We start from the raw sequence: 888,213 nt of genomic DNA, 5'->3' as shown, positions 1-888,213 counted from the left end.
GGCGAGTGGGTGAAGTGCCAATCAAGCAGACTGTTTTGTCCTGGATTGTGTCGAGCTTCTTGAGTGTTCTTGCAGTACACCTATCCAGGCAAGTGGAGAGTATTCCATCACACTCCTGACTTCTGCTACGGTAAACCATGACAGAATAAAGTCATAATAGGGATGACTGCTTCTTTTCAGCATTTGTAGTAAAGTGCCAATGTTTACAATTTCACTAGATGCATTTAAAGGGAAGCTAGATAAGCATATGAGGGAGGTCGGAATAGAAGGATATTCTGATAAGGGTAGATGAAGTAGGGAGGGAGGAGGCTCATGTGACCAAATGGCCTGTTTCTGTGCTGTAAATGCGATATAACTCGATATAACTATTGATAAGGGCAGAAAAAATCCTCCTTCTATGTTGCTTCTTCTCTCCCAAGTGGAACGCCACACTTGTACATAGCCTCATGGTTATTCAACACCAGCACAGGATTGTATTCTGCTCATCAGTCAGCACAAGAACTGGTGACACTCACATCACTGAGGAGGACAGGCTCAAGTAACAAGCTGTCCAGACACTTGATCCTGTGACTGTCTAGTCAGGACTCTCCACGACCTAAACCTAAGTTTATGTAAATTATAAACCTTCAAAATAAATCAGTGATTAATTTGCAAATATTTATTGGAACTTGAATAATATATTCAAATGCCACATTTTCAGAAATTCATCAAAAATGATTGCTAATGATTAAGCTTAAGTAAATATTCTCCTGAGCTCTATAGTTTATTCTTTTCATATACAGTACACACATGGCCTTTTGACCAGCTGTCATGCATTGCATGCCTCTCATGCCATTCTTTGTTACTAATGCAGCTCGAGTAAATGACTGCCATTTCATACACAATGCTGAGGATGTACGATAACCTAATCTATAATCTTTAAATCAAATGTGAAATTCTGTTTGAAGTTCTCCAAGATTGGAGCAAAAATTCCATGACCACTTTAACTTTACACTGTACAAATACAATTAACCATATAACACAGTAGTAGCTTCTTGCATCTTTAGAGCTTTATCATTTTTCAGTAAAAGAAACCACAGATAATAATTCTTTGTATCAGATAACAATATTCAGCTTCAGAATCCCCTGGAATTTTTTGGAGCGACTTAATTTTGCCAATTCTATCATCATTCTATCTGCTACAAAACTGAAAACAGAGAGTAGGGGTTAAGGGTAGCTACTCAGACTGGCAAAAGGTGGGAAGTGGTGTTCCACAGGGATCGGTGCCGGGACCACTGTTGTCCACAATTTACATTAACGATTTGGACTCGGGAGTTGGAAGTACGATTTCAAAATTTGCAGACAACATGAAAGTGGTGGATGTAGTTGATATAAAGGAAGAATACGTCAAAATGCAAGAAGACATTAATAAACAAAGAATGGGCATATAATTGGCAAATGAATTTCAATATAGATAAGTGTGAGGTGCTGCATTTTGGTAAGAATAAGGAGGTCACATATTGCTTGGATAATAAGAGTCTAAATGGGGTAGAGGAGCAAAGGGGTCTCGGGGAACAGATACACAAATAACTAAAAGTAGCAACGCACTTTAATAAGGCCATAAAAAAGGCAAACCAAGCACTGGGGTTCGTTGCTGGAGGGATAGAATCGAAAAGCAGAGAAATTATGTTCAAATTGTATAGAACCTTGGATAGACCAAATTTGGAGTACTGTGCACACCTCTGGTCTCCATATTATAAAAAGGATATAAAGGCATTGGAGAAAATGCAAAAAAGATTCATGAGGATGAAGGACTAGTGGTGTCCCACAGGGATCTGTATTTGGGCCTCAACTATCCACTGTATTTATTAATGACTTGGATGATGGGATAGAGAGCTACATATTCAAGTTTGCTGATGACACAAAGATCAGCAACATTGTAAGCAGTGTAGATGGAAACATAAAGTTACAGAGAGGGATTAATAGATTAAGTGAATGGGCAAAACTGCGGCAAATGGATTTCAATGTAGGCAAGTGGGAGGTCATCCACTTTGGACCTATAAAGGATAAATCAGAGTACTTTCTAAATGGTGAAAAGCTCGAAACAGTGGAAGTCCAAAGAGACTTACAAGTCCATGTACATAGATCATTAAAATGTCATGGACAGGTTTAGAAAATAATCAAAAAAGCTAATGGAATGCTGGCCTTTATATCTAGAGGACTAGAATACAAGGGGGTAGAAGTTATGCTCCAGCTATACAAAGCCCTAATTAGACCACACCTGGAGTACTGTGTTCAGTTCTGGGCACCACACCTTAGGAAGGATATATTGGCCTTGGAGGGAGGGCAGCCTAGATTTACTAGAATGATACCTGGACTCCAAGGGTTAAATTATGAGCAGAGATTATACAAACTAGGGTTTTAGAACTGGAATTTAGAAGATTAAGGGGTGATTTGATCGAAGTTTTCAAGCTATTAAGGGGAACTGAGAGGGTAGACAGAGAGAAACTATTTCCACTGGTTGGGGAGTCTAGGACTAGGGGACATAGCCTAAAAATTAGAGCCAGGACTTTCAGGAGTGAAGTTAGGAAACGCTTCTACACACAAAGGGTGGTAGAAGTTTCGAACACTCTTCCGCAAACGGCAGATGATACTAGTTCAATTGTTAATTTCATATCTGAGATTGATAGATTTTTGTTATTAAGGGATATGGGGCTAAGGCAGGTATATGGAGTTAGGTCACAGATCAGCCATGATCTCATTGAATGGCAGAACAGGCTCGAGGGGCTAAGTGGCCTACTCCTGTTCCTATGTTCCTATACCAGAATTGAAAGGATATACTTATTAGGAAAGGATAAAGAGACTGGGGCTCTTTTGTCTCGAAAAGAGAAGGCTGAGGGGTGACCTGATAGAGGTCTTTAAGATAATGAAAAGGTTTGATAGGGTAGACGTAGAGAAAATGTTTCCACTTGTCGGGGAGTTCAAAACTAGAGGTCATAAATATAAGACAGTCACTAATAAATCCAATAGGGAATTCAGGAGAAACTTCTTTATCCAAAGAGTGGTAAAAATGTGGAATATCACTAGGAGTAGTTGAAGCAAGTAGCATAGATGCATTTAAGGAGAAACTAGATAAGCACGAGGGAGAAAAGAATAGAACGGTATGCTGATAGGGTTAGATGAAGTAGGGAGGGAGGAGGCTCGTGTGAGCATAAACGTTGGCAGTTGTGCCGAATGGCTTGTTTCTGTGCTATAGACTCGAAGTAATTTTTCTATCAGAATGTTTACTGTTGTCATATATTTTTGCACTTCTGGAATCATAGTTTTTTTTTATCTTTAAGATTAATATTTGCCATTCTTCATTACAAAACATAAGTTCACCTTCATATCTGATTCAATGATAGCTATAAATCCAAGCTCTAGATAATGACAGTGATAATGCTTTTTAAAACTTGACTACTTAAGGTTGAATGACTAAAAGAGTTGGTTGTGCTTTTGGTATTGAACTAGTTTCTCAGTTCATGACTATCCAAAACCAATCCAGAATTGCACATACTTGTTAACACCATACCTTCCTCATTCTAGGGGCTGAAAATCCATGAGGATTCTCCTACTATAACTCTAGCAGGAGACCAATGAAACTTCCATAGAATTTAAGCCTCATTCTATATACCTGTATACAGGATTACTTTCAGTCAATTGTGGGAAACCATTGTTCTAAATGATATGATCCCTCCCCACTACATGATCCAAAATTAAAACTTTGCTTCTGATTAGAGATGTGCAAACTGGTACTTTCACATTTAGAACAGTTATATTATGCACAAAATTAGAGGCTAAAATTGCAGGGGGCTCCACCGGTCTCCCACCAGAGTTGCAATGGGAGACTAACGGAGCTCCTGTGGAATTTCAGCCCCTTAATGCCTAATGTTATTAATGTTTGTTGTTTTTCAAAGAAACAAATAAAGACTCAGTAATCCCAAGAGTAGGCCCAAATGTTCCCCAACTTCTACCAGTCGGCAGCCGAACATAATAGGGCTGAAATTACATAGGTGTTCTACCGATCTCATGCCTAAATCTAACGATACCTGAGGAATCCTCAGGGAAACAACATAAATAGTTGTTTCAGTTGGTAGATATAGGAGAATTTCATCCCATCAACTTGGGCTAAATTTATATCCAAGCTCTAAAGGTGAATGGATGTTATCCACTGCCTCTGTGTTGACAGACTATCCAATATCCAGTCTTGGGTGAGCCGCAATTTCCTCCAGTTAAACATTGGGACAACTGAAGCCATTATTTTTGGTCCCCGCCACAAACTCTATACTCTTGCCATTATCTCCATACCCCTCACCCGCCATTGCCTCAGGCTAAACCAGACTGTTCGCAATCTCGGTCTCTTATTCAACCCCACGCTGAGTATCTGACCTCATTTACTCTCCATCACAAAGACCGCCTACTTCCACCTCTGTAGTGTCGCCTGCCTCAACTCCATCTCAGCTTATCTGCTGCTCAAACCCTCATCTATGCCTTTATCACCTCCAGACTCATCTATTCCAATGCTCTCTTGGCTGGCTTCCCATTATCCATGCTCTGTAAACTTCAACTCATCTAATTCACCCATCACCCTTGTCCTTGCTGACCTATATTGGCTCCCAGTCCCCCAACGCCTCCAGTTTAAAATTCTCATCCTTACGTTTAAATCCCTTCATGGCCTTGCGTCTCTCTATCCCTGTAACCTTCATCAGACCTACAACCCCCCTCCCCCCACTCCGAACTCTCTGTTCATATGACTCTGGCCTTTTGTGCATTCTCCCTCCTTTCACTCCACCCTAGGCAGCCAGGTCTTCAGCTGTCTAGGCCACAGGCTGTGTAATTCCCTCCCTAAACCGCGCTGCCTCTCCACCTCCATCTCCTCCATTTAGGTGCTCCTTATAACCCACCACTTTGACCAAGCTTTTGTTTACCTCTACTACTATCTCCTCCTTGTCTCAGCATTTATTTTTGTCTGATAATGCCTTTATGAAATGCCTTGGGACATTTGTCTACATTCTACATGCTATATAAATGCAAGTTGCTGTAATACAAACCTCTTGCTAGCTGCCTCAAGCTGGGAATGGAGCAGCTGTGGCTCAGTTGGTAGCACTCTTGACTCTGAGTCAGAAGATAATGGGTTCCAAGTCCCACTCCAAAGACTTGAGTACAAAATCCAGGCTGATACTCCAGTGCAGCACTGAGGGAGTGCTGCAATGTCAGAGGTGCCATCTTTCGGATGAGGCATTTAAACCGAGGCCCTGTCTGCCATCACAGGTGGACATAAAAGATCCCATGGCACTATTTTGAAGAACAGCAGGGGAGTTCTCCCTCCCAATATTTATCCCTCAATAAAAACAGATTATCTGCTCATTATCGCGTTGCTGTTTGTGGGACCTTGCTCTGTGCAAATTGGCTGCTACATTTCCTACATTACAACAGTGACTACACTTCAAAAGTATGTCATTGGCTGTAAAGCTCTTTGGGACATCCTAAGGTCGTGAAAGGCAGAAATAGTTTCTCTCTAACTATCCTATCAGTTTCCCTTAATATCTTGAAAACTTCAATCAAATCACCCCTTAATCTTTTAAATTCCAGGCAATACAACCCTAGTTAGTGTAATCTCTCCTCGTAATTTAACCCTTGGAGTCCAGGTATCATTCCAGTAAATCTACACTACACTCCCTCCAAAGCCATTATTTCCTTCCTAGGGTACGGTGCCCAGAACTGAACACAGTACTCTCGGTGTGGTTTAACCAGGGCTTTGTATCGCTGTAGCATAACTTCTACCCCTTGCATTCTAGTCCTGTAGGTATAAAAGCCAGCAATCCATTAGCTTTTTTGATTATTTTCTATACCTGTCCATGGCATTTTAATGTACATGGACCCCTAAGTCTCTTTGGACTTTCACTGCTTCGAGCTTTTCACCATTTAGAAAGTACTCTGATCTATCCCTGCTAGGGCCAAAATGGATGACCTCACACTTAACTACATTGAAATTCATTTGACACAGTTTTGCCCATTCACTTAATCTATTAATATCTCTCTGTAATTTTATGCTTCCATCTACACAGCTTACAATGCTACCGATCTTTGTGTCATCGGCAACAAACTTGGATATGTGGGTCTCTATCCCGTCATCTAAGTCCTTAATAAATACAGTGAATAGTTGAGTTAGGGAAGTTTGGTCAAAAAGATTGATTTTGTGATTGCTTTTGAAGATGAAGAGATATGTGAAGCGGTGGAGGGGTTTAGGGAGGGAGTTCAAGACAGTAGAACCAAGATTGAAGGCTCTGCCACCAATAATGGGCCAATGGAAGAGTGGCATACATAAAAGGCCAGAGTTAGAGGACTGAAAGGTGTGGAGGGAGATATAAGGCTGAAGGAGGTGGCAGAAATAGAGTGAGGCAAGGCTGTGGAGGGATTTGAAGACAAGGAGGACGATTTTAAATTCACTATGTTAGAGGACAGGCAACCAATGTAGGCCAACAAGGACAGGAGTGACAGGCAAACCAGACTTATTACAGGACATGATATGAGCACCTGAGTTTAGGACAGGTTGCAGTTTTTGGAGGATGGAAGCTGGAACACCAGCATGCCATATACTTTTCTTATCTAAACCTGACTGAGGAGCAACGTGTGAGGCATCTGCACTTCAACAAGGAGGCAGTCACTGAGCTACGTCATCTGCTGCGGCCACAACTGGAACCCCAAACCAGGGCATGAACTGCACTGCCTGTGGCTGTTAAGGACCCTTAACTTTCATGCCAAGAGTCATTCCAGGCTGCTGTAGGTGACATCAGCAAAATCTCCCAGTTCTTTGTACACTGCTACATAAGGCCATCTACTCCAAAAGAGATCAAATGTTCATGAGATCATTCCAAATCTGACTTCTCTTGGTTCAATAAATTTAACAAATGACAGCTTCCAAATAGTAAATCAAAGACACTTCAGAGATAGTTCTCGTGCTTTCGACACACGCCTACATAAACTACCAACAGATGTACAATAAATTCACCAGACATATCCCATAGCTGCCCTTACTGCAATTTCATTGTAAACTTCCCACAAAATAAATTGTTTGTGCACACCCACACAGCCTCTGCTGTGTACATAAATGCACATGCAATGTAAAAATATTATTTAATATAAAAATATTAAAAAATAAAGAGGCAAGGTAGCAGCCAAGCAATCCAGGCAATGTTGAAGCTAAGCTACAGCACTAAATTACTGTTTATAATGGAATAGGGCAGTGTTGTGGTTATGGTGCTGGAACAGAGGTTGTAAATTCAAATCCCACACAGCTAGTTGTGAAACAGAATTCAATAAATCTATTAATTTGTGAGCTCGCACCAAGAAAAATGACCATCAAAGTTGCCAAATTGTCATAAAGACCCAAAGGCTGACTCTGGTCCCACAATATGTCTTTTAATGGCCTCTGAAGACACTACAAAACAGAATAGTAAGAAAAACATCAGATGCACCTATCAGCAATGATACAGACAATCCCAGCCCAGTCGGCCCTGTAAAGTCCTCCTCACTAACATTTGGGAACTTGTGCCCAATTTGGAGAACTGCCCCACTGACAGGCAACAGCCTGACATACTTGTTCTCACAGAGACATCTATCAGCCAACATCCCAGAGTCAATCACCATCCCTGGTTATGTCCTATCCCACCAGCAGAATTGATTCACCAGAGGTGGGGGTACAGTGGTATACAGTGAGGTGAGAGTGGCTCTGGGAGTCAACATTGACTCTGGACTCCATAAAGTCTCATAGATCCTGGTCAAACAAGACTAAGGAAACCTCATGATTAGCATCACTTATTCCCTCCACCCCTCAATGATGAATCAGTACCCTTTCATATTGAAAATCATTTGGGGGAAACACTGAGGGAAGCAAGGGCACAAAATGTACTCTGGGTAGGGAACATCAATGTCCACCACCAAGAATTGCTTGGTCGTACCATAACATACCACCACCGACTATGCTAGCCAAGTCCAGAGGAACACAGTTGCAAGACTGGATCTGTGTCAGGTAGCGAGGAAAACAAACACAAAGGAGTAATTCACTGGACCTTGTCCTCACCAAGCGACCTCTCACAGACACATTTGTCCATGATAGCATTGGTAGGAATGACCACACGCACGCCTTGTGAAGACAAAGGCCTCGGTTTTAACTGCCACCGACAGGCAGGAAAGGGTCGGCTCCCATAATATTAATGGCGGCGATTCAGGCCCTGGAGGAGGCTCGCGCTAAAAGCATGTGGGGGCCAACTTAAAATTCAAACATCACAGCCCGATGATGTCACTTGCGATGTAAATTTAATGTCCACGCAGGGGGAGTCCCGTGCTGCCTGCTGCCCGGCGGGAGGAGCTAACTGGCCAGAAGAGGCTCAAGTAAGTTTGAAAACTCTGCCTGTTTTTGAACTCCTTGTGGGAGCAGGAGTGCTCCCCCCAGGCTGCTCAAGGAGTCCTTGGGCCTCCCGAGCTCCAGCATCCCCCCTGATTGTCAGGGAATCCCCAGCCCCGGCATCCCCATGATCTTTGAGGCTGCCCCAATTACTGACTTAAAAAAACACATCTGGCCGAGGCTGCTGGTCAAGCTGTACAGATTCCTGGCCCGACAATTCAATGTTTCTTTCAAGAAAGTTGTGCAGAAATGTATGTTCTTGAGCCGCTCCAATCATTGACTGCTGGGCACCGTCCCCATGGGTTCCTGGTTGTGGTCTCCTGTCACTTCTTACCGCTTCCGCCCGGCGGCCAGCCAATCAATCTGGCCAGCTGTCGGGCGGAAGTCTGCCCAAAATTATTCAAATTGGGCCTTGCCGTTAAGATCGGCAGGGCCTCCACCTCCCCGGCCTTGCCGACTTCTTCGCCCGCTTCCGGGCTGCCCCACACCCTCCCCGCCTTTCCTGTTAATATCGGGGCCAAGATTTTGTATCCTCAGTGAGAACACTGTTCATCGTGCAGTGATCGGTGGAACAGACTAAGAACAGATTTAGTGACCCAAAACTGGGCATCCGTGAAGTGCTGTCAGTTATCAGTAGCAGAATTGCACATAATGGGGACCCAGTATATCAGTAGCAGCCAGTATGCCGAGCGAGATGATATATACCAGCCTCACCAAGGACGCATTTTGGCCCCACAAGCCTGGACCTCCGAAAAGGGAAAAGTATATATTTTTTTATTTCTAGATTGGCCCCCTTGTTGAAGGGCTAATCAGAGCAGTGGCAGGGCCAGGGGATGTGTATGCCTCAGCATCGCTGGAAAATTAAACTGAGAATCATTCTTGTGGCCCTCCTCCAGATCTTTTCAAAGGCTAAATATCATTCACCATGTAAGGGAACCAAAACTGAACACAGTACACCAAATAATGCCTAACCACAGTCTTGCACAAGGACAAATGATATGTTTTGTTTTTTAATGGACAGTCCATTGAATGCAGCTCAGTACTCTATTTACTTTAGCCAAAGCTTTGCAGCATTGGTCACGAACCTTTGGAGTGTCATGAACTATGGCAACTGGTCTGGACCTCAGAAGAGGTACCAATTTTAAAAATATATATATCATAGATCAACCCCTTTGATCAGGGGCCAGTCAGACCAGTGGGGGTGGGGGGGTGTGACCTGGGCCACCTCCTGCAAAGATTGTGATCCAAGCAATTTCGAGACCATAATGTCTTACTTTCCCGCTGTGAAACATTTTAATGATGTGGAGATGCCGGTGATGGACTGGGGTTGACAATTGTAAACAATTTTACAACACCAAGTTATAGTCCAGCAATTTTATTTTAAATTCACAAGCTTTCGGAGATTTTCTCCTTCCTCAGGCAAACATTTGCCTGAGGAAGGAGAAAATCTCCGAAAGCTTGTGAATTTAAAATAAAATTGCTGGACTATAACTTGGTGTTGTAAAATTGTTTAACATTTTAATGTCATTGTGTGAAGGAAACAATGGATTATCGCAGGCAACTATTTGTGCTTCAAATTGGTTCAGAATGCACTTGTGTCACTTTTTTATTTACATACTAGATGATCCTGCCCCAGACTTTTCTTTACAGGTAATATGAAACCTCAAGCAGAATCCCATTGGCATTGACGCTTCAGTTGTTGGCTATATAAAGCTGGTCATTTCAACCAAATTCTTTCATTATTTTCTCATTGTTAAGTTTCAACTTAAGTCATGATTCATGGAAACTAACTTTACAAATCATGATATAACATATTTTTGTTCTTCCGATTAAGTTAAATAAGAAAGTGATCACCCAATTGCTTTGGTCAAATCTTCACATGGGTTTTTATGATTTGCACGGATCTGCCCAATTCATTGGACATCTCAGAGATTAATGTTAAGTGTGAGATTTTTTTAAAATGTGACATTTTGCCAGTAGCACTATTACTTTTATTGCTCCCCCCCTCAAATATAATTGTTCTTTGCTGATGTAGCATGCTGCATGTGATAATGATGGCCAGCTTGCCACTAACTTTGGCATTCATTCTCTGAGTGCTGATAATGCAATAAAGACAGCACCAGAGAACACAAGCAGTAATGGCAGTGTAACCACTAATGGGAAAACGACTCACTTTTTCTCTACGGCTGAGCCACATGAGGTCCCATTATCATTATCCTGTGATTAGCCAAAGCTGCCATAATAACTTTTAAAGTGATTTGACTGCTGCATCCAATGATGTTATAATGACTCAGTATACTCCTGAGCGTTTTTTAAATTGCTAAAAATTTATTAAATTTGAATCTTTGTGGTTGACATATTGAGTTGGAAACCAATAGGCCTGAAATTATCAAAAATTCCAATTTGCTAACCAGCTAAAATACCACACATGCAGTCCCACAACTGTGTAAATGTAAATCATATGTTTACATGAGGTCATAATTATTCAGCTGCCTTGACTGAGCTTACTTTCTGCTGCTCCTTTCCCTCAGGCCCAACAGCTAATTTATACCTGACCATCCTGGCAGCTATAACATAGTGGGGCCATCTGGGTTCTAAATACAACTTGTTTGTAGTTAAAAAAAAGTTAAATGATTTAATATATATACACAAGAACTTAAATACAACATCAAATGTACTGCAGGGAAATAAAAAATATGCTGAAATTAAAAATGAGAACAAAAGAAATTGAGATCTTCAAAACACACAGATGGATAAAGCTTTATTAGATAAACTTGCAAATGATTTCAAAATTTTGCAATTGTGCTCAATTCAGATCATTTTGGATTGACCTATCCCTTAACAAAATAAAGACATGAAGTAGAGGGGCATAGTAGCCTTCTGTACATGCATCCCACATTGGGACCAATTTTCCATCTTCATGATGGGTAAGCAGGTGGACTCTGACCAACAGCAAGACAACAAAGATAGGTTCTAGCACTTAATTCTTGAGGGTTAATTGAAAAGGAAGCAGGGGCCTGGTGTCTGAATCCAGCCAGTGGTGATTATCCATTCTTTTTCCAAAGCATTTGTGGGAAGGGTGTAGTATAACATCTGACTCCCTAGTAGTGGTGTATCTGTCAATTTTCCTCGTAAAGATGTCAGATTAATCAGTCTAGGGAGCCATCTCTAATCCCTGACAGTACCGAGCTGAGGGTATAGAGCAGAGCTTTATCCTGTTTCATATCACAAAATGTCTGTATTATAGGGGTAATTTTACAAGTCCACGCTGTTGGCAGTGTTTTAGCCCCATCTCTAACCTGCAACATATTTGAGCATGGCTCAAAGCTGGGTTTTCACAATCATTGAATTTACCTGTAGATCCCCAGACAAGTTCACCAAAAACACATTATTATCTGCAAAATTAAGCAGTGCATTTCTTTCAGAAATACCTGAGGCTGACACTCTGGGGATATTTTTAACCTAACCCGCCCGATGGGAAACAGACGGGATCAGATCGGCCACCCGTTTTATACACTGTCTGATTTTACTTTCCATTGAAGTTACTTAAGATAAAAAATCACGGGATTGGGGGTAATATTCTGGCATGGGTGGAGGATTGGTTATCGAACAGGAAGCAGAGAGTTGGGATAAATGGTTCATTTTCGGACTGGCAACCAGTAACCAGTGGTGTTCCACAGGGGTCGGTGCTGGGTCCCCAACTCTTTACAATCTATATTAACGATTTGGAGGAGGGGACCGAGTGCAACATATCAAAATTTGCAGATGATACAAAGATGGGAGGGAAAGTAGAGAGTGAGGAGGACATAAAAAACCTGCAAGGGGATATAGACAGGCTGGGTGAGTGGGCGGAGATTTGGCAGATGCAATATAATATTGGAAAATGTGAGGTTATGCACTTTGGCAGGAAAAATCAGAGAGCAAGTTATTTTCTTAATGGCGAGAGACTGGAAAGTACTGCAGTACAAAGGGATCTGGGGGTCCTAGTGCAAGAAAATCAAAAAGTTGGTATGCAGGTGCAGCAGGTGATCAAGAAAGCCAACGGAATGTTGGCTTTTATTGCTAGGGGGATAGAATATAAAAACAAGGAGGTATTGCTGCAGTTATATAAGGTATTGGTGAGACCGCACCTGGAATACTGCATACAGTTTTGGTCTCCATACTTAAGAAAAGACATACTTGCTCTCGAGGCAGTACAAAGAAGGTTCACTCGGTTAATCCCGGGGATGAGGGGGCGGACATATGAGGAGAGGTTGAGTAGATTGGGACTCTACTCATTGGAGTTCAGAAGAATGAGAGGCGATCTTATTGAAACATATAAGATTGTGAAGGGTCTTGATCGGGTGGATGCAGTAAGGATGTTCCCAAAGATGGGTGAAACTAGAACTAGGGGGCATAATCTTAGAATAAGGGGCTGCTCTTTCAAAACTGAGATGAGGAGAAACTTCTTCACTCAGAGGGTGGTAGGTCTGTGGAATTTGCTGCCCCAGGAAGCTGTGGAAGCTACATCATTAGATAAATTTAAAACAGAAATAGACAGTTTCCTAGAAGTAAAGGGAATTAGGGGTTATGGGGAGCGGGCAGGAAATTGGACATGAAGCTGAGTTCGGATCGGTCAATGCCCTGTGGGTGGCGGAGAGGGCCCAGGGGCTATGTGGCCGGGTCCTGCTCCGACTTCTTGTGTTCTTTAGATTTGTGGTTGGGATCAGATCAGCCATGATCTTATTGAATGGCGGAGCAGGCTCGAGGGGCCGATTGGCCTACTCCTGCTCCAATTTCTTATGTTCTTATGTTCTTATGTTAAAATCTGGCGGTGTGTAAAACGAGCATCCAATCTAACAGTGTCAATTTCCTGCCCAGTGCGTTTGGTTGAAATTACCCCTCTGAGACTATCCCTTATGATGCTATCCATCGTCATTGAAGAAGACATTGACTAGGATAAGTAACAATGGGCAACCTTAATTCACTCGTTTTTCAAGAGAGATAGGCTCAGTAAGTATTCTATACAACAATATATTTTTCTATAGCACTCAACACATGCAGGCAGAATTCTCAGAGGGCTTTATGTTGAGCAAGAATAAAGCAGTGAGTGTCAAGCAGGTTAAACAGAAAATGAAAATGGTTAGTGTGAGAAACCCGATGCACAGTCAAACATTAGGGCCTTGAGGAGATTAATGAAAGGACAGTGGACTTGAAGAGTAAAACCAGGCAGGAAACTTGAAGGATAAAAGAAAAGTGGTTGAAGAAGTGGACTCCAATGGTGAAGCGGAAAGCACGGAGAACAGGAATAATATGGGACTGGGTTTCTGGTGATAAACAGCACTGGCAACTGAATTTCCCGCTGGCCTGTGACAGAATGAGACCCGACTGATTTTGAAAACAGAAAATGATGAAAGGAAGGAGAGAGCAACAGTGTGGGGGCTCTGAAGCTTGAAGATCTCCGGGGAGGAGGAAGAGACAGGAAGCATTTCAGCAGCGTGATCCTGGTCTCTTATTCCATCTTCAGGTTGTCCCTAGAATGCTCCTATATCCTGATGCAAGCCCCAATATTTGGTTTCTTCAGGTGATCCCAATGGTCAGAAGAGGTAGAAGTAAATGGGAGCTGGGAATACACCTTCCAGCCTCACTTAAATGCGATTGTTGGAACTTTGCCCATTACAGGAACAGGCCCAGCTCTGCCGCTGGGGAAACGCATAAATCCTGGACAATGTACAAGTGGCTGAGATCCATGTAATGGGTTTCTGTTCCCTTCTCCTGACCTTTGCCACTGGGGAGGGGGAAGAGGTTTAGGAATATTGACCCCTATGAGTTATAAGATGAAGAAGGACAAACCTGGACAACATTTTATTTTCAGATTACCACAATTTTCTAGAGTCATATCATGCAACATAATAGGGGGATTATAATGGGAGTGAATAAAAGCACGCTTGGTCTACACAGGGGGAAAATATTACAATTCAGCTGTTGGATTAAAAAGTAACTAACCATCAGAATGCATGTCTAAACTAAATTAAGAAATTGTCAATTCTGCAAAATAAATTAATGAAGTCTATAATGAATGATTTTGACAACGGACATCTTTTAAATTAACATGTAGAACTTGCTAACTGGCATTCTCTAGTGACTTAATTATATGAACCTTCAGCACAGCCAGCATCTACATTCCTTTTTATGCATGTTGTTATTGATGATGTGTAATTCATCTATAAATTAATTTTAAGGGAATGCATACCACAGATAGGAAGACTTGCTGTTTAACAGACCGCACAATTAGTACAAGTGCAGCAAAAGCAATTGCCAAGAATAAAGGAGACATGAGGCACAGGTGAAGTCGGCATTTCACACATTGGTGATTAAGAATCTACTTAATAAACTAATCACACACCACCAGTAGAATAGTTTAGAGCCCTAAGGAGATTAAAAATAGTTCAAAATGAAGGATCAGATCATATATGAAACAGAAATAGATGTAGGAAAGTGATAAGAGCACTTTTCAAACAAGAATGAAAACATTTTCATTTGAAACTACCAAAGTGGAAAAGAATGATCTGCCCCCAATTACTAAAGAAAACATTCCAAAGCCATCTAAAGGAGCATGAAACACAGGCCGAAAATTTCACCTAATGAAAAGGAAAATAAAAATGGACAGGAATAGATTTGAGTGCAGAAGAACACAAAACCCCCAAACATTACCATGACAACAGCTATTAATATTGTTCAAAAGAGGTTCGGTTCCGAAAAAAACCATCAATACCTAATTCAGGGTCAACAACTACAGACATCAGTCCCAAGAAAGTACGCACTAAAAATTTTCATTACTTTACATATAGCAACCTGTAACACATCTATAATGAAACAAATATTAAGGTAGTAGTCCCGCTTTTGACCGTACCCGCCTGGCAGGAATGGTGTGTGGGAGGGGTTAAACACCTCGAAGTCAGCTTACCGATTCCAGGCCACTCCATTTCCACCTGGCGACATTTTATCTTCACTGACTTTCAAGTTGGTTAAGGCTCCCGGTGCAGGCAGCCAGGTGCCTCATGTGTACCATGATGTATCCTTTGATGTAATTTGGACCTCAACGCCAGTTTAACAAAAACAGGAAGTCCTGCCTATTGGCCTGAGATGCTCGTGGATGGCGACCTCTGCGAGTTCAAGCCCAGGAGGCGCCAATGCAGACTGCAACTCCTCAGCTGCTCAAGTGTCCTTCGTAGAAAAGCTTGTGCAGAAAAACACCTTTGACCACAAGGCGATCAGCAAGTGGTCCGCACGTAACGTCCCCGAGACCCTGCGGGAAAAGGAGATGGTGGATCCTCTCGGTTGGTACCCCGAGCAGCCTGTCAAAGTCATTTGGCAGAACGCCTCATTGCCAGAGCTGTCAAACAAGCACCAAGATGTAGTTTGGCTGGTGGTGAGAAGGGCCCTTCCCGTCAGATCCTTCATGCACTCCTGAAGTCTCAGTGCCAACGTGCACTATCTCCAAGGAGGCTGCGGTGGGGACAAAACCGTTACCCATCTTCTTCTGGAATGTGCCTTTGCAAAGAAGGTCTGGAGAGAGATGCAATGGTATCTGTTCAGGTTCGTCCCGAGCAGTTCCGTAACACGGGACTCTGTGCTCTACGGGCTGTACCCGGGGACACACACCGAGACAGACATCAACTGCTGCTGGAAGACCATCAACTCGGTGAAAGACGCCCTTTGGTCTGCCCGAAACTTGCTGGGCTTCCAATGCAAGGAGCTGTCCTCAACCGAGTGTTGCAGACTGGCACATTCCAAGGTCCAGGACTATGTGCTCAGGGATGCACTGAAGCTGGGTGCGGCCTCCGCAAAGGCTATGAGGGGAAAGGCTACCGTTTAGAGCCATCCCGCCATTGTATACCCAAGGGACTGCAATCAGGGAAAAACCCCCTCGGGCAAAATGTAAAATAAAAATTTATGTAATTTAATGTACCTATAATCAATAAGCTGTATTGATGTAATGCAATGAGGCACCCTAGAGTGTCATGAACTGTAATTATGTATGATGTGTAACTATTATAGGAATCATATTTGGACTGTACTGTATGTATCTTGCAAATTATATAATCTGTATTGTGTACGTTGAAATGTGATATGACAACTGTATTGTATGTATTGTTGCAAATTTTATGAATAAAGTATATTTTTTGAAGAAAAACTCCTCAGCTACTGCCAGGGCAGTCTGGCCCAGCCGACTTTCAGGCAGGTAATGGTTGAGGAAGTGGTGAGGGAGTAGAAGTGCTGCCATCCTGACAGAGGACAATACTTGTCTGTGCTATGGCATCACCCTCACTCCCACTGGACTGCAGCTCACCACTCTTACTGATCTGAGGGAGAGCAGCTTGCAGTAGATGAGTGATGCCTTGAAAGCCCTTGTAGACATGGTCCACCTGTGTATCCATCTGGTGTGTCCATTTCTCCAAGGTGGTGCCCAGAGTCTGGATGGCAACCATCTGAGCTTCCGTCAAAGCTGAAAATGTTGGTGATGCAAACTCCTGCTATGATGGCCCAGCTGCAGAGTCCCTGGATGTGGGCACACACTCCATGTTAGATTGCAGAGTCAAAATGCCATGTGAGAGAACTCTGCACAAACTGGATGTGGACTCTTCCATACTTTCAAAAGAAAGAAAATAAAGAACTTGCATTTATATAGCCCCTTACACTTAGCACGGTGGTAGTTCCACATTACATGACAGTGTCCTAATAGTGGAAAAAGAAAAAAAAATGGCTTGCATTTATATAGCGCCTTTCATGACCTCAGGAGGCCCCAAAGTGCTTCACAGCCAATTAAGTACTTTTGAAGTATAGTCGCTGTTGTGATGTAGCGAAACGCAGCAGCCAATTTGCACACAAGGTCACAAATAGCAATGAGATAATGACCAGGTCATCTGCTGTGCTTCAAACATTTTTCTTTCAGTGGTTGGACCCTGGAGGTCCACATCTCTGTCTTGCTTAGTAGAGCTAGCAGAGGACAGCACCCTCCAGCAAGTTGTCTAATGTTAGTTGAGGGATAAATTTTGTCCAGGACACCAGGAAGAACTCCCTTGCTCTTCTTTGAATAGTGTCATGGGATCTTTTACATCTACCTGAGAGGGCAGATGTCTCAGTTTTTTGTCTCATCAGAAAGACGGCACCTCCTACAAGCAGCACTCCCTCAGTAACGCACTGAAGCCTAGATTATGTGTTCAGGTCTCTGGAGTGGGGTTTGAACCTACAATCTTCTGACTCAGAGGCGAGAGTGCTATCAGTGAACTAAGATTGACACCTTTCCAGACATGGTGCTGAAATTCTTTGGCAAGCCTTCCACTCAAAATTGCTGCTGTGCTTCAGACATTTTTCTTTCAGTGGTTGGACCCTGGAGGTCCACATCTCTGTCTTGCTTAGTAGAGCTAGCAGAGGACAGCACCCTCCAGCAAGTTGTCTCCTGGGCTGTTGCTGCCACCAGTACCAGTACCACGATTACCCTTGCTCATTTGGGGATTTTTATTTTTCAAGAAATTTTTCATGATCATTCCTAGGATTAGTTCATTATTTTCCTAAGTTTACTGTGAGATTTTTTTTTGTCAAAGATTATTAAAGGCAAGTTTGTCTTTTGCAAACTAATACTGGCTGCTATAAGAAATTATGCTGAAATAAAAAGCAAAAACTGCAAATACTGGAAATCTGAAATGAAAACATAAAATGCTAGAAATACACAGCAGCTCAGTCAGCATCAGTAAAGAGAAAAGTTACTTCATGATGATTTGGATGTATACCCTTCCTCAGAAATGAGTTCTGACTAATCTGCTATATATTTCCAACATTTTCTGTTCTTTTAAAAAAAATCATTCTATGTGCAAGCTATAATTCATTATAAAGCATAAAAAGCTCTTTTGATGGCTTATTGGGTGAAGACACCTCTTGGTGTAGCAGTACATTATAAAGACAAGGCCCAAAGTTCAATTCTTGGTCTGTAGCTGGTCCCAGCTAGGGTGCCATTTGGGATGTTACAATTTATCTCTGAGAGGATAAATTAGCCACGGGTTGCTGCTACTGACTGCTATCCCATGACCTATGCTGACAAGTGCATTTGTGTGAATGTTGGATGAGGAGAGGAAGAGAAAACTGAAAATGTAAAAGACCATACACTGAGATAGTTGCCATCCCTATTCTCTTTTTGTTTTCTTATTAGGATCAATGGTAGCTCTTAATGTAACTGGATCCTTTTTAGATGTGCTACAGGCTTCAATATGTGACTTTGGCTTGTAATTGTGCAGATCAGAAACAACAATGCCAGTTATTCAAGTTGAAGAAAGAAAAGTGTACTCTGCTGCAATAACCAGCATTCTTGCTAATTTCACACTGAATGTTTGAAGTAGACTGAATGTTATGCAGGGTTCCTTTTAATACATGCATTCCCTACATGTTCATCTTCAAACTTTCAAAACAGATATGACAACCTTAAAGAAAGCTATTGCAGATATTTAAACAGAGATCAACAGAACTAATGTTACTTATGAAAAATTAATAATTAAATTCCAGTCCTAAGAGTTCGCACACAGTCTGAGACAATGTTCTATTTCACTGTGCCATCGATTCTCAAGGATTATTTTATTTTTAAAAGCAGAAATATTTTCCCTTAGTTCATTGTTCAATGGATAAGAAAAATGTTCAATGACATCTGAATACAAAACATGTGCATTTGGATTCCACTGTTCCATGGAATTCCAGACATTGTGTCTAAACGTCTTGGAAGTCCTATTGACAAACAAAGCAAAAGCAGTTATTATACTATGGCTGTTACAGCCAGCCATTCAATATGCAGGTTTAAAAACAAAGCTCAAATGTGAAAAGTCACATCCATTTTATCTCAAACACCATTAAAGTTTTCTTACATAGAATTACATAGAATGTACAGCATAGAAACAGGCCATTTGACCCAACAGGTCAATGCCGGTGTTTATGCTCCACACGAGCCTCCTCCCTCCCTACTTCATCTAACACTATCAGCATATTCTTCTATTCCTTTCTCCCTCATGTGCTTATCTATGCTAGTTGACTCAACTACTCCTTGTGGTAGCGAGTTCCCCATTCTAACGACTCTCTGGGTAAAGAAGTTTCTCCTGAATTCCCCATTGAATTTATTAGTGACTATCTTATATTTATGGCCCCTAGTTCTGGTCTCCCCCACAAGTGAAAACATCTTCTAAGTCTATCCTATCAAATCCTTTCATAATCTTAAAAACCTCTATCAAGTCACTCCTCAGTCTTCTCTTTTCTAGAGAGAAGACCCCCAGCCTGTTCAATCTTTCCTGATAGGTATAACCTCTCAGTTCTGGTATCATCCTAGTAAATCTTTTTTCCACCTTCTCCAGTGCCTGTGTATCCTTTTTATAATATGGAGACCAGAACTCCATGTTCACTGTGCTCCAAGTGTGGTCTAACCAAGGTTCTATACAAGTTTAATATAACTTCTCTGCTTTTCGATTCTATCCCTCTAGATATGAACTCCAGTGCTTGGTTTCTTTTTTATGGTCTTATTAACCTGCGACACTGCTTTTAGTGATTTGTGTATCTGTACCCCCAGATCCCTCTGTTCCTCTCCCCCATTTAGACTCTTATTATCCAAGCAGTATGTGGCCCCTTTATTCTTCCTACCAAAATGTAATACCTCGCACTTATCTATATCGAAATTCATTTGCCAATTATAAGCCCATTCTACTATTTTATTAATGTCTTCCTGTATTTTGTCGCAGTCCTCCTCAATATTAACTACAGACCCCAGTTTGGTGGCGTCCGCAAATTTTGAAATTGTACTGCGATTCAGAGTCCAGTCGTTTATGTAAATAGTGAACAACAATGGTCCCAGCACCAATCCTTGTGGAACAAACTTCCCACCTTTTGCCAGTCTGAGTAATTACCTTTAACCCCTACTCTCTGCTTTCTGGTTTGTAGCCAGCTTGCTTTCCATTCTGCTACTTGTCCCCTGACTCCACATGCTCTGACCTTAGTCATGAGCCTACTATACGTACCTTATCGAAGGTCTTTTAAAAATCCAAATGTATTACATCTACTACATTACCCTTGTCTACCCTTTCTGTTACTTTGTCAATGAATTCAATAAGGTTGGCAAGCATGGCCTTCCCTTTTGAAATCCGTGCTTTATTATATTTTCGGTTTCTAGATGTTTTTCTATTACATCTTTGAGTAAAGATTCCATTGTCTTTCCTACCACCAACATTAAGCTAATTGGTCTATAGATCCCTGGACTTGTTCTATCTCCCTTTTTAAATATAGGAATCACTTTAGCTGTCCTCCAGTCCTCTGACACTATTCCCTTTTCTAATGAATCTTTATATATGTAATAGTGCCTCTGTTATCTCTTCCCTAACTTCTTTTAATATGCACGGATTCAATCCATCCAGACCAGGGGTTTTATCCTGGCTAAGTTTGATTAGATAACCAATCATCTCCCCCTGTCTCTCAAATATCATTATATCTTTTTTGATCTCTTTTAATGTCATGCCCATCATGTTAGTCTCCCAGATAAATACTGAGGCAAAGTAATTATTTAATATTTCTGCCATTTCGCTGTCATTATCTGTGAGTATATCATGTTTATCCCTTAGTGGCTCTATCCCTATCCTAATTTTTCTTTTGTTATTTGTTTGCCTGTAGAATACTTTACTATTTCTTTTTATGTTCTTTGATAATTTAATTTCGTAGTTCCTCTTTGCCTTCCTAATTTTTTTTTTGTTAAAACTTCCTTCCTAACCTTTTGTATTCCCCTTTGGCATCCTCTCCATTGTTGTCTATGTACTTAGTGTATGCCTTTTTCTTTAGTTTCAATTTTGCCCTTATTTCTTTATTTATCCATGATGTGTCATTACTGGCTAGTTTGTTTTTGCTTTTGAGTGGGATATATTTCACCTGGACTCTATTGATCACAGTTTTAAATGTTTCCCACTGCTGTTCTATTTCTTTGTTTATCAGTAAAAAAATTTCCAGTTTATTTTCCCTAATTCCATTCTCATCCCCTGAAAATCAGTTTTATTTTCCAATTTATTACTTTGGTCTTTGTCCTATTTATGTTCTTCTCAATCTTTATCTTAAACCTTATTATGTTGTGATTGCTATTGCCTAGATGTTTCCCTATGCTTACTTCTCTTATCTGATCTGGCTCATTTCTCATTACTAGATCCAGCAGTGCTTCCTCTCTTGTTGGGCTTTTTACATACTGGGTAAGAAAGGAGTCCTGCACAAATTGTAAAAACTCCATTCCCTGTATCCCTTTACCTACCTCTTCTTGTCAGTTTTGTTTGGGGATAGTTAAAATCTCCCATGATTATTATTCTATGCCCTTTACTTATTTCACATATTTGCTTACAGATTTCTTCCTCCACCTCTTTTCCACTATTAGGTGATCTATAGTATACCCCTATTAGCATAATTGATCCCTTATCTTTTATTTCAATCCATATGGATTCTGTTTCTATCCTTCTGTTAGTTATGTCCCTTTTTTCTACTGCCATTATGTTATCTCTAATTAGTACAGCTATCCATCCTCCCCCCTTCTTCCTTGCTTATCCTTTCTGCTTATTGCTTCTTATAAGCAATAAAATTATTCTAGCAAATTGTGCATGAATACTGGAGGTGGCAGTATTAGTATGGACTTGGTGAACCATTGGTGCATTAGCATTATTTCCCTTTACAAAAATATGCCATTAATCAAAGGGGCCCTCTCTGCACACGGTCATCCAAAATCTTGTTTTGGATGAAGTGAAAGCCTTTGTTCTCAGGGAAAACTAACATAATGCTTTTCCCTAAAAAACTAGCAAGTAATGACATGCCATGGATAAATAAAGAAATAAGGGCAAAAGTAAAACTAAAGAAAAAGGCATACACTAAGTACATAAACAACAAAGGAGAGGATGACAAAGAATTATGTCAGCATAATAACATTAACAACAAAGTTGTGGCAAAAAAAATGTACTTGGTTTTGTAGACTAAAGTGTACCCTGAAATTAGCTGCTTCTACTATGGAATGTCTATGTAAGAAAAGCATTATACAAACTTTCTATAATATTGCCAACCTTGTGAGGGAAAAGCATTATATTAGTTTTCCCTGAGAACAAAGGTCATCCAAATCTGGTTTTGGATGACTTTGTGCACAGAGGGCCCCTTTGATTAATGAGCATCTGGTGTCATTCTCATCTTCGGGTTATAAGCTGGGTAAGGGGAGTTGTCTTCATATTTAGTATGTTTTGGGCAAAGATAAGTTTTCTTGATAACTCGGACACAACTAAATCATATGGGAGGCATGATGTCAGACATTGTGTGTCATCTGGAATTTAAGGAAATAAAGCGGATGGCAGATTCATGAGACAAGGAGGAGGATTGATGGGAGGCCCATATAGAGCTAATGGGCTCTATTTTAGCACCCGCGATCGAGTGCATTCCTGGCGGGGGGCTACGAAAATCGGGGATTCCCGGGGCAGTTGGGAGCCCGGCTCCAACCCGCCCCATTTTCAGGTTCCCCACTGACATGTGCGCGCAGCCCCCGCATGTGGGACTCCCGCTGGCAATTAAAGCTGGCGGGGTGCCACTTAAGGTATTTATTTTGGTATTTCAAGTCGTTTACCGAGTTGGGGGAGACCCTCACTCATTGCAGGAGGCCACTCTGTCACCTTGGACAAAGTTTGGCCTCCGCCACCCTCCTCCTAACAATAAAATTCACCAACTTGCACACTTACCCAGGTGTCCAGACACATGTACCTAACTTGGGGACCCCTCAGATGTACATCTTCCAGATGGGGGCCGCTGTAGCTGCAATCATGACCTCCTCGGAGGGCGAACAGCATCACCAGCCTCGCCGGCCACGCCGTCCACCTCTGACATGTGGAGCTCCACAACAGAGTGCTGTGACACATCCATCTGTACAGCAGGAGGGAGGGCAACCGCAGAGAGAGAGATACGTCGCAGAGGGCACTACCCTCGCCACAGGGTCCACAGACCGAGGCTCAGCTTCCTGGACCTCTCTGAGCAGCAGTGCACACGGAGGCTCAGAGTCACTCGACATGTAGTCGCGGACATCTGCAGCCTCCTTCATGCCGAGCTGCTCCCGGCTGGCCCGAGCACCATCTTCTTACCTGTCGCTGTCAAAGTCACCACTGCCCTCAACAACTTCTCCTCCACATCCTTCCAGGGTGCCACCGGGGTCATTGCCAACGTCTCAGTCGTCTGCACAAAAGAGCCCTGCAAATACACCTACACCCACTCTGCAGTGACACAATGGATGGCATCAGGTGTGGGTCTTCATTGTGATCCTCAGGAAAGGGCATTATTGCACAAACCAGACAAGATTCGCAAAGACGTGGCAGTAGTGGTGACAATATAATGTGATACGTGAGTTGGTCAGAAATTAAATAGAAGTAAAAACCACGACAAACCTCAAACACCCTTGTGCATCCCCTTCATGCTCACGACACGTTTGCCTTACGCTGCCTACTGCACATATGTGATGCATGCCCTGTGGCTGCAGCACAGGTAGTGGCAGGTTGAGTGAGGCTGAGTATGAGATAGAGCCATCAGATTGTATGAGGATTGGGTTGAGTGGTAGTGGCGGGATGAGTACTGGTGAGGATGAGGTTTGAGTGGGTGTGAGGGGTGATGTGACAGAGTAGTGTTGGCAGTGCAGAAGGAGATGTGGGGTGGGGGCAGTGATGTGGCAGACGGAGTGTAGGGGAATGAGGAAGTGTACTCACTTTGGCTGACCTACTGAGGTCATTGCAGCGCCTCCTGCACTGTATGCAGGTGCACGATATGTTGGTGGTGCAGGTGACCTCCTCTGCCAACTCAAGCCAGGCCTTCTTGGTGGCAGAGGCAGGCCGCTTCCTCCCGCCCGCGGGGAAGATCTCTGTCCTCCCCCTCCTCCTCACCCCATCCAACGATACCTGGAGTGAGGCATCATTAAACCTGGGAGCAGCCTTCCCCCTGGGCTGCTTCATGCTGTAATTTTTCCTATTTCTTGCAGCGTCAGTGGAGGACTGCCCCTTTAAATAGAGCTCCTCCAGCTGACAGACCTTACTGCACATGCGCAGTCCGCCCGCCGCGCAGCTCAGCAGCGAGGAACCCGGAACAAGAGGTAAGTGGATCCAATCAGCCTGCGATTGCGTGTGGGGCAGACTGATTTCACCGGGCGCGTTACCCACACGCCCAATCGCCCCCCACACCGCGAACTCGTCGCCATGGTAATATCGGGCCCAATGTGTCTAAAAACGTATGTAAGAATGAGAACTTCTTCATATTGATTGGAAAGTTCTCGGAGCAAGGCTGGATCACTCAACTAATATCAAAGACCTTCAAGAGGTGCGCCTTGAAACTTTGTATGGTGGTAAACTTTTGTACTTTGCAGGTTGGATGTTTAATTGTACTTTTGTATTTTAACATCTTTGCTACTTATTATAACTTCTTAATAAAGCGATTATACTTTGGAACAAAACACCTCGCAGCCTTTTTGATTAAAGACTGAATCTTTAAAATAGATAACTCACAGTCTGTAACACGTAATTTCACCTCATCCTACTACATCTTAACTAGGGATACATGAACATCATTTAGAACGCTTCAGCCTTTCTCATGCAGTCACAATACCACCCATATTCATGCATGGCACATCTTCCAGCTTCCAAGGAAACTTTCCAATGGTGTGACTGATTTATCAGAAATTGTAAGCCAAATAATGTTTCCACCAACAGAAACAGTTGTATTGTTTACTCACTGACTCATCTTCTGGGAGGCAGAGTTGCCTTTTGTATAATGGCATGAAGGTTCTTCAAACTTACAGCAGTTTACTAATCTAGTTATGCTCGAAGGCAAGTTTTCACATAAAAACTTTGATTTAGGTATAAAAAGACATAAAACAAAGTTCAATGAAGAAATTTAATGTTAGTGTGCAGTATGTAACTTTTGAATATTTTATTTTGTCTAAAACTTTATTTTGGATATTATAAATTTCAGTTACTAAGAGAAAAAATACTTTTTTGCCCCAAAAAGCATTGAGTGATTTGATTGGTCCATCAATAAACCATGCCATAAAAATGTTTAATATGGTTTTCCACTATAGAATGTTTGCCTAAATGTTTATACAAGATATTTCCATGATAAATGTTGACATAAATAGCATCACAGGAAGTAATGCATTTGGCCAAGAAGTGCACATTATATACAATATTTTTAATAATATGTAGATTATATTATTACAGTAATAAAGCTGCCCCTAACATCTCAGTAATAACAGGTGATTTTCAGAATTTGAAATATAAAAATAAATGGCCAGCCATGGAACACAAAACCTCCTGGAGATGCTGGCACTGTCAAAGTTAATGAGCTACTGTCACCATCAACTCACTTTAAAAACCAGTTAAATAAAGTCAGTTTACTTTTACCATTCTGCTTCTCTTTTTGAATGTTTTTGTTTAGTTATCAATAAAAATGCTGATGACATAATTGGAGGTAATGGCTAGGAGTTTCAGAGAGTGATGTTATGACAAAGAAGAATTAACTTGTATGGCTGGAGTCAAAGCACCCCTTGTGAATGAATATATATTTGCTGATGGTTAGAAATAGTTTATCATAAACTGCTTGTCCAGATGTATATTTTGTCTGTACTATATGTATATATTTATCTCCATATTCACGTGTAAGCTTTTGCCCATTTTTTTAAACTTAAAGTAATATTATTCCTCAGAGAGATGGACGACGTGCACTGTAATATATTGATAATGCAATTTATTTGATCTCTGTGGAACATTGATCCTTCAGTTTCTTGCTTGCAGCCTATTGTTAACATCAAGCAGTTTCATATCATAGAGAGATTAGCAAACAGAAACAGACAAGGATAGGGAGCAGAGAAATAATAACAGGGGAAAGATAGAAAAGCTGGATGATGGCTAGAGAGAATACATGACAATGAGAAAACTAGGAGGACGAATACAAACTAGAAGATGGCAATTGGTGACAAGAACATAAGAAATAGGAGCAGGAGTAGGCCATACGGCCCCTCGAGCCTGCTCCGCCATTCAATCAGATCATGGCTAATCTTCGACCTCAACTCCACTTTCCCGCCCGATCCCCATATCCCTTGATTCCCCTAGAGTCCACAAATCTATCCATCTCAATAAGAACATAAGAAATAGGAGGCAGATTGGTTCAGAACGGATGAACAATAAAATCAGGCAGAATAAAAGAGAACCGAAGAGGCAAAGGGGAAAGCCAGAGAACAGAAGTATTAAGACAGAGACTGTTCTAACTATGCTCTATGGCACTGACTTTTGAGGAGAAGGAGAAGGGAAAAGGATGCTCATTCAAATATTCTAGCAGATGTCGAACACTGGTGGCTAAGTTTGCCAAACCATTGAGTATGCTGCTTGCTTAGTCCAGAGGAAAACAGTTCTAAATATATTCAAATGGCGATTTTCATAAAGACTAAGAAGGTAAGTAAGGATACAGGAGACCATTCAGCACATCCAGCTTATTCCTACATAGAAATCTCTCAAACCCCTTTCAAAGCATTCAATTGCCTTTTGGGTGATTCCAGTGTTTCTGCATTCACTATCTTATCCAGAAGACCATCTCTGGTCTTAATCAATCTCTACACAGGGAAGTGTCTCCAGATATCAGTTCTGAACTTGTCTTTTACTAGTTTACACTAAACTCACCTTGTCCTGCAGTCATAATTTAACTTAATATAACATTCAAATTTAGCTTTTCCGCTCAGCATTTTATAATGATATAGATCCCTATGAGGTTTCTTCTCTCTCTCCTTTCAAGATTGAAGAGTCCATATTTTTCTGCCTTTCCTCATAACTCTATTCTCTGTCACCAGGGACAGTCTTGTTGCCTTTCTTTGCATCACCTTCAAGGTTTGGATGTTAAATGAATTCAAACAGTGAAACTGCGGCAGTTAAGTTGTTTTATGACATAATACAAAATCTAGTGTAGTATCAGAGCAGTTACAATGAATTCAGAAAATAAGCAATATTTCTCACTATGGAACATGGAGTACCAGTTATTTTATGAAATGTACATAATGGCTTGGGGTTCAGCAAATATTCGCTAGTAGAAGTACTTAATTTATTTCTTCATAAATAACATAATGCTACATGCTAATAGAATTTTTTTTGATTCTGGGTCCCAAGAAAATTTATAAAGATTCCTTGCTGGCTGGAGATCCTTTTGTGCTCTTACTCTAAAGCCTGTGGCAGTAGTCATCGATCAAAGGTACTACAATATTGCTCTTTTGTCAGCTGGGCAAAAAAGAGACAATACACCCCCTAGTGTTCAAACCCTTTTTGACAGGCTAACATCCCCATGATTTACCAGTGTATAAACAAACCATTATAGACTTTTTAATGTTTGGCATGCTAGTTCTAAGAATGACTGATACTGTAACTTTTCAAATTCTGAATTATAAACACTAACCTGAAACTTATTAACAGTGCTTATTTTCATTAATGTGCGTTACGGCGATTTTTTGAAACTGACTTAATCATTGCCTGTGTTGGACATGTGTTATAGATATTGATATAGACAGATCTTAGTATCTTCAGATAAAAACTATAAAAATGATTGAAATTGGAAAATATAGATTATTTGACCCAAGAGCTGATTCCGACAATATTACAATTGCTGAAACAACTTGCTGTCCAATTAGTCATTGTCAATCAAGGTGGCCTATCAATTGACTTTTATTGACAGATAGTGATACAGCACCCAAGGATGTCAAGAAGGGAACTCGTGTAATTTATCTTAGCAAAAAGCAATTTCACAATTAGCCTTTTTAGCTGTTTATTACAGTCTATGTATTGACTTAAATACATTTCATTTTTAGTGATAACCTAAGTGCTGACAGCATAAGCAGAATCTGCAAACTATTGCCGCTCTTGAAAAGTTGATTTGGTCTGGATCAGTTGCTTATTGAATATGTTCTTTTTTATGGAATCGTCTAGAATCTGAGCTTTTTGGCCTATCCTCTTGTTCTTTTAATTTGTTATGCCTTTTATGATGCTATTTTCTAACATATTGTTCTATGGTAGAAAAGCTGCATTTTGTGAATTTTTGTGCACATCAAAATGAAGGGGTATTACTTCCAGTAAACAGAATTCTGTGACATTATTAAGCACTTTTAGGTGAAGTACATCATGGGTCAAGTATAAGACAAACCTCCTCCTATACCTAGTTTAGATGAAAGGTCATCGACCTGAAACGTTGGCCCCGATAATTATGGGGAGGCGGGGAGTGTGTGGGGAAATGCGGCAGCGCAGGGGAAATCTGGCAAGGCCAGGGAGTGCAGATCCTGCCGAGTTTAACTGTAGCCACAGATCCCACCCCAAATTGTGGAGATGGTATCATTTGCATGGCCAGGGTTGGCATTTTGTGTCTCCAAGGGTGCTTCAGCAACACTCACACAAAACCACAGACTGGAATGTCGGTACAGTGCCATCCTACTTCAAAGACAGAGATGGGCCCAGCAAGGGCTGAAGAAAATCCTCTTCTTTACATCTTCAGCTCCCAATGGGGCAAGCAGGCCTCTTCGGGAGGGTAATCAATCCTGCACCAGATCAATTATCTTTCCCTACAAAAGCTTTGGGGCCTCTTAAGGCCCTCAGCGGGACTCACACCAGCTCTCAGCTGCTGAGATTTTTACCGAGGATCTTTAAGGGCAGAAATCCTAGGTACCCAGGGAACTGGCCTAGAAATAACCGGGGGCACTGACTTCCAAAACAGCAGCTTTCCAAGTGCCTCTTTTCCTGCCCCCTCCTCTGGGAGGCACCCAAGATGCACCCGTAGTGATGCAGATGTGTGCCTCCTGCATGCTAATTAGCTGACCTCTGATTTCTTTGACCCAGATACTCCAGTAATGTCAGGAGCAGATGACCACAGCACCTGCTCTGCACCACATCTGCTTTGGAGCGAAGCTGAGTATTTTCGGCCCTCATCTATTTGTGCATTTTACCCGCAGCAAAAGAACAAAGAGGCCAAAACATTACCTTTTCCATGTCTTGTACAAATTACTAATACAGGCAGGTAAGCAAAAGGAAAAATTGGGTCGAATATATCTATCCAAGCATTCAAAATATGGACATCTCAACAAAGCAAAAATTGGCATTCTCCATTCACACACTGCAAATGTGCTTGGCCATATTGCATGTTGTGCAATTAGGCTGGGAGTTGGCAAAACAGACTGCTTTCTAATCATTTTGCCCACCACAATGTTGTGAAACTGAAAAGCCTTACAATAATTCAGGAATGTTGCCATTCAGAATAGTGCAGAGCAATCAGCCTTTTCTGTGTAATCTTCAGATTAATACACCCCAAATCCAGTGTGTTACCCTTTGTGTGATCAGGCCTCTCAAAGCTTCACGGACAGGTCTTGAGGATATCTCTAGATTGCTTTCTAATCATTTTGCCCACCACAATGTTGTGAAACCGAAAGGCCTTACAATAATTCAGGAATGTTGCCATTCAGAGCTGCCTAAAGAGAAGAAATGTAAATAATGTTAATATGTGTTCCTCACAATACAATTAATGCTCAATTCCATTATTAATTTTCTATCATTGTTTTTCACTTATTTATACTGAGGTAAACAAGACTGCCTCATGATCACTATTTGGAAACATAATGGCCTTGATATTCCTCTCCATAGTGCATGGGAAATGTTCAGTTTTGAGCAAACATGATCATAAACAAGAAGGACAACAAGAATGAATGAGAATCAAAATATTTGAGTCATAGACTCTCCAAAGATGGAATAAAACTAGATCCAACTAAAGTTGAAGGGATGCTTAAGATTACTTCTGCCACTCGCAAACAATGACCCGAAATTTCTTGAAATGATCTAACCTGTTAGTTCAGCCGAAATTTACGACGATCTTCCCTTTGGCATGAATCTCATTAGCATATGTCAGAACATAAAATCCAGTGCAACACAAGTGGAAATCAGCGTAAACAATTGGGCAGGGAGAAAGCACCAAATTTATGCTATAGTCCATCTTTAAGTCCAATCATTATGCATGAAAATTAAAGTTTGAAGCCATCAACCCATCATTTACTATGACCATTAGGCACAGCAGGGTAGAAATTGGACCTTGTTGTGCCCATTTTATGGGGTGGAGCTATCTTAATAAGCAACAGAAGGGTTCAGTGGAGATTTCACAGGACCATCATAAAATATGGAGGAAATTCTGGTGTATTGTAAAAAGCGACATGTCATTTATGGCCGAATTTCCTCAATGTTTTTTGTCGAATTACACCATACTTATGCTGTTATTTCAGCTCAAGATTCCAGGTCAATGTATACAGAGAATGTTTAGAATGACTAACTAAATGCATCAGTTGCTCCATAGTTATCAGAGGTAACTGAGCCTATTTGTGTCCTACTGAATAAAGAAATTCACCTTACATGGAACAGTCACCGTGAGAAGTGTCTGCATGAGGTCAAGAAGATCATCTCACAGACACCAGTACTAAAATACTTTGAAATCAATTAGTCTATAGTTCTACAGTGCAATGCATCTGAAAAAGGAGAGGGAGAATATCTCATACAAGACTTATGCCTCAAGATTTCCAACAAAAACAGAGACAAATTATCGATAAAAAACAATTTCTTGCGATTTGCGCTCAGAGAATGTTTATTTCCGGGGTGTAAAGCACAGAAAATAAGGGCACAGACCCAAGATGCTGGGTGTCTGCCTCTCTTGTGTTTCTCTGAGGTTTGCAGAGTAACCTCTATAGGTAGTGCACAGCTTGCATCTACATTAATATCAGACTAAAGACAGGCATGGAAATAAGGTGGGAGGGAGCTTTCATGACGTTCTGCCTTGTGTTCCTCCAGCTTCACGGAAAAAGCACCCAGTCTTAGGAGAGCCAGAAGTTGTCACTGGGCATTGCACCTGGGCCCTTTTCTAAGAGCTAGTGCACAGGTACAAAAAGTAATCAAAAGGCTAATAGAATGTTGGCCTTTATTTCAAGAGGGCTGGAATACAAAAGGGAGGAAATGATGCTTCAGTTGTATAGATCCTTGGTCAGACCCTATCTGGAGTACTGCATTCAGATTTGGGCATCGTACCTCAGAAATGATATATTGGCCTTGGAGGGGAACAATGCAGATTCACAGAATTATAACAGGGCTTAAAGGATTAAATTATGAGGACAGGTTGCATAAACTTGGCTTGTATTCCCTCGGTATAGAAGGTTGAGGCGTGATCTAATTGAGGAGTTTAAAATGATGAAGGGATTCGATATGGTAGATGCAGAGAAACTATTTCCTCTGGCGGGGGAATCCAGAGCAAGGGGGCAGAATCTTAAAATTAGAGTTATGTTATTTAGGAGTGAAATCAGGAAACACTTTTTCATACAAATGATAGTAGAGATGTGGAACTCTATGCCCCAGAAGGCTGTGGATGCTGGGTCAATTGAAGTTTTCAAAACTGAGATTGATATTTTGTTAGGCAAGGGTATCAAGCAATATGGATTAAAGGAGTTGAGGTAGAGATCAGCCATGATCTGATTGAATGGTGGAACTGATTGGGGCTGAATGGCCTACTCCTGTTCCTATAGGTTACTATCTGAGGGACAGGTAGCAAAGCAAGGGAGGCCTGAAAAGCCAAATGCCATGCTTTATCTTTCAGCCTCCCATAGATCTGTGGGGCCTAAAGACTTTCTGGCTGCTGTTTTACAATAGCAGTCAGAAGGCCTCACAGCCGATGTCACCTCTGCACTTGTGCCTGTATTTTTGCCCCCATTTCTAGCTGTAAGGCCCTGCTACGGGCCAGGCCTAAACTCTGCGTGCAACTGGGCCATTCAAATGACTTGCCCCACCAAATATGGGCATAGGACTTTTCCAGTACCAGGAAAATCAAGCCTACAATATCTTTGGGGAAAGAAAATGTGTAAAAAGTGATCACAAACTACTGAAGCCATTTTGAACAATTATCTAATTAGTGTACCCAACAGGGTCCAAAGAACTATGTTATTTATTACAAGACAAGCAAGGAGATGCTGAGCAGAGTGTATCTGCCTCATTTGGCTTGACGTGAGAAGTGCCACCCTTTGATTACTGTGTACTTCAAAATCAGAGAGGAACTCTGTGTAGTTTAGGCTGATATTGAAGAGGAGGTAATTTTAACCCCCCCACAACGAGCGGGAAAGGTTCAGGCGGGAGGTTAAATCGGTAAATTTGTGAAACCCACCCCCAACCTGCTGCGAAGGCGCCTACTTCTGGTTTAACCGTGGTGGGTTTGGGGCAGACGAGTAACCTGCAGTAGAGAGGTGGGTCCATCGTTATAATGTTTAAATGAGGCAAAGCGCCTCAGATTTTGGTAGCCATTTGAATTTAACGGCTGCGGGCTGGGTTTCCCAGGGCTCGGGAAACACAGCAGCTAAAGGGAGGCGAGAACTGCCGGATCCAACAGGTCAGTGCTTTTAAAGCATTGCTTTGAGAAACATAAGCAGGAGCAGGAGTGCTTCCCCCCGGCTCCCCAAGCAAATCTTCTGCCACGATCGGCCTTCCGCCACCCCCCCCCCCCCACCACGCCCCAGGCAATCGGCCGACTCCCCACACCGTACCCCAATCTTTCCCTCCATCCCTCCCTGCCGCACTCCGAGGCCCCCCTCCACCATGCCCCAATCTTTTCCGATTGCCAGGGACCGTCCCCAGCGTTCTCTGGCTGTGGCTTTCTACCACAGGCTTTCCCGTTCGACAGCCGGCTAGCTGTCGGGTGGGAAACGGAGTAAAAAAATATTAATGTGGCGTTGCCATTGAATTCGGCTAGATCTCCGCCTTCCCAACAATTCCGGATTTCCCAGCCGGAAACATGCAGCCTCACTCCCTCCCCGTAAATATAAAGGCCCAAGTAGTTACACCACCCTATATGAGAGAAGAGATGAAGCGGAGACTTACCTCAAGCCACATCGAAATCAAAGGTCATCTTTGGAGAGCTAAGAAAGTGATTTACAGACCTCTGATGAATAATGACTATATATCAAGATTTGTATGTATGTCAGCAATATAAGCCACACAACAAAAGGAACTGCTTATTAGCAACCGAATACCAAAATGGCCCTGGCAGAAAATAGGATGTGATGTGCCTCAAACAGATGGAAGAAACTGGGGGGCTGAAATTCTACTGTTGGCGTGCCAATGGCAAAGTGCATTTGCCCTGGTGCATTCTGTACTTCTATCATGGAAAGGGAACATCCTCGGGTTTTCCGGGGTCCTACCACTTGCATACTGCTAATGTACATTCTGCTGGGAGTGTGGAGCCTGAGAGTGGGATTTCCTGGGCAGGAGCCTAACATGCAGCACAGCTCCTTAAAGCTCCATCTGCAGTTCCTGTGGGCAGAAAATTGCTTTCTTTTGTTTCTTCGCCTTATGTGGCTCAGTGTCAAATTTTGTTTGATAACGCTCCTGTGAAGCGCTTTGGGACATTTTACTACGTTAAAGGTGCTATGTAAAAGGTGCTATGATTATTCTGCTCAGATGAGCTAGGGGTTTGCAACTTCCCATGGTCAACAGTTCTTTTCTAATAGAACCCTGGAGATCATACGGAGAGGTGATGACAAGGAAGGTTGTAATTTTTGCCTGTCAGAGCATCCTCCTCAGAAAACAGCAGATGAATGCATTTTATGCAGTAAATAAGTCATCCTCCCAGATGAGCAAATAATTCAATACCTGGAAGAAGTTTGCTGAGATAAGTGAGTACTGTTCTTATTCCTTAACAGAGTTCTGCAATAGTATGCTTGCAACACAGATTTCCCCCTCAACCAGCTGCAGGCTCACATAGGATACTTTCTCATCTTAACAGATCCCTTTTATCTCCCTAACACTAATACTCAACAACCCATATTCATGCATGGCACACATTTCAACCACCCTGTAAACCTCTCACTGCTCTCAGTGATGAAGATGAGGACCAACACTGACGTTGCCAATATCCACCACATGGTCTTGCACTCTTGTTTTGAGAAGAACAGTGTCCATAGCATAGCTGTTGTTGGGCTCAGAAAACACTCAACATTGCATCAATATCTTTATATTTGTAGGAAAAAGAAGCCCACAGTAGAAGGGCGAGAGTAAAAACTAGAGGGGACACTACAAATCGCAAGCCCGTGACACAAGTGGAAGAACTCACCCTGGAGTGGGCCCCATTGGAGAGTAGCATGCAGGTAGCTAACGTATATTTGGAGACTAGTATACATTCTTCCAACTTTCCGTTCCTTCAAGGAGGAAGTCCTTTATTTGCAAATTCTGCTAACAGTACACCATATCATGGTATATAGTGGCTACTTTGTTACAAGAAGATTACAATGTATGCTTTTTCCCCATTGTATTTCTGTTGGGATACCTGAGGAGCAGCTGCTCACATACCTATCTACTTTGCACCACACTGCATCATTAACTCCACCTGCAACATCATGTGCCCAGAGATATACCCTCCAGAGTAACAGTTAGAGCAATTAATAAAGGGAAATGGATGCCAGCACTAGTACAATAGCAAGTGGATACCAGACCCTCCAGTAAAAAGGTATCTGAAAAAACAGAACCGTAATTTGTAGAGAGACCGAAGAGTCTGCTACGTGCTCCATAAACAAGCCAGCCTAGCCTACCAGCCACAGTAAACAAGCAACAGCCACAACAACTGAGAAAACAGAAGAAAAGACATGGCTGCTAACCAACAAAACAGTGAGCTAGCACTACAGATGGGACCTCAGAAGGAAAAGGCTCTCATCAATACTAAAAATAATGAGCTTGCTACCCTAATAACTAGAAGTGGTAGAGTAGTGTGAAAATCATATAACGATTTTATCCATCGGTGATTTGTTTGAACTGTTAATACAGGTACTGAAACTGTTGATTTTATGGTTGACATAGATTTCACCATTGCAAATGAAGTATTGTGATTTAGAAGCTTAATTTCTTGAGGAAAAAGTTCCTTGACTGTTCCCTCTGACCTGAAAGAACTTGTATGATTGATAATTTCATACAATTGAGTTGAGATGGTGGTCCCAATCGGCTGATGGAACTGCAGCAGAGCATGACTTGACCCTGGTTGGTTTCTGGGGATCATGGACATTTGAATATTTCGGGTGGGCACCAGTGCCATTCCATCTTGGAGCAGGAGGGAGCAACTTACTGCAACGCAAGTGGCCGACAGTTCTAGGAGAGCAGGTAATGCTTTCTTTTTATAGTTGCCTATTTCGCATTTTGCCAGTTTCTGTAATGTAATCAATCGCATTAAAAAAAACGGCCTTTTAAAATTTAAATTGCTTCCCCAAGGTTCTTAGCAATGCTGGACATCAGAGATGCATAGGCATCTTTAGTGTACAAATGACAGGAAATATATGTTGTGTGATGTTTTCCTTCATTTGCCCATGATTATAATACGGTGGCCGTTATGCCACTTCCGTTAGAAAATGCTGGAAGTGTTGTTGGGGGCGCAGAGGTCTGGTAGAATGGTTCCTGGCCCAATTTTCCTCTCCCAACCTGTATAAGACTTGTAGGAAATTCAGCTTCCACATGTTTTAAGCTCTGAAGTCTCTTCAAGTTCAGTTGTTAAACTAAATAACCAATGCTAAAGAACTCACTTCCAGATATCTTTTTTTTTTAATTTACATCTCACCAATTTTCTTCTCTCCACTCCCCACCTTAATGTACTGATACCATGGCCATTCATTTTTCTCAGCTACCTTGTCTTCAGCTATTATTCATCAGTAAATCTTGAGAATGGTTTGGGATACACAGTTAAGAGTAAATCAGTTCTCATCTGATGTCCACCTGCACACTTCCAACAGACAGAATTAGCTCAAAGATTGGGAAAAAAAGTCAGATTACCATTCTAAAAGGAGAGATCAGGTTCATAGAATCATAGAATCATAGAAGTTACAACATGGAAACAGGCCCTTCGGCCCAACATGTCCATGTCGCCCAGTTTATACCACTAAGCTAGTCCCAATTGCCTGCACTTGGCCCATATCCCTCGATACCCATCTTCCCCATGTAACTGTCCAAATGCTTTTTAAAAGACAAAATTGTACCCGCCTCTACTACTGCCTCTGGCAGCTCGTTCCAGACACTCACCACCCTTTGAGTGAAAAAATTGCCCCTCTGGATCCTTTTGTATCTCTCCCCTCTCACCTTAAATCTGTGCCCCCTCGTTATAGACTCCCCTACCTTTGGGAAAAGATTTTGACTATCGACCTTATCTATGCCCCTCATTATTTTATAGACTTCTATAAGATCACCCCTTAACCTCCTACTCTCCAGGGAATAAAGTCCCAGTCTGTCTAACCTCTCCCTGTAAGTCAAACCATCAAGTCCCGGTAGCATCCTAGTAAATCTTTTCTGCACTCTTTCTAGTTTAATAATATCCTTTCTATAATAGGGTGACCAGAACTGTACACAGTACTCCAAGTGTGGCCTCACCAATGCCCTGTACAACTTCAACAAGACATCCCAACTCCTGCATTCAATGTTCTGACCAATGAAACCAAGCATGCTGAATGCCTTCTTCACCACCCTATCCACCTGTGACTCCACTTTCAAGGAGCTATGAATCTGTACTCCTAGATCTCTTTGTTCTATAACTCTCCCCAACGCCCTACCATTAACGGAGTAGGTCCTGGCCCGATTCGATCTACCAAAATGCATCACCTCACATTTATCTAAATTAAACTCCATCTGCCATTCATCGGCCCACTGGCCCAATTTATCAAGATCCCGTTGCAATCCTAGATAACCTTCTTCACTGTCCACAATGCCACCAATTTTGGTGTCATCTGCAAACTTACTAACCATGCCTCCTAAATTCTCATCCAAATCATTAATATAAATAACAAATAACAGCGGACCCAGCACCGATCCCTGAGGCACACCGCTGGACACAGGCATCCAGTTTGAAAAACAACCCTCGACAACCACCCTCTGTCTTCTGTCGTCAAGCCAATTTTGTATCCAATTGGCTACCTCACCTTGGATCCCATGAGATTTAACCTTATGTAACAACCTACCATGCGGTACCTTGTCAAATGCTTTGCTGAAGTCCATGTAGACCACGTCTACTGCACAGCCCTCATCTATCTTCTTGGTTACCCCTTCAAAAAACTCAATCAAATTCGTGAGACATGATTTTCCTCTCACAAAACCATGCTGACTGTTCCTAATTAGTCCCTGCCTCTCCAAATGCCTGTAGATTCTGTCCCTCAGAATACCCTCTAACAACTTACCCACTACAGATGTCAGGCTCACTGGTCTGTAGTTCCCAGGCTTTTCCCTGCCGCCCTTCTTAAACAAAGGCACAACATTTGCTACCCTCCAATCTTCAGGCACCTCACCTGTAGCGGTGGATGATTCAAATATCTCTGCTAGGGGACCCGCAATTTCCTCCCTAACCTCCCATAACGTCCTGGGATACATTTCATCAGGTCCCGGAGATTTATCTACCTTGATGCGCGTTAAGACTTCCAGCACCTCCCTCTCTGTAATATGTACACTCCTCAAGACATCACTATTTATTTCCCCAAGTTCCCTAACATCCATGCCTTTCTCAACCGTAAATACCGATGTGAAATATTCATTCAGGATCTCACCCATCTCTTGTGGTTCCGCACATAGATGACCTTGTTGATCCTTAAGAGGCCCTACTCTCTCCCTAGTTACCCTTTTGCCCTTTATGTATTTGTAGAAGCTCTTTGGATTCACCTTTGCCTGATCTGCCAAAGCAATCTCATATCCCCTTTTTGCCCTCCTGATTTCTCTCTTAACTCTACTCCGGCAATCTCTATACTCTTCAAGGGATCCACTTGATCCCAGCTGCCTATGCATGTCATATGCCTCCTTCTTATTTTTGACTAGTGCCTCAATCTCCCGAGTCATCCAAGGTTCCCTACTTCTACCAGCCTTGCCCTTCACTTTATAAGGAATGTGCTTACACTGAACCCTGGTTAACACACTTTTGAAAGCCTCCCACTTACCAGACGTCCCTTTGCCTGCCAACAGACTCTCCCAATCAACTTCTGAAAGTTCCTGTCTAATACCATCAAAATTGGCCTTTCCCCAATTTAGAATTTTAACTTTTGGGCCAGACCTATCCTTCTCCATAGCTATCTTAAAACTAATGGAATTATGATCACTGGTCCCAAAGTGATCCCTCACTAACACTTCTGTCACCTGCCCTTCCTTATTTCCCAAGAGGAGGTCAAGTTTTGCCCCCTCTCTAGTCGGGCCATCCACATACTGAATGAGAAATTCCTCCTGAATACACTCAACAAATTTCTCTCCATCCAAGCCCCTAATGCTATGGCTGTCCCAGTCAATGTTGGGAAAGTTAAAGTCCCCTACTATTACCACCCTATTTTTCTTGCAGCTGTCTGTAATCTCCTTACATATTTGCTCCTCAATTTCCCGTTGACTATTTGGGGGTCTGTAGTACAATCCTATCAAAGTGATCTCTCCCTTCTTATTTTTCAGTTCTACCCATATGGACTCAGTGGGCGAACCCTCGGATATATCCCCTCTCACTACTGCCGTGATGTTCTCCCTAATCAAGAACGCAACTCCCCCTCCTCTCTTACCTCCTGCTCTATCTTTCCTATAGCATCTGTACCCTGGAACATTGAGCTGCCAGTCCTGCCCCTCCCTTAGCCATGTTTCAGTAATAGCTATAACATCCCAGTCCCATGTACCCATCCATGCCCTGAGTTCATCTGGAGATAAAATAAAAACTCAAACTGTGTCTTGTAATTACACAGCAATAAAAAAAACTATTTGTCAGTATGAAAGCATTTCCATTTATATGGTGCATTACCATGGCCTCAGGATGTCCTAAAGCACTTTATAACCAATGAATTGCTTTGTGAAATGCAGTCACTGTTGTTATGCACAGCAAGGTCTCACAAAACAGCAAATGAATAAATAACCAAATAATCTGTTTTTAGTGGTATTGGTTGAGAGACAAATGTTGACCAAGGCAAGGGCAATGTTGATACAATGCCATACTTTTCTTCAAATAGTGCCATGGGATCTTGTACGCCCACCTGAACCAGCTAATGGGGCCTTGGTTTAATGTTTCTTCAAAAAGAAGTGCCTCCAATGATACAGCATTCCCTCAGTATTGCACTGAAGTGTCAAGCTGTGCAGTGTGTACCATCCACAGGATTCACTGCAGCAACTCGCCAAGGCTTCTTCGACAGCACCTCCCAAACCAGCGACCTCTACCACCTAGAAGGACAAGAGCAGCAGGCACATGGGAACAACACCACCTGCACGTTCCCCTCCAAGTCACACACCATCCCGACTTGGAAATATATCGCCATTCCTTCATCGTCGCTGGGTCAAAATCCTGGCACTCCCTTCCTAACAGCACTGAGGGAGAACCTTCACCACACGGACTGCAGCGGTTCAAGAAGACGGCTCACCACCACCTTCTCAAGGGCAATTAGGGATGGGCAATAAATGCCGGCCTCGCCAGCGACGCCCACATCCCACGAACAAATAAACAAAAAAGTGTGCTCAGGTTCTAGAATGGGCTTGAATCCACAGCCTTCTGACTCAGCATAGATCCCAGGGGTAAACGAACTTGCCCAGCGGGAAACTGACAGGATCAGGTCAAACGCCGCTTTTACACACTGCCCAATTTTACTCTCAAGGCAATGAGTTGCAAAATTGGGTGGGATGCAAAACTGGCAGTCAACCCGATCAAGTCAGTTTCCTGCCAGGCAGGTTAAGTTAAAATTACCCTCACTATCTCTGAATATTTGAGATTGATTAGAGTGTGTGTGGAATATGTGGGTTCTGCATCTGATGAGACAAAGTCTTGGTTCCTATTTCCTACAGTTAATGCAAAAGTGAAAGTGTTGATGCAAGACCCCCAAGAGAAGCGGACTAACTATAAGTTGGTGTACAACCTATAGCCATTTTATTATGTTACATCTGTGTAGTCAAGGATCAAATGATTGTTAACTTCATCACTATATACATTAACTTGGCTTAGGAACTAAAACAATGCAACATTAAATGTATTCAATTTAACATAGAATAACTCAGTTCAGAGTTGCAGTATCACAGCCATCACTGAGTTCAATGTAATATAACATATCCGTTTTCAGCTTATTTGGTGAGGTAACAGATAGCAATCATGATCTTTTGTAAGCATATGACATTTCAGATTAGGTGACTGCAAAAACAACAACAGCTTGCATTTATATGTCGTTTTTAACATAGAAAATGCCCCATGGTGCATTACTTAGGGAGTAGAGAAAAATATAGATAAAAGGAATAAAGAAGCAGATTTTGAACCATGGACTGTGAGTTAGAAGAACTGACTGAAAGCTTGGACAAAATGATAAGTTTTGAAAAGGTTTTTAAAGGTGGTGAGAGAAGTGGAGAGATTTAAGCGTGGATTTTCAGAGAGTAGAGTCAATGCAGCTGAGGGCTCTGTCATCACTGGTGGGACGAAGGGAGGGAGAGATGCACAAAGAACCAGGGTTGGAATACTGAAGGATACAGGAGGTGATAGATAACATAGGGTGAGGCCATAGAGGGATCTAGACAAGGAATAGGATTTTAAATTTAATATGTTGGGGACAGGGAGCCAACACAGTTCAGGGAGAACAGGAGTGATAAAGGAGTGGGACAGGACACGGGCAATTGAGGTTTCAACAAGTTGGAGTTTCTGAAAGGTGGAAGATGGGGCACTGGCAAGGAGCAAATTTGAAAAATCAAGTCCAGAAATGACAAAAGCGTGATAAGGGTTTCCTGGCAGTGAAGGCGAGACAGGGACAGAGGTGGGTGATATAAATGAGGGAAATAAGTGGTTTTGGTGATTATTAGGATGTGGAGTTTGAAGCTCATTTCTAGGTCAAACAGTATGCCAAGGATTTGCATGGTATGATTCAGTCTGAGGAGGGTTGGAGTCACTGGCAAGGAAATGGAGTTTATGGCAGGGCCTAAAAAGATAACTTCAGTCATCCTAATGTTCAGTTGGAAGAAATGTTTTGACATCCGCACTTGATGTCAATCAGACTGTGACAGCAAAGAGGTAGTCATGGGGTTGAGGAATTTGGTTGACAGATAGAGCTGGATGTCAGCAGCACACATATGGAAGCTCACCTTTATCTGTGGATGGTGTCACTCAGGGGTAGCATATAGATGAGGGAAGAAGAGGGGGCTAGGATAGATCTCAAGGAGTAGGGACTGCAATAGTGCAGGGGCAGGAAGATAAGCCATTGGGACAAGTATAAGTGGAACCAAGCAGGGCCATCCCACGAAGCTGGGAAGGAGAGGCAATAGAGGAGAATGACATGGTCAACAATATTGAATGCTGTGAAAAGGTTGAGGAACAACAGGAGGGATAATACACTGCGGTCACAATTACAGCGGTTGTCAGTCATGACCGAGTGGCCAGGGCTGTGAGCAGGGTGGGAGCCAGACTGAAGATATTTAAACATGGATTAGCAGTTCGAATAGGTAACAGCTGAATTGCTATATAACAGCTTCATCTTTTTCTGTACAGCCTCTGTGGTACATTTTTAGCGAGTTTTCTACAATCATCTTCCTTCTGAGTTTATCTTCCTTTTCTAAGTTCAGCTAACCATTGTTAAAATATACTCATTTTAACTATCACACATCCAATATTATACTCCTTTCTAAAGTTAGAATGTGTTCAAACTTAAACTCCTATTTATAGACAACTTCTCATTCAAGTTCCTATGAATTTCCAAATGAACACTTCTGTAAACAAAACTAAAACCTAAAATTAGGCAAGAACCTCCCCTTTCTAGGTTATCAAGATTAAAACATTACTTCAGGCAAACTGACTGATTTACTCACTTCTCACCAAGACTGAAATTTCTAATAAAACTATTCAAACATACTTATCCCATGCATATATACTGTCAATAATCTTGGCTTCATTCTTCCACTGTTAAGAAAGTTTCTTTATTGCCTTCCCTTTGCTTATTGGGGTCTTAAGGTTAGCAGGTTTGACCAAAGTCACTTTCTTCTCCAAAGTTCTTGAACGTATTGTTGCTTCCCAAATTCATGCACATTTTTCCTGCAACGCAATGTTTGAAACACTCCAATCAGCTTTCCACTCCTGCCACCGCACTGAAACAGCCCTAATCAAAGTCACAAATGACATTCTCTGTGACTGTGGTCAACCATCCCTCCTCACCCTTGTCGACTTGTCTGCAACCATTGCCACGTTCAATTACACCATCCTTCTTCAGCATTTCTCCTCTGTTATCCAGCTCAGTGGGATTGCCTTTGCTTGGTTCTACTCTTACCTATCCAATCACAACCAGAGCATCTCCAGCAATGGCGTCTCTTCCCGCACCATTACCTCTGGAGTCCCCAGAGGATCTATCCTTGGCCGGCTCCACTTCCATATCTTCATGCTACTTCCTGGCAACATCATCTGATCACATGTATGCTGATGATATACAGCTCTACCTCTCTACCAACTCTCTCGACCCCATCACTGCCGTATATGCTGTCAGACTACTTTGGCAACATCTAGTTCTGGATGAGCTGCAATTTCCTCCAGTTAAACATTGGGAACACTAAAGCCGTTGCCTTCTGGCCCCGTCACAAATTCTCTACCCTTTCCGACGATTCCATCCCCCGCCCAACCATTATCTCAGGTTGAATCATCCTGTTCACAACCTTGCCATCCTAATAGACCCAAAGTGAATTTCCGACCCCACAGCCTCTTCCACCTTCATAACATTGTCCTTCTCCACACTTGCCTCAACCCATTTGCTGTTGAAACCTTAATCCATTGTGGGGTTTGTCACCTCCTGATTTGACTACTCCAATGCTGTTGGCCAGCCTCCCATCCTCCACCTTCCATAAACTTCAGTTCATCCAAAGTTCTGCTGCCCATATCCTATCCAGCACCATCTGCCCTGTGTTTGCTAACCTACATTGGTTTACTATCCCCCAATGCCTCAAATTTAAAATTCTCATCCTCGTGTTTAAATCCCTTCAAGGCCTCGACTTCTCCAGCCCTTCAATACTGAGAGAACTCTGGGGGAAAAATTCGATAGGGGCCGTTTTTGAACACAGGTAGCATGATATGTTATTACCCCGCGCCCAACGGCCCCTGCGCAGCAGGACGCAAGTTTCAACCCTCCCAAGGACTTACCTGCAATCAGCCTTCCTTTCCAGGCCTTGCACGTGGAATCAATGCAATTCAAACTTTTCACCACCAGAGGGAGCTCAATCTCTTAAAGGGAGGATGTTTCTTACAAATCTCTTAATAGGTAGCTGGTACCTGTTATTTGCTGAATGGAGATCAGACATCGCACGCGTAAAACACAGATGCAGGTCCCATCCCTATGTTTACACACTGATGAGTTATATTAAAACATTGAATAAAGGTTGCGCACTACTAAATCCCACATCCTCCAATCTGCACGCCAAACCTCACCAATCTGAGTTGGTACCAGGCCTGCAAGAATACATGCTCCAAGGTTCTTTGCTGATGCACTACAGACCTTGGGTGCAAGAGGTGGACAGAAGGAGGGACATCCTATATCCACTGGGGTGGGGTGGGAGGGGCAAAATGCCCTCCAGACATATACTCAAAAGGCAGTGGGAGGCAGCGGGGGACTAAGTCAATGCCAGGCGCACAGCATCATGAACATGGATGCAGTGCAGGAAGAAGTTCAATGCTTTGACATGAGTGATCAAGGTGAGTGAGGTCAACTGTCAAGTGGCATCTTTGCTGCCCCAGGAAGCTGTGGAAGCTACATCATTAGATAAATTTAAAACAGAAATAGACAGTTTCCTAGAAGTAAAGGGAATTAGGGGTTATGGGGAGCGGGCAGGAAATTGGACATGAAGCTGAGTTCGGATCGGTCAATGCCCTGTGGGTGGCGGAGAGGGCCCAGGGGCTATGTGGCCGGGTCCTGCTCCGACTTCTTGTGTTCTTTAGATTTGTGGTTGGGATCAGATCAGCCATGATCTTATTGAATGGCGGAGCAGGCTCGAGGGGCCGATTGGCCTACTCCTGCTCCAATTTCTTATGTTCTTATGTTCTTATCTCCTACCAACTGCACCATGCACTACACCCCCATCCCCCACATACCAATAAACTCTTTCCATCAGTACTCAACTCTTCCAATCAGATGCTTCCTCTTACACATTACCACTGTTTCAAACCGCCCACCCACAACTCACAGGCCACACACACACTGGCAGCTATTCAACCATGACAAGCACATCACCCAGACACACGTCCCACTTTCTTGCAGGAGAAGGTGGCACACATCAAGAGGCAGCAAGTGGCAGTGGCATTTAGCCCATCGAGCCTCTTCCGCCATTCAATGAGATCATGGTGGGACCTAACTCCATGCAACTGCCTGAGCCCCATATCCCTTAATACCCTTCGTTCACAGAAATCTATCAATCTCAGATTTAACATTCACAAGTGAGCTAGCATCAACTGCCGTCTGCAGAAGAGTGTTCCAAACGTCTCCCATCCATTGCGTGTGGAAGCATTTCCTAACTTCACTTCTGCACGACCTGGCTCTAAATGTTAGGCTATGTCCCTGCGTCCTAGTATTACAGTCTAGGAGACCTCCATGAACAGTTACAAATGTCTCGGCAGCCAGAAGCAATAATCCAGCCACTAACCTGTAAATTCTGCATGATCCCTTTAAACAGCACTGTTGGGGGGTCCTCCAGGCACTCTAAGACACATTCAAATGGTTAGGGTTAAGATTGTGCATTAGACACCATTTTGGGACTTATCACTTTAAATCAGCGTTGCACACTGATTGAAGCCATTTTCTCCCCACTTTACTTGATTCCAGTGTTCCTTACCTGCGCCTGCGCCAACTCCTATACCAAGATGGCGTCTGGCGCACGTCACACAGGAAACGTGCGTGCGCATCCAAGACACATCTTGGATGTCGGAGAGGCTGTGTAGCACCGAAACAACGGGTGCTACACGGCCCAATTTAGCGCCCTCTATGTTCTTCTAACTCTGGCGTCTTGTGCATACGACACTCCCTTCACCCCATCATAGATGGCTATGCCTTTAGCTGTCTCAGCCCTACACTATGAAATTTCTTCCCTAAACCTCTCCACCATTTCTCCCCCTTTAAGACCTTCCTTAAAACCCATCTCTTTGACTCTATCTCCTTCATTGGATTGGTGTTGATTTTTAGCTGATTATGCTTCTGTGAAATGACTTGGGATGCCTTTCTACAGTAAATGCAGTTATTGTTGGTGTTATTCACTTGGTAACTGGCAGTTTAAATTTTCTATGGAAAAATTATGTCCTGCAATATTTAGCTTTTCTTTACAATTCCTTGGAATTGGTCTAGAAAAATGCATTCAAAACAAAAAATTAGCACGTTTATTTTTTCTTTTTATCTCTAACAAAAATCCTGTATATTGTGTCTTCTGTTCCTAAAGATCAGACAAAGGGAGGGAAATTCAACTTATGTTCACCCATTTTTTGGGCATAATATTGTCACTGGACTGTGAATCTTGCATTGCAATCTCTGCACCCTATCCACCCTGGAAGTGCGTCAGTCGCTATATTGGATCGGGCGAGCTTTTGTCATTTAGGGTGGTCACCTGAAAGCAGCAGGGCCTTAAGAACATATTAAACTTAGGATTCTGCACCTGGTTAGTAAGGACTCTTTTGTCAAATTCATCTGTTTCCTGGTGGAGGCAGAAAAATAAGAAGAAACAGCTGTGGGCTTTGCCGGAATAGCAGGCTTCCCGCAAGTACAGAGCATCGTTAATTGTACCCACATAGCTATGCGTGCTCTATATGAAGACTCAGGACTATTCCTAAACAGAAAGTGCTTCCATTCACTCAATGTGCCGCTGATGTGTGACAACAGGAATTGCATCATGCTGTCATGATGCCTTTATTCTGCGCCTGTCCTTAATCCCATCTGCTTGAGGACAAGGAGTATCCCCTGAGAACGTGCCTTGCAACTCCTATCAGGAGCCTGAGCGCAGATACCGAGGAGTACTACAACAAGTTATGCTTCTAACAAAGCTCTGGTTGAGAAAACGACTGGCATTCTCAAACAGAGGTTCTGCTACCTGGATAGGTCTGGAGGCATCCTACATTACAGCCCTGAGAGAGGCTACAGATTTGTAATAGCATGCTGCATGCTCCACAACATTGCCTTACAAAAGCCCCTTGGGGAGGAAGCAGTGAAGGCACAGGAGCAGAAAGATCAGCAGAAAGCCTTGGATGAAGAGGAAGAGCAAGCATTACCAATGCTACCAGAGCTCTACGGCAGTGAATCATTGACAGATGCTTCAGTTGAATCATCCCTCCCCCCACCCTACATCAACAGTTCCTCCTACCATCATAACCAGTCCTCACACCTTCCAGATAAATGCTTTCAAATTCTACACTTGCATGGGTATTGGAATGACATCACTAGGCATGGTCAAACAAACACTAATCCAAAGAAACTGTTCACATCAACAACATTGTTTCTGTGCCCTTTGTGAATAGCCCACACAACTGGGAGCTGGACTCCTCTATGCTCTCTGACATTGTGCGCAGACTCCCTGGCAGGAAGTCCAACGCACTGAGTGGTTGGTGGTACACAGCCATCAATCTTCTTTTATAGGCTGAGCCCTTGACATCAGCATCTGTGCCCTCTGGTGAGCTGATTCCTATACCTCGGCCTGTGTTCCTGCAGACATGCTTGGTGAGTCTACCAGTGCAGAACCCTCCAACTGACTCTCTGAACTGCACAGAGCCTTTGCTGCACTAACTCTACCTGCCATTTTCACTGTACTGTACAGCACTGATTCTGTTAAGGCAAATCAAAGTACACCTCCCTTTAAGGTGGGCAAGCTGCCTTTAAATAGTATCACTGACACCCGCTTACCTGCCGCCAAGCCTCCCTCCTCAACAAACTGCCAATAAACAGCACCAGTAGCACTGGCTGCGCGCTAATTTTAATGAAATGAGACACGCGCACCAATTTTGTATCTCCCTGACATAATCGGGTGCACGTTCCGATCGTGCTATTCATTTCACGCCCATTTCCAGCACTAGTTAAATTTCTCCCCCAAACTGTTTTAGTTTGTTCCACTGTATTCACCATACCTCTTCACAGCCCTTTGCTATTCACGATGTGCCAATATTAGATGACATTACTTTTTTTGAAGAAAACAGCAGCAGCTGCATCACTCTCAGACTGACAAAATCAACAAATAAAGCACTCAGATAACTAATATACTTATTTAAAAATTAGAGACAGGAACACAAAATGTTTAGCAACTACAAAAAGATGTAAGTATGAAACATAAATACAACTAGATAAATCTATAAAGATTGAATTCCCTTTGTATAACAGTCTTCATGTATAAATATGGCATTGAATGGAGGATTCTGCATCTTTCACCATCTTGTACCACTTTTGATATCAGTGCGTTGATTTGAATTGAAATTTGATGTGTATAATGTAAATTTCACATTATGAAGTCTCCCATCTGATCAAATACCACCGCGCAGAAGAAACCTGCTAAACTGAAAACATCATTAGTTTTTCACCTGTTGGAAGTCACGGGAAATTGTTCTGGGAAATCTTAAATACTTTGCCTTTTCCAGGCAAAAGCAAAAAATGACTCATGTCATATGATCAATAGAGAAGATAACCATAGTTTCCTGAATACACAGACAATATTATATTTTAGAAATACAAAGAGCTTCATACAACATCAAAATGTATATATATGCAAGTATTTAAATGGTCATTAATTTACACCACCCCTTCAAGAAATTGGTTTTTTTACTCCAAAGATTCACTTAAATCACAAATTTTGCATATGTTCACAATAAGCAACAGCTAGTTTGATCAGATTACTGGAAACCTTAGTTACAACTATATGTCTATTGGCAATTCAACACATCAGTCACCATCTCAACTTTATTTTAAACTGACAAAAGCAAAATCCAGACAATTGTTATAAATGTCAATATGGTAAGTGCCTGATAAGCTTAATTTACAGTGACCTAAAGAAACGAGTCTAGAAATTACACTGTCTATATCATCAAATGAACACTTAATACGTTTGCATAAAATTATTTTGTATGCTATTTTAATGGCGATATTAATCCATTTAAAACAAATGGGTTACAGCAGGTAAGTGTTTGTACAGTAATATTGTACTGCATAATTTCTAGGTGATTGTCTTATTGGGTTTATCTCCCTCTTCAAGGCTTGGTGAGAAAAAAAAACTTTTTAAATACTTTATATAAATCAATGTGTTATTAACTGATGTACTTTCATCATGCTATGTCTGTGTTTTAAAATAAATCTAATGTGTCCCGTCTCAATCCTTTCAAGACAGAAAAGTATTTTTTTATTGAATGCCCTCCCTGAAAGACCTCAAATACAAAAATCAGATGGGTCTTTTTCCATTTACAAGATCATAACCTTAAAATTTGTCCCTGTATAGTAATAGTAATGCTAGGCTGTTATTTTAGTGGCAGCTAATTATCAAGAACTCACTATAAAAGGTTTAAAAGGCTCATGTTTAGATTTAGGTCTGATTATACTTATCAGCAGTGACATTTTACTCACCACTAAACAGACAGACTTCCAGGAAAATTACAATCCGATTATCAGAATTTTGCATGACTAAACAAACAGTATCCTCTGTGGGCCGTGAGGCCAAATTTCCCCATCACAATTTTTCACTAAACATTACCTTAAGGTTTTTATTCATTAAATTGTAGCTCAGACTGAACCCCGTGCCTAATGGCTAAGAAGAATTGTTCGTTATTATTTTAACTGCAGTATATTGCTTGATTTCAAGTATAACGAAGCTTTCACGCCACTGAGCAACTGTCAGAAGACTGTGGATTTATGCCAATGGCGTTTCCCAATATTGTCGGTGATTGAAGTCGCCAGAAGAGGTCGCTTTGATAACCAGAAACTGCCGGTGGCCTCATGCTGACGAACTGTTTCACTCTGGACGAATCGATATCGATAATAGTTATCGTATGTACACGACTACACTTACCGTAAAGGCGTGAAAAGTACTTTAACTGGCGGATACCAGTTGCAAATGGCTAGCTATACTGCATTGGGATTATGAAAAGACGTTATGTGAATTGGGAAGCGCCTGATGTCTAACAGAACTATACTCAGAGGCAACAATAGTGCAGCACTCTGGCATCATTGCAGGCGGGCATCTTTCAGCCCAGAGTCCCCAAACACTGATTATACCCAAGAGGTTACTCGATTTCCCTTTAATCTTCAATTCCGCACAATTTTGCGTGGCATGTAATTTGGAAAGTACTTAGCTTTGGGGGAGAAGCGGGACTTTTAATATTTGCCTATTAAAAAACGAAAGCATTAGAGATAGTTTGTAACAAATGTAAAGCATTAGCGAAAATAAAACTAATTTTAGTTAATACCCTTGAGCTGAAAATGAATTAAGAAATGTATTACTATTTAACAGGAAATTGTAAAAATTCTGTAGTGGAAATAAATACATTATTGGGTGGGGAGCAAGTACCCTAAATTTATCATTTCATTCCCACGCTGCCGACGTTGCTAATAAAAGCAGAACATTGTTGGAAACACCCAGGAGGTCGGCCAGCCTCTGTGGTGAGGGGAAGTCTACTTTGCTGTTCATTTCAGACCATTTTTTCTTTATGTCTCTTTGAACTGGGGAATTATGCGGTAGGGTATGATTTTGGCAGAACTGGATTTATGCTTCTTATGTAAAATAAGATCAATGTGATTAAAGCCATGGTTTTACACTTTGAGAGCGCTTGGTTCAATGACAATTTACAGAAAAAAGCAATAAGTAACTTTTCAGCTGGGTTACTAAATATATACGGCAGGTCGATAGTGTCATTGATTTAATTGCTCATGACACAACAACCCCCACATCCCCTCCGTCATTAACATTGCAAACATTACATAACGATATGGCATAAATGGATATTAAAATGTGGTAATGACCATAAGTTACTATTTCAAGCATGCAAAATATATGATATATTTCTCATTAAATTCTGATAGAATGAGATTTGCATTATCATTCCGTTGTTAATTCTAATTGTGGAGTGGGGTTCATATAATTCGTAAAATATTTCTAAGATTAAAGATATCCCAATCTTAAAGCAGTCATCGAAATTGAAGGAGATGGAACAATAGTAACTATTCAGTGCTATGTGTTCCAGCCCAAAGGCGTCCTATTACATCTATTCGAGCTACAATGGCAAGTCTCTGATTTCCAACAAGGGGGTGACATAGTGCGCGCTTTGCCAATCTGTAGCGTCAGATGGCATATCTGTGCAGTTACTGCATGGTGTCTCCCGTCTCTGTGATTTCAATTGCTGTTCCTATTCGGATGAGAGCAAAAAAAAAACGGAGAAAATAACAGGAGGACAGGGAACAAGTTGTTAGAGCGATTAATCCAGCAACAGAGACTGAGCAGGTTCGCGCCCTTACAGCGTGTCAGTCAGCAGCAGGGGCGAGTATTTTTTTTTTGACAAGACCCGGCTCCATTTCACCGCTCGCTCCGAACAGTTACAACAGAGCGAGACCGGGTTGGTTTTTTTTTTGCAGAAACGAGATTATGATCCGGGTTTGTTCATCATTTCGCATCAGTAGTTTTTTTTTCCTCCTCCGAGTCGCGGCGTCAGCAAAGCTGTGAGCTGGGAAAGAATTCACCTCACAACCATCGCCAGTGTCAAAGATAAAGAAGATGAGCCGCCGCTGCCAATCTTCTCACAAGTGAATTGTCCAGAAGCGTATCTTGTTAAAAAAAAAGACACGGTCCTTGTGCGGATAGTAACACAAACAAACAAACAAACAAACAGTAAAGAGTTTGCATCAGCCCTCTCCTCCCCTCCCCTTCCCCTTCCCCTCGCCGTCTTGGCGTGTCCTGTCCGTGCTGTGCGGATTGTGTGTGTGTAGGTTGGCACAGTGATGGTGTGCAGCAGCAGGAGGAGGAGGAGGAGGAGGATCGCCAGCTGCCTGCCCTAGCGCGGCGGACGCTCGGTGCTGCTGGAGCAGAGACAAGTCGCGACACTCAGAGCGCGCCCACACCAGCCAGGTGTTCCCGAGCCCCGGCAATCAAAGGGGCCGCAGCGAACCGGCGGGAAACGTGGAGAGAGAGAGAGAGAGAGACCCGACACCTCCTACCCCACTGGTAACCATGGCTTGCTGCAGCGGGAGGTGCACCCTCATATTCATCTCCAGCCTACAGCTGGTAAGTGAAATTAGAAACTTTTTTTTTTTAAAAATGTATTTTAAACATTTAAAGGGAAAGTCCGTGCTTCTATATTCTTACAATGTTTCTTTGTTTCTGGCTCCAGCAACTGGATGAAATGAATACTGGAAACTTTACATCTTCTTCCATTTTAAGTGTTTTTTTGTGAATTAATTGCGAACTAATGTTTTGTTTTGTCAATATGTCTATTTTGCATGCTTTAGATGCGCCTTCTTAGTGAATATCGCTGCTATTTGTAATTGCACTTAAATACACTCAAACCAGTTACAGACAACTCTGAAATTTACCTTTGTTCAAATAGTCATATATCTGAAGTGAGGTTCTCCTAATATATAGTGCATCAAGTATACATATAAAATGTTGAGGATACGTGACTGCTAATTTTATTATGCACCTCGATTTTGCATTTATCAATATAATGGTTTAAGTTAGGTCATTTAGTAGGTCACTTTTTGGGTGTCAAAGTGTTGAGTTGCATTGTGGTTAAAATGCCAGTAGACAGGTGGCGAGATAAATTTTGGAGCGCTGTTAGCCACACGGTATGACAGTTGCTTTTACAGCTGTTTCGCACGTTTATTCAGCTTTTATCCTGGCACAATAATAATATCTACAGTGTACAAGGTGAACGGGAGCTCCAATGTACGCTTTCACTTCTGCTGTGTGATTTACTGTTAACTCCGACAACAGAGTTGTAGTGGTCTACTGTTTTGTAATTGAGTGCTGCAGTGGTCAAGGTGTGCACTGGTAGCTATTCTTTTGAATGCTACCTCTTCAATGGATAAAAATAATAATGCGTTAAATTGCGAGTTCACCCTGTTTCTTCCTTCCTACATTTATTATATAATCTATTATCTTCATGGAAGCCAGATGTGCGTGACACTAGAAAGTTTTAATAGTGTTTTGAATTCATTTTCTTGTAGCTGCCTGTTAAAAGGGAAGATAATTTCACGTTAGTCGGGACACACGCATGACGAATGATATTGCTGATCAGCAGTTGTCAGGATGAGTTTTGTTTGCCCAAGGGAACCTGAATTGTCAAAAGGACTTGGGGTTATAAGTCTCTGTCCAAATCGTTGTAAATCTAGATCTAAGTAGACTACCAGCAGTACAATTTTATTTCAAGCTGTCATTTGCTCACTGAACCAAAATGATGTGTCTAACTGGGCCTTGTTTCCTTGGCAAAAGTTATTGGAATGATGTCCTCTACATTTAAAAACAGTAGAAGCAGTATTCATTTTGGGCCACAGGGTGCCATTTCTGTCTTAAGCCCCCCTCTTCACTTGCACAGTCTCTATGTAATCGGAACATACTCGACAAATGAGTGTTATTAATTCCATGGTTAAAATGTATTAAACCAGCCTGTGTTGTACAAAGAAGGCTGTATGAACAATTGTAGCAGCTCATACAAGTGGCAACGTGCAGCCAGTTCCTGTCAGATTTTATTGCTCATAATATCATATCTTGTAACTATACAACATTTCTTTGATGTTATTTCTCACTGTGGATTGAGATTTGGTCACTGTTCAGCTGTTGTGATTTATTGCAGATGTGTTCCAACACTAGGTGTTTAGTTCATTGTATCAATCTTTGCAATGTTTCTGTTGCAGAACATTTACAGCATTGCACTGAAACCAAGTTAGAACCAAATTGGTTATATATTTTCCCAGTTCATTAATACTAAGACCATTTTATTCTAATTTCTGTTTGATAATTGGTCACACTATGGTTGTTTGTTATTTTCAATGCACATTTGTCATGATTTTACCTGCAAAAGTTGAAATTAAACAGTCTCAAAGCTGAGTGACACGAGGATGATGAAATTTGAAGTTAACTAACTCCTTACTAGATGTATTTTTTTGATTTCTGGCAAGTTTTTGAAAAAAAGTGTACATTCTGTAGCTGCAATGGCAAACAAACTGCCAGCTGGTGGGCAAAAAATGTGGTGTTCCAGGGCAGTTCTATTGTTGATATTCTTGATATCAGCATACAAATCCACAATTGCCTTCTGTCAAGTATTTTGTCAGTATAATATATGGACTTTTACACATCATGTGGATTTTGTTTCCTTGCAGGCACAACCTGTGTATTATCTCAATGGGCTGTTAATAGTAAGTTGGTACAATGTTATGAACTGATGAATAGAGTATCAAAAGCAAAATACTGCGGATGCTGGAAGTCTGAAATAAAAACAGAAAATGCTGGAAAAGCTCAGCAAGCGAGGCAGCATCCATGGAGAAAGAAACAGAGTTATCATTTCAGGTTGAAGACTTTTCATCAGAACTGGAAGATGTTAAAGAGTTAAAGTTTTTAAGCAAGTATGGACCTGGGGAGAGGGAGGGAGGGGAGGGGAGGGAAGAACAAAAGGGAAGGTCTGTGATAGGGTAGAGGACAAGAGTGATTAAATGGCAAAAGGGATGATGTTGCAAGGCAAGGAGGGTGATAATGGGACAAAAGATCGGTCTAGAGGAGCTGTAAATGGCAACAGCAGAACCATAACCAGCAGCTGCGGTCCAACAAAAAATAGATAAATAAATAAATGCGACCAGTGGTTATGGTCTGAAGTTATTGAAATCGATGTTGAGTCCGGAAGGTTGTAAAGTGCCTAAACGAAAGATGAGGTTCTGTTCCTCGAGCTTACGTTGAGCTTTTTAAAAATTCATTTATGGGATGTGGGTGTCACTGGCAAGGCCAGCATTTATTGGCCATCCCTAATTGCCCTTGAGAAGGAGGTGGTGAGCCACCTTCTTGAACCGCTGCAGTCCGTGTGGTGACGGTTCTCCCACAGTGCTGTTAGGAAGGGAGTTCCAGGATTTTGATCCAGCGACGATGAAGGAACGGCGATATATTTCCAAGTTGGGATGGTGTGTGACTTGCAGGGGAACGTGCAGGTGGTGGTGTTCCCATGCGTCTGCTGACCTTGTCCTTCTAGGTGGTAGAAATCACAGGTTTGGGTGTTGCCGTCAAAGAAGCCTTGGCGTGTTGCTGCAGTGTACCTTGTAGGTGGTACACACTGCAGCCATGGTGCGCCGGTGGTGAAGGGAGTGAATGTTTAAGGTGGTGGATGAGATGGCAATCAAGCAGGCTGCTTTATCCTGGATGGTTTCGAGTTTCTTGAGTATTGTTGGAGCTGCACTCATCCAGGCAAGTGGAGAGTATTTCATCACACTCCTGATTTGTGCCTTGTAGATGGTGGAAAGGCTTTGGGGAGTCAGGAGGTGAGTCACTTGCTGCAGAATACCCAGCCTCTGACCTGCTCTTGTAGCCACAGTATTTACCGGTTGGTCCAGTTAAGTTTCTGGTCAATTGGAACAGTTTAAGAAGCCAAGGACGGAGAGGTCAGAGTGGGATGGGGAATTAAAATGGCAAGCGACCGCAGGTCAGGGTCATGCTTGCGGACTGAGTGGAGGTGTTCAGCAAAGGGATCACCCAATCTGTGTCTTGTCTCACCAGTGTAGAGGAGACCACATTGTGAGCAATGAACACAGTATACTAAATTGAAAGAAGTACAAGTAAACCGCTGTTTCACCTGGTGGGAGTGTTTGGGGCCCTGGATGGTGGTAAGGGAGGAAGTGAAAGGGCAGGCGTTGCATCTCCTGCGCTTGCATGGGAAGGTGTCATGGGGAGGAGAGCGGGTGTTGGGGGTGATGAAAGAGTGGACCAGGGTGCCGCAGAGGGAGCGGTCCCTTCAGATTGCTGAAAGGAGAGGGGAGGAGAAGATGTGTTTGATGGTGGGATCGTGCTGGAGGTGGCGGAAATGGCTGAGGATGATATGTTGAACGTGGAGGCTGGTGGGTTGGAAGGTGAGGACAAGGGGGACCCTATCATGGTTCTGGGAGGGAGGGGAAAGGGGTGTGGGCAGAAATGCGGGAAATAGGACGGACACGGTTGAGAGCCCTGTCAACTACAGTGGAGGAGAATCCTCGGTTGAGGAAAAAGGAAGATATATCGGAAGCACTGATGTGGAAGGTGGCATCGTCAGAACAGATACGACAGAGATGGAAAAACTGGGAGGAGGGAATAGAGTCCTTCTCCCATTACCACCCTCCTTGCCTTGCACCATCATCCCTTTCCTCATTTAATCACTCTTGCCCTCCCTTTCACAGACCTTCCCTTTTTTTCTTTCCTCCCTTCCTTTCCCTCCCCCCTCTCCCTGGCTCTGAACTTGCTTAAAAACTTTAACTCTTTAACATCTTCCGGTTCTGACGAAAGATCTTCAACCTGAAACATTAATTTTCTTTCTCCACAGATGCTGCCCCACTTGCTGAGCTTTTCCAGCATTGTCTGTTTTTATTATGAATAGAGTACTTCTTTGTATGGATACATTTTAACAATGATTATAAATTCTTGTAGTTGTAAAGGGCACGTTATATAAAGATTTTATCTGAAAGACTTAACAAGGTAGGTGCACCTTTAATATAATAAGACAGAAGTTACAGTGGAGCATGCAGCTTCTTGCAGCTGCCAGGTGAGTTGTGTAAGGCTGCACGCTGTAAGGAGCTTGTACTCTACAGTGAGTAGGAACAATTAATATGGAGTTTAGACTGTTGGAATTGCAAATGATCTTTGTGGCCTGCTCGACTGCCATTCAGAATGGCTGAATGTGGGCTTGACCAAAATATGTGTAGAAAGTTACCCATCTGGTAGTAGCCCCTTCAGCAACCATCTGGTAAGGAAGAATGAAACTTGTGGAGTATCTGTGGGGTGTGTTATGTACAATATATATTCCTGAGTTTACCCTCAAATATTTTGCTGCAGCTGATGGTGTTGACAGTAAGTCTTTGTATCTCATGCCATTCCTTCTCCATTAACTTTATGCCTATATCTTGTTGCTATGCTCTCTTTGGGTTTTCAATAGTTCTTTTCCCATGAAGACATTTTTAAGTGTTTATAGAATATTGTTGAGTCTTCAGGATTGTGCCTAGTCTGCAGGTAGCAATGCAGATCTGCTAGAATTGCATAATCTGGTTATTGTGGAGGATTTGGCCTAATATATTAACCACATTAACATGCTAGGGTGAAATCACTTGAGTTCAGTTTCCTATTGTACTAGATTGAATTAAAATCTGATAGTCGCAGAGGGATTTTCAGGTAGGCGCAAGCTGCATCTAGGCTGAGAGACTCAGTGGCTCTGTCAGCCTTTCCTGGGGGTTTATGAAAGATATTTGGGTTGGTAGGGAGGTCCAGCCTTGTGCTTTGTGACGAGGTCAGGGACTAGAATGTGATTTCTTGCATTTGGGAGATGAGCCTCGCTTCTTGTTTTGGAAGTGAAAACACTTTCAGCTCTTGACAACACAGAAGAACTAAGAGATGCTACTGTTCAAGTCCAACCATAGTTGTATCACATATTTGGGCATTCGATGCAAAATGTTTTAAAGCACTTTACACAATAACAAGGATTGACTAGGAGGCATCAATAATTGTAGAAATATCTCCCTTTATAACATTTACAATTATGTAACAATTCAATAGAATGCTTATCACCTATAAGGAAATGTTAATGTTGGAATAATACTTACCTACTTCCTGACCTGCCACTTCTTCACTCCATACCTCTTCATCTGAGTAAAGGTTGTTGATGAGTTGAGATGCTTTTTGATTCTCTCCAGAAACTTTTTAAGCTTTTGTTCCCCTCCATATGACAAGCCTTTTTGATTATCCCCATCCCCTTAAATTTGACTTTAAAATTTCCTCATCTACCAATGGCATCATTCTTTGATTCACCGAGGTTGCATTTGGAGTGTAAATAATTATGCAAATAAAGTTAGACAGAAAATTCAGTGCTATTAGCACAGGATTCAGGCAAACTAAATTAGAACTTGTTTACACCTGAAGACAGAAATCACCTCCAGTCTTTCATGTAGAATTTTTTTTTCCTGCCAGATATCTTTTATTGATTCAGTCACAAAAATACAATGCAGGCATTTCACCTTGAATAATATGTCATTAACAGACAAATGTGAAAGAAATAGCCGTTAAATAACTCAAAAATACTCACAATGTTTGTGAGGAGGGTTTTCAGCACTATCCCATCGGTCAGTGCTGCAGAATATCTGCAAGAATGTGCAGCCAAGTTTTGGTCACAGCTAACCTTTACCATCCATGCACGTGTGCAAGCTCTATGCTGTGAAGTAGCCGCTGATGTGCAGTAATTGTTACTGTGAATGACTATTGGTAACTAATTGTCCCTGGCTAGTTTTATGACAAAATATTAAATAAGTTAGTGGGTTTAAAAAGAATTTAGAGCTGGCAGTGTTGGAGACTGTCACTGGTGGCTAGCTTGACAGAGTGCCATGGTATGGGATTCTGTGGCTTTTTCCATGAATAGGATCCAGACATGAAGGGGTAGAAGTTGGTATGCATCTTGCCCAATTCAACATGCAAATGATATGTATGAAGTCATTTTCCAACTTTGGGCTTCCCATGTGGGAGCCTCACTTGCCGACAGTGCATATTGGAAATTTGGGCACATGTTGCACATAATTTTCTGATGATTACTTTAAATGGTCAGAAAATCATGCATAGTTTACGCTTAAATTTCTGATATGTGCTACTGGCGGGTAAGCCTCCCCACAAAGTTGAAAAATGGCCCCATAAAATTTACTTTTAGTGCATAAAAATCCAAATTGCATGCCAGAAACCACATGTAAAATGTTTACTAGAAGCCAGGAAATGTGGGAGAAGTGGTAAAAGGATTAACTTATTTTAATACAGTATAATTTTTAATGAATAAGTCTTTCAAAACCAATATGATTGTCCTTTTGTTTTTAATTGGAATTTTCAGATTCCGAATCATGTCACTGCAGTATATAACCATTGTTTGTTCAATTAGGATTCACCTGGTAACCGTAATAAAGTCTCATTGAAATCTCAAAGTTAACAAGTTACACTCCCACCAGCCCTACAGAAGCTGCAGGACCGTGAGAAGGTTTTTTGTCAACTGACATGTTACATTCAGAGGAAATGGTTGAAAGTGCGATGTCAATAACAACCGATAACTTGTAGGAAATTAGAACAATTTTAACTTGAAAGAACATCATTGGTGGAAATGTATATTATAGACCCGGTAAAGTCATTGATTTACATTGCAGATAAATTCCTTTATTTTTATAATATGCCTGATGAGGGGATAAGCTGTGATGGCAGAGGAGACTGCTGAACATTTTTGCTTTAGCGTGCCAATACCTTTCTCGACTCTCATTTCCTTGTTATTCTAAATAAAGATAACATAGAGTATGTTCCCATTCCGTCTGTAAAATGATCAAGTATGATGTAATCAATGCCAGGTAGCAAACACGCTATTTGAGGATGCCACAACCTGACGTCAGTGGAGTGTGTCCTTTGAATGAAATTCTGACATCTGGGCTCTATGGAGGATTTCCCTTCGAAGGATTGGGGCACATGTGGAGCATACAATAGAGTAAGGACTTTGCATTCTTTAAGTTTTATATATTTCGTTTTTTTTGTTGTCAAGGTAAGGGAATGTGGTGTGCAGAATACCTTTTTGCTCTAGACACCCAGTGTTGGCGTCAAGCAATTCCTGATCATTAATGGCACAACCAATCATGATAAAAGCTCCCTGTACTCTCCCCCAACAATATGCCTCAACTGAGAAGAGCACCAAACATTGCACCAGTATAAATTTTCCCATTTCCACACTAACACCTTTATGGCCTCTTGCAATAAGATTACAAATTGAGCGGTAGAACCATGGAAGTTTATGGCAGTGGTCTTCTACAGTAAGGCTGCCAATTAAGGGTTGCAAACATAGGAATTTACAGCAGAGAAGGAGGCCATTCAGCCTGTCTTGTCTGTGCCAGCTTTTAGCTGGAGTAATCAAACTGCCTTGTTCCCTTCCCACAACCTTGCATCTTCCTTTGCTTCAAATGCCTATCCACTTTTCGCCTAAAGAATGCAATGGCCTATGCCTCAACTACCAACTGTGGCAAAGTATTCTGTGCTCTAACAACACTCTCCACAAATAAATTTCAGCTATTCTTTCTCCTTACACTCTTAAGGATAATTTTAATTTGACAACCATTGATCACTGCCTCCCTAGCCAGAGGAAATAACCTTCCATGTTCACCCTATCAAAACAACAATTTGCATTTATATACTGCCTTTAACATAGGCAAATATTCCAAGGCCCTTCAAAGGAGCATAATCAGTGTGGAAGGTGGGAAGCTGGCCAGGAGAGTATTGTAAAAGGAGAGTCCGAGAGCGGGAGGAGAGTCCGAGAGGTGAGTGCAGTGTAAAAGGAGAGTCAGAGAGGTGAGCGCGGTGTAAAAGGATAGTTCCCAGAGCGGGAAGAGAGTCCGAGAGGTGAACGCATTGTAAATCTAAGGCAAGTCATGGCAGCAGAGCTCGCACCCGTGATATGCTCCTCCTGCACTATGTGGGAAGTCATAAACATTACAGGTATCCCTGGCGACCATGTGTGCAGGGAGTGTGTCCACCAGCAGCTACTGGCTAACTGTATTTTGGAGCTGGAGCTGCGGATGGATTCAGTGTGGAGCATCCGCGACGCTGAGATTATCGTGGATAGCACGTAAAGTGAGGTGGTCACACCGCAGGTAAAGATTACGCAGGCAGAAAGGAAATGGGTGACCGCCAGGCAGAGTAAAAGGACTAGGCAGGTAGAGCAGGAGACCCCTGGGGCCATCTCGCTTTCAAACAGATATATCGCTTTGGATACTGTTGGGGGAGAAGGCTTATCGGGGGAAAGCAGCAAGAGCCAAGTTCGGGGCACCACGGGTGGCTCTGCTGCACAGGAGGGGAGGAATAAGAGTGGCAGGGCTATATTGATAGGGGATTCAATTGTAAGGGGGACGATAGGCGTTTCTGCGGCCGCAAACGTGACTCCAGGGTGGTATGTTGCCTCCCTGGTGCTAGGGTCAAGGATGTCACGGAGCGGCTGCAGGGCATTCTGGAGGGGGAGGGTGAACAGCCAGGAGCCGTGGTCCATATCGGTACCAACGACATAGTTTTAAAAAAAGGGATGAAGTCTTGCAAAGTGAATTTAAGGAGTTAGGAGATAAATTAAAAAGCAGCAAAGGTAGTGATCTCAGGATTACTACCAGTGCTACGTGCTAGTGAGTATAGGAACAGGAGAATAGATCAGATGAATGCTTGGCTGCAGGGATGGTGTAGGATGGAGGGATTTAGATTCCTGGGACATTGGGACCGGTTCTAGGGAAGGTGGGACCTGTACAAGTGGGACGGGTTACACCTGAGCAGGAACAGGACCGATGTCCTCACGGGGGTGTTTGCTAGTGCTGTTGGGGAAGGTTTAAACTAGCAGGGGGATGGGAACCTGAGCAGGGAGACAGAGGAGGGGGAAACAAGGATAGAAACAAAAGACAGAAAGGGAAGAAGCAATAGTGGAAGGCAGAGAAAACAAGGGCAAAAAACAAATAGGGCCACAGTGCAAAATAAAACTACGATGACTAGCAATCTTAAAAAGACAAGTCTAAAGGCATTGTGTCTTAATGCGCGGAGCATTCGCAATAAGCTAGATGAATTAACAGCGCAGATAGATATTAACGGTTATGATATAGTTGCGATTACGGAGACATGGCTGCAGGGTGACCAAGGATGGGAACTGAACATCCACGGGTATTCAATATTTAGGAAGGGCAGGCAAAAAGGGAAAGGAGGTGGGGTAGCGTTGTTAGTAAAGGAGGAAATCAATGCAATAGTGAGGAAGGATATTGGCTCGGAAAATCACGATGTAGAATCTGTATGGGTGGAGCTAAGAAACACCAAGGGGCAGAAAACGTTGGTGGGGGTTGTCTATAGACCCCCAAACAGTAGTGATGTAGGGGAGGGCATTAAACAGGAAATTAGAGACGCATGCAAGAAGGGTACAACTATAATCATGGGTGACTTTAATCTACATATCGATTGGTCAAACCAAATTAGCAATAATACTGTGGGGGAGGAATTCCTGGAGTGTGTACGTGATGGTTTTCTAGACCAATACGTTGAGGAACCAACAAGAGAACAGGCGATCATAGACAGGGTATTGTGCAATGAGAAAGGATTAATTAACAATCTTGTTGTGCGGGGTCCCTTAGGGAAGAGTGACCATAACATGATAGAATTCCTCATTAAGATGGAGAGTGAAGTAGTTGAATCTGAAACTAGGGTCCTGAATCTAAATAAAGGAAATTACGAAAGTATGAGATGCGAATTGGCTATGATAGATTGGGGAATTTTACTAAAAGGGATGATGGTGGATGGACAATGACTAATACTTAAAGAACGTGTGCAGGAATTACAACAATTATTCATTCCTGTCTGGTGCAAAAATAAAACAGGAAGGGTGGCTCAACCATGGCTTACAAAAGAAATTAGGGATAATATTAGATCCAAAGAGGAGACATATAAAATTGCCAGAAAAAGCGGCAAGCCTGAGGATTGGGAGCAGTTCAGAATTCAGCAAAGGAGGACAAAGAGATTGATTAATAGGGGAAAAATAGAGTATGAGAGTAAACTAGCAGTGAAGACAAATGTAGGTCCCTTACAGTCAGAAATGTGGGAAATTATAACGGGGAACAAAGAAATGGCTGAACAATTAAACACATACTTTGGTTCTGTCTTCACAAATAACCTGTCAGAAATGTTAGGGAACCAAGGGTCTAGTGAGAGGGAGGAGCTGAAGGAAACCAGTATTAGTAAAAAAAAAAGTAGTGCTAGGGAAATTAATGAGGCTAAAGGCTGACAAATCCCCAGGGCCTGATAATCTGTATACCAGAGTACTAAAGGAAGTGGCCCTGGAAATAGTGGATGCATTGGTGATCATCTTCCAAAATTCTATAGACTCTGGAACAGTTCCTACAGATTGGAGGGTGGCAAATGTAACCCCACTATTTAAAAAAAGGAGGGAGGGAAAAAGTAGGGAATTACAGACCAGTTAGCCCAACATCAGTAGTGGGGAAAATGCTAGAGTTTATAAAAGATGTGATAACAGAACACTTGGAAGGCATTAACGGGATTGGACCAAGTCAGCATGGGTTTATGAAAGGGAAGTCATGCTTAACAAATCCATTGGAGTTTTTTGAAGATGTAACTAGTAGAATAGATAGGGGCGAACCAGTGGATGTAGTGTATTTGGATTTTCAGAAGGCTTTTGATAAGGTCCCACACAAGAGGTTAGTGTGCAAAATTAAAGCACGTGGGATTGGGGGGAATATACTGGCATGGATTGAGAATTGGTTGACAGACAGGAAACAGAGAGTAGGAATAAATGGGTCTTTTTCCAGGTGGCAGGCAGTGACTAGTGGGGTACCACAGGGATCAGTGCTTGGGCCCCAGCTATTCACAATATATATCAATGATTTGGATGTGGGAACTAAATGTAACATTTCCAAGTTTGTAGATAACACAAAGCTGGGGTGGAATGTGAGCTGTGAGGAGGATGCAAAGAGGCTCCAATGTGATTTAGACAAGTTGGGTGAGTGGGCAAGAACATGGCAGATGCAGTATAATGAGGATAAATGTGAGGTTATCCACTTTGGTTGTAAAAACAGAAAGGCAGATTATTATCTGAATGGTGATAGATTGGGAAAAGGGGAGGTGCAACCAGACCTGGGTGTCCTTGTACACCAGTTGCTGAAAGCGAGCATTCAGGTGCAGCAAGCAGTTGGGAAGGCGAATGGTATGTTGGCCTTCATTGCAAGAGGATTTGAGTACAGGAACAGGGATTTCATACTGCAGTTGTACGGGGGCCTTGGTGAGACCACATCTGGAGAATTGTGTGCAGATTTGGTCTCCTTATCTGAGGAAGGATGTCCTTGCCATGGAGGGAGTGCAATGAAGGTTTACCAGACTGTTTCCTGGGATGGCAGAACTGACGTATGAGGAGAGATTGGGTCGACTAGGCCTAAATTCACTCGAGTATAGAAGAATGAGAGGTGATCTCATCGAAACATATAAAATTCTAAAAGGACTAGACAGAATAGATGCAGGGAGGATGTTCCCGATAGCTGGGGAGTCCAGAACCAGGGGTCACAGTCTCAGGATACGGGGTATGCCATTTAGAACCGAGATGAGGAGAAATTTCTTCACTCAGAGGGTGGTGAACCTGTGGAATTCTCTACCACAGAAGGCAGTGGAGGCCAAGTGATTAGATGTATTCAAGGAGATAGATATATTTCTTAATGCTAAAGGGATCAAGGGATATGGGGAAAAAGCGGGAACAGGATACTGAATTAGACAATCAGCCATGATCATTTTGAATGGTGGAGCAGGCCCGAAGGGCCGAATGGCCTACACTTGCTCCTATTTTTTATGTTTCTATGTTTCTATGGAATAGTTGGGTCTGGAGGTAATAAAAGCCAAAATTCTGATTGGCCCCACTCTGCTAATAGAGGTGAGCTGGAACTGGATTTCATTGTGCCCATGGATGAAGAACCAGACACCATCCCAAATTGTGGTGAGAGTGTCAGCTGCATAGTCAAAGCAGGTCAACAGCGCCTGAAAAATTGTGTGAATGGAACCCACCCATATCTGCCAGCAGAGTGCGGTGTCGATGAGAGCTACCCTTCCGTGGCTAAAAGTTAAATATATCTAAAAGCTCTTCAATCAATCTCCTGGATCTCAGCCAGCCATCAGCTGGTGAGAGTTCGACTGAAGCCTTCTGAGTGGAATTACTGAGGTAGCTGGGAACTCCCCCAGATATTCCCCTTCCGCCCACAGCCATATTGGAATATGGCTGGAGCTAAAAAACAGTAAGGAATCTTGGCGGAACCACAGTCTGATCTGAATTCTGGCCGCAGGCGGGCCATTCGACCTTCCTCCCTCCATGGGCATGACTGGAATTTCAGGCTTAAAATACCAATGGAAATCTTCAGGGATACATTTCCGATAACACTGCACATAATGATCATTGTAATTCTTGCTCCCTGGTGGTAATTTGTGTTAAAAAAAAAGGTGTCAGCCGTGGCTCAGTGTTAGCACTCTCGCCTCTAAATCATGAAGGTTCTGGGTTCAAAATCTCACTCCAGGGACTTGAGCTCAAAATCCAGACAGACACTCCAGTGCAGAACTGACAGAGTGCTGCATTGTTGGAGGTGCCATCTTTCAGATGAGACATTAAACTGAGGCCCCATCTGCCATCGCAGATGGATGTGAAAGATTCCATGGTGCTTTGAAGAAGAGCAGGGGGGTTCTCCCCGGTGTCCTGGCTGATATTTTTCCCTCAACCAACATCACTAAAACAGATTATCTGGTCCTTGCTGTGCACAAATTAGCTGCCATAAAGCACTTTGGGAGGTTCTGAGGTCGTGAAAGGCGCTATATAAATGCAAGTCTTTCATTTTTATTTAATTGTGTAAAGTTTTTGCTATGCGCCTGTTTCCCTAACAATTAGATTGGAACTGTTAAAGTTATTTCATATAAATTCCTTAAAATTGTAGAGAGAGAAGAATTTCATCACATTAGCCCAGGTCCTACAAATGAAGGAGTTATCCACAATCTTCCATATTCTTTAGACTTAAAACTATCTCGGGGAGCCAATGTGGATCTTCCACTGAAGCCATTGTCACCTTTCTAGTAAATGAAAGTTTCAATTCAATATATTGGTTCATGAAAGCTGTCAATCTCAGTGATGCATCGTTTTTTCTTTTTACCGTACTTGCAATTTTTGCATTACTGTAATAAATTGCATTTAGTTGCATAGGTCAGATACCTCCTTTTTTGCTAGTTTTGACATCTGGAAAAATACATTAAAAGTGACCTGATCTAGGACCAGATTAATCTTTCAAGCCTTGAGACTCAATTAACTGAAAAATTAATCTCACGTATGTCATGGATGGTAGGGATTGCAGAAGTTGAATAAAAAATGGTAAGTCTGAAAAAAGAACAGTTTCTACTTAAAACTTTTTCAAAAGTATTGGAAAAGAGCTGGAGGGCAAATTTCAAAATCTTTACTGAGGTTAAATTTATATTGTTTTCTTAAAAATAAAGGAGCTATGTGTTTGTGTGTGTGTGAAAAGGAGAGAGAGAGAGAAAGAGAAAATGTTTTGTATTCTGCAAACATTAGAAAAGGGAGAGAGGGAGACTGGCCATTTCCCTGGGGGTTCCAACTGGTCTCCGGTCAGAATTGCAGCAGGAGCTGAGAAGAACCTGACCTGGAATGCATTCCTTGAAACAGTGGTAGAAGCAGATTGAATAGCAACTTTCAAAAGGGAATTGGATAAATACTTGAAGGGGAAAAAATTGCATGGCTATGTGGAAAGAGCAGGGAAGTGGGACTAATTTGATAGCTCTTTCAAAGAGCTGGCACAGGCACAATGGGGCGAATGACCTTCTGTTCTGTATGATTCTATGATTCTAGCAACTCCCTATGTATTTAAATGCAATTTTGAAAATGTTATGTATATTTTACATTGATTCATTTTGACTGCCATTTTTTTTCTAAACGTTTACAATTATATAAAAACTTAAAATGTAATCACCGCCCAAAATCCTCTCTTTTTCCTACCCAACCTCAACTCCCATGCAGGCTCAGAGCATTGCCCCTATTACAGTCCTTGCCTCCAGCCATCTCTCTCAACAACACATTTTCATCTACCTACCAAACTTCAGGCAACAGAGGCCACTAGTGACAACTCCAGGACCACAATCCTGTAAATACAAGTAGGTCACATTCACGGATGCTAGATGCAAATTATCAATAGTATTTATACTTAGATTTTTAAAAATTTATTATCCCCAAAAAACCACTAACAATAGATAGTACACATTTAATTTCTCATTCATTATTAAAATGCATATCAAGTAAATCTAATTGCTTAAAGCAATAATCTTAAAATGTACTAAAATCTTCAGCTCTCAATTATGTTTTAGTTTATTGTGGAATACTGTAATAGAACCTATGAAAGAACACCTGTTTAGCTGAAAATTGTAATTGACCTTCAGCGAAAGACTACCTGCTGAACATGACCCCACCCAGGATCCATATATAATTAAAAACTGCACAAAGGTATAACTGAGAGCAGGAATGCAAGGTATAGGTGGGAGTAGGAGCACAACTTCGCATAGGATCACTCTGTGACATAATGAGTCAGAGCTCCAATGTACAGTGCCACGCTTCAACTGATAAATGTACCACCTATGGTTCACATATCTTATAATTGACCTTCCTCTGTCTCAGCCAGACATTTCACGGAGCTGCTGCATATACACATTTGTCTGGTTGCAGTCTGTTTTCATCTCCACCAGCTGCCTGCTCACAGTCCCATTGGTATTGTTTTATAACTGCATGCTTTCAGTTACGAATGGCAAAGCAGTGGGATGAATTGTGCTGTCATTCATGCTGATTCACGCTGAAATTCAAACATAAATTGCCTCCACTGGAAGTCCTCTCTAAGTTCTGAAAAGTGTCAGAAATAGCAGGCATGTTCTGTAATTTCAGTAAATAGTAGCAGAAGTGTTGTTCCAACATTGTTTAGGAACAGATTGTAGAGTACATATAGTGGACAGAACACTGGGATCTTATATTATTTTTTATTCATTCTCAGGATGTGGGTGTCGCGAGCAAGTCTGGCATTTATTGCCCATTCTTAGGTTTTTTTAAAACTCTCTATTTACTCCTTAGAGTAATCAGTGGTATGGATCAACCAAACTTTTCTAACAATTGGTTTTATTAACATTGAAACACAACAGGTTTACAGATAAAGATGCTTACAACCTTAAGTCAGTAGTACAACTCGAAACTCAGAATGGTCAAATTCTTCTGCTTTGGGAGACTGAGAGGTTAATTTTCTGTTGATATCCCTCTTGGTGTTCTTCGGTGGACTGTCTCCTCCTTTCACTTTAGAATGGTTGCACTTATACCATTCTCGCTGGCATTCTCTCATTCTCATGGTACAAACAAGCTGATTCTACAGCACCTGATGTTTACAAGTTTCGCACAGACTTTCAAGGCCTAGGCAGGCAGCTATCTTATCTTTAACATCGCCCCTTATCTGCATGAAAGTACATTGTCTCAGTTAGCCTTCTAAACTGTCTGAAGCAATAATAATACCTTTTGAACTTGGTCAAACTTCCCAGAATGCGGTCTAAACAGTAACAGTCCAACTGTTCTGTGTTCCACCCTTTGTTGCACCAAACTCTGCTCCTTTAGCAAGTGAAAAATCCATATTGAGAAGTCCAAAATCCTTCTGTGCCCTGATAAGATGGTGATGGGTCTATTTCTTGAACCGCTAGTATCTGTCTGATACAACTGAGTGGCTTGCTAGATCACTTCAGAGGGCCATTAAGAGTCAACCTCATTGGTGCGGGACTGGACTCACATATAAGCCAGACCGGGTAAGCACAGCAGGTTTCCTTCCCTAAAAGACATTAGTGAACCAGTTGGGTTTTTGCAAAAATCTGACAACTCCATGGTAACTTTTTTCTGATACCAGCTTTTTATTTCCAGATGTTTTAAACAGAATTCAAATTCTCAAACTGCCATGGTGGGATTTGAACTCGCATTCTCTGGATTATATAACATGGAACTTCATTTCATATAATATCCCTCCAGAGAGGAACCTCCTTTTGTGAGTGAGCAGTTTCTTGGCAAAACAGGTGGCCTTAAAAAACAGGTTCCACTATAATTGATATTCATATAAATGAATAGAGTATACGGCCAGGCTAAAACTGTATAATACTCTGCTCAGACCCCACATTCAGTATGTGCTCATCAACAATTGAGCACATAATCCAGGTAACACTTTAGTGTTAGCTAGCATGGGGACCAGGAAGGGAAGTTGAGTGATTAGCAATTTAATGGAAATAGGGTCGAAGAAGCAAAAGGTGGGTCTTGTGGACAAGATGAGCTTGGAGAGGACATGGGTCAAATGGGAAAGACATTAGAGAGAGAAGAGGCACTCAGGGCTAAGGTAGGAGGGAATGCTGCATTTGCAAGAGGTGCCATCTTTCAGATGGAAATAAAGAAAAGTAGGGGAGTTCTTCCATTGCATTGCCCAACATTCATCCCTCAGCCAACACCACCAAAACAGATTGACTTTTCATCCTGGTTCAGCCTGACGGTGGTTGGGGAGGGGAATAGAATCATAGGTGAGGGTATAGAGTTTGTGGTGGGACGGAAGGGAATTGCTTGTGCTTTCTCAATATTTAGCTGGAGGAAATTGCAGCTCATTCAAGACTGGATGTCAAACAAGCAGCCTGACAGCGCAGAGGCAGCGGAGGGGTTGAGAGAGGTGGTGGACAGGTAGAGCTGGGTTTCACCAGTTTACAAATGGAAGATTATGCTATGCCTGAAGATGATGTTGCCAAGGGGCAACATATAATTAGGGAAGAGGAGAGGGGCAAAGATGAATCCTCTGGGGACCAATGAGGTGACAGTCGAGGAGCAGGAAGAGAAGTCATTGCTGGAGATGCTCTGGCTAAATTGGATAGGTAAGAATGAAACCAGGCGAGGGCAATCCTACTGAGTTGGACAACGAACTAGAGGTGTTGGAGAAAGATGCCTTTGTTGATTGTGTAAAAGACTGCAGAGAGGTCGAGGAGAATGAGGCGGGATAATGCACCATATTCGGTCACAGAGAATGTCAATCATAACTTTGGTTCAACTGTTTTTTTGCTGAGGGAGGTTAGAATTCAAATTGAGAATGTGCAGAGAGATGGGCACAGTTCTGGGAGGCAACAACATGTTTAAAAACTTTGGATAGAAAAAAGGAGGTTGGAGATGGGGTGGTAGTTTGCAAGAGCAAAGGGATTGGGGTGAGTTTCTTGAGGAGGGGAATGATGGTGACAGTTTAAAAGAGAGCGGGACAGTGACTGAGGAGAAGGAACCATTTACAGTGTTAGCTAGCATAGGAAGGGAAGTTGAGTGATTAGCAATTTAATGGAAATAGGGTCGAAGAAGCAAAAGGTGGACGAGATGAGCTTGGAGAGGACATGGGTCAGATGGGAAAGACATTAGAGAGAGAAGAGGCACTCAGGGCTAAGGTAGGAGGGTCTGGGGAGAGGTTTGGTTGGTGGGAAAAACAAAGAAAAGTACCTAAAATAAAAACAGAAAATGCTGGAAATACTCAACAGGTCAGGCAGCATCTGTGGAGAAAGAAACACAGGTAATGTTTCAGATTGTTATCAACCTGAAATGTTAACTCTGTTTCTTTCTCCACAGATGCAGCCTGACCTGCTGAGTATTTCGAGCATTTTCTGTTTTTATTTCAGATTTACAGCATCTGCAGTATTTTGCTTTTGAAAGAAAAGTACCTAGTTGCTGTGATCACCTTTCATCCCTGTTATCTGTAAAATATGAAGATAGTAGAATATGAAATTTCTTCAAGGAGTTGATGATCAATATTTATAAAGGCTGTAGGTGGCTGAGGTCCATGTGAAACATTTGCTTTGGTATTATTAAATCATTCAATTTTAATGTTATATATGTAAGAGAAGGGTGTTACTCTTTTTCACTAAGCTTTTAAAAATAAAATAAGTTGGAGAAAATCTTCAAATTCATTGAATAGCAATGTGACCTGCATAATTAAATCTTTTTCTGTTGGCTTTGGTTAGAAGCTAGCATTAAACTTAATACAATGGATATTTCTGCCTATCAAATGACCAGGTGTTTTGATATGAGGTAGAAAGCATGTGAAATAAACAGAGATCATTTCAATTTGGTACTTTGCACTCTATCTTTTAAGGAAAATGATTTTAAAGCACTTGACTGAATTGGAGAACTTGTACTGAAAATTGTTTATTTTCTTGACAAAGAGTAGAGAAAGAGCTTAATATCGTGCAGCATAAAGGATTTTTAAAATTCCAATTAGTGTTTTAAAAAATTGAATCAATGATTGAAGGATACAGATTGCAGTAAGTAGAGAAATACATTTTCATCGTAAAGAGAATAAAAAAAATTTAAATGCCCTTTATAAGATTTCTTTACTTTTAACATCTTTTGGGATCAGAGAACCATGTCAGATAATTCTAAGTAACTTTCTGGTGTAAAGCTCTGCAATCACAGGCACATTCGGAGTAATTACACTCATAATTTCCTGAAATGCACCATCTGTGAGTGTCGCTTCCTGCTGGGAGTACTGGATTGCAAAACCACCCCGAAAGAAAACTTTTTTTTTATTAAGGATGAACTTATCATTATTTTCCTAGTGACAGCAAATGATATGGAATTTCAAAAAGCCATAATAAATATTCAAGTTATCTTATGGATGAAAAGTTGGCTACTGTAAAACAGTTTATTAAAGCACAAAGAAACCGTGTATTTCCATAAAGTCAAAAGAGGGGCACATGGCAAGACTAAGCCAAGGTGACTGGTCATATACAAAGGCAAATTAGACTTAAACAAAAATGTTTTGATAGAATAAAAGAATGTAATTTAGAAAAGCAAAGACACACACACACACAATTAAGGGAAACAAAAGCTGCTATCAATGGAGCTAAAAGGTCACTGGGGAAGAGGATAGTAGACAATTGCAATAGAAATAGTAAAAGCTTTTTTAGCTATGTTAGGAATCAGAGAGCAAACTGTTAAAGATTGTGTAAGAGCATTGATAAATTCCCTAGGACAGATTCAAATGGACTCCCAGGGAATGTCAAAGATATTACATGATTACTTCACATCAGTTTTTAATCCTGAAGACAATGATCAACTACTAGTAAAAGGCTGCACTGTTAACAGAAAAATTGTAAATATTAATATAGATGAGGATCTCATCTTAGATAGAATTAGAAACCTTGAAATAGACCAGGCTGCCAGGCTGGATGACATCCATCCAAGGGTTCTTAAAGAGATGAGGCATGTGCTTTGCGAGCCCCTTACCCACATCTTTAACAGCTCACTAGAGCCAGGGACTGTTTCCTCAGACTGGAAGGATGCCCATGTCGTTCCAATTTTCAAAAAGGGAACAGGTCAGGCCCAGGGAATTATTGGCCTATTAGTTTGACTTTAGATATAGGTAAGATGCTCAAAGGGATCATAAGAGATGCTTTATATGATCACCTAGACAGAGAAGGAGTCATCAGGGACACCCAACACAGCTTCTGGATGAAAAGGTTGTGTCTTTCTAATTTTATTACATTTTTTGAAGAAGTCACCAAGTTAGTGGATGAAGCTGATAGTGTACAAAGAATTGGCTGCATGCACGTAGGCAGAAAATGTTATCGATGGCTGTGGGTCTGCTCGGCGCCAGTTACCAGTATTGCCAAATTGCAAGGAATGCTGATAATAGTTCAGGATGGCAGAAACGAGGGGTAGCAGCTCGACTGCTCCTTCCTTTTCAGGACGCAGCTCTGATGTGCTGCAAAGGAGGATTCAGCCGCTTTGGAGCTGACGGAAACCCTTCAATCAGGAGCACAGATTAAAATGCTTGGGTGGAGGTGGTCAAGTGAGTCAATGCAGTGTATAGGTTGTGACAGAAAATGTGAAAAAAAATTCTATCCTCACGAAGATTGCCAAGGTAAGAAATCCACACTTTGATTACTTTTCGTTCATGAACATACATTGAATAACAACAAGGTTTCACTCTCTCCTTGGTGTTACTTTGCTGAAGCAACATGCATGTGCGTGTGTCAGCCAGCTGTTTGAGTTCTTTGCATGTTTATATTGCTGCTGACACACAACAAAGACATCTAATGTCACATATAAATCTTGCAAATTAGGATCACCAAGCAAACTCCCAACATAAGCGACTTGCCTGCTGCATGTTCATAGACTCATAGAAGTTGGCAAGTAGGCTGGCCACTAAATGACATTGGAGGAGAGTTTCAAATCACGGCCGCCCGTTTGTCTGGCATAAATCAGCATTAGATATCCGAATTTCATGTCGTGATCTGCCATGCCCAAAGTGTGCCCGAAGTGTACCGGATGCCATATTGGCTCAGGGGACTCTGTTGGCCAGGGTGCCCACCTGATACAGGTAAATAAGCAATTTGGGGTCCTATGCCGGTTGTAGGACCCCAACTGCAAAATACAAATGGTGGAATGTGCGGCATAAACACTCCACCTATTTGTACCAGGTGTTAAGTGGCCAGCTCATTTGAGGCCCCCCACCAACTGACCCAACCTGCAGAAAATGAATCCCTGACCAAGCATTATGCTGGTTGCTTCCTCAGAAGTATACCAATCACAGTATGTCATGCTTTCAGTTGTACTGCATGAAAGAAGGCAGGTCAAGTGAGCAACTAGCCAGTACAGCCTGATTGGCTGCATCTGCCAAAATGTCATCAACCATATTTGCAGGCATCATCGCATGTACCAGGTAATAATCTTGTGGAACTGTCTTCACAATGCCTCAGTCAGCAGAGAGCCAGATGCAGGGCTTTGCCATCTGCTGCTAGAACACCTGCAGCTTTCATGCAGTATAGGTTTGGCAAAGCTAGTGATAGTACTGATCAGCTGTGACCTCGACCATCTTCCTTGCGCACATACACAGCTGACAAGCTGCATATATTAATTCGGCGTTTCGAGGCAGCTCGTCAGTTGGGGAGGGTGGGAAATTGGCTGATACCTACATGGAGCTGGCGGACAATCAGAGCCTGGGGGGAGGTGATCCCAGGGAGGTGCGCATGCACTGGCAGTGGACCAGAGTATTTTTGTGTTAAAATAAATAAATAAACGTTCAAAAGAAATTTGGGCTTTTTTTTGAGTGGCCTGAAGCAGTCCCTTTAAGGACCGATAATTAGGCCGCTCATTGCCGGTAAAAATGGGTGGAGCTTGTGTGGCACACACTTCGCCAATTTGTATCTTAAAATTACAATTGGGGTAATAGTTATGTCCTAGGACCCCAATTTGCATGTTAAAAATGGTCTCCTGCCTGAAACTGGTGGCTGTGCCAGCCGTCCTACTGAGGCACCTACTCAAAACTCGAGAGAGGAGAGAGAGAGAGCAGAGCATGGGATCAGCGATAAAAGAAGGAGCGAGAGAGGAGAGAGAGCAGAGCGTGGCATCATCTTCTAAAATTCTATAGATTATGGAGCAGTTTCTGCAGATTGGAGGGTGGCAAATGTAACCCCACTATTTAAAAAAAGAGGGAGAGAGAAAACAGGGAACGACAGACCGGTTAGCCTAACATCAGTAGTAGGGAAAATGCTAGTGTCTATTATAAAGGATGTGATAACAGGACACTTAGAAAATATCAATGTGATTAGACAAAGTCAACATGATTTATGAAAGGGAACTCGTGTTTGACAAAGCTACTGGAGTTTTTTGAGGATGTAACTGGTAGAATAGATAAGGGAGCATCAGTGGATGTGGTTTATTTGGATTTTCAGAAGGCCTTTGATAAAGTCCCACATAAGAGGTTAGTGTGCAAAATTAAAGCACATGGGATTGGGGGCAATATACTGGCATAGATTGAAAATTGGTTAACAGACAGGAACTAGAGAGTAGGAATAAATGGTTCTTTTTTGGGATGGCAAGCAGTGACTAGTGGGGTACTGCAGGGATCAGTGCTTGGGCCCCAGCTATTCACAATATATATCAATGATTTGGATGACGTCACTAAACTAGGTGGGATTGTGAGTTGTGAGGAGGATGTAAAGAGGCTTCAAGGTGATTTAGACAAGTTGAGTGAGTGGGCAAATACATAGCAGATGCAGTATAATGTGGATAAATGTGAAGTTATCCACTTTGGAAGGAGAAACAGAAAGGCAGAGTATTATTTCAATGGTGATAGATTGGGAAATGTTGATGTACAAAGGGACTTGGGTGTCCTTGTACACCAGTCACTGAAAGCAAACATGCAGGTGCAGCAAGCAGTTAGGAAGGCAAATGGTATGTTGGCCTTCATTGCAAGAGGATTTGAGTACAGGAGCAAGGATGTCTTTCTGCAGTTATACAGGGCATTGGTGAGACCACACCTGGAGTATTGTGTGCAGTTTTGGTCTCCTTACCTAAGAAAGGATATACTTGCCATAGAGAGAGTGCAGCGAAGGTTCACCAGACTGATTCCTGGGATGGCAGGACTGTCGTCTGAGGAGAGATTGGGTCGATTCGGCCTGTATTCAGTAGAGTTTAGAAGAATGAGAGGGGATCTCATTGAAACATATAAAATTCTGACAGTGCTAGACAGACCGGATTCAGGAAGGATGTTTCCCCTGGCTGGGGGGGTCCAGAACGAGGGGGTCACAGTCTCAGGATACGGGGTAGGACATTTAGGACTGAGATGAGGAGAAATTTCTTCACTCAAATGGCGGTGAACCTGTGGAATTCTCTATCACAGAAGGCTGTGGAGGCCAAGTCACTGAATATATTTAAGAGGAACTACATAGATTTCTAGACACAAAAGGCATCATGGGGTGTGGGGAGAGAGCGGGAATATGGTATTGAGATAGAGGATCAGCCATGATCATATTGAATGGCGGAGCAGGCTCGAAGGGCCGAATGGCCTTCTCCTGCTCCTGTTTTCTATCAGCGATAAAAGGAGGAGCGAGAGAGGGGAGAGAGAGCGGAGCCCGGAATCAGCGATTAAAGGAGGAGCGAGAGAGGAGAGAGAGAGCGGAGCCCGGGATCAGCAATTAAAGGAGGAGAGAGAGTGGAGCGTGGGATCAGCGATAAAAGGAGGATCGAGAGAGGAGAGAAAGAGAGCGGAGCGCGGGGATCAGATATAAAAGGAGGAGTGAGAGAGTGGGGCGCGGGATCAGCGATAGAAGGAGGAGAGAGAGAGTGGGGCGCGGGATCAGCGATAGAAGGAGGAGAGAGAGAGTGGGGCGCGGGATCAGCGATAAAAGGAGGAGAGAGAGGAGAGAGAGAGCAGAGCCCGGGATCAGCGATAAAAGGAGGATCGAGAGAGGAGAGAAAGAGAGCGGAGCGCGGGGATCAGATATAAAAGGAGGAGTGAGAGAGTGGGGCGCGGGATCAGCGATAGAAGGAGGAGAGAGAGAGTGGGGCGCGGGATCAGCGATAGAAGGAGGAGAGAGAGAGTGGGGCGCGGGATCAGCGATAAAAGGAGGAGAGAGAGGAGAGAGAGAGCAGAGCCCGGGATCAGCGATAAAAGGAGGATCGAGAGAGGAGAGAAAGAGAGCGGAGCGCGGGGATCAGATATAAAAGGAGGAGTGAGAGAGTGGGGCGCGGGATCAGCGATAGAAGGAGGAGAGAGAGAGAGAGAGCGAAGCGCGAGCGGAGGGAGAGGTGAAAAAACACCTAAAGTGATGTCAGCACAAGGGAAGGAGCTGATTGGTGAGTAGCTGCTGAGTTTTTAAAAATCTTTTAAGTTTATTTTTGTTAAGTTTAGTTAATAATATACTATAGCGGCATGGCAGGGCACCTCAGTCTTGTTGAATGCACATCTTGTGCCATGTGGGAACTCCAGGATGCTTCCCGTGTCCTGGACAACCACAGGTGCAGGAAGTGTCGACAGCTGGAGGAGCTTGAGCTCAGGATTTTGGAGCTTGAGAAACAGCTGGTGTCACTACAGTGCTGAGAGTTTCTTGGATTGCATGTTTCAGGAGGTGGTCACCCCACAGCTTGAGAGTGCAGGCAGAGAGGGACAGGGTGACCGCCTGACAGACAAGGAGGACCAGGCAGGTAGTGCAGGAGTCCCCTGAGGGCATCTCACTCTCTAACTAGTATTCAGTTCTGAATACTGGTGGGGGAAGAGGGTTCCTCTGGGGAGTGCAGCCAGAGCCAAGCACCATGGGTGGCTCAGCTTTACAGGGGGGTGGAGAAAGGTCAGGGGAGCAATAGTGATAGGGTATTCTATAATCGGGAACAGATAGGGCGTTTCTGCAGCCGCAGACGAGATTCCAAGATGGTATGTTGCCTCCCTGGTGCCAGGGTCAAGGATGTCACCGAGCGGCTGCAGAACATTCTGGAGGGGAAGGGTGAAAAGCCAGAGATCGTGGTCCATATCGGTACCACGACATAGGTAGAAAGAGGGACGAGGTCCTGCAGGCAGATTTTAAGGAGTTAGGAAAGAGATTAATAAGCAGGACTCAGTGGTAGTAATATCCGATTATTCCCGGTGCCACGTGCTAGCGACTATAGAAATAGGAGGATAGAGAGGATGAACGCGTGGCTGGAGAGATGGTGCAGGAGGGAGGGCTTTAGATTCCTGAGGCATTGGGACCGGTTCTTGGTGGGGAGAGGTGGGGGGGGGCGCAGTGGTGGGACCTGTAAAAGCCACCTCAACAGGGCCGGGACCAATATCCTTGTGGGGAGGTTTGCCAGTGCTGTTGGGGAGGGTTTAAACAAGCTTGGCAAGGGGACGGGAACCTGAGCGTAGATTCAGAAGGTAGAGAAGCAGAGCTGGAAATGGAAGGCAGAAAATTAGTAAGTGAGTTAGTAAGTTTGGAAGGCAAGGAAACAAAGGTTAGAAACTAGACAATAAAGGAATTTGGCACTTCTTAATGGTATATACCTCAATGCAAGGAGTATAGTGAATAAGGCAGATGAGCTGAGGGCACAAATAGACATGTGGAAGTACGATATCTTAGCTATTACAGAAATATGGCTTAAACAAGGGCAGGAATGGCTGCTCAATGTTCCCGATAACAGGGTTTTCAGACAAGATAGAGGGGGGATAAAAAAGGAGCGGGGTTGGCAATATTGGTTAAAGAAACAATTACAGCTGTGAGGAGGGATGATATGTTAGAAGGATCATCAAAAGAGGCCATATAGGTTGAGCTAAAGAACAAAAAAGGGGCAGTCACACTGCTGGGAGTGAACTATAGACCCCCAAACAGCCTGAGGGAGATTAAAGGGCAAATATGTAGGCAAATTTCTGAGATGTGCAAAAACAATAGGGCAGTAATAGTAGGGGATTTCAACTACCCTAATATTAACTGGGATACAATCAGTGCAAAAGGTATAGAGGGTGCAGAATTCTTAAATTGCATTCACGAGAACTTTTTTTAGCCAGTACGTAGCAAGCCCAACAAGAGCGGGGGCAGTTCTGGATTTAGTTTTCGGGAATGAAGCTGGGCAGATGGAAGGAGTATCAGTGGGAGAGCATTTTGGTGGTAGTGATCATAATTCAGTTAGATTTAGCATAGTTATGGAAAAGGACAAAGACAGAACTGGAGTAAAATTGGGGAAAGGCCAATTTTACTAAGCTGAGAAGTGATTTAGCAAAAGTGGACTGGAAACAGCTACTTGAAGATAAATCAGTGTCAGAGCAGTGGGAGGCATTCAAGGAGGAGATTCAAGGAGTTCAAAGTAAACGTGTTCCCACAAAGAAAAAGGGTGGGACTGCCAAATCTAGAGCCCCCTGGATGTCAAGGAGCATACAGGGAAAGATAAGGCAAAAAAGGGAAGCTTATGTCAGATAACGAAAGCTCAATACTGCAGAAAGCCTAGGAGTATAAAAAGTGCAGGGGTGAAATTAATAAAGAAATTAGAAAAGCAAAGAGAGGGCATGAAAAAATAATGGCAAGTAAAAATGTTTTATAAATACATAAAGAGCAAGAGGATAACTCAGGAAAGAGTAGGGCCTATTAGAGACCAAAAAGGTAACCTATGGGCGGAGGCGGAAGATGTGGGTATGGTTCTTAATGAATACTTTGCGTCTGTCTTCACAAAAGAGGGGGATGATGCAGACATTGTAGTTAAGGAGGAGGATTGTGAAATATTGGATGGGATAAACATAGCGAGAGAGGAAGTATTAAGGGGATTAGCATCTTTGAAAGTAATTGCCAGGCCCAGATGAAATATATCCCAGGCTGTTAAGAGGTCTAACTCTTAGTCAGTCTAACCTCGGTGGTGGGCAAATTATTGGAATTGATCCTGAGGGACAGCATAAATCGTCATTTAGAAAGGCACTGGTTAATTAAGGACAGTCAGCATGGACTTGTTAAGGGATGGTCGTGTCTGACCAACTTGATTGAATTTTTTGAGCAGGTAACAAGGAGGGTCGATGAGGGTAACGCATTTGATGTAGTTTACATGGATTTTAGCAAGGCTTTTGACAAGGTCCCACAGACTAGTCAAAAAAGTAAAAGCCCATGGGATCCAAGGGAATGTGGATAGTTGGATCCAAAATTAGCTCAGTGTCAAGAAGCAAAGGGTGATGGTTGATGGGTGTTTTTATGACTGGATGGTTGTTTCTAGTGGGGTTCTTCAAGGCTCAGTACTAGGTCACTTGCTTTTTGTGGTATATATTAATGATTGGGACTTGAATGTGGGGGGCTTGATCAATAAGTTTGCAGATGATACAAAAATTGGCTGTGTGGTTCATAGTGAGGAGGAAAGCTGTAGACTGCAGGAAGATATCAATGGACTGGTCAGGTGGGCAGAAAAGCAGCAAATGGAATTCAATCCAGAGGAGTGTGAGGTAATGCATTTGAAGAGGGCATACAAGGCAAGGGAGTACACAATAAATGGGAGGATACTGAGAGGTGCTGAGGAACAAAGGGACCTTGGAGTGCATGTCCACAGATCCCTGAAGTTAGCAGCTCAGGTAGATAAGATGGTTAAAAAGGCATATGGGATACTTTACTTTATTAGCCGAGGCATAGAATATAAGAGTAGGGAGGTTATGCTAGAACTGTATAAAACATTGGTTAGGCTACAGCTTGAGTACTGCATACAGCTCTGGTCACCAAATTACAGGAAAGATGTGATTGCACTAGAGAGGATACAGAGGAGATTTACGAGGATGTTGCCAGGGCAGGAAAATTTTAGCTATGAGAAAAGATTGGATAGACTGGGGTTGTTTTCTTTGTAACAAAGGAGGCTGAGGGAAGATTTAATTGAGGTATATAAAATTATGACAGGACTACATTGAGTGGATAGGGAGGACCTATTTCCCTTAGCAGAGGGGTCAGTGAGCAGGGGGCATAGATTTAAAGTAATTGGTAGAAGGATTAGAGGGGAGCTGAGGAGAAATGTTTTCACCCAGAGGGTGGTGGGGGTCTGGAACTCACTGCCTGAAAGGGTGGTAGAGGCCAAAACCCTCACCTCATTTAAAAAGTACTTGGTTGAGCACTTGAAGTGCCGTAACCTACAGGGGATTAAGCTGGATAGCTCTTTTTCAGTCAGCACAGATACGATGGGCCGAATGGCCTCCTCCTATGCCATAACTTTCTATGATTCCATGATTCTAAGACGGCAGCGGCCAGAGTGCCGGCCTAAACAGTGCAGTACGTGACCTGACGCCATTTTCAGGTTGCTACTCCCTGATTTATGCTGAGCAGAGGCAGTTAAAATTGGTCCCAGGAAATCAAGAGCTGTGCTGGTTAAAACGTCTCACCTACATACAGTTTCACAATGTGATAACTTCATTCCTTAAATCAACAGATGACTCAAACAACCTCCTAGAGATGAGAAACATTATTTAATTATATTTTCAAAATCAAGTTAGACTATCACCATAAGAATTAATTTAACACATCTTGATTAAAAGGAAGAGAATTTAATCATCATGTGCAGTAGCTCTGACACAAAGTTTTCTTTGTCATTATTATTAGGGGAGACACATCAGGTTGGGTATCTTCACGTAGCAGCTTCTCAGAATCAGACTAAAATGATTTAATTATATAAAATCAAGGCAGAATCTCTTCAGTCGAATCAACTCAGCAAATTTGAAGTGAAATTTAATGTAATTATTATTTGAAGGAGCTTTGATACAAACTTTAACTTATCACATTATTATTAAGGCTCCTGTCAATTCATTAAACTAATTACAGTATCATGGGTTTCTGTTTAACCCCAGGGCAATACTATATTACAAGATATCAGGGTGGCTAACTGGCCAGATGGTAGTCCCATTGGGAGGTCCGGTTCATTTTGAGGACCGGGCCTCATTTACATCGGGCCAGCTGGCTCTGGCAGGTAACAGAGCGCCCAAGGGCAGCCTCCCCTAGAGGAACTTCCCTTTTGGGTCCTCTTTGGCCCAGCCTCCAACTGATGCAAGCCAGAGCATGCACAGCACACACCCACCCAGTTCAGCCCAAAATTGGCAGCAGGGTCCTATTCACGGCACAGGATCCTGATTTAAATATTACATTCAGCTGGGGTGCCCTCTTCAAGCAGTTGCTCAGGCCCCCCACTCGGAGGAACCCAGCTAAATGGCAATGGCCACCACGACAGTAAGTTTTTACACTCCATTTTCAGGTCGCCAAGCGGCCTGAAAATTCAGGCATTTGTGTCTATAAAGTTACATCCTGGTTTGTAGGGAGCAAGAGCTTACTCATGGAAGTGGTCTTGGGGCAGTGAACGTGAGGGAAGTATCAGGTAAAACCTAAAACCTTTACAGTCACAAGCTGCTCTGCTTAGATGGTTCCACCATATTGAGTGATAGGACCCCTATCATCCTTATATTTATAAACTGTCCCCCTGGGTCAGGCAGGTGCCCTAACTGCCCAGTGTTAAAACAGCCACAGGACGGTTCTGAGCGTCAAAAAGTACCACGAGGTTTTAACTCCCATTTTACCTGGTTTCCACTGGGCGGAGGAAGTTAAAATCCCCCTAATGTGTCTGGCAATTGAAATTTACAACCAAGTCAACCAGTGTTCCATGGCACTGCTGATAATTGATCAGCCAGCTTGATTCATTAATGTGACCTGGAGTGGTAGGTCTGTCACTGGGACCAGGGATTCTTCACATTTGGCTCCAGATAACCCTGCAAGTTAATGTCCTAACAGTAGGGTGGTCTGGATGGACAAGCAATGGAAAGCTTACAAGTGCTCTATGCTAATAGGTTGCATGGTTTTAGTTGGTCAAACCCCAGCAGTTCCTAATCCTTGGCTCTTGCCAACTTGCACCTGAGCTCTCTGGACTTGTGTAAGTTGGGTGAGTCCCTAGGGGAAAGAATGCACACTCTATATTGGGAAATAGAGACTCTGCTTGTGTGGATTTCTCAGTGGCTTGGATTGTACACTGAAAATTGGAGATGGGTTTACAGACATCAGACACCCAGCTGACCAAAAAAACCCAGTAAATATGTACTTTAAAGCTTATGAGACAGGTTCTGTATCAATAAAATCAACATAAATAAATATAGATATTATTTTACTGTAATTCTACAGGTATTGAAGAGAACACTATTGAGAATATTAAAGATCTGGGATTTCCTTTACTGAAAGACATAGTATTGTTAGTAAATAGGGTTTTTCATCTATTTTCATTCAGTTGTTACAACAAAGTCTTGCACATTCCACAGATGAATGAACAAAATATTTAACATTGATACTAATTAAACAACAATTTAGTTGGCTGAGAATTGTGAACAGTTTCATTACAGGTGCATTGTTATTGGCTGGTTTTGTCCCATTACTGTTCATAGATTCAGATTGCACAGATAATTTGGTAGGAAAACACATGCACTCCTGGGTTATTATTTTCTACAATACAAAGTCAATTAACTTGTTTTTCAGGAAATATGCCCTTAGCTATTAAAAATTGTAAATGAGAATTTGTTTCCATTATTTCACCCTTTAATTGAGCTAATTTGCTCTTACTCGCTCTGGTAATAGTCATTACTGTCAGTTATTACATTGAATGGGTAACCTGAACTGGCAGGAAATGCACCATATACAATTTTACTGCATTAAAAGTACAGATTATCACCAATGTTAAATTTACTCAGACACAAATAACATTAACAAAATTGAGAGCTAGATTATAATCCTTAATAACAATACTTTACTCATGTCACCCAGTAGCATGTCATATTGCACTTTTCCTTGAAAGGTTTGACACCTTATTTTGTGGAGTGTTTACAACATCTTAGCACTTTTCATGGTATTGAATTGATACACAGGATGAACGTTGAGAGACTGCCACTGGCACAGGTCTGATGGGTTTTCCTCTGACCAATACAATTCATTTGACGTCTACTTAATAACTGACTGTTATTACCTATAAAAAGTAAATAGAGGTCACATTTTGTAAATGCATAATTTTTACATGATCAGTACATCTATTGGGAGTTACTATTAGTCTTTAATCATGTTTTATAAGCAAGAACTTCAAGCAAACAGTACAACACAAGTTGTGGCTAATGAATTAAGGATTAATACAGTAAATATTTACCATTTTAATTGCATTATGTAAGAACTGATTATAATACAAATGAGCAAATAAGCTCATGTTGATTCAATGTACTGCGCAGTATGACAAATATGCTGATTTGATGTTGACTCGTTGTGCAAATAATGGGTGGGAATTTATGTCACATCAAGACTTACAATACTATCTATCTATCTATCTATCTATCTACCGATCTTCATATTAAAGTTTTGGGAACATCTGTCACACTCCAGGCATTATACTTAAATGTCACACTTTATATAAAACACCAAGGGCTCGATTTTAAAAGATGGCAGTGGGTTGTGGGGGGTGGGGGTGGTCAATGGGCGCGCAGCAAACCAGACTAATAAAAACTTACTTTTCCCCACGTGATCGTGACTTCATTGGTGGCCATTAATCTTGTTTCCGGGTTTGCCGTCTGATAGCTGCGCTGTGGGCGGACTGCGCACCCACATGACAGGCTGTCAGCTGGAGCATGTGTACTTAAAGGGCCATTGTCCAATGGATTTTGCTGGAGCAAAGACCAAGAAGACCCAATGGAGAAGCACAGGGGCAAGGCTGCTCCAAGATTCAACGATGCCTCACTTCAGCTGCTACTGGCTGGGGTGAGGAGGAGGAGGAGGAGGAGGAGGAGGGACCTATTTTATCCGGCCAACAGGAGGAAGCCCCCTGCCTCTGCCATCAAGAAGGCCTGGCTCGAGGTGGCAGAGGAAGTCACCAGCAGCAGCAACATCTCCCACACCTGGATCCAGTGCAGGAAGCGTTTCAATGACCTAATTAGGTCAGCAAAAGTGAGTATACTTACTGATTCTCCTGCATTCTGTGGTGCACATCAACAATCTCTCCCTCCCCCCCCACAACTCATTCTGCACTGCCAAGACTACTCCATCATATCACTCCTCACACCCACTTAAGGCTTATCCTCAACTTACCTTCACTTCCCGAGCACTTCCTTATCTCCCCATTTGTGACCCCACCACTACCACTCACCCCAATCTTGATCCAAGGTGATGTCTCTGTCACATACTCACCCTTTCATGGTCAGCCTCACCCAAAGCTTGGACCATCACTCACTCACACGTCTGTATTTTCTCCTCTTCTAGAAGACAGTGCAAAATGCGAGAGGGCGAGGACTGGAGGGGGGGCCACAACAAATAGTGGTCATCACAGACACAGAGCAGGAGGCCCTGGAGATCAGCCGCACCCTCGAGTGCCTGTCTGTCGGGGATGCCGAGACTGGCACCCCACACACGTCTGGTGACACAACTTTAACATTCATCCTACACAACATGAATTGATGTTAATGCTTGGCATGTTGAACACCTCAATACGCTCATCGCAACATGACACATCTGTGATGATGCCTTTTGTTCTCTTACAGGCCATTCAACGACCGCAGTGACAGCAGAGGGCAATTCCTCAGAGAACCTGCCAGCCTCTGAGGGCGCACCGTCAAATCTTAGTGAGCCATCCAACAGCGCAGATACTCACACCTCGGTGGGTCCTAGTAGTCAGTTAGTTGGGTTGGCATCTGGTGAGTCACCACACACAAGTGAGCATGAGCAGACACAGGTGGCAGGAGCAGTTGTGGAGAGTCTGCGTCGGTGGGCGCACTCCTCTCCAGGCTCTGCTCAGCTGGACGCAGATGCTGAGCCCTGGGGGCCATCCTTTAAAAGGAGAATGATCGAGGGGCAGCAGCACATTTGCAAGGTACTGGAACAGGTGCCATGCACACTCTCTACAATAGCGCAGGGGATGGAGGGGTCCAACTCCTGCATTAGTGGAATGGTGGCACAGGTACAGGAGGGAATCACTGAGATAGTGTCGCAGGGACGTGAGCAACTGTCTGAGATAGTGTCGCATGCAACCGCTGAAATGTCTGAGATAGTGTCGCAGGTAAGTGTGGGAATGTCTGCGATGGATAGAAGGCTAGCCTCCATTAAGCTTCAAGCACGGCTTATAAATGAGTCCATTCAGGCTCTGACAACGGCCGTGCGGACTTGGGATGAACAACATTCTGCCACCTTTAACAGGCTGACAGATACTTTAGAAGTATCACAAGGCATCACACATGTCCTCCAAACTGTTGTCCAGCAGGGTGGTAGGAGCCCAGGAGAGGGATGATGGAGAAAGGGGACATGGAAGTGGGAACGCCACTCAAAGCGCTCCCACGTCTCACCCGTTGCCCCCCTCTCAATCAGTACCCGCAATGCTGCCTCCTCTCCAGGTGGCCGAGTCAGCCCCTGCACAGGTGTAGGTGCAGCAGTCTTTGGAGGGGCTCTCACGAGCTCCAAAACCCAGAGGGCGTAGGGCGAAAGCATCTAAGCAGTCAGGGCATGAACATGAGCAACCTGCCACTATCTCTGCTGCAGCCACGGGGGATACACCAAGTAGAAGCGGTAGGAAGAGAAAGGCTAAGGATTTGTGATCACGAAGGGTATGCACAAGGGTGACTGACGGACTGTCATGTTTTTCATTTATATTTGGTTTTTGTTAAAGTCACATTAAATGTTATCATTCTCACCACTCCTGCCATGTCTTGCCCATTCTTGACTGGCTTTTGTGATCGTGCCCTTTCATGTGCTTCACCATGAATGGCGACACTTGATGCCAACCAGTGGGACACTTTACAATGGGTGTATGTGTAGTTGCAGGACTGTTTTGTGCAGGGAGTGGGGGCTGCTGCTGGTGTTGGCGCTGGTCTTTCCAGGTGGTGTGAACTCTTCTCACTTTCTGACCTTACTAGAACTGTTCACATATGAGTGACTCCCTGGCATCACGAGCAGCCAGGTGAGCCGCTGCTCTGCCCATGGGTTCATCGACGTCGTCGTCCTCCTCCTCCTCCTCCTCCTCATCCTGCTCCTCCTGTTCCTGCTCCTCCTCAATGTGGATGGCAGATGTGGATGGTGGATGAGGGGGTGGGACAACCTCAACCGGTACCCCTCTCTGTTGCACCATGTTGTGCAGGACACAACACACTACTATAATATGATCCACTCTCGCTGGTGTGTATTGAAGTGCTCCCCCAGAATGATCGAGGCACCGAAATTCCATCTTCAGCAACCCTATCACATGTTCAGTTATAGACCGGGTGGCGATGTGGCTGTCGTTATTATCAACGCTGTTGCTCGGTGGTGGGGTTCCTCAGAGGTGTCGTGAGCCATGTGTGCAAGGGGTATCCCTTGTCCCCAAGGAGCCAACCCTTAAGGGTTTTCGGTGCGTGGAAGAGACCCAGGATGTTGGATTCCCTCAGAATGAATGAATCGTGGCAGCTGCCAGGGAATCTGGTGCACACATGAAGAAATCTTTTGCGGTGGTCACAAATGAGCTGAGCATTGATAGAGTGATACCCTTTTCTGTTGATGAACAGTCCTGGCTCGTGTGGAGGTACTCGGATTGCTATATGCGTGGAATCGATTGCACCCTGTACACTTGGGAAGCCAGCCACACAGTGGAATCCCACTGCCCTCTCTGTCTGGCTGAGGTCGTCCATGGGGAAGTTGATGTATTGCGAGGCTATGCAAAACAAGCTGTCGGTGACCTGCCTTATCCACTTGTGTGTAGACAACTGAGAGACCCCGGCGATGTCACCGGTGGCACCCTGGAATGATCCAGAGGTGAAGAAGTTGATGGCAGTGGTGACTTTAACAGCGATAGGTAATGAGATGCCGTCAAGCCCAGCCGGGAGCAGCTCAGCATGAAGGAGGCTGCAGATGTCTGCGACCACCTGACGACTCACTCTCAGCCTCCACATGCACTGCTCCTCAGAGAGGTCCAGGAAGTTGAGTCTCGGTCTGTTGACCCTCTGACGAGGGAAGTGCCTCCTGCGACATCGCTCCCTCAAGGCATCTTGTGTAGGTGCCTGTGCCGCTGCACTGTGTTGAGGAGCTGCAAGTGACGGAAGTGCATGTCCTGCCAGGCGAGGATGGTGATGTTCTTCGTCTTCGATGTGAATGCAGCCATCGCGCCCCCCCATCCTGATGGTGTCAGTTTGAGGGGGTCCGAAAAATTGGTAAAGATATGTAAACAGCAGAATTCTGAGTGGAAACCGAGAATTTTCAGTCTAAACGCAAAGATCTCTCAGCCAAAAGTTTGTCTGAGAGAACTGACTGCCCTGCTGCAATAACTGACCTTTTATCCCCATCTGTCAAACAGGCATTTAAATGGCCAAATGGCTGCTGGCTGAAGCACGACTCCTTCACCATGGCATGTTTCACACAGCACAGGAAACACGCTGAGGCAGCGTTGAAATTGCTTGCCAGCATAATTAATTACATTACTTTAAGTACTTGAATTGTTGGTGTAAATATCGTCCCGCCGGCTTTAATTGCCGGCGGGACTTCTGGGTTCGGGAACAGCGCGCACACCCAGATGACTCTGGGTCATGCAAGTTCTTCAGTGTGTTGGAGTCGGGATTCCTGCCTGCTCCAAAGGATCCCGATTTTCTTTGCCCCTCCCCACCCCCAATGCACTCGGACTTCTGTTTTAAAATTGAGCCCCAAGTCAAAACTGAACAATCTTAGAAAAAAATGATATAGAAAGAGAAAGAAACCCAGTTATTTCATGTTATTTTTGATGAACTTGAGATAAACTGGAGTTTGACATTAGGAGAGGAGACAATCAGCTGCAAATCTAGAGAAATGTCCAGCAGCAATAATATTTTTCTGTAATTAATCTCTTCAGACCATTTCTGCAGAGGGAATATCTGAACAATGACCTTAATGTGCCATGCCAGTTAGCAGTTAAAGACTGCAATCATGCAGCAGACTCCAGACTACTCAGTAAAATGACAGAAGATCTGTGTGTGTGTATATATATATATATATATATATCTGCATATCAATCTATCTATGAAAGATTAAAAATCTTACGCCAGCTTTTTCTTCTATAAGTTTCTAGTCCACAGTTATAATGGAAACTTTCTATGCAAGCTTATCACTCTGTAATTACATTCACCTTCCAATAGAGGTGCTGCTGGTAATGTTTTAAGATCTTCAGAGGTCTACAATCCAGCCCTGGACGTACAAGATGGGCCCCACTTCAGCCAATTGGCAGGTCAGTGCACCTGTTTTTCTCAGGTTATCGGCCCACTGATGTTCCTTCATGCCAGGCACATGGGTTCTCCCAGCCTAGGAGTTCCCTCCACTGGCTTCATCACCTCCTGTGCAGCAGGCCTTGTTTGGGACAAGCAGAGTCTCTGCTTTTTACTGTGCCCTGTAAAAACTGTGTATCTGGGTCCCAACATAATTTGCAGCCCTTCTGCCAGAGTACTATCACAATTATGGCCAGTGTGCCAGAAGACCCGCAGATTTTTAGCCTGCATGCTAAAATCTCCTACAATTCACTGTGAACCATGCCACAGGAGATTCACCCACACTAATATGAAACTAGCATCAAGAACATATTTTGCTCATCACACTTCAGGTCACCAGCATCTGATTAGTTTAAATGTCATATTCATAAAACAGCAACAAATCACATTTGAACAGATTGGGAGTCAACCAATCAAAATCAGAAAAGGTCAGAATAACAGGTGTCATTTTCTGTATATGTGCTGGTGGTGGAGAACTTGTTACACTGCAACCAACAAGATAAGTTTTTAAAATATACTTCCCTGAATGTGGAGCGGGGAGGATCAGGAACGCGCCTACGGACCCCACATTAAAAGAATGCAGGCCACTCCCCGCCGCCCCCCCCCGCCCCAGTCACCATTCCCCATCCCCCGCGCCCCCCCAGCCGCCATTACGTTTCCCCGACCACCGCTACCTCCTGGCCTGATTGACCACCCTTCCTCACTTACCTGAGAGTTGCAGCAGCCCAATCTTCAATTATGCTTTTCCGACAGCTCTGTGCAGCTTGCCGGCTCCATGGAAATGAGGCCAAAAGTCCAATATCGGGGGCGCCTCAGGCCATACTGTTCAGGCGCAGAGATTGTACCAAAAATAGGCGATCCTGAATTTTTAGGCCCTAGTGTTTGAGTTCTACTCAGTTTTTGGAGCTTCTGCTGTTTATCTGGGTTTCCTGCCAATATTTTTTGCATTTAGAGCATGCTAAACTTTACTTTTCATCCTGTGTTTGCAGTCTGTGATAATTAGCAGGCTCTCATTTTCACATTGATTTCACACAGTTTCTGAGAGCCCAAGTTTCCAATATGTGCTGCTAGCTTTCTACTGGTAGTGCAATGTCATAAAATTACCACTTACATTTCCAACAAAAGGCCCTGCCTGTGATGCTGGTACATCAGGGTTATATTAAAAATCTTTGATCGGCACACACTTCCCATCTCCAAATTCTCACTGCTTCATGAATTTGTCACACTTCTGTGTCAATTTTTGAAATTGTTATTTGTGTCAATTTTTTTCCATTATTAATTCCTATGTTTATAATGGAAATTGATTATGTAAACTTAACAAGCTGCAGCATCTCATTTTTGGATCTCTCCGTTCCTCAGTACGTACTGCAGAGAAACTCTTGTACCCCGAGCAACTCTACTTCTCTGCTTCCTAAAATCCCTCAGTTTTGCTTTTTGACTCTAAATAATATTATATCAAAGTATTTTATAAAAACTAGTAGATGTCACCTGGTATTACTCATGAAGAGTCATAGGATTCACTATTTTATATTAGGGATGCTTATGCCATGTTGAGTATAACATCTAGACCATTGATTTACAGAGATTGAATTACTCAAATTCCATTTTTATTAATATATATTCTGGGATATTTTATTGTGCTTTGGAGATTGAATTCCACAACTCTGTCCGTTATTCTGTAAGAACTGTAAAGGAGTGGCCTTTATATTTTGTATACAGTCCCCACCGCTTATAGTGGATGAGTTAGGGGGTAATTTTAACCCCAAAGAATGGGTGGGTTGGGGGTGGGTAGGAGGTTAAAATAACTGCCTTTTGAAGCACATCTGCAACTCGGCACCAACTTTCGGGTTTAACCCAGGCGTGTTTGGATGCACGCGCGTGGAGTGGCGTTCCCACTTCCATGTCCCCCACGCTATCATCCGTCTGCCGGGCCAGCATCACATCACTCCTACCACTCTGCTGGAGAGCAGCTTGGTACGGAACAGTGAAGTCTTTTAAGGCCACGGGTGAGGTATCTGTCATCCTGCTTAAGGTGGCAGACGTGTTGGCATCCAAAGTCAGCACGGCCATGGTCATGGCCTGCATAGACTCATTTGAGAGCCGTGCTTGAAGTTCAATGGAGGCGGCCACTTTCTCCATTGCGGATATTCTCGCAATTACCTGCGACAGCAATCCACTAGTGTTGGAGTTGGACTCCTCCATCCTCTCCGCTATTGTGGAGAGTATGCATGGAACATTTTCCAGTACCTCACAAAAGTGCAGCTGTACCTCAAACATTCTCCTCCTCTCCCCAGGGTTTAGCATCTGTGTCCAGCAGAGCAGAATTTGGAGAGGAGAGCACCCTCCAATGCAGTCATCATTTGTGTGAAAGATGTTTAAGTTCTGTCACCAGGTATCTGCGGTTCCCAGTTTCTCCATCTCCAATGGATAGGGATGCGGCTGTCCCACTTATGTCCATGGCCTCCTCCATCGCATCTGTCAGCTGAACTATTTGTGGAGGGCCACCTCCAGTCCTCGTCCTCTCCCTTGCGTTTTGCACCGTCTTCTCCTACAAGGGGAGAAATGACAGAACTGTGAGTGACCGTATTCACCCAATGGATGCATTGCTTTGGATGAGGCTGACTACGAAACAGATGCTTCAGAGGGTGACTATCAGACAGATGCATCACATTGCATTAGGATTGGGGTGACTGGCCGTGGTGGGTGCATAAATGGGGAGGTGAGGAAGTGCACAGAAAGTGAAGGATGGTTGATGCTGAAACTTAAGTGGGTGTGAGGAGTGATGTGATGGAGTAGGCTTGCCAAGGCAGAGTCGGGGGGTGGTGGGGATGTTGTACAACTCAGGATGTGGGTGAATCAGCAAATGCACTCAATTTTCCTGACCTGGTTAGGTTATTAAAACGCTGCCTGCACTGCTGCCAAGATCTGGGCACTGTGCTCCTGCTGCTGACCTCTTCTGCCACGCCTTCTTGGTGGCAGAACTGGTTTCTTCCTCTGATCACTTGGATAGATGACCTCCCTTCCGCTCCCACAGCAGTACTTCCAGTGACACGACCGAGAACCTAAGGGCTGGCCTTCCTCTATGTGCATCCATTGCTTCACTTCCTCCTTTCTCCTCCAAAATCCATTTTAGCCCTTTAAATAGTGGACCTATTAGAACATTGAATACAGGAGTTGGGATGTCTTGTTGAAGTTGTACAAGACATTAGTAAGGCCACACTTGGAATACTGTGTACAGTTCTGGTCACCCTATTATAGAAAGGATATTATTAAACTAGAAAGAGTGCAGAAAATATTTACTAGGATGCTACCGGGACTTGATGGTTTGACTTATAGGGAGAGGTTGGATAGACTGAGACTTTTTTCCCTGGAGAGTAGGAGGTTAAGGGGTGATCTTATAGAAGTCTATAAAATAATGAGGGGCATAGATAAGGTCGATAGTCAAAATCTTTTCCCAAAGGTAGGGGAGTCTATAACGAGGGGGCATAGATTTAAGGTGAGAGGGGAGAGATACAAAAGGGTCCAGAGGGGCAATTTTTTCACTCAAAGGGTGGTGAGTGTCTGGAACGAGCTGCCAGAGGCAGTAGTAGAGGCGGGTACAATTTTGTCTTTTAAAAAGCATTTGGACAGTTACATGGGTAAGATGGGTATAGAGGGATATGGGCCAAGTGCAGGGAATTGGGACTAGCTTAGTGGTATAAACTGGGCGACATGGACATGTTGGGCCGAAGGGCCTGTTTCCATGTTGTAAACTTCTATGATTCTACCTCAGATCGTATCATGCAGGAGCGCAGCTTGGAGTCGTGAAACCTAGAAGTTAAATTAAGTGCCCCTCAATTTAGTTGCGATCGCAGATTCCGATGGGATCACTTTACTTCTGGGTTTCCCACGCGGTTATCTACCCACCCACTGAGTTCTTGGCTCCAGGTGAAAATCATGCCCTTGGTGTTAACATGTTTTTTTTTATTCGTTCACGGGATGTGGGTGTCGCTGGCAAGGCCGGCATTTATTGCCCATCCCTAATTGCCCTCGAGAAGGTGGTGGTGAGCCGCCTTCTTGAACCGCTGCAGTCCGGGCTGTGAATGATATAACAAATAGCTGGAAGGCAGCTGTGTGACCTGTCCTCTGACTGTGACAGCTGGGAAAATAGTGAGACCAGTCTGGATGTACAGTTCTACACCTTGATTCCATGTTTTCCCCTTTTTCTAATCAAAAGCCACAGTTCTAGCCAATCACTTGCTCAGGAGCCCCTCTTGGGAGTAGTGGGGCGGGGGTCTACCTCTACAATTTCCCCGCTCCTGACTTAAATCGTGTAACTTGGGGGAGGCATTACTGCAGGCCCAATAAGAAGGGGAGGGGGAATTGATATTGGCTAGAACTGTGGCTCTTGATTAGAAAAAGGGAGGAACATAGAATCACAGTATGGAATTGTGGAGGTAGGTAGCTGGGCTTGAAACAACTCGGAGGTTATCCAGGCTCTCCAGGTCTCCTGCCAAAGTTACGATGGGAGAATCCCTGTAGAATTTCTGGATCCTGGTGTTTGACAGTACTGGGGAGGGTAATGGTATTCAGCTTCACTTGAGGGCAGTGGGCATTTTGGTAGGAATCGGGGCAGTCCTTAGCTTTGGTAGAACTGGGAAATGGTCCTGCAGTTTGGCAGAATTGGGTGGGGGTCCTGGAGTTTGATGGTATTGTATTAGTGCTGCTGGAGTTTGCCAGTGGAAGGGGAGGGGTGTGGGGTGTGAGGGGTGTCTGGCATCACCTGGGGCTCGGCAGAACTGTGGAAGGAAGAGCTGAGATGTGTCAAACTGGTGGAGTTGAATGTGATATTTGACTCAAGTTGTGGATTCCTGGTGTCTATCAGCAGTGAGGGAAGTGGTAGGGCATGGATCTGACAGCACTGGTTGTGAGGTGGGGATTCTCTGTGTGCCATTGCTGGTTTGTGACTTTCTAAATCTCTGTAAACATTAAATTTGATGTTTTGTGATTGGTTCCTGGATGTACATCTCTATTTCCATCTCTATCTCTGTCTCTCTTTCTCACAGCTATAAAGGTGCAGGCATTCTAATTATTAACAATCAATAAAACACAGGTCATAATTAGAGGTTTCAAAATTCAACTCATTTGTTTTTATTTTTCAAAAAATGAAATAAGGAAAGACACTCTGTGTATGCCTCTCTGACTCTCTAGAGATTACTTTAACCTCACCTGGCTAGAGGGAAATTGACAGAATCAGATCCGCTCCCGTTTTTGATGTCACCTGACTTTACTTTCCACTGACTTCAATCGGACGGCGTGTAAAACGGGCAGCGATCTGATCTCTTCAGTTACCTGCCGGGCGAGTTAGGTTAAAATTACTCCCTCTGTGTCTGACGGCTGTTAGCAATTAGAAAGTTTACATTTTCTGTCAACATAACTGGTAACAATCAGGCTGTTCTAACTGTCAACACAACATGCGTGATAATAAGTTGATAATTAGAGGCTGTTTACTTCAAAATTCAACTTTAAAAAAAATGATCTTGTCCAATGAGGAAAGACTTTCTGGGTGAATTTTCACTTTTATCACTGAGCAGAAAACTGGCAGTAGTATATCAGCCGGCGGTTTTACACAACGCCCGATTTTAATTTCTATTGACTTCAGTGGAAACAAAAATCAGGTGGGATGTAAACTGATTTGTTTTCCATCCAGCGGTAAAAATGAAAATTCGCTCATCTGTCTCAGATCTAAATGCAATTTGTGAAGTTTAATGATCACAAAAGAAAAGCTACAACATGGGTGTAATAAGTAGTCTTTTTTCATACACACACACTCTATTTTTTGAAAAAAAACATTCAACACCTCTGTTTAAGAAAATACATAGCCACTCTGTTTATAAAAACACTGAATACAAATCTTCCCTGAATAAAGATTTTGAAATTTTACCTTAAAACTTTTTTTCAAATAATTTTTGAAAAACTTGTGAGCAGAAACTGCTAGATGGTAAGGAAAAATATCCTACTAGTACAGCTGAATGAGCAATACTGATACATTTTGGGAAACCAGGCACACTGCATGTGCTCATACTGCACAATCCAAATTCAGCTCGGAGTCATAGCTCTAGGCAAAAATATCAAGTCCAAGCCCAGGCCTTTTTGGAGAAGATGTGGTCTTCAAGTAAAAACTATAATGAAGGCATTAAAAGACACAAAAGACAATTCAGGGGATAAATTTAATTATAAATTTGCAATTTATTAGAATTTTTTATTCTGATTTAAAACTTTATTTTGGACATTAGAAAATTCAGTAAATCAGGAAAAAGTGCTGGATGAAATTTTTTTTCAAAGCAGACATTTGAACAATTTGTGGGAAGTTCAATTAATTAGATATTGCCCACAGTAATTGAGAATATGTTTCTTTTAACATGCAAGGTGGCAACAGAATTGGAAGAAAGCCTTCAGAAGCTCATGCTACAGGGCCACCAAGCAGCCAGAGCTTGCAACTACATTGTGACAGTTAACATAGCAAAATTGAATGGTAAATATTGATGTAGCAATTTGTGATGGTAAATATTGACACAAAAGCACAACCAAAAATCATGATAACAGGAAGCAAGGTTTGTGAACACGCAGTGCACACCTACAAAAGATTTTTAATAATATATAAATTTCTGTCATTATCCACACAATGTCCAGCTCATCGTCGGTTAGAAATCTGATCCTGACTTAAGCAAATCTCCATCCTCTTCCTCTGTCGAGATGGATGCAAAGTAACTATTTTACAACTCTGTTACTTCCTCATCCTGCAATTTCAGTTCCCCACTATTGTCAAATGGATTAATATCTTATTTTATCCTTTGTTTACTCACATGTGTATTTGAAAAGCACTTTACTGTAGCACAATCCATTTGATAATTTCTAACGACATTTATATTTAGAATCCTCAATTTTTTTTCTTGCATAGGTCTCTTTTTAAAGATGTTAATACAACATTACTTGCTTTAGCTGGGAGTCTATTTCACACACCCAGTACTCTACAGGGAAAAAGCTCATGAAAGGTCATCGACCTGAAACATTAACTCTGTTTCTCTCTCCATTGATGCTGTATGACCTGCTAATTGTTTCCAGCATTTTCTGTTTTTTATTCCTGATCTTGTGCCTTTCTTGAGGATTGTTGACTTTATGATCAAAATTTTTAGTTTGATGCTCATAATTGATCTGGATTCCAACTAAATTATAATCTAAATAATCTGCTTCTATCTAAACTATAACTTGCATTTTTGCTGCATGTTATGGTAAGAAATGAGTTTGTGATGGAAAACTAAAAATAATTCAATTCAATTCAATTCAATTGACAGGGCTAGACAGACTGGACGCAGGGAGGATGTTTCCCCTGGCTGGGGGGTCCAGAACGAGGGGCACAGTCTCAGGATATGGGGTAGGACATTTAGGACTGAGATGAGGAGACATTTCTTCACTCAGAGGGTGGTGAACCTGTGGAATTCTCTACCACAGAAGGCTGTGGAGGCCAAGTCACTGAATATATTTAAGAAGGAGCTAGATAGATTTCTAGACACAAAAGGCATCAAGGGGTATGGGGAGAGAGTGGGAATATGATATTGAGATAGAGGATCAGCCATGATCATGTCGAATGGCGGAGCAGGCTCAAAGGGCCGAATGGCCTTCTCCTCCTCCTATTTTCTATGTTTCTAATCCATATAGAACAGAATCTAAAAGTATCTGAATAGACTAAATTTAGATAATCCTGAATGGATTTGAGTTGCTTGAAATCAATCACACTTTGGATTTCTACATGGTTCAGTTATCTCCCTATCTGGGGTCACAGTTAGGTTGATCTACTTGTCCATCATTGGGGATTTGATCCTTTTAATAGTGTCCATTTGAAAAAAAAACTGTCAAATTTACGTGGCTTTTCAATATATTATAAATACAAATTAACACATTATTGCTATTCTGCTTCTAGATATTACTAATAGTAAAGAAGTGTAAAAGTAAAATCAAAAATATTTAATATCATACTGAGAGTTTTTGAATGAGACAAACATCAGTCCATGTGATTGTATTTCCAATTAATGTGGTTTTCAAAATGGTATTTAAGGCTGCTATTTGGGATTTTGACAGTGCTGACTGGGACACATATCACAGCGAATTCAGTCAAAATTGTGAAGACTAATGCACAAACCAGAAGGTCAATTACATGGTGGAGGCTCATTATTGTCTTGGCAACATTACCTGCAAATGTTCCATCCTTTATTCTAGTTTGTTTTTTTAGAACAATCATGTAATTGTATCATTCATCCTGCCTGTGCTAAACTGCATCACAATAATTTTGCTGCAGAAAATCTACCAACTGCTGCAGCATAACTTTCATAGATCCCAATATTACTACTGACAAATACTTTTTGAAACAGTCTGTTCCAGAATTTCAGGCTGCCCTCAAGCTCCCCAAAGCTACAGTAAATGTATTGTGCAGTTAAAAACAAACAAAAAAGGAATCTTTGACATTTTCAAATCTGGTCTCAGAAAACCACATCTCAACATGTGTGCTAATTCATTGCTTTCAATGAAAACCAAGCTGACAAGTGCGAATAATGCTTTTCAAAACAGATTTCAAGTGAAGCAATATGAGAGAGAAAATGAAATCCCAGAAAACAGTTCCTGTCTTTGAAAAAAATATTATTAGCACATAATTTTAGTAATGCCAATATATTTTCAGTCTGTTATGATTCTGTATTTTATGATTGGAATACTGCTCTATTGTTAGCTAACTTCAATGTGTAGTTCTGAAGGTTTTTGTTCAATATAAGATTACTATAATAAAACCATGTGTAATCTTTGTAATCATTCCAGGACTATAAAATATATATTTGCATATTATTACAGTGGAGCTTGTCATAAAGGCAATAGGGATGAAATCCCTCTTTCAACAAAAAGGGCAAATGCCTATTTTTGTCTCCATAATTAATGACCCACCAAGAACATTTTGGGAACATGTGGCTTTGAAACATATGATTTCAGAGACTGGGATCTCATTTGAAGGTAGTTAATTACTGAAAATAAGCTTTAGGGAATATGATCGCCTTACCCTGCACAATACCCACAGTGAATACAAAATATTGCATTGAAAAATTTCAACATGTGGCCTATATTAGTTAAAGGGGATAGGAAAAATTTTCCCCCTTTTTCATAATAAATCAAGATTTGCTGTTTATGTCTATGGATTTATACATTTTGCCCAAATCAGCACAATTCAAATAGTACCACATAACCCACTCTGAAAGATACTGAAATGTGTCTGCCAATTGCAGGACCACACTACAACACCGAATGAAATACAACTTAATTCTTGCTTGCCAGAGGCATCAAGGACTGAGTTATATTACTAACACTGCTTACTTGATGACATCTACTTTACAAGATTAGTGCTATCGTAAGCTTTAGTATTGGTGATTATCATAAAAGTAACTGATACTTTAGATCAATCAACAGAATACAAACAATAATAAGCACAGCATTAAATGTCTTTGCAAGTATCACAAATCTTAGCATTAGTTGAGTTTCATTTAATTACAGTTGAATAAAGTAACTTTAATGTCCAGATTACAACACAGACTAACTTCACAATCCATATGGCAAGATGGCATTGTTATTCTAGATGTTAAATTTGTTCTTTGGAAGATGTTACCATAAAGGTATACAGCCTCTCCTTAGGTAGTAGGCTGGTTGTGATGTAACATAAGAACATTAGAAACAGGAGTAGGCCACATAGCCCCTTGAGCCTGTTCCACCATTCAATAAGGTCATAGCTGATCTTCTATCTCAACTCCACTTTCCCTTGATTCCCTTAGTGTCCAAAAATTTATTGATCTCAGTTTTGAATATATTCAACGACTGCGCATCCACAGCCCTCTGGGGTAGAGAATTCCAAAGATTCACAACCCTCTGAGTGAAGAAATTTCTCCTCATCTCAGTCCTAAATGGTCGACCCCTTATCCTGAGACAACGACCCCTAGTTCTAGGCTCTCCCAACAGGATCTCAGCATCTACCCTGTAAAGCCCTCTAAGAATGTTGTACGTTTCAATGAGATCACCTCTCATTCTTCTAAACTCCAGAGAATATAGGCCCATTATATTCAATCTCTCCTCATAGGACAACCCTCTTATCCCAGGAATCAATCTAGTGAACCTTCATTGCACTCTGTCTAAGGCAAGTATATCCTTCCTTAGGTAAGGAGACCAAAACTGTACACAGTATACCAGGTATGGTCTCACCAAAGCCCTATATATTTGCAGCAAGACTTCCTTACTCTTATACTGCAACCCATTTGCAATAAAGGCTAATATACCATTTGCTTTCCTAATTGCTTGCTGTACCTGCATGTTAACTTTCTGTGATTCATGTACAAGGACACCCAAATCCTGCTGAATACCAACATTTAATAGTCTCTCACCATTTAAAAAATATTCTGCTTTTCTATTCTTCCTACCAAAGTGAATAATTTCACATTTCTCCACATTATACTCCATCTGCCACCTTCTTGCCCAATCACTTAGCTTGTCTATATCCCTTTGTAGCCTCTTTGCATCCTCTTCAGAACTCAATTTCCCACCTAGCTTTGTATCATCAGCAAACTTTGATATATTACACTCGGTTCGCTCACCTAAGTCATTGATATAGACTGTAAATTGCTGAAGCCCAAGTGCTAATCTTTGCGGCACCCCACTCGTTACAACCTGCCAACCCGACAATGACCTGTTTATTCCTACTCTCTGTTTTCTGTCCGTCAACCAATCCTCAATCCATGCTAATATATTCTCCCAACCCCATGAGCTCAAATCTTGTGTATCAACCTCTTTTGTGGCACCCATCTAATGCCTTTTGAAAATCCAAGTATTTCTGTTTTCTTCTACAACCTAGTTTTCCCTCGAGTACATCCACAGTGAATCATCTTTCATTGGGGCACTTTTAACTTTTGATGATAGTGCAAAATGGTGATATCGGATAGGCTGTAAGTGTATAACAGACCGCTGATCTAATAGCGCCCATTTTACATCATTGTTGAAAGTTAAAATGATCTCCCCTTGTTTTTTTGTTCTCCATGCCTAGATTTACAAAAACATATTTATCCTTTAATCCTTTAATTGGACTCACTGCCAGGATTTTGTCTGTTTTTCATTAAAAAAAGGAATTTCACCATCCACCTGTCTGACAATTTCAGTTTGTACAATAAATTAACAACAGTTCAGATTTAGTGCCCTATCAAACAACAGTGTATCAACCTCAGAGGTAGCCTCTTTTTCAATGTACTGTACAATATTTAATAATTTTGATAACTATTAAAAGATTTATTCCTGATTATTATGTGACTATCCATCATCAGGTAATACAACAGCAACATAGAAATATAGAAAATAGGAGCAAGAGTAGGCCATTCGGCCCTTTGGGCCTGCTCCGCCATTTAAAATGATCATGGCTGATTGTCTAATTCAGTACCCTGTTCCCGCTTTTTCCCCATATCCCTTGATCCCTTTAGCATTAAGAAATATATCTATCTCCTTCTTGAATACATCTAATGACTTGGCCTCCACTGCCTTCTGTGGTAGAGAATTCCACAGGTTCACCACCCTCTGAATGAAGAAATTTCTCCTCATCTCGGTTCTAAATGGCATACCCCGTATCCTGAGACTGTGACTCCTGGTTCTGAACTCCCCAGCCATCAGGAACATCCTCCCTGTATCTAGTCTGTCTAGTCCTGTTAGAATTTTACATGTTTCGATGAAATCACCTCTCATTCTTCTAAACTCTAGTGAATATAGGCCTAGTCGACCCAATCTCTCCTCATACGTCAGTCCTGCCATCCCAGGAATCAGACTGGTAAAACTTCGTTGCACTCCCTCCATGGCAAGGACATCCTTCCTCAGATAAGGAGACAAAACTGCACACAATACTCCAGAAGTGGTCTCACCAAGGCCCTGTATAACTGCAGTAAGACATCCCTGCTCCTGTACTCAAATCCTCTTGCAATGAAGGCCAACATACCATTCGCCTTCCTAACTGATGCTGCACCTGAATGCTCGCTTTCAGCGACGGGTGTACAAGGACACCCAGGTTTCGTTGCACCTCTCCTTTTTCTAATCTATCACCATTCAGATAATAATCTGCCTTTCTGTTGTTACAACGAAAGTGGATAACCTCACATTTATCCACGTTATACTGCATCTGCCATGTTCCTGCCCACTCACCCAACTTGTCTAAATCACATTGAAGCCTCTTTGCATCCTCCTCACAGCTCACATTCCACCCCAGCTTTGTGTCGTCTGCAAACTTGGAAATGTTATATTTAGTTCCCACATCCAAATCATTGATATATATTGTGAATAGCTGGGGCCCAAGCACTGATCCCTGCAGTACCCCACTTGTCACTGCCTGCCACCCGGAAAAAGACCTGTTTATTCCTACTCTCTGTTTCCTGTCTGTCAACCAATTCTCAATCCATGCCAGTATATTCCCCTCAATCCCATGTGCTTTAATTTTGCACACTAACCTCTTGTGTGGGACCTTATCAAAAGCCTTCTGAAAATCCAAGTACACCACATCCACTGGTTCTCCCCTATCTATTCTACTAGTTATATTCTCAAAAAACTCCAGTAGATTTGTTAAGCATGATTTCCCTTTCATAAACCCATGCTGACTTGGTCCAATCCCGTTAATGCCCTCCAAGTGTTCTGTCATCACATCTTTTATAATAGACTCTAGCATTTTCCCCACTACTGATATTAGGCTAACTGGTCTGTAATTCCAAGTTTTTTCTCTCCCTCCTTTTTTTAAATAGTGTGGTTACATTTGCCATGCTCCAATCTGTAAGAACTATTCCAGAGTCTATAGAATTTTGGAAGATGATCACCAATGCATCCATTATTTCCAGGGCCACTTCCTTTAGTACTCTGGTATACAGATTATCAGGCCCTGGGGAATTGTCAGCCTTTAGCCCCATTAATTTCCCTAGCACTATTTTTTTACTAATACTGGTTTCCTTCAGTTCCTCCCTCTCACTGGACCCTTGGTTCCCTAACATTTCCGGGAGGTTATTTGTGTCCTCCTTTATGAAGACATAACCAAAGTATGTGTTTAATTGTTCAGTCATTTCTTTGTTCCCCATTATAATTTCCCCCATTTCTGACTGTAAGGGACCTACATTTGTCTTCACTAGTCTTTTTCTCTTGACATATTTATAGAAGCTTTTACAGTCAGTTTTTATGTTCCCTGCTAGTTTACTCTCATACTCTATTTTTCCCTCTTAATCAATCTCTTTGTCCTCCTTTGCTGAATTCTGAACTGCTCCCAATCCTCAGGCTGGCCGCTTTTTCTGGCAATTTTATATGTCTCCTCTTTTGATCTAATACTGTCCCTAATTTATTTTGTAAGCCACGGTTGAGCCACCTATCCTGTTTTATTTTTGTGCCAGACAGGAATGAATAATTGTTGTAATTCCTGCACACGTTCTTTGAATATTAGCCATTGTCTATCCACCATCATCCCTTTTAGTAAAGTTCCCCAATCTATCATAGCCAATTCGCATCTCATACTTTCATAATTTCTTTTATTTAGATTCAGGGCCCTAGTTTTGGATTCAATTACTTCACTCTCCCTCTTAATGAGGAATTCTATCATGTTATGGTCACTCTTCCCGAAGGGACCCCGCACAACAAGATTGTTAATTAATCCTTTCTCATTGCACAATACCCAGTCTAGGTTCGCCTGTTCTCCAGTTGGTTCCTCAACGTATTGGTCTAGAAAACCATCACGTACACACTCCAGGAATTCCTCCCCCACAGTATTATTGCTAATTTGGTTTGACCAATCGATACGTATATTAAAGTCACCCATGATTATAGTTGTACCCTTCTTGCATGTGTCTCTAATTTCCTGTTTAATGCCCTCCCCTACATCACTACTGTTTGGGGGCCTATAGACATCCCCCACCAACGTTTTCTGCCCCTTGGTGTTTCTTAACTCCACCCATACAGATTCCACATCGTGATTTTCCGAGCCAATATCCTTCCTCACTATTGCATTGATTTCCCCTTTATTAACAACACTACCCCACCTCCTTTCCCTTTTTGCCTTTCCTTCCTAAATATTGAATACCCATGGATGTTCAGCTCCCATCCTTGGTCACCCTGCAGCCATGTCTCCGTAATTGCAACTATACCTTAACCGTTAATATCTATCTGCAATGTTAATTCATCTAGCTTATTGCGAATGCTCCGCGCATTAAGACACAATGCCTTTAGACTTGTCTTTTTAAGATTGCTCGTCATCTTAGTTTTATTTTGTACTATGGCCCTATTTGTTTTTCGCCCTTGTTTTCTCTGCCTTCCACTATTGCTTCTTCCCTTTCTGTTTTTTGTTTCTATCCTTGTTTCCCCCTCCTCTATCTCCCTGCTCAGGTTCCCATCCCCCTGCCATTCTAGTTTAAACCTTCCCCAACAGCACTAGCAAACACCCCCGCGAGGACATCGGTCCCGGTCCTGCTCTGGTGTAACCCATCCCGCTTGTACAGGTCCCACCTTCCCCAGAACCAGTCCCAATGTCCCAGGAATCTAAATCCCTCCCTCCTACACCATCCCTGTAGCCATGCATTCATCTGGTCTATTCTCCTGTTCTTATACTCACTAGCACGTAGCGCTGATAGTAATCCTGAGATCAGTACCTTTGAGGTGCTGCTTTTTAATTTATCTCCTAACTCCTTAAATTCACTTTGCAAGACCTCATCCCTTTTTTTAAGCTGTGTCGTTGGTACCGATATGGACCACGACTACTGGCTGTTCACCTTCCCCCTCCAGAATGCCCTGCAGCCGCTCCGTGACATCCTTGACCCTAGCACCAGGGAGGCAACATACCATCCTGGAGTCACGTTTGCGGCCGCAGAAACGCCTATCTGTCCCCCTTACAATTGAATCCCCTATCAATATAGCCCTGCCACTCTTATTCCTCCCCTCCTGTGCAGCAGAGCCACCCGTGGTTCGCCGAACTTGGCTCTTGCTGCTTTCTCCTGATAAGCCATCTCCCCCAACAGTATGCAAAGTGATATATCTGTTTGAGAGGGAGATGGCCCCAGGGGACTCCTGCTGTACCTGCCTAGTCCTTTAACTCTGCCTGGCGGTCACCCATTTCCTTTCTGCCTGCGTAATCTTTACCTGCAGTGTGACCACCTCACTGACCGTGCTATCCACAATAATCTCAGCATCGCGGATGCTCCACACTGAATCCACCCGCAGCTGCAGCTCCGAAATGCAGTTAGCCAGTCGCTGCAGCTGGACACACTTCCTGCACACATGGTCGCCAGGGATACCTGTCGTGTCCATGACTTCCCACATAGTGCAGGAGGAGCATATCACGGGTGCGAGCTCTGCTGCCATGACTTGCCTTAGATTTACACTGCGTTTACCTCACGGACTCTCATCCCGCTCTCAGGACTCTCCTTTTTGCACTGCGCTCACCTCTCGGATTCTCCTTTTACACTGCGCTCACCTCTCGGACTCTCTTCCTGCTCTCGGGACTCTCCTTTTGCACTGCATTCACCTCTCGGACTCTCTTCCAGCTCTCGGGGTTCTCCTTTTTGCACTGCGCTCACCTTTCGGACTCTCCTTTTACACTGCGCTCACCTCTCAGACTGTCCTCCCGCTCTCGGACTCTCGTTTTACACTGCACTCACCTCTCGGACTCTCCTCCCGCTCTCGGACTCTCCTTTTACACTGCGCTTACTTCTCGGACTCTCCTCCCGCTCTTGGACTCTCCTTTTACACTGCGCTCACCTCTCGGACTCTCCTCCCGCTCTCGGACTCTCCTCCCGCTCTCGGACTCTCCTTTTACACTGCGTTCACCTCTCGGACAGTGATATTTGAAGATGGGATACCTATTCTTTATATATCATAAGACTCATCCACTTCTTAACAGGGCAAATATAAATTAGTACTAAGTTTTCAATTTATCCTCTTTCGCTATCGTCACTGTAGGGACCTGCCTTAAGGGTATAGGAGAGATAGTAAGTAGGCTAAGTACTACATTTTCCATTCTTTCTAGTGGTAATGGTTGTAGTAGAGATAAAGCCACACAGAAGCTAGTTCATCTCCAAAGTGGGCTGCTAAGTATTCTCCTTAGGCTGATGGAGCTTGGATTATGGCCTGAATTCTTATCCTTCGTGGAACAGAATTTCAGCTATGTATGACATAAAATGTTTTTTTAATAAAGCAAAATCAACTTACTGAATGTGTGTAACTACGAGAGACTGGCTACATTTTACTGTTTCACTTTACTTGCAGTGTAGACTGGCTTTTTAACATGCTAGACAGGGACATTTGATCAATACCATTCAATTGGCACTTGTCTATGCAAACGGATACAGCTTTTGATTTGTACATTAGACTGAACATTATAATTGTCGTCTATTCTGCTCTTCAAAGTGAAGTTTTTTTTTAACTACCACATAATCTTATGGCATGAGAGGAGATACATTGGTATCTCATGGTCTTTTGTTTTAATATTTAAACTTTGAAACCTTTAATCAGAGGCAGCTTGGCAGCAAATGATTTTTGCATATTCTGTTCTTCAATTAAATCAAGTTCAGTGGCACTATGAGTGGAGATAGAGGGTGCTGGACAGCACTCCCAATTCATGATCTCACTGGAAATGAATCAGACAACATGACTAAATAAATAATTTTACTCAAAGTGACTCTTCACACCAAGTTACTTCACCAACTGAGAGATGCCATTGAGTGCACAGTTGCATAATGATAAAGCATTGAATGTTAACCCATTCCTTTCACAAGTTTGGCGTAAACAGGGCACTAGCGATCTGGAAATAGAGTTGGTTCACTTATTGCCACATTTACACCGGCATTCTGGTCAGAAACAAGCAAAATGGCCATGATACAATTCCTTTGGGTGTTCCAATGGCTCTCTCAGGTTTGGAGAAGGAAGGCCAGTTTATAAGCAATCAAGAATGGCAGGTGCAATTACATTTTAGGCATTATGGGTGCACCCATCCTTATCCCAGGACATGCATTTACAGACAATCCAATCTGGGCATCTCAGGGAAAATCTATACTTTGATGTCTCCATAGATACCCCGAGTTTAGGGCATCATAGATGCCACCTACATGACCATCTATCGAGTAGGCTTTTTAAAAAATTGTTCTTGGGATGGCTTTGTTGAGGTCTGAGGCGGAATGGTTCTGACAGAACTTGAACTGAGTATCAGTGAGCAGGTGGTGAGTAGGTGTTGCTTGATGGCACTATTGATGACTCCTTCCATCACATTAATGATGAATAAGAAGAGGTTGATAGTCAGTAATTGGCCAGGTTATATTTATCCTGTTTTTTGTGGATAGGACATAGCTGGGCAATCTTCTACATTGTTGGGTAGATGCCAGTCTGAGTTGTACTGGAATAGCTTGACTAGGGGAGCGGCTAGCTCTGGTACAGGGGTCTTGAGCACTACAGCTGTGATATTTTAAGTGCCTATAGACTTTTCTGTGTCCAGTGTACTTAGCCACTTCTTATTGTCACGTGGAGTAAACCAAATTGCCTGGATACTGGCATCTATGTTGGTAGGGACTTTGCGAGGAGGCAGAGTAGGATTATCCATTCGGCACTTTTGGCTGAAAACATTTGCGAACACTTATGTGCTGGTTGAGAATGGGAATGTTCATGGAACCTCTTGCTTTCTGTTAGTTAGGTTCCTCCTCTTTTTTTGCCACTGCCACTTACTCCTCCTCACCTGAGCACTTTGCCTCCTCATGCTTACCAATGGCATCCTCTGGAATGTGTTTTGCTTTGTTGGTGCTTTCACACTTTGATGAAAGGGATTGTTGACCGGAAGTCACCGGTTAACAGTTTTGGCTTAGTACACAGAGGAAGAGTCAATTCTCTCTTAATTCTCAATTCGCTTTATTAACGTTATTAGATCATGTACATACCGCTTATACGTCTAGTTAGATATAGGCATGTAGTTTACAGCAGGTTATCCAGTTTTATACTCAAACTAGGATTTAAACGCACACCCACTAGGTTTTCCTGACAACACTCCCAGAGTGGTCACAGAATAGAAAGGATATATTACCCGGAAAGGAGAGACACTGCTGGCCAGGCAATTCTCCCTCTTACTCCTGACGTCGTCTCCACGTCCCTGATGTAGTCTTTACGTCCCTGACGTAAGGTTCCCACTTCCACGAGGGTTAGTCTCCAGAGTCTCCCTCACAGACAAACACACACCAACAAAAAAACACACACACACACACACACACACACACACACACACACACACACACACTCTCTCTCTCTCTCTCTTGCTCACAAACAAACAAAGACACACACTGGGACCAAACCAGCAATTCTTCAGTTTTATTCCCCAAGTCTGTCTTTTCGAATGATGCTGTCTTCTCCGGTTGGCTCAAAGTTGCTGGAGTGATCGATGTCATCCCCTGATTGGCTCTGTTCCAAGGGCCAGGTAGCATCACCGTTCCTTTGTCTCTCTAAGAAGCGGAACGAATTCAAACCGGTTCTGGCCAGTTCAGACCAGTGACTGAACTCCAGGTCACCTCAGTTCAAAAAGTCAGTGTCTTTGTTAGCACTTCGAATTAACCTCAATAGGTTTTTGCAGCCTCTGGCCAACATGATTCAGATTGCCATGTAGCTCTTCCTTAACATGGGCCACTGGTAGTGCTGACAGGCTAGTCTCCAGGTGTACAATGACAGGCAAGGGATAAATAATTTCAATGGAAATAAAAATTGGTAGAGATATAAAATGGGCTGCCAAATCGCTATCTCTATCGCACCAAGTCAAAACCTACCTCAATTTGTTTGGGGAGGAAACATAAAGCAAACTATGGCAAATGCTGGAAATGCACAGTTTTATGGTCTCATGCACTGAAAGTCTCTAAGAATTTTTGAAAGCTGACTGAGTGCTTTGTAGTTGTCAGCTGTAGGTGTGAATAATTAAAATCAATCCTCAATCTTTCTCAGCTGCCTCATTCTAGGTTCTCCCTTTTTCATCCTGCTGTGCCAGTTCTCAGCCATGTACATTGCTTCTGTTTGTGATGCATTTACTGCAGGTTATTGGATCAATTCAGTCTAAGTACATAAAGGTAGTCAAGCAAATTTGTCTGACACTTGTAACTTATTTTGACAGGCATCAATGGCTATCAACATATATGGCAAAGCATTGTTTTAGTCCTTGAAATAATTTTAGTTTCGTTTTTGTTTAATCTCATCTCTGAACCTCAGATTTTTTATTGTTGTATTTATAGGCTGGGAAATTCCACGGAGCTGCTCCCTCTCCACTGGTGGCACTTCGCTGGTAGAGTGGTGGAAACCCTGTTAATTGTCCACCGCACTTCCGGTGACATAACATTGGAAGAACAGGAGCAGCTATGAGGAAGTTCCCAGCCATAGTCTTTAGAAGAAATTGGTTCTAGTTTTAATGCAGGGGTAATGACACCTGAATCATTTTGCCGACATCCATCACTATCCTGGAACCCGCGTTTATAGACTCCTGCACACGTACCTGGATACGTCAGAGGAGATCTGTCTTCACCACCTCTGCTTCACAAGACAGGTTGTCACAGATTTGGACTATCTGCTACAGCATGACCTGCAGACAACATGTGGAAAAGGAACCACTCTTTCAGAGAAGTGAAGGTTACCACAGCATGAAGTTTTCAAGCCACCAGATTCCTCCAATCCATCCCACAACAGGAAGTTTGTACTTCAGACATTTATCAAACAAGTGACAAATGTTGTGTTTGCAAGAGGCAACACCTTCATCACTTTCCCTGTGAAAAAGAGACATCAACTAGTCAAGGCACAGTGCTTTGGATGGCAACATTCTTTCATGTGCAAGGCATTGAAGATTGCACCCCATGGGCATCAGGGGTCCTTATTTCAAGCCCATAACCTACATTACAGCAAAGGTTTGCACTCAAATCACATTCTGGTAGTATCTGACCACAGGAACGTGACTATGTATGTCAGTTGTCCTTATCCAGAAAGCAGCCATGGTTGTGCAGCAGTCCATGGTGCCTGCATTTTTATGAAGGAGAAAAACTATTGGGGGGATGGATAGGTTAAGAAGAGAAAAATTAGGAAGATCGAAACGTGGCTGCAGGACTAGTGCAGGAGGGCAGGGTTCACAATTTGGGGCATTGCAGCAAGTTCTGGAACAAAGGAAGACTACACTGAAGGGATGGCTTTCGCCTGATCTGCAATGGTACAAATGTTCTTGTGGAGAGGGTAAATAGAGCAGTGGGGGAGGATAACATATGGCAGATGGTGGGGAAAGTCTTGTTCTGAGATTAGAGAGGGAGAGCACGATTAATAAAACTGCTGGAGTAGAAGCAGAAGATTTACATGAAATAAATAGTGAGAAAATATTATCAGAGAAAAAAGGAAAAGAAAGAGACTTTGAGTTGTGAGAGTCAAAAACACTGTTGTAGAAGGGGCAAGGAATATCAAAAAATTAAATCAGAAAACCAGGAAAAATAATAATGGTCAAAGTTCTAAAAATTGGAATCAGGAATGAATAGCATGTATGTGAATGCACAAAGCATTCAAAACAAAATTGGAGAGTTAGAATCCATAAAACTATATAGGGATATGATATAGCAGCAATGCGTGTAAAAGCGTTTTCTAACTTCACTCCTGCAAGTCCTGGTTCTAATTTTTAGGCCATGTCCCCAGTCCTAGTATTCAAGTATAGGAGACCTCCAAAAACAGGTATAAATGCATCAGCAGCCAGAAGCAATAATCCAGCAACTCACCTGTAACTGCTGCTTGATCCCTTTAAATAGCGCTGGTGGGAGGTCCTCCATGCTGTTTATGACCTGTTCAGCTGTACGAGGTTAAAAGAGTGCATTGGCTGGAACATTGAGTTCCAAAATCACATCTGTCCCTTTAAATCAATGCTACACACTGATCTACCGCATATTCTCCCTATTTTACATGCTGCCAACATTTGTTATTTGCGTGCGCCCAAACACCTTTACCAAGATGGTGTTCGGCACACTTCATGCTAAATGTGTGCGCGTCATTTCGGACGCCATTTTGGGTCCTTTGCAGGCTGCATAGCACCTACAAAATGGGCCAATTTATAGCCCTTGGTTTTTTTGTTGCTGCCACAACCTTTGCTTTAATGGTGAGTTACTGCCCTGTAAGAGTGGCTGTCTTTGTGAAATTTACACTCCACAGCCAAGTGTGTTACAGATCAAGCTCTCAACAAGTTTCTCATGTGAAAATAATTTATTGGAAGTTGGGACTTCCATCGTAAAATTTAGCGCAGCCTGTCGTCAGAGCTGCCAGCGAAGGTGAGCCTATGCCATGACCCACCTTGTTCCCATTTTTACCATCGCTGTAAAAACAGGGATACTATTCCTGAATTACCCTCCTACAGAATGTTAATATGCAGTTAACAGTTAAAATCTTATGGTAAGATTGTAATTTTAGACCTATAAGTCATATCTATATATACCTTGCAGGGCTATTCAGTGTTATTCTGAGATTATATTTGAATTGCTAAAATATATTGCATTGCCCTCAAGCAATGCATCACAACATTTTTACGATCTGAATAATAGTATCCTTTTTAATGAAAGGTAGGGGCTTATATGGTCTTTTTTCTAAATGATTCTGGTGAGACATTTTGATATTTGATCTATTACTTTTAAATTATTGTAATATTCACAATAAGACTCCATAAAGATTGTGAAAGCAATTGTGTACAATATCCAAAACTAACTACAAGAAAGTGGATTTTTTTGAATGATTGCCTAGTAGAATGGCTTGTCTAATTTGACTATATCTTACTATTACTATTCAGTGCTTTGAATTTAATTCAGGAATACACTGACATTGTAATATTATGGAGTATATTTTTACCACCAAGCGTGTGTGTGACATCGAAACTGGAATATTCCCTTGGTGGCAAGTGGAAGGTAAAATTATCAACATCATAATATCTGACTTAAGAAACCTTATGTGCTAGAAAGACTAATTACTCAGAAGCAAGAAAAATCTCCTCTAGTCTGCAAGGAATTTAGTTGATATCTATTTGAATACATTCTCAGATGAGTACTTCACCAATCAGTTCAAAAGGATGTAAAATCTTTTGGAATAATCATATGTTCTACAGACAAGAGAATTGGAAGCAATTTGCATTTGATAATTGGTTCATTTTATGTTCAAGAATAAGGAAAGAATAGATTTATCATCAAATATGAAATTTGTTGATCTACACAAGCTGTGTCTCAACACTGTTGATCACATAACTGCACTGTGCCAGCACCTTAGCATATTTGAGCCTTCACACGTAGGGGTAGAAATTCTGTAATATGCAGTCCCAGATGGGAATGGTACACAGTAGTGTTCCTGCTTGAACTCCACATTTGACTTCTAATTCATTATGCATGGTGAGGTCCAGCCTGCATGCACTGTGAAGAGTCTTTGGAAGCTCAAGAGCATGAACAAAGGATTTCAAAGTGTTGCTGCAGTAATTTAAAGGGCTACAGCAGTGAAAATGTTGAACGTTTTTTCCCTCTTCCTTCCCCCCCCCCCTCCATACTGCAGTTACTGATAAAACTATGGATTTGGATGTAAGTCTGAAAATGCAGCTATCAGACCTTTCAGTTTAATAGAGTGCACAAACAAGGAAAGTGAGTGCACAGATCTATTCATTTCATTAGGTTGTGAAGACAATAAACTAAGACATTTTACATATTCAGTGTAATTTAATTACTTGAAATCATTTGTTTGCATTTTTCACTGAAGAGCAGTTTGTTTAGATCTAAAAAAATGTAAGGTTTTTGGGATTTTATTCCAAAGTGACTTCAGTAGTTTCTGAAGGCATTGTTGAGCAATATTTAAGGTTTTCCAATGTAGCATACAAATAAAATATATTAACTAAAGAAATGAAAGAACATTTTGAAATGTAAGTCAATAAATAATTTCATGTGAATTGAAGGCAAGAGTCTTAAAGATTCACACTTTTTCTCACTAACTGAAGGTTCCTGAAAATTATCAAACAAGTTAGTCTTGAGGTGCTGTTGTGTGAAATGAGGAATAAGAAGGTCACTTTGTTGATATTCAAGGGCACCCTTCCCAGAGAAGAGTTGTCCAAAATGTCTGGCAAGATTTGGCTGATAGTTTGATTCTCTCTGCAAAACTTAGAGAATCTGTCTGCAAAGGTGGAAGAAATTGGCAGACTTGAGGAAAGGTGCCAAGGTAATACTGTAACAAGTACCTGTCCCAGGCGCATAATAAAAAAGTGTGTTCTCAGAACATGTTAGCGTTTTACTGCTTGCCCCTTCAAAACTTTCATGCAGTCTTACAGCCTTTTAAATGCTTAGCATGCACGGCCATACAGCATCATGACACGCATAGAGAATGCAAGTTACATTTGGAACTAATATTACACTGAAACCTTAATGGTGTTTCACAGAACAAATTCTGCCAGCACTCCATAGCTGCATGATGTTCTGTTACTGACACACAAGACAATCTGTAGGATAGCCACCTGGATGCCATCAATGACCTCCTGCACTTTGTGAAATGTAGCAATGTACTGAAATTGGGTAATCATGTCAGGCTGCTGTTGCTAATCAATAGAAAAATAGATAAAACTGCTAGCCCTGCTGAACAATGCATCAGTCATTTGTTTGATGCATCAGTGGACAACAAATTGGTTGATACTATAGAAGATTCCTCTTCTAGCCTCCAGGGAGCTGTTGAACTTGACTGCCACTAGCAGTGCTACTCTTATGGTAGAATTTGGCCCCCCAGTGACCGACCCTCTCCCACCGGTGTCAGACTTACCTGCTGGCATCCGCTCCCCGACTCCTTTCCCGTCCGACAGACAGCCAGCCTGTCATTCTGGCTCTCTGTCGCGCAGGAAACCTGCAGAAAAAATTAAAAAGATGTCCTCACACCAAAATTGTTAGGAGGTCCGGGAAACCCTTACTTCTGGGTTCCCCGTCCGGAAATGCTCCACCTCCTGACCCACTCTCCACAGCTCAGAGTGAAAATCCAGGCCCATGAATCAGAAAATGATATGTTGCATGTTAAAGTGGGAACCCAGTGAGATTGAGATATCCTGTTTAGCACCAGTGCACCATTAAAACCAATTGGAAAATCCACCCTGTGGTTTCATACAGTCTGTACTTAAGGAAAAATGACAGCAATAAAAAAATGCTAAATCAGTTGCCATTATATTTGTAGTACTTACTCATTGGATCTTGCCAAATGCATAACAATATAATTTATATTCTGAAAAAGCTCAACACATTTTGAAAAGGTATGTTGAAGGGTAAGTTTTGAAGATTTTTTTCCCTATCCACATCTCCACTAGGCCTCTCACTTCAACATACCCTTCTCTACTTGAACAATGGGGTGCTATGGACACACCAGTGACACAATTAGGGCCCATGGAGACTGACATTAATTACAGTCACTGAACAAACAGATTCAGTTAACAACTTTAAACCCAACAATTTTTATATCACAACATATATTTAACCACATATTACACAGATGGAAAGCCCAAAGCCCAGTACATTATTTTAATAAATATTTGGAAGAACAGAAACTATAAGAACCGCGGTCTGACAGCACTGATGTGCAGGGAAAGCAGCTTCATTTACATATTGCAGATGATTTCTGAGTGAAATCCTTTAATTTCATAGAGTTTCTACCATTTCTCAAGGGTTAGCGTTGCACTCAGAGATGGAAACTGAACCATTCTACCAGTCAGTTTGGAGACCAACCTACAAATATTGGTGCAATCTCTGCATACTCCATCAATATTGGCAAGTCCATGCATCCTCTTGTAAATATTGGTGCAGTCTCTGGATCTACCAGTAAATAATGATACAGTCTTTGGATTCTACTGTAAATATTCACACAGTCTATGGATTTCCCTGCAAATATTCCTGCAGACTATGATAAAGGCTTTGGATACTTCTAAAAATATTGGTCCGCTTTCGGATTTCCTGACACAATCTGTGGACTATCTAAATGTATACATTGCCTAATGCCCCTGTAAATATTGAATCAGTCCCACAGATCCCTGTAAATACTGACACAGTCTGAATGTCTACAGTCGTTGGTACCCCTTTATATATTGACTCACCCTCACAGACCCCTTTACATATTGCCATAGTGTTGAGAGAAGTCCACAGTCCTTGGTAGTCCTTTATGTATTGATTCACTCTCACAGACCTCTGTACGTACTGGCACAGTCTAAGGACTCCCTGAATGTCTACAGTCCTTGTTACCCCTTTATATATTGACTCACTCTCACAATCCCCTGTACACAGAGACTTAACATTCAGGTAAGCACAGTAAGCAATTAGGAAGGCAAATGGTATGTTGGCCTTTATTGCAAGGGGATTGAAGTACAAGAGTAAGGAAGTCTTGCTGCAATTGTACAGGGCTTTGGTGAGATCACACCTGGAGTACTGCATACAGTTTTGGCCCCCCTTAACTAAGGAAAGATATACTTGCCTTAGAGGCAGTGCAACAAAGGTTCACTATATTGATTCCTGGGATGAGAGGGTTGTCCTTTGAGGAGAGGTTGAGTAGAATTGGCCTATACTCTCTGGAGTTTAGAAGAATGGGAGGTGATCTCATTGAAACATATAAGATTCTGAGAGGGTTTGACAGGGTAGAAGCTGAGATGTTGTTTCCCCTGGCTGTAGAGTCTAAAAACTAGGGGGCGCAGTCGCAGGATAAGGGGTCAACCATTTAAGACTGAGATGAGGAGAAATTTCTTCACTCAAAGGGTTGTGAATCTTTAGAATTCTCTACCCCAGAGGGCTGTGGATGCTCAGTCATTGAGTGTATTCAAGACTGAGATTGATAGACTTTTGGACGCTAAGGGAATCAAAGAATATAGGGATCGAGCAGGAAATTGGAGTTGAGGTCGAAGATCAGCCATGATCTTATTGAATGGCGGAGCAGGCACGAAGGGCTGTATGGTCTACTCCTGCTCCCATTTCTTATGTTCTTATGTCCGCTTTACAACACCAAGCGCACGTTCACGATTACAACATAATGACATCAATTTTTCAATATTGTGTGGTTCCACCAGTAAAGTGACTAAGAACAAATGTTAATGACAGACAGTAGCATGGGTCTTGAATCTACAACCATCTAGTTATTCGGACCAAATTTGGATCAGATAGCAACGGAAAACTGAATCCATAATGTCTTAAGACAAGAAAAAGACCAACTGGTTGTAATCAGACCAGATGGACTATCTTCATTTGTGTTACCATTTAGTCTACAAATGTTGTAATGAAGAGAGCATTACTTTCGAAGGATTTGGAGAGCAACACTTCCTGTGTGTCGAATAACCTTATATAATCTAGTAGACTTAATTATTTGTGCACTATCTCGACATACTAAGTTTGCTTAGTACAGTAAAAGTATATATTTTTTCAATTCATTCATGGGATATGGGCATCGCTGGCGAAGTCAGCATTTATTGCTCATCCCTAATTGCCCTTGAGAAGGTGGTGGTGAGCTGCCTTCTTGAACCGCTGCAGTCCGTGTGGTGAAGGTTCTCCCACAGTGCTGTTAGGAAGGGAGTTCCAGGATTTTGACCCAGCGACGATGAAGGAACGGCGATATATTTCCAAGTCGGGATGGTGTGTGACTTGGAGGGGAACGTGCAGGTGGTGGTGTTCCCATGTGCCTGCTGCTCTTGTCCTTCTAGGTGGTAGAGGTCGCGGGTTTGGGAGATGCTGTCGAAGAAGCCTTGACGAGTTGCTGCATTGCATCCTGTGCATGGTACACACTGCAGCCACAGTGTGCCAGTGGTGAAGGGTGTGAATGTTTAGGGTGGTGGATGGGGTGCCAATCAAGCGGGCTGCTTTGTCCTGGATGGTGTCGAGCTTCTTGAGTGTTGTTGGAGCTGCACTCATCCAGGCAAGTGGAGAGTATTCCATCACACTCCTGACTTGTGCCTTGTAGATGGTGGAAAGGCTTTGGGGAGTCAGGAGGTGAGTCACTCGCTGCAGAATACCCATCCTCTGACCTGCTCTTGTAGCCACAGTATTTATATGGCTGGTCCAGTTAAGTTTCTGATCAATGGTGACCCCCAGGATGTTGATGGTGGGGGATTTGGCGATGGTAATGCCGTTGAATGTCAAAGGGAGGTGGTTAGACTCTCTCTTGTTGGAGATGGTCATTGCCTGGCACTTGTCTGGCGCGAATGTTACTTGCCACTTATCAGCCCAAGCCTGGATGTTGTCCAGGTCTTGCTGCATGCGGGTTCGGACTGCTTCATTGTTTGAGGGGTTGCGAATGGAACTGAACGCTGTGCAATCATCAGCAAACATCCCCATTTCTGACCTTATGATGGAGGGAAGGTCATTGATGAAACAGCTGAAGATGGTTGGTCCTAGGACACTGCCCTGAGGAATTCCTGCAGCAGTGTCCTGGGGCTGAGATGATCGGCCTCCAACAACCACTACCATCTTCCTCTGTGCCAGGTATGACTCCAGCCACTGGAGAGTTTTCCCCCTGATTCCCATTGACTTCAATTTTACTAGGGCTCCTTGGTGCCACACTCGGTCAAATGCTGCCTTGATGTCAAGGGCAGTCACTCTCACCTCACCTCTGGAATTCAGCTCTTTTGCCCATGTTTGGACCAAGGCTGTAATGAGGTCTGGAGCCAAGTGGTCCTGGCGGAAGCCAAACTGAGCATCGGTGAGCAGGTTATTGGTGAGTAAGTGCCGCTTGATAGCACTGTTGACGACACCTTCCATCACTTTGCTGATGATTGAGAGTAAACTGATGGGGTCGTAATTGGCCGGATTGGATTTGTCCTGCTTTTTTTGGACAGGACATACCTGGGCAATTTTCCACATTGTCGGATAGATGCCAGTGTTGTAGCTGTACTGAAACAGCTTGGCTAAAGGCGCAGCTAGTTCTGGAGCACAAGACTTCAGCATTACAGCCGGGATGCTGTCGGGGCCCATAGCCTTTGTTGTATCCAGTGCACTCAGCCGTTTCTTGATATCACGTGGAGTGAATCGAATTGGCTGAAGACTGGCTTCCGTGATGGTGGGGGTATCGGGAGGAGGCTGAGATGGATCATCCACTCGGCACTTCTGGCTGAAGATGGTTGCAAACGCTTCAGCCTTGTCTTTTGCACTCACGTGCTGGACTCCGCCATCATTGAGGATGGGGATGTTTGCAGAGCCTCCTCCTCCCGTTAGCTGTTTAATTGTCCACCGCCATTCACGACTGGATGTGGCAGGACTGCAGATCTTTGATCTGATCCGTTGGTTGTGGAATCGCTTAGCTCTGTCTATAGCATGTTGCTTCCGCTGTTTAGCATGCATGTAGTCCTGAGTTGTAGCTTCACCAGGTTGGCACCTCATTTTTAGGTACTCCTGGTGCTGCTCTTCTACACTCCTCATTGAACCAGGGTTGATTCCCTGGCTTATTGGTAATGGTAGAGTGAGGAATATGCCGGGCCATGAGGTTACATATTGTGCTGGAATACAATTCTGCTGCTGCTGATGGCCCACAGTGCCTCACGGATGCCCAGTTTTGAGCTGCTAGATCTATCTGTTCTGAATCTATCCCATTTAGCACGGTGGTAGTGCTACACAACAATCCTCAGTGCGAAGATGGGACTTCGTCTCCACGAGGACTGTGCAGTGGTCACTCCTACCAATACTGTCATGGACAGATGCATTTGCGACAGGTAGATTGGTGAGTACGAGGTCAAGTAAGTTTTTCCCTCGTGTTGCTTCGCTCACCACCTGCCGCAGGCCCAGTCTGGCAGCTATGTCCTTCAGGACTCGATCAGCTGTGGTGCTACCGAGCCACTCTTGGTGAGTACAGTCTGTGCCCTTGCTACCCTCAGTGCTTTCTCCAAGTAGTGTTCAACAGGGAGGAGGACTGATTCATCAGCTGAGGGAGGACGGTAGGTGGTAATCAGCAGGAGGTTTCCTTGCCCATGTTTGACCAGATGCCATGAGATTTCATGGGGTCCAGAGTCAATGTTGAGGACTCCCAGGGCCACTCCCTCCTGACTGTATATCACCGAACCGCCACCTCTGGTAGGTCTGTCCTGTCGGTGGGACAGGACATACCCAGGGATGGTGATGGAAGAGTCTGGGACATTGGCTGAAAGATATGATTCTGTGAGTATGGCTATGTCAGGCTGTTGCTTGACTCGTCTGTGGGACAGCTCTCCAATTTTGGCACAAGTCCCCAGATGTTAGTGAGGAGGACTTTGCATGGTCGACTGGGCTTGGTTTGCCTTTGTCGTGTCTGGTTCCTAGTGGTCCGATGCCGGGTGGTCAGTCCGGTTTTATTCTTATGACTTTTTTTAAGCGAGATTTTACAACTGTAGTGGCTTGCTAGGCCATTTCAGAGGGCAATTAAGATTCAATCACATTGCTGTGGGTCTGGAGTCACATATAGGCCAGACCGGGTAAGGATGGCAGGTTTCCTTCTCTAAAGGACATTAGCGAACCAGATGGGTTTTTACAACAATCCAGTAGTTTCATGTCCACCATTACTGCTACTCGTATTTTAATTCCAGAATTTATTTATTTAATTGAATTTAAATTCCCCAGCTGCTGTGGCAGGATTTGAACTCATGACTCTGGATTATTAGTCCAGTAACATAACCACTATGCTGCCATACCCAAATTGCCTGCTCTTCATTATGCTGTACTCTTCCTCGTTTGACTGCAGGTCCAAAATAATTATCATGAAATTCACACCAATTAGGCACAGACAAAAATGGGTACCTTTTCAAACACTACTGGCAAAGACTCCTGCTCAAGGCTGCTTAGAATACACTGAAATATTACTGACTCTACTTGTCAGCACTGCAGCATATGGCAAATGGCATGGTTGCCTTGGTTAGCTAAATCTTCATATGATGATATAATACTAAAAATTCTACAAAAGCACTGTCATCCAACTGAGAGTCTGAATTCTACCAATTTGTTGGTAGCCCTTCTCTGTCCTTGAGCAGAGTATTGGCTTCATGGGAAGTTTATTACATATATTTACATTAGCAAATGCATTTTTGAAGCCTTGTTTTTTTTTAAACTGCACATGGACTGGCCAAAATGACAATCAAATATATTTATACAGTCTAATGCATTTAATTTGCTCACTGACACCTTTCATCTCAAAGGTAATTTTAATCTGAGTGATTCCTAGTAGTCTTTAAGCTGAGTTCGAACTGCCATTGTTGAATCCTGCTGTTATTCTGAGGTCCTCGTCCCACCCCGGTGAAAACCGGAAATAGGCGGGTTGGAAGCAGGTCTGAAATGGTTGCAATTTTGAATGCACCCCCACCCCCAATCCAGCCGTTTTTCACTTAAAATCGTGCCCAAAGTGTTCCTTCAATTGCTGAGAAAACAAAAGTATGCATATTTAATCAATACAGATCCTGATTTTATATTTATTGTGAAATGTTTGTGTCATGTTTAAGAGCAGAATGCTTTTTACTACTTTGCAAAAAAAAATCCCTATTTGCCAGTCCAGAATCCTTGTGAAACAGCGGGACATTAGAATTAAGAGTTATTTGCTGCTTTAGTGTTATTATCAATTTGTGTTTCTGTGGTCACTGGAATTGAATGTTCATGATATTGCAGTGAGGGCACTACACCACCAGGTATTAATTTAATATTTTAGAAAATCAAAATGTGGATAGACCTTTGTTTGTGAATGCCCATAATCATACCTGCATATTATAGAAATAAATTAATTAAAAGTGCTAAAGGTAATGTGTCAAACATAAGAATTTCTTGCCAGTGTTTTATGGCAGTATGGGCATATTACAAATGACATTAAACACTGTATGGCAATACAGAAGAAAGAAAATATAATATACTGCTGGTGACAGTACTAATTGCATAATAAACCAAAGGTGTTCCTGTTTGTTCAATCTGTGAGATTTAAGGATATTCACTCATAATATTGTGTTTTCAAACATTAGTGATGTCTATTTTACCTACTTACAATATTGAAATATTAATGAGGTGACTTGCTTTAAAATATTTGGATCAGAACAAAGTTATATTACAAGATGGTAGCTGATTTCAGGAATATAAATTAAGGAAGGTTAAAGGATTTGTGTTAGTCATAGAAAGGGATAAGTCTTCAAGGTAACCTAATAAACATTTTCAAAGTGAAATTGATGCAGATGAATTGTTTACACTGATGAAAGTTTCAAAAAGAGGTGAATTGATTATTACAAACTCTTAGAACCAAAAATGTATTTCTTTTTTCAGGGCTTCCTCTTAATGAGATTTAAGTTCTTTCACTGTCAAGAATTAAACTTTTAGGGAAAAAAAAATTGTTGCAGTAGGAATTTGTAATATCAGGCCATGGCTCAGTAGCACTCTTGCCTCTGAGTTAAAAATTTGCAGGTTCAAGCTGCATTATAGATGTAAGCAGATGATGTAGGCTGACATTCAGTATAACCCTGTGTTGTTGGAGGTGCTGCCTTTTAAGTGAGATATTACACTGATGTCCTGTTTGGGTGGATGTAAAAGATCCTAAAGTACTATTTGAAGAAAAGTAAAAACAGATTATCTCGTTGTGTATTTATGGGACCTTGTGTGTAAAATTAGCTGCTTCATTTGCATACGTAACAACAGTGATTACACTTCAAAAGTAATCCATTGAGTATGGGATAAAATTGCTACATCAATGAAATGTCTTTCTTTATGATGACAAAGTCTACCTGTAATTAATTTTATTTTTATGCTTTTGCAGCTCTCAACAAGTTGATAAATTCAGAATTAAAGTAAATCATCTTTGAAAAAAATCTGTGCTGCATCCTGGATTTATTTTAGGAATTATTTGAAAATCTAGATGTAATGTTTCCTTGGCTGACAAAATAAATTTCTAACCAATCTTATAATATTTTTAACTGAAGTGCTGGGGCGTGTTTTACTGCCGGGAATGGAGTTAATGTCTACCATGTGTTAATTTTTTGGTTGAATGCTTTATTTACCTTCTGTTAGTCAAGGTTGCGTGTGGAAGCAGAACAGTCCTCACTGTAATTGCCAATATTTCAGGTGACAAAACTGAAGGACAGCACTGGATTTCCATCGCTCCAGGGCACTAACACCATGTGAAAGCAATTCAGAATTGTGATCTGTCACTAGAGAAAATAACTAGTGCTCTGAAATACCTGCTGTTATATAGAATTAATTACAGATAAATGTATTGAGCCTTATGTACAGTATTTAAGGCAAAGATTCAGTCAGCTCTTCAGAAAATATGACATGCATGTGTTGTTTCATCACAGTAAGTCTTTATGAATAAGCACAAAAATCCCAGAATTTTGTCACACCATGCTGTAGTACCACAGTTCAGTATAATGTATCGATTTAAGGACAACAATGCATCTTTTTACAAGATGAGAATTTTTGACAGATTTTCCCAGAGGATTCAACTTGGCTGCCAGACTTAACAATTACTCCCCTGAAAGAAGGCCATTTCAAAATTACCTGAGGGATCAAAAGGTTAAAGTCATAACTATATTAAAACACTGCAGTGAATTTGGATACAACCCATGGATTTGTGCATTTCTCTTCTGTTTAATGATCGTCAGCATTACAGAAACAGTAAATGACCTAAGGTGGTGGCCCGCAGTTGTTTTGTGGAGCCAGGATGACCACTCCTGCTCCTTCCCACATGATAAAATAATAAATATTTTCCAAGATATTTGGCCATTTTCGAGCAGCCTCCACTGATCCATTTAAGGACTGCTGGTTAGGGTGCTCAAGACCCAGAAATGCCAGTTGGAGCTTACGCATCAGAAGATTCAACTAGGGCAAATGAATTTAGGAGCCTGGGCCTGAAATCAGCACAGGAGCCTCATTTCAATACTAAAATGAGGTCTGTGCTCATTTCAGAAGGCCGCCAGGACCACCTAAAAAAAGGCCCTGACCAATTTAGCAATGGCCCGAGCCCCCATATAAATTGGGCACGAGCCTCTGCACTCTTAAACTGGTTGTTGTTGCACCCGATTTAGGCCCATAAAACAGGCGCAATGAAGTTAAATTTAGACCCCCATGGATGCTTACTCTAAAAGCTGCAATGGATAAATAAAGTTGACAAATAGATAATGAAATAGTGACATGCCATCTATTTAAACCTTGAGCACTATGAGCATAATTATAGACATAGAAGTTGAAGCCACACCATCACACTTTCAATTATCTATTTGTCAATATTAATTTAATTTTCTAAATTCAGAATAGCAACTAGTGTATTTCTGTGTATCGATTGTTTTACCAGAATGTCTGAAAACTGATTACTGTTTAAAATTTATTTCCTCTTTAACATGCAACAGAACAGACAACAATGGCAAGGAGGGGACACAGACTCAAACTTGTAAAAGGCAAAATTTGGACTGATGTCACAAAGTTCTTCTTCACATGAAGAGAAAGCAACGGGTGGAATAGAGGAGATAAAAACCCTGAAATTACTTCAGGTTTTGTATCTCCACTACTCTATCCGTTACTTAAACATTTGGATGCCACAATGGGGTATGGTAGGGTCTTTTTGGATGAATAAAGTAAGAATGATCTTCACCTGTATTTATCTTGTAGTCTTGTGAAAGACTTCCTCACATTTATATTAAACTGGAGAGCTGAGAATACTACTCCAGGACTCACAGGCAGCTCGCCAATTGGAGGGCAGTGGGAATTTTGGTGGCTCTGATGCGGAATCAAGCTGGAAATTTTATCCTCTGGAGGAAGTGACATTTGCAGGATGGGTTGGTGCCATTCACGTGGGAGCGCTGGATTCGCGGATTGCTAACCCTCACCAATATTCTTGGCACCAACTGTTAGTAAACAGGCTGCATCAGTGATATTTAAAGGGATCCTTAGTTGCACTCAGATAAGTCTATGGTTAGTGTTAGGGGGCTTGTAGGCCTTTTTGGCTGTGTTTGCCATATTTGTTTACAGAACTTAATGATAAACTGACTTTGAGGAGCTTCAACACTATTTAAGTGCAGGTTGGTGAAAAATGGGTGTGTTGCTTGGGCTGCCATTCGGGCTGGACGATGAGGAGTAGGAGTAGCAGCAAAGAAGAGAGCAAGGATCTGCAGCTGCAGGCAGAAGAGAGTGAAGCAGGAAAATATGTGGGATTTTCCACACAGAATGTCCTACCTCAGTTTTAGTGAGGAGCAGTGTGTCTGGCAGCTTTGCCTCACTGGGGAGGCAGTCACTGAGCTTTGTCATCTGTTGCAGCACCAACTGCAGCCCAGTACCAGGTCATGTACATCACTGCCTTTGGCTGGAAAGGTAACTGTAACAGGCGACATTAGCAATAACAATCATCTGAGGTTCCACCGACGCTGTCAAAGCTGTCACCAGAGGCTCCATTACTATGGGCCCTGCTGCAGTGTTAATAGAGCTGGCCACATGCTCCAGGGTTGACTGCATTGCTTCTATGCTATGCGTGAATACCCAACACAAGGGACAAAGGTTAGTAGTTAGTGGCAAGGATAATCAGAGACAGAAGAGTGGTAGCTTAGTGCAGCACCACTTTGTCATGCAGCTTGTATTTAGGAAGATATTTCAGTGAGAAGAGCAAAAGAGAGTGAGATGGCCAAACTCCCTCCAAAGTGTATCCTCCAGCCTTACCAGTTACAATGCCCCTGACTCACTTCATGCCCACAATCTCCATTTCTGCCTCCTCCAATGGGAAGAGGATGTGGATGGACGGTGGCCCTCCGTATATCCATGTCTGCTTCCTCTGATTGTGCAGGAGCGTGTCCTGCAAGAAGAAAGTAAGTGTGTCAGGTTGTGGCTTGGTGAAAGGTTGTGAAGATGAGTGTGTCAGGGTAGAATAGTATTGCTGGTGAGTGAAACATAGCACAGATGTGGGAAAGTGAGGGAAGTAATTGTGAGGATAGGAACAGGTACAAAGTGTGCCAGTAACAGCAGAAGGAGGTTGAGTGAAGTATGCTTCTGTGATCAGAAAGAGAGTGATGGGAAGCGGGGGAGGGAAACCCTGTGAGTGCTGGGGCTACAGGTGGTGCAGGGCTAAGAAGAGTAAGAGAGATGTGAGTAGGAGTCTTACCTTAGCAGCTCTGGTGAGATCTTTGAATTTCTTGCAGCATTGCTAGGTGCAATTCTCCTTGCATTGGCCTGCTTGGCCACCTTTGCCCATTGGTGCTGGGAAACATGCCATCTGAAGGGAAGAGCAGCTGAGCATATCTCCTGGTCACCTCTTTTACCATCACCTCCAAAGCAGCATCAGAAAAGCAATGAGGCACATCCTGCAGCACTTTTGCTGGTCATTGTGGCTGCACAGATTTAATTCAGTTGATAGTAGCCAAAGGGCACCTCCCCTTTAAGATGTGCAAGCTGTCTTTCAATGGCACCACTGATGCTCGATTTTCCGTCCCACAATCGGGGAGCTGCCAACAAACACTGTGAGTAGTTCTGGCAGCTTGTCAATTTTAATCAAATTAGGCACGAACATTAATTTCGGTCATACCTCTCCCTAATGTGATCGGGTGCATGTTCAGATAATGCCACCCATTTCACGCTGGAAATTGGCGTGAGTTGAATTTCTCCCCCATGATGTCTGCACCTGATTGTGCCGGAAGAGGGGGTAGTAATGTCAATTTCATGCAAATAAATGTCAGAGGGCTTTGAGAGTATTATAGCATAGGCTATCAGTGTTGTAAAATTAAGTTTTTTTGCACCCAGTGTTTGCATCAAGCACACCCAGATGAATTATAAGTAAAGGTCTTCCTGCTCTATCCATCAGTGTACATTAATTCAGTGTTAAGTGTGTTCTCTATTACACCAGTGCAATATTTCAAATTCCTACATCAGTCATCCTTGTGGTCTTCCTGTGAGACTGCCAATCGAATGACAATTAGCAATAAACTACTATTTGAAACTATTCAGGCTCATTTCATGTAAGGCCCGTATAGTCCAAGTCCCAGAAGTGAAAGGATAGTGCTATAAATGAAAAAAAGCTGCTCAAAAATAATTTCACAAAATCATGCACTGCTGCTTGCGAACAAGGCTTCAGTATTCATAATGATCAAAACTACATCTTGGGTCTATCCATGGGGACAATGGACAACTTAATAACGATCCACATGAATGAGTCTCGTCATGAGTAATCTGATGCTGACTGTGGTAGTCACAACAAGCACACCAACAATCTTAGTTGCTGACATTTAGAAGGCCGCAAAAGACATACAAGACACAAAATTAATCTCTCATATCAAAGTTATTAAGAAAGGCTTCAGGGGCAATGTTTTCAGGGAAAACTGATTGGCAAACATTTTGTTATTTGGGAGAGAGAAAAGGCAAAAGGGCATGGTTTTACATCATTTCTGCCACAGTGACATCAAGGACATTTCAATATGATTTAAGTCATCCCATTGTGTGCTTGTAAATAATAAACTTAAATGAGTTGGTTGTTTTGGCACTGCAGTTAGCATTTTTATTACAGTTAACTAAGGTGGTTTCAGGTCTTCATAAGTGATAGCACTAATATTACATTTATATAGTATGGAGATTGAATTTCCACAGGGGTTCTCCCGTTTGTCCACTGTAATTTCAGTGGAAGATCTGCAGAAATCCTAGAGAAAAGCAATAAGTGTTACCCTGTTTTTCCGGGGTATCCTTGGATCTTCCATCTAAGTTAAAGTGGAAAATCAGATGAACCCCCAGGGAAATTCAACCCCTACATGTTTATTGCAAAGGTGTTAAATAGATTTTATAAATTATAAATTGTAAAATAAACTGATTTTAAAATAAGCATTTAGAATAATGCAAGCCATAGCATACGATTTGTGACTGAAATGGTAGTGTCTTTGATACAGAGGTGTGAAATTGTGAATCTTATACAGAGCATTATGTGAATGACAAAGAACACACCAGTATTTGTAAAGGAAAATAATAGCTTTGCAGACCCTTTGTGCTTAAATTCTGTATGTGGCAGAAAAACTTCTTGGATCCAATTTTTTTCAAACCTTTAATAATTTTAAACACTTCAAGCATATCCCCTCTCAGTTTTCTCTTTTCAAGAAAGAAAAGACCCAGGTAGTCAGTCTTTCCTCACACGTGTTTCTTTAAGTACTGAGATCAACTATATAGCCCCTTCAATAACTGAATATCCTTTGTGAAATAGGGAGACCAAAACTACATGCAGTACTCCAAATATGGCCTCACTAGGGGCAAATATAGTTTTAAAATGATCTTCCTGGATTTATATGTTGTACTGCAATGCACCCTAACATCCTGTTTGTTTTTTTTAATAGTTTGGGAACATTACGCTAATGGTTTTAGTGGCCTTTCCATGAAAACCCCTGTATCTCAAGTATTCTCCCATATAGCACATAACGCACATCAACCCTGCCTCTGCCAATCTAATAACGTTACATTTCCTTGTATTAAATTGCATCTGCAACTTCTCTGCTGATTGCCATCATTACTGGAAAAACTTTCATTGAACTGTATTGAGTTTTGGTGAAAAAGACTTGTGCTGAGGAAAAAGACTGATTGTATTCGTTGAAATTGCAGTAAAAGAGATATTATTGTGTATTTGAAGACATAAATTTAGTTACGATAAATGAGAACCAATGATTACTCTCAAAACTGAAATTTCTTTAATCTTTTGGGAGAAAATTATCATACTTATGTTGGAGAATTTTATGTCTGCTGATGCAATTGGCTCAGCATTTTGAGTTCTCAGTGGCAATTTGTGTCTGCAAATATAATTACATGAATATTAAATATTCCTACAAATTAGGTTTGCAATGTGCAATGAAAGGATATGCTTTGCATTTGGCCATATTGCAAGCTATTCAACCTTATGGTTTATAGTTTCTAACTGAAGCAAGTATTGTTTTGAATTATATCAGCATTTTATAACAATGGCCATTTTTCATTTATTGCAAATGTTTGCAAGGGATGCAAAACGAAAAATAGTTTTACTGGGCCCCGTCCATTTCCTCACAGAATTTGCAGAAGTCTCCGGGTTGTCTTGAATGGGTGCTGGAAAATTTAGTTGCCTTCAGTTATCATTAGAATTGAACTTCTAATGTTGCTGGATAAATGGATAGTAAAATTCCCCATATTTTTTTTATTTTTCTTTTTCACATTGTACTCCTCATGGGTAATCTAGTGTTTAAAGCACAGACGTGAGGTTTAGCTGCTAAGCTAACCTGTCCGTTTAAAGCCATTGCTCAAGTACTTCCTGTGGAGAAGTTGTATACATATACAAATTCAGGTAATTATCTGTTTATAAACTTGGGGTCAATCACAGGGCAATTGCTCAAGAGAAAGGACACAGGGAGTCACATAATTGGCACATTAGCTGGGAGCAGTGTGAGCTGCACAGGGGAGTGACTGCTTCAGTTGATCAGCAGTCATAAATTGGGACATCTGGCTGCAAAGTTCTTAAAGAGCTTTCAGCTACAGACACTAGGACAAACTGGCTCTGAAGGGTTTGTCCAAAGAGCAAGCACAGGCAATGTAATGCTAGCTAGGCAGCGTCCATAGCACTGCTGCACAATGCAAAGAGAGCAAAAGTGCAATGTGTAGTAGATGAGAGGTGCAGTGTAAGCACACTTTTCAGATAGGGTTTCATGCATCTTGTGAAGCACTGGAACTGGAGAGACTTGTTGGCACAGTAACTGGCAGCTTATTTGACCAAGATAGCAGCAATAATTCTTCCTTGTCTTACACTACTGAGTGACTATTTTCTGGGAAGGGGGCAGTTATGTCCTATTTCAAATGATAACATTTCCGTATTATACCTTCTCATGTGAAATTGTAGAGAGGTTAGGGCATTGGGGTTTTTATAATGGGAGCCATTGCTGCTGTTGCTTTGTCCTTTGTGTTTGGAAACTTGTAAATAAAACAAATACACAGTCGCTGGCCTAGGAATCGGTCTGAGACTGTCCATAGCCTGCACTATGAGGGTACAACAGCTCACCATTTAAATTTTTACCATTCTCCCTTTGCCCAATAGTGATAATGGGGTTTATTTTAGTGTGGTGCGCAGACTAGATGGGGCACCTTCTCCAACTACCCAATGATGCCAGTGGGAGGTCCGATCGATATTGGTGGTCGGTCCTCAATGAACTAGAACTAATCGCACTTTCAGCACTAATCGCATTGCTTATAGGCAGCTCCACATTTGGGAGTGGAGGAAACCCGGCAAGGCTGATGTTCACCATGGGCCTGCAGGAGCATCTTTAAAGGGGAGGGCTGGAAGCATCAGGGGTTAAATAGAACAGCAGATTTCAGTCGCAGGGAAATTTTACGAGTATACACAGCAGAAAGGCGATGCATTTTGGAAGCCTTTAAGGCTCCAAATTTTCAAGAGACTGATGAAGAAATGAGTGCCAGACCTGTTTCCAGCTTTCTCTAAATGTAGCTACAGCTAGAATGCCTTTAAATAGCACTGTAAATGGCTGATCCCCATACTGTACCACCCATGGTTTGTGGGCAGGTTGAGGATGTATCAATAGCAGCGCTGATTGACTTAAAATGCGGTTGATGGTCCTAACAACGTAGTTGAATCCTATTTGAATATTTTAATTAGGCCCCGACTGTTTCTGGGTGAGCACTGACTACTTTCATTGAGGTCTGCCCAAAAAGCAGTTTGTGGTTATCCCTGATTTTCATCTCGCTACCGCCCTGATTACAAGCAAAAATTGCCCCAGTGAATGGTCCGTCCAGTACTGTCCTATGTGCACCATAGGATCCCGATTTACAATTTAAATGGGCCTATGACCTGACTCAGGCGGGCGCTCCGGCTGTCTAGCAGTAAGATTGCGGTGGCCACGCCCATGGCGAGAACTAGGTGGTAGGTCATTCCCCAACTTTTTTGGGGTGCTGCCTCTCCATTTCTGCCAGACAGGAGACCTCAAAATCTATCCCTTTGTGTCAAGAAGTACTTCCTGACATAAGTCCTGAACTTCCCTTTTCCTGTGTCTTGCAGTCACGATTTAACTTGAATTGGCTCTCAGGATTAACTTTTTCAATTCTATTTAGTACCTCGTACACCTCTATAAAGTCACCTCTCATTTGCCTCCTTATATCCACAAACTTCATATTAATACAAGTATATTAATTTGAATAGTGTAAACAGCAAGGAACACAGAACAGATCTTTGTAGAACTGCAATAATCACTGAACCCCAGACAGAACCTTTTTCATTTATCATAATTTTTTCCATTCTATTTTGAAGCCAATTTTCATTCTAACTGGTTAATTTGGCATAAGTTGCATAAGCCTTTATCTTCTTCAAAAGCTGCCAATGTCATAATGTATCTGAAAAATACAAGTAAACTATAATCAGCATTTCTTGTGTCTTCTTACTGCTTTTGTGTGACTTCCAGTCCTCACTAATTTTGATGTCTTACATATGAAAATAAACAGGCAGAGGTAACTTTTATTATCAATGCTCCATTCTAGCCTGGGCAGGTATACACTTTTGGATTTCCAGGCTATGATAATCAACTCTCCCAAGAGGCAATCCAGGAGAGAGCATTTACTGTCTGAAGGAGGCGGGCAGATTGTCCACCTTAACCCAGATTATCTGTCCCAGATGGCATTTGCTGTTCAGTGTCATCAGGGGTGTCATTAGCCAATGTGGAGGGGATATCCAAGCAACCATCCTTTAACATTCCTGGATGGGTGGAAAAGTGGAGGGATGGATAAGTGTCACAGAATGAATGCGGATGGCAGCTGCCAGCTTAACTGGTGCAGGTTTGCATTATCCTTCTGCAGTGGCCACATACTAGTTGAACATTGATGGAATGGAAGTTCTTCCTGTTGACATAAGTTGCTGGCCCATCCTCTGGTGCCTTGATAGCTATATGAGTGCATGCCTTGGACATAGTGGAAACCGGCCACTGCTGCAAATTACAGAGCTCTCTCCTTCTGGCTTTTGGCATCCATTGGGAAGGTAATGTACTGGTTTGCTTTGGCAAGGATGTCTTTGGTAGCCTGTTTGATGCAGCTGTGCATTGCAGACTGGGAGATGCAGGTGGTGTCTCCTGTTGCAGCCTGTGATGAAAAAGTTAAGGGAGGTGGTGACTTTTGACAGCCATTGACAAAGCATGGGCCCTTGATCCAGCAGACACCAAGTTCTGCTGCAACAGGCTACTTGGGTCAGTGACAGCCTGTCTGGTGAAGCACAACCTCATCTTGCACTGCTTCTGAGAAATATCCAAGAAACTACCCATTGGTCTACAGATTCTGTGGGCTGCTTAAGGCCACTGGTACAGGCGCCTGGAGATTGGTGCAAAGATTACAGTATATATTTTACATTTTCTGATTAAATTGTTGGAGCTCAGTGGTTGAAGTCACAGCACAGCAGTACATACTAATCCTCCAGCAACCCTCAAACATGAACGTGTGATCTCTGCTCTTAACCCCACCTCATGGCAGCATGCTTGATGCCAGAAGAAAGACAAAACTGACCATTACAGTGAAAAAGGAGAAAGGCAAACAGCAAAATTTTACTTCAAATGCAATAAGGGAAAAACTTCTATTTCAAACTCACTTACTGCTATATCTTACTTCGAAGTAGTAGTCAGAATTGTGAGATTGAACTGGGAGGACCAGGGCTGGGAATTCATTACATCGTAGAGTGAACCAACCCTATGTAAGTCGCAAAAAAATTCCTGGAGCTCTGCCAAGTGCAGTGGGACAGGTCAAGTTGACTGTTGGATGCTGCAATGAGACAAAGTACCTGTAATGTAATAATGTTTTAATTGGAATCTCACTTACTTGCTCACTTCATTCTGAAAACAGTCAATTAAGGCAAAGCTACTTGGAACCAGGCAAGAATGGATTTGTGTCTAGTATCTATTATGAGATCATCAGTCCATGGTTACCCAGGTTCCACTGTATCTTTTGATTATTGAATAGCAACCTCAATGACAATGAAACTTGAACTCAAGTGATCCCGGTTCTCACTGTACGGAATGTCCCATAGGATATCCCTGGGGAACAGGATTGCTCCGGCAGGGAAATATACTTGGCAGCTTTCTACTAGTTCAGAAGTTCTTCATATTCCATCGATGTTGAAGTTAACACGTTAAGCCCCAATGGAGCTAGACTCAAATTAACATGTAAGTTTTGTGTTATGGATGCTGGTCCAGGTTCACAATTATTTGGGGAGTTAGCATCTCATTATTTTATGAACAAAGGAAGTGTAAGTTAAATGTTGTAAGTTTAAAAAATCTCTGATATTGATCTTTTGTTGCCTTTTGATTTCTACTTTGAGTAAAGATTCACAGATCATAGTCTAAGTCTCGCTTGGTCTGGTAGAATGGCACTATTTCCTTTATCAGAAGAATGAGATGGACATTTGACATCCTGGCCCCAATTTGAACCTTCCCTGCCCAGCGGGAATGGGACTGGTGAATGGTTAAAATTAGGAAAATCCACTTACTGCTCTGTTCCCATCTTAAACTGGGAGATCCTGGTTTTCATGAAGTAACTGATTCCGTTCCAAACCATTTTCCGGTTGGATGAGCCAATTCAGTGGGAAACTCACCAGTGAGATAATAATGAGGCCAGGAAGTTAAAATACCTCAGATCTGTTTTTGACTGAAGCGGGTGAGTTTTAAACTGAAACGAAAACTCACCTGCCCAAAACTGACCCACAGTTATGATCGGGGCCCCTGTGTCAGTTCCAGTGAACTATTCCAGAGTAATAAGTTTTTTTGTTTGACTCTGGACAATATTACATTACAAGATATTAGCATGGGTTATCCCTCTAGTTAATCTCTCTCTCTTTCTTGTGACTGATCCCTTTTTTTAACAGGAGTAACTTTCTGATTTCTAACTCCTTGTGGGAGCATCAACCACTGTTGACAAGTGTCGAGTATGTATCAGAAATTCAGGCTCAGGCAGAGTATGATTTTCCGACCACTTGAATTAATGATTAGAAAATCATCATAGGGTGAAGCGATACTTTTCGTAAGAAGCTGCTCCACTAGTTGGATTAATTTAGGATGCATGCTGGGAATTGCATAACCCCACCCTAAAGATGTAGTGTCAATGGAAAGGTAAGAGAGGAATGCCCAAGGACAAGTGTTAAAATCCAGGAGCAAAAATTAAAATGTAAATCTCAACACTCTTCTGAAGATCGAATTCCAGCCAAACCCCAGTGGAAAGGTGCCATTTATATATTAAAAAATAGAGTGATAATAAATGTTTGTCTCTATCACCACTATTTACAAAAACATTGAAAATTAAATGTAGAATGACTAATTCACATCTCTGCCTTGTTGAATGGAACATTAGCCAATGTTAGAATCAAGCAGTACTATATCAGGTATAGAATTAGTTGGTTGGAAGAGTAAAATTCAATCTACACTGCTCTAATCTTAGAGGAACACTTCGTCCTGCATCACTCTGACCTTTCCATTTCTCTTAACTTGGGTTCCAGAGGGGGAAGTACAATATCCTAACCACCTGTGCCAGCCAATGCCCAGCTAATTTTATTAGATGGTCCCAATCAAGCTCAAGACACAATAGTTAGTTTCAATAGACAAATCAAATTATCAAAAGGATAACCAGAATGCCATTTAAATTAACAAGTGCATATCATTTGCAAGTGACAGCTGATGCTTTTGGTACTGAAGTAACTAATTAAATGTATTGGCTTGCAAGAAACCTTTTTTTTACGATGGTACGTTCTGGTGCATCAGTCCTTTTTATTGTTTACTGAGTTGGCTGATCATTTCTGCCATTTGGGAAGAATACAATTTCAATGCAGTAATAGTGGCATTGATTAGTTGATTACATGTGGCACTCATTGAAGGCACAAATGTGTCATTGTATTGAGCAGCCAGTGCAGAAATCACTGGCTGTACAGAAAAAACAACTAAGATCAGTTCCAATAAGACAAAGTTGTATTTTGCTTCTAAATGTACAAATTGGAATGATCTAATGTGAGCTCATTCTTTTGTAAAGGTGACCGAAGATTCTAACAGTGAGTTGCCAGAGTTTCACTTATTGGCCTAGACATTGGTCTGGGCAGTACTTATTATGACCAAAGTTCGTGGGTTGCTGCCAGAAGTGCGGCAGTACTGGACTTTCATTCGCCACTTGGAAAAGCCATTGACCTGTCCCAAATCCCACATTTTGGGGCGGGCAGCCCACACCAGTAAAGCTCCAACAGAGGTGCCCGCCCTAAAGGGACACTGGAAATTTGGAATGGCATCCTGCAACTCCGATATAGTGTTCGAGGCCCTTATTGGGCTGAATTGTAACAAAATTTGTTTTACTTCCTGCAGGCAATGTCTGACAGCTGCCGATAGTTTTGGACCAACTGGTTACCCCAATTAAGCTTTTCCCCCTTGTTGAACAGAAGTGTTATATTGGCTAGCCTTCTGTGGCACAATTTGCATATTTAAGGAAGATTGAAAAATTTTGGTGCAACCCTTTGGTATCCCCACTCTGATTTCCTTCAACAACCCAGGATGCAGTCCATCAAGACCCAATGACTTACCTACTTTGAATTATGCTATTTTTATTCAACAATTTGAAGCCTTACTTTGCTGGGCAGATGCCAAAGCTCTCAATTGCCCACTCCCTCAATGACCTCTACCCCAATTGTTCATGGAGCCTGCTCCTTGTAACAGCTGAGGTGTTGCAATTTGGCTGGTTTACCATCAGTTCAGAGAAGGTTCACTCGACTGATTCCTGGGATGAGGGGGTTATCTTATGAGGAAAGGTTGGACAAGTTGGGCCTGTATACAATGGAGTTTAGAAGAATGAGAGGTGATTTATTGAAACATATAAGATCCTGAGGGGACTAGAAGGGGTAGATGATGAGAGGATGTTTCCCCTTGTGGAAGAGACTAGAACCAAGAGCCACAGTTTAAAAATAAGGGATCTCCCATTTCAGACGGAGATGAGGAGAATTTTTTTCTCTCAGAGGGTCGTGAGTCTGTGGAACTCCCTCTCCCGGAGAGCGGTGGAGGCAGGGCCATTGAATATTTTTAAGGTTGAGTTAGATAGATTCCTGATTAACAAGGGAGTCAAAGGTTATAGTAGGTAGATGGGAAAGTAGGGTTGAGGTCAGAATCAGATCAGCCATGATCTTATCAAATGGCAGAGCAGGCTCAAGGGGCCGAATGGCCTACTCCTGCTCTTAATTTGTACGTTGGTATGTTCATATAGTGAGTTGGTGAGAAAACATGGTAGAGTTGTGTGAATGAAAAGTTAGCTGACCCTTTGGTAAACACCAAGTAAGAAGTACAACTTAGATACTTAGGAGGCATAAGAAATGAGAGGTGGGGTCAGTGGTTTTCAGGCTACATTGCAGATGTCACAGCATACCATGAGTTGAGTGCTTGGTGCATGCATAATACAGGCACCCTTTTGCTTTTAGTGGGCACCCATTAGTCTTCCCTACGTTAGCACTTTTCCTCTGTCCAGGGAACATTATTTTCATTTGCTCCCATGAGCGATGCACTGAAGAGACACATTCACATGATTAATCACCTCCTGCCAGCTCTTACATCGATTCTACAGCACAGAAACAGGCCATTCTGCCCAACTGATCTATGCCGGCATTTATGCTCTTGCTGTCCATTGACTATATTTGGAAAATCTATCTGTACCTCAAAAATTGTCACTTTTCTCAGGAACACCTCATAAAACAAAACATCCAAGGGGATAGTTCTAGGAGCTCCTGCAGCCATGAGGTCCATTAAGTCAACTTCCAACAAAAATGCTGCCTTCTGTCAAGAGTGCACCAGCCCTTTAAAAGCTACCAATTCATCCTTCCCCTGAATACTCAACACTCCCTTTGCATGGGAAAACCCATCAGAAAGCTTGTGTAAGTAATGTAAATTAGCCAACCCCACAAAATCTGGTGGGATTGGGCTATCATTCAACTAGCATTCTATTGGTTGTACACGCGAGCACCAGGAGCGTGGGCCAATCTTTAACCCGATTATGGAATTGGTGCGAATAACTGAGAACTGGATCTAATTCAGCCATTACATATCCATGGATTCAGGTGCTTATTGGTATTTTCAGTACTTTTATTGAGGTTTATTGGATATTTTCTCATTGCTGTCTTTATTTGGAGACTTCTTTTATATGGTTCAAACATGTATCAACATCATTACCATCAGCCACTTAGACTTTAAGATTCTAGGGCATCCCTACTACCCTATATCAGTAATGGCTGCTGAGCAGAGACCAGACAAGATTTTGGCATGAGGTGATGGCATATGTGTGCAGCTGACTCAGAATTAAAAATATTACACCTGGGGTTTGCACCGTGTTGACAGTCCTGCCTTTCAGGCAGAGAATGATGCATGCCATATAATTGTGCATATGGTGGTGGAGAAAATGTATGAGTATCACATTTTAGTGTTTTTATGCTAGATGTTTTCTCATTCAGTGTCACCAACCACTCCTGTAAGCAGCACAATACAAAGTGTACCTTTTTTCTGCCTAATATTAAGTAAATGATAGTAAAATCCAGAGATTGCAACAGGCAGCCCTTATTCTGTACACTAGCTTTTGGAATGTATCAACTCTGACTACTTGTACATCCCAAAATCCCTTTGCCCTACTGTTGGCAGCTTTGCCTTTAGCCATCTAGGCCCTACTTTTCTCCCTCTGGACATGCCTCTCTGAACCTCTCTGATTCTCCACCTCTTTCATCCTTTAAGATCCTTCTTAAAATCCACCTCTTTGACCAAGCTTTTGGTCACTGCACCTAATATCTTCTTCTTTGGCTTGGTATCCATTTTTGTCTAACTATGCTTCTGTGAAGCAACTTGGCATGTTTTTTCTATGTATAAAGCACCATATAAATGCAACTTATTGTTGTTATCCTATTTTTATCTAGGAAAATCTAGGCGAAGGGCCAAGAACCATTGTGCAGTGTAGCACCAAGGATGAAAACCATAGAGAACATGTATTTATGAAGATAAACCAAGAAGTAGTGTAGTTAATTGGTACCACACTAGGGTTTTAAGGGCCTGAAGATTGTAGCTGCTGCAAAAGACAAAGAAACATAGAAATTACAAAATGGAAACAGGCTGTTTGGCCCAACCAGTTCATCCACGAGAACAATAGTCCTAATTCCATGTGTCTGCCCATATCCCATAATCCTTTATTCCCCTTTCATTCAACCACCTATCTGACCTATTCTTAAATGTAGATACGGTCTCTGCTTCAATCACTAACCCTTGCTTTTTGTGATACATATTAATGAGTTAGACCTAAATGTAAGGGGCATGATTAAGAAGTTTGCAGATGATAAACTGTATAAAACACTAGTTAGGCCACAGCTAGAGTACTGCGTACAGTTCTGGCCACCACATTACAGGAAAGATGTGACTGCACCCGAGAGGTTACAGAGGAGATTTATGAGGATGTTGCCAGGGCTGGAGAATTTTGGCTTTGAGGAAAGATTGGATAGGCTGTGGTTGTTTTTATTGGAACAGAGGAGGCTGAGGGGTGATTTGATTGAGATGCATAAAATTATGAAGGGCTTAGAGAGAGTGGATAGAAAGGACCTATTTCCATTAGCAGAGGGGTCGGTGACAAGGGGGGCATAGATTTAAAGTAATCAGTAGAAGGATTAGAAGGGAGCAGAGGAGACATTTTTTTCACCCAGTGGGGTCTGGAACTCACTGTCTGAAAGGGTGGTAGAGGCAGAAACCCTCAACTCATTTAAAAAGTACTTGGATCAGCACTTGAAGTGCCGTAACCTACAGGGCTATGGACCAGGTGCTGGAAAGTGGGATTAAGCTAGATAGCTCTTTTTCAGCCGGCACGAACACGATGGAACGAATGGCCTCCTTCTGTGCCGTAACTTTCTATGATTCTATAGCTCCTGTAGTGCATTCCACAGCCTCACAACCCTCCGTGTAAAAAAAAATTCTCCTGCTCTTTGTCCTAAATCGCTTACATTTAATCATCAAATATACAAAGGTCCCAGGGTCTTTGGATGATAAAACTTGATTCATAGTGAAATGCGGTAAGCAAAGTGTAATCTGAATTTTCCTTCCACCGTGAAGCTTTACAACATTAAAATTCAGGTTGTGCTTATTATTTGAGAATGAAAAGGAAGACAGAGAATAAATATAAAGAAAGAAAAAGTAAAATGGAAGCTAGAAAGAAAAAGCCCATGTATGGAAAGTTGAAAAACTAGTGAAGAGTAAAAGCATATTCTGCTGAGATTGTCATTCCAGGAACAATGATTGGTATGTTATTTTAAAGACAAATCTGTTTACTTCCTCTAGTTTTCCGGTTTCGGTAAAATAAGTGGTTAATGAGATTCACTAATCAACAAAGCTGAATAAGCATTTCTAATGCTAATAAATATAAACCTTGTAAAGGACATAGATATATTGATTATGAAGTTGCACTTTGTAGTGCATGCTGTGTTTCTTGCTAGTCCTCGTTTAACATTACCAATTATACTGACTGGATTTAATAATCAAAATATTTCATATTTTCATGAAAAAGAATATTAATTAAATATCATTTTGTGAAAAAAGAATTTAATAAAAGTTTATTAACATAAGAAAACCTTTATCGCCATGAAAAGTGCATGTACAGCAAATGTATTTATCAAGATCTCATATGAAAGAACTTGTAGAATGGGGATGTGGCTGTGCTATCTCTAATAATACAGTTTATGTCAAATAATTTCCAACATTAGTTACAAAACTTTAATTTTATTAGATGCCAAATAATATAGCTTTCCTATAAAGATAAGAATTCATTCACTTTTTAATTAAAATCAGTAAATAAATAATTTACACAGTGAGTCAATTTGTTGGGAATAGGATGAGTGTGCTGTTCGTTGTCAGATAGCTGGGAATATTCATCTGGCTCCTTTTATAAGATGATAATGTACGCTTCACAATGCTGTCTCCCAAGTAAATTGGCATTTTCTCCATTCTTGTTTATTCCTTTCACACAAAATTTTCTCATTCCGTAATGAATTTTCAGACCTTTGTACCAGGCTCATTATCTGTCTGAGAAGTGTTAAAGAATCATTATTATAGATGCATCCTAACTGTGTACATTTTTGCCATTCCTGCCAATTAAATCACATTATACAAAATCGTCCATTTAATAACTGTCCATTTCCAGCATTTTGTTAGCAGGTTATAAATAATGCAGGAAAATAAACAGATGATTAAGCCGTTTTCAAACAAGGTTGAACATCAGGGGGTATTTCGTGATCTGGTGCCCCCGTTAGCAGTGGCACCTACAGATAGCGCATTTCAGGAATTCACGGGTGCAGAGCCTGTGATTTTCTGTGCATTAATTTTAAAGGACAGAAAATTATCGACTGCATGCATATATTTCCGCAAACTGTGTTTTCTTTGAATATTCTGTGATTTTCTGTCCATTCATTTTAATTTACGTTCATGTGTGTGTGTGTGTGTGTGTGTGTATATAAGAGAAACCAGACCCACTTTAAACATGGCAAACAGTACTGATTACTTTTGTAGCAACTTTTGTTTATTTCAAATTTCTAATTTGACTTTTTCACTGAGAAAAATGTTTCAGTGGAAAAGTCAAATTGTGTCAATGTATATAACTGTATTTCAATCTGTGTGTTTTTGAAAATGATTTGAATATAAACTATACAATGAGTTTGAGTAGGTTTTCAGCTAAACTCTTAATTAAAAGCTATTCATTTATTTTTACTTCAGAGAGCATTGCAAACTGAGAGAGACAAACAGACAGAAAAATAGACAGAACCAGAGAGAGAGTGCAACACAGGCAGACAGACAAAGAGACACAGAGTAGCTTTTGTAGCTATTGGAGAAACAAAGCGCAGATTAAAATCACCTAATTATAAAATATGTATTTTTTTCTGTTATATGAAAAAGATTATTTCTAAAGGGATTTTTTTCTTAAAAGACAAAAGGGAGAAGTTTCTGCTTGTTTCCAGTAGTTTTGCACCCAGATTCCAGTGCAATCTGGACAGAATCTGCCGAATCAGCTCAAATTTTAAACATTAGTGAGTTACACCCAAAATTACACTCGTGTTTTCCACGATGTTTTACGCTGGTTCAAGATTCAATTTGCCCGAATCAGATCCCGCCCACCAAAATGGCCACAACCCCGGCCGAAATTGCGAGATTCCACCAATTGTGCTGGTTCGAGAAGGCTCTTCAAATTATGCTCATTTTCTTAGGCGCACAGGCACCAGTAGGCACATTTTAAAAGTTTTTTCATATCAAACAATATTTAATTTACTAAGAAACTGATTAGTGTATACCAATGAAACTATTAAACAGTTCACTGCAGTTTTTTTAAGGCATTTTCAGTGATTTTCAATCAGGTTACTCACAGGTGAAGGACTGGACACTTATTAAAAATGCTTATTTTTGTGATAAACCCATTTTCAGCTGTATTAATAAAACTGCTCCAGGTTACCACTTTTAAATACATCAATGAATACTTTTTAATGGAAAGAAAAATAAACGATTACGTTCTATTATGCTGCCCGATTTCATTGGTTCATTGAAGGTTGTAAGTTTGTGATTATGCAAATGATTTTTGAGCAGAAACTTGAACCTAACCAGCGCAATTTCGAGTGCATTTTGGGCGCAATTTCCCGATTGCGCCCAAAGCGTAAACTGTACCCCAAACAATTTAGAGGCTATGAGCTTCCAACCCCTTTTTCCCTGGTGCACTTTGCGCCATTGGTGCACAAAGGGGACTTCCTTGGTTTTCCGCTGTCCCCTGATTTAAATGCAGCTGGCGTGCACCTAACGTGATTTGCATCATGGATTGGGAGCACAGAAGTTAGAATTTCCTGGGCAGGAGCAGAAACGTGCTGGTGCGGCTACTTGAAATAGCACTTACATTTTCTGTTGGTGGCAAAGTTTGAAATTGAGCATTTTCTGCCACGCATTGTACTGAGATGAAGCAGGAGACTGCCAATGTTCAGGGGGCAGGGTGGACAGCCTAGAGCCACCCTATGCTGCTCATGAAAACCCCTTCGGAGCATTCATTTAGGGGGATATTGAGGGTGGACAGCCTAGAGCCACCTGATGCTGCTTGTATATTCTTTGAGGGGGGGGGGGTAATATCTGGTGGGTTGCATCCTCCCACCCACCCTCAATATCCCCCTAAATGAATGCTCCGAAGGGGTTTTCATGATGGAACCGCATATGCCTCCTGCACTCCCAGGTTATAGTCCAACAGTTTTATTTGAAAATCACAAGCTTTCGGAGCTTACCTCCTTGAGTGACGAACCTCACTCACCTGATGAAGGAGGTAAGCTCCGAAAGCTTGTGATTTTCAAATAAAACTGTTGGACTATAACCTGGTGTTGTAAGATTCCTTACATTTGTCCACCCCAGTCCATCACCGGCATCTCCACATCCTGCACTCCCATCGCAGGTTCATTGGAAAACTTGGAGCAAGTCAGGCACACTGACTTTAAACCCACTTTATAGTTCCCTTAGTGCCTTTTCTGTGCCTGTGGGAGATGAATTTCAGCCCCTTAATTTGAAAACTTTTCAGCTAAGCAGAACTGGCTAATGGCATCACCTGTGTTATTAATTTATAAAAGCTCTAAGTTCTAGAATAAGTGTACTGGGGTGAATTTCTTCACTGCTTTCAGCACATTAGCCGGGTATAAACAGTGCAGAAAAACTTTTTAATTGAGAAAATTAGGTTGTAGTTGTTTCCATTGCCTGTGCACTTTTAAAACACTTACCCCGAGCCTTCCCGCGATCCGCCTGCTGAGTCCCCACTGGCTTTATTTGCATATATTAGTGAGAGCCAGTGGCATAGCAGCTGTGAGTTTCCTGATTTTGTACTGCTAATGCACTCTGGGTAAGTTAAACTGAGATTTTAAATGTGACAGCTGCCAGGATCACCTGATCAAGGTTTAAGTGAGCTTTGTGAGATTGAAAAGTCTGGAAACTTTATACACTGTAAATACTTTTTGAAACTTTATTTTTTGCATTTTTCTCTACAAAAATTTGCATTTGCTTCTGATTGCCCCTCACAGGATCAGCCCATCGGAAGATTTTTGGACGCCTACCACCCATAGTCAGGGCATCTAGGGAGCAGGTATGACTTTTCCATGGGCATAGTACTCTATGCCATTAGCATGGGGGAGGAGGAGCAGTACAGGATGGAGTAAAGGAGAGTAAGGCACCATTCAAGGAGGATGCAACCCACCAGATATTACCCCCCCCTCAAAGAATATACAAGCAGCATAGGTCATATCAGGACCTCTCTGAGGAGATCCACATAAGAAAAGCGTGCTTTTCCAAAGACGCAACAGGGCATCAATGTAACCTGCTGCAGGAAGTCCTGCGGCCAGGCTCATCTGCCTGCACTGCTCTCTCGGCTGTGAAGGTCACCACTGCCCTTAACTTCTACAGCACAGGGTAATTTCAAGTAGCCACGGGGGATCTCTAACATCAGCTGGGGAGCATTACAGGCATGCATTTGTTAGGACATTAACACCCTTTACAACAAAGCAGGCCAAGTCATAAGCTTTGGCTTCACAGCAAGGCAGCAGAATGATAGGAAAGCCGAAAAATTGGTTGGACCTAAGGTCCAGGGTGCAATTGATGGCACCGGCATTGCATTGACAGAATACCCACTCAGCTACCTTAACAGGAACGGATTCCACCCTCTCAGTGTCCAGATTGTGACAACAGTCAGAGGATCCTCCATATCAATGCCCGATATGCAGGAAGTTGCCAAGATGCCTTTGTCCCTCATCATTCAGCCCTCCTTAACCTCCTCACTGAAGAGAATCAGATTTACGAATTGTAATATTTGTCCTTAATCTTTTACATGCCTGATGATTGTGATGTGCATAAGCCATGCTGTGTTCTTTGCAATTTTTGAGCAGCTTGCAAGGCTGCTTTTAATAAAATGTTAAAAAAAGAAAGCAGCTCGATTGGAGCAGCAGATTTACAAGTACTTTATTTAACTTAGAGTTTGTAAGCTCATTAGATGAAAAATTATTTTTTCACAGTTAGATGTCAATCTCCAAAAGTTCATATTTCCCCCCTCTCTTGAAGGAAACATAATTCTCTCCAGTTTCTTATTTTAATAATTAATTCTATCACCCAATTGTCACTTTGCTGGTAATGGGTTTATATTGCAGTTTTAATAAATTGCCTTAGGGTAAAAGGTTTCTATAGCAACCATCATAATTTTATGTCGCCTATCATTCTGTATCAAGAACATTCAGTTGACGAAGCTAGGTTGTGCAATATGATTTTCACAACATATTCTGTATAAAAACAATATTTCAAAAAACTAATGAGCATCTAGCATTTCCCTTCCAATCATGTCCCCATAAAGATCTGAAGATGTTTATACAAATAAATGCTTAAAAAGGTTAAATTGTGTAAATGAACTCTTTTTAAATTACATGCTGTATTCCAGAATTTCTAGTAACCATTTTTTTTGGGATTCTTGTACAAATATTGTGACAGAAAATGTTGGAAACACTCAATGTATCAGTCAGCATCTGTGGATGGAACAGATGAGTTAATGTTTCAGGTGTGGACCCTACCTTAAAACTGAAAGATATTAAAAATGAACAGTGGTAAAAAAAGGAATAGAACAAAGGGAGGGACATACACAAAGAAATAGAATGACCTATATAATGCTTAAGTGGAAACAGGAGACTGTTAAATGGCTGAAGTGATAACAATATGAGGCAATAGGAGACATATTGGGCTGGAAATTGCTGTGAGCGATCAATGCTCGCCGCTCCTTACAAACTAACTTACCCATATTGTATCCACGGTCTTTACTGCGAGAACTTCCTCTAAAGCGAACCTCCAAAAGAGTCCAGCATTAACTCCCGCGAACCTAGCACCTATGTGGCCGACAAGAGGATCTTTCCCCTCGACCAATCAGATTGCAATATCATTGACAAGCCACAAAGAGTCAAAACCTTAAAGTGAAAGCTGCAACAGTAAAATCATTGTAAAAACTGTTAAGAGACAGAAAAATAAAGAGAGAGTAAGAAATATTAAATTAAAAGACAGAGATAAGAGACAGAAAGAAAAAGTTAAAAAAAATTTAAATTTTTTAAAAATGACCAACAACTATTAAAATTTAATTTTCAGCGCTAGAGAGGTTGTTGGCAGTCATTAAGATTTACCACGCTGTTAAAACTTAGTTTAGACCTGATATATTTGAGTGTACCTTTTTTAGTCTATTTTAGTGGGTACATTCCAGCAGCAAGTTACATAAGAACATAAGAAACAGCAGTAGGATTAGGCCATACGGCCCCTCAAGCCTGCTCTGTCATTCAATAAGATCATGGCTGATCTTTGGCCTCAACTCCAATTTCCTGCCCGATTCCCATATCCTTAGATTCCCTTAGAGTCCAAAAATCTATCGATCTCAGCTTTGAATATACTCAGTGACTGAGCATCCGCAGCCCTCTGGGGTTCACAATCCTCCATTGAGTTCAATGGCGAGCCAGCCAGTGAGCTGTCAATCCGTGGAGTTCTCACATCGCCGGTGAACCAGGAAGAGCAAGTTCTGGATTTCCGCATTTGACTGCACATATGCGGCCGCCGGAAATTGCTCATTGATTGCGCCTTTAATAACGGTAACCGTTATGTTATAAGCAATTTCTGGCCCAATGAAAAAAATTAAAGAAATAAAAGATTTTTTTGAGACATAGAGAATGTTTGAGTAGCTGAAGTAGTGGGAGGTAAGGCAGGTAGAAATGGAAATTTGAACAGAAAGCATAGCACGGAGTAAGCTGATAACGGTGTGAGGATGGGAACAGAGTGAAAACAAGACTTCCAAAATGGGAATTTGACTAGAGTGGGAATTCAGTGGTGAGTAACGATAAGTAGTGGGACTATTTTGTCTGAGCCAATATAGTGGTACATGGCTTGAGCCTAAAGCAACCAGAACAAATAGAAACACTCAAAAGTGGCCCCCTTAAGAGGATGGCACCACTAATACACTGTATTTATTAACGAGTTAGATGACAGGATGGGAGCCACATATCCAAGTTTGCCGATGACACAAAGATAGTTAGCAATGTAAGCAGTGTAGATGGAAGCAAAAAATTAGAGAGATATATTAATAAATTAAGTGAATGGGCAGAACTGTGGCAAATGTGAGTTCATCCACTTTGGACCTAAAAAGGATAGATCAGAGTACTTTCTAAATGGTGAAAAGATCAAAACAGTGGAGGTCCAAAGAGACTTGTCACGGACAGGTACAGAAAATAATCAAAAAGGCTAATGGAATGCTGGCCTTTATATCTAGAGGACTAGAATACAAGGGGATAGAAGTTATGCTACAGCTATACAAAGCCCTGGTTCGACCATACCTAGAGTACTGTGTTCAGTTCTGGGCACCAAACCTTAGGAAGGATATATTGGTCTTGAGGGAGTGTAACGTAGATTTACTAGAATGATACCTGGACTCCAAGGGTTAAATTATGAGGAGAGATTGCACTGACTGGGTTGTATTCCGTGGAATTTAGAAGATTAAGCGGTGATTTGATTGAAGTTTTCAAGATAATAAGGGGAACTGATAGGGTAGATAGAGAGAAACTATTTCCACTATTTGGGGAGTCTAGGACTAGGGGACATAGCCTCAAAATTAGAGCCAGGACTTTCAGGAGAGAAGTTAGGAAACACTTCTACAGGCAAAGGGTAGTACAAGTTTGCAACTCTCTTCTGCAAATGGCAGTTGATACAAGCTCATAGAAACATAGAAAATAGGAGCAGGAGTAGGCCCTTCGAGCCTGCTCCGTCATTCAATATGATCATGACCGATCCTTTATCTCAATACCATATTCCCGCTCTCTCCCCATATCCCTTGATGCCTTTTGTGTCTAGAAATCGATCTATCTCCTTCTTAAATATATTCAGTGACTTGGCCTCCACAGCCTTCTGTGGTAGAGAATTCTACAGGTTCACCACCCTCTGAGTGAAGAAATTTCTCCTCATCTCAGTCCTAAATGTCCTACCCCGTATCCTGAGACTGTGACCCCTCAATTGTTAATTTTAAATCTGAGATTGATAGATTTTTGTTAACCAAAGGTATTAAGGGATATGGGGCTAAGGCGGGTATATAGAGTTAGGTCACAGATCAGCCATGATCTCACTGAATTGCGGAACAGGCTCGAGGGGCTAAATACCTATTCCTGTTCCTATGTTCCAAATACAATTGGACTAGTCAAACTAAAAACACGTGCATAAAGTGTTAAATTAGGATTTGGTTTTCATTGTTAACAATATGCTCAGCGGTGTCCACTGGTCACACCGTGATCTTGTTCCAAGGTCACCTGGGTGCGCACAAAGCCTCAGAAGAGCGGCAAGCAGCAGGAGCACCCATCTCCTTTGATCCTGCGCATCTTGTACCTCTGGCTGGTGGTTTTTGCTAGGCCCAAGAGCAAACCCAGTCTTACGATCTGCTCACCCTTCTGCTTACCAGGCATGTGGAATACAATGGAGCCAAAGGCTGAGGAGCAAACCACTTAAGGAAATGAAAAGGCACTGAAACTTCTGCCACTGTGCATATATGTGGAAGATTGCTTCATCCTGGCCTCCTGGTAATTAGTGTCATCTCTGCTGATGACAGTGGCACAGTCTTAGTTGACAGAGTGGGAGGAGGAACTGTGGCAGTGCCAGCCTCGGCCGCCGCCGGTATCTTAGTGGCTTGGGTGGTGAGGCAGTCTCATGAATATGCCTCATCTCCTTGCATCCAACATGCGGCACAATGGACAAAACCAACCTTTGTGTGGCCTTCCCGTACATTTTAGAGGCTGCTACCAGACCGATATGGATAACAACAGCCCTTCACACCATGTTTCTAGGTGAAAAAATAAAACAGGGTAGTCATAGCAGTCACCCTTGCCCACTCTCTGCTGGAGCCTGGATTTTGGAGGATTGCATGATTTGCTACACTATAATCGTGATATATTAAGTTTATGACTTATGCAAGGGAAGCTTTGCAAATCTATCTCACCTTATACAAGGATCTCTACACATAAGCTTCTTAATTTGAAGCTGGGTGGTCAAGCCAAAAGCTGTCAAGAGGCCAGCCAGTAATTGTTAGTCAGCAAAGGAGAGGGCTTTGTGGCCTCAGTAAGCAGAAGGGAGGTGTTCATACCAGAACGGGAGTGGTGTGGACTACAAGGACAGGGAAGAAGAGTATCTTCACCCACGGAGCCAAACCAGCTAGGCAGCACAGTACTCCTGCTCCTCCAAAATCATCACCCAGGCAGTTCCCATACTGTGGGCAATGAAATGTTGAATTTTAAAAACTCAATCTCTCCACCCCCCTCCCTTCCCAGCCCTGTCTTCACCTTTTCTTCTATCTGGGACAACAGCAGCAACAAACCAAAGCAGCTTCTTTTGTTAATCCCACCCCCACCCTTCTTCAATCTCTTCCTTGGTTGGTGTAGTTTAGAAAATAAAGAGAAAGACCAAAAGTTCACCCACCTTCTGTTTGCTGCTTCTTCTGGTTGCTATCCTTTCCTCTTATAACCCTTCTTCCCTTGAAGGTTGTAAACAATTTTACAACACCAAGTTATAGTCCAGCAATTTTATTTTAAATTCACAAGCTTTCGGAGGCTTCCTCCTTCCTCAGGTGAACGAAGGTGGATGACTTCTTCTCCAGAGAAAAGAAATACACACTACACAAAAGTACAACTTACACACCCTGTCATAAGGTCAAATCTTGGGGAAGTAGTTCAGAACTTCTTGTGTGTTTTGTGACTTTAAATTTAAATTTGTACAACTGATTGTGAATTGGAAGTTAACAGGTAGCAACTGATCATTAGTCACAGGCTAGGTGTTAATTAATCTACTGTATAGACTGATTGGGCAGCTGAAACTTGTTTGTGACCAAATTTGGTAGGAGTAGAAAACAAGAAGTAGTAGCAAGAACACACCACTGAGATAGGAACAGTATGAAAACTGCCATTTTATAAGTGGGAAATTTGGCTATTGTGGGAATTTGAGTGGAGGGAGTGGGATGAAGGTGCAGAATAGTTTGCATGAAATTTAAGTAGATAAAAACTATAAACTTGATTAACATTTATAGTAAGAATGGCATTATAAGGAATGGACAGTGATTTGCACCTCCTGCAGGAAGGGGGAGCTTTAAGTTGTAGATGTTAACTTGAGACACTTCCCACAGATGTGTTTTCCAACTGAAATTACTCGAGCTTAGGATCTCAGAACTTGAGGTGTTGGAGTCAGTGGGGGTAATTTTAACCCCAAAGAACGTGTGGGTTGGAAGCAGGTGGGCAGTGAAAATAATAAGATTTCAGTGCGGGACCGCATCCCAGCTCCAACAAGCCCACTTCCAGGTTTGACTCAGGCGCGTTTAGCTGCGAGCGCGCAACAGACACCCGGAAGTCCTGTTGGCACTTAAAGCTGGTGGACAGATTTTAAAGGGCCAATTAACGCTGTTGAAGCACTTAAGGGGATTACATTTTTGTGCACTCGGCCAGACAAAGGATTTTGATTGTCCCTGAATGTGTCTCCCATGGTCTAGAAACATAGATAGAAAACATAGAAAATAGGAACAGGCCACTCGGCCCTTCGAGCTTGCTTCGCCATTCAGTATGATCATGGCTGATCCTCTATCTCAATACCATATTCCCGCGCTCTCCCAATACCCCTTGATGCCTTTTGTGTCTAGAAATCTATCTAGCTCCTTCTTAAATATATTCAGTGACTTGGCCTCCACAGCCTTCTGTGGTAGAAAATTCCACAGGTTCACCACCCTCTGAGTGAAGAAATTTCTCCTCATCTCAGTCGTAAATGTCCTACCCTGTATCCTGAGACAGTGACCCCCCCCCAGCCAGGGGAAACATCCTCCCTGCATCCAGTCTGTCTAGCCCTGACAGAATTTTATATGTTTCAATGAGATCCCCTCTCATTCTTCTAAACTTGAGTGAATACAGGCTGAGTCGACCCAATCTCTCCTCATATGACAGTCCTGCCATCCCAGGGATCAGTCTGGTGAGAACCTTCGCTGCACTCTCTCTATGGCAAGTATATCCTTTCTTAGGTAAGGAGACCAAAACTGCACACAATACGCCAGGTGTGGTCTCACCAAGGCCCTGTATAACTGTAGTAAGACATCCCTGCTCATGTACTCAAATCCTCTTGCAATGAAGGCCAACATACCATTTGCCTTCCTAACTGCTTGCTGCACCTGCATGTTTGCTTTCAGTGACTGGTGTACAAGGACACCCAGGTTTCTTTGTACATTAACATTCCCCAATCTATCACCATTTAAATAATACACTGCCTTTCGGTTTGTCCTTCCAAAGTGGATAACTTCACATTTACCCACATTATACTGCATCTGCCATGTATTTGCCCACTCACTCAACTTGTCTAAATCGCCTTGAAGCCTCTTTGCATCCTCCTCACAACTCATGATCCCAACTAGTTTTGTGTCATCAGCAAACTTGGAAATATTACATTTGCTTCCCTCATCCAAATCATTGATATATATTGTGAATAGCTGGGGCCCAAGCACTGATCCCTGCGGTACCCCACTGGTCACTGCCTGCCACCCCAAAAAAGACCCATTTATTCCTACTCTCTGTTTCCTGTCTGTTAACCAATTTTCAATCCATACCAGTATATTACCCCCAATCCCATGTGCTTTAATTTTGCACACTAACCTCTTATGTGGGACTTTATCAAAGGCCTTCTGAAAATCCAAATAAACCACATCCACTGGTTCTCCCTTATCTATTCTACCAGTTACATCCTCAAAAAACTCCAGTAGGTTTGTCAAACATGATTTCCCTTTCATAAATCCATGTTGACTTTGTCTAATCTCATTGATATTTTCTAAATGTCCTGTCCTTTATAATAGACTCTAGCGTTTTCCCTTCTACTGATGTTAGGCTAACCGGTCTGTATTTCCGTGTTTTCTTTCTCCCTCCTTTTTTAAATAGTGGAGTTATATTTGCCACCCTCCAATCTGCAGGAACTGTTCCATAATCTATCGAATTTTGAAAGATGTCAACTAATGCATCCACTATTTCCATGGCTACCTCTTTTAGTACTCTGGACTGCAGATTATCAGGTCCTGGGGATTTATCGGCTTTCAGTCCCATTAATTTCTCCAGCACTATTTTTTTTACTGATACTAATTTCCTTTAATTCCTCCTTCTCACTCGTCCCTTGGTTCCCTCGCATTTCTGGGAAGTTATTTGTGTCCCCTTCCGTGAAGACAGAACCAAAGTTTTTGTTTAATTGCTCTGCCATTTCACTGTTCCCCATTAGAAACATAAAAACATAGAAAATAGGAGCAGGAGTAGGCCATTCGGCCCTTCGAGCCTGCTCTGCCATTCAATATGATCATGGCTGATCCTCTATCTCAATACCATGTTCCCGCTCTCTCCCCATACCTCTTGATGCCTTTTGTGTCCAGAAATCTATCTAGCTTCTTCTTAATATATTCAATGACTTGGCCTCCACAGCCTTCTGTGGTAGAGAATTCCACAGGTTCACCACCCTCTGAATGAAGAAATTTCTCCTCATCTCAGTCCTAAATGTCCTACCCCATATCCTGAGACAGTGACCCTTCGTTCCGGATCCCCAGCCAGGGGAAACATCCTCCCTGCGTCCAGTCTGTCTAGCCCTGTCAAAAATTTTTTGTTTCATTGGGATCCCCTCTCATTCTTCTAAACTCAAGTGATTACAGGCAGAATCGACCCACTCTCTCCTCATACAACAGTCCTGCCATCCCAGGGATTCTCCTGTTTCTGACTGTAAGGGACCTACATTTGTCTTCACTAATCATTTCTTTTTACATACTTGTAGAAGCTTTTACACTCCACTTTTATGTTCCTTGCAAATTTACTTTTTTTCCTCTCTTCATCAATCTCTTGGTCCTTTTTTGCTGAATTCTAAACTGCTCCTAATCCTCAGGCTTGCTACTTTTTCTGGCAACTTTATATGACTCCTCTTTGGATTCAATACTATCCTTAATTTCTTTTGTTAGCATGGTTGGGCCGCTTTTCCTTTTGTATTTTTGCGTCAGAAAGGAATGTATAATTGTTGCAATTCATGCATTCATTCCTTAAACGTTAGCCATTTCCTATCCACCGTCATGCCTTCTAATGAAGCCCCCCAATCTATCATCGCCAACTCACTCCTCATACCTTCGTAGTTTCCTTTGTTTAGATTTAGGACCCTAGTTTCGGATTGGACTACTTCACTTTCCACCTTAATAAAGAATTCTATCATGTCATGGTCTCTGAAAGATGCTATGGAAATGGAGGCGAGTTGCAGCCGACCCTCATTTGGACCTTTAAACCAGTGATTGACACATGTGAAGAAAAGGTGAGTTTATGCTGCAGGGCACTCAGTTCTCTCAGACAAACCTTGGCTGGGAGTTCTTTGTGTTTAGACGGAGATTTCTTTGTTGAGACTGAGAATTTGTGCATTCAGACAAATTTACCTACATTTTGGACCCCCTCAAACTGACAACATCAGGATGGGGGGGTGTAATGGATCTATTCCACAGTGCATCTGAGGAGGCACATTACCATTCGCAGCAGGCATGGCGTGCAGTTCTGGGAGCTGCAGGTGCACAAGATGGAGGTGCGCAACAAGGCCTGGAGAAGAGCAGAGAGGGGACCAAAGGAGGGGCTGAGGTCACATGAGGCACTACAGAAGGTTTACAGGCAGAGGCTGAGCTTCCTAGACCTCTCTGAGGAGCATTGCCTATGAAGGCTCAGATTGCGTTGCCAGGTGGTCGCAGACATCTACATGCTCCTTCATGCAGAGCTGCTCCCGGCTGGGCCTGGTGACCACGCATTGCTCGTCACAGTTAAAGTCACTACTGCTCTCAATTTCTTCGCCTCTGGATCCTTCCAGGGCGCCATCGGTCACATCTCCAGGGTAAACTCAATCGTCTGCACGTAAGTGTAAACGACAGGTGACGGATGGTTTATTTGCCATGGCATCCAACTATGTGAATTTCTCCTGTGATGATATCAGCCAGACTGAGAGGGCAGTGGGTTTCAACTCTCTGGCTGTTATCCCACGGGTGCAGGGCACATGTCGCAATCCAAGGACCTCCACATGAGCCAGGACTGTTCATCAACCGAAAAGGATATCACTCCATCAATGCACAGCAGGTTTGTGACCACAGGAAGAAGTTTCTGCAGGGTGTGGCAAATTCCCTGGCTGCTGCCACGATATCTTCATTTTGCACAAGTCCAACATTCCGGACTTCTTCCACGCATAAGACAGACTTAAGGGCTAGCTCTTTGGAGGTAAGGGATCCCCTTGCAGACGTGGCTCATGACACCTGTGAGAAACCCCACCAATGAGGCACAGCAGTGATACAATGATAGTCACATCACCACCAGGTCTGTCATTGAACAAGCCATAGGAATGCTGAAAATGCACTTCAGGTGCCTGGATACCTCTGGGAAGCCGTTCAGTACTCACCAACGAGGGTGTGCAGAATAATAGTCGTGCGTTCCGTCCTGCACAACATCGCTCACCAGAGAGGGTTACAGGCGGAGGAGCTCGAATGCGCTCATGAAGCATCCTCATCTGCCAGCAACATTGAAGAAGAGGACGAGGATGAAGATGGGGAACCCATCGTCAGAGCCATGGTGCACATGGCTGCTCATGATGCCAGGGATGCACTCGTTTCTAACAGGTTCTCACAATGAGATCTGCAAACTGAAGACAGTGAACTGCTCAGGCCGCCTGGAACAACCAGCAGCGCCCCCCCCTTGCATAAACAGTCCTTCAACCACGCATACGGCCATCGTACATGTGCCCAATGGGTTCATGGCAAAGCACATGAAAGGCCGATTTCACAAAATGGACTCCAGAATGGGCAAGACATGGCAGTTGTGGTGAGAATCATAATGTTTAATGCGCATTTAACAAAACCTTAGCCTTCCTTTTCATAGCGCTTCTAGGTGGTGCATTCCCTGTGGCTTCAGCAGAGGTCGTGGCAGGTTGCTCAGATTCATGCCCTGACTGCTGAGCTGCTGTCGGACTATGACCTCTGGGTTTTGGAGCCCGTGAGAGCCCCGCCAAAGACTGCTCCACCTATTCCTGTGCAGCTGCAGACTCGGACATCGGGGGAGGAGGCAGCATTGCAGATACTGGTTGGGGGTGGGCAACGTTGAGATGTGGGAGCACTTTTAATGGAGTCCCCACATCCAAGTACGCTTTTGCCATTATCCCTCTCCCGGGCCGGCGCACTGTCACTCCTACCAGTCTGCTGAACAGCAGGCTGGTGAGAAGATGTGGCGCTTTCTAAGGCCACGAATGAAGTTTCTGTCTGCCTGTTAAGGCGGCAGACATGTTGGCATCCAGAGTCCGCACGGCCGTTGTCACGGCCTGCATGGACTCATTTGTGAGCCGTGCTTGAAGCTCACTGGAGGCTGCCACTCTCTTCATCGCAGACATTCTCGCACTTACCTGTGCCAACAATCCACTAGTGTGGAGTTGGAGTCTTCATCCTATTCGCTATTGCGGAGAATGTGCGTGACACCTTTTCCATTACCTTGCAAAGGTGGAGCTGTATCTCTATCATTCTCAGTCTTAACAATGTCCCCCGGGGTTCAGCATTTCCGTCTAGCTGAGCAGAGCTTGGAGATGAGTGCTCCCCCCGACACGGACTCTCCAGAGCTACCCCTGCCACCAATGTCTGCTCATGCTTGAGTGGTGAATCTCCAGGTAACAACCCAACTAACTGTCTGACAGGACCCACCGAAGTGCCAGTATCTGTGCTGGTGCATGGCTGGGTATGATGTGACGGAGCTCTTTTGAGGAATCATCTTCTTCCGTGGTGCCTGCCTCCTCATCAATCCTTGAAGGCCCTAAGAACATAAGAACTAGGAGGAGGAGTAGGCCATACGGCCCCTCGAGCCTGCTCCACCATTCAATCAGATCATAACTGATCTTCAACCTCAACTCCACTTTCCTGCCTGATCCCCATATACCTTGATTCCCCTAGAGTCTAAAAATCTATCCTTGAATATACTCAATGACTGAGCATCCACAGCCCTCTGGGGTAGAGAATTCCTCCTCATCTCAGTCCTAAATATCCGACCCCTTATCCTGAGACTATGTCCCCTAGTTCTAGACTCTCCAGCAAGGAGAAACAACATCAGCATCTACCCTGTCAAGCCCCCTCAGAATCTTATATATTTCAATGAGATCACCTCTCATTCTTCTAAACTCCAGAGAATGTAGGCCCATTCTACTCAACCTCTCCTCATAGGACAACCCTCTCATCCCAGGAATCAATCTCTCAGGCAAGTATATCCTTCTATAGATAAGGAGACCAAAACTGTACACAGTACTCCAAAGTGAGGTTTCACAAAAGCCCTGTACAATTGTAGTAAGACTTCCTTACTCTTTACTGGCAATAAATTGCCTTACTAATTGCTTGCTGTACCTACATGCTAACTTTTTGTGTTTCTTGTGCCAGGACACTCAAGCCTCTCTGGACACCAACATTCAATAGTTTCTCACCATTTAAAAAATATTCGGTTTTTCTATTCTTCCTACCAAAGTGAATGACCCCACATTTCCCCACATTATATTCCATCTGCCACCTTCTTGCCCACTCACTTAACCTGTCTATATCCCTTTGCAGACTCTTTGTGTCCTCCTCACAGCTTACTTTCCCACCTAGCTTTGTATCGTCAGCAAACTTGGATACATTACACTCGGTTCCTTCATCTAAGTCATTAATATAGATTGGAAATAGCTGAGGCCCAAGCACCGATCCTTGCGGTACCCCACTAGTTACAGCCTGCCAATCTGAAAATGATCTGTTTATCCCTACTCTCTGTTTTCTGTCTGTGAACCAATCCTCTATCCATGCGAATATGTTACCCCCAACCCCATGAGTCCTTATCTCGCATAACAACCTTTTATGTGGCCCCTTATCGAATACCTTTTGAAAATCCAAATATGCTACATCCACTGGTTCCCCTTTATCTACCCTGCTAGTTACATCCTCAAAAAACTCTAATAAATTTGTCAAACATGATTTCATAAAACCACATTGACTCTGCCTAATCATATTATGATTTTCTGTTATCACTTTCTTAATAATGGATTCCAGCATTTTCCAGACGACTGATGTCAGACTAACTGGTCTGTAGCTCCCTGTTTTCCCTCTCCCTCCTTTCTTGAATAGCAGGGTTACATTTGCTACCTTCCAATCCACTGGGACCGTTCCAGAGTCGAGGGAATTTTGGAAGATCACAAACAATGCATCCACTATCTCTGCAGCCACCTCTTTTAGAACCCTCGGATGTAGACCATCAGGTCCAGGGGATTTATTGGCTTTTAATCTTATTAGTTCCTCCCTGGAAGAGAACATAAAGCAATATTAAAAAAATCATTGCAGAAGTTAGTTTCCAATGAGGTGTGCAACAGGTCAATCATTGATAACATCAATTCATGATGTGTGTGAAGGATGTTGAAGTTCTGTCACCAGGGGTCTGCGGGTTGCCAGTCTCACCATCTCTGATGGCCTGACATGCAACAGTGCAATTTATGTCCACCGCCTCCTCCTCCGCAGCTGTCGGGTACTATTTGTGGTGGGCCTCCTCCAGTCCTACTCCTCTCCCATGCATTTTGTGCTCTCTCCTCCTACAAGGAGAGGAAGAACAGACCTGTGAGTGACGGGGATAGGACGGGGGGAGTGGGACCAGCTGGATTGCTCTTGCATAGAGCCGGCACGGACTCGATGGGCCGAATGGCCTCCTTCCATGCTATAATTCTATGATTTTATGATTTCTATGATTCTATGACTGTTCACCCGATGGATGCACTGCTTTGGGTGATGCTGACAATGATGCAGATGCATCAGAGGGTGACTGTCAGACTGATTCATCACATTGCATCAGGATTGGGATGAGTGGCAGTGGTAGGTTCACAAATGGCAAGAATTTTCCGGAAAGATGTAGGTAAACCAATGTTATAGGCAAAAACTATTTCTTATCACAAAACTGCCACAGTATCCCTTTAAGTCTCCAATAACTCCTCTATCAACTGGTTTTGGCAGGCACTAGCGCTTTAGTAGGCACCACTTAGAATGCAGAGTTTATGTCAGAAATTAGGACTGGGTAACTTCTTCCCATTCGAAATTTAGAAAGTTTGCAATTTTTCACTTATTGGGTGGGCGCTTTTTCCTCCTTCCCTCACATGCAGAGCAATTTACAATGCGCTGATGCTTCTGAGTCGGCTCAAAATCACTGCCCCACAATGCAAAAGGCGCTACCAATGCATCCTCCTGAACCTTAACAATTTCAGGGCATAAATATTTACATCACTTTACATTTACCGCATTTATAAAGTGAATGTTTTCGCAACCAATAATCTGTTTGGGGTTTACAAATTGTCATCTCCTTTCTATCAGTCACATTGCAATGCTTTGTTTCTCTAATAGGCTCATGTTTCCTTCATGTTCTAAGCACGTGTCTGGGATTGACCTACATATTGATTTTTTATTTATACGGATGCTTGAAGTTTAAAACAGCTGGATGGTATGTATTAAACAATAGTTTCAGGGCAATTATGCTGAATGGTAAATATATTTTTGTTTAAAAGTGGTTTCGTTTTATTTCCCTTATGATTTCATTATTAGTTTTATAAACATGGTCTGGAAATATCTGCTTTCACATTTTTAGTCACTTCAAATTTTAACACCATTTTGCCATTTCAAAGTATAATTATTGATAAATACCGAAAAATACATTTTTAAAATCACCTCATCAATATCTATGCGGGCTGTATTTTCCGATGTTCATTAAGTTTATCAAGAAAGTAGATATTCACTGTTCTGCAGATTGCTCCTACTCAAAAAAAAGTGTACTGAATAAGTTTCTAAAGTATCACCACAGCACTAATGGAATAATTCAGAGGAGTTTTCTGATGCACTGTATGAGCACAGCAACCATTGTTAGCTACCTGCAGGAGCAAGAGGTGAGGATGTTTCAGGAGTATAAAAGGCATAACAGGTGCACAGCTCACAGCATGATGAAGAAACAGTATATAAAGTCGATCAAGTTCAGTGGAGTGGCTATGGGGTAGAAATTTCTTTGCGTTTCACCAAATTTTTGAGCGCAAAGTCAGCATTCCACTTACCAATTTTGCGGTGGGACGTCCACACCAGAAAGGCACATAATTTGGATGAATTTTAAGCTGGAAGGAGACCCTGTGCATTATAGAGTCATAGAGTTATACAGCACGGATAGAGGCCCTTCGGCCCATCGTGTCCGCGCCGGCCATCAAGCCCTGTCTACTCTCATCCCATATTCCAGCATTTGGTCCGTAGCCTTGTATGCTATGGCATTTCAAGTGCTCATCCAAATGCTTCTTGAATGTTGTGAGGGTTCCTGCCTCCACAACCCTTTCAGGCAGTGAGTTCCAGGCTCCAACCACCCTCTGGGTGAAAAAGTTCTTTCTCAAATCCCCTCTAAACCTCCCGCCTTTTACCTTGAATCTATGTCCCCTTGTTATAGAACCCTCAATGAAGGGAAAAAGCTCCTTAGTATCCATCCTATCTGTGCCCCTCATAATTTTGTACACCTCAATCATGTCCCCCCTCAGCCTCCTCTGCTCCAAGGAAAACAAACCCAATCTTCCCAGTCTCTCTTCATAGCTGAAGCGCTCCAGCCCTGGTAACATCCTGGTGAATCTCCTCTGCACCCTCTCCAAAGCGATCACATCCTTCCTGTAGTGTGGCGACCAGAACTGCACACAGTACTCCAGCTGTGGCCTAACCAGTGTTTTATACAGCTCCATCATAACCTCCTTGCTCTTGTATTCTATGCCTCGGCTAATAAAGGCAAGTATCCCATATGCCTTCTTTACCACCTTATCTACCTGTTCCGCCACCTTCAGGGATCTGTGAACTTGCACACCAAGATCCCTCTGACCCTCTGTCTTGCCTAGGGTCCTCCCATTCATTGTGTATTCCCTTGCCATGTTAGTCCCTCCAAAGTGCATCACCTCGCACTTTTCCGGGTTAAATTCCATTTGCCACTGTTCCGCCCATCTGACCAACCCATCTATATCGTCCTGCAGACTGAGGCTATCCTCCTCGCTATTTACCACCCTACCAATTTTTGTATCATCAGCGAACTTACTGATCATACCTTTTACATTCATATCCAAGTCATTAATGTAGACCACAAACAGCAAGGGACCCAGCACCGATCCCTGTGGTACCCCACTGGCCACAGGCTTCCAGTCACAAAAACAAACTTCGACCATCACCCTCTGCCTTCTGCCATTAAGCCAGTTTTGTATCCAAAGTGCCAAGGCACCCTGGATTCCATGGGCTCGTACCTTCTTGACCAGTCTCCTGTGGGGGACTTTATCGAAGGCCTTACTGAAATCCATGTATACCACATCCACTGCGTTACCCTCATCCACACGCCTAGTCACCCCCTCAAAAAATTCAATCAAATTAGTCAGACATGATCTTCCCTTGACAAAGCCATGTTGACTATCCCTGATTAATCCTTGCTTCTCCAAGTGGAGACTAATTTTGTCCTTCAGAATTTTTTCCAATAATTTTCCTACCACTGATGTTAGGCTCACTGGCCTGTAGTTCCCCGGTTTTTCCCTACTCCCCTTCTTGAATAATGGTACTACATTAGCGGTTCTCCAGTCCTCTGGCACATCCCCTGTGGCCAGAGAAGTTCTGAATATATGTGTTAGAGCCCCCGCAATCTCCTCCTTTGCCTCACACAGTAGCCTGGGATACATTTCGTCCGGGCCTGGGGATTTATCCATTTTTAGGCCTGCTAAAAATGGCCTCCACAATATGTATCAAGGCGCACATTAGGATGCCTGAAATGAATGCTGGCCTCATTAAAATGTCTAAAAAGGGGTTTTGTGCTTGAATTAGGATCCCTTTTGGAAATTGGTACCTGGGATCATTTCATTCATTCATTTTTATGCCTGCCCAGAAAATCATGGCACAAACAATCGGGAAGCTGACTGTAGCAGCGATATTTAAAGGGCTCCTATAAGTCTCTGGAAAGTCGTTTTTGGATACTGGGGATTTTTAGACCCATTTTTTTGGTTGTTTTTGCTGAGTCTTAGCAGTTTTTGAGAGTACAGAGTTGTTGGTGAGGGCGGGTTGTCTCTTCCTTCATTCCAGCAGGCTCAGACTTTTCTCTCATGGGGGCCGAGCTAGCATTTCCCCCCACATGATTCTATTTCCTTTCACTGGGAGGAGGGTATTCCCCTTTATTTAGCCAGATTCATGTGTTCTTCTTAATTGCCGGGGCAAGGGGTGAGTTGAAGCGTTATTTTTGCTGCTCAGTGGTGTGCTGAATGCAATATCCCAGAGCTATTTTGGCTTCTGATTGGAGAGGGGTGAGGGTGGGGTGGGTTGGTGGGGTGATGCTGCACTGTTCAGAGGCCAGTTTGGTTGCCCAGTGAGGAGAGGGTTTGCTGTGCCATTGGAGGTGGATGTATTTCCTTTGCAATTATTGGGCTATGGAGTGTAATGACTTGATCACAGGAAATCTGCTGATGCATAATTGGCAAGAAACTGCTTTACAATGACCTCATGCAAGGGATATAAAGGGTGGCCTCCCAAACAACAAAATTGCTATTATTAATGACCTAAATACTGGAAAATGGATGATGTACATGCTTTCTGTAGAAAAGCATCTTAAAACAGCGAAAGAATTGGAAATAAATAGTAGGCACATGAAGTCTTTTAGTCAACTTCATAGACACTAGTTGGTTTTGTGGCAGTTGGTCTTTTCGATCCCAATGGTCTATGGGCATTCTGTGATTTGCTTACAGCTTTCTTTCACTGGGCATTTCCTATTAGCCTCTTCTAATTGCAAAGGTCATCATCAAATAGAAAGATTCTGTCATTTCACAATGGTCCTTAAAATTAAGTCAATGATTTTCACTTGTTTCGCTTATCGTTAACTGGGTGGGTAGCCTTAACACCAATGAAGCAGCCGGCGCCATTTTGAAAGAGACCTACCGCTGGGTGCCCAAAGTGCCTGCCTGTTTCTGGCAGTGGACACAATTTATTATGCAAATCAAGGTCCTAGGACTCCAATTGCCATTTTATGTTGGAAATGTTTGGAGCGTGTGCTGTGCACACTCCGATCATTTCTGTGAGTGATAGAGGAGACAAAGTTCAACCCAAGGTAAGTTTGATATTTTTTGGGGCCCAGAGACCCAGGAGGGCTCCTCCAGCCCCCTCAAAAATAATCTGGGCCGCTGTGGCTCCAGGACCACTCTCCGCAATCGCGAGCCTCCTCCCACTGCACCTCCACCCCCACCTCACTGGCGGCTGAGGTGGCCCAATATTGGCTAGCCTTAATCTGGAAAGTTGCATTACGAAGCCCATTTGGCATCCCTTAGCTCGCTGGCCCGATTTAAATGCGACCGGTGCTTCAAAATTGCGGCCGCCTCTTCACCGCGGGTATGGGCAGCCAGCCGACATGTTCAGCCGGTTGATCATTCAAAAGTCAAAATCAACTGGTGTGTGTCATTTGCTTCTTGTTCAAGCACATTTTCTTGTGTTGACCTGGTTCTTGTAAAATACCACCAATCCGATTAAGACAGGACTGAGTGAAAAAATGCAATTTTTCACCAAGATGAAAGTTGGTAATATAGCTGACTACACTGAGATTAGCAATCGTGCCAGGAAAGAGGAAAATAATTAATATATATATTAGTCTGGAAAATCTGCAGGCATTCTTGAACACACTTCCCAATTAGGCAGGCAGCAGTGGAGCAGAAGGCTCATAAATTAGGCAGGAACATCAATTCACTGGGTCCTGGCCCGCCTTTCCTCTCTATGTGGGGTCTTATTTAAAAAGATGGAAGCTCCCTCCACCCCCTACATGAAAGCGGGCAGGGGACTCCCAGATTTGAAGTGTCCTTGGCTCCAGCCTGGGATCCAATGGGTGGCTGGTACGCCAGGGGAAACAAGATGTGCCGGCCATCAGAACTAGAACCCACCTGGGGGTTCAAGCTTGAGCCTTGGCTTGGACCCCTAAAAAAAAACCTTGCCCACTTTCTGGCCTGATTGATTTCCTTCATAAGGAAGCCAAGAGGCCTTTGGAAATGTCTTACTTTAGTCGATGCTCCTGGGGCCTATTTGAATGCTGAGCTTCCACCACTTGTCCTGCCCCTTCCCCTGTTCAGGTAATGCAGGTGCTTGGCAGCCATATGTTAATTAGGGAAGTCCGCTAAAAGGGCTGGAAACAAGACTGGGAGCTGCTTATGCTGGGTTCAGCTTTTTGTTGAACTTTCTAGGATGGCCTATTGGAGCTGAAGTTTCCGCCTACCACAAACGTGGCTATTGGCATAAAATGGGACAGGGCCAGGGGTGGGGCCTGCCTACTTTGGGATGGGTAGAGGTGGGGGTCCGGGCTGGGATTGAGGCTGGATTCCCGAAGAGAATCAACAATTAAATGCAGCCCCCATACGGAGGGAGCTGTTGGGGTGAGTCTCACTTTGTTTGTGGGGGAGCCCTGACACTTCCCAGGCCAACCACCACCTCTATGGTGGTATCCCTAGATGTTCACCTTGTAGCCCAGTCGCCTTCCATTGGCAGAAATATCAGCAAACCTTGCCCCTGGAAGGTCCACCATGGTCAGTGGCGGAGGTTCCTCATGGGAACATTTTGGTGGATTTTCGGGACCATACTCCAGTAATGGTCCTCTTGTGAAATAAGCACTTGGCCTGGAGAACAATGCAGTAAATGTCCTTTGTTTGTTATTGGTAGTGAAATCATAAATGCAAATATAAAGAATGAGTTTACAATTATGCTATAAATAGCAAACAGAAGAAATTGTTTTTAAATGTATTTATGATTTTACAATCAGAGGAATACTTCCTCCAAGGAGTCCATATTTGTACACCTGGTTATCGAGAGTATTAATATATCACCGGGCATTTTCTCAGAGCATCTCCTGTTCTGCTGCCATAACTTGTGGCGAACATAAACAGGGCCTTTGGTGGTGGAGTGAAAGAAGCTCTGAGAAAATTCCCAGCAGTGTTGGCTTGTTAGGGTCTCCATTTAATATAAGATTTGTGAGGTACCATTGGTTATAATTCCAGTTGAATTGGCAGAGGTAGTTGAAGAATTAAGTGTTTGAACCTGAAATAGTCCCATCATGCAAAAGTGATTATACAAAGAAAATATCCAACACCTTAAATATTAAATTTGAAAGAGATATGATACTTCTATTACATTTTTGCCTTGTTGAATCTTTAAACAGCACATCAGCAGAACATAGGTTTTATAGTGACTGTTGACTAGGCTAAAAGCAAATGACTAGGAACTGTGTGAGGTATTTTATTTCACTGACACCTCAGCAGGAATTCATTGCTTTTGTGATGTGCAAGTATATTTCTCGGTGTATGTCATATGCACTGAAATGTATGGAATCCAAATATATTAATGCCCAAAACAAAGTTTAAGTAGATAATGGCCCTGAATTTCCTTGGTTTTTCTGCTGCTGCTTTGCTGTAACTACCGGAAGTGTGGCGGAAACATCGTTTATGCGCATAATTATGGTTTGAGCCACACTTCTGACAAAGTTACGGTGGTGCAGTGGCAGAAAGTGCAAAGAGTTTCAGGGACTTTGGATTATTTAAGGGCTACACAACAGTGAAGCAGTTGCAGCATTAACACTTTGAGTACCTTAAAATTTTTGTGTTGAGGATTTTGGCACTGCAATTTTTAAATTATTTTTTTACAAGTTTGGATCATTTATAAGAACATGAGTAGGTCATTCAGACCCTCAAGCCTGTTCCACCATTCAATGAGATTATGGCTGACCTGTATCCTAACTTCATCCACCTGCCTTGGCTCCACATCCCTTAATACCCTTGGCTAGCAATCTCAGATTTAAAATTATTAATTGAGCTAGCATCTACTGCTTTTTGTTGGGAGAGAGTTCCACACTTCTACCACCCTTTGCATAAAAAAGTGCTTCCTAACTTCTCTCCTGAATGGCCTGACTCTGATTTTAAAGTTATGTCCCCTTGTCCTAGACTCCCCCACCAGCGGAAAAAGTCTCTCTCCATCTACCTATCAATTCATTCCAAAATCCTCAATCAAATCACACTTAATTTTCTATATTCCAGGGAATACAAGCCCAGTTTATGTAATCTCTCCTCATAGTCTAACCTTTGGAGCCCTGGTAGCATTCTAGTGAATCTGCGCTGCACTCTTTTCAAGGCGTCGTGCCTAGAGCTGTACATTGCACTCCAGATGTGGTCTAACCAGGGCTGTGTATAGCTGTAGCTATACACAGCCTTTTATATTCTAATCCTCTAGTTATAAAGATTAACATTCCATTAGTCTTTTTGATTATTTTTTGTACCCACTACGTTTTAGTGATCTGTGTACATGAACCCTTAAATCTCTTTGGACCTCTACTGTTCCTACCTTTTCACCATTTAAAATATCCTCATATCTATCCTTTTCTGGTCCAGAATGGATGACCTCACACTTACCTGCGTTGAAATCCATCTGCCATAGTTTTGCCAAATCATTTAATCTATCAATGTCTCTTTGTAATTTTATGCTCCCATCCACATTACTTACGAGGCCACCAATCTTTGTGTTACTGCAAATTTGGATATGTGGCTCTCTATTGTGTTATGTAGGTCATTAATAAATATAGAGAATAGTTCAGGCCCCAGCATAGACCTTTGTGGGACATCACTAGTCATTTCCAAATTGAGTACATAACCATTATCCCTACTCTCTATCTTCTACCGCCTAACCAACCTCCTAACCAAGTCAATAATTTGCCCTGAATTCCATGAGCTTTAATTTTAGCTAACAATCTCTTATGTGGAACCTTATTGAATGCCTTCTGGAAGTCCATATAAACTACATTCACAGACATTCCCCAGTCTATTACTTAAGTTACTGCCTCAAAAAAATAAAGTAGGTTTGTTAGACATGACCTACCCTTTACAAATCCATGTTGGCTCTCTTTAATCGGCTCAATGTCTTTGGAGGAAGAAGAGTCAGAGCAAAGGAGGGATGGCATGCAGGATTCCACCACGGGAGGACTCCACACACCCATCTTTAACTTCCAACCTAAATTTAGAGACGGAGGTGCACTTACTTTGATTTGTCAGAGAACTCTTGTCTTCACTTGCTAAAATTTACTAGAAAGCAGTGATTTGTGCTGCATGCTGGAATCTCACCTCCCGCTAAAATCCACCACAAACACAGTACTACCAGTGGCTACTAATGTCAATTCAGTGCTGAATTTTTATGCCTCAGGCTTATTCCAATCTACCACAGAGAACTTCAGCAACACCAGCCAATCAGTAGTCCACAGATCTATCAAGCAGGTGGCTAAAATCTTCTTTGCAAGAGCAAGTAACTTCATCACTTTCTCTTGGGCAACTGGCACAAGCATGAGAGGACACTGGATTTGTTCCGAATATCAGGATTTCCGGAAGTCCAGAGGACTATTGATGGCACCTATGTGGTCCTACATGCTTGTGCACACAAAGCTGAATCACTAGCTGAACCTACCACTCCATCAATATGCAGCTTGTTTGTTACCATCAGCACAGGATTATGCAGCAGCCGTGGCACTTTTATTTTAAATCAATCCACCATACCCCCAGAATGTGATCCACAAGGTTGTGATCCTGTCAAAAACCGGATGCGATAGCGGCGGAAACAGTGGGGAAATGTGCTGATAGGGCCTGCGCGCTGTCCTCACAACCACAACCTCTATTTCCTTCACCAGGACCACCACTGACCGCCTCTTTCACACCCATTGCATGTGGGGGGAGGGGAAAAGTCCCAGCCTCCTATTTCTGTTCCATCCACTCAGTTGCTACCACTCCCCGGATCCACGTGGTGGAAGGTGGCAGTAGACTCTAGGCAGTGGTAGGATGGCCACAAATTCTTTAAATGAAGGGAGACAGTCTAATAAAGACCTTGTCTGTCTCTATTTAGTATAAAGCCTGGACAAGACCTAAAAAGACATTTGCCATTTAGTCTTCATGACACTTTTGGCCCGATAAGGTCCCCTGCTGCTTCTTTGAGTGCTACAGCAGCACTGATATTTCCCTCCATTGTATTGGCAGGATCCATCTGGGTGGCGTGAATCTCATCAGAAGCTTGCCATGCATGTGAAATAACCCCATTCCCAGCAAATGAGGATGAGGTTGCGGTGTGTTGGAGAGGAAGTCTGAAGTCCTGCCTTGTCAGAACGCTGCAAAGAGGAGAATCCAGCCCGATTAGTCAGTACCGCACAAGTAATGTACTTACCCAAGAGAGATCATTTTCTGATGGGAAATGTCATCTGCTGAGAATGCACATCAAAAATCCCAGCAGCACAGCACGTGACTTTCTAACCTTTGGTGGAAAATCATGTGACACAATGTGTACTCTCAGTGGACAAGGCTCCACACTGGGAGCGCAAAGTCATAAAATCGCCCCTACTAAGCCATCAAGGTAAATTTTTTCCTATAGTCAGATTTAAGAAATACTGGCTGCTCGGGGGTGGGAGTGTGTTGAAATATGATCCACTGGGTGGTACTTGCAGGGGCAGAGGGAAACAACTCAGTCGCAGGTGTAGCAGATACTATCCTACACTCCCAGTGGAAAGACCTGTACGTGTCTCTATAAAATGCTGACCAGCTATGTTAAGAAATGTGGAAAATGGACTACCGGTTTTGCACCAGTGTGACTGGTGAGTCCTTGTAGTCCAATAGTATTATGTAGGTGAATCATGTCATTGTGGCTCTGGGATGTTGGAGTACATGAAACCAGGTTACGATCTACCTCTTGGGGCCAACTTGTCCCCTTATTAATTGGTTTTGAGGAAAATCTGAGGAATTTCTGAAGCACAATAGATTGTGAGCTCTCTTCAATAAAGTTGGATGGCCACAGGGGGCTACTCTTCCTTGCCCAGTGTATTACTCCTCCTCCATGTCTCATCACTGACCTCAGCAAAATTATGGCCTGTGAAGTGGATGGATGTGAGCTAAGAGAAGAAGATGACTCATATGCAGAGACAAAAAGGACAATAGGCAAATTAATACTTATTAGCAAACGTGCTAAGAGGTTCAAGTCAAAGAGATGCACCTGACATTTTGGAAGAGACTTAAAATATCTAGATGAAGTACAACTTCGGGCTATTGCACAAAGGACTTTCTGTTTATAAATTTGAGATTTTAAAGACAGGTCATAAGATAGATATGAACGTGAAAGGCCATTTATAGTAATACATATAATTACATAGAAATTACAACATGGAACGGGATTGGACAAAGTCAGCATGGGTTTATGAAAGGGAAATCATGCTTAACAAATCTACTGGAGTTTTTTGAGGAGGTAACTAGTAGAATAGATAGGGAGAACCAGTGGATGTGGTGTACTTGGATTTTCAGTAGACTTTTGATAAGGTCCCACACAAGAGGTTAGTGTGCAAAATTAAAGCACATGAGATTGGGGGGAATATACTGGCATGGATTGAGAATTGGTTGACAGACAGGAAGCAGAGAGTAGGAATAAACGGGTCTTTTTCCAGGTGGCAGGCAGTAGCTAGTGGGGTACCGCAGGGATCAGTGATTGGGCCCCAGCTATTCACAATATATATCAATGATTTGGATGAGGGAACGGAATGTAACATTTCCAAGTTTGCAGACGACACAAAGCTGGGGTGGAATGTGAGCTGTGTGGAGGATGCAAAGAGGCTCCAATGTGATTTAGACAAGTTGGGTGAGTGGGCAAGAACATGGCAGATGCAGTATAACGTGGATAAATGTGAGGTTATCCACTTTGGTTGTAAAAACAGAAAGACAGATTATTATCTGAATGGTGATAGATTGGGAAAAGGGAGGTGCAACGAGACCTGGGTGTCCTTGTACACCAGTCGCTGAAAGCGAGCATTCAGGTGCAGCAAGCAGTTAGGAAGGCGAATGGGTATGTTGGCGTTCATTGCAAGAGGATTTGGGTACAGGAACAGGGATGTCTTACTGCAGTTATACAGGGCCTTGGTGAGACCACATCTGGAGTATCGTGTGCAGTTTTGGTCTCCTTATCTGAGGAAGGATGTCCTTGCCATGGAGGGAGTGCAACAAAGGTTTACCAGACTGATTCCTGGGAAGGCAGGACTGACGTATGAGGAGATATTGGGTCGACTAGGCCTATATTCACTAGAGTTTAGAAGAATGAGAGGTGATCTCATCGAAACATGTAAAATTCTAACAGGACTAGACAGACTAGATACAGGGAGGATGTTCCCGATGGCTGGGGAGTCCAGAACCAGAGGACACATTCTCAGATACGGGGAATGCCATTTAGAACCGAGATGAGGAGAAATTTCTTCATTCAGAGGGTGGTGAACCTGTGGAATTCTCTACCACAGAAGGCAGTGGAGGCCAAGTCATTAGATGTATTCAAGAAGGAGATAGATATATTTCTTAATGCTAAAGGGATCAAGGGATGTGGGGAAAAAGCGGGAACAGGGTACTGAATTAGACGATCAGCCATGATCATTTTGAATGGTGGAGCAGGCCTGAAGGGCCGAATGGCCTACTCTTTATCCTATTTTCTATGTTTCTATGAAACAGGCCATTCTGCCCAACCAGTCTGTGTTGGGGTTTATCCTTCTCATGAGCAGTCGTCCTAATTCCATATGCCTGCCTTTTTCCCACATCCCTCTATCCCTCTTACGTTCAATCACTGATCTAACCCATTCTTAAAAGTTGACATGGGTTGGGATTTTCCTCAAAGCTGCTCCCAATCCACCACCATAACATGGTCTCTGCAACAATCAGTAATATGTTACACAGATTCACAACGCTTTGTGTAAAAGATTTTCTCCTGTGCTCTGTCCCAAATGACATACATTTAATCTTATATCTATGCCCCTCTTTCTAGACTGCTCAACCACTGGAAATTGTCTGTTTCTATCTACCCTGTCCCATCCTTTCATAATTTTAAACACCTCTATCAAATCACTCATAACTCCTCAGTTCTAACAACAACAGCATCAGTTTTTCAAGTCTTTTTTCATATTTGTATTTCCTCATACTGGGCAGCATCCTAGTGAACCTGCAGTGTATGCTCTCTGTTGCCTCGACATCCCTCCTGTTGTGTAGAACCCAAAACTACACACAGTTCTCCAACTATGGTCTTACTGGGATTTTATATAGATTCACCTTGACATCTTGACCATTACATTCTATACCTCTCTATAAAATTCAGTATTCCATTAGCCTTTTTATGGCTTTATCCACTTGAGGTGTTGCTTTAGTGCCTTGTCCGAAATCCTTCTGTTCACCCAACCTTTTACCCCCAATCTCAAGGATTTTAGTGCCTGCAAGCCAAGTTATCATCCTGAAATTATTTTTACTGAAAAATGAGTTGACTTTTCAATTCTGTTACACTTTGTCAGATTTCATAAATAGAAGTAAGAAATCATGGCATTCATTATTCATTCATCAGTATAATTGCATGCGCACATTACAATAGACACCCCTTATAGACCTCAATAAAAGTGACAAATAAAAGGGGGGCGAAATTTGGCCGTGTAGCGTCTGTTTTATAGGTGCTACGCGGACACCTAAGCCCTGAAGATGGCGCCCGAGATGCATGTGCACACTTCCGGCATGACGTGTGCAGGACGCCATCTTGGTAAAGATGTTTGCCTAATGAAAGCCGGCAGCATGTAGAGTAAGGAGATTATGACATTAATCAGTGTGCAATGCTGATTTAAAGGGACCGCTGCTACTTCCAGCCAACCCACTGTCTTAACCTCGCACAGTTGAACAGGTTTCAAACGGCATGAAGGACCCCCCCCCACCTGTGCTATTTAAAAGGATCATGCAGGAGTTACGGGTTCGTTGCTGGATTATTTATTCCTACTGCTGATGCATTTGTACTTGTTTTTGGAGGTTTCCTGTACTTTAATAAAGTTGCAATACTCTACGGGAAGTGGGCTGGCTAGCTGACAGGCAAAAGCAAGGGCATTGGCAGAGTGGCAGGGGTGAGAAAGGAATGCCGTCATCCTGAGAGAGGACAGCAGGTTCACGTTCCATGGAGCCACTGCCACTTGCTGCCTTCTATTATGTGCTACCTTCTCCTGCAAGAAAGCGGTAAGTCTGTCAGTGAGTGACCTGCAAGATGCTTGGGTGATGTGACTGTCATGGTTGAATAGCTGCCAGTGTGTGTGACCTGTGAGTTGTGGGTGTGCACCTTGCAACAGTGGTAATGTTTGAGGGTGAGATGAAGCATCTGATTGGAAGAGGTGCATACTGATTGAAAGAGTTTGTTGGTAGGTGGGTGATGGGGTTGTAGAGTGTGGAGCAGTGGATGCGGCTAGTGGTGCAGTTGGTAGGCGATATCACTTGACAGTTGAACACACTCACCTTGACCACTTGTATCAAATCATTGAACTTCTTCCTGCACTGCATCCATGGTCGTGGTGTGATGCTCCTGGCATTGATTTCGTCCCCTACTGCCTCCCACTGCCTTGGGAGCATATGTGTGGAGGACCTCTTGCTCCCCTGTGGATTTCGGATGCCCCTCGTTCTGTTCCCCTCTTCCACCAAGGCAGATTGGCCGAGTCTACAATGCAGATTGGAGGATGTGGGATGTAGTTTTGAGAAACCTTTATTCAATATTTTAAAATGCAACGACAGTTTTTAAACTTAAGGACGAGACCCGCAGCTGTGTTTTACTTGTACAATTTCTGATCTCCGTTCAGACCCGTATCTTATATTTTGAAAATATAAGAGCCCCGCAAACTTTGAGCTGCCAAGTTGTTGCTCATTAAAATTCCACAGTTCCTATCATCACCATTCTTCACTATATTGCAGCACAGATTCACTTCACAATTGACTTCCACCACTTCCTGCAGCCACAGTGCACCTCCCCTTTAAGAGGTGCAGGCTGCCTTTAAGTGGTGCTAGCCACTCCCGATATCAGGACCCCCCTGCTGATGCGTGCAGCCAATCAACAGCGCAGATAGCGCTGGCTGCACACAGCAATCACTGAAATCATCAGGCAACACGAACGTTACGTGCTGCCTGTATCGCAATCAACTGGCGCGGGTTAATCGCACACCGCGATCCCAGGGCCTGTTTTCGGGAGTTAACCAATTTAACCCACAAGACATTTAATAATATAAAGATGTTTGTTAAACATTTAACAAGTTTTACAGTGTATCTTTTCAACTTTGTGGCTAGCAGACTTGACCGTCAGGCACTGGGAAGCTAGTATCTTAATGCTTGGACACAACGATCCTGAAAATTACATTAGTATCTCAGAGCACTGAGCACTGACTGTCATAAATGTTCATGTTATTTGAACAATCATTACACATGGTTTCTTTTCAGACCTGTTTTATTAGCATATAATAGAAAACGGTTTAAGTTTGATTGACATGTTGACTAACACTGTAGAATTATTTTACTGTACTAATATATAATAGAGCAGATTTGGTAAGGGCTATATGTGAAACTTTTTAAAATTCTATTCTTCGAACCTGTTTTGAAATGTTTATATAGTTTTGATTTGTCTTTCTGGTTACCTGATACCTTAGTTGTCTTTACTTCAGTATCTTTGATTGAAGGTTTTTGTATTGTTGACAGATGTAATTGTATTGAAAGCTACAATGGCAGTGAACATTTGACACAATACTCTGGCTCACACAACCTGGGCAGTGCCCAGTAATGCACCTCACTGGTCACACTCTTGAGTCCTTAATCATTACTTCCCAACCACAGAAACCATATAATTGCATTTTGCAGAACTGATACTCTGTAGACACTTCCCTTTACTGAAAGAGGGAGCTGCTGGCAGGGGTTCAAAGTCCGACTGAAAAGTCCATAATACAGTCTGAGTTGCAACCAGAAATGATGAGAAATTTGCTGACAGTATAAATTCAGAATACACATGTACTTTCAAATCTGGATGACTCTTGACTGCTAGGAGGTGGCATAGAGTGAGACAAACTGTCCTCAGCTGTCACATCCAAGTGGTGATTGATCTGTATCTCAGTGATTCATTTCTTGCTGTGCTTATTAGGCAGTGCACAGAACTTCCTTATATCCAGCCAGCAGATCCATTTCCAAGAAGACTTTTCATGTGCCTTTGTTTATAATGTAAAAATATTTGAAAGGTTATTTGTTGTGCAAGAAGTTCATCCTATCTGGAAAAACAAACAATATAAAAGGAGTTACTTTAAATACAATAATCAAACTCTATGGCATTTCATAGTTTACAGTAAGTTGATATACATTAGCCCTCGATATTATACTATCTTTTAAGTTAAAATTGTTTATCTCTAGTGGCTGACAATGTAGCAGTTAAGATATTAGTTTCGCAGTGCCTGACAGTCAAGTCTGCTAGCCACGATAGAAAAGTGGACCGTTGAAAATATACATTGTAAAATTTGTTAAATGTTTAAACAGACATCTTTATATTATTAAAAGTCTTGAGTTAATCGGGGATGTGGGGGGACAGATGAGGGCTGGTGGGGTGGGCGGTGAAGCTATGAGGGAGAGGGGAGATGGAAAAGGGATCTAGTCAGATCGCTCCCGTCACCCGACCTACAGCTTTGGGAAGATCAGTGCCCTGTACCTGCTAACTGAAAATAAAGCCCAAAGCTGCCTTCCCCGCCCAATTAGCTCCTTCCACTAACTAGTGGAAATTGTGGCCTGCAGCCCTTGGAACTATCCTCTCCTCCAATCCATTCCACCCACCATCTCCCACTCAACAGTAGGAGGAAAAATAAAGAGGAGTAGAAGAGAGTGAGAGGAGCAAAAGAGGAGCGAGACAGAGAACTATCAGCATAAACATGAGGGACACATGTAACAGTGGAACTATTTGCACTGGTTTACTGTCAGCAATGCCTTTGGAGACCCACTTTTTTTTCAAAGTTCTGGTTGGGGGTGTTTGTGTACTTAGATGATTATCGCCTAATTGAGAATTCTGCAAATGCCAATAAGCAGCTACTTAAAACAGGACACCGAATCAGGCTTTAGTTGGAATTACTCCACTCTTCCTGTGCCAGGAGAGACACCCTCATCAGATCCAGAGTAACACCATATGAAGTTTCTTGACTGATGGATCCTCAGCGATATACTTCATACATGCTACTATATACTAAATGATATGACATCATCAACTGGTTGCAGTAAAGGTGCAAAATGGAATCCAGAAGGAGACAGAGAGGATTGTGTTTTACAGAATCTGAATTGTCTTCTTTAGGTAAACACTTCAGAATATATAAAGGTGCTATTTGTGACTCAATAAGCACACTGGAAAGCCAAATCCATATGGAAAAAGTAAAATGCTAACTTTTCCAACATCAAGACTTACATGAGTTATAATTTGCTCCAGTTAAACATTGGGAAGACTGAAGCCATCGTCTCTGGCCCCCACCACAAACTCCGTTCCATAGGCACCGATTCCATCCCCCTCCATAGTCATTGTCTCAGGTTGAACCAGGCTGTTCGCAACCTCGGTATCCTATTTGACACTGAGCTGAACTTCCAAACCCATATTCTCCATCACCAAGACCACCTACTTCCATCTCCGTAATATTACCCATCTTCGTCCCTGCCTGAGCCCATCTGCTGCTGAAACCATCATCCATTCTTTTGTTACCTCTAGGCTCGATTAGTCCAATCTCTCCTGGCCGGCCTCCCTTCTTCCACCCTCCATAAATCTAAGCTTATCCAAAACTCTGTTGCCCGTATCCTAACTCGCACCAAGTCCCGTTCACCCATTACCCTCGTGCTCACTGACCTACATTGGCTCCTGATCCAGCAACACTTCAATTTTAAAATTCTCACCCTCATGTTCAATACCCTCTATGGCCTCGCTCCTCCCTATCTCTGTAACCTCCTCCAGCCCTACAACCCTCTGAGAATTTTGTGTTCCTCCAACTCTGACCCCTTTTGCATTCCCACTTCCTTCGCTCCACTATTGGCGGCTGTGCCTTCAGTCATCTAGGCTCTGAGCTCTGGAATTCCCTCCATAACCCTCACCACCTCTCCAGCTCTCTCTCCTCATTAAAGACCTTCCTTAAAACCTCTCTCTTTAACCAAGCTTTTGGTCACCTGTCCTAATGTCTCCTTCTTTGGCTCGGTGTTAATTTTTGTCTGATTACTCTCCTGTGCAGGGCCTTGGAACACCTTTACATTTTAAAGGTGCTATATAAGTGCAAGTTGTTGTTAATGGTTAAGAATGAATTTTTTAAAGGAACTGTCTGTTTTTCCCTCTTCTGTATCTGTTTTGTAGAAACTAATTACATTTGAAGAATAAGAAACCTAAAACTGAGCAATATATATTTCTATTTTGCAAAATAATAAAAGTAGCAGTGGCTCATCAGTGAAAAAAGCCTGCATATATCAAATATAAAGCAGTGATTGCCCTTCTTTTGATCCATAAATGACTATGATAGTATTATGTATGGAATGACAGTGAAACCCTCCAGCCATATCATAAACTGAAATATAGGGCATGATTTTAAAAGGAAAGTGTGGGTGCGTTGGGGGCAGGGGGCAAAGAAAATCGGGATTTTTCTGGAACGTGAAGGAATCCTGGCTCCAACAAGCTGAAAAACGTGCACGACCCAGAGTCATCTGGGTGCACGCACCGTTCCCGAATCCAGAAGTTGGTGGGACAATATTGAAAGCAACGATTCACGTATTTAAAGTACTTTCTATGGGAAAGTAGTCGGGTTTCAGCCAGCAGCCATTTGGACATTTAAATCCTTGTTTGACAGATGGGGATAAAAGTTGAGTTATTGCAGCAGGGCACTCAGTTCTCCCAGACAAACGTTTAGGTGGGAGATCTTTGTGTTTAGACTGAAAATTCTTGGTTCACTCAGAATTGTTCTGTTTACACATACTTACCAACTTTTCAGACCCCCTCAAACTGACACCATCAGGATGGGCGGGCGCAATGGCTGCATTCACGAGTATATCCCAGGAGGAGGAACATCACCATCCTCGCCAGGCACGGCGTGCACTTCCGCCACTTGGAGCTCCACAATGCAGTGCTGCACCACGGGGAACTGCACAAGAGCAGAGAGGGGAACAACAGAGGGAGCGACGTCGCAGGAGGCACTACCCCAACCAGAGGGTCTACAGACCGAGGCTGAGCTTCCTGGACCTCTCTGAGGAGCAGTGTCTACGGAGGCTGAGAGTGAGTCACCAGGTTGTCTCAGACATCTGCAGCCTCCTTCATGTCGAGCTGGGCCCAACTGGGCCTGGCAGCATCTCATTGCCTGTCGCAGTTAAAGTGACCACTGCCCTCAACTTCTTCACCTCCATATCATTCCAGGGTGCCACCAGTGACATCTCCAGGGTCTCTCAGTCGTCTGCCCACATGTGCATAAGATAGGTCACCGATGATTAGTTTCGCAGGGCATTGCAATACATCAACTACCCCATAGACGACCTCAGCCAATCGGAGAGGGCAGTGGGTTTCCACTCTGTAGCTGGCTTCCCACGTTTACAGGGTGCAATCGATTGCACGCATATAGCAATCCGACCACCTCCACATGAGTCAGAACTATTCATCAACACAAAGGGATATCACTCAATCAACGCGCAGCTCATTTGTGACCACCGCAGAAGATTTCTTCACGTGTGTGCAAGATTCCCTGGCAGCTGCCATGATTCATTCATTCCGAGGGAATCCAAAATCCCGCCTCTCTTCCACACACCAAACAGCCTTAAGGGCTGGTTCTTGGGGTCAAGGGAAACCCCCTGCACATGTGGCTCATGACACTTCTAAGGAACCCCATCAGCGAGGAACAGCGTCGATACAACCACAGCCACATCACCACCAGGTCTGTAATTCAACATGCGGTAGAACTGCTGAAGATGCGATTTCGGTGCCCTCATCCAGCATCCACATCTGCCATGAACTTGCAGGAGGAGGAGGAGAAGGAGGAACCCATTGGCAGAGCAGCGGCTCACCTGGCTGGTCGTGAGGCCAGGGAGTCACTAATATGTGAATGCTTCTCCTCAGGATATCACAAAGTGAGAATAGTCCAGTCCTCTCACCACCTGGAAAGACCAGCGCCAACACCAACCAGCACAAAACAGTCCTACAATTACACATACACCCACTATAAAGTCACCCACTGGGTGGCATCAGTTCTCGCCGTTCATGATGAAGTACATGAAAGCGCGCTATCAAAAAAGCCAGTCAAGAATGGGCAAGACGTGGCAGTAGTGGTGAGAATGATAACATTTAATGTGACTTTAACAGAAACCAAATACAAATGAAAAACATGACAGTCTGTCAAACACCCTTGTGCATGCCTTCGTGATCACAAATCCTTAGCCTTTCTCTTCCTGCTACTTCTACGTGGTGCATCCCCTGTGGCTGCAGCAGAGGTAGTGGCAGGTTGCTCATGTTCATGCTCTGACTGCTTAGATGCCCTCTGGGTTTTGGTACCCATGAGGGCCCCACCAAAGACTGCTCCACCTGCACCTGGAGAGGAGGCAGCATTGCAGGTACTGGTTGAGAGGGGGGCAACGAGTGAGACATGGGAGCGCTTTGAGTGGCGTCCCCAATTCCATGTCCCCTTTTGCCATCATCCCTCTCCTGGGCCAGGCCCACATCACTCCTACTACCCTGCTGGAGAACATGTTTGGAGGACATGTATGATGCCTTGGAAGCCCAGTTGTAAAGTTTTTGTCTGCCTGTTTAAGGTGGCAGAATATTTTTCATCCTGAGTCCGAAAGGCCATTGTCAGGGCCTGACTGGACTCATTTGTGAGCCGTGCTTGAGGCTCAATGGAGGCTAGCCTTCTCTCCATCGCAGACATTCCTGCAGTTACCTGTGCCACCATTCCACCAGTGCAGGATTTGGACTCCTCCATCCTTTCCTCTATTGTGGAGAGTGTGCGTGGCACCTGTTCCAGTACCTCACAAATGTGCTGCTGTCCCTCGAGCATTCTCCTTTTAAAGGATGGCTCCCAGAGTTCATCATCTGCGTTCAGCTGGGCAGAGTCTGGAGAGGAGTGCGCCCACCAACGCGGACTCTCCACAGTGCCCCTGCCACCAGTTTCTGCTCATGCTCATTTGTGTGTGGTGACTCACCAGGTGCCAACCCAACTAACTGACTACTAGGACCCACCGAGGTGAGAGTATCTGCGTTGGTGGATTGCTTGCTAAGATGTGATGGTGCGGCCTCAGAGGCCATCAGCTCCTCTGAGGAATTGCCCTCTCCCATCACTGCGGTCGTTCAAGGGTCTGTAAGAGAACAGAAGGCAATATTAAGCATCATCACAGATGTGTCATGTTGTGATGAGCATACTGAGGTGTTCAACATGTCAAGCATTAACATCAATTCTTATTGTGTGTGATGAATGTTAAAGTTGTGGCACCAGATGTGTGTGGGGTGCCAGTCTCGGCGTCCCCGACGGACAGGTACTCGAGGGTGCAGCTGATCTCCAGGGCCTCCTCCTCCACATCTGTGAGGACCACCCCCCTCCAGTCCTCGCCCTCTCGTGTGCATTTTGCGCTCTCTTCTCCTACAAGGGGAGAAAGTACAGATGTGTGAGTGAGTGAGGGTGAAGTGGCCTGCCAATGAATGCATTGTTTTGGACAAGGCTGACCATGAAAGAGATGCATCAGAGGGTGAGTACCAGAGAGGGACAACACATTGGATCAGGATTGGGGTGAGTGGTAGTGGTGGGTCACTAATGGGGAGGTGAGGATATGCTCAGGAAGTGCAGGTAAGTTGAGGATGAGCCTTAAGTGGGTGTGAGGAGTGATGTGATGCAGTAGTCTTGGCAGTGAGAATGAGTTGGGGAGGGGATGGGTGATGTGCAACATGGAATTCAGGAGAATCAGCAAGTGTACTCACTTTTGCTGACCTAGTTAGGTCTTGAAACGCTTCTGCACTGGACCCAAGTGCGGGATATGTTGCTGCTGCTGGTGACCTGCTCTGCCACCTCGAGCCAAGTCTTCTCGGTGGCAGAGGCAGGGTGCTTCCTCCTGTCGGCCAGAAAAAATAGTTGCCTACTCCTCCTCCTCATCCCGGCCAGCAGCAGCTCAAGTGAGGCGTCACTGAATCTTGGAGCTGCGTTGCCCCTCTGCTGCTCCATTCTGTCTCCTTGCTCCTTGCTTCAGAAAAACCCACTGGAGCAATGGCCCTTTAAATCCGGACGCGCCAGCTGACAGCCTGTCTTGTGGGTGCACAGTCCGCCCACTGCACAGCTTTCGGACGGCAAACCTGGAAACAAGGTTAATGGCCACCAATTACGTCACGATCGCATGGGGAACGGTAAGGTTTTATTATTTGGGTTACCCACGTGCCCGTTCACCCCTCCTGCTGCCATCCCGTTGCCCTTTTAAAATTGTGCCCATAGTTTTTACATCCCTACCGTGCCGTGTGAATCAGTGATCAGTGAATCTTTGTTTGCACCTGACAGGGTCACATGCAGTCATTCTTCAGGCATCATTTAGGACTGATATTGAAAAGTGAAATGTTCTGATGAAATAAATAGCTAGTACTATATGATGAGTTATTTCTGAATCTACAGCCTAATCTGGCTGTCAGCAGGGGACCAACCTGACGTATACCGCAGACTGATTTGGTGTAAAATTCATCCAGCACTTAATATCACAGGCCGGTCACTTAATATCAGGAGTGCAATTTGAACAATAAACTCCATTGATGTAACTGTGCTGTTGTGCTTGATGAAAACTGCCCCTATATATCACCACATCATTTATTAATTACAGAGATTTGCACATAAGACTGTTTGTGAGTTAAACAACACAAAAAAGACATGCTTTATTGACACTTAAGGATGCCAGAAACTTGGAAATTCTCACATCATGTTCTTGACATTAAAATCTTTTCTTGAATAGAATCTTTTGACTATTTAATTTGCATTACTTAATCAACACTCATGCCCCAGCAAGCAGAGATGAGAATTTTGGTCTCTAAATACTGGGATGACATCCAATGGGATACTCGAGGCTGATGGGAGTGGAGTGGTGACCCCCACCCCAATCCCCATCGCACCTCACCAGTCCTCCTCGGAGGGAGTTGTGAGTTAGGCTAACTCCCTGTCCACATAAAAAAAAAGGGGTCTTCGTTACAGAGTCAACCCAGAGCACAATCTGCTGGAAGTAAAAGCAGTGAGAGAAATGGGTTGTCTCAAGTGCAGCATGGAAGATAAAGAAGCAGAATCAGCAATCACAAAGTGATGTTTGATGGTCCCTTGATATGACAAGCAGCCGAATTTTTGATGTGTGTCATAATTAAAGACTATGGCCTCAGTTGTTGCCATGTCACCACTGTAACTTCACCAGAAGTGCAGCGGAAGCTTTCTTCTGGTAAAGTTACAGCTTGCTTTGCAACTAGGAAAGCACAGTTAACCCTAACTGGTGGTACTGGAACCTTCTTCTGTATTACCTAGTCTCGCTCTCTTCAATTTCTTTCCCATGCCCTCTCTCCCAAGCCTCCTTCTCTCCCATTCACACACTGACCAGTCTTTCACTGGAACCTGCCAGCCAGCCATCCGATAGCTCTGACGGAAGGCCCTGTCCACTTTGAGGGCTGGGCCTCATTACCATAGGGCTGGCGGGCTGCCTGTCGGAAAATGAGCGCTCCGGGGCAGCCCGCCGGAGGGAGAAACTAGGTCCAGAGGAAGGAAGGTAGGGTCCATTCGCGGGAAGGGAGGGAACCTGGTGCAGCAGTAGCCCAAAATGTTTTTGTAGAACACACTCCTGTTCCTCCTGGCCCCACAAAAATAAATAAAAACTCACCTGCTAGGCTCCTCTTCAGCTGGACTGCCAGCTGATACTTCATGGAGCGTGCACAGTGTATGCTCTATGTACTACGTACATCATCAAACTCAATTTTCATATTAAAAGACCTATCACCCAATTCAGGCAGGCACTCCAGCTGTCCTTCCAAAGTCCCTGGTAAATCCTTATTAAAGGCCAAACAAACAAACTCCAGCAAGATTTTCTAATGGACAATACTCAGTTCCAGAAATGCATGCAAAAGCTGATGGCCAGAGGGAAGGTGAGTGTAGCCATTCTCAACATCAAGGCAACGTTTGACCAAGTATGGCACCAAAGAACCCTAGCAAAATTGAAGTCAATGGGAGGTCAAAGGAAAAACCCTCCAATGGATGTAGTCATATCTGGTAAAAAGGAAGATGCTTGTGGTTGCTGGAGGCCACTCAGCATAGCTCCAGGACATCTCTGCAGGAGTTCCTCAGAGAAGCATCCTTGGCCCAACTACCTTTAGCTGCTTCATCAATGGCAGTTCAGAGCAAATATGTTCCCACAAAGATAAAGGGTGGGACTCCCAAACGTAGAGCCCCCTGGATGTCAAGGAGCATACAGGGTTGGATAAGGCAAAAAAGGGAAGCTTTTGTCAGACACCGAGAGCTCAATACTGCAGAAAGCCTAGAGGAGTATAGAAAGTGCAGGGGTGAAATTAAAAAGGAAATTAAGAAAGCAAAGAGAGGGAAAAATATTGGCAAGTAAAATCAAGGAAAACCCAAAGATGTTTTATAAATACATAAAAAGCAAAAGGAAAACTAAGGAAAGAGTAGGGCCTAATAGAGACCGAAAAGGTAACCTGTGTGTGGAGGCGGAAGATGTGGGTATGATTCTTAATGAATACTTTGCATCTGTCTTCACAAAAGAGGGGGATGTGCAGACATTGTAGTTAAGGAGGAGGAATGTGAAATATTGGATGGAATAATCATAGTGAGAGAGGAAATATTAAGGGGTTTAGCATCCTTGAAAATAGATAAATCACCAGGCCCAGATGAAATATATCCCAGGCTGTTAAGAGAAGCAAGGGAGGCAACAGCAGAGGCTTTGACCACCATTTTCCAATCATCTCTTACTACAGGCATGATGCCAGAGGACTGAAGGAGTGCTAACGTTGTACCGTTGTTTAAAAAGGGTGAAAGTGATAGACCGAGTAAATACAGGCTAGTCAGCCTAACCTCAGTGGTGGGCAAATTATTGGAAAAATTCTGAGGGATAGTATTAATCGTCGTTTAGAAAGGCACTGATTAACCAAGGACAGTCAGCATGGATTTGTTAAGGGACGGTCCTGTTTGACTAACTTGATTGAGTTTTTTGAGGAGGTAACTAGGAGGGTCGATGTGGGTAGCGTATTTGATGTGGTCTACATGGATTTTAGCAAGGTCCCACATGGCAGACTGGTCAGAAAAGTAAAAGCCCATGGGATTCAAGGGAAAGTGGCAAGTTGGATCCAGAATTGGCTCAGTGGCAGGAAGCAAAGGATAATGGTTGACATGTGTTTTTGTGACTGGAAGGCTGTTTCTAGTGGGGTTTCACAGGACTCAGTATTGAGTCCCTTGCTTTTTCATCAATGATTTAGACTTAAATGTAGGGGGCATGATTAAGAAGTTTGAAGATGATGCAAAAGTTGGCCGTGGGGTTAGTAGTGAGGAAGAAAGCTGTAGACTGCAGGAAGATATCAATGGACTGGTCAGGTGGGCAGAAAAATGGCAAATGGAATTCAGTCTGGAGAAGTGTGAGGTAATGCATTTGGGGAGGGCAAACAAGACAAGGGAATACACAATAAATGGTAGGATACTGAGAAGTGTAGAGGAACAGAGGATCTTGGAGTGCATGTCCACAGATCCCTGAAGGTAACATTACAGGTAGATAAGGTGGTTAAGAAGGTATACGGGAGACTTTATTAGCTGAGGCATAGAATATAAGAGCAGGGAGGTTATGCTAGAACTGTATAAAACATTGGTTAGGTCACAGCTAGATGACTGCGTGAAGTTCTGGTCACCACATTACAGGAATGATGTGATTGCACTAGAGAGGATACAGAGGAGATTTACGAGGATGTTGCCAGGACTGGAGAATTTTAGCTATGAGGAAAGATTGGATAGGCTGGGGTTGTTTTCTTTGGAACAGAGGAGGCTGAGGGTAGATTTAATTGAAGTCTATAAAATTATATGGGGCCCAGAAAGAGTAGATAGGAAGGACCTATTTCCCTTAGCAGAGAGGTCAATAATCATGGGGCATAGATTTAAAGTAATTGGTAGAAAGATTAGAGGGGAGTTGAGGAGAATCTTTTTCACCCAGAGGGTGGTGGGGGTCTGGAACTCACTGCTTGAAAGGGTGGTAGAGGCAGAAACCCTCATCGCATTTAAAAAGTACTTGGCTATGCATTTGAAGTGTCGCAACCTACAAGGCTACGGATCAAGTGCTGGAAAGTGGGATTAGGCATGATGGCTCTTTTTCGGCACAGACACAATGGGCCGAATGGCCTCCTTCTGTGCCATAAATTTCTATGATTCTGTGATGACCTCTCCTCGGATATAAGATTAGGAGTGGGGCTGTTTACCAGCAATTTCACAGTGTTCCGCTCCTTTCACAACTGCTTCGATAATAAAGCAGTCCATGTCGGTCTCCAACTTGACCTGGATAACATCCAGGCTTGGGCTGACAAATAGCAAGTAATATAATTTCACATAAATGCAAGGTAATGATCATCTTGAACAAGAGAAAGCCATTTCTCCATGACCTGCATTGGCATTGGCATCACCATCTATGAGCTCCCCACCATCAACACCTTCGGGTCACCATTAACCAGACGCTTAACTGGATCAACCATGTAAACACCATGGTTATAAGAATAGGGCAGAGACTGAGTGCTTTGTGATGAGTGGCTAATCTACAGACTACTTAAAGTCCCTCCACAGGACTTAAGTCAGGAGTGTATTGGAATACTCACCACTTGCCTGCATGGGTGAAGCCGCAACAGCACTCAAGAAGCTCAACACCATCCAGGACAGAGCAGTTTGCTTGATCAGTGGCCCTGCCACTGGACTCATCATCCACCACCTCCACCAGCAGTGCACTGTGGTTGCAGTATGTACTATCTCCAGGATGCACTGCAGCAACTCACCAAGGTTACTTTGACAGCACCTCCTCCTGCGTCCTCTACCATCAAAAAGGACGAGAACAGCAATGCCATGTGACCGCCATCACCTCCACATTCCATTCCAAGTCACACGTCATCCTGACTTGAACATATGTCACCATTCTTTCATTAAATGAGTTGCCATAAAGACAAATCACTTTCAAGATCTTAAATGATTTTGCAATGCTTTGCGGTTTCCTCTTTAAGTGCTTACCTTGTTCACATAAGAACCCTATGCAAAGAACCCATGAGAATCACTCTTCATTTGCATGCACTAAGGTCAGAAGTGACAGATTAATTAAACTTCTTATTGCCAATAATTTCCGTTGAATTTGTTAACTTGCTATACTGTAATTAAAAATGAAACTAATTTATTATAATTTTGCTGCTTTCAGCACTAATAACCGCTCTTTTTAAAATTAATGTTGTTCTAATAGCTTGAAAATTGACACTTAATTAAAAAATAATTTTTCACTTTTGCATCTGCAGTCGTTCTAATTTGCATTCTATTTCTATTGATATAGTGTGAGCTATTATCGGTGTTACACTTTCCACTTTGTTCAAAAACTGGTTGGTAACCATTTTTGTATGACCTTTAATCAAAATGGCGGGAGTGCATTTTTAAATGGCCAATTTCACACAAAAAGATTTCATTGGAGGAGCAGCAAAAAAAGTAGCCAATTACAACACATCTATAATATTGGTATTTTAAAACTTCTCAAGCAGCTAATGACCTGCTTAACTGACTTAACTGACAGAAAGTTTGTGAATTCATCTGTGGGTTACGCAAAATTCTTGAAAAATAGATTGTAAAGCAGATTTCGGAACCAAGCCCTGACTGTTCTATAGACTAAATAATAAAGAAACAGGTGTATCTTTGTAATGGGTAAGGATAGCCCTTCAGTGAGGCATGAGGGCAAGCTGTGTGGAGACATGTCACCAAGCATGTGAACCATGCAGAGGACTTGTTGGGAGACTTCCTGGCTCGAAAGAGTACAAAAGTAAGGCAAGAATAATTCTAACAAAAGATGTTAGCACATGTGATCTGTGTTGAGCAGACACTTGCCTTCCTACACACAGCAGTGAAAAGTGGTATGGATGGGTTGGATGTACAATTGTTTGCACTGTAGTTCATCAATGGCGACCTCCATACTGCAGATCATAGATAGTAGAAGCATTTCTTGTGAATGTTTCCACTGTTGCTATGCATGGGGTCCAAATTCCAAGAAATAATCAGGACCAATTTCAACTTGCATGGAGAGCAGTTACAAACAATCATGGGGAAGACATTGAGAGACCTCTGACCCAGTATTCTATACTAAGAAATTTTAGTGAGGATTGTGAGAAGACTGCTCCCAAAAATAGCATGTATGGAGAAGCCCAAGATCAGTGACAGTTCTCTATCACAATGTAATCCAACAAGTCATTCCTCAGGGACTTGAGAAAAGGAGATTCATGGCAGTGTTGACCATCAATTTGGTTAGCAGGAGATACAATCTGCAGCCTGAGGAAAGGGGAGAGGATACCTATTGCTTCAGATCTCCACCCCCACTACAGTGCCTCGGGATTTCCGGGGCTTCTCCAATTCAGCATAATTGGGCCTGTGATTGCAGTCATTGCAGACCTAGCATAAGGATGCAAATGAAGTGAGAGCAGGTATTGCAATCTCCTTTCTCACTTTCCTCCAACTTCGCCCACAGGGAATCCAAATGGAGAAGCATCCAATAAAACCTGGTGGCAGGGCTATCACAGACTGGAGGGTCAGCGGTGAGTCTAGGGACCGTCTGATGGTACTTGGAGGCACAACTTTACCTAAGATACATTTCAGTTTTTTCCCCTCCAGAACCAAGTTTAGGCCTTTTAGCGGCTGCCTTACAACTACACTCCTGTTTCCCCCACCAATACCATCTTAAGGCCCAGAGAGTGAATTACTCCTATGTTTTCCTCTTATACTTTTTCACTAGAGGAATGTCAGTCCTAATGTTTTACTTATATTGAAAGAGTTGTATAAAAATAACAATCGTTAGTGGCAGAGCAAAAAATCCTGACAGTGGCATTTCTTTGGCATATTTAGTAGAACAATCGGCAATTTGAACAAAATGAGAACATCTAAAAGAGAAATTTTAACATGAGGAGGAAAATAAAGAGTCTACTGTGATTTAGATACAAGAAACTAAGCTGTACCTGGAAAGAAAAAATGGCATTTTGCCTGCTTTCTCTACATATATACCATTTTGATTTAGGCCTAAATGGACTTACTTATAAGTTGATCCTGTTTGCCTCTGTGCATCAATGTGTCCGTAATTATTTCAAATACTGTATATGATATATTGGTCACATTATTATACATGTTACATCCAAGATGTTTGCACCATCTGTCAAAACATCTATTGCTGTAGAGCTTGGGTCATGCCCCTTGATCCGCATGTTGTAAAGACATGTATATAATGCTGTAACTAATGCACAGATTTTACAGTAACATGCATATTAAGTAAACATTTGGACTGAAAATTGAATTAGTATAGGTAATACAAAATACAATTTAGGTATTAATGATTCTGTAATTTTTACTTGGTTAAAGTAAAGAGTAGATTTTTAAATCTATTTAAAATGGGTCTGTAGTCATGCTTGGGGCATAATGGCTGCTATGACCAACACCATAGGAACAGCAGAGGAATTGTGTGGATAATGCTGTGTGAGGTTCAGTCCTTTGCACAAAAGAGGCTCGAGAATGTTTTGCTCCAAAGTATAAAAGCTTTATTAAGAAGTTGCAATACAAGTAGAAAAGATGTTAAAATACAGGAGTACAATTATAACATACTAAATAAGACATTGAGATACAACCTGGCAAAGCTTATCACCGACAAGGTTCTGAGGTGCACTCTTCAAGGTCCTTCTATCACTTAAGCATGTCCAGCCTCGCTCTGGGAAACATTTTAACAAGGACGATTTATGTCTCAACTTATATACGTTATTAATACATGAGTTCTACAGGGCCGTGTGCAGCCATGAGGCCTCCCATCAATCGTTCGCTCTGTCTCATTGAGCTGCCATCTGTTTCACTCCCTGCACATTAGCTGACATCAGTGGGCATCCCTGATAATGGAGACAGGCTCTCTCATTACTCAAGGGTGCATTATCTGTACAAGGTTACCAAAAGCTTGTTGATGCTAATAACAGAGAACAGAAGGCCTTGTTCAGAGGAAAAGCCTGTATAATATTTTTCCTAACGAGGTTAGCAATATTCTGAGAAAGCTGATATAATGCTTTTTTTACATTTCCCTTCTATTGCGCCTACAGGGGAATGAATTCCCTTAGGCTCACATTTCCATCCCACCCTTAGTTCATGGCTCGGTAGCGCAATACAGCTATTTGCATATTCAGCTTTTTGTACATTGAGGATACTACACAAATTATGACAACAATTACAATAAGAGCCTAATAATTAAAACCTGCAAGAGAATTCTAGCCCAAGGATGCTGTCCCTGTTATATACTGTTTCCCACCATTTATGCTCCCCTTGCTATGTCCGCATTTCATTGTTGTAGATCAATTAGGTGGCACTCTAATGTGACTATCTGGTCAAGTGTAGTTTTAAGACTCAGTGAGAGTGGTGGAATCGGATGTTCAAATTGTGTAGCCGCTTTCTGGGCTTCCTCCCTTATATCGATTTTCACTTGAATTTCCGTAGCATTATGAATGTTCACTGGGATCAGGACCAAACTTTCAATTCCCGTAGGTAACTCAGGAGTAAAGCAAAATGATGGAGTTAATACAGGGCACTCCTGTTTCTCATGGCGGTAAGCCAAGTCCGATGTCGTCACACGGTGACGACCTCTTCCCATGTATCCGTGCTTTGCCTGTCCCGATCTCCATCTTTGAATACTAACAAAGTACTCATAGAATTATAGAAATTAACAGCACAGAAGGAGGCCATTCAGCCCATCAAGTTTGTGCCGGCTGAAAAAGAGCTTTCCAGCCTAATCCCACTTTCCAGCACTTGGTCCATAGCCTTGTAGGTTACAGCACTTCAAGTGCATATCCAAGTACTTTTTAAATGTGATAGGGATTTCTGCCTCTACCACCCTTTCAGACAGTGAGTTCCAGACCCCCACCACCCTCTGGGTGAAAAAATTTCTTTAAATCTATGCCTCCTGGTTTTTGACCTCTCTGCTAAGGGAAATAGGTTCTTCCTATCCACTCTATCTAGGCCCCTCATAATTTTTTACACTCCAATTAAATTTCCCCTCAGCCTCTTATGTTCCAAAGAAAATAACCCCAGCTTATCCAATCTCTCCTCATAGCTAAAATTCTCCAGTCCTGGCAACATTCTCGTAAAACTCCTCTGTACTCCCTCTAGTGCAATCACATCTTTCCTGTAACGTGGTGACCAGAACTGTATGCAGTACTCTGGCTGTGGCCTGAGTAGTGTTTTATACAGTTCTAGTATAACCTCCCTGCTCTTATATTCTGTGCCTTGGCTAATAAAGGAAAGTATCCCATATGCCTTCTTAACCTCCTTATCTACCTATCCTGCTACCTTCAGAGTCTGTGGATATGCACTCCGAGGTCCCTCTGTTCCTCTACACTTCTCAGTATCCTACCATTTATTGTGTATTTCCTTGCCTTGTTTGCCCTCCCCAAATGCATTACCTAATGCTTCTCCGGATTGAATTCCATTTGCCACTTTTCTGCCCACCTGACCAGTCCATTGATATCTTCCTGCAGTCTCCGGCTTTCTTCCTCACCATCAACCACACGACCAACTTTTGTATCATCTGCAAACTTCTTAATCATGCCCCCTACATTTAAGTCTAAATCATTGATATATATCACAAAAAGCAATGGATTTAGTACTGAACTCATCTGCGTGAAACCACTAGCTGGGACTGTGTTCTGGGTGACATCACACCGACAAACCAATGTTCCTTTGATCCAAGTACAACAATATAAATCTGGTGCCACCCAGGTTTCACCATCCTTTGCCAATACCTTTGGATAGTTAGCCAATTCCTTATGGCCACCTTCGAGCATGTCTATGGACTCCACTCTGGAGACCTCTAAAGGCTTCTGATCAGGTGGTAACCTGATAGCAAAGCAATCTTTGAAAAATTAAATAGAGCAGGGAAGATTTCAAATCTCATACTGTTATATAAGATCTGATATGTTTTGAAAACCAATAAACCAATACTGGGACCCTTGTCAGCAACTGGACATCTGGTAGAGGCCAAATGGGCGGTTGATTCTGACGATTCCGTATTCTTGATTACTTTGAAGTAGAGTGACCAAGATGACATCTCAATTCCCCATGAACTGGGCAAGCACCCATAGCAGTTATCATGTCATTTCCAGACCCGATGTAAATTGGGAGAGCTAGTCATTGCCCGTGTCCCAATAGGGAATGAAAAGTTGTTCTTATTGTCACCTATATAAAGTATGCTAAAAGACCCATTTTCACTGTCTTTACTGGTGTGCATCCTTGTCCGATAACATTTGATAGCTGGTGCTTTCCTTTTGCCGTCACATGTACACATCAACCGAAACTCTTTCTCTGCTGGTACATGTGTCCAAATGTTCCGTTGTGACCATGGCCTGGTATGATTGGTGGTATAACTCATGGCAGTACAGTCCCCGTCGCCCCAGAGGGGTTGAGCTTCACCGAGGGGCAAGATGAATCCCAACACAACAGCTAGCAATAGGTTCATGGTTCAAGCTTGGTAATATACCTGCAAGATGTAATATATGCACTTAGTTAGTATCTGATACAATTATTTATCCAAAGTGTATAGCAAGCATAAAATATATAGTCACTTGACAAAAGTGCTGCTACAATATTTAAAATACTAAATATTAAATTCTTACTACAAGTATTTCTAAATTTCAAAGAATAATCCCTTTGACGGAAACAAATCCAGAAAAACGTGTGAGAGTCAGCCTAACCCTCTGCCTTATCTCCCAAGGTTTCTCTCTCTTTTGGAGCTGGCAGCCAGCAGCCTGTTTGAAATTAACCCTTTCTATCCCACACACAGATGTACATAGGACAGATGAATTTGGAGTTTCCAACTCCCAAGTGGTTCTTTTTGTGTTTTTAATGATTTTCACCTATTCCCTCAGGTAAGGAGCCCTCAGAATGTTCGAACTCCCCCTCATTGTCCCAAGTTAAATTTAAAAGCTCACCGGACTCATGGCCAAGGAATGTCTAAGTGGAGGCGGTCTTGTCCTTCTCAACTTGCTCATCGTTCATAATCCATGAAAGGATTATTGGAATGATGGAATTAATCCTTACTATACCCTGTCCCTGCCACATCTTTATCTGGTTAATATGTACCCACCTATTCCTTTTATCAGTTTGAATCTTGTACACATTACTACTCAATCTATCTATTATTGAGAAGGGTCCTTCAAATCTCATTGCCCACTTTCCTGTGACATTGTTCAGTTTCACCATCACCACTTCAAGACCCTTAACGTAAGGGCCAAACTTGTGCTGGCACTTATTATTGTGGCCAATTGATAGGGCAGAACTTAGGTACACCTGTTGTAAATGAGCATGTAAGTGTCTATCGTCACGCTCTCGTGTTGAAGTGCAGAGTGGGTGCCACCTAGCAAAGCTTTGGCAACCACAACTTCTTGGCTAGCTGATCTGCCTTGCCATTCTATAATCATATCATGGACTATCCGAATTAGTTTGTGGCACGGGGCTGTAGGAACTATAAAAATCATTGTTTTTATTAAGGGACAATGAAACTGTTTGTACAGTGACTGCTTTTCCCACTCAGAAAGCTGTGACTCAACAGACTGAAATGCTGGAAGCTCAAAAGGTGTCAGATCAACTTCTTAAAAAATAGTACAGCAGGTAATTAACTTCAGCAATGCAGAAGTAAGGGTTAACTACTTCTTGCTTGTCAAAATCTTAGGGGGTGGGGGAGGAGTCAACCACAATAGCAGGTCTCAGACATGCAGTAATCAAATGAAGAAAACAGTGCTTTGAAAACATTTGAATTGATTTAAAACAAGCCCACACATCTTTAACTTAAACTGTATAAAGCAATAGCAGTTTTTAGCTATAATCCAAATAAAACAAAGTGCTTTGAAGAAGTTCAAATTGATTTACAACAGGCACCATCCTGCAACTGTAACGTGTAATTCTTCAAAGCTGTATTTTTTTTTAACTCTTTGTACTTTTAACAGTGGCATAATGTAAATTTCAGTCAAAATAAGTCCACATCAGCATCTTTAACTTAAAATGTAAAGCACAAAGTTGTCCTCAAATCTCCCATATTCTGGGGACACAATCTAAATTGAAATCAACACATTGAATGACTGGATGCACACTTTCATGCACCTTAAAAATATTGATTCCCTGAATGGTTTATGAACTCAGGAAGTGCCAAATTTTACATGATAATCCCAAATTGAGCAACTTGGGACTATTCACATAATTTCCATTATTAGCTGTCTGTAGAGGCCATCCACAGAAAAACAGTTTCATAACTTGATAATTTAATCAAATACTCAATCTGCTAATTAGACCAAATCAGTTCAAAACTTAAAAATAATGCACGTTTGTGTATATATATATATAGAGAGATGATGTGGAGATGCCGGTGATGGACTGGGGTTGACAATTGTAAACAATTTTACAACACCAAGTTATAGTCCAACAATTTTATTTTTAATCCCACAAGCTTTCGGGGGCCTGAGGAAGGGGAAAGCCCCCGAAAGCTTGTGGGATTAAAAATAAAATTGTTGGACTATAACTTGGTGTTGTAAAATTGTTTACAATTGAGAGAGAGAGAGAGAGAAAACAATTAATAAATTTAAAGCTTATAGAAAAGATATTGATGCTGAGCGTATTTTAAGCATTTTAATCAAAGACAAGAGTACAGAGGGTTAAACTGCTTTAAGCTCTGTGAAAAGAAGAGGGTGGAGCTGACACCAAAACCAAACATCACACAGACACATTTTTAAGAGAGACCTTCAAACAAAAGAAATGTTGTCACTTGTTAAATATTCATAGAATTCTTAATGTTAAGCCATCAGCAAACTTCCACACATTCACACAGACTGAAATTCCAGCAACCTTTTCCTTTTAAAATAAAACCAGAAAATGCTGGAAACACAAGCAGGTCAGGCAGCACCTGTGGTATTCTGCGTTTGCCTTTTCTTCCTCACAACAATTCGAATTCTTGCTGTGAGCTTTTAACTTCTTTGTCTTTTTCCTAACCCTTTTGTTATACCTCAAGTGTCCAACCCAGGGTTTTTATGCAATTCTTTCACAGCCTTTGTCTGCTGTGAAAGGACTGATATTAACTTCTCCTCCTCCTTCTGTGCTTTATCTTTCAGCATTTTATTCTCGGCCTTAACTGCCTACAATTCGTCCCTTAATCTTCCCACCTCCTGAAGCTGAAACAGCAGTACTCCTGCTTTCCAAGCATGACCCTTGATCTTTTTGTCCTTAGTTAACTCTTTCATTTTATCCTCAACTGCACACAAAGTCAGACAGTTTTTAACCAATAAAGCACAAGTTCCTAGTTTCTCCTAAATATATTTCTTTGTGAGTGGGAATAAAAAGTTTTATTTTCATTGCTTTTAGTCTTATAGTTCTGTACTCACAGCTAGAGTTAAATAATCTGCTCACACCCGCATTATCGATGGAGGCGCAAATAGGCCAACTTCCCTTTCTTGATCGCTATCCGACAGCATTTGATTTAAATGGTGGTTGTTTATGTAAATTTGGACTCAGGTATGATGATCCCCACAGTCAAATAGCCATCAATGCTCATTGTCTTTGTTTTTCTTTGTTTTTCTTTGTTTTTACTGGCTTCCCTTCCACCTTCCATAACTATCAATCTCATCTGCCATGGCTAAACACACTCCCTTTGCAAAATCGTGAGTCTGTGCGAGGATATAATCTCTTGCCATGTTAAACAACTCACCATGGTACCGCCGTTGGACTATTACACAGGTCTCTCACGACCAAAAATGCGAAATCCCACGTTGCCCATTAACAGGTACAATAATCCAAATATTTATACTTCGTACAAAACTGAACCTCGTTGCCCCATGTTGGGCATCAAAATGTGGGTAATCCGGTGTGAAGTTCAGTTCTTTGCAGTAAAGAGGCTCGAGGATATTTTGTTCCAAAGTATAAAAGCTTTATTAAGAAGTTACAATATAAGTAGCAAAGATGTTAAAATACAAGAGTACAATTATAACATTCTAAACGTTCACCTGAGGAAGGAGGAAGCCTCCGAAAGCTTGTGAATTTAAAATAAAATTGCTGGACTATAACTTGGTGTTGTAAAATTGTTTACAAGGGATACAAAGTGGCAAAGCTTATCACCGACAAGGTTCTAAGGTACATTCTCAAAGATCCTTTTAGCACTTGACCGTGTACAGCCTCACTCCGAGTAACGTTCTAACAAGGACGATTTACGTCTCAACTTATATACGCTATTAACACATTATTCTACAGGGCCGTTTGCAGCCATGAGGCCTCCCATCAATTGTTCTCTCTGTCCCATGGAGCTGCCATCTGTTTCACTCCCTGCACATTCCAGATAACACACAATACCTGACATCATTGGGCTTCCCTGATAATGGAGACAGGCCCTCTCATTACTCAAGGGTGCATTATATACACAAAGTTACCAAAAGCCTGTCGATGCTAATAACAGAGAACAGAAGGTCTTGTTCAGAGGAAAAGCCTGTAGGTTAGCAATATTATGAGAAAGCTTGTATAATGCTTTTCTTACAAAATGTTATGAAATACTAGTTATACTAATGCACAATTTAAGTATTTGAATCTTTGTTTCTTCAGGAATTTACCATGTAACATGTGCTCGTGAAGAAATACAATTTTTTCAGTATATGTTGCAAAGACCGGCTATAGAAAAGTTGCAGGTTTATCTTTTGATGAACTGTGTGGGTATGTTTTTATTCACTGTGCATGACCATGCAATACCTCTGCATCAATCAGCTATACATGCTGTTCTAACAAAATGAGGCAACTGTATGTGAAATGTTATAGTACTGTGAAACGTAATAACCTAGCTAAGAAACCAATATTCATGAATAGATTTTTCAAGGTGTTATCAGTCTTTCTAAAGATTATAGTGCAAGTTCAATGAGGTGTACAAGTCACAAGGGCTTTCAATTCTGTTTACTTCAAATCAGATCTGTGGGATAGGAAATGCAAAGATCTGCCAGTAAGTAGCAAGAATGGTGAATTCAGGAAGCAAATTCTTTTACATAACAAAAGTATGATCTCTGCTTCATTTTTGATTTGACCATACATTTCGGGAGGGGAGTTCAATTTCCATCTGTCTTTCCTATTGACTAATCTGTAATTTTGAGGTGCAGCACTCTCAGAAAGTACCTTAAAAATAAGAATGAGGATTTTGTTAAGGGAAAGCTAGGATATTTTCCAACCTCATTTTGGAGACAGTGCAATCCATTCAACAGCAATAATACATCATATTTTCCAGTGTACAAAAGACAGGCAAAATTTCCATTTTTCTTCAAAATTTTTGACCAGCTAGTGAAATTGTGGGAATGCTTTCAAACGTGCAAATCCTGAAAGTGTGATTTTGTTAGCAGCAATAAAATAATAAGTCAATCACAATGTACCTGTAACCATGTACCTGTAACCATGACCCTTTAACATCTCTCATGCAACTAACGAGATACTTATCCTGAATAAATGTGTCAAGGTTTATTAATCCAGCTGTGAAGTGTGCAGTGTTTGCGCAGGTATGCGCTTTTCAAAACTGTTTAAAAATTATTTGCTTTTGAACTGCTTCTTACCACACAAGGTAATATTTAATATCTAGAAAGCTAAGCTTTGTCCCCCTTTTTACCATGGAGAATATAAACCAATGATAGTTCAGACACTATCTTAGCAGCTCACGGAACCTGATTGCAAATCAGGAAAGAAATCAAAGTAAATTGACGTGTACTTTTTACTCCTGGCCCTGCTGAAGGCTTCTCACTTGTTCATTAACCCCAGCTCAGATCTGGAGTAAAGTACTCAACTTTAAGTTTAACTCTACAGCTGAGGAAAGCTGCATGTTTCCTCATCAATGACCTTAACAAGCATAACATTAGCTATTTTTCTCAATTTTCGCAAATCTAATGTTGGAGGAGTAAGAATACTCAAACCAGTTTTAAATACTGACGAATTGCCTTTTAATGTTTTCTACTACCATTACACATTTTGCTCATGCCTACATTTTTGCAAAATTAAGGAAGAAAGGAAAATATAGTCCAATAATTTGTAGCATCAATTATACTATGGAATTCTGTCCATACTTACTTTCAAATACAAGTCGTCTAATATTTTCTCAATGAATGTTTTTACAAGTGTGCAAAGATAGGTGTATCTATCAGTAAATAGTGCAAAAATAAAAACTGTTCGAAATGATGAGATATTTTAAACTGATAATACTTATGTAGGTTCAGTCATTATTTAATGTCATCTACTTTAGGAAATGAAGCATTTCCAACAAAATGTAGTGCAATGAGCATGAAACAGATTGTTCAGTTAATGATTTAATATATACTTAATTATAAAGATTAGACTTGATTATATAGTGACAGCAGCAGCAAACAAAATAATTAAATGTGCCACAGGGACGAATGGCATTTCACCCATTTTACTCCTCTGATTTTCTATTTGTATGTTATCTTAGAATAAGAACCCATTAAAAACAAGTTTTAAGATTATTCTATATAAATAGAAAACAACTAGCTGTGCATTGATAGCTCAAGCATTAGTGTGGTTGCTTCCCAATCCATTTGTCACATGTTCCAGGACTGCTTGTTATTTAGAAGTACCGACCTTAGGTGGGTGAGTTGATTAGATCCAGGCAAAGCATTTGGATAGAGTACTGGACAGAACATAGCAATTTTTCTCAGGGGAAGGAAAGCTGCCATGGACTTGATTTCAGAATGAAACTGACGATGTGGAGAATTCTAACCATCCAGACCCAGACAGGTGAAGGAAGATGTAGTGTAGTGAGTAAATTAGAAGAAAAAGTATTTGGAAATATACATAGCAAAATCCATGCTGCAACACTGAAAATCCTTATTTAAAAAGCTAAATACAAATTATTTATTTTCTATCTTACCATGGGACTCAATGGTTTGTGTGTTGTTGGAGGGCAGTAGGTCAGAGTGAAATTGCAAAGATGTCAGGGTTAATGAGTATTCTGGAGTTTTATCTAAGTAATTTGGGGGTCAGAAGGTAGAATGTTGCCTCAGAAGATGAAGCAGATGTGGGTTGTGAGAGGGTAGTTTGAACATGGTCTGTGGAAAGTGTGATCATGATGAGCCAAATGGCCTTTTCTGTTGTGTCTATGTACTTTTAAAAAAAAATGAAGCAGCATTTGTCTTTGATCTAGTAAATTGAATTATCTCATGTTTTGCTTTATTTGAGGTGAGGATAGCTGTACTGGAGAATTAAACTTTTTTCCATTTTAATGGCATCATTTACTTTTATATAGAATTTACAGGACAGAAACAGGCCACTCGGCCCAACTTGTCTATGCTGATGTTTTTATGCTCTACACGAGCCTCCTCCCACCCTACTTCATCTAACCCTATCAGCATATCCTTCTATTCTTTTCGCCCTCGTGTGTTTATCTAGCTTCCCCTTAAATGCATCTACGCTATTCGCCTCAACTACTCCATGTGGTAGCAAGTTTAACTACTTTCTGGTCAAGTACTACATGTGGTAAATAGAACACTGGACTCCCCTATATCCTGACAATATATTGTCAACTTCAGTGCATAAGGCACACCTACATGTGTGACTTTTTTTTATTATCTCAGTTTAGGTGAGAAATCTATACTTCCAGATTTACAAAAAAAAAACCGTAATATAGGGGAGTGCTTGTATACAGGTGCAACTTACACAATTTTTTTTTTGGAGTATTAACACTGGCCTTACTTGAAAAATCCTACCAAATTACATCACTGTGATAGTTTTATTTTCCATACTTTATCCTACTGATATTTTACTGACTCAACGAGTGCTGAATCTGGGGCAGTTTTTGTGCTGCAGACTTGCATCCACTGGGAACTGGAAGGAGTCCATCGCACTGATTTCACTTATGACTTTCATCCCATCTGTCTGTGTTGTTTCAAACTGCTGTCCCAGAGGTAAAAAGACAGTGCCTAATGGCACATTTGGCTAATCATTCTTCTAATTGCATTTTATGAAAAGGTTAATCATCGCTGTCTGGTGAATGTCTGTTTAAACAGGACACATGCAACAATGCAAAGTCGCTCTTATACTGGCATTGTTTTAGTTCAGATTCCGAGAGACTAATATCCGTAAGCTGGTTCCTGGAATTTACATTGCTAAATTGGCTTCCTTTTTCCCAGCAGAAGACCAACCCAGTTTCCCATGAGGCCGAGTCTGCAATGGGATAAGGGAGCCATATTTAGCTGTGTAAATATTGGAATCCAGCTTATGAATGCTGGACTTCCAGAATCCAAATGAGAACAGTGGCAGGTTAAAATCTGAACTATAACAGAAGCTTAACCAGCTTCAGATTATGTTTCAATATTAGTGTGAGTTGATATGTTTTGTTTAAAAAAAATAAGAGGTAATTATACTCTGAATGGAAGTAAGCTCTGTGCTGTGGAAGAGCAGAGGGGTTGGGGTACAGGTTCACAGGATATGAAAGACTGCACCTCAGGTTGATAAAGCTGTTTTTACTTAAAAAAGCTAATGGTACTCTGGTTTTATTAAAAAAGGTATAAGCCCCGATTTTAACACAGGGCAGCAATTGGTGGGGTGTGGGAGCTGAAGCAAGCAGTGATCCACCTGGCCCCCCCGAGCATGAGACCTGGGAGATTTTAAAAGGTTCCTTGTGGACCAGAAGGAGCAGGAACAGCCTGACCCCACAAAATTAAAATAATTGAACTTACCTGGACCTCCTGTGGCCAAGATCCCGCCTGCTGCCAGCTTTTGCTGGCGGGTTCAAAACACTACGGGTCTTAGGCGGGCACACAGTTAAAATGGTGCACGTGTCCCGATGGTGTCATTAGGATGCGACTTTGCCATTTAAATTAGGCCCTTGCTCCTTTGGGGTGGACCCCATGCCTGAATTCAGGCAAGTTAAGATGGGTGGCGGTGGGAATGGGTCAGGAATGCGATGCAAACTCCCCCCAGCTGTCTTAATTCCCCCGCTCGTAATGTTCCTGCCGGGCAGGAGGGGTTAAAATCGGGCCTATAGAATTTAAAAGCAGAGAGATAATGATGAGCCTATATAAAGCCTTAATAAGATCTCAGTTAGAGTACTGTGTACAGCCTTGGACTCCACACTATAAGAATGATATTGAGGCTTTAGTGAGGGTACAACCCAAATTTACTGGGATCCTGCCTGGTATGAGGCGATACAAAGAAAGACTTGGAAAAATTGTTTTTCTTTCATGAGAACAACATAGGTTATGGAGCAATATCATAGAAATACTTAAAATTTTGAAAGGATGGGACAGCATAGATAGAAGCTGACTGTTTCCAGTAGTTGAGGGGGGTTCTATAATGAGGGGCTATAGATACAAGATTAAATGTAAAAGATTTAGAACAGAGAGCAAGAGAAACTTCTTTACACAGAGAGTTGTGAGCCTGTGATTCACATCCAGGGTTAGTGGTTGAAGCAGAAATGATGTCAACAGTCAAGATTAGATTAGATAGGTAAAGGAAAAGGGGATAAAGGGATAAGGGAGCAAAGCAGGTAAATATGATTAGGAATGTTTATTCGTGTGGCCTGGTAGGGCCGAATGGCCTGCTTCTGTGTTGTAATATATATTTCTATGCCAGCTAGTTTATAGGTTGATATTAATGCTGCTTATCCTGTTCACAAATTTGTGCCTATGACTAGTCTAGTAATGTCACCCTCTGGCTATATGCCTTGCATTTGAAATTATTATTATTCTCATTTAGACTCCCCAGGGATAGCTTACAACACTTTGAAGGGGAATTTTATTCTTACAATCTGTAAGTCTGTGAGTTGTGAAAAAAAAACCCAGAAAATAGATAGAATTTAATTCAAAAAGCAAAGATTTGTGGAGGAAGAACTCTTAACCAATGGGGAATATATTTGTTATATATCAAAGTTTTGCAATTTTCCAACTGAAAATGCATTGTAGTCACAAATCTGCATGAGGCACAATAGAGAGTAAATTAAAAGTCACAGATGTTCTTCCAGAATCACAATCCCTGTAGAAATCAGTTATTACAAAATCTGTGGCCAGTGCAAGATTCCTGTCTCTTGCTATCTAACTAAAACAAGACCAAAAATATCTTGTAAAAAAAAATTAAGTGGATTTAGTAACACATTATAATGAGATAGATCTTTTTTATTGTAAAGTTTTGTGTAGAAATTAAAAATGTAAAAGAGGGAACCATATACAGTACTCCAGTGAGTAGCATGGGACAACATAGCATGACATAGCCCACATATATTTATACATGCCTATACTGTGATTTGCCATCTTAACACGTAATTTGGCACAAAAAGGCTTGGGGGCAGCAAAAATGATGGTTTCTGAGAGGTATTGAGCAATGACAAATTACTTGCTCGACCTAAGGAAGCTGAGTTTGAACCTAGCCATGACTAATGGGACGAAAGTCTTTTTACTCTCTTAGGTGTGAGGATACATTCACACACAATCCTTAGTGTCACTGTGAAGTGGTTTCTGCTTCAGAGGCGTCACACCTCAAAATGTTATATTTCAGAATGTCACATTCAGCCTATCGCACATCTTTACAACACAAATGAGTGACTGGCTCAAATAAGTTCTTCTTATTAAGTGAAAACAATAACCGATTGACCAAACGTGAACTAATCAAAAAGTAGCAAAATGTATCGACAAGGAATGAGTAACCAGCAGAATATCAAGCAATCAAATCTCTTAATTTTTTCCAAAGGTACCATTCAGTAATTAACTAGTACTGACAAACTGACCAAATTGCTGAAATAATTTCTAAACACTATTTCTGCCCACCATTTTCCTCTTTCACACAGATGAGTGTTTAAAACTGGAAATAACATTAATAACATAACAAGTACTCAAAAATTACACTGGGAAGTTACACCCAAAATTACACCCATTACTTTTAGACTCAAGATAAAGGGAAACACTTTTCATGGAACACAACACGGTTTCTGTATTTTTAGATTCGAAAAGTCAACATAAGAATGACTGTACTTATTATCTTTTTTTTTAGTTGCCATAGTAGCAGCATTTAAGGCTTATATGTACAACTATTCAATATATAATTATTTTGTTTTGAACCCCTGAAGGCAGCTCTGTGAATCACTGGTGAATATCATTATGATTTTTTTCCTATTTGATATATTGCAAAGCACCAATCATAATAGAACGTATTTATTATTGATTTATATATGAATAAATTATTTGAGGATAACTTAAAATACACAGTCATTCATAGTTTAGTTTAAGTATGGTAGCTTTAAACCCTGAATTGTTTAGTGACCCAGCTGGAAGGAAACATGCAGTTTATTATGCATGGATCTTGATGCGTGTGTCTCCACAGTTTCCAAGTTGTTGATCTGCAAGACATTTCCAAGCTGTAATTGTACATGTTAAAATAAAAGTAAGAGCTAGACCTAGAGAAGGGCTCAAGTTTTCAGACAATTAGTGGTTAAAAAGAGTAAAATTTAAGAAATAATTGATAAAACTAATATGAAATACCTGATTGTGAGGAAATTCCTATATCCTTGGGTTGACCAATTCAGTAATTTTTCAGCTTTTACATTATAATGTTGAAAACCATATAAAAGTAATGAAGGTACTCAAATATCAGTAATAGCTTTAGTGTATTGCAGATTTTTAAGGGTAGTTACAGACTCCACTGAGAAACAAAAAGAAAACACATTGGGCTGCACGCAATGAAGTCTTCCAATCATGCAAACTGCCAAATTTTATCGATAGGAGCCTTCTATGTGCTGCTCTACACTGGGAGAAATGGGGCGGGGGGGGGGGAGGAGGGGGGGGGAGGGGGGGTGTGTGGATAGAATTGGTCTGTGCCAGTAGTGCAAAATGGGCTCATAGTGAATTGGCAGCCCATTTTACACGATACCTGATTTCCTTTTCCATTGAAGTTTCACCCCCAGAATCTCTTGTAATGTCAGATTGTGATTCTTACAGGAAAGCAAGAGATCACAATCTTGCACATCATACTTCTGCCAAATGACAGGGTGCTTTTGGGCCAAATGAAAAGGTCCACACTGAAAGTAATTGTCGACACCATAAGTCCATAAGAGAAAAGAGCAGCAGTAGGCTATTTGGCACCTCGAGCCTGCTCCGCCATTCAATGAGATCATGGCTGATCTGATTTTTACCTCAACTCCGCTTTCCTGCCCTTTCCCCATATTCTTTGACTCCCTTGTTGATCAAAAATTTGTCTAATTCAGCGTTGAATGCATTCAATGACTCAGCCTCCATAGCTTTTTGGGGTAAAGAATTCCAAAGATTCACGACCCTCTGGGAGAAGAAATTCCTCCTCATTTCCATCTTAAACGGGCGACCCCTTATCCTGAGACTATGCCCCCTAGTTTTAGATTCCCCCATGAGGGGTAACATCCTCTCAGCATCTACCCTATCGAGTCCCCTCAGAATCTTGTATGTTTCAATAAGATCTCCTCTCATTCTTCTAAACTCCAATGAGTATAGACCCAACCTGTTCAATCTTTCCTCATAAGACGACCCTTCCATACCCGAAATCAACCAAGTGAACCTTCTCTGAACTGCCTCCAATGCAAATATGTCCTTCCTTAAATAAGGGCACCAGAACTGTACGCAGTATTCCAGGTGTGGTCTCACCAGCACCCTGTACAGTTGTAGCATGACTTCCCTGTTTTTATACTCCATCCCCCTAGAAATAAAGGTCAATATTCCGTTTGCCTTCCGGATTAACTGCTGCACCTGTATGTTGACTTTTTGGGCTCGATTTTAGGGTCAGGTTACCTGCGGGTTTCCAGCGGGGGGGCCCCGAAAATCCCGATCTCCGATCACGTGACCGGATTCGGACGAAATCCCGGCCACTTCCGGGTACCGCGCTGACGTGCGGGGCTGCGCGCGAAAGCCCCGCTGGTGGGAATCCCGCAGGCAATTAAAGCCAGCGGGGTTCCACTTGAGAGCACTTAACTTGCTCGTTGTGGTCAGTTAATGAGCTGAAGCAGCTGTCAAAAGAGGAAGTGTGGGATTTTAGGTTCAACGCAGTCAGTTTCCCACACTGGGGGAAACAGTACCCTTCAAACCAGGCGTGTTGCAGCCAGCAGCCTGTGGCAGGTGCCAAGGTGCGCTCCACGGGGGAGAGCCCTCACCCACGCAGGAGGCCACCGCGTCACATAGGGCAACCCCTGCCCTCCACCAACCCCCGCCAAGCCAGAGGACAGACCGACACGAAACCGCAGCCCCAGTCCGAGGACCCACCCACCTACCCTGCACAACCCCTCACACCAACACCTGCCAGATGGGTGGTGCGTTGACATCGTCGGAGGACGAACAGGATGACCAGCCCCAGCAGCCTCGCAGTCCACGCCGTCCGCCTCGGAGAGGTGGGGCCCCCCAACACGGTGCTGCGGCACACCCACCTGCACAGCAGGAGGGAGGGCAACCGCAGAGAGAGATGCGTCGCAGGAGGCACTACCCTCCGCACAGGGTGTACAGAGCGAGGCTCAGCTTCATGGACCTCTCCGAGGAGCAGTGCATACGGAGGCTCAGAGTCAATCGCCAGGTAGTCGCCGACATCTGCAGCCTCCTTAACGACGAGCTGCTCCCTGATGGACCAAGCAGCATCTTCTTACCTGTCACCGTCAAAGTCACCACTGCCCTCAACTTCTTTGCATCCGGTTCCTTCCAGGGTGCCACCGGGGACATCACCGGGGTCTGTCAGTCCTCTGCACACAAGTGCATAAGGCAGGTCACCGATGGGTTGTTCCGCAGGGCCTCCCACTACATCAACTTCGCCATGGACGAGCGCAGCCAGATGGAGAGGGCGGTTGGATTCCATGCCATGGCCGGCTTCCCACGGGTGCAGGGTGTAATCGACTGCACCCACATCGCAATACGGGCACCTCCGCATGAGCCAGGGCTGTTCATCAACAGGAAGGGGTATCACTCCATGAACGCCCAGCTCATCTGTGACCACCGCCAGAGATTCCTACACGTGTGCGCCAGATACCCCGGCAGCTGCCACGATGCCTTCGTCCTCAGGGAGTCCGCCGTCCCGCCCATCCTGCAGGCACCCAACGCCGGCAACGGCTGGCTCCTCGGCGACAAGGGGTATCCCCTCCACACGTGGCTCATGACACCTCTGAGGAACCCCATCACCGAGCCGGAGCGTCGGTACAATGACAGCCACACTGCTACCAGGTCTACAATTGAGCAGACCATAGGGCTTCTCAAGATGCGCTTCAGGTGCCTTGATCGTTCTGGGGGAGCGCTCCAATACACACCATTCAGAGTGGGACGAATCATAGTTGTCTGCTGTGCCCTGCACAACATGGCCCAACAGAGAGGGGTGCCGCTGGAGGAGGCCCCATCCACACCCGCCACCCACATTGAGGAAGGCGAGGGCGAGGAGGAGGAGGAGGAGGCGGAGGAGGAGGAGGCGGCGGAGGAGGAGGACGCGCCAGAGGATGTTGGACGACCCATGCGCCGAGCCGCGACTCACCGGGATGGTCGCCGGGCCAGGGACGCACTCATACGTCAACGGTTCTCCTAGAGTCAGACACTGCGAGGCGCTCGCATCTCCTCACCTGCACATGCGAGCGGCCATACCAGCCCCCTCCACTGAAGAGTGCTGCCAGTAATCCTGCACCCACAGCAGTGTGCCGAATGGGTGGCAGCAGGTGTTCGCCGTCATGATGGCCTCCACGGAACGCAACTATTGCACAAGCCGCGGAAGAATGGACGAGAGGTGGCAGGAGTGGTGAGAATAGACTATTTAATATCTGGAATGTGACATTATATAAGAAACAAAGTACAAAATAATAAACACCCTGGTGTATTCCCTTTGTGATTATAAGGCCTTTGCAATTCTTCTCCGGGAACCCCTACGTGGTGCTACCCCTGTGGCTCCAGCAGAGGTAGTGGCAGGTTGCTCGTCTTCTTGCCTTGACCGGGTAGATGCTTTTGGCGGACGGCCCCTGGGTTTCGGTGCCCGTGAGGGCACCTCCACAGACTGCTCCTCCTGCACCGGGGCAGGGGCAGACTCGGCCACCTGGAGAGGAGGCACCATTGCGGGTACTGGTTGAGAGGTGGGCGACGGGTGGGACGTGGGGATGCCTTGAGAGGCGTCCCCGCTTCCATGTCCCCGGTCACCATCATCCCTCTCTTGGCCTCGGCCCACATCACCCCTTCCACCCTGCTGGACGGCAGTTTGGATGGCATGTGTGAGTCCTTGCAAGGCCACCCCTAGTGTATCCCTCAGCCTGTTGGTGGCGTCGGAATGTTGCTCACCCTGAATCCGTACAGACGTTGTCAGGGCCTGCAAGGACTCGAAGTGGAGCTGTGCGTGACGCTCGAGGGAGGCCAGCCTGTCCTCCACCGCAGACAGTCCCGCACCTACCCGCGACACTGTGTCGCCGGTACCCTCCTGTGCCTGCGCCACCAATGCCCACATGCAGGAGGTGGACTCCTCCATCGCCTGCGCTATTGTGGACAATGCGCGCGGCACCTCTGCCAGTACCTCAGCAATTAGCTGGTGGCCCTCGACGACTCTCCTTTTCACTGGTGGCCCCCTGGGTTCAGCATCTGGGTCCGGCTGAGCAGAGCCTGGAGATGAGTGCTCCCTCCGTCGCGGACCCTCCGCGGCTGCCCCTGCCACCAGGGTCTGCTCATGCTCACTCGTGCGCGGTGACTCACCAAGTGCTACCCCAACTAGTTGGCGAGGGGGACCCACCGAGGTGCGTGTCTCTGCGCTGGTGGATGGTTGGCTCTGATGTGACGATGCACCCTCAGAGACCGCCATGTCCTCTGAGGAATCGCCCTCCACGATCGCTTGACCCAAAGACGGACCTGCAAGAGAACAGAGGGCACTTTGAGGCATGTGGACCAACTTGACAGTGCGCCTGATGGCAGGTGATGAGACGGTAACTCGCGATCATGGGTGTTGAGTGTCAGCTTTCCCTTACCGGCCGTTTCGGCAGCGACACACTCGCCATCGGCCACCGACAGGCAATGTCGCGTGCGGGCGAGGTCGAGAGCCTCCACCTCTGCGTCGGTGAGCTCCACCACTTGCGGCGGCCCACCTCCCGTGCGTGCCCTTTCCCTATTGTTCTTGCTTCTCTTCTCCTGTGAAGGCAAAACACAGATGTGTGAGTGGGTGCGTCTTGCATCGTGAGACGCATCGAGCATCGGTGTGGTTGGGTTGAGCGTGGCGCGGAACGGATGTGGGGAAGCGTGGGCCACGTGGCCATCCCATTGCATGGGGATTGGGTGTGTGGTAGTGTTCGGCTGGGGTCAGGGACGGTGGGTACTTGCGTGCACGGCGAGGATGGTGAATGAGTGGCTGTGAGGATTGCTGATGGAGCGCAGTGGTGGCTGTGCAGGAGGGGGTTGTGATCTGCTTGGCGTGATGGTGGGGACGGGATGTGGGAGGGTGCGTTGGTGTACTCACCTTGCCAGACCTAGTCAGGTCATTGAAGCGCTTGCAGCACTGCTCCCAAGTCCTTGGGGTGTTGCCCCTGCTGCTCACCTCCGCCGCCACCTCTGCCCATGCCTTCCTGGTTGCGGCGGCAGGGAACTTGCGCCCATCTTCTGGGAAGAGTGTTTCCCTCCTCCTCCTCACGCCCTCCAGCATCAGCTGCAGTGCCAGATCTGAAAAACGGGGCGCAGCCTTTCCCCTTTGTTGAGTCATTCTCCCAGACCTCTTGCTTGCAGCAGGAGGGGCTTTGGGAGACTGCCCCTTTAACTGGAGCTCCTACATCGCGTCGACGGTACTGCGCATGCGCAGCCGGCCGGCACGCAGCTGGGGAGCGCAGAACCCGGAAGCAGGGCTTAATGGGTCCAATTATCCCGCGATCGCGTGGGGGACGCACACAATTAGCCGTCCGCGTTTTCGACGCTCCCGGAGGACCACCCGCTGGGAACCCGCCGGCCTGCTAAATTCGAGCCCTTTGTGTTTCATGTACGAGGACACCCAGATCCCTCTGTACCGCAGCATTTTGTAGTATTTCTCCATTCAAATAATATTTTGCTTTTTTATTTTTCCTCCCAAAGTGGATGACTTCACATTTTCCCACGTTATATTCCCTGCCAAATTTTTGCCCATTCGCTTAACCTGTCAATATCCCTTTGCAGACACTTTGGGCTCGATTTTCGCACCCGCGATCGGGTGCGGTGGTGGCGGGGGGGCTGCGAAAATCAGGGAATCCCGGGGCGGGTCGGGAGCCCACTTCCGGGTTTCCCACTGCCCCGCTCACATGCGCGCGCAGCCCCCGCATGTGAGACTCCCGCCGGCAATTAAAGCCGGCGGGGTGCCACTTAAAGTAATTGAACAGGTACTTCAGGTTGTTTACAGACCTGATTGACCTGTTATTTTAGCAGGGAAGGGATTTTGCAACTGGCTGAGACTGTTTCCCGTACTGGGGGAAACACTCCCAGTTCAAATGGACGTGTTGCAGCCATCAGCCTGTGGCAGCTGCAAAGGTCCATTTGACAGGTGGGGGGAGGGGAGACCCTCACTCATTGCAGGAGGCAACTCTGTCACTTTGGACAAAGTTTGGCCTCCACCACCCTCCTCCTAACAATAAAATTCACCAACTTGCACACTTACCCCGGTGTCCAGACACATGTACCTACCTTGCGGACCCCCTCAGATGTACATCTTCCGGATGGGGGCCGCCGTATCTGCAGTCATGACCTCCTCAGAGGGCGAACAGCATCACCAGCCTCGCCGGCCACGCCGTCCACCTCTGACTCGTGGAGCTCCACGACACAGTGCTGTGACACACCCACCTGCACAGCAGGAGGGAGGGCAACTGCAGAGAGAGATGCATCGCAGAGGGCACTACCCTCGCCACAGGGTCCACAGACCGAGGCTCAGCTTTCTGGACCTCTCTGAGCAGCAGTGCACACGGAGGCTCAGAGTCACTCGACATGTAGTCGTGGACATCTGCAGCCTCCTTCATGCTGCTCCCAGCTGGCCCGAGCACCATCTTCTTACCTGTCGCTGTCAAAGTCACCACTGCCCTCAGCAACTTCTCCTTCGAATCCTTCCAGGGTGCCACCGGGGACATCGCCGACGTCTCTCAGTCGTCTGCACAAAAGAGCCCTGCAAATACACCTACACCCACTCTGCAGTGACACAATGGGTGGCATCAGTTGTGGGTCTTCATTGTGATCCTCAGGAAAGGGCATTATTGCACAAACCAGACAAGATTCGCAAAGACGTGGCAGTAGTGGTGCCAACATAATATGTAATGTGAGTTGATCAGAAATTAAATATAAGTAAAAACCATGACAAACCCTCAAGCACCCTTGTCCATCCCCTTCATGCTCACGACACGTTTGCCTTACGCTGCCTACTGCACATATGTGATGCATGCCCTGTGGCTGCAGCACAGGTAGTGGCAGGTTGAGTGAGGCTGACTGTTAAAGAGATGCACGAGAGGGTGAGTATGAGATAGAGCCATGAGATTGTATGAGGATTGGGTTGAGTGGTAGTGGCGGGATGAGTACTGGCGAGGTGAGTAAGTGCAGGTAAGATGAGGATGAGGTTTGAGTGGGTGTGAGGGGTGATGTGACAGAGTAGTGTTGGCTTTGCAGAAGCGGATGTGGGGTGGGGTCGGTGATGTGGCAGACGGAGTGTAGGGGAATGAGTAAGTGTACTCACTTTGGCTGACCTACTTAGGACATTGCAGCGCCACTTGCACTGTATGCAGGTCGGCGATATGTTGGTGGTGCAGGTGACCTCCTCTGTCACCTCGAGCCAGGCCTTCTTGGTGGCAGAGGCAGGCCGCTTCCTCCCGCCCATCGGGGGGAAGATCTCTGTCCTCCCCCTCCTCCTCAACCCATCCAATAAGAGCTGGAGTGAGGCATCATTCAACTGGGAGCAGCCTTTCCCCTGGGCTGCTCCATGCTGTAATTTTTCCTATTTCTTGCAGCATCAGTCAGTGGAGGACTGCCCCTTTAAATAGAGCTCCTCCAGCTGACAGACCTTACTGCGCATGCACAGTCCGCCCGCCGCGCAGCTCAACAGCGGGGAACCCAGAAGAAGAGGTAAGTGGATCCAATCAGCCTGCGATTGCGTTCGGGGCAGACTGATTTCACCGGGCGCATTACCCACACGCCCAATCTATCCCCCGCCGCGAACCTGCCGCCATGGTAATATCGGGCCCTTTGTGTCCTCATTGCAACTTACTTTTCCACCTATCTTTGTATCATCAGCAAATTTGGCCACAAGACACTCTGTTCCTTCATCCAAGTCATTGATATATATTGTAAATAGTTGAGGCCCCAGCACTGAGCCCTGCGGCACTCCACTAGTTACAGATTGCCATTTTGAAAATGACCCTTTTATCCCGACTCTTTGTTTTCTGTTGGTTAGCCAATCCTCTATCCATGCCAGTATATTATCCCCAACACAATGAGCTCTTATCTTGTGCAGTAATCTTTTTGGTGGCACCTTATCGAATGCCTTTTGGAAATCCAAATATACTGCATCCATTGGTTCCCCTTTATCCACCCTGCCTGTTACTTCCTCAAAGAACTGTAATAAATTTTGTCAGACACGATTTCCCCTTCATAAAACCATGTTGACTCTCCTTGATTGTGTTATGAGTCTCCAAATGTCCTGCTACTACTTCCTTAATAATGGATTCTAGCATTTTCCCAATGACAGATGTTAGGCTAACTGATCTATAGTTATCTGCTTTCTGTCTCACTCCCTTCTTGAATAGGGGTGTTATGTTTGCAGTTTTCCAATCCGCCGGGACCTTTCCAGAATCTAGTGAATTCTGGAAGATTACAAACAATGCATCCATTATCTCTCTCGTCACTTGCTTTAAGAACCTCGGATGCAAGCCATCAGGTCCAGGGGACTTGTCAGCCTTTAGACCCATTAGTTTACCTGGTACTTTTTCTCTGGTGATAGTGATTGTTTTTAGTTCCTCCCTCCCCTTTGCCCCTTGATTTTCTACTATTATTGTTATATTATTAGTGTCTTCTACTGTGAAGACAGATACAAAATAACTGTTCAATTCATCTGCCATTTCCTTGTTTTCCATTATTATTTCCCCAGTCTCATCCTCTAAGGGACCAATGTTTACTTGAGCTACCCTCTTCCTTTTTATATACTTGTCGAAGCTTTTACTGTCAGTTTTTATATTTCTTGCTAGTTTACCCTCATAATTTATTTTCTCCCTCTTTATTATTCTTATAGTCCTCCTTTGCTAGTTTTTAAAGTTTTTCCAATCTTTGGGCTTACCAGTAATCTTTGCCATGTTGTATGCTTTTTCTTTTAACCTGATACCATCCTTTACTTCCTTAGTTACTTGGTTCACCCTTTTTGTGGAGTCTTTCCTCCTCACAGGGATATATTTTTGTTGCGAGTCATAAAATATCTTTTTAAATGTTTGCCGCTGCTTGTCCACCATCATATCTAATCTGTTTACCCAGTCTACTTTACCCAATTCCGCCCTCATTCCTTTATAATTGCCCTTATTTAAGTTTAATACAGTAGTTTCAGACCCAAGATCCTCGCTCTCAAACTGGATGTGAAATTCTATCATGTTATGGGTTCCTTTACTTTAAGATCATTAATTAATCCTGTTTCGTTACCCATTACCAGATCCAAAATAGTCTGTTCCCTGGTTGGTTCCCCGACGTATTGGTCTAAGAAACAGTCCCTAATACACTCTATGAACTCCTCCTCAGGGCTATTTTTGCCAATTTGATTTGTCCAATCTATGTGAAAGTTAAAATCGCCCATGATTATTGCATTACCTTTTTTACAAGCCCCCCTTATTTCCTGATTTATATTTTGCCCTACAGTGTAGCTACTGTTAGGGGGCCTATATACTACTCCCACCAGTGATTTCTTTCCCTTGCTATTTCTTACCTCCACCCAATTTGATTCGACATCTTGATCTTCTGAGCCAAAATCATTTCTCACTATTATACCAATTTCATCCTTTATTAACAGAACTACCCCACCACCTTTATCTTTTTTTCTATCCTTCCAAAATGTTAAATAACCCTGAATATTTAGCTCCCAACCTTGGTCACCTTGCAACCACGTCTCTATAATGGCCACGAGATCATACCTATTTGTGCCGTCAATTCATCTACCTTATTACGAATGCTGCGCACATTCAGATAAAGAACCTTTAATTTTGTCTTTTTATCATTCTTTCCCACTTGCTATTCCCCCATTTGCTAGTGTACTCTTATGTTTGTACGCTCTGTCCCTTCCTGACACACTCTGTTTATCATTACCCCCATCACTTTCCTGTACTTCTTCCTTGTCTTTTCTCTTTATCAATCTGAACTTCGCCTCACCTGAGCTCTCCCCCACTCTATTTATTTTAAAGCCTTCTCTACTGCCCTAGTTATTCGGTTTGCCAGAACACTGGTCCCAGGTGAAGCCCATCCCAACGGATCAGCTCCCTCTTTCCCCAGTACTGGTGCCAGTGCCCCATGAATCGAAACCCACTTCTCCCACACCAATCTTTGAGCCACAACAGCAACTTGCAATTATATAACGTCTCTAACATAGTAAAACGTGCCAAGGCACTTCACAAGAGCGTAGTCAGACAAAAAATTGACACCAAGCCAAAGAAGGAGACATTAGGACAGGTGACTAAATGCTTGGTCAAAGAGTTAGGTTTTAAGTAGTCTTAAAGGAGGGGAGATAGGTGGAGAGACAAAGAGGTTCGGGGAGGGAATTCCAGAGCTCAGGACCTAGATGCCTGAAGGCACGGCCGCCACTGGTGGGTCAAAGAACATGAGGGATGCACAAGAGGCCAGAGTTGGAAGAACATAGACTTCTCGGAGGGTTGTCTGTCTGGAGGAAGTTACATAGCTAGTGTGGGGCAAGGCCATGGAAGGATTTGAACATCGAAGCGTTGGTGAACAGGCAACCAACGTAGGTCAGCAAGGACAGGGGTGATGTGTGAACGGGCCTTGGTACGAGTTAGGATACGGGCAGCAGAGTTTTGGATGAGATCAAGTTTATGGAGGGTGAAAGATGGAAGACCTGCCAGGAGAGCAGAAACTGAATAACATCACACCACAAACCCTATTGTTCTCCACTGGGGCTCCCAAAATCGATATTAGAGGTAGAAGAGAACAAAGTATGGAATAGCTTGTATTATTAGATATTGGATTAAAGTAAAGTAAAAATAATGAAAATGGAGAGGGAAAAAGAGAAAATTGGTGTTTAAAAAGGGAAGCCATAGTGTGGTAAAGTGTTTGTTTCTGCATAAATATTTCTGAAGCAAAAAAATATAAAAATCCTAAAACAAATCACGAAAAGCCACTGAAACAATTAATTTTTAAAAATTATCTGCCCCTTTTACGAGCTCCTTTAGAAGTATGCAACTTCCCCTTTCATCCACTTCACACGGGCGATCTGCACACATAAGAACATAAGAAATAGGAGCAGGAGTAGGCCAATCGGCCCCTCGAGCCTGCTCCGCCATTCAATAAGATCATGGCTGATCTGATCCTAACCTCAAATCTAAATTCATGTCCAATTTCCTGCCCGCTCCCCGTAACCCCTAATTCCCTTTACTTCGAGGAAACTGTCGATTTCTGTTTTAAATTTATTTAATGATGTAGCTTCCACAGCTTCCTGGGGCAGCAAATTCCACAGACCTACTACCCTCTGAGTGAAGAAGTTTCTCCTCATCTCAGTTTTGAAAGAGCAGCCCCTTATTCTAGGATTATGCCCCCTAGTTCTAGTTTCACCCATCCTTGGGAACATCCTTACCGCATCCACCCGATCAAGCCCCTTCACAATCTTATATGTTTCAATAAGATCGCCTCTCATTCTTCTGAACTCCAATGAGTAGAGTGCCAATCTACTCAACCTCTCCTCATATGTCCGCCCCCTCATCCCCGGGATTAACCGAGTGAACCTTCTTTGTACTGCCTCGAGAGCAAGTATGTCTTTTCTAACACAGGACAATTCCACTCTAAATGGGCAGGAATTAATTGAATTATTACAATGAAGCTCTCACATAGAATGTACAAGAGCACTTCATGCTGGCATGAAAGCCGCCAAGAAGATTGGACACAACATGAATTGAAGAGCGATCTGATGAAAGGGAACCCTATCCAATTTACCAACCCTTAGACACCTGTTCCACGGGATATTATTTGCTGACTGGAAAATCTGTTCTACTTTTACCCTGCAACAAAATATTTTCTGCATAATCACCAGAAAGCTGACTATAACTGAAGCAGTTACAAGAGTTCAGTGGAGCACGAAGACGATAGGAGAAGGGTAGATATGAAAAGAATCCATTCAAATGCATAGTTTTACTGCAGCTCAGAGAGTGTCAAGGTATCTAACTAAGGTTTAGTGTCTGTGCCATTGGCAAGTCAATGTAAAATTTATGATGGGGATTTCTATCAAAGTACCTCAAGTACAGTGTATCATGGTTGAAGGGGTATGAGATGGAAGAAGACAAGCCAGCAAGATTAGTTGGCAACAAAGCTAGATTGGCTCCGCCTACCATTATGCCATCAACCATTTGTATAGCCTTGGCACACCTATGTGGCAATGACCAAGGACAAGTACCTTTGCAGGCTTGGGCTTAGCATGGAGCCAGGGTTGTAAAGCTGATCCAACGACACCTGCAGCCAACCTATGGAAAGCACAACCAGTGGCCTTCAAGATCATCACAGCCCTCAACTTTTCGATCTCAACTCTTTCCAGGCTGGCAGAGGGATCATCTGCAGTGTCAGCCAATAAGCCGCGACACTGATGTATTGGTCAGCATTTTTTTTTATTCGTTCATGGGATGTGGGCGTCGCTGGCGAGGCCAGCATTTATTGCCCATCCCTAATTGCCCTTGAGAAGGTGGTGGTGAGCAGCCTTCTTGAACCACTGCTGTCCGTGTGGTGATGGTTCTCCCACAGTGCTGTTAGGAAGGGAGTTCCAGGATTCTGACCCAGCGACAATGAAGGAACGGCGATATACTTCCAAGTCGGGATGGTGTGTGACTTGGAGGGGAACGTGCAGGTGGTGTTGTTCCCATGTACCTGTTGCTCTTGTCCTTCTAGGTGGTCGAGGTCGCGGGTTTGGGAGGTGCTGTCGAAGAAACCTTGTCGAGTTGCTGCAGTGCATCCTGTGGATGGTACACACTGCAGCCACTGTGCGTCGGTGGTGAAGGGAGTGAATGTTTAGGGTGGTGGATGGGGTGCCAATCAAGCGGGCTGCTTTGTCCTGGATGGTGTCGAGCTTCTTGAGTGTTGTTGGAGCTGCACTCATCCAAGCAAGTGGAGAGTATCCCATCACACTCCTGACTTGTGCCTTGTAGATGGTGGAAAAGCTTTGGGGAGTCAGGAAATGAGTCACTCGCTACAGAATACCCATCCTCTGACCTGCTCTTGTAGCCACAGTATTTATATGGCTGGTCCAGTTAAGTTTCTGGTCAATGGTGACCCCCAGGATGTTGATGGTGGGGGATTCGGCGATGGTAATGCCGTTGAATGTCAAGGGGAGGTAGTTAGACTCTCTCTTGTTGGAGATGGTCATTGCCTGGCACTTGTCTGGCGCGAATGTTACTTGCCACTTATCAGCCCAAGCCTGGATGTTGTCCAGGTCTTGCTGCATGCGGGCTCAGACTGCTTCATTATTTGAGGGGTTGCGTGACCAGCAACAAGAACATGACATGGCTGCTCAATTTAACTATTCCAAAAGTACAAGGGGTCATTGATGGTAGCCATGTGGGCATTTAGTCGGCAGGTTTTGTTCCTCTTTCGCCAACTTCACTTGGCCTTCGTCACGTATGCATGGTGATACACCTGGCGTTACCTCCAAATGCTAGTATCTGTGCTAGTGCTTGCAAATGTTGAGAGAGCTGCAAGGTGCGATCTTGTTCTGGGCCACTCGGCTGATCTTCCAGGCCTACAGTAACAGAAAAAAGATCAATTGTTAAAATGCTCGCTCCAACACATTCCTTCAAACAAAGTTTGTATTGCAAGATACCGTGCGTGCTATTTGTTTCGTTGTGTATACCTATGTAGGAATACGTGAGATGGGATCAAGATATAACAAGAGCAGATAGTACTAGCTTTGAGCTCAGGGAAGCCTTTTCCTTCACCTTCCCCTACTCCCCTGATGCTCATATAGATAACGATTTCCAGGCTGACCTCCTCAAATGGAGTCATGGTTTTCTGGATCCTTCTCCAGTTTGGGTCTGTTCTTTTGTATTCAATGCCACCTTGTCTTGCAAATAGAAAAATAGTCTTGAGATGCAGGAGCATATACACAGTGACAGATGTGTTCAACCTGCAGCCTGTGCTGTGTGTTAGTAGGTGGTCATGCATCGTGCTTGAATGATTTGCTGTGTGAAGCCTTTGTAAGATGGCAATATGTCAAATGTTTCAGTTGTAATTTTCAGTTTGAATTGTTATAGTGGGCACATCTAATTTTGTTGGAGCAAAATCTTGAATGCCTAAACCAAAAACATTTTATTAAATTTTTAAACCCATGTTTCTTTTGGCTCGCACAAACCACCCATCATTCTTGACAATAAACATAAACAAAAGCATAAAATAATGGAATTTATTATCAGGAACTTGAGGATTATTTGTATAATAATAAATGAGTTAACAGCAGTCAGCATGAAATCAAAAGGGGAAAATCCCACCCACCCAACCTCCTCAACACCTTTGAGGAAGTGACAACCCAAGTGGACTGCAGGAAGCTCCACGGCGTGGTGTAACTAGACTTCTAAAAGACATTTAACAAAGTTCAACACAAAAGACTATTATTTGAACTTAAAGTGTTAGGGATTCTGGATAATGCATGTGAAAGCAAAAAAAGTTTGGCTGAAGGGTAGAACACAATGAGTACTCATTGGAGGAGTTATGTCGAAATGGGGAGGTGCACACAATGGGTACTTCAGGGCTCAGTACAAGGACCACTACTGTTTCTAATTTACCTAAATGAATTAGATCCAGAAACTCAACGCAACATGGTCAAATTTGCAGATGATGCCAAACTAGGAAGACTGATGTATTTGGAGGAGGCAACTCAAAAATTACAGAGAAATAGCAGATGAAATTTAATGTAGGCAAATGTAAAGTACTGTAAATGGGAAGAAAAAGAAGCAATGCATGTACTCTATGAATGGTGATGAAATAGCTAACTTAGCTATTTCAAAAGAGACCTTCCGTCCACCCCTTACGGGCCGGAGCATGGACTTCCTAAGCCAGAAGTTCACGGTCTTGGCCGTGGATGAGGACCAGCTTAGTAGTGGCGGCTGCAACATCAAGTGAGGTTCACTGTACCGACTTCCACGAGGGCACATGTGGGCTCCACAACTGGTAAATGGCTTGGATCCCTGGAGAAGAAATTTTAGAAAGAGAAAAATTCCTGAATCAACCTGGGGGCCAAATGGAGCCCCATACAAATGAGGTGCCCTCCCACTGACCCAACAAACTCCAGCGGAGGTTAGAGTCGGAGGGCTTGGTGGGCTGCGATCCCAGAGCAACTGTGGGAAATTTCAGGGCAAGATATTTGATAAAGTTCATCATGTGAAGATTGTATAGAAGGTTAGATTTCATGTAAAAGGTAAATTTAAAAAAAATTAAATTTTCTTTTTCACCTTTACAGTCTATATTACCTTATATTTGTCCACATTAAAATCTTCAATTTTTAAATCCATTTATTGAATTTGTCGTGATCCCTTTGAATAATATGGGCTAGTTTGGCACTTCAGAAAAGTACTGAGAAAGTGCTGCTTTGTCAAAGACATTGTCCTTCTAAGATGGTAAACTGATGCTTTATTGGTCTGTTCTTGTGGACATTAAAGATGCCATGGCACTACGCAAAGAGCAGTAAGTTCACCCAATATGCTGGCCAATATTCTTTCCTTAATAACAGCAACTTGCACTTATATTTGCCTTTAATAAAGTAAAATGTCCCGAGGCACTTCACAGGAGCGATTATCAAACAAAATTTAACACCAAGCCACATAAGGAGATATTAGAACAGGTGACCAAAAGCTTGGTCACAGAGGTAGGTTTTAAGGAACGTCTTAAAGGAGGAGAAAGAGGTAGAGCGACAGAAAGGTTTAGGGAGGGAATTCCAGAACTTAGGGCCGAGGCAGCTGAAGGCACAGCCGCCAATGGTGGAGCGATTAAAATCGGAGATGCGCAGAGATCTCGGAGGATTGTAGGGCTGGAGGAGGTTACAGAGATAGGGAGGGGCGAGGCCATGGAGCGATTTGAAAACAAGGCTGAGAATTTTAAAATCGAGGCGTTGCCAGACCAGAAACCAATGTAGGTCAGCGAGCACAGGGGTGATGGGTAAACGGGACTTGGTGCAAGTTATAATATGGGCAGCAGATTTTTGGATGAGCTCAAGTTTATGGAGGGTGGAAGATGGGAGGCCTGCCAGGAGAGCATTGGAATAGTCAAGTCTAGAGGTAACAAAGGCATAGATGAGGGTTTCAGCAGCAGATGAGCTGAGGCAGGGGCAGAGATGGGCGATGTTACAGAGGTGGATGTAGGTGGTCTTTGTGATGGAGCGGATATGTGCTCGGAAGCTCATCTCAGGGTCAAATAGGATGCCAAGGTTGCAAATGATCTGGTTCAGCCTCAGACAGTGGCCAGGGAGAGGAATGGAGTCGATAGCTAGGGAACAGAGTTTGTGGCGGGGTCCGAAAACAATTGCTTCGTTCTTCCCAATATTTAGTTGGAGGAAATTTTTGCTCATCCAGCTCTGGATGTCAGACAAGCAGTGTGACAAATGAGAGACAGTGGAGGGGTCAGGGGAGGTGAGGTAGAGCTGGGTGTCATCAGTGCACATGTGAAACCTGACATTGTGTTTTTGGATAATATCGCTGAGGGGCAGCAGGAAGATGAGAAATAGGAGGGGGGCCAACGATAGATCCTTGAGGGACTTCAGAGGTAACGGTGCAGGAGTGGGAAGAGAAGCCATTGCAGGTGATTCTCTGGCTATGACCGGATAGATAAGAATGGAATCAGGCCAGCGCAGTCCCACCCAGCTGGACGACGGAGGAGAGGCGTTGGAGGAGGATGGTGTGGTCAACCATTTTAAAGGCTACAGACAGCTCGAGAAGGATGAGGAGGGATAGTTTACCATCATCACAGTTACACATGATGTCATTTGTGACTTTGATAAGGGCTGTTTCAGTATTGTGGCAGGGGCGGAAACCTGATTGGAGGGATTCAAACATGGAGTTTTGGGAAAGATGGACATGGATTTGGGAGGTGACAACACGCTCAAGGACTTTGGAGAGAAAAGGAAACTTGGAGATGGGGTGGTATTTTGCAAAAAAAGAGGGGCCAAGGGTGTTTTTTTTGAGGAGGGAGGTGATGATGGCAGATTTGAAGTGGAGGGGGACAGTACCTGAAGAGAAGGAAGCGTTAACAATATCAGCTAACATGTGGGCCAGGAAGGGAAGTTGAGTGGTCAGCAGTTTGGTGGGGTCAAGGGAGCAGGAGATGGGTCTTATGGTCAAGATGACCTCGGGGAGGGCATGAGGGGAGATAGGAGAGAAACTAGAGAAAGATGCGAGTTCAAGGCTAGGGCAGGGGGGAACCGGAGGGGAAGGGAGAGAAGCAGCATAGGCAGCTGAATGGATGGTCTCAATCTTAGTGACAAAGACACCCAAGAGCTCATCGCACTTGTTGTTGGAGGTGAGGGTGGAGGAGGCAGGGGAGAGGGGTTTAAGAAGACGGTTTGTAGTGGAGATGAAAAGCCGGGAGTTATCTTTGCATTCCAGGATGATCCTGGAATACTGAGCAGTTTTGGCAGAGGAGAGCAGGACCCAATAGTGCTCTATGTGGTCCAGTCAGATCTGGCGATGAATGGCTAAACCAGTTGTCCGCCATAAACGTTCAAGTCTGCGTCCCTTGGACTTAAGAGAGCGAAGATGAGAGCTGGACCTGGGGAACGACCTGGGAGCAAGAGAGTAATGGGTTTCAATGGGGACAAGGGCTTCAAAAGTGGAGGTAAGGGTGTGATTTAACAGAAATGTCATGGTGAATGGAGGGCCAAAGGTTAGACAGTTGGGAATTTGAAAGTGCCGTTATAAGTGACTTGGGGGAGAGATTTTTCCAGAGGCAGACATAGAAGGAAGTGGGGTTGGGAGGGGGAAGGGGGATGTGGGTGGAGAGGGATATAAGGAAGTGATCAGAGATGGCCTTATCCGTGATTGACACGATGGGAGTAGAGATGACAAGATCGAGCGGGTGGCCATGAATAAGAGTAGGGGAGTTTATATGAAGGGAGAGATTAAGGGAGGATAGGAGGGCAGTGAACTTAGAGGAAAGGGAACATGATGAGTTGAGATGGAGGTTGAAATCATTGGTGCAGAGACTGAGGGAGGAAAGCAGTGAAGATATCTCAATGAAAATCTTGGCGCAGTACATGGTTGGACGGTAGAGAACAAGGATTTTAAAGGAGAGGTGAGAGGGGTGGAACATGATGAGATGTTCAAAGGAGGAGAAGGTGCCAGAGGAGTAGGGGAACAGACCAAGGTGTAACTTGGTGATCAGGGCCACACCGCCACCACAGCGGTTTGGACGGGGCAAGTGGTGGAACATATAGACAGGCAGGGAGGCTTCATTAAGGGGGAAGCTGTCATCGCCCGTCAGCCAGGTTTCCGTCAAGGCCATGATGTCGATGCAATCATCCACAATAAGCTCGTGAATGGCAAGGGCCTTGTTCATAAGTGAACGGACATTCTGGAGGGAGATGAGGAGAGGGGTGGTGATAGCTGATCCGCTGGCAGAGTCCACAGGGTCAGAGTTGGGAGAGGTGAGTGGGACGGGAAGGAGATTGACAAGATTAGCCCCCAGTGGGCGCACTGGGCGGGAAAGTCAGCAAGAGAATAGGAAGGGGCAGTTGGGGTTGCTGCTCGTAAGGAGGCAGCAACGAGTGCCTTGACAGGCTTTTTGGAGGATGCGAAGAGAGGCACAAAGGGAGTAGACTTATCTAAGAGGGAGTCGAGCCTGGGACGGTGGCAGGAGAGTAGGGTGGTCGAGGAGTGCTGAAGGGTTGGGGTAGGTATTTGGGGGGGCAAAGTACCTGAGGGGAGTAATGAAAGGGGGCATGACAACAGGAAAGAGGTGCCTAGGAGGGGGAAAGAGAAAAGAAATAAAGGTAAAAAATAGGGGAAATAGAAGTGATGGGCTCGGGTCCATTAAAAATAGATCAACTGGTTATTCATTATTTGTGGGATCATGCGGTGTGTGAAATAGCTGGGAATGCATTTCAAAATATTTCATTGTGTGTGAAGCTGTTTGTGATATCCTGAGAGATGTGATAAAGTGCTATATGAATGTGAGCTCTTTCTTTCATCAGACCACATGGTTTGGTGTCATCAGTAAAACGTATAATATTGCTGCAAATATCAAATCATTTATAAGGCACAAAAGACTGGAATAATGTTGTATGACATAATCCCCTTATTTGCAACTTATCAGAATGCTGGTCCATGTTTGGGCAGATGCATTATATGCGCAATGTCACTTTTGGAAGTGGCAGTGAGCTAGCAGTTACATTGGTATCTCAAATGTAAAAAAAGAGCAAGTTTTATGTTGAACTGCAGCATTAGTCTGATTTGAGGCCTGGCTTTAATTCAGAAAAGTATTCAATCTTTGACATTATGAGGTTGATTTTCAAACTTGCTGACCGGATGTAAGACTGGTGTTGCAGATCAGCCGCTCATTATAGAAACCACCTAACTTTGATTTCCATCTGCAAAATCGTGGCATGCTGGATGTCGGAGGGAACAAGATAGTAAATGCTGTGCCACAATTTTCAGTCCACTAGTGCCCCGTTTCTGCCTGAAAACAGAGACAAAAATTGCCTCCATGGTTATTGAAATCAGGCTTGGTGCAAGAGAAGGAAACATTCTTAGTGGTGTACAATGCACGGTGGATGAGGTGCAACAGAAGTGCTGTTTACTTTGGTAAACACTAACGTCACACTCTTGACCTCTAATCTCAGAAGCACGTTGCTCTCTGTTTCACAGAGTACTTTATGGGTTTCGGTCTTACGACTTAGGCATATTAAAGTTGTCATTCCAAGTGCAGAGAAAGCTAAGCTAATTTAAAAAAGATAATTATCATGAGCATGACAAAATCTTGATGCATTTCCTAAGTAGGCTTCTGAGTTCATTTATCAATAATTGTGAAGTAGATAACAATATGATCTTTTAAAATTTGCAGTTTTGTAAATTGATGACCTTGTTTTGTTTACTGAAATCTATTTTCAAAAACAGAAAGCATTTGCAGATATTGTTGCTTTGCGCCTTGTTACACCGCATTAACCTCCGGCTTAATTAAAAATATTTGTAGTGCTATTTCAATCAGCTTCAGAACTGGAGCATATAATTCTTCTTGACAATCAACCAGATTCCCATATCTTGCACTTTAATAAGGTACAAGCCTCAACTATTAATTTTCATCAAATAAATAATAGCTTAACTCATGCACATTATTTATTGAAGATTCAAATTGCAAAATAGTTTCATAATTTTCCAACTGTTCTGTGAAAATCTAAGAGTGACTTCTACAAGTATACCTGAAACATTAATAAAGATTTATTTACAATGCAATTGCAGAGTAAATGGTTACAAGGAACAGCTGAAATTTTCAGCAATTTCCACTGAGACAGCCAAACAAAGTAAATAAACCCTGCACACATACGCCAGGGATAAATGCACTGTACTTGGTCATGCTTTTTATTTTGAAGGCCATTTGTTACATTTGGCTATTGTCCGCCATTGTAATGAATTTGACAGCATTAACAATTGAAGATTCAAACTTAAAAGTCACAGAAGTTAGGGATTACTCATGAATCATCATCATACTTCTGTATCCTGTACATCTTTCTTGTATTTTCTTGATAATAGTTGTGTGTACTTTTTTCTATAGAGGTCAATGAGAACACATCTATTTCTTCTTAAATCACTATATCTGTGTGGCAATTGATGGTTTATTCTTTGATTCATTTTCCAATAACTCCAATGATCCCCAAGGCTCTATTTTGTCCAGACTGTCTTCTTTTACATAGAATTACATAGAATGTACAGCACAGGAACAGTCCATTTGGCCCAATAGGTCCTGTCTGTGTTAATGCTCCACAAGAGTCTACTCCCTCTTTACTTCATTTAACCCTATCAGTCTATCCTTCTATTCCTTTCTCCCTCATGTGTTTACCTAGCTTCCCCTTAAATGCATTTATGCTAGTCACCTCAACTACTCCTTGTGGTAACGAGTTCCACATTCTGACCACTCTCCGGGTAAAGAAGTTTTTCCAGAATTCCCTATTGGATTTATTAGTGATTATCTTATATTTATGGCCCCTAGTTCTGGTCTCCTCTGCAAGTGGAAACATCTTCTCTCCTTCATCTATCAATGACTACCTCCACTTGTTATCCAGTCATATCCTTTTGCTGATGATTACACTCTAGTCATCCACTTCTTACAGACTGCATGCCCTCAGTTGCACACAACCTCCAGTCATCTTGCACTGAATCATCACAATTTATCTATTGCGTGTCCTTTTCACAATTCTAGCCAATAGTTATCAGTTGTTACCTTTGATGGCTCTATGCTTAGTACTTCTTCATCTATCTTCAGCTGTCAGCATTCTTTGCCTCATTATCTTCTCTGCCCTTAGATGCAACTCTCACATCTTTTTGCTTGCATCCCATAAGCCTTATTTTCTCATTCATGCCATTTTATTTCTCTCAATAATTCCTAACTCTATATAAAGTCAACGTCTGACCAACACTGTAAGATTGATCCCATATAGGAACATAGGAACAGGAGTAGGCCATTTAGCCCCTCAAGCCTGTTCCACCATTCAATGAGATTGTGGCTGATCTGTGACCTTAGCCCCACATCCATTAATACCTTTGGTTAACAAAAATCTATCAATCTCAGAATTATAATTTACAATTGAGCGAGCATCAACTGCCGTTTGTGGAAGAGAGTTCCAAACTTCTACCACCCTTTTCCACAGCGTGTAGAAGTATTTCCGAACTTCACTCCTGAAAGCCCTGGCTCTAACTTTTAAGCTATGTCCCTTAGCCCTAGACTCCCCAACTAGCAGAAATAGTTTCTCTCTATCTACCCTATCAGTTCCCCTTAATATCTGGAACATTCGATCAAATCAATGCCTAATTCTCTAAATTCCAGGGAATATAACCCTAGTTTTGTCATTTCTCCTCATAATTTAACCCTTGGAGTCCAGGTATCATTCTAGTAAATCTACACTGCACTCCCTCCAAGGCCAATATATCCTTCCTAAGGTGTACTGCCCAGAACTGAACACAGTACTCCAGGTGTGGTCTAACCAGAGCTTTGTATAGCTGCAGCATAACTTCCACCCACTCGTATTCTAGTCCTCTAGATATAAAGGCCAGCATTCCATTAGCCTTTTTGATTATTTTCTGTACCCATCCATGAAATTTTAATGATCTATGTACATGGACCCCTAAGTCTCTTTGGACCTCCACTGTTTTGAGCTTTTCACCATTTAGGAAGTACTCTGATCTATCCTTTTTAGGTCCAAAGTGGATGACCTCACACTTGCCTACATTTAAGTACATTTGCCACAGTTTTGACCATTCACTTAATCTGTTAATATCTGTTTGTAATGTTATGCTTCCATCCACACTGCTTACAATGCTACCTATGTTTGGGTCATTGGCAAACTTGGATATGTAGCTCTCTATCCCATCATCTAAGTCATTAACAAATACAGTGATTGTTGAGGCCCCAACACAGATCTCTGTGGGACACCACTATTCACATCCTGCCAATTTGAGGACCTACCCATTATCCCTATTCTCTGACTCCAGCCGCTCAGCCAATTTCCTAACCGGGTCAATAATTTTCTCTCAATTCCACAAGCGTCAACTTTAGTTAAAAGTCTCCTATGAGGGACTTTATGGAATACCTTCTGGAAGTCCATATGGTCAACATCCTTAGACATTCCCTTGTTCACTACTTTAGTCACCTCTTCAAAAACTTCAATCAGGTCCATCAGGCATGAGCTCCCCTTTACAAATCCATGCTGGCTCTCTCTGATCAACTGAAAATTTTCAAGGTGTTCAGTCACTCTATCCTGAATTATAGACTCTAGTAATTTCCTGACAACAGATGTTAGGCTAACTGGTCTATAATTCCCTGGTTTCCCTCTCTCACCTTTCTTACATAGCGGAGTGACGTGCAATTTTCTAATCTAAAGGAATGCTTCCTGAATCGAGAGAACTTTGGAAGATTATAGTTAGGGCTTCAACAATGCTCTCACCTACTTCCTTTAAAATCCTGGGATGGAAACCATCTGGTCATGGGGATTTGTCACTCTTTAGTGCCATTATTTTCTTCATTACTGTTAATTTGCTTACGTTAATTATGATGAGTCCCCGTCCCTGATTCAAAATTAGTTTCCTTGGGGTATCTGGCATGCTATCCTCTTCCTCTACTGTAAATATTGACACAAAGTAATTATTTAACATGTCCGCCATTTCCTTACTTTCATTTACAATATCACCATTATCAGTTTTTAAGAGGCCCACTCTGCCCCTGACCAGTCTCTTTCCCCTAATATAATTGTAAAAAAAAGTGTTGATTTTGATATCCCTTACAAGTATTTTTTCATACTCCCTTTTTGTCATTCTTATTATCTGAATTGTCACCCTTTGCTGTTCTCTGTATCTCTCCCAGTCGCCAGGACCTGTGCTATTTTTTTCATTTTTGAATGCTTTTTCTTTTAGTTTTATGTTGTCCCTCTTTTGTCGTCCATGGCTGTTATTTTTGGCATGTAGAGCTCTTGCCCCTTAGGGGTATAAACTGGTTTTGTATTATGTTAAATTCTTTATTGAATACCTCCCACTGATCTTCTGTTGTTTTACCCAGTTTGCTCAGTTTACTATGGACAGTCTCTGTCTCATCTCGTTGAAGTCGGCCTTACCTAAATTTAGAATCTTAGTAGCTGTTAAGGGTTTCTCCCTTTCAAACACAACGTTGAACTCGATCATATTATGATCACTATTAGATAAATGTTCACGCATCGTTAGGCTGTTAACTAAATCTGGCTCATTATTCATTATTAAATCTAATATGGCCTGCCCACTTGTTGGTTCCAAGATATATTGGGCCCGATATTACCAAGGCGGCGGGTTTGCGGTGGGGGAGCGATTGGGCGCGTGGGTACCGCGCCCGGTGAAATCAGTCTACCCCGAACGCAATCGCAGGCTGATTGGATCCACTTACCTCTTCTTCCGGGTTCCCCGCTGCTAAGCTGCACAGCGGGCGGACTGCGCATGCGCAGTAAGGTCTGTCAGCTGGAGGAGCTCTATTTAAAGGGGCAGTCCTCCACTGACTGATGCTGCAAGAAATAGGAAAAATTACAGCATGAAGCAGCCCAGGGGGAAGGCTGCTCCAAGGTTTAATGATGCCTCACTCCAGGTATCATTGGATGGGGTGAGGAGGAGCGGGAGGACAGAGATCTTCCCCCCGGCGGGCGGGAGGAAGCGGCCTGCCTCTGCCACCAAGAAGGCCTGGCTCAAGGTGGCAGAGGCGGTCACCTGCACCACCAACATATCACCCACCTGCATACAGTGCAGGAGGCGCTTCAATCACCTAAGCAGGTCAGCCAAAGTGAGTACACTTACTCATTCCCCTACACTCCGTCTGCCACATCACCGCCCCCACCCCACATCTCCTTCTGGACTGCCAACACTACTCTGTCATATCACCCCTCACACCCATTCAAACGTCATCCTCATCTTACCTGCACTTACCCACCTCGCCAGTACTCATCCCGCCACTACCACTCAACCCAATCCTCATACAATCTCATGGCTCTATCTCATACTCACCCTCTCATGCATCTCTTTCACAGTCAGCCTCACTCAACCTGCCACTACCTGTGCTGCAGCCACAGGGCATGCATCACATATGTGCAGTAGGCAGCGTAAGGCAAATGTGTCGTGAGCATGAAGGGGATGCACAAGGGTGTTTGAGGGTTTGTCATGGTTTTTACTTATATTTAATTTCTGAGCAACTCACATCACATATTATATTGGCACCACTACTGCCATGTCTTTGTGAATCTTGTCTGGTTTGTGCAATAATGCCCTTTCCTGAGGATCACAATGAAGACCCACACCTGATGCCACCCATTATGTCACTGCAGAGTGGGTGTAGGTGTATTTGCAGGGCTCTTTTGTGCAGACGACTGAGAGACATCGGCGATGTCCCCGGTGGCACCCTGGAAGGATGCGGAGGAGAAGTTGTTGAGGGCAGTGGTGACTTTGACAGCGACAGGTAAGCAGATGGTGCTCGGGCCAGCCGGGAGCAGCTCGGCATGAAGGAGGCTGCAGATGTCCACGACTACATGTCGAGTGACTCTGAGCCTCCGTGTGCACTGCTGCTCAGAGAGGTCCAGGAAGCTGAGCCTCAGTCTGTGGACCCTGTGGCGAGGGTAGTGCCCTCTGCGATGCATCTCTCTCTGCGGTTGCCCTCCCTCCTGCTGTGCAGGTGGATGCGTCACAGCACTGTGTTGTGGAGTTCCACGTGTCAGAGGTGGACGGCGTGGCCGGTGAGGCTGGTGATGCTGTTCGCCCTCCGAGGAGGTCATGATTGCAGCTACGGCGGCCCCCATCCGGAAGATGTACATCTGAGGGCGTCCCCAAGTTAGGTACATGTGTCTGGACCCCGGGGTAAGTGTGCAAGTTGGTGAATTTTATTGTTAGGAGGAGGGTGGTGGAGGCCAAACTTTGTCCAAAGTGACAGAGTGGCCTCCTGCAATGAGTAAGGGTCTCCCCCCACCACCTGTCAAATGGACCTTTGCAGCTGCCACAGGCTGATGGCTGCAACACGTCCATTTGAACTGGGACTGTTTCCCCCAGTACAAGAAACAGTCCCAGTTGTTTGTAAAATCCCAACCCTCCTAAAATATCTCGTTAATCAGGTCTGCAAACGACCTGAAATACCAAAATAAATACTTTAAGTGGCACCCCGCCGGCTTTAATTGCCGGTGGGAGTCCCACATGCGGGGGCTGCGCGCGCATGTCAGCGCATCTGTTGGAAAACCAGAAGTGGGCGGGTTGGAGCCGGGCTCCCGCCCCGCCCCGGGAATCCCCGATTTTCGTGGCCCCCCCCCCGGCCAGGAACACACCCGATCGCGGGTGCTAAATTCGACCCCATTGTTGCAGAAAGTTGTTCTGAACACACTCAAGAAATTGACCAGCTTTCTAACATGAGCTCATCTGCTTATCCCAATCTATATGAAAGTTAAAATCCCCCATTAAAAGCACTCTGCCTTTGCTGCATGCTTGTCTAATCTCTGCATTTATACATTCTGCCACTTCACAGCTGCTCCCAGGGGGCTTATACACAACTCCCTCTACAGTCTTAAATCCTTTTCTATTTCTTAATTCTACCCATAAAATTTTCCGCTGCCTGCTTACCTCTCGTTACATCCTCTCTTATCATTGAAGTAATTTCATCCTTAATCACTAAGGCTATTCCTCCCCCTCCACCAGTTTCCCTCTCCTTCCAATGGACCTTATAACCTGGTCTTTTCAGTTCCCAGTCCTGACCGTCTTGTAGCCATGTCTCACAAATGGCTATCATGTCTGGGAACTCTCTTCTATCACCTCCTTTGTATTCGTGGCCAGGATACACGCAAATGCTAATCCTTTCAGAGGCAACCTTTGTCAACTCTAGCCCCCAACCTCTCTCTCACACAAACTTTCTTATCTCTCTCTAGATATTTTATCAATACCTGTGATGTGTACTCTCCACTGAATTTTCATCTCCAAATGCACTGTCCTATGGGAAGTTAACAGCCTCGAATAACAAGTCTATTGAATATATTAAGAGTCTGGTGCATTCAGCTTATTATGGGTAAGCTTGCAGCTTTAGCAACGATTTTAGGAGCTTAGACGACCTTGTCCTTTTGAGTCAGGGCTGTAGTTAGTTGTTTCACATCCTTCTGAAATGTTGGGGCTGGTTTCCAGGACATTGGCATGATGGATCTCTTTCTGTCATCGTAGCTTTCCTTCCTGCCTCTGATATCTGCTCTCTCAGTACAACTAACCTTGCTCCTGTTCTCAGGAACTTAACTTTTACAGACACATGATACACTTAATTATCTTACTATCTTTGGCTAATGGCGTTCTTAAATTTCTCTGAACTCCTGAAACTTCTCTTAATCTCTCTTTTTGATCTTTCTTCAGCTTCCTGGTGCTCCTTTCCTGATTTTTTTTCCTTCTAATGACTTTTGTGTCGAGAACGCCATCTTTTACATGTTTGATTCACACTTCAATTTCATTTTAACCAATCTCTATGATAACTTTGTTGCAGAGATTCCCTTGTTTGGTGACAATACCTTGGACTGTATATATCAAGTTGAAAGAACTGCCCCACAAAATTGTCACACAAAAAAGCCTGACATAGTCGTACTGCAGAATCATACCTGCCAGCCAACATCATGACTCCTCCATCACCAGCCTTTCTTATGTCCTGTTCCACCGGGAGACAGTGAATCATTATCCCTCTGTGTTGAACATAATTTGGAGGAAGCCCTGAGAGAAGCAAGGGCACAGAATATATTCTGGATGGGCGATTTCAATGTCCACCACCAAGAGTGCCAGGTAGTACCACCATTGTCTGAATTGGCTAAGTCCTGAAGGCCATAGCTGCAAGAATGGGTTTGTGTCAGGTGGTGAGGGAATCAACATGAGGAAGTAACCTGCTTGAACCGATCCTCATCAACTTACCTGTCACAGATACATCTGTCCATGATAGCATGAGATGCAAATAACGTATTTCCTGTCATTTGGACCTTAGTAACTGGGCACAAGAAATGCCAGTGCATTTGTAGAGTCCAGTGTTCCTATGGGCTATGATGAGTTAAAATTTAAAGGACTGTTTTTTAATAGTTAAAAATGCAAATTCAAGATGCAACAAAAAACTTACAAATCTTCAGCTGCCACCAGCAACCACGCTACACTGTGGCAATTCCCCTCCCCTGCACTTGAAGTGGACATCACAAGACAGCATAAACTGCCCCAGTGCCCACCCAAATGATAATGAGCATGATTCTGTGAAATCAGCTGGGAGCATGGTGTAGCTATGAATTGACTGAAGTGCCATCCTCCTGAAGATTTGCCATTGTGGCAAAGGTGAAAATTCATCCCAATATATTTATAGTATTAAAATGCAGAGAAATGTCAAGAAAAGTTTATACCAAGTTAATCTTCTCTGCTGTTACCATATCCAGGCAATAGACAAAGATAAAGAGATACCATAAAGAGATTTTGCCATGTTATTAATAAAATCCTTATTAGAACACATAGGGGTTCAATACATGTGGGTGAGGTGTATGTTGGTAAGCGGGTCCCAATACTGTACCAGTAACCAGTCCTCTTTAGTAGACAGCATTTTTTTAGGAAACAGATGGAGAAACATCAGTTATCTATTTTGCCTTCTGTTTGTTATAAGCAGATAAAGACGATGGAGTTAGACCATTGGTGAGAGAAGGTGTAACATTAGGCAGGTACATAGTGAGAGTGACTGATTTATTTTCTAATTCTTTGGAAATTACCTATATTATGTTTTATATTTTTTTTTATTCGTTCGTGGGATGTGGGCATCGCTGGCGAGGCCAGCATTTATTGCCCATCCCTAATTGCCCTTGAGAAGGTGGTGGTGAGCCACCTTCTTGAAGCGCTGCAGTCCGTGTGGTGAAGGTTCTCCCACAGTGCTGTTAAGAAGGGAGTTGCAGGATTTTGACCCAGCGACGATGAAGGAATGGCGATATATTTCCAAGTCGGGATGGTGTGTGACTTGGAGGGGAACGTGCAGGTGGTGTTGTTCCCATGTGCCTGCTGCTCTTGTCCTTCTAGGTGGTAGAGGTCGCGGGTTTGGGAGGTGCTGTCGAAGAAGCCTTGGCGAGTTGCTGCAGTGCATCCTGTGGATGGTACACACTGCAGCCACAGTGCGCCGATGGTGAAGGGAGTGAATGTTTAGGGTGGTGGATGGGGTGCCAATCAAGCGGGCTTCTTTGTCCTGATGATGTCGAGCTTCTTGAGTGTTGTTGGAGCTGCACTCATCCAGATAAGTGGAGAGTATTCCATCACACTCCTGACTTGTGCCTTGTAGATGGTGGAAAGGCTTTGGGGAGTCAGGAGGTGAGTCACTCACCTCAGAATACCCAGCCTCTGACCTGCTCTTGTAGCCACAGTATTTATGTGGCTGGTCCAGTTAAGTTTCTGGTCAATGGTGACCCCCAGGATGTTGATGGTGGGGGATTCGGTGATGGTAATGCCATTGAATGTCAAGGGCAGGTGGTTAGACCTGCTGTTGTTGGAGATGGTCGTTGCCTTATATTGTAATTCAATTCTGTTGCGATTTTATGGTGTTTTTCGTTTTAGGTACAAAATCATACCGTGCGTTAAGATCTATTTCACTTTTTATCTTTAATTTAGAATGGCTCTAATTCAGCAAATTTTGGCAATTCTTTCTTAGTTTATGAATGGATGAACAGACAACGCAGCTGGTCTCTTGAGATTAGCCTTTTTATGAACAGCTTGTGAAAGTGACAGAAATACAACATATAATATTTGTTAATCATTTTTTAATAGAAATTCAACTTTGTTTATTATGCCAAAAGCAAGTAATAAACATCATAATGTGAAAACTTTGATCCAGGAATCGAACGATATAATAGAGGGATGTTTCTGTATTTCATTCTTCACTGGGGTGGGGGTAGTTTAGTATTGCAGGCTCCTGCTCAATAGGGACTGACAATAAGTGCAAAGAAACTAGATCTTACTCAAAACACAGTTACTAGTTACTTGGTGAGCTTTGACCCCAGATACGTGTAAGCGAAAGGTAGCACATGAAAACACCATTTAACCAACCCTCAAACCATCGACTACTCACTGGTTCATTGGGAATTCCTGCACCCCCTTTAAAATTGTATCATTTAGTTTATATTGCCTCTCCTCATTCTTCCTACCAAAGTCAATCACTTCACACTTCTCCGCGTTGAACGTCATCTGCCATGTGTCTACCCATTTCACCTGTCTGTCTATGTCCTCCCGAATTCTGTCACTATCATCCTCACTGTTTACTACATTTCCGAGTTTCGTGTCCTCTGCAAACTTTGAAATTATGCCCAGTATACCCAAGTCCAGGTCATTAATACATAGGTGGGTGGGTGGAAGTACCACCCCGCAGAAGCTCTGCCCCGCAGAGGAAAGTCCAGGCCATAGGATCATTTGGTTTTTAATGAAATAAGTACAGATTTTTAGTTAGGAGCTGGTAACTGGGAATATCATACTGGTATTACTGCTTTGCTGTGGTAATCAGGCAAAAAACAAACATTGCAAAATGATCAAGCTCCGCTTCCAGAATTCAGTAACAGCTTCTGCTAATGTGATATTTCAACAGCGCATGTGAATAAATAATCTAACTTGTGCAATATCCAAAAAAGAAAAATACAAAGCTAGACGTACAGTCACACATGTTGCTGTTAAAAAAATTACTGGTCATGAGCCTTGTATAATTTTGGAACCTATTAATATAATGTTGGTATCCTTTCCTGGTCCTGCTATTAATGTGCAAAATCAAAGAAGTATGGTATGATATTCCCACTTTAGGAAGGATGTCAAGGCTTTAGAGAGGGTGCAGAGGAGGTTTGCTAGAATGGTTCTAGGGACAAAAGACTTCAGTTACGTGGAGAGACTGGAGAAACTGTGGCTGTTCTCCTTAGAGCAGAGAAGGTGAAGAGGAGATTTGATAGAGGTGTTTAAAATCATGAAGGCTTTTGGTAGAGTAAATAAAGAGAAACTGTTTTTAGTGACAGAAGGGTCAGTAACCAGAAGACACAGATTTAAGGAAATTGGCAAAAGAACCAGAGGTGACATGAGGAAAAAAAATTTTGCGCAGCGAGTTGCTATGATCTGGGATGCACTGCCTGAAAGGGTGGTGGAAACAGACTCAATTATAACTTTCAAAGGGAATTGGACAAATACTTGGGGGGTGATTTTAGGAGGCAAATGCTCCAACCCGCCGGCTTCCGAGTTTCCCAGGGACCCACCTGTGTGTGCGCGTGGGCGACCCGTAAACACAAGTCCTGCCGGCAATTAAAGCCGGCGGGATGACAGTTAAAGAGCCAAATGTACCTCATTGAGGTAATTAAGGCACTTTGCCAGTAACAGATGAAGGGATTAGAAAGATTTTTAACTTAGCTGGGGTGCTTGCCCAGCGCTTCTGATTCAAACCAGGCATGAAGGGACGGATCAGGGAGAAAGAAACTAAATAAATTAAATAAAAAAAACATGCAATGACGTGAAAACACTAAATGCACCTACCTTTGAAACCTGCTCCAATGTCCCCCTCTTCACCCTCCCGATGTTCCCCCGATCTCACCCTCCTGATCTTCCCCCGATGTGCCCCCGATCTTCCCCTCTCCCCCCCCAGATCTTCCCCTCCCCCCCGATCTTTCCCTCTCCCCCTCGATCTTTCCCTCTCCCCCCCCGATCTTTCCTTCTCCCCCCCGATCTTTCCTTCTCCCCCCCCCGATCTTTCCTTCTCCCCCCCGATCTTTCCTTCTCCCCCCCCGATCTTTCCTTCTCCCCCCCCCCGATCTTTCCTTCTTCCCCCCCCGATCTTTCCCTCTCCCCCCCGATCTTTCCCTCTCCCCGCCAGATCTTACGTAGAAAACATAGAAAATAGGAGCAAGAGTAAGCCAATCGGCCCTTCGGGCCTGCTTCGGCGTTCAAAATGATCATGGCTGATCGTCTAACTCAATACCCTGTTCCTGTTTTTTCCCCATATCCCTTGATCCCTTTAGCATTAAGAGATATATCTATCTCCTTCTTGAATATATCTAATGGCAATATATGGAGGAGAACTTGCAGATGATGGTGTTCCCATGACATTGCTACTCCTGTTTTTCTCAGTGTCGGGTTCATGGGGCTGGAAGGTACTGTTGAATGAAACTTCTCTAACTCCAATAATTTGTTCTTACTCCCACACGTTAGTTCTAAATGCTCCATACCTTGAGAGCTGTAGGGTGTTGGCCTCTGAACCCCAAGTATCACCCCTAAAAGCCACCTGATATGGGCTGCATAAATTTGTAAGTGTCTGAATTATCATCACCTGTGAGATGGGACTAATTTATGCCCATGCTAGTTTGGAATTCATCGTTAATAGTGACAAAGACAGGGTGAATTTCTTGGTTCTTCAAGGGTTAAGTTACAAGGAGAGATTACACAAATTGGGGTTGTATTCTCTAGAGTTTAAAAGGTTAAGGGGTGATCTGATCAAAGTTTATAAAATATTAAGAGGAACAGATAGGGTGGATAGAAAGAAACCATTTCCGCTGGTTGGGAATTCTAGGACTAGGGGGCACAGTCTAAAAATTAGAGCCAGACCTTTCAGGAGTGAGATTAGAAAACATTTCTACATACAAAGGGTGGTAGAAGTTTGGAACTCTCTTCTGCAAATGGCAATTGATACTAGTTCAATTGCTAATTTTAAATCTGAGGTAGATAGCTTTTTGTCAACCAAAGGTATTAAGGGATATGGGCCAAAGGCGGGTATGGAGTTAGATCACAGATCAGCCAGGATCTTATCAAATGGCGGAACGGGCTCGAGGGGCTGAATGGACTACTCCTGTTCCTATGTTCTCACTTTGAATCCAGTCCACACACATGAGATACAAGTTTCATCTCTATGACAGCTGTTAATGGTTCCAAATTAAATACATTTGAATAGTTTCAGTCCACTTACTGATAGTCATCCACAGGACAAACCTCTCATAATTTAGAATTATTTTCCAACTGACTCAGGAGTCTTGCTCAGATACACAAGGACGGTTTATGAGGGAACTGGCATGTCAGAATGGCCTTCTGACACTAGATTTGTTACACGTTGTCAGGGTAATTTAGGGGAGCTCTGAACTGCATCTTAATCTATGTTATATCTAACCTGTGAAGGCTTGATGCTTTCCCTTTCTGGGTAAAAATTAGAAAAATGTGAATTCTCCAAAACTGCCATCTGTCATCTTGATAGGCACAATTGCACACAAATAAAATTACTCCAGTTTTGTGTCACAAAAACCAAGAATCATACTCAAAATTTGTGGTTAGTAGTTCTTAGGTTAGCTTAATTAAACTTGTATTTTAGTAGCACAAGAAAAAGATGATGAGGAAGTAAATGATGCTTGAAGGATAACATCATTTTAGTTGTGTATTATATTTATTAACCTTTTAATATTATTTAAAACTGCAAGGCATTTTCTGTTAACCACCTATGATCCAAAAAATGAGGCTATTCAGATTTCAGATTCTCAAGCGGACTATTTGTTTTTTTTTATGACTTTTGTACTCAAAGTAGTGTATTTTACATCCATTGAAAACTAGCGATTAAAGCAGAAATACATATAATGCTGCTTCTAAACAGTATGGAGCCCTTCGTTGAGACTCTTCTGCAGTGTTATCATGTTCATGTTCCTCTTCTGATTTTTTTAAACAGATATGTGTGTTGGAGAGACAAATCTTTGATTTCCTTGGCTACCAATGGGCACCTATCCTGGCCAATTTTTTGCACATTATCACGGTCATTTTTGGCCTGTTTGGGACTATCCAATTCAGACAACGATATGTAATCAGGGTGAGTAGAACATTTAAAGTGCTAAAAACTGTATTATTGCTTGAGTCAAGAGATAAAGAGGGCAGTGAAGCTGTCACAAAAGAGGATGTTAATTTTTCATGCTACCTAAAGAGGTAACTGAACTGGAAAATTAAACAGAGACGATTACAAATCACTTTGTCTTATTTGGTCCTCGAGTTAATCATTTGAATCATATTAAATAATGATACAATTTTTCACTATTTTAGTTTGATATATAGATTTAAAGGATCAGTTACCTTCATAGATTGATTACCTTAATATTTTCTAGCTATGGATCATTATTTTAAATTTATAGCATAGAGCTTACAATAAACGTATACATCGTTGAGATTGTGATATCAGCTTGTGATTTATAACATACGTACTTGGATGCTGCAATTTCAAAGTTCCTAAGATTAAAAAGTAGTCAAAACACTGAAGTGCATATAATAGTGTTTAGCACTACTGAGTGGGTAGTAAGTAGGAGCTGTATTATTTTTGCAATCTAGAAGCTAAAGTAGAAGCTACCATAGAGGCTCTGAATAGACTAAAGCTAATCGACAAGTCATTTAGAATTGATCACTCCATTTACCATTGTCTTAAGCAAGAACAAAATGAGTTTATCATATCAATATAGACTCTGTGATGAGTGAATTTTTGCTTTGCTTTGTTTGTAATATGTTCTGTGTGATTGTGGTGGTTGAATGTCTTTTGTTCGTGAATATCAATGTTCATCTGTGAGAGAACTACGAAAACAAGAACAGCAGAGAAAGCTCTTTAATACTAATGAGTTTTGTTGCATAAATGTTGATCAGGGAGGAAAGCTTGAGTTAGCTTTTCAGTATAAAAATCCACCTTCAAAAATAAAAGATCAGACTGCTTGTTCAGTGTAGCTATGCCATAAATTTGTTAATTCTCTGTGGAAGGTATGTTCATTTGTGTTAGAGCGCATCGCGAAGAGAGTGGATCATGAACCAAGTGGGAACTTTAGAATTTGGTGAGAGTGGGAATCTGTGGTAAAGTAGTGGGTGAATTGAAATTAAAATTTAGTTTATAATTTAACTTAGAACTTTAAAACTTTAAAATAAACTGCAAGTCAGTCGCAGCTAACAGTTAACAGTCAATCAGCTGTGGGTGATTGCTTGAATGGGGGCAATTATTATGAGCTGGAAGCTGATTAAGCAGTTGTAACTGGTGTTCTCAAAAGGTGTATAAATTAGAAGTTTATCTGCTAAAGCACAGTGTGTATTGTGAACAGGGTAGCTTGTGAACTGAATGGGAGCTTGAGAACTTGGTGAGAGTGGGAATTAGGTGTAGGGGGAAGGAGTTGCTAAGTTTTTTTTTAAGAAACAAAGAAAAAACTAAAAAGTAATTAACTATAAATAAATATAGACTATGATATGGCAGACTAGGTTGTGTGTCTGGACTGCAGTATGTAAGAGTCTGTGGACATCGAGAATGTCCCGAGCGAACACATCTGCAGTAGATGTCTTCACCTCGAATCTCTCCGGCTCAGAGTCATTGAGCTGGAGTGAGAGTTGGAGACAACCGGACACAAGGCGGGGAAAAAGTATCTGGACAGTTTGCTCCATTCCTCGGCCACATCTCGTAGAGAGGTATAGGATTAGAATGGGGGTGGTATGATGGATAGTGTACAGATTAAGGAGAACCCAGGTAAGATAGAGAATGAGGAGTCGCAGAAACCAATCTTATCCAACAGGTACAATGGGCTTGATTTTAATAGTAAAAAATGGGTGGGGTGGGGTGGGGTGGGGTGGGCATTGAAAATTGCCACCATTTCAGCCCCGCCTTCAACCCACCATCTGACTGACTCCCGATCCCAGGCCCCCGCCCCCAACCCATGCAAGCAAAGACTTACCTGCAGTTGTCCTCTCCCCGGCTGCTCTCCCGTCTGACTGAGACCAGACGGTCAGTCGAACAGGAAACCAACAAAAAAAAAGACGTCCTTGTGTCAAAATCCTAAAGACCCCCCGGGAACCCGTACTAATGGGTTTCCTGACTTCAAATTGACCCCCATCCCGGCCCTGTTTTAAAATCACCCCCAATGAACTTGCTACCTGTGAGGATGAGGATAAAGACTGTCGGAAGGACAGCCAGAATGCTGACCATGGCACCTTAGAGCAGGAGGCTGTCCGAAGCAGGGGGGCGCACGGTGTGGGGGAGGAGAAGGAGAAGTGTGATGTGATAGTTGTAGGGGATTCAGTGATTAGGGAGACAGATAGCTTCTTTTGTACAGGATCGAGAGTCCCGCCTGGTATGTTGCCTACCTAGTGCCAGGATGTGGGACATCTCGAACCGGCTTGAAAAGATGTTGGAGGGGGTGGATCCAGTCATTGTGGTCCATATAGGGATCAACAACATAGGAAAGAGTAGGCAAGAGGTCCTGTTCAGAGAGAGCTAGGAGCTAAATTAAAAATACAGGACCTCAAGGATTATAATCTCTGGATTATTATCTCAGCCACATGCAAATTGGTGTAGGGATGCACAGATTAGAGAGGTAAACAAGTGGCTGAAGGAGTGGTGTGGGAAAGAGGAGTTCTGTTTCATGGGATACTGGGACAGGCAGGAACTGTACCGTTGGGACAGGCTCCACCTGAACCGGGCAGGGACCAGGGTCCTAGCAGAAAGGATAAATAGGGCAGTCACAAGGACTTTAAAGTAGTATGTGGGAGGGAGGGTTCAGGTGTGAATTGAGTGAATAGTTGATAAATAAATGACTTGGATGACGGATAGAGAGCTACATATCCAAGTTTGCCAATGACCCAAAGATAGGTAGCATTGTAAGCAGCGTAGATGGAAGCATAAAATTGGAGCTATTAATAGATTAAGTGACTGGGCAGTGTGAGGTCATCCACTTTTGACCTAAAAAAGATAGATCAGAGTACTTTGTAAATGGTGAAAAGCTCAAAACAGTGGAGGCCCAAAGAGACTTAGGGATCCACGTGCATGGATCGTTAAAATATCGTGGATAGATACGGCAAATAATCATAGAGGCTAATGGAATGGTGGCCTTTATATCCAGAGGACTAGAATACAAGGGGGTAAAAGTTTTGCTACAGCTATACAAAGCCCTGGTTAGACCACACCTGGAGTACTGTGTTCAGTTCTGGGCAACGCACCTTAGGAAGGATATATTGGCCTTGGAGGGAGTGCAGCCTAGATTTACCTGGACCTCAAGGGTTAATTTGCGAGGCGAGATTACACGAACTAGAGTTGAATTCCCTGGAATTTAGAAAATTAAGGGATGACTTGATCAAAGTTTTCAGGATATTAAGGGGAACTAATAGGGTCGATAGAGGGGAGTCTAGGACAAGGGTACATGGCCGAGCCAGGACTTTCAGGAGTGAAGTTAGGAAACACTTCTACACGCAAAGGGTGGTAGAAGATTGGAACTCTCTTCTGCAAATGGCAGTTGGTGCTAGCTCAATTGTTAATTTTAAATCTGAGATTGATACATTTTTGTTAACCAAAGGTATTAAGGGATATGGGGCTACGGCAGATATATGGAGTTAGGCCACAGATCAGCCATGATCTCATTGAATGGTGGAACAGACTTGGGCTAAATGGCCTACTCCTGTTCCTGTGTTCAGAACATTATATTTCATACCTTTCAACATTTAGGAAGAATGGAAATAATTTGAAAGCAGGTTATTTAATATCTAAGACTTTTGGTTTGCTGGGAGAATATCTATTTACTGTGTTCATAGAATAGAATCATAGAAATTTACAGCACAGAAGGAAGCCATTCTGCCCATCGTGTCTGTGCTGGTTGAAAAAGAGCTATCCAGCCTAATCCCACTTCACAGCTCTTGGTCTGTAGTCTTGTAGGTTACGGCACTTCAAGTGCATATCCAAGTACTTTTTAAATGCAATGAGGATTTCTGCCTCTACCACCCTTTCAGGCAGAGTTTCAGACCCTCAACACCCTCTGAGTGAAAAAACTTCTCCTCAATTCCCCTCTAATCCTTCTACCAATTACTTTAAATATATGCCCCCTGGTTATTGACCTCACTGCTAAAGGAAATAGGTCCTTCCTACCCACTCTAGGCCCCATATAATTTTATACACTTCAATTAAATCTCCCCGCAGCCTCCTCTGTTCCAACAAAAATAACCCCAGCCTATCCAATCTTTCCTCATAGCTAAAATTCTCCAGTTCTGGCAACATCCTCGTAAATCTCCTCCGTACCCTCTCTAGTGCATTCACATCTTTCCTGTAATGAGGTGACCAGATCTGTACACAGTATTCAAGCTGAGGCCTAACCAGCGTTTTTATACAGTTCTAGCATAACCTCCCTTCTCTTATATTCTATGCCTGTTATGATAGCACTGTTCAATTTTTATAATGTGATCAACTGGACAAAATTAATTAAGCAATAACAAAATTTGTTTCAATTACACTTGGCTGATCCGCATGCCTAATTTAGTTGTATATAGAGTGCGATAGATATGCTGCAGATGAAGATAACAAATGCTGAAACAAAATACAGACTATCCATTAGGATTGGACAGACTCCTACTGGCCATTTACAGTGCTTAATTCCTCTGACACGTCTTAATATCTGGGAGAGTGGTATCTTCAGCAGGATGAGACTCTTGCAGACTTCTGGATCTTTGTTGATTGATTTCCTATTTTTTGTGAACACAAGACCCCTTCTTCCACCAGTTTCTTGGGGATTCCTAGACTACACACCAACTGTGGTTGAGAAAACCCAAGTGTTGCCATGACTGAGATTGGTACCACATCAGTGTAGTACATTACTAACAGCCCATGAATGGCTTCTCTGTGCCATAGTGTATTGCTATTCCAGCGTATTGTGTCACTGCACCAATCTCATTGTTATTTTGTTTTGCAATGCAAGTCATGTGAAGCCTACCACAGGGAACATAACATATCTGTTGAATATAATAACTATTACGCTCTAGGTGTCCTCAGTGAAAACATCCATTAGAATGCATCAAGTCTGCTATGTGGATATTTTTTTTACCAGTGCTGCCAATGATAGTCAATTTGCCCATCAAAGAAAAAGTCCAACTCAACTTTTTAACTAAAAAAAAATGCAAAAAGTATCTTTTATCAAATAGAATGAATTGCTTGCATCTATCAATTGCAAATCTTAGAATTAGCAGTATCAGTAATATGTCATTATAGGCTTATGCATATTCAAGATCAGACAGAATGGATGTTTTACTAAATATCCTCCCTATCAAACTAACCCATAGTGCATTTAACACATTTGATAACCTGCTTGCTATAATTGCCTTTAGTTATCCTTTTTAGTTCCTGAAATGTTCTTTTATCAGATCTCTCAAAAATAGTAGTGCATTCCAATACAGTGAAAAAAGGTATTTTTCTTAGCAGAAAGAAGTTAATTTTCCCCAGAGAACTGAATATGGGAATGAAGTCATCTTACAAAGCTTGCAGGTGTTTATATACTTTGAAAGATTATCAAATCGTACGTGCAGCAAAAGTAGCCAATAGAGAGAAACTCTGATCCACATGGCGTAGAAAATGTCCACGGGTATTTAGATACCAGAGGTGGATGGTGAGTTTTTTTTTACCTTTAAATGCACATCCCTTTCAACCAGGCACTTGATCATAATACATGGAACTGCTGGGGTGCCAACATTTTTGGGGGAAATTTGAACTAAGTCAAGGGATATAGGTCAGGATTCCCCACTTTAGAGCACTACTTCTGTCTGCCCCTCAAAATATGTCCCAACGCCAACCTAATTCCCTGCATCAAAGGTCATCAGAGATGCATAATGGGATTCCTATGGCCAAGAGGGAGCCTGCCAGGGCAAAGAGCAGTATTGCGATAGTCGGTGCGGCAGCACCGGAAGAGCCAGCAAGGGACCTTAAAGGGGCAGAAGTACCTAAAAAATTGGAGTGTATGTCCCACTGAAGGCCAAAACCGGGGCCTTCAGAAGATAAGTGTTGGTTGCCAGATTGCAGGGAGAGGAGATCACGGTGACCCTCAGGGCCATTACCACTACTTTCCACGCCTACTGCTACCTTCTCCGTGGCAACTTCAGGATGTGGCAGTAACATAGCCAGACAGAAACCAAATCTGCTGGGGCCATTTGCAGGATGGAGATGTCACCAGCAGTCACAGTGGGAGCGGGGGAGGGAAATACAAATCGCGGTGGTGAGATGGCAATAGGCTTAGTCCTCCACTCTGATCACACTGATTTCCAGCCATAATCCCTTTGTAAAGGCAAATCCATAGGTGAAGTAGTAAAGGGAAAATTATCAACTTACTGTTTCCCAAGAGGCTGATGAAGGTGCCTTTCCAGCTTGCATGCATTACTTTAATGTTTCTGGAAAGAGGCATGATTTGCAGCCATGACCAAGACTTCAGAATGGTGAGTGTGTCCCAGGTGCCACGGAAGGGACATAACAGAGCAAGTGGAAAAACCTCTGGAAAGGGAGGTAATACACCCTGTAACCATGGTCTGTGTAGGAACAAATAACTTACAATGGAGATCTTGAAAAAAGAGTGTGCAGAATTAGGTTCTCTGATTAAAATATAAGGCCTCAGTGGTAGTAATTTGAGGTTTACTCCTAGTGCAATGCATTGGACCAATTAGGGATATGACTGGACAGATGACATAAAAGGAAGAGTTTCAGATTTCTGAGACATTCGGACATATGGAGCAAAGGTGGGTAAATGGAGTTGAGATAAAGATCAGGCATGATCTAATTGAATAGTGGAACTAGCTCAAGGGGCTGAATGGCCTACTCCTGTTCCTATGACAGAGTTCTGGGGCTGTGGGAAGAAGAGCCAATCTTCACTGAACTTACTGTTACAATGTCCTTGCAGAGGGTAAAAACAGCAGTGGGGGAAGACTTGGGTCAGATGGGATACATCCAGAACTCTCAAGGAATTAAAGGAGAAAATTAGTGAGGCTTTGGTTTAATAAATACTGTAGTAGTACCTTAGGTCTGGAGGATAGCAAATGTACTTCTAACATTCAAAAAAGGAGTACGGCATGAGCTTGATAATTAGACTAGTTAGCATCCATAGTGGGGAAAAATGCTTGAGGGTATTCTATAAATGGACACGGGTATCATAGGGAGCAGTTAGCATGGTTTTCAAAGTAAATAGGTCATACCTCATAAACCATCTGGAATTCTTTGACTAGGTAGTTAAACTAGTGGACAAAAATAATCCAGTAATTGTAGTTTTTTTTATGGATCGTCAAAAGGTATTTGACAAATTGCCTCATGATATGAATAGAAAGATTAAATGACATTGAATGGAATAACAAATTGCCTAGATGGACTGACAATTGATGAAGTAAAGGAAAGATGGGTGGGGGAGGTGGTGAGGTTAGGAAGCCTGAGGAGGAGATTTTGGGTCTAGAATGCATCGGGAATCACACTACCCGTTTTTTTCAGGCCAGGCTGCACTGGGTTCTCGGAAGGCTTATGCTGCGCAGGCCTCATTAAAGGCCATTGGTATGAGCCTCCTAAGGAAAATTCTGCCCATTAGAATAGGACTGATCATGCAATTAGCATGTCATGCTCCAGAGACTGCAATTTCATTGTTGAAGGCCTGATTTGAATGGAAGCTTTTGTATTTGCATTTCTTCGTCTTTGGCAATGAGCTTCTCCAATTTGGCCCTGAGAATTGGCAGTGGGGAGAACGCTCATCCTGGTGTAAGTGCTGCGATGTGCCTGCAGCCTTTGTTGCTGACTCTGCCAAAGTTGGAAGGGTTAGGGGGAAGAGTCATGCTTAAGGGGAAGTTGGCGGGGTGCCCCCATGCCAAGTGGCCAGAAAGAGTCTGGCAGAAATCTACAGGCCTGGTGGGGGTGTAGGGTGGTGGTTGCTGGCTTCTTCCCTCCCTGCCCCCCCCCCAACACCCCGTAAAGAAACCATAAAGTGTCACTTGTAAAAAGAAACTAGAAAACTTTCAGACCCTCATCTTCAGGGATTCAGGCCCCAATCCCAACCAGACCTCCAGGTGGTTTCACATTCACTCCTGTTGCAAAGGTATGCCTAGTGAGACCAGGTGTACCTGCGCCAGGTCCTGATGGAGGCATGGAATACAGGAACTCCTGACTTAGAAAGTCCCTGCGCCATTACTGTAATGGCCTTGCAAAGGTGAGCAGAAGCTCTATCTCACAAGGCTGTATTGGAAACGCAGGTGCAAGTCAAAATTACAGTGGGAATCCTCCAGAACAGTTGTAGATTTTCAGCCACACTGTCTTTAGCTGGATTGGGTATGTGTGAAATAGCATTTTTTTTAAAATTGCTTTTGTTGCATTTAATTTTCACTTTTTTGTCATTTTGCACTTAATTTTTGTATTTTAATTGCTTTTATTTTCAACTTGAAAGAAATTTGACTCTCAATTCAAATACTATAAGTATATACCAGTATTCTTCTAATTTCTCCTGGCCTCAGGGAGCTAGAAGACAAGGAGTTCCACAGGAGATATTTTAACTTGACCATGCCTGAGAACATCTGGCTTTGCTATTTACATTTATCAGAGAGGCTATCTCATAAATTTGCATTTCCTGCAGTCTGACCTGCAAACTTCTTCCAGGACTGGGACTGCTCTGCCTGTGATGGTGAAAGTCATTGCTGCCCTTGAGCTTCTATGCAAACAACTCCATTTATACTAACTTGGGTAATACTTGTCAGGTTAGCCAGTATATATCACAATGTGCATTAGGTCACTGATGCCTTAATCACTTTTCTGAGAGAAAGCAACCAGCAGCAGGAGAGGGCTTTTCCAGGTGGCCACATTCCTAATAGTGCAGAGCTTCATTGTTGGATGCATTTGGCCATGCAAGCTCCTTTCAACAATAGTATGGGATTTATGAATAGGAAGAGGTTCCATTCAATTAATGTGCATGCCCATCAGCATCAAATCATGCAGGTGGATGGCTAATATCCTAGGAGTGCCATAAGGCTGTAATCCTACGGCAGTTGGAAGTGCCAAAATTATTTAATGAACATCAAGACTAGAAGGATGTATCTAGGGGAACCAAGGGTACCCTCTTGTGCTCTGGCTTATGACACCAGTCCAAAGTCAATGAACCGCCGCTGAAAGAAAATATAATGATGCACATGGCTTCACTCAGATATACAAATAAAGTGTAACATGGGCATGCTGAAGCAAAGATTTTCCTTGTTGGTTAGGTCTGTGTCCTATTTTGCAGCCGAGAATAGGTATCCAAAATGATAGTGGTGTGAGATAAGGTAACTGCAGGTAGATAGCTACATTCAATCGCTCTATTATGGCCTGCTGCATATGGTAAACTATACTATTTGCTGAATACTATTTTCCTGAAAATTTGGTCCATAAAAATAGGTTTCATTTTCATAAATTCTATTCTAAAGATTCACTGCAGTTATTACAGTAGGGGAAATGGACAGTACAATTACTATAGGTTTTACATTCCATTCATTTAGACTGATGTAACCTGTCACTGATCTGTCCTATCTTTCCAGTCTTTGTTACATTATTGTACTCCCAGTGTGTCTTTTCTGAATATTCTGTCCTGTACTTCATTCCCTGTAGACATTAAGTACCATTTACAGCTGGTACTTGTGCTGCTAGGTTTAATTATGTAACCACATCATTAATAGAGTTTTAAAACATATCTTTCAGTAGAATGTTAAATAAATTATCACTTCCATTATTGAAATTTATTCATAGATTTTGTGAGCCCACTTACTGTAATCATTTACATTAAAGGCTTCATTGTATGCAGGTGTAGGTTTTATACACTTTTTTGTGTATAGGTGCACACGTTATTTTTGTGTACACTAACATATAGAATGTCAATCTAGGGTGGAGGATACATATATTTATAGATAATTTTACTTTGGTATCCTGTATGTACAGTAAGATAATTTTCATATTGGTCAGATGCAATACCGAGCTCCCGTACTGTATCATGATTATTTCTAAGCATCAACCTAAGAGAAACATCCATCACTGCAGTGCTGTAATTTCTCCATTTCCCACACCATCTGTCGTTATGGCTTTAACAACTGAACTTGTCAAATTAGTGCTTGTTGCAATAAGTACAGTTTTGTGCTGTGAATACATATCCTTTAATAATTGTAAAGGGATTGCACAAACATTTCACAGACATATTACAGCCATCAGTAGGAAAAGAGTAATTTTCTAATTTCAGCATTTGATTCAAACTAAGGTCATAGGAAATAGGAGCAGGAGTAGGCCAAACGGCCCCTCGAGCCTGCTCCGCCATTCAATAAGATCACAACTGATCTTTGGCCTCAACTCCACTTTCCCACCCGATCCCCATATCCCATGATTCCCTTGAGTCCAAAAATCTATCGATTTCAGCCTTGAATATACTCAATGACTGAGCATCCACAGCCCTCTGGGGTAGAGAATTCCAAAGCTTCACAACCCTCTGAGTGAAGAAATTCCTCCTCATTTCAGTCCTAAATGGCCGACCCCTTATCCTGAGACTGTGACCCCTAGTTCTAGACTCTCCAGCCAGGGGAAACAACCTCTCAGCATCTATCCTGTCAAGCCCTCTCATAATCTTATTTGTTTCAATGAGATCACCTCTCATTCTTCTAAACTCCAGAGAGTATAGGCCCATTCTACTCAATCTCTTCTCATTGGACAACCTTCTCATCCCAGGAATCAATCTGGTGAACCTTCGTTGCACTGCCTCTAAGGCAAGTACATCCTTCCTTTGGTAAGGAGACCAGAACTGCACCCAGTACTCCAGGTGTGGTCTCACCAAAGCCCTGTAGAACTGTAGCAAGACTTCCTTACTCTTGTACTCCAACCCCCTTGCAATAAAAGCCAACATACAATTTGCCTTCCTAATTGCTTGCTGTACCTGCATGCAAACTATCTGTATTTTGTGTACAAGGACACCCACATTTCTCTGAACACTGACATTTAATAGTTTCTCACCATATAAAAAATATACTTTTTTCTATTCTTCTTGCCAAAGTGAATAACCTCACATTTCCCCACATTATACTCCATCTGCCACCTTCTTACCCACTCAATTAACTTATCCATAACCCTTTGCAGACTCTTTGGGCATGATTTTGACCCCGAGCCAGGAAGCAGGAATTCAAATTGCGGATGATACCTGGAAGTACGGGTTTCCTGGATGTCCTTACGATTTTGACGTAAAGACGTCTTTTACTTTTTTTTGTCGGTTAGCTGTCCGGCTGACCGGCCTGATTGACAGGCTGGCCTCATGTCGGACCGGTGGGTATGGGGGTCACGGGGTGGGGGGAGGGGAGTCAGTAACGGGGGGAGGGATCCGGGATCATTGCGGAGGTTCGCAATCGTTGAGGGGGGAATCGGGGGTCATCACGGGGATCCATGATTGTTGGGAAGGTCCGCGATCGTTGGGGGTGGGGTTCGGAGATCGGTGGGGGTGTCCGTGATCGTTGGGGGGGTGCTGTAGGTAGGCTTGTTGGGCCTTGGGGAAACGCTCCTGCTCTTCCAAGCCCACAACCTGTGCCAGAAAGGCACACACCTGTTAGTTTGGGCCTTCTCGCCTCCTTTCACATGGCATAAAAGAGAAGGCCCGGGAATCCCGGCACCCAGGGGTTGAAATTGGAAACTGGAAAAATGGAGGCCCACAGCTTCCTTGAAAGGTTTTAATCACCAACCCGCCTCCTGGGAGTGGGTTGGTCGCCCGCCCCTCATCCCGCCCCGGTGAAAACCAGAAGTGGGTGGGTTGGAGGCGGGTCCGAAATGTTTGTGATTTTGAATGCCCCCCCGCCCCCAACCCACCTGTTTTTCCCTTTTGAAATCATGCCCTTTGTGTCCTCCTCACAGCTTACTTTCCCACCTAGCTTTGTATCATCAGCAAACTTGGATACATTACAAACGGTCCCTTCATCTAAGTCATTAATATAGATTGTAAATAGCTGAGGCCTAAGCACCATTCCTTGCGGTACCCCATTAGTGCAGGCCTTCTAACCTGAAAATGATGCGTTTATTCCTACTCTTTTTTGTCCGTTAACCAATCCTCTATCCATGCTAATATATTACCCCCAACCCCATGAGCCCTTATCTTGTGTAACAACCTTTTTTGTGGCACCTTATCAAATGCCTTTTGAAAGTCCAAATATACTACATCCAGTGGTTCCCCTTTATCTACCCTGCTAGTTACACCCTCAAAAAAACTCTAATAGATTTGTCAAATATGATTTCCCTTTCATAAAACCATGTTGACTCTGCCTAATCATATTATGGTTTTCTAAGTGCCATGTTACCACTTCCTTAATAATGGATTCCAGCATTTTCCCGACGACTGATGTCAGGCTAACTGGCCTGTAGTTCCCTGTTTTCTCTCTCCCTCCTTGCTTGAATAACGGTGTTACATTTGCTACCATCCAATTCACTGGGACCGTTCTAGAATCTAGGTAATTTTGGAAGATCACACCCAATGCATCCACTATCTCTGCAGCCACCTCTTATAGAACCCTAGGATGTAGGCCATCAGGTCCAGGGGATTTGTCGGCTTTTAGTCCCATTAATTTCTCCAGTACTTTTTCTTTACTAATATTAATTACTTTAAGTTCCTCACTCTCATTAGATCCTTGGTTCCCCACTATTTCTGGTATTTTTTTCTGTCTTCTACTGTGGAGATAGATGCAAAATATTTGTTTAACCTCTCTGCCATTTCCTTATTCCCCATTATAATCTCTCCTGTCTCAGCCTCTAAGGGACCCACATCATTCAAGATGAACAATAATAAAGTATTCTAACATGAAACACCAATTTTAAGACGCTCCTTAAAACCTGCCTCTTTGACCAAGCTTTTGGTCACCTGTCCTGATATCTTCTTATGTGGCTCGTTGTCAAATTTTGTCTGATAATCGCTCCTGTGAAGCGCCTTGGGGCATTTTACTATGTTAAAGGTGCTAAACAAATGCAAGTTGTTGTTTTTAATTTTTGCATCTCCAACTTACATCCACCTTCACCATAAGCATGAATAAGTGGGCTTACCTAAATGATCAGTTCAGTTCACATTATTGCCCATCCCAGGTTATCTCAAGGGCATTAGAGTCAACCATTTAGTATGGGACTGGAGTCACATGTAGGCCAGATTGAGTATGGGTGGCAGGTTCGTTTTCCTGAAGGAGATTAGTGGGTTTTTATGACAGTCCAACAGCTTTCATGTTTTTTTTTCTGGTTACCATATTTAATTTCACAACTTGCCATAGCGACATTCAAATTCACAACTCTGGGTTGCTAGATCAGTAACATAACCACTAGGCTAACATACGCTGCTAATCCACAGATAAAGTCACAACTTTGAGACTACACACTATTTGATCAAAACTATTTAGCAATCTTTTGATGCTGTATGCTTAACGCTGCAATGCAAATATGATTAAAATGCATCTTTTGTGTCCTAGCAGCATCACAATTAATTGAAACGCAGCTGCTCTGTAAGAACATAAGAACATTAGAAATAGGAGCAGGCATAGTCCACATGCCCCATTCAAGCTTGCTCCGCCATTCAATCAGATCATGGCTGATCTTTGACCTCAACTCCACTTTCCTGCCCGATCCCCATATCAGTCTTTCCAGTGACCAGAACAATTTATTTTCAAAAACAAAATATTCACATTTCTTTATCATTTTGGCAAAATGATTGTACTTTAAGTGTACATTCAAAGCAGAAACAAAATGATGGAGCATTTATATTTTGAGAAATCTCTGTCTTTTTTTTCTCTGTAGCTTTTACTAAGTTAATGGAATGGTGAAATTATATTTCCAGTCTATGTTCCTTTACCCTTCAGACCTTCCATTGCTGTATATGCTTCCTCTTTCAGTTAATCTTCCCTCTGAAATGGAGCACTGCTTCTCACAGCCTGATCACTAAACTAGCAAAACTAACTGATAAGGCCAAGCAAATTGGGTGATAATTCAATCTGCAACCACAACACTAAAAGTCTGATACTTCACAGTTAAAGCTGTTGGTATACTTTTGAGTTTATAACGTAGCTCTTATATATTAAATATAGTACAATCTTGTTATAATGTGAAAATTGGGATTTGACCAAACAGTATTATGACAAGGGAGCAATACAATGAGGGTCTCATTCATTTCCATTATAGTTAGTATTTTTAGCACTATTAGATGGTTTTAGCATCTTTTGATAGGCTTTCAACTTTTATTATGCTCTTGGCTTCTGTTGTTAGTCTAGCCCACTCTGCTGAACTTTTAGAATCTATCCTACTCATTGAATATCCATCCACCATCCATTCCAGTTTCCCACTCTGAATCTCTGTCCAACATATTTTGCAAATCTATCCCATTGTCTGATTTGCACTGCACTACACTGCTCAGTTGTACCATTTGTCTCTTCCAAAGTCTGTTTCATTGTCAGATTCCTTTTCTGATGTTCATTCCTACCCTGTTTCTTTCTCTCTCTCCCTCACTCTGTACACTCCTTACCTCCTTTATTATCTATATATTTTTTTCTTGTAACACTACTAAGTACTATATTGTAGTCAATTATGACAGCCATTGCTGAATTCCGTCTAAAGATCTAAAGATCCACAAAAAAATATTACAGATGCACTTTTTGTATAAAAGCTTCTTCATTTACTGTTCAAACCTTAATTATTTCTTCAGCTGGAAGTCAGAAGCAAGTTAATTGTGCCTTTTAATTACATAGAATTACATGGAATGTACAGTACAGAAACAGGCCATTCGGCAAGTCCATGCCGTTGTTTATGCTCCACACGAGCCTCCTCCCTCCCTACTTCATCTAACCCCATCAGCATATCCTTCTATTCCTTTCTCCCTCATGTGTTTATCTAGCTTCCTGTTAAATTCATCTATGTTAGTCGCCTCAACTACTCTTTGTGGTAGCGAGTTCCACATTCTAACCAATCTCTGGGTAAAGAAGTTTCTCCTGAATTCCCTATTGGATTTGTTAGTGACTGTCTCATATATATGACCCATAGTTCTGGTCTCCCCCGCAAGTGGAAACATCTTCTCTATGTCTACCCTATCAAACCCTTTCATAATCTTCAAGACCTCTATCAGGTCACTCTCAGTCTTATATTTTCCAGAGAAAAGAGCCCCAGCCTGATCAATCTTTTCTGATAGGTACAACCTCTCAGTTCGGGTATCATCCTAGAAAATCTTTTTTGTAGCTTCTCCAGTGCTTCTATATCCTTTTTATAATATGGAGCCAGAATTATTTACAGTACTCCAAGTGTGGTCTAACCAAGGTGCTGTACAAGTTTATCATAACTTCTCTGTTTTTCAATTCTGTCCCTCTATAAATGAACCCCAGTGCTTGGTTTGGTTTTTTTATGGCCTTATTAACCTGCATTGCTACTTTTAGTGATTTGTGATTCTGTACCCCCAGATCCCTCTGCTCCTCTACCCCATTTAGACTCTTATTATCAAGCAGTATGCGGCCTCCTTATTCTTTCTGCCAAAATGTAATACCTCACACTTATCTATATTGAAATTCATTTGCCAATTACACGCCCATTCTGCAAGTTTATTAATGTCATCCTTATTTTGTCACAGTCCTCCTCGGTATTAACTATACCCTGCAATTTGGTGTCGTCTGCAGATTTTGAAATTGTACTTCCGTTTCGCGAGTCCAAATTGTTTATGTAAATGGTGAATAACAGTGGTCCCAGCACCGATCCTTGTGGAACACCAGTTCCCACTTTTTGCCAGTCTGAGTACTAGTGTTAACCCCCACTCTCTGTTTTCTGTTTTGTAGCCAGTTTGCTACTTGACCCCTGACTCCACATCCTCTGACCTTAGTCATGAATCTACTATGTGCTACCTTATTGAAGGCCTTTTGAAAATCAAAATATATTACATCTACTATGTTACTCTTGTCTACACTTTCTGTTCCTACTTCAAAGAATTCAATAAGTTTGGTCAAGCATGACCTTCCCTTTTGAAATCTGTGCTGACTGTTCTTTATTATATTTTCGGTTCTAGATGTTTTTCTACTACATCTTTGAGTAAGAATTTTATTATCGTTCCTACCACCGATGTTAAGCTAATTGGCCTATAGTTCCCTGGACTGGTTCTATCTCCATTTTTAAATATAGGAATCACATTAGCAGTCCACCAGTCCCCTGCCGCCTTTTCTAATGATTTTTTTAGATGTAATAGTACCTCTGCTTTCTCTTCCCTAAGTTCTTTTAGCAACTAGTAGTCTTTTGGTCTCCTTACGTAAGGAAGGATGCACTTGCCTTAGCGGGGGTGCAGTGAAGGTTCAGTAGATTAATTCCTGGGATGAGAGGGTTGTCCTATGAGGAGAGATTGAGTAGAATGGGGTTATATTCTCTGGAGTTTAGAAGAATGAGCGATGATCTCCTTGAAAAGTATAAAACTCTTAGAGGGCTTGACAGAGTAGATACTGAAAGGCTGTTTCCCTGGCTGGAGACTCTAGGACTAGTGGTCATTGGGGGTAAAATTGGATAAGACAACAAACAGGGCGTGGGTACCACGATCCGTGATTAACCCACGCCCGGTGTTTCCATCGCAAGCAGGATGAAGCATTCATTCTGCCTCAGCAATCACCTCAGCCAAATGTTAAAAACCAGCGTTGACATGAGGATTCAAGGATATTTGCACTTTCCACCAGCAGGGGGAGCCTGAATCTCTTAAAGACAAGCTGTCTCTCTGACAGCCAGCCAAAATCTCTTAAAGGTAGCCGGTACCTGTAATTTGCTAAAAATAACAGTCTGCTGTCTGAACGGAGATCATACATCACACATGTAAAATACAGATGCAGGTCCTGTCCCTATGTTTACAAACTGTTGAGTTATTTTAAAACATTGAATAAAAGTTGCGCACCACTAAATCCCACATCTGCCAATCTGCATGCCAGACCTTACCAATCTGCCGGTCTGAGTTGGTACCAGGCCTGAGAGAGTGTATGCATCAAGGTTCTCTGCTGATGTACTAGAGGCCTTGGTGCAAGAGGTGGACAGAAGGGATGCCATCCTATATCAGCGGGGTGGGGCAAGAGGCCCTCCAGACATATGCTTAAAAGGCAGTGGGAGGCAGCATGGGACACAGTCAGTGCCAGGCGCACAGCACCACAAACATGAATGCAGTGCAGAATGAAGTTCAATGCTTTGACATGAGTGATGAAGGTGAGTGAGGTCAACGGTCAAGTGGTATCTCCTACCAACTGCACCACTAGCCGCATCCACTGCTCCATGCACTACACCCCCCATCACCCACATACCAACAAACTCTTAACATCAGTACTCAACTCTTCCAATCAGATGCTTCCTCTCACCCTTACACATTACCACTGTTGCAAGCTTACACCCTTACTTCCTCTCACCCTTACACATTACCACTGTTGCAACCACAGTTGTGGTTGCCACCCACAACTCACAGGTCACACACACTGGCAGCTATTCAACCATGACAGGCACATCACCCAGACACATGTCCCACTTTCTTGCAGGAGATGGTGGTGCACATCATGCAAGTGGCATTGGCATTTAGCCCCTCGAGCCTGTTCCGCCATTCAATGAGATCATGGTTGATCTGTGACCTAACTCTATATACCTGCCTTAGCCCCATATTCCTTAATTCCCTTGGTTCACAGAAATCTACCAATCTCAGATTTAAAATTCACAAGTGAGCTAGCATCAACTGCAGTTTGCAGAAGAACTTTCCAAACTTCTCCCATCCTTTGCGTGTAGAAGCATTTCCTCACTTCACTCCTGCAAGTCCTGGCTCTAAATGTTGGACGATGATCCCTCGTCCTAGTATTCAAGTATAGGAGACCTCCAAAAACAGGTACAAATGCATCAGCAGCTAGAAGCAATAATCCAGCAACTAACCTGTAAATCCTGCATGATCCCTTTAAATAGTGTTGGGGGGGGTCAGGGGGGTCCTCCAGGCACTTTAAGACATGTTTAGATGGTCGTGGTTAAGACAGTGCGATGAGTGGAGCGTTAAGTGCCAAAATGGTGTCTAGCACTTTAAATCGGTGTTGCATACTAATTCGATGCATTTTCTCCCTACTTTACATGATGCCAGCGCTCATTATTTTTGCATGCACTAAACCCTTTAACAAGATGGCGTCAGGCATACGTCACGCTAGAAACGTACGTGCGCATCCAGGATGCCACGTTGGATCTCCGGGAGGCCAAGTAGAGCGCGGAAACAACAGGTGCTAGACGGCCCAATTTAGCACCCAGTGTCTCAAGATAAGGGGTCGGCCATTTGGGACCGAGATGAGGAAAAATTTCTTCACTCAGAGGTTTGTGAATCTTTGGAATTCTCTACCCCAGAGGGGTTGAGTGTATTCAAGTCTAAGATCGATAGATTTTTGGACATTAAGGGAATCGAGGGATATGGGGATAGGGCAGGAATGTGAAGTTGAGGTAGAAGATCAGCCATGATCTTATTGAATGGCGGCACAGGCTCGAGGGGCCGTATAGACTGTTCCTGCTCCTATTTCTTATGTTCTTATGTAGTAGCAAATCACTTGACTAAATCAGTAAATTGCTCAGCACACATCTAATAATGATTACAGTTGCAGTATTGAGAAGTTTTAAATTTAGTGGGCATAGTTCCTATTTAAACTGAAGGATAAGTTCCCTCTAGAATAGATCAGATATTGGTTGTGCCATATGCACAGCACTAGTTAAATATTATATTCCATCTACATGGAAACTACAACCTGAAAACGGGCTGTCAGCCTAACGCAATGTTGGTGTTTATCCTCCAGATGGGCAGTAGTCCTAATTGCTTGTGCCCTCCCTCTTCCTATATCTCTTTATTCCTCATTTCTTTAACTGCCTATCTAACCTATTCTTAAATGTTGAGATGGTCTCTGCTTCAATCACCAACTGTGGCATTGCATTCCACAGCCACACAACCATCTATGTAAAATGATTTCTCCTGATCTTTGTCCTAAATCTCTTACAGTTAATTTTATATCTATGTTGTTCTTTTTGTAAATTTCCACATTTGAATGAATATTCTCCTCTTAGGGTACAGTAGCAGCAGGGTGGGACTTCAGCCCGCCCCTCCGAATCTGTCCCAAGCTCGACCCATTTCCCTGGGTCAGGGGTCAGTGGTGATGTAGAGCAAGCTCCTGGTGTGATACCATCTGAAGAGGGAGACCACTGCTATCGCCCATGAGCAATGGGTAGTGCTCCTGTGGGACCACTACTGCAGCACCCAAAGTGGTGGAGCAGCAGTTAAATGGACAGAATGGCCCCAATGAAGAATCTCAGTTGCAACTTTCGTAGGCCTCAGCTAAGACTGAGGCCTACAAAGGTAGGTGTTTGGGCCGAAATGGAAGGGGTGGCGTCCTCTTCAAACAAAATATGGTTGAGCACTTATAGTGTATTAGGCACATTAAAATTGCATTGCTTGATTATTAAAATATCGCCATTACATTATTTTGGCTCTACAGTTTCATAAAACAGATCTGAATTATCTGAAACATTATTGTTTTGCAATCGGATAGTGTGATATATAGGTTATCTTTAGACAATAGCCCCTCTTTTGCGAGAATTGCAAAAATGAACCTGTGCTTTCCCATGGCACAGATTCATAAGAACATAAGAAATAGGAGCAGGAGTTGGCCATACGACCCCTCGAGCCTGCTCAACCGTTCAATAAGATCATGGCTGATCTTCAACCTCAACTCCATCTACGGCAACAGGGCAGAGGGCAAGCTGTGCCCTCTCAGTGGTATTCATTGCCCCAGTTTCCATAGGCTAATGGCACATGAAAAGCTTGTCCAGAGAGCTTGGTTTCTAGCACACTTGGCTGGCGGATGTAAAATCCAACAAGTCAGCAGATCTTTCAGAACTGCAATTCAGTGATAACACAAAAATGGGCTTCTTGTTCACTGGCACCATGTAAACATGTGGGTAACATTGCTCCCATTGTGCTGAATTGTTGGAGGTCCTGCTGCAGGAGGGGCATCAAATGAAGCTTTTTTTTGTGGGGGGGGGGCTGCATGGAGGGTCCTTCTTTATATCGTGCTATTTAAGTAACAGCAGCAACCAAGATTAATAAAGGAAAGTTTTGTTTTATTCATTGTCGGGATGTGCGCGCTGCTGGCAAGGCCAGCATTTATTGCTCACCCCTAGTTGCCCCCCAGTTTGATACAATTAAGCGGCTTGCAAGATCACTTCAGAGAGCAGTTAAGTGTCAGCCATCCTGCTGTGGGACTGGAGACATATATAGGTCAGACAGGAAAAGGATGGCAAAGTTTCTTCTCTGAAGGACACTAGTGAACCAGTTGGGTTTTTATGACAAACCATCAGCTTCATGGTCATTTTTACTGGTATCAGCTTTTTATTTCCAGTTTTTTTTTTAAAACTGACTTCAAATTCTCAAACTGCCAAGGTGGGATTTGAACTCATGTTCTCTGGATTATTAGTCCACGCCTCTAGTTCATTAGTATAATCGCTACTGTACTCTTCATTTTATTATTTAAATATTGGAATAAAAACTAAAATTACAAAAATGGCAGACTGTCCAGCAAAACCAATTCATGCATGGAGCAAAATGTAATTGCAGATGCAAAAAAAAACACTTTTACCAGTAAATGAAACCATAATCTTCCTTTAAAAAGCCTGCTTGAGCAGGCCAGGACCCTACATTTCAAAAGCAGCAATTTATATGAATGAGATGTGCATTGTGGGTAGAATCTCGCTAAAAGGCATGAAATTTGGAGTGGGCCCTAATTTTCATAAATATAATATGTTAATGAGTCTCAAACTTAGCTGCAACACACTCATTCTGCCCCTCAAAATCATGCATTGCAAAATGACCCAATCTTGCACACCTGATTACACCCACCACCAATAAGGATCCGCATTGCCAAGCAGAGGCTTGTAAAATTTACTCTAATGAGTACCAGCTTTGTTGGGAATTCAAATCTAATTTCACGATAGTCACCTCTCTCCTGATTGAGGATTACCTGTGACTGCGAATCAATTGCTATCATCTTTTAGTTCCACTCAATGTTTTGTTTTTCTCCACTTTTTTAGCATTTTCCTGTGTTTCTGCTCTCACTGTAAGACACATTGTCAGTTTTCTATTTCTTCTCATTTCATTGCAGTGCTTCTGGCATGCATCAGCTTCTCTCTTTGAGAAACACTTCTGAGGTAGAAACAGTTCTTTCACATGATTCATTTCTGTGTTTCCATCAGAGATCAACCAGTGTCATGATGATCGGAAATTACTGTAAGCCTCATGCCTACTTATGTCAGCTTGGTTAACCTCTGTCTCAGAATGTTGTGGGTTCAAGCCCCACTATAAACTTGAGCACACGATCTAGGTTGACACTTCAGTGAGCACAGCATTGTTGGAGGTGCTGTTTTTAGGATGAGACATCAAACTGAGCCCAATATGCCTGCTCAGGTGGATGTAAAAGATCCCATGCTATTATTCAAAGATGAGTAAGGAGTTCTCTTGGCTAAGCTACACTGGAATTTCTGAAGGCTCTCATTGACAGGAGTGCAAGAGACTCATTAAGCTCTCATATTGTTTGTGAATTCAGCAAGCTCACGATTTTCCAAGGTACTTTTCCAAGGAAATTTGCAGGCAGCGTTTCTAGGCCCCCAAAAACGGTCACTTTCTGCCCTTTGACATCTTCTTATTTAAAGCTTTGTTGTGTTGGTTCGAGATTGTTACTCACATAATTGCATTCTTTTACTTTTTTGGGATTCTTTTGCATTTTTAATTTTTTTGGGTTTTCTTGTTCATATTTATAACATTTCAGCAAGCTTAAAATACATTTGACCTCCCTAACGTGTTGTAATTGACATTCCCTAGGGAATTCCTCTTGCTCTCAGGAAGCTTGAGGATGACCATGAGTTGCATAGAAATGACCAGAGAGAGGTCAGCCTGCATATGTAATGGACTGCACAGACCTGCCATTAAAAAGTATATGGGTCCACAGACCCTGTCAGAGCTATTTGGGCATGACAGAGGAGTTGTGACTTTGCCACCTACTCTTCACCAGTTAGACTTTTCTCAAGGTCGAGATTGTGTCTTTTGAATTGACCTTACTTTCCTGGTTGGAGCCTTTCGTACCAAGAGTGCACATTAGAAATCTGGGCATCTGCTCCACACAACTTTCCAACCATTTAAAGTAATGATCAGAAAATTGTGAGCAGCATGTGCCCAGATTTCCAACATGCGCTTGGCTCCCAGCTAGAAGTACGATGTTAGAAAATTATCTCTTGCATGTCATCTTGTTCTACAAGCAGAAATGTAGTCTTGAGATACTGTAAGTTGAAGAAGCACTTGAATAATGACAAACATGCACAACTTGGGTGTCAGCAAGTGACTATGCACCATGTGTCTAGGTACATTACAATGACTCGAGGTATGATGCCCTTAGGAGGAGCAAGTATGGCAAGGCTATCGAGCATGGTGCATCTTGAATGTGTGCTCTACTGAGGAATGGGTATAAAAGAAGTGCAATGAAAGAGCTGTGAGGCTCTTTGAGGGCTTTGCATGGTCAAGCAGTAAATGTGGAACAAGTTGGCAGACAGCATCTTGTGGTACGCAATCTGAAGCTGTCTATCCAATACATGGTACTGTCGATAAGTCTTACCTCACTAGATTCCTTGAAGTACACCAGCGTCTTTTGCATCTGTTCTCGGGTCCTGGAGGTAATGTACACAGTGTTCAGCCGAGTGACCATCTGCTGCCAGGAATGATGCACTCCCATCCTCTGGGGAGGATGCCCTGGGGTGTTAAACAGGCAACCCTCCTTGCAACCATCTCATAGAGCAGCTCCTCCACTTCACCAGCCATGGAGCATGAGGCCGAGTGCTGCAATCCTCCATCAATTAAATACAGACTCAGTTTCATGCCTCCACATCAGATTTCCATTCACTTTATTTTTTTCCCTGGCAACTCTTTCCCCTCTTGCCCTTCAAATGTGACAAAATCCACTAAAATGTCAGAATACATTAAGTGTTTTTCTAAAGGTAGTAAAGAATGGTAGCTTTGTGCATAAAGCCAAAACTGTGCAGACAGCTGTGAACAATCATGTGGATGAGTTGAAACCACAAAATTGCAGGCAGTCAGCTCACTGCGCTGTTGGTTGTCTTTGTGTCAACAGCTAGGAATTCAAGCCTACACAGACCCAATACAGTAAGCATGTATCAAGAGTAAAATACTTGGAATTGGTGTTGAACTGAGAAATGAAAATGTGCATTTGATAGTGATAAATAATGCACAAAATCTAAAGTGTTTGAAATATTATATATGGCATATTAATAACCGAGGAGTTATACATATAGCTTCCTGCCCAAATGGGTTGATGTCCCTGGGACCTTCTCTAACCTTGAACTCATCTGATTTTATCTAAGTTTAATCCATTCTCAGTAAGTGCCTCAAGCTAGTGCAGCATTCTGCCTCAAGGAGAGGTAAAGCAGGCACTGTAGGGATAATTTTATGAATTTATAGTCTGGCCAGAGAGTACATATTGGAAACCTAGGCATTTGCTGCATGTGATTTTCTGACCATTTAAAGAATGATCATATAATTATACACAGAACATGCCTGAATTTTTGATATGCTGTTCTGAGGGTAAGGCTCCCACTGGGATCACAATGTTAAAAGGCTAACCCTTGTTGAAAAAAGGAGGAAGAGAGAAAACAGGGAACTACAGACCGGTTAGCCTCACATTAGTAGTAGGGAAAATACTAGAGTCCATTATAAAGGATGTGATAACAGGACACTTAGAAAAATATCAACGGGATTAGACAAAGTCAGCATGGATTTATGAAAGGGAAATTGTGTTTGACAAACCTACTGGAGTTTTTTGAGAATGTAACTGGTAGAATAAATAAGGGAGAACCAGTGGATGTGGTGCATTTGGATTTTCAGAAGGCCTTTGATAAAGTCCCACATAAGAGGTTAGTGTGCAAAATTAATGCACATGGGATTGGGGGTAATATACTGGCATGCATTGAAAATTGGTTAACAGACAGGAAAAAGAGAGTAAGAATAAATGAGTCTTTTTCGGGGTGGCAGGAGGTGACTAGTGGGGTACGGCAGGGATCATTATTGGGGCCCAGCTATTCACAATATATATCAATGATTTGGATGAGGGAAGCAAATGTAATATTTCCAAGTTTGCTGATGACACAAAACTAGGTGGGATTGTAAGGAAGATGCGAAGAGGCTTCAAGGCGATTTAGACAAGTGGAGTGAGTTGGCAAATACATGGCAGATGCAGTATAAGGTGGATAAATGTGAAGTTATCCACTTCGGAAGGAAAAACAGAAAGGCAGAGTATTGTTTAAATGGTGATAGATTGGGAAATGTTGATGTACAAAGGGACCTGGGTGTCCTTGTACACCAGTCACTGAAAGCAAACATGCAGGTTCGGCAAGCAGTTAGGAAGGCAAATGGTATGTTGGCCTTCATTGCAAGAGGATTTGAGTACAGGAGCAAGGATGTCTTACTGCAGTTATACAGGGCCTTGGTGAGACCACACCTGGAGTATTGTGTGCAGTTTTGGTCTCCTTACCTAAGAAAGGATATATTTGCCATAGAGGGAGTACAGCGAAGGTTCACCAGACTGATTCCTGGGATCGCAGGACTGTCGTATGTGGAGAGATTGGGTTGACTCAGCCTGTATTCACTTGAGTTTAGAAGAATGAGAGGGGATCTCATTGAAACATATAAAATTCTGACAGGGCTTCAGACTGGATGCAGGGAGGATGTTTCCCCCGGCTGGGCGGGGGGGGTCTAGAACAAGAGGTCACAGTCTCAGGATACAGGGTAGGACATTTAGGACTGAGATGAGGAGAAACTTCTTCACTCAGTGGGTGCTGAACCCGTGGAATTCTCTACCACAGAAGGCTGTGGAGGCCAAGTCACTGAATATATTTAAGAAGGAGCCAGATAGATTTCTAGACACAAAAAGCATCAAGGGGTATGGGGAGAGAGTGCGAATATGGTATTGAGATAGAGGATCAGCCATGATCATATTGAATGGCGGAGCAGGCTCGAAGGGCCGAATGGCCTACTTCTGCTCCTATTTTCTAAGTTTCTATGTTGATCTCATTTTATTGATCATTTATCACCTGTTATCTCCCCTACTTGTTTGGCCTTCCAATGGCTAAAAAGTGTATGATCAGTTAAATTTCATACGTTCTATTTACTTACTATTATTGTGGAAAAGTAGTTGACCGTATCCAGATGCCTTCTTAGACTCTCATTTTGCATTTAGTTCCCACCAAAATACAATCTCTAAAAGTTGAATGAATCAATGTGGAAGTTGGGGGGAACTGGTTGAACATTAAGGGAACTAGATTGAAAACTTTAGCTTGAGGGCCTTATTTACTGGTCTTACCATATAAATTGTTGATGGACAGCATTCAAAACAAAGAATATTTCACAAATGAAGCTTTTACAAGCTCTGAAAATAATGATTAAAATTATTGATATCCTCATAAATTGTTTGTGTTGACTTATACAATATGAATAATAAATAATTTCCCTTATTCCATCAACCCCATTGCAATGTATTTCTGGTGGAGCAGAATGAAGAAGATGTAAACAAAATCAATCTGCTACCCAAGTGCACAATTAACAAAGCACTAGAATTTGTAGAGTATTGGTAACATATCTTTTTTAAGTTAATTTCAAATGAAACATTAAACATACATACATCTGATTCAGGTGTCCAAATTTGGCAGAATTCTGCCCTTTCCATCTCATTTCTTTTTAACTAGATGGAGGAAATAGTCAGCATTTGTAAGGTCAATTCCTCTGTTTCTCCTTAAAACTTCTTCTAAATTGGACAGTAAAGCCTGCTACGTCAAACAGAATAACAAAATTCCTGCCTGAAGGCATTAAGATGCATACTGTATTACACATACATGTCAGAATTAGAATAACAAAAGCTAGTGCTGTATACATCAGGGATAGAATAACAAAAACAATATAATAAAGACAGCAGAGGGAAAAAAAAGTCAATATCTTTGAAATACAAATCAGTGTAAATGAGGATGTGGAAAAATAATTAGAACTACTTAATTGTAATTCAATGAAAAAACTTTTTAATTGATATATTATTTAAGAGGATAAAGCCGATAGAGTACAGCCTATGTTTCCTGGTATTAACTCCCAGAATGAATAATTTTGGTTTGCTCAAATGGAATCTGCTATAACCATGATTTACCATTCCTTTAAACAAACTGATTATCTATCTGCCAAAGCTATCACTGCCTTGTGGAATCCCAGTCCTAAACTTAAATGTTATTAAGACTTGAACCCTTTTAATGATTGAACTTTGTTATCAGCTCACAGCTGGACTAGGCTGCACTAGGTTATTACAGCACTTGGTGTAATGGAGGACTTCATTAGAAAAAGAGGGCTGTGGATTAACAGCAAAACAAATCCAATTATGCAGGGAAGAAAAATTGGAAATCTACGTTTATTTGGATGTTATCATTTTAGTTACTATGGGCTCGATTTTCAAGCAGAAGTGCAGGTGCGTTGGGGGCTCTGAAAATAGGGGAAATCCCGAGCGGGTGAGGAAGCTGGCTCCAGCCCGCCGACTTACGGGTTCCCCACAGACACGTCTGTGTGCGCGCGCGCCTCACAAATGCGGAAGTCCCACCGGCAATTAAAGCCAGCGGGTTGATAGTTAACACAGTTATTTAGATAGTTTAAGTATTTGAAATAGTTAATTTCATGGTGTTTGAGGCAGGGGACCAATTTTCGTTCAGCCTCAGCGTGTCCCCCCTGCTGTGGGAAACACTCCATGTTTTAGGAGATGTGTTTCAGCCAGCAGCCAGTTGGACACTCAAATGCTTGTTTGACAGATGGGAATAAAAGGTGAATTCTTGCAGCAGGGCACTCTGGTCTTTCAGACAAACTTTTGGCTGGGAGATCTTTGAGTTTACACTGAAAATTCTTAGTTTCCAATCAGAATTCTTTTGTTTATATATATTTACTAACTATTCTGACCCCCTCAAACTGACACCATCAGGATGGGGGGTGCCATGGCTGCATTCGCCACTACATCAGAGGACGAGCAACATCACCAGCCTCACCAGGCACGGCATGCACTTCCGCCACTTGCAGCTCCACAACACAGTGCTGCGCCACAGGCACCTGCACAAGAGCACAGAGGGCAACAACAGAGACAGCGACGTCGCTGGAGGCACTACCCTCGCCAGAGGGTCTGCAGACCAAGGCTCAGCTTCCTGGACCTCTCTGAGGAGCTGAGCGTACAGAGGCTGAGAGTGAGTTGCCAGGTGGTCGCAGACATCTGCAGCCTCCTTCACGCCGAGCTGCTCCTGACTGGGCCGTGTGACATCTCATTACCCATCGCTGTCAAAGTCACCACTGCCCTCATCTTCTTTGCCTCTGGATCATTCCAGGATGCCTCCAGGGACATCCCCGGGGTCTCTCAGTCATCTGCACACAAGTGCATAAGGCAGGTCACCGACGGCTTGTTCCGCAGGGCCTCGCAATATGTCAACTTCCCCATGGACGACCTCAACCAGACGGAGAGGGCAGTAGGATTCCACTCTGTGGCAGGCTTCCCACGGGTGCAGGGTGCAATCAATTGCTACCATGTAGCAATCCGAGCACCTCCACACGAGCTAGGACTGTTCATCAACAGAAAGTGGTATCACTCCATCAACGCTCAGCTTGTTTGTGACCACCGCAAAAGATTCCTTCACATGTGCACCAGATTCCCTGGCAACTGCCACGATTCCTTCATTCTGAGGGAATCCAATATCCCGCCCCTCTTCCATGCACTGAACAACCTTAAGGGCTGGTTCCTCGGGGATAAGGGACACCCCCTGCACACGTGGCTCATGACACCTCTGAGGAACCTCATCACCGAGCAACAGCTTCAATATAACGACAGCCATATTACCACCAGGTCTACAATTGTGCATGCTATAGGGCTGCTCAAGATGCAATTTAGGTGCATTGATCATTCTGGGGGAGTGCTTCAATACACACCAGACAGAGTGGGACGCATTTTAGTAGTGTGTTGCATCTTGCAACGCAGAGGGGGAGGAGGCCCCATCCACATCTGCTATCCACATTGAGGAAGAGGAGGAGGAGGAGGAGGGGGAGGAGGAGGAGGACGAACCCATGGGCAGAGCAGCTGCTCACCTGGATGCTCGTGAGGCCAGGGAGTCAGTGATATGTGAACGGTTCTCCTAACATCAGAAAGTGTGAAGGGTCCAGTCCTCAGACCACCTGGAAAGAGCAGCGCCCACACCAGACCTAACCCCTCCCGCCCCCTGCACAAAACAGTCCTGCAACTACACATACACACACTGTAAAGTGACCCAATGGGTGGCATCAAGTGTCGCCGTTTATGGTGAAGCTTATGAAAGGGCCCAATCACAAAAGTCAGTCAAGAATGGGCAAGACGTGGCAGTAGTGGTGAGAATGATAACATTTAATGTGAATATAACATAAAACTAATATAAATGGAAAACATGACAGTCTGTCAGACACCCTTTGTGATCATAAATCCTTTGCCTTTCTCTTCCGACTACTTCTATGTAGTGCATCTCCTGTAGCTGCAGCAGAGATAGTGACAGGTTGCTCATGTTCATGCCCTGACTATTTAGATGCTTTTGGCCTACACCCTCTGAGTTTTGGAGCCCATGAGGGCCCCTCCAAAGACTGCTCCACCTGCACCTGTGCAGGGGCAGACTCGGCCACCTGGAGCGGAGGCAGCATTGCGGATACTGGTTGAGAAGGGGGGCAACGGGTGAGACGTGGGAACGCTTTGAGTGGCATCCCCACTTCCATGTCCCCTTTCATCATCACTCCCCTGGGCCAGGCCCACATCACCCTTACCACCCTGCTGGACAACAGTTTGGAGGACATGTGTGATGTCCTGTAAGGCCAGTGCTAGTGTATCTGTCTGCCTGTTTAAGGTGGCAAGATGTGGTTCATCCTGACTCCAAACGACCATTGTCAGGGCTTGAATGGACTCGTTTGCTGGAAGCTCAACGTAGGCTGCCATCCTCTCCATCGCAGACATTCCCGCACTTACCTGTGCCGTTATTCCACTGATGCAAGAGTTGGACTCCTCTATTCTCTGCACTATTGTGGAAAGTGTGCATGGCACCTGTTCCAGCACCTCGCAAATGTGTTGCTGTCCCTCGATCATTCTCCTTTTAAAGGATGGCCTCTGAGGAAACGCCCTCTGCCGTCACTGCGGTTGTTGAAGGGTCTGTAAGAGAACAGAAGGCAATATTAAGCATCATCATAGATGTTTCATGTTGCGATGAGCATACTAAGGCGCTCAAAATGCCAATCATTGTTAAGATCAATTCATGTTCTGTGTGATGAATGTTAAAGTTGTGTCACCAGAAGTTTGTGGGGTGCCAGTCTCGATGTCCCCGATGGTCAGGCACTCGAGGATGCAGCTGATCTGCAGGGCCTCCTGCTCCGCATCTGTGAGGACCACTATTTGTTGTCGCCCCCCCCTCCAGTCCTCACCCTCTCGCGTGCATTTTGTGCTCTCTTCTGCTAGAAGGGGAGGAACTCCAGACATGTGAGTGAATGATGGTGAAGTAGCCAGCTGATGAATGCAATGCTTTGGGTGAGGCTGACCGTGAAAGAGATGCATCAGAGGGTGAGTATGAGACAGACCCATCACATTGGATGAGGATTAGGGTGAGTGGTGTTGTTCGGGTGCTTAATGGGGAGGTGAGGAAGTGCTCAGGAAGTGCAGGTAAGTTGAGGAAGAGCCTTAAGTGGGTGTGAGGAGTGATGTGATGGAGTAGTCTTGGCAGTGCAGTATGAGTTGGGGGGGGATGGGTGATGTACAACACGGAATGTAGGAGATTCAATAAGTGTACTCAATTTTGCTGACCTAATTAGGTCATTGAAACGCTTCCTGCACTGGATCCAGGTGTGGGAGATGTTGCTGCTGCTGGTGACCTTTTCTGCCACCTCGAACCAGGCCTTCTTGGTGGCAGAGGCAGGGCACTTCCTTCCGTCTGCGGGGTAAAACACTTCTCTCCTCCTCCTCATCCCGGCCAGTAGCTGCTGCAGTGAGGCATCATTGAACCTTGGAGCAGCCTTGCCCCTGTGCTGCTCCATTGTGCCTTTTTGGTGTTTGCTGCAGCAAAAGCCTTTGGAGCAAATGGCCCTTTAAATAGAGCCGCTCCAGCTGACAGCCTCTCATGCAGCTGCGCAGTCCACCCACTGCACAGCTTTCGGATGGTAAACCCGGAAGCCACGTTATGGGCCACCAATTAACTCGTATTGCGTGGGAAACGGTAAGATTTTATCAGTCGGGTTACCCGCGCACCCCCTCCCCCGCCGCCATTTGAAAATCGAGCCCTACGTTCCTGCTCTCCGGGCTGTTGGATCGCCTGTGCACAGTGAAAAGAGGAAAATTTGGCGTGGTCCTTGGCTACGCCCAGGCAATACAATAGCCCCATGTGCAGGCACAAGAAAATCTGCTCAATATATGTTTCCTAAATGGATTAACTTGAATCCCACATAAAGCAGTAAGACCATTTAATCTGTTTTTTATACTATTATTTGAAGGAGGACGCCTTGCTTTTTTAAAAATAGTGTAATAGTGTTATGTAACCTTTAAAATCCCCCTAAACAGGCAGATGTTTTTACATCTCATCTAAAAGATGGCACCTCTGACAATGCAGCACTCACATCTTATTGCCCTGAAGTGTAGAGCTCAGGCCCTGATGTGGGACTTGAACCTACAACCTTCCCACCCAGAGGCATGAATGCAACCAACCGATTGAAGTTGCTATCCTTATCCATCTGATTGGTTGGAGTTCACATCTAATTTATAATTGCTCACAAATGTATGGTGTTTTGTACTTGTAGGTTAAAGTTTCTTTAATGAATTTCTCTATTTTTCTTGCTCCTTGTAAAGTGCAAATAAAAATGTCTTGACAGATAAACAAACTCAAGTTGGGGGCTCTTGATGCGCATTCAGTTCTCTCCTTCCTCATTTTCTTTTCCGTTCGGGGTGATGTCAACACAGATGAATTTTAATTCTTTTTTAATTTGCTGGTCTCATTTCAGCCTGGAGAAATGCCAAATGAACTTTCAATATGTCCTTCCAGTTTCTGTTGCTTTGGTTGCATTTCATCTCTACTTGCCTAATTGAGAGTGGCAGCAAAATTCACCATGCAAAACCCATACCAGCTATACCTATTAGTTGATATTTCAACTGAATAATCTCTCTAGTCAATCAATCAAGTTTCTATAATGCTGATAATAATTTGCTATCTTTTTTAAAAATGCTTTTATTAATTTTCTGTAATAGAATTTGCTATCAATACATATTAGTGCGTTTGCAGTTCAAAAAAATCTAATAACCGTAGGGATGGTCTAGCCAATTAAATAAACCAGCATATGGCAAGAAAAACGATAATGTCCCAATTACAAGTCAGTTCCCTGATAATACCCTCAGCACTATATCTAAATTAATACCTATCATAACTCACTACTCAAAAAATTTGCAGAGAAACCAAAGATGTTGAAATTTAGAATTTTTAGCACTTCTTCGAAAAAGATTCTGGATGTGGATGCAGTAAAGGGAATGGAAGACGGTGAACTCATTGACCTCCCTAAGCTCATGTCCAGTATCATTCTTTGTTTTTCTTCCTTCCCTATTCACTTTCTTACTCATTATGATTTGGTACTTGTGGTTTATTACCAGCTGCACATTGACAGTATCAAACTAAAAGAAAATGCCTACATAAATTCAAGGAAAAGTGGAAATCCAACGAAAGCTATAAAAAGCAACAAATGGTTACAAAGAAAGTAGTAAGAGGTACAAAAAGGGAATATGAAAAAAAAAACTTGCAACGAATATCAAAGCTAACAGTAAAAGTTTTTCGAAATATATTAAGAAAAGGGGAATGGTAAGAGGGAATGTGGGCACATTAAAGACTGATGCAGGTGAGACTGTAATGGACAATAAGGAAATGGCAGACTTGTTAAATGAATACTTTGTATCCATTTTCACAGTAGAGGAAGAGGACAAAATACCAGTGGTACAAGAGAACCTAAAAATAAGTCAAGGGGAGGAACTTATTGGATTTAGTATAAGTAAAAAGAATGGTAATGAAGAAAATAATGGGACTTAAGATAGACAAATCTCCAGGGCCTGATGGTTTCTGCCCAGCAGTATTAAACAAAATAGGTGAGGAAATTGCAGATGCATTAGTCATAATTTTCCAAACAACAACAACTTGCATTTATATAGCACCTTTAATGTAGTAAAATGTTCCAAGGCACTTCACAGAAGTGTAATCAGACAAAAATTGGCATTGAGCCAAAAAAGGAGACATTAGGACAGGTGACCAAATGCTTGATCAAAGAGGTAGGTTTTAAAGACCGTCTTAAAGAAGGAGAGAGAGGTGGAGAGGTTTAGGAAGGGAATTCCAGAACATAGGGCCTAGAAGGCTGAAGGCATGGCTGCCGATGGTAGAGCGAAGGATGTCAGGGATGCACAAGAGGCAAGAATTGGAGGAAAGCAGAGTTCTCACAGAATTGTAGGGCTGAAGGAGGTTACAGAGATAGGGAGCGGTGAGGCCATGGAGGGATTTGAACAAATGGATGAGAATTTTAAATTGGAAGCATTGGTGGACCGGGAGCCAATGTAGGTCAGCGAGCACAGGAGTGATGGGTGAGCAGGACATGGTGCGATTTAGGATACGAACAGCAGAATCTTAGATGAGCTCAAGTTTATGGAGGTTGACAGATGGGAGGCCGGCCAGAGAGCTTTGGTCGAGTCGAGAGGAAACAAAAGCATGGGTGAGAGTTTCAGCAGCAGATGGGCTAAGGCAGGGATGGCGACGGGCAATGTTACAGAGGGGAAATAAGCGGTTTTGGTGATGGAGAGGATATGGGTTCGGAAGCTCAGCTCAAGGTCATATAGGATGCCGAGGTTGCAAACAGTCTAGTTCAGCCTGAGGCAGTGGCCAGGGAGAGGGATGGAATCAGCGCCTAGGGAACAGAGTTTGTGAAGGGGACCAAAAAAAATGGTCATCACTATGTTTAGTTGGAGGAGATTTCGGCTCATCTAGGACTGTATATCCAACAAGCGGTCTGACAACACAGAGGCATTGGAGAGGCAACAAGAGAAGTGGTGAGGTAGAACTGAGTGTCGTCAACGTACATGTGGAATCTGATGTCGTGTTTTCAGCTGATGTCACTGATGGGCAACATGTAGATGAGAAATAGGAGGGGGCCAAGGATAGATCTCTTGGGGGACTCCAAAGGTAACGGTGTGGGAACAGGAAGAGAAGCCATTGCAGAAGATTCTCTGGCTACGACTGGATAGCTAAGAAAACAAGCATTATTATTCAATGGTTGTTTACAAATAGTTGTCCACTTAGGTGGAAGGATGTATAGAGTAAACATATAACTAAATTACACGTCTATTACTTATTTGCTAGTTCATCTTTTATAAAATAAATTTGCTTGATACTTTAAATTTAAAACTAGCTCTGATGTAATGCTCTACCACTTGTGATGGCAGGAATGAGAACTTTTGCATGGAAAGGTTAAGTTTAGTAGCTAACAACAATTACCAGATAGGGTTTGCTGTTCATTTCCCAGACACAATATTAAAGCTTACCTAGATCTTAAGGCCAGGATAGATACTCTCGGAGGTTTGGAGAGTTGGGACTCACTCAAGAGAGTGATCACTCAAAATAATGGACCTACATTTTTCTAGGATAAGAAATGACCCATAAATGCAAATAAAGAAAATAAATACAGCTATTCTAACCATTTCAAATGCATTGCTTGACACGTAAACACTAAACAATGATAACATTTCAGAGCACAAAATTTGCCAAATAAATAACTGCCTGAATATAACTAAAGTCCTGTCCCTGTGAAAGATGCCTCATATAAAGTTTCAAAGTTCAATATTTAACAATGTTTCAATAATTTTATACAAAAAGCTCAAATTATCTTAAATCCTTCTAATAATATTTCCCTGGAGGTTTTAGTTGTCAGTCCAACTCCAGAGGAAAAGGGTGTGGATTACAAACAGCAAGCCTTGGCATGAATTAATTAAATATGTTTAAAGCCAGATTTTAAAAATCTGCAAGTTGTAGTTATAAATTATTCCTGAGAGCTACATCCACCTGATAGTTTTCAACTGTCATAAACACTGAACTCGGGCTTCTCAGACAGACACAGGCCTCCAATAGAGGAGGAAGCATTTGTTGGAAGCATTTTGAAAATAGAAAATTCTGTTGTACAAGTAAGTATAATCATTTGGTTGTACATTTTGTAATTTTATGCCTTTAGTATGTGGCGAACCTTGTTTTGAGTAGTAAATTCTCCGCTTAGCCAATAAAAACAAGATGGTCACCAAAAGTATTTTAAAACAACACTTGATGCAATTTTGTTGGCATCTCTTATCATTTTATTGGTAGATTTTGCTGACTGCTTATGCTTGCTTTGTTGTTTTCATACCTCTTTAATAGTTTCTCATTTGTAGTCATGGAATCACAGAATGATACAGCACAGGATGAGGCCCATTCTACCCATTGTGTCTGTGCTGGCTCCTTAGTAGAGCTATCCAATTAGTCCCACTTCCCTGCTCTTTCCTCATAGCCCTGCAAAGAAATTTCCATTCAAGTATTTATCCAATTCCCTTTTGAACAATACTATTGAGTCTGCTTCCATCAGCCTTTCAGGCAGTGCATTCCAAATCACAACAACTCGCTGCATAAAAAAAAATTCCACATGTCACCTCTGGTTCTTTTGCCAATTATTTTAAATCTGTGTCCCCGGTTACCAACCCTTCTACCACTGGAAACAATTTCTTCTTATTTAGTCTGTCAAAACCTTTCATGAGTTTGAACATCTCATCAAATTTCCTCTTAACCTTCCCTGCTCTAAGGAGAACAATCACAGCTTTCCCAGTTTCTCCAGATAACTGAAGTCTCTCATTCCTGGCACCATTCTCGTAAATATCTTCTGCACCCTCTCTAAGGCCTTGACATCTTTCCGGAAGTGTGGTGCCCAGAATTGAACACAATACTCCAACTGAGGCCTAACCAGTGTTTAATAAAGGTTTAGCATAACTTCCTTGCTTTTGTACTCTATGCCTCTATTAATAAAGCCAAGGATCACATAGGCTTTTTTAACAGCCTTCTCAACTTGTGCTGCCACCTTCAAAGATTTGTGTACATACACCCCCAGGTTTCTCTGTTCCTGCACCCCCTTTAAAATTGTACCATTTAGTTTATATTGCCTCTCCTCATTTTTCCTGTCACTTCATACTTCTCTGCATTAAATTTCATCTGCCATATGTCTGCCCATTTCACCAGTCTGTGTATGTTCTCCTGAAGTCTGTTATTATCCTCCTCATTTCCTAGTTTTGTGTCATCTGCAAACTTTGAAATTATGCCCTGTCTCCCCAAGTTATTAATATACATCAAACATGATGTGGAGATGCCGGTGATGGACTTGGGTGGACAAATGTAAGGAATCTTACAACACCAGGTTATAGTCCAACAATTTTATTTTAAAATCACAAGCTTTCGGAGATTATCCCCTTCGTCAGGTGAATGAGTGGAAGGTTCTCAAATCGCATATCTTATATCAGGCTGGGACAGCATCACACCAATCAAAAGGTGTCGTTGTTGTTCAAACAGGCCAGTCACGGAGAACAGCACGTCCCAGTACACTGGATATACATTGTGTCAATTAAACAGACAGAAAGAAAGAGACCCAAATGGCAGAGAGAGAGAGAGAGAGAGAATATTAAAACACATAACTTTTTTTTCCCCTTTTTGCTGGTGGGGTTACGTGTAGCGTGACATGAACCCAAGATCCCGGTTGAGGCCGTCCTCATGGGTGCGGAACTTGGCTATCAACTTCTGCTCGCCGATTTTGCGTTGTCGTGTGTCTCGAAGGCCGCCTTGGAGAACGCTGACCCGAAGATCGGTGGCTGAATGTCCTTGACTGCTAAAGTGTTCCCCGACTGGGAGGGAACCCTCCTGTCTGGCGATTGTTGCGCGGTGTCCGTTCATCCGTTGTCGCAGTGTCTGCATGGTCTCGCCAATGTACCATGCTCCGGGGCATCCTTTCCTACAACGTATGAGGTAGACAACGTTGGCCGAGTCACAGGAGTATGAACCATGTACCTGGTGGGTGGTGTCCTCTCGTGTGATGGTGGTATCCGTGTCGATGATCTGGCATGTCTTGCAGAGGTTGCTGTGGCAGGGTTGTGTTGTGTCGTGGACGCTGTTCTCCTGAAAGCTGGGTAATTTGCTGCGAACGAAGGTCTGTTTGAGGTTGGGTGGCTGTTTGAAGGCGAGTAGTGGAGGCGTGGGGATGGCCTTAGTGAGGTGTTCGTCGTCATCGATGACATGTTGAAGGCTGCGGAGAACATGGCGTAGTTTCTCCGCTCCGGGGAAGTACTGGACGACGAAGGGTACTCTGTTGGTTTCGTCCCGTGTTAGTCTCCTGAGGAGGTCTATGCGATTCTTCGCTGTGGCCCGTCGGAACTGTCGATCGATGAGTCGAGCGTCATATCCCGTTCTTACGAGGGCGTCTTTCAGCGTCTGTAGGTGTCCATCGCGTTCCTCCTCGTCTGAGCAGATCCTGTGTATTCGTAGGGCCTGTCCATAGGGGATGGCCTCTTTGACGTGGTTAGGGTGGAAGTTGGAAAAGTGGAGCATCGTGAGGTTGTCCATGGGCTTGCGGTAGAGTGAGGTGCTGAGGTGCCCGTCTTTGATGGAGATTTGTGTGTCCAAGAAAGAAACCGATTCTGAGGAGTAGTCCATGGTGAGTTTGATGGTGGGATGGAACTTGTTGATGTTATCGTGTAGTCTCTTCAGTGATTCTTGTCTTCGCCGTGGGTCCATAGGAAGAAAATGTCGTCGATGTATCTGGTGTATAGCGTTGGTTGGAGATCCTGTGCAGTGAAGAAGTCCTGCTCGAACTTGTGCATGAAAATGTTGGCGTATTGGGGTGCGAATTTGGTCCCCATGGCTGTTCCGTGTGTTTGGGTAAAGAACTGGTTATCGAAGGTGAAGACATTGTGATCCAGGATGAAGCGGATGAGTTGTAGGATGGCGTCTGGAGATTGGCTGTTGTTGGTGTTGAGTACTGAGGCTGTTGCAGCGATGCCGTCATCGTGGGGGATACTGGTGTAGAGTGCCGAGACGTCCATCGTGGTGAGAAGTGTTCCTGGTTCAACTGGTCCATGGGTGCTGAGTTTTTGTAGGAAGTCTGTAGTGTCGCGACAGAAGCTGGGGGTTCCCTGTACGATGGGTTTCAGGATGCCCTCGACGTATCCAGAGAGGTTCTCACACAGGGTTCCGTTGCCTGATACGATAGGACGTCCGGGTGTGTTGGCTTTGTGTATCTTTGGGAGGCAGTAGAAGTCTCCCACGCGGGGAGTACGTGGAATGAGAGCACGTAGGATGCTTTGAAGGTCTGGATTGAAGGTCTTGATCAGTTTGTTGAGCTGGTGGGTGTGTTCTTTGGTCGGATCTGCGGGTAACTGTCTGTAGTGTTCCTGGTTGTCCAGTTGTCGGTATGCTTCTTTGCAATAGTCCGTTCTGTTCTGTATGACAATGGCTCCTCCTTTGTCCGCTGGTTTGATGACGATGTTGCAGTTGGCCTTGAGAGCGTTGATGGCGTTGCGTTGTGCTCGGGTGACATTCTGGACTGTCTTGTGAGTGCGGCTGATGAATCTGGCATTGACGCATTTCCTGACAGCTTGAGCATACATGTCAAAAGGGGGAAAAAAGTTATGTGTTTTAATATTCTCTCTCTCTCTCTCTGCCATTTGGGTCTCTTTCTGTCTGTCTGTGTAATTGACACAATGTATATCCAGTGTACTGGGACGTGCTGTTCTCCGTGACTGGCCTGTTTGAACAACAACGACACCTTTTGATTGGTGTGATGCTGTCCCAGCCTAATATAAGATATGCGATTTGAGAACCTTCCACTCATTCACCCGACGAAGGGGATAATCTCCGAAAGCTTGTGATTTTAAAATAAAATTGTTGGACTATAACCTGGTGTTGTAAGATTCCTTACATATATCAAACATAACAGTGATCCTAAAACCAACACCTGGGGAACACCACTGTATACTTCCCTCCAGTCTGAAAAACAACCGTTCACCTGCTACTCTCTGCTTTCTGTCCCTTATCCAATTTTGTAAGCACGCTGCCACTGTCCCTTTAATTCCATTGGCTTTAATTTTGCCATCAAGTCTATTATGTGCTACTTTATCAAATGCCTTTTGAAAATCCGTACGCACAACATCAACCGCACTACCCTTATCAACCCTCTCCGTTACTTCATCAAAGAACTCAATCAAGTTAGTCAAACATGATTTGCCTTTTACAGTTCCATGCTGATTTTCATTTATTAGCCCATATTTTTCCAAATGCGAATTCATATTGTCCCGGATTATTGTCTGTAAAAGTTTCCCCACCACCGATGTTAGGCTGACTGACCTGTAATTGCCGAGTTTATCCCTTTCCTCTTTTTTGAACAGGGCTGTAACATTTGCAATCCTCCAGTCCCCTGGCACCACTCCCTTATCTAAGGAGGATTGAAGGATTGTGGCCAAAGCCTCCACAATTTCCACCCTTACTTCCCTCAGTAACATAGGATGCATCCCATCCGGACCGAGTGACTTTTCTACTTTGAGTACTGCCAATCTTTTAAGTACCTCCTCTTTATCTATTTTTATCCTATTCAATATCACCACTATCTCCTCCATTACGGCTACATTGGCAGCAGCATCATCTGCTTTAGTGAAGACAGATGCGAAGTATTCATTTAGTACCTCAACCATGCCCTCTGCCTCTACAAGAAGATTTCCTTTTTTGGCCCTAATCGACCCCGCCCTTCCTTTGACTACCCTTTTAATATTTATGTGTTTATAAAAGACTTTTGGGTTCCCTTTTATCTTGGTCACTAATCTAGTCTCATACTCTCCCTTTGCCCCTGTTATTCCCTTTTTTAGATCTCCTCTGTACTCTCTGTATTCAGCTTGGTTCTCTACTGTATTAAGAACCTTACATTTGTCATAAGATTCCTTTTTCTGTTTCATTTTAATCTCTATATCTTTAGTCATCCAGGAAGCTCTAGCTTTGGGTGCCCTTCCTTTCCCTCTTGTGGGAATGTGTCTACTCTGTACCCGAACCATTACCTTTTGAAGGCCTCCCATTGTTCAATTACTGTTTTGCCTATCAGTTTTTGATTCCAATTCACCTGGGCCAGATCTCCTTTTAACTCATTGAAATTCATCCTCCTCCAGTTAAATATTTTTATGCTTGATTGTTCCATAACTATTCTAAACTTGATGTTATTATGATCACTGTTCCCCGAATGCTCCCCCACTGAAACATGCTCCACTTGCCCGACTTCATTCCCATAACTAGATCCAGCACTGCTTCCTTCCTTGTTGGGCTGGAAACACACTAATCAAGAAAGTTCTGTTGTACATATTTCAGGAATTCCTCCCCCCTTTGCTATCCCACTCTCTATTGGGATAATTGACATCCGCCATTATCACTATTCTATAGTTCTTGCATCTTTCAGTAATTTGCCTGCAAATTTGCTCCTCTATCTCCTTCCTACTATTTGGTGATCTATAGTATACATCCAGTAGCGTAATAGCTTCTGTACTGTTCCTTAATTCTAACCAAATAGATTCTGTCTTTGACCCCTCAACTACATCAACTCTTTCCAGTGATATAATGTCTTTCTATGTTCTTCATTTTTGATTTATACATTCCTTATCTCTTCAGTTGTGATTTGTTGCTCTCTTATGAATACATAGGGGGTAATTTTAACCTAATCCACATGGTGGGAATGGCGCGGGTTCAGGTCGGACACCCATTTTACACCCCGCCCGATTTTACGCTCCAAATCAAGTTCGGTGGGTTCGGTTAAAATTATCTCCATAATTTCAACCAAGATCCTAGGTTTTGGTAGTATTGGTTGATAGTACCTGGGTTTGGCAACAATGCAGTGAGGTTCTGGAATTTGGTTTAACTGTGATGGGGTTTTACCACACTGGGTGGTGGACAATGAGGTTAAGCAGCAGTGCATTGGGTCATCTTTAGGTTTGGCTGTATGAAGGAGGTCATCTTGGGATTTTGCAAAACTGGAGGTGAAATGTATGGTCTGCGAGTAATAGGGGGAAGAGGCCCAGGATTTGCAGGAGGAGGGAGTGGACAGTTTGGAATGATTTTGTAGAACACGTCAGAGACAGTGGTGTCAATGTCATTTGATTGGTTTGTTGAAAAATAAATTAGTGTATTCTAACATGGGTGCTGTAATAAACATTAATTGCATTTGTAACAACCCCTCCTGATACACCATGGCTGAAATTTCTAGGGGGTTCTATTGGTCTCCCACCGTAACTCGAGGGAGAGACCGGAGGAATCCACTAGAAAATGACGGAGACCTGATTGCACTGAGTCTCTGCCGTTTCTTGGAATTTCCAATTTGTCTTGTAAGGAGCGGAACCTCCTCCCGTCCCTTACAGGGCAAATATCATCTGTAGGGCATAGCCAAAGGTGGGGACTCTCTACACCCAGAGATCTTGCTCCAATGGTTCATTCAAGATTGTGGAAGCTCGTAGGTCCAGTGAGGTGAGGTATTCCAGCCTCCATATGGGTGGATGTGGTCTCCACCAGTGACTTCCAGGTCAGGGTAGTGGTCTGATCCCTGAAGAAGAGAGTTATTACTTTTACATTTTCAAAAGCGGCCTCTTTGCTCAGGCAGCTATGGGGACCATGGCTGTAGTCGGGGAGGGGACCTGGACAACTCCTCCCTCTCCAATAGCAGGTAGGCACCAAAGATTCTGCCTACATGGGGCAGGCAGGCACCATAGATGTACCCATAGAGGTACTTGCAGCCGCAAGCCCGTGCTAACTAAGTGCCCTCTCACTGACCCCACAAATTCCAACGGGGTCAACACCAGAGGGCACCAGTAGGTGCAATCCTGATGTAACCACTGGGAGCACATCACAAAATAATTTTCCCCAATATCTTTTGTATCAAAAATTACCTTGCAAAACATTCAGAAGTTAATTTGCCATGTGGTATCCACATCATTGCTGGAGTGTGACAGTGTGGGAGAGATGCACATATGCAATGAAAGAATTCGGAAACGATGCTTTAAGAGGGAATCGTGCTGGTGTATGCTCGGAAATACTGCACCTGATCATCCAGGAAATTGTAGGCACAGAGCGATAGCTCTGGGGAAAAATGTCAACTGCAAGGATAGAGTTTTGAGAAAGGATGAGATCTCCAAGTAAAAATGTTAATGAAATCAGAACACAATAGACAGTATGGATAATACTATTGTGAAATTGTAATTTTTTAATTACAATTTTTAAATATTTTAAATAGTGTCAGCGCTTGCCGCCTGAGTTGCGACAGACAGGGACTACACACAAATGTACCAATTTTATAATAATATATATAAAATATCCACATCTCATGAGACAAAAATTGTTTTTGCCATATGGATCTCCCGTCAAACTATTTGAGTAGTACATAGAATTTACAGCACAGAAACAGGCCATTTGGTCCAACTGGTCTATGCTGGTGTTTATGTTCCATACAAGCCTCCTCCCACCCGACTTCATCTAACCCCATTAACATATCCTTCTATTCCTTTCTCCCTCAAGTACTTATCTAGCTGCCTCTTAAATACATCTATTCCATTCGCTTCAACTACTCCTTGTGGTAGCAAGTTCCACATTCTAACCACTCTCTGGGTAAAGAAGTTTCTCCTGAATTCCTTATTGGATATATTAGTGACTATCTTATATTTGTATCCTTTAACTTTGTCCTTTACTACAGTCGAGTATTTTTCTGATTTTCTTTCCCCCTTCATCCTTTTCTGCCAATTTTCATCTCTCCTGAAGATATTGTCTCCTCGCTGAGATATAATTCCACCGTACCTTGCTGAAGTAACCGTTCTTCTTGTGTTAGCCTAAACAGTGAGTGTGAGGATTGGAGGGTCGGGGGGTGGGGGGGCGGGGTTAGGGGGGAAAGGGGAATCCACCATCGTCGAGCCAAGAACAGGCAAACGCAGCAGAAGATGGTGGAGGTGAACTAAAATGACCCCCTTTCCAGGATGGTCTCTTTCCTTACAGCACCTGGTTGTTTTGCAACTGTCTGTTGTAAGGAAGCAGCCTATCCGTATCTGGTGAGTGCCACTTCCACGCTTTGATTGCTGTACGCCTCCTTCCTATGGGCATGCGGTACACTGGGGGCTCCAGAGGCAGGACTGCCTGGAATTCCAGCATGTGACATTGTCACGGTTCAGGATTCTTTTTGACCATTTTTCCACGGAAATGTATGCAGTAATAAGTAATTATTTTGGTTTCCCTGGACAACCCCAGTTGTGGAAGCATAGGCAGATGAGATCTCAAACAATGCCCAATTCATTAACAATATCTGGGCATTCATCCAGACCCCTGGTGTTGACAAACTCTTTTGGGTCAGAGAGAGAGATTTTAAAAAAGTGGGCTACCATCTGCTTATTCTTTATTTATTTTTGTGATACTACATGGACAGAAGTTGTGCCAAGTATCCCTCATCATACTCAGTGTTCTTTATGGTTTGCCGGCTTTGGAATAAAGCAGCTTACAAATTGAACTGAACATCACTTGCCTAATGTTAATTTGATCTGCCTTTGGACAGATTGAAGTCACACATGTTCATAAAACGCAGAGATCCGGTCTGGAACACAAGGGAGTTTACTTGTTATATTCTCGGGTCCTGCTACCACGCTGGTAGATAGACTTCACTGGAAGCCAACTTCCACAACAAGCAGGGGATCAGACTGCATAAGGGATCCACTGACATCACTGAATCTGAGTAGCTATCAACAGCAGACCCAAATTTGTAACAGTTGGTGATAGCTACCCAGGTTGCTGTGTTACATGGGTGAGAAAGTATTTTAAACCTAAAAGCAAGCAGAACAGAAACAGTAATACCTAAAAACGCCGATCCGATCAAATTGAACTTGTGCAATTAACGATTGAAGAGAAACGGTGCCAGCATGAAGTTGAGAAGAAAGACAAAGGAAGGACACTTCAGCTATAAATATTGAAATTGGAGGTTGAGATAGAGCTAAGTAAATGGGATGAAGAGCAACAACAAGAGCAAAATCAATTACCAGACTTGAGAGCAAGAGCAAAACAGATTGCAGGAAGAGAGGGAGTGACACAAATTTAAGGCCAGCGAAAAGGAAGAGTTTCAGCATGAGGAGAGCCTGTTGCAGCATAAGGCCGATGGCAGAGAAACACATATTGGCAGCAAATCCAGTAAATGGATCATGGAACTCAGGGCCCATCGTTTCATTAATTAAATCTTATTTCAAATTTTGTAGAGGGGCATAATATTGACAGTTTTATCTTAACATTTGGATTGTTAACCGGCCACTACAAGTGGGACAAAAATTAATGGATTAGGCAATTCACAATGTCACCAAGTGGAAAAGTGCTCACAGCACTTTGTACTATACTAAACTTTCAGGGGGAGAATTTCTGCACAGGTTCTCCTGATCCCCTGTTGTAACTTCAGCAGAAGATTGGCGGAAACTCTGGAGAAATGGCGAAAACAGCTTTTCTTCTACTTCATGCCTGAGTTCATTGTTTGTCATATTAAAAAAGTGAAGATTTAAATTTAAGAGAAAGTGTGGTTGCTACAGTCAAAAACAGAACATAAGTTAAAAGTCTGTCAGAGTTATTATTGCAGGATAATATCTAAAATTGTGAACAACTTCTACTCAGAATGAGTTTTGTATTTCAGAATGAATTGGAAACACTGTAAGTCATATAAATAATGGTACTGAATAGGGTGCTGATATTTCTCATGTCCACATTGTTCCTTGAAATTCAGACTGAAATTTCTAATACGTAATACAATCCAGTCATGCAACAGGAAGTTTTATTTGCTCAAAGATGAACATAAAGTTAGATTATCAACTGCCAGAACTGTATCAGTGATGTTTAACACAATCTATGATTTTGCAATAGTAAACAACCACCCTCCAATTAGAAAAAGAAAAAAAGTTGTTGCGTGGGATTTTAATGAGTATTAAAGTGGCCTTTGTATTTCTAATAGCCAAGTCAAAATTAAATGAAAAGTTTTTTATGATAAATTTATAATTTTCAACAATATCACAATACACTATCAGGAAAGACTAAAGAGGCTGGGGCTCTTACCTCTAGAAAAGTGAACACTAATAGGTGGCCTGATAGAGGTCTTCAAAATTATGAAGGGGTTCGATTGGGTAGATGTAGAGAAGATATTTCCACTTGCTGGGGAGACCAGAACTAGGGACCATAAATATAAGATAGTCACTAATAAATCCAATAGGGAATTCAGGAAAAACTTCTTTACTCACAGAGTAGTTGAGGCGAGTATCATAGATGCATTTAAGGGGAAGCTAGATAAACAAATGAGGGAGAAAGGAATTGAAGGGTGAGATGAAATAAGGTGAGATGAGGCTCATGTGGAGCACACACCGGCATAGACCTGTTGGGCCAATTGGCCTGTTTCTGTACTGTAAAATGCCATACAACTTTATATACATATAATTCCCAATGAATAGCTATGGAATACAGAATTTGTTCTATTTATGAGGACATTTTTGATCATTCAACTGTGATAAAATAGTGAATGAGGCAGTTAGTCTTCACTTAGGAAAATTGAAGTCAATGGGAATCGGGGGAAAACTCTCCAGTGGCTGGAGTCATACCTACCTTCTTGGAGGCCACTTATCTCAGCCTCAGGACATTGCTGCAGGAGTTCCTCAGGGCAGTGTCCTAGGCCCAACCATCTTCAACTGCTTCATCAATGACCTTCCCTCCATCATAAGGTCAGAAATGAGGATGTTCGCTGATGATTGCACAGTGTTCAGTTCCATTCGCAACCCCTCAGATAATGAAGCAGTCCGTGCCCGCATGCAGCAAGATCTGGACAACATCCAGGCTTGGGCTAATAAGTGGCAAATAACATTCGCACCAGATAAGTGCCAGGCAACGACCATCTCCAACAAGACAGAGTCTAACCACCTCCCCTTGACATTCAATGGCATTACCATCACCGAATTCCCCCACCATCAACATCCTGGGGGTCACCATTGACCAGAAACTTAACTGGACCAGCCACATAAATACTGTGGCTACAAGAGTATTTTGGTATTTCAAATGGAGCAGCACTGTATCAGGAATTTGCTTTCACCAAATTTGTGTAAGTTGATTTGATTATTTGCTGTTTTTAGTGAATGTTCAGTGTATTGGTGAACAAAAAAGTGGTACCTGAGAAGTTTTTCCAAAAATTAAAAGTAAACTTAAACAAATGTATGAGATAATAAATTGCGATTTTTAACTTCCACTCAAAACGAGCATTAAGTCAGCAGAGCCCATGCTCCACTGCCCGACTAAAGCCAGTGTCAAGCGATCCAAACCAATTTCAGGTTTGGGCCTCATCAGTGTAACTCAGGCAAGCTGCTGAGCACTCAATGAGCAGCTCACCACACCGAGGGATGGGGTGAAATCCGGTGTCTCCATGGGCAAAGCAAGTGGGGAGTCAATCGTAATTGTAAAAGAAGGAGGTGCACCTTGGACTCCTTCTGACCCACAAAAAGTCCCGTTCATTTGTACCTGAAAATTGCAAAAAGGGTCCAACAACTGACGTAGGACCCTGATTTGCATGTGCAAGCAGCCTCTTGCCTGCTTCAGACGGGCATGCTGTGTGCCTATTTACCAGACCACCTGAAAATCGCCTCAGGCAGGATGTTGGGCCAAGGTGCCCCCCACCCCTCTCCAACTTCCCACAGCTGGCCACAATTTTTTCAGGCAAGAAATGGGCGGGCTACAGTTGAAAATCTTCCCTGATGAGTCTGTAGAGGCAGTTGCATCTCATTACTTAAACTGAGGAGTTCAAAGACATCATCCCAACCATTTATAAATGCCCCAGGATTCTAAGATTGAATAAACCTGTAACTCCCTTCCTGTTTACTAATATAACAAAACGCAGTATTTTGTCCTTGGCATATTATTTCTATTCTGCCTTGTCATTACTATACCATCAGGCTTAATTAAGAAAATAATCCAGAATGGTTGAATCACAACAGAAAAGTGTTTGTTGTATGAGTGAAGAGGATATTAATATGCTTTTTTCTTAATTGCAATCTTATTTACCTGCTTGATTTGTTCTGAAAGTAGGCTGGTAAGGATAATTATTTATATATCAGGGAAAGTCTCCCAACTTATCCAAACAGCTAGAACAGTTTAATTTTATCCCGAGATGGAGCAAAGCTATTCAATTTGAATCTGCTGACTCATCAGAAAAGGCAAGCCCACACCAACAAGCAGTCTCCGTGTCTTCAACCTCATCATGTTTAAGAGCCATTCACAATTGTTAAAGATACATGTTTGATTTTTTCTGTTTCTGGCTGAACTTCAAAGGAATTGGAAAGTATTTCTCAGACAGTTTTTCTCCAGTTCATCAGTCCTGAGGCCAGTAGAGTGGGAAGCAGCAGGCTCTGAAGGAAATCACATAATGTTGTCAAAAGCAAAATACTGCAGATGTTGGAAATCTGAAATAATAACAGAAAATGCTGGAAAACTCAGCAGGTCAGACAGCATATGTAGAGAGAGAAACAGAGTTAACGTTTCAGGTCGATGACCTTTCATCAGAACTGGAAGAAGTTGAAGATTTAACAGCTTATAAGCAAGTACAGAGATGGTGGAAAAGGAGGGAGGGGAGGAAAGAACAAAAAGGAAGGTCTGTGATAGGGTGAAGAGCAGGAGTGATTAAATGACATAAGGGATGATGGTGCAAGGCAAGGAGGGTGGTAATAGGACAAGTAAAGAAAAAGACGATGGGTTCTGAGGAAGTGTAAATGGCAACAGCAGAACCATTACCAGTACTTGCTGCCCGAGAAAATGGCAGCATTGGTTATAATCTGAAGTTGTTGTACTCAATGTCGAAGCCGAAAGTTGTCATTAAGGGACACTATCTCCCGTCCAGTTGTACTTTAAGTTTTAGTTCAAGAATGTGTTTTATTTTGTTATTTTCTATAGTTGAGGAGAAATAGCTAAATTCTGTTAGTTACTGTAAATCTGCTTTGCTACTGCTTACGTATCTATTTATTAAACATAGAAACATAGAAAATAGAAGCAGGAGTGGGCCATTTGGCCCTTCGAGCCTGCTCCGCCATTCAATATGATCATGGCTGATCCTCTATCTCAATACCATATTCCCGCTTTCTCCCCATACCCCATGATGCCTTTTGTTTATTGTTAATAAACCTATGCTGTAGTTTATAACCTAAACTACAGACTCATAGTGTTTATTCTACTGCTTTCTGAACTCTAGGAGATCACAAGAAAGCTTGTGATATATCCAGTAAGCTGAAAGCAGTGATAAGGGTTTCCATTTGACCACTGGCTGTGGTACCTTACCAAATGTTGCACAGATAAAGTCACACTCACTCTCATAGGGAGTACTTATGGAAGTGGACTTTAGTGCTGAGCATAAGGAAAATAGCTGTGTGAAAATCAGAAAAATGTAATTGGAGTTACACCTCTATTTTTAAATTAAGGGGCATGAAGACATAGGGCGCTAAATTGAGCCTTCCTGCGCCCGTTGTTTCAGCGCTACGCAGCATCCTGAATATCCAAGATGGCATTGTGCATGCCAGACACCATCTTGGTAAAGGGTTTAGCACAGACGCAAATAACGAATGCCGGCAGCATGTAAAGCAAGAAGAAAATGCATACAATCAGTGTGCAACACTGATTTAAAGTGATAGACACCATTTTGGGACCTAAAGCTCCATTCAATGCACTGTCTTAACCACGACTATCTGAACATGTCTTAGAGTAGCTGGAGGACCCACCCACCAGCGCTATTTAAAGGGACCATGCAGGATTTACAGGTTAGTGGCTGGATTATTGCTTCTGGCTGCTGATGCATTTGTACCTGTTTTTGGAGGTCTCCTATACTTGAATACTGGGACTAGGGGACATAGCCTAAAAATTAGAGCCAGGACATACAGGAGTGAAGTTAGGAAACGCTTCTACATGCAAAGGGTGGGAGAAGTTTGGAACTCTCTTCTGCAAATGGCAGTTGATGCTAGCTCACTTATGAATGTTAAATCTGAGATTGATAAATTTCTGTGAACCAAGGGTATTAAGGGATATGGGGCTAAGGCGGGTACATGGAGTTAGGTCACAGGTCCACCATGATCTCATTGAATGGCGGAACAGGCTCGAGGGGCTAAATGCCACTGCCACTTGCTGCCTCCTGTTATGTGCCGCCTTCTCCTGCAAGAAAGCGGGACTTGTCTGGATGATGTGCCTGTCATGGTTGAATAGCTGCCAGTGTGTGTGGCCTGTGAGTTGTGGGTGGGCGGCTTGAAAATACGATAATGTGTAAGGGTGAGAGGAGGCATCTGATTGAGGGAGTTGAGTACTGATTGAAAAAGCTTGTTAGTATGTGGGTGATGGGGGGTGTAGTGCGTGGTTCAGTTGGTAGGTGATGCCACTTGACAGTTGACCTCACTCGCCTTGACCACTCTTGTCATTGAACTTATTCCTGCACTGCATCCATGTTCGTGGTGCTATGGGCCTGGCATTGATTGCGTCCCCTGGAGGGCCTCTTGCCCCCACCCCCCCTCTTGCGGGTACAGGATTTCCCTCCTTCTGTCCACCTCTTGCACCAAGGCCTCTAGTGCATCAGCAGAGAACCTTGGTGCACGCACTCTCGCAGGCCTGGTACAAACTCAGATTGGCAGTTTGGTGAAGTCTGGCGTGCAGATTGAAGGATGTGGGATTTAGTAGTGCGCAACCTTTATTCAATGTTTTAACATAATTCATCAGTTTTAAACATAGGGATGGAACCTGCATCTGTGTTTTTTGTGTGCAATGTCTGATCTCCGTTCAAACTCCGTGGAGACAGCAGACTGTTATTTTTAGCATATAACAAGTACTAAAAGAATTTGGCAGGCTGCCAGAGAATGCTTTTAGGTGACTCTCTCGTCCTGCCTGCAAAGGAAGCACCGGGCGCGGGTTATTCGCGGATCGCGATACCCGTGCCCAGTTTCCGGCCCTATCCAATTTAACCCCCACTACCTCAAGCGTTTATTAATGTCCTCAGAATTCTAAGATTGATTAACTCTGTATCTCCCTGTTTACAATGGGTTTTGAAAGCTGATCGTGACATCCACAAAGTAAATTTTCACATAATAGTTTATGAAGTAATTAGTATATATTGTAATAATATTTCCAACATACTCCTAAATGCAAGTTTTACACAGTGAAACATTAACTCCTAATTGGTATTTTGGATGCCAATTTTCATGATCACTGTTACATGCATCATCATCTTTATTTTTTTCAAAGTGAGGCATCTTCAAATCAGTAATTTTACAAGCTTTTTTTCTCTTTTCTTCCCCTCCCCCCAAAGTACGCCATCTGGATGGTCCTCTGGGTCACGTGGAATGTGTTTGTTATCTGCTTCTACTTGGAGGTTGGAGGCCTTGCAAAGGTAATTTACCACCTGATGTTCCAAAGCTGTTCACACTCTGTAATAATGCAAGCTATTATATAAGTCGTGATTTCTATGAAACATTCTTCCTCCTGAGATATTTTAAAAGATTATCATGTAATTCTGGATAGGTTTACACAACTGTGACTATATCTGTTCTGTGCAAACTTTATTGTGACAAGCAGGTACAGTATGCTGTAAGTCCATTCCTGTAGAGAAATCTGCAGGAAAACATTGTTTATTCCAGCAGCAATTGCATCAGCCTTCATTGTAATTTGATGATATGAATTCTAAATGTTTCTGTGCACTGAAGAAGTTGGAACTATATATACTTTTTTTCTCCTGAAGGGAAAGAAACTCCTTTGGTTGCTCTATATAATGTTCACATGTTGATTATTGCTGTCTCTAGAGTAGTAAGTGCCATAAGGAGTTGTGAGGTACTGCTGATGGAAACACAAAACAATACAATGAGGTAGTTTGTGCAGTGCAAACATTTCATCTAGTTGAGATGAGATGTAAACTAGTAGACTAGAACTTAAAACATGAATTAAAAAAACATAAGTGTAGAATTTAAAATATTGCCATAGCTAGTTAAGGGATAAATGTAGGATTGTGTTCCATGGTGATTTGTCATATGAGGCTGGCTGCCACTGTCAAGGTCATTTTTTTTTAGTCAGAGCAGTCTTAGCCAGGTGCCTGTCTGTGATGAAGCTTTGTACTTTGGGAGCCAAATGTGTTGTTAGCTGCTCCAAGAGCACTTTTTCATGACTGATAAATGCACAGTGCTCATAAGGGCTATATGGAAGTTCTAATCTCAAACCAATTCTTCCTCAACTGGTTGTTGTGAGATGTTACTGAATAAAAATAGTTAAATTGCAGTTGTCCATATTAAAGTACACCTTCTGTCCTATTTTCATCTGATGCAAAATTGTGAACCTGAGATTTTTTCACTGACCGAAGTGTTGTTCAGAGCAGTAAAAAAATGTAGTGCCATAATAGGGCCAACTTTTAGCTGTGTGTAGGTAGAAGCTAATGCCTACGTCTGCAGGGCAAGCACATTCTTTGTGTCGTACATGGCTTAAGTTCTTCAACTTGATTTTAATAATATGTCATGCAAATATCACCACCTCCAAGTTTCCCTCCAAGTCACTTATTATCCTGACTTGGATATATATTGCCGTTCCTTCATTGTCGCTGAGTCAATATTCTGGAATTCCCTGCCTAATATTATTGTGGCAGCACCATGACAACAAGGACTGCAACGGTTCAAGGAGAAAGAAGCCCATCACCACCTTCTCAGGGCAACCAAGGACGGGCAATAAATGCAGCCTTGCCGATGTCATCCACATCCTGAGAACAAATAAAAGATATGTGGATTGTGCACTTCAGCTCTGATCTCTACTCTGTCAGATTATTGGAAGTCTGTCATCTACCACATCATATCATCATACCCGTTTTAATCACACCATTCAACATGGTTTGTTTTTCTAAGTTCCACTGAGACATGGCTGCAGGATGGTCAGGATTGGGAACTAAATATACCGGGTTATAAGGTCTACAGGAGAGATAGGGAAAATGGAAAAGGGGGAGGAGTAGCCTTAGTGATTAGAGATGAAATCACTTCAATGATAAAGGAGGATATAACGAGAGGTAAGCAGCCAACAGAGACCTTAAGGGTTGAATTGAGAAATAGGAAAGGATCTAAGACTATAGTGGGAGTTGTATATAGGACCCCTGGCAGCAGCTCTGAAGTGCTAGATTGTATAAATGCAGAGATTTATCAAGCGTGTAAGAAAGGCATAGTGGTCTTAATGGGGGACTTCAAACTTCACATAGATTGGGAAAAGCAGACTAGCAACTGTCAGAAAGGAAGTGAATTTCTTGAGTGTATCCGGGATAGTTTTCTACAGCAGTATGTCCTAGAGGCAACAAGGGGGCAAGCCATACTAGATTTAGTAATGAGTAATGAACCAGATTTAGTTAACGGCTCAACTGTGCATGAACATCTATCCAATAGCGATCATAACATGATTGAGTTCAATTTTGTGTTTGAAAGGGAATAAAGTGAATCAGCTGCTAAGATTCTAGACTTGGGTAAGGCCGACTTCAATGGGATAAGACAGAGACTGTCCACAGTAAACTGGGAAAATCTGTTAATGGGTAAAACGACTGATGATCAGTGGGAAATGTTTAAAGAAACATTTAACGAGATACAGAACCAGTTTATACCCCTGAGGGGCAAGAACTCTACTTGCCATAAAAAACAGCCATGGACAACTAAAGAGGTAAGGGACAGTACAAGACATAAGGAAAGGGCATTCAAAAAGGCAAAAAATGGCATAGATCCTGGCGAATGGGAAAGATACAAAGATCAACAAAGGGTCACAAAACAGTAAGAGCTACAAAAAGAGAGTATGAAAAGAAACTTGCAAGGGATATCAAAACCAATACAAAGAACATTTATAGTTATATTAGGAAAAAGAGGGTGGTCAGGAGCATTTTTGGCCCCTTAAAAACTGAAAGTGGGGATATTGTCATTGACAATGGGGAAATGGCGGACATGTTGAACAATTACTTTGCGTCAGTATTTGCAGTAGAGAAAGAGGATAGCATGCCGGAAATCCCAAGAAAACTAATATTGAATCGGGGACAGGGACTTGATAAAATTAACATAAGTAAAGCAACAGTAATGAAGAAAATAATAGCACTAAAGAGTGACAAATCCCCAGGACCAGATGGTTTCCATCCCGGGGTTTTAAAGGAAGTAGGTGAGTACATTGCAGATGCCCTAACTATAATCTTTCAAAGTTCCCTAGATTCAGGAACTGTCCCTCTAGATTGGAAAATTGCACGTCACTCCGCTTTTTAAGAAAGGAGAGAGAGGGAAACTGGGGAATTATAGACCAGTTAGCCTAACATCTGTTGTAGGGAAATTGCTGGAGTCTATATTTAAAGATAGGGTGACTGAACACCTCGAGAATTTTCAGTTAATCAGAGAGAGCCAGCATGGATTTGTGAAAGGTAGGTCGTGCCAGACAAATCTGATTGAATTTTTTGAAGAGGTGACTAAAGAAGTGGACAGGGGAATGTCAATGGATGTTATTTATATGGACTTCCATAAGGCATTTGATAAGGTCCCACATAAGAGACTGTTAGCCAAGATAGAAGCCCATGGAATCGAGGGAAAAGTACGGACTTGGTTAGGAAGTTGGCTGAGCGAAAGGCGACAGAGAGTAGGGATAATGGGTAGGTACTCACATTGGCAGGATGTGACTAGTGGAGTCCCGCAGGGATCTGTCTTGGGGCCTCAACCATTCACAATATTTATTAACAACTTAGATTAAGGCATAGAAAGTCTCATATCTAAGTTTGCCGATGACAAAAAGATTGGTGGCATTGTAAGCAGTGCAGATGAAAACATAAAATTACAAAGTGATATTGATAGATTAGGTGAATGGGCAAAACTGTGGCAAATGGCATTCAATGTGGACAAATGTGAGGTCATCCACTTTGGATCAAAAAAGGATAGAACAGGGTACTTTCTAAATGGTAAAAAGTTAAAAACAGTGGATGTCCAAAGGGACTTAGGGGTTCAGGTACATAGATCATTGAAGTGTCATGAACAGGTGCAGAATATAATCGATAAGGCTAATGGAATGTTGGCCTTTATATCTAGAGGACTAGAGTACAAGGGGGCAGAAGTTATGCTGCAGCTATACAAAACCCTGGTTAGGCCACACCTGGAGTACTGTGAGCAGTTCTGGGCACCGCACCTTCGGAAGGACATATTGGCCTTGGAGGGAGTGCAGCGTAGGTTTACTAGAATGATACCCGGACTTCAAGGGTTAAGTTACGAGGAGAGACTACACAAATTGGGGTTGTATTCTCTAGAGTTTAGAAGGTTAAGGGGTGATCTGATCGAAGTTCATAAGATATTAAGGGGAACGGATAGGGTGGATAGAGAGAAACTATTTCCGCTGGTTGTGGATTCTAGGAGTAGGGGGCACAGTCTAAAAATTAGAGCCAAACCTTTCAGGAGTGAGATTAGAAAACATTTCTACACGCAAAGGGTGGTCGAAGTTTGGAACTCTCTTCTGCAAACGGCAATTGATACTAGCTCAATTGCTAAATTTAAATGTGAGATAGATAGCTTTTTGGCAATCAAAGGTATTAAGGGATATGGGCCAAAGGCAGGTATATGGAGCTAGATCACAGATCAGCCATGATCTTATGCACGAGGGGCTGAATGGCCAACTCCTGTTCCTATGTTCCTATGTTCTTTGGATTTATATTTTGTTGTCTTTCTCCTGAAGTTGATGCTTTTTAAGTCCTGCTCCTGTTCTTGCTAGCAGGAAGTCTGAGCCATTTTGTGGCCCGGGCCTCATTTCCATTTCGCAGTTGAGCTGCAGGAGCCAAATAGGTGCCCGCAACAACTCGCTAGTTCTGGGAAAGTGGAAAATCAAACGGCTGCCAGGATGAGTCGACTGATAGTCAGAGCCTGAGGGAGGGCCGGGGAGGTGATCCCGGAGGAGCCCGTAAAGACTGTTGGTTTGATCACTCATCGCCCATTGCAAATGGACAGAGCATGCGTGGCCTACGTTTTGCCCGTTTGTACCTTGAAATTGCAATCAGAGTACTATGTACGTCACAGGAATCCAATTTGAATAGTTTAATGAGGCTGCCGACTGCTTCAGGTGGGTCAGTGGGCCACCATTATAAAGGCCTCAGGCAAAATGTTGGGTGGGATCGGAGCGGATATGGGTTAGCAAGTGCAGCAATCCAATTATAGGGCTGCTACTGCCCTGATTCCAATTATACACCCATTCTGCAAGTTTATTAATGTCTTCCTATATTTTGTCGCAGTCCTCCTCGTTATTAACTAAACCCCCAATTTGGTGTTATCCTCAAATTTTGAAATTGTACTTCCGATTCCCGAGTTCAAATCATTTATTTATATGGTGAACATGTGGACTCAGCATCCACAGCACTCTGGGGTAGAGAATTCCAAAGATCCACAACTCTGAGTAAAGAAATTCCTCCGCATCTCAGTCTTAAATGTCCGACTCCTTATCCTGAGACTATGGGCTCGATTTTGCAATGGTGGCGGGTTGGCATGGGGGGTTGAAGGTGCGTATGGCAAACCCGCATGAACAAAACTTACCGTTTCTGACGCGATTACATGTTGATTGCTGATGATTAACGTCCTCTCTGGGTTTCGCGCCCAGCAGCCAGCCTGATTGACAGGCTGGCTACCGTCAGGAGCTGCAACGTGGCGGGGGGGGCGGGGGGTGTGATAAAGAGAAAGCGAGGTATCATCCAGCGTTGGACTGGAAAACCGGGGGGTGGGGGGTGGTGGTGGGTGTAGAATGGAAGATGCGACGCTGGACTGGAAGACCGGGGGGTGGGGGGGTGGTGGTGGGTGTAGAATGGAAGATGCGGCGCTGGACTGGAAGACCGGGGGGTGGGGGGGGTGTAGAGGGGAAGATTGGGGGAAGATCGGGAGGACATCGAGGGACGATCGGGAGGAGATCGTTGGGGTAAAAAGGGGGAGATCGGGGGGTGAAGAGGAGGACATCGGAGCAGGGTGCAAAGGTAGGTTCATTTAGTGTTTTCACTTTTGTTTATGGTTTTTTATTTAATTTATTTAGTTTCTTGTTCCCTGATCCGGCCTTTCACGTCTGGTTCACTAGGCGTGAATCAGAAGCGGTGGGCAAGCCACCCAGGTAAGTTTAAAAATCTTTTTAAGTACTTAATCTGTCACAGGTAAAGTGCCTTAAGTACTTCCAAGCCTTAAGTACCTCTTTAACTTCTGTTTTCGGGTCGCCCGCGCTCACACAGGTGGGTCCCTGGGAAACTTGGAAGTCGGCGGGTTGGAGCCGGCTTCTGAACCCGAACGGGATTTCCGCGATTTTCAGAGCCGCCCTGCCCCCAACGCACCTGCAATTGCCCCCTAAAATCATCCCCTATGTCTCCTGGTTCTGGACTCTCCAGCCAGGGGAAACAGCCTTTCAGCATCTAACCTGTCAGGCCCTCGAAGAATTTTATACATTTCAATGAGACAACCTCTCATTCTTCTAACTCCAGAGAATATAGGTCCGTTCTACTCAATCTCTCCTCATAGGACAACCCTCTGATCCCAGGAATCAATCTAGTGAAACTTCGTTGCACTGCCTCTAAAGCAAGTAGGTAAGGAGACCAAAAGTGTACACAGTACTCCAGGTACATGCAATATTTAGTTGCCAGTCCTGTTTAATCATGGGAGATATAACCTGCAATATTTAATTGCCAGTCCTGTTTAATCATGGGAGATATAACCTGCAATATTTAGTTGCCAGTCCTGTTCTTTAGGTAGCCATGTTTCAGTTACTTCTACTACATCTGGTTCCTCGCTTCAGATTATTGTCTCCAGTTCCTCTATTTTATTTCGGACGCTGTTTAATTTAATTTTTTAAAGATTATCCTAGATCCTTATTCTAGCTCTTTATCCTAGATCCTTATCTCAACACATAACCTCGATTCTTATCTTAATTCCCTTGGGTTCCGCCACTCCTTTCTCTCTGCACTGATTCTGATGTCACTTTTTCAAATTTCTACCTGTGGTTGAGTTGGTCTCGCTCTCGCTGTACTCTCACCGCTTTTAATCTCAGGACAATGCTGCTGCCGCACTTTATATCCCCGCCGTTCTCACTGTGCTCTCTTCGCTTTTAATTTCATCCTTGCTTTGGGAATTTTTAATAACTCAGCCAACATCAAAGCATGAATTTCTGGCACAGCTATTTGCAGAAAGAATTCTTCATATTATGGCTCATGTACGAAATTTCACAGCTTTACTGGCCATGTGTGTTGTGCAAAAATTATTATCCATCAAACTCACAAAAAGAACATGAGGACTGGCACTATGGTGCTTACATCTAACATATTAACCAATCAAAGAGATTAGCAGTGCAACCTTCTGTTCCTCTCAGGACCTTTGCTCCTTAAGTACTGACTGTGCTCAAATGAGCTGAACTTGCATGACTTCAGCTCATTAACATATTTGACTAGTGCTCATGGTGCATAGCACATGGTGTACTGGGACGACCATGGGTCGGTGCCAGGAATCTGGAGCACCAGAAGGCATTTTTAAAAAACTGTGAGGATTTAAGTCCCTTGGCAAGATTTGGCAGTATGGAGGCAAAAAAATGGACAGAAAGAATGGCTTGATCATACACCAAAGAGAGGTTCATCCAAGTGCAGTTTTATTTATCTTGACCGGCTTCCCTCAAATGCCTGTTCCAATAACCAGCATCTGGAGCACTGTTCAGGTACACCAGCCACTTAATAGTGAGGGACCCTAATTTCTATTTCATTTTGAGTGATATTATTGTACCCAATATGTTCTGGAGTGATAAATTATAGAATGCCAACGAAGATTCACAGAATCAGGATGGGGAACATCAATGTCCACCATTAAGAGTGGCTCAGTAGTACCACCACTGACCGAACTGGCCGAGTCCTGAAGGACCAAGCTGCTCGACTTGGCCTACATTAGGTGGTAAGGGAACCAACACAAGGAAGTACCCTGCTTGACTTTATTCTCACCAACCCACTTGTTGCAGACATGTCTGTTCACGGCAGCATAAGTGACCACTCCATAGTCCTTATGAAAACAAAGTCTCATCTTCACTGTGAGGGCATGCTCCATTGTGTAGTGTGGCACTAGCAGATCGAGGTTTTCCGTATGGAAATTCCACTCCTCATATCTTTTGACACTTCAATGAGACTGCGCTTTGAGAGTCAGAGAGTTGGAGCAATAGTGTTATAGCCCTATCGCGGATTTGAATTTCCGTCTAGTGAGCTCCACTCCGGACTTTTTATTTTGTGCAATTTCTGACATTTTGATGCTTAATGTAATTCTGCCCCTCAAAAGAAAATTAATTTCTCTGTGAGGCTACAAATATTTTAAATATGATAAAATAATAGTTTTGGGGAGTTCATGACAACTTTAACGGGTCCAGTTCTTTTCAATGGGACATTAACCTTTATACGTCATGTTAGTTTGTCAACAGAAATCTTTTGTAACATGCACTTACAATAATCCAAACCAGTAGCACATTTTACACACACACAAGACAAAATTTGCTCATTATCACATTTGTCCCTATCCCAGACCTGTGGTAGCCTGGAAACTAGCAATTGATTACTTGGATTGAGGGCGTGATGAATTTGCCAGTTTAAATTTTTATATATATATATATATAGCCTCAGGAGGGTTAAGGGTGTGCCAATATCATTGAAATAAAATCTTCGAGTCAAGTCCTGATGAGGGGTCACATTCAAATATTTACCTGTCTTTTCCTCTTTTAGATGCTGATCCACCTTGTGTGCATTTCAAATATTTTCTGCTTTCAACATCTTAAAACTCAAGGCTAAGAATATTAGCAATAAAAACTTAACAGAGGAGATTTGGGCAGTGCCCTTTAATTGGGCTGCACTTATGAGGAGGCAGCTGCCTATGATTTACTGCCCTGAGCCATGCAAATATCCTACCAGGAGCCTAGGCACAGGCCTACCCCTGGACTGAGCTATGCACGAAAAAATACAGGAGCAAATCTGACAGCATCTGCAAAGCTGGTGATCAGAACCTTCAGATCAACCTGAGGGAATGCATAATAAAAATTGTAAACTTGCCTCTTGACTCTGGTCTGCCCCCAGAACACTCACAGACCCTCTGATCCATGTGGGTTTGGGATCAGGACTATGCACCAGGCATCTTTAGGCACTGACAAGCAGGGTTGCCCAACAATCATAGCCAGAGGAAAATTGAGGCTGGAGGCCAAGAACATTCCCACCCATCTTTTAAAACACTGAACCTGCACCTACTATAAATACAAATCCACTTGCATGGTTAGATGGAGTCCCAGGAAATCCAGCGGTAGTGCAGACATAGCAGAGACTTGATGTAACAAGTTTCCACCCCTTTTACATCTGTCCTCCTGTGGCTGGGGAACACTGATACCCCAGGTGCAGGGCAGAGGAAAATTTACCCTGATAAGTTTGTATGATATTCTTCTGTCCACTATTTATTTTAAATGGGTTAATGCCCCTGTTAAAATAGCAGAGACAGGGATGCTGCTGAAATGCTGAAATGGCACGTATGTTACATTCTGCTAAAGAAAGAGGAATGTCTGGTCATGGTGAGATTAGTTTACAGGTGAGTTTTGAAAAGAGAAATTGTTCATAATTTTAATATATTAAATGCGCACTTTGCTGAAATCATTAAAATTGATTTTTTTCATCATTATCCTTGCACTCAAAACAAATATTATAATATGTTCCATCACTACCAATCCTCTCTGAAAAGATCAATTAAATTATACATACAATAGTGTGAACCTTAACCCTAACACAGTTGTATACACGTGCACAACTGTTTTTAGCCATTTTAACTGTATCTTATTGTTTGTGATGCCAGACAGTTTGACACATTTGAGGTTGAGGATTGTGTACATCAGGAAGCTTCCAGGGTGTTTAGCTGCCTGGATAAATAATGTCTAGGGCAGAGCTGTCAACTGATACCCTGCACATTCTGATAGTAAAATATGATTAGCATGAAAGGAAGCCTCAGGGACCAAAGAAACAGCATATCAGTGCAATACCCCCTCAGCTGTCTTTACGTTTCTGTACGCATCAATGACTGAGACAGCCATCAGAATATAGATCTACAGCTGGGATCATGGAATTGGGTGCAGTGGGATTTAAGATTTAATAAAAATAGACTGCACCAAGAGGAGGACATTTCTTTTTAAAGGAGAACCTCACACAAAGTATGTTGCATATTTTATTTAAATAAGCCCATGTTATCATTGCTGTAAATTTTTATTCTTCAAACTTCATGCAGTAAAACACCATTAGGTTAAAACTTACATTGCTACAAAATTAATGGTTTAAAAAACAAATCTGTAACATGTTATTTTAGGGTTCAGGTTCAAAGATAACTATGAAGAGTTTTGTTGATAAGCCTCCTGTCAATGTTGCCATTTTTGTTGGCTTCAGGGCAAAAATAGAATTGAGGTAAAATACTAGGCAGCGGAAAATCCATAATCTTGTTGCATATCTGGAGTGCTATTAAATGAAGCAGAGGAGGAGTTTGGGGGTGGATCAGGTTCTGCCAGGTCTCCACTCCATTTGACATGCCAGAGTATTCTCAGGCAGTCGGGGGGGGTGCTTCTTGCATCTGCCTTCTTCACTCATGATGTCAAGAGGCAGGGCTGACAGGATTACTTAATTTGCCATAATTCTCGAGCGGTCCGCCTGTAAGCCCCTAACCTAAAGTATGCCTACATGAAGCAGAAGTACAGGATTATATACTGGCAGAAGTGAGACACGCTGCATGTTGAAAGGGCAGTTTGCTGACAGCAGCCGATGACTGGTGTAGGGACACTTGCCTTTTTTGAAATGGGCAAGCTTTTTTAAAAAAGAAGCATCTTCATCCAAGCCTCTGCGCTGACAGTCTGGCCCATCTGGTGGTAATGCTAAACCGATAAAAATCATTGGTTAGGCCACAGTTATAATATTGTTTCTAGTTTTGGGCACTGTACACTTGGAAGGATGTCAAGAAGAGGGAACAAAATAATTTTACTAAAATGATAGGCTTTAGTTATGGGCAGAGACTAGAGAAACTGGGCCACTTTTCATTTGAGCAAAGATTAAGGAGGGATCTGATAGAGGTGTTCAAAATATGTTCATTTTACTCTGGATGATGCTTACTGAAAGGGAGGGAGGAACTTAAACCATTTACAATCACCAGGGAAAGGGTTCTGAAAAAAATATTAGAACTAAAAGCTGACACGTCCCCAGGTCCTGATGGACTTCATCCTAGGGTCTTAAAACAAGTGGCTGCAGAGATAGTAGATGCATTGGTATTAATTTTCCAGAATTCCCTAGATTCTGGAAGGGTCCCATAAGATTGCAAAATAGCGAATGTAACTCCTCTTTTCAAGAAAGGAGGGAGACAGAAAGCAGGAAACAACAGGCCAGTTAGCTTAACATCTGTCATAGGGAAAATGCTAGAATCAATTATTAAGGAGGTTAAAGCAGGGCACTTAGAAAATCTCAATGCAATCAGGCAGAGTCAACACAGGGAAATCGTGTTTGACTAATTTATTAAAGTTCTTTGAGGAAGTAACAAGCAACATAGATAAAGGGGATCCTGTGGATGTGGTGTACTTGGATTTCCAGGAGGCTTTTGACAAGGTGCCACATTAAAGGCTACTACACAAAATAAGAGCTCATGGTGTAGGGGGTAACATAATAGCACAGATAAAGGATTGGTTAGCTAACAGGAAACAGAGAGTAGGCATAAATGGGTCATTTTCAGGTTGGCAAGATGTAATGAGTGGAGTCCCACAGGGATCAGTGCTAGGGCCTCAACTATTTACAATCTATATCAATGACTTGGATGAAGGAACCGAATGATTGGTTGATAAATTTGCTGATGACACAAAGGTAGGTAGGAAAGTAAGTTGTGAAGAGAACATAAGGGGCGTCATTTTAGCACCCGCTATCGGGTGCGTTCCTGCCGGGGGTCTCCGAAAATCGGAGAATCCCTGAGCTGGACTGGAGCCCGCCTCGAACCCGCGCACTTCTGGGTTCCCCGCTGACGCACCGGCGTGAGCGCGTAGCCCCCGCTGGTGGGAATCCCGCAGGCAATTAAAGCCAGCGGGATGCCACTTGAAAGTATTTATTTTGGTATTTCAGGTCATTAACTGACCTGATTAAGGGATTATGTGAGGAGGGGTGGGATTTTAGAGCAAACTGGGACTGTTTCCCACACTGGGGGAAACACTCCCAGGTCAAATGGACGTGTTGCAGCTGTCAGCCTGTGGCAGCTGCAAAGGTCCATTTGACAGGTGTGGGGGGAGACCCTCACCCATTGCAGGAGGCCACCCTGTCACTTGGGACAAAGTTTGGCCTCCACCACCCTCCTCCTGACAGTCAAAGTCACCAACCTGCACACTTACCCCAGGATCCGAAGACATGTAGCTACCTTACGGACCCCCTCAGATGTACATCTTGCGGATGGGGGCCGCCGTAGATGCAGTCATGACCTCCTCGGAGGGCGAACAGCATCACCAGCCTCACCAGCCTCGCCATCCACGCCGTCCACCTCTGACACGTGGAGCTCCACAACAGAGTGCTGTGACACATCCACTTGTACAGCAGGAGGGAGGGCTACCGCAGAGAGAGATGCATCGCAGAGGGCACTACCCTCGCCACAGGGTCCACAGACCGAGGCTCAGCCTCCTGGACCTCTCTGAGCAGCAGTGCATACGGAGGCTCAGAGTCACCCGACATGTAGTCGTGGACATCTGCAGCCTCTTTCATGCCGAGCTGCTCCTGGCTGGCCCGAGCACCATCTTCTTACCTGTCGCTGTCAAAGTCACCACTGCCCTCAACATCTTCTCCTCCGCATCCTTCCAGGGTGCCACCGGGGACATCGCCGATGTCTCTCAGTCGTCTGCGCAAACGAGCCCTGCAAGTACACCTGCACCCACACCCACTCTGCAGTGACACAATGGGTGGCATCAGTTGAGGGTCCTCATAGTGATCCTCAGGAGAGGGCATTATTGCACAAACCAGACAGGATTCACGATGCCATGGCAGTAGTGGTGCCAATATAATATGTAATGTGAGTTGGTCAGAAATTCAATATGAGTAACACCCATGACAAACCCTCATACACCCTTGTGCATCCCCTTCATGCTCACGACACGTTTGCCTTATGCTGCCTACTGCACATATGTGATGCATGCCCTGTGGCTGCAGCACAGGTAGTGGCAGGTTGAGTGAGGCTGGCCGTGAAAGAGATGCACAAGAGGGTGAGTATGAGATAGAGCCATGAGATTGTATGAGGATTGGGTTGAGTGGTAGTGGCGGGATGAGTACTGGCGAGGTGAGTAGGTGCAGGTAAGATGAGGATGAGGTTTGAGTGGGTATGAGGGGTGATGTGACAGAGTAGTGTGGGCAGTGATGTGGCAGACGGAGTGTAGGGGAAAGACTACGTGTACTCACTTTGGCTGACCTACTGAGGTCATTGGAGCGCCTCCTGCACTGTATGCAGGTGGGCGATATGTTGGTGGTGCTGGTGACCTCCTCTGCCACCTCGAGCCAGGCCTTCCTGGTGGCAGAGGCAGGCCGCTTGCTCCCGCACGCCAGGAGGCAGATCTCTGTCCTCCACCTCCTCCTCACCCCATGTATTGATACCTGGAGTGAGGCATCATTAAACTGGGAGCAGCCTTCCCCCTGAGCTGCTCCATGCTGTAATTTTTGCTATTTGTTGCAGTATCTGTCAGTGGAGGACTGCCCCTTTAAATAGAGCTCCCCCAGCTGACAGATCTTACTGCGCATGCGCAGCCCGCCCGACGTGCAGATCAGCAGTGGGGAACCCGGAGGAGCAGGTAAGTGGATCCAATTAGTGGATTGGATGCTACAATCGCGCGGGGAGCTGACTAATTTCACCGGGCGCGTTACCCACGCGCCCGATAGCCCCCCCGCCGGAAACCCGCAGCCCTGCTAACATCGGGCCCAAGGAGTCTGCAAAGGGATATAGATAGGTTAAGTGAGTGGGCAAAAATTTGGCAGATGGAGTATAACGTGGGGAAATGTGAACTTGTCCTCCTTGGCAGGAGGAATAGAAAAGCAGTATATTATTTAAATGGAGAGGGATTGCTGAACTCTGGAGTACAGAGGGATCTGGTTGTCCTAGTACATGAATTACAAAAAGTTAGTATTCAGGTACAGCAAGTGATTAGGAAGACAAATGGAATGTTGTCATTTATTGCAAGGGGAATGGAATATAAAAGTAGAGATGTTTTGCTGCAGTTGTACAGGGCATTGGTGAGACCACATCTAGAATACTGTGTGCAGTTTTGATCTCCTTATTTAAGAAAGTGTTTGTTGTTTGTTTTTTGTTTGAAAGTTTTTTTGTTTGTTGTTTTTTTTTGGTGATTTGTATATTCTGAGACCTTGCAGGTAACACCTGTCTGTCTGCACACTGATTGCCTTGGCAACGGGCAGTTGAAAAAACTGTCTGTCATCACCAAGCATTGTTCTGTGATTTATAAATGCGATTTCATTTCGAGGATTTCATTTCGTTCACCTGAGGAAGGAGGAAGCCTCCGAAAGCTTGTGAATTTAAAATAAAATTGCTGGACTATAACTTGGTGTTGTAAAATTGTTTACAATTATTTAAGAAAGGACATAATTGCTTGAGAGGCAGTTCAGCGAAGGTTCACTCGACTGATTCCTGGGATGAGGGGGTTATCTTATGAGGAAGGTTGGACAAGTTGGGCCTGTATACACTGGAGTTTAGAAGAATGAGAGGTGATCTTATTGAAACATATAAGATCCTGAGGGAACTAGAAGGGATAGATGCTGAGAGGATATTTCCCCTTGTGGGAGAGACTAGAACTATGGGCCACAGTTTAAAAAAGGGGTCTCCCATTTAAGACGGAGATGAGGAGAAATTTTTTCTCTCAGAGGGTCGTGAGTCTGTGGAACTCCCTTCCCCAGAGAGCGGTGGAGGCAGGGTCATTGAATATTTTTAAGGCTGAATTAGATAGATTCCTGATTAACAAGGGAGTCAAAGGTTATAGTAGGTAGTCGGGAAAGTAGGGTTGAGGTCACAATCAGATCAGCCATGATCTTATCAAGTGGCGGAACAGGCTCGAGGGGCTGAATGGCCTACTTCTGCTCTTCATTTGTATGTTCATATGTTAATTCGTATGCCTTTCAGAGTAGACAGGAGAACCCAAGAAGTATCCCACATAGTTCCTTATGCCAATACAGTGGAAAAGGGTAATTGTTAATCCTGTGGCAAACCATGCCATTCAGAGAATTACATAAAATTTACAGAACAGAAACAGACCATTTGGCCTGTGCTAGTGTTTATGCTCCACATGAAACTCCTCTCATTCTATTTACTTCATCTCATCCTATCGATATATCCTTCCATTCCTTTCTCCCTCATGTACTTATCTAGCTTGCTCTTAAATGCATCTATGCTATTCACCTCAACCACTCCACGTGGTAGCAAGTTCCACATTCTCACCACCCTCTGAGTAAAGAAGTTTCTCCTGAATTCCTCATGTCATGCATGAAATTGCAACTTTCAGTTCATAAGACATGTGAGTCTGTTTATGAAAAATGCATTTTTACCGTTTAAACAAATTAGGAGCGTTGGAAGAAAATCCACAACGATGCAAGTCATGATGAAACACTGCATCATATCAATTGCATATAATGTCATTATGAAGAAAATTACACAAGGTTCTTTTGATTGTTTGGCTCCATAAAATGATAATCGATCCCAGAAAGTTCTGCCCGACCACACTCCCAGCAGTGCAATGTTGTGGCAAAATTTTTACTCTACTGTTTTTTCTACTCTAAAGTCATATTGAAAAGCAAATATAATACAGAAATGTTCTTGTTTAAGACACAATCAAACTGCTTTTGTAACAATCATGCTGTGTGTTTGGAAATAAATGAAAAAAAATTTCACAACGCCTAGCTTCACAAATACATATCCTAAAAGGGATCTGCTGACATGTTAAGAAGCTTCAGATGAGGAATACCTTTCTCCAAAAACTCTGCGTAAGGTCTGCAGTGAGAATGTGTTGCAGGATATGGGGCTGAAAATCCATGGCCCTCCTGGTGCACTCTCCCCATAACTTCGTGAGAGTCTGGCAGAAGGGCTGCAAATTAGGATGGGACCGGGGTGGAAGGCCACCATAGTAAGAGCGGATGTGGCTGCAGGCATAGATTCCCAGCCTGGTCAAACAACAGTGAACCAACCTGCTGAAATGCAGCTGGGAGAATCACCTGGGAGACCATGCTTGGAATGTGGCCTAGACCCTTGCGGACTGCTGAATTTTCTGTGGACATTTGGCCCCTTTCAAAGCGGATCGCTGGAGCACTTGGGTCATTTTTCCAGACTTGGCACTTCACTGTATTTTCCGGCCTCTTTAGGCAGATGTGTGCCTGACTTGCACCCACTTAGTGGCATGGCTGCCTGCCCGGCATATGCTAATAAGGTAACCTTCCCATGCCCCTACACATCCTGGTTCTTATGCCAGGATGAACAGCTCTTTGGTGTTCAGGCCCCATATGTTTACTAAAGCTTGAATGCTTGATTTTTGTATTTTTTAATTTGTTTTCAGATCTGAGTTGTCCTAATAATGAAGTTGTGTCACCACTCACGTTGCTGAGCACACATATGCTCTCAAATAATACTTCAGTGATTGATTGAGAGAAATGAAACAGATTTCTTTTAACAAAAATGTATTTAAAAGCCCAGAATTTCCTTCAGGCCTGGGACAGAATCCTGATACAAAAGTAATGAAAGCAGAACAGTAAGGGCAGGAAATCCGACAGGCCCTGGAAACGCTGGCTGTTCGCCCTGAAGGCGTAATTTAGGTATTTCTGACTGGGGGTGGGTCAGGCGGAGTTTCTGCTTGACATTAGAAGTACCTGGTGCCAGTAGGATAGTGTCACCTGCTGGAATTCTGGACGCTCCCACCTCCTTTGTCCGGGATTCTGACAAGATACCAGTATCCAGGACCATGGATCAGTAGAAGTGGGACCCACACAGGGGTCTCCAGCCTGGGGTCATTGCTTGGATGACCCCAGAAATGCTCCAAGTAGGTTTTTAAATTAGCCCTGTTATAAAGGGGGCAATTAGCTGCAGTATTTACCATGTAAATCAGGCCCACTTGTGGCTTCTCCAAGCAGCTATTCTGCTCTTCTTCCCATCTAATGGGTATCAAATATGCATCATCATTTTTTGGCTCTGAAATGATTTTGATTCGGTGACAAGATACATATGGAATGTTATATCCCATGTGAGAATCTGTAAAGCACGGATCCTATACCTTCTGAAAATATACATTTAAAAATGATGCAAATTCAGTATGATGCTCTCTCCAGAGCCCGAGAATGCCCTAGTTTGCTGGACAGCACCAGCCTTGCCAGTCATTGACACTAGTCCAGACTAATCCCTTTGCCCATAATTGATTATGGACATTAGACCTATGAAAAATTCACTTAGGCGAAATAGAGGGATTTAAGATATTAAGTTTAATAGAAAAAGTTAATTCGGTGCAATATTTCCAAGTTAAACCACAAATACTGGGCAAGGAGATAAAGGTACATTCTGGTAAAAGGTTTATTTTAGGAAAGACTGCTCTGCATAGAAAGTGAAAAGGTCTTCTGGGTAGGGTATTGGAGACAAAAATCCTAGACTCCGTCAAGAGGCAGTTAGATGTTCTGATCGGGGGTGGGGGGGGGGGGAATGGGTGAAGATTCTACTTCTATGGAAGCATGAGGTAGGTGGGCTGAATGGCCTCCCTCATCCCTACTTATTTTTGTTAAAGCAACAGCACCAATCCGTTATGTTACAGGATGGCCGACTATAATAATCTTGTCATTGGTGGCAACTCTGCCATGTAAAAGAGGCATAGGCCTACAATTCTTTCTGCAGGGTAAATCTAAGTGATATCACTCACTTATACTGCCAAAATATTCAAAATTACAACTTCTAGTAAAATCAAATGTCTGCTTAGTAAGGCGGAATTCCACACGGCTTGTTTTCGTATTTCTCAGATTTGTCTAGCCTGCTTGTATATACAGGCCCTGAAAATTCTCGGGCAGCAATCTCGACAGTTTTGTTGGGAGCACACCTGCCAGGGACCTCCAGCACTGACCCCGCTGGCGTATGAGGGGTCAGCGGTAGGACCCCTAATTTAAATAACCATGGCTGGTGCCCACACCAATCAGGCTGTCAGCCCACATGGGTGTATTTACAGCCCTTCCACTGCAATCCTGCCATAGTCATTGTGGGAATGCGCTGGAAAGGCCATGGAATACCGGCACCGTTGTTTCTGGGTATAACAACCAACTACTCATAATTCAAATTATCTACCTTTTTTTTTACTACTGAGCTGGATTTCCATTTTGTTGCATTTTGTAATTCATGTTGTTAGATAATTCAAATTTTTAACACAAAATATCTTTCAATGTAAAATAGTGACAATTTATTTAAATGTGTATTGTCATCACTTTTGGCAAGAAATTTAAAAATATATACAAATAGTATTTTCGATTTTGTAACAAAAACAGAAAATGCTGGATACACACAGATGATCAGTCAAAATCCGTGGGAAGAACAGACAAGTTAATGTTTTGGGTGCAGACCTTAATCCAGGACAATCTCGCCTCATAAGTCTAATTATATAGTATCATATTGCTTCTTTTCAGTTTGTTGAAACCATTATTTTTCATCAAAACATTGAAAATTCATTAAACTGCAGTCTATTTTGTTTTTGTTTCAAATTTCTAGCATCTACAGTATTTTTCTTTTTTTCAAAATAGGATGCTCAGAATAGACATTAATCAGACATTGTCTTGTTAAATATTGAGGTGTTATTTCATCCTAATTTGCCAATAGAACTGTAAAATCTAAGTAGAATCACCTCTGGGTTATATTTGTTTAATTGTGTCCACTAGCAGATCTTTGTTGAATTGGGAGACCAATTAATTCTCTTCGCTTCAGAAAACAAATCCACAACACAAAAGAAATACACACTGCGTTCAATATCTTGAAGCAAATCTGATATCTTTGCAACTGTGCTGCGAAAATGGTGTTCAATATATACTAAAAAGACACTGAAATCCCAAAGGAGTAGATGTGGACAAAATAGACTGCGGTTTAATTAATTCTCAGTGTGAAAACTTTGATGAAGAATAACAGTTTCAATGAGCCGAAAAAAGAAACATGGTATTGTATAATTAGACTTATAAAGAGAGATTTCCTGTGTCTAGACTCGAGTGCACTGGATCATCAGGATGTCGTGAATACCAGAAAAATTGGACAGGTTCTTTTACAGACATGCACACCAACCTGCCCACTTTTCTGATATTCGACGTACCCGGGCTCAGACCCAAGAATATCTCCCCTATGAACTATAATATATTCAAAACGTGTCTGCATTTGATGATATGGGATTTCAAAAGTGATGTGTTACAGTTAGTAGATGTAGTTCTGAAAAGGAATATATAAATATGTATATTCCCTCTTGGTATGTGGGACATTTGGGTTCCACGACTGTCATTGTCTTATCAAAATGAATGATCAAATGATAGAAGCTTAATACTCTGAATCGAAAGGTATTAAGGAAAAAAACCCAAAATAATCCTAGAATCAAACTTAAAATGTGGGTGAAATAGCTTACATCACAGAAAAGGCAGTACAGATGTCTTTATGGTTTTTACAAATGAGCATTTTATAAGAGGTGAGTTAATTAAAAGAATTTCCTCAGTACGCTACTGGTAAATGAAGCCTTATTATTAATGTATGTTTCATACATTTCTGAGAAGAATTCCTATTAATAGCAATTTATTGTCTACACAGTTCTCCACAATACTACAATAGTGCTTACTAACCCAGTCCACTCTCCAATCTCTTCTGCATAAAATAACAGTAAATCCACGTGCCGGTGATGGGAGCTGATGGGAAATGATAGCCATATTGAGCTGCTTCTTGAACTGTAACTCATTTGTTGTTGAGGCCTATGGTGACAGCACTCCATTTCTACCTTCCAGCGAGATTAAGTATAAGACACTTTATCATTTTAACACTGATGGCTTTATCAGCATTCTACATTTTATATGCAGTTTGAGAACTACTGTCAGAAAATGCATTTAACATTCAGACTGGCAACTATCACAAGGTGGGAGCTAACAAACTCTTCTCTGAGGTTTAAACAATGAAGTAATATTGGTCAATAATATCGGAGTCTTTCAGAAGTTAAATGTAAGGCAGCTCATTCAATTTTCCAGCCAATAATTTAACTGAATGGAAAGTCAGGCGGGTTCCCTTGTGATCCTTCCCACCTGATTTTCCACTATGCGCTGTGTCCAGGTTATCCAATACACTGATGGGTAATAGTTGGAAAACTTGCTCCATTGGTTTTACAGTAAAAAAAATGAAGACATTACACTAACAAACATTTAGAATTCCTCCAGTAATTAAAAAGCTGAGTATAAATTGTGATTTATCTCAATTAATGTTGACAGTTCTGATGTCTGATTGACTTAAGATAATATATTAGCATGTCTTTTGATTTTGTCTTGTCTTAAGGGCTTTTGTTTTTACATTTCCCTCTTGAATAGAGCAATGTCATGTAATGGTCACTACACTCCTTTGTTCTTCATACTATTTATGTGCAAACTGTTTTTTTCTCTAATTTAGGCATAAATATATATGAGAAAGTGTTATCACTCTATTTTAATTATAAAGCAAGCAGTCCCATGTGGGAGATACATTGAGAGAACACTTTTCAGAAGTTATTGCGACAGCAGGCTACATTCCCAGTGTTTTATTGAGATTAAAATAACAGAAACTTAAAAATAGCCCAGAATTTGAAAAAGCAAAGCAAAAACAACAGGACAATTAACAATCTGTACCACAGACATATCTGGGAATGAGTCACATATAGCTCCATCTGCCCTGTGAATTGAAGTCAGTGATGGCTGTATAAAACAAGCAATTAAAGAGACATTCTGTATCATCGTGTTGAATCTAGATTGTATTTTACAGTGTTATAAATTACAATCATTAATTTAGTAGTGGTTTAATAGAAGTTAATTTAGTCGACAAAATGAGATTTGAAGCATTGTACTTGATAAGATGTCCTTTGATCAGCTTCAAAATATAGTATAAATGTCATCATACATTACTTCATCATACATTACTTCTGCTATGTCCTAATGACACTGGCATATTTTGAAATTTTTGAGCTATTTTTCCACAGAACATATTGGGGGGAAATAAAGAGAGTTATATTTAAGAGCTTTGTTTTAAAACAAAGCGCATACAAGCTGAAAAAAGGTACTGAGATGAAAGTTGGTTAGAATGCTAATGAGCTAAACTTGATGTTGTTTCCTCAAAGGCTAAATGATAAACGATTTGTTTGCCTGTCTCAGGAATTGATAAACCCATTCTGTTTGGAGGTGCCAGGTGCTAGGCAGGGGTTATTTGGCCTTGTTTTCAGGTTGTGAACTTAGGCACACAAAATGACAGAGATAGGGACATAGGAAGTCAGTCAGGACTTTTTAAACAGAGAACTGTGAGGGCAAGTTTTTGCTACACTGTTTAAGGCAAGCAACATGGCTGGTCAACGTGAGAAAGCATAGCATGTTCATTATTTTGTGTTATTACACAAAGGCAAGTTGCACTGATTGAAGTAAGTGAATCTGATCATAAGTGTTGCTCCGTATGTTCATCTGTGGGCTGTGACACAGTGAGTGGTCTTTCATGATAGTAAATAGCAGCCTAGTGAAAGACTGGCATTACATAAAGTGCAAATTTGCTCTCATTTGGCAACTGTGGATGACCACACAACTACCCAAGGCCATAAATTGGCTGGAATACTTCAGTTATGCAGGGGTGACTGACCATTTATTCATTCATTTACAAGGAAAGCATTTGGGAGGGGGGAAAGAGCTGCATTTAAGGGTTGTGTTTTACAGCAAAGTGTATTCACATAAGTTAAAAAAGGCATGAGAGAAAAGATGGATAAAATACTAATGAGCTAAGCTTTGATATTACTTATCCAAAGACTGTTACACGATCATACAAGTAGATATTGGGTCAATTCTGACATGTAAGGGGCAGGAGATCCATTTACACCACTGAATCCAAGAAGATATGTACAACAAACCTTTGTAACCTTTAGAATGTCACAACATTCCATGATCAGATGTCAGCAGAGTGATTTTACAAATGCTGCATAAATGTAACTAATTTTGAGATAATTGAAGAGCAACATTTTTTCTAAGGTTGGTCTCTTTATAAATGTAAGTTGATTTTGTTTAACTTCTATTTATGTAAGAGAAATGCAAGATAATTGAGAAGCACTTTAACTGTAATGCGCATTCATAAAGTTTACTTATCACTCTTCCAGATCAATATGCACATAACACAAACTGCCAGCGAAATTATTCTTGTCAGAAGTTAAACCTATGATGATGGAATGAGAGGCTCCTTAGTACATTGAATGCAAGGCTCCTATGTGAAACAAGTTTCAGGCTAGTTCCACAGCTCAAATTGCCCAATTTGCCATTAAGTTTCATTCACACTCGGAAAGACGACACATTCCTAAAATAGGAAATAGAAGTGAGACATTACTGCAGTAGGGAGTGCCATTTGAACATAACATTTTTATTATTATTTAGAATCCAGGTGAACAGCCACAGTTCAGCATGTCACCAAGGTTAAAAAGAGTAAGAATGATGGTGTAAGTTAAGAAATAGTGATTAGATGATGCAAAGCTTGGGTTCTAAATACTTATGAAAGTATGAGTGAGGAAGGAAACAACTAATGTTAGTAAACTCCTCTTCGTTTGATTAAAGAGGCTTTGTGTACAGTGATTAGAACCTGGGATTGACAAGAAAATTAAGAAAATGAAATTCCAAAGCACACAAGGTTCACAACTATGATCCTCCACAATGTGATATGAGATATACTTGTCATTGCAAGCCACGCACTCCTGCTAGAAACACGCTTGACTAGCCTTATGTTGAGAATTCTGACAGCACGAACACTAAACCGCAACAGCTGTCAAAAAGAATACAATTCTTTTAATATTCTATGCAGCTTTTGCCATTAGTAATGATGTTGCTGCTGTCTTGATTTTAGACAGGACAGCAACGCACAATTAGGCCAAAGCCTCTCACTATTTATTTTATTAGTAACTGATGTTTAAACCCTTTGTTTTCAGGTAAGTTCTGATCCTCAGCTGAATCTGGGCAAAATATTTTTGCACCTGGAGCACTTTCTACACTCCTGCCTCTTTCCATAAACATCTTTCACAGGTTCTAGCCTCGAAATTAGTCTGGACCTAGACTTGACGCTGTGCGACTAGCACGCCCCTGAACCGAGAGGCCTGAGGATCGATGGAAATAGTCCTCAGGCCTCATCAACAAACTTGCCGCAAGCTGCCGGCGCTGGTCGCGCCTTTGCAGGCAGTTTGTCCATGCAAAGACATCAATATTGAAACACCTGCCTCACTGACATTGGTCCTCAGGTATGTCCTGGGCTCCGGGGGTGGGAAGGGGCGATCGCGACTCCTATGGAGTTAGGGGAACACTCCTGCTCCTGCTCCCTCTGCAGGATGGTATTTTTTTAACATTACTTTTCTTTTAACTTGCCTGGAGTTAGCAGTCCAGCGGTGTGCCTCAGGGATCGGTGCTGGGTCTGCTGTTATTTGTTATTTATATTAATGATTTGGATGAGATTTAGGAGGCATGGTTAGTAAGTTTGCAGATGACACCAAGATTGGTGGCATTGTGGACAGTGAAGAAGGTTATCTGGGATTGCAACGGGATCTTGATCAATTGGGCCAGTGGGCCGATGAATGGCAGATGGAGTTTAATTTAGATAAATGTGAGGTGATGCATTTTGGTAGATCGAATCGGGCCAGGACCTACTCCGTTAATGGTAGGGCGTTGGGGAGAGTTATAGAACAAAGAGATCTAGGAGTACAGGTTCATAGCTCCTTGAAAGTGGAGTCACAGGTGGATAGGGTGGTGAAGAAGGCATTCGGCATGCTTGGTTTCATTGGTCAGAACATTGAATGCAGGAGTTGGGATGTCTTGTTGAAGTTGTACAGGGCATTGGTGAGGCCACACTTGGAGTACTATGTACAGTTCTGGTCACCCTATTATAGAAAGGATATTATTAAACTAGAAAGAGTGCAGAAAAGATTTACTAGGATGCTACCGGGACTTGATGGTTTGACTTACAGGGAGAGGTTAGACAGACTGGGACTTTTTTCCCTGGAGAGTAGGAGGTTAAGGGGTGATCTTATAGAAGTCTATAAAATAATGAGGGGCATAGATAAGGTCGATAGTCAAAATCTTTTCCCAAAGGTAGGGGAGTCTATAACGAGGGGGCATAGATTTAAGGTGAGAGGGGAGAGATACAAAAGGGTCCAGAGGGGCAATTTTTTCACTCAAAGGGTGGTGAGTGTCTGGAACGAGCTGCCAGAGGCAGTAGTAGAGGCGGGTACAATTTTGTCTTTTAAAAAGCATTTGGACAGTTACATGGGTAAGATGGGTATAGAGGGATATGGGCCAAGTGCAGGCAATTGGGACTAGCTTAGTGGTATAAACTGGGCGACATGGACATGTTGGGCCGAAGGGCCTGTTTCCATGTTGTAACTTCTATGATTCTATGAATCGCAGAAGCCGCAAAACAATCTTGAGAGGGGCAAGCCCAACGCCTGACCCGCACATCACCGACTAATTTCTCGGTGGAGTCCTTCAACAGGAATTAGGCATCTAAATTACATATTTCTGGAGCTTCATGCCTGTGTCAGGCGTTCACCTGGGATGCCTAAAAAAGAACCCCACAAATTTAGCAGTGGGACAAACAGCTGTGCAGATGGCGCACAGGCCATCCCACTGCTAAATTGGTATGCTTTAGTAAAAAAAACAAAAAATCAGTAATGTTTTTACTTCACAAGGTATGTTTATTCGAGTTTTGACAAGAAATTACCCAGAGAGATGACATTTCCAATGATTATTGATGTTTTGTGATCTGGTCAATGCATTCTATTTTCTATACTTTAGCCACAAGATTTCTTCATTTCCCTTTTGCTGCTGTGACTTTAGCAAGAATTTTTTTAAAATTCTGTCAAAATCCCAGGATTATGTATGGTATGGTATTGCTGTGAAATATTATCTAGAATGTAATGGATGGCAAAACAGCAATGCTGTTCCCAAATGAAATATTACAAGCATAACTTATGCACTTTTTTTCTAGTAGACTAAATGGGCGTTGGGTTTAATTCCAACATCTTGTAAAGCAGCCCAATATCAGAATATTAGCCAAAAGGTTACATTTGGCAGCAATCGAGTGAATTGTCCTATTTTTTAGAGGGATAAGATTTCCTTCACTGTAATTATATTAAAGGCCCATTAACATGTCCCTCCAGATCATACAAATGTATGTATCTTATATTACATTCCCTCCTCCCCTGTTCTCATTATATTGGCTATTTCTTTTATAATATATTTCCACCATAGGATAACTAAGAACAGTTATGTATTTGTACAATCACCTTGTATTGACTTTTATTGTTTCAATACACCAGCAGCTCTAAAAAAATCACGGACTTCACACAGTCTCACGATAATAGAGAATACTCAATAAAAATAAACATTTTATCTCAGTGATAATACTATACATCAATAAAAATAAGAGAATAAACTTTAAGTATAGAAAAGCACTTTGATCCATAGGTTTTTTATATGTTATCCTTTAAATTGTTAGTATTTACTTTGATACAAGAAAGGCATAAATTCAATAAAATATGGGACTCAAGGAGGCTGCTTGGAACATAAAATGTCTCACCACTTGGCAATACCTTTCTATTTATAGTAGTTATTCGATATTTTTTGCTACGTATGTTCTTTAGATAACAATAAATAAATAATACATAGACAATTAGGTGGAAATGAATTTGAAGACAAGTCAAAGTTGGACATTTGTGCTCTTTTAGGATTGATAAGCTGAGTGGTTTTAGGCTGTACTCAAGGCATCCATTTTTTAACTGGCAAGTTTTTATTAGGTTGTCTACGCTTGCATGTTTTTTGAGTCCTGGTAAATCACTGAGCATACAGAACTTGAAGATATGTACATTGAGAATTTTAGACATTTATATATATTTGAATGGTGTTATATATTGATAGGGTCAAGGTCTTTTCTCTGTGGGAGGCTGAGGTCAAACTGAAGGAGGGTGGAATTGGATCTATAGGACGCTAAATTGGACCATGTAGCACCCGTTGTTTCGGTGCTGCACGGCCTCGCCAACATCCAAGATGGCGCCTTGGCCGCGTAAACACGTTTCCAGCGTGGCGTGCGCCGGACGCCATCTTGGTATAGGAGTTAGCGCATGCGCAAATACCAAACGGCGGAAGCATGCAAAGTAAGGAGAAAATGGATACAACCAGTGTGCAATGCTTATTTAAAGTGATAAGTCCCAAAATGGTGTCTAACACTCAACTCAATGCACTGTCTTAACCCCAACTATCTGAACGTGTCTTAGAGTGCCCGGAGGACCCCCACCAGCACTATTTAAAGGGACCATGCAGGATTTACAGGTTAGTGGCTGGATTATTGCTTCTGGCTGCCAAGACATTTGTAACTGTTTTTGGAGGTCTCTAGGGGACATAGCCTAACATTTAGAGCTCGGACGTGCAGGAGTGAAGTTAGGAAATGCTTCTACATGCAAAGAGTGGTAGAAGTTTGGAACGCTCGTCTGCAAACGGCAATTGATGCCAGCTCAATTGTGAATTCTAAATCTGAGATTGATAGATTTCTGTGAACCAAGGGTATTAAGGGATCTGGGACTAAGGTGGGTATATGGAGCAGGTCACAGGTCCACTATGATCTCATTGAATGGCGGAACAGGCTTGAAGGGCTAAATGCCGATGCCACTTGCTGCCTCCTGTTATGTGCCACCTTCTACTGCAAGAAAGCAGGACATGTGTCTGAGTGATGTGCCTGTCATGGTTGAATAGCTGTCAGTGTGAGTGGCTTGTGAGTTGTGGGTGGGCAGCTTGCAACAGTGGTAACGTGTAAGGGTGAGAGGAAGCATCTGATTGGAAGAGTTGAGTACTGATGAAAAGAGTTTGTTGGTATGTGGGTGATGGGGGGTGTAGTGCATGGAGCAGTGGATGCGGCTAGTGGTGCAGTTGGTAGGAGACGCCACTTGTCAGTTGACCTCACTCACCTTGACCACTCATGTCAAAGCATTGAACATCTTCCTGCACTGCATCCATGTTCATGATGCTGTGTGCCTGGCATTGACTTAGTCCCCCGCTGCCTCCCACAGCCTTTTGGATATTTTTAAGAGATGGCTTGCCTTTAAGAGAGTGGGGCTCCCCCTGCTGGTGGAAAGTGCGAGTTGCATTGAATCCTCATGTCAACACTGATTCGGAACGCTGCTTGAAGGTAAGTCTTCAGGCCTCACAAAAGTCTTGTCCTGCCTGTGCAGGGACCATTGGGCACGGGGTAATAGTGGATCGCGATACCCCCGCCCAATAATTGGCCCTATCCAATTTTTTTCCCCCATAAAGTTTAAACTGCAATGGCTTTTGGACTTTTGAATTCTAATTATGAAGATACTGAATGAGAACAATTGTTGTCTATCAAGTAACCTCACAGCCGTCATTTGTCGCCTCAAGACACAATAAGGAGTTGAAAACCTTACTGTACTGTGAAACCATCTGTATTTACACTGTTATAATATGATCTGAAGTCCTTGGACAGAAGAATGAGTTGTGAAACTGGTAAAAAGGAATTACATTGCCACAATTCTACTGTGAATTGTATCAGTAGAGGGACAAATTTTCATTCTGGTGCATGGGAGTTGGAGTATCAAAATATGGCATGAATGCAGGAATAGTGTAAGTTTTTTTCATTACTGATACAATGGTGAGAAACAAAACTGACAAGTAAAGTACAGTCATATTGAAAAACTCCTCAATTATAATGGCAGAGATGAATGTTGTTAGAAGATATGAATGCAAATGGAAAAGCTATAAAATTTAAACCATCTATAAAAAATGTTTGGGAGTGCAGAGTTCAGTGATGATGTAAGGTGCTATAGGTTTACTGTTGTGGTTTACGCTGACATCTATATCTCTTGAGACAAAGATGAAATTAGGAAGCCAACACATCAGCAGGGGGGTAAGTTCCCTCTCACAATGACAAGTACTCAGATGCACACTCCTTCTTCACTACAAACCCAAGGGTCAGATCCATCATCCCTCTTTAGCACCACAACCAAATACATGCAGATATGGATGGAAATGGGATATCTATGTATCATTAAACCTGATCATAACTTCTCCCTCTCCATGAAGAAAATGGATGCCAAGCACTTACTGAGGCAGCACAAATAGCAAACTACCTCTTTCAAAGAAGAGGAAGAGAAATCTGCTCTTTTGAACATACGTTCAACCGAAACATACCCTCTTTCTTTGAAGGGGTATGAACATTTTTGATGCTGCTCCCCTCCCCGCTTCCCCTTGAACTTTAGACCTAAGAAAGATAGATCAGGTTATTTTTTAAATGGCGAAAAGCTAGGAACTGTGGATGAGCAGAGAGATTTAGGGGTCCAAGTACAGAAATCACTAAAAGCTAGTGGACAGGTACAAAAAATAATTAAAAAGGCTAATGGAATGTTAGCCTTTTTCTCAAGGGGGCTGGAATACAAAGGGTGGAAGTTATGTTACAGTTGCATAAAGCTCTGGTTAGACCGCATCTGGAGTACTGCATTCAGTTCTGGGCACCGCATATCAGGAAGCCTATATTGCCCTTGTAGAGGGTACAGCGCAGATTCACCAGAATGATACTGGGGCTAAAAGGGTTGAATTATGATGACAGGTTGCATTAACTAGGCTTGCATTCCCTTGAATAAAGAAGACTAAGGGGTGAAGTGTTTAAGATGATTAAAGGATTTGATGGGGTAGATAGAGAGAAACTATTTCCTCTGGTGGGAGAGCCCAGGACAAGGGGGCATAATCTTAAAATTATAGCTAGGCCTTTCAGGGATGATGTCAGAAAACACTTCATCATGCAAAGGGTAGTGGAAATCTGGAACTCTCTCTTCCAAAAGGCTGTTGAGCCTAGGTCAATTGAAAATTTCAAAACTGAGATTGATAGATTTTTGTTAGCTAAGGGTATTAAGGGTAACAGAATCAAGGAGGGTAAACAGAGTTAAGATACCGATTAGCCATGATCTAATTGAATGGCGGAACAGGCTCAAGGGGCTGAATGGTCTACTCCTATTCCTATGTTCCCACCATGGCAATCCTCCCCACCTTCCCTATCTCTGCGCCCTTGTCTCTATCCAGTTTGTCCCCCAAGTCTCTCCAAGCTTTTCTCATTTTTAAGACCAACCTCCTGCTCCCTTGACCTTATTCCCACTAAACTTCTGACTATCCAACTTCCCTTCCTGGTCCACATGCTAGCTCATATTTAAATAGTTCCCTCTCCTTAGACACTGCACCTCTCCCTTTCAAACCACCTTCATCACACATTTCCTCAAAATTCCACTCGATCCCTTTGTCTTTGATAACGACGGCCCCATCTACAACCTTCCTTTACTCTCCAAGCTCCTGAATGTACTTTGTTAGTGAGCGGAAACCCACCCCGACCAGAATTGCATTATTTTTGCATGAGAACTTTTGTGTATTTGTTTTAAAAGTGAATCTAATTACTGTGGCTGAGACATAAAGGTTGATAAGGTAGTCTCAGTGCAGAGTTTTGTTTGTCCATCATGTCTTTGAAACTTTAATATATGTGAACTTTCAGGCTCGTGTCAGACATTTAGAATGATATCTATTATGGCCCAATGTGCCGAGCAAATCATTCAACAGACGATCGTGAGACTGCTGCTTATCCTTTATCTATCTGAGTGGTAGAAATACTCTGGTTACCTGACTGTTAAAAAAGAGCCTCTTTGACCTTCAGAGAAAATCTGCCTTTGGAGGCTTGAAAGAATTGTATAAGAGGTATGGGTTTTCCTTGTATCTCCAGTTCTCTGCTTTGAGTGCCTATTCCCTTGCTGAGATAGCATCACTCATCACTCGTGTAGTTTCATCAAACTCAGTTAATAGATTCTGGAAAGAACTACAAACAATTTGGACTCTAATTACAGCTGAAGTATTACATAAGTCGAGTACTGTACTGTTAGTTACTTGATGTGTGCCTTTTGTTTCTGTGTAATTATCTCACTTGTAGATGAATTTGACTGTTTATTTTATACTGGATGATACTTACTGCCTTTCAGGGTGGACAGGAGAACCCAAGAAGTATCCCACATAGTTCCTTATGCGGTGGAAAAGGGTAATTTTTAATCCTGTGGCAAACCATGCCATTCAGAGAATTACATAAAATTTACAGAACAGAAACAGACCATTTGGCCTGTGCTAGTGTTTATCCTCCACACGAGACTCCTTTCACTCTATTTACTTCATCTTACCCTATCGACATATTCTTCTATTCCTTTCGCCCTCGTGTACTTATCTAGCTTCCCCTTAAATGCATCTATGCTATTCACCTCAACCACCCCATGTGATAGCACGTTCTCACCACCCTCTGAGTAAAAAGATTTCTCCTGAATTCCTCATGTCATGCATGAGATTGCAACTTTCAGTTCATAAGAGATGTGAGTACGTTTATGAAAAATGCATTTTTACTGTTTAAACAAATTAGGAGCGTTGGAAGAAAATCCACAACGATGCAAGTCATGATGAAACACTTCATCATATCAATTGCATATAATGTCATTATGAAGAAAATTACACAAGGTTCTTTTGACTCTTTGGCTCCATAAAATGATAATCGATCCCAGAAAGTTCTGCCCCACCACACTCCCAGCACCGCAATATTGTGGCAAAGTTTTACTCTATTATTTTTTCTACTCTAAAGTCATATTGAAAAGCAAATATAATACAGAAATGTTCTTGTTTAAGACACAATCAAACTGCTTTTGTAACAATCATGCTGTGTGTTTGGAAATAAATGAAAAAGAATTTCACAACGCCTAGCTTCACAAATACATATCCTAAAAGGGATCTGCTGACATGTGAAGAAGCTTCAGATGAGGAATACCTTTCTCCAAAAACTCTGCGTAAGGTCTGCAGTGAGAATGTGTTGCAGGATATGGGGCTGAAAATCCATGGCCCTCCTGGTGCACTCTCTCCATAACTTCAGCGAGAGACTGGCAGAAGGGCTGCAAATTGGGATGGGACCGGGATAGAAGGCCACCACAGTAAGAGCGGATGTGGCCACAGGCATAGATTCCCAGCCTGGTCGAACAACAGTATCCCACATAGCTTCTTATGCCAATGCAATGGGAAAAGGTAATTGTTAGTCTTGCGGCAAACCATCTCACGCATGAGTTTGCAATTTTTAGTTCAAAGGAGATGTGAGCCTGCTAATGAAAAATGCATTTTTGCTGTGAAAATAAGTTAGGAGCATTGAAAGAAAACCCACATTTTAAAAATGATGCAAGTCATATTGAAACACCTCATCATATCACTTGCATTTAAGTCATTATGAAGGAAATTACACTAGGTACTTCTGGCTCTTTTTCTCCAAAACAAAATAAGGTTTTGCACACTTTTCCAGGAAGTCACTGCTCTTGGAAGCATATTATCTTGTCACTTTCTAGTTTCATTATGTTGTGATTTTTTAACTTTGATGTAATAATTTATACTTATCAAATATAATAAATGGGAGTATACTACAATATCGTAATGGGCTTGAAGGTTCAACTGTTACAGTTTACAAAACTATCCCATTTACATGGCTTGATATAACATATCCCTTTTATTAACAAGGTTTGCAGTGTTAGCATCTCCTAGAACTTTCTGGCAATCTTTTACAGACATTATGGCAGTTATTATTTGTTGCAATATTTAGTTTATGTGACTAAAATTGGATGATATTTTACATCACACAAAAGTACTCTTCAAAATTGAGGGTCAGAACAGAAATATCCTGGCCCCTGATTTTTTATAAGAGATATACTTTGTTGTAAAAGAACCCCTAGGATTTGTAAAAAGTTAGTAAGAATGTTATAGATCAAACACACATGCACACATTACCAATGTCTCCTTTGAAAGTCTCATGTCATTTCATGAAGAGAGCAGTATTGTTAGTAGCATTTTGCAGACCACTGGGTAAATCTGGAAGACAGTTCTTTGAGTGCCACTGTCATTTTGTTTATATAACATATAAAGAATTTGACAGAAAATGCAAGAGGCTGATGTTTAACTCACATTTCGTATTGGCAAGCAAATAAAACCACAAATATGATTCAGCCTTTCTGAAAAATGATTGCAGTTGTTTTTGAGTCCGACATAATGCCATTTACATTTCAGGAGTGACTGAAAAAATGCATTTATTCTATACATACATATAAAGCATTCCCATGACAACTATTTTCAGAATTGCAGCTAATCAAATCATTCAGATGATTTTATTTATGAACGGCACTGATGCAATATTTGTCTCTGAAATATTTTAGTGTGGTGTAGATTTCGTCAGCCAACAGCATAATAGGAATAGGGCTTATGCAGATTATATTTGCAGTGAATTTGTAATAAAACTTTTTTTACATTTCAGTGTTAGAGTCTGAAATCATTCTTATTGAACATGATGAGGCTTAATTTATTTCTCGGTATTTAAAGGCAGTGGGAGCAATTTTCATCTTCACCGCTTAGGCAGTGAACAGGCGGAGTGAATTGCCCGCCCCTTATAGAACCTGCTGTTTTTCATTTCCAAAATGGCCGATCCACTCCGCCAGTTTAGCATTCTCGCCATGAAGGTGGAAATTATCCACTATGGGACTAACGTTTAAAACACTTGTGACTTTGCACGGCCATTTGTGAGGCACAGACTTTTGTTGCAAATCAATCTTGAGGGGTTCTTCTAAAATGCTGTGGAAATGTAATGCTGGGTTATTGCGAGAATACTGCTGTTCTGAGTGATTGCCTGTCAGACATCAAGTTGTGGATGAGCCAGAACTTCTTCCAGTTAAACACTGGCAACACTGAAGCCACTTTATTTGGTTCTCTAGGAAAATTTCATCGCCTTCCTTCCTGGCGCCTTGCTCAGACTGAACACAAGAGTGGGTAACCTCAAAATCCTGCTCAATCCTGAGCTGAACTGCAAATCCCACTGCAGTGGTTGATTACCAAGACTGCTCGGTAGTGTCTAGTCGTGATGCTCCAGCCATTATGAGGTGTGGAGCAGGCTTGATGGACTAGCTGGTCTTTTCCTGCCCGTCAATTCCGTACGTTCGTATATTTATTTTTGCCTTTGAAATATCTCCTTGTCTCCATCTCTATCTCATCTCCAACGTTGCTGAAATCTTAAAACCATACCTTTGTAATCTCTAGGCTTGACTTTTATTATACCCTGCTAGACAGCCTCTCAAGTTTCACCCTGCACAATTCCAACTCAACCAGGATTCTGCCGCCTGCATCCTATTTCACACTAAACCCTGCTCACTAGGCCCATGCCTCACAGACCTCCCCTGACTCCCCATTATTCCAGCTTGTAGAATTTAAAACCATCGTCCTCATTTACAAATCCTTCATTCCCACACTCTATCCTATGACTGGAACCTCTTCCCACCCTATGATCCATCTTGCACCCATTGCTCTTCTGCATCTGGACTTCTGCACACTCTCTCTCTTTTCAATGTGCCATTGGTGGCACAATCTAAAGTTATCAGAACCTTACCCTCTGGAATTCTCTTCCTAAACCTCTCCACCTTGTTATATCTTGCCTACCTTGAGATAGTCCTCAATCCCGTTTCCCTCCCTTGATTGGACCAATATTACCAGTAGAACATGGAGAAGGGTGTCCCAGGGCTTGCCACATCCCTTTTATCGCCAGACCCCACTGCCCCAGTTTTGATACACCCCAGGATCTCTCAGTTCTGCGCTCAATCCATTGGGTGGATTGGAGGCTTTAGACTTTCTGACCTGACAATACAGGGAAATGGCAAACAAAACACTTCAGTCCATCAGACTCCCGCCATCACCTTATTAGCCCCTTTATATACAATTAATTTCTCTACAAAACAAGTTGTTTTGCAACTAAAGCATGTTCATAATCAAAATTCCTCATTGATTCATCAGTTTATTTAATGAGTCTCTTCTAAATAGTATGGGGCCAAAAATTCACTAACTTCCCACTAAAACTCTGATGGGAACGCTGCAAAAGGACTGTAAATTAGGACATGCCAATGGGTAAAGTATTGAGATATTTTAGGGGGAGGGGCCCTGACCCCCCCCCCCCCCCCCCCAGAACCAGCATAGGTGCCTAACACGTGCCTAAGATATTCTCCTGGTAGTGCAGGTGCCTCCCCTGACCCCCCCCCCCCCCCCCGACCCATAAACTCTAGCATGATCAGTGCTGGAAGTCACTGGTGGGCAGGTCGCGGCATTTACAGCGGGAAATAAAGGCCCGTTGGTTTTCGGTTCTAATGTGTACATTGCTAATTCTTTCAAAACTTGGTACTTACAAGTAAAGAGCTCTTTGTGCAAATGCATTTTAGTAAATTAATCTGTAAAACACCATAGATATTTTAAAAATAAGTAGACTTTATTAGCTAGCTGACAGTCAGGCACTTGCAAAACCAATCACCATAACCCTGATGTGAGCTGACACATCTGCTTAGTCTCGCATTAATAAACAGACTATTAACATATTCGGAAGCTTTTTTTTCCCCCATGAGATTAGGGTCATTAAAGGTTGATTAATGGTAAAGATGACACAATAAAAGAATGCAAGGACATCTTAGTTCATTTGGATGTACTGCAGATAAATGAAACATATGCGAAGAAATTTGTCCCGGGCGTTGGGAAAGGAAACCCAAGTAGAGTGTAAAATGGCATGCCAATTCGCTACCACCCATTCCGCACTAGCTCCCAAGACGAATTTCTACCCCATTTATCAACAAAACTGTGCTCTCTTAAGATTTAATGTCATAGAAATGACTAAATTTACTATTAAGTGGAACTCAGTCTTAAACACGCTAATCTATATCTATACTGAATACAGGCCAGGTGTGCCAAAATAAATTGTGTTGAGATAAAAATAGCTCTTTTTCAATTGAAGTCCACAGGCAGAAAGAATGATCTATGATCTGACATTTCATAAGAGTAATTTACTGACTTCTTGCTCCTCGTGCGGTTTTCACCCACCAGGAGTGCATATTGGAAATATGGGTGGGTGCTGCACATAATTTTCTGACCATTAGTTTTAAGTTTGCACTTCTGGAGGGCAAGGCTGCAACAGGAGCGCAAATTCAGAACATTTACCCTTCTGTTTCTGCTAATCTTAGCAAAACGGTCGACATGAATAATGTTGCAGAATGTCAGGAGTAACCCCAATGAACAATTTATCTGTTCTGAACATTTCTGTCGCTCCAGTAAAGTGAAATGGTTTGCAAAAATGAGCAAAAAAAGCCAATTTAACTAGTCATGGGAAAGTCCGCATGGGACCACGTTAAATATTTTAACAGTCTAGGGTACAGTTCTGCAGCCCTGCTAAAAGGCCTCCCTATGCCCAGCAAAATTACCCATTGGAAAATCGAAAGGAATCTTACAACACCAGGTTATAGTCCAACAGCTAATAAAACTGTTGGACTATAACCTGGTGTTGTAAGATTCCTTACATTTGTCCACCCCAGTCCATCACCGGCATCTCCACATCATTGGAAAATCAGATGCGGGGTAAACATAATGTGCAAGAGAAGAGGCCCGATTTTTAAACCCATGCAAGCCACCAGTGAGGCTCCAGCTATGTGCACAGCCTCAGAAAATCAGCCATCATATGTTGATCACTCTGTATGAAGAACTTCCTGATATCAATCCTAATTTGCATTATATTAGTTTGAATGTGTGTCCTCTTGACCTAGTGTCACAATTGAAGTAATGTTCCATATTTACCTTTTTTATACTGTTTATTTTCTTATATACCTCCATAAAGTCACTTCCTTTCCAGGCTCAAAAGCCCAAGTTTCTCCAATATTATCTCATAAGTCAGTCCTCTGACAATAGAGATCAGTTGTGTGACTCTGAACTGTCTCCAGGGCTTGAATGTCTCCCTTGTGCCTTGGTGACCAGAACAGGGCAGAATATTCAAGTTGTAGTCTGACCAGAACACTATATAGGTTGAACATGATTTACTCCAATTTTTACTCTATTGCTTTAGCTATATAGCTTTGCATTCAATTTGTTTATTTGGTTGCTGCTCCACAGTGATTGGACATGTTGAGAGTCAAGTCTACCGAACTCTTAGATCTCATTCAACCTCATCTTAAGCTATTTCAGCACCATTCATGAAATAAAAATGTCTATTTTTCCTTCCCATGTGTTGTACTGCATACTTATCAATATTACATGTAATCTGCCTTTGATCTACCCACTTGCATATATTGTACAACTCACTTTGTAGTTCCCAAGCTGCCGCCTTAGATTCAACTACCCCTCCTTGTTTGATATTGTCTGCAAATATGGTCACAGCTGATGCTTTTTGATTGGTGAGTGGAGGTTCTTTTCCTGCTGGTCCATGAGCTAACAGAGTATTGTTTATCCCAGTGCCCAAGTTAGCTGATCCGTAACTGGATCAACCTGTAGAGATTTTCAGCCAGTTTATTTTATTACGTATTGAAACTTATTTCAATATAAATTTAGCATTTATCAAGGGTATATTTAGTTGAGATCAATACATAGCTATTTTCCTTCTCAGACAATGAGATAGTTTTTTGTAACTTTAATACTTTGAATTAACTGTTCATTTTTATATATAATAACAAAATGAGTTCAGTTGAGAGCTACCTTTTACAATCTTCATCTGGAGCAGGTTTATGGAACATCAGTGTGATGTTATGAGACATTGTATATAAAATTATGAGGGGCCTAGATAGAGTGGTCAGGAAGGACCTATTTCCCTTAGCAGAGAGGTCAATAACTAGGGGGCATAGATTTAAAGTAATCGGTAGAAGGGTAGGAGGGGAGCTGAGGAAAAAAATTTTCACCCAGAGGGGAGTGGGGGTCTGGAACTCACTACCTGAAAGGGTGGTAGAGGCAGAAACCCTCATTGCATTTAAAAGGTACTTAGATATGCACTTGAAGTGCCACAACCGACAAGGCTACGGACCAAATGCTGGAAAGTGGGATTAGGCTGGGTAGCTCTATTTCGACCGGCACAGACAAGATGGGCTGAATGGCTTTCTTCTGTGCCTTAAATTTTCTATGTTTCTATCAGCCTGAGTAACTTTGTGATCAAAGTGGGCACAGGTATCGAGGTTTCATACTTACTCATTCTGAACTAAAAGTAGAATGACAAGAGTAATTACCTGTTGCTAAGCTCAATTGCCAATGGCAATTGTCTTAACCTCAATGTCGCTTCTGTAAGAAGTCGTATATTTTCCTTTGTATCTTTTTTATTTGTATGCAACTTTGATGAAGGAAGTTATTTTTCATAGTCAGTGTATAAAAATAAAATATGAATGGGAACTTTGGCACAATTTTCTATTCTTGATTACCAGCAACTTTTTTTTCCCTTGGTGATGGAAATTCTAAATTGTTCACCAAGTAGACTTTCCACATTTCAGATACGGTTGCAAGAACAATAGGCACAGTGGATGGCAAATCCACCTGCATAGCAATTATACTCCTTTGTTACAAAATAAAATAATTAAAGCAGAGGAGGGATAGTGGATGTTGGAGGCAGCATGTTGCATCATGGACTGGTGGGATGTAGGTTTGTGCCAGCAGCCCTGTATTTGAGCCCACGCCTCAGCTGTGGGTACCAGGCACTTCCCCATAAAGAGGGGGAAAATTGGACAGGGTGTCACTTTAAGCTGCACTCATATAACTCTTGTCGTCTTTAACCAAGACTTACATATGTCATAACTCTAAGCCACTTTGATTAATTAATGTGGAAAGTTAACTTGTGAAATTTCTGCCAGAAAAAAAGGCTAATTTATTAGAAAATAACATATCAAATGTTCTCCTTTCAAATTAAAATCCAAAACGCTACAAAATAATGTCAGTGAATGCACCGGAATTCAGAATGGCCCCAGATATGAGAAGCATTTCACAAAAATGTGGAAATCTATCATCCTCCATTGAATAAGGTCCCGATGAAATGGTCGTTTTACTCTCCATGCAATGTCAGGCTTTACTGCAGATATGTTTACCAGAGAAACTTGACAACAAATTGAAAGACCACAGGATTAAAATCAAGATCAATGGAAAACAAGGAAATGGCAGAGGAATTGAACAGATATTTTGTATCTGTCTTCACAGTAGAAGACACTAATAATATACCAATAATAATAGAAAATCAAGGGGCAAAGGGGAGGGAGGAACTAAAAACAATCACTGTCACGAGAGAAAAAGTACTAGGTAAACTAATGGGTCTAAAGGCTGATAAGTCCCCTCGACCTGATGGCCTGTATCCGAGGGTCTTAAAGGAAGTGGCTACAGAGATAATGGATGCATTGGTTGTAATCTTCCAAAAAGGTCCCAGCGGATTGGAAAACCGCAAACGTAACACCCCTATTCAAGAAGGGAGTGAGACAGAAAGCAGGTAACTATAGACCAGTTAGCCTAACATCTGTCATTGGGAAAATGCTAGAATCCATTATTAAGGAAGTAGTAGCAGGACATTTGGAGACTCATAACACAATCAAGAAGAGTCAACATGGTTTTATGAAGGGGAAATCGCGTCTGACAAATTTATTACAGTTCTCTGAGGAAGTAACGGGCAGGGTGGATAAAGGGGAACCAATGGATGCAGTATATTTGGATTTCCAAAAGGCATTCGATAAGGTGCCACATAAAAGATTACTGCACAAGTTAAGAGCTCATGGTATTGGGGGTAATATACTGGCATGGATAGAGGATTGGCTAACTAACAGAAAACAAAGAGTCGGGATAAAAGGGTCATTTTCAAAATGGCAATCTGTAACTAGTGGGGTGCCGCAGGGCTCAGTGCTGGGGCTCAACTATTTACAATGTATATCAATGACTTGGATGAAGGAACAGAGTGTCTTGTGGCCAAATTTGCTGATGATACAAAGATAGGTGGAAAAGCAAGTTGCAATGAGGACACAAAGTGTCTGCAAAAGGATATTGACAGGTTAAGCGAATGGGCAAAAATTTGGCAGATGGAATATAATGTGGGAAAATGTGAAGTCATCCACTTTGGGAGGAAAAATAAAAAAGCAAAATATTATTTGAATGGAGAAATACTACAAAATGCTGCTGTACAGAGGGATCTGGGTGTCCTCGTACATGAAATACAAAAGGTCAACATACAGGTGCAGCAGGTAATCCGGAAGGCAAACGGAATATTGGCCTTTATTTCTAGGAGAATGGAGTATAAAAGCAGGGAAGTCATGCTACAACTGTACAGGGCGCTGGTGAGACCACTCCTGCAATACTGCGTACAGTTCTGGTGCCCTTATTTAAGGAAGGACATACTTGCATTGGAGGCAGTTTAGAGAGGGTTCACTAGGTTGATTTCGGGTATGGAAGGGTTGTCTTATGAAGAAAGATTGAACAGGTTGGGTCTATACTCATTGGAGTTTAGAAGAATGAGAGGAGATCTTATTGAAACATACAAGATTCTGAGGGGACTCGATAGGGTAGATGCTGAGAGGATGTTACCCCTCATGGGGAATCTAGAACTAGGGGGCATAGTCTCAGGATAAGGGGTCGCCCATTTAAGACGGAAATGAGGAGGAATTTATTCTCCCAGAGGGTCGTGAATCTTTGGAATTCTTTACCCCAAAAAGCTGTGGAGGCTGAGTCACTGAATACATTCAAGGCTGAGTTAGACAAATTTTTGATCAGCAAGGGAGTCAAAGAATATGGGGAAAAGGCGGGAAAGTGGAGTTGAGGTAAAAATCAGATCAGCCATGAATCTCATTGAATGGCGGAGCAGGCTCGAGGGGTCGAATTGCCTACTCCTGCTCCTATTTCTTATGGTCTTATGGTCTTATAAAATAACTTTTTAAATTTTTTTTTCAGTGGCATAAAGTTAAAAGTCTATGTTGTATGTCAGAAACACAAAATTTGTTTTAATTCTTTCACATTTAGCACTGCAATTGCAAATTCTGAGAGGATTGTTTGGAAATTCAAAGATACCAGCAACACTTATTGTCATCAACATCAAATGTATTTACTTAAGTAATTAAAAAAATAGCCCTTTATTATATGAAGGTTAAATGTCTCCTATTCTATGAGATTTTTTCCAGTTGACTTGTGTAAATTCTTCTATAAACTATCCTCTTCACCTGCCTGTATATTTACTAGACGACCTCCTGTAGTGATGCCCACATATGTCAAAGGATCTTCTGTTTTATAGTGATAGGAATGTTATAAGGACAGGACCACTTGAAGGAATGGTGGATAAATATTTAATTCAGAGGAAGATATAGTGCCATTCAGAGAGAGCAGGGAAGTGGGATTAGTTTTGGAGCTGGAACAGACATGATGGGTCTAATGGCCTCCTTCTATGCTTTTAATTTCTATGACTCTAAGTACAGTAGTGTGGTCCATAAGAATTTCAGTTACACAGATTTTTCCACTTTTTAAAATATTATTATGCATTTTGGTCTGCAAAAGAATTACAATATATTTGTTCCCCTGACAGTTTGGTGGTAAATGCACCTCAGTGTGACAAATGTTAAATGTTCTTGTACTTGATCATGAGTACGCTGATTAAGTTGCTGCAACTTGTTTGAAATTTTGTTACCGAATCTTTTCAGATTACAGATGACTTTTCAGTGATTATGGTAATCAACCTGCGAAAAGAAAAGAAAGAACATTCATTTATATAGTACTTTTCACATCCTCAGGATGTCTCAAAACACTTCACAGCCAATAAAGTACTTTTTAAGTGTAGCCACTGTTGTAATGTGGGCAAATATGGTAGCCAATTTAGGCATAGCAAGGTCCCACAAACAGCAATGAGATAAATGACCAGATAATCTGTTTTTACTGATGTTGCTTGAGGGATAAATGTTGGGCAGGACACTAGAACTGTTCTCTTTTTTAAAAAGTGCCATGGGACCTTCTGAGAGAGCAGACCGGGCCTTGGTTTAATGCCTGATCGAAAAGAAAGCACTTCCGACAGTGCAGTGCTCCCTCATTACTGTACTGAAGTGTCACCCTAGATTATGTGCTCAAATCTCCGCAGTGGGGCTCAAACCCACCACCTTCTGACTCAGGGGTGAGAGTGCTATCACTGAGTCTAAAAAGAGAAACAGATGAGAGGAAGGTAGTTTCTCCAAAGCTGACACTGTGAGGCATATAATTCTGTCCTATGTAAGAGTTAATACAATAGGTTGGTCTCAATGCTGGAAGCAGATTGTCTTTTAATCTCTTGCACTGGTCTTTGGCATCTGTCCAAAAATAACACAGTTTAAAGCTGATCCAGTGCTTGTATCTCTGGGTTTTTTCTTATTAAGACTTCATTTGGAGATGTGCTTTCCTGTCTACTTGGTTGCCCAACCTTCCTCGTCTACTAATGCATTTCTGTTTTTTGGCTAAGCTAATGCTGCAACACTTCTTTCATTTAAACCAAGACTTTGAACCAATTCTAATGCATTTAGCTCCTTGACTCTAATGTGGCACTCTGCAGCATTAGATGTGATCTAATTGATGAGAATTGAAATGAAGTCTGGATCTTTTGATTGGTAGATAGGATGTAAGTTGGAGTTAATCACTTCCTGTTTAACCAAAACCTGTACTACTTTCAACATGCCAACTAAAAGTACTTGGATGCAGGCCTAGTGTTGTTTTAATTTTTGCTTTGTTGAATGCTTTCAGGTAATTAGCAGAGACATACATGCTAGATCATTGTGGACATAGTTCTAGCTGGACGGCAAACCTGCTGGGTAAGACTGTTAGTGACTGTAAAGGGAGCACACTGTAGCCATGCTCTTGTTTTTTTTTGCTTTCTATCCAATCCTCATCATGGTGCCTTTCATTTAGCTTTATATCAACAATTGGCATGATGAGAAGAGAATTTTCAATGGGATAAGCCAAATAATATTGCAGCAATGTTTGTCACTCTCTGCTGACTCTCTTATGGAGTAGGCCCATCCACGTTCAAACTAGCCTTAATTTGGTATTCTGCAAAACACCCCAAATTGGCCGAGTAACAGGAACTTCAGGTTCAGAATTGAAGTCAGCATTAACACTACCAACCACTCAAAAGAGGAGATTGTCACTGGCCCCTCAAGACATCTTTCATTATCAGTATGAAGCTTTACTTAGGCAATTACTAAACAGTGCCAGACAAGTAAACCACAATCAGGCCCATAAGGATTTATATTATGGTGATATTGAAGACCCATCTGGGGACAGTTAAGATCTTAAATAGCACAATAAAAACAGTCAGGTAATCACAGCAAATTGATACCAATCTCATATCACTATACAACCTTTAACCTAGAATAGTAAAGTGTATAACCGTTTTGTTATGGAATTAACAGATTTCTTTCAGAATAATGTATGTGTTAAACTAATCTTCCGTTTGTCTCTTTCACTAAACAATTGTAACTCGACAGAGAGCAGTTGAAACAGCTATTTCTGCCTCAGTACAGGAATATATTATGTACACTTCAGGATTGACTGATGATTATCCAAGCATGCTGGTTCCACTGTGAAACTGCCAGAAATCTAAAAGCAAGCACAGTTAATACAATACATACCAAAGAGACCAGTGGCCCGTAACCATTGGGCTGCAGGGTAGTGCAAATGCAACAATTGCCATACAAGGACAAAAATGAATACTAACAGTCATCTTGAAATCAAGCTGTAACAGACACTGAAAATATTTAAAACAACAGTGCATCTTTACATTTATTAACACACAGATGACAGATTCTAACAGAATGAGCAGAACAATAAGGTCTAGTACATATGAAAATCTCCTTCTACACTTCATTAACCTGCAACCCCAAGGATTTTTTATGGTCAAGACCTTCATTAAAAGGCTGTCTGAGAACCCTGAAAAGTCCAACCATGTCAATTAGATCAGATGAAAAAGAGGTTTGTCAGCCTGAGAAAATTTGCCGAGATAAGGTTACCCTAGTAGATGGACAAAGTATGAATACCATATAAGTGTTTCCCCTAACCTGTTACACCTTGATTGCATTGCATGCAAAGCACACAGATAATCTTACAGCTCTTTTGTAGCTTAACATCTGTGCCATACTGCAGAGGAACACACTTTTGAGCTTCAACTTAAAACTGGAACTTACATCTGTAAAGATGTACCCAGAAAGCAATCTTCTTAAAAAAATCCAGGTGCATGATGCTTGCTCATTTACTCATGGACAGATGCTGGAATGCAGAATGTACACTTTGGTATTACTTGTTGGGTTCTCTTCAAACTTCCAATGTCTCAACACCACTTCTCTGCTTGCAGAACAAGGCAGCACATAACAGGAGGGAGCAAATCCACACAGAAGGAGGGCCCTGCAATTTTAAATCCTTGAGTGCACTGAAAAAGTTCACAAAAGTGCACAATTTATTGTCTGAAATATTAACACAGCAGCAATATTGCCAAAATAGATACTATTATAGGACTGAGCCTTTATGAAACCTTTCCAGTAAATCCAGTGATTACAATTCTTTAGAATAAATGAGTACTTAACTAGGTGCAATTTTTATTAAGCATCAGTTTGGTTCAGTTAGTAGAACCTCTTGCCTCCGAGTCCAAAGATTGTGGATTCAATCCCTATGATGGACTTGAGAACATAATATAAACTGACAGTTCAGCGCAGTACTGAGGGATTGCTGCACAATCAGACTCTTTTGCATGAGATGTGAAACCTGTTTAAGTGGAAGTAAAAAATTCAATTGCACAATCCAAAGAAGAGCAGAGGAATTCTCCTGGTGTGCCTGCCAACATTCCTCCCTCAACCAAAATCACCAAAAAACTACAGACTGACTGGTGATTTATTTCGTGTGCTGTTTCTAGGACCTTGCTATGTGCTAGATTGGCTAGTGTGTTTGACTACATAGCAACAGTGACTGCACTTGAAAAGTAATTTGTTGGCTGTGAAGTGCTTTGTGTACTCCAGCAAGGCTGTCAAAATATACCAGAATACCATCAAAAAGCACCAGAAAACTCACTAAAATGCACCAAGAAACCATCAAATGCAGTGAGGACATAATAAGTTGCTATATAAATGTGGTTTTGTTCTATAATCTGCACTCTAAGTCATTTCACAGGAAAGAGCATTGTGTGATATTTTTGACCCAGATTTTTACGTTGTGTAAAAATAGGATAAATGGAAGTTAATAAAAATGGAAACAAGGAAATTGAATAAGGCAGGGCTGGCCAGCTGTCATTTCATATCTGTGACTTGGGTTTCAATCCAGCCAATGCAGGTACTCTGTATCTACTCTATAGAATGAATCCTTTTATAATTTTAAACACCTCGATTAGATCACTCCTCAACCATCTAAACTCAAGGGGAATACAAACCAAGTTTATGGCACACGTCCACATAATTTAACCCTTTTAGCCCTGATATCATTTTGGTAAATCTGCGCTGTACCCCGTCTAGGGGCAATATATTCTTCACTAAGTGCTGTGTCCAGAATTGAACGCAATACTCCAGATGGGGTCTGACTAAGGCTGTACACAACTGAAGCATAATATCCTCCCCTTTGTATTCTAACCCTCTTGAGATAAAGGCTAACATTCCATTAATCTTATTAATTACTTTTTGTATCTGTGCACTAGCTTTTAGCGATTTATGTATCTAGATACCCAAATCCCTTTGCTCCTTCACAATTTCTAGTCTCACGCCATTTTGAAAATATTCCGATTTGTCTTTCTCGGATCCAAAATGGATTACCTCACACTTCCTCACATTGAACTTCATCTGCCACAATTTTGCCCATCCACTTAATCTGTCTATGTCCTTTTGTAACTTCCTACTCCCATCTACACAACTTACAGTTCCTCCTAACTTAGTGTTATCTGCAAACTTGGATATACAACTCTATTCCTTCATCCAAGTCATTGATATATATGGTGACAAGCTGAGACCCCTGTAAAGATCCCTGGGGAACATCACTTGTCACATTCTGCCAATTAGAGTACATTCCCTTTAACCCTACTCTCTGTCTCCTACCTCCCAACCAATTTCCAACCCATCTCCTAAGGGTACCTCCTTTTTGCTAATAATCTCTTGTGCAGAACCTTATCAAATCACTTCGGGAAGGCCAGATAGAAAACATCCATAAACACTGCCTTGTCCACCTTATGAGTGACCTCTTCAAAAGATCCAACTAGATTAGTCATACACGACCTACCCATCACAAATCCATGCTGACTCTCTTTGGTCAACTCAAACTTGATCAAATGTTCAGTCAATCTGTCCCTGACGATAGATTCCAGTAACTTTCCTACAACTGACATTAAATTGACAGGTCTGTAGTTTCCTGGTTTCTCCCTCCTTCCTCTCTTAAATAATAGGGTAACATTTGCAATTTTCCAATCCAAGGGCACAATTCCTGAATCTAGAGAGCTTTGAAAAAATATTACAAATGCATCTGCAATTTCCCACCTGTTTCTATTAATACCCTACGCTGGAAACCATCAGTTCCTCGAGATTTGTCAATCTTAAATCCCATTATTTTCTTCATTACCATTTTTTAACTTGTATTAAATCCACTAAGTTCCTCCCTTGACTTATTTTTAGGTTCTACCTCAAGTTTGTGCACAATTGACAATGGGAGAAAGCAACATCTGATGGATTGATTGCTCCTACTAGCCTTCAAACCCACATCCAACCAATCTAATTGGTTAAAAGTGATGCTCTCAAAACCCAGTGGAAAAAAGGTGATTTACTTTGTAAAACACTGACAAGCTGACACCTGGGTTAAAACACTGATTGTCAGCTGAAAAAGCTGATGGTTGATATGTATGGCCAAATAGAATACAGATGTTGTTACAAACTGGCACTAAATTGTCAACTTCACTCAGAAAAATCACCAGAATAACCTGTTCCACAAATGGAAAAATTCTCATTTGTGCAACAGAAGATGCATTTCTAAAGATGGGATCCTGGTACATTATTTGGCAGAGAAGAGAAAACATTCTTCTGTGTCTAGGATTGCATTATGCTGGCACTGTTTCCAAAGTGGAGCATATTCCATCCCTGGCACGAGCATCTCCCACGTCGACAAACACACAAAAAAAATCTCAATTTACTTTATATTTGTTGAAATGTGTAAGAAAATTAATCATTATAGTTTGAAATCATCTTCTTAAATAATTAATGATGCGCGAGTAATTGATTACATATATATGACTATAATTATTTTTTCAAGCTGTTATATTGTCTATGTTGCAGATCAGAAATGACACACCTCCAAGTCAAATAGTTCATTGTCGTATTTCCCTTCTTAAGATATTTTCATTTGTGTTCATTTTTCCTCTTTCCCACCAATTTCTTGTGTACAGTCACTTTGGTTTCTGTCATAGCTATCTTATCACATTGCTGTCTTTCCCTACATCCTTTGCTTATATTTGTCTGTTACTGTTTCTCATCGAAGGGTAGCGGTGGCCGGGATCAGGAAGGGTAACAGTGGCCAGGATCGGGAAGGGTAACAGTGGCCAGGATCGGGAAGGGTAGCGGTGGCCGGGATCGAGAAGGGTAACAGTGGCCGGGATCAGGAAGGGTAACAGTGGCCAGGATCGGGAAGGGTAGCGGTGGCCGGGATCGGGAAGGGTAGCGGTGGCCGGGATCGAGAAGGGTAACAGTGGCCAGGATCGGGAAGGGTAGCGGTGGCCGGGATCGAGAAGGGTAACAGTGGCCAGGATCGGGAAGGGTAACTGGCCAGGATCGGGAAGGGTAACAGTGGCCAGGATCAGGAAGGGTAACAGTGGCCGGGATCGAGAAGGGTAACAGTGGCCAGTATGGGAAGGGTAGAGGTGGCTGGAATCGGGGAGGGTAGTGGTGGCCCGTATGGGAAGGGTAGAGGTGGCTGGAATCGGGGAGGGTAGTGGTGGCCCGTATGGGAAGGGTAGAGGTGGCTGGAATCGGGGAGGGTAGTGGTGGCCCGTATGGGAAGGGTAGAGGTGGCTGGAATCGGGGAGGGTAACTGTGGCTAGAATCGGGGAGGGTAGCGGTGGTGATCGAGGGGGCAAGGTTGCAATTGGTGGGGGTCACAATTGAAGGGGGTGGAGTGAGTGGTGGCCAGCAGCGGCCCGCCATTGTAATGTGGAGTGCTCCTCCTGGCTCCATATTCAGGTAAGTATTTTTAAGGAACTTACCTTTTTGGTGATGGCCTGCAGTGCTCCCTTTAAAGACTGCCTGTTTGGCCTCATGTAGAACTGGTTTTCCTGAATGCAGCCGGTCATGCTGCCTCAGGGCAGACCAATATTGCAGAAGGGAGTTCAAATAATCATGAGGTCCCTTATTGCATGTGCAAGGGCCTAAAGCCTATTTCAGGTGCGGGCCCTGGACGCCTGTTTTTTACCTATCCCAAATGGCGGGGGGCACACTTCAGGTTCATAATGAGCATGCACTTCCTGCCCACCATACTGGAGGCTTAGGTGCCTGTTTAGCACCCAGAAAACGGGCGTGGCGTCAACGAATTTCTCGGTCATTGTCTCTTCTGTGAGCCACTTCTATCTGCTTCCTAGTTTAATCTCCTGCTTCAGGCCTTTTTTTGTCTTTGAGTCCTTCTCTTTTTACTTTTACATAAATTCAGATGACTGTTTTTCAGATAGCAAGGGGAATTTGACTTCACACAAGGTAGAATGTGAGCTCTTTAATTCTTATATTAAGCTTAACAATTATTTTGAATCAATAAAATATGAATTTCTAGATCAAGGCTTACTTGGTAAGGAAATTGCTTTATAGGAGTATTTCATGATGGGAAGTTTGAAATGTATTTCTAGTTTAATTTGAAATAATTGGCTATTACGTTGGGCACAGGGGTCAAATTGAGGTCAGGAAACCCATTAGTACGGGTTTCCCGGACATCCTTACGATTTTGACGTAAGGACGTCTTTTATTTTTTTTGTCGGTTTCTCGTCCGACTGACCGGCTGATTGACAGGCTGGTCTCAGTCAGATGGGAGACCAGCCAGGGAGAGGATGTGTTCAGGTAAGTCTGCAGGTAAGTCTTTGTATGGATGGGGGTGGGGGGGGCCACTGGTGGGCATGGGGGTCATGAGTCATGAGGGATTGTATCGGGGGTCAGTCATGGGGGGAGCGGTGTTGGGATCGGGGTCATCGCGGGGGTCCACGATCATTGAGGGGGAGGGTCGGGGGTCGGAGGATCGGAGTGGGGGGAGGATCGGAGTCGGGGGAGGATCGGGGTCGGGGTTTAGAGGGGGAAGAACAGGGTCGGGGGATTGGGATCGGGGTCGGAGGATTGGGGTTGGGGGTCCGCAATTGGAGGTCGGGGGTCCGTGATTGTTGGGGTGTCGGTGCAGGTAGACTTGTTGGGCCTGGGGGAAGCACTCCTGCTCCTCCGGACCCACAAGCTGTGCCTGTCTAGACACATACCTGTTAGTCTCGGGCCTTCTCACCTCCTTTCAAGAGGCGTAAAACAGAAGGCCCGGGAATCCCGGCTCCCCGGGGGTTGAAATCGGGAATTAGTGAAAAATGGAGGCCTGAAGCCTCCTTGAAACGTTTCAAGGCCCGACCCGCCTCCTGGGAGTGGTTTGGTCGCCCCGCCCCGGTGAAAGCTGGAAATGCCCCCTTGCCCCCAACCCACCTGTTTTCTAATTTGAAAATTGAGCCCATTGTGTTTCAAGGGTCCAGGACGCTAACCCAGTGTCTCTTTTCTCATGCATGTTTGTACATGGCTCTGTTAAATAATCAATTTCCACCTGTTCCCTTTCCTTTGTTCTACTTTGTATTCATCTAACATGAAAATCTAGTGACAATTAAAGTAAATCACCACTGACAGTCGAGTAATCATCCCAGGAATGTGTGTAGATTCAGATTGCAGATTCCGGAAAAAAGATCATCAAATCCCATCCACCCACCATTTATAAAAATGAAGATGTTGGCAAGGCAGTGAACATTCTAAGCAATATTTTTTCTTATCGACAAAGGAAAGCTAAATGTGTGCCATAAACCAGACGCTGAGAAATTATTATCGTTAAAGGTCCTTTGAAAGTGTTCCCATATCAACATTTAGCAAGTAAAACTACATTTAATTAAGTTGATTTAAATTGTATTCTGCCAGATTGTTTTTTTGTAAAATCCAAAGTACTCAAAGTGATTGGGTTCTGGGAAAAAAAATCACTCTTTCAATCTGGTCCATTTTGAAGCAATAAAGCACTAATGTGGCAATGATTGTGTTAAAAAAAACTCAATGTCTATGTTAGGACTCTATAACTGGCTAGCATCAACAGAGGATGACACCCTGTGATGGTATCAACCCTGTAATTATATATCTGTAGAGGCATCACATTGACCATCACAAATCAGCCATTAGTAGCTGTGTGTCAGGGTGTAAAAATCAAAAGAGTCATTCCATACCTTCACAAGTATTTATAACAGTTGTGATTACAAAGGCCCAGGCTTTCCTTCTCTACCCAGCTTGAGGTCTGCCTTGCACTTCTTATAATTCCCAAAGGCAGAGCAAAAACCAGATTCTGCCTTTAAATATTTCACTAAAGCAACTATGACTTTGAAAACAGGCTAAAGGATTATATAATGAAATACTTCTTCCTGTTGCTTGCCCATAAATTCCCAGAAATAGACTCTAACTCCCTTCTACATCATAGCCCATTCCTATATATAAATGTTCAACTCTAATAAATGTATGTATTTATTTGCCCTATTTATTTATGTTTATAAAGATTTCCCCTACAAGAGTGGAATTTTGTAGACAATGGCTATCACATTAATCCTATTTACATGAGTTGGTCTCAGAAAATAATTTAAAATATTAGATTTTTTGACCCTTACTATTTTGAATATCTCTATCATATCTCCCCTCAGTCATTATCTTTCCAGTGCAAATAGTCGCAATCCTTAGGTTTAGACCCATACCTGTTATTCTTATCAATAGCTTTTTTACCTTTTCCAGCTCAGCTACGTCCATTCTATAGTGTGCCTCCAGAAGTGCATTCAATACTGCAGTTGAGACCTGTCCAATGCTTTGTATCATTGTAGGATTACGTCCTTTGATCTATTCTCCATTCTTTTTATGGCAACATCCCATTTGCTTTTTGACCACTGCCAGACATTGGCTTGATGTCTTCATAGATTTATCTATTATGAACACCAAGAACCCCTTCCTGATCATCTTGGTTAGTATTTTCCCATTAATGCTGTTATCTCTCCAACTATTCCTTGTCCCTAAATACATTACTTTACATTTTATGCACATTAAACTACATCTGTCATTTCTCCAAATAATCTAAGTCCTTCTTTGCTTTTCCACATCCTCCACTCGAAAAACTACGGGGGAAAAATTCGAAAGGGGCCGTTTTTGGACGCAGGTAGCATGATATGTTATTACCCCGCGCCCAACGGCCCCTGGACTTACCGAGGACTTACCTGCAATCAGCGTTCCTTTCCAGGTCTTGCACGTGGAATCAGTGCAATTTGCACTTTCAACCACCAGAAGGAGCTCAATCTCTTAAAGGGAGGATGTTTCTTAGAAATCTCTTAAAGGTAGTTGGTACCTGTTATTTGCTGAAAATAACAGCCTAATATCTGCACGGAGTCTGAACAGAGATCAGACATCGCACACGTAATACACAGATGCAGGTCCCATCCCTATGTTTACACACTGATGAGTTATGTTAAAACATTGAATAAAGGTTGCGCACTACTAAATCCCACATCCTCCAATCTGCTTTCTAGACCTCATCAATCTGCCAATCTGAGTTGGTACGAGGCCTGCGAGAGAGCCTGCACCAAGGGTTCTCTGCTGATGCACTAGAGACCTTGGGTGCAAGAGGTGGACAGAAGGAGGGACATCCTATATCCACAGCGGGGGATGGGTTGTGGGGCGGGGGGGCAAGGGGCCCTCCAGACATGTACTCAAAAGGCAGTGGGAGGCAGCGGGGGACAAAGTCAATGCCAGGCACACAGCATCATGAACATGGATGCAGTGCAGGAAGAAGCTCAATGCTAGTATTCAAGTCTAGGAAACCTCCAAAAACAGTTACAAATGTCTCGGCAGCCAGAAGCAATGATCCAGCCACTAACCTGTAAATCCTGCATGGTCCCTTTAAATAGTGCTGTTGGGGGTCCTCCAGGCACTCTAAGACACGTTTAGATGGTCGGGGTTAAGACTGTGCGTTGAGTTGAGCATTAAGTTCCAAAATGGTGTCGATCACTTTAAATCAGCTGGTTGAAGCCATTTTCTCCCTACTTTACATGATTCCAGTGTTATCTGCGCTTGCGCTAACTCCTATACAAAAATTACGTCTGGCGCACGTCACGCAGGAAACATGCGTGCGCGCGCATCCAAGATGCCACCTTGGATGTCGGAGAGGCCGTGTAACGCTGAAACAACGGGCGCTAAAGGGCCCAATTTAACGCCCTACATCTGCTATTTTGGTGTTATTTGCACATTTTGAGATGTAGTTATATAGTTACTGGTGCCCTTTTCCGGACCATTTATAAAAATGCTGGATTACCAGCCATACTACTGAGCCCTGCAAAACTCCACTCACACCTCTCCATCCAGAATACTTCCCATTCACACTACCCCTCTGTCCTACCACGCAGCCAATTTTGAAATCCATATCAGGAGTCACTTTCCTAGCCGTTTAATGTTAAGTGCTGGTAATTTATTGTATATTTTCTGATTATCGACAGAAATAACATTTGCTTTGGCCCAGTAACTTTGACTTGGAAATATATCGCCGTTCCTTCATTGTCGCTGGGTCAAAATCCTGGAACTCCCTTCCTAACAGCACTGTGGGAGAACCTTCACCACACGGACTGCAGCGGTTCAAGAAGGCGGCTCACCACCACCTTCTCGAGGGCAATTAGGGATGGGCAATAAATGCCGGCCTTGCCAGCGACGCCCACATGCCGTGAACGAATAAAAAAAAAGTAAGTGGTGTAGAAATAGTATACTAATCTTCCAATTAACAACTTGAACGTCCTATTTGAAAGATAAACATTTAGGATTGTTATTAGCATTGCCCACTGCGTTTTGACAAATAAATAAAGTGAAAGCTGCTCTTGTGCAGATTCAGACCTAATGCCAAAATCCTATTGATTATGTAAAACCGTGTTAAACAGTAAAAAGAAAAACCCAACTGTAGGTCCATCTCAAAACCAGGAGTTACACCATCGTATGTTTATATGATAAAAAAATGGGTAAAGCAACAATAAACTATTTCAGAACCAAACTACACCCCAATCCATTTCATTGCGCTACATGAAATAAGTGTTTTTCAACACCAAAAACTTCAAAGGTTCTTTGTGTAAATTGAATGCAAAATGTACAATGTGTTTTTATATGTGGGTGTGCATTTTAAAGAAATGGTCAAAAAGATAATAGATTTTTCTGAGTCTATTATTATCTCTAGACTCTTCTCACAGCTCAGTCATTTAGAACAAATAATGTCCTGTCAAGATTTTTCCACAAAAAAAAATGAAAATGCATCACACATGTGAATTCTCAATAAATGTGTAGGAGCTTATAAAACTAAGTGTCCAGCATGTTTAAATGACATAGGAAATATTTTAAAAAGTGCTTTAGTCTTGCCATTAAAGAACTCTGGATAGTGAAAAAGAATCTTCAGTAATAAATACGGCTTTTATGGAACCGCAGGGTGATTAATTAGAGCTGAAAGTGTATACTTGATGTTTGTGACAGTGCGGGTGGAAATTTTACAGCAGAGATAGGCTCCAACAAACTCACAACCATTTCCTCATCACAGCAACTAAAAGAAATAGTATGTTGTTTATTATTTTAATGAAATAATTATGGATCATCATTTTGCTGTAGGATAATATTTTATAATATATGTACTGTGAGCAGAGGATCACAGACTCACACGTCACAATTCCATGATCCAAAGAGGATTCCAACCATAATATTCCATGTAGTAGTTTTTCAACTTTCTTCCTACCATCATAGCCTTCCATCATGTTCTTAAACAGCTGTCCATCCAAATCATTTCTAAAGCAACAACAACAAAAACATGCATTTATATCGAGCCATTAACATAGTAAAACATCCCAAGGCACATCACAGGAGCAATATCAGACAAAATTTGACACCGAGCCTCATCATGAGATATTAGGACAGGTGACCAAAAGCTTAGTCGAAGAGGTAAATTTAAAGGAGCGACTTAGAGGAGAGAGAGGCAGAGAGGTTTAGGGAGGAAATTCCAGAGCATAGGGCCTAGGCAGCTGAAGGCACAGCCACCAAGGGTGGAGCGAAGGAAATTAGGGATGCACAAGAGGCCAGAATTGGAGGAGCGCAGAAATCTCAGAAGGTTGTAGAGGTGGAGGAGGTTACAGAGATAGGGAGGGGCATGGCCATGGAGGGATTTGGCACTTAGAAAAATATGGATTAATAAATGAAAGTCAGCACGGGTTTGTTAAAGGAAAATCGTGTTTGACCAGCATGATGGAGTTCTTTGATGAAGTAACACAAAGGGTTGACAAGGTAGTGCGGTTGATGTTGTGTATATGGACTTTCAAAAGGCATTTGATAACGTGCCACATAATAGATTTGTTAGCAAAATTAAAGCCCATGGGATTAAAGGGACAGTGGCAGTGTGGATACATAATTGGCTAAGGGACAGAAAGCAGAGAGTAGCAGTGAATGCTTGTTTATCAGACTGGATAGAAGTGCACAGTGGTGTTCCCCAGGGGTCGGTAATAGGACCACTGTTCCTTTTGATATATATTAATGACCTGGACTTGGGTATACAGGGTATAATTTCAAAGTTTGGAGATGAGATAGAATCATAGAATTATAGACAGTTACAGCACAGAAGGAGGCCATTCGGCCCATCATGTCCGTGCTGGACGAAAACGTGCTATCCACCTTAATCCCACTTTCCAGCACTTGGTCCATAGCCCTGTAGGTTATGGCACTTCAAGTGTACATCAAAGTACTTTTTAAATGAGTTGAGGATTTCGGCCTCTACCATCCTTTCAGGCAGTGAGATGCAGACCCCCACCACCCTCTGTGTGAAAAAATTTCTCCTCAGCTCCCCTCTAATCCTTCTCCCAATTACTTTAAATCTATGCCCCCGGTCACTGACCCCTCAGCTAAGGGAAATAGGTCCTTCCTATCCACTCTATCTAGGCCCCTCATAATTTTATACAATTCAATTAAATCACCCCTCAGCCTCCTCTGTTCCAATGAAAGCAACCCCAGCCTATCCAATCTTTCCCCATAGCTAAAATTCTCTAGTCCTGGCAACATCCTCGTAAATCTCCTCTGCACCCTTTCTCATGCAATCACATCTTTTCTGTAATGTGGTGACCAGAACTATACGCAGTACTCAAGCTATGGCCTAACTAGTGTTCTATACAGTTCTAGCATAACCTCCCTGTTCTTATATTCTATGCCTTCACTAATAAAGGAAAGTATTATGTATGCCTTTTTAACCATCTTATCTACCTGTCCTGTTACCTTCAGGGATCTGTGGGCATGCACTCCAAGGTCCCTCTGTTCCTCTACACCTCTCAGTATCGTCCCATTTATTGTGTATTCCCTTGTTTGCCCTCCCCAAATGCATTACCTCACACTTCTCCAGATTGAATTCTATTTGCCACTTTTCTGCCCACCTGACCAATCCATTGATATATTCTTGCAGTCGACAGCTTTCCTCCTCACTATCAACCACATGGCCAATTTTTGTATCATCTGCAAACTTACTAATCATGCCCCTTACATTTAGGTCTAAATCACTAATATATACCACAAAAAGCAAGGGACCTAGTGCTGAATCCAACTTGCCACTTTCCCTTGGATCCCATGGGCTTTTACTTTGCTGACCAATCTGCCAAGTGGGACCTTGTCAAAAGCCTTTCTAAAATCCATGTACACTATATCAAATACGTTACCTTCATCAACCCTCCTTGTTACCTCCTCAAAAAATTCAATCAAGTTAATGAGACACAACCTTCCCTTAACAAATCCATGCTGACTGTCATTGATTAATCCGTGCCTTCCTAAGTGATGGTTTATACCATCGCTCAGAATTGTTTCCACTAATTTGCCCACCACCGAGGTAAGGCTGACTGGCCTGTAATTACTCGGACTATCCTTTTCCTCCTTTTCAAACAACGGTATAACATTAGCAGTCCTCCAATACTCCGGCACCACCGCTGTAGCCAGAGAAGATTGGAAAATGATGGTCAGAACCTCCATTATTTCCTCCCTTGCTTCTCTTAACAGCCTGGGATACATTTCATCTGGCCCTGGCGACGAAACTCGGAAATGTAGTCAACAATGTGAAGGATAGTAACAGACTTCAGGAGGACGTAGACAGACTGGCGAAATGGGCAAACACATGGCAGATGAAATTTAACGCAGAGAAGTATAAAATGATACATTTTGGTAGGAAGAATGAGAGACAACTGGAGCATGATTTTAACCCTGAAGAACGGGTGGGTTGGGGGCGAGAGGGCAATAAAAATTTTTAAAGTTTGAAACGGGAACAAGTCCCGGCTACAATGCGGAAAAAATTAGTTTCACCCAGGTGCATCTGGGAGTGTGCGCGCTTCGGAAATCCAGAAGTCCCGTCAGCAATTAAAACCAGCGGGCTGACATTTAAAGGGGGAATTAACATCACTGAAGTACTTAAATCAATTACATTTGTGGGGATTGAGGCAGAGAAACGATTTTATGATTTTAACTCTGCTTGAACGTGTCTCCCGTGGCCTCGGAAACACGCCATGGAAACGGAGACGAGTTGCAGCCGGAAGCCATTTGGACATTTAAACCAGTGACAAATGGGAATTAAAGGTGAATTTTTGCTGCAGTTCTCTCAGACAAACATTTGATTGGGAGTTCTTAGTGTTTAGACTCAGATTTCTTTGTACACACTCAGAATTCTTCTGTTCATACATATTTGCCTGCATTTTGGACCCCCTCAAACTGACACCATCAGGATGGGGGGGCACATCTGAGGAGGAGGCACATCACCATCCGCGCCAGGCATGGCGTGCAATTCTGGGAGTTGCAGCTCCACAAGACAGAGGTGCGCCACAAGGACCTGCAGAAGAGCAGGGGAACAACGGCAGGCCTGACATCGCAGGAGGCATTACCCATGTGAGAGTATCTACAGGCGGAGGCTGAGCTTCCTGGACCTCTCTGAGGAGCAGTGCCTACGACGGCTCAGATTGAGTCGCCAGGTGGTTGCAGACATCAGCAGGCTCCTTCATGCAGAGTTGCTCCAGACTGGGCCTGTTGGCCACACATTGCCCGTTGCAGTTAAAGTTACCACTGCCCTCAACATCTTCGCCTCCGGATCCTTCCAGGGCGCCACCAGAGACATCACCAGGATCTCTCAGTCATGTGTCCATAAGTGTATACGTCAGGTCACGGTTAGCTTGTTTGCCAGGGCATCCAACTACGTCAACTTCCCCATTGATGACATCAGCCTGACTGAGAGGGCAGTGGGTTTCCACTTTGTGGCTGGCTTCCCATGGGTACAGGGTGCAATTGATTGCACACATGTAGTAATCCGAGCACCTCCACATGAGCCAGGAATGTTCATTAACAGAAAAGGATATCACTCCATCAATGCGCAGCTGGTTTAGGACCACCAGAAGAAGTTTCTGCAGGTGTGTGCCAAATTCCCGAGCAGCTGCAATGATTTCTTCATTCTGCGCGAATCCAACATCCTGGCCCTCTTCCACGCACAAGACACACTTCAGGGCTGGCTTCTTGAAGACAAAGGATACTCCCTGAAGAAATGGCTCGTAACACCTGTGAGGAACCCCACCAGCGAAGCACAGAAGCATTACAACGAGAGTCACAGCACCTGCAGGTCTGTCATAGAGCAAGCCATAAGAATGCTGAAGATATGCTTCAGGTGCCTGGATCGATCTGGGGGAGCCCTTCAGTACGCACCGACAAGGGTGTGTAGAATAATAGTCGTGTGATGAGTCCTGCACAACATTGCTCAACAGAGAGGGTTACCGGTGGATGAGGTCCCATGTGCTCCAGGAGCAGCCGCACCTGCCATCAACATTGAAGAAGAAGACAAGGAAGTTGAGGATGAGGAGGAGGACGACGATGGGCGAACCGTCGGCAGAGCAGCGTCTCACTTGACTGCTTGTCATGCCAAGGAGTCACTCATGCTTGATAGATTCTCATAGGGAGATCTGCAAAGTGACGATAATCAAGTATTCAGACCACTTGGAATGACCACCACAAACCCACCCCCCCCCACAAGGTTGCTCAAAACAGTCAGACAATGACACATACACCCATTGCAAGCGCACCCAATGGGTGGCATCAAGTCTTGCCATTCATGAGCAACCACATGTAAGAGAGCTTTCACAAAAGGGACTCGAGAATGGGCAAGATGTGGCAGTGGTGGTGATAATCATAACATTTAATGTGAATTTAACATAAACCAAATATAAATGAAAAACATGACAATCCGTCAGACACCCTTGTGCAGACCCTTGGTGATTACAAAACCTTAGCCTTTCTCTTCCTACCGCTTCTACGTAGTGCATCCCCTGTGGCTGCCGCAAAAGGTAGTGGCAGGTTGCTTGGACTCATGTCTGGACTGCTTATATGCTTTCGGCCTACGACCGCTGCATTTTGGAGCCCGTGAGGGCCCTTCCAAAGACTGCTCCACCTGCACTTGTGCAGGGGCAGACTCGGCCATCTGGAGAGGAGGCAGCATTGCGGGTACTGGTTGAGTGGGGGCGGCGGGGGGGGGGAATGGGTGAGACGTGGGAGCGCTTTGAGTGGCGTCCCCACTTCCATGTCCCCTTTAGCCATCATCCCTCTCCTGGGCCAGGCCACATCATCCCTACCACTCTGCTGGACAACAATTTGGAGGACTTGTGTGACACCAGACGTTTGCAGGGTGTCAGTCTCAGTATCCCCTATGGCCAGGCACTCCACCGTCTGGCTTATCTCCAAAGCCTTCTCCTCTGCCACTGTGAGGGCCACTATTTGTGGAGGCACCCCCTCTAGTCCTCACCCTCTCCCTTGCATTTTTCACTCTCTTCTCCTACAAGGGGAGAAAGTACAGACTGTGAGTGAGTGAGGGTGAAGTGGTCACCCGATGGATGCATTGCTTTGGGTCAGGATGATAATGAAGCAGATGCAACAGAGGGTGACGATCAGACAGATTGATCACATTGGATCAGGATTGGGGTGAGTGGGAGAGGTGGGTGCACAAATTGGGGAGTGAAGAAGTGCACAGAAAGTGAAGGTTACTTGACACTGAGCCTTAAGTAGGTGTGAGGAGTGATGTGATGGAGTGTGGGCGAGGATGGGGGGGTGGAATGTTCACCACAAAATGCAGGTCAATCAGTAACTGTACTCATTTTTCCTAACCTGGTTAGGTCATTAAATCTCTTTCTGCATTGCAGCCATGACCGGGGCACCGTGTTTCTGCTGCTGACTTAGTCTGCTCACCTCCAGCTACGCCTTCTTTGTGACAGAGCCAGGTTTCTTACTCCTGTTTGGTGGATAAAGCACCTCCCTCCTGCTTCTCACTGCGCCCAGCAATGTCTCCAGGGTAGTGTTGGAGAACCTAGGTGCTGCCTTGGCTCTGGAATGTTGCATGGTTATTGTAGCCTCCTTTCTCCTTCAAAATGCATTATTGGAGTGGCCCTTTAAATAGTGGGCTTTAAATGTGTTAGGCGGGTGCGCATTCTGCCTGCTGCGCAGCTTGAGGACACGTAACCCGGAAGTTGAGTTAAGTGGCTTCAATTGAGTCGTGATCGCTCGGGAAGCCGCACAGTTTTTTTCTCCAGGTTTCCCACCCAATTATTGACCACCCCGCAGAGATCCCATCACCATGTTAAAATCATGCCACTGGGTATGTATGTATACAAATCTTCGAAGGTGGCAGGACAAGTTGAGAAGGCCGTTAAAAAAGCATATAGGACCCTTGGATTTATTAATAGAGGCATAGAGAACAAAAACAAGGAAGTTATGCTAAACCTTTATAAAACACTGTTTAGGCCTCAGCTGGAGTATTGTGTTCAATTCTGGGCTCCACACTTTAGGAAGGATGTCAAGGCCTTAGAGAGGGTGCAGAAGAGATTTACTAGAATGGTACCAGGGAGGCCGGCCAGGAGAGCATTGGAATAGCTGAATCTGGAGGTATTAAAAGCACGGATGAAGGTTTCAGGAGCAGATGGGCTGAGGCAGGGGATGAGACGGACGATGTTACGGAGATGGAAGTAGGCGGTCTTGGTGATGGAGAGGATATGGGGTCAATAGATATAACTCTAACTGCTTTGCAGGTAGCCTATTCCACATATCCTACTGACCTCTGAGAAGTAAACTTCTTTCAGTTTCTCTTGGCATTTGCCAATTGTGTACCTGTGTCCTCTAGTTCAATGATCAGATTTAAAAAACCTCCTTATACCCACATTAGCCTAGTCATTCAACATTTTATAGACCTCAATCATGTTACCTTTAAATCATCTTTTCTCCAATAAAAACAAGGGGCTAGATTTTCGTCTTCACTGCCCGAGCAGTAATCTGGCGGAACATATCGCCCGCCCATTGTAGAACCCACCTGATCTTCATTCTATTGTAATCAATGGAGTGAAAATTGGGTTTGTTCTATAATGGGCCAGGAATTTGCTCTACCACATTACTGCCCAGACAGTGAAGATGAAAATCTACCCCAAGGAGTTCAGATGGTAAGTTATATGGAGAGGCTTTCCAGAATTTCTCATTTTTTACTAAACCTTGTCAAATGTAGCAATGTCCTTTGATGATATGACATACAAAATTACATACAATATTCAAAATTTGACATTGAAAGTGGTTTAGAACTTGTAATTAAATCGCTTTAAGATTGATCACAGTATTTGATCACCATAGCTGATAACAGCCTTATATTGATTAGATGCTTTCAGTGTACAGTCAATATTCATACTGAAATATTTTTCTTTTCCTACTATTGCTAATGGGTATTTATTCATTGGGCTGGATTTCTACCCATTAATCAGGAATGGATAGAATCTAGCCCATTGTGTATCCACATTTTACATTTCTTACTACAGTGCATTAAGTTACATTTTTCCATTACATTCCATTTGCTGTTCCTCAGACCATCCACTTTATTTGTCCACAAGGTAATGAGTTAATGATTTCAACATGGAGGCTCACTCAATGAGAGAACAGATTGGATAATCTTGAGGTAAGTGCTCCCAATTGCAACCTTCCTAATGGTACAGTTATTAATTTTACTGACTGGAAACTCAGGAGGGCTACAAAATAAGCACACTGACCTTCCTGATTGTCTAATCTGCCCTCCTGTGAGGGTCCACGACAGGAGTGCTAACTCATAAAATCTACCTCCAAATCCCTTTAAATGCTATCAGTTGCCCCACACTAGTCACCTGGCCACATACCTTAACATTATCAACAAATTTGAGAAGGTCAAAAAGATGGGGTATGGGGAGATTATGCTGAATTTGAAGTTGGTGGAGTTCAGTAGGGCAGAGAAATCAGAGGAGATGGGATGGGGTGAGTTCAGATGCAGGTTAAATTCACCAAGGATAAAGAGTTGCCTATTACAAAGACTGAGTGAGGACAAAAGAGAGGACATTAATGAGAATCTTGAAAAAGAAGGTGTAACATGGTAATAAAGAGAGTCAGAGCAGTAAGGGAGTTGGCCAAGTTAAGACTAGGAGAGGAGTGCCACACCATTTCAACACGTTTTGAATGGGGAAATGTGGTGGAACAAGTAGCCTAGCAAGGCAGCCTTAATAAGAGGAAAAGAGTCAGGCCCAGGTTCAGACACTACGCAATGGTATTTAGGGTTGCCAACCAGGAAGCCTCCCAGAATGGAAGATGAATCTCCCTGACACTGCTGCTAACAACCCGGAGAGAAAAGTAGAACTTTGCGCCCGAGGTTTGTGCCTGTGTACGTCCTTTGCCTGCTCACATCGACCTTCCAGTTCTCGGAACTTCTCACACGATAGCTGCTAGCATTCAACCGTTCAAAGACACTCAATTTCAGGGGACCCAACCATCATAAGGTAAATGCAATAACATTTGTCAACTGTGGGCCAGTGTCACATGATCAGACCTCCAGGAATATGTCCAACCAGAGTTGGCAACCCTATTTCTAAGTTAGGAGAAATTTGCCCATTTGTGAAAAATATAACTTCAGGTGCTACCTAGACCATTAATATATATACCATTTATCTGATATGAATATGACTGATCACTATAGATTACTTTAAATCAATGCCCGCTGGTTATTGACCTCTCTGCTAAAGGAACTAGGTCCTTCCTAGTGTATTCCCTTGCCTTGTTTGCCCTCCCCAAATGCATTACCTCACACTTCTCGGGATTGAATTCCATTTGCCACTTTTATGCCCACCTGACCAGTCCATTGACATCTTCCTGCAGACTAAAGCTTTCCTCCTCACTATCAACCACACTGCCAACTTCTGTATCATCTGCAAACTTCTTAATCATGCCCCCTACATTTAAGTCTAAATCATGAATATATACCACAAAAAGCAAGGGACCTAGTACAGGAACACCACTGGAAACAGCCTTCCATTCACAAAAACCCTGCTCGAGCTCCGAGAGTTTTTTTGTTTCTACAGCGGCCTAACCAGCAGTCTTTGAAGGCACCAATGGAGGCTGTGGAAGAAACACAAAGATTATTTTTTTTTAATTATCTGAATACGGAGCCACGAGGAGCTGGAATGCTCCAAATAAAAACTATGCGCTCGCCCCCAGCCCAATCATCCCTCCAGCCAGCCGATTTTGCTCCTCTCTGCAACCAGTAAATTGCATCTTTTTTTTTATTCGTTCATGGGATGTGGGCGTCGCTGGCGAGGCCGGCATTTATTGCCCATCCCTAATTGCCCTCGAGAAGGTGGTGGTGAGCCGCCTTCTTGAACCGCTGCAGTCCGTGTGGTGACAGTTCTCCCACAGTGCTGTTAGGAAGGGAGTTCCAGGATTTTGACCCAGCGACAATGAAGGAACGGCGATATATTTCCAAGTCGGGATGGTGTGTGACTTGGAGGGGAACGTGCAGGTGGTGTTGTTCCCATGTACCTGCTGCTCTTGTCCTTCTAGCTGGTAGAGGTCGCGGGTTTGGGAGGTGCTGTCGAAGAAGCCTTGGCGAGTTGCTGCAGTGCATCCTGTGGATGGTACACACTGCAGCCACAGTGCGCCGGTGGTGAAGGGAGTGAATGTTTAGGGTGGTGGATGGGGTGCCAATCACGCGGGCTGCTTTATCTTGGATGGTGTCGAGCTTCTTGAGTGTTGTTGGAGCTGCACTCATCCAGGCAAGTGGAGAGTATTCCATCACACTCCTGACTTGTGCCTTGTAGATGGTGGAAAGGCTTTGGGGAGTCAGGAGGTGAGTCACTCGCCTCAGAATACCCAGCCTCTGACCTGCTCTCGTAGCCACAGTATTTATATGGCTGGTCCAGTTAAGTTTCTGGTCAATGGTGACCCCCAGGATGTTGATGGTGGGGGATTCAGCGATGGTAATGTCGTTGAATGTCAAGGGGAGGTGGTTGGACTCTCTCTTGTTGGAGATGGTCATTGCCTGGCACTTATCTGGCGCGAATGTTACTTGCCACTTATGAGCCCAAGCCTGGATGTTGTCCAGGTCTTGCAGCGCAATTTGTGCCCAGAGTACACCAGATGTCTCTTGATGACACAAGAAGATCAGTACAACGTGATCCTCTCGCCCATCAATTTAGGCACAGTGGTCGTTGCCACCACTCGGTTTGCACACAAAAAAGGGCACAAACTAATTTCCAGGTCACTGTGTATAGGAGACATCATTACAACCAATGTCATAAAGGGACAGTACTGGGAGGGCACAGGCCAAATGAATCTTGTTTATACACTGCTACTGTAATCAATACTGTATAATATATTGTTGAGGGTAAGGCAAAGGTCAGAATTATGTCTAAAGATAGAGGTGCTGAAGTTCTGTTTTCAGCCATTTACACCGTTTCTCTGGGGTTTCTGCCAGTCTTACGGTGGGAGCCCAGGAGAACCATTGTATAATCTCACGGCCAGACTTTACATCACAATATCACTCCTAACTAATTAGGAATGACTTTTGCTGATACGGGCTATGGGCCTCAAATCACACATAATTGTTCTTTACAGCAGCATTTTTAACCTATAGTCTATTTGATCTGGTGGTACAAACCTATCAATTATCCACTACATCTATTTAGCATTAGAAAACTGTTGTAATTTCATTTTTTTCTTTCCTTCTTTTTAAATAAATTCAATAAATGTACTATCATGAGGGACTTGGCACCATCTGTTTTTAGCAAGGAGTAGGAGGAGGTGTCTCCCAACAACACAGCTGATGACATTCAGCTAAAAATAATACACCAGACCTAAAAAGCACCACGTAGGCTGAAGAAGACAAACATTAGTACATCTCCCACTTGTGGAAATGTGGCACAAGCAAGTACCTTCATATTCTCTGGGAGTACTGTAAATTGCAGGCAATCTGCTTGGTACCCTCTGTGATAATATATCAAGTTTGGGGAAAATAGTTAAGTTACTTATGATACATACTGAGAGAAAGTGTTTAATTTTACAGAGGCTACAAAAGCAACAACACACCCATACAATCACCTATCTAAAAATGCTTGAATGAGGCATATGCAGCTTATCCTTTTCTTTTCCTCGGCTATTTCACCTTTATACATGTCATTGTCCCTCATACATCACCACCACCTGATATCTTCACTTCTCATTATATCATAAAAGTGAACTAGTGGGGCTCAACCGAACATGGCTATGCCCTGTACGTGGAATTACCTACTAATAAAAATAAGTTTCAGTCTATTGCATATTTTTCTGATATGGTTAAGGTACTCTGTGTCATGTATCTAAAGTGTAATCAACATATGAATCGATATGCTTATATAATCTAATTTGTGTAACACTATTATAGGATATATAACAAGACAGATTACACATTACAAGTAATATATACATTTTATAGTTATTGCAATCACATATCAGGGTTATAGTCAGACATGTTTATCTATATAAATATATTTTTTTGGAAGTATATCTGATAAACTCAGTTTGTGGAGTCCGAGGTGAATGCTTTTACAACTGTGGTCACCTTATAATGCTAGTGAAATTCCTTATTCAGAGTGGTGGGGCGGGGTGGGGAATTTCAGAATGCTATTAGTATGTCTATAACGCTCAAACCCCTTTTCAACAGATATCTATCTAGCTGCTAATACCTAACTTTGTTTGATGCTGAATGTTACATAGAATTGCATTACACAAAATCTACAACATAGAATCAGTCCATTCAGCCCAACTGGTCTATGCTGTTGTTTACTCCACATGAGCCTCCTCTGACTCTAATTACCTCTTCCCACTCTGCCCCCTTATCTCTCTATTCTTCTAGGAACATAGGAACAGGAGTAGGCCATTTAGCCCCTCGAGCCTTTTCGGCTATTCAATGAGATCATGGCTGATCTGTGACCTAACTCCATATACCCGCCTTAATACCCATATCGCTTAATACTTTTGGTTAACAAAAATCTATCAATCTCAGATATAAAATTAACAATTAAGCTAACATCAACTGCCGTTTGTGGAAGAGAGTTCCAAACTTCAACCACCCTTTGCATGCAGAAGTGTTTCCTAGCTTCACTCCTGAATTGGAGTATTGTGTCCAGTTCAGGAAACACTTTAGGAAAGATGTGAAGGCCTTAGAGAGGGTGCAGAAGAGATTTACTAGAATGATTCCAGGGATGAGGGACTTTAGTTACGTGGATAGACTGGAGAAGCTGGGGTTGTTTTCCTTGGAACAGAGAAGGTTGCGAAGAGATTTGATAGAGGTATTCAAAATCATGAAGGGTCTAGACAGAGTAGATAGAGAGAAACTGTTCCCATTGGCGGAAGGGTCAAGAACCAAAGGACATAGATTTAAGCTGATTGGCAAAAGAACCAAAGGTGACATGAGCAAAAACTTTTTTACACAGCCAGTGGTTAGGATCTGGAATGCACTGCCTGAGGGGGTGGTGGAGGCAGATTCAATCATGGCCTTCAAAAGGGAACTGGATGAATACTTGAAAGGAAAAAATTTGCAGGTCTACGGGGATAGGGCAGGGGAGTGGGACTAGCTGGATTGCTATTGCAAGAGCTGGCGCGGACCAGACGGGCCGAAGGCCTCCTTCCATGCTGTAACCTTTCTATGAATCTATGAAAGTCCTGGCTCTAATTTTTAGGCTATGTCGCTAACCAACAGAAATAGTTTCTCTCTATCTACCCTATCAGTTCCCCTTAATATCCTGAAAACTTCAATCAAATTACCCCTTAATCTACTAAATTCCAGGGAATACAACCCTAGTTTGTGTAATCTCTCCTCATAATTTAACTCTTGGAGTCCAGGTATCATTCCCTTCAAGGCCAATATATCGTTTAGCAGAGAGGTCAATATATCCTCCCTAAAGTGCGATGCCCAGAACTGAACACAGTACTCCCGGTGAGGTCTAACCAGAGCTTTGTATAGCTGTAGCATAACTTCTACCTCCTTGTATTCTAGATCTCTAGATATAAAGGCCAGCATTCCATTAGCCTTTTTGATTATTTTCTGTACCTGTCCATGACATTTTAATGATCTAAATCTCCCCTAAGTCTCTTTGGACTGCCACTGTTTTGAGCTTTTCACCATTTAGAAAGTACTCTGATCTATCCCTTTTAGGTCCAAAGTGGATGACCTCACACTTGCCTACACTGAAGTCCATTTGCCAGAGTTTTGCCCATTAACTTAATCTATTATTATCTCTCTGTAATTTTATGCTTCCATCTACACTGCTTACAATGCTGCCTATCTTTGTGTCATCGGCAGACTTGGATATGTAGCTCTCTATCCCATCATCTAAGTCATTAATAAATACAGTGAATAGTTGAGGCTCCAACACAGATCCCTGTGGGACATCATTATTCACATCCTGCCACTTTGAGTACCTGCCCATTATTTCCTATTCTTTGTCTCCTGCCACTCAGCCAATTTCCTAACCAGATCATTAATTTGCCTTCAATTCCATGAGCTTCAACTTTAGCTAGCAGTCTCTTATGAGGGACTTTATCGAATACCTCCTGGAAGTCCATATAAACAACATCCTAGACATTCCCCTGTCCACTACTTTAGTCACCTCTTCAAAAAATTCAATCAATTTCATCAGGCATGACCTTTCTTTTACAAATCCATGCTGGATCTCTCTGATCAGCTGAAAATTTTCAAGGATTTCAGTCATTCTATCCTTAATTATGGACTCTAGTAATTTCCCAATAACAGATGTTAGGCTAACTGGTCTATAATTCCCTGGTTTCCCTCTCCCACCTTTTTTAAATAGCAGAGTGACATGTGCAATTTTCAAATCTAAAGGAACGGTTCCTGAATCAAGAGAACTTTGGAAGATTATAGTTAGGGCATCAGCAATGTTCTCACCTACCTCCTTTAAAACCCTGGGATGGAAACCATTTGGTCCTGGGGATTTGTCACTCTTCAGTGCCATTATTTTCTTCATTTCTGTTAATTTGCCTATGTTAATTATGGTGATTCCCCGTCCCTGATTCAAAATTAGTTTCCTTGGGGTGTCCGGCATGCTATCCTCTTCCTCTTCTGTAAATACTGACGCAAAATAATTATATAACATGTCTGCCATTTCCATATTTTCATTTCTTCCTCATGTATGCTTGAAGCCTCCCTTTAAAAATGTCAATGCTATCTGCTTCAACCACTACATGTGCCAGTGAGTTCCACATTCTCACCACTCTCTGTGTAAAGAAATCCTTCCTAAATTCTTTATTTGATCTGTTTTGGCTATTTTACATTTATGCTCTCTTGTTCTGGACTGGTTAAATAGTTTACTACTACTTAATCTATACATTTTGTTAGTTTAAAGATCCACATCATCTCCCCTCAATCTTTTCTCCAATGAAAATTAGTTTAGTCGATTGATCCTTTCTTCATCATTTAATCCCCTAAGGCCTGAAGTCGCTGAACCCTTTCAAATACACCAAATTCCAAAACTGGCCTTATCATTGATTTGTACAAATTCAGTATAAATTGTTCTGATTTGTAATCCAAAGCCCCCAGATGCCCAATTTGCTTTATTGATAACTGCTTCATATTGACCAAATGCTTTCAGAGTATAATTAATGATCACTCACAACTCCTTTTCCTTTTCAGCCTCTACCAGTGGCGTTTTAAAATAGGACCTTTTCACCTTATACATATTTACTGTTACTTGTTGCTATAGGCATTACCCTACCTTTATTCATATGTGGCATATCTCAGTCCCTTTACATGCATGTATAGTCCAGGTCTCTCTGAAGATAGTCAATCTCTTTTCTACTTGTTCCTTGTCAACAGCAAATTTAATAGTACAGTACTACTATGGACATCCTGTTCCATATCATTCACAGATTGTATGATTAGAAGTCTCAGACATATCCCAGTGGAACACCACTGGTTACTTTTTTCCCAAGCAAAGTATTTTGTTTTATCTCCACCCTCTGCCTTTTGTTGCTAAGCCAATTCTCAATCCATCTAAACAATTTGTCACCTATTCCACAAGCATTAACCTTTACTACTAGACACACTTGAAGAACTTTATCGATTTCCTTTTGAAAATCCAAATAAACTACATTTAGTGGATTACACTCACCCATTAGCTAGTTACTTCCAGTAGATATATGAGGCATGATTTATGACTTTGAAAATCCTGCTACCTGCTCCATATGATGCTTGTGCTCTTCAGATGTTCATTTGTAGCATTCTGCTGATGCTATAAATGAACATCTGAAGAGTGTTCATATAATATCTTCATATGTGGCTACGCATATCTCGGCATTATCATTGCATTTGGCACAGTCAGTAACTTTACAGGACTCAGACAGGAGTTGGCAGTGGAGCAGATGGTCCATCATTTGCAGCTCATCACCACGGTCGCACATCACTGAGTTACTGTCATTGTAACTCAATTCCCGCATCATTGCTTTTCAACAACCAGTACCAGTGCATAGGTGATTGAGGTATTGCCAGATTAGCCACGGTTCAGAGGCTCCAGCTGGAAGCTGCATATCAGGTTCGATATCCAGATGATTTGACTTATACTGTAGATGTGTTCTCCAGGTATTAATTCTCCACTGTTTCACTCTGGAGTCGAGATAGTTGATGGAGTGCAGGAAGCTGCGTCTCAACTTCAGTCTACTCTGAGCAGGATGGTGCTGGAACAATGGATGGCGAGTAAAGTAGAAGAGTCTAAAGAGTAGAAGTATCATGAAGAGCAATCAGCTGGATTTTTGAAGTTTCATGCATTTTTGCCATTATGAATGTTAGGTTAACTGGCCTGTAACTGCCAGCCTCATGGTTGGCTCCTTTTTTGAATATTCCAACTATATTTGCTATTCTCCAGTCTTCAGGTATTACTCCATTAATTATAGAACTCTAAAAAATATCAATTATGCATCAGTAAGTGATTAGAAAGGTCATCGACCTGAAATGTTAACTCTGTTTCTTTCTGCACAGATGCTGCCTGACTTGCTGAGCATTTCCAGCATTTTCTGTTTTTATTTCAGATTTCCAGCTTTTGCAGTATTTTGCTTTTGAATGCATCAATAATTACCTCCTTTAATTGCATGTGGATTCTAAGATGTATCCCATCAGTCCTTGTGGATATTCAATCCTTTCAGTTTCTGCACAACACATTTTTGACTAACTTAGCCCCATTTACTGTGATTGTAATTTTTCTCACTCCTATTTTGTAAAAATTCATGTGAAGAATCCATTCATCTGTCTGCCATATCCTGATCATCTGTAATAGCTTCACCCAACTTATTGTTTAATAGGCTTACTGTTGTTTGATTTTCCTTTAAAATTAAAATATTTCTACTTTTTTAAATACTTTATCAGGTATCCTCAGTTGCCTTTTATAGGAATCCCAAACCTCCCTACCTTTTGTTTCATTAAATCTTTGAAAGTATTTCTGCTTGTTTTTGAGGTTCTTTCTAAGCTCCTTATTAAACCACAATAGTCTACATCCTGATATATTTATCTGCTTTTTAAATGAGGTGTACTTTTTTCCTTATCCTTCATAATAGCTTTAAATACATTTGATTTTTCTTCTGTTGTAATTTTAAGTATGGATTCCCAATTTATTTTCTTCCCATATCTTCAAAATCCAAATTCTTATATCCAAATTCTTGTACTACCACATAGTTCTTCGTTCCAGCTTTGACAACAATACCAAACTTCGATCCCAGATGCTCATCAATCTCCAGGTGATTAACCAGCTCTGGTGGATTGCTAAACACCAAATCCAACGCATGCTCTGCTGTAGTTGCTTGCGTCACATGTGGCATAAGGAAACTATTTCTGACCACCTCAATGAATCCTCCTCTGGGACACTGGCTTGGGAGTTCATGGTTAGAAAGTCTTACAAGTTTAGTTCACAAATAAGTATCAACCTTGTCGAACTAGTGCAATAAGCTCTCACTTTTCTCCTCACTGCAAGGTATTTTTATTTGACCTAAGTTTGTGTTATCTGCACACTTTATTTGTAGTGATTTATATCAGGTGTACTGGGGTAAAACAACTTTGGTGGGAGCACAAGACAGATGGTAACGGATCGGCCTTTCATTGCATACCCTGTCTGATTGACTCCAATGCAGAGGAAAATAGGACAGGGTTTATAACGGGCGGCCGATCCACTAGTTCCCCTTTTAGGTCCCTGCCGAAGTTACCCCAGAGTCTCTGGAGAAATTGAAAGTGTTAGTATCGTATCATCAGCACCATCTGAGGAGTGTCTTTTTATTACTGTTATGTTTAATTTCCTTTCTTTAAAACATGTAGAATGATACTGTGGGTATAGTTAAAAATATGAACAAATGGATAATAAAATTTACTAAAAGCACCATTACGTAGCTCTTTATTATTTTCTGGCGTACAGCCAGCACTTTGGCAAGCAAAAATGAACACCCACTCATTAGCAGATCGGTGGCAGTAAATCATTAAGAAGGTCTGTCTCGATGAATGCTATACATGTTTACTTACTAGAAAGTTTAATGATGTTTCACTGCTCCAGTCCTTCGCTATATTGTTAATTTCGCAGACATTTCTCTGCATCGCCATTGTACTATTGATTTGCAGTCAGCTGATGTAAATTCATATTAAACAAGCTTTTATGGTAGAAAAGTTTTTTAAAAAGTTAGTCTCTGTCTTGCTGCCAAAGTATGTAACTTTATTTTATATTTTTTTCTCACCAATTCACTCCATCAAATTGTCTTCCCTTCCGTTCTCTCATGCAGGCATAGTTTCCAGTTGGGGTATAGTTCAAGGTCACAGTTACCCATCTTCTGTACCTTACTGAATTAATGCATAAATCTAGACAGCATTGACAGGCTATTCAAATATGTGGGACATCATAACCAAACCGGATACGGTATTCACCCGATGCCCTTGAAAAACATGTCAAATATGAAAAATATCCACAAGTATATTTTCAATTCAGAATGAGGATAATGATTCCTTTACAAAATAACTCAATGGTTTTCTGAGAGAAATCTAAGAGGAGTTCTGGCTGATTCCTTGTGCCTCTGATATGTGGAATAGAGCACCTATCCATTTCAAAGAATTTGACCAGAACTTTTCTGATCTTCCCTTCTCACAGGTTATAACAGCATTGCCTCTGGTGGCAACCTTCAGTTCTTTTTCTATTACCAGATTTATCAATCATAATATAAAGGATTCCACAGCTTGAAAAGTTCCATTGTATAGTACTGGTTGCCGCAGTTCAAAAAGGATATTGCAGTTATTGAAAGGATACAGAAGGGGGTAACCTGAATGATTGAGGGTTGAGAGGTGATATGATTGCTGTTTCTAGGATTCTAAAGGGACTAGATAATGAAGACCATGACAAACTGTTTCACCTTGTCCAGAACAGTGGATCTAAGGGATACAGCCTGAACTTGAAAAGGTGCAAATTCAAAACTAGTCTGTGGAAACATTGGCCTTGATTTTTACGGGGGGAGGGAAGGGCGTGCGGAAGCTCGGTGGCGGGGGGCACACCCAGACAGGTCTGGGACATGGAGCCCCTGCCGATCTTAACGGCAGGGCCTCATTTAAATAAAACTTCCTGAACTCCCACCTGACATCCAGCCAGATTCACTATGTGGCCAGCGGGTGGGAATGGGAATTTGGCTACAGGGCACCGCAGCCGGGGGCCCATGAGAATGGTCCCAGCAATCAGTGAGTGGAGGATTTCCAGGGCAATCGCATTGCACAATCGGGGGGATATCGGGGGCTGGGAAGGCCTAAAGACTCCTCCAGGGCCTGGAGAGAGCACTCCTGCTCCTTCTGGTCCACAAAGAGTTCAAAGTAAAGGTCATTTTTAAAACTTACCTTGGCCTCCTCTGGCCAGTCGGTTCCTCCCGCCATGTTTCTGCCGGACAGCAGATGGTGTGGGACTCCCCCTATCTTCACATTAATATTACATAGTGGCACCAATGGTGTCATCGGGCCGTGACTTTTGCATCTTTAGTAAACCCCCAGCTGCTTTTAGTGGGAGCCTTGTCGAGGGCCTGAATCGCCGCCGTTAATATTACGGTGGCTGGGAACGCGGTAGGAGGCAGGATTTTGATTGGAGGCAGGATTTTGATTTTCAAGATTTAAAACCCTCACCCGACCTCTTCCTGCCCATCATCGGGGTGTTAAAATCAAGACCATTATTCCAGTGAGTGAGTGGTAAATCTATGGAACAGTCTACCGAGGAAGACAGTGGAAGCAGCTAGTGGGTGGTTCATTCAAATGCAAATTAGATCGATCTCTTCCAGAAAATAACATTTTGAGATACAGTATATGAGTAATGTGAGACACGACACATGGTAAGTATAGCATGCTTGAGTGGAGTAGGTGACTTTGGACCTATGGTTCCCAAAGCTTTCCACCACTGGGGATTTCCTTGCCCCATGTCTGGGCCTGGGTCTGTTGTAGACTAATTGTTAGAGAATGATTGCCATGAATAGTCAGCAGCTCTATTATCATTGTATCATGTGACTAATAGGATGTACCTTGGTCTTTTTTGTCCAGCAAAATGTATTTCATTTCATTTGAAAATGAACATTGACTTTTTTCTGGGATCTTGGCAAATTTCAGATCCATTTTTTCCCCCTTTTTGGACAGAGCAAGTTGTGGAATGTCCGTACTGCAAAATGGAACATTTTTAAACTTTTAGACTTTTGGATTGGGCACCAGATGGGCACAATATCAGCAGTGCGCTCAAGATGCCCGCCCAAAATGGCAATCGGGAGGTCAGAACCACTTTCAGATTCGGGCATCGTTAGCATTTTCTCAGTGAGCTGCAGGTGCCAAAAGGGCACCCTGCTGCAACTCGCCAGCCTGGTGAAAGAGGACAGCATCCGGAAATCCCAAGAAAACTAATATTGAATCAGGGACAGGGACTCGATAAAATTAACATAAGTAAAGCAACAGTAATGAAGAAAATAATAGCACTATAGAGTGACAAATCCCCAGGACCAGATGGTTTCCATCCCAGGGTTTTAAAGGAAGTAGGTGAGCACATTGCAGATGCCCTAACTATAATCTTTCAAAGTTCTCTAAATTCAGGAACTGTCCCTCTAGATTGGAAAATTGCACATGTCACTCCACTTTTTAAGAAAGGAGAGAGAGGGAAACCGGGGAATTATATACCAGTTAGCCTAACATCTGTTGTGGGGAAAATGCTGGAGTCTATATTTAAAGATAGGGTGACTGAACACCTCGAGAATTTTCAGTTAATCAGAGAGAGCCAGCATGGATTTGTGAAAAGTAGGTCGTGCCTGACAAACCTGATTGAATTTTTTGAAGAGGTGACTAAAGTAGTGGACAGAGGAATGTCAATGGATGTTATTTATATGGACTTCCAGAATGCATTTGATAGGGTCCCGCATAAGAGACTGTTAGCTAAGATAGAAGCCCATGGAATCGAGGGAAAAGTACGGACTTGGTTAGGAAGTTGGCTGAGAGAAAGGCGACAGAGAGTAGGGATAATGGGTAGGTACTCACATTGGCAGGATGTGACTAGTGGTGTCCCACAGGGATTTGTCTTGGGGCCTCAATTATTCACAATATTTATTAACGACGTAGATGAAGGCATAGGAAGTCTCATATCTAAGTTTGCCGATGACACAAAGATTGGTGGCATTGTAAGCAGTGCAGATGAAAACATAAAATTACAAAGCGATATTGATAGATTAGGTGAATGGGCAAAACTGTGGCAAATGGAATTCAATGTAGACAAATGTGAGGTCATCCACTTTGGATCAAAAAAGGATAGAACAGGGTACTTTCTAAATGGTAAAAAGTTAAAAACAGTGGATGTCCAAGGGGACTTAGGGGTTCAGGTACATAGATCATTGAAGTGTCATGAACAGGTGCAGAAAATGATCAATAAGGCTAATTGAATGCTGGCCTTTATATCTAGAGGACTAGAGTACAAGGGGGCAGAAGTTATGCTGCAGCTATACAAAACCCTGGTTAGACCGCACCTGGAGTATTGTGAGCAGTTCTGGGCACCGCACCTTCGGAAGGACATATTGGCCTTGGAGGGAGTGCAGCGTAGGTTTACTAGAATGATATCCGGACTTCAAGGGTTAAGTTACGAGGAGAGATTACACAAATTGGGGTTGTATTCTCTGGAGTTTTGAAGGTTAAGGGGTGATCTGATCAAAGTTTTTAAGATATTAAGGGGAACAGATACGGTGGATAGAGAGAAACTATTTCCGTTGGTTGGGGATTCTAGGAGTAGGGGGCACAGTCTAAAAATTAGAGCCAAACCTTTCAGGAGTGAGATTAGAAAACATTTCTACACACAAAGGGTTGTAGAAGTTTGGAACTCTCTTCCGCAAACGGCAATTGATACTAGCTCAATTGCTAAATTTAAATCTGAGATAGATAGCTTTTTGGCAACCAAAGGTATTAAGGGATATGGGCCAAAGGCAGGTATATGGAGTTAGATCACAGATCAGCCATGAACTTATCAAATGGCGGAGAAGGCACGAGGGGCTGAATGGCCTACTCCTTTCCCTATGTTCCTGTGGTGAGGAGGCTAATCGACCAAGTACTATACACGCAGCTGGCCAGCAGGCAACACCTGTTAGGTGGGGAGGAGGGTGCAGATGCTGGGGAGTGAAGCAAGAACGGGCTGGCAGTGGACCAGAAGACTTTTATGGGGCCCAGAGGAGTGCACTGTGCTCCTTCTGATCCCACAGAAATCTTAAAAACAAAAAACTTACCTTTTGGGAGAGGCCTCTGGACTGCCATTTGGCCTCTCAACAACTGGGGAAAGTGAGACAGGCATGCAGCATGCATGTCTCTCCCATTTCTCAACAGGTGTAGGATCCCGATTTGCATATTTAAACAGCCTCCCGCCTGTTTTGGATGGGAGTGCCTCGAGCCCACTTAAAAGCCTGCCTGAAAATTGAGGTTGAGTTGAAAGTCTTCCCCACTTCTCCATCCTATCAACCCCAGGTATAACCATTAATCAATAAGTAAATGGCTCAACACTCACGTAGAACCCCTGCTCCATCAGGATCAGAGAACCATACCTTTAGTTTTTGCATCTAGAACATGAGCATTACTGCATTATTATGGATGAGCTGGGAATTTGTTCCCTCCATGGTAGTGCAATATGTAAATGCTGCATCACTACTAATGGGAAAGTGGATTTAAAATATGAGGAGAAATTATCAGGCCAGCCATTGGGCAGAAACAGGCCAGTAGCACCCTGAAAATGACGGCATATGACTTACTGCCCAGTTCCCTCCGACAGTGTAGCCATTGCAATCGTCCCAAGGACCAACCGTTGGGAGGCTGGATTGCCCACCTGAGTAAGACAGTAAGCCTTTTTAATATTATAATTGGGGTCTAATGATGTACAAAGGATTCCAATGCCATTTTAAAATTCTCATCCCTGTTTTCAAACCCCTCCATGGCTTCGCTCCTCCCTATCTCTGTAACCTCCTCCAGCCCTACCACCTCCCGAGATCTCTGCACTCTTCCAATCCTGGCCTCTTGCTAATCACCAATTTTCATTGCTCCACCATTGGCGGCCGTGCCTTCAGCTGCCTAGGCCCTAAGCTCTGGAACTCCCTCCCTGAACCTCTCCGTCTCTCCACCTCTCTCTCCTCCTTTAAGACACTCCTTAAAACTGACCTCTTTCACCAAGCTTTTGGTCACCTGTCCTAATACCTCCTTATGTGGCTCAGTGTCAAATTTTGTTTCATAACTCTCCTGTGAAGCACCTTGGGACGTTTCACTACATTAAAGGCGTTATATAAATGCAAGTTGCTGTAGTTGTTGTTGATGCCATTTTAGGACTCAACTGGGTGGAGCATGCACCAGGCACGTTCTGCACGTTCTGCTGAAGGTCTAGCCGAAGAAGAGTCCAGAAGGTAAGTTTTAATTTATTTTTGTGGGGCTGGGAGGAACAGAAGTTCTCCTCTGGGCACCACAAAAACAGCCTGAGCCGTTTCCTCACTGTCCACGCCCCAGATCTTTTACTGGGCCGCCTAATATTGCAACTGCCCCAGGGCACTCATTCTCTGCCAACAGCCCGCTGGCCCTTAAAATGGACCGGGGCCTCATGCCGCTGCTATCAGACGACTGGCCAACAGCCCAAAAACTGCAGAGGGAAAATCTACCCCATGGTATTTTTGTTTGCATTAATGCTGGACATTGTAACATATACATTTATAATTGAAGCTAAAATGTTTCCCATGCCTCCCTTTTTAGAAAAGTATCGACTGTTACAATCGATCAGCTTTGTGACACAGCGGATAGGAACTACTGCAGGAAATGTAACATTTCCAAGTTTGCAGATGACACAAAGCTAGGGTGGAATGTGAGCTGTGAGGAGGATGCAAAGAGGCTCCAATGTGATTTAGACAAGTTGGGTGAGTGGGCAAGAATATGGCAGATGCAGTTTAACGTGGATAAATGTGAGGTTATCCACTTTGGTTGTTAAAACAGAAAGGCAGATTATTATCTGAATGGTGATTGGGAAAAGTTAGGAAGGCGAATGGTATGTTGGCGTTCATTGCAAGAGGATTTGAGTACAGGAGCAAGGATGTCTTACTGCAGTTATACAGGGCCTTGGTGAGACCATATCTGGACTATTGTGTGCAGTTTTGGTGTCCTTGCCATGGAGGGAGTGCAACGAAGGTTTACCAGACTGATTCCTGGGGTGGCAGGACTGACGTATGAGGAGAGATTGGGTCGACTAGTCCTATATTCACTCGAGTTTAGAAGAATGAGAGGTGATCTCATCGAAACATATAAAATTCTAACAAGACTAGACAGACTCGATGCAGGGAGGATGTTCCCGAGGGCTGGGGAGTCCAGAACCAGGGGTCACAGTCTCAGGATACGGGGTATGCCATTTAGAACCGAGATGAGGAGAAATGTCTTCACTCAGAAGGTGGTGAACCTGTGGAATTCTCTACCACAGAAGGCTGTGAAGGCCAAAAAAGGGGATGAGGTCCTAAAAGCAGAATATAGGGAGTTAGGAGGTAAATTAAAAAAAAATAGGACCTCAAAGGTAGTAATCTCAGGATTGCTGCCAGTGCCACGTGCTAGTCAGAGTAGAAATAGGAGGATATTTCAAATGAATACGTGGCTAGAGGAATGGTGCAAGGGGGAGGGATTCAAATTCCTGGGACACTGGAAACGGTTCTGGGGGAGGTGGGACCAGTACAAACCGGACGGTCTGCACCTGGGCAGGGCCGGGACCGCTGTCCTAGGAGGAGTGTTTGCTAGTGCTGTTGGGGAGGGTTTAAACTAAAGTGGCAGGGGGTTGGGAACCTGAGCAGGGAGAGAGAGGAAAGCGTAACAGGAAGGGACAGAAGGTATGGAGTAATAGGTAAAGTGTTAAAAAAGGAAAAAGCAGGAACTAAGCGTCACAAAACAGATTTGAAAGTTCTTTATCTGAATGCACGTAGCATTCGTAATAAAATGGACGAGTTAACGGCACAAATAACTACGTATGGGTATGATCTTGTGGCCATTACAGAAACATGGCTGCAGGGTGACAACGACTGGGAATTAAATATGCCAGGGTATTTAACAATCAGGAAGGACAGGCAGGAAGGAAGGGGAGGTGGGGTGGCTATGTTAATAAAGGAAGGAATCACTGTAATACAGAGAAATTATATTGGGACAAAGCATCAAGATAATGAAACAGTTTGGGTGGAGATAAGGAATAATAAGGGAAAAAAAACATTAGTGGGCGTAGTATATAGGCCTCCTAATAGTTGCAACTCTGCTGGAAGAAGTATTAATCAGGAAATAGTCGGGGCATGTAATAAGGGAACAGCCATAATTATGGGGGATTTTAATTATCATATTAACTGGACAAATCAAATTGGGCAGAGCAGCCTTGAGGACGAGTTCATTGAGTGCATCAGGGATGGATTTCTTGAGCAGTATGTAACTGATCCTACAAGGGGGCAGGCAACCTTGGACCTGGTCCTGTGTAATGAGTCAGGATTAATTAATAATGTCCTAGTTAAGGATCCCCTTGGAACGAGCGACCACAACATGGTTGAATTCCATATCCAATTAGAGGGTGAGAAGGTTGATTCTCAAACAAGCGTACTGAGCTTGAATAAAGGAGACTATGATGGTATGAGAGCGGAATTGATTAAAGTGGACTGGGAAAATAGATTAAAGGGTAAGACGGTACATGAGCAGTGGTGTTCATTTAGGGAGTTATTTTACAACTTTTAAAATAAATATATTCCACTGAGGAAAAAAGGGTGTAAAAGAAATGACAGCCACCCGTGGCTAAGTAAAGAAATCAAGGATAGTATCCGACTAAAAACAAGGACATATAAGGTAGCCAAACTTAGTGGGAGGATAGAAGATTGGGAATTCTTCAAAAGACAGCAAAAAGTAACGAAAGGATTGATTAAGAAAGGGAAGTTAGATTATGAAAAGAAATTAGCAAAAAATATAAAAACAGATAGCAAGAGTTTCTATAGTTATATAAAAAGAAAAAGGGTGGCTAAGGCAAACATAGGTCCCTTAGAGGATGAGACCGGGAAATTAATGGTGGGAAACATGGAGATGGCAAAAATGCTGAACAAATATTTTGTTTCAGTCTTTACAGTAGAGGACACTAAGAATATCCCAACACTGGACAAACAGGGGACTCTCGGGGGGGAGGAGCTAAATACGATTAAAATCACTCAAGAGATGGTACTCAGTAAAATAATGGGACTCAAGGCGGATAAATCCCCTGGACCTGATGGCTTCCATCCTAGGGTCTTGAGGGAAGTGGCAGTAGGGATTGTGGATGCTTTGGTGATAGTTTTCCAAAATTCCCTGGACTCAGGAGAGGTCCCGGCAGATTGGAAAACTGCTAATGTAACACCGTTATTTAAAAAGGGTAGTAGGCAGAAGGCTGGAAATTATAGGCCAGTTAGCTTAACATCTGTGGTGGGTAAAATTTTGGAGTCTATTATTAAGGAGACAGTAACGGAACATTTAGATAAGCATAATTTAATAGGACAAAGTCAGCATGGCTTTATGAAGGGGAAGTCATGTCTGACAAATTTGCTTGAGTTCTTCGAGGATATAACGTATAGGGTGGATAAAGGGGAACCAGTGGACGTAGTGTATTTAGACTTCCAGAAGGCATTCGACAAGGTGCCACATAAAAGATTATTACTTAAGATAAAAAATCACGGGATTGGGGGTAATATTCTGGCATGGGTGGAGGATTGGTTATCGAACAGGAAGCAGAGAGTTGGGATAAATGGTTCATTTTCGGACTGGCAACCAGTAACCAGTGGTGTTCCACAGGGGTCGGTGCTGGGTCCCCAACTCTTTACAATCTATATTAACGATTTGGAGGAGGGGACCGAGTGCAACATATCAAAATTTGCAGATGATACAAAGATGGGAGGGAAAGTAGAGAGTGAGGAGGACATAAAAAACCTGCAAGGGGATATAGACAGGCTGGGTGAGTGGGCGGAGATTTGGCAGATGCAATATAATATTGGAAAATGTGAGGTTATGCACTTTGGCAGGAAAAATCAGAGAGCAAGTTATTTTCTTAATGGCCAGAGACTGGAAAGTACTGCAGTACAAAGGGATCTGGGGGTCCTAGTGCAAGAAAATCAAAAAGTTGGTATGCAGGTGCAGCAGGTGATCAAGAAAGCCAACGGAATGTTGGCTTTTATTGCTAGGGGGATAGAATATAAAAACAAGGAGGTATTGCTGCAGTTATATAAGGTATTGGTGAGACCGCACCTGGAATACTGCATACAGTTTTGGTCTCCATACTTAAGAAAAGACATACTTGCTCTCGAGGCAGTACAAAGAAGGTTCACTCGGTTAATCCCGGGGATGAGGGGGCGGACATATGAGGAGAGGTTGAGTAGATTGGGACTCTACTCATTGGAGTTCAGAAGAATGAGAGGCGATCTTATTGAAACATATAAGATTGTGAAGGGTCTTGATCGGGTGGATGCAGTAAGGATGTTCCCAAAGATGGGTGAAACTAGAACTAGGGGGCATAATCTTAGAATAAGGGGCTGCTCTTTCAAAACTGAGATGAGGAGAAACTTCTTCACTCAGAGGGTGGTAGGTCTGTGGAATTTGCTGCCCCAGGAAGCTGTGGAAGCTACATCATTAGATAAATTTAAAACAGAAATAGACAGTTTCCTAGAAGTAAAGGGAATTAGGGGTTATGGGGAGCGGGCAGGAAATTGGACATGAAGCTGAGTTCGGATCGGTCAATGCCCTGTGGGTGGCGGAGAGGGCCCAGGGGCTATGTGGCCGGGTCCTGCTCCGACTTCTTGTGTTCTTTAGATTTGTGGTTGGGATCAGATCAGCCATGATCTTATTGAATGGCGGAGCAGGCTCGAGGGGCCGATTGGCCTACTCCTGCTCCAATTTCTTATGTTCTTATGTTCTTATTAGATGTATTCAAGAAGGAGATAGATATATTTCTTAATGCTAAAGGGATCAAGGGATATGGGGAAAAAGCGGGAACAGGGTACTGAGTTAGATGATCAGCCATGATCATTTTGAATGGCGGAACAGGCCTGAAGGGCCGAATGGCCAACTCTTGCTCTTATTTTCTATGTTTCTATGTAACTAGGTGGTTAAATGGTCAATGGAGGATAGCATAAGCACTGCTGCTGGATATTAATATGGTCTATAATACAGATAAAATAGAAAGCAACTGTCAATGCAACTGGTACAATTCTGCAGCACTGAGCACTTTCTGTCATAATAGAAAGGAGAAAAGCAGACAGAAATTTGCAGACTGATGATACAAAAATCAGTGAAGTGTGGAGATTTTCAGATGTAACAAATTGCAGAAGGCTGAGATTTGTACCAGCAAGCAAACAACGTACTGCAGAAAATATTTCAACTTTCTTATTGCCTCATGAGCCACAAAGAGGCTAACCGAAATCCTTGGATGATTTATTTTAATCCTATCACGCTGCCGCCAAAGTCTCTTAGTACTGCTGGAATCTATCTTCATACCTTTTTTTTTGCATAATCACTCTGAGATCCATTAATAAATGGTTGTCTGTTTCTAACTGCTGTTTCCACTCGCAAATTCACTTTCACATGGGATCAACATATGATGTTGCGCCGAGTTGGTTAGGAAGACCTTTAAATTACTGGCTGGAGAATTCAATAGATCCGCACCTACTTAAAAAAACTAGCATTTCTGTAAGGTCAAAAGTCAGTTAATGTTTTTTTGTACTTATTTTGACTCAGGGTACAACAACTTCTCGCTCTTTGTATTTAAACAAAATATGTACAAAGTCGCCCACTGCTGCAGGCTGTACTGGATTAAATAGCTGATCTCCCATGGCATTGCTCCCCATGAGTCAGAGGATAAACTGGTCCCCTTAGCTGTGTGCTCAATTTTATCTCTCAGCTTTTTTAAAAGTGCATGATAACCAGCAAGATGTTAGACAAGATGTACTAGATTGGAGGTCGGTGCCTGATGTATAAGACCATTTGGTGGGGGGGGGTGGGGGTTGATCTTACGGTTTTGTAACATTTGGGGGCTGGTTTTGGCAGGAAACCCTCACCATTCAGGAGCAAGGGTTGTTTCTGAAGATTTGTGAAGAATTGATCTAACACATCTTGGTGGTACTTTAAAGGATATACCTAGTTTTTAGCACCCCCACATACTTACTACTAAAAATTTTGACTGAAAAAACAGTAAAACAAACAAGATGAAAAACTAATGTTGAAGAAATATTCCGTTTATTAAATATAACTGGCAGAGAGTTTAAGGCTGTAATTTGATCTCTTGCATTCTGCTGACATTTATAAACCACTTGTGCTTTGTTCTCATGGTTTGTTCAATTGAATGACGGCCTTATAACTCACTGACAGTTATCCATTATCCTAATTTTTCTGTCAGTATTCATTAATCCTTTGAGAAAAAATAGTGCAAAAATTCTAAGCTACATATTACATCATTGAGAAAAAAATTGTTATGCTTGCATTGCAAAATTCCCAGTATTTTAATCACAATTTGCTTTGTGTACAGACAATACTAGCTTATTATTAGAGTTTCCAGAAAGGGGAGAGGATTCACAATAATTTCAATTAGACAAGTCCATTCATAAAACATGACAGGCACTTTTCATTTTAGACCCACTACCCCCCGCAAAATATATGAGCTCCTGTACGTGATTGTCTCATCAACAAAAATTCTTAGCACTTATACAGCATCAGTAAGTAGTGAAAAAACCCAAAGCCACTTCAAGGATCAGACCCAAAAAAAAGTGGAAGAAAATTTAGGGGAGGTGGCTGAAGGCAGACTCAGAGCACTTAGTTTTAAGGTCACTTTTTAGGTGGGGACAACTATAGCAAGACAAGAGTTTTGGGAAGAGAATTCCAGAGTGCAGGGGTAAGATGGCTAAAGGCATTGCCATTAATTATAGAGCAGACAGAGCAGATAGACATGCAGTAGATTGGAACGGAGTGTATAAGTAGGGGTGGAAGTTGCAGAGATAGGACGGAACAAGACCCCATGGAGGAATTTAAGGATGAAGATTTAGAAATCAATGTATTGGGTGATGGGGAATCAATGGAGGTCATGAAGACAAAGGCAATAGATGAGCAGGACTTAGTACGAGACAGGTGGCAGGTAGTGGAGTTCTTGATGAGTTATGTAGGGTGGGATTCTGGAGGCTGGCGAGGTCATTGGTGAAGTCAAACCTGGAGATGACAAAGGCATGGATGAAAGTTTCACTTGCAATGAGGGAGAGGTAAGGACAAAGAAGTGCAACATTTTGAGGTGGAAGTAGGCAATTTTGATGAGGAGTGGATGTTTCAATGGGTTCCCATGAATAAAAATGGGTCAGCAATCAAAACTGTTTCAAAGAAAGACACAGAAATTACAACATGGAAATAGGCCCAATCTCTCTGTGTTAGTATTCATCCTCCACATGAGCAGTAGTCCTAATCCCATGTGCCCGCCCTGTTCCTATATCCCTTTTTTCCCTTTTTCTTCAACCACCTATTTAAACTATTCCTAAATGCTGACTTGGTCTTGGCTCTAATCATTAACTCAGTAATGCATTCCACAGCCCCACAATCCTCCATCCTGCTCTCGGTCCTAAATATTTTACATTTAATCTTGTTTCTATTTCACCTCATTCTAGACCCTGAATCACTGTAAAGAGTCTGTTTCTATCTACTCTGTCCCACCCTGTCAAATCATCCATAATCTCCTCTGTACTAAGAAAAACAGCCCCCTGAAATCAAGCCAAATAGTTAAGTTATTCAGACAATTCCAGCATGCATTCACACATATGGGTCGATGTGATGTGTTTGCTTCCATTGGGCAGGAGGCGTGCAGAGCGATTCCACCACCCGACTGACGGAAGTGCTCAGCGGCCTGAACCACTTTCATGGTTGAGCCTCATTTGAAGTCCATCGGTAACCCTCTCGCATTCCGAGCAGCTCGCTGATCCCAGGGGAGGGTCGGGCATTGGATTAATATTTGTGGGGCCAGGAGAGGCATTAATGCACTATGCTACTATCACAGTGGATTGGGCAGGGGATATGGTGCAACATATTTAGAGCCTAGAATCCCCATTATTGATGTGTACTTGCCACTATATCTTCACATTGAAATCAGCTTCCAAGTATAAACTGTTCCACTATCAATAACTGTCAATCAAAACAAATTGGCAATCTTCTGTTTACACAATTAATAAACAAATGAAGGGGAGTACCTCCGGCAATATTATAAAATTGGCTTCACACATAAGGCTATATGACCACACGATCAGTATAAATTAATTTGCTTGCATTCAAAGGAACCTGGAGAAATTAAGTGGATGGGCTAATGAATGACAAATGGATTTTCAAGTGGATAACTGCAACAAGATCTGCAAGAGACCTGGAAACGCCTCTACATCCCATCTCAGCACACATCTGGCCCCACTTCACTCTCAGTACAGCCTAGTTTCACCATGTCCTGTTCGACCAAGCCTAGCCGAAGATCTTAATATTAATTGCCGACTAATACCAACCGACTGACCTCGATTTATATATTACCTGATAAGCAAGTACTGGCTCCTGCTCATGTGCAGTTGTACCCCACACCAACTGACAGGTGGGCTGTGAGATAATACACCACTGCACATGCATTAGATTAAGCTGGTCACACTGAAGTGTTGTTTCAGTACTACCCATCAACATAGGGTCTAGCTGCACGCGCACAGTGTACAAGTTGCTGTAGTGTGTGCGAGGGTCATTCTGCGGTCCTGGACATGCCCTTACCATTTAGAACCCAGCTCCGATACATTGGCCATCATTTGATTATGTGTGATCAATCATCGAAAAAACAGGAATAGTGCCAGTGTTGTGGTGCTTCCTAAGTACCCTGAATGGTACAGTTGGACATTTGTCAGTAGACCACCAGAAAAAAAGGTATTGTTGCTGGTGCAGGCCATGCTGTTTTATATGAGGATTTTGTCTCCTACCTCCTCCTATCAATGCAGGATGGGGAATCATGTAGTACCAATAGGAAATGGAAATCCAATCTTCCCTTAAATATTTTAAATGGGCTACAGCAGCAATAAACTATTTATTGTAGATGAAGTCAAAAGAACTTCTGAACACAGAAATACAAATCATCACATTAATAATATTATTTCTGAATTATGTATATTTGTATTGCTGGACTACTATATTATGAGTTTCTAATTCATACAGTCATACTGAAAACAGCGCAGCTTTTTAAGACCATCGTCTTCTTCATTGTGCTACACTGAATCTTGAGATTTGCTAAAGCACAGGATGTGTCCCACAGTGAGCCTTTATATAAGACATGGAGTATTAGGATTTCACTATACTAACAGCGATAAAATTGCACTTACAATTACCTCATTGCACCAGTGTAAATTGCTAATCAAAACTGCCCCTATATATTCCATTTTGGATGAGATCCACTGCCATTATTAGCTTTGGTGCTTTTAGAGGAATTGGTGCGGTGCATAATAAAATAGATCTTACACAGCTTTTAACCTTTAGCCTGCTGAATAAACAGAATTTTTATTGAGCTCACACAGCAAATGCAGTGATTAGTATTTTAACTGTTAAAATGAGATACATGAAATGAAAATAAAGTGAGTGTTTTACATCTCACATTGAAATGGCACCTTTATTTTTAAACTTATGTGCAGCAGCTCCTTCATTTGGAAACAACAGGAACAAACTGAAGCAGAAAATATATATCTTTTCACAGTTCAAGCAAATGTAATTTATGCAATCAGAATATTTTTATATTGTTAGCACTGAAATTTAAATACATCAGAAAACTGAGGAGATACCAAATACTTGAAGCCAGAGGTCTAGATGGCTCTATTGAGGTTTCACGGTCAAGCAACAATTTTCCTATGATGACCAAAAAGATTTATATCTACTGGAACCACTCCAAATCCTTACTTTCCGATAGCAGTGGTATTAAAAAGTATAGATATTCTAATGTGATTCATAAATGAACTTTACAAACTGCAGTGGCTTGGAGGGAGAACAGAGCAAATGTAATGACAGTAGTGCAGTAAACAGATCTTTTTGAAAGTTTAAACATTTCTGTCCTGCATGGCTAGAGTCTTTTCCCACTGAGAATGGGATTGCAGCTCATTGTGCTTGTTAAATGTAATAAGCCCAGATTTGTGCTGTGGGCTTGTACCCACCAGTATGTTCCCATGATCACAACTTTTATACTGAGTGAATCTTGTTAAAAATTCTCATGTCTGCATTATCCATATTGTATAAGCAATAACTTAATTTGAAGAATGCTACATCTAAAGACATCCATTGCTATGCAATGCTACATCTATTTTTCATAGTGACCTTGGCTTTATAGACTTAGTGGGTTGAATTTTCCAGTGAAAATTACGGCGAGGCCAACAGGGCTCACCGTTATTTCTGTGCAAATGGTAGAGCAACTTCTGGCGACTGCACATGTGCAGTTAAACAGGGAAATTCGGAAGTTGCTGTACCAGATGCGACCTTCCTCTGTAAGCTCCGCGAAGAAGGCATCTCGCCGGCTAGCTCCCCATTCAAATGAATGGAACGGTGTGAAGTTCCTGCACTGACCTGATGGATACAAACTAATCTCGCCAAAAAAAAGGTACATCAAGTCATTTCAAGTCTAAGCACCCTTTTAACGGCGTGGTAAGTCTTAACGATGGCCAAACAATCACTCTGGCACTGAAAATTAACTTTAATAAGTGTGGAGTCTCATTCCTTTAGATTGTAATTGTTGGACATTTAAAAAAAATTTTTTTTTTTACATTTTCTTTCAGTCTCTTTTATCTCTGTCTCTTAATTCAATCTTTCTTACCCTTTCTTTATTTTGCTTTCTGTGCCTGATTTGACATTGAATTCACCATTCCAACTTATACTTCCCAGTTCTGACTCTGCACTGCTCATTAATGATGCGTCAATCTGACTGGTTAAGGGGGTGCACAGTTGTTTGCCCTGTTTACACAGGCCCCAGATGCCCTGTAGAGGGCGCCACTTTGGATAGATAGCCCGATGAGAGGAACTTGCCATCCGTTCACCACTCAGGAAAATCCAGCCCAATATTTTGTAGTTTCTCTTCTTATTTACTTGTCAGATAAATATTCTTCTTCAGGTGGGATTTTTCCTCAACCATCATCAATGATTGTAAGGAATCTTACAACACCAGGTTATAGTCCAACAGTTTTATTTGACATCACTTCGAACTCTGTCGCAGCTGTCGCCTGAAGGCCCCCGCTCCCTCTGCTCTGTTCCGTGCCTCTCAGCTGTTTTTGGTGCTCCGAAATCCCGCCTTTTTATGGTACGCTCCTTCTGCTCTGTTTCACTCCTCTCAGCTGTTTTTGATGCTCTGAAATCCCGTTGTCATCTCCAAACCTAAAACAAGGTTATGTTCCATAACCTTGCTTCAATGCTCACTACTTAGTGAATCAAGATAACATTTTAACCAATCTACTCTGCATAAAGTTGACGTACATGTACTATTCACAGCTATAATTATGGGGGATTTTAACTATCATATTAACTGGACAAATCAAATTGGGCAGGGCAGCCTTGAGGAAGAGTTTATTGAGTGTATTAGGGATGGATTTCTTGAGCAGTATGTAACTGATCCTACAAGGGGGCAAGCAGCCTTGGACCTGGTCCTGTGTAATGAGCCAGGATTAATTAATAATGTCCTAGTTAAGGATCCCCTTGGAATGAGCGACCATAACATGGTTACATTCCATATCCAATTAGAGGGTGACAAGTTTGGTTCTCAAACAAGTGTACTGAGCTTGAATAAAGGAGACTATGATGGTATGAGAGCGGAATTGATTAAAGTGGACTCGGAAAATAGATTAAAGGGTAAGACGGTACATGAGCAGTGGTGTTCATTTAAGGAGTTATTTTACAACTTTCAAAAAAAAAATATTCCACTGAGGAGAAAAGGGTGTAAAAGAAATGACAGCCATCCGTGGCTAAGTAAAGAAGTTAAGGATAGTATCCGACTAAAAACAAGGTCATATAAGATAGCCAAACTTAGTGGGAGGATAGAAGATTGGGAAGTCTTCAAAAGACAGCAAAAAGTAACTAAAGGATTGATTAAGAAAGGGAAGATAGATTATGAAAATAAATTAGCAAAAAATATAAAAACGGATAGCAAGAGTTTCGACATTTATATAAAAAGAAAAAGGGTGGCTAAGGCAAACATAGGTCCCTTAGAGGATGAGACCGGGAAATTAATGGTGGGAAACATGGAGATGGCAAAAATGCTGAACAAATATTTTGTTTCAGTCTTTACAGTAGAGGACACTAAGAATATCCCAACACTGGACAAACAGGGGGCTCTAGGGGGCGGAGGAGCTAAATACGATTAAAATCACTAAGGAATTGGTACTCAGTAAATTAATGGGACTCAAGGCGGATAAATCCCCTGGACCTGATGGCGTACATCCTAGGGTCTTGAGGGAAGTGGCAGTAGGGATTGTGGATGCTTTGGTAATAATTTTCCAAAATTCTCTGGACTCGGCAAAGGTCCCGGAAGATTGGAAAACTGCTAATGTAACACCCTTATTTAAAAAGGGTAGTAGGCAGAAGGCTGGAAATTATAGACCAGTTAGCCTAACATCTGTGGTGGGTAGAATTTTGGAGTCTATTATTAAGGAGACAGTAGCGGAACATTTGGATAAACATAATTTAATAGGACAAAGTCAGCATGGCTTTACGAAGGGGAAGTCATGTCTGACATATTCGCTTGAGTTCTTTGAGGACATAACGTACAGGGTGGATAAAGGGGAACCAGTGGACGTAGTGTATTTAGACTTCCAGAAGGCATTCGACAAGGTGCCACATAAAAGATTATTGCTCAAGATAAAGAATCACTGGATTGGGGTTAATATTCTGGTATGGGTGGAGGATTGGTTATCTAACAGGAAGCAGAGAGTTGGGATAAATGGTTCATTCTCGGACTGGCAGCCAGTAGCCAGTGGTGTTCCGCAGGGGTCGGTGCTGGGTCCCCAACTCTTTACAATCTATATTAACGATTTGGAGGAGGGGACCGAGTGTAACATATCAAAGTTTGCAGATGATACAAAGATGGGAGGGAAAGTAGAGAGTGAGGAGGACATATAAAACCTACAAGGGGATATAGACAGGCTGGGCGAGTGGGCGGAGATTTGGCAGATGCAATACAATATTGGAAAATGTGAGGTTATGCACTCTGGCAGGAAAAATCAGAGAGCAAGTTATTATCTTAACGGCGAGAAACTGGAAAGTACTGCAGTACAAAGGGATCTGGGGGTCCTAGTGCAAGAAAATCAAAAAGTTAGTTTGCAGGTGCAGCAGGTGATCAAGAAGGCCAATGGAATGTTGGCTTTTATTGCTTGGGGGATAGAATATAAAAACAAGGAGGTATTGCTGCAGTTATATAGGGTATTGGTGAGACCGCACCTGGAATACTGCATACAGTTTTGGTGTCCATACTTAAGAAAAGACATACTTGCTCTCGAGGCAGTACAAAGAGGTTCACTCGGTTAATCCCGGGGATGAGGGGGTGGACATATGAGGAGAGGTTGAGTAGATTGGGACTCTACTCATTGGAGTTCAGAAGAATGAGAGGCGATCTTATTGAAACATATAAGATTGTGAAGGGGCTTGATCGGGTGGATGCGGTAAGGATGTTCCCAAGGATGGGTGAAACTAGAACTAGGGGGCATAATCTTAGAATAAGGGGCTGCTCTTTCAAAACTGAGATGAGGAGAAACTTCTTCACTTAGAGGGTAGTAGGTCTGTGGAATTTGCTGCCCCAGGAAGCTGTGGAAGCTACATCATTAGATAAATTTAAAACAGAAATAGACAGTTTCCTAGAAGTAAAGGGAATTAGGGGTTACGGGGAGCGGGCAGGAAATTGGACATGAATTTGGATTTGAGGTTAGGATCAGATCAGCCATGATCTTATTGAATGGCGGAGCAGGCTCGAGGGGCCGATTGGCCTACTCCTGCTCCTATTTCTTATGTTCTTATCTAACACCGGACAATTAAAAGAATCCGCGACTAACACATTCATCTCAGGATTAAAACTCCTTGTGATCATTATAATCTGTTCATGTTCATTATTACCTTCATACTCTGCCTCAGAACTACTTTCTTCATGCATTATTTCAAAGACCCTGATCTTCACTCTGGGCAATTCGCCTCAATGATGCTTCGAGTCACATCTAAAACATCTCGTGATTTTTTCCTTGGGCATTCCTGGAATTCATTCGCCTGTTATTACTGTCCCAATTTTGTCTTCTGTTGATATAACTGGATTTGCTATACCTGCTTTCATTACCAATCTGGCTGTCTTTAATCCTTCCGTCATATTGATGCCTTCGTCCGGTCTCTTGAAAATTTTGAAACCTGGTTTCAAAACACCTGCGTTTAGTATCTGAAATATTTCAAAACCTGGTAACCTTCGAATGTTCTATTCCTTGTGTCACAGTGGAAGGCTTCATTTATTCCATGAAAGCTGAAGGGAATGACTGTTTCCCCAGGAATTTTGTTTAAGGCAGCAGACATTTGATTTAACAGAGTCTCCTTTTCCGAGAACTGGACGCCAGTTAGGACCAGTTGCCTGTCCATATGAGACAGCTTAGCACAATCTAGTAATTTTAACACTTGTACCAATCCAGGGATTTCCAATTTGAACTTTGTCAACCTTTTGTACAATTTGTTGAAGTCCATGATATACCCTTCATTGAATGATCGTCCATTTTCCGAAATCTATCAAATGCTGACCAGGCCTCATAAGCACTTAACAGGTCATCTCTCTTATAGATTTGATCCAGAAATTTTATTAGAAAGGTAAAACCTTCGTCATTATCCAAAAGATGTGCATCCATCTCAGAAAATATCTTACTTCTGATTTTATTTCATTCAGGAAGTGACAACGCAAAGGCTATGCCTTATTTTCTCTTCGGCAGAATAGTAACCCATGTCCACGTATCAACCTCATTCTTCCACCGGTCATAATGTTCAAGCTCCAAGAACATCAGAGGGAAATCGTGCCTCAACAATTTAAACTTGCTTTCTTCCATTTTCCACAATGGCCACTAGGCTTTCAAGTTTTTCTTCTTTATGTCCAAAAAGAAATTATAGTTTCCAACCTCCATCTTTAGGTAACCATCCTCTGCTACCATGTTACAACTGGATAGCCATGTGGTGAAGGATCGAATACTAAAGCCTGGTCTTTAGTTGTTTCCAAGCCTTTATTCAGAGATCCCCCTTACACATACCACACACCCTGGATAAGCTCTCCTATAAAAAGATACAAGAGAGTCCCCAATTGATACCCACCACCTGAATACAATTAACACTCATTGATATAAATCATACAATTAACAGTGTGTATCAGGAATTCAACTGCACTCCCCACATTTGTCCATCCATTAAAATCAATGGTCTCCAAATTCTCTGTGTAGCTAATTCTGCGATACTGCACTTCCAGTGGGGATGCTACACTCAAAAGAATGGGATTGGCGATACATTGTTTGTGCTCCCTGCAAACATCACTCCCTGCTGGGAGCCTGGGATCGTGAAATTAGCACTATTATCTGCTCCCGGTGAGCAATGCTCTATATCAAAAGCATTTAAGATGAAAATTTACTCCTCAGTAAGTTCTGAGATATTTATGCTACAGAGGTTACCAATAACACGATCTTTGCTTGCTGTGGACGAAAGGCACAGAAAAGTCACTTAGTGAGTGAATTATTGACAAGAAGTCTCTGTAGCTTCTCATCAAAACTGACTAGTAAATTTCTTCTATTTCTAACAAAAGCTACCTTTTGCTAAAACTTATTTGGCTGTATATCTGAAAATATTCATTACAAAAATATTAAAAGCTACAAATTGAGATTTTTTTCCAGTAAATCTTTATGTCTGTTTTCTAACTGCATCATAAATGGCATTAATAATCATGCATTTTAATATTAATAATGCGATAACACAACCAACACAGGATATGACAACCACTACGTTTGTAGTAAGCTAATGAGTGATTAAGGTAGGATTCCCAATGGTGCAGTGCATTATGGTATAGCACATCAAAGCATTTGCAGTGTACAAAATTGACACTAGGCTTCTCAAACTAGCACACTTTAATTTCAGCAGTGTCAAATGACCAAATCAAATATTCTTTCTTCAAGCCAGTTTTTGTTTTATAAAATGTGGCTAAAGGTACAGTGAGCTAGCTTTATTTTGACAAGCATTATCAGGTTTAATGTTGGTAACACTTTATTTACCTTCACCCCACCATGGAAATAATCAACAAATTAAATCTACAACCATCCACCTGGTCATCACCAAACTACAATGTGTGGTTTGATCACCTGAGGATTAAGTGAGAGTTTTTTGGGCGATTGCAAAAAAAATGCAGGGTTACTTGGACTTGTATCAGTCGTATCCTGCTAGTGGCAGGATTCCTTTGTCCTCTGGTTATAAAAAGGCAGTAGGGATAGGCACATAACATATACGATGGTGAGGTTGAGACCAACCTTTCATTTGCACTGCTACATTACAAAGCAAGTCAGGTGGTAGGTGAATAGTACCACCATCCTACTCTTTTAAGGCCAACTTAAACTTCTCTTAAGTGCATGAAGCACTGATACCCATTGGAGTCAAGGGGGAAGTTAGACATGCAGCCTGCAGGTGGGACATTGGGCCCAATATTAGGAGGGAGGCGGGTTTGAGCAGGGGGGGCGACTGGGCGCGCACTGCGCACCCGCATCACAGGCTGTCAGCCCAGAGGCAAGGTTGCTCCAAGGTTCTCAGACTTCTCACTCCAGGTTCTGCTTGATGGAGTCAGGAGGAGGAGGGAAAAGTTTTTCCCAGCGGACAGGAGGAAGTGGCCTGCCTCTGCCACCAAGAAGGTCTGGCTCAAGGTGGCAGAGGAGGTCAGCAGCAGCGTAACATCTCCCGAACCTGGGTCCAGTGCAGGAAGCGCTTTAATGACCTAACCAGGTCATCCAAAATGAGTATACTTACACATTCTCCCACACTCCATCTTCCACATCACCTCCACCACCACACAACTCCTTCTGCACTGCCACCACAACGCTCTCGCATCACTCCTCACATCCACTCAACTATCATCCTTACCTTGCCTGCACTTACTCACCGCCCCAGTTCCCCTTTGAACACTACCACGCAACCCAATCCTCATACAATCTCATAGCTATGTCTCACACGCACCCTCCCATGCATCTCCCTCATGGTCACCCCCACCCACACCAATGCATGTAATGGGTCACTATGCAACCATCACTCAATCAGGCCTCTCTGTGTTTTGCCTTGATAGGAGAAAAGATGCCAGAAGGCCCAGGAGAGGGATGATGGCAAAAGGGGACATGGAAGTGGGGACGCCATTCAAAGCGCTTCCATGTCTCACTCGTTGCCCCCTCTCAACCAGTACCCGCAATGCTGCCTCCTCTCCAGATGGTCGAGTCTGCCCCTGCACAGGTGCAGGTGGAGCAGTCTTTGGAGGGGTCCTCACGGGCACCGAAACCCAGAGGGCGTCGGCCCAAAGCATCTAATCGGTCAGGGCATGAACAAGAGCAACCTGCCACTACCTCTGCTCCAGCCACAGGGGAAGCACCACTTAGGAGTAGCTGGAAGCATAAGGCAAAGGTTTTGTGAGCACAAAGTGGATGCACAAGGGTGTTTGACGATTTGTCATGTTTTTTATTTATATTTGTTTTCTTTCACATTCACAATAAATCTTATTATGATCACCACTACTGCCACATCTTGCCCATTCTTGACTGGCTTGTGCAATAAGTCCCTTTCATGAGGTTCACCATGAACACCCACACTTGACGCCACCCATTGGGTCACTCTACACTGGTTGTAGGTGTAGTTGCATCACTGTTTTGTGCAGGGGGCGGGGGAGGGGGCTGGTGTGGCCGCTCCTCTGTCCAGGTGATGAGGACTGGACTCTTCACACTGTCTGATGTTAGGAGAACCGTTCACATATCAGTGACTCCCTGGCCTCACAAGCAGCCAGGTGAGCCGCTGTTCTGCTCATGGGTTGCTCCTGCTCCTCGGCCTCCTCCTCCTTGGCCTCCTCCTCCTCCTCAATATGGGTGGCAGATGTGGATGGGGCTCTTCCAGCAGCACCCCTCTCTGTTGTGCCACGTTGTGCAGGGCACAACAGACGACTATAATGCGTCCCACTCTGTCTGATGTGTATTGAAGCACTCCCCCAGAACGATCAAGGCACCTGAAGCGCATCTTGAGCAGCTCTATAGCATGCTCAATTGTAGACCTGGTAGCGATGTGGCTGTCGTTTTATCGACGCTGTGGCTCGGTGGCGGGGTTCCTCAGAAGTGTCATAAGCCACGTGTGCAGGGGGTATCCCTTGTCCCCGAGGAGCCAGCCCTTGCGGGTTTTGGGTGCAAGGAAGAGGGGCGGGACGTTGGACTCCCTGAGGATGAAGGAATCGTGGCAGCTGCCAGGGTATCTGGCGCACACGTGAAGGAATCTCTTGCGGTGGTCACAGATGAGCTGAGTGTTCATGGAGTGATACCCCTTCCTGTTGATGAACAGTCCTGGCTCGTGTGGAGGTGCACGTATTGCTATATGGGTACAATCGATTACACCCTGCACCCGTGGGAAGCCAGCCACAGCGTGGAATCCCACTGCCCTCTCCGTCTGGCTGAGGTCATCCATGGGGAAGTTGATATAGTGCGAGGCCCTGCAGAACTGCCTTATGCATTTGTGTGCAGATGACTGAGAGACCCTGGCGATGTCCCCAGTGGCACCCTGGAAGGATTCGGAGGCGAAGAAGTTGAGGGCAGTGGTGACTTGACAGCAACAGGTAAGAAGATGCTGCTCGGTCCATCCGGGAGCAGCTCGTCATTAAAGAGGCTGCAGATGTCCGCGACTACCTGGTGACTGAGTCTGTGCCTCCGTATGCACTGCTCCTCAGAGAGGTCCAGGAAGCTGAGCCTCGGTCTGTAGACTCTGTGGCGAGGGTAGTGCCTTCTGCAACGCAACTCTCTCTGCGGTTGCCCTCCCTCCTGCTGTGCAGGTGGATGTGTCACACCACTGTGTTGTGGAGCTCCATGTGTCAGAGGTGGACGGCGTGGCCGATGAGGCTGGTGATGCTGTTCGCCCTCTGAGGAGGTCATGACTGCAGCTAAGGCGGCCACCATCCGGAAGATGTACATTTGAGGGGGTCTGCAAGGTAGGTAAATGTGTTTGCACACCGGGGTTGAGGTTCCAAGTTGGTGAATTTTAGTGTTAGGAGGAGGGGGGTGCAGGCCAAACTTTGTCCAAAGTGACAGAGTGGCCTCCTGCAATGAGTGAGGGTCTCCCCCCACCACCTGTCAAATGGACCTTTGCTGCTCCCACAGGCTGGTGGCTGCAACACATCTGTTTCAACTGGGAGTGTTTCCCCCAGTACGGGAAACATGCTCTGTTGAGATGAAAATCCCACCCCTCCTGAAATATCCTCCCAATCAGGGGCCCGATTTTAGCACCCGGTCTCGGGTGCGTTCTCGGCGGGGGGGCCTCTAAAATCCCGAAATCGAGGAGCGGGACAGGGTCGCGCCTCGATCCCGCCCACTTCCGGGTTCGGCGCTGACGTGCGGGGGTGCGTGCGTAGCCCCCGCTGGTGGGAATCCCGCAGGCAATTAAAGCCAGCGGGGTTCCACTTGAGTGTATTTATCTAGGTATTTCAGGTCATTAAATGACCTGATTGAGCTGTTTATTTAACAAGTGTGGGATTTTATGGTGAAATGAGACTGTTTCCCATACTGGGGGAAACACTCACACTCCCAACGGACGTGTTGCAGCCAGCAGCCTGTGGCAGCTGCCAAGGTGCATTCCACAGGTGGGGAGGGGAGAGCCTTCACCAACGCAGGAGGACACTCTGTAACATTGGGCAATGCCTGCCCTCCACCACCCTCCTCCAAGCAAGAAGATTCACCGGCGTGGAAGTGCAACCCCTGTGCGAGGACACACTTTTCTACCGTGCACAACCCCGCAGACCTACACCTGCCAGATGGGTGCTGCGTTGACATCCTCGGAGGACGAACAGCATGACCAGCCTTGGCAGCCTCGCAGTCCACGCCGTCCGCCTCAGAGACGTGCATCCCCACAACACGGTGCTGTGGCACATCCACCTGCACAGCAGGATGGAGGGCAACCGCAGAGACAGATGCGGCGCAGGAGGCACAACCCTCCGCACAGGGTCTACAGACCGAGGCTCAGATTCATGGACCTCTCTGAGCAGCAGTGCATACGTAGGCTCAGAGTCACTCGCCAGGTAGTCGCCGACATCTGCAGCCTCCTTAATGACGAGCTGCTCCCGGATGGACCAAGCAGCATCTTCTTACCCGTCGCCTTCAAAGTCACCACTGCCCTCAACTTCTTCGCCTCCGGATCCTTCCAGGGTGCCACGGGGGACATCACCGGGATCTCTCAGTCGTCTGCACACAAGTGCATAAGGCAGGTCACCGATGGGTTGTTCCGCAGGGCCTCGACCTACATCAAGTTCGCCATGGATGAGTGCAGCCAGACGGAGAGGGCGGTTGGATTCCATGCTGTGGCTGGCTTCCCACGGGTGCAGAGTGTAATCGATTGCACCCACATAGCAATACGGGCACCTCCACATGAGCCAGGGCTGTTCATCAACAGGAAAGGGTATCACTCCATGAACGCCCAGCTCATTTGTGACCACCGCCAGAGATTCCTACACGTTTGCGCCAGATACCCTGGCAGCTGCCACGATGCCTTCGTCCTCAGGGAGTCCACCGTCCCGCCCCTCTTCCACGGAACCAACACCGGCAACGGCTGGCTCCTCGGCGACAAGGGATATCCCCTGCACACGTGTCTTATGACACCTCTGAGGAACCCCATCACCGAGCCGCAGCGTCGATATAATGACAGCCACATTGCTACCAGGTCTACAATTGAGCAGGCTATAGGGCTGCTCAAGATGCGCTTCAGGTGCCTTGATCGTTCCAGGGGAGCGCTCCAATACACGCCACTCAGAGTGGGACGAATTATAGTTGTCTGCTGTGCCCTGCATAACATGGCACAACAGAGAGGGGTGCCGCTGGAGGAGGCCCCATGCACACCCGCCACCCACATTGAGGATGACAATGAGGAGGAGGAGGAGGAAGAGTAGTACAAGCGAGAGGAGGAGGAACGACCCATGGCCCGAACACCGGCTCACCTGCGTGCTCGTCAGGCCAGGGAGGCACTCATATGCCAACGGTTCTCCTAACATCACACTGTGTGAGGCGTTCACATGTCATAACGTGCACAGACGAGGGTCCATACAGGCTCCCTCCACAGAAGAGTGGTGCCTGTACACCTGCACCCACTGTATTATGCCCAATGGGTGGGACGGGGTGGTCGTCGTCATGATGAGGCGCACGGAAGGGACATATTGCACAACCCTCAGAATTATGGACAAGAGGTGGCAGCATTGGTGAGAAAAAGTGACTTTATTTCGTGTTGCCATTCAAAGACTGGAAATAAAAAGATAACAAATATACAAACACCCTGGTGCAATCCCTGTGTGCTCACGGAACTTTGGGTTCTCGTTTCCTGGTACCCCTACGTGGTGCTACCCCTGTGGCTCCAGCAGAGGTGGTGGCAGGTTGCTCCTGTTCATGCCCTGACCTGGTAGATGCTTTGGGCCGACGCCCCCTGGGTTTCGGTGCCCGTGAGGGCACCCCCACAGCCTTCCAGGCTGCAACCGGGGACATTCCCGGTGTCTCTCAGTCGTCTGCACAGATGAGCCCTGCAAATACACCTACACCCACTCTGCAGTGACACACTGGGTGGCATCAGTGGTGGGTCCTCATAGGGATACCCAGGAGCGGGCATTATTGCACAAACCGGACAGGATTCGCGAAGACATGGCACTAGTGGAGCCAATATAATGTGTGATGTGAGTTGTTCTTTAATTCAATAGAAGTAAGAACCATGACAAACCCTCAAACACCCTTGTGCATCCCCTTCATGCTCACGACACGTTTGCCTTGCGCTGCCTACTGCACATATGTGATGCATGCCCTGTGGCTGCAGCACAGGTGGTGGCAGGTTGAGTGAGGCTGGCCATGAGAGAGATGCACGAGAGGGTGAGTATGGGATAGAGCCATGAGATTGTATGAGGATTGGGTTGCGTGGTAGTGGCGGGATGAGTACTCGCGAGGTGAGTAAGTGCAGGTAAGATGAGGATGAGGTTTGAGTGGGTATTAGGGGTCATGTGACAGAGTAGTGTTGGCAGTGCTGAAGGAGATGTGGGGTGGGGGCAGTGTTGTGGCAGACGGAGTGTAGGGGAAAGACTACGTGTTCTCACTGTGGCTGACCTACTGAGGTCATCGGTGCGCCTCCTGCATTGTATGCAGGTGGGCGATATGTTGGTGGTGCAGCTGACCTCCTCTGCCTCCTCGAGCCAGGCCTTCTTGGTGGCAGAGGCAGGCCGCTTCCTCCCGTCCGCCGGGTGGAAGATCTCTGTCCTCCCCCTCCTCCTCACCCCATCTAATGATACCTGGGGTGAGGCATCATTAAACTGGGAGCAGCCTTCCCCCTGGGCTGCTCCATGCTGTAATTTTTTCCTATTTGTTGCAGCATCTGTCAGTGGAGGACTGCCCCTTTAAATAGAGCGCCTCCAGCTGACAGATCTTACTGCGCATGCGCAGCCCACCCGACGCGCAGATCAGCAGCGGGGAGCCCGGAGGAGCAGGTAAGTGGTTCCAATTAGTGTGTTGCCTGCTGCGATCGCGCGGGCAACCCACTAATTTCACCGGGCGCGTTTTCAACGTGCCCGCTGGCCTACCCGCCGGGAACCCACACCCCTGGTAAAATTGGGCCCTATGTCTGCAAATGACCTGAACTATCTAATTATCTCCTTTAAGAGGGATCCCACCGGCTTTAATTGCCGGTGGGAGTCCCGCATGCGGGGGCTGCGCACGCATCGAAGTGCGTCACTGGGGAACCCAGAAGTGGGCGGGTTGGAGCCGGGCTCCGGACCTGCCCCGGGAATCCCCAATTTTAGGAGCCCCCCCCACCACGAACGCACCCGCTAGGCCATCCAAAAATTGACCCCAAAGACTATGTTGGGGGTAACACAGTTCTTAATTACAAGCAGGAAGAAAATATAGCCCAGTCATTCTCAGATAGCGTTTATTTATTTTAACAGATTTTTTTCTTTAAGTAGTGGATTTTCTTCTCCCTGGGCGTGTACTTCATTTTATTGAGTAAACTAGGTGGAGTTGAAGGGCACATTGCGGACCACCAATAAGGCAGAAGTCAGGAAGTAAAGATTTTAACAGAAATACAAAATACTGCGGATGCTGGAAATCTGAAATAAAAACAGAAAATGCTGGAAACATTCAGCAGGTCAGGCAGCACCTGTGGAGAGAGTGACAGAGTTAACGTTTCAGGGCAATAACCTTTCATCAGAAAGATTTTACCATGCTTGGGTTTTAAAGAACTGGCTTGCGTAGTGATCATGATATTGCTGCAAAGCGAAAGTAAGGATGAGGGACCATCACCAGTCTCATGTGAGAAGGAGTTGGCAGATGAAACACATTTTTTAAGGTCTCAATGGCACCCCTTCCCCTCGGGCATAACTGCACAATAAAGACACCCATCCATTTGCAAACTGGCAGTGCAACTATGCCAGGATTTTTACCTGCTAATAATAATAAAGCCCTGAGTCAGGATGCTGTGCCCGTGAGCGACATTTGACTACTTGAACTATATACCTGGCATTTTTTTCTTCAAATTTTCCCTCCTCTCCTCTCCTGAATGTAAGGAATCTTACAACACCAGGTTATAGTCCAACAGTTTTATTTGAAAATCACAAGCTTTCGGAGGCTTTCTCCTGCGTCAGGTGAGTGTGATTTTCAAATAAAACTGTTGGACTATAACCTGGTGTTGTAAGATTCCTTACATTTGTCCACCCCAGTCCATCACCGGCATCTCCACATCATCATCAATGATGGCAATGATTGACGATCAAGAGATGCAGTTTGACTGTGGAACGTTAGAATGTGGTAGTGCCTGTATTCTCCTTCACTGATAGAGCACCTCCCCATTGATAAATTTGTAATACAGCCATAGACTAATTAAATCCCTCGCATGATCAACAGGCAACCTGAGCTCAAATTTATGGCTCAATATTTGACCACTTGAGTGATTAGATTGCTCCAGTCCCATTACTTATACTTTGGTTAGTCTGATTCAAAATGGGTTGGAACAATGCAACTTTCCTTTGTACAATTATAATACTATAAATAAATAATTTGTCCTGGTGAAATTCTGGCTATTCCAGATGGGAGTGAGGAGGTGTCAGATGGAATAAATTAACAAATTGAATATGTGTCTGTTCAAACAACAATTAAATTAATTCTGTTCTGATATCTGTGATAATGTTCTTTTTTCTACAATGCCTTTATTCAAGTCAACAATAGACACCAAGACAGGGAAAAGTACAATTTTGTTTTCCCTAACATGTTTTGACCTGTTTAAGACATATGGTTCTCGGTTTTAACTCCCAGATGGCAACGTGGCAAAGTGAGCAGCAAGGCTGTTAGGAAACGGCAGTAGGGAGGCTCGGACACTTTTAACGGCCGGGACTCGTTAGCTCGCTGCTTGCCGACTTACCAACCAAAGTGGCTGGGAAGTCAGCGGGAAGTGGCTGCCCATCCATTAAAATTGGGCAACAGGAAGCTGTCGCCAGGTTCCCGGCACAATACAAGTGCCCCCGGAGAGGAGTCTTGGTCAGGTGGAGGAGGAGGAAGCCCAGGGAAGGGGAGTCCAAAAATTTCCTTGTGAGGTCCAGAAAACTGCCCCAAATTCCTGCCCGTCATAGGCAATCATCTTGATTTCCACCTTCCCACCCCAATGGAATTTCAGGGTACGTGATACCTACCAGTTTTTATATACAATTATAGATAGTCACTCAAACATTGGCCCAGATTTTGATGTCAAAATAACGGTGAGGCGAATGATGCTCGCTGTTATTTATGCACAAATCACACAGCAACTTCAGGCGAGGGGCAGATGTGCATTTAAATGCGAATATCCAAAAGCTGCTGTCCGAAATGCGTTGCTCCACCATTAGCTTCGCGAAAAAGGCATCTCGCTGTCTGCCTCACCATTCACATGCATTGAACGGCGTGAAATTGCTGTATTTGCACAGTAGATACAAACTGAACTCGCCACAGAAAGTTAAGTCTTATCAATTCCAGTCTAAGTACCCTTTTAACGATGTGATAAGTGTTAATTACTGACAATCATCCTCTCTGGCACTGAAAATTACTATTATAAGTGTAAAGTCTCATTCCTTCAGATTTTAACTCTTGTTCGAGATTTTAAAAATGTAAAATTTTAAAATTTAAATAACAAAATTTTGCTTTTCCTTTATATCTCTTTTTTTCTCTCTCTCTTAATCCAATCTTTCTTTCCCTCTCTTTATTTCTCTTTCTGTACCTGATTTGACATTGAATTCACCCAGTCTAATTTACACTTCCTTTTCAGTCCTTGTACTGTTAATTTCACATTCCTTCAATCTGATTGGTTAAGAAGATACGCAGTTGTTTGCCCTGTTTACTCGGGTCCCAGACGCCCTGTTTCCCTCGCTGTAATGTTATCAGCTCACACTTTCAGCAACTTGCAGCACAAAAATTGTAAAAACCTAAATGTGCAAGGACAAGTCTAACTAATGGCAGATGTCGTTAAATGCCATGCCACAGCAAATTATGGCCCATTGTTAAATGACTGCTAGATGATTCTTTTTTGGTAAGTACTACATTTTATACTAAAGCCACTTTTACTGTAATTTCTGGCATTAACATCAACTTTAATCATTTGTAATATATCATCTGATATGATCATCTTCCTCTTGGTAAAATTCGGTTTCATTTTTGTTTTCAATTCTCCTTGTCTTTAAGTGCATAGGGAAGAGTGTAAGCAGGGTATGTTATAAAGCAAGTGACTTCATAATAATTATAAAATAAATTTGTTCTTAGTGAAGGTCCAATCTAGTGACGATCACAGCCTAAAAAATAATGCTGGCTGTCTGCATCTGAATTGCGGCTTTTGTCCCCTCTTGTGAATAAAACAAACAAACATGAAAGAACCCCTCCAAATGAAAAGAAAAATGAATCATGAAAAGTTTTCAGCAATTAAAGAAGGGTAGATTGTGCCTAGTAACTCAGTGAGTCACACTGCAGGTTGGTTGTGCAGGGTCAGCACTGATGCTTGAGATGTGTGATAATCCAATCTGTTTCGAGGTAAATGTTGGTTTCTATGTTGGTTTCAGAAACATACAAGCATAACAGAACTGCTGAACTGGAAATTATTAGATAACAAACAGAGGGTTTATTCACCCCTCTGTAATGATTCCTGGGGCTCCTGACAAAATTAAACCATGAACTAGAATTCATTAATCAATGTAACTTTCTACTGATACAGATTCCATTAGATATGCAGCTTCCACACTGGAAAAAGTCATATTAAATGTCCAGGAAGAAAAGAAAGAACTTAAAGTTATACAGCGTCTTTCATTACCTCAAGACATCCCAAACCGCTTCATAGCCAATGAAATATTTTGAAGTGTAGTCACTGTTCTTGTGCAAGTAATTACAACTGCCAATTTGTGCACAGCAAGGTCCCACAAACAGCAATAATAAATGATCAGATTATCTGATTTAGTGATGTTGATTGGGAGGCTAAATGGTGGCCAGGACACTGTGAGAACTCCCCTGCTCATCTTTCAAAAGTACGATAGGATCTTTTACCTCCACCTGACTTTGGTTACATACTTTGGTTCCGTCTTCACAATGGAGGACACAAATAAACTCCTGGAAATGTTAGGGAACCAAGGGTCTAGTGAGAGGGAGGAACTGAAGGAAATCATTATAAGTAAAAAAAATAGTGCTAGGGAAATTAATGGGGCTAAAGGCTGATAAATCCCCAAGGATTGATAATCTACATCCCAGAGTACTAAAGGAAGTGGCCCTGGAAATAGTGGATGCATTGGTGATCATCTTCCAAAATTCTATAGACTCTGGAACAGTTCCTACAGATTGGAGGGTGGCAAATGTAACCACACTATTTAAATAAGGAGGGAGAGAAAAAACAGGGAATTACAGACCAGTTAGCCTAACATCAGTAGTGGGGAAAATGCTAGAGTCTATTATAAAGGATGTGATAGCAGAACACTTGGAAGGCATTAACGGGATTGGACAAAGTCAGCATGGGTTTATGAAAGGGAAATCATGCTTAACAAATCTACTGGAGTTTTTTGAGGATGCAACTAGTGGAATAGATAGGGGAGAACCAGTGGATGTGGTGTACTTAGATTTTCAGAAGGCTTTTGATAAGGTCCCACACAAGAGGTTAGTGTGCAAAATTAAAGCACATGGAATTGGGGGAATATACTGGCATGGATTGAGAATTGGTTGACAGACAGGAAACAGAGTAGGAATAAACGGGACTTTTTCCAGGTGGCAGGCAGTGACTAGTGGGGTACCGCAGGGATCAGTGCTTGGGCCCCAGCTATTCACAATATATATCAATAATTTGGATGAAGGAACAGAATGTAACATTTCCAAGTTTGCAGATGACACAAAGCTGGGGTGGAAAGTGAGCTGTGAGGAGGATGCAATGTAATTTAGACAAGTTGGGTGAGTGGGCAAGAACATGGCAGATGCAGTATAACATGGATAAATGTGAGGTTATCCACTTTGGTTGTAAAAACAGAAAGACATTATTAGCTGAATGGTGATAGATTGGGAAAAGGGGAGGTGCAACGAGACCTGAGTGTCCTTATACACCAGTTGCTGAAAGCGAGCATTCAGGTGCAGCAAGCAGTTAGGAAGGCAAATGGTATGTTGGCGTTCATTGCAAGAGGATTTGAGTACAGGAACAGGGATGTCTTACTGCAGTTGTACAGGGCCTTGGTGAGACCACATCTGGAGTATTGTGTGCAGTTTTGGTGTCCTTATCTGAGGAAGGATGTCCTTGCCATGGAGGGAGTGCAACGAAGGTTTAACAGACTGATTCCTGGGATGGCAGGACTGACGTATGAGGAGAGATTGGGTCGACTAGGCCTATATTCACTAGAGTTTAGAAGAATGAGAGGTGATCTCATCGAAACATATAAAATTCTAACAGGACTAGACAGACTAGATGCAGGGAGGATGTTCCCGATGGCTGGGGAGTCCAGAACCAGAGGACACAGTCTCAGGATACGGGGTATGCCATTTAGAACAGAGATGAGGAGAAATTTCTTCACTCAGAGGGTGGTGAACCTGTGGAATTCTCTACCACAGAAGGCAGTGGAGGCCAAGTCATTAGATGTATTCAAGGAGATAGATATATTTTTTAATGCTAAAGGGATCAAGGGATATGGAGAAAAAGCGGGAACAGGGTACTGAGTTAGACGATCAGCCATGATCATTTTGAATGGCGGAGCAGGCCCGAAGAGCCGAATGGCCTACTCTTGCTCCTATTTACTATGTTTCTATGTTCGGCGAGAGTGCTACCCACTGAGCCACGGCTGACACTTATAAAACAACGTATAAAAATAACTGATGTAGTTCTTGTGAACCAAATTCTCCACTCTGCATTTAAAAACAAACTTTATCTGTGCACGCAGACTAGGATTGCATCAAAATAAATATTTTACCCCACCTGCTAGTACAGATGCCAAGAATGTTATATCTGCGATCAAAGGGAAAGAGAAGTCTGTTGGATTTAGATTGCGTGCCCAATCAAGTGCCCCACTGGCTTATTTTCCTTTTTTATTAATTGATACAAACAATGGGGAAAATGTATATACATTTGACCCGCTAATAACTGATCCAATCAATGAAAATTGACAAAGGATTTCACTAAGGTTTGAGGGGGCTAAATTTGGCCACTTAGCCCCCGTTTTGTAAGCGTCTGAGGTGTGCACATCCGCAGGACATCATCTTAGTAAAGGTGTTGCACACATGCACCTAACATACACGGGAAGCATGTAGAGTAGGGTGATGACGATGTAAATCAGTGTGCAACGCTGATTTGAAGCAGCTGGCGGCATTTTGAAACTCCCGCTCCGGCCAATGCACTGTCTTAACCTCGCACAGCTGAACAAGACTTAAAGGGCATGAAGGACCCACCCCGCCCCCCCCCCCCCACCACCAGTGCTATTTAAAGGGATCATGCAGGAGCTCCAGGTTAGTTATAGGATTAGTTATTCTGGCGGCTGGTACAATTGTGGGAGTCTGTGGAAGTTTCTTATACTTGGAGAAAGTTGCAATATTATATAGAGAGTGGTTTGGCTGGTCGTGCAGTACTGTTAGTGGCATTTAAAATAGTGTGCTGAACAAGGTTGCTGCCAGACATGGGTGGCCTGCTATGGCTTCCTGTGGGAATTGAACAAGACTGGGACAATGAAGAGAGGCCACGCAGAGCAGGACAAACAGTTAGAAGAGGGAGGAGGAGGAGGTGCAGGGCACTCAGCAGGAGAACATATCCAACGAGGGTCTTCAGGGACCAATTCACTTCTCTCAACTTCAGCGACGACCAGTGCATCCAATGGCTGCAGCTCATTAAAGAGGTCGTGATTGAGATTTGTCAACTGCTGCAGCCCCAGAGCAGGCCAGGACAGCATTGCCTGTGGCTGTCAAGGGAACCGCGGTGCTTAATTTTTACGGCTCTGGCTCCTTTCAGGCTGCTGCTGGAGATATAAGCAACATCTCACAGTTTGCAGTGCACTGCTGTATGAGGGAGGTCATTGACACTCTGTACTCACTCAGAAACAGATTCATCACATTCCCTCTTGACAGAGACAAGCAGCATGAAGGAGCACGAGGGTTTGCTCGCATTGCAGATTTCCCCATGGTGCAGATTTCCCCATTGACTGCACACAAATTGCCTTGCATGCTCCACATCTGAACTCGGCCATAATCATGAACAGAAAGGGATTCCACTCCCTCAATGTGCAGCTGGTGTGCGACCACAGGCAGCACATAATTCAGGTGAATGTCCACTAACCTGGTAGCAGTCATGATTCCTTCATTACATAGGAAACATAGGAACATAGGGACAGGAGTAGGCCATTCAGCCCCTCGTGCCTGCTCCGCCATTTGATAAGATCGAGGCTGATCTGTGATCGAACTCCATATACCTGCCTTTGACCCATATCCCTTAATACCTTTTGCTGCCAAAAAGCTATCTATCTCACATTTAAATTTAGCAATTGAGCTAGTATCAATTGCCGTTTGCGGAAGAGAGTTCCAAACTTCTACCACCCTTTGTGTGTAGAAATGTTTTCTAATCTCACTCCTGAAAGGTCTGGCTCTAATTTTTAGACTGAGCCCCCTACTCCTAGAATCCCCAACCAGCGGAAATAGTTTCTCTCTATCCACCCTATCCGTTCCCCTTAATATCTTATAAACTTCGATCAGATCACCCCTTAACCTTCTAAACTCCAGAGAATACAACTCCAATTTGTGTAATCTCTCCTCGTAACTTAACCCTTGAAGCCCGGGTATCATTCTAGTAAACCTACGCTGCACTCCCTCCAAGACCAATATGTCCTTCCGAAGGTGCGGTGCCCATAACTGCTCACAGTACTCCAGGTGTGGTCTAACCAGGGTTTTGTATAGCTGCAGCAAAACTGCTGCCCCCTTGTACTCCAGTCCTCTAGATATAAAGGCCAGCATTCCATTAGCCTTATTGATTATTTTCTGCACCTGTTCATGACACTTCAATGATCTATGTACCTGAACCCCTAAGTCCCTTTGGACATCCACAGTTTTTAACATTTTACCATTTAGAAAGTACCCTGTTCTATCCTTTTTTGATCCAAAGTGGATGACCTCACATTTGTCTACATTGAATTCCATTTGCCACAGTTTTGCCCATTCACCTAATCTATCAATATCGCTTTGTAATTTTATGTTCCCATCTACACTGCTTACAATGCCATCAATCTTTGTGTCATCGGCAAACTTAGATATGAGACTTTCTATGCCTTCATCTATGTCGTTAATAAATATTGTGAATAATTGAGGCCCCAAGACAGATCCCTGCGGGACTCCACTAGTCACATCCTGCCAATGTGAATACTTACCCATTATCCCTACTCTCTGTCGCCTTTCGCTCAGCCAACTTCCTAACCAAGTCCGTACTTTTCCCTCGATTCCATGGGCTTCTAACTTAGCTAACAGTCTCTTATGTGGGACCTTATCAAATGCCTTGTGGAAGTCCATATAAATAACATCCATTGACATTCCCCTGTTCACTACTTTAGTCACCTCTTCAAAAAATTCAATCAGGTTTGTCAGGCACGACCTACCTTTCACAAATCCATGCTGGCTTTCTCTGATTAACTGAAAATTCTCGAGGTGTTCAGTCACCCTATCCTTAATTATAGACTCCAGCATTTTTGCCACAACAGATGTTAGGCTAACTGGTCTATAATTCCCCGGTTTCCCTCTCTCTTCTTTCTTAAAAAGCAGAGTGACATGTACAATTTTCCAATCTAGAGGGACAGTTCCTGAATCTAGAGAACTTTGAAAGATTATAGTTAAGGCATCTGCAATGTGCTCACCTACTTCCTTTAAAATCCCGGGATGGAAACCATCTGGTCCTGGGGATTTGTCACTCTTTATTGCTATTATTTTCTTTATTACTGTTGCTTTACTTGTGTTAATTTTATCGAGTCCCTGTCCCCGATTCAATATTAGTTTTCTTGGGATTTCCGGCATGCTATCCTCATTTTCTACTGTAAATACTGACGCCATTTCCCCATTGTCAATGACAATATCCCCACTTCAGTTTTTAAGGGGCCAACACTGCTCCTGACCACCCTCTTTTTCCTAATATAACTATAAAAGTTCTTCGTATTGGTTTTGATATCCCTTGCGAGTTTCTTTTCATACTCTCTCTTTGTAGCTCTTACTATCTGTTTTGTGACCCTTTGTTGATCTTTGTATCTTTCCCAATTTTTGCCTTTTTGTATGCCCTTTCCTTATGTCTTATACTGTCCCTTACCTCTTTAGTTGTCCATGGCTGTTTTTTTTGGCAAGTAGAATTCTTGCCCCTCAGGGGTATAAACCGGTTCTGTATCTCGTTAAATGTTTCTTTAAACATTTCCCACTGATCATCAGTTGTTTTACCCATTAACAGATTTTCCCAGTTTACTGTGGACAGTCTCCATCTCATCCCATTGAAGTCGGCCTTGCCCAAGTCTAGAATCTTAGCAGCTGATTCGCTTTTTTCCCTTTCAAACACTACATTGAACTCGATCATGTTATGATCACTATTGGATAGATGTTCACGCACATTTAAGCCGTTAACTAAATCTGGTTCATTACTCATTACTAAATCTAGTATGGCTTGCCTCCTTGTTGCCTCTAGGACATACTGCTGTAGAAAACTATCCCAGACACACTCAAGAAATTCACTACATTTCTGACAGTTGCTAGTCTGCTTTTCCCAATCTATGTGAAGGTTAAAGTCCCCCATTAAGACCACTATGCCTTTGTTACACGCTTGTCTAATCTCTGCATTTATACAATCTAGCACTTCAGAGCTGCTGCCATTGTGCGGCAGTCTAACATGCCACCTATATTTCAACCAGCACGGCAAGTCAAAGGCTTGCTACTGGGCGACAAGTGTTATCCCCTCATGAAGTGCCTCATGACTCCAGTCAGGAACGCACGCACAGGTACACAGCAGGCCTACAACGAGAGCCATGCTGCCACACGGAACATCATAGGCATCCTCAAGCAACGATTCTGCTGTCTGGACCACTTTGGAGGATCCCTGCTGTACTCAGCTGAGCGGGTATGAAGATTAGTCATTGTACGCTATATGTGGCACAACCTCGCCATTATGAGGGAACAGCCCTTGCCACCGCCTATCTAACGAGAACCTGAAGAAGAGGAGGAAGAGACAGAGGAGGAAGTGGAGAAAGAGGCAGGGAGGCAACAAGGTAGGCAGGCCCCATCTGCCAGGGCTCTGAGTGATCACATGATTAATGAGCGATACCAGTAACCTCAACGACACCTCCCCATTCCCAACAGTCCCACACTCCTTACCTTTCCTTTCTCATATGACCATCAAATCGTCCTCCTTATGATTATACATTGCTTCCTCCCTCACCTCATTGCAGAAATAAAAAACAACATCAAATTACAAATTCATAACTACAATTATAGATTTACACATCAAATGATTCAAACAAACTGATACTCTTCACCTTTGTGCATTCCCTTAGTGCCTGTCTTTCATGTGCCTTTATCTTTCCTTGTGCTCCTACGAGGTGCATCTCTAGTGCCTAAAGCCTGGGTGGTGGAAGGCTGCTGACCTTCAGTTGAGGAGCGTGCAGATGATCTTGGAGGACAACCTCGAGAAGCTCTGGGCCAAGAGAGCCCGGCCTTAGACTGCACCATCTCTGCCTGGGCTGCAGCAGTCTGGCCTGACTGGCTGACAGGCAACAGCAATAGCACTGGTGGAATGCTTGGGTTGGGAGCAGGAATGTTGTCATCCTGAAAGAGGACAGTAGGTTTGTCTTCCATGGCACCACTACCACTCTCCCAGGGCGGCGCCTCAACAATCCTGGTGATCTGTCAGAGAACAGATTTCTGGATTGCTGTGATGCCATGGAAGTCCTGTTCCTCAGTAGTATCCAGAGCCATGATAGCAACAGTCTGAGTCTGTAAAGCAGCAGTCTGAGCTCCAAATACAGCAGTCAGACCTTGGATGGCATCTGTTTGTGCTGCGATGGAAGCTGAGACATTGGTCATCAGACGCTGCATCATGGTTTCACAGGTGTGCTGATGGAGGTGACCACCTGTTCAATGTGGGAAAGGATGGGCTTCAAGCTGTGCTCAAAGCTCTGTGCCAAGTTGGAGCTGGACTCCTCCATGCTCCTTGACATTGTGCGCAGGCTTTCTGGCAGGCTTTCCAGTGCACCAAGCATTTGGATGTGTATGCACATCAGCCTTCTTCTGTAGCCTGGCCCATTGAAGTCATTATCTGACTCCTCTGCAGCAGAACTAGTGTGTGACCTCCCCCTCCAGCGAGCTGGCACCTGCGGTATCCTTTCCCCCCGACCTAGCTCTTGCGCACTTGTGCCCGGTGTCTCACCACGTGCCGATCCCTCCTTTATCCTAGCCTCTAAAGTACATGCAGTGTCAGTCTCTGAGCTGGTGGCTGCAAGTGTAAGATCGAGTGACGGTGTGTCTGCATCATCACTGTCATCTTCCTCTGACTCCTCTGACTGTACCGGTTCCAATTCTTGGGTATCTGAAATGACAAAGTGACACGGGTTGAGTTGTGGTGAGGGGAGAGGCGAAAGTAAGACGTGCGGCTCACACCATCTGCAGCACGTGAGTCAGAAAAGATTGTGGAATGAGGGAAGTGGGAAGCGAGAAGGACAATTCGTAATGCACAGACCCTCATCATTGATCCCTCCAGCACTGCCAGTGGCCACGGCTGCAGCGACGGCCCGCCCAATGACCAACTGCACTGTCTCCGCCATGGGGGTGAGGATGGGGTAGGCGTGCCTGTCCTCCCGCAGTTCTTTGCTGCTGCCTGCTGTTCTGCACACCACCTTCTCCTGCAAGAAAGAGGGAAGTCTGTCAGTGAGTGTCCTGCAAGATGTTTGGGTAATCTGGCTGTCATGGTTGAATAGCTGCCAATGTGTGTGACCTGTGAGTTGTAGGTGTGCGGCTTGAAGAGTGGTAATGTGTGAGGGTGAGATGAAGCCTCTGAATTGAAGAGTTGCGTAATGATTGAAAGAGTTTGTTGGTAGGTGGGTGACGGGGGGTATAGTGCATGGAGCAATGGATGAGGCTAGTGGTGCAGTTGGTAGGATATACCACTTGAGAGTTGATCACTCACCTTGACCACTCGTGTCAAATTATCGAACTTCACCTGCACTGCATCCATGTGTGTGATGCAATGCTCCTGGCATTTACCTCGTGCGCGACTTCCTCCCACTGCCTCTTCAGCATATGTCTGGAGGGCCGCCTGCACCCCTCTGGATAAAGGATGTCCCTCTGTGCATCCACCTCCTGCACCAAGGCTGCCAGTGCCATTCCTCTCTATCCTGTGTTAGTTGCCAAACGAATGCCAGCTCTTCCTGCAGCCACAGTGGACCTCCCCTTTAAGAGGTGCAGGCTGCCTTTAAGTAGTGTTAGCCACTCCCGATATCGGGGCCTCCTGCTGATGTGTGCAGCCAATCAACAGCGCAGGTAGCACTGGTTGCACACAGCAATCACTGAAATCATCAGGCAACATGAATGTTACGTGCTGCCTGCATCTCAACAACCAGGCACGGGTTAAACGCGCACAGCGATCCCAGTGCCCGTTTTCAGGAGTTAACCAAGAAAGGGAGGAATGTAATTACCTGGGGATGATGCTGTCTGTCTGTTTCTCTAGTGTTTTTTTTTAATTTGATCTTGGGATGTGGGAGAGTGGCAAAATTGCATTTATTGCCCATTCCTAGTTGTCCTGAGAAGTTGGTGTTGGGCCTTCTCCTTGAACCACTGCAGTCCTTGTGGTGATGCTGCTCCCACAACAGTGTTAGGGAATTCCAGGATATTGGCCCGCAACAATAAAGGAACGGCTGTGTATCTCTAAGTCAGGATAATGTGTGATGTCTTTCCAAAGCCTTTCCACCATCTACAAGGCACAAGTCAGGAGTGTGGTGGAATATTCTCCATTTGCCTGAATGAGTGCAGCTCCATCAACACTCAAGAAGCTGATGCTATCCAGGACAAAGCAGCCCGCTTGATTGGCACCCCATCCACCACCTTAAACGTTCACTCTCTCCACTACTGTGGCTGCAGTGTGTACCATATACAAAATGCACTGCAGCAACTTGCCAAGGCTTCTTCGACAGCACCTTCCAAACCCGCGACCCCTACCACCTAGAAGGACAAGGGCAGCAGGTACATGGGAACAACACCACCTGCACGTTCCCCTCCAAGTCACACACCATCCTGACTTGGAAATATATCACCGTTCCTTCATCGTCGCTGTGTCAAAATCCTGGAACTCCCTACCCAACAGCACTGTGGGAGAACCTTCACCACACGGACTGCAGCGGTTCAAGAAGGCGGCTCACCACCACCTTTTCAAGGGCAATTAGGGATGGGCAATAAATGCTGGCCCTGCAGACGATGCCCACATCCCATGAATGAATTAAAAAAATGTAGAGGGAACTGATAATGTTCGCATGGTGTTGCTGCTCTAGTCCTTCTCGGCGGTAGTTTGCATGGCGGGGAAGCTTGGTGAGTTGCCGTTGTGTATACTGTGACTATTTTGTGACGTGCGACTGGGCTAATGAGCCCACTTGTACTAAAATCTAAATGTTCACACCAGAATGAGATGCACAGTTTACAGAGGGAGATATTGGAATTTTGTAGATGTGCAAAAAGTGTAACTTAGTGCAAAACTTTACATAGATTCTGTAAAAAAGATAATAGCGTTGTTTAGCAGTCTAGGTGATTGTAGTTCCATTTCTGTTTCAAACATAAAAAATACTTCAGTATGGAAAAAACAGACCTTACTGAATAATTATTTTTCTTCAGGGTAAGTAACGCCTAATTAGGAATGACCACGCCTCAATTTTAAAATTTTCATCCTTGTTTTCAAATCACTCCATGGCCTCGCCTCTCCCTATCTCCGTAACCTCCTCCGGTCCTACAACCCTCTGAGATCTCTGCGCTCCTCCGATTCTGGCCTCTTGCGCATCCCTGATTTAATCACTCCACCATTAGCGGCCGTGCCTTCAGCTGCCCAGGTCTTAGGCTCTAGAATTCCCTCCCTAAACCTCTCCGCCTCTTCACCTCTCTCGCCTCCTTTAAGATGCTCCTTAAAACATACCTCTTTGGCCAAGCTTTTGGTCACCTGTCCTAATATCTCCTTATGTAGCTCGGTGTCAAATTTTGTTTGATAACGTTCTTTGAAGCTGCTTGGGACATTTTACTATGTTAAAGGCGCTATATTTATGCAAGTTGTTGTTGTTGACAAAGTTTAATTTATTTGTCTTTTCTCATGTTAATGGAGTATGTTTGCACACGATAAGGTCGAGTACTGAAACAGATATTAATGCGCAGTAACAGGAAAATCTGTCCCAACGAGTCCTAGCCCCAGCTATTGGGAGAGGATTGTAAAACTAAAAACGTTAATGACAGTACTTAAAGAAACAAAAGAGAACATTATAATTAAGTTTAATCATGTTATTGTGAAATGTTGTTTCTAAAGTCCTTTTTTGTTATAAATTTTATTTTGAACATTTGAGATTTCAGTTACTGAGAAAAAAAAGTGAACAATTTTTTTTTCAAAAAGCATTTTGAGCCATTCGATTGGTCTGCCTTCTCCTTTCTTTTATTCGTAGGTTCTCCTGAAAAGTAATTTAAGATTCCTTGCTTTCTTAAATCCTTATTCGTTTCTCATTGGCAGCTATCTAGCCTCTTCTTCGCTTGGCGTGTCCTACCTTTTCAATTCTGATTTGCTGAAGTTTTACTTTAAATCAAATCAACAAAATGTGATGGCAAAAGTATGACAGCAAAAATGGGATGTTACAGGAAATAAGCATGACAAACAGGAAGTGCGTGCTAGATGCAAGACTATCAATATATTATAAATATCTTACCAATCAGAATTTTTGTAATGAATATAGACATAATATAAGACTCCCCATAATTTGGCATCAATTGGCATAAAATTGGCAGTCTCACTCAGAGACCATGGAGGTTAAATTCACTAACCCCCGGAACGCGGCGCGTGCATCGCAGTCCGCAATTAACCCGCGCCCGGTGGTTCCGTCACAGGCTGCACAAAACATTTGTGCTGCCCGGTCACTCACCTGATAGAAGCGCAACATGGAGGCCTTGACAAGAGAATCCAACCACATTCGCACTTCTCACCAGCAGGGGGAGCCCAAATCTCTGGTGAATTGCTCACATCTCTTAAAGGCAGGCTGCGATTCTTAAAGGCAGCCTGTACCTCTTATTGGAAAAAATAAGATACGGGTCTGCACTGAGTTTGAATGGAGATCAGGCCTCGCACACATAAAACACAAATGCAGGTCCCGTCCCTATGTTTACAAACTGATGAGTTATGTTAAAACATTGAACAAAGGTTGTGCACTAACAAATCCCACATCCTCCAATCTGCACACCAGACTTCACCAATCTGCCGATCTGAGTTTGTACCAGGTCTGCGAGAAAGCGTGCACCAAGGTTCTCTGCTGATGCACTAGAGGCCTTGGAGCAAGAGATGGACAGAAGGAGGAGCATCATATATCCACAGTGTGGGGGGGTGGGGGGAGGCAAGAGGCCTCCAGATATATGCCCAAGAGGTAGTGGGAAGCAGTAGGGGATGTAGTCAATGCCAGGTGCATAGCACCATGAACATGGATGCAGTGCAGTAAGAAGCTCAATGCTTTGACAGAAGAGGTCAAGGTGAGAGAGGTCAACTGTCAAGCGGCGTCTCCTACCAACTGCACCACTAGCCGTATCCACTGCTCCATGCACTACACCCCCCATCACCCACATACCAACAAACTCTTTTCATCAGTACTCAACTCTTCCAATCAGATGCTTCATCTCACCCTCACACATTACCACTGTTGCAAGCCGCCCACCCACAACTCACAGGCCACACACACTGGCAGCTATTCAGCCATGACAGGCACATCTCCCAAACATCTTGCAGGACACTCACCGACACACTTCTCGCTTTCTTGCAGGAGGCAGTGGCGCATAACAGGAGGCAGCAAGTGGCAGTGCCATTTAGCCCTCGAGCCTGTTCCGCCATTCAGTGAGATCATGGTTGATCTGTGACCTGACTCCATATATCCGCCTTAGCCCTTAATACCCTTGGTTCAGAGAAATCTATCAATCCCAGATTTAAAAATCACAATTGAGCTAGCATCAGCCGCCGTTTGCAGAAGAGTGTTCCAAACTTCTACCACCCTTTGCGTGTAGAAGCATTTCCTAACTTCACTCCTGAAAGTCCTGACTCTAAATGTTAGGCTATGTCCCCTAGTCTTAGTATTCAAGTATAGGAGACCTCCAAAAACAGTTCACAAATGCATCAGCAGCCAAAAGTAATAATCCATCAAATAACCTGTAAATCCTGCATGGTCCCTTTAAATAGCACTGGTGGGGGTGGGGGGTGGGGGGGTCCTCCAGGCACTCTAAGACATGATTTACTGGTCATGATTAAGACAGTGCGTTGAGTGGAGCAATAAGTGCCAAAATGTATCCATCTCTTTAAATCAGCGTTGCACGCTGATCAAACGCATATTCTCCTTACTTTACATGTTGCCAGCTTTCATTATCTGCGCATGCGCTAAACCCTTTACCAAGATGGCATCTGGCGCACGTCACGCTAGAAGCCCAATTTCTAGCCCCATGTTTGCTTGTTCTGTCAAGTGAAAAATGTTTCACTTGTGCAGTGGCAAATGCTTTTCTGAGACTGGGTTAAATCTCATTGTTGGGCTTGAGTCGAGACAGCTTTACTCTGCTTCTAGCCCATGCTATAGCTGATGTGTAACTGCTTAATGCTAAATCTGGCAGTAAAAAGAATGGAAAAACATTCTGATACCCTGTAGTGATATCCATCACCTTCATCACTGCACATTTCATGAAGAAATAGCTTTAAAACCTCTCTAAGCCACCAACCTTCAGTAAGCTTCTCTCTGGGATTTTTTAAAAATAACACCAGTTCTGGTGCTTTTTTTTTAAAGTTGCCCTGTCTTCTCCTTATTTTAGAAAATGCAGCAGTGACTCTAGCAGCAGCACTGTAACATAAATGTGGTGGTTGGTCTTAGTGTCTCTGTTATCAAGGTAACCCAAGTCAGGAGACGGTTTTTCCCGACATCAGCAGAGGCAAAGCTTTGCCATCAGCAGACATAAATGGTGCTGCTGCCAGCACTGGATGTTGCACGCCACCATATTTAATGGGAGAGGTTAGGATTTTTTTAATGTAGAGGTTTGTTTGTCCTACCAGAAAGAGAATCCATAAAAGGTTTTAAAAAGGACATGGATAAATATTTGAAAAAGAACATTTTTAAAGGGTTCGGAGAAAGAACCGAAGAATGGGACTGAATGGATAGACCTGCAGAGAGCCTGCATGGGCATGATGGGTTCAACAGCCTCCTTCTGTGCTGTAAAATTCTGTGATTCTTTGCAAGTTCAGTCCACCATGCAGATTGACAATGAAGTACAGTAAAATGTATCTTAAGCTTTTAACTGTGGAACTGAACCAAATTGATCACTGTGCTCTTTGAGAGCGAGTCACAGATTTATAATGGTAATCACAGATTGCCTGATTATTTATCAGTGTGATGTTTAAGGAAAATTGTTGTTATAAGCAGGTGATAAATGCAGAAACTAAATGTGATAAACAATTACAATGGTTGCTTTATCCATGTGCAAGTTCTATTTGCTTGCCATATAGTGCATTATATTGGTGGGTTGATAAGGTTATAATGCATGAATTTTATTAAATTGCTTTCAGTTTAATTGGCAAGAATATTATTTAGTGCTTTTGCTAAACAGCCAAAAGGATTAGATGGAATTCCCCTCAGAATTTAACCTTCTGCACGGAATATCCCTGACCTGCCACTTTCATCAGCTGCCACAGCCACATTAGCAAGTGTCTTGATGTAGTTGAATTAGAAAGCTGCGGCTTCTGAGAACATTTGCTAGCAGAATGTATTTAACAAATTTGAAATTTAGATTAGGTTTTTATACAACAAACAAATCAAATTACATAAATTTTTATCAATGGGGTGGCTGAGCTGGGTTCCACCCAAAATTACAGCCCCCTCCCCCCACCAGAACTGCGGCCAGTTGTGTTCTCCAATTCACATAATTTCTGGGCTATACGCACCGATGCCCTCAATAAAGATTAGAAATGAACATCTAATGCAGGAAGGTACATTAGCTAACTGTTGATCAAAAGCAAAATACTACGGATGCTGGAAATCTAAAATAAAAACAGAAAATGCTGGAAATACTTAGCAAGTCAGGCAGCATCTGTGGAAAATGAAACAGAGTTAACGATTCATGTTGATGACCGTTCGTCAGAACTGGAAGAAGTTAAAGATTTAACAGTTTTTAAGCAAGTACAGAGCCAGGGAAAGGGAGGGGGAGGAAGGGGAGGGGAGGAAAGAACAAAAGGGAAGGTCTCTGATAGGGTGGAGGGCAGGAATGATTAAATGACAAAAGGGCCCTCCGACTCCCACAGCGAACCCTGATTACACTTCCACCCACCCCGCTTCCTGTAAGGACTCTATTCCTTCTCCCAGTTTCTTCGTCTCCGTCGCATCTGTTCTGACAATGCCACCTTCCAAACCAGTGCGTCCGGTATAGGAACATAGGAACAGGAGTAGGCCATTCAGCCCCTCGTGCCTGCTCCGCCATTTGATAAGATCATGGCTGATCTGTGATCTAGCTCCATATACCTACTTTTGGCCCATATCCCTTAATACCTTTGGTTGCCAAAAAGCTATCTATCTCACATTTAAATTTAGCAATTGAACTAGTATCAATTGCCGTTTGCGGAAGAGAGTTCCAAACTTCTACCACCATTTGTGTGTAGAAATGTTTTCTAATCTCGCTCCTGAAAGGTCTGGCTCTAATTTTTAGACTGTGCCCCCAACTCCTAGAATCCCCAACCAGTGGAAATAGTTTCTCTCTATCCACCCTATTCGTTCCCCTTAATATCTTATAAACTTCGATCAGATCACCCCTTAACCTTCTAAACTCCAGAGAATACAACCCCAATTTGTGTAATCTCTCCTCGTAACTTAACCCTTGAAGTCCGGGTATCATTCTAGTAAACCTACGCTGCACTCCCTCCAAGGCCAATATGTCCTTCCGAAGGAGCAGTGCCCAGAACTGCTCACAGTATTCCAGGTGCGGTCTAACCAGGGTTTTGTATAGCTGCAGCATAACTTCTGCCCCCTTGTACTCTAGTCCTCTAGATATAAAGGCCAGCATTCCATTAGCCTTCTTGGTTATTTTCTGCACCTGTTCATGACACTTCAATGATCTATGTACCTGAACCCCTAAGTCCCTTTGGACATCCACAGTTTTTAACTTTTTACCATTTAGAAAGTACCCTGTTCTATCCTTTTTTGATCCAAGGTGGATGACCTCACATTTGTCTACATTGAATTCCATTTGCCACAGTTTTGCCCATTCACCTAATCTATCAATATCGCTTTGTAATTTTATGTTTTCATCTGCACTGCTTACAATGCCACCAATCTTTGTGTCATCGGCAAACTTAGATATGAGACTTTCTATGCCTTCATCTAAGTCGTTAATAAATATTGTGAATAATTGAGGCCCCAAGACAGATCCCTGCAGGACTCCACTAGTAACATCCTGCCAATGTGAATACTTACCCATTATCCCTACTCTCTGTCGCCTTTCGCTCAGCCAGCTTCCTAACCAAGTCCGTACCTTTCCCTCGATTCCATGGGCTTCTAACTTAGCTAACAGTCTCTGTGGGACCTTATCAAATGCCTTCTGGAAGTCCATATAAATAACATCCATTGTCATTCCCCTGTCCACTACTTTAGTCACCTCTTCAAAAAATTCAATCAGGTTTGTCAGGCACGACCTACCTTTCACAAATCCATGCTGGCTCTCTCTGATTAACTGAAAATTCTCGAGGTGTTCAGTCACCCTATCCTTAATTATAGACTCCAGCAATTTCCCCACAACTGATGTTAGGCTAACTGGTCTATAATTCCCCGGTTTCCCTCTCTCTCCTTTCTTAAAAAGCGGAGTGACATGTGCAATTTTCCAATCTAGAGGGACAGTTCCTGAATCTAGAGAACTTTGAAAGATTATAGTTAGGGCATCTGCAATCTGCTCACCTACGTCCTTTAAAACCCTGGGATGGAAACCATCTGGTCCTGGGCATTTGTCACTCTTCAGTGCTATTATTTTCTTCATTACTGTTGCTTTACTTATGTTAATTTTATCGAGTCCCTGTCCCCGATGTGTTCCTTTTTCCTCAAACGAGGGTTCCCCTCTACTGCAGATGACAGGGCTCTCGACCATGTCCGTCCCATTTCCCACATTTCTTCTGCCACCCCTTCCCCTCCCTCCCCGAACGATGATAGGGTCCCCCTTGTCCTTACCTTCCACCCCACCAGCCTTCACTTTCAACGTATCACCCTCCGCCATTACCACCATCTCCAGGGCGATGCCACCACCAAACACATCCGCCCCTTTCATCATTCCGAAGGAACCGTTCCCTCCACGACACCCTTGTCCACTCTTCCATTACCCCCAACACTCATTCTCCTTCCCACGACACCTTCCTGTGCAAGCCCTTTCACCTCCTCCCTTTCCACCGTCCAGACCCTAAACACTCCTTCAAGGCGAAACAGCGATTTACTTGTACTTCTTTCAATTTAGTATATAGTACTCCAGCTCACAATGCGGTCTCCTCTACATTGGGGAGACCAAACGCAGATTGGGTGATCGCTTTGCTGACCACCTCCCCTCAGTCCACAAGCGTGACCCTGACCTGTCGTTCGCTTGCCATTTTAATTCTACATCCCACTCTCACTCTGACCCCTCTGTCCTCGGCCTCTTACACTGTTCCAATGAAGCTCAATGGAAGTTTGAGGAATAGCACCTCGTCTTTTGATTAGGCACTTTACAACCTTCTGGACTCAACATTGATTTCAATAACTTCAGATCATAAAACTGCTCCCATTTTTCAGACAGCAGGTGTTGGTAATGGTTCTGCTGTTGCCATTTACAGCTCCTCTAGACCCATCTTTTCCTTATTTGTCCCATTACCACCCTCCTCACCTTGCACCATCATCCCTTTTGTCATTTAATCACTCCTGCCTTCTGCCTTATCAGAGACCTTCACTTTTGTTCTTTCCTCCGCGCCCCCCCACACCTTTCCCTGGCTCTGTACTTGCTTAAAAACTGTTAAATCTTTAACTACTTCTAGTTCTGACGAAAGGTCATCGACCTGAAACGTTAACTTTTTTTTCCCACAGATGCTGCCTGAATGTCTGAGTATTTCCAGCATTTTCTGTTTTTATTTTAGCTAACTGTTGGTTGGCTACAACTTCAGTTAATTTTTAGTTAAAATTTCTTCTGTTCAATGTTTCTCTGAGACAACTTGAAATGTTCACACTTTAAGTTCGACTGCCTCTCCCACTTCCACAAGTAGAGAGGGTGGACTGCTCATTTTCCTCTTTTGTAAACAATTTTACAACACCAAGTTATAGTCCAGCAATTTTATTTTAAATTCACAAGCTTTCGGAGGCTTTCTCCTTCCTCAGGTGAATGTTGTTGGAAATGAAATCCTCGAAATGAAATCGCATTTATAAATCCCAGAACAATGCTTGGTGATTACAGACAGTTTTTTCAACTGCCCGTTGCCAAGGCAATCAGTGTGCAGACAGACAGGTGTTACCTACAAGGTCTCCGAATATACAAATCACCAAAAAAAAACAAAAAAAAAAAAGAGATAGAGAGGTAGAAACATAGAAAAGACAGCAACTGACCCGTTATATTAAAAACAGATAACATTTGTTCGCTGGTGGGGTAACGTGTAGCGTGACATGAACCCAAGATCCCGGTTGAGGCCGTCCTCATGGGTGCGGAACTTGGCTATCAATTTCTGCTCGACGATTTTGCGTTGTCGTGTGTCTCGAAGGCCGCCTTGGAGTACGCTTACCCGAAGGTTGGTGGCTGAATGTCCTTGACTGCTGAAGTGTTCCCCGACTGGGAGGGAACCCTCCTGTTTGGTGATTGTTGCGCGGTGTCCGTTCATCCGTTGTCGCAGCGTCTGCATGGTCTCGCCAATGTACCATGCTCTGGGGCATCCTTTCCTGCAACGTATGAGGTAGACAACACTGGCCGAGTCGCAGGAGTATGAACCATGCACCTGGTGGGTGGTGTCCTCTCGTGTGATGGTGGTATCTGTGTCGATGATCTGGCATGTCTTGCAGAGGTTACCGTGGCAGGGTTGTGTGGTGTCGTGGACGCTGTTCTCTTGAAAGCTAGGTAATTTGCTGCGAACGATGGTCTGTTTGAGGTTGGGTGGCTGTTTGAAGGCGGGTAGTGGAGGCGTGGGGATGGCCATAGCGAGGTGTTCGTCGTCATTGATGACATGTTGAAGGCTGCGGAGAACATGGCGTAGTTTCTCCGCTCCGGGGAAGTACTGGACGACAAAGGGTACTCTGTTGGTTGCGTCCCGTGTTAGTCTCCTGAGGAGGTCTATGCAATTTTTCGCTGTGGCCCGTCGGAACTGTCGATCGATGAGTCGAGCGTCATATCCCGTTCTTACTAGGGCGTCTTTCAGCGTCTGCAGGTGTCCATCGCGTTCCTCCTCGTCTGAGCAGACCCTGTGTATTTGCAGGGCCTGTCCATAGGGGATGGCCTCTTTGACGTGGTTAGGGTGGAAGTTGGAAAAGTGGAGCATCGTGAGGTTGTCCGTGGGCTTGCGGTAGAGTGAGGTGCTGAGGTGCCCGTCTTTGATGGAGATCCGTGTGTCCAAGAAAGAAACTGATTCTGAGGAGTAGTCCATGGTGAGCTTGATGGTGGGATGGAACTTGTTGATGTTATCGTGTAGTCTCTTTAGTGATTCCTCGCTGTGGGTCCATAGAAAGAAAATGTCGTCGATGTATCTGGTGTATAGTGTTGGTTGGAGGTCCTGTGCAGTGAAGAAGTCCTGCTCTGGCATAGAATGCTAGATGAGAAATAACACCAATTTAAAATGTTCAACTTTACTTGGAGTCATTTATCTCTGTCTGTCGGGGCCTGAAATTTCTGGATCCCGCTCCATCATTGGAAGTACAGCGGGATGGGACTTCTGGCAGTTAACTTCATCCCAAATCTTGAGGACGGTGCAGGCCAAGCAGAGGCACCTGCCCTGAAGAGATGCTTTGAAATTGGAGTGGCCATTAAACACAAAAGAATATCTAAGGCAAAATTTGTAACGTGTTCGTCATTCTTTATGCAAAGAAGAACTTCCTGACAGAAATCATAAATTTGCCTCTTGTTCTAAGATCCATCGCTTCTGCAAGGGACACACTTCTGTAGCGTCACCACAGAAGCAAATGGCCACCCCAATTATTTAAGTGACCCCATCCCTGGGATTTGGGATGGTGTCATCAGTGGACCAAAGTGGGCAGTGCAAGTTTTGCCTTGTATGTTTACAATCTATTGAGTTTGTAGTAATAGCTGCTTATAGCTTTCTAGTAATGTTGTACAGTATGTAATGTAACAATTCACTTTGAAATGGTGTTTATTACTTTTTATGATAAATGATCATTACCTTTTTTTTGTTGTACTTCGTATTTTTCTCAGTCCTGTTGAAAGTTTTAAAAATATGTACATGTAACCTAAAGCTACTATTTCTCTGTTCACTAGCGTGTGCCTATTGTCCGCTGCCCTGCTCGCAGAGCTACTCTACCAGCTACCTCTCAACCTGTCCCAAATTGTGGGGAAGGGGTCATTAGCATAGTTGGGGCAGACTATACTGCCCACCCCACTGGAGACCCAGGAGTTTGGAGCAGCACCCCGCTTCTCTGACGCAGAAAGAGTGTTCCTCTGGGTCCCACAAGGGACCCAGAGGCCTTCCCTGCTTGACTGCAAACTCTACTCCCCCCCCAAACCAGTCCTGATCGCAGACCTCCACAGGGTGCACCTGACAAATGCCTGCTGACTGATATTAGAGATCCCCCATGGCTTCCTGAAATGACCCAGTGCCATAAAAGTTGAGTGCAGTCACCATCTTCATAGCCATCGATAGAGCAGTTCGAGCAGATGACAGTGGCTGCAAGTTCTCATGCAGTTGACGGCAGAGCTCCACTATTGCACTTTTGGTGAAGCGTACTGTTCTAATACTCATCTCCTCACTAATGTTCTTGTAGGACCTGTGTTACCTGATTATTCTTTGGTGACCGTTTCTTAAATCTTGCTCACTCTCCTTTTCTCCTGCTTCTCCTCCTCCTGCATAATAATGTCAAACAAGCATTTGCCCTAAGGAATGCCATACCTGGTCCTAAAAAACTCGCTGTGGGGTGGGGAGTCAGTGGTCTCACATTCCTGCAGGCAGTCAGAAGCCTGTAGGACAGCCTGTAGGCTGTCAAGATTTAAGCTGCAGTAACTACAACTCAAACTTTCAGCAGTCTTCAAGCTCAAAAGCCCTTTACTTCTACCAGTCTCAGCTGACCCTCATAACAACTGTGCCTTATAGTTCTCATTCTAATTTACCTCTAGTACATTGCATGTGCAAATGCAGGAAATTCAGGGTTGTAGTGCCACTGGCCCTCATTTTAATTTATGGCAATTAGGCGCATGGGTACTCAGCAGATGGATCGCAGGACGGGCCAAATCATACTCGGAAATTTGGGCACTGTTTATGAAGTGAACATTGGCAGGAATGACTTCTGCCTCTGCCCCAATTTGCTGCCAGTAAAGGGATTTGCCCTGATTTAAATAAATTTAAAACAGAAATCGACAGTTTCCTAGAAGTAAAGGGAATTAGGGGTTACGGGGAGCGGGCAGGAAATTGGACATGAATTTAGATTTGAGGTTAGGATCAGATCAGCCATGATCTTATTGAATGGCGGAGCAGGCTCAAGGGGCCGATTGGCCTACTCCTGCTCCTATTTCTTATGTTCTTATGATTTTAGGCCCTAAAAAATGCCAAAAAAACACACGGAATTTCAGGGCCAACATTTCAGTGATACATTTAATTCTTTGGGCTGTTAAGTAGTCATCACAATATCATACAGAGAAAAACACAACAGCAATGCAACACAACTAATAAAAATACAAATGAGTACTAATAACAAACGTAGGAGGAACTATCATAAAAGATGATATAAACTGAAAATCTTGAATAAGACATATAATTGTTTGTTTAAATAAACTAGCTAATAACTTAGTGATGAAAATATCTGAATGGAAAGTAGTGAGTTTCTTCCAAGCACAACTTGGGAATATTACCAATAAGCAGTAGTCTCACATACTCTTAAGTCTTGATGTGGAGATGCCGGTGATGGACTGGGGTTGACAATTGTAAACAATTTTACAACACCAAGTTATAGTCCAGCAATTTTATTTTAAATTCACAAGCTTTCGGAGATTTTCTCCTTCCTCAGGCAAATGTTTCAGATCTTGAAACATTTGCCTGAGGAAGGAGAAAATCTCCGAAAGCTTGTGAATTTAAAATAAAATTGCTGGACTATAACTTGGTGTTGTAAAATTGTTTACAATACTCTTAAGTGTTTGGGAGAACTTCTAGTGCAGCAGCAAATCAGGGGGAAACAATAGATAACTACAGCACCAATTCGACAAATGAAAAATGCAAAAACATTAGACACAAAGTCATATTAAAAGTTGCTTACATAGAAAAAGGGGTAATTTTCCACTTCCATGGTGGTGAGCCTCACCTGCTGGCACTGCCTATTGGAAATTGAGGCGCGCACTGCACAGGATTTTCCAATCATTTAGAATAAGCCACCTGAAGTTCTGATATGCACTGTCTACAGGCCAAGTACCACATGAGGAGCCAGAAAATTACCCCTAAAGTACCAGAATCAGCATGTTTTACAACACATTTCTGTTACTCTGATACAATACCTCAGCTAAGAAACCGGAGGACTGATTCAGTGATGTTGTGTCCTGTGAAGCATTCACACATTCAAAGAGTGCACCTCACTAAATCCAGCCAGTCGGCCTAAGCGTCAGATTTACGAAGCACCAAATACAGTTGTGGAGCAATTTCTCTACTTTTTCTAGTTATACCAAATCCTCGAGCACAACCACCAGGCAGCTCTGCCTGGAGCTATGAGGGCGGCCACAGCATTACGCTTCTGTGCTGTCGGAGCCTTCTGAGTCACCATGAGACATTTTCCAAATCAGTCAATCTTCTGTGCACTGATGCTCAAACAAATAATAGAAGCCTTATTTGCCATGGGAAATTCATTCATCACTTTCCCCATAGAAAGGAAGCAGCAGTCAGAGGGAACAACACTAATATCAAGTGGCATATTTCCCAAAAGTGCAAGGTTTCATAGATGTCATGCATGCAGTCATCCAGGTCCTAATGAAAACCCCATGGCTTAAATGAATAAGAAAGGCTTCTATTCCATTCATTTGCAGGTGGTGCTGTGTCATTAGAACTGAATCATGCAAGTGAATGCACAATACCCATGACAGCAGTCACGATGCCTTGATTATGGCACCATTATTTGAAGGAGTAAGCACACTGGACAGTTGGATGCCAGGGGGCCAAGGGTACCCACTGCTGCCTTGGTTGCTATCTTCCTTGAGAAACCCACAAAAAGACACAGAACACAAATGCAATGAAGCTCATATCTCCACCAAGTTCTGGTGGTATTATGAAGCATAGGTTCCATTGATTAGACAAAGCGTGGGGAGCTACTGCTCTATAGTCTGGACAAGGTCTCCAAAATCATCTACACCTGCTGGATATTGCACGATTTCACCATCCAGATGAATAATCATGGAGCAAAAGGATCAGGCGGTACAGTTTCCACAGGTGTTAGAGGAGGGGAGGAAGAAGGAATAGTTGAAGACAACATGCAAACAAGAAGACTCGTGCATCAAACTTTGATTAATGGGATTGTTGCCAATGTCAGCAATTTGGGCCCTACTATCCTATTGAGCACAATACAGTGGCCCTCCATTACAATTAGCTCTACATCGTCTACCATCCATACCCATCACTCCTTCACCTGATACCTTCAAGTGCCATGGCCCTGAACTTCTACGGAGGTTCTACCTGTCTCCTGCCATAACTCCAGGTGGGATACCAGCAGAACCACAACAACAACACCTTGCATTTATATAGCACCTTTAACATAGTAAAACATCCCAAGGCGCTTCACAGGAGCAATTATTAAACAAAATTTGATACCGAGCCACATAAAGAGATATGACCAAAATCTTGGTCAAACAGGTAAGTTTTAAGGAGCATCTGAAAAGAGGAGAGAGAGACGGAGAGGTTTAGGGAGGGAATTCTAGAGCTTACGGCCTAGGCAGCTGAAGGCACGGCCGCCAATGGTGGAGTGACTAAAATCGGGGATGAGCAAGAGGCAAGAATTGGAGAAGTGCAGAGATCTCGAAGGGCTGTGGGGCTGGAGGAGGTTACAGAGATAGGGAGGGGCGAGGCCATGGAGGAATTTGAAAACAAGGCTGAGAATTTTAAAATCGAGGCATCACCAGACTGAGAACCAGTGTAGGTCAGTGAGCACAGGGGTGATGGATAAACAGGACTTAGTGAAAGTTAGGATGGGCAGCAGAGTTTTGGATGAGCTCAAGTTTATGGAGGGTGGAAGATGGGAGGCCGGCCAGGAGAGCATTGGAATAGTCACGTCTAGAGGTAACAGAGGCAGGGATGAGAGTTCAGCAGCAGATGAGTTGAGGCAGGGGCAGAGACTGGCGATGTTACAGAGGTGGAAGTAGATGGTCTTGGTGATGGAGCAGATATGTGGTCGGAAGCTCATCTCAAGGTCAAATAGGATGCTAAGGTTGCGAACAGTCTGGTTCAGCCTGAGACAGTGGCCAGGGAGAGGTATGGAGTTGGTGGCTAAGGAACGGAATTTGTGAGCGTGGATCGAAAACAATGGGCACTAAATTGGGCTGAGTGGGATCCAATGTCTTGGATGCACACGCATGCTTCTTGCATGACGTGCGCTGGACACCACCTTGGTAGAGAGTTTAGGACATGTGCAAATAACGAGCGCTGGCATCGTGTAAAGTAGGGAGAATATGTGTTTGATCAGTGTACAATGCGGATTTAAAGTGATACACACAATTTTGGCACTTAACACTCCACTCAACGCACTGTCTTAACCGCGATCATCTAAACATGTCTTAGAGTGGTTGGAGGACCCCCAGCCAGTGCTATTTAAAGGGACCATGCAGGATTTACTGGTTAGTTGCTGGATTATTGCTTCTGGCTGCTGATGCATTTGTAACTGTTTTTGGAGGTCTCCTATACTCGAATACTAGGACGAGGAATCATAGCTTAACATTTAGAGCCAGGACTTGCAGGAGTGAAGTTGAAAATGCTTCTACATGCAAAGGATGGGAGAAGTTTAGAACACTCTTCTGCGAACAGCAGTTGATGCTAGCTCACTTGTGAATGTTAAATCTGAGGATGTTAAATCTGAGATCTCAAGACCAACCGCAACATCGTCATCAAACCAGCGGACAAAGGAGGAGCCATCATCATACAGAACATAACGGACTATTGCAAAGATGCATACCGACAACTGGACAACCAGGAACACTACAGATGGTTACCCGCAGATCCGACCAAAGATCACACCCACCAGCTCAACAAACTGATCAAGACCTTCGATCCAGACCTTCAAAGCATCCTACGTGCTCTCATCCCACGTACTCCCCGCGTGGGAGACTTCTACTGCCTCCCAAAGATACACAAAGCCAACACACCCGGACGTCCTATCGTATCAGGCAACGGAACCCTGTGTGAGAACCTCTCTGGATACGTCGAGGGCATCCTGAAACCCATCGTACAGGGAACCCCCAGCTTCTGTCGTGACACTACAGACTTCCTACAAAAACTCAGTACCCACGGACCAATTGAACCAGGAACACTTCTCACCACGATGGACGTCTCGGCACTCTACACCAGTATCCCCCACGATGACGACATCGCTGCGACAGCATCAATACTCAACACCAACAACAGCCAATCTCCAGACGCCATCCTACAACTCATCTGCTTCATCCTGGATCACAATGTCTTCACCTTCGATAACCAGTTCTTTACCCAAACACACGGAACAGCCATGGGGACCAAATTTGCACCCCAATACGCCAACATTTTCATGCACAAGTTCGAGCAGGACTTCTTCACTGCACAGGACCTCCAACCAGCGCTATACACTAGATACATCGACGACATTTTCTTTCTATGGACCCACGGCGAAGAATCACTGAAGAGACTACACGATAACATCAACAAGTTCCATCCCACCATCAAGCTCACCATGGACTACTCCTCAGAATCGGTTTCTTTCTTGGACACACGAATCTCCATCAAAGACGAGCACCTCAGCACCTTACTCTACCGCAAGCCCACAGACAACCTCACGATGTTCCACTTTTCCAGCTTCCACCCTAACCACGTCAAAGAGGCCATCCCCTTTGGACAGGCCCTGCGAATACACAGGATCTGCTCAGACGAGGAGGAACGCGATGGACACCTACAGATACTGAAAGTCGCCCTCGTAAGAACGGGATATGACGCTCGACTCGTCGATCGACAGTTCCGACGGGCCACAGTGAAAAATCGCATAGACCTCCTCAGAAGACTAACATGGGACGCAACCAACAGAGTACACTTCATCGTCCAGTATTTCCACGGAGCGGAGAAACTACGCCATGTTCTCCGCAGCCTTCAACATGTCATCGATGACGACGAACACCTTGCTAAGGCCATCCCCATACCTCCACTACTCGTCTTCAAACAGCCACCCAACCTCAAACAGACCATCGTTCGCAGCAAATTACCCAGCTTTCAGGAGAACAGCTTCCACAACACCACACAACCCTGCCACGGCAACCTCTGCAAGACATGCCAGATCATCGACACAGATACCACCATCACACGAGAGGACACCACCCACCAGGTACATGGTTCATACTCCTGTGACTCGGCCAACGTTGTCTACCTCATACGTTGCAGAAAAGGATGCCCCGGAGCATGATACATTGGCGAGACCATGCAGACACTGCGACAACGGATGAACGGACACCACGCAACAATCGCTGGACAGGAGGGTCCCCTCCCAGTCGGGGAACACTTCAGCAGTCAAGGACATTCAGCCACCGATCTTCGGATAAGCGTTCTCCAAGGCGGCCTTCGAGACACACGACAACGCAAAATCGTCGAGCAGAAATTGATAGCCAAGTTCCACACCCATGAGGACGGCCTCAACCGGGTTCTTGGGTTCATGTCACGCTATACGTAACCCCACCAGCGAATAAAAGTTATCTGTTTTTAATACAACGGGTCATTTTCTGTCTTTCTCTTCCTTTCGGATATTTCTCCCTCTCTCTCTCTGTTTTGTGTTCTGGCCATTTGTATATTCAGTGGTCCTGTAGGTAACACCTCTCTGTCTGAACACTTTGATTGCCTTGACAACGGGCAGTTGGAAAGATTATCGGTAATCACCAGGTATTGTTCTCTGAATATAAATGCGAAACGTTCAAGGATTCCCACATTCACCTGACGAAGGAGAAAGCCTCCGAAAGCTTGTGATTTTCAAATAAAATTGTTGGACTATAACCTGGTGTTGTAAGATTCTTTAAATCTGAGATTGATAGATTTCTGTGAACCAAGGGTATTAGGGATATGAGGCTAAGGCAGGTATATGGAATTAGGTCACAGGTCCACCATGATATCATTGAATGGTGGAACATGCTTGAGGGGCTAAATGCCACTGCCACTTGCTGCCTCCTGTTATGCGCCACCTTCTCCTGCAAGAAAGCGGGATGTGTGTCTGGGTGATGTGCCTGTCATGGTTGAATAGCTGAAGTGTGTATGTCCTGTGAGTTGTGGGTGGACGGCTTGCAACAGTGGTAATGTGTAAGAGTGAGAGGAAGCATCTGTTGGAATAGTTGTGTATCGATTGAAAGAGTTTGTTGGTATTTGGGTGATGGGGGGTGTAGTGTGTGGAGCAGTGGATGCAGCTAGTGGTGCAGTTGGTAGGTGACACCACTTGACAGTTGACCTCACTCACCTTGACCACTCGTGTCAAAGTATTGAACTTCTTCCTACACTGCATCCATGTTCATGGTGCTATGTGTCTGGCATTGACTCCGTCCCCCGCTGCCTCCCACTGCCTTTTGAGCATAAGTCTGGAGGGCTTCTTGCCCCCTCCCCTCCTGCGGATATAGGATGCCCCTCCTTCTGTCCACCTGTTGCACCAAGACCTCTAGTGCATCAGCAGAGAACCTTGGTGTGCGCTCTCTTGCAGGCCTGGTACAAACTCAGATCGGCAGATTGGTGAGGTCTGGCATGCAGATTGGAGGATGTGGGTTTTAGTGGTCCACAACCTTTATTCAATGTTTCAAAATAATTCAACAGTTTTTAAACATAGGGACAGAACCTGCATCTGCGTTTTACGTGTGCGATTTCTGATCTCCATTCAGACTGCTGCCTTTAAGGGGTGCAGCCTGCCTTTAAGGGGTGCAGCCTGCCTTTAAGAGATTCGGGCTCCCCCTGTTGGTGTGAATGTCCTTGAATCCTCGTGTCAACACAGGCTTTTAATGCTTGGCTAAGATGAGTGTTCAGGCAGGATGAATGCCTCGACGGATGTGGATCGCGATACCCACGCCCGGTTTTGGGTTTAACCAATTTAACCCCCAATGGCTTCGGTCTTCCCAATATTTGGAGGAAATTTTTGCTCATCCAGTACTGGATGCCGGACATGCAGTGTGACAAATCAGAGGCTATGGAAGGATCGAGGGAGGTGGTGGTGAGGTAGAGCTGGGTGTCGTCATTGTTCATGTGGAACCTGACGTTGGGTATTCAGATGATGTCACCGAGGGGCAGCATGTAGATAAATAGGAGGGGGCCAAGGATAGATCTTTGGGAGACTCCAGAGGTAATGGTGTGGGAGCGGGAAGACAAGCCATTGCAGGTGATTCTCTGGCTACGACTGGATAGATCAGAATAGAACCAGGCGAGCGCAGTCCCACCCAGCTGGACAACGGAAGAGAGGTGTTGAAAGAGGATGGTGTGGTCAACCATGTCAAAGGCTGCAGACAGGTTGAGAAGGATGAGGAGAGACAGGTTACCATAGTCACAGTCACATAGGATATCATTTGTGACTTTGATAAGGGCCGTTTCAGTCCTGTGGCAGGGGCGGAAACCTCATTGGAGGGATTCAAACATGGAGTTCGGGAAAGATGGGCACGGATTTGGGAGGTGACAACACGTTCAAGGACTTTGGAGAGGAAAGGAAAGTTGGAGATGGGGTGGTAGTTTGTAAGGACAGAGGTGTCAAGGGAACTGGTATAAATTACTGTTTCAGCCATTTACCCTGTATCTCTGAGGGATTTTCCAGTTTCCCACTGGAATTTTAGCAGGAGACTAGTAGAATCCCCATGGAATTTCAGGGCTCCTTTCTCCAAAGAACTGTCTGGACAATGTTGAAATAAAGTGCAACCAGTTTATTTTCTTACTCGTGCTTTTTAAAGCTCCATCTTCCTATCTCTCACCACATACTAAAGCCTTCTCAAAATCTACCTGTTCATCAATGCCTTCAGTCATCTGCGTTAAAGCTCCTCCTACTACTGCTCAGTATCCATTCCATACATCTATGAAGTGTCCTGGGAATTCCATGCAATGTCAACACTGTGATGTATATGGTGCTCATGATGTAGGTGAAGAGGTATAGCTTTACCAGATGAGTTAGGATTTTCACTGGTATGCAAAATTTACCAGCTAGATTATTTTCTTCTCAGCTTAGAGTTTGCTTGATTGGTATGAAACAAAATAACATTAAATGAAACCATTATTTCATTTTTTCTCTATCCATAGTTTCATTATTTTAGAATGTAAATTCCTTCAAATCTTTCAGCGTATTAGTGCTGCTTTGTACACATGGTTATAGAATTTCTAACAATTTGTTTGATGTATGTAGTTTCTTTTGATGAAATGACAAACCATTATTTTGCATATTTTGGTGCCTGATAAAAGCGGTTTATTATTTTGCATGAGTTTTCTATTATCACAAGAGTCATTTTTCAAATTAGCATATGACAGCTTGTGGATGGTGACAGGCTAAGGCCCAGATTTATCACATACAAATAAAACACTATTTATACAAAATGATAGCATATTCTCTGTTGGTAATCCCTCACATGAAACTAGTGAAGCAAATGGTTGCATTAGTGTATACAAAATTGATGCTGTTGATTTACCATACATATCAACGGTGTCTTGAATTACCGTAGAGTTGTACCTGTAAATGTAATTTGATATCTCTTCGTGTATTGTTCATGTACTCAGGAAGTGCTTAGTGCCTCAACAATAGTTGAAGGTGCCCAAACTGCTCTGGAAAATTGAGAAAACATAGGTTGATCTGAAGGGCCAAAATGAGGTTAAGTCACTCACTCGCCCTTGATCCTCATTTTTTTGTTGTGCAGTTTCTATTACAGAATCACACAATGTTACAGTACAGAAATGAGTCAAGTGTGCACTGATGTTTTTCTCCACCTGAGTCATCTATTCTCCTACTTGCTTCCAATACCAATGACAACTTGCATTTACATAACTTCATTAATACAATAAATATCCCCAGTGTTTCACAAAAAAAGGCATAGAATCAGAAACTGATCCAGGGAAGCAGAGATTAAGGCAGGCACCAAACAGCTTGATTGAAAAGATGGTCTTCAAAGGAGGAGAGGTGGAGAGGCAGAGGAATTTAGAGAGGAAATTCCAGAGAGAAGGATTGAGGAGGCTGAAGACTCTGCCACCAATGGTGGGGTTAAGGTTGGGGGGACGCACAAAAAGTCTCATATCTAAGTTTGCCAATGACACAAAGATTGGTGGTATTGTAAGCAGTGTAGATGAAAACATAAAATTACAAAGGGATATTGATAGATTAGGTGAATGGGCAAAACTGTGGCAAATGGAATTCAATGTAGACAAATGTGAGGTCATCCACTTTGGATCATAAAAGAATAGAACAGGGTACTTTCTAAATGGTAAAAAGTTAAAAACAGTGGATGTCCAAAGGGACTTAGGGGTTCAGGTGCATAGATCATTGAAGTGTCATGAACAGGTGCAGAAAATAATCAAGAAGGCTAATGGAATGCTGGCTTTTATATCTAGAGGACTGGAGTACAAGGGGGCAGATGTTATGCTGCAGCTATACAAAACCCTGGTTAGACCGCACCTGGATACTGTGAGCAGTTCTGGGCACTGCACCTTCGGAAGGACATATTGGCCTTGGAGGGAGTGCAACGTAGGTTTACTAGAATGATACCTGGACTTCAAGGATTAAGTTACGAGGAGAGATTACTCAAATTGGGGTTGTATTCTCTTGAGTTTAGAAGGTTAAGGGGTGATCTGATCGAAGTTTATAAGATATTAAGGGGAACGTATAGGGTGGATAGAGAGAAACTATTTCCGCTGGTTGGGGATTCTAGGAGTAGGGGAGCACAGTCTAAAAATTAGAGCCAGACCTTTCAGGAGCGAGATTAGAAAACATTTCTACACACAAAGGGTGGTAGAAGTTTGGAACTCTCTTCCGCAAACGGCAATTGATACTAGCTCAATTGCTAAATTTAAATGTGAGACAGATAGCTTTTTGTCAACCAAAAGTATTAAGGGATATGGGCCAAAGGCAGGTATATGGAGTTAGATCACAGATCAGCCATGATCTTATCAAATGGCGGAGCAGGCACGAGGGGCTGAATGGCCTACTCCTGTTCCTATGTTCCTAAGGCCACAGCCAGAAGACCAAAGGGTGCAGGAGGGGTATAAGGCTGGAGGATTTTAAAGAGTTGGGGTGCAGCAAGACCGTAGCGGGGTTTGAAGATAAGGACAAGAATTTTGAATTTAATGCACTGGGGGACAGGTAGCCTGTGAAGATCAGCAAGGGTGGGGATGAAGGATGAGCAGAACTTCAAACTTAGTGTGGGACAAGTATGGATGGCTGTATTTTGAACAAGTTGGAGTTTTTGAAGGTTGGAGGAGGACATGGGAAAAATCGGGCTAGTGGTGACAAAAGCTAAGGTGGAACCCAGCTCTACTGTGTTTCCACTCCTTCTGAGATTTGCCATTAAAATTCCAATTGGGGGAGCATGCATTTCTTCTACCTATTCCTACATCCCAATGTCAGTTTGGGGGCTACATCAGCAATCCTACCAGAATTGCCACTTTGAAGTATAGCAGGGAGCCTTTTGTTTAATCAAATAACAGAATTTGGATGAAACGCCAACATTGGCACACTGGGAGTCAAACGCAGCACTTCTACTACTTGCTTTGAATTATTATCTTTCAGACATACTCCAATGTACTTCATGAACCTGACAATGAAGTCCCAAATTACAATGTTGCATATCCTGACTGGTATCTCAATTCACATTAAACCAAACAACTCCTCTCACATCAAAATAACCCAGCTGTTAATTGATTTAAGGAAATAAGCCATTTGATCTTGATCAAAGACATAAGGACCGATTTTATGAATGCACACCCCCAGCAGGGAACCTCTCAAGTAGGGACCACATATTGGGAAGTGATGGATGCACTCCCCGTGGTTTTCTGACAATTATCGATAGAAAGTTGTGGAGTGCAGATGTGATTTCCTGATGTGCTTCATCAGGCAAAGCTCCCCGCAGGAGTATGGATTCATGAAGTTGACCCTATATTCTGATTGTTAAGTAAAAGGAACAAGAAATTCAAACATTGCAATGCATGTGGCAGATTTCAACATCTAATTTGCCTTGCAAACAAGTTTGACTAGTTTCAAATGGAATGATGCATGTAATGCTGTTGTTAAAGAACCAAGTTCATAACACAAGCCTGCACTTACTCACATTGAGAAACTGGGAGCAGAGGTGGGTAAGAAAAATGCATTTTTCCCTTAACAACATGGCTTTTGCGTGAAAGCATCCACTCCCATTGTTCTTAATGCACAGGAAAGTCCTGTCATATATCCCATCCTCTGCTGCTGCACCAGACAGGCAAAACATTCTGGGTTTTTATAAAGCCTCTACCCTTTCAACATAAGAATCTGGGAACTGCTAGCCTAGAAAGAATGGGATGAAAGTTTTTTCTGTTTTTTGTCTGTGCGGACTGTATGTGAAATATTTTGGAGCAGTCTCAAGCCAGCTCCACGTTGGCATGGGTCCAAAGCATAAAACTGTCCCCAGGTTGGACGATGTCAGTCAGGGAAGCCGTAGGATGGCTGGTGCAGGAAATTGAAATATGTCATCCATGCAGCAAAGGAGGTTCTAGAGGATTATTCAGCCTCTGACTGTTGCATCTGACCTGGGGTTGCTTGATGCTGACATTGTGGGGGTGACATTTGTCTTTGCCAGTAGCACAATTGCAAAGGAAATCAGGCGCAGTGTACAACGGACTGCCGATTCACTATGAGCCCATTACGTGCTCCCAGCGAAGACCAATTCCACCCCTTTAGATATTTCAAATGACAAAGTGTTCCATTACCCAACATTAACATCACACATTCTGATAAACAGAAAAATCCAACAAAAATGTTTAAAACTTGATATAAGGATACATTATCAAAATATTAATACTCCATGGAGTGCATTACAACCTCTGACCAATTCCAAGAAACATCTTATACTAAGTCCATTATTTTCCCTCAATCCTAAAACACTATACAGTGCAGTAATCTGTTACTGATTCATGCAATATCTATATTTTAAGAAGGCATGCATTTTGCATTTTGAAGCTCTGCTTACTCCTGTGTAGTAGAACATTCGTAATCTTGTGCTAAAGTACTGTATGCCGTTACTTTCTTGTTCCAGTGTTAATGAAGATGGTACAGTCATGAAGTATATTACAGGACCTAATAACATGGTTGAAATGACAGTACTTAGGACCCTCTAGATTGTAATTTTTTCAGTTTACATTTATCAAAAGGTAATTACCACTGACCCCTCCTAGTCTTTGGTAATTACTGCTGTGCTGCCTCTTCCCTTTATGTAGATTCAAACTGCTATGGAGCTATGCCAAGCTGAAACAGTCGAGTCACTCAAAACAGACAATTTTTCTTTGGTTAACTCACCTTGACTTGTTTGTGAATGCTTCATGAATTTATATAAGAAAAGTGATTAATCCTGTCAGTTGTGACTGAGACTCCAACATTGCTCAACATTACCCTTTTTATCAGCCTTGACCTGGCTCAGTTGAATGAAAGAGCAATTGTATTTGCAAAATCTACAAAATGTTGAATGGTGTTTTTTGTACCTCCCTCTCTGTACTCCACAGAGGTGTGATTTGTTTGTCGCTGTGATGCATCATATGTTTGAAAACTCAGAGTTGGAATGTGATTTTTCAAACATAAATAATATAGCAAGTCACATTAAAAGAAAATTATATTATAATAATTGCAATAATAGAGCTAAAAATTAACATTTTATTTATAATTCATTCAATAATGAAGTGTGCATTAGTTTATTACTTCACACCATCCTTTACACCAGCATTGGATTTTGAATGTTATCAATAATTATCAAGTATCTCGATGATTCCCCACAATTATTGTTTTGGATGAGATCCAAATGCCTTTGTGGAGAGAATCTAAGATGTGCATCTGATTTATTGAAGATCACTAGGATATTTATGTCCCTGTGTGAGCAAATCCTATTGATCGTAGCATTCACAAAGGTAAACCAAAAACAAGATGTATAATTTTTAGTCATTGGAAAAATATAATCTTCATTTAATGTGTAACATATCCAGTCCTTTGCTCTGATGGAGCATATACTTTAAAATATTCAATTTTTCAAAGCAGCAGCTCTCTTTATGAAATTAATAATCTTCAGTAATTGTGATTTTTTTTCTGGGGGATTGTTGATTATTTATAGGATTCGTCATACCTATTACTTTATTTGAATATTGAAATTTGAGTCACTGAAAAGCTAGCCTCAATTATTCACTGAGGAAGTCTCAATGATATCAAAAGAATGATGTATTGAAATAACCTAGGGTTGCTGTTAGGATTATTCAGTCCCCTCCCTACAAGAAAGAATATGTGAGCCACTTCGCAGTATTTATGAGCAGATAGATGAATTTAATGCCTAGTGTTTGGTAAAACCCTTTATGTTCTTTTAACATATATCTTTATGTTCAATTAAAAAGTTATACTGTCAGTTTTGACTCAATTCTTCAGTTTTTAGGATCTTAAAACTTCATGGACCAGAAGCCACAAGTTTTTCAGAGCTGTAAAACTGCCCTTGGATTAGGGGATTTTTATAAACTGCTTTGTTATCAGCTTGCAAAGACAGCAGTCAATGTCATCCATTATTGTTTAAATCCAGAAAGATGTGACATTTTACCGATATCTTAAGAGAAGAAATTAACAGACCAAAGCCAAATACAATAAATGCCTGTAGTGGCAGTATTTGTTTAAGTGGAGCATTTGCATAGGCATAAATTCATTTAAAGGTTTTAATAACATCAATTGGTTAAAGGCAATAATTTACTTAACAGGAGAGTTCTTATTAAGGGAGTTCTGTTGTCTAGATTAATGCCTCCTTGAAGCCATTTAGCTCAAAAACATATTAGATTTTGCCCATAAAGCAGCAATATTCATTATAATTTTCAACTAAGCAACAATTTATTGGGTTTCTGATACATATCCCGACATTACACTAGGCCAATTTCAAGCTTGCCAGTCTCAGAGCACTAGGTGCATTGACCATACCACAAAGTATCATTCTCCAAGCTCTAGAGCCCATACAAAAATGCATTAATACGCTTTGGAAGAAACAAGACATCAAAATCATCTGATAAATTGCTCATATCACAATAATTTGTCTTTATTAAAAGTATGCATTATTCCTTAATAACAGAACAACATTCTGCTACTCATACTAACGGACATGGCATAACTAACTTTCCCAAGAGCCTAGATTTTGTTATATATCCAATTCATCATTGGCTCACATCCTCTATCTCGTCCTTGAAGACTTGTGTTAATACTTCATCAGCAAACTGCATTTGGTCATTCTGTATAATAAAGCACTAAACTAAAAGATGCTATTAATGTTAAAGGCAAACATTTCTAATGTAATGGTTGTATTATTGACAACTAATGGAACTTTAAAAAGGGGGAATAAAAAGTCTTGAAACGAAACTCATTGGGCCCGATTTTAGCACCCGGTCCCAGGTGCGTTCTCGGCGGGGGGGCCTCTAAAATCCCGATTGCGAGGAGCGGGACCGGATCGCGCCTTGATCCCGCCCACTTCCGGGTTCCGCGCTGACGTGCGGGGGTGCGTGCGTAGCCCCCGCTGGTGGGAATCCCGCAGGCAATTAAAGCCAGCGGGGTTCCACTTGAGTGTATTTATCGAGGTATTTCAGGTCATTAAAAGACCTCATTGAGCTGTTTATTTAACAAGTGTGGGATTTTATGGTGAAATGAGACTGTTTCCCATACTAGGGGAAACACTCACACTCCCAACGGACGTGTTGCAGCCAGCAGCCTGTGGCAGCTGCCAAGGTGCATTCCACAGGTGGGGAGGGGAGAGCCTTCACCAACGGAGGAGGACACTCCGTAACATTGGGCAACGCCTGCCCTCCACCACCCTCCTCCAAGCAAGAAGATTCACCGGCGTGGAAGTGCAACCCCTGTGCGAGGACACACTTTTCTAGCGTGCACAACCCCGCAGACCTACACCTGCCAGATGGGTGCTGCGTTGACATCCTCGGAGGACGAACAGCATGACCAGCCTCAGCAGCTTCGCAGTCCACGCCGTCCGCCTCAGAGACGTGCATCCCCACAACATGGTGCTGTGGCACATCCACCTGTACAGCAGGATGGAGGGCATCCGCAGAGAGAGATGCGTCGCAGGAGGCACTACCCTCCGCACAGGGTCTACAGACCGAGGCTCAGCTTCATGGACCTCTCTGAGCAGCAGTGCATACGTAGGCTCAGAGTCACTCGCCAGGTAGTCGCCGACATCTGCAGCCTCCTTAATGACGAGCTGCTCCCGGATGGACCAAGCAGCATCTTCTTACCCGTCGCCGTCAAAGTCACCACTGCCCTCAACTTCTTCGCCTCCGGATCCTTCCAGGGTGCCACGGGGGACATCACCGGGGTCTGTCAGTCGTCTGCACACAAGTGCATAAGGCAGGTCACCGATGGGTTGTTCCGCAGGGCCTCGACCTACATCAACTTCGCCATGGATGAGCACAGCCAGACGGAGAGGGCGGTTGGATTCCATGCTGTGGCTGGCTTCCCACGGGTGCAGGGTGTAATCGATTGCACCCACATAGCAATACGGGCACCTCCACATGAGCCAGGGCTGTTCATCAACAGGAAAGGGTATCACTCCATGAACGCCCAGCTCATTTGTGACCACCGCCAGAGATTCCTACACGTGTGCGCCAGATACAGAATCTTCAGGCGAGACAGAGGGGGAGGTATAAGAGGAGGGGGGGGTCGCAATATTAATTAAAGAATCAATTACTGCCATAAGGAGGGATGATATATTAGCAGGTTCCTCTAATGAGGCCATATGGGTGGAGCTTAAAAACAAAAAGGGGGCAAGCACTTTGATGGGAGTGTACTATAGGCCCCCAAACAGTCAAGGGGAGATAGAGGAACAGATATGTAGGCAAATCTCAGAAAATTGTGCAAATAATAGGGTAATAATAGTGGGGGATTTCAACTTCCCCAATATTAACTGGGATACTCAGAGTGTAAAAGGCTTAGAGGGTACAAAATTCTTAACGTGCATCCAGGAGAGCTTTTTGAGCCAGCATGTAGAAAGTCCTACAAGAGAGGGGGCGGTACTGGACCTAATTCTAGGGAATGTGGCCGGCCAAGTGGAAGAAGTGCTAGTAGGTGAGCACTTTGGTGACAGTGACCATAATTCGGTGAGATTTAAGGTGGTCATGGAAAAGGACAGGGAGGGGCCGGAAATAAAGGTTCTAAATTGGGGGAAGGCCGATTTTAATAGGATAAGGCAGGATCTGGCCAAAATGGACTGGGATCAGCTGCTTGTAGGAAAATCCGCATCGGAGCAATGGGAGTCTTTCAGAAGGGAGATTGAGACCATACAATGGCAACATGTTCCCGTAAAGGTCAAGGGTGGTTCCAAGAACTCCAGGGAACCTTGGATGTCAGGGGATATACGAGAATGGATTAGGAAAAAAAGGAGGGCTTTTGGCAGATACAAAAGGCTAAAGACGGAGGAAGCCCTAGAGGAGTACAAAAAGTGCAGGGGGATACTTAAAAAAGAAATTAGGAGATCAAGGAGGGGCCATGAAATAACACTGGCGAGCAAAATAAAGGAAAATCCTAAGATGTTTTATAAGTATATTAAGGGTAAGAGGATGACTAGGGAAAAAATAGGGCCCATTAGGGACAAAAATGGCAATCTGTGTGTGGAGCCGGCAGATGTAGGAGGGGTTCTAAATGAATTTTTTGCATCTGTTTTCACTATGGAGAAGGACGATGTAGACATAGAAATATGGCAGGGGGACTGTGATATACTCGAACATATTAACATCGAGCGGGAGGAGGTATTGGCGGTTTTAGCAGGCCTAAAAATGGATAAATCCCCAGGCCCGGACGAAATGTATCCCAGGCTACTGTGTGAGGCAAAGGAGGAGATTGCGGGGGCTCTGACACATATATTCAGAACCTCTCTGGCCACGGGATGTGCCAGAGGACTGGAGAACCGCTAATGTAATACCATTATTCAAGAAGGGGAGTAGGGAAAAACCGGGGAACTACAGGCCAGTGAGCCTAACATCAGTGGTAGGAAAATTATTGGAAAAAATTCTGAAGGACAAAATTAGTCTCCACTTGGAGAAGCAAGGATTAATCAGGGATAGTCAACATGGCTTTGTCAAGGGAAGATCATGTCTGACTAATTTGATTGAATTTTTTGAGGGGGTGACTAGGCGTGTGGATGAGGGTAACGCAGTGGATGTGGTATACATGGATTTCAGTAAGGCCTTCGATAAAGTCCCCCACAGGAGACTGGTCAAGAAGGTACGAGCCCATGGAATCCAGGGTGCCTTGGCACTTTGGATACAAAACTGGCTTAGTGGCAGAAGGCAGAGGGTGATGGTCGAAGGTTGTTTTTGTGACTGGAAGCCTGTGGCCAGTGGGGTACCACAGGGATCGGTGCTGGGTCCCTTGCTGTTTGTGGTCTACATTAATGACTTGGATATGAATGTAAAAGGTATGATCAGTAAGTTCGCTGATGATACAAAGATTGGTAGGGTGGTAAGTAGCGAGGAGGATAGCCTCAGTCTGCAGGACGATATAGATGGGTTGGTCAGATGGGCGGAACAGTGGCAAATGGAATTTAACCCGGAAAAGTGCGAGGTGATGCAGTTAGAACATAAGAACATAAGAAATTGGAGCAGGAGTAGGCCAATCGGCCCCTCGAGCCTGCTCCGCCATTCAATAAGATCATGGCTCCTCGGCGACGAGGGACTAACAAGGCAAGGGAATACACAATGAATGGGAGGACCCTAGGCAAGACAGAGGGTCAGAGGGATCTTGGTGTGCAAGTTCACAGATCCCTGAAGGCGGCGGAACAGGTAGATAAGGTGGTAAAGAAGGCATATGGGATACTTGCCTTTATTAGCCGAGGCATAGAATATAAGAGCAAGGAGGTTATGATGGAGCTGTATAAAACACTGGTTAGGCCACAGCTGGAGTACTGTGTGCAGTTCTGGTCGCCGCACTACAGGAAGGATGTGATCGCTTTGGAGAGGGTGCAGAGGAGATTCACCAGGATGTTACCAGGGCTGGAGCGCTTCAGCTATGAAGAGAGACTGGGAAGATTGGGTTTGTTTTCCTTGGAGCAGAGGAGGCTGAGGGGGGACGTGATTGAGGTGTACAAAATTTTGAGGGGCACAGATAGGATGGATACTAAGGAGCTTTTTCCCTTCGTTGAGGGTTCTATAACAAGGGGACATAGATTCAAGGTAAAAGGCGGGAGGTTTAGAGGGGATTTGAGAAAGAACTTTTTCACCCAGAGGGTGGTTGGAGTCTGGAACTCACTGTCTGAAAGGGTTGTGGAGGCAGGAACCCTCACAACATTCAAGAAGCATTTGGATGAGCACTTGAAATGCCATAGCATACAAGGCTACGGACCAAATGCTGGAATATGGGATTAGAGTAGACAGGGCTGATGGCCGGCGTGGACACGATGGGCCGAAGGGCCTCTATCCGTGCTGTATAACTCTATGACTCTATACCCTGGCAGCTGCCACGATGCCTTCGTCCTCAGGGAGTCCACCATCCCGCCCCTCTTCCATGCACCCAACGCCGGCAACGGCTGGCTCCTCGGCGACAAGGGATAGCCCCTGCACACGTGGTTTATGACACCTCTGAGGAACCCCATTACCCAGCCGCAGCGTCAGTATAATGACAGCCACATTGCTACCAGGTCTACAATTGAGCAGGCCATAGGGCTGCTCAAGATGCACTTCAGGTGCCTTGATCGTTCCGGGAGAGCACTGCAATACACGCCACTCCGAGTGGGACGAGTTATAGTTGTCTGCTGTGCCCTGCATAACATGGCACTACAGAGAGGGGTGCCGCTGGAGGAGGCCCCATGCACACCCGCCACCCACATTGAGGACGACAATGAGGAGGAGGAGGAGGAGGAAGAGGAGGAGGAGGAAGAGGGAGAGGAGGAGGAACGACCCATGGCCCGAACACCGGCTCACCTGCGTGCTCGTCAGGCCAGGGAGGCACTCATATGCCAACGGTTCTCCTAACATCACACTGTGTGAGGCATTCACATGTCATAACGTGCACAGACGAGGGTCCATACAGGCTCCCTCCACAGAAGAGTGGTGGCTGTATACCTGCACCCACTGTATTATGCCCAATGGGTGGGACGGGGTGGTCGTCGTCATGATGAGGCGCACGGAAGGGACATATTGCACAAGCCGCAGAATTATGGACAAGAGGTGGCTGCATTGGTGAGAAAAAGTGAGTTTATTTTGTGTTGACATTCAAAGAGTGGAAATTAAAAAAAACCAAATAGACAAACACCCTGGTGCAATCCCTGTGTGCTCACGGAACTTTAGGCTTTCGTTTCCGGGTACCCCTACGTGGTGCTACTCCTGTGGCTCCAGCAGAGGTGGTGGCAGGTTGCTCCTGTTCGTGCCCTGACCTGGTAGATGCTTTGGGCCGACGCCCCCTGGGTTTCGGTGCCCGTGAGGGCACCTCCACAGACTGCTCCTCTTGCACCTGTGCAGGGGCAGACTCGGCCACCTGGAGAGGATGGACTATTGCGGGCACTGGTTGAAAGGGGGGCAATGGGTGAGATGTGGGGGCGCCTTGAGTAGCGTCCACACTTCCATTTCCCCATTCACCATCTTCCCTCTCATGGCCAAGGCCCACATCACCCCTTCCACCCTGTTGGACGGCAGTTTGGATGACGTGGGTGAGACCTTGCAAGGCCACCTCCAATGTATCTGTCAACCTGTTGATGGCGGCAGAATGTTGCTCACCCTGAATCCGAACAGCCGTTGTGAGGGCCTGGATGGACTCATTGGTGAGCTGTGCGTGACGCTCGAGGGAGTCTAGCCTGTCCTCCACCGCAGACGTTCCCACACCTACCCGCGACACAGAGATGCCTTCACGTCCCTGCGACACTATCTCGGCGATACCCTCCTGCACCTGTGCCACCATTCCCCTCATGCAGGAGTTGGACTCCTGCAACCTCCGTGCAATTGTGGAGAGTGCGCGTGGCACCTCTCCCAGTACCTCAGCAATGCGCTGGTGCCCCTCGACGACTCTCCTTTTGACTGGTGGCCCCCTGGATTCAGCATCTGGGTCCGGCTGAGCAGAGCCTGGAGAAGAGTGCTCCCACCGACGCGGACCCTCCGCGGCTGACCCTGCCACCAGGGTCTGCTCATGCTCACATGTGCGCGGTGACTCACCATGTGCAATCCCAACTAACTGAGGGGGGGGACCCACCGAGGTGTGTGTATCTGCACTGGTGGATGCAAGGCTCATGTGTGACGATGCACCCTCAGAGACGGGCATGTCCTCTGAGGAATCGCCCTCAACCGAAACGTCGATCGCAGACGGTCCTGCAAGAGAACAGAGGGCAATATCAGGCATGTGACCAAATGTGGCGGTGCGGCATATGCCATGTGATGCTAAGATCATTCGCGCTCATGAGTGCTGAGTGCCAGCTTTCCCTTACCGGCCATTTCGACAGAACCAGACTCGCCATCCGCCACCGACAGGCAATGCAGCGTGCGGCTGATCTCCAGTGCCTCGACCTCAGCGTCTGTCAGAGCCACCTTGTGTGGCGGGCCCCCTCCGGTGCGTGCCCTATCGCGTGCGTTCCTGGCCCTCTTCTCCTGTGAGGGCAAAACACAAAAACGTTATTGAATGATGATTACAATGTGAGACGCTTCAAGCATTGGTGTGAGTGGGTTGAGCGTGTGCCAGATGGATGGGAGGATGCGTGTGCCACATGGCCATCCCATTGTATGGGCATTGGGGTGTGTAGTAGTGGTCGAGTGGGGACAGGGACGGTGGGTACGTGCAGGCACTGTGAGGATGATAGTTGGGTGGCTGTGAGGATTAGTGCGGGAGCGCAGTGCTGTCAGTGGAGATGGGGTTGTGAGGTGTTTGAGGTGATGTGGAAGACGGAGTGACGCAGAGTGCGTTAGTGTACTCACCTTCCCGGACCTGGTGAGGTCATTGAATCTCTTGCGGCACTGCATCCAAGTGCGGGTGGTGTTTCCCCTGCTTGTGACCTCAGCGGCCACCTCCTCCCATGCCCTCTTGGTGGCGCTGGCAGGGCACCTCCTTCCATCCGTGGGGAACAGCGTCTCACTCCTCATGCGGACCCCGTCCAGCAGCACCTGGAGGGCGTGGTCCGTGAAACGGGGAGCAGCCTTACCCTTGCGCTCCTCCATCCTTCATGGAGTATAGTTTGTGGCTGGAGGGGCTTTGGTGGACTGCCCCTTTAAATAGAGCTCCACCATCGCTCAGACGTCAATGCGCATACGCAGGCCGCCGGCACGCAGCTGAGAAGCGCGGAACCCGTAACTGCCGGCTAATTACATCAATCATCCCGCGATCGCGGGCGCAACGCACTCAATTCGCACGGCGCGTTTTTCTCGAGCCCGACTGACCACCCGCTGCCAACCCGTACCCCTGGTAAAATCGGGCCCATTATTTCCACATAGAAGTCAAACACAATTAACTTGCTACCTTGTTTTGGATTGAAGTTGTGTTGTACAATATTAACATACAAACACATTAATGCATTAATATGCTAATATTGCACAGAACAATTTCACCCCATTTGACTCCAAACTTAAGTTTGGATGGTATTGAATCATCAGATTACATTTAGGAGCTCTCTTTCAAGTGACAATTAAGGAAGGACTAAAAATGATTCACTGTTGGAGTAAATGGATAGTGTAATGGGTTAACACACAATCCTTTTACCCCTGGACTTTAGTTCAAATTCAACCTGGGATAATTGAATACGACCTTCCTGTCTCTAAATGTGCTAAAATTGCATGAAATGAGTTGGAGACAATCAGAATTCAATCCCCAGTTGGGTGCAGACCCCAAGCAGCAAACTGCCTGCAATTTGGCACTAAATAGCCAATCTCACTGAAAAGAGGCTGCAAGAATAGCTGCTATGGAAAATGGAAATGTGACACTAGTGCAATATGTGATAATCCTTTGAAGTTAGAGTTAAAACAGATTGTTTAGGCAGAGTAGACAGAGCTGTACTCTGTATAGCCTGAAAATTACTGAGTGATGTTATCGTACAAATGCTTAATGCATTTGTATCAAATTCTTCTCTCCTCAATTTTAACAGTGATGTGGAGATGCCGGTGATGGACTGGGGTTGACAATTGTAAACAATTTTACAACACCAAGTTCACAAGCTTTCGGAGGCTTCCTCCTTCCTCCTTCCTCGTTCACCTGAGGAAGGAGGAAGCCTCCGAAAGCTTGTGAATTTAAAATAAAATTGCTGGACTATAACTTGGTGTTGTAAAATTGTTTACAATTTTAACAGAAGCAACAATTGGTTTATTTTAAATAGGCTAACGCTTCTGTTAAAACTGCAGAGAAATTTGATTCAAATCGATATAATGATGCTGACAGTAATTTCCAGGCTTATATGGCGCTGGTATATTTGACTTGGAATTATTTGATGCTGACACACTGGAGTAGATTTTCTGATCGGGCCTTCCACTGAGTATCAGTTGGGTGGTGTGTTATTAGTACTTATCTGGCTGTTAACATGCTAACCCCCATCTGATTTTGCTATGTCAGCTTCATTTACATAGTGTGGGCAAGCTCTCAGTCATTGTTGGATGTTCACCGAAGGAGATTGGAAAATTGTGTGTAAGCAGCACTTAAAGGGTTGCTTACAATTGGTGATGGGCACATTTAAGAAGATGAGGCTACTTAAAAGTAAGTGGTTGCATATGGTGATAAAAATGTTGGTATCCCTTACAAAGACTGCTAACATTTTAATGTATGTATTTCAGTTTTTGCAAAAATGACCGATCTTCCTGCCAATCAGGTTGGCCTCTGTTCCTTCCGATATTGTGCTGGCCCAGAGTCAGTGAGCTGCAGCCTGGTGCTCTCAGCTCACTGGCAGCATGGTAATGAGGCTTGGCTCTCGAAATAGACCTGTCTTTCCAGCAGGATTGGGCGGCCAGCCAGCATACTCTACTGGTTGACTGCCCGATAGTTAAAAACTACCCCCAGATCAATGGGCAAGTGATAAGGTAGTACAACACTCCAACTCGCTGTTTGATGGCTGGAAAAGTGAAGGTGGTGAGAATGAAATGGTGGCAAGAAGAATGGCTCTGCTTGCTACTTCAGGATACCTTCCTCATAGAACAGTACTGAAATATACCTGGCATAGGCAAAAGAAGACAATTGATTTGCAACTAACCATTACTTCCATTGGCAATTCCAGTCCTATGGTGCATGTTAGCAGCAGATATCCTTGCAATAGATGCCACTGCTCTGCACCTGATTGTCTGTGTAACTAGTTCCTTGTAGAAAAATGTCAGGTTGATGCATGTCATTAGAACATAAGAAATAGGAGCAGGAGTAGGCCATACGGCACCTCAAGCCTGGTCCACCATTCAATAATATCATGGCTGATATTCTACTTCAACTCCACTTTCCCGCCCTATCCCCATATCCCTCGATTCCCTTAGTGTCCAAAAATTTATCAATCTCAGTCTTGAATATACCCAACGACTGAGCATCCACAGCCCTCTGGGGTAGAGAATTCCAAAGATTCACAACCCTCTGAGTGAAGAAATTTTTCCTCATCTCAATCCTAAATGGCCGACCCCTTATCTTGAGACTATGACCCCTAGTTCTAGATTCTCCAGCCAGAGGGTACAGCCTCTCAGCATTTACCCTGTCAAGCCCTCTAAGAATTTTATATGTTTCAATGAGATCACCTCTCATTCTTCTAAATTCCAGAGCGTATCGGCCCATTCTACTCAATCTTTCCTCATAGGACAACCCTCTTAGCCTAAGAATCAATCTAGTGAACCTTCATTACACCGTCTCTAAGGCAAGTATATCCTTCCTTAGATAAGGGGATCCAAACTGTACACAGTACTCCAGGTGTGGTCTCACCAAAGCCTTGTATAATTGCAGCAAGACTTCCTTACTCTTGTACTCCGACCCCCTTGCAATGAAGGCCAACATACCATTTGCCTTCCTAATTGCTTGCTGCACCTGCATGTTAACTTTTTGTGTTTCATGTATAAGGACACCCAAATCTCTCAAATCACCAACATTTAATAGTTTTTCACCATTTAAAAAATATTCTGTTTTTCTATTCTTCTTACCAAACCTCACATTTCCCCACATTATATTCTATTGGCCACCTTCTTGCCCACTCACTCAACTTGTCTATATCCCTTTGCAGACTCTTTGGCCTAAATTTTAACTACGAGGCAGGACCTCAGCAGGGTGAGGGGCGGGGTCAATAAGCGAGTGGGAAACCCGGAAAAAATTTCCATGCGTGTTCCCGAGCAATCACAACTCAATTAAAGCCACTTAACTGAACTTCCGTGTTTCGCATCCTCAAGTTGCGCAATGGGTGTACTGCGCACCCGCATGACGCGTTTAAAGCCCACTATTTAAAGGGCCACTCCAACAATGCATTTTGAAGGAGAAAGGAGGCAAAATGAGTAAAATCGTCCCAGAGCCAAGCCAGCAGCCAGGTTCTCAGATGCCGCCCTGGAGACATTACTGGGCACTGTGAGAAACAGGAGAGATCCTATATCCACCGGACAGGAGGAAGAAACCTGGTTCTGCCACAAAGAAAGCATGGCTGGAGGTGGCAGAACAGGTAAGCAGCAGAAGCGCAGTGTACTGGTCGTGGCTGCAATGCAGGAAGAGATTTATTGACCTAACGAGTTCAGAAAAAATGAGTACAGTTACTGATTCACCTACATTCTGTGGTGAATATTACCCCCCTCACAATGCCCTGCGAAGCCTACTCCATCACATCACTCCTCACACCCACTTAAGGTTCAGTGTCAAGTTGCCTTCACTTTCTGTGCACTTCTTCACCCCCCAATTTGTGCACCCACCTCTCCCACTCACCCCAATCCTGATCCAATGTGATCAATCTGTCTGATCGTCACCCTCTGATGCATCTGCTTCATTGTCACCCTAACCCAAAGCAATGCATCCATCGGGTGACCGGGTCACCCTCATTCACTCACACGTCTGTACTTTCTCCCCTTGTAGGAGAAAAGAGCGCAAAATGCACGGGACAGGGTGAGGACTGGAGGGGAGCCTCCACAAATAGGGTCCTCACAGAGGTGGAGGAGGAGGCCATGGAGATAAGTCATGCGGTGGAGTGCTTGGCTGTCGGGAATGCAGAGACTGGCACCCTGCAAACGTCTGGTGACACAACTTTAACATCCCTCACACAAAACATGGATGGATGTTATCAATGTTTGACCTGTTGCACACCTCAGTATGCCCATCACAACATTACTTCTGCGAAGATTATTAATATTGCTGTATGTTCTCTTCCAGGGCCGTCATGGACCAAAGACGTGGACGAGGGTGATTCCTCAGAGGAGCTCCGTGCCTCTGAGGGCGCACTGTCACATCCTACTAAGCCATGCACCAGCGCAGATACTCAGACCTCGGTGGGTCCTATTAGAGAGGTAATTGGGTTGTCACCTGGTGAGTCACCACACACACAAGTGAGCACGAACAATGAGCAGACCTGGTGGCAGGGGCAGCGGTGGAGAGTCCGTATCAGTGGCGTGCTCCTCTCCAAGCTCTGCTCAGCTTGGCACAGATGCAGAATCCTGGGGCCATCCTGAAAAAGGAGAATGTTAGAGGTCCAGGCACACCTTTATGACGTACTGGAAGACTTGCCACACTCAGTCCCCACATTGACTCAGAGGCTGGAAGAGTCCACCTCTAGCATTATTGGACTGGTGGCACAGGTAAGTGTGGGAATGTCTGTGATGGAGAGAATGGGAGCCTTCATTGAGCTTCAAGCACGGCTCACAAATGAGTCCATTCAGACCATGACAACCATGACAATGGCCATGCGGACTCTGGATGCCAACATGTTTGCCGCCGTAAACAGGCAGACAGATACTTTAGCCATGGCCTTAGAACGCGTCACAGATCTGCTCCAAGTTGTTGTCCAGCAGGGTGGCAGGAGTGATGTGGGCCGTGGCCCAGGAGAGGGATGATGACCAAAGGGGACATAGAAGTGGGGACGCCACTCAAAGCGCTCCCACGATTCACCCGTTGCCCCCCCCCGCCTCAACCAGTACCCACAATGCTGTCTCCTTTCCAGATGGCCAAGTCTGCCTCTGCACAAGTGCAGGTGGGGCAGTCTTTGGAGAGGCGCGCATGGGCTTCAAAACCCAGAGGTCATAGGCCAAAAACATCTAAGCAATCAGGGCAGGGATCTGAGCAACCTGACACTATCTCTGCTGCAGCCACAGGGGATGCACCACGTCGAAGCTGTAGGAAGAGAAAGTCAAAGGTTTTTTAATCACTACGGCTATGCACAAGAGTGTCTGACAGACTGTCATGTTTTTCACTTATATTTGGTTTATGTTAAATGCACATTAAATATTATGATTCTCTCCACCACTGGCACATCCTGCCCATTCTTGAGTGCTTTTTGTGAAAGCGCCCCTTCATGTGCTTCATCATTGGTGCGTTTACAATGGACGTATGTGTCGTTGTATGACTGTTTTGTGCAATCTGGGGGTGGTGGGGGGGAGGGGGGGTGGCGGTTGTGATGGTCATTCCAGATGGTCTGAGTACTTGATTATCGTCACTTTGCAGATCTCCCTATGAGAATCTATCAAATATGAGTGACTCCCTGGCATGACGAGTAGCCAGGTGAGACGTTGCTCTGCCGATGGTTTGCCCATCGTCGTCCTCCTCATCCTCATCCTTGTCTTCTTCTTCAATGTTGATGGAAGTTGTGGCTGCTTCTTGAGCGTATAGGACCTCATCCACCTGTAACCCCCTCTGTTGAGCAATGTTGTGCAGGACGCAACACACGACTATTATTCTGCACACCCTCGTCGTACTGAAGGGATTTCCCAGATCGATCCAGGCACCTGAAGCGCATCTTCAGCATTCTATGGCTTGTTCGATGACAGACCTGGTGGTGCTGTAACTGTCGTTGTACCACTGCTGTGCCCGCTAGTGGGGTTCCTCACAGGTGTCATGAGCCTAGTCTGCAGGGGGTATCCCTTGTCTCCAAGGAGCCAGCCCTTAAATGTGTCTTGTACGTGGAAAAGAGCCGGGATGTTGGATTCACGCAGAATGAAGGAATCGTGGCAGCTGCCAGGGAATTTGGTACACCCTGCAGAAACCTCTTCCGGTGGTCGCAAACCAGCTGCGCATTGATCGAGTGATATCCCTTTCGGTTTATGAACAGTCCTGGCTCATGTGGAAGTGCTCGGATTGCTACGTGTATGGAATCAATTACGCCCTGTACCCATGGGAAGCCAGCCAGAAAGTGGAAACCCACTGCCCTCTCAGCCTGGCTGATGTCATCGATAGGGAAGTTGACATAGTGGGATGCCCTGGCAAACAAGCCATCCATCACCTGTCATACTTGTGGGCAGATGACTGTAGGACCCTGGAGATGTCACCAATGGCACCCTGGAAGGATCCAGAGGCGAAAACATTGAGGGCAGTGGTGACTTTAACTGCGTCAGGCAACGCGTGGCCACCAGGCCCATCCGGGTTCAGCTCTGTGTGAAGGAGCCTGCAGATGTCTGCGGCCACCTGGCGACTCAATCTGAGCCTTCGTAGGCACTGCTCCTCAGAGAGGTCCAGGAAGCTCAGCCTCTGTCTGTAGACCCTCTCACGAGGGTAGTGATTCCTGCGACGTCATCCCCTCTGTTGTTCCCCTCCCTGCTCTTCTGCAGGTCCTTGTGGTTCACCTCTATCTTGTGGAACTCCAACTCCCAGAACTGCATGCTGATGGTGATATGCCTCCTCCTCAGATGTAGTGCTGAATAAATCCATTGTGCCCCACATCCTGATGGTATGAGTTTGAGGGGGTCCAAATGTAGGTAAATACATGAATTCTGAGTGTGAGCAAAGAAATCTCAGTCTAAAAAGAAGAACTCCCAGCCAAAGGTTTGTCTGAGAGAACTGATTGCCCTGCTGCAAAAACTCACCTTTTCTTCACAAGTGTCAATCACTGGTTTAAAGGTCCAAATGGCTGCTGGCTGCAACTCACATCCGTTTCCATGGCGTGTTTCAGAGGCCACGGGAAACACGTTCAGGTAAAGTTAAAATCATTTGTCTGCCTCAATCCACAAAAATTTTATTGACTTGAACGATCTTAATTGCCCCTTTAAATGTCATCCCGCCGGCTTTAATTGCCAGCGGAACTTCTGGGTTTCTGTAGCACGTGCGCACCCAGATGTGTCTGGGTGAGACTCATTTTTCGGCGCTTTGGAGCCGGGATTTGTTCTCACTCCAAGCTTTTAAATTTTTTACTGCCCCCTCATGCCCCCAACCCACCTGTTCTTCCAGGTTAAAATTTAGGCCATTGTGTCCTCCTCACAGCTTACTCTCCCACCTAGCTTTGTATTGTCAACAAACTTGGATACATTACACACTGTCCCTTCATCTAATTCATTCATATAGATTGTAAATAGCTGAGGCCCAAGCACTGATCCTTGCGGCACCGCATTAGTTGCAGCCTGCCAACCTGAAAATAACCCGTTTATTCCTACTTTCTGTTTTCTCTCCATTAACCAATCCTCTATCCATGCTAATATATTACCCCTGACCGCATGAGCCCTTATCTTGTGTAACAACTTTTTGTGTGGCACCTTATCAAATGCCTTTTGAAAATCCAAATATACTACATCCACTGGTTCCCCTTTATCTACCCTACTAGTTACATCCTCAAAAAACTCCAGTAGATTTGTCAAACACGATTTCCCTTTCATAAAACCATGTTGACTCTGCCTAATCATATTATGATTTTCTAAATTCCCCGTGACTACATCCTTAATAATGGATTCCAGCATTTTCTCAACTACTGATGTCAGGCTAACTGGCCTGTGGTTCCCTGTTTTCTCTCTCCCTCCTTTCTTGAATATCGGGGTTACATTTGCTACCTTCCAATCCAGTGGGACTGTTCTAGAATCTAGGGAATTTCAGAAGATCACTACCAATGCATCCACTATCTCTGCAGCCACCGCTTTTAGAACCCTTGGACGTAGGCCATCAGGTCCAGGGGATTTGTTGACTTTTAGTCCCATTAATTTCTCCAATTCTTTTTCTTTACCAATATTAATTACTTTAAGTTCCTCACTCTTGTTAGAACCTTGGTTCCCCACTATTTCTGGTATGTTTTTTGTGTCTTCTACTGTGAAGACAGATACAAAATATTTGTTTACCATCTCTGCCATTTCCTTATTCCCCATTATAATTTATCCTGTCTCAACCTCTAAGGGACCCATGTTTACTTTCGCTACTCTCTTCCTTTTTACATATCTGTAGAAGCTCTTACAATCTGTTTTTATATTTCTTGCTAGTTTACTCTCATTCTACTTTCTCCCTCTTTATCAATTTTTTGGTCATCCTTTGCCGGTTTCTAAAACTCTCCCAATCCTCAGGATTACTACTGCTCTTGGCAACATTATAAGCCTCTTTATTTAATCTAATGCTACCCTTAACTTCTTTAGTTAGCCACGGATCACTTTTCCTGTGGAGTTTTTATTCCTTAATGGAATGTATATTCGTTGAGAATTATGAAATATTTCTTTAAATGTTCGCCATTGCTTATCTACCGTCATACCTTTTAATCTAATTTCCCAATCTACCTTAGCCAACTCGCCCCTCATACTTACGTAATTGGCTTTGTTTAAATTTAAGATTCTGGTTTCGGACTTAATTACATCACTCTCTCGGCCTGTACATGTGCACAGGAAGTTATGCACAGGTGGGCACAGTCTGATTCTGGTGTATCCCTCCATTGTTCCTCCTCCTTTTCTTTCTTCAAGAGAGAATTCCTACTGAGAAACCCATTATCCCAATTTTGTGGGCATGCCGGAAAAATGTCAGTGCCACAATACTTGGTGCAACTAAGTGGAAACAGAAAAGAAGCAAAAAGGGCAAGAAAAAAGGCTCATAAAGAGTTTATATAAACTCTTTAATTGCATTTCCATTAATACATCCCAGCAACCTTGGATAACCATTTTACTTGGGTGGATGGATGACTGAATGCTATGCTGCCTTAAATGCCAGGAAATTATTTCATTGGCTGCTAATTTTAATTAGTGCTGGTGCTAGTACAAACCCAGCTGGGAAATTGGATGGGAAGCTAAATAGACAGATGTGGTGTAACAGATCTCTGCCCTTTTTTCCAATCAATAATGCCCACTTTAAGCCTGTTAATTTGGCATAACTGATTGGAAAATCTACCCTAATGTGCCCAAAGTAGAAAAATATTCTATTTATAGCGCTGGCATCTCTCTGTTTAATAAGTATAATTCTTTTTTTTAAAATAAATTACAGGAGAGCAATTTACACTTTTTACATACCACTAGTTTTCAAAAGCACATCCTTGCTGTTTCAAAGCTCCTGCTTTTAACACCATAGGATCAAAAGAGAACTTGTATTTAGGATGTCCCAAAGCACTTTACAACCACTGGATTACTTTTGAAGTTATCATAGACATCATATTATTATGTAGATAAACACAGCAGCCAATAGGCAACACACAGGAAGGTTCCATGAACAACAAGTGAATGAATGACCAGATAATCTGTTGTTGGTGACGTTCGTTGGGGGAGGAATGTTGGACAACACACCAGGAGAACTCCCTGCCATGGGATCTTTTATATCCATTTGAGCAGGCAGATGGGGGATTAGTGTAACATCTCATCCAAAAAAATGCAGCACTCCCTCAGTACTGCGCCGAGGTTTCCAAGTCCTGAAGAGGGGCTTAAATGCACAAGCGTCTGACTCAGAGGTGAGAGTGCTACTAACTGAATGACACTTCCAGGAAATCTCAGATGTTCTCATGCAAATTTCTGATTAGCTTAGGAGATTTCTATAACAAGTTAAACACTTCATGTATTGAGGTGTTATTTGTGTCTGAGTCCGAAGGCTGTGGGTTCAAGTCCCACTCCAGAGACTTGAGCACAAAATCTAGGCTGACACTCCAATGCAGTGCTGAGGGAGTGCTGCACTGTCGGAAGTGCCATCTTTGGGATGAGAGGCCCCGTCTGCCCTCTCAGGTAGACGTAAGAGATCCAGTGGCACTACTTTGAAGAAGAACGGGGGAGTTCTCCCCGGTGTCCTGGCCAATATTTATCCCTCGAACAACATCATTATAACAGATTATCTGGTTATCATCTCATTGCTGTTTGTGGGATCTTGCTGTGCGCAAATTGGTTGCCATGTTTCCTACATTGCAACAGTGACTATACTTCAAAAGTACTTCATTGGCTATAAAGTACTTTGGGACGTCCTGAGGCCATGAAAGGCGCCATATAAATGTAAGTCTTTCTTTTTCTTTATGTATAAATCCAATGAAACAGAAAAGATGCGCTGCTAACCCTAGTAATGCAGGATGCCAATAAAAAGCTGGCACGACTAGTGTCCATTGTTGCTAAGGCAGTAACGATGGATAATATGACATGATGAATTGACACAAGAAGATTGCTACAGGCACAGGAATTGGCGGGAGCCCAGTGGTATAGCTCCATGACCAATTTTTTCACATTCAATCACCCAAGTGCCATCAGAAAACCGATGTGAATTGGATAGAAAATAATGTCTACATTTCTGTATTAAGTATAAAGACCCCAAAATTCCATGCCATTTCCAGCACTTCTTTGATGTTGCATTGGCAATTTTCTTTTTTGAGGCCTGCAAATTGAAGTGGATGCGCATGTTTAAAACAAAATGCCTCCCCATCAGCTTCATAGTACGCTTCTCATAGGTGGTCAGCTCTCTGACAGGGAATGTGCGCAAGTGCCTCCTGCAACAAGACTGAGGTAATTAGTTGAAGGCTAGCATTCAAGAGACAATTATTGTTATAGATCTACTAGTAACACCCTGTAAAAGTGGTGAATGGGGTTTTTTTAGTTCTGTGTGCAAATAACTGCTGTTAAGGTAGATGGCATCACATATTTTAAGATACACAGTTAATGACGCCCCCCCCCCCCACTTAATCAGTGTGCAGTGTGAAGGGCTACTTACACTGCTATTAATTTTAGAGAGGGAACAGTGCCATGGTGCCCAAGGAAGAAAAGAGACATTGGCTGGTAATTTTCTTGTCTGCCCTTGTAAAGTCATTGAACTTTTGCCGACTCTGGACTGCAATCCTGGAGTTGAGAAAGGTGGCACTCAGTGTCACTGCCACCCCCGAGACACTTTTCTGAAGTTTCTCCTCATGGGCACCCAGCAAGCTTTCTCTCCTTTGCTGCATTTCATCCAGGATTGTCTGAAGGTCGGTCTCATTGATATTGTGTGGTCTTCTTTTCTGCCTCCTTGCAATACCCTGCTGTCTTCTTTTGGTGGCTCTGCCTGCTCCTCCACTTAATGTCATTCTTTAAAAGTGCCACAAAATCACACATGAGCCATCCATTACAGTTACCCGACAGTCAACTCACTGTGCCAAACTTAATTGCTCCTCCAGCCTGCTGTAGCAATCTTCAGCCATTCTTGGCTTTTTAAAGACTGCCTCCCTAGCACATTACTTCCATGTTACACAGTAGTTGTTGTACTGGATATGTTAATGAGCTGACCCCACATTTTACCGTGGGAACATCGCTAGTCAGCAATGATGGGCAGAAGTCCTACTTAACAGTGCAACATTGGGGTTTGAGTTCTTACAAAGAAACAAATCAGCTCCATTGATTAAAGGCAAATTCCACTAGTTACATCAATGAACCAGTCTAATATACCATCAAACATTGAGGTCAAGAAAACAAACAACACACGCTTTGTCATACACGCACTCAAGTTCATTGATTATTTCCAACATCCTTTGGTTGTTTGTTTTATTGCCTTGCTCTCTTGCTCCTGTTTTAGTTTTATAGTGAGGAAGTTTACGATCTGTTGTGGAAAGGCACTTTTGGCTATAAATAAACAGTAACTGCACGTATTTTACTTCTGAGCTGTCAGAATGTTATTTTCATAGACCCAGTGATACTTTGCTGCTGGCAATATGTTTAACCCCAGAAATAACTCAACTAACTTTGCAGATTATCTGTCCCAATAGCATGTATGTAGCAAATGGTGGACAATAACATCCCACATTTTTAAAAATTCCATAAATTATGTTTTGAGGCATTTAAGCTTCCCACTTTGGCTTTAGCAACATAGGAACAGGAGTAGGCCAATCAGCGCCTCGAGCCTGTTCCACCACTACCAATTAGATCATGGCTTATCTGTATCTTAACTCCATTTACCCAGACAGTGCATTCCAGATCATAACAACTCGCTGTGTAAAAACTTGTTTCCATATGTCGCCTCTGGTTCTTTTGCCGATCAATTTAAATCTGCATCCTCTGGTTACCGACCCATCTGCCACTGGAAACAGTTTCTCCTTATTTACTCTAACAAAACCATCCATGATTTTGACCACCTCTATCAAATCTCCTCTTAACCCTCTCTGCTCTAAGGAGAACAACCCCAGCTTCTCAAGTCTCTCCACATAACTGAAGTCCCTCATCCCTGGTACCATTCTAGTAAATCTCTTCTGCACCCTCTCTAAAGCCTTGACATCCTTCCTAAAGTGTGGTGCCCAGAATTGAACACAATACTCCAGCTGAGGCCTAACCAATGTTTCATAAAAGATTAGCACAACTTTCTTGCTTTTGTTCTCTATGCCTCTATTTATAAAGCCCAGGATCCCAAATGCTTTTTTAACAGCATTCTCAACTTGTCCTGCCACCTTCAAAGATTTGTGTATGTACACCCCCAGGTCTCTCTTATCCTGCACACTCTTTAAAATTGTACCATTTAGCTTATATTGTCTCTCCTCATTCTTCCTACCAAATGCATCACTTCACACTTCTCTGCATTAAATTTCATCTGCCATGTGTCTGCCCATTTCACCAGTCTGTCTATGTCCTCCTCAAGTCTGTTCCTATCCTCCGCATTGTTTACTATATTCCTGAGTTTCATGTCATCTGCAAACTTTGAAATTGTACCCCATTTAACCAAGTCCAGGTCATTAATATATATCAAAAAGGAACCAAATGTAACGTCAGAAAAAGTAATCAGTAGTTGTCTACCCACCATACCCACCCACTCCCCCCACCCCTGCCCCCTCACAGCCATCACTCACAACATACAGCGAGAATCTGAAGCGAGGCAATCGATTTTACAATCTTTGGTGTGGAAGTGCACTCATGCCCCAATCGACACGTCTGGAAACATGCATGCAAAGAAATAATGACCAATCTACACACAATGAAGAACCTGCAGGAGGTGAGGAATTGTTCTATGATAAAGACCAGAAACAAAAACCTGCCTTCACCCTAATCTGGAATGACCACTAGTGAAAGATCATAAGGAGCTTAAAGTACTAAGGGACCCAGAGAAAACTGTGATGGAACTTCTTTGATGAAGTAACTGAGAGGGTTGATGAGGGTAGTGCGGTTAATGTTGTGTATATGGACTTTCAAAAGGCATTTGATAAAGCGTCACATAATAGACTTGTTAGTAAAATTAAAGCCCATGGGATTAAAGGGACAGTGGCAGCATGGATACATAATTGGCATGGGGACAGAAAGCAGGGAGTAGTGGTGAACGGTGTGTTTTTCAGTCTGGAGGGAAGTATACAGTGGTGTTCCCCAGGCACCACTGCTCTTTTTGATATATATTAATGACCTGGACTTGGGTATGGGGGTATAATTTCAAAGTTTGCAGATGACACGAAATACAAAAATGTCGTAAACAATGAGGAGAATAGTAGACTTCAGGAGGACATAGACAGACTGGTGAAATGGGCAGACACATGGCAGATGAAATTTAATGCAGAGAAGTGTGAAGTGAAGCATTTTGGTTGGAAGAATGAGGAGAGGCAATATAAACTAAATGGTACAATTTTAAAGAGGGTGCAGGAACAGAAAGACCTGGAGATGCACATACACAAATCTTTGAAGATGGCAGAACAAGTTGAGAAGACCTTTAAAAAGCATATGGGATCCTGGGCTTTATAAATAGAGGCATAGAGAAAAAAAGCAACGATGTTATGCTCAACCTTTATAAAACACCGGTTAGGCCTCAACTGGAGTATTGCGTTCAATTCTGGGCACCACACTTAGGAAGGATGTCAAGGCCTTAGAGAGGGTGCAGAAGAGATTTACTAGAATGGTACCAGGGATGAGGGACTTCAGTTATGTGGAGAGACTTGAGAAGCTGGGGTTGTTCTCCTTAGAACAGAGAAGGTTAAGGGGAAATTTGATAGAGGTGTTCAAGATCATGAATGGTTTCGATAGAGTAAATAAGGAGAAACTGTTTCCAGTGGCAGAAGGGTCGGTAACCAGAGGACACAGATTTATGATGATTGGCAAAAAAGCCAGAGGCGTCATGAGGAAACATTTTTTATGCAGCGAGTTTTAATGATCTGGAATGCACTGCCTGAAAGGGTGGTGGAAACAAATTCAATAGTAACTTTCAAAAGGGAATTGGATAAATATTTGAAGGGGGAAAAAAAGAGGGCTCTGGGGAAAGAGCAGGGGAATGGGACTAATTGCTTAGCTCTTTCAAGGAATCGGCACAAGCACAATGGGCCGAATGGCCTCCTCCTGTGCTGTACCTACTATGATACTATGATTCTATGAACTGTCTAGCCTAGAGATTATGAGAGGATAAGTGAGGCTGATATAGGCTTAATCACCAATAAATCCAGTTAGTATCTTCTCTTCAATGTCATACTTTTTGTCATACTTTTTGTCACAACATTCACCTGAGGAAGGAGGAAGCCTCCGAAAGCTTGTGAATTTAAAATAAAATTGCTGGACTATAACTTGGTGTTGTAAAATTGTTTACAATACTTTTTGTCACAACTTTACTAATCTGTAATAGTAGTTAAAAACACATTGTTACCTATATTTGATTGTCTTCAGTGCATTATCTGTCTTTACATATAATTATATTTTTGCCTGTGATACATCACATCTGTGGTAATCAATTAAAATCAACCTTTTCCATCCACAGTACAACCTGGACGGTCCAGATTAATCCACACTGGAAGCTGCACACATAATCATTATGACAGTACCAGGCACCAGCACAGATACAGGCACTTTAATCTCCTCGTGTTAGTTTATCACCAGCATGTGAGAATGGAGGGGTTAACACTTCCAAGTGTTGAGGGTATGTTACGGAAGCCAGTGAGAAAAACGTGTGAAATCTTCTGCGTGGCTAGCTGATTAGTATGATGGATCTGTATATGTGACCTGGTGTCAGCTGCTCCTCAAAAGTGACATTTTGCATGAGAGATTCTCTCAAATGCAGTGAATGACAACCAAATCATCCTGTTCTTTCTATTCCTTCTCCAGCAGGATTATGGCAACCAGAAAAAGAGAAAATTAGGTTTAAGCATAAATCATATTAAAATTCACAATACCTCAAAATAACGTACAGCGATGGATGGTAAACTGGCAGTAACGTTAACAAAGATCTGAACATAGCTTCAGTGTGTTTCTGCCTTTAGGAATTTTATGTTGCTTACTGTTATTGCTTTGTGAAATTTGTATTCAAATTCTAATCTTAGTCAGCAAATCATTTTTTTACTGTTTCGTTTGGCCTGTATTCAATATCTTTATTTTTTTCCAGCCATTTTTATTAATTTAAACAGCCAAACACATCTCTTTGTTTCTGGATTTGGAAAGTAATTTATCCTTGTTTATGTTTGCCTTATGCTAGTTATGAATTAACTAAACATCTGTGCAACTAATTCTAGAAATTCCTGTAGTGTCTCAAAACTGTGCAACTCCTTTTTATAATTCTTTCCTTACTGCTTGTTTCGCATTTATTCCAAATGTCTCGTAATGTGCTTTCATTCTTCAGTTACTGTTACTCAGTAGCAGAGGTGGTTATGAATATTTTTTATGTCTAGGCGTGGTTGAAGTTTTGTTGCAGGCATGGAAATTATAGCCTGTAGCCTTCACAACTGTTAATATTGCTTTGATTCCTTCCTGATGAACTCAGCTCTTCAAGCTGCTGTGACTTTTTGCAAGCTTCATTTTACCACTGTGTCAAAAAAAATTCAATTGAGTTCTTCTTTGTTTCTGAAAAACATTACTTGATGAGTATTATAGTACAAAGTAACCATTATTGTTGCTTTCCAGGTCAAGGAACATTTCTTTGTGCACATGTCTTTTGATCATCGAATGTCAGCAAGTAATTGCAATAATCGTAAGGGTAGTAGTATGTTAATGGATCCTCCCAAGTTGATCGACTCATCTTGATCTCATTTAATCATTAACTTCTTCCATTTCAAATCATATGTTCATTTTGTGATGTGGCAGTTAACATTTAAATCATTATCCGTTATTTTATTTTTAATTATATATACACAGCTTAATGGTTTTCAGTTTTTCTTGAATTGTAGCATATCTTTTAATCTCAAATTGTACAAGGTACTTCCTTCCCACTGTCCATTTTCTTTGGCAGTACAATATATTTGGCCAAGTAAATACCTGTGTTTTAATAAACTGTTGTGGAATGGCTATGACAATGCTGTTTGTACTTGTGAGTTTCTACTGGATTATGCTTACCAGTCTTTTAGATTTGCCTACAATTAGCTCTGTTTATGGGAACTGCTCTAGTTAACTGGATATGTTTGATTCCTTTGGCTAGATGGTTGCATTAAACAGAATAATCCACTGATCAATATTTTAGCCTTTTACAACAACATTTGAAGTGCAGCATGTACAGGTGCAAATATACTTTCAAATGAAAAGTCTAACAGTATGAAATACAGTATGAATAAAATATAAAATAAAGGGCAACAAAAGCACATTTGTTATATAAAACCTTGTTTAAAACTAAGTTCCCTTCATAAAAACAATGACTGTACTTCAACAATAATGAATTGATTATGAAATGCTTTGGGACATCCTGAGGATATAATAAGGTGCTATATAAATGCAAGATTTTTCTTTCTTTATATTATGTTTGTACAGTGCAAGTATATGTACAATTTAAGCATTTCATGCAAACTTGTTGTGAAAAGTTCAGTCAGTTTTGCCTGATTTTTGAACTTTTGCTACTACTCACTAATAATCTATTGAAATGGCAGCAATTCATTCCTTCTTTTGATCTAATACAGAGGTATTGTACATTACATGAACAAACGCAGTAATTAGTATGTGTTCTTTATTTTCAGTTTGATTCTCTTAAATGGAATCTTGTGATTCCCTAAAATGAAAAAAGCATCCTATTGCAACAGGTTGGATTTTTTGTTTTGGTTTTGAGAGTAATGGTTACATTTTTTGGTTAATTTCTACCTCTCGTACTCTATTATTTTGGCTCGCATATCTAAGATCAGTCTCATGGGTGAGTCCTAAATCCCCACACCTTCGAGTGTGTCTATCCTAGCCCTGAGATCTAGGTAAGCTTTCAGTAACGCGCCCAGGAAAAAAAAGCAGAAAATCAATCCTGTTAATTACTTTTAGCTACTGGGCTTAATGATGTAACTTCAAAGGGCCTCTCTCATCTTCAAGGAGTGAATGGAGCATCACATCTACAGAAATTGTTATCATCCCACTACTCAAAAAAATATAGTGACACAAATGTACTTTTTGTCCAGATTCAATTTTTGATTTGGACCTTTAAGGCTAGAATCAGCATATAATGGGCTAAAGCGGATCACACAGGTTTAATATCGGTCATGGTTTGCTATTTTCTGCAAGTTGGAGATAATTTACATCCCAGTTTAGCATGCAGAAAGGGCCTCTTTAGATGCATTGTTCCTCAGAAACACTTTGGGCTCGATTTTAGGGTCGGGTTACCTGCGGGTTTCCAGCGGGGGGGCCCCGAAAATCCCGATCTCCGATCACGTGACCGGATTCGGACGAAATCCCGGCCACTTCCGGGTACCGCGCTGACTTGCGGGGCTGCGCGCGCAAGCCCCGCTGGTGGGAATCCCGCAGGCAATTAAAGCCAGCGGGGTTCCACTTGAGAGCACTTAACTTGCTCGTTGTGGTCAGTTAATGAGCTGAAGCAGCTGTCAAAAGAGGAAGTGTGGGATTTTACGGTCAAAGCAGTCAGTTTCCCACACTGGGGGAAACAGGACCCTTCAAACCAGGCGTGTTGCAGCCAGCAGCCTGTGCCAGGTGCCAAGGTGCGCTCCACGGGGGAGCGCCCTCACCCACGCAGGAGGCCACCGCGTCACATAGGGCAACCCCTGCCCTCCACCAACCCCCGCCAAGCCAGAGGACAGACCGACACGAAACCGCAGCCCCAGTCCGAGGACCCACCCACCTACCCTGCACAACCCCTCACACCAACACCTGCCAGATGGGTGGTGCGTTGACATCGTCGGAGGACGAACAGGATGACCAGCCCCAGCAGCCTCGCAGTCCACGCCGTCCGCCTCGGAGAGGTGGGGCCCCCCAACACGGTGCTGCGGCACACCCACCTGCACAGCAGGAGGGAGGGCAACCGCAGAGAGAGATGCGTCGCAGGAGGCACTACCCTCCGCACAGGGTGTACAGAGCGAGGCTCAGCTTCATGGACCTCTCCGAGGAGCAGTGCATACGGAGGCTCAGAGTCAATCGCCAGGTAGTCGCCGACATCTGCAGCCTCCTTAACGACGAGCTGCTCCCTGATGGACCAAGCAGCATCTTCTTACCTGTCGCCGTCAAAGTCACCACTGCCCTCAACTTCTTCGCATCCGGTTCCTTCCAGGGTGCCACCGGGGACATCACCGGGGTCTGTCAGTCCTCTGCACACAAGTGCATAAGGCAGGTCACCGATGGGTTGTTCCGCAGGGCCTCCCACTACATCAACTTCGCCATGGACGAGCGCAGCCAGATGGAGAGGGCGGTTGGATTCCATGCCATGGCCGGCTTCCCACGGGTGCAGGGTGTAATCGACTGCACCCACATCGCAATACGGGCACCTCCGCATGAGCCAGGGCTGTTCATCAACAGGAAGGGGTATCACTCCATGAACGCCCAGCTCATCTGTGACCACCGCCAGAGATTCCTACACGTGTGCGCCAGATACCCCGGCAGCTGCCACGATGCCTTCGTCCTCAGGGAGTCCGCCGTCCCGCCCATCCTGCAGGCACCCAACGCCGGCAACGGCTGGCTCCTCGGCGACAAGGGGTATCCCCTCCACACGTGGCTCATGACACCTCTGAGGAACCCCATCACCGAGCCGGAGCGTCGGTACAATGACAGCCACACTGCTACCAGGTCTACAATTGAGCAGACCATAGGGCTTCTCAAGATGCGCTTCAGGTGCCTTGATCGTTCTGGGGGAGCGCTCCAATACACACCATTCAGAGTGGGACGAATCATAGTTGTCTGCTGTGCCCTGCACAACATGGCCCAACAGAGAGGGGTGCCGCTGGAGGAGGCCCCATCCACACCCGCCACCCACATTGAGGAAGGCGAGGGCGAGGAGGAGGAGGAGGAGGAGGAGGAGGAGGCGGAGGAGGCGGAGGAGGAGGACGCGCCCGAGGATGTTGGACGACCCATGCGCCGAGCCGCGACTCACCGGGATGGTCGCCGGGCCAGGGACGCACTCATACGTCAACGGTTCTCCTAGAGTCAGACACTGCGAGGCGCTCGCATCTCCTCACCTGCACATGCGAGCGGCCATACCAGCCCCCTCCACTGAAGAGTGCTGCCAGTAATCCTGCACCCACAGCAGTGTGCCCAATGGGTGGCAGCAGGTGTTCGCCGTCATGATGGCCTCCACGGAACGCAACTACTGCACAAGCCGCGGAAGAATGGACGAGAGGTGGCAGGAGTGGTGAGAATAGACTATTTAATATGTGGAATGTGACATCATTTAAGAAACAAAGTACAAAATAATAAACACCCTGGTGTATTCCCTTTGTGATTATAAGGCCTTTGGAATTCTTCTCCGGGAACCCCTACGTGGTGCTACCCCTGTGGCTCCAGCAGAGGTAGTGGCAGGTTGCTCGTCTTCTTGCCTTGACCGGGTAGATGCTTTTGGCGGACGGCCCCTGGGTTTCGGTGCCCGTGAGGGCACCTCCACAGACTGCTCCTCCTGCACCGGGGCAGGGGCAGACTCGGCCACCTGGAGAGGAGGCACCATTGCGGGTGCTGGTTGAGAGGTGGGCGACGGGTGGGACGTGGGGACGCCTTGAGAGGCGTCCCCGCTTCCATGTCCCCGGTCACCATCATCCCTCTCTTGGCCTCGGCCCACATCACCCCTTCCACCCTGCTGGACGGCAGTTTGGATGGCATGTGTGAGGCCTTGCAAGGCCACCCCTAGTGTATCCCTCAGCCTGTTGGTGGCGTCGGAATGTTGCTCACCCTGAATCCGTACAGACGTTGTGAGGGCCTGCAAGGACTCGAAGTGGAGCTGTGCGTGACGCTCGAGGGAGGCCAGCCTGTCCTCCACCGCAGACAGTCCCGCACCTACCCGCGACACTGTGTCGCCGGTACCCTCCTGTGCCTGCGCCACCAATGCCCACATGCAGGAGGTGGACTCCTCCATCGCCTGCGCTATTGTGGACAATGCGCGCGGCACCTCTGCCAGCACCTCAGCAATTAGCTGGTGGCCCTCGACGACTCTCCTTTTCTCTGGTGGCCCCCTGGGTTCAGCATCTGGGTCCGGCTGAGCAGAGCCTGGAGATGAGTGCTCCCTCCGTCGCGGACCCTCCGCGGCTGCCCCTGCCACCAGGGTCTGCTCATGCTCACTCGTGCGCAGTGACTCACCAAGTGCTACCCCAACTAGTTGGCGAGGGGGACCCACCGAGGTGCGTGTCTCTGCGCTGGTGGATGGTTGGCTCTGATGTGACGATGCACCCTCAGAGACCGCCATGTCCTCTGAGGAATCGCCCTCCATGCTCGCTTGATCCAAAGACGCACCTGCAAGAGAACAGAGGGCACTTTGAGGCATGTGGACCAACTTGACAGTGCGCCTGATGGCAGGTGATGATACGGTCACTCGCGATCATGGGTGTTGAGTGTCAGCTTTCCCTTACCGGCCGTTTCGGCAGCGACACACTCGCCATCGGCCACCGACAGGCAATGTCGCGTGCGGGCGAGGTCGAGCGCCTCCACCTCTGCGTCGGTGAGCTCCACCACTTGCGGCGGCCCACCTCCGGTGCGTGCCCTTTCGCGGTTGTTCTTGCTCCTCTTCTCCTGTGAAGGCAAAACACAGATGTGTGAGTGGGTGCGTCTTGCATCGTGAGACGCATCGAGCATCGGTGTGGTTGGGTTGAGCGTGGCGCGGAACGGATGGGAGGAAGTGTGGGCCACGTGCCCATCCCATTGCATGGGGATTGGGGTGTGTGGTAGTGTTCGGGTGGGGTCAGGGACGGTGGGTACTTGCGTGCACGGCGAGGATGGTGAATGAGTGGCTGTGAGGATTGCTGATGGAGCGCAGTGGTGGCTGTGCAGGAGGGGGTTGTGATCTGCTTGGCGTGATGGTGGGGACGGGATGTGGGAGGGTGCGTTGGTGTACTCACCTTGCCAGACCTAGTCAGGTCATTGAAGCGCTTGCGGCACTGCTCCCAAGTCCTTGGGGTGTTGCCCCTGCTGCTCACCTCCGCCGCCACCTCTGCCCATGCCTTCCTGGTTGCGGCGGCAGGGAACTTGCGCCCATCCTCAGGGAAGAGTGTTTCCCTCCTCCTCCTCACGCCCTCCAGCATCAGCTGCAGTGCCAGATCTGAAAAACGGGGCGCAGCCTTTCCCCTTGGTTGAGCCATTCTCCCAGACCTCTTGCTTGCAGCAGGAGGGGCTTTGGGAGACTGCCCCTTTAACTGGAGCTCCTACATCGCGTCGACGGTACTGCGCATGCGCAGCCGGCCGGCACGCAGCTGGGGAGCGCAGAACCCGGAAGCAGGGCTTAATGGGTCCAATTATCCCGCGATCGCGTGGGGGACGCACACAATTACCCGTCCGCGTTTTCGACGCTCCCGGAGGACCACCCGCTGGGAACCCGCAGGCCTGCTAAATTCGAGCCCTTTGTGTCATCTTGCTGCTTTGTTATTCAGTTTACTCTGTTTCACACTTCAGATAGTCAGGTGGCAAAATGCCTTGATTCTCTACTGGCAAGGCACCATAATACAAATCAAAAAATCATCCCGGCCTGAGATGGTGGCTTTGATTGACAGCTGTATCTGACATCACTGAGAAGAGGACATGGCCTTTGATTGGCTGTACTTCTCTTTGACAAGACAGTTTGGTGGCCAGGTGTCTCTTATTTGAGGTTTATATTGGGCTGTGTGTGGCAATCTGCACTCAGACTTTCAGTTCTACAACCAGTTAGCCTGAAGGTCTGTGTTCTATAAGTTCTGTGCCAGCTGGTGAATAGCTGAGCTTGTTTTCAGATTATGGCCTGTTTCACGGTGTAAGAAGTGAGCTTATATTTTAAAGTCTATGTTTAGAGCGAAGGTTATCAGTTTCCTTATTATTTTACGTATCAAGGAGGATAAAGAAATGTATGATTTGCTGTTCCATACCATGTATTGATTTATTCACTCGTCTTATGCCCGAGTCTCAGTCTGATAGATATATTTATAGCAGAAATCCTTCCTCATGATTCCTTGGGTAGCAAAACAATGGAAGGATCACAATTCCCTGTATTAAGCTAACCTTTTGTAAGCAAACAGGGTAGAAATTTCACCCTAGGGGGGACAGAATTCTGGTAGAGGAGTCAGAATTTGGGGCAGGAACCAGGATCCAGGGAATTCGGCACCAAGGGGCAAGGGTTTCTTTTGCCTGCCCCAGTTACATCAAGCAAACAATTTGGGGACATGTCTGGGGATGTTCCTGGGCTACTCTGGGAATTCTACTAGATGAACCCAATAGGCCTACTTGAACCTACATCTGGTGAGAGCAGTTGCAGGTTCTGGGCTTACTGAAGGCCCAATAGTCGAAAATCCAAAGGGTTTAATTACTGTGCTGAACTGGGCCTACTATCCCGGAGTTGCAGCTACAAAAAAATTGATATGCCTTTTTCTTCAGATCATCTTGGGATCCCCCTCTCAGAGTGGCAGGCTGCCGTATTCTGGCGCTGCAACGGCATCATGGGATTTCTCCCCCATTTTATATTGCAATGTGTTTCTTTTTTTAAAACTTCTTACCACTTAAGGAATTTTTAAATCCAAACTCTCTGTTGCAAGTTTCAAACTGACCAGTTACTTGTCTCAGAAATTTCCAAACTGACTCCTTCTCTCAGAGATTTTCAAACCATCTCCCAGATTCCAACAGAACAACTTGTTTTAATATCCCAGGAACGAATTACTGGGACTGCCTGGATATTGAATAATTTACTACTAAAATTTATAAATGAACTGTTTGCTGAACACCCTTCCACCTCTCGATCCCACAATGGGCACACCATTCCAGTTGGCCAGCAATATGTTTGCTGCCTCCAAAGCTTTCCTCTGCATATCACATGTGTTGCACCAATGCCTTCTCTACTATTCAACTGTCGGTGCCCAGTTAGCTTCACATGGTTTAGACTATGCAGCCTTGATGTGGTTATTACTGGGTAATTACACAAGTGAATACTGGATGCTTTCCAAGGATCAAGTTAATGTGTTATTCTTGTTGACGCTACCATTCATCACATTGAGGTGCTACCTCTGGAAAAAGCGCTATCCACCCCACTGTTCTTTCTTCATTAGTAAAACTATTCAGAATCAAAATAACATTGATAACCAGAATTACATTGTCTGTTTAAAGAACAAAATAAGTTCTTGCTTGGGTAGGTGTGTAATCCAGTGAAAGACAAGAGGAAGAACACTCTCCATGAAAACCTTAGGATAGGGCACATACAAAGGTAGATGGTTTTGATTCTGACTTTGAGCAGAAAAAATTTGGATTGGGAAAAGTCACGATTAAAGTGTAACCTTTTGTCAATTTCAGTGTTTAACACTGTACTGGTATGATATCCATATTGAATCTGCAGTACCTCTTCTTGTTGCACAATGTCTGTTTTCAACCAGTCGTTTATGGATACCACTTAGAATCCCTTCAATTTTTTTCAAATGATCACTCAATGAACAAATTATTCCTTGCCACAGTGTATCATATCAACTAGAATGATGCAATTATAACAATAATCTTTTAATAGGATTTGGTTGAAAAGCCAATTAATCCTAGGATCCTCCCATCGTCTATTGTTACCACAAAAATGTCCAACTCTTTTAGAACTCAGGGGACTTTCCCCTAGTTCCATATAATTTATGGTGCTTCCAAATTATTGAAAAAGATACAATGCCTGTGGGGTGTGTATGGAAGGGGGAGGCATGTTGATGTGGATCAAGAGGTCGATTTTCCTCCCGGCCTCTTGGGCAGCTGAAGAAACGTAATTCCTATAATTCCAAAAAATGGGGCCAGATGGAATATAATCCATTGCCCTGAGACTTATTACACTTCCTTGGGATTTTAAATCTGCACAGCATTCCTAGTGTCCAACGTTGCTGTGGCACAAATGACAGGAAGTACAATGCATGACATTTTCACATCATTTCAATAGGCCTGCCCAGATTTGGGCAGGTATATTGAACACCTGACATCACTTCTGATGGGAATTCCTGGAAGTGGCAGCTTGTGACAGTCAGTGAGCCAGCCAGTGCAATGACTCCCCGCCCAATTTTGTTCCCCCACCTGCTGGAATTGGACCAGGTAGATGGTATAACTTCAAAGGAAATCCTAATCGCCTTGTGGGTTTGGTGATATTGGTGGTGCCACAAATTTTCATTCACTAGCATTATATTGTAACTAGTTCTACCTAGGGCTCAAATCTAAAGCTCAGTGACCAATAAATAGATAGTGGCTTTTTCAGATTCGCTGGTTAGTATTCCAATGAAGGTTTCTATGAAATATCATAGAAAGCTAAATCCAGTTATTTATTTTGCAATAATTATAATTATCAATCTTACTTTGACTTTGAACAATTTTACTGGTGAAGAAATGATAACTAGATAAGGTACTCAACTAATAATCAAAAACCTGCTACCTTTTGTTCAAGCTAGTTTGCAGTTTTTTAAACTTTTCATTTTGTTACATAATCCAAAAACCTAAATTTCCATATTCATTGAGCATCAGATTAGCCTGAAAACCTGGGGGAGTGGAGGGAAGGGGGCACCTCGACATAACTGCTGAGACGTACCTGCCTGGGACCTTCTCCGTTGGCCCTATCAAAGTGCCCAGTTTTGACCGGTGCAGTAGGTGCCTACATCACTGGGGCACATCTGGGGCATCCGCCATAACAACTAGACTGGAAAGTCCATCAGAGATGGCCTAGTTGGGGGGGGGGGGGGGGGAAGGTTGGGATAATACCTGGAAAAAAGATATAGCTTACCTTGTGGCCTGTTTTATAAGGGGGGTATTGTACAAAATTATTTTTTGAAAAAAAATTGGTTTGGGGTCCAGGCCTTGAACCCAGCCAGGACCTCTGCAGGTCTGAGCAGCTACACCTCTGCAAACTATATACCAGGTCCCACTGAGGCCCTGGGACTCCGGATATCTTGAAATAGGGAATTCCTATCCCAGGCTGCATCACCCCTCCTCCTTAATTTGTACTTTTCTCCATCACTGGAACATAGGAACAGGAGTAGGCTATACTGCCCCTTGAGCCTGTTCCACCATTCAATTAGATCATGGCTGTTCTGTACCTCAACCCCCATTTGCCAGCCTTTGCACCATATCCCTTGATACCCTTACCTAACAAAAATGTCATTATGCAAATCAAGCTATTCTACTCTTATCTATATCTCCCATTATTTTGCCGTTCTTTCACTGCTTGGAAACAAGGTGAAATTTGATCCCTTAAAACTAACTTCCCAAAGAATTTAAGCAACAGGTTTTTGCCTTATGGTCAGCCAAATGGTCAACTGAACATTTACTAATTGCCATTGATCACCACATTGTATCACAAGATGCATTACATTTCAACAGCTTTTTAAACCCATCATCTTTTTCTGCTACAGGATACAGACCTGATTATGACCTTTAACATTTCTATGCATCGCTCTTGGTGGATGGAGAATGGACCAGGATGTGTGGTGGCGACTATAACTGATACTCCAGAATGGGTACCAGAGGATCACCGCTACATTTATATCAGAGGGTGCCTGCTAGATTACCAGTATATAGAAGTGGCACATAGTTCCCTACAAGTTATCCTTGCAGTAAGTACTCATTGTCTTTCACTAGTTCACTTCATGTAATTTTTACAGTGGGGGTGAATCTCTGCAGGGGTTCTCCCACTCATCCGCTGTAACTTTGTCAGAAGAGCCACAGAAACCCTGGAAAAAATGGTGCAAATGCCATTTATCCCGTTTTTCCGGGGGTTCCACAGCTTTTCCACCGAAGTTACACCTAATGAGTGGGAGAGCCCCCATGGAAATTCAGCCCCAGTGTCTACAGTCTTAGATCGTGGAATGTAAGAAAATAATTGGTAGCTATGATTTTTTTTTTGTTGAGAAACCTAGGCGAGGAGTTGAAACAATTGTTGTAGGATATTGCAGTTGAAGAGATTAAAAAAGATTATGTAAATCAGGAAAAAGTAATTATGTGGCACCAACCGTGGGTTTTTAAAACGTGAAGGTTGCAGGGGGAAGAAAAGACTGTGGTTGGTAAGTGGTTATACTGTTTTGAAGTACTGGGAATGAAAGAGTCAGCAGAAGAGGCTGTGATGAGTGTTGGGATGGGATTCTCCACTTTGGGGTGAAATTCTGGCAGGGCCGGACCTGAATCAGAAATGCACCACAGGTTCCCGGTGAGATTGCTGCCATTGAGACGAAGCCCACCTTTGCAATGAGCAAAATATTGATGGTACTGCAGTGAGAACAATATTGCAGTACCAGAAGCACAGGCAATGGACCTTAAAGATCGGAGGCGATGTCCCACTGAAGGCCTTGGGGCCAGGCTGGAGGGAGAGGAGGCCGCTCTCCCTTCTTAGGGTCATGCCTTAGGGCCATTACCTCCGCTTCCCGGGGACTATTGCCAGCTTCCCATTGGTGGTCCCATGAAGCAGTGATAACGCCGGTGGAGAGGAGGGAAATCCACTGGGGATTCAAGCCCTGTGGCCCATTGCCACCATTTACATATGGCAAGTGGGGAAGGAGAGGCCAGCAGCAGTCCCAACTGAGGCGGGGGAAGAGAAATACAGGTTGGGTGTTTAGGCATCAGAAGGTTCCTCAGCCATCATTTTCTTTCATTCTCTCCTGTGATCCCACACAATTTTGGGTGGAGGAGAATCCCAGCTTTGATTTCAACAAAGTGGGGAAATAGGGAAGAGAAGGAATGTGTAGGATGGTGTGTTTGGAGCTTAGAATCAACAAGAAATGTCCAACCGAGCACTAATTCTAGTAGTATCAATAAAGTGAAGATAAGAAAGTTTTGTCATGGTGAGAGAGACATTGGAAGACTAGAGGTGAGAGAGGATCGTCAGTCAGATGACAAGGTGACCAAAAATCTCTCCATCATAATTCTAGAGGCAGTGTTGGAAGTCAGGAAATTAGGTCCAGGCCCAGAGGCACTGGGTCCCAGCCTAACCATGTTCACATTGGCCTTGTTAAGGAGCAATGCCTCCACCCACCTTTACAAGGCCAGTGGTATTAGAGGAAGCGGGGCTGGGGACTCCCTAAATCGAGAGTTCCCGCAACTTCGGCCCTCAAAGTGACCCAAGGCATATCCCTGGCAGCAGTACCCCAGGTAAGAGCAGACATACCGGCTACCTCCCTGGCAGAAGTGGGGCCCACCTGGATCCAGGCTGGGATCGATATCTGGACGCCCGAAGAGGAGGCAAGTGAGCACAGCATCAAGAGGTTTTCTGTGGTGGGCGCTGACATCGCCCCTCCCCCAGCCTGAGCACTTATGCCACAATTTGTGGTCTTCTGCACAAGGCATCTACCTAGGTGCACCCATAGTGGTAAGGGGTTCCACCGGAGACATGTAAATTAGTTGACTTTCCCTTGAACCCCGCCTTCTCCAGCAGGGTAAGTGGCAGAGGTCACCAGTGGGCATGATTCCAGCTTATGTGGCCTGCGTTTTTTCTGGGCCTAGCTTTTTCTTGCATCCTGTCCAGGAATGACAGAAAGCAACCTCCATAGATATGGAAGCAGTATTCAAGTCTTGGATGGACATGGCCTTTATAGAGAATTAAGAATTGTTCAGGGCAAAACAATTGCTTGACACAAAAAAAAAGCTTATTGGAGATGTAGAACTTCCATTTGAGTTGAGCGGATAGCGAGGCCAAGAACACGAATAGATGAAAGCTGAAGGCATCAAAGGTCAGAACTGGTAGTTCTTGGTTGGAATTATGAGATATAAGAAGAAACTGTTGCCTAGGTCTTTGGCCTAAGTAAAATGAGGCAGGATTTCAACCAGCTGCAAAGGTGCACCACTTATTCTGGCTGGTTTTTTGGTTTAAGGGTCATTCCAATAAGTTGGACTCCCTAACCTCTGCTGCAGAGTACAGAGGAGGCATGAAGATCGGCTGTAGCCTGCTACAGCTTGGTGAGGCTGCTAAGCCCCAAGGGATGGGTAAAAAAATTTGTAACTTTTTTTAAAAGCACCTTAGCCAATGCAATTTGATCACCCTGTGTTTGATTGCATCAGCTTTCTGGCTCTTTCATTTTTAAATACCTCCTCCACAGCTCATAGCGTCAGACATCCCTTCGCTAGGGTACAAATGATGGAGATTATACCAAATGATATTTTTCCATCATTTGCATAGTATTTCATAGTGCTCCTGCCAACATTTATGTGGACATATTCTGAACCTCCCCCCCCCCCCCCCCCGTTACTTCCAGTGGGAAATCCCGGAAGTAACAGGAACAAGTGCAGAGCTGGTGGAGAGGCTTAGGGAAAGATTCTGCTGCGGTCCGCTGGAGTTCCACTGGCTCCCTCACATAACTGCAGGGAAAAATCTAGGCCATTGTCTTAGAACTCTTGAAAGAAATAAAATTATCATTGTTCCACTGAAGGACATGGAGGAGATCATGTTATACTGACACAGTGATTCAATCACAGAATGCAAGAGGTTGTGAGATTATGAAGGGAGGCAATGAATGTAGAATGGAATCAGAAGCAAAAGAATGGATAGAGTTGGATCAAGAATGAAGATCACTGATCTGAAGAAGGAACTAATGAAAAAGAGGACAGGGCCCTGTAGAACATCATTCCTATGAAGTGCTTCCCCAGTTGCTACAGTTTAGGAGGTGGAAGGCTGCTGAGCTTCCATTGAGGATACTTCAGATGGCCATTGTGGGTGACCTCGAGCAGTTGTGGGCCTTGAGGACCTAGCTGCAAACTGCAGCATCTCGGCGTGAACTGGGGCAGTCTAGCTGGCTGTGTGACACTAACAAAGGCACAGGCGGAATGAGTGGTGGAAGAGCAGGCATGCTGTCATCCTTAGAGAGTTCAGCAGGTGCCTCTCCCATGGAGCCAAGGCCACTCTCATGGGACTGCGCCTCAGCACTTCTACAGCTCTGCATGTGAACAGATTGCATGAGTAACATGATGCTCTGAATGCCCCTGTCAACACTAGCCCCCAAAGCCAAGATGGCAGCTATCTGAGCTTCCGTGGTAGCAGTGTGAGCTGCTGTCAGAGCTGTCAGAGTTTTTAGCAGAGACTCCACCATGGTTTGCGCCACAGTCTCCATGTAGAACAGAATGGTCTCTATGCTCCACGCGAAGTCCCAGCACAAGTTGGAGCTGGAATCCTCCATGCTCTCAGCCATTGTGCGTAAACTCGCTGGCAAGTTGCCCAGTGCATCTAGCATGTCCTTGTACGCTCATCAGCTGCTTTCAGTAGTCTGGGCCCTCAAAGTCTGCATCTGAGACCTCTGCAGCAGGGCAAGTATGTGATCTCGCCCTCCAGCGAGTTGGCACCTTTGGCGTCCTGTCCTCCGTCTTAGCTCCTGTACAATTGTGGCTGGTGATTTACCACATGAAGAGCCCTCCTCTACCCTACCCTCTAAAGTACATGTGGTGCCAATCTCTGAGTTGGTGCTTGCTAGAGTAAAATTGAGTGACACTGGATCTCCAGGAAGGCTGGCCTCCTCTTCCTGAAGTGGCACAGGGGTGTCTACATTTTCAGCATCTAAAATGAAAGAGAGGGACAGGGTTAGCTTTGGTATGAAGCTTTCCAAATCAAAATATTATCCTCACAGGTCCAAAAATTTGCATTTTATTATAAAATATGTGGAATAGATTATAGGACATGCACTAACATAAAATACAACTGAATATTTAATAAAGCAAGTAAGACATAGCAGATTTTTTTTTGTTTGCAGTAAATAGATTCTGCAGAAAGATATCGGAAAATGTTATGATAATATCAGACTAATATAGATCTGCAAGTGATTAATTTTTATAGGTCATGACATTGTAAAACCCAAATCCCAAATGGAAATAGCAGCTTTGCCTTCATCATTACCTGATGCTAATTTTAACTGGCTTCCAATGATTACTTTTCTTTCAGCTTCACTTGTCCCATTATATCTCAATTGGCTTTCATTTTTCTGCAGGAATAAAGATTCATTCTGGTTTACACAAACCTGTTCATCACTAATGTTGATGAAGGAAAGCTGCTACAAATTTAATTAGCTTTCGAAGCCAAGTGTGACATGTTATAATGTGAATAAGATCCAGGCAGCAATGTTCCACATTGAAAACCAAATCAAGAATTTAAAGAATTCTTATAGTTCTATTTTTAAACAATACTCCTGCAAAGACATATACATAAAAATAAGTATGACACATTAAAGTGTGCCTGTTTTTCTCCTTTTGATTAAAATTACATTCACCTGTTACACAGTTTTTTCTGACTAAAATGAGGATTATTTTCCAAAATGAATGAGGAGCAGTTAATTGTACAAGGATTTATTGTATATATCTAATGGGATTAATGGTACGAGTTCACGCCTTCCAGCTCTTTGAACTAAGATTACTTTAATTCATAAAAGGAGCTCACTCTGAGGAAAATGAGTCTAAATTCATTTCACATGCAATATTTTGCACCAATTAATACAGCCTAGTCTCTGAAGATTAGGTCATTATGGTTATGATGACTCATTTGATATTTGGCTGATATGCAAGGTCTTTAGTGAGAAATGTCACCAGTGTTACTGGCACTGGATGTCTTGTGGGGATATTGGGGCATAATGTTGTTTTTCATGAGGAGATGCTGTTTTATGTTGGCAATGCATCAGGCTGTCCTGATAAGAGAAGTGGGGATTAGGCTGCCTGAAATTTGGCCTTTCCTTTTTGATGAGAGTAACACACCATGCTTGCAGCATTTCCATTTCCCACTCATTTGCACAGCTGTGCACAGTAGTCAATTCTTTCATTTTCCAATTGCCTCAGGACATGATTAAATTACTCCATGAATCTTATGGTATTGATATGAGGGCCTCAAATGCTGAAAATCAGAAGGCAAGACTATGGCAATAGGATTTTAAAGTAAGCCTAGATTAAATCCATCTGCTTAAGATCCAATAACCACCAAAGCAAGATGGCGTACTTCTACTTCACAATTTATTTATTACGCTAGATTAATTTCTTAATGTTGTTTCATTATGAACAAGCACAATGTAGTCCTGAGTTAGGTTCTGATGTGCTCTCGAGAGCAATTGACGTAGCTGCAAATGCTCACACAAACAACTCATGAGTCTGCTTTTTAATTTTGTGAGATTGGTAAGAAGTGAAAGGACATAAATTTGTTGGTGGTAATATCATTAGCAAGTTCATAGCAGACATCTGCATAGATGAGCAAACATCCCAACTACAAATCAATCCATTAAAATATATAGGAGGAAAAATGGATAGACCCTGTTTTTGGGCGGGAGTAGCACGATCCGCTATTACCCCAGGCCCAGTGGTCCCTGAGCAGGCAAGACGAGATTTTCATCAGGCCTGAGGACTCATTTGCAATCTGTGTTGGAAATCAGCGTTGAATGAGGATTCCATGCAATTTGCACTTTCCACCAGCAGGGGAGCTCCAATCTCTTAAAGGCAGGCTGTCTGTTAGAAATCTCTTAAAGGTAGCTGGTACCTGATATTTGCTAAATATAACAGCCTGCTGCCTGCACGGAGTCTGAACGGAGATCAGACATCGCACATGTAAAGCACAGATGCAGGTCCCATCCCTATGTTTACATACTGATGAGTTATGTTAAAATATTGAATAAAGGTTGCGCACCACTAAATCCTACATCCTCCAATCTGCATGCAAGACCTCACCAATCTGCCAATCTGAGAGTCCGTGCACCAAGGTTCTCTGCTGATGCACCAGAGGCCTTGGTGCAAGAGGTGGACAGAAGGAGGGACATCCTATATCTGTGGGGGTGGGGGGGGGGGGTTGCTGGCAGGGGGAGCAAGAGGCCCTCCAGACATACATGCAAAAGGCAGTGGGAGGTAGTAGGGGATGAAGTCAATGCCAGGCACACAGCATCATGAACATAGATGCAGTACAGGAAGAAGTTCAATGCTTTGACATGAGCGGTCAAGGTGAGTGAGGCCAACTATTAAGTGGCATCTCCTACCAACTGCACCACTGGCCGCATCCACTCCTCCACGCACTAAACCCCCCAACACCCACCTACCAACAAACTCTTTCTATCAGTATTCAACTCTTCCAGTCAGATGCTTCCTCTCACCTTCAAACATTACCACTGTTGCAAGCCACCGACCCGCAACTCACAGGCCACACACACACTGCCCGCTATTCATACATGACAGGCACATTGCCCAGACACACATCCCACTTTCTTGCAGGAGAAGGCAGCACATATCAGTAGGCAGCAAGTGGCAGTGGCAGTCAGCCCCTCGAGCCTGTTCTGCCATTCAATGATATTATGGTGGACCTGTGACCTAATTCCATATTTCCACCTTAGATTTAGAATTCACAAGTGAACTAGCATCAACTGCCTTTGCAGAAGAGCTTCCCAAACGTCTCCCAACTTTTGCACATAGAAGCATTTCCTAATGTCACTCCTGCATGTCCTGGCTCTAATGCTAGGCTATGCCCCTAGTCCTAGTATTCAAATATAGGAGACCTCCAAAAACAGTTACAAATATCTCGGCAGCCAGAAGCAATAATCCAGCCACTAACCTGTAAATCCTGCATGGTCCCTTTAAATAGCGCCGGTGGGGGTGGGACCTCCAGGCACTCTAAGACACGTTCAGATGGTCGGGGTTAAGACTGTGTGTTAAGTCCCAAACTGGGGTGTATCACTTTAAATCAGCATTGTGCACTGAATGAAGCCATTTTCTCCCTACTTTACATGATTCCAGCGTTCGTTATCTGCGCCTGCGCTAACTCCTATACCAAGATGTCACCTGGCGCACTTCACGCAGGAAACGTACGTGTGCATCCAAGACGCCATCTTGGATGTCGAAGAGGCCGTGTAGCGCCGAAACAACGAGCGCTACACGGCCCAATTTAGCGCCCATAGGGCCTGATTTTGCTGTCGAAATAATGGTGAGGCTATTGGCGCTCGCCGTTATTTCAGTGTAAATGGTACAGCAACTTCAGGCAAGGGGCAGATGCGCATTTAAATGCAAATATCCAAAAGTTGCTGTCCAAGTTGCGGATAGCTTCGCAAAAACGGCATCTCGCTCTTTGCCTCAGCATTGACATGCATTGAATGTCTTGAAATTGCTGTACTTGCGCGGTAGATACGAACTAAACCCACCGCAGATATTTAGGGCTAGTACTTATAAGCCTAAGTACCCTTTTAACGATGTGATAAGTATTAATGACTGCTGATCAACCTCTCTCACTGAAAATTAACTATTATAAGTGTGGAGTCTCAATCCATCAGGTTGTGCATTGTTTTAGGAGATTTTAATAATTCAAAATTTTAAATGAAAAATATTTTATCTCATTTTTCCTTACTGTCTCTTTTTTCTCTCTCTCTTAAACCAATCTCCCTTTCCCTCTTTTTATTTCTCTTTCTGTACCTGCTTTAACATTGAATTCACCCACTCTAATTTAAACTTTCTTCTCAGTCCTTGTGCTATTGATTTCACAAACCTTCAATCTGATTGGTTAAGGAGATACACAGTTGCTTGTCCTGTTTCCCTCATTGCGATGTTACCATCTCACACTTTTAGCAACTTGCCACTCAAAAAATGTAAAAACCTAAATGGGCAAGGGCAAGCCTAATTAACGCCACATGCCGTTAGACGTCTGATCCAGCAAATTATGGCCCATTAACTTATTTGTTCTCTTCCCAGGAATGTTGACATGCTGTGTGTTCCCAGCATTTTCTGGTTTTGTTTCAGATTTTCAGCATCAATATTTTTTTGCTTTTTGTTTACCTTTTTACACATTTTGGATCAATCTTAATTTGAGGATTATAATAATCACTTCTAAGAGTTACCCTATATAGTTGTCTGTCAGCCGAACCTTCTGCTTTCCAATCAAAAATGGCAATCGATAAAGTGGAATGAGGATTAACTGTAACAAAAACAAAGTAGTTATTTCAATTCACAAAGCTCCAGTTACTGTTTCAGAAGGATTTAGTGGCTTTCCCTACTCAAATCACTGAACTTGATCTGGAATCTTCAAAAAGAGGCTTTCTGTCTTGAATCTCTTAAGAGAACATAAGATAAGCCAAACAACTTCTGTAGATGGTGAGGAAAGGGTTTTTAAAAATCCTATGCGAAAAAGTAATTATTGTCATAGTTTTAGCACTGCAGTTGCAATCTATTTTTTATTTTTTGCAGTACTAGGAAAGAAAAGTTTAACAACAACTGTAATTATATATATTAGAAGTAGATCTCCTGTGGCACTGCTCACAGGAAATTGGACAACTGTACTGCAGTTTGAGGCACGAGATGTTGGAACTTGGAGATCTAAGCAGACCTGAATATCAAGATGCAACGAGGAAAAGATGATCATTGGAGACCTGAAATAGTGGGAATCGGGGGCTCAAAGGGGAGAAAATAAGTGAAATAGAGGCCCAAAGAAGCCAGATTGCAGCTAATGAAAGGCCCAACCTAGAGTAACTGTGCCTATGGCGAAGGCCTGAGCAGATCAAAATTGGGGGAGCAAAAGGTCATAAGGGAGTAAATGAGTGAGTGAGAGGCCCCATGGGAGTGGACTGGGGAAGCAAAGGGCATAAGTGGGTTAAATGGGAAAGCTGGAGGTCTGGAAAAAACTGGAAAAATGAAAAAAGTAGCAAAAAACATCAAAAAAGTAACTACTTACCTTGGTACTTACCTCACAGAGGCAAAAGTGCTAACATACTGGAAGTTCAGAAACTGTGGGGGTAATTTTAACCTCACCCCTCCGGCAGGAAACTGATCGGATCAGCCGCCCGTTTTGCACCTTGCCCAATTTTATTTTCCATTGAAGCGCAACTGAGCAAAGGTCCCATCAGTTTCATGCCAGGCAGGTTAGGTTACAGTTACCCCCTTAAAATCTGCTCCGAACCAAACCCTGTGGCCAGAAAAATGGATCTACAGGATCAGAGAACAACTGCTGCAGGCAGAGATCATCAGAAAAAAGATAAAAGAACCCAGAATGTAACACCAACATTGGATTAAAGAGTAGCGGGAGACCAGTGCTGCAGAACATAGAATTTGAGTATCACCAGTGCTGTGGTCAATCTCATCATTCAACTTAACCTAGTAGTAGATCGGCCACAGCATAGCAAGTACAGCTGGCAAGTATCATACTTAAGCTCCACTTTATCAAATGTTCATCTCCTGCTCCACTTTATCCAATGTTGTATTTTAGGCTGGAAAGTAGAGGAATTGTTACTCTATGGTAGATTATGGTATACTACTGCAATGTTTTCTTCACCATATGTCATTTTGCATGACTGGGCCACCCTATTTCTCCCATTGGGAGTGAGGGGGCACTTAATGGCTTTTGTCAGCAGTCCTCCTGACTCCAACTGCTTTTGGATCTTGGATGTCTATGTGTAGAAGATTTGACCTTAAGGAAACGTTACTCACAGCGAGAACTATTTTCCCATCAGAAGGAGGGTCTCTGCCTTGGAGAAACTTCCTTCCTCTCATTTGTTTCTCTCTTTAGGTGTCAGTCTTGACTCAGTGGTAGCACTCTCACCTCTGAGTCAGAAGCATGGGTTCAAGTCCAGAGACTTTAGCACATAATATAGGCTGACACTTCCATGCAGTACTGAGTGAGTACTACACTATTGGATATGCCGTCTTTCAAGTGAGATATTTAATTGAGGCCCCGTCTACTCTCTCAGGTAGATGTGAAAGATCCCACGGCACTATTTGAATTAGAACAGGGAAATCTTCCTGGTGTCCAGGCCACCATGTATCCCTCAGCCAATACCATTAGAAACAGATTATCTGGGCATCTCATTGCTGTTTATGGGACATTGGTGTATGCAAATTGACTGCCATTTTTGCACACATTACAACAGTGACGACACTTCAGAAGTACTTCATTGGCTGTGAAACACTCCCTGAAGTTGTGAAATGCACTACATAAATTCAAGTTCTTTCTTTCTTAAACAGAATGTTATGTTACCATGGGAGTTTTTAGAATTAATAATGCATTTGTGGGACGGAATATACCTACTACATGAAGCAACATCTTGTATGCAAGACATACAAAATTTTGTCTATATGTAGAAGGCAATCTTTTAGTAAAAAAACAGGAGGTACTTCAGGGAACAAAATTACCTTACGAATACACATTTGCAGTAACTTGTTTTTCCTGTATTTGTGTTAAAAGGTATGAATAGCAGATGTTGCATTCAAAGTAATGTGTTTTTACTAGACTCTCACCATTTCTTGCCACTCTCAAGTTGGCCCCTTAGTGAATAGATTTGCGGTGCCTCAGAATGAGACAAGCATATGAGTAGTATTCCCCTTTCCCACAAAAAAATAACGATGGAAGCAACAAAGTGATGTCATTGTATGCTTTTATTATAATATTCTTGCGATTTTGGTTCAAATGTAATATTTTTATTTCATTTTATTTAAGACCCATGGCATATGGGAAACCACTCTCTTTTAGAGTTGTTTCAGCTAAATTTGGGAATATGTATCAAACTGGTGAAGTTTCTCATCCAAACTCCTCATTATTTCTTGCCCAGACCACGGATTGAAATAAAGTGTGGTAACAATGCACTTCATCTCAAGGGGAAAGGTGAAGACATGAATTAGGAGGAGCAATCTTATACTGTGGGAATGTACCCCTCCAGCCAATCGTCATGGAATATCATTAAGTTCAGGCTAGAGTGCTCCACTCTTCCAGCTGAAGAAGACAGTAGTGAGTGACTTAAAAGGAAATATCCGGGGCAAAAATATTCATAGGGAAACTAGTTCTTTTTCATCTTTGTTTTGTTGGAAGGGGGACAATCTCAGGGGAGGCATATTGTCTAGACATTGTTTTATCTTAAGTGGAAAACAGGAGGGAATCCTAACCTCGCCAGATTGTGACATGCTTTCATACTGCATAACTTTGATCATGGCATTATTTCTTTTCTTTTCCATTGTCATCTGCCTAATGATGTTGTCCGTACTTCAAACTGATAATTAATATAAAAAGTCATAAAATTGTTATTCCTTTGTTATAAAGCTTTAGTTTATACATTACAACAGTGACTACATTTCAAAAGTACTTTGTTGGCTGTAAAGCACTTTGGGACATCCTGAGGTCGTGAGAAGCACTAAATAAATGCAAGTTCTTTCTTTCCAGTTGTAATAAACTTTTTCTCCTTGGTTCTAGCAGATGTTTTGTTATAGTCACTCAAAGAGTTCAAAACTTGTTAAAATGTGTTCCTGAAAAGAACTAATTTGCACATTGGTCTGTGATAGTGATTTGCCTATATTTTATAGAACTGTTTGGATAATCCTGACCTAATTCAATGTAGTTTTTTTAAGTGGTAATATAAGGTGTGTTTTGGTTTACAGAACCTAATCCATCTACTGCAAAGGAAACTCTAATTATAATAACAAAATCAAAATACTGCGGATGCCGGAAATCTGAAATTAAAACAGAAAATGCTGACAAACAGGTCAGGCAGCATTTGGGGAGAGCAAAACGAGTTAACGGAGGTAATTTTAACCCCTCCACAACAGGCAGAAGAGGGTCGGGGGGTTAAATTGTTAAAAATGTGAAACCCAACTCAGCCCGCTGTGACCGCTCCTACTTTAAACCCGGTTTAACCGCGGCAGGTTTGGGGGCGTCCAAGTAAATCGCACTGGAGAGGCGGGTCAGTGATTTTAATATTTAAATGAGGCTGCGTTCCTCAGATTTTGGCAGCCATTTGAATTTAACGGCTGCAGGCTGGGTTTCCCAGGGTTCGGGAAACCCAGCAGCTGAAGGGAGGCGGGAACTAACGGATTCAACAGGTAAGTGCTTTTCCAGCACTGCTTGTGGGCCAGGAGAAGCAGGAGTAGCTCCCCTGGCCCCTCAGGCAAATATTCTGCTGCGATCTCTCCCCCCCCACCCCGCCCAGGCACTCTTTAGCTCCCCCACCCCTTCAATCTCCACCCCCGTGATCTCTGTCTCTCCCCACGATCTTTGCATTTCCCCCAGGATCCCTATCTCTCCCCCCCACGATCTCTATCTCTTATCCCCGATCTCTCCCTCCCCACAATCTCTCCCTCCCTCCCTCCTCGCAGCCGAGTTCCCGTGCGCCTCCTCCCCCACCAACTCTTGATTGCCGAGGATCACCCCAGCGCTCCGCTGCTGCTTCCTTCTACCCACAGGCTTTCCAACCCGACAGCTAGCCAGCCTCTCAGTGAAAAAATTCTGGCAAAAGGTGGGAAGTGGTGTCCCACAGAGATCGGTGCTGGGACCACTGTTCTTCACAATTTACATAAACGATTTGGATTTGGGAATCGGAAGTACAATTTCAAAATTTGCGGATGACACCAAAGGAAGAATGCATCAAAATGCAAGAGGACATTAATAAACTTGCAGAATGGGCGTGTAATTGGCAAATGAATTTCAATATAGATAAGTGTGAGGTGGTACATTTGGTAGGAAGAATAAGTAGGCCTTGTACTAATTGGATAATAAGAGTCTAAATTGGATAGAAGAGAAAAGGGATCTATGGGGTTACAGATACACAATCACTAAAAGTAGTGACGCAGGTTATTAAGGCCATAAAAAAGGCAAATTAAACCCTGGGGTTCATTTCTAGAGGGACAGAATTGAAACGTAGAGAAGTTATGTTAAACTTGTATAGAACCTTGATTAGATGACACTTGGAGCACAGTGCACAGTTCTGATCTCCATATTATAGAAAGGATATAGATGCAATGAAAAGGGTGCAAAAAAGATTCACAAAGATGATACCAGAACTGAGAAGATATACTTATCTGGAAAGGCTGAACAGGCTGGGGATCTTCTCTCTAGAAAAGAGAAGGCTGAGCGGTGATCTGAATGAGGTCTTTAAGATAATGAAAGGGCTTGATAGGGTAGACTTGGAGAAAATGTTTCCACATGTGGGGAAGTCCAAAACTAGAGGTCATAAATATAAAATAGTCGCTAATAAATCCAAAAGGGAATTCAGGAGAAATTTCCTTACCCAAAGGGTGGCAAGAATGTGGAACACGCTACCACAAGGAGTAGCTGAGGCAAATACCATAGATGCATTTAAGGGGAAACTAGATAAGCACATGAGGGAAAAAGGAATAGAAGGGCATGCTGAAAGGGTTAGATGAAGTCGGGAGGGAGGAGGCTTGTGTGGAGCATAAACGCCGGTGTAGACCATTTGGGCCGAATGGCCTGTTTCTGTGTTGTAATTTTGATGTAACTCGATGTAATGAGGCCCCGTCATTAAATTTGGCAGGACCTCCGCCTTCCCGGCATGTCTGGATTTCCCGGCCACTGACACGCGCCCCCGCTCCCTCCCTGCCTCCCTGTAATTATCAGGGCCCACGTTTCAGGTAGATGACCTTTCATCAGAACTGGAAGATGTTGGAGATTAACAGTTTTTAAACAAGTACAGAGCCAGGGAAAAAATGGCGAGGGGGTGGAGGGGAAGAACAAAGGAGAAGGTCTGTGATAGGGTGGAAGGCAGGAACGATTAATTGACAAAAGGAATGATGGTGCAAGGCAAAAGTGGGTGATAATGGGACAAATAAAGAAACTAAAGTTGGGTCTGGAGGAGATAATATACATGGTTACAGCAGAATAGCAGAGGGGGAAGGAAGTATGGAAAATCTGGCAAAGAGGAGAAGGCTCCTGCGGCCTGGAAATGTGGCGGAGAAAGGTGGGTAAACCCCAGGGGTGCAGACCGCCCCGCTGGCCGTGTTCCGATAGAGGGTCTCCTAATTATAATAACATTCTTATTTATGAAAAAATGCAGATTTTTACATTTAGACTATAATTTTGTCTTTCAAGGAGTATAATGATAATAGCATTTTTAATACACTAATCCTATTAAAGCTGGATGCTTCTGATTTCATACATTTAGAACACCCTAAATTCTACGAGGCCATCAATAATATATTGAAGACACAGTGAGCCATTTACATCTCCTTTAGTATCTATTAAACTCAATTTCTTTTCTTGAATTGCTTTATTAGGAATACTCCACAAAATAGTTTTAGAAATGAATGTTTGCTCTTAAATTTTAAATCCTGTCTTGTAAAACATTTCCACTGCCCTGAAGAGCAATTTGAATCTTTACGCTTCAGTTTGTACACCAACCTTTCTAGCTCTGCAACTTGATTACTATCAGGGGATAAAGAAACACACACAATGTATTTACATCACAAATAAAGTCATTGAGGTGCACAGGTTAAAAGATTTCTCTGTTAAACTGCATACATTTTTTTAATGAATGGTACTTACATTTAGAAATGGTGAAACTCAGAATCACAGAAATAAAAAGACATGACTCTCTGCAAGGCCATGTTCATTATGTGCCAGAAAGTTTCAATTCTCAGTTTAATGTGCCTGCTCTCTGTGGTTGTTGCTAACTAAACTACTGTAGTTTTCCAACAGGCAGGATGTTTCTTTTTCTCATTGGTTGTTGAACAATCAGCACACCACATACCTTGTAGAGGTTAGTCTCTGAAAAAATTATTTGCTTCAAGCACTGGAACCAGTCCCCTGTTTGCGAAGTTATTAGATGATAACAGTTATGCAAAGCTGCAGATATTTCTTTCCTTGGAGAAGTTTTGGTGTTTTATTTTGGTGTTTTATTTTTTGTTTTTTCCTGTAGTTTTATGCTTAATGAAAATGTGGAGATATTATAATACATCTGTCTGTTTGCTATTTGTCATTTCCAGAATTTGGACCATTTTTTTGCTTCTTCAATTTGATTCTGCTTGTTGGTTGATGAGGGAAGGGTAGGAAATGGACACTCAACAAGACTGTAGTTATCTCAGAGTTACCTAGGAGGATCTAAGATATATATTTTTTAGATTATAGTGAGAATTTGTTCAAAGAATTGCATTACTATTCATTGAATTGTTATACAGGAATATGTGTTTGCTTGGAAGGACTCCATATACATCAACCCTTAAATTAAATTTAAGCTATTTTCTTCTTATGCATAAGACATAATCAACATCTGTGTAATTATCAGGTTATTCAACTAAAGAGTACAATGTTCACCTGAATAAGTGATGGAGGATTTGCCATTAATTTACCTGGTGCCAATCGTACTACTGAAACAGAATTTCCCCTCAGTGATTTTACTGTATATATTCGCACATAAAACTACAAACTATTTGCGATCATCTTATATGTAAGTCATTGTAGTGTACGGTACAGAAGCTCACTCTGGGGAGTGCACTAACCAGGCCCTAACCTGGTCCTGCTCTTCTGTTTATTTTGGACTCCCTAGTACCAGGCCCCTTTCTATCTCTCACCCCTTCACCCAGGCCTCCGCTTCCTGTCTATACAGCAAGGGCAATACATGGAATATTCATCCCATATTAAAGTCACATTTTCTGTTTTTTCAGGAGTCACAATGAATGATGAGTTATCTTATACTCGGTTTTTTTTCCAGATTTTTGGCTGCCTGTAATAATTCCGCCTGTGCAGCAAATACTTTAATTTTTTTTACCAATTTATAATTGTTTTCCAAAAGGTGTTATTTTTCAATAACAATTGTTACTCGAGCATAGCTGGTATCACTGAGGGCTGAACTCCAGGTTGCAATCATAACTTTGAGGAATAATATATCAGCCTAGATCTTCCATTCAGCCATAAAACTGGTGGAAGTGGGGTAGGGTGGGACTTCCAGCTGATGCAAGGATGTGCCCCAATCCCTGCCAAATTTCCCAGGTCAGGATCATTAAGAATTTCTACCCTGAAGCCCACCTGAGAGTAATCACTCTGCATCCATGGCATCCAGCATTGCTGAGTTCAAATGATGGCAATTGCATGATACATTTGTGTAATTTACATAGTGTTTGACTATACCTGCCCATATTTGGACACACATATTCTATTAAATCTTCTTTTAGCCTCTCTGCTACAATGGAGATAGTCCTAGTTTTTTTTCTTTATTTCTGGGATGTGGGCAACACTGGCAAGGCAGTATTTATAGCCTGTACCTCAATGCCCTGAGTGTATTAAGAGTAAATCACATAGCGTGAAACTGGAGTCACATGTAGGCCAGGTAGGGGTGGCAGATTCCCTTCCCTGAAGGAAATTAGTGACCCAGTTGGTGCTTTTATGATCTCTGGGTTGCTGGTCCAGTACCATAACCACTAGGCTTCCGTACCCCGTTGTATCTCAAGTTACTCCTTATAAGGTAATGCGTGTGGTCAAAGTTGAGAATACTTTTTAGAATACATCCAGGACTGCTTTCTAGATCAGTATATTTCTAGTGCAAGAAGGGAAGACGCAGTGCTTGATTGAGTTCTGGGAAAAAACTGATCTCTAGCATCAAAGAACTGAGTCATTAGGAAAGAATGGAGCAACTTTGGCTTTTCAACTTTGAGAGGAGGCGACTGAGTAGATCTGGAACACTACTTCAAGCTAAGCCATGAGAGTAGGACAAGAGAGCAACGCTTGAAACTAATTTAAGGCAAATTTAGGACTGATGTAAAGAAGTTGAACACATGGAATGGACAATGGTAGTGGAAGTGAAAATCCTGGCATTGTTTGCAAAACAGTTGAGTGTCGTGATGGGGGGACTGACAGATTCTTTTGGACGGGTGAGATTGGTCAAATGGCCTCCCTCATCTGTATCTATCTTGCAATTATTAATCTTCAAGTCATGTAATTCTGAAAAAGCAGTTTACAGGAAAAATACAGTATCTGGATTGTAGGGGACAAGGTCCACATATAGGGAATGCTGGAAAACCATTGAAAGGTAAGTTGTTGTTTAGAAAATGAAGATTGCAACAAAAAAAAATCACATTGCTCCAACTGTAACAATCTCTTCCTGCAAAAAGACATTTATTCAGAAATTTCCCCTTGCCCACAAATATGTAGCAGTCTGCCAACCACCTCTTCATCTCAAAGTTTGTGCGAGCTTGATCTCTGAAAATTAGTTTGGTGTTAAATAGAGTTACATTTTTCATTGTTATCAGAGAGGAGAATAGCTGTAGGCTGCAGAATGACTTGAAGCTGCCTTTTCTTCTTTTATAGAATTGACAGTATTTGTTTTTAATAAATCAGACCAGTGCAATTTAAGTTGTTTTCCTTTTAAATGGTAAAAATCCCTTAAAACAGCTTTTCCCTTCTCCCTCCTCCCCATGTCCGTGTCAGCTTAAGTGACAGACCTGATTGTGAGCCTAATTCATATGTTACTGTGCCACACACTTTCTGGGATTGCACTTACTGGAACAAGCAGCCACAGTTCTCTCATCCTACTTATATTTAGAATGTTCTCCCCTGTGAGGTGACAGGAATGCAACTCTATGTTTAATTAAGTCTTTTTAACCATCATCCAAGTTCATGAGAAAGTACAAGTTAGTAATGAAATGGTCATTAAAAACCTCGAGTATTTAAATATTCATAAGGCCTTGGGTTCAGATCGAATGCATTCTGTACTTTTAAAAATGAGGACTGAAGCTGTGGAAGCTATCTTTCACAGCTCTGAATACATAGAAATAAATAGAAGTTACAACACGGAAGCAGCCATTCAGCCCAACCAGTCAAGATCGGCATTTACCCTGCATGTAAGCAGAGTCCTGATAACATTTACTCAACCTGTTCCCATATGTCTTCAACCCCTTCTTCTTCAACCACCTAGTAAATCTAATCTTGAATGTTGACATTGTTTGGAAATGAATTCCAAAACCTCACAACTCACTGTGTTAAGAGGTTTCTTCTGCCCTCAATTCTAAACCTTTCACATTTAATCTTGTACCTATGGCCCCTCATTCTTGACCCCTCAACTACTGGAAACAATCTGCTTCTATCTACCTTGTCCCATCCTTTCAAAATTTTCAACACTTCTGTCATATTGCTTCATATTCTGAGTTGGTCTAATGAAAAAAGACCCAATCTTTCAAGTCTTTCTTCATATTTGTATCCTAGTGATATTGCGTTGTACTCTCTCTGAAGCCTCAATATTCTACCTGTAGTGTGAAGTCCAATATTCCACACAGTACTCTAACTGAGGTCTTAGTAAGGTTATATAGAGGCCCATTATTACCTCTTGGCATTAATATTCTATACCTTTCATGATAAAATCTAGAATTCCACAGAAGGTTGATGGTCTGGTCATGTGGACCTCATATTTCATTAACTTCACCATGGACCAAAAAGATAGCGAAGTAAAGTAATTAATTTTTATTGAGTGATAGGATTCCTTGAAGCTCAGGATGCCATCCTGTGGCATTAAAGGCCCAGTTTGAAAGCTCCATCAATTTCATCAACAGGAAGGGTTTTCATTCATTGAAAGCACAGATTCCGAGTGATACAAGCTGTCTCAGTCTGCATGTCAGTGCTTGCTACTCAGGAAGCAGCCATGATTCTTTTGTTCTGAGGCAATTCAAGATATCTGTACCGCTTAGCCAAAACATTGTGTCAGGATGGCTGCTAGGATATCAGGCGCACCTGATTCACTCATGGCTGATGACGCAGTCATTCGAGGGCAGAGGCCGAAAGCAGGTTAATTGAAGCATTGAGTGTTACACAAATAATTGTTGGGCAGACAATAAAGCCCTGCTTTCAATGCATGTATGAGGGTCGGGGAAGCCCTATAGTACAACTCAGCAAGAGTGTCAAGAATTGTAGTGGCTTGCTGTATGCTTCATAATTTGGCAATTAAGAAAGGATTGGACCTTCCAATCACAGAAGATGAGGAGGAAAAATGTTGAGGGAACCAATCCTGCATCATGACAACGATGCCCAGGAGAGAGAGGAGATGCCACAGAGCCACCTGCTGCCAGCAGAACATGACATCAGGCAGGAAATCATCATCAACTGTTTTGAATAGGAGGTTGCACTCCATCTGCACAAAACAAAATGTTATAAATGATCCTTTGATTGCTTTCAGACAACCATTATTCAATTCTGCAAAACATTTAACATTTTCTCAATGAAAGGACACTTGCAAGCCTTCTTCACCAAATAAGAAAGTGAACTGGAGGCCTCCTTTTAACTAATTCACAAACACACCAATGTGCCAAAGTTTTCCATATTTACTGATTGTCTCTTCATTATGTCCCATTACTATTGCTTATCAACATGACTACTCCGTGTGCCTGAAACCTTTTTCACACAGGGATCTAACTTTGTACTCCTACATGGTGCTACCTCAGTGTCAGGTTGTGAGGTTTGTGGCTGGGACTGTACCAATGGAACTTTTGAGGATTGAGTTAGCATTCATCTCAATGGTGGTGATGTCCTTGCAGGACCTGCTTCCAGTGTAGTATCGCTTGCACATCCAATGCCCACTGAACCATTTACGGCTAAAGCTTTTCTTCTTATAAGTAAGTTTGGCTGTATTGTTAAAATGAAAGTTGTTTGGTTAGATAGTTAAAAAGTATTATTATAGCAACAAATTGTAAAGTCCCAATAAAATGTGTGTCGGGATAGATCCTTAAATAGAAATCCAAGAAATTGATACTGAAATTCTATAAAGCATAAGTGAGATCAAATATAGGGATTATTGTTATGTATCTGTACCCTGGTTTGGAATTTTGCCCATTGGGAGCGCATATCGGGAATTTGGGGGTTTGCCCCCCCCCTCACAATTTTCTATCCATTAAAATTAATGGATGGAAAATCATGGAAATTGGAAATGGTTTTAAGATCCATTCTGAGTAGACCTAGAGAAAAGGAATAAAGTCTTTGTGGACTGAGGAGGCAAGTCTATGATCATGGATTTGTTTCTAAATTCGATGCTCACCTGATGGGTGGATGAGTTGATTGAGAGATTGGGGAGAACCAATTATCTTATCATCTTAGATCTGACCAAAGGTACTGGCAGATCCCTTTAACAGAGTCTGCGAAAGAGAAAACTGCTTTTGCGGCTCCTGAGGGGCTCTACCAGTACACCATCATGCCATTTGGATTGCATGGGGCCCCAGCCATCTTGCAAAGACACATGGACCAAATGTTGAGACTTCATACCCGGCATGCGACAGCATACTTAGATGATGTCATCATCTATAGTATGGGCTGGGATTCCCATTTATGTAAAGTAGAGGCTGTATTAGACAGCCTAAGGATATTTAAGCTTACAGCAAACCCAGAGAAGTACCATATTGGGTTGTCAAAGACCAAATACCTAAAGTACACTGTAGGGGGCAGGATAATGAAGCTTCAGATAAGCAAAGTTGAAGCTATAAAAGCCTGGCCCTGACGATAGCCAAAAAGGCCCCGACTTGCTCAAGTCGGGGCCTTTTTGGCTATCGTCGGTTCTGTAGCATAGTTGCACTCCCGCAACCTCAAGCTTGAAAAAAATGGCAAAAATTAATCATATTACCACAGGATGGATGATAAGTCAATCATAGAAACATAGAAAATAGGAGCAGGAGTAGGCCATTTGGCCATTCGAGCCTGCTCCGCCATTCAACATGATCATGGCTGATCCTCTATCTCAATACCATAAAGTTGAATCAACCTGATTCAACTTTTCAGTGACTTCAAAAGCTCTTCTGGTGAAAAAGTAAAACTAAATAAAGATACTCCAGAGGGAAGAAGAGTGATGGAGGAGCCTAAGACAATCAGGGTTCAGAAGCAGGAAAATAGACTGCTTTGCTTGATGCACAAGAAAAGAGCAAAGCTTCAGTGAATACCATGATTATACACATACAAGGTCCTTTACCCAGCTGCCTTTACCTCTTTAAGTTACACACTACTATTTGACAATGCGCAGGTGATCTTTCTGTAGCTCTGCTCCTTTTGAAATGACATCACGTAGCCATCATTCTTTGTAACTGCAATGATGCGTGGTCCGGTTGGCCTCCAAGCCCGGAAAAAGGTAGGTCTGGGGAGGAACCCGTTGCAGCAGCTACCCAGGTTGTTTTTGTGGAGCTGCTTCCAGTCCCACAAATATAAGTTAAATCTTACTTTCTGGGTTCCACTTCGGCTGCACCACCGGCTGAAAGTGCGGAGTGCACACAGAGAATGCTCCACCCAGTTGAGTCCTGAAATAGAGGTTGGTTTGCTATGTACATCCTCAGACCCCAATTGGCATATTAAAAGGGCCTACTGCTTGACTCAGGTGGCTGCTCTAGCTGCCCAGCAGTAGGCCCTTGGCAATATAATGTCGGCCACACAGTCAGTGGGAATGGGGTGGTAAGTCTTACCCTGCCATTTTTGAGGTGCTACCACCCTATTTCCGCCAGGCAGAAGGCCTCAAAATCTCCCCTTTAATGTTAATCAGTGTTAGGTAAAAGCTTTGTTGATAGCTTTGCAACTAGGACTCTTTAAGCTCCTTTATGGATTTGGAATGCTATCATCTATTATTTCAATAAACGGATATTCCCATAATTTTCCAGCAGCAGTATTGTAGATAGATAACAGTCAGTGATGTAGATCATGTCAATATAAATCTGGCTATAACATAGTATCAATGACCTTTGGCTTCATAATTATGTAATTGGAAGGCCCTTAATTGCGTCAACCCAACCATTGGACTGTAGCTAAGAAAATGTATTTTTATAATTCCCGTCTGCGCCTTTTGCAGAACTGATGAGTGTGAAGTGAGGTACTTCCCCAGTGGGAAGAAACAAGAACCACAGAGCAGATCAAGCAAACACAACTATTCTACCATGTTTTTATGCAGCAGACACTTACAGAGTCCCTGGCAAAAACCCTCAAAGCAGATGATCTGCCCATCGTGTCAGTTGGGAAAATATGTATAGTATAAGGGAACTTAAAAAGAAGAAAAAATAAATAGCTTAAAACATCTTGGGGAGGGTTGGGAGAGTGATTTCTAATTCATTCTCTGATGTGAAGATAGATATTATTCATTGCTAAGAAACCTGGATAAATAAATCCACTTGGCAAATTAAAGCAATTTCTAGCACCAACATCAAATTTAATGTTTGTAGAGAAGATATTAAAAGACATAAAAACAATTCAGTTGATATTATTGTAAAAAAAACTTTTACATTTTTAAATAATTGTTTAAAACCTTATTTTGGACATCAAAAAGAAAGAAGAAAGAACTTAGCTAAGAAGTGCACTCAGTATTAAGATTTTTAATGTAATATAGAATGTGAATAACCTGGAATCTTAGTAGAAAAGCCCCACAGCTTGTAATGAATGCATTTCCAGGTGTGTGTGGGAGGTACATTTACTTGCATTGTTCATGTTTCAGCATAGAATTGAGACTTTGGAACAGTTTGTTTTAGATACTGATATTTTGTACTGTAACAAAATTGTGTTTGTGCCCAGTATATGACTCAAATATATTTTACCCTTTCACAAATAATAATTGTCTTATTTATCCATTTTGCTGCACTGCATCTCTTTTATGACACACTGTGAAAGAAGGGTACAAAGAGTATTAGTATGTCAATGAGAAAATGCCAAGTCAATTTTATTAATGTTAAACTGGCACGCTTGTCATGACCACCCCAATTATGATACTTTGCTGAAATGGATAACTTACAGATCCTGTAAATTGCATGTTCTTATATGAGAACTTTTCTGTGATTTCTCCTTCCAGTATAAAATTGCTATTGTGTAGCAGCTCCTGTGGGTTCACACAGACATTGATCATCATTAACAATGGCTATCTGACCTGGGCAGTCAATATTCCCTGATTCAATATTGCCTAGTGCTTTGCTTCACTAAGAACAGTGTCCAAGGCATGAGTCTTCTGCAGCTACACTGACAAACACCAAAAATAGAATTTTGCCCTTTGTATACAGCAGAACGGAGTCAGATCGTATCAGAAGAATAAAGAGACCAGAACACATTGGAGAAAGATAGTGGACCAGTAAAAAGAACAATGCAAATAAACGAATGAATGAAAATACTTAGAATAAATTTAAGTAGTGAAAGGATACATAGAGGAAAAGAGATCTTAGTCTGTTCTTTTATTGACTATTTTATTTTTAACACAAATTTGTAACACGTAGGGCTGGATTTCCCCCTTGTTGGTGGTTTAACGGCAGGGTGGGACTTCTGCCCACCACTTAATCCAGGCATAACCCTGACCCATTTTCCGGGTCGGGGCTCATGCAGGGTGGACTCCAGGCAGGATCCCCACCACCGGAAGGGAGCCTGCCACTGGGGTAGTGGAAAATTCTGGTGGTGCTGGAGTGACATTGCTGCTGCAGCACCTGAAGAGGAGGTATGATTTAAAGGGGCAAAGAACCCAGAAGAAGAAGAAAAGGGACTTTTTTTTTTAGACCTCAGCCAAGACTGAGGCCTAAAAAGATCAGTCAGTTTGGCCCAAATGGAGGCAGAGGAGGCTGCCATTCTCTTAATCCTGCGATTAAGGTAGACTGACTGCCGCTACAGGAACTATTGCCACCTTTCTCCTGGCAGTCCCTGGAATCGGTGGAGACAGTGGGGTAGAAATTTCTACCCTAGTGGCTGTAATCAGGGAGATGGGGCGGCTTTTCAGGTTCCGCCTTGCGTCCAGCATTTACGTGCAGCAGGTGCGGTAGGGAGGGCCATCCCAGCAGGGATGGTAAGAGGGAAATTGAGGGCGCAACAAGAACACAGCGGTAGGCCTCGCTGCCCAATTTGCCCACCTTTTCCGCCACTATCCTGCCCAATTTCGGGAGGGGAAACAGAGGAAAATCCAGCCTCAGAGTTCAGAACCAATGGGCATGATTTTAACTTGGATAAATGGGTGGGTTGGGGGCGGGGGAGGGCAGTAAAAAATGTTTAAACCTAAACCCTGCCTCCAACCCCCCCCATTTCCGTTTTTAACGGAGGCAGGACGAGGGGGGGTGCGACCAACCCGCTCTCAGGAAGCGGGTTGGTCACTAAAAGCTATCACCGAGGTTGTGGGCCTCCATTTTAACAGATCTTTTGTTTTTAAGCCCTGGAGGCTGGGATTCCCGGGTCTACTACTCCATGCCACGTGAGAGGAGACAGCAGGTAAGTGCCTTTAAAGCACAGTTTGTGGGCCCGGAGGAGCAGGAGTGCTTCCCCCAGGCCCAACAAGCCTACCTGCAGCGACCACCCCCACGATCTGCAACCACCCCCACGATCTCCGACCCCCCTCACGATTTCCGACCCCCCCCCCATGATCTCTGACCCCCCCCCCCCCACGATCTCTGACCCTCCCCATGGTCTCGGACCCCCCGCTGACTAAACCCCCTACGACCCCCAATGACTGAGCCCTCTGATGTTTGACCCCCCCATGACTAAGCCTCCCGATGACTGAGTCCCCCCAATGACTGACCCCTCCCCGATGACTGAGCCCCCGCCCGATCCCCCCCCCTGCCCCCACCCACCCCCCAGTAACCACTCCCCCCATCAGAGATTTACCTGCTCGCTTCCTCTTCCTCCCTCTTCTCCCGCCCGACTGGGGCCGATCTGTCAATCAGGCTGGCCTATCGAGCGGGAAACCATAAAAAAAAGACGTCCTTATGTCAAAATCGTAAGGGCTTCCGGGTTTCCGGTCAGGAATTCCAACCCCCCCCCCCCCCCCGCCCCCTTCCCGGCTCCCCGATAAAATCACGCCCAATGACTCTGATTATAAAATGGCTACAGACCCAGGAATATTATTGGAAAATTCAAAGATTATGCTCTCCAAGGGAGCCTGTCTTCAAGCACAGAACACTAGATTCAGGGATAAATGTTTTGAGAAAGGTTGCACTATTGATCAATAATTCTAGCTCGTTATATGCACTGATAGAGTTATGGATTTAAAAAACATCAGTATGGTGAAACTTCTCGGTTTTCATTCCATACATCATGTGCAAAATGAAAACCGGAGCATATTTCTTCATGTAATTCATTAACACCAAACATTTCTTCCAGGTAATAGGAGGCCCAGCAGGCTCTTAACTAATGATGCGATACTTAATGTGAAAAAAAAATCGAGTGACCTTTATCCCACAGGAGAAATGAGTTTTGCTAACACTAAACTCATTGCAATTCACAGCATACAAAAACACATTTGTAGCAGCAAGCCCCCAGTATTTAAAATTAATTGTATACGGATTGCAGTGCATGTTTTATTTCACTGAAATATTTTTAGGAAAACAGAGCCAGTTTTTCCCTTGCCTGTGCCTCAGCCACAGAGAGGATATATCGCACTGGAGAGGTGCTAGAAAACTGTATGTGGGTTAAACTGGATAACCCCCGAAAACGGGCGCTGGGATCACGGTCTGCGATTAACCCACACCCATTCATTGTGATGGAGGCAACATGTTCTTGCTGCCTGCTGTTTTAAATGATAGCAGCCAGCGCAACCTGCACGGTTGATTGGCTGCACGCATCAGCAGGGGGCCCCGATATCGCAAGTGGCTACCTCTACTTAAAGGCATCCTGCACATCTTAAAGGGGTGGTGTACTGGTGTACTGCGGCTGCAAGAAGTGGTATTAGTTGTATGAGAAGTGATTCCTGGGCTTTGATACTTTGATACTTTGAAGAATGGCTGCGCCTTCGAGAGAGCAGGCACCAAGGTTCTCTGGTGTTGCACTGGAGGACTTGGTGCAAGAGGTGGAGAGAAGGAGGGGTATCCTGTATCCGCAGGGGGAAAGGAGGCCCTCCAGACATATGCTCAAGAGACAGTGAGAGGAAGTAACGGACAAGGTCAATATCAGGAACATAGCACAACGAGCATAGATGCAGTGCCGGAAGAAGTTCAATGATTTATCACGAGTTTTCAAGGTGAGTGAGTTTAAGTTTCAAGTGGCATATTGTACCAACTGCACTACAAGCCCTCATCCACTGTTCAATGCACTACACCCCTTATCATCCACCTACCAACAATCTCTTTCAATCAGTACTCAGCCATTCAAATCAGATGCTGCATCTTGCCCTCACACATTACCACTGTTGCAAGCTGCATACTCACAACTCACAGGACACACACACTGGCAGCTATTCGACGTAATGGGAACGGTAGCATAGTGGTTATGTTACTGGACTAGTAATCCAGAGGCCTGGACTAATAATCCGGAGGCAAATGGGAGTCCTCAACATTGACTCTGGACCCCATGAAATCTCAAGGCATCAGGTCAAATGTAGGCAAGGAAACCTCCTGCTGATTACCACCTACCGCCCTCCCTCAGCTGATGAATCAGTCCTCCTCCATGTTGAGCACCACTTGGAGGAAGCACTGAGGGTAGCAAGGGCACAAAATGTTCTCTGGGTGGGGGACTTCAATGTTCATCACCAAGAGTGGCTCGGTAGTACCACTACTGACCGAGCTGGCTGAGTCCTGAAGGACATAGCTACCAGACTAGGCCTGCAGCAGGTGGTGAGCAACCCAACACGAGGGAAAAACCTACTTGACCTCGTCCTCACCAATCTACCTGTCGCAGTTGCATCTGTCCATGGCAGTATTGGTCGGAGTGACCACTGCACAGTCCTCGTGGAGATGAAGTCCCATCTTCGCAATGAGGACACCGTCCAAGGTGTTGTGTGGCATTATCACTGTGCTAAATGGGATAGATTCAGAACAGATCTAGCAGCTCAAAACTGGGCCATCAGCAGCAGCAGAATTTTATTCCAGCACAATCTGTAACCTCATGGCCCGGCATATTCCTCACTCTACCATTACCAACAAGCCACGGGATCAACCCTGGTTTAATGAGGAGTGTAGAAGAGCATGCCAGGAGCAGCACCAGGCGTACCTAAAAATGAGGTGCCAACCTGGTGAAGCTACAACTCAGGACTACATGCATGCTAAACAGCGGAAGCAACATTCTATAGACAGAGCTAAGCGATTCCACAACCATGGATCAGATCAAAGCTCTGCAGTCCTGCCACATCCAGTCTTGAATGGTGGTGGACAATTAAACAACTAACGGGAGGAGGAGGCTCTGTAAACATCCCCATCCTCAATGATGGCAGAGTCCAGCACTTGAGTGCAAAAGACAAGGCTGAAGCGTTTGCAACCATCTTCAGCCAGAAGTGCCGAGTGGATGATCCATCTCGGCCACCTCCCAATATCTCTACCACCACAGAAGCCAGTCTTCAGCCAATTCGATTCACGCCACATGATATCACGAAACGGCTGAGTGCACTGGATACAACAAAGGCTATGGGCCCCGACAACATCCCGGCTGTAGTGCTGAAGACTTGTGCTCCAGAACTAGCCGCGCCTCTAGCCAAACTGTTCCAGTACAGCTACAACACTGGCATCTACCCAACAATGTGGAAAATTGCCCAGGTATGTCCTGTCCACAAAAAGCAGGACAAATCCGATCCGGCCAATTACCGCCCCATCAGTCTACTCTCAATCATCAGCAAAGTGATGGAAGGTGTCGTCGACAGTGCTATCAAGCGGCACTTACTCACCAATAACCTGCTCACCGATGCTCAGTTTGGGTTCCGCCAGGACCACTCGGCTCCAGACCTCATTACAGCCTTGGTCCAAATATGGACAAAAGAGCTGAATTCCAGAGGTGAGGTAAGAGTTACTGCCCTTGACATTAAGGCAGCATTTGACCGAATGTGGCACCAAGGAGCCCTAGTAAAATTGAAGACAATGGGAATCAGGGGGAAAACTCTCCAGTGGCTGGAGTCATACCTAGCACAAAGGAAGATGGTAGTGGTTGTTGGAAGCCAATCATCTCACCATTGCTGCAGGAGTTCCTCAGGGCAGTGTCTTAGGCCCAACCAACTTTAGCTGCTTCATCAATTACCTTTCCTCCATCATGAGGTCAGAAATGGGGATGGTCGCTGATGATTGCACAGTGTTCAGTTCCATTCGCAACCCCTCAGATAATGAAGCAGTCTGTGCCCGCATGCAGCAAGACCTGGACAACATCCAGGCTTGGGCTGATAAGTGCCAAGTAACATTCATGCCAGACAAGTGCCAGGCAATGACCATCTCCAACAAGAGAGAGTCTAACCACCTCCCCTTGACATTCAACGGCATTACCATCACCGAATCCCCCACCATCAACATCCTGGGGTGTCACCATTGACCAGAAACTTAACTGGACCAGCCACATAAATACAGTGGCTACAAGAGCAGGTCAGAGGCTGGGTATTCTGCGACGAGTGACTCACCTCCTGACTCCCCAAAGCCTTTCCACCATCTACAAGGCACAAGTCAGGAGTGTGATGGAATACTCTCCACGTGCCTGGATGAGTGCAGCTCCAACAACACTCAAGAAGCTCGACGCCATTCTGGACAAAGCAGCCCACTTGATTGGCACCCCATCCACCACCCTAAAAATTTAGTCCCTTCACCACCGGCGCACCGTGACTGCAGTGTGTACCATCCACAGGATGCACTGCAGCAAACTCGCCAAGGCTTCTTCGACAGCACCTCCCAAAGCCGCGACCTCTACCACCTAGAAAGGCAAGAGCAGCAGGCACATGGGAACTACACCACCTGCACGTTCCCTTCCAAGTCACACACCATCCCGACTTGGAAATATATCGCCGTTCCTTCATCGTCGCTGGGTCAAAATGCTGGAGCTCCCTTCCTAACAGCACTGTGGGAGAACCTTCACCACACGGACTGCAGCGGTTCAACAAGGCGGCTCACCATCACCTTCTCAAGGGCAATTAGGGATGGGCTATAAATGCTGGTCTTGCCAGTGACGCCCACATCCCATGAACGAATTAAAAATAAACCGTAACAGCCACATCACCCAGCATCTTGTAGGACACTCACTGACACACTTCTCTCTTTCTTGCAGGAGAAGATGTCGCAGAATAGGACACGGCAAGAAATAACTGGAGGACAAGCATGCCTACACGTTTTAACTCCCATGCAGTAGACAGTGCAGGCCATCGTTGGAAGAGCAATCGCTGAAGCTGTGGCCAGTGGCGGCACTGGAGGGATCGATGATGAGGGTCTCTGCATACCGAATCCTCCTTCTCTCTTCCCACTTCTCCCTCATCCTACAGTCCTTTCCAACATGGAACGGATGGTCACCTCCATCAGCACACCTGTGGAAGCCACCATGATGCAGCATCTGATGACTGATGTAACAGCTTCCATCAAAGGTCTGACTGCTGCCATTGTGGCTCTGGGTACCACTGTTGCGAGGGGCTTCCAGGGCGTCACAGCAGTCCAGCGATCTGTTCTCCAACAGATCACCAGAATTGCTGAGGCGCCGCCCCAGGAGAGTGGCAGTGTCTCCAAAGAACACGAACCTGCTGCCCTCTCTCAGGATGACAGCATTCCTGTTTCCACCCCTGCCACAATGCCGGTGCCCTTCTTGTTGCCTGTCAGCCAAACAGCCCAGGCCGAGATGGTGCAATCTGAAGCCAGGCTCTCTAGGCCCAGAACTGCTCGAGGTCATCCTCCAAGGCCAACTTAACTCACCTCATCTGAAGGTCAACAGCCTTCCACCATCCATGCTGCAGCCACTGGAGATGCACGTCGTAGGAGCACTAGGATAGGTAAAGGCGCAGGAAAGACAGGCACTAAGGGAATGCACAAGGGTGGATAGTCTCATTTTGTTTGCATAATTTCATGTGTTAATTTATAAATGTGGATTTGAATTTGCATTTGATGGTGGTTTTTATTTCTGCGATGAGCTGAGGGAGGAACCAATGTGAATTCATAAGGAGGATGATTTGATGGTCATGTGAGAGAGGAAAGGTAAGGAGTGTGGGACTGTTGGTGAATGGGGAGGTGTCGTTGAGGGTATTGATATCGCTCATTAATAATCTGATCACTCAGAGCCCTGGCAGACAGGGCCTGTCTACCTTGTAGCCTCCCTACCTCTTCCTGCTGCACTTACTCCTCCTCCACTTCCTCCTCTGTGTCTTCCTCCTCCTCCTCCTCCACTTCTTCCTCCTCTTCTTTTGCCCCTTCCTCCGCTTCCTCCTCCGTCTCTTCCTCCTCTTCCTCTGCCTCTTGCTCAGGTTCTCGTCAGTTAGGCAGTGGCAAGGTCTGTTCCCTCATAATGGTGAGGTTGTGCAGCATGCAGCATACAATGACAAATCTTGATACCCGCTCAGCTGGGCTCCTCTATGCCAGTCCAGGTAGCGGAAGCATTGATTGAGGATGCCTATGGTATGCTCTATGATGTTCCATGTGGCAGCATGGCTCTCGTTGTATGCCTGCTGTGCATGTGTGCATGCATTCCGGACCAAAGTCATGAGCCACTTCATGAGGGAATAACCCTTGTCGTCCAGTAGCCAGCCTTTGACTTGCTGTGCTTGTTGAAATATAGGTGGCACGTTGGACTGCTGCAGGATGAAGGAATCATGACTGCTGCCATGGTAGCGGGCATTGACCTGCATGATGTGCTGTGTGTGGTCGCACACCAGCTGCACATTAAGGGAGTGGAACCCCTTTCTGCTCATGAATATGGCCGAGTTCACATGTGGAGCACGCAAGGCAATATGCATGCAGTCAATGGCACCCTGCACCCTGGGGAAAGCCTGTAATGCGAGCAGAACATGGTGCTCACTCCTCCTGCTTGTCTCTGGCAAGAAGGAACGAGATGAATCTGTTTCTCAGTGTGTACCGAGCCTCAATGACCTCCCTTATACAGCAGCACACTGCAAACTGCAAGATGTTGCTTATATCACCAGCAGCAGCCTGAAAGGAATCAGAGCCGTAAAAACTAAGCGTCACGGTTACCTTGACAGCCACAGGCAATGCTGTCCTTGCCCTGATCTGAGGCTGCAGTTGTGGCTCCAGCAGTTGACAAATCTCAGTCACGACCTCTTTAGTGAACCACAGCCATCGGATGCACTGGTCCTCACTGAAGTTGAGGTGAGAGAATTGATCCCTGAAGACCCTCCTTGGATATGTTCTCCTGTTGAGAGCCCTGTGCCTCCTCCTCCTCCTCCATCTTCTAGCAGCTTGTTCTGTTCTGCATGGTCTCTCCTCATTCTCCCCGTCATGTTCAATTCCTAGAGGAAGCCCAGCAGGCCACCCATGTCTGGAAGTAACTTTTTTCAGCACTATATTTTAAATGCCACTTAAAGTACTGCAAGACCAGCCAGACCATTCTCTATAGAATATTGAAACTTTAGCCCATATAGGAAACATCTAAAAATGCATGCAATTGCACCAGCAACCAGAATAAATAATACAGCAACTAACCTGTAAGTACTTCATGATCCCTTTAAATAGTGCTGGTGGGGGATCCTTCATGCTGTTTAAGTCCTGTTGAGCTGTGCGAGGTTAAGACCACGTTGGCTGAAGCGTGGAGTTCCCAAATTTCTCCGGCTGCTTCAAATCAGCTTTGCACACTGATTCATGTAATCATCTCCCTACTCTACATGCTGCCAGTGTTCGTTAGGTGCACATGCGCAAACACCTTTAGCAAGATGCGTCCTGCGCACGTCACGTTGGAAGTGTGCACGTGCATCTCGGACGCCATTTTCGGGACTTAGGTGTCCGTGTAGCACCTACTAAACAGGCACTGTACGGCCCAATTGCGTCCCCCCATATGTTATCCTGCAGTGTAATAATGTGATTTTAGTCCACGTGGGTAATAACACTTGAGCAGTGATTTCTTCTACTCCCATGAAATTTGTAGATTACAGGATGAATATAACAGATATTTAGTTCCAAAAAGTATGTTGCCTTTTAGTCAGCTGACTGTTATATAATGAGTTTTATCAATGCTTCAAGATGAGTTTCGTTCTTCTGCCTCGCTCCCAAGCCCATATAGATGTGAATATAGATTGGGGACAGAGGGACACACATTGGTAACAGTAAGAAAATACAGTTTCACAATTATTTCACAGAATAATTGATGAGTAAGACGCAGGTGAGTTATGAAGGTCTCACCCACAATGGAATAAACTGTGTGTTATGTGATTCCCCATCAAATGTCTGTTTGATGAAATGAGCTGCTTGAAAAGGTATGTTGCTGGATTTCTTGATATACAATGTACAGAATGAAAGCTATAATATAATACCTCACATACTGTTACCCAGTGCTAAACCTTTTACATAGAATTGCATAGAATTTTACAGCACAGATACAGGCCATTCGGCCCAACTGGCCTACGTCGTTGTTTATGCTCCACACGAGCCTCCTCCCACCTTCATCTAACCCTATCTCCATAAACTTCCATTCCTTTCTCCCTTGTGTACTTATCTAGCTCCCCTTTATATGCATCTATGTTTAAAATAAACATTAAAAAATATAGTAGGGCTGACTTTAACTATTGGCGGTGAACTGGTGGGTGGACTGTGATTGCCAGTTGCAAGCTCCAGCCATTTGTACCTCAAAGTTGTAATCAGGATCCTCTGTATTTCACAGGACCCCGATTTGCATATTACAAGTAGGAAGTTAAAATTGCTCCTTAGTTTGTTTTAATGATAATTATTAGAAATGCAAAGGAAATGTTAATATTCTTCATTATGTCAGTGGAATTGCCCAGACTGACCATCTTAATGGGATGAAGTATTAAATTGTTATGTCATTTCAATCCTAGGTACTATAGGCCTGAAATTCTGACAGTGCCATTGCACCAACAGAAGTGAGGTGGGGTGGGATTTCCACAGACCACGAGGTCAACAGGCTGACCCCATTGTAATTTGCAGGGCCAGCTAATTTAAATCTAAAAAGACATGTAGGCTGTCTAAATTCACTGGCAGGGAGGAAACTGAGGAAGACGTGGGATTTAGACCCCAAGTAGCCCTTGAATGTTTGCCAGATTGTGAGGGTTTGGATAATAGCTGGAGAAGCAGCAGAGACCTGGTGCAGCAGTGACATATAAAATCTGCAGCTGCTTAAAGGGCAATGGCAGCATTGGAGGAAGCAGGCAACTTGGTAGCAAAGGCCAATAGATGAGCAGCCAATATCAGGGACTCTGATATGGATGTCCTCCTTATGGAGATATAGAGCAGGAGCGAGGGGTTGTTTAGGGTCGGGGGCTGGACCCCCACCAAGAATGTTGTATGCACTCTGTGGATGGAGGTGGCTGTGGCATTGAATACCCCCTCCTTGAACCCCTGCACTTCTTTGCCGTGTAGAAAGAAATTTAATGACTGCACCAGAGCAACTAAGGTAAGCCATATGCTTCCCCTGATCCTAACTGATAGTCTCTTTATATGCGTGCCATTCTTTTATTCATTACTCTCACAATGTCAGAGGTCAGAGGTGGAAATGAGATCTGATAGCGGGGAACGGAAGTTCTGCAGAAGTCACCTCCTGGCTCCAGAACCTGCAGATTCAGATCTCTGGGGTCCTGGCATTGCATTTACATGGAGGCACTGAGAATTATCTCAGAGAGGCATAGCCAAAATCAGGGGTTATTGCAAAATAAAATGTGATCCTCAATGCCAATATACGAGAAAAATTCGACGCAATGCAGCATTACCTGGAGTGAAAGATGGCACCATGGACATCTTCATCCCTGGCAAAGAGGCCTCCAGATCAGTCAGATCAGATCAGAGTGGATGTTTTGACCACTGGCCTTTGATCCTTGGGGGACTATTTGGAGAGAACGATGGAAAGAAGCTTCTGAGAGCTTTGGGTTGCCATTTCTCAGGGGCTACAGGATCTAACTAACACCATTGGGTCTGCTCTCCCACTGATCAATGGCCACTCAGATCCAAGACCAACACAAGTGGTATGGTTAGAGGCCACCTTTGTGATACCATTCTCTCTTCTGAACAGTTCATGTGACCCCCTCAGATGCCTGTCCATGTCAGGACACAGCCACAGGCTGTTGATGCACCTGTGATGCCGACTGCTGGGGTCCTTCAGGGACTCTGAAGCCCTGAGCCGAGGGCTACCTAAATCCAAGAAACTCATGATACTTTAGTGCAGCCAAGCACCACTGACATCCCTGGCCCGTAGGCATCAACTCAGCGCAGGTTAAGTTTAAGAACTGTGCAGGGAAGCACTGGTGGCAAAAAGAAGCACCTGTTGTAAATGTACAAGGGCACAGTAAATATTTGGACTCCAATATTCTGAGGTTTGTCTGTTCTTTACTTGGTATCTGTATTTGAGATGATGCTTGGAGATCAGTTTACAACAGGGCACGGCATTCTTTATATGCCTTCTTAATGAACAGTTGCAACTTTAAGCAGATCTCTTCTGATACATTCTTGAGGGAGCACAGTAGTCTGTCGACTCTGGAGGAAGGGTATCTCCTCGTTTGTCTTTTGCTCCTTTGGTGCAGCCTAATTTTGTGTGCCTCTCAATACTTCTTCATGCAGCTCCTGTTCCACTTCCATTATAAGAACATATATGGGAGTGAACATAAAGAAGTCCATGATATGGGATTCCTGACAAAAGATGTCCCTGCCTGAAACTGCTGAAATGCAGTTTGCAGAATTCTTTCTCAGCAATACAGCTGAAAAAATATTTTTCTAATCACACCAGTCAAAGTTGATATTTCAGACAAAGTTTGTGGGCAAAGGTTGGGCACTCAACCACTTTCTGGTTTGACAAGTCATGCAGGTAACTTGCAGGTAAGTCAGGTGCTATTCAGTTGCAAATGGCAGAATTTCTGGGACAGCAGCTTTTGCCGTTAATATCCTGTCATTTGAAAACATGTACCATTTTGGGGACGGACACATTTTCTGCTACACGAATTTGGCATGTATTTTAGAAAGGGTTGTATTTCTGGTGAATCTGTCTTACACCCCAAATTCTGGCCCCATATACCAGAATGACACCACTGTAGCCCCTAAAAAACTCAGAATTTCAGGCTATATGATTTTAACGTGTAAAACTGCAGGTACTCAATTCATGACACCATTCAAAACTAGATAGAAAGTATCCAAATTTATCATCAGCATTTTATGGAATGAAGCACTGCTTTCCCATAAGAGGCAGAATGGCAATAAAAAGAGAATTAACTCCAGCCATGATGTTAACATGCCATTTAGCAAATATTGTATACAATGTGAAGTGTAACAAATTGAAATAAATTGATATTTCCTGAATTTCAGCTGCATTAATTTACTTGCTTGCTTCAGACACCATGGCCTAGGAATTCATTGACGCCACACCCATTTTACAGGCATACAACAAGCGCTTAAGCATCTGATATGGCTAGCGGCGTTCGCATGCGAATTCCGTACCGGAAGTACAACGCCGACATATTGGTAAAGGGTCTAGTATAAGGCTCCAGTATAGGACTCCGGGACCGATGTCTGAAACAGGAGTTACGTATTTAAATAGGGAGCCCAGTGCCTGTTTGAAGCCCTCTTTCCAAAATTGGGCTGCAATAAGTGCAACCAGCATCAGGCCTGCTGCCTCCAGAATAACCAAGTCTACATGAGGTCTAACCAGCAGACCTTAAAGGACTTGCTGGAAGCCGCCACCAAAAAGGTACGCTTTTTAAAAGATACTTAACTGAATGTGGAACTGGGAGGGACAGAAAGCCAGAAGACCATTGACGAACCCACTGGGCCCCTTCTGGATAGTCCCCTCCCTCTATCATGGATAGGGTCTGGACCTCGAGAACCTCTATCTCAAGTACCGCTCTACTGACTGCTATCTCTGGTGAACCAGACTGCAGTTCACTAGCCAGGGAGAGGGGATTCGTTCCTTAGGCTCAAATACAGTTAACCACACCAATAAATAGATTTGACTAAATAACTGATTATTTATTTAGCATCAAGTTTCCCCATATACACGAATCTCACTTCAGATGTTTTAGTTCAGCATTGACAGGCATACGATGGAACAGTCTACTTTATAGCATCAATAGCCAACATCTTCCAGCTTACCCACAACCACGTGATCGACTTGGAGTCATCTGATGCATTCAAGAGGCATCATTGGGCCAGACTGCCTCAGATCTGTGGTTTATATCCCAGTTTCCTATCATTTCGCACATTGCCATTTCCTTATTAAATTCCCTCAATTCCCCAATCATAAATCTTAACTTCAGGTTTTTATCCTTTACAAATGACTTCTAGGATATTCAAAAAACCACAGGCTCTAGTCTAGCCTCATATTTTCATTCTGCTGTTGTTCAGAAATCGCATTTCAGCATGGTTAATCCATTATCATTTTTCAAAGTGACTAGGCAGTCAGCGAACATATTTGTTCGATATTCATATGTTTTTGTCAATTTCCATAGCACATTGGTGATTGTGGTCAAACATTTTTGCCTGCTTCAATAGGAACTAGCCTTTTCTAAATCTGTCACTGTAGCTTTGGTCAGCTTTAAGAGGAAATAAGCAGAGGCCACTTTTTAGATACATCATGAATAGGTCAATTGACCAATTAATCACGCTCTCAAAATCACTCACATTCTCATATGATCAAAAGAAATACAATACAGAAAATTTAGCTTGGTGATGACTGAAAGGCTCATTTGGTAAAGTCAATGTTTAACTCAACTTTACAGGAAGATCCCAGAATCCATTACATTACACCTCTTGATCGCCATCCTCCTCCTCCCTCCCTCTCGATCGCCTACCCCTCCACGCCCTCACCAACCAGGACCTACCTGAGGGCTGTTGCCATGGAGACAGCTGGACCAATTTCATCCTCGTGGAACCAGCAAACTGTCACTTGAAGCCAGATTGGCATCTGCAGCTCACTGGCAATATGCTGATGAGGCCTGAGGCCAATTTTGGGTGAGCCTCGGCCCATCGGTTTCTTGCACGTGCTCCCAGCGGCTTCGCCTAATTCAGGCCTGAAAATGGGCCAAAATGAATTTCATCCCCATGAGTATTTTTTCTGCGTCCTACAAACACTGCTGACTTAAACGTTTGTTATTTCACTGGGGTGCATGTTGCATGGTTGCAGCTTTTTATAAACAATAAGACTCATTGGAACATTGAATAGTTGTATGTAATGGGAAGTGTGCACTCACTCACCTTTACATGTTCCTTAAGAGCCCTGGAATTTAGTTTAAAGTTTGTTCTTAATGTGGCTGTTTGAGTGAGCGAGAAGAGTACAATATTGTCATACACATATTCTGTAATGTACTCTTAGCTTTCTTCATGTTTTTGTGTGCATGGCAGTCTAACGTGAGGGAATAATGCTGAGGATCAAGAATTCCAAAGTCAGGTGTGGAATAAGACTAGGGCAAAGCAGCCGACCGTTTATTTCAAGGCCAGCTTTACACATAGTCTGAGCCAGTGTAACAATTCCATTTTTTCCCTTGTATTACAGGGAAAAGTGTAAGAAGGGATAAAATAAAAGTAAAAGCAAAATACTGTGGATGCTGGAAATCTGAAATAAAAATAAGGACAGAAAATGCTGGAAACACTCAGTAGGTCAGGCAGGATCTGTGGAGAGAGAAATAGAGTTAACGGGGGTAATTTTAACCCCAAAGAACCGGTGGGTTGGGGGCGGGAGGGAGGTTAAAATAACCGCCTTTTGAAGTGTGACGACAACCCGGCTCCAACTTTCGGATATGCACATATCTGAATCCCATAAGTCCTATCCCCACTTAATGCTGGAGGCCGGATTGTTAAAAGGGTAATTTACTTCATTGAAATAGTTGAGGAACTTAATTTTCTGTGGATTCTCAGTCTGAAATGAATTTAACTTCACCTGCATGGTTTCCCATGGCTTGTCAATCTCGCCAGTGAAACGGAGGCGTGATTCATGCAGAAGTTGATTTGGCCCTTTAAACCTGATGACACATCTCAGTAAAAGCTCAAGCATTGCAGCTGGTCTCTCAGTTCTCTCAGGCAAACGTTTGGTTGAGCGTTCTTCTGGTGTTGAGACTGAGAGTTCTTTGTTGAGACTGAGAGTTCTTTGTTGAGACAGCTTTAGGAAGACTTTGGAACCTCTCAAACTGACAAGATCAGGATGGGAGGCGCAATGGATGTATTCGAGAGGACAACTGAGGTGGAGGAGGAAAATGAACATCCACAGCAGACACATCGTGTTGTGTAGGGATCAGCTGGTGCACAAAACAGAGGTGCTAAACAAAGATCTGGAGAACAGCAGTGAGGGGACCAACAGAGGGGCTGACGTCGCAGGAGGCACTACCCACATGAGAGGGTATACAGGCAGAGGCTGAGCTTCCCTGAGGAGTAGTGCCTACCCAGGCTCAGACTGAGTCATCAGATGGTCGCAGATATCTACAGCCTCCTTGAGGAAGAGCTGTTCCCCACTGGACCCGATGGCCACGCATTGTCGCAGTAAAAGTAATGACTGCCCTGAATTTCTTCGCCTCTGGGTCCTTCCAGGGGACCTCCGGTGACATCTCCAGGGTCTCTCAATCGTCTGCACATAAGTGTATAAGGCAGGTGACAGGTGGGTTGTTGCCCAGGGCGTCTGATCCCCCGCGACAACAGCAGCCAGAATGAGCAGGCAGTGGGTTTCGCCTCTCTGGCTGGCTTCCTGCAGGTGCAGGGCGCAGTCGATTGCACACACGTGGCAATCCGAGGAACACCACATCAGCCAGGAGTCTTCATAAACTGAAAGGGATATCACACCATCAATGCACAGCTAGTGTGCAACCACAAGAAGTTATTTCTGCAGGTGTGCACCAGATTCCCTGGAAGCTTCATTTTGCACCAGACCAACATTCCAGATGGAAGACAGGCTTAAGGGCTGACTCCTTGGAGACACAGAATACCCCCTGCAAACATGGCTCATGACACCTGTGAGGAACCCCACCAATGAAGCACAACGGCGATACAACCAGAGCCACATGACCCCCAGATGTGTCACTAAGCAAGCCATTGGCATGTTGAAGATGCGCTTCAGGTGCCTGAATCGATCTGGAGGAGACCTTCAGTACTCGCTTGCGCCTGCGAGGGTCTCCAGAATAATCGTGGTGTACTGCCTCCTGCACAACACAGTGCAGCAGAGATTTACAGATGGAGGAGGACGAAAACGCTCATCAGGCATCCTCTGCTGGTGGTAACATTGTAGAAGAGGAAGAGGAGAAGGACGATGAGAAGGATGAGGATGAAAAGGAGGAGGAAAATGAAGATGCAGCACCTATCATCAGACCATCCACGCACATTGCTGCCCGTGATGCCAGGGATGCCCTCATATCTCTCAGGTTCTCATAATGAAAGTTGCAAAATAAAGAAATTGAGATACTCAGGCCAGCCTTCACAACCACCACCTTCAACCCCCTGCCCCCCCCACGCCCACCCCCCCTTACAATTCCCTTTGCAAAAAACAGTCCTACAACCACACATACACCCATTGCACATTCGCCCAAGGGGTATCGTCATGTATTGGCATTCATGACAAAGCAAATGAAAAGGCAACTTGACACCCAGGGCGCAATAATGGGCAAGACATGGTCGTGTGATAATCAATAAACATAATGTGCCAATATAAAAAAAGGAGTATGAACAAGATAACATTTCTTCAAACACCCTTGTCATACCCTTGGTGAAGTACAATTGCATTAACTTACGCTTCCTAGCGTTTCTATGTGGTGCATCCCCTGTGGCTTCAGCAGAGATAGTGGCAGGCTGCTCAGATCCCTACCCTGACTGTTGAGATCTACGACCTCTGAGTTTTGGAGCCTGTGCAGAGGCTGTCTCGGCCATCGGGAGAGGAGGCAGCATTGCGGGTACTGGTTCGGGCGGGGTGGGGGGGGGCTGTTGCAGGTGAGACGTGGGAGCACTTTGAGTGGAGTTCTCACTTCCATGTCCCCTTTCGCCATCATCCCTCTCCTGGCCCAGCACCACATCACTCCTACAATTCTGCTGGAGAGCAGCTTGGTGCAGAACAGTGAAGCCTTGTAAGGCCACGGATAAGGTATCTGTCATCATGTTTAAGGCGGTGGACATATTGGCATCCAAAGTCTATACGGCCATGGTCATGGCCTGAATAGACTCATTTGAGAGCCGTGCTTGAAGCTCCATGGAGGCAGCCACTCTCTCCATTGCAAACATTCTCACAATTTCCTGTAACATCAATCCACTATTGTTAGAGATGGATTCCTCCATCCCCTCCGCTACTGTGGAAAGGTATTTTCCTACCTCGCAAAGGTGCAGCTGCACCTCAATCATTTTCATTCTCAACGCTAGCCCCCAGGGTTCAGCAGAGCTTGGAGAGGAATTCGCCCTTCGACGCAGACTCTCCACAACTTCCCCTGCCACCAGTGTCTGCTCATGCTCACTTGTGAGTGGTGAATCACCAGGCGACAACCCAACTATCTGGCTAAAAGGACCCACCGAAGTGCGAGTATCTGTGCTGATGCGCGGCCATATGTCCTGTGACGGCACGCCCTCAGAAGGAATGAGGTCCTCGAAGAAATCGATGTCTTCCATCTTGCCACATTCTTCTTCAGTGCGTAAAGGTCCTGGAAGACAACAGAAAGTGATATTAATTATTCACCGGCAAAGTGACAATCTTTCCAATCACCATACTGAGTTCTGTCAAAGTTCACTCATTGATGAAATAAAATCATCATGTGCATGAAAGATGTTTAAGTTCTGTCACCAGGCATCTGTGGGTTCCCAGTCTCTCCATCTCCAATGGATAGTAATGCAGCTGTTCCAATTATCTCCATGGCCTTCTCCTCCGCATCTGTGAGCTGCACTATTTGTGATGGTCCACCTCCAGTCCTCGCCCTCTCCCTTGCATTTTGTGCTCTCTTCTCCTACGCGGAATGAAAGAACAGACCTGTGAGTGACTGAAGATGACGTATTCCCCTGATGGATGCATTGCTTTGGGTAAGGCAGAATATGAAACAGATGCATCAGAGGGTGACTATCAGACAGATGCATCACATTGCATAAGGATTGGGGAGAATGACAGTGGTGGGTGCATAAGTGGGGAGATGAGGAAGTACATAGAAAGTGAAGGATGGTTGATGCTGAAACTTAAGTGGGTGTGAGGAGTGATGTTGTGGAGTAAGCGTGCCCAGGCAGAGTGAGAGGAGGGTTCTTGCACAACACAGGATGTGGGTGAATCAGCAAATGTACTCACTTTTCCTGACCTGGTTAGGTCATTAAAAGGCTTCCTACACTGCAACCAAGACCTGGGCACCGTGCTCCTGCTGCTCACCTCTTCTGCCACCTCCAGCCATGCCTTCTTGGTGGCAGAACCAGGTTTCTTCCTCCGATCACTTGGGCAAATTATTTCCCTCCTGGTTCTCACTGCACCCAGCAGTACTTCAAGTGACGCATCCAAGAACCTGAATGCTGCCTTTCCTCTATGCCCATCCAAAGTTTCACTTCCTCCTTTCTCCTCCAAATTCCATTTTTGCATTAGCCCTTTAAATAGTGGACTTCAGATCGCATCATGCGGGCGCACAGTACACCCGCTGCGCAGCTTGGAGACATGAAACCCGGAAGTAAAATAAAGTACCTTCAATTTCATTGCGATCGCAGATTGCGACATACTCGCTTTACTTCCGGGTTTCCCACACGATTATCTACCCATTCGCTGAATTTCCGGCTCCAGGTGAAAATTATGCCCAATGTTTCAGGTTGATAACCTCTTCAGAACAGGTATATTATTTATTACATCATTGGTCTAGCATTTCGTTATTAACTTAGAAACTCTTGTCTTTATCAAACTTGGAGTGTGATCATTATACTACTAAGAGACGGATTGCATTAATTAGACTTAATTTGCATATCAAAATAGGTTAATTACAAATAGCTTTCAAAAACCCTGTCATATCTTTTACAAGATGTGGATAATGCTATTGGGTGGAATATTAATAATGCTAATTAGACCTAATTTACATAATACAATTCCCCTTATGACAGATTACTTGTAAATCCAATCTTTACAAAATTTGGAGGCCACTATTGTCAATGCAAAGTGGCCAAATTTGCAGATGATACCAAATTAAGTGGGACTGTGGAGTTGGAAGAGGCAGCTCAGAAATTACATGATGAGTTGGACAAAATATGTAAGTTAGCAGAACAATGGCAGATGAAACCTATTACATAGAAGGGTAAAAGCCTGTGCCTTTGCTGCAATTTTAACTGCTAAACCCCTCTCTTTCTCGCTCTCTTTATCTCCCATCTGTTCATGGGTAGACATGGATCAAATGACTTTCCAACATAAAGGGTGTGAGGTGTTTTTTCAATGATCCAGACAAGCTAGTGTCTTGGAGTAGCAATTTACATTTAGCATATTAAGCACCTTTCAACAATAACACCTGGTATTTATGTAGTGCCTTTAACATATAAAAACATTCCAAGGTACATCACAGAAGCATACAAAAAAATGGATGCCAAGTCAAAGAAGGACATATTAGGAAGGGTGACCAAAGGCTTGGTCATAGGGATGGGTTTTAAGGAGGAGATGGAGGTGGAGAGGTAGAGGGATTAAAGGAGGGAATTCCAGAGTATGGGGCTTTGGTAGCTGAAGGCCTGGCCAGGAATTGTAGTATAAAGGGAAGAAAGGATGTTAGAGATACAAAAAGTTCAGCAGGGGTCGTAGGGTTGGAGAAGGTTACAGAGATAAGGAGGGTGAGGCCATGAAAGGATTTAAACACAAAGATGAGAATGTTGAATTTGATGGTTTGGGAGACTGGAAGTCAAAGTAGGTCAGTGAGCACAAGACTGATAAGTGAGCAAAACCTGGTGCCAGATAGGATATAGGCAGTGGAATTTTGGATGAGCTGAAGGTCGAAGTTGAGAGGCTGTGCAGGAAAACATTAGAATAGTTGAGTCTGGAAGTGACAAAGACATGGATGAGGGTTTCAGCCGCAGATGGGCTGGGGAAGAGGTGGAGACGGGTAATGTTATGGAGGTGGAAATAGACACTCTTTGTAATAGAGTGGATATTATGTTGGTAGCTCAGCTTGGAGTCAAAGAGGATGCCAAGGTTGAGGAGAGCGATGAAGTTGGTGGCAATGGTACGGACTTTGTAGTTGAGGCTGAACATGATGGCTTCAGTCTTCCCAGTGTTTAGCTGGAGGAAATTGCGGATCAGCCAAGACCAATGTCATGCAAACAGTCTGACAACATAGAGACAGTGGAAGGGTTGAGAGAAATGTTGGAGAGTTAGAGGTGGGCATCATTGTCATATGTGTGGAAGCTGACCCCATGTCTGCAGATGATGCCACCAGATGGGCCAGCAAGTAGGTGACTTATTTTTAAACTTGTGAGGGTACACTTTACTTAAAAAGAACATGAAAAATCACCCTTAACTTAAAATCCTTTCTGTGGAAATATGCCAGGGAAGCATTAGGATCTCTCTGGATGGCTGAATTAAGATGGGCCAAATGTCATTCTTCATCTGTAATTATCTAGTGACCTAACTTAAAGGAACAGTATATTGTAATTTATTATAAGAATAGTTATGTAGTCCTACATGTACTGTGGAATATTAAACAAAACACAGAGTCCATGATATAAGTGGCAGAGTGGGGCCCCAGGAATGTCCAGGCCAGTGCCTCTGCTATGAACTAACTTCCTGTCTATTATATTTCCCTATTACACTTCAAATAAAAACATAAAGAAACATAGAAACTCTCCAGGAACACAAAATACTGGAGCCAGAATGCCCTAAGCACCTTAATTGACCTCTGTGCAAACTCACCAATGTTTATTTAGCAGAATAAGGCTTTGTAGCCCTAAAGGGACACACATCTACATTTTCAAAGAATAATATATCGGGGCCAATTATAATCATGCATCGCCCTGTTTTTCAGCAGGAATGGAGCGGTAGTAAGATCAAAATTGCTGAATAATGACCTACCACCCCCGTTGCCGCCAACATCTGCCTGGCTTCCATTTTGGTCCAGGCAGGAAACTTGACAGCCAAGGCTCCTGCTGGAGACAGACGGGAGCCTCCTTACCTTATGCAAATCAAGGTCCTATGACATACATAGAGCTCCAATGGTATTTTAGAATTCCAGTGGATGGCATGCACAGTGCGCAAGTCCAACCCAGTGGACCTCTATGTACAGTGGCCTAACCAGTCATCCTAAAAGAGAAAATTCTCCTCAACTGCATTAGCTATGTGGTTTCAAGGATTTTTGTGGAGCCAGGAGGAGCATCTCCCCCGCTGTTGGACCTTACATGCCCTTCCCCTTCAGATCGCCTGGCCCTCCCCTTTAAGTTGACCATCAGAATGGTTCGGGTTTCTCGCTGGAGACTTTGGGTTGGCACCCAATCGCTCTGCCCACTGCCCACCCAATGTGCACCACACATGAAAATCTACCCCATTGTGTTTTACATGGTAAAATGTTTCTCTCCTTATAAAACAGTACAATCTCTTACTCATCATGAGCAATGCCATGAGAAAATGGCTAACACACATACACACAAACACAACTTGTTCCTAATCTGAAGTTAATGAATAAATCTGGCCTAAAAATTGCAAAAATGATTTGTCATTGGAGCAACATGATGCCACTGCTAGTTTTACCATTTGTTTTTATATTTATGGAAGCTTCAGCACTATGTATAAAATTCAAGTGACTTATCTAAAGATCTCTGCTCTTTTTAGGAGCTCCATGGTAAACTTGCAGGATCACGTTCGAAATCTGAGATACAAAGTGGAAATATGTCTGCTGTAATGCCACTAAACAGTAAACTAATACAAAAGTCATAGCAGTCATCAAAAAATTCCGATCTTCTCCAAAAGCAGAATGAGAGAGGACATGATCTAGAAATTTTAAAAACTGAAAGGCATGGGCATTGTAGATGTAATCAGGTTTTTAAACTGTGACTACAGAAGTAGAAGACAAGAGTATGGAATTAACAAGTCTCAAGTGAGATGAGAGCATAGAAGAGTCTTTGTCCCACAGAGTAGCAAATATGGAGAATAGACTCCCAGCAGATGCAGATAATGTAATTTAAATTACCTCCCCTAACAAGAGCTTGATAAATATCTAGCTAACAATGTGATTAAAGGTTTTAAGGATAAGTAGAAATATAAATGATCAAGTATTCCATGGAACATGATGGTTCTTGTTCCCCTGGAATATGTCCTCTGTGGAATGTACCTGGTTAAGTTTAAATAAAGTAACTGTCTTATTAATATCTTGAAATTTCGTTAATTATATTAACAGGGCAGAGAGAAATTTCACAGACCCTTATCTTAGAAGTTTTGTCCATGGCTATTTAACTTCCCTCAGCAACATAAATAACTAAAGTGTTCATACACTAGCAAAGGAATTGTGCTTGATCAGAGTTAAAAACTTTTAACTCATTCCATACTATTTATTACATTGCACCAAATCTTTCAAATCTGCTAAATTTTTGCTTTCCGGTTATTACCCTTGACCATATTTCATTTTTTGAGTACAGTACATAGAAGAAAATTGGGCAGGGAAGATCGCTGCTTTTAACTCCCAGGACTTCAATGTTTCAAGGCTGACTCCCGCCCAAACCCACTGGAATTGGTACCTGGCTGGCGGGCGGGAGCGGGATTTTAGGCTGCCACAGGGGACCCAATGGAATGATGCCTGACATAAGGTGGGGGGGCGGGGAGGTGGGAGTCCGGAGACAGTCAGGGGAGAGGAGACCCAAGAATTTCTTGTGAAGCCTGAAGGAGCACTCCTGCTCCTCCTGATCCACAAGGAAACCAAAAAAAAATTAAAATATTGACATCCCTGGGCCTCTTATAGCCCAGATCCAGCACTGTGCATTGCAATCCGAAGTAAAAATCGCATTGAAGTCCTAATTGTCATAAAACCCCAACCTTTAATTATTCTGCAAGCCTGTGATGGGCACTCTTGAAACTGTCAAAAAGCAGGCAGTTAAAATGGCAACGAGCGGGAGCACATCAGGAACAGAGAGAGAGGACTCCGACTGCCATTTTAACCACCCTCCTGCCGCATTCCCATTGGGCAGGCAAGGTTAAAATCGATCCTTATATATAGAGTAAATCACCTTGTTCTCTACCCAACCATGTCCCTCTGGGTTGAAGTAGAACCTGTTTTCTTGTATAGAATACAAGAATATAGGCTAGAATTTGCCTTGTGCATAAAGTTGGTTCCACTGATAACACAGCTACAGATTGCTGCAATGAGACTAGTTAGCCTTAATGTATTAATACTTTTTGATTGCAAAGTAAGTAGAAGCCACATAACATGGATGACTAGTTTTGTTCTGAAAACATTGGCCACAAAATTCTTGGTTTCCGGGAGGGTGGAAAAGAAGATTTCCACCCGGGAAGAGGGAGTGGGGGGAGAAAGAATTTGGAACGGAATCGGTTTCGTCAGAGTTCGGTCCCAACCAAAGTGCTTCTCTAAATTCCAGTGGGGAGTTGGAGGTGATCTTCCATCCATCGCCCTTACATCAAGAGACGTGGCTGGGAGGTTCCTGGGATCAATTATCTTCCCTAAGATGACTCCAATGGAAAAGAAAAATGGGCGCAGTGTAAAAACGGGCTGCCGGTTCACTATTGGTCCATTTTGCACTACTGATGCACAACGATTTCGCCCCTTTATTTTTCTGCTATTAAAAGTTTAGAGAAGGCTCATGTCAATTCAATGAGTTAATTACAGTAAGAAGGATTCTGTTCCATCTGGGCAATGTTATATCACCATAAATTAAGGCCCCGTATTTACTCATAATTTTTGGTGAGTTTCTGCCCTAAAATGAGCGTATTGACACTTTTGTAGGTGGAATAAGAAGATAAGAAATAGGAGCAGGAGTAGGCCATACGGCTCCTCGAGCCTGCTCCGCCATTCAATAAGATCATGGCTGATCTTCGACCTCAACTTCACTTTCCCGCCCTATCCCCATATCTCTTGATTCCCTTAGTGTCCAAAAACTTATCAATCTCAGTTTTGAATGTACTCAATGACTGAGCATCCACAGCCCTCTGGGGTAGAGAATGCCAAAGATTCACAACCTTCTGAGTGAAGAACTTTTTCCTCATCTCAGTCCTAAATGGCTGACCCCTTATCTTGAGACGATGATCTCTAGTTCTAGACTCTCCAGCCAGGGGAAACAGCCTCTCTGCATCTACCCTCAAGCCTTCTAACAATTTTATACGTTTCTATGAGATCACCTTTGTTAAACTCTCTGTCCCTTGCCAACACACTCTGTTTTTACCCAAATCGTACTCTGCTCTGCACGCTTGACTTTTCTCTTTAGACTTATAAATTTACCCTTACCTGAACCGTTCCCCCCTCTTATTAGTTTAAAGCCCTATCTACTGCCCTAGTTATTCGATTCACCAGGACACTGGTCCCAGCCCAGATTAAGTAGAGCCCGTCCAACGGAACAGCTCCCTCTTTCCCCAGTACTGATGCCAGTGCCCCATTAATTGAAACCCCTGCTTCCCACACCACTCTTTCAGCCATGCATTTAACCATCTAATCTGTTTGTCCCTATGTCAATTTGCACATGACTCAGGTAATAATCCACAGATCATTACCTTTGAGGTTCTGCGTTTTAATTTGAACCCCAGCTCCTCAAACTCCCTACGCAGAACCTCATTCCTAGTTTTACCTATGTCGTTGGTTCCTACATGGACCACAACAACTGGATCCTCCCCCTCCTTCTCCAAGTTCTTCTCCAGCCGGGGAATTTGGGGCAATATCTTTTTCCGCCGGGTATCCACCCCATAATGGCTGCACTGTCGTTTCAACAATCTGGGGCCTTCCATGTGTACGCTCGTTGATACCGCTGGGAACTTATTAGCATTTATCAAATAAGGAGGAACATAGTTCCCAAATCCCATGACTTGCACTCCCAATGCACCACAGGTAACTTAGAATGAAATAAAAGAATCATCAGCTGATCCTGGTATAAGTGCTTCACTTGGGAACCTGCAACCTCAAAAAACTTTCAAGAGAGATTGCTGGAGTTCAGAAGAGTTCAGAAGAGATTTTTTTATTGACTTGTACCTGGATTGACCTGGATTTGCCTTTGACATCCCAAGGGCCTCATGGACCACTTGAATATGTTTGCCCCAATCCACAGTAAGAGATTCTGAGTAACAAGCATGGGATTCTCTATGGGCATTACTGTGTCTGCAATTTTAATGGAGGAGGAGGAGCAGTACAGGATTGATGAAAGGAGAGTGAGGGAAGAGGCAGTGCCCTTCAAAATATTACCGCACTCCCAAAGAATTCACAGGCCGCACAGATGCTATGAAGACCTCGGTGAGAAGCTGTGTGTTAGAAGACTCCACTTCAGCAAAGAGGCAACAGGGGAGCTGTGCCAACCATTGTATGAAGGCCTGAGACCAAGATCATCTGCCTGGACAATTCTGCCTGTGACTATGAAAATGACAACTGCACTCAAATTTACACCACAGACTCATTTCAAGCAGCGGGGAACCTGTGCAATATCATCCAGAGTGCGGTCCAGGCATGTATTGGTCAGGTAACTGACACACTTTTTGGGAGAACTGGGGAATTCATCCAGTTTGGCACAACTGTAAGGCAGCATAAGAGGGCCATAGAGTTTTAACACATTGCTGAGTTCTCCAAAGTACAGGGTAGAAAAGATGGCATGTGCGCGAAGTGCAAACTTCTACTGCTAACCCCCTCAACGTTCTCAACAAAAATTGGTATCACTTGGCAAGTGGCCAGATCATGTGTGACCAGATGCAAAGAATCCTTCATGTCAATGACAGATTTCCTGGAAGTTGTCACGACGCATTCCCTAATCTCTTCAAGGAAGATAGTCAAGTGAATGAATAGCTTGTTGGTGACAAGAATTATCCCTTACTGCAGTGGATGACCCTTCCAAGAGTTGCAAAAAACAGAAGCTGAAGAGCATTACAGTGAGGCACATTATTCTACAAGAATGGTCATTGAGAGGACCATTGGAACATTAAAGGGGGGCTTTCTCTAGATCATGAGGAGCTTTGCAATATGCTACAGATCATGTATTTTAATTTTAAACACTTTGATTAGATTACCCCTCAATGTTCTAAACTCAAGGGAACACAAGCTATGTTTATGCAACTTGTCCTCATAATTTTTGGTATCATTCTGGTGAACCTGCGCAGTGCCCCTTCCAAGGCCAATATATCCTTCCTGAGGTGTGGTGCCCAAAACTGAACGTAGTACTCCAGATGGGGGTCTGACGAAGGTTCTTTACAACTGAAGCATAACCTCCTCCCCATTGTATTCCAGCCCCCTTGAGATAAGCCTTCTTGAATTCTAGCTTTTAGTGATTTGTGTACATGGACACCCAAATCTCTTTGTTTCTCCACGGTTCCTAGTTTCTCACCATTGAGAAAATATTCCGATTTGTCTTTCTTGGATCCAAAGTGGATAACTTCACACTTCCCCACATTGAACTTAAATTACAACGGTTTTGTCCACTCACTTAATCCGTGTATGTCCCTTTGTAACTTCATGCTCCCATCTGCACAACTAACTGTGCCTCCTAACTTAGTGTAACACTCAGAACAGTGTACCAGTGTGACATTTGCATTTACCATCGCAGACAATCTTTTGGCCTTTCTGAAGGATATACCAATGGATGTCAAATTGTGGAATGTTTTATGCTGTGGACACATGCCTTCTAGAAATTGAAGAGTTCACTTTCATTCCCCCAGTCTGGGATTGATACAAACATAGGTCTCAAATGGTGAAAGTACAATGCTCAAATCCATTGTGCCACCGAGTGCACCTTACTTTTTCTTTATTTTTACAAAGTTCCTCAATCCCTAATTTTAGGTTTCACTGTGTCACAATCCAGTCCCGAGGCAAGGGACAGGTAAGTGACTTACTTCCATTCTGGAGGATAGTGATAGACTTCAATAGGACATAGACAGGCTGGTGGAATGGGCGGACAAGTGGCAGATGAAATTTAACGCAGAGAAGTGCGAAGTGATACGTTTTGTGGGAAAAACGAGGAGAGGCAATATAAACTAGAGGACACAATTCTAAAGGGGGTGCAGGAACAGAAAGACCTGGGGGTATATCTGCACAAATCATTGAAGGTGGCAGAGCAGATTGAGAAAATGGTTTAAAAAGCATACGGAGTTCTGGACTTTATAAATAGAGGCACAGAGTACAATGGCAGGGAAGTTATGATGAACGTTTATAAAACATTGGTTCGGCCACAACTAGAGTACTGTGTCCAATTCTGGGCACCCCACTTTAGGAAGGATATGAGGGCCTCAGAGAGGGTACAGAAAAGATTAACTAGAATGGTTCCAGGGATGAAGGACTTCAGTTATGTGGATAGACTGAAGAAGCTCGGTTGTTCTCCTTAGAGCATAGAAGGTTGAGATGAGATTTGGTAGAGGTGTTCAAAATCATGAGGGGTCGAGACAGAATAGATAGAGAGAAATGGATCCCATTGGCGGAAGGGTCAAGAACCAGAGGACACAGATTTAAGGTGATATGACTCTATAATATGGGATTAGAGTAGACAGGGCTGATGGCCGGCGCGGACACGATGGGCTGAAGGGCCTCTATCCGTGCTGTATAACTCTCTATGACTCTAACCAAAGGCAACATGAGGAAAAACTTTTATACACTGCAAGTGGTTATAATCTGGAATGCACTGCTTGAGGGGGTGGTGGAGGCAGATTCAATCATGGCTTTCGAAAGGGAATTAGATAAGTATTTGAAGGGTAAAATTTGCAGCGTTACAGGGAAAGGGCGGGGGAGTGGGACTTGCTGGATTGCTCTTGCAGAGAGCTGGCATGGGCTTGACAGGCCGAATGGCCTCCTTCTGTGCTGTAACCATTCTATGATTCTATGATTCTATAAACAGCCAATGGTAAGTATGTGAGAATGGGCGGGTTGACTCCCTTTTATTTTCAGATTTCCTCCCTCCCTGTGAAGCCGCTTTGCACCTTCGCCCTAACAAAACCACTATTCACTGAGTTAGGATTTATAAATGTGAACCTATGTTCTACCATCCTAATGTGCAGAGATTTGAAAAGACAGCAGGCTAGAAATTGGGCCGTGTAGCACCCGTTGTTTCGGCTCTTGAAGTGCCAAAATGGTGTCTTGGCTGCGCACGCATGTTTCCAGCATGACATGCGCCAGACACCATCTTGGTATAGGTATTAGCGCATGCACAAATCCTGAACATCGACAGCATGTAAAGTAAGGAGAAAATGCGTATGATCAGTGTGCAACGCTGATTTAAGATGATAGACACCATTTTGGACCTTAACGCTCAACTCAACGCACAGTCTTAACCATGCAACCTGAACCTGTCTTAGAGTGCCTGAAGGACCCCCCACCAGTGCTATTTAAAGGGACCATGCAGGTGTTGTCGGTTAGTTGCTGGATTATTGCTTCTGTCTGCTGGTGGACTAGGAAGTGTATTTTCTAGCTCCCTATACTTACTGAGAGTTGCTAGAGTACATTTGAGAGTGGTTTGGCAGGTACTGCCTTATGGTTCTGAAAGTTGCAACCGTGGTTGAACAACATTCCTGGCAATCATGGCTGGTCTGCTAAGGCTTCCACTGGGCATTGAGCACGACTGGGAGCATGCAGTGAGGCATCGTATAGCAGGTCAAGCTGCAAGGAGAGGGAGGAGAAGGCACAGGGCACTGAGCAGGAAGCCATATCCAATGAGGGCCTTCCGGGACCAATCCTCTTACCTCAACATGACCGAGGAGGATTGCATCTGATGGCTGAGGTTCACCAAAGAGACCGTGATGGAGATCTGTCAACTGGTGCGGCCACAACTGCAGCCTCAGAGCAGGACAAGGACAGCATTACCTGTGAAGGTAACAGTGGCACAAAATTTTTAAGGCTCAGGATCATTTCAGGCCTCTGCTGGTGACATGAGCAACATCTTGCAGTATGCAGCGCGCTGCTGCATTAGGGAGGTCACAGACGCACTGTATAAAATGAGGAACCGGTTCATCACCTTCCCTTTTGACAGAGACAAGCAGAACAAGTCAGCTCGGGGATTTGCTCGCATACCTGGCTTCCCCATAATGCAGAGCGCCATTGACGGCACGCACGTTGCCCTGTGAGCCCCACATGTCAACTCAGCCATCTTCGTCAACCGAAAGGGCTCCCAATCCCTGAACGTGCAGTTGGTGTGCGATCACAAGCATCGAATCTTGGAAGTCCATGCCCGCTACCCTGGGAGCAGTCATGATGCTTTCGTCATGCGGCAGTCCAACGTGCCAGCTATCTTTCACTTGGCTCGGCAAGTCAAAGGCTGGCTACTGGACGACAAGGCCTATCCCCTCATACTGTGGTTAATGGCTGCGGTCAGCAACCCACGCACACGTGCACAGCAGGCCTATAATGAGAGCCATGCTGCGACACGCAATGTCGTGGAGCACACCATAGGCCGCCACTAACAATGCTTCCACTGCCTGAACCATTCTGGAGGAGCCCTGCAGAACTCCCCTGAACGGGTGGGCAGATTCGTGGTGGTATGCTGCATGCTGCACAACCTCGCCATCATGAGGAAACATCCTCTGCCACCAATGATCGGAGAAGACCCTGAGCCAGAGGTGGAGGAGGAGGAAAAAGAGGCTGAGGATGAAGAGATTTAGGAGGAGGAGAAGGAAGAGGCTGAGGAGGAGGAGGGTGGGGAGCTGGAGGAGGAAGTGGAGGAAGACGCAAGGGTGCAACAGGGAATACACGTCTTGTCTTGGATGCTCGCCTGATCCGTGCCCGGTATCAATATTGTCAACTACATCCCCAACTCACCAACAGTCCTACACTCCCCACCTTTACGCTCCCACAAGACAATCAAATCGCCCTCCATCTGATTACACATTAGTTTCCCCCTCAGCTCATCACACAAATAAAAACCACCACTAAATGCAAATTCAAAGTCACATTTATCAATTAACAATTAGAATTATGGAAACAGAACAGAACTATTCATCCTTGTGCATTCCTTTAGTGCCTGTTGTTCGTGTGCCTTTACCTATCCTAGTGCTCCTATGCAGCGCATCCCCAGTGGCTGGAGCATGGGTGGGGGAGGCTGCTGGCCTTCAATTGAGGAGTGTGCTAATGGCCTTGGAGGATGACCTCGAACAGCTCTGGGTCGGGTGGGCCCGGTTTCAGACTGCACCATCTCAGCATGGGCTGCAGCAGTCTGACCTGGCTGGCTGATAGGCAACAACAAGGGCACTGGTGGAGTGACAGGGATCGGAGCAGGAATGCTGTCGTCCTGAGAGAGGACAGCAGGTCTGACTGCCAAGGCGCCACTGTCACTCTCCCGGGTCAGTGCCTCAGCAATCCTAGTGATCAGCTGGAGAACGGATTGCTGGAGTGCTGTGACGCCCTGGAAGCCCCGTTCTACAGTGGTCCCCTGACCCACAATAGCAGCAGTCTGAGCTTCCATTGCAGGAGTCTGAGCTGCAGTCGCAGCTTGCAGACCTTTGGTCACATGGACCAGTACCTAAAGTGCTGTAAGCTGCTGGGCTACAGACTGGGTGCTGGAAGGTGGGATTAGAATGGGCACCTGGTTGTTCTTTGAGCTGGCGCGGACACGATGGGCCAAATGGCCCCCTTCTGTGCTGTATCTTTTCTATGGTTCTATGGTTCTACATCAGTCTGTGCTGCAATGGAAGCCGCGACATCAGCCATCAAACGCTGCATCATGGTGGGTTCCACGGGTGTGCTGATGGAGATGACCACTCGTTCCATGTTGGAAAGGATGGGCTCCAAGTTCTGCGCAAAGCCCTGTGCCAAGTTGGAGCTGGACTCCTCCATGCCCCTTGTCATTGTGCGCAGGCTTTCTAGCAGGCTTTCCAGTGCATGAAGGATTTGGTGGTTTACGCCCATCAGCCTTCTTCTGTAGCCTGGCCCATCGAAGTGATCATCTGACACCTCTGGCGAGCTGGCACCTGTGGTATCCGTTCCCTCTGCCCCAGCATCTGCGCATTTATGCCCGGTGCCACATCACGTGCAGATCCCTCCTCTAACCTCACCTCTAAAGGATGCGCAGTGTCAGTCTTTGAGCTGTGGATGTAAGTGTCAGATCGAGTGACAGTGTGGCTTTAGTGTCCTCCTCCTCCTCCTTCTCCTCCTCGGACGGTGCCGCTGCGTGTTCTTGGGTATTTGCAATGACAAAGGGAAACAGGTTGAGTTGTGGAGTGGGGAGAGGAGCAAGTAAGACGTGCAGTCCGACAGCATCTGCAGCTCGTGAGTCAGAAAAAATTGTGGGAGGAGGGAGATGTGGGAAACAAGAAGAAGCATTAAATATGCAGAGATTCCCTTCATCGGAACCTCCAGTGCGGCATGTAGTCACAGCTGCAACGATGGCCCGGCCAATGATCCGAAGCACAGTCTCCTCTAAGGGGGTGAGGATGTGTAGGTGTGCCTGTCCTCCTTCAGGTCTCTCCTGCTGCCGGCTGTTATGCGCCACCTTCTCCTGCAAGACAGAGGACAGTGTGTCAGTGAGTACCCTGCAAGGTGTCTGGGTGATGTGCCTGTCATGGTCGAATAGCTGCCAGTGTGTGTGACCTGTGAGTGGTGGATGTGTGGCCTGCAAGTGTGGTACTATGTGCGGGTGAGATGCAGCATGTCGAATGCAGCATTGCTTATGGATGGGCAGTGTTTGTTTGTGGATGGGTGACGGGGGGGGGGGGGTGATGCGTGGACCAATGGTGCAGTTGGTTGGATGTGCCACTTGACACTTGCATTCACTCACCTTGACCATTCGTGTCAAATCATTGAACTTCTTCTGGCACTGCACCCACGTGCATGGTGCCATGCTCTTAGCATTGACTTAATGGGCCACAGCCTCCCAATGCCTGCGGAGCTGGAGTCTGGAGGGTCTCCTGCCACCCTGCGGGTACATGTTGGCCCTCCTTTCATCCACCCACTCCCCCAGGGCCTCCAGTGCATCATCAAGAAACATGGGGCCTGCTCTCGGGCAGGCCCTGCCATCCCTACGGCCATCTTTCCCTCCTCCGAATGGACTGTGCATCTGCCCTTTAAGAGGTGCAGGCTGCCGATGACGTGCGCTGAACACGCCCCATTTTGGGCTTCCTCCTTCTTCGTGCAGCCTCTCAGCAGTGCTTGCGGCACAGAGCTATCACGGTAACTAGCGTGCAGCTCGAAATTCACGTGCTGCCTGCATGGGGGCCATCGGACATGGGTTAATAGAAACATAGAAAATAGGAGCAAGAGTCGGCCAGTTGGCCCTTTGAACCTGCTCCACCATTAAATAAGATCATGGCTGATCCTCTATCTCAATACCATATTCCTGCTCTCTCCCCATATTCCTTGATGCCGTTTGTGTCTAGAAATCTATCTAGCTCCTTCTTAAATATATTCAGTGACTTGGCCTCCATAGCCTTCTGTGGTAGAGAATTCCACAGGTTCACCATCCTCGGAGTGAAGAAATTTCTCCTCATCTCAGTCCTAAATGTCCTACCCCGTATCCTGAGACAGTGACCTCTCGTTCTAGACCCCCCAGCCAGGGGAAACATCCTCCCTGCATCCAGTCTGTCTAGCCCTGACAGAATTTTATATGTTTCAATGAGATCCCCTCTCATTCTTCTAAACTTGAGTGAATACAGGCCTAGTTGACCCAGACTTTCCTCATACGACAGTCCTGCCATCCCAGGAATCAGTCTGATGAACCTTTGCTGCACTCTCTCTATGGAAAGTATATCCTTTCTCAGGTAAGGAGACCAAAACTGCACACAATACTCCAGGTGTGATCTCACCAAGGCCCTGTATAACTGCAGTAAGGCATTTTTGCTCCTGCACTCAAATCCTCTTGCAATGAAGGCCAACATAACATTTGCCTTCCTAATTGTTTGCTGCACCTGCATTTTTGCTTTCAGTGACTGGTGTACAAGGACACCCAGGTCCCTTTGTACATCAACATTTTCCAATCTATCACTATTTAAATAATACTCTGCCTTTCTATTTTTCCTTCCAAAGTGGATAACTTCACATTTATCCACATTATACTGCATCTGCCATGTATTTGCCCACTCACTCAACTTGTTTAAATCGCCTTGAAGCTTCTTTGCATCCTCCTCACAACTCACGATCCCACCTAGTTTTGTGTCGTCAGCAAACTTGGAAATATTACATTTGGTTCCCTCATCCAAATCATAGATATATATTGTGAATAGCTGGGGCCCAAGCACTGATCTCTGCGGTACCCCACTAGTCACCGCCTGCCACCCCGAAAAAGACCTATTTATTCCTACTCTCTGTTTCCTGTCTGTTAACCAATTTTCAATGCATGCCAGTATATTACCCCCAATCCCATGTGCTTTAATTTTGCACACTAACCTCTTATTTTGGACTTTATCAAATACACCACATCCACTGGTTCTCCCTTATCTATTCTACCAGTTACATTCTCAAAAAACTCCAGTAGGTTTGTCAAACACGATTTCCCTTTCATAAATCCATGTTGACTTTGTCTAATCCCAGTGATATTTTCTAAGTGTCCTGTTATCCCTTTATAATAGACTCTAGCATTTTCCCTACTACCAGCTAACCGGTCTGTAGTTCCCTGTTTTCTCTCCCTCCTTTTTTAAATAGTGGGGTTACATTTCCACCCTCCAATCTGCAGGAACTGTTCCACAATCTATAGAATTTTGGAAGATGACAACCAATGCATCCACTATTTCCATGGCTCTTTTAGAACTCTGGGATGCAGATTATCAGGCCCTAGGGATTTATCGGCTTTCAGTCCCATTAATTTCTCCAGCACTATTTTTTTACGAATACTAATTTCCTTTAATTCCTCCTTCTCACTAGACCCTTGGTTCCCTCGCATTTCTGGGAAGTTGTTTGTGTCCACTTCCGTGAAAACAAAACCAAAGTAATTTCTCTGCCATTTCCTTGAAACCCATTATAAATTCTCCCATTTCTGACTGTAAGGGACCTACTTGTCTTCACTAATCTTTTTCTTTTTACATACTTGTAGAAGCTTTTACAGTCCGCTTTTATGTTCCTTGCAAGTTTACTCTCATACTCTATTTTTCCCCTCTTGTTCAATCTCTTAGTCCTTTTTTGCTGAATTCTAAACTGCTCCCAATCCTCAGGCTTGCTACTTTTTCTGGCAACTTTATATGTCTCCTCTTTGGTGATAGGCCTTATTGAGTTTAACGCCCAGCATCTCTAGACCACCAAAAGGATGCAGTAGTACAGAGATCCTGTGGTACAGTTCAAATCAATTAATAAACAGAAAGTCAATGACATTCTATATTAGTTTGATTTGTTGTAATCATTATGTTTCTTTAAATGCTTAAATCAATCTAGCAATTTTCTTTTCTCTATGTAATCTTGTGGTGGTTACAACTGGTAATCATGTGTAAAACACAGTTGTTTACAGTCATGAATCATTGCCACATAGAGATATAAACTGTTAATAAGCAGCTGTTAATTAAATTGATTCTGTTTGATTTAGATAGATTTCTATTGGAAGAAGGTAACCTAGTGGCAAATTGAGCTCATTAGAAGTTTTATTTTAACAGAAACTGAGAATAACAATCAATAAATTAATATTCCCGGAATTATATAACACGGTAAAGACAAATCTTATACTGCTACTTGTATAAGTCTTTTCTAGACTTTAAAGATCTGATTTATTTTGTTTATGAAAATTAATCTGAATCTGAAAAAAAATATGTTAACTGAAGGATGTATCAATTGATACTTTTGCTTTAGTCACCAGCTAGCCTTATAAAATATCTTAGGAACTGAACGATTCCTGAGTTTTTTTCACTTCGCCACATTTTATCATTCAAAACATAACTGCGATATTGTATACAGACGCTTTTGGAACAAATACACCTGTTGTAGATTTTATTAATTTTGTTCACTGCTATTAATATTTTGATCTTGCAAATTGGAATGGTACACAATTCTGTCAGCCCAATCATTTATACTGTATGAGGAATAGACGACTATCTTTTCTTGACTGAAAAATAATTCTGTTAAATGTGGTTCACTAAATCTGCTACGTGCTTATGGAATTTTAAATTTATAAGTCTCCTTTATCTTTTTATCCATTTAAAATGAGCTATGTGTTTATATTTCTTCAGATTGTCTTCCAAAATGCACTCATCCAGGAAATACATAACGTAATTTATTTTGATTAGAACAAGTAATGGTTTCTAACACCAATCAAGAACCTTGGAAATGAAATGTCATTTGACATTACTGAGTGTCGCATACATCACATCACCGCCTGCCGTTTCTTGGTGATGAAAATCGATTATCTATTGTCTTTTGACAAAGCTGAGGTACTGCAATTATATTTGACTTGACAGCAAATATCCCAGCTTAAGGCTGTCCTTTTAATTATGAAGTCTTGTAAACCTTTATTTGGATACTCATAGTTTATTATAATGAATTAATCCATTTAATTCCTTGTATGCTTTTAGCAGATAAAGCACCTCATGAGAGAAAATAAATTAGGAATAATGGAAAAGGAGTGGTGTGTTCAGAATTCTGTCATCTCACAGGTTACTTCATCCCCCACTGGTCACAGCTGGTATGCAAATCCACCAACCAAACACCTTTTGGTGAGTTCTGTATAGAATGGGATGTCAAAAAATAATAAACCATCCCATCTCACTATGTGAGTAAAGAAAAAGCTGACAACAATAACTTGCATTGATATAGTGCCTTTAACATAGTAAAACGTCCCAGGAGTGTTATCAGACAACATTTGACATCGAGCCACGTAAGGAGATATTAGGACAGTTGACCAAAAGCTTGGTCAAAGAGGTAGGTTTTAAGGACCAGCTTAAAGGAGGAAACAGAGGTAGAGAGGCGGAGAGGTTTAGGGAGGGAATTCCAGAGCTTAGGGTCCAGACAGCTGAAGGCACAACCGCCATTGATGGAGCGATTAAAATCGGGAATGCAGAAGAGGCAAGAATTGGAGGAATGCAGAGATCTTGGAGGGTTGTAGGGCTGGAGAAGGTTGCAGAGAAAGGGGGGGGGGGCGAGGCCACGGAGGGATTTGAACACAAGGATGAGTATTTTAAATTCGAGATGTTGCTTGATCGGGAGCCAATGTAGGTCAGCGAGCACAGAGTTAGATTATGGGCAGCAGAGTTTTGGATTAACTGAATTTTACAGAGGGTGGAGGAAGGGAGGCCAGTCAGGAGAGTATTGAAATAGATGAGTTTAGAGGTAACAAAAGCACGGATGATAGTTTTAGCAGCAGATGGGCTGAAGCAGGTGGGGAGACAGGCGGCATTACAGAGGTGGAAGTAGGTCATGGAGAGGATATGGATTGAGAAGCTCAACTCAGGTCATATAGTCTGGTTCAGCGTCAGACAATGACCAGGGAGCAGGATGGAGTCGGTGCCTAGGGAACAGAGTTTGCAGCGGGGATCGAAGACAATGGCTTCCCAATATTTAATTGAAGGAAATTTCTGCTCATCCATTACTAGCAGCGTGACAAATCAGACAAGATTCAACTGTCCAATGCTGCAAGTTCTAAGAGAGTTCCCTGTGAAAAAGAAGTAATAATAACCTATTTCTAATTGCAGTTTTTCATTAGGGTATAAGATGCTGTAAAAATTATAATTGTACTTAAAATTAGACCGCTGAGCTGCTTAGGACCAGATCCTTTATATCAGGAGAGCATGGAAACCTACTTACACAGTCAAGCTAGTAAAAATTCATTTAGAAATTAAGAAACAAACTATTGTTCTTCACAAACGTTCAGGGTATTTTGTTAACTATATGCAAATGAGAGTCTTAACTAATTGCAATTGCTTTGTTCAAACTACTTACAGCTGTTATGAACTACAGTCATAGCTCCACAGACCACTAAGTCCCTGACAGTTCTGGGTTCTGCATTCATTAGAAGTCTGGCAGTGTATAATCTAGTCACACACTCAACCTCATACTCTTCCCTTCCCCCCACCCCCACCCAAACAAATGTTTCAGTTGGCAGTAATTTTAGCACCCAATTATTACAACATGGTAAGATTACTTTGAATGGTGTTAACATCAATTCACAAACAATATATCTGTAAATATTTTATGTCGAAGTAAAAGTAAAACTGAATCAATTATCATTGGAGTTAGATCCAATTTATTTCAGTCACGCTTCATATTCCAAATTTTAAAATGTGATACATTACCAGTATTATAAGACACATTCATATTAGTCTTTATTGCCACTGATAGATTAAAACTAATATGAATCAAATTTGTTCTTAATATCTGATTAAATTCACGATATGAAATGAGTTGATGTATATGGAACCATTGTGGCATAATAGTGATGATTTTCTCCAACAACTCGTGGTGCAACAAACATTGTTTGCACTAGATTATGTTTAGCGTATTATTCTGAATGTTCAGACTGGAAATATATACAAGTGCAACATTCACATGGAGGAAATTATTTTCTCTGTTGCATCTGGCACAAATTACCAAATGTGACTGAACAGTCCTGAAACTATAATAGTTGCAGACAAAAGGTTCAATACGTAAAAAGCTGAAAGGTTCAAATTTACAAATGAATGGGATTGAAATATTGAAACAGAAGTTTAAAAGAAGACACTGGAGATGAACTGATTAAATACAAACAACTTTACTTCAAGAACCAAATCAACATTACAAGTAAGTTTTGACTTGTATTTAACATCAATCTGCATATAAGGTCATTGGTTTCATTGCAACCATATGTAGTACTCATAAATAATCAGAAAACTGTGAAAAACTATTTTTTCCTCTATACTCTGTTTACTAGGCATAGCAAAATGGTAAACTTATTCTTTAACATGTTTATGACTTGCTGCACCTAGCATACAGAGGAATTCTCCTAATATATGAAAGAGTCATTAAAACAAGGAACCAGACGTAGTAGGAATAACTGAAACATGGCTACATAAAGAACAGGACTGGCAAATAAATATTGCAGGTTCTAACATAATCAGAAAGGAAAGGGAAGGAAGAAGGGGGATGGAGTAGCTGTACTAATTAGAGGTACATAATGGCAGTAGAAAAAAGCAACATAACTAATAGAAGGATAGAAACAGAATCCATATGGATTGAAATAGAAGATCAGAAGGGACCAATCATGCTAATAGGGGTATACTACAGACCACCTAATAGTGGAAAGGAGGTGGAGGAAGAAATATGTAAGCAAATATGTGAAATGAGTAAACGGAGAGGTTGGATAGACTGAGACTTTTTTCCCTGGAGAGTAGGAGGTTTAGGGGTGATCTTATAGAAGTCTATAAAATAATGAGGGGCATAGATAAGGTAGATAGTCAAAATCTTTTCCCAAAGGTAGGGGAGTCTATAACGAGGGGGCATAGATTTAAGGTGAGAGGGGAGAGATACAAAAGGGTCCAGAGGGGCAATTTTTTCACTCAAAGGGTGGTGAGTGTCTGGAACGAGCTGCCAGAGGCAGTAGTAGAGGCGCGTACAATTTTGTCTTTTAAAAAGCATTTGGACAGTTACATGGGTAAGATGGGTATAGAGGGATATGGGCCAAGTGCAGGCAATTGGGACTAGCTTAGTGGTATAAACTGGGCGACATGGACATGTTGGGCCAAAGGGTCTGTTTCCGTGTTGTAAACTTCTATGATTCTATTCTATAACATAGAATAATAATCATGGGATATTTTAACTATCCCCAAATAAACTGGCAAGAAGAGATAGGTAAAGGGATTCAGGAAATAGAGTTTTTATAATGTATGCAGGACTCCTTTTTTACCCAGTATGTAAAAAGCCCAACAAGAGAGGAAGCACTGCTGGATCTAGTAATGAGAAATGAACCAGATCAGATAAGAGAAGTGAACGTAGGGGGACATCTAGGCAATAGCGATCACAATATAATATGGTTTAAGATAAAGATTGAGAAGGACATAAGTAAGACAAAGACCAAAATAATAAATTGGAAAGAAATTATTTTCAGGGGATGAGAATGGAACTAGGGAAAATAAACTGGAAAATTGTATTGATAAACAAAGAAATAGGACAGCAGTGGGAAACATTTAAAACGATCATCAATAGAGTCCAGGAGAAATATATCCCACTAAAAAGCAAGAACAAACCAGCCAGTAATGACACACCATGGATGAATAAAGAATTAAGGGCAAAATTGAAACTAAAGAAAAAGGCATACACTAAGTACATAGACAACAAAGAAGCGGATGACAAAAGGGAATACAAAAAGGTTAGGAAAGAAGTTTAAAAAACCATTAGGAAGGCAAAGAGAAACAACAAAATTAAATTATCAAGGAATATAAAAAGAAATAGTAGAATATTCTACAGATACATAAATAACAAAAGAAAAATCAGGATAGGGATAGGGCCACCAAGGGATACATATGATAAACTCACAGATAATGACAGCAAAGTGGCAGAAATATTACGTAATTACTTTGCCTCAGTATTTACCAGGGAGACTTGCATGGTGGACATGACATTAGAAGAAGAGATCAAAAAAGATATAAAGACATTTAAGATAGAAAGGAGGGAGATAATTGATAAACTAATCAAACTTAGAGAGGATAAAACCCTTGGTCCGGAAGGATTGCAGTCACACATATTAAAAGAAGTTAGGGAAGAGATAGCAGAGGCACTATTACATATATAAAAAAATTATTAGAAAAAGGAATAGTGTCAGAGGACTGGCAGATAGATAATGTGATTCCTATATTTAAAAAGGGAGATAGAATCAGTCCAGGGAAACATAGACCAATTAGTTTAACATTATAGGAAAGATAATGGAATCCTTACTCAAAGATGTAATAGAAAAACATCTAAAAATTGAAAATATAATAAAGAATAATCAGCATAGATTTCAAAAGGGAAGGTTATGCTTGACCAACCTTATTGAATTCTTTGAAGAAGTAACAGCAAAGGTATACAAGGGTAATGCAGTAGATGTAATATATTTGGATTTTCAAAAGGCCTTCGATAAAGTACCGCATAGAATAGTTTCATGACTAAGGTCAGAGCATGTGAAGTCAGGGGACAAGTAACAGAATGGATAGCAAGTTTGCTACAAAACAGAAAACAGAGAGTAGGGATCAAAGGTAGTTACTCAGACTGGCAAACGGTGGGAAGTGTGTTCCATAAGGACCGGTGCTGGGACCATTGTTGTTCACCATTTACATAAACGATTTGGACTCGGGAATCGGAAATGCAATTTCAAAATTTGTGTACGACACCAAATTGCGTATATTGTTAATGCCGAAGAGGACTGCGACAAAATATAGGAAGACATTAACAAACTTGCAGAATGGGCGTGTAATTGGCAAATGATTTTCAATATAGATAAGTGTGAGGTATTACATTTTGGTAGGAAGAATAAGGAGACCACATACTGCTTGGATAATAAGAGTCTAAATGGGGTAGAGGAAAAGAGGGATCTGGGGGTACAGATACACAAATCACTAAAAGCAGGTTAATAAGGCCATTAATAAGCAAACCAAGCACTGGGGTTCATTTCTAGAGGGATAGAATTGTAAAGCAGAGAAGTTATGATAAACTTGTATTGAACCTTGGTTGGACCACAATTGGAGTAGTGTGAACAGCTCTGGTCTCCATATTATAAAAAGGATACAGGGGCACTGGAGAAGGTGCAAAAAAGATTCACTAGGATGGTTCCAGAACTGAGAGGTTGTACCTATTAGGAAAGATTGAACAGGCTGGGGCTCTTTTCTCTAGAAAAGAGAAGACTGAGGAGTGACCTCATGGAGGTTATGAAAGGGTTTGATAGGGTAGACGTAGAAAAGATATTTCCACTTGCGGGGGAGACCAGAACTAGGAGCCATAAATATAAGATAGTCACTAATAAATCCAATAGGGAATTCAGGAGAAACTTCTTTACCCAGAGAGTGGTTAGAATGTGGAACTCGTCACCACAAGAAGTAGTTGAGGCGACTAACATAGATGCATTTAAGGGGAAGCTAGATGAACACATGAGGGAGAAAGGAATAGAAGGATATGCTGATAGTGTTAGATGAAGTAGGGAGGGAGGAGGCTCGTGTGGAGCATAAACACCGGCATTGACCTGTTGGGCCAAATGGCCTGTTTCAGTGCTGTACATTCGAGGTAATTCTATGTAATTCTATGATATTCAATCATGGCCTGAGTTCAAAAAATCTATAACATAATTCTATTAATCATTAACTGATAAACTTCAAGAGACGCCATCAATCAATGTTTACTCCACAAGATTGTACTCCAAAATGGATGCCACCTCTGTAATGAAACGATCACCATAACTTCTGTGGATAGATCTTAATAGGATTCAAAAGAACTCTGAATGTGAATGTCCTATAGCAGTGGACCACAATTGGAGTAGTGTGTACAGCTCTGGTCTCCATATTATAAACAGGATACAGGGGCACTGGAGAAGGTGCAAAAAAGATTTACTAGGATGGTTCCAGAACTGAGAGGAGAATTGTTGCTTTTGCAGCAATATGATTTGCAGATTTACGAGGAAGCCAATCTGCATGGCCAACTGTATCCAAACCAATGGTATAATGTTATACCAAGTAACATATCACTGTGCATCTGAGTACTTCCAGCCCGCACACTGGCATGGACCTTTTCAATGTACTGATGAAGTAGGTTTGTACCTTTCTTAAAAAGATTCAACGATGGAGGTGGTGGTGGTGTGTTGCTGCTGTGTTCCTTGGCTCAATGTTATAGACACTTCAGCAGTTTACGTTGTGTATCTCACAGAATGTTCTGTGGAGTTACTGGTGATATATATCACAGTGTTGAGTCTCTTCCATGGGTGGCACATCTTTGGAGGCTGCTGTTAGTTTTCCTCGCCCAAGCATTCAACATCGTCTTTTGTCTCATCCCTGTCCTCCTCAAAATGGGGATGTCTCTTTTTTTATTCGTTCATGGGATGTGGGCGTTGCTGGCAAGGCCAGCATTTATTGCCCATCCCTAATTGCCCTTGAGAAGGTGGTGGTGAGCCGTCTTCTTGAACTGCTGCAGTCCGTGTGGTGAAGGTTCTCCCACAGTGTTGCTAGGTAGGGAGTTCCAGGATTTTGACCCAACAATGACGAAGAAACGGCGATATATTTCCAAGTTGGGATGCTGTGTGACTTGGAGGGGAACGTGCAGGTGGTGTTGTTCCCATGTGCCTGCTGCCCTTGTCCTTCTAGGTGATAGAGATTGTGGGTTTGGGAGGTGCTGTCGAAGAAGCCTTGGCGAGTTGCTGCAGTGCATCCTGTGGATGGTACACACTGCAGCCACGGTGCGGCGGTGGTGAAGGGAGTGAATGTTTAGGGTGGTGGATGGGGTGCCTGTCAAGTGGGCTGCTTTGTCCTGGATGATGTCAAGCTTCTTGAGTGTTGTTGGAGCTGCGCTCATCCAGGCAAGTGGAGAGTATTCCATCACACTCCTGACTTGTGCCTTGTAGATGGTAGAAAGGCTTTGTGGAGTCAGGAGGTGAGTCAGTCGCCGCAGAATACCCAGCCTCTGACCTGCTCTTGTAGCCACAGTATTTATGTGGCTGGTCCAGTTAAGTTTCTGTTCAATGGTGACCCACAGGATGTTGATAGTGGGAGATTCGGCGATGGTAATGCCGTTGAATGTCAAGGGGAGGTAGTTAGGCTCTCTCTTGTTGGAGATGGTCATTGCCTGGCACTTGTTTGGCGCGAATGTTACTTGCCACTTATCAGCCCAAGCCTGGATGTTGTCCAGGTCTTGCTGCATGCGGGCACGGACTGCTTCATGATCTGAGGAGTTGCGGATAGAATTGAACAATGTGCAATCATCAGCGAACATCCCCATTTCTGACCTTATGATGAAAGGAAGGTCATTGTTGAAGCAGCTGAAGATGGTTGGGCCTAGGACACTGCCCTGAGGAACTCCTGCAGCAATGTCCTGAGGCTGAGATGATTGGCCTCCAACAACCACTACCATCTTCCTTTGTGCTAGGTATGACTCCAGCCACTGAAGAGTTTTCCCCGATTCACATTGACTTCATCTCTGAAATTCAGGTCTTTTGTCCATGTTTGGACCAAGGCTGTAATGAGGTCTGGAGCCGAGTGGTCCTGGCGGAACCCAAACTGAGCATCGGTGAGCAGGTTATTGGTGAGTAAGTGCCGCTTGATAGCACTGTTGACGACACCTTCCATCACTTTGCTGATGATTGAGAGTAGAGTGATGGGACAGTAATTGGCCGGATTGGATTTGTCCTGCTTTTTGTGGACAGGACATACCTGGGCAATTTTCCACATTGTCGGGTAGATGCCAGTGTTGTAGCTGTACTGGAACAGTTTGGCTAGAGGCGCGGCTAGTTCTGGAGCACAAGACTTCAGCACAACAGCCGGGATGTTGTTGGGGCCCATAGCCTTTGCTGTATCCAGTGCACTCAGCCGTTTCTTGATATCACGTGGAGTGAATCGAATTGGCTGAAGACTGACTTCTGTGATGGTGGGGATATCGGGAGGAGGCCAAGATGGATCATCCACTCGGCACTTCTGGCTGAAGACAGTTTGCAAAAGCTTCAGCCTTGTCTTTTGCACTCGTGCTGGACTCTGCCATCATTGAGGATGGGGATGTTTACAGAGCTTCCTTCTCCTGGGTTGGATTCAGAAGACCTAAATGAAGATGATTCCTACGTGGAGACAAGAAGGTCCATTTTTCCATTGATTACTTTTGACTAAACGTACGGGTCCCAAAATTCCAGACGGAGGGCAGTTTAGTAGTACACTGGCAGTAATGGGGGGAGAGACTGGAATTTGGGGTAGAACCCAGATCCAACAGGGTTCCACCTTTTTTCAGGCCCATTAAAAATTCTGGTAGTTTTGTAGGGGGCATAATACTTCCATCCACAAATGGGTCCTTAGCAATCCAGGATGCCAGGGCCGTGGCCAGGTGGGAGGGGGAATTAAAAAAATTAAAGACTGGTTTCACAATGCATATGATTGATTACATTGCCAAAACCAGCAGAAGAAGGGATCACAGTGTTTTTTTATAAGTTTTGCTGCACTACCAGAGCCTTGTAGGCACACCAACAAGGTGCTACAGTGAAATCACCCCCCACCCCACCTTACATCTGCTCAATCACGCAATCCTATTGCACTGGAAAGGGTCCAAAATATTCATATGGTCCTGACCCTAGGATTTTGGATGATATGTTTAGTCAGAATAACTGCTAGAAAAGCACAGAATAATAAGCAGGGTGACGGGGCTGTGTGGCTTCTTGTAATGTAGACTACTGATTATTTGACTTCCACCTTTAACAGTCTTTAAGGTTATTAATATATTTACAATCCTGTACACTTCATGGAATTTCTTTTAGAAAGATATTCTGAATTGTGCTAAACAAAAAGGTACCTTATATTCATGAATTATTTGATAAAAAAAACAGTTGAGTTCCCAAAAATTGTAGTTGGCTTGACATAGGTCAACTCCATCATTTCCATTCATTTTGGTGATAAATAATTGAAATAATTTTGACTAATAACAGATTATTTCAGGAGGAACTGGGTGGTGCAGTCAGTTAGATATTTGCCTTGCCTCTGAGACCTAGATTCTCAGTTGAAAGTAATCTCTGGCTGTAAGTATCTATGTGAAATGAGTTTGGGCGGTCTAAATTCAGTTCCAAGTGGGCATGGATCTACAGCACAAAACTGTCTCTAATTAGGCACTAATTGACAATCTTATTCAAAGAGGCCACAGGATGCTTGGTGTGGGAAATGGAAGAAACGCCATAATGGTGCAGTAGGGGACACTCTTCTAAGGTTGGGGTGAGACTTAACCTGAAGCACTGAAATCCCAGTGGGAGGTTCTGCTGGTTTTCCCTGGAACCCTGGAAAAATAGCAGAGACACAGTTGTGCCAGGCCTCTGCCATTGAAAGGGTTGAACCTGCTCTGTTCCTTTCAAGGTAAATGATGGCCAGCGTGCCGATCCAGAGGCAGGGATTCACTAAGTAGAGAGTTCCCAGTCCAGAGCCTCAGTCGGGACCTGGTGTTGTAGTTGCAGCTGGTATGTTGGTAGTGAGTCAACATACCAGCCTTCATAGGGGTGTGTATGGGTGCTACCAGTGGGAGGTCAGGTCAGTAGGGTAGCCTAGAGATTATGGTATTGGATTAGCAACCGGGAGGTTATGAGATCGTTCCATCATGGCAAGTTGTGAAAGTGAATTTAATAAGTCTGGTAATAAATATGGTAATTTGTGGGATAGCACCTGAAAATGACTACGAAAACTGCAGATTGTCATAAATGCCCAACTAGTTCACTAATATCCTTCAGGGATGGCTTTCCCGCAAGCGGCAATAAAACGAGCCTTAATACAAGGATACTGACCCTCATTGCTGTTTTCAATGGGGGCTAGAGCTTGTATAGTGATCCTTTCCAGTTTTCGACGGTGGGTCCAGCAGAACGGCGCTAAAGTCCCAAGAAATGATGGTGTTGCTATAACAGTGGCGTTATTCACTAACGTCAGAATTTCCTGGGACATTAGTAGCGATAGTAATGGTCTTCGAAGTTATTCCACCATTACGATGGCACTACGGCCCAGCATATTCTGGGCCATTGTGTTTGATGTCCACTTCAGCCAGACTAAACAAACTGTCAAGAATGGGCCAAATTCTCAGTGCCTCTCAGGTGAGCCTCTGGGAAATAATATATCAATTTTATGTTGAAAAAAGACTTTAAAAATTTAAATCACAAAACCCACAATATTATATCTATTAAATGCATAGAGGATAGCAGATGCGTAACTATGTGTTACCATATTTTCACGGCCTCTGATCTAACTGCTGCAAATGTACCTGCAGAAGTTGAAAGAATATCATGCTGCAGTGGATCATATTTGGTAAAAGATGGCAACATATTGGTACCCGTCTGCTATACTGTTTGCTATACATAAACAGTTTGAGAAATATCAGGACATTAACAGTATTTGAAAGCTTTATTTTTGTATTAAGTGTAAAAAATGTAAATGTGAGTGTCCCACACCACAAATATCATTGTTAACACATCAACCCCTTTTCATAGTTTTAAGAATACTGTTCGACTTGTGACTTGATCTCTTTGATCCTCTCCTTAGATCTTGGATCGGTTAATGTTAATTACAAAGCTGACTGCTTGTTTGTGTTGTCATGATGCTGTAATGTCAACCAATTCAGGCATTTATATCTTAATTTAAAAAGAAAGCCTCCTCTATTCCCTTTTATTCCATAGCCACAATCTCCTGATCAATCAATAGAGCAGCCCAAGGTCCACCCTGTGGACATCTTCATGGACTTGATCACTCTCTCTATTTAGACGTAGAAACAGGAAATGCTTCAGGTACACAGCAGGTCCAGTTGCATCTGAAGAAATAGATTAACAATTCAGGAGTAGACCCTCATCAGAATTGTTCTTGTGAAGCGTCCACATCCAAAACAGATGCTGACGGACATGCAGTGAATTTCTAGCATTTTCTGTTTTTATTTCAGGTTTCTTGATCTTTTTAATCTGATTTGTTAGACATTCTGCTTTGATTTGTACTTCGTTAGTGCAGAAAGTGTCCCCCAGGCTCCCAAAACTACCAAGCCAATCTGAGTAAAACTTGTACTCCAACTCAAATTCAATGCAATTGTCAGCCAACTTGAGTCTGTTCACTGTAAGCCCAACACTTGGGTGTTGCAGCTGCTAGGTGCTCTCACCAGATGTATATCTTTTATAAAGGACTGAGGTCAGGAAACAAGTATGTTTATAATATAACTAAGGTGTACAGAATCCTGAAGTGGTTTTTAGTATTTAGTTTACAGTTGACATACCCAAAACCAACTGGACAACAAAACACATTTGTGATCTCTTCCCTAATTATCCAATATTTTCTTTTTCATATTGCAGTTGAAATAATGTGGGTGCATTACTATTCCCATATTTGTATTTCAAGCAGCTGGTGAAGCAATATGCAGTCCAGAAGCGCTAGCCCCAATTTTAATCCCCCAGACCTGCCATTTTAACAGACACATTCCAGCCGGCCAGCTAGGACCTTGCACCAGGCAGGCAGGGACCTCATTGAAATTCAAAAGTCTGGGTCTGATGATGTCATTCAGACCCTGACTATATTTTAATTCAGAGTAACCGCTTCTGACACCCAGCGCAGGTCTCACTGGGTACGAAGGAGCAAAAGGCCCAGAAGGGGGCTGAAAAGGTACGTAGAGTTTATTTTTTGAACGTTTCTTTGGGGGCCAGGAAGAGCAGGAGTGCTCCTCCGGGCCCCACTTGGAAACCTAGGCCATGGCCTTCCCTCCCCCAACCTTGATCGCCTACACTCCCCCCACCATTTACCTGACTGCCAGGAACCGTTCCTGTGGGTCCTTGATCATTGTAGCCGGGTAGTTGGGCCAGGGAGTTAAAATTGCCCGGGCTTCACGCCGGCAAGCCAGGGCAAGCTTGAGATTGCCACGCCGGCCCCACGCTCATTTCTTGCCCCACACCAAAATCAGGGCCACAGTCTAAACTATCAGTTTAATCAGAATAAACCTAAATCGTAACCTCAAGATGTGTTTTCTTTTTCCAGTATTTAATTTTTTGATGTTTTTTATGAATGCTCCACCACACCCCACAAAAATCTTCCAGCCCACTGCTGGCCTGTACCTGCCCCCTCCCCCAGTAATTTTTTTCCCCCCTTCATATCCTAACTTTCGATTCCGCTCTGCATTGGAGCCACCCAATTTCCCATACCAACCCAAATGGCAAGCTGCTTGTGCGTGCTGGCTCTCAACTCGTGCTCACCATTCATATTGAAATGAGGCGCAACCCTCAAAATGGCTCGCTTCACGAGCTCTCCTCTTGCCATCCAGCCCAAGTCTGCCCAAAGTGAAAACCGTCCCCACTATCTGAATTAGGGTAAATCCAGGCCAAGTATGGACTCAATAGTAAATTGGCAGTTTGGCCCCACTCCATTTTTTTATTTGGCTATGGAGCCTGGGAGGGAAAAATGATCTGAATTCATCAGGTTTGTTTTGGCTTTGTTCTACTAAACTGCCCAATTTCAGGCAAATTTGGATGGGTGTTTATCATTAGCACTGATGCTGAAAAACTATTTAGCTATGAGGCTAGAAATTACTGTTGCCGATAATAGCGCCTCTATTTTAATGGAGCAGGTTAACATCTCCATGAAAACAGCAGACACAGGAATATCATATGAAGGCCATAAGTATTCATTCACTATTATTGGCAATAATAATTTTTGTCATCCAGTTCTCCATTGAAATAGTGGTGCTATTATCACCAACAGTAATTTCTAGCCTCATCCAAAGTTGTCTGAAATTGGTGCAAAAAAAGGCTGCTCCATTACTACTCTAAACCCGTCAATCATGGGGAAGCTACTTCCCATTCCCCCAAGCCTAGATGGTTTTAAGACCTCAGGCAGAGTAAAACCAGAAATCAGCATTGCACACAAGCTCATATTGAAGAAAGGAAGTGATAAGCTTTGCAGATTGGGTCTTGAGTTAAAGAGAATCATGGGGCAGGGCTCCACTGATCTCACTGATGCCATTAGGACTGATATTACACCGTTCACTGGTCCTAGTGAGGCAGGCCAAGCAGCAGGGGCATGGCTGGAATAAGCACAGGTGATGGTGTCGTCTTCCAGGACTCCAAAACATCTGCTACTCCAATGTCTACACACGTGGCTGAATGCACAATTGGGAGATCCTTCGCAGTGGTGGAAGTGGAGCTACAACAGGTCCATCTTGGGACTCAGCTGCTAGGAGGAAAAGGCTCATATGCGTACACGACAGCCATGTATTCCTGCCACTGTATCCAGAAGAATTACAAGGCTAGTGCTAAGCGGGGAAATGCTATGGTAACAAACATTGATCATAGTTTTACATTAAAAACTGGTTCTACTGTAGTTTCGTGCGGAGATTCTTCTTGCAAAGGTGTGTAAGCATGTTTCATTAGATGGCATGAATGTGATGTTTGTGAATTTGCTATAAGACTGAAGGCACTGTAGGTGAAGGCATATTTGTGGAGGGTATGGGGAGATGTAGACGTGACTGTTCCCATAGCGGATACATTTGCATATTCACAGAAGGTGTCCTGTATGAGAGCTTGCCAAATGGCTCTTGTAACCGACATTGGGTTCTGCTCTGCAGCCTCATTAGGCTCTTCCTGCTCCCCTTGGTGTTCCCTTGATACACCTGTGGGCCTTCCTCCTGTGACGCCTCTTTGCAGAGTGGAGTTATGCAGCAAGTAGCAACAATCCTTGAAAACTTTAGCCGACCTGTATTGCAGGACACCCTCAGATCAATCCATGGACCTGACATGCTAAGCTGGTCTCCCAGAATACCACAAAGATGTTTTGTGCCATGACTATAAAGGTTGGTCTTGACTGCAACCCTGAGGCTTGTCATTATGAGTCAAATATTGGTGGGTCAGTGGATTGCCTTAAAATGAAACCATCATGATAGCTGCCTGGGAAATGAGCACTGATGTGCAAAATCAGGTGATGATTGTTGCAAATAAGATGAATGCTGAGAGGGTTGAATCCTTTTCTATTCCACTAGGTGGTGAAAGGAACTGCATAGTCCCATTTGGGCATAATCTATAATTCTATAGTCTTCGGGAATCCTGCCACCATAAAATTGCAACACCCTCTCATGCCACTGTCAGTTGTCCTTGGGGAAGGAAATTAACACACTTGCTCGAGCAACCGAGTATTTACCTTACACATCTATTTGGTTGTACACATCTGGTTTATGTTGGTGATGTCCCCAGAGGCAGCCTGAAAAGATCCCTAAGTGTAAGGTTAAGGATGACTATGCTCTTGACAGCTACTGGCGGCCCTCAGTCACAGCATCCATTGAAAACTGGAGTCTCTGCGACACTGCTCCTCTGAGAAATAAAGGTATGTGCAGCTCTGCCTGTAGATTCTGGTGCGCTGAACACCTCTGGTGCATCCTGATCTGCTCAGAATCCTTCCACTTGTTCTCCTTTTCTTTCTCCCAAAAGCAGAGAAAAGAGGTATTCGTATGAGAAACCCCATTCTGGCATTATTGCAGCTGTTGGGAGGTGGAATGCTCCTGAAATGCTAAGCTACATTAGTAAAAAAAAATGTTTTTAAGTGCCTACATGGCCTAAAAATTGTTCAAAAAAATCTTCCTTTACAGCTTTGTAAATGACCTTCGGCAAACTCATCAGTCGCTAACAACCCTGAACCTTCATCTGTGTAGACTGGTACTTCACTCAGTGTAATGCACAAACATCAGGGGCTCGATTTTACCAGCGGTTTCCGGGTGCGTTCCCGGCGGGGGGGCGTCGAAAATCGCGATATCCAGGTGCGTCACCGGATCGCGCCTCGATCCCGCCCACTTCCGGGTTCCGCGCTGATGTGCGGGGGTGCGTGCGCAGCCCCCACTGGTGGGAATCCCGCAGGCAATTAAAGCCAGTGGGATGCCACTTGAGTGTATTTACCTTGCTTGTTGAGGTCATTAAATGACCTGATTCAGCTGTCTTAATAGGAAGTGTGGGATTTTACCTTCAACCGAGACTGTTTCACACACTGGGGGAAACAGTCTCACTCCAACCGGACGTGTTGCAGCCAGCAGCCTGTGGCAGCTGCCAAGGTGCACTCCACAGGTGGGGGGGAGACCCCTCACCCACGCAGGAGGCCACTCCGTCACATAGGGCAGTGCCTGCCCTCCACCACCCCCCTCCAAGCCAGAGGAAACCCCGACGTGGAACCGCAGCCCCAGTGCGAGGAAACACCTACATACCGTGCACAACCCCTCAGACCAACACCTGCCAGATGGGGGCTGCTTCGACATCCTCGGAGGACGAACAGCATCACCAGCCCCAGCAGCCTCACAGTCCACGCCGTCCGCCTCATCGACGTGGAGCCCCCCAACACGTTGCTGCGGCACATCCACCTGCACAGCAGGAGGGAGGGCAACCGCAGAGAGAGCAGCGTCGCAGGAGGCACTACCCTCCGCAGAGGGTCTACAGACCGAGGCTCAGCTTCATGGACCTCTCTGAGCAGCAGTGCATACGGAGGCTCAGAGTCACTCGCCAGGTAGTCGCCGACATCTGCAGCCTCCTTAATGACGAGCTGCTCCCGGATGGACCAAGCAGCATCTTCTTACCTGTCGCCGTCAAAGTCACCACTGCCCTCAACTTCTTCGCCTCCGGATCCTTCCAGGGTGCCACGGGGGACATCACCGGGGTCTGTCAGTCGTCTGCACACAAGTGCATAAGGCAGGTCACCGATGGGCTGTTCCGCAGGGCCTCAACCTACATCAACTTCGCCATGGATGAGCGCAGCCAGACGGAGAGGGCGGTGGGATTCCATGATGTGGCTGGCTTCCCACGGGTGCAGGGTGTAATCGATTGCACCCACATAGCAATACGGGCACCTCCACATGAGCCAGGGCTGTTCATCAACAGGAAGGGGTATCACTCCATGAACGCCCAGCGCATTTGTGACCACCGCCAGAGATTCCTACACGTGTGCGCCAGATACCCTGGCAGCTGCCACGATGCCTTCGTCCTCAGGGAGTCCACCGTCCCACCCCTCTTCCACGCACCCAACACCGGCAACGGCTGGCTCCTCGGCGACAAGGGATATCCCCTGCACACGTGGCTTATGACACCTCTGAGGAACCCCATTACCGAGCCGCAGCGTCGGTACAATGACAGCCACATTGCTACCAGGTCTACAATTCAGCAGGCCATAGGGCTGCTCAAGATCCGCTTCAGGTGCCTTGATCGTTCCGGGGGAGCGCTCCAATACACGCCACTCCGAGTGGGACGAATTATAGTTGTCTGCTGTGCCCTGCATAACATGGCACAACAGAGAGGGGTGCCGCTGGAGGAGGCCCCATGCACACCCGCCACCCACATTGAGGACGACAATGAGGAGGAGGAGGAGGAGGAAGAGGAGGAGTATGAGTGAGAGGAGGAGGAACGACCCATGGCCCGAACACCGGCTCACCTGCGTGCTCGTCAGGCCAGGGAGGCACTCATATGCCAACGGTTCTCCTAACATCACACTGTGTGAGGCGTTCACATGTCATAACGTGCACAGACGAGGGTCCACACAGGCTCCCTCCACAGAAGAGTGGTGCCTGTACACCTGCACCCACTGTATTATGCCCAATGGGTGGGACGGGGTAGTCGTCGTCATGATGAGGCGCACGGAAGGGACATATTGCACAAGCCGCAGAATTATGGACAAGAGGTGGCAGCATTGGTGAGAAAAAGTGACTTTATTTCGTGTTGCCATTCAAAGACTGGAAATAAAAAGATAACAAATAGACAAACACCCTGGTGCAATCCCTGTGTGCTCACGGAACTTTGGGTTCTCGTTTCCTGGTACCCCTACGTGGTGCTACCCCTGTGGCTCCAGCAGAGGTGGTGGCAGGTTGCTCCTGTTCATGCCCTGACCTGGTAGATGCTTCGGGCCGACGCCCCCTGGGTTTCGGTGCCCGTGAGGGCACCTCCACAGCCTTCCAGGCTGCAACCGGGGACATCCCCGGTGTCTCTCAGTCGTCTGCACAGATGAGCCCTGCAAATACATCTACACCCACTCTGCAATGACACACTGGGTGGCATCAGTGGTGGGTCCTCATAGGGATACCCAGGAGCGGGCATTATTGTACAAACCGGACAGGATTCGCGAAGACATGGCACTAGTGGAGCCAATATAATGTGTGATGTGAGTTGTTATTTAATTCAATAGAAGTACGAACCATGACAAACCCTCAAACACCCTTGTGCATCCCCTTCATGCTCACGGCACGTTTGCCTTACGCTGCCTACTGCACATATGTGATGCATGCCCTGTGGCTGCAGCACAGGTGGTGGCAGGTTGAGTGAGGCTGGCCGTGAGAGAGATGCACGAGCGGGTGAGTATGGGATAGAGCCATGAGATTGTATGAGGATTGGGTTGAGTGGTCGTGGCGGGGTGAGTACTGGCGAGGTGAGTAGGTGCAGGTAAGATGAGGATGATGTTTCAGTGGGTATGAGGGGTGATGTGACAGAGTAGTGTTGACAGTGCCAAAGGAGATGTGGGGTGGGGGCAGTGTTGTGGCAGGCGGAGTGTAGGGGAGAGACTATGTGTTCTCACTGTGGCTGACCTACTGAGGTCATTGGTGCGCCACCTGCACTGTATGCAGGTGGGCGATATGTTGGTGGCGCAGCTGACCCCCTCTGCCACCTCGGGCCAGGCCTTCTTGGTGGCAGAGGCAGGCCGCTTCCTCCCGGCCGCTGGGGGGAAGATCTCTGTCCTCCCCCTCCTCCTCACCCCATCTAATGATACCTGGGGTGAGGCATCATTAAACTGGGAGCAGCCTTCCCCCTGGGCTGCTCCATGCTGTAATTTTTACTATTTGTGGCAGCATCTGTCAGTGGAGGACTGCCCCTTTAAATAGAGCGCCTCCAGCTGACAGATCTTACTGCGCATGCGCAGCCCGCCCGACGCGCAGATCAGCAGCGGGGAACCCGGAGGAGCAGGTAAGTGAATCCAATTAGTGTGTTGCCTGCTACGATCGCGCGGGAAACCCACTAATTTCACCGGGCGCGTTTGGTACGTGCCCGCAGGCCTACCCGCCGAGAACCCGCACCCCTGGTAAAATCGGGCCCCAGGAAATTGTATGTACATCTCGTGCTCTGTGAATCACCCAGTACTACATCCTCAACAAAACTCTATTTTCCCACAAGTGAAAGGATCTGAGCTGGTGCATGGTAATCAGAAAGTAGGTGGCGTAGGGGTGTGATATTGAGAAGGTTGGGGCAGAGGAACATCTGGCCAATGACCACAGGGAAATGCCTTCACAGTGTTCAGGTCAGCAGAGAGCCAGATGCGGAGCTGTGCCATCTGCTGTTAGGACACCTGCAGCTACCATTTGGCATAGGGCTGACACAGCCAATGACAGTACCAGTCAGATGTGACCTCCAACTTGCCTCCACCTCCTTCCAGGCATGTTGCAATGCTGACATGCAGCGTTTAAGAAGGCTACCCTCCTCACGTCATCTCTTGTAGTACCATCTGTACTTCAGCAGTCTTAAAACAGTACTCATGTCTATATATTATTGTTCCAATAATTTGCGCATATCTCAAACTACAGATGTGAACAGATTTTAGTGTCCTGATTTAGGGTTTATCTACCAATAAGACAACAGCATTAAGAATAGTCTTTTTCAAACCTACATGCCCACAATCTGAACTAGGAGAAGCTGGTGAATAGAAATAAACATATATAAGGACTGAACTCCTTAGATTCCGAGGTCTGGATTGCCATGTCTCAGGGGCCATAATTTGGACACCCATGATGTGGAAGATCTGCAAATACACCTGTCATCAACCGTTGATGAAGTGTGTTGATCTGCCACTGGGCCATGGAATGGTAGGATGCATATTATCTCCCAAACCATCCATCCAGTGACAGCAACAAATAAAGTTCAAGTGGAGCGAGTGCAAACTGGAGAACACGTCAACCTGGACTGCTTCCACAAACCACATACCAGCAGATGATTACAGAATGTAGCTTCTCATTTGGTGAGTTTATAATTTCATCTGGGCAACAGTGCAAGGAAATAGTATAGTGAGACCCTACCGAAATGAGATGCATCCTTTGAGGGAGGAAGGGAAGATGAGAAGTCAAGCAGAAAGTTTGCCTCAATCTCTGTTAAGGCTTCTAGTGACATAGGCAAAGGCATAGGTATATGTTGCCTATCTACATATCTGGCCTTACTTTTATTGCTTATACACTTTAGTTATTTTCTTCCCCTATATTTAGCATTCCTTTACCAACCTCCAATCAAAGCAATCTTCTTTGGTCAGGGCAATATGCTGAACCCACCTGAAGAACCATTTTAATGATGGAGCAAGAGAACGGCTCTAGTACTTCCCCTTCCCTTCCCGATAACCCAGGCAAGATTTTCAAACTCCGTGGGAAGCCTGAGTTCAACATTTGGATTTACATTCAGGCTGAGAGTCCAGTGCTTCAGTATTGTAACTGCCTAACCATTTCCTTTCATTTATTTTTAGTTATGCGTTTGTAGGTGATGAATATTTTGTTTCTTTTCCAGCTTCTTGGGTTTGTCTATGCCTGTTACGTTATCAAAATCGTTGCTGAAGAAGAAGACAGCTGTAAGTACTTATGATGGCAAAGATGCAGAAAATCTTATACTAAACCTTGTACTAAATCGATATTTATATATTTGTAAATTAGATCAGCTATGATAGATGCTAATGAATCCTCCAGTATATTTTTTATAAGGGAAATAAGGGATGAGAACAAATTTCTAGTCCTCTAATCCAACACAAATTGCAATAGACTGTGCATTGTTCATTAGTAGATAGATCAAATTAAACAGTGATGTAAATGTCGAGCTGTAGTATTTCAACTTGTTGTGGCAAAACGAGCTTTTTCCGCACATTAAAATGCCCACTCGGTTGACCAGTAGGAATGCTTATCTGCAATCATCCGTGTACTAATGTTAAATAATACTTATCACAATCTAAATTTAAACCCAAAGATTTCGAACAGCAATGCATGCATATTGCACGTTTTCTAAAAATGCAAGGGTATACTGGTCTCAAGCATTTTGTGTTGAAGTACATCATGACAGTCTCTTAAAAGCCATCACAACATGTGTTATCACTTTCTCTCTGACCTTAAAAAGCAATCATTTGTTCAAAGTATCATTGTATTCAATTTATCAGAACAAATGTATTTTGACAAGTGTTTTTTGGGGTCAGAATAGTGTTCTATATCTTTGGTAGTGTAATAAAAAGAGTGATGTGCAAACAGAATGTGGAATTTTGAAAATAGGCACATATGGCACAATTATATAATCTAAACTACTGGGGTACAATGTTGACCAATGACATTATATTGTTGGCATCAGCCCTTAGTTTAGAACTGGAAAAAAAATCTAGGTTTGTTTAATTTGAGAACAAGACTAAAATGTTACATCGAATTACATCGAAATCACAGCACAGAAGCAGCCATTCGGCCCAACGAGTCTATGCCAGCGTTTGTGCTCCACACGAGCCTCCTCCCTCCCTATTTCATCTAATCCTATCAGGATACCCTTCTATTCTTCCTCATGTACTTATCTAGTTTTCTCTAAAATGCATTTATGCTATTTGCCTCAACTATTCCTCGTGGTAGCACGTTCCACATTCTTACCACTCTTTGGGTTAAGAAGTTTCTCCTGAATTCCCTATTGGATTTATTAGCGACTATTTTATATTTTATATTTATGACCTGTAGTTTTGGACACCTCCACAAGTCATAGAATCATAGAAAGGTTACAGCACGGAAGGAGGCCATCGAGCCCCCGCTGGCTCTATGCAAGAGCAATCCAGCTAGTCCCACCCCCCGCCCTATCTCCATAGCCCTGCAAATTTTTTCCTCTTACGTACTTATCCAGTTCACTTTTGAAGGACATGATGGAATCTGCCTCCGCCACCCCCTCGGGCAGTGCATTCCAGATCCTAACCACTCGCTGTGTAAAAAAGTTTTTCCTCATGTCACCTTTGTTTCTTTTGCCAATCACCTTAAATCTATGGCCTCTGATTCTTGACCCTTCAGCCAATGGAAACAGTTTGTCTCTATCTAGTCTGTCTTGACCCTTCATGATTTTGAATACATCTATTAAATCTCCTCGCAAATGTCTCTGTTCCAAGGAGAACAACCCCAGCTTCTCCAGTCTATCCACGTAACTAAAGTCCCTCATCCCTGGAATCATTCTAGTAAATCTCGTCTGCAACCTCTCTAAGGCCTTCACATCTTTCCTAAAGTGTGGTGCCCAGAATTGGACACAATACTCCAGTTGTTGCCGAACCAGTGTTTTATAAAGGTTCATCATGACTTCCATACTTTTGTGCTTTATGCCTCTATTTATAAAGCCCAGGATCCCGTATGCTTTTTTAACTGCTTTCTCCACCTGCCCTGCCACCTTCAACGATTTGTACACATAAACCACCAAATCTGTTCCTGTACCCCTTTTAGAATTGTGCCCTCTAGTTTATTTTGCCTCTCCTCGTTCTTCCTACTGAAATGTATCATTTCGCATTTTTCTGCGTTAAATTTCATCTGCCACGTGTCCGCCCATGCCACCAGCCTGTCTATATCCTTTTAAAGTCTATCACTATCCTCCTCACTGTTTACTACCCTTCCAAGTTTTGTGTCATCTGCAAATTTTGAAATTGTGCCCTGTATACCTAAGCCCAAGTCATTAATATATATCGAGAATAGGAGTTATCCCAGTAATGACTCCTGGGGAACACCACTGTACACCTCCCTCCAGTCTGAAAAACAACCGTTCACCACTACTCTCTGTACTCTCTGTAGCCAATTCTGTATCCATGTTGCTACTGCCCCCTTTATTCCATGGGCCACAATCTTGATGATAAGCCTTCCATGTGGCACTTCATCAAACTCCTTTTGAAAGTCCATATACACCACATCAACTGCATTGCCCTCATCTACCCTCTGTTACCTCATCACAAAACTCCATCAGGTTAGTGAAACACGATTTGCTGGTTTTCTCTAATCAATCCACACTCGTCCAAGTGACTGTTAATTCTGTACCGGATTGTCGTTTCTAAAAGTTTCCCCACCACTGAGGTTAAACTGACTGGCCTATAGTTGCTGGGTTTATCCTTACACTCTTTTCTGAACAAGGTTGTAATATTTGCAATTCTCCAGTCCTCTGGCACCACCTCCGTATCTACGGATTTTTGGAAGATTATGGCCAGTACCTCCGCAATTTCCACCATTACTTCCCTCAGCAACCAAGGATGCATCCCATCCAGACCGGGTGACTTATCTACTTTAAGTACAGCTAACCTTTCTAGTACCTCTTCTTTATCAATTTTTAGCCCATCCAGTATCTCAACTATATCTTTCTTTACTGAGACTCTGGCAGCATCTTCTTCCTTGGTAAAGACAGGTGCAAAGTACTCATTTAGTACCTTGGCCGTCCCCTCTGCCTCCATGAGTAGATCTCCTTTATGGTCCCTAATCGGCCCCACCCATCCTCTTACTACCCGTTTACTGTTTATATGCCTGTAGAAGACTTTTGGATTCCATTTTATGTTGGCCACCAGTCTATTCTCATATTATTTCTTTGCCCCTCTTCTTTCCTTTTTCACTTCCTCTCTGAACTTTCTATATTTTTTTATATTATTCGTTCATGGGATGTGGGCGTTGCTGGCAAGACCAGCATTTATTGCCCTTGAGAAGGTGGTGATGAGCCACCCTCTTGAACTACTGCAGTCCGTGTGGTGAAGGTTCTCCCACAGTGCTGTTAGGAAGGGAGTTCCAGGATTTTGACCCAGCGACAATGAAGGAACGGCGATATATTTCCAAGTCGGGATGGTGTGTGACTTGGAGGAGAATTTGCAGGTGGTGTTGTTACCATGTACCTGCTGCCTTGTCCTTCTAGATGGTAGAGGTCGCGGCTTTTGGAGGTGCTGTCAAAGAAGCTTTGGCGAGTTGCTGCAGTGAATCTTGAAGATGGTACACGCTGCAGCCACAGTCCGCTGGTGGGAAAGGGAGTGAATGTTTAGGGTGGTGGATGGGGTGCCAATCAAGTGGCCTGCCTCGTCCTGGATGGTGTCGAGCTTCTTGAGTGTTGTTGAAGCTACACTCATCCAGGCAAGTGGAGAGTATTCCATCAAACTCCTGACATGTGCCTTGTAGATGGTGGAAGGCTTTGGGGAGTCAGGAGGTGAGTCATCTGCCGCAGAATACCCAGCCTCTGACCTGCTCTTGTAGCCACAGTATTCATGTGGCTAGTTCAGTTAAATTTCTGGTCAATGGTGACCTCCAGGATATTGATGGTGGGGGATTCAGCGATGGTAATGCCGTTGAATGTCAAGGGTAGGTGGTTAGACTCTCTCTTATTGGAGATGGTCATTGCCTTGCACTTGTTTGGCGCGAATGTTACTTGCCACTTATCAGCCCAAGCCTGGATGTTGTCCAGTCTTGCTGCATGCGGGCACGGACTGCTTCATTATCTGAGGGGTTGCGAATGCAAATGAACAATGTGCAATCATCAGCGAACATCCCCATTTCTGACCTTATGATGGAGGAAAGGTCATTGATGAAGCAGCTGAATGTCCTGGGGCTGAGATGATTGGCCTCCAACAACCACTACCATCTTCCTTTGTGCTTGGTATAATTCCAGCCACTGGAGAGTTTTCCCCCTGATTCCCATTGACTTCAATTTTACTAGGGCTCCTTGGTGCCACACTCGGTCAAATGCTGCCTTGATGTCAATGGCAATCACTCTCCCCTCACCTATGGAATTCTGCTCTTTTGTCCATGTTTGTACCAAGTCTATAATGAGATCTGGAACTGAGTGGTTCTGGCGGAATCCAAACTGAGCATCAGTGAGGAGGTTATTGGTGAGTAAGTGCCGCTTGATAGCACTGTCGATGACACCTTCCATCACTTTACTGATAATTGAGAGTGGACTGATGGAGCGGTAATTGGCCGGATTGGATTTGTTCTACTTTTTGTGGACAGGACATACCTGGGCAATTTTCCACATTGTCAGGTAGATGCCAGCATTGTAGCTGTTGGAACAGCTTGGCTGGAGGCACGGCTAGTTCTGGAGCGCAAGTCTTCTGCACTACAGCTGGGATGTTGTCGATGCCCATAGCCTTTGTTGTATCCAGTGCACTCAGCCGTTTCTTGATATCACGTGGAATGAATCGAATTGGCTGAAGACTGGCTTCTGTGATGGCGGGAATATCGGGAGGAGGCCGAGATAGATCATCCACTCGGCATTTGAAGATGGTTGGTATTTTGCCTGGTTCTCACTTGTGTTATCAACCTGACATCTGTCATTGCCCCTTTTTTTCATTTCATCTTACTCACTATCTCTTTTGTCATCCAGAGAGCTCTGGCTTTAGTTGCCCTACCTTTTTGCCTCGTGGGAATGTTCCTAGACTGTACCTGAACTATCTCCTATATAAAGGCCGCCCACTGTTCAATTACAGTTTTCCCTGCCAATCTTTGATTCCAATTTACTCAGGCCAGATCTGTTCTCATCCCATTGAAACTGACCCTCCTCCAATTGAGTATTTTTACTTTAGAGTGGTCCGTGTCCTTTTCCATAGTTATTCTAAACCTTTCCATAGTTATTCTAACCTATGATCGCTGCTCCCTAAATGCTCCCCCACTGACACTTGCTCCACTTGGCTCGCCTCATTCCCTAGAACCAAGTCCAGCGATGCCTCCTTCCTCATTGGGCCGGAAACGTACTGGTTAAGAAAGTTATCCTGAACGCATTTCAAAAATTCCTCCCCCTCTGTGCCCCTTATACTATTATTGTTATCCCAATCTATATTAGGATAGTTGAAGTCCCCACTACTCTATAGCTTTTGCACCTTTCTAATTTCCCTGCAAATTTGCTCCTCTATATCCTTCCCACTAGTTGGTGGCCCAAAGAATACACCCAGTAGTTTAATGGCACCTCTTTTATTTCTTAACTCTAACCAAATAGATTCTGTCCTTGACCCTTCCAGGACATCCTCTCCCTCCAGTACTGCAATATTCTCCTTAATCAATACTGCCACCCTCCTCCTTTCTTTCCTTCTCTATCTTTCCTGAACACCTTGTATCCAGGAATATTTAGTACCCAATCTTGCCCTTTTTTGAGCCAGGTCTCCATTATCGCCATAACATCATATTCCCATGTGGCTATTTACGCCTGCAGTTCACCAACCTTATTTACCATGCTTTGTGCGTTTACACACATGCACTGCAAACCTGTCTTAGACTTCCTTGTACTCTCTCTTTGTCTGATCCCACCTAATACTGTACTATTACTTGCTCTAGTGCTATCTTTCTCTCCCGATCCCTTGTGCACCTTGTTTCTCCTTTCGATTGCTACATCCTGGTGCCCATACACCTGCCAAATTAGTTTAATACCCCCCCACCCCCACCAACAGCACCAGTGAACCTCCCCGCATAGAAACAATTTCTCTACGTCTACCCTATCAAACCCTATTGACGATCCGGATTCTTTCCCCTCAGTCTGGTTCAGTAATAACTGAAGTCGAATACATTTTAAAGTCCAACACATCTTTAATAGCAGGGTTCTTAGTCTGCAGCATTGACTTGGACTCCTGATAGAGTCCCTCTATGCTGGCAGAGCAAGAACAAGAAACATACAGAAATCCACACGTTTTTATACAAATCAATAGGGTTGGAACATACTTAACGAGGGTCAACACCAATCATAAGCCGGGCATAGGTTGCCATGCGAGGTTACATTATTTCCGGCCAATCATAAATCGTCCATGTGCTGATCATGCTGCTGTTAGACATCAAAGGGGATAACTTCCTCACTTTCCAACTTAGAATGTTCTTCCCTGTTCCTTCTGTTCCTTATCTCCCAACCTGGAATGTCTTTCAACTTTGGCTAAGCTCGTTCCCTATATTGATCTGCCATAAACATGGAGACATTCAGACCAGTCCTTGACTCACATCAAAGACCTATCATTGATAAGACAATGCAGGCCTGCTGACTACGCAAACATATGGCCCAGCAGGAGGGCCAGGCCACTTGTATCAATCTCAGTTACTAACTAATTAACCCTTTCTAACCATTTTGCATTCAGCTTCTTTGCCACGTAGACATCTTAATATTTTACTGAAAACTGACCACGTAGGGATTCTCACTATCATTATCTGAAAGACCTCTATCAGGCCACCCCTCCGCCTTTTCTTTTCGAGAGAAAGAGCCCTAGCATGCTCAGCCTTTCCTGATAAGGATATCAGGATATCCTCTCAGTCCTGGTGTCACCCTTGTGAATCTTTTTTACACCCTTTCCAATGCCTCTATATCCTTTCTAAGTGTGATATTAAAATTGAAGGGGATGTGTGAATTTATTACATTATCACTGAAAATTTCTTCGGGGTGTCTCTGGTTTGACTGCCAGAACTTCAGTGGAAAAGCAAAACGTGCAAACACAGTTACAGCGGCAGAGCGGGAAAAGCCCGGAGAAAATTCCCAGCGTAAAATTGGGGGAATTTTCTTTAAGGGCAGAATCACCCAAGTGGGTTTGAGCAAGACTTCCACCCTTATGAACATAGGAACAGGAGTAGGCCATTCAGCCCCTCGAGCCTGTTCCGGCATTCAATTAGATCATGGCTGATCTGTATCTTAACTCCATTTACCCTCCTTAATTTTGTAATCCTTAATACCCCTGGCTAACAAAAATCTATCAATATCAGTTTTGAAATTTTCAATTGACCTAGGCTCAACAGCTTTTCTGGGGGAGAGAGTTCCAGATTTCCACGACCCTTTGTGATTCCTGACATCACCTCTGAATGGCCTAGCTCTAATTTTAAGGTTATGCCCCCTTGTTCTGGACTCCCCCACCAGAGGAAATAGTTTCTCTCTATCTACCCTATCAAATCCATTAATCATCTTAAACACCTCAATTAGATCGACCCTTAATCATCTATACTCAAGGGAATACGAGCCAAGTCCATGCAACCTGTTCGCATAATTTAACTCTTTTAGCCCCGGTACCATTCTGGTGAATCTGCGCTGCATCCCCTCCAAGGTCAATCTATCCTTCCTGGGGTCCAGTGCCCAGAACTGAATGCAGTAGTCAAAATGGGGTCTAACCAGAGTTTTATACAACTCTAACATAACTTCCACCCCTTTGTATTCCAGTCCCATTGAGATAAAGGCTAACATTCCATTAGCCTTTTAAATTATTTTTTGTACCTGTCCACTAACATTTAGTGATATGCCCCATCTACATGGCTCGTGACACCTCTTCGACATCCACAGTCACTCACTGAATACCGATATAACAATAGCCATGGGAGTATCCGTACCATCATTGAGCAGGTCTTAGGAACTTAAGAACTTCACCCTGTGCAGACACCTCTAACTCACTATCATACCCACCCAGGGAGCTGATCTCTGAGCTGGTGTGCATTGAAGTCTGAGGGGGTGACAGTGCAGGCTGGCTCAACTCACCTTCTCCTGAAGGGATGATTCTGCAGAGTGACCTGGAAGTAGAAGAAAGGATGAATGAATAGCAAGTATTGGTTAGGTTTGAGAGCCTCATACATGTGGGAGTGGCAAGGCACCAACAATTTGAAAAGCTCCCTGAAGGAGATGCACATCAAGGACAAATAGACGAGATGAGAACAAATCACAGACCCTGCTAATCCACTACACCAATGCTGATGCTGAGAGGGAGGCCTGTGCCCTGAATGTCCAGGGCTCCCTGCTCCATTGAACTAAGGACCTGGATGTGAGTGGATCCTACGACACATGTTCCTTCCCACTCCCTGGCATTGTGTGCCACCTTATCCTGCAGAAAGAAGGGGAGCTTATTAATGAATGGCTCCATGAAAGTCGTGCGATTCATTGTGAGGCATGCTGATGTGTGACATTGAGCAAGGAGTGGGCAGAATGGAAAGATATTACAGAGCAGGAAAGTAGCAAGAGGGTGATATGTGGTGGTTTGGCCAAGAAAAGAGTGCATAGCGTTCCCGGTACAACCATGTGACAGCAATATGTTGCATGTACTTGCAGTGAAGACAGATTGTTCAACTGTAAGTAAGAGTTCCCATTTCTCATTAGAATATAAACAAGTACAGAGGGGAATGTGAGTCCTTAGGGTTGGTGTAGGGGATAAGTGATCTGGCAAGATGTGATGCAGAGAAGGAGTCAAGACAAGAAACAGTTCCTACCTTGGGTGAATGTGTAAGGTTGTTAAATTTCTTGCGGCATCGGAGCCCAGTCCTGGGGGTGAGGCTGACACTATTGACCTGCTCCGAGATGTTCTTTCAGGCCTGCCGCAAGATCTGCCTGAGCATATGAGCCTTCGTTGAGGGGAACGGGAGGCCCTTGCATGCCCTTTCTGCTCTAAAATCTCCAGGGCTGCATCTGAGAATCGTAGTGCCCTTCCTTGGGATATTGCTGATGCACCTCACAGTGTTGCAATGTTAACCTGACGTCCCCTTAAGAGATGCTGCCTCTCTTTCTATGATGCTGGGCCTGCCAGAAATCCCATCCTTCTCATTGGTGATCTGCCCATTAATGTCGGAAAACTCGTGGGCAGCTCGCTTGTGATAGGATAATGAGGCCTCTCACAATTTCTAGTGGGCAAACGGCAAAGGTTGCCCTGCCCAGCCAGCACTGATCTGGTTATCTGAATAACCCCCCCAGCCTCTAACCCCATCTCAGATGAAGACTACCCTTGGGCTTGACTCCCCATGAGCAATACCACAAGAGATCAACTAGTAAATAAATAAAATTGACATTTAACTTTATTAAATTCATAAATATTTTCTTCTCCCAGTTTTATAATTCACATGAAACAGCAATGTAAAATCTCAGCCCTATTCTCATTTAGTACAAACTCAGTTTCTTAATTCATATCCTGCCCTGACTTCCCTTTCCTCCCAACCACTAATCCTCATAAATACAGCTTAGAACACTGGTATTAATGATGTGTACAATGCATTTGGCTGAGTGAAAACAAAGCAGGATACTGGTTCAGAGTGTAGGAGTCACAGAACATATTTACATCAGGATTTTTGTTAAGGCGAAGCACTATGGGGGTGAATTTCTGTGGGGGTATTCCCACCCACCTGCTGTTACTTCAGCAGAAGTGCCACGGAAACCCCAAAAAATGGCAGAAACGCTGTTTGTGCCGTTTTTCCGAGCTTTTGCAGCAGGTTGCGACAGACAATTAGGAAATTCACCCCCCTATATCTTTTATTTTTGAAGCCTATCCAGCTTGAATTAGATTTGCACAATGATTTTTGGACAGGTATCAACCGGTATTGTGCAGCACTATGTATTTCAGCAAAATAAATGACTGTAATTCAACAATGGCATTGCACAATTAATTACAATTAATTGGAAGATAAATCTGTGTCGATGTAAGATTTCATTAAACCATTTGCCAAGAACACGAAGTAGGATGTTCCTATCAGAATATACCACATACAGCTGGGAATCTGCGTCCATTATCACAAGAAAATTAGGTTTGGTTTAAAGTGGGAATTTAGACCGATCTCTGAGAAATTGAAAGCGGATAAAAAGCTGGGTTGATTAGAAAAGTCACTTGGCAGTGATAGATTTACATTTTCTTTGTTTGTACAATTAATTGCCAATGTTTTAAACTGAGAGCCTCAGCTCGTACATAGAACAAGCTTGACATGGGAGGAAAATTGGTTATGGATTGCTGCTTTCATAAATAATGAAAGTACTGCAGAAAATGTTCTCAGGAGGCCAGAGTGTAGTCATATGCAAAAACTAGCTGGGGCGGAGGTGTTTTGATGGTTTTGTACATGTTAATTTTATTTCCTGTAGGGCTTGTCATGCTTGGTTTTAGGGCAGCTAAACAATACAGTTTAACTCATTCATTAACATGAATCTCTTTTTATGGGGGAAATCATAGTGTACTCAGTAGGTGCCATTCAAAGGACTGCCAGCTTCACAAGAATAATATTTGCTGTGTTGAAGGTGGCTTAATTAAAACCAACATATACTCTTAATTCACAAATTGAATGCTGAAATTATTTTCACACTTTATTTAGATTCAATTTGATTTATGCAAAAAATTATAACACAATTTTTGATCACTTCTGGTCCTAACTTCTCCACGTTGAGGATTCTGTGCAAAGGAATCAGGTCAGGTTTAATTGAAGTTGTTTTTTGTCCATGTAGCAATTAACTTATTCTATTGGCCACTATGCTCACCATAATTACAATTTAAATGATATTCAAATAGAAGTATGCCATATATAAGCCTGTGCAGGGGAGGAACAGCTGCAAGGTATGAAAAAGTGGTAATTTCTCATTATATTAATGATTTTTAGAAAAATATATGACACTGTAATAAAAATGAAAATGTCATCATGGCAGTTGTAATGGTTGTTCTGATGACAGTAAACGAACTTGTCTTTTCATATTGTGTTAGACACATGGCAGAAAGCTTTCCTTGACCTTGCTGTTTTATATATAATTTTTTATGCCTGAAGCAATATTGGATGCTACTCTGAACATGTGGGCTCAATGTTAAACTTAAATTGCAGAAGTGCAGAGCGGGTTCGGAAGCCGGCTCCAACATGCCGACTTCCGAGTTCCCCACAGATGTGTCTGTATGCGCTTCCCGCCGGCAATTAAAGCTGGGGAATGATAGTTAAAAACCCAAATGTACCTCATTGAGGTACTTAAGGCACTTTACTTGTGACATATTAGAACGATTTTTGACTTAACTGGGCGGCTTTCCCACGGCTTCTGATTCACATCTGGTGAAACCAGACGTGAAGGGTCGGATCAGGCAAAAAGAAATGAAATAAATTAAATAACAAATCATTGCACGAAGTTAAAACACAAAATCAACCTGCCTTTCCACCCAGTTCCGATGTCCGATGTCTCCCTCTCCGATCTCCCCCTCTTCACCCGCCGATGTCTCCCGATCTCCCCCTCTTCACCACCCGATCTCCCCCTCTCCCCGCCGATCCTCCCCTCTCCCCCACCCCCCCATCTTCCCCTCTCCCCCCTCCTTTCTTAAAAATGGCACAGCAAAAGAAAACCAAAATTAAATTAGACAAAAGTGCATGCACAAGTTTTCACCTGGAAAACCTTTATTCTCCCATTATGGAAAACTGTGTCTCTGGTGTTCAGAAAAAAAAGACTCAATGAAATTTCAGTAAATATTATTTGTGGGCTAAAGCTAAAATAAAAATAATTTGTGCAATTTTTTTTTAGATAATATTCGATCACTATTGGTGAGATTTTTTTCTTCTTGAGACAGAGGATCTGCTGTATTATAAAATGGTCATACAAAAAGAATACTTTATGGTCTTAGACAACAGAGCACAGGTGGGACCAAAGAGGGGATCCACTCAAGGGAAAGGTTAAGCTGATACACTAATTGGAAAAAATGATTACCAAATTGTTTTGATAGCTCCCATTTGATTCTCATTGATTGGAGTTTGTGATATGTCTTAACTGATTGTTGGTTGGACCCTGTCATATCCCAACAAAAACTTGCATTTCTATGGCACCTTTAATGTAGCAAAATATATCCCAAGGTGCTTCACAGTTGGGGGAGCAGGGGTAGAGGGGAATGAGAGGATAGAGTCAGAAAACAGAGGGTGTGGGTCGAGATGCAAGGCTGGAAAAGATATTGGACCAATTAAATGAGAAAATTGACAGAGAATGTTCAATATAAACACATAAAAATAATTGGAGTAAAGTTTATCTTCACTGCCAGGGTTGTAATCTGGCAAAGTGGATCGCACATCCAGTATGGAACCCGTCTCCTTTTCATTCTGTTGAAATCAGTGGGATGACAATTAGGCAGGCGATCCGCTCCGCCAGATTACAACCCAAGCGATGAAGATGGAAATCTACCCCAGTATTTGGATTGGTTCTGCTGGTATTTAGCATTAATTTTATTACAGCACGAAGGACTTTATTTTTTTAACACAAATTGGAATCTGTGAGATATTCAGTGTATCCGCTGGAATGTAATGACATTTCTGTTTTCCACAACAGTTGATTTCATAGGAGGATTTGACTCATATGGCTACCAGGGCCCACAGAAAACATCTCATTTACAGTTGCAGCCCATGTACATGTAAGTAGATGTTTTAGCTGAATTTCCTTTGTAACTTAAAATTTCACCATGCTTTCTTAATTGTTTTATTTGAATGGACTGTGAAGATGGTTTCAAACTGCTGCAATATTCTGTAAAAGAGAGAGGTACCATTCTTTTAACTTTTCGGGGGTGAATTTCCATGGGGGTTCTCGCAACTGTCTGCCTTAACTTCAACAGTTGTAAACAATTTTACAACACCAAGTTATAGTCCAGCAATTTTATTTTAAATTCACAAGCTTTCGGAGGCTTCCTCCTTCGTCAGGTGAACGATGTGAAAATCGTTCACCTGACGAAGGAGGAAGCCTCCGAAAGCTTGTGAATTTAAAATAAAATTGCTGGACTATAACTTGGTGTTGTAAAATTGTTTACAATTGTCAACCCCAGTCCATCACCGGCATCTCCACATCTTAACTTCAACAGAGGATCCGCAGAAACCCCAGAGAAATGAATGGCGTTCATATTTACTTACGTTATATATCCACTGTTTTTCATTGTTTGTAACCACGCCTATGAATACATAGACAAAAAGTAGTAACTATGCTAAAATGGCTGTAATCACACTCTGCCAATAACCTTCCACTGGTCAGTTTATTTATTTTCCTATGGAGTAATAAAATGATACGTAGCAGCTCCATAAACTTGCAAACATATGGCTTGCTTACAAGTGAAGCAAAATCAAAATCCAATTCAGAGCATACAGTGTCCACCCTCACATAAACTGTTAAACTTTAAGGAGTTGAAAGTCCACAGTTTCTGATACCCATTTAAAATAAACAAACTTGACAAGAACACGGTTGCACACCAAAAACAGTGCAATGAGAAATTCCACCACTTAAAATGGTTGAAAAATAACAATTCATTTTTGAGAAATGGAGGAGGACATTGGCATTTACAATGTATAATTTTCAAAAGAGGATTTTACCTGAAGATGATCAAACGTAGAGATATGCTTCATACTAAGGCTAGAGTATACAAAATAAATTGTGTTTGTTGTATGATTATAACCACGGGGTGAATTTTCTCAGGGCTTCACCCATTCTGTTGCCGTAGCTTTGGCAGAAACTCCATTTCCACGCATAAGTCATAGAGTCAGAGAGTCATAGGGCTCGATTTTAGGGTCGGGTTTCCGGCGGGTTTCCAGCGGGGGGGCCCCGAAAATCCCGATCTCCGATCACGTGACCGGATTCGGACGAAATCCCGGCCACTTCCGGGTACCGCGCTGACGTGCGGGGCTGCGCGCGCAAGCCCCGCTGGTGGGAATCCCGCAGGCAATTAAAGCCAGCGGGGTTCCACTTGAGAGCACTTAACTTGCTCGTTGTGGTCAGTTAATGAGCTGAAGCAGCTGTCAAAAGAGGAAGTGTGGGATTTTACGGTCAAAGCAGTCAGTTTCCCACACTGGGGGAAACAGGACCCTTCAAACCAGGCGTGTTGCAGCCAGCAGCCTGTGCCAGGTGCCAAGGTGCGCTCCACGGGGGAGCGCCCTCACCCACGCAGGAGGCCACCGCGTCACATAGGGCAACCCCTGCCCTCCACCAACCCCCGCCAAGCCAGAGGACAGACCGACACGAAACCGCAGCCCCAGTCCGAGGACCCACCCACCTACCCTGCACAACCCCTCACACCAACACCTGCCAGATGGGTGGTGCGTTGACATCGTCGGAGGACGAACAGGATGACCAGCCCCAGCAGCCTCACAGTCCACGCCGTCCGCCTCGGAGAGGTGGGGCCCCCCAACACGGTGCTGCGGCACACCCACCTGCACAGCAGGAGGGAGGGCAACCGCAGAGAGAGATGCGTCGCAGGAGGCACTACCCTCCGCACAGGGTGTACAGAGCGAGGCTCAGCTTCATGGACCTCTCCGAGGAGCAGTGCATACGGAGGCTCAGAGTCAATCGCCAGGTAGTCGCCGACATCTGCAGCCTCCTTAACGACGAGCTGCTCCCTGATGGACCAAGCAGCATCTTCTTACCTGTCGCCGTCAAAGTCACCACTGCCCTCAACTTCTTCGCATCTGGTTCCTTCCAGGGTGCCACCGGGGACATCACCGGGGTCTGTCAGTCCTCTGCACACAAGTGCATAAGGCAGGTCACCGATGGGTTGTTCCGCAGGGCCTCCCACTACATCAACTTCGCCATGGACGAGCGCAGCCAGATGGAGAGGGCGGTTGGATTCCATGCCATGGCCGGCTTCCCACGGGTGCAGGGTGTAATCGACTGCACCCACATCGCAATACGGGCACCTCCGCATGAGCCAGGGCTGTTCATCAACAGGAAGGGGTATCACTCCATGAACGCCCAGCTCATCTGTGACCACCGCCAGAGATTCCTACACGTGTGCGCCAGATACCCCGGCAGCTGCCACGATGCCTTCGTCCTCAGGGAGTCCGCCGTCCCGCCCATCCTGCAGGCACCCAACGCCGGCAACGGCTGGCTCCTCGGCGACAAGGGGTATCCCCTCCACACGTGGCTCATGACACCTCTGAGGAACCCCATCACCGAGCCGGAGCGTCGGTACAATGACAGCCACACTGCTACCAGGTCTACAATTGAGCAGACCATAGGGCTTCTCAAGATGCGCTTCAGGTGCCTTGATCGTTCTGGGGGAGCGCTCCAATACACACCATTCAGAGTGGGACGAATCATAGTTGTCTGCTGTGCCCTGCACAACATGGCCCAACAGAGAGGGGTGCCGCTGGAGGAGGCCCCATCCACACCCGCCACCCACATTGAGGAAGGCGAGGGCGAGGAGGAGGAGGAGGAGGAGGAGGAGGAGGAGGAGGCGGAGGAGGAGGAGGAGGACGCGCCCGAGGATGTTGGACGACCCATGCGCCGAGCCGCGACTCACCGGGATGGTCGCCGGGCCAGGGACGCACTCATACGTCAACGGTTCTCCTAGAGTCAGACACTGCGAGGCGCTCGCATCTCCTCACCTGCACATGCGAGCGGCCATACCAGCCCCCTCCACTGAAGAGTGCTGCCAGTAATCCTGCACCCACAGCAGTGTGCCCAATGGGTGGCAGCAGGTGTTCGCCGTCATGATGGCCTCCACGGAACGCAACTACTGCACAAGCCGCGGAAGAATGGACGAGAGGTGGCAGGAGTGGTGAGAATAGACTATTTAATATGTGGAATGTGACATCATTTAAGAAACAAAGTACAAAATAATAAACACCCTGGTGTATTCCCTTTGTGATTATAAGGCCTTTGGAATTCTTCTCCGGGAACCCCTACGTGGTGCTACCCCTGTGGCTCCAGCAGAGGTAGTGGCAGGTTGCTCGTCTTCTTGCCTTGACCGGGTAGATGCTTTTGGCGGACGGCCCCTGGGTTTCGGTGCCCGTGAGGGCACCTCCACAGACTGCTCCTCCTGCACCGGGGCAGGGGCAGACTCGGCCACCTGGAGAGGAGGCACCATTGCGGGTGCTGGTTGAGAGGTGGGCGACGGGTGGGACGTGGGGACGCCTTGAGAGGCGTCCCCGCTTCCATGTCCCCGGTCACCATCATCCCTCTCTTGGCCTCGGCCCACATCACCCCTTCCACCCTGCTGGACGGCAGTTTGGATGGCATGTGTGAGGCCTTGCAAGGCCACCCCTAGTGTATCCCTCAGCCTGTTGGTGGCGTCGGAATGTTGCTCACCCTGAATCCGTACAGACGTTGTGAGGGCCTGCAAGGACTCGAAGTGGAGCTGTGCGTGACGCTCGAGGGAGGCCAGCCTGTCCTCCACCGCAGACAGTCCCGCACCTACCCGCGACACTGTGTCGCCGGTACCCTCCTGTGCCTGCGCCACCAATGCCCACATGCAGGAGGTGGACTCCTCCATCGCCTGCGCTATTGTGGACAATGCGCACGGCACCTCTGCCAGCACCTCAGCAATTAGCTGGTGGCCCTCGACGACTCTCCTTTTCTCTGGTGGCCCCCTGGGTTCAGCATCTGGGTCCGGCTGAGCAGAGCCTGGAGATGAGTGCTCCCTCCGTCGCGGACCCTCCGCGGCTGCCCCTGCCACCAGGGTCTGCTCATGCTCACTCGTGCGCAGTGACTCACCAAGTGCTACCCCAACTAGTTGGCGAGGGGGACCCACCGAGGTGCGTGTCTCTGCGCTGGTGGATGGTTGGCTCTGATGTGACGATGCACCCTCAGAGACCGCCATGTCCTCTGAGGAATCGCCCTCCATGCTCGCTTGATCCAAAGACGCACCTGCAAGAGAACAGAGGGCACTTTGAGGCATGTGGACCAACTTGACAGTGCGCCTGATGGCAGGTGATGATACGGTCACTCGCGATCATGGGTGTTGAGTGTCAGCTTTCCCTTACCGCCCATTTCGGCAGCGACACACTCGCCATCGGCCACCGACAGGCAATGTCGCGTGCGGGCGAGGTCGAGCGCCTCCACCTCTGCGTCGGTGAGCTCCACCACTTGCGGCGGCCCACCTCCGGTGCGTGCCCTTTCGCGGTTGTTCTTGCTCCTCTTCTCCTGTGAAGGCAAAACACAGATGTGTGAGTGGGTGCGTCTTGCATCGTGAGACGCATCGAGCATCGGTGTGGTTGGGTTGAGCGTGGCGCGGAACGGATGGGAGGAAGTGTGGGCCACGTGCCCATCCCATTGCATGGGGATTGGGGTGTGTGGTAGTGTTCGGGTGGGGTCAGGGACGGTGGGTACTTGCGTGCACGGCGAGGATGGTGAATGAGTGGCTGTGAGGATTGCTGATGGAGCGCAGTGGTGGCTGTGCAGGAGGGGGTTGTGATCTGCTTGGCGTGATGGTGGGGACGGGATGTGGGAGGGTGCGTTGGTGTACTCACCTTGCCAGACCTAGTCAGGTCATTGAAGCGCTTGCGGCACTGCTCCCAAGTCCTTGGGGTGTTGCCCCTGCTGCTCACCTCCGCCGCCACCTCTGCCCATGCCTTCCTGGTTGCGGCGGCAGGGAACTTGCGCCCATCCTCAGGGAAGAGTGTTTCCCTCCTCCTCCTCACGCCCTCCAGCATCAGCTGCAGTGCCAGATCTGAAAAACGGGGCGCAGCCTTTCCCCTTGGTTGAGCCATTCTCCCAGACCTCTTGCTTGCAGCAGGAGGGGCTTTGGGAGACTGCCCCTTTAACTGGAGCTCCTACATCGCGTCGACGGTACTGCGCATGCGCAGCCGGCCGGCACGCAGCTGGGGAGCGCAGAACCCGGAAGCAGGCCTTAATGGGTCCAATTATCCCGCGATCGCGTGGGGGACGCGAACAATTACCCGTCCGCGTTTTCGACGCTCCCGGAGGACCACCCGCTGGGAACCCGCAGGCCTGCTAAATTCGAGCCCATAGAGTTATACAGCACGGATAGAGGCCCTTCGGCCCATCGTGTCCGCGCCGGCCATCAGCCCTGTCTACTCTAATCCCATATTCCAGCATTTGGTCCGTAGCCTTGTATGCTATGGCATTTCAAGTGCTCATCCAAATGCTTCTTGAATGTTGTGAGGGTTCCTGCCTCCACAACCCTTTCAGACAGTGAGTTCCAGACTCCAACCACCCTCTGGGTGAAAAAGTTCTTTCTCAAATCCCCTCTAAACCTCCCGCCTTTTACCTTGAATCTATGTCCCCTTGTTATAGAACCCTCAACGAAGGGAAAAAGCTCCTTCGTATCCATCCTATCTGTGCCCCTCATAATTTTGTACACCTCAATCATGTCCCCCCTCAGCCTCCTCTGCTCCAAGGAAAACAAACCCAATCTTCCCAGTCTCTCTTCATAGCTGAAGCACTCCAGCCCTGGTAACATCCTGGTGAATCTCCTCTGCACCCTCTCCAAAGCGATCACATCCGTCCTGTAGTGTGGCGACCAGAACTGCACACAGTACTCCAGCTGTGGCCTAACCAGTGTTTTATACAGCTCCATCATAACCTCCTTGCTCTTATATTCTATACCTCGGCTAATAAAGGCAAGTATCCCATATGCCTTCTTTACCACCTTATCTACCTGTTCCGCCGCCTTCAGGGATCTGTGAACTTGCACACCAAGATCCCTCTGACCCTCTGTCTTGCCTAGGGTCCTCCCATTCATTGTGTATTCCCTTGCCTTGTTAGTCCCTCCAAAGTGCATCACCTCGCACTTTTCCGGGTTAAATTCCATTTGCCACTGTTCCGCCCATCTGACCAACCCATCTATATCGTCCTGCAGACTGAGGCTATCCTCCTCGCTATTTACCACCCTACCAATCTTTGTATCATCAGCGAACTTACTGATCATACCTTTTACATTCATATCCAAGTCATTAATGTAGACCACAAACAGCAAGGGACCCAGCACCGATCCCTGTGGTACCCCACTGGCCACAGGCTTCCAGTCACAAAAACAACCTTCGACCATCACCCTCTGCCTTCTGCCACTAAGCCAGTTTTGTATCCAAAGTGCCAAGGCACCCTGGATTCCATGGGCTCGTACCTTCTTGACCAGTCTCCTGTGGGGGACTTTATCGAAGGCCTTACTGAAATCCATGTATACCACATCCACTGCATTACCCTCATCCACACGCCTAGTCACCCCCTCAAAAAATTCAATCAAATTAGTCAGACATGATCTTCCCTTGACAAAGCCATGTTGACTATCCCTGATTAATCCTTGCTTCTCCAAGTGGAGACTAATTTTGTCCTTCAGAATTTTTTCCAATAATTTTCCTACCACTGATGTTAGGCTCACTGGCCTGTAGTTCCCCGGTTTTTCCCTACTCCCCTTCTTGAATAATGGTATTACATTAGCGGTTCTCCAGTCCTCTGGCACATCCCCTGTGGCCAGAGAGGTTCTGAATATATGTGTCAGAGCCCCCGCAATCTCCTCCTTTGCCTCACACAGTAGCCTGGGATACATTTCGTCCGGGCCTGGGGATTTATCCATTTTTAGGCCTGCTAAAACCGCCAATACCTCCTCCCGCTCGATGTTAATATGTTCGAGTATATCACAGTCCCCCTGCCGTATTTCTATGTCTACATCGTCCTTCTCCATAGTGAAAACAGATGCAAAAAATTCATTTAGAACCCCTCCTACATCTGCCGGCTCCACACACAGATTGCCATTTTTGTCCCTAATGGGCCCTATTTTTTCCCTAGTCATCCTCTTACCCTTAATATACTTATAAAACATCTTAGGATTTTCCTTTATTTTGCTCGCCAGTGTTATTTCATGGCCCCTCCTTGATCTCCTAATTTCTTTTTTAAGTATCCCCCTGCACTTTTTGTACTCCTCTAGGGCTTCCTCCGTCTTTAGCCTTTTGTATCTGCCAAAAGCCCTCCTTTTTTTCCTAATCCATTCTCGTATATCCCCTGACATCCAAGGTTCCCTGGAGTTCTTGGAACCACCCTTGACCTTTACGGGAACATGTTGCCATTGTATGGTCTCAATCTCCCTTCTGAAAGACTCCCATTGCTCCGATGCGGATTTTCCTACAAGCAGCTGATCCCAGTCCATTTTGGCCAGATCCTGCCTTATCCTATTAAAATCGGCCTTCCCCCAATTTAGAACCTTTATTTCCGGCCCCTCCCTGTCCTTTTCCATGACCACCTTAAATCTCACCGAATTATGGTCACTGTCACCAAAGTGCTCACCTACTAGCACTTCTTCCACTTGGCCGGCCACATTCCCTAGAATTAGGTCCAGTACCGCCCCCTCTCTTGTAGGACTTTCTACATGCTGGCTCAAAAAGCTCTCCTGGATGCACGTTAAGAATTTTGTACCCTCTAAGCCTTTTACACTCTGAGTATCCCAGTTAATATTGGGGAAGTTGAAATCCCCCACTATTATTACCCTATTATTTGCACAATTTTCTGAGATTTGCCTACATATCTGTTCCTCTATCTCCCCCTGACTGTTTGGGGGCCTATAGTACACTCCCATCAAAGTGCTTGCCCCCTTTTTGTTTTTAAGCTCCACCCATATGGCCTCATTAGAGGAACCTGCTAATATATCATCCCTCCTTATGGCAGTAATTGATTCTTTAATTAATATTGCGACCCCCCCTCCTCTTATACCTCCCCCTCTGTCTCGCCTGAAGATTCTGTACCCCGGAATATTGAGCTGCCAGTCTTGCCCCTCCCTCAACCATGTCTCTGTGACAGCAACAATATCATACTCCCATGTGTTTATCAACACCTTCAGTTCATCCACCTTATTCGCAAGACTCCTTGCATTAAAATAGATGCCATCCAGCCTTGCCCTCACATATTTGCCCTGTCTTCCAAGCTGACTTGTTTTTTTCTCTATATTTGGCTGCACATCACCCCCTATTGTAGCTCCACTCTGTATCCCATCCCCCTGCCAAGTTAGTTTAAACCCCCCCCAACAGTGCTAGCAAACCTCCCCGCAAGGATATTTGTCCCGCTCTGGTTCAGGTGCAACCCGTCCGACTTGTACAAGTCCCACCTTCCCCAGAAGCAGGCCCAGTGATCCAGGAAACTGAAACCCTCCCTCCTGCACCAACTCTTTAGCCACGCATTCATCTGTTCTATCCTCCTATTTCTATACTCACTAGCCCGTGGCACTGGGAGTAATCCAGAGATTACAACCTTTGAGGTCCTGCTCTTTAATCTGCTACCTAGCTCCCTAAATTCTTGATGCAGGACCTCATCTCCCTTCCTACCTATGTCGTTGGTCCCAATGTGGACCACGACCTCTGCCTGCTCACCCTCCCCCTTGAGAATGCCCTGTAGCCGCTCAGTGACATCCATGACCCTGGCACCAGGGAGGCAACAAACCATCCTGGAGTCACGTTTACGGCCACAGAAACGCCTGTCTGTTCCCCTTACGATAGAATCCCCTACCACTATAGCTCTTCCACTCTTTTTCCTCCCAGCCTGTGCAGCAGAGCTACCCCTGGTGCCAGGAAGTTGGCTGCTGCTGCCTTCCCCTGATAAGTCATCCCCCTCAACAATATCCAAAGCGGTATATTTGTTTGAGAGGGGGACGGCCACAGGGGACCCCTGCACTGCCTGCCTGCTCTTCTTACTCTGCCTGGTGGTCACCCAATTACTTCCTGCCTGTACAACCTTTACCTGCGGTGTGACCATCTCACTAAACGTGCTATCCACGACATTCTCAGCATCGCGAATGCTCCTTAATGAATCCATCCGCAGCTCCAATGCCGCAATGCGGTTTGTCAGTAGCTGCAGCTGGATACATTTCCCGCACACATGGTCGTCAGGGACACCGGAAGGGTCCCTGATTTCCCACATAGAGCAGGAAGAGCATAACACGGGGCTGGGCTGTTCTGACATGACTTACCCTTTAACTAATTAATTCAAATTAAATGAATCCCACCAATTTCACTTCAATTAAAAAGGTATACTCAAGGGCCCTTGCTGAACAGCAGTCCCCCACTACACAACAGAGACCAGAGAATCCACAAACTCTAACCTTAGACAAATTCAGCAGGAAAATACTCACCAGCCAATCACTTACCTCTTCCTTGGTGACGTCCCACTTGGATTACTTTTTGCTTCTTATTTATCTTAGGTCCAGGAGTTAAGTCCCTGTGATGTCGCACAGTAGTTGTCTCTTGGTGCAGGTCTGCTGCTGCTTTTATTCCACAATCTCAGTCTTCTACTCTCAGGTCCACTACCGCTCTGCAGGAAAAGTTTGGAAAAGCAAGGCAAAGCAGCACCTCCTTCCCCCACTTCACCAAACTCCCACACTTACCGAACTCTCAGCACACTGTGTAATATCCGCACACCGTGCAGTCCGCACTGACAGGCCCCTGTATTTCTACAGTTGAGACTCAGATGAGTCAGGCCTGCCCCACCTTCAGGTACCAATTGAATCTAGCTAACCAATTAACTTGCTACAGCAGCTCTCTGCTGAAGCCTGACAGAAACTTAGAAATTTAAACTTTCAACTGAACTTACGGTGGCGCAGTGGGAAAAGCTCCGAGGAAATTTACCCCCTCTATTAATAGGACAAGATATTAAAAGTGCTGCAAGAAATATGCTAATCATTTACTATTGATTTCCCTGCAAACAGAGCACACATATTTTGGTCTTGCACAATTATGCGCTTCTTATTGCTAACTGAGTGCTAGACTTGAAGTTTTGAAGTGTGCAGATAAAGTTAAATCTATTAACCTTACAAAAGCATACCTTCAGTGAAGCAGTAGTTCCTTTAAAAACATTGCTTGATAATCTGTTACTGTTATTAAGGTCCCTTAGACAATGTTCTAGTGGTAAATTCACTCATCTACCATCAAAATGGGAATCCAGCAGTTTACACAAATCAGCATTTTAACTTTCCATCTAACTGTACCACCAACAGCTTGCATTTATATTGTGCCTTTAACATAGAAAAACATCCCAAGCTGCTTCATAGAGGCATAATAAAAAGAACAAGGATGCTGATGTGGATCTAGGTGGTCTTTGTCCTGGAAAGATTCTGGGGTCAGAAGCAGAGCTCAGGGTGGAATATGATGCCAAGATTGCAAACAGTCTGATTCAACCTGAGGCAGTGCCGGGGAGGGGAATGGAATCGGTAACAACCGTATGGAGTTTGTGGCAGAAGCCAATAGCTGTGATCTTACCAATGTTTAACTGGAGGAAACTGCAGCTCATCCAAGACTAGAAACAGCCTGACAACACAGAAGCAGTGGATGGGTTTAGAGATGGTGGAAAGATAGAGCTGGATGTCATCAGTGTGCATGTGGAAGCTGATCCTATGTCAGCAGATGATGTTTCCAACGGGCAGCACATAGATGAGGAAGAGCACAGGGTCGAGGTTAGATCCTTGATGGACTCCTAAGGTAATGGGCAGGAAGAGAAGACATCGCTGGAGATGCTTTGGCTACGATCGGAGAGGTACGAGTGAAACTAAGTGAGGCAGTCCCATTAAGTTGGACAACAGAGAAGTAGTATTGGAGGAGGATAATGTGATTGACCATCTCAAAGGCTGCACAGAGATTGAGGAGGGGGAGCTATTTATAATGTCAGCTAGCAGGAATGAAGTCAAGGGAGCAGGTGGTTGGTCTCATGGACCAGCACAGAGGGCATAACGTTTGATAGGAGAGAAACTAGAGAAAGATGCAGCTTCAGGGCAGAGGGGAAGTTTGGCCTGGAGGGCAAGGGGAATGGGTGAAAGCAGCAGAGTCAGTTGAACTGATGGTTTCAATCTTAGTTACAAAGAAGTCACACTTGTTGTTGGAGATGAAGGTGGAGAGGGCAGGGGTGAGGGGTTTAAGACATCAATCAGTAGTTAGCTGTCATGTTAACATATTCTAACAAATAATAATGATGCAAATAAACATGGCATCATATGCTGCTAGTGACAATGCTGCATAATGGAATCCAGAAGGAGTCAACAACAGCCATGTTTCTCAAAGGTGAAACTACTTAATATGGTAAAATTTTTGTAAATATCAAAATGCATTATCAGAACATCAACAATGTTATCAACTGGTAGGGGGACATCATATGAATAGCTAAAACGTCCACAAGGTTGCAAAACATCAACCATTACAGGAGTGTCAAAAACAGAATCGACAACTTGAAAAAAGTGATGGAAGAAAAAAAGAAATTTTAATGCTGAAAGGTTGAATGGAGATTGTCGATGTTCACTGCCACCAAAGAAAAGATTAACATGACTGGAACACAAAATTATAGAGATTTCATAACTATACCATAGGCCGAAACACCTAGCTGGAGTCCCGATTGTTTAAATTACAATCTTTTTCACATTGCAGTCTCCCAGTGCAGTGCAGTATAAATAGTTTGAAAAGCACCTTGCATAAAGGTAATTTAATGCCAATAGTATTCTGGGTTTTATAAATCAGAGCATATAAAGTGTAAAAGAGTAATGATAATTTAGGCACTCCATTATAGAAAGGACCTTAAAACCATAGACCACGAGATGTAAATTCAGCAGGGTGATACAAGGGATGAAAAACTATAGATTAAATAGGGAAAGACTTTTTCCTCTGCTTGGGCAGTCAGTCACACAGGCCATCATTAAAATATGAAATAATCACAAGAGATTGAGGAGAGAGGTTAAGAGAAATTTCTTTACACAGAGAGTTGTCAAAGTATGGAATGCTTTGCTGCAGGGTTTAGTTGAGCAGAGACCATTGTACGTTTTTAGGAAATGGTGGATAAATATTTGAAGCAGAGGAAGATGCAGAGCTACGGGGAGAGAGCAAGGCAGTGGGAATGGTTTTGTATTGCTCTAGTAAAGAGTCATCACAGACACAAAAGGATGAATGGCCTCTTTCTATGCACTCCTGCTCTTAATGGCTTCACAAAAATGTAACACAAAAGCTTTTGTGGGCCATTTTTAGAGTGGCCAGCAGCAGTCCCTTTAAGGACTGCTGGTTAAGCCGCTCAACACCAGAACACATGTGTGGAGTGTGCGCAGTGCCATTACCACCCTGTTAATATCGATTTAACTGGGTGATAATTGGCCCCAATATATGTTAATAATCAGCACTCACAAACAGCAACTGTTAGTCATTCTGTACAAGTTCCATTTTATATTAACTGATGGGAAGGACTATTGCATTAGCTATGATATGTTAATGGTAGTGTAACAAATCATTGCACTCTGAAATCACTTTTGAGATATTAAAGTTCCTGCCAAATACAATATAAATTAATTTGTTATACCGGCTTTAATATTAACCTATGATTAATTGTAAAGAGTGTTGAATAATAAAAAATCACTGAGTGGTGTTAGGAAAGTATATGATAAGCAGGTTGTTTACTTTCTAATGATTTAGGATAGAGAGCAGAATAAATTTTGTTCACAGAGGGTTGTGAGACTATGGAATCCACCACTAAAGTTAGTGATTGAAGCAGAGACCATGGCCATGAATTTCCTTGGAGCTGCTCCCATTCTGCTGTAGTAACTTCGCCGTAAGTTTATGCATGTAAACGGGGTTTCTGCCGCACTTCCAGCTAAGCTATGGTGGCAGAGCAGTAGTAGCTCCGAGGAAATTCCCAGCCCATCTTAACATTTAAAAATTGGGTTAGATAGGTGATAGAAGGAAAAGACAATAAAGGGATTTGGCAACAGGGTGGGTGGATGGGATTTGGACTACTCGTGTGGAGGATAAACACCAACACAGACTGCCTGTTTCTGTGTTGTACTTTCCAAGTAAACTCACTGGTTACAAGTATAACATCATACCTTCACAACTTGGGAACAAAGATAATAAATGTCATCACTTAAAAATATTAGTGATCTCAGTAATAAGATCATCACAGAAATTACTTTACGTTGGGGAATATTCAACAATGTATAACTGTCTCTGTGGCAGAAAAAAAGGCTGATAGGTGATGTCTGGTCAGTTGTTACTTGTGTCCAAATAAGAAAAGCTTCCAGAATCAAAAATTGCAGATAATTTACTTTGATGTTCGGACTTATCCTAAGCATGTGAGCATGCATTTATACTTCAGTGCAACAGTTTTCCTCTATGCCAGCTCCAGCATTTGCAATGTAGTGAATCAAAAAGGTATTTTTAACACTTTTATTCCACCTTTCTCTCTATGTTCTGTCTGTTGCATGTCATCTGTAATGGCAGAGTTGTATTATATCCATCGACTGTGATACACTATGCATCTAATGTTAATCTGTGTATTCAGTTCCTAGTGGTCTGTGCATCTTATTACTAGTTGGTGTAGCAGTGCTCAACCTTTCCAGTTTCCTAATATTCTGGTGAGGATATCAGTGCAGTTCTCAGTCAGTCTTAGGTCCAGTCCCCTGATATTCCAATAGTGGTAGGTGTTCTTTCTCTGGTTATGTATATTTATTGGGAGTGTTAATCTAGTTCCCTAACATTATAATAGTAATATCTGTCCAGTTCCCTCCAAATGCAGTGTGCGCTTGGGTTGGGAAACCAGCCTTGTTGTAGGAAAATTTATTTTCAGGGTTTCAGTTTCAAATAATCGGAAATGAGGAGGGGGAGGTTACAAAATTGAAATGAGTCTAAATACTCATTCCACGAATCCTGGATCCTACGGTTTTTGTTCTGAATCCCAGTAAGCATTGCAGTGCAGATCCCTGGACACAGTAGTATAGAATGACAAAACGACATCCCTCATGCATCCAAAATCTAAGTGATTTGCATCTGGTTTCTGACTCCAACAGCTTGGATTAGTTGGGCCCTCAAAAACCACTGTGATTTGAGCCATTCCTCAACTTGCACACAGGCAATGCTGGTGTGTAGCAGCCTTTTGGGAACAAATACATCTCGGAATTCTGTGGGTCATATCAAATGTGCTGAAAATGTAATTGTTATTTAATCTTTGAAGTTTGACAAATACTTGAATCTTTAAGCAATATTTGATTAATATACTTTTCAATTTATCATTTTAGGTCAAAATAAACTGGCAACTGGATGCCTTAAAATCCTTCTAACTTCAAATTTTTCATACCTTAATTTCAAAAAATCTGGTGGTGATGACTTTTGTATTGTACAATGTGGAGCACTGAGCATGTTTGGAATGATGGCCTAGCTCAGAGACTTGGGAATACAGAAGACCCAACTAAAATGCAGACATATGAAAGACTTCAAAGTTTTAAAACTGAATGCGACAACCAGCAATCTTCCTCCTATGTGTTTCAACATGTTGAATAAAACAAATGGAAGTTTGGCTCCTAAAAGATCAAACTAAAGTATTGGTGCCCTCTGCAGGCCAACATGAAAATCTCACTGCACAGTCTTCTTGTATGTTTCCAGATTGCCAATTATAACCGCAACTGTTCATCAACAAATTAGATTAACGATTTATGTTTAGAGGTCATTGTTGAATATGCATTTTATTTTGGATTAGCCGCAAATGGTGAATTGAATCAGTGCCATGATTTTACTAAGGACGAGATGAAGCTACCAAATGTGAGCTATTTTTCACACTAGCTGCACATTTGCCTTAATACATCCAGATCTAAATATCTCTGAATCAGTTAAAAAGGTAGGAATCTTTTTTTATAATGTTGAATCTGTTTCCCTGAGTGATAGCTGATGGAAAGATGCAGCACTCTATGATAACGCTGCTGTAGCTTTGCAGGAGATGCTTTCAAAAACCCTGGCTCTTCAGTAAGTAGTCCACTTCATCTTTTTTTGTCCCTGCACAGAAGTAAATGTGAAGCTGTGGAAGAAATAGGCTGTCGTAGTATATATGAATAGTTGAAAACCTTTATAGGTTACATGAAAAATAGATGAAAGGCAAGAGCCAAACAAAAGTTGGTAGTAGAGCGTAGTGAAGAGAGATTTGTTTCTGAGTCCCACTGCTTATGCTATGATCCACTGAAGTTGTGTATGTTTTTTCTACCTTAATGTATACGACAGCTATTACCTTTAAACACAGGGATATATGTACATTTACGTTCACTGAAGCAAACTAAAGGCTAGAAGTTGTATTTACTGTTTTTTTTAATGCAGAAGTCTGTTGAAATACTCTGTGGTGATCACCTTTGTTACCTGTATAAAAGGAACATGATTTTATTATCTGTATTAGCGCTCAGTTGGTCCCATGGTGTTTGGGGAAACCAAATCTGCAGTAGAATATGTCTCAAACATTATATCTTAGCTGTATTTGTGGTTCATGGTTGTGCTTTGTTTGGTAGTTTGGCGGTGCTATTAAGAACTAAATTGTAGTAAAATGTGCTTGTAAAAACGTTCTGTACTTGCCTGCTCAAACCCCCTTTTACTTTTTTGACAATTGCTTGTAGTTTATGCCAAATGTTACAGCCTGGAAAAAATTATAGTAACATTTAAGTTTATTTATCACCATTTATAATACTACAGGGGCGCAGTGATTGTTTCATTACTTATTACCAGAGCACTTAAACAATGTCATTTTTCTTTAAGGTAGAGGTTGAATGATATGGTGAGTAAAAGCATATTCTTAATTATCATTAATTATGTCGGGACTAGTACAAGAACTAAGGGAAACATTGCACAGAAGGGAGTTTACAATCTGTGCAACTAAGATGTGATTCTCTAAGGTTAGGTAATGGCCAGATTGAGATATTTATTAATACAATTAAAATTAATAATTTATTAGATTCCACTTTTTAAAAAAATACTGCCTTCGAACTCATTTTATGTCGGTTATGCTTGAAAAATGGAAACCTGGGCTGATTTATTTGGAAATCATTTTTTGCCCTAACTTAGTCTGGGCATCAAGGATCTGTACCAAGACCATCAAAAACACCTGGCCCATATTAAGAATGTTTTACTTTTAATTATTTAATAATTTGTCATCATTAGTGAGTTGTAAGTCATTAAAATAATGACTGCGCCCTAAATTATTAAGCCCATTGTTTTGATTTGTCAGTATAAACCTACAGGCAAGTTACCAGCAGGAACACTAGAGTAGATTTTCATCTTCACCACCTGAAATCAATAGAATGAATATCGGGCGGGTTCTATAAAGAGCAGGCGATCCGTGCCACCAGATTACCGTCTAGGCGGTGGAGATGGAAATCTACCCACTTTCTTTTACATAATTCAATGAAATGTTTATTTTTATAGTTGTAGATAATGCTGAGGAACGTTTGTTTCATGCTCTACTATAAAAGGAAGTCTGAGCACTGATGGATTTACATCTAAGAAGAAATCAGTGATTGGAGTCAAATTTAGCAGTATTAAGTTTACACTTGTTTTTAACTTTTACTATCTGATCTCTTCTTTGACGGGAAGTATAGTCCCTGTTTACTTGCACACCCTTGTGCTGTAGGCACTTTTGGAAAAGCCTTTTTATTTTAAACAAATAAATTTTGCAGGATTAATATATTGTTGTGGGAAATTATTTAATGCTCTGTATTTATTGCAATAATATATGACAAAATGCTCTTGCCTTAAAAAAGTGCCAATATTATTGAATTTATCAACGTCTCTGCTAGGTATGAGAATTGAACACTTTTCCCCTTTTGTCATCCAGTGCCAGCATCAATTCACAAGTCAGAGACAGCACAGCCAGATAGCAAGTAAAGTTCCCTCTCATCTGCTCCAACTATGCAACTTGACACTAACCTCAGGAAAGTAGCTCACTACAACAATTTGAATTTCTATTTCCCACAACAAATATTCTTATGGTACCAATTTAGTCCAATTACTGTTATGAATTTGTGCGTATCGGGAGCTGAATTAATACTCAATTCATTTGCAACTTTTATAACTGAGAGAGAAGACCTTCTTCCCATCCCAAGATCACGATAGATGTGGATGAAGAAGGTCATTCGGCCCATCCTAGCTCATCCATCCAGGAAAGAAACATAAGGACAGATTTTCCTCTTGCTGTGCTTGAGCATAAAGGATCGCTTGGGTGCAACCTAAAAATTGGGTGGGGAGGATCATACATAGGAGCAGGAGTAGGCCATACGGCCCCTCGAGGCTGCTCCACCATTCAATAAGATCATGACTGATCTTTGACCTCAACTCCACTTTCCCGCCCAATCCCCATATCCCATGATTCCCTTAGAGTCCAAAAATCTATCGATCTCGGCCTTGAATCTACTCAACGACTGACCATCCACAGCCCTCTAGGGTAGAGAATTCCAAAGATTCACAACCCTCTGAGTGAAGAAATTCCTCCTCATCTTAGTCCTAACTGGTCGACCCCTTATCCTGAGACTATGCCCCCTAGTTCTAGACTCCCCAGCCAGTGGAAACAGCCTCTCAGCATCTACCCTATCAAGCCCCCTCAGAATCTTATATGTTTCAATAAGATCACCTCTCATTCTTCTAAACTCCAGAGTGCATAGGCCCATTCAACTCAATCTCTCCTCATAGGACAACCCTCTCATCCCAGGAATCAATCTAGTGAACCTTTGTTGCACCGCCTCTAAGGCAAGTGTATCCTTCCTTAGGTAAGGAGACCAAAACTGTACGCAGTACTCCAGGTGTGGTCTCACCGAAGCCCAGTACAATTGTAGTAAGACTTCCTTACTGTTGTACTCCAACCCCCTTGCAATAAAGGCTAACATACCATTTGCCTTCCTAATTGCTTGCTGTACCTGCACGTTAACTTTTGTGTACAAGGACACCCAAATCCTCCTGAACACCAACATTTAATCGTTTCTCACCATTTAAAAAAATTCTGTTTTTCTATTCTTCCTACCGAAGTGAATAACTTCACATTTCTCCACATTATACTCCATCTGCCATCTTCTTACCCACTCACTTAACCTGTCTATATCCTTTGCAGACTCTTTGGGCACGATTTCAAAAGAAATCTGCGGGTGCATTGGGGGCGGGCGGGCAAAGAAAATCGGCTTTTTTGGAATGGGCAGGAATCCCTGCTCCAACCCGCCGAAGAATGCGCACGACCCAGAGTCTGCTGGGTGGCATGCCATTCCCGAACCCGGAATCACCGCCGGCAATTAAAGCTGGCGGGATGATATTTAAACCACTAAATCAAGTATTAAAGTACTTGAAATGTCCATAAATCCAATTAACAATGAAGGCAAGTGATTTTAATGTTGCTTCAACGTGTTTCCCGTGCTGTGTGAAACACGACATTGGAAAGTAGTCGGGTTTCATCCAGCAGCCATTTGAACATTTAAATCCCTGTTTGACAGATGGGGATAAAAGGTGAGTTATTGCAGCAGGGCACTCAGTTCTCTCAGACAAACTTTTGGCTGGGAGATCTTTGTGTTTAGACTGAAAATTCTTGGTTTCCACTCAGAATTCTTCTGTTTACACATATTTACCAACTTTTCGGACCCCCTCAAACTGACATCATCAGGATTGGGGGGCACGATGGCTGCATTCACTGGTACATCCGAGGACAAGGAACATCACCATCCTCACCAGGCATGGCGTGCACTTCCGTCACTTGTAGCTCCACAACGCAGTGCTGCACCACAGGCACCTGCACAAGAGCAGAGAGGGGAACAACAGAGGCATTGACGTCGCAGGAAGCATTACCCTCGTCAGATGGTCCACAGACCGAGGCTCAGCTTCCTGGACCTCTCTGAGCAGCAGTGCGTACGGAGGCTGAGAGTGAGTCGCCAGGTGGTCGGCTCCCGGCTGCATCTCATTATCCATCGGTTCAACAGAACCGTTAAAGTGACCACCGGCCTCAACTTCTTCGCCTCCGGATCATTCCAGGGCACCATCGGTGACATCGCCGGGGTCTCTCAGTCGTCTGCCTACAAGTGCATAGGGCAGGTCACTGACGGTTTGTTTCACTGGGCCTCGCAATACGTCAACATCCCCATGAAGGACCTCAGCCGGATGGAGAGGGCAATGGGATTCCTCTCTGTGGCTGGCTTCCCACATGTACAGGGTGCAATCGATTGAACGCACATAGCAATCCGAGCACTTCCACACGAGCCAGGACTGTTCATCAACAGAAAGGGCTATCACTCCATCAACACTCAGCTCATTTGTGACCACCGCAAAAGATTTCTTCACGTGTGCACCAGATTCCCTGGCAGCTGCCATGATTCGTTCATTCTGAGGGAATCCAACATCCTGGACCTCTTCCACTCACCGAACACCCTTAAGGGCTGGCTCCTTGGGGACAAGGGATACCCCCTGCACACGTGGCTCATGACACCTCTGAGGAACCCCATCAGCGAACAATAGCGTCGATACAACGACAGCCACATCGCCACCAGGTCTATAATTGAACATGTGGTAGGACTGCTGAAGATGCGATTTCAGTGCCTCGATCGTTCTGGGGGAACGCTTCAAAACGCATCAGCGAGAGTGGGTCGCATTATAGTAGTGTGTTGTGTCCTGCACAATTTGAATTTCTATTCATGGCGCAACATAGAGGGGTACCGGTTGATGAGGCCCCATGCCCTCATCCACCATCCACATCTGCAATAGAAATTGAGGAGGAGCAGTAGCAGGAGGAGGAGGAGGACGAGCCCATGGGCAGAGCAGTGGCTCACTTGGCTGCTCGTGAGGCCAGGGAGTCACTGATATGTGAACAGTTCTCATAAGATCACAAAGTGAGAAGAGTCCAGTCCTCACACCATCTGGAAAGAGCAGCGCCCACACCATCCCCCTGCCCCCCCCGCAAAAAACAGTCCTGCAACTACACATACACCCTCTGTAAAGTCACCCACTGGGTGGCATCATATGTCGCCTTTCATAATGAAGCACATGAATGGCCGTTGTCACAAAAGACAGTCAAGAATGGGCAAGACGTGGCAAGAGTGATGAGAATAACATTTAATGTGACTTTAACAAAAAACAAATATAAATGAAAAACGTGACATTCTGCCAGACACCCTTGTGCATACCCTTCGTGATCACAAATCCTTAGCCTTTCTCTTCCGACTACTTCTACGTGGTGCATCCCCTGTGGCTGCAACAGGGTTAGTGGCATGTTGCTCATGCCCATGCCCGGACTGCTTAGATGCTCTCGGCCTATGTCCTCTGGGTTTTGGAGCCTGCGAGGGCAACCTCCAAAACTGCTCCACCTCCACATGAGCAAGGGCAGACTCGGCCACCTGGAGAGGAGGCAGCATTGCGGGTACTGGTTGAGAGGGGGGCAACGGGTGAGACATGGGAGCGCTTTAAGTGGTGTCCCCACTTCCATGTCCCCTTTCATCATCCCTCTCCTGGACCAGGCCCACATCACTCCTACCACCCTGCTGGAAAGCAGTTTGGAGGACATATCTGATGCTTTGGAAGCCCAATTGTAAAGTTTCTGTCTGCCTGTTTAAGGCAGCAGAATGTTGTTCACCGTGAGTCCGAACGGCCAATGTCAGGGCCTGAATGGACTCATTTGTGAGCCGTGCCTGAAGCTGGAGGCTAACCTTCTCTTCATCACAGATATTCCCGTAGTTACCTGCGACACCATCTCAGACATTTCCGCACTTACTTGCGAAACTATCTCAGACATTTCTGCAGTTACATGCGAAACTATCTCAGACAGTTCCTTACGTCCCTGTGACACCATCTCAGAGATTCCCTCCCGTACCTGTGCCACCATTCCATTCATGCAGGAGTTGGACTCCTCCATCCTCTGCGCTATTGTGGATAGTGTGAGTGGCACCTGTTCCAGTACCCCGCAAATGTGCTGCTGTCCCTCGATCATTCTCCTTTTAAAAGATGGCCCCCAGGGTTCAGCATCTGTGTCCAACTGAGCAGAGCTTGGAAAGGAGTGCTCCCACCAACGCGGACTCTCCACAGCTGCCCCTGCCACCTGTGTCTGCTCGTGCTCACTTGTGTGTGGTGACTCACCAGGTGCCAACCCAACTAACCGACTACTAGGACCCACCAAGGTGTGAGTATCTGCGCTGGTGGATGGCTCGCCAAGGTGTGATGGTGCGCCCTCACAGACCAAGAGCTCCTCTGAGGAATCACCCACTACCGTCACTGTGGTCGTTGAAGGTCCTGTAAGAGAACAGAAGGCAATATTAAGCATCATCATAGATGTGTCATGTTGCGCTGAGCATACTGAGGTGTTCAACATGCCAATCATTATTAACATCAATTCTTATTGTATGTGATGAATGTTAAAGTTGTGTCTCCAGACGTTTGTGGGGTGCAAGTCTCAGCGTCCCCAATGGACAGGCACTCGAGGGTGCAGCTGATCTCTAGGGCCTCCTGCTCCGTGTCTGTGAGGACCACTATTTGTGGCGGCCCCCCTCCAGCCCTCGCCTTCTCGCGGGCATTTTGTGCTCTATCCTCCTAGAAGAGGAGAAAGTACATATGTGTGAGTGAGTGATGGTGAAGTGGCCTGCCGATGAATGCATTGCTTTGGCAAGGCTGACCGTGAAAGAGGTGCATCAGAAGGTGAGTATCAGAGAGAGACATCATATTGGATCAGGATTGGGGTGAGTGGTAGTGGTGGGGTCACAAATGGGGAAGTGAAAGTAAATTGAGGATGAGCCTTAATTGGGTGTGAGGAGTGATGTGATGGAGTAGTCTTGGCAGTGCAGAATGAGTTGGTGGGGGGATGGGTGATGTGCAACATGGAATGCAGGAGAATCAGGAAGTGTACTCAGTTTTGTTGACCTAGTTAGGTCATTGAAACGCTTCCTGCACTGGATCCCGGTGTGGGATATGTTGCTCCTGCTGGTGACCTCCTCTGCCACCTCAAGCCAAGCCTTCTGTCCTCCTGTCGGCCGGGTAAAACAGTTCCCTGCTCCTCCTCACCCTGGCCAGCAGCACCTCAAATGAGGCATCGCTGAATCTTAGAGCAGCCTTGCCCCTGTGCTGCTCCATTGTGTCTTCTTGCTCCATGCTCCTGCAAAATCCATTGGAGCAATGGCCCTTTAAATCCAGACGCTGCAGCTGACAGCCTGTCATGTGGGTGTGGAGTCCAGATGACAGGCTGTCAGCTGCAGCATCTAGATTTAAAGGGCCATTGCTCCAATGGCCCTTTAAAGCTGCTGCACAGCTTTCGGACAGCAAGCAGGGAAACAAGATTAATGGCCACCAATTAAGTTGCGATCGCGTGGGGAACAGTAAGTTTTTATTATTCGCGTTTGCTGCGTGCCCATTTACCGCCCCCACCCCCCCCCTCCGCTGCCATCCTGCCGCCTTTTTAAAATTGTGCCCTTTGTGTCCTCCTCACAGCTTACTTTCCCACCTAGCTTTGTACCGTCAGCAAACTTGGATACATTACACCATTACACTCGGTCCCTTCATCTGTCATTAATATAGATTATACATGTGTAATGGAGCCTGCCAATTTTCCATCCGTTAATTTAAATGGACAGCAATCAGGCAGGCTGCATTACGCACCTGGGATCCTCCCCGCCCGATTTACCCGTCTACACTGCACTCAGGTGATTCTTTATGTCCAATTTTTTTTTTATTCGTTCACGGGATGTGGGCGTCGCTGGCGAGGCCAGCATTTATTGCCCATCCCTATAACAGGGAAATCTGCCCCACTACAGCACACAGCTGTTTCTTAAATGTAAAGGTTCTAATTGGAATTTTGTTTTGTTATTATTATTAACATCATTATTGTTGTTATTGTAAGCATGTAGGGTACATTAATATTCACAGTTCCTTTAAGTGAGGTGGTCTTCAACTCTGTGTTAAGGCTTTGGTGGCTATTGCAATTTAAAAATGTAAAGTTAACTTCCAGAGCCCCCAAAATACTATTTTTCAATGAACCAGGGGCCTACTTAACATTCAAACATCAAGGGACTCCAGCACTGTCGGCGGCCAGGCAACAGAACCATGGCGGGAAGCACCAACTGGTTAGAAGAGGCCACGGTAAGTTAAAAAAAAAGTGCTATTTTTAAACAGACCCCCTCCCCGATCGCGCCGGAACCACCCACCCCCCCCCCGCCCAATCCCCGATCGTATTCCGAGCCCTCCTCCCACTGACTGCCGGTGACCGTTCCCATGGGTACCCGACTGCGCCCTCCTGCCACCAAATTCCTGTTCCTGCCCACCGGCCAGGTACTGAATCTGGCTGGGTGGTCAGATGGGAATCCGGGAACTTTTATGTAAGATCAGCAGGGCCTCCATGTCCCAAAGCTCTCTGGGTGTGCCAGCCGCTACCAAGCTTGCCCGCACTGTTCCCATCCCCTAGTAAAAATCGAGACCCAACATTCTGACAGAACTTTGGAGGATTTTTTTTTCTGGTTTAAGTCATTCAGGAGATTCTCCTTTAAGCTTCAATACCCAAGTTTCCTCACCTGTGTACATTCCCAAGTTTAAGGCCCTGAAATTCTTGGAGGCCCTCTCTGTCAGCAAGGGAGTCTAACCCCCATTTATCTCCAGCTGAGGACACGGACCCCATCCCAAATTGTGGGAACAGCCAATGGAAAGTAAAACCGCCGGGGTGTAAAACGGGTGGCCAATCCGATCCCATCAAATTCGTACTGGGTGGGTTAGGTTTAAATTATATCTATTGTATACTAACTCACATAGACCAAAGGATCACAGATTCAGTTCTCATACTGTGCTGAGGTAGCTGATCTCAGCTGGGGCTCTATAATTAATCTCAATAGCACTCGGCTAAGGAGGAGAAAAAAGTAGTTATGGTTCCCACTCCCAATTGGTATCTAGTGCATGTGCAGGCATCAGAAGAGAATAAGATTAGGCTCAATTGTGATGCACAGCATAAGAAAACACTCACTGTCTAGGCTCACACATATAGAATGACCTCTTGGGTGAGATACCAGAAGGCTACTGGTACCCATGTGACCGTATCCCAGCGGGAGCCGACACCTGCAGGAAAGAACATGAAAGAAGAGAAAACAAAAAATAAAATCGTCTGCTATCTATCACAATCATAATGTCCAGTCCTGAACATATACTAAGGCTCAAGCTGATTGTACATGTTGATACATTGCAATGCAATTTATGTCATTAAATTGTGAGTTTCCAAAGAAGTGATATAAAGATTGGCAAACAATTTTCATGAAGATGATAACCTTTTAAAAGCCATGTCATTTCTGTGAGACACCCTTGAATTGAAAGTTAAGCCCATAACATGGGCTTCAAAGACTTACAGTAGAAAGCCATATCATAAATCCAGACACTAAATACTTGTGAAAAGGTAAAAGCAAGGACCAGCCTTGTTCGAAAACTCGTGGGCACAACATGGGGTGACGACGCACACACACTTCAACAAGTGATTCTAGCATTGATATACTTGACCGCTGAATATTGCGCACCAGTCTGGGCAGGCAGCTCATATACCAAACTTCTGGATGCACAGCTTAATGTCGCAATCCGAATCATAACTGGAACATTAAAATCAATAGCCATTCAATAGTTGCCCACTGTGACATATATGTCCCCATCCAAAATCCAGAAAGACATACGTATAGCACGTGAGTACAATCGAACCATGGCCAACCTGAACATACCAATTCATGAGACTCTCCAGGATCTTGTGAAGACACAGCTGAAATCTCGCAAGCCTTTTTGGGATCGGGCTAATGCTCTTAAAGTGCCCTCATTCAAACCTGAGGCAAACTGGAAAGAGATCAGGGACAATGCTAATGTCCCAAACGAACACCTGATTGCCGACCCCCGCAAAAGACCTCCCAGTTTTCAACCTACCCTGGAAACATTAGTCCAAATTGAACTGTTTCGGACATCATATGGCAGACGCAGTCTTTTCTTGTACTTCTGGAAGATGAGCGACATCACATAATGTGACTGCGGACATCAGAATGGACCACACTGTGCCTGTTTTGATTGTTTGCCAGAGGCATCTCAGACTTACACCGACCCAATTCCAAAGCTATCCACCGGCTCACCAATCTGGACCTGGATATTTGAATGGTGCTAATCATCTTTCTTGGCATACGATATGTAATCCAGGTACTACTTTTCAAACCGATCCCCACATAAAGCAGAAGACATATATGCAATCAGACATAACTGATTTTAACCAATTGAAATTACTGCAGCCATTCAAATCTCGGTCATTTAATAATGAATGATCAATAGGGCATCAGGGTGGCAAGGACTGAACCGACAGCATAAAATTCAAAGCCTGAGAAGGCCAGGCTTCTGGAAAAAGAATCTGTGATGTTGTAAATTCTTATATTTTCTGGTCTTATCCTGTTACTGATTGATCTTTGCTGCAACTTTCTTGGAATCCAAACACTGGATTGTAAAAATTATTGCAAAGCTTTGTTATTGTAATGAATTTTTTTATATTCATTCATGGGATGTGGGCATCGCTGGCGAGGCCAGCATTTATTGTCCATCCCTAAATGCCCTTGAGAAGGTGATGGTGAGCCGCCTTCCTGAACCGCTGCAGTCCGTGTGGTGAAGGTTCTCCTACAGTGCTGTTAGGATTGGAAAAAGATGTGCTGAGATTTTGTTGATAGTTTCTTTAAAGCCCCAAAATTGTGATGTTGGCAATTTCAAGGTTGTGCCTCATATGGTGCTGACGTACCTGCACTGGCAAAGAGAACTGATCCCGCTGAAAATTGCGAGGTTAACCCTCTAGTTCCCAGAGCCTGAAAATAGGCACTGGAAGTTAAGTCCAGCAATCAACAGTACTGTAAGAAAAATTGGTAAGAAAACTAAGGAAATAGACAAAAATCACAGCACGTCAAAATAATCGCATGCAGGGAGCAAAATTAACTAAATACCTGCGTTTGCATCAAAACAAATACAACTTTTCACTAACATAACTCCTCTTTCTTGCAAAAGACTGACCCTGGCTGGCAGTGCAGCTTCCCTTCGACCCACATTTTTTCATGTTGAGAATTGAGTAATTTGGATAAACACCTATGTGAAATCAAAACCCCAGCCCACGTTCGAACACAGTGCAAATAATGTAGATGCAAAATGCTCTGTGCACTGGACTCGCATGTGTAAAGAGAACGGCCTGTGGACCGTCCTAAATTTGTCCTCGGGCCTCATTGAAATAAATTCAGCGAGCTGCAGGCGCCAATCAGGTGCCTTGACATGGCTCGCCAGTCCGGGCCCTTTGAATTTTGTATGTCCGGGAGAGGGAGACATACGGGACGGGGGCCAAGCAGTGGCAGTCAGCAGCCCGCGGATTTAATGTAGAGCTGGGAGAAGTACTCCTGGTCCTCCCAGCTGTACAAAAGGGTAATTAAAAAACGTTAAAACATGGCTTTCGGGTGGCAGCCTCCAGCGGTCCCTTTAAGGAACGCTGGTTTGGCTGCAAAGCGCCTAAAGAAACTGAACACGGCATGCAATGCACACACTTCTGGTGCGTAGTGAAGCACCAGAGCAGCCTCAGTGATACTCACTCTCCAATTTTGCTTCTCTTCCTGTGGGGAGCAACAATCACTCAGGACCTTCCCCTGATACCCTCATCAAGCACAGGAACACAACATGTGATAAATTACAGATCCAAATTGGCATCCAACTGACCTTTGGCACATAGTGCTACTAGACTGTTGCAGTCCTTGTTAATATTAACTATTTATACAATGTTAGTCATAGAATAAAAGAATTGTTCATCCATCTGGTATTTAGGGGGGAAAAAAAATTCAATAAAGCCCATCTTCGAGCGTGGGTAGCGTGATCTGCTATTACCCCCGCACCCGATGGCACCTATGCAGGCAGCACGTGAATTTCGATCTGCCCGCTACTTACCATGATATCTCCGTGCAGCCAGCACTACCGCGCTGCTGAGAGGCTGCACAGAGAATGAGGAAGTCAGAAATGGGGCGTGCTCAGAGCACATCATCGGCAGCCTGTACCTCTTAAAGATGCAAGTGTACATTTTTAAATGGCACATGCACAGTCCACCAGAAGGAGGGAAAGATGGCTGCAAGGATGGCAGGACCAGCGTAAGAGAGGGCCCACGCTTCTCGGATGATGCACTGGAGGCCCTGGTGGAAGGGGTCGATCAAAGAAGGGCCAACATGTACCCGCAGGGTGGCAGGAGACCCTCCAGACTGCAGCTCTGCAGGCTGTGGCCCAGGAAGTTACCGCCAGGAGCATGGCACCACGCATGTGGGTGGAGTGCTTTAAGAAGTTCAATGATTTGACACGAGTGGACAAGGGGAATGAATGCAAGTGTCAAGTGGCACATCCTACCAACTGCACTACTGGTCCACGGATCAAACCTCCTGTCATCCACCCACTAACAAACACTGTCCATCCAGGCGCAATGCTGCAGTCGCCTGCTGCATCTCACCCGTGCATAGTACCACACTTGCAGGCCACACAACCACCACTCACCGGTCACACACACAGGCAGCTATTCAACCAGGACAGGCACATCAGCCACACACCTTGCAAGATACTCACTGACAACACTCTCACCAAAGCCCTGTACAACTGTAGTAAGACTTCCTTACTCTTGTACTCCAACCCCCTTGCAATAAAGGCCAACATGCCATTTGCCTTCCTAATTGCTTGCTGTACCTACATACTAACTTTTTGTGTTTCTTGTACGAGGACACCCAAGTCTCTCTGAACACCAACATTTAATAGTTTCTCACCATTTAAAACATATTCTATTTTTCTATTCTTCCTACCAAAGTAAATAACCTCACATTTCCCCACATTATGCTCCATTTGCCACCTTCTTGCCCACTCACTTAACCTGTCTATATCCCTTTGCAGACTCTTTAGGGATGATTTTAAACCCCAAGAATGGGTGGGTTGGGGGTGGGTGGGAGTTGAGAATAGTTGTTTTTTGGGTCGCGACCGCAACCTGGCTTTATTTCCGGGTTTAACGTCGGTGCGTAAAAGTACAGGCTTCCCACCGGGAATGCAAAGTCCAAAAATTTTTCGGTTGAGTACCAAAAAAACAACTATTTCAACTCCCACCCGCCCCCAACCCACCCATTCTTGGCGTTTAAAATCACCCGCTTTGTGTCCTCCTTACAGCTTACTTTCCCACCTAGCTTTGTATCATCAGTAAAGTTGGATACATTACACTCAGTCCCTTCATCTAAGTCATAATATAGATTGTAAATAGCTGAGGCCCAAGCACCGATCCTTGCGGCACTCCACTAGTTACAGCCTGCCAACCTGAAAATGACCCATTTATTTCTACTTTCTGTTTTCTGTCCTTTAACCAATCCTCTATTCATATTACCCCCAACCCATGAGCTCTTATCTCGTGTAACAACCTTTTATGTGGCACCTTATCGAATGCCTTTTGAAAATCCAAATATATTATATCCACTGGTTCTCCTTTATCTACCCTGCTAGTTACATCCCCAAAAAACTCTAATAAATTTGTCAAACATGATTTCCCTTTTATAAAACCATGCTGACTCTGGCTAAATCATATTATGATTTTCTAAGTGCCCTGTTACCACTTCCTTAATAATGGATTCCAGCATTTTCCTGATGACTGATGTCAGGCTAACTGGCCTGCAGTTGCCTGTTTTCTCTCTCTCTCCCTTCTTGAATAGCAGGGTAACATTTGCTACCTTCCAATCCACTGGGACCTTTCCAGAATCTAGAGAATTTTGGAAGATCATAACCAATGCATCCACTATCACTGCAGCCACCTCTTTTAGAACCCTCGGATGTAGGCCATCAGGTCCACGGGATTTGTCAGCTTTTAGTCCCTTTAATTTTTCCAGTACTTTTTCTCTAGTGATATTAATTTTTTTAAGTTCCTCGCACTCATTTACCCCTTGGTTCCCCATTGCACAAAAAGCATCCCCAGTATGCTTTTTGTGCCTTCTACTGTGAAAACAGATACAGAATATATTTGTCTAATGCATCTGCCATTTCCTGATTCCCCATTATAATTTCTCCTGTCTCAGCCTCTAAAGGACCAATGTTTACTTTTGCTACTCTCTTCCTCTTACAATCCATTTTTATATTTCTTGCTAGTTTACTTTCATATTCTATTTTCTCCCTTTCAATCAATTTTTTGATCGCCCTTTGTTGGTTTCAAAAATTCTCCCAATCCCCAGGCTTATTACTCTTCTTGGCAACATTATAGGCCTCGTCTTTCAATCTAATACTCTCCTTAACTTCTTTAGCTAGCCATGGGTGGATCATTCTACCTGTGGAGTTTTTATTTCTCAATAGAGTATATGTTTGTTGAGAATATTGAAATATTTCTTTAAATGTTTGCCATTGCTTTTCAACTATCAAACCCTTTAATTTCCCAATCTACCTTTGACAACTCACCCCTCATACCTATGTAATTGGCTTTATTTACATTTAAGACTCTAGTTTCTGTCTTAAGTACTTTACTTTCAAACTCAATGTGAAATTCTATCATATTATGATCGCTCTTCCCCAGAGGTTCTTTTACTGTGAGATTACTAATTAACCCTATCTCATTACACAATACAAGATCTAAAATAGCCTGTTCTCTGGTTAGTTCCATGACGTATTGCTCTAGGAAACCATCTCAAATACATTCCATGAACTCATCTTCCAAACTACCTTTGCCAATTTGATTTGCCCTGTTTATATGTAGATTAAAGTCCCCCATGATTACTGCATTACCATTGTTACAAGCTCCTATTATTTCATGATTAATACTCCGTCCAATGGCATAGCTACTATTAGGGGGCCTATAAACTACTCCCACCAGTGTTTTCTGCCCCTTGTTATTTATTTCCACTCATACTCATTCTACTTCCTGATCCTCCGAGCCAAGATCCTTTCTCACTACTGTCCTTATGTCATCCTTTATTATTAGGGCTACACCCCTTCATTTTCCATTCTACCTGTCTTTTCTAAATGTCATGTACCCTGAAATATTTAGTTCCCAACCTTGGTCATTTTGCAACCACATCTCTGTAGTGGCTATTAGGTCAAACCCATTTAACTCTATTTGTACAATGAATTCATCTGTCTTGTTACGAATGCTCCATGCATTCAGATAAAGAGCCTTTAATTTTGACTTTTTATCATTTTTTCCTGCTTTTACCTTATTGTTGTTACACTATTATTGGTAAACACTCTGTCCCTTCCTGCCACACTTTACTTATCTTTACCCAAGTCACTACACTGTTCTATTATCTTAAGTTTTCTCATTAGATTTCTAAATTTCCCCTCACCTGATTCCTCCCTCCCCTTTTTAGTTTAAAGCCCTATCTACAGCCCTAGTTATTCGATTCGCCAGGACGTTGGTCCCAGCCCAGTTTAAGTGGAGCCCGTCCCATTGGAACAGCTCCCTCTTTCCCCAGTACTGGTGCCCACACCACTCTTTGAGCCACACATTTAACTCACTGATCTGTTTGTCCCTATGCCAATTCGCACGTGGCTCAGGTAGTAATCCAGAGATTATTACCTTTGAGATTCTGCTTATTAATTTGGACGCTAGTTCCTCAAACTGTCTTAGCAGAACCTCATTCTTAGTTCTACCTATGTCGTTGGTTCCTATGTGGACCACGACAACCGGATCCACCCCTCATGCTCCAAGTTCTTTTCCAGCCACGAGGAGACATCCTTAACCCTGGCACCGGGCAGGCAACATAGCCTTCGGGGCTCTCGTGCTGGAGGTCCCGATGAATGGGGTTGCTGCATATCTAATGCTCCTTCTCGTTTCCCACATCTCCCTCCTCCCATAATCTTTTCTGACTAGTGTGCTGCGGATGCTGTTGGCACGCACGTCTTACTTGCTCCTCTCCCCACTCCACAACTCAACCTGTTTCCCTTTGTCATTGCAGATACCCAAGAACACGTGGCGGCACCGTCCGAGGAGGAGGAGGAGAAGGACACTGAAGGCACACCATCACTCGATCTGACACTTGCTTCCAACAGCTCAGAGACCAACACTACACGTCATTTAGAGGCTAGTTTAGAGGAGGAATCTGCATGTGGTGAGACACCGAGCACAAGTGCGCAGGAGCCGGGGCAGGGGGATCGGATACCGCAGGTGCCTGCTTGCTGGAAGGTGAGGTCACACACTACTTCTGCTGTAGAGGAGTGAGATGATGACTTCGATGGTCCAGGCTACAGAAGATGGCTGATGGGCGTACACCACCAAATGCTTGGGGTACTGGAAAGCCTGCGCACAATGAGAAGGTGGCAAGGAGGAGTCCAGCTCCAATTTGGCACAGGGCTTTGCGCAGAGCTTAGAGCCTATCCTTTCCAACATGGAACGGGTGATCACCTACATCTGCGCACCTGTGGAACCCACCATGATACATCATCTGATGGCCGATGTCACGGCTTCCATTGCAGCACAAACCGCTGTCATCAAAGGTCAGCAAGCTACGGTTGCAGCTCAGACTGCGGCAATGGAAGCTCAAACTGCTGCTATCATGGCTCTGGGGACCACTGTGGAACGGGGCTTCCAGGGCATCACAGCACTCCAGCATTCCGTTCTCCAGCTGATCACCAGGATTGCTGAGGTGCCGCCTCAGGAGAATGGCACTGGCGCCATGCCAGTCGGACCTGGTGTCCTCTCTCAGGATGACAGTATTCCTGCTCCCATACCTGCCACTCCGCCAGTACCCTTATTGTTGCCTATCAGCCAGCCAGGCCAGACTGCTGCAGCCCATGCTGACGTGGTGCAGTCTGAAGCCAGGCCAGTGTCGCTCGAGGTCGTCCTCCAAGGCCATCAGCACACTCCTCCATTGAAGGCCAGCAGCCTCCCACTACCCATGCTCCAGCCACTGGGGAAACACCTCGTAGAAGCACTAGGATAGGTAAAGGCACATGAACAACAGGCACTAAGGGAATGCACAAGGATGAATAGTCCTGTTCTGTTTCCATAATTTCATTTATTCATTGATAAATGTGACTTGGAATTTGCATTTGGTGATGGGTTTTATTTGTGCGATGAGCTGAGGGAGAAACCAATCTGCAATCAGTTGGAGGGCGATTTGATTGTCTTGTGGGAGCAGACAGGTGGGGAGTGTAGGACTGTTGGTGAGTTGGGGGATGTAGTTGACATTATCGATAGCAGGCACAGATTAGGCAAGCACGCAGGGCCCTTGCAGAAAGGGTGTGTGGTCCCTGTTGCACCCTAGCGTCTTCCTCCAGTTCCTCTTTCGGCTCCTCTCCCTCCTCCTCTCCCTCCTCCTCCTCAGCCTCTTCCTCCTCCACCTCTGGCTCAGTGTCTTCTTCGATCATTGGTGACAAAGGCTGGTCACTCTTGATGGCGAGGTTGTGCAGCATGCAGCATACCACCATGAATCTGCCCACCCGCTCAGTGGGGTACTGCAGGGCCCCTCCAGACCGGTCCAGGCTGCGGAATCGTTGTTTGAGGAGGCCTACAGTGTGCTCCACGATGTTGCGTGTAGCAGCATGGCTCTCATTATGGGCCTGCTGTGCACATGTGCGTGGGTTCCTGACCGGTGTCATGAGCCACGGTGTGAGGGGATAGCCCTTGTTGCCCAGTAGCCAACCTTTGACTTGCTGAGTCAGGTGAAAGATAGCTGGTACTTTGGGCTGCCGCATGCCGAAGGCGTCGTGACTGCTCCCAGGGTAGCGGGCATCGACCTCCATGATTTGATGCTTGTGATCGCACACCAGCTGCACGTTCAGGGAGTGGAAGCCCTTTCGGTTGACGAATATGGACGAGTTGATATGCGGGGCACGCAGGGCAATGTGCACGCAGTCAATGGCACCCTGCACCATGGGGAAGCCAGCAATGTGAGCGAACCCCCGTGCTCGCTCGTTCTGCTTGTCTTTGTCAAGAGGGAAGATGATGAACCTGTTCCTCATCTGGTACAGTGCGTCTGTGTCTCCCTTATGCAGCAGTGCACTGCATACTGCTGGATGTTGGACATGTCACCAGCAGAGGCCTGAAATGATCCTGAGCCATAGAAATTCAGCGCCATGGTGACCTTCACAGCTACAGGCAATGCTGTCCTTGCCCTGCTCTGAGGCTGAAGTTGTAGCCACACCAGTTGACAGATCTCGGTCACGGCTTCCTTGGTGAACCTCAGGCATCGGATGCAATCCTCCTCGGTCATGTTGAGATAACAGAGTTGGTCCCTGAAGGCCTTCATTGGATGCAGCCTCCTGCTCAGTGCCCTGCGCATCCTCATCCTCCCTCTCCTTGCAGCTTGACCTGCTATGCATGGCCCTTCTGCATGCTCCCAGCCGTGCTCAATGCCCAGTGGGAGCCCTAGCAGACCACCCATGGTTGCCAGGAATGTTGTTCAACCATGGTTGTAACTTTCTGAACTGTAAGGCAGTACCTGCCAAATCACTCTCAAATGTACTCTAGCAACTCTCAGTAAGTATAGGGAGCTAGAAAATACACTTCCTAGTCCACCAGCAGCCAGAAGCAATAATCCAGCCACTAACCTGTAAATCCCTTTAAATAGCACTGGTGGGGTGTCCTTCAAGCACTCTAAGACATGTTCAGGTGTGCGTGGTTAAGACTGTGCGTTAAGTTGAGCGTTAAGGTCCAAAATGATGTCTATCACTTTAAATCAGCATTGCACACTGATTGTACGTATTTTCTCCTTACTTTACATGATTCCGGTGCTCGATATTTGCACACGCGCTAACTTCTATACCAAGATGCCGTCCGGCGCACATCACGCTGAAAACGCAGCCAAGACGCCATCTTAGATGTTTGAGAGGCCGCGTAGCGCTGAAACAATGGGCACTACATGGCCCAATTTATCGCCCTTAATGTTTTACCTTCCCCCATTCCACACCCACAACAAAGCACTATAATGTACAAATATTCAGGAAGTACTGCATGACAACTTAGCATTCTTTTAAGTGTTTCTGCTTTTTATTGCAAACATATGCATTCAAAAATCGAAAGGATTCTGAGCAGATCAAAAAGAGCACAGGATAGTGGAAGTGATAAATTGATACAAAGAGACTGCTCATCTGTCTTTGATTCAATTCCAAATGGCAGCTGCAATAAAAAGGGGGAAATACTCTTTCAGGTTATTCTTGACACAATGGCAAGAAAGAAGAAAAAGACTGACCTTTAAATTAAAGAATCTCCAAAAGGGGAAGAGCAACAATTTTTAGAATACTACTGTAAAATGTTACTACATCGCCACACGGAATAGGCTGAACCTTTTTACAAGAATTGATGCAACATCTCGTAACATGAGACTGTTATTTGAAAAGTTATTTAGTCCTTTTCACTGTTGGACAGAAAATCAATATTACCTGGGATCCAGATAGTTCTAATGATGGTTGATAAATCCCTTCTTACATGTACATTGCTCATTAACAGAGAGTTACAGGAAATGTTAATTCTTTTCCTTCAATTACAGCTACTCAAAAGCTGCACTTCACTCACTACATCAGTAATACAGTATAACAACTGGTTAAACAAGATCCATGTACTGTTGCTCGTCTATTTTGCAAATTTGCAGGCTGGAATCCACTTAAGAAAGAATTATAGGGCAATTTTGTGCATTTTCCTCTTCACGGAGAAGTCAGTATTTAAAAAACACAAAGATGCTAGAGATTTAAGGAACATAGTGTACATCATAGAGAACTACAAGGATTGAGTGACACTGTGAGAAAGAAAGAAAGACTTACATTTATATAGCGCCTTTCACAACCTCAGGACACCGCAAAGCGCTTTACAGTACTTTTGAAGTGTAGTCACTGTTGTAATACAGGAAACGCAGCAACCAATTTGCACACCGCAAGGTCCCACAAACAGCAATGAAATAAATGACCTGATCATCTGTTTTAGATGTTGTTTGAGGGATAAATGTTGGCCAGGACACCGGGGAGAATTCCCCAGCTCTTCTTGGAAATAGTGCCATTGGATCTTTTACATCTACCTTAAGAGGGCTGACAGGGCCTCGGTTTAACATCTCATCTAAAAGACAGCACCTCCGGCAGTGCAGCACTCCCTCAGTTCTACACTGGAGTGTCAGCCTAGATTTTGTGCTCAAGTGTCTGGAGTGGGATTTGGACCCACAACCTTCTGACACAGAGGCAAGGATGCTACCAACTGAGCCATGAGACAGAACATTGTCCTTGCAGCCCTAACCTTGAGCAATTTGAACCCAGATCCTAGTTGTCTGAGCCCCCTGCACAACATTACCTGGAATGCTGCACGAAGCTACAGTAGATTTGCAGTCTTGCTTATACCCATCACCAGTAAAAGCCAATGAGGGAGTATTTCAACTCACAGCCTCCAATTTTGCACCTAAAAAGTGGGAAGCTTGCAGTTAAAAATCGAGGGTGGGGCACTTTGGCCAGTCCTTCGATGCCCAATGTCCGCGTGATGCAATATTCAGGCAGGCCCGTAAATGGACGAGCAGCCCACCCACCTGAAACAGACGTAAGGCTGCTTAACTCTGCAAATAGGGGTCCTATTGCAAAATTCAGGTCAAAATGGGTGGTGTGTGTGCCAAGCATGTTCCGTCCAGTTGTACCAGGTGTTATGTGTCCTCACCAACAGTCCTTAAAGGGACTGCTAGAGGCCACTCAAAAAACTAGGAAATTTTGATTTTGTGGGCCCAAGAGAAGCAGGAGGGCTCTCAAGTGACCCCCAAAAAAGCTCCGGCCTGCTGCCAGCCCATTCAAACCCTCCCCCACCCCTCAACCCCGGGATCATCCCGCAAGACCCAACCCGCCAACTGGCTCAGCATAAGAGCCAGCCAATTTCCTGTCCTCCCAGACTTGCGAGCTGCAGCAGGGAGCCCATTTGGCGCTCACAGCTTGACGGTGGCATTTAAGTGAGGTCTGAACCCAAATTTGGTTAGGGCCTCACGGCGGCCTGAACCGGTGGGCGGAGTGGCCACTCCACCAACTTCACACCCGATTTGGATGGAAGTCGAATTCCTCAGCCAATGGAGTAGATATCTCTTTTCTGTTATTGGGTGTATATAATCACCTGGGCTGAGCATATGGAGGAAAATCCAGCAGGGAGGACTGCATGTCTGTAACAAAACTGGTCCAATTTTCCATCCATGAATTTAAATAGACGGAAAATTAGACAGGGTCTGTTATGGGTGACTGATCCTCCCTGCTCGAGTTTCCTCTACATGTTCTGCCCCTGTGATTATGCCCAAGGGAGAAAGAGAAACATCTGCCCTAACATGTCTTTTATTGATATTAGGTAACCAATAACCAATGAAGCTCTGAAATTTCAATTGGGATCAAGACAAAAACCATGTGGGACTCCTGGATGAGAGCCAGAAAATAGAGTAGAACCCAGTTTTGCTGGGACTCTGCTCCATATTTTGAAGTGTACCATTTTCTCGGTTGGAGGGGCATCGGAGGATCTTCTGCCTGTGCCCGCTACTTCAGGGAGGCATACCTGGGGGAGTTCCACTCAGTATGCCTTTCAAAAGGCATTTGATAAAGTACCACATAGCAAACTTATTCAGAAAATAGAAGCACATGGAATTAAAGGAACTGTGGTAACTTGGATACGTAACTGGCTAAGGGATAGGAGGCAGAGAGTAATGGTTAACAGATGTTTTTCTGACTGTAGAGAAGTATTTAGTGGGGTCCCCCAGGGATCGGTATTAGGACCATTTATTTTATGGTTATACATAAATAACCTGGACTTGGGTACAAGGAGTACAATTTCAAAGTTTGCGGATGATACAAAACTTGGTAATGTAGTAAATAGGAGCAGGATAGTACCAGACTTCAGGAAGACATAGGCCGACTGGTGAAATGGGCAGACATTTGGCAGATGCAATTTAATGGGGATAAGTGTGAAGTGATGCACTTTGGAAGGAACAACATGGATAGGCAATATAATCTAAATGATACTATTTTGAGGGGGTACAAGAGCAGAGGGTCCTGGGGGTGCATATTCACAAATCTATGAAGGTGGTAGGCCAAGTTGATAAGGCAGTTAAGAAAGCATATGGGATACTTGGCTTTGTAAATAGGAGTATTGAATACAAGGAAGTCATGCTAAACCTTTACAAATTACTGGTTAGGCCTCAGCAGGAGTGTTGTGTACAATCCTGGCCACCACACTTTAGGAAGGATGTCAAGGCCTTGGAAATAGTACAGACGAGGTTTATCAGGATGATACCAGGAATGAGGGACTTCAGTTATGTGGAGAGATTGGAGAAGCTGGGATTGTTCTCCTTAGAGCAGAGAAGATTAAGGAGAGACCTAATAGAGGTATTCAAAATTATGAGGGGTTTTGATAGAGCAAGTAGGGAGAAACTGTTTCCTTTGATAAATGGGTCGGTAACCAGAGGTCACAGATTTAAAATAATTGACAAAAGAACTGGAGGGGAAATGAGGAGAAATGTTTTCACATCGAGGGTTGTTAAGATCTGGAACACACTACTTGAAAGGGTGGTGGAAGCAGATTCCATAGGAACTTTCAAAAGGTAATTGGACATGTACTTGAAGAGGACTAATTAATAGGGTTATGGGGAAAAAGCTGGGGTGCAGGATTAAATTGGACAGCTCTTTCAAAGAGCCGGCGCAGGCACGACAGGCAGAATGGCCTCCTTCTGTGCTATAAGATTCTATGATTCTATGGGCCAGAAATTGGGCCGTGTAGCGCCCATTGTTTCGGTGCTGCTTGTTTCAGATGCCATCTTGGTGTAGGTACAAATACTGAATGCCAGCAGCGTGTAAAGTAGGGAGAAAATGCGTACAATCAGTGAGCAATGCTGATTTAAAGTGATAGACATCATTTTGGACCTTAACGTTCAACTCAACGCACAGCCTTAACCACGCACACCTGAACATGTCTTAGAGTGCCTTGAGCATCCCCCCCAGTGCTATTTAAAGAGACCATGCAGGTGTTGCAGGTTAGTTGCTGGATTATTGCTTCTGGCTGCTGGTGGAGTAGGAAGTGTTTTTGAAGCTCCCTATTCTTACTGAGAGTTCCTAGAGTACATTTGAGAGTGGTTTGGCAGGTACTGCCTTACGGTTCGGAAACTTACAACTGTGGTTGAACAACATTCCTGCCAACCATGGGTGGTCTGCCGTATAGTTCGGAAACTTACAACTGTGGTTGAACAACATTCCTGGCAACCATGGCTGATCTGCTAGGGCTCCCGCTGGGCATTGAGCAAGATTGAGAGCATGCAGAGATGCCACTCACAACAGGCCAAACTGCGAGAAGAGGGAGAAGGAGGAGAAGGAGGTGCAGGACACTGACCAGGAGGCCAAAACCAATGAGGGCCTTCTGGGACCAATTCTCTTACCTCAACATGAGCAAGGAGCATTGCATCCAACGGCTGGGTTCACCATGGAGGCCGTGACAGAGATCTGTCAACTGATGCGGCCACAACTGCAGCCTCAGAGCAGGGCAAGGACAGCATTGCCTGTGGCTGTGAAGGTAACTGTGGTGCTGAACTTCTACGGCTCAGGATCATTTCATGCCTCTGCTGGTGACATGTGCAACATCGCGCAGTATGCAGTGCACTGCTGCATAAGGGAGGTCACAGACTCACTGTACGAGATGAGGAACAGGTCCATCACCTTACCTCTTGACAGAGACAAGCAGAACGAGTGCGCACAGGGGTTCACTCGCATTGCTGGCGTCCCCATGGTGCAGGCCACCTTTGATTGCACGCACATTTCCCTGCGTGCACCGCATATCAACTTGGCCATATTCGTCAACTGAAAGGGCTTCCACTCCCTCAATGTGCGACCACACGCATCGAATCATGGAGGTCGATGCCTGCTATCCTGGGAGCAATCACAACGCTTTCGTCACATGGCAGTCCAACGTGCCAGCTATCTTTCAACCGGCTCAGCAAGTCAAAGGCTGGCTACTGGACGCCAAGGGCTATCCCCTCCAGTACTCTGGGTGGGAAGATTCGTGGTGGTATGCTGCATGCTGCACAACCTCGCCATCATGATGAACCGGTCCTTGCCACCGATGATCGGAGAAGACACTGAGCCAAAGGTGGAGGAGGAAGATGCTGAGAAGGAAGAGGCTGAGGAGGAGGAGGAGGGGAAGGAGTCGGAGGAGGAAGTGGAGAAAGGCGCAAAGGTGCAACAGGGAACACACACCTTGTCTGCAAGGGCTCTGCGAGCTCGCCTGATCCATGCCCGGTATCAATAATGTCAACTATATCCCCCAACTCACCAACAGTCCTACACTCCCCACCTGTCCGCTCCCACAAGACAATCAAATCGCCCTCCATCTGATTACACATTAGTTTCCCCCTCAGCTCATCACACAAATAAAAACCACCACCAAATGCAAATTCAAAGTCACATTTATCAATTAACAAATAAAATTATGGAAACAGAACAGAACTATTCACCGTTGTGCATTCCCTTAGTGCCTGTTGTTCGTCTGCCTTTACCTATCCGAGTGCTCCTAGGAGGTGCACCCCCAGTGGCTGGTGCCTGGGTGGTGGAAGGCTGCTGGTCTTAAATGGAGGAACGTGCAGATGGCCTTTGAGGATGACCTTGAGCAGCTCTGGGCCAGGAGGGCCCGGTTTCAGGCTGCACCATCTCAGCCTGGGCTGCAGCAGTCTGGCCTGGCTGGATGATAGGCAACAACAAGGGCACTGGTGGAGTGGCAGGGGTGGGAGCAGGAATGCTGTTGTCCGGAGAGAGGACAGCATGTCCGACTGCCATGGCACCACTGTCACTCTCCCGGGTCGGTGCCTCAGCAATCCTGATGATCACCAATGGATTGCTGGAGTGCTGTGATACCCTGGAAGCCCAGTTCTTCAGTGGTCCCCAGAGCCAAAATAGCAGCAGCCTGAGCTTTCATTGCAGGAGTCTGCGCTGCAACCGTAGCTTGCAAACCTTGCAGGCTCAGATGCTGCATCATGGTGGGTTCCACAGGTGTGCTGATGGAGGTGACCACCCATTCCATGTTGGAAAGGATGGGCTCCAAGCTCTGCGCAAAGCCCTGTGCCAAGTTGGAGCTGGACTCCTCCATGCCCTTTGTCATAGTGCGCAGGCTTTCTGGCAGGCTTTCCAGTGTCCCAAGCATTTGGTGGTGCACGTCCATTAGCCGTCTTCTGTAGTCTAGCCCATCGAAGTCCTCATCTGACTTCTCTGCAGCAGAGCTAATGAGCGACCTCGCCCTCTGGCAAGCTGGTACCTGCGGTTTCCATTACCCCGGCTCCGGTTCCTGCGCATTTGTGCCCAGTGTCTCACCATGTGCAGATCCCTCCTCTAACCTAGCCTCTAAATGACGCGCAGTGTCAGTCTCTGAGCTGGTGGATGCGAGTGTCACATCGAGTGACGGTGTGCCTTCAGTGTCTCCCTCCTCATCCTCCTCTTCCTCCTTGGACGGTGCCACCACATGTTCTAGGGTATCTGCAATGACAAAGGAAAACAGGTTGAATTGTGGAGTGGGGAGAGGAGCAAGTAAGACATGTGTGCCTGCAGCATCTGCAGTACGTGAGTCAGAAAAGATTATGGGAGGAGGGAGATGTGGGAAACGAGAAGGAGCATTAGATATGCAGAGACCCCCTTCATTGAGATCTCTAGCATGGCATGTGGTCATGGCTGCAACGATGGCCCACCCAATTATCCGACGCACAGACTCCTCCAAGGGGGTGAGGATGTGTAGGTGTGCCTGTCCTCCCTCAGGTCTCTCCTGCTGCCGGCTGTTATGCGCCACCTTCTCCTGCAAGACAGAGGACAGTGTGTCAGTGAGTATCCTGCAAGGTGTCTGGGTGATGTGCCTGTCATGGTCAAATAGCTGCCAGTGTGTGTGACCTGTGAGCAGTGGTTGTGTGGCCTGCAAGTGTGGTACTATTTGTGAGTGAGATGCAGCATGCAGAGTACAGCATTGTGTATGGATGGGCAGTGTTTGTTGGTGGGTGTGATGCCTGGACCAGTGGTGCAGTTGGTAGGACGTACCACTCGACACTTGCATTCACTAACCTTGACCACTCGGGTCAAATTGTTGAATTTCTTTCGGGACTGCACCCTCGTGCGTGGTGCAATGTTCCTGGCATTCAGTTCCTAGGCCACAGCCTCCCAATGCCTGCAGAGCTGGAGTCTGGAGGGTCTCCTGCCACCCCGCGGGTTCACGTTGGCCCTTATTTCATCCACCCTCTCCACCAGGGCCTCCAGTGCGTCATCCGAGAAGTGTGGGGCCCGCTCTCGCGGCGGTCCCGCCATCCTTCCAGCCATCTTTCCCTCCTCCCAGTGGACTGTGCATGTGCCATTTAAAATATGCACCTGCCCCTCTAAGAGGTGCAGGCTGCCGATGATATGCGCTAAACATGCCTCATTTCAGGCTTCCTCATTCTCCTGCCTGCTGATTAGCATGATAGCTCCGTGCAGCCAGCACTACCTCCACTGCTGAGGCTGCACAGAGCTATCATGCTAATTAGCAGGCATCTCGAAGTTCACATGCTGCCTGTGTATGGACCATTGGGCTAATAGCGGATCGTGCTACACACACCCAATAATAGGCCTTCTCCAATTTTCCCCCCCCAAGATTCTATATCCTTAGAATTTCTCAGCAGAGATGAGCGCTGATGGAAGGGGTAGGAAATTTAAGCACAGCTGCAGGCCCACAAGATCAGGACCTTCTGGCTGCTGTTGATCATCCGAAGGTCCCAATTAGACCTAAACATCTGGGAACGTGGGGGTGAAAGTTTTTTTAATTACTCAGATTTGAGTCTTGGGCCTGTCCCAGGTCTAGCGCACATTCTCCAGCTGGCAAGAGTTCAGGGGTGCCCACCAATGGTCTCCTGGAACTTGTGTGATCATCTTTGAAGGTCAGAAAGGAATTTTCCTAGAATGTTTTCCCTAAACTGGCCTAGAGATTTTTCTCAGGCGTTTTGCTTCTCCCAGGATATTTCATGGCTGGTTGGTGAGGGGGTGGGGGGCGGTGGTAGGGTTATGTTGCACCATGACAGTACAGGATGGGCTTGATGGACCAGCTGGTCTTATCCTGTCCTTCATTTTTGAATGTTCATGTGTTTGTAAGTGCTATAATGTAAAGCAAGTTACATGTTTTAGTGAAATATAATGAAAAAATTTCCACCTATTAATCATTTGTATATACTTTCAATATTTAATATGCTTAAATTCAGGGTTTTATATTAATACTTCTATTACTATAAATTGGTAATCGCTTAAAGTGTTTTCAAACATAATTACATATGCAACCATTTTCACAATGTCTATTTGTCCACATAAGTTCTAACCTACTTGGCATATTATGTACTGTACGCCATGCAATAGGATAAAATTTTGGCTTAGTGACTAGTGAATAATTATTTCCATCTCCTATAATTCCAAATACTAAATGTGTTTCATTATTCTCCATTTCACCCTAGTAGGATCACAACTGCTTGAGATGTAGGTTGAAACATTTGGTCTGTTCTTTTCTGTCCAAGTACAACATATCTGTGATGATATTTATGCATGGTTCCAATTGTCAATTTATGTACATCATAGTCAGTAAATACTATTTCTCTACTAATTTAAAGGTATGCAGTTTACTTGTTAGGGAAACATTTCTACACAAAGCTGAGATTCCATCCGGGAACCTTATCAGGAGTAAGATTTTATTAGCACAAAAAGTGAGATAAATTACAAGACAATTTTTCAAAGTGTCACTCTATAGAAAGGCTTATTAGCCTAAGATACTCTAACTGCAAAAGAGACTTGACAAGTCTACAAAAACTGGAGAAATCGCACACAAGCAAACAATTAACAGCAAAACATAATGGGATTGATAATATCCCTGATCATGTTGCAGTGCCATTTACAGAATGACTGGTGACTTTTTCTTAATCCAGACGTTCTTGTTATCATTGATAATGTTACATGATGTTCACATGATAAACTGATCAAAAGAGAAATCTTTTCCTCTCTGTTTATGGGTTATCGAAAAAGGTTTTACTGCCCTCCTAATTCCATAGTTTTAAAACAGAAACAATCCATTTATCTGCTCATTTCATCCAAGTGATTTTCCATTTTGGATCCTGTAGGTTTTATGTATGGATTGTCTTAATAACAATTATAATTTATTGATTGTAATTGCATGATTTGCTTTATTGTACTTTGAATTGAATGTGAAAATCTGTGTAGTTATTTTATATAAATTCCAATAAACCTATTAATTAAAATAAATAGCGTCTTTGCATTTTAACAGATTTAAAGGAACACACTACAATTTTATTTTATCTCATTTTCATCCACTGTATGGTTGGATCTGATTATTTTACTCCTATTCTCATGTCTCATTGTAAACAGTGATGGAATTTGCAATGTACTTGTTTAGACCCAACCGGGATAATTTTGACTTTGGGTGAAGTTATGAAATTTCCATTGAAATCAATGGAAGGCTGAATTAATAGTGAATTCATATCACCCAAAGTCAAAATTGCCCCCAACACGTGTACTTAGATATCCAACGTTTTCAGGAATGCAGTAAAGTCCTATTATCAGTTTGCCAAGAAGCCTTTTGTTGAGACAGCACTCCAATATAATGTGAGTAAGTACATTGGAATTGCATCCTCATGTCAGGTACAGGTATCAATCTTGACTCCGCTGTACTATAGTCCTAACCAGTTGGATGCAGACATGGTACAAGATTTATGATGAACTGCTTTGTACACATGGTGAGGTAGCTGGTTCTTAAATGCTATTTAATTGAGATGAAAAAAGTTATTTTTATCTCCAAACCTAATAATGAAGTAAATTTTAATGAGGGATCATAACAATGTTTAACTTCCAGAGTACTGGAAAACCTTTCCAAGTTCAAAAATGTTATGCAAGTGCAAAAAACCTATTTTTCCATTGTGTAGCATTTCAAAATTACTCTATAAATTTCCACTTGTAATTATTATAATGCAGAAGTAGAGGAAGATTAATCAACTGTAATAATACAATACACTAAATAAATGTGATATTTATATTATCCCTGAGAATAAGTGAAGTTCTCACAACAATATCTCCAAGAGTAAAGGTTCCCCTTTTTTGCCCCTCAATTCTGATTTTCCCAAGCCAAATGAACAATAGGACTGCTCCTTTTAAGCTAGACATTGAGAATGTTTTGCCACAGTCATTTTATAAGAAGCTAAGTATAAAAGTGAGCAAGTCTAATGCAAAACTGATGGTATACTGTGGCCAAAATGTCAAATTGATAAGAGCATATAATTTGATGTATAAACAGAAAAACAAATACTAAGGACTAGAATTTCAAATTCTGAAACAGTCCTTGGAGAACTCATGCAGTCACTAACAATAAATGCCTAAAAGTGACATAGAAATATGCTGATGTTTATAAAGGTTTGGGATGCACAGTAGGAAAGCAGAGCCTACAACTAAAGTCAGATACTCAACCAGTCATACATCCACCAAAGAAAGTCCCTGTTACAATTTGTGATAAAATTCATGATGAGCTAGATAGAATGTAGAAACTTGGCATAGTATCAAAAGTCAAAGACTAAGCCAGTGAAACTAGTCAAGCCAAACAATTAAATGAAAAGCTGTTAGTGTGGTTCAGAGTGGTAGCACTCTTGCCTCTGGCTCCCGAAGCTTGTGGGTTCAAGCCCCAAGAGACGTGAGTATAAACTCTAGGCTGACACATCAGTAGAGTGCTGAATTGTTGGAGATGTTGGGCGCTAAATTGGGCTGTGTAGCGCCCGTTGTTTCAGCACTCCACAGCCTCTCTGACATCCAAGATGGCGCCTTGGACATGCACGCATGTTTCCAGCGTAATGTGTGCCGGATGCCATCTTGGTATAGGAGTTAGTGCAGGTGCAGATAACGAATTCCGGCTGCATGTAAAGTAAGAAGAAAATGGAAACAAACAGTGAGCAATGCTGATTTAAAGTGATAGACACCATTTTGGTACTTAACGCTCAACTCAACACGCAGACTTAACCCCAACCATCTGAACATGTCTTAGAGTGCTTGGAGGACCCGCACCAGCGCTATTTAAAGGGACCATGCAGGATTCACTGGTTAGTGACTGGATTATTGCTTCTGGCTGCTGATGCATTTGTAACTGTTTTTGGAGGTCTCCTATACTTGAATACTAGGACGCAGGGATATAGCCTGACCATTTAGAGCCAGGACATGCAGGAGTGAAGTTAGGAAATGCTTCTACACGCAAAGGGTGGGAGAAGTTTGGAATGTTCTTCTGCAAATGGCAGTTGATGCTAGCTCAATTGTGAATTCTAAATCTGAGATTGATAGATTTCTGTGAACCAAGGGTATTAAGGGAAAGGGGCTAATGCGGGTATATGGAGTTGGGTTACAGGTCCGCCATGATCTCATTGAATGGCGGAACAGGCTCGAGGGGCTAAATGCCACTGCTACTTGCTGCCTCCTGATATGCGCCACCTTCTCCTGCAAGAAAACGGGATGTGTGTCTGGGTGATGTGCCTGTCATGGTTGAATAGCTGCCAGTGTGTGTGATCTGTGAGTTGTAGGTGGGCGGCTTGCAACAGTGGTAATGTGTCAGGGTGAGAGGAAGCATCTGATTGGAAGAGTTGAGTACTGATGGAAAGAGTTTGTTGGCATGTGGGTGATGGGAGGTGTAGTGCGTGGAGCAGTGGATGCGGCTAGTGGTGCAGTTGGTAGGAGATGCCACTTGACAGTTGACCTCACTCACCTTGATCACTCATGTCAAAGCATTGAACTTCTTCCTGCACTGCATCCATGTTCATGATGCTGTCCGCCTGGCATTGACTTCATCCCCTACTGTCTCCCACTGCCTTTTGGGTATATGTCTGGAGGGCCTCTTGCCCCCCCCCCCCCGCCCCCTGCGGATATAGGATGTCCCTCATTCTGTCCACCTCTTGCAGCAAGGCCTCTAGTGCATCAGCAGAGAACCTTGGTGCATGCACTCTCGCTGGCCTGGTACCAACTCAGATCGGCAGATAGGTAAGGTCTGGCATGCAGATTGGAGGATGTGGGATTTAGTAGTGCACAACCTTTATTCAATGTTTTAACATTACTGATCAGTTTGTAAGCATAGGGACGGGAGCTGCATCTGTGTTTTACGTGTGTGACGTCTGATCTCCGTGCAGACAGCAGACTGTTATTTTCAGCAAATAACAGCTACCAGCTACCTTTAAGAGATTTCTATGAAACATGCTCCCTTTAAGAGATTGGGGCTGCATCTGCTGGTGGAAAGTGCGAATTGCATTGAATCAACATGCAAGGTCTGGAATGGAACGTTGGTTGGAGGTGAGTTCTCAGGCCGGCCAAAATTCTCATCTTGCCTGCGCAGGGGATCATTGGGCATGGGGGTACTAATGCATTACGCTACCCGTGCCCAAAAAAAGCCCTTATCCAATTTATCCCCCGCTGTCTTTTGGATGGGATGTAAACTGATGTCTGCTTGCTCAGGCGGACATAAAAGATCCCATGTTACTATACAAAGACATGATGTGGAGATGCCGGTGATGGACTGGGGTTGACAAATGTAAGGAATCTTACAACACCAGGTTATAGTCCAACTGTTTGATTTTCAAATAAAACAGTTAGACTATAACCTGGTGTTGTAAGATTCCTTACATTATACAAAGACAAGCTGGGAATTCTCCCAGAGTCCTGGCCAACAATTATCCCTCAACCAATACCACCAAAATAGATTCACAGGTCATATATCCCATTGCAGTTTGTGGGACCTTGCTGTGCCCAAATTGGCTGTCACATTTAGTTACAAAACAACACTGACTACTCTTCAAAAGTGATTTATCGGGTGTAAAGTCCTTTGGGACATCCTATGGCCATAAAAGTTGCTATACAAATGCAAGTTCTTTTTTATTTCTTTTTTAAATAAAGCAATAGAAAAATAATATTACTGAACACACAACACACAGGAAGTAGTGTCACAGTTATCAAATGCCAAAATCCTTAGCATGCTTAATACAATTTGTGGCTACTGGCAAGTACATTTGAATGAAGATTCATCAAAGTTGTACATACATAATAGTTCTTTTGGCAGATATACATATACTAGGATGTCTTTTAGAATCACTTCAGCTCCTGAAATTTTTCGATACATAATGTCATGGGTTCTGGATGATGTTGAAGTCGTGAAGTTATTATGGATAATATTCTGGTTTAGGAAGATAACAGACAGAGGCATGACCATAGGTTGGAAAAGGTCTTACTACAAATTAGAGCCCTCAACATGAAGCTGAATATGAATAAGTAGAAGTTCAAAATATATGAAATCAGTTACATAGGACACAGACTCACAGCAGAAGGACTCCAAGCTAATGGAAGAAATTGGAAGCAAACAAACACATACAAAAAAACTAAGCAACAAAAGATCTGCAGCAGGATGTTTGCGTGGTGAGCTACATAGACAAGTTCCTGCCTAATTTATCAGGAAGTTGAATTTCGTCAGGGGTTCCTTGATCAATTAAGGACCATAAGAGGTGAGTAAATTCAGTGATGAGTAAATTCAGTGATCCTGTTCATGCTTGAAGGGAGAGTTGACTAAGTTAGGTGGCACATTTAGTAGTGTAGATGGGATCAGAAAGTTGCAAAGGGACATTGATAGATTAAGTGAGTGGGCAAAACTGTGGCAGATGGAGCTCAATGTGGGGATGTGTGAGGTCATCCACTTTGGACCTAAGAAAGATAGATCAGAGTATTTTCTAAATGGTGAGAATCTAGGAACTATGGAGGAGCAGAGAGATTATGGGATCCATGTACAGAAATCACTAAAAGCTAGTGGTTAGGTACAAAAAAAAATTGAAAAGGCTAATGGAATGTTAGCCCTTATCTCAAGGGGGCTGGGATACAAAAGGGTGGAAGTTATGCTACAGTTGTATAAAGCTCTGCTTAGACCGCATCTAAAGTACTGCGTTCAATTCTGGGCACTGTACCTCAGGAAGGATATATTGGCCTTGGAGGGGGTGCAGTGCTAATTCACTCAAATGAAACCAGGGCTAAAAGAGCTAAATTATGAGGACAGGTGGAATAGATTGTATTCCTTTGAATATAGAAGATTAAGAGGTGATCTAATTAAGATGTTTAAGACAATTAAAGGATTTGGTAAGGGAGATAGAGAGAAACTATTTCCTCTGGTGGGGAAGTCCAGAACAAAGGGGCATATCCCCTTTAACTTAGAGCTATGCCGTTCAGGGGTGAAGTCAGGATGCAATTCCTCACACAAGTGGAAATCTGCAATTCTCACCCTGAAAAAGCTGTTGAAGCTAGCTCAATTGAAAATTTCAAAACTGAGATTGATAGATTTTTGTTAGGTAAGATTTATTAAGGGACATGGTACAACGGCGGATAGATGGAGTTAACACACAGATCAGCCATGATCTAATTGAATGGGGAAACAAGCTCGAGGGGGTGAATGGCCTATCCCTGTTATTCAGTAGAAAACTGGCACTACAGTATTTTAGCCCTATCTCTGATATACGATCCTGACAAGTGAGGCTCCCAGCTGGGAGTAATAGGATCTCTCAATTTACCAGATAGAGTACAAAGAATTACAAAGAATATACAGCATAGAAACAGGCCATTCGGTTCATCAGGTCCATGCCAGTGTTTATGCTCCACGTGAACCTTCTCCCACCTTTCTTCATCTAACCCTATTCTCTTCTCCCTCATGTGTTTATCTAGCTTCCCCTTAAATGCATCCAAGCTAGTCGCCTGAACTACTCCTTGTGGTAATGAGTTCCACATTCTTACCATTCGAAGTTTCTCAAGTGAAGAAGTTTCTCCTGAATTCCCTATTGGATTTGTTAGTGACTATCTTATATTTATGGACCCTAGTTCTGGTCTCCCCCGCAAGTGGAAACATCTTCTCTATATCTACCCTAGCAAACCCTTCAATAATCTTAAAGACCTCTATCAGATCACCCCTCTGTCTTCCCTTTTCTAGAGAAAAGAGCCCCAGTCTAATCAATCTGTCCTGATAGGTATAACCTCTCATTTCTGGTATCATCCTAGTAAATCTTTTTTGCACCTCCTCCAGTGCCTCTATATCCTTTTAACATTGTGGAGACTAAAACTGTTCGCAATACTCCAAGTGTGGTCTAACCAAGGTTCTGTACAAGTTTAGCATAACTTCTCTGCTTTACAATTCAACCCTCTAGAAATGAACCCCAGTGCTTGGTTTGCTTTTTTTATGGTCTTATTAACCTGTGTCACTACTTTTAGTGATTTGTGTATCTGTACCCCTAAATCCCTCTGCTCCTCTACCCCGTTTAGACTCTTATTTTCCATGTAGTTTTGGCCTCCTTATTATTCCAACCAAAATGTACCACCTCACATGTATCTATATTGAAATTTATTTGCCAATTACAAGCCCATTCTGAAAGTTTATTAATGTCTTCCTGTATTTTGTCACAGTCCTCCTTGATATTAATGATAGCTCACAATTTGGTGTTCGCAAATTTTGAAATTGCACTTCGATTCCTGAGTCCAAATTATTTATGTAAATGGTGAACAACAGTGGTCCCAACACTGATCCTTGTGGAACACCACTTTCCACCTTCTGCCAGTTTGAGTAACTAACCCCTACTTAACCTCTACTCTCTGTTTTCTGTTTATATCCAGCTTGCTATCTATATTGCTACTTGTCCACTGACTCCACGTGTTCTGACCTTAATCATGCATCTATTATGCGGTACCTTATTGAAGGCCTTTTGAAAATCAAAATATATTACATCTACTGCATTGCCCTTGTCTATACTTTCTGTTACTTCTTCAAAGAATTCAATAAGGTTGGTCAAATCTGTGCTGAATATTTATTATATTTTTGGTTTCTAGAAGTTTCTCTATTACATCTTTGAGTATAGATTCCATTATCTTTCCTACCACCAACATTAAGCTAATTGGTCTATAGTTCCCTGGACTGGTTCTATCTCCCTTTTTAAATATAGGAATCACATGACCTATCTGCCAGTCCTCTGGCACTATTCCCTTTTCTAATGAATTTTTATATATCTGTAATAGTGCCTCTGCTATCTCTTCCCTAACTTCTTTAAGTATGCGCAGATGCAATCCATCCAGACCAGGGGTTTTATCATCTCTAAGTTTGATCAGTTTAACAATTATCTCCCCCCTTTCTATCTTAAATGCCTTTACATCTTTTTTTGATCTCTTCTTCTAATGTCATGTCCACCACATTAGTCTCCCTGGTAAATATTGAAGCAAAGTAATTATTTAATATTTCTGCCATTTAGCTGTTATTGCCTTTGAGTTCATTGTGTGTATCCCTTATTGGCTCTATCCCTATCCTGATTTTTCTTTTGTTATTTATGTGTCTGTAGTATACTTTATTTGTTTCTTTTTGATATTCCTTGGTAATTTAATTTTATGGTTTCTTTTTGCCTTCCTCATAGGATATGTTTCTCCTAGACTCTATTGATCACCATTTTAAATGTTTCCCACTGCTGTTCTATTTCTTTGTTTGCCAGTAAATTTTTCCAGTTTATTTTTCCTAGTTCCATTCTTCTCCCCTCAAAATTAGCTTTTTTTCCAATTTATTACTTTGATCTTTGTCTTACTTATATCCTTCTCAATCTTTATCTTAAACCTTATTATGTTGTGATCGCTATTACCTAGATGTTCCCCTATGCTTACTTCTCTTATCTGTTCTGGTTTATTTCCCATTACTAGATCCAGAAATGCTTCCTCTCTTGTTGAGCTTTTTACATATTGGGTAAGAAAGGAGTCCTGCACAAATTGTAAAAACTCCATTCCCTGTATCCCTTTACCTATCTCTTCTTGCCAGTTTATTTGGGAGTAGGAAAAATTGCCCATAATTATTATTCTATGCCCTTTATTCATTTCACATATTTGCTTACATATTTCTTCCTCTACCTCCTTTCCACTATTAGGTGGTCTGTAGTATAACACTATTAGATGATTGATCCCTTCTTAGCTTTTATTTCAATCCATATGGATTCTGTTTCTATCCTTCTGTTAGTGATGTTCCTTTTTTCTACTGTCATTATGTTACCTCTAATTAGTACAGCTACTCCACCCCCACTTCTTCCTTCCCTATCTGTTCTGATTATGTTATAACCTGCAATATTTGGTTGCCAGTCCTGTTCTTTCTGTAGCCATGTTTCAGTTATTCCTATTACATCTGGTTCCTCATTTTGGATTATTGCCTCCAGTTCCCCCGTTTTATTTCGGACGCTGTGTACATTGCTGTATAGGCAATTTAAATTGTCTTTAGTTGCTATTCCTTTAACTTTTACACTTTTTACCTTATCATTTTTCTTATTTATCACTCTTGCTGTGTTTATTTCAGTTATTTGATTGTTTCCCAAACCTGAAATATTTATGGTTTCTAATCATTGGCCTGGGCATTACTCTGGTCCCTTTTTCTTACTCTTGTTTTATCTTTTTTACTAACATTTTTGCCTGAATCCCTCCCCCCCCCCCAACACTTTAATGGCTTAAAGTCTTATTAATCACCCTATTTATCCTTTCCATAGGACCTTGGTCCCAGCCTGGTTCAGGTGCAGCCCATCCTGTCCTGTACAGTGCCATCCTGTCCCAAGAGGCTGGGTATTCTACGGCGAGTGACTCACCTCCTGACTCCCCAAAGCTTTTCCACCATCTACAAGGCACAAGTCAGGAGTGTGATGGAATACTCTCCACTTGACTGGATGAGTGCAGCTCCAACAACAGTCAAGAAGCTCGACACCATCCAGGACAAAGCAGCCCGCTTGATTGGCACCCCATCCACCTCCCTAAACATTCACTCCCTTCACCACCGGCGCACTGTGGCTGCAGTGTGTACCATCCACAGGATACGCTGCAGCAACTCACCAAGGCTTCTTCGACAGCACCTCCCAAACCCGCAACCTCTACCACCTAGAAGGAGAAGAGCAGCAGGCACGTGTGAACACCACCACCTGCACGTTCCCCTTCAAGTCACACACCATCCCGACTTGGAAATATATTGCCGTTCCTTCATCGTCGCTGGGTCAAAATCCTGGAACTCCCTTCCTAACAGCACTGTGGGAGAACCGTCACCACACGGACTGCAGCGGTTCAAGAAGGCGGCTCACCACCACCTTCTCAAGGGCAATTAGGGATGGGCAATAAATGCTGGCCTCACCAGCGACGCCCACATCCCGTGAACTAATAAAAAAAAAATGAACAAATAAAAAAAATACTGGTCCCAGTATCCCATGAAAAGGAACCCCTTTTTCTCACACCAGTTCTACAGCCATGGGTTTACTTTCCAGAGTATAATATTGTACTTTATTAATTTTAGGACTGCACTGGTCTTTTTGTTCCTATGACCCAGCTAATTATTTGATAGCAAATTACCTCTTTTTTAAAAAAAAAATAACTGTTGCCCTGCTTTTAAACTATAGCATGCAGACAGCACTTCCTTATTTTTAATTGAAAGAAAGAAGAAAGACTAAAATCAAATATCTGTGGAAAGCCCATCATCAGAGATGGAGAGTGAGAAAACTAGGGACATCTATTTCAAGCTCACCGACTCCTACAACTATCTGGATTATGTTTCTTTACACCCTTGTAAAGACTCAATGTCTTTCTCTCAGTTTTTCTGTCTTCAATGTATCTGCTCTGAATGATTTTTCACACCGGAGCTTCTGAAGTGACCTTTATCCTCAGCCGATGTTTCTCCTCCACAGTGGTCGACAAGATCCCTGACCATGTCCGTCCCATTCTTTGGGCCTCTGCTTTAATCCATTACACTTTTTTCACAGCAAGAACGGGTACCCTTATTCTCACCTTTCACCCCTTCCAACCTCCGCATTCACCAGATCATCTTTCATTACTTCTGCCGTGTACAACACTATCCCAGCAACAAGCATATTTTTCTCTTCCCTCCAATCTCAGTCCTTCAGTGATACCCTTGTTCACTCTTCATCATCTCTACTTCCCGATGTCCTTCCCTTCGAACCTTCAACTGCAACCACGGGAGATGCAACACTTATTGATTTACCACTGTCCTGGGCTGAAACACCCCTTCTACTTAAGTCAGCAATTCACTTGTACTTTCTCTAATCTAGCATACTGTACTTGCTACTCACATTGCAATCTCTACAGTGGGAAAACCAAATGCAGATTAGGTGACTGCTTCACTGAACATCTTTGTTCTGTATAGAAATGACTCCCTGACTACCATGTGGCTCATCACTTTAACCCCCTTTCCCATTCCCATTCTGATCGCTCAGTCTTTGGTCTCCTATACTGTCCCAATGAAGCTCAATGCAAGCTTCAGGAAGAGCATCTTATCTTTCTGCTATGCACTTTTGTCTGAAGAATGAGTTCAGTAAGTTTAGACCTCAGCTGTATCTGCCATTGTCTTTATAGCGGGGGTACTTGTGAGGTGAGGTGGGTCTGTTGGGGTCTGGGTGGAGAGGTGAGGCAAGTTGACCTCTGGGGTGGAGACCATTCGTCAGAACACTGTGCTTAGTTGGGGGTCTAAGCTGTGCTTTCTTCTTCTCAGGAATGAAGAACCCACTGTGTTTTCATAGCATTTATTTTTTTATTTTCAGTCTGGTTCATTTGCACTGCCTTCTGAAGAGCAACATCAATTGACACTACTCAAAACCTTTAAAATCATGATGCTTAAAAAACTTCAGCCACTAGAGGGTGATAATACATTCATGTATGATGTTAGAAACACTGCTGGAATGTATTTTTATTTAACATCATACATTCATAATGCCTACAAATTTTACAGCGAGTTCTTCAGTAAAATCAAAAGATCCTCTACAATAAACTTAAAAATACAATTGTATTATAGTTAATTTCATAATATATTCAGTTCACAATTTGGGTTGATCTCAGCTAATAATTGATGGAGGGGTATAAAAATCCACATCGGCAGATACTCATGAAAGACACACCTGAAGATTCATCTATCTTACGTACAGCTCATTTAATGCCAGCGTTAAGGTTTCCAACTGACCAAAAATGATGTTTAAAACAATTCTATCAGTGGAGATAGTGAAAAGGTTGTTGATCCAGTACAACACTGGGATACTGAGTACAGCGGACACAGAGTGAACAACTTGAGAGTTTGGTAATTGTGGGAGTTCAGTGAAGTGGGGGAAGGAGGTGCTGCTTTGCCTTGCTTTTCCTAACTTTTTCCGCAGAGTGGTGGTGGAGCTGATCAGCAGCAGACTGACAGCGGGGATAAAAGCAGCAGCAGACTGACAGCGGGGATAAAAGCAGCAGCAGACCTGCAACAAGAGAAAACTGCAGTGTGACGTCATAGGTGAGACAGGTAAGTGATTGCTAGTGACTGTGGGCTAAGTTTTAAGTTAACATATAACATATAACTAAATTTTTAAAACTAAACTTAATTTAATTAATCTAATAAATTAAACGAGGTAAATAATTGATTAACACTATGTTAATTAATTAAATAAATAAAATAATGGGAGAACAGGAGATGTGTTTCTGCCGCAATATGTGGGAGCTTGTGGACATTTTTGTCCAGGGCGACTACATCTGCAGTAAGTGTCTGCGGCTCGAGGAACTTCGGCTCCGAGTTGAGGAGCTGGAGTCCGAGTTGCGGACATTGCGAGACATCAGGGAGGGAAAAAGCTACCTGTACCTTTTGCTCCAGGAGGAAGCCACACCCCTTAGATTAAATACTTTAGAACTGACACGTGGTCAGGGACAGGAGGGTGTGACTGCAAGTGAGGCAGGTACAGGGATTCAGGAGGTAGTATTGCAGGAGTCTCAGTCCCTGCACTTGTCCAATAGATTTCAGGTTCTTGCAACCCTTGTGGACAAATGTGGGGACTGCAGGGAGGACAAGCAAAATGACCACGGCACCGTGGTACAGGGAGCCGTTCAAATGCGGGGAGTAAAAAGGAAGGTGGCTGTAGTAGGCGACAGTTAGGTGGATAGACACTGTTCTCTGCAGCCAGGAGCACGAGTCCCGAAAGCTATGTTGCCTACCTGGTGCCAGCGTTAAGGACATCTCCTCCGGGCTGGAGAAGAACTTGGAGTGGGAGGGGGAGGATCCAGTTGTCGTGGTCCACGTAGGTACCACGACATAGGTAGGACTAAGAAAAAGGTTCTGCTGAGAGAGTTTGAGCAGCTAGGGGCTAAATTAAAAAGCAGAACCACAAAGGTAATAATCTCTGGATTATTACCTGAGCCACGAGCAAATTGGCACAGGGTCAATAGGATCAGGGAGATGAATGCGTGGCTCAAAGATTGGTGTGGGAGAAGTGGGTTTCGATTCGTGGGGCACTGGCACCAGTACTGGGGAAGGAGAGAGCTGTTCCATTGGGACGGACTACACCTGAACCGTGCTGGGACCAGAGTTCTAGCAAATCAAATAACTAGGGAGGTAGATAAGGCTTTAAACTAAATAAGGGGGGCGGGGGGGGGGGGGGGGGGGGAGGGTCTCGGTGGAGAGAAATCTAGAAAGCTAAAGAGAAAAGACAAAGAAGCAGTGCAGGAAAGTGATTGGGGTAAGGATAACCTGATTGTGTCAGAAAGGGACAGAGCGTACAAACAAAAGAGCGCACTAACAAATAGGGTCCGGGTAAGAAGAAATGGTAATAAGACAAATAGGGCCATAGCACAAAAAAATGTTAAGATGTCCAAAAATGTTCAAAAGACAAATCTAAAGGAACTGTATCTGAATGCATGAAGCATTTCTAATAAAGTAGATGAATTAATAGCGCAAATAGATGTAAACGGATATGATATAATTGCAATTATGGAGACATGGCTGCAGGGTGACCAAGGCTGGGAGCTGAATATCCAAGGGTATTCGATATTTAGGAAGGACAGGCAAAAACGAAAAGGAGGTGGGGTGGCCGTGTTAGTAAAGGATGAAATCAGAGCAATAGTGAGAAAGGATATTGGCTCAGAAAATCAAGATGTAGAATCAGTCTGGGTGGAGTTAAGAAGCACCAAGGGGCAGAAAGCACTGGTGGAAGTTTTCTAAAGGCCTCCGAACAGCAGTGGTAATGTAGGGGATGGCATCAAACAAGAAACTACAGTAATCATGGGTGACTTTAATGTACATATAGACTGGCCAAACCAAATTAGCAATAATACTGTGGAGGATGAATTCCTGGAGTGTGTACGAGATGGTTTTTTAGACCAGTACGTTGAGGAGCCAACCAGGGAACAAGCTATCCTAGATTGGGTATTTTGCAACGAGAAGGGGTTAATTAATAATCTTGTTGTGCGGGGTCCTTTAGGGAAGAGTGACCATAACATGATAGAATTCTTCATTAAGATGGAAAGTGAAGTAGTCCAATCCGAAACTTGGGTCCTAAATCTAAACAAAGGAAACTACGAAGGTATGAGGAGTGAGTTGGCTATGATAGATTGGAAAGCTTCATTAAAAAGCATGATGGTGAATAGGCAATGGCTAACATTTAAGGAACGAATGCATGAATTGCAACAATTATACATTCCTTTCTGATGCAAAATCACAAAAGCAAAAGTGACCCAACCATGCCTAACAAAAGAAATTAAAGATAGTATTAGATCCAAAGAGGAGTCATATAAAGTTACCAGAAAAATAGCAAGCCTGAGGATTGGGAGCAGTTTAGAATTCAACTAAAAAGGACCAAGAGATTGATTAAGAGGGGAAAAATAGAGTATGAGAGTAAACTTGCAAGGAACATAAAAGTGGACTGTAAAAGCTTCTACAAGTATGTAAAAAGAAAAAGATTAGTGAAGACAAATGTAGGTCCCTTACAGTCAGAAACGGGAGAAGTTATAATGGGGAACAAGGAAATGGCAGAGCAATTAAATAAGTATTTTGGTTCTGTCTTCACGGAAGAGGACACAAATAACTACCCAGAAATGCTAGGGAACCAAGGGACTAGTGAGAAGGAGGAATTAAATGAAATTAGTTTTCGTAAAAAAAATAGTGCTGGAGAAATTACTGGGACTGAAAGCCGATAAATCCCCAGGGCCTGATAATCTGTATCCCATGGTACTAAAAGAGGTAACGATGGAAATAGTGGATGCATTGGTTGTCATCTTCCAAAATTCTATAGATTATGGAACAGTTCCTGCAGATTGGAGGGTGGCAAATGTAACCCCACTATTTAAAAAAGGAGGGAGAGAGAAAACAGGGAACTACAGACCGGTTAGCCTAACATCAGGAGTAGGGAAAATGTTAGAGTCTATTTATAAAGGATGTGATAACTGGACATTTGGAAAATATCAACAGGATTAGACAAAGTCAACATGGATTTATGAAAGGGAAATCATGTTTGACAAACCTATTGGAGTTTTTTGAGGATGTAACTGGTAGAATAGATAAGGGAGAACCAGTCAATGTGGTGTATTTGGATTTTCAGAAAGCCTTTGCTTTTCAGAAGTCCCACATAAGAGGTTAGTATGCAAAATTAAAGCACATGGGATTGGGGGTAATATACTGGCATGGATTGAAAATTGGTTAACAGACAGGAAACAGAGAGTAAGAATAAATGGGTCTTTTTTGGGGTGGTAGCTGGTGGCTAGTGGGGTACCGCAGGAATCAGTGATTGGGCCCCGGCTATTCACAATATATATCAATTATTTGAATGAGGGAACCAAATGTAATATTTCCAAATTTTCTGATGACACAAAATTAGGTGGGATCATGAGTTGTGAGGAGGATGCAAAGAGGCTTCAAGGCGATTTAGACAAGTTGAGTGAGTGGGCAAATACATGGCAGATGCAGTATAATGTGGATAAATGTGAAGTTATCTACTTCGGAAGGAAAAACGGAAAGGCAGATTATTATTTGAATGGTGATAGATTGGGAAATGTTGATGTACAAAGGGACCTGGGTGTCCTTGTACACCAGTCACTGAAAGCAAACTTGCAGGTGCAGCAAGCAGTTAGGAAGGCAAATGGTATGTTGGCCTTCATTGCAAGAGGATTTGAGTACAGGAGCAAGGATGTCTTACTGCAGTTATACAGGGCCTTGGTGAGACCACACCTGGAGTATTGTGTGCAGTTTTGGTCTCCTTACCTAAGAAAGAATATACTTGCCATAGAGGGAGTGCAGCGAAGGTTCACCAGACTGATTCCTGGGATGGCAGGACTGATGTATGAGGAGAGATTGGGTCGACTAGTCCTATATTCACTTGAGTTTAGAGGAATGAGAGGCGACCTCATCGAAACATATAAAATTCTAACAAGACTAGACAGACTAGATGCAGGGAGGATGTTCCCGAGGGCTGGGGAGTCCAGAACCAGGGGTCACAGTCTCAGGATACGGGGTAGGACATTTAGGACTGAGATGAGGAGAAATTTCTTCGCTCAGAGGGTGATGAACCTGTGGAATTCTCTACCACAGAAGGCTGTGGAGGCCAAGTCACTGAATATATTTAAGAAGGAGCTAGATAGATTTCTAGACACAAAAGGCTTCAAGGGGCATGGGGAGAGAGCAGGAATATGGTATTGAGATAGAGATCAGCCATGATTATATTGAATGGCGGAGCAGGCTCGAAGGACCAAATGGCCTACTGCTGCTCCTATTTTCTATGTTTCTATATCAAATATCCACATAGCTACTGCTGTGTCCCTTATACTGTTGTTGTTGCTGTGCAGAGCCTTAACAGAGACTCAGTTACAGCCCTGTATTCCATTTTGCCAGACTACTTTTTAATATTTTCATTGTCTTTAATACTTTCTGTTCTGAATTTCTTTCATATATGTAACTTGATTCATTTGAACACATGGTGAACAGTAGATTTGGTTTCTCTGTTTTCTAAGCATATAAGAAAATGTGTAGGAGTCCAGTCTCTGATTTCAACTTGGTAGAATGTCACCTTCACTAATTGTGCTAGCCTGCTCTTTTGTAAAGGCTGCCTTTGTTTCTGTGATGGAATTACCTCACCACCACCCTCTAGACAAGAATTCAAGAGGTCAAACTTCAACTTATCCACCCTACATCCAGAGCTGGAAACTGGGAGTGACTTGAGAAATTGAAAATATATATGTTACTATGCAGTTTGCTTTACATCAATCATGCATTACCTGTTTACATTGCAGTATACAACAGGGCTGGACACAATTAATCAAAGAGATTGTCTTACTAGTCAATATGTTGACCACACTGTGTCCCAACCAGCCACCCTCCTTCATGCAGCTCAGTAACACTGACAAGATTTAGGAAACAGCAACAAGAATGGTTAGGATCAGTGTTAAACAAAAAAAGGAAGCTTTTGAAAGGGTAAAAAATACTGGCAAGAATGAGCAATTAAAAAGCAACAAAAGGAGACCAAAAAATAATGAGGGCAAAAAAGGAGTATGAAAAAAATGTGCAGCTGGTATTAAGGGCAATAGCAAAGTTTATCATAATTACATCAAGAAAAACAGAATTAGGTAGAAGGTGTTGGTAGAATTACTAAATAAATATTTTGCTTCAGCCTTCAGTGGGGAAGAGGAACAATGAAGACCAAAGGTTAGTGAATGGGATAAGTTTGCATGCATTAATATATAAGCAGAAAAATTCTAATGCATTTAAACCAGACAACTATTCAGGCCATGGTTCCACTGAGAGTATTAATAGAGGTAGGTGAGGAAATTGAGAATTCGTTAGTTATAATCTTCGAAGGATTTGGGGTTAGTACTAGAGGTAATAGCAAACATTGCACACTTATTCAAAAAAAGGAGTAAGGGAAATCAAATGACTATAGGCTAGACAGTTTAATATCAATAGTGAGAAAATTGCTAGAATACATCATCAGGGACAGAGTAATTGCGTACTTGGTAAAGCAGAAGCTGATTAGGAAGCGTCAACATACTTTTGTGAGAGGTGGGACATATTTAACTAAACTAATAGAGTTCTTTGACAGAGGTAGAATGATCAATAAGAGTTTCAGTAGGCATTTAATAAGGTTCCTCACAAGAGAATGCAATTAAGTTTCAGGTGAATGGATTTGGTGGCAATCTTGTAATGTAAATAGGAAACTAATTGTAAGGTAGAGGAAGAGGGTTGGTATGAAAGGAATAATTTTGGACAGGTGGGCAATGCCAGGGCCCTAGCTTTTCATTTTAAATATAAAAAATTGAATTTGGGAATTTATTATTTAGCATATGTAAACTTGCCATATAATTCCAGCCATCTTACAGCATTGTCATCACCAGAATGCAAAGTGCTTAGACCACCAGATAGTTTAGTTGTGGGCTTGATTTAACAACGTGGGACATGGTTTATATTTGTCTGCAAGGACATTTGTCGTCACTGCAAAGGCCTCATAGGTGAAGGCCAGTTCGAAAGGGGTTGAAAAGTGCCCAACTACGACATGGCCAGTTGGATCCTAGTTGATGGGCTATATGGTTGGAGCTGATATGGTGATTTACATGAGCATCTGCTGTCCACTCATCACACCTGTGAGTTGGTAAGAAAAGTCAAAGGTATCAGGAAAGGCTGACTGTACTGTTGTGGATAGAACAAATTAGAGTGAATTGGCAACATGATTTTAGCACAAAGTCTATTCACCAATTTTGGCACTGCATCTGAACGATGAAGATGTAGAGTAGCTATGTTGCAGAGAACCTTGGGAGGGAACTAGGATGCAATGTGCCTGAGACATGATGCATAGTAGCATGCAGTTGAGAATTCACCAGCTTAGTGTGGCAGATGAGCGTAAAGTGGAGGTATTTTCACCCCAGGCAGAGCCACAAGTTTGGGAATTAGGTTTTTTGGGTCTTGACTTTCTCAACAGTTTTCAGTAGATTATTTTTGTAGGTTAGTGACCAGTCGAGAGTGAATCCCAAGTAAACAGGATGAGCATCATGTTTATGAAGTTGGCCAATTAGGATGATAGTGAGTTCACGAGAGGCAGTAACAATGATTTGTTCAACAGTCTCTGTAAACGAAGTTCAGTTAGCTTTCCTGAAGTTCCATCGAGGTTTCCTTGTACTTTTGTTGAGTGGTCGTCACGGCGTGGATAAGTTATGGTCGATGTTGACTGTGTGGAATGTCGTCAAGAGCAGTGCATGATGCTGATTGTGGGTGACTGATGATTGATGTGACCCAGCAGATATCAGGGGAGTAGTCTTGACCCCATCTTGCTGAGTGTAAGGCGCCACACTGTTTAGGGCCGTGGTCAGGGCAAGATCATTACTAAATGCCCAACTTTGCAACCGATCTTTATTTTTTGGCAGGTACAGGTTTTGAGAGTCAAGATCCATGCTGCCCCCCACCCCCTATTCTTTCTCGTTAGTAGATGGCCCAAGTCTTGCTCCCAAGAGCTATGTTGGCTTTCTGTGTTTTTGTTGTCATGAAAGACAGTATGGAGTAGAGGGAGGAAATGTGTACGTTGAGGAGCTCTGTGCTACAGTGCAACAGTTCTAATGGAGATTGTTTTGCACTTAATTTTGGTGAGTAAAACAAGCTTGTCAACTTTTTAAAAGATCTGGAAGTAGTGGAAGAAATTCTGTAGCATGATGGTGAACATGTCAACATCTGGGGGAATGACCTGGGCATTGTGGAGGAAGATGTCTATATCAGTGATGCCCTTCTCATGCCATGTTTTAAAATTTCTTGTGCCAACTATGTCTGGGAGGTCACAAATGCAGCACAGCAGACATATCCAAGGGCACTCATCATGCAATGAGTTACTGGGCTTCACTGGTCTTTTCCAGCAGTCTGTGATGCATAAAGTGTATGGGGGTGTAGCCATTAGATCACCCACTGTTATTCTCCAAATGTTGAGCATTTTTATTTTCCCTTTCCAAAAAAATCAAGAACATAAGGCAAGTAATAATAACGAATTAAATCCAAGTAAATATTATCGGTATTGGCATCTGAGAGACAGAACTTTCCTTCCTAGTTATTAATTTCAATTTGACATTTTATAAAGGATCCTTACAGAAATTAATGCTGAAAGTCTGTGGGAGGAAAGAACTGTTTGTCCAGGCCCTTAATAACTGATTTAGATCAAACAATTGGCTGTTGTTAATTGCAGCATCAGTTCTAGAAATTTAACAATTCACACAGTAACACAGAAATGCCATTTCTTCAATTAGTTCATATTCCAATTTGCATTTTGACAGCTGTCTCTTGGTTCGATCCACCCACCCACTACTATACTTGAGTAAACTAGTTCCCCCGAGCTTTACTCTGTGAAGTACAATGAACGGGTCTTGCCAACAGGCACAGTAAATCACGCACCACCCTGACTCCCTCTTCTTGCTTAATGGTCTGAGAGTCTGATGACCTTCTTTTGGGCCTTGTCAGCTGAACCTGAATTAGAAATCCCTCTGCCTCATTTCCTGCCAGAGCAATTCAAGTGGGGGTGTTTTGTCAACCACATGACACCAGCATTTGCAATGAAAGGGCTTTTGGCTGGATCTTTTTCACAGAACAGTGGGGCATTTGTGCTCAAGAATACTGTGTGGCACACTGGCCTGTAATTTGTTCCTTGCTATTTTGCAGATTCCTCTGCTGCATGCCCATTTCAGCCACAGTGAGTCATAAATGTCAATCATCAATATTTCAACCAGCTATGTATGGGGTGAGCAGGTTGGAAGACCTCCTGGGCTTGGTTAAATTTGCTGCCCACATGTCTTGTATTCGTAGGATTGGCTGGCCAAGGTTTCTTTGACTGCTCATCTGTGTTTTAATCTCTGGTGTGGAGATGCCGGTGATGGACTGGGGTTAACAATTGTAAACAATTTTACAACACCAAGTTATGGTCCAACGATTTTATTTTTAATCCCACAAGCTTTCGGAGGCTTCCCCCTTCCTCAGGCAGTGTGGAAAATTGTCTTTTCCACACCGCCTGAGGAAGGGGAAAGCCCCCGAAAGCTTGTGGGATTAAAAATAAAATCGTTGGACTATAACTTGGTGTTGTAAAATTGTTTACAATTGTTAATCTCTGGTGACCTTAGGGGACCAGGTTTGCTAGAAACTTTCCGTGACAAGGGAGCACTGCGGGGTATCCGCTGTACTCTTGCACCGTACCTCACAATTCTGACTTCGTTTATCAGTATCATTACTATCGTTTATCCATTAATATTTGTTCGAAGAGCCTCTAGTCCTCCTCTCCGAGCCCCCACCACCTCACTCCCCTGCAAAATACTTGTCCACAACATGGGAAGCACTTGTTCGTCGTCCCAGCAACCACTGGCGTGTGCCAAAATAGACATCTTCGGTTCAATGATTGCCCGTTGTTGCAACAGTTCCACGAACACGAACACCAACCAGATCGTTTCTTCGAGTGATTTTCCTATTACCGGTTTATTCTGCTAATTACGGTAACTGAAACGTGCCTGTTTATCACGGTAATTACAGTAAGCGCCGAACTCGACCCAGCTGAATCGGACTGACTTTGTTGTGAAAGTATGAATCTGGGAAATATCCTGCACGGTAACTTCAAGGGAGCTGCAGATTTTTGAACTTGTCCGTGATCTATCTTTTGCAAATCGGCGTGGAATTTGAGTGCGTTCTCCGCACGGAGAATGAATGCAATTACGGGAGGGGGAAAGACGACATTCCTGAGAGGTTACATTTAAAACAAAAATCCTGGACCACCCCCTCCCAAAACAAAAATGTGAGTGGATGTTTTTCAGTCGCGATCGTGTTAGAAAAAAAAGGGGGAGTAGGACCCGGAAGCAGATGCGGGACTAGGCTTGTGTGTTTTTTTTTTAAAAGAGCTGTGCCTATGGGATTGGAGTCAGGGATGGAAGATGAAAGTGTGAGAGATGGGGGTGACATGCTCCCGTCCAGCGAGGATGAAGATGTGGCCGAGGTCGTGGAACGTGGGCCGGATGGAATGGAGAATCCTCCCATTGTGACAGCCGACACCGGGCTCGCGCCGCCGCCCCCGCCCCCGCTCTGCCCCACGGCCGCGGACACCGGCGCCGAGCAGTGCAAGGAGAAGCCGGGCTCGGAGCGCAGGGACCGCTCGCAGCACGTTTACTGCACCGTGTACTGTGTGGAAAATGAGAATTACCAGAGCTCTGCGGTGGAAGACGAGACAGGGGAGCAGGTCATTTATCTCTCTGACTCGGGCCGACCCGCCGATCGGGATCCCAGCCCGTCCCCGACACAGATGCAGGCGGTTTTAGGACCTTCTAATACGGAACCTTTTACTATCTCCCGGCAAATCGACATTAATTCGGTGGTAAACCCTTACGCCGGGGAGTATAAGCACTTTATTGTCTTGACCTGTCGAGTTTGCTTGGATGACAAACCCATCCGACCACTTCCGTGTTGCAAGAAGGCTGTGTGCGAGGAGTGTTTGAAGAGATACCTTAGCAATCAGGTAATTCTCCATCCGTCACATTTACCAGAACAGTAACTTTAGGTGTTCCCTTCAGCACAGGCAATACAAGGAACCATAACCCTACAGGGACTGATACTGAACCCTTGATTGTTACATGAAGTTTTACAGGTCGTATTCATAATTCATACCCGGTATCTTATGCTCCCGTTTAAGTTGTGCTACAACTTTCCCTTTTCAAACCAACTTGTTTGCTATTAACAGGATTTAAAATCGATCGGTGTTGGCCTTTTGGGGCGCACTTTCGATTTCTAATACGATATAAATATTTTTGTTTAGAAGTATTTTAAATAGGGTAAAATAAAATAGTGTTTCCTATTTTGTTTTCATACAGTTGGGAATGTTATGAAATTAATTCAGTGCAACTGCAATCAACAAAGCTATTTGACGTACTGCAGATGGGTTGTTATCTTTGTTACCCATTTATTAGATTGAACAGATTTTCCTCAATTCAATTTAATGATTAGTGAGGTCTGTTAAGCACGGGTATATTTGGTCCAAAAAGGCAGTATAATCTTCGTGTTATTTTCTGTTATATTGCAGATGGTTAACAGCAAAGTGACACGTTGCACCAACTTCAAATATAGTTAGGATTCAAATTAATTGTTTGAAAGCTCAGCACTTGAATTGGTCGTGTTCCAGTAAAAAATATATATAACTGTGACTGCTGCAAATAAAAGTAAATTTGGGGCATAAATTTAGGATTATTACTGGAAACATAAGGGGGAGGTTAGACATTTTTTATGCAAGAAGGGTAATTAGATTATGGAATACATTACCACAGTGGCTATTGAGGCCAAATCAATTATGACTTTTAAGAGGAATTTAGATAAATAGTTAAAGAAGAAATATATTCATGAGCAGGAAAATAGGATTTGAGTAGATAGTTCTAATGAGCTAGCATTCCTACAAGCACAATAGGCCAAATGGCCTCCTACTATGCTGGAATGTCTATGATTCTATGATTTTATCATAAACAATACTTTTGTAAGTTATAAAATAAATCCAGAATGGAATTTGGTAACGATACCTAGATTTCTAAAAATGCTTGGTTCAATATCCTAAATGTAAAGCAGTTGTGCCTATATCAGCTATACAATCATATCGAGAGCCCAGTTATGAAATTTGAAGATCCTGAAAACTTGACCCTAGTTTATGTGAACTAGAAGTGGAAACTTAAACCTACTCCAGTGAGCCAAGTGTTTATAATTGCAGTAGTTTACTTTTGATTTGTATAGATGGTATCCTCTTTCACTTTCTTCATCTCTTTTGTTTTTATTTTTAATTCATGATTTATTTTATTTGCTTTTCAAAACAATACTCTCAAAGATAAAGGTCAGAAAACATAATCAGCCTACTTTAAACTAATGTGGTTTGCAGTGGAACCCTGAAGATGAATGACTATGTGCTTTTGTAGTTAATTAATTGCATACCTGTCAAAAGAATGTTAATCATCTGATAGCCTGGTCGTAAACCAGTTGGTTGCAGATTGTACACTATTAACTGCATTTGATCTGTAGTGACGGAATTTATAACAATTTACAAAATAAACTGCCTTATAGAAAATCAAGTTTTTAATACCTTTTAGCCAGTTGCAGTTCAAATTAATTTCTGTATCTTAGCCTCAAAAGTCTGTCAAATTGTTAGTTACAGCACATTTTCAAAATGATAGAGGACTTTTTGATTTTTTTTGAGTATTTTATCCTGTCAAAATTATTCAGGTAATGTTATACATTGGTATCATGTTATTGCCAAATGCAATCTATTTATTCTTCAGTCTATTAACTGCAAAACTGATGTGTCAAGTAAAAAATGTTAGATAACCTAATAGATAAGGCTCATTCACAGCCTAATGCTGTGTAAGGTGCTGAAATGGGAAATGGTATACATTTTGGAACTTCTTTGTTTCAATGTATGTTCATTTTAATCCTTTCAATAATTATTCAGGAAATAAATAATTGGTCATCAAGGCCCTACCCCACAGATTTCAAATAAAGAACTTTTTGAAGAGGATGTTGTGTGGTCATGAGACATGCAAAATTCTGGTTATTGTCCAGTCAGTGAAATATATTGTTGGGACAAGTCAAAAAGGACACGGCAAATGTAAAAAAAATTGTCAGACAAGCTTGGTGGTGCACTGGGTTAGACAGTGCCCTTGCACTCTAGAATCTGGATTCAAATCTAGCTAGTGTCCTTTGTCTACTGGCTATAAGGAGCCTATGTGAAGTGAGTTTGAGAAGACCTAGTGCATATGGACTGATAGCATTAAACTGGCAATCATACTCAAAAGTAGGAGGTAGTCTTCTGAGTTTGGAGTTGAGACATTATTGTCACAGAGTTTTACTTCAAAGTGAATAACCATGCTATACCTGATCTGGGAATAATGTTAATGTTGAAACCTACTGCCTGAAATGGAAGTAATATCTCTCACCTTTTAATCCAGAATTTAGTTATAACCTCTCAGTTCTGGTATATCAGGAAAGACTGAACAGGCTGGGGCTCTTTCTTCTAGAAAAGAGAAGGCTGAGGGGTGATCTACTAGAGGTCTTTTAAATTATGAAGGGGTTTGATAGGGAAGATGTGGAGAAGATGTTTCCACTTGTGGGGGAGTCTAAAACTAGGGGTCATAAATATAAGATAGTCAATAATAAATCCAATAAGTAATCCAGAAAAAACTTCTTTACCCAGAGAGTGGTTAGAATGTGGAACTTGCTACTACATGGAGTAGTTGAGGCGAATAGCATAGATGCATTTAAGGGGAAGCTAGATAAGTACATGAGGGAGAAAGGAATAGAAGGATATAGTGATAGGGTTAGATGAAGTAGTGTGGGAGGAGGCTCGTGTGAAGCATAAACACTGGCATATACCAGTTGGGCCAAATGGCCTGTTTCTGTGCTGTAAATACTATGTAATTCACCTTGATGTGCGCAAAATTCACAAAAAAAACTTGGTAAAATGACACTATTCTTCTGTGTATTAATTATATCAGTGGCAAATTGCTGTCAGAAAACATGATTTTCTGGCTTTTAAGTGAATAGTAATTGTGTTTATGCATTATTTTTACTTTATGTCCCTAAATTGGCAACTTATTTGTTACAATGCTAACCAAGTGGCTGTGACTATGTTGTCACATATAGGCACAGATCTGAATCTTATCTGAAGCTGACATTCCATGCTTTCTGCACTCAGTGTATCGAATTTCATTCGTTGTTGGAGCATGAAACTGGTCCCACTTTACCGATCTTCAAATGTATATATACTTGGAGTCCCATTTCACTAATATCCAGTTGTTGAAGAGATTCGATTTTCCACTAGTTTTCAAGAAAGACCCTGGAATTTGATGAGCATGCATCATTATTTATGTGAAGTTAATGAGTAATGTATTCAAGTTAAAAATTATTGTGTGTGTTTTTCTCTGTCTAATGTAAGTGAAAAAATTGGTATGAATATAAAGTAGGGAAACCTGCTTGACAATGATGCTGACTTTTTCTGAAACATTAGAAGACAGAGGAACATATAACTCCCTTTTGTCTGCCTCCATTTGATTTTCTTTCTGGAGGAGGGAGATGAATTCATAGACACATAGAAAGGTTACAGCACAGAAGGAGGCCATTCGGCCCATCGAGTCTGCGCCGGCTGTATGCAAGAGCAACCCAGCTAGTCCCACTCCACTGTCCTATCCCTGTAGTCCTGCAAATTTTTTACTTTCAAGTACTTATCCAGTTCCCTTCTGAAGACCATTATTGAATCTGCCTCCACCACCCCCCCAGGCAGTTCATAATTTAGATTCTAGAAAAGCTATCTTGCAGTGCCCATGAAGTTATGCCTACATAAATGTATATTACCTCAAAACCTCACTACTGAACACTAGCTAATAAGTTATTAACTGATGTGCTGCTCCAAAATTTCCAACTGCATTTAGAAGGTCTGTTGCATCAGGACTTTGTATTTTTCACAAGCTTGAAACTTTGTCACAGCCTCTTTGACCTGATCACAGAAGAATCCCAGAATGTTTGACCTGCACTCTAATGAAATTTTATTTTAAATTCAGTAATAAACGAATTCAGGGGTGCAGTTCTGCACTTACCAGCTTGACATCAGTACTTTTTTTTTACATTGGTGATCAGGCAACACCGAGTTATACTGTTCCATTCTCATTGTTCTCCAATTAAATAAGGCAGACTGTTGCACACACTTACTTAAACTCGCACATAGAGCTTTGCTCACTGGCCCTCAGCCTCCAATATGGTGGACAGGAAGCACCTGCTCATTACGAGCTGGAAGTGCGCCGCCCACCATATTGGTAAAAGCCAAAAAATCGACGTACGGTGCCCATGAAAATAAGGGGCCTATTGCCTGTGTGAGGCCCCCACTGCAAGATTGGTTTGCACTGAGGTCAGAAAAACCAGGTCTACATACGTCCTAACCAGCGGTCCTCAAAGGGACCGTCTATTAGGCCGCAACGAACAAGGTAAGAAAATGTACTTACCTGAATGTGGAGCTGGGAGGAGCTCCCCCCAACCCCAAATGCAAAGAACGCAAGAGCAGAGAATGGATCAACAAAATAGATTGGATCTTTGCTATAAGGTTATATTTATGAGCCAAATAATTGAGCGTGTCTGACAGGTTCCCAATGCAAAACTATAACTACTTGTAGAGGACAGACAATGCAGGGATCATTTAAATTTGTGGTTTGGTTATTCTTATATTCCAAATCCCCATTTTTAGAAAGAAATCTCTCCCCAATGGCTCAGTTAGTTAAAGAAGTGCGTAGCTGAACGGTATAGACCAGGAATCTCCCTGATCTGTGCTGAGTTAGCTAACCTCATCCAAAATGGTGGTAGAGTTGCTACAATTGGACTCAGCACCCCAAATTAGAGAGGGGAAAAATTGGCCAGGGTTTCTATTCCTAATTGATTTTCAGTAGGCCCCTCCCCCACTGAAAATGTGAATGTTTGGACATTTTCTGAAGACAAAAGTGATTTGTGATGTCTGCTGACTCTTAATAGTCTGAATAGTCAGTGAAGATAAGCCACAGTACTAATGGATGACCAGCAAGGAGATCAACACCTTCAGGAGAGGAGAAAATTAGTTAGACAATAAACTATTGTTGAAAAGATTTCATGAGAAATGAATTGTAGAATTTCAGCTTTAAAGACATTTGTTAAAGTGCAGAGGGTTTACATGCTTGAGCAGTATCAGTTGGGTTACTACCTATGCTTCTGAAAGTCACTCTATGCAATATATTTCAAGTTTTTCTAATTTGTTGTTTCCAACTGTTTCCCAAAGAACTGGCAGTCAAGTTGACTGCCTTGGACTTTTCTACAAAACTAATAATGGCCCAGAATTTGCTGCAAAAATAACAGCGAGTTCACAGCACACGCCATCATTAATGTGGGGGAAAAAACCCAGTGAGGAAGAAATACGCCATGAATTGCGAATCGCCCGAGGTTGCTGGATAGTTTGCGCCGTTACATCATTAGCCTCACAAAACCGGAGCTCGCTGTCAACTTCCCCATGAGTGTCAAGAAATTGCTGCATTTGCGCTGTAAATACGAATTAAACTTGCCGCAGAAAGTTAGGCCTGCTATTTCACGGGTGTAAGGACCCTGTTAATGTGATAATTTATGCTTCCAATGGCCTTCCACTTTGAAACCAGTTAGCAATTATTGATAATTGTTCTGCTGATGCGATATAAAGCATGCAACCAGGATGCAAGTTAAACTGGGGAAATTATTTTTAAAAAAAAGTAAATCCTTCATAGAAAAGAAAATTCATTAGGGAATACAACTAAATGATAGAACTGAAAGGAAACAAAGAGAGCACAGATTGGAGAGTGCTTTATTGGACACGAATGTCACTGATTTAGAATACGTGGGCTAGCAAAGCAAGAAATGTTTCTGACCAGCAGAGGGGAAGATCATCAAATTTGATTTGTTGTGGATTCTGATTTGAGGGTAAAGTCGATGCTAAATTCATTTCAGCTTGTCAGGATTTAGAGTTAACCCCCCCCCCCCCCCCCAATAAAGTATGTGGGTCCACTAGAACTTAGGAAATACATAAAGCGAGGCCCAGGAACGTGAAAGGGCAAGTCAATTTATTCTGAGCAACATTCCCATAAAAGTTCGTTCCAATTGTAAGTAACCAACAATCACCATGCTGATTCCACAAGTAACATCATGCTTTGAATTGCTATAAAATATATAGCTTTCATCTGTAGGCAGCAGCTGCTGCCTTTGGTTCCTGAAACCTGGGCATTCATATGTTTGTGTGATGTTCCATAGGCAAATAAACTTAGAACTGCATATTTTGTTGCATGTGGTTGGGTGATATTTTAATAAACTTTGTTTAAATGATCAGATGTCTAAGCTGCCACTTCAGAGCTTTGCTAACCATTCAAATCCTTGAATTTCATTGGTTAAGGAGATAGACTATGAGTCCCATCGTTCACCAAGGTCCCAGACGCACGGTTGACCTCTCTGTACCGTTATCAATTCGCACTTCCTGCAATTTGCGGTGCAAAAATCATTCGAGCTCGAAGGTGAGGATAAAATCCCAACTCACAGCACACTCCAAGAGATGCCCCACTCCAGCAAATTCTGGGCCATTGTTTTTTTTTGTCTATTGCTGATTTTTGTTTTCAAAGTCTGCTGGGAAGCAATGGGCAGGATTTTAACTGAGAGAAACAGGTGGGTTGGGGGCAGGGGGCATTGAAAATTGCCACAATTTCAGACTCTCCTCCAACCCGCCCATTTCCAGTTTTCACCTGGGCGGGAGGTGGGTTGGTCACTAAAGCCTTTCAAGGAGGCTGCGGGCCTCCATTTTCAAGGTTTTGCGGTTTCAACCCCCCCCCCTTCTCCTTGACACTGTGGAGGCGAGAAGGCCTGAAACTGCAAGTAAGTGTCTTTCTGGCACAGCTTGTGGGCCCGGAGGAGCAGGAGTGCTTCCCCCAGGCCCAACAAGCTGACCTGGAGTGCCATTCCCTCCACCACTCCCTCCACCACCCCCACCACCCCCCCCCCCCCCCGCCCCCGGCAACTTCCGGGTTTCCCGTCTGCGATTGGACTCCTTCCCGGCTCCAGGTAAAAATCCTGGCCAATGTGTCTAACCCACTAATGATTCAGAGCATCTATTAATGAAGCATAACTATTGTTGGTGTTTGCATACATACGTATCTTTGGATATATGGGGCGAGGATTTCCAGGCGGGAAACCCGGAAGTATGGGTTTCCCGGACGTCCTTACAATTTTGACGTAAGGATGTCTTTCAAATTTTTTCTGTAGGTTTCCCGTGCGACAGCCAACTAGATTGACAGGCTGGCTGTCAGTCGGACAGGAAAGCAGCCAGGGAGCAGATGCCGACAGGTAAGTCTGGCATCGGGGAGGGTTTGGGGTTTGTCATCGGTGGGGCTTAGGGTTGGTCGGGGTTGGGGGAGGGGTCAGCCGATTTTTGTGTGTGATTGCGGCAGGTAAGCTTGTTGGGCCTGGAGGAACACTCCTGCTCCTCCTAGGCCACAAGCAGTGCAATAAAGGCACTTACCTGTTGATCTGGGCCTTCTCGCCTCCTCTTACGTGGCTTGAAGCAGAAGGCCTGGGAATCCCGGCCCCCAGGAGTTAAAAATAAAAATGCAGTTAAAATTGAGGCACACAGCCTCATTAAAAGATTTTAGTGACTGACCTGCCTCAGGAGAGCAGACCAGTTGATGGCCCCCGCAACCCACCTCCGTTAAAACTGGAAGGGGGCAGGTTGGAGTCGCAATGGGATTGGGTTTTACATTTTTACAATTTTTACCTTCCCACCCACCCACCCCCAACTCACCTGTCCTTGCGGGTTAAAATTTACCCCATGATCCTTCATTGAGCACGATTTGTACAACAAAAGTATTTTAGATGCTGAAAGTCTTGAAGATGAAAAGATTATAAAGGAGAAGACTTGTAGAGAGATTTATTTTATTTGAAAATTACTTTTTTTATATGGAGTAAAGGTAATTGGTGCATCAAAGTGGTAGAGAATTCTTTATGTCCACATGATGAGTTCCTGAATTTGGCCGAGTTCTGGAGTAATTTATTGCCTACAGCCTAGTTCCTTTGTCCCAGTGGATGAGTTACTCAGGGGTTCTATTACACACTGCCAAGAAGCTAGTTAGAGAACGCGAACAGAGGCCTGTGAACAAGTCACCTACCCACCTTCACCAGAGTGATGTGTGTGGCCTCATGGGATTTTAAATGTGAAGGAAAGTACATTTTTGTTAAATGGTTGGGTAAATCTTAGCCTCAATTTGAGCAGATGTGTTTCAATCCTACAAATTGTCTACAGAGCAACAGTGCCACTTTTAGAAACAGAGAAACTGCTTAATATATCTGTATTTAATAAATGAGTGAAATAATGTTTGTTTGAACTGCATGGATTAACAGGAATTGTTAATGCTGGCAGTCTTAAGGCAGTGGAATCCTATTATTCACTAGTACAGGAAGGACACTTTCATGTAATGGGAGTGGCTGGATAAGCAATAAATTGGACTTGGAAGGATTGGATTGAGGTGGATTTGATTATGTAAATCTGGTACTGTTGGCAGTTATTTATTTGAAAGCTACTTATAAAAACTGGTTAATACAACTGGCTGGATCTCTTAGCCTACCATGTGCATAAATATTTCTGTGGACTATATTAGTTTCATGCTGAATTAATAATGTTTAATGCACTACAACATTAAAATTAATACAATATATCAGTTACCTGCTGAGTCAGTTAAATTGAACCATATTGTTTCTGCAAACCAGTTTCTTTTGCAAGGATATTATTGCCCTTGAGAGATGATGATTTCACATTTCAGGAATTTGAGTTTTGAGGAATGGTTAAGGAAGTTGGGCTTGTTTTCTTGGGACAAGTGAAAACCTTGAGGTAATCTAATTGAAATTTTTAACATTTATGAAGGGAATTAACAAAATTGATCCATACAAATAGCTTACTATGGTGATGGATTCAAATGCTGAGATTACAAGGGGAAAAAAAGGAAATAGTAAAAACAGAAGTCAGGTGGAATTTTTTCACCTCCAGGGAATAAGTTACCAGGGAAGATCACTGAAGGGGATAGGATTAGTGGGCTCAAGAAACAATTGCATGTATTTCTGGAGAAAGAGGATGGAGGGATATGGTGAGAAGGTGGGTAAGTTGGGTTGATCTAAGGGAAAAGGAACTGATTTGTTGGGCTTAATAATCCTTACTTGTTAACAAGAACATGCAATTTTTTTTGTATGTTCAAAATGTGTTGAAGAACTGCAGCTGAATGACATTTTGTCTCTGATGTGATACCGCATGGAAGAAATAGTGCTACATAGCTTCACACTGCAGTACAACTGCAATCAGTGCAAAGTCAACATTTTACACTTCAAAATTAAAGTCTACAAAAATCCCAGCAGGTCCGTTGGACCACTTTTAAGTTTCTTGAAAATAGTTGATTTTCCCATCATTTTTTTTTCCTCCAACAGAAATTTGACCATCAGTCAGAGGGAAATAAACATTTGCATTTAAGTACACACATGCAGAGCCCCACGTTAGCTGATAAGAATATGATGCCAGGCAGAACAAATTGTTATCTACTAGAACTTCTCTGCAATACCAATTGCAGTACAAATCATTCTCTTACGCATACAATGGTATTTCCTGAACTGCAGAGATATTAACATAAAAGTCAAGGATGAGAAAAGACCAGTTAGCCCATCAAAGCTCACTCTTCTGGTACATTAACTCTTCCGTCATGTCATCTAATTCTATTTTGAAAACCCCAATGTTTTTGTCCCTTAATTGTTAGATTATTCCTTAATGTTAAGCACTCTCTGAATAAAATTGTTATATCCTGATATATCTTCTAAATTTACTTTTCCCTTATTTTCATTTATGGCTACTCACTTCATTTCTTGAAGTAAAATCTGTTTTTACTTTATAGGGTAATGTTGTGAAATCGTGTTTCATTGCAGAGCCTCATCCACTGGGAATGCATTTCGGGAATTCAGGAGCATGTGCTCCCCAATTTTCTGTCCATTCTAATTAATTTCTTTGAATTGATTTTTATAAAATTACCCCATTTAGTATTTTATATACTTTGAGGGGGTTCCCCATTAATATCCATCTTTCCAAACAGTAAAGCGAGAGCATCTCTGATCTTTGCTCCTGGATCACTCACTTTATATCTTAGTCACTTTATATCTGGGATCGGTCTTTTTCTGCACCCTTTCTGATACAAGGAAACCTTTTTGTGGCATGGTGTATACTAGGTGTGCTCAGACCAATAGAAAGAAGAAAGAAATAAAGAACTTAGGACCTTTCACAACCTCAGGACGTCCCAAAATGCTTCACAGCCAATGAAGTGCTTTTGAAGTGTAGTCACTGTTTTAATGTAGGGAATGCATTGTGGAGTCCTAACTCTTGTAGACTTGTGTTCTGATGAGGCATTCCCATATTCTACTAACTTTATTGATTGTCTTGCCATATAGTCTGGACATTGAAAATGGCATGATTACTACTATTTCTAAGACCCTTCCTAAGGCTCCCTATGATAATTTGGTTCCATTCATTGTATATCTATGCCCTGCATTTTTGACCTTTCAGTGTTTAAATGTCTAATGTGTCTACTTAATTAAATAACTAATTGAAAATCGTCTGCTAAATCCTCAGAAGTAATTTTCCAAGTTTGTGCTTCTGGTGAAGAGTATACCAGCCATGCATATCAGAAAATTACCGGTGCCTTGGCCTTGATTTTCTGCTTATACACTTCTCACTCGGTAAACTTTCGTCATCACTGCCTAGACAGAGTGGCTCGCCTCTAGTTGTAGAACCCACTTGAATTTCATCCTGTTGATCTCTGTTCCCTATTTTTTAAACCAGGTTATTATCCGGTCCCATATTCTGCCCTGGATTTCTGTGACTGTTGGTTTAATTGGGAGTCTATCATATAGAAATTTGTTCAAAGCTTTCTGAAAGTTTAAATAAACTACATCATAGATAGAAAAAACATTTAAAAACTGCAAATGCTGGAAATCTGAAATAAAAACAGGAAATGCTGTAAATACACTGGCCCCAATTTTAGAATCCAAGTGCGGGGGCAGGGAGGCTCCGAAAATCGGGGAAATCCCGAGCGGGTTCAGAAGCCGGCTCCAACCCGCCGACTTCTGGGTTCCCCACTGACGTGTCTGTGTGCACACGCGCCTCACGAATGCGGAAGTCCCACCAGCAATTAAAGCCATCGGGATGACGGTTAAGACAGTTAGTTAGATAGTTAAAGTATGTGAACTAGTTAATTTCATAGTCATTGAGGCAGGGGACCGATTTTCATTCAGCCTCAGCGTGTTTCCCGTGCGGTGGGAAACACTCCATGTTGCAAGAGACGTGTTTCAGCCAGCAGCCAGTTGGACTTTCAAATGCTTGTTTGACAGATGGGGATAAAAGGTGAGTTATCGCAACAGGGCACTCAGTTCTTTCAGACAAACATTTGGCTGCGAGATCTTTTTGTGTTTTCACTGAAAATTCTTAGTTTCCACTCAATTCTTCTGTTCACACATGTTTACCAACTTTTTGGACCCCCTCAAACTGGCGCTATGTCTGCATTCACCACTACATCCGAGGACGAGCAACATCACCAGCCTCGCCAGGCACAGCGTGCACTTCCGCCACTTGGAGCTCCACAACACAGTGCTGCGCCACAGGCACCTGTACAAGAGCACAGAGGGCAACAACAGAGAGAGCGATGTCGCAGGAGGCTCTACCCTCCCCACAGGGTCTACAGACCAAGGCTCAGCTTCCTGGACCTCTCTGAGGAGCAGTGCATATGAAGGCTCAGAGTGAGTCGCCAGGTGGTCGCAGACATCTGCAGCCTCCTTCGTGCCGAGCTGCTCCCGGCTGGGCCGAGCGGCATCTCATTACCTGTCGCAGTTAAAGTCACCACTGCCCTCAACTTCTTCATCTCTGGATCATTCCAGGGTGCCATCGGGGACACGGCCGGGGTGTCTCAATCATCTGCACGCAAGTGCATTAGGCAGGTGAGCGACTACTTGTTTTGTAGAGCCTCGCAATACGTCAACTTTCCCATGGATGACTTCAGAGGGCAGTGGGATTCCACTCTGTGGCTGGCTTCCCATGGGTGCAGGGTGCAATCGATTGCACCCATATAACAATCCGAGCACCTCCACATAACCAGGACTGTTCAACAACAGAAAGGGGTATCACTCCATCAACACTCGGCTTGTTTGTGACCACAGCAAAAGATTCCTTCATGTGTGCGCCAGATTCCCTGGCAGCTGCCACGATTTCTTCATCCTGAGGGAATTCAACATCCCACCTCTCTTCCATGCACCGAACACCCTTAAGGGCTGGCTCCTCGAGGACAAAGGATACCCCCTGCACACGTGGCTCATGACACCTCTGAGGAACCCCTTCACTGAGCAACAGCATTGATATAACGACTGCCACAGCATCACCAGATCTACAGTTGAGCATGCTATAGGGCTGCTCAAGATGCGATTTAGGTGCCTTGATCATTCTGGGGGAGTGCTTCAATATGCACCAGACAGAGTGGGTCGCGTTATAGTAGTGTGTTGTCCTGCACAAGATGGCACAACAGAAAGGGGTGCCGCTTGAGGAGGCCCCATCCACATTGAGAAAGTGGCGGAGGAGGAGGAACCCATGGGCAGAGCAGCAGCTCACCTGGCTGCTTGTGAGGCCGGGGGGTCACTGATATGTGAACGGTTCTAACATCAGAAAGTGTGAAGTGTCCAGTCCTCGTACCACCTGGAAAGAGCAGCGCCCACACCAGCCCCCCCTCCCTGCACAAAACAGTCCTGCAACTACACATACACCCACTGTAAAGTCACCCAATGGGTGGCATCAAGTGTCGCCGTTCATGGTGAAGCACATGAAAGGGCCCGATCACAAAAGCCAGTCAAGAATGGGCAAGATGTGGCAGTAGTGGTGAGAAGATAACATTTAATGTGACTTTAACAAAAAACAAATATAAATGAAAAACGTGAACATCTGTCACGCACCCCTGTGCATACCCTTCGTGATCACAAATCCTTAGCCTTTCTCTTCCGACTACTTCTACGTGGTGCATCCCCTGTGGCTGCAGCAGAGATAGTGGCAGGTTGCTCATGTTCATGCCCTGACTGCTTAGATGATTTCGGCCTACACGCTCTGGGTTTTGGAGCCCATGAGGGCCCCTCCAAAGACCGCTCCACCTGCACCTGTGCAGGGGCAGACTCGGCCACCTGGAGAGGAGGCAGAATTGTGGGTACTGGTTGAGAGGGGGGCAACGGGTGAGACGTGGGAGAGCTGTGAGTGGCGTCCCCGTTTGCCATCATCCCTCCGCTGGGCCAGGCCCACATCACTCCTACCACTCTGTTGGATAACAGTTTGGAGGACATGTGTGATGCCTTGGAAGGCCACTTCTAAAGTATCTGCCTGCCTGTTTATGGTGGCAGAATATTGTTCACTGTGAGTCCGAACGTCTGTCATTAGGGCCTGAATGGACTCATTTGTGAGCCGTGCTTGAAGCTCTGTGGAGGCTAGCCTCCTCTCCATAGAAGACATTCCCACACTTACCTGCGACACTATCTCAGACAGTTGCTCACGCCCATGTGACAGTATCTGAGATTTCCTCCTGTACCTGTGCCACCAGTCTACTCATGCAGGAGCTGCACTCCTCCATCCTCTGCGCTATTGTGGACAGTGTGCGTGGCACCTGTTCCAGTACCGTGCAAATGTGCTGCTGTCCGTCGAACATTCTCCTTTTAAAGGATGGCCCCTGGGGTTCAGCATCTGCGTCCAGCTGAGCAGAGCCTGAGAGGAGTGCGCCCACCGACGGACTCTCCGCAGCTGCCCCTGCCACCAGTGTCTGCTCATGTTCACTTGTGTGTGGTGACTCACCAGGTGCCAACCCAACTAACTCACTACTAGGACCCACCAAGGTGTGAGTATGGTGGATGGCTCGCTATGATGTGACGGTGCACCCTCAGATGCCGGCAGGTCCTCTGAGGAATCGCCCACTGCCGTCATTGAAGAGCCTGTAAGAGAACCGAAGGCAATATTAAGCATCATCACAGATGTGTCATGTTGTGATGAGCATACTGAGGTGTTGAACATGCCAAGCATTGTTAACATCAATTCATATTGTGTGTGATGAATGTTAAAGTTGTGTCACCAGACATCTGTGGGGTACCAGTCTCGGCATCCCCGAAGGACAGCACTCGAGTGTGCAGCTGATCTCCAGGGCCTCCTGCTCCGCGTGTGTGAGGACCACCAGTTCTTGTGGCCCCCCCTCCAGTCTCGCCCTCCCACGTGCATTTTGCGCTCTCTTCTCCTGGAAGGGGAGAAAGAACAGACGTGTGAGTGAGTGATGGTGAAGTGGCCAACCAATTAATGCATTGGTTTGGGTGAGACTGACCGTGAAAGAGGTGCATCAGAGGGTGAGTATGTGACCGAGCCATGACATTGGATGAGGATTGGGGTGCGTGGTAGTGGTGGTGAGGTGAGGAAGTGCAGGTAGGTTGAGGATGAGCGTTAAGTGGGTGTGAGGAGTGATGTGATGGAGTAGTCTTGGCAGTGCAGAATGAGTTGGGGGTAGGGGGAGCGATGATGTGGAACACGGAATGTAGGAGAATCAGTAAGCGTACTCCCTTTTACTGACCTGGTTACATCATTGAAGCGCTTCCTGAACAGGATCCAGGTGCGGGAGATGTTGCCGCTGCTGGTGACCTCCACTGCCACCTTGAGCCAGGCCTTCTCGGTGGCAGAGGCAGGGCACTTCCTCCTGTCCACGGGGTAAAAGACTTCCCTCCTCCTCCTCACCCCGTCCAGTAGCTGCTGCATCGCTAAATCTCGGTGCAGCCTTGCCCCTGTGCTGCTCCACATTGTGTGTTTTCTGGTCTTTGCTGGAGCAAAAGCCTTTGGAGCAACGGCCCTTTAAATAGAGCCACTCCAGCAGTCCGCCCACTGCGCAGCTTTTGGATGGCAAACCTGGAAGCTGCGTTAATGGCCACCAATTAACTTGTGATCACGTGGGAAACGGTACCATTTTATTAGTCGGGTTACCCACACGCCCATTGACCGCTGCCATCCCGCTGCCATTTAAAAATCGAGCCCACTATGTCGGTCAGCAAGTAAAAAGCAAAACAACAGGTTCTTGTTTTGTGTGGAGACCCTTCATCAGTCTACATCTGGAACACTAACCTACCTCATCTCTTTTCAGATGCTGATGGAGCTGCTGTTTCTGTCATTGATATCTGCAACTTAATTTTTACTTGGCAACCAATCTAGATCTAAGCAATTAATTTGATCAGCATAATCTTTTTGCTTGCAGTGCAATTTTTTTCTGGCTTGATACAATAATGCTAAGTTCAGTGCTACTTATTAGGGTTTCTTAAACTTATGAATGTTATCTATGTGGTGTACTGATATCACTGTAGGCCAGAGGTACTTATAACTTTTTGTTGAAGGCCATAATCTTGCACCCACTCCCACCAAAAAACAAGAAAAAAAAGTGTGATTTTTTTTTAACTTGCTTTTTTTTCAATTTTAATTTCTCTTCCTGCCCATCCCCAAAATTCTGGCTCCAGCAGCATAACAAAGCTGTCGGCCTGTGAATTGAGGCCGAGCGACAAATGGAGGTTGATAATGCAATGGCGGGCATCTCGTACATGGAAGCACATCAGATGCCTGCTCACTATATTTTAGGCCTGGACGCCTGAGAGTTTAAAACAACCCAATGTGGCTGACCAATGTGAAGGGCTCTGGGAGCTTGCGCATGGTGTATCAGGTCTGTTGAGGTAAATGGCTTCTGTGAGTATTATGAGTACCACTGCTATAGTCAATCGTTTTACGTCCACTAAAACAAACTTGGATTTATATCGTAGCTTATCAAGTCTCCGGGACGTTTGAGGTGCTTCACGGGCAATGAATTACATTTGAAGTGTAGTCAAAGAGTGAGACTTGGCAGCCAATTGTGTTCAATAAGATTCTGTAAACAGTAAATGAGCTGAATGAAGAGAGAATCTTTTTTTTTTGGTGGTGTTGATTTGAGGGATAAATGTTGGCCAGGAATAGGTAATCTTTTATGTACATCTGAGAAGACAGATCTCATCCAAAAGACAATGTCAATGCTGCTTTGAAGCATCAACCTAGATCATGTGCTTAAATGCCCCAGTGATAGGAATTCATTGTTTTTTATTATGGGTAATGTAAGATCTGTGAAACCGAATCATTTTCGGTTTTCTTTTTCTTGAATGTTTTGGTGTGTATATATGCAAGTGCATTATATATTTAATCTAACATTGTTTTAAAGTTCAGGACTATCAAGGCAAAAGCTTAAGAACAAACTGATGGGTCTATTTTAAAAAAAAAAGAAAAGTAGCTTCCTCCCACCACCACCGCCAGCAGCCTCCCTCTCGTTCTGATTTGAGATTTCTAGGATACAGCAGTGAGCTTCTGTAATATTAAAAGAACCACTGGCTCAAAAGTAATGTCTGAGTCGGAACATTTGCATGTCGGAAGTATGATGGAATACTCTCCACTTGCTTGGATGAGTGCAGCTCCAACAACACTCAAGAAGCTCGACACCATCCAGGACAAAGCAGCCCGCTTGATTGGCACTCCATCCACCACCCCAAACATTCACCCCTTTCACCACCGGCGTACTGTGGCTAGTGTGTACCATCCACAGAATGCACTGCAGCAACTCGCCAAGGCTTCTTCGACAGCACCTCCAAAAGCTGCGACCTCTACCACCTAGAAGGACTAGGGCAGCAGGCACATGAGAACAACACCACCTGCACGTTCCCCTCCAAGTCACACACCATCCCGACTTGGAAATATATTGCCGTTCCTTCATTGTCGCTGGGTCAAAATCTTGGAACTCTCTTCCTAACAGCACTGTGGGAGAACCTTCACCACACGGACTGCAGCAGTTCAAGAAGGCAGCTCACCACCACCTTCTCAAGGTCAATTAGGGATGGGCAATAAATGCTGGCCTCGCCAGCGACGCCCACATCCCACGAACGAATAAAAGAAAAATCTGTGCTGCATCCCCTCAAGGCCAATATATCCTTCCTAAATTGCGATGCCCAGAACAGAATGCAGAAACCAGAGCTTTATATAACTGTAACATAACTTCCAGCCTCCTTGAGATAAAGGCCAACTTTCCATTAGCCTTTATAATTATTTTTTGTACCTTTCCATTAGCTTTTAGTGATTTCTGTACATGGATCCCTAAATATCTCTGCTCCTCCACAGTTCCTAGCTTTTCGCCATTTAGAAAACACTCTGATCAATCTTTCTTAGGTCCAAAGTGGATGACTTCACACTTCCCCACATTGAACTCCATCTGCCACAATTTTACCCACTCACTTAACCTGTCAATGTCCCTTTGCAACTTTCTGCTCCCATCTACACTATTTACTGTGCCACCTAACTTGGTGTTGTCAGCAAACTTGGCTATCTCTGATCAGTTCATATTTGTCCAAGTGCTCAGTCTCTCTGTCCCCAATAAAAGTCTCAAATGAAACTTGTGAAGTTATGATCCCTGAGATGGTCAAGCTCCTTCTACCTTGCTGCATGGGGTCCAATAACTTCAGAATGAGAATGTTACAGTGTTGCAGTGCACTTGGGAGGTTTAGATGACCTAATCTCTGAGTGAAGTCATTTGAAGTCTTAAGATGGTGTCTTGAAAGGGCTGCAATTATGTTCCTTTTTGTTCTATATATAAAAATTTCCACTTTTGTATTGGAGGTAACCTCCTCCATTAGTGGTGCCACTTGTTACAAAGCATCGTCATTACAGTTGCTGATGGATTTGCATCATCTGAGTAGAAGAGAAAGATACAGTATTTACAAGCCAGTGATAAGTATGCAACCTTTTCATGTAGCTCAAGTACTCTTACTGACTATTCTACCCTCTCTTATAAGGCTATCTATTATGTTGTTATTAATATTCTGTTTCTATATATTTGGAATATGAGTGTGCTATTTATTGAATAACAGGTGTTCCTTTTGTGAAGCACAAAGCTTGTTGGCTCTTAGGCAGAAACTCTCACAGGATTTAAAAAAGGTGTGAATGGAGATAATTTTATGCTTAAGTGGAAATGATTTAACATCTAACATAAACACAAACTTTTACATTTCAGTACTAACACATCATTTATTACTCTGCCAGATTCATTGCTGAGATTGTTTCGTATAGAGAAACTTTGAACAGTAAATACCAGTGTTCTTCCCATCATAATGCAATGATGTAATCATCTCATAACTTAAAATAATTGTGTATTAGCTAGATTCTGGATTTTTTTTTTAACCTTGAGGTAGCAGTGCAGTGCAGAGTGTAGGCTGTCCTTCAAGGAGGCTAGTAGTGCACTGCAAAACACTTTCATGTCCATCCAGCATTGTGCAGCTTCTGCAGTCAAAACTGCAGAGGCAAGTATCATGCAGTGCAAGTATTTATTCATCTACAATATCCAGAGGAAGAGTGGAGCAAAAAATATCCAGATTTTATATTTTTTCTATCATTGTATTCTCCTTTGAAAACAATGTAAATCCCATAGGACAGAAAATCACTCCATCACAATGAATTTTGTGCATATATTGAATGACCTGATACTTAAATTTATCTGCTTACCTATTTAGTTTGCTTATTGAAACAATCCATTTCAGGAAAAGCATTAACCTAAGTAAGATTGAAAGCTGGTTAGGTATGGAGACACCAAACTGTATCTGTTAGAGTTGATTTTGGACCTATGTTGTATGTAGACCCAGTTGTCACTTTTTGTGTAGTCCAAAACCTGATGCAACCAAAGGGCCAGGGACTGTGATCAGTGCTTGAGTTCTGATGTTTGCTTTGCGCATGATAAAAATTCTTTGTAAATTTTATTATTTTTGCATCATAAGACAGAGGTCAGAAAATGGATTTCTGTTCTAAAAAAGACATTTGGTACCTGGTTTACGTCTTAGACATTTTCATAAAGCCTACTCAAAAAAAAAAAAAAATTGAGCGTCTCGTTTCTAAACTGGATGGGGGTGATTTTTCAACTGCAGCCTGCTCCATTTACACTGGAAAATGGGATGGCTAGCAGTTGAATTTTTAAAAAATCGTTCACCTAAGGCCCACTCGTTGTGATTTCCAGCTGAGCCTGCCAATTGGTATTTGACTATAAAAAAAATTGGAATCCTAATCCGGTTGTAGGACCCCGTTTGCAACTTTCATTGCCAAAGAATGGAGCTCCGCCCATCGGTACTAGGCCTTGAGTAGCCGAAAAGTAGTCCTTAAAGGGACCGCTGGAGGCCTCTCACAAAACAGCTGCTAAAAAAATTTCTGTGTATTTTTGTGGGGCCAGGAGGAGCGTGATTCAGTGGACTTCCCCCCCCCCCCCCCCCCCCCCCCCAGTGTGTGTCTCTCCTTTTTACAATTTTCTTCTGGCCTGGCTCCATTGTGGAATCGATGAATTTCCCAGCCTCCCAGATTGGTGAGCTGCCCATCAATGCCCATTGAGCACTGTACCTCGCCAACCCAACGCTAGTGAGGCTCAAACTTGAAAAAGGTTCGGATATCACTACTGCTATGAGATGGCTGTTGCAGTCGCTATGCCCACCATCCGCCCAATATGGGAGAAGGTTGAAAATCTTTCCAATGAGTGGTATACATGACAGACCTGTGTTGGGTTGTAACACACCCCAAATCTCTTTTTTGTTCAACAACAGGTTGCTGCTGAGGGCAACTGTATTGAGAGCCTGTGTCACAAATTTGGCTTTGGAGTGAGAAAGGTTTGAAGAAATTGTGTAGGTCTTCGATTTTCCATGGACTAATGCATGCTCCAACACCCTGGATCAGTAAGTGACTGTTAACTTGGTGTTTGGACTTCTGGGAGAGAATTTGACATACAGAAGAAGCAGTGTGTGAACTTCATACTAACATCCTTTGCAGACTTTTTGGAATAATGTTTAATATCCCATCAGCTTTGTGTTTCCGGCATAAACACAGAAGTCTAGGTAAACAATAGCAGCTCTTCTGGTGCTCCTCTGATCGTAATCTTGTAGATTGACAGTATGGGTGCTTCTCCCTGACAGTTTGGAGGTATGAAGCAAGCTATCCTTATCAAGCCCACTACTTGTTGGGCTTAATTTTAACGCTGGGTGGGACTGTGTGCGTGAATGTGTCCCCCGAGGTGGGCGGCACACCCGGGAGTCCTGTAGGAAGTGAGATCCGGCCAATTTTAACTGCCGGGACTCATTTAAATTTTTAAAATCTGTCTCCCGCCCGAAGCCGGTAGGAATGATGTCAGGACTGGCAGTCCGGAGTGGGAAATGGGACGGTCCTCAGCATAAGGTAAGTGCTGTGCGGGGGGTTCCGAGCTGGTGCAGGTTGGGGGAGAGAGACAAGTCCGGCCCGGGATGGGGAGACCCAAGGTCTCCTTTTGGGCCCGGGGGAACATTCCTGGCCCACAAAGATTGCACATTAAAGTGAAATTTACCTTGGCCTCTTCTGGCGACTATGTGACTCCCGCTATTGTCCGGCTGTCACGGTTGGCAGCACCATGCAGGTCTCCCAAATGCCAAAATTTAAATTTCGCTGTGACACCAATGACGTCGGTTGGCCGTGACTTTTAGATTTAAATTAGGCTCCTTTCTGTCTGCAGTGGGATCCTGGGCTGACTTCACAGTTGGTGAAGATAAAATGTGGCTGGGCTGGAATGGCACGGCCTTCGGCCCGGTAAGTGGACTCAGTCGATTTTAACCCTTCCCAAGCACTGCACCCACTTGGCGAAGCGGGGGTTAAAATCAGCCCAATTGTATGTAAAGTGCTTGGGATGTTTCCGAGAGGTGTGATCAGGTGCCATATACATGCAAATTCTTCTTCAACTGCATATGTGTCCCTGTTTTTATGTTACTATCAGTGCTCTTGAACCTGCCTTGAAATGTAAACGGGCAAGTTTCACAGCAACAACAACAACAACAACTTGCATTTATATAGCGCCTTTAACATAGTAAAACATCCCAAGGCGCTTCACAGGAGCAATTTTCAAACAAAATTTGACACCGAGCCACGTAAGGAGATATTAGGACAGGTGACCAAAAGCTTGGTCAAAGAGGTAGGTTTTAAGGAGCATCTGAAAGGAAGAGAGGAGGAGAGGTTTAGGGAGGGAATTCCAGAGCTTAGGGCCATGGCAGCTGAAGGCCCGGCCGCAATGGTGGAGCGATTTAAAATCGGGGATGTGCAAGAGGCAAGAATTGGAGGAGCGCAGAGATCTTGGAGGGTTGTAGGGCTGGAGGAGGTTACAGAGAAAGGAAGGGGTAAGGGCATGGAAGGATTTGAAAACAAGGATGAGAATTTTAAAATCGAGCCATTCCTGGACCAGGAGTCAACGTAGGTCAGCGAGCACAGGGGTGATGGGTGAACGGGACTTGGTGCGAGTTAGGATACGGGCAGCAGAGTTTTGGATGAGCTCAAGTTTATGGAGGATGGAAGATGGGAGGCCGGCCAGCAGAGCATTGGAATAGTCAGCAGCCAAGACAAAAAGAACTACTTCTGTTCTGAGGCAATTCCGTAAGATATAAAAGAGATATCTGTCACCATTTTGTTTACCCACGGCTATAATAATTCGATTTTAAAATAAAGAGGCTCGGGAAAGTATGAAAAGTAATGTAGAAATACCCTTTTTTTTTGTACTGATTTTAATTTTATGTACTGACTATGGAAATAGATACATTTTTATTCTAGCTCTTCAACCTGTCAAGTGTCTGGTATTTTTTTCTCCCTGCTTTTTTTCTTGCCTGTTTCTCCTTTGTTGTCCTCTCTTGAAGGATTTGACTCCTTGTAAGGGCTAGTTCCACAGATGTCAATGCCCTTCCGGTGCCTTGCCCAAATGGGCATTAGTCATTTGTGAACCCAGACAATGAGTGTCGGTATGCCATTAAAATCAGAGCCATTATAACCAAGCCAATCCTACCCTTTGTCAACATCAATGTGAATTTCATGCAAACATCATTGCATAGTGATCTGTAACACATCCCTGACATGGACATTAAGGCAAACTGTAGCACTCTTATTGCTGCCCCAGTTGAGATCAGCAACACAGCACAAACCAGGAACCAAACTTGAGAACTTTTAGGCCTGTATAACTCAGCCAGTGAGGAGCCCATATCTGGTGCTCTTGAGTATTCTTAATACATTAAAATATTGATGTGATTACTTAAATACCACCTTACACATTTATCTTTGCATATTCTGTCTTGATATAGAAACCAGTCACTGCCCTTTTAACAGAGCCAATGGCAATTTTATTATTGGTTTCCTTGATGGGAATTTTTTGTTTGCTGTTCGTTCTTCAGGAAAAGCCAAACAGTTGTCTAATGGCTCCTGATAGTTTCTGGGTTATTACTGGTATGATTGCTCTTGACATAATCTGAATCAGTGATGGTACTGGCAACATGGAGCATTTCAGAGCTAATTCATTCATTTTCTAGAAGCTACTGACCATTTTTATTTCACTGAACATACATGAGACTTTCAGTCCAAGAACTTTCTTATCCAAACCTTTAGCATGCAGCCCAGCACTCCATCATCTTTTAGCAACACTTTTTAAAATAATTATTTCCCTATATTTTGAGGTGAAAACATTTGGAGGGAAACTTGTTGCTAATGGAGCCTCATAACTTAAATGACCTTACCTCTGGAAACTAAAAAAGGTGTTTCTTTAGGGCAGGAATCAACAGAGTTTGTCCCATACCATTCCAGTGCGCACTCTCCCTGTTACTGGAGTCAGAACAAGTACTGCAATGTTTTTAGAACAAACAATCAGCTGTACTAATCACTGGTGTCAAGTGCTTTATTTATTGTAAAACTGTACAATCTAAACCACCATCAGTAAATGCATCAATCCTTTTTAGCACTGAGCACACCAGCAGCACTGCTCGAGGTGAGAGGAGACCACAGAGCCCTCTGCTGAGTGACTAATCAGCATGATGAAGCAAAGCAGAAATCTACACAATATGCTGATTATTTTTTAGGTATGGTGAATCCAGCTCTGACAGTTGGGCTGAAGTGGTTATAAGCACGGTTTTTAAGTGGAGTTCAGAAACTGGTACTATGCCTAACTCAAAAGCAAAATGCTGAGGATGCTGGAAATCTGAAATAAAAACAGAAATACTCAGCAAGTCAGGCAGCATCTGTGGAGAAAGGAACAGAGTTAATGTTTCAGGTCGATGACTGTTTATCAGAACTGGAAGAAGTTAAATATTTAACAGTTTATGTTAACTGTTGGTTTAGCTGACGGAAAAAAATAAAGAGTGTCATTGTCTTTGATCAAACTAGCTGGGGCAAGAGAAAAGTGTTTTCATTTGCTTTCTACTGCAGCAAGGGTAAGATCTTCATTTTTAAAAAAGAAATTAGACTAATTTCACTCTATTAATTTAGAACCTTACAAAATGTGGAAAATTCTTCCTTTGGTGCAATAAAGAGCAAATAAAAAATTTGGGAGATGGTATTAGGTGGGTAACAACAGTAAGTCAGGCATTATTAAAACTTGCTCTTTAATGAAGAGTTTATCTTCTCCGTGATCCCAGTGTTTTAAATGTGAGATGTGTGCCTAGGTTATTGCTCCTCTGCAGGAAACATAGCAATATTGCCAAACATTTGTGGAGAAGTAAAGCGATAAAGGATGAAGTTTTGGATTATTTTGCTGAATCATGAAGCATTGTGAAGAGGGGAATGTGCACGTGAGGAAACTAGTAGCAGCGGCCTCCATGGTCACCATCTTCGTTGTAAGAAGAGTGTCTGATGGTGCATTAACCTACCAAATTTAGTGTTGCGGTAAATCAGTTTTCACTTCACTGCAACGCTGTATAAATGTGGATTTTTCTAAGCAATCCCACGACTGATCAAAGGGAACCACAGGAAGTGAAACATCCAGCAGCTGTAGGTTCACAACTAAACTGCAGATCCCAGACCACGATATAAAATAAAAACAGAAAATGCTGGAGAAGCTCAGCAAGTCAGGCTGCATCTATGGAGAAAAAAACAGATTACTAAAAGAAGTGGCCCTGGAAATAGTGGATGCATTGGTGATCATCTTCCAAAATTCGATAGACTCTGGAACAGTTCCTACAGATTGGAGGGTGGCAAATGTAATCCCACTATTTATTTAAAAAAGGAGGGAGAGAAAAAACAGGGAATTACAGACCAGTTAGCCTAACATCAGTAGTGGGGAAAATGCTAGTCTATTTATAAAAGATGTGATAACCGAACACTTGGAGGGCATTAATGGGATTGGACAAAGTCAACATGGGTTTATGAAAGGGAAATCATGCTTAACAAATCTACTGGAGTTTTTTGAGGATGTAACCAGTAGAATAGATAGGGGCGAACAAGTGGATGTGATGTATTTGGATTTTCAGAAGGCTTTTGATAAGGTCCCACACAAGAGGTTAGTGTGCAAAATTAAAGCACGTGGGATTGGGGGGAATATACTGGCATGGATTGAGAATTGGTTGACAGAGAGGAAACAGAGAGTAGGAATAAATGGGTCTTTTTCCAGGTTGCAGGCAGTGACTAGTGGGGTACCGCAGGGATCAGTGCTTGGGCCACAGCTATTCACAATATATATCAATGATTTGGATGAGGGAACTAAATATAACATTTACAAGTTTTCAGACGAGACAAAACTGGGATGGAATGTGAGCTGTGAGGAGGATGCAAAGAGGCTCCAATGTGATTTAGACAAGTTGGGTGAGTGGGCAAGAACATGGCAGATACAGTATAACGTGGATAAATGTGAGGTTATCCACTTTGGTTGTAAAAACAGAAAGGCAGATTATTATCTGAATGGTGATAGATTGGGAAAAGGGGAGGTGCAACGAGACCTGGGTGTCCTTGTACACCAGTCGCTGAAAGCGAGCATTCAGGTGCAGCAAGCAGTTAGGAAGGCGAATGGTATGTTGGCCTTCATTGCAAGAGGATTTGAGTACAGGAGCAGGGATGACTTACTGCAGTTATACAGGGCCTTGGTGCGACCACATCTGGAGTATTGTGTGCAGTTTTGGTGTCCTTATCTGAGGAAGGATGTCCTTGCCATGGAGGGAGTGCAACAAAGTTTTACCAGACAGATTCCTGGGATGGCACGACTGACGTATGAGAGATTGGGTCGACTAGGCCCATATTCACTCGAGTTTAGAAGAATGAGAGGTGATCTCATCAAAACATATAAAATTCGAACAGGACTAGACAGACTAGATGCAGGAAGGATGTTCCCGATGGCTGGGGAGTTCAGAACCAGGGTTCACAGTCTCAGGATACGGGGTATGCCATTTAGAACAGAGATGAGGAGAAATTTCTTCACTCAGAGGGTGGTGATCCTGTGGAATTCTCTACCACAGAAGGCAGTGGAAGCCAAGTCATTAGATGCATTCAAGAAGGAGATAGATATATTTTTTAATGCTAAAGGGATCAAGGGATATGGGGAAAAAGCGGGAACAGGGTACTGAGTTAGACGATCAGCCATGATAATTTTGAATGGCCTACTCTTGCTCCTATTTTCTATGTTTAACGTTTCAAGTCGATGACCTTTCGTCAAAACTGGAAGATGTTAAAGAGTAAAGTTTTTGAGCAAGTACAGAGCCGGGGAGAGGTGGGGGGGAGGAAAGAACAAAAGGGAAGGCCTGTGATAGGGTGGAGGGCACGAGTGATTAAATGACAAAAGGGATGATGGTGCAAGGCAAGAAGGTGGTAATAGGACATGTTAAAAAACAAAAGATTGATCAGTAGCAGCTGTAAATGACAGCAGCAGAACCATTACCAGCACTAGGTGACCGAAAAAATGGGAGCAGTGGTTATGATCTGAAGTTATTGAAATCCGTGTTGAGTCCGGAAGGTTGTAAAGTGCCTAAACAAAAGATGAGGAGCTGTCCCTCGAGCTTATGTTGATCTTCATTGGAACAGTGTAAGAGGCCGAGGTCAGAGTAGGAGTGGGAACGGGAATTAAATTGGGTATAAACACATTCCTCTGTAGTTCAGGTGGAGTTTACGTTTCCCATTGTACATCTGGCATAAAGTTTTACTGACTCTGTGAAATCACCTAACAATTTTGAACAAGGACAAATTAACACTTTTTTTTATATATATAACAAAAGTGTTTTGCACATTCATAAGATTAGCCTTTAGGATTGAGAGTGGATGTATGTCACTTAAGTGGCCAGGTCAGCAGCCACAGTCAGTCTGTGAACATGCAGGAACCTTGTGTTGAAAGCATGCTTGGTGTTTATTGCCTATCATTGTGTGATAAAGAAATTGAATTATGATGGCAACAATGCAGTGTGTCTGGTGAAACATAGGCTTGTCTGTGTATTTGAAAAGTACTTGAATAGTTGCCAGAATTATATACATTCTTTTCCTGTGATGCTGCACCAAACTTAAGGATCACCTTTTTTTGCAGGACCTCCTGCAGAAGCATCTCCAAAGCTGCTTCACTGAATGGAGCTGTTCCAACATGTGACCTTACTGTAAGTTACTCATCTTCAGTAGCACACCAGCTTTAAGGGTGACCAACAGTCCTTTTAAGCGCTGCTGACACTGAATAGCCTTTCCCTTTGGTCTGGTGCACTCCCAGCAGGTTATGCACTGTGCACTGGGATAATATTGCAGCATGAGATCAGCTCTCTGCGTTACAAGCATGTACAGCACCTGAGGAACAGTGGTTCTGGTGCCTCTGCATGAGGATGTCATTATCAGCCCCCATGTGATGAATCTTGATCTTAACACACTGGGATTTTGCGATGAGAAATGATATGTAGCATGGCATTCTTGTGCCTCAGGACTAACGTACATACTAGGCTCCCCAATCCTCTGAACAGTTGATCAGTGTACTTCTTGTTCCAGTGGTCCCTCAATTATCCACTGGGAAATCGTTCCATTGATGAAGATAACCGAGGTCCCACTCTTAATTAGTTTAAATATAATTACTGAATTCATTATGGAATAGTGTAGAGTGAGAATATTCTGACAAGTTCAGGCTGAAATTGGGTGTGAGCATGGTGAAAAGCAGAACTTGTTCATTGTTCTTTTTAACTTTCTTCAGAGCCCTGTTTTCCATGTAAGAAATTGGCACAAACATATAGTCAAAGTTAAAACTATTTCCTGTATCACACTGAATTTAAATTCAAATGGATTATCATTTGGTACAACATTGTATGGCACATGTGCTCAAAGTGCTGTAGCATTTTGCATGCTGGGGTCCCAAATTATTGGGTGTGGTGGCCTGAAGCCAACACCGTGCCCACTACACTGAGCACAGGGAAATGATTGCGGAAGTGCCTCGGGTGCAACAAGCCCATGATCAAAGGGCTGATTTTCCAAATGTAGGCTCCTGGGAAAGCATCTTGGGAAATCGTTGGGAGCATATATGCAACTTCCCAACATGCACTGCTGGCAGGCGAGGCTACATGCCGAGAGTGTGCGTTCAGAAAATTGACCCTCAACTATGTAAAAGTGCCATCAAGGTTCCATTTGCAATGCACACAAAGCTCACCCTCCATAATGCAGCTAATGCAACTCTGAAGTTGCACCAGTCACTGGAGATTTTTGATTTTTATTCTTGGGTGTCCCTGACCTTTGACTAAGGCCACCTCGCTCAGCTGCAAGGTCAGTTCAGTCGTGCCTGATGAGTACTGCTACAAGGAACTGCAATGTCACACCATGGTGAGAGACAGAGGCACTCCCGTAATCCCCCTGCACTTAGTTCTCAGTCGTGGCCATGCAATCAAAGAGGGAGATACCTTGTAGAGGTGTGGCAGGGACATAAAGCTTTCTCACAATGGCCATGTGAGCCTTTTTGTGACCATTTCCAGGGCAGTATTGGTGGAGACGTGGAATATGCCACCAGGAATATGCAGACTGGGCGACTCAGATGGGGTATGGTAGGAAAAAACTTTAACATTCTCTCTCCTTCCTTCTCAAAAATGATTGTGTGGAAAATGAAGGAAAATTAGATTAATTTTAAGTGTTGTCAATTTGACTTACCCAGTCTTCATACAGACTGGGCAAATCAAATTGGCAAAGGTAGTTTGGAGGCCGAGTTCATTGAATGCATTCAAGATGGTTTCCTAGAACAATATGTCATGGAACAACCAGGGAACAGGCTATTTTCATAGAATCATAGAAGTTACAACATGGAAACAGGCCCTTCGGCCCAACATGTCCATGTTGCCCAGTTTATACCACTAAGCTAGTCCCAATTGCCTGCACTTGACCCATATCCCTCTATACCCATCTTACCCATGTAACTGTCCAAATGCTTTTTAAAAGACAAAATTGTACCCGCCTCTACTACTGCCTCTGGCAGCTCGTTCCAGACACTCACCACCCTTTGAGTGAAAAAATTGCCCCTCTGGACCCTTTTGTATCTCTCCCCTCTCACCTTAAATCTATGCCCCCTCGTTATAGACTCCCCTACCTTTGGGAAAAGATTTTGACTATCGACCTTATCTATGCCCCTCATTATTTTATAGACTTCTATAAGATCACCCCTTAACCTCCTACTCTCCAGGGAAAAAAGTCCCAGTCTATCCAACCTCTCCCTATAAGTCAAACCATCAAGTCCCGGTAGCATCCTAGTAAATATTTTCTGCACTCTTTCTAGTTTAATAATATCCTTTCTATAATAGGGTGACCAGAACTGTACACAGTACTCCAAGTGTGGCCTCACCAATGCCCTGTACAACTTCAACAAGACATCCCAACTCCTGCATTCAATGTTCTGACCAATGAAACCAAGCATGCTGAATGCCTTCTTCACCACCCTATCCACCTGTGACTCCACTTTCAAGGAGCTATGAACCTGTACTCCTAGATCTCTTTGTTCTATAACTCTCCCCAACGCCCTACCATTAACGGAGTAGGTCCTGGCCCGATTCGATCTACCAAAATGCATCACCTCACATTTATCTAAATTAAACTCCATCTGCCATTCATCGGCCCACTGGCCCAATTTATCAAGATCCCGTTGCAATCCTAGATAACCTTCTTCACTGTCCACAATGCCACCAATCTTGGTGTCATCTGCAAACTTACTAACCATGCCTCCTAAATTCTCATCCAAATCATTAATATAAATAACAAATAACAGCGGACCCAGCACCGATCCCTGAGGCACACCGCTGGACACAGGCATCCAGTTTGAAAAACAACCCTCTACAACCACCCTCTGTCTTCTGTCGTCAAGCCAATTTTGTATCCAATTGGCTACCTCACCTTGGATCCCATGAGATTTAACCTTATGTAACAACCTACCATGCGGTACCTTGTCAAAGGCTTTGCTGAAGTCCATGTAGACCACGTCTACTGCGCAGCCCTCATCTATCTTCTTGGTTACCCCTTCAAAAAACTCAATCAAATTCGTGAGACATGATTTTCCTCTCACAAAACCATGCTGACTGTTCCTAATCAGTCCCTGCCTCTCCAAATGCCTGTAGATCCTGTCTCTCAGAATACCCTCCAACAATTTACCCACTACAGATGTCAGGCTCACCGGTCTGTAGTTCCCAGGCTTTTCCCTGCCGCCCTTCTTAAACAAAGGCACAACATTTGCTACCCTCCAATCTTCAGGCACCTCACCTGTAGCGGTGGATGATTCAAATATCTCTGCTAGGGGACCCGCAATTTCCTCCCATAACGTCCTGGGATACATTTCATCAGGTCCCGGAGATTTATCTACCTTGATGCGCGTTAAGACTTCCAGCACCTCCCTCTCTGTAATATGTACACTCCTCAAGACATCACTATTTATTTCCCCAAGTTCCCTAACATCCATGCCTTTCTCAACCGTAAATACCGATGTGAAATATTCATTCAGGATCTCACCCGTCTCTTGTGGTTCCGCACATAGATGACCTTGTTGATCCTTAAGAGGCCCTACTCTCTCCCTAGTTACTCTTTTGCCCTTTATATATTTGTAGAAGCTCTTTGGATTCTCCTTTGCCTTATCTGCCAAAGCAATCTCATGTCCCCTTTTTGCCACAGTATTTATATGGCTGGTCCAGTTAAGTTTCTGGTCAATGGTGACACCACCCCCACGCCCCCCCCCCCCCCCCCCACCCCCCAGAATGTTGATGGGGGATTCGGTGATGGTAATGCCATTGAATGTCAAGGGGAGGTGGTTACACTCTCTCTTGTTGGAGATGGTCATTGCCTGGTAGTTGTCTGGCGCGACTGTTACTTGCCACTTATCAGCCCAAGCCTGGACGTTATCCAGGTTTTGCTGCATGTGGGCTCGGACTGCTTCATGATCTGAGGGGTTGTGAATGGAACTGAACACTGTGCAATCATCAGCGAACATCCCCATTTCTGACCTTATGATGGAGGGAAGGTCATTGATGAAGCAGCTGAAGATGGTTGGGCCTAGGACACTGCCCTGAGGAACTCCTGCAGCAATGCCCTGGGGCTGAGATGCTTGGCCTCCAACAACCACTACCATCTTCCTTTGTGTTAGGTATGACTCCAGCCACTGGAGAGTTTTCCCCCTGATTCCCATTGACTTCAATTTTACTTGGGCTCCTTGGTGCCACACTCGGTCAAATGCTGCCTTGATGTCAAGGGCAGTCACTCTCGCCTCGCCTCTGGAATTCAGCTCTTTTGTCCATGTTTCTCAGCCGGCACGGACATGATGGGCGGAATGGCCTCCTTCTGTGCTGTAAATTTTCTATGATTCTACAGTAGAAAACACAAAAAGCATACCAGAAATAGTGGGGAACTAAGGGGCTAATGAGAGTGAGGAACTTAAAGTAATTATTATCAGTAGAGAAAAAGTACTTGAGAAACTAATGGGACTAAAAGCCAATAAATCCCCCGGACCTGATGGCCTACATCCGAGGGTTCTAAAAGAGGTGGCTGCAGAGATAGTGGATGCATTGGTTATGATCTTCCAGAGTTCCCTAGAGACTGGAACGGTCCCAGTGGATTGGAAGGTAGCAAATGTAACCCCGCTATTCAAGAAAGGAGGGAGAGAGAAAACAGGGAACTACAGGCCAACTAGTCTGTCGTCAGTTGTCGGGAAAGTGCTGGAATCCATTATTAAGGAAGTGGTAACAGGGCACTTACAACATCATAATATGATTAGGCAGAGTCAAATGGTTTTATGAAAGGGAAATTGTGTTTGACACATTTATTAGAGGTTTTTTTGAGGATGTAACTAGCAGGGTAGATAAAGGGGAACCAGTGGATGTAGGATACTTAGATTTTCAAAAGGCATTAGATAAGGTGCCACATAAAAGGTTGTTACTCAAAATAAGGGCTCATGGGCTGGGGCGTAACATATTAGAATGGATAGAGGATTAGTTAAAAGACAGAAAAAAAAGAGTAGGGATCAACGGGTCATTTTCAGGTTGGCAGGCTGTGACTAGTGAGGTAGCACAAGGATTGGTGCTTGGGCCTCCGCTATTTACAATCTATTAAAGACTTCGATGAAGGGACCGAGTGTAATATATCCAAGTTTGCTGATGATACAAAGCCAGGTGGGAAAGTAAGCAGAGAGGAGGACACAAAGAGGTCTGCAAAGGGATATAGACAGGTTAAGTGAGTGGACAAGAAGGTGGCAGATGGAGTATAATGTGGGGAAATGTGAGGTTATTCACTTTGGTACGAAGAATAGAAAAACAGAAGTTGAGTAGAATGGGCCTATACTCTCTGGAGTTTAGAAGAATGAGAGGAAATCTCATTGAAAGATATGATTCTGAGGGGGCCTGACAGGGTAGATGCTGAGAGGTTGTTTCCCATGGCTGGAGAGTCTAGAATTAGAGGGCATAGTCGCAGAATAAGGGGTCGGCCATTTAAGACTGAGATGAGGAGGAATTTCTTCTGTCAGAGGGTTGTGAATCTTTGGAATTGTCTCCCCCAGAGGGCTGTGGATGCTGAGTCATTGATATGCTCAAGGCTGAGATAGATAGATTTTTAGACTCTAGAGGAATCAAGGGATATGGGGATTGGGCAGGAAAGTGGAGTTGAGGTTGAAGATCAGCCATGATCTGATTGAATGGCGGAGTAGGCTCATGGGGGTATATGGCCAACTCCTGCTCCTATTTCTTATGTTGTCATCCCACATCCCAGCAACCGCCCAAAAACAGCTAGACTGTATTCTCCTCAGTACTCCTAAATTCTTCAGGTAAAATTTATATTGAGTTTTTTTAAACAAAGAGGCTGTGTTTTTTTTAAACACCGAAAGCTATGTGCGTGTTCGCACTCATTGTGATTGTGTGTGAGAGAAAAAGACAGGCGATGGTTACATGCTCATTGTAGCTTATTTGTTTCTTGTGTTCGATTCAGAGAAAGACTGTTTTTCTTCATTCTGTTATTTTTTAAGTGAAATTTGAAGATATTATTTTAGCTGATTACATTTTCTAACTGTCAACATAACAGATAATAATCATTCTAATTACTACCAGCGGTCAGACAGAGCTGGAGAGTATGTGCGCTAAATTGGTCCATTTGACGCCCGTTGTTTCGGCACTACACGGCCTCTCCAACATCCAAGATGGCGTCTTGCCGGGCACATACATTTCTAGCGTGACTGCACTGGACACCATCTTGGTATAGGAGTTAGCGCATGCGCAAATACCGAACGCCAGAAGCAAGTAAAGGAGAAAATGGATGCAATCAATGTGCAACGCTGATTTAAAATGATAAGTCCCAAAATGATGTCTAACGCTCAACTCAATGCACAGTCTTAACCCCGACCATCTGAATGTGTTTGAGTGCCTGGAGACACCCACCAGTGCTATTTAAAGGGACCATCCAAGAGTATCAGGTTAGTGGCTGGATTATTGCCGAGACATTTGTAACTGTTTTTGGAGGTCTCCTATACTTGAATATTAGGACTAGGGGACATAGCCTAACATTTAGAGCCAGGACGTGCAGGAGTGAAGTTAGGAAATGCTTCTACACGCAAAGAGTGGTAGAAGTTTGGAACGCTCTTCTGCAAACGGCAGTTGATGCTAGCTCAGTTGTGAATTCTAAATTTGAGATTGATAGATTTCTGTGAACCAAGGGTATTAAGGAATATGGGGCTAAGGCGAGTATGTGGAGTTGGGTCACAGGTCCACCACAATCTCATTGAATGGTGGAACAGGCTCAAGGGTCTAAATACCACTGCCACTTGCTGCCTCCTGATATGCGCCACCTTCTCCTGCAAGAAAGCGGGACGTGTGTCAGGGTGATGTGCCTGTCATGGTTGAATAGCTGCCAGTGTGGTTGGGCGGCTTGCAACAGTAGTAATGTGTAAGGGTGAGAGGAAGCATCTGATTGGAAGAGTTTGTTGGTATATGGGGGGTGTAGTGCGTGGAGCAGTGGATGCGGCTAGTGGTGTAGTTGGTAGGAGACGCCACTTGACAGTTGATCTCACTCACCTTGGCCACTCATGTCAAAGCATTTTTTAAAATTCATTCATGGGTTGTGGGCGTCGCTGGCAAGGCTGGCATTTATTGCCCATCTTAACTGCCCTTGAGAAGGTGGTGGTGAGTTGCTTTCTTGAACCGCTGCAGGTTCTCCCACATTGTTGTTAGGTAGGGAGTTCCAGGATTTTGACCCAGCGACGATGAAGGAATGGCGATATATTTCCAAGTCGGGATGGTGTGTGACTTGGAGGAGAACGTGCAGGTGGTGTTGTTCGCATGTGCCTGCTGCCCTAGTCCTTCTAGGTGGTAAAGGTCGCGGGTTTGGGAGGTGCTGCTGAAGAAGCCTTGGCGAGTTGCTGTAGTGCATCTTGTAGATGGTACACACTGCAGCCATGGTGCGTCAATAGTTACTTCTTCCTGCACTGCATCCATGTTCATGATGCTGTGCGCCTGCATTGACTTCGTACCCCGCTGCCTTTTGGGTATATGTCTGAAGGGCCTCTTGCGCCTCCCCCTTCAGATATAGGATGTCCCTCCTTCCTCTTGCACCAAAGCCTCTAGTGCATCAGCAGAGTACCTTGGTGCACGCACTCTCGCAGGCCTGGTACAGACTCAGATTGGTGAATTCTGGCATGCAGATTGGAGGATGTGGGATTTAGTAGTGCGCAACCGTTATTCAATGTTTTAACATAACTCAACAGTTTTAAACATAGCGGCGGTAGCTGCATCTGTGTTTTGCATGTGCGATGTCTGATCTCCATTCAGACTCCGTGCAGACAGCGGACTGTTACTTTCAACAAATAACAGGCACCAGCTACATTTAAGAGATTTTTTAAGAGACAACCTGCCTTTAAGAGATTGGGGCTCCCCCTGCTGGTGGGAAGTGTGAACGGCATTGAATCCTCGTGTCAATGCTGATTCTGAACGCTGCTTGCAGGTAAGTCCTCAGGTCTTACGAAAGTCTCGTCCTGCCTGTGCAGGGGCCATTGGGTGCGAGGTAATAGCAGATCGCGCTACCCCCGCCCAATAATAGGCCCTATCCAATTTTTTTTCCCCCCCAGTGCCTTTCCACATTAATCTGTTGTTTTTTAATATAAAGTAAATGAGTTGAATTTTGAAAGCTCCAATTACCATGTATATTCTGTGGATGATTAGTAATTACAATATTTACATTTTCTTATGTTAGTACGTGTGTGTGAGCGAGCGAGAGGACAAACACGGAGATTCACATCTATGGACCAATTAAGAAACACCGAATTCAATGGTGGTTAAATTGGATGACCCCTGAAAATGGGTGTGGGGATCACGGTCCGCGATTAACCCATTCATTGCACGTTAAATTTGTATTGCCTGCTGAATTAAATGATTGCTGCGTGCAGCCAGCGCTACCTGTGCTGTTCATTGGCTGCGTGCATCAGCTGGGGTCCCGACACATATCCCAGTGTGTATGATTATATAAGAAATAAGAGCAGGAAAAGGCCATATGGCCCCTTGAGCCTGTTCCACCATTCAATAAGATCATGGCTCATCTTCGACCTCAACTCCTCTTTCCTGCCGGATCTCCATATCCCTTGATTCACCTAGAGTCCAAAAATCTATCGACCTGAGCCTTGAACATACTCAACGACTGAGCATTCACTGCCCTCTGGGGTAGAGAATTCCAAAGATTCACAACCTTCTGAGTGAAGAAATTCCTCCACATCTCAGTCCTAAACAGCTGACCCCTTATCCTGAAACTCTGCCCCCTTGTTCTAGACTCTACAGCCAGGGAAAACTGCCTCTCAGCATCTATCCTATCAAGCCCTCTCATAATCTTATATGTTTCAATGATATCACCTCTCATTCCTCTAAACTCCAGAGAGTACAGGCCCATTGTACTCAATCTCTCCTCATAGCAACACCTCTCATCCCAGGAATCAGACTAGTGAACCTTCGTTGCACTGCCTCTAAGGCAAGTATATCCTTCCTTAGATTAGGAGACCAAAACTGTACACCGTACTCCAGGTGTGGTCTCACCAAAGCCCTGTAAAATTGCAGCAAGATTTCCTTATTCTTGTACACCAACCCCTTTGCAATGAAGGCCAACATACCATTTGTCTTCCTAATTGCCGGCTGTACCTGCATGTTAAGTTTCTGTGTTTCATGTACAAGGACACCCAAATCTCTCTGAACACCAACATTTAATAGTTTCTCACCATTTAAAAAAATTCTGTTTTTCTATTCTTCCTACCAAATTGAATGAATAACTTCACATTTCCTCACATTATACTCCATCTGCCATCTTCTTGCCCACTCACTTAACTTGTCTATATCCCTTTGCAGACTCTCAGCTTACTTTCCCACCTAGCTTTGTATCGTCAGCAAACTTGGATACATTACAAACGGTCCCTTCATCTAAGTCATTTATATAGATTGTAAATAACTGAGGCCCAAGCACTGATCCTTGTGGCATCCCACTAGTTACAGCCTGCCAACCTGAAAATGACGTGTTTATTTCTACTGTTTTCTGTCCATTAACCAATCCTCTATCCATGCTAATATATTACCCCTAACCCCATGAGCCCTCATCTTGTGTAACAACCATTTGTGTGGCACCTTATCAAATGCCTTTTGAAAATCCAAATATACTACATCCACTGGTTCCCCTTTATCTGCCCTGCTAGTTACATCATCAAAAAAACTCCAGTAGATTTGTCAAACACGATTTCCCTTTCATAAAACCATGATGACTCTACCTAATCATATTATGATTTTCTAAATTCCCCATTACTACATCCTTAATAATGGATTCCAGCATTTTCCGGACAACTCATGTCAGGCTAACTGGCCTGTAGTTCCCTGTTTTCTCTCTCCCTCCTTTCTCGAATAGCAGTGTTATATTTGCTACCTTCCAATCCAGTGGGACTGTTCTAGAATCTAGGGAATTTTGGAAGATCAAAACCATTGCATCCACTATTTCTGCAGCCACCCCTTTTAGAACCCTAGGATGTCGGCCATCAGGTCCACAGGATTTGTCGGCTTTTAGTCCCATTTAATTTCTCCAGTACATTTTCTTTACTGATATTAATTACTTTAAGTTCCTACCTCTCACTAGACCCTTGGTTCCCCAATATTTCTGGTATATTTTTTGTCTTCTACTGTGAAAACAGATACAAAATATTTGTTTAATGTCTCTGCCATTTCCTTATTCCTCATTATAATTTATCCTGTCTCAGTCTCTAACAAACCCATGTTTACTTTCACTACTCTCTTCGTTTTTACATACTTGTAGAAGCTCTTACAATCTGTTTTTATATTTCTTGCTAGTTTACTTTCATATTCTATTTTCTCCCTCTTTATCATTTGTTTTTCTTTATCATCCATTGCAGGTTTCTAAAAACTATGTTAAAACAATGGTGCTTTTCAAGATAACACCAACTAGTCAGTCAATTAACAGACCTGTTCCATCAGTTGCTGACCACTGCATTTCGCTGTGAATGGTGGATGTGCAGTTTGAATCAGGAGCTATGTCCATGCCTCCACTTAATGCATGAACATACCGCTGAACTACACAATGAAAACAGTTCTTAAAATCAAATCTCCTAACTTGCGCTTTATTTATGATCACTTATGAGTATGACGGGGAGAGGAGGAAATAGGCTGTGCCCCAAGATCTTTCCAAAAATGCCTGGAATATACAAAGCAAGGGCTACTTAAAGGGGAGGTGTACTGTGGCTGATAGAATTGTTGTCAAGAAGTGGATTGGTTTGGAAGAAGATTTGTGAAGATGTCTCAACCTGTGAAAGAGTATGCACCAAGGTTCTCTGATAATGCACTGGAGGCCTTGGTGCAATAGGTGGAGAGAAGGAGGGACATCCTGTATCCACAGGTGGGCAGGAGGCCCTCCAGACATATACTCAAGAGGAAGTAATGGAGGAGGTCAGTGCCAGGAGCATAGCTCCAAGAACATAGATGCAGTGCAGGAAGAAGTTCAATGATTTAACAAGAGTTGTCAAGGTGAGTGGGTGAGTTCAATTTTCAAATGGCATGTCGTACCAACTTCACCACTAGCCTCATCCACTGCTCAATTCACTACACCCACATCACCCACTTACCAGCAATTTCTATCAAGCAGTACTCAACCCTTCAATTCATATGGTTTGCCTCACCCTCACTCACTTAGCACTGTTGCAAGCCTCACACCCACAACTCACAGCGCACACACGTTGGCAACAATTCAATCATGATAGCTGCAGGCAGTGCTGTCCCTGCCCTGCTTTGAGGTGCCTCATGCACTATTCCTCACTGAAGATGATGTAGGAGAAGTGGTCCCTGAAGACCCTCTGTGGATATAGCCTCCTGCTGAGTGCCCTCTTCCTCCTCCTCCCTCCTCTGGCAACTTGTCCTGCTTTGTGATGTCCTCCTTCATGCCGCCAGTCATGTTCTATTCCAAAAGTAGACCTACCAGGCCACCTATGTCTAAAGGCAACTAATTTGTGCAGTAGATAAAAGCCACAGGACTGCAAGAGCAGCCAGACCTTTCTATAAATTACTGAAAGTTTCAACATCCCCAGAACTCAGCAAAAAACACCTAGAAGTTGAACAACCAAAAGTAATAATCCAGCAATCTACCTCTAACTCCTGCATGATTCCTTTACATACCACTGGTGGGGGGGTTCCTTCATCCTTTAACGTCGTCTTCAGCTGTGTGAAGTTAAGACAGGGTGTTGGGTGGAATGTGGAGTTCCAAAATAGCAGCAGTCCCTTTAAATCAGCATTGCACACTGATTCACGTGATAATCTCCCTACTCTGCACGCTGCCAGTGGTCGGTAGGCGCGCGCACAAACCCCTTTACCAAGATGGTGTCCTGCGCATTTCCTGTCGGACGTGTGCGCACGCATCTCAGACCCCATTTTTGAGGCTTAGTTGGCCGCTTAGCGCCTAAAAATAAACGCCCTAAATGGCCCAATTTCATCCCCAACATTTACAGAAGATCCCTTAGAAAGTCACAAACTAGTGTTGCTAGACATAGTAATATATAGAAGTTACAGTACGGCAACAGGCCATTCAGCCCAATTAGTCCATGTCAGTGAGCAAATAGTTCTAATCACATTTACCCACCCTGTTCCCATATCACTGCAACCCCTTTCCTTCATCCAACTATCCAATCTAATCTTGAATGTTGATATAGTTTCTGCCTCAACAACTAACCCTGCAAGAGAATTCTACAGCCTCACAGCTCTCTGTATAAAGAAATTTCTCCTGCCCGCTGATGTAAAACCCTGGCACTATGTATCTATGGCCCCTCATTCTTGGCCCCTCATTCTTGGCCCCTCATTCTTGACCCCTCAACTACTGGAAGCAGTTTGCTTCCATCCACCCTGTCTCATCCTTTCATAATTTTCAACACCTGTCATGTTGCTTAGGATCCCACCACCACCGCACCCCACCCCCTGCCACCCACCCCATCCCAACCAATGTTGTCAGATCATGGCTGTCCCTCCCCTCACTGCTGGCAGACATCGGGGCCTCGATTTTACACCTTCCTGACAAGTGGGAGAGGGTCATGGGTTGGGGGGGGGCTTAAAATACCAGGATCGAGCAACCAGACCCCATTTCCGGCCATGTAAATTTTTACAAACACAAGGCCTTCGATGAAGCTCCCGCAAAAGGCAGGCAGGGGCCTAATTAACATTCAAGAGTCATGGCCCGATAATATAATTGGCGCTGCGACTTAAATTTAACATCGAATGAGGGGGAGACCCGTATGTGGGATTCCCAGCAGCAGATCCGAGGCAGGAGGTGCCATGCTGCTAAACTCCCAACAGTTCCACCCCAGTTCTGCCAAAGCCCAGGACCAACCCCCAGAGCTACCAAAGTACAAGACAAAGCCTGCACTTGCAGCTAACCCCTGTTTCCCCCCACCCCCCTCCCCAGTACTGCTATCAAATATCTACCTCCAATTGGTGTATCTTGCATACCATCTTGATGTGCATTCGTAGCTTAAAATGGAAAGGGATAAAAATTGAATGCATTGTTAAAGCAATGTATATAAAATAAAGTACACTTATTTACAGTTTTCATAGAATAAAGGGTTATAAAATTCAATCTCCAAAGCACCAGTAAAATCCCAGAGCACATTTATTTAAAAAATGGAATTTGACTTATCAGGGCCACTGATTTACAGTGAGTGAATGTTATTCTTTACACAGGATAAACACCCCTATTGTTGTAAAGCACAGAACCCTCTGACTCGCCATGAGCAATGTCACAGGAGATCTAATAGCGTGCGTTTATATTGCTTGTTTTGTCTATCACCAGGAAGCCTACAGGTTCCATTTTAAAAATAACACACTGCTTCTGAAACAAAAATAACAAAATTCCAATCTTCTTTCTCAACTTATTTTCTCTCTTTTCCTCACTTTGGGTCCATCTTTGCTACTCACGTTCTTAGGACTTCTGGCATAGTTTTGAGTCTTGTTCCTCTTTGTTTAACAGGGAAAGTCCCCATTTATGCTAATATTGTTCCTACTAATACTGGCAGGTTGTCATGATCAACCTGTGGTAAGTAAACTCTGGTCTTGCTTTCAGCAGAATGGTTTCAGTGTTTGCACTAATTTGAGGGCTTGTAATAGCAGATATTTCATGTGTTATTGTGTTTTGTTGATCCGATATTGCCCATTGATTCACTTGGATGTCTTTATTTCCCAGCAATGCCCTTTTAATGTTGATGTTCTATTTATATTATGGAGTCACTTCTAAGTGCGAAGACACAATATACAATTCCAGTTGACAATAGTTTGTAGGTACTAGAATGTTTTTGTATTTGGACATAGGAATCTACAAAAGTCGTTAGTGCATAATCACAAAACGAAAGGAGAGGTTAGAAAACATGTCTTCACATAAAGTGATTAGACTTTGCAATTCTCTGTCACAGATCATTTTTGGGGGGAGGGCATAAATTATTTTAAAAGGCAACTAGATAGTTACTTGAAGAAAAGAAATATTAGACTGTCTGAGGAGCGAGTAGGAGAGTGGGATTGGGATAGGTGGCTCATGTGGAGAAAAACTCCAGCACAGATCTGTTGGGCCAATTTTCTGTTTTTGTGCTGTCACACTCTGCGATTCAATGAAAGCAGAGAGGTAGCTGTAATGCAGTGTTCTCAAACTTCTTTGCACGGGAGACCTCTTGCAAATATTGATTTGCTGTCTGAGACGCTGTGAAAACATTAGTACAGACCCAGGGACCCCCATTCTAACTTCCAAAGGACGGTGTCAGCTACCGAAAGGAAAACTTTATTCATGTATAGAAGCAAAAATAACTTGCTACTAGGTCAACAAATACAGAAACATGAACTCCTGCTGTTTGGGAACTCAAATTTGAAAGCTTGTGCTACGATTGGGAAGTATAACAATGCATAAACTCCCAAACTTTAAGTTTAGAAAGTTTATCTTCTGATTATAATTGAAGTTTGTTTTTTTTAGTACATTTTATTTTCTAAATGAAATTCAGATCAAAATGATGTCCACTGTCAGAATGAAGAATCTGAGCTGAAAGCCTGGACAGACCGATGTAAACTGGATGTGAAGTTCTGAACAGAAAAAATGCTGCACTTTTAAATGGAAATGTTTTTTTGAAGTATTTTGGAGGGGGGGACATGCTCAAGAAATCGCTAAATGAAGCACAAGAATTGACATGCATATAATTATCTTCATGTACAGTGTATTTTCTACCTGCAATCACTTTACATATGAATAAATTATTGAAATTGCAAATTCTTTGGAAACATGTTCTTCAAACAGTGTTCAGAAACCATTGTGTAGCTTTATATTTAAGGGGGTATTTTATGGAATTATGTGCCCAGCACAGTGTTTCACTCACTGGGAGTACATATTTGGAATTCAGGTATACGTTCCCCTTGATTATTGTGGGGAGCAAATGCCCAATATCCTGAGAGGCACTTTTGGCAAAATGGGTGGAAAATCATGGGGAGCAGGTCCAAATTACTAATGTGCATTCCCGGTAGGAGAGGCTGTGCATTAAGAGCAGAGTCTTGTAAAATTACCCCTATAGTCTAAATAGGATCAACTTTACAAAACATAGAAACACAGAAAATAGGAGCAGGAATTGGCCAATCGGCCCTTCGAGCCTGCTCTGCCATTCAATATGATTAAGGCTGATCCTCCATCTCAATACCATCTTCCCGCTCTCTCCCCATACCCCTTGATGCCTTTTGTGTCTAGAAATCTATTTAGTTCCTTCTTAAATATATTCAGTGTCTTGGCCTCCACAGGCTTCTGTGATAGAGAATTCCACAGGTTCACCATCCTCTGAGTGAAGACATTTCTCCTCATCTCAGTCCTAAATGTCCTACCCCGTTTCCTGAGACTGTGACCCCTTGTTCTGGACACCCCAGCCAGGGGAAACATCCTCCCTGCATCCAGTTTCTCTAGCCCTGTCAGAATTTTATACGTTTCAATGAGATCCCCTCTCAATCTTCTAAACTCGAGTGCATACAGGCCGAATCGACCCAATCTCTCCTCATACGACAGTCCTGCCATCCCAGGAATCAGTCTGGTGAACCTTCGCAGCACTCCCTCTATGGCAAGTATATCCTTTCTTGGGTAAGGAGACCAAAACTGCGCACAATACTCCAGGTGTGGCCTCAGCAAGGCCCTGTATAACTGCAGTAAGACATCCTTCCTCCTGTATTCAAATCCTCTTGTAATGAAGGCCAACATACCATTTGCCTTCCTAACTGCTTGCTGCACCAGCAAGTTTGCTTTCAGTGACTGGTGTACAAGGACACCCAGGTCCCTTTGTACAACAACATTTCTCAATCTATCACCATTTAAATAATACTCTGCCTTTCTGTTTTTCCTTCCAAAGTGGATAACTTCACATTTATCCACATTATACTGCATCTGCCATGTATTTGCCTACTCACTCAACTTGTCTAAATTGCCTTGAAGCCTCTTTGCATCATGCTAAAAATAATATTTTTCTACATTTCAATACAAAAACAAAGCTACAGATTTGTTTTATTAATGTTGTAATAATATTGCTTTGTATATATTATTAAAGTGCAGAGAAACTTTTACTAGCAAGAGAGACTGTTTCGTGATTCTAGTTTATCTAGATTTATTTCAGAGATTGTGGGCGCTAAATTGGGCTGTACAGCGCCCGTTGTTTCAGCGTTCCGAGGTGCCAAGATGGCATCTTGGCTGTGCACCCATGTTTCCAGCGTGACATGCACCGGATGCCATCTTGGTATAGGAGTTGGTGCTTGCGCAAATAACGAACACCGGCTGCATATAAAGTAAGGAGAAAATGGAAACAATCAGCGTGCAACGTTGATTTAAAGTGATAGACACATTTTGGCACTCAATGCTCAACTCAACGCACAGTCTTAACCCAGACCATCTGAATGTGTCTTAGAGTGCCTGGAGGACACCCACCAGCACTATTTAAAGGGACCGTGCAGGATTCACAGGTTAGTGGCTGAATTATTGCTTCTGGCTGCTGATGCATTTGTAACTGTTTTTGGAAGTCTCCTATACTTGAATACTAGGATGCAGGGATATAGCTTGACATTTAGAGCCAGAACATGCAGGAGTGAAGTGAGGAAATGCTTCTCCACGCAAAGGGTGGTAGAAGTTTGAAATGCTCTTCTGCAAATGGCAGTTGATGCTAGCTCAATTTTGAATTCTAAATTTGAGATTGATAGATTTCTGTGAACCAAGGGTATTAAGGGATATGGGGCTATGGTGGGTATATGGAGTTAGGTCACAGATCAACCATGATCTCATTGAATGGCGGAACAGGCTCGAGGGGCTAAATGCCACCGCCACTTGCTGCCTCCTGATATGTGCCACCTTCTCCTGCAAGAAAGCGGGATGTATGTCTGGGTGATGTGCCTGTCGTGGTTGAATAGCTGCCAGCCTGTCTGGCCTGTGAATTGCGGGTGGGTGGCTTGCAATGGTGGTAATGTGTAAAGGTGAGAGGAAGCATCTGATTGGAAAAGTTGAGTATGTGGGTGATGGGGGCTGTAGTGCGTGGAGCAGTGGATGCGGCTAGTGGTGCAGTTGGTAGGAGACGCCACTTGACAATTGACCTCACTCACCTTGACCACTCGTGTCAAAACATTGAACTTCATCCTGCACTGCATCAGTGTTCGTGGTGCTATGTGCCTGACATTGACTTCATCCCCTACTGCCTCCCACTGCCTTTTGGGCTTATGTCTGGAGGGCCTCTTGCCCCCCACTCCCCGCTGGATATAGGATGTCCCTCCTTCTGTCCACCTCTTGCACCAAGGGCTCTAGTGCATCATCAGAGAACCTTGGTGCACATACTCTCGTAGGCCTGGTACAAACTCAGATTGGCAGACTGGTGAGGTCTGGCATGCAAATTGGAGGATGTGGGATTTAGTAGTGCGCAACCTTTATTCAATGTTTTAACATAACTCAACAGTTTGTAAACATAGGGACGGGACCTGCATTTGTGTTTTACGTATGTGATATCTGATCTCCAAACAGACAGCAGACTGTTATTTTCAGCAAATAACAGGTACCAGCTAATTTTAAGAGATTTTTAAGAAACAGCCTGCCTTTAAAGAGATTGGTGCTCTCCCTGCTGGTTGGAAGTGCAAATTGCATTGAATCCTCGTGTCAACACTGATTTCCAACGCTGCTTGAAGGTAAGTCCTCAGGCCTCACGAAAGTCTCATCCTGCCTGCGCAGGGGCCATTGGGCGCGGGGTAATAGCGGATCATGCTAACCCGGCCCAAAAATAGGCTCTATTCAATTTCCCACCACCCCATGTTCTCTGTAATTTCATACACATACATAAGGCTGGATTCTCCTCTTCTCAGCAGGGTAGTGGTGGGGCAGGACTTCCATCTGCTGCTGTGTCTCATTGTAATCCTGACCTATTTTTTTGGGCTTGCTGCCCCTACCCCAAGGGCCTGCTGCCATCTTTCTCTTGGTGATTCCTAGGGTCGATGGAGACAGCGGTGACTATAAGGAAAGACTATTCGGGAATCTAGGCCTTTCCTCCCCATTGTGACAGGCAGGGAAGCGGGGAGGGAAGACATGTCCGAACACAACAGTAGGCCTCACTGCCTGATTTTTGCCTAGTTTTTATTGCTGTTCGTCGGAGGACAGTCCGGCTGATCGTGTCAATAATTAAGCAGATTTTTTTTAGACTTATATTCTGTATTTAATAATGAGCTCAAAGAATTGCTCAGCCTTGAATTCTGTTTTTAAATGTTACTCAATTTCTTTCCTTATATCTTTATTGATTAATAGTGGTTAATGCAGAAATAGGCTGCAGCTAGGAACATTGGAACAGGAGTAGGCCATTTAGCTCCAGGAGCCTGTTCTGCCATTCAGTGAGATCATGGCTGAAATGTGACCTAACTCCATATACCCACCTTAGCCTCATATCCCTTAATACCTTTTGGTTAACAAAAATCTATCAATCTCAGATTTAAAATTAACAATTAAGCTATCATCAACTGCCATTTGCGGAAGAGAGTTCTAAACTTCTGCCACTCTTTGCATGTAGAAATATTTCCTAACTTCATTCCTGAAAGTCCTGGCTGTAATTTTCAGGCTATGTCCCCTAGTCCTAGACTCCCCAACCAGCGGAAATAATTTCTCTGGTTCTCTGAAGACGTCATCTGTTTTCTTCCCTCATTGAAAACAATGCGCTTCTGTGTATAAAAAATGCAGTAGATCAGACAGTGCATACATATATTGTTTTATTAAATGGAATAGACCATTGGGATGGGTTTATAGTAGAATGGTACTGAAGTGTGTGGTGCTTGGATAGAGAGAGAAAGCATTCGTAAATCAGGAAAAAACACTTCCACAACTAGTTCTCATGGGTACAGTGTAATGATGCATGTTCCTAACCACTTTATTTGTTTGAAGACTAACTTTGGGTCACTGACCAGAATGGGCCATTATGACCAAAGGCAGTATAAGAAGAGCAAATAAAAGCAGTCAAAGCGAAATTTGAAATAAACATGTTGAACAAGTGCAGCCAATTGGTGACCCTCCTGGGTCTATCCTATTCTTTCATTTCTCCCTCACATAGAGCAGCCCAATTTCAGTCTGCACTAGAACTCCGCTACATCTAATTTCCCATGTGAACTGCCCCACATGAACAGAATGAGTAGCGGCAATGCTTTGACACTCGCAGAACTTGTCCATCCACAGTTTAATTCATAAGCCATGTTTTTTGTTATGACAGATTGGTGCAACAATAAGACCTGTTTCTTGAATGACACCAAATTTTAATCTGATCATGTCAGAAATAATACCTACTTAAAATTTTTGTTCAGCTTCCTTTCCATACTATTAGGTTAACATGAACTAGTTTCCCAACACAGACTGATGATCATACAAATCCCTAAAAAAAAGTGAACAAATACTCCAGATAACCCCTCAATACTAAACAACAGATGATTCAATTTGATTCAAACTGAATCAGCCCTGAACACTTGGAGACGACCTGCATCTCCGCATCCTGTTTCTGCTGCCTCCGCTGCAAACTTGTTTGCTGCCAATAAAATAGTTTAAAAGCACACCATAGTCTTTAGGATTTAGCTAACTGTGATGTGGTGCATCGAATCGACAGTGGAGGTCTTGGTGCTAAGCCAGTACAAGACATTTACTTTCACTATGAATAATTATAGACCAGGCCCTAAAGTTTAGAAGCCCCAGATACCCTTCTTCATGCTTCTCTCAATTATGACTGTATCACTGTCCATGCTACCCGCCTCTTTCCTTTGGTGCCTCGCTAACCAAATGACCACCATTATGACAACTTCTCCAGTAGACCTGAGCATATTCCTCTGCCCTTATTCTGAAACTTGTATTATGGGTTGGCAGGGTTGTGGCAGTGATATGATTTTGATATAATCATAAGATAAAACCAAATGTCATTGTCGCGTTTTCTAATACATCTTGTCAAATCTCATTCGATGCAAGACCCAAAATAAAACTGTCATTGTAAGATTTTGTTTGGGATCAAGCCTTTGTGATTGACCCTCTTGTGATTTTTATGTCCTGGATTCACATGAATCCCTTTTTTATTAAAACAGACCTGTAACTATCTTCTATGGTATTTATATATTTAAGTTCCACTGTCATGAGCGATTTCAAGATCTCTAAATACAGGAGGAATGACTAAAATGCCATAGTCCCTCTGCTACTGAAATCTTTTAGTTAATGCTTTTGTTACAGAGAGCCTCAATTATTCCAGTACTTTACTTATTGGTTTCCCATGTTCCAGCTTCCATAAATTCCAACTCATCCGAAATTCAGCTGCCCCACACTAGATCCTGCTCACCCATCACTGCATCCCTGCTGATCTACACTCTACACTGACTTCCATTCCCCCAACGCATTGAGTTTAAAATTATCTTCTTCATTTCAAATCACTCCGTCTCTACCTCTGCAACTCCTTCAGCCTTGTAGCCCACATATTTTGGTCCACTGACTCTGGCCTTTTGTGCATCTCCTCACCCTTCTTTTCACCCCATCATTGGTGGTAGAGATTTCAGCCTCCTCACTCCTCTCAAATATAGTTGAACAACTGGGATGTTCTGTTCACCCTGGAGAATTGTTCTTGCCCATGATGTTTGCACTCTAGAGCAGAAAGTCAAACACTGCAAAGCTAATGAGCATGATTGTGGGATTTTATTATTGCTTTGCAAAGCACATTTTTTATATTCAGAAGCATATTTTTTTAAAGAAGTATTAGAACTTTTTAAAAATGAGAGAAAGAGCTTGCATTTATATTTCACCACGGGACATCCTAAAGCACTTCACAAATAATGAATTACTTTTGAATTGTAGGCACTGCTCTCATGTAGGCAAATGTGGCCGTCAGTTTGCACACAGCAAGGTCCAACACCAAGAATAATAACTTACATTTATATAGCACCTGTTAATGGACGGGTTTTAATTAATTACCCGCCCAGCTTCCACCCTAGTATAGCGTTTCTATCCTCATGGAACAGTGTATTCTCCAGCCTACCATGAGGAGCACCACCAGAGATCCACTCATTTTTTTGAGAAGAGTAGAGAAGATGAGGTAAATCAAGAAGCAATGATAAAAAGCTTGGGTTTTAAAGACCCACAGATTGTAGGAGGCAAAGAACACTTGGGGAGCTAAAGAGTTTCAAATTTAGAGACCCTGGGAAAGAATTGTTGGAGTAGGAGGCACTTCCAATTAAAATTTTTAAAAATACAATAAAATCCTAATGCACAAAGTACTTGATTTTGTTTATAATACTGACTGAGTTTCTTGATCTTGTTACAAGTATCCATTCTAGTTCATGAATATAATAGAGTAGAGTTTCCGCTTTGGGCGCAGTCGGGAAATTGCGCTGGTTAGGTTACGCTTCAGGTTTCTGCTAAAATTTATTTGCATAATCACAAACGTAAATTCATCCATGAACCAGCGCAATCAAGCAGCGTAATAGAACGTAATCATTTATTTTTTGGGTTTATCACCAAAAATAAGCATTTTTAATAAGTAACTTGATATATAAAATCAGTGAAAATGACATTAAAAAATTATACTGAACCATCTAATAGTTTCATTAGTATATACTAGTCAGTTTTTTAGTAAAATACATTTTTATGATATGAAAATACTTTTAAAACGTGCCTACTAGTGCCTGTGCGCCTAAGAAAATGAGCGTAATTTGAAGAGCCTTCCTGAACCAGCACAATCGGCGGAATCTTGCAATTTTGACCTGGGGGCATGGCCAGTTTTGTGGGATAACCTGATTCGGGCAAATTGAATCTTGAACCAACGTAAAAGATCACGGAAAACAGAAGCGTAAGTGGTTTTGGACATAACGCAACTACTTTTTAAATTCTCCGATCTTTTGCGCTAGTTCGGCCGATTCCGCCCGGATTGCGCTGGAATCTGGGCTCAAAACTAACGGAAATAAACGGAAACTTCCTCCCCAATATTCTTTTGCTTAGGCAGGGAATGCCACCCTGCACAGGAGCAAATGAAGCAGAGTATGTAGCACCTTCTTTGGATTTTCAATGTTGCTATTTGGTGTCTTTTTGTATCGTTATTATCTAAGCAGTTTTCTATTAAAAGGTTCTCAGAATTAATTAATCACATTGCTTATTTTGTGTGACGTGTATGATGCAATATATTTGATGTTGTACTAACACTGTGTTCTCTGGATCAGTACAGCTGTGATTATATCACAAAACAGGGGATTCCAAATCACTGTGTAATGCGTATTAACTGTGTGGAAATGACATTGAATATTTTTGTTGCAAACAGTAAAACAGCTAAATCTTTTTAAGTCAATATTGTGAAATAAACCTTCTTCAAAAGTTCACCATTTTGGTCCATTTATAATACCATTGATCAAAAAGAAGTCCCAATATATACAGATTTCTACTAACATTGAGGATGACAAAGGCTATAGTATAATTTACATTGGTCTGTGGACAGTGAAAAAAAAAATGGTTCAATGTAATTATTTCATACCCACGTAATTTTTAAATGTAGTATTATTGAAATTACTATGTGTTTCCATTGTCCTCTCTTTCTTCCTCTATACCTCAAATATGTCTCTGGAAATGGGGAGGGATTTGTATCCTCCATCTGTGAATTCCGATACTATTGTAGCTGTAGTCAGTCTTTCATTTTGATTGGCTCGTGCCCATCCTTCCAAACTCTGTGAAGAACATCTTGATACAGTAGAGTCTGTACTGGTGTCCACTGTGTATTGGCTGCATGAGCAGGAAGTACAATGGCACCCACCTTGATAGAAGGTAAATTGAAAAAGCCCAAAAGATCTCAGGCTACATCATTGGCCAGAAGTCACCGAGTCCTCGGTGCAGGTGGTATAGTCTGAAATAAGGAAAAGGCATGAGGGTCTGTTTGGCACATAAGACAGGAAACCAGCAAAGTCTACAGTATAGGCGAAGTGGAAGGAGGTGACAAAAACAGGGTGCCATCCCCAGAACCCGACGGATGGTAAGTTCTGTAGTGAGCTCATCAGATCAGGACTAACATTCATCACTTTTCGTAGCTAAATTGAACACGTGAGTACCTGTGCCACTCATCTTGCTGTCCCAGTGTTCCTCACCATGTATTACCCCCCCCCCCCCACACTCTCAAATGTGTGGATAAGTTGATGGAAAAAAAGCCAGGTTGAGGGTGAACTTGGCATGGCTGAGGACATGCGGTCTTAAGCCGGTCCCTCTGGAGCTTCATGACACCGAGAAGACCACCTGAGGCCCCAAAGACTGCATCTGCAAAGCAACAACCTTCTACCTCTGAACCTTCTAACCCAGAGGTAACACCTAGAAGAAGTTGAGACTGACGGGCAAGCTTAATGTAGACTCTTGTTCTTACTGTGTGGTTAGCCCTGTAGGTATTTTACAGAATGTAAGGTCAATGGAGAATGTGGTCTGCCTGTATGCGCTCATTATTTCACCAAGCATAAAGCTGTATGCGTTCAGAGTATTATTTCCACAGTTACCATGAAGGTGTGAAAAGTGTGATGAGGGGCTGACTTAGTGATTTGCATAGAAGTGGTTTATATCGATTCTTGGTGCTTTCTATGGAAATCATCAGATTCTCCTAACTTTGCAAAACTTAAGGGATCCTTTGCAAAAATGCATTCTATGAAAAAAGAAACACAGCCATCTGTATGGCGAAATAATAAATGCATGTAGAGAAATCATATCCGCCACAGATCTGATATTCATCTAATATAATTGTGGTGACTCCTGAGACACTTGAGTTAAATTGTCTCCATGATACCAGGCTAGGCCAAGTATTCTTTCCTGACAGTGCCAGTTACCATAGTAACTAAAGAGCAAATATTTGAATACTACTTCCAGAAACCCACACTGTTTGTTGAGCCTTGTTTTATTATGCCCTGTACTTATAATCATTGACTCAGATTTAATGGTAAAGTCAGTTGAGACTGTGAACACGTCAGTAATTTCTCCAGGACAGTGCCAGCACAATCATTTGTTCAGCCATGTTCAGAATATCTCGTCAACACACTTATTCACAAAAGTTTAAAAATGGAATTGACAGATTAACTTACATAATTCAGATATTTTTCTGTTGTGTTTAATTGAATATACTTATCAGTAATTTATTATAGAAATTTAGAATTTGTTGTCCATTTTCTTGCCTGATTTTATATCCCAAGATAATATTTTCATAATCTGTACTATAATCTTTAATTTGCCATTGATTGGTAAATTGTTGAAATTACAAAAATACTGTAATGCCCCAATATAGAAATTATAATTTGGGCTGAAAATATGATATCATGTAGGGGAAGACAACGTATGCCCTTAGCTAAGAAGTGTAAAAACTCTGGTAAGATAATTTAATAACATGTAAAATATATTTGCTTTTTATTTAGAGCTGGTATTATCAAGGTAGTGTCTTGCAAGACATGGGCCGTAATTTTCCTCTAACCTGCATGGGGTGGGTGGGGGGCCGGAGGGGCATGGGGCTGGGGTGCAGAAAAAGCTAGCTCCCCACCCCCATTACCATTTCTGTCATTTTCCATGAGAATTGCAATTGGATGTTTAATACGACTGCTTAAAAATAGGCAGGTGTATTATAATGGGAGACAAATGATGGGATGACATCATACTATGTATTTCCCATCATTTGCGCCCAAGGGACATCTGCAATTTGATTAATTAGACAAAGTGCAAATCTTAATTGTTTTACATTTTTAAACTTTTTTGGAACCTTATGGAACCATTGCTGGTTAACCTATGCAGTGGCAAACTGTGTTACTGCAATTTCTCACAACTCCCCCCAACCCACAACCGAGGTGGACACCTCAGTGGTACTGTGTCCCTGGTGCTGACCCTCAAGATGCTAATAACCCTGATCTCATGAAATGGGTGCAAGTGACAGGTGGCCAGTTGTCCTGCTGCACTGGACTTCCAGTGGTGGAGTTGGACCTGAGGAATATCCGGGCTGTGGTTTTTAGCTTATTTCAAAATTGGGTCACTGATTATGTGTTCAGTTCAACAACAATAACAATTTGTTTAGCCCCTTTAACATAGAGCAATGCCTCAACCTGCTTCACAGAGGAATGAGGAAAGCAGATGTTGCGCCACAGCTTAGAAGTGGTGACCAAAAGCTTGGTTAGAGAAATGGGTCTTAAGGAGAAAAGGGAGCTGGAGAGATAACTAGCTATAGGAAAAGAATTTCAAAGAATTGGAGGAATGGCTGCCAATGGTGGGGTGAAGAAAAAGAGAGAAGCACAAGAGACCAGAGTTAGAGGAACATGAGAGTTCGGAAGGGGATGTTGGGCTGGAGGATTTGTAGATGTGGACATGAATTTTACATTTTGAGGTACTGCGGGCCTGGGAGTCAAAGTAGGTCAGCGAAGACTAGTGTAATGGGTGAGCTGGACTGTGTGCAGGATAGGATCACATGAGCTGGAGTTGATGAAGGGTGGACGATGGGAGGCTGGAAAGAAGAACATTGGAGTAGTCATGTCTGGAGGTGACAAAGGCCTTTGAGGGTTTCAGTGGCAGATGGATTGAAGTAGAGACAGAAGTCAGCGATATGGAGGTGAATGTAGGCGGCGTTTGTGATGGAGCAGTTATGGGGGTCGGATACAGCTCAGTGTTGAGCAGGATGCCGAGGTTGCGAACAGTGTAGTTCAGCTTGAGACGGTGGCCAAGAGGAGGATGGAGTTGGTGATAAGGGAGCATAATCTGTGGCAGTTGCCAAAGACACTGGCTTTGGTCTTCCAAATGTTTAGCTGGAGCACTTAAAACAAGGTGAGGTGCTAATATTTTTATGTACATTTTTAATAAAACCTTGGATAAAAATATTAAACTACATTGAGTCAGTCTTCACTATAGCCAACCATGTAGCTCTGCAGTAGTTTTCAGAATAAACTGTTCTAGGAACAGAGGCTTCCTGAACCCTTCTCATTGAGGCGATAATGTCCCTTAGTGGAATATACACTTATCAGGTATTCAGTGAACCAAAGAACTTGGCAATAATACTGCAAAGTTCAGTTACCGTACTTTCATGTGCTGCATTTCTTTTCTAGTGATACCACCAGAGTTGGGACTGCTCAAAAGATCTTTCTCCCACACTGCGGACCTGGTGCAGAAATATAAATGGCTGCCAGTGACCATGTGGGTGACTGACTGCCTCTGTATTTCTGGTGAAGTAGTTCTGAATGCTCACCTACACATACAGATCTCCAGAGAATAACCACCAGCCAGACAATTGCAGCTACAACTTTTAGCGAACTATGCAAGTACAGTTGTTTTTGTGCTGCCCCGGGTGGCTTGGAACTCAGCCTGAAGTGTAAATACGGCAGATTGCATGGCCAAGAGAAACAAAATCACTTGTATTTCAAGTGGTTTTGTACAATATTAACTTGCTGTTACTGTCTACTTCAAGTACTTATCAATCATTTTTAATTTAAGAAAATCTAGCGACCTGTAATGTTAAACAGCTTCTTATGTTAATCTGATTGTAATGTTTTAATTTTTTAAATAAAATTTAGGTGACAAGGCGAGTACAGTTCTTGCTCATTCTAGGAACCTAATATTCGATATAGGTTAGCACAGTTCTACAGCTGGCGTGGTCCCAGCATAACTACTGGGATTTTCGGGGCCTACATAATTTTAGATTGTGAACGAACAGTCACCAGTTCACAAATAGCCCTGAAGTATTTGTTAAACAAAAAGAACATTGCGGATGATGCAAAAGACTAGATTTTTGCCTCCATGGTTGGCACCAGTGGGCAATCTGTTGCTGACAAAATTAGTGAGTGGGTAATATTGACTGGAAGAAGATTTCTTCTGTGGGGTAAGTGCAGCAAAAGCATAAACAGGTTTATAAAGAATAGATTTGCTACACCTTGTGTGCACAGGATATCTTCCCCTATAGTTATGATATTCTAGGGATTTTTTGGTAATTAAAGTATCTGGCCCTAAAATTATTCACATCTTTGGCCTTTCTGGGCACTATTTCAGTATATTTGTATTTTGTGAGGTGCATTGTGGGCTGGGTCCGGTTTCCACCCCTTAATGACAACAATCCAATTTTCCATCTCCATTGAAGCCTCCCCATGATCTGCTAACTGATTCTCCACTGAGTTTATTTAAATACATTTAACTAAGGGCCTATGGCATTGGTGTGCCAATACACTGGAAGTTACAAAAGATGGCACCCATGTAACATGGCAAGCTTCTACTGTTAATAGAAAGGGAGGCCACCCACTCAATGTTCAGATTGTGTATGACCAAAGACAAAGAATCCACCATGTAAATGCAGATTTTCTAGAACTTGCCAATCTGTAGAGATGCATCGGAATGCCTCTTTGGTGCCCACAGCTTGCCTGTTCCATTTAAATGAGACCAGGGCCTTAAAATGATTTGGGCCACTTCACCTCTGGAAATGGGCAGCCTGCTAGAACGGTCTGCCGGTCGGCCGCCCAAAAGTTAAAATCAACCTTTATTGGTGGGTTCACTTAACTTTTTTTTCAATTCATTCTTGGGATGTGGGCGTTGCTGGCAAGGCTGACGTTTATTGTCCATCCCCAGTTACTCTGAGAAGGCATTGGCAGGACTCCTTCTTGAACTACTGTAGTCCATGTGGTGAAGATGCTCCTACAATGCTGTTAGGTAGGGAGTTCCAGGATTTTGACTCAGTGACTATGAAGGAACGGTGATATATATCAAAGTCACGATGGTATGTGACTTGAAGGGGAACTTGGAGGTGATTGAGTTCCCAGACATATGTTGCTGTTGTTCTACTAGGTTGTAGAGGTTGCAGATTTGGGAGGTGCTGCAAAAGAAGTATTGGGAAACCTGTAGATTGTAAACGCTGCAGCCAGAGTATGCCGATGGTGGAAGGGGTGTATGTTTAGGCTAGTGGATGAGGTGCCGATCAAGTGGACTGCTTTGTCCTGGATGGTGTCGAGCTTCTTGAGTGTTGTTGCAGCTGCACCCATCCAGTACTCCATCATATTACATGCCTTATATGTGGTAGAGAGGCTTTGGGGAGTTAGGAGGTGAACCACTCGCCACGGAATACCCAGCCTCTGACTGCCGTGGCAGCCACGGCATTTATGTGGCTGGTCCTGTTCAGTTTCTGGTCAATGGTAACCCCCAGGATGTTGATGATGGAGGACTCGGCGAAAGTAATGCCATTGAATGTTAAGGGGAGGTGGTTAAACGCTTGCTTGTTGGAGATGGTCAGTGCTTGACACTTGTGTAGCACGAATGTTACTTGCCACTTATTAGCCCATGTCTGGATGTTGTCCAGGTCTTGCTGCATGCAGACATGGACTGCTTGATTATCTGAGGAATTGCGAATTGAGCTGAATACTGTGCAATCATCAATGAACAGCCCTACTTCTGACTTTATAGTTGAGAAAAATTTATTTATTAAACAGCTGAAGATATATGGGCCTAGGATGCTGCCCTGAGGAACTCCTGCAGTGATGTCCTGGGGCTGAAATGATTGGCCTTCAACAACCACTACTATCTTTCTTTGTGCTAGGTATGACTCCAGCCACTGGAGAGTTTTCCCCCTGCTTCCCATTGACTTCAATTTTACTAGGGCTCCTTGATGCCACACTTGGTCAAATGTTGCTTTGATGTCAAGGGCAGTCACTCTCACCTCACCACAGGAATTCAGGTCTTATGTCCATATTTGGCCCATGACTGTGATGCGGTCTGGAGCCGGGTGGTCCTGGTTGAACCCAGACTGAGCATCGGTTATTGATGAGTAAGTGTCGCTTGATAGCACTGTTGATGATTCCTTCCATCACTTTGCTGATGATTGGGAGTGGACTGATCAGACATTAATTGGCTGGATTGGATTTGTCCTACTTTTTGTGGACAAGACTTACCTGGGCAATTTTCCACATTGTAACGTAGATGGCAGTGTTGTAGCTGTACTGGAGCAACCTGGATAGTGGCGAGTTCAGGAACACAGGTTTTCAGCATTGAAGCCGCCTTTTTCTGGGCTTGAAATGAGTAAGTTTCCCCCCACGAGGTCAGGTTTCCTTCCCAGCTGGCTGGCTGACTCTTCTTTTCTGCCAGTAATAAATGGGAGGGCTATGCCTTCAACCTCTTCCTTGTTCAGGAATTCACCAGTAGGCATACCAAAAAAACTAACTACCTCCTATCCCAGGAAAATATTCTCTGCAGCCACATCATGCTAGAATCACATGGATAGAATTATCTCCATCATAATAGGTGTGGTTGTTGTGTTATGCCATTAGAGACCAGATAATGAATGGCGCAATAGCTTTTTAAACCTGTGTTTTAGAATTTTGTTTTAAAATATAGCATTTAAAAATGACTCATCCCCAAATTATTTCCATGAAGAAAAAAAAACCATAAATCACCAAACTTGACACTCCCCTTCTTGTCGAAGATCCTTGAACATGTTATTAGCTTCCAGCTGCTGCTCAGCTCCCCGACAACACCCTGTTTGAAACCCTTCAACCTGGTTTCCATCCTGCCCACAGCACCAAGACCAGCCTGGTCAAAGTCACCAGCGACGTCCTGGTACTTTATTCCTTCTTGTCCTTTCTGCGGCATTTGGCATGGTCGATCACACTATCCTCCTCTACTGCCTCCCCCTTGTGGCTACTTTAGTGAGACTGCTCTTTCATTGTTCCACTTCTACCTACCCTAACTAATAATATGATTAGGCAGAATCAGCATGGTTTTATGAAAGAGAAATCGTGATTGACAAATCTATTAGAGTTTTTTGAGGGTGTAACTAGCAGGGTAGATAAGGGGGAACCAGTGGAAGTAGTGTAATTGGATTTTCAAAAGGCATTTGATAAGGTGCCACACAAGAGGTTGTTACACTAGATTAGGACTCATGGGATTGGGGGTAATATGGATTGAGGATTGGTTGATGGATAGTAAACAGAGAGTAGGAATAAATGCATCATTTTCAGGTTGGAAGGTTGTAACTAGCGGGGTGCCTCCGCTGACGGTACAAAGCTAGGCAGGAAAGTAAGCTGTGAGGAGGACGCAAAGAGGCCGCAAAGGGATATGGATAGGCTAAATGTTTGGGGAAGAATGTGGCAGATGGAGTGTAATGTGGGGAAATGTAAAATTATCCACTTTGGTAGTAAGAATAGAAGAGTAGAATATTTTTTAAAAGGTGAGAGACTAAGAAATGTTGGTGTTCAGAGGGATTTAGGTGCCCTTGTACACGAATTATAGGAAGTTAGCATGCAGGTACAACAAGCAATTAGGAAAGCAAATGGTATGTTAGCCTTTATTGCAAGGAGGTTGGAGTACAAGAGTAAGGAAGTCTTGATGCAATTATATAGGGCATTGGTGAGACCACACCTGGAGTACTGTGTACAGTTTGGTCTCCTTACCTAAGGAAGGATATACTTGCCTTAGAGGGGGTGCAATGAAGATTCACTAGATTGATTCCTGGGATGAGAGGGTTGTCCTATGAGGAGAGATTGAGTCGAATGGGCCAAATTCTCTGGGGTTTAGAAGAATGAGAGGTGATACCATTGAAACGTATAAAATTGTTCGAGGGCTTGACCGAGTAGATGCTGAGATGCTGTTTCCTCTGGCTGATGAGTCTAGGACTAGGGGTCAAAGTCTCAGGATAAGGAGTTGGCCATTTAAAACTGAGATGAGGAAAAATTTCTGCACTCAGGGTTGTGAATCTTTGAAATTCTCTACCTCAGAGGGCCGTGGATGTTCACTTGTTGAGTATATTCAAAACTGAGATTGATAGATTTTTGGACACTAAGGGAATCAAGAGATATCGGGTTTGGGCGGGTAAGTGGAGTTGAGGCAGAAGATCAGCCTGATCGTATTGAATGGCAGAGCAGGCTCGAGAGGCTGTATGTTCTACTCCTGCTCCTATTTCTTATGTTCTAATGCAGCCAGTGCATTCTCCAGCCATTGCTTTTCATCCAGAAACATGCTGCTTCTTGGTGACATCGTCCAGAGACACAGGTTCAGCTTCCACATGTATACTGATAGCACCCAGCTTTAACTTTCCACCTCTTCCCTGGACCACACAACCATCTCTGTGCTGTCTAACATTCACGGATGAGCCAGCATTTCCTGCAATTCAGCATTGAAAAGGCCTAGACTGTTGTTTTCGACCCCTGCCAAAAATTTGGCTCCATCCCCCTCCCTAGTAGCTCACTCAGGCTGAACCAGCCTTGGCATTCTGTTTAACCCAGAACTGGACTTCAAGTCCCATATTCCACCAACTACCAAGACCCCTTACTTCCATCTCCAGAACATTGCTCATTTCCGGCTCTACCTTATCATCACTGCCACAAAGACTCTTATCCGTTGTCATCTCTAAGGGGTCATTTTACAAACTCTCACTGCTGGTGGGAAGCCTTACGCACCAAGAGTGCATGTCAGAACTTTGGGCACGGGCTGTGTGAAAATTTCCACCTATTCTTTTAAATGGTCGTAAAATTATGAACAGTGCATACCTGTGTTTCTGATCTGCATTTTTGGCAGGCAATGTACCCCACCAGCAGCGTGAAAATTACTCCTCTAATTCAGTTTCTCTAATATCCTCCTTACTGGCCTCTCAACCTCCACTCTTCATAAACTACAAATAATCCAAAACTCCACTGCCTGCATCCTGTCTTGCACTAATCCCCGCTTGCTAATCGCTCCTATCCTTGCTAACCTTCATTGACTGATCATCCCCAACAGTTCAAATTTAAATCCTTGTCCTCATCTACAAATTGTTCAATGGCCTCACCCCATCCAACTTCTGCAACCTTCTCTTGCCTTATATCCCTTCCATGTCTTCCAGTTCTCTGACTCCAGCATCATAAGCATCCCTACCTCCCTCTGTTCCACCTTCAGTGGCAGAGGGTTTATCCACCTGAACCCTGCTGTTTGGAATTCCCTCCCCAAACCCCTTTTACTTTACTTACTTCCTCATTTTTAAAGCCTTTTCAAACTCATCTCTTCAGCCAAGCTTTGGACCCAGTAAAGGCTGGGGGCCTGGTCTCACTATGAAGTTCCTTGGGGAATTGTATAAATGCAAGTTGTTAACTATCTATCTATCAACCTATTCTCTCTCTCTCTCTTTGTGTCTTGACTTGTTCTATTCTGAAGTTAAGTCTTTGAACATTCAACTTGGGCGCAAATGGTAGAATTCAATTTTGAATGAATACAAAATCAACCACAAGTAAAATACTGTAAAATGTAACAACTTGGGGATATAAAGTTTACCATTTGTTTTTGTTACTGATTTGCTGATCTAGCCTCATGTACTGGCAGCTGACATAAATTAAAGCAAAACATGTGACAGTGTTTCTCGCCTTTTTGCCATGTGCCTCTGTTCTATTTAGAGTTTGGTTAGTTGTACTTTACCACCAAAGCACAACAATGAATGAGTTCCTGGGTTTTGGCCATGAATGATCATCACTACATCATCAGCTCACCTACGTAACAGCGATGTTGCTGTTTATTACTTGTGGCAAATCATTTATGTATAATAGTGATTATAATCGCTGCTTGCATTTTATGTATTTGGACATTTTCCATTTTCCTGAGCTACAATTAGGATGGAAATGAGTGGATTAAAGGTTGTTCCTTCTCTCTGGGTAATTCATTAAAATGATGCATGACTAGGTGCCAGTTGTTCTACAGATTTATGTTGATCCTGGAATTAATTAAATTAAATATTTGTAATATGAATTTTAACTCCTTTGCTTCTATGCTTGCTCAATTTAGACTAATATTCTTAATGTAAACAAGTAGGAAATCAATCCATTTAATTTACTGTGTTGATCTTATTTTTTACTTTCACAACTTTCTCTTGCATTACTTTGTCCTCCAACCACCCATAAAATTTCTGTTTTTTTTAGATAAAGCGCACACACACACACATACATACATACATACATACATACACACACACACACACACACACACACACACTCGTAATGTTTTGATCTTTGTTTCAGTGTTGCATTTTCTTGAATTGAAGTTGTTGTTCAGAGTCAAATTTGCTTAATATGATTTTGAGGAGTTTTGAGGCTGAGCTAGTGCTGAGAAAGTCCTTAAAGTATGCTATGAAGTTGGGCTAGAGAATGAATCCCATCAAAACAGGTTATTTTCTAAAAGATTTTAACAGACGATGTTGGCTTCTTTATGCCTGATGTTACTGTGGACAGAAATGTCTTGTCTGTAAGCACTTCCTATACTGGGGTAGAGGATGTGAACTACTCAGGAAACAACTGGTGATCTAGTTTAAAAATAGAAATCAGTTCTGATGCATAATGTTAACCTGCCTTTCTCCTTCAAATGTTGACTAACCTAACGTGTATTTCTAGCATTTTCTGTTTACCAGCCTTCACCCTTTTTTAAAAATCTGTTTGTTTTAACCAGCAGATTTGTATGAAACACTTTTTTTTTAAAAAAGTCTTCCTTCACTAAGGACATCAACATACTACTGGTTTGAGACTATTATCTGTTCAGAGTGACCAAGAGCCTGCAGACCTAAGTTATATTGCTAACTTTGAGTCACACCCGAACCTGGAAAAACAGAGTTCTGCGCGTACCTTTTATGTATGCATGCAGCTGAACTCCTTATCTGCATCCAAGTGAATTTTAATGCTAACAAGACCTGACAGGAATGTCAGCTCTCTGTTGACATTAAAAAGATTAATAATGAAGTTTAAAGAGTTCCCAGGCAGCCCATTGTAGCAAGCTTTATTGTGAGCTGGTTGCAGTTAAGCTATAGCTGATGTGAAGCTGAAGCAGTGTGAGACTATGTCCTTGAAATGGTCTCATTTTGCCTGCCTATGCTTAATTTGGGTGACTTGTCACATCATAACCAAGTTTGTGCTGATGCAAGGATAAAACCATTTTCTATCAGTGCAAAGTGTGTAGTGTAACTGGCCTATAGTTTTCATCCATTTATTGTCTTACAGCACTGAGCTCTATGTTTACAAACCTAACTTTTTCAAACTATTATTTTACTTGCATGCAGGTGCAGCTGGGAAGAGCCGATATAAAATGCCCCATTACAGAATGCAGCAAATACCTGGATGAAAGCACTGTCATCTCCAATCTGCCTCGTGACGAAATTGTCAAGTACAGTTACTTCCTGGAGCTCAGCAGGGTGGATTCAAGCACCAAACCCTGTCCACAGTGCAAGCATTTCACTACTTTCAGACGGAAGAGCAACATTTCAACTCCTACAAAATCAGAGAACAAGTTCAAAGTGAGCACCCTTCTCTCAAATTCTGTCCTAGCTCTTTATAGGATTAGAATCAAAAGTTTAGTGATTAAATAAAAGAGCTCTGCTGTAGATTGCTGGTAACTTCAGTTAAAATCTTTGGCTAAACTATTTTCAAGAATAGATTTCTACTGGGTTGGTTAGAGTTGGGGAAGTGGTTTCCAGTAGTGACAGTGTAGAGCGCTGGATTCTTAAATTCAAGACTGGAGTTTGAATCCGTCGATTCCTACTTGGGCTTCTCCTTGAATGAATGATGGTGCTTGAGATATTTTTAATAGTCTCCAGGAAGTTGACTGGAGGAGAAGAGAAAATCTGATTGACTTACAAGGGATTTCTTCATAACCACTCTAACATGCCTCTTGGTGGGTCAATCAAACAATGGCAGTGATGGCTTCTGTGGAGATATCTCCTTGCTAGAGCATCTTGCCCTTCCTGACTGAAGGGGATAGTATGGTACACTTACAGGGATGTGGAGAAAACTGTTGCTCATAAAAAGCAGTGTTCACTCGCTACTGACTAGGTGAACTCCAAGAGGTGGATTTTAGGTTAGGCTGCAGTTACAGAAAGCAAAATAGAAGTCTAACAGCATAGAGGTTCAATAAGCCAAAATGGACTTGAGTCAGACTTATTAAAAGGGAAACTACGTAATTTTTTTTACAAGATACTTCATGTGAAAATCTAATGTGTTTTTCAACAGAAAAGAATTTGCAAGAAGTGGAAACTTTAGTTTGGAATTTTTAGGAACAGGAAGAGATCATTTGGCCAAAAGAGCCAGGGGTCTCATTCAGATAAAGACAAGTATTACAACTCTTCGCCTCCGAGGTTCAGACTAATTCTCTCCTGTACACTTCGGTTTGAAAGATAACACATTTAGGGGAGGGGGAGGAATTTCCCTTCATTTACTATTTGTAATGAAATCCAAGTCTGAAGAGCATGTTGATAAAACAGGAAATCCTCCCACCACCCTATTCAACTTTTATATTCTTAGGACCGAAATGAGGGATATTGTTATAAACTTTCGCTGAAAGACTGAACATTTTTTTAAATTCCAAATTTTTATTACTACTCCTCTCCATTCAAAGGGCCAGTTTTCCAAATGCTCACTGTCGGTGGTAAGCCTCGCCCACTGGGACCACACAAGAAATTGCAGGAGTGCACCTACCATTTTCTGACAATAAGGTGGATGGACAGAAAATCGCAGGGAGTGGGGAAATACGTGCCTGTATTTCCAATATGTGTTCCAAGTAGGTGTGATGATGCACCACAAACATACATATGGAAAATCTGTGCTTTATTTTTCATATTCACCTCTACCCATCATATTATCAGTTATCAAATTTACATTTAATTTCCCTGTAATCAATACCATAGGATAAAAGTTTCCCAATCCAGAAAGGGAGGCAGAATTGGAATGTGATACCAACAGGAAGAGCACAGTTTGTTCCAGTCTTTTCCGGATTTGGGTTAAATTGATCACATGCTGAATATTGAGCTTTAGTTATTTTGGTTACCATTGGTCCACAAAATGTTTAGCAGTGTTTTCGTTTGGTTTAAGAAACAATAAAAATTTCTCAAGCAAATAAGGGATAGATGTTACATAGTCACTGGGTTCGAGGACTCAGGATTTGAATATTTTGTCTATTGCATGTGAGCTCTCACCCACACAGTAGGCTGCTCGCAAGAGCATGCACACCAGGTCAACAGCTGAGGAGGATTTAAAGGATTCCAGCAGCCATTTAAACTGCAGCATTCCTACCAGCAGTGGGAGGAAAGGGGTTTGCTGCTGAAAGTCCCTGGATGATGGAGGCTCCTGAGCCACGCAACTGCAGATTTACTGATGCTGCCCTGGAGCCCATGGTGCAGGTAATGGGAAAAAACAGGCCTGTCCTCTTAGGCACTAAAAGGAACCCTCCACAGAAATGCTCTCTGCACTGCACAGAGGACCTGGATCCAAATGTGCAAACTGATGAAAGCCACCAAGACAAGACAACAGAACAGCTTTCCATGCCAAGTATGCATGTCACAAAGTCTTTCCTCATAATCTGTAATTCATTTTCTGTTGCCCCATCCTAGCAATCATACTTACCATATATGAAAGAAAGAACTTTAATTTATATAACGACTTTCACAAGCTCAGGATGTCCCAATGTGCTTTTTGAAGTGTAGTCACTGTTGTAATGTAGGAAATGTGGCAGCTAATTTATGCACGAGGTCCAAATAATGATATAAGAGATAATGACCAGATAATTTGGTTTAGTGATGTTGGTTGAGGGATACATATTGGCAAGAACACTGGGGAGAATTCCCCTGTTCTTCTTCGAATAGTGCCACAGGACCTTTTACGTCTACCAAGAAGGCAGACGTCGTCTTGATTTAATGACTCATCTGAAAGCAAAGAAATTACGTCAGAGGTTAAAGTCTCACACTGCACTAAAAAGCACTGAGAAAAGAGGTTAAAGAAGCTTCATTCACATAGGACCACATAATAAGCTAATTGCACTGCATTTGAACTTGTCCAGAGAGTTTATGTCTAATTTTAGAGAACTAATGGAGCAACACAGCCACAATGGCAGTTGGTGTTAGTTGTGGAAGTGAAGAGAACAGTGTTGCAGAAGATGCCCGGAGCCACTTCCTCAGTGCAATGTGGACAGAAGGGCTCTTCAAAGAGGCAGCTCAGGCACTCGGTTAAATGAATTTTAAATGAGTGCCTGGCAGATCAGTTTACCTGGCTATGCAGGTTTTTCTGAATCATAGAAATTAGAGCAAGACGCACTTGGATCATCGTGCTTGTGCTGCTGAATGGTGTGCTCTAAAATGATCCTAGTCGTTGCACGGGTCTTGTGCCTGCATTCTGCTTCTGTCACTTACTGCCGCAAGGATGTCATTAACCAGGGCTGAAAGGGGTAGCCTTGGTCTCTGAAGGGCCATCCTTCCAGTCTCTCTTCACCTTCAAACAGATGATTGTCTTAAACAAATATAAGACTGCTGCTTCGAAAGCGGGCATTAATCCGCATGATGCGGTGTTGGTCACTGACCAGTTGCACATTAATGGAGTAGAACTCCTTCCTGTTAATGTAGGCTAATGCATTGTACCTAATGGTCCAGGTGAGTGCCATCACTTATCTCTGTACTTTAGGAAATCCAGCAATGTAGTAAAATTGAGCAGCCCTTCATGCTGTTGTTACTGTTCAGTGGGAAAGGAGATGAAGATGTTAGCACTGCCAGAGTGAGGCATAAAAGTTGAAGACTACCACTGGCACTGCTGTCCTTATGATAGAGATTAGCTGCAGGTCTCTTTGAAGCAGATAGTACAGCTCTGTAACTGCTTCCCTGTTGAACCAGAGCCTGCAGAGGAACTGCTCCTACATCATCATCGGGGAGCTGTGCCTGGGCATGTAGATACGGTTCACGGCATATTAGCACGTGAGGCCTCACCACTTCTTGGCATATGTGTCTGATTCCTGGTATAATGGAGCAGCACTGAAGGCAGTCCACATAGTTTGCGAATGTATGTCAGCTAATGGGAAATTAACCTTGTAGCTTCAAGGGATCTGTTCCTGATATGAAAAAGCTGGCTGGCCTTTAAAGCCCATTTGAGTTGGGAAGATTAGCACATGTGTGTGGGAACCGCTTTAGTAATATGTATTAGCAGATTTGCATTGGTAATGGCCTTTCTTCCTGTATGAGTCTAGATAGTGAATTAGAGCTGAACCCAATCCTGATCTCACCCGATTCGGCCCCCCTCCCTACAAACACACACACGCGCACACACACAAAATACACTTTCTGATGTTACTAACAGTGAGTAGGAGACCCAGCTGATTCCCCCCCCCCCCCCCCTCTCCATCCTAGCCTAGGCACGCTGGTGGTAATCACAGCAGCCTACTGCTACCCTGACTAAGATCAACTGACTCAGCACAGACTAAGCATTATGCATCTGTATGTTCAGTACACACCGCATGATGCATTTACCGACCGAACTTAGGAAAGTTCTGACGATTTTTAAGAAAGTAGAGCAGACAAATAGGTGGAACACTTTGAGGTTTAATTTCTCCTGGTAGTGCATTGATTAACATGTTTGTGTAAAATTATTTTGTGCTTTGTTTTAATACAGTTGTTAACCAATTTTGAAATGGGTTAATGATTGTGTTAAAATAGCGCACAAAGGAATTTTACACAGAGGAAATTAAACCCCATTTGAGAAGTAAATGTTTTACATTTGGAAATAGTAATTCTGTTTGTAGAGTTACAGGCCTGGATTTCCCACCAGCTTCCTCCCAGTGGATCCACAGCATCACCACCTTTTCCTGCATCCCTCCCCTGGACCCACATTACAGTTAGATGCAATTCTGCGATTTGCATCCTTTGAATCCTATTTTAAGGGAGTTAGTTCTCCTGCTAGTGGTGGGAGGCCCGAAATTTTTTTTTTGCACCAGGGCCTGTGCAAGGCTGCCTCCAATCCCACACTGTAGTAGGCCTTGGAGGCCTACCACAGCTAAATTCTGCCCCCATTTTGGCGTGTCTCCTTGGTGAAGGTCATGAAGCCAACCTTCAAAATTCTAATGACCCCAAGGCTGGAAGGTTGTCTGTGGTCAGGAGTAAATCTCCATGACAGGTGGAAGTTTTGCCTCCCTCCCCCACCCCCTCCCAGACATGCACCCCAGACAAAGGAGGTTGGAAGATTCAGGTCCACATTCTCTTTTGAGTAAGTAGATTTTTAAAAATTAAGTTGAAACACAGTCACGTTACGGAATGTTGTTTACTACATCGGTGGGGAATTACTGGTTATTCTCATGTTAAAAAGAGCTAAATGATTGCTTGACTTATAGGAATGTTCTAGTTAATGATAGCTCTCAGTTAAGTTAATGCCCCACAATTAAGGGTTTCTCGAGTGTAATGGCTGATGTGATGTTACTTAGGAAAGTTCAGGACATCCAGCTGGTCCCAAAAACTATTGCCTCCTAATCACCACTGTTCTCAAATATCTATCCAATTCTCCATTAAAGGTTTCTGCCTTTACGGCCCTCTGGACTATACTATCTAAACTTTCTTCACCATCCCTCTTCTGAGGTTATGGCTGTGTCCTTTGGAAATCTCGAACATATTATTAATGTTTAGTTTACCTATTCTCTTACGAATCTTTAATACTGAAATAATACCCCCTCTTGAGCCTTTTCTCCAGAATAAACAATCCCTGCCTCTCCTTGTAGATTAGTTGACTTAAGGTAGGTATCTGTTTGGTTGCCCTTTTCTGTATTGCCTTCAATGCCAGGATATCTTTGCTGTTGTATGACAACCAGAATTGTACACAGTACTTCAGATGTGGCCAGATCAGTATCCTGAGCAGAGTTGTTATCACCTCTCTGAGATTTGTGATCCACCTTTCCGGCAATGCAGCCCAAGATTTGCTTAGCTTTTCTTACTATGCACATGTAACAGGCACAGACCAAGTGAGCTCCTTCTGTAATTTCTGGTTCATTGGCAATTTGAAGCAATGCTTCATTGAGCTATAAACCAATACCCCCAGATCCCACTGATGTGTCATGTATCCTGAAGCTATTTAGTTTAAAAAGGCAATTCTGTAATCTGGCACTGTCAGTGGGGAAAGACTCCCTGTGAGCACCACTCCCAAAAAGGGGAGCCAGGTTGTGGAATCATAAATTATACTCGCATTCTCGTTATTTTTCTTCCCTAATCTATGTCATTTCCTTGCCTTTTCCATATTAAATGCCATTTGCCACTCATCAGTATACCTTCCCACCTATCCAGATTTCTTTGTATTTTGTTTGCCCGTTTCCTATAGTTTGAACCTCTTCCCACAATTTGATGTTATATGCAAACTCAGATAACTTTGTTTCCAAGCTGGTACCAGCATTGATCCCTGTAGCAAGTCATTATTGGCCCCTTGCCATGTCACTACAACTCCATTCAGAACCATCCTTTGCTTTCTCTAGTTTAGCCAGTTTTCAGTCCCTTTCAGCAGATTGCTTCCTATTCCATGCCTTCGTCCTTGTGGACTAATCATTTGTGGGGCACCATAATCAAAAGCCTGCTGAAATACATAGAACTTACAACATGGAAACAAGTTGCTTCGCCCACCTGCCCATATCGCTTTATTTCCCTTTCCTTCAGCCATCTATCTGATCTATTCTTAAATGTTGACCTGGTCTCTGCTTCAATCACTAATTTCAGTGGTGCATGTCACAGCCTCACAATCCTGTGTGTAACAAAGTTTCTCCAGCTCTCTGCCCTAAATCTCTTCCCTTTAATTTTACATCTATGTCCTCTTTCCCCCCACCCCCATTCTAGATCCCTCAGTCTCTGGAAACAGTCTGTTTCTATCTACTCTGCCCCATCCCTTCATAATTTTAAACACCTCCATCAAACACCCCGTAATCTCCTATGTTCTAACGAAAACAGTCCCAATTCTAAATATATCACATGTTCATGTGTTCTGACTGAATATTTTTGACTGAAAAGCCCCTCCATGCAGACTATATCAAGGCCAGATTTACAGTATGCTGGGAACTAGAAACTGTAGACAGAGCAGATTTAAAGTTTATTTTAAGAGTCCTGCTTTTAGACTTGATTCTTCCTTCGCAAACCTTATTAAGAGTTTTCCCTCCCCCATCCTTACAGTGTGATTGTTCTAATATTTTGTGTTCCTTGATCTTGCAGATTCAGTGTCCTATGTGCCAATTTGTTTGGTGCTTTAAGTGCCATTCCCCTTGGCATGAAGGCTTAAACTGCAAAGAGTACAGAAAGGGGGATAAGCTGTTACGTCACTGGGCCAGCGAGATTGAACATGGGCAAAGAAATGCTCAGAAATGCCCAAAATGCAAGGTGGGTTTAAACAAGTCTGATTGTCTGTGTTGTCGGACTTCTGCACAGAATATAGGGCCATTTTTCAACTTTTGTGCTGCTCGTTAACTGCACCCCATAACTTTTATAGAGTGAATGAGTGCTAGCTTGTATTTAAAACTTAACACATTGAGCAGTTAAGATCCTGAGCTACCATTTGCAGCACCCTTTTTATTATTTTAAAACTGCATTCCCTGAGCAAGCGTGCTTTTCACCAGCTGTCCGCCAAGCTGTTGAATGAAACACTTTGTGTTCACAGTCATCCCTCTTGCTCCGTACATCAGAAGAAACAATTAAGTGATAAAACTCTGGATCTTTTGTAAATGTGGGGAAATGGTTGGAAACTATGAAGTGCAATGGATTCGGGAGAGAGTAACAAAGTTGCTTCACCACTTTTGATGGCTTTTTTGAAATGAGCAAACTGATGTACTGCAGGAATTGTGACTTACAGCCTACGTCCTTAAAAAGTGTTTCGATTTCTGTGATAATTCTTGTTGAAAATTGTGAATCCTAATACTGCCAATTTTGTCAAAAAATATATATTTTAATTCTTTTTTTCAATTAAAAGATTCATATCCAGAGGACGGAAGGCTGCGACCATATGACCTGCTCGCAGTGCAACACTAACTTTTGCTACCGCTGTGGGGAGCAGTACCGGCAGCTTCGTTTCTTTGGCGACCACACTTCAAACCTAAGTATTTTTGGATGCAAATATCGCTACCTCCCTGACAGGCCACATTTACGAAGATTAGTCCGAGGTTCTGTCTGTGGTAAGCAGAGCATTTTAATTCTTTTAGGCTGTGCGGTGCAGGGGAAGGAAATTTTCTTTGTGCGCTTAAGTGTAAAGAAAATTGTAAACTCAATCTTTATAAACAGATTTATATTTGGTTATAAACAGCACACAGAGAAAACCATCTCCCTGTATTACACACTGTTAATCAATCGATCTTTCATCCAGCTTCCATCATAAGGTGACAGCTCATTAGGTCATTGGGTGCTAATCTTCTTCCAAAATATTTGATCCCATGCAGCCATCTATTGGAGGCCCCTTCCTACAATGCTAAGGAGTCACTATTCTCTCTGATCAATCTGTCAAGGTGGACAAACTCATTGACTTGCTGTAATGCATCTTTTTGGAGTCTTATTTCTGTTCTTTGGATACTATCATTGTTGAATACCTAAACAGTTGAGATATAAGGGCGCACTGATGACAGGCGGTCCATCAAACACAATGATATTCTTCGACAATGAATACTTAATGTAAAAGAATACTTAGCAATGAACCACTGTTGGACAGACATAGTAATAAGGGACGATTTTCCTCGCATCACTTTCCTCCCTGTTCCTGTCTAGGTGGCTCAGCAGCATCAGTATTTCCTGACCCCGGCCATTAACATGCAGCTGTGTTTTAGGCCTCTGAGATTGGGGCCTTCTGGCTGCTGATCACCATTAGGAAGCCCTGCTTACCTGAAAATATCATGAGGGAAGTTGTAAAAAATAATAAAGGCTATATATCTCCTGTCATCTGTCTCCCCTAGGGGCCCCCACAAACCCTTTGGTCAGCAGGAGTCTAAGGCTAGGCCAAAGCGCCATGTTTTAGTGGGCACCCACCCAGCCACTGTTACAGCATGGAAATGAGACAGGAGACCAGGAACAGTCCCTCCCATCTCTATTGAATCTCGGCAATAGGCCTGCACCTGTAGCAGGCACAAGCCTGGCTTTGACCCACCCCCCGCTCCCCTCCCCGCCCATTTCAGCCTCAGAAATCCCAAAGCAGAATAAAAATGGTGGAGACCTGGCCCAATGGGTCTTTGCCTTTATTTCCTGACCTTTGTGCCCAGAGGACTGGGTGTTCACAAGGACAATGGTCAAGACAATCAGCCCTATAGTATTTTGTCTTTTAAACAAGAATATATTTCTTTAGCCAAAAAGTGATTTATTTGCAATGAGACTCCAGGGCAGTCTACAGGGAGCGTCTTGTGGATATAATAGAGGGCAGTTCTGGCACTAATCAAATTGATTTTGAGATGATAATACCAAGGTAGCAAGGTTTTCGATTGGACAGTCTGTTTTTTGAGTATGTTGTACTTATTCACCCACCTTGCCAGCTGAAAGGTGTCATGTGGTGCCCAAGGTGTCTTGATGTAGTCGGAAGGAGGTGGAAGCTGTGTCTGTATAAGACTGGGCAACAAAATCTGATTGTATCAATTATTCTCTTCAAATATGTTTCTTAGTTCATAAATTGTTAAGTATTAGTACAGGATATGTAACTTTTATAGGAGTGCAAGAAGGCAGTTGGTTATTTCAAGTATATGAATTGAATTTGCTGCCATAGTACCCTCAAATATAAACTCTTGATAAAGGAAAATAAATAAAACAGTATTTGTTTGTGGTGTAATTTAATACAAAACATTGCTGTTAATATTTAATCGTTGCATTGTGGCCTAGCACAATGAATTTTACACCACTTGTAAACATAACAAGGTACAGACTGTAATTAAAGGTCTGGGATTTCATTCTAATCTTGAGCTCAGTGTTGGATTACTTGAAATGAGGTTTTTGCCAATTCTGCAGATTTAATTTATATAAATATTGATCATTTGTAACTTTTCTGCTAGTTCTAGTCCCGATTTGCTCATTGCAAAGCTAAGTAAATACATAAGTTACAACTGAAGGTAGAAGCTGCGTAGTTTTGGTAGAATAAGGTTATATTTTATGTCAGTGAAAGCAGTATTATAGCTTCTGTTAGGAGCCAGTTATACTACCACTTTTACTTTGGTGCAAAGCGATTTCAGATGCACAAAATTGTTAGGGTAACTGGAGTCGGATCAGTCTGGTAACTGCGAGCCACATTATGGCCACAGTGTGGTCTCGCACTACTTGGCTTTCACACCAGTGGCAGGAAAAATGCAATCCGCTGCAAAACCAAGATTCAGAAGCTTCCAGACAGCCCAGTCAAACTTTTTTAAACTTAGTTTATAATTCTTAATGTTAGTAGGGAGCCAAGGCTCTCAACATTAACATTTAATCAGCAATTAGTCAGTGACCATTGCCAGAGCTCCATATTACTGTGCAAAGAGTGATACAGAAAGAGAGAGTGAAGTTAGAAAATGACCCCTTATAATTCAGCTTTGCTAACTGTACATTCTACAGGTAGCAGTCTGAGACCAGTTCCTCTAGTATAAGTGGCCAGAGAAAACAGCTATACTGCTTGGAACCTGACTTATTGGAAATTATTAAATAAACTGCTGTTAGTTCAGAGACGTTCATACTGAATAAACTTCTGAAGAGGTACTCTACTGTTTGTTTGAAAACACGTGCTGAATATGATGATGCAGTGACGTTTTCCCAGTGACACAGCCACTTCAGCACTTTGCAGCAATTGCCAGGCTTCTTTCCCCACTGAATATATTTAAGAAGGAGCTAGATAGATTTCTAGACACAAAAGGCATCAAGGGGTATGGGGTGAGAGCAGGAATATGGTATTGAGATAGAGGATCAGCCATGATCATATTGAATGGCGGAGCAGGCTCGAAGGGCCAAATGGCCTACTCTTGCTCCTGTTTTCTATGTTTCTATGTGTATGAACACAAATACAAGTTACATTGCTGTAGTTTAAATGGTGACTTTAGACGATTAGTTCCTTTTTAATGAGGCAGTCTAGCTATCAGTACCTTGGTTTGAAAAAAGACTCATGATTAATGTTGATTTTTTTTAATTACAGTATGTTTTTGTTATTTAAAGCTTTGCTTAAACAATGGGAGGCCGCAAAACCATAACCCTTCCAGCATACTCCCTCAAAACTCCGGTGGGAATGTTCTGCAAGGGCTAGAAATTAGGGCAGGTCCCAGCCATTGAGCATATGGGGACAGAGCCTCTATCCACTCCAAAACACATGGAGGAGATGGTTTGGGGACGTAGACTCCCAACATCAGGAATTCCCACATACTCAGCATCTCAAAGGACCACTGGACTGTTGGTGGTGGTGAACCCAGGTGTACTTGGCCACCAAATAGCAATTGTGTGCCCCACCTTGTTTCCGTTTCAGGCAGGAAGGAGAAGGTGGGTGTCCTCAATGGGCATTTAAATTAAGATCCTCTGCCTGACCCCAAGAGCTTTGGAAAGTCAGCACTTAAGGTTCTGGGTGGATGCAACCCAGCACTTGCTCCATGCATTTTTGGCCACTGGTTGTTAATGACACCCTCTTTAAGGTACTGTTTTTGAAGAGTTATTGATACCGCAATATGTTGGAGCTGCCTTAACTGGAGGAGAGATGGTCCTTAATACCGGCCCTAAGAAATCTTGGGCCTGTAATTCTTCCAATCAATAACAGTAACAAAAAAGTCAGTACAAAACCTTTGCTGTCACTCTCCCCGGTACGGCCCCCGTCTTTGCTCCCTCAAGTTCAAGGGGTGCAAACTTGAATGTACCTGGCGCACAACTAGTTTAACCATCCATCGCCAAATCAGGCTCAACTGTATCAAGACCTACGACGTCTCATATTCCTCTGCAAAAATTGCCCACTACTTTAGGATCATGCTACAGATCATCCTTTTCTCCACTATCAACTGCATCATTAAACCATTCTCCCTGCGTCCTCATCTCTAACAAGAGATGTTTCTTACTAACTACTGACCCATACCAATACCAGTCACTTTGCCATCAAGGCAGCATTTGACCGAGTGTAGTACCAAGGAGCTCGAGTAAAATTGAAGTTAGTGGGAATCGGGGGGAAAACTCTTCAGTGGCTGGAGTCATACCTAGCACAAAGGAAGATGGTAGTGGCTGTTGGAGGCCAATCATCTCTGCCCCAGGACTTCGCTGCAGGAGTTCCTCAGGGCAGTGTCCTAGGCCCAACCATCTTCAGCTGTTTCATCAATGACCTTCCCTCCATCATAAGGTCAGAAATGGAAATGTTCGCTGATGACTGCACAGTGTTCAGTTCCATTCGCAACCCCTCAGATAATGAAGCAGTCCGTGCCCGCATGCAGCAAGACCTGAACAACATCCAGGCTTGGGCTGATAAGTGGCAAGTAACATTCATGCCAGGCAATGACCATCTCCAACAAGAGAGAGTCTAGCCACCAACCCTTGACATTCAACTGCATTACCATCGCCAAATCCCCCACCATCAATACCCTGGAGGTCACCATTGACCAGAAACTTAACTGGACCAGCCATATAAATACTGTGGCTACAAGAGCAGGTCAGAGGCTGGGTATTCTGTGGTGAGTGACTCACCTCCTGACTCCCCAAAGCTTTTCCACCATCTACGAGGCGCAAGTCAGGAGTGTGATGGAATACTCTCCACTTGCCTGGATGAGTGCAGCTCCAACAGCACTCAAGAAGCTCGACACCATCCAGGACAAAGCAGCCCACTTGATTGGCACCCTATCCACCATATTCACTCCCTTCACCACCGAAGCACCGTGACTGCAGTGTGTACCATCCACAGGATGCACTGCAGCAACTCGCCAAGGCTTCTTTGACAGCACCTCCCAAACCCACGACCTCCACCACCTAGAAGGACAAGAGCAGCAGGCGCATGGGAACCACCACCACCTGCACGTTCCCCTCCAAGTCACACACCATCCTGACTTGGAAGTATGTCGCCGTTCCTTCATCGCCGCTGGGTCAAAATCCTGGAACTCCCTACCTAACAGCACTGTGGGAGAACCTTCAATACACAGACTGCAGTGGTTCAAGAAGGCGGCTCACCACCACCTTCTCAAGGGCAATTAGGGATGGGCAATAAATGCTGGCCTTGCAAGCGATGCCCACATCCCATGAACAAATTTTTTAAAAAATGCTTCTCCTAAAATAAAAAAACAGCCCTGACTCCTCTGTTCTCGCCAACTACTGTCCCATCTCCAACCTCCCTATCTTGTCCTTGACTGTGTTGTCCCCTCCCAACTCCATGCATCTCCCCTGCAAGTCCCTTTTTGAATCCCTTCAATCCGGCCTCCACCTCTCCCAAAGCACAGAAACGGCCCTAACCAAAGTCACAAATGACATTCTTTGACTATGTCCAAGGTGAGTTATCCTTCCTCGTCGTCCTCCACCTCTCTGCTTCCTTCAACAAGGCTTTCACAGAAAATGACAATCAATGCCGGGACCTGGTGTAATCTGGTCAGTAATTCAGGGCCTTTTAAATGAGGGCTTAACATGACCGACTCCTGCCCCCAAAATCTCTCATCTGAGAATTGGTCGCATGAAGGGAATTGTCAACAAGTCAGTCAGTGTTATGTACTTTAGAGAAGAGGAGCTTAGCATTAGGAAACCAGAATATTGGAGCTATTGAAACCAGAATATGGGACTGGAGGTCCATTTCAGTTCTTTGTACTACTAGACATGTCACTTAACCTGACCTCAGCAAGGATTCGTGTGTAAGAAGGCTATAGCTCCACAGCAATGCAGTCTTAGTCATAGACCAATGGCAGCTTCTGGAACCAGACCAATGTCAGCTCCTGGAATCAGACCTACATCCAAGGAGCAGCACACATTGACCACCAGACTCAACATTTACAGCATTTGCAGGTTTTTTTTTTAACTTTTTATCAATATTTATATCTCTGTGTGTTCCCGGCACTGACACTGCTGATCTTCCAGGGTCAGGAGAGGTTCATCACTTGGCTCAGAGAGTACATATTTCCATACTGCATCATTGAAGTAACAGATCCCCTATTCCAATGCAGTTGATGTGGTGTATATGGACTTTCAAAAGGCGTTTGATAAAGTGCCATATAGTAGGCTTATCATAAGATTGTGGCCCACAAAATAAAGGGGGCAGTAGCAACATGGATACAGAATTAGCTAAGGGACAGGAAACAGAGAGTAGTGGTGAACGGTTGTTTTTTGGACTGGAGGGAGGTGTGCAGTGGTGTTCCCCAGGGGTCAGTGCTGGGACCACTGCTTTTCTTTTTATTTATATATATATGACTTAGACTTAGATGTACAGGGCACAATTTCAAAATTTGCAGATGACACAAAACTTAGAAGGTTAGTAAACAGTGAGGAGGATAGTGATAGACTTCAAGAGGATATAGACAGGCTGGTGGCACGTGGCAGATGAAATTTAACGCAGAAAAATAGGAAGTGATACATTTCAGTAGGAAGAATGAGGAGAGGCAATATAAACTAGACGGTTAAACTCTAAAAGGGGTACGGGGACAGAGAGATCTGGGGGTATATGTGCACAAATCGCCGAAGGTGGCAGGCAGGTTGAGAAAGCGGTTTAAAAAAAGCATACAGGATGCTGGGCTTTATAAACAGATGTGGAGATGCCGGTGATGGACTGGGGTTGACAATTGTAAACAATTTTACAACACCAAGTTATAGTCCAGCAATTTTATTTTAAATTCACAAGCTTTCGGAGATTTTCTCCTTCCTCAGGTAAATGTTTCAAGATCTCCTTGAAGCAGGCTTCAAGGAGATCTTGAAACATTTACCTGAGGAAGGAGAAAATCTCCGAAAGCTTGTGAATTTAAAATAAAATTGCTGGACTATAACTTGGTGTTGTAAAATTGTTTACAATTTATAAACAGAGGCAGAGAGTACAAAAGTTTGGAAGTCATGATGAAACTTTATAAAACACTGGTTCAGCCACAACTGGAGTATTGTGTCCAGTTCTGGGCACCACACTTTGGGAAGGATGTGACGGCCTTAGAAAGGGTGCAGTAGAGATTCACTAGAATGATTCCAGGGATGAGGGACTTTAGTTACGTGAATAGACTGGAGAAGCTGGGTTTGTTCTCCTTGGAACAGAGACGGTTGAGGGGAGATTTGAAAGAGGTATTCAAAATCATGAAGGGTCTAGACAGAGTAGATAGAAAGAAACTGTTCCCATTGGCGGAAGGGTCAAGAACTAGAGGACATAGATTTAAGCTGATTGGTAAAAGAACTAAAGGTGACATGAGCAAAAACTTTTTTACACAGCGAGTGGTTAGGATCTGGAATGCACTGCCCGAGGGCGTGGTGGAGGCAGATTCAATCATGGCCTTCAAAAGGGAACTGGATAAGTACTTGAAAGGAAAAAATTTGCAGGGCTGCGGGGATAGGGCAGGCGAGTGGGACTAGCTGGATTGCTCTTGCATAGAGCCGACGCGGACTCGATGGGCTGAATGGCCTCCTTCCATGCTGTAATCTTTCTATGATTCTATGATATGCATGTTAACTCACCGTGCTTTTCCGCTTATTAATTCTTCAAAAACAGATTTCTTTGATGATAGAGAATATGGGAAAGAATAAGTGAACAAGACAACCGAAAGGACTGTTGAAGCAAATTGCCTGTGCAAATCAGTTTTGTCTCATCTCCTATCCTTAAGGCAGTGACTTACATTGGGATATGGCTCTAAGAGTATCATAATGTACCAGTGCTGATTCCCCCAATCAGGTACATCTGTTGAAGAGTTGCACTTGCAGGGAATAGCTGGTCAGGAAATTACAGGTCTTCACCCCTGATTTTTCAGTCCATTAATATAAATGACTGAAATATCAAGATCTGTGAGCCCATGATTTCCCGACCAACACTCCCTGCGAGTACAACTCCTTAGCAGGGATGTCTGGTTGGAGAATCAGCAATACTATTTTGTGCCCAGTTTGTCTGGTTTCCCTGGACCATGCACCATCTGTAGCTTGGGGAGGAGAGGGGGCAGAGGCTCCTGCTTCCACACGTCCGGCAGTGCTGCACTGAGCAAGTTGATAGGAGGTGCATGAGAATAACCCAGGAACCCCCGACCGTCCAGTTAATATCTGCTGTCATGAGAAGTCCCCATAATTTTTTTTCAAAAAATATACTTTATTCATAAAATTTGAAGCAAAAAACATACAATACAGTTGTCATATCACATTCCAAACATACACAATACAGATTATACAATTTGCAGGTTACATCAAGTACAGTTCAGTGAATACATTGTGCATAATTACAGTTCATCACACTCTGGGGTGTCTCATTGCATTATACTCAATACAGATTATTGCTTACAGATTCATTACAGGTACATTGCAGCAATTTGAATTTTACATTCTGCCCAAGGGGGTTTTTTCCCTGATTGCATCCCCTCTGTTTACAATGGCGGGAAGGCTCTAAACTGTTGCCTTTCCCCACAGAGCCTTTGCAGCGGCTGCACGTAGTCCTGGACCTTGGAATGTGCCAGTCTGCAACACTCTGTCGAGGACAGCTCCTTGCACTGAAAGACCAGCAGGTTTTGGGCAGACCAAAGGGTGTCTTTCACCGAGTTGATGGTCTTCCAGCAGCAGTTGATGTCTGTCTCGGTGTGCGTCCCCGGGAACAGCCCGTAGAGCACAGAGTCTTGTGTTACGGAATTGCTCGGGACGAACCTGGACAGATACCACTGCATCTCTCTCCAGACCTTCTTTGCAAAGGCGCATTCCAGAAGGAGATGGGTGACGGTTTCGTCTGCACCGTAGCCTCCTCGGGGACAGCGCGCGGTGGGGCTGAGAGTCCGGGAGTGCATGAAGGATCTGACAGGAAGGGCTCTTCTCACCACCAGCCAAGCTATGTCTTGGTGCTTGTTTGAAAGTTCTGGCGATGAGACATTCTGCCAAATGACATTGACAGTCTGCTCGGGGAACCGACTGACAGGATCCATCGTCTCCTTTTCCCGCAGGGTCTCGAGGACGTTACGTGCGGACCACTTACTGATCGCCTTGTGGTCTAAAGTGTTTTTTTGCATAAACTTTTCGACGAGGGACAGGTGGGGCGGAACGGTCCAACTGGATGGAGTGTTCCGTGGCAGCGTGGCCAGGCCCATCCTTCGCAACACCGGGGTCAGGTAGAACCTCAGCACATAGTGACATTTTGTGTTTTCGTACCAAGGGTCCACGCAAAGCTTGATGCAGCCGCACACAAAAGTGGCCATCAGGATGAGGGCCACGTTGGGCACGCCTTTTCCCCCTTTCTCCAGAGATTTGTACATTGTGTCCCTGCGGACACGGTCCATTTTTGATCTCCAGATAAAGCGGAAGATGGCTCGGGTGACTGTCACGGCGCAGGAGCAAGGTATGGGCCAGACCTGTGCTAAGTACAGCAACACCGAGAGCACCTCGCACCTGATGACCAGGTTTTTTCCCACGATCGAGAGGGATCGTCGATCCCACAGTCCCAGTTTCTGCTTCACCTTGGAAATACGCTCCTTCCAGTTTTTGGTGCACGCCCCGGCCCCCCCGAACCAGATCCCCAGCACCTTCAGGTAATCCGACCTGACAGTGAAGGGGACAAAGGATCGGTCGGTCCAGTTCCCAAAGAACATGGCCTCGCTCTTGGTACGATTTACTCTGGCCCCTGAGGCCAGTTCAAATAGGTCACAGATGCTCGTCAATCTGCGGACTGACAGCTGATCCGAGCAAAAGACGGCGACGTCGTCCATGTACAGGGAGGCTTTGACCTGAGTGCCTCCGCTGCCTGGGATCGTCACCCCTCAAATGACCTTGCTGACATTGGGTAGATGATTGCAGTTTCCAGATGAAGAAGTGCAAGAGACAAAACACCACCAAGGATTCAGTCACATCTGGGTGGGTGAAAATTTTTTCTTGAAGGGGAATAAATTGTAAAACAAATTCAGTTCGAATAAATAGGGCTCTTCAAGGAGCTGAGCAGAAGTCTAGCATACTTTACATAGCAGGTTAAAGTGTGATGAGGTGAGGAGTCATAGAATTTTAACAAGTAGGAGCATAATTCAACAAGAATGGAAATGGGTATCCGCTTAATTCTGTTGGTAGCACTCTTGTAGCTGAGTCAGAAGGTTGTGGGTCCAAGTCCTACTCCAAGACTTGAGAACGTAATCAAGGCTGACACTTCAGTGTAGCACTGAATTAGTGCTGGATTGTTGGAGTTGCCATCTTTTGGATAATATGTTTAAACTGAAGCCCTGTGTATCTGTCCAGGCATATGTTTAAGTTCTCATTGCACTTTTTGAAAGGCAGGTTTCGCCCCTCATCAAACATCACCAAAAAACAATTAACTACTTATTCATTCTTTTGCTGTGTACAAATTAGCTGTCGCCTTTGCCTCCATAAAACAGTGACTGCACTTCCAAATGATAGCCAATACAGGTTCGTGAAAGGGAGCTCTTGCCAATCTAATGGTTTTCTTTGAGGGTGTGACAAAGGAACTTGATAGAGGTAAGACAGTGGATATGGTGTACTTGGATTTCAGTAAGACCTTTGAGACAGTCCCTCTGGAAAGGCTGATACTGAAAATAAATCAGTGGGAATATTTTACAATGGATACATAATTAGTTGACTGAACCCAGGGGGTGGTGGTACAGGGATTGTCATCAGCCTGGGAGAATGTTACTAGTGGGGGTTCCACAAGGGTCTGTTTTGGGACCTCTTTTTAATATCTTCATAAATGATCTGGACCTAGGAGTCACAAGCACTGTGGCTAAAGTTGAATATGATATAAAGCTAATGAACGTGGTAGACTCCGAAGCTCAATGGGATAAGCTGCAGGAGGATTTGGATATACTCGGGAATTGGGCAGACGGATGGCAGATGAAATTCAAACTGGAGACTTTGGAGACAAAAAAATCCAGGAAGGGACTATTACTTAAATAGAAAGAAAATAATGTGTATGGAAAATGAAAGAGATCTGGGGGTCCTAATTAACAATAAATTGAAGCTATCACAACAATGCTTGCTGGCAGTGAGTAAAGCAAATCAGACGTTGGGATATATTAAAGGGTCAATATTGAGCCAAAATAGTGAGGTAATCCTGCCACTTTATTAAACATTGGTGCGACTTAGACTACTGTATACAGTTCTGGTCGCCACTGTACAAAAACGATATTGTAGCTATTGAAAGGATTCAGAAGAGAGCAACCAGAATGATTGAGGGGATGGAGGGATTGAATTATGAGGAGCGATTATGAAATTTAGGCATGTTCTCACTGGAAAAGAGAAAGTTGAGAGCTGCTTTTAGGATTCTAAAGGGACTAGATAATGTAAACCATGACAAGCTATTTCACATTGTCCAGTACATTAGAACAGAGGACATATCCTGCTCTTGGGGTGGGTAAATTCAAAACTAATCTGCAGAAAAATTATTTCAGTGAGAAAGTGGTCAATCTATGGAACATGCTCCCTGGGAAGATGATGGAAGCATCACTAGTTATCAGTACAGTTTCTCCCAAGCTTTTATTAATTCTTTGCAATTTTCATTTTTTTAATTACCTTAAATTGCAGGGCTTCTTTGTAGCAACAATATGCTTGACCAACAAATTCAAAAAAAGTATCCTCCACTACACTGGTATAAATTTGTCCATCTCTCTTGCCAGCGATTGAGATTGCACCAAATTCTGGATACTTTTGTACTGTGGACTTCTGCCCACCAGCAGCGGGATTGAAGTATCCAAGATAACTCCACCTGACCATGGCTCAGCTAGTTAAAGCAGTGAGCAGCTGAGCTGAACATACTAGGAAATTCCCAGGCTCGATCCTAGATCAGCACTGAGTTAGCTAATCTCTGCAACAGTGGTAGCCACAGTTGGCCTCAGTGACTGTGTGTTATGGGGTTCTAACTCCTAAATGCTGTCCTGCTGGAAAGTGTGTAAGTATGGATTTATGCCGAGGATAGAAAGTACCCAGTCATGACCCTCTCTTTTTCCCTATCCCCCAAATAGCCTGCAAACACTCACCACTCAGGCATACACAGATATAATGGCCACTGAAGGAGACCTGTACCTTTGTGCAAGTTTCAGTAAGTCACAACACCATCAGAGGAGTAGGTAGGTAGGGGAGAAAAGTGCCAGAAAAAAGAGGGTAAAATGAGAAACAGTCCAGACTTGGTTTTTTAATTTATTCATTCGTGGGATGTGGGCGTCGTTGGCGAGGCCAGCATTTATTGCCCATCCCTAATTGCCCTTGAGAAGGTGATGGTGAGCCGCCTTCTTGAACCGCTGCAGTCCGTGTGGTGAAGGTTCTCCCACAGTGCTGTTTGGTAGGGAGTTCCAGGATTTTGACCCAGTGACAATGAAGGAACGACGATATGTTTCCAAGTCGAGATGGTGTGTGACTTGGAGGGGAACGTGCAGGTGGCGGTGTTCCCATGTGCCTGCTGCCCTTGTCCTTCTAGGTGGTGGAGGTCGTGGGTTTGGGAGCTGCTGTCGAAGAAGTGTTGGCGAGTTGCTGCAGTGCATCTTGTGGATGGTACACATTGCAGCCACAGTGCGCCGGTGGTGAAGGGAGTGAATGTTTAGGGTGGTGGATGGGGTGCCAATCAAGCGGGCTGCTTTTTCCTGGATGGTGTTGAGCTTCTTGAGTGTTGTTGGAGCTGCACTCATCCAGGCAAGTGGAGAGTATTCCATCACACTCCTGACTTGTGCCTTGTAGATGGTGGAAAGGCTTTGGGGAGTCAGGAGGTGAGTCACTCGCCGCAGAATACCCAGCCTCTGACCTGCTCTTATAGCCACAGTATTTATATGGCTGGTTAAGTTAAGTTTCTGGTCAATGGTGACCCCCAGGATGTTGATGATGGGGGATTCGGTGATGGTAATGCCATTGAGTGTCAAGGGGAGGTGGTTAGACTCTCTCTTGTTAGAGATGGTCATTGCCTGGCACTTGTCTGGCACGAATGTTACTTGCCACTTATCAGCCCAAACCAGGATGTTGTCCAGGTCTTGCTGCATGCGGGCACGGACTGCTTCATTATCTGAGGGATGGCAAATGGAAGTGAACACTGTGCAATCATCAGCGAACATCCCCATTTCTGACTTTATGATGGAGGGAAGGTAATTGATGAAGCAGCTGAAGATGGTTGGGCCTAGGACACTGCCCTGAGGAACTGCTGCAGCAATGTCCTGGGGCTGAGATGATTGGCCTCCAACAACCACTACCATCTTCCTTTGTGCTAGGTATGACTCCAGCCACTGGAGAGTTTTCCCCCTGATTCCCATTGACTTCAATTTAACTAGGGCTCCTTGGTGCCACACTCGGTCAAATGCTGCCTTGATGTCAAGGGCAGTCACTTTCACCTCACCTCTGGAATTCAGCTCTTTTGTCCATGTTTGGACCAAGGCTGTAATGAGGTCAGGAACATAGTAGTCCTGGCAGAACCCAAACTGAGCATCGGTGAGCAGGTTATTGGTGAGTAAGTGCCGCTTGATAGCACTGTCAACGACACCTTCCATCACTTTGCTGATGATTGAGAGTAGACTGATGTGGCGGGAATTGGCCGGATTAGATTTGTCCTGCATTTTGTGGACAGGACATACCTGGGCAATTTTCCACATTGTCAGGTAGATGCCAGTGTTGTAGCTGTGCTGGAACAGTTTGGCTAGAGGCACGGCTAGTTCTGGAGCAGAAGTCTTCAGCACTACAGCCGGGATGTTGTCGGGGCCCATAGCCTTTGCTGTACCCAGTGCACTGAGCCTTTTCTTGATATCACGTGGAATGAATTGAATTGGCTGAAGACTGGCTTCTGTGACAGTGGAGATATGGGAGGAGGCCGAGATAGATCATCCACTCGGCACATCTGGCTGAAGATGGTTGCAAACGCTTCAGCCTTGTCTTTTGCACTCACGTTTTTTTTTATTCATTCATGGGATGTGAGCATTGCTGGTGAGGCCGGCATTTATTGCCCATCCCTAATTGCCCTTGAGGAGGTGGTGGTAAGCTGCCTTCTTGAACCACTGCAGTCCGTGTGGTGAAGGTTCTCCTACACGTGCTGAACTCCGCCATCATTGAGCCTTCTCCTCCCGTTAGTTGTTTAATTGTCCACCACCATTCACGACTGGATGTGGCAGGACTGCAGAGCTTTGATCTGATCCGTTGGTTGTGGAATCACTTAACTCTGTCTATAGCATGTTGCTTCCGCTGTTTAGCATGCATGTAGTCCTGAGTTGTAGCTTCACCAGGTTGGCACCTCATTTTTAAGTACGCCTAGTGCTGTTCCTGGCATGCTCTTCTACACTCCTCATTGAACCAGGATTGATCCCCTGGCTTGTTGGTAATGGTAGAGCGAGGAATATGCCGGGCCATGAGGTTACAGATTGTGCTGGAATACAATGCTGCTGCTGCTGATGGCCCACAGCGCCTCATGGATGCCCAGTTTTGAGCTGCTCGATCTGTTCTGAATCTATCCCATTTAGCACGGTGATAGTGCCACACAACACATTGGATGGTGTCCTCAGTGCGAAGACGGGACTTTGTCTTCACGAGGATGTGTGTATGACTCTTGCAAGCAGCTGAGAAGAGATGCTCATCCCATCAATCCTTGCAGATCTGACAGATGGAAACAACACCATTAAGCTTTTTCTTTCTACTCCAACACAATTTTCAAAATATGAGTTGACCATTTTTTTTAAAAAGGCAAGTACCAGTTTTAATATTCAAAATGTCACCTTTACTGCAGAAAATTATGAGAAGTTTATTTTGACTGCCACTACCTTTGGCATGTAAACTGAACTGAAATGTTCTGCCAAGACTATAGTGAGGTTTTTTTTGTGTGCACCTAAGTCCTGATAGCACAGGTCCTTTGCAGTTATAAACAGATTTGTGTTTCGTCTCTAGAGTGATCTAGGGAAGGAAGGACATGTCCTTATACACAATTGTTCTAATAACAGTTTTTGTTTTCCAGCTGGAAAGTTAATTATTGCTCCCTTGATGCTGGTTTTGGTGTTGGGACTAGGAGCCATAGCATTTGTAATAGGTAAGAAATATAGCCTTTCTTTTGTGATATAATTGATGCAGTTAATATTGAATTTAGGTTTTAAGAAATGTTCTGGAAGCTCATTGAAATGCGTTGACTTCAGATGAGAGATTTTCTGGCAAATGTCTTTGTAACAGTGATTATTGTGTCGGTTCAACCTGTTAGTCTCCTCAAATGAATAAACGGGTGAGTCAATCAGCTTTTTGCCTTCTAAAATACACTGAAATAAAGAGATCATTGTTGTTGTTATTTAGACATTTACAGAATTTGTTGTTTCAAGTGCTTATTAAGACACATTCTCGTAGTTTGAAAGCAGCAAAGGGCACTCTGGGGTAGAAATTAATCTGGGCCCGGTCCAGCGTGCACCAGACAGAGAGGCCCGAGGTTGTCCGGAAATTGGACCTCGGCCTTATCGACATCTTCGGGGCGAGCTACCGGTGCCTCTTGTGCCTCCACAGACAATTCACTCCATAAGAAAAATCAATTTCGGGCTGCTGGGTAGCAGCCGTCGGGTAAGTTCCGGGAGGAGCGGTTGGATGGAGCAACGGAGTGAGGGGGTTGGGGGGGGAGGGGAGGGGGTTAGGGGTTGGTGATCACAAGGACTTTGGAGTCAAGAGGAACACACCTGCTCCTCCTGGCTTCATAGGTTTTTAAAAAATTTAACAATACTTCCTCTTAGTTGGCAGCCGCAGGGGCTGCTGAATAATCCTCAGAAGGGCAAGCCCGACGCCTGCCCTGCTCATCGGTAACAAATTTTGTAGTGGGGCCCTTCAACAGGCGTTAGGCAACTTAAATATGTTAATGAAGGCCCATCGCCTGTTTTAGGCTTCTGCCCAGGATGCCTAACAAATGGCTCCCATGAATTTAGCAGTGTGACCAACGCCTGCGCAGATTGAGCGCAGGCAGTCTGACTGCTAAATTGGTATATTTTGCACCCGGAAAATGTGCGCAATGCATACCAATTTCTACCCCTCTATGTTCAAACAGTTGAAGGGTACCACATTACGCACAGAGTAGCGTCATTTCAATTGAATAAAATGCCAAGTTGTTATTAGAATAGATACTGGCTGTATCTTGTTAATACTGGGGAGGAGGGTGGTTGGTGTTATTCTAAACAATTACTGCTTTATCCTGTCATGATTTATCATTTTTTCTTTAAACCTATACTACATATTTTGTGAAAGCTTGAACAATATTTCCACTGTAATCCGCAAGTAACTGCATAGAAGATATTGAAGTGCACTTGAATAGATTCTATTCTTGCAATAAAGCACTGTTTGGGAGCCAAGCCTTGTCTTTCGAGGTCAAGAACTTTGTATGACCAGGCTCCATTAAAATCTGATTATAAAATTTTTAAAGAGACTTCTTGAAATCTTTTCACAACAAACTCCAGTTCTGGAGTAAGTGCAAAGAGGAAATTCTAAGGTTTAAAGACTGACTTCCTGTTACTAACAGCAAATTTCAAGTCTGGCCTCGTTTTACAAAAAGACATGTTTTTTAACCATAGACTTCCTGGCACACGCTATCTGAATGCAGGTTGGAAATTTGTGCATGGAAATCTGTAAGCCAGAAAACAAGGAAATCAGTAACCTATGAAAGAATGTCTGGTCTTGATGGAGAGAAATTGAGAGCAAAAAAGAAGTGGTGCTGACTTCCTCCTATCTTGATATTATTCTCCTCCACAACTAACCTTTAACCTAGAGGGCATGCAGATGAGCTTCTTCAATTTTTTTTGCCTGCGCTGAATTTCAGCTTGCTACCTTTGCTGTATTTACTCTACAGTTTTGCTGCAAGCTTGTTAGTAATGCTGTGTCAGGCTTATGTCCCTCCATCATAAGGTCAGAAGTGGGACTGATTTGCACAGAGTTCAGCTCCATTCACAATTCCTCAGATAATGAAGCAGTCCATGCCCACTGCAGTAAGACCTGAACAAAATTCAGGTTTGGGTTTATAAGTAGCAAGTAACATTTGTGCCACTCAAGTGCCAGACAATGACCATCTCAAACAAGAGAGAGCATAGCCACCTCCCCATAACATTCAATGGCATTACCAAGGCCAAGCCCCCCACCATCAACATTCTGGGGGGCTCACCATTGACCAGAAATTCAACTGGACCATCCACAGAAATGCCGTGGCTACTAGATGATCTGGTCATTTATTTAATTGCTGTTTGTGGGACTTTGCTGTGTCCACATTAGCTGCCGCGTTTCCTACATTATAACAATGATAACACTTTAAAAGTACTTCATAGGCTGTAAAGTGCTTTGGGACATCCTGAGGTCATGAAAAGTGCTATTTAAATGGTTTTTTTCTTTCTTTAGTTTAATATATCAACAGGCGGATCAAACAGGAAATTAGAGATGCATGTAACAAGGGTACTACAGTAATCATGGGTGACTTTAATCTGCATATAGACCGGCCAAACCAAATTAGCAATAATACTGTGGAGGATGAATTCCTGGAGTGTGTACGTGATGGGTTTTTTGGACCAGGGAGGAGCCAACCAGGTATTGTGCAATGAGAAGGGGTTAATTAATAATCTTGTTGTGCGGGGTCCTATAGGGAAGAGTGACCATGACAAGATAGAATTCTTCATTAAGATGGAAAGTGAAGTAGTCTAATCCGAAACTAGGGTCCTAAATCTAAACATAGGAAACTACGAAGGTATGAGGAGTGAGTTGGCTATGATAGATTGGGAAGCTTCATTAAAAAGCATGATGGTGAATAGGCAATGGCTAACATTTAAGGAACGAATGCATGAATTGCAACAATTATACATTCCTTTCTGATGCAAAATCACAAAAGCAAAAGTGACCCAACCATGCCTAACAAAAGAAATTAAAGATAGTATTAGAAGCAAAGAGGAGTCATATAAAGTTGCCAGAAAAAGTAGCAAGTCTGAGGATTGGGAGCAGTTTAGAATTTAGCAAAAAAAGACCAAGAGATTGATTAAGAGGGGAAAAATAGAGTATGAGAATAAACTTGCAAGGAACATAAAAGTGGAGTGTAAAAGCTTCAACAAGTATGTAAAAAGAAAAAGATTAGTGAAGACAAATGTTAGGTCCCTTACAGTCAGAAATGGGAGAATTTATAATGGGAACAAGCAGAGCAATTAAACACATACTTTGGTTTTGTCTTCACGGAAGAGGATACAAATAACTTCCCAGAAATGCTAGGGAACCAAGGGACTAGTGAGAAGGAGGAATTAAAGGAAATTAGTATTAGTAAAAAATTAGTGCTGGAGAAATTAATGGGACTGAAAGCCGATAAATCCCCAGGACCTGATAATTTGCATCCCAGAGTACTAAAAGAGGTAGCCATGGAAATAGTGGATGCATTAGTTATCATCTTCCAAAATTCTATAGATTATGGAACAGTTCCTGCAGATTGGAGAGTGGCAAATGTAACCCCACTATTTAAAAAAGGAGGGAGAGAAAACAGGGAACTACAGACTGGTTAGCCTAACATCAGTAGTAGGGAAAATGCTAGAGTCTATTATAAAGGATGTGATAACAGGACACTTTGAAAATATAAACGGGATTAGACAAAGTCAACATGGATTTATGAAAGGGAAATCATGTTTGACAGACCTACTGGAGTTTTTTGAAGATGTAACTGGTAGAATAGATAAGAGAGAACCAGTGGATGTGGTGTATTTGGATTTTCAGACGGCCTTTGATAAAGTTCCACATAAGAGGTTAGTGTGCAATATTAAAGCACATGGGATTGGGGGTAATATACTGGCATGGATTGAAAATTGGTTAACAGACAGGAAACAGAGGGTAAGAATGGATCTTTTTCGGGGTGGTAGGCAGTGACCAGTGGGGTACTGCAGGGATCAGTGCTTGGGCCCCAGCTATTCACAACATATATCAATGATTTGGATGAGGGAATCAAATGTAATATTTCCAAGTCTGCTGACGACACAAAACAAGGTGGGATCGTGAATTGTGAGGAAGATGCAAAGAGGCTTCAAGGCGATTTAGGCAATTTGAGTGAGTGGGCAAATACATGGCAGATGCAGTATAATGTGGACAAATGCAAAGTTATCCACTTCGGAAGGAAAAACAGAAAGGCAGAGTATTACTTAAATGGTGTTCGATTGGGAAATGTTGATGTCCAAAGGGATCTGGGTGTCCTTGTACACCAGCCACTGAAAGCAAACATGCAGGTGTAGCAAGCAGCTAGGAAGGCAAATGGTATGTTGGCCTTCATTGCAAGAGGATTTGAGTACATGAGCAGGGATGTCTTACTGCAGTTATACAGGGCCTTGGTGAAACCACACCTGGAGTATTGTGTGCAGTTTTGGTCTCCTTACCCAAGAAAGGATATATTTGCCATAGAGGGAGTGCAGCAAAGGTTCACCAGACTGATTCCTGGGATGGCAGGACTGTCATATGAGGAGAGATTGGGTCGGCTCGGCCTGTATTCACTCGAATTTAGAAGAATGAGAGGGGATCTCATTGAAATATATAAAATTCTGACAGGGCTAGACAGACTGGATGCAGGGAGGATGTTTCCCCTGGCTGGAGGGTCCAGAATGAGGGGTCACAGTCTCAGGATACAGGGTAGGACATTTAGGACTGAGATGAGGAGAAATTTCTTCACTCAGAGGGTGGTGAACCTGTGGAATTCTCTACCACAGAAGGCTGTGGAGGCCAAATCGCTGAATATATTTAAGAAGGAACTAAATAGATTTCTAGACACAAAAGGCATCAAGGGGTATAGGGAGAGAGCGGGAATATGGTATTGAGATCGAGGATCAGCCATGATCATTGTGAATGGTGGAGCAGGCTCGAAGGGCCGAATGGCCTACTCCTGCTCCTATTTTCTATGTTTCTATGCGGTGAATGATGCTCGAGGGACAGTAAAATCTAATTTGTATTTGTTCCTTTTGCACAAGGTTAGAGACAAATCCTCTTATCCGGCACATTAAAGGAGATGACTAAAATATATTGATTTGGGTACTGAGTACCAGGTCTAGGGCTGAAGATCTGAGGTCTTTGCAGTTGAGGTCAGCTGTAGCATGGCCATTACACATTCAGTGTGGAGAGATTTTTTTAATGAGAAACCAAGGTTAAAGTTTAGGTTCCATGGTACAGGACACCATCAAGGTTGAAAAGGGTGGGAGGGAAGACTAGACAAATCATTAAGTAATGATTAAGCTTGGGTTTTAAAAAAGGAAGACTGGGAGAGGCAAGGAATTCTACAGTTTTTAGGTTCTGATTACGGGTTGGAGTTGTACAGTTTGAAATTACGGATTAGAAAATGATGGCAGTGGGTTTGGTAGTAGGATGAGGTGGAAAACATGTCTTAGTCTCAATAGTTGACAAAGCCAGATGGGCATCAGTAAACCAGTCCATTAGTGAGGCAGAATCGGTGACCAGTGCTTTGTCCTGCACTCCAGATATTGGCGGTGTACAGTAAAGTCCAAATCAAAATCAAAAGATTTTTCTCATTACCGTGACAACCAATCTGTACTGGTATTACAGGGGAGTACCAATGGTCGTAATCAATTATCTATATATAAAAAAAACAGATCAACTGCTGCTGTTTTAATACACAAAAAAAATGTGATTTTGGCAATAGCGCCATCTACAGTCTTATAAAAAATCGTGGTTTCTCCAACCCTGTATAATCAGAGTGGCATAACCAAGATACTTTTTAAGTACTGAATTATTTTTATTATTTTCAAAATGTGATTGATTATTTATACAAATAACATTTGCAGAAATAATTATCTGTACGTTATTAAAGATGCACTGCCTTCATGCAAATATTTTGCAAACTCCTTTTTACATTTGTTTTCAAACACAGAACATAATGGGCCAGAATTTGTTGGCAAAATAATGGTGATTTAAAGGTGCATGCCATTATTAATGTGTAAAATATCCAGCAATTTGTGGCGAGGAAGAGATATGCTGTGGGTTGCAAATCGCCACAGATTCCTGGAGGATTTGCACCACTCCACCGTTAGCCTCGCAAAAACAGGGATCTTGCCATCAACCTCCCCATAAGTTTCAAGAAATTGCTGAATTTGCGCTGTAAATACAAATTAAACTCGCTGCAGAAAGTTAGGGCTGGTATTTCACGACGAAAGGACCCTTTTAAATAAGAGATTTATGTTCCTGCAATGCTACTCAACCTATGAAACTGTAGTCTCACTCCTGCAATTAGTAAATTGTTCCTAGAGGTTTTTTTTTAAATAAACTTCTTGTCTGTCTCTTGTTTCTCTCTTAATCCAATCTTTCTTTCCCTCTGTGTATTTCTCTTTCTGAACCTAATTTGACTTTAATTCACCCTATTTCCTTCTATATCGTTCGCTCTGTTTCTTTCTCTATCCTTACATTTCATTGGTTAAGGAGATAGACTGTTGGTCCTGTCGTTCACCAAGGACCCAGATACCCCGTTGATCTCTCCCTGTTACTGATTCGCACTTCCAATAATTTGCGGCTCAAAATTAACGAAAGCTGAAAGGTGAGGAAACAAATCCAACTCACGGCACTCACCACGAGATGCCCTGCTCCAGCAAATTCTGGGCCAATATTTTAGTTTGCGTTGAAATGGATCACATTTCCTGTTGACATAACAAGGCACAACTTTTTTGGCTCTTCTGCCTCAAAATAAAAGAAAATAAGCAAACACTTCTTCATAAAAGCAGTAACCCTTTTAACATTAAATGTTATGTATGAAAATTTAATTACAGAAATTAATAGAACCGTAGGACATCGTACTCAAGTCAGGTATCGTCCTTTCTGCCCTTCCCTGTAGCCGCAATGTCCTAGAGGTGAGGAAATCAAAATGGTGTACAATACTTGAAGTGAGATCTCGCCAAAGCCTTCTATAACCTTATTATTGTGGCCCTAGTTTTGTATTGAACAGTAAAGGCAGTATAGCCCAGGATCCTGTTCAGTCCTGACACTGCGCTTGAACCTTTAGGTAATCATCAACGATCAGTCCCAAGTCTCCATCCCTTCCTGCTACCTTTAACTTAACTTGCACCCGCTCATACTGTATCCAAATTCTACATGTCTATGTACTATCCAAAAATTTGATAACTTCACTTTCTTTGCCCCGCTCCAGATCGTTAATAAACATAATAGATAGCACCAAACACTGGGGCACATTACTCGTGACTAGATCCCATTGGTAAGCAACTCCATTTAAAACCAGCCTTTGCTTATAGTCCTTTTAGCCATTTGGCTAGCCATCTTGCCGTACCACCCTTGACACCTGTGAATTAATTTTAGCAAACTGCATCAAGTGGCACTTTATCGAAAGTGTTTTGGGAATCCAAGTAGATGATATCTACTGGATCTTGCTGATCCACCTCTGTAGTGACTACTTCAAAAGATTGCATCAGGTTTGTCAAATATGGGGCTCAATTTTCAAATAGAAGTCTGGGGGCGGGGGTGGGGGGGGAACAACGAAAAATCAGGAAAATCCGGAGTGGGTAAGGAAGCCAGCTCCCAGCTGCTGACTTCCGCGTTTCACTCTTACGTATCTGTGCGCGCGCTTCAGGAATCCGGAAGTCCTGCCGCAATTAAAGCCGGCGGGCTGATATTTAAAGCAGCCATTAAGGTAGTTAAATTTGTTAAAGTACTTAATTTTATGGTGATTGAGGCAGCGAAAGGATTTTCATTCAGCCTCGGCATGTTTCCCGTGCCGTGGGAAACACTCCATGTTAAAGGAGCCGTGCTTCAGCCAGCACCCATTTGGACATTCAAATGCCTGTTTAACAGATGGGGATAAAAGGTCAGCAGGGCACTCAGTTCTCTTAGACAAACTTTTGGCTGGGAGATCTTTGTGTTTAGACTGAAAATTCTTGGTTTCCACTCAGAATCCTTCTGTTTACACATATTTACCAACTTTCCGGACACCCTCAAACTGACACCATCAAGATGTGGGGAGGCGCGATGGCTGCTTTCACCATTACACCCGAGGACGAGGAACATCACCATCCTCACCAGGCATGGCGTGCACTTCTGCCACTTGGAGCTCCACAACACAGTGCTGCACCACAGGGAACTGCACAAGAGCACAGAGGAGAACAACAGAGGGAGAGACGTCGCAGGAGGCACTACCCTCATCACAGGGTCTCAGCTTCCTGGACCTCACTGAGGAGGAGTGCATACAGAGGCTGAGAGTGAGTCACCAGGTGGTCGCAGATATCTGCAGCCTCCTTCATGCTGAGCTGCTCCCGGGAGGGCCTCGTGGCATTTCATTACCTGTCGCTGTTAAAATCACCACTGCCCTCAACTTCTTTGTCTCTGGATCATTACAGGGTACCACCAGTGACATCGCCAGGGTCTCTTAGTCATCTGTACGGAAGTGCATAAGGCAGATCACTGACTGCTTGTTTCGCAGGGCCTTGCAATACGTCAACTTCCTCATAGACGAACTCAGCCAGATGGAGAGGGCAGTGGGATTCCACTCTGTGGCTGGCTTCCCACGGGTACCGGATGCAATCGATTGCACCCATATAGCAATCTGAGTACCTTCACACAACCAGTTCATCAACAGAAAGGGGTATCACTCCATCAACACTCAGCTCGTTTGTGACCACCGCAAAAGATTCCTTCACCTGTGCGCCAGATTCCCTGGCAGCTGCTACGATTCCTTCATTCTGAGGGAATCCAACACCCTGGGCGTCTTCCACGCACTGAACACCCTTAAGGGCTGGCTGCTCGGAGACTAGGGATACCCCCTGCACATGTGGCTTATGTAAGGACTTGTACAACACCAGGTTATAGTCCAACAGTTTTATTTGAAATCACAAGCTTTCGGAGCTTTCCTCCTTCGTCTCACCTGACGAAGGAGGAAAGCTCCGAAAGCTTGTGATTTCAAATAAAGCTGTTGGACTATAACCTGGTGTTGTAAGACTCCTTACATTTTTACATACTTGTACCGGCATCTCCACATGTGGCTTATGGCACCTCTGAGGAACCCCATCAGCGAGCAACAGCATCGATACAATGACAGCCACGTCGCCACCAGGTCTATAATTGAACATGCGATAGGGCTGCTGAAGATGCGATTTTGGTGCCTCGATGATTCTCCATCAATACGCACCAGCGAGAGTGGGATGCATTATAGTAGTGTGTTGGGTCCTGCACAACATGGCGCAACAGAGAGGGGTACTCGTTGAGGAGGCCCCATTCCCTCATCTGCCATCCACATTGAGGAGGAGGTGCCCATGGACAGAGCAGCGGCTCACCTGGCTGCTCATGAGGCCAGGGTGTCACTCATATGTGAACGGTTCTCGTAAGATCAGAAAGAGAGAAGAGTCCAGTCCTCACACCACCTGGAAAGACCAGCGCCAACACCAGCTCCCTTCCCCCCCCCCCCCCCCACCACTCCCTGCACAAAACAGTCCGACAAATACACATACACACACAGTCACTGTTCATAGTGCCTTTTCATGTGCTTCACCATCACAAAAGCCAGTCAAGAATGGGCAAAACTTGGCAGTAGTGGTGAGAATGATAACATTTAATGTGACTTTAACAAAAAACAAATATAAATGAGAAACATGACAGTCTTGTGCATACCCTTCGTGATCACAAATCCTTAGCCTTTCTCTTCCTACTGCTTCTACGTGGTGCATCCCCTGTGGCTGTAGCAGAGGTAGTGGCAGGTTGCTCACGTTCATGCCCTGACTGCTTAGATGCTTTCGGCCTCTGCCCTCTGGGCTTTGGAGCCTCTGAGGGCCCCTCCAAAGGCTACTCCACTTGCACCTCTGCAGGGGCAGACTCTGCCACCTGGAGAGGCGGCAGCATTGTGGGTACTGGTTGAGAGGGGGCTAACAGGTGAGACGTGGGAGCGCTTTGACTGGCGTCCCCACTTCCACGTCCCCTTTCGTCATCATCCCTCTCCTGGGCCAGGCCCACATCACTCCTACCACTCTGCTGGATGACAGTTTGGAGGACATGTGTGATGCCTTGTAAGGCCAGTGCAAATGTATCTGTCTACCTGTCTAAGGCAGCAGAATGTTGTTCACCCTGACTCCGCACTGCCGTTGTCAGGGCCTGAATGGACTCATTCATGAGCCATGCTTGAAGCTCAACAGAGGCTAGCCTTCTGTCCATCGCAGACATTCCCGCACTTAGCTGCGACACTATCTCAAACATTTCCGCAGTTACCTGTGACACTATCTCAAAGCCAGTTGCTCACGTCCCTGTGACACTATCTGAGATTCCCTCATGTACCTGTGCCACCATTCCACTCATGCAGGAGTTATCATAGAATCATAGAAAATTTATGGCACAGAAGGAGGCCATTTGGCCCATTGGCCCAACGTGTCCGTGCCGGCTGAGAAACGAGCTACCCAGCCTAATCCCACTTCCCCGCATTTGGTCCGTAGCCCTGCAGGTCACGGCTCTTCAGGTGCACATCCAGGTATTTTTTTAATGAGTTGAGGGTTTCTGCCTCTACCACCCTCTCAGGCAGTGAGTTCCAGACCCCCACCACCCTCTGGGTGAAAAAAGTTTTCCTCATTTCTGCTCTAATTCTTCTACCAATCATTTTAAATCTATGCCTCCTGGTAATTGACCCCTCCGCTAAGGAAAATAGGTCCTTCCTATCCACTCTCTCTAGGCCCCTCATAATTTTGTACACCTCAATCAAATCACCCCTCAGCCTCCTCTGTTCCAAGGAAAACAACCCCAGCCTATCCAATCTGTCATCATAGCTAAAATTCTCCAGTCCTGGCAACATCTTCGTAAATCTCCTCTGCACCCTCTCTAGTGCAATTATATCCTTCCTGTAATGTGGTGACCAGAACTGTGCACAGTACTCAAGCAGTGGCCTAACCTGTGTTTTATACATTTCCAGCATAACATCCCTGCTTTTATATTCTGTGCCTCAGCTAATAAAGGAATGCATTCCATATGCCTTCTCAACCACCTTATCTACCTGTCCTGCTACGTTCAGGGATCTGTGGACATGCACTCCAAGGCCCCTCAGTTCCTCTACACCTCTCAGTATCCTCCCATTTAGTGTGTACTCCCTTCCCTTGTTTGCTCTCCCCAAATGCATTACCTCACACTTCTCTGAATTGAATTCCATTTGCTAGTTTTGTTGGACTCCTCCATCCTCTGCGCTATTGTGAAGAGTGTGCGTGGCACCTGTTCCAGTACCTCGCAAATGTGCTGCTGTCCCTCGATCATTCTCCTTTTAAAGTATGGCCCCTGGGGTTCAGCATCTGCGTCCAGCTGAGCAGAGCCTGGGGAGGAGTGCGCCCACCGACGCGGGCTCTCCACAGTAGCCCCTGCCACCAGTGTCCGTTCATGCTCACTTGTGTTTGGTGACTCACCAGGTGCCAACCCAACTAACTGATTACTAGGACCCACCGAGGTGTGAGTATCTGCGCTGGTGGATGGCTCGCTAAGATGTGATGGTGTGCCCTCTGCCGTCACCGCAGTCGTTGAATGGCCTGTAAGAGAACAGAAGGCAATATTAAACATCATCACAGATGTGTCATGTTGCGCTGAGCATACTGAGGTGTTCAATATGCCAATCATTATTAACATCAATTCTTATTGTGTGTGATGAATGTTAAAGTTGTGTCTCCAGATGTTTGTGGGGTGCTAGTCTCGGCGCCCCCGACGGACAGGCACTCGAGGGTGCGGCTGATCTGCAGGGCCTCCGCGTCTGTGAGGACCACTATTTGTGGAAGCCTCCCTCCAGTCCTTGCCCTCTCACATGCATTCTGAGCTCTCCTCCTAGAAGGGGAGAAAGTACAGATGAGTGAGTGAGTGATGGTGAAGTGGCCAACCGATGAATGCATTGCTTTGGGTAAGGCTGACCATGAAAGAGGTGCATCAGAGGGTAAGTATGAGACAGAGACATCACATTGGATGAGGATTGGGGTGAGTGGTAGTGGTGGGGTGACAATGGGGGAGGTGAGGAAGTGCTGACGAAGTGAAGGTAGGTTGAGGATGAGCCTTAAGTGGGTGTGAGGAGTGATGTGATGGAGTAGTCTTGGCCGTGAGAATGAGTTGGGTGGGTTGGGGGCAGTGATGTGGAACACGGAATGTAGGAGAATCAGTAAGTGTACTCACTTTTGCTGACCTACTTAGGTCATTGAAATGCTTCCTGCGCTGGACCCAGGTGCAGGAGATGTTGCTGCTGGTGACCTCCTCTGCCACGTCGAGCCAGGCCTTCTTGGTGGTGGTGGCAGAGGCAAAGCACTTCCTCCTAACTGCCAGATAAAATAGTTCCCTCCTCCTCCTCCTCACCATGGCCAGTAACACCTGGAATGAGGCATCATTAAATCTTGGAGCAGCCTTGCCCCTGTGCTGCTCCATATTGTGTGTTCTTGGTCTTTGCTCCAACAAAAGCCACTGGAGCAACGACCCTTTAAATGTTGAAGCTCCATCACACCCTGTCATGCGGGCGCGCAGTCCGCCCACTGTGCAGCTTTCGGACGGCAAACCCAGAAGCCACATTAAAGATTATCAATTAACTCGCGATCGCATGAGTAACGGTAAGTTTTTATTATCCGGGTTTGCCGCGCGCCCATTGACCTCCCCCCCCCCCCCCCCCCACCCCCCGCTGCCATCCCACCGTCCTTTGAAAATTGAGCCCATGTTCCGTTTTCTGAAGCCATGTTGGGCATCCCCTATCAAGCATTTTAAATGATCAGTAATAGCATCCCTGATACAACAGGACTGTAGTTTCCAGGTTGCAATTTTAATCCTTTTTTAAAAAATAAGAGCACCACAAGTACCTTCCTCCAATCATCTGGCAGTTCCCCCATTCTCAGTGAACTTCCCCATTCTGTCTGAGCTACTGAAAATAACTGCTACATCACTCACAACCTCAGCCATTTCCTTCAGTTTCCCAGGATAAATAACATCTGGCCCTGGTGTTTTTTCAACTTGAGACGTTTTTAATTTATCCTGCATCATTTCTCTTGAGATGTGTAAGCAACCCTTTTGAGTTTTAGGTTTATCTGCTATACAAAGAGCAGATCCCTCATGTAGAAAGTATCTGTTCAATTCTTCTGCCATGCCCTTGTCATCATTGGTCCTATTTGCTCTCTAACTGATGCTTTCCTGTTATTTTCTGTTTTTCAACTATCCCCCTTTCCAGATTCATTTGATCTTGGTTAATATTTTTGTTTGTTAATGCTAGCTGTTTTCTCCGTCTGAAAGACTCTTGCTTATTTTATAAGCCTTAAAATACTCCTTTTTTGAGTACAAGTTGCTGGACTAATTCTTCATGAAGCCTACATGACTTTCTCTCATTAGATAATATTTTCCTCCTCAGAGATAGATCTAAAAGGGTTCCCAAACTTTAAGAATATTTTTTTAAAAGTCCAATTTTCTTTGCATATTGCAATCATCCTCACCCAACTTCCTATTCCATTTAACAGTTTCTTGGTGTCTCTTCATTTCTGAAAACTGAGCCTTTTTAAAAATGGAACCAGCATACCATTTATCCTGAAACTTGCTACAGCTTCATATTTTAAATTATTTTCTATAATTAATACTTGTGTGAAGTGAGTAAACACAGTTTGACTCTTGGGAGAGTTTGGTGCTAGTGGAAGTTCAGGTTAACACTATTTACACTTTTAAGTTAGATGCAGAGGGATAGCAGTAGAAGGAACCACTCCCTGTTGAACAAGGGATGGTCCACTGGCTTGACAGCGATGGAGGATTGAGGGATCTGCTGGGCTTTGAGGCTACAGATTGTGGGGCATACAGTTTTATGCTGCTACTGGCCCACAGCACCTCATGGATGCCCAGCAAATTTAGGACCTTGTTGAAGCTCATCTCATACCAGATGCAGTCTTTCTAGCATAGTGATCTTCTGATAGCCTTGTGTCAATTGTCAAAGATAGGATTTGACATAGAGCCTATGGGCTCTATTTTAGCACCTGCTATCGGGTGCGTTCCTGGCGGAGGGGGCTCCGAAAATCGAGGAATCCCGGAGCAGGTCGGGAGCCCGGCTCCAACCCGCCCACTTCCGGGTTCCCCACAGATGCGCCGACGTGCGCGCGCAGCCCCTGCATGTGGGACACTCGCAGGCAATTAAAGCCAGCGGGGTGCCACTTAACAATATTTATCTTGGTATTTCAGGTCATTAACAGACCTAATTAAGGGAATATGTCAGGAGGGGTGGGATTTTAGAAACAACTGGGACTGTTTCCCATACTGGGGGAAACACTCCTAGTTGAAATGGACGTGTTGCAGCTATCAGCCTGTGGCAGCTGCAAAGGTCCATTAGACAGATGGTGGGGGGAGACCCTCACTCATTGCAGGAGGCCACTCTGTCACTTGGGACAAAGTTTGGCCTCCACCATCCTCCTCCTAACAATAAAATTCACCAACTTGCACACTTACCCCGGGGTCCAGAGACATGTACCTACCTTGCGGATCCCCTCAGATGTACATCTTCTGGATGGGGGCCACCGTAGCTGCAGTCATGACCTCCTCGGAGGGCGAACAGCATCACCAGCCTCGCCGGCCACGCCGTCCACCTCTGACACGTGGAGCTCCACAACACAGTGCTGTGACACATCCACCTGCACAGCAGGAGGGAGGGCAACCACAGAGAGAGATGCGTCGCAGGGGGCACTACCCTCGCCACAGGGTCCACAGACCAAGGCTCAGCTTCCTGGACCTCTCTGAGCAGCAGTGCACACGGAGGCTCAGAGTCACTCGACATGTAGTCATGGACATCTGCAGCCTCCTTCATGCCGAGCTGCTCCCGGCTGGCCCGAGCACCATCTTCTTACCTGTTGCTGTCAAGGTCACCACTGCCCTCAACAACTTCTCCTCTGCATCCTTCCAGGGTGCCACCAGGGACATCGCCGACGTCTCTCAGTCGTCTGCACAAAAGAGCCCTGCAAATACACCTACACCCACTTTGCAGTGACACAATGGGTGGCATCAGGTGTGGGTCTTCATTGTGATCCTCAGGAAAGGGCATTATTGCACAAACCAGACAAGATTCGCAAAGATGTGGCAGTAGTGGTGCCAATATAATATGTGATGTGAGTTGATCAGAATTTAAATATAAGTAAAAACCATGACAAACCCTCAAACACCCTTGTGCATCCCCTTCATGCTCACAACACGTCTGCCTTATGCTTCCTACTGCTCATACGTGATGCATGCCCTGTGGCTGCAGCACAGATAGTGGCAGGTTGAGTGAGGTCGACCGTGAAAGAGATGCATGAGAGGGTGAGTATGAGATAGATCCATGAGATTGTATGAGGATTGGATTGAGTGGTAGTGGCGGGATGAGCACTGGCGAGGTGAGTAAGTGCAGGTAAGATGAGGATGAGCTTTCAGTGGGTGTGAGGTGTGATGTGACAGAGTAGTGTTGGCAGTGCAGAAGGAGATGTGGGGTTGGGGCGGTGATGTGGCAGACAGAGTGTAGGGGAATGAGTAAGTGTACTCACTTTGGCTGACCTACTGAGGTCATTGCAGCGCCTCCTGCACTGTATGCAGGTGGGCGATATGTTGGTGGTGCAGGTGACCTCTTCTGCCACCTCGAGCCAGGCCTTCCTGGTGGCAGAGGCAGGCCGCTTCCTCCCGCCCGCCGTGGGGAAGATCTCTGTCCTCCCCCTCCTCCTTACCCCATCCAATGATACCTGGAGTGAGTCATCATTAAACCTGGGAGCAGCCTTCCCCCTGGGCTGCTCCGTGCTGTATTTTTTCCTGTTTGTTGCAGCATCTGTCAGTGGAGGACTGCCCCTTTAAATAGAGCTCCTCCAGCTGACAGAGCTTACTGCGCATGCGCAGTCCGCCCGACACGCAGCTCAGCAGTGGGGAACCCGGAAGACAAGGTAAGTGCATCCAATTAGGCTGCGATCGCGCCCGGGGCAGACTGATTGCACCGGGCGCGTTACCCACGTGCCCAATAGCCCCCCCGCCGCGAACCCGCAGCCCTGGCAATATCGAGCCGTTTGTTTCCCAATTGTAAACCACTAAAAATTCATAAAAATAGAAAAAGAAAGGATAAAATGCTACACCGTTTTTTTTTAAGAAAAGGAACATTCAGATTATTGAATTGAGGCATTCTTCGGATAACTGGTCACTGATTTGTTGGTATTGACAGTATCCATACAATGAACATGAATATCAACATTCAAATCGTCATTTTCATTAGTTTTTGGTACAGTGGAGCCCTAACTAAAATTAAGACTATTTTAACAGATAAAAAAAATTGAGGTTAAGAGGTACTTAATGTTACTAAAATTAAGATTGCATTTAAAGAAAGGTGTGTCATCTGAAACACTTAATGATGTTATAGCGCTCTGATCTCATCCAAATTGATTGTGAGCAGGCTGCACTGCCCATTAGAAGTGGATGAGCCAGAAATTCTCAAGGTCGAGACAAGCTAAGAATGCAGCTTGTTTTTCTAAGCCAAACATTTTTTTCTGAAATAAAATTAAGGACACAGGCTGAGAATCTAACTTGTTTCTTTAATTTCCTTTATTTTATTTTTGATAGGGAACAAATTAGGGGAAGAATTTGTTTCTTAAATTTATAGATATAGTCCTTCAGTAAATGAATATTTTGCACAATTTGTACACAAAATATGAGTGAAGCACTGACTGCTATAGGTTAGATTTTCCGACCAGCATTATTTTAACACTGGCATTAAGCTATTTAAGATAAAATAAATAAATTAACACTGACATTAAAATAACACTAATAGAATATCTCAACTTGAGTGTTTAAAGGAGAAGGCAAGCCTGGCAGAGTACTTTCAGTACAAATTAGTTCCCTATCTGTTTTAAGGGGAAAAAAAGAGTCTGATTTCAGCTGGGGCATTGTCAGGGTGTTATAATTGACTTCATTATCTATGGATTGGGAACAGGAAAAGTTAGAAAGAATTCCCACTCCAGATACAGTGAGCCCTGCCAAAAAGTGCACAGGTGGGGACAGGACAGTATATGGCTGTAATGCACCCCCCCCCCCCCACCATCCCAAACAATGAAATAGCCTGCCAACGTTCACTGGCTGAGCCTTCATGTGAAGAATGAACACTTGTGTTGTACCAAAAGACTACCTCAGCATGGGTGACCACTCGTGAGAAAGAAGGTACAAAAATTGGGAGTCAAAACAATTAACATTTACCTGGTATTGAATCTCTTTATTTAAGTCGTTCATTTCCCTGCCATACAGAACTGCCATCTTGGGCCTGCGCTCAAACTCTTGTGCTGCTTTGATGTCCTACATTTTGGGAGCAGTCTGGATGTATTCAGGACCAGCTCTGTGCAGTAATTTAGAGCTGAATGCCTTTGGACTTGCCTGGGGTCTTGAGAATAGTTAATAACTGGCTGGGTGTGGCAGTTTGTTTTTTTAGTTTCATTGCTTGGAAACAATCACTTCTTACGTTGCATGAGTGCGTCCATTATTTAGTCACAATATATTTGAGCAATGACAAGTGTGGCAGTTGGCTGTCAGCACTGAGAATTCAGAGTGTGACCATTCTATATGTTTGCCATTCTTTCAGCCCAATCCAGACCCCATATTTCCTTGTGAATTATTGTATATGTTGAGCTGAGCCAGATCAGTTTATCATCTCACCCAGGTGTGCTTACATAGTGCTTTCTAAGGCCCAACAGCATTGACAGGGCTTCAAATGCAGTGGGTAACCTATTGGTGATACTGGGCCTGAGAAAATTCTGTCCAGTGTCTCTACTTTGTGAGTTAGCTCCTCAAAACCTTGGTGACTGTGGATGTGGTGAACACTAACATAAGAACATAAGAAATAGGAGCAGGAGTAGGCCAATCGGCCCCTCAAGCCTGCTCCGCCATTCAATAAGATCATGGCTGATCTGATCCTAATCTCGAATCTAAATTCATGTCCAATTTCCTGCCCGCTCCCCGTAACCCCTAATTCCCTTTACTTCGAGGAAACTGTCGATTTCTGTTTTAAATTTATTTAATGATGTAGCTTCCACAGCTTCCTGGGGCAGCAAATTCCACAGACCTACTACCCTCTGAGTGAAGAAGTTTCTCCTCATCTCAGTTTTGAAAGAGCAGCCCCTTATTCTAAGATTATGCCCCCTAGTTCTAGTTTCACCCATCCTTGGGAACATCCTTACCGCATCCACCCGATCAAGCCCCTTCACAATCTTATGTTTCAATAAGATCGCCTCTCATTCTTCTGAACTCCAATGAGTAGAGTCCCAATCTACTCAACCTCTCCTCGTATGTCCACCCCTCATCCCCGGGATTAACCGAGTGAACCTTCTTTGTACTGCCTCGAGAGCAAGTATGTCTTTTCTTAAGTATGGACACCAAAACTGTATGCAGTATTCCAGGTGCGGTCTCACCAATACCTTATATAACTGCAGCAATACCTCCCTGTTTTTATATTCTATCCCCCTAGCAATAAAAGCCAACATTCCGTTGGCCTTGATCACCTGATGCACCTGCATACTAACTTTTTGATTTTCTTGCACTAGGACCCCCAGATCCCTTTGTACTGCAGTACGTTCCAGTTTCTCGCCATTAAGATAATAACTTGCTCTCTGATTTTTCCTGCCAAAGTGCATAACCTCACATTTTCCAATATTGTATTGCATCTGCCAAATCTCCGCCCACTCACCCAGCCTGTCTATATCCCCCTGTAGGTTTTTTATGTCCTCCTCACTCTCCACTTTCCCTCCCATCTTTGAATCATCTGCAAACTTTGATATGTTACACTCGGTTCCCTCCTCCAAATCGTTAATATAGAATAGAACAGTAGCATGTTAACAGCCAAAACAGTAGAATATACATCAGAGGAGATAATAATCAAAATTTATAATGCTCTAGTCAGACCACACTTTGAATACATTGTCCAATTCTGGTCGCCAAGAAAGAGAAACGTTCAAGTGCTGGAGGCAATGCAGCGAAGAGCCAAAAGGCTGATTCCTAGTGTCAGGTATAAATTATGAGAAGAGACTGGAGAAACTTGGGCTTTTCAGCCTGGAAACAAGGTGACTGAGACACGATCTTATCGATGTATACAAGATTATTACAGGTGTAGAAAAAGTTAAAAGGACTGTTACTTTAAATTGCCAGAGTAGAACAAGGGGCTCAGGTTGAAAAAGAGATGGGTACTTTTTGGACAGATATCAGGAAATTCTTGTTCATGCAAAGAATGATCAACATGCGGAATAAACTTCCAGATAGAATAGTGAAGGCAAACACCCTGAAATCTTTTAAAAGACAATTAGATGCTACAATGGTGTGACAGGATCTCTCTGGATGGATAATTTAGATGGGCTAAATGGCCTTCCTCCTCCATAATTATCTTGTGGTTAAACCCACGGAACTCAAGCTGCTAAATAGAAGCACAATAACACATCTAAGTATTTTTAACCATTTTATAAAGAAACAATCTTAAAGTTTAACTGGGTTATATTACATTTGGACACTTTGAAGGAATCAACTCAAGGACCTTGTTTAATTTCATTAGGAGCCTTTAATTTGCCCAGTCATGTGACTAATTCTAAGTATTCGATTTGTCCCTCACTAACCAAGCCCCTTAACAATTGGATTGTCGTTCAACTGATGAGATGAACTTGTGTATAATTTGACTGTTTTTCACTCGTTGCTTTTGAAACCTGTATCTTACATGGATATGCAAGGGATTTCTCTTTTAAATTGATTCAACAATTATGTGAAGTAAAATGTTTAAAGCAGCAGTTCCAGCAAAGTTACGTTGGCGAAGCGGAAGCAGCTCCAAGGAAATTCCCGGCCCATGAGTTTGAGTCCCAACTTGTCTTGATTCACTTGCCTCGGTTGGTTGAGATTTGTCAGACCTCAGCTCTGCCAATATGGATGGATTTGACATGCTTGGGTCAGGCCATTCATTAGCTTAGCAGTTTGTAACTCACAGGAATGAAGAAAACAACAAATACTGGAAATCCAAAGTAAAAACAGAAAATGCTGGAAGAATGCAGCAGGCAGCTCAGCACCTAAAAGAGAAAAACATTAACATTTCAGCTGTGACCCTGTTTAGCCAATTCTAATGAAGGATTATGCTCAAAATGTTGACCTATCTTTCTCATTCACCAATCCCACACTCCTGTCAGGCAGCCACACATGAAGGGAGCGAAAATCAGAAAATTAGCACTACAGTATTGTATCTCTATCTCCAGGTTATAGTCTCTTCCTGCATGGCTCCTTTCTTGGAGCACAGGATTGATGAATTTACTGTGCTGTCTGTGAGAGAATCAGACAAAAATACATCTAGGCGGTTGTAATTTTATTTTTCAGTTCTCTTCACATGGTCCATGTGTTACATGAGTAACAAATTACTTTAGAACACTTCATTATAATTTTAACCAAAGTTCACATGACTTCCTCTCCAAACATAGGAATGTTCAGAAATGTATGTACCTGCATCCACTATCTCAATTGTTTTAAAATTCAGAATTTGACTCTTCGATCAGTGACAGGCATATTTTCATAAACTGAATTGTTGGGAGTTTTGCATTTGTGTATGTGAAATATAACCTCAATTGTTCATAAGCTACTGTCATTTATTAAAGAGGTGGTGTAACAGTCATGTTCCTTGATTGCATATCTTGATTAGTGCAAAGCCTACCATATTGAATCAAAGTGGTTACTAGACTCTAAATTGTGGGCTAGAATCATTGTTCAAAATATGAGAAGTCTTTCCTCTTCCCTCAAACACTTCATTATTATCATTAAACACCCCAAATCCAAAGTAAATGTTTTATAAAACACAATTGTATTTTGTCCTGTCAGATGGTAGCCTCTATACATTAACTGGCAATGTAGAACATGCAGAAAAAGTGATCTGCACCGCATCTAGTTTTACAGGGGAAGTATACTGGAGTTGAGCAGTAACAGGATTCACCTCCTATCTTTTTATTACGTTGATCTAATCACGTTGCATCCTTTTGTTGGATTATGTACCTCATCTGCTGGAAGCATAACTATAACACAAGAACATTTTGAGTATTCCATTCACAGCACATAGTAAAAATAATCCTATAAACAGTATAATTACCAAGTGCAAAATGTTAGTTTTCATTTGTGCATTTTTGCAACTAATTTATGCGGCATTTATTTCTTTGTTGCTTCTCCTTCAGTTATTGGTTAAATAGTAAAAACACTCGTACAGATTTAAATGGTTGCAGATTAATCATTACTTACAGAGCTTGCTTATCATGGGACATTATTAACAATGACAGCTATTAATTTTATACATATAAATTACAGAACTATGTTAATAAATATTTATCTTTCTCTAACACAGTATTTTTTTCTTTTGATAGGCTTGTTTATCTTTCCGATCTATTACATTTGTAAGAAGCAGAGGAAAAGGTCACAGACTGGCATGTTTACGTAAAAAAAAACAAGCCTTGTTTACATGGGTAACGACGGATGTGTCAGGGTCCTCACAGAACTCCGCAGTGAGAAGCAATAGTACGTTATTAACAACCAGATATTGAACAAACATGAATCTGAGAATGTTGTCATGAATTATTTTTTGGCCATATTACATTTTAACTCTAAGTAGTACATACCGTTCTCGGAATAACTTCCAAAGACCTGGCTTCAAGCACTGTGATCTACAACTCAAGAAAGAAGAAATTAATCAGATTGCTTTCTTTTTATGGATGGATCTGGGGTAAAAGATAACAGTACTGAAGTATTGGCTGTTTACCCATTTTGCACATGATAACAGTAGTGGAAGTGAAGCTCGCATGGAGTATAAACACTGGCATGGACCAGTTGGGCCGAATGGCTTGTTTCTGTGCTGTAGATTCAATGTAAGCTATGATCATGGATGGTGTGGGCCTCTGGCAATGTTTGCACTTCTTGCATTGTCCTAACACTGTCTTAAAACCTCAATTTTTGAAGAGAACTTTTCTCTGCACTATGTGATATTTCTGTTCTCTTCACAATGAAGCTTCTTATCTCAAGGGATGCTTATGTACTATACACTCCACTTCATTGAGAAATCATCTAATTGGATATTTCATACACAGCTCTTTTTGCAGTTATTATTTGCAGAGGTGGCAATTGTAATTTAGCTCAAGCCTTTAGAGTAAACCTGGGTCCTTTAGAATACTGCCCGAGTTGACTCTGCCACTTAATCCAAACAGCAAGCAGACCTGATCTGTGTAATTCTGGAGTCATGGTCAATAGCATGAGTCTGGATTTTAGCCAAAATAATGTATACAGTAGGTTTTGTCCTCAACAAAGACTGTCCTTGCTTTATTTCAGTAGTGCAAAATATTGGAATCTGCTCAAAACTAACTGGTTCCTGAAGTGTGAACATGCAGAACAAATTCAGATCATGCAAAAGCAAGCCTTTGTAACTTACATCTCAATTAGTACAAGTTCAACTGATGGCCTAGGATCTTCCCACTTAGCTTCACTGTCAATTGCCAATTGTGACTAATTGCCAGGATAGTAAAAGTGAAGAAAATCCTGAGACCAGATCTGGCAATCACATTTGACCTGCTTGCATTCCATTTAGTAACATTAAATGATGCCATCTTAAAGTAACTTTTAGTGCCTTATTAGCAATTTTGTTTTGTGGGAGGAGAACCTTTCTGCTGCTAATAGCCATGCTATAGATAAGATATAGTTCAATTCTATTGCTGTAGTATAAAATGGGTCACTTGACAGTCTAAGCATAATTTTTTAAAAGCCCTAATGTTAACTAATATTGCAGAGAACTGCAAAGAAGTTGTAAGTGTGGAAAGGTTTTGTGATTCTGCTAGAAATGTTTCTTCATGGCTGATATTCTTACAATTACAGAGAAACTTACTGATCTTCCAGTACCCCCTTTCATTAGAGAACTGTAGTCCTAAGTATTGCATTTCCATGCTCTGTTCATTAGAACTTGGGAAAATGTAGAAGGCAAAAGGGCATTTGGTTCAACAAGCCCACTTCTTCCATTGTCCATATTTAATTAACCTTAATCATGGATTATGTCCCACTCATTTAAACTCAAACGCCCTCAATGTGTAGCTTAGTATTTAATTTGTTTTGTTTATTAAAACTTCATATTGACTGAAGTTTTTCAGTGAATAACTGTAACCCTACAATATTTTTACTAATACATATCCCTTCAACATGAGCACGTATTGTGTTTCCTGTCACATTGTGTATTATCTGCATTAAAAAAAATCTTTGTTGGCCCAAAATCCTTTGAATGCAGTTTATCTCCCTTACACTTCTCACATTAGCAAATTTATTTCAAGAAGCACTGTTCTCCAAATCATTTTTGGATAGTGTGAATGACTGGGAAACCAAACAAACTACTGCAGAATTCCATTGGTCTCTGAACCCAGGCAGAGCTCTTTTTTAAGTTTAACACAAGCACCTGCTTCCTATTACCAAATTAGTTTTCAGTCAGCTATCTAATATGCTATTAATTCCCTGAGCCTTAACCTTCTTTAAAAGTCCCACATGCGCAACTTTAACAAATGTTTTTTGAAAAACTGAATAGTCTTCATCAACTAGTTTAGTTAGTTCCTCAAAGAATACCAGTGCTTCTAAATCCATGCTGATTGCTACTTTGAGCCTTTGACAACATCCCATAGAATGCTCTTAAACATTTTTTAACCAATGTAGTTGGGCTAAATTGTCTCTAATTTCCAGATTCGCACCACATCCCTTTTTTGAATACTGGGTTAAAATCATCATCCTCCATACCTTGGGTACAGCTCCAGGATTTATGGAAGTTCTGAAAATATTGATCTCTGCAGTCAAAACCCAGTTGGATCATAATTTATGCTGATCCAGTAATTTGTCCTGATATTGCACCATCTCAGCACCATTAGCTATCGTTTGTATTTCTCCTTTTAAACCAATTTGAAAGTTTGTGCTTGTTCCTTTTTATTTTACTACAGCAAAAATCTGTACTGAAGTGCTTGAGAAATGAATAATTTCTAAATTCTCACAATTAGTTTAAATATAATACTTACCAGTTTGTAGCGTTTATAGGTATTGTATTATTTTCCTATTAAGTTAATAAGGTGCTCATTATTAAGATTTCAGATCATATCCTACACACCTACCATAATTGATAAATTATTTGTATAGGGTATCTGAAAGATAATTTCTGCGATAAACTGACTCGTGATTGCGAACATTTATTTTTATAACTTCTAAAAGGGTAATACAGTACTTTTTAAAACAATGTGATATTGACAGGTTTTGACTAATGATGAGGTCACTAAAATCCTACCAAGGCTTGACATTGCACAGTGCAAATATCTGTTTGATTGTAACAGAAAGTTGTGATTGGCTTAGAATTACATCAAAGCCCGTGATAAAAGTATGTGTTTTGGGGAGAAATTGTTTTTGTACTTTCTGCAAAATGAAATATCAATTCAGGTACAATCTGTGAAAATATTTTGTGGTGGTAATGGTGTAACTGCATTGATGCCTCCCCCGCAAATAACGCTGAAGAAACATAAGGGCTAATTCCATGAGCCAGTGGCTCCGAGAGGAAACCATTCTTGCAGGGAGCATGGGGCAGAGAATTGGGGCTCTGACCTGTGCTTCCTTTGAATACAGCCCCCTTGCTGGGAGCACAGGATCATGGAATTAGGCTGGGATCTACAAGTTCATATTTCACTTAAAAGTAACACTGTTTTGGTTGGTATTTTTCCATTAACTGTAGGATCGTTATCAGGATTGACCCTCTTACACTTGCAAACATTAATTTTCTCAGATCCAAAATGCCAACCTTTGTATATGCTGAAATTTTAGAATATTATTAAATTCATTGATTTAAGATTTTAATAAAACTTTTGATATTTTCATTTGATTTTTTTTTAGTTCTGTGAAATCAAGTGACATTAGTGCTAATGGTCCAGACTATACTGTTGTCCTTCACATCTCTCTCTTCTATCTGTTTCTTACATACATGAAGTAAAATAGAGAAGTCCATTACTTAATCATAGATATTAAATAATTTTTGTCATGGCATATTCCTCTTTACTGTATAATGGTTTACTTACTCAGAAGTTTGAACAATCGTCAGCTGCTCTTAAGGATGATTTTTCACAATTTTGAAATTGATGGGATAAATTTTCATCTCCACCGCCTAGGCAGTAATTTGGTGAACTGATCACTTACCCATTGTGGAACCCACCTGATTTTGATTCTACTGATTTCAATTAAATTAAAATTGGGCGGGTTCTACAGCAGGTAGGCGATCCACTTCGCCAGATTACTGCCCAGGCACCGAACATGAAAATTTGCCCTGACGAGACATTTTCTTCCCTCTTTTCCTTTTGGTTTTCAAGATTCATCCTCTCTCGTTCTTTCCTGTATCCCTCATATACCCTCCCTGCTTGTTTGTGTATCTGAGATGCCCTCATCCACACCTGTATCTGAAGTAACACCTTTCTTCTTCACACACTTGTTTCCGCAGTCAATTGCTCTCCATTGCCCTTTCTCCCATTTGTTCCCTTTAATCTGAAACCCCTCCTGAGCAATCTTAGGAACATTTCTGCCTCATTGATGAATCCCATATCATCAATCAGGAATTTGCACAGGATTGGCCAAATTATTTTTTTTACTCAGGGAATGAGTTATACATTGGGCAGGGGTAGGAGCCCAGCCTATATTTGAAAAATGGTCTAACCTGCTTGTAGAACACTATAAAAATTGTCACCTGCATCATTTGGAATAGCTTACTATTTTTGGCCACGTGTGCAACCAGAATGGTTATTTAGAAATGGTAGCTAACCATGATACGGATTCAGGAATTTCCCTGGGGTTCTCCCAATTGACCACCATAACATCGGCAGAAGATCAGTGGAAACCCCACTCGTAAACAGGTTTTCCACCGAAGTTACAGCAGCCAATCGTGAGAACTCCCAAGCAAGTTCCCATTGAGATTCTTTAATTGTGGTTACTTCTAACCCTAATTCTTTAAACTCTGACCCTTTTTAGTTTGTGAAAGTGTGTCGTATTGGAAGATAATATATTGGATTGTGAAAAGATGAAGTAAAAAATTATAAACACTCTGCTAATTTGAGCAATCAAGTTGGTATAACAAATGCTTGTTTGATCTATGAAGGAACTAATTTAGCGAAACCACACACCACAATGGCATTTTGTACAGTACTTCCTCTTTCAATCAGTATCATTCTGGTTCAGGTCACTTTTTATTTGTTCCATTTCTCTCTTTTGTCTTTCTAACAAGATATTTGATTTTTCCAGAATGGTTATTAGGGTAACTTCATGAGCAGACTTGGTAACTGGACAGATATATTGGTTTTATTATTTAAGTCATTTTTAATGTAGGTAATTTTTTCAGTTTCCAAATGGCTGCAGTAGAATGAAAGCTGCATAGTGTCGTTAAAAGAGACGGTTTCTGTTTGTGAGTATTAATGGATAATTCATCACCAAAGCGTGTGCCTTCTTTATTTGATGTGGCTCCAATTAGTCATTTTCACTAAGCAAGTTGCTTAAGTTATGGCTACAGCTACTCAGCAATGGTTCAGAGTACAAATCCATAAGGGTGTTAATTTTTTAATGCCAATTTAAATTTCTCTCCCCCCATAGGAGAGAGTAGGGGAAAACTTGAATCTAGAGGTACTTTGCACTTGTGGTAAATGTTTATTGATCTTCTGCCAACTGTAGGGTCCTGCTGGTCAGGATCAAAAGAAAACTCAACAGTTTTACTTTTACAACATAGTTCCACTGTGGATTGTGCTGAGAAAATATATTTAAGCTTATTCACATTAACTTTATGGTTTCATTTTTAAAAAAAGGAAATGTACTTGTTAATCCAATCACACTGTTACAGCCAATTCCATGAAAACCACTAAATGAATCAGATTAGTAAAAATTACAGTGCATAATAAATTCTATGTAAATGTGTCTGATTAACGACTCATCTGCATTCATAAACTAGAAATAACAGCTTGGGTAGTTCAAGTGACATGTGACTGGACCACAAACAACTACCAGTACTATTTCTGATAGCTTTTTGTGCAAAAACAATAGCTGAAATAATGTGACTAAGTATATCAAATGTACTATTCTAGAGAAAAATAAAATGGAATTACATTGTGTCAAGTCTTTAATATTAAGTCAATACTTGTACTTTCTCCTTTGTTTTGATTTCTTTCCCTGCATGTAACAAAGTGCTGAATTCACAACAAAATATTCAACTTCTTTGACTGGAAGACATTTTTGAATCCTTTAATTTTCTACAGTCTAGCAACTTTAAATAAAACATGGAAATATGAACACATTTGTTTACGTTACAGATGGTATCCCTTTTAGGAGTCTATGTTTTGGGACCGGGATCCAATGTAGGTCAGTGCGCACAGGGTGAGCATGGCTTAGTGCAGGATAGGATACGGGCAGCAGAGTTTTGGATGAGCTGAATTTTATGGAGGGCAGAGGATGGGAGGCCAGCCAGGAAAGCATTGGAATAGTTGTGTCTGGAGGTGACAGGAGCATGGATGAGGGAAATAAAAGCTGTTGCAGGACAACTGGACAACAAACCCGCATTTGACCATGATGTCAAAATAGAGAAAAATGTATGCAAAGCAGAGGAAGATCAGTGTAAGAAGTCTCAGTCAGGGGCAGGAGGTTCAAATTTGTACCCAGGGGCTATGGATGGCAAATCCAAAAATCAACGGGCCAGCGATCCAGGCACTTATGCTGTGATCACTCCGGCTGGGATTCTGCTGCTGATCCAGGCGAACTTTCTGAGGTTAGGGTGAGGTTTCTTAATTTTCTTGCAATGGCAGCTGCTCACTATGTTTGAGGACACAAAGTCCAGTGGAAGAATGTCAGACTGGGAGTTATCAGGACCCTCTACTCTAGAATAAACCTGGATGCCCTCTGTGGCCTCTCTTGTAATGAGGCCATTTTAATAATAGTGAGGGAAAAAAATGTTTCCCCTAGATCCACAGGGGTCGAGTCCTCAATCCCAACCTGGGGCTCACTTCTGCCCTTGCTGACAGGGGGATGTGGAGGGTACACTTTGTCCGACTAGGAGTGCCTCTGTCGACCATACATTGTATCCCAGAGAAAGTCCGGAATGCATGAAGTTCAATATTCAGAGTGCCTGCCCCGATGGTGATGGCTATGTTTATGGTGGATGGAGATTCTGCCTGCACAAGGCCATCGCAGACTGTTGATGACATAAAAGTGTAACAATAATTCTACATGTAAATTATGTGAGGCCACTCTAATCACTAAATAGCTACATTACATTGTGGCAACTGGAAAAAATATCCTTGGTATAAACAATCGACCAATTACACAAATATTGCTTTCTTTTTAATTAAAGATAGTTGTAGTATATAATTAGGTTTTAAAACACATCAACCATGTAAGGAGACCACCACTAAGGAGGAACAAAACTGCAAAGAAAAGGTATGCAGTGGAAATGAAGCAGAAAGCATTAGAATAATAGAAACATAGGCTAATAGAAAATATAGTACGCCATACCCACAGAGTGCCGGATACCAACTATATTCTTGCTAAAACTAATTAAACAGATTATGTCAGAAATCATCATTAAACGTAGACTGACTCCTAATTATACCAGTTTGTAATTTCTGCTGCATCTAATTAGGGATTTGTCCCCAAGTGTATATGGGACTTCGGAATATCAAATGTTTTAAAGACAGGAATTTTAAAATTGTCATTTAAGTTTCCTGACACGTGCCTTTAGTTTGAACAGGCCATCCATTAGTGGAGTTTTCCTTGCAGTATGGTGTTTTAGGTTGTCCTGGCGACATTGGGTTCACCTGCTCAAATGTGGACACTGAAACAAACTTTAATATCATAGTAATAAGTTGCTCAGATGTCAGAAGTAGTCATTACCGTAATATACCTTGTACTACCAAAATAAACATTAAAAATATAATTCTAGCTAAAACTAAAACTCTAACATTTTTGTTTTTCTTAACAGCTTCTACTTTTCCCCAAATCACTCTTATTCCCAACTTTTGCTCATGATCATTTTTATTATTTAACTTTGCTTAATAGAGAGCTTGACAGGTCTGCTGTCCTTTTGCCAGCACCCACACCCCACTTCTATTTGCTCAGTCAATATGTTGCTACTCCAACAAAAAATTAAGGACTACCTGGCCTCATTCTGGGTAATGAAGTAGAGAAAGTAAGGCATGAAGAATGTTTTTTTTTAAGCACATTAATAGTAAGTGGATAGAGGTTGGGGCACTAAGACGTGAAGGAGACCAACTTGTAGTGAACATAGAAACATAGAAAATAGGAGCAAGAGTAGGCCATTCGGCCCTTCGGGCCTGCTCCGCCATTCAAAATGATCATGCCTGATCGTCTAACTCAGTACCCTGTTCCCGCTTTTTCCCCATATCCCTTGATCCCTTTAGCATTAAGAAATATATCTATCTCCTTGAAGCATCTAATGATTTGGCCTCCACTGCCTTCTGTGGTAGAGAATTCCACAGGTTCACCACCCTCTGAGTGAAGAAATTTCTCCTCATCTCGGTTCTAAATGGCATACCCCGTATCCTGATACTGTGACCCCTGGTTCTGGACTCCCCAGCCATCGGGAACATCCTCCCTGCATCTAGTCTGTCTAGTCCTGTTAGAATTTTATATGTTTCGATGAGATCACCTCTCATTCTTCTAAACTCTAGTGAATATAGGCCTAGTCGACCCAATCTCTCCTCATATGTCAGTTCTGGTAAACCAAGTGAGGGATTGGTAGAAATACGAAATAAGTACTTTACCTCAGCTTTCACAGAGGAGGTGGATATTGGGATTGCAAAACCAGTAGAAGTGGGTGCAGAACAGTTAGTGGGAGTTACTATTCAGAGAGGAATGGTACTAAAGAGATAACTCAAACTTAAGATAGGCAAATCACTGGACCGGATCGTTTACATCTGAGGATCCTGGTGGAAGCTAAGGAAGGAATGATATGGCTGGCACTTGAGTAGGTTGCTGTGCAAATGTTATTGATTGTGATTTTTTTTTCCAGGGCATGGAAAGATGGAGGACAGTTCATGCTACAGGTGCATGGGATAATTATGAGAAAGTTTTGTCTGTAAGAGACGATTGAACAGCTCTTGCTCTGCTTGTCACGTTCCCCAAGCTCCTGAATGGCATCTCCTTGCTGATGTTCGGTGCCTTTCTGCTCCAGACGGTCCATATTGATTCCTCACTAAAGATCAAAGTTATGGAACATGCTGCAAATGATACCTTGGCTGAGCTGTTACTGGTATTAAGTTCACAAACATGGTTTTTATGATATTTCTCTTTAGTGCATTTGGGAGAAGTGTTCATAGCTTTTCTAATAAAATCTTTAATTATTTACTTCATTTACAGGATGTCGATTGAGTTTTATTCTCATACAGAGGGTATGAATTGTGACAAAGGACTGTAAAAGGTTGCAGTGGTAAGGATGTGGGTGAGGCAATGGAGGGATTTGTAAATGTGAATGAGGATTGTGAAGTCAGTGCATTGGGGGGATGGGGAGCAATTTAAAGTAGGACAGGATACAGAAGTTTAGGCAAGGTGTAGTTTAGGAGGCTGGTGAGGAAAGTATTGGAAAAGTGGAACCTTCCTATTCTAACTTCCTGGTTTTTAACTTGTGTCACTGATATTTGAGCCTTTCACCAGAGTGAACAATTTGTCTCTGTCAGCTTTGTCAATCTCCTTCACAATCTTGAAAACCTCAGTTAAGTTAACTTGTAATTCCCTCTTTTCCAAACAGATCAATCCCAACTTCCTTAACTTTTCCTAATACCCAGATTACATGAGTTGCTCGCCTTTGTACAGGATATTAACATCCTTCTTAAGATAGGTGGCCAGAATGCCATAACGGTGCTCCACTTGAAGTCTGGCCAATTCATTATGCAGCAACATTGTAGCCACTTTTGAATTGTATGTTATCTACAAATGCAACCCAGTTCCTTTTATCTTTATACCATCATATATTGCCCATCTCTCTATAGGAGTGATACTGGGATCCAGCATCCAGAAAGTCTTTGCCCTGTGCTCTCTGCTGGAAGCATGGGAACTCTGAGGGGGTTAAATTGGATAACCTCTGAAACCGGGCGTGGGTTTTGCGGTGCGCTATTAACCCATGCCCGGTCGTTGAGACGCAGGCAACACGAGATTCATGCTGCCTGATAATCTCCATGATTTCTGCGTGCAGCCAGCGCTACCTCCACTGCAGAGTGGCTGCACCCACCAGCAAGGGGCCTGATATGGGGTGCGGCCAGCACTACTTAAAGGCAGCCTGCACCTATTAAATTCAGTTGGTGGTGGAAGAAAAGTCTAATGGCCGGACCTGTGAGAGAGCATGCACCAAGGTTCTCGGATGATGCACTAGAGGCCTTGATGCACAAGGTGGACCACTCTGTAGCCACAGGATGGCAGGAGGCCCTCCAGACACCAGCCGCGGAGGTGGTGGGAGGAAGTGGCGCTGGAAGTGGCTGCAGTGCTGGAAAAGGTTCAATGATTTGACATGAGTGGTCAAGGTGAGTGAATTCAAGTGTCAAGTGGCGTATCTTACCAACCGCAGCACTACTTCACGCATGACACCGCCCCCCCCCCCCCCCCCCGGCCATCGCCCACCTACCAACAAACGCTTTCCATCCATACACAACACTACACTTTGGATGCTGCATCTCACCATCATTGTACCACTCTTGCAATCCACACATCCACTACTCACAGGTCACACACTGGCAGCTATTCAAGCATGACAGCCACATCACCCAAACACCTTGCAGGACACTCACTGACACACTGCACTTTGTCTGACAGGAGAAGGTGGCGCATAACAGCCGACAGTAGCAAAGTCCTGGGAGAGGACAGGCATACCTAAACATCCTCACTCCCGTGGAGGAGACAGTGCTGGGGGTCATTGGGTGGGCCGTCGCTGCGGCTATGACCACTGACATTGCTAGAGGTATCGATGATGAAGGGTCTCTGCATACCTAATCCTCCTCTTCATTTCCCACATCTCCCTCATCCCACAATCTTTTCTGACTCATGTGCTGCAGATGGTGGCACACACATCTTACTTTCTTCTCTCCCCGCACCATAACTCAACCCGTCTCCCTTTGTCATTGCAGATACCCAAGAACTGGAGTCGGCACTGTCCGAGGTGGAGGAGAAGGAAGACACTGACAATGAAGTCACTTGATCTGACACTCTCAGCCACCAGGTCAGATACTGACACTATGTGTAGTGTAAAGGCTAGGTTAGAGGAGGGATCTGCACATGGTGAGACACCTGACACAAGTGCGCAGGAGCCGAGGTGGGTGTGGCGGGGAACGGATACCACAGGTGCCAGCTCACCGGAGTGCGAGATCACTCACTAGTTCTGCTGCAGAGGAGTCAGATGATGACTTCGATGGGCCAGGCTACAGAAGAAGGCTGATGGGCGTACATAACCAAATGCTTGGTGCACTGGAAAGCCTTCCAGAAAGCCTGCGCGTAATGTGAAGGGGCCTGGAGGAGTCCAGCTCCAACTTGGCACAAGGCTTGACGCAGAGTTTGGAGCCCATCCTTTCCCACATGGAATGGGTGGTCACCTCCATCAGCACAGCCGTGGAACCCACCATGACGCAGCGTCTGTTGACCGATGTCACAGCTTCCATTGCAGCATAAACATCTGCCACCCAACGTCTGACTGCTGCTTTGGAAGCTCAGACTGTTGCTATTGTAGCTCTGGGTTCCACTGTGGAATGGGGCATCACAGCACTCCAGCAATCTGTTCTCCAGCAGATGACCAAGGTTGCTGAGGTGCTTCCCCGTGCGCGTGGCAGTGGTGCCATGGCAGTTGAACCTGTTGTCCCCTCTCAGGATGACAGCATTCCTGCTCCCACTCCTGCCACACTGCCAGTCCCCTTGCTGTTGCCTGTCAGCCAGCCAGGGCAGACTGCTGCAGCCCATGCCAAGATGGCGCAGTCTGAAGCCAGGCCCTCCCATCCCAGAGCTGCTCGAGGTCGTCCTCCACGGCCCCTGTGCACGTTCCTCAGTTGAAGGTCAGCAGCCTTCCACCACCCATGCTCCAGCCACTGGGGATACACCTCGTAGGAGCACTAGGAAAGGTAAAGGCACACTGATAACAGGCACTAAGGGAATGCACAAGGGTGAATAGTGTAATGTTGCTTATGTCGTTTCATGTGTTAAGTTATAAATTTGTATTCGAAATCCCAGTTGGTGGTGATTTTCATTTATGCGATAAGCTGCAGGAAGAAAGCAACGTGTGATCATAAGGAGGACCATTTGATGGTCATGTGGGAAAGGAAAGATGAGGAGTGTGGGACTGTTGGTGACTTGGGGGGGGTGGGGGGGTGTTGTTGAGGTTACTGATATCGCTCATTAATAAGGTGAGCACACAGAGCCCTGGCAGACAGGGCTGCACACTTTGTTGCCTCCTTGACTCTTCCTCCACTTCCTCCTCCTTCCTCTGGCTCAGGGTCTCGCCGACTAGGCAGTGGCAAGGGCTGTCCTCTCATAAGGGTGAGGTTGTGCAATGTGCAACATACAACGACAAATCTTGACACTCACTCAGCTAAGTATTGCAGGGCTCCTCCAGAACGGACCAGGCAGCGAAGTGTTGCTTTAGGATGCCTATGGTGTGCTCGATGATGTTTTGTATGGCTGCATGGTTCTCATTGTAGGCCTGTTCTGCATGTGTGCATGCATTCGTGACCAGAGTCATGAGGGAATAGCCCTTGTCGCCCAGTAGCCAGCCTTTGACTTGCCGGGCCGGTTGAAAGATTGGTGGGATGTTGGACTGCTGCACAATGAAGGCATCATGACTGCTGCCAGGGTAGCGGGCATTGACCTGCATGATACACTGTGTGTGGTCGCACACCAGCTGCACATTGAGGGAGCGGAACCCTTTCTGTTCATGAAGATGGCCGAGTTGAGATGTGGAGCATGTATGTCAATATCCGTGCAGTCAATGGAACCCTGCACCATGGGGAAGCCTGCAACGCGAGCAAACCCTCATGCTCACTCATTCTGCTTCTATCTGTCAAGAGGGAACATTACGAATCTGTTGCACAGTTCGTACAGTGCCTCAGTGACCTCCTTTATGCAGCAGTGCACTACAAACTGTGAGATGTTGCACGTATCGCCAGCAGCAACCTATAAGGATCCAGAGCCGTAAAGGTTCAGCGCCACAGTTACCTTCACAGCCACAGGTAATGCTGTCCTTGCCCTGCTCTGAGGCTGCAGTTGTGGCTGCAGCAGTTGACAGATCTCCATCATGACCTCTTTCGTGAACCGCGGCCCTCATTGCCTATGGCCTCTTACTCTGCCCTGTGCCGCCGCCTCCTCCTCCTCCCTCTTCTCGCAGCTTGACCTGCTCTGTATGGCCTCTGCATGCACCCAGTCAATGCCCAGTGGGATCCCTAGCAGACCACCCATGGTTGGCAGCAACCTTGTTCAGCACACTGTTTTAAATGCCACCAACAGTAATGCACGACCTGCCAGACCACTCTCTATATAATATTGCCACTTTCTCCAAGTATAGGAAGCTTCAACAAACGCGTACATATGTACAGCAACCAAAAGCAATAAGCCAGGAACTAACCTGCAACACCCACATGATCCCTTTAAATGGTGGTGGGGGGTCCTCCAGGCCGTCTACGAGCTGTTCAGCTGTGCGTGGTTAAGATAGTGCGTTGGCTGGAGAATTGAGTTCCAAAATCGCATCTGTTCCTTTAAATCGGTGTTGCACACTGATCTACTGCATATTCTCCCTACTTCACATGGTGCCAGCTTTTGTTACCTGTAAAATGCCTTTACCAAGATGGCATCCGGCGCATGTCACGCTAGAAGTGTGCGCGCGCACATTCCGGACGCCATTTTGGGTCCTTAGGAGTCTGCGTAGCATCTACACAACGAGCGCAACACGGCCCAATTTATAACCCTGAATCTCCCCTTATGTTCTTCAATGTACTTTGCTAACAGTATGTCCTCGAACTGATTCATGGGTGGACGACTAGCAGAGTAAGCAAAACGGTTTGAAAGCAATGTAAGCATTGGGTTTGCATATAAATCTCATTATGAAAGTATTGATATATACAACCCATTATGTGTGGAATCATTATAGATCAATTACTTGCATTTTTCCAGTAATTATGCTGACAATTTTCTCCTAATAGCTTTTCTCCTTTTAAGAATGAAGGATAATGTAATTGAATCTAACATGATCTGTGTTTGAAACTGTATGCTTTCATCATTAAACAAAAATAATTTGTCGTAACTGTATTGATCACACTGAGAAACATTAATATTTTACATTTTTAATGGATGTGATCAGTTTTGAAATAGATTGTCAATGTCAACCTTTTTTGTGTGTCAATAAGCTTACATAAGCTTAGAAATTCTTGTCAGCTTGGGGTGGGGGAGAGAGAATGTAGAGCAAAGCAGTAAGCAAAAGTCCTGCCCAACCCACTTATACCCCCTCACAAGGGCCCATGGAAGTTCTAGCCCATAGCTGCCCAATGACCGTGGATAGCTACATCAACAAAGCAGTAACTAAAAGGAATATTCTTCAATAATTCTGCGATTTCCAAATGCTAACTCAAGGTATTAATACTATGCACGATTAAAGAAGAAAAAGAGCAATCTGTGGAAATCAGAAATCAAAACAGAAAGTGCTACAAATAGGAACATAGGAACAGGAGTAGGTCATTTAGGCCCTCGAGCTTTTTCCGCCATTCAGTGAGATCATGGCTGATCTGTGACCTAACTCCATATACCCACCTTCGCCCCCAAATCCCTTAATACCTTTGGTTAACAAAAATTCATCAATCTCAGATTTGAAATGAGCAATTGATCTAGCATCAACTGCTGTTTGCAGAAGAGAATTCCAAAGTTCTACCACTCATTGCATGTAGAAGTGTTTCCTAACTTCACTCCTGCAAGTCCTGGCTCTAATTTTTAGGCAAACAGTGGAAATAGGGTAGATAGAGAGAAACTATCAGTTCCCCTTAATATCGTGAAAACTTCGATCAAATCAACCCCTAATCTTCTAAATTCCAGGGAATACAACCCTAGTTTTTGTAATCTTTCCTCGTAATTTAACCCTTGGAGTCCGGGTATCATTCTAGTAAATCTACGCTGCACTCCCTCCAAGGCCATTGTGTCCTTCCTAAGGTGCGGTGCCCAGAACTGAACACAGTACTCCAGATGTGGTCTAATGCAAGGTAGGTTCATCAGCATCTGAAAGAACATATGGTTCACATTTCAGGTTGGGAGAATAGGGAATGTATATTTTTTACTTTTTTCCTCATAACTACCATGACTCGATCGTTTTAATATGTGTATAAAGTGCTGAGTGGAGTGTTTCAGGGCTCATGTTTTGAATTTACATTAATGACTTGGATTTGAAATTCAATGAAAATTAGTTAAATTTGCTGATGATATCAATCTACAAAGGGCAGTGGAATCAAAGGGGGCAGCCGAGAAACTACAGAATGATCTTTTTTTTAAAAAAGTGAGCAGAACAATGGCTGATGAAATTTAGTGCAGACACATGTAAAATATTGCACACGGGAAGGAAAAATGGGCCACATACATACAAAGGAATGTGTTAAAATAACTAAAGATGAAGTAGAAAGAGATCTTGGAGACTTAGTAAACTCAAAGCTCAACATAGTCAACCAATGCAGAGCTGAAATCAACAAAGCCAATACAATGTTGAACTACATAGTAAAAACAGTAGAATCACAGAAAATAGTGATCAAACTGTACAGTGCTCTGTTCAGACTGCACCTCGAGTACTGTCCCGTTCTGATCACTGAGAAACATTAGAGATACTCAAGAGCTGGAGGCAGTGTAGAGAAGAGCCAGGAGGCTGATCACTAGTGTTAGGGGTCTGAATTATGGGGGGAAATTGGAAATACTTGAGCTTTTCAGCCTATAAAGGTGTCTAAGAGGTGATCTAAGATAGTAAATGGTATGGAAAAAGGTAATCCAAAATACTACTTTAAATTATACTGCGAGAATCGAACTTGGGGACACACATTCAAACTAGTAAAAGATAACTTTGGGGCTGGTATCAGGAGATTCTGCGGGCAGAGAGTGATCAACATTTGGATGACTGTGGTGAAGGCGAAAACCCTGAAATCGTTTTTTAAAAAACTAGATGCAGCAATGGTGAGGAGTCCAGGGTTGTTCGGGATGGAGGAATAAGAATGCCTTAATGAATAGCCTTCCTCATCCCCAAGTATCTTGTAACCTAAAGAAATGTGCAGGGAAGCACCGTGAGTAGCTTGGAATGTAGACGATTCATACATGAAACTGCAAACAGGCAAGAAGGGGGCTGCCTGCCTGCCCGCTATATTGGTCATGGGACAGAAGTAGACGGTTTTTTTTAAACAAATGGAAAAGGAAGAATGGGAAAAGTGATAGTGATGCATTTATCAAATATGGAGAAGCACGTAAATTAGAAGTTCTAAATGTTATCGGTAGAGGTTTTTTGAGTCACGTTAATGGTTCGGATATTATCGAGTATTTTGTTGTTGGAGAGACTCTCGTAAAACACAATTTAACCAACTCCGAGTCAAAACAGCAAAAGTTTCAGCAAAAATAGATAACCTGCAAGACTGAGAGTCTGCATTTTTCCTACTTATACAGCGCCCCACTCGCACCTTGCTCGGTAACAAGCTGCACTATGAGATTGAATGAGAGGCACGTACAGCATCGGTTCCTGGGTCAGACGGATGTTTGTGTCCGCCTTGGTAACGCGGCGCTGGGAAGACCGGGACTCGAGGACTTTCCAGAACCTGCAGGTATGTGTTGCTGTTCTAAACATTGATCTAAAGCAAGGAAACGGCAGGTGCATTCATTGCAATTACTGAAGGGGCTCAACAAATGCAATTCAGTAAGGAATTATTGAACGGTTAACTGGTTTTAAGATTATTTGTATTTTAAATATTTCAGAGGATCAGTAGCATAGTGTTTCTGAGCAGGTGAATGTGAGGACCGCCTTGCCAACCTGTAAAACCAGTAAAAGCTGACCAACTGCTTCAAAAATGCAGATAACTGAAAACAGTCCTGAATATGGGCCGATGATTTGAAACCACAGTGAGATACTGGTTTGTGTGGCATAAAATAAATATATATGAAAAATTCCATCACACATTGCAGGGAGAAACTATGAACTGTACAAAAGCAGTTTGCTGCAATGGCCGATTTAGACATTTTCACAGGAGGATGTGTGACATTTACATTCTGAATGGGGAAACTGGGGCATTCTTTGCCTTTCTTTCTGTCATAAAGTCCTTACTATGGGATTCAATTTGACCATATCAGACCTTTTTGTCAGGCTGAACAGAAGCAGGAAGAAGAGGAAATGAGAGCGATGGGTAGAATAAGGCTACACCAAAGGAGAACCGGTTCATCCAGAAGGTACCCTACCCCAGAGTCTAGAGACAATGGCTTCAGGAGGGAAAGGCTCAGTAAGGAGGCATAGAAGGAACTCTGCATCCTGTTGCAAATTGATCTCCAAACGTCCTTTCAAACACAAACCAAACAAAGAACAGAGAAAGATTGGAACACTGGAATTCATATCATAAAATGTTTTTTAATTCTATGTGTACACAGATATTTACAATGGGTGCTCCTTACTACCACCATGCTTCCTCCTAGGGCCTCACTGTGTTGTTCTTAAATTTACCCTGCTGCTGTGCCAAGGTGCTGCCTGAGAGTTAGGGGTGTTAGTCGTGCTTGGAGGCGCTGTGTTATTATAAGCCTTTTAGGACCAAGCTTTCTTTTATATCAGGGCTTCTGAGTCCCAAGAGGACTTTTCAGCTGGCTGCATTGCCACTGCAGGTGTGTGGCCTGGCCATGTATCCAGACTCCTACATGAGCAAGCATCTGAAGGGGCTGGCTGGAGAGGTCCTATAAGATCTAAACATGGGCGAAGGTGACATTTGTAAAGGTGGATTCTAGCCAACGCATGTATTGGTCGAGGATCTAAGTGCCTTCTGATCAGTGGTGACAGTTAAATCTTGCACACCCTGAGAGATGTCATGTCAAAGCTCTTGGAAGCCAGTTGCCATGGATTTCTGCAAACAGTCCACCAAGGCCTAAATGCCATTGGTCAAAGCAAACTGACTGGTCTGCTGGCGTCTCTGTCAGGGGAGATGGATGCAGATATTCCTGGTGCCACCGCTCGCTCCAAGTAGCGCTGCACTGTGTTGAATCCTTCTAAGATATTGGGATTGAGGATGGCACTGGGTTCTGCCATCATCTCAGGCCCTCTGACAAGGTCTGCTGTGCTTTCATGTGAGTATGATGCTCATCCAGCATCCTTTTTAGAGCAGGGCCCCAGAGATCTGAGTTTGCAGGTTCAAGAGCCAGGAACTGACTTCTGTGGATCCTCTGCTCACTTTAACCTCTGACTTCACCCTCATGTGTTGTGTTTCACTCAGTGAAACACCTTTACAGAACTATCTACATCTAATTGTGGATTGCTCTCTACTGGTGAGTTAGAGAAAGGGTGAGAATGTGTCTGGTTGGGCAGAGGTGGAAAGCTGTTGCCACTTTCTTCCTTCTCTCCTTAGTGGCATCCCCTTAGTGGCATCTAGTTTTGGGTTACCTAAAGAAAAAGAAAATGAAGAGATGTTATAATATTATATGGCTACCTCTGTAGATTTTGAAGGTGCCTGATCATATGGCAAGTAACATTCGCACCACGCAAGTACCAGGCAATGACTATCTCCAACAAGAGAGAGCCTAACACCTCCCATGACATTCAGTGGCAGTACCATCCCCAAATTCCCCACCATCAATATCCTGGGGGGGGGGTCACGATTGATAGAAATACAACTGGACCAGCCCCATTAATGCCATGGCTACTAGAGCAGGTCAGAGGCTGTGTATTCTGTGGCAAATGGATCACCTCCTGACTTAATCAAAGCTTCTCCAACACCCACAAGGTACAACTCAGGAGTGTGATGCAATACTTTCCACTTACCGAGATGGGTGCAGCTGCAACAGCACTCAGGAAGCTGGACACCATCCAGGACAAAGTAATCTACTTGATCAGCACCCCATCCACCAACTTAAACGTCAAGTCCCTCAACCACCGGCATACAGTGGCTACAGTGCGTACTATCTACAGGATCTCGCAGTATGCAGTGCACTGCTGCATAAAGGAGGTCACAGATGCACTGTACAAGATGAGGTACAGGTTCATCACATTCCCTCTTGTTAGAGACAAGCAGAACGAGTAAACACGGGGGTTCACTCGCATTGCTGGCTTCCCCATGGTGCAGGGTGCCATTGACTTGCACGCGCATTGCCCTCCGTGCCCCGCATATCAACTTAGCCGTCTTCGTCAACCCAAAGGGCTTCCACTCCCTGAACGTGCAGCTGGTGTGCGACCACACGCATCGAATCATGGAGGTCGATGCCCACTACGCTGGGAGCAGTCACGACGCCTTTGTTATGCGGCAGTCCAACGTGCCAGCTATCTTTCACCCAGCTCAGCAAGTCAAAGGCTGGCTACTGGATGCCAAGGGCTATCCCCTCACGCCATGGCTCATGACACCGGTCAGGAACCCACGAACATGTGCACAGCAGGCCTATAATGAGAGCCATGCTGACACACGCAACGTCGTGGAGCACACCATAGGCCTCCTCAAACAACGCTTCCGCTGCCTGGGCCAGTCTGGTGGAGCCCTGCAGTACTCCCCTGAAAGGGTGGGCAGATATGTGGTGGTCTGCTGCATGCTGCACAACCTTGCCATCATGAGGGACCAACCTTTGCCACCAATGATTAGAGAAGACCCTGAGCCAGATATGGAGGAGGAGGAGGCTGAGGAGGAAGAGGGGGTGGAGCCGGAAGAGGAAGTGGAGGAAGACGCAAGGGTGCAACAGGAACCACACAATTTGTCTGCAAGGGCTCTGCGTGCGTGCCTGATCCGCACCCACTATCAATAATGTCAACTACATCCCCAACTCACCAACAGTCCTACACTCCCCACCTTTACACTCCCACAAGACAATAAAATCACCCTCCATCTGATTGCTTTCCCCCTCAGCTCATCACACAAATAAAAACCACCACCAAATACAAATTCAAAGTCACATTTATCAATTAACAAATAAAATTATAGAAACAGGACAGACTTTTCACCCTTGTGCATTCCCTTAATGCTTGTTGTTTGTGTGCCTTTGCCTTTCCTAGTGCTCCTAAGCAGCGCATCCCCAGTGGCTGGAGCATGGGTGGTGGAAGGCTGCTGGCCTTCAATGGAGGAGCGTGCAGATGGTCTTGGAGCTTGAGCAGCTCTGGACCATCTCAGCACGGGCTGCAGCAGTCTGGCCTGGCTGGCTGATAGGCAAGAACAGGGGCACTGGCGAAGTGGCAGGGGTGGAGCAGGAATGCTGTCGTACTGAGAGAGGACAGCAGGTCCATCTGCCATGGCGGGAATGCCACTCTCCCGGGGCGGCGCCTCATCAATCCTGGTGATCAGCTGGAGAACGGATTGCTGGAGTGCTGTGATGCCCTGGAAGCCCCATTCTACTGTGGTCCCCAGAACCACGATAGTGGCAGTCTGAGCTTCCATAGCAGCAGTCTGAGCTGCACCCGTAGCTTGCAGACCTTTGATCACATTGATTTGTGCTGCAATGAAAGCCGCAATATCGGTCATCACACTCTGTGTCATGGTGGGTTCCGCAGGTGTGCTGATGGAGGTGACCACCCGTTCCATGTTGGAAAGGATGGGCTCCAAGCTCTGCGCCAAGCCCGGTGCCAGGTTGGAGCTGGGCTCCTCCATGTCCCTTGTCACTGTGCCCAGGCTTTCTGGCAGGCTTTCCAGTGCACCAAGCATTTGGTGGTGTACGCCCATCAACCGTCTTCTGTAGTCTGGCCCATCAAAGTCCTCATCTGACTCCTCTGTAGCAGAACTAGTGAGCGACCTCTCCCTTTGGCGAGCTGGCACCTATGGATCCATTCCTTCAGCCCCAGCTTCTGCGCACTTGTGACCGGTATCTCACCACATGCAGATCCCTCCGCTAATCTAGCCTCTAAAGCACGCGCAGTGTCAGTCTCTGACCTGGTGGAAGCGAGTGTCAGATCGAGATACGGTGTGCCTTCAGTGTCGCCCCCACCCCTCCTCCTCAGATAGTGCCGGCTCCAGTTCTTGGGTATCTGCAATGACAAAGGGAAACAGGCTGAGTTGTGGAGCGGGGAAAGGAGCAAGTAAGATGTGCGTGCCGACAGCATCTGCAGCACGTGAGTCAGAAAAGATTATGGGAGGAGGGAGATGTGGGAAGCGAGAAGGAGCATTAGATATGCAGAGACCCCCTTCGTCGGGACCTCCAGCGTGGTATGTGGTCATGGGTACAGCGACGACCTGGCCAATGATCCGGAGCACAGTCTCATCCGAGGAGGACGTGTAGGTGTGCCTGTCCTTCCGCAGGTCTCTCCTGCTGCCGGCTGCTATGCGCCACCTTCTCCTGCAAGACAGAGGACAATGTGTCCGTGAGTATCCTGCAAGGTGTCTGGGTGATGTGCCTGTCATGGTCGAATAGCTGCCAGTGTGTGTGACCTGTGAGTGGTAGTTGTGTGGCCTGCAGGTATGGTAGTATGTGCTGGTTAGATACAGCATGCTGAGTGCAGCATTGCATATGGATGGGCAGTGTTTGTTCATGGGCGGGTGCTCTTCGTTCCGTCTCAACAGTGTGGGTAGCATTGGCTGCACGGAGCTACCATGCTAATTAGTATGCAGCAGGAAGTCCACGTGCTGTCTGCGCAGGGGCCGTTGGGCATGGGTTAATAGCGAATCGCACTACTCGCGCCCAATAATAGGCCTTATCCAGTTTACCCCCCAGTAGGTTATAACGGGCAGCAAGCAAAAAAGGATAGGTGTGTTTTAGGGAGTCATGCTTACAGTGAGGCAAGGTGCATTTGTAGGCAGCAGATGACACCGGATGGTAGAAGGGATCAGAGGATCAGAATACTGCCCTAGAGTACTGTGAAGGTAATGAGTGAAGGAGTGCCACACATTTAAAGAGACTGTAAGGCTGGGTTAGGGGAGCAGGTTACTCTGGTGAGCTGGCTAAGCTTCTTCCTGCACTGCAAAGGAGTCCTGGGTGTCTAGGAGGTGGCGCTCGTTGCCAGAGCTATCTCCTGACCTCAACCACCCGACCCTCCCGCTTGCTATTTTGGTTAGGAGGATATCCAGCTCAGGCTCCCTGAATTTAGCTGCTCTTCTTTTGGCCCATCCTTCTCTCCCAGTTGTATCCATTTACCCCTGATCTTTGATTTTTGTCCCCTAGCCATCTCTCTCTCCATGCAGTTACATTTCCGGGGCATTGATATGGCTGGTCCAGTTCAGTTTCTGATTAATGGAAACTCCCCAAGATGTTGGTGTGGGACTTGGTTATGGTAGTGCTGTTGATAGTCAGAATAGTCAGGCTGGGCTTTCTTGTTGGAGATAGTCATTGCCCAGCACTTATGTGGTATCAAGTTTACCTGCCACCTGCCAATCCAAGCCTGAATATTGTGCAGATGTTGCTATACACTGGCATGGGCCTGTTCATTATTATTGGAGGAGTTGTGAATGGAGCTAAACACTGTGGAATTGTCAGCAAAAGATCCCAATTCTAACCTTCCTTTTTGTTGCTGTTCTGCTTTCTTAGGCACAGCTGGAAAAGAAGCTGACTTCCACTCAACATGAACACACTTCCCAAAGAGTTCAAGTAAGATTATAGAAAATAAATAATTGTTCTTACTATGTATTTATCAGCACCATACAGTGGGAATACTCAGTGACTACCCACTTGTGAGGCAGACTAGGTAACTCATGGACAATGTTGCAAGGCAGGTACAGGCTGCCTTACTACTGGAAATAAAAGTTGTATTTCATGGGAAGATATTGAGTATTTTGACTGCTGTTCTCTATGTTTGTGAAAATGATATTGCATGTTCTTTGTATCATGATATGTTGGCATAATTCAGTTGTTATACAAGTTTTTTTCCTTCCTCTTGTAGTTCAGCTGAAAACCCTTTGGCTAGTGTTGAAACCGAGTATATAAAGAATCTCCAGCAACAGATCTACTATCTGGAACTTGAAGCCAACTTTCTATATCCTTTCCATAGCATGAAGGTTCAGTAATTATGCTGATATATGAAAGCAATCCTGTGGCACACACACATCTATATCTATAGATATATAATATATATATTATTTCTTTATTTATGGTCTGGGCCTCAGTAGCTCTGGCTCATGTCCCTGATTTGACTCTCATTCAAACCACCTTTAATGGGCAGATTTCTCCATTTTTCAGGCCAGGTTTGAAATGGAGCCCATCACAGCAGCGGAGCAATCCATTTCATGAGATGAAAGATGAGCCAGTCCTGCCTGCCAGAAGGACACCTCTGATCATCCAGTCATGCATGGCATTCTTAGTGTCAGTATGTGAGAATAAGTCTGGTTGTTTTTAGCGGGAGAGTTTATCACACTCCTGATCACTGTCAGATCTTCATCTTGGGATTTAGGGTGAACTAATGAAACTCAGGTGGAGAGGGTAGGAGGGTCAGATGGCACTGGTAGCTGAACAAGCACAGCGTTGTAAAATAACCTAACTTTGGTACAATTCATAGCCAGGGTGTGGCCATGTTCATTGGTAAATTGGGATTGCTGCCTCCCTCTTTGATAACTAGTTTCAAATAGGGTGGATGTAAGTGACTGATGGGAATATTTTAAGAAGGTTTCAACTCCAAAGCATACATGTTTCTATCAGAAATTTGGAAAAATCTATGGCAGACTTTATGTAAAAGAAATCCAATCTCACTATAGTGCCTTAATGTTATTAGCTATCTACATGTTTTATGTTCTTAATATCTTAACCAAAATATACTCGTGAACAAACAAAAAAATCCACCATCCTCCAGCCGAGGGTAGAATTGGAAGCTGAGAGAATGTTACAGAAACTACAGGTAGCATTTAATGTATTTAAGAAATAATCAAATTATTTAAATAGTTGCTGCTTAACCTAAATTGAAATGTGGTATTACGAGGAATGTGTAGAGAGGAAGAAGGATAAATCTGACTTCTCCACAGATAGAAACATGAAGTGGGAGCACCACCTCCTGCCCACCACTCCACCCCCACCCACCCCCTCCCCAATAAATGGCTCAATAAGTTTATCTGCACAACCAAGGACATCCTAGATTTGATCCAGAGCCTGTGCTGAGTTGGCTGATCTTAGCCGGGGCGGTGATAGAGGTGCTATAATTGGCCCAGTAAAGAACCACTCCTCTTGTATTGCAGCCTAAAATCTGCAGCCCTTCTGCCATAACTGGTGGAAGTGAGCTGAAAGGATTAGAAATTAAATCCAGACCCAGAAATTGCAAGATCCCACCTTTACGAAGCCAGCAGTGTAGCAGGGGGCAATACCAAAGGCAGGAACTCGCAACACCAGGGGAGTTCCCAAGTCCTCAGCTGTCAGAGGGACCAAAGTATCATCAGCAGCAGTGCACTGAATGGCAATAGCACCTCCATCTGTGAGTCCAGACTGAGATCATGACCTCCCTCAAAGAAAAATTTTTGTTTTAAATGATGTAAATGCAGCCCCCTAACCAAGGGGACTGCTTGGGGCACTTCAAAGTTCTTTCCAAGGGGGAGGAAATCTGGTGACTCCCCTTCCCCCTCAGAATCAGCAAGTTGAGTCACTATTTACAGCCTGCAGGAGCAGATGAGTGCCCCAGATGCATCCCTAATTGTCCACCATTCACAAACAAATGAAGGGATGTTCCCCTGAAGCCGCAGCACAAGCAGTATTGGAGGTGCTGATAGATGCTAGGAGACACCTCGCTGCAGATTTTAGGTCTCCTGGTATTTATTTTGTTTAAATCGCTACTCACTGGATTCCTACCCAGGTGGTAATAGGAGTTTATTTTATTGCATTTTTTAAAAAATATCATTTTAAATGTAATGGGACAGATGCTTTCAAAATGGGAAATTTTCATGGTGTAGTTCAAAGGGTGCTTTCCTAAGGCTGGGTTACATTGTCTAGATAATGTAGAGGAAGTCCTACTTTGAATCTGACTTGATTGTGTTTGGATGTAAAGAGGAGAAATCCTTAATGTCTATCTAGTTGGGAGACACGTAACCTATTGCCAATATTGAGCAGCCTGCTACTGTGTAATAACCATTGCAAAAATGTAGTTTTCAGTCTCTTTCTCAATGCACTGACACTGAAGTCATGCAGTGCGGCCTCCTGAGCGACTACAGGTAGTAGACTTGGCTTAGTGGTAGCACTGTCACCTCCAAGTCAGAAGGTCATAGGTTCAAGCTCCACTGCAGATACTTGAGCACATAATCTAGGTTGACACTTCAGTGCTGCACTGTTGGAGGTGCCATCGTTTGGATGAGATTTTAAACTGAGGCCCCGTCTGTCCTCTTAGGTAGACCTAAAAGATCTCATGGCAGTTCCTTTTAAAAAAAAAAGCAGGGGAGTTCTCCCGGTGTCCTGACCAACATTTATCCCTCAGATAACACCATGAAAAACGGATTATCTGGTCATTACCTCATTGTTATTTGTGGGATTTTGCTGTGTGCAAATTGTTGTCACTTTTCCCTACATTACAACAGTGACTGCACTTCAAAAGTACTTCATAGGCTGTGAAATGCTTTGGGATGTCTTGAGGTTATGAAAGGAGCTTTTTCAAATGCAAGTTGTTTCTTTCTTTATTAGTAAAGGCCCATGATGCAAATATTGGGTGAAAAGTACAGAAGTATTTCATTCACTAGCACTGTTCCTATTCTTCGTGGATTTTATCCATATGTTGTAGTAAAACAGTTTGTTCTTGTTCAGGAAATGCATTCTCAAGTTGATGGTCTACACTTGGAACTGAAAAGAAAAGAATCCAATTTAAACATGTTGCAGACTGAGAAAGAGAGACTCAGCAACCAGCTTAACCTCTCCGATGGCAAGTTCTGTGGTTGGCACATGTAGTACACAACTTCAAGTTTGCTATGTGTTTTTTTAATAATCTGTGATTAACGTGAGGCTCTTTATTTTTGGTTAATATTAAAGTTGATTTATTTACAAGTCCAAATTCTTGGGGCTTGAAATTCCGGGTCTTCCATTCTGCCGGCGCTGGTGCGCCACCCCGATCCGCAGCGGAAAACGGAGCAGCCCACAGCCACTGTGCTGGGGGACCCCCAAGACTCATCTTGAACTGAGGAGAAAATGTTCTTTAGCTCCATAGGAGAGCACATTCCATTTTTAAAAATGGCAATTAGTCTCTTACAGTCAAGGTCTGGGGCCTTTTCAAAGTCTGGAACGGAACTCATACCAGCTCACAGCTGACAAGAGTTCTGTTGAGCCTTTATAAGATTGTGCTGGGTCTAATTACCGGGGTGGCCAGGAACTCCACCAGACCATGCCCCCTTGATGTAAGTGGGGGTGGAAGATTTTCCGCCGTGTCTCGCCCCACTCCTACTGGAACTTAGGAACAGGAGAAGGCCGTTCAATCCCTCGAGCCTGTTCCGCCGTTCAGTTAGATCATGTGTACCTTAACTCCATCTACCCGCCTCCATCTTGGTTCCGTAACCCTTATACCCTTGCCTAACAAAAATCTATCAATCTCAGTTTTGATATTTTCAATTGACTTAGTCTCAACAGCTTTGTGGGGGAGAGAATTCCAGATTTCCACGACCCTTTGTGTGAAGAAATGCTTCCTGACATCACCTCTGAACGGCTTAGCTCTAATTTTAAGGTTAATCATCTGTGCCACCTTTATTTGAAGGGAATGAAGAGTGGAAGAATGGCACCATGGAGACCAAGGCTATCTCACACAGCTAAGGGCCATCCACAGTCGGAAGCAGAACAAAGCTTATGCTTCAACCAGAATTATTACTAAACACCACTGATGTATTGAAACAGTGCTTCACATGTCTGGACCAATCGATGACAATCTTTCCATACAATTTTGCTTCAACCCTAAGGATTCCAGAATAATTGCTGTCTGCTGCATGCTCCATAACATTGGCTTCACCAGACATCCCCATCCTCAATGATGGCAGAGTTCAGCACGTGAGTGCAAAAGACAAGGCTGAAGCATTTGCAACCATATTCAGCCAGAAGTGCCGAGTGGATGATCCATCTCTGCCTCCTCTCGATATCCCCACCGTCACAGAAGCCAGTCTTCTGCCAATTCGATTCACTCCACGTGATATCAAGAAACGGCTGAGTGCATTGGATACAGCAAAGGCTGTGGGCCCTGACAACATCCCGGCTGTACTGCTGAAGTCTTGTGCTCCAGAACTAGCCGCGCCTCTAGCCAAACTGTTCCAGTACAGCTACAACACTGGCATCTACCCGACAATGTGGAAAATTGCCCAGGTATATCCTGTCCACAAAAAGCAGGACAAATCCAATCCGGCCAATTACCGCCCCATCAGTCTACTCTCAATCATCAGCAAAGTGATGGAAGGTGTCGTCGACAGTGCTATCAAGCGGCACTTACTCACCAATAACCTGCTCACCATTGCTGAGTTTGGGTTCCGCCAGGACCACTCGGCTCCAGACCTCATTACAGCTTTGGTCCAAACATGGACAAAAGAGCTGAATTCCAGAGGTGAGGTGAGAGTGACTGCCCTTGACATCAAGGCAGCATTTGACCGAGTGTGGCACCAAGGAGCCTTAGTAAAATTGAAGTCAATGGGAATCGGGGAAAACTCTCCAGTGGCTGGAGCCATACCTAACACAAAGGAAGTTGGTAGTGGTTGTTGGAGGCCAATCATCTTGGCCCCAGGGCATTGCTGCAGGAGTTCCTCAGGGCAGTGTCCTAGGCCCAACCATCTTCAGCTGCCTCATCAATGACCTTCCCTCCATCATAAGATCAGAAATGGGGATGCTCGCTGATGATTGCAGAGTTCAGTTCCATTTGCAACCCCTCAGATAATGAAGCAATCCGTGCCCACATGCAGCAAGACCTGAACAACATCGAGGTTTGGGCTGATAAGTGGCAAGTAACATTTGCACCAGACAAGTGACAGGCAATGACCATCTCCAACAAGAGAGAGTCTAATCACCTCCCCTTGACAATCAACGGCATTACCATCGCCGAAGCCCCCATCATCAACATCCTGGGAGTCACCATTGACCAGAAACTTAGCTGGACCAGCCACAAAAATACTGTGGCTACAAGAGCAGGTCAGAGGCTGGGTATTCTGCAGCGAGTGACTCACCTGACTCCCCAAAGCCTTTCCACCATCTACAAGGCACAAGTCAGGAGTGTGATGGAATACTTTCCACCTGCCTGGATGAGTGCAGCTCCAACAACACTCAAGAAGCTCGACACCATCCAGGACAAAGCAGCCCGCTTGATTGGCACCCCATCCACCACCTTAAACATTCACTCCCTTCACCACTGGCGCACCGTGGCTGCAGTGTGTACCATCCACAGGATGCAGTGCAGCAACTCGCCAAGGCTTCTTCGACAGCACCTCCCAAACCCGCAACCTCTACCACCTAGAAGGAGAAGAGCAGCAGGCACATGAGACCACCACCACCTGCACGTTCCCCTCCAAGTCACACACCATCCCGACTTGGAAATATACCGTCGTTCCTTCATTGTCGCTGGGTCAAAATCCTGGAACTCCCTACCTAACAGAACTGTGGGAGTACCTTCACCATGGGGACTGCAGTGGTTCAAGAAGGCGGCTCACCACCACCTTCTCAAGGGCAATTAGGGTTAGGCAATAAATGCTGGCCTTGCCAGCGATGCCCACATCCCATGAACGAATATTAAAAAAAAAATCTCTTTTTATAAGGAGAAACTGTTTCCAGTGACAGAAGTTTCGGTAACCAGAGGACACAGAATCAAGGTTATTGGCAAACGAAATAGAGGTGAAATGAGGAAAAAATACTTTACGCAGCAAGTTGTAATGATCTGGAATGCACTGCCTGAAAGGGTGGTGGAAGCAGATTCAGTAATAGCTTTCAAAAGGGAATTGGAGTAGAACTTGAAGTAGAACTTGAAGTAGAATTGGAGTAGAACTTGAAGTAGAAAAAATTGCAGGGCTATGGGGAAAGAGCAGGGGAATGAAACTCATTGGATAGCTCATTCAAAGAGCCGGCACAGGCATGGTGGGCCCGATGACCACCTCCTCCTGTGCTGTAAGAGTCAATGACAATCCCGCAGCTCCGGCTCCAGCCGCCGCATTGTTTACCACATTGCTAGGCAATGCAGTCAGCGAGCAGCTGATTGGCTGCATGGAAACCAGACCAGGAAGTAAAATCGAAATCGATGCGTTTGTCATTGGCCAATCACTGGGCAGACCTATCTGCCCAATCAGAGACCAGGCACCTCCGCCCAATCAGAGACCAGGCACCTCCGCCCAATCAGAGATGAGAGTCCCATACATAGAGGCAGCCAAAACTAATGAGACTTGCCAGAATAACAGTTGGAATGCAGTAATTTGTTAAACCCTGCTGAGGATTCAATGGAGGCAGGGGGGAGAGGTGGGGGAGGAGAACTTTCATTAAACTGTTCCCTATCCCCAAATTTGCACTGACTTGACAGCTGTTTTGTATTTCTGATTCAATTTAAATACTCTGATTGCACGCAATTTATTTCTGTTTGAATCAGTCATTAAGCGGATTCAACAAAAAGCTGATTAGAATCGTTCCCATCAGATTTTTAATAAAATATAACGAGACTGGTCTGCTCAATCCTAGTGCAACTTAAGAAACCCATTTCATAAATTATATAAATCTATCAGCCAATATAACATTAAATTGTTACAATTATCCATTATTTTGTACATTTGTTCTGCTTGTTATTTACCCAGTATAATGTTTTCTAAAAAGATGTTCTATTTAAAGTTGTGATTTTTTTTTTACGGTGGTGCACACAGTCTTTTTATCGATGTACAGACCCAAATTCATTCCGCACATGGCCGAAAAAAATTAGAGGGAACCTTGGTTATGCCCCCTTGTTCTGGACTCCCCCGCCAAAGGAAATAGTTTCTTTCTATCTACCCTATCAACTTCTTTAAGGTGACACTTTGGATGAGGCAGAACCCAGGAATTTTGGCCAGTTAATATATTAACCATAAAACTATAGGTGCCTTTTACCTTAAAATCAAACATGTACAGAGCCAAAGCTTTCCAAGTTTTTTTTTCCCCAGTGGAAAACTTCTGCTGTTCATGCAGTGTTTGTAAAATTCCATTGTGTAAGGTGGGTGGAGGCAAATGGGAGTGGGAGGGGGAGAATGTGAGGAGGGGAGATGAGGAGAATGAGGAAGCCGGATGGGGAGGAAGATCGAGACAGAAAGAGGGAGAGTGGGGAGTAGGAATGGAAGGGGGGGGAACCAGATTGGGGCAGAGGGAGCAAGAGGTGTGGGGGTGGGGGGGAGAAGAGTTGAATTACCTAGCAGTGTATGCCAATTTCCAAAAGTGTCTAGTGTGATCTGATGTTTGGCACATTAATAACCACACTTTGGTATTGTTTTCAGGGAAGTTGAGGGGAACTTTTTTGGGGAGTTGAACTACTCTAAATGCATCAGAAAGAGAAAGAAAGATTAACATTTTGGATGTGACCTTTCATCATTGATTATCTCAGTATGTTCTGATGAAAGGTCAGACCCAAAACACTAATTTGCCTTTCTTTTACAAATGCTGATTGACTTGCTTTGTATTTTCTGTTTTTATTTCAGATTTCCAGCATTCAGTTTTTCACCTTTACTACTTCTAATTGTTTAGTCTCCTCAAAATGTCTCCATTGCTTTCCAGTAGCTATCAGATTTATTTTTCTCCGATCTAGTATCCTGTGAAAGTACGTCATGCAGAATAATGTGTGACATAAAATAATGGCGCCTCAGGAGTGAGTTACAAGTCTGTATTCAATTTATACCCTAAACAAAATGGGGGTGATTTTAACCCTACCTGCCCAACAGGTGGATGGGGAGTTAAAACCACCTTGGTTACTTACCCGCCTTTGAGCCTCCCAGATCCTGCTGACTTCCTCATCATTGACTCCACAACTAGAGGGAATTGTCTTTCTATTCACTCTATCAAAACCCTTAATAAATCTCTTCTTGACTTTCACTGGTCCAGTAGAAATAGTCCTAGACTTACAGTTGGATTACAGCTTTGAACTCGGTCCCAGATATGTGTTATTTTATTTAATATTTATGTATAATTTAAATGTTTTAATTAGAAACTGCAGCTGTTGCATCTTACCGCTGTTGGTAGACTTGCACTGTCCCTGTACTGTGACCATCAGAAGAGGGTATTCACTGCCTTTAGGGTGCCTTTATTGCAGTGTCAAATAGGGAATAATTTTCAGCAGATTACAAGAGTACTTTGGGATATAGCATATGTGATACATGACAAAGCTGCCTGTACTTTACTATCATAATGATTTACAAAGGTGCATTAAAATGGTTTTAATTTTATTCTGAAAAACCTACAATGCACATGGACGTTGAGTGGCCTAACCAGTGCCACTCAAAAAAACGGCCTAGGAAATTTTTAACTTTTATTTTTGTGGAGTCAGAAGGTTATGGGGTGATTTGATTGAGGTTTTTCTTGCGTGAATAGGTTCCCTCAGTAATATTCAAGAATATTGTTTATTTACAAACTGCAGATTGTCATTTGAAGGAAAAGCAGTCTCTTGTGGAAGAGATAGTGCAGCTGAAGAAGATGAAGGAGTTCACGGACAGGGAGCTCTCACAGAAAGAAATGGAATTACTGCAGACCAAACAGGAACTGGAACGACAGGTCACTAACTTAAAGAACAATGAGCGTAAAGTTATCGTTATAAAGGAACAGGTAAGTTTAGCATGTCTGTCAGATATCTGTATTTAGTAAGTTTAAGTCATTGATAGTTCAAAATATGAGGTGAGCTATTTGAGTGGAATTGTAATTTCCTGAAAATAGGCAAGCAGTACGTCCGCCTGTTTTTAGCAGGGGGTTGCTTAAATATGCAAACCTGGCTTCTTAAAGGCCACTCAAAAAATGGCCCAGGAAATTTTTAACTTTTATTTTTGTGGAGTCAGAAGGTTAAGGGGTGATTTGATTGAGGTTTTTAGGATTTTTAAAGGAATTGAAAGGGTAGAGAGAGAGAAACTTTTTCCGCTGATGGGGGAGTCTAGGGCAAGGGGACATATCCTTAATATCAGAGCCTCGACATTCAGGAGAGAAGTTAAGAAACACTTCTTCACACACAAAGGGTGGTAGAAGTGAGGAACACTCTCCCACAAAAAGCAGTAGATGCTAGCTCAGTTAATAATTTAAAATCTGAGATCGATAGATTTTTGCTAGCCAAGGTTATTAAAGGACATTGAGCCAATAAGGGTAAATGGAGTTGGGGTACAGATCAGCCATGAATTCATTGAATGGCAGAACAGGCTCGAGGGGCTGAATGGCCTACTCCTGTTCCTATGTTAAGGCAGGACCTTAAAGGCAGTAACTAGCTGATGGCAGGAAAACTGGTTGGAGGCTGCAAGACAGCCCAAAAGGGGGTGTGGAAGTAGCTGACAGGCAGGAAAACTGTGGAACAAAAGTGGTCAAGGACAGTTTGGGTCCCATTTTCCTGCTCCCCCTTTCTCTTAAGGCTGCTAGACTCCATCCTCCCAATACTACCAGCAACCCTCTGACACTGCCAGCCTCTGGGGGGTAGGAAGAGGTAATTAGAGTGGGAGGAGGCTCGTGTGGAGTATAAACACTGGCATAGACCAGTTGGGCCGAATGACCTGTTTCTGAGCTGTAGAGTCCATATAATTTCTATGCCTTGCCAGCGACGCCCACATCCCATGAACGAATAACAAAAAAAAAATTGTATGTAACTCCAGGACAGCACTCTCTAATGCTTCCAGATCCCAAGACTTCTGTCCCAATAATATCAGATCTCAGATCCTAGAAACACCTCCAATGCGCTCTAAACCCCTTCCTAAAGTGCTTCTGGCCCCCAAAACTCTCCACAAAGAATGCTTGACCCTGCAACTTTATCCCAGTTCTGCCAGACCCCGGCTCCCTTTCCCCAGGCTCCCAGATCCCAAGGCAACTCCCAAAGCTAATAAATCAATGTTGCTCATCGTATCATAATAGGTACAACACAGGAGGAGGCCATTCAGCCCATCGTGCCTGTGCCGGCTCTTTGAAAGAGCTATCCAATTAGTCCCACTCCCCATAGCCTACAAATTTTTCCTTTTCAGGTATTTATCCAATTCCCTTTTGAAAGTTACTATTGAATCTGCTTCCACCACCCTTTCAGGCAGTGCATTCCAGATCATTACAACTCGCTGTGTAAAAAAAATGTTTCCTCATGTCGCCTCTGGCTCTTTTGCCAATCACCTTAAATCTGTATCCTCTGGCTACCGACCCTTCTGTCACTGGAAACAGTTTCTCCTTATTTACTCTGTCAAAACCCTTCATGATTTTGAGCACCTCTATCAAATCTCCCCTTAACCTTCTCTGTTCTAAGGAGAACAACCCCAGCTTCTCCAGTCTCTCCACATAATTGAAGTCCCTCATCCCTGGCACTGTTCTAGTAAATCTCTTTTGCACCCTCTCTAAGGCCTTAACATCCTTCCTAAAGTGTGGTGCCCAGAATTGAACACCATACTCCAGCTGAGACCTAACCAGTTATGCTAAACCTAAAGGTTTAGCATAACTTTCTTGCTTTTCATCTGCAAACTTTGAAATTATACCCTGTATACCCAAGTCCAGGTCATTAAAATATATCAAAAAGAGCAGTGATCCCTGGGGAACACTTCCCTCCAGTCTGAAAAACAGCTGTTCACCACTACTCTCTGCTTTCTGTCCCTTAGCCAATTTTGTATCCCTGTTGCCATTGTCCCATTAATCCCATATGACATTAGTTAATAAGTTAAAACAATAATTTCCAAATTTCAAAAAAATGCTGTTAGAAACAAAAGTTTCTGATTTAGCTTGGAAATTGAAGCCATGCTAATTAGAGCTGATTTTATTTGTTTGGTTTTGCCTGTTGTTTCCAGATTGGACAGAGGTCAGAGCAGGAGAAGGTGATTGAAACACAGTTAGGAGAAAAGCGTCTGGAGCATTTAAAAGTACAGTCAACCATCCATGAAATGGAGGAAAAGTACTATAACAACACTGCCACCATGCAGGATAAAATAACGCGTGATTTCAGGTACGATCTTGGTTGGGGGAGGGGATAAAGAATTTCAAAATAATACTAATATTTTATTGCTGTACTCTGGCTTTCCATTGATGTCCACAAACCAGTGTTCCAGTAATCCACACTTCACCGCCATCTTAAGAATTGTTAGCAAGGAGAAAAGGCCATTCGACACAATAGGGGTAATTTTCCACATTACTCTCCCAGCAGAGAATAGCTTGCATTGGAAGAAAAAAATGATTCAAGTCAATACACAAAAGCTGAGTAGCAGCCCAAACATGCTCCTGATCACTGGTGCTGTGTGCTTCACCAGGTGCTCCTTCCTGACCTTATTTTTCTAATTCGCTTGAGGTGGCTGTACCGGAGTGGTGCCGATGTGGTCAGGACTGCTTGACAGCTACTCATTTGACATCCCAACTACCTGTGCATTCCTGGTGGTGGATGCATCAACTTGGAAGGCCCCGACACAAAAAGAAAGGAAACCTATGTCCTGGGTAGATTTTCATATTCACCACTTGGGCAGTGAAATCTGGTAATCTAGAATGAAAATGAAGCAGGTTCTATAAAGGATATGTGACCTGACCCACCAGATTACCTCCAAGATGGTGAAGGTGAAAATCTACCACTACACAAGGGCAATACATTAAGTGCCCTCCATACTGCTGCTGCTGGGTAGATGTGCCTATGTGTCAATAAATGAATAGGTGCGTTTGAGGAGCAAATAAGAAGAAGTTTAAAAGAACACTTGCCTTATTAGACTGGAAAGAAGTCTGCAAGCTCTCTCTGACCCACAACTTCTATGGCCTACATCCACACGATTCTCCCTCCTATTGGCAAGTCATATGGTGCAAGTTGGCAGTGCCACCACCAATGTGTTTCTCTCTGTATGGCTGTGGACAAGCTTCTTCTTTAAATGGAGACAAAACATATGCTTTCAGCCTTTGGGTCTATTACGCAGTACCACATTCCACCTTGTGTGACTGGATGACTTCCAGCATGGTGGCACAAGAGTTAAGTATCACATTGAAAGCATTTTTCTGTGCCAGCCCCAAAATGCAAACCGAAGCATTGCAGTTGTGGAAGTTTTGGTGTGCAAGGTATGAGGGGTCACCAGTATATTCCACACACCATTGCTGATCGCTATTTATCAATACTATGCATGCAGAGGCACTATTTTTTTATATGTGTATATATATTTTTAAAAATTCATTAGAAAAGAGAATAGTGCCAGAGGACTGGCGGACAGCTAATGTGATTCCTGTATTTGAAAAGGAAGATAGAACAAGTCCAGGGAACCATAGATCAATTAGCTTAACGTCGGTGGTAGGAAAGTTAATGGAATCCTTACTCAAAGATGTAATAGAAAAACATCTAGAAACTGAAAATACAATAAAGAATAGTCAGCACAGATTTCAAAAGGGAAGGTCATGCTTGACCGACCTTATTGCATTCTTTGAAGAAGTAACAGAAAGTGTATGCAAGGGTAATGCAGTAGGTGTAAAATATTTGTATTTTCAAAAGGCCTTTGATAAGGTACCACATAGTAGACTCATGACTAAGGTCAGAGCATGTGGAGTCAGGGGACAAGTAGCAGAATAGATAGCAAACTGGCTACAAAACAGAAAACAGAGAGTAGGGGTGAAGGTAGTTACTCAGACTGGCAAATGTGGTAAGTGGTGTTCCACAAGGATCGATGCTGGGACCACTGGTGTTCACCGTTTACATAAACGATTTGAACTCGGGAATCAGAAGTACAATTTCAAAATTTGCGATGACACGAAATTGGGGGTATAGTTAATACTGAGGAGGACTGCGACAAAATACAGGAAGACATTTATAAACTTGCAGAATGAGCATGTAATTGGCAAATGAATTTCAATATAGATACGTGTGAGGTGGTAAATTTTGGTAGGAAGAATAAGGAGGCCACATACTGCTTGGACAATAAGAGTCTAAATGGGATAAAGGAGTAGAAGGATCTAGGGGTACAGATACACAAATCACTAAAAGTAATGACTCAGGTTAATAAAGCCATAAAAAAAGCAAACAAAGCACGAGGGTTCATTTGCAGAGGGATAGAATTGAAAAACAGAGAAGTTATGTTAAACTTGTATCGAACCTTGGTTAGACCACACTTGGAGTACTGTGAACAGTTCTAGTGTCCATATTATAAAAGGATATAGATGCACTTCAGAAGGTGAAATAAAGATTTACTGGGATGATACCAGAACTGAGAGGTTATACCTATCAGGAAAGATTGAACAGGCTGGGGGTCTTTCCACTAGAAAACAGAAGACTGAGGGGTGAGCTGATAGAGGTCTTTAAGATTATGGAAGTGTTTGATAGGGTAGACATAGAGAAGATGTTTCCACTTGCAGGGGAGACCATAAATATAAGATAGTCACTAATAAATCCAATAGGGAATTCAGGAGAAACTTCTTCACTCAGAGAGTGGTTAGAATGTGGAACTCACTATCACAAGGAGTAGTTGAGGTGATTTAAGGCGTATTTCACATTTGCGGCAAACCTAGATAAATACATGAGGGAGAAATGAATAGAAGGATGTGTTGATGGGGTTAGATGAAGAAGAGTAGGAGGAGGCTCGTGTGGAGCATAAACACCAGCATGGACCTGTTGGGCCGAAAGGCCTGTTTCTATGCTACATTCTATGTAATTCTATGTAAACCGTAAATTACAGCCTTTAACCATCGAGGGAGCAATTTCTAAAGTCATCAACCAGGTAGGAAATACTAACCTGCGTATGATGAGAGAAAGGCACTTGGGCAAATGCCAGGAAGTTAACAAATTTCAACCGGCTGATGTGTAACATTTTCCTGTTGGTAATTAGATTCTATTCATAGAAACATAGAAAATAGGAGCAGGAGTAGACCATTTGGCCCTTCGAGCCTGCTCCGCCATTCAATATGATCATGGCTGATCCTCTATCTCAATACCATATTCCCGCTCTCTCCCCATACGTTCCCGCTCTCTCCCCATACGTTCCCGCTCTCTCCCCATACTTTCAGATGAAAAATATTAGTGATAAAGTTCAAATTTATTATTACACAAAGATTTTGTTTATGCACTTACAGTGGCTCTGGATTAAATTATGCATTATTCCTTGTAGAGACATGAACTTAAATAGAAAATTTACGGCACAAAAGGAGGCCATTCAGCCCATCGTGTCTTTGCTGGTCGAAATAGAGCTACCCTTTCAGGTAGTGAGTTCCAGACCCCTATCACCCTCTGGGTGAAAAAAATTCTCCTCAACTCCCCTCTAATCCTTCTACCAATTGCTTAAAATCTATGCCCCCTGGTTATTGACCGCTAAGGGAAAATGTTCCTTCCTGTCCACTCTTTCTAGGCCCCTCATAATTTTATACACGTCAATTAAATCTCCCCTCAGCTTCCTCTGTTCCAAAGAGAACAACCCCAGCCTATCCAATCTTTCCTCATAGCTAAAATTCTCCAGTTCTGGCAACATCCTCGTAAATCTCCTCTGTACCTTCTCTCGTGCAATCACGTCTTTCCTGTAATGTGGTGACCAGAATTGTACACAGTGGCTTAACTAGTGTTTTATACAGTTCTAGCATAACCTCCCTGTTCTTATATTCTATGCCTCAGCTAATAAAGCAAAATATCCTGTATGCCTTCTTAACCACCTTATCTAGCTGTCCTACTACCTTCAGGGATCTGTGGACATGCACTCCAAGGTCTCTTTGTTCCACTACACCTCTCAGTATCTTCCCATTTATTGTGTACTCCCTTGCGTTGTTTGCCCTCCCCAAATGCATTACCTCACACTTCTGCGGATTGAATTCCATTTGCCACTTTTCTGCCCACCTGACCAGTCCGTTGATATCTTCCTGCAGTCTACAGCTTTCCTCCTCACTTTCAACCACACAGACAATTTTTCTACCATCTGCAAACTTCTTAATCATGCCCCCTACATTTAAGTCTAAATCATTAATACATACTACAAAAAGCAAGGGACCTAGTACTGAGCCCTGCAGAACCCCACTGGAAACAGCCTTCCAGTCACAAAAACACCCATCGACCATTACCCTTTGCTTCCTGCCACTGATCCAATTTTGGATCCAATTTGCCAATTTCCCTTGGATCTTTCCCCTGGCTTTTACTTTTTTGTCCAGCCTGCCATGTGGGACTTTGTCAAAAGCCTTGTTAAAATTCATGTAGACTACATCAAATGCACTACCCTCATCGACCCTCCTTGTTACCTCCTCAAAAAATTCAATCAAGTTAGTCAGACACGACCATTTCTTAACAAATCCATGTTGACTGTCCTTGATTAATCCGTGCCTTTCTAAATGATAGTTTATACTGTCTCTCAGAATTGTTTCTAATAATTTGCCCACCACAGAGGTTAGACTGACTGGCCTGTAATTACTAGGTCTATCCTTTTCTCCCTTTTTTTAAACAACAGAACAACGTTTGCAGTCTTCCAGTCCTCCGGCACCACGCCTATAGCCAGAGAGGATTGGAAAATGATGGTCAGAGCCTCCACTATTTCCTCTCTTGCTTCTTTTACCAGCCTGGGATACATTTCATCCAGGCCTGGTGATTTATCTACTTTCAAAGATGCTAAACCCCTTAATACTTCCTCTCTCATTATGTTTATCCCATCCAATATTTCACACTCCTCCTCCTTAACTACAATCTCTGCATTGTCCCCCTCTTTTGTGAAGACGGATGCAAAGTATTCATTAAGAACCATACCCACATCTTCCGCCTCCGCATATAAGTTACCTTTTTGGTCTCTAATAGGCCCTACTCTTTCCTTAGTTATCCTCTTGCTCTTTATAAAAACATAGAAAATAGGAGCAGGAGTAGGCCATTCGACCCTTCGAGCCTGCTCCGCCATTAAATATAATCATGGCTGATCCTTTGTCTCTGTACCATGTTCCTGCTCTCTCCCCATATCCCTTGATGCCTTTTGTTTCTAGAAATCTATCTATCTCCTTCTTAAATATATTCAGTGACTTGGCCTCCACAGCCTTCCACGGTAGAGAATTCCACAGTTTCACCACCCTCTGAGTGAAGAAATTTCTCCTCATCTCAGTCCTAAATGTCCTACCCCATATCCTGAGACTGTGACCCCTCGTTCTGGACCCCCCAGCCAGGGGAAACATCCTCCATGCATCCAGTCTGTCTAGCCCTGTCAGATTTTTATACGTTTCAATGAGATCCCCTCTCATTCTTCTAAACTCGAGTGAATACAGGCCTAGTCAACCCAATCTCTCTTCATACGACAGTCCTGCCATCCCAGGAATAGTCTGGTGAACCTTCGCTGCACTCCCTCCAAGACAAGTATATCCTTTCTTAGGTAAAGAGACCAAAACTGCACACAATACTCCAGGTGTGGTCTCACCAAGGCCCTGTATAACTGCAGTAAGACATCCTTGTTCCTGTACTCTCATTCTCTTGCAATGAAGGCCAACATACCATTTGCCTTCCTAACTGCTTGCTGCACCTGCATGTTTGCTTTCAGTGACTGGTGTATAAGGACACCCAGGTCCCTTTGTACATCAACATTTCCCAGTCTATCACCATTTAAATAATACTCTGCCTTTCTGTTTTTCCTTCCGAAGTGGATAACTTCACATTTATCCACATTATACTGCATCTGCCATGTATTTGCCCACTCACTCAACTTGTCTAAATCGCCTTGAAGCCTCTTTGCATCCTCCTCACAACTCACGATCCCACCTAGTTTTGTGTCATCAGCAAACTTGGAAATGTTACATTTGGTTCCCTCATCCAAATCATTGATCTATGTTGTGAATAGCTGGGGCCCAATCACTGATCCCTGCGGTACCCCGCTAGTCACTGCCTGCCACCCAAAAAAAGACCCATTTATTCCTACTCTCTGTTTCTTGTCTGTTAACCAATTTTCAATCCATGCCAGTATATTACCCCCAATCCCATGTACTTTAATTTTGCACACAATGTATTTATAAAATATTTTTGGGTTTTCCTTAATTTTACTTGCCAATATTTTTTCATGCCCTCTCTTTGCTTTCCTGATTTCCTTTTTAATTTCACCCCTGCACTTTTTATACTCCTAGGCTTTCTGCAGTATTGAGCTTTCGTTATCTGACATAAGCTTCCCTTTTTTGCCTTATCTTACCCTGTATGCTCCTTGTCATCCAGGGGGCTCTAGATTTGGCAGTCCCACCTTTTTTCTTTGTGGGTTTACTTTGAACCCTTGAATCTCCTCCTTGAATGCCTCCCACTGCTCTGACACTGATTTATCTTCAAGTAGCTGTTTCCAGTCCACTTTTGCTAAATCACTTCTCAGCTTAGTAAAATTGGCCTTTCCCCAATTTAGAACTTTTATTCCTGTTCTATCTTTATCCTTTTCCATAACTATGCTAAACCTAGTTGAATTATGATCACTACCAGCAAAATGCTCTCCCACTGATACTCCTTCCACCTGCCCAGCTTCATTCTCTAAAACTAAATCCAGAACTGCCCCCCGTCTTGTTGGGCTTGATATGTACTGGCTTAAAGAAAAACTTCTCCTGGATGCAATTTAAGAATTCTGCACCTTCTATACCTTTTACACTGATTGTGTCCCCGTTACTATTAGGACAGTTGAAATCCCCTATTACTGCCCTATTGTTTTTGAACTTCTCAAAAATTTGCCTACATATTTGCTCTTCTATCTCCCTCTGACTGTTTGGGGCTCTATAGTACACTCCCAGCAGTGTGATTGCCCTATTTTTGTTCTTCAGCTCAACCCACATGGCCTCATTTACTTCCGTTTGGTGCATGCAAATTGGATTGTCACAATTGATCGATCAATCAAACTTTCCGTGACAGAGCAGCAATGCATTACACAGGGAAAAAATGAATGACTTGTTTACAGTAAATGTAGCTAGCAGATAATACCACATGAATGGTTTAACTTTTTAATGTTTTTGAGGGGTTGAATGTTTTTAGCAAGATACACGAATAACAGTTCTGTGGAACAGAACATTTTTCCTTCTTGCATCCAGTGTCTATACAGAACATTATCAGGTTCGATATAGCATACGTTATGTCTTTAATGGGCTTAACCTACCAGCATGAGTGAGATGCACTGAATACCATGCATATCAAGTTGTGCTGGTCACATAATGTATTGTGCATCATATATGGAAGTTATGCTGAACCTTTACAAATCACGGGTTAGGCTTCAGCTGGAGTATTGTCCAATTCTGGCCACCACATTTCAGGAAAGATGTTAAGGCTTTGGAGAGGGTGCAGAGGAGATTTAGTAGAATGATACCAGGATGAGGGACTTCAGTTATGTGGAGAGACGAGAGAAGCTGGGGTTGTTCTCCTTAGAGCAAGGAAGGTTAAGGGGAGATTTAATGGAGGCCTTCAAAATTATGAAGGGTTTTGATAGAGTAAATAAGGAGAAACTGTTTCCACTGGCAGGAGGATCGGTAACCAGGACACAGATTTAAGATAATTGGCAAAAGAACCAGAGGGGAGATGAGATGGGTTTTTTTACGCAGCAAGTTGTTATGATCTGGAATGGGTAGTGGAAGCAGATTCAATAGTAACTTACAAAAGGGATTTGGAATATACTTGAAAAGGAAAAAAATGTAGCTCTATGGGGAAAGAGCAAGGGAGTGGGACTAATTGGATAGCTCTTTCAAAGAGCCGGCACAAGCACAAGGGGCCAAATGGCCCCATTCTGTGCAATATGATTCTATATATATATATACACATACACATGTACCTGTGCAATGGTGCACTGAGTTTAGAGAAAGCTAAATTGGGGGCCTATTATACCAATTTATAGACTGAGGAGTGAGACTTTGCACTAGCTGGTAGATATTGCTACATGTATTAAACATCACAATGCAGTATGGTTTCCGGGATGCTACAGTGGAGTCAACATGACATTATTTGACTACTGGACCATTATCTTGGTAGCTCGGCAGAGATAATACTGTCGGAGCCACTTTGGTTTTGTCAACTCTATAACCAAGTGTTTTATGTCGGAGCCACTTTGGTTTTGTCAATTCTATAACCAAGTATTTTATGTTATATAAGTATCATTTTCACCATCACATAGATTTTGAAGCATCATGTGTGCTATGGATGAACAAATATTTTACAAAGAGAAACAATTATGACTTACAATTGGCCACTGGGATTTAGAAAAAAAGACTTTATATTTCACTGTTGTGAAATTTGTTTTTATGAAGAAAAAGTCACTTGCTTTGTCAAGTCGAACCAAATAAAATAAAAATGTTGCCATGAGGAAGTATACAGAAACACAAAGCTTCTTAAAATTGTTCCTGGTTTTTGTCTTGCCGACTACCTGAAAAGCTAATAATGGGTACAAGAGCTTGGTTGGATCTAGTGCAAAAGCTTTCTTAAATATGGTGTAATATGGCTGTTTTTTTAAGTTATCTCCACATCAATCCGCATGGAGTTGTGCCTCTGCTGCCAAGGGGACAGGCAGGTAGCCCATACCAAAACTTCTGGCAGTAACCCTTTGGCTGCAGGGATGTGTGAGATGCTACTCTGGCAGGATCACCCTGTTTGATTTTCTTTCCCCCTTGCCAGGAAAGACTACTGCCTCGGTTTAATGTTACTTAGATCAAGAAGTGAACAGAAAGGGGAAATCAAATCTATGTCCAGTGCACTCCCTCGACAATTTCCATTTCCAATAATATCCATTTATGACCTTTCTAAGTAAGATTGTAATGTCTGTTGATGTATGGGATATTTGGGAATTAAAGTGAGAGTACCCATGGTCTTAAGAACCTCATCAGACTTTTACCCATTGATCAGCAGTATGCGGAAACCCAAGTCCCAGGGGTGAAAGGAGTGCTCTTGCTACCTCACTTAATGATCCAGAGGAAGATGGTTTAATGTTTATGTAGAATTGTGACCTGGTAGAAATCAGCAAAAGCCTTTTCCGGAGCCCTTCTACACCAGTCTGAGCTTGGTATTGTGACTACTCTGTCAGAATAAATTTTACTAATGTTAGAATATTTTTGATGATATGTCAGCAGATCTTTGCAGCATAAGATATAGTAATGTCCTCTCCCCCTCCAGAGATGAGATCCGTCTTCTTCACCAACAGCTCCGTGAGAAAGAGATGATGAGAGAACAGGACCGCTTCCTCAGAAGCAAAATGGCAGACGACTGTGCCACTATGACCAAGGAGAATGCTGTGCTACAGTCACAGATTCTTGAGCTGAATAAGCAATTAGACAGGGTATGTGGAAATTCCTCATGTGTAATAAATTCAATGTTTGAAATTAGATTGAGTACCCAGCCTCAATCGGTTAGTTGGATTTGATTAAAGTTAACCACCCATGAAACCTGAGGCCGGCTCCAAGTTATTAAATTTGAGGAGTCATAGTTGATAGAACAGGTGAAAATTTGGCTTAGTAAAGTTTAGACTAATAGCCCATTCATTGCTATTTATAAAAGAAGACATTAAAAAATGGATACATTGTTCATAGTTTTCACTTCAACTCTGAAATATGGCAAAAATATTTTGAAATGGGTGTTTTACATAATTCAACGTAGGTACAAATTACTATCAAGTGTTGTATGTAATATCTTCATTATGGTAGCAAACATTCAAATTGATGAACAGATTCAAATAATTTGGGCTCAGAAGTTCCAGGGTCACATGATGTGAATATTGCTGGGCAGGTTATGGACATGAGTCCCGCCAACAATTGTGTATTTATGCTGGGGGGAGAGCGGTGGGAGGCCCAGGAAAGTCATTGGGGGTGGAGTCGTGGAGTAATTGCAGGACTTAAAGGCCTGCAAACACTTAAAGGGGCAAGCTACACTTGAATGCTGAAGCAATGGCATCTGCAAAGGGAACCAAATGAAAGGCTGTAACTTTCTCAAAGTATGATGTGGAGGTATTATTAACTTGGATGTTGCAAAGGAGGGATGCCATACTTGGGGTGGGTGGCAGAAAGCCAACAAATTCAGCTGCCCGTGCTACGTGGAAGGAGATGGCTGTGAGTGCCATCTCCATGACCCCCAGGACACCCCTCCAATGTAGGAAGAAGTTTAATGATCCTACAAGTGCAGCAAAGGTAAGAGTTGTTCTGCCTTTAATGCTTTGTGAAACCCTTCGTGAGAAGGCATCATTCCATGCCTTCACGGTGTTCCGTTCCAGCCCAGGATTTAGTGAAGTTGGGATAAGCAAACATTCTTTTTTGGTGAATTTTGATTATACCAAATTTTGTAAAGTCCAGGTTTGTACCATGATAAATATTGGTGTGGTCAGCATATGAAATTGAGGCAGCAAGTGAACACATTGCGAACAGCTTCCTGGCCCCATCATAAACCTGTATTTTCACTTCAGTTTTGTTGCCTTCTCTCGTGAAGGTGGTGACTCATATTACAGTAGGGTTCCATGGATGCCATTAGCCCCCAGTACCTTCTGCAAATGGAGGTGGATGTCAGGAGGCTATTTCACAGCATGAAGCATCACAGCCAAACCCAACTGGTCCTCAACTGGTTGACACTTGCACTTTCTACTGGGGTAATGAGCTCAATCAAAATGAGAAACCCTGGCTGATTTATTAAACCCAAGCCCAGGGACACAGAAGACAATTGCTGCCCTAGTTGAGATCAGCTATCTCAAGAGATCGATCTATATGCCTTGATACCACACCACATGGTACATTTACCACGTAAGCCCTTGAGGGAGTTCTAAATGATTGTATTTCCATTTAGATTTTCCTGAAGAGCCTCTTCCAGTAGACAGTGAGGAGTGGTAACATGATGGTGTTTTATGAAATAGACTTTTCTCCTTTTACTGGTATTCTTGATGCTGCCTGTCAGTGACATTCCTGGGTGATGCGTTGCAGGAGCGGATGCTGAAAGAAGAGACAGATTTTTGCCGTGCGTCCAGTGTAGGTCAACTGATTACCATGAAGGACCGTGAGGAGCAACTGCGGTACCAGGTTAAAAGGCACAAGGAGCTCCTGGAAATTGAGAAAAAAAAATTTAAGGGACTTATGGAAAAGGTAGAAACATAGAAAATAGGAGCAGGAGTAGACCATTCGGCCTTTCGAGCCTGCTCCACCATTCAATATGATCATGGCTGATCCTCTATCTCAATACCATATTCCCGCTCTCTCCCCATACTCCTTGATGCCTTTTGTGTCCAGAAATCTATCTATCTCCTTCTTAAATATATTCAGTGACTTGGCCTCCACAGCCTTCAGTGGTAGAGAATTCCACAGGTTCACCACCCACAGAGTGAAGAAATTTCTCCTCATCTCAGTCCTAAATGTCCTACCCCATATCCTAAGACTGTGACCCCTTGTTCTGGACCCCCCAGCCAGGGGAAACATCCTCCCTGCATCCAGTCTGTCTAGTCCTGTCAGAGTTTTACATGTTTCAATGAGATCCCCTCTCATTCTTCTAAACTCGAGTGAATACAAGCCGAGTCGACCCAATCTCTCCTCATATGACGTCCTGCCATCCCAGGAATCAGTCTGGTGAACCTTCGCTGCACTCCCTCTACGTCAAGTATATCCTTTCTTGGGTAAGGAGACCAAAACTACACACAATACGCCAGGCGTGGTCTCATCAAGGCCCTGTATAACTGCAGTAAGACATCCTTGCTCGTGTACTCAAATCCTCTTGCAATGAAGGCCAACATTCCATTTGCCTTCCTAACTGCTTGCTGCATTGATATATATTGTGAATAGCTGGGGGCCCAAGCACCGATCCCTGCGGTATCCCACTAGTCACTGCCTGCCACCCCGAAAAAGACCCATTTATTCCTACTCTCTGTTTCCTGTCAACCAGTTTTCAATCCATGCCAGTATATTACCCCCAATCCCATGTGCTTTAATTTTGCACACTAACCTCTTATGTGTGACTTTATTAAAGGCCTTCTGAAAATCCAAATAAACCACATCCACTGGTTCACCCTTATTTATTCTACCAATTACATCCTCAAAAAACTCCAGTAGGTTTGTCAAACATGATTTCCCTTTCATAAATCCATGTTGACTTTATCCAATCCTGTTGATATTTTCTAAGTGTCCTGTTATCACATCCTTTATAATAGACTCTAGCATTTTCCCTTCTACTGATGTTAGGCTAACCGGTCTGTAGTTCCCTGTTTTCTTTCTCCCTCCTTTTTTAAATAGTGGGGTTACATTTGCCACCCTCCAATCTGCAGGAACTGTTCCATAATCTATAGAATTTTGGAAGATGACAACCAATGCATCCACTATTTCCATGGCTACCTCTTTTAGTACTCTAGGATGCAGATGATCAGGTCCTGGGGATTTATTGGCTTTCAGTCCCATCAATTTCTCCAGCACTTTTTTTTTACGAATACTAATTTCATTTAATTCCTCTTTCTCACTAGTCCCTTGGTTCCCGAGCATTTCTGGGAGGTTATTTATGTCCTCTTCCGTGAAGACAGAACCAAAGTATTTGTTTAATTGCACTGCCATTTCCCTGTTCCCCATTATAAATTCTCCCGTTTCTGACTGGAAGGGACCTACATTTGTCTTCACTAATCTTTTTCTTTTTACATACTTGTAGAAACTTTTACGGTCCACTTTTATGTTGCTTGCAAGTTTACTCCCATACTTTATTTTTCCCCTCTTAATCATTCTCTTGGTCCTTTTATGCTGAATTCTAAACTGCTCCCAATCCTCAGGCTTGCTACTTTTTCTGGCAACTTTATATAACTCCTCTTTGGATCTAATACTATCCTTAATTTCTTTTGTTGGCCATGGTTGGGCCGCTTTTCCTTTTGTATTTTTGCGCAGTGGGTTAATGGAAAATAGAGAATGAAAAATAGTAACTTGGTCTGCTGATCGCATTTCTTTATAAGGGAAAGTAAATTTATTGCTGATTAGTATTTGTTACAATGTCCTCTCCTAATGTTTTTTTCTCCTCTGGCTCCTTTCTCTTGAGAGGGCAGAGGACATGCTTTCATGAATCTCAGCATGTAACTAGCTATTAGGAGGTGTGCTTGGGCTGCCCAAAGGCAGCACTGTCTCCATGAATTTTTATCCTCGCTGTAATGAGATGCCCACCCTCCACTTGTTCTCATAGCTGAGATCAGTAACTTGGTCGAGTAGATTTTTGGGTCTAGGCGCAGACCAGAGGAGAAGCATCACACCTGCCGGATTGGTTGGAGGCAAGCAACATTCAGATTTCCATTACCCACCTCATTAACATTAAGTAAATAAGCTCCTGACATGAGCAAGAATGCAGTCTTCAAGCTTGTTGCATTTGTAATTTTAAAGAGCTTGAAAACAGCTGAAGAGGAACAAGAAGACCCCAAACGTTTTCAAGTGCTAACCTGGAGTTGCTACTCAAGCAGGTGCAATATTTGGAACACAAGAACACACTTAGTGGTTGAGGGAGAAACTATGTCAACTTTCAAGATTAGATTCAACCATCTTCAGCCAGAAATGCCGAGTGGACGATCCATCTCGGCCTCCTCCCGATATCCCCACCATCACAGAAGTCAGTCATCAGCCAATTCGATTCATTCCACGTGATATCAAGAAACGGTTGAGTGCACTGGATACAGCAAAGGCTATGAGCCCAGATAACATCCCGGCTGTAGTGCTGAAGACTTGTGCTCCAGAACTAGCCGCGCCTCTAGCCAAACTGTTCCAGTACAGCTACAACACTAGCATCTACCCGACAATGTGGAAAATTGCCCAGGTATGTCCTGTCCACAAAAAGCAGGACAAATCCAATCCGGCCAATTACTGCCCCATCAGTCTACTCTCAATCATCAGCAAAGTGATGGAAGGTGTCGGCGACAGTGCTATCAAGTGGCACTTACTCACCAATAACCTGCTCACCGATGCTCAGTTTGGGTTCCGCCAGGACCACTCGGCTCCAGACCTCATTACAGCCTTGGTCCAAACATGGACAAAAGAGCTGAATTCCAGAGGTGAGGTCAGAGTGACTGCCCTTGACATCAAGGCAGTATTTGACCGAGTGTGGCACCAAGGAGCCCTAGTAAAATTGAAGTCAATGGGAATCAGGGGGAAGACTCTCAAGTGGCTGCAGTCGTACCTAGCACAATGGTTGTTGGGGGCCAATTATCTCAGCCCCAGGCCATTGCTGCAGGAGTTCCTCAGGGCAGTGTCCTAGGCCTAACCATCTTCAGTTGCTTCATCAATGACCTTCCCTCCATCATAAGGTCAGAAATGGGGATGTTTGCTGATGATTGCACAGTGTTCAGTTCCATTCCTAACCCCTCAGATAATGAAGCAGTCCGTGCCCACATGCAGCAAGACCTGGACAACATCCAGGCTTGGGCTCATAAGTGGCAAGTAACATTCGCGTGAGACAAGTGCCAGACAATGACTATCTCTAACAAGAGAGTGTCTAACCACCTCCCCATGACATTCAACGGCATTACCATCACTGATTCCCCCACCACCAACATCCTGGGGGTCACCATTGACCAGAAACTCAACTGGACCAGCCACATAAATACTGTGGCTTTTCTGCAGTGAGTGACTCACCTCCTGACTCCCCAAAGCCTTTCTACCATCCACAAGGCCCAACGTAGGAGTGTGATGGAATACTCTCCACTTGCCTGGATGAGTGCAGCTCCAACAACACTCAAGAAGCTCAATACCATCTAGGACAAAGCAGCCCACTTGATTGGCACCCAATCCACCACCCTAAACATTCACTCCCTTCACCACCAGCGCACCGTGGCTGCAGTGTGAACCATCTACAGGATGCACTGCAGCAACTCGCCAAGGCTTCTTCGACAGCACCTCCCAAACCAGCGATCTCTACCACCTAGAAGGAAGAGGGCAGCAGGCATTTTGGAACAACACCACCTGCACGTTCCCCTCCAAGTCACACACTATCCCGACTTGGAAATATATCGCCGTTCCTTCATCATCGCTAGGTCAAAATCCAGGAACTCCCTACCTAACAGCACTGTGGGAGAACCTTCACCACACGGACTGCAGAGGTTCAAGAAGGCGGCTCACCACCACCTTCTCAAGGGCAATTAGGGATGGGCAATAAATGCCGGCCTTGCCAGCGACGCCCACATCCCATGAACGAATTTTTAAAAAGATTGGTAAGTTGATGAAGGAAAAGGGGTTGAAGGGATATGGGAAGAGGGTGAGAGAATGTGATTAGAATTACTTGCTCGCGTGGGCCGAATGGTCTTTTTTCATGCTGTAACTTTTATGTACTTCTAAATATCTAAAAAAATACTCCTTGGATCATAACTTCTAAAGTAATACAGTGTTTCCTTTCAAAATTGAGGACAATTAAAATGGGAAGTACAGGTTTAAGTGAAGTCTGCGCACCCTGGAATTAATTAACTTCAGTGCTTACCCTTTTGGAGCCTGTAGAATACTTCAAGCAAGTGTAGGATCCACTGGGCTTAATGTTGCAAACTAATTGGAACTCACAGGGCAGATGGGATGAAAACCTCCCAGATCCAGGTTCTACCTCGAATTCACACAGAAATTACACCAAAATTTACACCACTTTCTAAACTGATCTTGCTGACAGGAACTTACCTCGAAATATCCTGCGGAATTCATTTGCCTGCGCCGGAACGTAAAAATTGCCATAAAACAAACACAAATTCAGCATTACCAATAAGGGTAATAGCAAGCGGGCTGCTGTCTTCTGCCATAGCGCCTCACTCTCAGAGCTTCTAGCCTTTGCTGCTCCTCTTGCTCTTGCATTGTTATGCAGAACGGGGGGTTGCCCATTGGGAAACCATTCCAGCTACTTAGTCATTCTGAACGCATGGGGGAGGGAGGGGAATGGGGGCGTCCAATAAATTTCAGGTATACTTAGACTGACAGCACTTTGGTTAAGTATGGTGTAGGTCTTAGTAAAAATATTTTTTAAAACCGCATGGAAAATCACTATCAAACTCTAAAACTCTCAATTACACCGACGTCAGGGGACTTCGGGCCATGTTGCGCCTACATTTTTGGGCGTAAATCTGCACCAATGTAAAGCAGGTACACACACATTTCCTTGGAAAATGCCAGTCTTACACCGTAATTACACCAAAAAGTCCTGGAAAGTCCAGTTCATAATGTGTGTTCAGTGCTACTCTGACTGTTCATCTGTTTATTGCTGCTCTGATTATTCATTCCTCTCCAAAAAATGGATTGACAATCATTCGTGAAAAGTTAGGAAAAAACACCAACTTTTGCTTTCTAAGGCCTTGTTAAGATAATTAATGAGGAAATCATCAACTATTCCGCTTCTGCAGTTAATTTGAAAAGTGAATATCTGGCACCATCATGTTGTGCGTTTTGATTAGCAGTAAGATAGGCTGAGTAAATCAAAATTTGTAGAGCTAATTCTAACTTTGTTTTAAATATCTTTCCTGAGATTCTGCTCCTTGAACAAGGGAAGACCTCAGTTGAACTGAACGGGGCCACTGTGTGTAGTCGGGTAGCTGAGACAGAAAGCAGATTTGCAAATGGCGAAGAAGAGAACCTACAGCTGCAAAGGGACAAAGCTCTGCTGGTTGACCTTATTACTGATTTACAGAATCAGGTAACTGATTCTTCACCTAACTATTCACTCTCTGCAGTAACATATACACTGAAAACTTTATCACAGTCTTTGTTTACGTCAAAAAGGCCAATTGCATTCTTCAGGTTGTAAAATAATTTTATTAATTAATCAGCCACCCTCTGCTTCTGTTGCTGACGACTGGGAAGCCGATACCAAGATTAATTTTAAAAATGTAGCCATGAAATGTGCACAGTTGTAGTCTTAGATTGCCTCCCAGAGAAATACAGATCACAGGTCATTTGGCCATCGTGCTTGTGCTCTTTAACTGGAGCTAATCCTATTCATCTGCTCTTTCTCTGTATCCTTTTATATTAATCCTGCCTGACTACTTATCCAGTTCCATCTGAAATCATATTAAAGTCCGCTTCAGTTGCCACTTGTTGTAAAGTTTTCCATGTTGTAATAGCCCACTATGAAAATTTTTTATCTAACTTCCCCTTTGTTTTTCTAATGTTAATCCTCAGTCACAGATTTTTTTCACAACTTATTTTCTCACAGTCTTTCATGATTTTAAAAACCTCAATTAGGTCCGTCCCTTAACCTCTTTTCAATGAAAGAAGCCTCAATTTTATTAGCCATTTTCACAACTGTAACCCCTCATACATGGTTCATTCTAATGAATCTTCACTGTACTGTTTCCCTGGCTTTAATGCACTTCTTATGCTCAGAACTGCCCATGAGTATTCTAACTGTGACCAAAACAATGTCTTGTGCAAATTCAGCATCACTTCCTTGCTTTTATATTCATTGCCCTTTTGTATAAAACCCAGAATTTAACTTGCCTTATTTTACCTGCATTCCCAGCTTTAAAGATCCACGGATCTGCACCCCGACATCAACCTAGTCCTCCACACTCTTATGAATTTTACACCATTTAGGGTAAAATCATCAACAGAGTGGCTTTCACCATTCTTTTTTCGAAAATTGTACTATTTTGCAGTTCTCTGGACTGAATTGCATCTGCCACCATTCTGCTCCCTCAGCCAACTTGTCTATGTCCTTTGCCTTAACTTGTTCTCGTCAGCAAACATTAATATCATTCCTCTTGTGCCTATGTCCAAACCATTTATATAAATGGAAAACAAGAGGCCCTAACACACATACCCACATCCCAACAATCTAAAAAATATCCATTATGCCTTTTTTGAATTTTGTACCCTAGCCATCCTTCTATATCCCTCTATTGCCTTTAACACCACGTGCCTTCATTTTCATAACAAGTTTTTTACGTTGTATCTTATCAAACTTCTTCTGAAAATCTATATATTAAACGTCCATGCATTCCCTTTCCTCAATAGTCTCCGTGATTTCCTTGTAAATTTCAATTAAATTAGTCAAACATCTTGTGATATTTACAATTAACTGCTGACAGTCTCTGACAAGCTTGTATCTCTCTGCATTCGCTATTATCATCTTGTATTATGGATTTAGGGAGTGGGGGTATTTTCCAAGTACGTGGAGAACCCTCACTCACCAGCAGCACATATTGGAAAATTGTCTGCAGCATGCTTGCAATTTTCCAAAATGAACTGGTTGGTGAGATTCTCCACCACCAATGCTTAATCAGAAAATTACCCACTAGAAGTTTACCTACAATCAAAATAAGTTGCTCTATAATTTCCCACATTATCCCTTTCCCCTTTCTTGAGCAGAGGTGTGTAACATTTGCCACTTTCTACTTGTTTGGTATAATTCCCACTTCCAGAAATTTTTGGAAAATTATGGTAAGTGTCTCTGCTACCTCTCCCCCAGCCTTATTCATTATTCTGGGATGAGTACAGTTTAGACTTGGTAATTGTTCTATTTTAAACCCATTAACATTTTAGTATCATTTTCCTTTTGAATATTAATCTCCAGTAGTGACTCTTCCACATCCTCCTCAGATAAACCTCGAGTCCCACTTTCACTTTTCTCTGTAGAAATTGAGGTGAAATACATATTAAACATCTCTGCCATTAGTGTCCCGCTTTACGCTGTGACCCCATCCTTTCTCTGACTATCCTTTTACTTCTTATGTGCAAATAAAAGCCTTTGCTATTTCCCTTTATGTTGATTGGCAGTCATGTTTCATTCTCCCTCTTACCATTGCTAATTTCCCTTTTTGTTTCCTTTCTGTATTATTTCACCTATATTTATCACCTGCCTCTTTTTTAAAACCTTACTTTTGCTCTAACTATATTTATGCAAGGTATACCAGCCTTTGATCTACCCCCTTTGTGTGCATTTAGAATGTATTTAACCTGTACCTTCTTAGTCTTGTATTTAAATATCTCCATATGCTGGTCTGCTGTTTGATCTGCCATTTTTTTTGCAACCAATTAATCTGTACTGAATCCCCTTCCATCCCACTTAATTAGCTAAATTCCAGTCCAACACCTTTATTTTTAACTCTTTGGTTCCAAAATTTCTCGGGAGCAGAGACATAGGTCAGCCAGAGTACAGGATAGCACAAGGAAATTTGTGCAGGATTTAGCTATGCCAGATCCCAGCCCAGGTCAGGAATTTTCATTGGGACTTGGGGCGGCCACCCCAAACATGGCCCATGACGTAAGAGAGGGCACAGAGCCGCAGGGGGGGGGGGGATTTCCCACATTGGTAATTACCTTTGCCCCACCTCCCTTCCGCCAAATGATCTAGACGTTGGGAAGACCTTGCACAAGTTAGCTAACGGGCAGATGTGGGGACCACCGTGATTCCAGACCAGGGTCCTGACATGAAAGACCCTGGAAATGGATCTATTGTATTTTCCTAATTGGCTCTTATGAAGAGGGAGAGGTGATCACTTTTGCTGGAGAGGCTGCCAGTGGCTCTGCAAGCGGCCCCCCCCCCCCCCCCCCCCGTGGGCGCCCAAATTGCAATCACACGGGCCCTGCCAAAGAAACACAAAGTAGCTGACCCTGCCCTGACCCCGGACACTCCGGTTGAGTCAGTCACAGAGGTCACTGGTGCCCATTCCACCGCACTTCCACCAACAAAGCAGGATCAAGGATTTTCAGTGAGCGCTTAATTAATTTATCGGGGTAAATTTTAACGAGAGAATTCCTGAAGGGACACCCGGAATTATGGGTTTCCCGGATGTCCTTAAGATTTTGACATAAGGACATCTTTCATTTTTTTTCTGTAAGTTTCCCGCCTGACAGGCCAGCCAGATTGACAGACTGGCTGTCAGTCAGACGGGAGAACAGCCATGGAGCGGATGCTAGCAGGTAAGTCTTAGATGGGGTGAAGGTTCAATTGTGGTGGGATCAGGGTTGTGAGTCATCGGGGTGGGGGGCGGTTAGTCACCAGGGTCGGCGGTTATTAGGAGAGTCAACAGAGGCTCAATCATGGAGGTCGGAGATCGTGGTGGGGACGGTCGGCGATCGTGAGGGGGGTCAGAGATCATGGGAGGGGTCGGACATGGGCAGGGGGTCGGCCAATTGCGTGTGTGGTATCGTGACAGATAGGCTTGTTGGGCCTGGAGGAAACACTTCTGTTCCTCTTGGCCCACAAGCAGTGCAATAAAGGCACTTACCTCTTACGTGGCGTGAAGCAGAAGGCCCAGGAGTTAAAAATAAAAAACCTGTCAAAATGGAGGCCCGCAGCCACCTTAAAAAATTTCACTGACTGACCTGCCTCCTGAGAGCGGGTTGATCGCCCGCCCCTTGACCTGCCTCCGTGAAAACCAGAAGTGGGTGGGTTGGAGGCGGGCTGGGGTCGGGTTTTACTTTTTTACGATTTTTACCTTCCCACCCTCCCCCAACCCACCCATTCGTGGGGTTAAAATTTACCCATGGTCACTATTTCATAAGCATTCTCTTACCTTTAGGCCAATCCTTGCTCTGATCCATTAACCAGAACCAGATCTAATGATGCATCCTTCCTTGCTGGCATGTAACATACTGATTTAAGGAAGCAGTCCTGGGTGCATTCTTGAAATCCATTTTGACCACAAATCTTATCCCATTATAACATACATCATGATAACATTATTATCATTATATTAGGAATGATATCAAAGAATTTTTTAAAATGCATTATGGAAACTGGATGGCTTGTAGTGGCCATTCATCTTTTGAGATTTGGGTTCATCTCCCGCCTAGACTGATAAACAAGGAAATTATGGTCCTGTTGACCCCTACAGGTCCTTTGTGGATTTAGTTTGGTTAAACTCAATCCAGTTGTAGTACGTGTGGACTCGCAACACAAAATTGTTGTGGGTTTTCAAATAATTGGCAGTCTTACTAAGCGAGCATGAGCACTGAGGGTGATTGGTTGTGTGAAGTACAAAAATATCACATTGATGCATTATGAAGTGTTTGTCAAAGGTTGGGATTGAGGCACATTGTTAGTGCAGAGGAAAGAGTTTTACTCTCAGTATAACCCATGCTACACTGGACCTGGGAATACTTGATGCTGACACTTGGATGACTGAAATGGAAAAATGTTCCATTTCTCAGCACTAGCACCTCTCAGCTCGAGAGCATAAAATTCACCAAAAAAAATTCTATTTTTGTAATACTCAATGTCATTAACCTTATGCATTACACAGGAGATCCAGAGTTTGGGACCATGCTATATGACATCTAAATGGTTTGGAATCAAACAACACTTCCAAAATCATGATACACAAGCTTTTTTGATTTAAAGTCAAGGCTAATCTTATTATTTAAAATTCAGTATACTTTCTAATGTAATATACACTTCAAATAGCAGACTTCAGGTGGTACAAGTAGGTCAAGAGCTATATTGTGCTTGGTTAAGCCATTTAGTCCATTAAGCATCAATAATAAAGGTCTCTTTTATAAGTGAAAAAAATCAATGACAATTGAACCCAGTGACAGACATACACAGAGTAACCTCTATTATTTCCCCGATTATGGTTTGAAGTTGCCAAAGTTGCTTATAGAATAGAGCAGCCATATTGCCACTTTCTAATGTCACCACTATATCTAGTAGATATCTGCAGGCATAGCAATGCAATTATCTACACATCATTTCCAACATTTATTGAACGGTGGATCGAAACTGAAAAAAACTAACATTCCGACATCCCACTTCTATTTAAATGGAGGCCATTAAAATTACTAGATGGATTTGAACCATGGTGACACAGCATGGGTAGCTTAGTGCAGACTGAACCTGTGTCAAAATCACCAGTTTTACTTAAAGTTCTGTCACTGCACAGGGAAGATTGAAAGTAAAGCGTACAGGACCTATGATAATTGAAACTTTACACATCTGTTCTTTTTACAAGAAAGATCTGGATGAGAAAATCAGTTTGGCCCCTCTTAGTTCATCCATCCAGAAAAATTATTGCAGCCAACTCTCTCATGCCTCTAGTTCTCACCCAGCTGTCTATTCCAAGTGTTAAGTTTGTGTGTGAACATTTATGTTCACCATGGAAACAGATGACAGTGCAAAAAAAGCAAACTTTATCCCCCACATTTCACCCCACAATACCAAGAGCTAATTGCTTAACTGTTTCTGGATCTGAAAACAAGGTTGTGAAAGTAATGCTTTCAGTGAATTTTGTGCATTTGCACCCACTGGAAGCTGACTTGAGATTGACCATGCAGCTGTTGCAATCCATTTTGGTGTGGCATGTGTACAAAATCTTCAAGACCAACTTTGCTCACTGTGATTGCTTCATAGTTTGTAACTCGGGTAGAACTGGTAGGACCACTTAGAAAAGTGGTAAGTTTAAAATCCTGAGTTATTCCAACATCTTCGATTGTCTGCAGGTCCAACAGCCCTCTTCCCCCCCCTCCCCCCATCCCCCCAGTAGAACGTACCTCACTAAATTTCTTCGTATCCCAGGGAGTGCCGTAAATGGGACAGGAACCCTAAAGCTAATGACCCTGTTCCTGGAATTTGGGACGGGGTCAAGCCCAGGGCAGAGTTGTAGCTAAAAGTCAGCCGCAGACCAGAATTCAGTGAATTTCGGGCCCAACATCACAAATTTAATATCCTGCTCCTAGTTCATTAATGGAAGTAACATCAAATCCTGTGAAATCTTATGTCATTTAAATTCTTTAATTAAAATACCATGGGGGAAGATTTCTTCAGTGCACCATGTGTGATGACATTGGAAACCTGTTTATGATTTCACTACACCTGGCACACAGAGGAAATTTTCTTCCTTTGTGATATAAATGAATGCTGTATTAAAAATATCAAAATTACTATTATGTAAATATTATAAATGCTGGCAAACTGTCAGCAAACTCCAAATCTTGGGGTTTGGATGATGCACTTAAAATATTCCAGCCTCACTAATGTTTCATGTGCTCTCTGAACCCAGCAAACTGTCTTGTAATATACTGATGGCTAGTCTGTGTCCTTTTTACTGTAGACAATAAATAATAAGCAACTCATTAGTCTGTCTCAGCAGTTGATAAACACCTCACACCCATTGTGTTGGGAAGACTCTGGTTCCTTTCTGTCTGTGAACAGAGGGAAATTAAAAAAAACACGGAGACACAAGCCATCAGGAAGATCCAGAAAACGCTGCAAAGTCAGTCAGGCTTTTTTAAACAGAAAGCTGCAAAAGCAGTCAGGCCCATTGGAGCTGCCTGTTGGATTCCAACGTCCAGTGTTCTGATGCAGTCGGAACTGGACTCGGGCCAAATATAGAAGAGGAGCCTGTGGAAGTACTTTCAGAACGCTGCAATGCTCAGGCCCCAGAAAAAAAGGGAAAGATTCTACTGTTAAAAGGATGAATAATGTTGCACAGGCAGACACTGGCTGCATCTTTCTTTTGCTCCATTACCCTTGGGGCTGGTTACAACAGGCTGGTGCCACTGTGGGTAATTTTAACTTTTGGCAATAGTGTAAAAGGGCGATATTAGATCGGCTGCCCGTTATACAGCTCTCCCAATTGATTGAGTCTGCTGCAGTTGAATTTCAGGTTGATAGTGTTGGTGCAGGAATGCATTGTAGGTTTCAGCGAGAAGTTGACAGTAAGTTTTGATTCTTTTTATTTGAATGGGAGGACAGCAACAGATAAAATAATTTTAGTTTCATTTTTCATCTGAAGATGTAACCTGTTTTTACATTTGAAATCACTCTTTCATACACCTTCCACTTTCTATTTTAACTTTGCCAGTACAGCACCACCTTTTACTTGTGTGGTGAGAGATTGGTGATAATTGCACCGGTAGTCAGTTGGGTCTGTGCTGATAACAATAGGAACACCAGAGGGCGTTGGTAAACTACACAGCATTCACCTTTATACACTCGTTTCAAGTGCTGAAATCCCAGTCATTATATGATAGCATAATGTGTGCTCCTTTAATTTAATCTGTTTTCATCTGTACTCCGAGCCCTAAGAACATTTATCACCAATGACAATTACATTATATCAAAATATGATTCCCTTTATACCAGCTTTGCTAGGTGGTAGTACTCTTGCCTCTGGGTCAGAAGTCTTGGGTTCAAGCCACACTGCAGGATTTGAGTACATAATCTAGGCTGAAACTTCAGTGGAGTGGCGGTTTCTATACTGATGCCTGATCGGCAATGTCACTTTTAAGCCCAGGCGGCAAGTTGAAAATCTACCCTATTATGTCTATAGTGCAGAAGTCTGATATATTGTATTGCGGACTAAAGTTTACTTGATTTAAATTAACTCAGTTAAATTTTGTATAGGAATTTTTGTTCTGGAGCAATTACAATGGTCAAAATTGAGGTATTAAAGAGTAAACACAGTGAAAAATTCAAATTGATATTTACATGCTACAAATTTTAATACCTTCATCACAGCTTTCAAGTAAGGAGGAAGAGCTCTCCCGCATCTACTCTGAGATACACTCGTTTGATCAGGACATTTCAACTCTGAAATCCCAGAATGCGCAGGAACAGTCTCTCCACTCTGAAAAATGGCAGGAACTCTCCAGGGTGTCCAGCTCAATGAAGAAATTAACCAGGTCAACGAGCAGAAACATTCAAAAAAAAGCTTACTAATATTTGGGTTAATGGAGAGAGCAGTACAGTATAATTTACAGCTTCATATGGATGAAATAAATAAGCTAAAACCTGTGTCCTTTAAAATACATTAATAAGAATTATCCTTTGAAAACGAAATTTATTTTGCAATTTGTGACAGACCTGCTTTTTGTTCATATAACACAGTAAACTGCTAATTTGTAACAAATAGTATGAATAAATAGTGTTGCACTATTTGCTCCCTTAAGTCCGAGGGGTGCAGACTTGAGTGTATCTGGTGCACAACTGGTTTAGACATCTATCACCAGATCTAGCTGGACCACATCAAGCTCTATCGGACTTCACTCTCCTTTGCCAAAATCGCCCTCTACTCTAGAACTATCTTGGAAAGTAAAGATAACCCTCGACTTCTTTTCATCATGACCAACCTCTTCCTTAAACCCTTCTCTCTGCCTCTCCCACCCTCACCTCTAACTACAAGTGCGAGGAACTCATGGATTTCTTTGTCACCAAGATAGAGACCATTCTTTCAGTTCTCACTGCTGCTTTCCTCCCTTCCCCTTGCCCACCAAACCAAACCTCATCCCCCACCTTAACCCAGAATCCCATCTCTCTCTAGTTTTGCTTCCATATCGTGCCATACCCTGTCTCAGTTCATCTCATCCACGAGACCCACTTCCTGCTTCCTCAACTCCATTCTCACTAAACTGTTGATACCTCAACTTCTCTTCCTGGTCTGATGCTAGCTGACATCAACTCTCCTCAAGAAACTCATCCTTGACACCACCAACACCCCATCTTTATCCCCCTTTTCCTGTCCTTGAATGTATTGTTGCCTTCCAAGTCCATGTTCATTTCTAGCAATTCCCTGTTTCAATCCCTCCAATCAGGCTTCCACCCTGCCTAAATGGCCAAATCAAAGTCACAAACAAAATTCTCTGTGACTGTTCTCGTCCGGCCTGACCTCTCTGTAGCCTTTCACACGGTCGACCACACCATCCTCCTCCAAAGCCTCTTCTACGTTATCTAACTAGATGGGACCACCCTCACTTGTTCCAACTCTTACAAAGCATATCATGGCCAGAACATCTCTACCAGTGGCTTCTATTTCCACCCCCACGCCATCACCTCGGGAGTCCTCCAGAGATGTATCTTTGGCTCCTCCTGTTCTACATCTACATGCTGTCCTTTAACAACATCATCCACAGACATGTGCTCAGCTTCCATACAATAGCTGATGATACCCAACTCCACCTCTCCACCATCTCGCTTGACCTCTCCAGTCTCTGTGTTATCGGACTGCTTGTCTAATATCCGGTCTTGGATGAGCCACAGTTTCTCCAAGTAAACATTGGGAGAACCAAAGATAATGGTCTAGGCCCCAGTCACACATTCTGTACCCTTGCTACCAATTCCATTCCCCTCCCTGGCCACTGTCTGAGACAGCATCTGGTCCTATTCAACTCCAAGCTGAGCTTCCGATCCTATTTCCTCTCCATCACAAAAGCCACCTGCTTCTACGTCTGCAGCATCACCCACCTCCACCCCTACCTTTGCCCATCTTGTGTTGAAACCCCCATCGATGCCTTTGGCACCTCCACAATCGACTATTCTAATGCTCTCCTGACCTACCTCCCATTCTCCATCCTCTGTAAACTTTAGCCTAACCAAAATTTTGGTGCCCATATTCTATCCCACACCAAGTCCTGCTTCCTATCACCCCTGTCCTTGCCAAACTACACTGGCTCCTGAATCCCCAGCACCTCAAATTTAAAATTCTCATCCTTATGTTTAAATCGCTCCATGGTCTTGCTCCTTATCTCTTTTATGTTCTCCAGTATTTCAACTTCCCCCACTCTTCGAACTCTCCATTCCTTCACCTCCGGCTTTTTGTGCATCCCTCTCCTTTCACCCCACCACCATTGGCAGCCATACCTTCAACCGTCATGCTCTGAAATTCCCTCTCTCAACCCTTCTGCTTCTCCACCCCTCTCTGCTTGTTTAAGACTCCCCTTAAAACTCACCTCTTTTGACCAAAGCTTTTGATCATCCCTGCCAATATTTCCTTTTGTGGTTGGTGCTTATTTTTCCCTTGCACCTCTGGGAAGCACCATGGGATGTTTGTTAAAGGCACAATATAAATGCAAATTATTGCTATTGTTACTATGTCATTTTACAATCTTCATGTTGTCATAGAATTCAAAAACACCATGTCATCTATAATGCATCTCTATGTAACTTGTCCTGTTCTGTTTGTCTTCATTCTTGCATTTTTTTCTATCCAAAACAAGTATGTTGTTCCTTGGGGTGAGTTGGAGCCACTCTAAAATTGCAGGGTTCCCAGCTCCAAATGATCTTTCATCAAAATCTTGTCTTGCAAATTTAAACATTTTCCTGTATGTTGCCAAACACTAAAATGTGTAGAAACATTGAAATTCTGATGCAATTTTCTAAATGATAAATAAACAATGGCCCTTTTTATGGCTAGATGCTGTTCATGGTTAATTTGTACTGAAAAAACACCACTGGGTAAATTTTCGTCTTCAGCCTATGGGCAGTATTCTGGCAGAAATAAGTAGAATGAAAATCAGCCAGCTTCTATAAAGGACGGGTGATCCACTCCATCAGATTATCGCCCAGGCAGTAAAGACAAAAATCTACCCCACCATATTTTAGATGGGACGTTACACCGAGATCCCATCTGCCAGCTTGGATGGATGTAAAAGATCCCATTGCACTGTTCAGAAAAGAGCTGCTATGTCATCCTCTCAACCAACACCACCATAAACAGATTAACTGGTCATAAATTCAGTAGCTGTTTGTGGCTCCTTGTTTTGTGCAAATTGGCTGCTGCAATTGCCTACATAACATCAGAGACTCAAAAAGTAAGCCAAAGGTTGTGAAATGCTTTGGGATATCCTGAGGATATGATAAGATGCTAGATAATGCTTTCTCTCAAAGGTCATCAATGTGAAGACATAATAGGAGATCATACTCCACCCGAGGAGTGACAACCAAACCTTGTCTGCATTTATATAGATTACTAGGGTGGGTGTGTATCTTATTCTTGCAGAGGTGGACTGTGTTAAAGAGATGCTTGCTGTTATATCCCAAAATGTGCCTGAGGATGCCAATTAGTCACTTAATAGGCAAGATATTTGAAACTATTGCACCTGGTCTGTTCAACCTTCATTAAAAAATGTTCATCTAAATACAGTAGAATGAATACTAATATATGTTTGTTGGAATTGTTGCAATTCTTTCTGTGATTTATGGTAGTAGATGTGGCCATATAATGTTTTAAGTATTGCTTGTGCTGTGGGAAACAAAATAATCAGGGTTCCTGCTCCTTTTCAAATGGCGTTTGATAAGGAGGTTTGTTGATAAAGTTAAGGCACATGATATTAAAGGGAATGTGGCAGCATGAATAGGAAGTTCCTTAAAAGACAGAATCATAGAAAGTTACGACACAGAAGGAGGTCATTCGGCCCATAGTGTCCGTGCCGGCCAAAAAAGAGCTATCCAGCTTAATCCCACTTTCCAGCACTTGGTCCATAGCCCTATAGGTTATGGCATTTCAAGTGCACATCCAAGTACTTTTTAAATGAGTTGAGGGTTTCTGCCTCTACCATCCTTTCAGGGAGTGAGTTCCAGTCCCCCACCACCCTCTGGGTGAAAAAATTTCTCAACTCCCCTCTAATCCTTCTATTAATTACTTTAAATCTATGCCCCCCTGGTCACTGACCTCTCTGCTAAGGGAAATAGGTCCTCCTTATCTACTCTAGTCCTGTCATAATTTTATCTACCTCAATTAAATCTCACTTCAGCCTCCTCTGTTCCAAAGAAAACAACCCCAGCCTATCCAATCTTTTCTCAGCTAAAATTGTCCAGCCCCGGCAACGTCCTCGTAAATCTCCTCTACCCTCTCTAGTGCAATCACATCTTTCCTGTAATGTGGTGACCAGAACTGTACGCAGTACTCAAGCTGTGGCCTAACCAATGTTGTATACAGTTCTAGCATAACCTCCCTACTCTTATATTCTATGCCTCGGCTAACAAAGGAAAGTATCCTGCATGGCTTTTTAACCACCTTATCTACCTGTCCTGCTACCTGCTACCTACAAGGATCTGTGGACATGTACTCCAAGGTCCCTTTGTTCCTCTACACCTCTCAGTATCCTCCCATTTAGTGTGTACTCCCTTGCCTTGTTTGCCCTCCCCAAATGCATTAGCTCACATTTCTCTGGATTGAATTCCATTTGCCACTTTTCTGCCCACCTGACCAATCCATTGATACCTTCCTGCAGTCTACAGCTTTCCTCCTCACTATCAATTTTTGTATCATCTGCAAACTTCTTGATCAAGCCCCCAACATTCAAGTCCAACTCATTAAAAATACCACAAAAAGCAAGGGGCCTAGTACTGAGCCTTGCAGATCCCCATTGGAAACAGCCTTCCAGTCGCAAAAACACCCGTCAACCATTACCCTTTGCTTCCTGCCACTGAGCCAATTTGGATCCGACTAGCCACTTTCCCTTGAATCCCATGGGCTTTTACTTTTTTGTCCAGTCTGCCATGTGGGACCTTGTCAAAAGCCTTGCTAAAATCTATGTACACGATATCAAACACATTACCCTCATCGACCCTCCTTGTTACCCCCTCAAAAAATTTAATCAAGTTAGTCGGACACGACCTTCCCTTAACAAATCCATGCTGACTGTCCTTGATTAACCCGTGCCTTTCTAAATGACAATTTATGCTGTCCCTCAGAATTGATTTCAATAATTTGCCCACCACTGAGGTTAGACTGACTGGGCTATAATTACTCGGTCTATCTTTTTCTCCCTTTTTAAACAACGGAACACAGCACTTTTTTCGGACTGAAGGAACAACACAAAAATATGGAGCAAGGTTAACCGTGAAGAGGACAGTAAGAAACTTCACAGGGACATAGGTAAGTAAATTTGGTACAAAGAAGTCAGATGAAACTTAATATGGAAAAATGTGAAGTGATATCTTTTGGGAAGAAGAATAAGAAAACGAAAACGCTAAATGGTTAAACTTTAAAAGGAGTTGAGTGGAGAGACTCAGGGATTCATGTACACAAATTTTTTAAAGTGGGAGGCCAAGTTGATAAAGCTGTACTAGCTCAATTGCTAAATTTAAATCTGAGATAGATAGCTTTTTGGCAACCAAAGGTATTAAGGGATATGGGCCAAAGGCAGGTATATGGAGTTAGATCACAGATCAGCCATGATCTTATCAAATGGCGGAGCAGGCACGAGGGGCTGAATGGCCTACTCCTGTTCCTATATTCCTATGTTCCTATAACAGTCAGCTGATCCGCAACTGACAGCTTTCTGCCCACGCCCAAAGTGAAAATTATTCCCATTGTGTTCAGTTTAGGGTGCTATACTTTAGGAAGGATGCTAAGGCCATGGAGAGGGTACAGATGCGATTCACTAAGATGATACCAAGGAAGAGAGGCTTTATTTATGAGGAGAAATTAGAGCTCTTATCACTGGAAGGCAGAATATTAAGAGAAGATCTGATTGTTCAAAATTATGAGGGTTTTGATAAGGTAAATAGGGAAAAGCAATTTACATTGGTCTGTAAATCATTAAAGATAGAGTGCATTTATTATCAACAAAATAATTTTTTATGCAGAGGATTGTTAGGACAAGGAATGCCTTACCACAAACAGTGGTGGAAGCAGAATCCATAATAGCTTTTAAAAACAAAAGTGCATAAATATTTGAAAAAGAAAAATTTTAAAGGGTATGAGGAAAGGGCAAGCGAATGAGGCTAAGTGGGTAGCTCTTTCAGAGAGCTGGCACAGGCACAGTGGGCAGAATAGCCTCATAATGTGTTGTAAAATTCTGTGATTCCTGTGTAATGCCTCCTACTGGAAAGTGAACATCAAGTGAGCAAAGGATTGAACTCAGTTGTGATGTCTCTAATGATAGAATAGTTTGCTCATACTGTCTAGGCTCTTAAAATAAAGATGATCATTTGGTTGATATCGAAAACATCCGTGGAACGTAAGTGTTTAATGAAAACAGGGATAAAATAGGAAAGCTGGGAAAAAAACTTGGGATATCCTTTTCAGACTATTTATATGAGCTATAATAATAACAAATTAATTCCCTGTTTGATTAATTTAGATTGTTGTGAAAACATGGGGCATTTAATTTTTACTTTGAAATAAGCATTTAGGATGGTAAAAGAGATTCAGATTAACAAAATTATGTATAGCATACTAAATCCTTCTTGGAAAGCAGAAAGACATGATGTGATAAAGGATGTATTTTGCTTACTGATAAATGTTAAGCTTTGTTACCTGTGTGACTTATCAATAGATGTATCTGCTGAAAATAATGAACTGTATCTTACTTAGTCTTGAAATTTTGCCCTGGGATAGTAGCATATGAATGTTATAATGTGTTCATCTGAAATTCCTTTCTCCGCTATTTTAGCAGAGGCATTAACTCATTTACTTGAACCAGGCTGATGCCTTCGTTAAAATTTCACACTAAAACTTTAAGAGGGTGAAATAAAAACAGAAAATGCTGGAAATACTCAGCAAGTATTTTCTGTTTGTGTTTCCACCATTTCTGTTTTTATTTCAGATTTCCAGCATCCACAGTATTTTGTTTTGATTTAAGAGGGTGAAATTGGTCTTGGGTGAGACCGCAAATCGGGTGCCCATAGCGCGATTATCCGACAGCAAATCGGGCGCCCATTTTGCATCCTGCCCAATTATCTTTTCCACAGTGCTTTTATTTATATTTCAAAATTGTACTGGTTTGGAATTGTGATATTTAAAGATACACACAGTTCAAATAAAGGGCACAAAATGCAGCCCAGTAGTTCAAAGCAATACAGTACCGATCGTATACACTACGATCTCACTGTTACAATTTTAATACACGGTACATATTTTCTAATACATTCTGTACAATACAAGGTAGGGTGGCCTTACACAGCGAATCTGCAGCCCATTTTACATCCTGGCCGATTATTCTTTTCTACATTTTTTAAATTTCAAAATATACTTTATTTCATAGAATTTAAGGATACACCCTGTTCAATATAAATATCACAATTGCAAACCAGTACAATTCAAACCAAAACACTACAGATCGTACACAAAGTGATCTCATTATTACAATTCAACACGGTATTTCTTATGACTCATGGTGTACAATACAAGGTGGGGTGGCCTTTCCCCATACACCCTTTGCGGAGATCACACCTCGCCTCAGTGCTTCCCACAGCACATACTCCTGGACCTTGGAGTGAGCCAGTTGGTAACGCTCGGTCGTGGACAGCTACTTCAGCTGGAAGACCAGCAGGTTTCGGGCGGACCAAAGAGCCTCCTTCACCGAGTTGATGGTCTTCCAGCCGCAGGTGATATCTGTCTCGGTGTGCGTCCTGGGGAATAGTCTGTAGAGCACAGCGTCCTGTATTACCGAACTGTTTGGGATGAACCGGGACAGATACCAACGCATCTCTCTCCACGCCCTTTGCGCAAAGGGGCAGCCCATCAGGAGGTGGACGACGGTCTCCGCCCCATCGCAGCCTTGAGGGCAGCTCTCGGTGGCATTGAGGTTCCGTGCATGTTGGAAGGACCGCACTGGGAGGGCCTTTCTCACCACCATCCAGGCTACATCCTGGTGCCTGTTGGTCAGTTCCAGTGATGGGACGTTCTGCCAAATGGCATCGACCGTCTGGTCAGGGAAGAAACCGATTGAGTCCACCCTCTCCGTTCCTTGCAGGACTCTGAGAACGTTTTGTGACGACCACTGTCTGACGGCCTTGTGGTCGAAGGGGTTACTCTTCAGGAACTTCTCCACCTGGGACAGGTGGGTGGGGGGGACAGTCCAGCTGGATGGGACGTCCTGTGCCTGCTCGGCCAGCGTGGCCAGACCCAGTCGTCTCAGTGTGTTGGACAGGTAGAAATTCAGCACATCGTGACACTTGGTGTTTGCGTACTGGGGCTCTACACATATCCTGAGGCAGCCACACACAAAGGTGGCCATCAGGATCAAAGCGACGTTAGGGCCACTCTTTCCCCCCCTCTTTGGAGGTTTGTACATGGTGGCCCTGCAGACAAAGTGGAAGATAGCTTGGGTGACTGTGACGGCGGAGTTGTGGGGAATGGGCCAGACTTGGGCCAGGTAGAGCAACACCGCGAGTACCTCACACCTTATCACGTCCATCATGTACGTGTGGGATATTCTGTCAAAGGCCTTCTCCTAGTCCAGGCTGTGAGGCAGGTGTTCACCCCCCTGTCCTGCACAAATGCGATCGTATCCCTGAGCAGTGCAAGGCTATCAGAGACCTTCCTGGCGGGTACAGTACAGGTCTGATCAGGGTGGATCACCCGCTCCAGAGCAGACTTGAGCCTATTGGCGATGGCCTTGGACAGAATCTTGTAGTCAACATTTAGCAAGGAAATGGATTGCCAATTTTTGATTTCTTCCCTTTCCCCCTTCTGCTTGTAGATGAGGGTGATGATGCCTTTCCTCATGGAATTTGATATGCTGCCTGCTGGAAGTACTCCCGTACACTTCCAGTAGGTCTGGACCTATCTAGTCCCACAGAGCCGAGTACAACTCCGCCGGTAAGCTGTCGCTTCCGGGAGCTCTACTCTTCTCGAAGGACTAGATGGCCTTTGTCAGCTCATCCAAGGTCAGTGGCCAATCCATTCTCTCCCGCTTGCTGTCCTCTAAGACTTCCATGATAGAGGACAGGAAGGACTGGGAGGCCTTGCTGTGTGTGGGCTTCGCGTCATACAGCCTGACATAAAAAGATTTGCTGATCCTCAGTATGTCAGCCTACGAAGACATCAGCGAGCCGTCTTCCTCCTTCAGGCCGCTGATCACAGAGGTCTCTCTGTGCAGCTTCTGGAAGAAGCAGCTGGAGCACTTCTCGCCCTGCTCCATGGCGTGGACTCTGGACCAGAAGATGATCTTTGAGGCCTCAGAGGTAAAGACTGAGGCTTGCTAGCCCTTCACCCCTCGAAGTTCCTCCCCGACATCGACCCCCATTGATTGCAGCTGGAGCAGATCCTGCATGCTTTTCTGGAGTTGTGACACTTCCCTCTGTCTCTCTCTCTTGCCTTCTGAACACCTTTGAGGATGAAGAACCTCTTGATGTTGGCCTTGGTCGCTTCCCACCAGTGCACGGTGAAGTCGCTTTTCCACAATGCGTGTAAAACAAGCTGACGACTCGCTGTCACCCATTTTGTGCTACTGCCCAAGACCAACTCCATCCCCTAAGTGTCCATATACCTGTAACCCATGGTGACATTTCAAGGCCACTATTTTTTTTAATAAATTGACTTGATGTTGTTTGGTAATTTGAAAAGATTTTGGAAAATGCAGGGGTTTTTATACGCTCCATGTAGAAAACCACAGCAGGCTGGTTAAATATATGTATACAAATGTACATTTGAAGTAGGAAAATCTTTTCAATAAAGAGGGCTGTACATGTCCTCTACCATTAGAGGCCCTCAGTGAGCTGTGTAAGTCCCAGTTACCTCTGGTGAGAGAGGGTAAGTACTACAACTGTAAAATGTTTTTATTATTCGTTCATGGGATGTGGTTGTCACTGTCGATGCCAGCATTTATTGCCCATCCCACAATAGATTGTGTAGTTTCAATAATGTCTGATTTTCAGCAGATTTTAAAATAAACTTTATATATTTTATTTAACATTGTGTGAAACAACATGGGCCGGATTTTGCTCTGAGCAGCGAACCAACAGTGCCAAACGTTTATCAGACTTGCACTTGCCCATAGACGTTCCATGGGGTTTTACACGGCAAATTGCTGTCAGCGAGAGAGCCAAACAGCACAGTGCCCTCTACAGGGCATCAGGGACCTGTGTGAACAGGGAAAGCAACTGTGTATCTCCTTAACCAATCAGATTGAAGAATCGTTAATAAGCAACACAGAGTTTGAACCAGGAATTGTAAATTGGAATAGTGAATTCAATGTCAAATCAGGTACAGAAAGCAAAATAAAGAGAGGGAAAGAAAGATTGGATTAAGAGAGAGAGAAAAAGGAGACATAAAGAAAAAGTTAAAAAAATGTTATTTACATTTTTTAAAAATCTCCACTCACAATTAAAAGCTGAAGGAATGAGACTCCACACTTGTAAAAGTTAATTTTCAGTGCCAGAGAGGTTGTTTGGTGGTAATTAAGATTTATCACACTGTTAAAATGGGTACCTAGACTGGAATGGACAAACTCTAACTTTTTGTGGCGAGTTTAGTCCGTATCTACAAAGTCAGTGCAAGAACTTCACGCTGTTCCATACATTTGAACAACAAGACGCTGTTTTCGTGCAGCTTACGGAGGTGTGGTGCATCTCGGACAGCAACTTCCAGATTTTCGCGTTTAACTGCGCATCAATGCTTGCTGGAAGTTACTGTCCAATTTGCGCGTAAATAGCGGTGAGCGCTGTTAGCCTCCCCCTTATTTTCACAGCAAAATCTGAGCCAATGGCACCGAAATTCTACGAAGCCATTTATGCCAACGTTGCACCCCTCACCCAGCTCTTGTGCTCGCTGAGCTTGCGATGCTGTGCAATAACCAGGTAAGCTTATTTACATGTCCTTTGGTGCTTCAATAGGACTTTAGCGTTGCAGAGTTCAGAAATGGCTTTTGTCGTTTGTCGGCTACACTGAAATCTGTGACAGACGCCCATCGCAGAAGTATCCAGGAACCAGTCAGTGCCTCCTCCTCCGTGCTGGTAGTAGGGGAGAATAGACACCATACTTTGTACCATCTGTCAGACTCTAGAGGCTGGGATGCTGAATGCTGCCTCACAAGATTTTTAGGATCAGATAGTTGCCTCTAGGCCAGGGAAAACACAGATGCAGGGCCCAGTGGAATGGCGATGGCTGGGGACAACCTGCATGTGGCTGCTGTTTCCCAGGACAGCAGCATATGCCAGGCGTCCGGCCTTCTCCCTTAGAACGGCACTCAAGTGGCACGCGGGAAGCAAGACCACAATGCCCAGACAGACAGAAGCTCAAAAGATGCAACCAGCAGCAGCTCCCTCCCAGGACCAAGCTGCCACAGGAGGAAGATCACTTATGAGTTGATTGTAATAAAGGAGAATAATTAAGACTTGGTTGTTCATATAGGGCCTAAGAAATTTGTGGTAATATATACTGAGTTGAAGGATTTGTCATTTATTTGAAGGTGGGAGTGAAGGAGTTATGGGAGTAATGATGAAGGTACTGTGTTAAACAGATGAGAACACATCATGGTAAGTTATGCTTTGATGGCCCTTGCAGCTGTAACAGAAGTAACAGAAACTGCAAGTACTTCTAATGAGTCATCAATAAAATGTATACCCTCCCTTACCAAATATTAATAGGCCAGAAATTGTTCCGACTAGCGTGGCAAGGCTGTCCGCACATCCTGCGGACAAACACCACGAAAATACTTACCTCGTTGTCTCCAACATCCACTTGTTCCCTCTTCAATTTTTCTTAAGTTCAGCACTGTGAAATCAGTGCAGGTTCCTTCGTATCGATACAGAAGGTGGGAATGGACGCCACGCCCACAGAATCTGTCAGGAAGAGAAGTCACACCCACGAGCAGGCGAGTAGAAATCATTCATTTACAGTTAATTTCTGTATGTTAGTGTAAATAAAAATTTAACATATCATAAAAAGCCAAGCAAATAATTTAATGAAACTTACAGAAGTTAAAAGTTTAAAAAAATTAATTTTTAATTTTTTTAATTTTTTAATGATCAAAAATATTAAAATAAGAGTAATTTGACATTCCGCATTTTTAAAAATTTAATTTTTTGTTGTTTCACAGTCATTAACAGTCACCGCGCTTTTAAAAAGTGTAAGGCCGGTATTTTCCAGCATACCTTTTGGTGGCGCAAGTATCTTCGTTCCAGTCGGGTAGGTGGGTAAGTTTACGAATGTTTAATAATTTCTATGATTTTAGTGTAGCGTGGCCCTTTAATTTGGAATTATCAAACCGTTGGCAAACCAATGGGAGCAGGTTCGATTTCCGGGTTTTAGTGCGCATGTGCGCATTCGCCAACTTGCACAATCGATTCGCCAGCGGAGAGACAGGACGCCCATCAGGGCCGGTATCTGTGGGTGAGCAGTAGACTATTAGCAGATCTTTTTAGCTTTTCTCGCAGCGGAGGTAATTTTGACATTGTGCTATATTGTAAAAGAGGTGAGACTGAATCGGCAGCCCATTTTACATCACTCACACTTTTTATTTCCATGGATACAATATTGTGTCACATGCATGTTTGATAATGATAACATACTCAGCTGATACTAGCTCTGTATGTGTTAAAATTTATTAACATTTGCTAACATTGTTGAAATAACATTAAGTGTTCCATAACATTGACCTCTGCGCCTGGGATTAAAAATAGAGGACAATGGGTGAAAGAGATTAGTCATAAATTGCAATGGTAAAGCTTGAGTTGTTATTTGAATCCCCAGATGAGATTACTTTCATTGTAGTCGCTCACACCCACCCATTTTTTTTCCTATAATTTTCCTTACTTATTTTTCCACTTCCCTCTTTGAGTGTCAGCTTGTCTCAGTTGGTACCACTCTTGCCTGTGACTCAGACGGTTGGCACAGAATGTTACAGCACAGAAAGAAGTTACTTGCCCATCAAGTCTGTGCCAGTGATTTTCTCTCAAAGTCCCCTCATCTGATCTCACTCTCCTGCTCACTCCCAATACCTTTAAATAGTCCTATTTTTCAAGCAACTTTCTAATTCCCTTTTAAAAGAGTTTATGGAATCTGCTTCAGCAACGGTTTGTCACAGAAAGATTCACATTCTAACCATCCTCTGTGTAAAGATGTTTTTTTCTAACCTCCCCTTTAATTTTTCTGATTATTTTATGTTTATGCTCTCTTTTTATCGTCTTGCCAACCAGAGAAACAATATAGAATGATTTACTTTATTGTAACCCTTCATAATCTTGAAGGATTTACAAGTCATCCCTTATTTTTGTTAGGTAAGACTATGAAGGGATATGGAGCAAAGGCGGGAAAATGGAGTTGCCATGATCTAATTGAATGGTGGAGTGCGCTCAAGGGGCTGAATGGCCTGCTCCTGTTCCTAATCTTCTCAGCTCCAGTGAGAAAAGCCCTAATTTCTCAAGTCACTTTTCATAACTGTAACTCCTCATCCCTGGTACATCCAAATGATATACTATACTGCACCTTTTCCATTGCTTTTTTATCCTTCCTATAATACACAATAGGGGGGAATTTTAACTCTCTCCACCCAGCAGAGACCGTGCAGTAGACTTACCGCTGGTTTTCTGTCCCACCGCCATCTTCCCGCCACTGGTATAATATGTGACTGACATGGCCACCTGACTCAGGTAGGAGCCTCGTGAATATATTTAAATCAAGTTCCTAGAACATAGATAGGACCCTAACGTCATTTTTATGGCCTACTAGGAGGAGCATCCACCGTAGTCACTCCACCTGGTAGAACCTATTGGCCAAGAAGCTGAAGCCCTCAAAGGCAGGTGAAAACAATTGCTTTTGTGGGTTCAGAAGGAGCAGGAGACCGTATTCTAATGACACAAGTGTTGTGGCTTTTGTTTTGTGTTCTAAAAACTTTTAAAATGTATTAATTTGAGGGAGGAAGAGAAACTGAAGTTGGAGAGAGGGACGGTCAGAGAGAGAGTCTTTATTTAATATTACTTCAATTTTCAAAAAAAAAACACCTGTTCAATTTTGAAGATAACTAATTATCTCACCTATGTTTTGTTCAAAGAAAATGTAAATGCTAATCACTTATACATATGGAGACATCGGGGGGTATATTGGATAACCCCCAAAACTGGGCGCGGGGATGGCGGCCCCGATTAACCTGTGCTCAGTCGTTGCGATGCAGGCAGCACGTGACACTCGTGCTGCCTGCTGATTTCTATGATTGCTGCGTGAAGCCAGCCCTACCTGGGCTGTTGAGTGGCTGCTCACCAGCAGAGGGCCCAGATATTGCAAGTGATTAGCACCTCTTAAAGGAAAGATGCACTGTGGCTGCAGGAAGTAGTGGGAGTCAATTGGGAAGTGAATCTGTGCTGCAATATACTGCAGCATGATGATGATGGGACCTCTGGAATTTTTAATGGGCTGCTCAATGTTTGCGGGACTCTGATATTATATAAGATATGGGTCCGCACGGAGTCTCAACAGAGATCAGACATTGTACGTGTAATGCACAGTTGCAGGCCTCGCACCTATGTTTACAAACGGTTGAGTTATTTTAAAACATTGAATAAAGATTGCGCACTACTAAATCCCACATCCCCCAATCTGCATGCCAGACCCCCACTGATCTGCTGATCTGAGTTTGTACTGGGCCTGCGAGAGAGTGTGCATCAGTTTTCTCTGCTGATACAGTAGAGGTGCAAGAGGTGGACAGAAGGAGGGACATTCTATATCTGCAGGGAGGGGGCGGGGGTCACGAGGTATATATGTTGCCGTGGCAGTGGGAGGCCACATCACCCAAACATCTTGCAGGACGCTCACCGAAACACATCCCGCTTTCTTGCTGGAGAAGGTGGCGCATAACAGGAGGCAGCAAATGGTAGTGGCTCCATGGAACATGAACCTGCTGTCCTCTCTCAGGATGACAGCATTCCTGTCCCACCCCTGTCACTCTGCCAGTGCCCTTGCTGTTGCCTGTCAGTTACCAGCCCACTCCCTGAAACTTTATTATAGGAAGATAGGAACAGGAGTAGGCCATTTAGCCCCTCAAGCCTGTTCTGCCATTCAATGAGATCATGGATGATCAGTAACCTAACTCCATATACCCACTTTAGCCACATATCCCTTTATATCTTTGGTTAACAAAAATCTATCAATCTCAGATTTAAAATTAACAATTGGGCTAGCATCAACTGCCATTTGCAGAAGAGCGTTCCAAACTTCTACCACCCTTTGCGTGTTGAAGCGTTTCCTAACTTCACTCCTGCAAGTCCTGGCTCTAATTTTTAGGCTATGTCCCCTAGTCCTAGTATTCAAGTATAGGAGACCTCCAAAAATAGGTACGAATGCATCAGCAGCCAGAAACAATAATCCAGCAACTAACCTGTAACTCCTGCATGATCCCTTTAAATAGCGCTGGTGGGGGGTCCACCATGATGGTTAAGACAGTGTGTTGGCTGGAGCGTTGAGTTCCAAAATTACATCTGTCCCTTTAAGTCAACTTTGCACACTGATCTACCGCATATTCTCCCTACTTTACATGGTCCCTCCGTTCGTTATCTGCGCCTTTACCAATATGGCATCCGGCGCACATCAAGCTAGAATTGCTCGCGCGCATTCTGGACGGCATTTTGGATCCTTAGGAGTCTACTTAGCACCTACAAAATGGGCGCTAAGCGGCCCAATTTAAACCCAGAGAATTCTAATTATAATACATATGAAGCAGAGGGAGAGAGAAAGAGAGAGAGAAAAAACCAAAAGAGACAAACACAGACAGGCAGTATTTTTCCTCATTCTAATTTTGTTTTTAAAGTTGAATTTTGAACTCAAATAAAGTCTCTTTGAGAGAAAGAGATAGGATAGGAGTAGGTGGGAGAGGGAAGAAGGGTAACAGGTTGAGGTGAAGGGGGCCACCCACCCCAAATATGGCCCTCAAAGGGACCCAGCGTAGTGTTTGTAAAACCATGCACACCAGTCAACCCAGTGGTGGCTGTGGGGGTCCAAGCTGGGATTGTTACCTGGGTCCCAAAGAGGAGGCAAGTTGTTTTTCAAAAAACATTAAGGGCTCTGCCCCTAACCTAATGGGTGCAATCCAGAATAAGGCCAGCATCACTGACTTGAGGATTTTCAGGGCAACGCTCAGTCGCTACCTGTTTGAGAAGTGACGTACATTTTCCTCCCGCCATCATTTTTAGTTACTAGTCCTCATTTAAGTGACCGTGCCACCAGTACTATTTTGTTATTGGTATAGCTAATCTTAAACAAATATTAGGAGACTCCTACCACAGCACAGAGGACATCAGTGCTAACTGTAGTGGAAGACCTTCAAAGACTTAATGGTCTGGATTTTAACTAGGAGCCAAGAAGAGAGCAGGGTAGTGAGAGGGGGGGGGAGGAATTTATCAACGCGAATCCAGGAAGAGAAGTTAGCGGGTCAGAATCTGCGATCGCAACTTAATTGAATCAATAAATCTTTTCTCCCAGGTGTCACGTCCCCAAGCTGCGCAGCGGGTGTAATGCGGACCTACATGACACGATCTGAAGTCCACTATTTAAAGGGCCGATGCAAAAATGGAATTTGGAGGAGAAAAGAGGAAGTGAAGCCATGGATTCACAGAGAGCAAGAACAGATTCATGGGTGCTTGCCTTGAAGTTCTGCCAGGTGCATTGAGGACCAGAAGGGAAATAATTTACCCCAACAATGGGAGGAAGAAACCTGGTTCTGCCACCAAGGAGGTATGGCTGGAGGTGGCTGAGGAGGTGAGCAGCAGGAGCACGGTGCCCCAGTCTCAGATGTAGTGCAGGAGTATGAACCATGTACCTGGTGGGTGGTGTCCTCTCGTGTGATGGTGGTATCCATGTCGATGATCTGGCATGTCTTGCAGAGGTTGCTGTGGCAGGGTTGTGTGGTGTCGTGGACACTGTGCTCCTGAAATCTGGGTAACTTGCTGCGAACGATGGTCTCTTTGAGGTTGGGTGGCTGTTTAAAGGCGAGTAGTGGAGGCGTGGGGATGGCCTTAGCGAGGTGTTCGTCGTCATCGATGACATGTTGAAGGCTGCGGAGAACATGGTGTAGTTTCTCCGCTCCGGGGAAGTACTGGACGACGAAGGGTACTCTGTTGGTTGCGTCCCGTGTTTGTCTTCTGAGGAGGTCTATGCGATTTTTCACTGTGGCCCGTCGGAACTGTCATCGACACGGATACCACCATCACACGAGAGGACACCACCCACCAGGTACATGGTTCATACTCCTGTGACTCGGCCAACGTTGTCTACCTCATACGTTGCAGGAAAGGATGCCCCGGAGCATGGTACATTGGCGAGACCATGCAGACACTGCAACAACGGATGAACGGACACCGCGCAACAATCGCCAGACAGGAGGGTTCCCTCCCAGTCGGGGAACACTTTAGCAGTCAAGGACATTCAGCCACCGATCTTCGGGTAAGCGTTCTCCAAGGCGGCCTTCGAGACACACGACAACGCAAAATCGTCGAGCAGAAGTTGATAGCCAAGTTCCGCACCCATGAGGACGGCCTCAACCGGGATCTTGGGTTCATGTCACGCTACACGTAACCCCACCAGCAAAAAGGGGAAAAAAAAGTTATGTTTTTAATATTCTCTCTCTCTCTCTCTGCCATTTGGGTCTCTTTCTGTCTGTCTGTGTAATTGACACAATGTATATCCAGTGTACTGGGACGTGCTGTTCTCCGTGACTGGCCTGTTTGAATAACAATGACACCTTTTGATTGGTGTGATGCTGTCCCAGCCTAATATAAGATATGCGATTTGAGAACCTTTTCACTCATTCACCTGACGAAGGAGATAATCTCCGAAAGCTTGTGATTTTAAAATAAATTTGTTGGACTATAACCTGGTGTTGTAAGATTCCTTATATTTGTCCACCCCAGTCCATCACCGGCATCTCCACATCAGGTTTTGTGAGACAAGGCTTTCATTGAATAGATAACGGTTTGCACTGAGGGTACTAGCACAAAGATTTAAACAATTACATTTTTTGGGAGATAGGCCATCAGACTTAAATTTAAAGTAAGTGCCTCATATTAATCCTCTTCCCCACTCTTAAAAATATCTGAACAGAAAGAACTTGTATTTATATGGTGCCTTTTACATCCTCGGGACATCCAAAAGCCGATTAATCACTTTTGAAATTAGTAACTTGTTTTGCAAGCAATCATTATTACCTGGACCACAAGTATGACCGGCGGCGGCGCTGTTTTGCCTTAGAAGTGCGAGTCCTCCGACCGGAGGCGGCGCTGTTTTGCCTTCGAAGTGCGAGTCCTCCGACCGGAGGCGGCGCTGTTTTGCCTGAGAAGTGCGAGTCCTCCGACCGGAGGCGGCGCTGTTTTGCCTGAGAAGTGCGAGTCCTCCGACCGGAGGCGGCGCTGTTTTGCCTGAGAAGTGCGAGTCCTCCGACCGGAGGCGGCGCTGTTTTGCCTGAGAAGTGCGGGTCCAACGGTCCTGAAGCGAGCGGGCGCTGTTTGTGGTGAAGTTTTCGCGGAGCGGGCGGTTGATGTTGAATCCGGGCAGTGGCGAAATAGGACCCGTCCCTCGTAGAGGGAGACTGATGGAGCCCATAGAGCGAGGTAAGGCCGGGGCCGGGGGTAACCGCGGCTCCTCTCGGTGCCCAGTAAAGTTCCCTGAACGTTAATAACATACAATTAAAATGTCCGTAACTGGAGGGTGTCGGTTGCCCCCCCCCCGGGGTGACCCCTGCTCCCAGTGCCGTCCTGGGGGCCGAGGGTCGGGGTCGGGGGCCGGGGGTGGGCTCGGTGACTGGTTCCTTGCCCCCGGTTTGTGCCGCTCGCCCTTTGGTCCTTGTGGCCGATTGTTTCACGGTCAGCGACAAGTGTCGAGTGTGAGGGAGCGGGTCCGCCGGCCGCCCCGCCCCGCCATCCGGACAGCGGCCGTGCCGGTGGCCGGTGGAAGGAGACGGGTGTGGCGGGAATACCCGAGCACCGATACCGCGCTCTGTCTGTCTGTCTGAAATCCTGATCACCGACCAGACCCCAAACCCATGTCGGTATGGGAGAGAGGGGAGAAAAATCGAGGTTAAATGTCCCAAACCGCTGTTGTTGTGAAATAATCCGTTAACTTCTCCCAACATTTTCACCCTCCTAAAACTTTTTCGTTGTGGTAGGAATAATTTCCCCTTTTCTGGCGAGGTCTCCATCCCCTGGTCCTCTGCTGGTGCGCTGTGCTAGTTCGTAATGTCATCCCACTTTAAAAATAAAGTTGCTCTTCACCTCAACGTGGTGTCTAACCAGTATTAGACATGTTATAATATCATTTGAACTGGTGTTACTATCCAATTTAAAGTTGCTGTGCTTTAGTTTGGCATTGTTTGTATTCATTGGAAAGACTTAATATCTTGTGGTAGCAACATTTAAAATAAATCAAAATGAAATGGAGTAGTGCTCGTGATGTTGTACCAGGGCTGTTTTTTTATGCACTGGAGTTGCAGTTCTTTTGCATCTGCATGTATGTATGTAGTTTTACCTTTTTTTCCCTCAAGTATTATGTGGTAGGGCAGAGATGACTACTGAATCTGCTGCTTCCCTACCAGAAGGAATGGTTGGAAGAATGAAACAAGTTGCACTGAGTGTATTAGCACATAGGTTTAAACAATTAATTTTTGGGGGAGGTAGATCATCAGACTTAAATTTAAAATAAGCACCTCAAGGTAATGCGCTTCCTCCACTCCAAAGGCATCTGAAAAGAAAGAGCTAAACTGGATGTTCAAAAGAAAGAACTTATAGTGTTTTTTGCATCCTCAGGACATCCCAAAGCATTTCACAGCTGATGAATTACTTTAAAAGTTAATCACTGTTGTTTTGTAAGGAAAAAGAATATAAATGTGCCATTTATAAATCATGGCATTCCCAAGGTTTCATTCCCTCCAATTTCTTAAGACTCACTAAGAAAGATGCTTAGGAATGTATACTTCCTACTGAGTGTGCAACTTGGCACTTTGAGAAAAATAACTTCTGTTCTTAAGATGAGGGATGTCAGTGCTGGGTAACAGAACACCTTTTCAACTTTATGTATCCAGTGTTAGAACTGAGCATCCCCCAAATTGGCTGGGAATTAGAGTAGTTCAGATCCAACTCGAGGTAAAACTCTCTCACTCTGCCTCAACCTGATACCTCATCTCCAACCTCAGAAAAGAAAACTGTCAGAAATGTCACCAGCAGCTGCTACTGTGTCCAAGCATGACTGTAAATCACTTGTGTATGTCATAGTGCAATTGTTTGCTTAAATTTAGCAGGAAGATTATATGACAAAACAACATGCCAGAGAGTTTATGGCTCAAGATGTTTCCAAGACTCAGAGTTCCTTGGTCCTCTCTTCCAAGCCCACTCTGCTGATTTTTAGACCCTACTTAATCCACTCTTGGTCAGCACATAAGCCCTGCTTTCACCGATCTAATTTCCACTGTAAACTCCCTCTCGCCTTCCAGGCCTTAGCACTGCTCCTTGCATCACACTGGGGACGTGCTCCAGTCCTGGGCCACCACTTACTCTCTTTATTCCCTTCCCACCCCACACTCACCCAGTACTTCGCTTGATCCCTTTTTTTAAAAATAAAATACAGTGGATACTCACATTTGATCCCAATTTATGCTGCTAATGGGGAAATTCATGATTGAAAAGCATGCCCTCAGGTTGTTAAATGCAATTATTAATATATTAAACATTTTTACATCTGCACACATTTCGGTCAACTTTTTACATTGTAAATTCCTGTGTCTATTTAAACTTAAGGCTGTAATTGCACCCTTCCCATAGAGGTGCTGCCTCAGCGCTACACTGATAGGAGGGTGAAATTACAATGTGACAAATTTAGAAATGCAGTTTCCATAATAAATGTGGACATAGGGATTTATAATGGAAATACAAAAATAAAAACGGAATGACTGACTTTAAAATGGGGACTGAATTACATCTATATGCGCTGCTGCAATTATCCCATGCCCTCCAATTCTACTTCTCTTGAAGGCCACTTGGTGTTGACTTCCCCTGTGTAATATCATGGGATAGTGACTAGTAATGCATAAAATGTAATGCAGCCATAAATCTGTCTGGGTATATCAATGATTATTTTGAGCTGCGAGGGAGTTTTCAAAACTTGGAACTTTTTTTTAAATAGGAAAAGCATCTGTTTAAGCAATGGCTAGCAGTAATAAAAGCAGTTAGTGCTTGCTCAAGTTAGCTGATTTGGATTAGTGACACAAGTCTATCGAACAAACAAAATGATCTATTTTTAGAATTGCCTTCTGCCTATGGCTATTCCACCAATGAATATTTAATATTCTGGGCATTGTAATCCATAGATGCAGAATCCAGCAAAAATGAATCGTGGAATAGGCTGTAATCTTTAATTATGTATCTTTATAAAAACAATCAGACTCTACATTCTAAGTTAATATGCAGTTTACACCGCACCCTAATTTTCTAGGGCTAGTATGAATCCAGTATCAAGAATCACAGAACTGATGGCTGCTGCATATTGCAAATTAGCTGTCAAATTATATTTTTTTCAATTACTTGATATAAATATTTAAAATCCCATCTTCAATTTGAAATGGGATTAACTTGTTTCACACTTGTTACAGAACCTGTTATTTCTCTAAGTATTAAATTAATGAAAGTTCCTTTTAATGGAGTGAAGTATTTATTTTAACAATGTATATACTCTTGGTGGCCACACAGTATCTGGGTTTTAATGAAAAGAAGATATGTTAAGGTTTTAACAAAACTGCAGTTTTTTCCTCATTATTATTTTTAAAAACCTATGTAATTTTTTTTAAGTTCAGTAATTCAAGGAATTGGAATAATTGGTTTCTGGCAAGAATTATAGTAGTACCTGTTGTATGGAAATGGTTATAGGCTACTTGATGTATTATGTTTTTTTAAATTTAATCTAATAGAATAAACATTAGGTGAGTTGGCAGACTTGCAACTGGTTTACTCTCCACTACCCCCGAGGACCACGCCATTATTTGCTTTCAAAATGAAATGCTGTTTCAGCTACAAGTGTCACTGCATTTTTCATTTTATAGTTTGAATCATTTGAAAGCTGCAGCATCATTCTTGCACTAAAATGAAGAAAGTACTTTTTGTTTATTTAAGGTACTTGCGACTGGGGGAGTGCTCTGATTCCAAAGAAATCTAAAGAAATAATATTATGTTCAGCATTGGAAGTTTTACAGAACCTAATTTTCACATACAACACTGTAGAAAATGAAGAATAGGTTCTGTTTAAACTGTATTCGGTACTTAAAAGTTGATGTGCATCATTAATTAAACCGTTTTCTGATAAACATGTTCCACATAGGAGCGTTGCTGTTCCTTTTGATCTGATTAACACAATAGTGCAGTGATTATTTGGAATTCTGAGATAATGATTTTCCCCTCGCCACATATCCTTGATTATGGACTGAACATTGCCACTATTATTTCAAAGCACAATTATAGTTTCAAAGTAGGGCTATCAAGCGAGTTTTAAAAAATCGTGATTAATCTTGTCATTAAAAATTTTAATCTGTTAATCTGGATTTTAATCACATTTAATTGGTACAATTACAGCATCCATCTCTTTCAAGTTTGTTTTATTACTGATACTATTGTGGTGCTCCAAAAAACAACCCAGCATAAAACCAAGGTTTTCCTATTTCTGAATTCATACAAATCTTCTGTAATTCTAACATGGCTAAGTGTATTGTACTTACATATTGGGTGCCCCATATATGCTCACATATCAGAGCCACCTGATCACGTGGCAGCGATTGCACTGAAGATCAGCATATGGACAAAAGAGCTCTGATCTGCAGCGTTCTCAGGACAACGCAGAAAATTTAAATCCTGTGCTGATTTCTGTCTACAAACACTGACCAATGGACACCAGGTGAAGAATGCTAACTCTAAGCAAGAAATACTGATGGTTGGTGTGTCAATTGATTTCTCTCTCTGACAGAACATTGGAGCCTGGGAATTCACCACTTCTGGTTACTGAGGCATTTAATCCACATCCAACCATTCTCAGGTGAAGGGTATTGGTTCACAACACCATAATGAGTTAAAAGTTTATTTCACTGAGGCCTTGAAACTGCCCTATGCAAATATTATTGTACAAATGCTTAGTGCAACATTATTATCTGGTGACACAGTGCAACAATCAAGAAGTGAAAATATCCACTTTGAAACTTAGTGGATTGATGTGGGGAGTTAGGTGTGAAGGGCACAGTCTCTGTTCTGAACATGTTATAAAATATGTCTGTCTCTAAAATATATGCAGTGCTGGAATTCCCAATAGGTGTTTTCTGCCAGGAACAAAAAAATGAATATCCCTCCCATATTAATGGCACAGAAATATTCAGCAGTCTGTATTACATTTGATGATTATATGGTGGCTTGCTAATGCATTATGTTTCACAGGGAGGAAGTGGCATGCCAGATATAAGTAGTAATTCCCCAGATAGTGAAGGCGGTTGGTTTTTTCAGCTATTTTACACCCAGGTTATGGAAATAATTAATATTGATTACTGGACTATTAACACTTGCCTATTGCGAGAGTTCTTCTTTTGACCCGAGCTGTTAAAAACTGTCTGGATAAGGCGTATCTACTGCAGTCGTTCGCCATATCTTCAGTTCACTTATTTCAATCTTATTCTCACATCGTTGCAGTGAGATGAAACCCTGCTTGGGTGGGGGGGAGGGGGGAGCATCCTTCACATAGAATCAAGAGAGTCAGTTTAAGGACTTTTTAAAAATTAAAATGCTTTTATTATTTTGGTCTCAGAAAATGGTTTGAAGTACCTGTGAAAATTGAGTATTACATTGCTTTTTACCTGCCAGTTTTACTTTGCTTCTATATAAATTTACATAATATCTTGGACACAACTGATAGTTTAGGTTGAAATGCACAGTATGTTAGCATATGTTTTTCTGTCTGTTTGGTGGGTATTCTGTACATCTTTCCAATGTGCAACTCAAGCAAAGTATAATTGTTAATTCTATATCATAGTATGCATGAGGTATATAAGTTACAGTTGATTTTTTTGGAGCTGCCTTGTTGCTGTGAGCATGAATAAAGAGTGTTGGGAGAAGCCCACATTGTGAAATCAGACATAGGGGTGTTTTACATATTAAATGGGATTAGAGGCTAAAATTCCCATTTTGCTTGGATTTTTTAAATAATTAATTCATCATTTTGACTAATTGTTTCTCTAGTGTTTACAATCCATTAATATCTATATAAGTACAATAGTGATTTGGATCACAGAAAATTCCTGGCATTTTTTCCAAAAACCTACTGCACATGTCCTGTCTAAAGAACTTTTCTGCTCCGTCCACACTATTGCCCCTTTATCAGGAAAGAGAGATGGTCCAGTCTGTGGACATTGACCTCAAATGCTCCCAATCAGGAGCACATTTGGTGTAAACAGCCCATGTGAGTTAGAAACCCCAGGGGCACTCCTGGAAAATATTCAAGGTTTCAACTTGAATCCAAGGGGTCAAAAATCCTCAGCCTAATAGCAGATCCTGAGAACTAGTCAGATGCAGGAAGTCTGACAGATGGAAGTTCTGGCTAGATCAAGAAACAGGTCTTCACTCAGAATCCAGCTGACAATTAGTTCCTCATGTGGCCTGGGCTGGGAGAATTTCCATCTGTCCCCAACTTAGCCCATGACATCTGAGGGGCTGGGGCAAGGGTATGGATTTCTCACACTGCAAATTGCCTTGGCACTGCCCTCCCTACTGGCCAGCGATCTGAATTCTGGGACAAATCTGGTGTCTGCCCTGGTAAACATCTGAGCATAGGTGTAACATTTATTAATTTATTTTTTTTATTATGATTGTTCAAAATTTATTGATCAATACATTTAGTTTGCACACACGGTATTTGCTTAATGATTTGATGGTCTTCCTTCTGTCATAAAGTCAGGAGTGATGATTTCAATGTTCAGCTCCATTCATAACTCTTCTGATAATGAAACATCCCATGCCAGTCTACAGCAGGATCTGGACAATGTCCAGGCTTGTGTTGATAAGTGTCAGGTAACATTTAGATAGCTGACCATGGAACTGAGCGATCCTGCTGCCAAGTATGACCATGTAACTCAAATCCTGACCTGATTCAGAAGACTGAACTGACTGGAAGCAGGGGCTGTAACAATATTGTTCTAATATTTCCACAGCCCTTCTCGAAACCAGATGTTTTAGTGATATAGGTGCTGATATTGACCTCAGCACACTCCCTGAAGAAGAAAAAGAAGAACTTGGTGTGGAATTGGCCAAGGTAAGCTGTGAGATATGTATGTATATGCATACATTGTCATTTGCTTTGAGAAAACTATTGATATAAATCAATCTTTAGTGTATTCCAACAAAACTGCAAGTAACACTTATAAAATAATCATTTAGTTATGGAGAATAACCCACCCTGAAACAAGGTGGGGAAATATCCAAAAGCCCTTGTTATAACCATGCTTTTCTTACTGCTCACCCCCTTTTCTTCCTGCTCTCATTCTTTACTGGAAGTACATTTTGGATTGTTAAGCTACATTGTGAACAACCCACAAACTAAAAATAATCACTTTAAATTCAATTGAAAAAAAAATCACTTTAAACCCCCCCTCCCACAAAAAAAATTGATTTAAAACACTTTACAGGCTTTCCCAATGACTTTGTGAGTTTATCCAATGATTAGCTGAGCCACACAGACCCACAGGGTCTTGGATTCGATTGCTGGTTTGTGTTTAGTTCCTTTAAATTTGTTGGGATGATCGTAAAAGCAATGTGTTTGGCCCATCAAAATCAGTATTGAAGTTATGGTTACCAAAGTTCAACTTCACTGGTCTGGTCACATACGCCCAATGGATGACTCCAGACTCCCAGAAAAACTACTTTATTCAGAACTGAGCTCCGGTCAAAGAAGTGTTGGCAGCTGGAAAGAGAGTTGTAAAGATAGTTTGAAATCCAACCTGAAGAAATGCAGCATTGACATCGTTACATGGGAGGAAACCATCAAAGACCGCAAATTGTGGCGATCCATGCGCATGCGGGGAGTTAATGAGTTAAACAAGCTAGGACTACTAAAGATTAAGAGAAATGTAGACAGAGGAAAGAACATCAGTCTGCTGCAACTACACCATCAACTGGGGTTGTCTTTCACGTCAGTTTTTTGGTAAAATATGTCTCTATAGGATTGGTTTACAAAGCCATCTAAATGCTCAACAAAGATGTGGCCAATCTTAAAACTCAATTTTTTTATGCCCAGAAGAAGGAGGAGCTAGTTGATTTCAGCCTGGATGGATGTGGGGGAGATTCAACTGGCCAGAGTGCCCTGGGTTAAGGAAAGGAAAGGGAAGTCAACCAAGGGTTTATGCAACTATTTAGTGAACCCCCCCCTCCCATTCTTCAAATACATGTGATTGTCTGTTGAGATTAGCTTTGGACTCAGCTGTGATGACTCTCCCAGAACTTGAACTTGAATAGTCTGCTGGCTTTCACTGCTGAGGCTTACACGATAGTCATCTATAGGAGGTACCAGAATGCAATTGGCCTCTGTGGAGCTGTACCCCAGTAAGGAGTAAATGCCTTCAGGAATGTAGGGCCGAGAATTGCTTTCGGCCAGTAGATCACAAAGGAGTAGATTTACACTGGCTCTCTTGTTGACCGTTCCACCCATCCCTTCACTATACCCATCACCATCCCCCAGACTCTGCTGACAGATCAACCATCAGCACCCCTCTCCACATTTCCTTCCAGAATGCCTGCACATTCATGAACAGGGTCCTTGTCATCCAAGACCCTTATTGTGGATGATTGTATTGACATCATGGCTTTGTCTGAAAATTGGCTCACGGCTCATGACAACTTGCCCCTTACTGAAGCCTATCCACCTGAATGTACTTTCCTCCACCCGCTCCACCCAAAGCTCTCTAGTGGCAGCATGGCCCTTATGAACAAGTCACAAGTCCTACTCCTCCGGCACCTTCTACTCCTTAAAGCACCTTGTACTCTTCCATCCCTCTCGCCTTTCCATTAAAATTCTCGTTGTCTACTCTTTCCCCCCCCCCCCCCCCCAAAATCCCACCTTGAGATTCCTCCTTAGATATCTACCCTACTTTCCACCCCTAGCCTCAGCACTGAGCATCTACTCATCCTTGATGATTTCAATCTCCATTTCAACTTGCTTTGCTACTGAATTTGCTACTCTCATATTCTCCATAAACCTCTCTCTCCATATAAACTCTCCTTTCATATTCATAGCTACCCTCTTGACCTTGCCATGACCCATAGCCTCTCTATGTCCTTGGTCTTGATCACCAATAACATCGGTGACCACTTCTATCCTTCAGCACCCATATACCCCTATCCTTTTTCCTTCTGCATCTTCCTGAGGAAAAACTCTCTCCCACCTGCATACAACTGCGCTCTCTAACTCCCAACTGTGTAGCCTTTAGCCCTCCATTCGCCACATTATCTGTGCAGTTGGTGATTTGTTCACCCACACCCTCATCTTCAATGTTCTCATCCCCAGCAAAACTTTCATCGTCTCCCATCCCTATCATTCCCCAAGTACAGTCCTCATCTCCGCTCTCCCTCAAGTCCAAGATGCACAACCCTGAGCGTATCTGGTGCACAACAGCTGGAATGGATTGCCAGGAGGGCAGGTTGATGCTGACCTCATTTAAGAAACTGCTTTATGCTGTAATGGGAAGGAGATAGGTTGGTATTCTGCAGAATGAGATCAAATGGGCTGATGTCGTCTTCATTCAAATCTATCATGGGGCTGAAATTCCACTCTGTTGTGCTGGTGGTACAGGCAGGCAATTGGACACAGATAAGGTGGAAAAGTAATGATTGGAAAATCCCATGCAGTATGTCTCTGTGTCCAAAAATGTTTCCGGTGCATATAAATTAATGGTTAGAAAATTGTGTACAGCATGTACCTGAATTTCCAATATGCGCAACCAATGAGCAAAGTTTCCTATTGGGTGTGCAAAGTTGGAAAATTATTCCTTGCATGTTAGTGGACTTTCCAAGATTTGAACTTGTGCTTCCTCTTATGGTATGAATAAGATTACTTTCATTCAAAGAATTAATGTAATGAACGTAATCCAGCTCTCTTGTATACATCACGTTTAGCTCCTCATACAAAATTATTTTCAAGAGAAATTATTATACTAATTAAGTAGATGCTAACTGCTTTCTTCTGTGTAACCAATAAAGTGCGTTTACTATATAATTGCAGAAGAACAGCAAGAACTATAGTTATATTGTAAATTTCTCTTAGAAGATGATTGTAAATTTCTCTTTGGGGATGGTTGTGGTTATCAGAGGCTAATCACTGCAGCCTCAGGACATTGCTGAAGTTCCTCGGCCCAACCATCTTCAGCTGCTTCATCAATGATCTTCCTCTGTCTTAAGGAAAGGATTCCACAGTGCTCTGCTCCATTCACAATTCTTCCGATAATGAAGCAGCCTGTACTAGCCTACAGCAAGACCTGGATAATATCCAGGCTTGGGCCAACAAATGGCAGGTAACATTTGCGTCACATAAGTGCTAAGTAATGACCATCTCAAACGGCAGAAAGCCCAGCCAACTTGCCCTGACCTTCAACAGTACTACCATCTCCAAATCTTTCACCACCATCATCTTGAGGGTCACCACTGACCAGAAGCTTAACTAAGCCAATTGTATCAACATCATGGTGAGATAGAGGCTGCGTACTTTGCAACGAGTGGTTCACCTCCTGACCCCTCAAAGCCTCTCCACCATCTACAAGTCAGGAGTGTTGATGGAATGCTCGCCTGGATGAGTGAAACACCAAAACAACACTCGAAGCTCGGCACTATCCAAGACAGAGCAGGCGCCTCTGCCTTTGGACTCGACTTACATTCCCTCCATCACTGACACACTGTGGCTGCAGAATGTATGATCTTACAGGATGTACTGCAGCAACTCACCCAGGTTATTTCTACCACTGAGGATAAGAGCATCAGTGTCATGAGAACACCATCACCTCTGCTTTCCCTTCCAAGTCACACAGCAACCTGACTTGGACATATATCACTGTTCCTTCATCGTCACTGGGTCAATGTCCTGGAATTCCCTATCTAACACCATTGTAGGAACGACATCACCACAATGGCTGCAGTGGTTCAAAGAGAAGCCCACCATAACCTTCTCAGCGCAACTAGTGATGGGTAATAAATCCAGCCTTTCCAATGTTACCCACATCCTGCGAATAGTTTTTTTTAAGATCAGTGTTACGATGATAGCATTTTTAATTTATTTTTTATTCATTCATGGGATGTGGGCATCACTGGTAAGGCCAGCATTTATTGCCCATCCCTAATTGCCCTTGAGAAGGTGGTGGTGAGCCGCCGCCTTAAATCGCTGCAGTCCGTGTGGTGAAGGTCCTCCCACAGTGCTGTTTGGTAGGGAGTTCCAGGATTTTGACCCGGCGACGATGAAGGAACGGCGATACATTTCCAAGTCGGGATGGTGTGTGACTTGGAGGGGAACGTGTAGGTGGTGGTGTTCCCATGCGCCTGCTGCCCTTGTCTTCTAGGTGGTAGAGGTCACGGGTTTGGGAGGTGCTGTCGAAGAAGCCTTGGCGAGTTGCTGCAGTACATCTTGTAGATGGTACATGCTGCAGCCACAATGCGCCGGTGGTGAAGGGAGTGAGTGTTTAGGGTGGTGGATGGGATGCCAATCAAGCAGGCTGCTTTGTCCTGGATGGTGTTGAGCTTCTTGAGTGTTGGAGCTGCACTCATCCAGGCAAGTGGAGAGTATTCCATCACACTCCTGATTTGTGACTGAATTGTTTTCCTTCTGTCTGTAAAGTAGCATTATGTCAATGGATTGTTTTAGCAAGGGCAATGTTGGGGCTATGCAAAAGGAATAGTTTGTGCTCCTGTGGCCAAAGTATTGGATCTAGACAGTCAGCGTCGATTGTTGTTATGTGACTATCATGCAATATGCAGAGACATTGCAGAGGTCTTTATACTCATCAATGCATCTTTCTACAACTTCATTGTCTTTTATTGGCTAGTGCAAGCTGTGGTAAGATCTGGGGACTTGAACAGCTCTCTGTATAGCTGTGGTGCAGTTGAGCATGCTGCAAATCTGCTGAATCAGGAGGACTTTCCAGATTCCACAATGCTGACCCTGAGGCTACTAAATGGCTAAAATATGCATTATGTCAACCTAAGCTTCTTGACATTTTTGATTTATTGTGGCCTCCTGCAACATTTATCTATAATTTTCCTTCAAGAACATGGAACAGTTCTCTCCAGAGATTAATGGGCATGCTCAAAGAGGCACCTCTGCAGCAGAAGTGAGTGTGGTCAGTCGGATCTGCGCATTTCATAGTGGCCAAGTCTTTAAACATTGACCACTCTAAATTATAACCACACTGGCTGTGGTCAGTTTTGTGTGTTTCCAGTTTTTTCCCACCTTACAAATTTCTAAATCTCAGCCTAACTGCAATGAGGAGGCACTGAGCAGAGGCCCATAACTCCTGTGAAAAGTGTTAACATCACCTAACATATCAAAATTTGTTGCTGATTAGGTGAGATGGGAATATAGGAGTTCAGTTGTTACTGGATCTCTATTGCATATGCGTAACAGTGGCCAGCTGATCAGAAGCAGGTTGCCTTCCCAGCCACAGGAATTGCATAGCCTGGCAAGACTTACAGGAGGAAAAAGTGATTTTATAACCGTATTTTTAAAGAAGTAAAAATTGCAACTTAAGCGTTATGGTCTGCAATTATGTTTGTGCAGTTAGAATTTATGGATTTACAAACTAAGTGCACTCAGTACTGCTGTAATTTTATGAAGTGGTTTACCTGAGAATAAAATGTGACAAAATGTCCATTGGGCTAGAGGGTGACTGCTACTTTTGATTGTAATATTGTCTACTGAGATGTATATTTAGAGTATGTACATGAAGAATTAAATGCTTTTTTAATGTCAGCTGGAAGATGAAATCTCGACATTGCGACAAGTTCTGATTGCCAAGGAGAAGCATCTAGTTGAAATAAAGCAGAAGCTGGGTATCACTCCACTGAATGAAATAAAGCACAACTTAAGCAAAAGCTGGCACGATATGCAGACTTCTATGATGTAAGTTTTTGAGTGAAGGAATTTACTGCAACTTGATTGAACCTAGTGTACATTTTTTCTGCTGCTGTATGTGGAAGTGCTCCGCTGTGGTTCATCCAAATGTATATTTGTTTAATACAAAATTTACTGGGCTGGTTAATTTTTGACTCGTCTAATGGAAGTATTCGATAAGGTGCCACATAAAAGATTACTGCACAAGATAAGAGCTCCTGGTGTTGGGGATAATATACTGGCATGGATAGAGGATTGGCTAACTAACAGAAAACTAAGAGTCGGGATAAAAGGGTCATTTTCAAAATGGCAATCTATAACTAGTGGGATGCCGCAGGGATCAGTGCTGGGGCCTCAACTGTTTACAATATATATCAGTGACTTGGATGAAGGAGCAGAGTGTCTTGTGGTTAAATTTGCTGATGATCCAAAGATAGGTGGAAAAGCAAGTTGCGATGAGGACACAAAATGTGTGCAAAGCGATATTGACAGGTTAAGCGAATGGACAAAAATTTGGCAGATGGAATATAATGTGGGAAAATGTGACGTCATCTACTTTGGGAGGAAAAATAAAAAAGCAAAATATTATTTGAATGGAGAAATACTACAAAATGCTGCTGTACAGAGGGATCTGGGTGTCCTCGTACATGAAACACAAAAAGTCAACATACAGGTGCAGCAGGTAACCCGGAAGGCAAACGGAATATTGGCCTTTATTTCTAGGAGGATGGAGTATAAAAGCAGGGAAGTCATGCTACAACTATACAGGGTGCTGGTGAGACCACACCTGGAATACTGCATACAGTTCTGGTGCCCTTATTTAAGGAAGGACTTACTTGCATTGGAGGCAGTTCAGAGAAAGTTCACTAGGTTGATTTCGGGTATGGAAGGGTTGCCTTATGAGGAAAGATTGAACAGGTTGGGTCTATACTCATTGGAGTTTAGAAGAATGAGAGGAGACCTTATTGAAACATACAAGATTCTGAGGGGACTCGATAGGGTAGATGCTGAGAGGATGTTACCCCTCATGGGGGAATCTAAAACTAGGGGGCATAGTCTCAGAATAAGGGGTCGTCCATTTAAGACAGAAATGAGGAGGAATTTCTTCTCCCAGAGGGTCATGAATCTTTGGAATTCTTTACCCCAAAAAGCTGTCGAGGCTGGGCCATCGAATACATTCGAGGCTGGGCCAGACAAATTTTTGATCAGCAAGGGAGTAAAAGGATATGGGGAAAGGGCGGGAAAGTGGAGTTGAGGTAAAAATCAGATCAGCCATGATCTCATTAAATGGCAGAGCAGGCTCGAGGGGCTGAATGGCCTACTCCTGCTCCTATCTCTTATGGTCTTACAGTCTAAGTACTTGTTAAAAATGAAGATAGACAGTTCCCTTGTTCGCATTGGTGTGGGGTAAATGCATTGCATTTGTTCCTGAGCTATGCAGACCAAAAGTTGGAAGCTGCACATGTAGACATCAGGTGGGGGTAGAATTGGGCTGAGCCACAGTTGAATTGTTTGCAGGCACTCATTATCTAAGCTCAACCTTGGACAAAGTACCAGTGGTGTGTCAGCGCCCACAGAGCTTTGTACCAGAATCAGAGAGGGGAAACCTATATAGTAATAAACAGCTTATTTAAAAAGCGATGACTTGCTGAGCTAGTGTTTCATAGGAAATTTGTTTTTCACATATTTGAAGAATTTGGAAGAACTGATGGCAAATGAATGTAGTCCATTTAAAAAAAAACTCCAGCCTATCTGTCTAAACTGTTTTTGCCTAATATAAGTAGATAAAAGAAACACTTACAACTTTAGCAAAAGAACTGCAATTTTGCAGTCTATCTACTCCAACTAAATAAATGTCACACACTGCAATTTAGTTTTACCTACTTTGTTCTATTGCGCCATGAAAAGAGATCAGTTTACACCTTAATGTTTTATTCAAAATGACCACAGGAATAGTAATAGAATAGGAAGGGTTGGAACTTCATCAAATCAGCAGCTGAGTACAAAATTAACACTAGTTCTCACTTTCGTTTTTGGGATATGAAGTCTGAAAAATGCCCAGTCCAAATGCGTTACCCAGAATCTTAATTTCAATTTTAAAAAAATGATTGGTTACAGTTAGAAGTTTCATGAAATAAATAAGATAACAGCAATGTGTAAAACAAGGGCTTTTTTGTGTTTGTGAAAATAATCACAACTTGAATAATTACCTTGATTGCAAGTCGTGTTGAGATAATGTGATTAAATGTTACTCTTTGGCCATGAATCGAAGCTTGAGAGCTGACTGTATACTGTTATCAAGCCACAGTTCCATGGCTAATTGATAGGTCCAGTGTGAACAGTCAAGGTTCATCCTTGATTAATGCCCAAGTTTTATTGCAATAAATTTTGCATCCCAATATTAAATGAAACTTTCAAGTATTGTACTACAATAAAAATGGATTAATTTGAAGAATACTTCCCAATTGATTTTAACAAATGGTGACTGGTGGTGCATTAGGTCAGTGGACAAAGTTTGTTGTGGTGCGAAGGAGTAGGACAGGGATCTACACGGATGATTTTCTCTCCCCTTTCTCTCTTTCTAGTATTGTGATCTTAAATAGGAGGACTTATGCAGAGGTGAGTCATTTTGGCACAGCAGTGGAGCAAAATCAGAATGCTTAACCAGTTGTGCACCTCCTAGTAACATGTTGCAGAGCACCATTGATATTGCCCTGGAAACAGGTTGACTGTCCCCTAGTGAATGTGTCTGGTATGATAGACCCTAAAGAAGGAGAGTGGAACTTTTTTCTTGGAAGAGGAGATACTGATATTTTTGCAATTTTGCTGGAAACCTGGCAATGGAATTGGCTGCAAATATTCCAGTGTTGATATGTTCATTTGAAAATATGACTTGTTGATTTTGTTGAATTATTAAACATCAAGATGAAAAACAGATCATTTTTTGATACAATGGAGCAGCTAGGTAAAACTAAAATTTTATTTTATTACAGCAGAATCACTTTGCAAAAAGATTATCTAGCTTTTTTGCAACAACAAAAAGTTTAAGTAGAAGTACACCAGATGCAATGCCTGATGTGGGCTATGACCCAGAAGAGAATGAGATTGTTGCATACTCTTTGAAGAACATTTACTGATCCTGTTATTGCACTGTGTAGCTCTAATGTTAGATTCCTGGTATTTTGCTTTTGAATCATTAATGATTGTTGCATATTTACCACACGGACTGCAGCAGTTCAAGAAGGCGGCTCACTACCACCTTCTCAAGGGCAATTAGGGATGGGCAATAAATGCCGGCCTCGCCAGCGACGCCCACATCCCATGAACGAATAAAAAAAATATTTCAGGTTTGCCTTAGATATTCTCCCAGGTTCAGTGGTGTTGGTCACTCCCATAAGCAGACCCTGCATCCCTTGTATTGAGTTTGCCCATATGGCCCAATATCTAGTGATACAATAGTGTAACCTGGAGATATAACAATGAGCCCCCCCTTGTTCTATGAACTGTATATTGTGAACCTTGCATGTGCTATACCTGTGCTTCTTCAATCTTCTGAAAGGCAGACTGTTTTACATTTTAGTTAGATAAGGTCAGATACAAATTGTTTTTATTACAAATTGTTAAGCAACTTTATTTTAGTCAGTAAGTGAACATACAGAACAACAGTTATAGCAGTACCCACTTCAAATTAACTCTCCTCATAACTGATTTTTAAAAAATACACCATTCTGTCCCAATTAGTGGGCTAAGTAACACTTGCTTTTGGATAACTGTATCACTGATTCAGACCAAGGCTTGCTCTTAAGGTAGCCTTCCTTACCTGCCTTTCGCTGCAGACATGGAAGGCTGAGACATTCCAATCCCTAGAATGCAATTTTCTCTGGGATGTTTTGCAAAGAACCTCCATTGTCTGGGACCATCTGAATAGATGTTGCATCTGACTTCTGATCTGCATCTTCAGCATGTGGCTGGCCTGTGAATCTAACCCCTTGAAAGAAAACTTTAATTTAAAAGCACATTTTAATATTAATTCTACCAAGCCCCTTTTCAATGGCAAAACGCTGAAAATTCCAAAACAAGACAATGATAAAATGGAATACCAAATATAAGTTTACACTTGTTTCAGTTCTGAAGCTCTGAACATTTTGGTGTAGCAATCTTATTTATAAATTGAAGTTAGCATTTTGCTGGGTGCTCACACTGCGGTTGGATAGCTGTCCTTAGTTTTTTAAATAGCAAGTCAGCTGATGCAGACTTAATATGATGCAATATTGAGTCAGATCTTATGTTCACCCACACCACAGTATGACAGGCTTCTCCCTGTGCAGATCATTGTTGCCATGAAGAGACAGCTACATGTGAGAGCGCTTATTGAAGTCAGTAAACTTGAGACGCAAGAGCACTGATCCAGAGAAGGGCAGATAGATCAAATTTAATATATGTCAGACTGCTCATCCCTAAATAAGGTTGTGATTAGTTTACTGCTACACTCCTGGTACGTGTTTGCTCTCATTAAAATGTTTAAATTGGTGAGGGGCTTTTTTCCCTCTATTTACTGCACAATTTTTTTTTAAATAATACATTTTTGTAATTCATTACCCACAAAATAGGCTTATAAATAATGAAACTAGTTGTGAGCTATCGGCTTACAACTGTAACCAAATCTTTGGACTTGGAATAAGTTTCTGGCTCAGGCAGTGAATGCAGATTCACTGCAAACATTATGAAGGGAGCTGGACAAGTTCCTGGAGAAGGCTTATATTGCTGCGTACAAAAGGTAGGTGGGACGTTGGATGATATATTTTATGGTCACTGTCATGTCCTGGAACTTGTTTTGAATCGCCTTCGGGGGTCGGAGGGAAATTTCCCAGAATTCTTTTCCTGAATTGACCCAGTTTTTAAAAAACTTTTTTTGCCTCTCCCAGGTGATGACGTGGCTGCTGATGGTGGGGAGCATTAAGGGTCATGTTACTTGGGTGCAACACGACTGAATGGGACAGACTTGATGGACCAGCTGGTCTTTATCTGTCCGTTTTCATATGTAACATTCAAAGCTGTACTGTTCATTAAAATATGATTCTACAGAAGACTAATCTCTCCTCTCCTTCAGTAGTTACTCTTCCATGTCTAGGTTGTTTTTGTTTCTTTTCACAGATACAAAAAAACACAGGAGACTCTCAATAACACAGGACAGAAGGCAACAGCAGCTTTAAATAATGTAAGCTCTACGCTTAGCAAGAAACTAGGAGAGATGAAGTAAGTAAAAGTGAATATAATTCTGAATGCAGCGAGTTTCTAATACAGTACTTTTATATAGCACATAGACTAGACCATTTATTCTACATACCACAAACTTCAATGTTAAGTGCTTAGTACAAAACCCATGTAAAAAGACCCCCTTTGTAATATGCTTTTTTATATAGTTTCCTAAGGCAGCTTTATAATAAAGTCTGTGGTATCTGCAAATGTATTGACGCCTTCATGTTTACAAATGCATTATTTCAATAAGACTGCATTCTTCAGTGTACTATCTGTGCTGCTTGATATCTGCAACTGACCAACTGTTTTGCTGTAGCTTGTATTACTTAGGTCTTCTGGTCCCAAACAGGTGAGATTAAAATAGTTTTGATATTTTGATTTGTTTAAGATATCAATGTGGAACGGCATGTTTGACACACAATTCCACATTCTCATTCTGGTTAATGAGCTAGTGCATATACAAAGGGTTGACTACAATTTATGCACAGTCGCCATCTTCCTAATGAAGAATGACAGAATCCTTCCTGATATTCCTTTCTAGACTATTTTACTTTATGGCTATCTAGCAATGATTGTTTAAGTCAGAGCATGTGGAGTCAGGGGATCTGCAAGTCGGCTACAAAACAGAAAACAGAGAGGAGCGGTTAGGGGTACGTACTCAGACTGGCAGAAGGTGGGAAGTGGTGTTCCACAGGGATCGGTGCCGGGACTACTGTTGTTCACAATTTACATTAACAATTTGGATTTGGGAATTGGAAGTACAATTTCAAAATTGCAAATGACAACAAATTGGGGGATGTAATTTAATACAAAGGAAAAATAAATCAAAATGCAAGAGGACACTAATAAACATGCAGAATCAGCATGTAATTGGCAAATTAATTTCAATATAGATAAGTGTGAGGGTAGTGCATTTTGATAGGAAGGATAAGGAGGCCTCATACTGCTTGGATAATAGTCTAAATTAGCTAGAGGAGCAAAGGGATCTAGGGGTACAGATACACAAATCACTAAAAGTAGCGACACAGGTTATTAAAGCCATTTTTTAAAAAAAAGGAAAGTCAAGCACTGGGGTTCATTTCTAGAGGGATAGAATTGAAAATCAGAGAAGTTATGTTAAACTTGTACAGAACCTTGGTTAGACCGCACTTGGAGTACTATGCATAGTTCTGGTCTCCATATTATAGAAAGTATATAGATGTATTGGAGAGGGTGCAAAAAAGATTCACAAGGATACCAGAACTGTGAGGATATACTTATCAAGAAAGGCTGAACAGGCTGGGGCTCTTATCTCTAGAAAAGAGAAGGCTGAAAGCTGACCCATTAGAGGCCTTTAAGATAATGAAAGGGTTTGATAGGGTAGGCGTAGAGAAAATGTTTCCACTTGTGGGGGAGTCCAAAACTAGAGGTCATAAATATAAAATTTTATTTTAAATTAATTTAAAATAAAATTGCTGGACTATAACTTGGTGTTGTAAAATTGTTTACAATTGTCAACCCCAGTCCATCACCGGCATCTCCACATCATGGCTAATAAATTCAATAGGGAATTCAGGAGAAACTTCTTTACCCAAAGTGTGGTAAGAATGTGGAACGTGCTATCACAAGGAGTAGTTGAGGCAAATAGCGTAGACACATTTAAGGGGAAACTAGATAAGCACACGAGGGAAAAAGGAATAGAAGGGTATGCTGATAGGGTTAGATAAAGTAGGAAAGGAGGAGGCTCGTGTGGAGCATAAACACCAGCATAGACCATTTGGGCTGAATGGTCTTTTTCTGTGCTGTAGTTTTGATGTAAATGGTTTGACCACTTTGTGTTATAACCCAAATTCTATTTTTGTGTTTTCATCCACCATTTTGTAATGAGCCTTTATTTATTTTCACTTACTGATATTGTAGTAGGCTAGTAACTCTACTACTTGTGCTCCTGGGGAGTCAGAGAAGTGGAAATGATATATGGGGAATGTTGACCAGGATAACAACGTGACCTTTTTTTTCTTCTCACTTAATTATTCCTCCAGTTTTCTTCCCTCCCTCCTCAAAGTGTGGACTAAGGCACAGAAACCAGACACCTTTTGAGTAACTCATCCTTGTATCCATGATTCACAAGTGAGCCCTAATGGTGAAGATGGGAGAAGGGGCAGTATCACAACTGAACCCAATCTTGGCCTCACTTAGCATCCCCACAAGGGCAAGGACATTTCCAGCAGGGTTGCTGGATAGTGATCAGGAGCAGAAATTTGGACTACATTTCCTCTCCTTTACCTTAGGCACAGAGGCCAATAATAGCATTACAACTGCTGCACCTGGCTGAGATCAGTCAACTTATCATAAACCAGAGATCAAACCTGGAATCTCCCTAATCTGTGTGGTTCAGTTATTCATAAATTTTCAAAGCTTTCAGGAGAGTTATGTTATTTGATCTGAAGCTTCTTTTCCTCCCTCCCCATTGAATCTTCCATCTGTCAGCCCTGACAGACCAGACTGTTTAAAATAGAAACACCCATTAAAAATATAAAGTCCCACTTAGGTGGCAGGGTGGGCTTATGATTATTGGAATATTCCAAAAGAATCCCTATGTGGACCCCTTCCGGGTTATTCTTGTGCCCCTAGTTTGTGGAGTTTCCTAGAGTCGTGCAGTGAAAACAGTTTTTAAGCAAAGTAGCTCGAATCATAATAGCTAGCGGAAGGGATTTGTTTTTGGAAGTATTGACCTTAAACATACAGTGCACAAAGTGTAATTAGATCACCAGTGAAAGTAGAACAATGCTTTGATTGGCTCTCGTGGCATTGTAAAACCCCAGGTATATGCACTTTCACTACATAACAATAGTGACTGCACTTTAAAAAATAATTTGTGTGATGTGCTGTGACATTTCTCAGACATGATATGTTAATGTAAGTCTTTTAAAGTGTTTATTTTGAACACCCAACTGTTTCTTTCCGTGCAGCTGTTTACTGCTTTCAGCTCTTTCAATTTTTTTCATCATAACACCACATAATATATCAAGTACAAAGCAAAACATGGATTTAATGGCAAAAGTAAATGGCAAAAGTTTGGAGATATCGGATTTGTTTTTCAAAAAAAAACTATGCCAGCAATTAACACTTGGTTTCATCGCATGCAGAACAGTTCCTGGCATGGTAAAAATTCCTGTGCATGCATATCTTTTCATTCATTATTGTGCATCTAAAAAAGGTGCAGCGCAGAGATGCTCTGTATTTGACCCACAATGAAGATCTCCTATAATAATAGTATAAATAAAAAAGAAAAAAAACAGTGCAGTAGAGTGAGAGAGAAAGAGAGATTGAAGCTAGAGGTGAGCATCAGATGATAAACGTTTTCTTGTATCCTGTCAGGAGTGCAAAAGAAGTATTAGAAAAGCCTTTCCAGATATGAAAGGAGTATTCAAGTCTTAGATGGGCTTGGACTTGGTAGAAAGTTGACAATTGTTGAGTGGAAATGGGGTTAGCATGAAAGAGGCAACCAAGCTTGGACATCATGACCCTAGTTAAAAAGGCAGGTCTTTATGAATCAGGATGAACTCACGAGAGATGCAGTTGGCTTATAGTCATATGGCACAAGTGTCAGAGGTTCTCTTTCAAGCAAGAGCAAAAAGGATTAAAAAATATACAGTGAGGGATCCATTTGAACAAAGCTTATTTTCAACAATGGAGAAGATGTGGAACTGCTAATCAAGATCAGAGGAGGTAGTGAGGCTAAGAATGTCAGTTAATGAAGAACTAAGGGTGGACCTTCAAAGCTAAGAAGTGATAATTGTTGGTTAAATGTGTGAGAAATATGAAGAAACGGTGTCTTTGACGCACTACAGTTGTTGCTCAGGATGCTTGCTCATTTGTCCACATTTAGATGACTGGCTTGCCCTTGTCAAAAGACCACTTGGGTAGCAACCCAGCAGATACTCACTGCATTCTAGGAGCTTGGCTTCATTGTCAATTTTGAGAAATCTCATCTAGCTCCCAAGCAGGACAAGGTACTGAGGAGCAGTGCTTGAAGGGCGCACAGGTTGGAAATAGAGCAACAATACTGTAGCCCCAACTCTCTGACCCGTATTTCTTTTCAACACAGCTCACCACTGGGAGCATGAAATTAATGAATTAGCCTTGTTGGTAGGTGCTTTGTTTCGACCATCTTGGCAAAAGTTTTCTTTCTCACAAACTAGTTTGTAGTCCTCCAGAGACTGCTGTCTACTTTTCAAAAGAGGTTCAGGATCACAGCAGAACACTACAAGTGGTAATTTTCCAACTTTCCACTGCTGGCAAAGAGCCTCGCCTTCCTGAAGTGCATGCTTTGCACAATTTTCTGACCATGAAAATACAGAGCCAAAACAGTCTGTCTCCACTGGCTGGAACAATAGTGACCTGCAGTGAGACCACTGGCCAAATAATTATGGATGGTTGAGCATTTGGGATGGCAAAGATGGCCAAAATTTCTGATATTTGCTGCAGGTGGGTGAGACTCCCTACTGGCAGTGCAAAGTCAAACTGGTCTGAAATTAAATAGCTATGAACATAGCTTTGCGAAGAGGCCAAATAATGGTGATATTTAGAAGGGCATTATGCCAGACCCCATCAAAGGCTTTACAGATGTTTAAAGTAATGATACATGTCAAAAACCATACTTCCAACAGTGGATTAGGCCAGAATTTTTAAAGTGCTAATTTGAGTGTTAACAGCAGCTTTCATAACTTAAGCAGATATTGATGTATGAGCAGTGGGGCACTGGATTTTTTTTCTTCTTTCCAGTTTTCTCAACTTCTTTCCTGAAGATGTTGACTCCCATTCCACAGGTGGTTGATGTCCCCTGATATCTCAACCAACTGTTTGTTATTCATGTGTGAGCCTTGACAGGGAGTACTGACAGGCTATTTGATTGTGGAAGACAAAATCCTTCAGCCCAATTCTGCCCTCACTCAAAGTCCATAATGGGCACTTCTGTCAAGGGTCACTTAATAACAATCAGGCATGGGAACCCAGGCCCCTTTCTCCCCTTGTTTTCCTAGAGTTGCAGCCAATTGTAGTCCACACCACTGCCCCAACTGAGATCAAGTAACTCAACACAGTACAAGGATCAAACTTCGGTCCTCTTTGGTTTATGTGGCAGTGTCTTCACCTCTAACACATCTGTGGAGCTGAAGTATTTCTTAAACAATATTGAACAATTAATTATCTGAAGATATAAATTTACTAATTAATTTGGTCAATCGATTGCCAGAACTGATGAGATGATAACAGTGAAGGAGCAAGCAGTATGTTGGCAGCGCTAAACATTGCATTGTGTTTGTGCAGCCTGTCTGAGCTCAGGTAATTGCCTGAACAAGGGGTTAAATTTGATTCCTTTCTTTAAAAGGACTGAAAAATAAACTACAATAAAAATGTGCCATTAATGGGGAACTTATAGCGGTATAAAAAGACTGGTCATTACAAAACTCAGCTGTCATAAAGTAGTTTTGCAAGATTGGAAGAACCAGATAAGTATGGTTTACTATGTTACTGCAAATACTAAATAATAAATTTCTGATAAATGCTGGAGCCTGATACAGGAGTTGCTACAACAGGGGAAAAGCCACATGACAGGCAAGAACAAAGATCTAAAATATCATTAATATGATATAATTGGATATATATATATATATATAATTGGATTTGGGACTGTTTACAATGCAAAAGAATGCATATTTTATATGAGAAGTTACAACAGTAACTATGGGGCCCTTAATGTTATGATTGACATCAGTGGTGCTGATGAGCATCTGGTTCAAACAACCCATATTGTTGGGCATTGTGGACTTCTGTGTGCTATTGCATGCAGTGCAGTGCAGAACAATGTTTGGCACTGAGAACCTGCATACCAGGTGTGTGCTGCTATTTAAGGTCTGAAAAAAAAAATTGAAATAAAATGGTCTTCACCCCATAATATGGTCTCTGTATCTAAACAGTAGTGCTGGAGTTCAATACCAATATTAAATGGTGTGGAGATGCCGGTGATGGACTGGGGTTGACAATTGTAAACAATTTTACAACACCAAGTTATAGTCCAGCAATTTTATTTTAAATTCACAAGCTTTCGGAGATTTTCTCCTTCCTCAGGCAAAACATTTGCCTGAGGAAGGAGAAAATCTCCGAAAGCTTGTGAATTTAAAATAAAATTGCTGGACTATAACTTGGTGTTGTAAAATTGTTTACAAATATTAAATGGGTGCTGGATGGTTGGCCTGTTCAACCATGTTAGCTCCGTTTCCTTAAAAGGGAGTTTGCTTGTTTCAAGTAGCTGCATGTTGATCCAGCAACTTACTTCATGGTGTCCTTGGCTGCACACCTCAAAACTGCACCCCAGCTGCAGTCCATGGGTGTGAGCTGAAGGAAGTAATCGAGCTCAAAGTACGATTTATGGGTATCTCAAAAGTCTTCCCTCTGGCTGATTCTGAAGGAGGAAATAGCAGGTTCAGAGGAGGCAAGGAGTACACCCTAGCCGAGGTGTCCAAAATGATTGTTGCTTACTGCATTGTACACAGCTTTACCCTGTAAAGGGGCTTTTCCATGTATCAGGCAGAAGAAGGATGGTAACAGCAAGCACTAGTAGAGGACGAACCGACCAGGAGATTGGAGACTTGAATGCACAAGGACTCAGTCGCTCCACAATAGACAATACAGTTAGTTGAGACTCTGAAACATCCACAGCATACCCATCATCTGCATATTTGCCGAATACCCTTGCCAAATAAAGCAGCAATTCCATTGGACCCAGCCATACATCAAAACCCATGAATACAACAGCATTTCTTCCCATTTTTCTCGCATGCTCCAAATAAGCTGCTCCTCTTTTAAACTCTAATTTCCTGCCAGCCCAGAATGCGTCTGACCCTGATTGCCCACTTTATAATGGTGCTCTGAGTGCACAGCCTACTCCGAGAAAAAACAGGATCATGCCGCACTCATTTCCATATCATTAACATTGATATTTATATTAAAATAGGCCTCTTGCCTGGGTTATGTGAGAGCACTATAGGCCAGCCTGGCTTCTGCTCAGAAGGAGGAGGAGAGGACGAAAGAGCGAGAGGAAATTGGGAAGAAAATATTGTTGCTAGGTTTCTGTCCAGTATTTCCTAATTGCCAGCTGAGGAGCAACACAGGTGTTAGCTGGAAACAGGGTCATCTCCTGCTCTATTGGCTTCAGGAAGTGCATAGCCAGGCAAGAACTGTATGAGAGAAAAGGGGGAGAAGTAGAAGGAGTTCGCACCATGTATGATTTTAGCAATAATTGCTGGAAAAGCAAAGACAGATTGGTTCTTCACTATGAATAAAATGTTGTCACCTGCCTGGGATGTACAAAGCCTTTATTATAGTCTGTATTTTTTGTAGGTCCAGCAACGTGCTAATACATTTCTGGTTATGACAGCTGACGTGACTGTCATGTGAAGTTTGACAGGGTACTGATTGAATCAAGTGTGCTGACCATTTTCATATCATCACCTTTGTAATAGGGACGTGACTATGGTTCCAATGCCTTGTGCTTGTTTGTCTAAGAAATATTTCCTTGCTCTGTCATCCTCACTTCGGCATCAATATTTTAAGTAAGAAAATTGATGGTATTTTTGCTTGTACAGCATGAAAAGAGAAACATGCTGAGGTTAGCCAAACATTGGTGGTGTATTACGATATTGTCGGGAAGAAGCTTATATCAGTCGTCATTTATATAGCATTCTCTATTTTAAATGCTTGTATTATGAAATTTTGTAAGTATTGTCACATTAATATGAAAAATTAAACAACTTTATGCTTTTGACCAGTGCCACAAGAAACTGGATTGACAATAACAAAATTAATTGGGTAGTGTAGTGATTATGTTACTGGACTAATAATCCAGAGAACACGAGTTCAAATCCTACCATGGGGTAGTTTAAGAATTTGAATTAGGTTTTTAAAAAATCTGGAAATAAAAATCTGGTATCAGTAAAAGTGACTATGAAGCTGTTGGATTGTCGTAAAAACCCAACTCGTTCATTAATGTCCTTTAGGGAAAGAAACCTACTGTCCTTATTTGGTCTGGCCTATGTGACTCCAATCCCTACATGCCAACAATTAGCATTCATGGGGGCCTGGTCAGCATGTCACTGACAAGAATAGTGCAGCTAGGCCTCTCTTCCCTTCTGACCAGCTCCTTCTAGGTCTGGCTGCTGTCTCTTTTCCATGCTGCATCCAGCACTAGTGACCAGGATTATAGCCTCCGCATATACTGTAGGCAGGAACGCAGAAGCTGCGTAACATAGAATTACATAGTATTTACAGCATAGAAGCAGCCATTATTGTATTATTAAATACTGTGAAACCTATAAATTATGGTCACCTTAGTGACTGGCATCAACCATTCCTTTCTTGCAGGCGTCCTTATTTTCAAAATGGTCATTGAACTGTAAAAGTTTTCAGTAGAATGGAGAGTTCTTTACCCAGCATCCATAGCAGCAGAGAAGCCACTCTATCTGGGATTGAATGCTTGCACGGCTCTGGGTAAAGAGCTCCCCATTCCACAAAAGCTGTTTCTTTAACAAATTCCGTTATCACCTCGCACTGACCTGCGTGTCCTGTGTTTTAAGTTGTAAAAGGGCTTGGTCATTGAAGGTTGTCTGTAGTTCGCAATTTGCGAGTAACTGTGGTTTGAGTGCCTTATATTTTACCATGTAAGTTATTTGGGGGTCTCAAGTATCCGTTTTTTGCAGATGTCTTTTTTTAAGGAGTGTTATTGCAATATATTTATTTCCACTTACCATATACATGTCAGGGCTGTTCTTGAGTTGTCAGCTTTTTGGTGACTGTCAATTTTATTGAAGCTTTTGGTCAGTTTTTGCTAGTTTTCTACATTAGCATGTGTACTGAGGTAAAAGGCCAGTGTCAATGCCATTGGCTAAATTTGCCAACCTGACTCAAGCACATATGGGAAATGAAAAAGGCACTCTGGTCAGTAAAAATTGCTCTTCAGAACTTGTGGCTGAGGCAAACTAAAACGGTCTTTACTCTGCATTTAATTGTATTATACCTTACCAGGGAGTGCTTGGTGCTGATATTGACTATCTGAAGTATAAAGTGTTCCATTCACCAGCACTTTTCTCTTACCTTGAGCACAAAAAAAATCACGAACTCTTAGAATAAGTTGAAAATCAAAATCAAGCAGAAAAAAACTTGTATTTTGGTCTTTATTTTTATCCCTTTACAATGACATTTAAACTTACTATTACTTGACGTTTAGTGATGTAGTTTCTGTAAAATGATTGTTTTCAGATTTTTGAAAACTTTTGTTAAGAATTAATATTCTGGAGTTTACGTGAAGTTCATTGTTATGGTACTGATAGAGTGCTGTGATGTCTTACTCCATGTTGCCACTGAGTAGAATAAAAATATAAAGCGACCAAATACTGATACAAGCCATGATAATGGAGTTGTGGACCAATAGGTTACACTGTGTGTGCTATTTATTCCCCGGCCCCCCCAGCCAAAGACCTAGGATTCAGTTTCCCTGACTATGTTTAAAAACAAGTATATGATGGCAGTGGTATTGCTGCTGTTTAGTAGCATACTTCACTGAATCGTCCTGTATCATAGTGGAAACTGCAACTTAGCACCGTATCCTAAAACAGATAATTTTATTGCATAACAAATTCTTTTGATGAAAGAAACTGTCTGTTGAAATTAAAGCAATTTCTTTTGAAGTCATTATCTATTTGACGTTTTACACCTAGATATATTCCAGTCGATAGTCTAAAAGCAATATTGGAAGCACAATATTGAAATTTGTTGATAAAGCAGAAGTAGAGGTTTGGCAACCAGTGAGGAGGACTGTCAAAAATTTCAGGAAGAGGCTAGTGGAGTGGGCAGAGAGGTTTCAGATGCAATTTAATATGCATATTAAGTGTGAGTAATAAATTTGTGAAGGAAAAACAAGGAATGGGAGTATACACTTAGTGGAAAGGTGCTGAAAGATGTGGATGAACAGAGAGACCATGGGGTTCAAATACATAATTCTCTGAAAGTATGAATGCAGGTAAATAATACCATTAAAAAGGCCAATAGCATTTGGGTTTTATAAATAGGGATGTAGAGTAGAAGAGTTAAGAAGTAATAAATTTGTGCAAAATATTGGTTAGGTCACCGTTAGAGTACTGTGCAGTTTTGGATGTCCCATTATTGAAAGGACATTAAAGCCATAGATTCCCCAGGATAACGCCAGGAATGGGAAACAAAGTTATGCGACTATTTCCATGGGAGCAGGGCAGGCTAAGAAGAGATTTAAAATTATGAAGGATTTTAGTAGAGTGAATAGGGAAAGACTATTTCCTCTATTTGGAAATTCAGTGACAAATAATCATCAACTTAAAATTGTCACTGGGAGTGAGGAGAAAGATCAGGAGAAATTTCATTACACAGTGAGTTGTTGGAGCAGAGAGTGGATGAGACATAGACCATCACACTTTTTAAGAGAAAATTGAATAAGCATTTGAAGCAGTAGAAGATACAGAGCTATAGGGAGATCGTTGGGCAATAGGATTCGTTTGGGATTGCTCTAGCAAACAGCTGGCATAGACAGAATGGCCTCCTCCTAACATCTACGGTACCAGCTTAAAATGTTTTATTGTATATTAATGTGGTCACTGACTATATTCTAACTGTTAAGTAGCTTTGTTTAATGGATGTTTTAATGGTGGCCTTTTTTTTCACTTACTGCTTGACTTAAGCACATTCAATGTTTTTTCTTAATGCTTCCATGTGCCAGTTATCCCATCCAGCATTCAATTAGCATGCCAGCTATGAGGTAATGTGACATGTGTTGACAGAGCTGAGAAATATCTAAGCATAGCTTTAAGATTTATTTGAACTGCATTAACTAATTTTTAAATACATATTATATGATTTGGGGAAGAAACTAAGAGCCAAAACTCGCTCCCAAAATAACGGAGGAACTCAACAGCGCTCTCCGTTTTTATTGAAGGAGCAAGTTCCCATGTTCGCACATGCACACTAAAACATGGAAATCATGAACTTGCTCCTATCGGTTCGCTGTGATTTGACAGCTTCGGATTAAAGGGCCATCACACATTGCAATCAGAGAAATCATTGAAAAATCGCAAACTTGCTTATCTACCCAGCTGGAAAGTAACTAATTACACAACCAAATAGGTAGGCTTAAAAATGCCAGGTCTAAACTAAGTTTTAAAAACGCAATTAGTCTTAATGACTGCCAAACAACTAAAAATTAAACTTTAAAAATGTGGAGTCTCATATTATTCCTTATTTTAATAGTTTAAATTTTTTAAAATTTTTCCCTTCGGTCCCTTTTAATTTAATTCAATTATTTCTTTGGCACAACATCCAGGCTTGGGCTCATAAGTGGCAAGTAACATTCGTGCCAGGCAATGACCATCTCCAACAAGGGAGGGTCTAACCACCTCCCCATGACATTCAATGGCATTACCATCGCCACATCCCCCACCATCAACATCCTAGGGGTCACCATTGACCAGAAACTTAACTGGACCAGCCATATAAATACTGTGGCTACAAGAGCAGGTCAGAGGATGGGTATTCTGCGGCGAGTGACTCACCTCCTGACTTCCCCAAAGCCTTTCCACCAACTACAAGGCACAAGTCAGGAGTGTGATGGAATACTTTCCACTTACCTGGATGAGTGCAGCTCCAACAACACTCAAGAAGCTCAACACCATCCAGGACAAAGCAGCCCGCTTGATTGGCACCCCATCCACCACCCTAAACATTCACTCCCTTCACCACCGGCGCACTGTGGCTGCAGCGTGTACCATCTACAGGATGTACTGCAGCAACTCGCCAAGGCTTCTTCGACAGCACCTTCCCAAACCCGCGACCTCTATCCCTAGAAGGATAAGAGCAGCAGGCACATGGGAACACCGCCACCTGCACGTTCCCCTCCAAGTCACACACCATCCCGACTTGGAAATATATTGCAGTTCCTTCATCGTCGCTGGATCAAAATACTAGAACTCCCTAACAGCACTGTGGGAGAACCTTCACCATACGGACTGCAGCGGTTCAAGAAGGCGACTCACCACCACCTTCTCGAGGGCAATTAGGGATGGGCAATAAATGCCGGCCTCGCCAGCGACGCCCACATCCCATGAACGAATAAAAAAAAAATGAACATTGGGTTGACAGTAGCCATGATTTATGCCCACTGTTATCTCCTTCCTGTTAGTGAAACCGCGCCACACTACAAACAGGGCAACTTATATTTGCTATCCTGTGTGTTAATGCAGTTAGGGTTTGCATTGTATGTTAAATTTGTGTTCTGTTCTTAGAATATATTTAACTATGTCTATAAATTCTATTGTTTGTGCCTATATTTTGAGAGCATTTGGGGTCCATCAGTTTAATGTAATGAGCACCTCTCCAATGAGCAGTAAATTATTTTGAGCCATTGGAATGTGGTTTGACTTACTATTACATCAATAGTTAGGAAGTACATTAACAGTGAATTCAACTTTTTATTAATGAACACATAATCACTGCTGCTTTTTCTACCAATATAAATTGGAAGTGCATGCATCAGGCTAGTTTTCATAAAACATGATTCTTAGTTAACCAAATTAACATTTACAAAGTCTGTATGAAATGTGAGTCATTTACCCTAAATGTATATACATATTAAATGAATAGAACTGTAAGAACACAAAACATTCAATGTTTCCTGTTGCCACAGAAATTCTCATACATTCAAATCCTTTGAGGAGCGGATGGAAACTACAGTCAGCAGTCTGAAGGTGAAGATTTTGCAGTCATAGTTGATGGTGGAATGTGTTAGTACTGCATCATCTGTCAAACCTACCCAATTACTTTGGTTTGATCTGGTTATGTTGCTTTTAGAATTGCTTTCACTGTGAAGATTTCATGTCACATCTGTACAGTAGAACTTAATTCTTAGTTAAGATTTTATACGTTTAGAGCAATGAAACTCCACATTTCCAAGATGTATTATACATGTAGTTTATCTTAGAACTCTGAATTTATTTTACACACTAGTCACTTGACTCAATGGAAATGAAAATCGGGAATGTATAACAGGCGCTGATCTGATCTCTGCCGTTTTACATTATCGTTCAAAATTACCCCCAAGGCATCAAGACCAAGTGCAATATTGAGGTCAAGTAGGGCTAGAGAGCAGGGGACTAATAGGACCCAGGTAGAGGAAAGTAGGAGGAGGCAAACGGGAGGCAAGTCACGTTTCAGGATTTCAGACTTTGCTGCTGTGGAGGGACTTTAGTGTATTAATATTGAAAATATTACTATTGAATTAAACTTGGCTTAGTAGCGGATAAATTCACAGGATAACAGGGCTGTCGGGTATTGTTTAGATTTCTGATGGGGCATCTGAACCAGAATTCTGCAGACAAGGAAAAATAATTTAATAGTCCAGTGATCATTCACACTTATTGCTGCTGCAACAATCCTATTCATTTGAACTCAGCAGGGGACATTTCCAAGTTAAGCTGATGGATTCCACTTGGGGAGGAAGGTAGTCAGTTTGACAAAGTTGTCGCTGGAGTCTGTCTTTTAAAAGGATTTTTGGATGTCAGGCTACAAGTGCAGTCTAGTTTGTTTGACGGAAAGCTGTGAAGGCCTTCGGTGAAGTAAAGAGGTTACGGATGCTGGAGGATAGTTAGGAGATCTCTTGTTTAAGTTAAGTAAGACAACCCACTGAAGTGGAAAAGTATGGAATGTTCTTTAATTTGGATTAGTACATGGAGATGGCTTATACTGATGGTAAAAGACATGAGGACCTGACTCACATCACAAGGGGGGTGCTGTTGTTACATCCCTGGGTTGTGCTATGGGAATGTTACATGGCTATTAGATATAGTAAATCTACTTTTTCTGGTTAGGTTTGAATTATGCCTCCTGCAATCGATTGTAGAAAAAGTTCAGTACCCAGATTATTCCTTTAGAGGTGGAGGAGGATGTGGTCTATAAGAGGAGATAGAAAATCAAAGGGGAAAACACTCAGGAGGTGGCAAAAAAGTGACATAGAAATACATAGCAGTTGCAACACAAGAAGGACATTCAGCCCAATCAGTCCATGTTGGCGTTTACATTCCATGTGAGCAAATAGTCCTAATCACATTTAACTGCCTTATCCCTATATCTTTCTATCCCCTATTCCGTCATCCTCTTATCCAATCTAAACTTGAATGTTGACATAGTTTCTGCCTCAACCACTAACCCTAGAAGTGCATTCCACCGCCTCACAACTCTGTGTAAAGTGGTTTACATCAGTGTGGTGTATTGCCCTTGATACATGTAATCTTTACATACAGAGAGCATTTACATGTGGCCAGCCTGCAACCTGTAATTCAATAATATTGAGATGGTCAGGACACATTTTAAACTATCCTCAATATTACTGTTTATAAAGTAATACTACAAAAATATTTTTTGGCAATTTTCTGCTTTTCTGCAGGCATTGGTTCTTGTCGAGTGTCCTTCCACAGCCACTGCATGCTCTCCAATATGTTGCCTAAGTGGCCATTCTTAATCTGTGAGCATATCCAATGTGTTAGCAGGCAATTTACCTTGAGGGCATCAAAGACTAGTCTGATGCTATCCTTACCCAATGTTCACAAGTACACTTTCAGTAAGAATCATTGAGTAATAATTGAGAATGGGAATTCTGGCTGATTTCCCCCCCCCCACCCCCCGCCTCCCATGGTAAATGTAGTGGCCCTGGCTGAGATCAGCTCACTGAGCAAGGATCACAAATAGAATCAGGAATCTTTTGGTTTTTATTAAGTGCAGAATTGGGCTTCCAAGACTAGTTTGATTTCGCAGAGTAACTACTGCTACTTTGTTAAATTTACTGCACAGCTCCACCAGTTTCATTCATAGTTTTTCTATCTATCCTGTTTACATTTCAAAATTGTTTCTTTACTGACATTTACAGAAAATTAAGGTCGACCTCTCCCAGTGTGCTCTGCAGCAAGTAGTTTTAGTCTAATAACACCAATAGATGTTGACCTACTGATTTTTAAATGTGGTTATACAGCAAAATCTGCCCACAGGAGATGAAATGGCTGAGTAATATTAGTTCCTTAGAACATAAAAACATAAGAAATCGAAGCAGGCGTAAGCCATAAGGCCCCTCGAGCCTGCTTCCCATTCATTCCGATCGTGACTGATCTTCAACCTCAACTCCACTTTCCTGCCCGATCCCAGTTTGCATGAACAGGGTCAGAGTCACTGTTAAGTACGTACCTGTACAGTGTCAAAGTATAAACAATTTCCGGAGAGGTCTATTTTTTTTTTAAAAAGTTGTGTGTGACTTGTCATTTACATGAGCTTTTAATTTCAAACTCATTGTAGAAGAGACGTAAACAATAAATCTAGGGAGAATCTTACATTCGAGGTAATCAGCAGGTTAAATAATAGATTGCGAAGTCAGAATTCTTGAGGCTGATCTGAATTCTGTGTTGTCCTCATGTCTAAGGTTGCATAGTCACATGTATGATCCTGTGCCAGTGTTACCAGTCATGTGCTGCTGTTACTGCCTGTATGATTAGCATTCCTGCCTGCTTCATGTTGTCAGACATCTTTCATTTGGTCTTTGGCCTTTCATTTCTACCAGTATAATTATCATCTTCAGGTGTTCTCCCTTCTCTTTCGCTACTTGTCCAAACTATTAGAATTTCTTTTTTATCTGAACAATGTAGTGACTTATTCTCGAATTAATTGTTTCTCTAGAATTGGTTTTTTTTAAAAAAAATCCTGACCCAGTAAGTTGGTTGATAAAATGCAATGATAATATTCAGAAATGTGTTGCTGCTTTATGGTGATATTGAGCAGACTAGTGAGTTAGAAGTAACATGTCTTATTGCAGATTTTTCTTAATGCTTTCAATAAATGTTGTCTGTTCAGTGTAAAGTTGGCGTGCCTGCTCACAGCAGTGGAAGTTTTGAAGACGTGCTGAATTCTACTGCCAATGCCAGTGTTCAGGAATCAACTTCAGGAAATCGGCCGACTGAAGTCTTTGGAGCTTTTTAAATCTTGCCTATAATACTGGAAAGTTTAAACAAATAAACCTTGTTACTAGATTTTGTTTAAAATTCACTAGATCGGTCGATCCTGAGTAGATTGGGGAAGACAACCCGGAATTATTCAAAACAAAATAGCGGGAAGAAACTTTTGACATTTTATCAATAGAAAGTTGTTTTATGTACTTCATTCTTTGGTGAATATTTCTCTACTGTATTTATAAAGTGCTTATTCTAAACTTTTATTCTAATCTCCATCTGTACTTGCATTACAACAGAGTTTGTTGAGTTTCATGGTAAGTTCACAAGCTTCTTTGACCAAAACCTGTTTTAAGAAATGTTTTATAAACCACTATTCTGAAGACTTAACGTATTGTATTGCTGTTTGAGGTCTTGCAGAAAAAAGAATAGATTATTTCTTGGTACCAGCTCTATTTACAACTTATTGACTCTGTTCGTGAAGTCAAATGTTGTAAAACGAAGTATTTAGAAGCAGAATTAGCTAATTCCAATATTAATTTTTGGAGGGTCCATTTATCAACCAGTAACCTGTTCTGTTAAAATAATTTGGCATTACATTACTGCTATAAATTTAAAGCACTTTCAAAATATAATGCATAACATCCGGACTATACAATATTTATTTCTACTACAATATTAGCTTTACCTCTTAATTAATAATGTTAAAGCTTGACATGATTTATTTTCATGGGGAAACCCAAGGTGGGCACTAGTTTATGCAGAAGTACAGATTAATTGCTCAGCACTTGGTCACACTTTTTACTCTGTGGTCCAGCTTCCTAGTTGGAAGCTCACCAAGTAAAACTAAAAGAAAGGGAAGCAATCAAGAGATGATTGATGCTTTAAAAAAAATAAAGAACAAAATTAAAGTAATTCCAAAGATGCTATGAATTGAGAAATACTCTTTATTTATTCAGCTAATTGTATTGTATAATAAACATTGAAAATGTCTTGATCTGAAATCTCTATTTCTGCAGCTAGAATCACTATTCCAAAATGCAATGTCATTAGCATTGTCGAAATAAATTCCTCTTTCCCTCCCTGCCCCCCCCCCCCCCAAGAAGTAATTATATTTAGAGAATTTTTATTTATAAATTTAGGTCAATGTGTTAACGAACTGATAAAATATGTTTGAAAGTTTATGTCCCATAACCTTTGCAAAAAATTGATTTATTTTTTTCCCCTCTTGCTTTCATGAAAGTGTTCAGTCAATGCTAGGTTAAGATTCCATGAGTATCTCACCGAAGTGACCATAATTTACATGTGTTGGCAAGCTATTCAACTGTGGGGTACCATAGTAGAGCCCAATCTTGTCTTTACCCAACATTCACACATGGACAGTTCCAACAGCATAGTGGTCCAGTTCCTCTCCAAAGATATTGAGGCTAATTGTAGTGCCTCTGCTATCACCCTAGCAGATGTTAGCTAATAGAACATTTCACAAGTCTCTGCCATCACAGATTTGACGATGGTAGAGGAGAAACCAACCATGCTTATTAAGTGTGTTTTGAATAAACATTTTGAAAATATATTCCCTTTTTGGTACAGATGCAGAAATCCTACAGTAGTCCTCAGGTTTTTTCACCTGCCTGTTGACAAAATCTTACTCCCACTTAAAAACACCTAAGATTGTATTCCTGGTACACTACCTCAGAGCAGCAGTTACTTATCTTGCTATTGGAATTCAGCTTGATAATTGTACAAATACCTTCAGATTTTCATCTTTCAATTTACTTGTGATTGAGTTTGCAATGTTTACAAAATGTCCTCTTGAAAGTGATTTATTTTAATAGCTGCATACAATGTTCAGATTGTACTTGTCCTTTTGAAATCTTTGATTTTGTTTGGAAATTGTAACTGTGCACATATAAAGGTGAACTATCTGTTTGATAGTTATATTGTATTAAAACATTTTAAAGTCTGTCTGGCATTTTATTAATTTCCAAATTACTGTAAACCTTTCTAATTTTAACCAAATTCAATCTGCTCTAACTTTTGGGCTTACTTTGCACAAAGTAATTCAGTAATTGCAGCAGCAGTTTCTTTCAGCACTGGGTTTAGAAACCTTTTTTCCTTATTAACTCATCTATGATTTGCACTGGTAATTAATGTATTCCTGTTTTGGGGGCTTGGTAGGCTGGCCAACGCCCGAATTTATAGGCCTATGCCTCATGATAAAACCTAGAATTCCATTTGTTTTCTTTACAGCCTTATCAAGCAGAGGAGCTGCCTTTACTGTCCTGTGAACCTGCACCTCAAAATCCATTTGCTTTTCCACAGACCGAGCCTATTTCCATTCACAGTATAATTACTGTTTTTTTTAACCAAAATATATCATCTCACTTTACCCAGAGAGTTGAGGTGAATAGCATAGATACATTTAAGGGAAGCTAGATAAGGACATGAGGGAGAAAGGAATAGAAGGATATGCTGATAGGGTTAAATAAAGTAGGATTGGAGGAGGCTTGTGTGGAGCATAAACACTGACAAAGACCGGTTGGGCCGAATGGCCTGTTTCTGTGCTGTATGTTCTATTTTTTCTCTTCCCTGCTGAAAGTGGGGCAAGTGTCTATAATTGTCTGATCTTTTTCAAAATCTGAATTCTTTTGTTCTATTTACTGCTTTAAATGCAGAAATTTCAGAATGATCAGTTGCTTTTGAGAGTGGAAAGTTATACCTCATTCTCTTGCTGAGAACTTCACTTTTTTATATGTTATTTTATAAGCCATTGTACATTATGATTGCACTAAGCTTACAAGATCAGCACATTGTTAACTTGGCTCAGTGGTAACTCTTGGCTCTAAGTCAAAAGGTTATTGGTTCAAGGCCCTTTAGGATTTAGCTATGCAATCTCACTGGATACTTCAGTGAAGTACTGAGGGAGTGTTGCATTGTTGGAGCTGCTGTCTTTTTGGTGAGACATTAAACTGAGGCACACTCCTGTTCAAGTGGACATAAAAAATCCCACAACACTTTTTTAAAAAAGAACGGAGAGTTCTTGCAATGTCCTTGCCAACATTCAGCCAGCACCGCCAAAAAGAGTAACTTGTCATTCATCTCATTGTTGTTTGTGGGACCTTGCTATGTGCTAATTGGATGCTATGTTTGCCTACAAAACGAGTGACTACACTTCAAAAAGTAATTCATTGACTATAAGGTGCTTTGGGATATCCTGAAGGACCATCTCGGCCTCCTCCTGCTATCCCCACCATCACAGAAGCCAATCTTCAGCCAGTTCGATTCACTCCATGTGATATCAAGAAGCGGCTGAGTGCACTGGATACAACAAAGGCTATGGGCCCTGACAACGTCCCGGCTGTAGTGCTGCAGACTTGTGCTCCAGAATGAGCTGTGCCTCCAGCCAAACTGTTCCAGTACAGCTACCCGACAATGTGGAAAATTGCCCAGATATGTCTGTCCACAAAAAGCAGGACTAATCCAAACCGGCCAATTACCGCCCCATCAGTCCACTCAATCATCAGCAGTGATGGAAGGTGTCGTCAACAGTGCTATCAAGTGGAACTTACTCACCAATAACCTACTCACCGATGCTCAGTTTGGGTTCCGCCAGGACCACACGGCTCCAGACCTCATTACAGCGTTGATCCAAACATGGACAATGGATCTGAATTCCAGAGATGAGGTGAGAGTAACTGCCCTTGACATCAAGGCCGCATTTGACCGAGTGTGGCATTAAGGAGCCCTAGTAAAATTGAAGTCAATGGGAATCGGGGAAAACTCTCCAGTGGCTGGAGTCATACCTAGCACAAAGGAAGATGGTCGTGGTTGTTGAAGGCCAATCATCTCAGCCCCAGGACATTGCTGCAGGAGTTCCTCAGGGCAGTGTCCTAGGCCCAACCATCTTCAGCTGCTTCATCAATGACCTTCCCTCCATCATAAGGTCAGAAATGGGGATGTTCGCTGATGATTGCACAGTGTTCACTTCCATTTGCAACCACTCAGATAATGAAGCAGTCTGGGCCCGCATGCAGCAAGACCTGAACAACATCCAGGCTTGGGCTGATAAGTGGCAAGTAACATTCATGCCAGACAAGTGCCAGGCAATGACCACCTCCAACAAGAGAGAGTCGAACCACCTCCCCTTGACATTCAACGGCATTACCATTGTCGAATCCCTCACCATCAACATCCTGGGGGTCACCATTGACCAGAAACTTAACTGGACCAGCCACATAAATACTGTGGTTACAAGAGCAGGTCAGAGGCTGGGTATTCTGCGGTGAGTGACTCACCACCCCCAAAGTCTTTCCACCATCTACAACGCACAAGTCAGGAGTGTGATGGAATACTCTTCACTTGCATGGATGAGTGCAGCTCCAACAACACTCAAGAAGCTCGATACCATCCAGGACAAAGCAGCCTGCTTGATTGGTACCCCATCCACCACCCTAAACATTCACTCCCTTCACCACCAGCGCACAGTGGCTGCAGTGTGTATCATCCACAGGATGCACTGCAGCAACTCACCAAGGCTTCTTCGACAGCACCTCCCAAACCCGCGACCTCTACCACCTAGAACGACAAGAGCAGCAGGCACGTGGGAACACCACTACCTGCACGTTCCTTCATCGTCGCTGAGTCAAAATCCTGGAATTCCCTACCTAACAGCACTGCGGGAGAACCTTGACCACACAGACTGCAGTGGTTCAAGAAGTTGGCTCACCACCACCTTCTCAAGGGCAATTAGGGATGGGCAATAAATACTGGCCTTGCCAGCAACACCCACATCCCACGAACGAATAAAAAAAAATGAAAGATACATGTTCATTCTTTATTGGTGTGCTTGCACTAGGAACACTGCAGCTGTGAGCAATTTTTTTTTTGTTGGTCTGAGTTCAGAATCATTAATTGAGGGAGCGATGCCTACTAGTGACCTGGTTGGAATTGTTGCCCTTCCCTGTCCATGGCAGGTCACTTGCTGGTCTGGTTTCTCCTCCTGCCTGTTGCCGTGGGGAGGAGGAGGCTGTGTGAGTGAACCTCCCTGATTGATTGGAGTTTCTCCAGCTCTGTGTTACAAATTTTCACCCTCCTCAAAGCCGTGACTCTCAACAATGTGGTTCTACGGACGTTAGGGGCCTCCGACTTCAGCTTCAGAACTGAGTTTGATCTCGTCCTTGACATCTGCGTTACTCCTTGTGCATTTTCCAGCAAGGATCATTAGATTGTGGTCTAACGGTGGGAGTCGTTGCTGATGTTTCCTTCCCTAGGTCAGGCATGATAATGGGTACATGCAAGGTAAAGTTCTCTGAATTGCTCCAACGATACCTCACAACCCTGACTGCACTTATATTTCTTGAACTGATAATTAGCTATTCATACTGCAAGCTGAGACTACAGCATTAACTAAGCAAAAACAGAAACCCAAATAAAACTGAAAATATTTTTAAAAACAAAATGACGAGAGATGATTTTGAGGCTGAAATTTAATTGGTTTTGTTGTAGCAGTTTATGCTGCCATCTGAGCTCATTTAGTTTGCAGCCTTGTAAACACTCATACATTTTTTTTAAGTTACACACATTGTCATTTTCTAATGTAGATAGTTTTTAAAATCCATTTGGGAAAAAAAACTCATCAGACTGCCAAAAGAACACCAAATTTTGGGGGGGGATTTTTGTTCTCCCAGCACCACTATCTGTTTGGATTAAAACATTTGATTTACTAACCGAAAAGGACAATTTTCAACTGCTGGCCACTCCATTTAAAATGCCAAGGGAAAAGTGGCTGCCACTTGGATGGCTGATGTGATTTTCAGCAGGCCTGTAAATGGGCACCAAGGACTTCCACCCAAAACAAGCAATAGGATGGATGTAGGACCCCATTTCCAATTTTCAAGTACAAATGGGCGGAGGCCACTCCAAAAACAGCATTTTTGTGGGGCAAATACTGTGGCCCACTGCCAGCCAATGGGTAGTTCCCCCTCCTTATACTGATGATTTCCAGCTCAGCTCGCTCATGGAGTCACCGGATTTTCAGCCCCCTACTTCAGTGAGTTGGTGGGCAGCTCACTGACTGTATTCCGAGGAGGCCCGAATCTGAATCAGACCTGTTAAACAGTTTGGATGCAGCAGATGAATCAGCGACTTTACACCCATTTGGCTGTATATTTAAAACCGCCCCCTGCTGAGAAAAATATTGAATGTTTTCTTACTTGGAAAAGTAGCCTTCAGATTTTCAATTTTCACTTTTATCTATTGAAATACATGCCGGAATGTCACAATGTATAAAACTACTAATATTTGGTTTTGTTCAGTGTTGAATTTACTTATCCAAAACAAAGAGTGATGCAATTTTTAAAAACACATTTACTTGACTGCTTTAACTCAGGATGCTGTCTTAGAGTTTTATGAAGTGTGAGGCAATATGTTGGGCTCACACTCTCAAGAAGACGGTGTATCTGAAGTGCTGGCTTTTGTTTGTCTGGAATTTCTTTCTGCGTTTAAAGTCGCCACCAGTTGAAGAATTTCAGGGTGATGAAATTTTCCTGGAAGACACAAGTTCATACAAGTACAAGGAGGCAGCAATGTGAAAATGCCACTTGGTCGATCTAGCTATATATAATTTACTTTTAATGTGTTAGAATTTGATGCACTAATCCCATTTATTCAGCAGAATATCACCTAATATTCACTTAATAGTGGGATTTTCTGCCTCTATTCAGACTAAGATTACAAGGTGTAGACACTAGCCTTCAAGACTATATGGATCCTTGCCAGGCAAGTAATGGAAATTTAAAACATTTCTTCCAGTTGAGTTTTGAAGAACAATGTACCACAGTAGCTACAAGTTAAAGCATACTATTCAAAATACATTTTAGAATGGGCTGAGGTGCCTTAAGTGCACACAACCATGACTTAAAAATATCGTGTTACAGGGATGGACTCTAGCAGTATACCAATACACTGTGCCACAGAGTGCTTTGGCACTCAATTGTGCCTGCAATTCCTCGCAGATGCTAATTGGGCTCTGCATTTCCACATAGAGAACGAGTATATGTTTTTTTTTAAAGTTTAAAAAAGGCACTTCACTGTGCAATCATATTACAAAAGAATAATTACTTGGGGGGGGGGATGTCATTAACTGGTGTATAAGCAATCCCTTATTGCCTTAATACAGAACAAGAATAACATTAACCTTTTGTTGAATCGTAAAACTCCTGCAATCGGCCAGGCTTTTGTTCCATCTCTTCATATTCAAAAGCTTGCATAATCATTTCAAACTGATCCAGTTCTTTCACATATTTGGCTTCAACACTTGACTGGTTCTCATATTCCTGTAGAAAGGTACATTCAAATAAAAATGCTTTCCACTGCTTCCATTTACTGAATAATATACTGCATAGCACAGATACGTGGGCACATACGCATGAATTAAATTTTACAAAATGTATCACAGGTATTAGCTGTCCTTCAACATGAAGTGTGAGCAGAGTATTAGTGATACAGGTATTGTGTACAAGTACAGATGTGCTCTACAATTTATCACAATCACTAACTGATGTCCACTTAATTCTCTATGAAACTGTTGCTAAATGGTGAAGCAAATATGTCATCACTATTAATCAGGTTTTGTTTTTTGACCTAAATTTATTTTCTCTCCCTCTCCTTAAGGCCTTGGCTTAAGCCCCACTTGAGAGACTGAAGTACATAATCTAAACTGACACTTCAGTGCAGAACTGAGGGAATGCTGCACTGTCGGATAGGCTGTCCTTCTGCATGAGATGTTAAACAGAGACCCAGTCTGCATTCTCGAGTGGATGTAAAAGATCCCAATGCCACTATTTGGGTTCTGATGTCCTGGCCAACATTTATCCTTCAACCAACATCACTAAAACAGATTTGGTCATTTATCTCATTACAATTTGTGGGACCTTGCTGTGTGCAACTTGGTTGCTGTTTTTCCCTACATCACAACAGGGACTACACTTCAAAAGCACTTTGTTGGCTATGAAATGCCCTGAGGACATGAAAGGTGCTATATAAATGGAGTTCTATTTTTTTCTTAGCATTAGCTCCGTCCCCTTATGACCCCACCTCAATGAGTTTCGAGCTCGACATGCTGCTGAGTTCTTCATCCTTCGCCTCCGCGCCCACTTCTTTGGCCAGGAGTCTTCCCCCACCCTGCACAGCAGACCCTTTCTCCTGTCTTCAGAATTCTCGTTGGACTTGGACCCCTCCCTCTGGCCTGTTGCCCTCTCGATCCTTTTATTGGGAACTGCCGACATGACGTCAGCCATCTCAATTTCTCTACTCCCCTCAGTCACTCCAACCTACCTCCCTCTGAACTTGCAGCACTCCATTCCCTCAGGTCCAACCCTGACATTGTCATTAAACCTGCTGACAAGGGCGGTGCTGTTGTTGTTTGGCGAACAGACCTCTACCTTGCGGATTCTGAACTCCAACTCTCAGTCACCTCCTCCTACCTTCCCTTGGACCATGACCCCACCGCCGAACCTCAACCCATCATTTCCCAGACCGTCACTGACCTCATCTCTGAAGATCTTCCCCCCTCAGCCTCCAACCTCATAGTCCCCCAACCCCATTCCTACCGCCTTCCCAAGATCCACAAACAGGACTGCCCCAGTAGACCCTATGTTCCTATGTTTCAGCCAGTTCCTGCCCCACAGAACTTATTCCCATCTCGACTCTATTCTCCCCTTGTCCAGTCTCTTCTGACCTACATCCACACCTCTTCCAAAGCCCTCCACCACTTTAACCATTTCCAGTTTCCTGGCCATAACTATCTACTTTTCACCATGAATGTCCATTCTCTCTACACCTCCATCCCCAATCCGGACAGTCTGCAAGCGCTCTGCTTCTTCCTTGAATGGAGTCCCAACCATTCCCAATCCACCACCATCCTCTTCCGCCTGGCTGAACTCGTTCTTGCATTGAACAACTTTTCCATTGACTCCACTCACTTTGTCCAAATAAAAGATGTCGCTATGGGAACCCATATGGGTCCTGGCCATACCTGCCTTTTTGTGCGATAAGTGGAACATTCTTGTTCCAGTACTACTCAGGTCCCCTCCCTCACCTTTTTCTCCGGTATATTGATGACTGTGTTGGTACTGCTTCCTGCTCTCGCGCCAAACTGGAAAATTTCATCAACTTTGCTTTCAATCTCCACCCTCCCCTCACCATCTCCGACTCTTCCCTTCCTCAACTTCTTTACCTCCATTTCTGGGGATAGGCGGTCAACCAATATCTACTATAAGCCCACCGATTCCCACAGCTACCTTGATTACACTTCCTGCTACCCCACTTCCTGTAAGGACTTTATTCCATTGCATTCTCCCAGTTTCAACGTCTTCATCGCATCTCTTCTGACGATGTCACCTTTCACACCAGTGCTTCCGACATGTCTTCCTTTTTCCTCAATCAAGGATTCTCCTCCACTGTGGTTGACAGGGTCCTCGACCGTGTACGTCCAATTTCTCGCACTTCCGCCTTCATCCCTTCCCCTCCCTCCCAAAACCATGAAAGAGTCCCCCTTGTGCTCACCTTCCATCCCACAACCTCTACAATCAACGGATCATCCTCGGCCATCTCTAGCGCAATGCCACCACTAAACACATCCCTCCCTTCCCCTTTCAGCATTCCGAAAGGACCGCTCTGTGACACCCTGATTCACTCTTCCATCACTCCCAACACCCACTCTCCTTCCCATGGCACCTTCCTGTGCGAGTGCAGGAGATGCAACACCTGCCCTTTCACCTCCTCTCTTCCCACCATGCAGGGCCCCAAACACTCCTTCCAGGTGAAACAGCGATTTACTTGTACTTCTTTTAATTTAGTATACTGTATTCACTGCTCACAATGCGGCCTCCTCTACACTGGAGAGACCAAACGCAGTTTGGTGATCGCTTTGCTGAACACCTCTGCTCAGTCCACAAGCATGAACCTGACCTGCCGGTCACTTGCCATTATAATTCCCCGTCCCGTTCCGTCCTCGGCCTCCTATACTGTTCCAATGAAGCTTAATGCAAGCTTGAGGAGCACCACCTCATCTTTCCATTAGGCACTTTACATCCTTCTGGCCTCAACTTGAGTTCAACAATTTCAGATCATAACCTCAGCTCCCATTTTTTCGGACAGGTACTGGTAATGGTTCTGGTGTTACCATTTACACTTCCTCTGAACCCATCTTTTGTTTCTTTACTTATCCCATTACCATCCCCCTTTTGTCTTGCACCATCTTCCCTTTTATCATTTAATCACTCCTGCTCTTCATCCTTCCCTTTTGTTCTTTCCTTCCCCTTTTTCCCTGGCTCTGTACTTGCATACAAATTGTTAAATCTCTAACTTCTTCCAGTTCTAATGAAAGGTCATTGACCTGAAATGTTAACTGTTTCTCTCTTCACAGATGCTGCCTGACCTGTTGAATGTTTACAGCATTTTCTGTTTTCGTTTAAGATTTCCAGCATCTGCAGTATTTTGCTTTTGTGTTATTGTTTTCAAACGCTTCTTTTAAGCAGCTTTCAACGAACCTGTATTTTCCAAGAAGGTTTATTTTTTAAAAAAACAATATGGGTCAGTAATCCCTAGTACAACATTTAGTACAAGCATCCTATTGAGAAAAGTTGAGTTATCGAAGCATAAATATAAAAATTGTTTTATCTTAATCCATAGCTCACCTTCCAAAGCTCCAGCATCTCTTTACCCACATCATCACTTAAGAGTCCAGTTAAATGTTTCATAGCTTCCTGCAGGAAAGCAGAACATTTTTGCATCAAGATACATTTGCCAAAGGATGGAAGAACTTAACATTTATACACAGTGATCTTCAGCACCCACTGGGGATTGAGCCCATAGTGTTGACCTTTTCATCTTTGGGAATGGTTGATGCTTTGGGGATTGCCAGCATCTTTTGTTTTAATTTCAGATCTGCTACATTTGTAGCTTGCTATCTTTTCTAATTTCTCACCTTGTGTGGGTCTCTCTCATGTCTTTTTACCCTCCAATATATGCACATTCTTTTGTCCTTTTTATGTCTCCATCTCCTTACTGATGAACTTTATATCAACTACCAGATTTCTATTAAGCAGTTTGCAGGTCAATCAATCAATCCTTCTCCGTGATTGGTGTGTTTGTTTCTCTGCCCTTTCTTGTTCCTTTCTATTTTTCCAACTTTACTAAAATGCCTACTCATATGTTAGCCTTCAATTCTGACAAAAGGATCTTTGCACAAAATGTCACAACCTATTTCCTCTCTTCAAATGCTGAATGACCTATTCTGTATTTCAAGCATTTTATTTCAACATTTGAAGTTTTTTCTTTTTATATGGCCAAATTGTCATTTACAGACTTGTTATTTACCATGTACATATACCCAACTCATCACATCATAATGGGGAGTGTGGGGGGACCGTGTGGGTTGGTAGTGGGGTCTTGGGGGAGCATTGAGAACAGACATCATGAGTTGTGGAAGCACTGGAGGGGGAGGTGAGAATCTGGAAGAGTTTGCAGGATATGGTGGCACTGGGAGGGGTAGTCCTGTTGTTTGGGAGCACAGGGATGGGGCAACCAGAGTCTGGTAGGACTGGGAAGAGTGTCAGGGTATGGGAGTACTGGAGGAAGAAAATCCTGGGTTGTGGGAGAGGACTGCCAGAGTGTGAGAGCACTCAGAGAGGGAGGGATTACAAAGCTTGGCAGTGGTGAGGGGGTAGTCTCGGGATGTATAAGCAGTGCGATGCAGAATGTGGGAGCATGGGAGGGGCTTGCTGGGTGTAGGAGTACTGACAGGGGTTGGGAACAGTGGAGGATTGTGGGGTGCTGCTGAAAAAAGGACATCAGTAGAGGTTTTCCCTGTGGAGTGGGGTGGGGTGTGAATGGAAAGGTATGTATGCTCAGGATGGGGCGGGGTGGGTGGGGAATGGAGAAGCAGAAGTGACAAGGAGCAACAGGAGGGAGCAGGAAAGGTACAGGTGCTCAAGGAACGATGGGGCAGAGGTAGGAGAGGTGGGTGAAGAAGAATGAATTCCCTTCACTCCCCGGAAGTGAAGAAAGAGGTTTTACCAGCATTAAGCAGAGGAGGACTCCATTATTTAAAATAGATAATAGTATATACTTTAAACAACAGGATTTCTCCAGCCCAGTGCTGTCGAAAGTCTGCTGTGATTCCAGCCCCTGCCTTGACACCCAAAGTACACTAAGAAAAGCCATGTTCCAAGTTGTTATGTGAAACCAGCTTAAAGTTCTTTTAAAAGCAAGATGTGGACCTGGAGTACTGCATTCAGTTTTGGGTAACAAACCTCAGGAAAGATATATTGGCCTCGACAGGGGTACAGTGCAGATTCACCAGTATGATACCAGGGTTAAATTATGGGGACAGGTTGCATAAATTTGGCTTGTAGTCCCTTGAGTTTAGACGGTTGAGGAGTGATCTAATCAAAGTATTTAATATGATTAAGGGATTCGATAGGATAGATACAGAGAAACTATTTCCTCTGGTCTTAAAATTAGAGCTAGGCCGTTCAGGAGTGAAATCAAGAATCACTTTTTCACACAAAGGGTAACAGAAATCTGGAATTCGTTCCCCCAAAAGGCTGTGGATGGCGGGTCAATTGAAATTTTCAAGACCGAGATCATAAGTAGACGTATAATTGAAGTGATATACTGCTAGTTACAGCTGCACGAACGGCACAAAAAAGATGTTTCCCAGCATGCCAATCTTTGAATGAAACAGTGCTGATTGGCCTACTCCTGCTCCTATTTCTTATGTTCTTATGATTATTTTAAAATGTTAAAAATCAGAGTTTTATGTAACTGAAGTAATGACCAATTGGCCAAAGAACGACAGACTGAGGTGCAGAATGTAAACTCATCTAGAGTTGTGATCATTTTTGTTTTAAACCAGTATAACAAACACACACATCCTTCTATAATCCTCTATCATGCTTTGTTCAACAGAACAAGTAAAATAATCCAGATATCTCGTGAACACTGTGAGTTTCCTCTTTGATCAGCCCATTAAAATGGATCCTTTCCCAAACAGTTTCCCATTCTCCCCAAATCACCCACCTAAAACTGGCAATCTCACTCCCGTGAGAGGGAGGAAAGAGAATAGTAAGAATATGAAATCAGGTCAGGTTGAGTTTTGAAAATTTTCCAACAATTGTGGCTGCTGATAGTATTTTTTTTGGAAATATGGAAACACTCTGTACTCAAAACATGAACTCCAGAAGAAGAGACCCCATCAGTACCCTGAGATATCCACTTGGAAATTCAACAGAGGAAGTCTCTATTGGAACCTACTTCTTCTCTCCTGTGCTTCTCCTCTTTACTGATGTTGTCTGCTGGTGCTATATCACCTACGATGCATTCTGCCATATCATGAACCAGGGCTAATTTTATACATCTGTAAAGGAAAAGTACATTATTCTAATTAGAATGAAAAGCTTTGTTAATTAAGTTTTGCCATCCAAATAAAATAAAGCAGACCTCTTTGCTACCAAAACTCACAAGTTCCTCTTTATAATCCTCAATGCAAATTAGATTTTACAAAACTAGTGGTATATAAATTATTAGAATTAGAAAATAATTTATTAAAAGAGCATTAATCATGAGAAGTAGTTTCATTGTAAAGTCTCACAGCTTTAGTTTTAAAACACTACCATCTAGTTTCTCTTGTAAAGGACTCCTCTGTAGAACCCGGGCTGTCTGAGATTTCATTGAGACAGATTAGAAGGAAGTATATTTCACTGAGGTCAGGAAAGAGGAAATTCTCCCTGAGCACATCTGCTAGAGGTCATTGAGTAACAGCATTTTGTATACAACCTAACTGGGAGCCAAATTTATCTCAGTATACCAATCACAGCTACATTTTACTGCATTCTAGTTATTCAGCACAGACTGCTTTACAAAGAAAAAGGTATACCCAACTTATATGTATTCAGAATTATTATAGCTCAGTAGTGCTAGAAGATCTCTTAAATGGGTACTTTCACCTTGTTTAATAAATATTGGTTACCAATCCCTAAGCCTGCAGTTTAACAACATGCAAAAACATTGTCACAACCATCAGATTGCACTGTGTGAAACGGTAGTAAAAAGCAATTGCTCTAAACTCAATTCACAACATTTTTCATTTTAATCTCTTAAAAACTAAACTAATTATGTTATGATTTATGCTAGAGTCATTTGAAAAGCACTGCCGATATGAACAAAAACAGAAAATTGTGGGATATTATGACTTAATTTTAATAAACTTAAAACATCATCTTGATATTTCACTCTGTTTAAATAAATTATGTATTGAGAACAAGTTTCGGAAGTACTGCACCGCACCTGTCTTTGTTGAGGTTTTGATCTTCAGTTAAGAATGCCATAACAGCCATCCTATACATGTGATCTGACACGCTCTCTGGCTTGCTCACATTTTGATATACCCAACCTGTTCGAGGTACTCTCTACAGAAAAAAAAAGATAATTATACACTTTAAGACTCCTAGTGCATTTCATTATATTATATTCACTCCTGTTTCTCTTGTATAAATTACTCAAACTGTTCATCTTACTGTAGTTTCCTTGCACTAAACATGACACCTTACAGCCGTAGTAAATTAAAGTCAAAGTGAGGAGTATAGGTAAAGCCTAAACTAATCTGATATATTTCCCAACAAGCAACTTATTTTTAAAGATATGAAACTTTAGATTATACAATAATATTTTCATAGATAATTTAAAATATTATAGGGTGAATTTACTCAGAGAATTTCCTGTTCATCCATTATAACTTCAGAAGAGCTGTGGAAATTCTGGAAACATAGCATATATTTCACTGTTTAAATAAATTATGTATCGAGGACAAATTTCTGAGGTGCTGCACCTGTCTTTGTTGAGTTTTTGATTTTCAGTTAAGAATTCCTAACAGCCATCCTATACATGTGGAAATTCACTGCCCAATATGTTGTTTTTCATTTACCATTAATAGTTAGTCACAAACAGAAATTCGAATTGTACACATTCATTTAAATCTACTAGTCTCAATAACAAACCAGTTACACAAACTATCTAGTATAAATCAGCAGCAAAATCTTAGTGCCACCTGTATATAACTGCAAATGCTGTACAGTGAACTTTAAAACCACTTACGAACATATGAATTAAGAGGAGTAGGCCATTCAGCCCCTCGAGCCTGCTCTGCCATTTGATAAGATCACAACTGATTGTGACCTCAACCCTACTTTCCCGTCTATCTACTATAACCTTTGACTCCCTTGTTAATCAGGAATCTATCTAACTCGGCCTTAAAAATACTCAATGACCCTGCCTCCACCGCTCTCTGGGGAAGGGAGTTCCACAGACTCACGACCCTCTGAGAGAAAAAATTTCTCCTCATTTCCGTCTTAAATGGGAGACCCCTTATTTTTAAACTGTGACCCCTAGTTCTGGTCTCTCCCACAAGGGGAAACATCCTCTCAGCATCTACCCCTTCTAGTCACCTCAGGATCTTGTGTGTTTCAATAAGATCACCTCTCATTCTTCTAAACTCCAGTGTACACAGGCCCAACTTGTCCAACCTTTCCTCATAAGATTAACCCCCTCATCCCAGGAATCAGTCAGGTAAAACTTCTCTGAACCGCCTCCAAAGCAATAATATCCTTTCTTAAATAAGGAGACCAAAACTGCACACTTGGAAACTTTAAAAAAATTGTAACTTTTTAAAATGTTAGTAGAAAGCGTCGCATTGATTTTTTGTTAAGATTAAAATCTAACCAGTATTTGGATGCCTCTTAATATAATCTGCACGTGTACATACAGAGCTTTACTTGGCCAGAGAGTGATGTTGAATCAGCAGTATAACTTGGGTCTGCCAGCTCTGCATCACTGTAAGCAAATATAGATCTCAAACTAGTATCTGTAGTATAATAGCACAATTAGTGAGATTATTCATTGGCCCAAGGACTATTTCTAAATAGTAACATGTATTATATATCAATTTAGAGTGCTCAACTAATGGATCATTCTGTTCAGTGTTATAAAAATAACAAAACATTGCATATTATCTGAAGTCTGCTATTCCAACAACATATCAAGTACAAATAATTTTGATGATATTCATCAAATTCCAGGAAGCAGAACTTTGAACATTTTTAAAGCTGGCTTAGCATTAAAATATAGTGAATAAACATATCACCACTATGTTTGTCCAAGTATTTTAAATTGTAACAGTCTGACTGGTTGTACATCACAGCAGCATGAAGAAAACTGCAACCTTTCCTAAGTAATAACTTATTTTTATTGAAGACTGCTGTAAGATTTCTTCCCATTTGAAGTGTCTGCTCCAGGTCAAACTGTGGAAAATTGATATTTATTGATTCATGGGACAACTGAGGAGATTATGGGATGCTTTGATAGAGGTAGTTAAAATTATGAAGGGATGGGACAGAACAGATAAACAAAGTGTTTCCATTGGTAGAAGGAACTAGAACAAGGGGACATAGGTTAAATGTAGTCTTGGGACAAAGAGCAGGAGAAACATTTTTACATTGATTGTTGAGGCTGAGGCACATCCTGAGTTTTTGAAGCCAAGACCATGTCAACATTTAACAATAGGTAATATAGGTTGTTGAAAGAAAGAGGGATAAAGCGATATAGTAACAAGGTGGCACGAGATTAGGATTACTGCTCACGAGAGAAAGAATTTCCATTTAAATAGCATCTTTCATGACCTCAGGATGTCCCAAAGTGCTTTACAGCCAATGAAGTACATTTGAAGTGAAGTCAGTGTTGTAATGTAGGGAAAAGCAGCAGTCAATTTGCACACAGCAAGATCCCACAAGCAACAATGAAATACATGACCAGTTCATCTGTTTTTATAGGTGTTGGTTGAGGGATAAATGTTGGCCAGGACACCTGGAGAATTCCCCAGCTCGTCTTCGAACAGTGCCGTGGGATCTTTTACATCTACCTGAAATGGCAGATGGGGCCTCGATTTAACATCTCATCCCAATGATGGCACCTCCAACAGTGCAGCATTCCCTCAGTACTGCACTGGAGTAACAGCCTAGATTTTGTTCTCAAATCTCTGGAGTGGGCCTTGAACCTATGACCACCTGACTCAGAGGTGAAAAAACTGCCACTGAGTCAAGGCTGACACCTTGTAAAGGATAAGCACCAAAATCATAGAACGGTTACAGCACAGAAGAAGGCCATTTGGCCCATCGAGCCCGTGCCGGCTCTTTGTAAGAGCATTCCAGTTAGTCACGTTCCCCCGTAGCCCTGCAAATTTTTTCCCGTCAAGTATTTATTCAATTCCTTTTTGAAAGCCACGATTGAATCTGCTTCCTCCACCCTTCCATGCAGTGCATTCCAGATCTTAACTACTTACTGCGTAAAAAAGTTTTTCCTCATGTCGCCTTTGGTTCTTTTACCAATCCTCTGGTTCTCGACCCTTCCGCCAATGGAAACAGTTTCTCTTTATTTACTTTATCTAAATCCTGCATGATTTTGAACACCTCTATCACATCTCCTCTTAACCTTCTCTGCTCTAAGGAGAACAACCCCAGCATCTCCAGTCTATCCACATAACTGAAGTCCCTCATCTCTGGAGCCATTCTAGTTAATCTTTTTTGCACCCTCTCTAAGGCCCTCACATCCTTCCTAAAGTGCGGAGTCCAGAATTGGACACAATACTCCAGCTGTGGCCGAACCAGTGTTTTATAAAGATTCAGCATAACTTCCTTGCTTGTGTACTCTATGCTTCTATTTATAAAGCCCAGGATCCCGTATGCTTTGTTAACCGCTTTCTCAACTTGTCCTGCCGCCTTCAAAGATTTGTGTACATACACCCCCAGGCCTCTCTGTTCCTGCACCCCCTTTAGAATTGTACCATTTAGTTTATATTGCCTCTCCTCATTCTTCCTGCCAAAATGTATCATTTCGCACTTCTCTGTGTTAAATTTCATCTGCCATGTGTCCACCCATTCCACCAGCCTGTCTATGTCCTCCTGAAGTCTATCACTATCCTCCTCACTGTTTACTACATTTCCAAGTTTTGTGTCATCTGCAAATTTTGAAATTGAGCCCTGTACACCCAATTTCAAGTCATTTATATATAAAAAAAAAGTGGTCCTAGTACCAACCTCTGGGGAACACCACTGTATACCACCCTCCAGTCTGAAAAACAACCGTTCACCACTACTTTCTGCTTCCTGTCACTTAGCCAATTTTGTATCCATGCTGCCACTGCCCCTTTTATTCCATGGGCTTCAATTTTGCTGACAAGCCTATTATGTGGCACTTTATCAAGCGCCTTTTGAAAGTCCATAAAAACATCAACTGCATTGCCCTCATCAACCCTCACTATTACCTCATCAAAAAACTTAATCAAATTATTTAAACGCAATTTGCTTTTAATAAATCCATGCTGGCTTTCCTTTATTAAACCACATTTGTCCAAGTGACTATTTATTTTATCCTGGATTATCGTTTCTAAAAGTTTCCCCACCACCGAAGTTAACCACCCTGTTTCTAAGGATGTTTGGAAGATTATGACCAGCACCTCTGCAATTTCTACCCTTACTTCCCTCAGCAACCTAGGATGCATCCCATCCGGACCAGGCGATTTATCCACTTTAAGTACAGCCAGCCTTTCTAGTACCTCCTCTTTATCAATTTATAGCCCATTCAGTATCTCAACTATCTCCTCTTTTACTGTGACTTTAGCAGCATTTTCTTCTTTGGTAAAGACAGATGCAAGGTATTCATTTAGTACCTCAGCTATGCCCTCTGCCTCCATGCGTAGATCTCCTTTTTGGTCCTTAATCGCCCCTCCCCCCTCCTCTTACTACCCGTTTACTATTTATATGCCTATAGAAGACTTTTGGATTCCCTTTTATGTTAGCCGCCAGTCTATTCTCATGCTCTCTCTTTGCCCCTCATTTCCTTTTTCACTTCTCTGTACTTTCTATATTCAGCCTGGTTGTCACTTGTATTATCAACCTGACATCTGTCATACGCCCCCTTTTTCTGCTTCATCTTACTCTCTATCTCTTTCATAATCCAGGGAGCTCTGGCTTTGGTTGCCGTACCTTTCTGCCTCATGGGAATGTACCTAGACTGTATCCGAACCATCTCCTCTTTAAAGGCTGCCCATTGTTCAATTACAGTTTTGCCTGCCAATCTTTGATTCCAATTTACCCAGGCCAGATCTGTTCTCAACCCACTGAAATTGGCCCTCCATCAACTAAGTATTTTTACTCTAGATTGCTCCTTGTCCTTATCCATAACTAACCTAAATCTTATGATACTATGGTCACTGTTCCCTAAATGTTCCCCCACTGACACTTGACCCACTTCATTCCCCAGAACTAGATCCAGCAATGCCTCCTTCCTTGTTGGGCTGGAAACATGCTGATCAAGAAAGTTCTCCTGAACACACTTCAGAAATTCCTCCCCCTCTTTTCCCTTTACACCATTACTATCCCTGTCTATATTACAATTGTTCAAGTCCCCCTTTATCACTGCTCTATACTTCTTGCACCTTTCTGTAATTTCCCTGCAAATTTGCTCCTCTATATCCTTCCCTCTAGTTGGTGGCCTATAGAATACACCCAGTAGTGTAATGGCACCTCTATTGTTCCTTAACTCTAACCAAATAGATTCTGTCCTTGACCCCTGCAGGACATCCTCTCTCTCCAGCACTGCAATATTCTCCTTAATCAAAACTGCTACCACCCTCCCCTTTCTTTTTCCTTCCCTATCTTTCCTGAACATCTTGTACCCAGGAATATTTAGTACCCAATCCTGCCCTTTTTTGAGCCAGGTCTCCGTTATCACTGCGACATCATATTCCCATGAGCACTGGTTGGGCCGAACGGCCTGTTGCTGTATTGTAATTTCTATGCAGAATGAACACCTAATTCAAGGGATCCCTTGAATGAATGAATGAAACCCGAGACTCGCTCCAGAGAACCGGTGATACCATTAGTCTCTCCGCCGACAGGCGGCGCTCGGGAACAATGAAGCAAAATTCTTCCTTGGAACGCAATTGGAACGATACGTGATCGGGATTGGAACGATACGTGATCGGGATTGGAACGATACGACAGTGGGAACATTCGATGCATCAAATAAACCAGCGCACAGACGAGCGGGAGCTCCTGCCTCTCTCCCCTGTGTGAGGACTGCTGCCGCTGCGGTCGGTATGATCCTGCCCGCTATGATGCGGCAGTAATCCAATTAAATGCACATTTGTAAGCGGCGGTTTCGCTGCTCTGCTCCGCCCGCCCTCACCTTCAGCTGGCCCGCTCCGCCCTCACCCCGCTCCGCTCTGCCCGCCCTCACCTTCAGCTGGCCCGCTCCCCCTCCCCCTCCCCCTCCCTCACCTTCAGCTGCCCCGCTCCCCCTCCCTCACCTTCAGCTGGCCCGCTCCCCCTCCCTCACCTTCAGCTGGCCCGCTCCCCCTCCCTCACCTTCAGCTGCCCCGCTCTCCCTCCCTCACCTTCAGCTGGCCCGCTCCCCCTCCCTCACCTTCAGCTGGCCCGCTCCCCCTCCCTCACCTTCAGCTGCCCCGCTCTCCCTCCCTCACCTTCAGCTGGCCCGCTCCCCCTCCCTCACCTTCAGCTGGCCCGCTCCCCCTCCCTCACCTTCAGCTGGCCCGCTCCCCCTCCCTCACCTTCAGCTGGCCCGCTCCCCCTCCCTCACCTTCAGCTGGCCCATCAAGTTGATGAACTGCAGCAAGTTCCTCGCGCTCCCGGCTCCCGTGCACGCGGCCATCCCCGCTAACGCGGAACTGACATCACAATCGCCCCGGGGAGCGGCGAGCGGGCGCGCGCTGTCTGATTTGCTCTTGTTGTTTTTAAACTCACTGAGTGAAGACCGGAGTTAAAATAATGCACAGGAATATAAAGCGAATGAGTTAGAGCACGGAGAAAATCAAACGGCTTGATTTCAGATTGATGTGTTCGGTTATGTCGGGTAGCAGAGTATTGCTAATCAAATGCTAAATCGGCTCTTAAGGCATATTTCTGATGAACGATCATCGACCTGAAACATTAACTCTGTTTCTCTCTCCACAGAAGCTGCTTGACCTGCTGAGTGTTTCCAACATTTTCTGTTTTTAATCTAAGACATATTGTAGGATTCCAACTCCAGAACCTGATGTCCTGATCGGGTGACATCTGCAAACTTTGCTGCATTTACCTTATAAAGGTTGGGTCCCCTGTATTTCAGTTTCTTTGCCCCTGATTTCGCACCAGCAGCTGTTGTGTGAGAAGTCCAGAGAACCAGGAGGCTAACCGCAAGCAGGGAAAGAAGGGAAACTGAGGACGGGGAAGAGGGGAAACCGAATGTGGGAAAGGGATTTGCAGATTGGGAGGAACTAGGATTCCACCAGTAACTGATAGTGACTCACTCACTGAAATTGCACAAATAGTAATATTGATAACATTCAAATTACTTTCATAACCAATAGTAATACAATAACTCACTGATAGTCCATATATAACAGGTAGTAATAGGGGTAATGCTCTGATATGAATTAAGAGCAGGAGTAGGCCATTCGGCCCCTCAAGCCTGCTCTGCCATTTGATAAGATCATGGCTGATCTGATTGTGACCTCAACCCTACTTTCCTGTCTACCTACTATAACTTTTGGCTCCCTTGTTAATCAGGAATCTATCTAACTCAGCCTTAAAAATATTCAATGACCCTGCCTCCACCGCTCTCTGGGGAAGGGAGTACCACAGACTCACGACCCTTTGAGAGAAAAAAGTTCTCCTCATCTCCGTCTTAAATGGGAGACTCCTTATTTTGAAACTGTGGCCCCTAGTTCTAGTCTCTCCCACAAGGGGAAACATCCTCTCAGCATCTATCCCTTCTAGTCCCCTCAGGATCTTACATGTTTCAATAAGATCACCTCTCATTCTTCTAAACTCCAGTGTACACAGGCCCAACTTGTCCAACCTTTCCTCATAAGATAACCCCCTCATCCCAGGAATCAGTCGGGTGAACCTTCTCTGAACCGCCTCCAAAGCAATTATGTCCTTTCTTAAATGAGACCACCAAAACTGCACACAGTATTCTAGATGTGGCCTCACCAATGCCCTGTACAACTGTAGCAAAACATTTCTACTTTTATATTCCATTCCTCTTGCAATAAATGACAACATTCCATTTGCCTTCCTAATCATTTGCTGTACCTGCATACTAACTTTTTGTGATTCATGTACTAGGACACCCAGATCCCTCTGTACCTCAGAGTTCTGCAATCTCTCTCCCTTTAAATAATATACTGCTTTTCTATTCCTCCTGCCAAAGTGGACAAGTTCACATTTTCTCATATTATACTTCTGCCAAATTTTTGCCCATTCACTTAACCTATCTATATCCCTTTGCAGATTCCTTATGTCCTCTTCACAACTTACTTTCCTACCTACCTTTGTGTCTTCAGCAAATTTAGCAACCATATATTTGGTCCTTTCATCCAAGTCATTGATATAGATTGTAAATAGTTGAGGCCCCAGCACTGATCCCTGTGGCACTCCGCTCGTTACATCTTGCCAACCTGAAAATGACCCATTTATGCCTACTCTTTGTTTCCTCTAAACCAATCCTTTATCCATGCTAATATGTTACCTCCTACACCATGAGCTCTTATTTTGTGTAGTAGCCTTTGATGTGGCACCTTGTCAAAAGCCTTCTGGAAATCCAAGTACACCACATCCACAGGATCCTCTTTATCCATGTTGCTTGTTACTTCCTAATAAATTAATTAGTCAAACCCGATTTCCCTTTCACAAAGCCATGTTGACTCTGCCAGATTGCATTGAGATTTTCTAAATGCCCTGCTATAACCTCCTTAATAATAGATTCTAGCATTTTCCCTATGACAGATGTTAAGCTAACTGACCTGTAGTTTCCTGCTTTCTGTCCCCCTCCTTGAATAGAGGAGTTACATCCGCTATTTTCCAATCTAATGGGACCCTTCCAGAATCTAGGGAATTTTGGAAAATTAATACCAATGCATCTACTATCTCTGCAGCTACTTCTTTTAAGACTCTAGGATGAAGTCTGTCAGGACCTGGGGACTTGTCAGCTTTTAGTTCTAATATTTTTTTCAGAACCCTTTCCCTGGTGATTGTAATTGTTTTAAGTACCTTCCTCCCTTTCACCTCTTGATTCACAATCATTTCTGGCATGTTATTTGTATCTACAGTGAAGATGGATGCAAAATATCTGTTCAATTCATCCGCCATTTCCTATTGTCCATCATTAATTCCCCAGACTCACTCTCTAGAGGACCAATGCTCACTTTACTTACTCTTTTCCTTTTTAAATACCGGTAGAAATTCTAACTATCTGTTTTTATATTTCTAACTAGCTTTCTCTTGTACTCTAATTTCTCCCTCTTTATTATTCTTTTAGTCATTCTTTGCTGATAGCCTACCTGTAACTAGTAGTAATCCTATAACCTGCTGATATTCACTCTATAACTACAGCCAAAACCCCCCCGCACTGTACAAGCTGTGGTCAGGCTCCCCAGTCAATGCAACTTTTAACAGGCCCCAACTCTCCCCCTATCTCCTTGGACTCTGGTTTGGACTCACGTTCTGGGTGAAGGTGACAACTCTGAACTGGGAGCCTCAGTCAGAGCTGATCTGTACATGGACATCGCATGTCAAAACCGGTCAGCACAGACCGACCTGAACCAAACCGAAAGATTGCACAAAGGGCAGTAGGCTCTGTGTTTGAGGCACTTCCTACAGGGCACATTGTCCTAAATTCAACTCAGCACCAACATTTCTAAACCACTCCCTGGGCTCAGATTCAAAGAGGAGAGTTTTCATAGAATAATAGAAATTACAGCAGAGGAGGGAGAGGCCATTCAGCACTCGGTGCCTATACCAGTGCTGGCACTCTCTCCTATAACCACATTTCCCCCAGATCCTATTATATATTTCCATTTCAACTACTTATCGCATTCCCTTTTAAATGATACTTTAGTCTCTGCCTCAATAGCCACCTGTGGTGAAGCATCCCATGGTCAATAGCCCTCAGTTCAGAAACCTTCCTGTCCCTTTGCTCTTGGTTCTTCCATTGAAAATCCTCGGTCTTTGCCCCCTTGTTACCTACCAACGGAAACAATCTTTCACTATTTACCCACAGTAAAGTCCCTAGGCTTATGTCATCCCTTTACTTCCCCTCTTTCCCCCCCCCCCCCCCCACCTCTCGCCTGAGCCTCAATCCCCTGACCCCTCCCCCCAGGTCTTTCCTCACCCGTGCCCTAGTCCCCCGCCCTGCCTGAGCCCCAATCTCCCGACTTTATTTCCCAGTCCTCTCTCCCCTGACCCCCGTTCACCAGTCACCCTTTCTCTCCCTGAGCCCCCAACCCCCATTCCTGTCTCCCTCTTCTTGCCCCCAAGCCTCGATTATCCCCCATCTTCCTCCCCCCTGGCCCCCAGTCCGCCGTCACTCTTTCTCCTGCCCTGAGCTCCAATCCCCTGACACCCCAGTCCCTAATCACCCACTCTTTCCTCCCCTGCCCCCTAGTTGGCCTTTCTGGGAAGGTGGGAAATGATATTATGGCTGATGCACTCTGAGATGCTGACCATCTCTTGATCTTAACTCAGTTCCCTCAAGCTGTCAGGCGCAGGAACTCAATCAAGCCAGTTCCTCTGATGATGTCGTCAGCACTCACCATTTACGTTCCATTACTATAGTTTACCTCCATCCATTATAGAAGGAAAGAAGGATTGCAAGGGAAAAGAATACTCCCTGCAGTAACATTAGCCCCACCAATGTGTAAATTTTTGGCAGATGGTTACAAAACAATTTCTGGGACTTTGTATCCATCTGAAATTCATCATTAGATTCTGAATCATTCAATGAAGCAATGAGAGCAAGAGTATTTGACTTAATTAACCAGAAATTAAAGCTATTAATTTCTTGGTGACTGCTAAACTTTACCAGGAAGCAATGATTCAGCCAAATATCCCAAAATCAATAAAGGAAATTGGTTAAATTTGTTCACTTCTGAGATATTAAATTAATTAATATGATAAATTATTGATCCGTAGTTTGGAATACAAAATTGAATCGGCCTGAATTTGTTTGACCTGGGATTGGTTTAAGGATATGCCACAACTTGGCTGACTTATGACCATAAATTTCAGCAACATAGATAAAGCTATCTGGATTTAACCAAGCGAATCATATGGACTACTATGTTTCCAGCCTGATTACATCTTGTTCTGTTTTCGGGGAGGTGAATTTTGAGATACTGCTTCAGGATTTTGTTCAGCGCATTCCTTTGCTCCACAACAAGTGATTGATGTTGAGCGGGAGACCATAAACTTTGGTTTTCAAACCACAACAATCTTAATGAAATTCTTATTAATAATATTTATAATTAAGACATGCGGTTACCTTTATGTCAGATTAATTTGTGATGTCATCCCAATCTAGACCACCATTATTTAAGATAAAGATTAAACCCTATATTATCCAGTGATGAATTCTGTAAACTATAGTATCTATATGAGATATTAACATACAAGCAGTTAGTTTACAAGGACAGCTATCAATGCATATTTTCTTGTTTTATCTTAATCACTTAATAGTCTACTCTATTTAATCTAGATTTTTAAATCCTGAGCCTATCTGATTGTTGATTAGGGAACAGTTTAGTGTTGTATATTTTGCACTTATCCGAAAACCACATATTCTGACTCTGATGTTGGTGAACAGGTGGGTTTTGATACTTTTTTTTCCCCCATATGAAAAACTGACAGCACTTGTCAAAGTCCAAGATGTCCGCTGCAAAACAAAGCCATGTTGAGATCCCTAAGCTACGATACTGTAGAAGAAATCTGCCAAGGAAATTTTAAAAATCCCTTAGTGACATTGGCAGATCTGAATGCATTTGAAGAATCAAAATTTGGAGTCAAAATTAGCAGATTTCTGAAATTCTCAGGGAAAGTTCAAGTGACTGAACACAGCTGACAGTAGACAAAGAACACAGAGCCTTTTATCTGAAACAGAAAGAGCTGGAGAAAAGTCTGTTTCTATGGTTTACAGATGTGTGATCACAACTTCACAGTCAATGATGAAATGACCAGTGCAAAGGCCAAAGGTCTACAAGAGGAACAGGGTGAGCTCATTTTGTCTTGCAGATCTAGTGATGAAACTGGCTTGTTTTTCAAGATGGAGCCAAATTATAACCTCATTGCTGAGGGTGTGCATGTTACTACATGTGATATAAATATAATTTAACTAGATATGTCACATTTCAGCCATATCCTAGCCTAACTCAATACATTTTCGCAACAATTAGTACATTCGCCTAATAGATGTTCGGGGGAAGGGGGCAAGTCCTTAATTCAAAAATAAACATTATATGTGATTTGTTCAAATATTTATTTGATTGGGAGCTCTTTTTGAATTTTATTTACAAATTGCTTGGTCCCAGTCACATTTCAAATGAATTTATCAGCCTTTCTTTTTTCGAATAGGTGAGTCTGCCTGGAACTTCCAAAAAGAGTTAGTCGAGCCTGATAACTATGATAGTTGGTCAGAAAAGGAAAAAGAAACCACCACATAATAAAATTGCTTTTACCCTAGATTAGCACAAGAGTGGTGAACTATTTATTATTTTCTATTATATGAGAAGCTAGCAAAGCTTAGTTAACAGTTAAGACCCAAGTGTAGTGTTATTCTACCACCTTCTGAAGACAAGGAAGTTCTTGTGAAGACATAGGAAAGAACCAGTCGCTGAATGAATCAGAAAAGTGTTCCCTGTTTGTTACCCAGGCATATTGTTAACTTTACTTGGCTATCAGGGCATGAAAACTCTCCCTGGGAAATAGGGAGCAGGACTTCTTTGTGAGATTAATCTGAAACATGGAGACCAAAAAAATCTAAAGTTAAATAAAAGCTAAAAGAAACCTAAAAACATAACACTGAGCTTAATCAAAAGGGTGGTATAACATCAGCAACCTGAAAATGGATAGGTTCTATTATTTTCAACAATTTGTATGGAACAGCAACTTGTAGTGTTGGGAATAACACAGCCACAACTTGGCTGGGGGATACTCAGTGACCAAGCTCAGGCACTTTCAAACCAGCTCATCACATTCACCAGGTCTTCACTGGCCACTGCATGCTTGATAAGAAGTTGATTATCTCACTTCTGAAGGACATGAAATGCAGGGCTGGTTTTTGTTCCATAACTCTATCCAGCTGTGCCCCATCTGGTTGTCATGTCCTAAATCGGATGGTGTTCAGACTTGCCTCAATGTTTCTGAAACCAAGCAAGAAAGGGAAAAATGTGAGCAAATATTTTTAGCAAGCAATATGTGTCAGGTGGTTGTTTACCCTTGCTGAAAAAATTATGTACGGCTACTTGAGGGTGTATGTAAAATAGTTCCCTGATGATACTGGTCCTGTTGTCAATAATTACTTTGTCCCCTTTGGGACAACAGAATGATTATATATATCTCATATCCTAATACAAAAATTTAACAGCTGTTGAAAGCCTGTATCTGCAACCATTCAACAGGGCTGTAAGCCTCGGACAATCATTTCCTCATCAAATATGTATTTCCATGGCAGGATGCTGTCTCTAACAGGAAGTTCTAGCATGTCAGGCTTTTCATGTTGTAATTTGTTTTGTTTACAGAGCTGAAAGAAGTCAAGAATGTTGCTGATGGATTTAATAAGTCTGACCATAGAGAAGAACCTCCAGAAGCTGGCTCAAATCACCGCTGTTGTTGAATAAAATGGTACCTTAGCCACCACCATTACCCATCACTGACAGTGATCCACTTACAGAAAATCCAACGACAGTCATAGAATTATTCTCTTCCTATCCCCTCCTGCTGCAGTTCAATATTGGCATGAAGTTTATTTTGCAGTTGAGCCATTTAAACCGCTGTTCCTGCGTGAACGCACTGCCTGCTCCTGATTCTCACTCCCTGAGCTGCAGTGAACGCACTGCCTGCTCCTGATTCTAACTCCCTGAGCTGCAGTGAACGCACTGCCTGCTCCTGATTCTCACTCCCTGAGCTGCAGTGAACGCACTGCCTGCTCCTGATTCTAACTCCCTGAGCTGCAGTGAACGCACTGCCTGCTCCTGATTCTAACTCCCTGACCTGCAGTGAACGCACTGCCTGCTCCTAACTCCCTGACCTGCAGTGAACGTACTGCCTGCTCCTGATTCTAACTCCCTGACCTGCAGCGAACGCACTGCCTGCTCCTGATTCTAACTCCCTGACCTGCAGCGAACGCACTGCCTGCTCCTGATTCTAACTCCCTGACTTTCAGTGAACGCACTGCCTGCTCCTGATTCTAACTCCCTGACCTGCAGCGAACGCACTGCCCGCTCCTGATTCTAACTCCCTGACCTGCAGTGAACGCACTGCCTGCTCCTGATTCTAACTCCCTGACTTTCAGTGAACGCACTGCCTGCTCCTGATTCTAACTCCCTGACCTGCGGTGAACGCACTGCCTGCTCCTGATTCTAACTCCCTGACCTTCAGTGAACGCACTGCCTGCAAAATTAAAGCACATGGGATTGGGGGTAATATACTGGCATGGATTGAAAATCGGTTAACAGACAGGAAACAGAGAGTAGGAATAAATGGATCTTTTTTGGGGTGGCAGGCAGTGACTAGTGGGGTACCGCAGGGATCAGTGCTTGGGCCCCAGCTATTCACAATATATATCAATGATTTGGTTGAGGGAACCAAATGTAATATTTCCAAGTTTGCTGACAACACAAAACTAGATGGGATCGTGAGTTGGGAGGAGGATGCAAAGAGGCGATTTAGACAAGTTAAGTGAGTGGGCAAATACATGGCAGGTACAGTATAATGTGGATAAATATGAAGTTATCCACTTTGGAAGGAAAAACAAAAGGGCAGAGTATTACTTAAATGGTGATACATTGGGAAATGTTGATGTACAAAGGGTCCTGGGTGTCCTTGTACACCAGTCACTGAAAGCAAACATGCAGGTGCAGCAAGCAGTTAGGAAGGCAAATGGTATGTTGGCCTTCATTGCAAGAGGATTTGAGTACAGGAGCAAGGATGTCTTACTGCAGTTATACAGGGCCTTGGTGTGACCACACCTGGAGTGCAGTTTTGTGTGCAGTTTTGGTCTCCTTACCGAAGAAAGGATATACTTGCCATAGAGGGAGTGCAGCGAAGGTTCACCAGACTGATTCCTGGGTTGGCAGGACTATCGTATGAGGAGAGATTGGGTCGACTCGGCCTGTATTCACTTGAGTTTAGAAGAACGAGAGGGGATCTCATTGAAACATAAAAATCTGACAGGGCTAGACAGATTGAATGCAGGGAGGATGTTTCCCCTGGCTGGGGGGGCCCATAACGAGGGGGCACAGTCTCAGGATACGGGGTAGGACATTTAGGACTGAGATGAGGAGAAATTTCTTCACTCAGCGGGTGATGAACCTGTGGAATTCTCTACCACAGAAGGCTGTGGAGGCCAAGTCACTGAATATATTTAAGAAGGAGATAGATAGATTTCGAGACACAGAAGGCATCAAGAGGCATGGGGAGAGAGCGGGAATATGGTATTGAGATAGAGGATCAGCCATGATCATACTGAATGGCGGAGCAGGCTCAAAGGGCTGAATGGCCTACTTCTGCTTCTATTTTCTATGTTACTAATTCTAACTCCCTGACCTGCAGCGAACACACTGCCTGCTCCTGATTCTAACTCCCTGACCTGCAGCGAACGCACTGCCTGCTCCTGATTCTGATAACCTGATGGAGCTGATCGCCCACCCTTTAAAGAACCAGTCTGATTTTCATTCCGTTGATTTGGAGAATTCTATAAAAGACAATCGATCCACTCCACCAGATTACCACCCAGGCAATGAAAATGAAAATCCATCCCATAATATGTGGCTCAGAGGCGTTATGATACATATCCATGTGATAAAGAGCTTGGACACTGTTGGTCAAAGGACCCATGTGCAGAATGGCTATTTAGGTGACATACTAGAGAGCAGCCAGCACCGGTGAAGCAACAGGAGAGGATAAGAAAACTAGAGGGGTGTAAATAGAAAATGGTTTGGAATGTTGAATGTAAGATAACATGTTATTTATCAGATTTTCACAGAAGTGGAGTTGACTGCTAGGCAGAGGTGTTGGGGTAGATTTTCATCTTTATTTTCTGGGTGGTAATTTACCAAAGCGGGTCACCATTCTGGAATCCACCTGATTTTAATTGAAAATCTGGCAGGCTTTATAATGGGTGGGTGATCCGCTCTGACAGAACACACCCAGGCGGTGAAGACGAAAATCTACCCTCTTTACTTAACACGGGGACTGCCAAGTTTTTCAGTAAAATTCAGCTATCTGAACTTTTTCGCAATTTCATTGAATTTTGGACAAACTGCAAGAAAACTCAGACAGCCAAATTTTACTGAAAAACTGTGAGTGTCGATATTGGATGCAGCCGTGAGGGGGCGGGGGGTGGGGGGGAGAGCAGGAGGAGGTCATTCTGGTCTCTTCACCACCCAATTTGTACCTGAAAATGGGGCGGTATTGGTTGGGAAGTAGAGTGTGATTTCTTCCCACCTTTATGCCAGTTTCCAGAGCTGTTCAATTTTCCGGGGAGGGATTTTGCAATTGCAGAGACTTCCCGTCTGAAGCAGCTGGGAGCCTGATTAACCTATGTAAAAGGGGTGCGGAAAGGTGCTACTCCATTTTCCAGCCCACAGACATGCTAGATGCCAGGCCTCCAGCACATCCATGGAAACCTGCCTGGAAGGAGGCATCTGGTGGACCTGAGGCAGGAGCCCACAGATTTCAACGGTGAACGTTTCAGGTGTTTGAAAGCCCTGTCTTGAACATTTTTTTTTTTGTTGTTTATTTTTAACTGCTGGCACTCAGGCTTTCATGAGCTGTCGTGCTAGTTGTCATTATTTATTTTTTGCCCTGGGCTTCCTTTATTGGGACTGGTGGATTGACAATAGGGATCCTCCGACTTCAAAGGCAGGAGCTGTGAAGGGATAACAGGCGGCACCTGCACCTCTGCATGCGCAGAGAGAGGTGACATTACCTCGTTTTTGGTGGACAGTGTGTTGTTGGAGGTTGCTCTTCCCAAAGGAGAATGTGCCGGCAGACTCCCGGTGACATCACAATGAGATGTGAATGCCTAACCAACCATCCAGCTTCGAAGTTCATCAGGAGACCCCCAATCACATCATGTGTTGCACGGTGCTGCAGGGAAGAAGGCACTCCAGGGCGATCAGGAGATAGTGTTGCCTGTTTGACTGCACTCAGCTTTCAACAAAAAAATACCGCCTCCCTTTTAAGAGCTGCCACCTTCCTGGTTCCGCACCCCCCCCCCCCCCCCCCCCGCCCTGATCTACAATGCTCTCTGTGCACAGTAAAAACATGCAGGAAGTATAATTAAATTATTGCAGTGAACAGACTCTGTGGAATCCGGTGAGGTCAGCACCTGCTCAACCAGAGCAGGTGTAGCCGGGAGTTCTGAGAACATAGGCCATTTTTTGGCTCGACCGCAGAACCAGCCCTTAGGTTCAAACAAAGTACTACCATTTAATTTTCCTACAAGTGAGTTGCATATGTGGCACTACTCTTTGGCACCATGGTGCTTCCCCTTGGTTACAGCATATGCAGTGTGCCTTCTCAAGCTTAATCTACTGCTCCTTCAAGTTTCTACTCCAGTGAGAAGAGTAAATGTGATGGCTGGCTGCTGATTCTTAGGGGATTGATATGGCCCTTTATCTCCTAGTGCTGGTCAGAAGATGGCACTGCAACCATTGGTAACACTTCTCGTACTGTACAAGCTGCCTGTTTTTGTCCACTAATCGTCACTTCTTCAGTCCTTTGCAGGGGCTACCTAGGTCAGTGAGTTGTTTTGTCACCTTGAGAGGCAGTTACCTCATCTGTGCTTTCTCCTGCTGGCTGTGGTGCATTGCCATCTTATGGTCTTGTGTTCTTCCTCCCAAACGGCAGAAAGATTTTAGTCACGTGCGGTTTCACCTCACCAGCCAAATGTTCTCAACTCACCAGCTGCCTCAGGTCTGTGCAGGGACACACATCCGACACTTTGCTTTACACTTTATTTTTGGTCAACATGTGCGTTGAGATAATGAAAATGTAACCCAAAGGAAATACTGAGGATTAGGCATAACTAGAAATTTATAAATCAATCTGAAAAAGGCATTTTTTGTTGTCGTTGATACTTGGGTTTTCAGTTTAGTTTGACTCTCATCCCCAGTAACAGTCAAACTGCGGAACCGAAATTTCCATTTATAATATTTCTAGTACGGCAACCAGAGACTTCCAGAAGGTTTATACAGCTCATAATCTAGCAATAACATTTTAATATATAATCATAATCCAATGATTTAATTGCTGGACACACTGAATATTGTAATTCCATCACATCAGTCGCCTGTTACAGATGAGCAGTGTATAATAAAAGATGATGGCCCTCAATATTAATCCGCACCCCATGACGAGCGGGAGAGGGTCAGGGGGTTCAAAATTTTAAAACTGGGAACGCGTCCCCAACCCGCCGTGCATACACCCATTGTCATTTTTACGGCGGGCAGGTTTCATGCCGTGCGAATGTCCCCCCATAGAGAGGCAGGCACTTCATTAACATATTTAAATTGGGCTCCCACAGCACAATTGGGAGCTTGATTTAAATTTAACAGTTGCCACGCGGATTTGGGAAACCCGGCAGTAAAATGGAGCAGGAGCTGCCAGCTCAAGAAGGTAAGTGCCTTTTACAGCACTCCTGTGGGCCAGGAGGAGCAGTATTTCCCTTGGGTTACATTTTCATTATTTTTGGTCAACATGTGCGTTGAGATAAAGTGTAAAGCAAAGTGTCGGATGTGTGTCCCTGCACAGACCTGAGGCAGCTGGTGAGTTGAGAACATTTGGTTGGTGAGGTGAAACCCCACATGACTAAAATCCTCAAGGAAGCCTTCCTTCTCCCCTCTGACGATCACGGCCTCTCTCTCCCCAACTACCCCGCCCAAGCCCTGATCTCTCGCTCTCTCCCTCCTGCAATGGCTTCTTCCCCCCCCCCCCCACCCCCACCTCCCTCCCCCTCAATATCTCACTCCCTCCACCCTCCCGATTGCCGGGGCCCATCCCCAAGGATCCCCGGATGCGGCCTGCTGCCACTGGTTTTCCCACCCCGCAGCCGCCCAGCCTGTCAATTTGGCCGGCTGCCGGGCAGGAAATAGAAGAAAAAATTATAATGAGGTCCTGCCGTTAAATTTGTCAGGAGCTCCGGGTCCCCGGCCTTGTTAGGTTTTCCCTGCGCTCCCCCACATCCTCCCCATACATATCAAGACTGACATTTCTGTTTAAGTATTTAATGTACATTCAAGAGCCAACATGAGTTATTTTGAGGGTTCAGATACTAACATTGCAAGTTAGTTACCAGTTTTTATATTAGTAATCTATAGAACTCTTAATCCAAACATAACATTTATTAATAATAGTTTATCTGAATTCACTTGGATCAGATATACATTCTGCAGACATTCTTCAGTTGTAGAAAATAGCAAACTTTGGTTAAGAAACAAATTTATAATAAATGCTATTGATAACTTTTATAAATGTCTAATTTACTCCAGAATTGCATGCTTGCACTAACATTTTATTTGATACGCAGATCACAAAAGAGTGTTGACGCCAGCGAAGCAAGTTGCAAGATCTATATATGAGCAATAGGTGGTAGTATACACCAGCTGGGATAAGGGTTTGAAGCAATGCGAGTAGGCCTCACTTGAGCATTGTTGTCTGCAAACATTAGGTTTTCTGTGCTGTGTTTAACTACAGGATACAATGTGCACGGCAATACAGAGAAAATAATTACTTATATGTCGGGTACAGTAATAAAGTGATAATGTTACTGGACTAATAATCTAGAGTTCAAATTCTACCAGGCGGTTTTGAGAATTTAAATTCAGTTTTTAAAAAATCTGGAAGTAAAAAGCTGGTATCAGTAAAAGTGATCATGAAGCTGTCGGATTGTTGTTAAAAACTCAACTGGTTCACTAATGTCCTTTACGGAAGGAAACCTGTCGGTCCGGCCTATGTATGACTTCAGTCCCACATACAACGTGGTTAACTCTTAACTGCCTTCTGAAATGGCCTAGCATGCCACTCAGCTATATCAAACCACTATGAGGGCAACTATGGATGTGCAATAGATGCCAGTCTTGCTAGCGAAACGCTGCCCTCTAAACCTGCTTCACCCGAAAACTACACTTGGTCTCACTCCCTGTGTGCAATGCCATGAGAGACCAAATAGGAAGAACAAGAGTAGGCCATTCAGCCCCTCGAGCCTGTTCCGCCATTCAATTAGATCATGGCTGATCTGTATCTCAACTCCATTTACCTGCTTTGGTTCACAACAGGATCTCTAGAAAGGAAGCAAAGTGCATGTCCAAGACTGGTAAGAGAAGGGATGCATATGAGCAGTGTAGGAGAACCAGTGTGACTCCTGAAGAAATATGATAGAGGGGACATGGATGGGGTGCAATAGGGCATTAATCACCATTAATACACCAGACGCTTCTAAAATGATGAGGGGTGGGGAGAATTACAAGAGCCAAAAATTAGGGTGAAATGGAAAACATAGGAATAAACATAGAAACATTGGAACAGGAGTAGGCCATTCAACCCCTCGAGCCTGCTCCACCAATTAGATCATGGCTGATCTGTATCTTAACTCCATTTACGTGCCTTGTTTCCAGATCTCTTTAATACCCTTACCTAACCTAGCAATCTCAGTTTTGAAATTTTTAATTGACCTAGCCTCAATAGCTTTCTAGGGAAAAGAGTTCCAGATTTCCATTACCCTTTGTATGAAGAACTGCTTCCTAATATCACCCTTGAACGGCCTAGCTCTAATTTTAAGGTTATACCCCTTTGTTCTGGACTCCCCACCAGAGGAAATAGTTTCTATCTACCCTATCAAATTCTTTAATCATCTTAAACACCTAAATTAAATCACCCTTCAATCCTCTACACTCCAGGGAAATACAAGCCTAGTCTATTCCACCTATCCTCATAATTTAACCCTTTTAGCTCCAGTATCATTCTGGTGAATGTGCACAGCACCCCCTCTAAGACCAATGTATCTTTCCTGAAGTGCGGTGCCCAGAATTGAATGCAGTACTTCAGATGTGGTCTAACCAGAGCTTTATATAACTTTAGCATAACTTCCACCCCTTTGTATTCCAGCCCCCTTGAGATAAAGGCCAGCATTCCATTAGCCTTTTAAATTTTTGTACCTGTGTTGAGATTTTATTCTCTGTTGCTGGTAATTGACATGACTCCAATTTGGTAAAAAGGTGCTTTATAGAACTTCACAAAAGAACCAACATACGCGATGTTGGGGCAATGGTTTACAACACAGAGCAAGAGATCATATCACCCGTTCCACACTGGGTAGAGTCGTGTCTGCCTAGGAGTCTTAAAGAAAGCGCGCTTTCCACCCTACCTGGGGTACCTTCATTGATGGGTTATCGCTCACGTCTTCTGCCCTGCCAGGGGTGACCTCTTGGAGCTCTTGTCCTCAGTCCTGCTCCGCCTGGAGCCACTTCTATTGATCCGCATCATTAGTCGAATAGCTGTTTGGCTGGTCTTCAATGTTACCCATCATTACTCCTGCTAAGTCTCTACAATCTGATACCAGCGCAGGGTGCTCCTTTTATGCTATTTTTGGTGGTGGACCCGGGGTTCGCTATTGACATGGGTCCTTGCCCTATTGGGGTCTCCCAAAAGGGAGAGGTGCCCAATTTCAAAGAAAAAGGGTCAGCCTCCCCTGTTATCGTCCACTTTTCAGGGGTCTGCTGAAGTAGCTTGTGTCCCACCTTTGGTTTTAACCAATCATCACCTTACACAGCAGCTCAATATGTTTTTGTCTCATCTTATGCAGTCTTGTTTTTGTGTCAAGGCTGGGAGTCCATTGTTCTCCAGGCCTCCCTTGACTCCTTCAGATTCCAGACCAGGCTCCATTGTTCATGGTTGCCCAGTATCTGATAAGGGTCCCAGTCCTAACTAGGTCAGGAATGTTTGTTTGTTTCATCTTTTAATTTGTTCGTGTAAACAAGCTAGAAGGTGGAATGCTGAGGCTGCCTTTCTTACAAGTTGATGTGATCTAAGAGCTCCCCGCTCTGTTATTGGTCCCGCATGATTCACACATCCAGCACCAGAGTATTCAATTAAATAAAATCATATTGAAAGAGATACACATACAGACACCATTATCGTGGTCTCACTTGCCCGCTGTACTATGAGCAAGGGTACAATCTTACATCTATCCACTAGCTTTTAGTGATTTCTGTACATGGACACCTAAATCTCTCTGCTCCTCCGCAGTTCCTAGCTTCTTACCATTTTGAAAATACTCTGATCTATCTTTCTTAGGTCCAAAGTGAATAACCTCGCATTTTCCCACATTGAACTCCATCTGCCACAATTTTGCCCACTTAATCTATCAATGTCCCTTTGCAACTTTCTTCTCCCATCTACACTACTTACTGTGCCACTAGTAATATACCAAAAATCTTACATCTGTACACACTTCCTGTCAACTTTTTCCAATGTAAGAATGTGCACATTTATAAAGTAAACTGTCTGTGTAAAACATATCAGGCTGTAATTACACCTTCCCCCATTGGAAGCTTGCAATGCAGGAGGGTGTACTTATAGCGTGACAGTAGGCAGTTTTCATTATAAATGTGGACATAGGAATTTATAATGGAAATACAAAAATAAGGACAGAATGTATGACTTTAAAATGGGGACTGAATTATTGCTGCATGCCCTGGTCCAATTATCCCCCATCCTGATTTCTCACTTCACCTGAAGACTACACTTGGTCTTGACTCCCCTTGGGCAATGCCACAGGAGAATGACTTGTATATTTTAAATGTGTTAATTCCTTCTCTTTAATAGTGGGAAAGGAATTTCAGACAAATGTGTTAAACATTAGTAATCAACTTTAGAGTCTATGATGGTAGGGATTTGTTGGTTGGTGTGTTTGTCAGTGTATGTATGTGTGTTTATGCACATGTCTTCAGGATGGCAATCGGGGCTAGGGCTGCCATCTTTTACCAAGTCTGAAACCCAGGCAGGGCAGGGCTTAGGATGATTGACAGAAAACAGGAACTATCAATTGAAGTTACAAACATTCTTTGATCTAAATGTTCCTGTTTTATTGTGAATGGCTTATTTCTGAACAAAAGGTCCCTTTCTAAAGTGAAACCAGTCTTACTTCCCACAGCCACTGAACGTACCAAAAGGCAGCCAGTTCAATTGATTGATCAAGTTGTCAATCACTATGAAAGTGGAAGTGTTTGTTTTGAGCATTGAATATTTATGTAGATTACTAATAATACAATTGTGGGTTAATTGTGCATGCACGGAGCACTTTTTAAAATATCAGATATTTAAAAACTTGACAGCCAGCCAGTCTGGTTCAAAACCAGATGAGTGGCCATCCTATCAGGAGCAGCTACTTTGACTGATTTTTCTCCTCCCTAGTCTAGGTTACTGAGATCAATTGTAATGTCTTGACTGCTGCCACAGCTGAGATCAGCTAATGTAGCACAGACTGGGAATTGAATCTTAGACCTTCTTATCTGTATAGCTTAGTGCTACAATGGGCAGTGCCTTCGCCCACTAGGTTGGTATTTCTCCCAGGTATGTACTTGGTACCACACCTGAAATATGTTGAGAATTTGTGTTTATTCTCACAATTTTCTCCCTTCCAAAGCTCTCCTAATCCTGTTGACTCCTTGGGGTTGATTTTAACTGTTCCTGACAGGCAGAAAACAAGTGGCAGCGGTTTAGCTGCCCATTTTACACACTGCCTGAAATTGGACGAGGTGTAAAACGGGCAGACGACCCGCTGCCACCTGGCGGGAACAGTTAAAATCAAATCCCATGTCAGAGTATGGATTCAGAGACACCATTATTCATGAGTGAGCTTTAACAGTGAGTGTCAGCAAGCTATTCAATCACAGTGTGCTTCACAGTTGAAGCTGATCCTGTCCTCCCTCAAATTCCATACACATGTGCCTTTCACTAGGGTCACTGTATAATGATCATGAGTGGGTTGCAGGCTGCTTTTCTCCTGACTAACCCAACAGCACTAAGATCAACTGGCTGAGGTTGTCTAACTCAGCACAGACCAGGAATTAAACCTGGGCCTTCCTGATCTATAGGGCTCAGCTGTTCATTGGATAAACTCACTGAACCATCAAGGGAGCAGATGTTGAGAATTTAATAATGAAATGTTGAACATTAGAGCTGTGAAAAGACGAGCCAGTGATTTTCCATTGAACAGGAAGGTGTGCTGTGTTACAGTGTTCCAGCATTTATTGAGTCAGCACTTATTCAACTGATGCTCACAAATTCAGTTTTGTCATTAATGCTCTTTAAAAACAATTTGCAGTGACTAAACCAATTACAGGTAATCGCTTTGACTGCCTGAAGTCCCACATTTGTCACTTAGTTTTTCATTATTTTCTGCTCTTATATGCAGTTATATTTGTGAACAAAAATATACAGTAAAGTGAGCCTTGAAAAGCAGAATATGTAAATGTAATTCTTTTTCTATCTATGACTCTCCTGAGCAGACTTCTGCACTGTCTTTTATGCAACTGAATCATATGGACCAGAAAAGTCCCAGGTTCATTCTTTGTTCTATGCTGAGATAACTAATCTCTACCTGGAGTAGGAAAGCACTCCAATTGACCTCGGTGCCTCTGGAACAAACAGGAGGAAAGTTAAACAAGGTTCCTCTTCTCAGGTGTCAGCTGTGGCTCAGTGGTAGCACTCTCACCTATGAGTCAGCCGGTTGTGGGTTCAAGCCCTACTCCAGAGACTTGAGTACATCATCTGACATTTCAGTGTAGTACTGAGGGAGTGCTGCACTGTTAGAGGTGCTGCCCTTCAGATGAGTCCTTAAACAGAGGCCTGGTCTACTCTCTTGGGTGGGTGTAAAAGATCCTCTGGTACTATTGGATGTTCTCCCTGGTGTCCTGGCCAATATTTATCCTTGAACCAACGTCACTAAAAACAGATTATTTAATGATTATCTCATTGATGTTTGGGGGACCTTGATGTGTGCAAATTGGCTGCTGCGTTTCCTACTTTACAACAGTGACTACATTTCAAAAGTATTTTATTGGCTGTAAAGTGGTTTGGGACATCCTGAGGATGTGAAAAGCGATATATAAATGCAAGTCTTTCTTTTTTTATTTTTCAACACTACATAATGATACCTAAAAAGTGTCAGATGAGGGCCAGGTCGGCATTTGAGCCCTGAAAATCCTTGGGGACACGATGCCAGCAATTATGCACCCACTGCTGATCTCTGCCATGGATCGCACCGGACTATGTGGGGTCAGTGGGAGGTCACCCTATTTAAATATTACTGCCAGACCTTGCTGCCCAGGGATGGAGGACAGAGGCGGGGTCTCGAGGCCTCTCTAAAAACATTCTGATTTGGCCCGAGTAGCCCCTTTTGTAAGGGGACCGCATTACATGCACTAAAATAAATTGATGCTTGAGGATCCAAGCCACTTCCCTCGCCTGGACCTCCAAGGTGGTCCTCAAGTCTTCCGGGGAAGAGGGCAGTATCACTGAGCGTACCAATCTTCAGAGGTGTCCTGACCTCCTGCAGGGCTGAGGCCATGGAGATTCTTAGGAAGTTTCCATTTGCCGGCTCCACATCACTGGCTCCACCCCTTACAAGGCGGAGTGGAAACCCAACAGAAGGCCAGGACCCGATGTATTCGGGTTCCGGCCTGTTTTCTAACCCTTCTGCTCTCCTCTGCTGGAGTTACAACAGGCACGTGCAGGAAGGGCTGACGGATTTTGGCCCCTCAATTTCTAGCTCCCACATAAAAAATAGCTACTTGGAGGAAGTGCTGGAGGGTGGCTGCCACTTGTGAAACTATCCCCCAGCATGAGTCAGCACGTCAGGAGGGGGGTTGAGAATGCAGAAGGGGGTGGGGAATATAATTCTCATAGCCTTTATTTCTTTGACCTTATTGTTGCTGCCATCTGCAAAAACAAGACACTGCTAAAAATAACCTGTACAAGAGTGCAAGAAGCAGAATAGTTTGAATGTGGTAAGATACTTTAATGGATGTGTGCTGCTAATTCACAGGGGGTTTGAAATTACACTGTGGATACTAGCTGACCACTGCTTAATGCATTGATCTAAAATTCCTCTCTGTACTATATGAGCCTAAACTACAAGTGTTAAACCACTTAAAATAACTGGGTGAAACCCTCTGCTAAAATAGCGGAGGAATTTCAGAGGAACACATTAAATGCTTGTACGCTAGCATTACCGCAGCATAATTTCAGTGCCAGGGTTTTTAATTCGGCTTTACACCATGGTTGTGTACACTAGCAGGGTGTGATAACACTATTTTGTGAAACTAGTGCAGAGCTAGAGAACACAGAAACTGCAGATAGGAAGAATTTTTTTCCCACAGTGTGGTGAATATGTAGAACAGACTCCCAGTAAAAGCAATCAATTCTGTGTCAATTCACTCCTTCAAAAAAACAGCTGGATAAATATCTGGTTGGGAACAGGATTGAAGGCTGTAGGGATAAATCTAAACTGAAATGATCAAATAATCCACAGGACATGATGGTTCCTGTGTTATGGGGCCAGAGGGGGAAGGCTGCCTGTGAAGAGCAGCCCGCCAGGGTTGGATAATGGAAATGTGGGGATGGATAACGTTTTGGAGTTGAGTTTGATTATATTTGGAGATCATGACTTTTTATGCAGAGTTTTTCTCTCAAGAGATCAAAATGAAAAGGTTGAAAGAAAGAACTTGCATTTGTATAGCATCTTTAACGTCTCTGGATGTCCCAAAGTGCTTCATCAACCAATGAATTACTTTTTGAAACATAGGTCCCAATTTTAAATCAGCGGGGAATAGTGGAAATTAACGCGGCCCAGAGGCCACCTGCTGAGCAGGTAATCGGCTGCCAGGTTCCCTGCAATCAGTGCCATGGGAAGGCGAGTCCATGGCAGGGAGGCTTAAGATTTCCTTGTGGTTGGGGGGGGGGGGGGGGGGGGGGAGTGAGGAGCAATCCTGCTGCTCCTGGCCCCACAGGAAATAAAATTAAAATTTTAAAAACTTACCTTTTCGGGCCTCTTATGGTGCCGATCCACATCCGCGCTGGATTAGCCTGGAGGGAAACTCACTGTTGTTTCCTGCTCAAGCCCCCCAGTAAATGTTGTAGTTGGGAGCCAATGACATATTCGGGACCTGATGTGCATATATTAAAAAGAGCCCTGCCGGCTTTGGGCAGGTGTCCTTGCCACCTGCTTGTTAGAGCAGGTTATGATAGCGGCAGTTCAGCTCCCGGTGGCTCCAGGGCAGGTGAGTGACCTGGGCAATTTTAACTACCCGCCCACCCGGGTTCTGCTGGGTGGGTAGGGTTAAAATCATAGTCACTGTTGTTTTGCAGGCAAACACAGTAGACAATTTGCGCACAGCAGACGGCAAATAGGCACTGAAAATCTACAGGCCTTTGATCCTGCAATAAGTAGAGAGATCTGCCTGATGGGTACCTGCACCACTGACTTCACCCTAGCATTCTGGGACAGGGGGATGTTCCCTCATCTTAATGAAACTGGCAGGCACCTACGCCATTATGGGCATATCTTGGGTGCTGCCAGAGCAGAGGGGCAGCGGAAGTAGTGTTGGCCACCTGTTCAGTGGGTCAATGCCAACCTGGCCTGTAGTGTAATTCTTAAAGGACCTAGCATCCCCCTTGTAAAGGGGATCAATCAGGCCAGATGGCTGGCCGAAGTCTTCAGAAGTACAGGCCAAGACCATCTAAAATAAAAAGCTATAACTTCAACATCATAGCTAACTGCTTGAGACACTGACTGCATAAGATAACTATATGAGAAAACAGAAAAGTTTCAAAGCATCTAGTGTAACATTTTAACTCTTTTCTCCTTGAAGCAGATGAAAACTGCTGTTACACCATTGTCTTAAAACTCAGAGATGGTGATTCAGCAGCCATCATAGTTTTTTGACTTCTAATTTTATTCCTCCTTTCCCATTTTCTTCACTAGCTCTCAATGGACCAGCATTCCCTGTCTGAGGAGCTGGATCTCTGCCAATGCAACAAGGACAGTAGGTGAGATTAGACCAGGAAGACTCCCCTTTGATTTTCCTCCCTACCTTCTTGTGGAGGCACAATTTGCCTCCTTGCATTCCTTTCTCCCGATGGCATGGCTGAGACTGTGAATTTACCACGTGGGGAATCTTGGATACAAACTTGGCTTCTACCACTTGGTGGGACAGCACCATGGACCAGCACGATGATGCTCACAGTATTATAACTTTTATAACTGGTGATCATTACAAATGTACGTTATTCTACTACAGCATTTCCACCAGGAATCAGAATGAAACGATTGGAATCTATATTCCTTTGGTGGCTGTCTATGCTTTGGGGCTGCAGTGAGTTCTTTGGATATTCTGGGAACTGGTAAAACAATATTGGATGAAACATTGGATGAGAGAGCGCTAAGTTTATTTAAAATTTGAAGGGTTTCCATGAATCAAACTGATGAAGTTAAATGACTGTTGAATTTTTATCAGGTTGCTAATGCAGACGTAATAACTTGCTAGCACTCTATGTTAACGGTAACAGAATACTGCTGCATGCCAGCTTATCAAAGAAAGCCTTGTACTGAGTACTGTTGCTTCTTAGTATGCACAAACTGTACCATGTCTGGGCAAAATTTAGACTGGCTGTGTGTAAATACAGTAAACTTATCCGTTTTCATCTTCTTTCATGATTAATAGCAATCAACAAAAACTAGCTGTTGCTTTTAAAATGGCAATGTGCACTAGACAGTGCCCTTCACCTCATAAAACCCAAGGCTCTTGTCGTGAAACTTAAAGCAACATGTACGAGAACTTCAGCTTAAATGGCAACAGCTTTTTTGGTTGTCCGTCAGTCATTTTGAAAATGAGTTTTCCTTTTTGGCCTCATGATATACTGGGAGGAGCATTCGCTCCAGAATTCAGACGCCATACATTTGATTGAGTGAGTTACACAATGGTACCTGACAGTGTAAGCCTTGCCTCTGATGGGATTCACAGGTTTTATTACTATGGTATCTACCCTATTGGGGGCGGGGGGGGGGGGAAATGGGGACCACTGATAATTTATGCTGCCATTTTTTGCCACTTTACAAATAAACCTCATTGTTGGCTGATTAGAGGGCAGTTTTGCAGCAGCTGTGCAAAAGTATGCCACCTGAACTGCTTTGATCTCTTGACTAAACAAGTTTGCAGTAGGGGAGCAGCTATATTGGGGAAAACTGAGGCATGGAATAGAATCTAAACAAAAACTAAAACATCGATCTATTTCTGAAAATCAAATGAATTTCCTTAACATTTTGGACTCTTTGGGGGTAATTTTAAATCACCACACCGCCCCCCTCCCCCTGCCACAATGGGCAGGAGAGGATCGGAGGGGGAGTTAAATTGTTAAAAATGTGAAACCCGACCCCAACCCACCGTGAATGGCCTACTTCCGGTTTAACTGTGGCCAGTTTAAGGATGACCGAGCAACCCGTTCTGGAGAGCGGCTCAGTGATTTTAACGTTTAAATGGGGTTGCATTCCTCAGATTTTGGCAGCCATTTCAATTTAACGGCTGCGGGCTTGGTTTCCCAGGGCTCAGGAAACCTGGCACCTGAAGGGAGGCGAGAACTGCCGGATCCAGCAGCTAAGTGCACTTCCAGTGCTGCTTGGGGGCCAGGAGGAGTAGGTGTGTTTCCCCTCAGCCCCAAGCAAACCTTCTGCCGCAATCTCTCCCACCCTGCAATCTCCGCGCCCCCCCCACCCCGCGATCGGCTGACCTCCACGATCTGCCTTCCCCCCCGTACCCCCGAGATCACTACCTCTCACCCCTCTGTGATCTCTACCTCTCTCCCCCACGATCTCTTCCTCTCCCCCTGCCTCCTCGCTGCCCGCTCCAAGCTCCCCCCACACCCCCCCACCAACTCCTCATCTTCTCAATTGCCTGGGACCAGCTGCTGCCTTCTACTGCAGGCTTTCTGGCCCAGCAGCTGGCCAGCCTCTCAATCTGGCCGGCTGCCGGGTGGGGAACAGAGTAAAACAACATCTAATGAGGTCTTGCCATTAAATTCGGCAGCACCTCCGCCTTCCCGGTATTTCCCAGTTTCCCGGCTGCTGACATGCATTCCCACTCCCTCCCCACCTCCCCGTAAATAGCGGGTCTTCGAAAAATACTATCTGCTTTTGAACATTTTGTATTGTATCCCAAGCAGTCACTTATTAAAAATGCTGTTTTCGCTTTTTAATGGCCCAACTGAGATTTGGAATTTGCCACACGAGAAACAACATCCTAAATGTCTGAGCGACATGATGTTAGTAGAAGCTATTCCTTTTGTTAGAAATGTGGTACAGCAATAGGCTGTATGGGGTTTCACAGTGTGGGTGTTTAGTCAAGTGATCCCTGCAGCTATAGGAAAGTTCGTCATAAAACAGGATTTCATGAAGTTTACAGTCCTAACCCTTTCTCCTCCTCAACCCCATCTATCCTTCATTACAACTATGTAGAAACTGATCCATATTCAGAGATTTTATGATTGGTAGACACTAAAATGGAGGGAAGTCACGTGTAGTCTGAACTCAAGAACGTATTTTCTGTATCTTCACATTTTCTGTCCACTCGCCAATCTGCCCAGCATTGGAAACCCTGCACCATATATGACCTATTGAATGAGGTCAAACTATTGTAAACAGATGAAAAGAAAGGGAAAGAAAACATTCAATACGATTCAATACTTGTGGCAAAAAAGAAAGAACTTGCATTTATATAGCGCCTTTCACAACCTCAGAATCTCCCAAAGTGCTTCACAGCCAATGAAGTACCTTTGAATTACAGTCACTGTTGTAATGTAGGGAAAAGAAGCAGTCAATTTATGTATAGCGAGGTCCCACAAATAGCAATGTGATAAATGACCAGATAATCTGTTTTTAGTGATGTTGGTTGACTGATAAATGTTGGGCAGGACACTGGGAGAACTTCTCTGCTCTTCTTCAAAAAGTGCCAAGGAATCTTTTACATCCACCTCAGTTTACCATTTTACCCAAAAGGCAGCATCTATTGACACTTCCTCAGCACTGCACTAGAGTTTCAGCCTACATTATGTGCTCAGGACTCTGGTGGGGGCTTGAACCCATGACCTTCTGACTCAGACATGAGAGTGCTATCACTGAGCCAAGGCTGAAACCTTTGGAAAGTTGATGCAGGGAGTGAGACTGGAGGAGAACTCAACCTCGAGGCAAGTACCTTTCTTTACCAAACTCCTTAGATGAGAACATGGATTTTTCATTGGTGCCAAGTAAACCTGGAATGCAGCACTGTACTTGGATATCTGGCCAAACAACAGAGAAGCTCATGGTAAGTGCCAGTGTCTTAAGCTGGTTAAACTCTAGCAGCATCCCTGTATACACTTAGATTCCCAAGCTTTGTCTCCTTTTATATTCTTCAGACTTACGTAAGAGGGATGCATTCCTACAGGGAGAGTGTGTATTCTATATCAAACAAAAGGAAATTCAGCTTGGTTTGGTTTGGTTTGGAGATTTAAACATGGTTATGGTTTTCCACATGTATTCGACATCCAGCTGATGAAATAAAATTGTTTTTATCATTCTGCTAAACTGGCCAATTATCTATGATGTGAAAAAGTAAAACAAATTTTAAAATATTTGGGGACAACAATTTTATTTAACAGTTTAGATAAAACTATTATTTTTCTTCAGAAATGCATAATAATAGTTCAATAAGGGCAAGCTAATGAACACGTTCTTTGATATTGTCAACTGCAGATTTACAAACTGTGAAAACAAGATTAAATCTATTTCCTATTGCAAGAATAAACATGCACCGTACTGCATTGAGGACTTCTTGTAAGTATTCATTTCAAAACACAGCCAGAATCCCTTTGAACAAAGTGGTAGTGATTTGCTCCAAATTTACTTAGACACTCAGACATGTAACCAGATAAATCATCAAACCTGCTCACAGTAAGCCTCAGGATATGTTTGAATGTATGTTTGACATGAAACCTGTCAGAAAATGCCCTTTACAAACTTCCCTGGGCTTCCATTGTCCAAACAATTAAGGCTATAATTTTCTTTCTATTTTCAGGAAACAAACTGTTCCTTCCTAACTCTGCTGTTTTAACAACGCAGCAGAAAATAGACAAATCAGAGATTGACCAGAGAACAGACAATTATCATTCATCTTACAGCAAGACTGGAAGTTGTATTGTCTTTTATTATTTTTAGCTTTTTTCTGCAGTACAAACCACAATATTTACCTCCTGTATTTGACCTGTGCTATAAATGACTCTGAAATCTATAAATAGCCTGGGAAATAATCTTCTGTAGGATTTGGAGCAATACCCTGTGCTGAGATTCTATCCTGGTCTCTAAATACACATGTGTGTGATACAGATGCATTCAGTCTGCGGAGTTTCTCATGAGAGCAGACTTTACTGTAACCTTACTTCCCAACAGTCAGGTCATGACCCATTCTGAGTAGTATTATGGGATGTGAAATTTGCACCAAGTGTTCATTCCTTAGGTGGTAGTGGAATTTTTCAAATATTAAAAAGCACTGTCCAACATGACTGTGTGTGGTGCACAATTGCTTTTGCGTGGAGTCAATAGGTGAAGGAAAAGGCTACGAGTAATCTAATAAGAAGGCAGTAACAATTTTACACTACATTTGTTCAGTATGTTTGAAAGCCAGTCAGTGTGTTCTCACAGTCAGACAAGTTACATATATTTCCATTCAGTGCAGTCTCTTCTACAATTATACATATGCAATATCCTTCAGTAATCTATTATTTTGATATTATTTAGGCTAAAGTGACAATAAAATCAACTAATCATAGTTTGTTTTCCAGGCTATTAAGTAGATAATGAATTTATTAATTATTTTATTTTTGGAGTGTTTATATGTTCTGCTATTCCTTCCTTCTCCTGTACGTACCATTATCATTCACCAGCTCATAGAGCAGGCAAGAAACCAGCTCCCAGCTCCAGACCTCTGCTAATAATGTTCCATAATCAATCACTGGGAGCTGCATGAGAATCATAGAGTTTACCAAACAGAAGGAGGCCATTTGCCCCTTAGTGCTTGTGTTAGTGCTAGCTCTACAAATGGAGCCCTTCCCTTGCCCTTAACCCATACAGAAGGTCCATTGTGACTCTCCCTCCAACTTTTCTTCCCTTCTCTGTACCACTCTCACAGAGTGGTGCAGAAATACGGGCACGGACGTTCACTCTACCACACCTGGCCACATAATACTGATGCTCTAATGCAATATACCACAACGGTGGTCATTGTCAGTCATTTATTATGCATCATTAATGCATTTTCATTTGCCTGTTGAAAATAAAGCAACTTGTTCTTAGTTCTGTTTAGAGTAATGAGGGATTGGAATTGGCATTCTCTACACTTGCACCACAGAACAGCTTTGATTATTTATATTTAAAGAAGCTTTTTGTTGTAAAGCTTTGCCCAGGGTAAAACTAGCCATCCAGACTGAGAGCTGCTTGTGGTACCTAGCAGCCCATTTTAATGATAGTTTTCCAGTCCTTGATACCACCAAGCAGACTTACATAGAACATTGGAGGTCAGATTCATCTACTGCTGGAAGAGATAGTGTGCACTGCAATCATCCAGGATTGTTTGTGGCTACCTCAGCTGAATGACTCAGAAAATTTAAAAGCTGCTTTTAATAGAGTGATAGAGCATTGGCATTACTTGTGCCAGAGTAACGTTGTAGGTCCAAAGCCATGGGGGAGTGTATTAACAGAAAGAATTATCAGAGCCCAGTTTACAATTGGTAAACTTTAAAGGGAACATGCAATATTTTCAAAATATGTAAAAAATATATAATTACTGATTAATATTGACTGATTAAACTTCAATTTGTGTTACTTTAAATAGTTGTGACATTACTGTATACATGGATCAGTTGTTATATTTAACTATGCTTCTGATCCATTTAAACTGGAAAGTATTAATAGCTCTCAGCATTTTTCAGACAATAAATAAATAAACCTTATATCCTCTTGTGTGTTGCTAGGAGAACAAGTAATTGATATTACTGTCTGGAATCTTCCCAGCTGCTTGTTCTTGATGCCACAGCATGCTATTTGCTGAGGGCTCTGTGTCAGTGCTGATGCCGTGGAAATTGTGGCAAACAAATAGGCATCACTTGCACTCTCATGTCAGCCCATTGTGTCAAGTCTCTGTCAAACACCAGAGGTTTCTGTTTCTTTTCTTCTCTGTGAATGGGGTGAGGTTAGGGCTGGGGCAGGTGAAACATGAGGCTCTGTGTGGTGGAGAACACTGACTACCTAAACAGGAGCTTGGCTGAAGTATACAATATTCTGGAGAGTGGACAGAGAAAGATGGTAGATTAAGAATATAGTATCGTTTTACTGAGGCAAAAGAGCTTCAAACATGGGCAGGAAGACTGTCTTGCCTGAATTCTTTTTTTTCCTAACTACTGAAAATTCAAGTCTACCACAGAATGCCTGAACAGTACTGTTGCTTTCTATCAAAAAGATACCATTTCCTGAAAACAATTACTGCTTTAATGTCCCATATAATTTTCTACCACCATATATTTTTCATTAATTGCAACCTGTCTAAATTAACAAAAGAGAAATTGCATTTTAAAAGAAATTTGAGGCAAAAGTACTTTAAAAAAATCAGTAATACAGGTACTTTTTTGGTCAATGTATACTGGATTTAATAATTGTATATTTTGTATATAGAAAGCATTTTCTTTGAAATCCAATACCTTATTATTACAATCAAAACTCTCAAAAGAGACTTCTGGTACATATTATACTTTCTGACAGCAAGACTACGCTACCATATGTAGATTTGGTTGGCGATACTGACTAAATGTTGTTGTGCAATACAAAAGGGATGCAGCTGCCTCCTCTTTTAATTTTGTTGGTGTTTTGAGTCTGAGAGATTTAATTCAGTGCTATTAAATGCAAGCATTTTTCTAGCAACTAGTGCTGTGTGTAGAAATCCTAACCCTTATTGATGTTAGTGGCACATGTTCATTTACCTCCAGCAGTTGGCAGTGACCTTTTGGAAGCTTTGACTGATTAAAAACAAACGAAAGGGAGAAAGGGGAGGCTCACAGCAGGCATTTGCCCTCTCAAGGTCTACTCCCACGGCTTCATTACTTATAGATCTCTACATTCCCAGTATGGTGCCAGCCCACAAGTCTGAAACCCAGCCCAGGGCCACAAGTCTCCCAGCCCCATAATAAGAGCATATCCCCCTCCCCCACTTCCTGCTATGTGCCAAACAGGGCCACTGCATGCCAACTCATTTGGCCTGTGCTGCCAGTTTGCACAATGCATTGGGTATGTGGAGGAGTAGTCGGATGATAGGCCAACAATTCACAAGGAGGAAAATAGACAGAACCACAGCCTCAGAAGAAGAGAAGGAAAAGATAGATATGTTCTCTGAAAGGTCCTTGAGATTTTGTGAGAAACAAAAATAGCTTGAAGGCTTTCCTGGGAAAAAGCACTTGCCATTTTTCCAAATGAACTTATAGTAGTTCCTTTGTAAGATTAAATTGTTTATGCTTCAGCAGAGTTTATTTTCCAACACGTGATGTGCAGCACCTTATCTGTCAAATGGAGTCGTCTGCATAAGGTCATTCAGAACAAGACAGAAGGTTGATAGGAAGAGATGTGCAATACTATAAAACATGAGAATGACCTTGTTTACTTTAAAATCCTAACAGCGTGAGATAATCACATCACTGCCCTCTCTTACCATTGCATTGCTCAATGCAAAGCCTATAATTTTATTCTCAGTTGTTAGTCCTCTGCATTCCTTTGTAATGACTGCAGACATAAATGTAACGAGAAAGACACCTGGCAGCCACTTCAAACAATGTCTCTCAACTAATTGGTTGTCTTTAACATCAGACATTGCATTGAGTCAGAAGAAAACATGCTCACAGATTTAAAGGTACATTGGTTCTACAAGATACAAAAAAAACAACTCCTAAAGGACTACAAACAAACATTCCCTGGAGTTTTATTTTGTTTGAGTCCATCAAGGGCTGAAATAGTATTCTGTAATTGGTAATAGAAAAGATTTTATTTTTTAAAGAATAAACTAGTCATTAAAAATCATTTTAATTAAATTTTATACAATATAGAAATGTACAGATAATATTTTTTGTAAAATATAACTGCATTTATTATTATCACTTCCTGATTATTATCACTTATTTTTAAATTTCTACTTTTGAGTAGTATCGAATTGTTACCACAGATTTACCACAGTTGACACTTTACTGCGTTTTCTTTGTCGCACCAGTTAGTTGAAATGGGCAATGTAATCTATATTTTAACTTCATATAACAGCTTGTTTTATATGGTTGCAAAATGCTTCTTCGTGAATCATTGGCACATACATGGTCTCAAAGAATAAGTGCAGCATCCTCCCACACCCATACCAATGTGACCCTCTCAGTGATTGGGGGAATGCTCCCCTGAACAGTTTAAGCTTGGCTGCTGGAAACGTTTTCACTCCCTGTTTAATGTTTCTTTTGCGCTATTTTACATATTGTAGTTGGATGCTTGCTAAAGATACCCATAAGAACAATAATGTTTCAATGGATAGGGAAACAATCTTAAAGGGGCTGGTCTATATCACTTTTATTTAAAACATCCTCATGTAGCCTCAGTTTAACTGAGAGATAGCTCTCATGTTACGTTAAATTAACTCTAATGTGCAACCCTGATGGCTTAATGGGTATTAATGCTCCACCTGGCATATTCCTAAGCCATACAGACCAGGAGATCGCCAGTTCAGTTCTTGCTTGTGGTGAGTTAGCTCATCTCAGCCAGGAAGGCAGTTGGGAAGGTACGATTGCTTTCAGGACTGCTGGGCTAGGAAGGTAAAAAGTAGGCAAGGTTTCCACCACTGATCACTATCTAGTGCATACGTGGAAGTTGAGATCAGCACTCGGCTGTGATTCTCTGCATTATTAAGTAGTCACTGCCTATTCTCACTAAGGCAGTTACTGAGATAATGGGCATGATTTTGACTTGGGGCCGGGTACCCCGTGCGTCCGCAGATATATATGGGAAACCCAGAAGCGAATTGAGTGCGTGCGATTGCAACTCAATTGAAGGTGAGTATTTGTGCTTCTGGGTTTCCCACGCGGTAGGCAGCCAGATTGACAAACTGGCTGCCAGTCGGCAGGTGAAAGGAGCTGCAAATCAGAGGGGGGGGCAGGAGGGGGTGAGAGGTCATCGGCACTGCAAAAAATCGGAGGTGGGGGGGGGATGTGGACGACATTGGAGGTCCCGCCATCATCGGAGATTGGGTGGGGGCTCGACCATCAGGAGGGATCCACCACTGGAGGGAGGAGGTCGGCCGATTGCAAGGTTCCTGTCGGCCAATTGAGCTTGTTGGGCCTGGATGAAGCACCCCTGCTCCTCTGAGCCCACAAGCAGTGCAATAAAGGCACTCACCTCATGGATCCGGCCCTTCCCACCTGCTTTCACCTGTCCTGAATCAGAAGCGATGGGAAACCCGAACAGGTACGGTTAAATTCATTTAAGTTTTCCTATACACAAAATATTAAGGGGTAAATGTTAACCCCCAAGAACGGGGGGGGTTGGGTGGGGGGGTGTTGGGGGGGTGTGGGTGGGCAGCGAAAATTGTCGATTTTGGGAGGGCAACCGCATCCTGGTTCCAACCCACCGACTTCCGGGTTTGACCCAGACGCATCTGGGTGTGCGCGCACTTCTGAAACCTGGAAGTCCCACCGGCATATTTAAAGGGCCAATTGAGCTATTTAAATTACATAAGGATGTTAAATTTTTGTGTATTGAGTTACACAAGCCATTTGAAGTGCTTCTGAACATGTCTCCCGTGGCCTCTGAAAGACGCCATAGAAACGGAGGCGAGTTGCAGCCGGCACCCATTTGGACCTTGAAACCAGTGACTGACACATGTGAAGAAAAAGTATGTTTTTGCAGCAGGGCAATCAGTTTTCTCAGACAAACCTTTGGCTGGGAGTTCTTTTTTTTACACTGAGATTTCTTTGCTCACACTCAGAATTCTTGTGTTCAGAGATATTTACGTACATTTTGGACCCCCTCAACTCACACCATCAGGAAGGGGGGTGCAATGGATTTATTCAGCAGTACATCTGAGGAGGAGGCGCATTACTATCCAGGGTAGGCATGGTGTGCAGTTCTGGGAGTTGCAGCTCCACAAGGCAGAGGTGCGCCACAAGGACCTGCAGAAGAGCAGAGAGAGGACCAATGGAAGGGCCAAGGTCGTACTACCCTTGTGAGAGTCTACAGACAGAGGCTGAGCTTCCTGGACCTCTCTGAGGAGCAGTGCCTAGGAAGGATTGAGTTGCCAGGTGGTCGCAGATATCTGCGGGCTGCGCTGGGCCTGGTGGCCACGCATTGCCCATTGTAGTTAAAGTCATCAGTGCCTTCAATTTCTTCACCTCCGGATCCTTCCAGGGTGCCACCAGAGACATCACCAGGATCTCTCAGTCGTCTGTCCATAAGTGTATACGACAGGTCATGGATGGCTTGTTTGCCAGGGCATCCATTAAACGTCAACTTCCCCATTGATGACATCAGCCAGACTGAGAAGGCAGTGGGTTTCCACTCTCTGGCTGGCTTCCCACGGGTACAGGGCACAATTGATTGCACACACATAGCAATCGAGGACCTGCACGTGAGCCAGGACTGTTCATCAACTGAAAGGGCTATCACTCCGACCACCGGAAGAGGTTTCTGCAGGTGTGTGCCAAATTCCCCGGCAGCTGCCATGATTCCTTCATTTTGCACGAATCCAACATCCTGGCCCTCTTCTACGCAGAAGACAGACTTAAGGGCTGGCTCCTTGGAGACAAGGGATACCCCCTGCAGATATGGCTCATGATACCTCTGAGAAACTCCACCAGTGAGGCACAGCAGTGGTACAACGACAGTCACATCACACCAGGTCGGTCATTGAACAAGCCACAGGAATGCTCAAGATGTGCTTCAGGCGTTTGGATCGATCTGGGGGAGCCCTTCAGTTCTCACCAGTGAGGATGTGCAGAATAATACTCGTATGTTGTGTCCTGCAAAGTATCACTCAAAAGAGAGGGTTACAGGTGGATGAGGTCCCATGCGCTCATGAAGCATCTGCACCTGCCATCAAAATTGAAGACGATGAGGAAGAGGAAGAGGACAATGGGCAACCCATCGGCAGAGCAGCATCTCACCTGGCTGCTCATGATGAGGGAATCATTCATATTTGATAGATTCTCATAAGGAGATCTGCAAAGTGAAGATAGTGAAGTACTCAGACCATCTGGAACTACTATCACCAACACCAGCCACCCCCCACCCCACTCCATTTGCACAAAACAGTGCTACAACCACACATACTCCCATTGGCAACCCGCCCAATGGGTGGCATCAAGTCTTGCTGTTCATGATGAGGCATATGAAAGGGCACTTTCACGAAAGGGACTCAAGAATAGACAAGACGTGGAAGTGGTGGTGACAAGTATGACATTTATTGTGAATGTAAAAAAAAAGAGAAATGAATAACATGACATTTAGTCAGAAACCCTTGTGCATACCCTTGGTGATCACAAAATCTTTGCCTTCCTCTTCCTACATCTTCTACAGGGTGCATCCCTTGTGGCTGCAGCAGAGGAAGTGGCATGTTGCTCATGTTCATGTCCTGACTGCTGAGATACTCTCGGCCTAGGACCTCTGGGTTTTGGAGCCCATGAGGGCCCGCCAAAGATTGCTCCACCTGCACTGTGCAGGGGCAGACTCTGCCATCAGAAGAGGAGGCAGCATTGTGGGTACCGTTTGAGGTGAGGGCAACGGGTGAGACGTGGGAGCGCTTTGAGTGGAGTTCTCATTTCCATGTCCCCTTTCGCCATCATCCCTCTCCTGGGCCAGGGCCACATCACTCCTACCACTCTGTTGGACAACAGCTTGGAGGACATGTGTGATGCCTTGTAAGGCCAGTGCTAATGTATCTGTCTGCCTGTTTAAGGCGGCAGAATGTTGGTCACCCTGTTGTCAGGGCCTGAATGGACTCATTTGTGAGCCGTGTTTGAAACTCAATGGAGACTAGCCTTTTCTCCATCGCAGGCATTCCCTCACTTACCTGTGTCACCATTCCACCAATGCTGGAATGGACTCCACCATCCTCTCTGCAATTGTGGAGACTGAGCATGGCAAGTCTTCTAGTACCTCGCAAAGGTGCATCTGTACCTCGATCATTCTCCTTTTCAAGGATGACCCCCGGGGTTCAACATCTGCGTCCAGCTGAGCAGAGCTTGGAGAGGATTGCGCCCACTGATGCGGACTCTCCACAGTTGCCCCTGCCACCAGTGTCTGCTCGTGTTCACTTATGTGTGGTGACTCACCAGGTGACAACCCAACTAACTCACTACTAGGACCCACCGAGGTGTGAGTATCTGCGCTGGATGGCTCACTAAGATATGACGGAGCGCTCCCAGAGGCAAGGCCTTGGAAGAGAACACACAGCAATATTAAGAATCATTGCAGAAGTGATGATGCGACGAGCATCCTGAGGTGTGCAACAGGTCAATCACTGATAACATCAATTCATGATGTGTGTGAAGGATGTTGAAGTTCTGTCACCAGCCGTTTGGGGGTTGCCAGTCTCACCATATCCGACGGCCAGGCATTCAACCATGCGGCTGAGCTCTAATGCCTCCTCCTCCGCCTGTGTCAGGGCCACTATTTGTGGTGGACTCCCTCCAGTCCTACTCCTAACGCATGTATTTTGCGCTCTCTTTTCCTACAAGGGGAGAAAGAACAAACGTGTGAGTGAGTGAAGGTGACGTATTCACCCGATGGATGCATTGCTTTGAGTGAGGCTGACAATGAAGCAGATGCATCGACAGATTGATCACATTGCATGAGGCTTGGGGTGAGTGGGAGTGGTGGGTTCACAAATGGGGAGGTGACGAGGTGCACGGAAAGTGAAGGTAAGTTCGTCATAAGACTTAAGTGAGTGTGAGGAGTGATGTGATGGGAGTAGGCTTGGCAAGACAGAGTGAGAGAGGGAGTAATGTACACCATAGGATGTAGGTGAATCAGTAACCGTACTCACTTTTTCTGACCTGGTTAGGTCATTAAATCGCTTCCTGCATTGTACCCACGACCCTGCCACCGGCTCCTGCTGCTCAGCTCCTCTGCCACCTCGAGCCATGCCTTTTTGGTGGCAGTGTCTCCCTCCTGCTCCTGACACCAGCCAGTAACAACTCCAGAAATGAGTCGCTAAAGTGGGGTGCTGCCTTACTCCTGTATTGCTGCATCTCTGCGCATTCGTTCTTTCTCCCTCAAAATCCATGCTTGCAATGCCCCTTTAAAACTCCAGTTCCCATCACGTCGTTCGTGTGCACAGTACGCCAGCTGCGCAGGTTGAGACGCAAAACCCAGAAGTGCCTTCAATTTAGTCACGATCTTTCAAGAAAACGCACAAAAAAATCTTCCCAGTTTCCCACCCACTTTTTGACCCCCCCACCCCCCGCTGAGATCCCGCCGCTAGGTTAAAATTTACCCCTAAGTATCTCAAGTATTTCAATGAGGTACATTGCCCCTTTAAGTATCGGCCGCCGGCTTTAAGTAGGGGCGGGACTTCCTGGTGTCTGTCTGCTGTCCACGCGCAGACAAACCTGCCTGAGTTAACCCAAAAGTGGGCGTGTTGGAGCCAGGATGCGGTCCCGCTCCAAAAAAGTTATTATTTTAACCTCCCACATGCCCCCGACCCACCCGTTCTTGGGGGTTAAAATTACCCCTAACTAGGCAACTTAGAAAAAAACAGGAAGTGAAACAAATAATCAATTGCTTTGCTGTTTCAGAATTTAAATTAAAGGTTTAGTCTACAAGTTTGGCATTGAGATGAATAAGATCATGATTTACACAAAGTGTGGTTGTGGGGAAGATGGCAGTTAGGATCTGATTATAGTATACATTCTTAATGTGATTTGTTCTGGAAAATTATAGCAGATAATCAAAAGCTTAAAAAGATGTTACGTAAACTGAATAAAGGTGACCATTTTGTAGATAGATGATGATGCCGAGACACAAAGGGCATCAACCACCAATGAATAACCATGATGAAGTACTTTGTAGCTTTTCTGGTAAAGCTACAACTGTCCCTCTTTAAATATAATTATCATTCCTATTTTCCACAGAAGCTCACATATCCCAGCTGGAAATGTAGGGGGTTAAATTGGGCTGCATAGCGGTAGTTTTTTAGGCGCTATGTCGCCAACTAAGACTCGAAAATGGGGTCCAAGGTGCGCCGCACACTTCCGACGGGAACTGCGCAGGACACCATCTTGGTAAAGGAGCTTGCGCGCAGCATGCAAAGCAGCGCGACCATGACGTAAATCAGTGTGCAACGCTGATTTGAAGCCACTGCTGCCATTTTGCAACTCCACACTCCAGCCAACGCCCTGTCTTAACCTCACACAGCTGAACACAACGTTAAATGGAATGAAGGACCCTCCACCAGTGCTATATAAAGGGATCATGAAGTACTTGCAGGTTAGTTGCTGCATTATTCCTTCTGGCTGCTAGTGCAATTGTATGCATTTTTGGAGATTTCCTATACTTGACTAAAGTTTGTGAGTGGTCTTGCTTATCATGTAAAATATTGTACTGAAAAACATTGCTTCCAGGCATGGATGGTCTGGTAGGACTTCCTCTAGGAATTGAACATGACGGGGAGAATGAAGAGAGGCCACACAGAACAGAACAAGCTGCTAGAAGAGGGAGGAGGAGGAGGAGAAGAAGGAGTGCAAGAGGAAGTGGAGGAAGAGGAAGAGGAAGAGGAAGGGAGACAAAAATGTAGACAGGCCCTTTCTGCCAGGACTCCATGTGATCAGATTATTCAGGAGCGATATCAGTAACCTCGACTACACCTCCCCATTCACCAACAGTCCCACACTCCTTATCTTTCCTCTCTCACTGGCCATCACATCATCCTCTTTCTGCCAACACATATTGGTTCCTCCCTCAGTTCACCGCAGAAATAAAAACCACCACCAAAACCAAACGCAAATTCAAATCCAAATTTATCAATTCACTCATTAAATATTGCATACAAAATGAAACTAATCACCGTTGTGCATTCCCTTAGCGTCTGTCTTCCGTGTGACTTTACATTTCCTAGTGCTCCAACGAGGTGCTTCTCCAATGGCTGCAGCATGGGTGGTGGAAGGCTGCTGACCTTCAACTGAGGAGAGTGTAGATGGCCTTGGAGGACGACCTCGAGAAGCTCTGAGCAGGAGGGCCTGGCTTCAGACTGCACCATCTCGGCTTAGGCTGCAGCAGGACTGGCTGACAGGCAAGAGCAAGGGCACTGGCAGAGTGTAAGGGGTGGGAACAGGAACGTTGTCATCCTGAGAGAGGACAGCAGGTTTGTTCTTCCATGGCGCCGCTGCCAGTCTCCCGGGGCGGTGCCTCAGCGATCCTGGTGATCTGCTGGAGAACAGATTGCTGGACTGCTGTGATGCCCTGAAAGTCCCTTTTAACAGTGGTATACAGAGCCTCGATAGCGGCAGTCTGAGCTTCCAAGTCAGCAGTCAGACCTTCGATGGAAGCTGTGACATTGGTCATCAGACGCTGCATCATGGTGGGTTCCTCAGGTGTGATGATGGAGGTGACCACCCGTTCCATGTGGGAAAGGATGGGCTCCAAGCTCTGTGCGAAGTTGGAGCTAGACTCCTCCATGCCCCTTGACATTGTGCGCAGGCTTTCTGGAAGGCTTTCCAGTGCACCAAACATTTGGCTGTGTACGCCCATCAGCCTTCTTCTGTAGCCTGGCCCATCGAAGTCATCATCTGACTCCTCTGCAGCAGAATCAGTGTGCGAGCTCACCCTCCGGCAAGCTGGAACCTGCAGTAGCTTTTCCCCCTGCCCTGGCTCCTGCGCACTTGGGACCGGTGACTCACCATGTGCAGATCCCTCCTCTATCCTAGCCTCTAAAGTACGCACAGTGCCAGCCTCAGAGCTGGTGACTGCGAGTGTAAGATCAAGTGACGGTGTCTCTTCATCATCACTCTCTTCTTCCTCTGACTGGGAAGGTTCCAGATCTTGTGCACCTGAAATGAAAAAGGGACAAGGGTTGGATTGGGTTGTGGTGAGGGGAGGGGGGAAAGTAAGACGTGTAGCTCACACCATCTGCAGCACATGAGTCAGAAAAGATTGTAGGATGAGGGAGAAGTGGGAAGGGAGGAGGAGGATTAGGAATACAGAGACCCTCATCATTGATCCCCCCCCAGCACCTCAGTGGTGCCCCTTCCCATGATGGCCAGCACTGTCTCCTCCATGGGGGTTAAAACATGTCGGCGCACTTGTCCTCCTCCAGTTGTTCATTGCTGCCTCCTGTTGTGTGCCACCTTCTCCTGCAAGAAAGAGGGAAGTGTCTCAGTGAGTGACCTGCAAGATGTTTGGGTGATGTAGCTGTCATGGTTGAATGGCTGCCAGTGTGTGTGACCTGTGAGTTATGGAAATGAGACTTGCAACCGTGGTAATATGTGAGGATGAGGTAAACCACATGAATTGAAGGGTTGAGTACTGATTGATAGAGATTGTTGGTAGGCGGGTGATAGGGGTGTAGTGAATTGAGCAGTGGATGAGGCTAGTGGTGCAGTTGGTACGATACACTATTTGAAGATTGAACTCACTCACCTTGATAACTCATGTCAAATCATTGAACTTCTTTCTGCACTGCATCCATGTTCATGAAGCTATCCTCCTGGCATTTACCTCTCACTGTCTCCTGAGTATATGTCTGGAGGGCCTTCTGACCCCCTGCGGATATATCATTTTACTCAGTTTGGCTCACCTAAAATTGTACATGTGGAATTAAATGGAAATTATTTTGCAAATGCGAAGTAAAATTGTAGAAGAGATCATATTGAACAAAATAATGTTTGACTTGGCATAACTTGTTTGAAATTGTGCCTGAAAAATGTAGTTAAAAATTTCATAACCAGCTAAGTCCTGAATATCACCTTTTTTGATGTTGATGTCACATGATCAGTCAGGCACCCTATTTTGTAATCTTGTTGAAAATGCTTTCCAACTATGTCTTACAACAGCTGCTAAATTACAATATCCTACATTAATGGAGCAATTCCATGGGTCCTCTGAAACTGAGTCCAACTAGCAGCTCTTCATGAGTCAATTGGGCAATGATTCCATGTGCTATTTATCTGTGAAGGCCATCAACTCTGAACTTAGCTCTATGCTCACCGTCCACACAAGCAAGGGGTCACCACGATCGTGATTGGGACAAAGTAAAACTAAGGCCAATTGGAGCATTACCACTACCTTCTCAGCTATAACAACGTAGACTGGGATAAACCGGACACCTTTTTGGTCTGCATAGTCATTGAGCTATTGTGTGAAGGGGACAAGAGCATGTGTGAGACTAGGAAAGAAAAGTGCATCATCACAGTGGCATTACACTCAACTGCTGTGCTATAAGCAAACATTTATTCCTTTCTAAATTAAGCCATACAGTCTATGAATACTGGTTAAAGTCTTTATTAAAATAAAAATCAAGCAGATATTGGCTATGTATATTACTATGAACATTGTCACTGTTTTGCTGTAATTTTGGTAGCCTGAGGCCCCTTACCTCACTTATTAAATGCCTACCACAAGCTTAGAATGAGGTTAAGATTTTCTCCTGCATGTTCAGCACAATTGTACTTTGTTCCATTTTCCTAACTTAGCAGAAGCTTCGATGAGACTTTCAGCTATCCCGAGGTTTTACCCTTTGTTTTGTAGACTCAGTACATGTGAATAAGCCAGTCAGCAGAAGCTGAAATTGTTCAATTTTATCACTAATGATACAACAACATGGTACTGGCTTGTTTTTCAGTTGTCTTTACCTTCAATACAAATCAAATGCCTTTAAGAGGTGGAGGCTGCCTTTAAGTAGCGCTAGCCACTCACGATATCGGACCCCCTGCTGATGAGTGCAGCCAATGAACAGTGCAGGTAGCACTGGCTGAACACATCGATCATCTAAAACAGCAGGCAGCACCAATTTAATGTGCTGCCTGCAGCGCAATGAACAGGCGCGGGTTAATTGCGGATCACGATCCCACGCCCGTTTTCAGGGGTTATCCAATTTAACCCCCACAGATCCCAGCTGAGATATAGGCTTCCTCTGTATTTTTTTTCACCTTTTCTCCTTATACCAAGGAAGATTTTCCCTGAGGGGAGTGGTACAAGAGAGGATCTTTCTAACTAGGATGAGATGGCCTCACCTGGTTGAAAAGTAATGAAAATAACCACACATGTAAGTTCCCAAGCTTAGTTGAATCTTTCACCAGCCTGATCACCTTGGTCCCGTCCCTCAATATAATAAAGCAAATTATAAGCCTGGCAGTTGTGTCTGCTGTAAAAACCAAGAAGACAATATTAGCTCAAGGGTGCTGAAGTCAACTGTAGGAAGCTTACAGTAAAGAATGAGAATTGAACATGGGACCTTCTGATCTGTATGACTCACTTACATGCTGACGTTATGAATCAGGCCATTAGGGGAGCTATTTCTTTGTGATTAAGATGCAAGACTACAGTTCCATGATGGCTCAGTGATTAAATGCACTATATGGTCTACTAGTGAATTATGTAGACCAGGAAAGTCTCAATTTCAGTCCAAAGATCTTGAGATTCTGGAATTGTATCTTTGGATTGGAAAATTGCAACTGTCACTCCATTATTTGAGAAGGGAGGGAGAGATAAACCAGATAACTATAGACCTGTCAGCTTAACATCAATTGTGGGGAAGTTACTAGAATCTATCATCAGAGACGGAGTGACTGAGAACTTGGACATGTATCAGGAGTAGAATATACGCTACTAATATCAACGCAATCCAGGCGGAATCGGACAAACCAGCGCATAAGATCGGGACTTTTAAACGTAGGTGAGTTATACCCAAACCAACTTACTTTAGGGTTTTCCGCGAACCTTTACACTGCTCTAAGATTCAACCTGCCTGGATCAGGCCCCACCCACAAAACCCAGAACACGCCCCCAGGTCAACATTGCGAGTTTCCACCGATTGCGTTGGTACAGGGCTTTGGTGAGACCTCGCCTGGAGTACTGCGCACAGTTTTGGTCCCCTTATCTCAGGAAGGATATACTTGCCTTAGAGGCGATGCAACGGAGGTTCACTAGATTCATTCCTGGGAGGAGAGGGTTGTCCTATGAGGAGAGGTTGAGTAGAATGAGCCTATACTTTCTGGAGTTTAGAAGAATGAGAGGTGATCTCATTGAAACAAGTAAGATTATGAGGGGGCTTGACAGGGTAAATGCTGAGAGATTGTTTGCCCTGGCTGGAGAGTCTAGGACTAGAGGGCATAGTTGCAGGATAAGGGGTCGGCCATTTAAGACTGAGATGAAGAGAAATTTCTTCACTCAGAGGGTTGTGAATCTTTGGAATTCTTTACCCCAGAGGGCTGTGGATGCTCAGTCATTGAATACATCCAAGGCTGAGATCGATAGATTGTTGGACTCTAGGGGAATCAAGGGATATGGGGATCGGGCAGAAAAGTGGAGTTGAGATTGAAGATCAGCCTTCATCTGATTGAATGGCGGAGCAGGCTCGAGGGGCCGTAAGGCCTACTCCTGCTCCTATTTCTTATGTTCTTATGTTATGCTCTTATGGAAGGCTCTTCAAATTGCAATCATTTTCTTAGGTGCTCAGGCTCTAGTAGGCTTGTTTTAACAGAATTTACATTTTAAAAAATATTTAATTTACTAAGAAACTGACTAGTGTACACCAATGATACTATTAAATGGTTCAGTATAGTTTTTTGTAAGTTATTTTCAGTGATTTAAAATCAGGTTACTCACATGTGGAGGACTGGACACTCATTAAAAATTATTATTTTTTGTGATAAACCCATTTTCAGCTCTAATAATAAAACTACACTAGATTACGACTCTTAAATACATCATTGAATATTTTTTAATGCATATAAAAATTATATTCTATTACGCTACTCAATTGTGCTGGTTCATGGAAGATTTTACGTTTGTGATTATGCAAATGCATTTTAGCGGAATCTTGAACTGTATCCTAACCAGCGCAATTTCCCGATCGTGCCCAAAGCAGAAACTCTACCCCACGGCGATCAAAGAGAGTGAACATGGATATGTGAAGGGTAGGTCATGTCTGACTAATCTAGTTGCATTTTTTTGAGGCGGTCATTAGCATGGTGGATAAGGGAGTGTCGATGGAGGTTGTCGATATGGACTTCCAGAAAGCATTTGTTAAGGTTCCACAAAAGAGATTATTAGCAATAATAAGAGTGCATGGAATTAGAGGTAACCTTGTGACATGGATTGGTAACTGGTTGGGAAGTAGGAGACAAAGAATAGTGATAAAGATTAGTAAGATGTGACAAGTAATGTTCCCCAGGAATCTGTACTGGGGCCTCAGCTTTTCACCGTATATTTTAATGACTTCGATGAAGGACCAGGGAGTTGTATAACAAAAACAACTTGCATTTATATAGCACCTTTAACATGGTAAAACATCCCAAGGTGCTTCACAGGAGTGATTTTCAAACAAAATTTGATACTGAGCCACGTAAAGAGATATTAGGACAGGTGACCAAAAGCTTGGTCAAAGAGATAGGTTTTAAGCAGCATCTTAAATGAGGAGAGAGAGGTAGAGAGGAGGAGAGGTTTAGGGAGGGAATTCCAGAACTTAGGGCTAGGCAGTTGAAGGAATAGCTGCCAATGGTGAGGCGATGGAAATCTGGGATGCGCAAGAGGCCAAAATTGGAGGAGCGCAGAGATCTCGGAGGGTTGTAGGGCTGGAGGAGATTACAGAAATAGGGAGGGATGAGGCCATGGAGGGATTTGACAGAGGATGAGAATTTTAAATTCGAGGCGTTGCCGGACTGGGCCAGTGTACGTCAGCAAGCACAGGGGTGATGGGTATATATCTAAGTTTGTAGATGACACTAAGTTAGAAGGCACAGTAAGTTGTGTGGATGGGAGCAGAAAGTTACGAAGGGACATAAACAGATTAAGTGAGTGGGAAAACTATAGCAAATGGTTCAGTGTGAGGAAGTGTGAGGTCATTCACTTTGGATATGAGAAAGTCAAATCGGAATTTTTTTTAATGGTGAGTGACCAGGAGCTGTGGAGGAGCAAAAGGATTTAGGTGTCCATGACAGAAATCACGAAAAAGCCAGTGCACGGGTACAAAAAGTAATCAAAAAAGCTAATGAAATATTAGTCTTTATTTCATTGGGGTTTAGAATTCAAAAGTGAGGAAGTGATGCTTCAGTTATACAGAGCCTTAGTCAGACCCTATTTGGAGTACTGCCTTCAGTTTTGGGAACCGAACCTCAGGAAAGATATATTGGCCTTGAAAGGGCTACAGTGCAGATTCACCAGAATGATATGAAGGCTTAAATTATAAGGACAGATTGCATAAACCTGGCTTGTATTCCCTTGAGTTTAGAAGGTTGAGGAGTGATCTAATCAAGGTATTTAAAACGATTAAAGGATTTGATAGGGTAGATACAGAGAAACTAGTTTTTCTGGTGGGGGATTCCAGAACAAGAGAGCATAATCTTAAAATTAGAGCTCGGCTGTTTAGGAGTGAAATCAAGAAGCAGATTTTCACACAAAGGGTAGTAGAAATCTGGATCTCACTCCCCCAAAAGGCTGTGAATGTTGAGTCAGTTGAAATTTTCAAGATTGAGATTGATAGATTTTTGTTGGATAAGTATATCAAAGGATATGGAACAAAGGCAGATAAATGCAGTTGAGGTACTGATCAGCCATGATCTAATTGAATGGCAGAACAGGTCTGAGGTTCCGATTGGCCTACTCCTCTTCCTATTTCATAAATTCATCAGAATTATAGAATAACGATTTTAAAAATTTAAAATTACCGTTTAGGACCTGTTACTAACAATGAAATACCAGCATTTAGGCATTATTATACTTGTCACATATATAAATGTTGCAAATGCTCTCATTGAAGCACTTCTTTCTTGGTAGAAGATCCAAGGAATTGTTAGTAGAAGGTGCTTTGTATCATATTCTTTACATGGTGCATGGGTATGCATCATTTTAAATTGATTTACCACACTCTTGACATAATAAATGAATCACAGACTTGTAACATTGCAACCTCTTGAAACTAAACACACAGCTTTAATTCCCCAAAGGTAATGAATTGAACATCGGAACGATACATAAATATTCTACATCACAACAGTGACTACACTTCTAATGTACTTAATTGGCTGTGAAGCACTATGTTAATCCTACGGTAATAAAATGGTGCTACATAAATGCAAGTTCTTTCTCTTTCTTTTATATAGGCTCATTGAAATTATACAGAGTATTTCACACTAATTAGAGCATAAAAGCCAAATCACCAATCAATAGTTCAAATCTAGAAGTCACTGGTTTAGTCAGTAGAGATTTGTATATATGCTGAGAAGATATCCTGTGAATGTAGTGTGAAAATGAAGATAATGCATAGGCAACGAAATCAACCTGCATTCATATAAAAACATTCTGATTCCACCAACGACTCTTCTTTCGGTGGTCTGCCTGAAACATTATTATCTGAAAACTTATCACATTTCTATGTAGCATCTAATTTAATGAAATGTATTGCTTCAGCATTAATATGCTTTTCAGAATTGCAAATGGAACTATTTGTAAGTGGTTTCAAATTAAAAACTTTAGATTTTAGATTGTCTCAGGAGTGGGTGGCACATTAAATTGGAATACTGTCTTTTTATCCCTGGGATTTGGTTCCAATTCAGTTCCAGACAATTGAGGCAGGCAGTCTCAGTCTAGGTCCCATAGGATGCATTCCATAATTCACCAGTAACTGGGCAATCTCACTCAGAGAGGTTATAAGGATATTTAGTGTGGGAAGTGAAAATGTCACTCTGGAAGAGTACAGGGTTTTCTGAGGTTGGAGTTAAGGCTATCATTGGGGTTAGGAAAGGGTTTTTCTATGTTATTGCCAGGTTTGAAGTTGACACTAGGTGCAATGAGAAAAAATATTTCATTCCATAATGCTGTTCCCCTTCAAGTTGATGAATATAAATAATCATCAAAAAAACTAAAAATAAATTTAATTGGTCTTGGTGCTCATAAAGACTAATATATCTTTTATCAAACTCAAATATTCCAAGGAATCATTTAACCTACCTATTTCAAGTCCCGCCTCTCCTTTTTCAGAATGATTTATGTGCAGGTGTAATCACAGTAACTATTTGTTTAGCCTATTTCTCCCAGGCTATTTTCTCTAGACTTTTTGAGTATGACATGTCTAAAAATGTTATCCTCCTGTATTTTTGTTCTATTTTTTGGTCTTTCTTTACCTGAGAACCTTTACAAACACATCTCCTCCTTAATCTCCTCTGTAGACTAGATGGGGGATAAGGAGGCTTTAACATAATTTCAACCACTATAAATGGTCTCTTCTTTTCATGGTTTGTATTGTTGAAAGCTCAGGTCCTCAAGGGAGTGTTCACTGTTTATCTGTAGTGAATGTGCCCATAAGCTAAAATCAACAGTGCCATCACCAGCTGTATTAGCCGTCTGACTTTACTAGAGCCTGGGGATTTGTGGAACATGTAAAATAACAGGGATGCTGCTGTGAGGTGTTCATGGAGGAACCAGAGGGCTTTACAAGAGAGCACCTTTGTAGTTTCTTTCAACACAACCTATTTGGCTTGCATGTTTCAACATTGCTCAATTTTGGTTTCATGCTTAACCATTTGAGGAACGCAAACATTTTTCTGCCAGAATAAACGTCCCAATCAGTTTGTAGTATTTAATAGACTAAAGGTAATGAACAAATGCTCAGTGCAAATTCTCTAGATTTTTGCTATTTTGCATTTACTATCACTTCTACAAATGTTACGTGATGCAAGAGTACTTTGAAAGTTGTACTGAATATTTAGAACTCAAAGAATTAAAGGTAGTTGCATAGAGCTGTTTCATACTTTAGAAGTCAAGCATTAATCAGAAATTCATCTTTCAGCATTATATCATCACCCCTTCAAAAAATCCACTCTCAGCTGTTCTGTCCTTGCAAACTGTCCAACCTCCCTTTCAACAACAACAAACTTGCATTTATATAATGTCTTCAATGTAGGGAAAAAAGTCCCAAAGTGCTTCACAGAGGCATGATCAGACAAAAATGGACATTGAGCCAAAGAAGAAGAAGGAATGACCAAAAAGCTTGGTCAAAGAGGTGAGTTTTAAGGAGGATCTTAAAGAAGGAAAGGGCGGTGAAGAGGTGAAGGATTTTAGTGAGGGAATTCCAGAGTATGGGGTCTAGGCGGCTGAAGGCACAGCTGCCAATGGTGGGAGAAAGGGAGGGGCACGTGGAAGAGGCCAGAATTGGAGAAACAAAAACTTCTGGAAGGGTTGTAAGGCTGGATGTGGATGAGCTGATGTCCTCTCCAAGGTCTTTGAATGAGTTGTCTTCAAGATCAGTACCTATCTATCCTGCAATTCCCTGTTTGAATCCCTCCAATCAAGTTTCCACTTACCACATAGCATAAAAATGATTCTAATGAAAGTCACGAAAGACATCCTCTGTGGCTGTGACAGTGTTATCTCCCCTTGTCTTCCTCAATCTCTCTGCAGCTTTTGACACGGACAATCACGTTATCCTCCTCCAACACGTCTCCTCCTTTGTCCAACACTGTCCTCAGTTGGTTCCACTCTTACATATCTGATCATAGCTGGAGCATTACTACCAATGGCATCTCTTCTCACCCCCAAGGATCCATTCTTGGCCTCCTCCTCTTCCTCATCGACATGCTGCCCTTTGGCAATATAATTCACAGGCATAAGGACAGAGGTCGGCCATTTAGGACTGAGATGAGGAAGAATCTCTTCATTCAGAGGGTTGTGAATCTTTGGAAATCTCTACCCCAGAGGGAAGTGGATGCTCAGTCGTTGAGTTTATTCAAGACTGAGATCGATAGATTTTTGGACTCTAAGGGAATCAGGCAGGAAAGTAGAGTTGAAGTTGAAGATCAGCCATGATCTTATAGAATGGCCTACTCCTGCTATTATTTCTTATGTTTTTATGACAGCTATCATCTGTATGCCGATGACAACCTGTTCTACCTTTCCACCATCTCTCTTGAATCGTTCGCTGCCTTTATGATGTCAGACTACATCCAATGTTGGATGAGTTGCAACTTTCTCCTGGTGAATATTGACTTCACCACAATTTCCATATCCTTGCTGATGGCTCCATGTCCCCGCAAATTCTCCATTCTTCTGATTCCGTCCTCTTGTGCATTCCCACGCCCATCACCCCAGCATTAGCACCTGTGCTTTCTTTCGCTCTGGAATTCCCTCCCTAAACACCTCTGCCTCTCCACCTCCTTTAAGGCCCTCCTTAAAACCCACCTCTTTGACTAAGCTTTTGGTCAACCCCTCCTAATATCTCCTTCCTTGGCTCAGCATTCATTTTTTTCTTGATGCTTCTAGGAAATACCTTGGGGCATTTTTCTACGAGAAAAGTTCTATATAAATGCAAGTTGTTATAGTTGTAGTGATCGTTAGGGCAGTGAATGGATCCCCACCAGATGCCACAATTCCAGTCATCCCTTTGTATTCACTACCATTACTTTTTCAAACAGCAATGCCTTTCAGTTGAAAACAGGCAGACCCATGATAGAATAGGGGTAAAACATGAATTAACCCTTTCACTTCCAAAGCAGGCCAAAAGCAGCAGGTCACGTCACATCATAAACAGAATATATCATGAAATCCTTAAGTGTGCGTGCATAGGAGCAAAATGGCAGTGCAACACCTTGAAACCCAATGTGCTGCATTTCAAAATAGAAAGACCTGGGTTCACACCTGTGATCTTCTACACACTGAGTTACCAGTCTCAGGCAGTGGTTATAAAACTCAATTCTGAGACCATAAAATTAGTATACATTCATCAACAAGAAAAAAATGGAATAATTCACTTTTCTGAGAAAGCTTCTGTAATTTCACTATATTGTACAGGGCTGATATCCCAGTGCGCAGGTGTTAAGGTACCTTAAACAGTTTTCCATTGGCAAATGAATTCACTTACCTCCAAGGAGGAAGTATTGTAAATTCTGAACAGTAAGATAAAACAATCAGCAGAACTTTAATAATCAAAATCTAGCACCTAAACAACCAGGACAAGGGGCATTTGACCTCCTTATGTCACCAAGTTGCAATGTCCAGGAACAAGAGAAGTTAATTTAGGAAAAGATTCAATGATGGGATGAAAACCATGAATGAGACGATGGCATGCAATTAATGGAGAACGATAGCAGCTGAAAAAACTGTCGTCAATTGCGGAGAAGAAGATGATCCAGCTGTTCAGCTTGCAGCTGGTGGCATCAGCTGATTTTAAGACCTCCACCAGTGACTCTTAAGGATCAGTCAATTCCCATCATGCCTTGAAGAGCATCTTATGCCATCAGAATGCTGATGTATATAAATAAAACAGGATAACAGTGCCACATCTGATGTCATGCATTATGTCATCTAATATTGTTAATATATAAACATGCATATTACCGCTGATGTTGTCATTAAGATAGTGTGATGTGTGATTAATGTGTATCTTTCTCCCCTCCACAAATGAACTAGGACCAACAACACACAGCACAGGACAGTACATCACAACCAACACAACTGCACTAAGCACCAGCACAGGAACTGAGAAACCCACACTCATACTGTTTCACAACAACATAAGTGCTCACCTGGACTGTAGCATTTCCATTGAAATGCTGGTGCTGGGCAGCATCAAATGTCACAGAAGTAAGCTGCCAACAAAGGAACTGAGATCAACAGGGCAATATCCAAGGAAAGAGTGTGGAACAACATCAGAATATCTACAGTACTGTTGGCCAGTATGATAGGTCAGGGGTTGACGGTGCTGGCAACACCCTCTGATACATGTTTTGTTGGACAGTGATTGCTGCACTGCAGATCACTATAAAGAATACATGTCCAGCAGGTGTTTGTGATAAAATTATGAGTGACACAGGGACTAAAATACACAAGGGCATCGATATAAAGTGGTCTGACTGTGATTATGTCCGACGTGGGGTCAACCCTCCAAGTATCACTGCAGTCAGGGCCGGCAGAACTTGGTGAGCAGTTCAGTCGAAACCAAAGCTTGACACATCAGAGATAGGATGTTGGGATTCAGGTCAATGACCTTATCATGATGTCAGAGAGCCAAGGCCACAGTTTGCTCAAGCACCACTGGAAGAGATTGACCCTTGCATGGTGATAGCTTGAAGCAATCCTCACTTTGATTTATTGGCATCAGGGAATACTGCTGATCCCTCGACCATCTTGACATTCCAAAATACACCTGGTGGCTGTGGCATCCCTCACCAATGGGGGGATATCATAAGGGTCACAATTAGGAATAAAAAAGCTG

The 888,213-nt window shown here is 43.3% G+C and overlaps 5 protein-coding genes and 1 long non-coding RNA gene across 8 annotated transcripts; 5 read left to right on the top strand and 1 right to left on the bottom strand.

The window, feature by feature from the left end:
- Positions 1-51,021: 51,021 nt before the first annotated feature.
- On the top strand, positions 51,022-555,974 carry nkain2 (sodium/potassium transporting ATPase interacting 2). Its single transcript, XM_067983806.1, has 7 exons — positions 51,022-51,702; positions 229,517-229,654; positions 279,135-279,215; positions 448,532-448,732; positions 526,680-526,740; positions 539,160-539,241; positions 553,567-555,974. The coding sequence occupies exons 1-7, from the start codon at positions 51,649-51,651 to the stop codon at positions 553,574-553,576; spliced, it is 627 nt and encodes a 208-aa protein (XP_067839907.1). The 5' UTR covers positions 51,022-51,648; the 3' UTR covers positions 553,577-555,974.
- Positions 555,975-602,583: 46,609 nt separating this feature from the next.
- Positions 602,584-716,959, top strand: rnf217 (ring finger protein 217). 2 transcript variants are annotated; one of them, XR_010962911.1, is made up of 7 exons: positions 602,584-603,546; positions 663,983-664,216; positions 670,910-671,074; positions 671,661-671,862; positions 686,691-686,762; positions 708,025-708,175; positions 716,709-716,959. XR_010962911.1 is itself a non-coding variant. In XM_067984594.1 (6 exons), the coding sequence occupies exons 1-6, from the start codon at positions 602,944-602,946 to the stop codon at positions 708,096-708,098; spliced, it is 1,350 nt and encodes a 449-aa protein (XP_067840695.1). In that variant the 5' UTR covers positions 602,584-602,943; the 3' UTR covers positions 708,099-713,799. The 2 variants fall into 2 exon arrangements, 1 of the variants encoding a protein (XP_067840695.1); XM_067984594.1 differs by lacking the exon at positions 716,709-716,959 and having other exon boundaries at positions 708,025-713,799.
- Positions 716,960-724,445: 7,486 nt separating this feature from the next.
- LOC137321419 (uncharacterized) lies at positions 724,446-730,789 on the top strand. Its single transcript, XR_010962813.1, has 4 exons — positions 724,446-724,497; positions 725,034-725,116; positions 730,358-730,417; positions 730,710-730,789. It is a non-coding gene; the product is annotated as an uncharacterized lncRNA (long non-coding RNA).
- A 6,039-nt stretch (positions 730,790-736,828) lies between these two features.
- On the top strand, positions 736,829-769,512 carry LOC137322166 (myosin heavy chain, clone 203-like). The gene is made up of 7 exons (XM_067985281.1): positions 736,829-736,964; positions 739,323-739,507; positions 741,694-741,848; positions 750,918-751,080; positions 752,705-752,863; positions 758,220-758,387; positions 766,152-769,512. Exons 1-7 carry the CDS (start codon positions 736,829-736,831, stop codon positions 766,350-766,352), a joined length of 1,167 nt encoding a protein of 388 aa, XP_067841382.1. The 3' UTR covers positions 766,353-769,512.
- Positions 769,513-784,535: 15,023 nt separating this feature from the next.
- Positions 784,536-820,491, top strand: tpd52l1 (tpd52 like 1). 2 transcript variants are annotated; one of them, XM_067984592.1, is made up of 6 exons: positions 784,536-784,676; positions 791,291-791,391; positions 797,084-797,232; positions 802,378-802,479; positions 815,228-815,288; positions 818,434-820,491. In XM_067984592.1, exons 1-6 carry the CDS (start codon positions 784,604-784,606, stop codon positions 818,557-818,559), a joined length of 612 nt encoding a protein of 203 aa, XP_067840693.1. In that variant the 5' UTR covers positions 784,536-784,603; the 3' UTR covers positions 818,560-820,491. The 2 variants fall into 2 exon arrangements, with proteins under 2 accessions (XP_067840693.1, XP_067840694.1); XM_067984593.1 differs by lacking the exons at positions 815,228-815,288; positions 818,434-820,491 and having other exon boundaries at positions 802,378-802,483.
- Positions 820,492-823,999: 3,508 nt separating this feature from the next.
- Positions 824,000-839,342, bottom strand: hddc2 (HD domain containing 2). The gene is made up of 6 exons (XM_067984591.1): positions 839,241-839,342; positions 832,878-832,999; positions 831,846-831,948; positions 829,226-829,294; positions 825,724-825,862; positions 824,000-825,073 (listed from the first exon to the last, which is right to left on the bottom strand). Exons 1-6 carry the CDS (start codon positions 839,310-839,312, stop codon positions 824,970-824,972), a joined length of 609 nt encoding a protein of 202 aa, XP_067840692.1. The 5' UTR covers positions 839,313-839,342; the 3' UTR covers positions 824,000-824,969.
- Between the last annotated feature and the right edge of the window lie 48,871 nt (positions 839,343-888,213).

This window comes from Heptranchias perlo, chromosome 5 (assembly GCF_035084215.1).
Source record: "Heptranchias perlo isolate sHepPer1 chromosome 5, sHepPer1.hap1, whole genome shotgun sequence".
NCBI lineage: Eukaryota > Metazoa > Chordata > Chondrichthyes > Hexanchiformes > Hexanchidae > Heptranchias > Heptranchias perlo.
The sequence above is the reverse complement of the archived record's forward strand: the minus strand, read 5'-3'. Positions and strand labels throughout refer to the sequence as shown.

Excerpts from the sequence above, each read along its gene's own strand:
- hddc2 (XM_067984591.1), bottom strand. The coding sequence starts at position 839,312 with ATGGCCGCGTGCACGGGAGCCGGGAGCGCGAGGAACTTGCTGCAGTTC. Across the intron at positions 833,000-839,240 it reads ACTTGATGGGCCAGCTGAAG|AGAGTACCTCGAACAGGTTG; the intron begins GTGAGGGAGGGG and ends TTTTTTCTGTAG. Across the intron at positions 825,074-825,723 it reads GTTTTACGATTCAACAAAAG|GAAAATTTCATCACCCTGAA; the intron begins GTTAATGTTATT and ends TGTGTCTTCCAG.
- nkain2 (XM_067983806.1), top strand. The coding sequence starts at position 51,649 with ATGGCTTGCTGCAGCGGGAGGTGCACCCTCATATTCATCTCCAGCCTA. Across the intron at positions 229,655-279,134 it reads GACAACGATATGTAATCAGG|TACGCCATCTGGATGGTCCT; the intron begins GTGAGTAGAACA and ends CTCCCCCCAAAG. Across the intron at positions 279,216-448,531 it reads AGGTTGGAGGCCTTGCAAAG|GATACAGACCTGATTATGAC; the intron begins GTAATTTACCAC and ends TTTCTGCTACAG.
- tpd52l1 (XM_067984592.1), top strand. The coding sequence starts at position 784,604 with ATGTTGAATCCGGGCAGTGGCGAAATAGGACCCGTCCCTCGTAGAGGG. Across the intron at positions 784,677-791,290 it reads GATGGAGCCCATAGAGCGAG|CCCTTCTCGAAACCAGATGT; the intron begins GTAAGGCCGGGG and ends ATATTTCCACAG. Across the intron at positions 802,480-815,227 it reads AAGAAACTAGGAGAGATGAA|AAATTCTCATACATTCAAAT; the intron begins GTAAGTAAAAGT and ends CTGTTGCCACAG.
- rnf217 (XM_067984594.1), top strand. The coding sequence starts at position 602,944 with ATGGGATTGGAGTCAGGGATGGAAGATGAAAGTGTGAGAGATGGGGGT. Across the intron at positions 603,547-663,982 it reads AGAGATACCTTAGCAATCAG|GTGCAGCTGGGAAGAGCCGA; the intron begins GTAATTCTCCAT and ends ACTTGCATGCAG. Across the intron at positions 664,217-670,909 it reads AATCAGAGAACAAGTTCAAA|ATTCAGTGTCCTATGTGCCA; the intron begins GTGAGCACCCTT and ends TTGATCTTGCAG.
- LOC137322166 (XM_067985281.1), top strand. The coding sequence starts at position 736,829 with ATGACCACCTCCTCCTGTGCTGTAAGAGTCAATGACAATCCCGCAGCT. Across the intron at positions 751,081-752,704 it reads TGAATAAGCAATTAGACAGG|GAGCGGATGCTGAAAGAAGA; the intron begins GTATGTGGAAAT and ends GATGCGTTGCAG. Across the intron at positions 752,864-758,219 it reads TTAAGGGACTTATGGAAAAG|ATTCTGCTCCTTGAACAAGG; the intron begins GTAGAAACATAG and ends ATCTTTCCTGAG.